The 1153433-nt window shown below is 43.8% G+C and overlaps 1 protein-coding gene and 1 non-coding gene across 2 annotated transcripts; both read right to left on the bottom strand.

The window, feature by feature from the left end:
- Positions 1-281025: 281025 nt before the first annotated feature.
- LOC126198673 (synaptic vesicular amine transporter) lies at positions 281026-1138363 on the bottom strand. The gene is made up of 13 exons (XM_049935169.1): positions 1138208-1138363; positions 685794-685942; positions 433609-433803; positions 408047-408200; positions 402754-402812; positions 361819-361902; positions 352889-353071; positions 340405-340506; positions 330742-330916; positions 328689-328740; positions 323234-323417; positions 316196-316329; positions 281026-281238 (listed from the first exon to the last, which is right to left on the bottom strand). The coding sequence occupies exons 2-13, from the start codon at positions 685927-685929 to the stop codon at positions 281170-281172; spliced, it is 1527 nt and encodes a 508-aa protein (XP_049791126.1). The 5' UTR covers positions 685930-685942; positions 1138208-1138363; the 3' UTR covers positions 281026-281169.
- Trnar-ucu (transfer RNA arginine (anticodon UCU)) lies at positions 464861-464935 on the bottom strand. The gene has a single exon. It is a non-coding gene; the product is annotated as a tRNA-Arg (tRNA).
- Positions 1138364-1153433: the final 15070 nt, after the last annotated feature.

Raw genomic sequence — 1153433 nt, 5'->3', positions numbered from 1 at the left:
CCACTACTCTTCTAATTGGAATAATTGTCGACAAATCACATGAAACAGTAACTGTCGTAAAATACTTAGGGATAACTATGCGAAGCGACCTTGTTTTCGATCACCCATGATAAAGTTCAAATGTTCAAATGTGTGTGAAATCCTATGGGACTTAACTGCTAAGGTTATCAGTCCCTAAGCTTACACAATACTTAACCTAAATTATCCTAACGACAAACACACAAACCCATGCCCGAGGGAGGACTCGAACCTCCCCCGGGACCAGCCGCACAGTCCATGACTGCAGCGCCCTAGACCGCTCGGCTAATCCCGCGCGGCTGAAGTTCATACTTTACTGTAATCCGCAGACAGATCTTACAGACAAAATGGGCCAACCAAATAAACCTTTTCACTCTCTATCATTAAGTACAGCACAATAAAGTTTAGATTTCACCCTGTTCAAAGCACCAACCCTTTGCCTTCAGAACAATTGGACAAGCTCTTGAAATTCTGGAGATAATGTTTTGTTGTGTTTTTGCAGATACTGCAGTCCATCACGTCCGTAAATTATTCCACAGATCTTCAACATTAGATGACCTTCGTTTTATGAATCTCCTCCTCCCTCCCCTCCTCTCCACTCAAGTTCATCCCAGAAGAGTTTAATGGGATTTAAGACACGTGACTGACGTGGTCAAATCATATTCTTTAATCCCCCAATTTTCTCTTTCCTATTGACATACGTTCTACACAATTTACGAGTAGAAGCACTCTTGGGATCATTGTCTTGCTGCAGAACAAACCCACGACCATTAAGTCCCTTGCCTGATTGAACTACATTGTTGATCTGTAGCCGGCCGCTGTGACCGAGTGGTTCTAGGCGCTTCAGTCTGGAACCGCGCGACCGCTACGGTCGCAGGTTCGAATCCTGCCTCGGGCATGTATGTGTGTGATGTCCTTAGGTTAGTTAGGTTTAAGTGGTTCCAAGTCTAGAGGACTGATGACCCCAGATGTTAAGTCCCATTGTGCTTAGAGCCATTTGAACCACTTTTCCTAGGGGACTGATGACCTCAGATGTTAAGTCCCATAGTGCTCAGAGCCATTTGAACCATTTGTTGATCAGTATCAAAAAATGGTTCAAATGGCTCTGAGTACTATGGGACTTAACTACTGAGGTCATCAGTCCCCTAGAACTTAGAACTACTTAAACCTAACCAACCTAAGGACATCACACACATCCATGCCCGAGGCAGGATTCTAACCTGCGACCGTAGCGGTCGCGCGGTTCCAGACTGTAGCGCCTAGAACCGCTCGGCCACTGCGGCCGGCGTGATCAGTATCCTGTGACATCCTTTCTTCTTTAATGTTCCATTAATTCTCACTGGATCGCCGATTTTATCACTAGAGAAACATCCCCGCACTATGGCCGACCCTCGACTATGCTTCACCAGTGGCGTCACACACTAAACCTTCACATGTTGTCCACGAACTCGATGAACAAACATTCGACCATGGCTTCCAGCTATTTCAAACTTAGATTCGTTCGTGAATAACACTTAGACTATTGCTGCAGGCTCCAGTGTCATGTTGCTATGCCCTTTCAAACTTTTCACTTTATTTTGTTTGCATAATGAAGATTTTTTTGACCGCTACGCTCTATTTTAAACCTTAGTCACGCAGACACTATTGCATTGTTGAGACGGACATTGGAGCTGCTCGCATGCTATATACTTCGTTGCGAATTTCAGGTGCAGTACGAGTCCTCTGACGATCAATTACGTTTGTGAACTGATCTTCCAGCGCGAACACCCAGTCTGATAAGCAACAGAGGCGCTTAGTCTTTATGTGTTTATATTTGTTTTATTATCAGAATGGGGATATGATAGTGTGCAGTGCTATAGCATCGACTGCACACCGACCTGCGCAGGGTCACGAAACGGCATCAAAAAGGCATTGACGGTGTGCCGGTGGAAAGGGAGTGCAGCGCCACACCTCTAGGAAGACAAGCGTTCAGCGCCCTGTGTCAATGCTGATTTAACCATCGTTGGTCGGCACAGTTCGGTCGCAGGCTTCGAGAGCATGAGTAGTGAGTAATAGGAAGACGTTAGTTAGCCTGCGTCTGCGAGTAGTAATAGCGAGTAATGTAATTGCATGTAGGAGTTATTGTATTGTACTGCATGGGACTGTTGACTTAGAAACGACTTGGAGGATTCATCCCCGCCGTAGCCCTCAGTGGTTCACAACCCCACAACAGGCCATAGCAGTCGACTCACCCCACCGCCGCCCCACACCGAACCGAGGGTTATATTGTGCGGTTCGGCTCCCAGTGGACCCCCGGAAACGTCTCACACCAGATGAGCGTAACCCCAATGTTTGCGTGGTAGAGTAATCATGGTGTACGCGTACGTGGAGAAAGTGTTTGCGCAGCAATTGCCGACATAGTGTAACTGAGGCGGAATAAGGGGAACCAGCCCGCATACGCAGAGGCAGATGGAAAACCGCCTTAAAAACCATCCACAGACTGGCCGGCACACCGGACCTCTACACTAATCCGCCAGGCGGATTCGTGCCGGGGACTGGCACGCCTTCTCGCCCGGAAAGCAGTGCGTTAGACCGTTCTGCTAACCGGGCGGGCCTCAAGGAGTTAAGCCTCTTGTTTTTTTTTATTTTTTTTAAATAAAGTGTTGTATTAATCAGCATGTGATATTGTACAGATAATTTTGGATTCCTGTCACCGGCCATCGCTACTTCTCTTCTTTCTTGTTTGTGTTCGTGCTGACTACCACAGTAGCCGACACGACATATAGAATAGTCGAAACGAAATCCCTGTCTGTCTATCTATATCCGAATCCCGCTCCAGCTACTGCCGGGTCTGGGTGTTGACGAGTCCTCTCCATTTGTCTCGGTCCTCCCACCACTTTTCTTCCTCCACTTGCTGCCAGGTCACACCTCTCCTTTCTACAGATATTCTCACTCCCATTTTCCACCGTGTTCTTGGGCGCCCTCTAGGTCTTTTCCCATCCATCTTTAGTTCTTCCATAATTTTGGGGGGTCTCTGCCCATGCATCCTCTTAACATGCCCATGCCATCTTAATCTCTTTTTTTCAATTTCTTCTCTCATACTTTGTTGTTTAAGGTCCTTTCTAATCTCTACATTCCTTTCTCCGTCCATTCTTGTTTTTCCCTTAACTGCTCTGAGAAATTTAATTTCCCCTGCTTGCAGTCTGCTCCAGTCCCTTTCTGTCATTGTCCATGTTTCTCCACCATAGGTGACAATAGGGAAGTAATAATTCTTATACATAAGGAGTTTTGCTTTTTCTGAAACTTTCTTATTCCAAACCAGGTGTTTTATTGTTTGGTAGAAATTGCCTCCCTTCTGTAACCTCCTGTTAATTTCGTTAGTTATTCTTCCATCCCTAGATATTTCACTCCCTAAAAAAGTGAAACTTTCTACCACTTTGAGGACTTCTTCATTCAAGGTAATATTTCCGTTGATCCATTTCTCTCTTCCAAATACCATTACTTCACTCTTATCTTTATTTATTTTTAATCCATACCTTTTCATTATTTCCTCCCACGCATCAAGCTGTAACTGTACATCTACCTCTTTATCACCCCATATTATCATATCATCTACAAAAACCATATTTTTGTCTTTTTCTTGTACTATATCTTTAACTGCCCTATTCATTTCCTCCATCACAACATTAAAAAGTGCATTAGATAGAATACTTCCTTGCTTAAGTCTTTGTCTTATTTCGAAGTATTCAGAGTTCCCCAGTGGTGTTCTAATTCTGCAATTGTGTCCTCTGTACATTGTCTTTATAACATTAATGTATCCATCTTCTATATCTATCTTCTTCATTTCTTCCCAGAGTCTTTCCCTGCCAACTGAGTCATATGCCTTTTCTATGTCTATAAAAACCATTATCACCCTTTTGCTTTACTCCCAACTTTTTTCCATCAGTTGACGGATAGAAAATATGTATTAACCACAAATCCATAGTTGTGATAGGCAATCGAAAACTTTTCACCTGTAGCGTAAAACAAACCGTATGAAAAGCAGATAGCAGACAGAGATTCATTGGAAGAGTCTTGCTTAAATGTAATTAATCCACGTAACACTTGTCCGACTGATTCTTGAGCATTGCTCATCATTCTGGGACTCTTATCAGGATTCATTAATAAAAGACACAGAGAATATCCAGCGAAGAGCGGCACGTTTCATCATGGATCGTTCAGTCGGCGCAAGAGGGTTGCGGAGATGCTCAACCAATTGCAAAGGCCGGCGTTACAGGAAAAGCCTTGTGTATCACATAGACGTTACCTGTCGAAATTCCGAGAGCATAAGTTCCGGAATGAGTCGTACAACGTATTACATCCTCCGTGATACGTCACGCGAAATGATCACGACGAGAAAATCAGAGTTCATATGGAGCGTACCAACATTCGCGAACGGAACAGAGAAGGGAGCTAAGGCTCGTGGAACAAGAAGTATCAAATGATTCGAATGGCTCTAAGCACTATGGGACTTAACATTTGAGGTCATCAGGCCCGCCGGCCGGGGTGGCCGAGCGGTTCTAGGCGCGACACTGCTACGGTCGCAGGTTCGAATCCTGCCTCGGGCATGGATGTATGTGATGTCCTTAGGTTAGTTAGGTTTAAGTAGTTCTAAGTCTAGGGGACTGATGACCTCAGATGTTAAGTCCCATAGTGCTCAGACCCATTTGAACCATTTTTTCATCAGTCCCCTAGACTTAGAACTACTTAAACCTAACTAACCTAAGGACATCACACACATCCATGCTCAAGGCAGGATTCTAACCTGCGACCGTAGCAGCAACGTGGTTCCGGATAGAAGCTCCTAGAATCGCTCGGCCACAGTGGCCGGCCAAGAAGTATCCTCCGCCATGAACCCAAGGTGTCTGCGGAGCTTACAAGTAGATGTAGATAACAGAAGAAGATAAAATAAACTTCCTAGACTACTCTAAGCACAAAGCGAATGTCAACAAGTGACTACGCGAATCTTGAGATTTCTTCATTAATGCCGCTCCTTTTTAGCTTAACAGGCGTTCTGTATTTTTTAAGCAGCTGAGAAAATAGTTTGTTCGGTGAAACACACCGTCTGCGCAAACTGAGGTTTCTTGTGATCTTCGCAGGACAGTTTGCATTTCATTTTTTGCACGGCGTGGAAGACGCCACTCCTTTTATTGTATATTTGTTTCTGGCGCAAAGTGATGGGACAAACGCAAAGCGTTTGTGAGGATTCGCGGATGAAGACTCTCCTCTTTTCTCTCGGGCTCTGTATTGCTACAGGAACCCACAAAGCGTCTGTATCTTTTAAGGCCTTCTATCTGCTGTGTGGCTTCGCAATATCCGAACAGCCCGTTGGCAAGCACAGTAGCTTTTCTACGGCTGGCCGACTTCACGGATGTTGACTATAGAATAATGATGCGTTTATTGGAATTAATGACGCCATTTGTACTCTGCCGTAGGTCCAGTTTGGCGTTTGTGGGCTAGTCGCACGATCACGACAATAACCGACATCCGCTTCTTGTCTTTTTGACACTATGATTTGGTCCATATAGTTGGTATTGAGAGATTGTTACTAATGTATGCTGATATTGCCACGTGCTGTGCCGTGTACAGTATGGCGTAGCGGTTAGCGCCGCCTGCTATCAGCGGATCGCCAGTTCAAACTCGACCACCCACAATTACCCGGCATTTAGCATATTCAGTTCTAGCACGTTGTCAAAATTTGTTTGTTAGTACTGGCTGTCCTTTCTCCTGCTTGACAATATCCCATACAGCTTCAATCTTAGAATCCACGTTATTAATTTGGCTCTGAGCACTATGGGACTCAACTGCTGTGGTCATAAGTCCCCTAGAACTTAGAACTACTTAAACCAAACTAACCTAAGGACAGCACACAACACCCAGCCATCACGAGGCAGAGAAAATCCCTGACCCCGCCGGGAATCGAACCCGGGAACCCGGGCGTGGGAAGCGAGAACGCTACCGCACGACCACGAGATGCGGGCGTTATTAATTTCTGTCAGGACATACACACTTATTGACGTTTTAATAACGTTCCTTAAAATATTACAGCATTTTTATAGTATACGAGTAAAGTCGGATCTTGAGTTGTTCTGGCCTTTATACAAATTTATCCCTTTCTCTTACATGACATTTTAATTTTGTTAGTTATCCATAAGTTACGTGCTTTTTTAACGGGTCTTCCAGATAATTTTTTAGGAAAGGAACTTCCAGAAACTGGTACAAATTTAATATGTAATATATTGAATATGACATTAGCATCTATTTCTATATATACCTTATCCTATGCCGGGTCTTTTAACTTATTCTTAAAACCTTTGTATTCTGTTCTCTTTAATCTTACGGGTTTGTATGAACCTGCATAGGGACTTTAAGATGCCCTACTATTTAATTACACTAATTATGCGTCATGATCAGATAGTGTATTAACAACTGGATGCCGGCCGCTGAGGCCGAGCGGTTCTAGGCGCTTCAGTCCGGAACTGCGCTGCTGCTACTGTCACAGGTTCGATCCTGCCTCGGGCATGGATGTGTGTGATGTCCTTAGGTTGGTTTGGTTTAAGTAGTTCTAAGTTCTAGGGGACTAATGACCTCAGATGTTAAGTCCCATAGAGCTTAGAGCCAACAACTGGGTACACATTAACTGTCTCTCATCCTGAGTTTTGACTGTCTGCTTTAGCGTCGTCTTGTACAACTTGTATTTCCAGCTTTCATTTCAGTAGTATCTTTTATATCTCTTCTTCATCACCTTCGTAATTAAAATACCTCAAAGGCTTTAACAAAAAAGAGACTTTAAATCAAATACGCTGAACAGCCAAAGAAACTGGTATATCTGCCTAATATCAAAAAATGGTTCTGAGCACTATGGGACTCAACTGCTGAGGTCATAAGTCCCCTAGAACTTAGAACTACTTAAACCTAACTAACCTAAGGACAACACAAACATCCATGCCCGAGGCAGGATTCGAACCTGCGACCGAAGCGGTCGCGCGGTTCCAGACTGTAGCGCCAGAACCGCTCGGCCACCAGCGGCCGGCTCTGCCTAATATCGTGTAGGGCTCCAGCGAGCACGCAGAAGTGCCGCGACACGACGTGCCATGGACTCGACTAATGTCTGAAGTAGTGCTGGAGGAAACTGACACCATGAATCCTACAAGGATGTCCATAAATCAGTAAGAGGACGAAGGGTTGGAGATCTCGTCTGAACAGCACGTTGCAGGGCATCCCAGAAATGCTCAATAATGTTCATATCTGGGGAGTTCGGTGGGCAGCGGAAGTGTTTAAACTAAGAAGAGTGTTCCTGGAGCCACTTTGTAGCAATTATTGACTTATGGGGTGTCACATTTTCCTGCTGGAATTGTCCAAGTCCGTCGGAATGCACAATCGACATGAATGGACGCAGGTGATCAGACAGGATGCTTACGTACGTGTCACCTGCCAGAGTAGTATCCAGAAGTATCAGGGGTCCCATACCACTCCAACTGCACGCGCCCCACACCATTACAGAGCCTCCACCAGCTTTAACAGTCCCCTGCTCACATGCAGCATACATGGGGTCATGAAGTTGTCTCCATACCCGTACACGTCCATCTGCTCGACACAATTTGAAACAAGACACGTCCGACCAGGCAACATGTTTCCGGTCATCAGCAGTTAAAAGTCAATGTTGACGGGCCCAGGAGAGGTTCAAATGGTTCAAATGGCTCTGAGCACTATGGGACTTAACACCTGAGGTCATCAGTCCCCTAGAACTTAGAACTACTTAAATCTAACTAACCTAAGGACATCACACACATCCATGCCTGAGGCAGGATTCGAACCTGCGACCGTAGCAGTATCGCGGTTCCGGACTGAAGCGCCTAGAACCTCTCGGCCACCGCGGCCGGCCCCAGGAGAGGCGTAAAGCTTTGTGTCGTGCAGTCATCAAGTACACGAGTGGGTCTTCGGCTCCGGAAGCCCATATCGATGATATTTCGTTGAATGGTTCGCACGCTGACACTTGTTGATGGCCCAGCATTGAAATCTGCAGCAATCTGCGGAAGAGTTGAACTTTGTCACGTTGAAAGATACTCTTCAGTCGTCGTTGGTCTTGTTCTTGCAGGACCTTTTTCTGGCCGCAGCGATGTCGGAGATTTGATGCTTTACCGAATTCCTGATATTCACGGTGCAATCGAGGAATGGTCGTATGGGAAAATCCCCACTTCATCGCTACCTCCGAGATGCTGTGGCCCATCGCTCCGCCGATTATAACACTACCTTCAAACTCACTTAAATCTTGATAACGTGTCATTACAGCACCAGTAACCGATCGAACAACTGCACCGGACACTTGTTGTCTTAATAGGCGTTGCCGACCGCAGTACCGTATTCTGCTTTACAGAACTCTGTATTTGAATAAGTATGCCTATACCAGTTTCTTTGGCACTTCAGTGTAAAAACAAACAGAAATTTGACATTCTATTGGTCTTAATATTTTTCTGTGCCTATTTTATCTTATAGCGTTATCCATGTTGGAATCTTGCATTAGGGAAATTTTGTATTGCATTTTTGAATTATACGTACATCCTGTACTAATTGTGGAATTCTATTTGTAGAGATGTTTTGAAGGCGTAGAGTTGTGTATTTCTTCGAGTGTATATTGTCCAAAATAACAATTGAGCCGCATTATTTTAGCATCAGTAAACGGCTACATATCTGGTGTGGTGAGCGATTCAGTTCTTATGTTGTTAATGCCTATACAGTTAATTCCTGCTGTTCGACCTTAAATCCATTTCAATATTGCTATCAGTGTGTTGCAAGTGAATTTACTATTATATCCTCAGTGCCACAATGTAGCAATTTAAGAGTGTTAAAAAGTTTACAGATTTGACCCGCTCGTAAAACTTGACACGTAGAGCACTAATCTGCCAAAGAGGGGTGGTCTACACCCGTTCGAATTCCTCCCGTGGATTAACGATCGTTGGTGTGGTACATCGGTCGGGTCAGCCTGAATCCATGTTTTAGACCCAATTACTAAATACAAAGTTGAAATATGATAACACACAGAATAATCTTCACGTGATTCTCAGACAGACGGTTCACATGAGTTCCCTAACTTATGTTTCCTAACTACTTTGACGACACGAAGGGTATCTGGCCACAAAGTTAAAATAAACACTAAATAAATCTGCCAACCGAGGAAAAGCAGCAGACCTGGTATGATGGAATAAAAACTACGAAACAGCGACATAAATTTATGGCTTTCATTTTGAGTTATTTGGGATTGCATTGTTTATTGCCTTAAATCGCGAGTAGTATAGCAGTGTGTGTGTGTGACCACAGGTAAAGCTGGGACGAAGCATTACTTCCACTGATAGGATAATGCCGCAACTGATAAGCAATAGATTATCAGTACCAGTTCTGAGCAAGATAAGTATCTTGTCATTTCCGGTATCATGTTACACATCCAGTGTCAGGCTGCACACTTGAACGGCTTATATTCTACGTAACCTCCCACTCCTCTCTGCGCCTGGAAAACTATCACGAACTGATCAAGGTCACACAGAGGAATCCGTCACACACCTTAGGCAACTGTACGAGTTATATTCGAGATCATGTCGTAACTCAGTACCTACTGGTCACGTGATATAAAATTGGCGGGAAAACCTTCCCATCTCCCACTCTCTCTCAGCCAATGGAAGCACAATAAAATGGCGGGAACCCAATGGACCGATAAGATTCAATCCCTCCCTCCCCCCCCCCCCTCTTATCATCCTTTGAAACAGCCCAACTACATAGGACTCTTCATTAGAGGTCAGGCTATTATTGGGAGACGTTCAGCTTAGCTCTAAGGAAATGGTTTTTAACAATAATTCCATAGTGGCAGTGTTTGGAGTGATAACAATGATATGACAAATTAACTCAATGGTTTATTATTAACAATTTATTTTTTGCAATACAAATTTCGACATTAATTTTTTGTTGTTTAACAGCAATTACATTTTTAATTCACAAAGTTATTTCTTTGTGATGACAAAAATGGTTCAAATGGCTCTGAGCACTATGCGACTTAACTTCTGAGGTCATCAGTCGCCTAGAACTTAGAACTAATTAAACCTAACCTAAGGACATCACACACATTCATGCCCGAGACAGGATTCGAACCTGCGACCGTAGCGGTCACGCGGTTCCAGACTGAAGCGCCTAGAACCGCACGGCCACACCGGCCGGAGTGATGGCATATCTCACAGCAGTCTTTTTACAAAGTAATTTTTCTTACATACAATTTGCAATTTTATTTAAATTTTATTGTTGTATTTACACCGCCATTCTATCTTACACACACACATTATATATACATATACATATATATGCTTTTATTTGCAAAGATATTTTTTCTGATGACTTACGACTATCAGATACATTTATTTAAACTGAATCTAGTACAGGGAAGAGGAACTTAAATACTGTATTTTCCGTTTTGTTTCTCTACAGGGTGGTCAGAAACAGTGCGAAAAGCTTGTAAGAGTATTGCATAGTAGGCTGTGTGAGAAAAAAATCGATGCGTCGCGCCATTTATGATTTAATTAGCATTGACATTAGCCAAGCAGGTCGTTGCGTGCACAAAATCAATCACTTGCAGGCTCTAAAATAAGGTACTGCACAAGCATCTGTGGGTCCGCGAGTTACCTCTTGCTCAAATGCTCATTACCAGTTAAAATGTGCCTTTTTCGGAAGTGATTAACTTAAGCAAGTTGAGCAAAAGCTAAGCTTTTTCGGTTTGTGGAAATCATACGAAGATCACGTTCGGTAACATTGGCTCTAAAAGGTTGCTTGAGTTGGCACATGCAGCGATCTGATTTGATAACTTCAGTGCTAATTAAATCGGAAACGTTGCAACGCATAACTTTTTTTTACACTTATCTCTCAGCGCAACCTATCGTGCAACATCCTTACAGGCTTTTCAGACTGTTTGTGATCACCCTGTATACACTTCTTACTCTTTTCTACAACATTTGCATTTTCTTTCTGACTGGTTTCGTCATCGTCTAATATACAGGGTGTTACAAAAAGGTACGGCCAAACTTTCAGGAAACATTCCTCACACACAAATAAAGAAAAGATGTTATGTGGACACGTGTCCGGAAACGCTTAATTTCCATGTTAGAGCTCATTTTAGTTTCGTCCACCTACAGTCAATGGAGCACGTTATCATGATTTCATACGGGATACTCTACCTGTGCTGCTAGAACGTGTGCCTTTACAAGTACGACACAACATGTGGTTCATGCACGATGGAGCTCCTGCACATTTCAGTCGAAGTGTTCGTACGCTTCTCAACAACAGATTAGGCGACCGATGGATTGGTAGAGGCGGACCAATTCCATGGCCTCCACGCTCTCCTGACCTCAACTCTCTTGACTTTCATTTATGGGGGCATTTGAAAGCTCTTGTCTACGCAACCCCGGTACGAAGTGTAGAGACTCTTCGTGCTCGTATTGTGGACGGCTGTGATACGCCATTCTCCAGGGCTGCATTCAGCGCATCAGGGATTCCATGCGACGGAGGGTGGATGCATGTATCCTCGCTAACGGAGGACATTTTGAACATTTCCTGTAACAAAGTGTTTGAAGTCACGTTGGTACGTTCTGTTGCTATGTGTTTCCATTCCATGATTAATGTGATTTGAAGAGAAGTAATAAAATGAGCTCTAACATGGAAAGTAAGCGTTTCTGGACACATGTCCACATAACATATTTTCTTTCTTTGTGTGTGAGGAATGTTTCCTGAAAGTTTGGCCGTACCTTTTTGTAACACCCTGTATACAGTATTAACATTTATTTCTGATCAATTTACATACAGTAATCAGCCAGATCTTCATGACCACCGAGCTGCTATCGATATAAACCCGTTCAGGCGATAGCAGCGTCACGTGGCGAGGAATGACTGCGCGTCAGACACACTCATGGTGCATGCAGTATCAGTGAGCATGCTGACCATGTGTATAACGGGAAGGCGCGATATGTATCTGGGTTCGACCGAGGGCATGAGCATTTCAGAAACTGCACATCTTATCGGGTGTTCGAGGATGAGTATCTTCAACATGTGGCGAAACCACGTCCAGACGACCTGAGATTGGGCAGCCACCTCTCATTACAGATGTCGGACGTCGTAGGATGGGCATACTGGTAAAACAGGACAGGCGGCTAACTGTGGCGGGACTAACATCAGATTTTAATGCTGGGTAGAGCACAAGTTAAATGCAGAGGAGAGAGCAGATAGGTGGAAAGAATACATTGAAAGCCTCTATGAGAGTGAAGATTTGTCTGATGTGATAGAAGAAGAAACAGGAGTCGATTTAGAAGAGATAGGGGATCCAGTATTAGAATCGGAATTTAAAAGAGCTTTGGAGGACTTACGGTCAAATAAGGCAGAAGGGATAGATAACATTCCATAAGAATTTCTAAAATCATTGGGGGAAGTGGCAACAAAACGACTATTTACGTTGGTGTGTAGAATATATGAGTCTGGCGACATACCATCTGACTTTCGGAAAAGCATCATCCATACAATTCCGAAGACGGCAAGAGCTGACAAGTGCGAGAATTATCGCACAATCAGCTTAACACCTCATGCATCGAAGCTGCTTACTAGAATAATATACAGAAGAATGGAAAAGAAAATTGAGAATGCGCTAGGTGACGATCAGTTTGGCTTTAGGAAAAGTAAAGGGACGAGAGAGGCAATTCTGACGTTACGGTTAATAATGGAAGCAAGGCTAAAGAAAAATCAAGACACTTTCATAGGATTTGTCGACCTGGAAAAAGCGTTCGACAATATAAAATGGTGCAAGCTGTTCGAGATTCTGAAAAAAGTAGGGGTAAGCTATAGGGAGAGACGGGTCATATACAAAATGTACAACAACCAAGAGGGAATAATAAGAGTGGACGATCAAGAACGAAGTGCTCGTATTAAGAAGGGTGTAAGACAAGGCTGTAGCCTTTCGCCCCTACTCTTCAATCTGTACATCGAGGAAGCAATGATGGAAATAAAAGAAAGGTTCAGAAGTGGAATTAAAATACAAGGTGAAAGGATATCAATGATACGATTCGCTGATGACATTGCTATCCTGACTGAAAGTGAAGAAGAATTAAATGATCTGGTGAACGGAATGAACAGTCTAATGAGTACACAGTATGGTTTGAGAGTAAATCGGAGAAAGACGAAGGTAATAAGAAGTAGTAGAAATGAGAACAGCGAGAAACTTAACATCAGGATTGATGGTCACGAAGTCAATGAAGTTAAGGAATTCTGCTACCTAGGCAGTAAAATAACCAATGACGGACGGAGCAAGGACATCAAAAGCAGACTCGCTATGGCAAAAAGGCATTTCTGGCCAAGAGAAGTCTACTAATATCAAATACCGGCCTTAATTTGAGGAAGAAATTTCTGAGGATGTACGTCTGGAGTACAGCATTGTATGGTAGTGAAACATGGACTGTGGGAAAACCGGAACAGAAGAGAATCGAAGCATTTGAGATGTGGTGCTATAGACGAATGTTGAAAATTAGGTGGACTGATAAGGTAAGGAATGAGGAGGTTCTACGCAGAATCGGAGAGGAGAGGAATATGTGGAAAACACTGATAAGGAGAAGGGACAGGATGATAGGACATCTGCTAAGACATGAGGGAATGACTTCCATGGTACTAGAGGGAGCTGTAGAGGGCAAAAACTGTAGAGGAAGACAGAGATTGGAATACGTCAAGCAAATAATTGAGGACGTAGGTTGCAAGTGCTGCTCTGAGATGAAGAGGTTAGCACAGGAAAGGAATTCGTGGCGGGCCGCATCAAACCAGTCAGTAGACTGATGACAAAAAAAAAAAAAAAAAAAAAAAAAAAAAAAAAAAATAAATAAATAAATAAATAAATAAATAAATAGAGAGAGAGAGAGAGAGAGAGAGAGAGAGAGAGAGAGCAAAAGTGTGTCTGAACTCACAGTGCACGGAACACCCCTAACGATGGGCCTACGCAGCCGACAACCCAAGCATATGTCAATGTTAACACCACGACGTCGGCAGCTACGACTGAAATGGGCAGGTGACCAATGGCACTGGACGTTGGCGCAGTGGCAGAGCTTTGCATGGTCTGATGAATCCCGACACCTTCTTCATCATACCGATGGGAGGGTGCGAATCCGTTGTCTTCCAGGGGAACAGCTCCTTGACAGCTGTACTGCGGGATGGAGACAAGCTGGCCATTATTTTGGCGCGTGGCTGCACAATATAACGCCAACGGCCTTATCGCAGTGGTAACACCGGTTCCCGTCAGATCACCGAAGTAAGCGCTGTCGGGCTGGGCTGGAACTTGGATGGGTGATCATCCGGTGTGCCCAGCACTGTTGGCAAGCGGGGTGAATTCAGCCCTTGTGAGGCGAACTGAGGAGCTACTTGAGAAGTAGCAGCTCCGGTCTCGTAAACTGACATACGGTTGGGAGAACGGTGTGCTGACCACATGCCCCTCCATATCCGCATCCAGTGACGCCTGTAGGCTGAGGATGACACGGCGGCCGGTCGGAACCATTGGGCCTTCATGGCTTGTTCGGGTGGAGTTTTTTTTGCGCAATATAACCCTGTTTGTTCCTAGCTTTATCAGCAACTTTTTGATGGAATAATTTCGCTGGACTAAGCGCTCCAGACATAGCGGGACGTCACTGTACTCATCTTGCAAATGGGTGGGATATGCCAGTTGTACTTCTAGGACATACCCTTCACCAGCGTCCGCAAACACTTCATGGATCTTTTTCTCGAATCAGGCGATTTCTCCTTTAGATATCAATCGGAATCCTCCAAACGATAGACTTTATGGTATGCATACCAGTAGAGGTTGTTTTCATCCAAGCAAAGGATGTAACTTATTTGCATGCAGTGGTGAAACCCGCAGCGATTCCCGCGATCGAAGGAAAGAGACATGTCACAAGTCAACAGTCAGATGCCGGCGTATGTTCCTCTTAACACTGAAAGTCCCAGCGGTGTAATAGAAGACGGGATTCAGATAGTATGCGCCCAGGCAAATACTCTGGAACTTCTCGAAAAAGTCCGCGAGCAGATGTTCCTAAATTAAGGATGCTGATCTCCTATCAAATATTGCCAGTGTGTTCACGCTCTGCATCCGTTATGATAGTACCTGTTAGTTTATTGAAGAATGCTGTTACGTCAGTTCTGTGAAGTTTCTCCATTAAATTCAGGTATTTGCATGGAAAGATCCCTTCTCTGTCACAAGCTGAAACTTTGCATCATCAGGATATGAGGCTCTGGTGATATGCATATCCTCCTGCTGCATCATATCAGCAAGTTTCCGAAGATATGCATGCATGAAGCGAAGCGCACCCAGGAATCGGAACGTTAATCTTGGCGTGATTATCTTGGAAATAGAAATGTACTCCTCAACAGTGTGACGCATGACACTGACCTTATCACCCATCAACCCGAAATCACCCAAGTGCTGAATAGAAAGTGGGCTTCATACCCACTCAAATTGTGGTACACTCACGCTCATAAATTAAGGATAATTGCGGAATGTGATGCCACACAATGTGGCACTACACAAAATCTGCGCTAATAGCATAGGCACATAGGGAACACACACGACACAGATCTTTCAGTCCACGGTATTGGCGATAAGTTGAGAAAACCGTCCCGAAACACATGTGCTACAAAACGTTACTGTTTCCTGTGCATGTGACCCGACATCAATTTGGGATATGATCACCATGCACACGTGCACAGGCCGCACAACGGGTTGGCACACTCTGGATCAGGTGGTCGAGCAGCTGCTCCCATTCTTGCACCAGTGACTGTTGGAGCTCCTGACTTGTCTTAGGGGTTTGAAGACGTGCTGCGATACATCGACTGAGAGCATCCCACACGGGCTCGATGGGGTTTAGGTCTGGAGAACAGGCAGGTCACTCCATTCGCCTGATGTCTTCTGTTTCAGGGTACTCCTCCAAGATGGCAGCTCGGTGGGGCCGTGCATTATCATCCATCAGGAGGAAGGTGGGACCCACTGTACCCCTGAAAAGGTGTACATACTGGTGCAAAATGAAGTCCCGATACACCTGACCTGTTACATTTCCCCTGTCAAAGACATGCAGGGGTATTCGTGCACCAATCGTAATCCCACCACACCATCAAACCACGACCTCCATACAGGTCCCTTTCAAGGACATTAAGGGATTGGTATCTGGTTCCCGATTCACGCCAGATGAAAACCCGGCTAGAATCACTGTTCAGACGATACCTGAACTCGTCCGTGAACATAACCTGGGATCACTGTTCCAATGACCATGTACTGTGTTCTTGACACCAGGCTTTACGGGCTCTCCTGTGGCCAGGGGTCAGTGGAATGCACCTTTCAGGTCTCTGGGCGAATAAATCATGTCTGTTAAGTCGTCTGTAGACTGTGTGTCTGGAGACAACTGTTCCAGTGGCTGCAGTAAGGTCCCGAGCAAGGCTACCTGCAGTACTCCGTGGCCGTCTGCGGGCACTGATGGTGAGATATCGGTCTTCTTGTGGTGTTGTACACTGTGCACGTCCCGTACTGTCGCGCCTGGACACGTTTCTTGTCTGCTGGAATCGTTGCCATAATCTTGACATCACAATTTGTGGCAGACGGAGGGCCCGTGATACGACCTGCTGTGTTTCACCAGCCTCGCTGTCGTAGTAAATCCCATCAACTTCCCATGCAAGTGTTTAAAGCTCAGTGAGCAACCATATCGACACATTATATCTGATGCATGATTCGAATTTGCTGCAGCTGGAGTGGCAGGAGGATACAGGGTGATGCAGTGCCACATGTAGTACACTGCTGGCCACCGTAAATGCAACACCCTGAAGGAAGCATCCGAATCAAGTGAAATTTACACCATGGGTTTGCAGCGATGAGATATGCAACTGATTAGAATTTCAGCGCAGACGCACATCACGCGCGCCTGTGGCGCCACCTCATAGCGCCATTTAAGGCTTGGCGATTTCGACGAGTGTACGTTCGGCACGTGTGTTTACCTTGTGGTTGTTTCAGAAGACGATCAGTTATGCCTCGTAGACAACAGCGAACATCGTTTGATCAAGTATCCGAGTTCGACAGAGGAAGGATAGTGGCTTACCGAGACTGTGGATTATCATACAGAGAAATCGCTAGTCGTGTTGGACGAAACCAAACAACTGTAATGCGGATATGTGACCGTTGGATGCAGGAGGGTACGACGGACCGACGTGGTCGATCGCATTTCACCTCGGTGCACCACTGCACGTGCTGACAGGCAAATTGTGCGCATGGCAGTGACGGATCGCTCAGTGACATCCCGAACCATAGCACAACACATTGCGTCTGTAACGAATCATCCAGTGTCTGCGCGTACCATTCGACGCCGTTTACAGCAGAGTGGTCTGTCCGCAAGACGTCCATTGCTTCATCTGCCATTGACGCAAAACCACAGACGTCTCCGTCGCCAATGGTGTGATGACAGACGGATGTGGACGGCAGAATGGAATGACGTTGTCTTTACTGACGAGGCACGCTTCTGTCTGCAGCACCACGATGGTCGGATTCGAGTGTGGAGACACCGTGGAGAGAGGATGCTGGACAGCTGCATTATGCACCGCCACACTGGTCTTGCACCGAGTATTATGGTATGGGGCGGTATTGGATATTACTCTCGCACGCCTCTAGTACGCATTGCCGGTACTTTAAATAGCCGGTGCTACATATCCGAGGTGCTGGAGCCAGTTGTCCTTCCTTACCTTCAGGGCTCGGCCACAGCCATATTTCAACAGGATAATGCGCGACCACACGTGGCACGCATTGTCCAAAGGTTCTTCATCAATAACCAGATTGAATTGCTTCCCTGGCCGGCTCGCTCTCCGGATCTTTCGCCGATAGAAAACATGTGGTCCATGCTTGCTCAACGAGTGACCCAGATTACATCCCCAGCTGCCACACCAGATGATCTTTGGCAACGTGTGGAAGCTGCTTGAGCTGCTGTACCCCAGGAACACATCCAACGTCTCTTTGACTCAATGCCGAGACGTGTGGCAGCGGTGATCTCCAACAATGGCGGCTACTCTGGCTAATGATTCTGGCAGGAACCACATGTCACAGACGTCTGTAAACGTAATCATTTGATACTTGGTCAACATGTTATCTACAAAATAAATTTTGTTGTGCTACCTCTTGTCTTTCTTGGTGTTGCATTTACGGTGGCCAGCAGTGTACATACCGTTGTGTGAAGGTAGTATGGGACGCACTGGCGTTGTCTTCACAACGTGCCACAGGAGCTAGGAGGTATTCGAAGTCAACGTAGACAAAGAAGGCCACTGCTCGTAGTGGTGTTCTTAAACTTTAAGAATTTTTTATCCTCGGTAGGCTTTCCCACTCGTAATGGTTCATGGTTCGAGAAGTCAATGACGTATCTTTCAAGATAATCACACTTGGTAAACGAGTTGAGGCATCTATGGAAAAAAAATGTAGTACATCGCAACGTTTCAATATTTGGGCCGAAATTAGGCAGGATACGTATTGAACCACACATGGTGCTGCTTCTAGACCTTGGAGAATAACAATGGTTTTACACATTTGAGGCGCTGACTGGCTAATTTTGAAATATAGAGGGGTCCAACTACTTTGTGCTTAACTTCTTTGTTCTACTCAATCTGCTCATGGTCTTCTTGTGGTTTATCAACATCCAGGATGTAAAATTGAATCGAATAACCACGGTTCTGCCCCTCGAAATTCCTGGAATTCCAACATATCAATTGGAACTCGCTATCGTGTTCCTCGAACCACTCCATCTCACTCCTGACTTTGTGACATGACTCATTATCTAGTTGAAAAATGGTAGTTTGGGCCACTCAGTGTACCGCAAACCCACGCACACGGACCGTTATTTGCACCGGGATTCGAACCACTACCCACAACAGAAGCGGGGTGTTATCAAGACGTTAGCGGACAGAGCTAGAAATATTTGTAAACCTGAGTTGCTCGACGCTGAGATGGAACATCTCCACAATGCACTAACGAAGAACGGATATTCGTCCGCCGAAATAAAACGTGCGTTGAGGCAGCCACCCAGAAATCATACTGACGTACAGGCTACTGCAAAATCTAAGGTTTTCCTGCCGTTTGTTAAAAATGTAACGGAAAGAATAGGGAGGATCTTGACGAAGCGGAATATTACCGTAATTTACAAGCCCACCAGGAAGATACAGGAATACCTTAGGCCTGCCAAGGACGCTCGCAAACCATTGGAAAAATCTGGAGTGTATAGGATCCCATGCAGCTGTGGTGATGTTTATGTGGGTACCACCAAAAGAACTGTTTCTAAACGTTTGGAAGAGCACAAGGGAAATTGTAGAAGAGGAGAAACGGAACGATCAGCTGTTGCGGAGCATGCTTTCCAGCCAGGGAACCACAATATTCGTTTCGAGGAGACGCAAGTACTAGCGGCCACGAGCGGATACTACGAAAGGCTCTGCAGGGAGGCAATCGAAATCGCTAAACACCCAAATAATTTCAACCGAAAGGAGGAGGGCGTCAAATTAAACGGTATATGAATGCCGGTGTTAAAGAAGATGTGTACCACTCGTCCACTACTGGGTGATGGCAACGGCGATCGACGGCGACGGACAGCGGCCAATTGCACTGACGTTTTCAAAACACGTGACGTCACGCCGCGGCGCGGGGGCGCGCGGACACGGAATTTAGCGGCAGTCAGTAGCGAGCCAGTGTGTGTGTTGGACCTTCCATCAAGCTACGGACCCCCTTGAAGATGTCTCCCGCAGTCGGAGACGAAACGTTGGGAAACAATACGGAATTCATCAACCGACCACGGCATAACAGCCCGGATAATTATAATGGACATGATATTTCCGGCCGTGAAAGTTTACATTTTAGTATCTCTAGGTACCGCAGTACAGGAGTCAAGGAGCTGTTGCTCTGGAAGGTGATGGATTCGCGCCCTCCCGTCGGCAGATGAAGAAGGTATCGGGACCCATCAGATCAAGCTACAGTCTGCCACTGGGCCAACGTCCAGTGCCGATGGTCACGTGCCCTTTCAGTCTTAGTTCTTGATGTGGTGTTAATATTGTCACATGCGTAGGCCCATTTTTAGGAGCGTTCGGTTCAGTGTGTTATCAGACACACTTGTACTCTGCCCAGCATTAAAGTCTCATGTTAATTCTGCCACAGTTCGCCGCCTGTTCTGTTTTGCCAGTCTGCCCAGCCTACAACGTCCGACATCTGTAATGAGGAGTGGCTGCCCAACCCCACGACGTCTGACGTGGTTTCAAACGGCTCTGAGCACTATGGGACTTAACTTATGAGGTCATCAGTCGCCTAGAACTTAGAACTAATTAAACCTAACTAACCTAAGGACATCACACACATCCATGCCCGAGGCAGGATTCGAACCTGCGACCGGAGCGGTCGCTCGACTCCAGACTGTAGCGCCTAGAACCGCACGGCCACTCCGGCCGGCACGTGGTATCACCTTGGTTTCGCCACGTGTTGAAGATGCTTACTATAGCACCTCTCGAACACCCGACAAGACGTGCAGTGTCCGAAATGCCGATGCCGAGCCTCCGGGCCATCACAATATGCCCTTGGTCAAACTCAGACAGATCGCGTGCCTTCCCCGTTCTACATACGGACAGCGCTCTCACTGATACTACATGAACCGTGCGTGTGTCTGAAGCAGTCATTCCTCACCAGGTGATGCTGATATCACCTGGACAGGTCGGTAGTCATAATGTTCTGACTGATCAGTGTACTCTTCTTCACTGTTTACAACAGTCTGCCAACACTGGGGCAACTTTCCGATTCCGTGACTGTAGAAATACTGTGGTTTTGAGGCGAAGAACTCGTCGGGCCATGTTCGGAGTGCATTTTGGTCTGGACAGTAAGTTCCTTGATGACTTTTCGATAGAAAGCGGAAAAGCTGAAGAATCTGAGGGTGCAAGATCAGGTGAATAAGTTGGATCCAGAATGACTTCCCAATCCAACTCCTATAAATTTATGTGTGTTACTCAGAAAGCCCATAATGACACATCATACTTCTAATCCTTGTGCCTCACCCCCTCCCCCTCACCGATAAAATTCTATATCCGTCCCTGCACGTGACCATGTTAATTCCTGCTATGACCAGATTTTAGCCGGCCGCGGTGGCCGTGCGGTTCTGGCGCTGCAGTCCGGAACCGCGGGACTGCTACGGTCGCAGATTCGAATCCTGCCTCGGGCATGGGTGTGTGTGATGTCCCTAGGTTAGTTAGGTTTAAGTAGTTCTAAGTTCTAGGGGACTTATGACCTAAGATGTTGAGTCCCATAGTGCTCAGAGCCATTTGAACCATTTTTTTATGACCAGATTTTCACTTTGACTTGCCGAGTAATAATCTATTGTCTTGCTCAAGGCGAACTGCTTGAGCTAGTGGCCATCGCCGTACAGCAAGACCGTCCTGAAGGTGTGGTTTTAGCCGGCCGCTGTGGCCGAGCTGTTCTAGGCGCTTCACTCTGGAACCGCGCTGCTGCTACGGTCGCAGGTTCGAATCCTGCCTCGGGCATGGGTGTGTGTGATGTCCTTAGCTTAGTTAGGTTTAAGTAGTTCTAAGTCTAGGGGACTGATGACCTCAGACGTTAAGTCTCATAGTGGTTTTTTGTCGCGGCTGGCGATTGCGGCCGTCGCAGTACGACTGATGTTTACGGCAGACGCATTAACGAAGAAATTTGCATGAAGTGGCTGTGGCTTGCAGCTGACGGCAGTAGGTACGTGAGAAAAATGACTTACAATTTTCTAGTAGTAAATAATTATGTATGTAAATGTAACAAAGCTATATGAACTACTAGAGTTAGTTTTTTGTTAGAGATTCTCGTTCGCCTCTAAAAATTGAAAACAGCTTCTTTTGAATTTGCATGTTTTCTTCACTATACAATACTTATCATTCGATTATGAGGAAACTAACTGGTACACAAAATTGATTTTCATCACTGTTAATGATGACGAGTTCATTTTTTTCGGTATTGCTCATAGTTATTGTGATACTTGGAAATTAAATAAACCAATTGCATAAAATTTGAAGGTCTTACAGTAGAAAATGTGGTCGCTGGCTGCTTTACTTTTGGTCGATTTTAAGTGATACATTGTTGCACACTAAACGAAGGCAAAGTATCGAGACTGCTCTTAAAGCTACAACGCAAGCCATATCTCGCCACAGTATGGAGAAAATAGAATTTGAAGTATTGCATTTAAGTGTTTAGGCACGGAGCATGCTGTCTTCGGGCGCCACGTATAAGGAGCCTGAAGCTCGGTGTTGTACTTACTGTCAGTCATGAACAGTTTGGGACAGTAGAGACACGTTTCTCAAAATGAATTATGGTGATTTGTTGTTCTTGTTGCTGGAAGAGAACGACGAAGAAGGCATTCAACTCCAATTATTACATGACAGAAAAAACTGAAAGAAATACCATGTTTAGCACAAGGCTTGACGATGGTTTGTTTACATCACTTATCAATAGTCATTTATTAAGCGAAGACAAGAAGTTCGGTAAGTTCTTCAGTTTACATATTGCCCAGATTACCTATGTCCTAGATCTGGTCAAAGATCTCATGGAGGGTTCATCATTGGACACTTGTAACCAGTAACACATGACGAAAAATTAACCTAACACTAAGGTAAGGGAAATCAAAATACGTTGAAGACTATAGTGGTGGAACAATGAAAACCATTAACAACTAATTGAAATTTGTTACCCTATCAGGTTGTGAAGTAAGTTCAATTGCATGATTGTTAATAAAATACACATTTTGTGTTGATAAAGATGTGTCAATGGTAATAGATGAGCATGCTGTACGTGCTGAGTGAAAATTCTGAAGAAGTTCTTTATAATTATCTAGATCGAAACCTATCTGAAATGATTTCATTTTAGCTTCTTTGATAGTCTGGTCTCATTTTTCTGACAGGGACTGCTGTCCTGAGAAATGCCATCCTTATCACGCATCAATAAACTGTACACAGTTATCGAATTAATGGGGGGATGGGGAAATTTCCCCCTCCCACTAAATACTTTCCCCGGCTCGTCAGAGGAGAATTCCTTCCCCGCCAGGGAAGTATTTTTTCTTTTTACTGTAAGCAGTGTTACGGATCTTTGAAAATACAAAAACAGACGGAACGTTTTGATGCACACTGTACATGATACGAATGCAAGTTGTGAGTGAACAAAAATATCATGTGGCTAATGCCATGTAAGCTAAGTCTGCTGGGTTGGCATTCAGGGTCACGATTCCAACGGTTCTGCGCCTACAGTGACGATTGTAGCTTGCAGTACGCAGTTCATTTTCTTGCAGCCGTGAGTGTTCTATTGTTGATCAGCATGGACAAATTTATGAAAAGAAAGCGTAAAGTTACAGAAGGTAATGACTTATGTACTCTAGATCGACTCTCAGGCTTCTGTTCAAGTAATACTAATATTACAATTTCTCAGTTAAAAACTGCAGCATTGGATGTGACTTGTGTTAGTGGGAATAGTAAGGGCATTACATTAATGTTACGGGAAGAAATACAAAATCACGGTGCTCTTAAAGACAGCAACATACACGTTGGGCTAGCTTTCATTAAAGTGTCGAATGCAAACAGCAGCAGAAAGTTAACTGATGAAATTACTGACTATAGCGGGAGCACATTTCACATAAAGTGTGAATCTATTTTCAATGAAAATAAAAATGAAATAATCCGAAAATCCCTTTCTGAACGTTTCAGAATGTGGGAACAGAAGAATTTCAAGACACTACAAGTGATTGCGTGCGTTTTTAGAATAGCGTGCTTCATTATTATGAAATAAAATGAGCCATTTTTAGTTTTTAAATTTTTATGTAAATTGCAAGCATTGAGTGGCCTCAGTGTAAGCAGCATGCTTGATTCATGACGTATTTGTGCAAATGTAATACAGTTCAGTAGCAAGCATATGTCATCTTTCCTATCATAACACGTAACTGGTTACCACTGTGTTTCCAGCATTTTAGAAGACCGAAGCACTAACTAAACAAACCATGTTTAATTATTTACATTCCTTGCATCTACAATGGTACATCAGGCAACTACTTTTATGATATGGTATAGTTCAGTACCAGAAGAAGCAATTGCCAACAGTATTTTATCCTATTTCGTTAGTAATGGAATACCTAAATAAATTCTTTCTAATTAGTTAATAGGTTTTGCTTCAGACGGGGCTACAATTCTACAAGGGATTTGTAAAGGAGTAGCTACATTCATTCGTGATAAACGTAACCCTAATACTGCAATTATTTTTTGTTTAAATCATGAACTGGAGCTTGCAGTTAATCATGTAATAGAAACAATGTCTGCTCCACCACATTACAGGTCACGGTTTAGCATGAGGACGCTACCCAGTGAATATCCCAATATCCTTCCTATTAAAAAAAAAATTCAAGTCTCAACGCCATGGTGATTTATGTCAATTCACGCTGGCTTTTTGAGCTGCCAGAAAAGTGTTAGTTTAGGGAGTCCATAAAAGACTCGAAGTCTTTTATGGACTCCCTAAACTAACACTTTTCTGGCAGCTCAAAAAGCCAGCGTGAATTGACATAAATCACCATGGCGTTGAGACTTGAATTTTTTTTTTTAATAGGAAGGATATTGGGATATTCACTGGGTAGCGTCCTCATGCTAAACCGTGACCTGTAATGTCAAGTTCTCTTATCCACTGTTTCAGAAACCGAGAAAATTATCCGTCATTGCCTCCACGAAGCAGAGCAACTTTTCGAGGATGCCTCCACAAAATGAATTCATGGAATGTTGTCACGGAGTTAGTACTGTTTAGGGATATTCTAGAAACAACATAATCACTTTATTCGTATCTACAGTCAAGAAAATTTGATGCATTAATTGCTATTTCGGAAGTAAAATTGTGTACTGATGCATTAGCTGCATTGAAAGACATGTCTGGTGTACATCTTCAAGCTTCTCAAGTCGAATATTCAGCTACCAAAACATTCAAGGGTCATGCTATATTCGAACCTTCAAACAGACAGATTTAATCGTTCACAAACTTCCAGCAGAACTTTCTGAAAGTATTAGTGGACAACATAACTGCAAGATTTTTCCACTGTTGTTACTAATGTATTCTTGAAAGAATGTGCAGTTTTAAATAAAATGTAGTGGTCACAGGAAGCAAACAAGTTAATGTTATTTTATGACGACAAAATCGAGTACTTTTGTAAAACTGTGAAATTAGTGCCTTCGATCAGTGACAGCTCTATTGCAGTGAAAACAATTACGGAATTTCGCCAGTTAAGTCAGGTGAAAACGGAAGATTTTGTTGGTGAAAATTTACAGCAAGTGATGCAAATAATATAAGTATCTTCCAAAGAGTGCGAAAGGTGGTTTAGTGTAATGAACAATACTCTCACTAATCTCCAGAATCAAATGAAAGCAAAAACACTTGCTTCTGTTATGTTTGTGATTATTAATTAACCGTATTTAAACGATTTTCCTGCTGGAGGGTTTGCAGCAGAATGGATAAGAGCTGGACATCGTTCCGCAAAAGACGCCGCGCATTGAGAAATGTCGTCACATCAAAGCAAAATGTTTATGTAAATCTGATGAGTGAATTACTCTTAATACAGGGTGTTTCAAAAATGCCATTCTGTACGTCGTCTTTCTGCTGTAAGCGTGTGCTGTTCACATCGTGCAAGTGTGCTGTGGACAACATGGTTTATTCCTTAGAACAGAGGATTTTTCTGGTGTAGGAATTCCACCGCCTAGAACACAGTGTTGTTGCAACAAGACGAAGTTTTCAACGGAGGTTTAATGTAACCAAAGGACCGAAAAGCGATACAATAAAGGATCTGTTTGAAAAATTTCAACGGACTGGGAACGTGACGGATGAACGTGTTGGAAAGGTAGGGCGACCGCGTACGGCAACCACAGAGGGCAACGCGCAGCTAGTGCAGCAGGTGATCCAACAGCGGCCTCGGGTTTCCGTTCGCCGTGTTGCAGCTGCGGTCCAAATGACGCCAACGTCCACGTATCGTCTCATGCGCCAGAGTTTACACCTCTATCCATACAAAATTCAAACGCGGCAACCCCTCAGCGCCGCTACCATTGCTGCACGAGAGACATTCGCTAACGATATAGTGCACAGGATTGATGACGGCGATATGCATGCGGGCAGCATTTGGTTTACTGACGAAGCCTATTTTTACCTGGACGGCTTCGTCAAAAAACAGAACTGGTGCATATGGGGAACCGAAAAGCCCCATGTTGCAGTCCTATCGTCCCTGCATCCTCAAAAAGTACTGGTCTGGGCCGCCATTTCTTCCAAAGGAATCATTGGCCCATTTTCCAGATCCGAAACGATTACTGCATCACGCTATCTGGACATTCTTCGTGAATTTGTGGCGGTACAAACTGCCTTAGACGACACTGCGAACACCTCGTGGTTTATGCAAGATGGTGCCCGGCCACATCGCACGGCCGACATCTTTAATTTCCTGAATGAATATTTCGATGATCGTGTGATTGCTTTGGGCTATCCGAAACATACAGGAGGCGGCGTGGATTGGCCTCCCTATTCGCCAGACATGAACCCCTGTGACTTCTTTCTGTGGGGACACTTGAAAGACCAGGTGTACCGCCAGAATCCAGAAACAATCGAACAGCTGAAGCAGTACATCTCATCTGCATGTGAAGCCATTCCGCCAGACACGTTGTCAAAGGTTTCGGGTAATTTCATTCAGAGACTACGCCATATTATTGCTACGCATGGTGGATATGTGGAAAATATCGTACTATAGAGTTTCCCAGACCGCAGCGCCATCTGTTGTTGACAATTGTAACTACTGTAATTTCGAAAGTTTGTCTGCCTGAAAATGTACTGTTGTCCCAAGCATATTGCAACAAACGGTGTATTTCTATCGCTACTCGTTTAGTTTTTATTGCCGTTTCAAATATACCGGTCATTTTTGAAACACCCTGTATTTACATGTAGTAGAATAACGACTTCTTCATTGTCCCCTGCAGGGTCAAAGAATGAGGTAGTTAAAATTGGGTCAGTTAATAGTATAGTAATGGCACCTGCTGTCGGTTTCAATTGTACTTCTCCTACTAGTACTGCTGCTGCTGCTCCTGTTGCTACTGCTACTACTACTACTACTAAGCATGATATAAACAACACACCAATACTGCTACTGGTATTACACTATTACTGTTATAAATATAACATAAATGTTGATACGAGAACGAAGTCTTTCGCGACGGCACTTATATGTAAAACATTCTCGGTTTTCTTGCCGCGTCAATTCGGGATAAAGTTTCGATCTTTCGACTATAGCCTCCATCGTCATGGTCAGGAGCAACTGACCACTGCTGTTGTGGTGGCATTTTATAGCCCGTGGCAGCAGTGAAGACAGTCAGTTGCTCCTGACCATGGCGATGGAGGCTATCGTCGAAAGATCGAAATTTTATCCCGAATTGACGCGGCAAGAAAACCGAGAATGTTTTACATACAAATACTGATTCTTAAGCTTTTTCCTACGTTAGAAAGCTTGCGTCGAACACTGCTTGTACACCATTTCCTCTAGGTCTTCGTGTGGCACAACCGCAAATAAGACTTCAGTAGCAGGCACCGTCAGTAACTGGTTCGGTAACGGCGCCGTGCTGCAAGTTGCGGTTGCTCCTGCCTGCACTGCCCTCTGAGCAGTGTAACCGCAAGGCGGATGCAGCCCATTGGACGCCGTAGGCCATATAGTCTAGACGCTCTAACCGATACTCCTCAGTGCGTCAGCTGCCTCAAACTGCCAACCGCATGATGGGAACCACACAAAAATCACAGCTATGGTCAGCAATCATTAGCTACAATTTACTGTCGGTACAGGTCAGACAATAAAGCCAAAATGAATAGTGCAGTTACTTTAAAGATCGTTGCCAATTTCTATTGATAACGTAACAATGACGGAAAATGCCACTAAATTTGAAATCAAAACCACTATGACTGGTAGCTAATCTTTACGTTTGGTTTAAGCACCTACACAACGAAAACAAATTCCTCAAGTGTTGAAACTACAGTAAGTCTGTTAATATAAGACGAGCCCATGTTTGTCGATTGGGTTGTGTAGAAAACGTCGTTTTATACTGGAATAAATACGATACCTTCGAGACGAGCCGTGGCGCAGAAGCACTTGCAGACCTTTAGCACGGATGAAACATTACCGGATTCCATGTGAATCTCGCAGCTCCATTACTTAAACAGCTGCTGATATAACCTTACAAAATTAGAAACGTACTAAATCTTTTGTGGCCACTTGTTGGCAACCCGCCTATTGGCTTTTGTCTCGGATTCTTCGGCCGACGTTCGTTTGATGATTTTACTGACGTTTCGCCAGCACGAGTGACTGGCATAGTCAAAGCTGTACCCTGCAGCCCACCATCAGCAATGGAGGGTGAATCGTTGACAACGCCAGCCATTCGTGCTGGCGAAACGTCAGATAAATCATCAAACGTCGGTCGAAGAACCCGCGACAGAAGCGAGTAGGCAGTTTGTCAATGGGAAAAGTCAACAGAAAAATCTCACTGGATCAGTAACAGCAAAGATGCACTGCACAGATAAGGAAAGTCATCGACTTTGGTCTGTACTGTCTTATACGAATGCGTTTCCTCACACAATATGTTTTCAGATACTCTATGACATGTACCCAAAATTAAATAAAACAAACTGGTCCAGTCACCCGGTTCTGACCAAGGATTTCCGGAGGGTTGCCTTTTTTGTAAGGCAAATGCCGTATCTGGAAATCCCTACCTAAATATTCCCAATTGGGACTCCCTACGCTACAGTTCTAGTTCGCCTACTGTTTGGCTGAGAAGTCATTAGTGCCTACTGAATGAAGAGCATTTTTCAAAAAGTAATAAAAGTTAAATCATGCTTTGATCTTAATCTGAAGGCGGAGAAAATACAAACACAAAAAAGTTTAATTTTTGCCTCGTACAATAGATGACATTGTTCCACACGTAAATAAAATCCACTGCCTGACAAAAGAAGTGAAGCACCCAAAAGACAAGGTCGGAATTCAGTGTAACTTCGTAGATGGGCACACCAATGGCGGATTTGGAGTTCCAATTCTCTGTGACAGAAGGACCACTCGGGTGCATAATCGTTTTTCGTGTTTAGTGTTGTTACCAGACCTCGAGTGTTATATAACGGACATGAACAGCGTCACATGTTGAGTGCTCACTGTGATGGACATCGAGATGCCGTGTACTACTGTGAGACAGTGTTATCAGCAGCCGCGCGGGATTAGCCGAGCGGTCTAGGGCGCTGCAGTCATGGACTGTGCGGCTGGTCCCGGCGGAGGTTCGAGTCCTCCCTCGGGCATGTGTGTGTGTGTTTGTCCTTAGGATAATTTACGTTTAGTAGTGTGTAAGCTTAGGGACTGATGACCTTAGCTGTTAAGTCCCATAAGATTTCACACACATTCGAACATTTTTGAACGTTATCAGCACCTGACCAAGTTTGAAATGTGCCGCATTTTGGGTATCCATTTGGATATCTGGTCGAATAATGGAAAATGCACACCTATGGGGCTTTCGGATATGACAGTGGCGTAGCATTAAATTGGATGTGAATCTAAAGGCAGATATATTCGTCATCAATATTCCGGTCTATCACACTTAACCACCAGAAGGGAGGATCGCCATGTTGTTCACCAAGCACATCGTAACTTCCTCACATCTGCACCGACCATACGAGAACAAGCAGAGGACTCCCTGCGAAAGTCTGCGTTATCCTGCACCAGTGGTTGGAGACTGGCAGCAGCTCCTGTTAACAACACAACACAAACGGCTGCATCTGCAATTATGCCGTGACTGGGAATCACTGACTCTGATGAATCGCGGTTCTAGACTAGCCCGGATGTGCGTCGTCGGCGAATATAGTGGTCACCTGGAGAGACAGTCTTCTAATGTTTTGGAGAAGCACAGCGGTGTCACTCCTGACCTCATGGTGTGGGAAGACTTCGTCATGCATGACCTCGGGTCATGAGTGGTAGTGGCAGGGAGAACTCTTGAAGGCATAACGCTACATCACAGACATCCTGCGTACTCACGTGTTACCTGTCCGGTGACAGTATCGTGGTGCCATTTTTCAAAAGGACAATTTTCGTCCACACTTGTCTCTATGAAATGTCTGCGTGATGTTGAGGTACTGTCATAGCCTGCAAGATCCCTAGATGTCTCCACGACAGAACATGTATAGGACCAGCTCGTACAACTCTTTCCCACTGCTAGTGTCAAGGATATTAAGGGCCAGTTACAACAAATGTGGGGCAGCTTGCCTCAGTTGATGCAATGGTTTTATGACCCCCATCCCCCTACCAAATCAGTATATACAACCAGGTCAGAGGGGGGAGGCGAAGGGGCGGGCGTGAAACGTCATAGTAATATGAGGGCTGATATTGCTCAGTTCTTTCTAAATTTGACTCGATTTTGTAATCTCCGAAGCAACACCACATACCCTGTCAACCCACGAAGTTTCGTTTCGTTTACTCCTCCCACTCTGGGTGCTTCACTTTTTTTTCAGGGGGTTCAGTGGCAAACCCATAGTTCTGACTAATGTTTTTTGGGACATTTTCGTTAGTTATTGGCGAATGCTGGTACTTGAAGAAGTCCCCTCCCGAGTATCCCAATTTAGATCTGATCTACAGTTTGGAGTAGGAATGAAAAATACGAAAAAAAGAAATAAAAAATATCATACAAAAATTATACTTTTGTCAGGGATGATGGACAACACACTCGGATTTCAAATAGCCTGTTCCACCCCTTGGAGCAAAAACTGGAAATTAATTAAGAAACAACATGCAACAGGACCAGCAAAATGCACGGCAGCACAGATTCACAATAAACATACAGTTGGACACAGGATGTTGCAGCCGCAGAAGTGTCATCCATGATTCCAAAAAACTTCAACGCAGTGAAACTGAATGACGACATAGTAAACATTAATAATGCAACGTAGAAGTTTGACTTAAGAACCTGAAGGGAAAACAAATAAAGAGACACCGTTAATCGAACCTGGCACCTCCTCATCAGAAAGCAATGATGCTGCTCTGCAGAGTGTAACCCTACCTACCCACAGCACAACAACATCCTGCCGCTTGTAATAGCTGGCGGCATTGTCTACTACGGGCAGCTCCCAGGGCTCAGTGCGGCTGCGAGCAATCCATCGCTTGCGGAGCTCCAGTTTCGCCGAGGCCTGCGGTCCAAGGGCGATTCGGACGGTGAGCCGTGAGGCTTCCATTAGGCTGTCTGTGTAGGGCGCGTGTTCGGCAGACAATGGCACACAAAAGCCGCCCTTCTAAAAGGGTGCACCAGCCCTTGGACTCTGGGCGCCGCCTCCATTCCCAGCCGTCACAACAGGTACAAAACTATGGCCACCAGTTATGTCATATCGCGTTTCAGCAACCTAGACTTTTCAGGCCATTACTTAGCTAGTCCACATCATAAATCGGTGCACGACCTCGTCGTAAGCCGTATCCAACAAGGTTTAAGATGAGTGCTTTTCAATCCAAGTAGAGTGGAGTGAGTCACCCGTGTGGGCCTGTAGTACGTATGTGATGTTGTGACAGATTATCATCGCGCCGTCATGTGCAGTTTGGTGGATCTGCGTACCGTTTAGTACTTGAAGACCCTACTGTGTGAAAAGCACTTGGCTCAGTGATTAGACGGTGTGGTTACTCAACTGTGTATTAATAAAGCAGTCAAGAGATTTGTTTCATTCTGCCAACCGTCGTCAGAGTTGTCACAGTGAGTTCAGTGTGCATTTGCGTGCCTAATGAATTTGATGTTAATCATTAGTTATTTGGTTTTGGCTCGCTTTGCGACTATTTCTTCAGTGAAATGTGGTTGCTGATTCTGGTTGGTTACATTTCGGTTTTGCCTCGCTCTCAAATCGAGTGGGGTTTTAGTTACTGTTAGTTTGTCTGGTGTTCTGTACTGTGACTTGTTTGTTCAGATTTTCGGGTTTGTGGAATCGTACGGAAATCTGGTAGTGGGTCCTTTCTCGTTCCGGGCGCGCTCTAAACACAGTATTCTGGGGCGTAGTGCAGACCGCTGGTTCCGGCTTTGGCGTATTGTTCCATCGTTGCATTTGGTTTATTGGACGTCAGGTAACTTCAGCAAGATTATCATTAGTCATTCATTAGACTGCCACTAGTCTGAGCTACCATCTTGTGAAGTGAATGCAACTCTTGGCTGCCTGTGTCATCGCTCGCGAAAGTGTTTGTTGCCGGACCTTCTCAGAGGTCGATTCCTGGAGCACCGTCTGGATCAGTTGCTTGTTTTTTTTAATTAATTTTTGCTACTGTATTGGCTGTGTTACAACAGGTTTCAAAATGTTTTTTTTTATATTATTGGCATTCCTGGCGTATAAGGCCTTCAGCCGTGATTGTGGTCATTTGCTTTAAAATCCTGTTTGGTATTTGTATTTTAGTAGTACGCCTTAAAACCTTATTTGCTGCCATTCCTGGCGTCTGAAGCCTCCTGCGGTGTGTGTGGCGATTTGCTTTTAATATTTCAATATCTGTAATTTGTAAGTTGCATCGAGTTTTAAACAATTCTTAATTTATTGGCATTCCTGGCGTGTAAGGCCTTCTGCCCAGATCACAGTGGCTTGCTTTTAAAAAATTATCTGTTGTATCTGAATTGAATGGTGATTTGCTAAATTGTAACTCACTGAAAACACTATTATTTACACTTGTTTATTCCTTCATTAATAAAGTGTGGTATTTTTTAAAATTTATTGTTGAGTCTGGAATTACTGATTTAAAGTAAATTGTGGGTAACTGTAAAAGGCAACTGATTACTGCTCCGTCAACAATCGTAACCGAATATTGCCTTCCCTTGACCACCAGGTCTCAATGTGTGTGTGTGTGTGTGTGTGTGTGTGTGTGTGTGTGTGCGTGTTTTTGAGTGTGTCTGTTTTGTAGGATGAATTTGCACGTGCTTGTTACAGAACACTACTCTCCCTAGCGGCAGCTGCTTCACCTGCACCCTGTACTCCCTATTTAAAATCGGTTATCGTAAGTTAAAATGCGTTCACTATACTTACTGTTTGTAAAACATTTGATTGCAGGACTCCTTACTTCTGCACTGACATAAACTGGAAGACTACTGACTGTTAATGCTTTCTGTCTGAGAACTCCAACAGTAATAATATTAATAATGCTTGACTGTGGAATAGATCTCGGAAAGCCAAACGGTACCGACCGCCCGCAGTGTCATCTTCGGCCGATAGGCGTCACTGGATGTGGATATGGAGGGGCATGTGTTCAGCTCACTACTCTCGTGGACGCCACTTCTTAGTCAGGTAGCTCCGCAATTGGCCTCACAAGGGCTGAGCGCACCCTACTTGCATGCAGCGCTCGGCGGACATGGACGGTCACCCACTCAAATGCTAGCCAAGCCCGACAGCGCCTAACTTCGGTGATCTGAAATAATAATACTGAGTGCAGCACCATAGTATCTGTGGTGTCACTGCCAGACACCACACTTGCTAGGTGGTAGCTTAAATCGGCCGCGGTCCATTAGTACATGTCGGACCCGCGTGTCGCCACTGTGTGATCGCAGACCGAGCGCCACCACACGGCAGGTCTCGAGAGACGTACGAGAACTCGCCCCAGTTGTACGACGACGTTGCTAACGACTATACTGACGAAGCCTTTGCTCTCATTTGCCGAGAGACAGTTAGAATAGCCTTCAGCTAAGTTAATGGCTACGACTTAGCAAGGCGCCAATTGTCACAGTGCATGTATCTTACGAGTCTCATTTGTATAGTCAAGAGAGATGTATCACAAGGATTGATTAAAAGTTTATTCCACAGCTACGTATTTTCTTTATAGTATTCAATACGTATCCTGTTCCAGACTTGACGCCAGTCGGCGTGTGTGTACGCGTGCCTTTCGGCTTCCTTCTCAGTGTGGCGTAGCTCACTTGTTACGCCACAACAGTATCCCTTACGCCAGGGCCGGCCAAACGCTGCACAGTGTGCAGACGTGCGGAAGTGCTGCACATGTGCGCACGTGTGCGACAGCGAGCGACAGCGACATCTGTTATTAGACATGTGTCCTAAATGAACGGCGGCGGCTCCACTTCCCTGTTTATGTGGTACAAGCAAGAGGAAAATTGGTCATTAAACCGATTGTTTCAATGTATACTTACATCTAGGTTTTTTTTTAATGTGTGAAGGGCTACGCACAGCTGAAGTCGATAAAACATAACATTCATCTAACTGTCGGTTATTATACAGATTTCAGACGTAACTGATGAAAGATATAGCAATAATGGTGTTGAAATAACAGGTGATCATCGAGAGGTCTGCGGTTATCATTCTGTTCAAAGGTCAGTGAGAGAGAAATTATGTGGGTGTAACTGAGGGCACCGAGAATTAGTTATAGGAAACCTTGCACTAGTTTAATGTTATTTGAAATCATGAATAAGATTCGTTGGAAGTCGCTAAGTGCTCTCTTTCATAAATACTAGCTCAAAAACGTTACGCGTATTTACCTGCCGTCAGTCAAGCTTCCTTAATAAAAACCCACGGTTGTTAACTGTATTGAATGTCTTACTGGGTTAAACTGTTAACATAGAAGTAGATGTCTCAATGAGTAGACTATGACAGTATTTTAAATGTTTAATACGCGAAATACCTTCCCATGGTTGGCTTGCAAGCTGTGGAAAGAGCACTAGAATGTGCCGGTACGGAGTATCTCAGCAAGAGGATAAAGCGACACCTGTGCGTAGAAACATACACTACATGGACGCTGACGGCTGCGGCGTGCACGCTGTGACCCGGAAGTTGCACATGTGCAGGAGCACCGCACGCGTGCAGAATTTCTGGCCGGCCCTGCCTTACGCAGTTACTGTTGCGTCGTCCTGTCAATTAGTTTATTTATCTGTTTCGAAGTGAGTTATGAAGCAATTATTGGGCTATTGCAGCAACTATTTATAAATAGGAGAAAACATTTTAATCATATACGAGGGTTGGGAGCCGGCCGCGGTGGTCTCGCGGTTCTAGGCGCGCAGTCCGGAACCGTGCGACTGCTACGGTCGCAGGTTCGAATCCTGCCTCGGGCATGGATGTGTGTGATGTCCTTAGGTTAGTTAGGTTTAAGTAGTTCTAAGTTCTAGGGGACTGCTAACCACAGCAGTTGAGTCCCATAGTGCTCAGAGCCATTTTTTGAACGAGGGTTGGAACTTTAATAGTGGCAACTATTTATTCACAGTTCGTACAAAATAGATACGTGTTTCAAAGTTTTACTGACCTACAAAGTAGTCACCAGCATTGTGTATAACCCGTTGCCAGCGTTGCGGAAGTCGTAACATACTCTTAGCAGTGCCAGTTGTGTTGACAGTTCGAATGGCGCCGTCTATTGCCCGACGAATTTGTAGCAGTTCTGAAGCAAATGCCGTGAAATGTTTCCTTCAGTTTAGAAATCGAGTTGAACTTACCAGGGCTTAAGTCAGGGGAGTGCAGTAGGTGGTATAGCACTTAGCAGCCACATCAGTCAAACAAATCAGTAACAGCTTGCACTGTGGGTGCTTGAGCCTGCAAAATGATGGTCAGGTCCTGCAAAAAGTGTCATAACTTCTGTCTCTGTGCTGTTCATGTTTGGAACACAACCTACGACCAGCTTAGAGATAGATGTGATGAGACTTTTTGCAGGACCTGATCATCATTTTGCAGGACAATGCTCAAGCACGTACAGTGCAAGCTGTTACTGATTTGTTTGACTACGGGGCTGCTAAGTGCTATACTACCTACTGCGCTCCCCTAGCCCTCGCAGTTCAACGCGATTTCTAAACTGAAGTAAACACTTCACGCCTTTCCGTTCAGAACTGCTACAAATTCGTCGGGCAATAGACCGCGCCACTCGAACTGTCAACACAACTGGCACTGTTAAGAGTATCCTACAGATTCCACATCGCTGGCAACGGATTATACACAATGCTGGTGACTACTTTGAAGGTTAGTAAAACTTTGAAACACGTATCTGTTTTGTACGAGCTGTTAATAAATAGTTGCCACTCTTAAAGTTGCAACCCTCGTATTTAGCGTCTGTATGTGTATTCCACATAGACGTCATAGATGTAATGTAGAAAGCGCGAAGTATGTATGTAGTGGGTGGACTTTGTGAGGAACGCTTCACATTGTATCATGTATTAATGCTAGTAACTGAGGAATGGAATGAACAATCTGATGAGTATAGAATACGTATTGAGAGTAAATCGAAGAAAGACGAAAGTAATAAGAAGTAGCAGAAATGAGAACGGCGAGAAACTTAATATCAGGATTGATGAAGTTAAGGAATTCTGCTACCTAGGCGGCAAAAAAACCAATGACGGTCGGAGCAAGAAGGACATCAAAAGTAGACTAGTCGTGGCAAAAAGTGCATTCCTGGCGAACAGAAGGCTGCTACTTTCAAACATAGGCCTTAACTTGAGGAAGAAATTTCTGTACATCTGGAGCACAGCATTGTATGTTGTATGATAGTGAAACATGTACTGTGGGAAAACTGGAAAAGAAGAGAATCGAAGCGTTTGAGATGTGGTTCTACAGGCATATGTTAAAAATTGGGTGGACTGATAAGGTAAGAATCGGAGAGGAAAGAAATATGTGGAAAACACTGACAAGCAGAAGGGACAGGATTATAGGACATCTGTTAAGACTTCAGGGACTGAGTTCCATGGTACTAGAGGAAGCTACAGAGACCAATAACTGTAGAGGAAGACAGAGATTGGAATGCATCCAGCAAATAATTGAGGACGTAGGTTGCAATTGCTACTCTGAGATAAAGAGGTAGACTGACACAGGAAAGGAATTCGTGGCGGGCCGCATCATACATGTCAGAAGACTAATGAAAACAAGGTAAGCTGAGGAAAAGTAATTATTGATAAATTATATAATCAGTATCAGTATATGAAAATAATTTACTTTCGTCACATACACAGCCAATCTCTTTTCCTTTTTACCCCTTAGATAATTTCATTTTAGCCCCCCCCCCCACACCTCCCATCCTCCCAGGGGATAATTATCCCCAGGTGGGAACCTCTCGCCTACACTCTGTACAGCGGAACGTCCTTGAGAGCTGGTAGAACTGTTTCCAACTTTCAAGTGCGAATTACAGAAAGCTGAGGTCAATATTACCTGAAAGCTACAATCGCATAGTGTGGCAACGTTGTGACGCTGCCTTGCAAACGTGAACAAAATAAAATGACTTGTTTGGTCATTGTAAGCGCGCTAAACAGCAGCGCGAAGCCCGCTTTAATTGAAGGCGATCGTCTTTCGCCGTACAGAGCATAGCCGCGATTGGTCGCTAGTTCATTTCTTTGCGAGCGTTTAACTTTAGGTTCAGCGTTTATTTGATCAGAGGTAACGATTATAGGCGGCACACAGAAGTAATCAGCCAGTCCCCCTTGCTCTGTCCATTACCTATCTCCACTTAATAACATCAACACAATCCAGGATGTAGGTAATAGCTGGAAATAACGTTCGAGTAACGCAGAATACTGTCCAGCTATATCTGTCAAATGTTTGTATATACACTAAAGATCCAGTATGTATGTAATAGATGGAAATAACGTTCGAGTAACTGACTTTATTCAGTTATAAACAACTAGCCCAATCGCGCTATTTTGTATGTTGGGTTTGTTGCAGAGGCCCCCCGTCGTCCAGAGTAAGTCAGGGACAGTGTTTAGAGGTGGATCCAACAGTGTTCTGGCCGGGGAAGCGTTTAGACGTGGATTCACTTACACTACCTCTGGTGTGGTTTGGATGTGGTTCCACCATAGTAGGATATATCGATTACATACGTTCTCGATCATTAACGCATATACAAAACTTTCACAGCCGTAGCTGAAAAGTATTCTATGTTATCAACGTTGGGAAAAACATAAATGTGTGTCACTATTGTTAGGACGTTATGGAGATAGGTTTTGTGAGAATAGCAAGCATAAAGCTGTAATTAGGAAAGCTAAAATCAACACACCTGCCTACGACGCACTAACGTTTTGACACACTCCGCATCCACCACAGTCTATGTGTTTTAGCGTGTTGGATTCTCTTTCACAACTAGCATTGCCTGGTTATGGGAATTTCACAGGGCACATATTTGGTAGAAGAGGGAAAAGTACATTTTGTATATACTCTGCGCGCGTGACGAATCTGTATCAGAGGTTGATGGTAAAGAAAGCAGCACTCAGCTGGGAGGGGATTCAAGAAGAGCGCAAATGTTCCAACTGCAGTGCTCATGGTGGTGCCTTCAAGCTGTTCCTAGAAACCGCCATTCCGCACTAAATAGCTCGTGGTAAGATATGCGTGAAAGAGTTTGGTGAAGTCCTGCTGTCAAATGGAACCGATATGCTCCAGAGAGTTACTGACTGACACTTTGGTTAACAAGGAAACATCAGAATTGACCAGGATGTCGGTTTGTCCAAGTTTTAGTTTCTTCTCAGTGACATGTCCAGAGTCCTTTATGTATGTAACGATCTTTCCAAAGTGCGGCTGAAGCAGAGCGGCAAAGAGTTTCTCCCTCAGCCGCTGGTACGACAGGTACATACATAATCTTCAGACGAGGGCTCAACTCCTGTGATACCAAAGCAATGGAGAGTGAAGCCTTGGCAACGCCACCACTCGTGCTGGCGAAACGTCAAGGAAATAGTTAAAAAAATCGTCGGTCAAAGATCTTGAGACAAAAGCCAACAGGCAACACGTCATGTTGCAGTAGTTCATTTTGTGTTTCTGTGTCTTCTTAGACTTACAAGGGGAGGCCGCCAATTGTGAAATTCAGATTCGATTCATACTGCGCATAATAAAAGCTCATGGCCAGAGGTGTAATGTGGCAAAGCACCAAGATGCACTTCTCAGCCGTTGTCGAGAAAATCTACAGTTAAAAGAAACCGTTGGGGTGAAATACTTCTACGATTTATAGTTTACTACATCGTCGTGGCGCAGCGGTAAACGCTTGGGTTCGTAATTCGAAGGTCGCCGGATCGAATCTCGCGCCATGCAACCTTTTTTTTAATATTTGTTTTTTGTAAGGGGTCTCTACTCTAATTCGAACGTTTGACTTACACTATACGTATTCGTTTCGGAATATCGTTTCTACGTCTTCCGTTAACTACACGTGTAAACATTATGAAGACAATTAATAACATTTGAGAAATACAACTTTGTTTGCGGAAAACATAATCATGTTCGAAGTCGCCAGTTTTTCCACGACAAACGACTTTCAACAACTTATTATATGCATAATTGTTGCAACTGATTGCCGGGAATATATATATATATATATATATATATATATATATATATATATATATATATATATGAATTACAAAAACAAATATTAAAAAAAAATTTGCATGGCGCGAGATTCGATCCGGCGACCTTCCGATTACGAACCCGAGCGCTTACCACTGCGCCACATGTTCTTCCAGGAAACAAGGCAGATATCTGAAGGTGAAAAATAATAAGTCAGACATCTGAAGGTGAAAAATAATTTAAATTTTGCTATAAGTGGATAAAGCAAAAGGCAACACTGCACATCAGTAAGAACATAAATTGATTAAGCAGTTTTCGTTAAACGACTTCTGTTAATAGTAAAAAGTCACCTGTTTTGAAGAAAAATAACACTTTTGTTTTTGACTTTCTTTGGTACTTAGAAAGTAAAAAAAAAAACAGTGAATACCGTGTAAATGCTTTATATTTTTCCTGCTAAATGTTATTTGATGTGTTTTTGTGAATGTATTTCCTCAATAAAAATGAATCTCGATGTAATGAAATGTTTGTACGTCACTTATCATGTTGTTTCACTTATCATACAAACTTTGTCGAGAGCATCGGCTATGAATTTTGGCTTTGACCATTAGTAAACTTTCATCACTGTGTGAGGTACAGCTGAGCCTATGACATATGCCTGTGGATGTCAGAATTATTAGCACTGGTTGAACTGCCTGATAGTCAGACTGCTCTCCGTGGGATCACATGCATTTAATGAGAAAGGTGTCGTGCAGCAGATAACTAACAGCTCAGAGATGGCGTAGGAAACATGAGACATGGGTACTGTACTTCGCAAAAGATAACAAAACGATGAAAACAAAACTATGAATGAAACAGTGGTTTACATTGATCCCTGTGTAATAAAAAGTTCCCTGATGACTTACATGAATATCCATTTATTACAAGATCAGTTCGATCAAAAGCAATGCAGGGAATAAGAAAACTATCAACTGCTAACATGGATCAGTACAAATCTCACAAGTAAATGCCTCGGCAATAATTGGCTAATCCTGAGGGATGGGACAAGATTTTAATCTTAACATGATTTATGGAGAGTTAAATTGGCACTGATCACACAGTAACTACCTGCATCTGCCAGAAGAATGAGAGAACTACACATGCAAATAACATTTCCAATTGGTTTATAGTGAGCCCGTGGACGCTCATGAAAGTACTGGATTCCGAAATCTGACCAAGCGAGGTGGCGCAGTGGTTAACAAACTGGACTGGCATTCGGGAAGACGACGGTTCAAGCTCGCGTCCGGCCATCCTGATTTAAGTTTCCCGTGATTTCTCTAAATTGCTCCAGGCAAATGACGGGATGGTTCTCTTGAAAAGACCACGGCCGATTTCCTTCCTGACCCTTTCCCAATCCAAGCTTTTCCCAATCCAAGCTTTTAACGTCGACGGACGTTAAACGCTAATATCCTCCTCCTCCTTTCCGAAATGTGGCTAGTCTTATCAGTGTTGGCCGTGCGGGATTAGCCGAGCGGTCTTGGGCGCTGCAGTCATGGACTGTGCGGCTTGTCCCGGCGGAGGTTCGAGTCCTCCCTCGGGCATGAGTGTGTGTGTTTGTCCTTAGGATAATTTAGGTTAAGTAGTGTGTAAGCTTAGGGACTGATGACCTTAGCAGTTAAGTCCCATAAGATTTCACATACATTTGAACATTTTTATCAGTGTGGGCGATAACCGCACTTGAATTCTCGCATACTGCTCGCCAACGCTTCGACCTCTCACCATATTCAATTCTTAGACGCATGAAGCGAACTGGACGCCGTGTTCTGCCACATCCTTCCATAACAGCTGAAGTATCTAATTCAGGTGTTCTCTTCAATCACCCAAATCAAAGTCTGTTGTTCAGTGAATAAAACGTTCTCGGTTTTCAAACCGCGTCAATTCGAATAAAATCGTCGAGCTTTCGACGACCATCTCCCCCATCGTCCTCAGGAGTTCACTGACTGCCAGGGCTGCTACGGTTTCTCACTTATATAGGCACGATGACATCATCATCACCCAATCAGATAGACCCAATATGGCGCGCGGCGTAAGTCGACCCGGGCAGGTAGCGGAGCTACTGCCCGTGGCAGCACCTGTGACGTCAGGTGGCGCCAGGGCAGGCGCCACGTTTGAAACTGCCGCTCCCGAGCCACGCATCTGCCTTTGCTTTCTTTCGATGTCCAACGCCCGCCCCCATGTCCTGCTGAGTGTGTACCCCTGGTCTCTGTTGAAATTGTTGTTGTTTAAACGAATTTCGGCCGCTTCCTTTATAACGGAGTCCCAATATGTAGATGCATGAGCCAACACTTTTGTATTTTCGAACTGTATTTTATGTCCGTTTTCTAGGCAGTGCTCCGCTATGGTCGACTTGTCAAGCTCCCTTTGTTTTATATGGTGCGAATTGTTTGTCTGATATACATGCTGTCGCTTTCACAGGGTACACCATACACGCGGGACACTCGAAGAGTAATGTCGTGTTTTACAGGGCGGGCCGGATCGCTGGTCTTAGCCAATGTTGTTCTGTATCTCACACCATACTCTCCACTCCCATGTTGTGAACAGAAGCTAAGTTCCTTCTCTACTCTGCAGATCAGCACAGTTCTCGTGCGCCAATAGAAACGGATCTGCAAAGTGCCGGCCATGTTGGCAAAGCAACAATCTCCCCTCCATGTAACAGTTTTGCAACATTAACCAATCGTTACGCCATTGGGCTTGCAGTTATTAAACAATTCGGAGTTTCTCTTCCACTTCTCAGTCAGTTTGATGTTCTCGCCAATGTGGTCACCTCCAGCTACGCCCTCCTCGAAAATTGGCGTCTCGAGTTTGTCTATGCTGCTATTTGTTTCGGTCAGCCAATTAGAAGCTCTCTTACAACTTTTTGGGTCAAAGGTCATCCACCTCGCGCAAAGTGGCGACAGAGAGTCGGCCCAGTACGCTACGAAGATGAAAGGATTCCTGTTCGGAGAGTAGTCCTGCCGCTTCTCAGTGAAGCCTAAGATGTTTATTTACCACTGACTGCCCCTCGGATGGCATTCCTGGAAGGCGAATTCTCTGCGTAAAACGAAGTTCCTTCGAAGTATTTGGTCCAGATGCCCCTGCTAGTAAAAACCCGCTGCTCTCTCCCGAGTACAGATGTTCTTCATGCCATGTTAACTATTTCTGTGAATTCAGCTCTGGAACCACAGAGCGCAAGAGCGCAAAATATTATGCGAAAACGGCAGGAAGGCCTCTTGCCTTCACCGGCGCTGACAAAAGGGGGGTCGGCACACAGCACCTGCTTCCAGCAGTTACTGCGGCTTACACTGTCCTCTGAAAAGGAGGGCCCCCAGCCCCCAGGTGGGTCGTTCCTAACACGTTACTAACATTAGGTCACTGGTCTGGCAGCCGCCCGGAGTGGTCGAGCGGTTCTAGGCGCTACAGTCTGGAACCGCGCGACCGCTACGATCGCAGTTTCGAAACCTGCCTCGATGTGTGCGATGTCCTTAGGTTAGTTAGGTTTAAGTAGTTCTAAGTTCTAGGGGACTGATGACTTCAGAAGTTAAGTCCCATAGTGCTCATAGCCATTTTTGAACTGGTCTGGCCCGTCCGTCTTGACTTATTACGCTCCGAACTGAGTTACAGGAAAAATTACGTGCAAGACCTGCACCAGGGAAAGAAGAAATTAATGCAGATGTAGACGGCTTCTTCTGTCAATCACTGACGATATTTATAACAATCGTTAGCTATTTTCTTAAGCGTCAGGAAGTAAGTTCAGATAGTGATGATCTATAAATTAAATTGTGATTAGCACGTGCAACGTGTCAATCCGGCAATAGACTGTCGGATATCAGTTGGCAGTTCCCTCATTCTGATCTGTATTCCGACTTTATGTATCACCGATGGCATCTCGTAGCTTTAATTTCAACTTTTGATATTGGCCTAAGCGAAGTGAAATTCTGTTGACATTCCGTCTAGACTGAAGAGTCCACCATTTGGTGGCGACATCATCTTCTATTCTGTTACACGGATGTCCCTTGTGAACCTGCGTTATGAAGCGCGAACGTTGCAATTTGATGCGATGTATGGCGTAAGTCTGAGCAAACAGTTACAGATGTGTAGTGACCATGGCAGCATATCAAGATTTAACCGACTTGGAACGTGCGGTGATAATCGGTGCAAGACGCGTGGGTTGTAGCATATCGTTTAGTACACAAGAATTAGGGTGTGCGTGGTCAACAGTGTCTCGGGTGTATGTTCAGCGTCGCAGTGACAATGTTTCCACACACGTGATCTGCTGCACAGAACTAACACAAGTGTTTAACTAACGGACGCTACGTCCTCTCTACACAACCATACAGAGCAACCGACAGTCTGCTGTGGTCACCGCCGATTTGAATATGGAGCGTCAGGCGTCCATTTCTACCTGTACTGAAATGACACAAATGCCAGTACAGCTGCAACAGTTGCATAAGAAGCGTAAAGAATACTAACAGTCGGCGAAGTGACACTTCGCAAGAAGTAATACCTGATCCAGCCTTTCTGCTACACATCTCCAAGGCGATGGACATATTTTTACACACACACGGCTTAAAGACTTTTTACAAATCGACTAAAAATATCAAAGAGTGTCCCAGATCGTGAGAAGGCAAGAGGTTCAAATCAAATGGCTCTGAGGACTATGGGACTTAACATCTGAGGTCATCAGTCCCCTAGAACTTAGAACTACTTAAACCTGACTAACCTAAGGAAATCACACACATCCATGCCCGAGGCAGGATTCGAACCTGCGACCGTAGCGGTCGCGCGGTTCCAGACTGATGCGCCTAGAACCGCTCGGCCACATAGAGCATACCATGTACATGTGGAAAAGTCTATTTGGGAATCACTGGAACATCCATCGATGCTAGGATTACCGAGCGTAAGCGGTATTGCATGTTGGGACAGGCGGAGAAATCTAACGAGGCGAGGCACGCACTGTGTGAGACCGACCGTTTAATAAAATTCTCCGACACGGATGTTCTCGCTGTGGAGATGAGGTACCACGCCCTCCTGTTCGGAGAAACCATAGAAGTTCACAAATATGAGAATAGTCTTAACAAGAGAGAAGAGAGCCTCAATGTAAATGGATCGTGGATTTCCGTGCTACAGCGAGTGACTTTTGCGAGTGGCGAAGAGAGACCTCAGCGGTAATGACCAGGGAAAAGCCCTCAGACATTGGCGCGATAGATACTGTACATACACTGCCGGAAAATATGTAACAACGACGAAGTCATTTTATTGACAACTGAAGTGACAGATACTTCATCGTTTTAAGAATATATGATGACATATTCAGACCAAATGGAGCACACATGTCACAGTAAAATCCAAATAGCTGCATCAATACACAACGCACTCCATCTGGCGGCAATTCAAGCGTGTGTTCTCGCTTGCAAACTGGTGCCGGATGGTATCTTACAATAGACTGCCCCAAGCTTCTTGCTCCTTTTGTTGCCATTCGGCAGTGGTTCTTGCAGACTCTGGTGAACGAGTAAGTTCCTACTTCAACATGTCCCATAAGTGTTCAATTGGTGAGAGTTACGGTGGTCTCACTGGCCGGGGCAGTTGTACACCACGAAGAGCAAGCTGAATCGCAGCAGATGTTATGTGGACGTGCATTGTCCTTTAGAACAAGCATAACACCTTACTGTTGAAGAAATGGGCAGTAGCGTGGGGATAACAGCCTTTTGCAATGTGGCGGGCACTTGTTACTTTATTCCGCAGAAATACCAACTGTGACCGCGAGTTATAACTGATGTCCCTCCCCCCACCCCCTCTCCCACACCACGAAGCCTAGGATGCCATATGTGTGTCGTGGGGAAATTCACTCTGGACTCTGCAGCTCACCAGATCTACGCCGTACAAATGTACGTCCAACACTTGCATACAGACAGAACCTACTGTCATCAATGAAGACGCAAGAGACTATTGCCAACTCTTTCATGACACATGCTTAGCGGTGTCATGGTGTGAGTGGTAGCCTAACCACAGGCACACGTGATCTTAATCCTTTTGCAAGCAGGCAGTTCCCAATGGTCCCTGATGACACAGCAGGTGCAAAATGTGCCCATATTTCCTCCCTGGAAGAAGTTCGGTTGGCTACCGCTGCTCGCAGAATGGGTCGATCGTGACGTGCGTCTGTACTACGCAGATCTCAGAAACCGGTCTATGGGTGTGGGAATGTTCCATAGGCCACTATTCAGAGCAGCGACACACCACCGGTACAGTATGCCCAACATGTGCAGCAATCCGTCGATACATACATCAAGCGTCCCTCCACAGTGTTCAAATGGCTGGAGCTATTCAACAGAAATATGTACTCGTCAGTGGATCATGGTTGTACTCTAGAATGATTGCTGAAATCTCGACACAGTTACTGCCTGCAAAGTCAAAACAGAGATGCACAGACAGTGCTTGTGAAAAGCCTCCGATCGCCGATGATCGTGACAAATTAATCAGTAACATTACAACCCCTCAGTATGCGCAGGTATTATACGCCGCTGCCACGGACACAGTGCCTGAGGGTCTTGCATTTTTACTTTCAGGTAGTGTATAATGTCCGGCCGCGAGCTCCACTCCAGTCGGCAACCTACAATGAAAGGTGAAGGGTGAACCCTTGAGAATGTCAGGAAAATGGATAAAGACACGTCGGCGGAAGATCCCGAGAGAGAAGCCAACGGGAAATACGAAAGCCTCAACAATTTTGTGCTATAACATATATAACTTTTCTGTTTTATAATTCCGTGTGTGTGTGTGTGTGTGTGTGTGTGTGTGTGTAGTGGAGAGTATAAGTGCACGAAACTAATTACAGAAAAGTATAATTACTTAAGCCCTGTACTGCACAATTGAGTGACCAATGCCCAATTTTCATACAGACAATTTTCATGCCTCAGTAACACACCAAAACAAAACCAATAAAAATTACACATCAAATGAACTACTAAATTTTGTCTGAATAAATTATCCAAATTACTTTAATTAAATTTTACTGCTGATTTACATCGCTAACTTGCGAAGCAAAACTCAGAATATGAAAAATGTTTCACACACGGATTTATCATACGAAATATCTTGTGAGTGTGGCCAGAAGTACATCGAACAAACAGTGCGCACTGTGGAACAACGCAGGAAAGAACATGAGAGGTACTATCGCCTACGCTATCCAGAGAAATCTGCGTTAGCTGAGCATGCGTTAGAAAACGGTCACCACATAAAATTTGGCGATACCTCTGTCGTGGCTCGCACTAACGGCTTCTGGGACAGTTTAATAAAGGAAGCTATTTTAATAAAAATTACCACAAACACCCTGCATAGAGACGGTGGCTTGCAGCTCAGCGCTTCGTGGGATCCAGCGATCGCGCGGTTGAAGAGGGCACATCGAACGCCGACTCAAAACATGCCCAAATATGGCAATGTCGCGGGCACCAGTGACGTCACAGCTGGCAGCTAGCGAATTAAGGGCGCACCAACAGCCCACTGGTAGTAATACCACCTGACGTGTAGTTTTAAGCAATTGACGCGGTTGGAAACCCGAGAACATTTTATTCAATGTTATCGCCGCGAGACTCTGCATTCATACATATCTCGTTTGATTCACAGTTTTAGAGCCATCAGTGTAAAAGATGGGAGCACCCTGGAACTGTTGAAGATCTGGACGTAACACACACTGGAAGGCCACAGGGGCGACCGGGACTTTAGGACCGTGGAAGAGATCGGTCCTAATCCGTGGCGTGGGCGTCATCCAAAGGGAGTGTGTGAGAAAAGACGGGGAGCACAGTCCAGGGAGGCAACTCAGTCTGCCAGTCTGTATCTCTGTTACGCCACGAGCGGTATCGAAATGGAGTCCTCCAAAAAAATGCGATATTGCTTTTGAAAATATATAGAATATTTCTGTATCGATAACTGGATACCATAAATATTCACAACGTTTCTTGTCAGTGGTTACTGCCCGCCTGTTCGCAAAGGAGCGAAATGCGTGAAATTCAGATGTAATGGTGCGGAAAGAAATGTCCCCGCACTGGTCGGAAACACCGGAAGGTGGATTTGCCTGTGCCCTTTCATTTTTTTGCAAAAAAAAAATTGCACCTCGAGTAATTGCGCGGCGCCCTCCCTCGAGGAAAGGCCAAGAAGCGGAGGAAGGTCGCCAGCGCCGTCTTTCAGCCGGCTAAGAGGACAATTGCCGGCGGGAAATTGTCGCCATCATCTAAATGGTCCTTTGTGCGCGGAGCGGCCAGAGTGGAGGGCAGGGGAGGGCAGTGAGCTGCCAGAACCGGCCGTCACGCGACGCCGCCGACGGCGACTGATGGCCGCTCCGGCAGCTCACCTCGCAGAACTCACCGCTCGACGAGAAGGATCACCTGCGCCACACCGAAGCGTAAGAGAAGCCCGGATGTTCGCAATATACGCAAACAATGTACACTTCTGGCCATTAAAATAGCTACACCACGAAGATGGCGTGCTACAGACGCGAAATTTAACCGACAGGAAGAAGATGCTGTGATATGAAAATGATTAGCTTTTCAGAGCATTCACACAAGGTTGGCGCCGGTGGCGACACCTACAACGTGCTGACATGAGGAAAGTTTCCAACCGATCTATCATACACAAACAGCAGTTGACCGGCGTTGCCTGGTGAAACGTTGTCGTGATCCCTCGTGTGAGGAGGAGAAATGCGTACCATCACGTTTCCGACTTTGATAAAGGTCGGATTGTAGCCTATCGCGATTGCGGTTTATCGCATTGCGCCATGCTGCTCGCGTCGGTCGAAATTCAATGACTGTTAGCAGAATATGGAATCGGTGGGTTCAGGAGGGTGATACGGAACGCCGTGCTGGATCCCAACGGCCTCGTATCACTAGCAGTCGAGATGACAGGCGTCTTATCCGCATGGCTGTAACGGATCGTGCAGCCACGTCTCGATCCATGAGTCAACAGATGACGTTTGCAAGACAACAACCATCTGCACGAACAGTTCGACGACGTTTGCAGCAGCATGGACTATCATGTCGGAGACCATGGCTGCGGTTACCCCTGACGCTGCATCACAGACAGGAGCGCCTGCGATGGAGTACTCGAACGACGAACCTGGGTGCACGAATAGCAAAACGTCATTTTTTCGGATGAATCCAGGTTCTGTTTACAGCATCATGATGGTCGCATCCGTGTTTGGCGACATCGCGGTGAACGCACATTGGAAGCGTGTATTCGTCATCGCCATACTGGCGTATCACCCGGCGTGATGATATGGGGTGCCATTTTCTACACGTCTCGGTCACCTCTTCTTGGCATTGACGGCACTTTGAACAGTGGACGTTACATTTCAGATGTGTTACGACCCGTGGCTCTACCCTTCATTCGATCCCTGCGAAACCCTACATTTCAGCAGGATAATGCTCGACCGCAAGTTGCAGGTCCTGTACTGGCCTTTCTGGATACAGAAAATGTTCGACTGCTGCCGTGGCCAGCACATTCTCCAGATCTCTCACCAACTGAAAACGTCTGGTCAATGGTGGCCGAGCAACTGGCTCGTCACAATACGCCAGTCACTACTCTTGATGAACTGTGGTATCGCGTTGAAGGTGCATGGGCAGCTGTACCTGTACACGCCATCCAAGCTCTGTTTGACTCAATGCCCAGGTGTATCAAGGCCGTTATTACGGCCAGAGGTGGTTGTTCTGGGTACTGGTTTCTCAGGATCTATGCACCCAAATCGCGTGAAAATGCAATCACATGTCAGTTCCAGTATAATATATTTGTCAATGAATACCCGTTTATCATCTGCATTTCTTCTTGGTGTAGCAATTTTAATGGGCAGTAGTGTGCCTGATAGAAGCGGAAGCAGTGTCAGGTTCTTCACTGACGATGCTGTTCTCTACAGGAAAATGACATCGTTGGATTATCGTAAGGATGTGCAGAATGGCTCACTCCATTTGCAGTAATGAAACTCGCTAGCGCAACGCCAATAAGAAAGAGAAGTAACCAGATGATATCCGACTACTATAGTTACGAACATCTGGTAACGCGTCTGCTGTTGTGAAGTTTGATTTCCTAGCTCAAAGAAAATTCATTGTGCCCCGATTTGAAATAAATATTTGAAACTTTTCCCCCTTGTACGTCGTCTCGGAGCTTCTGTAGCGTCTGAAGTCCTATCGGGACGCGGCCAGAATCTACGTACTCTTAGCTCCATGCGAAAAAAATCACGCGGCGTATTGTTCCGTAGACTTCATCTCTCTTACAGCCCCGTGGGTCACCTCCTAAACGTTTGTTGGCGGAGTTGGATGATTTCCAGGTCAGAGTTAAAACAGTTACATCCGCTGCACAGCCATCCAATGCCCTGAAGCCATCTGACTGCCTTCAAAAGCTCCCATCTCCGAATACTGAATTGGACAACAAGCAACGGAATCAGTCATTACACCGCCACCAACCGGTTTCTACCACCTCTTCTGTAGACAACACAGAAACACAGTCTAAAGTCAAAGAGGGTAAGGACATACACGAGTACTCAACACTCCCAAATTCTATTGGAGCTAAACTAACTGTATTCTTTTTCTAATAATCCTCGCCATGACCAGTTAGCTCATTATACAACGCCTCCAACTAGCCAGTTGCTCCTCATTCTGTTGGGTGGTCTCTTAACTGTCAGTGTAGCTCGAAAACCAGCACTAGATTAAGACATTTTCCACGTGAACGAAGGGAAAAACTTACGAACACGTCTGAACTTTCCACATGTAGAGAACAACCTTACCGCTCCCGACCTCTAACTACCGAAACATGCCTGCAGACCACCTCCGCCCCAAAAGGCTCAACTCACCTCCTGCCCCGACCGACTCCCCGTTTACCCGAACTGCCCACAGCTCCGTGGTGTTATTTTCACACGCCAACATTTCGGCCAACCAGCCTCCAGAGCAGAAAGCAGTCACTGCGGCTGACCATTTCCTGCCAACGCTCATAGTACATCTATAAAGTGCTGCTGTCTGTCGAGACTTTCACGTAGCAGGAAACGCCAGCCATTCTGAGGGAAAAGCACTCGCCTTTGAAGACCATCCAGTCGGGCCAGGCCACCACCCTAGTGGAACCCAGCCCGTTACCTTCAGGCTGAGGAATGGCCGCAACGCATGGACAGTGGCTAACCGATGCTGTCAACCACAGTGCGGTCAACACTTGCCGATAGTCACAGACCGCAAACGACCTGTTACATATACCTTATTATAGATAATGTTTTGAGCCTTGTAATAAAGTAAGGGGAGACAACACTCTAAAATTTTAATTTTTTCAAAAAAATTTTAATGGCTATTTCACATCTTTTGAGTATTTACTCTTAGATGCCTAAACAATTTGGCTGTATTCAAATTACAAGTATTAAATGAAGTACCAGGACCTCACAGGGATAATATTCGCCCTCCTCTTAGCACGGATGTAGTGGTCAAGATAGTACATGTCTTGCATGTGATACGCTACCTGCAAGATGCATTGATGGCAACACACAAAAATGTTGCACAGTATCGTTTGTTTCTAAAAAATAAGATACTTTTGGGCCCCGTAGAAGCTGTCTCTCACTTCAGAATGGGATGTTTGAAGACTGAAGATAGCAGGAGACTCAGAACTCCTTTATCATTCCCCCACAAGGAGATCTGCTTATCTAGAGAGCAACGAAGTAATCAACAAGATGCTGCCTGGATAAGGAATTAAAGAAAAAGGCCATCCTATATTGACATTACAAGAAGAAGCAGGAGCAGAAAGGGAAAATGTATGGGTCTGTTGACTTTTAATATCAGACATCGTTGCTTTTGATTTGCTGTTACGGCCTGATTTCAGTCCTGTCGTGGAATAATTATTCTTGGTCGACCTTCTGTTTGGGTACTGAGAACATTTCCCACACACTGGAATCATCAGAAATGCCTTGAAATAATACCGTGGCACGTTCAACAAGGCAGGGATTGTGCACCCCTCTTGAAGACCCATCCACCATGGAGAATAGGATCACAGTAGTCCTATAGGTCAAAACTGACTTGAAACGTCCGAAGTCAAAGAAAATGATTTTTGCGACACCTATAAACAAGACTTTACAGTAGGGAGAAATTTGTACTATAAACTGTTTAGGAGAGAGTCCATGGCCCTCCAGCTTGTTAATCTGGTTTTGCTAAGGAATTTCTTGTGCCGAACAGATCCAACACCTGAAGCCATCGTGGTGAGCTCAGGACACGTTTCCTCGTTAATACTTTGCGTGATACTTATCCTTTTAGCTATTTTCTTGAGTCATCGGTCTTCTGATTGGTCCGATGCAGGCCGCTAGGGATTCCTCTCTTGTCCTAACTTCTTCATCTCAGAGCAGACTTGGAATTTACATCCTCAATTATTTGTTGGTGGTATTCCAATCTCTGTCTTCCCTACAGTTTTCACCCTCAATGGCTTTCTTTACCATGTAGGTTATTCCTCTGATGTCTTAACACATGAACTGCTATCCTGTCCCTTCTTCTTGTCAGTTTCTTCCACACGTCCTTTTCTTCCCCGATTCTGGGGAGAACCTCTTCATTCCTTACATTGTCAGACTACCTAATTTTCAGTACCTCTTCATATCACCACATCTCAAACGCTACTTTTCTATTTTTTCTCACCATCCATGATTACTTTCATATAACACTGTGCTTCAAACGTACATTCTCAGAATTTTTTTCCACGAATTACTGCCTGTGTTTGAAACCAGTAGACTTACTTCGAGTAGGAACGCCCTCTTTGTCGGTTTCACTTTGTTCATCAAATATTATTTTGGTTCAATCGTAGTAAAATTCTTTAGCTTTAATTACTTCCTAGTCACCAATTTTGATGTTAATTAATGGCTAATTTCATTTCTGCTACTCCTCATTACTGTCATCTGTCCTCGCTTAATCTTAATCCATATTCTGTAATCGTTAGACCATGCATTCTATTGAACAAGTCCTGCAGTTCTTTGTCACTTCCAGTGAAGACAGCAATGTCATAATGGAATCTATTCACTGACATCCTTTCAGCCCCGATTTTAATCCCTCTCTTGAGCATATATTTCCGTCATTGCTTCTCCATGTGTCAATGTTGCACTCTTTCGTTATCACGCCACAGGAGGACGCAAAACAGAAAGGGTGGAGAAGCAAAAACACCCTTTGCTGCTCTGGATCACGTTCAAATTCCGTCGAAAGATTTTGAACGGTCGCTAGCGGTTCCAGCCTACACACGAGAGAGAAAACTGCCGTCGCGCTGCGCCGCCCAGCCCCCCCCCCCTCCTCCTCAAAGGAGTGCAATCATGTTAAATGGGGTAGCAGCCCCAAAGTTGTCAGTAGTGTCAAAGCTTGTCAAGAACGTCGTGCTGTTCCCCATCACACTGGTAGCTGTCGCTTTCGACTGCGAAGTCTGTGAGAACAGCACCCCAGGGCAATGAGTTGTTTCATTGGCGCACTTTATGCGAACCCCCGAGGCCTTTTCGTGCGTGATCTGACCGGCGGTGTGTTTTGAATAGTTTCCTCATCCATTCACGAGAGAACCCCGGGATTTCTACGCTGGTCATTCTGGCTATAACCTCCATCGCAGAGATGTCTAAAGAAGGAGTGGAACGTGGGGAAGAGTGGCTGTGATGATCTTTCCGTCGTATGACACGTCCACGTGGCGTTGTGCGGAATAGTAGTGAAATTTGGCTCCATTGTGGCATCGTTAACCCTTCTTAAATGTCATATGAACTTCTGACCTGTGGCCTTTTTCTCGTATGCGTCAACACCATGCTGTCAGAAGCGTCATCGAGCCAGAGGGTGACGTGGCACGGAGGCAGGCTTTTGCATTATTAGAGAGGAACGCTTTACACTGTCGAGGCACATTTCAAACTACTTCATTGCTATGGGAGTCAGTTACGGGTTTTCGGAAAAAGTGATCCTGCAATTCTGTTGAACAGTACACACACACACACACACACACACACACACACACACACACATTATTGGGTTTGTGATTCAGGGGTAGCCGAGAGTGCTAACGCGCTGCTTCCAGGACTCGGGTAGGCGCGCCGGCCCTGGACCGAATCCGCCCGGCGGATTAACGACGTGGATGTGGTTTTTAGGCGGTTTTCCACATCCCGCTAGGTGAATACCGGGCTGGGCCCCACGTTCCGCCTCAGTTACACGACTCGCAGACATCTGAACAGGCTCGCACTATTCCATTCCTTACACTCGACGCAGCACTAGGGGTACACTAATTCCGTCCTGGGGGGTACGGGGTGGTGGCAGGAAGGGCATCCGGCCACCCTTTTCCGCTAACCTTGCCAAATCCGTTCCTAACAATGCCGACCCTGCGTCAGTGCAGAACATGGTACCAGTGAAAGAAAGAAAGAAAGAAAGAAAGAAGTTTGTGATTCAAGGTATGGTTTATGGTTTATACATATAGTAACAAATTTTTTCCATTTGTTCACAATACATATAATGTGGTAAATTTGTTTGGTTTATTGGCATCATTTGTTTTCTTGAAACATTCTGGAAGATAAAAACTAGATGGCTGAAACTCAGGACCTTTCATTGACAAGTGCTCTACCAACTTAGCTACCCAAGCACGACTCACGACTCCTCCTCACAGCTTTATTTCCCCCAGCGACTCATCTGTTACCTTGCAAACTTCACAGAAATTCTACTGTAAACCTTTCTCCACTAGCACTCGTAGAAGAACGGATAATGGGTATGACACAGCTTTGCCATACTTGGGAAGATGTTTTCAGGCTGAATTTTTCACTCTGCATCGCAAGGTGCACTGATGTGAAACTTCCTGGGTGATTAAAACTGTGTGCCGGATCGAGACTCGAGCTCAGGACCTTTGTCTTTTGGGGGCAACTGCTCTACCAACTGAGCTACCGAAGCACGACCGTAAACCTTTCACCGCAGCTTTAGTTCCGCTAGTACCTCGTCTCCTACGTACCAAACATCACAGAAGTTTTCCTGCGGGACTTGCCGGACTAGAACGCCTGGCAGAAAGGATATTGCTTGGGTTGCTCAGTTGCTAGAATACTTGCCCACAAAAGGCAAACGTCCCGAGTTCGTGTCCCAGTCTAGTACACAGTTTTAATCTTTCAGGAAGTTTCATGTCAGCGCACACTCCGCTACAGAGTGAAAAATTAATTGTGGATATATCTCCCAGGCTGTGGCGAAGCCATTCTGCGCAGTATCCTTTGTTCCAGGGGCACTGTTACTGCAAGTTTCACAGGAGAACTTGAAACACGTATGTATTCAGTGTATTCCTTAACAGCGATGGCGAGGCATGACAGAATCTCTGACCAGAGAGTTATTTATCGTTGCTAGTCTGCGCTTGACCGCGCGACAGTTCAGTTGCTAGTTGCACTCTGTCAGTGCTAGTAGCGCGCGCGAGACAGTCGGAGTTGTGTGTGAGGAGTCGGCGGGCGTCGACATGGCCCTCTGGTCAAGATTCAGGACGAGGTATATTTTTAAATAAGGTAATGAAGCAGCATTGCGCTCATCTGATAATGTAATGTATCTTAACTGTAATTAATTTGTCCAAGAATTGCCCTAATAATAATTTTGTTTTCAAAGCAATTTTTTAAGAAAACAATCATTTGAATTGAAAGAAAGTTTCCCATGCATTTCCTTAAAGAAAAGTTTCACTTAAATTCAAAGAATATTTGCGATGCATTTCCTCCAAGCTATGGCGAAGAATAAGAGCAGAATTTAGACATACAGTTTTACTGAGGTAAGAATTCGGGTTTCATTATTGCACAGGGTCTAAGCTCGACATTTCGGTCTATTTGCGTTTTCATTGTCACTGAGATTTCATTATCATTGAATTGACTTACATTTTTGTGGGGAGCTTACACTTGGCTCAGATTGCTATTTCTCATTAATTGTCATTGTCAATAAATTATTATATTTTTTGCTGGGAGGTTACAAACTTTTGTGAAGTTTGGAAGGTAGAAGATGGGATAATGGGAGAAGTAAATCTTTGAGGAAGGGTCATGAGTCGTGCTTGGCTAGCTTAGTTGGTAGAGCACTTGCCTGTGGAAGGCAGAAATCCCGATTTCGAGTCTTGGTCCTGCACACTGTTGTAATCTCCAAGGGAATTTCATATCACCACACAATCCACTGTTTTTTTCCTTGTTTGAGCTTCATTAATAATGCTGACTAGAAACTAATGTTTGTACGCTTACCATGCCAGTTTTTTAAAAATGTTGCAGCATATTTAAAATGAACTTAAAACTATTATTCTGTTTCTCATACAATCATTGTTTTTATGGTACAGCAGTTGCAATGTTGGAATTTTTCACATGAGAAACGATAAATATGCACATTGCATTATAATACTGACTAGGATGATTAGCAGCAGCTGAATAAAATTAAACTGTAGAATAATATATACTTAATTAGTCACGTTGTTGTTGTGGTCTTCAGTTCTGAGACTGGTTTGATGCAGCTCTCCATGCTACTCTATACTGTGCAAGCTTCTTCATGTCCCAGTACTTACTGCAACCTATATCCTTCTGAATCTGCTTAGTGTATTCACCTCTTGGTCTCCTACTATGATTTTTACCCTCCACGCTGCCCTCCAATGCTAAATTTGTGATCCCTTGATGCCTCAGAACATGTCCTACCAACTGGTCCCTACTTCTTGTCAAGTTGCGCCACAAATTTCTCTTCTCCCCAATTCTATTCAACACCTCCTCATTAGTTATGTGATCTACCCATCTAATATTCAGCATTCTTCTGTAGCACCACATTTTTAAAGCTTCTATTCTCTTCTTGTCCAAACTATTTATCATCCGTCCATGTTTCACTTCCGTACATGGCTACACTCCATACAAATACTTTCAGAAACGACTTCCTAACTCTTAAATCTATACTCAATGTTAACAAATTTCTCTTCTTCAGAAACGCTTTCCTTGCCATTGCCAGTCTACATTTTATATCCTCCCTACTTCGACCACCGTGAGTTATTTTGCTCCCCAAATAGCAAAACTTTTTTACTACTTTAAGTGTCTCATTTCCTAGACTAATTCTCTCAGCATCACCTGACTTAATTTGACTACATTCCATTACCCTCATTTTACTTTTGTTGATGATCATCTTATACCCTCCTTTCAAGACAATGTCCATTCCGTTCAACTGCTCTTCCAAGTCCTTTGCTGTCTCTGACAGAATTACAATTTCACTAGCGAACCTCAAAGTTTTTATTTCTTCTCCATGGATTTTAATACCTACCCCGAATTTTTCTTTTGTTCCCTTTACTGCTTGCTCAATATACAGATCGAATAACATCAGAGATAGGACACAACCCTGTCTCACTCCCTTCCCAACCACTGCTTCCCTTTCATGCCCATCGACTCTTATAACTGCCATCTGGTTTCTGTACAAATTGTAAATAGCCTTTCGCTCCCTGTATTTTACCCCTGCCACTTTTAGAATTTGAAAGAGAGTATCCCAGTCAACATTGTCAAAAGCTTTCTCTAAGTCTATAAATGATAGGAACGTAGATTTGCCTTTCCTTAATCTTCTAAGATAAGTCGTAAGGTCAGTATTGCCTCACGTGTTCCAATATTTCTACGGCATCCAAACTGATCTTCCCCGAGGTCGGCTTCTACCAGTTTTTTCATTCGTCTGTAAAGAATTCGCGTTGGTATTTTGCAGCTGTGACTTATTAAACTGATAGTTCGGTAATTTTCACATCTGTCAACACCTGCTTTCTTTGGGATTGATATTATTATATTCTTCTTGAAGTCTGTGGGTATTTCGCCTGTTTCATACATCTTGCTCACCAGATGGTAGAGTTTTGTCAAGACTGGCTCTCCCAAGGCTGTCAGTAGTTCTAATGGAATGTTGTCTACTCCCAGGGCCTTGTTTCGACTCAGGTCTTTCAGTGCTCTGTCAAACTCTTCACGCAGTATCGTATCTCCCATTTTATCTTCGTCTACATCCTCTTCCATTTCCATAATATTGTCCTCAAGTACATCGCCCCTGTATAGACTATCTATATACTCCTTCCACCTTTCCGCTTTCCCTTCTTTGCTTAGAACTGGGTTTCGATCTGAGCTCTTGATATTCATACAAGTAGTTCTCTTTTCTCCAAAGGTCTCTTTAAATTTCCTGTAGGCAATATCTATCTTACCCCTAGTGAGATAAGCCTCTACGTCCTTACATTTGTCCTCTAGCGATCCCTGCTTAGCCATTTTGCACTTCCTGTCGATCTCATTTTTGAGAAGTTTTATTTCTTTTTGCCTGCTTCATTTATTGCATTTTTATATTTTCTCCTTTTGTCCATTAAATTCAATATTTCTTCTGTTATCCAAGGATTTCTTCTAGCCCTCGTCTTTCTACCCACTTGATCCTCTTCTGCCTTCACTAGTTCATCTCTCAGAGCAACCCATTCGTCTTCTACTGTATTTCTTTCCTCCATTCCTGTCAATTGTTCCCTTATGCTCTCCCTGAAACTCTGTACAACCTCTGGTTTAGTCAGTTTATCCAGGTCCCATCTCCTTAAATTCCCACCTTTTTGCAGTTTCTTCAGTTTTAATCTACAGTTCATAACCAATAGATTGTGATCAGAGTCCACATCTGCCCCTGGCTAAGTCTTACAATTTAAAACCTGGTTCCTAAATCTTGCTCTTACCATTATATAAGCTATCTGATACCGTGTAGTATCTCCAGGATTCTTCCATGTATACAACCTTCTTTTATGATACTTGAGCCAAGTGTTAGCTATGATTAAATTATGCTCTGTGCAAAATTCTACCAGACGACTTCCTCTTTCATTTCTTACTCCCAATCCATATTCACCTACTATGCTTCTCTCCCTTTTCCTACTCTCCAATTCCAGTCACCCATCGCTATTAAATTTTCGTCTCCCTTCACTACCTGAATAATTTCTTTTATCTCATCATACATTTCATCAATTTCTTGATCATCTGCAGAGCTAGTTGGCATATATACTTGTACTACTGTAGTAGGCGTGGGCTTCGTGTCTATCTTGGCCACAATAATGCGTTCACTATGCTGTTTGTAGTAGCTTACCCGCATTCCTATTTTTTTATTCATTATTAAACCTACTCCTGCATTACCCCTATTTGATTTTGTAGTTATAACCCTGTATTCACCTGACCCAAAGTCCTGTTCCTCCTGCCACCGAACTCCACTAATTCCCACTATATCTAACTTTAATCGATCCATTTCCCTTTTTAAATTTTCTAACCTACCTGCCCGATTAAGGGATCTGACATTCCACGCTCCGATCCGTAGAACGCCAGTTTCCTTTCTCCTGATAACGACGTCTTCTTGAGTAGTCCCCGCCAGGAGATCCGAATGGGGGACTATTTTACCTCCGTAATATTTTACCTAAGAGGACGCCATCATCGTTTAACAATAAAGCTTCATGCCCTCGGGAAAAATTACGGCTATAGTTTGCCCTTGCTTCCAGCCGTTTGCAGTACCAGGACAGCAAGGCCGTTTTGGTTAATGTTACAAGGTCAGATCAGTCAATCATCCAAACTGTTGCCCCTGCAACTACTGAAAAGGCTGCTGCCCCTCTTCAGGAACCACACGTTTGTCTGGCCTCTCAACAGATACCCCTCCGTTGTGGTTGCACCTACGGTACGGCCATCTGTATCGCTGAGGCACGCAAGCCTCCCCACCAACGGCAAGGTCCATGTTTCATGGGGGGTTATATATAATTAACTATAGTGAACTATAGTTAAACACACCTATTTGAACTATGGTAAATGGATCATACTATTCTATATATACTCTCATACACTATTTACATTCACTACATCACTATCATCAAAGTGAACAGTGTGCAAACACTAGTTTCAGTCCAGTCAGCACAGATGATATGTTTATCATCATGAAGTTTCTGACTGATTTTAACTTGTAATATAATGTGTACCACATGGTCTTGCGATTAGACATTGACTTGCTGCGCCATATGTGGAGGATGGGGTTTAACATCACAAACAACACTGAGCAGACACATCAAGTAATCTTCAACCTTGAGAACCATTGCTTCTGCACAATGCACATAATTCAGCTGCCTTTGAGTGCCTCTTTAACTGTATAGTACATATACATTTCTGATCTAAAACATACGAACTCCTCACACTGTGACCCATTCACCTTGTCTTTTATCAGACCGCTAACCTTCTGGTGTGCAGGTATTATGCAATAAGAATTATCAGCTGTATACCCCGATGTGTTGAATTGTGTCACGGTGGCGTCTTATTACTTAATATGGATTACAACGCTTTACCCAATAGATGAAGTTGTCCATATCTACACTCCTGGAAATGGAAAAAAGAACACATTGACACCGGTGTGTCAGACCCACCATACTTGCTCCGGACACTGCGAGAGGGCTGTACAAGCAATGATCACACGCACGGCACAGCGGACACACCAGGAACCGCGGTGTTGGCCGTCGAATGGCGCTAGCTGCGCAGCATTTGTGCACCGCCGCCGTCAGTGTCAGCCAGTTTGCCGTGGCATACGGAGCTCCATCGCAGTCTTTAACACTGGTAGCATGCCGCGACAGCGTGGACGTGAACCGTATGTGCAGTTGACGGACTTTGAGCGAGGGCGTATAGTGGGCATGCGGGAGGCCGGGTGGACGTACCGCCGAATTGCTCAACACGTGGGGCGTGAGGTTTCCACAGTACATCGATGTTGTCGCCAGTGGTCGGCGGAAGGTGCACGTGCCCGTCGACCTGGGACCGGACCGCAGCGACGCACGGATGCACGCCAAGACCGTAGGATCCTACGCAGTGCCGTAGGGGACCGCACCGCCACTTCCCAGCAAATTAGGGACACTGTTGCTCCTGGGGTATCGGCGAGGTCCATTCGCAACCGTCTCCATGAAGCTGGGCTACGGTCCCGCACACCGTTAGGCCGTCTTCCGCTCACGCCCCAACATCGTGCAGCCCGCCTCCAGTGGTGTCGCGACAGGCGTGAATGGAGGGACGAATGGAGACGTGTCGTCTTCAGCGATGAGAGTCGCTTCTGCCTTGGTGCCAATGATGGTCGTATGCGTGTTTGGCGCCGTGCAGGTGAGCGCCACAATCAGGACTGCATACGACCGAGGCACACAGGGCCAACACCCGGCATCATGGTGTGGGGAGCGATCTCCTACACTGGCCGTACACCACTGGTGATCGTCGAGGGGACACTGAATAGTGCACGGTACATCCAAACCGTCATCGAACCCATCGTTCTACCATTCCTAGACCGGCAAGGGAACCTGCTGTTCCAACAGGACAATGCACGTCCGCATGTATCCCGTGCCACCCAACGTGCTCTAGAAGGTGTAAGTCAACTACCCTGGCCAGCAAGATCTCCGGATCTGTCCCCCATTGAGCATGTTTGGGACTGGATGAAGCGTCGTCTCACGCGGTCTGTACGTCCAGCACGAACGCTGGTCCAACTGAGGCGCCAGGTGGAAATGGCATGGCAAGCCGTTCCACAGGACTACATCCAGCATCTCTACGATCGTCTCCATGGGAGAATAGCAGCCTGCATTGCTGCGAAAGGTGGATATACACTGTACTAGTGCCGACATTGTGCATACTCTGTTGCCTGTGTCTATGTGCCTGTGGTTCTGTCAGTGTGATCATGTGATGTATCTGACCCCAGGAACGTGTCAATAAAGTTTCCCCTTCCTGGGACAATGAATTCACGATGTTCTTATTTCAATTTCCAGGAGTGTATATAAAGCACTTTGGGTCTGCCAAATGAGTTTTTACAATCTCTTAATGGAACTGATACAGTGGAGTTTGGACAAGTCCAGTATGCATGTGCTGACACAAACACATTTCGTGAACTCCTCTGAAGCCTTAGCCATCACCAGAGCGATGAATACTTTGTTGAAGATTGTGGCCCATTTAAAATTTGGCCTGTGCGATATAATTTCTTGTATCATAACATTCCTCCTACTCTGTTGTTAAGTGACTTTTGAGGCACTAACATTCTTCATTGTTTTGCGAAAATTGCATTGTTTATAAGTTTAAACCTAGTGAAAGTCCTCTTTTACGATTAGCATCAATGTATTGTTGCAACCAGGGATGCTTGTCGAATTTAATAGGGGAAGAGACAATCAGTTGCATCCCCAAACTTGGAAACTGGTGATCGTTTTTGTAAATGCATGCTGTATCTCACCAGAGTCGTCGTCAGCTTGGAACCATCTTACGGAACTAGAGGCTCTGGACATAGTGGCAAATAGCTTTGCGCATAAAGCAAACTACTAGGGTATGCCATGTCCACTTCCACTAAGTATCCTACTACAGAGTCCACTGTCACATCATTGAATTATCTACCCTCCAGTTGGCACAGCCTGTTGCGTGGTGGGCCAGTGTAAATTTTAACATCCAGGTAAAAGATGTAACTCAAATTTTTAGATGCAGTGAATTTCTTAACAAATCAGCAGTGTTATTTGTCATGGTATGCCTATTGCAACATTGACAAAATCCCCTGCAAATCCCTCGCTCAAGAAATAACAACAATCGATATGGGTCAAATTTTCAGTGCTGACACGTATATTTTCGAGCATTGCGTCCCGTGAATGGCGTGGTAGTAATAGAAGGCAGTATCCAGATTGTTTGTAGTCAAGCATACACTCAAAATTTCTCAAAACTGTCACATATGTACCCATACAAAGTTTACTATAGCACCCCTAAGTCTTTAATTTCTTCCAGACATTCGCCCCATACCTGCCTCTGCATCTGTTGGAAAATGGCCTGCATGGTTACTGGTGAATGTGATCATGTTGGGCAACATGGTTTCGTTACGTTTCTCCATGCAATCCAAACGTTAATATTGGAAGACCTCATTATTCGTGACTAGGCGAAACTTAGCATCACTGGAATATGCAACTCTCGTGAGATGCATGTTTTCCTGTTATATCGTTTCAGCAGTTCCGAAAATGATACTTGCAAAAAATGTATTGAGTCAAGGAAGCACAGCATAATGTCTTTCGTGATTTGACTGGAAAATGAAAAGTATTTTTCAGCACCCTGGGGCAGGACATTAAAATGACCATTGCCCAAACCAAAAGCAGCATTGTGATCAACAAAAAAATAGCTCTGAGCACTATGGGACTTAACATCTATGGTCATCAGTCCCCTAGAACGTAGAACTACTTAAACCTAACTAACCTAAGGACATCACACAACATCCAGTCATCACGAGGCAGAGAATGTGATGAACTTGAAAATGAGTATCACACCTGCTCAAATTGTAAAAAAATTGGGTATGTGTCATGGTACTTGACAGTTCAGGATGCATGCATTGTGTGCCACAGTATGGAACATCTCTGATAAATGAGAGTGATCTCTACGCACAGTTTCCGCTTTTCTACCTAACGTCAGCCCACAAATATGGAAGTCAGCTGCATTCACGTGTAATTCGTCATGTTCCAGCGATTCTGTCATGGGATTGTTGATATGATCAATGACGTCAGCCTCCCTTGGAAGCTGTTCTAGCTTGGAGTGCAGCCTTCTCACAGGATTTTCCCTGACATTTGATTAAAACGATTACAATTTGAGTCGTATGTGCGTACAACCTAGTATGCCACCACATATTTTAAATGCAATTCCACGAAGGTTTTACTGTGACAGTGGGGTCACCTTCACAGTGTGCCACAGGAGTGAGGAACATTCAGTCAGTGTGTACTACAAAGAGGACACGCTACTGGTAGTAGATATTCTTAAATTTTAAGGATTTTTGTCCCACAAATGGCATTTCCTCACTCACTGGTTCCTGTGTGGAGCTGTCAGATGCTTTGCTAATTGCTCGCTCAAAATAAATGAATTCAGACTTCTATGACGAAAATGCTGTTTGTGATATTTTTTACCCAACTGGGAGAAAAGAAGATTTGATACAGCAATAGTGACGTGTTCTCCTTCAGACAACAGCACAAGGCTACACGTTTCTGACAATGAGTGGTGGAATTACTGAAATGAAAGGGTCCAACGAGAATGTGTTTAACAACAGTTTGTCATCCACATCGGATTTCTTCAGGCCATGTATGTGAATGGATATACCACAATTCTGCCTCCCAAATTTATATACATCCTGAAGACTTAAAGGAAAATCAGTACAACCAAAGTTACAATACTAACGAATCTTATCTCCTACCTTGTGTTAACCTGGACATTAAGCATTTGTCTTATAATTTCGTTTGCAAGCCAGGCTTGACTATGCAAAGCAAATTTCGTCTTACAAAATTTTATTAATAATGGCCTTTTTAGCAGCTACATGCTTTGGAAGAGGGATAGAGGGAGAACCCCATTTATGGATGAAAAATATGGGAATGGATGTCAAGGTGAAATACCTGGCCGAATACTTCATCTTTCCTAAATTTTCGGAAAATTGGCCTCCCAAGACACTCAAAATAGAACTTCAGAACCACTCAGCAGTTGAGGTGCCATGTGGTATGTTAGCATTTTCTCCTCAAAGGTACAAGAGTTTGCAGCATAAAATTGCACCCCACTTAATGACAGTATATATGGGGTCATTAAAGATTTTGAGAAGATCCCTCTCCAAAACCATAGACAGGCATTTAGCAAATGGATTGGATCTCGGTACCTGACTTTACTAATGTCAATTTGAGTGTACGAGATCCTGTCCTCAAATGCACCTAGGATTGTTGAGAAGATAAAAACTGACATATGACTAACCTGATGATTGTCCACGTTAGAAAACTAATGCTAACTGGAGGATGACTACAGCTATGTATAGGAGGTGATGTAATCTGTGTTCCAGGATGGAGTGAACACGATGGCTCTAATCGCTGGTGTCGTCAGTGTGGCATTACAGGTTGCGATGATTATTTTGTCCCAAGTTCCCATTCTGACTGTTCAAACATACCTGTGGAAAAAATAATGAAATGTGTAAGTATTGTGTGTAATGGCTCCAAAAACAAACATAAGGGATATGTGCAAGCATAAATAATAATTTCCTTTACTTGCATAGGAATTAATCAGTATCAGTACTGCTCGCCAGACGGTGTGGCCGAGCGGTTCTAGGCGCTACAGTCTGGAACCGCGCGACCACTACGGTCGCAGGTTCGAATCCTGCCTCGCGCATGGATGTATGTGATGACCTTAGGTTAGTTAGGTTTAAGTAGTTCTAAGTTCTAGGGGACTGATGACCTCAGCAGTTAAGTCCCATAGTGCTCAGAGCCATTTGAACCACGAGTACTGCTCCACCAGGATTTCAGTTCCTCATGAAGGGGCTGGAATTTAGGTAGAGTAAAGCCTCTCTAACCCATGCCGTACAGGACTGGCAGCATGGTCGGAATACAAAAGGGATCGGATTATTAGAGGATCACTTTTATTGACCCATAACGTCCCAGTACGGTATAGTATAACTTTAATTTTCAACTCCAAACACTGTCTAAAATATTGTTCCATGTTAAAATGGTAAAAACCGAAAAGAAAACGTTGACACACTGAAACGTCTACGAAAGTGTAATGTACAGTACTGCCTGTACTGTAAAATATGTCTGTTTTATAGGGTAAGCTATTGTTACTGTGAGTGAAAGTTTAACAACTTTACATACCTTATTACAGTACTGCATTGATACACAATTAATTTGCACTTGACTGTTCAAAACATGAGAAAACACACGGTAAATTGTTCTGTTCTGAGGCAGGACGAAAAAGTCTGTAACGTTCTTTTGCTTCGCAGACGACAACACCGATTTTTCCGCCATGTTCCGCCTTTTCCTAACCCACAAAATATCTGTTGGGGGGGGGGGGGGTAGATGTAGAGCATTGTTTGATTTATTGAGGGACTCTATCAAATGCATTTTTAGCATCTTTATGTGATACTCGAGCCGTTTGTTCATTGTCCTCATTGTCGTCATCATCTTTCTCGTTCTCATCGATTGTCCGAGTTGCAGCGCCAATGATTTGGTCGTCAGCTGATTCTTCTTTGTTGCGCAGCCAACGTTATCTGTAGTGATCCACTCACTGGGCTGTACGTCCGGTTGTAAAGACTACGTCACATGTTTACGTTCAGTTGGTGAAGTAATTTAGTTTTACACACTTTAATATGTAAGAAGAACACTGTCACTAATTTGTAAAACACATGTGTGGACAATAACACATACTGTTGGAGTTAGAAACAACTCATTTCATTACTGATCGAACTATCGCACCTAGCAACGGTCAACTGCCTACTGACCCATACCACTTACGATGAGTCATCAATACGTCCAAACCTAGCTGTGGCGGTGGCCCATGTATGTAAAGAAACACTGGAAATGCGATGGCAGGACTAAGTGTGGAGTAGGACCATCCAAGATCAGATTAGCGAGGTTCTACTGTATGTTGTTGTTGTTGTTGTGGTCTTCAGTCCTGAGACTGGTTTGATGCAGCTCTCCATGCTACTCTATCCTGTGCAAGCTTCTTCATCTCCCAGTACCTACTGCAACCTACATCCTTCTGAATCTGCTTAGTGTATTCATCTCTTGGTCTCCCTCTACGATTTTTACCCTCCACGCTGCCCTCCAATGCTAAATTTGTGATCCCTTGATGCCTCAAAACATGTCCTACCAACCGATCACTTCTTCTAGTCAAGTTGTGCCACAAACTTCTCTTCTCCCCAATCCTATTCAATACCTCCTCATTAGTTACGTGATCTACCCACCTCATCTTCAGCATTCTTCTGTAGCACCACATTTCGAAAGCTTCTATTCTCTTCTTGTCCAAACTAGTTCTACTGTGTATTGTCAACTATTACTTTAAACTCATCATTTGGATCCATGTCATCGGCAATGCTATTTTCCTGACTCCTTAGAAACAAAACGTCTGATGAGAATTGTGTGCAGGCATACATTATTATTACAGAACTTTTATGTGAATTAACCCTTGTGTGTTCATTGTTCGACAAGTGGAGTCTTCTACCATGAACTTTGAGTTGAGAAAGGCGTCATGTTCTTTGCTGGCAAGTCCACATCATCTAAATGAAGGCTACGCAACTCATCATGGATTTGACTGTAGATGAGTTGGTGCAAGTTGATCTAGTTGCATTGGGGTGGGTATGGCAACTATGCATGCCTACCTCCATGTCAAGCGTTTTCTGGAAGTCTAGGAATATTTGTGTGTTGATCTTCATCCATGGCTCGCAGGTTATCATGTGAGAATAGGGAAAACAGGGTTTCGCCGCAGTGACGTTTTCTGAACTCATGCTAATTTGTGGATTTTCTATTTCTAGGAAACTTACAATACTGTATAACTTGTGTTGCCTCATTCACAGTGAAAAAAATCAGTGAGTGAAGTATCTTCACAATACTGGAACTAATACTGAGACGCCCGCAAAGCCGCTGGGCAGCACAGGTAATAGGATTGTGGAAAGGGCCAAGGGTTGAGGTCAGTTTCTGCTTCTAATTGTCATTTATTGTAGCTTACCAACTCTTTCACGGCTGAAGGCGTGCAACAAGAAATCTTAACAAGATAAACATCCAAATAAGATAGCAATAAAATACACTCCTGGAAATGGAAAAAAGAACACATTGACACCGGTGTGTCAGACCCACCATACTTGCTCCGGACACTGCGAGAGGGCTGTACAAGCAATGATCACACGCACGGCACAGCGGACACACCAGGAACCGCGGTGTTGGCCGTCGAATGGCGCTAGCTGCGCAGCATTTGTGCACCGCCGCCGTCAGTGTCAGCCAGTTTGCCGTGGCATACGGAGCTCCATCGCAGTCTTTAACACTGGTAGCATGCCGCGACAGCGTGGACGTGAACCGTATGTGCAGTTGACGGACTTTGAGCGAGGGCGTATAGTGGGCATGCGGGAGGCCGGGTGGACGTACCGCCGAATTGCTCAACACGTGGGGCGTGAGGTCTCCACAGTACATCGATGTTGTCGCCAGTGGTCGGCGGAAGGTGCACGTGCCCGTCGACCTGGGACCGGACCGCAGCGACGCACGGATGCACGCCAAGACCGTAGGATCCTACGCAGTGCCGTAGGGGACCGCACCGCCACTTCCCAGCAAATTAGGGACACTGTTGCTCCTGGGGTATCGGCGAGGACCATTCGCAACCGTCTCCATGAAGCTGGGCTACGGTCCCGCACACCGTTAGGCCGTCTTCCGCTCACGCCCCAACATCGTGCAGCCCGCCTCCAGTGGTGTCGCGACAGGCGTGAATGGAGGGACGAATGGAGACGTGTCGTCTTCAGCGATGAGAGTCGCTTCTGTCTTGGTGCCAATGATGGTCGCATGCGTGTTTGGCGCCGTGCAGGTGAGCGCCACAATCAGGACTGCATACGACCGAGGCACACAGGGCCAACACCCGGCATCATGGTGTGGGGAGCGATCTCCTACACTGGCCGTACACCACTGGTGATCGTCGAGGGGACACTGAATAGTGCACGGTACATCCAAACCGTCATCGAACCCATCGTTCTACCATTCCTAGACCGGCAAGGGAACTTGCTGTTCCAACAGGACAATGCACGTCCGCATGTATCCCGTGCCACCCAAGGTGCTCTAGAAGGTGTAAGTCAACTACCCTGGCCAGCAAGATCTCCGGATCTGTCCCCCATTGAGCATGTTTGGGACTGGATGAAGCGTCGTCTCACGCGGTCTGCACGTCCAGCACGAACGCTGGTCCAACTGAGGCGCCAGGTGGAAATGGCATGGCAAGCCGTTCCACAGGACTACATCCAGCATCTCTACGATCGTCTCCATGGGAGAATAGCAGCCTGCATTGCTGCGAAAGGTGGATATACACTGTACTAGTGCCGACATTGTGCATGCTCTGTTGCCTGTGTCTATGTGCCTGTGGTTCTGTCAGTGTGATCATGTGATGTATCTGACCCCAGGAATGTGTCAATAAAGTTTCCCCTTCCTGGGACAATGAATTCACGGTGTTCTTATTTCAATTTCCAGGAGTGTAATTCAAAGAACAACATACGCAAAGTGCAATACAAATGGCCGAGGGCCACAATTTTCAAAATTTTAGAATATATTTTTGAATATGGAAGGCCAACAAGAAATCTTAAAAAAATAAAAAATTCAGTTAAGATAGCAATATAATAATTTAAAACCCAAAAGCAACATATGGAAGGTGCAACACAAATGGCTGAGAGCCACAATTAAATTTCAACCAAACATCACCATAGACCTTAAAAATCAACAAGATAAAAATCCAATTAAGATAGCAATAAAATAATTCAAAGGAACAATATATGCAAGGTGTAATACCAATGGCTGAGGACCACAATCAGACTTCAAAACTGCAAAATATATTGCCATAATCTTAAAATTTGAAATAGGTGGCACTCTGAAAGCCTCCAGGGAGGTCAGTCTGCCCTCGTTAACTTAGGTCAGACAGGTGGTGAGCCCAACTATACTTGACCCGTCGGAACCTAACCAGGGGCAGCCACGGACCGACCGACACAACAACTTCCTTCCCGTCAATCAGTACATGAGAAACCCAACCGGCAATGTTACTAACTTGATAATCCACAATGGAGTACGTGTACACACCATGTTGGACAGCGACAAGAGGTGAGGAAAGGACGCTGCCTGAAACTACGTTAATGGCCAGGGCAGGTAACCGGAACACTAACAGCCACTGGGCAGAAAATTCTGCTGGTACACTTGAATTTGAAACACAGTAATAGTTAACTCGCTGCCTGAATTTACGTCAGTGTCCAGGGCAGGTAACCAGAACTTGACGGCCAGAAGACAAAAAATTCCACTGGTGCACTTAAATCGTAGTCGACCAAAATAGTTAATTGCACCGCATGGCGGCTAAATCTCAGCATTAGAACCACTCCGTGTTGCTCACCGGAAAACCTCCCCGACACCAAACCACCGAAGCGAACCACCACAACATGAATAGACGTGGCTTGGGTAGTTGAAACCACTATTCAACTTTGACTTCCTTAGTCGGCGAACCACGAAGCTCGCAGCGATCGGACAGCTCCACACACGCTCCGACACTGCGCAGGGACTGCCAGCGGCCCAAGTCGACTGCACCGCGCGCAGAACTCTACTCAGAATGCCGACAACATCTAAAATCGTCGTCAGTAGACATAACGTCAACTTCACACAAAACCTGACAAACACTTGCACGAAGAGCTGAACGATACACAACAGTAACTAAGCATGCACGAAGACAAATCGGGAGTCGATGCGTGCGCACACACACATACAGCCCACTCATGAACGATTGGCGAGCCAAAACGCGTCGTCCGGTTGGACGACCGAACGGCGATCCACCAAGACCGTGGCCCGGCTCAAGTGACGGTCGCATGTACATGACACTTATTAGACCCCTGATGACGTACGCAGCCCCTGTCTGGGGATACGCTGCGCCAACTCGCCTGCGCCGTCTGCAGCTCATACAGAACAAAGTACTCAAAATCATAAGCAACGTTCCGCGCTACACACGCATCGCGGACCTTCACCGGGAATACCGGTTAGATACTATCTTGCAGGTATTCCAAAAACTCTCCACACGACTGTACAATAACACGAGACACTCGCGCAACCCGTTTATCCTTTCTCTGGGCAACTACGACCACAACCATAGATGGAAGCATAACAGACCAAAGACATTACTGGCTAGGAACTGAACATCTATGGTCCATAGAATGCTAACACGACAGTACTGGCGCAACCACACCTTGCATGCACTGTCGCAGATAGCAAGCCGCTACTGCCCTTACTACCCGTCCTACTGTCGCAGAGGTTTTTTTCCCTTGGCGCTGGCCTTGGCACTTTTTTTCCTCTGCTCTTAAAACCGCTACCCTTCGATCGTTTTCGACCACTTCTATCTCCTGATGGACCATGTTAATGAGTAGTCTTACCCAGACGCACGGATAACATCACAGCCCGCATCCTGTGACGCCTGATTCAAAACTAACATGTTTACGGAGGTGACAGTAGAACTTTTGTGTTGGTCACCACGTTGGTGTGGGCGTGGAGGGGCCCCATCCTGCGCTAAAAAAAAAAAAAAGTGACGGTCGCGCGAGTCACGTTGATGCAGACCACACTGCTCCAACCCGACTGCACTAGTGCTGCGTTGCAACTCCCCGACTCGCAGGTCCGGACTGCCCTCCCGACGCGTCCCCAACCGACTGGCAGCCCGAACTCGCAACACGAACTCGCAACGTGATCTCCCTACGACAGACAATGATCGGGAAGTAACAGCAGTCGAGCAAAGATACTACGAAAGGGGATATATCGATACGCGCTGCGAACGCCGCTCACGGTCAGACAAAGCAGCAACTACATGACAGTAGTAATTTAAATTAACGTAGTGAGGTGGAAGTACGTTAAAAACAGGGTGTGAAATACAAAATTGGCGAGAACACGAGCCACGCACGGCTCAAACATGAAAATCAAAGCTAAATGATCCACGCACAGCCGTAAGTAGAGTCTACAGTCAGATGTGGCAAACTGATGCTGTTAGAAGGAGCGTCACGCGGTTCACTGCCCCTCGCCAGTGTGTGACATTGCTTCCATAAACCTTCTTGCGTGCAAAACACAATGGCAGCATGATGCCTTCGGCTGGTACATCTCGTTCTGGGAGAGGGCGCCGTACTAGATACAGCCTCTGACTTGCTGTGCGCCGTAAAGTAGGCGTTGGAAAAGGGTACAGTTAGCTGTTGTGAAGCCCTCAGTCATTCACGTCTTACTAGATTTGCCTTACTATGTACCTAATTAACAATTGAACTGCTATTTTCAGGTTCACGACAAATTTAGCTTTAGTTTGTGGTTGTCTATTGGCTCATAAAGTGTGTGTGGAATATTTGCGTACTTTTCACAATCTTGTCCAGATTTTATTATTTTTCATCTTGCTGCAGATATGCTCCAGGACTCTTCTCTATCTCGCATAACAGATGACGTCCTGAAACGATCCCCTCCCATGCACCTACTCCATTCTACCTCTCCTTTCGTTCCAGCATCCCTCCAGCTTTATTTCACAATTTCACATTCTGGGCCCGTCCACCAACCCTATAAAATCGCATGCAGTAACTTCAGAAAAAACCACAAGAGCAATCCCCCTCCTTGACCTATAACAAACTAGAACCATCCGAACCACGTGACTCCAATTCGAAAATACCTTAGACTAACACCCAATGAAAATGTAAGCTCGGACACCGATCTAGTAACCACCGAAAAGAACGTCCACAGTAAACTAAAACTTCAAACAGCCCGTACCTCGGGACCAAATCTTACAAGCCATCACCCAAATTTATTAGACTGTCATCCACCTTGTCCTTATCCATGCACGTGTTATATGAAACTTCGCTCAAGTTTTCAAAAAAATGACTCTAAGCACTCTGGGACTTAACATTTGAGGTGATCAGCCCCTCGCATTCGGGAGGACGACGGTTCAATACCGCGTCCGGCCATCCTGATTTAGGTTTTCCGTGATTTCCCTAAATCGCTTCAGGCAAATGCCGGGATAGTTACTTTGAAAGGGCATGGCCGACTTCCTTCCCCATCCTTCCCTAATCCGATGAGACGGATGACCTCGCAGTTTGGTCCCCTCCCCAAATCAACCCAACAACCTCATCAGTCCCAGAGACTTAGAACTACTTAAACCTAACCAACCTGAGGACATCACACACATCCATGCCCGAGGCAGGATTCGAGCCTGCGACTGTAGCAGCAGCGCGGTTCCGGACTGAAGCGCCTAGAACCGCTCGGCCACAGCGGCCGGCGAAGAATAAAGACGCAGAATGTTAATAACGTTTGTTTTATATAATAAGCCATAAGAATTTTCACATAAACAATTCGGAGGAATTACTTTTGAGCATGCCCGCGTACGTAAACGATTAATCAGACACAGACAGTAGCACTATCAGACTATTTATTAACTGTGCTGTTCTGCATTCTTCAGTAGATAGTAAGGAAATGTAGAACGACGTAGACAGTATTTCTTGTTGGAGTGCTCAATAGCAACATTTATTAAATGCGTATAAATGCAAGATGATGCCCTTAACAAAAAGTAAAAAATCGATGATGTCTTACAAGATTAGCATGAATTTCCGAAGCCTGCTCACAATTGTCATGCAAAAATGGAATCTACAGAATGGAATCGACAGAGTGGAATCGACAGGTTCCCGATAATACCTTGTCTGCCCCAGTCTCTGACGCCACAAATGATTTCAATGGTCCCAGTCGACTAACGCTTGAACAGTGATTTTGTTCGCTCGACGGTGCAAATATGTACAAGGTTATTGTAGGTGGTCAGAGTATTTCACAAATTTACAGTAGCTATATTATTTGATCCATTGTCACGGGGCTTTGCACACAGAGAAAAACTCAAAAAAAGTTTCTTCCACGTATTAAAAGTGCTCAATATGTACCCCTACTGATTCTGCAGATATCAAGTCGATAATCAAATTTTTCCCACCTTCGGCACAGCATCTCCCTATCGGCACCATCCTATCGGTTTCCAGTTGCTACATGAGCCAATTTTCCATGTCTTTTCGCAGAAGAAAAAGAGGCCGTAAACTGTAAGCCTTGAGACTGCACAGAACACGCTAACTTTTGGCGCTCTCGAATGTGTTAAACGATAGCGTGGGGATTCTTTATCCCCCATATTCGCACATTGTGCCTATTTACTGTGCCACTCACAAAAATCTTGGTTCATCAATGCAAATGAGTTTTTCACAAAACACATCCTCTTCCATAAGCTGCTACAACTGTGCCGAAAATTCAAAGCGTCTGAGTGTGGCCATCGGGAGTCAGGGCTTGTGGCAGTTTCAGGCGGTAAGGTTTCAGCTTCAGTCGTTTCCTTAAGATCTTCCAAACCTTCGGCTGAGATATGTTAAGGTCTCTGCTTCCTCTGTTCGTCGACGCCTGTGGGGTATGTACAAAACTCGCCCGCACGCGGTCAACCGTTTGTTCATTCATTACAGGCCGACCCGTTGTTTTACCTTGAAAGAGCGTCCTGAATCTTTAAACTGCGCGTTCCATCACTGAATGGAGTTGACAGTAGGTGGACTTTGATCAACATCGTCACAATTTGTCGTTGCACTGTTTCAGCAGATTGTATGACTGCATTTTAAGCAAAACACACACTTCACCGCCTATCGCCATCTTCCCTGGCTGCTCACTGCTGCGCTCTCGCGGCAGAAATCTGAAATACGGCCGTAACAGTACAGAACTTTTTGAATTTTTTCCATATGAGTGTTGAGTTTTGTGACAATATGTCAATTAATGTAGCTACAATGAATTTATGAAATCGTTTCAGTCACTTACACAGGTGACAGAATTCATGTAATACCGATATGCACATATACAGATGGCGATAGTATCGCGTACACAAGGTGTAAAACCGCATTGTGTTGACAGAGTTGTCATTTGTACTGAGGTGATTTATGTGAAAGGGGTACGACGTGATTATAGCCGCAAGACGTGAATTAACAGACATTGAACGCAAAATGGTAGCTGGAGCTAGACGTGTGGGACATTCAGTTTTGAAAATCGCTAGGGAATTCACTATTCCTACAAGGGAACCTCCCCATCGCACCCCCCTCAGATTTAGTTATAACTTGGCACAGTGGATAGGCCTTGATAAACTGAACACAGATCAATTGAGAAAACAGGAAGAAGTTGTGTGGAACTGTGAAAAAATAAGCAAAATATACAAACTGAGTAGTCCATGGGACACATAGGCAACATCAAGGAGAACGTGAGCTCAGCGGTGCCGTGGTCCCGTGGTAGCGTGAGCAGCTGCAGAAAGAGAGGTCCTTGGTTCAAGTCTTCCCACGAGTGAAAATTTTACTTTATTTTTGCATAGTTATTATCTGTCCGTTCGTTCATTGACGTCTCTGTTCACTGTAATAAGTTTAGTGTCTGTGTTTTGCGACCGCATCGCAAAACCGTGCGATTAGTAGACGAAAGGACGTGCCTCTCCAATCGGAACCGAAAACATTTGATCGCAAGGTCATAGGTCAATCGATTCTTCCACAGGAAAACACATCTGATATATTCTATACGACACTGGTGACGGCATGTGCGTCACATGACAGGAATATGTTGTCGACCCACCTAACTTGTACACTTGGCGAATGGGTAAAAAGATTCTTCTACCTTGTCCGATTTAGGTTTTCTTGTGGATGTGATAATCACTCCCAAAAAAGTGATGAAAACATAAGAGTTTGTCACATAAACTGAAAATAAAAAATTAAAGATTTCACTCGATGTAAGATTTGAACCAAGGACCTTTCGCTCCGCAACTGCTCACGTTACCACGAGACCATGGCGCTCCTGGGGTCTCTGTGTCCTTGATATTGCCTATCTTGGCATGAACTACTCAGTTTGTATATTTTGCTAATTTTTTTACAGTTCCACACAACTTCTTCCTGTTTTCTCAATTGATCTGTGTTCGGTTTTTCAAGGCCTATCCACTGTGCCAACTTATAACTAAATGTGAGGGGGGTGCGATGGGGAGGTTCCCTTGCTAGATCCGCAGTGTCAAGAGTGTGCCGAGAATAACAAATTACAGGCACAGTGAGATCACTATGGACAACCAAGGCAGTGGGGATGGCCTTCACTTGATGACCGAGAACAGCGGCGTTTGCATAGAGTTTTCAGTGCTAACGTAACAGCCGAAATCAGTGAGGAACGTACAAGGAAGATATCCGCTAGGACAGTGCGCTGAAATTTCGCGTTAATGGGCTATGGCAGCAGACCGACGCGAATGCCTTTGCTAGCAGCACGACATCGCCTGCAGCGCCTCTCCTGGGCTAGTGACCATGTCAGTTGGACGCTAGACGACTGGAAAACCGTGGCCTGATCTGATGAGTCCAGATTTCAGTTGGTCAGGGCTGATCGTAGGGTTCGAGTGTGGCGCAGACCCTTCGAAGCGATGGACCCAAGTTGTCAACAAGACATTGTGGAAGCTGGTCGTGCTGCATATGGTGTGGGCTGTGTTTACATGTTACGGACAGAGTACGCTGGTCCAACTGAACCGATCATTGACTGGAAATTGTTATGTTCCGCCACTTGGAGACATTTGAAGCCATTCGTGGACTTGATGTTCCCAACCAACAAGGGAATTTTTATGGATGCAAGGCGCCACATCACCGGTTTGAAGAACGTTCTGGACAATTCGAACGAATGATTTGACCACTCAGATCGCCTGACATGAGTCCCATCGGACGTATATGGGACATGATCGGGTGGTCAGTGAAACGTCTCTCTGAACTCGTTTCATAAGACGCTTGTCGAATTCGGTACAACCTATTCACTTTACTACCTGATTTTAGCTCAATTCATGAACTGTTCCAGAAAGACTGAGCACTCAAATAAGGCCTATTGATTATTATATGTGTGTTTTAATGTGGTGTTTCGGTTTTGTTTTGTGGGAAACGCTGAGTTGGTCATCTTGTGCTGGGAGCAGACGATGTTGCTTCTCGTTCGAAGGAGAGCACAGGATGACCAACTTAGGTTTCCAATACCTGAACAGAGAGGTTTACCCATCTTAGTCGAAGGCTGTGCCGAAGGTTGTTTTTGTGTGTGATATTGGTGACGGAGGGCTACCCCTCTGGTAGCTACCGCTGCACGGAAAGCTAGGTAAACTCGTGAGAGAAAGGGGCACTCTTCGGTGAACGCTTCGTGAGTACGGCTCGTAGCTCTTAAAGGGGGTTTCAGGTGATAGGAATCAGGTTGAGTTAGGACTTCGTTATGTTTAACTGTTGAAATACTTAAGAACTTCAGCTTAACTGAAGCGTGTGAAGCGAGTTATTTTTTTAATGATTTTTAATCTTATATTTTCTGGAAATTGCTTTTGTCTTTGTGTGTCGATTTTGTGCCACGTGTTTGGTTATCAGTGACCCTTCTGGTCCACCACGGCACCGCAATAGGCTTTATTTTAACAGTTTGCTTGTTTAATGAGCTACAATTTCTGCAAGAATATCTCTTCTTCCGTGCATTTTCTACAAAGCAGCACAACAGTTTGAGTCAGAATGCACCACGTGCTCTAGTTCGGCCGTTTTCAGGCAGCAGGTGCAGTTAGTATGTTAAACAATTATCGCACCGCCTTGTGTATTGGTTAAATCTCTGTCCAGAATAGTGCATGCGTAGAATCGTAATGCAAGTCTCACTGAGATATTTTTATGGTATTAATGCTAAGGAGATGATAGTATAATTGTCTCCCACCCCCGTCTTCTGTGTTTCTTCTTGCTGTAGTTAAATTGAATTGTGCTCTGTTTCATTCTCACGTAATTCTTACTTAAATATTTCGAGTCAGGCACCAGTTATGTGTAGTTGGGATGTGCAACCAAATATTTAGTTACAATAAATAATTTATGTGAAAGATAAATTTTTTGGTGTCGATCTTACCCCCTTACTCTGGTTTCCAATCCTGAATTAATCAAGTTGCTTCATGCACGACATGGAGTACTATTTATCTGGCTGCTTGAATAAATTTGCGTACTTGTAATTAAATTATTAAAGTAATTAAACTCATAATTTTCCAGCTCCGTTTTTTTTTCTAAATGGTTAGGAAGGGCTTGGGCTGGTGGCGACTCTGAACTTCTGAATTTTTATCATTATTTGTGTGAGAGAGGCAGCTAGAAATGCGAGATAACGTATATGGCTCGATGAGCTGCGTCGTAAACATAGTAATACGTTACATCAGTTCATGCACAAAGTCCTGCACCGGCAACACTTTCGCAATTACGGACAGCTATAGAGGCAGCATGGTTCACTCAGTATTTCTGCAGGCGTCCCAACGACTTTTTGAGTCAAAGCGGCGTCGAGTTGCTACACTTGTGAAATTATTATTAAAAATTTCTTATAATTATGTAGAGTGTACTTATCCAACTTCTTTTTATCTGCTGCTGCCACAAGCACAGTGTTCCTTCATGTCCACTGTAACTTGGTTTTTACACCAAGAATGACCAATACTAACATTATGTTTCAGATGACGAAACTCAAAAATACTGACATGCTTACAACACTGACGTACATCTTACTTAAGGAATTACATGCTTCTTGTACAACTTCACATAGGACACTGCCGTTCAATGCCTACATGGCTGGACCTTTATATATAAATCCGAACAATCCTCGGTATCGTTATAAAGATTTTTTTAATAGAATTACAATTAAAACTGTCGCCTCAAAATTAATGACATATTTCAACAGTTGCACTGGCTCTTATAGAGCAAATATATTTATCGATTTTCAGTCATTTAACATTTTGGAGTGTGCAAATATTCAAATATGAAATATTAACAATACTTTTACTATTTTCATAAAATGCGAAAGATACATGGTTCGGAAAATGTTCCTACCAATGTATATGTTTCCAAGACTCCCACTGAATGTGGCTAAATAGGTCTTTTATTTATTATTGACAAAACACCTAAAGAACTGCCTATGTCTACACGCCACTTGTAACATTTTCGCTAATTACATTTAAATTTTCTACTCAGTTTTGATTCTCTCAGTTGGTTTTTCGTTTAAATACCACAGACTTTAATTTAGATGCTGTTTTAACAAACATCCATCTCAGTTTCAAAGAAATGACTGACCATTGTACTCGACCATTTGTTCCAGATTTCACCTAATTACGTTAATCCTAGCTATTCCTACCAATTACAGGACTTTTATACTTCAATACAATTATAATTTAGTAAACAGTTTCATTGTAACAATTTTATAAGTATAGGTTTACCTATACCACTAACCTTTGTTACATCAGTGATTCTTGTTTATTTCAAATTGGTTCGAAAAATACTTGTTTTAAATGGGTTTCAATGGACTGTTACGTCTCACAGTACAATAAGCAGGCAGACGTCCTACGCGATGTTAGGAGATATCCCACGGCTGATCACGTTATAGAGCCATGGCACGTGTGATGAGTCAGGAAATCGGGATGTCAACTTAGCAGCTATTGCTGCGGCCTCCCTTGATGCAGGCTGTTGTGCGCCCAGCACGACATTGGACATAAGAGTGACACCACGTCATTTTAAGGAACCGATGTCCAAAGAAGACTTGCAGCAATCACATACGAGGGGCACTCCTAAAGTTTCCATTATCACCTCAAAAAAATAAAGTTACGTGTTTGTTTCCAGACACATTTCTGGAGTGAAATTCCCGTGCCACAGTGCTATAAAATGACACGATCGGACCCGAAACAAACTAAAGCAGTCCACTGATAAAGTGGAAATTAGTTGCGATACTTTTCTTACTCCTCTAGCACCGTGCATCGGTGCTCTGACACAGAGATTTCAATGTATGTGACAACAACAAATGGCTCTGAGCACTATGGGACTCAACTGCTGAGGTTATTAGTCCCCTAGAACTTAGAACTAGTTAAACCTAACTAACCTAAGGACATCACAAACATCCATGCCCGAGGCAGGATTCGAACCTGCGACCGTAGCGGCCTTGCGGTTCCAGACTGCAGCGCCTTTAACCGCACGGCCACTTCGGCCGGCTGTGACAACAACAGACAAGTTTCTGCAGTCAAACAAATACTTAACTTCATAACCTTAACTACATAACCTTTTATTCATAATTTAAAATCGACCCGTTCCCCTCTGAAAAACTCCAGTGTCTATAAGATTCTTTGCGATACCTGCTCTTCTTACTACGGAGGACAAAGAGGACGTGCCTTTACAGTCAGATATAAAGAACTTCTTTTAAGAAAAAAAAGGTACTAACACCCAAAATTCGTCTTTTGCTAACCATCTTTTAATTACAGGTCACGTGCCTAAAGCTGATCACGATATCAATATTTTGCACACTGAGAAGAAAGGGAGTAGATTAGATGTTCTCGAAGAATTAGAAAGTTTTTAACATCTTTCTCGAAAGGATGGCCTCATTCTTAATGAGCAGCTACAATTACGTAATAAAAGCTTCTTCAACGGTATAAACCCGTTACTTCATATTTGATTTCGTGTTCCCTCATGCAGTTGCCGAAATATTTTTTCTATTTAAGTCGATTCGCAACTGTTTGTTCATTAAATGATTTATATTAACTACATTTCATGTTATACCGTTTTTCTATTCTCTGAGTTTTTCAGCTCCTTTTTTGATATTCTGTAATGGCGTTTTTCAGCCTTTAAACTGTGCTTCTAAGTTCTTATGTAAACAAATTGTTACCGTGTCTGCTGCTGTCAGATAAAATATTGCCTCTTACTTCACGTATTACACATTTCACTTCTCTATGTTTGGAATGTTAAGTAGCCGGTTTGTATTTGCGGCTACTAGATGGCACTTTTGGATTAACGGTCAACTGCCCGCAATTGCTAACGCGGACGCTTCAGTCTGACGCTACCGCAACTCGACATGTGGTGCAGCCCTTAGTGGCCTGCCTCTATGTTTTCTGTTTTAATATTGTGTGACTAAAGCGTTATCGCTTCATATTTATTTTATACGTGACATGCCAGTTTTATTTCTGATGAAGGCGCTCTTAGAAGTGGCCGAAGCCAAGGTCATAAAGGATTTTCGCGACCGAGGGCTGCAATTGTTTTAATTTTATCTTGTAACGGTCGCTGACAACGCAGCCATGTTTAAAGGTTTACATAACATTACATTTTCGAGGTGGTAATCAAAATTTAATGACTACCTTTTGTAAATCGCATAGGAACCACAAGAATAAATTCAGAGACGTTTGGGAGAGTACCGAGGCATGAAGACAGACATTTTTATCTCGCTCTATACGAGAATGGGATAAGACGAGTAGTTGGTAATAGAGCACAATCGGCCAATAGCTGTACTGTGGTCTCGTGGAGTACACATCTAGGTGTAGTTGAGTCTTGGTCCATGAAATGTTACATGCCTAATAATAAATTAGTTGGCAGTAGAGGAGTGCATATCAGGGTTGTTGTATTAAACTACTTTGTAAATAGACCTTTGAAAACTGCAACAGGTCATAGTCTGAAATCACAGTCACCCCATTTTACTTAAAATTTTATATCTCTGCCAAGAACATTAAAAAAGTTTTGTCTTCCCTCCATAATTTAAACTTCAGTTTGGTGGTCGAGAACAGCATATTTCATTATCTTCACAATTTATGGCGGGCGGGTTATAACTTCTCATCCCTAGCAGTTCAGTCTACCTACCTCGGTAAGCTTCTTGATGCCAGTCCCTTTCAGTCGGCGTTGGCATATACTGACTCAGCGTATAAAAGCAGCGTTGAAGAAATTTCCTACCAGGCAAGGGCCGCATAACTCAAGCTTCGAAGCGGCATCTGTAAGTCTGCTAAATTTAGGGAGTTTGGGTTTCTAAAGTACTTGCGTGAAAATGTTCTGAAGTTCAACTAATTACGCTTTATTGCCTCCAAAACTAGTTCTAAATGTCTATCAAGACCGTGTTTACTTGCAACTAATACTGTGCGGGTTAAGGACTGTTTTTACTACAAATTCTCCACACGAAAGCAGCCGGAAGTTCACCAGTCCGACCTTAATGTTTTTAACTGTCACTTACCCACAACTGTTCGTCATAATATCTCGAAATGTTCACGAAACACACCACGTGAAGTTTTAAAATGTTCAAATGAGTGTGAATTCCTATGGGACCAAACTGCCGAGGTCATCGCTCCCTAGACTTACACACTACTTAAACTCACTAATGCTAAGAACAACACACACACACTCATACCCAAGGGAGGACTCGAACCTCCGGCGAGAGGGGCCGCGCAATCATTTACATGCCGCCTCGAACCGCGCGGCCACTCCGCGCGGCTGCAGTTTTAAGTTCGACATGAAATTTCACGCGTAAATAATTTCCAAATAAATATACTCAAAACTTCAAGGGTCATTAAAGTGTTATGGCACCGGAGCCGATAGATCGTAAGATTTCTTTCATCTTAACAAAAATTCGCATACTACGGTTCCATAGTGATCTGTACAATAACACGGTTCACGAGCAACTCACAGAGACACGGAAACTGTGCCACAAAGCACAACAGAAGGCGCGGGAAATGCTTTACTCCTATTGGCTAATGATTTAGGCCGCCAATCGTAGTAATACCAGGCCTTAAATACTCGCGATAATCCATAGGTCATCCAACAGAATCATAGACAGCAATTTATAAAACGAATTCTATATTTACGAAACCAAATTAAATTTAAATGAAACAAAGAATGAAGAAATGAAATACTAATTGATTTAATACTTAACATCTCTTCTGGCTGCTTTAACACAAAAGCATGCACACTGGGATATACGTCACATGATTCATGGTTGCGCAAGAATTTTCCCACGCATACATTTTACATAGTATTCAATAAAATGAAACATCCACACTTTCCGTGTGCCATCCATACACTCTCTCACTCTCTCCACAACATTACACGACAAAACATAATTAAATAATTTTACAAATGTTTACCATTGCATCAGCGGCTACTGTAATGAAAGCAAAGAAAAGTCTAGAAAATTAGTTCCTATGAAGTTAATCTTTTCATTTATAATTTCAACTGATTTTATAAATGAATACTTTGAATCCCTAGCACAGTTTTTGCATACTAGAAACGTTATTGTGTGTTTCAGGTAAATTTCTATATCTCGAAAGATATTGAAGATAATGACCTGAGATTTTTACAATATAGTTGTATTATTAACACAAGTCTGTATACGAAGCAGGAAAAAGATCGTATAAAACTTACTACCACTTTTTTATATTGATAGGGAATGTGCATAACGTTTCGTACGCACGCGATAGGGAAACACCTTGTCCTGACGGCCAGCAAAAGCTGCACTGACGTGAGAACACCAAAAACTGCTCTCATCCCGACTACATGACAAGACACACTTACCGCACTGCGAAGCGAAAAGATTCGGAATAATTTACCGCGATACAAGTTACGCCTCCGTTTCTCATATTCTTTTACAAATGATCCAGTATCTAACTAGCTACGTGATTGGTGACTCAAATTTAATCACGTGTACCAGGCAGCCGTAGTTCTCAACCGAGGGCAGGAACGAATTGCGGTGCTGTGCGACATGGCTGCTTCTCTGCCTGGTAGTTAAATCGACTCGGGAAAGACTCACATTTCCATTTTCGTTTTATTTCCAATTATCTTGTCTGCCCCTGCCTTTGACGCAAAAAATTGGCTATTCCTTTTATGTTACTGTCCTCATTAAACTACCATTAAAACACTCTCGATTTACATGAATTACCATAGAATGAGTCCCCTCAGATGTTTCAATCTCCAAATGTAGGGGCTTTCAGCGTTGCTATCATGTTTTGTGGTTCGTTCACTGTCGGATAATTGATGTATTCCTTTCATTCCTTTTTTGTGTGTCTGCACACACATTTAATAGCTTCAGATCGGTATAGGGCTTGCCAAACTGTGTTACGCGGAACATTTAAAAAAATTTAAATATGATTTCTCTTTTAAGGCTGGAATACACGTGAGAGCTTTTTTGCTCTCCGACGACTTGTTACTCTATGTTAGTACTCGCAGAATTGTTTACACTAGGGACGAATTTTCGATGATAGTTACTTATGTGAGTTACGGGCTGTGGCTGGTAAAGCTCAAAGATGGCAATTCCATCGTCAGTTTTACCTGCAATGGGCCACTACCTCATTAAGTGCACAATGAGTGTATTTGCAGTACTCAATCTAGTGTCGGAATCAGGACAGATTACCAGGATACAACATGGGTAAGAAACAGAAACGAGATAAAACGGTTTAATGGATCTGCGAAGTTGCCACCTGGAACGTTAGGGGAACTGGAAGTTGGATAATTTAAACATTTGGAAAAAAAAGAAAATAGATTTTGCAGCAGTTACAGAAACAAAGAAGAAAGATCTGGAACTAAAGTGGAATACAGCAGGAACAAAGAGGAAGTAAATGTGTTGCTGTCTACATTCATAGAAAATGGGGAGATAAAACACTGGACGATGAATCTGTAAGTGAACGCATTGTACTAGTAGGAATTAAAGGTCCAAGAAGAATCATAAGAATAATAGCGGCTTATGCCTCACGAGTTACACGTGATCATAAACAGATACAACAAAAGTCAGATTTTTCTTATGGGAGATCAGTGTGGAAATATACCATTTCCAAAAATAGTGAGCACAAAAAAACTACGTAATGAAAACGGAAAAATAGTCACGGATTTTGCTACCTTCAATCATTAAAAAATTATCAATAGTTTCTTTAGGAAGAAAGGCATATACAAATGTACCTAGTCAGCAAGTCGATATAGATCCGTTTTAAATTATATAACAATAAATGCCCCCCCCCCCCCATGAACTATGGACCTTGCCGTTAGTGGGGAGGCTTGCGTGCCTCAGCGATACAGATGGCCGTACCGTAGGTGCAACCACAACGGAGGGGTATCTGTTGAGAGGCCAGACAAACATGTGGTTCCTGAAGAGGGGCAGCAGCCTTTTCAGTAGTTGCAGGGGCAACAGTCTGGATGATTGACTGATCTGGCCTTGTAACACTAACCAAAACGGCCTTGCTGTGCTGGTACTGCGTACGGTTCAAAGAAAGGGGAAACTACAGCCGTAATTTTTCCCGAGGGCATGCAGTTTACTGTATGGTTAATGATGATGGCGTCCTCTTGGGTAAAATATTCCGGAGGTAAAATAGTCCCCCATTCGGATCTTCGGGCGGGGACTACTCAAGAGGATGTCGTTATCAGGAGAAAGAAAACTGGCGTTCTACGGATCGGAGCGTGGAATGTCAGATCCCTTAATCGGGCAGGTAGGTTAGAAAATTTAAAAAGGGAAATGGATAGGTTAAAGTTAGATATAGTGGGAATTAGTGAAGTTCGGTGGCAGGAGGAACAAGACTTATGATCAGGCGAATACAGGGTTATAAATTCAAAGTCAAATAGGGGTAATGCAGGAGTAGGTTTAATAATGAATAAAAAAATAGGAATGCGGGTAAGTTACTACAAACAGCATAGTGAACGCATTATTGTGGCCAAGAAAGACACGAAGCCCACGCCTACTACAGTAGTACAAGTTTATATGCCAACTAGCTCTGAAGATGACGAAGAAATTGAAGAAATGTATGATGAAATAAAAGAAATTATTCAGATAGTGAAGGGAGACGAAAATTTAATAGTCATGGGTGACTGGAATTCGGTAGTAGGAAAAGGGAGAGAAGGAAACGTAGTAGGTGAATATGGATTGGGGCTAAGAAATGAAAGAGGAAGCCGCCTGGTAGAATTTTGCACAGAGCACAACTTAATCATAGCTAACACTTGGTTCAAGAATCATAAAAGAAGGTTGTATACATGGAAGAAGCCTGGAGATACTGACAGATTTCAGATAGATTATACAATGGTAAGACAGAGATTTAGGAACCAGGTTTTAAATTGTAAGACATTTCCAGGGGCAGATGTGGACTCTGATCACAATCTATTGGTTGTGAACTGTAGATTGAAGAAACTGCAAAATGGTGGGAATTTAAGGAGATGGGACCTGGATAAAGTGACTAAACCAGAGGTTGTACAGAGTTTCAGGGAGAGCGTAAGGGAACAAATGGCAGGAATGGGGGAAAGAAATACAGTAGAAGAAGAACGGGTAGCTTTGAGGGATGAAGTAGTGAAGGCAGCAGAGGATCAAGTAGGTAAATAGACGAGGGCTAGTATAAATCCTTGGGTAACAGAAGAAATATTGAATTTAATTGATGAAAGGAGAAAATATAAAAATGCAGTCATTGAAGCAGGCTGAAAGGAATACAAACGTCTCAAAAATGAGAGCGACAGGAAGTGCAAAAAGGCTAAGCAGGGATGGCTAGAGAATAAATGTAAGGATGTAGAGGCTTATCTCACTAGGGGTAAGATATATACTGCCTACAGGAAAATTAAAGAGACATTTGGAGAAAAGAGAACCACTTGTATGAATATCAAGAGCTCAGATGTAAACCCAGTTCTAAGCAAAGAAGGGAAAGTAGAATGGTGGAAGGAGTATATAGAGGGTCTATACAAGGGCAATGTACTTGAGGACAATATTATAGAAATGGAAGAGGATGTAGATGAAGATGAAATGGGAAATATGATACTGCGTGAAGAGTTTGACAGAGCACTGAAAGACCTGAGTCGAAACAAGGCCCCGGGAGTAGAGAACATTCCATTAGAACTACTGACGGCCTCGGGAGAGCCAGTCCTGACAAAACTCTACCATCTGGTGAGCAAGATGTATGAGACAGGCGAAATACGCTCAGACTTAAAGAAGAGTATAATAATTCCAATCCCAAAGAAAGCAGGTGTTGACAGATGTGAAAATTACCGAACTATCAGTTTAATAAGTCACAGCAGCAAAATACTAACGCGAATTCTTTACAGACGAATGGAAAAACTGGTAGAAGCCGACCTTGGGAAAGATAAGTTTGGATTCCGTAGAAATACGGGAACACGTGAGGCAATACTGACCCTACGGCTTATCTTAGAAGCTAGATTAAGGAAAGGCAAACCTACGTTCTAGGATTTGTAGGCTTAGAGAAAGCTTTTGACAATGTTGACCGGAATACTCTCTTTCAAATTCTGAAGGTGGCAGGGGTAAAATATAGGGAGCGAAAGGCTATTTACAATTTGTATAGAAACCAAATGGCACAGTTGAGGAGCATGAAAGGGAAGCAGTGGTTGGGAAGGGAGTGAGACAGGGTTGTAGCCTCTCCGAGATGTTATTCGATCTGTATATTGAGGAAGCAGTGAAGGAAACAAACGAAAAATTCGGAGTAGGTATTAAAATCCATGGAGAAGAAATAAAAACTTGGAGCTTCGCCGATGACATTGTAATTCTGTCAGAGACAGCAAAGGACTTGGAAGAGCAGTTGAACGGAATGGACAGTGTCTTGAAAGGAGGGTATAAGATGAACATCAACAAAAGCAAAACGAGGACAATGGAATGTAGTCGAATTAAGTCGGGTGATGCTGAGGGAATTAAATTAGGAAATGAGACACTTAAAGTAGTAAAGGAGTTTTGCTATTTGGGGAGCAAAATAACTGACGATGGTCGAAGTAGAGAGGGTATAAAATGTAGACTGGCAACGGCAAGGAAAGCGTTTCTGAAGAAGAGAAATTTGTTAACATCGAGTATAGATTTAAGTGTGAGGAAGTCGTTTCTGAAAGTATTTGTATGGAGTGTAGCCATGTATGGAAGTGAAACATGGACGATAAATAGTTTAGACAAGAAGAGAATAGAAGCTTTCGAAATGTGGTGCTACAGAAGAATGCTGAAGATTAGTTGGGTAGATCACATAACGAATGAGGAGGTTTTGAATAGGATTGGGGAGAAGAGATGTTTGTGGCACAACTTGACTAGAAGAAGGGATCGGTTGGTAGGACATGTTCTGAGGCATCAAGGGATCACCAATGTAGTATTGGAGGGCAGCGTGGAGGGTAAAAATCGTAGAGGGAGACTAAGAGATGAATACACCGAGCAGATTCAGAAGGATGTAGGTTGCAGTAGGTACTGGGAGATGAAGAAGCTTGCGCAGGATAGAGTAGCATGGAGAGCTGCATCATACCAGTCTCAGGACTGAAGACCACAACAACAACAACATAAATCAGGAATTTTCTGGACAGAGTTTATCGAGGAGTGGATATTGGATCTGATGGCTTCATACTGGTCTCAGTAATTGACATGTATGCAAAATGGAGAAAACCGAATAAAACAAGTTTAGGCTCAACAGGAAGAACAAGTTGTGAAAGTTTACCTTTTAGAAGATAGCAACATACGAGATCTCTCCCAAAAGTGGATGACAAAAATCATTACCATATTTTGAAATGGTAAAAGGCTTGAAAAATAGAGAAAAGTTAAAAACAATCATATCGAACTTAGCTAATGAGGTTCTGGGGAGGAGAAGAAAATATAGGAAACGTAGAGGAGTAATGACTTGGACGCCACGGATGGAAACAGTAATCAAAGAAAAACATGAGGCTTTCAAGACCTATATAAATAATTCCACTAATGAAAAATGTGATATAAAGGGAAGAGAAATAATGCGAAATACGCAACTCAGACAATACCTGAACTGGACACAAAAGGCCTGGACGGTATTTATATGAGAGACCTGACGGAAGATCTGAAAGCTACAAAATACAGGAAAACCACAGGTTTAGAAGGTGCTGATATGGAACTGTGGAAATATGGAGGGTTATTCCAACATCTAGGACGTCCTCACATATTTAATCAAGGTTGGAGAAATAAGAACGTGGCAAAAGACTGGCCGAGGACCAAATGTATATATATCTCTAAAAATTGCGATAAAAATAAATGTAGAACTATTGAGGAATAAGCAGAAACTTAAACGCAAAGCAGAAACTTAAACGAACGTGTTAGTGTTGGATGAGAGAGTGGATTAGACGGCGGGATGATTTCGGAACGAGCACGAATATCATTGTAGAGCTTGTGTTGGAAGATCCACAACAATATAGAAATTTTACGAGAATGACAGAGACGGAGATGGAAGAAATACTCCTTATAACTCGACACAAAATTGTCAAGCGAGGTCAAGAAAGACACTATAATGAGTAAATACATTAGTCTTGAAGACAGACTGCTTGTGACACTAACATTTGTAGCATCATGTACGTTTATTCACTTTAGTATTAGGTAAAATAGTAATTACGATGAAATAACAAAAGCCGAACAGAGCGGATATCGGATGTATGAAAGATTACTGGACATTCATTAATTTGACGTTTTAACTTTTCAAAGGAACCACTGGTAAATTCCCAAAGATCTTTGCTTCAACACCATGTATAATAATACACTATGCGTACAAAAGTATCCGGACACATGGCTGAAAATGACTCACAAGTTCGTGGCGCCGTTCGTCGGTAACGATGGAATCCAATATGGTGTTAGCGCACCCTTAGCTTCCACCTTCGCAGGCATACGTTCAATCAGGTGCTGGAAGGTTTCTTGGAGAATGGCAGCTCATTTTTCACGGAGTGCTGCACTGAGGGGAGGTATCGATGTCGGTCGGTGAGACCTGGCACGAAATGGGCGTTCCAAAACATCCCAAGGGTGTTCTATAGGATTTAGGTCAGGACTCTATGCAGGCCAGTCCATTACAGGGATATTATTGTCGTGTAACCAATCCGCTACAGGCCGTGCGTTATGAACAGGTGCTCGATCATGTTGAAAGATGCAATCGCCATCCCCGATTTGTTCTACAATTGTGGGAAACAAGAAGGTACTTAAAACATCGACGTAGGCCTGTGCTGTGTTAGTGCCATGCAAAACAACTACACACGCTGGCAGATGACTTTCACCGGGCATTCGCCACACCCACACCCTGCCATCGGATAGCCACCCTGTGTACCGTGATTCGTATCTCCACACAACGTTTTTCCACTGATCAATGGTCCAATGTTTACGCTCCTTACACCAAGCGAGGCGTCGTTTGGCATTTACCGGCGTGATGTGTGGCTTATGAGCAGCCGCACGACCGTGAAATCTAAGTTTTCTCACCTCGCGCCTGTCACCGTGGATTCCGATGTAGTTTGGAATTCTTGTGTGATGGTCTGGATAGATGTCTGTCTATTACACATTACGACCCTTTTCAAATGTTGGTGGTCTCTGTCAGTCAACAGACGAGGTCTATCTGTACGCTTTTGTGCTGTACGTGCCCCTTCACTATCGCATCGGAAACAGTGGACCTAGGGATGTTTAGGAATGCGGAAATCTCGCGTACAGACGTATGACACAAGTTACACCCAATCACCTGACCACGTTCGAAGTCGGTGAGTTCCGCGGAGCGGCCCCTTGTGTTCTCTCACGATGTCTGATGACTACTTAGATCGCTGATAAGGAGTACCTGGCAGTATACGGCAGCACAACGCACCTAATATGAAAAACTTGTGTTTTTGGGGGTGTCCGGATACTTTTGATCACATAGTGTGTAATCAATAAATACCACGTCATTAAAAATTGTACATACAGCTGTAGTAATTACAGTTAAATAGCTATCTTCCCAGCTCCAAAACGATCACTTCCGAACTTAAATTCACTTTTTTATGTTGGTTAATGTATGTTATAGTTGTGCATATTCTGGTAAATTTCTTTGTGGAGGTGTTAAAAACTGTAGCCACTTCAGCCAACAAAACGTATGTCTTGTCGACGACTCTATTGCTTTATGTTCTTGAGGGATTTATGTATAGAACTCTAAATTTACGTCTTTTGCAAACAAGTGTTCATTAAATGTGGTTATTCCGTCAATTTCAAACTGTGGAAACGGCTGTTCGTTGGCTAGGTGAACAATGGACAGTCTAGCACATTTTGATAGAATATACCCATTCTTCTTAAGCCGATCCAAATGGGAATGAAGATTTATAAACATTTTTTATGTATCCTTTAATCTAGTATCATTCTTGAGCCCATTAATTTCGTCCAGAGCTCCAACATCTGACCAATCCCCATTGCTGTTTTCTGTAAAATTAAATGTCAGATGTTTCCATACATTTTTTCGAAACCTCTACTGTTACTGCAACCATAAATGAGAGACGTTAAGTTCTTTCCTTTAGGCCGGTATTGCACTATCTAATTTCTTTGTCGAATATCTTTGTCAAAGATATTTGATGGTGTAATAGGGAACTTTGTCAAATGTCGTCCAATATTTGATCAAATCTAGGGCCTCGCTGTAGATTTGATCAAAGAAGTCGCTTGTCTTCTGTCTACCGCAATGTGACATGTTACCACATGGAGCGCTGCATCGCTGCATTCTGTCGTCTGTAGTGTTTTATAAACATTGCGGGTAAATACAATTGGTAAGTGCCGACAACTACAAAATTAATAGAGATGTATGAAGCTGATGGGGCGCTTTACAACGTGAGGCACGCTGAATACAAAAACAGATTACGAAGATTGGAGACCTGACCTGACCTAACCTAACCTAACCTAACCCTCTCCTGTAGCAAGGAATCGGAGTGTTGCAGAGAGCCTGTCTTCTGCAGATGTAGCAGTTCTTAAATGAATATTGCGCTTTGTGATATGAGGATACACTTCATTGAGCACATATAGAAATGTGTGCTCATCCATTTTTAAGTAATTGATGTACCACTTGACGTCCTCCACTATAAGCTCACGTAACAAGTTTTGTTGAATGCTTTTATCGTGTCGTCGTAAAACCCACGGCTTCACGCAGGCATGTTTCCTTTTTTTCCCCGCTTCTCTTCCGCATGTGCACACAGTGCAATTGTGGTACATGCAACTGCTGCGGTTAATAACAAGTTGTTGTTGTCAGCCATCTTGAACTTTGACGAAAAATATGATGACAGTGTACTGCCCCTTCTAGCGCTACATCAAAGATCTTTGTCAAATATATTTGACGGAATATTTGATCACATCTTTGCTGTAGTCCCAGTCTTGAAGAAGGGTCGTCGAGCAGATGCGCAAAACTATAGACCTATATCTCTGACGTCGATCTGTTGTAGAATTTTAGAACATGTTTTTTGCTAGCGTATCATGTCGTTTCTGGAAACCCAGAATCTACTCTGTAGGAATCAACATGGATTCCGGAAACAGCGATCGTGTGAGACCCAACTCGCTTTATTTGTTCATGAGACCCAGAAAATATTAGATACAGGCTCCCAGGTAGATGATATTTTCCTTGACTTCCGGAAGGCGTTCGATACAGTTCCGCACTGTCGCCTGATAAACAAAGTAAGAGCCTACGGAATATCAGACCAGCTGTGTGGCTGGATTGAAGAGTTTTTAGCAAACAGAACACAGCATGTTGTTATCAATGGAGAGACGTCTACAGACGTTAAAGTAACCTCTGGCGTGCCACAGGGGAGTGTTATGGGACCATTGCTTTTCACGATATATATAAATGACCTCCTAGTAGATGGTGTCGGAAGTTCCATGCGGCTTTTCGCGGATAATGCTGTAGTATACAAAGAAGTTGCAGCATTAGAAAATTGCAGCGAAATGCAGGAAGATCTGCAGCGGATAGGCACTCGGTGCAGGGAGTGGCAACTGACCCTTAACATAGACAAATGTAATGTATTGCGAATACGTAGAAAGAAGGATCCTTTATTGTATGATTATATGATAGCGGAACAAACACTGGTAGCAGTTACTTCTGTAAAATATCTGGGAGTAAGCGTGCGGAACGATTTGAAGTGGAATGATCGTATAAAATTAATTGTTAGTAAGGCGAGTGCCAGGATGAGATTCATTGGGAGAGTCCTTAGAAAATGTTGTCCATCAACAAAGGAGGTGGTTTACTAAATACTCGTTCGACCTATACTTGAGTATTGCTCATCAATGTCGGATCCGTACCAGATCGGGTTGACGGAGGAGATAGAGAAGATCCAAAGAAGAGCGGCGCGTTTCGTCACAGGGTTATTTGGTAAGCGTGATAGCGTTACGGAGATGTTTAGCAAACTCAAGTGGCAGACTCTGCAAGAAAGGCGCTCTGCATCGCGGTGTAGCTTGCTGTCCAGGTTTCGAGAGGGTGCGTTTCTGGATGAGGTATCGAATATATTGCTTCCCCATACTTATACCTCCCGAGGAGATCACGAGTGTAAAATTAGACAGATTCGAGCGCGGACGGGGGCTTTCCGGCAGTCGTTCTTCCCGCGAACCATACGCGACTGGAACAGGAAAGGGAGGTAATGACAGTGGCAAGTAAAGTGCTCTCCGCCACACACCGTTGGGTGGCTTGCGGAGTAAAAATGTAGATGTAGAAATATTTGACAAAGAAATTTGATAGTGTTATACCGGCCTTACCGGCGCTGCGTGTGGAACGTGAGTGTGACGCCGGGTGGGTGAAGCGTCAAATGGCGCCCGAGCCACCGAGACAAGGAACTGGGCAGGTCGCAGAGGGCGGCAGCTGCTGCTGGCAGCTCGCCGGGTGTACTCGTCGGCGAGTTGAGCGAGGCCACCCGGCCCTGCTGCCGCCACCTGCCGGCCGAGGGCCCAGGAGGGGACCGGGGACGCGAAGGCAGGCGGGCGGGCGGGCCATGTTTGGATCGATTGCCACCTGATGACGTCAGGGGACGGCCACTCTGGACGCTGGAGGCAGATGGGGGACCGCTCCGCCGCCTCGGGCGCAACAGATGACACGGGCCGGTACAGGTGCGCCTTGCAGCCCCACAACAGCATGCTTCCCATGTCTCCCTACACAGAAAGTTTCGAAAAACAGTGTCTCCTATTCCTGCAAGGGAGGTAGTGTTGGTCAAAACTAGAAGGAAAAATCCTACGCCGTAACAAATATGGACGGAAAGGCCGCGCGCAGAATCGCGCTTTTCGGGGGAGGAGTGCGCTCTTGCTGCTCGGTTCTTTTGTATCCCGCCTGGAAGGCGGCGCGTGGGTCTGCTCCTGAAAACTGAAAGGTTGGCCGAATGTAGGATGTGAGTAGGAGCAGGAAAAGGTGAAAATCTCTCGGTACTGCTGTTAGAAACGGTTTTACTATACCACCATAGTAACTGAATACATAACGTTAATATACACAGAGGCATACATAACTGTACGTAGGTGCGAAGCCTTAGACCCGTCGTAAGTAAAGCGAAGCTGACGCGGTGTCCCGGCCGTCTGCTCTTGATCAAATGGGGACAATCTGGAGCCGGAGCTCGTACAGCTCTCCCGCTCCGGCTAGAGTGCACTGTCGCCGGTGTCTGTCGTAGTGCCAACCTAGCAGAGTGCACCTACGTTGTGGCATCGTACCTATCGATACCACAGGTTCCTACTTGAGTTAGGAACATGGGGTGAAAAATTTTTAGCTTAGCTCGGATCAGCGGTCACTTGTATAGACATTCGAACTAAAGATGGGTCGAACTCGTTCATTCCCGTGAACTACTTCATTCATTTCACTCTTTGCCGTGAAGCATTCAAATGAAGTAGTTCATTCATGAAGTTGCCCAGTTCGCCGCTCAGCCGCGGCTACTCTCGCTTCGCCTCGCTCATACAATAAAGCTTCGTAATACTTCATAATTTTACCAACAGATGGCCGAACTATGCAGTAACGTGCACGCAACGTTTTGCGTCTTACAGCGTCTGACGTGAGTTAACTTAAATACAGCATGGTCGAAGGGGACAAAGGAAAGATAAACAGAGAAGCATGTCACATATAAAGAAGGTATTACGTTTAATCTTGCTCGACATTTTCTCATGAAGCGCCAAAATAAGTCTTCATCTGCCAAGTGAAACCTTATTTGTTTTATTCATGGACTGAAAACTAGGACTACCAACGAAATGCAGTCCAATTTTATGTTCCTTTTAAAATTTAATCCAAAATGGAATGAGTACGTTTACCACTGTCACAAAGTCTATATACCTACGTTACGTAATTATTCATAAGTTTTCCTGTATATTTTATTTTTGTTGAGAATAATAACCCTCTAAATTCAAAACGTAAACTGTCACCTGTAGTCATTGGTACGATTTCAGGTAAAATCCCTCAGTATTTTATTCGGAAAGCAGTTTTTGTTTCTGTTCACGCTTATACAATGGCTAGCAACTCACGATCGCCCAAAAGTAGTGAAATTTGGGGTTTCTTCGCCGGTTTAGGTGATGGGAAAGCAAAGTGCAACTGTTGCTCTAAGTGTATTTCACCGCGCGATTCGTCGACAGGCAGTAGAGGGAGGACTGAAGTGAAGGGAGAATGAGTGACGTAGCGCCGATGTAGTGGAAAAGGGAGAGTGGAAGAGAGTGAGTGAACTTGACAAAAGTGTCGAGTGTGCTATCTGTGTAGAGTTTGAAGTGTCAGTTCATTGAAATTGAGTGGTTAGTTCACACTTCACTGGAGTGAAGCGTTCATTTGAACGACTCATTCACGAGCTCCCCATCACTAATTCGAACACCTGTCTCACTGTAGCCACAGTCTGTCATTACAGTCGCGACACTCCGTCTCATTTTTGTTACCCACAGCGACAGCAGCGCTCATAGCGGCCACCAAGCAGCACTACACGTTGCGAGTAACAACGTTTGTATCATGCTTATCCAGTACGGATATTTTAGAATTGTGACGCTGGGTGCTGACTTGTGACAGTATAGGTGGCTTTTTTTTTTCTTTCTTCGGTTAGTATCCATCTGTCTGCCTCCATTTTGATGTCCAGTTGTTATATCACTACACACATTTCCACACCAGCTATATTAATTTACACTCTGACAGCTAGTCTTTTCAGTTGTAAAGCGCATGCTGAATGCTGGAAAAGTCTCGCTGTCAGTGTGTAAATTAATATAGCTTGTGTGGAAGTGTGTGTAGTGATATAACAACTGGGCATCAAAATGGAGGCAGACAGATGCACTCTAACCGAAGGGAAATAAAAGCCGCTTATACTGTCGCAAGCCAGCACCCAGTATTATGCTAGCAATAATGATGTAACTTCCTGAAACCATCTGAATATGAACCTGAAATCGTTCGAAAACCGGTTCATGGAATAAAACATAATTATTCAAAAACGTGACTGGTTGCAGTTTTGTATAACTTATTTACAATATTTCTATTTATTTGTAACATAGTTTTAACAATAGGGAGTGTATGAACTGCCATAAAAACCGACAATAACTAAAAAAAAGACAACGTTTGTCATTATTTAGTTTCCTTGGGATCCTGAAAGGGGCATTAAAGAGCAGTTTTTTTTTTAAGAATCTCTCGTAACATATAGACTTCTACGGATTAAATTACTAGTAAACATCAGATGACCCAACAAAGTATAGTTTTGTTCGTTACACTTTCAGCCAAATCAGTGAATGTGGAACGTAAGAAACCTACATTATTTGACTTACCAAATAAGCTACCACAACAGCAACTTCGGGGAAAACCACACATACGTAATGATTAATGTTCGAAAGCAATAAAACTGTTTCACAACGCAGAAGAAAACAATTCCACAATTGTTGCTATCTCTCAGCCTTAAACGTCAAAAATCTTCAACACATTCGCTTTTGAAGCAAAAGTAATTGCTTTTACAAAAATATTCGTATATTAGAAAGTCGAAAGTCTAAGAATGAGCGAATCATGTCCGCAGATCGTGGTCGTGCGGTAGCGTTCTCGCTTCCTGCACCCGGTTTCCCGAGTTCGTTTCCCGGCGGGCCCAGGGATTTTCTCTGCCTTGTGATAACTGGGTGTTGTGTGATGTCCTTAGGTTAGTTAGGTTTAAGTAGTTCTAAGTTCTAGGGGACTGATGACCATAGATGTTAAGTCCCATAGTGCTCAGAGCCATTTGAACCAATGAGCGAATCATTAGATTCCGTAACAATTTTTAAGTTTCAAGGTAAGTGCGAATGACAATAATAACAGACAACAGAAATTTATATTTTTCCTCCATGAAGTGTGTGTGTGTATTCTCTTGTTTTAATCGGAACAAGCTAGAAATATACATATATTCGAAAGTATTTTTTCGTGAATAAATTCACACTGATGCATATACATGCATCAGTGTGATTCGCCTGTTTTTGCATGTGTTTCACGATAATTCATGTCTCTTGATAAGTTAGTAACGCATGGGACGCAGAAATGCAACAAGTATTTCGTTAATTAAGTAGGACAGTGCTGCAGCTTTGATACATTATGTTAATCAATGTTAGAACGACGAACCGGAACTGGCGGCCAGGCAAATTATGCAATTCGATTAATTCCTTTTGCAAAAGATTTTAACTGGGCTGACATTAATGCTCAGCGAATGGCGACGTTTGTATGTGCACGTTTCGGATTTTACACGCAAAAATTGTCGTCCTTAAATAACTTCGTACTGGAACGAGACTGATGGTTAAAATTTGGTCTACCCGTGTATTGGACTTTGGTCTAATGGAAGTTTTAATCGTTTGAAAAAATCGTACTTCGTTTGGGTTTTACATGCAAAAATACGTTTTTTCTGGGAGATCTTTGAAGAGCGCCCTTTCGATATTTGTACGAATCCTGTGGGCGCGTGTGACCATGTCGTCGTGGTGAGGCTTGTGTCATCACTACACAGTAGTCCATAGCAGACAGATACAACCAAACCAGACAGGTAACCTTAGAGCAGCCAGAACTCAAGCAACATGGTTCGAAAGACAATAAAAGAACCTATTTGGTGTTCCATTTATCTGATGGCCGCCTGCCCGGGATACTGCAGGGAGGGCACGTAAGCAGCGTCTACCGGTCGAATGGGGCCCCCCACGGGAAAACAGTAAGGCCCCACCCCCTTTTTCTGTGGGGTTTAGCCCGAAGGCCATACAGACATACGAGCCATGTCGGCCAATGTCATTCGAGCAGTGAAACAGGCATCACGAGTGTAACAATGGCAAGAGCGAATTATTCAATTCCACAACAAGTGTTTATTTACGATTCGTACAGGGTGTTTCAAAAATGACCGGCATATTTGAAACGGCAATACAAACTAAACGAGCAGCGATAGAAATACACCGTTTGTTGCAATATGCTTGGGACAACAGTACATTTTCAGGTAGACAAACTTTCGAAATTACAGTAGTTACGATTGTCAACAACAGATGGCGCTGCGGTCTGGGAAACTCTATAGTACGATATTTTCCACATATCCACCATGCGTAGCAATAATATGGCGTAGTCTCTGAATGAAATTACCCGAAACCTTTGACAACGTGTCTGGCGGAATGGCTTCACATGCAGATGAGATGTACTGCTTCAGCTGTTCAATTATTTCTGGATCCTGGCGGTACACCTGGTCTTTCAAGTGTCCCCACAGATAGAAGTCACAGGGGTTCATGTCTGGCGAATAGGGAGGCCAATCCACGCCGCCTCCTGTATGTTTCGGATAGCCCAAAGCAATCACACGATCATCGAAATATTCATTCAGGAAATTAAAGACGTCGGCCGTGCGATGTGGCCGGGCACCATCTTGCATAAACCACGAGCTGTTCGCAGTGTCGTCTAAGGCAGTTTGTACCGCCACAAATTCACGAAGAATGTCCAGATAGCGTGATGCAGTAATCGTTTCGGATCTGAAAAATGGGCCAATGATTCCTTTGGAAGAAATGGCGGCCCAGACCAGTACTTTTTGAGGATGCAGGGACGATGGGACTGCAACATGGGGCTTTTCGGTTCCCCATATGCGCCAGTTCTGTTTATTGACGAAGCCGTCCAGGTAAAAATTAGCTTCGTCAGTAAACCAAATGCTGCCCACATGCATATCGCCGTCATCAATCCTGTGCACTATATCGTTAGCGAATGTCTCTCGTGCAGCAATGGTAGCGGCGCTGAGGGGTTGCCGCATCTGAATTTTGTATGGATAGAGGTGTAAACTCTGGCGCATGAGACGATACGTGGACGTTGGCGTCATTTGGACCGCAGCTGCAACACGGCGAACGGAAACCCGAGGCCGCTGTTGGATCACCTGCTGCACTAGCTGCGCGTTGCCCTCTGTGGTTGCCGTACGCGGTCGCCCTACCTTTCCAGCACGTTCATCCGTCACGTTCCCAGTCCGTTGAAATTTTTCAAACAGATCCTTTATTGTATCGCTTTTCGGTCCTTTGGTTACATTAAACCTCCGTTGAAAACTTCGTCTTGTTGCAACAACACTGTGTTCTAGGCGGTGGAATTCCAACACCAGAAAAATCCTCTGTTCTAAGGAATAAACCATGTTGTCCACAGCACACTTGCACGTTGTGAACAGCACACGCTTACAGCAGAAAGACGACGTACAGAATGGCGCACCCACAGACTGCGTTGTCGTCTATATCTTTCACATCACTTGCAGCGCCATCTGTTGTTGAAAATTGTAACTACTGTAATTTCGAAAGTTTGTCCGCCTGAAAATGTACTGTTGTCCCAAGCATATTGCAACAAACGGTGTATTTCTATCGCTGCTCGTTTAGTTTTTATTGCCGTTTCAAATATACCGGTCATTTTTGAAACACCCTGTATGTGCATACAGAGTCCACTCGTACTGTTCAGAGAATTTGAACAGAAGTTTCCAGGTGTTCGAGATCCAAGTCACGATGCTGTTCACAAATTAGTGAATAATTTTCATGAAACGGAAAGTGCTCAAGTCAAGGATAAACGACGACCTACAGTGCTCACAGAAGCTCGTCTCGATAACACTGCATACCGTCTGGAAAATTCCCCTAAAAAGTCTCTTAGACGTCTTTCACAGCAAACACAAATATTGTGCACCGTTGTACAAAGATGTGCTAAGCTGCTTGAGATAACGCCCTATAAAGTATCAGTAGTGGAAGAATTACGACCTGGTGATCCTGCGCACAGGGTTAGGTTTTGGCGAATGCGTTTTAAAACAAGTGCATGACGGTGAACTGGATCCTTACCTCGTTCTGTTTTCAGACGAGGCTTGGTTCCACTTACACACGTATGTTAATTACCAAAACTGTCGCCACTGGAACGCAGATAGACCTGTTGTACTTCATGAGGAACCACTTCATGATCATAAATTAGGGGTGTGGTGTGCAGTTAATGGTGACAGAATAATAGGCCCAATTTTTTGAAATGGCACAGCTACAAGTGAAAGATATGTGCAAAACATTTTGCGACCTTTTTTAATGAACTGAGTGAATGAGAACGAAGCTTTGCATTTTTTTTAACAGGATTCGGCAAGGGCTCATACGGCCAGTGTTTCTTTGCACTCAATTCACAATGTGTTCAATGAAAGAGTGATTAGTAGGCAGGCATCTCCAGCATCTCCTTGCGTCACATGGGTGAATAAAAAATTTATTTGCTTATATTTTAAATGTAGTCATCTCGTACCACAGCAGTAGACGGGCGACACGACATCCGATCGCCGGGCAATGGAGCGCTCCCTGTCCAGCATCTACTGCGCCGCATAGGCGGTCATCAGGTAAATGGGTTACCTTGTATGTCGGGTTAGTCGTTGTCAGACTCAACAAAAATTTACATCGGTTTCCAAGCTATGGCGGACTAATGTCAAAATTATGGTGGATTGAAAGGTTGGAATCAGAATGCAAAATGCTCCTCTCACACCACAGAAAAGGCAAATATGTCCTGGACAGACTTAGGGAAGTAAAAGAAGGGAACTAAATATTTGACTTATCTGGCAGCTTGAAAGACTTTTAAAACAAAATAACTTGACATATTCGCGCTCATTTACGAGTTAGCCTTCTCCAGTGCAGTGAGCTCTCTCAGCTGCAATGGGTTGGCACACATGCATCTTGCAATGTATAGGCTAAAGTCCCTGATCCTGCCCAAAATCCAGAAGAGTCACCAGTCGTAGTAGACAAAATATCATACCGATGAAGGTAAAACAGTTTTTCTTGGTTAATAAAATTTCAGGGGGGTGGATTTGTTCCTGGGCACACACTAAAATAATTTTTTGACTTCTGGGTGGGAGCTTTGATTTTTTTTCTCCAAGGGAACCATTTTACCGCCAAACACACACCCTGTCACATGTATGGTGAGGAATTTAAGAACAAAAATGGTTCAAATGGCTCTAAGCACTATGGGACAACATCTGAGGTCATCAGTCCCCTAGGCTTAGAACTACTTAAACCTAACTAACCTAAGGACATCACACACATCCATGCCCGAGGCAGGATTCGGACCCGCGACCGTAGCAACAGCGCGGTTTTGGACTGAAGCGCCTAGAATCGCTCGACCACAGCGGCCGGCTAAGAACAAATAGACACAAATTTATGTGCTTCTAGAGATTGGGACCTTGTATAATAGGAACTATCTGAGGGTGGGATGTATCTATAATGATACGATTAGTGATTCCGTGCCAGTGTGGACGAACTATTTTGTAAACAGTGCAGTGGATATCTATCATTCCACGAGGGAAATGGTAGGCATGGTATTTTGTTACAGGTTAGCCGATGGCAATCATTGCTGGACCCTGTGAACTGTACGCTGAATGACACTCACAATGTTCCATTCCATCAGCAATAATGTTGAGCAGACTGTTACAGGCACTTGCAGGCAGCGGATAAATCGTAGCAAGGATAAGGACCGCGGTAGACCTCGCACAGTTCGTATGCCAGAAATGGAGGAGCAGGTATTGCGACATGTAGATGATCCTGAGACAAATGTGCGCATAACTGGAGTTACTGTAGATGTCAACCTCTCCTTACGTGGTCAGTTCTGCATGAACAGTTGCTTCATCCCTGTGATATGCGATGCGTGCAGGCTCATCGGCTAGCAGACCGCCTTGCCCGATTACTGCCCGATTACTGCCCGATTATTATGTTCGAGTATAATGACTTTTCTGGAGACTAGAAATCTACTCTGTAGGAATCAGCATGGGTTTCGAAAAAGACGGTCGTGCGGAACTCAGCTCGCGCTATTCGTCCACGAGATTCAGAGGGCCATTGACACGGGTTCACAGGTAAATGCTGTGTTTCTTGACTTCCGCAAGGCGTTCGATACAGTTCCCCACAGTCGTTTAATGAACAAAGTAAGAGCATATGGACTATCAGACCAATTGTGTGATTGGATTGAAGAGTTCCTAGATAACAGAACGCAGCATGTCATTCTCAATGGAGAGAAGTCTTCCGAAGTAAGAGTGATTTCAGGTGTGCCGCAGGGTAGTGTCATAGGACGGTTGCTATTCACAATATACATAAATGACGTTGTGGATGACATCGGAAGTTCATTGAGGCTTTTTGCAGATGATGCTGTGGTGTATCGAGACGTTGTAACAATGGAAAATTATACTGAAATGCAGGAGGATCTGCAGCGAATTGACGCATGGTGCAGGGAATGGCAATTGAATCTCAATGTAGACAAGTGTAATGTGCTGCTAATACATAGAAAGATAGATCTCTTATCATTTAGCTACAAAATAGCAGGTCAGCAACTGGAAGCAGTTAATTCCATAAATTATCTGGGAGTACACATTAGGAGTGATTTAAAATGGAATCATCATATAAAGTTGATCGTCGGTAAGGCAGATGCCAGACTGAGATTCATTGGAAGAATTCTAAGGAAATGCAATCCGAAAACAAAGGAAGTAGGTTACAGTACGCTTGTTCGCCCACTGCTTGAATACTGCTCAGCAGTGTGGGATCCGTACCAGATAGGGTTGATAGAAGAGATACAGAAGATCCAACGGAGAGCAGCGCGCTTCGTTACAGGATCATTTAGTAATCGCGAAAGCGTTGCGGAGATGATAGATAAACTCCAGTGGAAGACTCTGCGGGAGAGACGCTCAGTAGCTCGGTACGGGCTTTTGTTAAAGTTTCGCGAATATACCTTCACCGAAGAGTCAAGCAGTATATTGCTCCCTCCTACGTATATCTCGCGAAGAGACCATGAGGATAAAATCAGAGAGATTGGAGCCCACACAGAAGCATACCGACAATCCTTCTTTCCACGAACGATACGAGACTGGAATAGAATGGAGAACCGATAGAGGTACTCAGGGTACCCTCCGCCACACACCGTCAGGTGACTTGCGGAGTATGGATGTAGATGTAGATGTAGATGTACTGCCAATAGCTTCTAAAACGGATTCCTGAAGATTTGCAGTTCACAGACAGTATTTTATTTACAGATGACGGAAGATTCACAAGAGATGGCATAGTGAACTGCCACAGTACGCTCGTTTGGACAGACGCAAATCATCGTCCAGTCAGGGATATCAGGCATAAGGATCGCTTCACTATCGATGCATTGGCAGCAACCATTAGTAACAGAGTCATAGAGCTATACACCTTACCAAAAAGATTAACAGGTGCTGTTTATCACTGATTTTACGTGACAAATTGCCAGCGCTACTGGAGAACATTATCTTTGGAATGAAACAACGACTGTAATTTATAAACGACGGGGTACCACCCCATTTTATATGCATCATGTGACAATACCTCATTGCAGACTTTCATGAATGGTTGAGTAGGTCCAGTAACATGACCTCCCCAGTTACTGGACCTGAATATGTTGGATTTACAGCTGTGGGGACATTTAACAGCATTGGTGTAGCCCAACTCATGGAAAATGTGCAGATGTTACAGGAGCGTCTGACCAATTCATCTGATGCAATTCAAATGAATCCCTGTATATTGGGAGTGAGTTATTCACTGAGCAGAAGGCCTGAAGGATCTACCAGGACTAGTCCAGTCGACGAAGGAAATTTAGAGGGAAGAATTGTGTAGTCTATAATTTTTGTACAGTGGTAGGGGGGGAGTGTAATGAACTATATACTAAAATGGATTTCCTGAGATAGTTTGCCTCGATCTTCAAGCATCTGCCAGTTCAGTTTTTGAGCATCTCTGTGAGACTCTCCAAGGGGCAAACAAATCTGTAATCATTAGTGCTGTTGCTCTCTGTATACGTTCAGTCCCCTTGTAGTCCTATATGGTGCGGGTCCCACCAACGTAAGAAATATTTTAGGATGGGTCCCACCAGTGTTATGTAATCAGTCGCCTTTGTAGACTGCATTTCCTTAGTATTCAACCAGTGAATCGAAGTGTGCCGTATGCTTTACCTATGACTGAGTCTATGTGATCGTCCATTTCATATCCCTACAAATTATTCCACCTAGGTATTCGTATGAGTTGATCAATTTCAATAATGACTCGTTGATTAGTCAGAGGATACTGTGTTTTGTCAATCTTTGCAGCACTTTAAGGGGCTCCGGAACGCCCTATACTTGCAATGTTAAAATAACGCTTATAAATTACATCTTTCCTCACAAAGTATTTGAGGTAGGAAGTTGAACTTTTTACAGATTATTAATTGGAATATGGGCTACAACTTAACACAGGGATTTTACAAAATTTTAGTTCAGTTATTAAAGATGATTTTTTTGTCAATTGTAATGAAAATTCACAACATTTTTTTGCAATTTTTTATTTATATATTCAAAAATATACAGTTTTTTTGGAAAAAGGCTGTGTTAAATTATGCAGAAGGTACTGTGTAACATTTACTGAAAGTTTGAAACAAATATGTTTGGAAGATCATTAGAAAACATGTAATTAGTATGAGAAAATAAAAGTTTTGGGAATCGAGCGACAAAGATTGGATTAACTTTTTAGTGCATTGCAGGTCCATAGGATGGATTATCTTCATCCTCTGCAAACTCCTCCTCGAGCTTCCTCTTGTTCCTCCTCCTGTTTACTCTTGCTTGTATTTCTAGACTCTTTACAGCCCTGTCTGCAGCCCGAAGGCGTTCCTTGTCTAAAGCAAGCATCGCTCGTACCATGTTAGAACCTATCTTCATTCCCATATTTCTAAATACCTTGCACCTTACAATGTTGCCATCATTGAAAGTCGCAACAGCATCATACACACCAAAGTGAAGTGTTTCTATTCCAACAAATACAGTCTTGGGGATTCTCGACCATATAACAGTATTTACACTTTCATTGGGGTTTTGAGTTTTACCGTGAATACACTTTTTCAACAGATCAGGTGCTGCTAAGTCTCTGAAAATAGGTTTTATCACCTCCATTATTGCATAATATTGCATAATAACACCATTTGACAGCAGTTTAACAGCGCCACAGTGGGTCACGCCCATGTAGAACACATTTCAAAAAAAATTTAAAAATAGTTGTAGTCTTCGGAATTGAATAAATTATATATCTATTAAAAGGTAATAGTCTGCAGATTCAGAAAACGCAAAAAGTAAAAATTGAACTTTTCATGATTTTGAGCCTTTCCGGAGCCCCTTAAAATATTATCAAGATCCGACTGCTTATTTGTGCAGCTTTTTAAAGATAGTACCATATTGTAGACTAGCTGAAAATTATGGAATTGACCGGATATTTATTTATAACTGTGCCCGAGACTTCGTAGGCATTCCATTTATACAAAGTTTGAAATTGTATGATTGGGAACATGAACGAAGAATTTGTTTGCTTCATTAGGGTGGGAGAGGGGTCACTTAGAGCTGGCTGTGCAAAAAGCAACTGATACTAACGACCTCACCCGCAACATGCAGCATCTGGCCTCATACTAACAGAAGCTCACCATGAACTTTAAACGTATATAGCGAAATAGTAATCTGTTGGGAATAAGCAGCAGTAAGCACCACTTCCCGTCAAAATTTCCGCTTTTATGGTGTTACGTGCGCGAGAAGTAACTTTAAGCCTATGTGAGTGAAGCGTTCTGAGTAGCAAGATGGTGCATGACGCTCTCTGTCCGAGAGTTACATCCTGCCTCGCCTTCAGGAGGTTTACAAAGAGTAAGGTAAAGCCTGATGTTTTCGAGTGGCAGCAAGTCTCACCTCACTATCTTCATTGGATACTTGAGACCGCAAAGGCCGGCTTCTGTGGCCGAGCGGTTCTAGGCGCTTCAGTCTGGAACCGCGCGACCGCTACGGTCGCAGGTTCCAATCCTGCCTCGGGCATGGATGTGTGTGATGTCCTTAGGTTAGTTAGGTTTAAGTAGTTCTAAGTTCTAGGGACTGATGACCTCAGATGTTAAGTCCCATAGTGCTCAGAGCCATTTGAACCATTTGAGACCGCAAAGGCCTCAATCTTTTCGACGTTCTGGTGTACGCAGGAAGACTGGACCGATATCTAGGCATTTTTATTCGTAAGCAAAACAAAATCAGTGTGTCATCAATAGACACATAAATCATAAAGCAAACTTCATAAATTCGTTTTTCCTTGCAAAGAATAGAAAGAAAACCTATTGAAAGAAGCAAATTACTGTCTTTAAGTTTTTAATACACAAAGCGAAATCAATAAATTCGTTTATCGTAGTCGAGTAAATTCGTTGTTATTTTGTGTCCGTAAAGATAAGATTGCGGCGCTTAATCCTGTTGCTGACATTAACTTCCGAAAATAAATCTATCACTGAGTTAAAAAACCAACAGTGCCATCTATTGGTTCTTTGGTTACAACGAAACTATTAGGGCTGTCTAGTGGTTCTTTGGTGTACTGCACCAGATGATTAAACATCCCAACTACGAAGCTGAGCAGACGATTTTAGGTAGAACTTTAAATTACGCTATTGTTTTTCTGTGATCCAATTTTGACAAAGCTTTTACATTGCACTAAGCTGTGCTCAAGGTACGTGTTAAAACCCTATGAAAATTAGTCAAGTAGTTTTGGAGTTCAGCGTGTTCAAACAGATAGACAGAAAGTTTAGAGTTTTATTATGAAAGAAGATAACTATATCGTCTATGAAAATTCTGAGATTATTAAAACATTGTCTGCAGTGTCATTAATATACAGCATTGATAACAAGGGTCCCAACGCAGTTCCCTGGGGAACTCTTGACGTTAAATCCACATGTGTTGATGACTCTCCACACCAGATAACACGCTACGTCTTTCCTACCAAGGAGTCCTCCAAATAGTCACTAATTTCGCTCGATACTCCATACGAGCGTATTTTGGATAATAAGGGTGAGTATAGTAGTGAGTCAAAAGTTTTCCATAAATGAAGAAATACCGCAGCTACCTGACTGCCTCGATCCACTGCTTTCAGGATCTCACGTGACAAAGTTGTGAGTTGGGTTGCGCATGGTCCGTATTTTCAGAATAAAAATGGTTCAAATGGCTATAAGCACTATGGGACATAACATCTGAGGTCATCAGTCCCCTAGACTTAGAACTACTTCAATCTAACTAACCTAAGGACATCACACACATCCATGCCCGAGGCAGGATTCGAACCTGCGACTGTAGCAGCCGCGTGGCTCCGGACTGAAGCGCCTAGAGCCGCTTGGACACAGCGGCCGGCGTTTTTGGAATCCAAGCAGTTTGGCGTGAAGGAGGTCATTCTGTTCTGTTATTACAAATCACTAGGGAGGAGGGCCAACCACAATTGCGATAACACTTCAGCTGATAAAAAGCGCAACAAGTGCATCCTAATAATTAATCACGATTAGTTTGATGACATTATAACCACATATTATGTAAACTGAAGGTGGAGGGGGAGAAAAGAAAAGAACCCAGAACATCAGCTGCTTTGGGACTTTATACTGAATCAGCGCCGATGAGCGAAAATGTGCGATGGACTGGGACTCAAACTTGGGATCTCCTGCTTACCAGACAGTTGAGATAGTCAATGCGCCATCCGGACACAGTGTTTATCTCAGGACGCTCCCTGGTCGCTCTACATTCCCATCCAGCGCCACCTATGCGCGGTCACCGTCCATGTTCTGAAGGCTCGCTAATTTTAGATTCCCACTGGAGGTCGTGTGTAAATATACCTCCACAATGAAGGCTGCGAACTCATTACCCTTCGAGGCGAATCAATTACATAAATGCGTGGAGTCTGTTCTTTTGTACATGTCCAAAAGAACAGACACCACACAGTCATATGGTTGGTTGGGGAAGGAGACCAGACAGCGTGATCATCGGTCTCATCGGATTAGGGAAGGATGGGGAAGGAAGTCGGCCGTGCCCTTTCACAGGAACTATCCCGGCATATACCTGGAGTGATTTAGGGAAATCACACACAGTCATATAATTATAGTCCCATCTTCATGTGACAAACAGTTGAGCTTTCAATATGTAATGTCCTTCAAATCTCTGCAAAGGTAAATAATACAGGGTGCGGCGGCGTTCATAGCGTAATTTGACTTGCGTAGTACCATGACGTACTGCAGGAATGCGCGCCAGCTCGTGCCGCATTCGTGTACTAATGAGCTGCCATTTCGAGTGTGACAATGATATGGTGTGGTGGCGTGCACACCATCCTGCCTTTGCTGTTGAAAGTTATTTCAAGAATAACGACTCTGTTAATGCTACCCGGCGTCTATTTCGGCAACATTCAAACTTGGGACGTCATGGGAAAGTTCCAGATGGACGGACCATTGTGAGATGGGTACATGTATTTCGAACAACAGGTTCTGTTTGCAAATGGCCAACCGGGAAGAAGTGAAGAAAACTGTGCGGACACCAGAAGCCCTGGAAAATGTTCGTGCTGCACTATTGCGTAGCCCAGAAAGATCTGCTCGTCATCATGCGCAAACTGTGCATATGTCCGATCGCTCATTCAGGAGAATATTGCACGAAGATCTACATTTTCACCCATATATTTGCTGATTGTTCAGGAAATTAGGCCTCGCGATTGGGTTTCTCTCGAAACATTCTGCTTAACCATGCGTGATCTCCTTCGCCAAAATCCACAAATGTTGCACACCACCCTGATGTCAGATGAAGCTCATTTCGAGTTATGTGGTTCAGTGAATAAACAGAATATGCGTTATTGGAATGATGTAAAGCCGCATGAACTGCACATCAAGCCCTTGCATAGTTCTCGTGCCACGTGTGGAGCTGCTTCCTTTCAGATTACTGGCACTTCCTTCTTTGAGGATGACAACGGTGTGGCTGTATTTGTCACCAGTCAACGCTACCTAAGGATGCTGCAAGGCTTCGTTCTTCCCCAATTAGGTATGGTCGATGTGGATCTGGAACAATTATGGTTTCAACAAGACGGAGCGACCTCGCATACAGCCAGAATTTGCATGAATTTCTTGCGACAGACATTTCCCGGCAATTTCCCGTTTTGGTGACATTTCCTGGCCGCCTCGCTCACCTGACCTTTCATGTGAAGACTTTTTTCTTTGGGGCTACCTGAAACAAGAAGTGTTCCGAACACGTTGTGCCGCCATTATTGAGTTGAAAGATTACATCAGAACTGCCGTCGGCAATGTCCCAGGGAATACGTTACGCCGAGTTATGGAAAGCTTCCAAAGCCTCCTAGATGATTGTGTTGTGCAGAGGGGGCATCATTTGAAACGAGTCACATTCAAAAAGTAATCCACGCAATGGACAATGACCTACATATTAGTAAATGGCATACCCTTAACTATTAATTGGCGTCAGAGGTAATAAATGAATTACAGTTACTGCCTGATGGTGTGTTTTTAATATCCAACAATGAACGCTGCCGCACCCTGTAGAAGTCCCCTACCCTCCTGCACAAAATTGGCGTCATAAAGTATTCAGTGTCATTAATAAAATAACCAGAGCAACAACAGCAGGACGTGAAATGGGGACGTGCAGTTAGTGTTCTCAGGAACAGTGGCCAGCCTGCTAATGAAAAGAACTCATGGAACTAGTCATGGTCAATAAACCATTTGCGGTTCTCATCAGTTGAAATACCTCACTACGTTTGAGATGAAAATATGTTCTAAGATTCTACAACAAATGGACCTCAGGGACACTGGACGCTAGTTTAGCTGTTCGCTTCTGATGCCCTTGTTGTAGATGGCTATGACCTGTGCTTTCTTCGAACGATTGGGCACGGATTTTTGTTTGAGGGATCTGCGGTATATTACGATAAAAAGATAGGCTTACTCCGCCATAAGCTTTGTACAGAATCCGTTAGCATTTTGATCGGGCCCAGAAGTTTCGCTCAGTTGCAACGATTACAGCTGTTTCTGAACATCATTGACACAACAACTATGTCACACATCTGTGCAGTGGTGCGAGAAGGAACAATACATCTGAATAGTAATTCTGTATATGATTATCGCTATTGCCAAGTGAAGCAACATGAGCAGTATAAAACTTTATATCAAGTAAGATATAGTTTAGCAGGACAGAGTACTCATCGGAAAAGAAGGTACGTAAAAAATAGGCGACAATATGTAACGATTTTTCGTATTAAGACAATGCGTGCATCATGTTGTTGTTGTGGTCTTCAGTCCAGAAACTGGTTTGATGCAGCTCTCCATGCTCCTCTATCCTGTGCAAGCTTCTTCATCTCCCAGTACCTACTGCAACCTACATCCTTCTGAATCTGCTTCTTGTATTCACCTCTTGGTCTCCCTCTACGATTTTTACCCTCCACGCTACCCTCCAACACTACATTGGTGATCCCTTGATGCCTCACAATATGTCCTACCAACCGATCCCTTCTTCTAGTCAAGTTGGGCCACAAATTTCTCTTCTCCCCAATTCTATTCAATACCTCCTAATTAATTATGTGATCTACCCATATAATCTTCAGCAATCTTCAGTAGCATCACATTTCGAAAGCTTCTATTCTATTCTTGTCCAAACTATTTATCGTCCATGTTTCACTTCCATACATGGCTACACTCCATACAAATACTTTTAGAAACGACTTCCTCACACTTAAATCTATACTCGATGTTAACAAATTTCTCTTCTTCAGAAACTCTTTCCTCGCCGTAGCCAGTCTACATTTTATACCCTCTCTCCTTCGACCATTAACAGTTATTTTGCCCCCCAAATAGCAAAACTCATCTACTACTTTAAGTGTCTCATTTCCTAATCTAATTCGCTCAGCATACCCGACTTAATTCGACTACATTCCAATGTCCTCGTTTTGCTTTTGTTAATGTTCATCTTATATCCTCCTTTGAAGACACTGTCCATTCCGTTCAGCTGCTCTTCCAGGTCCTTTGCTGTCTCTGATAGAATTACAATGTCATCGGCGAACCTCAAAGTTTTTATTTCTTCTCCACGGATTTAATTCCTACTCCGAATTTTTGTTTTGTTTCCTTTACTACTTGCTCAATATACAGACAGAATAACATTGGGGATACATTATAAAAGAAGGAAAAGCAAGATTTAACCTGTGACATTATTATCGATATTATCTTAGGAGTCTTTTCTAACTTCTTTGTCTGTTTTTACTTAATGTGACATCTGTACACGAAGCTCTTTGGTTTAAAAGCGACGCGAACGTTTTATTCATTGTTTATGTTAATTTGCGTCAACGTAATTAATCTATGGATGTAAATAATGTTCTGTAAAAGAATGGAAATGTTAAAACTTTGCTTGTAATACTGGTTCATGCGTAGGGAAAGGAGGTCTATAATCGTGTACACTACTGGCCATTAAAATTGCTACACCACGAAGATGACGTGCTACAGACGCGAAATTTAACCAACAGGGCGAAGATGCTGTGATATGCAAATGATTGGCTTTTTAGAGCATTCACAGAAGGTTGGCGCCGGTGGCGACACCTACAACGTGCTGACATGAGGAAAATTTCCAACCGATCTCTCATACACAAACAGCAGTTGACCGGCGTTGCCTGGTGAAACGTTGTTGTGATGCCACGTGTAAGGAGGAGAAATGCGTACCATCACGTTTCCGACTTTGATGAAGGTCGGATTGTAGCCTATCGCGATTGCGGTTTACCGTATTGCGCCATGCTGCTCGCGTCGGTCGAAATTCAATGACTGTTAGCAGAATGTGGAATCGGTGGGTTCAGGAGGGTAATACGGAACGCCGTGCTGGATCCCAACGACCTCGTATCACTAGCAGTCGAGATGACAGGCATCTTATCCGCATGGCTGTAACGGATCGTGCAGCCACGTCTCAATCCCTGAGTCAACAGATGGGGGCGTTTGGAAGACAACAACCATCTGCACGAACGGTTCGACGGCGTTGGCAGCAGCTCGGAGACCATGGCTGCGGCTACCCTTGACGCTGCATCACAGACAGGAGAGCCTGCAATGGTGTACTCAACGACGAACCTGGGTGCACGAATGACAAAACGTCATTTTTTTGGATGAACCCAGGTTCTGTTTACAGCATCATGATGGTCGTATCCGTGTTTGGCGACATCGCGGTGAACGCGCATTGGAAGCGTGTATTCGTCATCGACATACTGGCGTATAACCTTGCGTGATGGTATGCGGTGCAATTGATTACACATCTCGCTCACATCTTGTTCGCATTGACGGCACTTTGAACAATGGACGTTACATTTCAGATGTGTTACGACCCGTGGCTCTACCCTTCATTCGATCCCTGCGAATCCCTCCATGTCAGTGGGATAATGCACGACCACATGTTGCAGGTCCTGTATGAGCCTTTCTGGATACAGGAAATGTTCGACTGCTGCCCTGGCCAGTACATTCTCCAGATCTCTCACCAATTGAAAACGTCTGGTCAATGGTGGCCGAGTAACTGGCTCATCACAATACGCCAGTCACTACTCTTGATGAACTGTGGTATCGTGTTGAAGGTGCATGGGCAGCTGTACCTGTACACGCCATCCAAGCTCTGTTTGACTCAATGCCCAGGTGTATCAAGGCCGTTGTTACGGCCAGAAAAAAATGGTTCAAATGGCTCTGAGCACTATGGGACTTAACATCTATGGTCATCAGTCCCCTAGAACTTAGAACTACTTAAACCTAACTAACCTAAGGACAGCACACAACACCCAGCCATCACGAGGCAGAGAAAATCCCTGACCCCGCCGGGAATCGAACCTGGGAACCCGGGCGTGGGAAGCGAGAACGCTACCGCGTTACGGCCAGAGGTGGTTGTTCTGGGTACTGATTTCTCAGGATCTATGCACCCAAATTGCGTGAAAATGTAATCACATGTCAGTTCTAGTATAATATATTTGTCCAATGAATACCCGTTTATCATCTGCATTTCTTCTTGGTGTAGCAATTTTAATGGCCAGTAGTGTAAAACTTCGAGGGAAATCTCTCCGCAACGAAACTGACGAGTCGAGAATAGAAAAGGTAGATCTGGCGGTCGGAGTGCAGGGTTCCTTCGTCAGTCAGTCGGCTAGCACGCAAAGTGTTCGCATTTTGTGGACTAAACGAGGTAAGAAGAGCACCAAGATTATTTTGTATAGTATCGGATGTTGAAGAAATTCGCTCATTATTCATGGCATACATTGGTTAACTCTGCAGTGCGGATGTACGTCTACAAGGAGAAAATTTTCAGAGCTTGTTACACAGCAAGAGCTGTGGATATTTTTGCCACCTTTGTAGAATAGCCACAGGAGATCGACACTACTGCCAGCTTCATTACAAAGAATCCGTTGAGTCCTCAGTAGCTTCATGGACCAGTTACGTGTTTTTTAATCGGTAATAAGTATATGTTCTTTAAACTTTGTGTTGGGCAACGGTATTTTATCTTTGCTCATTCACCTCGACAGGGTCCTGTTTCAAGTGCTACAATAATCTGACTATCCTATTTTATTTAGCTGAAAAGGTATATAAATGTGTGGTGTCTGTTCTTTCGGACGTGTCTGTAAGGACAGACACCACTCGGAATTCATAGCTGTGATGTATTATGTGTAAACTGAAGGTGGAGGAGAAAGAAAAGGAAAGGATTACTAATGTCAGCTGCATCGGGACAGTACACGAAATCAGCAGCGACGAGTGAAAATGTGTGCCAGTCCGGGATTCGAACCCAGGACCTCCTGACTAATAGGCTATTGCGTTAACCATTGTGCCACCTAGGTGACCGTCGTCGGAACTACGCGGACTGCCTTAGCCCGCCTCACGGCCGGCCCACATTCTCACCGAGACCCACCTATCCGCAGTCCCTGTCAATTTCCTCCATGTTCGCTACTCTGAGATTCCCGCAGAAGGTCGGGCGTACTTGTGCATCCGCACTGAAGAAGGTGGATCCAGTGCCCATCTAGGCGAATCAATTATACGACATGTCCGAAAGAACAGACACCGCGCAGAATCTGTAGCTGTGATACGTTACATGTAAATTGAAGGTAGAGGGCGGGAGAAAGGAAAGGGATGGGATTACTGGTGTCAACTGCATCGGGACGTTTCCCGGAATCAGCGGCGACGAATGGAAATGTGTGGCGGACCGGGATTCGAACCCGGGTTCTCCTACTTACTAGCAATATGCGTTATTTAATGCAGACATAACGTATTCATATAACTGATTCACCTAGACGGGCAGTGGATCCACATTCTTCAGTGCGGATATACAAGTACGTCCGACCTCCTGCGGGAAGCTCAGAGTAGCAAAGGATGAAATGGAGAGGGACTGCAGATAGGTGGCGCTGGATGGGAATGTGGGTCGGTCGTGAGACGGCTAAGGCAGTCCGTGTAGTTCCGACAACGGTCTCCTAGATGGCACAATGGTCAACACAACAGCTTATTAATCAGGAGATCCTTGGTTCGAATCACGGTCTGGCACACATTTTCACTCGTCGCCGATGATCCCACATAATGTCCCGATGCAGCTTACATTAGTAATCCTTTCCTTTTATTTCTTCTCCTTCAATTTACAAATAACTGAAAAGTAATTACCTTCATAAATAAAAGTACTCCAAGTATTTTTCATAAAGGGATAGTTAAGGTTTGACTAAAGAATAGTTGCCAAGGAAAACAGATTTAAAATATTTAGCTTAATCTCAGTACAATATTACAGTTATCTGCAAAAACTGATGATTCGTAATAGTTACTAGTTAGTTGACTTGAAAGGCCAGCTTAAGTATTAACTGTTACGCAGGTTTGGAAGTATCACTGTTTATAATTTCGTGTATATGTAGTTAATAATGTTTTTCATATTGTATTGTGACTAAAATGTTCTGTCTTGGTCTGAATCTACTGATAGATTAGTTTCTGGGTCTCCATGCTAACTGTTAAGCCATATTCAAATTTCATATTACAACTCCAGCATTAGTAAAGTGTACATGCCATTTGTTTAATGTTTACGCGTTTTAAAAAGCAACTGGCTTCAACTACTCTATACTAGATCCTGATACCACACGTCCCATTTGAGTGAAATATTGTAAGGAAGTGAATGCCCGTTGAGAATACAAATAATAATCAGTAAAAATCATGTTATTGCCTGAAAACCATTTCAGTGACAGTACTTTGCAGTTATTCAACTAATTAAAGTATCTCATGTCCAAGTTAGTAGTGCTCCACCATAAGTAAATCTTTTACTTGTAATGATCATTACTTTGCTGCTTCATCATACAGGTAGTAAGTGTTATTGAGAATCAGTTGTTGCAAAAACGGTTAATATTCCTTCTGTGTTGTTCATGCCAAGCTAACCGTTACATTGCATGCTAAAGTATACTAGTGTCTTGTACAAAAATGGCTGATGAAAATAACTTCAACAAATAGTCACGTAGAGCAAGTAAAAAAAAAGTAAAACCCAGAGACAACTCCCTGGCTTAATTGGGGCTTAGTTACATTAACACTAAATGAAGGTTTAGGAGCACTCCCACCACCAACTTTCTCACCAGGATAACGCTACTGTCAAGTCACTGCAGTACTACGTTCACAAATTAGCATCTACCATTTTCAGTACAATGGAATGTACAAAATCATTCACTCTCTCAGGATAACAATAATAATAATAATATTATTTATATTTATATTAGAGATTGAAAACCGATGAAATGGAGATCGCACATGAAATCTCCTTTATTTGGATTGATTATTAGTTTCGGGTAACAGTCTAGCCACCTACAAATCTAAGAATAAAATATTGTTTTATGTTTGCAACATACAACAGCTTACAGAATTGCACATAATATTGTAGCAGCGTTCAAGAGGATATACAAGAATTAATTACGGAATACATACCACAAAAGGGTCCACTCTTATGAGAAAAATCTTCATAATCGCGAATGCCAACCTTGTGACAGAGTATGGTACAAAATATGTTACAAATATATGTATTTCTCTAAGTGGATGTCGAGCAACAGTACATCGAATGTATAAGACTATGATATAGTCCAAGAACCTAAGTATTGCACTTATATGTATACACCTGATAAGCATCTAGCCACAGAGATAAATGCAGTTATTATTATTTTCTTCTTTTATAATATTTTATATTACTTATATTGTCATATACTTTTTACTTTTTCATTTTAATAAACTGAATCCGTTGTTACCTAGTACCGTCGCTAAAACATAAAAATTGCCTAAAATTCTTTCGACCTCCTCTATGATTTATAATGTTGCATATGAATCAAGCTATTTATTCCATGGTTTGTTATTAAGGAATGTTGCACAATATTTTTAAAAAATGCCCTTCTTTCATCACGTGCGTTTTCACATATTTTATATCCTTTTCAGTTTAATATTTGTATAATCTGTTGTTATTTCCATTACCGTCGCAATGACGGAAAACTGTCTGACCTTAGTTCCACCTCACTTGTGGCCCATAGTGTTGGCGATGTTTGTTATAATTTGGCTCTTTGTATAGACATGTATTAAAAATAAAATATATATTTTGAGACAGTGGTTATAAAATATTAATACGATAAAATCTTCCATAAAATTGCACCGCTTGCTTTATATAAAGTCAGAAGATTGCTATCATGGTAGTTATTATCGTTAAAATTCTGTTGGCTTAAATGAAAGGCTAGTTACATTGATGTCAACTATTTAATTTTTATTACATGTACTTCTTCTTACGTAAATTGTTATTAGAACACGTAGATATTATGTAAGTTATATAGCCAGCTGCTAACGCCACCTAGCGGTCTTCGACTCAAGCAATGTGTTAAAGTTTAGTGGCCATCAGTCTTAATTTCTCCACAGTACCGGCCACACATGTATATACTATATATATGCCGAATGTTGGGTTCTTATACATTGTGTTGAGTATCAGCTGCCATACTGTTCACATGTACGATATGACAGCAACATATAAATGATGATCTGTGTTAAGAAATAATGTAAATAATGATTATGTCAGTTACTAAGTTCTAAGTCTTTGGTAAGACGGATCTTTTACATTTAGTCATTTTAGTGGGTAGTTCGTTATGCAAACATTATTTTGTTGTCACTGTCTATTCTCTGTATTAATGTATATTTTCACTCTTATGCCCATCGGTCAGTTAAATTAGTCACGAACGATGAAAAGCTATTTTTAATCGTCTTGTAGGGGTGTTGTCAATTTAAGAAAGATTTTAACGATCTGTGATTCTGTAATGGCACCGACACTAATCAAGACTGTTTTTTGGCGTGCATCGCGTAATTCATTCGTGTATATACTCTTAAACTCCGCTACAATATTATATGCGCTTCTGTAAGCTGCTGTATGTTGCTAAAATGAAACAAAAAAATGTTTTATCTCTTAGGTCTGAAGGTGGTCAGATTACAAACCGAAACCAGTAATCTACCCAAATAGAGAAGATATCACGTGCGATCTTGACATCATCAGTTTTAAATCTCTAACATAAATAAAAAGATTTACAGCAGCTTGAGTATCCGCAGGTTGACAATGTCAACAAACTTGACAATAATAAACTAAATTTCTGTACTGTGACAAGTACGCAATCGTGCTCACACAGGAATAATAACAAAATAGTTTTCTGCATGGCATATAAAAAATCAGGGACACTCACCGTGTAAAGTTAGCAAGATAAATTTGGTTTTCATTTAGGGAAAGCAACTGCACACCCAGCGTGCCCACGAAATAGCCACAACACGCCGCGCTGCACCCACAGACATTCGGTGTGGAGTATTACTGTCAGTTCGTCACACAAAATGCACAGACTGTACTCGTCACAGTTAACTACACTGCATTAATCAACTGGTTACTAAAGCACGCTGGTGATGGTCCTTTTTTAATGTGGAAGCCCCTGTGTGTCTCCTCTGAAATCGCTGTCCTCTCGCCCTGGAAGAGACACCAGCTCCCCACTGGCTTGTCTGTATCCGCGCCGACTGTTAGTGGAGTCCCGAACTCAGCTCCTTGGCATACCAGCTGCAGAGAAAGCTTCCCGTTCTCGGCTGTCCACAGACTAACTTCATCTTCTACTTTCCCTTGCGGCTCAGTCCCAGTGACGCACACGTCGATTATGTGCGCGGGCAACACGCCCATAGCAGTACGCCACCATGACAAGCCACCAAGCTTAGCACAGGCTGTCGACAAAAGAAACATCCCTCACTATAGGGACACTTCTAAACGGCGGTAGCAGTTCATCCATTAGAAGTGACTGATCAGTTTCGTTTTCATATGAAAACACGCCTTTCTTATCAGTAAAATTAAACTGTCACGGAAATAGTTTTATTTCTTGTTTTTCAACTCATCAGGCTTCAAGGACAACAGACATTTTTCTAGAGAGCACCCTAGAAATTTGAAGGAATCTGGGCACCGAAATTTCATATCATAATGATGTCCACTGTGATGGATTATTAAGTGTTTTCCCATGATTTTCACAGTCACAGAAATAAGTCCCGCATTTATTTGCGCCATTTTATTACGGTCAGTATCTTCCGCTTGTTCACATTTATAAACTGAGCGTTGTAATTCACGACTGACGAAACGCAACAGGCACAGTAACATTAAGTCTATAATTTAAATTACAGCTATCATGGGCAACTCCTCGAAATATTTCTGTAAGATGACAACAATCTGTGTGTTTCACATCAGCTTTGTTGAAGCATACTTGCAGATGTGGTAAATTTCTGCTGTTCGAAATAATCATTCCTCTTTGAGGCTAATAATCGTCTGTTTTGCAACAAGTACATTTTTATACACTCAGCAATCATATACAGCCGTTTAATGAACCATTACATACAACCAGTACCCTGGAACAGCTGACAGTCTGAAAACACGGTGATTCAGCTGGCCGCACCGATCCGTTTTAGCCAACCCGCAATACGACTGTTTCAGGAACGGTATCCAGACAGGAGACTGCCACGTAACCTCTTAAAGCTCTGGGCGACTGTTAGCAAACGGAATCATACCGAAAAAAAAAAAAAAAAAAAAACGAGTGAACATTGGCCATGAGTTACACAGTACTTTTGAACCAAGAGAGACCTTACTTCTGCCATTGTTATCCTAGAGTCTCCAATAGTTCTTTGTGAAATTAACGGTGACGTCAATCGTCCAGAAAACTTGGCTTATAAAGGATATTTCACCATCGGAAACAACGAAATTAACAGGAGATATTAATGGAAGTAACATATTTTCGGTAGTTAACCCAATTAAAAGATCAATATGCGAAGTAATTCAGCTGCCCCTATAGATGTCGTTTTAAGCAAACCCAAACGACATAACGACGTTGTAGCCTAGTTCGCTCTGGAGATGTGAAGCACATTGTCAAAACATCGCGGTATAACTGGTAAAGTACACGAAGACATCTTAGACATATTGCACAAATTTTATTTATGAAACTAATTTAGTACATTAACGCGGCGAGTCATATATTAATGTTTTCATTGGATTATATACCGGAACGTTGTTACTTCCACGCTTCCAATTTTAATATCTCCTGTTAATTTCATTATTTCACACACTTTAGAAGCGATGTTTCTGAATCATGTATGAAAGATGAATTACTATAAACGAAATAAACTTTACAGACATTCAAAACCTGTATAACTACGTTGCTAATTACACAAAGAAAGACTGGAGACACTCGGAAAAGTATGACTCGCCCTGTACTCCTCGATGTGAACTGTTTGAACTGCGAACAACTGCAGCCAACGTGTTTTTAGAATGAAAATAGCACAAACAGCACTCACATGCTTCAGGTGAATGATGATAAGCAGTAATTTTGGTATGTGCTAGCCTCTAGAGATTTTTTATGTAACAGAAGTTGTATATTTTCGTATTTTCTCCCGCGACCATTAACAGATTCAAGTGTTTCTCGCACCTATGATGTTTTGCGACATGAATTCACTATAAACGGAAGGAAAAAACTGAGAATAATGACAGGAAGAAAGGACAGGATTACAGGACATAGGTTAAGACGTCAGAGAATAACTTTCATGGTACTAGAAGAAGCTACTGTGTGTAAAAGTTGTAGGGGCAGACAGAAAGTAGAATACCCCGCAAAAATAATTAAGGACGTAGTGTGCAAGTTTTAACCTGAGAGGAAGACATTGGCACAAGAGAACTCAAAACGAAAAGGAAAGAAAAAATATTATTATTCTAATTACTTTTGATCCATGTAGATCACATCAGGTGAGAAAAAATATGTTTTAAGATTGGTTAATGAATTAGAACTCTAATAAACATAATTTTAGTTTGAAGCTATAACAGTGGCCGACTTTGAAGAGTTAATTACAGGAACTCAGGTCCGTCTATTATGCAAACAAGTATTCCCTTTTAATTTGCAGATATGTTTCAAAACAATCAACAGAGTATACATTTTTATTCTTACCTCATAAAAACATCATTCCGATGGAGATAGCGCGCTATATAATGAAGTAAATACGGTACTTCATAACTTAACGTTCTAAAAATAAGGCAGTAATAACAGCAGGCATAGACAGTTTTTAAACTTAATATTCGTATAAAAATTACTTAAAAATGCTTTTATTTTGCAGAAATAAAGAAAACTACCCACTGATGACGGCACAAAGCTGCCGAAACATGTTCGGTCATTAAAAAGAACAAGTTTTTTGCGTAGTAGTCAAACATGAAATCTCATAATTAAAATATTATTAGATTAATCCCAGCTGGAGGGGGAAAGTCTTGTGAATCTCGTGATCTCTAGTTCTATTTATTTATTTACACGTCAAGTTCCGTAGGACCAAATTAAGGAGCAAATCTACAAGGTCATGGAACGTGTCAGTAAATGAATTTACAAAGTTAAAGTAATAACAGATAAAAATAAAATGTTTTTGACCCAAGAAAAGTCAAGCCATAAGTTTAAGGAAACGCAATCAAGAATGCAAGAAGAATCAGCTCAATTTTTCATGAACTCCTCGACAGAATAGAAGGAGACCCATGAGGATACTCTTCAGTTTCGATTTGAAAGCTCATGGGTTACCGCTATGATTTTTGAATTCTTGTAGTAGCTAATTGAAAATGGGTGCAAGGAGTATATTGCACACTTTTCTGCACACGAGTTAAGGAAGTTCTATATCCAAATGCAGGTTTGATTTCTGTCCAGTATTAACTGAGTGAAAGCTGCTTATTCTTGGGAATAAGCTAACATTGTTAACAAGAAATGACAGTGAGAGATATAAATATTGAGAGGCCAATGTCAAAATACCAAGACTCGTGAACAGGGGTCGACAAGAGTTTCGTGAACTTACACCACTTATTGCTCGACCCACCCGTTTCTGAACCAAAAATATCCTTTTAGAATGGGAAGATTTACCCCAAAATATAATACCATACGACATAAGCGAATGAAAATAAGCAAAGTAGACTAATTTTTGTGTCGACCGATCACTTACTTCAGATACCGTTCGAATAGTAAAAATGGCAGTATTAAGTCTTTGAACAAGATCCTGAACGTGGCCTTTCCACGACAGTTTACTATCCATTTGAACACCTAGAAATTTGAGCTGTGCAGTTTCACTAATCATATGCCCATTCTGTGAAATTAAAACGTCAGGTTTTGTTGAATTGTTAGAAACTGTAAAAACAGTCTTACTGTGATTTTGCGTAGACGCCATTAACTTATGTCATGAAATGCACTTTCTGAAACCGAGCCTACGAAGCACACAACATCCTTTATTACCAAGCTAGTGTCATCAGCAAACAGAAATAATTTAGAGTTACCCATAATATTAGAGGGGATATCATTTGTATAAATAAGGAACAGGAGCGCCCCAACACTGATCTCTGGGGCACCCCCTAATTGACACTACCCCACATCACAGCCATTCTCAACTCTGTGAATAATGACCTTTTGCTGTCTGTTGCTAAACTAAGAGGTGAACCAGTTGTGAGCTACTCCCCGTATTCTGTAATGGGGGAACTTCTGGAGCAATATTTTGTGATCAACACAATCAAAGGCCTTAGTTAAATAAAAAATATGCCCAGCGTTCGAAACCTTTTGTTTAAGCCATCCAGTACCTCACAGAGAAAAGAGAATATAGTATTTTCAGTTGTTAAACGACTTCTGAAGCCAAACTGTAATAGCAAATCATGTGATATAAAATGATCAATTATCTTTGCATACAAAGCCTTTTCAATAACTTTAGAAAACAGTGACGGCATAGAAATAGGTCTAAAATTGTCTACATTATCCCATTCTCAATTTTTACAAAGCGGCTTTACTACTGAGTATTTTAATCGTTCCGAAAACTGACCATCCCTAAAGGAAAAATAACAAATATGGCTAAATACAGGGCTAACATGTGCAGCACAGTAATTTAATATTCTGCTAGGCACTCCATCATATCAATGAGAGTCTATAGTCTTCAGTGATTTAATTATTGACTCAATCTCCCCCTTGTCTGTATCACAGAGCAGTATTTCAGACATTAATCTCGGAAAGGCATTTGTCAAGAGAGTTATATGATTCCCTATAGAAAAAAAAAATTATTTAATTCATCAGCAATGCTCAGAAAATTATTGTTAAATACTGTACATATATCCGATTTATCAGTAACAGCAATTCTCTTGTTTTTATTTTTATGTGTTTGTGTGCTGAGTCATGAGGAATGATACCACTGTTTAAAAGAAGGTTGTTTAAAACAGTCTAAAACAACAATTGTACAAGTGAAATCTTGTTAGTTCTTCTTGCCCATTAAATACGGCTCAGGGTGATGCTTTTTGTCGCTACAGCAATACGTGTTGCTGTTTATGTTCGGCTATCCCGTATGTATTGTGTGAAGCTCTGATGGTACCGAAATACCGCTGGAGATGCAAATTGCTGCAGACACGTTCGTCGCTTGAAACAGTCGCAGGATTTCACAGAGTTCACATACGTCTCAAGTTGCCGATTCCATTGTACAGCGTCGGAGGTTCGAGTCCTCCATCGAGCTTGGTTGAGTGTGTCGTCCTTAGTGTAAGTTAGTTTAAGTTAGATTAAGCAGTGTGTAAGCTTAGGAACCGATGACCTCAGCAGTTTGGTCCCGTAAGACCTGACCACAAATTTTTTCTTTGTATAGGAAGCGATAATTTTCTTGAACAGCTTAGTCCTGCGACCTCACATGCACTGAATCTCTTTTGCTTCTGACAGCCTCCCGTAACTTGTATGCGATTTATCTATGCCAAGAAAGCGAAACTGACTGTGTTAATTTAGGAACGATTTTAAAGTGCAGCAGTGCGGAAACATTTTCTTGCCGGCAGTGCATCATGTCTGACACGCAATCAGTGCGCCTCTAATTACTAAACGAATTAAGTCGCTTCCCCCCTTTCTGCACTCGAGGCAAGCAATTAACAACTTCCATTTGGGAATTAAACGCTAAAGTTCGCGTCTGGGCGAGAAATTAAACTTCACGCGAGATCATTTCGGCGAACATGTCCAGTTTCGGCGTATAATTTTATTTCTTCCGGATTTGCGCAGTTCTGTGATTACTGAGCAGTGATATTCATGCCTTCAACTTGTTAATTTATCCGCAATTCTAAATGCATTACTGAGTTGCAACCACCCACGGTCTGTAATTTTCACTCCTGAATTGCTCTCCTGATACGCATAGAGCCGTTAAAGAATTATCTGCCTTAACAGGCCGGATTCACTGGCTTTTCGCTCGTGCCTCATTCCAGTTATTGTGATGTATTCAGTATGTAGTTATATTTTTGTGATTTGGCTCTTAATTATACCACTGAATTTTAGAAATACCGAAACACATTAAAGCATATGGAGTTTATAGTGTTGCTGCGTTGATGTCTCTGCATCCTCCGTACCTAATAAAAAGATTAACACGCAGATAAGAAGTTGTCAGTAAAGAAAAATTTTCGAGCGGACGTAGCACACGGGTAAACAAACATACAGCCAAAAACCTAGCCTAAATAGTACGTGACAATTTCCTATATATATATATACCGAGACTGAAATTTAAGAAACGAAAGTTGAGAAAATTTTTCTTCTAATAGACGTGATGGAGACGCCATAATGGGTCATAATGCGATGAAAAGGACAAAAATCACGTCTTCCTTGGCTGTGAAGAACCTGTCAATGGAAGTCATTAAATTTATAATTTTATTTTATTTATTTATTGTTCAGCTAATTCAATCTACCGGTATACATGGTGTAGCCTCTTTAAGTTATTAAATACATTTATAAGAGTTTTTTCCATGCATCTCTGTCCGCTGCTGCATTCTGCCAGTTGAAACCCGCAACTTTCCTCAGTTCCTCATCCCAGTGATCAGGTGGTCTCCCTGGTGTTCTTCGTTTTTCTCTGGGACTCTACTCTAAAACTGATTTTGTCCTTCTTCCGTCCTTCGATCGTGCAATATGTCCTGCCCAATACCATTTTAGAGTCTTAACCCGTTGTATAATATCTTTTACTCCTGTTATTGCTCGAATGTCTTCAATTCTCTGTCGATCTTTCTTAGTGAGACCTAACATTAACGTTTCCATAGCTCTCTGAGCAGTGCTACGTTTCCTTTTGAAAAATTAATTTTGAAGTCCAGGTTTCACACCCGTACGTTAAAACCGGTAGGACACACTAATCAAAAACTGTCTTCTTTAAGTAGACTGGCATGTTAGATTTGAAAACTGTTGCATTCCTTCCGTAAACCCTCCAACCCAGTTTAATTCGACGAAAAATTTCAGGTTTCAAATCCCCTTTTGTGTCAATTAATTGGTTCAAATGGCTCTGAGCACTATGGGACTTAACATCTGTCGTCATCAGTCCCCTAGAACATAGAACTACTTAAACCTAACCAACCTAAGGACATCACACACATCCATGCCCGAGGCAGGATTCGAACCTGCGACCGTAGTAGTCGCGCGGCTCCGGACTGAGCGCCTAGAACCGGTCAATTAATTGCCCCAGATAAACGTATTCTGTAACATTGTTTAGGATGTTGCCGTTCAGTGTTACTTGTCCTGCAGCTGTCCACTTATTATGCATAACCTTGGTTTCAGTGTGATTTATTTTAAGTCCAGCTTCCTGACAAAGATCTGTTAAGTCTTTTATAGCGGACTGCATTTCCATCTTACTGTTAACTAGGACCACGCGGTCTGCACGTCCAGCACGAACGCTGGTCCAGCTGAGGCGCCAGGTGGAAACGGCATGGCAAGCCGTTCCACAGGACTACATCCAGCATCTCTACGATCGTCGCCATGGGAGAATAGCAGCCTGCATTGCTGCGAAAGGTGGATATACACTGTACTAGAGCCGACATTGTGCATGCTCTGTTGCCTGTGTCTATGTGCCTGTGGTTCTGTCAGTGTGATCATGTGATGTATCTGACCCCAGGAATGAATCAATAAAGTTTCCCCTTCCTGGGACAATGAATTCACGGTGTTCTTATTTCAATTTCCAGGAGTGTATTTTGTTTCGACTCCTTGCTCGGCCAGTGCTTGTATCACTGCCGTGTGGCTGACAGAATCAAAGACTATTTCACAGTCAATGACGGCTATGCATAGTGGCATTTCATACTCATTGGCTCGACTAATTACCTCACGCAGTGTGTTTATATGGTCGATTGAACTGAAACCACTGCGGAATCCAGCTTGTTCTATGAGCTGTGCAGTCTCCACTACCATTTTAATGTGACTTATCAGGACTTTAGTGAACACTTTATACACTTCTGGCCATTAAAATTGCTACACCAAGAAGAAATGCAGATGATAAACGGATATTCATTGGACAAATATATTACAATACAACTGACATGTGTTTACATTTTCACGCAATAGATCCTGAAAAATCAGTACCCAGAACAACCACCTCTGGCCGTAATAACGGCCTTGATATGCCTAGGCATTGAGTCAAACAGAGCTTGGATCGCGCGTACAGGTACAGCTGCCCACGCAGCTTCAACACTATACCATAGTTCATCAAGAGTAGTGACTGGCGTATTGTGACGAGCCAGTTGCTCGGCCACAATTGACCAGACGTTTTCAATTGGTGAGAGATCTGGAGAATGTGCTGGCCAGGGCAGCAGTCGAACATTTTCTGTATCCACAAAGGCCAGATCAGGACCTGCAACATGCGGTCGTGCTTTAGTCTGCTGAAATGTAGGGTTTTGTAGGGATCGAATGAAGGATAGAGCCAAGGGTCGTAACACATCTGAAATGTAACGTCCACTGTTCAAAGTGGACAAGATGTGACCGAGACGTGTAACCAATGGCACCCCATACCATCGCACCGGGTGATACGCCAGTATGGCGATGACGAATACACGCTTCTAATGTACGTTCACCACGATATTGTCAAACACGGATGCGACCATCACGATGCTGTAAACAGAACCTGAATTCATCCGAAAAAATGACGTTTTGCCATTCGTGCACCCAGGTTCGACGTTGAGTACACCATCGCAGGCGCTCCTGTCTGTGATGCAGCGTCAAGGGTAACCGCACCCATGGTCTCCGAGCTGATAGTCTATGCTGCTGCAAACGTCGTCGAACTGTTCGTGCAGATGGTTGTTGTCTTGCAAATGTCCCCGTTTGTTGACTCAGGGATCGAGACGTGGCTGCACGATCCGTTAACGGCCATGTGGATAAGATGCCTGTCATCTCAACTGCTAGTGATACGAGGCCGTTGGGATCCAGCACGGCGTTCCGTATTACCTTCCCGAACCCACCAATTCCATATTCTGCTAACAGTCATTGGATCTCGACCAACGCGAGCAGGAATGTCGCGATACGATAAACCGCAATCGCGATAGGCTACAATCCGACCTTTATCAAAGCCGTAAACGTGATGGTAGGCATTTCTCCTCCTTTACGAGGCATCACAACAAAGTTTTACCAGCCAACGCCGGTCAACTGCTGTTTGTGTATAAGAAATCGGTTGGAAACTTTCCTCATGTCAGCACGTTGTAGGTGTCGTCACCGGCGACAACCTTGCATGAATGCTCTGAAAAGCTATTCATTTGCAAATCACAGCATTTTCTTCCTGTCGGTTAAATTTCGCGTCTGTAGCACCTCATCTTCGTGGTGTAGCTATTTCAATGGCCACTAGTGTATATAACAGAAAGTAAAGTAGTGGAACGGTAGTTCTTCAGATAGTGAATTATAATTATGCCCAATAAACTTTACGTGTGTTAGATATATGTTTTACAGGGTGAGGAAACTGCACTCATGTTCAGAAAAAACGGAACACCTTAAACGACTAGGGCTAGGACGTTGATATTCACAGGACATGTACATTAGTACGTTCTGCAGAAATGATTAACAATTGAACCATGTCGTGCCGCAGGTTCAAGGTCAAATCGATATCGAGGAGCTACTCCACCTAACGGTAAAATGTGCCTGCGGCTCTCGTCTCTTTATACCGAAGGTAGTGGATCAGTATGATTTGAACAGACGTGCAGGATGCCTCGCAGACGTATGAGCGAACGGTACCGCTAAACCAGTGAGGTGAGTTTGAAAGAGGGCGTATTATTGTCATGAGATAATGCGATACATCCATCCGGGATATTGTTGCTTTTGTGGGAGAAAGTGTTTTGGCAGTGCACTGGGTGTATGCAGAATGGTTCACGGAAGACTCTAGAACACGATGACATGGGTTAGGTCGGACCATCCAGACCATCCTCCCAGAAGATCGATACCTCATCCGAATGGCATTGTAGGACAGATCTGCGTCCTCTTCGGATCCGGCGCAACATTGGAACGGTTTAACACTTCGTACACTGTCAGGTGTGACAGTCCTTCGCCGTTTTTTACGGCAGGGTTACGTGCGCGTCGTCTCCTTCTCCTCCTGCCTTTGGCGAATATGCAGAAAAATGCTAGACGGCAATGGTGTATGGAACGACGTCACTGGGTTCAAAATGGTTCAAATGGCTCTGAGCACTATGGGACTTCACTGCTGTGGTCATTAGTCCCCTAGAACGTAGAACTACTTAAACCTAACTAACCTAAGGACATCACACACATCAATGCCCGAGGCAGGATTCGAACCTGCGACCTTAGCGGTCGCGCGGTTCCAGACTGAAGCGCCTAGAACCGCTCGGCCACGTCACTGGGGACAGGCATGGCATCAGATAGTGTTTCAGGAAGAATCCATGTTTTGTTTGTTGGAAAATGATGGCTGCATCTGTCTCGCCACAGACAGGGGGAGCTGCAATACAGTGACGGCATTCGTATAAGTCATACAGCGCCAACTCAAGACCTTACGGTGTGAGGTGCTATTGGGTACAACCACAAACCATAGCTGGTGCATTTCCAGTGCACTGTAACCAGTGTGACCTACTTGAATGACGTCCTGTGATCCGCAGCCATACCGTTTCTGCACAATACAACAGACGCCATTTTCAGCAATGCAATGCGCGACCTCATGTTGCACCAACACGTGCCTTCTTGGTGTCACGGGATGCCTTTTGTCCTGGCCTACCTGATCATCAGACTTGTTGCCAGTCGAAAACGTCTGGGGTATGGTGAAATGATGGGTGCAATGCTGTACCCATTGCCAGCCACCAGCGATGAACTATACCACAGGACGTCAGTCGCACCTTGTGGCTTCTAGGCAACAGGACACATACTGAACCAAGGAGACGAAAATGCTAATCATTTCTGCAGAACATACTGATATACATGTTCCGTGAATATCAGCCTTCTATCTCCAGCCGCTGCTTTACGAAGTGAGGAATGCGAGTGTGAAGTAATATCGGCGTATTGCGCGAATGCAATTAGTGAACTGCTTTTATCATGGAGGTCTGCCTGAGTACATGACAGACAGTAGTATGTCTCCCACTGATTTCTTTTTACTGTAAATAGCTCTCAGTATGCTGATTAGATCATAATGATAGCGCAACAAAGGTAGTATGCATATAGATCAATACAAAGCAGCCACACTGGTCAAGGAATGCCTCTTTTTGTGGCTTCGGCACCGAAAAGCACGATAAATGTAGGACGTATCTTGACGTGATACACGACAAATTTCGCAGGGTTTGCTTGTTGGTTAACAGATGTGTGTGGTGTGTGTAATAGGAGAACTTGGGAGATCCGAATTTTAGCCTGTAAATAATGAGTGGGGAGACTAGCTGGTAGGCTGCCTACCTGAACATCATTATTTGTGAAATGATGTAGCTGCTACCAGGACTAAAAGTGAGTTAAAGTGAAGAGAGGGAAGATGAGTACAGAGTGTCAGTGGTGAGGCAAGTGGTCAAGAAGAGTAGTGTGAATAATGAAAAGGCCTAAGTGTCACCGTGAGTGAAGTTCTAAATGTGACGTGCCAATACTTGTAAATAAATAAATTATATCGGCAATGTGATAACGTCGACTTTCAACAGTAAGGCGAAACATGAACATATGTTGGGCAAATCTGTCATTTGCATGAATGGCTCTATGTTTTATGTTAATGCCCAGCTGTCCGTGGAGAATGAAATCCCATTATTCAAGAAAAGTTTCAACGAAGACTGTTGTCGATGAGAGATTGTACTCTGCTGCAAAATTGGCGTATCAGTACAGCGCGGTAATAACTAAGCTGCTTCAGATCAATGTTCAAGATACATATATTTCCAAAACCGGTGACAACAGGATTTATGCAGCGAATATATATGGACAGCAATATACAGGGTGGTCCATTGATAGTGATCGGGCCAAATATCTCACGAAATAAGCATCAAAAGAAAAAACTACAAAGAACGAAACTCGTCTAGCTTGAAGGGGGAAACCAGATGGCGCTATGGTTGGCCCGCTAGATGGAGCTGCCATAGGTCAAACGGATATCAACTAAGTTTTTTTTAAATAGGAACCCCCCTTTTTTATTACATATTCTTGTAGTACCTAAAGAAATATGAATGTTTTAGCTGGACCACTTTTTTCGTTTTGTGATAGATGGCGCTGTAATAGTCACAAATGTATAAGTACGTGGTATCACGTAATATTCCGCCACTGCGGACGGTATTTGCTTCGTGATACATTACCCGTGTTAAAGTGGACCGTTTACCAATTGCGGAAAAGGTCGATATCGTGTTGATGTATGGCTATTGTGATCAAAATGCCAAATGGGCGTGTGCTACGTATCCTGCTCGGTATCCTGGACGACATCATCCAAGTGTCCGGCCGGTCGCCGGATAGTTACGTTATTTAAGGAAACAGGAAGTGTTCAGCCACATGTGAAACGTCAACCACGACCTGCAACAAATGACGATGCCCAAGTAGGTGTTTCAGCTGCTGTCGCGGCTAATCCGCATAGCAGTAGCAGACAAATTGCGCGAGAATCGGGAATATTAAGAACGTCGATGTTGAGAATGCTACATCAACGTCGATTGCACCCGTACCATATTTCTATGCACCAGGAATTGCATGGCGACGACTGTGAACATCGCGTACAGTTGTGCCACTGGGCACATGAGAAATTACGGGACGATGGCAGATTTTTTGCACACGTTCTATTTAGCGACGAAGCGTCATTCGCCAACAGCGGTAACGTAAACCGGCATAATATGCACTACTGGGCAACGGAAATTCCACGATGGCTTCGACAAGTGGAACATCAGCGACCTTGGCGGGTTAATGTATGGTGCGGCATTATGGGAGGAAGGATAATTGGCCCCCATTTTATCGCTGGCAATATAAATGGTGCAATGTATGCTGATAATGTTCTACCGATGTTACTGCAAGATGTTTCACTGCGTGGCAGAACGGCGATGTACTTCCAACATGATGGATGTCCGGCACATGGCTCGCGCGCGGTTGAAGCGGTATTCAATAGCATATTTCATGACAGGTGGATTGGTCGTCGAAGCATCATACGATGGCCCGCTCGTTCACGGGATCTGACGTCTCCGGATTTCTTTCTGTGGGGAAAGTTGGATATTTGCTATCCTGATCCACCGACAACGCCTGACAACATGCGTCAGCGCATTGTCAATGCATGTGCGAACATTACGGAAGGCGAACTACTCGGTGTTGAGAGGAATGTCGTTATACGTATTGCCAAATGCATTGAGGTTGACGGACATAATTTTAAGCATTTATTGCATTAACGTGCTATTTACAGGTAATCACGCTGTAACAGCATGCGTGCTCACAAATGATAAGTTCACAAATGTACATGTATGACATTGAAACAACCAATATAAAATGTTCAAACGTACCTACGTTCTGTATTTTAATTTTAAAAAACCTACCTGTTACCAACTGTTCGTCTAAAATTGTGAGCCATATGTTTGTGACTATTACAGCGCCATCTATCACAAAGCGAAAAAAGTGGTCCAACTAAAACATTCATATTTCAAAAATTGTTCAAATGGCTCAGAGCACTATGCGACTTACCTTCTGAGGTCATCAGTCGCCTAGAACTTAGAACTAATTAAACCTAACTAACCTAAGGACATCACACACATCCATGCCCGAGGCAGGATTCGAACCTGCGACCGTAGCGGTCACGCGGTTCCAAACTGAAGCGCCTTTAACCGCACGGCCACATCGGCCGGCCATTCATATTTCTTTACGTACTACACGAATATGTAATAAAAAAGGGGGGTTCCTATTTAAAAAAAAAACTTAGTTGATATCCGTTGACCTATGGCAGCGCCATCTATCGGGCGAACCATAGCGCCATCTGGTTTCCCCCTTCAAGCGAGACAAGTTTCGTTCTTTGTAGTTTTTTTGTTTGATGCTTATTTCGTGAGATATTCGGCCCGGTCACGATCAATGGACCACCATATATATATATATATATATATATATATATATATATATATATATATATATATATATATGTGTGTGTGTGTGTGTTTGTGTGTGTGTGTGTGTGTGTGTGTGTGTGTGCGTGCGTGTGTGTGTGAGTGTGTGTGCGTGTCTGAAACTTGTTCTAACATGACTACACATGGTCTTCAAATGACAGCTCTTCGATGGAAAACAAAAATTATCAATTCTGCCGTAACACCACAACGAATAAGAGTGGCAAGATACAGATCTACGCTACGGCACTTTGTTCTTCACTGTGGTCATCAAGCAGGCGGACAGAAACGCTTCAAAGAAATGAAGCTAGTGCTACTTTTCCAGCAAATTTGTTCTTATCGAACTACGTATAAACTTCACTAGATGAATCAGTCTTTTCTTCCGAAATGCATCATATCGTTTCTCAGAATAAAGTGTACTAAATGCAGCGAGAGAATTATTATCAATTAAAATTACATTCTACATGATACAATACATATCCCTTGCATCATTAGGAGACAGGTGTAAATGTGAAAAGGGAAAGGTGAAATGTATCCTCGTACCCAGGAGTCATCGAAGACGCTTTGGAAGAATGTGTTTATTAACAAAAGAAAACTCAATGATAAAAAAATGGTTCAAATGGCTCTGAGCACTATGGGACTTCTTAACATCTGTGGTCATTAGTCCCCTAGAACTTAGAACTACATAAACCTAACTAACCTAAGGACATCACACACATCCATGCGCGAGGCAGGAATCTAACCTGCGACCGTAGCGGTCACGCGGTTCCAGACTGAAGCGCCTAGAACCGCACGGCCACACCGGCCGGCCTCAATGATAATATCCAACAACTACATACAACAGAAATGTCTCTCCTGTGAAGTTGTCTGTGATGTGCCTACACGATGAACCCCATAGTCGGCGTGGAGACATGGGACGTTACTGGACCACTGCTTCCGGCGTATGACGGCTGACGTACTGCTGGTGCCGACTAGGACGGACCGAGTATGCCGCTGTCGTGTGCTGAGACGAAACTGCTGGTACCGCCAACGTGTAGCGCTGGGACTGAAATGTTGATGCCACCGGAGGGAACTTCTGGTACTGCCGACGTGAGGTGTAGGGCGTAACTGACTTATCACGATTCTAAATAGCCGGGCGCAGATGCATAGCCGCGTGGTGCGGCGAGGGCTAGTGATCTGGCGCAGCAAAATAGTGCCTTGCCAACGGTGCTCTCTGCTGCCTGTCGCCGAGGATGGCGCTCCCGGACGCCGTGAAGGCAACGTGTAACTCTGTGGTAAACAGCCCAGGTCATGTACAAGGACAATATCTCGGTGCCGTTTAAGCACGTCCACCCGGCGGGGCGGCAGCCCGCAAGACCCCAGACGGATACGATATAAATAGCAAGCAAACGATCCATATTAGTGTCGAATACATAGATTGGGGGTTTATAGACTTTTTAGCGACAGTTCTGATGACATTTAAGGATGGAGATTCCATTAGGATAGGATGAGTTGTAAAACATTGTTCAGCAGTTTTAAGCAAACTTGGTAAGACTGGCGGTCAGACATGCCGTAAAAGTACAGCATGCTTCAAAAATATGCCGCGCGGGATTAGCCGAGCGGTCTATGGCGGTGCAGTCATGGAGTGTGCGGCTGGTCCCGGCGGAGGTTCGAGTCCTCCCTCGGGCATGGATGTGTGTGTTTGTCCTTAAGGTAATTTAGTTTAAGTAGTGTGTAAGCTTAGGGACTGATGACCTTAGCAGTTAAGTATCATAAGATTTCACACTCATTTGAACATTTTTTTCAAAAATATGAATCCAATTTCACTAAACTGTGTACGAAGCGTGCCGGTTCTACTCGAATCTTTGGCTCGTTTCTTTTTCTGATTCACTGGCATCTCGATAGGTGATGTAATTGTGGTGTAGTATCTCTGGACTTATCGTTGCTGTAGCGACGAGCAAAACAAGCCCTGCGCGCCAAACAGGCGTTAGTAGGAGCTGCGTCCTTGAGTACGACGCTGCCTGGCGGCGGTCAGCTCTTTTAGAAAGAAGCCTCGCGATGAGAGAGTCAGTGTGTGACTTGGAGCAATCGCCGCCGTTATTGGTGTTGGGAGCCGTCTCCCATTGTGTTGGATTGCCATAATTGCGGATCTGACCGTACTGTAAACTTACGGACTGAAGAACTGAAAAAGTCTGATTTTAAAAAAAATATCAATTTTTTTTTAATTTACGGTATGGTGACATTGATTTTAAGTATCGGTTAATTTTAAGTGGTGAATTCAAGAGCATATTTAAATTGGCACGTATTGTTCATGGAATTTGTGAAAGTATTTTGTTTATTAAAAATAAATATGAATTTGTAAATGATAAATGATTACAATCTGTGTTAGCCCTTTATGGACAGGGGACATCGGCTGGTTAAGTAATTGTCAGTGTCAATGAAATTCACCAACAGCCGTGTAACTTAAGATGTTATTTTATTTTATTCTGAACGCTACCAGTTTCAGCATTTCATTATACCATCTTTAAGCCCCATACCCACCTCTCGAAATGAACGGATATGTGATATACAGCCATATGGGGTCTGAAGATGGCATAATGAAATGCTGAAACTCATAACCTTCAAAATAAAATAAAACATGTTAAGTTACACGGCTATTGGTCAATTTCATTGACATTGAGAATGATTACAATTGTGGGCCTGCACTTCCAGGTCTTGTTTTCCCGTCCCGTTCTGAGTTCAGGGATATTAGTACCTTATGTGAATGAAGATTAAAACCATCACACTTTTGAAAAGAGGCATCTAGTTTCACAAAGGCACCTCTTTAACATACATCCACTCATTACCCTGGGATACTATTTTATATTTACGTTTAGGATTCGAGATGTTCGACGTGGTCTCTACTGGACGCACCAGAAATATCCAGACCATACTCAAACTCGTCCACCACTTTTGTGCTCATCTCTGGAGTTACTGCATTCGTTGCTATTTCTGTAAGGGCTGCATTTCAACCAAGGTTTTGGAATGGGACACACGCAGCCGGATAGAAAGGGGAGGGAGGTATGGGGGAATGAGGAGAATAAAAGGACATTGCGCCAGTATTTGCTAACCACGGGGACGGAGTAAGTGTGGGATGTTGAGAGTGGATGGTATCTCGGTGTGCGGATTCCACGTACAGATGTTTCGGAAGAGGTGGCTCGTAAACTTGCTAACTAGGCTGGCCATAAAGTGCGGTCAGGGTGCAGGGGGGGGGGGGAGAATCTGGGGGGGGGGGCACTCCGGCAGAGTGACGCTGCTACTCCTCACCCTCATCGGCAGGCAGCAAGCGACGGGCAATGCGGACTGCTGGAATTCCCAGCCCAGTAAGTGCTGCCGGCTGAGGCTGCACTACAACCACACTCCTTAAGCACGAGCCGACCTGCTTGTGACACATTTGCTGATTACTCTTGTTAAGGCTCCACGTTAGGCGCCATTTTAAGTTGTGCTGGATTTAGTCATAAGGGACGTCGAACAGATGTGCAGACCTATATCTCTAACGTCGATCAGTTGTAGAATTTATGAACACGTATTATGTTCGTGTATAATGACTTTTCTGGAGACTAGAAATCTACTCTGTAGGAATCAGCATGGGTTTCTAAAAAGACGGTCGTGTGAAACCCAGCTCGCGCTATTCGTCCGAGAGACTCAGAGGGCCATAGACACGGGTTCCCAGGTAGATGCCGCGTTTCTTGACTTCCGCAAGGCGTTCGATACAGTTTCCCACAGTCGTTTAATGAACAAAGTAAGAGCATATGGACTATTAGACCAATTGTGTGATTGGATTGAAGAGTTCCTAGAGGACAGAACGCAGCATGTCATTCTCAATGGAGAGAAGTCTTCCGAAGTAAGAGTGATTTCAGGTGTGCCGCAGGGGAGTGTCGTAGGACCGTTGCTATTCACAATATACATAAATGACCTTGTGGATGACATCGGAAGTACACTGAGGCTTTTTGCGGATGATGCTGTGGTATATCGAGAGGTTGTAACAATGGAAAATTGTACTGAAATGTAGGAGGATCTGCAGCGAATTGACGCATGGTGCAGGGAATGGCAATTGAATCTCAATGTAGACAAGTGTAATGTGCTGCGAATACGTAGAAAGAAAGATCCCTTATCATTTAGCTACAATATAGCAGGTCAGCAACTGGAAGCAGTTAATTCCATAAATTATCTGGGAGTAGGCATTAGGAGTGATTTAAAATGGAATGTATAAAGCTGATCGTCGGTAAAGCAGATGCCAGACTGAGATTCATTGGAAGAATCCTAAGGAAATGCAATCCGAAAACAAAGGAAGTAGGTTACACTACGCTTGTTCGCCCACTGCTTGAATACTGCTCACCAGTGTGGGATCCGTACCAGATAGGGTTGATAGAAGAGATAGAGTAGATCCAACTGAGAGCAGCGCGCTTCGTTACAGGATCATTTAGTAATCGCGAAAGCGTTACGGAGATGATAGATAAACTCCAGTGGAAGACTCTGCAGGAGAGACGCTCAGTAGCTCGGTAAGGGCTTTTGTTTCGAGAACATACCTTCACCGAGGAGTCAAGCAGTATATTGCTCCCTCCTACGTATATCTCGCGAAGAGACCATGAGGATAAAATTAGAGAGATTAGAGCCCACACAGAGGCATACCGACAATCCTTCTTTCCACGAACAATACGAGACTGGAATAGAAGGGAGAACCGATAGAGGTACTCAAGGTACCCTCCGCTACACACCGTCAGGTGGCTTGCGGAGTATGTATGTAGATGTAGATGTAGTTAAGTCTCCACATTGGGCGTCTCTTACATAGTGGTTAGAGATGGGGAAAACCATTCTTTGCAGGGACTGTACAGAGCCGCCCATGCTCTCGAATCAACAAGCTCTGTTTTGCAGCTTATGACTCATAATTCACTTACTGAGATATACAGGGTGATTTTTTCTACCGTGTACAAACTCTAGGGATTGATTCATGAGAGGATACGGAGCAAAAGAGGTCTAATGAACTTATGTGCGAAAATGCATGGTTTCCATGCTGAAGACCATTTATTCAATCATACATTTTTACAGAGACTGCGGTCTAATACGCTCTGTACCATGCAGCCACAGTGGCGGTATGTGTTGAAAATGCTTTTCATGTGCCTTAACGCACGCGTGTATGCTCCGTAGCATGTTGTGTCTCACTCGTTCACATCTACCAGGCTGCACCCGAACAGTGTCAAAGACAGCATGAATACGCTGCTCCACTGTCAACACATCTGGAATGAGCTATGCATATTGATACTTTTTAGACGGCCCTATAACCAGAAAACGCAGGGGTTGAAATTCGGTGAACGAGCAGGCCGTGCAAGTGGATCCATCGCTTGGGGAAGGCACGATTAAGATGCGTCCGGACGTTAACAGTGAAATGGCTTGGAGCACCATCTTGTAGCAGCCACATAGTCCTTCGAATCATCAATGGCACTTCTTCCAGCAGGGGAGGCAAAGTCACCGGCAAGAAACGCCGATAGTTCTGGCCTGTGAGGCGACGTGGAAGGAAGACTGGTCCCAAAATACGATCGCCAATCGTCCCGGTCCACACAATCTGGCTGCACCGATGATGATGATTCGCTCTTACCATACCTTAGGATCTCTATATACGAGGGCCGTTCAGAAAGTAACCTCCGGTTGATTTAAAAAAATACACCAAGTTAAATAAAAATATTTTAATATATGCATCTTACAACTACATCTTTGCACTATTTTTCTACATAGTCTCCATAGCGATTGAGGCACTTATCGTATCTCTTCACAAGCTTTGAAATTCCTTCTGCATAAAAATCACCCGCTTGTGCCTGGAGCCAGCCTGTGACCTCATCTTTGAGCTCTTCGTCGTCATCAAACCGCTGTGACCCGAGCCATTTCTTCAAATGCATGAAGAGGTGATAATCACTTGGCGCCAGGTCTGGGCTGTAAGGTGGATGGTTGATAACGTCCCACTTGAAGGACTCAAGAAGGGCCGTTGTTCTGCGAGCAGAGTGAGGACGGGCGTTATCGTGCAAAAAAACGATACCGGAAGTCAGCATACCACGGCGTTTGTTCTGTATAGCCCGTCGTAACTTTTTTATTGTTTCACAGTACACGTCTTGATTAATGGTCGTACCACGTTCCATGAATTCAACCAACAACACCCCTTTGGCATCCCAAAACACCGTTGCCATCACTTTTCTGGCAGAAAAATCTTGCGAGGCTTTTCTTGGTTTGGTAGGCGAATTTGAATGTGCCCACATCTTTGATTGTTCTTTTGTCTCAGGGTTCACGTACTTAATCCAGGTTTCGTCACCGGTCACGATTCTGTTTAACAATGGTTCTCCTTCGTCCTCATAACGTGACAGAAAGTCTAATGCAGAGGCCATTCTTTGAGTTTTGTGGTGGTCGGTAAGAATTTTGGGCACCCATCGTGCACAGAACTTACGGTAACCCAATCTTGCTGTCACTATCTCGTACAAGAGAGTCTTAGAAATCTGTGGAAAACCAGTAGACAACTCCGACATTGAGAAACGTCGATTTTCACGAACTTTTGCATCAACTGTCTGAACGAGTTCGTCAGTCACCAATGACGGTCTACCACTCCTCTCTTCATCATGAACGTTTTCTCGTCCACTTTTAAATAAACGTACCCATTCACGGACAACTCCTTCACTCATAACTCTTGGTCCGTACACGGCACAAAGCTCACGATGAATAGCTGCTGCAGAATATCCTTTGGCTGTAAAAAACATTATGACAGCACGCACTTCACATTTGGCGGGGTTTTCTATTGCAGCACACATTTCAAACTGCCACAAAAACTAAACTAGCGCAGGTACGACGTTCACTCGACCACGGCTTGATGCCGACTGACCTGTTGAGTGCGTGAACGCACAGATGGCGTCGCTACTCCCCCCACAACCCGCACTGTGACCAATCGGAGGTTACTTTCTGAACCGCCCTCGTACTATCGCACAGATGACTGTTACGAAAGTTGAAGATACCATTCCGCGTAAAGGTGGCCGCATATATGATGGATGACACAAATACCGGAAACGTGGTTGCCTAGTAAAGAAACTAGTGACAAAACTGCTCATAGTGTGGAAAGTCTGCAAACGCTGTAAGTGATAAGGGTAGTAACAATTACCATGGAGAATGTTCCACGCGATCGTCTGGCTTACCCTGCGCTACCGGGCCAACTGCCTGATACTGACGTGGCGGTCGCCTTCCGCAGTGTTAATCACACTTTCCTCAAAGTCTGGTGTCTGAACATTTCGGGTACGTCCTTCATGATTTTCTGCTTCCTGAATCGACTCTCTCTCAGACAAATGGCGAGACACTGTTGCAAACATTGAATGTTGTAGTTATTGTCGGCGGGGATAGGTCTCCTGATACAACCTTGCTGTTGCTGCCCGCCGCCCTTAGGCGTTTGCCTTTCCATTAGTAAACATGTTGGAAAGTTCTCGATGCTAATACGGAACCATTGTGTACAATGCTGTATCACATCCACTACAAGATGGGTCAGCAAGAGAAATGAATCGGGCGCAACATTACCAATGGCTAGGGCATGACGTATGAGGAACAATACCACCCTCTAAGAGAAAACCATGCATACTATAACTGTGGCATATGGCACAGCGCGTATTAGACCGCAGTCTCTGTAACAATGTATGATTGAATAAATAGTCTACAGCATGGAAACCATGCATTTCCGACATACGTTCATTAGACCTTTTTTGTTCCGTATCCTTTCATTGATCAATCCCTAGAGTTTGTACACTGTGGACAAAATCACCCTATATAAAAGGAAAACGCCAATGGCCTTGACGCAATGGTAACACCGGTTCCCGTCAGATCACCAAAATTAAGCGCTTTTGGGCGGGGCTAGCACTTGGATGGGTGAGCGCTGTTGGCAATCGGGATGCACGCTGCTCTTGTGAGGCAAACTGAGGAGCTACTTTATTGAGAGGCAGCTGGCCGCTGTGGCTGAGCGGTTCTAGGCGCTTCAGTCCGGAACCACTTGGCTGCTACGTTCGGAGGTTCGAATCCTTCCTCGGGCATGGAAGTGTCTGATGTCCTTTGGTTAGATAGGTTTAAGTAGTTCTAAGTCTAGGGGACTGATGACCTCAGATGTTAAGTCCCATAGTGCTTATAGCCATTTGAACCATTTGATTGAGAAGTAGCGGCACCGGTCTCGTAATCTGACATACGGCAGGGAGAGCGGTGTGCTGTCCACATGCCCCTCCAAATCCGCATCCAGTGACGTCTGTGGGCTGAGGATGACACGGCGGCCGGTCGGTATCGATGGGCATTCATGGCCTGTTCGGGCAGAGTTTAGTCTTTTATAAAAGGAACACCTTTGTCATTCAAGAGCACTGTATCTATATTGTTATAGTATTTAAGACCTGTTTGTATGAACATGAAGATTATTAACTGTCCATAAGTCCCTTACAGCTTTAAGATTTCCGAAAAGTCCCACTCTTCGCCTTAAGTAAAAACATCACGAGAAAATATCGGGTATATTTATTAAGTCGGAAATTACAGAAATAAGATTCATTCTTGTTACGAGGTGCGGCGAGGCGTGTTCGTTTTTAGCATCTCCGACATTCAAAGTCCGCCTACCTCTGTAGGCTTTTTGCATATCCCCTTCACCCTGCCGTGGTAGGTACTTGTTGAGCCGACAAAAACAGTGTTGAAGAAAATTTGACTATATCCCTACCAAGTAAAGGTCGCATAACTCAGGCTTGGGAGCAGTATCTGTAAGTTCTTAAAGATTTAGGGCATTCGGAACTCCAGATAACTTCCGCGAAAAGATTTAAAGTTCAATGAATTAGGCTTTATTACCTCAAAAACAAGTGGACAAGTAGTAAATAGCTGTCAAGACCGTATTTACTGTCAGAACTATCACTGGTGCAAACTGGTTAGTGTTTTACAACAAGTTTTTCACTTGAAAGCAACCAGAAGTTCACCTGTCCAACCAGAATGATTTTCACGTCCTACAGTCACTGACCCACAGCTGTTTGCGAGCTGCTACGTCAAGTAGTCCAGTGGTCTTCTTAAAAACAAGTGCTCGCGCAAGTGTTCTAATATGTTTACGAAACACCCCATGCGGAGTTTTAAGTACGACAAGAAAGTTCACACTCGAAGAACTTCCAAACTGAGTTACTCAAAATTAGCAGATCTTAACTAAAATGTTCAAAACTGTAGTCGGTTCACAGTTACAATATAAGAAACGACATTGTAACAAAAATATGTGTGGCTTGGTCCCACATTGAACTGCAGAGACAGACCGTTCCCGAGCGACTCCTAGACACACAGAACTGTATCACAAAGTACCAGACAAAGCGTAGGAGTTGCTTAATTCCTATTGACTGATGATTTACGCAGCCTATCGGAACAGCACCAGCCCTCAGATACTCGCATTTGTGGGTGGGCGTTATCATGCAACAGGATGTCTGACTGCAGCATTCCGACAGACATCATTATCAGTACCTCAATAAGTTTGAACGAGGTCGTGTAGCGCTGCGAGAAGCTGGATGTTCCTTCCATGGTGTCCGTGACTGAGCATAGGATGCTGTTTTGATCAAGACCGAACCTGACCGCATTTTGGACAAGCCCTCCACCTCCCCAAACTTGTCCTCTAAATGCTCCACAAATAACTGAGGTTTCATTGACAAGAAAGATTCCCCATCAACTCTCGTACATACGACGTACTGGCTACGTTTCCTGGGTTGTTATCTGCCCTGATGCCACCCACTCCGACCAGGGGCCCTCCCCACGGGCGCCACCCAGCTGCAGCAAAGGCCAGCTAGCAGGATGGTCATTGCTGGGGTCCCGATGCCACAGGGCGACAGGCATCTACTCCTTGGCATACATGTGGAGTTAATAGCGCAGGCATCAGCAGAGCAACCCCTGTGTGGTCACGGCGCTACAACCTACAGGGTACAATGTGGCCCTACCACATCGGACGACTATCTACCGTGCTGGATATCAGGTGCAAACGTGCTAAGGAGTCCATTATCGTCGACAGCGCAGAAAGCGATACTGCACAGAGCATGGAGGAAAACACACCCAGGAGGCTTACCTCGCCCAACAGCTGGAGAATGAGCGGAAGCGCACATCCATCTCGACGAAGGATGCGAGAGGTCTCAGTGCGTGATGGACACTACGCACCATTTAAGGCGCCCTGCCCCAGTTGGCTCGCTCTTCGGGAAAATTTTGAAAAATGGAGGTCAAACCCTACATTGGACCATCACAAAAAGGCTGAAACGAGTCACCTCTTACGACAGGCAGGTATACCTTGGGCCTATTCTAACCCCCGGACCCGCAGGGGGGAAGTCGGATGTTCCCAGGACAAATATTGAGTCATATTGCCCCTACAGTCGTTCATAATTGCGAAAGCGTTTGTAGAGCAGGATTTTGCACACGGACTGATCTCTCGATTATGTCCCATAAATGTTCGATGGGATTCATGTCTGCCGATTTGGGTGGCCAAATCATTCTCTCAAATTGTCCCGAATGTTCTTCAAACCAATCGCGAACGATTGTGGCCCAGTGACATAGCGCATTGTGATCCATAAATATTCCATTCTTGTTTGGGAACATGAAGTTCATGAATGGCAGCAAATGATCTCCAAGTTGCCGAACATAATCATTTTCAGTCAATGGTCGGTGCAGTTGGACCAGAGGAAGCAGTTCATTCCATGTAAACACATCCCACACTATTATGGAGCCACCACCAGCTTTCACAGTGCCTTGTTGACAACTTGGGTCCGTGGCTTCGTGGGGTCTGCACCAAACTCCAACCCTACCATCAGCTCATATCAACTGAAATCGGAGCTTGATCAGGTCACGGTTTTTCGCTCGTCTACGGTCCAACCGTTATGGTCACGAGCCGAGGAGAGGCGCTGCAGACGATGTCGTGCTGTTAGCAAAAGCACTTGCGTCGTTGTCTGCTGTCACAGCCCATTAACGCCAAATTACGCCGCACTGTCCTAACGAATATGTTTCTGTGGTTATTTCACGTAATGTTGCTTCTCTATTAGCACGGACAACTCTGCTCGAGCACCTGGTCTCTTGGTCGCTAAGTGAAGCCGTCGGTCACTGCGTTGGCCGTGGTGAGAGGCAATGCCTGAAATTTGCTGTTCTCGACACACTCTTGACGCTGTGGACTTCGGAATATTGAATTTGCTGACGATTTCGGAAACGGAATGTCCCTCGCGACTGGCACTAACTACGATTCTACGTCCAGATTTTGTTTATTCCCGTCGTGCGGTCATAATGAATCACCTGAGCACAAATGACAGCTCCACCTATGCACTGCCCTTTTACGAGGTGTGGCTAGAAAAAAACCGGACTAGTACTGGTGAAACAATAAAACGAATGCAATAAGGCTGAAAGTCGCGTGGCCTGTCACGTGACTCTCGCTCCGCCTACTGCTCGAGTTTCATCTGCCTCCTGCACTCAGTCTGCTCGTGGCGTCTGTTTTAAGTAGTTGACGTTTTGTCTGTGCGTCGGAAAATGTTGAGTGTACAGAAAGAACAGCGTGTTAACATCAAATTTTGTTTCAAACTAGGAAAATCTGCAAGTGAAACGTTTGTAATGTTACAACAAGTGTACGGCGATGATTGTTTATCGCGAACACAAGTGTTTGAGTGGTTTAAACGATTTAAAGATGGCCGCGAAGACACCAGTGATGACACTCGCACTGGCAGACCATTGTCAGCAAAAACTGATGCAAACATTGAAAAAATCGGTAAACTTGTTCGACAAGATCGCCGTTTAACAATCAGAGCAGTGTCTGAGTTAACATGAGTTGACAAGGAAAGTGTTAGGCAGATTCTTCATGAAAGTTTCAACATGAACAAAGTGTGTTCAAAAATGGTTCCAAAGTGTCTCACAATTGAACAGAAGGAACGCCGAAGAATGATTTGTTCTGACATCCTGGAAAACATTGAAAGTGATCCCACCTTCTTACAAAATGTTATTACTTGCGATGAATCGTGGTTTTTTACTTACGATCCCGAAACTAAACGCCAATCGATGCATTGGAAAACTCCTGGTTCTCCACGACAAAAAAAGCACGAATGTCAAAATCGAAATTCAAGGCAATGATGATTGTTTTTTTTTTGACATCAAAGGGATTGTGCGCATTGATTGGGTACCAGAGGGACAAACAGTGAATCAGCATTACTACATTAGCGTCCTGGCTACCCTACGTGAGCGAGTACGGAGAAAACGGAACGATTTGTGGAGAAAAAAGTCATGGATCCTTCACCAAGACAATGCCCCAGCTCACAGTGCGTTGTCAGTGAAGACGTTTTTGGCAAAACACAACATTCCCATCTTAGATCATCCACCCTACTCACCTGATTTGGCCCCCTGTGACTTTTTTCTTTTCCCTAAAGTCAAGTCAGCTTTGAAAGGAACTAGATTTGAGACTGTTGAAGCAGTAAAAGAAAAAGCGACGGAAGTAATGTATGGACTTACCGAAAATGATCTGCAGCATTGCTATGAACAGTGGAAAATTCGTATGGAGCGGTGTAGAGACCGAGGAAGAAAGTACATTGAAGGAGATAACATGAAATTGTAAATAATTGTAAATAAATGTTTTTTCGAGCATCAGTCCGGTTTTTTTCGAGCCGCACCTCGTATGCCTTGTGTACGCCGTAGTACCGCCATGGATATCGCTATCCCATGGCTGATGCCTCAGTGCAGTTACTATTGTTCTAATTAGTTCTTTCACTGTCGCGAAGTGCACAATGAAGCAATTTCTGGTCTATTAGGGAACCACCAACAACTCTGAAAACGCATTTTCATAAGATATTAATGTATATGAGATGTATAGTACAAAGAACACAGTATGTTTTAGTGTGTGAGGAAAATGTTCATTGATTCGTTTGACAAGGTATAACCTCCGGGGCCGGCCGCTGGTGGCCGAGCGGTTCTAGTCGCTTCAGTCTGGAGCCGCGCGAGCGCTACGGTCGCAGGTTCGAATCCTGCCTCGGGTATGGATGTATGTGATGTCCTTAGGTTAGTTAGGTTTAAGTAGTTCTAAGATCTAGGGGACTGATGACCTGAGATGTTAAGTCCCATAGTGCTCAGAGCCAGTTGAACCGTTTTATAACCTCCGGCACGCTAAGTTCCTTGTTAACTCTAGTATTTTAAAACAAATTGTAATTATTGGTAACTTATGTAATCAGTATTACAGTAATACGAAATAGGGATAATAGAAATGATCTTTAAAGATTATTTAGCTTCGCGACCGAAACATCATTGGACCGTTACGTTTTAACCCTTCAGAAAAATTAATTTTACCCCCCAGGGGGTAATTACCTCCAGGTTGGGAATCACTGCTCTGTAGAGTGTCGACATGTGGCCTTGGTGTGGTCGATCACCTCATGTGTCTCCAATCGAACACATAGGAGATATCATCGGACAACCGTCTCTATATAGACCAGTTAAGTGCAACAAGCATGGAACTCCAATCCACAAACTGACATACGACGGATGAACAACACAATGCACGTACGTTTGCATGCGGCTATTAATGTGTTACGTTTATAACTGCTTATCTCGCGCTTACATTAACCTGAGATCAACGTTAATGACTGGCATATGTTACGTAGACAAATGCACTTTCGAAATTTCGTTACTCTACGTTATTTTTTGGTGTTGCGTTTTTTTTTACCGTTACTTGGTGCAGAAATACTCTTATAATAGAGGCAGGCGACCATTCAGATTAGGCACAACCTTGAAATATAGAAAGGTCTTGATGGCACAGTTTTTTATTAAGCGTTACGCGTTTCAAAATTTCATCATCAGATAGAAGAAATTAATGATAGGAAATATACGTAAGCGTGCCTCTAAGCACTGAAACATACAATAATTTCAAACAGTATCGTACTTACATAGAAATCAGACTTCAGTACAAACCTTACGAAAGTGAGCATATAGACTGAATACAATACAAATCTCATATCATGCAGGCATACTTAAACAGTGCCGTGTATTCGTATAGAACCAGTGCCATATGAGTGAGGCGATTGAACTGTCAAAGAGGTAAACATAGGCCAGTAGGTGGCGCTAGCATTCACCATACAAAGTAAGTCAAAGAGTATACTTTACAAACTTCTATACACTGCAGCACTTCGTGAAGACAATTGACAAAAACATTCATGATACTTTTATGGAAGAGAAACTCATACTAACAGCATCAAAAATGCGTCGTTAGGTAACATCGTAAAGAACGTTACAGAGGTAGTCTTTAGTCAATAGTCAAAACAGAATACAATTGAAATCAATAGCTGGTATGGTACAATATGAACATAAAACAGGTATGAGTACAAGTAAAATACAAGTGTGAAGGAATAAGTTCACAGTCGTCACAAATAAAATACATAAGATCACAAAATGTAGTCAAATTACAATAGACGAGCATGTAACAAATGACAAACCGGAACCATTTAGGTGATCCCAGACTGGTGGCAATATCTTGAAACGAAAGAACTATTATACGATAAAAGTGGGCATTTTTTCCCTTTTTATGTACTCTTTAACTTAGTGTTAGATCGTGTAATTTCATTCCAGAGCTTCTCTCTGACGATGAAATTTTGAAACGCCTAATGTTTAGTAAAGAACTGTGAGATGAAAACTTTTCTGTATTTTAAAGGTGTGATTTTTTTCCCGTCAGTGCATGTGACATAAATCGCCGTTCTTTTGACTGCTATGTCATAGAAGCTAACAATTTTTACACCGCCAAGGGACTACAGATCTCAATATGTGTCATAAATTTGAACTTGATACATCTACCGTTCCAGAGATGAAGGGTTCTTAACAGTATGGCAAACAGACGGGCAACAAAGCGATGTTATGATGGGTCGGTTTCTGTACTCTGAGGCACGGAAACCAAATGATCGGAAAGGGAAGGAGTATTCCACGACTACAACATCAACGATTCAGAACTGGAATTGGAATTAATCAATTCATACAAATACGCGACTGTGACAATTTGTAGGGAAATGATATAGAATGGACACGTAGTCGTAACTGTAGGTAAGGGAGATGGCGGTCAACGGTTCATTGGCGGAGTACTGAGACAATACTGTCAGTCTATAACGGAATATTGCTCCAGTGTGTAGGATCCTGTAGTACTTAGGTCTGACAGGCTGCACTGATCGTACGCAAAAGAGGGCGAGAGCGTCATGGGAAAGTTGAGAAAACCGAATCTGCAGGCACTAGAAGCCAGACGTCAAGCATAGTGGTATTAATACGTGAAGACGAAATTGAATTACTGGTTTTCAATATTAGTTATACAAGCAGGCCAATGAAGCTTACATATTTCGCAAAGTGCTTCGCCATAAATGTGCACGAAGAAAAAATCCGGCATCTACGTAGTTGTTAAGAGTGGTAAATAGTAGTAGATGTTCTGTATTCATAATTCTGATGATACCTTCTCCATCACGCATTAAAATTTCCAACACCTGGATATCGACAATTGAAGTGCTACCAACTTCCGCCCTGCGTAGCGATCAAATGCTATGGTAGAAATGACACGAAAGTAACAACGTTTCGCGAAATCGCATTTTAGGGACTTTCTTGTTTAAATGTTGCAGGTGGTTCATTTGCAGCAGCACACGCATATGGTGCAGCTACAATGCCGCAAATGCTAGGTCATTAATGTTGTCGGCAGCGGAAAACGAAACGTAGTAACGAAGTCATTGAGGGCATCAAACGTTGTTTAGTAATGTCCTTTTTTCTCCTTACTTTCGTCTAAGAGTAAACAAAACTAAGTTTGTGTTCACCACAACATCTGAAATGTTCCTAACTTTCGGTTTCGTCATTTTGAATAGCTACGGCTCCGTTATTTGTATGGAAACTGTTTTAGGCTATGCCGCGGAGAACACTCATAGGTCGGAATGAAAGACGAAGAGATAGGGGAAGACAATTTTTACGCAGACAATGTGACAGGAGTAATGTTGACGTTTAGAATGATAATCCTATTGTTGTTTTGAAAGATACATTTGAAAGTGCATTGAATGTAATTCCAAATAATTTTGAGAGTTATAACTGCGGTTTGATGAATTTACAATACAGCTTTTGTAACGCAAATAAATACGCGTCTGAGGTTACTTATGCGATACAACGTAATTCAAATTGTGTTGTCACAAGTTATTCTGCCGCCGTTAACACAAAATTTATTTTTCAACACAGAGTATGAAGGACTGACTTCAAATGATCGAACAGTTAAGGAGAAATCAAAGAATTATTTCAAAAATATTGGTACCTGCAATCCAGCATTTGCTGTGGGTCAGTTCCGAGAGTAAAATTTCAGTTTTACATAGAGTGTAAGACTTTAAGATAGATGACACTTTTTTGTCACAGATTAGGTCTATTGAATCAATTCCTCGAATTTCGACCACAGGCGATACTGGCCAGAATTAAATGAAGATTTTGGAGGTATTCTCCAGAGATCGTCGTATCGCTCCCGTAGCGACATTTAATCACTGGCATCAGAGGCATTTCAACAGTCAGACTTCGGACGCTCCACACGGGATTAAACGGGAAGAAATCGTGACGCGAGGTACAGTGCTAACAAGGGGACCGAACAAACTTACCATCACGGATTTCATTCATATTTACAGTATGTGTAGGGCAAGACTACGATTTCAACATATGTAAACAGGAAGACGCAACTCTCAACCGTTTTAGATAAAATCGAGTTCGAAAATTTTACGCGTATCTATGTATTTTGGATGCTAGCTAGTACTGAAGAAGTCCGCAGCCGAGCGTGTTTAGCGGTTATAGCGAGGTCCGTCGATCGAATGTCCCTGCTTTTATTTCTTTTTTTTTTTGTTGTTGTCACGCAATTATTAAGACTGCGCAAACTGTCATCATCTATTGGTTCATTTCGATTCATTTATTATATTCATAATCTTTATCCTGAAAAAAGGAGAAAATAATTTCGTAATGAGATCGAAAAGAAATGGATAAACAAGAACATTAAACCAGATCAGCATAGTCATTTTATTTATATTGTTATATCCACATGTGTGGCAATTATAATGGGCAACCTGCAGGGCACTGTACGAATCAGAATGTTCTGAACATAGCAACATGGAAAACAAAAATTATTGCGACATACAACACTCGTACTGAACGTTGAATCTTTGTATGTGCACGGTTCTTTCAACGTGTCTATCGAAAAAAAAAAAAAAAAAAAAAAAAGAGTTGCATTAGTAAGTGCTTCTGTCATCAAACAACTTCGCGACATACCACGCATTTCTGTTGTTAGAATTAAGTGGGGATGAAATAAAAAAAGAGTATACGAAATGACACTGGATCCACAGACCTCGTGTTTATGAAACTACGCGTACAACCTTGCTGCGGAACGCTTGGTTATGATCGCCCATACGTAGTATTTAAGCACGCGTAAAATGTTCAAACTAGATTTGCTCGAAAACGGTTAAGAGTTGCGTTTGTTATCTACGTGTGCTTAAAAAAAGAAGTCCTTGTCAACCCCAACACGGCTTGTCAATAGAATCAACTCAGTGAAAAAAATGGTTCAAATGGCTTTGAGCACTATGGGACTTAACATCTGAGGTCATCAGTCCCCTAGAACTTAGAACTACTTAAACCTACCTAACCTAAGGACCTCACACACATCCATGCCCGAGGCAGGATTCGAACCTGCGAACGTAGCAGTCGCGCGGTTCCGGACTACAGCGCCTAGAACCGCATGGCTACCGAGGCCGGCCAACTCAGTGAGATAAAGTTCGTATTGTCACCTTGTAAGCACCTACTACTATGTACTTGACAGCTGCTTGCAGAGTATGTATGTACATGTGGTTTAGGCAAGGTGGGGTAGAGCCCCGCAATTTTCAGTTTTTCTAACAGTGATGGGGGCTAGATTTTACCGCAGTTTTAAATTGAAGTCATAGATTGGATTGTTACCTATAGCCCATCCAAATTCCATCTCTGATCATTAGTTACACAGAAATTTACAATAAAAACATTTTGAAGGTTTTACCTCAGAAAATGGCTTATAGCCACCCAGTATCTGGGTTTGCCCCATTTGAGCTAAAATGGATACAAAAGGATGACTGCGTCGTAAACGCACTTGAAACTGAGTGAGTACCTGCAGTTTTACTTCAGTGGAGTCACTGACTGAGTGAGTGAGAGCGAAATCTGATTCTTCCTTGAAGTCCCAGGCTCTTATTCTTGTTCTTCGGATATTTCTTCACCAAATAGTAAGTCCATGTATATATATAACTGAGCAACTGTCATGATGTGAGAAGTATGAATCGACTCTGAAGAGCTGCTGTTTTTTCCTTTCTGCCAGTGATGTAATGAAATGCAGCATACGTCGTTTTGTTTCTATAGCAAGCTCTTTTCTTTTTGTCACATCTTTTCTTCGCAGTAGCAAGCTTTCCTTGTCTCCGTTCAGTCTTTATTGGGTGTTGACGTGGAAGCACAGATCTTTTTTGGGGGTTATCATTCAAGAATTGTCACATTATTGAGCTACAAAGATTTATCCCTAAACACCTGCGGAGATTTGCCCCATTTTGTGACAAATGCGCCATTTTTGATTTTGGGGACCAACTGGAACAACTATTTCCTCGCGAAAGTGAAGCTTAAATGTAGTAGTTCTTCTTTTAAAAAACTGCAAAATACAATGTTCAATTAAAACATCAGAAAAGTTACCAGTAAAAAAAACGAACTTACCTCATTTTCTCACCTACGGAGCGCCCTGCCGGGTCGAACTTTCATGAAACAATGGGTTACAATAAGACAGACCTACCATCTAGTGGCCAACTCCGAAACCGATGCCAGTCATCTCAAAAACCACAATAAGACACACCTACCATCTAGTGGCCAACTCCGAAACCGATGCCAGTTATCTCAAAAACCAGATGCGGTTCTTGTCACACGCGGGTCTTTACCCCAACCTATCATATTATTGAATTTTGTTACATCTTTATTTCCTTTGTTCATGAATGAAGAATTGCACGACTTTCTTTTCCCTTTAGCACCTTTCACAGAGTCCGTCCGTGCACTGTTTCTAACTCACGCCGGTCTTTACCCCAACCTACCATCTTATTGAATTTTGTTAGATCTTTATTTCCTTTGTTCATGAATGAAGAATTGCACGACTTTCTTTTTCCTTTAGCACCTTTCACAAAGTCCGTCCGTGCATTGTTTCTAAGTATAACTCTTTTTTTGGCACATTGATCGACTTTCTCGTATACAGTACTGTTATTTAGATCTTTATTTCCTTTGTTCATGAATGAGGAATTGCAAGACTTTCGTTTTCCTTTAGCACGTTTCACCCAAGCCCGTCTGGGAACTGTTTATAAGTATAACTGAATTAGTACATTGTTCAACTTTCTCGTATATAGTGCTGATTTGCTTAAATTGTTCTATCCAACATACCCACTTTGTCTTAATGGAGTTAATAAGTACTGCAGGATTTATACTGTAGCTGCGAGAATGATTACATACTGTGCTGTCTTAACTGATTTATTACTGCAGTGGTTGTTCACATCTACATCTGCATCTACACCTACATGGATACTCTGCACATCACATTTAAAATCCTGGCAGAGGGTTCACCGAACCACCTTCACAATTCTCTATTATTCCAATCTCGTATAGCGCGCGGAAAGAACGAACACCCTTACCGTACGAGCTCTGATTTCCCTCATTATATCGTGGTGATCGTTTCTCCCTATGTAGGTCGGTGTAAAAAAAAAATATTTTCGCATTCGGAGGAGAAAGTTGGTGATTGGAATTTAGTGAGAAGATTCCGTCGCAACTAAAAACGCCTTTCTTTTAATGACGTCCAACCCAAATCCTGTATCATTTCAGTGACACTCTCTCTCATATTTCGCAATAACACAAAACGTGCTGCCCTTCTTTGAACTTTTTCGATGTACTCCGTCAGTCCTACCTGGTAAGGATCCCACACCGCGAAGCAGTATTCTAAAAGAGGACGGACAATCGTAGTGTAGGCAGTCGCTTTAGTAGATCTGTTACATCTTCTAAGTATCCTGCCAATAAAACGCAGTCTTTGGTAGCCTTCCCCACAACATTTTCTATGTGTTCCTTCCAATTAAAGTTGTTCGTAACTGTAATTCCTTGGTATTTAGTTGAATTTAAGGCCTTTATATTTGACTCATTTATCGTGTAACCGAAGTTTAACGTATTCTTTTTAGCACTCATGTGGATGACCTCACACTTTTCGTTATTTAGTGTCTACTGCCAATTTTCGCACCATTCAGATATCTTTTCTAAATCGTTTTGCCGTTTGTTATGATCTTCTGATGACTTTATTAGTCGATAAACGACAGCGTAATCTGCAAACAACCGAAGACGGCTGCTCAGATTGTCTCACAAATCGTTTATATATATAAGGAACAGCAAAGGACCTATAACACAACCTTGGGGAACGTCAGAAATCACTTCTGTTTTACTCGATGATTTTCCGTCCATTACGACGAACTGTAACCTCTCTGATGGGAAGTCACAAATCCAGTCACATTACTGAGACGATATTCCATGAGCACGCAATTTCACTATAACCCGCTTGTGTGGTACAGTGTCAAAAGCCTTCCGGAAATCCAGAAATACGGAATCTATCTGAAATCCCTTGTTAGCAGCACTCAACACTTCATGCGAATAAAGAGGTAGTTGTGTTTCACAGGGACAATGTTTTCCAAACCCATGTTGACTGTATGTCAATAGACCGTTTTCTTCGAGGTAATACATAATGTTCAAACACACCAGACGCCACGACCACGCAAGATTCTACTCCACGGGTGTCGCCCCTCTTTTCCTTGGACAGTACGAAAATAGCGTCGCCGGCGATTTTAATTGCGTACTTCACCCCAAGGACCAAATCCCACACTACATGCCCTGTCCGGAACTGGGTGCGACGATCCAAGAACTTCGCTTGTGCGACACGTGAGAAAAAGTCCACGGTAACCGCTCTGGCCACACTCATCATACCAGTCATTCGGCCAGCCGACTTGATCGCATATATGTGTCACAAGACCTCACACAGAGTGGTGGCCGCCGAGCTATGGCCGCAGGCCTATTCCGATCATAGTGCCTATATTTGCACTATACACCTACGCCCCCAACAAGTCTGGCGCAGCAGTGGCTTTTGGAAGCTTAATATAACTCACCTGCAGGGCCTGGATTGCCGTCGGCAAGTTGAAGCAACGGGGACCGACTGTGAACGCCGTCACCCACGATACACCTCGATCCTGGAGTGGTGGCTCCTCTGTGCCAAACCAGCAATCCGCAGGACACTTATGCAGTTTGGCAGGGACGTGACTGCGTGGCATCGACAGACCCTCGATTTTTACTACGCGACACTCAGGGACCTCGAAGCCTTAACCCCTTCCCCGGAGAGACAACATGAACAAAGCAGAATCAAGGCTCACATACTATCATTCACGAAACGCCGACTAGAAGGTGCCATAGTTCGCTCGCGACGGCACGACCGAACGGCTGCAGAAGAATGCACTATGTACCACGTTGTGGCGGATAAGCGCCGACATCGCCAACACTTAATCACACAACTCGTGACACAAGACGGTCGCTTCTGTACGACCGAAGCAACCATAGTAAAGGCGATGGAGGATCCTTTTCGTCATCTTAACCAGGAAAGAACCATAGATGACGAGGCCACTACTGAAGTGTTACAGGAGGTAACACGTACTATCGACGAGGCTACCGTGAATGCACTAACAGAGGAAGTCTCACTCGAAGAAGTCGAAGACACCGTGGACAAAGATGTGGCCAATAAGTCTCCTGGGCCTGATGGATTGCCCATAGAATTCTACTGGACCTTACGTGACATCATGACGACTCGCTGGGTTATAATGCTCCGCAAACTTATGTCTCCAGACTGTGTTGTGCCGCCAGCGTTTGGACTTCTGATACCGGTACACAAGCCAGGTGGAGGGAGATCGATTAACGACTATCGGCCGCTTACAATGCTAAACGCCGATTACAAGATTTTCGCTAGGCTTATGGCGGGCCGTATTAAGACGACTTTGCCGATGATTCTCGCCCCAGAACAGACGTCGCAGGGGGGAGATGCCAATATACACATGGCCACCGGTGACTGTAGGGACTTAATAGCGATCGCCTCTGCGTGCCGTCTGAGAGCGGCGATCGTCTCCATCGATTTCAACCGCGCCTTTGATAGAGTGCACCATAACTTCCTCCTACGAGTGATGGACCGTATGGGATTTCCCCCGGGCCTCATTGACACCCTACGGCGTCTTTGGACCGCAGCCAGCTCACACGTCCAGGTCAATGGAAGGACGGTAGGACCAGTGCCCATTAAGAGGTCTCTGCGACAGGGTTGTCCCCTTTCTACCTACCTTCATGCAATCGCACTCGAGCCACTCCTAGGAGGCCTTAATCACCGGCTATCTGGCATCACGCTGCGGGACGTCACCTTTCGCTATAGGGCATACGCTGACGACCTGCTACTGCTGGTTCGTTCCAATGACGAAGTTCAAAGCGTACTAACCTGGATCGAGCGATACGGACAGGCCGCAGGCAGTCTTCTGAACATCAAGTCGGCGGCGTTGGATATTGGGCGTTGTTTCGGACAGGAAGCCCTCTCTCCTCTCCCACCAGTTTCTGATCTGCGATATTTGGGAATCACGTTCACGAAGGACGTACGTAAAACAGCTGCAGCAAACTACCTACGGTTGCTACAGATCATATGCGCAATGGTGCGCCAGAACCTGCTTCGGGACTTGAATCAGCTACAGCGTGTTGAATACCTGAACCTCTACGTGGCATCAAAACTTAACCACGTGGCACAGGTCCTCCCACTACCGCTGCAGATAGGTCGCCGGCTTCAGGCGGCCTTCAGTTACTACGTTTCAGCAGGTCATATACACTCCTGGCAATTGAAATAAGAACACCGTGAATTCATTGTCCCAGGAAGGGGAAACTTTATTGACACATTCCTGGGGTCAGATACATCACATGATCACACTGACAGAACCACAGGCACATAGACACAGGCAACAGAGCATGCACAATGTCGGCACTAGTACAGTGTATATCCACCTTTCGCAGCAATGCAGGCTGCTATTCTCCAATGGAGACGATCGTAGAGATGGTGGATGTAGTCCTGTGGAACGGCTTGCCATGCCATTTCCACCTGGCGCCTCAGTTGGACCAGCGTTCGTGCTGGACGTGCAGACCGCGTGAGACGACGCTTCATCCAGTCCCAAACATGCTCAATGGGGGACAGATCCGGAGATCTTGCTGGCCAGGGTAGTTGACTTACACCTTCTATAGCACGTTGGGTGGCACGGGATACATGCGGACGTGCATTGTCCTGTTGGAACAGCAAGTTCCCTTGCCGGTCTAGGAATGGTAGAACGATGGGTTCGATGACGGTTTGGACGTACCGTGCACTATTCAGTGTGCCCTCGACGATCACCAGTGGTGTACGGCCAGTGTAGGAGATCGCTCCCCACACCATGATGCCGGGTGTTGGCCCTGTGTGCCTCGGTCGTATGCAGTCCTGATTGTGGCGCTCACCTGCACGGCGCCAAACACGCATACGACCATCATTGGCACCAAGGCAGAAGCGACTCTCATCGCTGAAGACGACACGTCTCCATTCGTCCCTCCATTCACGCCTGTCGCGACACCACTGGAGGCGGGCTGCACGATGTTGGGGCGTGAGCGGAAGACGGCCTAACGGTGTGCGGGACCGTAGCCCAGCTTCATGGAGACGGTTGCGAATGGTCCTCGCCGATACGCCAGGAGCAACAGTGTCACTAATTTGCTGGGAAGTGGCGGTGCGGTCCCCTACGGCACTGCGTAGGATCCTACGGTCTTGGCGTGCATCCGTGCGTCGCTGCGGTCCGGTCCCAGGTCGACGGGCACGTGCACCTTCCGCCGACCACTGGCGACAACATCGATGTACTGTGGAGACCTCACGCCCCACGTGTTGAGCAATTCGGCGGTACGTCCACCCGGCCTCCCGCATGCCCACTATACGCCCTCGCTCGAAGTCCGTCAACTGCACATACGGTTCACGTCCACGCTGTCGCGGCATGCTACCAGTGTTAAAGACTGCGATGGAGCTCCGTATGCCACGGCAAACTGGCGGACACTGACGGCGGCGGTGCACAAATGCTGCGCAGCTAGCGCCATTCGACGGCCAACACCGCGGTTCCTGGTGTGTCCGCTGTGCCGTGCGTGTGATCATTGCTTGTACAGCCCTCTCGCAGTGTCCGGAGCAAGTATGGTGGGTCTGACACACCGGTGTCAATGTGTTCTTTTTTCCATTTCCAGGAGTGTATTTAAAGCACGATACGACACTCTTACCCTCCCAGTGCACAAAGGGGGGCTGGGATTGGTCAACGTCAGGGCGGGAGCAGCTGCCCTTTACACGAGCAACATGAGGAAACGATGGAAAAGTCAACATACCTCTCTCACGGGTCGTTTATTACAGGTTCTGATGCCAGTCTCTCACGTCCCGCCGGTGTTGGTTGCGCACGTCGCACCACAGCTCTCCCATGCGTCGACCTTCATTCTCGATTACAGCTATGTCAGCTCGAACCTCCCCGCCACACGTCCACCAAAGGCGAAAGATTTTTATACCAACCTTCTGCGGGCTGTTCCCCATAACGTGGTGGAAAACAAGTACCCTACGGTTCACTGGCCAAGAGTGTGGAAAACGATACACCACAACTTCCTGTCATCCACGGTGCGTTCGAAGTGGTATCAGATCGCAAAAAAAAAAAAAAAAAAAGAAAGAAAAATGCCACACGACTGTGACTTCACGCCGTTGGACTGGCAGACTCACGTCATTGCCCAGATTGTCACCTCTAGGATAAAGGTATCGGCTTTTTACCCCCGGGTCACGCCTGATATGATTGACCTTCAGACCCTACTCTGTACAGATGAATCTTACTTTCCCGCCACAAAATATCATACGCTTACATGCTTCAAAGGAATTAGCGTCGCCTATATCTTTAGCGACGTAGAGGAAGAGCAGCTTGATTACTGGTGGTTCCTCCAAAAGGCTCACAATGACCTCGAACGCACACCGAGATACCGTACGCTCTTCGCAAATTATTTACGCAGCGTTTTCGTTAACCCCCCAATCACCTGGGAAGTGCCAAGCTGCGGTTAATGTTCTGTGCCGCATCACACTAACGGCTGAACGTTCTGCCTTGTCAGCCATGAGCGAAGGAAGAGACAGGCTATTGCAACGATTTCTGTTTTCCTTGAGGCACTAGCGAAGCAGAATGCCTCCGTTGCAAAATGGTTCAAATGGCTCTGAGCACTATGGGACTCAACTTCTGAGGCCATTAGTCCCCTAGAACTTAGAACTAGTTAAACCTAACTAACCTACGAACATCACAAACATCCATGCCCGAGGCAGGATTCGAACCTGCGACCGTAGCGGTCTTGCGGTTCCAGACTGCAGCGCCTTTAACCGCACGGCCACTTCGGCCGGCGCCTCCGTTGCAGACACCCTTCAAAGGCGCTGTTGGAGATATAACGATGGCGAAGCACCAAGTGGAACCAGTTACGTTTATTGAAGAACTTTTTAGTTGGAACTGCATCAGTGATTTACAGTTTTTTTGTTTACTCTTTGAATGCCACCGTTGTTTTAACACTCAGTTACTAGAATTCTCATTTGAATACGTTTCCTAAAGAAAATAGATAAATACATAAAAAAGATGGATAGAGCGTCTGCCGTGTAAGCAGGAGATCCCAGGTTCGAGTCCCGGTCGGGGCACACATTTTCGCCTGCCCCCGTTGATATATATCAACGACCGTCAGCAGCTGAAGGTATTAATATCATTCTAAAAGAAATAGGCAGGTCATGTTTTGCTTACAAGGCAGATGCTCTATCCATCTTTTTTTATGTATTTTTTTTTACATGATCACATTTAGGAAACGTGTACAAATGAGAATTCTAGTAACTGAGTGTTACAACAACAAAGGTGGCATTCAAAGAGTCCAGCAGCTCCCTTTCGTCCATTTCGCGGCAATAGTATGGTGCCCTTTAATACTTATGGCCAGGAAATGTATTGCCGCAAACATTTCCCACCATCAGTGGCCAGTAATGTCGCCGAGCCTACACTGAAGCACCGAAGAAACAGGTATAGACGTGCGTATTCAAATACAGAGATATGTAAACAGGCACAAAACGGCACTGCGGTCGGCTACGCCTATATAAGACAACAAGTGTCTGGCGCAGTTGTTAGATCGGTTACTGCTGCAAAATCACATCTCTGACATCGCTGCGGCTGGAAAGAGACCCTGCAAAAACGGGACCAACGACGGCTGAAGAGAATCGTTCAACGTGGCAGGAGTGCAACCCTCCCGCAAACTGTTGCAGATTTCAATGCTGGACCATCAACAAGTGTCAGCGTGCGAACCATTGAAAGAAACATCATCGATATGGGCTTTCGGAGTCGAAGGCCCACTCGTGTACCCTTGATGGCTGCACGACACAAAGCTTTACGGCTCGCCTGAGCCCGTCAACACCGACATTGGACTGTCGATGAATGGATACATATTGCCCGATCGGACGAGTCTCGTTTCACATTATATCGAGCGGATGAACGTGTACAGGTATGGAGACAACTTCATGAAATTGTCTGTATTTGGGACTGCGGACAATTGCACATGCTGTTCGTTATGGAAGTGCCAAAAATAAAGAATATTTTTCTCGCCGTCAGTAAACAAGAAGTGAACTGCGTGTCCGCAAATCCACTTCAAGGGGTTCGTCTTCGATTGTGAGAAGTCTTCCGAGTCCGGAAAGAGGAGCAGGTGTGGAGGTAGCTGATGAGGAGTCGCACGGGTAATAAAGGCCGGCATCCGTCGCGCCAAGAACCACACACCTTCCACCAGTCCACCAATCAGGCGCTGCTTGTCCGTGTCCAGCACGTCACAGGCGACGCACGTTGGGGTGTCTACGAGGTGAATCATTTGAAAGCGTCATCAGCTTACTTGATTGCCATTGACTCAGGTACGAAGCAGACTGGCTGTTTGATACAAGGAGCGCACAGTGATCACCAGACGGCACTCCGTTCAACATGGGGATGCTTCCTGTCAACCAGATTCAGTGTCCTGTTCTATTGACGAAAGCCAAAGGTTACTTTCATGGACATCACGCATGTTGGCGTTACGGACAGACCTCTTTCTGAGCAAGAAAACCTGAAGCAAAAGGAGGGCGGATAGTGGATGAGAGAGAGCATGGAACAAGGAGGTTCAAGCACCAGGCTGGTGAGGCTCGTGGTACAAAGGCGGCATAGCACCATCTGAGAGCAGACGAAAAGGGCTATCGCTGTGTCTGGGACACAGGACCCGGTTCTGCGCTGCGGGAGGGTGAGAGTCTCATACTGAATCTTGAGCAGCAAACCGTGGCAAACGCGCGAAACAAAGTCGCTAGCATGCGATGGGACATGGGTGGAGGAATGGGGAGTGTCTGTGCACTTGGGGGATACATGACCCAAATTTGCATTAACATATTGCGTTCGTTGCAGAAGATCGAGGGCTCGTAAACGATTATCTAGGAGACCAGCTCGTATTTGGAAAAGTAGGTGCCGGCAGTTGAGGGCAATCGTTCGCCACAGATTATCCGTGAAATCGACTCCTAAGCATCGGATAGTAGCAGTGCTGTCTAACCTACAGCCACACCTCTCGATTTGTGGACGTTCAGGCAGCTACCAGAAGCTTCGCTGTTGGTGGTAACCAATGACAAGGTCACCCTGACTTCAGCACCCTGACCTACAAAGAACGAGTACGAGATCGTCCGCAGCAAAAGACATGGTCGCCGAGAGACATTCCTGACAGGCGTTGACGGAGGCCACAGAGCAACAATTCCTTGGTGAAACCATATAACAGTGCAGATGGAGGACGATCTTCACGCACCGAACAACAGATCAATGGGAAATGTGAGACGGCCATGCGGAGTACACGGGACACATTATGACGTCGATGTGTCAGGGTATCCCATATTGTTGAGCACTCCTTCCATGTAATTGTGATCGACCCGATTGAAAGCCTGGCTGAAGTCAAGAGAGGCCAAAAGCCGAGGCATACGTCGAGCTTGAGCGAGATCAATTATGTCTACATACCGACAGACGACAGTTCAGACGTTATTGGCATCGCCCAAAGAATTTGATCAGGGAAACCCCTTACCGGGCCGTCCATTTAAGCCACGCAGACAACAGTCGAGTGGAGATACTCGCGTCACTGTTGAACAACGTTAATGGCCGATAACTGCACATCCGTGATGTACCCTGAGGCTTTTGGATGGGAATGAGGAGACCTTCGAGGAAACCAACGTGGATTTGCACGATAGGTGACACAAGCTCTCGACAAATTCCCGTTCATGTTGGCGCCAGTAGAGGACAAAATGTCCGATAAAATTCTAGTGATAGACCATCGGAGCTGTGCAACTTGTTCATAGAACCCTTCTTGATAACATCATGGACTTCGTCCTCTGTGACGTTGGCAAGCAGATCCGTCGTTGCATACCCAAGAACTGAGCCAAAGTCTGAATTGGGAGTCTGCCACAACGTTTGTGGGGTGGTGACGTTGTGCAGAGTACAGTGCAACATAATGTAGATGTAGGGCAGACCCTATAACGCTTTGAGTGTCTAAACAACGTCAGTCGTCAGTAATTGGAACGTTAATCAAAGTCCTCCAATGGTTGCTCCATTACCATGTAGTACATAGACAGATGCTCGTGTGCTAACCTGTCGTATATGTGTGCCCTGGCCATAGCTCCAACAAGGTGATGCCAAGAGAGGGCAGTGAGCTGTGTCTCGGCGTGATCCACCATCCCCTGACACTCTGGCGAATGTGACACCATTGTATATTCCCATAAGAGCGATGAAGTAGAAATCCTGGGTTCGTCACCACCATGCCGTGATCTCCCTTTCATAACCAATCAAGGCCCTGCAGAATGACTGTTTTGCGCAGAGGATCCACCGTGGCGGGGCAGACTGATACTCATCGCAGTGTCTATGACAGGCTGCCCACGTGGTCTCGATGATCAGCCGGCAGTCGGGTGAAGTAAGATGGGTCGTGATCGGTTTCCACGGTTCCTGGCCAGACCACACCTGCTGGCGGCAAAAATTAACGGCACAGATACTGGCATCATGGTCAGAGAACGCAAAAGGCCAGACTTTAGGAGCAGGCATTCCACTGGCAATGTTATGTGAGGTATAAACACGATCGAGGTTACTGCAAAGACGGCTAGTGAAATGGGTAAATACCGGACGCTCGCCATGTACATGCTCCCAAGAGTCTACATGGTCGAGGCGCTGGATAATTGCTGCTAGCGCCGCGCATGAAGAGTGATGCGGCAGTTGGTCTTTGTGCAGGTGAGTGGAGCTGAAGGCGCCTCTTCCAGCACAGGAAGAGAGGCGTGGCCGTTTCGGGGAAGAAAGTGGAAAGTTCGTGGCGGTGACCTCAACCCGATGGCGCATAGACGTTGCTGATCATGACACCACCAAGAGTGAGAGCCATGCCTCAGTCATCTTGGAGGTAGTCAACTGCGTCAGTCACCATCTGTCACGTAAGAGAATTGCCATCCCACTACCAGCAGGATAATCATGGGAGAGTACCGTAAAGACATGAGGAGCGCAAAAAGCTGCAACACGCACCTCCTGAAAGAGGGCAACTTCAACGTCTTTAGCATGTAGCATATCGTGAAGTAATGCCAGATTATAGCACTCTTGAATGGAATTGACCTGACTGTGGCTAAGCAATAAGTTTGGAAAGCTACCATCGCCAGATGGCTGGGCGATGTAAATATGGAGGCAGCACAGAGAGCTTCCCTCTAGGCCCCCGCTGAAGGACAATTCACGGTGACAGGAAGAAGTCGACCTCAACAAGGCAACAAGGAGGTTCCATCGCCCTATACGCCTCCGGAATGTCCATTCTCAGGATGAACATCATCCGCTCCTGAGGAAGACGTCCCACCAGGCCCCAGTCCAGTGGTGGAGCACTTTCTTACGTGCCCCCATAGGTAGTGTCAGACGCAGAAAGGCCGACAAACACGTCAGATGAAGGTGCGAAAGGTAGGTGTCCATAGGTGGATGCTGACTGGAGACAGCAGTGGGGAGAGACCTCGCGTCATCGGCTGCCAGGGAGACGGGAGACCGCATCATCAGTAGGAGGGTCATCATCCTATGCACAGATCCAATGGAGGCAGTCATCAGAAGGGATACGACGCTGTCTCTTCCGTTTCCTCGGCGATATTTGCTTCCTAACATGTTCCGTGTCGGATGGCGGACAGCTGTCGACCGACAAGTGGTCAAACGGCAGAAAAGTGGAGGTCGGTACAGATCCATGATCAAAAACCGTGGGATCGGGACCGACGTCTTGTTGCTGCTGTCAGCCATCGTATGTTGATATTTCCGCAGGAGGCAGTGTAGGAGGGGCAAGCAAAACGTCCATCACGTTGTCGATAGGAGTTGGCGCCGGCGCCGATTGATTGACAGTATGCGCAGCAAACATACCCCCGCGGACGGGAGTGCAGAGGTAACACAGTGGGTGCTCCAGTGAGAGCAACGTCTCTGATAGGCGTCAGAACCAGTCTGCATCGAAGACATTCGAAATGGACATGGCCTTGATGGTCCAACCTGAAAAAGGTCGCGATTGGTCAACAGCCCTGCAGCCAGCAATAACCAAGTAAGAAGGCACGTGTTTCCTTAGTTCAATTTTTATCTGACGGACACCACTGAGGACACAGCAGGTTTGGAACGTCTTCCACGTTTCAACAATTTGACTGACGATCTTTCCGTATGATTTAACGGCAGGTACCACAACGTCTGACGGCACCTCAAACGGGCGTTCAATAACACTCGGAGGATAAAACCAGCATGATCAACAACGACAGCCCATATGTGGTCTTCAAAGTATCGGAACTTGAGGCTGAGAGCAAGTCGCCGCAAAACGTCGAAGCACAGCTCTTCATTTGCCATCTTGATATACACAGTGCCGCTAATGATCGAATAATGAATCCCAGGAACCTCCTACGGTGGGAGACGCAATTCGTCCTGTATAAACCGTTCGACTTCATATGCTTTTTTTTCTTTCACGATCCAGAGGACAAGACAATTTTATCGCAGTCTCGTGGTAGGAAAACACCATGCTGGTCGATGAATACGGATACGGAGACAAGGCGCCACGCGGAAATTGACAGACGCTCGGTCACTCGTAAGCATCACAACATTCGAGAGTTCTTACCACTACCGGAGGCGGAAAGGAACCACTGGGCTATCAGTGCCCTCCTCCTGGACCGATCCAAACTTCCTTATGTCGTCTCCCTTAACTGTAGCTTGCTACATTCATCACCAAATGCTCGCAGCTATGTACTGTATTCTCAGACCAGTGATAATGGGACTCGAGGAAGCGAGACCAACGATGTTATCTTCTACTGCCCGCCTCGGCATTTATTATTGACATTTAGTATTTAATTTATACTAAATGCGGGGAATAGACGACGACATTATAGATCTGGTATCCTCAGAGTCTCGTTACCACTGGTGTGGGAACAGAGCACGTAGCTGCGGGCTTGTAGCGATGAAAATAGGAGACTACAATATAGGGTGATACAAATTGGGAGATATCGAAATTTGGGTCGATCCGGGAGGCGTGCACGGTTAGCCTAGTGGTTACCAGCCGTCGTAGTTCACTGAGTAGACTGCTGGGACATCAAACCCACATCCAACATGGAGGTAAGATTGGAATCATCGTCAGTTCCTACGTCCAGTACGGAAGCTCAACGTGTTGAGAGGGCTGGCTGCTCTCTGTAACAATACAATGCAACGAACGATAACGAACAAAATGAAGAAAAAAAGGAAATGATTAAGGCGTCCGCTCACGATAATCGGGAAATCCGTTTCGAGTCCCTGTCCGACACATGTTTTGATATGTTAACAATAGGTAGTTCATCAATATCTAACACAACCGAAGCCAAGTTATTCTGATGCAGCGAATTTATTTCGAAGTACTTATTATACAGTTGCGTGGGCCGCAGTAAAGTTAGCTTTGAAAATCGCGCCGCAGCGCCTAGCGTGAAGCAGTTGCCCTCCGTTTTCTGGCTGTGCCGCCGTTATCGCAATTGAGGGCTTCGGTGTCTCCCTCTAGCGGGAAAGGGGAAAAGTGGGCTGTTCGCGTGGGTTTAAGAAGTGGCTGTATGGGCTCTCGGGGAGGGTTGGCAGTCAGGGCATCAAGAAGCGACGTCTCTGCTGGTGCTAGAGGGACAGCACCCAGACCGCGGCATCAGCGTAAGCGAAGCGAGCAGCTGCTCCGTGGTATCAGGCGTTAACTGCTCATCGCGAAAGGAATCTTCCTAAGCGTGGGCCGGCAAGGGGCCTAACTTGCAGTTCGGCCGTATGCTGTCGACCGGCGAGGAGGCTCTGAAAATCGGCGCGCCTTCCTGTGTCCGTTGAAACGGCTGGCACCTGGCGGCTCGGCAGAGCATTTGGAGGTGCTGCGTTGGTTCAGTCCTGGGAGTCGTAACGCACCAGAAGTTTTCATTGTTAACAGATTTTATGAAGTTTAATTGAATTCAATTTACTTATTCTTGTTAATTATACCAGCCGTGTATTTTGGGGGCTTCCCCGCCATTTATTCTCGTCTGCCCACCCGCGGGAAGGTGTTAATATTAAAAAGGGTGGTCCGCTTGTCCCCTTTTGAGGACGAAAGGTGGGGGGGAGTCAGAGTAAATCTGTGGTTCGGATTGCTTCATTCCCCTCCCAGCTTACCTACGGGTTATTCGACTGATAGCCTCTGCCGTTTGTGTGAAAGTCTAAGGCACCAATGGCTGTACTGTTTAAGATGCAAGGCAGGAAGACCTGATCTAGAAATTTGTAAAATTTGTTTTTTATGTAATTTTGACATGTTAATGTTATTAATTGTGAGTGTCTGTCCCCCCACCCCCCCACTCCATGTACATGACTCATGCGTTTTGGTTTTTTCTATTTTGAGAACTTTTGTAAGCCGCGCGGGATTAGCCGAGCAGTCTGGGGCGCTGCAGTCACGGACTGTGCGGCTGGTCCCGGCGGAGGTTCGAGTCCTCCCTTGGGCATGGGTGTGTGTGTTTGTCCTTAGGATAATTTAGGTTAAGTAGTGTGTAAGCTTAGGGACTGATGACCTTAGCAGTTAAGTCCCATAAGATTTCACACTCATTTTTTGTAATGAGGATTGTCTTTATATGTTGACAAGTTAGATTCTGTGTCATTTAATGAGCCTGAGTGAGGCTGTTGTGGGCGGCCGTAGCTACGGCTGTTGTAACCAAATGGGAAATTTGTCTGCCCAAAAGTAAAGTCATATATTCAAATTGTATTCATTTATTTATGGAGAGTAGTTCACCTGTAATTTAGCTGAGCCTGAAATATTATACAGCGTCTCGTTGTATACGTTAAATTGCTTGCCTGTACTTGCCTTTTACTGGCGTGAAATTTTTTTATAATAATTTAATAATTTAAAAGTCGTTTCCTATCGTAAATTGTGACTTATTCTTTAATGATTGTTTGTTTTTTTAAATATCGTAAAGTCTTGCACCAGATTTGAATAAAGAGTGTTACTGAAAATTGAGTGTAATTTCACCAGTTATACCTTGGCACCTACTTCCACTTTACATTTTGTATATTAATTGTGATTAATAACCTTTGGTGAACCAGTAGTAATTTTACGGCTCATTGAGGACTTCCGAAACACATAAAAAAATAAAAGCGAATTTCTTTACAAATGATACAGATATGTTTGAAATAACAACCAAATGTTTAAGTTTATATTTTATCCTTGTACATTAGAACTGATCAATGAATCTTGTAAACGCGATACATGTAATGGGACTTAGAAACCAATGTAGGACTACGCGAAGACCATAATCCAAGAACAGACAGCAAGCAAGTTGCTGCTAATGAACAAACTCACATGACACAAAAAGTTGAGATATCTGAAGAACATACGCAGAATCCAATTACAGCTCATTGAAGTAGGTCTTTTTATAGTCTGACTGTAACAGTGAGACTGTCCTCTTTCACATGGGACGTGAAATTCTAATCCTCCTTCTTTTTACCTTTTTCACATTATGATCTTTGTATACATACACCGTCCAGCCACAGTAATGTGACTACATGTCAGAAACCTGAATAAACGCATTTAGCAGCGTGGCCTGCTGCGAGACGTGCAGGAAGAGTCAGTGAGGTACTGGAAGGTACCCACAGGTATAGGGCATACTGATCCATGCCAACTCCCGAGCCGTGACCTGCTGCGCTAGGTCTCCCAGTTGAGAAAGCATGGCACGACCATATCGATCGAGACAGTCCCAGAAATTCTCGACTAGGTTTAAATCCGGGGATTTGGGCGACCAAGGAGCTACGGTAAACTCATTCCGCTAATGTCCGTCCCCATAGCTGAATGGTCAGCCTGACGGACTGCCATCCTAAGAGGCCCCGGTTCGATTCCCGGCTGTGACGGGGATTTTCTCCGCTCAGGGATTGGTGTTGTCTTCATCATCATTTCACCTTCATCCGGCGCGCAGGTCGCCCACTGTGGCGTCGAATGAGTAAGACCTGCACCAAGGCGGCCGGACTTGCCCCGTAAGGGGCCTCCCGGCCAATGACGCCAAACGCTCATTTCCATTTCCATTCCGCTATTCTTCGAACCTCGCACGTACACTACGAGCTGTGTGAGACTTTGCATTGTCCCACTGGTAACTGCCATCGTGGAGAGGAGAAACAGGTTGCCTTAAGGGTGTACGTGGTCACCAGGCGTCTTCCAGAATGATCAGATGACGCAAGGGCATGGCGCGAAAACATTTCCCAGACGATAATGCTCCTTCATGGTTACATGGTGTTTCGCGCCGTACAATCCAACTCCCTTCTGTCCGATGGAGCAGAAAATGTGATTCATCTGAAAAGGCCACCTGTCGCAACTCGACGTTCAGTTGCGGTTAGGCAAGCGTGCATGAACCAGATGCCTGTGTGGAGGTCCATACGTAGCAATGTTCGCTGAACAGTCGTTTTGGGTACACCGTTGGTAGCCCCTTGGTTCATTCGGATGGTCAGTTGCTCACCAGTTAGTTGCACGTCTATTCGTCCGTCGTTCACCCCTGTCGTCTACGGCCCATGGTGGACCACACTTGCTTCGGCGGCTGTGTTGCATAGCGCCATTTTTCCATGCATGATTGAAATGCCTGGACTAGCAGCCCAGAGCGGGTTAGGTTGTGGAAAAGGGCTAAAATGAGGTTGCTGCCAGTTGCACTCAACATACAAACTTTATTTGTCCACACACAATATTACACAAGAATGCAAAACACTTTAGATTGGCTGAAGGCCACACTCAAAATCCAAGACGCAAGGCCTAAATAAGAAATTGACATAGAAGGTTCTCCTGGAGGGGTCACCCAAAAATATTTTCCAAATCTTTAATCTGAACAGGCTGAAGGCCTTAGCACTTTAATTTTAATGAAATTCGGCTGGAGGCCGCATTTTAAGCAATGAGAAGTGTTTCAGTCCAACGGGAGAAGGCCTAATCTTAAAACAATTGAAGCAAATTCGGCTGAAGGCCCCATACAAAACATCACAACCGTATGCCTTAAGGGCAAGAAAAGAACATTAATTTAATAGGTATTAAAACTCGGCTGAAGGCCACACATCAACCAAATAACTAAAACTCAAACAGGGAAGTTACTACGTAACAGACATTGAACGGCGCTCAGAAGTTCCAAAGGTCGACCCGGAATTGTAACACTAACGCCCGTTTATGCGAGACAGGAAGCCTGACCAACAATTTCTAAATCAGAAGGCAACCCAACCGACAGACAGCCGACCGATCAATCAACCAAATCAGTTCCGCTCGACACAACCAGCAAAACGACCACAAAATTTCAATACAGCGACACCCAGAATATTGGCGCCCACAACGACCAACAACCTGCTGGTGCGTCTCCCACTCATTGACTTTCTTCCTTCGGACGGAAGAGACACTGGCTCCAAACCAACCATGCAGAGGTAACACAACCGACGACTCTGCATACTAAGGAAGCGACCCAAATACACGTCGTCGATGAGACGACCGACCAACAAACGGTCGTCCCCTCCCCCCCCCCCCCCTGGTACTGGCTGTGCGTACCTCACTGGGGCTCCGTCGCACCGACTCCATTGCTGGTCCTTCTCCAACTGACTTGTCAGACACACGGCGACACGGAAATACTATCTGTCGCTCCAGAGATGGTACGATAGTGTACTAATCGATACGCGCTGCTGCTGCCGCTCACGGGCAAGTAAGGCAGGGAGTTAGCGCCGCCAGTAAATGGAGTTCAAATGGTTAAAATGGCTCTGAGCACTATGGGACTTAAATCTGAGGTCATCAGCCCCCTAGAACTTAGAACTGCTTAAACCTAACTAACCTAAGGCCATCACAAACATCCGTGCCCGAGGCAGGATTCGAACCTGCGACCGTAGCGCCTAGAACCGCTCAGCCACAACGGCCGGCGCCAGTAAATGGAATATGTAAACGGGGCGGCAGTACCGTAATAGAAGATGACAAACAATAAATGGCATGAACACGAGCCGTGCACGGCTCAATGATATACTTGCACAAGGTGGGACGCGAACAGTTTACGAACTTAGCCGTTTCGGAAAAGTTTCCGCCCCTGACGTGAAAGTCAATGGTCATGCCCTTTTGGGTGTCAGATAAATCGCACCGTTTCCGCACTACGACAACGATGGCACTGTTTCTGCGTGCCCCATACATGCTTGATATGCCTTCCACTGCTAGTGCTGCCACTTGCTATCTATGAGTGGTTCCTGCCCATTGACGTAGAACTTAGGTGGTGGTCACATTAATGTGACTGGAGCGTGTGTTATGTGTTATATTACACAGCTCTGATTGTACCACATTTATGAAATTCTTTGGGGTCTCGTTTGCCAACATGTTTCGAAATGATAAGAAATAATATTGTCTCACCGCTGAGTTTACGTGACTTGGCAGCGCAGTGCCGTCAGCACAAGGAACAGGGAGAAATTCTGGGAGTGAGGAGGAAGCATTTAAAGACAAAGACAATGGTAGCTTTGTCCTGGCCATAAGAAATATTCTCCATTCATGGTGGTCAACAGCTGCAGCGTATCGGCCACACCTAGGCAGCTACCTGCAACAGCCTGCTCCATCAGCAGGTTTGTGGGGCCAAACCGCAATATTGCTGTGATTGTAACCACACGTTGCTGTATTATATGACCACTAAAACTGCACCATCACAGAGCCAAATAGGTCGAGCAGCCCGTCATCACCTTATATATTTTAGCTCTCATTGATAAGTCCGATGAAACTCTCAAGTGTTGTTTGCTTGCGCTTGGTATGATGGTTGTGTGTGAATGAAAATGGTTCTGACATTTCATGATTTTCTTTTTTTTTCGCTATCCTGTTTTAATAATTAATTTCCAGTTTTGCTACTCTGCCGTTAATCTGACACATGTTCCAAATGCAATGTATATTTCTGTATGAAGATTTGACAACTTTGTTAACTGCGTTACATCGATGTGTGTCAGTAACACTGCGCAGAAGTTCAAATATAAATTTTGTTACGGGTGCAGGAGAGCTGATAACAGGTCTATCCAGTTCCGCACTGTAATTAAATTAGCAGTACGGCGCTGTTTCCATTAAATAATTAATATGTCTGTATCTCTCACGCTGCTCATATTGATAACAGCTTACAACAGGGATTGCTGTCGTGTTTTAACTCCAGGAAGGGTCTGTGCTGCTTCCCAGTAAACAATCAGAACCTACGTAACATACAACTGCCTGCTTGCTCTCTCTGTTTACAGCGCAGGAATGAAACCTCGTAGTATTTCATGTTTACTTTTGAAAAGGCACTGAAGGACTTATTAATTAATAATAATTTTTTACCGGAGCTTTTGAAACGAAAACGTTTTAAAATATCTGCAATTTTCAAATTCCTACACTGCATAGGAGTACTAAATATTTTTATCACTAGATGGACTTTTAAGGTTTCAAAAGTAGCGTATTACGTTTCCAATTTTTCTTATTGTTCTGTTTCTTACTCCTACAGCTACATATACTGACGAGCCAAAGCATTATGACCACCTGGTCAACAGCTTTTTGGGCAATCGTAACGCAATATATCACCGATGTTAGATTTGTGAAGCTATGTGACACCAGCTGTCTAGGTACAACTCACGTAATTCCCTTAAATAACGCGGTGATGGCGCTGGATAGCAATCCTGATGGGAACCATCGTACTCACATCAGGCGAATATGGTGGCCCAGACATAAACGTTATTTTATTGTTCAAAATGGTTCAAATGGCTCTGACAAGGGAACCTCCCCATCGTACCCCCCTCAGATTTAGTTATACGTTGGCACAGTGGATAGGCCTTGAAAAACTGAACACAGATCAATCGAGAAAACAGGAAGAAGTTGTGTGGAACTACGAAAAAATAAGCAAAATATACATACTGAGTAGTCCATGTGCAAGATAGGCAACATCAAGGATAATGTGAGCTCAGGAGCGCAGTGGTCCCGTGGTTAGCGTGAGCAGCTGTGGAACGAGAGGTCCTTGGTTCAATTCTTCCCTCAAGTGAAAATTTTAATTTTTTATTTTCAGTTTATGTGACAAAACTCTTATGTTTTCATCACTTTTTTGGGAATGATTATCACATCCCCAAGAAAACCTAAATCGAGCAAGGTAGAAGAATCTTTTTACCCATTCGCCACGCGTACAAGTTAGGTGGGTCGACAACATATTCCTGTCATGTGACGCACATGCCGTCACCAGTGTCGTATAGAAAATATCAGACGTGTTTTCCCGTGGAGGAATCGGTTGACCTATGACCTTGCGATCAAATGTTTTCGGTTCCCATTGGAAAGGCACGTCCTTTCGTCTACTAATCGCACGGTTTTGCGGTGGTGCGGTCGCAAAACACAGACACTAAACTTATTGCAGTGAACAGAGACGTCAATGAACGAACGGACAGATCATAACTTTGCGAAAACAAAGTAAAATTTTCAGTTGAGGGGAGACTTGAACCAAGGACCTCTCGTTCTGTAGCTACTCACGCTAACTACGGGACCACGGCGCTCCCGAGCTCAAAATCGTCCTTGACGTTGCCTATCTTGCGCATGGACTACTCAGTTTGTATATTTTACTAATTTTTTTCACGGTTCCACACAACTTCTTCCTGTTTTCTCGGTTGATCTGTGTTCAGTTTTTCAAGGCCTATCCACTGTGCCAACGTATAACTAAATCTGAGGGGGGTGCGATGAGGAGGTTCCCTTGTGAGCACTATGCGACTTAACTTCTGAGGTCATCAGTCGCCTAGAACTTAGAACTAATTAAACCTAACTAACCTAAGGACATCACACACATCCATGCCCGAGGCAGGATTCGAACCTGCGACCGTAGCGGTCGCTCGGCTCCAGACTGTATCGCCTAGAACCGCACGGCCACTCCGGCCGGCTATTTTATTGTCATGCCTATCGAACCACTGTAGCACGATTCTGGCTTCGAGAGACGGACAGTTATACTGCTGAAGGATGACTTCGTTGTCGGGTAAGACATGAAGCATGAAGGGATGCAGCTGATCCGCAGCTGACATGGTGTCTTCGATTACTACCACAGGTCCCACGCAAGCGCAAGAGAATTCCCGGCTGGATCGGACATTTTCTCTGCTCAGGGACTGGGTGTTGTGTTGTCCTAATAATCATCACTGTATCCCCATCGACGAACAAGTCACCGAAGTGGCGTCAAATCGAAAAACTTGCACCCGGAGAACGATTTACCAGACGGGAGGCCGTTGCCACACGACATTTACATTTTATTTATTGATGTCGATACAATCATCACCGTACACAACTTTCATTCTTCTAAGGATATCAATTGGAAACACGTTTGCTGCAGTTAGAAACTCGATTATAGTACACTGCTTCTCACATAAAGACCTATTTACGCTACACACAGTATGTTAGACGCTACAATTCGGAGCCCTCTAGCAGCAGACGGTTGCAACTTTCGCAGACGGTGGCAAAGTCGATCGAGCAATATGCGTGGCATACAGGGTGAAAAGTATTTAACCCGACAAACTCTGGGAGGTTGTAGTGGACATCAAAACAAATGTCATTTTTTCCTATGAGGAGTATTTAAACCTGTAGAGGAAGATTTCTCTGGTCGCAAATTAATTAAACCGAGAAACACTTTTCCATTTTTTTATGACCAAGAGACAACACATTAACACAACCTAATTTCAGTTACATTAGATTTTCAAAAATGCCTCCATTGACACGTAAACAAAGGTTACACCGTCGGATCATGTTCTGTCTGAAGCGGGCAAAAATCCCAGGAGTATCCTGAATTGTTTTTGCTGCTGCTACTATCCGGGCAACCAGATCCTCTCTGATGCAACAGGAGTTGTGTAAAGAAGGTTGCGCATCTCTTCCCACACAAAAAAGTCCACAGGGGACATATCTGGGGATCGAGTAGGCCATGGTACAGGACCACCTCTGCCAATCCACGTTTCTGGGAACCGTCGGTCCAGGAATCGACGCACACGACGACCGAAATGTACCGGCGCCCCGTCCTGTTGGAACCACATCCATTGTCTTGTAGGGAGCGGGACGTCTTCCACCAATTCTGGCAATGCTCTGGCGAGAAAATTGTAATAGTGCCTTCCATTTAATGGCCTAGGTAGCAGATACGGCCCAATTAAACAGTCCCCAACAACACCGACCCACACATTAACAAAGAACCGCACTGATGAAGGATCCCACTCCACATGCTGCAAGACAGCTTCCTCAAATTGCAGCGTTCTTACCGTACGACGGCGTCCCTGTCCATGTAATCTGCTAAATGACCCGGTCTCACGCAGACGTTGGTACACAGCAGCAAAGTTCGTATGATGCGGGATACGGCGATTAGGATATTGTTGTTGATAAACCCGCTGTGCAGCTCGTCCGTTGTGGTGCGCTACGTAGTACGCACCAACCATATCAGTGTACTCACTCCAGGTGTATCGCTCCATTAATAAACAGAGACAATGCACTACTACACTGGTGGACAGCAGTTGCCTACAACTGAAGAGCGTAATACGCCCTCTAACAACTGAAGATCGTAATACAGCGTCTAAGAACTGACGAGCGTAATACGGCCTCCACCGGTTTAAATAATCTTCATAGGAGAAAATGACATTAGGGAAAAATATTTGTTCTGATGTCCCCTACAACCTCCCAGAGTTTGTCGGTTTAAATACTTTTCACCCTGTATAATACCTCTACCGATATTGATGACAGAATAAAAAATTCGGGGACATTACGAGTACTTTTCAGCACGTCCTCGTAATTAGGTATTTTTATACCATATTCTCAGTTGGTAGAAAGTGTTTGCTGTGTCAAACAGTAGCATCTCTGACTGATGAGCTGTCAGATCTTTGTCGTACTGTTGTGTGTAACACGGAAGAAGGAAGTTCACTTCAAAATCATAAGATTCATTTTGTGAAATTAAGTACTTTGTTCCACGCTAAAGTATTAATGAAACCTGACGAGTCGCATGCCGTGTAAAAAGGGTGAGAATACACGTCATCATTTGACGATTTATTATATAGCAGCAATACTCAGAGTATTATTGTTGTAGGCCTACCGTAGTACATTGGCAAAATATTCACGTACACCAAACGCTTGTAGTAAACCTTCCCTATTTGCATAAAAAACATTCAACAGCCTAGATATATTTCTTTATTTAAGACAAACGGTTTCTACAGACTTTGCTGTCATCTTCAGGTCTTAAAAATCTTTTCATTGGAGAAAGTGTTCATTATTCGTTGAAACCTTACGCCAAGTTGTGAAATGAATACAAATCAGCACATTATAAAAGGCTTGTCATAACTAAAATATTTCAAATCATAAAGTATCTTGTGCAAAAGGCTTTGCCCATATGTATTAGGGAATACTGATATAAGGAAATTAATTGTTCACCTAGAAACAGTCCTTTCTGTCAAGAGAAACATATAATTGGATTTTTTACCTGACGTCTCTAGTTAGTCACAGGCTTAGGGCACAGGGAGCTCTATGCGGCCCACCACGAATTTCTCTACTGTGAAAGTCTCTTCAGAACTTTCACCCAACGGCCCTAGTTATTTGTTGGATATATTCCAACCTTCATCTTCCCCTACAATTTCTACTCTCTATAGCTTTCTATAGTACCACGAATATTATTCCCTTAAGTCTTAATACAGGTTCTACCACCCTGTCCGTTCCTTCACTGCTCTCCACGTGTTGATTTTTCTCACCGATTATGCGAACAGGCCCCTCATTTCTCATCAGTTACTTTAATTTTCAACATCCTTCATAGCAACACATCTCAAACGACTCTACTGTCTTCTTTCCACGTGTTTCTACCCTCCATGATTCACTTGTTAAGAATGTACGTACTCAGATATCCCTTCCTCAAATTAAGACTGATGGTTCATACTACCAGGCTTCTTTTGTGCACTGGACTAGCGTTGTGAAATAAGTAATTCATAAAACGAAATTATAGGAACAAGGCAAGCTACATTTAACATCCCTAATCACATAGAATAGCACATTGCAGTACGTTGTTAAGGCAATACCATTGACCATAGAGTGTACAAGAAGCCACAGAACTCTGTTACGCTCTGTGCGAAGCACTTTACCGCACACACATACACATACGGAAAATGTCGTTCATATATTCCCAACAGGCCAGGAATGCCCTCTTTGCCTGTGATAGTATTCTTCTCATGTCCTCCTTGTTTCACTTGTTATGTGTGGTATTTTTCTTCCAAGGTATCGGAATTCCTTAACGTAGTCTACTTTGTAGTCACCAGTTTTTATGTAATGTTTATCAGTAATCTCATTTCAGGTTCTCCTCACTACTTTCATCTTTCCTCGACTTACCATCAGTCGATACTCTGCATTCATTAGAATTTTCATTCCATTCAACAAGGGCTGTAATTCTTCTTTTGTAGTGGGTGTCACCAAATGTAGTGGGTGGAGGTAGAAGGCATCATATTAAGAATGATCCGAGCTTTCCAAATGATTTATTTGTTTCCACTACAGTGCCCTCATTCCTCTTGGTCTCCGTCACAGGGCCCCGCAATGCTGAGGAAATACGCCAGCGGCCCGTGTAATGCAATGCTGTGTCAAGCCGGCCTTGTACGCCAGCACAGTTGCAGCATTGCCAGGATGCCAGGGCTCAGCGGTCTGCATCGCTGTCGACTGAGCGCTGCTCGGTGTGAGCTGCGGGCAGCCAGCTGCATCCTTCTCTCTGGCATGACTGAGATCACGGCGACAACAAGCTCCGGCGATCTGGCATCCGAATCTGCGGCCCTCGTCTTGGGATGCCTCCGGCGCATGTTGGAAGCCAGGACGAATGCCTGCAGTAGTGAGCTGTGGAGTGACCCGCCACTGGCTCGCTGGCTATGGACTCTGTGTCAGCCTCAGGGTGTCGAACCTACGACCAGCAGTGGACTGGAATGCTGGCGCCCCATCTGCTGCTGTGTATTGGTGGTGGTGTGACACGCCCTGCCATCCAGGAGAGGGCCACACTTGAACGAATCTCGATAGAAAATGGCACCTATTTATACTTGCCCGTGCACCTCTGTTTTGCTAACGCGCCGCTCTGAGTCACGTACTCCCCACATCTAGGTTTCGCCAGTGGGCCCCTTCTGCCTGTAATTTGCGCCATGCAGACGGCTGCATTTACTCTTTTCAGCGGTTCGATGGCCCTTTGGCCGCCATTCTACTTAGCAATTGGTGGCCAGGATAACTTTGTCAACAGGCCCGCACCTAGCTGTAACTTGTATGCTCAGAAATGTTGCATCAAATCTAACTTTCCTATCTTAAACTGTGGTGCCGCTACACTTTGGCTGAGGATAGCAATATCATTAGCGAATCTAATTTAATTAAGTGTTCATAAGTCTTTTCCATATATGGTTATGTTATTTAACTATAGGATGTTTAGACATGTATCTGGCTTCAACGGTAGATACTTAAGGAAGAATATCTCTACACCTGAATCTACATCTATATGACTACTCTCCAATTAACAGTTAAGTGTCTGGCAAAGAGTTCATCGAATGGCTTTTACACTATTTCTTACCTTTCCACTCTCTAACACATCACGGGAAAAACGAATAGTTACATCTTTCCGTGTGAGTTCTGTTTTATTTTATTACGATGATCATTTCTCCCTCTGTATTTGGGCGTCAGAGGGAGGAGAAAGTTGGAGATTGAAATAACGGGAAGAATCTCGCCGCAACGAAAAACGCCTTTGCTTTAGTGATTACCACCTCAGCCGGCCGGTGTGGCCAAGCGGTTCTAGGCGCTTCAGTCTGGAACCGCGCGACAGCTACGGTCGCAGGTTCGAATCCTGTCTTGGGCATGCATCTGTGTGATGTCCTTAGGTTAGGTAGGTTTAAGTAGTTCTAAGTTCTAGGGGACTGATGACCTCAGATGTTAAGTCCCATAGTGCTCAGAGCCATTTGAACCATTTTACCACCTCAAATTGTGTATCACATCCGTGAAATTCTCTTCCTTATTTGGAAATAATACAAAACTATCTGCTATTCTTTGAGCTTTTTCGATGTCCTCAATCAATCCTATCTGGTAAGGATCCCACACGGCACAGCAATGGTAGAATACGGACAACTGTAGTGTAGGCGGTCTCTTTAATGGCTTTGTTGCATCTTCTAAGCGTTCTGCCAACAAAATACAGTCCTTCGTTCCCCATCCAGAGAACGTTAGCTATGTAATCGTTCCAATTTAAGTGTCGGACTTTCGGCTCTAGCCACCTCTGTAATAGAAGTTTGTTGCATTTTCTTATTCCATTTTGAAATAATAGTATTCACATTATGTGAGCTGCAATCTTTTTCTGGTATTGCAAAGACGTATGATGTTTTTCTGTATGTATAAAACTGTTCCAATGTACAACATTATCGTGTACCTACGAACAAATGTTCTATTGCAATGGATAAAATCTTGTCAGTATTGTATATAATAGTCTATGTATTGCATTATTACTCTGTTACACACCAATAAGCAGTAAGTGAAATCAAATTAAGAGCAAGTATTACAAAAACCAGTAACCAGTTAAAAAGTTTTTGATATAGAATTGGCAGCTAACAAAAATTTCCATTTCAAGGCAAATGATGTTCTTAAGACAATAAAGAAACTTAGTTCACTTGCAGCGGTTCCACGGTACAAGACGTTCTTCCGTTCCACGGTTCAAGACGATGCTTGACTAACGAAGTGTAGTTTAAGTGTCCAAACATTATGTAACTAGGTTTTAAATTTGCAGAATTTTGCTCACCATGAAACTTGTAACTAAAGAATTAACAATATCATCCAAGTGACTTTAATGCATTATACAGTACTTGAATGAGTAGATATCTTAATACTTACAAATGCTCCACAAATTGCAACCCCATGTCTCACAACAACAAAAAAGCAGAAAATGACGGAAACTGCTTATTGCGGTTTCTAGTGCGCATTTCTTTCTGATTTTTATCTGAATATCTCGCTATCGGACTTTACTATAGATCTACCAGCTGCAGATTCCTTAACATAAGTGAAATTTTGTAAGTTTGAGAAGGAATAAACCTTAAAGCACGTCATATTGCAGGGTCGATGCAATCAGAGCGCTGAGGCCGCTTTTCATTTAACTTCACACAATTATTTATTAAATTATCACACATACGTTATTCAACGTCGGCATCCTACCATATCCAAGACAAGGATGAGTGAATAATTATGGCGGATAGTGCTTTACATTTTTCGTTACAGCCACAATGAAAACAGACGGTGAACTGCTATTTTACAATTCGCGCGCAGAACTATTTGGAATTTACTCATCTCTGCGGCATAGTACTGTGTTGTCGTTACTCTATTACTATTTGGTAAGAGGCAAGTTTTTGGAGCTCAAATTTTGTAATGGTCCTACTTAAAAATTTTTACTACCTTGTTATCACGTATGTATCACCCTGGAACTGTATTGTGTTGTCCCGCATACATCAGAAAGCCTATTCTTCAGCTTTTGTCGACACATTTCACTTAAACACGTTCTTTCCGTGTGTGTGTGTGTGTATTTGTGTGTGTGTGTGTGTGTGTGTGTGTGTGTGTGTCTGTGTGTGTGTATGCGTGTTTCTAAAGTTTGTGGATTTTGTGTGTTTACAGTTTATAGTGTTTCCAAAAGTCGCTATGTGTTTTCTGATCGTCTTTTGTTTGTGTTGTTGTGTCGCTATGCAGTAGTACGTTCGTCTATTATGTAGGTGCGTGTTTACTGTGCCTGGAGGTGGATTCTCTGGGTAAAGGAGAAATTTGAAGAATCGTAAGTAGAGCCAAAATGTAAATGAAACTTACGAAACTTAGCGGCAAACGAACTATAATATAGTAATATATCTGGAAACAAATGTACTGTATGCATACAACAATCATGTTTTACAGGCCATTGTAGACGATTCGCAAGTAAAACGGAACGAAACGCCTTTTATTTAGTTGCCCATACAGACCACCTATCGAGGAAGATAATAATAACAATAATAATAATAATAATAAAGGTAATGCTATAGAAGTAACTAAGGAACGACGGAAAAAATGATACTTTCGGGTATTTGAGTTGCAAAAGTAAGTCACGTCATTTACACTGCGTTTTCAGTACTGTTTTTGCACTTTTAGCCTCATATCCCTTGCTGTGAGCTGTAAGTGTGTGTCACACACACTCCTACCAACCCAAGCAACGTTTACATCATTTTAGAGACTCTTTCTCATTCGAAATGTTTGATTTTTGTAGCCATAGAGATGAAAATAATTTAATTGTTGGATTGTAGCTGGGCAACAGGTCGTTTGCGAACCCTACCAAACACAGAATAAATGTTGCAGGAAAACAATAAGTTACTTATACAAAACTATAAAACAGGCAACTTCAACTTCAATACGAGCTTATAGTGCTGACTAAAGATCTTTTATATGTGTTCAGAGTTTATTGTCACCTAAAAAATCCTTAGGAACGACTTGGTATCTGCCCCACCACAATTCATTCGCGAGATACTAGCTGCAGTGGATACATCACTCAGTCTTAGATCGTGATTGGTATTCGAAGAAACAACAGAGCCAGTATATTAATATAAGTATACCCTATAACAGTTTTGTAGTAAAAGTATTTAAAACAGTTACTCTGCAGGGCTAGTACGAATAAATAAGTATGCCACATCTGTTTCTTTGACACTTCCAAAGTAGTCTGTAGTTTCCGTTGGCTTATTTCTTTTAGAAACGTGCGCCGCGTTTCTCCGTATATTCCAGAATCCAAAAAATAAAATGTGCCTTTCAGCTTATTTCACATATAAACGTAAAGTAACTTTCGCGAATCTGTAAAAATCGACGTACTCTCTCTATAGGAGAACAAGTTTTAAGCTCTCATAGATAGAATTTTTAATTACTTTAAGGTTTACAGTTCGCAGATCGATATCCAATTTTAGACGCAAACATAACAGTGAGTAAAGTGGAGAAGCTGAAAATGTGATGTGACCGGCAAAGTAAAACTGTGAACTTCCACGGAGACGGCATTTGCAGGCTAACGTTTCGTTTCAGATTGTCTTCTGCTCGTACTATGTAGCCAGCACGCAAGTACCATGAGAGTACCGTGGTTCTAGTGACAAAACCCAATCTTGTATTCTAAGAATTAGAGAGTGGGTTGATAGGTTATAGGATTTGAAAGGAGAAATAGGCAGCTTGACATTAGATACAGTGGCAGTTAGCCAAGTGAACATGACTCCTGGTCTCCAGTAAAGCTGACTGTGGTTGGTCGCGAAGCGTTTAGGACAATGTACTCGCATTAGCCAGTAACGTGTCCAAACTTTCATTCGGTCTTTTTAAATTAGGCTTCCACCTTCTTTTCTAATCCACATCAGAAGAATACTAGCGTATTCAATAAATAGAATTCCTAAACCCGTCCTTAACAATTTGAATGAATATAGTGGTTCTAGTGACAAAACCCAATCTTGTAATCTAAGAATTTGACAGTGGGTTGATAGGTTAGAGGATATAAAAGAAGAAATAGGCAGCTTGACATTAGACACGGTGGAAGTTAACGAAGTGAAACACGACTCCTGGTCGGGTAGCTATAGAGTTATCAGAACAATATCAAAGAGGAGTAATGCAAGAGTAGGTCTAATGATGACCAAGAGAATAGGAATGCAGGTAAACTACTTCTAAGAGCGTAGTGAAAGCATTATTATAATCGAGATGGACAAAAATCCAAGAGACGCTATACTAGTACAAAAATATATGTCTACTAGCTTCACAACAGAAGAGAGAAAAAATGGTAGGATAAATGAACTTATTCAATACGTCTTTGGAAACGAAAATTTAAGTATGAGAAGGTCTACGATTCGTTAGTAGAAAAAGGTATAGAAGGGTAATAGTAGAAGAATATGGATTGGGGAAAAAGCAAAAGAGAAATCTGCCTGGTAGAATTTTGCACACAGCGCAATTTGATCATTACGAATAATGAAAAACCGTCGTAAACGTGCAAGAGACATGGAGACATCCGAAGGTTTCAAACGGATTGTATAAAGCTAAGACAGAGATTTCTAAACTAAATTTTAAACTGTAAACCATTTCGAGGACAACATATGGATTCTCACCATAATGTAAAACGGAAAATAAGTAGATTACAGATTTTACTTGAATCAAGATACGATCATACCTTATTCCATTTCTGATCATTTTGTGTCTGCACATTGGTGTCACTGCTTATGCAGCATGCAGCCAACTGATGCTGATGTATAATGAATAGTGAGAGGTTCAGCTTCACTGATTTGGAAGGCTTTTCACTTTGGTACTGATATTTGACTCTATTGTATTGTATTGTGTTGTATGTTAACCGGGGACCTCGAAACGACGGAGAGGCTCCGTCCTCGCCACAGCCGCAGTGGTCCACAACCCCACGACGACTACCGCAGACCACTTCAACCCTTCGTCGCCCCACACCGAACCCAGGGTTATTGTGCGGTTCGGCACCCGGTGGACCTCCTAGGGAACGTCTCACACCAGACGAATGTAACCCCTATGTTTGCGTGGTAAATGGTGGTGTACGCGTATGTGCAGAACTTGTTTGCGCAGCAATCGCCGACATAGTGTAACTGAGGCGGAATAAGGGGGAACAGCCCGCATTCGCCGAGGAAGATAGAAAACCGCCTAAAAACCATCCACAGAATGGCCGGTTCACCGGACCTCGACGCAAGTCCACCCGGCGGATTCGTGTCGGGGACCAGGCGCTCCTTCCCAATACGGAAAGCCGTGCGTTAGACCGCACGGCCAACCGGGCGTGCCGATATTTGACTGAGTTCTTAACAACTATTCACCGAAAATCAGAATTCATTGAGCGAAGTGTTCCCAGCGACTCACATGCACTGTTCCTTTGTGAGAGCTATAGTATCAAGTTTTCGGATTTTGTTTCTACAATACCAAAAGACCTATATCCAGGCATGTATGAATGACCACATACAGAAATTAGCCACTCGATCTGAAATCCACATTGGCATGAAATCACACAGTACAGAGATAAAATACAATACTTTTAGTTTTGAGATGCAAAACTGTCACAATACAATCGAATTCATTTAATGTTATTTACAGCAAAGTATGGTTTTAAGGTTGACTTGAAAAATGGTGACAGGCATGAACTAATTTCGTTTAGATACGCTGCCACCTTCATTCTCAAGCTCCAAACAGAAATATGTTGTGGTACTCTCCTCATGAATAATTATTCCCAACATGTGATACCATTATTGGTGTGTATAATACGCCCTTTTGATCTGTGTCTTGGGTAAAGACCTATTATGCATCAAATCTAAGTTCATTATTTCACTGCCATTTGGAAATTTAGCAAGATTCTGAAAAAAATTATTTGTTTTAGGTTATGAGCAAGTCTTTCCATAACATGCTCTTTCTTGATCTTCTCATCAGTAGCAGTTTTAAAGCGAACATTGGAAGCTACGAAGTCATTGCATGTGTGCTGTTTTATGGTGCTAAGCCCCAGACCGAATTTGTTGACAAAAAAATCTGAAGTAAATGAAAAAAATGGTAATTAGAAATTGCCTTTTAATATGCAGTGATCTTGTTATAAATTATAGACATGATATGGATCTCACTTTTTACTGACAGCTCATCGTAGTATGTCTACTAAATAATTTGTTTATTGCTCATCTTAAAATACATTGTGTTAGTAGATTTGTTGAAGTTGTACTGCCAGCTCCTCTCCCATCGAAAAATAAGTTCCACATCTTGTGTATTGTTAATTCTGAAGGCAAGTATTTTTTTAGTGGTGTTTTTTATCTCCCAGTGCCAAACTCTGCATTAAAACCTTGCTGTAGGAGCTATAATTTCAGCCTGTAGTTTCCTCATATCATCACCAAACCTTGCACCACCTGCCTCAGTGTTGATTTTCTTATCAGCTGAGTGCTCAGTCTTCCTTCTCCCAACGTTAAAAATACTTGGGAAAGTAGATCTTCAAAAAGGGACTTTCCCCTTATATGTTGTAGCTTATAGTTTTCTTTTTGCTTAACATTCTTTCTTACCTTGATTAGGCCTTCTTCTTTTTAGATAGTTCACATCAAATACCCCATTAAAAAGTTTCTCTGGCTCACAGGATTTATATTGCTCAAATATATGTTATTTTCACGTATCATGTCTTCTGATATGCGTAATGGTTTGCGAAAGTTACCATTATGTTTACATGTCATTTGAGGTTCTGCACTTGCAGCAGCATTACGTTTCTCATGTTTGAAAACACTCTGCTTCCACGTATTTACAAGTCTTTAACTTTTATTTGGCTTTTCTGTAAATTATGGCTCATTGGCATATTCATCAGACATATTAGAATTCATTTTAGTTGTCCACCATAAACAAACACAACAGAAAAAACAAGAATACTGTATGAAATAACACAAAAATAAGCTGAAGGCATCCATTATTAAAACAGAAATCATGTGATAGCACACAAGCTATATAGGCTAGTAGCATTGTGACATCACTGCACTCATCTTGATCAGTGAAAGAGGATTTGGTATTTCTTACTATGGGCTTAAAAGGGATTTGGTATGTTTTTGTATAAAATGCTGGATTTGAAGACATACATGTAACAGATGTGGTGTTTTTGCACGAAAATATTTACCCAATTGCCATCTTTACTCTTGATTAGACCTAATATTTTTCGTGAGATTCTTCTTCCTATGGTTTCCAAATATGCTAATGCCATTTTGTAGCCGGATAATGTGTTTCCGACCTATGGGGGAATACTGATTTTATACCTCAATTAAACATCTTAAGAAAAACATTTTTTATTGTACAGATTTCTCTCTTTCATGTTTATGTTTATGTTTTCACCAAGATATTTAAAGTTGTCTGTTTTCTTGATGTTAACATACATGGTTTTTAAAATTCTTAGTGAGTTACTTTCATTGGTCACGTATTCTGCCTTTTCAAACGATAGTTCTAGATCCACGTTTTCAGCTATTTCCTTCAGAAGTTCTAGTTTTTTCTTTTCATTCTATAAGGTTCCATGCACTAATACGAGATCATTTGCAAAGGCCTAACAGTTTACTGTTTCTTTTTATCTACCCAACTTTATGTAGCTATTAACTTATAACTTTTTCTCGCAAACAGTTGATTAATAGTTGTGACAAACTGTCTCCCTGTGTTACTCCTGATATAATTTGGAAGGGAGTAGAAGTTATACCAAGAAATTTAGATACTGTTTTGTAACAGTTTGTTTAATTACTTCCAGTGTTCTCCTATATACAGCGAATTCCTTTAAGGTTTTTAGGGAGGGTTCTGTCTAGTCAAAAACATTTTCAAAATCAACAAATACGAGCACTACATTTTCATGTGGTATTTTCATGTACATAAATATTTGTCTAAATTTCGGAATTTGCTCTGGAGCAGATCTGTTACTGCAGCTTCATACTCTCCATCTTTTTAATCTAACTGAAGATTTAATATGTTCATGAAAGCTGTTGATAATATTTCGTATTCTAAGGGTAGTTATGAAATTCCCCAGTAATGATTGATACCTGTTTTGTCACTCTTTTCATGACGTGAGTAAATTAATGCTGCCACTCAGTTTTATGGACTTGTTTCAGTATCACAGGCTTTATGTTGTTTTTCTTTTATAATTGTGACATCTCCATTAGCTTTTAGAATATCTGTTCTGAGGCCATCTTCACCTGTGCCTTTGTTATGTTGTAACTTTTAATCGTATTGATGCTTCAAAGTTTTGAATTTTCGTTTGAAATATTATCATGCAGTTGCAACTGTATATCGTTTTTTCACAATTCCATAATATTCCATTTTCTTTCTTGAAGCATAACGATTGTGTAATATACACAGACGTACAGTTCCTGAGTGTTTACTAATAGTCTCCTGTATTATGTTTCTATAGTTTTAAGTTGCTCCTTAGTTTTTTGAAGTGTTCTGTCATGATTTTCAGATAGACTGGCTTGGATATAAATACTAATCTTGAGCCATTTGTCTTAGTTCTCTTGTGAGCTGGATACTTCCAACTAACTTCTTGGAATGACTTCTCCTCACCCAGATGGTTATTGAAGTTCCTAATTGGGATTCATATATTGTTCTTGTGAAGTTTCAACAGTCTGTATTACAGATTCACCAGAAGTTTTCTACTTTGTCTAAATTCTTCTTGTTGTCCCATTTGTTGATGCGTGGAAGTTGAATATTGAATAATATTTACATATGCATTTACTTGTTAAAACAGAGTCTTTCGCTGAAGGATTCAAAATCAACAACATTTCGGATTTTACTTTAATGTATTGCGAAGGCAATTTCTAAAGTTTCGAGATCTGAGTTGGAAAGTCAACTGCCGTTTACCTTTAAAAATTCTATAGTTCTCACTGTAAATTGTTAGTTTATCAGCATACAGCACTTCGTTTCTTGGATGGTTACTAACTGCTTGTTGTTGCTGTTGAAAAAGTTTATCATTTGATTGAGTTTCCCAGCTTTGCACTGGGAGTTAATATTTATGGGTGCAAATTTATATTTCTCCTTAAATTTAAATCTCAGATTGCAAAGGTGCTACTTAGAATTATATTGGACTTTCCATCACACATCATAAGAGGGCATACTGAAAAGTAACGTGTCCGAATTTCTATTTTAAAGCTCTTAACCTTTTTTAAATAAAATAAATTTTATTAACTTTCTACGTCTATAGTCTTCTTGTTTACTTGTTTGTTTCTCGATATAATTAGTCTGGCGACGAAAACTTTTCTTGAAACGAGGGAGCAGTTTTCTAATAACGACACTGTAGAATATTTGACTTTGTTGAAGGAGTCAGAACCTCATCTCTGCTTGTTCAGCTTCATCACTATCAAACTGAAGTGTTCGAGGTTGTTTTTAAGTTTTGGAAACACGAAAATCAGATGGGGCCAAGTTCGGACTGTATAGAGAGTGATGGATGACAGCGAACCCCAGGAGTCGGATTGTTGCAGGTGTCACAGCGTTCATGAGTGGTCTGTCACCGTCATGCTGAAGGAGAGGGTGATCCGTGTGCAGACGAACTCTTCGAATTCGTGCTTTCAGTTTTTCAGGGTCTCTCATGGACTGACATAGTTACGTTACACACCGCCTTGTTACACGCTACAATTCGGAGCCATCTAGCGGCAGAAGGCTGCACCTTGCGTCGGCGACGGGAAAATCAACCGAGTAATATGCGTTACATTTAATATCTCAGTTGATATTAAGAACAGAATAAACAAATTCGGAAGAATTACTTTTCAGCATTCTCTCGCAGTTATTCTATTTGTGCAGTGTGGATAGACATTTGACTGACAGACGTAACGTAAGATCTCTGTGGAGGATTTAATATTCAGTTTGTGGGGACCTGCCCACTCGTCGTGTACAGGTTGCCTAGGGGATGCTGCATCCTCGGAATGCTATACAACAATTCGAGCAAATAACATTAGTAGTTTTATTTCAATAAAGCAGGTTGATAATACTTAACTTTGAATTAACAATGGTGTCGCAAGCGATGGTCGACATGCCAACAAGTCAGAGTATTTTGCTGCTTACAAGGTTTATTTAACCAATTGATATGGATCACTACTAACTGATGTCGTAGCACTCTCTGCTAGGGCGTGCTAATACTGTCCTAAAACTGTCCGAATACCGAGCAGACGAGGCTGGCAGGAGCGGCGGTTATATTCTCTTCTCCTGTCGTGGTGTGGTCCTAATCAGCGCACCACTGGCCGACGTCTTCTCGCCGCCTTCTCTTCTGTTGCGTTCTTCATCTTCGTTCCGGCGCTTATGGTTACGCCAGAACACTGCCTTTGCATTCAAGTTGTATGTTTATGTCATGATTGTGATTCTTCAATTTCTCCAGGCGTATTTTATAACGACATAAATCTCGGGTGAACAGCCTGGTAAGACACAATAGGACATAATATTTCGGCAATCGACCATGTTGCTATCATCACGTGCGCTGATGTACTGACCGGCGGTGGAAGCGCCTGAGGGAGGAGCGGGAGGGGGATTGTCCTATATATACATGGCGCCGGCCCACCGCCGGTCAGTACATCAGCGCACCTGATGATGGCAACGTAGTCGATTGCCGAAATATTGTGCCTATGCACACTCATACCAGGGTGTTCACCCGAGATTTATTTCGTTATGTCATGATTCTTTGTCTCCTAACATCTGTTTAATAAACGTTGCTTTTCAGAACAGCCATTTATGTGAATATCAGCATTACACAACAGTTCCCCTTTTACATGACTGATACATTTTCAAATTCACCAAATAAGTATATCCCCCATGAAATATATTATCCTACTATTGTCTTTAAAAGGCAGGCCGGGGTGGCCGAGCGGTTCTAGGCGCATGGATGTGTGTGATGTCCTTAGGTTAGTTAGGTTTAAGTAGTCCTAAGTTCTAGGGGACTGATGACCTCAGAAGTTAAGTCCCATAGTGCTTAGAGCCATTTGAACCAACTATTGTCTTTTAAAGTTTCATTTTTCATGCGCGATACGTTGTCGAATTCGCCAAAGGTCTTGATCCCCCATGTAATATATTATCCTACTACGGTCTTTAATTGGTGACGATCGTCAGTTCATGTCGGCAAAATATGGGATGATCCATTAAAACGGTTTCAGCTTTCGAAGTATGGTTTTCTTGTGAATACACATTCGGAAGGATTGTATTGTATCAAGGGAATCAGCAATATTGTACTGTTGTCATAAATATGTCGTCTGTATAAAAATGGAATTCGCACGATATCAACTTTTGGCCAGATTCAAAGAGTTTGTGGTTAGGTGTCACCATCGACTTTGCTTCAATAATAGGTTATGTAATTATATCACACTAGGCATATTTGCTAATGAAAAGTGGTCAATAAATTAATGACTAAGAATCTCCACTTTTGCCACTAAAACGGTTCTCTTGGCCAGTTTAAGCTTCGAACAGGTCTCATGTCGCAAAAAACCTACTTGGAACTAAACATGTTACGAATTAAAATAACAGCATCTAGTATATACTCAGGATAGTTTTAAAATCTTGAAACAGTATTACGCCAGAATACTTACATTTTTCTGTGGCAGAGGGTTCTGTAAACTTCCCAGAGCTCTTGTCTGTTGATGAAACACGTTGTATTATTTTCCTTCTAAAGACATCACGTGACTGCGAACAGAGATCACGGAAGTTTTGTGTAGGGCGATACAAATATCCTTTCGTTCTTACCTCGCGTAACGAACATATTCCGTTTAAGATCGTACAAAAAAGATTAACTTGGATGTTGTAAAGCAATGCGAGATCAAGAATGACAACGAATACTGTCGTAGAAATACTCAATAAATACAATTTCACCTAAGCAAAAAGTGAAAATAATTACTGAAATTTCCAAAAAAAGGAAGTAGTCAGGAAACAGTTTTCTTCTAAATGCCTCATTCTCTGCACTGTTCCTCTCTGCCAGTTGCTCATCTTAACCGCCTAAAGACACGATGCTGGCTGTTAATCCCTAGAAAATTAATTTTATAATTTTTTTGCACACAATATGAAGGCAGTTATCAGAATACAGCCGTGATTTCCACCTGTATCATGTCCGCTTTATGCCAGTAATTTATAAGCCAATCTGTTGTATGGGCACTGGAGAAAAAAGGATTGCATTTTGTATAAATATGTACCTCTTCATACCAAACACTTTTCAAATGAACAAATAGAATTACCGATGTGATGTGAAACAGACAAAAAACGATTAAGTGGATCCTTTTTAAAATTAATATTTTATCTGTGTACCTGTTGTTCATTTTGTGACACAAAGAGCCAATCACGAAGAAGTGTAATTAAAAATAATTCTTCCCGGTATGTAACTGGAATTTTCGATGTGTATGCAGCAACTCGCAAACATGGCATTTTTGTTAAAATCACATTACTTTTTTCTCTTCATATTTTTAGCAGGTACGGTAATGGAAATTGTTATTACAGAGGGTCGATTAGTGTAAATATCGCACTTTCGACCAGTATAGCTAATGACAGGATGTGCGTTTGTGTGTGTTTATTTATTCACACAGATGAAGAGCTGCCTCTACGCTATTTGTTGACTAAAGTATGTTGTACAGGCACGATTGATTCAGTGTACATTTTCTCTATAACAGCACAGGCAACAAAAACAAGGCATACGTTTACATACTGGTGCATGTCAATACGGATGATATGCTTGTCATAGACATCAATGATTAGGTTGAAAGTTACTGCATTTATGTTAACCCAAGCATCACCGCTGTGCGACGCGATAAATATACCCACAAATAACTTAGAAATATACGGAACAAGAAAACAGAGATCTAAGCGTAATTATCACCACTCAGAATAGGCAAAATTTATCTATTTTCCATGGAAATACTGTCCCTAATTCAGACTGAACCTCAAATATTAGATTGCTATACCATAGCTATAACAAAGACGATTTGTTGATTATCTTATCAGATGTGGAGTGGCGAATCACGGTACACAATGTGGCGATCCGATGACAGGGTGTGGGTATGGCGAATGTCCTTTGAACGTCATCTGCCAGCGTGTGTAGTGCGAACAGTAAAATTCGGAGGGGGTGCTGTTACGGTGAGGTCGTGTTTTTCGTGGAGGGATCTTGCAACCCTCGTTGTTTTGTGTGGCTCTATCACAGCACAGGTCTACATTGATGTTTAAGCACCTTCTTGCTTCCCACTGTTGAAGAACAATCCGGGGATGGCGACTGCAACTTTCAACACGATAGAGCACCTCTTCATAATGCACGGCCTGTGACGGAGTGGTTAAACGACAATAACATTCCTGTAATGGACTGGCCTGCACAGAGTCCTGACCTGAATCCTACAGAACAGCTTTGGTATATTTTGGAACGCCGACTTCGTGCCAGGCTTCACCGACCGACGTCGATACCTCTCCTCAGTGCAGCGCTCCGTTAAGAATAGGCTACCATTCCCCAAGAAATCTTCCAGCACCCGACTGAATGTATGCCTGCGAAAGTGGAAGCTGTGATCAAGGCTAAGGGTGGGCCAGCACGTTATTGAATTCCAGCATTATCGATGGTGGGCGCCACGAACTTGTAAGTCATTTTCAGCCAGGTGTACGGTTACTTTTGATCACATAGCGTATGTTTGACATATTTCACAAGTATTTGTACACTTATCTCACCTGTGTCTCTATCGAATTCCACCCCACCGTTTCGTTTTCACACAGTTCATTCTTTATGATGTCCTATCGATTGATCTATGTGTCGTAGAAGTATATACTTTTGCAGGTTCATTCAGTGGCGTCTATGAATATCATCTACAAAATGTATCACGAATAGAGTTAACGGTATAGAAGTAATATATTAAAACGTCATGCTTCATGCGGCAGTTTTACTGCATGAACGGCGAAAATGTAGTAAGTGATAAAGTTTTTTCCGTTCATAATTTTGTGGGGTTGTCAGCGATAAAATATTTCGTAAGGGTTTCAAATTGTGAGTAAAGTTTGTTGCAAATCAGTAAGTGCTCTAACTCTCGAATACTGGATGAATGAAGTACGGGTATTCGTGCATCATGGGCTACATTCCTGTTTCACCCCTACCTCAGTCCTTTGATACGTAGGTGGTTATTACCCCCACAAGGATTCTTTCGAGGCAATAAGTCATATGCGTACCAGGTTTGGTAGAAATCGGTGCAGTGGTTTAGGAAAAGATGTTGAATATATATTCATGCATACATATATAGGCGCATTCATATTTATATGTATGAATTACAGTACATCCTACACTTGCACGATATATTTTATTCACTGTGAATCAAACGTAAGGTGGTCTATGGATTTGTAGAAAGAAGACTGTGCATTTAATTTAATTTAAATACAATAAAGGGAAAAGACTTAACATCATGAAAGATGGAACCGTTTCTTTCAAGATACTCTACAATGGAGTAGAAGGAGTTGGCCAACTGGAAATTGTGTAAATCAGTCTTTATTTAACTCCACCACATTAACTACACGACACCTCATATGCCCTGACTGGTTTCTAAGTACGTGGGTTTCTATGCATGTGACTCCATTCTTTACTGATTTTAATTCCTTGATATCTAGGTAGACTCTGTTTTTCATAATAATATTATATTTGTGCTTTTCACCATTAATTGAGAGAAATGAGAGACTAATAATGAGAAAGGACATTGAAGAATTATCTACTGTGAATCAGTTATCCAAATACTCAGTTCCTGAAGAGGTCTCTGCAGGATGAGTTCAAATGGTTCAAATGGCTCTGAGCACTATGGGACTCAACATCTGAGGTCATTAGTCCCCTAGAACTTAGAACTACTTAAACCTAACTAACTTAAGGACATCACACACATCCATGCCCGAGGCAGGATTGGAACCTGCGACCGTAGCGGTAGCGCGGTTCCAGACTGTAGTGCCTAGAACCGCTCGGCCACTCCGGCCGGCATTCTAGAGTTAACATAAGATTTATTTCTTATAACATGCTTCTCTATTGACAAAATACTATCGCTATGAGTTTTCCCAAAAAATGATTGCGTAACTTATTAGTAAATGGAAATATGCACGATAAACAAGTTTACGTCTCATTTTTAAGTCATCTGTACCAATAATAACATGTCTTTTGGACCACCATGAAAGGGATTTTTGTTGTATGTGTCTTTTTTTAGTTGGAAGGCCAGTTTAAGTTTATTTTTTCTGGATTCCATTGATATGCTTTCCCCAGTGTTCCAACTGCTCCATTCTGCGAGATACTTAAATTCTTTTACTATTTCAATATTTTGTTTTTGGGGTTTGAGGTCTTCTTGATGTTTGTCGTGATGTTAGTTTTTTCGAAGGAGATGTGAAGACCCATCTTAGTTGCTTGTTTCTTTAGTTCAATGATTTTCTCTTGCACTTCATCCATTGTTAGGTCAAACAGGGCCATATCACCAGCAAAGACAATGCAATTTACTTTAACGTTCTTCTTTTTGTACCCAGTCTTATACCACTCTTTACATTTGTGTTTCATTCTCTGGCTACTTGTCAAGCGTACAATTGAACACCTATGGTGAGAGCACTTCTCCCTGTCGCACGAAGGTTTGTGATAGTTCACCCATGAATTTAACTTCCGAAAATGTATTTGTAAGCGCCGCTTTTATGAGTGAAGTGTGTGAAACGTGTGATTGGAGCCTCCCGTCGGGTAGACCGTTCGCCGGGTCCAAGTCTTTCGATTTGACGCCACTTCGGCAATATGCGCGTCGATGGGGATGAAATGATGATTATTAGGACAACACAACACCCAGTACATGAGCGGAGAAAATCTCCGACCCAGCCGGGAATCGAACCCGGGCCCTAAGGATTGATATTTGTTGCGCTGACCACTCAGCTGCCGGGGGCGGACGTCTCTCTTATGATATTATTTATTTCTTATTGTAACCCATTTCTTCCAGGTCTCTGTCAATCGAACCATGTGCTTTTTTGAAATCAATGAAGGAGATTACATACGACTTTGCCCTTGATTTTTGGTATGTTATAATGCTTTTGACGTTTAGTATTTATTCCGAGAATGACTTTCCCTTGCTATAACGTCCATGGTATTCCCCGATTTGCTGGTCCATTTGCGGCTTTGTGGATAGGGTGGGTGTGAGCTGTTCTTCATTCTGCGTGGATCTTTTCTTCTTTCCATATTTTCTCGAAAACACATTGAAAGGATGAAATTGCATCTCTGTCAGCTGTTTTTCGTAGTTCGGCTACTATTTGATTACCTCCGGAGTCTTTGTTGTTTTTCAGTTACGGAATTACCGTTTGTAGTTCTTCAGTCGTTGGTGGTTCTGAATCCACCTTCTCACTGTTGTTTGGGATGGATTCTAAATTTTCAAGCATGCATTCACGATTCAGAACCTTCTGAAAGTGTTTCGTTGTTTTGAAACATCCCCTTTTGAAAAATTATACAGGACTGTGCTTAAACTGACACACAATATTTTTAGCGCAACGCAATCCGACTTTCAAAAATCCCTACAAAAGAATGGCCCTGTCTAATATTAACCTATACGTTTCACCAATCACTTACCTCACAAAAATCTTCGCTACTCGAACTACTGCAATACAGCGAGCGCCACTACTGCCAGCTAAATAAAAGATTCAAACTAAGGAAGGCACTAACTACTGATAGGCATAGTTAGCAAATGAAAGATTTTAATAGAGAACAAACACTGTATTTACCTTAATAGTCATAATATATATAGCAGTTCATGACAGTCTTACAAATTTCAAAACACCGCCATCTCTCTCCCCACATCCATCACTGCTGGCGGCTCACCTCCAACTGCGCAACGCTACGCGCTGTTAACATCCAGCTGTCGATGCCCAACACTACAATGGCAGACAACAATGCAAACTAGCCACAGACTGCACACAGCACAGCCAGTGATTTTCGTGATTTTCGTACAGAGCGCTACGTAACGTTGCCAATAAGAAAACAGAAACAGCCTACTTACAGTTTTAGCAATCTATTTTTATAGCTGTTGGAGCTGTATGACAAGAAATGACCAGTATGTACTGAATCTCGTGAAAGTTGAATGATTAACCAATTTTCTTGAATCATCTGTTAACATTTTTCGAATATTTCGTTAACTGTCTTTTCAGCAGGGGCCCGATACTACTGCTAATACAACTCTAGCAGACCATTTCAGTTTTATGGTACTGTCGAATTCCACTTACATAGCAGAGAGTTACACTGAGGTAACAAAAATCATGGGATAGCGATATGCACGTATATAGATGCCTGCAGCGTCTCATACACAGGGTATGAAAGGGCAGTTCATTGAAGGAGATGTCATTGGTACTCAGGTAATTCATATGGAAAGGTGTTTGACTTCATTGCGACCGCCCGACAGAAATTAACAGACATTGAACGCGGAATGGTAGTTGGAGGTGGGCGCATGGGATATTCCATTTCGGAAATCGTTAGGGAATTCAATATACCGAGATCACAATTTGCCGAAAATACCAGATGTCAGGCATCATCTCTTACCAAGTACAACGCAGTGGCCGACGACCGAAAGCAGCGGCGTCTGCGTAGAATTGTAAGTGCTAACAGAAAAGCAATACTGTGTCCCGATTTCACGTGGTAACAGCTGACGGTAAAATTCGAGTATGGTGAAGACCTCACGAAGCCATGGACCTGTCAACAAGGCACTGTGCAAGCTGGTGGTGGCTCCCAAGGTTACTAAATAATAAGGTTGGGCAGTAAGCGCTCTGCTCTGCCATTGGCTGGCCTAGTGACGTCAGCGTGGAAGCAAGCGCTCACAAGCAGACGACACGGCATGCGCGTTTACGTCAAGTTTTTGGCGGAAGATTTTGTTTATACCAGAAATGAGATGTCTAAACTGCTTTTCTGCTGCTAAAATATTACAGTTAAAACTGATGAGTTATATTCTTTCGCAGCTTATGCCTCACACATCGGTAAAATGTCAGATCACAACCACACTGACACACACTTGAAATCCGAAACCTCGGCTCAAATAAATCAGAAACTATTCATTTAATCGCATTGAAATGAATTTATTTAAGAGCTCGAAGTTGCACACACTTGTTTGTAAGAACAGCATTCCTTTTTTCTAAAGCCGCTATAGTATTCATCAAAGTAACTTTATCTGTGTCTGAAAAAAAAAACTGTCATCTGTACATGTGCTCTTATTATGATGTTTCTTATTTGGTGACAGCTTTTCCAGAGTTTCCAGAGATTTCTTATGTAGTTCTCGTTTCTTATACCGTTTGGTTCTGTCTTCTGTTGCGGGTGACACATTGACAGTCGCACTACTGCACGGCAAATTGCGCGAAGGAACTGCATCTGGCTTGAGCATTCTTTTTCGGGACAAATTAAGCAATTCAGACTGTAAATCCCTTAAGTAATCTGTTTCTGCGAAATGGCGAGAACATATTCTTGCATGCGCAACATTTACACTGTCTTTCCTACAACATTTCGACAACCATAGTTTTTGTAATGTTTCATTACGCGGGAAACTGTGATACATTACGTCAGTTCCCTTTGTGCTCCAGTTGTAGGAAAAACAGCCCGTTACAGCACAGCCTCGCATTGTAAAAATTAATTTTCTCACTCACTTGTAGATTCTCCAATAAGAATTTCACAGGACGAACCATGAACTATAGAGCTGGCGAACACAATGTTGATTCCGCTGTCCACTATCGCTAACTACGAGGGCGGTTCAGAAAGTAACCTCCGATTGGTCACAGTGCGGGTTGTGGGGGGAGTAGCGACGCCATCTGTGCGTTCACGCACTCAACAGGTCAGTCGGCATCAAGCCGTGGTCGAGTGAACGTCGTACCTGTGCTAGTTTAGTTTTTGTGGCAGTTTGAAATGTGTGCTGCAATAGAAAACCCCGCCAAATGTGAAGTGCGTGCTGTCATAAGGTTTTTTACAGCCAAAGGATATTCTGCAGCAGCTATTCATCGTGAGCTTTGTGCCGTGTACGGACCAAGAGTTATGAGTGAAGGAGTTGTCCGTGAATGGGTACGTTTATTTAAAAAGGGACGAGAAAACGTTCATGATGAAGAGAGGAGTGGTAGACCATCATTGGTGACTGACGAACTCGTTCAGACAGTTGATGCAAAAGTTCGTGAAAATCGACGTTTCTCAATGTCGGAGTTGTCTACTGGTTTTCCACAGATTTCTAAGACTCTCTTGTACGAGATAGTGACAGCAAGATTGGGTTACCGTAAGTTCTGTGCACGATGGGTGCCCAAAATTCTTACCGACCACCACAAAACTCAAAGAATGGCCTCTGCATTAGACTTTCTGTCACGTTATGAGGACGAAGGAGAACCATTGTTAAACAGAATCGTGACCGGTGACGAAACCTGGATTAAGTACGTGAACCCTGAGACAAAAGAACAATCAAAGATGTGGGCACATTCAAATTCGCCTACCAAACCAAGAAAAGCCTCACAAGATTTTTCTGCCAGAAAACTGATGGCAACGGTGTTTTGGGATGTCAAAGGGGTGTTGTTGGTTGATTTCATGGAACGTGGTACGACCATTCATCAAGACGTGTACTGTGAAACAATAAAAAAGTTACGACGGGCTATACAGAACAAACGCCGTGGTATGCTGACTTCCGGTATCGTTTTTTTGCACGATAACGCCCGTCCTCACTCTGCTCGCAGAACAACGGCCCTTCTTGAGTCCTTCAAGTGGGACGTTATCAACCATCCACCTTACAGCCCAGACCTGGCGCCAAGTGATTATCACCTCTTCATGCATTTGAAGAAATGGCTCGGGTCACAGCAGTTTGATGACGACGAAGAGCTCAAAGATGCGGTCACAGGCTGGCTCCAGGCACAAGCGGGTGATTTTTATGCAGAAGGAATTTCAAAGCTTGTGAAGAGATACGATAAGTGCCTCGATATGGAGACTATGTAGAAAAATAGTGCAAAGATGTAGTTGTAAGATGTATATATTAAAATATTTTTATTTAACTTGGTGAATTTTTTTAAATCAATCGGAGGTTACTTTCTGAACGGCCCTCGTATTTCAGTTCCGAATCAAATATCAATTACAGCAAAAACCGTTAACACTCCCGAATTCCGAATTTTTCCGCTGTTGACTGAGTACCTCAGAAGAAAGAACTCAATCAAAATACTCCTTCAAACACAAAACAACACAAGAAAAACAATCACACACAATTCGAACTGTGTACTGTTTGGCACAGCTGCTTCCACCGTGACGTCATGCGCACAACTGAGAAAACACGTTGCTTTCTGCGCATAGCTTTCTGCGCCCCCCTGGTGGCTCCATAATGGTGTTTGCTGTGTTTACATGGAGTGGACTGGGCCCCCTGGTCTAACTGAATCGATCATTGACTGGCATCGGCTATATTCGCCTACTTGGATACCTTTAGCAGCCATTCATGAATTTTAGGTTCCCAAACATGTTACCGGGCGACAACTGTTCGCGACTGGTTTGAAGAACATTCGGGACAATTCGAGCGAATGGTTTGGACACCCAGATCGCCTGACATTAATCCCATCGAAAATTTATGGAACATAATCGAGATGTCAGTTTGTTCACAGGATCCTGCACTGGAAACAATTTTGCAATAGAGACAGCGTGACACAATATTTCTGCAAAAGACTTCCAATGACTTGCTGAGTCCATGCCTTGTCGATTTGCTGCACTTCTCCGAGTAAAAGGAGTTCCGACACGATATTAGGAGATACTGTAACATCCCTTAGAAAAATTAGTGAATTACTGTGCTGATAAACCTCTTATTTGATTTTCAAACAGCTGAGTAGAACTGAACGTACTCAGACATTTCTCTGTTTACTTATTCTGGTCAATATTAAACTGACACACAATATTTTTAGCGCAACGCAATCTGACTTTCAATAATCCCTACAAAAGAATGGCCCTGACTAACAATAACCTATACCTTTCATGAATCACTTACTTCACTAAAATCTTCCTTACTCGAACTACTGCAGTACAGCTAGCGCCAATACTGCCAGCTAAATAAAAGATTCTAACTGCTGAAGGCACTAACTACTGATAGGCATAGTTAGCAAATGAAAGATTTTAATAGAGAACAAACAATGTATTTACCTTAATAATATTCAAAAGTCATTATATATATATATATATATATATATATATATATATATATATATATATATTCACATCCAACGGCCCATCACTACAACAGCAAATATTCCAACAATACCAACCAGCCACAGACTGCAGACAGCACAGTCAGTGATTTTCATACAGAGCGCTACGTGGCGTTACCAACATGAAAACCTAAACAGCCTACAATACCTTATGACTTTTGTCACATTGGTGCATTTCTGCTTGCGGGAGCCAGTGGAAGAATAATGCACACATGGGCACATATGCTGAAAGAACGGATATGGCTGGATGGAGTGAGTTGTGCCCAACAACTCTGGGTTTTCAGTGGGTCTTTAATTGCTGCTCCCAACTTTTCATTATCTGCCTGCACAAGAAAAAATAGCGCATTATTGCAAAAATTCAACGGATATTGTTCACTTAACGCGAAAAATTGTTCTATGGGTTTAGAAAGCTGAATGTTAACCGAAAGGTAATACTTAGCTTCTATACTCACATCCAGATCGATCATCACTGTTTGAGTTCCAATACAATATTTTCCAACGTTCATTGTACTAAATGATAGGAATAACAGATGTGGTTTCTATTGCAAGTAATAACATTCTTCGAGGGTATTTTCACGTTAATTTCTTTTGTTTATTCCTCTTCGTGTTCACATGTATGATAAACTGGAGTGTATTCTATACATCTCCCACCACCTATGTCTACTCATTATGAGCGCCCACTAAAAACTTCTTCCGCCATGAGCTCTCACTTAGAACAACTAGTTTACAAATATTCGTCTGCTAAAGTCGGCAGCAAAATGAATATGAGTGATTTAGCGTCATAATTCACGGAAGTTTAGGTATCCACGAATATTCTTTGGCAAGTAACGGTTACAAAATTATTTTATAGTGTTCTTAGGTAAATTTTGGGAGATCTTAAATTCGTTTAGCAATATTTTTATCGTATTCGAATATATCAACAACACCAACGAATTTTTGAATAAAAATTATGAAAAATTATAATTTAACAGAATTGTTGTCCATATCTTCAAAAAATAACACACAAGACCCAACATATAACATACAAATCTAAATTACGAGAGAACTGACTTAGATTCACAGAATCACAATCTTATTTCAAATACCTCACTTTGGTGAAATAATAAATGAACTGATCGACATCTCACATCTTGATAAAATGTAAACTATTTCATACCAATAAAACATAAATGAACTATTCTATACCCTGATAACTTTACGTGGAAGTTTTTCTCATGGGGCATAATCTACAACAGCGATACGAAGAAATGTTATAATGCTGAATGGCGCCAGATCGTGCAACTTCTACTATAAACTGCAGTTACATTTAATGTAACTGAAATATATCCTGTAGTGAAGGATGACTAGAAAGACTGAAAAGAACCGCGGGCTAAAGACGGCCTATTATTATTTTGTATTCTTTATCTTTAGACGTCAGTCCTCTCCCATGCCAGCCTCCTCATCTCAAAGTGCCCCTTGAACCCAACATCCTTGATTGTTTGTTGCTCTATTTCAGTTTCTGTCTCCCCTACAGTACGTATTCTCTACAGCTCGTTCTAGTAATGTGGAAGTTATTCCCTGACGTATCTTCTATTCAGTTTTATCATACATTTCTTTCCTCGCCAGTTCTACTGAGAGTTTTCTAATTCCTTATTCCATCAGTCTATCTAATTTCAGCATCCAACATCAAACCTCAGACACTTCGATTCTGTTCTTTCCGTTTCCAAACTCTAGGAAATGGCACTCTGCCTCTTATGTGCACCAGCGCATCATTCGCATTTCGGTTAAGAACATAAGGGCACCATGGTGATGGCATTGGGATGGTTAGCTGTAGGTACAAGTATAAGCCTGTGGTACCAAAAGTGGGCAAGTTAGCTTTTTGTGCTGATATTTTAAAATCAGTTTTTGCTTGAACACAAAATGTAGCTGTTTTCAGTTCGCAGACTTCTCTGATGTGGCTATCCAGACTGGCTTCTTGTTTCGATATTTTAAAATCAATTTTTACTTGAACGCTATGTGTTGTTGATGTCCTCAGCTCGCAGACTATGTGATGTAGCTCTCCACTTTGTGCAGGTCTCTTCGTCTATCCATAACTACACTTCTGGAAATTGAAATAAGAACACCGTGAATTCATTGTCCCAGGAAGGGGAAACTTTATTGACACATTCCTGGGGTCAGATACATCACATGATCACACTGACAGAACCACAGGCACATAGACACAGGCAACAGAGCATGCACAAAGTCGGCACTAGTACAGTGTATATCCACCTTTCGCAGCAATGCAGGCTGCTATTCTCCCATGGAGACGATCGTAGAGATGCTGGATGTAGTCCTGTGGAACGGCTTGCTATGCCATTTCCACCTGGCGCCTCAGTTGGACCAGCGTTCGTGCTGGACGTGCAGACCGCGTGAGACGACGCTTCATCCAGTCCCAAACATGCTCAATGGGGGACAGATCCGGAGATCTTGCTGGCCAGGGTAGTTGACTTACACCTTCTAGAGCACGTTGGGTGGCACGGGATACATGCGGACGTGCATTGTCCTGTTGGAACAGCAAGTTCCCTTGCCGGTCTAGGAATGGTAGAACGATGGGTTCGATGACGGTTTCGATGTACCGTGCACTATTCAGTGTCCCCTCGACGATCACCAGTGGTGTACGGCCAGTGTAGGAGATCGCTCCCCACACCATGATGCCGGGTGTTGGCCCTGTGTGCCTCGGTCGTATGCAGTCCTGATTGTGGCGCTCACCTGCACGGCGCCAAACACGCATACGACCATCATTGGCACCAAGGCAGAAGCGACTGTCATCGCTGAAGACGACACGTCTCCATTCGTCCCTCCATTCACGCCTGTCGCGACACCACTGGAGGCGGGCTGCACGATGTTGGGGCGTGAGCGGAAGACGGCCTAACGGTGTGCGGGACCGTAGCCCAGCTTCATGGAGACGGTTGCGAATGGTCCTCGCCGATACCCCGGGAGCAACAGTGTCCCTAATTTGCTGGGAAGTGGCGGTGCGGTCCCCTACGGCACTGCGTAGGATCCTACGGTCTTGGCGTGCATCCGTGCGTCGCTGCGGTCCGGTCCCAGGTCGACGGGCACGTGCACCTTCCGCCGACCACTGGCGACAACATCGATGTACTGTGGAGACCTCACGCCCCACGTGTTGAGCAATTCGGCGGTACGTCCACCCGGCCTCCCGCATGCCCACTATACGCCCTCGCTCAAAGTCCGTCAACTGCACATACAGTTCACGTCCACGCTGTCGCGGCATGCTACCAGTGTTAAAGACTGCGATGGAGCTCCGTATGCCACGGCAAACTGGCTGACACTGACGGCGGCGGTGCACAAATGCTGCGCAGCTAGCGCCATTCGACGGCCAACACCGCGGTTCCTGGTGTGTCCGCTGTGCCGTGCGTGTGATCATTGCTTGTACAGCCCTCTCGCAGTGTCCGGAGCAAGTATGGTGGGTCTGACACACCGGTGTCAATGTGTTCTTTTTTCCATTTCCAGGAGTGTATTACAACGTATATCCTCTTGGATCTGCATACTGTGGTCAACCATTGTTATCCCCCTACAACGTTTTCCTCTCACACGTTTCTTCATTTTCGAATTGACTGTTCCTTGATACCTAAGTATTTGTCATATTATGTTACCCTTTATCATGGTAAGGTTGTCCAATAAGTCTGTTTTTAAGTGGAACCCTAGACGTTTTCAGAAATCCACTAGTGTTTACTTCCCAAACGAAGGGACCCTTTAAAAATTAACTGTTGACCGCAGGTGCAACAACGACATCAGCCAAAAGGAAACAGCAGATGTGTGGAGCTTGGAGGCGGCTAAGTACTCACCATTGTTGTTGAGCGACAGTTTCCCTCGATATCACATGGCATGCTGTGATGAATAAAGCAGGACAAGAAAGTGGTCTGACAGGTGGAACGTAATTTACGTTCATGTAGTGATAACGTTATTAGGAGAGATCTGGAATTTTGCAGTAATTTTATTGTTTCCCAATACATTTTGAAATGAATAATTAATTACTAGACCAATTTTATGTGAATATACAGAAGATAATTACACCTTAAAATGAGCTGATATGCAAGAGTCTAAGCAGTAACACTTTCGAAATACGACAAACGTTCAAATATTAATTAACTGGATTTAGCTAGTCTTATATGTTTTATGACTGGCGTACACATCGATCTCGTCAGCACATTGAGATTCATATGCGATCACTCAGAAGTCTAGTGTATGCCTTAAATCTTATTATTACTCATGTCCTTTACTTCCTAACAGAAATAACGGTGGCAGTCACGTAATCCAATAAAACATTAGCCTGTTCCAGCCAATTGTCGCCTTGTGCCATTTTTGTTGGCTTCTTTCAATTATATTACACTTGCCTCAAAGGTTTATAAAATTGTGTCTAAACTACAACAAAAATTTACATTATTGTGTAAAATATGTTATTGTGACAAATTACCACGAAGAACTGATAAAAATATTGGCCGTACTAGTGAGAATTTTAGAAGAAATTATTATTGTGTTATTTAACGAAAAATTGCAAATTATTTCCTTCTTACTGTGTTGTCCCATCTAATATCAGATTCCAGATATTTATTTATTTAACTTGGCAAGATTAGGGCCATCAGGCCCTCTCTTACATCTAACCAGGCATTCTACTTATTTTACATTCATATGTTTTACTAGGCATGTTAAACTACATCTAGTACAAAAAGTGAAATAAACAATTAGAAAGGTACACCTGGAAAAATACATACATATAGAGTTTATATCTGTAGATCATAGGTACTGTTATAATTAGACATTATTGAAGAGACAGATTTTAGATAGGAGTGCTGGCAGCAGGGAGTATGAGGGAGACTCATGGTGAAGAGAGGAAGAGAATAGAGAGACATGATGAAACATAATTAAGGAAATATAAAGGAAAAGAAGATTGCGTGGCTAAAAGAGATAGATGAAGAGGAAGGCATCTCAGGAGAAAGATAGGATACGCTAGCTTTGCTATTTGACAGATGAGAGGATTGGCCTTGTACATTAATTTTGTGGAGAACTTTATGAGGATGATAGTAGGAAATGCTTCAAATTCTTCTTAAAAGCAGCAGGAGATTGAATTTTGCGCAAGGTAGGGGGCAGTTTGTTCCAGAGGCGGACAGCGGCAACTGAGAAGGAGTTTGCAAAAGTTTTTGTTTTGTGAGTCGGCACAGTTAGGATACCAAATACGAGTGACCTCGTGTTTCGATTATGATGGCATGACAGGTTTTTAATCTCTGAAGCAAGGTACTGGGGTGCTTGCGCGACGAGGAGTCGGTGAAGTAGACATAGAGTGTGGTAGTCACGCAATTTGTCCGGCCGCAGCCACCCGAGCTCGGAGTATGAAGCACTAACATGATCATATCGGCGAATGTTGCAGGTGTAACGCACACAGGCATTCATGGTTAGCTCTAGCTGTCTTTTGTTCTCACTACTCATGCCTTGTTGAATCACATCACAATAGTGGAGGCTCGGTAGAACGAGTGCTTGCACGAGCTGGCGTTTCAAGTCCTGTGGAAATATGTTCCGAAACTTTTTGAGAGCATAGAGACAAGCAGACGTCTTTCGGCACACTGTGACTGTGTTCTCCGCCCAGTTGAGATGATCATCCAAAGTTACACCCAAGTTCTTCACTGTTTTCTGATATGGTATTGGAGTACCGTCGAGCAGAATGGGAGGTAGCCGTTCGCGGAAATCTGAACTTATTAATTTCTGATGGGCTATTAAGATTACTTGCGTATTTTTTGCATTTAGTTTAAGCCCCAGGTTTTTCGCCCATGTCACTACTGAAGACAGATCATCATTCATCTGAGCGATTGCAGTGTTCACATCTTCAGGTCTGACGCTTAGGTAGAGCTGGAGGTCGTCGGCATAGAAATGATATTTACAGGAGGACAGAACCGACGAAATATCGTTGACATATAAAGAAAACAAAAGTGGTCCTAAGACTGATCCTTGTGGCACTCCCGAGGAAACATGTTTCCAGGAAGATTTTTCATTTACGCAGACAACACATTGCTGTCTGTCTTGTAAGTAGCTTTCAAACTATCTCATTGCACTATCAGAGAAATTAAGCTGTTGCATTTTTCTGAGCAATATGTCAAAGTTAACAGTGTCAAAAGCTTTGCTGAAGTCCAGGAGCGTCAATATTGTTGCCTTTCGATTGTCGATGGCATATTTCAGGTCATCAGTTACTTTAATTAGAGCAGTGTTTGTGCTGTGATGTTTACGGAAACCGGATTGAAATTTGTCATATAGGCTGAATTCATGCAAGTGTTCAGTGATTTGGTCATGAACAATATATTCAAGTGCTTTGGAAACAGCAGGCAGTATGCTAATTGGTCGGTAATCACTAGGCAGTTGCGGGTTTTCGATCTTAGGGATGGGTCGAATTATGCTTCTTTTCCATGCAGTGGGGTATATTCCGTTCACGAGGGAAAAATTAAATATGTCAGTTAAGACAGGTACTAAGATATCGGCAACATTCTTAATCATGGTTATACCGATACTGTCGTTGCCTATTGCATCAGAAGAGATTCTCATTATTGCTTTTCTTGTCGTATTTGTTGTTACATGTTTTAGATGGAAGGTATCATTGTTAGTTATCCTGTTTGGGGATTCTTGTGGACGGTAATTATCAGCCGTGCTGGTATTCAGAGGTGCAGAGAAGAATTCATTTAATTCGTTAGCTGACACATGAAAAGTAGTTTCCGATTTTGCCTTTCCGACCCCCAAGCTACGGAGATTCTTCCATAGAGTCGTGGGCGTCAGATCGCTGCATACAAGGGAGCGAGCGTGCTTGATTTTAGCATTGCGAATGCATTGTTTCACTCTGTTCCGTAGCTTTCTATATTCTTCGAAACGCTCGGGTTTCGGATCTGCCTTGAAACGCCTGTGGGCAGCATCCCTATTAGTCATCATTTGACGTAATTCAGCTGTCAGCCATGGTGCAGGAGATTTTGTTACACGGATTGTGCGCACAGGTGCATGTTTGTCATAGAGGGCAGTGAGTTTATCACCAAGTTCATTAATTTTGCCGTCGATTGAAGGTTCTCTGATTATTTGATACCATGAGATTTCTGAGCAATCGGCTGTTAGAGCGTCAAGGTCAATACGTTTCATGTGCCTACAAGTTATGTAACGCGATTTGATCCTTGGGGGCTGCACAGAGTATGCCAGGAATATTACATCATGTGCTGACAGGCCAGGGGCCGAAGTTTGACCAACATCTCTTACTTTGTCAGTCTGTTTCGTTGCGATTACGTCTATAAGATTATGACTGTGCGCCGTATGGTGTGTAGGTTGTAATGGAAGAATGTTCATGCTATTGCAACTAAACAGTCTTCTTAGGTTTATTGCGGAGGGAGTGTCTCTTAGCAGGTCTATGTTCAAGTCACCCATTACGATGACATGTTCGTATTGACACTGAAGTGAATGTAATTCCGACTGGAAGGAACTCATTGAGCTTATTTTTGGCGGCTTGTACACGACGCCAGTCAAGAATTTCCGACTTTGTATATTTATTTCAATGAACATGAATTCAGCCTCTTTTTCTTCAGCAGGATTTGACGTACATAAGACTTTCGCTTTGAGATCTGTTCGTATATACGCGCCGACCCCGCCACCTCGCTTTTTTGATCTGTCTGCCCTAAGAAATGTGTACCCTGGGAGATGAATAGATGCAGAGGATATGTGTGGTTTCAACCACGTTTCGGATAAGAGGATTACGTGGTAGTTTAGTTGGTTGAAGAGGAGGCTAAGTTCTTCGTAATGTGCAGGTAAAGACTGGATGTTGCAGTGAGCTGCTAAAAGCTCTGACGCGTTCCGCTGAGCAGCCTGGAGTAGGGTGGCAGACTGGTTTGTCCCTTTGCTAGGCACTACCTGCCGCGAGGGGCATTGGCCGCTGCTTCCGCCAAGTGACATAACACAGGGGTGTCCGAGATTTTGCGCGCCCTGTTTGTGACTCCGCGAGTGCCGAAAGAAAGGCGACTGCAAGAGATTTCCTGAGGTTGCGGGAGTATAGAAAATGGATTAGTGGTATTCGGTGCAAGGAGAATATGACCAAAATAGTGACGGCCGTGTGTCACTGTGTACCCTCTGTCTTAAGAGGAGAAATGTAATTAGCGTATTTGAAACAGCTTAGGGTGGAAATAAGGGAAAGGGGATTTAAGAGGCCGATGCTGCCAGCAGAGAGAAGTAAGCTTAATAATTAATAGATTATCGTAGGAAGCTAGAATTAAATCGAAATTTACTAAAGTGATACTGGTAGTGATTATCGTAGGAAGCTACAATTAGATTGAAATTTGCTAAAGTGATACTGATAGTGATTTTTGTTATGAACAATTTAAACCGAAGAGATGGGTGATTAATGAACTAAAGGAGAGACTAATAATTGCAATAGAACTATTACAGAACGGAAGAGAATAAACTGAGAAAATGAAAAAAACTATTAGCAGTAACTAAAATTAAGTAATGGTTAGAGCTACAGACACAAAAAAAGTGAAAAGTTAATACAGTTACAAAAACAATTAGTTGAAGGTACAAATATGGGTATAATTAAAAAGTTAATACAATTACAAGACTATATCTGAGTACAGGGCTGTTACAATTTGCAAATGGTGTTAAGTTTGCACTTTTGGCTCGAGTACCTTCACTTAATACTATTCAGTTCTGTCATGTGTGTGACTGTCTTCTTTCCAGCTGCTGTCTTAATGATTACTCTGCCATCCTGAGTCCACACATTCTGAAGACCGAAATGGGATATGGCACTGTTTAAAATCTTTAGCCGTTCGTGTGTCAGATCTTCCCTTATTGTAAGCCCTGTCCTTGCTAACTTCTTCTTCTGGGTAAAGATCTCTGCCCTTTTTCGGTACGAGACAAATTTAATTATTATTGGACGAGGTTTGGTAGCAGCTAGTAGTTTTCGCCCCACCCGATGGCTCCTGTCAATGTCTGCCTTGGTCACTTCAACGCCTAATTTTTCACGCGCAACCTGTATAAGCAGGTTGTCTGTGTCTTCTTCCTTTTCTGCTACTCCAAGCAGTCGTAGACTATTTCGCCTTTGGTACTGTTCTAGCTCGTCTGTTGCGACAGATAGTTTCACTTCCAACTCTCGTGCCTTTTTCTCGTATTCAGACACAGACTTTTTTAGTGCTGTAATTTCGGCAGTATTGGCCTCAACAGTTTCACGCATTTTGGCCAATACTGTTGCCGTCACAGTATCTGATATAGTGCCTGCTATCAGATCGAGATTGTTTTTATCGCGAAGCGCAGCGTTTACCTCAGAGCGGACCAGCTCCGCTATACCGGGAGCCGCGGCCGCACCTTCCGCCAAGAGCAGACCCGCCGCACCTGCTGCTTCCCCGCTGCTGTTGTCTCTTCTGTTTATCATTTTCTCGAAGATATTGGCGGAGCACAGAAAAAAAATAGCACTACTGCACAGAACACTGTTGTTTACACGATTTCCACTTGTACTAGACAACACCACCTGCGAGAACACCTTCGAATTCAACTAAACTTCGCGAGCCGAACTTAACACGTGTTACACTGCAGCCGCCATGAATGGAGGGGGGATATGGATTTCGCGTGTGTTTCTGTCGCCGGTTATCCTTCCTGTCCACACAGCGCGTACTTATTAAGGGGATGAAGTCGTGTGCAATATGCGACAGCAAATAGTGGGAATACTGTTTTGTTTCTTTACGTGTTGAAACTAGGGAATAATGCTCTCGAAAGAAGCAAGTATGGGAAACGTCGAAAAAGTACGCGCAGACTCAGATTAATGGTACTAATATAAAGTTCCCCGGGTTCCAGTCGGCTGAGCTCGGCGAAATGATGTGACGTTTCGGCAAGTTAAGTTTCACTCCTATTATCTCCTGAAGAAGTGTACAAACGGAGTCTGTGATGATACAGAAACGTCGCTCTATGTCGAAAAAGTTACCAGTCAGATGAGAACGTTAATTTTGTTAAACTCCCCAGAAAAGTCAACGAAATCATATCAGTTAATGGGAGTTTAATTGGATTCCGTGCTCGACCTAAGTCTAATTTTTCTGTCTCATCAAGTACTCCTCTAAGTGTTACACTATACCATATTGGAAAAGGTTAGACTTTAGCTGCTAATAGCTTACGAAATATTGTGTAATTTCCGTATTCGACCATAAATTCTGGCTCTGACTCTTACAATGTGTTGAATCTTAATAAGCTGCATTACTCACGAATTGTATGTAGATTGAGTGTAAATGAATAGTTCTGGGACGCGTCCAAAGTAAAAGTTCTGCTGCAGAGAAGTGCTCTCACACAATGTCCTATCCTTTGTTATTCTTACTTTTATCTTTTGCAAGTTTTCAGATCTTCTTTCTGGTTACTGTCTTTCTTCATCTCCTCCTATGCTGTACTATTTTTCCCTAGTCATCTTATATACCACGCTCATACCTTCGACAGTCTGGATTAAGTATTGTTCTCAGTCTGCCCTTCCAATTTTCCCCCGCCAATTTAACTATACATGTATGCTGTAGTATATGATCTACGAAACTCTCACATCTCCTAGTAAGGGCTTACTGTAATCTTCATTAATCATCTGTTCTCCCTTCTCCTGCGTCATAGACTTAATTTTTACGTTCGTGTAAAATAAATGATATAACTCGCGGACGCAGGACGAGTGCCTGAAGCTGTGTTGTTGTATCTGCAGTGGGTGGGGAATTATCGGCAAGTACCTCATACAGTGGGCTGCGCGTGACGTCACGTAACAGTTGAGGGTTGTGTATACGTCAATACGAGCTCTAGAAGCCACTCCAATGTGAACACGCGTGTTGGGCTGTGTCACTGACCTCAGCATGTACTCCATGGTGTCAAGTATCATCTCTAGGACCCTTTGGTTAGTATCCGCGAGAGAACTGCTATTGATCCCAAAGCACTTGTGCCGCTGACAGAGGTGAGGCTGCTACTACTAAGCAACGCAAGAGCACAGCGGAAAATGAGTTTAAGTCCATATGTGTCAGTTTCAAAAAATTAAATGCACTAGGTCATACGCCGATGTTCTGTTTTCAAAGTCTTCTCTTATTTAACGTAGTACATACTTAAGGGAGTAATTTTGAAGCTTTTAGATGACTTACAGGGGGAAGGCCTCAAACACGTCCAACCGATTCGGCTCAAATTTGGCAGGTCGTTTGTGTACAACCTAAAACGAAGGAATCTAAGATATTTTGGGTCAACACCCCCGCGTTTTTGAGAAAATCACCCCTAAAAGTTATGACGAGCAATCGACTCAAAATTGCAGGGATCGATAGATAATTGTAAATAGAGTATTTTTCGTCATCAGGCATGGGGTCCGAAAACGCATAATTAAAAAAAAAAAATAGCGCAACGGCCTAGGTAGCTGGCTCGGAATCGGAGAACCCGGGTTCGAATCTCGAAGAAACTTAGCGGATGTTCTTCATTTCGTTTGTATTTTTCCATATCTCAACTGATAGGGTTAGGAGGGTTAATAAGGTAAGTAAATCAATAAGGAATGATAATAATAAGGTAGACAAATAAATTTCTCAAACCTCTTGGGATAGTAAACAACTAAAATGTTACTCCAGGTCACTTTACAATGGCTCTTCCAGTCACTGTTACGTGTTCTCACTTTTCTTCGAACAACTAGATGGATAGTACTTGTCATACAAACATTCGAAACAAATATACTCACGGCACCAAGAACATCTAATGAATGCAATCTTTCGACAGCTACGCTGTTCCTTCCGAAGAGTCGGCGGAAAACAAAGTTGGTTTAAACTTAAAAATATGTCTTTTTCGGGAATTAATTTTGACGAGTACCACGCATTCGATATCATTGCCTGAAAAATCGGTGCTGAAAGTTAGTTATGAATTATGCTGTGAATAGTTATTGCATCCGTGCGGTTGTGCAATTCCCGCTGGGTTTCCAGAAGCACACTGCAATTCTGAAGCCTGGAAATAAGTTTTTAACCTGGCGATAGAAATAAACATCACACGGATGGCACATTGGTGTGCAGTTTGGCGGTATTACTTTTACTGTGTACGTCGGCTGACCCTCTCCATCTATATAAATTGTGTCATATATTGTGGTATTAATTTGTCCTCTCCAGGAATCCAATATTAGACAAAACCTGTTATCAGAAACGTATGGTTTTAAAACATTCTCAAGAGATGTTCTGTATATCGCATTCGTCAGTTTCCCGGATTTGGAGCAGGTAATGTAAACATTTTTCAACGAGTCGGTTAAGCAATTGACCTCTTCTACAACCCGAGGACCAAATGTAACATTCGTTTTTGTAAACATAGGAAAACCTTAGGCAAAACTTTTCTAGGGGCTGTGATGGCATATTACGCCGTGTACGAATGTGTTAGTTTGTTTTTACTACCAACTGCGACAAGGGTTCGTTTTTCTCCCTTGTGCGATAACGTGCGTCGAATGTTCACCCGATACACGCATTCTGTTTGATCGGTGTTGATCACGTCATCACGATTAAAACCGGTCATAAGAGACGCCGTTTGCGTGCTGAAAAGAGCCGCCACTTTCTGTATATCTTCTATATTTTGTACCTCCTTATGAGAGACGTATTTAGTGACGTGCCGTTGACGAATTTTATACTCCGATTTGAAATTTCTTGCCCAAGATAATGATGCAGCAAACGTAAAAATCCTGAAGCGCTCCACCTGCAGCCCACTTTTAAAGTATTCTTGTTGTTACATTCTCGTTGCGACAACGAGGTTCGACAAATCGGTCGTATGTCCACTTATTTATCGCCTGGTATTTGTCGTATCTTGTCCCTCCTTTAACGGTATCTCTTTCCCACAATTTCAAGTCCTTCTTCCTTTTCAGGGTTGTTGTTGCTCCATCCTTTTGCAGTGTTTATAAGTTCCAATTTGGATGATTCCTGTCTAGCGCTACCGCCTTTACTTTTACTTCAAGGGGTATAGCGCCGTAGTTCAATCGTTTAGTAACCAGTTCGTAATACTCATCGGGAACAGATGAAGCACATATTCCCAGTGGCGTGGAGATTTACAAAGTGTTATGACCAATTTGCGATTCACTAGTCGGGATATCTTCCACTGAATCACCTTCTGCTTCGTCTTCACGGTATAGTACTTCAGTATCAACAAGAGTCATTTCGTTCGTCAGCTCCAAAAATCGCTCGACGATAGCCGCTCCTATCAACCTGGAATGCCGAGAAACAGAACTAGCCGGCCTCTGGTGGCCGAGCGGTTCTGGCGCTACAGTATGGAACCGCGCGACCGCTACGGTCGCAGGTTCGAATCCTGCCTCGGGCATGGATGTGTGTTGTCCTTAGGTTAGTTAGGTTTAAGTAGTTCTAAGTTCTAGGGGACTTACGACCTCAGCAGTTGAGTCCCATAGTGCTCAGAGCCATTTGAACCATTTGAAACAGAACTGCCTGCTTCCGGTAGTGCATTGATAATGCATCTGTCTTGTAACACTTTTACAAAACCAAAACACAGCGTCGGTAACTTCCCGCTTGCCATCGTCTGTGACAGGCTCCTAACTACACTCCTGGAAATGGAAAAAAGAACACATTGACACCGGTGTGTCAGACCCACCATACTTGCTCCGGACACTGCGAGAGGGCTGTACAAGCAATGATCACACGCACGGCACAGCGGACACACCAGGAACCGCGGTGTTGGCCGTCGAATGGCGCTAGCTGCGCATCTATATATACTCATCGGGAACAGATGAAGCACATATTCCCAGTGGCGCCGTCGTCAGTGTCAGCCAGTTTGCCGTGGCATACGGAGCTCCATCGCAGTCTTTAACACTGGTAGCATGCCGCGACAGCGTGGACGTGAACCGTATGTGCAGTTGACGGACTTTGAGCGAGGGCGTATAGTGGGCATGCGGGAGGCCGGGTGGACGTACCGCCGAATTGCTCAACACGTGGGGCGTGAGGTCTCCACAGTACATCGATGTTGTCGCCAGTGGTCGGCGGAAGGTGCACGTGCCCGTCGACCTGGGACCGGACCGCAGCGACGCACGGATGCACGCCAAGACCGTAGGGTCCTACGCAGTGCCGTAGGGGACCGCACCGCCACTTCCCAGCAAATTAGGGACACTGTTGCTCCTGGGGTATCGGCGAGGACCATTCGCAACCGTCTCCATGAAGCTGGGCTACGGTCCCGCACACCGTTAGGCCGTCTTCCGCTCACGCCCCAACATCGTGCAGCCCGCCTCCAGTGGTGTCGCGACAGGCGTGAATGGAGGGACGAATGGAGACGTGTCGTCTTCAGCGATGAGAGTCGCTTCTGCCTTGGTGCCAATGATGGTCGTATGCGTGTTTGGCGCCTTGCAGGTGAGCGCCACAATCAGGACTGCATATGACCGAGGCACACAGGGCCAACACCCGGCATCATGGTGTGGGGAGCGATCTCCTACACTGGCCGTACACCACTGGTGATCGTCGAGGGGACACTGAATAGTGCACGGTACATCCAAACCGTCATCGAACCCATCGTTCTACCATTCCTAGACCGGCAAGGGAACTTGCTGTTCCAACAGGACAATGCACGTCCGCATGTATCCCGTGCCACCCAACGTGCTCTAGAAGGTGTAAGTCAACTACCCTGGCCAGCAAGTTCTCCGGATCTGTCCCCCATTGAGCATGTTTGGGACTGGATGAAGCGTCGTCTCACGCGGTCTGCACGTCCAGCACGAACGCTGGTCCAACTGAGGCGCCAGGTGGAAATGGCATGGCAAGCCGTTCCACAGGACTACATCCAGCATCTCTACGATCGTCTCCATGGGAGAATAGCAGCCTGCATTGCTGCGAAAGGTGGATATACACTGTACTAGTGCCGACATTGTGTATGCTCTGTTGCCTGTGTCTATGTGCCTGTGGTTCTGTCAGTGTGATCATGTGATGTATCTGACCCCAGGAATGTGTCAATAAAGTTTCCCCTTCCTGGGACAATGAATTCACGGTGTTCTTATTTCAATTTCCAGGAGCGTATATATTACAGCGCTAGTCGAAGAGTCTACATCATCCATTATTCAGATTATGCACCTGAAAGATATGACACAACAAGCAATAACTAGTTACTACGGCATAAACAGACGAGCTAATTACTACAAACTACATACAGTACTCGTCATATGTTACTTACGGAAGAACACTGTATTCATTCATAAAACGTATTTCATTCGGCGCATTAACGATGGAAAAATCACTTTAATTATCAGCGAGGTTCGCGGCAGCCTAATGACGGAAAACACCTCTTTCCGATTGACTTCTATAAGGCTCGTGCTTGACACCTTCACTCTTCCAGGTTCACAACTATGATATGTCGAAGAGGCAACCGGGACAGCATAACTCTCCCCGCGCTCATTCTGCCCCGTGCCTCGCTGTAAACAAATGTCGCGCGGTCGGCTATCTGTGATCCCTCGTGAGGAATTCGCAGCACTCTTACTCGGAGTAGATTTCATGTGACAAGGCTTGAAAGTTTAACACTTTACTAACTCGCGGCGTTTGGGAAATTAGTTTGCCTACCTTATTATTACCATTTCTTATTGATTTACTTACCTTATTAACCCTCCAATCCCTGTCAGTTGAGATATGGAAAAATACAAACGAAAATAATAACATTCGCTAGATTTGGTCGAGATTCGATCACGGGTTTTCGATTCCCAGCCTCTTACCTTGGTCGTTGCGCTATCGGCGCTGTCAGCGAAGAGTGTTTACCATGTGGGTACAGAAGCGGTAGTTGTAAAAGTTTCTTACCTCGTTTTCTGGAAAAGTTTGCGTTTGCGGACCCCATAGCTGATGATGAAAAATGCTCTATTTACAATTATCTATCGATCCCTCAAATTTTGAGTCGATTGCTCCTCACAACATTTAGGGGTGATTTTCACAAAATTTCGGAAGTGTTGACCCAAAATATCTTACGAGTCCTTCGTTTTAAGTTGTACACAAGCGACCTGTCAAATTTAAGACGAATCGTTTGGCCGCGTCTGAGGTCTTCCCCTTGTTAGTACTGTTTTAGAATCAATGTAAAACACAATGGAAAACTGTGTCAGTGAACATGTTTATGGCCAAAAACTATACAGGGTGGTCCATTGATAGTGACAGGGCCAAATATCTCACGAAATAAGCATCAAACGAAAAAACTACAAAGAACGAAACTCCTCTAGCTTGAAGGGGGAAACCAGATGGCGCTATGGTTGGCCCGCTAGATGGCGCTGCCATAGGTCAGACGGATATCAACCGCGTTTTTTAAAATAGGAACCACCATATTTTATTACATATTCATGTAGTACGTAAAGAAATATGAATTTTTTAGTTGGACCACTTTTTTCGCTTTGTGATAGATGGCGCTGTAATAGTCACAAAGTACGTGGTATCACGTAACATTCCGCCAGTGCGGACCGTATTTGCTTCGTGATACATTACCCGTGTTAAAATGGACCGTTCATCAATTGCGGAAAAGGTCGATATCGTGTTGATGTATGGTTATTGTGATCAAAACGCCCAACGGACGTGTGCTATGTATGCTGCTCGGTATCCTGGACGACATCATCCAAGTGTGCGGACCGTTCGCCGGATAGTTACGTTATTTAAGGAAACAGCAAGTGTTCAGCCACACATGAAACGTCAACCACGACCTGCAACAAATGATGACGCCCAAGTAGGTGTTTTAGCTGCTGTCGCGGCTAATCCGCACATCAGTGGCAGACAAATTGCTCGACAATCGGGAATCTCAAAAACGTCGGTGTTGAGAAAGCTATATCAACATCGATTGCACCCGTACCATATTTATATGCACCAGGAATTGCATGGCGACGACTTCGAACGTCGTGTACAGTTCTGCCACTGGGCACAAGACAAATTACGGGACGATGACAGATTTTTTGCACACTTTCTATTTAGCGACGAAGCGTCATTCACCAACACCGGTAACGTAGACATGCATAATATGCACTATTGACCAACGGAAAATCCACGATGGCTGAGACAAGTGCAACATTAGCGACCTTGGCGGGTTAATGTATGGTGCGGCATAATGGGAGGAAGGATAATTGGCCCCCATTTTGTCGATGGCAATCTAAATGGTGCATTGTATACTGATTTCCTACGTAATGTTCTACCGATGTTACTACAAGATGTTTCGCTGCATGACAGAATGGCGATGTACTTCCAAAATGATGGATGTCCGGCACATAGCTCGCGTGCGGTTGATGTGGTATTGAATAGCATATTTCATGACAGGTGGACTGGTCGTCGAAGCACCATAGCAAGGTCCGCACGTTCACCGGATCTGACGTCCCCGTATTTCTTTCTGTGGGGAAAGTTGAAGGATATTTGCTATAGTGATCCACCGACGAAGCCTGACAACATGCGTTAGCGCATTGTCAATACATGTGCGAACATTACGGAAGGCGAACTACTCGCTGTTGAGAAGAATGTCGTTACACGTATTGCCAAATGCATCGAGATTGACGGACATCATTTTGAGCATTTATTGCATTTATGTGGTATTTACTGGTAATCACGCTGTAACAGGATGCGTTCTCAGAAATGGTGAGTTCACAAAGGTACATTTATCTCATTGGAACAACCGAAATCAAATGTCCAAACGTACCTACGTTCTGTACTTTAATTTAAAAAAGCTACCTGTTACCAACTGTTCCTCTAAAATTGTGAGCCATATGTTTGTGACTATTACAGCGCCATCTCTCAAAAAGCGAAAAAAGTGGTCCAACTAAAACATTCATATTTCTTTACGTACTACACGAATATGTAATAAAAATGGTGGTTCCTATTTATAAAAAAAAACGCAGTTGACATACGTTTGACCTATGGCAGCGCCATGTAGCGGGCCAACCATAGCTCCATATGGTTTTCCTCTTCAAGCTAGCAAATTTCGTTTTTTGTAGTTTTTTCGTTTGACGCTTATTTCGTGAGATATTTGGCCTGGTAACGATCAGTGGACCACCCTGTATACACAAAAATACATTTTTTCAGTCGGAACTTTTAAATATTTGCAAATAACAAAAAGACAAGGCTTTATTTTGTTGCTATAAACCGCTTAACATTACTTATTATTTCTAAAGTACGAGTGCGTGCGGGAAAGTATGCCACAGAATTTTTTATGTGACAGTTCTTAATGCTTTTTTTAAAAAAAAAAACAAATTTTATTATTCTTCACGCTTACATAGTTATTTCTCGACATAATCACCCTGCCGACGAACACATTTCTCCCAACAAGAGACTTGTTTGTTGCTACCGTCACTGTAGGACGTTTGACTTGGTTGGCGGAGCCGCAACCTCACCTCTGCTTGCACCGCTCCATCTCTAAAGTGAAGTCGTCGAAGGTGTTCTTTAAGTTTTGGAAAGAGGTGAATATTGGATGGGCATTGTCACGCTGAAGAAGATGGTGCACCATGTGTGGACGAACTATTCGAATTCGTGCTTACAGGTTTTTGAGGATCTCTCACGCACCGACATTCTGACGTTACATACGGCCACGTTGCACACTATAATTCGGATCCCTCTTGTGGCAAAGGGCTGCACCTTGTAGGAAAGTCGACCGAGTAATACGGGTGACACGTAATACCTCTACTGATATTGAGAATAGAATAAAAAATTCTGGGGCATTGTTTTCCGGGACACCCTCGTGAAAACGCATCAATTATGTAGAAGTGATGAGCAGAGTTTTGGACTTCATTGGAAGCAAAGTACTTCAAGTTCCTATAGGTCAACGAATTTCTCAAGAAAGCTGAAATACTAGCCTCTCTGTTGGGCCTAATGAAATGGGAGTGGTAGTCGTTAAACACCTGACTTCCGCTTCATGTGTACGATTCTTCTACATCTACGTCTACATAGGTACTCCGCAAGTTATACTAAGGTGCGTGGCGGAGGGTACCGTCTACCACTACTTGTCATTTCCCCTCCTGTTCCACTCACAAATCGAGCGAGGGAAAAACGACTGTCTGAACGCCTCCGTATGAACCCTAATGTCTCGTCCCATCTTCATGGTCCTTACACGCGATGTATGTTGGCGGGAGAACAATTGTTCGGCAGTCAGCTTCAGATGCCGATTCTGTAAATTTCTCAATAGTGTTTCCCGAAAAGGACGCTGCCTCTGCTACAGGGATTCCCATTTGACGAAGCATCTCCGTAAAACTTAAGTTTTGTTCGAAGCTACCCTTAACAAATCTAGCAGCCCTCCTCCGAAATGCTTCGGTGCCTTCCTTCAATCCGACCTGGTACGGATCCCAAATACTCGAGCAGTACCCGTGAATACGTCTCACCAGCGTCCTGCATGCCGTCTCCTTTACAGGTGAACCACTCTTTTCTAAAATTCTCCCAATAAACCAAAGTTGACCCCTCGCCTTCCCCACCACAATTCTCACATGCTCGTTCCACGACATATCGATTTGCAACGTTACGCCCAGATATTTAAATGACTTGACTGTGTCAAGCCGGACATTATAAATACAGGGTGATTCAAAAAGAATACCACAACTTTAAAAATGTGTATTTAATGAAAGAAACATAATATAACCTTCTGTTATACATCATGACAAAGAGTATTTAAAAAGGTTTTTTTCACTCAAAAACAAGTTCAGAGATGTTCAATATGGCCCCCTCCAGACACACGAGCAATATCAACCCGATACTCCAACTCGTTCCACACTCTCTGTAGCATATCAGGCGTAACAGTTTGGATAGCTGCTGTTATTTCTCGTTTCAAATCATCAATGGAGGCTGGGAGAGGTGGCCGAAACACCATATCCTTAACATACCCCCATAAGAAAAAATCGCAGGGGGTAAGATCAGGGCTTCTTGGAGGCCAGTGATGAAGTGCTCTGTCACGGGCTGCCTGACTTTTCCCTTTGCACAAACATCCATTCTCTGTAAACTGTTTATACCAACGTTTAATACACCACATATCAGGAGGTTTAACACCATACTTCGTTCGAAATGCACGCTGAACAACTGTCGTCGATTCACTTCTGCCGTACTCAATAACACAAAAAGCTTTCTGTTGAGCGGTCGCCATCTTAGCATCAACTGACGCTGACGCCTAGTCAACAGCGCCTCAAGCGAACAAATGTACAACTAAATGAAACTTTATAGCTCCCTTAATTCACCGACAGATAGTGCTTAGCTCTGCCTTTTGTCGTTGCAGAGTTTTAAATTCCTAAAGTTGTGGTATTCTTTTTGAATCACCCTGTACTGTATCTGAACATTACAGGTTTCTTCTTCCACTCATCCACTTTAACTTACATTTTTCCCCATTTAGGGCTAACTGCCATTCGTCACGTCAACTTGAAATTTTATATAAGTCGTCTTGTATCAACCCACAGTCACTCAACTTCGACACCCTGCCGTACACCGTGGCATCATCAGCAAACAAATCATTCATGTGTATAGAGAACAGCAGAGGTCCTATCACACTTCCCTGGGGCACTCTTGACGGTACCCTTGTCTCTGATGAACACTCGCCGTCGAGGACAACATACTAGTTTCTATTATTTAAGAAGTCTTCGAGCCACTCACATATCTGTGAACTTATTCCATATACTCGTACCATCGTTAACAGCCTGCAATGGGGCACCGTGTCAAATGATTTCCGGAAATCTAGAAATATGGAATCTGCCTGTTGCACACATTCATAGTTCTCAGAATATCAGGTTCACACGAGCGATGCTTTTCTAAAACCATGCTGATTCGTGGACAGAAGCTGCTTAGCCTCAAGAAAGTTTATCATGTACGAGCTGTGGATGTGTTCAAGGATTCTGTGTAATCAGAATAGGGATATTGATCTGTAATATTGCGGGTCCGTTCTCTTTTCTTTCTTATGTACTGGATTTACCAGCGCTTTTTCAAGTCTCTTGGGACTTACTGCTAGGCGAGAGATTCACGAAAAATGTAAGCTAGGCAAGGGGCCAATGCCGTAGAGTAATCTTTGTAAAATCGAAATGGGATTCCATCAGGACCTGGTGATTTATATATTTTCAAAAGTTGCTTCTCTCCGTCAGGTGTGCTTATTCCTATGTTGTCCAGACGGGAGTCTGTCCGATGATCAAATGAAGCATGTTTGTACGGTTCTCGTGCCTGAACGACTTCTTGTTCGTGAAATTTAAAACTTCAACTTCAACTGCCACGCTAGACTGGTCGACAAGGGACCGAATGGAAGCCTTAGATTCGCTTAGCAATTTTACATAGGACCAGAATTTTCTCGGGTTCTATGCCAGATCTTTTACTAAGGTGTGACGGTAGAAGTTGTTGCATGCTTCGAGAATGAACCTTGGAAGTCACGTTGAGAGTGCAGAAGTTCGACTGCTTCGTACAGAAAACTTTTTGATTGTTTTATTGTTGTTTTTGCTGTTGTGGTCTTGAGTCCGAGGACTGGTTTGATGCAGCTCTCCACGCTGCTGTAGCCTGTGAAACACTCTTCATCTTCAAATAATTACGGAAAGCGCCATCCATTTGAACCTTCCTTACGTGATCATCTCTTGATCTCCCTCTGCAATTTTTAACTCCCACTCTTTCCTCCAAAACTAGACTGACCATTTTCTGATGCACCAGATGTCTCATATCAGCCGATGCCTTCTTTCAGTCAAGTTAGAACAAACTTTTCTTTTCTTCCCAGTTCTATACAGTACGTCGACATTAGTTAGGTGATCTAACTATCTAATCTTCAGCATTATTCCATAGTACCACATTTCAAAAGCCTCTATCCTCTTCTTATGTAAACTGTTTATCGTCCATGTTTCACTTCCGTAAATGGCTACGCTCGAGACAAATACGGCTGAACTTTAATTCCTACAAAAAAGTTTCTTTGGTTTCCTTTACTGCTTAACATTTTTCACCGATTGCTCCTTACCCTCGATTGATAGAATGCCTTCTAAAATGTTTGTTATTGTACAACACAATGAATCTACGCATACGGGTTAAGGTAAGGAGAGAAGTACAGAATAAAACAACTACCTCTTTACTCTTTAGGTAAGTACAAGTTGGCAACTAAACAACAAGAAATTTGCTGTGTCGTTGTGATGCAATGCGACATTTGTAGACGTACCACATTTTCCCGCACTGGGCGCTGTACCTTCCTCCTGTTGCCACTGTGTGTGTATATTAAAACAGCCGGTATTTCTGTGGCTATCTGTGAACTGTAATGTACAGAAATTAAGCTGCACGAATGGAGCATAAAATGACTTTGACCAAAAGCAGGACTTACCCCTTTCTCTCCTCTATTCTTCAAATAAGAATTCAGATGTGCAGCATATCAACAGGTCGATCCATTTAAGTGACTGTCTAAGTCTAGGTACAACACTCTCCCCTACCTTGACCAGACACCAAGCGAGTACGTATATTGTCCAAGTCATAAGGTACAGAAGTAAACACAAAACCATAAACAACCACGACAGCAGCATATTTCTCACATTCTTATGGTGCCGCCTCGCAATTGTATAACAAATCAGAACGCTATAGTAATCCAAAGCGCGAAACGCGTCTGGAACATAATATTTTTTTTCTTTTTTGTGTGGTCGTAATATGACATTTAAAATTGAATCTTCCAAGTTAGCTGCTGATAGTTTTATTATATTTCGTACAGTAGGTCTGTTTCGACAGTACTGCCGTTGTCGAGTACGTCTTCGAATATTACGGTTGGTAAATTTCATTTTCTTTTGCGCTATTTGTATATGGAATTAAGTGTGCTTGTATACTTACGTCTACCTGGGCGAAGTATACAAACTGCATCATTGATGAATCCTTTTGTCAACTGTTGCTGTTTTTATGGTAGCAAAACAAAGTCATGTAATAGTTTGACAGCTGGTTGACATTTCTCACGAATGCTTGTAAGACCCCAAGGACATGCCTTGCCGTTTATCGTATCGTTTCTTGTTCTTCAGATTTTGCTGTGTAAGCATCTCTCTTGTTAGCTCCTGAATAAGATGGATATATTTACATAAATTTAAATCAATATCTTTCAGATTCATTTATTTATCAACCCAAACATATCTCTTGAAATCATCAACCTTGTTTACAGCTGTTCATAAAGAAATGCATAAGTGCTGACGTGGAACTCGTCCACTATTGGGTGGCTCAGATACCGCTCAGCAACTTGTCAAAGCTTTTATCTTGCACCAATGAACTTGCAGTCTCTCAGAAAAGAAGTCCGACTCTGAGTGAACCATACAGCATAACGCGATTGACCTATTGAATTATGCACTCGACTTTTCAAAATTACGTTTGACTACGCCTATAATTTTACGTTTCTCTACACCAGTCTGGACTAATAGGAAATCACAACAGGGAAAACAAGCTATGCTCTATGAATTGACCTTCTGCTGGGAAGTGGTAGGTGATTAGGAATTTATTTGTCACATTCCCTATCTTCAATCGGCCTTCCCAAACAGGCAAGGTTTTGTTAATTGTTATTTTTGATGATGGTATATTACGGTTATAGGAAGTCAGTGGGATTGTTTCAGTTGCACAAACAACTTAGTTATCTGTAACTCAAATAACACCTCTGACTATCCACAACAGGCAGCGCTCAGAATCGTCAACTAGCTGTCAAATTGCTACGTGACTATTTCACCATGACAAAAACTGCAACAACTGACAAAAGCAGTCATCAATGGCGCAGTATGTACGTCTCGCCAGCTAGGCGCAAGTGTATATGTACAGTTAACTCCACATACAAATATCGCAAAAGCAAATGAAAGTTTCCGACTGCAATGCTCGCACGTGTGCTCGACTGTTGCAGTACTGCCGAAATAGGTCTATTGTACGAAATATAATAGAACCGTTGGCAGATAGCCTGTACGATTCAATTTAAAATAACTACACTGCCAGAAAAAATAGTAAAGACGACGTCGATTTTGATCCGATGACGGCATATGCCGCCTGCGGGGTAGTAGATGTACTGATAACTGTTTTAACGTCGCCTCTCAACAGATATATCTACCAGACCGCCATCTGTATCGAACCTTTCATAGGAAATGCTCTCAGCCAATTTCAGTGTGGCGCAAACACGCGAAGCAAGCAGGCACCCGTGCCATGCAGACACACTCGTACTTCCTACAACCAACTGAGCGAGTTTGAAAGGAGTCAAATTGTGGCCTACTGAATGGCGAGATGGTCCTTCGGGGAATTGTCACGCTAGTCAGACTTGCTGTTTCAGTTGTGCAACGATGTAGTCACGTAAACATTCACACACCCGTAGAGGATGTTCTGTATGCCCCAGAAGCACAGGGCAGATCGTACAGCTATCACAACACAGATAAGATGGATTGTGAGCCCAGACGTGTCAACATGAACTGTAGCGAACCAGTTATTACTAGTGGAATAACGGGCACCTCTAGACCGTCTTCCTCTAACGCCACAGCATCGACTTAACCAAATATTCAGTTTCTTGTTCTCAGTTTCCAATGCCTGCTCCTCGAATTTTTCCGTAAAGAAGTTCGCTATAAGCGGGCTTAAGGAGCTCCCCATAGCGACACCATCCGTCTGTTCATAAAACCCTTCGTTCCAATAGAAATACGTGGTTGTGACGCAATATTTAAACAATTCTGCATAGTGGTACAGCCGGAAGACATAGTAGCTAGTTTTGATGTGGTGTCGCTATTCACTATGGTTCCACCCTATGAAGTGTTGCAACAGCTGTATCGGATTTTTCCTCCCAATGTTGCAGTACTGTTTAAATATAGCCTCACAACGTTACGTGGATCACACGATTGTTTTGTGGGGCACGGCACGGAGGAACTGGATCGTTTCCACAAACATCTGAACGGGGTCAGTCCGAAGATTCAGTTTACCAAGGAGGAGGAGGCAGGCGGAATATTAAATTATCTTGATGTGCTAGTTTTCAAGAAAGAAGGTGGTAGCTTGGACCACACGGTTTACCGAAAACCCGCCCACACTAACCGTTACCTACACCGGGATTCGAACCACCACCCAAAACAAAAGCGAGGCACCATAAAAACGTTGGCGGATAGAGCAAGGAAAATCTGTGAACCAAAGCTGCTTGACATAGAATTAAAACATCTCACCAATGCATTGCTCAAGAATGATTATTCGTTCGATGAGGTGAAAAGAGCGTCAAGACCACCGCATAGAAGTCATAGTGATGCTCAACCGCCAGTGAAATCGAAAGTTTTCCTGCCATTCATTAAAGACGTGACTGACTGCATAGGAAAATTCTTGAAAAACCGGGACATCGCGGTAATTTACACACCCACACGGAAGATACAAATCACCTAAAATCGGCCAAGGATGCTCTCCAGCCGCTGGAAAATGGTGGATTTATAGGATTCCAGCTAGTTGTGTGGAGATGTACATAGGTACTATAAAGAGAAAAATGGTTCAAATGGCTCTCGGGACTTGACATCTGAAGTCATCAGTCCCCTAGAACTTAGAACTACTTAAACCTAACTAACCTAAGGACATCACGCACATCCATGCCCGAGGCAGGATTCGAATCTGCGACCGTAGCGGTCAAGCGGTTCCAGACTCTAGCGCCTAGAACCGCTCGGCCGCAGCGGCTGGCTACTATAATGAGAACTGTCAAAAAACAACTCGAAGAGCACAAGGTGGTGGTGATAAGTTCCCATGGGACCAAACTGCTGACGTCATCGGTTCGTAGGCTTACACGCTACTTACGCTAAGGGCAACACACACAAACATGCCCGAGTGAGGACTCGAACCTCAGACGGATGGAGCCGTGCGAATCGTGGCAAGGCGCCCTAGGCCTCGCGGCTACCCTGCGCGGCGAAGAGCACAAGGGTCACTGCAGAAGAGGGGTGATTGACAGATCAGCTGTTGCAGAACATGTTTTACAGTCACTAGACAACCACATTCATTTTGACCGACTCGAGTACTGGAAGCCACAAGCGGATACCACGAAAGGCTATACAGAGAGGCCGTATAGATTGTGAAACACCACAGGAATCTCAATAGGAATATAGGAAAATATAAATGACCTAGTAGATAGTGTCGGAAGTTCCATGCGGCTTTTCGCGGATGATGCTGTAGTATACAGAGAAGTTGCAGCATTAGAAAATTGCAGCGAAATGCAGGAAGATCTGCAGCGGATAGGCACTTGGTGCAGGGAGTGGCAACTGACCCTTAACGTAGACAAATGTAATGTATTGCGAACACATAGAAAGAAGGATCCTTTATTGTATGATTATATGGTAGCGGAACAAACACAGGTAGCAGTTACTTCTGTAAAATATCTGGGAGTATGCGTACGGAACGATTTGAAGTGGAATGGTCATATAAAATTAATTGTTGGTAAGGCGGGTGCCAGGTTGAGATTCATTGGGAGAGTCCTTAGAAAATGTAGTCCATCAACAAAGGAGGTGGCTTACAAAACACTCGTTCGATCTATACTTGAGTACTGCTCATCTGTGTGGGATCCGTACCAGGTCGGGTTGACAGAGGAGATAGAGAAGATCCAAAGAAGAGCGGCGCGTTTGGTCACAGGGTTATTTGGTAAGCGCGCTAGCGTTACGGAGATGTTTAGCAAACTCAAGTGGCAGACTGAGAACTGTGTCTGCAAGAGATGCGCTCTGCATCGCGGTGTAGCTTGCTGTCCAGGTTTAGAGAGGGTGCGTTTCTGGATGAGGTATCGAATATATTGCTTCCCCGTACCTGTACCTCCCGAGGAGATCACGAATGTAAAATTAGAGAGATTCGATTGCGCACGGAGGCTTTCCGGCAGTCGTTCTTCCCGCGAACCATACGCGACTGGAACAGGAAAGGGAGGTAGTGACAGTGGCACGTAAAGTGCCCTCCGCCACACACCATTGGATGGCTTGCGAGGTTTAAATGTAGATGTAGATGAAATTGAATGAAATTTGGGTTCCGGTGCTGGAGAAGATGTGTACCAGTCTTCCGCCATGGGATGATAGTAACAGCGGACGACGGCAGTCAAAAAAAATGGTTCAAATGGCTCTGAGCACTATGGGACTCAACATCTTAGGTCATCAGTCCCCTAGAACTTAGAACTACTTAAACCTAACTAACCTAAGGACATCACACACACCCATGCCCGAGGCAGGATTCGAACCTGCGACCGTAGCAGTCCCGCGGTTCCGGACTGCAGCGCCAGAACCGCTAGACCACCGCGGCCGGCACGACGGCAGTCGACAACGGCCAATTGCGCTCGCATATTCAAAACATGTGACGTCACGTAACTGCGCGGGAGATCGCGGAAGCGGAATATTGCTCTTAGTCCAGTGAAACTGTCAGAAAAGAAGCCTGTACCTTGCAAAAGGTGGGGTAGAAGATTTTATTTTTTTAACTCGTTCATGTTGTTGGAAAGGTTAGAAAACCAAGTTTTGCCAAAAAAAATTTCTCTTGGGAAAACTTTCTGCAGTCAAAAAACTTCGAAAATTTCGGACATTTTCAGTTTTTTCAAAATATCTCAGTTTCATTTGCTCCTATCGCTTTGACGTCTATTTTCTTTTTTAAATACACAAAATTCTCTACAAATTTGATTCTTACCATTTTTTTCTACTCCCAGTATTTAAGGCGCTACAGCGCCTCAAAAAATACCAGTTTTTCAAATTTCGAGCATAGTGGCAAATTACCTAATTTTTGAACACTGTTATTTCAGTTTCTATTTGTGTAGTATAAACATATTAATTGCTACAGAAGAATGCTCAAGATAAGGTGGGTAGATCACGTAACTAATGAGGAGGTATTGAATAGGATTGGGGAGAAGAGAAGTTTGTGGCACAACTTGACTAGAAGAAGGGATCGGTTGGTAGGACATGTTTTGAGGCATCAAGGGATCACAAATTTAGCATTGGAGGGCAGCGTGGAGGGTAAAAATCGTAGAGGGAGACCAAGAGATGAATACACTAAGCAGATTCAGAAGGATGTAGGTTGCAGTAGGTACTGGGAGATGAAGAAGCTTGCACAGGATAGAGTAGCATGGAGAGCTGCATCAAACCAGTCTCAGGACTGAAGACCACAACAACAACAAACATATTAATCATCATGTTATTTATTGGAATTTACCATCTCACTCTGCTGCAGGGCCAGGACAAACAGCATCATATTCAGTAACTACGAACACATTCACGTCGGATTGTGTGACCGGTTTGGGGCAAGGCATTGAAAACTTATTTTTATTAAAGCCAGGAAGAGGAAATGCAGAAGACAAGTGCTTTTCCACTGCATCTTACAAGTTTGACAGCGAATATATTCTGTTCACTCACGCCTTTAGCGGATGTGATACAACATCCGCTTTTTTGGTCAAGGAAAACTTAAGTGCTGCAATATTGTTGCGAAAAATGAACACCTAACCTCAGCCCTTTGCACGTTCAATAAACCACATGCTACTCGTGAAGAAATAATAACAGCAGGAGAACAGGTTACTATCGCATTGTATAGTGGAGGTGTCAGAAGTTCCCACACACTAGACCATTTGCGGTATCAGCTATTCGCCAAGTCTGCCACAAAAAGCAAACTGAATCTTGCACGGTTGCTACCTACACAAGATGCTGCACAACATCATTCGTTGCGGACTTACCAACAAGTCCAAAGTTGCATGGGAAACTGGAAACCTCCTGAGAAATGGGGCTGGAATCAGAGTGACCACGGTCCAATACCCGTTTTAATGAGCCAAGATCCAGCACCTGAAGCACTACTTCACATTGTTTCATGTTCATGCAAGCTGAACTGTGCTGGAGCGTGCTCCTGCAGAAAAGCGGGTTTGAAATGTTATTCAATCTGCAAGAAATGTATTGGGGTCAACTGTGAAAACGTGCCAAAATTTTTATATGAAGACAGTGAAGAAGATGTTATGGAGGATGTTGAGGAAACCGCTGACGAAATCAACGAACTTCCTGAGGCTGGCACGCTGTTTAAAGAAGAGGTCAATCTGGGATCAACTCTATGTACAGACCCTGAATCCGTAACTCAAGGTATTTCTGAGGAATCTGGCCCATCAAAACGTTGGAAGTGATGCTCGTATCTGTCTCAAGTGCGCTAAAGTGCGATATTACAAGTATTACACACCCAGAACTGTCAACATTTTTTAGTAACTGGCAATGCATTTTAATTGTAATAAAGCTACTTATTTTTAATGTCAACTGTGTGGCTTTTATACACAAGAATAATTACCTACCCAATTAGGTTGCCTATTGCAGCTAATAATAGTTCACTTTCTTGAGACAACTTATTTTGTGTGCGTGTGTATGTGTGTGTGTGTGTGCCTATGTCTCTTTATATTTATAGTTTTACAAATACCAGGGCTGAAGTGGCCCATAGTGAACTTCAGGTAGTGATGTAAGAATCACAATAGTTGGGTGGCCAGCAATCCTCATGTTGCATACAGAGAAATTGAATACCTGTAAGTGAGGTGGTAAATTCCAACTTATAACATGATGTATAATGTATTTATGCTACACAAACAGAAACTAAAAAAATAGTGTTCGAAAATAAGGTATTTTGCCACTATGCTCGAAATTTGAAAAATTGGTATTTTTTGAGGCGCTGTAGCGCCTTAGATATGGGGAGTAGAAAAAAATGGCAAGAATCAAATTTGTAGAGAATTTTGTGCTCTTTAAAAAAGAAAATAGACGTCAAAGCGATAGGAGCAAATGAAACTGAGATATTTTGAAAAACTGAAAAAAGTCCGAAATTTTTGAAGTTTTTTGGCTGCAGAAAGTTTTCCCAAGAGAAATTTTGTTGGCAAAACTCGGTTTTCTAATTTTTCCAACCATATGAACGAGTTGAAAAAATAGACTCTTCTACCCCACCTTTTGCAAGGTATATCTGCTATTTGGCTGGACTGTCTAGGCAGTAGCGAGCCAGGGTTTGAATCGGTCATTCAACAAAGCTACGATCCCGCATGAAAATGTCCTCAGCAGATGGGGACGAGACGCAACGTCGGGTTTTAAAGTGTAGCCCCTTCGACCGCGGGATAATACCTTGGAATATTTTATTAATTGAATCATTTCGTGTATTCAATATTGAAACACTCCCGATTGTATTCCTTTATTGGCTTTTGTGTAATTTATCGAAGCCGCCATACAGTTGATTATTACGGTTATATGACCGTGATGAAAGGCTATCGGTTTTTCTGCTGTAGTTTCGGGGGTATTTCAACCGAGTGCGGCTGTTCTGAGACTGAATAGTGGAATGATTGAAAGTTTATCTATTATTAAGGGCCATAAAGGTTGCGATGTAGAAACTGATATATATTTCCTACTACCACACAAATGCTGAGGCAGTTGCTACCTTCGCCTTACACGTGTAATTACAGTTATATCTTTTTATTGGTTGCTGATTTCCAGTATTTCGTCACACGCAATGCTGATGGTTAACATTCACAACAATCTTCACTGCAATCCATTGCTGTTGCTGGCCGACGCGGTTGACGTGGAACACGTAATTCGGCACTTGTCACTTTCTGTCGGTATTAGTGAGGGTCAACCCCACGACGATCAGGGGGACGTACTCACTCGTCATACTCAGGTGGATTTTACCGTTTACAACTCACTCGATCACCATACTTGCCCGTCTTTCCCGCACTACTTCTCACTCGACACTCTCCAGTACTACTGCTCACTCGACGTCTGCGCACACTTCAAGGAGGAAGATGTCCTCGTCTGGGAACGAAGTACTAGGGCGCGAGGCGCTTCTCCTTCTAACATGGTGGTTTGGGGAGAAAAATTCTTGGCTTTATCGTATTTGCTTGACTTTGTGCTTATTCCTTTTCTTTTTTTTAATAAGAGAAAGATCAAAGAGTAGTAAGAGGGATAGTGAGAGAAGTAGAAAGCGGACGGCCTAAATGGCTGGCCGGTGGTTTCAGCAAGTCTCCGCTACGTCTGGTGATGGCCTTGCATGGTGTTCATTACTGAACTTGGCGCTGTTATTTCCCTAATTTTTGTCTGATTTCTTCCCCGACATATATGTCGTCGGGAAGCTTTTTCTTTCTCCTACCAGACCGGAGCTATTCCCACACCCACATATCTATGATGTCAACTAGGTCGTCCCATTGGGAGGGCGTGAAAATAGGGTATGAGTTAATCGTGGCTAACTCTTTCTTCGTGGCTGCTTCCATTAGCATGGTACGCCATCTGTATGCGCGTAGGTCGAGCGGTTGATGGTGGAGGGGAGGCTTAGGCTGGCCGGGTGGGGTGAAGGGGTACGGGATGTCTGGGTAGGGGTATGACCCGTTTTGCAGTGACGTGGCAATGCTCTTGAGGACGGTCTGCACGTTGTCCACACCAGGGAATGGTAGTCACAGCTTCCGCTCCTTCGTTGGCTGCTCAACTTGCGAGCGGTCAGGAGGCGCGGTAGCACCATTGCTTGCAGCTGCCTCCTTGGGGGGCAGGCCAGGCGTCACATCGTCGGTATCCATTGGCGCTGCCTCTCGCATTGCTGCAGGGGACGGGGCGGCGGTTGTCTGCGTGGCCGCATCGACCCCTCCGGTCGACTCACAGGGGGAGGCGGCGGCGGTAACCGGCGGCTGCTTCTTGATAGCTCGCAGCTCCTCGCTCAGCAGCTGGAGCTGGCGATGTACAGCTGCGAGCTCCTCCTTTAGTGCGGCCCTTTCGGCCGCAAAGGCGGCTTGGAAGCCGGCCATAGCTTGGTGGCGGCTTCTAGGCGGCGCGGCTCGCACCCCACGCCGGAGCGGGGGGGGGGGGGGGGGGGGGCGGAGCGGCCGTCGTGGCGCTTGACGCCACCGCAGGGCGTGGTGTGGCGGGTTGGCGGCGTGACTCCCTGAGGTAGCTGCAGCTACGCGAGTTGGCGGCGTGTGGCCCGCCGCAGTTCGCGCACCTGCTAGCCACCCCACGAGGCCTCGTGCAACTGCGGGTGTCGAGTGCCGCCGCGCACTTCAAGCACGCGACGGCGTTCTTGCACTCGCGGGCAGTATGCCCCAGCTGCTGGCAATTGTAGCACTGCAGGCTCTTGCTGTTCTGCTGCGTGCGTTTGCGCTTTGGCTGCCGTTGGCGGCCGCCGTTGAACCCCATCGCATGGATGAGAGTTTCCAGTGCGGCGGCAATCTGCTTCCCTTTCCGTACAGCCATGGCGTTGGCGTGAGCGGTGACGGTGACGAAGTGAGAGGGACTGCTCACTCGACACTATAGTTCAATTCTTTTATCTTGGCGGTTCGCGCATGCCCGCCCAGACGCGGGACACTGCTGCGTTGCCAGTTGTACGCGCCAAGAGAAGCAGGGCCACAGTATAGTCCGCAAACTTACGTTTAGGGGGGAGCGCGCAGTTTATGAAGTAAAGCCACCACGACGGCATTAACCCTTTCGCTGCTACAGAGACGTGCTCCCCGCATTTCGCGATGTGCGCGATTTTGTCATCATTGTACTGCTCGCCTGTGCAGACACATGGTGTTTCGACTGCTTTGACACACTTTATCATTCGATTTCACAAAAACTATTTGGACCAAAAATGTGATTTTTACACATGTTCTTGACTGATACCTTCCGCCCACAAATGACTTAATTTTGTTTCGATGTTCAACGCAGTTATTGTGCAGCATTAGATGTAGTAAACCATTGCACGAAATTTTGAAGAGTTTGCAGAGGTAAAAGTCCATAGTGTATACTTTCCGTATTGTCGATTTTAGTTGCCGCTAGAAATTTCAAAAAATTACACTCAAACGAATAAAATTCATGAAGTAAGACACTTCGATATAGTTTTTAAATAAAGAAAATTTTAAGCATCGAGCAACGTTTGAACTCACAACATTTTGTTTAGCAGCCATACACTCTAACCATTATGCTAACGCAACTCGTCATTGACTTACAATTCCCAGAAGACTTTAAAATATCACGCAAAATACCGACAAACACTGTTGGTATGATTATGAATTACTCATATGTCGTCGAAGTACAATAAGAAATAAACAATTACCGCTGTTCTTTATTGCGAAAAAGCGGTTAATGAGAATGATACAAAAACCTTTCCTTGCTATCGCCTGAATTAGGAGGCTTATTGCTTGTTTGGTTTAATTAATTAATAGAGTATTAAGCAATTGGTATAAAGAATGCTTTTTCCAAACTTTCTATAAAAGAAAGTCTGCTATCATGACATTGCTTTTGTTCAATTACTTTATTCATGACTGAACGTTTCTAAAACTGAAGACACTCGTCCGTGCTCTGCACTGCAGTCGAGCTCTGGCAACGTCGTTCTCTGTTCATTGGCTGACTGTGTTTTGTGACGTCAGATGCGCAGAACGAACCTAAACTCGGCCGCCGTCATAAATGACGCTCACTTTAGTCTCACTGCCTCCTGTAGCGCTCGACAATCGACTCCTGTCTACTATCGACCTGGGTGTCGGATTCTAGCATCTATGCTTGTGGGATCACAGATCCCTTACAATATGCATTGTTGAAGCAATAAATCTTGATTGAAGCCTAGAAAAGGGTACTGCCTTTTTCCGGCAGTGTGTTACATTGCAGGTTTTGATTTTATGAAACGAAATGTAGATTGCTGGCTTACGTGAAAAGGTAACAAGAAACGCACCACACAAATGCGTCATGCTGAAAGATAAGATAATGTCGTGGAGAGGAAATGAAATGCGGAGCTATTGTGTGAGGTGTGGTGTGTCGTGTGACGCGGCACGTCCCTTAATGAGGCGACAGGGTGCCGGAGTGCGCGGCGCCCCTCATTTTAATGGTGCGCCTGAGAGGTCGCTCAAAGGCACGCCGCCGGCGCCTAATTGAAAGCACTTAGGCTCACTTTCCAGCTGGAGGAGAGGAGGCGGCAGAGGGCCCTCCAGCGCCGGCGCCGCCAGATAACCCACAGCGCAGCGACGCCCTGGCGCCGGGTTCGAGCTGCAGCTGAGGCCGCGGAGCGTCGACAATTCCAGACGCCGAGGTAATTGAAGGCGGCGCTCTAGTTCGGCTGTGGCTGGGCGGGGGTACGAAGCGACCGTGACCTACTTCGCGAGCCAGCCCGGTATTCTACTGAAGAGCTTTAGACAAGCCACGGTAGGGGATTTGAACCCAGGGCCTTCAGGATTCAAATACAGTGTCCTTAGCTTCAGGACTCTCTATAGGGCAGGCCAACGTAAGTGTGTGGCGGAGGGTAGATAGTGCCCTAATCTTTCGCATCTCAACTCTCCCCGTTATCTTTCAGCTCCATTCGCCGGCCGCGGCGGCCAAGCGGTTCTACGCTCTTCAGTCCGTAACCGCGCGACTGCTACGGTCCCAGGTTCGAATCCTGCCTCGGGCATGGATGTGTGTGATGTCCTTAGGTTAGTTAGGTTTAAGTAGTTCTAAGTTCTAGGGGACTGATGACCTCAGATGTTAAGTCCCATAGTGCTCAGAGCCATTTGAACCATTTTTTTCAGCTCCATTCGCTGACGGAGCTCAGGAAGAAAGAAAAGGCCCCTACTCGTGCAGTCATTTCAATAATTGGCTCTTTTAGATAGGGAAATAATTTCACCTCTACACTCACCTGCATGCAACATGTTTTAGAAAAAGTGTCACATATTACTACAGGAGATAATACTGGTGAAAAATGGCTCTGAGCACTATGAGACTTAACATCTGAGGTCATCAGTCCCCTAGAACTTAGAACTACTTAAACCTAACTAACCTAAGGACATCACACACATCCATGCCCGAGGCAGGATTCCAACCTGCGACCAATCCTGAATGAAATTTGTCATTAAAAATATATCACTTCTCCAAACCAACAGCTCAGTTCATGGAATCAATACTAGAAATAAGAATAATGTTCACAAGGATTTAAAGGCACTTAGTCTTGTACAAAAAGGTGTGCATTATTCAGGGACACACATTTTCAATAACTTGCCAGCAGCCATAAAAAGCTTAACAACCAATGAAATTCAGTTTAAGAGAAGCCTAAAGGATTTATTATTTATTGGTGGCCAGTAATGTGTTCATTGTAAATAAGTGTGTGTGTATGTGTGTGTGTGTGTGTGTGTGTGTGTGTAAGTACAATCTAACTTCTGCCCCATGTCAGTGCTGTAATGTGTTCATTGTAAATAAGTATTATACGCGTAGTTGTATTACATGTTTATTACCTTATAAATAAAAACTTTTTTATTTTCAATTCAGTGCATTAGTGTTTGTAAAATGGTTCTTTTATATAGTGTTCATTAAAAAAATGACAATCATTCCACTTGGGACTTGTGGAATGGTACATTAGCTTATTTGTTTGAGTTGTAAATATTGTCACGTATTATTGTGCTTCTGACATGTTCTACATCCTGCCACAGCGGCCGGCGTAATACTGGTGAAAACTAGAGGAAAAGTTCCTATACTTATATTTCCGAAAACCAGTAGCTATTGAGATATGCACCGTTTCACTTGTGAAGAATCGGGCCTGATGATCTAGCAGTAAAAAAGCTTCACTGGAAACCAAGAAGAAGCGGTATGAAATTCCTGTCGGACCTTGGATTATTCAGTCTACGTTTTAAAAATGGTTCAAATGGCTCTGAGCACTATGGGACTCAACTGCTGAGGTCATTAGTCCCCTAGAACTTAGAACTAGTTAAACCTAACTAACCTAAGGACATCACAAACATCCATGCCCGAGGCAGGATTCGAACCTGCGACCGTAGCGGTCTTGCGGTTCCAGACTGCAGTCTACGTTTTAACCTAGCCTTCAACGTCCAACGATGTGAGAAGTCGCCAGAAGAGACATTTAGTTGGGGTTTCACCTTAAACTGTGGGTCCTCTTCCTCCAGTTGCATAACTGGGATAGGTTAGGGACACACAAATCACCAAAGTGGTGTCCAATTGAAAGACTTGCGCCAGTCTAGTGAGTGACGCAAAATCATTAATATCCTAGTGGTGAGCGGAGTATACTAACAACATCACTGCTGAGAAATCAGTATTCTGACTGGTTTGATGCGGCCCGTCACGAATTCATCTACTGTGCCGGCCTCTTCATCTCAGAGTAGCACTTGCAACCTACGTCCACTATTATTGTTGAACGTTTTCCACTCTCTGTCTCTGTAGCTCCCTCTAGTACCATGAAAGTCATTCCTGATATCCTAAAAGATTTCCTATCATCCTGTCCCTTCTATTCGTCAGTGATTTGCAAATGTGTGTGAATTCCTAACGGACTAAACTGCTTAGGTCATCGGTCCCTAGACTTACACACTACTTAAACTAACTTATGCTAAAAGCAACAAACATACCCATGTCCGAGGGAGGACTCGAACCTCCGGTGGAAGGGGCCGCGCAGTTCTTGACATGACGTCTCAAACCGCTCGGCCACTCCACGCTGCGTCAGTGATTTCCTCATATTCCTTTCCTCTGCGGAGCACCTCATCGTTCCTTACGTTATCAGTCCCCCTACTTTCCAACATTCATCTGTAACACCACATCTCAAATGCTTCGATTCTCTTCTGTTCCGGTTTTTCCACAGTTTCCCTGCCCTACAATGCTGTGCTCCAAACGTACATTCTCAGAAATTTCTTCCTCAAATTAAGGCCTATGTTTGATACTAACAGACTTCTCTTGACGAGGGATGCCCTTTTTATCAGTGTTAGCCTGCTTTTGATGTCCTCCTTTCTCCGTCCGTCATTGGTAATTAACTTCATCGACTTCGTGACCATCAATCCTGATGTTAAGTTTTTCGCTGTTCTGATTTCAGCTAATTCTCATTACTTTCGTCCTTCTTCGATTTACTCTCAATCCATATTCTATATTCATTAGACTGTTCATTACATTCAGGAGATCATGTAATTCTTCTTCACTTTCACTCAGGATTGCAGTGTCATCCTTTCACCCTGAATTTTAAATCCACTCCTGAACCTTTCTTTTGTTTTCATCATTGTTTCTTCGATGTACAGATTGAACATCAGTGGCGAAAGATTACATCCCTGTCTTACACCCTTTTTAATCCGAGTACTTTGTTCCTGGTCGTCCACTCTTATTTTACCCTCTTGGCCCTTGTACGCGTTGTATACTACCCGTCTATCTCTATAGCTTACCCCTATATTTCTCAGAATTTCGAACCTTGCACCATTTTAAATTGTCGAACGCTTTTTCGGGTCAACAAATCTTATGAACGTGTCTTGATTTTTTTTTAGTCTTGCTTCCAGTATCAACCGCTTCGTCAGAATTGCCTCTTGGGTGCCTTTACCTTTCCTAAAGCCGAACTGATAGTCATCTAACACATCATCAATTTTCTTTTCCCTTCTTCTGTACATTATTCTTCTCAGCAACTTGGATGCATGAACTGTTAAGTTGACTGTGCATAGTTCTCGCACTTGTCAGCTCTTGCAGTCTTCGGAATTGTGTGGCTGATATATTTCCGAAAGTAAGATGTTATGTCACCAGACTCATGCTTCTACATATCAACGTGAATAGTCGTTTTGTTTCCACTTACCGTAATGATTTTAGAAATTCTGGTTCCTATTCAAATGCCGAGCGATTCGCCGATTGCTCCAACCGGATCACTGTCAAATGCGGACGTTATCGAATATTTTGAACGCGCCTGTGTGCGAGTCGTAGTTATTGGCCAACTAAGTACATCGAACAAGACTCTCAAAGCCTTTAGGCCTTGGTATCGAGATGTGCCCTGTTTACTATCCTTGCCAACTGCGCAATGAAATAGCGCTGCAGTGTCACATTCATCCATCCGATGCGAATTTTGCATTTTCTGTGGATACCTGCTTGAATATCAGTTTGTGAGCAGTCTCCATAACTCCTTCATGGTGTGTCGTTTTTTTGTCTTAGAGTGTATTCCTACAAAACCAAAGTTCCTATAAATATATTTTCGGAAAGCAATAGCTGTTGAGATAGGGGCCGTGTTATTTGTGTAGAGTAATGTGTGCTATCTACATTCACATTAACATACATAATCCACAACCGACTGTATTGTGTTTGGCAGAAGATAGCTTGTACCAGTACTGCTCATTTCCTTTCCTGTTCTACTAGTAAAAAGAGCGAGGGAAAAATATTTATATGCCTCTGTATAAGCCCTGATATCTCGTATCAATCTTCTTGGTCCTTACGCGAAACGTGCATTGGCAGCAGTAGAATCAGATTCAGGTTCTTTAAATTTTCTCAGTACTAGGCATTGAAGAGACTGTCGCCTTTCCTCCAGGGATCCGCATTTCATTTTCTGAAGCATCTCCGTAGTACTTGCTTGTTGTTAGAACCGACAGGTAGCAAATCTAGCAGCCCGCATCTGAAACGCTTCGACGTCTTCCTTTAATGTGACCTGGTGCAGATTCCAAAAACTCGAGCAGCTCTCAATAAAGGGCCACACTAGTATCCCATATGCGATATCCGTTACAGATGAACCACACTTTCCTAAGATTGTACCAATAAGTCGATGTCGACCATTCGCGTTCGCTACAACGATCCTTACATGCTCATCACATTTCACACCGCTTTTCAGTGTTACGCCTACATATTTAAGCGACTAACTGTGTCAGGCAGCACATACTGTTTTCGAACATTATGGCTTTGTTTTTCCTAATCATCCGCATTAACTTACTTTTTTTTTACATTTAGTACTAGCCGCCATTCATCACACTAACTAGAAAATTTCTCTAAGTCATCTTGTATCCTCCTACAGTCACTCAACGGAGACACATTTCCGTACATCATAGCATCGTCAGCTAACAGGAGCAGACTGCTGCTCACCCTGTCTGCCAGATCATTTGTGTACATAGAGAATAAGAGTGGTCCTATCACACTTCCCTGGGGCACTCCTGACGATACCTTTGTTTCTGATGAACACTCGCCATTTGGACAACGTACTAGGTTCTGTCACTCAAGAAGTCTTCGAGCCACTCATGTATCTGGGAACCTACTCCGTCTGCTTATACCTTCATTAACAGTATGCAGTGGTTCACGATGTCGAAAGCTTTTCGGAAGTGTAGGTATATGGAATCTTCTTGTTGCCCTTCATGCAGAATACAAAGGATATCATCTGAGAAAAGAGCAAGCTGAGTTTCGCATTAGTGTTCTAAAATAGTGCATATTTGTGGAAAGAAGCTTTTCTGTCTCAAGGAAATTTATTGTATTCGAACTGAGCATGTATTCAAGAATTCTGCAGCAAACCAATATTAAAGATATTGGTCTGTAATTTTGGGGCTCCGCTTTTTTTACCTTTTTGTATACAGGAATACCTGCGCTTTTTGCAGTCGCTTGAGCGAGAGATTCGCGGCAAATGGAAGCTAAACAAGGGGCCAAAGCCGACGCGTACTCTTTGTGAAATCGAATTGGGATCCTGCTAGAAGACGTCGTCGCCTTCGGGGAAGACAGCAAGTATAAAGGGATGCAGGATGGTCTGCAATAATATTCAAGTAGTCCATAGCTCTCTAGGAGATTTCGATTACTTATACACTTCTGAAATTATATGTAACTATGAATGTTTACACCAGGATCTATCAGTTGTAAGGTGGTGCTGAATGTGAGCATTTGAAATCGACGCAATAAGATGTGTGCATAGCTTCTATTTTAAAACTAACATGCCGACGTCTAGTACACCTCATGATACCAATACGACATACATTGAATAGCACTACTAACTGTACTGAAGGAAAAGATTGTGTAATGACGTTAACAATGGTTTTTTGCTATCCCATCTATTGAAAACGTTTCGATATAATTATGTGTGATGTTATGTTAATTGTTATATCATTGCATTTTCGGTCCCATATTTTGCAGATCCGAAGATGGCAACAGCGGATTGCCGAAACCGGTATCTGTATGAATAAATTATTTCAGCGATCTTGATAGTTGAAAATTTATTCAATGTTCAAACTTCTGTTACTTCCACGCAAGTTCAGATGAATGTCCCTCATACCATTATACTGCACCCTACCGGCCATTGTCCGATGGCGGCCCACATTTCAAGGGGCTGTTCCCCAGGATAACGGATAATTCGGCCACGACCACAGACTTGGTATAACAATAGACGTGATTCATCCTACCCGGCGACAAGTTATCCTTGATCTAGGATCCTATATGGATGATCCCGTGTCCACAACAATCAGAATTGCCATTGGGTCAAAGTCCTATGCTAAAAAATTTACGCTAAATCGTGTGTTACGAAACGCTAGCGCCTGCATTAGCACTGTACCTTGTCGTCAGATCAGACACAGACCGCCGCTTATACTGCATTAGAGAACGGGGAAATCTGCAATCTCAACGTTCTGTGAAGACACGTGGAGGTCCAACGCCTTGTCGCCTACTGGCGGTTTCACCGTCCTTCAACCACTTGTCACGGATGCCCACAACAGTAGCACGTGAACAGCCGACCAGCTCCGCAGTTTCCGAAATGCTAGTTTCCAGGCGCCAGGTTATAACAATTTGTCCTTTATCAAACTCCAGTTGTGTTCCGTATCATTGCTAGAACGATTACCTCTCTTTTTCCTCTATTGTTCTTTCACTCTCATCAGATGATTACTGAAAGGTGGCTACACTGAGCCACAGCGCCAGAGATCGCGCTAGAGAGTATTGTTCCGCCGCCTCCACTGGCAGTGATTATTGAGATGTAGCGGAGAGCAGTTCTTGTCGAGACGAGGGAGTAGGCAGTGATTATTGAGAACTCGTAGTAGTCAGTGCTTGGGGAGAGCTCGTGGTAGTCAGTGCTTGTTAAGAACTCGTAGCAGAGAGTGTTTGTTGAGATGTGCTAGTAGGGAGTGCTTGCTGAGATGTGATACTGAAAAGTTCTTGTTGAGATGTGATAGTAGCGAGTCGGTGTGGAGAGATTGTAATGTCTAGAGTGCTTTTCATCAATATAAATTAAGGTAACAAACTATTTTTCTTTTCTTTCTCATTATTTCAATATCCTGAATAATGCGTCATTACAGGTTCAGTCAACAAAGCATCTGGCGTGTGTTCTTGTATTAGAGTGTAATTCTGGGTTTTTTGCGCAATTATAGTATTTCTAATTTTCTTTTATCACGTCAGTATAATTGGTATTTAAAAATTCTTGTCTTGTTGAAGAAGAACCGTGCCAGATGTGCGTTGAGTCATACTTCCACATACAGAACAGTTACACTTGTGCTTTGGTTTCGTAGGTTTTATAGTTGCTGGGGACTTAATTAATTAATTGTGTTAATGAAAATTTCCATTTCATTCTTTGTTGTTGTTCTATGCAGTCAGATTGCGCAATAATACTAGTCAGGGCCAACCGTTTACGAGACTTCGTAATCGGACAGACAGCTACAAAAAATTAAAATTATTTGCATGTTATTTTAATTAAGCCCCCATGCATTACACAATGAAAAAGTTTAGAGATGTTTTTAAAAAGTATAGAAATATATTCTTTGATGGTACTGATACATCATTAAACAGTTGATTACCTTTCTTTCTAAAAAAAGGTAAAGTTGAAAACAAAAATATTTATTTGAAACACGTTGCAGAACTGAAAAGCAGTACTGCACAGGCCGGAGAGGGAAGAGGGAAGGGGGAATACTGATATTATATAAGATAGGTGCGGAAGAGCTATTGTTGATAAGATCAATAAACATTGGGGCAGATTTCATTGTGTAAGCGGAGGAGTTCGCTGAAGATGCGTATGGATAGGATATGGAGTGTCTGTAGATGTAGGGACGACGAGATGTGTTGGTATAGGTGCGGCAACAAGCCAGAATTGGTCAGAGGAGAAACAGTGGGGTTATTGGAATCTAGTTTGTGCATACTATAGAATATGAGGAGGTGTCCAGTGTGTGAGAGGAGAGGTCGATATTTGAGAACACGGTAGAAAATCCACGCGGGGAAACTAATCAGACGCGGGTAGCAAGACAGAGTGCATGGCGGTCCAGGATTTGGAAGATAGAACCTGGGGTGAGCAACATTAGAGTAAGACACGATAGGGCTGATCAGAGTTTTGTGAGGTGGAGTACAGTGGAACGTTACAATTACCATTTTCCACCAGTTAGTAGTTTTAGCACGTTGTGTTATGTCTGTTGTGTGGTTAATTGGTGAGTATTCCACGTTAGTTGGTGATCGAGCGATATTCTAGTGGGGAGGACTATTGTAAATGTTTAGATAAATTCATAGATATTGAAGGTGGGGTTGTTGGTCCTATATTGTTGCCAGTGTTTTGGAGCGATTTGTCTTCAGGAGGATCGTTGTCACTTCCATAGCATTAGGTAGAGGCTTAGGAAAGTAGTGTCAATATACTGAATGAGGAGAAGTGGGGAAAATGTTTTAGGCATACACGCAGTGCAGAGGATATGAAGGAGAGGAGAGAGCACATAATCTTATGACACATCTGCAGCAGGATAGAAGATATGGGAATAGGTATTGTCAACAATAGCGTAATGGGGGGTGATTTGATGAAAAAATTAAGAGTACATATTTTATTTGAATATGAATTGTTAAGATGGTGGGATAGGAGATGTCTGAGGTACTGATCATCCTAAGGAAAGTTGGGACAGAAGTCACACAAGTTAGCAGAAAGGCGAAGGCGCTGGGTCAGATGTTTATCGGTTTTGGTACAGGATGGTTCTAATGGTTCAAATGGCTCTAGGCACTATGTGACTTAACATCTGAGGTCATCAGTCCCCTTGACTTAGAACTACTTAAACGTAACTAACCTAAGGACATCACACATATCCATGCCCGAGGCAGAAATCGAACCTGCGACCGTAGCCGCAGTGCGGTTCCGGACTGAAGCGCCTAGAACCGCTTGGCCAGAGCGGCCGTCTGTAGAGGATAGATTCTAACACTTTGCTAAGCGTCGAAGTGAGGCTGATGGGTTGGTAGGAGGAAGTACTACTAGGCGGTTTGTTCGTTAGCGGGAAAGTAGGGCTTTAGTGGTTTTCCACAGCTCAAGATAGTAGTCTACGAAGAAGATACTATTGAAAACGATTGCAAGGTTTGCTAGGAAGGAATATGGAGATTCTTTTGGGATCATATTATCGGCGAATGTCATATGGAAGGAACAGGGCTCATGGAGAGAGGGTAGGGACCTAGGAATTCGCTTGGCACAAAGGTACATATGGTGTCTACCAAGGCCTGCTGAAGGAAGGAAGAAGCACGAGGAATATCTGCAGGGTTTTGAAATGTTCGTGGCCCGCTATAATATGGATGTCTATGGATTCATAGTAGGGCGGAAATAAAGATGACATATATGGGCTCAAATGGCTCTGAGCACTATGGGACTCAACTTCTGAGTTCATTAGTCCCCTAGAACTTAGAACTAGTTAAACCTAATTAACCTAAAGACATCACACACATCCATGCCCGAGGCAGGATTCGAACCTGCGAACGTAGCGGTCCCGCGGTTCCAGACTGGAGCGCGTAGAACCGCACGGCCACTTCGGCCGGCAGACATATATGGGGCTGAGGTAATGAGAAGGGGATAGTGAGTGGTATGGGTAGGTGGTCACTTCCAATTGGATCCACGGCTTCTGCTGTGATATGTCCAAAGAGGTGAAGAGATGCTAGGATGACTGAGAATACACAGATCACAAGAGGAGGAGGTATATACTTAGAAGAGAGACACTGGAAGATACCATTACAGCATTACCAGACAGAGATTCCGAAATCAGATAGTGAATTGTAAGGTGTACGCAGGACCAGATATAGACGAAGAACACAATTTAGTAGTGATAAAGAGTGGACTGAAATAAGAGAATGGTACGGAACCATCAGTTTCGAAAGAAGTGGGATAATGAAGTATTTATGAATGGTTAGACGCATTTGAAGTTCGCTAGGAATGTAGATATTGCGAGAAAGAATATGATAGTAATCATTTCAGTTGTAGAGGAGTGGACATCTCTAAAAATGGCAGTCATATATGTTGGATTGATAATCATAGGTACAAGGAAGGTAGGAGTAATTCCGAAGAAACTTGAGGTAACAGAGGAAATGGTACAACTGATCCACGAAAGGAGGAAGTACAAAACGGTAAGACGCAGCAGTTTAGATTGCAGAACTCTCAATGCTACAAACCATAGGAATTTTCGATGTAATCGAACTGCAGATCAACGCGAATAGCAAAATAAAATTGGACGGGATCGATTATCACAAACACGTTCAGGACGAACACACGAAGAAAGAGAAATTGGAAATAGAGATAACACGCATCGAATGAGACATCGTCGGCCGGTAGAAAACAACAATGAATTTGAATAGTTGTGTAAGAAGACAAATGTTACGTTGTTTACTCATCGAGTTGCGTTCCGTTACATCGTGTCGGTTGACTACCGTGCAGAGCAATTCGTTAATATTGGATCGATGATCGTTGTGTATCCACATTGTACGCCATTGAAATACAGAAATGAAACCGCTGGGTTGTGTTGCGCAAGTGACAAAATCAAATTGGCGCCATTGATCACGCAACCAGATACATAGTGCTCATTGGTTTATGGAACAGGAACAGATTTCCCATAGTTCGTAACACAATTCACGAATTACAACAGTTGATTCAAAATGACTTCATTTGGCTCAAAAAAATGTGCGTGAGTTCCTCTCCCATTGGTGTACTCCTGAACGCATTCCTCCTCAAACTGAATATCGATTGCCACTATCGTTAATCGGTACAACTAAGCTAACCGGAACTTGCGGGTGAGCCGACGCAAACACCCTATAAGTTTTTCATCAGGTGAATACTTCTCAGCTGTATAGGTACTCTCTGCACCTGGGGACGAGGAGACTCTACAAACTGATGGTGCCACGTATCGTTCAGGACCGCACCGTACGTACTTTCGCCGGGTCCCTGAAAGAAGTGCGCAAAACTGGCTTTAAAACATCTGGATGGTTGCAAAACTTGAACATTGACTCTAAATTTTTTCCATTTTGTTTACTCAGCTGGTTATATATAATTTGCTTGTTTGCAATTGTTAATGTGATTGTCTCATGCGATCAAACTCCATCTGAGTGTGTCTAAATATTAGCAGTGGAATGTTTTCATCGTACTGAGCTGGTTCATTCTTTACACTATCAGTCGAAGGCAAGGGTTTCTTAGACGGTATAGGAAAGACCGTAAGCGCCTACTGGCGAGAACTCTTCTTATTTTGTTGTTGTCTCCTTTGGTGTATTGCATTTTCGGAGAGTAGTTTCCTGACATCTAATCATTTAATTAGTTAGTTACATACAATGTCTGGAAAAGTACCATCAGCACTGCCTAAGAAGGGTTCTAAGGGTAAAATGGGAAGATCGGCTCAATTAAATCCGTGTTATGGAGGAAACAAACTGTACTGGCGTTGAAGCCATGATTATCAAGTATCAACTGCACTGGACGGACCGCATCGTACTCCTGAATCCCATCTATCAAAACAATTTACGTATAGCCAGCTAAAATATGGTCAGAGAAATCTAGGAAGACCACAAAAACGATACAAAGATGTATTACAACATAACACGAAAAGGTGTCAAACTGAAACTGGAAACTGGGAAACTGCTGCAGTTAATCGTTCAGTATGGCGTCGCAATACCTGGGAATGAATTCTGCACCTCGAGCAACTGAGGCGGAAAACAGTATCTCACAAGCACAATGCTAAGAAACAATGGGAGCCCCTGAAGACAAGCAACAATATGCAGCTAGTAACCACCAAGAACAAATATGTATCAACAACTCCGGGGTTGGCCTGTACACTCACGTAAGATCCCATAGAAACTGAATTTCCAAGAAGATAATCATATTCATCATCGATTGATAGCCCATCAACATTTGCATGTTCGAGATATTATTTGCCGAGGAACGAATCAGTTTACAGGATATGTAGACATTATTAGTGTTACCATTTATGAACTCGTATTTTTAGTCCTAATCATGAAAATATCCTTAAAAACAAGTTTTGTATCCTTTGGCTAGTAGGTTTCATGTAGAAATTCGTCAGTGGAATAGAAGGAGTTGTCCAGGAGAATGATTTTAGGGTAGATTTAAAACTGGCTTTGTTACCTGTCAGACATTTTATGCTTTTAGGCAAATCATCAAAAATTATTGTTGCCGCATGTTGAACTCTTTTCTGAGCCACTTACAGCATTAATAATGGGTTATAAAGGTCATTTTATCCTCTAGTGTTGTAGGTATTGACATCACTGTAATTCTCAAATTGTGACTGATTCTTTATGACGAATTTCATTAGGGAATATTTGTACTGTGATAGCGAAATTGAAATTCCTTGCTCCTTGAAGAAGAACACACATGACATCTGTGTGTCAACACCACATGTTATTATTACTGATACAAATGACAGTACAAATGACAGCTCCGCCAATGCGGTACTACCACCATCTGAGTTTTTCCCACTACTTTCGTCAACTCAGTGTAAATGGAGTATGCTCTCGTTTTGATTGCGTGATTAATGCACGTCAGTATTATTTCCAGACTTGCATCATAGGGTGGTGGCGTTTCGGGTTCCGCTAAATAGGTCAGGTGTCCACTACACACAGGAGGCGGCTACAAGGGTAGCAGGGGCTGCGTGGCGTGGATTGGTCCGTTTTTTAGGTTCGACAGTCTCGGGAAAGATCAACAAGGGCTCCATCCCCAGAGGGTACAGGGCAAAGAAACGGCGAGAATCGACCAAGCAACAGTCGGTATTGCAGTTGTAAATTGTCGTAGCTGTGACGGAAAAGTACCAGAGCTTCAAGCGCTGACAGAAAGCACTGAAGCTGAAATCGTTATAGCAACAGAAAGCTGGCTAAATCCGGAGATAAACTCTGGCGAAATGTTTACAGAGGCGCAAAGCGTGTTCAGAAAGGATAGATTACGTAAAGTAGGTGCTGGTGTGTTTGTGTCTTTTGGTAGTAGTTTATCTTGTAGTGAAGTTGAGATAGGTAGTTAGTGTGAATTACTATGAGTAGAGGTTATACTCAACAGCCGTACCAAAATAATAATTAGCTCCTTCTACCGACCTCCAGACTCAGATGATATAATAGCTGAAAGGTTCAAAGAAAACTTGAATCTCATTACAAATAAGTACCCCACTCATACAGTTATAATTGGTGGAGACTTCTATCTACCCTCGATTTGTTGGCGAAAATACATGTTCAAAGCCGGTGGCAGACAGAAAACATCTTCCGAAATTGTATTAAATGCTTTCTCTGAGAATTACTTTAAACAATTAGTTCATGAGCCCACACGAATTGTAAATGGTTGCGAAAACACACTTGACCTCTTAGCCACAAATAACCCTGATCTAATAGAGAGCGTCATGACGGATACAGGGATTTGTGAACACAAGGTCATTGTATCGAGGCTCAAAACCATATCAACCAAAACCAGTAAAAATAAACGCAAAATATTTCTATTTAAAACAGCAGATAAAAATTCTCTTGCTGCCTTCCTAAGAGAGAGTCTCCATTCCTTCCAAGTTAATTATGTAAGTGTAGACCAGATATGGCTCAAATTCAAAGATACCGTATCGACAGCAATAGATAGATTCATACCGCATAAGTTAATAAGAGACAGGGCTGATCCACCATGGTACACAAAACACGCCAGAACACTGTTGCAGAAGCAACGAAAAAAGCATGCCAAATTCAAAAGAACGCCAAATCCCCAAGACTGGCTAAGTTTCACGGAAGTTCAAAATTAGTGCGGACGTCAATGCGAGATGCTTTTGATAGTTTCCACAATGAAACATTTTCTCAAAATATGGTAGAAAACCCAAAGAGATTCTGGTCGTATGAAAAGTACATCAGTGGCAAAAAGCAGTCAATACCGTCACTGCGCGATAGCGATGGAAATGTTACCGATGATGGTGCCACTAAAGCGGAATTACTAAATACAGTTTTCAGTACTTCCTTCACGAAAGAAGACGAAGTAAATATTCCAGGATTCGAAACCAGAGCAGCTGCTAGCTTGGCTGACCTAAAAGTGGATATCTTAGGTGTTGCGAAACAACGCAAATCACTCGAGAAAGGCAAGTCTTCCGGTCCAGATGGTATACCAATCAGGTTCCTTTCAGAGTATGCAGACACACAGCGCCTTTCTTAGCAATCATATACAACCGCTCACTTGACGAAAGGCCTGTTCCTAAAGACTGGAAAGTAGGACAGGTCACACCACATTCGAGGAAGGAAATTGGAGTAAACCTTTGAATTACAGACCCATATCACTGACCTCAATTTGCACTAGGATTTTGGAATATATAATGTACTCGAACATTATGAATCACCTTGAAGAAAATGATTTATTGACACATAACCAACACGAATTCAGAAAATATCGTTCTTGTGCGACACAGCTAGCTCCTTATTCCCATGGTGTCGACAAGGGATCTCAGATCGAGTCCATATTCCTAGATTTCCAGAAGGCTTTTGATACCGTTCCTCACAAGCGACTATTATTTAAATTGCGTTCATATGGAGTATCGTCTCATTTGGGTGACTGGATTCGTGATTTCCTCTCAGAGAGTTCACAATTCGTAGTGATAGACGGTAAATCATCGAGTAGAACAGAAGTGATATCTGGCGTTCCTCATGGTAATGTCATAGGCCCTCTGCTGTTCCTGATTTACATAAATGATCTAGGTGATAATCTGAGCAGCCCGTTTAGATTGTTTGCAGATGACGCTGTAATTTACCGTCTAGTGAAATTACCAGCCGATCAGTTCCAATTAGAAAATAATCTAGAGAGAATTTCTGTATGGTGTGAAAAGTGGCAATTGACACTACACAAAGAAAAGTGCGAGGTCAACCACATAATTACTAAAAGAAATACGATAAATTTTGGGTATACGATAAATTGCACAAATCTAAGGGCTGTCAATTCGACTAAATACCTAGGAATTACAATTACGAGCAACTTAAATTGGAAAGACCGCATAGATAATATTGCGGGGAAGGCGAAACAAGGACTGTGCTTTGTTGGCAGAACACTTAATAGATGCGACAAATCCACTAAATAGACAGCCTACGCCGGCCGGAGTGGCCGAGCGGCTCTAGGCGCTACAGTCTGGAACCGCGCGATTGCTACGGTCGCAGGTTCGAATCCTGCCTCGGGCATGGCTGTGTGTGGTGTCCTTAGGTTAGTTAGGTTTAAGTAGTTCTCAGTTCTAGGGGACTGATGACCTCAGAAGTTGAGTCCCATAGTGCTCAGAGCCAGTTTTTTAGACAGCCTACATTACACTTGTCCGTCCTCTGCTGGAATATTGCTGCGTGGTGTGGGATCCTTACCAGGTAGGGTTGACGGAGGACATCGAAAAAGTGCAAAGAAGGGCAGCTCGTTTCATGTTATAGCGCAATAAGGGTGAGAGTGTCACTGACATGACTCGCGAGTTGGGGTGGCAGTCACTGAAACAAACGCGGTTTCCTTTGCGGCGAGATCTATTTACGAAATTTCAATCACCAATTTTCTCTTCCGAATGTGAAAATATTTTGTTGTCACCCGCCTACCTAGGGAGAAACGATCATCATAATAAAATAAGAGAACTGATAGCTCGAACGGAAAGATTTAGGTGTTCCTTTTCCCCACGAGCCATTCGAGAGTGGAATGGTAGAGAAGTAGTATGAAAATGGTTTGATGAACCCTCTGACAGGCACTTAAGTGTGAATTGCAGAGTAACCATGTAAATGTAGATGTAGAAGTATGTAAAACAGTACTGTCATTTGGTTATTATGTTTTTCCACTTGAATACTGCTGTACAGTTTTGCAGATTTAGTAATGTTTCTCTCCTGGTATACTGTAGGTCCGAAGATGTCAACTAGATCTCATCGAAAACGGTCACTGAGGAAATAAAAATATTTCAACAGTCAATCTTGGCTGTAAAAATTCTTATTTGTCACCAAATATCAGATCGGGCCCAGCAAAATCTGCAACTTATATAATTTGATCAAACGAAGGCAATGCTGATCGGGAAGAAGTTCCATCAATATCGCATACAGACAACAATGTCTAGGCAAATGAGGAACTGATGCGTCGCGTTCGCGGAATTTTGACGGTGAAGACGTTCACTCGTCGTTTCTCGAATGCCTCCCTGACCAAGGAGCGGAATTCTGCCGTCGACTGTGTTGAAAATAGTATCGTCTATCTGTGTCACTCTGAAGTATAGTGCATCATTCAATAAAATCTTTTTGAGCTCACATAAGAATGTGTAATTTTTTTTGAAGTCTTCTTTTTTGAAAACATTTCTGATTTTGTATTGACATGTAGTAACTAAATACCAGTTTGTGTTATTTACATAAATATATTTATATATTTCAGTTTATAAATGAAATACATCAAAGAAATCCGTGAAAACGTGTCATTATTAGGATAAAAAAAGAGGTATTTGAGTCCTGATGTAGTACATATCACACAAGTTTCAATATTTTGGTGAACCAAAATAAATTTTTTTAAAGAAATTGTATTTTAGTCTTATTTAGTCCCCGAGGAAAGTATTTACTGCCAATATAAACTCTCCAGACACAAAATATAACATCACGTCTGTGGAGGTTGTTCATATGAACGAAATAACTAGAAGTAAACTACCATCTGTCAATCATATGTTAATAGTTTTCTTTCACAAATTGCTGGTCAATTATTTAACCGTATATCAAAGTGACTTATTAACTCCAAGGGAAGTGATGATTCATTGGAGGAAACACGAATTCCGACACGGAAGCGGAGAAGCTGATACCAACATTAGAAGCTCTCCACCAATGGTGGCGCCAACTTCAGTAATATAGTGGCTCATACCACTTTCTAAGGCTTTGATAGGTCAAGGCTCATGCATGATATCGACCACCAGTTTTTCGAATTCCGAGCGAGCGGAGATGCGTGAACATTCGAGGATACAGCGAATAACTGAACTGAACAGTTCATTATGTTATGTATGTAAGTACTATTTCATTTTACACGTAAATGTATTTCAAAAGCAAAGGAAAGAAAAATCCCCTACTCTTTCAATGCTGGTAATTCTGCACATATTACAACTGTTTAACTTGATATGAAAACAAGCAGAAAATTGTTCATGAGATTTCCGCCCAATGAGATTTTAAGTCTCATGTTAAAGCACTACATTTAGACGCAACACTATCAAGACATTTACCAGAAAGTGCTCTTGTATTTCCTTTTCGTGCACCAGATGCATGAAATCATTCTCAAAACCATTTTTGAGAAACAAATGAGCTGTAGAAGTATAGGTTAGATTACTCTAATTTAGAAAAAATTCGTAACGCTTTGTTTGGAGTAAGTTTTAATAAATTCAAAGCGAAAGCTCAAGGTACACTTCGAACATCAACAGTTCTCAAATCCTCAGTTTTGTTTGGGGTACTTTAAGAGAAGAAAGGCGTGTTGTAGTTTTAGAGTATACTGCGATCTCCTTTCTCAAAACACCTCCGTGGAGTACTTATCTGTGCTGTTGGGAAGTCACTAGCTGGGTACCCAGCGTTGCCTGGGTATGCATTTATTCCAATCTCCTCGACCCCCTCTCTCTGTACACCTCCCACCCTTTTTCACCTCCTTTTGGCCCCTCTCTCTGTCAGTTTCCTCCACACCCTCTCACTATCTGCTCTTTCTCCCTCTGTCCATGTTCTCCCCCCCCCCCCCTGTATTTTCTTCTTCCCCTCTATCTTCCACTCCTCTCTGTTTTTATCCAACTCATTGTCCTTCCTCTCTCTGTCAGTCTCCTCCACACCTTCTCGCTGTCCATCTCCTCCTCCCCTACCTATGACCATCTCCTCCTCCCCTCCACCTGTCCATCTCCTTTCCTTTCTATCTCCTCTGCTTTCCTTTCTTTGCCATCCCATTCTCTCTCCTGTCTCGGTGCACCTCCTCCCTTTCTCCTTCCATGTCCATGTGCCCACTGTCTGTTCATCTCTTCCTGCCCTATCTCTATGCCTATTCTTTCTCCTCTTGTAATCCCTGACACAGTACTCGTTAAAGCCTGTGCTATGATAAGTGAGCGGGATTCACCTTATGAGAAAGGATTTTCGCATAGATACCGACCGCGTGTACCTGAATGGTGGTAAATAAGACTTACATCCACTCTGTAATAACAATGATACGTCAAGTAAGTTCGAAATGCAATCACACATCAGGATGGATCAAAAGCAAACCAGGAGATGCTACCAATGTGACAATAATACGGTCGCCAGCCCAATTAGGCATTAACTGAGTTTCTTCCCTGTACAAGTTGGTATATATTCATGCAAAACTCTAAGTTGTAACACTGCATAATATAGCAGAATTTTAGAACCAGAAAATCTATTGAACTGATTGTTTCACGTTCTGTACTAATATGGAAAATCATGAATACATAACGCTACACTATAATGTTTACTACAAAACTTTATGCTGTCTATTAATCTGATTAAAATCGGGCATAGGTTACCCTAGAAATTGTATTTTCATACCACACACAAAATGTCAATTTTTATAAAGATAAAACACTGATAAATTTTGACTTTTATATTGACTTTAGCTTTTGCTGGTCAAACCAATTTAGAACACTTCAGAATTCAAATGAAAAGGGGAGGAGGGGGGACCCTGAAACTTATGATCGCTGTATTTAAAAAATATGATTACTGAATTTATTATTCATTCAAGATTTCCAGTATATAAGTTACTACTCCTTTCATCTTATTTACTGCTCATTTAAATGCCTTTAAATCTGTCTCGAAATAATAAATTTCATTACTATATCAATACTAAAGTTGTCTTACGACTTCTTTAGACCTTCGCTATTCATTTTCTGGTTCATTAACAAAACATTTCTTTAAACACAATTCTAATATAGCTAGTTCTGCAAATAATTATTATTAACACAATTTTTAATTTTCAGTTCGGGACAATCGGATTGCACAACGTTTGGAAAGGACCCTGTCTAGGTTAGTTGTGAGGATAATTAAATGATGGAAAAGTTCTGGTAAAATTTAGGTTATTATTGCACCAAACAAACACAGTTCACTCTCTGATCCATACGAATACAGTACTAAAAGTTTCAACCTGCTAGTATCGATGCGGCGGTTGGCGGGCGCCAAGGTGGCGAGGCGCAGAGCACACGTACAACCACAGCTATGGCTCTTGACGTTTCGGCAATACTTTTCCATTTAGTGCCTATGGAATTTTGCCACGCTGTGTGGGCGTTGGAACGGCATACCCGAGGCTCAGTGAAGCTATGTCTTCCAGGAGAGCCTCCTCGCTCCAGAAGGTGTTGCTCAAACCAGTGCCAAACTCCAACTACTACTGCTGAGCCCGTTGTGCCGTGCAGTGCCCGCGTGCATTTTCCCGCGCTCGCCTGCCATCCACCTTTTACGCTCCCCGACAGACCGGGTATTCACCCGAGGCTTTGCATTCTACATATCCTAACACATTGCCTAGGTATGGACCAGGCGCACAGTTACAATTTCAAACATCTTACAACAGTTTCGACATTTGTTACATTTCAATTCTATTACAATATTACTTGACATTTGACATAAACATTAATATTCACATTGAAACTTATTTACAGTTTTCTTAACATAATGGCATGAAACAAAAAGAAATGAAATCAGAACATCAATTACACAAGTTTATCGTAAAATCAGATGGAAAGAATTACTTATATGTACAATAGTACAGAGTCGTTGTCGTTACACCCTGTCTCCGTCCCTTCAAAATGGTTCAAATGCCTCTGAGCACTATGGGACTTAACATCTGAGGTCATCAGTCCCCCAGAACTTAGAACTACCTAAACCTAACTAGCCTAAGGACATCACACACATCCATGCCCGAGGCAGGATTCGAACCTGCGACCGTAGCGGTCGCGCGGTTCCAGACTGTAGCGCCTAAAACCGCTCGTCCACCCCGGCTGGCTCTCTGTCCGTCTCCTCCTCTTTCGTTCGTGATCCCATCTTCTCCTCTCCCCTCTCGCTATTCCCTGTCCATCTCCTCCTCCATCCTTCTCTCTCTGTGTTATCAGGTTCACTCCAATATAAGGCTGGTGGTTATTAGCCCAACAGTATTTCTTTTCAGACTGTAACTAATAAGTGTAGCAACACCAAGAAAGAGCTATGCGACGTACACGAAAGTTGTTAAGTGTGTTTCTTCATCTGAAAAATGACGTCTGTTCAGATTTCACTCCAGTCGAATAAGAGTGGTGCTAGTACCACTTTGAGGATGCAAACGAGGCTGCTTCAAAAGTATGCAGTGACGGTCGTGAGCGTTAGTTACATTTGAAACTGGACGTGTTGAGTTGATGTTAGACAAGAATGTTTTTAAGACGAAATAGACCCCATTATCACATCTCATTGCGTTTGAAAGAATGTATTATAGGGCTACAAGAAGGAAGATGTTTCTTTTACGATACCGCAGAAAGACATGGCAGGAATGTAGCCACTGCACATGAGTGCTGCTACCGGTGGTCAGTAGCATGAAGACTGGTCTCCGGACGGTCACGTGGCGCTTCCGAGAGGGATGACCATGGTGTTTGGTTTATGGCTCCGGCGCATCGTACTGCATCTGCAGCAACAATCTTAGTAGCTGTGAAACGTCCCTTGGAAAAATTTATGAATGATTGTGCTGATAAACCTCTTACATTATTTGATTTTCAAACAGCTGAGAAGAACTGAACGTACATTTTCGCTCTTTACTTATTCTTATCAAAACTAAACTGACACAATATTTTTAGCGCAACGCAATCTGACTTTCAATAATCTCTACAAAAGAATGGTCCTGACTAACAATAACCTATACCTTTCATGAATCACTTACCTCACAAAAATCTTCGTTACTCGAACTACTGCAATACAGCGAGCGCCAATACTGCCAGCTAAGTAAAATATTCTAACTACTGATAGGCATAGTTAGAAAATGAAAGATTTCGATAGTGTTAAAAAGTCATTATATATATATATACACTCCTGGAAATGGAAAAAAGAACACATTGACACCGGTGTGTCAGACCCACCATACTTGCTCCGGACACTGCGAGAGGGCTGTACAAGCAATGATCACACGCACGGCACAGCGGACACACCAGGAACCGCGGTGTTGGCCGTCGAATGGCGCTAGCTGCGCAGCATTTGTGCACCGCCGCCGTCAGTGTCAGCCAGTTTGCCGTGGCATACGGAGCTCCATCGCAGTCTTTAACACTGGTAGCATGCCGCGACAGCGTGGACGTGAACCGTATGTGCAGTTGACGGACTTTGAGCGAGGGCGTATAGTGGGCATGCGGGAGGCCGGGTGGACGTACCGCCGAATTGCTCAACACGTGGGGCGTGAGGTCTCCACAGTACATCGATGTTGTCGCCAGTGGTCGGCGGAAGGTGCACGTGCCCGTCGACCTGGGACCGGACCGCAGCGACGCACGGATGCACGCCAAGACCGTAGGATCCTACGCAGTGCCGTAGGGGACCGCACCGCCACTTCCCAGCAAATTAGGGACACTGTTGCTCCTGGGGTATCGGCGAGGACCATTCGCAACCGTCTCCATGAAGCTGGGCTATGGTCCCGCACACCGTTAGGCCGTCTTCCGCTCACGCCCCAACATCGTGCAGCCCGCCTCCAGTGGTGTCGCGACAGGTGTGAATGGAGGGACGAATGGAGACGTGTCGTCTTCAGCGATGAGAGTCGCTTCTGCCTTGGTGCCAATGATGGTCGTATGCGTGTTTGGCGCCGTGCAAGTGAGCGCCACAATCAGGACTCCATACGACCGAGGCACACAGGGCCAACACCCGGCATCATGGTGTGGGGAGCGATCTCCTACACTGGCCGTACACCACTGGTGATCGTCGAGGGGACACTGAATAGTGCACGGTACATCCAAACCGTCATCGAACCCATCGTTCTACCATTCCTAGACCGGCAAGGGAACTTGCTGTTCCAACAGGACAATGCACGTCCGCATGTATCCCGTGCCACCCAACGTGCTCTAGAAGGTGTAAGTCAACTACCCTGGCCAGCAAGATCTCCGGATCTGTCCCCCATTGAGCATGTTTGGGACTGGATGAAGCGTCGTCTCACGCGGTCTGCACGTCCAGCACGAACGCTGGTCCAACTGAGGCGCCAGGTGGAAATGGCATGGCAAGCCGTTCCACAGGACTACATCCAGCATCTCTACGATCGTCTCCATGGGAGAATAGCAGCCTGCATTGCTGCGAAAGGTGGATATACACTGTACTAGTGCCGAGATTGTGCATGCTCTGTTGCCTGTGTCTATGTGCCTGTGGTTCTGTCAGTATGATCATGTGATGTATCTGACCCCAGGAATGTGTCAATAAAGTTTCCCCTTCCTGGGACAATGAATTCGCGGTGTTCTTATTTCAATTTCCAGGAGTGTATATATATATATATATATATATATATATATATATATATATATATATATATATATATATATATCAGTTCATGACATTCAGTCTTACAAATTTACTGTCTCTGATGGACACACGTCCAGATCATCCGCTCTCAAAACTCCGCCATCTCTCTCCCCACATCCACCACTGCTGGCAGCTCACCTCCAACTGCCCAACGCTACGCGCTGTTAACAGCCAACTGCCCATCACTACAATAGCGAATAGTACAACAATGCCAATCAGCTACAGACTGCACACAGCACAGTCAGTGATTTTCAGACAGAGCGCTACGTGGCGTTACCAATATAAAAACCTAAACAGCCTACTTACATAGCCCCCATGCTCCCCACAAAAAATTTTACAAATAGTTTTGGGCAGTGGCCAATACAGATTTGAAGAAATTGTCCATAATTACAATAACAAAGAAATCCAATGCACACACTTATTGATACAGTGTTGGTCAAAAGCTAAAATTTTCTCACAGTCCATAAAGAAAGTCCTGATCATTCATCACAGTAAAATTGCAGTGTTTTTTTTCTCAAAGTCTGAGCACTAAATGAAAATACACACGGAAGTAGTGGATTTCCATGCAGTCTTGAAGATGTTGTGTTGTCCTCCCAACGGAAAGACAGTGCTGACTCTTGACATGGAAACAGGTAATGGGCCACAACAGACCAAACCCACAGCAGAGGCAGTCGAAGTTGAAGAATATTGGTAGGTAGGTCATCACAGAGCAGACCCACTGTAGTCCTGGTAGAGATTATGATATTGGTGGGCCACCAGAGGTGCAGACCCACTGCAGTCTTTGTAGAATGGTATTCGTTGGCCATCAAAGATGCAGACCCACTGCAGTACTTGTAGAGGTGGCCAGCAGCCATGTGTTGCGATTGTGTAGGTGCCCAATCACCACTGAAGAGCCTTGCGGACAATATACCAAGTTCATAATCACCAGTTGTGCACTCACAAAGTTTTTGGAATTGTCCTTAGAACCAGCAATGCTGTTAACCAGTCCCTTGCTGAATTATTAACACACGTGCAAGCACTAACAGTCCCAACTTCTCACATACTGTGCATATATTATGACCAACAGAAACGTGTGCCCTGAAATGAAAGTTAATTTGAAGAACTGGTGTCTATACAATTATAAATTTACAACATAAGAATACAATTACAAAGGTACAAAATACATCATTAAAGAACATAACAGTACAGATAACATTTGTAGTAACATGGGCTTTACAAAAGAATAGAAATAAACATATACATTAGTGTTCCAGCAATCATAACATAAGTAAATATATAAAATAATGAGAATAGTTTTCGAAACATTAATTTCACATATGAGCATTGAAACAGGAACAGAATTAATAATGTCTATAAACATCTTTACAAAGAAAATAACATATTATTAATGCAAATTATATTTGAGGATAACAGTATTCCTCATCATAGTGAATGTAGCTTAGTACTAGAAGAGAAAAAAATTCTATGAAACAGTACACAGAGACAGGAAGAACACAAATACACAAGGGTACACAAACACATAGCGGAATAACACAAAAGGGAAGGACAGGGTTTGTTTTACTGCAGTATTTTGCAAACAAAACTTTCTTTACTTCTTGGAGATCTCCCTTTGTTCATCATTTTTCCCAAAAAGTCCTATCTATACCTCTTGTCCCTAAACCCTCCTGTTTTGTTCACATCCTCTTTTAAAAAAAATATTCTTCAGTGTACACTACTCATTTTGGTCCAAATCTTTTTCATATAACTTCTCAATGCATTTCTTCCAATTCATCGCAACTCATTCTCTTCAGCTAACTTAAATCTACTGAGCTCAGATGCATAAACTAAAGGACGAGGCAATGCAGCAACACACAACAAATTAACACAAACAGCAATGACAAAAAAATGCAAATTGGCAAAGCAAGCAGCAGTATATCTAAATTAGCAAATCAATTGCAATATGACAACTAATATAAGGCACTGTGCAGCAAACAAGAAAAATAAATCAGTAGTAAACTGGCTTAACAGAGTAATACAAAGTGGAATTCAGTAGCACTATGCCTGGCAAACAGCAGCAGCAAATGCAATAACTTATACCTAAATATGACATAGCTCAATCAGAAAAAATAGTACACTAAAGACAACAATGCAGATAAGGGAAATGTCTATTCACACCTTAATGTCTATGTCATTAAAGTGGTGCATCACAACTTATTCTACAAAAGAAATGACCAAGTACTTGAAAAGAAAATTATGTATGCAGTTACTGTTATTAGTCCCTTCTTATTGTTCTTTCCTTTCAAGTGCTCCTTTTTCGAAGAATGTGGATCATAAAATTATTATATAACAGATCTGTTGACAGATAGTTTTCACATTAGCAAATGCATTTAATTTTATTTTATAAAACCAATGCTACAACACAGCTGGAAACCAGATATCAAATGAAATAAGCAACTATGTAAAGTAAAGCTTAAAAATATCATTCAATAGTCATGTGGCATTAAGTAAGTTAGTAGAAATTCTCTCAACTCTCGTAGGAAGAGACTTGTCATAATCAGGTGTGCAGATGTAAGAATATTTCAAAAAAATGGCTCTGAGCACTATGGGACTCAACTGCTGAGATCATTAGTCCCCTAGAAGTTAGAACTAGTTAAACCTAACTAACCTAAGGACATCACACACATCCATGCCCGAGGCAGGATTCGAACCTGCGCCGTAGCCGTCTCACGGTTGCAGACTGCAGCGCCTAGAACCGCACAGCCACTGCGGCCGGCAAGAATATTTCCCATCAGTTTATAAGCATTTCAGTAAGTAGCACAAAGTATGCGCTCCACAATATAATCATATGTTTCCAAGTAATGAGCGTGTCGTATTTGCGATTCTTTCTGTAAAGGAATGTCAATAGCGAGGTTAATGGCCTCTTTTTTTCCCACCTAATGGCTTTTTCTCCAGGCGACTGGCACAGCTGCGTGCCACAATGCATTATGTCAAGGTCACTTAGCTTTCTTACCGAAATATTTACGACAGCAGTTTGCGCTACAGTGACAGTCTCACATAAAAATATCACAGGTCGAGAATTTGCGTTACAAATGTGTAGAAACAAAATCCTATAAATATAACAGTGTCCAAAAATTTTTCGGTGGCATTGTGATACATTCACGCATGTACACACATTTCATAATACTTAAAGTACGGTTCTTGGTTTCCAACATCCTTTTCCACAAATCAGAGTCCCTAACCACTACTCATTATTCATATACATATAAACACGTAATCACATTCCTCATATATGGTAGCATCATCTTATTGATCACAAACATACCTCAACAGCATAATACACATCGTCATCGTAATAATAACATCATAACAGATCAATCACATCTCAAAATCGTCACAGCTTTTTTCAATAATTTCAAGACCTTCAATAAAGTCATCTACCTTGAACGTACCTCAAAAATCATGCTCCCTTACCAAATACGACATTCAAAGCTCTCATAGTATCACAATGGTTCCGAAAAAAATATGAACAGTTCACACAGTGCAGACAAAATACAATTTCATAAGTGTGAAGTTATCCAACTGTGTAATTACGTAAACATCTGTCACTGACGTAGTAAAAAAATTTTAGTTTCTCTATTAAATAACCAGATAGCTGTGTAATTCTGTGTTAGAGAAATATGGTACCGAAGTGTAAAGTTGTATAAGCAAATACCATATTACCTAGGGCTCCTTGTGCTTGCCAAACACATGGTACACTAAGTAAGCGTGATTAATGTAATTATACCCTCAGGTGTTACAGATTACAGCAATGGAATGAAATGTATCACGGAAAACCTTTGTATCATTGTAATTCAAAAATCTTTAAACGTAAATGTTTTAAGTAAAAGATCAATCACTCAAATACGTGTACTGTAGCGCTAAACTGTGCGTCTTGTTGTAAGACAATCTCTGTCATTACTTAAGGGTAAAAAATGTGCCATGTGTCGTAATTATCGTCGTCTGTAAGCAAAGTTCTGTACAAGTCAATGTACTTACCTCGTAATAAACAAAAGCGAAATGCTATGCGTATAGATATCGTAGTTATTACGTACAGTACCGTGAACAAGAAAGTACTATACTGTAACGTATTGTTGTGCTATGAAAAAGGCTGTCTCATTGCAGCTATACCACAAAAGTTACTAGTAAAACATGTTTAACTTTCCAGAAGAATTCAGAAAAACTGTGCATATATAAAACAGATACACCGCAAAAGCAACAATGTAAATTGTGTCACACATTAGTAGCGTCGTGATATAGTCGTGTAGCTGTCAAATAAACTAACCACTGTGTCATCTGGTATCTCTCAGAAAGCACGTTAAATCCATAATGTAGTTTCAAGTAAACCAAAATGTTGCAGTAAAATCTCATTAGCAGTACTGGTATATGTTCTAAGTATGTAAGTCTTATAGTCGTTACGTAATCGTGCAACTAGCAAGCAAGAATGTACACACACAATAACACTGTGTCGTCTGTTCACTATAACAATGCATTCGTAATTACTGTCTAAATATGTTCCCTAGGTTCTAGACTGGATTGTTAACTTTAAAACATTGTTGCATGTTAACAGTTTCTAAGTGTGACAAAGCATACTAGTAACGTGAAGTGAAATGTTTTATGGCAAAGACAAAGTTAAAAAGCAGATTATGTTTCAATAAACGGTTTTACATGTGAAATGTGGTGCAAGCCTTTACTCTTCCTACTATGCAGAGCTCCAGCATCAACGGAAATAACATGTGGTGTATGGTACATTGGTAAGGAATGCTGCCCAACACTACAATAGCGAATATTACAACAATGCCAATCAGCCACAGACTGCACACAGAACAGTCAGTGATTTTCATACAGAGCACCTACATGGCGTTACCAATATAGAAACCTAAACAGCCCACTTACAGCTGTTAGCATAGCAGTGACACAACGAATTGTTAAGAATCGATTACTTGAAGGACAGCTACGAGCCAAACCGACTTCAAACCACCGCCATTTGCTACTTCAGTGGTGTCAAGCGAGACCTCATTGGACGACAGGATAGAGGTCTGTTATGCTTTCTAACGAAATCTGGTTCTGCCTCGGTGACACCACTAATGGCCGTTTCTTGATTAGGAGACCAGTCGAGGGCCTGCAGCCAACTTGTTTGCGTGCTAGACATATTGGACCTGTACGTGGAGTTATGGTCTGGAGAGCGATATCGTAGGACAGCAGAACAACTCTCATGGTTATCCCAACAGCACTGACTGCAAAACTGTACGTCAATCTGGTCTTTCGACCTGTCGTGCTGCCATTCTTAAACAGCATTCCAGGGGGTGTTTTCCGATAGAATAACGCTTGCCCACATGCTGCTCTTATAACACAACTTGCTCTACAGAGTGACGACATGTTGCGTTGGCGTGCTTGTTCACCAGATCTGTCTCCAATAGAGCGCGTATGGGACATGATCTGACGACAACTCCTGCGTCATCCACGAACTGCGTTAACTATTCCTGTGTTGGCCGACCGAGTGCAACAGGCATGGAACTCTATCGCACAAACTGACATCCGGCACCTGTAGAACAGAGTGCATACACGTTTGCATGCTTGCATGCAACAGTCTAGCGGTTACACCGGTTATTAAAGTACCAGAATTTCACATTTGCTATGGCTTATCTTTCGCTTACTTTAACCTGTATGATCTTGCAATGTTAATCACTTAAATATGTTACCTATTCCTTACATTAATTATTTTTCGGTTTGCGAAATTTTTTCCGTCAGTATAGTACGAAAATATTAAGTCACAATGACAGTGTCGCTTTGATGCAAAAATCCCAAATGTACCGAAATCGTTGCCATCAAAGGGAGATCAGACCAAATGAACCAATTTAATTAGTTCAGTTTTGATTTTGTATTCAACGTTATGTATGGAACGATCAACGGGCTCCTAAAAACTAAAAGATGAAAGGAAATGTGAACAAAATTTTGTGTCATTGTCCTTCTCCCGAAATATAAGAGGCGATCAAAAAATTTCCATTCCCAAGCATGCAACAGGTTGAAGATAGCCGTTTGGTGAAACGTATCCTGCTACGTGGAGAAGTCTGTAACTGCCTGCTGCATATTCTCGTCTGACAGTAATCGTTGACCCTTCAAGACCTTCTTTGGGACCGAAGGCGTGATAATCGCACGAGATCAGGTGTGTAGAACAGGTGCTCGAGTGTCCCCAGTAGCGTAATTTCTTCGCTACGACATTTGCGGTATCATGGAGCAGCAGCACCCCTTGGGACACTTTATACGGATGTGTCGCCGTAATTGCCTCATGCATATCCTTCATTCTACAATGGATGTCTGCCGGTGTTTGTCCTTAAGCGGCCAAGAAAGGAATAACAGCATGTTGTTCCCGTACGGACGCATTTGGTAATAACGTCGCCATAGTTCAAGTTATTGCATTTACTGCACGCTCCTCGAGGAGACACGAATGCCGCTCTGATCCCTCGCCTATACGTAGGTGCTTATATACCCGCATCCGAGTCGAGCAACACTGCAGATACGCTGCAGCAACGCCCTCAATCAGAAACTTTTTGATAGCTCCTTACAGAATTTGCTTTCGCCAAGAAGAATATAACTTGTTCCTTAATTTTTAAATTAGTTTTATCGGCTTCCTCAGTCTGCAAATATATCATTACAAAGTATTCTGACTGAAAATCCTGTCCTGCATAGATATTCTTTTATTGTTGGGTGTTTAGTGGCACCTAACGCGCATAAAATTTTATAGTGAAGCTTACGGTAGCTTGAGTTGCCCTGATATTGGTAGTACCCATGAAGTAGAGGGTCGAGGTTGGGTATTTGTTGCTAATGCATCTGGCAATGCCGGCCAGGGTGGCCGAGCGGTTCTAGGCGCTACAGTCTGGAACCGCGCAACCGCTATGGTCACAGGTTCGAATCCTGCCTCGGTTATGGATGCGAGTGATGTCCTTAGGTTAGTTAGGTTTAAGTAGTTCTAAGTTCTGGGGGACTGATGACCTTAGAAGTTAAGTCCCATAGTGCTCAGACCCATTTGAACCATTTGAAACATCTGGCAATAATTTGCAACAAGTATGCTGCAGACAATTGATACCCTAATAAGTATTCTAATTAGGTAGATAATGATTTTTCTAGACCTGAAAAAGTGAGTACACTAGCTACATGTGGATATGGATGACAGGATAGTAGGTTAAGATTATCTTAGATGGAAGTGGCGCCTGTATTGTCATTAAGTGCCTGTAAGTAAAGTGAATAAATATAGATTCACTGTCCTCAATGACTTACTTTCCCAGCAGTATGCTTTTATGAACCTTAATCCATAATAGGTTAAACGGTTGCAGTTTGGATTAATTCTTCCCATTACGTCAAGAAGATAATATACCGGGCGATCAGAAGGTCAGTATAAATTTGAAAACTTAATAAACCACGGAATAATGTAGATAGAGAGGTAAAAATTGATACATATGCTTGGAATGACATGGGGTTTTATTAGAACAAAAAAAAAAGACTCCCCATATTGCTAGACGCGTGAAAGATCTCTTGCGCGCGTCCTTTGGTGATGATCGTGTGCTCAGCCGCCACTTTCGTCATGCTTGGCCTCCCAGGTCCCCAGACGTCAGTCCGTGCGATTATTGGCTTTGGGGTCACCTGAAGTCGCAAGTGTATCATGATCGACCGACATCTCTAGGGATGCTGAAAGACAACATCCGACGCCAATGCGTCACCATAACTCCGGACATGCTTTACAGTGCTGTTCACAACATTATTCATCGACTACAGGTATTGATGAGGAATGATGGTGGACATATTGAGCATTTCCTGTAAAGAACATCATCTTTGCTTTGTCTTACTTTGTTATGCTAATTGTTGCTATTCTGATCAGATGAAGCGCCATTTGTCGGACATTTTTTGAACGTTTGTATTTTTTCGGTTCTAATAAAACCCCATGTCATTCCAAGCATGTGTGTCAATTTGTACCTCTCTATCTACATTATTCCGTGCCGGCCGCGGTGGTCTAGCGGTTCTGACGCTGCGGTCCGGAGCCGCGGGACTGCTACGGTCGCAGGTTCGAATCCTGCCTCGGGCATGGGTGTGTGTGATGTCCTTAGGTTAGTTAGGTTTAAGTAGTTCTAAGTTCTAGGGGACTTATGACCTAAGATGTTGAGTCCCATAGTGCTCAGAGCCATTTGAACCATTTGAGCCATTATTCCGTGATTTATTCAGTTTTCAAGTATATACTGACTTTTTGATCACCCAGTATGTAAATGTCTGTTTTTAGATTACAGTTTTAGTGTCGTAGATTTTGGAAAAATACTTTCGAAATATGTCAAAATTATAAATGCGTCATCCTAAGTTTTGATGTAAGCAACGTCTTCTCTTACAGCTAAAATTTCTGCTGCGCAGATTTTGGAATGTATAGGCAGGGATATGTTAATGTAGTAGATGGTTGTGGGATAGAAAATATCGAACCTGCCCTGCTGTGCTTTCAGATATCTCGATCTAGATTTGTAAAGATTTTGGACATTATGCCTCAATGAATTGTTTGACTCCCATCATTTACCATCCTTCACGTGAGTCATCAATCAGGCACTTATAATGTTGGAAACTGGAACGTTGTAACCGCAGACTTCTGTGCGGTGCTACACTAAGAAATGTTATACTGTAAGTAAATGAATACCTTGATTAACAGCAGTTTTGTTTTGAAAGCCACTTATTTGTACCGATTTCCTCGATGCATTGTTGAACACATAACTTTGATTTCATTACTCAGAAGTAATATTTTATCAGCGTATACACGCAAATATCTGTGTTTCTGTTGAACTGTCGTTGGTGTACATGGCGTTGTGAAACTTGCATGTGGACCAAGTACAGTTTGTGTCTTCTGTGATCGTAGTGCTTTGCTATGTTGTGTTTTGAAGGGAAATATGTCGAGCTATTTAAATGATCTGTAAAAATGAGAAATGAAATGTAAATACAGACTTTTACGTTCAAAATTATTCTCCTCTGGTTCAAATGGCTTTGAGCACTATGCGACTTTACTTCTGAGGTCATCAGTCGCCTAGAACTTAGAACTAATTAAACCTAACTAACCTAAGGACATCACACACATCCATGCCCGTGGCAGGATTCGAACCTGCGACCGTAGCGGTCGCTCGGTTCCAGACTGTAGCGCCTAGAACCGCACGGCCACTCCGGCCGGCAATATTCTCATCTCTGAGGAAACAATAGACAAATATAAAGAACAGTGTAATGTGGTTCAAACAGTTGGAAAGTGCTCCTAACTTTATCCTCGGCAGGGGTGTTTGTGTTGTGTTCCTTTTACTACAAGAGGAGATGTCCACAAACGATTTGTTTTGTTTTTCTGTCAACAGTTGAGTAGTTATCTCTTACGTTTTCTCTCTAAAGCAACAGACGACTAACAAGACGGATAAAAAAGGATTACATTTAACAGAACGAATGTAATCTACTTGCGAAGATACTGGTGGACTAAACATTTCGTCTATCTTTGTCGCAGTCCCGTAGGCGATTATTATTCGTCTACCTGTCATCTGTCATATCGTCCACCGTATTCATTGCCTCTGATGTCCGCCCCGATAGCTGAGTGTTCAGTGTGACGGATTGCCGTCCTCCGGGCCCGGGTTCGATTCCCGGCTGGGTTGGGGAATTTTCTTCGCTCGGGGACTGGGTGTTGTGTTGTCTTTATCATCATTTCATCCCCATCCGGCGCGCAGGTCGCCCAATGTGGCGTCGAATGTAATGACACCTGCACCAAGGTGGCTGGACCTGCGCCATCAGGGGCCTCCTGGCCAATGACGCCAAACGCTTTTTTTCCATTTTCATTGCCTATTATCATTCGGTACGTGGTATTACATCCGGTGGACTTCTGACATTGATTGAAATTCCCTGGCAATCGATGTCACAAAAACAGATTCTTGATTTCAAGTCGTGATACTTAGAAAATCATATCGCTGTTAGTAGATATTTCAGAAGAAGTTGATTACCTCACTTTGTGTATTTGTAAAGATAACGTCGTTTATATTTATCATTATTTACAAACTTTGGAATGTAATTATTTTCCAATACTTTCTTGGTAATGTTTCGTGTATTTGTTCGCCACTATAGTTTTAAAAACGATGACGAGAACTGAAATTCCATGTGCATATTACTGAATCTGAAGTGCTGTGAGCTACTGTTTGGCTACTGACTGTGTAATTCAAAAGAAATTTGAGGAAGTATCTTGTCACCACAATTTTACTTCCAATGCAGTAGCGAAATATTGTTGCAGAGTTACGTAAAATATCGGATGTGTATTTCTCGTTAAGGAATGTCTATAAACGTATACTTAACAATCATATTAGTAAGCCCGCATCTCGTGGTCGTGCGGTAGCGTTCTCGCTTCCCACGCCCGGGTTCCCGGGTTCGATTCCCGGCGGGGTCAGGGATTTTCTCTGCCTCGTGATGGCTGGGTGTTGTGTGATGTCCTTAGGTTAGTTAGGTTTAAGTAGTTGTAAGTTCTAGGGGACTGATGACCATAGATGTTAAGTCCCATAGTGCTCAGAGCCATTTGAACCATATTAGTAAGAACAAGTTATTACTGAAACTGTCCACGTAAAAGTAATTTCGATTCAATTAACGATAATATGTGGTGTTTTCAACTTTATTCATTATCATATTACTATCATTTCCTATTCTCAAGCCGAGCGAGGTGGCGGAGTGGTTAGCACACTGGACTCGCCTTCGGGAGGACGACGGTTCAATCCCGCGTCCAGCCATCGTGATTTAGGTTTTCCGTGATTTTCCTAAATCGCTCCAGGCAAATGCCGGGATGGTTCCTTTGAAAGGGCACGGTCGATTTCATTCCCCATCCTTCCCTAATCCGATGAGACCGATGACCTCGCTGTTTGGTCTCTTCCCCAAAACAACCTAACCTAACCTATTCTCATAACCGTAATGCTGCACACGGACTGTATTTAGTATCAACCTCGTTGACAATACTAGCGACTCTGTTATTTAGTTAAAATTTACAAAAGTGGGTAGACATTTGTAACAGCAAGACTGAATTAACGAAATGATATTATATTAATTCAGATTACAATCAGTATGACCAACATGACGAATCCAGAGGGAATGTATACCTTGCGGTAAATGTCATGAATTTTTTTTTCTCAGATAGGTTACCGTATTTGATAAAGTTTAATTTTTCACCCGGCAACAGTACGGCACAGGAAGAGTACCTCGTGCCTGCAGAGGAGAAGAGCACGTCGTGAGTTACATTAGCAATAACAGCAAGCTCACATGAGCTGCTAGATGAAAACCTCAAAACTTCTCCATGACAATAATATTATACGCTGTATTATACATATGTAGTATGCCAAAACCGCTCTCGTTAAAGGAAAATCGTCAGGTAACGCTGCCACATGTCGTCATAAGACATTCTCGCAAAGTTATGCCAGTATCATGACAATCTTGAGTGAAGTTAAAGGCAAATTCTGGGACATGACGATTGTGTAAACACTTCGTCGACCGCCAGGCAGAAGCACTGCCAGCAGAGGCTGTAGGTAAATTAGTCTGCTGTGTACTCTGGACTCCAGTCTATGCTCTAGTTTACACTAGAGGCCAGTGTACACAGCAAGCTAATTTACCTACCGTCACTGCTCACAGTGCTTCTGTCTGGTGGTCGACCGAGTATATATACAATTGTGTACAAAACTTTCGCATAATGTCTCACTGCCAAGTAACATAGCTCGGTGGAACTCCGATCATACACGGAAACAAATGCTACAGTGTAGTACAGAAGGCAACTGAAAGAAATATGCAGCGAGGCGAACAGAAATGACACTTCTATTTAAAGACTATAAATACACTGAAGTCAGCAAGATTTATGATTGTCCCCTGGACATTAGAACAGGCGAGACTTGGTCGTTAATAGGGTGTATGGTCACCAATGATGGGAATGTATGTTCTAAGTCGCGTTCCCATGTTGGCCACATGGTTGCTGAGGAGTTCTTGTGATAGGGCTTTCTATTCCTACACAAATGCTGGATAGTCGTTCGTGTAGTGCTATAATAAGTCTCTCCAACGCATCCAACTCGTGACCGATGGGACTGAAGTCGGATGAACGGGCAAGACAGTCTATTCGCCCGATATCCTCTCGTTCCAAGAGCTCTTCCATCTGCGCTACTCAATGCGGTCGCCTAATGTCCCCCTGAAGAGACGCACATGGGGAGGGAGTACAGTGTCTCAACAACGTTGAGCGGCGTTCAAATATTTCGAAGTCAAAGCGCCGAAGCAACATTATGTCTTCCCACACCATGTTCGACAATATTCCTAGGTGCATTAAGAGTTCCCACCACTCGCCATAGGAGGATACGTCCAGCATCGTAGAGCACGATCGTTTTGGTGGTCCAAGTGTTACGGTGCGGGAAGCCACAATGTTGCATGGCTGTACTAATTTCGGAATCTATGAACACCAGTTAACTTTGTTCTGACACTGTACCCTTCACCCATGTGCATCTTTTCAGGGGTTCACTTGGCCCTGACTTCAGGCGGAGAAGCTCTTAGAACGAGAGAATATTCGTCGAATGGACTGGACGTCCCGTTCCACCATCTTAAATTCTATCAAGCTCCTGTGGAATGAGATGGGGGGGGGGGGGGGGGGACGCTCTATCACCAAGCTTGTGGCCAGCTTTGCAGCTCGTTGCGAAGCTTCCATTGCCGGTCGTCGTGATCACACACCCTATTAAGAACCATGCCCTACCTTTTCTAATGTGCAGGGGACCATCGCAAATCAATTGACTCCACTGTAATTATTGCCTCTGAATAACAGCAATGAGTCACGATCTAAAATTTGCCTTATACGTTACATAAGATAACTACCCTTCCTACGTCATGATACTGGCACAACATTGTTAGGACTTCTTATGAATGCTGTTGACAGTGTAACATGGTGCTGTTCTTCCGCATGAAATAGGTAGTGACATAATAAATGTTAATCAACAGGGCTGCGGAGGTTTTTTAGTCATGTTTACAAGAATCTGCTGTGGAGATCAAGATTACTTCTGTGTAAATTATGGTTTTTGCGCTTCTGTATTGGTGGATGTTAATTTTCCTTTCTCTCCTAGTTACCAACATGCATCTCTCGCTTAGTTGTTGAACAGTCCTACGTTTCTGACTGTTTTTCGCATTACAGGTGCATATCCACAACCTGGTAAAGTAACTGACAGTAAAATTTTTGAAGTTAAAATTTTCTGCGTTATCAGACCGCGTCATATTTCTTCTAAAATGATCGACGTTTCGACCTCTCTACTGGGATCTTCCTCAGGATCTTCTGGTGTCCACTACTGCTAGAGTACTACTGCTAGAGTGTTCTAGCAGTAGTGGACACCAGAAGATCCTGAGGAAGATCCCAGCAGGGGGTCGAAACGTCGATCATTTTAGAAGAAATATGACGCGGCCTAATAAGCCAGAAGGTTTTAACTTCAGTGACAACGGCCACGAAAGCCTGCAGACTTACAGTAAAACGTTTCTTTTCAGTCAGTTCTGAAGCTTAGTTTGGAAAAGTCTATTTACATTGCAGATTTGTTGAGTCTTTCGTGGCCAATTGTTGATATATTGTCTGTCGGCTCTTGTTTCGGGATTTTCGAGGTGGGCAGCGGGTAACGCACTGGACTCGCATTCGAGAGGACTATGGTTCAATTCCCTTTCAGGCTATCCAGAATGAGGTTTTCTGTGATTTCCCGAAACCGCTGAAGGCAAGGCCGATTTTCTTCCGAGAGTGTGCTACGTCTCTGATCACCTCGTTGTCGGCGGGACGTTAAATATTAATCTTCCGGTTTTTCAAGATCTTCGACCAATGTTTGTTCACAATTTTTCCGACGTTTCCCCAGAACCAGCAGCTGTCATTGTTAAAGGCTTTACCCTTCACTGCTTGGTGGTCCGCCCTAAGCAATGGATGGTGAACCTTTGTCATTGAGACCCACTCGTGCTGACGAAACGTCAGGAAAACTGTTTATCAAACGTCGATCGAAGATCACGAGACAACAGCCAACAGGCAATACGTTCATTGACTCTAGCAAAAGCAGTGAAAAGCGCTGGTGAATTTAATAATACGCTAATATCACACTCCAAAACACATGAAATACAGAGTGTTTATAATTGAATATCGGTGTTTTAACTCTTTATAATATTTATTGCATTAAACTTACAGTTATAAATGATATGTCAAATGAAAGAGCAACTGAAACAGTTTTATCAAGAACGTTATATATGTTTAATGTGAGCACCATTTTTCACACGGCACACATCAAGTCTATAGCGGAGTTCTTCCCAAACGTTGAAAGGGCTTGCTTTGCATGGCTACCACGTTCACCCAACCTAACGTCATTCAATTTTTTTCCTTTCGGGCTTCATGAAGGATCGTGAGTACGTGCCTCCGCTACCAGCAGATCTCCCTAAATTAAGAAACCGGATTGAAACAGCTATTGCTACAATTACTGAAGACACACTTATCAACGTTTAGGGAGAACTCGGCTACAGACTTGATGTGTGCCGTGTGACAAATGGTACTCACATTAAACATTTATAAGGTTTTTGGTAAAACTGTTTGAGTTGCTCTTTCATTTAACATATCATTTATAATTATTTATTATAATATAATTATTTATCATAATATAATAAATATTATAAAGTGTTAAAACCCCGATATTCATTTATGAACACCCTGTACTTAACATAGCTTTTGGATTCAACATACGTTGTACCAGTGTCAATTGAAGATTGAAGACATCTCCCCTCCACCGAGCGAGGTGGCGCAGTGGTTAGCTCAATGGATTCGCGTTTGGGAGGACAACGGTTAAAACCAGCGTCAGGCCTTCCTGATTTAGATTTTCCATGATTTTCCTAAATCGCTTCATGTAAATGCCGGGATGGTTCCTGTGAAACGGCAAGGCCGACTTCCTTCATCATCCTTCCCTAACCTGATGGAACTGGTGACCTCGCTGTTTGATCCCCTCCCGCGAATCAATCAACCAACACCTACCCTCCGAACCCAAGTGATTCACACATTGGCAGTGCGAAGGTCCCTAAAGCAAGTCGTGACGAGCAATGGGGAGGTCCATGGACAATCTGAAACAACGGAATTTCAACTACATAGACGCGAATTGTCAATAAGGACAAGAACAAATTGAACAAATTGTAAGTCACATATTTCAATGCCCTATGTGGCTAACATATTTGCCGGAGGATGAGAGGATGAAACCACGGAAGTTACTCAGGCGATGTGTCAGAGTTTTGAGACGACATACGAGGGAGTGCTGAAAAGAAATTCCTCCGAATTTTTATTCTATTCTCAGTATCAGTTGAGGTATTACATATCAAGCATATTACTCGGTCGCAAGTTGCAACCCTCTGTCGCTAGATGGCTTTGAATTGTGGGGTGTAATGTGGCGCTATGTAACGTAACTATGTCGGCTCATGTGGAACAATGTGCTGTAATCGAGTTTCTAGGCGCAGAAATCTATAGAATAATAAAATATGTGTACGGTGGTGATTGTACCGACATCAGTAATGTGCGACGTTGGGTTGACGTGATCTTAATGAAGAACTAACCTCAACGTATGTCACAGAAGTGGATGATCGCGTACGACAGCCGACGAGACTCATTGGAATCCTTTTGATGAGCTCATCAGAGTAAACCTTCAGATAACACTGACACAGGTCTCAAGCACGTGTGGCATATAACGAGAACGTGTACAAGTCATCACAGCAGAATTGCGATACAGAAAACTGTGCGCACGGCGGATGCCCCGAACACTCACTGCTGACATGAAACAGAAGAGATTTGACATTTGCCAACAATTTCTTTTGCGTTGTGAAGGTGATTGGTTCCGTAACAACATTGTGACATAAGATCAAAGCTCCAATATTTTGACCCTGAAAAGAAGGGAATATCAATGGAGATTCGCCACAAAATGCTGACTGACGCGAAAATAATTCAAGATCTTGCCTTCAACAGGCACAGTCATACTCACAGTGCTCGGGAATGTTCAAAGCCTGGTGTATTTGGAAGTAATCCCTAAAGGCACCACCATAAATTTTATAAGGTACTGGCAAACCCTCAGAAAACTGAACACACCAATTCAAGGAGTTCCTCTCCTTCAAAATAGCAATCCATCACACGAGCGCTACGACATCTGAACAATCATATGCCTTAGATTCATTGTCACCTATCATCTTCCATGCAGTCCCGACTTGGACCGATCTGATTTCCATCTGTTTCCAGAACTCAAAGAACACCTCTGAGGACATCACTTTAATAATGATAACCCGGTGTAAGTGGAGGTCAGGTTGTGTCCCTGTCGACAATATCAAACATTTTACAGTGATTTTATCAACAGTAGTGGGACAACTTACGGATCACCCCACTTAGAATTGTTGCCAAATTTATTCAACATGGCGCATCCAAGACTTCAGTACCTGTATGTAGTTTGGAAATGCACCACAATGCAGCAGCAAAATCCTCGTCTTTCTCCCAGTTCCCATATTGTCTTTTATACTACCTCGTGTTGTAGCAGCATGTTTTATTTGGCGCTGACCTTACACATGAACACTATAGGTGGATCTACGACAACATGTTCCCATTTCCACCGAATGGTCAGAACATGGTCCTGTTGCACTAACGTGGGTCCCTCTCTTTCTACAAGGGTTGCAGAAGGTGGTAGATATAGTTCTCTCCAACTTCTGCTCAGTTCTGACTTAAAATGGTGGGATCACATGCGCAAAGCTGCAGAAATGGCAGCAGTTCCAAAAGGCATAGGGACTATTTAAAATTTTACTGTAGCAGATAGGTTTGAAAAAGTGACTCGTTTTGAGATATGAGAGAGCCAGAAATATGATTCACTAGTGACTGTAATCATTAAGAGACTTCTCCATAGGATACAATACAGGTATGTGGTTGAATGGAAAGACTTGGTTCCAAATCACAGACAACATTTCTACCAGAAAGTGTAGCACTAGAGATCTGAAAAGGTATTGTATATTTCTTATGACCTCAACCAGCACTCCATCTACTATTTGTGATCCTTCTCAATCTACCATCACCTATAATCCAGTGGACATATCACCAAACCTCTGACGTGGCATCGAGACAGAATGCGTTACAAATACTGGAGAAATATCTAGTGGCGACATGAGGGAGTTGCAAATACCGGCTTCATACCACGTTCCTTAGCCGAATCACTTTCTAAATTCGGTAATTATAATACGAGGTTGCACCGTCGGCGACGTGTAACCGCACTGTTGGTCTGATAATATATATTCCAGTGAACATCGTCTATATGCAGTGTCGTAGTATTTGTCTGGAAAAACCGCTTCACTCAGAATAATGGAATACCTCGATTTATAAAGCCAGTATAGCTTTCAACATGCATACTTGTGAGCACCTGTAGAGACCGTCTGTGACAGTAACATACAGTAGCTATTGCGATCATGTTTCTTATCATCTGGTGGTTTGTAAGACGATTACGTTTCTCTTTCTAAGACACAGTGGTACCACTCACAAGAAAAAAATTATGAGACATGTCCCTCCATGGCTGATTTTTGGTCAGTATTATTTCATATCGCCAGCAATCAGTTATTGGCGAAGTATTAGTAGTAGGGGATGTTGATAGGTTCGCCTTGAGCATCAGGCTTATAAAGTATGTGCTTGTGTTCCGACATGTGCAAAGGAAATGACTATGTCCACTCATAAGGAAGGTATGGATTTGACATGCAATACTGTGATAGCAAAGGGAAGAGTATGTCAAGCCATAAGAATTGTACAGATATTTCTATTTCCAGAGCCACAGTCGTCAGCAGGATGTATTTCCGATACTTCGCTCATTGCCGAATGTTGTTGAATTGCGACAGCAATCGTAATATTTAATTGTAAGTACAGTGATGGAATATATAGGTAGCTGGTATCCTAGGAAGATCCTGTTGGTGGGTGTGTGGCATGTGGCGGCAATGGCCTGTGGGGGGAATGATTCACGTTTCCGGCTAATGGCAGGAGCTGTGCAAAGGGAAAGGTCTGTTGTAATGCAGGAATGTAGCTGACATAACCGTGTCATTCTCTAGACAGCTCAATATTAAACTAATCCTCACTATGTGTTGGGCAGCCTTCATGATCGTGTGTGTTCTCGGTGAAATTTGAGAAGATTCAATATGGGCATGTGTTTGTACTGAACCATTATTCCCTCCCATGTAAATTGTCTAGTTGACTGCTCATGCACATTTCCCATCTTTATTTAGTTGAGAGAACATCGATTGTGGTGTGTGTTGAGTGCATCTAGCAGATGAAAGACGGCTGGAGGACACATTTGTTGGTTCTCTAGACATGAGAAACACTTTAGTTGACTTTGTAAATTATAAGGATGATTTGGAATCTGTTATATCACCGGCATCGGTATTCGCAAGTGGAAATATCAGTTTCCTATATTTTTTTCGAGGTTTCACGTAAAAGTGTACGCAGACGAGATAAGTTTCTAGTTACTCAGTGTTTTACAGCATGCTGCACCTCGCAAAAGTTTCGGGTTTCTAGGGAAATAATTTCCAGTCTATATCTTTGGAATTATACTGTGCAAGCGACACTGCTTGCTGCTATGCACGCAATATTGCTATGTACTTGATATCGAGAAATGTCGCGAAAATGGTATGATATTCTAGGAAACCATGTGAAATTACATATGTTCTTGTAATTCCAGAGTCTGGAGATGGGTGTAGAAAGCAAGCAAGCAGGTCAGGGCCAGAAACAGTAACACTTTTGTGCCAAGGGGAACCGACCCGACTTTGTACAACAGTTTGAAGAGTGACTTTGGTCCACTGAGGGAGCTCTGGTCACATGTCGGGGGTGGATGACTTGTGACCATCGGCTGCGGTGGATGACCGCCCGACCTTGCGGGAAGTATCTAGTGCTGTGACGAGTATTTTTTTTTTTTTGGTCATCAGTCTACTGACTGCTTTGATGCGGCCCGCCACGAATTCCTTTCCTGTGCTAACCTCTTCATCTCAGAGTAGCACTTGTAACCTACGTCCTCAATTATTTGCTTGACGTATTCCAATCTCTGTCTTCCTCTACAGTTTTTGTCCTCTACAGCTCTCTCTAGTACCGTGGAAGTCATTCCCTCATGTCTTAGCAGATGTCCTATCATCCTGTCCCTTCTCCTTATCAATGTTTTCCACATATTCCTTTCCTCTCCGATTCTGCGTAGAACCTCCTCATTCCTTACCTTATCTGTCCACCTAATTTTCAACATTCGTCTATAGCACCACATCTCAAATGCTTCGATTCTCTTCTCTTCCGGTTTTCCCACAGTCCATGTTTCACTACCATACAATGCTGTACTCCAGACGTACATCCTCAGAAATTTATTCCTCAAATTAAGGCCGGTATTTGATATTAGTAGACTTCTCTTGGCCAGAAATGCCTTTTTTGCCATAGCGAGTCTGCTTTTGATGTGCTCCTTGCTCCGTCCGTCATTGGTTATTTTACTGCCTAGGTAGCAGAATTCCTTAACTTCATTGACTTCGTGACCATCAATCCTGATGTTAAGTTTCTCGCTGTTCTCATTTCTACTACTTCTCATTACCTTCGTCTTTCTCCGATTTACTCTCAAACCCTACTGTGTACTCATTAGACTGTTCATTCCGTTCAGCAGATCATTTAATTCTTCTTCACTTTCACTCAGGAAAGCAATGTCATCAGCGAATGGTATCATTGATATCCTTTCAGCTTGTATTTTAATTCCACTTCTGAACCTTTCTTTAATTCCATCATTCCTTCCTCGATGTACAGATTGAACAGTAGGGGCGAAAGGCTACAGCCTTGTCTTACACCCTTCTTAATACGAGCACTTCGTTCCTGATCGTCCACTCTTATTATTCCCTCTTGGTTGTTGTACATGTTGTATATGACCCTTCTCTCCCTATAGCTTACCCCTACTTTTTTCAGAATCTCGAACAGCTTGCACCATTTTATATTGTCGAACGCTTTTTCCAGGTCGACAAATCCTATGAAAGTGTCTTGATTTTTCTTTAGCCTTGCTTCCATTATTAGCAGTAACGTCAGAATTGCCTCTCTCGTCCCTTTACTTTTCCTAAAGCCAAACTGATCGTCACCTAGCGCATTCTCAATTTTCTTTTCCGTTCTTCTGTATATTATTCTTGTAAGCAGCTTCGATGCATGAGCTGTTAAGCTGATTGTGCGATAATTCTCGCAGTTGTCATCTCTTGCCGTCTTCGGAATTGTGTGGATGATGCTTTTCCGAAAGTCAGATGGTATGTCGCCAGACTCATACATTCTACACACCAACGTGAATAGTCGTTTTGTTGCCACTTCCCCAAATGATTTTAGAAATTCTGATGGAATGTTATCTATCCCTTCTGCCTTATTTGACCGTAAGTCCTCCAAAGCTCTTTTAAATTCCGATTCTAATACTGGGTCCCCTATCTCTTCTAAATGACTCCTGTTTCTTCTTCTATCACATCAGACAAATCTTCACCCTCATAGAGGCTTTCAATGTATTCTTTCCACCTATCTGCTCTCTCCTCTGCATTTAACAGTGGAATTCCAGTTGCACTCTTAATGTTACCACCGTTGCTTTTAATGTCACCAAAGGTTGCTTTGACTTTCCTGTATGCTGAGTCTGTCCTTCCGACAATCATATCTTTTTCGATGTCTTCACATTTTTCCTGCAGCCATTTCTTCTTAGCTTCCCTGCACTTCCTATTTATTTCATTCCTCAGCGACTTGTACTTCTGTATTCCTGATTTTCCCGGAACAGGTTTGTACTTCCTCCTTTCATCAATCAACTGAAGTATTTCTTTCCATGGTTTCTTCGCAGCTACCTTCTTTGTACCTATGTTTTCCTTCCCAACTTCTGTGATGGCCCTTTTTAGAGATGTCCATTCCTCTTCAACTGTACTGCCTACTGCGCTATTCCTTATTGCTGTATCTATAGCGTTAGAGAACTTCAAACGTATCTCGTCATTCCTTAGTGACGAGTATATATGGTTCATATGCTTATTCCGTCTGTCTTCGCGGTATATGCACGAATGTCTGGTGGTCAATAGCTATAAGCATGATGCAAAAGGGGCGATTCTGTATGGTGCAGGATACGAATTGTATGTTTACTACATCGACACGGTACACGGTGACATATTGCCAGCATGGATATTGGTTTCACGCTGTAATATTCAAGCTTCCGTCCTCAGTGGCAGAGCAGTGTCATTGATGAAGTGTCTTTCCATATTTGACGATATGTAGACCACTTTTGCAGGGTTTAAGTGTCAGTGCAATATGGCGATCTGTAGAAAATAGTTTTGCTGCTGGAAGTCTTGTCTGCAGTAAAAAATGTTGGACAGTGCTTCTGCACCAGCAGCAGCAGCAGTTTGACGGCTAAATTCAGTAAGAGCCACTCAGAATGCTCCACTCATACACATCCTTTGTGTTGGGACTTAGGAGCCTCTACGCAGTGGTGAGAACGTTTACTTTTTGTGAGACTATGTTGAAAGCAGGACCATCAGGAACAATGATTTCGGTGTTAGTATGGGCTATTTTTGTGAACGGCTCCTGTTAGGGCAAAAATTTCCAAGCAGACAAGCTGAGTCATCACGAAAGCTCCTACAAAAGCTACAGTTAACTATTTCTGTGGCACTTTACGAGAGGTAGACTTTGCTCTTCTTTACATAGCCATGTGATGTCAGTATAACACTGAGAACCTTTTAGCTGTGCCTACGATGGTAAGTCGCTCGGCAATTAGGTCTTCACCGGACCGCAGGTAGAAGGCATTGCGCCAGCAATAGAAAACATGTGCGCATGGCTCAGAGGCGTGTGTGTGTGTTGTCTGGCATGTGTACCTTGGAACCTCTGCAGGGATAGTTCACTGATATGTTGCGGTTGATAGCAGTTGGAAAGTGTTTTGGCATACAATGTGCGTTTGTACAGTGCTTTATTTTCGGCTGTTTAAGCATTGTGAGCGTGTTGGCAGAGCATTATATATGTATGCATTGTTTTTTGAGAATTTCATGACTAGAGGACGTGTCTGTTGCCTCAATGTATTATTTAAACAGTTTACAATTAGAGAGTGTGTTTGAAAAGCCTTTCACATGCATTATTTTGACAATTTGCGAGTTGCTTGTGTGTCTGTACATCAGTGTACTTCATTATTTCGGTAATTTACGAGTAGTTTGCAGGTCAGTATGCTGTGTAATGCATTATTTCGAAAGTTCACAATTACTGAGCGTATTTTCAGAGCGTTTTACATGCATTGTTTTGACAATTTACGAGTTGTCTTCGTGCCTATACATCAGTGTACTGCATTATTTCGGTGACTTACGAGTAGTTTGGAGGTCTGTAGGCTGTATACTGTGGCTCCAAGCACGTCAGAAGGGGTGTTTTGTATCAGTGTAATGAATTAACTACGCGAAATCCGTCTCGACATAAATTGTTCCAAAATAAGTAAAGTGCACTCCTTCCTATCTCCAGCAGTCCAGAACAGGCTGAGGCCTTTTCCCGCTGTTTTACCCCCAGATCGCCGTGGGATGAGGTCAGTTGGACTCTAGGCCTCATGGTGTACACTCTGGATGGAGCTACTGCCTATGACAGCCCTGCACAGGATGAGTTCTTTTGCCACCTATTCCAAGGAAGAGGTGGCGGTCGGACGACTGAGGTTAGTGGAGGTAGGCCAAGTGACCCTCTTCCCGCCATTTTCTTAGGTTATTGGAGGTAGCCCAAGTGCCCCTTTTCCCCACCAAAATTTGAGCTTCTTGCCATTTTCTTGGGGAGCGGGGGAGTGAGCGTAAGGGGAGGTGAGGGGTTATCTTAGTGGAGGTAGCACCTATTATTCGCCAAAATTTGAACTTCTCGCGACGATGTCATTGCGATATTGTCATATCTATCGTCGCCATCTTGGATCTGCCATCTTGAATAAATTTGGCAGAAATGCAGAGTGGGCTGATACATAGGTTATCCCACTACTTTCCACAAATTAGTCTCGCGTTGGGAGAAATATATTCCTCGCCACAGTTAATACGTTCCGAAATTGATATGTAGACATGAAGGATAAAGGTGTAGAAAGTAAAGGTTGTTTTATTTCAAAAGCTTTAAGTGTTTTCACACAAAAAATCGGAAGCATCAATTTTCGTCTCGAACTCGTTTAGAGACAAAAGATACAATATCAGAAATTGTGTTACCAATTACACATCAGGGGTGTTCGAAAAGAAAGGCCCATTCAGTCATAAAAATATATTTGTTAGGGAAACCTCGTAGTCTTGGCAATGTTGGAAAGGAAATAACTCCATTTATTCGACAAGTATCCAAAATCATCCGTCCACCAGCAGTTATTTATTCTCTGTGTTGGTCGGTGAGTTTTTGTGGTACTTACCTTGTACACAGATTACGATATAGTACCTTGTCCGAGACAGTCGTGTAAATGCTGTGTTCATTAGACATGAGGAAATTCATCAGCCCAAGTGCTATTCCACGTTCGCCGATCAGGTCTCAGTTTCTGGTCCACTCGTTGCTCGATTTCGACGATCTGCACAGTGGGCTGCCACTTCACTCTACGCCATCCTTACTGATACCGCCATTTTGAAGCCTCGACGCCATTGTCAACCGTTTCCCTAACTAAGTACTTTAACCTCATAAACATCATGAATTTCAGCAGTTGTAGATGTTTTTGCGTACAAAACTCGAGCGATAGTGCGCTCTTTGCAACTGGCAGGAGCAACGATTTTCGAAGCCATTGTTCAGTCAAACTATTTCTGGAACATGACAAAGAATCCTATGTCGCTACATTAGTGCAAAGTTATTTTGAGATGCCAACATTTAAATATACGAGGATTGACTGAAAAGTAATGCCTCCACCTTCGTAACTCTTCAACAGTTGGCAGCGTTGGTGTGCGGCAGGTACAGGCTTGTTCCGTAGCCTCTTCTCTACAACTCCAGTTGGCGGGAAGCCTTGGCATTGAACGGTTGTGTTGTTACAGTGTAAAGTATAGAAACCTGCGCAGACGGTCGGTCAATGCGATTTAAGCAATGTGCAGTCATTGAATTCTTGACAGCAGAAGGTGCCACCCCAAAGGAGGTTCATCAGAGAATGAAAGCAGTTTATGGTGATTGTGTTGATGTGAGTACTGTGCGTCGTTGGGCGAGTAAGTTTAAAGATGTTGAGGCGGGAACATCTGAATTGCATGACAAACAAAAAGTCGGACGTTCTGTCACAGCAACCACTGAGTTTCACAAGCAAAATGTTGACAGATTGATTGAGGACGATCGTCGTATCACTCAGAGAGAAATTGCAAGCACAATCAGTATTACACAAGAAAGTGTGGGTCACATTATTGCTTTGCTTGGCTTTCGGAAGATCTGTGCACGATGGGTTCCCTGGATGCTGACTCCTGAAATGAAAGCCCACAGCCTTGAAATTTGCCAGGAACTCCTCTCGCGTTACGAGAATGAAGGTGACGACTTTCTCCATTCAGTAGTGACAGGAGACGAAATGTGGGTACACCATTACGACCCGGAGACGAAATGTCGGTCTATGGAATATCGACACAAAGACTCGCTCCAGAAGAAGAAATTCAAGAGGCAGCCCTCACCTGGAAAAATCATGGCCACAGTGTTCTGGGACGCAGATGGTGTTATCCATGTTGATTTCCTTGATCGTAGAACAACAATAAATTCAGAGCGTTACATCACAACGCCACGAACTCTGAATTGACGGCTAACAAGGATCCGAAAGGAAAAGGGAAATGTTTTCCTGCAGCATGACAATGCCAAACCACACACTTCACGTGCCACCACAGCAGAACTTCAGAGACTGAATCTCACCACCGTACGGTACGCTCTATACAGTCCAGATTTAGCACTGTCTGACTTCCATCTGTTCCCGATAATGAAAGACGATCTGCGGGGACATCATTTTGCTTCTGATGAAGACGCTGAGAGAACTGTGAGACTGTGGTTGCGGAAACAGAGTGTCGACTTCTTCCGTGACGGCTTCATAAAACTTGTTCATCGTTGACAGAAATGTATCAAATTGGCTAATGATTATGTGGAAAAGTGAATATTGATAATTAAAGATCACATTTAAGGATTATTTCTGCGTTCGATTTATTAAAATATTCCCATTCAAACCAAATTAGTGAAGGTGGGGGCATTACTTTTCATTCAACCCTCGTAGGTAAATGGCCCATACTTTTCGAATAAGCCTCATATATAGGATGCAATTCGTATAAGTGCAGATATTTCTATTACTGACTGATGACAAGGTACTGCACAAAATTACAGTATTATTTACGTCATTTGCATACTAACAATTGTAGATACGATAGGTAGTATCTTTTTAGGTTGGCAAGTACCTCCAAGAACGCGTGGCAAGATCAAGTCATTAATTTATATTTTCCCCTGGGCAGCAGGTCAGGTTTTGAAGTGTGAACCAGTGGACGCAAAATGGTTTGTCTATATCGACAGATGTAGTCCTGGTGCACTTACAGCCATGAAGAAAACATTAGGTCGTAAAGTTTGTGACGCGTTTCTGGGAAGACTGGTTGACACAGAGAAGAAACAATCAAGCACCTGATGTTTGTGTATATTAAGATACCATATATAAAATTATAAAATTATCTGCATTTATATCCATTACACACTGTATATATATATATATATATTAACTATCTGCTATACGAATGCATCTGTTATTATATGTATACGAGTATGTATGTTTGAACGTATATATAGGTTTGAATATGACCACCAAAGATCGAAATTCCGCCTGCTAATATTAACCGAGACGGGAGGCGTAGAAAGCAAGGAAGGAGGAGAATAGCCAAGAAAGTTGTGGGCGAATGGAGCGGAAGTGGTACTGCAAGGTAAGGATTGTGGGTGAGAGAGGCACTAACCCAGACTACAGACAGAGATGGAGTCTTTTGACGTCCTCTACACCGTGAAATGGGTGAGGACGGTTTAAGTATATACTGACCTGCGTGTCTGCTTTAGATTTGTCTATGCCTGTCTCGAAAAGACAATAAGTAATAGAAACTTATAAGACTGTTGTTATTTTCTATAAGATTCGACACATTTTTTTTTATGGAGAGGTACGAATAAAATCTGAGACAAGACTTATCATTTTATCAATTTATTTGCACCACATTTCAGCGAACATCATACAGCAATTGAAGCACTCCACTTAAAATGACACGGAATGCAACACTGATGTTGGGGATACCTTAAGAGGACTTGTTTACATATCACACATAGTAAATATAGTTATGCATCGTATTTATACAATAATATCAATAAGATTATGAACATACGAACCGGCCGCAGCATAAGCCACACGCCGGCACAATTGTTACTATCTTATATTTACAGTTTTACTGTTTTCGGACCCATACCAGCTTTTACATTGCGTGCAAACAATGCATCATTGAATAAATTTCGTTATTGTTGCAGCAAGTGTGTTTTATCTTGACATTTTATTGTCTGTTCACAAGTACTACTCAGAGAGCAACTCGTCTGAAGAACGACCGTAATGTTCTTAATAAAAACAACATTCAGCATACACAAAACAGAACATTTTTTTTTGTTGATACACCTTATGTTAGCTATACACGATAATACTGTGTATCTTATCTCCTAGGGGAAATCGTTGTTTCCGTCCATTCCTCAGATTACCTTAACGTCCATAGCCAAATGTTTAAAAGCGCAGACGCGAAATGAGAAGTGCATTCTTCTTTAGTATAGATACAAGAGTGGCAAATTCGTTTATTTTTAACCTGCCTGTCTCAAATTGGGTACAGTTTAACATATGCACAAGAGCCTTATAAAGATTGTGACAATAGAGTGAAATGCGTCTTTTTCGGGCGTGTTTTTATAGGAGCGCCTTATACAACAACATTCAAGCTTCTTCAGAGCGAAAAATTTTTGTATATCCGAAACGAAGTACCGAAATGGACAGTCGACAATAAAACCCTCTGTGCTGATTCTGTGCAGCCATTCACAGAATCAAATAACGGGCCGCTGTCCTTAATGAGCAAAATTTAGAATTTGGGTATCCAGAACCGCGTGGGATAACGGCACTCCTATTACGAATGTCCGTGTTTTAGTTTCCTGGATTTAGATATCCTTGGGTGGCTCCTGTCCTGAGCGGTTATCAACACTGCAACCGCTATTTGACTTGTATAACAAAGGGAGAATATTAAAACTGTACCTGGCCAAAACAAAGGAGTGTTCTCTGGGTATTGTGAACTTTAGGCATGCAACTGATAAATATGCGGAACTCACAGATTCCATACCAACGATGAAAATAAGTATACTTATAAGAGTGTAGAAATGGATATATACAAAAGAAGAAGCGTTTTAAAAGACTGACACCGTCTTACAAAAGCAAGCAGTAGTGTACCCTGTTTTAAGGCTCCAATGTGTACATCTTCGTAACTACTCTAATCTATGCAATTTCAGGTTCTTTTGCACTACTGTTTCAAGCGGAGGTTTGTGTTATAGTACTTTTGAGTGATTGTTCCTCACGCAGCTTATTTCTCCCAGAAATAACTTGGATATGAAGATATGTTTACCGTTTGTTCAGCTACGACTTAAATTAGTAATCTTCTGTATTTTTAAAGTGATAAATGATGGGTATTAATTTTAACGAATAGGTGTTAAATTTGATGTCATATTCAAAGAAGCATATTGTATCTATTTATTGTAGATACAAGAACGTTTAGGAGCAATGAAACGATAAATGTGCAGAAAATTCTCAAAGAAAAAATGGAGAAAAAGGAAGTCCAGAATGTTCCATCTGGTCTGTTATTAAATTTACCAAGTATTGCAACTGGCGCACGCATAGTTATAAATAAGAGTGCAGTATTTACATGCATGAACTCTATAAGAATTACCTTCTGAAGTGTTACGTCCTTTTATATAGATCACTAGGTATTCTTTTTTCGCGCATATGAAATTTGTAAATGTAGGTTACACAAGGACGATGTGATCTTAACAGTACTAAATACGGATTGGCGTAATTCACACAGCGCTATTACTTCAGTATGACACAATGGCCGAAATCGTAACTGTAAATAAATTTAATAACAGTCCACGCGGAACATTGCATCATATGTAAAATACTGTGGGACTGCAGACGGAAGTAAGCAGAAAGAAAATACAAACATAAGCGAAAAATGGTTGGAGAAATACTGAGGTAAACACATAAATAACCGACTTGTCATTTCTGTTGACAGAACATATCAGATTTTTGTAACTGTTTAAAGTAGAGTAGCTTTGGAAGTATTTGCTGCACGAAAATATCGGTATGAAGGGAAAGGAATAGACTACATGTGTGTAACAGTTAAAGTGCTGTATGAACTATCACGAAGTCTGAAGGAAAAAGAAGAATATTTACGTATACAAGGATTGTCTTCAGAAAATGGAATGATGGGTTATCACATTACTGACGTTAATATATAACAAAAGTCACTAAAATATTTCGAGCATTAAGCATATTTAAGTACTACTCTCTTCAAGCATTTTGTTTCAGAAACTATTCGCTCTTTAGTATGAAATTCGAAGAGAAAGGAGCATCAGCATAAGTTATGAGGGGATAATTATGAATACATACAACAGAAGTTTAAATGAGTATCAAAATAATGCGTTTACTCTTATCAATTAACTTTTCATAAGCCCCCCAATGTGTGGGTAATTATCTTATATATTTCAACAGAGCCATAAAAAAATAATTTCAAATTTCACGAACAACAATATCTATCATAAATATTTGGGATCTTTTTTCGTATTTTTGTTAGTCAAAGCTGAAAAAATATGGAATACTCTACAATAACTTTCAAGCATTTGGATGATAGATAGTTTTGAGTTAGAAAAAAACTTTGGTCCTCGCCCGAAGTATTGCAGGTCTTCTAATCGTCCGTCTCGGTAAAGTTGCGTTAATAAGACCGTAGACGTATGTATATGACGTAAGTGGTAAGAAGAAGCCTGCAACAGAATGTCGCGATTGTACATATTATCTCGTAGATGCCTGGGTTTTGTACGTCGAGGCGAGTGTTGCCCTTGTACAAGTTGACGTCGTCGGTAGCGATGTTGTCACGTTCGTGAAATACGTGAGAATCGTGTAGAAGTGTGCTCTGACGAGATGCGAGTGGTGGACTGGGCTGCCCCGTGCCGTCTGCAGCGTGCTCTCGGGTCCCTGGAGCCGTTGTTTGCAGCACTGCAGCCGACTCGGCGGAGTCCGTCCTCTGGCTGGCTGGAGGTAGTGCCGGAGTCGCGTCGTCTTGTAGTCCAGTCAGGGTGTGAGCGGCGATATCTGGCGGCGGGAGCAGCTCTCGGCCCCTTCCTGGCAGCCCCGCGAGCTGGCGGAAGTCTGCCCCTCTTACTCCTCGTCCTCCTCGTTCTGGTACGTCACGTAGCGCACCGACGACTTCTCGCCCAGGATCAGCGACTGTAACAGTGAAGCACCGAAGCTGCACTCTGCTGTATTTGTTATGCAAGGTGTCCCTCTCCTAAGAGATCCTGGGAAAAGTGTTGTAAAAATGTCAATAAAAGAGGAATGAAACCAAATTTGTACATCTCATACACTGCTGGCCACCGTAAATGCAACACCCTGAAGGAAGCATCCGATTCAAGTGAATTTTACACCATGGGTTTGCAGCGATGAGATATGCAACTGATTAGAATTTCAGCGCAGACGCACATCACGCGCGCCTGTGGCGCCACCTCATAGCGCCATTTAAGGCTTGGCAATTTCGACGAGTGTACGTTCGGCACGTGTGTTTACCTTGTGGTTGTTTCACAAGACGATCCGTTATGCCTCGTAGACAACAGCGAACATCTTTTGATCAAGTATCCGAGTTCGACAGAGGAAGGATAGTGGCTTACCGAGATTGTGGATTATCATACAGAGAAATCGCTAGTCGTGTTGGACGAAACCAAACAACTGTAATGCGGATATGTGACCGTTGGATGCAGGAGGGTACGACGGACCGACGTGGTCGATCGCATTCACCTCGATGCACCACTGCACGTGCTGACAGGCAAATTGTGCGCATGGCAGTGACGGATCGCTCAGTGACATCCCGAACCATAGCACAGCACATTGCGTCTGTAACGCATCATCCAGTGTCTGCGCGTACCATTCGACGCCGTTTACAGCAGAGTGGTCTGTCCACAAGATGTCCATTGCTTCGTCTACCATTGACGCAGAACCACAGACGTCTCCGTCGCCAATGGTGTGATGACAGACGGATGTGGACGGCAGAATGGAATGACGTTGTCTTTACTGACGAGGCACGCTTCTGTCTGCAGCACCACGATGGTCGGATTCGAGTGTGGAGACACCGTGGAGAGAGGATGCTGGACAGCTGCATTATGCACCGCCACACTGGTCTTGCACCGGGTATTATGGTATGGGGCGGTATTGGATATTACTCTCGTACGCCTCTAGTATGCTTGCCGGTAATTTAAATAGCCGGCGCTACATATCCGAGGTGCTGGAGCCAGTTGTCTTCCTTACCTTCAGGACTCGGCCACAGCCATATTTCAACAGGATAATGCGCGACCACACGTGGCACGCATTGTCCAAAGGTTCTTCGTCAATAACCAGATTGAATTGCTTCCCTGGCCGGCTCGCTCTCCGGATCTTTCGCCGATAGAAAACATGTGGTCCATGGTTGCTCAACGAGTGACCCAGATTACATCCCCAGCTACCACACCAGATGATCTTTGGCAACGTGTGGAAGCTGCTTGGGCTGCTGTACCCCAGGAAAACATCCAACGTCTCTTTGACTCAATGCCGAGACGTGTGGCAGCTGTGATCTCCAACAATGGCGGCTACTCTGGCTACTGATTCTGGCAGGAACCACATGTCACAGACGTCTGTAAACGTAATCATTTGATACTTGGTCAACATGTTATCTACAAAATAAATCTTGTTGTGCTACCTCTTGTCTTTCCCGGTGTTGCATTTACGGTGGCCAGCAGTGTACTTTCATTACTGAGAAATACAGGTGCGTAAGTAGTGTAGGATACACCCCGTGGTTTCTCTTTATGTTATGTTCAACTGTTTCCTTTCCGGTGGGTCCGCAGCTTGCGTAAGGTCGAAGAATGACATATTTTAAGTACACGTTTTTTTGTGGCGGTGTATACAGAGGGTTCCAAAATAATATATCCACTGTTCAAAAGTCCATAACTGGCAAACTAATTGACGGAGTTGTCTCATCTTTGGTAGTGTAATAGTTTGTAGTTCCGGCAATCACCACACAAGCGTTGTATTGCGTTGTTTTGTTTTGTCAGATGACAGTCGCCAAATAGTCAGTGTTTTGTTCTTAGTTCACCTAGTTACTCGAGTAAACATGGCTGGCGCAAGGCTTACATTCGATGAAAGGAAGTCAGTGTTGAAGTGGTATTTTAAGTACGAAAACTTTAATGAGGTTCAACGCAATGGCGAAATGAGAATCAAACAGAGCCACCGACACGTTTAACGATTCGTCACATTCGAGACAAATTTTAAGCCGAAGGCTGTGTTAAAGATGTACACAGACAACGATCTGGACGACCTGTAACGGTAACAAGTCCAGCTAACTCCCGTCGTGTGTTACAACAATTCACTCGCTCACCACAGAAGTCTGTGAGACAGTGTGCCCGTGAAACTGAAGTGAGTCGCTCAAGTGTTCGGCGAATTTTGAAGACAGCAAAGTGGATGTGCTACATCCGACGATTGCTACACTCAATAACGAGGACGACCCAGATCGTAGAATGGAGTACTGCGAGTGGTTTACTAACATGGTGCGCAACGACGAAGAGTTTGCAGAGATGATTGTGTGGTCTGAAGAGGCACAGTTTAAACTCAATGGTACAGTAAATCGCCACAATTGCATCTACTGTGCCGCCGAAAATCCGAACGTCCATGTAGACAAAGCCGTGAATTTGCCAGGAGTAAATGTGTGGTGTGGGTTGTCTTACCGGGGCTTGATTAGGCCATTCTTCTTTGACGGCGCAGTTGCCGGTGAGGTGTACCTTCAGAAGCTCAAGACATCCATTTTATCTGCCATCGGAGACTCGTATGGAGACAGAAGAGTTTACTTTTAACAAGATGGTGCCCCAGCCCACTACCAAAATCGTGTTAGGGCGTATCTCGACGAAAATCTCCCAGGAAGATGGATAGGCCGTAGAGGTGCTGTGGAGTATCCACCACGTTCCCCAGACCTAACTCCTCTGGACTTTCATCTGTGGGGTACACTAAACGACGTAGTTTATCGACGAAAGCCACGCACATTGGAAGAACTTCGAGAATCCATCGTACATTCATGTGCAAATATCCAACTGAACACATTGCAGTCAGTAATTTCTGCTGCATTTCGGCGGCATCGTTTGTGTGCGGATGTTAATGGTGACCATTTCGTACACCTACAGTAATATCTTTAAGTTGGACCTTAAGTTACACTTTCACCAAAAATGAGACAACTCCGTCAATTATAATGCAAATTATGGACTTTTAAACAGTGGATACATTTGTTTGGACCCCTCTGTATTTTCGCTGAAGCGCCATAGAAACTGGTATAGGCATGCGTATTCAAATACAGCGGTCTGTAAACAGCCAGAATACGGCGCTGCGGTCGGCAAAGCCTATGCAAAAAAACAAGCGTATGGCGCAGTTGTAAGATCGGTGACTGCTGCTACAGTGGCAAGTTATCGACATTTAAGTGAGATTGAACGTGGTACTACAGACGGCGCACGAGCGATGGGACACAGCATCTCCGATGTAGCGATGAAGTGGGCATTTTCCCGACATTTAAGTGAGATTGAACGTGGTACTACAGACGGCGCACGAGCGATGGGACACAGCATCTGCGATGTAGCGATGAAGTGGGGATTTTCCCGACATTTAAGTGAGATTGAACGTGGTACTACAGACGGCGCACGAGCGATGGGACACAGCATCTCCGATGTAGCGATGAAGTGGGGATTTTCCCGACATTTAAGTGAGATTGAACGTGGTACTACAGACGTCGCACGAGCGATGGGACACAGCATCTCCGATGTAGCGATGAAGTGGGGATTTTCCCGACATTTAAGTGAGATTGAACGTGGTACTACAGACGTCGCACGAGCGATGGGACACAGCATCTCCGATGTAGCGATGAAGTGGGGATTTTCCCGAACGACCATTTCAAGAATCTCCGGCACCACTGAGGCCGGAAAAACATCCTGTAAAAACGGCACCAACGACGACTGAAGAGAATCGTTCACCGTGGCAGAAGTGCAACTCTTCCGCAAACTGGTGCAAAAAAAAAGTGGTTCAAATGGCTCTGAGCACTATGGGACTTAACATCTGAGGTCATCAGTCCCCTAGAACTTAGAACTACTTAACCCTAACTAACCTAAGGACATCACACACAGCCATGCCCGAGGCAGGATTCGAATCTGCGACCGTAGCGGCCGCGCTGTTCCAGACTGAAGCGCCTAGAACCGCTTGGCCACCACGGCCGGTACAAACTGGTGCAGATTTCAGCGCTGGGGTAACGCAGGTGTCAACGCTTACGTACGTGTTACCTGTCACAGTGGTATCTAGACGTATCAGGGGTCCCATTTCACTATAACTGCACACGCCCCACACCATTACAGAGCCTCCACCAGCTTGAAAAGTTCCTTGCTGACATGCAGGGTCCATGGATTCATCAGGTTGTCTCCATACCCTTACAAGTCCATCCGTTCGTCACAATTTGAAACGAGACTCGTTGGACCAGGCGACAAGTTTCCAGTGATCAACAGTGCAACGTCAGTGTTGACTGGCCCAGGCGAAGCGTATAGCTTTGTGTCGTGCAGTCGTCAAGGGTACACGAGTAGGCCTTTTGCTCCGAAGGCCCATATCGTTGATGTTTCGTTGAGTGGTTCGCACGCTGACAGTTGTTGATGGCCCAGCATTGAAATCTACAGCAATTTGCGGAAGGGTTGCACTTCTGTCAAGTTGAACGATTCTCTTCAGTCGTTTGTCTCATTCTTGCATGATCTTTTTCCGTCCGCAGCGATGTCGGAGATATGATATTTTACCGGATCCCTGATATTCACGGTACAGTCGTGAAATGGCCGTACATCACTACCTCGGAGATTCTATGTCCCACCGCTCGTGCGCCGACTATAACACCACGTTCAGAGTCACTTAAATGTCGATAACCTGCCGCTGTAGCAGCAGTAACTAATCTAACAACTGCCCCAGACACTGCGCCGTATTCTGCCTGTTTACAGTTCTGTGTATTTGAATACCAATGCCTATACCAATTTCTTTGGCACTGCAGTGTATGTCATGTACAGAGCTAGTGACGCGCACCGACTGGGTGAAGAATAGAGGCACTAGCCTTTGTTCGCCTCTCGCAGGTGGCGCTCCTGCGGGTCCTGTATGTGCGTAGCTGCAAAGAGCAACATGTGCGATTTCACAAGTAAATATCCGTTACCAGAATTAAAGTAGTTAAAAGTTGAAAGGGAGGGAGAAAGGGGGGGGGGAGTAAAAAAGTGTGCCATTAAAGTCGTAAGGTTGACAACGAGCCCGTAGTCTCAGGTAGACATAGCAAACTCTTTATTGTATCACAAAAGCGCACGAAAAGCTCTTGTACGTGAATACGCAACTGTAACGAGCGTGAGTGTCAAAGCAAAAGCGCTTCAAGGAAATATAATTGTATAAGAGGCCCAATTCTTGAGGTATTAAGTTGACCATGAAGACGAAGGGATACGGTAAAAGAGCACCCTATGACGGAGAGGCTGGATGTATTGATAGAAAACTGCAAACTGGGGAAAGGCAAGTGGGGCGAGGGAGATGGGGGGACGGAGTGTGGATAGATCAATAGATCATCACTTGCGAATGCATGAATTTGAGGTAAAGGACCCTGGTCCGGAAACGACCGAGTCGAAAGTTATAAGCGAAAATCGTTCTGATAGCTGTGAAAGTAGAACTCCTCTTCGTTTTCCATGGTTTGGGTGGAGGTAGTATGGACCAGAAACAAGAAAAGATTGTCTAGTAAACAAAGGCTCTAAAATGCATACCTTAAGAACTATGAGCACTAGTTCAGTAGGCCGGCCGAAGTGGCCGCGCGGTTCTGGCGCTGCAGTCTGGAACCGCGAGACCGCTACGGTCGCAGGTTCGAATCCTGCCTCGGGCATGGATGTGTGTGATGTCCTTAGGTTAGTTAGGTTTAACTAGTTCTAAGTTCTAGGGGACTAATGACCTCAGCAGTTGAGTCCCATAGTGCTCAGAGCCATTTGAACCATTTGAACTAGTTCAGTAGAAGAGAAGTGTTTCACAATTACAGAGATGAACAAGCGATGATAGCTCCTAAGGTATACAGTTGAGAGACCGTGTGTGCAACTGGTCTTTTTTTTTTTTTTGGTTTTGATTCATACTGGCTCCTACTAAAATATGGAAACCAAAGAGCTTGCAGGAAAAGAGGTATCGGAACGATTTTCGCTTATGTTTCTGCTCTGTCGTTTCCGGATCAGGGTCTCTTGCCTCAAATTGATTTCATTCACACATCTACACCATTCGTGAAGTACTGTAATACCACCACGAAGTCACCCTGTACTCACAGTTCAACACGATGCTGCATGTTGCTGGCAGAGAATCTGGCGTGACTGGCTGGATTTCACGTCGGATGTTTTCACATCGTCGATGTTGCGTGGTTTGTTCTTGTTCACATTACCGTTAAGGTGACCCCACAAAAAAAAGTCAGCAGGGGTGAAGTTTTAGAAATTAAGTACTGCTGCTGCCAGACAAGTGTGATATCGTCGTCATCCAAGTGGTTCACAGATTTATGAAACAATGCTGGTACAGTTCACTGATGACAGTGGTGTCCAAAAGCACTGGTCCGACAGAGCGTCGCTGTGGCAATGCACTGAACACGCCCACCTCCCGTCAATGGACGGATGCTTCAACAACTGCTTGACAGTTGTCACCTTCTTTTCTTTCTTTTTTTTCTTTTTTCTTTACATACCTTGGGTTGCCACTACTTTATAAACGTGTGTTTCGTGAGTTCACGTATCATGACAAGTGGAACCACGCTTCATTACTGTACCACATGTACTGCAATACTATTGGCATTTCAACTGTAAACAAATGGCAGTATGTTTGCTTCCGGTCATGGTCAGTCTGTATCAGTTCGCGATCAGCAGTAAAGTTGTAGGGATATTGCCCTTCTTTCTTACAAGGGAACCTCCCCATCGCACCCCCCTCAGATTTAGTTATAAGTTGCCGCAGTGGATAGACCTTGAAAAACTTAACACAGATCAATCGAGAAAACAGGAAGGAGTTGTGTGGAACTATGAAAAAATAAGCAAAATATACAAACTGAGTAGTCCATGCGCAAGATAAGCAACATCAAGGACCGACAGAACTCAGGAGCGCTGTGGTCCCGTGGTTAGCGAGAGCAGCTGCGGAACTAGATGTTCTTGGTTCAAGTCTTCCTTCGAGCAAAAAGTTTAATTTTTTATTTTCAGTCAATTAACAAAGTTCAGGCACTAACACATAATCAACTTCGCTCTCCAAAATTCCAGGACATGTTCAGATTTTCTTGGACATATGCAGGATTTGACGGTCTACACACGGAAAAATTTGAAAACGTGAAAAACATATGTTTTGACAGAGCACAGGGAAAAGTGTGCGAGTGTGAGACTTTTGGATTCATTTGTTGCAGTTTATGTGACAAACTCTTATGTTTTCATCACTTTTTTGGGAGTAATTATCACATCCACAAGAAAACCTAAATCGGGCAACGTAGAAGAATCTTTTTACCCATTCGCCAAGTGTACAAATTAGGTGGGTCGACAACATATTCCTGTCATGTGACGCACATGCCGACACCAGTGTAGTATAGAGTATATCAGACGTGTTTTCCTGTGGAGGAATCGGTTGACCTATGACCTCGCGATCAAAAGTTTTCGGTTCCCATTGGAGAGGCACGTCCTTTCGTCTACTAATCGCACGGTTTTGCGGTGCGGCCGCAAAACACAGACACTAAACTTATTATAGTGAACAGAGACGTCAATGAACGAATTGATAGATCATAACTTTGCTAAAATAAAGAAAAGTTTTTCGCTTGAGGGGAGACTCGAACCAAGGACCTCTCGTTCCGCAGCTGCTCACGCTAACTACGGGACCACGGCGCTCCTTATCTAGGAATGTCCATGATGTTGCCAATCTTCGCGTGGACTACTCAGTTTGTATATTTTGGTTATTTTTTTATAGTTCGACACAACTTCTTCCTGTTTTCTCGATTGATCTGTGTTCGGTTTTTCAAGGCCTATCCACTGTGCCAACTTATAACTAAATCTGAGGGGGGTGTGATGGGGAGGTTCCCTTGTTAGCAGCTGTGTGACATGTGCTACGCGATAATCCCGGAACGGCGAAGAGACTTGGTGGGCGACTTTTACCTCAGTTACACTTTCTTGCGACAACTGCGGGTTCCCCCGCCGTGCAGATCTGACGATGTACCCCTTTGTCACTAAGCCTCGAATGCAGTGTTTCGATGTTTCACGTCGACCACCGAAATTTTCTAAAAGCGGTCGCTGACATGTCTTTAAGGAACCGCTTATCCAAAGTAGGCCAGTAAAATTCGCTACATAAAGCCTTCCAAAAGTTAGTGGAATTCTGGAAAGTGTTTTAATCGGTCAAATAGGCCTCCGATATGAATAATCTGCGTTTGTCATGAATGGTGAGTGGAGCCTCAGCCGTGGTGAAAGGAAGACCACCAAAACTTCGAACTTTTTCTGTCTCTCTTTTAAGTTCCTTCGAAATTTAGCGCTTAATCTAAACAGCCATTCTTATCGAAAATATAGGGCATTAAATTATGCATCGATGGAGTACCAAAACGTTGCTATTTGATTAAATTTTCCAGTAGGAAAGCTATGTTAGGAAATGTGCAATTTTTCACACTTTTCGAAAAACACTGGTTTAAAAAAAAATGGTTCAAATGGCTCTGAGCACTATGGGACCTAACTTCTGAGGTCAACAGTCCCCTAGAACTTAGAACTACTTAAACCTAACTATCCTGAGGACATCACACACATCCATGCCCGAGGCAGGATTCGAACCTGCGACCGTAGCGGTCGCGCGGTTCCAGACGGTAGCGCCTAGAACCGGCCGGCACACTGGTTTCGTCGCTATGAAAGTGCGGCAGCCGAGCATTGCACAACACGACGCAACATTTTGGACGAGAAAAGTTGTAGGCCGTCAAATCATATTTTCAAAACATCAAAGAAACCGACAAAACATTTAGCCAGTAAGTAACAGCTACCATTATTCAGTAAGACGTCAGTCACGTGATTAACGACATCAGGTTTCTTCTTTAGTTGAATGGTTACTTCCGATTTTCACTCTTGTTCGTTTGCTTTTCATTACACTCATTCTCTGCTTACGTAGGTATGTGGAGGACACAAAAAACTATGTTGTACAAGTTGTTTGGTGCCTTCAAAGACCCAAATGACATCTGAAAGGCAGAATTCGTTGCAGATGGAGGATTTCTGTTGCGTAGGAGGCGAAGTAACTACTTTCTTTCATAATGACGGAGTATGCAGACCGCATCAAGCGGTGGTATGGCAGTAAGGCCGCGATTGTGTCTTATACATACAGGTGCACGAAATCATCTGAACGGCCACGTAGAACCATCAAACTAACTACATCATTGTCCCGTTTAATGAAACAATGCCAGTAAACATGGCGAAAGAATTGTTCTATTGCAGTAACAGCGCCTCATTTCATTACTGATTACATAACTTGAGGGTGAGCACATCAATATTAAGCAAGCTGCTGACGACGCCTATACTCTAATTGAAACTACTGTTGTTGACGTTGCCCAGCAATCTGTATTTTCGTCTTCGGGGAGGACACTGACCTCCTTGTGAATGTGACAGCTTCAGCCCCGTCGACCCCCTGCCCCCCTTCCCCAAAAGTTTTCTAGTGAAGTCAGGCAAAGCTAGACCAGGCGACGTAGTCTACAGACCACTGAATTTCAAGTTACAAGTATCGAGAGACGCCATTCTGTTCCTATTGTGCCTTCACTGGCTGTAACACTACTTCCTCGTGTTTCGGCAAAGGCGAACTGAAATTCCTCTAAGCATTGGACACAGAAAACAACGTACCGAAAACTTCAGAGATATTCAGCAATTACAGTGCTACGCTGATGAGACTGATGAGGCTGGAGAGGAATTCATAGCAGCCCTGTACTGCGAAGATGAAACAGTCACTGAATGTGAGATCTTGGGTTGTCGGATGTTCTGCCGGATATCAACGTCGTACTTGCACGATATTTCGGTAACGTAGCTGGTAACCTTCATGAGGTGCGACCTGAGACTGTTCCTCGAGTGGCCCTGGTCCACTATTTATGACATAAATACTGGACCAGGTGCACTCGAGGAGCAGTCTCATGTCGCACTTGATGTAGGTTACGTGTTACGTTACCGAAAAATCGTGCAGGTACGACGCTGATATCCGGCAGAACACCTGACAGCTCAAGATGTCATTAGACGGCTGGGAGAGTCTGGAGAGTTACACTATTAAATGTGGTTCGCTATCAAATCTTTGAAAAATACACTCATGCTCATAAATTAAGGATAACTGGAGAATGTGGTGCCACACAACGTGGCACTAATCAAAACTGGCGCTAATAGCATAGGCACGTAGGGAACACGCACGACACAAATCTGTAAGTCCACGGTATTGGTGATAAGTTGAGAAAACCGTACCGAAACACATGTGCTACAAAACGCCACTGTTTCCAGCGCATGTACCCCAACATCAATATGGGATATTATCACCATGCTGCCGGCCGGTGTGGCCGTGCGGTTCTAAGCGCGTCAGTTTGGAACCGAGTGACCGCTACGGTCGCAGGTTCGAATCTTGCCTCGGGCATGGATGTGTGTGATGTCCTTAGGTTAGTTAGGTTTAAGTAGTTCTAAGTTCTAGGGGACTGATGACCTCAGTAGTTAAGTCCCATAGTGCTCAGAGCCATTTGAACCATTTGATCACCATGCACACTTACACTGGCCGCACAACGGGTTGGCATACTCTGGATCAGATGGTCGAGCAGCTGCTGGGGTATAGCCTCCCATTCTTGCACCAGTGCCTGTCGGAGCGCCTGAAGTGGCCTAGGGGTTCGAAGACATTAAGGGGTTGGTATCTGTTTCCTGGTTCACGCCAGATGAAAATCCGGCGAGAATCACTGTTCAGACTATACCTAGACTCGTCCGTGAACAAAACCTGGGACCACTGTTCCAATGATCGCGTTCTGTGTTCTTGACACAAGGCTTTACGGGCTTTCCTGTGACCAGGCGTCAGTGTAATGCACCTTGAAGGTCTCTGGGCGAATAAACCATATCTGTTCAGTCCGTAGACTGTGTGTCTGGAGACAACTCTTCCAGTGGCTGCGGTAAGGTCCTAAGGAAGGCTACCTACAGTACTCCGTGGCCGTCTGCGGGCACTGATGATGAGATATCGGTCTTCTTGTGGTGTTGTACGCTGTGGACGTGCCGTTCTGTAGCGCCTGGACACGTTTCCTGTCTGCTGGAATCGTTGCCATAATCTTGAGATCACACTTTGTGACACACGGAGGGCCCATGCTACGATCTGTTGTGTTTGACCAGCCTCCAGTCACCCTATTATAATATGTGTTCTTTGAGCCATTTTCAACACACAGTCACCATTAGCACGTCTGAAAACGTCTGCACACTTACTAGCTGCACCGTACTCTGATATGCACCAACACACGTCTGCGTATGTGGACTGCTGCCAGCGCCACCGTGCGACGACCGCAGGTCAAATGCACAGCATGCTCATACACCAAGGTGATTTAAACCCGAAAACCACCCACCATGTACGCCTATCAGCGTTATCTTTAATTTATGAGCATGCGTGTTTACATGATGGTCAGAAACAGTCTGAAAAACTTGTTAGGGCATTTTAGGGTAGGTGTAGGTTGTGCTGGGAAATAATTGTTGAGAAAAAACTTCGATAAGTGCACTGATTCCCAGTTAATTAGCACTGAAGTTAGCCAGTCATGCCGTCGCGTGCGCAGTATCAAGTGGTCTGCCAGATACAGATAGGGTCAATTGTGCTGCTAGCATAGACGGCAGCGCACGAGACTGATCTGCCTTTGGCTCGCGTTAGATATTTACTACCGTTCCATGTTCAATTTTTGTGTCTTGGGAGACGAAACGAAGGATATCTATGGCAACACTGTTTCTGGCGGGCCGCCTGAATTTGCGCGCGCCACAGCATGATTGGCTAACTTCACTGCTAATTCACTCGGCGCAGCGTGAAGAATTTTTTTTCTTTACAGTTACTTCTCACGACGGCCTACCCTCAAACACCCTTACGAGATTTCCCGACTATTTATGACTACCCTGTATTAATATTTTTCTGCTAATTCCACGGTTTTCAAAACTAGTACTTCCATATTGTGTAGGTTAAGGCCATATAAACATGGTCTTTTCCGAATTTACTTCTGATCAAAAAGCGATTCTGGTAGCTGGAGTCCAAAGTTTCTGTTAGTCATGCCTTTTGTGTTCTTGTGGAGATATTTTCATAGCAGCTTTCATCCCCTCATAATATTTCTTTATATCTATTCGAGAAATGAAATACCAATTTTCAAAAATTTAGCTTTAACATTTTTTAATGTAACGAAATATTTTCTGAAAAATTGTCTCCCGCTATTGTACTCTCTTAGGGGCTGAATTTAAATGAACATTGAAACACATTTTTTTTTGTTTTTCACCCAGAAAGCAAGTACCAGTTGTCATAGATGTAGCCTTAAAACGGTTTAGCACTTCTTTAGCAATTATTTATTTAAAAAAAAACTTTTACCCACTATTTCACTCCCTTATGGTTGAATTTCGAAAAATGCTATAACACGTATTTTTTTATGTTTTGCCTGAGAAACCAGACACTGGTTTTCGTAGTTCTAGCTTCAAAATTCCCTTAATAGTGACAAGCTTCCAAATAGCCTTTCATCCCCTATTTCACCCACTTAGGAGTCGAATTTAGGACAATCCGTTCTTATACGATGCCTGCAGTATAAGACCCACACCCACTTGAAGCTTCAAGTTCATATCCTTAGCGGTTTGGGTTTGGCGATCCTGAGTCATTTAATCAGTCTGACCCTATATCGCCTCCTTAGGGGTTGAATTTCCAAAAAAACAGTGACATATGTATTTTTTTCTAACTGAGAAGTTAAATTTAAATTTTCATAGATTTAGGTTCAAAAATTCTTTCATAATAAAATATTTAAAAAAATCTCATCCTCTTTATCACCTCATAAGGTACTTAGTTTCCAAAAACACCAAAGCACTTTTTTTTTTCATTTGTAATCGAGAAGTCAAATCCTAACGTTCATAGATGTAGCTTAAAAATTCTTTTAGTTCTTTGATGATAATATAATTTTTTTTTAAAAAAAACCTTCTCACACTATTTCATCTCCATAGGGTTAAATTTCCGAAAATGCTGGAACATTTTTTTCTTTATTTCTGACCGAGAAACTAAATACCAAGTTTCGAAGGTCTAGCTACAAAATACCCTGTATAGCGACGCTTTTTTAAAAAAACTTCATCCCCATTTCACCCCTTAGGGTTTGAATTTCCAAGATCGGATCCAATAGTCGATCGTCCACCATATTTCGGCGAACAAGCATTCCGCTGTCATCAGGCGGCTGTAGACTGAAGTGTCTACTACGCGCAATTGGTAATTATACTTGCCGGCCCAGAGTTCAGGTATCGCCGGGCTCCTACAGAGCTCGCGGTTGAGGGGCTTGTGACTGAGTCAGGTGGTGGCAGGTGGGGGTTGGAGGAGAGTCTCACAATCAGTTGCCTTCCACCCTGTGGCATCTAGCGTCCGGATGTGACGTTGTGCTTTGATGAAGGTTAGTACTGACTCACATGCCTTGCCTAGTTGGAAGCCCGTGTCCCTGGTAATTAAATTATATCAAACGGATTTCATTCGCTTCTTTAAAAATGTAGTCCCAAAATTTATTGGTGGTAGACGGGACTTTCGTTTTATGGTAATTCATCTTACGTCCATTTTCGACGCAGTGTTCTTGCTATTGCAGACTTGTTGGGCTGCGGTAAGCGGATGTGGTGCTCATTTTCTGCACATTGATGTTCAGTTGTTTTTTCCTCATTCGCACGGAACTTAGCACACCCCTGTTCCTCTGTTCGGGACGGTGGCAGCTGGAGCAGTGGAGACAGAAATCCGTATGCGATGGCTTTCTGTGTGCACTGTGGGCAAACGATCCGTCGCTCCTACACTGAACTAGGATGGCGAGAAAAGGAAGTTTGCCCCTTTTCTACTTCCGTGGTAAACTGAATGTTGTCATCGATGGAATTCAGGTGTTTTAAGAGAACGAGAGTGGATACAACAACGAAGAGCCCCATGAACGATACGGAGGACGGAAACACAGAAGAAGACAATAAGAAGACCGCTTTCATATCGTTTGCTGGAAAAGTATCGTCGAGAAAGGAAGACTACTGCAAAAACACCACATAATGCCAGTTTTCCGCCCACCAGCCAATAAATACGAGCTTCGTTACCGACAGTGGCGAACTGGGTCTCAAAAATGTGGAGGTGTAACAATTTCCGCCGGCCAAAGTGGCCGAGCGGTTTTAGGCGCTTCAGTCTGGAACCGCGCCACCGCTACGGTCGCAGGTTCGAATCCTGCCTCGGGCATGGATGTGTGTGATGTCCGTAGGTTAGTTAGGTTTAAGTAGTTCTAAGTTCCAGAGGACTGATGACCTCAGAAATTAAGTCCAATAGTGCTCAGAGCCATGTACCAAGTTCCGTGTGAATGTGAAGAAATTATACTCGACAAAGAATCCGTGCTGTTGAAGATCTATGTACAGAACATTAGCGTCCCACCCACTTACTGCAACCGAACAAGTCTGCATTGAAAATAGATATCAAATCAATTTTCGAAGAAGCGAATGAAATCATTAATCAACAGGAACACTGGTCTTCCAACTGAGTAATGAGTAAAGCGTGAGATCCATTAGTAATCTCCATCGAAACAAAACATGGCACCCGGACGCGAAATGCGACAGACACGGCCGAAGGTAGGCAACAGAGACTATACCCCTCCTCCCCTCACCCCCCTCCCCATGGAGCACGGCGCGCGGTCGGCGAGGATCGAACTCTGGTCCGGCAGGTATAAATAACGCCAGCACGCGACAGACACTTTATTGTATCAGCAACACCTAATGATGACGGAGTGTTAGCCTGGAACTTCGACGATTGGATCTATCAGTACACCGGAGAACCTTGGAAGTAGCTTATACGCTAGGAAAGCCTCAGATCACATACTATAGTTGCTATACTTTTGTTGATGTTCATTATATATAATCTTGTTTCGAATCAAAACACCATCATTTCCGCCGGCCGGAGTGGCCGAGCGGTTCTAGGCGCTTCAGTCTGGAGTCGCGCGGCCGCTATGGTCGCAGGTTCGAATCCTGTCTCGGGCATGTACACTCCTGGAAATGGAAAAAAGAACACATTGACACCGGTGTGTCAGACCCACCATACTTGCTCCGGACACTGCGAGAGGGCTGTACAAGCAATGATCACACGCACGGCACAGCGGACACACCAGGAACCGCGGTGTTGGCCGTCGAATGGCGCTAGCTGCGCAGCATTTGTGCACCGCCGCCGTCAGTGTCAGCCAGTTTGCCGTGGCATACGGAGCTCCATCGCAGTCTTTAACACTGGTAGCATGCCGCGACAGCGTGGACGTGAACCGTATGTGCAGTTGACGGACTTTGGGCGAGGGCGTACAGTGGGCATGCGGGAGGCCGGGTGGACGTACCGCCGAATTGCTCAACACGTGGGGCGTGAGGTCTCCACAGTACATCGATGTTGTCGCCAGTGGTCGGCGGAAGGTGCACGTGCCCGTCGACCTGGGACCGGACCGCAGCGACGCACGGATGCACGCCAAGACCGTAGGATCCTACGCAGTGCCGTAGGGGACCGCACCGCCACTTCCCAGCAAATTAGGGACACTGTTGCTCCTGGGGTATCGGCGAGGACCATTCGCAACCGTCTCCATGAAGCTGGGCTACGGTCCCGCACACCGTTAGGCCGTCTTCCGCTCACGCCCCAACATCGTGCAGCCCGCCTCCAGTGGTGTCGCGACAGGCGTGAATGGAGGGACGAATGGAGACGTGTCGTCTTCAGCGATGAGAATCGCTTCTGCCTTGGTGCCAATGATGGTCGTATGCGTGTTTGGCGCCGTGCAGGTGAGCGCCACAATCAGGACTGCATATGACCGAGGCACACAGGGCCAACACCCGGCATCATGGTGTGGGGAGCGATCTCCTACACTGGCCGTACACCACTGGTGATCGTCGAGGGGACACTGAATAGTGCACGGTACATCCAAACCGTCATCGAACCCATCGTTCTACCATTCCTAGACCGGCAAGGGAACTTGCTGTTCCAACAGGACACTGCACGTCCGCATGTATCCCATGCCACCCAACGTGCTCTAGAAGGTGTAAGTCAACTACCCAGGCCAGCAAGATCTCCGGATCTGTCCCCCATTGAGCATGTTTGGGACTGGATGAAGCGTCGTCTCACGCGGTCTGCACGTCCAGCACGAACGCTGGTCCAACTGAGGCGCCAGGTGGAAATGGCATGGCAAGCCGTTCCACAGGACTACATCCAGCATCTCTACGATCGTCTCCATGGGAGAACAGCAGCCTGCATTGCTGCGAAAGGTGGATATACACTGTACTAGTGCCGACATTGTGCATGCTCTGTTGCCTGTGTCTATGTGCCTGTGGTTCTGTCAGTGTGATCATGTGATGTATCTGACCCCAGGAATGTGTCAATAAAGTTTCCCCTTCCTGGGACAATGAATTCACGGTGTTCTTATTTCAATTTCCAGGAGTGTATGTGTGTGATGTCCTTAGGTTAGTTAGGTTTAAGTAGTTCTAAGCTCTAGGGGACTGATGACCACAGATGTTAAGTCCCATAGTGCTCAGAGTCATTTGAACCATCCATTCCCTTCACCTGATCATTTACAGTCTCTGACAGAATTACAATGTCAGCTGCATACCGTATAGTTTTTGTTTTTCTTCCTGGACTTTAACTTGCTTTTCAAATTTTTGCTTTATTTTTTTCAGTGTTTACTGTACAGCATAGATTACAATCCTCCATCACTCACCTCTCAATTGGTGTCTCCCTCGTCTTTACTGTTTCTGAAAACCATGTGTTCGGTGGACGTTCTGCATTAATCCACTATGAGACTTGGTACCGGAGACTGTGGCTGTGCGGCGGAACAGTTCTCGTTTGATGCACGAACTGGGCACTCGATCCACGCAGAAATTACGGCCTCTCCTATTTCACGCTATTGACGAACGTGATTCCAGTTGCTGAATGCTTTTAAGAGCCTCATCGCTTTTATAAACATTAGCGTCGCGATCGGAAATGTGCCTATGGGGACAGTATCGGACCCTAATGGCTACCGGCATTACTCTCGTTTACTGAGTAAACCAATGAAGCCGCCTCGGATGGTGGAACATTAAAAGGATATGCAACGATCAGTGTTCTCAAGAAGCTCTTCAAGATCAGATATAGAAACCTGTTCTGAAATCAATTACCGTAATCTACATCCAAATACTTCTGCATCGATCACCTGTATAACTTATAAAGTACATAGCAGCATTGTACTGCGCATCAGGGCTGTCCAGTAATCTATGACATTGGCTACGCTGTTTCTTGTAATAAACAAGGAAGGTAGGAGAGACGAAGATACGTTTACGCCTTATAAAACATAAATAATAATTTAATGAATTATATTGGTATAGAAAGATGAGGACACAACTAAAGTAGATATATTTCACACAAAAGATAAAAATACGTACAGTATTATTCATAGTAAGTAAGACCTATCAGTCTTCTCTCCGTAGTGCACGCGCTATTCACTTAAATTATCACGAACCGGATAGAAAACAACTGATTTTCAGTCAGTTCTAGAAGTTGATATGAATAAAGATATATAACGGAATAATTAGTATAAATTATCACGTTGTCAAGAGTTCACGAGCTCTGAGAAATGTCTAGACTTGACTTGAGCGAAATCTGTCCTAGAGACAGAAGGCATCGATTCAACATACTCTATATGAGTATAGTAAAGAACACGTACGTCAAGCTACAGTTTCCATTTGTAGGGGCGAAAGGAGGGAAGATCAGTGTGATAGGCAAAGGGGTCATTACAGATGCAGCACGAGCTCGGATGGGGAAATAATCGGTCAGAAAATCGGTCGTATCATTTCAAGGAAACCATCCTGGCAATTACCTTAAACTAAATAGGGAAACTGGGGAAAATCTAAATGTGGGTGGCTTGACGGGGTACAGATCGTAGAACTCCCAAATGTGTCTCACTTGTATTAGAATTCATCAGGGTAGTTATAAGTTGAAAACCAAATAAGACTGGCAAGGAGGTTACATTAAGCAAACCTACTCTCAACTGTGCTAGAGGAACTTTTCAGATAAGTAAACCGGGAAAAATTGAATTAATACATGTTAATGGATCACATCTGAACCATATTCGTTTCGCCGATGATATTATGCTGTTTGCCTCTAGGGTGGCTAAACTTGAGAAAGGAGTCGACATTTTGTCGTGCTCACCAGTCAGCTACCGGGGGCGGACAGTAATTACTGATAAGCTCTATAAAGGAAGGTGAGATCTTCTTTTATAGATCTTACTGGAAGTCAGTATATTCCAATTAAATATTACATTTTCTGAAGTGTACAGCGGCTGGAAAAAAATGGGAACACCAAAAACATTACACGTTATCGTGCCTAATAGGGTGCAGGAAAATCGTTGGCATTCGAAAAAGCTTCCAGTCATCTCAGAATGGATAAATGAAGGTCCTGTATGTTTCTCAGCGGAAATATAGTGACAATTTCAGATAACTTTTATGGAGGTGGATGGTGATCATGCACCGTTGTCTCGAAAGCAGACCACAGAGGTTCAGTAATATCGAGATTTGGTGACTGTGGTGTCCAGGGAGACGCGACAATTCATCTTGGCGCTTACAACACCAGTCCTGGACCACGCGAGTTGTGTAAACAGGGGCTCTGCCGTCTTGGAACACAGAATCACCATTGGGGAACAAACATAGCACCGTGGGATGGACCTGATCAGCCAAAATGTTCAGATCGTCCTTGGTAGTAGCACTACTTTGCAGAGGACCTTTGGGACCCATGGAGTTTCACTGCACAAATCAGCATCGAACACCCCGCCAGGCTTCACTCTTGGCACGTAAAGTCGGTCAGAAGTTGGAAACAATGTGAAACAAGACTCATTCGACCAAATGTTCTTTCATTGTCCAGGTTTTATGGCTTCGGAACCAAGTATAGATGTTACGAGCATTTGTGTCAGTGGTGCTCCTTTCGTGTTGTTTTGGTTCAGATGGCTCTAACAAGGGAACCTCCCCATCGCACCACCCTCAGATTTAGTTATAAGTTGGCGCAGTGGATATGCCTTGAACACAGATCAATCGAGAAAACAGGAAGAAGTTGTGTGAAACTATGAAAAAATAAGCACAATATACAAACTGAGTAGTCCGTGTCCAAGATAAGCCACATCAAGGTACGCGTACACTTATGAGCACCGTGGTCCCGTGGTTACCGCGAGCAACTACAGAACGGAAGGTCCCTGGTTCAATCCTCCCTCGAGTGAAAAGTTTTAATTTTTTATTTTCAGACAATTATCAAAGTTCATGCACTCAGACATGATCAACTTCGCTCTCCAAAATTCCACGACATGTTCAGATTTGCTTGGACACATGCAGGATTTGACGGTCTACACACGGAAAAACTTGAAAACGTTAAAAACGTATGTTTTGACAGAGCACAGGGAAAACTGTGCGACTGTGAAACTTGCATTCATTTGTTGCCGTTTATGTGACAAACTCCTATGTTTTCATCACTTTTTTGGGAGTGATTATCACATCCACAAGAAAACCTAAATCGGGCAAGGTAGAAGAAACTTTTTACCCATTCGCCAAGTGTGCAAGTTAGGTGGGTCGACAACATATTCCTGTAATGTGAAGCACATGCCGTCACCAGTGTCGTATAGAATATTTCAGACGTGTTTTCCTGTGGAGGAATCGGTTGACCTATGAATTTGCGATCAAATGTTTTCGGTTCCTATTGGAGAGGCACGTCCTTTCGTCTACTAATCGCACGGTTTTGCGGTGCGGTCGCAAAACACAGACACTAAACTTATTACAGTGAACAGAGACGTCAATGAATGAACGGTCAGATCGTAACTTTGCGAAAATAAAGTAAGTAAAATTTTTACTCGAGGGAGGACTCGAACCAAGGGCCTCTCGTTCCGCAGTTACTCACTCTAACCACGGGACCACGGCGCTCCTCAGCTTACACGGTCCTTGATGTTGCATATCTTACACTTGGACTACTCAGTTTGTATAATTTGCTTATTTTTTCAAAGTTCCACACAACTTCTTCCTGTTTTCTCGATCGATCTGTGTTCAGTTTTTCAAGGCCTATCCACTGTGCCAACTTATAACTAAATCTAAGGGGGGTGCGATGGGGAGGTTCCCTTGTTAGAACTACTTAAACCTAACGACATCACACACATCCATGCCCGAGGCAGGAATTGAACCTGCGACCGTAGCAGCAGCGCGGTTCGACACTGAGGCTCCTAGAACCACTCGGCCACAACGGCCGGCCTGTTGTTTTGATAATGACAAGTTTCGCGACTACGACATTCAGTTCTGCAGTGACCTCTGTAGCTGTCGTCCTCTAGTTTTTCGTCACAATCCTCTTTAATGAGCCTGTGTAATGTTCACTCAACAGACTCCTTCGTCGGCGTTGTGACTTAGCGGATGATGGTTTTCAGCTTTCCCTGTGTGCAGGATAAGTCTTCGATACCAAACACTTGGTTACGGTGGCAGCCAATATTCGAGCACCAACGATTTGCCCACTCTCGAATTCACTGGGGTCCGACATAATGCACTCACAACTACACGGAACAGTATTGTGACCAGGACTAATACTTGTATTGAGGACCTTTGCATAAATGCCGTTCGTTGTCGAATACAGCAGCGCAACCTGCAAGTTTGGTTAGCATCTGTACTTATGTTCAAGCATACATTTATCGTGATGTTTCCATATATTTGTCGAAGCCATGGCTCTGATTGGAAATAAAATAACATTGAAAGAAGCATGAGCCAAAAGGGAATTTTCTACGTAGTAAGAATGCAATGAATATTTGTTCCCATGCATTGATTCTTTCCCGGATATGACAATTTCATGTCACTTCATTATGATGGATACTTTAAACCTGTTGAAAGAAGATCAAATGAAAAGAGTGAAAATATAGTGAGTCATTCACTAGAAATGGCAGGTAACAGAGTACTTTTAATGATGCTCCAGTCTTATTTCAAGGACGATTTCACGGTTGCATGAAGGATGTTGTTTTCTCTGGCACTTACACCCCGCCTTTCGTATATACTGTAAATGCTCTGAACGTGTTTCGTACTAGCTATCAAGGTTCTCATTAGCAGCGCACTGCTAATGATGCCAATTAGTAAAGCACAGAACTAGATCGTTAGAAACGGGCCGCTTCTCTTCTGACAGCCCTCAGAATGGAGGGGTGAGGTACGATGAAGCTGCTAGTGCTGCTATAAGCTGACGTCGCACAGACGTCAGAATTGTGGAAAACATATTTGGTAGACCTCAGTGACGGGCCAGCTCGATGAACTAAGGTTCGTAACGGTTCGTTATTCACTATTTCAATCAAATCTTAGAACAACAGGAAGGAATGATCGGTAGCGGAAAAGACTGTTTTAATAAATAAAAGCAAATGGTTGCAGTTTTAACTATTACGAGCCAAACTGCAGTACTGGCAGTATTTTATGGAGCTACCGTAAGAGCAAATAAGAAGTTCGGTAGGAACAACATTGGAACAAAGTTGTGTTCTGCTGTGTGCTGCTGCTGCCGTAGAAGTCCAGCATTCACTGTTAAGAGCCCCATACACATGACCGAGGAATTGCAGTGACCTGTCGCATGCGATGTCGTCTGCAATCGGTCGCTCGCCTCGACACCCCAAACACGAACGATTTTCCACGCAACTTCGATCAGCATAATGGACGCCACTGTGCCGAGACGTTCTGCTATGAAAAGTAAATTACTATGTTCAACAACAGTTGCAGGCGTCTTCGTATCCCCACGAATACGTATAAAAATTAAATTTAAAATAAACGAGAATTACAATTTATTAAACGTGTTTTGAAACACTTTTCTTCGGAGCTGTAGGTTTCTCTGAAAAATACATTGCGTTTTTCACTGACGCCAAGTTAAGTGAGTACATCTTTCCAATGTGTTAAGACAGTTCGTTTTTCGTTTACTAGTCTTCAATTCTTTTTTCATTCATTAGTCTCAAAGTTTAGCATGAAGCATTTACGCAAATTATTTTCCAGTCTCGATGTGTCTCTAGAAATGTTGTCAATAGAAGCACTGGTGAGTACCACTCCTTTTGTTATAATTTTGTGAGGGAGATTCAGATTACATGAAATGACAAAGGACTTGAGTGTGTACAGCTGTGTAATAGATGCGACGCAAACACTTAAATTAAAATCTCCAATTAATATTGCTGTACGTCATTCTGTTTAGATGTAAAAAAAAAAAAACTTTAATAATGCCTATAGCTCAGAATCATCAGATGGAGCACAGTGTATAGTGACTACTACTATGAACTTCCTGTCAGTTCTATTTCTAAAGTACAAGCTTCCAAATGATAATCATTCATAATCGGAAGGTGTATTTTGTGTTAATTCTTAATACAAATGGCAACTCCGACCTCAAATTCACTTCGCAGAATAGTTCGTGGTCACTGAACAACTCGACGTAGGCAAAGCTAAACGAAACAAAACTGCACAACTACGCTTACAAGGGGAGGCCGCCAATTGTGAAATTCAGATTCGATTCATACTGCGCATAATAAAAGCTCATGGCCAGAGGTGTAATGTGGCAAAGCACCAAGATGCCCTTCTCAGCCGTTGTCGAGAAAATCGACAGTTAAAAGAAACCGTTGCGGTGAAATACTCTCTACGATTAATAATTTTCTACAGCGTCGTGACGCAGCGGTAAGCGCTCGGGTTCGTAATCCGAAGGTCGCCGGATTGAATCTCGCGCCATGCAATTTTTTTTATTAGTTATATATATTTGAATTACAAAAAAAACTAATAAAAAAAATTGCATGGCGCGAAATTCGATCCAGCGGCCTTCGGATTACAAACATTAATGAATTGCTTATGCATGTTGGTGTAGGCGGATCGCTCTCCAATTGTACCGCCTCCGTTTTTCCCTTTTTTTAACAGGGTGTACCAAAGCTCTCCCGTCCGCACTGATTTTCGACGGTATTGTAAGTTGCGCTAGGGACCGCATCTACCTTCTTTCGATGTTAGCACGCAACTACGCTGTTACGCGGCGGCTCATTTCGGCCCATTCAACATCTATCCTTCAAGTGTAGTGAGCGAGTAACGGAGTTTATATTTCTTACCTGCAACAGCAAATTTGTGTTCGTGGGGTCTCTATTCTAATTCGAACGTTTGACTTACGCTGTACGTATTCGTTTCGGAATATCGTTCCTACGTCTTCCGTTAACTATACGTGGTTAACATTATGAAGACAATTAATAACATTTGTGAGATACAACTTTGTTTGCGGAAAACATAATGATGTTCGAAGTGGCCAGTTTTTCCACGAGAAACGACTTTCAACAACTTATTATATCCATAATTGTTGCAACTGATTGCCGGGAATTATATATATATATATATATATATATATATATATATATATATATATATATATGTGTGTGTGTGTGTGTGTGTGTGTATATACACATTTGAATTACAAAAAACAAATACTAAAAAAAAAAAGGTTGCATGGCGCGAGATTCGATCCGGCAACCTTCGGATTACGAACCCGAGCGCTGACCGCTGCACCACGACGCTGTAGAAAATTATTAATCGTAGAGAGTATTTCACCGCAAAGGTTTCTTTTAACTGTCGATTTTCTCGACAACGGCTGAGAAGTGCATCTTGGTGTTTTGCCACATTACACCTCTGGCCATGAGCTTTTATTATGCGCAGTATGAATCGAATCTGAATTTCACAATTGGCGGCCTCCCCTTGTTAGTGACGAGTAGCAGTAGAGCTCACAACTAAAACCATGTAACATCGTTTTACGGCCGAAACGGCATAGAATCGCTAGAGTAGGCAACCCTCGACCCGAAGAGGTCTGCCAGTGGTGTGTACGTGTACGAAGTTACTCTGACTTCCGACCATGTCATTTTGGTGTTTCACTATTTTTGTCATGCAGCGTATATTCGGAGCTGGACTGGACATTTCTTGTTGCCGTAATTTTCACATTCTCGTAGAATTATTGTATCCTACTGTGTTTAGTGTAACAGTCAGCTTACAAATTACAATCTCTGCTCTCGATGTGCTGGATTTTGGATCTGTAGTTGTGGAGTCCAAGGATTATGCTCTGGTTTCTGGGGTAGTCAGATGTAACCGCAGCCCGATGTTGGATTTCATGCGAACGTTATGGCAGGTCTATTCGTCAGCAAGGGTCCGGTGTACGACGTCTCACCACCGCAAGGAAGGATCGCCGTACCGTGCACCAAGTACATCGTCAACCCTCCACATGTGTGCCTGCCGTCCCACAACAAGTACCGCACTCACAGGAACATACTCTGTCCTCCTACACCATTGTTAGTAGACTAGCAGCAGGCAGGCTATGTTCTTTTCTTCTGGTAATTAAATAGCTATGAGCAAACGTATTTTTGGTCTGCATTATATATTTCATGAGTCAATAATTACATAATTTTCAAATATTCACAAATTTTTCGCTTTCCGGGCTAAAGAAACCCATCTGTTTTAAGGTATGACACTGACATCAAGTTCTTTGTAAAATCCAATGTCATTAAACAGGTCAGTCAGAAATTATCTGATGAGTGAACTTTGCTTTATGTTTTCTTTCACCGTTTTCTTCGATAAGCTGTGGATCTTTTGAGTGTCCTCCATAAGTAATACTGGGCGACAGTCACGGTATTTCCATTTCTTTATCCTTCGACCTGTGTCTAGTGTGAGTAATTCTATCGTCTGCAGCGTGGTAGTTGACAACGGAACAGTAAATCTTTGGAAAAAATAAATTAATGGTCAGGTCTTACAGCATTCAGATGAAGCGGGGACAGAAGTAAATATAAATGAATCGGAGGAATTTAATTACCTTAAAGAGACGGAACAGAATGGTTCAACTGCCACAACCTATGGGCTCTAGGCAATCTGCAGTGCTTTCGAAAACCAGGTGTGAGCTGTTCATATTCTCTCACTCGCTACATTCAAACTATTAGTTCTACAGAAAACATGAAACCCAGCTTTTTGTAGCAAATTTAATGCAGTTAAATTTTGTGCTGGAATATGATTTCACTAGTGGCTGTAGGTTTCAAATTATAAAAGAGAAGCGTCCAAAAGTAACCTTCAAATGCGATTTTTTTAATAACTCGAAAAACATGGCCTCCAAAGGAAACGTATCCCGATACGGAATTTAACTGCATTAAATTTCATACAAAAAGGTCTTGTCAATTTTTTCTGTAGGACTGATAGTTTGTACGTAGCAGGTGAGAGAATATGAAAGTCTCACACGTGAGTTTTGAAGGTATTATGGGTTGCATAAAACCCACAGGTAGAGGCAGCTGAATCACCTTGTATATAAGGCGTTCCTAGTTTTATTTATTTAGCATTTAATGCCCTTGAACAGTCAACAAGCTCGTTAACAATTTCAGACAAAGGAATTATAAACGATCAGTTAAACAAACAAAAGAAATCAAACATTAATGGCCAAGATTTCCAGCCACATAACTGCCGTAGTGCGAGCTTGATCTATTTTTTCCAGGCATCCGGCAAAGCACGTAAGGGACAATCCTTTCGTGATGTGGCACCGTCTGCTACAGTCACAGCTCGGAGCGTTCCACCATCCTCAACTACAGAGAGTAGCAGTTGTTCTGTCTGATTCGCTCGTGGAAGTGCGAGGAAGACTGAGGCCCGATATTTTTATAGTTGGATTCTCGACTCACAACAATTCTTCATTGGATCAGACAGCCACAAGATAGAACGCAATGGCTAATAAGCTCATGGTCATTTCCCAGCATAGTTGACGTAATTTCACCTGTTTACAGAGCCTTTTTGGACAATATAGTGAATGACAAGAGACTAAGTCTTCTGTATTCTTGTGCCCAATCGAGCGAGAACTTACTGCCTTCTTACGTGAGGTGGAGCGATGTTATTTAGCACTGGGACACCCTATGCAGGCGTAGGCAGAAGGGTATCAGATACAGTGCGCGCAGACTGTCTACACTGAATACACATATGCTCGTTTGGGTACTACGACTATTACCGCTATTCAGATGAACTATGTTCAGATGATGAACAGATTAAAGACCAGTGCTCTTGTTCTCTGAGTATTTACGTCGTCTTCCAACTAAGTCTCAATTAGTCTTTGAATAAATTATTGTGGCTCTTCACTTTTGGAAATATTGGTACCGGTACGTTAGTGACCCGTCCAAAGTACAGCCCAGGTACTTTGGTTTGCTGCTGCATTGTAATATAGTATCTACCAATACGACCAGCGGAGAGTACCATGTGAATTCTCTGTTCAGGTGGACCGCTGTAACTTCTGTCTCCAGTGAGTTTGGTTTTAATTTCTACCTTCTGAAATTCTCGTGACACACACGCAGATCCTCTGTTTATTCTACCTCTGATAGACTGTTCTGTTGGACCACTAGGCATTTACACAAAAAAAAAAAAAAAAAACAAAAAACGATGCACAACGGAGGAGTAATCCGAATGGGACGAAAATCGGTAGATGTGATGTAGACGTACAGATAAAGAAATATTCAAAATTTCAGAAAAATGGGACGATTTATTCAAGAGGAACAGCTTCACAAAATGAGAAAGTCGACTATGCGTTGGTCCACCCCTGCCCCTCATCCAAGCACTAAATTCGGCTTATCATTGATTGACAGAGTTGTTGAATGTCCTTCTAAGGGATATCGTGCCAAAGTCTGTCCAATTGGTGTGTTTGATGGTCAAATTCCCGTGCTATTTGGAGGTCCCTGCCCATAATGCTCCTAACGTTCTCACTTGAGGAGAGCTCCGGTGACCTTGCTGGCCAAGGTAGGGTTTGGAAAGCACGAAGATACGCAGTAGAAACTCTCGCCGTGTCCGTGGGGGCATTATCTTGCTGAAATGTAGACCCAGGAAGGCTTGCCATGAATGGCAGCAAAACGGAGCGTAGAATGTCGTCGACGTACAGCTGTGCTGTAAGGGTGCTGTGGATGACAGCGGAAAGGGGTCCTACTATGAAAAGAAACGGCGCCACAGACGCTCACTCATGGCTGCGGGGCCGTATGTCGGACGACAGTCAGGTTCGTGTCCCACCGCTGTCCAGGGCACTTACAGGCACGTCTCCGGCCTGGTTATTGACTGAAGTAGCAGTGTCTTCAGTGACAGGTCCCGCTTTGAAATGAACCCATATCATTACCGCAGACATATCTGGACATGCCCTGGACAGCGGTGAGATACCAGCCTGAGGGTCGCGCACCATACGGCTAAGAACCCGGAGTGATTTCATCATTTTATGAAGCTCGTCGTTTGAATAAATCATTTAGTTTTTCTGAAACTGTAATCATTAGTTCGTCTGTATATGTACATAGAATCTACAGATAGCCGTCCCCTTTTTATTTCTTGTCTTAGAGTGAATCATCTGTATAAAGAAATTTGCGAGACAGTTTCTGGCGGGTTGTGGATATACAGGGTGATACAAAAAGGTACGCCCAAACTTTCAGGAAACATTCCTCACACACAAAGAAAGAAAATATGTTACGTGGACATGTGTCCGGAAACGCTTACTTTCCATGTTAGAGCTCATTTTATTACTTTTCTTCAAATCACATTAATCATGGAATGGAAACACACAGCAACAGAACGTACCAGCGTGACTTCAAACACTTTGTTACAGGAAATGTTCAAAATGTCCTCCGTTAGCGAGGATACACGCATCCACCCTCCGTCGCATGGAATCCCTGATGCGATGATGCAGCCCTGGAGAATGGCGTATTGTATCACAGCCGTCCACAATACGGGCACGAAGAGTCTCTACATTTGGTACCGGAGTTGCGTAGACAAGAGCTTTCAAATGCCCCCATAAATGAAAGTCAAGAGGGTTGAGGTCAGGAGAGCGTGGAGGCCATGGAATTGGTCCGCCTCACCAAATCTGTAGTTGAGAAGCGTACGAACACTTCGACTGGAATGTGCAGGAGCTCCATCGTGCATGAACCACATGTTGTGTCGTACTTGTAAAGGCACATGTTCTAGCAGCACAGGTAGAGTATCCCGTATGAAATCATGATAACGTGCTCCATTGAGCGTAGGTGGAAGAACATGGGGCCCAATCAAGACATCACCAACAATGCCTGCCCAAACGTTCACAGAAAATCTGTGTTGATGACGTGATTGCACAATTGCGTGCGGATTCTCGTCAACCCACACATGTTGATTGTGAAAATTTACAATGTGATCACGTTGGAATGATGTCTCATCCGTAAAGAGAACATTTGCACTGAAATGAGGATTGACACATTGTTGGATGAACCATTCGCAGAAGTGTACCCGTGGAGGCCAATCAGCTGCTGATAGTGCCTGCACTCGCTGTACATGGTACGGAAACAACTGGTTGTCCCGTAGCACTCTCCATACAGTGACGTGGTCAACGTTACCTTGTACAGCAGCAACTTCTCTGACGCTGACATTAGGGTTGCCTCGTCCATTGCAGGTGTCCTCGTCGTTCTAGGTCTTCCCCAGTCGCGAGTCATAGGCTGGAATGTTCCGTGCTCCCTAAGACGCCGATCAATTGCTTCGAACGTCTTCCTGTCGGGACACCTTCGTTCTGGAAATCTGTCTCGATACAAACGTACCGCACCACGGCTATTGCCCCGTGCTAATCCATCAAACATCAAATGGGCATCTGCCAACTCCGCATTTGTAAACATTGCACTGACTGCAAAACCACGTTCGTGATGTACACTAACCTGTTGATGCTGCGTACTGATGTGCTTCATGCTAGTACTGTAGAGCAATGAGTCACGTGTCAACACAAGCACCGAAGTCAACATTACCTTCCTTCAATTGGGCCAACTGGCGGTGAATCGAGGAAGTACAGTATATACTGACGAAACTAAAATGAGCTCTAACATGGAAATTAAGCGTTTCCGGACACATGTCCACATAACATCTTTTCTTTATTTGTGTGGGAGGAATGTTTCCTGAAAGTTTGGCCGTACCTTTTTGTAACACCCTGTATACGGGTTCACAATTGTAGGGGAGAAAACTGAATCGAGTCAAGCCATTTATCACCTTAAGAAATTTACTATTCCACTGTTCGGAACCGGTAGTATTGGTTTTGATAGAGTAAATAATTTTTTCAGTTCCTGTGGCACAAAGTTCCGTCACCTCCCAGAAAGATGGATATATATACGATATAGCAAACTTGCAATGTGGTGACCTCACACTGTTATCAACTGTCTGCTGCAGATTACGTAAACAATGGCGGACACCAGTGACTACAGCTTTTTAGAGGACATAACTGCGAATACCTCCATGGAAGGCCATGATGTGGACAGTCTTTGGAACAAGAGCGAACGAACTTCCAGATTCGATCGGTCGTGAACCATCTCCAAAGAGAACACTTCTTCGGTGTAAACAAAAACTTTTTTCTGCCGATAGTGTACAGGATAAAGTGAGACGTGATCGGGAATCAACAAGAGAGGAATAATGCAGATATATCGCAGCCTTTGTGAAAAATTCATCAGTGAACCCGACTCGGAAAAGATCAGCGGAACTTGGTCTTGCTTAACTTTGCGCAAAAATGGGACGACTTCAAGGTACCGCTTATCGATCATCATATGTTCGGCAGTTGTCGGACAGGAATTTGAGACGAAGGTAAGACACGTGTGTTGCACGAGTAAAGGTCTTTGAACAACATTCCTAAGTGTGGAGAAGTGATTTTTAGCGATGAATGTGCCATTCACCGGAGCTCCCGATTGTCCTTTGGTCAAAGGAGAACCAATATTTTAATGATGAGGTAGAGAATAACCTTCCCCATGTTATGTTATGGGCGGCTTCGATAACAGACAACTTTACAGTCCATATTTTTTTGATGGTACCGCCAGCCAACTTCAGTGTCTTCAGATGTTAAGGACCTGGTTCATACACCTATTACAAGGCCAAGGAATTACTGAGGGCCGCTGGTTTCAGAAAGATGGTTCGCCTCTCATTTTGCTATTTCGATGTGGAATATCTGAATGAGGTTCTCACAGACGGCTGGATAGGCAGTGGATAAGACATGACATTTCGCTCTGAGATTTTATCATCAGCATTGTTGCAGAGAAACAGTATGCAACAGTTAATGACTTAGACGATACTGTGAGGCTGTTATTCCAACGGATTCCTCCAGTGATGCTGCGAAAAATATCGCACTGAACCTGGCTCTGAATTATTTTGTGTTCGTAGAACGACGGGACAGTTAAATACTCCGGTGGTATGTAGTAATGTGTATTTGTTCTGGAAGAGGTTGAATATTTAACAAGTATTTATTAAAAATAATATAATGTTTCATGTTTAAAGGAGGTAACGGGGTTTTTGTAGTCACCCTGCACACTCTAATCCATCCATGCATTTATAATAATCTTTTCTGTGACATTTGTAAGTGAAATATTCTCGAGAAGCAATGATTCGTGTTCACCAGTGCTTAAAGTTGATTTACTATATTTAATTTGTGTAAACCTCACGGATAGGTTTTAAGTGCATGTTTCTTATAGAGTTCGCTGTTTCTTGAAGCACGAGCGAGACTGAAAATAAATAGAAGTACTATGTCTTAATGTGTCAGTGTGAATACACTGCGCAAAAATTGCAGCTATCCATCTGCTAAGGTAGGCGAGACGTTCTCTGAAAAGCCTTTTGTTTATGTCTGTTCTTCTCCTTAGCTATTGTGCTGATGGCGGTTTTTAAGAAAATTACGTCCTAGATTACGTGGAAGTAGTTGTTGAACAGCGAAGGCTAGTGCAGTTTGATGCTTCCTGGTGAGACATAAAAGAGTGAGAGATATGATAAACAGTTAAAAATAAAATGAAACTTTATTAACAAAACAAACAAATATGTACAAAATACAAATAAAAAAGGAGTAATTAAAACAAAAACTGTACATAGGAACAAAGAAATTTCTATTAAAATAAAAATAACACAAAGTACTGTACAAAAAAGTGATAAACAAGCAAGAGATGCCTGTAAATAAACCAAATACGCCAATGTCTCCCCTAATACGGCAGCAGTGTCTGTGACGAAGTAGTCCAAGCATTAATCTTCGATTACCGTCCAACAGCGATTTCAAATGCTTATTTACGACAGCATATATAAGAGAAACTCTCGTATTTTCTGTTTCCGTTTCATTTCAGATTTTATCACTATCGTGAGAGTGTAGGCTTCCTTCTCAAAAGCTGCTGAAACAGCACGTGTCCAACAGCTCTAAGTAATATATCCTCTAAATGATGGCGCCATTTATTCGTGCTGTTAGGGAACAGGTACTCATATTTTTTATATAAACATCTTGAGCAGTACTTTTCGGACGGTCCTTCGAACTTCATTGGCCAAAATCATACCCCTGGCTGGCAAGAGTATATCTTACAGAACATACTCCTCGCCATCAGGTTCAACGTATTTTTCAGAATTTTACAGTCATGCTTTCATATTGGGAAAATATGTGGTGTAAAATAACTTTGTGCTGTATGACGGTGAGTCTAAATTCCTGTAACAGACTTTTAATGCTTGTGGAAACCGTGAGCTCATAATGTTACGAATATGAACTCATGTTGATAAGTGTTCCGATTCCCAGTTTTGATAAGAATAAAATGACCTCTGCAGGAGGTGACACCGTGGAACACTACTACGCCATTACTGGCTGAGGTCAACTCGTCCAGACTTTTACAGAAATATTTTGGGTGCTAAAGAAGTACAGCCTTAAATAACCCACCACGAATACTTCATGAGGAATAAAAATTAATCCTTTCATTTGCGTTTATTGGGAACTGCATGACACATTCCATTTCAGATGTTATTGTTAGCTCCGACCACATTGACAACGGTGCAGTCTGATGGCATCACCACATAACATGAGCAGAATAATGGTAGAATGCTTCATGATGGGACCTGAATCATTTAATAATTAATTGATAATTTGCAGTGCACCGTATCTAACTTCGAGGGGAGATCGTAAGACAGACTTGTTGGTGAACGTACGGAAAAAACTTTGGTCGGTACCAGCTGATGGTGCGGTCTGGGCGAAATGCAGATTCATCAAGCCATGATCTGCATATTATATCAAGGTATTTGAAACACTGTTACACCTTAGGAATTACATGGTACTTTTTTGTGTCTTCTGGTGAGAAAAAATCTATTAGAAAGAGAAAACGCTTTTCTCAACTTTAAGCGACCACATATAACCCCGGAAGCTTTCCCATATACTTTAGAGATGATAGCATTTGTCCCTAAACAATGCACTATGTCAGTCAATGAAATTCTTCAGGGTATGTGACAGTACTTTTTGGCCACTGTTGAAAATGGCCTCCTCAGGGCGTTTTTCCTAACTGTTAGGAAAGACACCCTCGGGTGTTTCTCCTAACTGATAGGAAAGACACCCTAAGGCAGTCCATCTGCAACAGAGAGCAAAACGTCGGGGAATTTTGCACATTCACAATGCGGTAACGTACGCAGAAGAATTTTACTGACTGTGGCACACGTGGAAACCTACGCTCACAAATTCGCAATGTCACTATCCAAAGATAATTTTCAATTTATACGCAGAGAAGTCTAAAGTAAATTTTGTGAAATCTATGAAGCATGTATCGGAAAAGTTCCTGCACAGAAGTTTTCGGTGCCTGTCATCTGTGTCCTACAGAAAAGACAGCTCTCGGGTATTGAGAGGATCCTGTAGCCACCTTTCATTGGTCCAGTAGCCCATTTTCGCTAGCATCTCTCTTTCTTTTCCTTGTTTCTCTTTCCTCATAACTCTCATAGTGGTGTGATTGAATGAATGTGGTTGTGTGTCACGCTGCTAGACGGTGGCGTAGTCTGCTGCAGAATGTCTGCGATAGTCATACAGATCCAGCAGCAGTTGTACAGAATAGCCAACTCTCGTAGTGGTCAAGTAGGCAAAGAGGTTTGCGCCACTTGTGAGAAATCCACCTGCGTTAGGTTGGTGGCGGAAATGGCATCTTTGGGTTTTCCGGGCCACGCGGAGCGTGGAAGAGGCTGGAGAAGAAAAAGGGAAGCGTCCACAGCTCTGCTCTAGTCGGGGCTGAGTTAGACTGAACGCGTGGCGCGTTGTTGCTTGGCGAGAGGAGAGCTGTTAGCTTTTGGCCTCGCTTTTCAACTCTGAAAGATTGCTTTGCCCTGTCGCAGCAAGGAATTCAAAACTTTGGGAGATTTTTCTTTTAGTAAATTTCTATAGCAGACTTGGATCCGCCGGAAGAGCGCCACACAAAGGTGTCGATAAGAAGTGAGCACTCGCTTCTCTATGAATGTCTGTTTGCCTTCAGCTGTGCCTGTATAAGCTTTCATTTTTCTAAATATTAATAGCTTTGCCTTCTCGTAAATTTTCCTTGCTTTATGTTTCTTTCGTCCGTGGGGAGCCAACCACGTGGTTGAACATTAGAGTTTGTTGGGCTACCGTCATCACTAACTGTCCGATCTCATGTTTGTTTTAAAGAATGTTAACTGTTCATGATTGCGTGATGTGACATTGTTGAAATTTGGCCACGATACCTAGAAATTGCGTCTCCACAAACCACGTGGGCACTCGGGTGTACTGTGAAACGTGTACCGTTTCACGAGTTTTTGCGATCACTTATCAGGCAACAGCAGTTGTATGAATGATTCACACCAATGATTTTAGGTGTAGATTATAATGGTGAATGTATCGATGCTTTTCTTTAATGTTTTAGGAACTAATGTTATCAGGAATTGTGTACATGCCTCACATCCATATCTTACGAATAAATGATTTTATCCACAATTTTCTCTTGTATTCCGAGGTTACGTTTTTGCACCTAAGCCGCTCACCTCATACCTTTCCCGTTAGCACATCCAACGCGTTTCCTTACGCATAGGTCCAGTAATTAGTTTCCCCTTTTATTTTAAAACAAATACCTTAGATTAAGTCTTATTTTCAGGTGTGTTGCTGGGAGCTGATCCTCTGCACAGTGTTCATGCATGTTCTATTTTATTTTCAATGTTTGATTCTCGTGAACAGTGCACGGGCAATACTATTAATTACTTCGCATCCCCAATGAGTGATATCACAACGTATGCATTTTTATGAGTTTTGGTCTGTGATCAAATTAATTTATTTTCCGCTTCGGCCAAACCTTTAATTAGTTGTATGGTTAGAATCGGTGGCAACCCTAATCTTCTCACGTTAATTTCACAATCAATAAGCATTTCCATTCCCAATAATAACGTTATAACCCGTAGAAACAGGTTATATATATATATATATATATATATATATATATATATATATATATATATATATATATATATATATATATAAATGTAAGAGCGACGGCTCCTTGACATTAGTTTCAATGCGGATGTACTAACATCATCCGAACTCCTATAGGTATCAATAAGTTGCGAATACGGAGTTGATGGACGACGGACCCTGCATTGCAGCGTGCGATAAGTTCAGAATTTCAGTCGGACGGAAAGTGTGTCTTGATGGCCGAGACGGTTCAGGGAAACGTTCTAGAGAAGCGGAGCGTACGGGTTCGAGTCTCGGTCCGTCACAAATTTTCAACCCTCGCCGTTGCATTACCGTAATGCCCGTGCTGTAAGATGTTATAAGTTTCCCGCCCATCCTTTCCCTTTCCTTCCTCGTCCTCGTTTTCATATAAAAGTACTGCTGAGACTTCCTCGGACTACAAGAGTTTTGTTGTACTGAGTTGCTGTACCTCTTGAGGCACAGAACATAGGACAGGATATTAGATGCTGTCCTACGATTTCTGACACCAGCATATTACACAGATTCGTCTACTAGCGGTATCACGTATTGACAATGCATTCGCTGTCCGCTGGTACTTCTTCGTCCACCTGTAACAGCACGAACGCGAACCGCCCGCTCCCTAGTCAGAATGAAGATCTGAAGAGTGTAAACACCGCACGACGCGCCTTCTTCCTGTTCAACAGCTGGAGCGGTGGCGACGGTAGGGGACGGGACCATACGTTACCCGCTTCTCCTCCTTGGTGGGTGGGCTCTTCAGCAGGTACATGAGCGGCGCGTACATGAAGTTCAAGATGGCGATGCCGAACAGCATCCACTCGAAGCCGATGCTCTTCACCAGCGATCCACTGAGTGCAGGGCCTGCAACACACCGCGCGCTACATTAGCTTCATTCCTGTCGAGACTGGCAGGCTTTTGTGTGCTGTCCCTCGATCCCTTGACCACTACGTAAACTGGTCTTTCAATAAATTCATAATTTAAAATACACTAGGTGTCAAATGTAATGCAATAGCGATATGCACATATGCAGATAGCGGTAGCATCGCGTACACAATATATAAAGAGGCAGTGCATTGTGGAGCTACTAAAATGTAGATTTTCACGGCCGGAAATGTCATGTCCATTATAATTATCCGGGCTGTTATGCCGTGGTCGGTTGATGAATTCTGTGTCAATTCCCAACGTTTCGTCCCCTTCTGCGGGGGACATCTTCAAGGGGGTCTGTAGCTCGATGGAAGGTCCAACGCACCCACTGGCTCGCTACTGACTGCCGCTAAATTCCGTGTCCGCGCGCTCCTGCGCCGCGGCGTGACGTCACGTGGCAGGTGGCAGTTGGCACTAAATAACGAAAAGTGTGAGGTGATCCACATGAGTTCCAAAAGAAATCCGTTGGAATTCGATTACTCGATAAATAGTACAATTCTCAAGGATGTCAATTCAACTAAGTACCTGGGTGTTAAAATTACGACCAACTTCAGTTGGAAAGACCACATAGATAATATTGTGGGGAAGGTGAGCGAAAGGTTGCGTTTCATTGGCAGGACACTTAGAAGATGCAACAAGTCCACTAAAGAGACAGCTTACACTGCACTCGTTCGTCCTCTGTTAGAATATTGCTGCGCGGTGTGGGATCCTTACCAGGTGGGATTGACGGCGGACATCGAAAGGGTGCAAAAAAGGGCAGCTCGTTTTGTATTATCACGTAATAGGGGAGAGAGTGTGGCAGATATGATACGCGAGTTGGGATGGAAGTCATTAAAGCAAAGACGTTTTTCGTCGCGGCGAGATCTATTTACGAAATTTCTGTCACCAACTTTCTCTTCCGAATGCGAAAATATTTTGTTGAGCCCAACCTACACAGGTAGGAATGATCATCAAAATAAAATAAGTGAAATCAGAGCTCGAACAGAAAGGATTAGGTGTTCGTTTCTCCCGCGCTCTGTTGGGGAGTGGAATGGTAGAGAGATAGTATGATTGTGGTTCGATGAACCCTCTGCCAAGCACTTAAATGTGAATTGCAGAGTAATCATGTAGATGTAGATGTAGATGAAAACGTCAGTGCAATTGGCCGCTGTCCGCTGCCGTCGATCGCCGTTGCCATCACCCAGTGGTGGACAGGTGGTACACATCTTCTTCAACACCGGCATCCATATACCGTTTAATTTCACGCCCTCCTCCTTTCGAATGAAATTATTAAGATGTTTGGCGATTTCTATTGCCTCCCTGTAGAGCCTTTCGTAGTATCCGCTTGCGGCCGCTAGTACTCGCGTCTCCTCGAAACGAATATGGTGGTTACCTGGCTGGAAAGCATGCTCCGCAACAGCTGATCGTTCCGTTTCTCCTCTTCTACAATTGCCCTTGTGCTCTTCCAGACGTTTTGAAACAGTTCTTTTAGTGGTACCCACATAAACATCTCCACATGTGATCCTATACACTCCAGCTTTTTCCAATGGTTTGCGAGCGTCCTTGGCAGGCTTAAGGTATTCCTGTATGTCCCTGGTGGGCTTGTAAATTACGGACAGCGGCCAATCGCACTGGCGTTTTCAAAACACGTGACGTCACGCCTCGGCGCGGGAGCGCGCGCGGACACGGAATTTACCGGCAGTCAGTAGCGAGCCAGTGGGTGTGTTGGACCTTCCATCGAGCTACAGACTCCCTTGAACATGACCCGCAGACGGGGTCGAAACATTGGGAATTGACACAGAATTCATCAACCGACCGCGGCATAACAGCCCGGATAATTATAATGGACATTGGTGGAGCTGTCATTTGTACTCAGATGACTCATGTGAAAAGGTATCCGACATAATTATGGCAGCACGACGGGGATCAACAGATTCTGCATGCGCAATGGTAGTTGGAGACAGACGCATAGAACATTCAGTTCCGGAAAATTGTTAGGGAACTCAGAATTCCGAGATACACGGCGTCAAGTGTGTTCCGAGAATACCACATTTCACGCATTGCCTCTCACAATGGAGTACGCAGTGCCCTACGGCCTTCACTTAACGACCGAGAGCAGAGTCGTTTGCGCAGAGTTGTCAGACAAGCAACACTGCGTGAAATAATCACAGAAATCGATGTGGGACGTACGATGAACGTACGAGGTGTGGCTAGAAAAAAACCGGACTAGTACTGGTGAAACAATAAAACGAATGCAATAGGCTGAAAGTCGCGTGGCCTGTTACGTGACTCTCGCTCCGCCTACTGCTCGAGTTTCATCTGCCTCCTGCACTCAGTCTGCCCGTGGCGTCTGTTTTAAGTAGTTGACGTTTTGTCTGTGCGTCGGAAAATGTTGAGTGTACAGAAAGAACAGCGTGTTAACATCAAATTTTGTTTCAAACTAGGAAAATCTGCAAGTGAAACGTTTGTAATGTTACAACAAGTGTACGGCGATGATTGTTTATCGCGAACACAAGTGTTTGAGTGGTTTAAACGATTTAAAGATGGTCGCGAAGACACCAGTGATGACACTCGCACTGGCAGACCATTGTCAGCAAACATTGTCAGCAAACATTGTCAGCAAACATTGAAAAAATCGGTAAACTTGTTCGACAAGATCGCCGTTTAACAATCTGAGCAGTGTCTGAGTTAACAGGAGTTGACAAGGAAAGTGTTAGGCAGATTCTTCATGAAAGTTTCAACATGAACAAAGTGTGTTCAAAAATGGTTCCAAAGTGTCTCACAATTGAACAGAAGGAACGCCGAAGAATGATTTGTTCTGACATCCTGGAAAACATTGAAAGTGATCCCACCTTCTTACAAAATATTATTACTTGCGATGAATCGTGGTTTTTTGCTTACGATCCCGAAACTAAACGCCAATCGATGCATTGGAAAACTCCTGGTTCTCCACGACAAAAAAAAGCACGAATGTCAAAATCGAAATTCAAGGCAATGATGATTGTTTTTTTTGACATCAAAGGGATTGTGCACATTGATTGGGTACCAGAGGGTCAAACAGTGAATCAGCATTACTACATTAACGTCCTGGCTACCCTACGTGAGCGAGTACGGAGAAAACGGAACGATTTGTGGAGAAAAAAGTCATGGATCCTTCACCAAGACAATGCCCCAGCTCACAGTGCGTTGTCAGTGAAGACGTTTTTGGCAAAACACAACATTCCCATCTTAGATCATCCACCCTACTCACCTGATTTGGCCCCCTGTGACTTTTTTCTTTTCCCTAAAGTCAAGTCAGCTTTGAAAGGAACTAGATTTGAGACTGTTGAAGCAGTAAAAGAAAAAGCGACGGAAGTAATGTATGGACTTACCGAAAATGATCTGCAGCATTGCTATGAACAGTGGAAAATTCATATGGAGTGGTGTAGAGACCGAGGAGGAGAGTACATTGAAGGAGATAACATGAAATTGTAAATAATTGTAAATAAATGTTTTTTCCAGCATCAGTCCGGTTTTTTTCTAGCCGCACCTCGTATGCGTTAGGACAGTGCACCGAAATTTGACGTTAATGGGGTATGGCAGGGGACTACCGACGAGAGTACTTTGCAGGCAGCACGACATCGCTTTCAGCGCCTCTCCTGTCCTCGTGACCATATCGGTTGATCCTTAGACGATTGGAAAACCGTGACCTGTTCAGATGAGTACCGATTTCGGTTGGTAAGAGCTGATGGTAGGATTCGTGTATGGCGCAGACCCTACAAAACCATGGACCCAAGATGTCAATAAAGCACTGTGCAAGATGGTGGTGGCTCCTTAATGATATGGGCTGTGTGTACATGGAACAGGATGGGTTATTGACTATAAATGGTTATATTCGGCTACTTGACCATTCCCAGCTATTCATAGACTTCATATTCCCAAGCAGGATGGAATTTTCATGGATGACAATGCGCCGTGTCAAAGAGCCACAAGTATGGCCGATAGGTATGAAGAATACTCTGGACAATTCGAGCGATTGGTCTGGCCACACGCAGCGCCCGAGATGGATTCCGCCGAACACTTACGAGACATAACACAGAGGTCAGTTCGTGCAAAAAATCCGGCACCAGCAATACTTTCGCCATTATGGGCGGCCATAGAGTCAGCATGGCTCAATATTTCTGCAGCGGAATTCCATCGACTTATTTAGTCCATGTCCCGTCGAGTTGCTTCGCTACGCCGAGCAAAAGGATGTTCGACACGATATTTGGAGTTATCCCAAGACTTTTATCACCTCAGTATACATGGACATTATACATGATTCAAGTAATTTCACAATACCATATATTTGAGAGTACGTCATACTAACGTAATTTGCATATCGGTACTCCCTGGTACTAATAAGAAGTGTAAATTGCGTTTTAACATCTCATCAACAGCGATCATTACAGGCAAAGCACAAGTTCGGAAAGGACAAGGATGAACGCTGAACCGCCTGTGACATTTCAAAGTAATCACTGCATTAATCGATTTAGGGGAGTCACAGAAAACCCACGATGGTGTGAAAAGTAATTGCTAAGAATTTTTTATGTGAAAACTCTCAAAGATTTTTAAATAAAACAAAAGTTAACTCGGGACCTTTGGCTTTCGCGGGCACGTGCTCTACCATCTGAGCTACCCAAGAACGACTCACGCCACGTCCTCACAGCTTTATTTCTGCCAGTACCTCGTCTCCTACGCTCCCTACTTCACGGGAGCTCTCCTGCGAAACTTGCAGAATCAGCACTATTGGAAGAAAGGATATTGCGGAGACACGGCTTAGCCACAACCTGGGAGATGTTTCCAGAATGATATTTTCACTCTGTAGTGGAGTGTGGGCTGATATGAAACTTCCTGACAGATGAAAACTGTGTTCCGGACCGAGACTCGAACTCGGGACCTTTGGCTTTCGCGGGCAAGTGCTTTACCATCTGAGCCACCGAAGCACGACTCACGCCCTGTCCTCATAGCTGTACGTCTGCCAGTACCTCGTCTCCTACCTTCCAAACTTCACAGGAGCTCTCCTGCGAAACTTGCAGAACTAACACTCTTGGAAGAAAGGATATTACCGAGTTCGAGTCTCGGTCCGGCACAGAGTTTTAATCTGTCAGGAAGTTTCATATCAGCGCACACTCCGCTGCAGAGTGAAAATCTCATTCTGAAAACAAAGGTTATTAACATTCTACATCTTTCTTCTTCATGGTTGCATATTTACAGCTCCCTGCCACTAGAGGACTCCGAATTGTAGGGCGTAACATGACACTGTATAACGTAACTACGTCGCCGCGTATAAAACAGCGTACTGTAATCGAGTTTCGAATACGAAGAGTTCGTCCACACATGTAGCACTCTCTCCTACAGCATGACAATGCCCGACACGAGAGCTGCGACATCTGCAACAAATCCGGTGCCTGGTGTTCACCGTCATCCATCATTCTTCATACAGTCCCGGCTTTGCCCCATCTGATTTTCATCTGATTCCAAAACTTAAAGAACACTTTTGAAGACTTCACTTTGATAGTGACGAAGAGGTGCAAATTCCACCAGCCTTGGTCGCCCATGAACGGCTATCAGCATCGGTGCGTGAACCAGGATGCTGCTGTGGATGGCTATCACTGCAACGTTCGCAGAACAGTCGTTGAGGAGACACTGTTCGCAGCCCCTTGATTAATCTGGGCTGCCTATTGCTCAGTAACTGCACGTCTACTCGCCCGTACACTCCTCCGCAGGCGTAGTTCACCCCTGTCACCTACGGGTCACGGTGCACCAATGTTTTCGATAGCAAGAACCATTTTCAAACACAGCCGTTTCGGAAATGTTTCCACCCTTGCCCCGAAAGCCAATGATCAGGCTCTTTTGGACGCCATGTAAATTAACAACGACTACATTGATTTGCCCATCCCCCGGACACGTTTTATATTGCTCTCACTGCTAGTGCTGCCACCTGCCGTCTGTGAGTGGTTATTATACGTTGACGTCGGACATACGGGGTGGTCACATTTATATGACTAAACAACGTAAATAGGAGACAGAAATTACATCACTCATGTATGAATGCATGGTTTCGCGGCGATATGAACTGATAAAATTTTCTCGGGCTTCCAGCCACTTCGGATAGTTAAAATCCCACGAGTTTTCGACGGAGCTCCCCTCAGTCATTCTCAAGTGGCAAGAATGACTGCTGTGTCACCGGGGCCGCGTCGTTATATAGCCGCACTGCTGGCTGTGACGTCACTAGAGGTGCTTACGCCTACGCTGTCCAGAAAAATCAGCCGTGCCAGAACACGCCTTAGAAAATGGGCACCGAATTCTATTCGACGAAACATCTGTCGTTAAGAGGACGAAGGGATTTTGGGACAGCGTCATAAAAGAAACTATTGAAATAAAAACCTCTGCAAAACCCAACAACAAGGACGGTGGTTTGCAGCTCAGCACAGCCTGGGACCCAGCCATCGTGAGGTTAAAACGGGCGCGACGGACACGGGATGAAAACATTACCATATATGGCGAGGAAGAGAGCACTAGTGACGTCATAGCCAGCAGTGCGGCTATATAACGACGCGGCCACGGCTACACAGCAGTCATTCTTACCATTTGACAACGACTGAGGAGAACTCAGTCGAAAGCTCTTTGGATTTTAACTACCTGAAGTGGCTGGAAGCCCGAGAAAATTTTATTACGTCACTTACGTTTCGACTGCTAAGTAACAGTGTACGAAGAGGCAAATACAGGAACCCCTTACTTTAGTATTGGCTAAGAAATGCCTCGTATTTACGCGTTATTAACTTTCGAACCCTATAGGTTAGGAAGTCAACGGTGCCACTCTGCGTCGTGCGCTACTCACCAATAGCGAATCCAAGACAGAAGGCAACGTCCCCGATGGCGTAGACGCTGCCGTAGACGGCGGTGTGGCGGATGTCCACGAGGTAGCCCAGCTCTGGCATCATGGAGCTGTCCACCATGCCGATGGCGAATCCCAGCCCCGCGTTCGGCACGATCAGGTGGTTGATGTTGCGCGCCAGAGGGATCTGAAACCCGACAGCACAAGCAGTTGTCTTGAACTGAAGTCATGTCTAACGACTGATTATACGTTTTGACGATGCCAATATGGCCTTAGCACTTTAGAACAGGGTGTAAAAAAGATCTGAGGATGGTCATTACGGACAGAAACCGGTCATCGTCTAAAGAAGTGAAATTGTGATCAAGGACTGGAATAAAAAACATCTAACGACAGACTTGCAACGAGCCTAAATTTATGTAAGAGGATATTAGAAGAGATGCATGACACAGCCAAGCAATCTAGGAAATTTTATCTCAAAAACCCAAAATTGTCCCTATCCATGTATTATTCTGTCCATAGGACCAATTTCAAATATAGGGGCTTTTGGAGCCACTATATCTACTAGCGCAATGAGAAAACAGCTTAACACAATAATAAAAGAAAAATTTAAATTTACGGAAAAAGAGAGTGTAATGTACCCCTTCATAGATATCCAGTAGTATATCTGGGAACCTATCTCCATAGTAGTAACCTCCTGTTAAGAACAAACCGTCAGGCGCGTTCCTATGAGGCGCTACATCAGATAGTCTCTTACCACATACTGCACGCTGTCTGCTTCGTAGCTCTCCAGCCTGGCTATACAGAGTGTTTCAAAGTAAACTCTAAGAAATAAAAATAAAAAAGGCTCCAGGAAGGAATTATCCGAATGCGACGGAAATAGGTAGATGTGATGTATATGTAGAGACGAACAATGATTACAGTTTCAGAATAATCAGTTTATTCGTCGAAGAGAAAGAGCTTCACAAATTGAGCAAGTCAATAATTCGTTGGTCCACCTCTCGCTCTTAAGTTATTCGGCTTGGCATTGATTGACAGTTACGGGACGTCCTTCTGAGGGATGTCATGCCAAATTATGTCCAGATGGCAGATTATGATGTCAAAATGCCGAGATGGTTGGGGGGGGGCTGCCCAAAATCCTCCAAATGTTCTCAATTGGAGGGAGATCCAGCGCCATTTCCGACCAAGTCCTGTCATTTGTTTCGTGTGAAAGGAGGTAGGCCCAGCAAAATTAAGTTTCTTATTTCGCTTCTAAAATACCTTTCTCCACTTATTTCCTCTCATTCTTTTCTTGTTGAAAACCACTCTGTCAGTTAATTGTGGTACGTAGTATGCTGCACACCCTGCTATTTCTGTGACGTTTCGGCGTCACATGGCCGGGGAATAATAAAGGACCCCTAGCGTTGTCGGGAAGCGTCAGCGAACATGTTGTCTGTAACAACTGTTGTACTCGATGATGTGATCTATCGCCCATAAAGTTCGATGCAATAACTTCGAAACATCCTTTACAAGCAAATACAACAGAAAGTGGCATTAATTAGAATGCTGGTGAACTATCATAAAAGGGAAGGTACACCGTTTTTAAACCACGATATTTATTCGCAATCAGCGGGAATGTCCATGAAAGATTCAAAGTCTCTTGATTACAGTTCACAAAATCAGATAAAATGAAGTTCTCCTGTCACCCAATAAAATTTGCAATACCTTGCGAGCCGACACTAACTGTGATTTATTTACAGGCCTATCCGCTTTTCTTTGCTCATTGTATTACAATCGGCGGACGTTGAACTCCGAACTAGACTGTCTGAGCCAATCATTCATAGTTAGTGTCCAAAACCACGCAGTTCTTGCGCCTTTAATTGATGTTTGTACAACCTCGTATACGTTCCTGAGCGACTGGTTAAAAAAAAATGTGTGAATTACTAAGGGACCAAACCGCTGAGGTCATCGGTCCCTAGACTTACACAGTACTTAAACTAACTTACGCTAAGAACGACACACACACCCATGCTCGAGGGAGGGCTCGAACCTCCGGCGGGAGGGGCAGCGCAATCCGTGACATGGGGCCTCAAACCGCGCGGCTAGTCCGCGCGGCTGCTGCTTATCAGTGCGATCCGTACTTATTCCTATCAACCCGGATATTTTGGACCTTTCAATTAATAAATGAAGTTTCCCTGAGATGGTCATTAATTTCTAAGCTGTTCTTTCTACTTTTTTCTCCTGACTAGTTTGATGCTGCCAGCCACGCATTCCTTTCCTGCGCCAACCTCTTCATCTCAGAGTAGCACTTGCAACCTACGACCTCGGTTATTAATTGGCTGTATTCCAATGTCTCTCTTCCACTACAGTTTTTAAACTTTACAGCTCTCTCTAGTACCGTGAATGTTAGTCCCTAATGTCCTAACACATGACTTATCATCGTGTCTCTTTTCCTTGTCAACGTATTCCCTTCTTAGATTTTGCCAAGAACTTTCTTATTCCATTACACCGTCTATGTCTCAGCATCCTCCAATAGCACCGCATCTCAAACGTTCGATTCTCTTCTTTTTCAGTTTTCCCACAGTCTGTGATTCACTATCATACAATGCTGTGTTCCAAACGTCTATTCTCAGAAATTTCTTCCTCAAATTAAGGCCGTTATTCGGTACTAGTAGACGGATTACAAAGGGTGTAAGACAGGGATGTTGTCTTTCGCTCCTACTGTTCAATCTATACATCGAGGAAACAACGACGGGAATAAAAGGAACGTTCAAGAGTGGGATTAAAATTCATGGTGAAAGGACACCAATAATATGATTCACTGTTGACATTGCTATCCTCAGTAAATTCTAAGAAGAATTACAGAATCGTTTGGATGGAATGAACAGTCTAATGAGTACAGAATATGGATTGAAAGTAAATCGAAGAAAGACGAAAGTGTTGAGGAGTAGCAGAAATGAGAACAGCGAGAAACATAACGTCAGAACTAGTGCTCACGAAATAGATGAATTTAAGGAATTGTGCTACGTAGGTAGCAAACTCACCCATGACGGAGGAGGAAGCAAGGAAGGAGGGCACAAAAAGCAGATTAGCACTGGCAAAAAGGGCATTCTGGCCAAGAGAACTACAGAAGTATCAAACATAGGTTTTAATCTGAGGAAGAAGTTTCTGTGGATGTACGTTTGGAACACAGCATCGTATACTAGTCAGATGTGGACTGTGGCGGAAAAGAAGAGAATCGAAGCATTTGAGATGTGGTGCTATAGGAGAATGTTGGAAATTAGGGAGACTGATAAATTAAGAAATGAGGATGTTCTCCGCAGGGTCGGCGAGGAAAGTAATATATGGAAAAGCACTGACAAGAAATACTAGAGGGAGCTATAGAGAGTAAAAAATGTGGAGGAAGACAGGGTGTGGAATACCCGCAGGAAATAATTGAGGACATAGATGGCAAGTGCTACTCTGAGACGAAGAGCTTGGCACAGGAGAGGAATTCGTTGCGGGCCGCATCAAACTAGTCAGAAAACTGGTGAAAAAAAAACTAATGAAAATTTTGATAAGTTTATAAATAATCTGATTACTGCTTTCTCGTCATTACATTCGTCTTTCTTCGGTTTACAAATAGTGTATAATTTCTTCCATTAGACTTTTCTTTCCCTTCGATAATTCCTTTAATTCCTTACTTTCACTGAGGACAGCAGTGTGAACAGAAAATCGTGTTATTGATATCCTTTCACTCTGCATATTTATCCCAGTTCCGAAACTTTCAGCCGGCCGAAGTGGCCGTGCGGTTAAAGGCGCTGCAGTCTGGAACCGCAAGACCGCTACGGTCGCAGGTTCGAATCCTGCCTCGGGCATGGATGTTTGTGATGTCCTTAGGTTAGTTAGGTTTAACTAGTTCTAAGTTCTAGGGGACTAATGACCTCAGCAGTTGAGTCCCATAGTGCTCAGAGCCATTTGAGCCATTTGAACCAAAACTTTCAGTTATTTGCATAATTGCTTCTTCGATGTATAATTTGGACAGTTATATTGTGGTTTTCAATGAGCTCTGTCGTCGTATGGAAAGTAAATGTAATTCGTACCGCCTACAGAAGCACTTTAGGTGACCACGTCCATTATTTATTTTATTTCTCGTTCAGCTACAGGCAAAGCGTGATACACTTACAAACATCAACATAAAAATTTAAATTAACATTAACAATGATTTACAATAAAATTTTCAGGGTTTCCAGCCACAAAAGTGCTTGGTCACTTATCACATGTATGTCCATCAGATTTCCTCCCTTAAGTCCGTGTACGTCGCACTCAACTATATGCTGCATGGTTTGACTCTCTCCGCACTCACAATTGGGGTCCTGGGAGAAACCCCACTTTTTCAACAAATATCCGCACCGACCAACACCTGTCCGCAGACGATTTAGAGTTACCCACACTCTACGTTGGAGTTGGAAGCCTGGAACTCGTTGAGATGGGTCCTCAATAAGGAAACTGTTATTCACTTTGCTTTCCTGCCATTGCTGTTTCCACAGGTTATCGATATCAATCTGTTGTTTGAGTTCTTTCCAGAAGGGATTTCTTGACATCAATCTGTCAGGGGGAGGAGGTAGGTCCCTGAACTTTTCTTTGTACCTCTGGATTGCTCTTTCACGTCTAATCGAGGGTGGTTCGATATTGGCAAGGACGGGCAGCCAAGGTTTCGGGATGGGTCTTACTGTTCCTGTTATGAGCCTCATTGTCTCGTTAAGTTGCACATCAATATATCTGACATGCCTACTGCGGGCCCACGTCCATTCAATTACAATTACAGTGTTTCCAGACGGAGATAGAATCTTTCAAGATAATACAGTTGTAAATTGCCAAGATTGTTTTGATCAGGATGTCGATGACCTAATACATTTTCTTTGTCTCCCTCATGGATTTATGTGTATCGATTCGCAGGAGGCTGTAATGTTGCCCCATTGCTATATCAAGTAACTGTTCTGACTGTTTTGTACCTAAACGTCTTGGCTTATAAATACTGGCGAAGATGTCGGAAACGTAATTAAACAGCTGGCTGTTTTTGTTTAGCGTAATAATGACTGTGATTCAATTTGGACACAGACGTCTGAAGCATGGATGCTTTCATTTGCGAGAATACCCACTAGCGAGTCGTGCGTATGGCACACCGCTCACCGTGTACGTTACACTGTTGCCAGGTTTTAACTAGATGACTTTCTTTTATTACATCCAATTGATATCGTGTTGTTGGAATAATTACAATTTACTGTGTAATTTATTTTCTTAGCTCTTACAACTATTACAGACGTGCTACAAGTTTGATCGTAGCTACTACGATGTTACATTGAAAGTCGTATGATACTTATCGATGTTCAACGAATATGCTTCTAATAACATGGTGAGCTCAGTTACTACTGCTCAATTAAGAAAGTTAATTACTATAATTACGTATGTTTCTAAAATCACACTGTAGTGGGGTACTTACACACATTAAGCAGATTCCAATTATAATCAGTCCAAGCATCGAGGCTAGCCATCTGAAAACACAACGAATATTCACTTCAGAAGGAGAACAGAAGATATCACATAAATAGATTCGTTATAAGTACTAACTCACCAAAAGGCTACACTTATGAGTCAAGACGCGATTTGGTGACTTGGCTCCATCTTCACAGTTGGACATAGTAGACCTAAGTTCGTTAGCATAGTTCTCATGAACACAGTAGCGTAATACTTTTTTCTGCAGTTCTCTCCCCCTGTGTAGTTTTATGCTCACGGACACCCGATCAGAAGTTCGTCATTATTCAACCGAGTACCAGTCACGAATTGTAACATAAATGCTCCTCATAATTATCTCCGTGCACTGGATCATGTCTCATTATAGTTCCATGTGTCAACATACCGAAATAAATAAGTAATTTTATATTTCTTTCATCTGACTGTACAAAGCCGCAACTGCAGTTTCTGCTAGCAACTTATACTGTATACATGTAATAAAAATTTAATAATTTTCTTTCGGAAATATTAGTTTTACTCTGTCGTTCCGTATTTTAATTTTCACTAACAGTGACTTAAATACGAGGGTAATCCCAAAAGTAAGGTCTCCTATTTTTTAAAAGTACGTAGACCTGTTTATTTCTATAATGGTTTACATCAGTTTACAGCTTGAACATTTAGCTATTTTTGGACATAATCACCATTTCTGTCGATGCATTTTTGTAGACGCTGTGGCAGTTTTTGTATGCCTATGTCATACCAGCTCGCCGCCATGCTGTTCAGAATGTTATGAACCTCAAGCCGGCCGAAGTGGCCGTGCGGTTAAAGGCGCTGCAGTCTGGAACCGCAAGACCGCTACGGTCGCAGGTTCGAATCCTGCCTCGGGCATGGATGTTTGTGATGTCCTTAGGTTAGTTAGGTTTAACTAGTTCTAAGTTCTAGGGGACTAATGACCTCAGCAGTTGAGTCCCATAGTGCTCAGAGCCATTTGAACCATTGTTATGAACCTCTTCTTTCACCTCGTCGTCGGAGCTGAATCGTTGGGACCACAATTAACGCTGACAGGTGCTATGAGACTCTGAAAAAACTCAAACAGGCAATTCAGAACCGGAGAAAGGAATGTTGAGCAAGGGCGTACACGTTCTCCATGACAACGCTCGCCCACTCATCCCTCGGCAGACCGTTGCTCTCTTGCAACAGTTTCAGTGGAACATAATCACCCACCCACCCTATAGTCCTGACTTGGCGCCCAGTGACTATCACCTGTTCCTTAAATTAGAAGAGCATTTGGACGAAAAGCGATTCAGCTCCGACATCGAGGTGAAAGAAGAGGTTCATAACTTCCTGAACAGCATGGCGGCGAGATGGTATGACGTGGGCATACAAAAACTTCCACGGCATCTACGAAAACGCGTCGACAGAAATGGTGATTATGTCGAAAAATAGCTGAATGTTCAAGCTGTAAACTAATGTAAACCATTGTAGAAATAAACAGGTCTACGTACTTATAAAAAAAATAGGATATCTTACTTTTGCGATTATCCTCGTATTATGCAGTTAAGATACTAATTTTGGAAGTTGCGCTATGGAAAAGATACTAAACTGATGTCTCATGTAACGAATAGACAGCATGTTAAAAAGAATGGGTGAAGAAGTTTTTCGAATTCGGTGCTCTAGAAAAAAGGTTAAATGTATTTTTTTTACAAAGTATGAAATGGAAAGTTTGTGTAAACAATAGCGAGGAAAGAAGTGTGAGGGAAACTTTTATAAGGAGACGGAACAGATTAGTGGGACATCTAATAGGAATCCAGGAACATCGCTGGAAAGAGTGGTAGAGGGGACAAATTGTAGGGTCACACAAATACTACATACACGAAAATAGAATTAATTACATGTTGTGTGTAACAGTTACATAGAGATGAGAATATTGTCTAAAGGCAAAAGTAGATGGATGATGAAATCAAACTAGTGGAAAGACTGATTAGCTCTAAGAAACAGAGCAGTGGTAGGTAGTTGAGCGGCCGATGTGGCTGGACACTGACCGTCCCATGCGGTGTCCGAGCGGTCCAAAGAGGTTGGTGCCCACCAAGTAGGAGATAGACGCTGGCAGGAAGGTGACACCCTGCTTCCAGCGGCCGGCCCCCATCGTGTCCATCATCCAGATCGGCAGCGACGGCTCCAGCATTGCGATACCCATGTTGGCGAACGTGATGGCTCCTGTCACAACCAAGTACAGCCTCATCAGGTGCCTGTCACTACAATCTCTGCATTACTACTTGCCAAGAGACGCTCTTTGCAACTAAAGGCATATTTCAAACTTACACTACTGGCCATTAAAATTGCTGCACCACGAAGATGTGCTACAGACGCGAAATTTAACCGACAGGAAGAAGATGCTGTGATATGCAAATGATTAGCTTTTGAGAGCATTCACATAAGGTTGGCGCCGGTGGCGACACCTACAACGTTCTGACATGAGGAAAGTTTCCAACCGATTTCTCATACACAAACAGCAGTTGACCAGCGTTGCCTGGTGAAACGTTGTTATGATACGTCGTGTAAGGAGGACAAATGCGTACCATCACGCTTCCGACTTTATTAAATGTCGGATTGTAGCCTACCGCGATTGCGGTTTATCGTATCGCAACATTGCTGCTCGCGTTGGTCGACATCCAATGACTGTTAGCAGAATATGGAATCGGTGGGTTCAGGAGGGTAATACGGAACGCCGTGCTGGATCCCGACGGCCTCATATCACTAGCAGTCGAGATGACAGGCATCTTATCCGCATGGCTGTAACGGAACGTGCAGCCACGTCTCGATCCCTGAGTCAACAGATGGGGATGTTTGCAAGACAACAACCATCTGCACGAACAGTTCGACGACGTTTGCAGCAGCACGGACTGTCAGCTCGGAGACCATGGCTGCGGTTACCCTTGACGATGTATCACAGACAGGAGCGCCTGCGATGGTCTACTCGACGACGAACCCTGGTTCACGAATGGCAAAACGTTATTTTTTCGGATGAATCCGGGTTCTGTTTAAAGCATCATGATGGTCGCATCCGTGTTTGGCGACATCGCGGTGAACGCAGATTGGAAGCGTGTATTCGTCATCGCCATACTGGCGTATCACCCGGCGTGATGGTATGGGCTGCCATAGGTTACACGTCTCGGTCACCTCTTGTTCGCGTTGACGGCACTTTGAACAGTGGACGTTACATTTCAGATGTGTTACGACCCGTGGCTCTACTCTACATTCGATCCCTGCGAAACCATACATTTCAGCAGGATAATGCACGACCGCATGTTGCAGGTCATGTACGGGCCTTTCTGGATACAGAAAATGTTCGACTGCTGCCCTGGCGAGTACATTGAGTACATTCTCCAGATCTCTCACCAACTGAAAACGTCTGGTCAATGGTGACCGAGGAACTGGCTCGTCCCAATACGCCAGTCACTACTCTTGATGAATTCTGTTATCGTGTTGACGCTGCATGGGCAGCTGTAGCTGTACACGCCATCCAAGCTCTGTTTGACTCAATGCCCAGGCGTATCAAGGGCGTTATTACGGCCAGAAGTGGTTGTTCTGGGTACTGATTTCTCAGGATCTATGCACTCAAATTGCGTGTAAATGTAATCATGTCAGTTCTAGTATAATATATTTGTACAATGAATACCCGTTTATCATCTGCATTTCTTCTTGGTGTAGCAATTTTAATGGCCAGTAGTGTATTTTTACTGCTCACAGTGACATCAGTGATTCGTCTTTACTTTCTGATTTAGAACAGTTATCGTATTCCTCGGTCTTGATGATATTTCTTCATAGTGCACTACTAGGCGAAGCTACACCTTCAGTCCCCTGCATAATCTCGCTGTGAAATTAGTCGTGAATGGACAGCGATGTATGGACAACATGTTAGGACACTGAGAAAAAAATTATGACTTTGGCAGAACGCACTCGCAGCCTGCACGTTCTGAGGTATCAATTCAACTCCGGAACATATAATGGATATTGACTAGTCATAGTCACACTCACACCCACTAGTCACCAATTCTCAAAATTACATTTCCGTTCCCTTCTATTCTCCTAGCAACTGGAAACGCCACATCTTATTAGGGCACAAAAGCTTCCAATAGCGTTCCTTTCAGTTTAAGAATTCTGCACTTCAACTGGGAAAAATGCAACCCTCATAGAAATATTAAGTTGCCCGCCTGCCTGTCTGCCTGTCCGGTTGTTAAGAGCCGTTTTTCTCAGGAACGGGTAGAGGTATCAACTTTAAATTTACATCAAATTCTAAGGTCGACGGTCTCTTGGCGGTGTACGTAACGTAAGCGTATAAGGCAATGCAGTGGAAAGGTATGGTCATTTGTGTCACATATTTTAATACTCTCTACCTCACTCACCAAAACAAATACGTTACTTATCGTTGAATAGGAGGAGATTAGTGCTCAACGTCCTGTCGACAATGAGCTCGGATTATGGAAGGGTGGGGAAGGAAATCCCCCGTGTCCTTTCAAGGGAACCATCCCGGCATTTGAAACTTCCTGACAGATTAAAACTGTGTGCCGGACCGAGACTCGAACTCGGGACCTTTGCCTTTAGCGGGCAAGTGCTCTACCATCTGAGCTACCCAAGCATAACTCACGCCCCGTCCTCACAGCTTTAATTCTGCCAGTACCTCGCCTCCTACCTTCCAAACTTTACATAAGCTCTCCTGCGAACCTTGCACTCCTGAAAGAAAGGATATTGCGGAGACATGGCTTAGCCACAGCCTGAACGATGTTTCCAGAATGAGATTTTCACTCTGCAGCGGAGTGTGCGCTGATATGAAACTTCCTGACTGATTAAAACTGTATGCGGGACCGAGACTCGAACTCGGGACCTTTGCCTTTCGCGGGGCGTGAGTCGTGCTTGGGTAGCTCAGATGGTAGAGCACTTGCCCGCGAAAGGCAAAGGTCCCGATTTCGAGTCTCGTTCCGGCACACAGTTTTAATGTGTCAGGAAGTTTCATATCAGCGCACACTCAGCTGCAAAGTGAAAATCTCACTCTGGATCCCTGCATTTGACTGAAGCGATTTAGGGAAACCAAAGGAAAGCCATATCAGATTGGCCGGACGCCGGTTTGAACCATGGCGCTCCTCCTGAATGCTAGTCCATTGTACTAACCACCGCGCCACCTCGACCTACCGTTGACTTAGAATAATAAAGTTTGGCAAGAAGGAAGGTTTCACAATGCAAGTAAAGAAAATAATCTGAAAATTGTTAATTTATAATCATATCACAAAAAATATTTTTGCCATTTGTTGTCCGTTTGTTTGTATCGCTGCCTGTCAGTTAAGACTACATTTTTTTTTCAGGAACATTTAGAGGTATCAAGTTAAAATGTATGTCACCTACTAAGGTCTACGCTCTCTTGGTGGTGTAAAAATTTGAGCTCTTAAGCCAATGCAATCATAAGGTATGGCCATATATGTCATATATTTGGATATCCCCAAACTTTACTCAGAAAAAAGTATCGGCGAACTATCTGCAGATCGGGCCCGTCACGTAGGCACACGCACATGAGACGCCTGTCTATCGGTAAAGCGCTTGTCTGGAAATCGAGAGGTCACGTGATCGAATCACAGTCGTAGCACAGGTATTTTCAGCCTGTGTTCAATCCAGCCTTCACTTCTCAACGATTTGCGGTATCGACAGGAACAACACGCAGTTCGGTTCAAATGGTTCAAGTGGCTCTGAGCACTATGGGACTTAACTTCTGAGGTCATCAGTCTCCTAGAACTTAGAACTACTTAAACCTAACTAACCTAAGGACATCACACACATCCATGCCCGAGGCAGGATTCGAACCTGCGACCGTAGCGGTCGCGCGGCTCCAGACTGTAGCGCCTAGAACCGCTCGGCCACTCCGGCCGGCAAGACGCAGTTCGGATACAATGTTAAACCATAGGTCCCCTTTCCCCGATTGGAAAACTGGGGTAGGTTAGGGTCACGGAAGTCAATTATTATTATTGTTGTTATCTATATACACTCCTGGAAATTGAAATAAGAACACCGTGAATTCATTGTCCCAGGAAGGGGAAACTTTATTGACGCATTCCTGGGATCAGATACATCACATGATCACACTGACAGAACCACAGGCACATAGACACAGGCAACAGAGCATGCACAATGGCGGCACTAGTACAGTGTATATCCACCTTTCGCAGCAATGCAGGCTGCTATTCTCCCATGGAGACGATCGTAGAGATGCTGGATGTAGTCCTGTGGAACGGCTTGCCATGCCATTTCCACCTGGCGCCTCAGTTGGACCAGCGTTCGTGCTGGACGTGCAGACCGCGTGAGACGACGCTTCATCCAGTCCCAAACATGCTCAATGGGGGACAGATCCGGAGATCTTGCTGGCCAGGGTAGTTGACTTACACCTTCTAGAGCACGTTGGGTGGCACGGGATACATGCGGACGTGCATTGTCCTGTTGGAACAGCAAGTTCCCTTGCCGGTCTAGGAATGGTAGAACGATGGGTTCGATGACGGTTTGGATGTACCGTGCACTATTCAGTGTCCCCTCGACGATCACCAGTGGTGTACGGCCAGTGTAGGAGATCGCTCCCCACACCATGGTGCCGGGTGTTGGCCCTGTGTGCCTCGGTCGTATGCAGTCCTGATTGTGGCGCTCACCTGCACGGCGCCAAACACGCATACGACCATCATTGGCACCAAGGCAGAAGCGACTCTCATCGCTGAAGACGACACGTCTCCATTCGTCCCTCCATTCACGCCTGTCGCGACACCACTGGAGGCGGGCTGCACGATGTTGGGGCGTGAGCGGAAGACGGCCTAACGGTGTGCGGGACCGTAGCCCAGCTTCATGGAGACGGTTGCGAATGGTCCTCGCCGATACCCCAGGAGCAACAGTGTCCCTAATTTGCTGGGAAGTGGCGGTGCGGTCCCCTACGGCACTGCGTAGGATCCTACGGTCTTGGCGTGCATCCGTGCGTCGCTGCGGTCTGGTCCCAGGTCGACGGGCACGTGCACCTTCCACCGACCACTGGCGACAACATCGATGTACTGTGGAGTCCTCACGCCCCACGTGTTGAGCAATTCGGCGGTACGTCCACCCGGCCTCCCGCATGCCCACTATACGCCCTCGCTCAAAGTCCGTCAACTGCGCATACGGTTCACGTCCACGCTGTCGCGGCATGCTACCAGTGTTAAAGACTGCGATGGAGCTCCGTATGCCACGGGAAACTGGCTGACACTGACGGCGGTGGTGCACAAATGCTGCGCAGCTAGCGCCATTCGACGGCCAACACCGCGGTTCCTGGTGTGTCCGCTGTGCCGTGCGTGTGATCATTGCTTGTACAGCCCTCTCGCAGTGTCCGGAGCAAGTATGGTGGGTCTGACACACCGGTGTCAATGTGTTCTGTTTTCCATTTTCAGGAGTGTACATTATTAAGTTTGCAAGAAATCTTCAGATCGCGACTCGCATTCACATTTGTGCAGTTTTTTTTTAATATTTTTTTTCGCGCCACGAAACAATATCACAAACAACCAGAAATGCAACACGAATATGCCTGCTTGCTAGGAAAATAGAATGCATCAGTTTGATACGAGCTACACTCCATCAATTAAGTTATTATAGTAAGATAGTCGACATATGGTTAAGTGCAATGTTATTAATAATGAAATGTAACGACCACAAGTTTTTTGCTAATCTAGAGAGAGCGTGTAAAAAAAGATCGATGCCAGAAGCATGCAACTACCGCCTCCGCCATACCTGAACGGAATATCTTGCAGAGGACCCGAGAAAATTCTAGCTCTCCGTAAAGTCACTAGGCGGATCAATGGCTTCTATTCAGTCAGTCGTCTACCAGTCAACATAAAACAGCAATGGGAAAGGTGAAGTTTTCAATCTTGCGTTTAAAGAAGCCAATCATGCAAGACGATCCTATAGACATACCATTGTTTGTCATACGCAAAGCCTCTTGTTTAGAGGATGTAGACATACGCATCACTGTCATTGAGAAGCAGCTGGAAGAGGTGAAATAAGTAAGTCGCCAGAACGGATGGAACTCCAATTCGCTTTTACTCTTCGGCATGGTAGCCTTAATTAGCTTGTACTTATCGCAAATCTCTCGCTTAGCTCAAAGTCCGAAGCAGCTGGTAAGCGATGCAGGTGACCCCTGTACATAAGAAATGTAAAATAACGGACCCGCAAAATTACAGACCATTATCCTTAACATAGGTTTGCTGCAGAATTCTTGAGAGTGTTCTAAGACTGTATGTGGTAAATTTTTGAAAGCATCTTCGCACGATGTCTTGCGAATCATGTATGAAGGGGAACAGGTAGATTTCATATTCCTAGAATTCCGGAATCTGATTGAGATAGTGATACACTACAGACTGTTAAAAAAGGTCTGAGCGTACGCAATAGGTTCTCAGATATGTGAGGGCTCGAAGAGATCTTAAATAACGATTCCCAGTCGGCCGGTGTAGCCGTACGGTTCTAGGCGCTTCAGTCTGGAACGGCGTGACCGCTACGGTCGCAGGTTCGAATCCTGCCTCGGGCATGGATGTATGTGATGTCCTTAGGTTAGTTAGGTTTAATTAGTTCTAAGTTCTAGGCGACTGATGACCTCAGAAGTTAAGTCGCATAGTGCTCAGAGCCATTTGAACCATTTGAACAATTCCCAGTACGTTTTTCTCGACGGCGAGTGTTCACCAGAGGCAAGCGCAGCGTCTGGAACGCCCCAGGGAAATGTGATAACTCCGTTCTTTATATATATAAATGATCTGACGCATAGAGTGGGCAGCAATCTGCGACGAATTGCTAATTCCGCTGTAGTAGTGTCTTCGAGTGAACTGTGCGAGAGTGACTTGGGCAAAATTTATATATGGCGTAATGAGTGGCAGTTTGATTTAAATGTACAAAAATATATGTTAATGCAGATGGATAGGAAAAATCAACCTGTAATGTTCGAATACAGAATATTAGGGTGCTGCTCGACACAGTCATATCGCTTAAGCATCTAGGCGTAGCGTTGCAAAGCGATATGAAATGGAACGAGTGCGTCAGGTCGGTTGTTTGGAAACGAATGGTAAACTTCGGTTTACTTGAAGAATTTGAGAAAAATGTGGCGGATCTAAAGAGGAGACCTTGTGTAGAACGTAGTACAATCCATTTTTTTGCAGGAGTGTTTGCGGTCCCTACCAGGTCGGATTGAAGGTATACATTGAAGCAGTTCAGAGGCGTGTTGCCAGATTTGTTACTGGTATGTTCGATTAAAAGGCGAGTATTACGGAAATGCTCGGAGAACTAAAAAATTAATACCTGGGAGAAGACGACACACTTATCCGCGAAACACTATTGAGAAAATTTAGAGAATCGGTCGTTGCGGTTGCCTGCAGCACGATTCTGTTTATGTCTACATAAATTTCCCTTAAGCACCTCAAAGACAAGGATAAGAGAAATTTGGTTTCGTATGGAGGCATGCGCCAACAGCCTTGTCGCAGTGGCGACACCGGTTCCCGTCAGTCGGGCTGGGCTAGCACTTGGGTGGGTGATATTCCGGTCTGCCGAGCGCTGTTGGCAAGCGGGGTGCACTCAGTCCTTGTGAGGCAAACTGAGGAGCTACTTGATTGAAAAGTAGCGGCTCCGGTCTCGGAAACTGACACAATGCCGGGAGAGCGGTGTGCTGACCACTAGAGATGGGGGATCCGCTCTTGAACTAATTCATAGAGTTCAATCTTTCAAAGGAGTGAACAATCAGTGATTCAGAAAAAAAGAACGGTAGCTCCAAACGTTTCCCAGGCAGAGAGAGAGAGAGAGAGAGAGAGAGAGAGAGAGACGGAGCATATCAGCAGCGCCTCTGCTGGTCAGAGCACAGTGCACGCCACACAACACAGCCAGCGCCGGCCTCTGCCCTGCTTCTACCTTGGCTGCCTGCATTGTGCAGTGCCCCATTGGATTTTGTGTTTCACATATGCCGGGCCGTCTCTGTGCGTCGTCTGCCGTGTGCACTGTGCAGTGTCTGGCGCAGCTTAACTTCGCATCGCACTCTGTCGGCGATCGTTTCAGTCGCACGTCCTGCCCTCTGGGCAGTTGATGCCAGCAACAGGACAGAGAGCCACCTAGCGGATAACATAGGAACTACTTGCAAAAACCTGCTCGCAAGGGAGCGGACGATTTGTCTCGGAGCGGGTGAGCTCCCCCCACCCTCGGAACTCGCCCGCTCAACGCTCACCCCACCGTCTCGGCTCTAGCCAGAGCTTCGAGCAAAGCGACTCTGGTGTCACTCTGGTCTCTGCGGTCTCAGCTCACGCAGTAATACAGCTCGCGGCTCGACCTGCTCGACTCAGCGCCTCTGCATCGGAGTTCGTCCCCACTGGATATTGTTCTTCGTAGTAATACCGCTATGTATATTACATTATTATGTTATGTATACATCAATTGTTTTTATTTTATTTTTATTTGTTTAAACTGATTAGATTAGGTTCCTGATGACTACTCTTACTATAGGATTTTTATTATGGACACTCGAATTTACGCTTTAATTACGAGCGAACCGATAAACGTATCGCAAAATGTGATACACCAATATTTTCCTTGTTTTATTCTGCGTAAGGCTATATGCAGCACTTTCGTTTTACAGTCAAATTTATATTTTTTTTTCTTATTCTGGTACGGATTTTGCGATTTTAGGCGTCTTCGAAAGGAAAAATATATGGCTTGCGATGTATTTGTATGAGGTTAATGAAATTTTAATACATTATAGCCAAATATATTGTTAATGTAAATCTCAAGCTACAACATTTTCCGATCACCCAAAAAACCACGCTAGTGCAAAATAAATCAATAATCAAAAACTTTGTCATATCGTGGAAATTTCAATAAACAATACAAAATTCTTACTCATTATCTATGTTACTTCAAAATAGGATCAAATAAGATCAAAATACAGGTATAGTACTGGAATAAACCAAGTTTAAAGGGCAATGTGCCTTTCATTTATTTTCTTTTGTAAATGAGTGGTGAGTCATGAAAAACAGCTAATTCATTTCAGGGAGTGAACAGTTCTGATCCAATCTCTGAAAAGAACAGTTTTGCCCATCTCTACTGACCACACGCCCCTCCGTATCCGCATCCAGTGACGCCTATGAGCTGAGGATGACACGGCGGCCGGTCAGTACCGTTGGGCCTCCATGGCCTGTTCTGGAGGAGTTTTTTATGGAGGCATGTAGATAGCCGTTTTCCCTCGCTATTTTTGCGAGTGGAACAGGGAAGGGAATTACTATTACAGGCCCAACGTATCCTCTACCATAACCCCTTACGGTGGCTCGCCAAGTATCTATGTGGATGCAGATGTACAAACGATGTTTTATTTTAACTAGAGCAGCAGAGCAGTAAGTGTCAACAAAACCGGCATTACTAGATTCACCAAATCGCATTCGCTTACCGGACAAACATCCGCGCGCTAGCTGCTGATTGGCTGTCATTTTGAGGCCGTAAAACCACAACGGGAAATTTTGGTTATTTTGAAATTTTTGTTCGATTCGAGATCCTCTACTCTGTTCTGACCTTATTATCAGACTCTTTCCTCCATCCTTTTCAGTCCATAAGAAAAAGAAAAAAAAACTATATGGAAGGAAACAGAGAAATATATAATGTGGATGAGCAGCGCAGCATGTTGTGCTCACCTGCAGCAATGATGATGTACGGGTCCATGACGAGTGCCTTGAGGGATGGAGGGTCGGAGTCCTGGCGCACCACACCCGGTTGAAGCATCAGCAACTGCAGCACTGCCGGCATAGACGTCGTTCATATCTCTCAGTCTTGGTGTAATAGCTTCATAAGTACAACAAATTGCAGGCCCACATTCCACATGTGTACTGGTACGTCAGAGTACCAGGAAAGATATACACTATTGGCCATTAAAATTGCTACACCACGAAGATGATGTGCTACGGACGCGAAATTTAACCGACAGGAAGAAGATGCTGTGATATGCAAATGATTAGCTTTTCAGAGCACTCACACAAGGTTGGCGCCGGTGGCTACACCTACAACGTGCTGACATGAAGAAAGTTTCTAAGCGATTTCTCACACACAAACAGCAGTTGACCGGCGTTGCCTGGTGAAACGTTGTTGTGATGCCTCGTGTAAGGAGGAGAAATGCGTACCATCACGTTTCCGACTTTGATAAATGTCGGATTGTAGCCCATCGCGATTGCGGTTTATCGTATCCCGACATTGCTGCTCGCCTTGGTCGAGATTCAATGACTGTTAGCAGAATATGGCATCGGTGGATTCAGGAGGGTAATACGGAACGCCGTGTTGGATGAATCCAATTGCAGCATCATGATGGTCGCATCCGTGTTTGCGAAATCGCGGTGAACGCACATTGAAAGCGTGTATACGTCACCGCCATACTGGCGTATCACCCGGCATGATGGTATGGGGTGCCATTGGTTACACGTCTCGGTCACCTCTTGTTAGCATTGACGGCACTTTGTACAGTGGACGTTACGTTTGAGATGTGTTACGACACGTGGCTCTACCATTCATTCGATCCCTGCGAAACTCTACATTTCAGCAGGATAATGCACGACCGCATGTTGCAGGTCCTGTACGGGCCTTTCTGGATACAGAAAATGTTCGACTGCTGCCCTGGCGAGTACATTGAGTACATTCTCCAGATCTCTCACCAACTGAAAACGTCTGGTCAATGGTGACCGAGGAACTGGCTCGTCCCAATACGCCAGTCACTACTCTTGATGAATTCTGTTATCGTGTTGACGCTGCATGGGCAGCTGTAGCTGTACACGCCATTCAAACTCTGTTTGACTCAAAGCCGAGGCGTATCAAGGCCGTTATTACGGCCAGAGGTGGTTGTTCTGGGTACTGATTTCTCAGGATCTATGCACCCAAATTGCGTGAAAATGTAATAAAAAAAATGGTTCAAATGGCTCTGAGCACTATGGGACTCAACTGCTGTGGTCATTAGTCCCCTAGAACTTAGAACTACTTAAACCTAACTAACCTAAGGACATTACAGACATCCATGCCCGAGGCAGGATTCGAACCTGCGACCGTAGCAGTCGCACGGTTCCGGACTGCGCGCCTAGAACCGCGAGACCACCGCGGCCGGCAAAATGTAATCACATGTCAGTCCTAGTATAATATACACTCCTGGAAATTGAAATAAGAACACCGTGAATTCATTGTCCCAGGAAGGGGAAACTTTATTGACACATTCCTGGGGTCAGATACATCACATGATCACACCGACAGAACCACAGGCACATAGACACAGGCAACAGAGCATGCACAATGTCGGCACTAGTACAGTGTATATCCACCTTTCGCAGCAATGCAGGCTACTATTCTCCCATGGAGACGATCGTAGAGATGCTGGATGTAGTCCTGTGGAACGGCTTGCCATGCCATTTCCACCTGGCGCCTCAGTTGGACCAGCGTTCGTGCTGGACGTGCAGACCGCGTGAGACGACGCTTCATCCAGTCCCAAACATGCTCAATGGGGGACAGATCCGGAGATCTTGCTGGCCAGGGTAGTTGACTTACACCTTCTAGAGCACGTTGGGTGGCACGGGATACATGCGGACGTGCATTGTCCTGTTGGAACAGCAAGTTCCCTTGCCGGTCTAGGAATGGTAGAACGATGGGTTCGATGACGGTTTGGATGTACCGTGCACTATTCAGTGTCCCCTCGACGATCACCAGTGGTGTACGGCCAGTGTAGGAGATCGCTCCCCACACCATGATGCCGGGTGTTGGCCCTGTGTGCCTCGGTCGTATGCAGTCCTGATTGTGGCGCTCACCTGCACGGCGCCAAACACGCATACGACCATCATTGGCACCAAGGCAGAAGCGACTCTCATCGCTGAAGACGACACGTCTCCATTCGTCCCTCCATTCACGCCTGTCGCGACACCACTGGAGGCGGGCTGCACGATGTTGGGGCGTGAGCGGAAGACGGCCTAATGGTGTGCGGGACCGTAGCCCAGCTTCATGGAGACGGTTGCGAATGGTCCTCGCCGATACCCCAGGAGCAACAGTGTCCCTAATTTGCTGGGAAGTGGCGGTGCAGTCCCCTACGGCACTGCGTAGGATCCTACGGTCTTGGCGTGCATCCGTGCGTCGCTGCGGTCCGGTCCCAGGTCGACGGGCACGTGCACCTTCCGCCGACCACTGGCGACAACATCGATGTACTGTGGAGACCTCACGCCCCACGTGTTGAGCAATTCGGCGGTACGTCCACCCGGCCTCCCGCATGCCCACTATACGCCCTCGCTCAAAGTCCGTCAACTGCACATACGGTTCACGTCCACGCTGTCGCGGCATGCTGCCAGTGTTAAAGACTGCGATCGAGCTCCGTATGCCACGGCAAACTGGCTGACACTGACGGCGGCGGTGCACAAATGCTGCGCAGCTAGCGCCATTCGACGGCCAACACCGCGGTTCCTGGTGTGTCCGCTGTGCCGTGCGTGTGATCATTGCTTGTACAGCCCTCTCGCAGTGTCCGGAGTAAGTATGGTGGGTCTGACACACCGGTGTCAATGTGTTCTTTTTTCCATTTCCAGGAGTGTATTTGTCCAATGAATACCCGTTTATCGTCTGCATTTCTTCTTGGTGTAGCAATTTTAATGGCCAGTAATGTATGAATACGCACTCTGCTTCTTTCGCATGTAACTTTGCACCTGCTTTAAGGGACTGACGTCATATCCTGAACGTAGAACAACTCCACAGGTTTTTATGGGTTGCTGAATTTTCCCTCTTCAGTGGATTGTAAGGCACATAACTTCGTATAAAACAATGCTATCCGAAAACCTTCGTTGCCGTCTGGTTTACAACCCAAACACACCGAAGAGGGGAAAATTCAGAACTATTGGTTCTTTACAAGGGGCGATCACAATGATGTAGCGAACACCTCAAAAAACAAAAAAAAGATCAAGCATGGGCCATGAAACATGAACTCCGCATATTCAGTCTTTAATGTGATGTTATGGGCCATGAAACATGAACTCCGCATATTCAGTCTTTAATGTGATGTTATTCCCAACGATGAGTGACTAATCAGAGATCTTGTTTACGGAAGTCTGCACTTTGGGTGTTCAAGGAAGTTTCACCTCGAAAATCACCTTGTAGTGTCTGCCATTGGAGATTATGGGCATCTGCTACAGGTTTACAACTTATTAAATGAAACCGTGAAGAAAAGTTGCGCTCGTCCTTGGATCTCCTCTATTAACCTTAACTGGTAGGCTACGTTTTTAGTTATAGCATTGTTTGCTCGCAAGTGAGTCTACGCCCTCTATATCATCAGCAGCACTTTGTCATCCTAGATAAAACCCTCCTCCAGAATTTTACACGCATTATGGTCTTCAGCCATCCACGTTTTCCTGTTTCAACCGCCCACTTTCGGTTATGTGTTACGCTCGATCTGACGTGACGTGCATTTCAGTTGTGTGGCATGCATTTCAGTGCTGCAGAATCCATAATGCAGTCCATTAGTATTTGGTAAGTGGCGCCTGATAATTGTTGGCCAATAGAATTATTTCAATAAAGTGGCAGCTGTAATCAGAGAATGGGTACATTTATTGTTTCATTCTTGACTACAGCCATTGAACTTTTTTGGCTCTGTTCTTATAAAACATATTAGTTTTATTTTCTCAAAGGTACTGTAAGTCATATTCGTCTCACGCGTCAATACGCTGTGAATATTTTGTTGGGGATCGGCTTGATTGTAAGCGTATAAAACTGTATCATCTACATATGAAAGTTAGACAAGTATATTGCCATTGTGCAGTCGGAGTTCTTAATTAAATTAAATTTTTAATTCTCGTAACATTACGTCTTTGTGCACATCAAAAAGGCTGAGTGCAAGCAATACTCTTGTCTTGCTCTTCTATTTGTCACTGTGTTCCCAATCGAGTACTCCCAAATCTAATAGTACATTACTATCTACAGAAACACTCTGCTGGATGAAAACGGACAGTCTCCGCCTTCCACGGCACTCAGCAGTTTTTTCGTGTTTATCTTACTAAAAACAGTTCTGGTGTCTGCAAATGAAACATTAGTTTTTCACTGTCAGATGTATTCTCTACTTTCCGCGGTGATTTGATGGGCAGTAATCAAGAACGCCACTTTGTGAAACATATTTATTATTTGCGAATTAGCGGACCTGTTGTGGTTTTCAGATTTATATTTATTTTACAGGCTCTATCTACAATGCTAATATATCTATAATGATCATACGGATTTTATTACTTTTCTTAAATATTATTTACTTGTCTCACATATTCAGAGGGGTTGTTAACGACAGTATGAGTCATTGCTGAAATGTTTATACACAAATACACTGTAACTAGTCACAGTTAAAGCAATTTCATTTTTTACGTTCTATTGTAAGAGAAACCATCATGCCCAGAGGGTAGATTTAAGGTTGTTTCATTTAGCCCTCTCGCACGAGAGTTCAATGTAAATTCAGGAGAAATGAAAAAGTATGTTATGTTTATAGAAGTAAATTTATAAGTTACTAAACAAACGAATTTTTATAAATACCTGTCTTCTTGTGTCATGTATGCTTCTGCAGGAACTGGAGAATAATGCATACAGAAACGAAACACTATTTCCTTTTTCTCACACAGTCCAAAACGTTTCTTGTACTGACGTGACAATTTATGATGTGATAACTTGCATCATTATCTGTTACACGCTAAATTTAGTAACGTTGGGGATGTAGGTATCTGCTCATCTTTCTTGGAAATTAAAATTAGTTATTGTGTATTCAGTTTGCTATAAGAGTGTATATAAATAACGAAAAAGTTTGGAGGCCCGGGTCTCGGGCTTAACTCCTTGTCGATGGCGAGGCCATTTGAGAGTGAGCAAAATGTCGGTTTGAGGAATAATGCCGAAAGAAATTAGAAGCGTCCTTCTCAGATAAAGCATTCCAGCATTTGCATCAGGAAATTTAGTGAAACACTGACTCCAGTACCTTAACCACTGTGCCGCTCCGGCCAGGAATGAGTGTAAGTAATATCAAAGTATACTGAAGTAGGCAGATCAATTCCCTTCACTACGATAGTTTTTCTTATGAACTTACAGGTGAACTCCCCAATCCGAAATATCGAAACCTGTCCTTACACAATGTCAAGATTTTAGCAGTTAAGACTCACTGTAAATATTTTTAAAAAATATGTTGAGAACTGTCAAATTCGTAGCTCGCCAGTTGGCTCATGGAATGTACACCCTGCCATAGCTGTGACAGACAGCACAAGTGCAACACAGCGGTTCATAGCCTTGTTTGAAGGCATATATATGTAAACAGATAACACGGTACAACGCGATCGTATTTTGTACACTGAATTTCTTTTTCCTTTGATAGTTTCTCTGACACAATTGTTAGCAGATACTATTCGACCGAATTCGTATCTCATTTATTATCCATAATAATCAGCAATTGCTTTGCAGTGTCGCTAAGTGTTAACAATGGAGACAAAACTGAATTAATTTTTTCTGTGTTGCCTTCGTATATGCTTGTTAATAGCACCTGTCTTTGTGCAGCTTCCAGAGTTTCACAGTAATATGGGATCCAGTCAACGTTTTCAACCTTGCAGTGGTGAAATATGAGAAAAGTGGTTCGCAGCCGAAAACATCTATGTCTCCTGAAGGTTTACATATGTGTTACAAACGAATTAATTTCTTGGACATTCATTCGAATGATGTTCACATTTCGTTACAAATTGTGGAAACATTAGAAGAAAGGAGAAATAATCGACAGTTCCATGAATTGAGATTCGAATGATAATTGTCGTGATAATTAAAGCCCAGAACAGAAACACAGTACTTTCCAAGCTCGAAGAAAACATGTACAGTAATAATTTTTAGTGTCAAACAAAAGGTTGTAAATTATTTGGTTAAATGAAAGAGAGAGAGAAAAAGAACTCAAAGTTAAGCGGTATGCAAAGTCTGTTCCACTTTGTAAAATCTGAAATTGAATTGTGTTAATTTAACAAAGATTTATACGAAGTACGCAATACACATCAAAATTATAGTCGAAACATTTTGAAAGAAAAACTATTGGAAAGATTTAGAACTGCTCGTAAGAGCCAATGCAGTGTTAGCGAGGAAGACCTACGTGATTGGCCCTTTGAATAGCAAGTGAGATTAACAATGCTGATTCCCATGTTTCTTCGACCTACTTAAACAGGTACAGAGAATTATACGGGAAAGGGATTCAGAAAATTATGACGTTTATTTCATGTAAGCTTGTAGAGGAGATGTTGTTAATAGATAATACCATAGAGAAATTCGTGCTGACATATAGACGAAGCTTCTTCTTATGCCCTAAAATGCTGTTTATAAAGCCGATCAATCAGGTTTCGTGCAAGAACTGCATGCAGATTGCACCATGTCATTACGAGCGAGAGATAGACAATGCCGCTTGAACAGTTGATGAATGCTATGACACATTCGTATACAAAATACCAGTGATAAATATCAGTGGATTGCTGTTTCTGCAGTTTTATATCTGTCTTCAGAAACCTCAACGCAAATTAGGACCAACAATTAAGAAAAGAATGTCTATGTAGTTGTAAAGTCTTGTAATCGATGTACCAAAATCTGGAGCAATGGAAGAAAATAATTTCCGATGATACATCTGAAACGCCATCTTACTAGTTGCAGAAAATAATTAATTGCTTTCGTTGAACTTTTGGTCTGGACACAACATCACATCTGTCTTTAGGAGGACGAAGATTCAGCTTCTCGATACAGAAATTTTTCGACATTATAAAGCACTTTTCATCGTACAGTAAAATTTCTTGTAGCTCTTTGCCATTTCAGGTTTATCAAAGGAATGGTATCGCTAAACTTCAGTCGTCTGTGCAATGTCAGTTTGCATCAGCAGGTTTTACGAATTTGATCAAGTATGCCTGGTACGCAGCACAATATGCAGAACAACACCTACAACCATTTCTTACTCCATCCCAGTTTTGTCTAAAGAGAACTAGTAATTACCGTGATTTACCTAAATGTATTAATTTTTCTTTTATCAGGTGTGTCTGTTGTAAAGAAAATATATATTATTGTCATCCAGTAGACACTTCACATTTTGGGACGAGTATTAGAAATAATCAAGGAAATGTTTCATTTTAATAAAATATACATTCGCACAAAATTATGATAAGAACTGTGCTACAGAAATTGTTCTAAAATATTTCGTGTGAACATTATTAACGGCAAGTTATTCGAAGAAAATAATGATCTGAGACATTTTTTATGTGGTTTAAGTGCTTAAATTTCGTGTGTGTGCACTTCGGTCTTCGCGCTAGGCGGCGCTACGACTGTTATGACGGCTCCGTTCGCTTATTTGGCGATTCGTGCGCTAGGCAGAAAGGGCTATAGAAACCGCTGTTGTAAGCCATTCTACGTGTGGCAAAAATGAATACTTTAACTTTTTTTTTAACAATACCTGCAGTCCGCCTTACCAGTTAAAATTTTGACTGTGCATTGCTTTTGGTGTATTCTTCCTATGAGAAAAATTTCAGATTAGGTTTTAACGTGACAGATTGGGCCATCACCTTGTTAGATACACAGCCTAAAGACAAAGTATATTTGTTGGAATTAAAATCTTCGTATATCTGTACCACGTGCTACAAATACAAAAGGTTTCAAAAACATTCATTAGACTTACGAAAACTTTACATGATAGTAGAAACTTTGGGTATATTTTAACATACACGACGAAATTAAAAGCCAGATGAAAACTGTTGTTTCATAGAGTTGCTGGCAGGGTCCTCTCCGTGCTGCAAGCGCGCTTGCTCACTCGGTTACAGGAATCACATACCTAGATGTACTAAAGAGCCGGGGTTTTGCTCAATAGTGAGGACATGTCGAAAATTTCATTTTTCATCAGGACCGAGAGCCACCACACTTACAGCTGCATGTAGGAGCATTTCTTAAGCATGGCGAGTCTCAAAGATGGATCGGCCACAGGGGACGTACGGATCTCACATTCCACCGATGGTGTTTGAGGTCACCTGATCTCACGGTACGCCTATTTTTTTCTTTTATGTGAACGCTATCTGCCTCCCCTACCAACAGCTCTCGGTGAAGTCAGTAACTTCAGAAAAGCTTGGAAAAGTGTGGAGGGGTTTGATAATCTCCTGGATCGTTGTAATGAGTTTGGTGACAATGAGCATTTATGAAAGGTAAATGCAAAACTTGATCCGAAACGTAATTACAGACAGCAACCTAAGGTTATATGTGACTGCTTATAAACGATGTGGGTTTGTAAAATGGGATGGCTCTTTTGAAAACCAAAACTTTATAGTCCCATGTACCCAAAATACGTATTTTCATTCATTTAGAAGATGTAGACTTATGAAAGCGGACGAATCTTTCTAAAGTATCATTTAGCACTAACTTTAGCACATAAGAAATAACCATATAGATTATCAATATGTATATAAATATAAAAGCATCTTTGCACTCATCTTTACAATTAAAGAATAAGTGCTGAATATGTTGTTCTAAAGCTACTGCATGAGTGAACACTGTACTTGAAATTGGGAACTTAGAACAGCTGATTTTTGGTCAAATGTTTGTGCGTAGAGAAAACAAGACTTACAAGAACTTAACAATGGATTTTGTCTAAATTTTCATATCCAAGCGAAAAGTGGTAAATGGGCAAATCGAGTACCAAACCGATCAGCGTGAGGTCCAGTTTCGAAAAAAAAAAAAAAAAAAAACTTAGTGTTCGAAGTGTTTAGTGTGATTAAGAAAATATTATAAGTGATTGTAAGGAATTGTAAGGAAATTTAATTTGCCAGCCAAAGGTCTAGTTTTGTAAAAAATAAAAAAAATTGCTTCAGGTGTGGTCTGCTAGAGCAGAAGAATTCATTCTTTCTTCCTGAAAAAGAAGTTATGTTACCGTCCAGAGATCGCGGCGCCACATCAAAATCGGTAAAGCGAATCGAACCACAGACATTAGCGAGGGCTCTTGCAATCCGCAACAACCAATGGAGAACAGTCCAGAAACCACGCCCTCTCTCTCAGTACAGCAGTACCCTCGCGCTGAGGTCGATATAGTGTCGAGCATGTGACAATTCTGCCCTAGTTTCAGACTTCAGCTACAACACTCAACATCATAGTGTAGGACCAACGTGTTCGTAAAGTTATACTGTTGTAAATATCGAAAATCATACATCAAGAGAACAATTTGTTAATCAGTACATTAAGTGATGATTTCATAGTGAATAACAGTTGTAAATTACCCAGTACTCCTGTGGCAAAGAAATGTGACAAAGAAAAGTAAATTTTTTATTACTTAATGTAATAAAGTGAACTAATACTTCATGTGTTCTAGTCTGATGAGCCTCCTCCCAGAGCAATCAGAGAAGCCACAGTTGTGGCCAGACGAAAGGATTTTCACACCATAAATTGAAACTTCTCTGTCTTCTGCTGATCTATATATTCTTATTATACATATACTCTTAATATCAAAAACAGAATACCGACCGATATTTAAATATATTTTATGATTTCTTAACGAAACTTCAAATTGAAAAAGACGGGGAAAAACAGTCAAATTTATTACGAAATGATTTATCGAAAAGTAGTATTGAAATTAGGTTAAAGTAACGTTTGACGCCCCATGACTTCAGGCAGCAATAGTATCTTTAGAGTACACAATAGCTGACTGTACCGTCTACCTAGTTCACCAGACAAATACAAGTCAGTACTCTTTATAATTCTAAGTTAAACATTGAACTTTAAATTCTCATTTACTGTACACTATTTCGAGCATCATTCAAATGTGCGTCAAAAGTTTGTCTGCTGCCTTACTTCTCACTTTTAGATAAATCATTTCACAAAACATTTGACCGCCTTCTTTTATTTTTTTTAATTTAGAAATTTACAGAACTTCCATGAATTTTACTCATTTCTTCGGAATATGTGTTACGCTGAGGGATCAGAACTTGCAAAAGATGTACTGTTCTAAGGTGGAGCTATCTCTCCGAAACCCACCGTGAAATATAGAAGAGGAACCTAATAGTGGCTGATACGTTTGTTGGTATGGTCAACTTACGCCGCAAGTGTATAAACACATGTTTATAAATGTAAAAGTCTTTTTCTACCGGCAGTATAATAATTACTTCCTAGATAATTTCGCCTTTTTATATTACATCTACACTCCTGGAAATTGAAATAAGAACACCGTGAATTCATTGTCCCAGGAAGGGGAAACTTTATTGACAGATTCCTGGGGTCAGATACATCACATGATCACACCGACAGAACCACAGGCACATAGACACAGGCAACAGAGCATGCACAATGGCGGCACTAGTACAGTGTATATCCACCTTTCGCAGCAATGCAGGCTGCTATTCTCCCATGGAGACGATCGTAGAGATGCTGGATGTAGTCCTGTGGAACGGCTTGCCATGCCATTTCCACCTGGCGCCTCAGTTGGACCAGCGTTCGTGCTGGACGTGCAGACCGCGTGAGACGACGCTTCATCCAGTCCCAAACATGCTCAATGGGGGACAGATCCGGAGATCTTGCTGGCCAGGGTAGTTGACTTACACCTTCTAGAGCACGTTGGGTGGCACGGGATACATGCGGACGTGCATTGTCCTGTTGGAACAGCAAGTTCCCTTGCCGGTCTAGGAATGGTAGAACGATGGGTCCGATGACGGTTTGGATGTACCGTGCACTATTCAGTGTCCCCTCGACGATCACCAGTGGTGTACGGCCAGTGTAGGAGATCGCTCCCCACACCATGATGCCGGGTGTTGGCCCTGTGTGCCTCGGTCGTATGCAGTCCTGATTGTGGCGCTCACCTGCACGGCGCCAAACACGCATACGACCATCATTGGCACCAAGGCAGAAGCGACTCTCATCGCTGAAGACGACACGTCTCCATTCGTCCCTCCATTCACGCCTGTCGCGACACCACTGGAGGAGGGCTGCACGATGTTGGGGCGTGAGCGGAAGACGGCCTAACGGTGTGCGGGACCGTAGCCCAGCTTCATGGAGACGGTTGCGAATGGTCCTCGCCGATACCCCAGGAGCAACAGCGTCCCTAATTTGCTGGGAAGTGGCGGTGCGGTCCCCTACGGCACTGCGTGGGATCCTACGGTCTTGGCGTGCATCCGTGCGTCGCTGCGGTCCGGTCCCAGGTCGACGGGCACGTGCACCTTCCGCCGACCACTGGCGACAACATCGATGTACTGTGGAGACCTCACGCCCCACGTGTTGAGCAATTCGGCGGTACGTCCACCCGGCCTCCCGCATGCCCACTATACGCCCTCGCTCAAAGTCCGTCAACTGCGCGTACGGTTCACGTCCACGCTGTCGCGGCATGCTACCAGTGTTAAAGACTGCGATGGAGCTCCGTATGCCACGGCAAACTGGCTGACACTGACGGCGGCGGTGCACAAATGCTGCGCAGCTAGCGCCATTCGACGGCCAACACCGCGGTTCCTGGTGTGTCCGCTGTGCCGTGCGTGTGATCATTGCTTGTACAGCCCTCTCGCAGTGTCCGGAGCAAGTATGGTGGGTCTGACACACCGGTGTCAATGTGTTCTTTTTTCCATTTCCAGGAGTGTACATGTGCACGACTACTATGCAATGCACAGTAAAGTGCCTGGCAGAGGGTTCATCGAATCATCTTCCCTAGATTCCTCTACCGTTCCACACTCGAAAACTTCAAACTTTCCGTGCGAGCTCTGATTCTCTTGCTTTATTACGATGATCAATTCCCTCTAAGTCGGCGGGCCCCAATAAAATATTTTTCGCATTTGTTTGAAAGAATCCTGCCGCAACAAAAGACGCCACTGTTTTAATGATTACCACCCCAACTCGCGTACTGTATTAAAGGAATCTTTAGTGGATTTTTTTTAGTTAGTTAATTTTTGTGATATAAGCATTTGCAGTGGATTATCGCAGTTCGTTATTTAACGACCTGAAAACGTCTACTGAAGATTCCTTTAATATAACAATGCAAAAGCGGTCTGGGAAGTAAATATTGCATTGCTCTAGGGGGAGGGCGTTTGGATTCATAGAAGTAACAGCGACTGACTACAATGTTTTAGTCAACAGTAACAGGGGAGGCCAGGTTTAGGAATAGAGCGGGCGCGCGGGCGCGGTACCTACGGCCGTCTCCGAGGGCGAGCGCCGACAGCACGAGGAAGGGCGCCGACTTGCCGACGAACTCGTACATGACGCCGCCGAAGGGCGGACCAATGAGCACGCCGAGCGCCAGCCCGCCCAGCGCGATGCCCATCGCGTTGCCGCGCTCCTTGTCGTCCGGGTAGCGCTCCGCCAGCATCCCCATCCCTGCCGACACGCACCACAGCATGGACACTGCTACAGCGTTCACACATTTACACGCTACGCCAACTAAGGCCAACTAAACGACTGTCAACCCCTTCGTCGGCCGAGGTTTGCGTAGTGAGTAGTGGCGGAAAACCGGAGCGAACGAAGCAGTTCGTCTTGGTTACGGTTAGGTCTGTTGGCGGTAACATCAAAGTGTTGGCCGTTGGCTGGCGTTGGAAACCTTCTCATAGTGTAGCGTTCTGCTTGAAAGCTATATATACACAGGGTAAATTAACTGAGGTTTTGTAAGAAAATTTTTTACAGACGAATGGAAAAACTGGTAGAAGTCGACCTCGGGGAAGATCAATTTGGATTCCGTAGAAATGTTGGAACACGTGAGGCAATACTGACCTTACGTCTTATCTTAGAAGAAAGATTAAGGAAAGGCAAACCTACGTTTCTAGCATTAGTAGACTTAGAGAAAGCTTTTGACAATGTTGACTGGAATACTCTCTTTCAAATTCTAAAGGTGGCAGGGGTAAAATACAGGGAGCGAAAATCTATTTACAATTTGTACAGAAACCAGATGGCAGTTATAAGAGTTGAGGGGCATGAAAGGGAAGCAGTGGTTGGGAAGGGAGTGAGACAGGGTTGTAGCCTATCCCCGATGCTATTCAATCTGTATATTGAGCAAGCAGTAAAGGAAACAAAAGAAAAATTCGGAGTAGGTATTAAAATCCATGGAGAATAAATAAAAACCTTGAGGTTCGCCGATGACATTGTAATTCTGTCAGAGACAGCAAAGGACTTGGAAGAGCAGTTGAACGAAATGGATAGTGTCTTGAAAGGAGGATTAAGATGAACATCAACAAAAGCAAAACGAGGATAATGGGATGTAGTAGAATAAAGTCGGGTGATGCTGAGGGAATTAGATTAGGAAATAAGACACTGAAAGTAGTAAAGGAGTTTTGCTATTTGGGGAGCAAAATAACTGATGATGGTCGAAGTAGAGAGGATATAAAATGTAGACTGGCAATGGCATGGAAAGCATTTCTGAAGAAGAGAAATTTGTTAACATGGAGTATAGATTTAAGTGGCAAGAAGTCGTTTCTGAAAGTATTTCTGTGAAGTGTAGTAGCCATTTATGGAAGTGAAACATGGACGATAAATAGTTTAGACAAGAAGAGAATAGAATCTTTCAAAATGTGGTGCTACAGAAGAATGCTGAAGATTAGGTGGTTAGATCACGTAACTAATGAGGAGGTATTGAATAGGATTGGGGAGAAGAGAAGTTTGTGGCACAACTTGACAAGAAGAAGGGATCGGTTGTTAGGACATGTTCTGAGGCATCAAGGGATCACCAATTTAGTATTGGAGGGCAGCGTGGAGGGTAAAAATCGTAGAGGGAGACCAAGAGATGAATACACTAAGCAGATTCAGAAGGATGTAGGTTGCAGTAGGTACTGGGAGATGAAGAAGCTTGCACAGGAGGACCCTCAAGTGTAAAGACATTTTATATCTGGCGTGTGCTGAATATACAGGGTGAGTACAAAGTCTTGCCCTGATAAAAATTTATAACAGAATAACCGTTTGACATAATAAGTTACATTTGATGCCGTTACATAGGTTAGTGTTACTAGTTTTTTTTAAGACCACTTACTTCAGTAAACCACAACGCGTGCTCCTTTGGTAGCTCGGAGAATGTCGAGGCGGTATTCCAGTTCCCGCCAGGTGTTTCGTAACATGTGTTCTGTCACAGTACCCACTGCAGCTTGTATCCTAGCCTTCAGTTCGTCGACGTCAGCAACTGGTGTGACGAAGACTCTGTCCTTGATATAGCCCCAGAAAAAAAAGTCAAGCGGCGTAATGTCTGGAGAGCGGGGTGGCCACGGTGTTGGACTGTCCCTTCCAATCCACCGATCCGAACATCACTCCTCTCTCTAGACATTACGACCCATGACTTTTTTTTCTGGGACTATATCAAGGACAGAGTAGCATGGACAGCTGCATCAAACCAGTCTCTAGACTGAAGACCACAGCAACAACAATCGTCACACTAGTTGCTGACGTCGACGAACTGAAGGCTAGGATACAAGCTCTGTGGGTACTGTGACAGAACACACGTTATGAAGCACCTGGCGGGAACTGGAATACCGCCTCGACATTCTCCGAGCTACCCAGGGAGCAAATAAAAACTAGTAACACTAACATATGTAGCGGCATCAGATGTAAATTATTGTGTCAAACGGGTATTTTGTAATAAATTGTTATAATAAGGGCAGGACTTTGTGAACACCCTGTATACTTACTCGCTACGGGCAGTAATGTTTTTTTTTTAATTTCCAAGATACTATGATGTTTGCTAACTGTGAAAGGAATCGCAAAAGAAGCTGGCAATAACTTAAGAACAAAAAGTTGTTTTGTTACTAATGCAATGCGCGTATTCATTAGTGATGATTGAGACAATGTATAGCATTCACATCCAATGATTTTGTAAAGCTAATTGCTAATGTATAACCAGTTTACTGACTGTGTCCATTGTGACATTATTAATTTTCAGAGTCAAAATACAAGTTTTAAAGTTAGTACCACATTGTTACTTACCACAAGTCAATACTAGTTCCCAGATCCATGTCATTATTGATCAACTATTGTTCTCAATAAGTTATTGCTTCAGTCATATTCGATATAATTAAAATGTATGCTAAGCAACAGGTTTGCACATTAGCTCTTTGCTAAGTATACAGTTTAAAGTACTGACGGGGAGAAATTCGAGGAGCGTTATCATTGCACAGATAACGGTAAGAAATTTCATTATTTCAGAGACAGCATTCATTACGTACAGCGACCATTATTTAAAATTGAACAAGTTTTGTTTTATTACCAGGGCCAATTGCAAATCAGGAGTGTTGCATAAGATTCAGTTTTTGTGTTACGTAAATTCATGCACTTTTTGTTTGGTTTGGAGTTATTGACATTTTACCTACTCGCAGCTAAACTAAACTTACATTCTCGCAGTCAGTAAAATTCAGAACAGAGCAAGGTGCATAGGCGATGAGATAAAATACACGTTCACATGTCATTACCATTCTGACACTTATGTTTCAGACTACTGTCAATTAAATAATTTCAGTCACATTTCAATTGTACATGTTTCATTCTATGTCTCTAGAAAAGGTGTTTTATTTAAGGTTTTCAGGACGACCAAGAAGCAATTAACGTCTGTTTTGATGCTTTCGCTTTTTAAATTAACAAGACCACCATCAGAAAACAACGTACAGTTTTATTATTATTATTTACACTCTACGGCTCCCTCCAGTATCATGGAAGTTATTACCTAATGTCTTAACAGATGTCCTATTATCCTGTCCCTTCTTCTTATCAATGTTTTCCATACTTTGTTTCCCGCTCCGATTCTGCGCAGAACTTCCTCGTTCGTTGCCTTATCGGTTCCCTTAATTTACAACATTTGTCTGCAGCAACACACCTCAAATGATTCGATTCTTCTCTGTTCCGGCTCTCCCACATTCCATGTTTCACTAGCATACAATGCTCTACTCCAAATGTACATTCTCATAAATTTCCACCTCAAATGTATAATAGCTGTCTGTTAAATTAAAGAGTCAAAATAATGAATAAAACATACTGACTGTGAGTGTGACATGTGCCTGTAGTGAAAAACCTGAATTCAACAGTCGCTGTTTCACGTGCAGGCAATGCCTGCTCTCGCTAAGGATGTGTACTTATGATGTTTAAAAATACTCGATTATAAAACGGACGTTATGAGCCCCTGCGAACTGCGATTATGAAAACAAACTGAAAAAACTAGACTCTAGGAGGGAAATAGTTATTAGAAAGTGATACGCACGATGTGAAAAAGGGAATGGTGTCTTTAATGACGTCTTTTCGCCGCGAGCGACAAAGAGAAACAAACAGAACTGGTAGTGATTATTAACTTTCTGCTGCAGGTACAGTTCTCCTAAATCAGATGTCATTTTTGTAAATTTTAGGCCTACACAATTCAGTAACAATTCGAAATCTGTACCTTTCATCAGAGAAAAAATATGAAATAGCCCATATTCCAATTCAACTTTAAGACGGACTTTAATTTTGATCCACCACATTGCTCCCTGCTTTTCAAAGAGAAGTTGTCCACAAGCGTCGTTTCTTATTTCTATGACAATCAGCTGCTTCCAGTAAAATAAATGCCGCAAATGCAACGACTGCTAAAGCCTCTTCTTTCCTCATAATATCGAACGGTTGAATTTCAATTATGAAAATAAAAAAACGAGAGCAACGTCGCAAGTTATCAGAGGTAACTGCGATTCCACTTGGCCGAGTGCCTTGGTCCCAAGCCTTCGTTTGGTGTGGATGAGAAGTCGAACGCCAATGACTTGGCGACCAACGTTTTCCCCGGGCTTACCAACCAGCCGTCGTATTGGAGCAGCAGAACGTGTTGGACGTCTATAGCCGCTGCCCGTGAAAAGCTGTAAGCGCTGGCACTTGTTGCGCGCGTTGCCTACACTGAGGCCAGCAGGGGTGTCTGGGAGCAGTTAAGAGGTGCGTACGGCGTAGGCCGTACCGAGCATCCATGGGAAACAATGGGGCTCAGAAAGTAGATGATATTAATAGTAATCTTCCGAGATAGCCGGTGAGTAACAGTAAAGTAGAGTACAATAGTCATGTTTTCATTAGCCCCATATTGGGATGCTGTTAATCCTATCAGGGATACTACGCTTTGAAAATGTCAAAAAATCGATTTTATTTTGATTAAAATGTTCCCTGCTATGCCTGTTTTATTATAGATTTCATCTCACGTTCACCAGAAACTCGGTTATTGAATTACATGGCGATTTGTGAAAGAGTGACTCCGAAAAACATTCACACTGTGATTACTGTTTATGGATCACTTGATTGCTTGACTCCTTAACTCTTAAATGGCAGAAACTGAAAGACTTCACACTGCCAATGCATTGCCTGACTACTGCCACTAATAATAACAACAACAATAATAATAATAATAATAATAATAATAATAATAATTAAAAGGAAGGTCAGCGTTTGCCGTAATATTGATTTTTATTGATAGCAGAATCGATTTTCGATCATATACTGATCATCTTCAGTGCTGTACAAATTAAACTCAGACTCTGGTATCAAGTTTCTTCTCAGTTTTGGTTATTGATAACTTGATACCAGTGTCTGAGTTTAATTTGTACTGCACTGAAGATGAACAGTATGTGATCGAAAATCGATTCTGCTATCAATAAAACATCAATATTACGGCCAACGCTGACCTTCCTTTTAATTTAACATATACGGTCGTTGTGCACATAGCACTCCATGGCGTCGCCAATCAATAATAATAATAATAGTGGGAGCAATGCCAAAAGATCTTAATGGACACTTGAAAACCATGGCATTGACAAAATATCCGTTTTCCAACTACAAAAATCCCTATTACTGGGATCTGCACTAATTGTCCGCCAGTACATCATACAGTGCTAGACGCTTAGGAAGTATCAGAATGGTAAGGAAATACAAAATCCAACATAATGAATTTGCTGTGTTCACGGTTATAAACAGTTTGTGTATATCAACGAAAATAATCAATGTTTGAAAATATAATGTGGATAGGTGAAAAATCTACTCACCAAGTGGCGAAAGGAATAAACACATATAAAATGTGGAAGGCTTTTGGAGCTATTGGCTTCTTTTTCTGGCAGAAGGATTGAAGGGAAAAAGTATAATAATAATAATAATAATAATAATAATAATAACGTGTAAGAGGGATTACATAGATGTTGTTGTGTTGTGCTGTCAATTAGTTCATTTACTGTTGCAAAGTGAGTAATGCAGACATTTCTGATCGATTACAGGAACTACCTACAACTCGGAGAAGGTATTTTTCATAGATACGAGGGCTATCCACAAAGTACATTACGTTTTGGAATTAAAAATAAATAAAGTATTGGAAATGTTTTTTATTATATACAGATGAAAGCCACACTTAAATACTACTTTTCTACATAGTTGCCATTTAAATTAAGGCACTTATCGTAGCGATGGACGAGCTTGGAAATTCCTTCGTCGTAAAATTCGGCCGCCTGCGCCTTCAACCACGAGGTTACCTCTTCTTGAAGCTGTGCGTCGTCATAAAAACGCTGCATAGCCAACCACTTCTTCATTGCTGGGAATAAGTGGAAGTCACTCGGTGCCAGGTCAGGACTGTACGGCGGATGAGGAAACAACTCCCACTTAAAAGATTCGAGAACTTCACGAGTGGCATTTTCCGTGTGGGCCCGGGCGTTGTCGTGAATCAGCAAGATCTTTGAGCCCAACTTTCCCCTGCGCTTGTTTTGTATTGCTCTTCTGGGGTTGTGCAGAGTTTGGCAATACCTTTGAGAGTTTATTGTTGTGCCGCTTTCCAGGAAATCCACAAAAATCACACATTTTCTGTCCCAAAAGACAGTCGCCACGTGGTTGAAGGCGCAGGCGGCCGAATTTTACGACGAAGGAATTTCCAAGCTCGTCCATCGCTACGATAAGTGCCTTAATTTAAATGGCAACTATGTAGAAAAGTAGTATTTAGGTGTGGCTTTCATCTGTATATAATAAAAAACATTTCCAATACTTTATTTATTTTTAATTCCAAAACGTAATGTACTTTGTGGATAGCTCTCGTATTTAAACACATGTGTCACATACGTCTCAATTTTACAGTCATTGATGCATGCTACAAAGTACAAAATATGTATAAAGTGGGTAGACGATGTGATGTTCATACATTCGTTCCACAAGGTGTCGGTTCTAGGCGCGCAGTCCGGAACCGCGCCACTGCTACGATCGCAGGTTCGAATCCTGCCTCGGGCATGAATGTGTGTGATGTCCTTAGGTTAGTTAGGTTTAAGTAGTTCTAAGTTCTAGGGGACTGATGACCACAGATGTTAAGTCCCATAGTGCTCAGAGCCATTTGAACCACAAGGTGTAGCCTCCATCTAGAGTTGTTCTCCACCAAAACTACGGTTCGGTCGTTTTGGTGAAATACATAAATGACGTAATAATGGCAGGATTGCCATTAGTGTTGGTAACCTTGGTAGGGAAAGAAACATAAATGAATATGTGAAAGAGAAACTGGGAGACGATGACTTCTCTTTGGTTTTTGTGTGTTTTGCACATAATTAGCACCGTTCATCGCTCAGTGCTAGTGCACCGTGTATTCTATATCTTTGCTAAATATAAATTGCATTTTATAAGTGTTAAACATTAGTTGACCACATAACGTCTGTGCATTTAGTAATCAAAACAAATTCTTTTAGTACTTCATCCCACTGCTTCAAGTTACAGGTCAGCGGTTTTCGAAAAAAACCTGAATTAAACATCGACAATTTGAGTTTTGCAATAAATGCCGTCTATTTTTAAGAAACAGGAAGATAACTATTCAGAACAAAAATGTTCCGTGTGTTATGCGACCCTTTATATATCCTTTCTCAGTTTCTAGATCGTTCACCGCTTCCGGTTTCTAAGGGAATCTAGTACGACACTGATCTAATATGTAAACAAAGCGATAGAAATGAAGTAACTCTCGTTAGTATGCAACACGCCTAACGTACATGTGACCAAAGCTGCTAGGAAAGCTACTGTAGTCTTCGCCTACGGTAGTTTTACAACTATACCATTGTGCCATGTGTTTATGTAAAATTTGAAAAAAAAGTCGTTATTGGCAACTTACGCAATAAATATTACAAACATATTGAATAGTGATAACGGCAATTATCTTTTAAAAACAGTTTAGTTTCATGAACGGTACACTGTCGAACCCTTATGTCCTTACACCTCAGAAGATTTATTTTAACCCCTCCCCCCACCCAGGGGGTAATTACGCCAGATTGGTAACCACTGTTGCAGACACTCTTCAGCGTGCGTAAGCCTCGTGTGTTGCTATAATACTTCCATTTGCTCTGTGTGGAAGTGGGGTAGGCAAATCAGAATTAAATTGAAACTTCCTGGCAGATTAAAACTGTGTGCCGCACCGAGACTCGAACTCGGGACCTTTGCCTTCCGCGGGCAAGTGCTCTACCAGCTGAGCTACCCAAGCACGACTCACGCCCCGTCCTCACAGCTCTACTTGTGCCAGTATCTCGTCTCCTACCTTCCAAACTCTACAGAAGCTCTCCTGCGAACCCAGCAGAACTAGGACTCCTGAAAGAAAGGATAGCTTCTGTAAAGTTTGGAAGGTAGGAGACGAGATACTGGCACAAGTAGAGCTGTGAGGACGGGGCGTGAGTCGTGCTTGGGTAGCTCAGTTGGTAGAGCACTTGCCTGCGGAAGGCAAAGGTCCCGAGTTCGAGTCTCGGTGCGGCACACAGTTTTAATCTGCCAGGAAGTTTCATATCAGCGCACCCTCCACTGCAGAGTGAAAATCTCATTCCGGAATTAAATTTCCTGAGTCGCATCTAAAAAATTTTCCCCCCTATAGAGCCGTTCATAGGCGTTCATTCTTGAAGTTTTAATGTTGACACCCACTCAGTTAATTTATTGGGGTAGGTAGTGTGTAGCACACCTGGTTAGTAGGTCCCACTAGTTCGGTGCAATCTCTCTGTCCCAGAGCCGGCGAAAACTAAAGGACACGGAGAGTCAGCGAACGTTTTGTCTCTCACGAAAGTTGTTGCCCATGGCGTAATCTGTCACCCCTAGACTATGAAACCTCTTGTATTCTCCACATTAGTGTATTGCTAGGTTAATGAAGGCTGCAAGGCGGAACTTACCAGAAACACTGGAGCAGGAAGAGCCGATGCCTTGCAGAGCGCGAGCCAGGAAGAGGACTCCGTAGCTCCGGCCGAAAGCGAAGACTGCGAACAGACAAACAGCGTCACTAGCTAGATTGGTGATGAGTTGGGGCTTTACAGCTGTCAAGCAACTGTAGAACTTCAGTGCAGATGAACGTCAGCTGTTTATTTTTATGCTCAGTGCTACCGGTTTTCGATCAGTAGACCATTATCAAGCCGAAGCAAAGAATAACCAGCTGATCGCTGCACCATTTGAAGTGAACAACTTCGATGTATGGACAAAAATATAGCTTCAGGTTGATAACACTGATCAACACTCATTTTCTTGCCAAGGCTATTTGAGTGGCTTTAGGATGGGTTAGTGGTGCTGAGGACGAATATAGCAACCATTTATGCAGTTTGGCTCTAGTTTTTGAGATAATGCATGATTTATTCAAAAAATTAGAAAAAATTGCTAATACTGAACTCGAGCGCTACAAACTACAATGAAAAAAGAAAATAATCTTTATAAATAGCTTCTATGAAAACCTGATAGGCATTTGTCCACGTATAAAACATAATTGAAAAGTTTCTCTATAAGTATATCATTTTCCGTCCATGACGAACCGCTTCCTGCATGCTTTCCTTTTATAGGTCTCTTCAGAACAGTCACGTTGCAGATTCCAGCAATAATCTGCCATCATATGCCTGTCCCATCTTCCTTTATATCTTTCCTCTATTCCTTTCATATCTTGATGGAACCGCTCTCCTTGTTCCTCACTGAAATCACCTAGATTACGAGGAAATCGATCCAAGTGGCTGTGAAGGAAGTGCAATTTTATGCTCATGTTAGCTCCTAAGTTTTGAAAGTTAGTGAGCATGTTTTTGACCAGTTCCTCGTAATTGGGAGCTTTATGATTGCCCAAAAAACATTTTACAACAGCGACAAAACTGTTCCAGGCCGATGCTTCAGTGACAGTCATGACACTTGTAAAATTGGTATCGTTGATGAGCCTGCGAATTTGAGGACCATCAAATATTCCTGCCTTAAGTTTTTCACTACTGAGTCCAGGGAACGTATTGCAGATGTATGTGAAGCAATTACCATTTCTGTCTAAAGCTTTGGTGAATTGCTTCATTAGTCCTAACTTAATATGTAATGGTGGAAGAACAATCTTGTCCCTACTAACCAGAGGTTCATTAATGGTGTTTGCTTCACCAACAGCCATATGTTCCCTTGGAGGCCATGTTTTCTGCTTCCAATGTTCGTGCTTTGCCCTACTATCCCACATGCAGATAAAACATGGGTGCTTTGTGTATCCACTTTGTTGTCCAAGCAAGAAGTTCACCATTTTCAAATCAACACAAATCAACCACTGGTGCTGCATATACTGAATTTTCTGCAGAACCATCTTGATGTTAGCATATGCTTCACAAAGTTTTGTTGAGTGGGCAACTGGAATAGATGCGTAACGATTGCCATTGTGTAGGAGAACACATTTTAAACTTCTAGTGGAACTGTCTATGAAGAGACGCCAGTCCTCTGGTCTATATTCCGGCAGCCCCAATTCAAGTAAAAGTCCAGGTATATTGCTGCAATACACTATAACCTCTTCTTGGTTGAAGTATGGAAGAAGGTTTTCTTCTCTCGTCTGGTAAGCTGTTATTTTAACACTTGGATGAAGACAGTTCTTTTCCTTAAGCCTGGATGCTAAGAGTTCTGATGCTTGCTTTGAAAGATTGAGTTCTCGTATCAAGTCACTGAGCTCCTTCTGGTCGAACTGCTGGGGTTGTGTCTCACGTCCTTCGTATTCCGAACCACTACTTGTACATTCCTCGCCGTGCACATCGTCATCTGATGATGTTAGCGTGGGTAATGTTGTGAAGGTTGATACAGGAACATCGTTGCTGTGCACCACCGGTCTTCTTGCTGACTCCAAATCGGGATATTCCCACTTTCGTTTTTTGAACCTATTAAAACCTTTCATATTAACAATGCAAAAATAGCAATCATCTGTATGGTTCTTCTGCTCTCGCCATACCATAGGCACTCCGAAGTTTAAGCTTTTCCTTTTTCGTTTTGTCCACTGCCGTAAGCACTCCACACAGCATTTACAAACTTTATGGGGTGCCCACGCCTTGTCTTGATCTCCAAGTTTAATTCCGAAATATGCCAGATACGCTTCCTTCACAAAAGGAGTGATATTCTTCCTGTTCTTTTGAAGAACGTATTCACCACAAATGTAGCAGAACTCATCTGGATGGTTCACGCAAAGACGGCGTGAAGAACTCATGTTTTCCTAAAACAAAATTGCACAAATACTACATATTATGCAGAACTTTCTTGTATTTGCATGTCAATCACATCCAACAAACATCATTAATTGTTTTGTGTGAAATGAATACTCACCTCTTATTTGCTACGTCACGATGAAAAGGTTCTATCTCCTTGAAGCTGCACTGCACATGTGTGTGACTTTCGACCATCGCCATTTTTCTTGTTTACACTGAACGCTACCTATCGGCTGTTGCGGGGATTACCTCGGCCAACAAATGAATGTCGAGTACCGCCGAATTCAAATCTGCACAACCCTCAATATCTTCAACACACGCACCGCACAACAGGACTGAACACATGCTGACAGTGTGATGTTTGCATGATGTAATCCTCAACCACACAGATGCACTCCCTGAGCACAATTGTTTAATAAAGATTGTACAATATCACTAATTAAAAAACAGGTAGCAAATACATTACGCCATATATGGACCCTGCAGTCGATATTATCCACATGAAACTCTCATTTCCACAAATAACCTATATCTCAAAAACCAGAGCCAATTTGGAAAAAGTACAAATATACTCTGAATGAGTATCATAACAATATCCCATTTTCGTTCAAACTTCCCTGGCAACGAAAAAAAAATTTTATTTTGTAGAGCTGTGTAATCATTTACTGATCGAAACCTGTAGCACTGAGCATAAAAATAAACAGCTGATGGTCATCTACAATGAAGTTTCACAAGCGTCGCTAGAGCCAGCGTCTCTACAGGGTGACTGCCCTGCGCGTAAAATATGAAACCCGGCTCCCGGGGCTGTAACTCTGGTAGTCTCGTGGGGCAGCGACGAGTGAGCGGCGGGTGTCTTGGGCTCTGCCCCAGTTCCAAAGCTGCCAAGAACTTGAGGGCCCGTCTGCAGCACTTTGCTTTCTCGCTGATTACCCCACTCACCTCGGAGCAGCTATGGGAGAGCGTGCACTGTGGGGACTAATCTGCGAAAATGTGCGTCCTTCGGAGTAAAATGGAAGAGTACATTGCACTGTGGCGGAAAAATGGACGCAACTTCTCCCAGACATCTGCACGCTCAGTTTTCTGTTTACCTCACGAAGAAGGCTTTTTTCCGGTGTAGTAGCTTTGTAACGAAAAGACAGGCAAAAAATACACACAGTAAATGTTAAATAAAATGAGGACATAAGGTCTATGCAACAAGGAAAGTTCCTCTACTCGAACGGTAAAAATCGAAGAAAAATAAATTAAAATACAGAAATACTCGTAAGATTATTCTTGGAAGTTTGGGTCTGACCGTGAGGCGTGCTTGGATAGCCTAATGGTAAGGCAATCGCTCGCAATAAGCGGGATATCCGGATTTGAGTCCTAATCCGGCACAAAGTTTCATTCTCGTCATTCCAGTTACAGCTGATTGTTGTCCGACACATTTCGTGCAAATCAAATAAGTTTCCACCAGGACATGTACCACAGAAACTTGCTCGAAACACCCGGCTGACAGTTGCCTGTGTTGTCTGTATTAACAACAAGAAACATTAACCACGCTAGCTTTCACTACTCTTCTAGTACTTTGTTAACGTTCAGCAGTTGAAATACTTGCTGAAGCAAAAATACCGCGTCAGTATCTGTCTACAGGAAACTGGATACCAGGAGCGCGCACGTCTTTGTCTGATTGGTCAGAGAGTAAGTAACGAGGTCTTCCGGAGGCAGGGTAACGCAGGTACAGCTTTCCTCTGAATAGAGACCTGTGTCGCTGTGTGACTAGGGCCTCCCGTAGGGTAGACCGTTCGCCGGGTGCAAGTCTTTCGATTTGACGCCACTTAGCCGACTTGCTCATCGATGGGGATGAAATGATGATGATTAGGACAACACAACACCCAGTCCGTGAGCGGAGAAACTCTCCGAACCAACCGGGAATCGAACGCGGGCCCTTAGGATTGTGTGACGCTGTGATAAGGGGGGATCCACTCCTCATGAGCTAAACTGCAACCTGGAGGTAACGAAATCTCCATTGTTCTTACAAATTTTGAACTTCCAGTTACTTTGTTTATTCGTTAATACTGAAAACACATTCTGTATGCATTATAGCCACAGAATTTTTGTTAATTGATTTTCGCGAATCTTACCGTGCTTAACGGCCGATCGATACTTCGACACGTGTTCTGTCTGCGCAGAAGCTTTCATTAGCGCAAGCGTTGTGCATGTGGCGCTGGTGCACTAGCTGTACACTGGTGAGGACCATATGACAACAGCCGTGTTGTGTGTTTTAATTTAATATGGAGGTGAAATTTTATATTTGACTGACTCCTTTCGGCTGTATCTTAACTTGCCGCTGCCACAACAGTCCGTCCGAAAAAAATTACCTGTGCCAATGGTGCACTACATACATCACTAATGACATTACTTGTTACGACAGAAAAACGTTTTAGAACTCTGCTTGAAATTCCATCAACACCATATTAAAATTTCCTTAGAATTTTTATTGTTCTATTTATTTCAGTGAAGGGTTTTGTTGCTACTTCCTGCTGCTCAAAGCTTTTGGAATGACATTTTAAAAATAGTCTCATGTTTCTTGAACTGAACCTTTTAACCCTATTTTTGCTGCTACATTTGGAAACTAATTGTGAAAAGTTCTTGCAGCTTGTGAGTTATCAATCACAACATTGTAAATTAGTTTAATTCTTACGGTTTCTTGTAACCTGACTGGCTCTCCTTATCTTCCGTTTCCTAATATATCATATAGCTGTCATCTTATTACCTAAATTATTAATTTTTCTCAGCACAAGCACACTTTTGGACATTTTAATGACTTTTTTTACATTATTACATTATTTTTTTATTTTTTGTAATCAGCAAGTAACATCAGATTTTGACTTATTCTAGCCTCTGTATAAATTTCGCTTCCTCTTATATTAGATCTTGATTCGCTTAGTCATCAACGGCATTGTTTCTTTTTTGATATTCAGGACTAGCTATTTTCAAATATTGACTCAAATTAACTGTGGAATAAAAAGAATTGGACGTTATAATTTCTTCCCACGTATACCTCAACATATACCACATCTCTTAACTAACTCTTAAAACACTGTATCCTGTTTTCATTAATAAGCGTCACTGCTTTGTATCAACAAGGTGCTGTATTGTTTATTTCCTTTATCTGTGTATGATGATCAGATAGTCCGCTAACAACTGGATATGCATTAATTGTTTCAGTCTGAGCACTGTCTACAAAAATGTTATCAATCAGGGCCCTGACATCTGGTTATGCACGAGTCGGAAAATAAACTCTAGACGGTACACTGAAAAACCAGAATAATCACTCCAACCCATTTTTACGGTCCGTATCTTTTATGAAATCTACTGTGAAATCTCTATAAACTACTGTTTTTATTGTCTGACAGGTTGCTCAATAAATCATCTAGACTGCCTATAAATAGCTAAAAATTTACTAGAGGGCTTCTGTAGACTGTTGTAATTATCAGAGAAGTTTTCTGCAGTAACATCTCACAGATACATGGTTCTAAGTTTTGATCTGCATAAAAACGATTTGTTTCAGAATTTTTGACTTTGTTCCCAACTTTTATATATGTTTCAACTCCTTCTTTTTTCTGTTACCTCTACTCGAAAATGATGCCAATCTATAATCATCGACACTTTTCTATCCCTGTGATTTACGTGGTGTTGAGACACCCATAGAACATTTGTCACTTCCGCACTCTTCACATCTTCTAGACGCACAAGAAGCTCATCAATCTTGTTTTTCAGCCCTCATTGTTCTGACGAAACAAGTTAATTTTACTTCTCTGGAAACTGTTACACATATTCTGGTCCTGTTTTGTTGTAAATTCTTTCAAGACCATCTATTTGTAACCTGGTTGTGACCTAAAAAGTGTGCCCTCCTGACTCCAGATGGCAGGTATTTTGCCTTGGGTGCTCGAGGCAGTAACATCAGAATGTATTGGTCAGGAGACGTGGGTCACTTCGAACATGGACTAGTTGTTGGATAACACCTGAGTAACAAATCGATCACGGACATTTGAACTCTGCTAAAGCTGCCCAAGACGACTATTGGCGATGTGACTATGGAGTCGAAACGTGTGGAAATAGCTACAGCTAAAGGGAGACAAGGCAGGCCTTATGTACTGACTCACAGGGACAGTCGAACACTGAAGGCGGAGGCTGTAAACAATCTCATGAAGCCAGCGAAAAGGATCGTTCGTGAGTTCAGAAGTGCTACCAGCGTTCCAGCTGGCACAGTGACTGTGCGTAGAGAGTTGATAAGAGTGGGGTACAATGCTGGCAGAGCTCCTCGTAAGCCACACATTTCCGTTGGATGACCGTTGTAATCACCCAAAACATAACAGGAAGCACAATACAGATTACAGTCACCATACTTTTAATTTCTTTGGGATATCGTTGTGATTCACGTCAGTTATTCTTCAACCGTCCATCTCAGTATATTCGAGTTTCCTCAAATCATTTCTAATTTATTTGTGAATAATGGGGATTACGAGACATGTAACCACAAATCGCTGGTCTGATTTTAATCGATTGTATTAACTTTTCTGCGAATCTATATTGATTATTTCATTAGTTAAGAGTAATTTAACGGAAAATGTGCGTGTATGATTTTACAACTCATTAGGCAGGGCTTAACGGAGTTTGCGACATAACTGTCATAATCTTCAGTTAATTCTTGACTTACATGCTGTGACCAAATATATACTATTAATGTACTGGTGCAAATGCAAAAACGTTACTGCGAGATAGGAGCTTGTAGTGTTGATAGATCAGACAGTGAACTGAATACAGAACAAAACCTTAAAAATATTAATTTCCATAAATCAAATCCGATTCATTTTGGTGATTTGTTACCAGATAATTTAACATAATAATTTTAATTATATATCAATTCAACTGAAATTGAAAATTTTAGTTTTGTCAATCAAGAGCTGCAATTTCTAAAAATTTACATGCATATTACATGAGTTAGAGTTAGTTACAGATATTTGCAAACTAAAAATGTGTATCTTTTTACTAAAAGTGATATTGTTTTTGACCAGGAGGTAAGAGGTTCTCGAGCACATTAGCAAATACTGTGCCAGCCTTTGAAAAAAAAAAAAAAGAATGTTAAACATATGTTGTTTGAATATGGATGCAGTGGTCGTAACTGTAACTTAGTTATACCCACAAGCGGTATTCATTAGCATTGTATCTGTATCGATCCAACCCACAAAATGATTATCTCGCGCCGAAATGGACGAGTGCATTACGTGTTTAGCTGCGGTAATGGCACAATGCCGCTCGTTAAAATAAAGTGCATCGTTTTACGAAACTGTTGTGGACGAATTTTTGTCGTTTCTGTCAACTGCCACCGGCTTGATCGCATGTGGCACGTTTCTTTTGAGTCCTGCGAATTTTACAGTGATATTATAGTAGATACGAATCAGTGATCAAAGGTAGAATATTTAGTAATGGAAAAATAGACTGAACATTTTATACCATATTTATGAATGGACATCAATATATTTTGCACAGCAAGTGAAAAATTAAGCAATATTTTGATTTGCATAGTATTTATTACACATAGTTTGAAGGAGTTAGTGTAGAGCGGTCTATCATAGTTGTTACTTCATACGTGAAAACTAGCGTGGTAGCTCCATTCCACGGCATTACCCACACTTAAACAGTTGCTTATAAAACATGAATCGATATTTATTTATTCCAGACTCCTATTAGCTCATCTCCTCCATTCTCCTTCTGTCTATCTTCTTCACCCCCTCTCTCTGTCCTTATCCTCCACCCTCTCACTGTCCATCTCCTCAAACCCCATTCGCTGTCAGTCTCCTCATTTCCCCTCTCTCAGTCTGTCTCCTCCTCCTATATCTCTCTGTCCACCTTCTCATGCCTCCTATGTTTGTCCAACTCCTACTCCCCCACTCCCTGTTCATCTCCCCCTATCCTCTCTCACAGTTCTTCTATTCTTTCTCTATCTCCTTCTGTTTCCTTTCTCTGTCCATCTCCTTCTCGCTCCCCCCTGCCAATCTCGTCCTCCTTTCTTCCTCAGTCCATTTTCTCCCTCCCCTCTTTTTGTCCATCTCCTCTCTATTTCTTCATTCCCTCCTCCCCTATATATATATATATATATATATATATATATATATATATATATATATATATATATATATCCTTCTGCCTTCTTCTCTCTGCACGTTATCACTCCAATCTGAATGGAACGCTATATATTAGGTAACTTATGTGTAATTATAGGTATAAGCTATCTCTGTTCAAAATTTCATCAAAATCCCCACCTCTTTGATAGGTAGGTATGTATAACGCAGCCTATGCATTAATGCAGGATATAAACTATTTCCATTTAACTTCCATCCAGATACGACCAGGCGTATCAGCATGAAGTAGTAACAAACATACTAACCCAGACACACACACACACACAAACACACATGAACTTTTGCATTAATAATATGTAAGATTACCTTTCTGTTACACTACCACCGAGAGGCTTGTTTCACAAACGATCAGCAGAAATGTAGCAAAAACATTGTGTAACATTCACAAGGACAAAATGCCGTCGAAAGAGACATATTTCTCAAAGAAACTTCAAACAGTGCTAGCAATGGATTCATGAATAATCTTTATCGCCATTAAATTCTCAAAGCACTCGGCAAACTGAGCGAGCTGAATACGAAGCGATTTCCACTTCTAATACCATCAGTTGTCTCTTCAGAGCATGGATGGAAAGATCTTTAACGCAGCACGAATGAAATTTCTGTAGGTTGATTAAAATACTTTCATGGAAGAAATAAATAACCTGTTGTATGATTATGCGTTGCACATGCGTCTCAGTTAATTTGAGAAGCATTTGTACACTGTCCCTAATGACGCAGTAGATTTAGTGCTATAAAAAGAAGTACACTGAATGGGAACAATTAATTATTCAATTTTTTTGTTGGAGAGACCAAGCACAAGGCTTGATAACTGTACCATGCTACGGCATGGAAAGTTTCAAGAATATACGTAAATGTTCTAGTAGATAGGGCTGAAAGTACGTTAGGCTGTTTGCAGATGATGATGCTATGTTTAGGGAAGTCACAACACAAAAAAAGAAGACATGACCAGATATTTTCAGAGAGTGAGAGATCTGGAGAAAGTGCTGACCTGGGCAGTAGTCGAAGGCTTTCTGCGTCGAGCTAGGTCGAGGCAGCATGGGCATTGTGTGATAATGCGTTATCTTGTTGAAAGGTAAAGTCACATTCCTCGAAGATGGAGCACAACTGCTGTCATCAACACGTCAGAAATCTAACTGCCGCTGCCCAAATTACAGGCCTTGCGATTCAGAGGTAATTATGTTGTGTGTCCAATGACACCCCGTACTATTACGCCAGGTACTCGGCTGGTATGACGGTAAAGACTGTAGTCTGGCGAAGTTCGTGCTCCTAAAAGCGTTCGCACTTGGATATGCAGATAGTGTTGCTGTATGCAGAAATGAAAATCTCTAGATACGACGTGGTACCACTCCTGTGTCCAGTGTTGCCAATGGGAACGCCTCTCTCTGCTACTACTACTCCAAGGGAAGTCGCCGCAACGATTGCTGTGCTGACAGCCCGTCGTGCTCTACACGTCATTGCACTGTCTGGGTGGATACTTGTCTTTCTGCGTGCAAAAGCGTTTCTGAACTCACTGTACGAGACCTGTCCATACCATCCTGCATCGAACAATGTGTCTGTTTTGAAAGAAATAATCCGCATTGGCAGTTGAATACGTTTTATGAAAAGCCACAACTGGTTTCGGACTACTAGAAGACGCATTTTCAGGTAGTAAAGATTCTTCTTAATAGTGATATTTAATAAAGAATATTCTACAGCTAACGCAAATTATTTCTCTCAAAATGTAGAAATTGGCTGCGGTTGCCCACAGTTTAAAATGACATGCTCAATGTGTCTCTCCTCTCGGGTGCTAGTCGCGCCGAGTGTTGGAATTCTGTACGGCGCTGAGTATAGCTCTCCTTAACCGATATATTACATATCTGCATAGCAGTCGTGGATTTAGGACCTAGGTGAGCAGAAATATCACCTTACGATAAACGAAAACTCCAGTCTTCATAGCCCACGATCCTACCAGTGATGAATTCCGCTATGTGGTAATAGACGGGACCCCATCTTGCAAAAGGTGTAACAGCACCTTTTTATGAACAGATACTTGTACATACAAATACAATGGGAAACACCCAGAGTAATGTTTTATTACACTCGGTGTTAAAAAGAAGTGTCACGTATTCCTATAGGAGGTAACATTTGCCCAAACTTGAAGAAAAGTTCTTGTAATTATGTGTCGGAAACAAATACACTATCTAGTCACATTAATGTGACCATCTGCCAAAATAGCCGGCCGGTGTGGCCGTGCGGTTCTAGGCGCTACAGTCTGGAACCGCGTGACCGCTACGGTCGCAGGTTCGAATCCTGCCTCGGGCATGGATGTGTGTGATGTCCTTAGGTTGGTTAGGTTTAAGTAGTTCTAAGTTCTAGGGGACTGATGACCGCAGATGTTAAGTCCCATAGTGCTCAGAGCCATTTGAACCATTTTCTGCCAAAATACGAAACAGTACTGCCTGTGTTACTAAGAGGTACGATACAATGTTCCTTCGGACAACCATGTATGAAGGATATTGCACTGCTATTTCGTATATGTTCCCCAATACCATGCCCTCAACTCTCAATAAATACGTCTTTCCTGGACAGGAATATGCGTAAAGTACGAGTGCAGGTCGTGACCCATGAACGACGACGTATGGAAGTTTGGGTCTGACCATGATTCGTGCACGGATAGCCGAAGCAGTCTGCCTTCGTCGGCGGAGCGGTGTGGACGGAGCTGTGTACGCCGGGCGGTATTATTCCGAGCGGTCTTGGGCGCTGCAGTCATGGACTGTGCGGCTGATCCCGGCGGAGGTTCGACCCTACCTCGTGCATGGGTGTGTGTGTTTGTCCTTAGGCTAATTTAGGTTAAGTAGTGTGTAGACTTAGGGACTTATGACCTTAGCAGTTAAGTCCCATAAGATTTCACACACATTTGAACATTTTTGGAGCTGTGTACGCTTCAGTCTGGAACCGTGCGACCGCTACGGTCGCAGGTTCGAATCCTGCCTCGGGCATGGATGTGTGCGATGTCCTTAGGTTAGTTAGGTTTAAGTAGTTCTAAGTTCTAGGGGACTGATGACCTCAGAAGTTAAGTCCCATAGTACTTAGAGCCATTTGAACCAATTTTCCGTCGTTCCCCAAGGAAGTGTTAGAGCCTCTTTGCTGTTCCTTATCTATATAAGCAATTTCGGAGACATTCTGAGCAGCCGTGTTCGGTTGTTTGCAGATGACGCCGTCGTTTATCGACTAATAAAGTCATCAGAAGATCCTAAACAAATTGCAAAACGATATCTCAGTGGTGCGAAAATTGGTAGTTGACCCTAAATAACGAAAAGTGCTAAAAGGAATTCGTTAAACTTCGGTTACACGATAAATTAGTCTAATCTAAAAGCCATAAATTCAACTAAATACCTAGGTATTACAATTACGAAAAACTTAAATTGGAAGGAACACATAGAAAATGTTGTGGGGAAGGCTAACCAAAGACTGCGTTTAATTTGCAGGACACTTAGAAAATGTAACAGACCTACTAAGGAGACTGCCTACACTAAGCTTGTCCGTCCGCTTTTAGAACACTGCTGCGCGGTGTGGGATCCTTACCACATAGGACTAACGGAGTACATCGAAAAAGTTCAAAGAAGGACAGCACGTTTTGTATTATCGCGAAATAGGGGAGAGAGTGTCTCTGAAATGATACAGGATTTGGGCTGGACATCATTAAGAGAAAGACGTTTTTCACTGCGACGGAATCTTCTCACGAAATTCCAATCACCAACTTTCTTCTCCGAATGCGAAAATATTTTGTTGCCACCGACCTACATCGGGAGAAACGATCACCACGATAAATAAGGGAAATCAGAGCTCGTACGGAAAGATATAGGTGTTCGTTCTTTCCGCGCGCTATACGAGATTGGAATAATAGAGAACTGTGAAGGCGGTTCGATGAACCCTGTGCAAGGCACTTAAATGTGATTTGCGGAGTATCCTTGTTGATGTATGCATTTTAGAGCCAATATTTAGGCATACTAGACTTTTTTGCTTCCAGTGATCGTTCCTGTTACATCCCTGCATAGTGATCATTCTTTCTGGGATGCTCTGTACAGATGAATATAATTAACATTAATAAGCTGTCAGCGTGGTACCGCTCAGAGGTCGCAGTGCCACACCATAGTCGGCAACGCGCATCGATACCGCAGACATTAGCCAGGACACCTGCAATCCGCAAAGGCATACGGAAGGCGCTTCTGAAAACCACGCCTCCTTGTCAGCATAGCAGCGCCCTTGCGCAGACGTCAAGCATGCAAGGGCTCAGCAGTTCGTGACGTCAGCTTCAGCGGTCAATATCATAGTGTAGGACCAAAGAGTAGCTGGTGTTTCTGATCAAATGTACTGTGGTAAATGTCGGACATTGTATCTCAAAAGAACAGTTTGTGATTTTATGCATCAAGTGATGCTTTCGAAGTCAATGACAGTCGTAAAGAGTCTACGCTCTCCTGTGGCAAACAACTGTCTCACGTTGAGTAAACTTTTAATTCATTTATGTAATAATGTGAACTAAAACTCCGACAGAAAAAAGAATTTGTGCGATATAAAAGAAAGCAGGTGGGCGAGTTTCCACATCTGAAAGATTAAGTCTATTTAGATTTCACGCCAGTAGCTTAAGACTGACTCTAGTAGCGCCACTATGTGGGAGCAAATCAGGTTCGGTATACATCACGCTTTAACTGTCGCGAGCTTTAGTTACCTTTGAGGCTGGACGTGGTAGGTTGATGTTCGTCAGAGATGCCTTTAGGCCGACAAAGACGCCATTATCGACACTTCATGTAGTTTGAATGAGATCGTGTAATAGGGCTATGAGGCGTTGGATATTGCAGAAAGAATTGGCAGGAATGCAAATGGTTCAAATGGCTCTAAGCACTATGGGACTTAACATCTGAGATCATCAGTCCCCTAGACTTAGAACTACTTAAACCTAACTAACCTAAGGACATCACACACAACCATGCCCGAGGCAGGATTCGAACCTGCAACCGTATCAGCAGCGCGGTTCCAGACTGAAGCGCCTAGAACCGCTCGGCCACAGCGGCCGGCGGCAGGAATGCAGTTGGCACCACAGTGATACAACGAACTATTGCAAATCGGTTACTTGAAGGACAGTTCCTAGCCAGACTCTCTGTCGCATGTGTTCCACTGCCCTCAAAACCACGGCCAATTGCAACTTGAGTGCTGTCAAGCGAGGTCTCATTAGAGGGCAAAATGGAGGTCTGCTGTGATTTCCGATGAAAGCTGGTTTTTCCTCAGTGCCAATGATGGCCGTGTTTTGATTACAGGAAGACCAGTTGATGAGCTGCAACCAACCTGTGAGTGTGCTAGACAAACCTTATGGTCTGGAGTGCGATGCTGTATGACACGCACGCTGACTGCAAAATTTTACGTCACTCTGGCGATTTGACATGCTATGTTGTCATTCATGAACAGGATTTCAGACCGTGTTTTCCAACAGGATAACGCTCGCACACATACGTTTGTTGTAACCCAACATGCTCTATGGAGTATCGACGTGTTGCCCTGGCCTACTCGATCACCATATCTGTCTCCAATCGACCACATATGTTACATCATTGGACGACAGCTCCTGCGTCGTACACAAACAGCTTGAGCCGTCCCTGTACCGATCGACCAAGTGCAACAGGCATCAAAATCCATCTCACAAACTGAAAACAACTACTGTACAAAAGAATGCATGCACGTTTGCTTGCTTGCATTCAACAGTCTAGCTATTAAACTTGTTATTAATGTACCAGCATTTCACATTTTCGATGACTTATACCGCACTCACATTAACCGGTGATCATGCGGTGTTTATCACTAACATACTTACATATGAGAGGGTCTATACCAGGGCGATGTACTTCAGGACAATATTATGGAAATGGAAGAGGATGTAGATGAAGATGATATGGGAGATACGATACTGCGTGAAGAGTTTGACAGAGCACTGAAAGACCTGAGTCGAAACAAGGCCCCGGGAGTAGACAACATCCCATTAGAACTATTGATGGCCTTGGGAGAGCCAGTCCTGACAAAACTCTACCATCTGGTGAGCAAGATGTATGAGACAGGCGAAATACCCTCAGACTTCAAGAAGAATATAATAATTCCAATCCCAAAGAAAGCAGGTGTTGACAGATGTGAAAATTACCGAACTATCAGTTTAATATGTCACGGCTGCAAAATACTAACACGAATTCTTTACAGACGAATGGAAACACTGGTAGAAGCAGACCTCGGGGAAGATCAGTTCGGATTCCGTCGAAATATTGGTACACGTGAGTAGGTATTAAAATACAAGGAGAAGAAATAAAAACTTTGAGGGTTGCCGATGACATTGTAATTCTGTCAGAGACAGCAAAGGACTTGGAAGAGCAATTGAACGGAATGGGCAGTGTCTTGAAAGGACTCAAAAGCAAAACGAGGATAATGGGTTCAAAATGGCTCTGAGCACTATGGGACTCAACTGCTGTGGTCATAAGTCCCCTAGAACTTAGAACTACTTAAACCTAACTAACCTAACGACAGCACACAACACCCAGCCATCACGAGGCAGAGAAAATCCCTGACCCCGCCGGGAATCGAACCCGGGAACCCGGGCGTGGGAAGCGAGAACGCTACCGCACGACCACGAGATGCGGGCAGGATAATGGGATGTAGTAGAATAAAGTCGGGTGATGCTGAGGGAATTAGTTTAGGAAATAAGACACTGAAAGTAGTAAAGGAGTTTTGCTATTTGGGGAGCAAAATAACTGATGATGGTCGAAGTAGAGAGGATATAAAATGTAGACTGGCAATGGCATGGAAAGCGTTTCTGAAGAAGAGAAATTTGTTAACATCGAGTATAGATTTAAGTGGCAAGAAGTCGTTTCTGAAAGTATTTCTGTGAAGTGTAGTAGCCATTTATGGAAGTGAAACATGGACGATAAATAGTTTAGACAAGAAGAGAATAGAATCTTTCAAAATGGGGTGCTACAGAAGAATGCTGAAGATTAGGTGGTTAGATCACGTAACTAATGAGGAGGTATTGAATAGGATTGGGGAGAAGAGAAGTTTGTGGCACAACTTGACAAGAAGAAGGGATCGGTTGTTAGGACATGTTCTGAGGCATCAAGGGATCACCAATTTAGTATTGGAGGGCAGCGTGGAGGGTAAAAATCGTAGAGGGAGACCAAGAGATGAATACACTAAGCAGATTCAGAAGGATGTAGGTTGCAGTAGGAAATGGGAGATGAAGAAGCTTGGACAGGATAGAGTAGCATGGAGAGCTGCATCAAACCAGTCTCAGGACTGAAGACCAAATGGTTGAAATGGCTCTGAGCACTATGGGACTCAACATCTGAGGTCATTAGTCCCCTAGAACTTAGAACTACACTCCTGGAAATGGAAAAAAGAACACATTGACACCGGTGTGTCAGACCCACCATACTTGCTCCGGACACTGCGAGAGGGCTGTACAAGCAATGATCACACGCACGGCACAGCGGACACACCAGGAACCGCGGTGTTGGCCGTCGAATGGCGCTAGCTGCGCAGCATTTGTGCACCGCCGCCGTCAGTGTCAGCCAGTTTGCCGTGGCATACGGAGCTCCATCGCAGTCTTTAACACTGGTAGCATGCCGCGACAGCGTGGACGTGAACCGTATGTGCAGTTGACGGACTTTGAGCGAGGGCGTATAGTGGGCATGCGGGATGCCGGGTGGACGTACCGCCGAATTGCTCAACACGTGGGGCGTGAGGTCTCGACAGTACATCGATGTTGTCGCCAGTGGTCGGCGGAAGGTGCACGTGCCCGTCGACCTGGGACCGGACCGCAGCGACGCACGGATGCACGCCAAGACCGTAGGATCCTACGCAGTGCCGTAGGGGACCGCACCGCCACTTCCCAGCAAATTAGGGACACTGTTGCTCCTGGGGTATCGGCGAGGACCATTCGCAACCGTCTCCATGAAGCTGGGCTACGGTCCCGCACACCGTTAGGCCGTCTTCCGCTCACGCCCCAACATCGTGCAGCCCGCCTCCAGTGGTGTCGCGACAGGCGTGAATGGAGGGACGAATGGAGACGTGTCGTCTTCAGCGATGAGAGTCGCTTCTGCCTTGGTGCCAATGATGGTCGTATGCGTGTTTGGCGCCGTGCAGGTGAGCGCCACTATCAGGACTGCATACGACCGAGGCACACAGGGCCAACACCCGGCATCATGGTGTGGGGAGCGATCTCCTACACTGGCCGTACACCACTGGTGATCGTCGAGGGGACACTGAATAGTGCACGGTACATCCAAACCGTCATCGAACCCATCGTTCTACCATTCCTAGACCGGCAAGGGAACTTGCTGTTCCAACAGGACAATGCACGTCCGCATGTATCCCGTGCCACCCAACGTGCTCTAGAAGGTGTAAGTCAACTACCCTGGCCAGCAAGATCTCCGGATCTGTCCCCCATTGAGCATGTTTGGGACTGGATGAAGCGTCGTCTCACGCGGTCTGCACGTCCAGCACGAACGCTGGTCCAACTGAGGCGCCAGGTGGAAATGGCATGGCAAGCCGTTCCACAGGACTACATCCAGCATCTCTACGATCGTCTCCATGGGAGAATAGCAGCCTGCATTGCTGCGAAAGGTGGATATACACTGTACTAGTGCCGACATTGTGCATGCTGTGTTGCCTGTGTCTATGTGCCTGTGGTTCTGTCAGTGTGATCATGTGATGTATCTGACCCCAGGAATGTGTCAATAAAGTTTCCCCTTCCTGGGACAATGAATTCACGGTGTTCTTATTTCAATTTCCAGGAGTGTAGTTAAACCTAGCTAACGTAAGGACATCACACACATCCATGCCCGAGGCAGGATTCGAACCTGCGACCGTAGCGGTCCAGCGGTTACTGAAGACCACAACAACAACAACAACTTACATATGTTACCTACACAAATGTATTTCCGAAATTTCATTATTCTACATTAATTATTTTTTGAGGTTGCCATTTTTTTCCATCGGTGTATTTCATCTGTTGTAGTTAAAAATGAACCATCTCTCAGAGGACTCAAAGAACCCGCACTTGCTGGCGGACGATTGTAGTTTTGTCTGGCCACAACAACAGGGCTCCACAAGACCATCACTATCAAAACAGGGATCGATGTGTGACATTAGTACATTGTTTTGTAGGTTGTGGTATCTTGGTGATAGGCTGTCAGACTACTGAAGATGACAGGAAGTGACTACATCCGTTGGCCCCACTCTGCGGTGTGTGTGAGGTATTTTCGCCTTGTATGACGTGCCACTCTCTCCATACGCCCACACCGGGGCACCTGCCGACGAGAATACAGCGAGGCACGTGTCGGGAATAGCGGTCAGCCAAGCCGGGGCGATCCAAAAGGAGAGCGAGCGCCGTGCTCCCTGCCCACCTGGGTGTCACGGGCTTTGCCGATCACCGCTGGCGGCGCGCCGGCCGTGAAGTTATTTCACACCCAGCGCTCAATTCTATTAGCTAAAAATCTGCCGGCGCCGCCGCAGCCGTGATTGCACCGCCCTCGATACGGCGGCTTCATCACCACACTGTGAGATAGTCCAGCATGGCTCCTACCATCGCGCGAGGAAAGATTTTATCGCCACTCCAGAAATACCTTCTGACACTGGAGTACACTGGCGTACTCCCATCACATACACCGAGTGACACGGCTCCGTTGCCATGAATCATTCGGCTCATGTAGGGTACGTCTATCACGAGTGAAGTTCATTGCAGTCTCATTAGACTACTGCAGGCAAGTGTGCGCGTGCATGTTTTAATGAGATTACGGCTCTATTCTAGTGTCATAGTTCTAGAAGTAAGTTACTTTGGGTTATAATCCGGCCGACAGTGATTGCTGTTAAATTACTGTAACAGTTTCGCATAGTGAACCAAGGGAATCTGGAGAAACTTCACGCATTTCAACACCATTTCCTCGTTCTATTGTTAGATTAGTATCCTCTGTGTTATTGTGTGTCGCTTTGTGTGAATGCCGCTCTAGGCAAATTTTTTTATTTATTTATACGAGGGCCACTCCATAAGAAATGCACACTATTTTTTTAAAATCCATCTTTTATTCTATACGTTTGAAAGTTTTACAGTGTGTAGATACATCCTTTAGGAACAATATTTTCATTTTTCCACATAATTTCCATCCCTCTCAACTGCCTTACGCCATCTTGGAACCAGCACCTATATACCCGCACGGTAAAATTCTGGACCAAGCTGTTGGAGCCACTGTTTGGCAACGTGCACAAGGGAGTGATCATCTTCAAACCTTGTTCCACGAAGAGAGTCTTTCAGTTTTCCAAAGAGGGGATAGTCACATGGAGCCAGGTCACGACTGTAAGGCGGGTGTTTCAGTGTTGTCCATCCGAATTTTGTGATCGCTTCCATGGTTTTTTGACTGACATGTGGCCGTGCATTGTCGTGCAACGTCAAAACATCCTGCTTTTGCAGATGTGGTCGAACACGACTCAGTCGAGCTTGAAGCTCCTTCAGTGTCGTCACGTATGCATCAGAATCTATGGTGGTTCCACTTGGCATGATGTCCACAAGCAAGAGTCGTTCGAAATCGAAAAACACTGTAGCCATAACTTTTCCAGCGGAAGATATGGTTTTGAATTTTTTTTTCTTGGGTGATTTTGCATGATGCCACTCCATTGATTGCCTCTTCGTCTCTGGTGAAAAATGATGTCACAATTCTTCCAAGAAGTTCATCTCCACCATTCTCGTACTGTTCCAAAAGTTCGCTGCATACCGTTTCTCTTGTTTCTTTGTGAGCCACTGTCAACATCCTGGGAACCCACCTGGCACAAACCTTTTTTAACGCCAACACTTTAAGTATTCTGCAAACACTCCCTTCCCCTATCCCAACGTAGCGTGACAATTCGTTCGCTGTGATGCGTCTGTCAGCAGTCACCAATTCGTTAACTCTCTGCACATTGTCTGGAGTATGTGCAGTACGAGGCCTGCCACTGCGAGGACAATCGTCAATATTGCCGTGCCCGCTTTCATCACCTAACCTGCTTGCCCAACGACTAACATGTGTGCGATCGACAGCAGCATCTCCATACACCTTTTTGAACCTCTTGTGGATGTTTCCCACTGTCTCGTTTTCACAGCACAGGAATTGTATGACAGCACGTTGCTTCTGACGGACGTCAAGTGTAGCAACCATCTTGAAGACATGCTGTGACGGCGCCACTCACGGGAACAGGTTGAACTAATTTTGAAAACAAGCGGGAAGGATGTATCTACACACTGTAAAACTTTCACACATGCAGAATGAAAACCGTATTTTTACAAAAATAGTGTGCATTTATTTTGGAGTGACCCTCGTAGTTAACTGACTTGCTGTCATTGGTCTCTTCAGCAGAATGAGCGCAAAGCTGTATTTACGTTTAACGTTCAGCCTATTTTATTACTACTTGATAATTCTCTTATGATTATTGTAATAATCTGGATATTAAGTAAAAAATACACTGCCTGAGGAAAAAAACACTGAATCATCTGGAAGACTTTGTCAGATTTCAGCGTAACTTCCTACTCGTGCTCACCATCAGCGAGTTGCAATTCCCTCAGACAGTTGGAATGGCCACCAGAGTTCACTAGTGTTTTTCTTGTTTATTGAAATTACCAGGTCTTGCAGGATATACAAGTTACCCTAATATCGTCAAATATTGAGCTATCACTGTGAATGATACACAGATACCATTTACTCGTCTGAGGCAGTGTTGGCAGCATCTAACAGAGTCTGAAAGAGGCCTCATCGAACGTCTCCATTGGGCCACGTGGTCGAATCGTGCAATATCAAGATTTGTCCGGCTTCCGGATGTGACTGTGGCTTAATATCGGACAGCGTGGGAACTTCTCTCTGCGTCGAAGTTGAGTGTGGCAGTGAAGTTATCTGGTCGCATATGACAGGTCTAGGTTGGACCATGTTAACTGCTGGATGCTTTCACCCGATTCGTCTGGGACAGATCTGGGAACATCCAAAGAAAAACTACGGTCAGTAGTATCTAAATACCCGGATCATGTTCTATTGGTTGGAGGCGACTATAACGTATCCCGAGTATAGACTGGGACGTCTACGATTCATTGCAGGGGTTACAGAAAGTCTTGTGAAGTACTTTTAACTTTTTCTGAAAATTCTGCAGTAGCTAGTTCGGCATCCCACACGCAATGGAAATATCTTAGATACTGTAGTACAAACAGGCCGGATCTTATTGACAATGTCAGCATAAAAGCGGGAAATATTGATCATGATATCAATATAGCAACTATGGTTACGAAATGAATAAATCAGTCAAGAAGGTTAGGACAGTGTTTATGGTAGAAAGAACAGATAAGCAGCTGTTTGTATGTCACTTCGACAGTGAACTGACATCACTTAGTTCCAGTAATATGGATGTACAGGAATGATGGGTAAAGTTTAAAACGACGGTAAATCGTGGTCTGGAGAAGTGTATGCCTAGCCAGTGAATTAAGGACGAAAAATAGCCAGCATGGTTTACAATGAAATTCGGTTCAAATGGCTCCAGGCACTATGGTACTTAACATCTGAGGTCATCAGTCCCCTATACCTAGAACTACTTAAACCTAACTAACCTAAGGACATCACACACATCCATGCCCGCGGCAGGATTCGAACCTGCGACCGTAACAGCAGCGCGGTTCCGGACTGAGGCGCCTAGAACCGCTCGACCACAGCGGCCGGCATGAAATTCGGAAAATGCTGAGGAAGCAAAGGCTATTGCCCTCTCGGTCCAAAAGAGACACCTTAGCGGAAGATCTGGCCGAAAATCCGAGAAAATACCAGTCCTTTTTAAAATCGCTAAGCGGGTCTAAGGCTTCCCTCCAGCCCTCCAGTAGCCACTCGTTGACCAGACAGGTGGAACAGTTGAAGATAGCAAAACAAAACACGAAGTTTTAAATTTTGTGTTTAAGAAATCTTTCACACACGAGAATGGTACAAACTTATCGTGTTTGGTCATGGAACAGGATGCCGTATGGACGATATAGTAATAAGCAACCCTGGCGAAGAGAAACAATTGAAAGAGTTGAAAACAAATAAGTCGCCAGGAATCCCAATTCCGTGTTACAAATGGTACTCTGCGACATTGGCCCCCTTACTTAGATTGCATTAACCGAGAACCTTTCACCCAGCTCAAAACCCTAAGAAACTGGAAAAAGCGCAGGTGACTGCTGTACATAAAAAAGGGTAAAAGAAAGGACCAGCAAAATTACGAATAATTTCACTAACATCGTGCTCCAGAATCCTTAAACATACTCCCAGTTCGAATATAATAAATTTTATTGAGACCGAGAAGCTCATGTCCACGGATCAGCACGGTTTTAGAAAGCGTCGTTCGTGCGAAACTCAGCTTGCCCTTTCCTCACATGATATACTGCGGACTGTGGATAAAGTGAAACCGGCAGATTCCATATTTATACAAGGTGTACAACTTTGCTTCCACCGTTTTTTCCCCAACATTTGAGGCTTTATGAAGCAAATTGGTTACACATGTATCATTCAAAGTATTTTCCATTGCTGGCCTCTACTTTCTCCCATATTTCGGGCAGTGTACGAATACTGCGTCGAAAAAATTGTACATCTTTTGAAACGATCCACGAATCGATCCAATTTGTGACTTCTTCACGAGATCGGAAGTGTTGGTCAGCCAGGCCATTCACCATTGATCTAAACAGGTGCTAGTCAGAGGGAGAAATGTCTAGAGAATACGGCGGTTGGGGTAGGACTTCCCATTTTAACGTTTCCAAATATGTTTCAACCTCTTTTGCAACGTGGGGTCGAGCGTTGTCGTGCTGCAAAATCACTTTATCGTGACTCTCGCTGTATTGCGACCCTTAACGCATTAATTGGGTTCGGTAACGAGCACCTGTGATTCTTTCACTAGGTTTTAACACCTCATAGTACACGACGTCGAGCTGGTCCCACCAAATGCAGAGCATGATCTTGGAGCGGTGAATATTCGGTTTGGCCGTCGACGTGGAAGCATGGCCGGGATATCCCCATGATTGTTTACTTTTAGGATTATCGTAATGAATCCATTTTTCTTCCCCGGTCGCAATGCGATGCAGAAATCCCTTCCGTTTTTGTCTCTGAAGCAACTGTTTACAAACACAGAAACGCCGTTCAACGTCTCTTGGTTTCAGCTCACACGAGATCCAAGTTCCTGCTTTCTGAATCATGCCAATAGCCTTGACACGTTTTGAAATGGCTTACTGTGTCACTCCCACAAATCGTGCCAATTCTTCTTGAGTTTGACGCGAGTCTTCACTCAGCAATGTCCCCAATTCTCCATCTTCGAAAACATTCTCTCTTCCACCACTATGCGGGTCTACGACGTTAATATCACCGTTCTTGAAGCGTTGAGACCACTCACGACTCATTCTTTCACTAATAGCGTCCTTACCATACATAAGTGAGAGCATTTGATGTGACTCAGCCGCTGTTTTCTTCATATTGGAACAAAACAGTAACACCTCCCGCAAATAACGAGAATTAGGCTCGTAAACTGACATTTTCAATGAAGAACAACTTTATGATGCAGACACAAATCGACATTATTTGAATGGGGTTATGTTGACCGAGGTCCAAGCTAACTGCCTGACGTCTGCGATCTGTTTCTTTCGACCCTTACTTACCGTAGTCGCCACCTTTCGGCTAACGGCGGAAGCAAAGTTTTACACCTTGTAGATTTCCGGAAAGCGTTTCACATAGTGTCCCACAGCAGACTGTTAATGAAGGTACGAGCAAATGGAATAGGTTCCCAAATGTGTGAGTGGCTCGAAACTTCTTAAGTAATAAAACCTAGTGTTTTTTACATGACGGCGAGTGCTCATCACAGATAAGTGTATCTTGAGGAATGCCCCAGGGAAATGTGACAGGACTGCTATTATTTTCTGTACACGCAAATCGTTTGGCGGACAGGGTTGATAGCAATCTGTGGTTGTTTACTGGTAGAGCTGTGGTGTACGGTGAGGTGTCGAAGTTGAGTGACTGCAGAAGTGTACAAGGTCACTCAGACAAACTTTCTAGCTGGTGTGATGAATGAGGGCTAGCTCTAAATACAGAAAAATGTATGTTAATGCGGAGGAGTATGAAAACAAGCCCGTGATGTTCGGATACATCATTAGTAGTGTCGTGCTTGGCACAGTCATGGAGTTTCAATATCTGAGCGTAGCAATGCAAAGCAATATGGAATGGAAAGAGCATCAGAGAACTGTGCTAGGGGAGGCGAATGGTCGGCTTCGGTTTATTGGCAAATTTTGGGAAAGTGTGGTTCATTTGTAAAGGAGGCCGCATATAGGATACTAGTGCGACCTGATATTGAGTACTGCTGGACTGTTCAGAATTCATACCACGTCGGATTAAAAGATGACATCTAAGCAACTCAACGATGGGCTGCTTCGAACAACGCCCAAGTGTTTTGAAGATGCTTCGGGAACTCAGTTGGGAATCCCAGGAGGGAACGCAACGTTCTTTTCGGGGAACAAAATCGAGAAAATATAGATAACCGGTATTTGAAGCTGGCTGAAGAACGATTCTACCGTCGCCAAGATAAATTTTGCATAAGGACCATAAAGATAAGATACGAGAAATTAGGGCTCACGGAGGCATGTAGACTACTGTTTTTCCCTCGCTCTATTTGCGAGTGGAACAGGAAAGGAAATCGCTAGCTGTGGTACAGGGAACCCTCCTTCACGCTCCGTATGGTGGATTGTGGAGTATCTATGTACACTCATGCTCAAAAATTAAGCATAATTGCAGAATTTGGAGCCACACAGCGTGGCACAACACAAAACTGTCGCTAATAGCATAGGCACTTAGGGAACACACACGGTACAGATCTGTAAGTCCACGGTATTGGTGATAAGTTGAGGAAACCGCCCCAAAACACATGTGCTACAAAACGCCACTGTTTCCCTCGCATTTACTCCGACATCAATATGGGATATGATCACCGTGCACACGTTTACAGGCAGCACAACGGGTTGGCGTACTCTGGATCAGGTGGTCGAGCAGCTGCTGGGGTATAGCCTCCCATTCTTGGACCAGTGCCTCTCGGAGCTCCTGAAGTGTCATAGGGGTTTGAAGACGTGCAGTGATACGTCGACCGAGAGCATCCCAGACGTGCTCGATGGGGTTTAGGTCTGGAGAAAAGGCAGGCCACTACATTCGCCTGATATCTTCTGTTTCGAGGTACTCCTAGACGATGGAAGCTCGGTGGGGCCGTGCGTTATCATCCGTCAGGAGGAAGGTGGGACCCATTGCACCCCTGAAGTGGCGGACATACTGGTACAAAATGACGTCCCGGTACACTTGACCTGTTACAGTTCCTCTGTCAAAGACGTGCAGGGGTGTACGTGCACCAATCATAGTCCCACCCCACACCATCAAACTACGAACTCCATACAGGTCCCTTTCAAGGACGTTAAGGGGTTGGTATCTGGTTCCTGGTTCACGCCAGATGAAAACCCGGTGAGAATCACTGTTCAGACTATACCTGGACTCGTCCGCGAACATAACCTGGGACCACTGTTCCAATGACCATGTACTGTGTTCTTGACACCAGGCTTTACGAGCTCTCCTGTGACCAGATGTCAGTGGAATGCACCTTGCTCATCTCCGGGCGAATAAACCATGTTTGTTCAGTCGTGTGTAGACTGTGTGTCTGGGGACAACTGTTCCAGTGGCTGCGGTAAGGTTCCGAGCAAGGCTACCTGCAGTACTCCGTGGTCGTCTGCGGGCACTGATGGTGAGATATCTGTATTCTTGTAGTGTTGTACACTGTGGACGTCCCGTACTGTGACACCTGGAGACGATTCCTGTCTGCTGAAATCGTTGCCATAATCTTGAGATCACACTTTGTGGCACACGGAGGGCTCGTGCTACGACCTGCTGTGTTTGACCAGCCTCCAGTCGCCCTAGTATTTTGCCCCTCATAACGTCATCAATATGTGTTCATTGAGTCCTTTTCAACACACAGTCATCATTAGCACGTCTGAAAACGTCTGCATACTTACTCGCTGCACCCTACTCTGACATGCACCAACACACCTCTGCGTATGTGGACTGCTGCCAGCGCCACCGTGCGACGACCACAGGTCAGCTGCACCGCATGGTCATACCCTAAGGTGATTTAAACCCGCAAACCGCCCACCAGAGCGTTGATTCCCCATGTATCAGCATTATTCTTAGTTTATGAGCATGAGTGTAGATGTAGATAGTCGTCGATAAGCATGGCCACCACAAGCATATCGTTACCTCTTCATATCTGCAGCTGCTTTCCGAGAAAAAACAGTGACCTCATTGCAACATTTTGCATCATCCTGCACCATTGGTCGGCAAGTAGCAGCTGCCAGACTAGGGAATTACCGTCCCGTGCGTAGGCTCTCATTAACAGCACATCACACACAGTTGCATTTAGAGTGCTTCCGTGGCCAGAAATTATAGAATGCTAATGAATGGCTTATCATTGTGTTCAGCGGTGAATCGCGGTTATGCAGTAGCCTGGATGACTATTGTCGAGGGCCGACCGCGGTGGTCTAGCGGTTCTCGGCGCGCAGTCCGGAATCGCGCGACTGCTACGGTCGCAGGTTCGAATCCTGCCTCGGGCATGGATGTGTGTGATGTCCTTAGGTTAGTTTGGTTTAAGTAGTTCTAAGTTCTAGGGGACTGATGACCACAGATGTTAAGTCCCATAGTGCTCAGAACCATTTGAACCATTTTTGAACTATCGTCGAGGAGTATGGCAGAGACCTGGCGAGTGGTCACATTCTTCCAATTTTTAGGAGAGCAGTGGTGCTACAGCTGACGTCACGGTGTGGGGAGCCTTGTGCTACGAACTCCGATTATGGCTGGACGTGTTTGACGAAACTCTGATGGCACAATAGTACATCATCACGCGACGGTGTCGTGGTGCCGTTTTTAAAGACTATAATGTTTGTCCACGCATAGCTCGTGTGTCTATGAACTGTCTGTGTGATGTTGAGACACTCCCGCAGCCAGCAAGATCCTCAGATCTGTCTCCAATAGAAGGTTTGTGGAAACACCTCAGACGTCGACTCCGCGCCAATACCAGTATCCAGGATATCAAGAGTCAGTTACCAGAGTTGTTGGCCAGCTTGCCTCACGACACGATGCAATGACTTCATGACGCCCCTCCTAATCGAATAAGAGCATGCATTCATGCCAGAAGAGTGCAACGTAATACCCTGTCAACTGTGTTGTTTCATTCAGATTGCTCTTCTCCGTCTGGGTGCTCTACTTTTTTGTCAGGAAGTGTAATTATGACAACAATGGAAGAGGAGAGCCACCAATTTATTCGCCAGCCGCTGTGGTCGACCGGTTCTAGGCGCTTCAGTCTGGAACCATCTGGAACCACGGGGCTGCTACGGTCGCAGGTTCGAATCCTGCCTTGAACGTGTGTGATGTCCTTAGGTTATTTAGGTTTAAGTAGTTCTAAGTCTAGGGGACTGATGACTTCAGACGTCAAGTCCCATAGTGCTTGGAGACATTTGAATAATTTTGAATCAGTTTATTCCCCCTGTTATTAATTTCTGGTGTTCTGGTTGGCTTGTATTCATTGGCTTATACTTTTCGTATCCCAGTCCTCTTTCAATTTGGAGACTGTTTGCATTGCGTCTTTAAAGTGCTAGCTTTGGTCCCGTATTGCTAGCCTGCTAAAGAAACAGACTGGCTGTAGAAACACAGTACTATTTCTGCTAAATGACTAAGACCTGGCAACATGACAGAATGTGTCTGACAACTCTGTGGTTTCCAGAATGAGATTTTCACTCTGTAGCGGAGTGTGCGCTGATATGAAACTTCCTGGCAGGTTGAAACTGTGTGCCACACCGAGACTCGAACTCCGGACCTTTGCCTTTCACGGGCAAATGCTCCACCGACTGAGCTACGCAAGCGCGACTCACGACCCGTCCTTACAGCTTCAATTCTGCCAGTACCTCTTTTCCTACCTTCCAAACTTCACAGAAGCTCTTCTGGAAGGCAAAGGTTCGAGTCTCGGTCCGGCACACAGTTATAATCTGCCATGAAGTTTCATATCAGCGATGACTCCGCTGATAAGTGAAAAATCTCATTCTGGAAACATCCCACCAGCTGTGGCTAAGCCATGTCTCCGCAATATCCTTTCTTCCAGGAGTGCTCGGCACGGAGCCGCCCTCTGTAATAAAAAAAGTGAGTTAATGGAACGACTATGAACTTGAAAAAGCGCCATGGGACGCCAGCCCCAAACAAACAGAAAAAAAACAATCACGAAAAAAATGAGATTAAAAAAAAGAAAAAGTCGATAGAGCACTTGCCCGCGAAAGGCAAAGGTCCTGAGTTCGAGTCTCTGTCTCGCACACAGTTTTAATCTGCCAAGAAGTTTCAACTCTGTGATTGTTGTCTTACTTTCAGAGTGGCACAGAACTGTCTGCTAAATTCATTTGATTTTATCTTGGGGTTTCAATTAAGTGTTCTCACGGAACACTTAAGTTGGTCATCGAGTTACCGGATAGATAATTTTGAGTACAGGAAAGTTCTTCCACGCAGTCTTCTTCTGCTCCTCCTCCTCCTTTTTCGTTGCTTTTTCCTATTCTCTGCGGATTTAAGCAATATTAGTGAAAGTTGTGGCCGGAAGCTCTTTCTGACGCCACCACACCTCCAGGATAGGATTTGTTTGCCTCATCTGCATGACTCCGCAGGAAATTCAAGTTTAATCTTGAGAACGTTTTCTGAATATTTGCATAGTGTGTATCTGAAGTGCTATGTGGGTATCTGCTGGGCACTTACCTACCCTACTGGCCAATAAAATTGCTACACCAAGAAGAAATGCAGATGAGAAACGGGTATTCGTTGGACAAATATATTATACTAGAACTGACATGTGAATACATTTTCACGTAATTTGGGTGCATAGATCCTCAGAAATCAGTACCCAGAACAACCACCTCTGGCCGTAATAACGGCCTTGATACGCCTGGGCATTGAGTCAAACAGAGCTTGGATGGCGTGTTCAGGTACAGCTGCCCATGCAGCTTCAACACGATGCCACAGTTCATCAAGAGTAGTGACTGGAGTATTGTGACGAGCCAGTTCCTCGGTCACCATTGACCAGACGTTTTCAGTTCGTGAGAGATCCGGAGAATGTGCTGGCCGGGGCAGCAGTCGAACATTTTCTGTATCCAGAAAGGCCCGTACAGCACCTGCAACATGCGGTCGTTCATTATCCTGCTGAAATGTAGGGTTTCGCAGGGATCGAACGAAGGGTAGAGCCACGGGTCGTAACACATCTGAAATGTAACGTCCACTGTTCAAAGTGCCGTCCATTCGAACAAGAGGTGACCGAGACGAGTAGCCAATGGCACCCCATACCATCGCGCCGCGTGATACGCCAGTATTGGGAATGACGAATACACGCTTCCAATGTGCGTTCACAGCGATGTCGCCAAACACGGATGCGACCATCATGATGCTGTAAACAGAACCTGGATTCATAAAAAAAATGACATTTTGCCATTCGTGCACCCAGGTTCGTCGTTGAGTACACCATCGCAGGCGATCCTGTCTATGATACAGCGTCAAGGGTAACCGCAGCCATGATCTCCGAGCTGATAGTCCATGCTGCTGCAAACGTCGTCGAACTGTTCGTGCAGATGATTGTTGTCTTGCAAATGTCGCCATCTCTTGACTCAGGGATTGAGACGTGGCTGCACGATCCGTTACAGCCATGCTGATAAGATGCCTGTTATCTCGACTGCTAGTGATACGAGGCCGTTGGGATCCAGCACGGCGTTCTGTGTTAGCCTCCTGAACCCACCGATTCAATATTCTGCTAACAGTCATTGGATCTCGACCAACGCGAGCAGCAATGTCGCGATACGATAAACCGCAATCGCGATAGGCTACAATCCGACGTTTATCAAAGCCGGTAACGTGATGGTAGGCATTTCTCCTCTTTACACGAGGCATCACAACAACGTTTCACCAGGCAACGCCGGTCATCTGCTGTTTGTGTATGAGAAATCGGTTGGAAACTTTCCTCACGTCAGAACGTTGTAGGTGTCGCCACCGGCGCGAACCTTGTGTGAATGCTCTGAAAAGCTAATCATTTCCATATCACAGCATCTTCTCCTGTCGGTTAAATTTCGCGTCTGTAGCACGTCATCTTCGTGGTGTAGCAATTTTTGATGGCCAGTAGAGTAGATGGGTATGGAAAACCACTTTAAAGCACAATGAGTTTGGGGCTCTTCGCGTCCCTCAATCCCAGAAGTGGTGCGTTAACGTATCAAGCTATCCGGTTAGGTCAAGGTTGTTCTACGCAGTGTTGTTGTTGTGGTCTTCAGTCCTGAGACTGGTTTGATGCAGCTCTCCATGCTACTCTATCCTGTGCAAGCTTCTTCATCTCCCAGTACCTACTGCAACCTACATCCTTCTGAATCTGCTTAGTGTATTGATCTCTTGGTCTCCCTCTACGATTTTTACCCTCCACGCTGCCCTCCAATGCTAAATTTGTGATCCCTTGATGCCTCAAAACATGTCCTACCAACCGATCCCTTCTTCTAGTCAAGTTGTGCCACAAACTTCTCTTCTCCCCAATCCTATTCAATACCTCCTCATTAGTTATGTGATCTACCCACCTTATCTTCAGCATTCTTCTGTAGCACCACATTTCGAAAGCTTCTATTCTCTTCTTGTCCAAACTGGTTATCGTCCATGTTTCACTTCCATACATGGCTACACTCCATACAAATACTTTCAGAAACGACTTCCTGACACTTAAATCTATACTCGATGTTAACAAATTTCTCTTCTTCAGAAACGATTTCCTTGCCATTGCCAGTCTACATTTTATATCCTCTCTACTTCGACCATCATCAGTTATTTTACTCCCTAAATAGCAAAACTCCTTTACTACTTTAAGTGTCTCATTTCCTAATCTAATCCCCTCAGCATCACCCGATTTAATTCGACTACATTCCATTATCCTCGTTTTGCTTTTGTTGATGTTCATCTTATATCCTCCTTTCAAGACACTGTCCATTCCGTTCAACTGCTCTTCCAAGTCCTTTGCTGTCTCTGACAGAATTACAATGTCATCGGTGAACCTCAAAGTTTTTACTTCTTCTCCATGAATTTTAATACCTACTCCGAATTTTTCTTTTGTTTCCTTTACTGATTGCTCAATATACAGATTGAATAACATCGGGGAGAGGCTACAACCCTGTCTTACTCCCTTCCCAACCGCTGCTTCCCTTTCATGTCCCTCGACTCTTATAACTGCCATCTGGTTTCTGTACAAATTGTAAATAGCGTTTCGCTCCCTGTATTTTACCCCTGCCACCTTTAGAATTTGAAAGAGAGTATTCCAGTTAACGTTGTCAAAAGCTTTCTCTAAGTCTACAAATGCTAGAAACGTAGGTTTGCCTTTTCTTAATCTTTCTTCTAAGATAAGTCGTAAGGTTAGTATTGCCTCACGTGTTCCAACATTTCTACGGAATCCAAACTGATCTTCCCCGAGGTCCGCTTCTACCAGTTTTTCCATTCGTCTGTAAAGAATTCGCGTTAGTATTTTGCAGCTGTGACTTATTAAACTGATAGTTCGGTAATTTTCACATCTGTCAACACCTGCTTTCTTTGGGATTGGAATTATTATATTCTTCTTGAAGTCTGTGGGTATTTCGCCTGTCTCATACATCTTGCTCACCAGATGGTAGAGTTTTGTCATGACTGGCTCTCCCAAGGCCATCAGTAGTTCTAATGGAATGTTGTCTACTCCCGGGGCCTTGTTTCGACTCAGGTCTTTCAGTGCTCTGTCAAACTCTTCACGCAGTATCTTATCTCCCATTTCATCTTCATCTACATCCTCTTCCATTTCCATAATATTGTCCTCAAGTACATCGCCCTTGTATAAACCCTCTATATACTCCTTCCACCTTTCTGCCTTGCCTTCTTTGCTTAGAACTGGGTTGCCATCTGAGCTCTTGATATTCATACAAGTGGTTCTCTTCTCTCCAAAGGTCTCTTTAATTTTCCTGTAGGCAGTATCTATCTTACCCCTAGTGAGACAAGCCTCTACATCCTTACATTTGTCCTCTAGCCATCCCTGCTTAGCCATTTTGCACTTTCTGTCGATCTCATTTTTGAGACGTTTGTATTCCCTTTTCCCTGCTTCATTTACTGCATTTTTATATTTCCTCCTTTCATCAATTAAATTCAATATTTCTTCTGTTACCCATGGATTTCTATTAGCCCTCGTCTTTTTACCTACTTGATCCTCTGCTGCCTTCACTACTTCATCCCTCAGAGCTACCCATTCTTCTTCTACTGTATTTCTTTCCCCCATCCCTGTCAATTGTTCCCTTATGCCCTCCCTGAAACTCTCTACAACCTCTGGTTCTTTCAGTTTATCCAGATCCCATCTCCTTAAATTCCCACCTTTTTGCAGTTTCTTCAGTTTCAATCTGCAGTTCATAACCAATAGATTGTGGTCAGAATCCACATCTGCCCCTGGAAATGTCTTACAATTTAAAACCTGGTTCCTAAATCTCTGTCTTACCATTATATAATCTATCTGATACCTATTAGTATCTCCAGGATTCTTCCATGTATACAACCTTCTTTTATGATTCTTGAACCAAGTGTTAGCTATGATTAAGTTATGCTCTGTGCAAAATTCTACAAGGCGGCTTCCTCTTTCATTTCTTCCCCCCAATCCATATTCACCTACTATGTTTCCTTCTCTCCCTTTTCCTACTGACGAATTCCAGTCACCCATGACTATTAAATTTTCGTCTCCCTTCACTACCTGAATAATTTCTTTTATCTCGTCATACATTTCATCAATTTCTTCATCATCTGCAGAGCTAGTTGGCATATAAACTTGTACTACTGTAGTAGGCATGGGCTTTGTGTCTATCTTGGCCACAATAATGCGTTCACTATGCTGTTTGTAGTAGCTAACCCGCACTCCTACTTTTTTATTCATTATTAAACCTACTCCTGCGTTACCCCTATTTGATTTTGTATTTATAACCCTGTAATCACCTGACCAAAAGTCTTGTTCCTCCTGCCACCGAACTTCACTAATTCCCACTATATCTAACTTTAACCTATCCATTTCCCTTTTTAAATTTTCTAACCTACCTGCCCGATTAAGGGATCTGACATTCCACGCTCCGATCCGTAGAACGCCAGTTTTCTTTCTCTTCTACGCAGTAAGAACAATAAATTTCATATTTTACATTGTAAACCGTCTGCCTTAACCACTACTAGTACAATTAGTGAGTGACGAAAGCTGCAGTTGTTCGCTAGCTCTGTGTTTATGTAGTCACGCTGTTGAGGAAAGACTGATTAGCTGTCCGTTCCAATCTCACGGACGACTAACTTTTTACTTTTTTCTGTTGCAGTGCTAGAAGCGACCAGATCTAAAATCACTAAGGAAATCCTATCAAGAGGCTTCTTGTTCCATTCAGTATGGTAATACTTGTGAAGGGATGGAAGGTTGGGAATTAACGTCCTTTCGACACAGTGGTCATTAGAGATGAAGCACAAGCTCGGATTGGTTCAGAGATGGAGAAGGAAATCAGCAGCGCCCTTTCAAAAGAACCATCCAGATGTTTGCTTGGGTCGATTTAGACAAATCACGGGAAACCTGATCTGGACGGCGGAAGTGGAATTCAACCATCAGCCTCTCGAATGCAGAGTCCATGTTGTTAAGACTGCACCATCTCACTCGGTAATAAACAAATGATATTGCAGAATTGCTAACTTGGTAATGCCACACGTTTCTGCTTCTGTTGACATAATTTTGTTGTAACTTTGTAATTTGATTGATGAAATTGTGACACTGAAGAATTTGCTGTCTGTTTTTTTCTTTTTTATGCATATACTCCTACTGCCAGACTACGATATTCATGTAGGCCTGTAATGCTACTTGAGTATGACACAGGTCTGCACAGAGTGTTTAGAGATCAAAAGTGCGTAATAGCTTACTATATCGTGACGATTTCGACACGATCATGTTACAGATACTTGATATGAACCGAAGATAGGCTTTCGTTATAAGGCTATCGTGATAAGTTGTAATTAATTTGTGTCAATGTTATGCACACCGTACAGCGTTAATTATTACTTTATTGGACAAAATGTATAAAAGTAAGAGAGACCTTACAGTCAACAGTATATCCTCTCACATTATCTAAAACAGTTTGATAATGCTCGGGCACTTTTTCAATTCAACGTATGTAAAAAACTACTTCTTCATAGTTTAAAGATGTCGTCAAGCAAAGTTTAACGCATTTGCTTCAGCAAAGAACTATTCTTTATTCGATAAGGAGCAAGAAAGGGAAACATTTGAGGGTGCAAGATTAGAAGAATAAGTGGTATGGAGGATGGCTTCCCAACGAAGCTATTAGACAGCTTCTTTTATGAAATCAGCAGAGTGCAGGCAGCTTCTCGTGCAGCAGTAACACTTGATGTAGACTTCTTGGTCGTTTTCCTTGTACTGCGACTGCAAGACGCCTCGGTTATTGCAACAGGTGTTAACTGGGATGGACACACCCCTGGGATGGCCTTCTTTGTGCCACCAGATCCATTGTGGACTCACACTGCCCTTTGCTTGAGAAGTCTCTTGTTAGTATTCAATAATTATTTTCTTTTCATGAAGTTAACGTACGTTGGTTCAGATCCTCTTCCGGCCATCTGGAGTTAGGCTTTGTGTGTTTTCCTTAATGTTATTAAGGCATATAATGGGATAATTCCTTTGAATGGGTACAGGTGATTCACATTCCAGTGTTTCCGAATCAAAGTTTCGGCTTCGTCAGTAGCGATTTCGTGGTCGGTTGGAAGTTTAAACCTAATCTTACTGCCTTTCCTTTTTCTCCAACATTGCCCATTGAATGCAAGTATCGCACAAAGTCTAAATGGTCACAGTTCATGCCTATTACAGGACACAGTGACGTCACCCATAGAGATAAACTGTAAAGACGTCTTTCCTGACTGCGGTGATTAACTCAACCCAAATAGATCCTGCTTGAATCGAGAAAACTACTTTCTACGGTGATTTCTTCGATGGCCTTGACATGACTTACGTTTCCTGTTGCCTACATTGCTTTCACATCTCTATTAAATCCAAAGAGAACAAAATATCACATATGTTAAACACTTTTTTGTTTTACGCTTCGTTTTCTAACTCTTAATTACACTCCTCATAACATTCAAATATGCAACATTTAATAAGTCACCACACTTCAACTACTAATGAAGATTGATGAATTCACTTATTAATAACGTAGTAGCCAAAACAGAATCATCACGAACTTATGCACCAAAATATCAGTTTGGGTAAGAATAAGCTAAACAAAATTGCCACGAACTTGTGCCCCAAGATACTTAATTCAGGTCACTTTTACCCACGGTGATAGTTTACATATTTTAATATTCCCACGTCATATGTTGCCTGAGCAATTGTTACTAAAATGTAAGCCCCCTAAGTCCCGTAATTGCAAACTTCTTTATGGAGAAATTCGAAGAACAGGCCTTAGGTACTGCCAGCAAGAAACCAAATGTATGGTTCCGATACGTGGATGACACGTTTGTGTTGTGGAGACATGGTAGGGAGGAACTAAGCCGGTTCCACGAACATCTGAACAGTATAAACTCAAGAATTCAGTTTACAATGGAGGAGGAGGTAGACGGCAAACTACATTTCCTCGATGTGCTTGTGTTTAGAAACGGAAATGGTAGTTTGGGCCACTCAGTGTACCGCAAACCCACGCACACGGACCGTTATTTGCACCGGGATTCGAACCACCACCCACAACAGAAGCGGGGTGTTATCAAGACGTTAGCGGACAGAGCTAGAAATATTTGTGAACCTGAGTTGCTCGACGCTGAGATGGAACATCTCCACAATGCACTAACGAAGAACGGATATTCGTCCGCCGAAATAAAACGTGCGTTGAGGCAGCCACGCAGAAATCATACTGACGTACAGGCTACTGCAAAATCTAAGGTTTTCCTGACGTTTGTTAAAAATGTAACGGAAAGAATAGGGAGGATCTTGACGAAGCGGAATATTACCGTAATTTACAAGCCCACCAGGAAGATACAGGAATACCTTAGGCCTGCCAAGGACGCTCGCAAACCATTGGAAAAAGCTGGAGTGTACAGGATCCCATGCAGCTGTGGTGATGTTTATGTGGGTACCACTAAAAGAACTGTTTCTAAACGTTTGGAAGAGCACAAGGGAAATTGTAGAAGAGGAGAAACGGAACGATCAGCTGTTGCGGAGCATGCTTTCCAGCCAGGGAACCACAATATTCGTTTCGAGGAGACGCAAGTACTAGCGGCCACGAGCGGATACTACGAAAGGCTCTACAGGGAGGCAATCGAAATCGCTAAACACCCAAATAATTTCAACCGAAAGGAGGAGGGCGTCAAATTAAACGGTATATGGATGCCGGTGTTAAAGAAGATGTGTACCACTCATCCACTACTGGGTAATGGCAACGGCGATCGACGGCGACGGGCAGCGGCCAATTGCACTGACGTTTTCAAAACACGTGACGTCACGCCGCGGCGCGGGGGCGCGCGGACACGGAATTTAGCGGCAGTCAGTAGCGAGCCAGTGTGTGTGTTGGACCTTCCATCAAGCTACGGACCCCCTTGAAGATGTCTCCCGCAGTCGGAGACGAAACGTTGGGAAACAATACGGAATTCATCAACCGACCACGGCATAACAGCCCGGATGATTATAATGGACAACTCTATTGTTACTGCAAAATGTTCACTCGGTTTATCGAATATATTTCGCTCTGATAACCAAACTACAGTATTAAATAATATGCAATACTAAACAATTTTGTGCATGCTAATGCGAGTGCAGACACGTGCACTGTAAGCCTTACGTTAGCTGCCCGGGGGTAGCTTATCGGCGCTTGCTGCAGCGGGCGGAATCTCTCGAGCACAAGTTGTTCTGATTTTGACCGACACCCCAAGCTATCTCACGGAGATGTTTTCGCAAAGTTTTGCTAATAGTGTCAGGTTAGAATACGAAGCAAACTATCTTTTAACTTTCGTCAGACGATACTTTTAGCAGAGAGGTGAAATGCAGGTTAAAAAACAAAGGAAGGAGTGGTTTCGATATCTCGGCTTTGAGGTTATAATGCTCGCCATTTACCGCTAAATCACAAACACGTGCAGCATCAGAACACTTCAAGTGAAAGACAACGCTTGCTGTAAAGACTTCAGAATTCCTCAGTTCTCAGTTGGTGGAAACGACTCTTATATGATTTCAGTATTTCAAAATCAAGTCGATAGTCCGCATTGAGTAACCGCGTAAGTTGGTGAATGGCGGTGCGCTTGAACAAGGAAATGAATGTATTAAACTGGCTGTAATCCACCACTGACGACTCAGAATTCTTACCCAGCGTGGCACATCTTTCATCGTGACAGAATTATGTGACAGCCACATGCGAATCTGGGTACTGGATTGATGCTGAGATTGGTAGGCCCAAGGCCTTGTTTCGATTGTCATTTTTAACAGGGATGAACAGACACTTTTCATCTCTGACAACGCCAAGTGAAAAACATAGCGATGCTCTGTGGCTCAAAAAATGGTTCAAATGGCTCTAAGCACTATGGGAGTTAACATCTGAGGTCATCAGTCCCCTAGACTTAGAACTACGTAAACCTAAATAACCTAAGGACATGACACACATCCATGCCTGAGGCAGGATTCGAACCTGCGACCGTAGTAGCAGTGTGGTATAGGACTGAAGCGCCTAGAACCGCTCGGCAACAGCGGCTGGCCAACTGTGGCTCCAAGTCCACTTTATACATGATGTTCCTTCGCTACTGACTAGAGTAGAGTCGGTTTAGGTTGGGCCATTACAGATTTGGAAGTTATGGCAAGTGGAAACAGTGACCAATAAGCTTTCTTACATTAGAAATGTAAATTTATTAAATGAACTAATCATCAGGTAAGGTGATAGGGCATAAAAATATGTTATTTAGTTTGAACCTGAGATGTGCAAAATAATAGTTAAGGAATGGGATTCGAAGTAGACTCTCCCCTTTTGTGAGATTTAACACTTTTGGGACGACTTAGTTCCATCATTTCTTTGCTTCTCAAAGATCTCAGACTTATCACACCATGCTACTTCTAGCTGCTGATGAAAAAGAATTCGTGTTAGACAACAACGATGGTACGTGCGGGTTCAGTTCCCGGTAAGCAAATAATTTTTTGTCACATTATTTCTAGTTCAAACATGCATACTTCTCCCTACCAGTGAAAGAAACCAAAATACAACATATCGCTACTGGTGAAAAATTTCGTTATCTAACATTTGATTTTGCCTACTTAACAGTCCGATTAAATGCTAGGTTGCAATCCCCTTGTAACACAGAACATTATGTTCCGTCATTTCAAGTTTAAATATACGCACATTCTGTTAGTTGTGAATGAGACTATAATTAACATCTTTCATGGCTAGTTATAAACGACTGTAGCTGGTGAATAGAAGTCTTGACTCATTATAAAAATTTCTGTCATGTAACTTCAACTTCGGACTGATACTGGCCAAATATTTGATATTTCTCGTCCTTTTATGACTAGTCAGCAATGACGCTCTCTGTTGCGTTCGAGTGTCAGTCAGGCTTTGCTTATTTAGTATTTGCTGTAGGAGCTGGATTTGAATCCCTATCCGGAACACAAGAGTCATGCCAATTAAAGGTCAAACATGTACACAGCTAGCTGTTTACGAATACCGTAGATATTTAGTATCACTTTGCAATGATAACCAGAGCGAAGCGGACTTTCCAACTGCACATAGATCCACGTGCCATATTGAGTACAGTGAAATTACTAGTGATACACTGTTGATGCTGAGCTCTCCAGAGAACGTTTGACGCTGTTGATCACGGTTTTTCTACGTGATCACTTCATTAACCAGTTAATGCAAAACCACTCGAGTAGCTAATGATGGTTAACTGGTAGCTGGTAAACCTTTTAGATTGCAATAACGTTTCCAATTATCACAGAGGTTTGGGTGTACAGATTTCGCAAAATCACTTAAAAAATAGTGTTGACTAAGGATTACTTAATGATTTATATGATAGCGTACGTCCGCCTGCTTAGCTGGGTGGTAACATGCTCGCCTCCTATGCAAGGGGGCCCGGGTTCGATTCTCGGCCGGATTGGATATTTTCTCCGCTCGGGGACTGGGTGTTGTGTTATCACCATTTCATCCTCATCACCGGCACGCAAGTCGCCCAATATGGCGTCGACTGAAATATGACTTGCACTTGGCGGCCGAACTTCCCCGATAGGGCCTCCCCGCCAACGATGCCATACGCTCATTTCATTTCATTATCTAATAGGGGTATCGATTTTACTTGTCTCAAATAATAATTAGAGTCACGTATTTGAGTTTGCAAGCATGAAGGACTCTCTCATCTCTTGAAAAGTGTTTCCTGGTATTTGCAGTATCGTGGTATTGATTTACACTCCTGGAAATGGAAAAAAGAACACATTGACACCGGTGTGTCAGACCCACCATACTTGCTCCGGACACTGCGAGAGGGCTGTACAAGCAATGATCACACGCACGGCACAGCGGACACACCAGGAACCGCGGTGTTGGCCGTCGAATGGCGCTAGCTGCGCAGCATTTGTGCACCGCCGCCGTCAGTGTCAGCCAGTTTGCCGTGGCATACGGAGCTCCATCGCAGTCTTTAACACTGGTAGCATGCCGCGACAGCGTGGACGTGAACCGTATGTGCAGTTGACGGACTTTGAGCGAGGGCGTATAGTGGGCATGCGGGAGGCCGGGTGGACGTACCGCCGAATTGCTCAACACGTGGGGCGTGAGGTCTCCACAGTACATCGATGTGGTCGCCAGTGGTCGGCGGAAGGTGCACGTGCCCGTCGACCTGGGACCGGACCGCAGCGACGCACGGATGCACGCCAAGACCGTAGGATCCTACGCAGTGCCGTAGGGGACCGCACCGCCACTTCCCAGCAAATTAGGGACACTGTTGCTCCTGGGGTATCGGCGAGGACCATTCGCAACCGTCTCCATGAAGCTGGGCTACGGTCCCGCACACCGTTAGGCCGTCTTCCGCTCACGCCCCAACATCGTGCAGCCCGCCTCCAGTGGTGTCGCGACAGGCGTGAATGGAGGGACGAATGGAGACGTGTCGTCTTCAGCGATGAGAGTCGCTTCTGCCTTGGTGCCAATGATGGTCGTATGCGTGTTTGGCGCCGTGCAGGTGAGCGCCACTATCAGGACTGCATACGACCGAGGCACACAGGGCCAACACCCGGCATCATGGTGTGGGGAGCGATCTCCTACACTGGCCGTACACCACTGGTGATCGTCGAGGGGACACTGAATAGTGCACGGTACATCCAAACCGTCATCGAACCCATCGTTCTACCATTCCTAGACCGGCAAGGGAACTTGCTGTTCCAACAGGACAATGCACGTCCGCATGTATCCCGTGCCACCCAACGTGCTCTAGAAGGTGTAAGTCAACTACCCTGGCCAGCAAGATCTCCGGATCTGTCCCCCATTGAGCATGTTTGGGACTGGATGAAGCGTCGTCTCACGCGGTCTGCACGTCCAGCACGAACGCTGGTCCAACTGAGGCGCCAGGTGGAAATGGCATGGCAAGCCGTTCCACAGGACTACACCCAGCATCTCTACGATCGTCTCCATGGGAGAATAGCAGCCTGCATTGCTGCGAAAGGTGGATATACACTGTACTAGTGCCGACATTGTGCATGCTCTGTTGCCTGTGTCTATGTGCCTGTGGTTCTGTCAGTGTGATCATGTGATGTATCTGACCCCAGGAATGTGTCAATAAAGTTTCCCCTTCCTGGGACAATGAATTCACGGTGTTCTTATTTCAATTTCCAGGAGTGTATATCTGGATTCGCTGCCATACAATGCAGTGTTCCCTGGCGGTCACTTACTGTAATCGTTATGTGTAGTCTAAGGACTGTGCCAAAAAGAGATTGGAGGATCTGCTAGAAAGTTACATTATGTGGGCTGCATGCGAATCAGTTGGGGCGGAATTCAGGTCGTTTAGATACCTTTCCGGATGATCGTATATTATGGCAAATTGCACCAAGAGCTGCTTCTTACACAAACAGTAAACGTAGTATTATGAGCTGATTCTGAGTATTTGAAGCGTTGTAAGTCGCTACAGGACAAATATCAACTGTTTATTCTGACGCTTGGAGTAGTAGAAGAAAAGGCGATACTTTTATGCACAATTTGATCGCAATGCAACGCATACGTTAATTAGGCAAAAATAATGGTGCAGACACGCTGCCATAATCCCTCAGATGTAGTTGTAAACTTTTATAATTAATTTAGGTTATCCATTAGGCATGTACTTACTCAAGGTCGAAATAAACATTATGATGAAACCAGTGAACATGGGAATGCTGTATCCAATCCTGAAACAGAAAAAAATTAATAGAACGTAACAAAGCTGTAGCCATCCATGTGAAAGGAGATTAGTAATGCTAATAGAAGGGCAACAAATATTAATTTTAGGTCTCTTAAAGATGGAAATAAGTAGCTTAAGAGTTACTTAAAAAGACATTGAGAGCCTCTGTTTGTTTGGACAAAAAACTGTACTGTGTTTAGATGTTGGTAACTGAATGCAGAGTTTTAAAGAATTCAGAAGCTTTAGTATAAGAAATTGTTAGTGTTTTGTAAAATTTAAATAAAACTATTTTCTCTGGTCACGTGTCTTACTTATTTTCTCCGTATTTACGAGATAAATCTGGAAGTACCACTTCTTATAAAAATGCAAAATACATTTCATTCTTGAGATAGACCAGGCATGTTTCGGTACCTACATACCACCGCTTGTCGGTCTCTGTTTATTTATTTAGAAAAAAATTATAGTACAATCGATATTGATATAGGACCCCTGTAGTTGACTGTCACCATGGACACATTTTGTAATTTCAAAACATAAATAAGTAAGTAGGTAATCAGGAAAGACAATGTATAGCGGTAGATAGAAGGAACAATTTTGTTTTGGAAAAGGCAGATTTCGAGAGCAAAAATTGCTTTTGTGTTATTTCTAACACCATCTAACAAGACAGGAAAGGAGACGTTAATGTTATTACTAATAACAATTTCGTTACCTTTATGGTTCACAGATATCTATGGCGAATTACATCGTGGCCTACTGTACAGGTGCTCTACGGAGGTTATAGTAATAAACAAACGGAAAAGATAGACGAATTTCAGAGTGAAACAAATTGCAGCAAAACTGTCTGCAGCACGGTTAAATAAGTTAATTGCATGTACTCGTAGATAAACGCGTATTCGTCGCCAAACAGAGATGCAGACTGAATAAAATACAAATATTTAATAAAATCGTAGTTTTTTAAATAAAAGTTCTCTTGGGATTCCTAGTTCTTTTCTACGACGACGTCCTTTCATTGCGAGTGCTACAAGAATGATAGGATCATTCAAAAGCAGTGACACCGTTTGTACGATCACAAACCTGGCATATGACTCACCTAACGGGAGAAAAATCTTTGCCTAACTAACATTAGTGTTAGGGTTTGTGCAAAGCCATTTGTCAGCTGTTGTTTCCAATAACCTGTAAGTCGCTTAAAAAATGCGTCTCTATTGGATGCAGCCTGTAGGTCACCTGTGTGAGGGCAGAAGAAACATGATTACACCATTATTTGTAGCTGAAGTTATAGCTTGCACAGTTTTGGTACGTATTGCTTGTCCGTCTAATATTAATAACACCTTTCCGTTACAGGTTTTACAATTTTGGTGAAGCTCTCCATCCACTGAACAGACAATTCACTAGTCATCCAACTGCTGTCTGAAACACGATAATTTGAAGACGGGTGGAGCTAAATGTTTTAAATCATCATGAAATCGTTTTCTCTTAAATTAAGGCACATACTCTCACAGCAGAAGCAACAAACAGATATGGTATTTGTTCCTCTTTCTGCTCCAGTTATAGCGCCTGCTTTTTGCTTCCCCCTTCGTGTTTTTGAGGTTTCTGTACCGTGGATAGGCTAATGTCGTCAATATTGAATAACCGCGTAGATTAAATACCATGTTTCTTCACTAAATATGAAAGAACTTGAAAAAAATTTTCAAGACAGTTTCTTCGTTGAAGCCAAATGTTGTAGCTGTCGAAGTAGCTGCTGGTTGGCACAATCATAATTCAGGGTGCCCAAACGTGAAGCTGTAATACTATTGTTTACCCGCCATCCTGTTTTTAAATCTGTGTACTCCCATTTGCTTATGCCAAATCAAAGGCTAGTCTTTACATCTTAGTTCGAGTACCTCCAGACATGAGGGACTCAAGTAACAGAATGTAACCCACCATTTCGTCCTCAAGCTTCACAGGTAGGTCTGTACGACGTCCAAATTACTTCAACACATATGGCGGTACAGTTATTAGAATAATATTGTTAAAACATATGTAGTGGCCATCGTTTTAAAATGTACCGGTGAATGTTCTACAGAGTGCCAAAATGACATTCTTTCAAGTCATTTTGTAATTTTCAGGAAATGAAATAGGTCACAAAGACTCAGATCAGCTGAGTAGGGGGCCTGTGGGACAACGGAACGCCGTTTGACGTCAAAAATTCCGTGATGAAAGTGGCCAGGTGAGATGGGGCGTTCTCATGATGCAACACCCACTTGTCTACAATGTCAGTTCTCAATCGATTCGCCCTTTTCCTGAACATTTCAAGGACATCTGTGTAAAAAACTTGGTTGACAGTTTGTCCTGGAGGGACAGTCCTTTGTGCACCGTACCCCCACTGTAAAAAAATCCAGCATTCATCACCTGTGATCGCATGACTGAACCATTCGTGGTCATTGGCGGATCCTCTCAATAAGATCAACGCACGCTTTTCTTTGATTGTCCTTCCCAGTTGTAAGGTTTTTCGACACCATTTCGGCACAAACGTTTCGCATGTGCAAATCTTTGGTCAAAACTTGACGAACGGTGGAAATTTTTAAGGTTAACAGGTCACCCATCATCCTTGTTGTTAAACGTCGGTCTGCTCTCACAAGAGTGCGGAAACGTTTGATGTTTTCGTCACTTTTTGAAGTTGAAGATCTCTCTGAGCGAGGTTCATCTTGAATGTATTCTTGGCCTTCCAAAAAAGATTTGTTCCAGCCAAAAACTGGTGCTCTTGATAAAGAATGTTCCCCATAGGCCTGTTTCAACTTTTCAAAAATCACATTCGCGGATTCCCCAAGTTTAACACAAAACGTGATGGCATAAGGTTGATATAAATCCCAGAGTTTCATTTTCGTAAAACACAACAAAAACAGATCTTCACTGATGGTGCTCTCAAAAGTCACGTGATGACCGTACGGAATACGCGTCTGGAAGGGATGAACCCACCGGTCTACACAAACAGAACACCACAGCGGTTCCAGATCGCTCGCAGTGCTGTCAGCCTCATTACTTTTCTCACACACCTCATATAGGCCTCCAGTTATCTACACTCCTGGAAATGGAAAAAAGAACACATTGACACCGGTGTGTCAGACCCACCATACTTGCTCCGGACACTGCGAGAGGGCTGTACAAGCAATGATCACACGCACGGTACAGCGGACACACCAGGAACCGCGGTGTTGGCCGTCGAATGGCGCTAGCTGCGCAGCATTTGTGCACCGCCGCCGTCAGTGTCAGCCAGTTTGCCGTGGCATACGGAGCTCCATCGCAGTCTTTAACACTGGTAGCATGCCGCGACAGCGTGGACGTGAACCGTATGTGCAGTTGACGGACTTCGAGCGAGGGCGTATAGTGGGCATGCTGGAGGCCGGGTGGACGTACCGCCGAATTGCTCAACACGTGGGGCGTGAGGTCTCCACAGTACATCGACATTGTCGCCAGTGGTCGGCGGAAGGTGCACGTGCCTGTCGACCTGGGACCGGACCGCAGCGACGCACGGATGCACGCCGAGACCGTAGGATCCTACGCAGTGCCGTAGGGGACCGCACCGCCACTTCCCAGCAAATTAGGGACACTGTTGCTCCTGGGGTATCGGCGAGGACCATTCGCAACCGTCTCCATGAAGCTGGGTTACGGTCCCGCACACCGTTACGCCGTCTTCCGCTCACGCCCCAGCATCGTGCAGCCCGCCTCCAGTGGTGTCGTGACAGGCGTGAATGGAGGGACGAATGGAGACGTGTCGTCTTCAGCGATGAGAGTCGCTTCTGCCTTGGTGCCAATGATGGTCGTATGCGTGTTTGGCGCCGTGCAGGTGAGCGCCACAATCAGGACTGCATACGACCGAGGCACACAGGGCCAACACCCGGCATCATGGTGTGGGGAGCGATCTCCTACACTGGCCGTACACCACTGGTGATCGTCGAGGGGACACTGAATAGTGCACGGTACATCCAAACCGTCATCGAACCCATCGTTCTACCATTCCTAGACCGGCAAGGGAACTTGCTGTTCCAACAGGACAATGCACGTCCGCATGTATCCCGTGCCACCCAACGTGCTCTAGAAGGTGTAAGTCAACTACCTTGGCCAGCAGGATCTCCGGATCTGTCCCCCATTGAGCATGTTTGGGACTGGATGAAGCGTCGTCTCACGCGGTCTGCACGTCCAGCACGAACGCTGGTCCAACTGAGGCGCCAGGTGGAAATGGCATGGCAAGCCGTTCCACAGGACTACATCCAGCATCTCTACGATCGTCTCCATGGGAGAATAGCAGCCTGCATTGCTGCGAAAGGTGGGTATACACCGTACTAGTGCCGACATTGTGCATGCTCTGTTGCCTGTGTCTATGTGCCTGTGGTTCTGTCAGTGTGATCATGTGATGTATCTGACCCCAGGAATGTGTCAATAAAGTTTCTCCTTCCTGGGACAATGAATTCACGGTGTTCTTATTTCAATTTCCAGGAGTGTACTTTGTTTTGTTTGACTCATTGAATACTTGCAACTCCGTATATCGCTGTTCACAGTGGCCTTTTACGAGGTACTCTGCTACCAATATCCATTGAATGCAGATCCCTTCAACACGTTCGGCCGCGCGGGGTAGCCGCGAGGTCTCAGGCGCTTTATCACGGTCCGTGCGGCTCCCCCTAAGTAGTTTGGTCCCATAAGACCTTACCACAAATTTCCAAATTTTTCCAAAGTGTATCTGGTTGATATGGACCTACATTCACTGACAATAGCAATCCCTGACGGGTCTGAAATCTATTCTGATTGGCAAGACGTGCCAGTCTTCTCCGGTCCCTGTCTGTTAGGATCTTTTTACAAATGTTCTTAGACCATGTTACATGGCCGCGAATGGTGACCATTCCTTGGTAACACGTTGGGCAGTCCTCTTTAACGCACCAACAAATCGTGCAATTTCTTTGACGGTGTGTTTCTTTCTGTCATTCTGTCACGTCCAGCGTCGACCTATCTTACCACGCTGGTGTCATACACCCGACAGGCTCATAAACTTCCGTGTCATGACTTACGTCAGTGGTAATGTGACCGATTGGCACCAGGTCTACACCATCTACAGCGTTCAAATGAGACCAGAGGGCTCTTTTAAGTGGGCAATGTAATTTCGCTAAAGGAAATTTTTTGTGGTATATAATCGATTAAAAATATGTCTGACAGCAATGTTTTTTTTTTTGCAGGGGAGACAGGTAGTGAGAGGAGAGGAGAGGCGCTTACTTGTGAGTGAGCGGTCCGACGATGGGGTTGGCGAGCAGTTGGACGAAGGCCTTGGATGCGAACATCATGCCGACTGCCACCGTCTCCTCGATGAGGTCCTTGTGCCGCTGCCTGCGACGCTGCTCTTCGGGTGAGAGGGTCGTCGTCACGTTGTCTGCAGAAACAACAAAGTAGTTCCTCAGGGCAGCGTGTTAGGACCATCATTCTTCCTAAAATACAACAACAACTTCCAAATGGTGTTAGTCAACGGAAAAGAATTTACTTTGCTGAAGGCAGGAGCAGTGCAGACCCCGAAAAATCAAGAAAATTCTCTTTAAATAAATCAAATAAAGTCCTCAAGGAAGTTTAAATATTGTCAGTCTGTCTAGAAATAATCATGACGAAAGTTTGCACATTTCACCTTCAAGACAAGAGGAAGATCATTGTCTACATAATATTTTTCCATCTGATATGAAACATTCATGTATGTCATATATAAAGGGGAAAGGTTGTAACGAAAAGTCTCTATAGATTCTTGGCCGAATTACATCAGATTTCTACATCCAGATGAAACAATGAATAAAATCAATGAAAAATTGAATGCCTAACAAACGAAATATATTGTGATGAACTGACTGTAATTCCTATCGTGAGAAAAAAATTATATCGGCAGTACCCGTGTTGGAGATAGAACATCAAACGTCACTACGTCGCGGGACGAGCGAAAGCTCGACAATTTGACAGAAACGTGACTGCAAACTCTTATTTATTGATTAGCTGTTGTTGTTATATATGCAACGGAGAAAGGCTGGCCGTGAATAACCTATTGCCGAACGTAATAGAGGCCACCTTCATCACGCGGTATGCTGTAGGTGATGACGCATTCATTCCCCGCATCCCGTTGATATCCAGAGATTTCAATATGCCCTTCGATTTAAAACGATTGCGGTTTCCCACGCGTCTTGCATTCGCTATGAGTATCAACAACACACAGAGCCAATCACTTCGTGTGGCAGATATTAAACATCACGGCCGACGCCGGACACTGCAGCTAGTATGCAATAAAGTTAACACCGAGAATAAATAAAATAAATACCATGAATTTCTGTTTAAAGGGGTAAACTGACATTATTTAATTAAATTTAGATGTTACTTCTCTAGATTCCTAGGAATCAATACAGATTGTAAGTTGTTGCACCGGGTTATAGTTGAAAGCTGTACTTTAATAGGAACTACTGCGTCCCAACCCAGGGTTGAACCTTCGACCACCTGCACGCAAACTCAAAACTCTATCCACTGCACCAACTGCACAGCACAAATAAAGTGTTTAGATATAAATTAAGGGAAAAAAAACTTAAACATTAGTGTCATGCAATATTTTGTGTAATGTAATATCTTGTACAGACATCTTTTATTAACCGACACGTTCCACATCATTACGAAGTATCGTATTCATGATCTATGGAACAAGCATTAATCTAATCTAATCTAATCTGTGCTCTCAGAGGTAGTTGCACTTCATGTGGTTACAGTGTTGTCAGATTGCAACTCTTTAACGTCCTTTTTCTGCCGGATGAATTCGCCAGAGGAAATTTTGTGAGAGACATTTTTGTATCGCTGCGCTGCGAAGCCCGAGTGCGCGAATTTCGCTTCCCCCTGTATAAACGAAAGCTAGTAGGCGTGTTTCTACATCTGAAAGACGATGTCCATTCGTATTTCGCACCATACGCGTTTCATTACTGCTAGATGCCTCAACCACTGCACGAAAGTGAGCCCAATCCAACTTCAACTTATCTGGCTGACGTACACACATCACCAAGTAGGACTTGTGCTACGTAATGAATATGTTTATTGGGTAGTAGTTGCAAATCAGGTTTGCTTTAAATAAGTGCTGGCAACGGCCTTGCCGCAGTGGATATACCGGTTCCCGAGAGATCACCAAAGTTAAGTGCTGTCGGGCGTGGTCGACAATTGGATGGGTGACCATCCAGGCCGCCATCCGCTGTTGCCATTTTTAGGGGTGCACTCAGCCTCATGATACCAATTGAGGAGCTACTCGACCGAATAGTAGCGGCTTCGGTCAAGAATACCATCTTACGACCGGGAGAGCGGTGTGCTGACCTCATGCCCCTCCTATCCGCGTCCTCCACCGAGGATGACACGGAGGTCGGATGATCCCAGTAGGCCACTCGTGGCCTGAAGACGGAGTGCTTTTAAATACATGCTGTAACGGTCGTGAGTGGTGGTTACCTTTGAGACGGGACATGGTGAGTTCTCTTTAGTCAAGAATGCCTTTAAGGTGACAAAGACGCCACTATCAACACCTCGCTGAGTCTAAACGAGATCGCGTTATAGCGTGTAGCCGATGTTCCTTTCAGCGATACTGCAGAACGATTTAGCAGGAACGTAGTCACTGGACATGGCTGCTGGCAGCGGTGGTCACGAACATGTAGATCGCAAGGCTTCGGATTCAAATGGTTCAAATGGTTCAAATGGTTCTGAGCACTATGGGACTTAACATCTGTGGTCATCAGTCCCCTAGAACTTAGAACTACTTAAACCTAACTAACATAAGGACATCACACACATCCATGCCCGAGGCAGGATTCGAACCTGCGACCGTAGCAGTCGCGCGGTTCCGGACTGAAGTGTCTAGAAACGCTAGACCACCGCGGAAGGCTCCGGATTCCACGTGGCACTACCGAGAGGAAACGCCATCGTGTTCGGTATATGGCTCTGGAGCACGGCACTGCATCTGCAGCAGCAATCTGAGCAGCAGCTGGCGCTACAGTGACACAACGAACTGTTACAAATCGGTTATTTCAAGTACAGCTCCGAGCTAGACGCCCTCTAGCCTGCATTCCACTGAACCCAAACCACCGTCATTTACGACTTCAGTCGTGTCAAGCGAGAGCTCACTGGAGGGCATGGCGGAGGTCTGTTGTGTTTTCTGACGAAAACTGGTCGTGCCTCGGTGCCAATGATGACCGTGTTGGTTAGGAGCAGGATATTTGAGGGCAAGCAACCAACGTGTCCGCGAGCCAAACGCGCTGGACCTACTCCTGAGCTATGGTCTGGGATGCGATTTCGTATGACTGCAGGAACACTCTCCTTGTTATCCAACTCACGCTGGCTGTGTGCGCCATTCATGAACAACATTCCAGGAGGTGTTTCCCAACAGAATAACGGTCGGCTACATACCGCTGTTGCAACCGAACATGCTCTACAGAGTGTTGACATGTCGCTTGGCCTGCTCGATCACTAGATTTGTCTTCAGTTGATCTCATATGGAACATCATCGGACGACAACTCTACCGTCATCCACAACCAGCATTAACCGTTCCTGTATTGTCCGAACAAGTGTATTTCTGGATTTCCGGAAGGCTTTTGGCACGGTACCACACTTGCGGCTCGTAGTGAAATTGCGTGGTTATGGAATATCGTCTCAGTTATGTGACTGGATTTGTGATTTCCTGTCAGAGAGGTCAGAGTTCGTAGTAACTGACGGAAAGTCATCGAGTAAAACAAAAGTGATTTCTGGCGTTCCCCAAGGTAGTGTTATAGGCCCTTTGCTGTTCCTTATCTATATATACGATTTGGAAGGAAACCTGAGCAGCCGTCTTCGGTTGTTTGCAGATGACGCTGTCGTTTATCGACTAATAAAGTCATCAGAAGATAAAAAAACTGCAAAACGATGTAGAAAAGATATCTGAACGGTGCGAAAATTTGTCAGTTGACCCTAAATAACGAAAAGTGTGACGTCATCCACACGAGTACTAAAAGGAACTCGTTAAACTTCGGCTACACGATAAATTAGTCTAATCTAAAAGCAGTAAATTAAGTATTACAATTACGAACAACTTAAATCGGAAGGAACACATAAAAAATGTTGTGGGGAAGGCTAACCAAAGACTGCATTTTATTGGCAGGACACTTAGAAAATGTAACAGACCTACTAGGCAGACTTCCTACACTTCGCTTGCCGTCCTCTTTTAGAATACTGCTGCGCGGTGTGGGATCCTTACCAGATAGGACTGACGGAGTACAGTGAAAAAGCTCAAAGAAAGGCTGCACGTTTTGTGTCGTCGCGAAATATGGGAGAAAATGTCACAGAAATGATACAGAATTTGGGCTGGAAATCATTAAAAGAAAGGCGTTTTTCATTGCGACAGAATCTTCTCACGAAATTCCATTCACCAACTTTCTCCTCCGAATGCGAAAATATTTTGTTGTCACCGACCTACATAGGGAGGAACGATCACCACGATAAAATAAGGGAAATCAGAGCTCGTACGGAAAGGTATAGGTGTTCATTCTTTCCGCGCGCTATACGAGATTGGAATAATAGAGAATTGCGAAGGTGGTTCGATGAACCCTCTGCCAGGTACTTAAATGTGACGTGCAGAGTATCCATGTAGATGTAGATGAACAGGCATAGCACTACATCGCACAAACCGACAAATGGCACCTGTACAACTCAATGGCCGGCCGGTGTGGCCGAGCAGTTCTAGGCGCTACAGTCTGGAACGGCGCGATCGCTACGGTCGCAGGTTCGAATCCTGCCTCCGGCATGGATGCGTGTGATGTCCTTAGGTTAGTTAGGTTTAAGTAGTTCTAAGTTCTAGGGGACTGATGACCTCAGAAGTTCCATAGTGTTCAGAGCCATTTGAACCATTTTGAACAGCACAATGCATTCGCGTTTGCATGCTTGCATTCAACATTCTGGCGGCTATACCGGATATTAACGTACCACCATTTCGCATTTGCAATGGATTATCTTGCGCTTACATTCTGTGTTCTTGCAAAGCTAATAACTTACATATGTTACTTAGACAAATGAATTCCCGTAATTTCATCACTCTACGTCAATTAATTTTTTCCGCCAGTGTATAAATACACGATAAGAAATAGTGCGTGGTCTCCAGAAACATCACCTATCCTAGAAACAGAAACTGCACCTCACAAAGTAGCACGGGCTTAGGTTACGGTAAACTGATTCGGCCAACGCTGCTGTCACGGCAGGTTAGAGCAGCAACTGGGCTCGTGATTCTGTGTTCAGCTGTGGGCAGGAGCGGAAAGCCAAAAGGGGATTACGCAAATGGCCGGCCTCGGCCCTCCTCACCCCCTTCCGCCCCTCCCTCAACCGACAAAGGCAGCCATCGATTGACGCGGAACACGCCGTGTTTGGCACACGTCACGCGGACTGAGCCGTGTGTACCACGTATCAACAAGGACAGAGCTAGCGGGGCTCGCGGCCGGAAATGAGCGAATGTGCAAATGGTAGGCGCCGGGCCCGCTACGACTTAACGAGCAAAGGCTGCGCCGCAGTCGACAACGTCCCCAGCCAAGCTGTAGCTATTTACCAGGGTTCGTTCGGAACCCACCTCTGCCCGTAGAAATCTATTTATCATCGAAGTCGTTGTAATTCTAATGTCAAATTAGTACCATCTGAAAGTTAGAGTATTTACAAATGTTATAGCAAAGTTAACCCGCTAATGGGTCAGCTTACCCATACGACACCTCGAACAACGGATATCAAATCTGCCTATTTCGTTCCTAATCGACGAAATCTATACATCTAAATCTTGTAATATAACAAACTTGAATATCATATTGGAATACACGACATACAGCTTTTCCTAGATGCACAGTATCGAGAATTCCACTATCGTATGGCCACATTCGAAATTTATTATTCATTATTATATGTTGTATAGAAGAGCTGTAACACGCTGTGTCATCAACAAAATAACAAACTTCAATAATTTGTAATAATATGTCTATGAATTTATAATCAGCAGAAACAAAGTAGACAAATTTAAAGGAATATTAACGAGATTTGGTAGCGCAGTTATTTTCACATAAAATTATCGTTCTGAAAGTTTCAGAATATCGGAATTGAAATATCAAAAGCGATTAGTAATGTGTAAAAAAGTACAAGATAACTTTCTAAACTAAAAAATATAATTCTTGAATGATAACGCGTGTAAATGTTGGTAACCAAAATATTTATACTATTTAGCAGAAATATGAATTTTTTAGAACTAATTGTTTACCGTTCATATTTTACGAAATCTGACTTGTAAAAAACTGTGTTTTGTCAAACTATGTTATGTTTTCCTCTGAGCGTGCCGTTGTGCATAAGTAATTTCGAAAATTACGTGAAAAATTATTTGTAATAATACCTAAAACTGATTCCATTGCCAAGGCTTCACATACATAATCGTGACTGCGAACGCATAAGAGGTTACATTCGGCAACTAGTAGTTGTTAATATCACTCAAAGAAAGGAGTTCAGTATAGTCACTGGTTGAAAAAGTTTGTTGTATGGTAGTAAGCTGGACGGAATAAATGAAGAAGTTATGAGTTACATAATGTCCGACTTTTTAAATTTCAAAACGTTACAATCTGTTAATTACAAAAGGTTCCAGCATTTTCCAAAAACGGTCACAACAAGATTTCTGCAGTGAATATATATGGACAGCAATATACAGGGTGGTCCATTGATCGTGACCGGGCCAAATATCTCACGAAATAAGCGTCAAACGAGAAAACTACAAAGAACGAAACTAGTCCAGCTAGCAGCGGAAAACCAGATGGCGCTATGGTTGGCCCATTTTTTATTACATATTAGTGTAGTACGTAAATAAATATGAATGTTTTAGTTGGACCACTTTTTTCGCTTTGTGATGGCGCTGTTAGTCACAAACATATGGCTCACAATTTTAAACGAACAGTTGGTAACAAGTACGTTTTTTAAATTGAAATACAGAACGTAGGTACGTTTGAACATTTTATTTCGGTTGTTCCAATGTACCTTTGTGAACTTATCATGTCTGAGAACGCTTGCTGTTACAGCGTGATTACCTGTAAATACCACATTAATGCAATAAATGCTCAAAACAATGCCCGTCAACCTCAATTCATTTAGCAACACGTGTAACGACATTCTCCTCAACAGCGAGTAGTTCGCCTTCCGGAATGTTCGCACATACATTGACAATGGGCTGAAACATGTTGTCAGGCGTTGTTGGTGGATCACGATAGTAAATATCCTTCAACTTTCCCCGCAGAAAGAAATCCGGGGACGTCACATCCGGTGAACGTGCGGGCCATGGTGCTTCGACGAACAATCCACCTGTCTTGAAATATGCTATTCAATATCGCTTCAACCGCACGCGAGCTATGTGTCGGACATCCATCATATTGGTAGTACATCGCCATTCTGTCATGCAGTGAAACATCTTGTAGTAACATAGGTAGAACCCTACGAAGGAAATCAGCATACATTGCAACATTTAGATTGCCATCGATAAAATGGGGGCCAATTATCCTTCCTCCCATAATGCCGCACCATACATTAACCCGCCAAGGTCGCAGATGTTCCACTTGTCGCAGCCATCGTGGATTTTCCGTTGCCCAATAGTACATATTATGCCGGTTTACGTTAGAACACATGCAAAAAATGTGTCAACGTCCCGTAATTTCTCTTGTGCCCAGTGGCAGAACTGTACACGACGTTCAAAGTCGTCGCCATGCAATTCCTGGTACATAGAAATATGGTACGGGTGCAATCGATGTTGATGTAGCATTCTCTCCCGATTCTCGCGCAATTTGTCTGCTACTGATGTGCGGATTAGCCGCGACAGCAGCTAAAACACCTACTTTGTTCATCATCATTTGTTGCAGGTCGTGGTTGACGTTTCACATGTGGCTGAACACTTCCTGTTTCTTAAATAACGTAACTATCCGCGCGAACGGTCCGGACACTTCGATTATGTCGTCCAGGATACCGAGCAGCATACATAGCACACGTCCGTTGGGCGTTTTGATCACAATAACCATACATCAACACGATATCGACCTTTTCGGCAATTGGTAAACGGTCCATTTTAACACGGGTCATGTATCATGAAGCAAATACCGGCCACACTGGCGGAATGTTACTGATACCACGTACTTATACGTTTGTCACTATTACAGCGCCATCTATCAGAAAACGAAAAAAGTGGTCCAACTAAATCATTCATATTTCCTTACGTACTACACGAATATATAATAAAAATGGGGGTTCGTTTTTAAGAAAACGCAGTTGATATCCGTTTGACCCATGGCAGCACCATCTAGCGGGCCGACCAGAGCGCCATCTGGTTTCCCCCTTCAAGCTATACGCGTTTCATTCTTCGTAGTTTTTTTCGTTTGATTCTTATGTCGTGGGATATTTGCCCCAGACACTATCAATGGACCACCATGTCTGTGCCAACTAGCTCCTCAGATGACGAAGAGATTGAAGACATGTATGATCTACATCTACATCTACATTTATACTCCGCAAGCCACCCAACGGTGTGTGGCGGAGGGCACTTTACGTGCCACTGTCATTACCTCCCTTTCTTGTTCCAGTCGCGTATGGTTCGCGGGAAGAACGACTGTCTGAAAGCCTCCATGCGCGCTCTAATCTCCCTAATTTCACATTCGTGATCTCCTCGGGAGGTATAAGTAGGGGGAAGCCATATGTTCGATACCTCATCCAGAAACGCACCCTCTCGAAACCGTCGAGCAAGCTACACCGCGATGCAGAGCGCCTCTCTTGCAGAGTCTGCCAATTGAGTTTATTAAACATCTCCGTAACGCTATCACGGTTACCAAATAACCCTGTGACGAAACGCGCCGCTCTTCTTTGGATCTTCTCTATCTCCTCCGTCAACCCGATCTGGTACGGATCCCACACTGATGAGCAATACTCAAGTACAGGTGGAACGAGTGTTTTGTAAGCCACCTCCTTTCTTGATGGACTACATTTTCTAAGCACTCTCCCAATGAATCTCAACCTGGTACCCGCCTTACCAACAATTAATTTTATATGATCATTCCACTTCAAATCGTTCCGCACGCATACTCCCAGATATTTTACAGAAGTAACTGCTACCAGTGTTTGTTCCGCTATCATATAATCATACAATAAAGGATCCTTCTTTCTATGCATTCGCAATACATTGCATTTGTCTATGTTAAGGGACAGTTGCCACTCCCTGCACCAAGTGCCTATCCACTGCAGATCTTCCTGCATTTCGCTACAATTTTCTAATGCTGCAACTTCTCTGTATACTACAGCATCATCCGCGAAAAGCCGCATGGAACTTCCGACACTATCTACTAGGTCATTTATATATATTGTGAAAAGCAATGGTCCCATAACACTCCCCTGTGGCACGCCAGAGGTTACTTTAACGTCTGTAGACGTCTCTCCATTGAGAACAACATGCTGTGTTCTGTTTGCTAAAAACTCTTCAATCCAGCCACACAGCTGGTCTGATATTCCGTAGGCTCTTACTTTGTTTATCAGGCGACAGTGCGGAACTGTATCGAACGCCTTCCGGAAGTCAAGAAAAATAACATCTACCTGGGAGCCTGGGTCTCATGAACAAATAAAGCGAGTTGCGTCTCACACGATCGCTGTTTCGGGAATCGATGTTGATTCCTACACAGTAGATTCTGGGTTTCCAAAAACGACATGATACTCGAGCAAAAAACATGTTCTAAAATTCTACAACAGATCGACGTCAGAGATATAGGTCTATAGTTTTGCGCATCTGCTCGACGACCCCTCTTGAAGACTGGGACTACCTGTGCTCTTTTCCAATCATTTGGAACCCTCCGTTCCTCTAGAGACTTGCGGTACATGGCTGTTAGAAGGGGGGCAAGTTCTTTCGCGTACTCTGTGTAGAATCGAATTGGTATCCCGTCAGGTCCAGTGGACTTTCCTCAGTTGAGTGATTCCAGTTGCTTTTCTATTCCTTGGACACTTATTTCGATGTCAGCCATTTTTTCGTTTGTGCGAGGATTTAGAGAAGGAACTGCAGTGCGGTCTTCCTCTGTGAAACAGCTTTGGAAAAAGATGTTTAGTATTTCACTTTTACGCGTGTCATCCTCTATTTCAATACCATCATCATCCCGGAGTGTCTGGATATGCTGTTTCGAACCAGTTACTGATTTAACGTAAGACCAGAACTTCCTAGGATTTTCTGTCAAGTCGGTACATAGAATTTTACTTTCGAATTCACTGAACGCTTCACGCATAGCCCTCCTTACGCTAACTTTGACATCGTTATCTTCTGTTTGTCTGAGAGGTTTTGGCTGCGTTTAAACTTGGAGTGAAGCTCTCTTTGCTTTCGCAGTAGTTTCCTAACTTTGTTGTTGAACCACGGTGGGTTTTTCCCGTCCCTCACAGTTTTACTCGGCACGTACCTGTCTAAAACGCATTTTACGATTTCCTTGTACTTTTTCCATAAACACTCAACATTGTCAGTGTCGGAACAGAAATTTTCGTTTTGATCTGTTAGGTAGTCTGAAATCTGCCTTCTATTACTCTTGCTAAACAGATAAACCTTCCTCCCTTTTTTTATATTCCTATGAACTTCCATATTCAGGGATGCTGCAACGGCCTTATGATCACTAATTCCCTGTTCTGCACATACAGAGTCGAAAAGTTCGGGTCTGTTTGTTATCAGTAGGTCCAAGATGTTATCTCCACGAGTCGGTTCTCTGTTTAATTGCTCGAGGTAATTTTCGGATAGTGCACTCAGTATAATGTCACTCGATGCTCTGTCCCTACCACCCGTCCTAAACATCTGAGTGTCCCAGTCTATATCTGGTAAATTGAAACCTCCACCTAAGACTATAACATGCTGAGAAAATGTATGTGTAATGTATTCTAAATTTTCTCTCAGTTGTTCTGCCACTAATGCTGTTGAGTCGGGAGGTCGGTAAAAGGAGCCAATTATTAACCTAGCTCGGTTGTTGAGTGTAACCTCCACCCATAATAATTCACAGGAACTATCCACTTCTACTTCACTACAGGATAAACTACTACTAACAGCGACGAACACTCCACCACCGGTTGCATGCAATCTATCCTTTCTAAACACCGTCTGTACCTTTGTAAAAATTTCGGCAGAATTTATCTCTGGCTTCAGCCAGCTTTCTGCACCTATAACGATTTCAGCTTCGGTGCTTTCTATCAGCGCTTGAAGTTCCGGTACTTTACCAACGCAGCTTCGACAGTTGACAATTACAATACCGATTGCTGCTTGGTCCCCGCATGTCCTGACTTTGTCCCACACCCGTTGAGGCTGTTGCCCTTTCTGTACTTGCCCAAGGCCATCTAACCCAAAAAACCGCCCAGCTCACGCCACACAACCCCTGCTACCCGTGTAGCCGCTTGTTGCGTGTAGTGGACTCCTGACCTATCCAGCGGAACCCGAAACCCCACCACTCTATGGCGCAAGTCGAGGAATCTGCAGCCCACATGGTCGCAGAACCGTCTCAGCCTCTGATTCAGACCCTCCACTCGGCTCTGTACCAAAGGTCCGCAGTCAGTCCTGTCGACGATGCTGCAGATGGTGAGCTCTGCTTTCATCCCGTTAGCGAGACTGGCATTCACCAAATCAGATAGCCGCCCGAAGCTAGAGAGGATTTCCTCCGATCCATAGCGACACACATCACTGGTGCCGACATGAGCGACCACCTGCAGATGGGTGCACCCTGTACCCTTCATGGTATCCGGAAGGACCCTTTCCACATCTGGAATGACTCCCCCCGGTATGCACACGGAGTGCATATTGGTTTTCTTCCCCTCTCTTGCTGCCATTTCCCTAAGGGGCCCCATTACGCGCCTGACGTTGGACCTCCCAACTACCAGTAAGCCCACCCTCTGCAACCGTCCGGATCTTGCAAACTGAGGGGCATCCTCTGGAACAGGACAAGCAGCCATGTCAGGCCGAAGATCAGTATCAGCCTGAGACAGAGCCTGAAACCGGTTCGTCAGACAAACTGGAGAGGCCTTCCGTTCAGCCCTCCGGAATGTCTTTCGCCCCATTCCACACCTTGAGACGACCTCCCACTCTACCACAGGTGAGGGATCAGCCTCAATGCGGGCAGTATCCCGGGCAACCACAGTCGTAGTCCGATCGGGGGATGCGTGGGACGAGCTGGCCGTCCCCGACAAACCCCCATCCGGACCCCCACAGTGATGCCCATTGGCAACAGCCTCAAGCTGTGTGACCGAAGCCAACACTGCCTGAAGCTGGGAGCGAAGGGATGCCAACTCAGCCTGCATCCGAACACAGCAGTTGCAGTCCTTATCCATGCTAAAAACTGGTGTGCAAAGAACGTCTGAACTAATCTACAGAGAGCGCAAACAAATCTACAAAATTTAAACAGTTATTAAAATACAAGATTGCCTAGTAAATGCAGTAATGCTGCTACTTGCGCACTGCTGACACACTGCTCGGCGGCGGAAGGAGACTACGCGATTTTACACTATTCAGGTACTAAAACGCGATGCTACAACTCTCAAATACTATAATACGCCCGAAATTTATGAATTAAACAATGCAAGTACCAAAAACACGCAAAGAAATTAAGAATTAAACTATGTAACAAATGAGTGAGCTAGGAGTATACGACTTGCTGCTGCAGCTGCTTATCCAACGGCGGCAGGGAGCACACTCCCTGATGAGATAAAAGAAGTTATTCAGGTAGTGAAGGGAGGCGAAAATTTAATGGTCATGGGGGACTGGAATTCGACAGTAGGAAAAGGAAGAGAAGGAAAAGTAGTAGTTGAATATGGAATGGGAGTAAGGAATGAAAGAGGAAGCCGCCTGCAGCATAACTTAATCATAACTGACACTTGGTTTAAGAATCATGAAAGAAGGTTGTATACATGGAAGAGGCCTGGAGACACTGGAAGATTTCAGATAGATTATATAATTGGGAGACAGAGATTTAGGAACCAGGTTTTAAATTGTAAGGCGTTTCCAGGGGCAGATGTGAACTCTGACCACAATCTATTGGTTATGAACTGTAGATTAAAACTGAAGAAACTGCAAAAAGGATAAAATTTAAGACGATTGGACGTGGATAAACTGAAAGGACTAAAGGTTGTAGAGAGCTTCAGAGAGAGTAGAAGAAGAATGGGTAGCTTTGAGAGATGAAATAGTGAAGGCAACAGAGGATTAAGTAGGTAGAAAGATGAGGGTTAGTAGAAATACTTGGGTAACATAAGAGATATCGAATTTAATTGATGAAAGTATTAAATATAAAATTGCAGTAAATAAATCACGCAAAAAGGAATACAAATGTCTCAAAAACGAGATCAACAGGAAGCGCAAAATCGCTAAGCAGGAATGGCTAGAGGATAAATGTAAGAATGTAGAGGCATATATCACTAGGGATAAGATAGATACTGCTTATAGGAAAATTAAAGAGACCTTTGGAGAAAAGAGAATCACTTGCATGAATACCAAGAGCTCAGATGGAAAACCACTATAAGCAAAGAAGGGAAAGCAGAAAAGTGGAAGGAGTATATAAAGGGACTATACAAGGACGATGTAGTTGAGAGCAATGTTATGGAGGTTATGGAGACGGAAGAGGACGTAGATGAAATGGGAGATATAATACTGCGCGAACAGTTTCACAGAGCACTGAAAGACCTTAGTCGAAACAAGGCCCCGGGAGTAGACATAATACCATTAGAACTACTGATGATTTTGGGAGAGCCAGCCATGACAAAACTCTACCATCTCGATAGCAAGATGTTTCAGGCAGGCGAAATACCCTTAGACTTCAAGAAGAATATAATAATTCCAATCCCAAAGAAAGCAGGTATTGGCAGGTGTGAAAATTACAGACTTGTCAGTTTACTTAGTCGCAGCTGGAAAATACTAACACGAAGTCCTTACAAACGAATGGAAAAACTGGTAGAAGACGTCCTCGTGGAAGAGTAGTTTAGATATTGTAGAAATGATGGAACACATGAGGCAATACTGACCCTACGATTTATCTTAGAAGATAGATTAAGGAAAGGGAAACCTACTTTTTTGGCATTTGTAGACTTCGAGAAGGCTTTTGACAATGTTGACTGGAATACTCCTTTTCAAATTCCGAAGGTCGCAGGGGTAAAATACAGGGAGCGAAAGGCTATTTACAATTTGTACAGAAACCAGATGGCAGTTATAAGAGGCGATGTTATTCAATCAATATACTGAGCAAGCAGTAAAGGAAGCAAAAGTAAAATTTGGAGTAGGAATTAAAATCCATGGAGAAGAAATAAAAACTTTGAGGTTTTCCGATGACATTGTAATTCTGTCAGAGACAGAAAGGGACCTGGAAGAGCAGTTGAACGGAATGGACAGTATCTTGAAAGGAGGATATAAGACGAACATCAACAAAAGCAAAAGGAGGATAATGGAATGTAGTCGAATTAAATCAGGTGATGCTGAAGGAATTAAGTTGGGATGACACACTTATACATGGAAGAATCCTGGAGATACTAGTAGGTATCAGATTATATAATGGTAAGACAGAGATTTAGGAACCAGGTTTTAAATTGTAAGACATTTCCAGGGGCAGATGTGGACTCTGACCACAGCCTATTGGTTATGAACTGTAGATTAAAACTGAAGAAACTGCAAAAAGGTGGGAATTTAAGGAGATGAGATCTGGATAAACTGACTAAACCAGAGGTTGTACAGAGTTTCAGGGAGAGCATAAGGGAGCAATTGACAGGAATGGGGGAAAGAAATACAGTAGAAGAAGAATGGGTAGCTCTGAGGGATGAAGTAGTGAAGGCAGCAGAGGATCAAGCAGGAGAAAGACGAGGGCTAGTAGAAATCCTTGGGTAACAGAAGAAATATTGAATTTAATTGATGAAAGGAGAAAACATAAAAATGCAGTAAATGAAACAGGCAAAAAGGAATACAAACGTCTCAAAAACGAGATCAACAGGAAGTGCAAAATGTCCAAGCAGGGATGGCTAGAGGACAAATGTAAGGATGTAGAGACTTATCTCACTAGGGGCAAAATAGATACTGCCTACAGGAAAAATAAAGAGACCTTTGGAGAAAAGAGAGCCACTTGTATGAATATCAAGAGCTCAGATGGAAACACAGTTCTAAGCAAAGAAGGGAAAGCAGAAAGGTGGAAGAAGTATGTAGAGGGTCTATATAAGGGCGATGTACTTGAGGACAATGTTATAGAAATGGAAGAGGATGTAGATGAAGATGAAATGGGAGAGACTATACTGCGTGATGAGTTTGACAGAGCTCTGAAAGACCTAAGTCGTAACAAGGCCCCCGGAGTAGACATCATTCCATTAGAACTACTGACGGCCTTGGGAGAGCCAATCCTGACAAAACTCTACCATCTGGTGTGCAAGATGTATAAGACAGGCGATATACCCCCAGACTTCAAGAAGAATATAATAATTCCAATCCCAAAGAGAGCAGGCGTTGACAGATGTGAAAATTACCGAACTATCAGTTTAATAAGTCACAGCTGCAAAATACTAACACGGATTCTTTACAGACGAATGGAAACACTGGTAGAAGCAGACCTTGCGGAAGATCAGTTTGGATTGCGTAGAAATGTTGGAACACGTGTGGCAATACTGACCTTACGACTTATCTTAGAAGAAAGATTAAGGAAAGCAAACCTACGTTTCTAGCATTTGTGGAATTAGAGAAAGCTTTTGACAATGTTGACTGGAATACTCTCTTTCACATTCTAAAGGTGGCAGGGGTAAAATACAGAGAGCGAAAGGCTATTTACAATTTGTGCAGAAACCGGGTGGCAGTAATAAGAGTCGAGGGACATGAAAGGAAAGCAGTGGTTGGGAAGGGAGTGAGACAGAGTTGTAGCCTCTCCCAAATGTTATTCGATCTGTATATTGAGCAATCAGTAAAGGAAACAAAAGAAAAATTTGGTGTAAGTATTAAAACCCATGGAGAAGAAATAAAAACTTTGAGGTTCGCCGTTGACATTGTAATTCTGTCAGAGACAGCAAAGGACTTGGAAGAGCAGTTGAACGGAATGGACAGTGTCTTGAAAGGAGGATATAAGATGAACATCAACAAAAGCAAAACGAGGATAATGGAATGTAGTCGAATTAAGTCGGGAGATGCTGAGGGAATTAGATTAGGAAGTGACACACTTAAAGTAGTAAAGGAGTTTTGCTATTTGGGGAGCAAAATAACTGATGATGGTCGAAGTATAGAGGATATAAAATTTAGACTGGCAATGGGAAGGAAAGCGTTTCTGAAGAAGAGAAATTTGTTAACATCGAGTATAGATGTAAGTGTCAGGAAGTCGTTTCTGAAAGTATTTGTTTGGAGTGTAGCCATGTATGGAAGTGAAACATGGACGATAAATAGTTTGGACAAGAAAAGAATAGAAGCTTTCGAAATGTGGTGCTACAGAAGAATGCTGAAGATTAAGGTGGGTAGATCACATAACTAATGAGGAGGTATTGCAGAATTGGGGAGAAGAGGAGTTTGTGGCACAACTTGACTAGAAGAAGGGATCGGTTGGTAGGACATGTTCTGAGGCATCAAGGGATCACCCATTTAGTATTGGAGGGCAGCGTGGAGGGTAAAAATCGTAGAGGGAGACCAAGAGATGAATACACTATGTAGATTCAGAAGGATGTAGGTTACAGTAAGTACTGGGAGATGAAGAAGCTTGCACACCATAGAGTAGCATGGAGAGCTGCATCAAACCAGTCTCAGGACTGAAGACCACAAGAACAACACGACACACTTAAAGTAGTAGATGCGTTTTGCTATTTGGGGAGCAAAATAACTGATGATGGTCGAAGTAGAGAGGATATAAATTGTAGACTGGCAATGCCAAGGAAATCGTTTCTGAAGAAGATAAGTTTGTTAACATCGAGTATAGATTTAAGTGTCAAGAAGTCTTTTCTGAAAGCATTTGTATGGAGTGTAGCCATGTATGGAAGTGAAACATGGAGGATTAATAGTTTAGACAAGAAGAGAATAGAAGCTTTCGAAATGTGGTGCTACGGAAGAATGCTGCAGATTAGATGGTTAGATCTCATAACTAATGAGGAAGTATTGAATAGAATTGGAGAGAAGAGGAGTTTGTGGCACAACTTGTCTAGAAAAAAGGATTGGTTGGTAGGACATGTTCTTAGGCATCAAGGGATTACCAGTTTAGTATTGGAGGGCAGGGTGGAGGGAAAAAATTGTAGAGGGAAACCAAGAGATGATTAAACTAAGCACGTTCAGAAGGATGTAGGTTGCAGTAGTTACTGGGAGATGAAGGAGCCTGCACAGGATAGAATAGCATGGAGAGCTGCATCAAACCAGTCTCTGGACTGAAACCACAACAACAACAGACCTCAAGCTGGACAACTTCATACTCCGCTTTCCCATTTCCTACTTTTCGTTTGTTTATGAAAATTCGGATATATATTTTCCCTCAAATCACTAATTAAATTTTTCTTAATGACCCTAATTGTTTACAAGAAAATAAATCTTGTTTTGCGTAATTATTGCTCACTCTGGCCAGTTTTGTATCCCATTTGCCTATTTAAACACTCTTCGTTTGGCTATGAAAATTCGGACAAACCCATTGTGTAATTTATAGGTACCTTTGTTTTCTCTCCGCTCAAGAATTTCACGAAACTCACGTATATTGAAATAGAATTTTAAGTCCTTAGGATTCTCCTGCACTCGTGAATTAGACTGCAGTTGGCAACAGATTGGAAGCCTTTGCCAGTACTGGAAACAAGAAACCACGTCTGATTACAGTTGTTGGCTGTTAAGGTGTACATCAGGTGTTGGCTATCCGTTGAAACTGCGTATAACTTGGAACGGTATGAGCGTGAAAAAATGGCGTTCCCTGGAGAAGGCAAGCAGCGAGTCCCTAGATGTATGCCCACTTTGCAAGTAGTGGCGCAATGCTTTATGGGGCGGCGAGACGTCCTGCAGTCGCGCGGGGCAGGTGGCTAACGACTGCTGAGTCTGCGCAGCGCGGCTGGTGTTTAATGGTCTGCAGCGGCGGCTGACGGGGTGTGGGTGGGGGGGATTGCGGCGATACCATCGGGCCGACAGCTCAGCAGTGGATTGCGCTGGGCCATCATACCAGACACCAAGCCACATCATCTGCCTTTCCGCACAAACTTTCGGCCTCTGTATCTACACCCATACTCCGCAAGCCACCGTGTGGTGTGCGGCGATGGGTACTTTGCGTACAACTGTTATTTTCCGCTTTTCTGTTAAAATAGTGAATGTTCTGTTAAAGTAGTGATTCTTTGCCATTACGTAAATTGAAGGAGGAGGGTAGAGAAAAGAAAGAAAAGAAAAGGAAATGAAATGAAAGAGATTATTGATATCAGCTGCATCACGACTTTGTGCAGCATCAGCGGCGATGCATGAAAATGTGCGACAGACCGGGGTTCGAACCAGGGATCTCCTGTTTATTAGGCAATTGCGCGAAGCACTACGCCACCCTGACACTGCGCGTACTATCCCGCCACGCTTCTCAGCCGACACGCTTTTCCACCTACCGCCACCCGTCTGCAGTCCATGGTGGCTACTCAGAGATTCCTGCAGGAGTTTGGGCGTAATTGTGCATCCACACTGAATGTGGTGACTTCGTCACCCATTAAGGCGAGTCAGTTACATGAATGTCTTTTCTTTCGGACATGTCCAATCGTGTCGGACCTGGATAGTCGCCGGCCAGTGTGGCCGAGCGGTTCTAGGCGTTTCAGTCTGGAACCGCGTGACCGCTACGGTCGCAGGTTCGAATCTTGCCTCAAGCATGGACGTGCGCGATGTCCTTAGGTTAGTTAGGTTTAAGTAGTTCTAAGTTGTAGGGGACTGATGACCTCAGATGTTGAGTCCCATAGTGCTCAGAGCCATTTGAACCTGGATAGTCACAGGATGGAATATTGTCATGCGAGTTCATTGGAACGGGGCAGGATGGTTGGTCTACTGCAGGAGGGCCTATCGCTCTGCGGCTCATAAAGGCATGCTGCTTCAAAACTGAGGCGTACATGGAACCAGTGGAGAGATGTCCGTACACAGCGCCGGCAGGGTACTGGAAGACACAATGTGACCACACCGCGAGATGACCAACTTGTCCACTTGGGTGTAACGGGCAGAACAGCTTCTTCCACAGTGTTGGCGTGACGTTGGAGCACTGCAACAGGTGTGGACATGCCTTTGTCGACGGTTCGTCACCTTCCTCTGTAGGATGAACTGGTGGTACGCCTTCCATTGCGTCGGCTTCCACTGATCAGAACCAACCAATGTTGGAGACTGCAATGGGCATGGGAACACCGAAGCTAGAGTGCTGAGTGGCAAAACGCAGTGGTTTCGGGTGAGTCCTGCTTCAACTCGTCCTACAGTCACGGCCGCAAACATGTTCGACGCCTCCACGGTGAACGCAGTTGGACAGATTGTATTATTGAGCGGCATAGTGGACGAATGCCAAGTGTGTTGGTTTGGGGCGTCATTGCCTATAACACGCGATCTCGCGTCTTGTGTCTTGAGGTCAACGAGAACAGCTAGTGCAGTGTCAGGGAGGCTTTACAGGCCGGGATGCTGATGTTTTTTTTGCTGAGATGAAGTTCTGAACGCACTACAAACGGAACCTCCATTAAAATCTCGAAAAGACACGTTTGGACGTTCCGCCAATCGGAAGGCGCTAGCGACTCCTGGAATTCTGGTACATAGACTAATTTAATTTTAAAAAATTAAAAAAAACATCCTAAATAAATAAATGAAGGAAAATAAAAATATACATACAAAAAAACGCAAAAAACAGAAAATGCAATAAAATAAACTAAAAAAACAAAAACCCATACACAACTACTTTCGTTTTCATCGCTACTCTATATGTTCTTCCCCCCTACTTTCTTCCTATCCTACATCCTTGTAGTAATAGGCTAGTTGTTTTCGGATAGGCGTAGGTCTGAACAAGTGCATTTTATTTTATTTTATTCTTTTTGTTAAGACACAAGTGGCGGTGGCAAGTAGATTTTTCTGTAGTTTCCCTTTCCTGTCCAGGGACGGAAAAAAAGTAAAAAGAAAAGAAAAAAGCGGAATATCCATGTTCAAACCTCCCTCATACAAAAAAAAAAACCTGGAAGACAAGAGATTCTGGGTTCGAGTCTTGGTCTGTCACATATTTTCTCTCGACTCTGACTTCGCGTAAAGCCTCGATTCAACCGACATCGTCAATTCATTTCCTTTCCTTTTCTTTCCTTTCTCCCTCCTCCTTTTAGTTCACGCGTGTCTGAAAGAACAGACAGCACGTATTCATATAGCTTTGTGAGTAGGCTTTCACGGAGTAATTGGCGTCAATCTCCAGTTATCTGTAAATTCGATTTGTCCCCATTTTTGTGACGCCCTGCTGTAAGTCAAACAACCCTACCACCATTCGTGCAGCCCTTCTTAGTATGCATTCAGTATCCCCTGTTAGTAGTATCTGATATATGTCCCACATGCTGGAGCATTATACTAAGACGGAAAGATGAGACACACAGGTGACTAGTAAGCAACTCTTTTGCCGACTAAATATCAGTATCCTAGGAATGAACTAAAGTCACTCACTTGCTTTACGTATGACTAAGCCCACGTGCCAACTGTTTTCAGATCAATTTAAATTGTTATACCTAGGCATTTATATGAGAACAGTGATTCAAAATACGGGTCAGTGATGCTCAGTTAATAGGGCGCTACTCTTTTGCGTTTTGTAATGTGCACGATCTTACACTTCTGTGTATCTGAAGCAAGTTGTCAATCTTTGTACGATGTTGAAATGTTGGAAAGGCCTGCCTGGATATTTATGCAGTTTTTTAGACGGTGCTTACAGATAACTGCGTCATCCCAAAAAACATAAAATAAAAATAAATGTGAGGTTGCTATAACACAAAACATGCACACCAACGGTTCCAACACACCTCCCTGAGGTACACCTTTTTTCGACGTCGCTTTCCACTTTTTTCGATGACGCTTCATCGAAAATAATATATTTGTCTACATCTACATCTACATTTATACTCCGCAAGACACAAAATGGTGTGTGGCGGAGGGCACTTTACGTGCAACTGTCATTACCTCCCTTTTCTGTTCCAGTCGCGTATGGTTCGCGGGAAGAACGACTGTCTGAAAGCCTCCGTGCGCGCTCGAATCTCTCTAATTTTACATTCGTGATCTCCTAGGGAGGTATAAGTAGGGAGAAGCCATATGTTCGATACCTCATCCAGAACGCACCCTCTCGAAACCTGGCGAGCAAGCTACACCGCGATGCAGAGCGCCTCTCTTGCAGAGTCTGCCACTTGAGTTTGCTAAACATCTCCGTAACGCTATCACGGTTACCAAATAACCCTGTGACGAAACGCGCCGCTCTTCTTTGGATCTTCTCTATCTCCTCCGTCAACCCGATCTGGTACGGATCCCACACTGATGAGCAATACTCAAGTATAGGTGGAACGAGTGTTTTGTAAGCCACCTCCTTTGTTGATGGACTACATTTTCTAAGCACTCTCCCAATGAATCTCATCCTGGTACCCGCCTTACCAACAATTAATTTTATATGATCATTCCACTTCAAATCGTTCCGCACACTTACTCCCAGATATTTTACAGAAGTAACTGCTACCAGTGTTTGTTCCGCTATCATATAATCATACAATAAAGGATCCTTCTTTCTATGCATTCGCAATACATTACATTTGTCTATGTTAAGGGTCAGTACGCCACTCCCTGCACCAAATGTCTATCCGCTGCAGATCTTCCTGCATTTCGCCACAATCTTCTAATGCTGCAACCTCTCTGTATACCACAGCATCATCCGCGAAAAGCCGCATGGAACTTCCGACACTATCTACTAGGTCATTTATATATATTGTGAAAAGCAATGGTCCCATAATACTCCTCTGTGGCACGCCAGAGGTTACTTTAACGTCTGTAGACGTCTCTCCATTGATAACAACATGCTGTGTTCTGTTTGCTAAAAACTCTTCAATCCAGCCACACAGCTGGTCTGATATTCCGTAGGCTCTTACTTTGTTTATCAGGCGACAGTGCGGAACTGTATCGAACGCCTTCCGGAAGTCAAGGAAAATATCATCTACCTGGGAGCCTGTATCTAATATTTTCTGGGTCTCATGAACAAATAAAGCGAGTTGGGTCTCACACGATCGCTGTTTCCGGAATCCATGTTGATTCCTACAGAGTAGATTCTGGGTTTCCAAAAACGACATGATACGCGAGCAAAAAATATGTTCTAAAATTCTACAACAGATCGACGTCAGAGATATAGGTCTATAGTTTTGCGCATCTGCTCGACGACCCTTCTTGAAGACTGGGACTACCTGTGCTCTTTTCCAATCATTTGGAACCCTCCGTTCCTCTAGAGACTTGCGGTACACGGCTGTTAGAAGGGGGGCAAGTTCTTTCGCGTACTCTGTGTAGAATCGAATTGGTATCCCGTCAGGTCCAGTGGACTTTCCTCTGTTGAGTGATTCCAGTTGCTTTTCTATTCCCTGGACAGTTATTTCGATGTCAGCCATCGTTTGTGCGAGGATTTAGAGAAGGAACTGCAGTGCGGTCTTCCTCTGTGAAACAGCTTTGGAAAAAGATGTTTAGTATTTCAGCTTTACGCGTGTCATCCTCTGTTTCAATGCCGTCATCATCCCGGAGTGTCTGGATATGCTGTTTCGAGCCACTTACTGATTTAACGTAAGACCAGAACTTCCTAGGATTTTCTGTCAATTTTCCTAGAATTTTACTTTCGAATTCACTGAACGCTTCACGCATAGCCCTCCTTACGCTAACTTTGACATCGTTTAGCTTCTGTTTGCCTGAGAGGTTTTGGCTGCGTTTACACTTGGAGTGAAGCTCTCTTTGCTTTCGCAGTAGTTTCCTAACTTAGTTGTTGAACCACCGTGGGTTTTTCCCGTCCCTCACAGTTTTACTCGGCACGTACATGTCTAAAACGCATTTTACGATTGCCTTGTACTTTTTCCATAAACACTCAACACTGTCAGTGACTGAACAGAAATTTTCGTTTTGATCTGTTAGGTAGTCTGAAATCTGCCTTCTATTACTCTTGCCAAACAGATAAACCTTCCTCCCTTTTTTTATATTCCTATTAACTTCCATATTCAGGGATGCTGCAACGGCCTTATGATCACTGATTCCCTGTTCTGCACTTACAGAGCCGAAAAGTTCGGGTCTGTTTGTTATCAGTAGGTCCAAGATGTTATCTCCACGAGTCTGTTCTCTGTTTAATTGTCCTCCCTACCAAGAAAGCAAAAATAATAAATTTTCTTTCGTAACGCATGTGATGGTACTTTTGTTAAATAAACTTTCGTGTGGTACCTAGCAAAATTACTTTTCGGGTGAGAAATACATTATTTTGAAATGGAAAGGTATAGGCTAGCTCCAATTCCGATAAGTGTAACATTCTTTATTACGACACGTGCTTCGGCTTTTTTCCATTCTCAAGTAACCTGCGAATAACGTTGATGAAATTATCTGCACATATGGTTGTTGTTCATAAGAATAACTACACATCAGAAGAGTACATTGGTACTTATATCTAGTTTGATTTGACATCCATATTGCGTCTATAGTAAACGGTCATTGTCTAATTCGTAGAGATTACGTGACATGCAGTAATTATAAACGTGTGGAAAATGTTTTGTCACTTATTTGATGGTTCATTTACTATAAAGTACGATTTGAAATTTATTTGACACTTCGTTTTCTCTTATGATACATGTTTCCAAAGTGTAGTTAGCTAGGCAACAATAATGCTATGTTTCACAGCAAAATCCAATCGGTGAAATATAACAGCCAAAACAGATGTCGTAATAGAGAATATTAAACTTGTTGCACCTAGTCTTGACCTTTCCTTTTTCAAAATGTATTACGACGTGTACTGCGCTGTGGGCTCAGTGCCACTAAAACCAGAGTATACATTATTTTAACTTACGACATAAATTTGTGCATAAGGTCAGCAGCCATTATGTGAGTGAATGTGCACGTGATCAGCATTGCTATTAACAAGAATCCAAGTGTTAACATTTTTTGTTAGGGGTTTCGGGCGTAATCTACCATAATAATACGAGGCGTTTTTTTAAGTAAGTACCGTTTTGAAATTTAAAAAGAGTCGTGCTAAGATATCTCAATAATTTTATTTTTACATGAAAGCCTGTACCTTAATCTACTTTTCTACATAATTTCCGTCAATATTGAGGCACTTGTCATAACGTTGTACCAGTTTTTGAATACCCTCCTCATAGAAGTCTGCCGCCTGACTTGGTAAGCACTGCATCACCACTGTTTTGACTTCGTCATCGTCTTGAAGACGCTGCCAACCCAGGTGTTTCTTCAAGTGCAGGAATAGATAGTAGTCACTGGGCGCAAAAAAAAATGGTTCAAATGGCTCTGAGCACTATGGGACTCAACTGCTGAGGTTATTAGTCCCCTAGAACTTAGAACTAGTTAAACCTAACTAACCTAAGGACATAACAAACATCCATGCCCGAGGCAGGATTCGAACCTGCAACCGTAGCGGTCTCGCGGTTCCAGACTGCAGCGCCTTTAACCGCACGGCCACTTCGGCCGGCCACTGGGCGCAAGATCGGGACTGTACGGAGGATGATCGGGAGTTTCCCATCAAAAAGATGTGATGAAATCTTTGGTCTGATTCGCCACATGAGGACGGGCATTGTCTTGCAGCAAAACGATGCCCTTGTTCAACTTCCATGGACTGTTGCTTTGATTCTAGTGTGACGTAGGCCACCCACGTTTCATCGCCCATAATAATTCGGCTTAAGAAATCATCACCGTCGTTGTGGTACCGCCCAAGGAAAGTCAATGCACTGTCTAAATGTTTCGTTTTGTGCACATCCGTCAACATTTTCGGTACCCAACGTGCGCTCAATTTTCGGTAACTCAAGTGCTCGGTCACAATGCCATACAAAACACTACGAGAAACATTAGGAAAGTCATCCCGCAAGGAAGAAATCGTAAAGCGTCTGTTTTCTCTAATTTTATTGTCCACTTCATTAACGACCGAAGGACGCCCACTCCGTTGTTCATCATGCACATTTGTGCGGGCATCTTTAAGTGCTCTCACCCACTTTCTTACCATTCCATCACTCATAATGTTTTCTCCGTAAACTGCACAGATATCACGATGAATGTCGATCGCTTTTAGGCCTTTAGCACTAAGAAATCTTATAACAGCCCGTACTTCACAGTCGGCGGGACTCACGATTATCGGAGGCATCTTAAACACTCAGTACACAACGTAAACAAGGAAGAATCAGACTGTAATGGCATCAGTGCGTAGATTAAGGTACAGGCTTTCATGTAAAAATAAAATTATTGAGATATCTTAGCACGTCTTTATTAATTTCAAAACTTAAAAAACACGCCTCGTATCAGAGAAATACTTACTACAGAACATCCTACCAAGTTGTGTGTTTAGTTGCGTAATAAAATTCACGTAGCTATCTTTTAATTTTGGTGTAACAAATTCTGGAATGCATAAAAAGACAGCATTGACACATTGTATTTTTTACACTAGTGAAAGTGATATGTAAAATTATTATCTATAACGATTGGACGAATTTCCTGCATCCACCAGCGTGGAAGGAAGAAGAAATAGCTTGCTGTAAATGTGAAGTGTACACAGGACTGAGGCTTTAGTTGTGTGCGCCTTGCACGAACTAGTTTCTACTTGTCGAGGCAGTGGCCTACCTGCTTCCGGGGAGACGGTCGTGTGGTCGGTGAGGAACTCGAGCCGGGCCTGGTCTTCAGTGGAGTCGGTGGGGGCGGCGGTGGTGGGGGCGGCGGTGGTTGGTGGGGGCGGCGGGGGCGGCTCCGGACTGTCCACGGCGCCGTGGCTCTCGTTGGGGTGGCGGATGTCGTACAGGAACTCCGGGATGATGGGCACTGCAACACAGACAGCCGCACCTCGTACAGCGCCATTCCTTCGCTCCACTTTGCGAATCAACCTGCCGCTGACGCAGCGGGTGAAATGACCTGGAGGCGGCGGAGCGGCTGCAGCGGTCGCTGGAAGCTGAAAACCTCTTCTGCTGTACATCTACCATGGATCACTGACACACACAGTGTTTTATAGACCCCATTTGAAAGCTGCCGCTACCTTATAGTTTTACCTGTGAGTGCGTATCAGTTCGGCGTTAATGCTATGAATATATTCTCTTTTCTATAAAATTTAAGCCATCAAAGACAAACAATGAGGTAGTAAACAAACCTCCATGGTACAACGAAGAGCAAAGGGGCCTTAAACATATACACTAATGGCCATTAAAATTGCTACACCAAGAAGAAATGCAGATGATAAACAGGTATTCATTGGACAAATATATTATACTAGAACTGACATGTGATTACATTTTCACGCAATTTCGGTGCATAGATCCTGAGAAATCAGTACCCAGAACAACCACCCCAAGCCGTAATAACGGCCTTGATACGCCTGGGCATAGAGTCAAACAGAGCTTGGATGGCGTGTACAGGTACAGCTGCCCATGCAGCTTCAACACGATACCACAGTTCATCAAGAGTAGTGACTGGCGTATTGTGACGAGCCAGTTGCTCGGCCACCATTGACCAGACGTTTTCAGTTGGTGAGAGATCTGGAGAATGTGATGGCCAGGGCAGCAGTCGAACATTTTCTGTATCCAGGAAGGCCCGTACAGGACCTGCAACTTGCGGTCGTGCATTATCCTGCTGAAATGTAGGGTTTCGCGGGATCGAATGAAAGGTAGAGCCACGGGTCATAACACATCTGAAATGTAACGTCCACTGTTCAAAGTGCCGTCAACGCGAACAAGAGGTGACCGAGACGTGTAACCAATGGCACCCCATACCATTACGCCGGGTGATACGCCAGTATAGCGATGACGAATACACGCTTCCAATGTGCGTTCACCCCGATGTCGAAACACGGATGCGACCATCATGATGCTGCAAACAGAACCTGAATTCATTCTAAAAAATGACCTTTTCCCAATCGTGCACCCAGGTCCGTCGTTGAGTACATCATCTCAGGCTCTCCTGTCTGTGATGCAGCGTGAAGGGTAACCGCAGCCATGGTCTCCGAGCTGACAGTCCATGCTGCTGCAAATTTCGTCGAACTGCTCGTGCAGATGGTTGTTGTCTTGCAAACGTCCCCATCTGTTGACTCAGGGATCGAGACGTGGCTGCACGATCCGTTACAGCCATGCGGATAAGATGCATGTCATCTCGACTGCTAGTGATACGAGGCCGTTGGGATCCAGCACGGCGTTCCGTATTACTCTCCTGAATCCACCGATTCCATATTCTGCTAACAGTCATTCGATCTCGACCAACGCGAGCTACAATGTCGCGATACGATAAACCGCAATCGCGATAGGTTACAATCGGAAACGTGATGGTACGCATTTCTCCTTCTTACTCGAGGCATCACAACAACATTTCACCAGGCAACGACGGTCAACTGCTGTTTGTGTATGAGAAATCGTTTGAGAACTTTCCTCATGTCACCACGCCAACCATGTGTGAATGCTCTGAAAAGCTAATCATTTACATATCAGAGCATCTTCTTCCTGTCTGTTAAATTTGGCGTCTGTAGCACGTCATATTCGTGGTGTAGCAATTTTAATGGCCAGTAGTGTTGCAAATGATGATAAATTGCGACCAAGATCTTCAACTATCATAACACATAGGACAGAGTAGTGTCTGTGTTGTCCGAAGGAACATTGCATAGTTTTTCTTAATAAAATGTGCACAATTTCGTAATTTATTCGCCCACGCCAGGGCCTCGACTCTCAATGAATATGTCATTCCTGGACGGAAATATACGGAATGCACGAGTGAACTTTATGACACAAGGACGATGACATCTGGAAGTTTGGGTCTGGCCGCGATTTGTGCACGGATAGCCGAAGCGGTTAAGGTGACCGCTCGCGAATAGCGGGAAATCCGGTTTCGAGTTCCGGTCAGGCACAAACTTTCATTGTCGTCATTCTAATACACAGCCGAAGGTGGTCCGTATTTGCAACTGCAAATACGAGTACAATTCCTATACATCCTAATACAACCTATCAGTATAATACGATATTGTAGTGCTTCTGCCTGTAAAAAGTAAGATGCAATATTCCTTCGGACATGCGTGAAACATGGATGACGACATATAGAAGTGGGCCTGGCCACGAAGCGTGCGTGAATGGCTGAAATATTTAATGCGACCGCTCACGTGTAGCAGGAAATTCAGATTCGAGTACCTGTTCGGTACAAATTTTCGGTGTCGTCATTCCATTCCACAGTTGAAGATTGCCAATATTCTCAACTGCGAATACATTTCCAGTCTATCAGGATAAGTGCATCCCTCCTCGTAGGAGAGACACCTGCAATACAGGTGCAACTGCACATGATACATTCTGACGCGTATCAAAAAAAGGATGATGCAGTTGAAAGCAACCTCTCGCGTATTCATTGCTGGAACACGTGTTCTGTAGTTCACTGCGACTTGCAGTTGCCTTATTCAGCTGAAAATTGCACATAAAATCGGAGACAGTTACTAGAAAGATTAATTACGCTGAAGGCAGTACGTTTGAATTAACAGGGACTCGTATATGGTGCTTGGATGATGATGATGATGATGATGTTTGGTGTGTGAGGCGCGCAACTTCGCGGTTATCAGCGCCCGTACAAATTCCCAACTTTTGCTCAGTCCAATCTCGCCACTTTCATGACTGATGATGGAATGATGAGGACAACACAAACATCGAGTCATTTCGAGGCAGGTGAAAATCCCTGATCCCGCCGGGAATCGAATCCGGGACCCCGTGCTCGGGAAGCGATGGTGCTTGGAGGAACATTGCAATGAGTACATACTCAAATGAGCACTGTAAAACGACTTCGTTAGAAAAATAATTCGTGATAGATTTGATCCTATATTCCGTTATTACAAATAAGAAGGCTCATGAATAATATATACAAATATCCTCAAGCAAACCGCTTGGCTGTACAGTATCACCCATTTAAAAATATTGTTTGACGAATGGAATGTTAAAGGCGACCGATAAGATCCGATGACTGAATGGAAAGTAGACACTGATACTCGCGTATTGAAAGAAAGATGCGAAGCGAATGGGGAGCTAACCTTGCCTTATATGAGCAAATGCAAAGCACGCCTCGGAAATGGACCTGAAAATCACGCGTTACAGAAATACGTCAATACAACACAAGCAAGTAACAGTCTCGTCGAAACTTCCTGACAGATTAAAGCTGTGTGCCGGACTGAGACTCGAAGTCGGGACCTTTGCCAAGACGTTTCATATCAGTGAACATCCACTTCAAAGTGAAAATTTGATTCTGGAGACATCCTCCAGGCTGTACCATGTCTTTTTTCCAGGAGTGATAGTATTACAAGGTTCGCAGGATACCTTCGTGAAATTTGGAAGATAGGACACGAGGTAATGGCGGAGGTGAAGCTGTGAGAACGGGTCGTGAGTCGTGATTGACTAGCTGAGTCGGTAGCGCACTTGACCGCGAAAGGCAAATGTCCCGAGCTCGCATCTCGCTCCGGCAAACACTTTTAATCTGTTTCACATCAGCGCACACCCCGCTGCAGAGTGAAAATTTCATTCTGAAACAGTTTCATCAATTATCACGGACGATATAGCTTCGAAATGACAATCTCAGTAATAAACAAGACCACGTCTATACTTTATAAACCGTAAGCAGGTAGTACGATGTTCATGTCTTCAAGCTGAGAAAAAAGAGTAGATCTAGAATGACTGGCTGCGAAGCAATCTGACTGCGTGACTAAACTCCATGCTCAAAGTACTGCTTAAACACATGCTTTTCTCCACTTAACCAAAGATAAGGCTAGTCTAGAAGACGGAAAATGAACTATAAAGGCCGCGCGGGATTAGCCGAGCGGTCTGAGGCGCTGCAGTCGTTGACTGTGCAGCTGGTCACGACGGAGGTTCGAGTCCTCCCTCGGGCATGGGTGTGTGTGTTTGTCAAAAAATGGTTCAAATGGCACTGAGCACTATGGGACTTAACATCTATGGTCATCAGTCCCCTAGAACTTAGAACTACTTAAACCTAACTAACCTAAGGACATCACACAAGACCCAGTCATCACGAAGCAGAGAAAATCCCTGACCCCGCCGGGAATCGAACCCGGGAACCCGGGCGCGGGAAGCGAGAACGCTACCGCACGACCACGAGCTGCGGGCTGCGTGTTTGTCCTTAGGATAATTTAGGTTAATTAGTGTGTGATGACCTTAGCAGTTAAGTCCCATAAGATTTCACACACATTTGAACATTTTTTGGACTATACAGTGAGTTATACGAGTGCTCCGTAACTCGCTTGCTAATGCATAACATGAAAGTCCTTTACAACAGACAGCTTTCACGTTACTGACAGGTTCTTACCGTCGTATACATGGTGAACCAGAACTCCATAACAAAATTAAATAAATTACCGCAAATCTAAATCTATACGGCAGATTGATATTTGAGCCACTGTCATCTCGACTGTGGGTCCAGTGTCTTACCACTACATCACATTGCTCTGCAGCAGCGCTTGCCTTGTTTAGATGGTTCAAATGGCTCTGAGCACTATGGGACTCAACTGCTGAGGTCATTAGTCCCCTAGAACTTAGAACTAGTTAAACCTAACTAACCTAAGGACATCACAAACATCCATGCCCTAGGCAGGATTCGAACCTGCGACCGTAGCGGTCTTGCCTTGTTTAGATTCCTGGCAACGTCGCACTTACGAGACGTTAAGGAATGGACACGGTTAGTAGATGTGGACCGTTTCATCAAAGGTATTTAGTACTGGACGATTCACCAATAGATGCCATTCCACCCTTGGTTTCTAAACTCAGCGCTCAAGGGAAACGAAATTGCTACTATTAACAGACTAAGATCAGGCCAATGGAATACTAATAAAATTACACATTTGCTAAGACTGATATTCTCTACAAGCTGTAGCGCCTGCCTCAATGAGAGGAAATTATACATATTCTGATAGAATGTGATAAATAAAATCATTCAAGAACAACTATACTGCGCAATATTTTAAGAATTAAGGATTATTTATCGTTAGAGAGCTCTTAGTTCCTTAGACACGTTCGTTAAATATTTGTCATTTCACCCATATTTGTAAAAGTGAACTTCAAAATTTGAGGGGCTTTTCTTATGTTTTATTATGAGTATATACATGGATGAGCCAAAGAAATTGGTACACCTGCCTAACATCGTGTAGGGCCCCCGCAAACACGCAGAACTGCCTCAACACGACGTGGCATGGACTAGACTAATGTCTGAAGTAGTGCTGGAAGAAACTGACACCATGAATCCTGAGCGATGACCTCAGCAGCTTGGTCCCATAGGAATTTACCACTACCACGAGTCCTGCAGGACTGTTCATAAATCCGTAAGATTACGAGACGGTGAGATCTCTTCCGAACAGTACGTAGCAAGGCATCTCAGATACGCTCAATAATTTTCATGTCAGTGGAATTTTGGGGCCAGCGAAAATGTTTAAACTCAGAAGAGTGGTCATGGAGCCATTCTGTAGCAATTCTTGACGCGTGGAGTGTCGGGTTGTCCTGCTGGAATTGCCCAAATCCATCAGAGTGCACAATGGACGTGAATAGATGCAGGTGATCAGACAGGATACTTCCGTTCGTCTCCTGTCAGCGACGTACCTACACGTATAAGGGGTCCCATATCACTCCAAATGCACACGCACACACCAGTACAGAGCGTCTACTGCCATGAACAGTCCACTGCTGACATGCAGGGCCTATTAATTCATGAGGTTTTCTCCATGCCCGTATATGTCCATCCGCTCGATACAATTTGAAACGAGACACGTCCGACCAGGCAACATGTTTTCAGTCATCAACAGTCCAATGTCTGTGTTGGTGGAACCAGGCGAGGCATAAAGCTTTGTGTCGTGCAGTCATCAAGAGTACACGAAAGGGCCTTCGGCTACGAAAGCCCACCTCGATGATGTTTCATTGAATGGTTCACTCTCTGAACAATTTGCGGAAGGGTTGCACTTCTGTCAGATTTCACGATTCTCTTCAGTCGTCGATGGTCCCTTTCTTGCAGGATCTTTTTCCGGCCGCAGCGATGACGGAGATTTGACGTTTTGCCGGATTCTCGATATTCACGGTACGCTCGTGAAATGCTCGTACGGAAAATCCCCACTTCATCGCTACCACGGAGATGCTGTGTCCCATCGCTGTATGCCGTATGTAGATATGTCGTTGTAGCAGTTTATAACAGACACTGGGAAAGGCCGCTGGACGATTGGTTGAGGGATCGTCTTTCGGTTTCTCTTGTTTGAGGATTGTAACGGTTTTTGCAGTCTAAAATCTGCTGGTATCTGACCCTTGCTCAACCAGTCTGAATAAAATCCCTTTAGCCATTTCCTAACATGTTTTGCCAAGGTGAAATGGTAAATTCTGGGAACAGTCAAATGGTTCAAATGGCTCTGAGCACTATGGGACTCAACATCTTAGGTCATAAGTCCCCTAGAACTTAGAACTACTTAAACCTAACTAACCTAAGGACATCACACACACCCATGCCCGAAGCAGGATTCGAACCTGCGACCGCAGCAGTCCTGCGGTTCTGGGAACAGTCCACCTAACCTTACTGCTATGCGTATCATTGGTCTCATACTACTCCAACTGCCCACGCCCAACAACATTAGAGAGCCTCCACCAGCTTGAACAGTTCCCTGTTGACATGCAGGGTCCATGGATTCAGGAGGTCGTCTCCATACCCGTGCACGTCCATCCGCTCGATACAATTTGAAACGAAACACGTCCGACCAGGCAATATGTTTCCAGTCATCAACAGTCCAATGTCTGTGTTGGCGGACCCAGGGGAGGCGTAAAGCTTTGTGTCGTGCAGTCACCAAGGGTACACGAGAGGGCCTTCGACTCCGAAAGCCCATATCGATGATGTTGCGTTTAATGGTTCGCTCGCTGACACTTGTTGATGGTCCAGCATTGAAATCTGCAGCAATTTGCGGAAAGGTTACACTTCCATCATGTTGATCGATTGTCTTCAGTCGTCGTCGGTCCCGTTCTTGCAGCATCTTTTTCCGACCGCAGCGATGTCGGAGATTTGATATTTTACAAGATTCCTGGTATTCATGATACACTCGCGAAATGGTCGTACGAAAAAATCCCCACTTCATCGCTACCTCGGAGATGATGTGTCCCATCACTCGTGCGCCGATTATAACACCACTTTGAAATTCACTTAAATCTTGATAACCTGCCATTGTAGCAGTAGTAACTGATCTAACAACTGCGCCAGACACTTGTTGTCTTGTATAGGCATTGCCGACCGCAGCTCCGTATTCTGCCCGTTTATATATCTCTGTATTTGAATACGCATGCCTATACCAGTTTCTTTGGCACCTCAGTGTATCTATAGTTGGATTTCATATTAAAACTATGTATCTTTTATTGTAATTGTGTAGTGAGACAAATGTACTATGTAATACACTCAGTTATGTTCTACATTTGGTTACGAAGACAGAGAAGTGTATTGCTCCTACTATTATGTGACATAATCGTATCTGGTGGCACGGGCTTTGCCTGAAACCAATAACAATAAATAAAAAGACCTTTCTCCAGCATTTTATTTTTAAGTTTCCTGGCTATTAGGAACAACAAGTGATATACTGGATGTATCTGAACTGCACAGATAGCATTTCAGAGATTTTTCTAGAATATTTCATCTAGAATATTTTATGAGTGGATTTACATAAAGAACTCGTAATCTCTAGTACTTCGATTAATATCTGCAGATAACTTCGCCGCGTTTCGACAGCATGCCTCCACCATCAACTGCCCTTCTGTGAATACGTCACATAATCACTCTGTATAAAATTTGAGAAGGCTGGTGGGAAGACAATTGCGAAAGCATCCAGTGGAGTACGTTTCCTGTTGCCACGCTATTTCACTTGTACACTATGATACACCTGTAATCCGTACCAAAGAAGAAATGTGTCTGCAAGAAACCTTGAACGTGTACTGTTCTTACTCCTCAGTGGTCTTAGCGAGGAACGACATGTGTAACTTCATTTTTGAAATGCCCACGTAATTCCTCATTAAATTCGACTGCATTCCATTATTCTTGATTCATTATTTTTGATATTCATGCTACAACCTGTTTTCAAGACACTGTTCTTGTTGGTCAACCGATCTTCCAAATCTTTTACCGTCTTTAGCAAAATTACCCGCAGGTTATCACTGAAGTGCAGCTGCTGACGGAGGTCCAACGCGGGCTGTAATTATCGTGTAGTACAGAAACCTGGTGGATATGCCAATGCGATAAATCGGAACCGGAAAGCTAGAAAAATAATTAGTTCTAATTTTGACCACCAGGTGCATATCTGGCGCTGTACACGGTTTGCTTGATGTTATGACATCCACGCTGTCGTTTTTCAAGCTATAACGTGAGTGAACAGTACGGCTACCAGGCGGAGAGTTTGTGCACTGTTAGTGAAACTGCTTTACGTGAACGGCAACAGTTACAGCACTGCATTAAGAGAATATCGCCGACTGATGTCATGAAACGACATAAAGAAGATAGTAATGAAGTCCGAAAACATGGGTGAATTTGTGTGGCACCTGGAAGAGGAAGCCGTCCTATTCTGATAGAAGTTATCGGTGAGCTTGCTTTTGGTGCAACTGACCATGCAGCTTGTGCCTAGGTAGTGTTGGTGCTGGTGCAGCGTTACGAAAATTGTACACCCCATGATCAACAGTGCGGAAAATTGCGGTCTGTTTTATATAGGTACCTGTACAAGAGTCAGGCACGGCAGCAAGTGAAACTTCATGACCCGCAGCAACGTTCTGAATTTGCTCTTTGGTTTCTGGCACGAATCGCCTCGCGGGGTAGCCGCGCGGCTGACCCCGTCGGAGGTTCGAGTCCTTCCTCGGGCATGGGTGTGTATGTTAAACACAGAATAAATTAGTTTAACTTAGATTAGGTAGTGTGTAAGCCTAGGGACCGATGACCCCTGCAGTTTGGTCCCATAGGAACTTACCAAAAATTTCCAATTTTTCTGGCACGAATCAAAGCTGATGACATGTGGCCAGGCAATACGCTGTGTAGTGCCGAGGCACATATCTACACTACAAGGTGCTGTAAATATACAGAACTGCCGAATTCGGGATACTGTTAAACTGCGTGTTGTGTACGACGAAGAGTCATTGCACTCGCCATATGCGCTGTATGGTGTGGATTCACTAGTACCTTTATTCTCGGTCCGCTCTCTTTTGATTAGAATCAACCAAAGGGCCTCTCACGTGGGTAGTGACGTTTGCACGTTATGGTTCAAATGGCTCTAAGCACTATGGGACTTAACATCTGAGGTCATCAATCCCACAGACTTAGAACTACTTAATCCTAACTGACCTAAGGACATCACACACATCCATGACCGAGGCAGGATTCGAACCTGCGACCGTAGCAGCAGCGCGGTTCCGGACTGAAGCGGCTAGAGCCGCTCGGCCACAGTGGCCGGCTCTGCACATTATCGAAACCTGTTTGTACAGCATGTGATTCCCGGTTTGGAAGAGCGCAACAGCGTGGAAACCAAAGTTTTCATGCAGCTCGCCCAATGAAAGCTCTGCTGAATGCAGTCTATCACGAACGTTTTGTCTCCAGAGGTTTCTGCATGCCCTGCAAAATCACCTCATCTGAATTCATGTGACTTTTGACTCTGGAGATATCAAAAATTACGCGCTCGGTCTCTACCTGATCTGAATGCCAACAGGAACGCGTTGCTCACATTCCAATGGAACTGTTGCGAGCAACTGCTCCCATGCTCATACTGAACAAATTATGTGACAACTAATATTAAAATCAATATTAAGCTTTCCTCACTTGTCTAACCTTTTCTGCCCCTGTCCCACTCCTAATCCATTACATATGGAAACATTTCTATACATCATTCTTGCGTTCAGAGCGCTAGATTTGCACCTGGTGGTCTAAATTAGAATTAATTTTTTTCTACTGTATATCGGTTCCTTTAGCATATCTACAAAGTTTCGCTGCCACACAATAATTATAGCCCACACTGAACCTCTGTGAGTAGCTGCACTTTGAGTATAGTCTTCCAGTAAAATATTAAAACTCCTTGTATTTCTTCTTCCTGTACTGTAATTCATTTTTCAGATTCCTCCTTGGTTTCCTTTACTACTTGGCTGGGTGAGTAGCTAACGAGATTACCTGATTATCGAGACATGGCTGTTACGGTTGAGCTTCGGAAATAATAGCCAGCTGATGTTCAGTGTAGGTTATTTCAGCTGAGTCTGGAGGGAATCGATTCGGCTACGGATGCTGGCATTCATACGTGAACGAGGAATGTGGACACGGTATACACGATCACAAACATTCACTCGCGTGGTATTCGCCGTCGCTCTGACGTGTTCTTGCCACGACATGTGGCGCGCCGAACAGCTGGTGGCTTGCTGTCTCGGCTGCACTGCAGCACCCTTTGCGAAGAACCGGCAACAGTCTGTGTGCAGAACGGCGTTCCTGGCGCGCCAGTGAGGCGCCGCCGCATTCCACGCCGTTCCGCTCGCGGCGACTGGCGCCAGCCGCACCTGCCAGGCACGGCTCCTGAAGACATGCCACTGACACCGAAACGCCGCTGCAGCGCGTAGCTCATTATTTGCTCGAAAGTGGAATGCCAACTTCGGAGAAAGCTGCATTATGTGTGCAACAACCCTCTTCTCGTGCCTGTTAGCTGTGTGAACTTACAAATTCATGTCAGACCCGTCGTTCACACGCTGAGAGGCCTTTGAGACTCTTGCTTTATTGTGACGCCCAAAGAAATAGAGGTTTTAATATTGTCGCAGAAGAAGCTAAGTAGCACTGTCACTGTGGTGAGCGGTTATGATAGTAGACTGTTGCATAGAGGGTCGTGAGTTCAAAAATCACCTGAACTGTGAAATTGTAATTTCTATATTCGGTTAGGGGACATCCTAGAAGTATCCACAAATATCAAGAATCATTGTCTGGAGTGTTCTGCAACTGTATATATACTGTACGTGTTCTGGCCGGAGGCAGTTCGCTACGCGCTCTTGTATGTGCAAGTGGTGAATAAACCTTCGTTAAGTGAAGTTAGTGTTCTTCATCATCTAAGTACACCTCCTTCTACGTGACAATATAATTAATAAAACTGAGTGTGATTTTTTTTTTTTTGGTTGGGTGTTAACTTATTAATCAAGGTATTCGAAAATGTGCACAACTATTTACTGTGTGTCCTTGAAACGAGAGATAAAGTCAGAAATTGTATCTACTTCTACGTTCATATGCCGCAAGAAAACTTATGGTGTGTGGCGGAGGATAAAGCTAATGTATGAAAGGTTTTCGATCATCTGGCTGTGGAAATCATGAACGTAGCAACAATGCTTTTATAGTTAAGCGATGTTTTTCACATAACGCCATCTAATAGTCCTTAAGTAGAGGACTTCGGTGATTCAACGACTGTTGAGCCGTCGGCACATAGGACGAGGCAGCAACAGTTCACGTGTACCCGCAGGTGATATTCCACGTCACACGACACGAGCTGGTTGACGTGATTTTGCGCTCTAAGCGCTCTCCATCGACGGTTGTCGGATTCATTTGGCACGCAAACCATACAGTTTGTTCAGATAAATGGATGTGCGTAGAATTCGTATCTTAGCTTTACTAAACGAACATTTCCTCTCCTAATCGTATGTTACTCATATTGATCTCTCTATATTATACATAAATAAAAATTCAAAAGTCCGGAACTTATAATAAGACAAAAACGGAAGATACATTTCAACTCGGGAAAGACATCAGCTTATAGAAGTTCAGCAAATCAAAGACACCAACTTCTGGAAGAGAGCGCATTCATATTTACGTATCATCAAATCTGACAAATTATTTCTGTTAATTTCATAGGAAACTCCAACCACCTTTTGGAAAATGTGAAGCTGAAAGAAGAATTTGAATATAGCGGGACGCGAACCCAGACGGGTTATCTGACGCATTGCCTGAACCAACAATGCTGAGCTGAAATGCGTCTTCCGTATCTTCTGTAATTATTTTATTGTCCGAAATGTTACTGGGTCTTAATTGCACAATAAATCATAATAAGGACGACATAGTTTTATGAATCTTAAATGGGTTGTTGCTTTAAAACGGCTTACTCTCGTTAGGCACGAGCTACAACGTGAATGTAACTAACTACGAAAATTGTTTAACCACCAATATGACTTTCCTAGTCAGTTTATTTACATCTACATCTACAATTATAGTCTGCAAACCACCGTGAGGTGCATGGCAGAGGGTATTCTCATTGTACCAGTTATTAGGGTTTCTTCCTGTTCCATTCACGTATGGTTCACGAGTGAAGTAATTATTCTAATCTTATCCTCACGATCCCTATGCTAGCAATACATAGAGGTTGTAGTATAATGTTGATCATTTAAAGCCTGTTCTTGAAACTTTGTTAACAGACTTTCTCTGGATTTATTACAACTGGTACCAACAACGATTCATCTCAAGACATTTGAAGTGCTGGTCCTTGGAAACAGCGCATATTCATAGGGTGTAACGCATAATATAAAACGCATCGAATATCGGCTTCTGCTGAATACAACAAGACTCCTCGCTTTCTGCTTGTGACGTAGGGGGCGTTCTTGCTTCGTATTGGCTCTACTTTGCCGAAATATCGCAGAAATTATATTATGTTTCATGTGGCGAAATGGTTTCTCAACAAGAGATCGCAAAAAGTGACGTCCCAAAACTCGTAGAGAGCCACGTCAACGTTCGCTAACTCGTTCGGTGTGCTAACGGCTTTAATGTTTGTAAAACAGCGCGTTAGGTAATAATTCCAGTAACTTAGGTGATATGTTATGTTGCATGTCTGGAGTCTTAGCATCCTTTTCACCGATAGCTTTGATACAGTCACAAGCAGGTACTTGTTAATTATCTATGTTACTAGCCACCTAAAACCATCACCCGGTCATCAGATGCCATTCGTAGGTTGCCTATCTAACGACTTCCAGGGGTTGGAACTTCTTTATTAAAATTCTTTTCTGCTTCTATCACTGAATGAAATGGAAAGTTAAAACTTCTACGTTATTTGATTCTGAAGCTGCTGAGTGAAACTAAACGTACTGAGCGTACTTTCTCTTTACTTATTCTTATCATGTCAACACTGACCAACAATATCCTAGCGTAACGCAATCTGACTGCTCAAAAAAAGATAACCTGACTTCAAATAATTAATTCAAAAGAATGGCCCTAACTAAAAAGAAATCCTAACAATAACCTACACATTTCATTAAGCACTTACCTCACAAAAATCTTCATTACACGAACTGCTTCAATACAGCGAGTGCCAATACTGCCAGCTAAATATAAGATTCTAACTACTGAAGGCACTTACTTCTAATAGGTATACGGTAAACAAAGGAAAGATTTTGTTGCGGAGCAAACAATGTATTTGCCTTAATAATGTGGCAACCAGTTCAAAAAACATTTAATATATAAACGTCTCTGACATCCAGTTCCTAAAGATTATATAATCATCGACAAATTACATTTCTATGACGGACACAAGTCCAGATCGCCCGCCCGAGCTAACACTTCAAACCTCTGACCTCCATCACCTCTGGCTATTCTCTCCCTACATCCATCACTGCTGGCTGTTCACCTCCAAGTGCCCAACAGTACTTCCATCACTGCTGGCGACTAACTTCCAACTGCCCAACACCACTGGCGATTAACTTCCAACAAATAGTCCAACCAGCCACAGAGTCTCTTACAAAGAAAGCGCAGTCAGAGATCCAATGCAAAGCGCTACACAACGCTGCCAACACAGAAGCAGCCCACTTACAGGGCAACAAAAATTTGATTTTCTATATTTCATTTCTTATGAGCAAAATATCTAAATTGCACACAGATTTAACATGAAATTCTATCAGTATATGGACCAAATGCAATGTCCCTTGCAGTCGTAGTGAAGTGTGCCAACAGTTTGATCAAGCCTGCACAGACGTGCGAGATGCTGATGGGGAAGGAAGTCCATCGACATCAGCCAGACTGCAATGTCCAGGCAGTCGAGGAACTGATAAGCAGCAGCAGCAGATTTATCAGCGACGAGGACGTTCACACAGCACTTCTCGAATGGCTCCGTCATTGGAACTTTTTGACTGTTGTTTGCAGCGATTTGGTGAGCATTGTAAAACAGTGTCATGTATCTATGTCTCGCTGAAGTGTAGTGCAGCATTCAATAAGTTTCTAGGCCTGTAGTGATAACGTGTAAGTAACTTACTTTTTGAAGTATGAAGGAAATAAGACACTGAAATTAGCAGATGGTCGATGCAAAGACAATATCAAATGCAGACTGCCAATAACTACTGTACAAAATCATTTATGAAAGAAAGAGATTTGTTAATATGTACTGGTAACATAATAAAATTGTTTGTGTCATTTATGACAAAGGGAATCGGTCTCGCCCTTTGAAAGGAAGCCTCCCAGCATTTAGCTAGAGGTATTTAGGGGAATCACGGAAAATCTAAACCAGGATATTCGGACGCAGATTTGAAAACCATGTTCCTCCCGAATGGGAGTCTGAGGCGCTAACCCCTGAGCCATATCGCTCGATTTCCGAAACGAACTGTGGATGGTTTATATATCGTGAGAAACGGCAGATTATTCGGAATATACTCCATTATGAGCGTCTTTGGAGACCTGAACACATGAATGAAATGTTACTCTTTGTTTGTCAGAGGTTGTAATACAAGCAGAAGACAACGAAATAGTGAGTCTGCTGGCATGTAAGTAAAAAATGAAGAGAGGTGGCACTACAGAGTTACGTTGTACATTGTACTAAAGAGCCATAGTGGGCGCCATTTTAAGTAGCCTTAAATTGGCAGAGTACTGTTTACGAGTGAAACTTCCTGGCAGATTAAAACCGTGGGCCGGACCGAGACTCGATATCGGGATCTTTGCCTTTCGCGGGCAAGTGCTCTACCAGCTGAGCTACCCAAGCACGACTCACAGCTTCACTTCTGCCAGTACCTTGTCTCCTACCTTCCAAACTTTACAGAAGCTCTCCTGCGAACTTTGCATAACTAGCACTCCTGAAAGAAAGGATACTGCGGAGACATGGCTTAGCCACAGCCTGGGGGATGTTTCCAGAATGAGATTTTCATTTCACTCTGCAGCGGAAGTTTCATATCAGCGCACAGTCCGCTGCAGAGTGAAAATCTCATTCTGTAAACATCCTCCAGGCTGTGGCTAAGCCATGTCTCCATAGTATCCTTTCTTTCAGGAGTGCTAGTTCTGCAGGTTTGCAGGACAGCTTCTGTAAAGTAGGAGACGTGGTACTGGCAGAAGTAAAGCTGTGAGAAGCGGGGGTGAGTCGTGCTTGGGTATCTCAGTTGGTAGAGCATTTGCCCGCAAAAGGCAAAGGTCCCGATTTCGAGTCTCGGCCCGGCACACAGTTTTAATCTGCCAGGAAGTTTCATATCAGCGCACACCCCGCTGCAGAGGGAATGGTTCTGAGCACTATGGGACTTAACTTCTGAGGTCATCAGTCCCCTAGAACTTAGAACTACTTAAACTTAACTAACCCAAGGACATCACACACATCCATGACCGAGGCAGCATTCGAACCTGCGACCGTAGCGGTCGCGCGGTTCCAGACTGTAGCGCCTAGAACCACTCGGCCACTGCGGCCGGCTGCAGAGTGAAAATCTCATTCTGTTGACGAGTGATTTTTCTTCATTACTCCTGTCGTATGCGCGCAATAACTGTTCTAAATACTAAATATTATAGAGCTTACATGAATATCATAGTGTCAGGAAAGCAATTTCGAAAATTTTACTGTTCTTGAATGCGTATTTGCCTTAGTAATACGACATAGTCAGAGTAACTTCACGGGGAAGTATCACCGCGGTGAACTATGGGGGTACGTGTTCTCTGGCGTAACCACAAGCGCCGGAACGAAGATGAAGACCAGAGAAGGCAGCGAAACGCCGTCGCCAATGGTACGCTGATTAGGACCGCACCACGGCAGGAGCGCCCCATGCAAGAAGTGAATGTTCCTGACAACCTCCGCCGGACATTAGTGGAACGTATTCGCGCACCATAGTACGGCCTACCAGAGAGTGCTACAAGAACAGACAGTTGTGATCCTTATCAGCTGCTTGTCTGGATTTTGCCTACAGCGACGATCATAACTGTTTGCATATCGCAAATCGTTTGCGTCTACTACTTGTAAATCTCCAAGTTAAGTATTGTCAATCTGCTTTGTAGAAATAAAACCACTAATCTTATTTGCTTGAATTGTTGTATAGCATTCCGAGAACGCAGCATCCCTTAGGCACTCTCTATACGAGTGGGCAAGACGCAACAGTGTGAATGCGGCGAACCTAATGCTTTGGGCTAGTTAAGAGGGCGGACGTCACCTTCAAGATTGTGACATAATGCCACTCCCCCCCTCTTTCTCTATGTCCACGGTCTGCTTGGGTAATGCTCGTTTCACAACAGTTCCCGCAAACGTGACATGATTTTGAAGTCACGCGCAACATCGACGACCTCATGATCGGTTATCGACTTCGTGACAAGGATGAATATGAATATTATTGCTTCTCGATTCACTCGCAGGAGTTTAAGCTGTCGTCTTAGGTTCCTGCCTAATCACACACTCGAAGTCGCTACATATTCGGAAAGAAAGAGTCATATATTTGTGAGAAGAAAAAAATGTAAATTTTATTGCAGCTCGTTTTAGTCACAGCATTTACAGCTGTACTCTTGGGTTGCAGTCTAAACACACGCAGCAGTAGACGGGCGACACGCCATCTTGGTCGCTGGGCAACGGAGCGCTCGCTGCCCGGCATCTAAGCTGCGTCGCACAGGCGGTCATCAGATAAATGGAACACCCAGTATACCGCTCGGGAACGGATTTTTCCAGAGTTTTTTCATTGCGTAGCATTTGCTACTTATAAGCTTCGGAAAACGAAGTTTTTACGCTATTTTGTCAAGATACAGGGTGAACCAAAACTTCACAGACATTCAAGCTTGTTGTACCGTCTATTTTTGTGTAAGGCATTCAAGGTCTCTGGTGACTCGTTTAGTTTCTTGCTCCCATTAGCTTTTTAACCGTATTACACCGAAAATAGTGCAGAACACTGCAGATGTTGGCGGTATGCGCTATGTGTTTCGTTTCCGTTCGCTCACGGTATGTGGTTTCAACATGACACGGCGCCAGTACATTTCGCACTCGGTGTTAGGAAACATGGCTTGGACGACACTTGATTGGTGGCGATGGTCCTGCTCAATCAGCAAACAAGACACCAATGGACTTCTTCTGATGGGGCCAATGAAGAGCATAGTTTAACAGACTCCGTTCGCTACACTCACGGACCTGGTTGCTCGGACTGTCGCAGCCGCGAAGGTAGAATTCCGAATTTCTGGAGTTCTTGAGCGTGTAAGACAGTCCATGGTGCGTTGTTGCGCACTCTACCGTGACCATGGTGGTCGAAAGTTTGAAGAACAGCTGTAAGGGTACAGTTCTGCTTTTGTTTCATGCTGTACTGTACACTGACAGAAGAGAGTCAACACACTGTATAAAAGTGTACGTATTTCGTCTGAGGCATGTGACATTACTCTGAGTTGCATATTACAGGCCTCTTCCATGAAGGGAAGCTATCTTGACAGAATAAAGGGCGACTGCAGTAAAAACAAAATAAATCATAACTACAGTATTAATTTGTAACGAGCTTCCGGAGTCCCTTATACCGAAATACTCAGAAAACATTCACGAACAAACTCTGATAGCTTTTCGGTGGAGTTCTGGTTCATACTGTCAAAATGTCAGCACAACGTGTGCCTCTCATCAACGTTTTCGAGAGAACGCTGAACACAGTGATGCGACAAAGAAACTGGTATAGGTATGCGTATTCAAATACAGAGAAATGTAAACATGCAGAATACGGCGCTGCGGTCTGCAACGCCTCTTAGTACAACAGATGTATGGCGTAGTTTCCAGAATGATATTTTACTCTGCAGCAGAGTGTGCGCTGATATGAAACTTCCTGGCAGATTAAAATTGTGTACCGGACCGAGACTCGATCTCGGGACCTTTGCCTTTCGCGGGCAAGTGCTCTACCATCTGAGATACTCAAGCACGACTCATGCCCACTTCTCACAACTTCACTTCTGCCATTATCTCGTCTCCGACCTTCCAAACTTTACTTTACTCATTCTGAAAACATCTCCCAGGCTGTCGCTAAGCCGTGTCTCCGCAGTATCCTTTCTTTCAGGAGTGCTAGTTCTGCAGGTTTGCAGGAGAGCTTCTGTAAAGTTTGGAAAGTAGGAGACGTGGTACTGGCAGAAGTAAAGCTGTGAGAAGCGGGGGTGAGTCGCGCTTGGGTAGCTCAGTTGGTAGAGCATTTGCCCGCAAAAGGCAAAGGTCCCGAGTTCGAGTCTCGGTCCGGCACACAGTTTTAATCTGCCAGGAAGTTTCGTATTGCGTAGTTATTAGATCGGTTATTGCTGTGACAATGGCAGGTTATAAAGATTTAAGTGAGTTTCAAAGTGGTGTTATAGTCGACGCAGGATCGATGGGACACAGCATTTCCGACGTAGCGACGAAGAGCAGATTTTCCCGTACGACCATTTCATGAGTGTACCGTGAATACCAGGAATCCTGTAAAATACCAAATCCCCGACATCGTTGCGGTCGGAAAAAGATCCTGCAAGAGCGGGACCAGCGACGACTGAAAAGAATCGGTCAACGTGATAGAAGTACAGCCCTTCCGCAAATTGCAGCACATTTCAATGCTAGGCGGTGAACAAGTGTCAGTGTGTGAATCATTCAACGAAACATCATCGATATGGGCTTTCGGAGCCGAAGGCGCACTCCTGTACCCTTGATGACTGCACGACACAAAGCTTTATCCCTCATTTGGATCCGTCGATACCGACGTTGTACTGTTGATTACTGGAAACGTGTTGCCTTGTCCGACAACAACTGCTCTCACGCTTTCGTATGAATCAGCTGTACAACGATTGGAATTCACGGCATCCAGTTTTATGGCGCTATACGATAAGTTCTTTGATTTGAAAACAGCGCATGGGGTCTGAAGATGGCAACATGAATTACCAAAATTGTTTGCTTTCAGAATAAAATAAAAGATCTTAAAGTGTATGGCTGTTATTAAAATTTACTGAATTGAATAGTACGTACCAGCCCATGTCCCCTGGCCGTAGCGGACCAACAGAGATTTCAGACAATAGTGGAGTCTATGCCACGTCGTGTTGTGGCACTTCCGCGAGCTCGTGGGGGCCCTCCTGTTATTAGACAGGTATACCAGTTTCTTTCGCTCTTCAGTGTATACACAAATACACACACTGAGCCGTGCGTGGCTCGTGTTCCCGTCATCAGGTATTTTACACCCTGTTTTTAACGTACTTCCTCCTCACTAACTTAATTTAAATTACTACTGTCACTGAGTTGCTGCTTTGCCTGACCGTGAGCAGCGTTAACAGCGCGTATTGATATATCCCCTCTCGTAGTACCTTTGCTCGACTGCCATTACTTCCCGGTCATTGTCTGTCGTAAGCGATTTCGGGCTGCCAGTCAGTTGGAACGTGTCTGGAGCGCAGTCCGGATCTGCCAGTCGCGGAGTAGCAATGCAGCACTGGTGCAGTCGCTTTGGAGCAGTGAGGTCTTCGTCGACATGGCTCGCCCGACCATTGCCGCCACGCGTCACTTGAGCCAGGCCACGGTCTTGGTGGCTCATCGGTCGGTCGTCCTACCAGAAGACGCGTGTTGGCTCGCCGATCGTTCATGAGTCGGCTGTGTGTGTGTGTGTGTGTGTGTGTGTGTGTGCGCGCGCGCGCGTGTGCGTGCGTTTCGACTCCCGATTTGTCATTGTGCGTGCTTAGTTACTGTTGGGTATCGTTCAGGTCTTCGTGCAAGTGTTTGTCAGGTTGTGTGTGTAGTTGACGTTATTTCCACTGATGACGATTTTAGATATTGTCGCCATTCTGCGGCTAGTCGGTCGGTTGCTGCGGACCAGGGAAGTTATCTCCGTGCAGTGCAGTCGGCTGGGTCCGCTGGCGGTCCCTGTGCAGTGTCGGAACGTGTGTGGAGCTGTTCGATCGCTACGAGCATCGTCGTTCACCGACCCAGGACGTCAAAGTTGAGTGGTGGTTTCAACTACCCAAGCCACGTCCATTCACGTTGTGTGGTTCGTTTCGGTGGTTCGCTGTTGAGCAACACCGAGTGCTTGTATTACTGAAATTTAGCCGCCATGCGGTGGAATTAACTATATTGGTTGACTACAATTCAAGGGCAACAGCGGAATTTTCTGCCTTGTGGCCGTTAGTGTTCCGGTTACCTGCCCTGGCCACTAACGTAGTTTCAGGAAGTGTCTTTTCCTCACCTGTTGTCGCTGTCCAACACGGTGTGTAGTTTTGGCAGCTTAATACATATACATATTTTATTGTGGATAATCACGCCTGTAACATTTTGTGTTTGAATCCTCATGTACCGATTGGTGGTAAGCAAGTCGTTTGTCGGTCGGTCTGTGGCTGTCCGTTGGTTGCGTTCCGACGGATCAAGTGTAGTTGGGCTCACCACCTGTCTCGCCTAAGTGAACGAGAGCAGACCAACCTCCCGGAGGCTTCTGAGTGCTGTTGTCTTTACTGTATTTCTCATCGGTGTTTAATTGTCTATTTATAATCTATCATAGCCAATGATAAAAGAATTCTTGGTTCTACTGTGTTTTATGTAAGTAAGCTTGAATTCCGGCAAGTGGATATTTGCTGAAAGGTTATTACCGTTGTGTTGAATTATTTATGACGAATTTCACTAGCGCATTCTCCTTGAAAAGGTACCTGCATGACATCCCTGGCTGAACTCCACACGTTATCCTTATTGCTCGCTTTTGTGCAATCAATACGAGGGTCGTCCAGAAAATAATGCAACGCATTTTTCTTTTCTCAGCCGAGAACAATGCTAAAAAAGCGAAACGTTACGCTTGCATTATTTGAAGTATCCTGTGTGAGTGCGCCAAGTTTCCGTTACTTCCGAGAGATAGCGTAGCTGTAGGACAGTTTCAAAATGGCGTCTGTGGATGATGTCCGTTACAAGCAACGTGCCGTCATTGAATTTCTCACTGCAGAGGGAGCAACTGTGGGGAATACTCAAAGCAAAGTCTGTGGAGCACCTGCTATCGACAGAAGTACAGTTAGTCGCTGTGCACTGAAGGTGTGGTCATCAGAAGGCGGTTCGGCGGAGCTCCACGATTTGCAGCGGTCGGGGAGACTATCCACGGCTGTCACACCTGACGTGTTGCTGCGAGCTGATGTTGGCATTCGCGAGGACAGACGCACTAAAGGATGCCATTCGTGGAAGAAATGGTTCAAATGGCTGTAAGCACTATGGGACTTAACATCTGAGGTCATCAGCCCCCTAGACTTAGAACTACTTAAACCTAACTAACCTAAGGACACACACACACATCCATGCCTGAGGCAGGATTCGAACCGGCCACAGTAGCAGCCGCGTGGTTCCGGACTGAAGCGCCTCTAACCGCTCGGTCACAGCGACCGGCTCGCGGAAGACATTTTGAGGACGATGAGGTGATTCACACAGTGAAGCACTATCTCCGCCAACAGGACAAGGATTGGTCGACAGGGCACACACGCCCTTCTTTCGCGCTGGAGGAAGGCCCTAGAACGGGATGGAAACTACATGAAGAAACAGGGTGTGTAGATAAAACACCATTTTTTCGTATGTGTAATTCTCATTATATTCAATAAAGAATAGTCGAAGAAAAAGATTCGGTGCATTACTTTCTGTTCAACCCTCGTACTTTCTTTCTAAGGGATGAGTTATCCCAGAAAATTTTTCCGTAAGACATTACTGGATGGAAATATGCAAAATATGTCAGGAAGTTGATACGTTTGTTTCCAAGATTAGCTAGTATACTAAGAGCAGAAGTAGCTGAACTTGTTTCAGAAGCTCAGTAATATGGTTCTTCCAGTTTAAGCCTTCGACAGTATGTAAACCCAAAAATTTGGACCATTCTACCCTATTTACTGACTCCTATTTATGTGATACATGAATTGTTGATATGACTATTTATTGTACAGAAATGAATGTAGTGTTTTTATTCAAATTACAGGAAGATTCCATTTTCGGAGAACTACTTAATAATTCTGTGGAAAATACCATTCGCCAACTCTTCTGTTGCTTTCTCTCTAATGTGATTTATTATAACACTAGTACCGTCTGCAAAAAGTACCAAATTTGCTTGTTGAATGTTAAGTGGAAGGTCATTCACAAATACAGAGAATAGCAGGGGACCTAAAACTAAACCCTTTGAGAATCTCTCTGTGATTTTTCCCGTCATTAAAATTGTCTACCTTTCCGCCAATGTCTGTATTACTGAGCACAAAATTTTGCATTCTGGTTGTAAAGTATGAATCAGACCATCTGTGTGCAAAGCCACCAATTCCATAAAACTGCAGTCTTTTTAAGAGCGTAACATAATCTGCACAATGAAACCCCTGGAAAAGATCACAGAATATACCAACCGCGATATAACTATTTATGGCTTGTATTATTTAAATAACAGTATACAGGGTGTCCCATTTATCTTGACTATGCTAAATATCTGTTTGTCCAGATACAAACTACTAAGTGTTTCAAGAAAATTTTCTTTATCCGCCAGGGGGACATCAATCAGCGTGATTGCCTTCGTTGTAGCTTTGTTTTTTACAAAGATATGAACAGCGGTATGGCTTTTTAAAATGGCACCTTGTATTTTTTATTCAGTAATTCATTTCCTCTCCTAAAGACATATTCAAAAATGTATCACGGTGTACCATTCATTGAAACACAACGTTGACGTTGACGCTCCCAGCGCTTAGTGTAGGTACTCGGGGTAATGGAAGACATCCACGTGCTGACGTTGACAGAGGACAAATGTAAACACAAGTAGAATGCATACCCGTCATTCCGTCAACCATCGTCAGTTGAAGAGTTGCGTGAGTAGAATGTACACCAACGAAGAGGAGGTAGAAGTGCTACTCATCTATGTGGAATGTAAGTTAGCAGAACAGTAATTGCAATACTGTTTTCTCATGTACGGGTACCTTTAATACAGTAGTTTAGTCCTTTTAAATACTATTATGTAGAGTAGGCATACAGTAAAGGCTGTCCTTCCTACAAACTGCATCGACATAACGTTTTTTTATTGCTGTTGTTGAAGGTAGGCGAATTGCTACGCAGGCAGCGGAACTGTACAGAGAGCGATATCATGACAAGAACCAACCTTCCCGACTGATGTTTTCTCGACTTGTTGCGACGCTTCAGGAAACGCAATCGGCGGAGCACTGGCACAGACGAAGCTGCCGAAGTTACTGTTCTCGCTTCCGATGCTATGAATCCACATGTGAGCACACGACAGTTTGAACTTGAGATTGGCATTCCTGAAACCATTGTACGTCGTATTCTTACACGTCCCCGGTTCCATCCTTACCTTGTACACCTACATCAAGAAGTGATACTCATCTATGTGGAATGTAAGTTAGCAGAACAGTAATGGTGTGCAGTTCTGTCAATGGGCACAGCATCAAATCCTCGCCAACCCGAACTTCTTCTCCAGTGTCCTGTTTACCGATGGATGTTCCTTCTCAAACAAAGGACAGTTAAATAAAAGGAACTTGCATTATTGGTCCAGCGACAACCCACGATGGCTTGGACAGGTGGAACATCAGCGTCAATGGAGAATTAACATCTGGTGTGGAATGCTTGATACTACAATTATTGGCTCTTAATTCATCAATGGTAGTCTAAACGGCACAACGTATGCCAACTTTCTCAGACGACTTCTTCGCCGGCTGCTGTGGCCTAGCGGTTCTAGGCTCTTCAGTCTGGAACCGCGTGACCGGTACGGTCGCAGGTTCGAATCCTGCCTCGGGCATGGATGTGTGTGATGTCCTTATGTTAGTTAGGTTTAATTATCTCTAAGTTCTAGGCGACTGATGACCTTAAAAGTTAAGTCGCATAGTGCTCAGAACCATTTGAACAATTTTTTTTGACGGCTTCTTCCTCCTCTTGTGGATGAAGTACCGCTAAGAACCAGAATGCTAATGTGGTATCAACACGATGGATGTACAGCACATAATGCCTTGTGTGCACGTCGTGTTCTGAACCGAAGGTATCCTGCCTGTTGTGACTTGGCAAGACAGCCAAGTCACTGGGAGTTAGCCGAAAGGCTGGCGTGAGGTCTGGAACAGGTAAAGTAATTATACTATCAAGAAAAGTACGTAGCTGCTGGAATACTTAACTTTAATCCATAATTGATGAACATCGGTCTGACGGTACATGCATCACAATATAAATAGCAATTGATAATGCCGCCTTGCTAGGTCGTAGCAAATGACGTAGCTGAAGGCTATGCTAACTATCGTCTCGGCAAATGAGAGCGTAATTTGTCAGTGAACCATCTCTAGCAAAGTCGGCTGTACAACTGGGGCGAGTGCTAGGACGTCTCTCTAGACCTGCCGTGTGGCGGCGCTCGGTCTGCAATCACTGATAGTGGCGACACGCGGGTCCGACGTATACTAGCGGACCGCGGCCGATTTAAAGGCTACCACCTAGCAAGTGTGGTGTCTGGCGGTGACACCACACTGCCAGATGGATTGGTCGAGGAGGAACAGTTACTTGGCCTGCTAGGTCTCTTGATTTAAATCCTCTGGACTTTTTTCTTTCAAATGGTTCAAATCGCTCTGAGCACTATGGGATTTAACATCTGAGTTCATTAGTCCCCTAGAACTTAGAACTACTTAAACCTAACTAACCTAAGGACATCACACACATCCATGCCCGAGGCAGGATTCGAACCTGTGACCGTAGCGGTAGCGCGGTTCAAGACTGAAGCGCCTAGAACTGCTCGGCCACTGCGGTCGGCCACTTGTTTCTTCGGGGATGCGTTAAAGACATTGTCTATTGCGATATTTCAACAATTCCAGAGGACAAGCAGGAACATATCGTGCTTGCTTGTAATTCTCTTGAGCAGGCAACACTGGAAGAAGTTAATAATTCTTTCATTCAACGAGTGCACCAGTGTATCGGTGTTACTTTGAGCACCTTTGAATGTTCTATTCCTGGGCAATGGTACAGGAGAATCAAAGTGAATTTTGTGTAATGTTTTTACTTGGTTTTCATTTGTTTTCTGACAACTCTAGCAAGTGGACGAGTTTGTGATACCGGGCTCAAAGTCAACTTTGTGTTATGTTATTAAAAACGTTGTGTTTCAGTGAATGGTACACTGTGATACATTACTGAATAAGTCTGTAGGAGACGAAATGAATTACGGAATAAAAAATACAGGGTACCATTTAAAAAAGTCATACCGCTGTTCATACCTTTGTAAAACACAAAGCTACAACGAAGACAATCACGCTGATTGATGTATCCCTGACAGCTAAAGGAGATTTGCTTGAAACATTTTGTGATTTGCATCTGGACAAACAGTTATTTAGGGTGGTCAAGATAAATGGGACACCCTGTATATTGGAATCGACTGAAAAATTTGACAGTCACAAGACCAAAAAGCAGGAAATAATTATTTAAATAAAAAATTTCTTAGTACAACACTTGTTTAAAACTGACTAAAGAGTATAAAGTAATTCCCCCTAGCCCCACACAGACTCCTAACACCGTACAGATAGTCCTGAAAATCTGTGCTAGCGAATTTTTGACAGCTATGAAAATACTTTTAAAATTTGAAATGAAAAACGTGGGGTGTACGCAACACATAGCTGATGCACGACTAGGTCACTTCCTTACTATTATCTATTGCATGATCCCCATGCGCTACATAGTTGATGCATGAATAGTTCACCACTATATTATTATCTATTGCATGCACCCCATGTTTTTCGTTTTCTATTCTACAAGTACTTTCGTGCCTATTAAAAACTCACAAGCACAAATTTTCATGAGTATCTGTGTGAGGTTAGGAATCTGTATGGGGCTAGGAGAAATTATTTTATATTTTTTAGTCCGTTTTAAAAACGTGTTATATTAGAAAGTTTTTATTTAAATAATTATTTAATACTATTCACAATGAGTAGCTTCGGGAAGAAATCACAGATGCGTATATTGTGGTCTTCGTCGTTACGTAGCGTGTAGATGAGAAGTGTAGACACTGTAATGAACAAGACAGGCACACTCTGTTAGAGGCTTAAAGCTTGCAGAATGGCGAAGTATTGTCCAGCGGAAAGCTGTGTTTTCCACATGTTGTGATGTTTTATGCAGCGGCAGAACTCGTTAATTTTATAAAACGGTATTAGACTGCTTTTTCGTCACTGTCTGGGTTATCCTTGCAGTAACAGGCTTTTAAGCTGTCTGCCACGCTACAGATAAATGTTTCACGAGTGGTGTTCATTGATAACGTCAGTATAGCATGATTTTGTTTTCGGTAACAGCACTGTTGCGCTTTTAAGCGGAAATTAAATTAGCATTTGGCGATATAAATGAATGAAGCGGAATGCATGAAAGCACGCGGCTTTAGTGAGAGGCTTTATTTAATTTGTTCGTCCTATAACCTCGTTAGCGATTTTTTATGTAAAGTATCAAAATAACCATCTCTGCTCTTGTTTCTTGGCAGCCGAATGAATCTCTGTCCCTACCTAACTGTCTATTTGAGTAGTGGGAGTGGGGGGGGGGGGAGGGGATATACTTAGTGTTTCTCTTTCACTCTTCGCCCTTTTTCCTGTTCCAGTCGTGAATGGTCTGCGAGAAAAAGCGGCACTCCTTCATCCATGGATTGTACTTTCTAAAGATTCCTCCAGTCAATCTCAGTCGCGTATCTACCTGTCCTGCAATTTTTTTTATACTGACGTTTCACTTTAAATCGCATCCTCTGAATGAAAATTAAATTACGGCTTGCCTCTGGAGCTCTGATGTGTAATAAATACTCGTGCTATGTTTTAAAGATCAGGCATACACGAAGATCCACCTAATTCTGGAATCTGTAAATGCTATGTTATTTTTGAAGTCATGAGGAAATGTTGCATAGAAAGGTTGTTTGCCTCTTTTCAAGAACGTTAAACTGTGGTAAAAAACGTGTATTGTACAAATTAAAAACACTATATATGCTTCAACGGCAACGGCCTTGCCGCAGTGGATACACCGGTTCCCGTGAGATCACCGAAGTTAAGCGTTGTCGGGTGCGGCCGGCACTTGGATGGGTCACCACCCAGGCCGCAATGTGCTGTTGCCATTTTTCGGGGTGCACTCAGCCTCGTGATGCCACTTGAGGAGCTACTCGACCGAACACTAGCGGCTTCGGTCAAGAATACCATCATAACAACCGGGAGTGCGGTGTGCTGACCCCACGCCCCTCCTATCTGCATCCCTAGCTCAGGATGACACGGCGGTCGGATGGTCTCGATGGGCCACTTGGCCTGAAGACAGAGTGCTTACGAATGCATACTCCTGAAACTTTAACAGTAAACCACACCGTGAGGCAGAACACCCCCTTTGCAGTGTCTGCCACTGGGTCCTCTATCTATCCTATCTGGTATGAATCCCAGACAGACGAGCAGTATTCAAGTATTGGTCGGTTTTTCAAAACTCAAATGGTTTAAATGGCTCTGAGCACTATGGGACTTAACTTCAAAGGTCATCAGTCCCCTAGAACTTAGAATTACTTAAACCTAACTAACCTAAGGACATCACACACATCCATGCCCGAGGCAGGATTCGAACCTGCGACCGTAGCGGTCGAGCGGTTCCAGACCGTAGCGCCTAGAAGCGCTCGGCCACCCTGGGCGGCTTTTCAAACCTCCTCCTTTGTTACGTCGGTTGCACTTCCTGAGGATTCTTCCAATGAATCTCTGGCACCTGCCTTACCTGCCATTAGTTCCATGTGGTTGTCCCACTTTAAATCGCTCTTTAAGCATACTCAGATATTTTACGGACGTGACTTCTTCCAGTGATTGTTCTGCAACCCTCTAATCACATAACAGTGGGTCTTTCTGCATATGTATGCGCAGAACGATGTATTTGCTTGAGTGTCAGCAGTCAGAGTTTGCTCAGTAGCTGCTATTCGCCCATACACATCTCCATAGCCGTTGTTCATCCCGGTCATCTATGGTCCGTGGTGCACCACAGTTGCCTCGGCCCCGGTTTTATATAGCGCCATTTTGCCATGCACAGTATTGTTTAATCACTGTGGCACGCGGACAAGTTGCAGACTTACCCGTTTTGGAAATACTTTCACCCTTAGGCCGAAAACCAATGATCATGCCCTTCTTAGAAGTAGATACCTTAGGGGTTGCGAAGCAACTCAAATCTCTTGATACGGGCAAGTCTTCAGGTCCAGATTGTATACCGATTAGGTTCCTTTCAGATTACGCTGATACAATAGCTCCCTACTTAGCAATCATATACCACCGCTCGCTCACCGATAGATCTGTACCTACAGATTGGAAAATTGCGCAGGTCGCACCAGTGTTTAAGAAGGGTAGTAGGAGTAATCCATCTAACTACAGACCTATATCATTGACGTCGGTTTGCAGTAGGGGTTTGGAGCATATACTGTATTCAAACATTATGAATCACCTCGAAGGGAACGATCTATTGATACGTAATCAGCATGGTTTCAGAAAACATCGTTCTTGTGCAACGCAGCTAGCTCTTTATTCGCACGAAGTAATGGCCGATATCGACAGGGGATCTCAGGTTGATTCCGTATTTCTGGATTTCCGGAAAGCTTTTGACACCGTTCCTCACAAGCGACTTCTAATCAAGCTGCCGGCCTATGGGGTATCGTATCAGTTGTGCGACTGGATTCGTGATTTCCTGTCAGGATGGTCGTAGTTCGCAGTAATAGATGGCAAATCATCGATAAAAGTGAAGTGATATCAGGTGTTCCCCAGGGAAGCGTCCTGGGACCTCTGCTGTTCCTGATCTATATAAATGACCTGGGTGACAATCTGAGCAGTTCTCTTAGGTTGTTCGCAGATGATGCTGTAATTTACCGTCTAGTTAGGTCATCCTAAGACCAGTATCAGTTGCAAAGCAATTTAGAAAAGATTGCTGTATGGTGTGGCAGGTGGCAGTTGACGCTAAATAACGAAAAGTGTGAGGTGATCCACATGAGTTCCAAAAGAAATCCGTTGGAATTCGATTACTCGATAAATAGTACAATTCTCAAGGCTGTCAATTCAACTAAGTACCTGGGTGTCAAAATCACGAACAACTTCAGTTGGAAAGACCACATAGATAATATTGTGGGGAAGGCGTGCCAAAGGTTGCGTTTCATTGGCAGGACACTTAGAAGATGCAACAAGTCCACTAAAGAGACAGCTTACACTACACTCGTTCGTCCTCTGTTAGAATATTGCTGCGCGGTGTGGGATCCGTACCAGGTGGGATTGACGGAGGACATCGAAAGGGTGCAGAAAAGGGCAGCTCGTTTTGTATTATCACGTAATAGGGGAGAGAGTGTGGCAGATATGATACGCGAGTTGGGATGGAAGTCATTAAAGCAAAGACGTTTTTCGTCGCGGCGAGATCTATTTACGAAATTTCAGTCACCAACTTTCTCTTCCGAATGCTAAAATATTTTGTTGAGCCCAACCTACATAGGTAGGAATGATCATCAAAATAAAATAAGAGAAATCAGAGCTCGAACAGAAAGGTTTAGGTGTTCGTTTTTCCCGCGCGCTGTTCGGGAGTGGAATGGTAGAGAGATAGTATGATTGTGGTTCGATGAACCCTCTGCCAAGCACTTAAATGTGAATTGCAGAGTAGTCATGTAGATGTAGATGTAGATGTAGACGTCACATAAATCGCTCCGTTACCGCATCATGACAACGACTGCACTCCAGAATGAAATTTTCACTCTGCAGCGGAATGAGCGCTGATATGAAAATTCCTGACAGGTAAAAACTGCGCTGGACCGAGACTCGAATTCATAAATTTTGTCTTTCGCGGGTTCGATGAACCCTCTGCCAAGCACTTAAATGTGAATTGCAGAGTAGTCATTTAGATGTAGATGTAGATGTAGACGTCACATAAATCGCTCCGTTACCGCATCATGACAACGACTGCACTCCAGAATGAAATTTTCGCTCTGCAGCGGAATGAGCGCTGATATGAAAATTCCTGGCAGGTAAAAACTGCGCTGGACCGAGACTCGAATTCATAAATTTTGTCTTTCGCGGGTAAATTCTCGCTTTGGTTCTCAGTCGGTGGAGCACTTACCCGCGAAAGGCAGATATCCCGAGTTCGAGTTTCGGTTCCACACACAGTTTTAATCTGCCAGCAAGTTTCAACGACTGCGCTTCTTTACTCGTCTCTCTGACGCGCTTTATATACGCTTCACTGCGTGTGATGACACCTACCGTCTGTGAGTGATTATTGCTCTTTGACGTTGAACATAGGTGGTAGTCACATTAAAGTGACTAGATCGTGTATCACACTAACCCTAGCACCAGCTTCTGCTGCTACGCTACTTCTGCTTTTACTACTCTTCGAAGTCAATTCACACAATGCAGATGCAGTAAAATTTACGCAAAAACTTAGAAAATGGTTCAAATGGCTCTGAGCACTATGCGACTTAACTTCTGAGGTCATCAGTCGCCTAGAACTTAGAACTAATTAAACCTAACTAACCTAAGGACATCACATCACAGCGCCTAGAACCGCACGGCCACACCGGCCAGCTAAAAACTTAGAATAAGACAGTATAGACTAGTCAATACAGTAAAATGCACAAACACAATTTACTGCTTCGCAGAAGCTCGTGAGAGCAAAAACTAAACCATGCAGCTCTCTCAGAAAGAAATGATAATTAAATCAAGATCCTAAGTTGTCGACAGGCGTTGATATACATCAACGGGGTTAGTTGAAAATGTGTGCCCCGACCGGGACTCGAACCCGGGATCTCCTGCTTAGATGGCAGACTCTCTCTCCATCTGAGCCACCGAGGGCACAGAGGGTAGTGCGACTGCAGGGATTTATCCCTTGCACGCTCCCCTTTCGGACATGTCCGAAAGAACAGATACCATCTCCATGTAGTTAATGCTAACCGGCCATTCACCTTCTTCTGTGTGGATGCACACGCATTGCCCAAACTCTTACGGGACTCGGTAATACTGTCTGCCGCGAGTAATGAGTGTAATGGGCAGGGGCACTACGAATGTAGTGCGTGGACATTAAGTTGGGAATGTGGGACTCATGGGGAGCGTGAAAGGGATAAGTCCCTGCAGTCGCAGTATCCTCTGTGCCCTCGGTGGCTCAGATGGATGGAGCGTCTGCCATGTAAGCAGGAGATTCCGGGTTCGAGTCCCGGTCGGGCCACACATTTTCAACTGTCCCCATTAATGTATATCAACGCCTGTCGACAGCTGAGGGTCTTGATTTAATTATCATTTCATTCTGAGAGAGCTGCATGGTCACTGATGGTATCTGTTCTTTTGGACATGTCCGAAAGAACGGATACCATTTTCATATAGTTATGGCTAACAGGCCAATGACCTTCTTCTTCTGTGCTGGAAGCACATGCATTGCCCGAACTCTTACGGGACTCAGTAAGACTGTCTGTCGTGAGTAATGAGTGTAGGGCAGGGGCACTACGAATGTAGTGTGTGGTGTCACCGCCAGACACCACACTTGCTAGGTGGTAGCTTTAAATCGGCCGCGGTCCATTAGTACATGTAGGACCCGCGTGTCGCCACTGCCAGTGATAGCAGACCGAGCGCCACCACACGGCAGGTCTCGAGAGACGGACTAGCACTCGCCCCAATTGTACGGACGACTTAGCTAGCGATGCACACTGACGAAGCCTCGCTCCTGTGCCGAGCAGATAGTTAGAATAGCCTTCAGCTAAGTCAATGGCTACGACCTAGCAAGGCGCCATTAGCATTACAGTGCCTGTATCTATCAGAGAGTCACTTGTATCATCAAGAGCGATGTACAACAATGATGGATTAAAGTTAAGTATTCCAGCAGCTACGTACTTTTCTTTCTAGCATTCATTACGTATCCTGTTTCAGACCTCTCTAGCCTGCGTGAGCTTATAGCGTGCATTTCGGTCTCCTAAAACCACACTGTGTCGGAACTTCTGTCGACACATCACATAGTGTGTGGACATTAATTTGGGAATGTGGGTCTCACGGGGAGCGTGCAATGGATAAGTCCCTGCAATCGCTCTTTCCTCTGTGCCCTCGGTGGCTCAGATGGATGCCGGCATGGTAGCTTAGCATGTTCGGTCAGAGGGCTGTTTGCTCTCTGTAATAAAAGATCTGAGTAAAGGCATCAACGATCAACTTGCATGGATGTCTTGTGACGTCCACCCAGACCAAACGCAACGAACAATACCGACCAAAACGAAAAAAAAAAAGATGGATAGAGCGTCTTCCATGTAAGCAGGAGATCCCGGGCTGGGGCATACATTTTCAACTGTCCCCGTTAATGTATATCAACGCCTGTCGACAGCTTAGGGTCTTGATTCAGTTATCATTTTAAACTAATTACTGTGCAGTAATAGAAACTTCTACAGCTGCTGGCACGTCTGCCACGCTCCGCAGCTGTGTCCTCAAGGCTGATGGCTCTCAGTGACTTTTTTTCCAATCTACAGTCATTTCGAAACAATGACGGACGAATCCAAAACGATAATTCTTTTTATGTAAGAATCCCTCTCAGGAGCAAAACTTAGGATCTTCGTCACTAATGGCAGAAAATCCATAAGGGCTGTTCATGTATCATATGTGAAAAATACCTCTTTTTTTACGAATAGGAATTTCTGGGATAGTACACGCAGTTCTAGATATTGCCACAGATGTAAAATATCCGTACATAATGAGGATACAAATCAGAGTCAGCTTACAAATTGACCTCCATTTATTCGTCACTACATGACAAATCCAGCATTGATGGGTACTCATTTTGTCAATGTGACATGTGACCTTTGGTTTATTAATACCTTTTATGAACTCCCAAAGTAGATTCGGTATGAGGAAATTCCACACAGTTTCTGTACGCTGGGCGCGATTTTGTGAACGGATCTGTGCCTTCTTCATAGCTCTACAGACGGCCATTGTTTTCTCCCACAGCCGTTTGCGTTGAGCAGTTGAATCTATTGTAGCAGTGTCTTAGCAGTAAAAAACAAATGTACCTAAGCTTCAAGCATCGTGGGGCGTTTTTTCACGCGTCTCAGTCATATCTCTTGAACTATGTCATACGATGATACGTTTCTATAGGTACATTAATCGGGATATGTGGCTACTATCTACGAAATAATACGAATAGAGCTAGTAGCAAAGACGTTCAAAATGTTCTAATGTGTGTGAAATCTTATGGGACTTAACTGCTAAGGTCATCAGTCCCTAAACTTACACACTACGTAATCTAAATTATACTAAGGACAAACATACACACCCATGCCCGAGGGAGGACTCGAATCTCCGCCGGGAGCAAAGAAGTAATAAATTGAAAATAAATGAATGATACCATGTTTGGTAGAAATCGATTCAGTGGTTTAGGAGGAGATGTGGGACATATACACATACATTTTTGTAATATGTATTTGTATCCTCAATTTTGATCGCGAGGACCTACGTTTAACACCTGAAATATTGCTTCACAAAGATGATGATGATGATGACGGCGATGAATGATTGTGCCCATTAGGCAGGTCCATCACTACAATTTCAGCATTCTCCAACCCTCCAGGTTCTTCACTTTCCATTCCGCACCATTTCAATGCATTTACTACGATATCACCACTTAGCTGGTATCTGCTTCTCTCCCTGTTCCGTTTCCCGCCAACATTCCTTCTAGTCCATCGTCCATTATGCAGTCTCTTCTCATTCGTTGTCCTACTGAATTTATTTTCCTTCTCTTAATTGTATCCAGAATTTGTTTTTTCTCCTTCATCCTGAGAAAAACAGCCTAATTCCTTATTTTATCTCTGCATTTTACACCTTCGTTGTTTCCCAGATCCACACTTGAAAACAATATACGCATTTTACATCTATCCATCGCCAAGTTTTGACACCGTGCAGGCCAATACTCCATGGAGAACTACTCTCTTAATTAATTATGTAGTGGACCAGAGAAAATACTGCGCCTTCTGCAGAACATTTCTTTTGCTATAGTCATGTATAGTTCGTGATCAAATGTCGTGTTACTGGTTATTTTGCATCGGAGGTACTTGAAGTTATCAAATTGTTCCACTAACTCATAAAAAGTTTTCACTTTCATCATCCTCGATTTCCTGTAGAAACCACTGCCTTAGTATTTCCGTAATTACGATAAAATTAACTTACCTTTAATTTGATCAAACTTTATCTCAGTTCATTAATTACACGTGTTAAGCACCATGTAGCTCTTTATTTTTAATTAGTATGTGAACGACTCTTAGAATTAAATAACAAACGACTACAAAAATGAAACTTGCTGGTAGATGAAAACTGTGTGCTGTACTGTCCGCTGGGCCACGAACCAAGGCCCTTTTAAAATAGTAAAAATGATAACTAGGTTGTGCCCAGGTGTTCCAGAGTACTAGTGGCCTCTCCGCTCTTTCTCAGTGGGTACACCAGTACACGTACAAGAGCGCAGCGACACCGTGGAGGTAAGGAACACCTCTGGGCTGGAAAACTTAATCTCTGGAGACAACTTAATCCCCGCGCAGGAGATCGCGTTTCCCCCAACCGTAAACAAAGTTACAAGTTTTCCTGTAGTAGCTAACTCGATTTCGTTGCAAGGTTATTGATTCAGACAGCAAGCTGAGACTCGCTAGAATCTGACTGAAGAAATATTGTCCTTCATGTTTATTCAACACGGAGCGCAACTCGCCTCTAACTCCGGCATGTTTATTCGTTGTTTTTTATTTATTTGACAGTCGGACTCTTATTACTGTCAAGGGAAACTAAACCAAATTCTCGAGTAACTAAAAATGAATGTCACGACACTGTGTACATACAATAACACTAAATTCATATACATGTAAAACTATGACTACCACTGACAGAGCTCCACAAAAAATCGCCGATTCATAATCTTCGAACTGCACTTTGAAATTGGTCAAACTTTTCTTTGCAGTAGTTGCATATTATGATTTTCATTTTCTTCCTGATATTTCTTTCGTACACAACACCTTTCACAGTCGTTCATACGAAGAAGTCAGAGAGAATAGCGAATTTTTCACCTCTTTGTCTGGAAGAATGGTTCAAATGACTCTGAGCACTATAGGAATTAACATCTGAGGACATAAGTCCCCTAGAACTTAGAACTACTTAAACCTAACTAACCTAAGGACATCACACACATCCATGCCCGAGGCAGGATTCGAACCTGCGACCGTAGCGGTCGCGCGGTTCCAGACTGAAGCGCCTAGAACCGCTCGGCCAAACCAGCCGGCTCTGGAAGAACATCATCGCGGTTAGTTCTTGTGTTTTGGTGGCAACATGGAAGTAACGGCAGCTGAAAAGCACCTGCTCAGCAAAACGTTGTATAGAGTGAAAGATTGTTGGACAAAACAGACTAGAAGTTTGATCATCAATGTAACACATGTGAATGATAATAAAACATCTCTGTCGCTTCACAACACACTTTGACTGCAAATTTTTTTCCTGGTAATCCTTACAGCAAAGGTCTGCGATGGATAATGCTAACATATTATCCTCTTTATTAGTTGAATATGACATTATGTTGGGATTATGACTCAATTTTTCATACAAGCAAATGGGAATTCGCGGTGCACAAAATTGAAATCAAACTTCGTTGTCATGGTCCTGATGTCAGTTAACAGTGTGTGTGTGGCGTGGCTAGTGATTGGTATTTAGAATGGAATGAAAAGTGTAGAAAAGCATTTTAAAATATGGAATAATTTCTTTGGAACAACTTATGAAGTCGGCCGGTGTGGCCGAGCGCTCCGAGGCGCTTCAGTCTGGAACCGCGCGAGCGCTACGTTCGCAGGTTCGAATGCTGCCTCGGGCATGGATGTGTGTGATGTCCTTAGGTTAGTTAGGTTTAAGTAGTTCTAAGTTCTAGGGGACTGATGACCTCAGAAGTTAAGTCCCATAGTGCTTAGAGCCATTTGAACTATAGTAATTCCTTCTAGAGGTTTCCAATGTAGATTTATTGTTGGGATAGTGAATATGAAGTACATAAAATGACTACATTTACAGAGCAATAGTACAACCATTTCTGAGGTACCAGGTATTGACGCATGCTGAAACACACATATCAGTATGCAGTGTAGCCTCCATGAGCGGCAATGCAGTAGCTGACTCTGGCATCCAAACGATTGTACAGATGGCGAATATTGTCCTGTCCTGGGGTATGTTATGCCACGCCTGCTGAACATATTCACGTGCTTCTGTAAGAGTTGTTGGTTGACGAGTCGCACGAGTGACTTCTCGTCACATCTTGTCTCACATGTGCTCCATTGGAGATAAGTCTGTAGATCGTTCAGGCCAGTGAAGTTTCTGCACGTCTCGCAGAGCATGTCACGGACATTGTGTGGGCGAGCATTGTCCTGTTGGAAAAACACATTACTTTTTGTTGCGTCCTCGACAGTGGACGCAACCGCAGCAGTCGCGCTGAGGCAATTTTGCACAGGCGCTAAGGGCAACTCTTTGAAGTTCGTGCGCCGGCCGAAGTGGCCGTGCGGTTAAAGGCGCTGCAGTCTGGAGCCGCAAGACCGCTACGGTCGCAGGTTCGAATCCTGCCTCGGGCATGGATGTTTGTGATGTCCTTAGGTTAGTTAGGTTTAACTAGTTCTAAGTTCTAGGGGACTAATGACCTCAGCAGTTGAGTCCCATAGTGCTCAGAGCCATTTCTTTGAAGTTCGTTGCCAACCACAAGGGCGGCCCCGTTAGCAACCGCCGCGAGAGGTAGCCGCGCGGTCTGAAACGTCTTGTCACGGTCCGCGTGGCTCCCTCCGTCGGAGGTTCGAGTCCTCCCTCGGGCACGGGTGTGTGTGTTGTCTTTACGTAAGTTATCTTAGGTTAGATTAAACAGTGCGTAAGCTTAGGGACCGATGACTTCAGCAGTATGGTCCCGTAAGATCTTACCACAAATTTCCAAAAAAATGGTTCGAATGGTTCTGAGCACTATGGGACTTAACATCTGTGGTCATCAGTGCCCTAGAACTCAGAACTACTTAAACCTAACTAACCTAAGGACATCACACACATCCATTCCCGAGGCAGGATTCGGACCTGCGACCGTAGCGGTCACGTGGTTCCAGACTGGAGCGCCTAGGACCGTACGGCCACCCGACCGGCACAAATTTCCAAATTTTCCATTAGCAACCTCCGTGCCACCGCAAGTCAGATGAACTTCCTCGTTGTGATAAGCAACGGCCACAGACAGCAGCGGGTGGTTCATATTGGGCGTTGGGGTACGACATTTCTAGCACAGAATTCCAGGGACACAGTTCGTCAGGTCGTAGCTACAGTTCGTGGAGGAGATCAGCCTGTGACACTTAGTCTACAAGTGGAGGCGCCTGTAGCCTCACGCGGGGACGAGTGTTTACTATAGTGATTGGCAGAGTTGTATCTATTCGCAAGCACATCCAGCGACCTGCTGTAGAACTTAAGTCTCGCAGTGCAGTAAAGTGTATATTTGTGTATCACTAATTGGACTGCTCTGCCACAGTTCGTCCATCCACCTCGGAGAACCTAAACCTAACAAGACGAGTGAGAGCCATTCTATAGCTATCACACCCAACAGACAAGAATTAATTGGTGAAACTGTAAACGATGTTTTTCAGAAAATCATTAAGTGGTTCTCTGCAAACGGGCTCTCATTAAACTTTGACAAAACATAGTATATACAGTTCCACACAGTAAATGGAATGACACCATTAATAAATATAGACTTCGATCAGAAATCGGTAGCTAAGGTAGAATATTCAAAATTTCTAGTTGTACGCATTGATGAGGGGTTGAACTGGAAAAAAACACACTGAAGATCTGCTGAAACGTTTGAGTTCAGCTACTTATGTTGTTAGGGTCATTGCAAATTATGGCGATATACATCTCAGTAAATTAGCTTACCACGCTTATTTTCATTCTCTGCTTTCGTATGGAATCATATTCTGGGGTAACTCATAATCGAGGAGAAGAGTGTTCATTGCACAAAAGCGTGTTATCATATTAATTGCTGGAGCTCATCCAAGATCATCCTGCAGACACTTATTTAGGGAGCTGGGGATTTTGACACACACACACACACACACACACACACACACACACACACACACACACACATATATATATATATATATATATATATATATATATATTCACTTACGAAATTTGTTATTAACAATCCGAACGAATTCAAAAGTAATAGCAGTGTACATGGCTGCAACACTAAGAGAAAGGATGATCTTCAATACTCAAGGTTAAATCTAACTTTGGCTCAGAAGGGTGTAAATTATGCTACCACAAATGTCTTTCGTCACTTACCTAATAGCTTCAAAAGTCTGACAGATAGCCATATACCATTTGAAAGGAAATTAAAAGAATTTCTGAATGGCAACTCCTCCTACTCATTAGATGAATTTTTGGATATAGTAAGTTATAGTAAGTGAGTAATTTGGCCACCCCCAACAAAAAAAAAAATTAAAAATATTAAGTGTCATGTAATATTTTGTGTAATGTAATATCTTGGATAGACACCTTTTATTAACCCGACATGTTCCACATCATTACGAAGTTTCGTATTCATGATCTATGGAACAAGTACTAATCTAATCTAATCTACCTAGACGACGCATACGCACAATCTTCCTATTGCAAGAAGGAGAAGGGAACGGGTCTGATAACATTCTGCACGTACCGACCGCTGGTTAGCGCCTCCTCTAGATATATCGAAGGTGGACGAGAGTTGTAGCTTATCACACTGCAGGCTTGCGGTGGGGCCGTTGTGTCTTGGACGAATGCACTCTACGAGACAGCGCTCAGGTCTACATCGTCCGCGCAAACAACCACACTTGCGTGCAGGGAGAATCTGCTTTCATTGCCGAACACCACGGCGCGACATTCCACTTTCCAAGTAATCCTCTGACGACAGCAGTCCAGCCGTGTATGTCGATCCTGAGGCATGAGTGTAAGATGGGCTAGAGTTGTGCTGCCGGTAGTCCAAATGCTAATAACTGGTTCACAACAGTTCGTGTTGACACGTCTGGGCTCACGAGCCCTCTTATCTGTGCTGTGATAGCTGTACGGTGTGTCACTGCTGCCCTTGCAATACGACGGGCCTGGCGGGCGTCGTGCTGCGTATGCATCCAGAACCTCGTCTGCGGGTGTGAGAATGTTCACGCGACCGTTAATACCACCGTCCAAATGCTGTGCAAGTTCTCCGAAAGGACCATTCCGCCACTCGGAGAGCAACCGCTTTCAAACTCGCTCAGTTGTCCGTAGGAAGCACGAGTGCTTCTCCGTGGCGTGGTTGCCTGCTTGCTTCACACGTCTAGACCACACTGAGCCTTCTGGCTGTGAGCATTCCCTGTTGCAGGGTAGACACAGATGGCGCTCTGATACATTTTCCACTACGCTATGCGTTGGTTGAAATCATTATCAGTACATTTACTATCCCCCAGGTGGCATGTGCTATCATCCGATCAACATTGACTACATCTTTCCAGATGTATCAATTTTTTCCGGCAGAGTGCGTGAATTACTGTTTCTGCTCTTATGACGTCTAGAATTCTTTTAAAAGTGATCCTTTAGAGAATAAAACTGCTGCTATTAAAGTAAAAATTACGGTACTAGCAGCCGGTTATGACCAGTGATGTAGTAAGAAGGCATGAGAGACCTCAACAACATGGCGACTATAGTGTCATATACTTGGCCATATTTTGAAACGCAAGTAAAACAGTGAGCACAGGAGTAACGGATACCAAGAAAAAAAATTGTAGCAAAGAAATATAAGTTAGTATCAAAAAATACACTTTAGCTACTAGCTCAAGTGGAGACTGCGGTATGCAGTTACCTATATAATTTTGCGTATATTGCGAGTAAATCGAAATGGTTATCACAAGAAAAACTTTTAACTATTTATTGGAAAGAAAACGAATCGAATATGGCAAAATTTGATAAAAATAATTCTACAGCTATATTGCTGTGCAGTCCAATTGAAACGAGACGGACGGAAAAAAAGTAAGTAAACTGTTTATTATTTCAAAAGTAACTGCCACAACTGTTAATACATATATCTGATTGTGAGGCAAAGCGATCAATACCTTAATGGAAAAAATGCCTGCGGTTGATTACGGAACCATGATTGTACTCAGGCAAGCACCTCTTCGTCCGATGTAAATCGGCCACCACGAATATCTTTCTTCAGGGCTCCAAAAACGTGGAAACCGTTTGGGGAGAGATTGGGTCTCTATGGAATACGTGTAACGCCTACACAGTGAAACTTCTGCAGCTTTCTCGAAACAACCTTGGGAACATGTGGGCATGCCATTAAACCGTTTGGTATATGTTCCACGTTTGCCGAATTTCTTACTGTATCTCAAAATAAAAACAAATCTAAAATTTTAGTACAGATAAAGGAATAAGTATAAATAATCATGTTGATAACAGATCTTCTCTCACTTTCTCAGTCAGTAGATTTAGAACAGCATGGAGCCATTTTGTTGTGTACTGAGAAACGGCTGAAGACGCTGACCTCCAGAATTTCTGAGGAAATGGGAGCACTGTTTATACATGCACGTATTTCGCGGAGTATAAAGGCTTTTGTTGACACTAAAGGTGCCCTACAGTGATTCAGAAGGTTGTTGACACTATTTGATCCAACCAGTTAACCATGCTCGCACGTCATTACTGAACTATGTTGCGGCTCATGTTATATAAACAAAGGTTTTTGCAAATAGCTGAGGCAAGTAACTCCGTGAAGGGTGCAGTACCTGATGGTAAGCTGTTCCATCAGACATGGCTTCAGAAGTACAGGACATAGAGATATATACGAACTATTCTAGTCCAAATTTTCATGGAAATTCTTTGTTGTGACATTTTACAAGAATCGCTTATGCATCAAAGTCCGAGATGTGGATATTCTGACTCTTACAGTAATCGACATTTGTGAAGTAGGCCTTAGCTGTAAATAGCACGTTTATGTGAAGACAGCAGCATAAGCACTTTGATGAAGAATCCACACTACAGATTTCAAACGAGATACATTTACGATGGCGCAGAGTAAGTGGCATCTGCTTTGTTACTGGATAGCCATCATTGAAACAATGAGAGAAAGCGCTAGGTTGCGACTACTGTCCGGTACACCATTGTCATATAGCTCAGTTATTTTAGATTACATGAAGAAGAGTGATATACAATATGTAACAGAACCAAGAGGGTGTTATGAGAAAGGGATGCAATGTTTCTGCCCTACTATTCAAACTGCACACCGAAGAAGCAATGACGTTTGAAACACAAGCTTTATTAGAGGTATTAAAATTCAGGATGAACTGATGTCAATTAGATCTTTGAAAGTGAGGAAGGATTACCGAATCTGTTGAATGGAATGAACAGCCTGATCACCACAGAATATAAATTTAGTGTACACCAAAGGACGACGGCAGTAATGAGAAGTAGCAGAAATGGCTAGCCATAACATTGACATCGAAATTGCGGATGACATATAGACGAAAGAATACTGTTACCTTGGAACCAAAATAAATCATAACGGACAAAGCAAGAAGAATATACACAATAAGCAGATTAGTACAGGCAAAGGAGGCGTTCATCGGTAAAACAAGTCTGTTAGTGTCAGACATAGACCTTAACTTGAGGAAGAAATTTCTGACAATGCACTCGTACGTCTAGAGCACAGCATTGCATGGAGGTGAATCATAGACAGTGAGAAAACTCGGAAAGTAGGCGATTAAAGGGTCTGAAATGTGGGATTCCAGAACGGTGCATAAAATTTGGTGGACTGTTATGATATGAAATGAGGTGGTACACTGCGTAACTAGCGAAGGGAGGAAAATGCGAAATACACTGAGAAGAAGAACAGGGCATGTGTTAAAACATCGGGAATAATTTCCGTGGTACTAGAGGGACACGTAAGAACTGTGGAGGAAGATAGAGACTGGAACGTATTCAGCAAATAATTGAGTTCGTTGAGTGCATATAATCATATCCGCTATAACGATACTGCTCTGTGTAGCCAATGTATGTCATTTGTTATCAGCATGAAGATACAAGCGGAGTTGTCACGACGTCACAAGCTTGAAGCTGAAGTCATGTCGGTTGCCGCTAACATTAAGCTCTGGTGGAAGAATTTTCTCAAAAATGCCAGCTTGTGTCATTTCGTTCTGATCATGGTCTAAAGCGCAAAGGAATCATATTTCATTCGTATTTGGACTATTTAAAGAGATATTTTATTTTGCATGCGTGAATTGTGGTTGCGTTGTTTACTTTCACTTTCATGATCATATCAGTCCAACTCGAAGAGCTCTGTGGGTCAACGCTGTGAGGAGGAAAGACTGTAAATCGACCAAACATAGAAAAATATGTTCTCAACCTTTTCGGGAACATGAAACAAATACGCATGCTAGGCTGGAAAAACGTCTGAAAATTTCCTCCTCACTCTGTGTTATTCACGAAAGCAGTGTAATATTTACCATTTAAAATGGCAGTTGCTTGCATACGACAGAAATTTAGAACGATCTTAAACAGTAGTCTGCTGGTGTTTCGAAGTATCTAACATGGCAGCACCGGCTTCAGAGCAACGTACATCGTAAATCTGTAGCGCTATCTCCCGTTATTATACCTTCATGGTTATGATAGCTTGTAAAGAAGTCGAGAATGAACTATTGATAGACTGTGACGGAATGTACTCGCCGCTTTGTGTGCCGGTGCGCAGCTATTCGTAAATTGCTGAAAATAACGTGCGGAACAAGATCGGTGGGAGGATAGGATCTGACGGTGAACAAAATATGAACGGTGACGTGCAGCTGAGTATACAAGGACAGTGAACGAGGATCGTGTACTTGCAGTTGAAACAATGCATGAACGTCATTAATATGAACAGTACGAGGAATATCAGCGACTGAATAAATTCCATGCTGGATATTACATCTGAACAGACAAATGGATTTCGCGAGTGCCTCAGAATGGGATAATGTGTGCAGTTTTGATCTGCGTGTCGTGTACGTGAAAACTGTAGAAGGGTCATTTTACTTGACACAACATAAAAACTTTTACCAAAATATTTACCAGTGAAAGAACAGGTAGGATTTAGAAAGAGACGATCAACGACTTATGCAGATTTTATTTTACATGTTATTGAGGAGCAGAGGGGGTTTACTAAAGAAATACTTATTGCTTTTATGCATGTTGAAGAGGGTTCTGATAATGTGGTTAGAGAAAAGTTACGGAGAATAATGGAGCACAAAGCTTATATCTCTTTCAAAAGTCTGTATAAAGTAATCTCAGTTACAGAAGGCATGTATACGGAACAGGCGCAAATGAATAAAAGGATGAGACAAGATTGTAATTTATCCCCTCCCCTCTTCAGTACTTACATTTACTGTGCAGTTCACAGATGGAATTCTAGGATAAACACTAGGGTACAACTATCCGATTCGGTAAAGTTAAAATCACTTCTATGTGCTGATCGTCTTGCAGTGATTTAATCAGGAGGAAATGCTATACAAAAAAAACTCCATGAAGTAAATAAAATCTACAGAATGTAACATGGAAATATCTTCCACAGTCTGATGGAATTATTTCTTTGGTTGAAACTTCACGCGCTCGAGCTCTTTCCCTCTTGACAAAGCACTCAACGTCATGCCCGAACTATTCGCCGTTGCCAAATTGACACAACAAACGGTCAGTTCACTTCCATTATTTGACTGATGCTACGTATGAAACGTATGTATTTCGTTACCAGCGTTGCGTGTGTGTGTGTGTGTTTGGTGTATCTATCACGTCTGATGAAATGCGAAATAAAAGGGGCACACCCCGGATCCATCGAGAAAGAAAGTCGGACAGGGAATTGTGTATAAAGGACAATAGTGACAAGTCTCATGCAATGTCCGGGGATATTTTGAGAGGAAGGAGGAAAATGAGATGTGTCGGTTTCCATAGAACTCGGGCGAACCGCTGCCGCTGTTGAGTTTAGTGAAACGACCGTACTTCGTATTGGTAAAGAAACCTACGTGAAGGGACGAACTGAAGGAGGATCCTCTTGCCTTCAAATGCAAGACAACAAGAGAGGCATTCGGAAAGGCGTAATAAATCCGGATCTTTTTATCCAAGACGCTACTCTGCGTCACATATACAATTATTGTCATCTCTGAGATCAGCTTACGTCAGATAAAATTCGTACAACATTGCATGCATGAATTCTAACTTATTGAAGGCAACAATTTATCGTTGTGACTGGTTCTACAGAGTCTCGGTTTTAAATACAAAAATATTTCAGGCCGTAAAACGTCGGTGGAACGAGCAGACATAGCTGCACGCTGATGCAGATTTCTGTGTGAAGCGTAAGATATTAATTTAGAGGACATAGTTTGGATCGACGTAACATGGGGGCTGCTAGTCATACTGTTACGAAAGACTGGAGTGATGACAAAGTTACTACTAGCTGCAGAGGTGGGAGAATTTTTCTTTTGCATACTGGCACTTACTACGCCCTTATCGCATTGATAACCGCTTTTCAATTCAAATGAAAAGTCAGAGTACCATCAAGATATTATTCATAAAACATTTTTAAATTGGTTCGAAAATACTTTGTTACCAAGCTTAGAAACTCCATCAGTAGCTATTCTTGACAATGTTTCATACCATTCAGCTTTAAAGGACATGACTCCAGCTCCATCCTCTCGAGAGGAAGGTATTATTCAGAAGTTACGACAACGCGAAGTTACTGTGGATGGTACACTGCACTGAAAAAAGTAGAGTTATTAGAACTTGTGTCACTGCACAAGCCACAATTCCCGACATACGTTATCGAGGGAGTAGCCTATGAATACGCACATAGTCATAAGACCACACCATATCAACGCTACTTTAACACAGCTGAACTTACTCGGGCCGAAGTGAAAAGTTTTGTTGCTAGCGAAAGTAAAACGTTAACTGTGAGTAATGTCCGGAAACTATTTGCGGCATGGAAAAGGTCACAGAAATGAACTGGAGGGCTCTTGTAATGCATACAAAACGAGTAACTGGTGATGTGTGGAACAATGACTTCTCGAAAGGTTCAAATGGTTCAAATGGCTCTGAGCACTGTGGGACTTAACTTCTGAGGTCATCAATCCTCTAGAACTTAGAACTACTTAAACCTAGCGAACCTAAGGACATCACACACATCCATGCCCGAGGTAGGACTCGAACCTGCGACCGTAGCGGTCGCGCGGTTCCAGACTGTAGCGCCTAGAACCGCTCGGCCACTCCGGCCGGCCTTCTCGAAAGTTCCCATACTCTGAACTGAGTGGTATGTACCCTCTTTCGGGTAATGCAGCTGCCTGCAGCTAAACGTTGAAGGTATGTGCACAAAAACCGATTACTTGCTTTTGAACAGTGTGCTTCGTTTCTACGTGCTGTACTTGTGTCGCCTGTAACCTGTAACTGGGTGCCAACCAGGACTGCCCATCGCTTGATAACGCATCAGCTCTTGTAGCCAGTGTGATGATAGTTTCAGGTAATCAAAGAAAGGGAGAAATAACTGCTTACTTTTTGAGCTGAAAGTGGCATATTTCTGTGTTGAGTTTGCTGCTAGAGGTTTGCTTTAATCGCTCTGAACAAAGCGAGCGTAATTAGTAGTTCTGCAGCAAGTTGTTGAGCGCCGTCTTCTCGCATACATTGCACATCACGAGGTTGTGGTCAGGTTGTAACATGGGTTTAAATTCAAGGCTGCAAAACTTATCGTCTGCCGCAGTCATTTGTCATTGGTCATCTAAAATGTGCTGTTGACAGAGCATCTTGTGTTCCCCTCATACCTCAATGACAGTCCAACAGAGTTCCGCTTTACACGTAACAGCACTTTGGAAGCGACCCTCTATGTCTGTGAGTCGCCTATAACTGAGCGACAGGCTGCAGACAATGCAGCAGTGCTGTACTGCCGAGTGATAACTGTCAACTAACAAGTAATTTTAATCCGATTACAGTAAATCTAAGTCAGAGGCATTTTGTGGAAAATATTCAGTAAGAAATTAGATAGCACTTAATGAAAAGCAACTGAACATGTGAAATATTTTAATTATCGTATGTATAAAATATCGAATAAATACCAAGATGATATGCATATTAAGATGAATAGATCTGGTAGTATCTGTGGAATAATTAATAAAAGTTAACAGCATTATATACGAAAAGCAAATAAATCGCATTGCTAGCTCTACTGTATGTTAGTGAATCGTGAGTGCTGAATAAAAGACGAGAGAAACAAGTAGAAGGAATAGAAATGGGCTTTCTTAAAGTGGTGAAAGAATGTAAAAAAACAGATAAAATAAAAAATGAAGATATTCGAAAGGAGTTGAAAATCCAGAGTGTGAGAAAAAGTTGGGTAAAAGAAAGGAATGAAATCTACAGAGAATGAATCCAGAGAGAATACCACGTCAGATAAACAGCTTTAAGTCGAAAGGGAAAAGAGATCCTGGCAGACCGAGAAACAGATGGGGACAGATCACAGTTGACCTAATATGGAAAGAGTGGAAAAAGACGAAGAAAATAGGCCGTCTGTCCACGCTGCTCAGGTCGTGAAATTGAGGGGCCACAGTATCAAAGTTTCGACAACAAAACCAAGAGGACAGGAGTTTGAGCATTACCTGAAATAGATGCGTAAAGAGTCTCGAAACATAATATTTCAGTTCAACAGCACATCGCCGTTGTCGTCGCGGAACATAGGAATAAACCCACGAGATAAAGTGCACCCAACGCAAAGAATTTTTTGACAGACTTGTGCACAATGTTTGTACTTGTGGCTCTCTGTTTTCAAATAAAAAAAAAATTCAAATGGCTCCAAGCACTATGGGACTTAACATCATAGGTCATCAGTCCCCTACACTTACAACTACTTAAACCTAACTAACCTAAGGACATCACACACATCCATGCCCGAGGCAGGATTCGAACCTGCGACCATAGCAGCCGCGTGGTTCGGGACTGAAGCGCCTAGAACCGCTCGGCCACAGCGGCCGGCTTTCAAATAAAAAGGCGTTCCATTTCCAATAACAAAGAAGAAAGTGCGAACATTGTTCATTTTGAAATTAATAAAATTTCCATTTATCTACCCAACTGTATTAATTAATTGTTGCTACTGAAACCTACCAGTATATTATTGATCCCGACAGGACAATGATTTACTCTGTCAGATTGGCTATGACTTTTATTTAGAGCATAAAAGTGAGTTTGATAATGTTTAAAAGCAATTTCACCAATAGCACAGATTGACAGAAGCTTATCAGTAAAGTCAGATTGTATGAAAGCTGTATTTAAAATAGACCTGGTGTTTCAAACATGTGCCAAAATGCTTCTGAGAAATTACAGTAATTGTATTTAATCGTCACTATTATTACGAACTACACCAACAAAGCTCACTACAGTTTTTCTGGTAGTTTTTATAATCGTACCCACATACATACTATGATTCAGTGCAAATTATAAATATGTCCTGCAGCGATTTTGCGAGTGATAAATATTTCCAGATTTCAAATTAAACTTTAATTCCAACATTATACGGAGCGCGCGCTAGCCCATCACAATCAGTGACATGTCCTTATCGTCTGAGAATTCCACAGGCTCTCTATTCAAAACTGGCACCTGACTGAAGTGTGTATGCATGTTACTGTTTATTTCTTATCCAAATTATTTATTTCTGCTAAGTCAGTGCTTTCTTTTAAGTTAATAAAAGGAGCTCGGGCCACCTTTCGTATACACGGTCAATCGTACTATTAAAATTAGGTCTAACACCCCTGATTTGATACATCATGGTCTCGAATAATTCATAGTCCACGTTGCCTTTAGTTCTCACAGGTAAGCAATGCGTTATAAGGCTTAATAAAGGCTTGAATGCAGAACAACTAACGGTGCATTTGCAGCCTTCACCAGTGCATCTCATTCAAGCGCATAACTCATACAACGAATTAAAAAATTCATACACTTTATAGACGCACTGGCTTAGGGAAATACATGTTACGGCATGATCTATCCTGTTTCTAGTGTGCGTCTAGCTTATCTACAATACCATTTACGCTTTTTCTGGTTTTCAATCTGAGAATTCTTCACCTATCAATCAGTTTATATCGTGAATATTTTTGGTCTTTAATTTGCGATTTAAGAGTTACCAACATTATCTCACAGTGAGGTGACAAAAGTCATGGGATATCTCCTAAAATTGTGTCGGACCTTCTTTTGTCCGATGTAGTGCAGCAATGGGCCCAACAAGTCGTTGAAAGTTCCTTATGAAATATTGAGCCATGCTGCTTCTATAGCCGTCCATAACTGTAAAGTGTTGCCAGTGCAGGATTCAGTCCACGAATTGACCTCTGACCTCTCAATTATGTCCCACAAAAGTTCGATGTGATTCCTATCGGGAATTTGGTGGCAAAAACATTCTCTCGAACTATCTAGAATGCTCTTCAAACCAATTGCGAAGAATTGTGGAAAATTGGAAATTTGTGTAAGGTCTTATGGGACCAAACTGCTGAGGTCATCGGTCCCTAAGCTTGCACACTAATTAATCTAGCTTAAACTAAATTACACACACCCATGCCCGAGGGAGAATTCGAAACTCCGATCTGGGGAGACGCACGAACCGTGGCAAGTCGCCCAAAGACCGCACGGCTACCCCGCGTGACCGAAGAATTGTGACCTGGAGACGTGGCGCATCTTTGTTTGGGAACATGAAGTCCTTGAATGGCTGCAAATAGTCTCCAGATAGCCCAACATAAACATTTCCCGTCAATAATCGATTCAGTTGCACCAGAAGACCCTGCCCATTCCACGTAAACACAGCCAACACAATTATGGAACCAACACCAACCTGACAACTTGGGTACGTGGCTTCCTGGGGTCTGGATCCATGACTTCGTGGGATCTGCATCACACTCGAACCCTATCATCAGTTCTTACCGGCTGAAATTGGTACTTATCTGACCAGGCCACAGTTTTCCGTTCATCTAGGGTCCAACCGACATGGTCACGAGCTCAGGAGAGGCCCTGCAAGCGATGTCGTGCTGCTAGCAAAGGCACTTGCGTTAGTCACCTGATGCCATGGCCCAATAACGCCAAATTTCACTGCACCATCCTAAAGGACAGCAACGGTCTTGCCGCAGTGGATACACCGGTACGGCACTGGGATGGGTGACCGTCCGGGTCGCCATACGCTGTTGCCATTTTTCTGGGTGCACTCAGCCTCGTAATTGAGGAGCTACTCGACCGAAAAGTAGCGGCTCCGGTCACAGAAAACTATCATAATGACCAGTGCCCCTCCTATCCGCATCCTCAGCTGAGGATGATACGCCGGTCGGATGGTCCCGATGGGCCACTTGTGGCCTGACGATGTAGTGCTGCTATCCTAAAGGACACGTTCGTCATACGCCCCACACTGGTTTCTGCAGTTACTTCAGGTAGCATTGCTTGTCTGTTAGCACTGACAACTCTACCCAAACGCCGCTGCTCCCGGTTGTTAAGTGCAGGTTTTCCACCACCTGCGTTGTCTGTAGTGAGAGGTAATGCCTGAAATTTGACATTCTCGGCACAATCTTGACACTAACGATTCCCGAAAGGGGCTGTCCGAGGCGTATAGTTCCAGCTACCATTCCGCGTTCAGAGTCTGTTAATTCCCGTCGTACGGCTACAATCACGTCGGACTCCTTTTCACATGAATCACCTGAGTAAATACACCTCCGCCAGTGCACTTTCCCTTTATACATTCACGCGATATTATCGCTATTTGTATAAGTGCATATCGCTATCTCGTGACTTCTGTCACCTCGCTGTATTACGTAGTGAACCGTAGCCTACAACTACGACAATCAGAACACCGACATGTTCACATTTTCTAGTTTTTTCTAGTACCCCCTTTTTCTTCCTTTTGAAACAGATTATCTCGTGGATAACATCGGAAGTTCACTGAGGCTTTTTGCGGATGATGCTGTAGTATATCGAGAGGTAACAATGGAAAATTGTACAGAAATGTAGGAGGATCTGCAACGAATTGACGCATGGTGCAGGGAATGGCAATTGAATCTCAATGCAGACAAGTGTGATGTTCTGCGAATACATAGAGAGATAGATCCCTTATCATTTAGCTACAATATAGCAGATCAACAACTGGAAGCAGTTAATTCCGTAAATTATCTGGGAGTAGGCGTTAGGAGTGATTTAAAATGGAATGACCATATAAAATTAATCGTCGGTAAAGCAGATGCCAGATTGAGATGCATTGGAAGAATCCTAAGGAAATGCAGTCCGAAAGCAAAGGAAGTAGGTTACAGTACACTTTTTCGCCCACTGCTTGAATACTGCTCACCGGTGTGGGATCTGTACCAGATAGGGTTGATAGATGAGATAGAGAAGATCCAACGGAGAGCAGCGCGCTTCGTTACAGGATCATTTAGTAATCGCGAAAGCGTTACGAAAAAAATGGTTCAAATGGCTCTGAGCACTATGGGACTTAACATCTCAGGTCATCAGTCCCCTAGAACTTAGAACTACTTAAACCTAACTAACCTAAGGACATCACACACTTCCATGCCCGAGGCAGGATTCGAACCTGCGACCGTAGCGGTCGCGCGGTTCCAGACTGAAGCGCCTAGAACCGCTCGGCCACACTGGCCGGCGAAAGCGTTACGGAGATGATATATAAACTCCAGTGGAAGAAACTTCCTGGCAGATTAAAACTGTGTGCCGGACCGAGATTCGAACTCGGGACCTTTGCCTTTCGCGGGCAAGTGCTCTACCGACTGAGCTACCCAAGTATGACACACGCCCCGTCCCCACAGCTTTAATTCCGCCAGTACCTCGTCTCCTACCTTCCAGTGGAAGACTCTGTAAGAGAGACGCTCAGTAGCTTGGTACGGGCTTTTGTTGAAGCTTCGAGAACATACCTTCACCGAGGAGTGAAGCAGTATATTGCTCCCTCCTACGTATGTCTCGCGAAGAGACCATGAGGATAAAATCAGAGAGACTAAAGCCCACTCAGTGGCATACCGGCAATCTTTCTTTCCGCGAACAATACGAGACTGGAATAGAAGGGAGAACCGATAGAGGTACTCAAAGTACCCTCCGCCACACACCGTCAGGTGGCTTGCGGAGTATGGATGTAGATGTAGATCTGATGATGACTTGACAATAATACGAAACTGATAATATCACCATTTATGTGAGCATTTGCTGAAATACATAACTTTTTATCTCAAACGTCATGTCTCTTGAGAAAATACGATCCTCTGTACGGCATTTACGTTCTTGTCTGTGATGTCTTCATACACCCTGTAAACTTAACGTAGAACATATGGGTTTGTACTCGCCCACCCGCGCCACAAACTGTAGGAAACCGCTCATTCACTGCTCCTGCGTCCACACAGCGAGTGGGGACGGAGCTGCTCGTACTGTGCGGGTGGCGACGGAGCCAGGGGCGTGCTAGCACGTCATTACGGCCGGGCCCTGCAATATCGCGGCAATTACGGCGTCCAGCGCTGGAGCGGCAATCCCGGGTCTCGCCGGCGTTAATCGACTGCCTGCCTGCTACTTTTGTCGGCTCGCGATAAACCAATTTTGGGGGACAGTGTCGCTGCTTTCAAAAGCAGCCGCCTGTGCACACAACGGGAACACAGCCGTGAAACGGCTCAATATTGGCCGTCTGTTCGCAGCACAGCGGACGTTCCAACACGTTTCAGCATTTTCACCACAGCCCTATACGCTCTCGCGTGAGTCGCAGTCGTAAGTTGAAACTTCAAAGGCTGTCGTATGACGTCAACTCTTCATCCAAACTGCGCCAGACTTACGTAATGTACGACGGCGTGCTGAAAAGTGACGCCAAGGAATTTTTCATATGAAAACTCTTAAAGCTTTTTACATAAAACAAAAGTTATTAATGTTCTGCATCTTTATTCTTTAGTTCTACGTATTATCATCCCTCTGCCGCTTGAGGGATCCGAATTTTAACATGTAACATGGCGACGTGTAATGTTACTACGTCGGTGCGTGAACAACAGCGTACTTTCATCGAGTTTGGAATTCGATGAGTTTGTCCACACACGGAGAACTCTTTCCTTTCGCTTGACCATACATAAGGCTGCGACATCTGTAACAATCTTGGCAACACTACCATCTATTATGCACCATTGAGTCCTGAATTGGACCCATCTGATTTTCATCTGTTTCCAAAACTTAACGAACAGCTCCGTGAACAATGTTAAACATTCTACAGTGACAGTATTTACAAAATGATCTCTCGGCGGCAGAAATGTGTTCGTCAGCAGGTAACAATGTTGAGAAATAAATATGTAGAAATGTATAATAAAGATGTAGAAAGTTAATAATGTTCGTTTCATTTAAAAAGCATGAAAAGTTTTTCACGCCGAGAATTCGGAGGCATTACTTTTCAGCATGCCCTTGTAGTTCGACCATAAGATTTGCGGTTTTCATTTTTTTTTCAACCTGCGACAGGGGCAGAAAATATAACAAACAAAAGCTTGGAGGTGAGAAAGGGTTTCTGCGCAGATACAAGTACTGACTATTTCTCAACATAAGAACCATCACGATAGGAGCATTCCTATTTCTACTGAAATAAGTCTATCGCCTGTATGACAATCCATGCGGTTATGACTCCCAGTCAATCTTTATACTAGATTGAAAGTCTTTCGACTAGTCGCTTTATTATTCTCTATACTATCTAAGAGAAATTTGTTTACATGCAACATGATGACTACGAAGCGTCACTAGAACACAAAAGAAAATGCTTTCCTATTGTGTACACATGCATTTTTACATACCATGTGTCAGATATATGGAGAACAGACAGCGTAAATTGTTTCATAACTAGTTTAGTAAACGTTAACATCTCTAAAGTTTCATTTCAAAATTCTTTTGTGATTCGATCAAGAACCTCGCGCACTGTTTCATAATGTTCAGACGATTATGTTATCTGACCACGCTGACCATATCTATACACAGCTAGTTACAAAATAAAAGTGCGTGGTGCGTTATTATATTCAATAAGATCCAACAGAAGTACGACACCGTTCACATTAGTCACTCACTTTTCAGCGGTTCATGGGTCTTCATTCCACTGTCCACACTGCAGGAAATCGTATCTGAACGTATTAACTATGTAGGTAGCAAGCAGAGTCCCGAAAAACGTACCACGAACTCGAAAACGCGCTGGCGCATATTCTGAAAATCCTGAAATAAAGATAACCAATTGCACTTTACATTTACCAAAAGCACTTTTAATAATAACTGATTGTTTGTTGCTTTACGAGTAAGTTAAGAATTCTTTTGGTACCTAGTGTAGCCTCCCTACTATATTTTGTTTCTGTCTGAAATTTAGACCAAATTTACCTCCCACTGTATAAATGTCTACATGTTACCAAAACTACGTTACCACAAACTGTTATCCAATTTAGACTTGTATGCTAACCTATGAGTAAACAGAACGTAATATGAATTGAACTGTAACTGGTCTGAACACAACTTCTCTTTATATTAAATGCGCAACTGAAGTAAAATAATTATCTGGCCCTAATCAAAATTTTCCCTTACCTCGCTTCTTAACAAGATTGTTGCAGATTTCTCGAAAACACATCAGCAAACGGCAAGCAGGTAGCTGCTAACCTAGATTTCTGTTTGTAAATAAACATTCATGGTGCAATGTGGTAATGCATAATAATAAATATTGGGGTGGGAAGAGTAACTATTCATATGAAAGGATATTCCAAGACAATTTTAGAACGAAGTACGTACTCAAAAACATAGAGGAAAATTTCGCGTCATCTTCACACATAACATTGGTCTGAACAATACTATGGGTAACAAAGTGAACAGCGATTTAAAAAGGGTACAGAGTTAAACGAGAATTTCTATAAAAATGAAACTGAGCAACTGAACGAAGTTAACTAGCTGTTAATAATCATGTATTACGTCATGGGAAAATGCAAAATGTTTGTAAAACCGTAGCAATGAGCGTCTCCAAGCGCCAAAATATATTTTACAAGCGAATCAGAAACTTGAATTTTGTTTGGTCTATTCATTTCACTTGTAGCAGACGATCAATTACAAGCAACACGTACTGCATTGGCACGCCGCAGATTGCCTATGCAATGTTACCTCTCAAGGGGGTAACCAAAACAAAAAAGACTCCTATTGCAGCCATTAAATGTCAGTGAACATGTGGCTCTGATAAAAGTTTTTCTCCATGATACGATGTATATTCCCCTTAGACGTTTGGATAAAGACTTGAATCACCCTGTGTTTTACCTTGTAACACTTCTCAGGCTTCTAGCGTAAGTCACGGAGGTGACAAAAGTCATAGCATAGCGATATCCACGAATGTAGGTGGCGGTAGTGTCGCGTACACAAGGTATTGAATGGCAGCTCATCGGCGGAGCTGTCATTTGTACTCACAAGGGGACTCCGCCAATTGTGAAATTCAGATTCGATTCATACTGCGCATAATAAAAGCTCATGGCCAGAGGTGTAATATGGCTGAGCACCAAGATGCACTTCTCAGCCTTTGTCGAGAAAATCGACAGTCAAAAGAAACCGTTGCGGTGAAATACTCTCTACGATTAATAATTTTCTACAGCGTCGTGGCGCAGCCGTAAGCGCACGGATTCGTAATCCGTAGGTCGCCGGATCGAAACTCGCGCCATGCAACCTTATTTTTTTAGTATTTGTTTTTTTGTAATTCAAATGTATATATACATATATAATTCCCGGCAATCAGTTGCAACAATTATGCATACAGTAAGTTGTTGAAAGTCGTTTGTCGTGGAAAAACTGGCGACTTCGAACATTATTATGTTTTCCGCAAACGAAGTTGTATTTCACAAATGTTATTAATTGTCTTCATAATGTTAATCACGTATAGTTAACGGAAGACGTAGAAACGATATTCCGGTAACGAATACGTATAGCGTAAGTCAAACGTTCGAATTAGAATAGAGACCCCACGAACACAAATTTGCTGTGGCAGGTATGAAATATAAACTCCGTTACTCACTCGTTACACTTGAAGGACAGACGTTGAATGGGTCGAAACGAGCCGCCGCATAACAGCGTAGTTGCCTGCTAATTTCGAAAGAAGGTAGATGTGGTCCCTAGCGCAACTTATAACATCGTCGAAAATCAGTGCGGACGGGGGAGCTTTGGTGCACCCTGTTAAAAAAACGGAAAAATGGAGGCGGTACAATTGGAGAGCGATCCGCCTTCACCAACATGCATAAGCAATTCATTAATAGTTTATATATATATATATATATATATATATATATATATATATATATATATATATATATATATATATATATATATATACTGCTGGCCACCGTAAATGCAACACCAAGAAAGACAAGACGTAGCACAACAAAATTTATTTTGTAGATAACATGTTGACCAAGTATCAAATGATTACGTTTACAGACGTCTGTGACATGTGGTTCCTGCCAGAATCAGTAGCCAGAGTAGCCGCCATTGTTGGAGATCACCGCTGCCACACGTCTCGGCATTGAGTCAAAGAGACGTTGGATGCGTTCCTGGGGTACAGCAGCCCAAGCAGCTTCCACACGTTGCCAAAGATCATCTGGTGTGGCAGCTGGGGATGTAATCTGGGTCACTCGTTGAGCAACCATGGACCACTAGTTTCCTATCGGCGAAAGATCCGGAGAGCGAGCCGGCCAGGGAAGCACTTCAATCTGGTTATTGACGAAGAACCTTTGGACAATGCGTGCCACGTGTGGTCGCGCATTATCCTGTTGAAATATGGCTGTGGCCGAGCCCTAAGGTAAGGAAGGACAACTAGCTTCAGCACCTCGGATATGTAGCGCCGGCTATTTAAAGTACCGGCAATGCGTACTAGAGGCGTGCGAGAGTAATATCCAATACCGCCCCATACCATAATACCCGGTGCAAGACCAGTGTGGCGGTGCATAATGCAGCTGTCCAGCATCCTCTCTCCACGGTGTCTCCACACTCGAATCCGACCATCGTAGTGCTGCAGACAGAAGCGTGCCTCGTCAGTAAAGACAACGTCATTCCATTCTGCCGTCCATATCCGTCTGTCATCACACCATTGGCGACGGAGACGTCTGTGGTTCTGCGTCAATGGTAGACGAAGCAATGGGCGTCTTGCGGACAGACCACTCTGCTGTAAACGGCGTCGAATGGTACGCGCAGACACTGGATGATGCGTTACAGACGCAATGTGCTGTGCTATGGTTCGGGATGTCACTGAGCGATCCGTCACTGCCATGCGCACAATTTGCCTATCAGCACGTGCAGTGGTGCACCGAGGTGAATGCGATCGACCACGTCGGTCCGTCGTACCCTCCTGCATCCAACGGTCACATATCCGCATTACAGTTGTTTGAATTACAAAAAACTAATAATAAAAAAAATGTTTCATGGCGCGAGATTCGATCCGGCGACCTTCGGAGTACGAACCCGAGAGGTTAACGTTGCGCCACGACGCTGTTGAAAATTATTAATTGTAGAGAGGATTTCACCGCAACGGTTTCTTTTAACTGTCGATTTTCTAGACAACGGCTGAGAAGTGCATCTTGGTGCTTTGCCACATTACACCTCTGGCCATCAGCTTTTATTATGCGCAGTATGAGTCGAATCTGAATTTCACAACTGGCGGCCTCCCCTTGTCAGTTGATTGACGTGAAAAGGTTTCCGATGTGATAATGGCCGTACGACTGGAATTAACACACTTTGAACGCCGAATGGTAGTTGGAGCTAGACGCGTGGGACATTCCATTTCGGAGATTCACATTGTCGAGACTGTGTCGAGAATACCAAATTTCAGGCATAGCCTCTCACCACAGACAACGTAGTGACCGAGAGCCTTCACTTATCGACTGAGAGCAGGGGCGTATGCGCATAGCCGTCAGTGCTAACAGACAAGCAACACTGTGTGAAATAGCCGCAGAAATCAATGTGGGATGTACGACGAACGTATCCCTTAGGACAGTGCGGCGTAATCTGGCGAGTGCCATTGTTAACAGTACCACATCGCCTGCAGCGCCTCTCCTGGGCTCGTGACATTATTGGTTGAACCCTAGACGACTGGAAAACCATGGCTTGGTCAGATGATTTCTGATTTCGATTCGTAGGAGTTAATGGTCGGATTCGAGTGTGGCGCAGACTCCATGGAGCTATGAAACCAAGTCGTCAACGGGGCACTGTGTAATTGATGGCTCCCTGAGAGTCTGGGATGTGTCTACAAAGATCACTGACTCGTCATGGCTATTTTCGGCTATTTGGAGACCATTTGCAACCATTCCTTGTCTGCATGTTCCCGAACAACGATGTAATTTACATGGACGAGAATGTGCTGTGTTACCAACCCATAATGGTTCGCGATTGGTTTGAAGAACATTATGGCCAATCCGAGCGAATGATTTGACATAGCCTGAATGCAAATGAACATTTGTATTACACAATCGAGAGGTCAGTTTGCGCACAAAATCTTATACCGGAAAACCCTTTCGCAATTATGGATGGCTATAGACGTAGCACGGCGCAATATTTCTTCAGGGGACTTCCAACGACACGTTTTGAGCCCACGTCACGTCAAGCTACTGCGTTATGCTGGGTAAAAGGAGGTCCGGCACGGTATTAGGAGGTAAGCGACGACTTTTGCACCTCAGTGTAGAAGTTTAATCAGTTTTCTTACTCTATATTTAAATGATGGCATTCGCTTTTTGTGTACTACAGTCTTTTTATGAAATTTATGGAACTTCTTCAGAAAAGTAAGGTATCTCCAAATGCGAAAAATTTTCCAAGGCACAGCATGTTCTACTACCTAGGAATAAAAATTGAATTCTAATTAAAAACCTTACCGTCGAGAAAATCTGGACAGTACTCTATTTAATAGTCTTGTGTTACATTACTGTTATACTACACATCAATAATAATCGGGTGACATCAAATAAAGATGAAGTACACGGCTTTTATAAATGCATAACGGAGTTTTAACACCCTGTATTATGAAAAACCAGTTACAACTTAAATACAATTTGAAATGGAAGCTACCGGAAACTATCACAAATTTTTATTTGCAAGACAGATAACATGTCAGGATACCGAAGAGATTCAGTTCATTTTCGAATATCACATGCTCAATGGTAGAAAATATTCTTCGGTTTCAAGGTACTAGATGGTCCACGTCCAACAAAGTATGGCTTAACCATCCACATCAAACAGCTTCAATTTATTGTAGAGCAGTTAAATGTGTAGAATTCAGGATAATTACAAATGTTGCACAAAACACAATCTCACGTCTCACAAGAACAAAAACCGTAGAAAGTGCCAGAAATGCTTTTAGAGTTGGCTAGTGTTTTATTATAGCCACTGTATTGAAACGACAACCAGGGAACATCGCGAGTTCCTAGGTACATTATACTGAAGGAACAGTGCTCTCCGTTACCTAGGTTTTTTATTCCATCTAAGTTAACATTTGATCAAATTATTATTTATTTAACGTGTAGCAGAATCCATTGTATTATTATTCAGATATAAAATAATGATATTAACGATAAGCAGTTAAAATGTAGGGTGTAAATATACAATACTAGTGTAAATCCCACCCTAATCTGTCCACATACCCGGTTCTGTAAAGAATCGAATTCCCATGTATGAAACAGATTCAAACGTGTGAACGTTTTACAAATGTGTTAATGTGTTAAATATTTGACACTATGCATGGAAATGCTTCATGGTTAAGATACAAAATCCTAATTAGGTTCGTTATATTAGTTTTGGATTATTCACCAACAGGCTACTGAAAAAGTCAAAACCAAACAGAAAATATTTAGAAAAGATTCGAAATTACGTTTCAACTTCGTTGGAAGCCGCCAAGTGCCCTCATTATCAAACACTGGATGAGTATAATTTGACTAATTTTTCGGTCAATTTTGAGAAACGATGGTTTTCACACACCTCAGTATTTGTGGTGTCATATCTCTTGAACTAAATGTCGTGCAATGATATAATTTTGTGGGTACTTTTAGTGGTATATACAGAGACCGAAAAACGTGTTGCAAATAGTGTTAGCAGTAAAGAAGTAATAAATTAAAACGTCCTCATGCCGAAGTTTTATTGCATGAACAATGAAAATGTAGCAAGGGACAAACGTTTTTCCTTTCATTATTTTGTGTGTGTCTGGGGGGGGGGGGGGGGGGTTCCAGCTACGAAAAGTTTCAAAAAAATTTGAAATTGTGTGTGAAGTTTGTAGGAAGTCGCTAAGTATCCTCATTTTTGAATACTGGACGAATATAATCTGGATGATTTGCCAGCAACGAGCTACAATGACTCTAGACATGTACACAGTTTCTAAGTTTAATATTTATTGTGTTCAACCTTTGACACAAAAATATACCTCTTAATGAGTACATTATAACAGCTTTTTAAATTTTTATATGAAACAGTGAAACTGAAATTTTTGGGGAGCCTTGAAGTCGTTAGAGACGCATCCTACAACTGGTATCGGGTAACAAGGTGATCGTTTTAGCTACTATCAGACTAATGCACTTAGATCAGATTAATTTCTGAGTCTAGCCAACAACATACGGAGACAGTTTCAGAAAGTACTTTCCATTACCTCGATATCATGTTATGGTACACTCCTACACGGTATATTGTACGGTTTGGATTCTCTCGCCGTAAGTGCAACACGTGTCGTACATTTTCTCCATTTGAAAAGTAATCCTTGCGTACTCCGTGGTTTTTGCGGATACTGTTTGCTGTATTCCACGTATATAAAAATATTTAATGAAACGAAAAACAAAATTCCAGTCTGATGCGTCAGTTAGGTGAACCATCACAAGTGTAAAAAAAAAAAAATATTATTACGCTGCATTAGGTGAGAAACCTTAAATTACGCAAAATTCATATATTTTGTTAAGAAAAGTAAAATAAACTGTTTTGCCTGTCGAATACGGAAGTGAATGGCTCTCATAAAAAGTGGATGTCGATATCCTAGTAATTACTCCGTGCAATAAATAAGTTCTGTTGTTCACCCGTTAATCGTCACTTAAATCATTATATGCGGAATTCGCTACAGCTGTCGGGAGAATGGGAGACAGAAGGAAAGAATTGGTCTTAACTATGGCCCATTCGTTTACTGCTATTACTAGTATTAAAAGAGCAATACGACTCTGCGATAACGACGACTTGTAATGGCCCCCAGTAGCTCTATTGCCGCGGTCGAGACAGCTGCGGCTATCCCACGGGCGCGCTAGTCGGTGAGTAACAGGTGTGTGCCCCTGTTGCGCATCAGTCGATGGCTCTCATTTTACACACAATAGTCCACCTGAATCTGACAGCAGTGGCTTCCTGGAATCCTGAGTCGTAAATTGCTGCGTTTTATCTGAAGAACCCTTTTGTTGTCGACTCCAGTTATGATGATCGCGATAACCATCTCACAGCGTAACGAACGACCTCGAATAAAAATAAAGCAATAAATATAAGTAAAAAATAAAATAAAATGAAATTATAAAAAAATCATTCGTTGTTCGATCTAACACGTTCTTCAGCTCGAATATTTTAGATTAGATCCATTTTTGGATGCATAAAGATCATCCCACCTGTTCCTTCGCTTGGCTGCTGTGGCAGTAACTTGAAGTTTAGTCCGTTGTCGATGTTCCTTCATCAGTCATCGTGACACCTCATTGTATAGTCCCACATCAGAATGTTCAGAGTTACTGACTAACTAAAGAAACCCTTCAGGAAGCGAGCATCTTTTCTTCGAATCTCTGTTCTGTTGATCCAACTTGGTACTGCGGTGTCATAAACTTATTAGAGACACTTATTTTTCACAACAGACGACCCAATGTACGTTCCGCCTATTTTATTTAAGTTTATATTACGTTCTGAATTATATGTATGTATATTGTGTGATACAATTGATACAGCTGATACACTTACTACCCCATCAGTAAATGAAATGCAGCAAGCAATAAAGAAATTAAAGAATAACAAGGCTTGTGGCGAGGACAAGATATACGCTAAAAGAATGGAGGCCGACAACTGGAATTAGAAATACAGGCGTTAATAGAAACAATTTGGGAGACAGAAACCATTCCTCCAGATTGGAAAACTGCAATTGTGTGCCCCATACTTAAGAAAAATGATCCACTTGTTTGTGATAACTACAGAGGAATTGCCTTACTGGATGTCACCTACAAAATCTTATCGAGCTGCCTGATCCCAATAACAGAAGAACTGATTTGAGACTAACAATGCGGTTTCCGTGGAAACAGATCCACATTAGATCACTTATTCACCCTAAGACAAGTAACTGAGAAGGCTTAGGAGTTCAATGTAGATGTCCACATATTATTCGTAGATTTTGAAAAGGCCTATGTTAGCATACACCGAGAGACACTCCTAAATATAATGAAGGAATTTAAAATACCTTCAGAATTAATCAGATTAGTTAAAATGTGTATAGATGAAACTTTATGTCGCATAAAGACACCGGTAGAGGAAACTGAAGATTTTAAAGTGTACAATGTGTAACTCCCCTTTTGAACAATTATACAGGACTGTGCTTAAACTGACGCACAATATTTTTTTAGCGCAACGCAATCTGACTTTAAATAATCTCTACAAGAGAATGGCCCTGAGTAACATTAAACTATACCTTTCACAAATCACTAAACCACTTACCTCACAAAAATCTTCGTTACTCCCACTACTGCAATACAGCTAGCGCCACTACTGCCAGCTAAATAAAAGATTCAAACTATGGAAGGCACTAACTACTGATAGGGATAGTTAGCAAATGAAAGATATTAATAGAGAACAAACAATGTATTTACCTTGATATCATCATATATAAATATAGCAGTTCATGACCAATTTCAAAACTCCGCCATCTCTCTCCCCACATCCACCACTGCTGGCGGCTCACCTCCAACTGCCCAGCGCTACGCGCTGTTCACAGCCAGCTGCCTAACACTACAATGGCGAGTATTACAACAATGCAAAGCAGCCACAGGCTGCACACAGCACAGTCAGTGATTTTCATACAGAGGTGGCGTTACCAATAAAAAAACCTAAACAGCCTACTTACAAATGGACTGAGACAACGGGATGCCATTTCACCTATTTTATTTAACCTTGTCCTACAGAAGATCGATAGAGAGTTTTCTAAAACCAGTCCACGAGGGATCCAGCTACAGGATGTTAACATTCAAAGACTAGCCTATGCGGATGATGTAGCACTAATAAGTAGTTCCAAAACAGAATTAATCAGAATGATGCAAAATTACTACAAAATTGCTGAGAAAACAGGATTACATGTAAATGAAGAAAAGACAGAATACCTGCCCATAAATAAGAAAACCAGAAAAGATGCACCTCTGACTGTAGATGGATTCAATTTCAAGACTGTTGACCACTTCAAGTACCTAGGAAGTCTTTTTAGTAATAACAACAGAACAGATATAGAAATAGATGCCCGTTTACCAAAAGCAAACAAGACACTTTTTAGTTTCATCAAAATTCTAAGAAAAAGATCACTTAGCAGTAACTTCAAAATCCGTTTATATCAATCGACCATTATACCTGTGATCTTATATGGATGTGAAACATTAATATTTAGAAAGAAAGATGAAGAAAAACTGTTAATATTCGAAAGAAAAGCACTAAGGAAAATTTTTGGACCTGTATACGACGAAAATAACATGGAATGGAGAATAAGAAGAAATGAAGAATTAAGAGGGCTGTACAAACACCGTAACATCGTCGAAGTGCTCAGTAGGAGAAGGTTGAATTGGGCAGACCATATAGCAAGAATGACAGAGAACAGACTACCTAGAATGGCATTCAGCAGAACAATAGATGGAACGAGAGGAAGAGGGAGACCCAGAATCAGATGGCAGGATAACATCCGGGAGGACTCAACTAGGATGAACAGCAACAGCAACTGGACAAACAGCGCATTGGACAGGCAGAAGTGGAAGAGAGTCATAGAGCAGCCGTATGGTCGATAAGGCCTTTGCCACATGTAAAGTAAATATTGTGTGACGTAAGGAACTGTATCTTTCTCTTTTCATATAACGGTTGATACGTGGAGAACGTGTGACGTCTTTGAATACGCGCCGCTCTGTCGAATATCTTGTCACAAGCCGTAGCGCGACGCAGGGCATCGTCCCTCAGAAAAACGATCCCATGTAACTTTTATCGAATATCGTATGTTTATGTTAAAAGCAATGGGATTTAATGGAGTTAGGTTTATCAGCTTGTTCTGTTCATTCTAATGTACGAAGCTTATAACACCAATAAATGTTTATTAAAGCTTGAAAGCTAATGAAGTAGTCCTTCGGGATTTGTAACTGTTGAATTTTATAGAGAAGGCGCAAACCAGCTTCATTACAAGAACATATTATAATTTTTATTGTACACTGGAGCTTGGTAATGTGTTTTTGGTCGGCATGACAAAAGATAAGTGAATTATTTAGGCATTGAAGCAAGTTTGAGAAAAAAGAATTTGATTTAGTATTTTTCAATCGTTTAGTGAAATTCTGCCCCACCGAGAGATTATTCAGTGAATGATGTTGACAGATGACAGATATATCAGAAGTTTATTACAGTCAACACACCTACTCGACATACACTGATAAGACAGAACATTAAGACTCCTGCCCTCCGCGAAGTTGGATGCCGCCTGGTGGCTTTGCTGACACGTGACGCAGTAAAAAAGCATGTAAGCAAAGCATACACGGATGGGGGATCACCCTAGCGTAGATATGGGCTGCAAATGGGTAAATCCACTGAGATAAACCACTCTGACAAAAAGCAGATTATTATTACGCACTGTGAACTAGTATCTCGAAAACGGCGAAGTTGGTCGAATGTCCATGTGGTACTGTCGTGAGGATCTACGGAAACAGGTAGAAGGAAAGTGAAACTACGACAGGGCGCTAAATGGTTGAACGTCCAAGGCTCTTTACAGAACGTGGCGTTTGGAAGCTTGTCTGCTCTGTAGGATAGATGGTCATTTGTGGCATCCGTGCTGAAACAGCACAATGCTGGTGCACACACAAGTGTTTCGGAGCACACCTTACATCGTGCATTGTTGAACATGGAGTTCCGCAGCACAGCACGCCTACACGTTCACATGTTGACCCAACGACAACGTCAGTTATGATTACAGTGGACACATGACAATCGGGACTCAACCGTCGATCAATGGAAACGTTTCGGTCGTCGGGTGAATTACATTTTCGCTACACTAAGTCCCTAGTCGTCTCCACAAACGGCGTCATCGAGGTGAAGGCGGCTCGCTAAGAGGCTCAGGAACGCCCTATACTTGCAATGTTAAAATAACGCTTATAAATTACATCTTTCCTCACAAAGTATTTGAGGTAGGAAGTTGAACTTTTTACAGATTATTTATTGGAATATGGGCTACAACTTAACACAGGGATTTTACAAAATTTTAGTTCAGTTATTAAAGATGATTTTTTTTTCAATTGTAATGAAAATTCACAACATTTTTTTGCAATTTTTTATTCATATATTCAAAAATATACAGTTTTTTGGAAAAAGGCTGTGTTAAATTATGCAGAAGGTACTGTGTAACATTTACTGAAAGTTTGAAACAAATATGTTTGGAAGATCCTTAGAAAACATGTAATTAGTATGAGAAAATAAAAGTTTTGGGAATCGAGCGACAAAGATTGGATTAACTTTTTAGTGCATATCAGGTCCATAGGATGGATTATCTTCATCCTCTGCAAACTCCTCCTCCAGCTTCCTCTTGTTCCTCCTCCTGTTTACTCTTGCTTGTATTTCTAGACTCTTTACAGCCCTGTCTGCAGCCCGAAGGCGTTCCTTGTCTAAAGCAAGCATCGCTCGTTGTTGTGTTCGTAGATTTTGCTACCATTTTCTTCAGTTGCAGTTACTGCAACACTGTTCCAAAAGGTGGTCATGTATGAACACTTATCACATTTCAGTTGTATTTCATTAGCAAGTCCTACGTGCTTTATTATGGAGAGTTCCAGACCAACTTCACTACAATGAATACATCTTACACAGTTTGAAAAAATTCCTTTGAGAACCGACATATCAAATATTTAATTCACATCCGATTCGCCCATAAAACATTCATAGTTTTCACTCTTTGAACCAAGCTTCTTCTGTGAAGTATTTTCTTTCCCACTTTGACTGCTATGGGCAGGTGTACTTGAGAGGTTAGGTTCACTCACTTGGTTATCGTCTTTATTGTTTACAGTAATAACACATACCTTTGGCTTTCCAACATTTCTCCTTTTCTTAAAAGCCTTCAGAGGATTTCTAATAACTTTACTTTTACCCATTATTATACTTCAACAAAACAGAGACTCAAGAAACAGAATTAATTACGAATATTTTCGAGATAACGACAGAGTAAATAAACATGAGACAATCGACAATCACACCAGCGATATATATTGAACCATCACAGGTTAGCCACAACACATACTTTATCTCACATCACTAAAATGTACCTGATGAACACGGACGTTAATAATAACACCATTTGACAGCAGTTTAACAGCGCCACAGTGGGTCACGCCCATGTAGAACACATTTCAAAAAAAATTAAAAATAATTGTAGTCTTCGGAATTGAATAAATTATATATCTATTAAAAGGTAATAGTCTGCAGATTCAGAAAACGCAAAAAAGTAAAAATTGAACTTTTCATGATTTTGAGCCTTTCCGGAGCCCCTTAAGCGCGCTACGGACTCAGGCTGGTGGGAGCAGTATTATGCTACGAGAGACATTCTCGTGCGCTTGCAAGGGATATGTAGTAGTAATCGAAGACACGGTCACAGCTGTAAACCACGACATCCCTTCATGTTTGAAGGTCTCCCTTAAGGCGATGTCATCTTCTACGTCTAGGAGCGAGAACCGTGCTATTGTGGTTTGACGAGCATTATACTGAAATCACGTTGATGTCTCACCTGATGTAAATCCTTTGAAACCCATATGTGTCGCTATCGGGCGACATCACCGCGTACGCAAATCAGCGGTCCGTTGTTTACGCGAATTACATGAGCTGCGCAAGATCTCTAACGCCACATACCTCCACAAACCTACCAACTAAGTGTCGGATCCCTGATATGCAGAATCAATTATTTATTTTATTCTAAAACCGACAAACATGCTATTAGGCAGGTGGTCATAATGTTTTGGCACATCAATGTGCATCATTATTTCTTCCTTCTCAGGTTGTACAAAACCGAAAATACAAATCTAAAAATGGAAATTAATATTATCAGTCAATGAAAGATCTGGTGTACGGAAGAGTTTATAGACCTTTTCTTGAGATCTGACTTGATATGGGATGTTCAACAAACTTTGAAGAAATGATACATACTACGTAGAAACTACGACAAGACGAAGCTTCCGTAATATAGGTGCTATAACGAAGTGCTGCTATGAAGATCTGGCATACACTGAAGCGTCAAAGAAACTGGTATCGGCACGCGTATTCAAATACAGAGATATGTAAACAGGCAGAATACGGCGCTGTGGTCGGCAACGCCTATACGAGGTGTGGCTAGAAAAAAACCGGACTAGTACTGGTGAAACAATAAAACGAATGCAATAAGGCTGAAAGTCGCGTGGCCTGTCACGTGACTCTCGCTCCGCCTACTGCTCGAGTTTCATCTGCCTCCTGCACTCAGTCTGCCCGTGGCGTCTGTTTTAAGTAGTTGACATTTTGTCTGTGCGTCGGAAAATGTTGAGTGTACAGAAAGAACAGCGTGTTAACATCAAATTTTGTTTCAAACTAGGAAAATCTGCAAGTGAAACGTTTGTAATGTTACAACAAGTGTACGGCGATGATTGTTTATCGCGAACACAAGTGTTTGAATGGTTTAAACGGTTTAAAGATGGCCGCGAAGACACCAGTGATGACACTCGCACTGGCAGACCATTGTCAGCAAAAACTGATGCAAACATTGAAAAAATCGGTAAACTTGTTCGACACTTTCCTTGTCAACTCCTGTTAACTCAGACACTGCTCTGATTGTTAAACGGCGATCTTGTCGAACAAGTTTACCGATTTTTTCAATGTTTGCATCAGTTTTTGCTGACAATGGTCTGCCAGTGCGAGTGTCATCACTGGTGTCTTCGCGGCCATCTTTAAATCGTTTAAACCACTCAAACACTTGTGTTCGCGATAAACAATCATCGCCGTACACTTGTTGTATGTAACATTACAAACGTTTCACTTGCAGATTTTCCTAGTTTGAAACAAAATTTGATGTTAACACGCTGTTCTTTCTGTACACTCAACATTTTCCGACGCACAGACAAAATGTCAACTACTTAAAACAGACGCCACGGGCAGACTGAGTGCAGGAGGCAGATGAAACTCGAGCAGTAGGCGGAGCGAGAGTCACGTGACAGGCCACGCGACTTTCAGCCTTATTGCATTCGTTTTATTGTTTCACCAGTACTAGTCCGGTTTTTTTCTAGCCGCACCTCGTATAAGACAACAAGTGTCTGGAACTGTTGTTAGATCGGTTACTGCCGCTACAATCGCGCGTTATCAAGATTTAAGTGAGTTTGAACATGGTGTTATAGTCGGCGCACGAGCGATGGGACACAGTTTCTCTGAGGTAGCGATGAAGTGGGTATTTTCCCGTATGACCATTTCACGAGTGTACCGTGAATATCAGCAATCCGGCAAAACATCTAATCTCCGACATCACTGAGGCCGGAAAACGATCCTGCAAGAACGGGACCAAACGACGACTGAAGAGAATCGCTTCACGTGACGGAAGAGCAACCCTTTTGCTAATTGCTGCAGATTTCAATGATTGGCTACCAACATGTGTCAGCGTGTGAAGCATTCAACGAAACGTCATCGATATGGGCTTTCGGAGCCGAAGGCCCACACGTGTACCCTTAATGACTGCACGACACAAAGCTTTACGCCTCGCGCCAAACGCGGTGGTCTAGCGGTTCTAGGCGCTCAGTCCGGAACCGCGCGACTGCTACGGTCGCAGGTTCGAATCCTGCCTCGGGCATGGATGTGTGTGGGGTACCCCATACCATCACGCCGGGTGATACGCCACTACGGCGATGACGAATACACGCTTCCAATGTGCGTTCACCGCGATGTCGCCAAACACGGATGCGACCATCATGATGCTGTAAACAGAACCTGGATTCATTCGAAAAAATGACGTTTTGCCATTCGCGCACCCAGGTTCGTCGTTGAGTACACCATCGCAGGCGCTCCTGTCTGTGATGCAGCGCCTAGGGTAACCGCGGCCATGGTCTCCGAGCTGATAGTCCATGCTGCTGCAAACATCGTCGAACTGTTCGTGCAGATGGTTGTTGTCTTGCAAACGCCCCCGCCTGTTGACTCAGGGATCGAGACGTGGCTGCACGATCCGTTACTGCCATGCGGACAACATGCCTGTCATCTCGACTGCTAGTGATACGAGGCCGTTGGGATCCAGCACGGCGTTCCGTATTACCCTCCCGAACCCACCGATTCCATATTCTCCTGTGATTGGATCTCGACCAACACGAGCAGCAATGTCGCGATGCGATTATCCGCAGTCGTGATAGGCTACAATCCGACCTTTATCAAAGTCGGAAACATGATTGTACGCATTTCTCCTCCTTACACGAGGAATCACAACAACGTTTCACCAGGCAAGGCCGGTCAACTGCTGTTTGTGTATCAGAAACCGGTTGGAAAGTTTCCTCATGTTGTAGGTGTCGCCACCGGCGCCAACCTTGTGTGAATGCTCTGAAAAGCTAATCATTTTCATATCACAGCATCTTCTTCCTGTCGGTTAAATTTCACGTCTCTAACACGTCATCTTCGTGGTGTAGCAATTTTAATGGCCAGTGGTGTACTAGCAGCTTATAGCTGCAGTAGAGTGTATACAATTAACTACGTAACGAATTTGTTACAAAATGTTGGTCAGTGTAGGATACATCGAAGAAATGAAGTCTGTGGTTGATCAGCTACACTGTGCATTAAATGGTTAATCCAAGCGATAATGAAACGTCGACACGAGCACGTCGCCTCGTCCCTACGGAGTGGGACCCTGAGCTCAGCGGTTCCAGCGGTCCGCATTGCACGTCCCCTGCCCACTGTCACTCTGTCAGAGTGCCTCCCCCACCCTCCCCCCTCTCTCCTTTTCCACCCTGACCGCACTTTACAGCCAGCCTAGTTATCAAGTTTAGTTAGGGGCCGTCTCTCGCGAAACATCTGGACGCAGTGTCTGTGCACCGAACCACCGTCCACTCCCAACATCACATACACACTCTGTCCCCGTGGTAACAGACATTGGACATAGTCCTTTTTCCCCCTTCATTCCTCATTCCCCTATCCCTATCTGCCTTTTAACCCCGTATAACTTCTGCGATCTCTTTCTTGTCTCGTATTGTATCGTGGAAAACGTGTTTCGTTTAGGAAGAAATTAGACGTCTTTCTCCTCGAGTCATCTGTCTTCTGACAGGTTTAAGGGGCTCCGGAACGCCCTATACTTGCAATGTTAAAATAACGCTTATAAATTACATCTTTCCTCACAAAGTATTGGAGGTAGCAAGTTGAACTTTTTACAGATTATTTATTGGAATATGGCCTACAACTTAACACAGGGATTTTACAAAATTTTAGTTCAGTTATTAAAGATGATTTTTTTTCAATTGTAATGAAAATTCACAACATTTTTTTGCATCTTTTTATTTATATATTCTAAAATATACAGTTTTTTGGAAAAAAGGCTGTGTTAAATTATGCAGAAGGTACTGTGTAACATTTACTGAAAGTTTGAAACAAATATGTTTGGAAGATCCTTACAAAACATGTAATTAGTATGAGAAAATAAAAGTTTTGGGAATCGAGCGACAAAGATTGGATTAACTTTTTAGTGCATTCCAGGTCCATAGGATGGATTATCTTCATCCTCTGCAAACTCCTCCTCCAGCTTCCTCTTGTTCCTCCTCCTGTTTACTCTTGCTTGTATTTCTAGACTCTTTACAGCCCTGTCTGCAGCCCGAAGGCGTTCCTTGTCTAAAGCAAGCATCGCTCGTACCATGTTAGAACCTATCTTCATTCCCATATTTCTAAATACCTTGCACCTTACAATGTTGCCATCATTGAAAGTCGCAACAGCATCATACACACCAAAGTGAAGTGTTTCTATTCCAACAAATACAGTCTTGGGGATTCTCGACCATATAACACTATTTACACTTTCATTGGGGTTTTGAGTTTTTCCGTGAATACACTTTTTCAACAGTTCAGGTGCTGCTAAGTCTCTGAAAATAGGTTTTATCACCTCCATTATTGCATGAGGCAGACTATGCTTATGAGTGTACACTTCACCAGTTAGCAATCCTTTGTTATATTTACACCAACTGTCTTCTTCTTTGGGACACAAGCTATGTTGGGGATTTTCATCGTCTTTATTGTTTACAGTAATAACACATACCTTTGGCTTTCCAACATTTTTCCTTTTCTTAAAAGCCTTCAGAGGATTTCTAATTGGCTCTGAGCACTATGGGACTTAACAGCTATGGTCATTAGTCCCCTAGAACTTAGAACTACTTAAACCTAACTAACCTAAGGACAGCACACAACACCCAGCCATCACGAGGCAGAGAAAATCCCTGACCCCGCCGGGAATCGAACCCGGGAACCCGGGCGTGGGAAGCGAGAACGCTACCGCACGACCACGAGATGCGGGCAGGATTTCTAATAACTTTACTTTTACTCATTATTATACTTCAACAAAACAGAGACTCAAGAAACAGAATTAATTACGAATATTTTCGAGATAACGACAGAGTAAATAAACATGAAACAATCGACAATCACACCAGCGATATATATTGAACCATCACAGGTTAGCCACAACACATACTTTATCTCACATCACTAAAATGTACCTGATGAACACGGACGTTAATAATAACACCATTTGACAGCAGTTTAACAGCGCCACAGTGGGTCACGCCCATGTAGAACACATTTCAAAAAAAATTTAAAAATTGTTGTAGTCTTCGGAATTGAATAAATTATATATCTATTAAAAGGTAATAGTCTGCAGATTCAGAAAACGCAAAAAAGTAAAAATTGAACTTTTCATGATTTTGAGCCTTTCCGGAGCCCCTTAATATGGTCCGCAACGTATTCTTTTCCCTATAGCCAGCATATTAGTCTCGAGAGAAGGGCAACTAACTGATATTTAAAACAATTCTCATTTATTCTTCAGTCTCAGACATTTTTTAATACATTCATTCACGCGATCAGGCCTAGTGGTCCTCTCGCCACCACAGTCAGAGCTCTCCATATGTCTCTGTCTTCTGCTATCCGTCTCCAGTTTTCAACGACTCCCAGCTGCAAAAAGTCTTCTCTCACTCCATCGATCCACCTCTTTATAGGTCTTCCCACTGGTCTGCTGCCTGACGGCATCCAGTCCATTGCAATTTTGGGCCACCCTGTTGCCCCCATTCTAACTACATGTCCAGCCCATTGCAGTCTTTTGGTCCTCATCACTCCCGAGATGTTAGGCTCCTTGTGCAGCTCTTCTAATTCTGTGTTGTGGCGTCTTCTCCATTCTCCAGTAGCCTGATCTCGGACTGGTCCAAATATTTTCCTGAGGACCTTCCTTTCACATGCAAGCAGTCGGTTAAGGTCTTGTTTTCGAATAATCCAGGTATGAGAACCATAAAGTACTACTGGCATTATTAATGTCTTATACAAACGTAGCTTTAATTGTTGAGAGACACTTCTACATTTTAATATTGGGTGTAGAGAATGATAGCATCTGTCTGTTTCCCGCCTGCAGTCATGCTTTTATCTTTGATTCAGTTGATGTTACTTCTGTAAAAATTGATCCAAGATATTTGAACTCTCGCCAGCCGCTGTGGCCGAGCGGTTGTAGGCGCTTCAGTCAGGAACCGCGCACTTGCTACGGTCGCAGGTTCGAATCCTGCCTCGGGCATGGATGTGGGTGATGTCCTTAGGTTAGTTAGGTTCAAGAAGTTTCTAAGTCTAGGGAACTGATGTCCTCAGATGTTAAGTCCCATAGTGCTTAGAGCCATTTATTTGAACTCTTTCACATGGGGAGGAGCCACACAAAGTGTGTCCAACAACGGCCTATCGCTCCCCTTTCCTATCCCTAACCTGTCCTCACCATTTCCTTTTCCTGTCATTCCCTGGTATGTGTACAAAAGGGCAGAAAGACCTCTATAGGCGTGGAGAAGCCAATCTTTCTACGGGAGAAAACCCAAATGAAAAATCTTGGTCCTCCAGGTTGGCGGTTGGCCACGGGCTACCAACCTGTCCTGGAAAAAATATTCACCGGTACGAGCATCACAGAAGAGCCTCGGATTGGACTGATCTCTCTAAAACGACCTAAGCAAGACTTTTTAATACACGACGTATTTCAGTCTCTCTGGTTCATCTATGTAGTTGCGCCAGCAACCCATAGTGTCTGTGTCAAAACTTCATATCAGAAGTAATTGCATAGATATGAAGGTAATCCAGAGATATCGGAACATGGCATGAATTAAAATACTTCAAAAAGAGGCTGAAGAATAAATGAGAATTGTCTGAAACGGATTCCTCTCTTTGCCATCCTCTTCAACGAAGAGTAACACTTGCACGTTATGTCCTCAATTATTTGCTGGATGTATTCCAATCTCTGTCTTCCCGGACAGTTTTCATCCTCTATACTTTCCTCTACTACCATGGAAGTTATTCGCTGATGTCTTAACGGATGTCCTATCACTCTGTTGCCTCGTCTCGTCAGTGTTTCCCATACTTTCATATCTTTGCGTATTCTGTGGAGAACTTCATCGTTCCTTATCTTATCATTCCACCTTATTTTCAACAGCCTTCTGTGCCACCACATACAAGACGCTTCGATGACGTTCTTTCCCGGTTTACCCACGGCGTAAACCATGCATTCCAGGCGTACATTCTCAGAAATTTCTTCATCTTTGTTTGATAGAAGTACACGCTGTTGGTCACGAGTGACGTCTTGCCTGTACCAATGTGCTTACTATGTACATCCTACTTGCTTTGTCCGTCTTGTGTTATTATACTGGGCTGGTCCATAAGTTTATAGCGTTTTTACATGAATTTAATTAAAACAACAGACAGAAACAAAGACTTTAGTCATCAATAATACATTCTGCTTCACTATTAACAACGGTCTGCCAACGCTGGGATAACTTTTCGATTCCGCGTCTGTAGAAATCACATGATTTTTGAGGCTAAGAAATTGACATTTTGTGGTAAGTTCCTATGGGACCAAACTGCTAAGTTCATCGGTCCCTAGGCTTACACACTACTTAATCTAACTGCAACTAATTCAGGCTAAGGACAACACACACACACACACACACCCGAGAGAGGAGTTGAACATCATACGGGGTAGCCGCACGAACGGTGCCAAGGCGCCTCAGACCACACGGCTACTCCACGCGGCTGAGGCGAAGAACTCGTCTATCCACGTCCGGAGCGCATTTTCATTCGGAAAGGAAGTTCCTTGAAGGTTGTTCGACAGAGATCGGTGCAAGCTCACGTGAATAAGGTCTGTGCGAAACGACTTCCCAAACCGACTCCTGTACAGTGTTTTTTGTCAATCCGGCAGAATGCAGGCGGGTGTTATCTTGGAGCAGCATCACTTCACGCAGTCTTTCTGTTCGTCGTTCTTGGACCGCGTCTGCAGGACGTCTCAGTTGTTGACAGTAAATGCCGTCAGTGTGGTTACACGGCGGAAAAGTAATTTTTAGTACACCACACAGCTGCTGTTCCACCAGATCCATAACATTACATTTTGTGATGCATGCTGGCCTATGTACTGGGAGTTGCTGCTCCACTCACTATCTCCAAATACAAAATGACAATAAGTAAACTCAAATAGCAACAGTGAACTACCAATAAAAACTGATAATCGATTAATAAGCCATTAAAAAGCGGAATAACAACACGCAAAACAAAATCGCTACAAAATTATGCACCAACCTAATACTTCCATTGTAGCAGAATCCTTTAATTTTGTCTTCACTGTAGTAACCAATTTTAATGTTAATTTTATCATTAATTTGATTTCTGGCACTGCTTATTACTTTCATCTTTCTGCCGTTTACTCTAAATTCATATTCTGTACTCGCTAGACTCTTCATGCCATGCAACAAGTACTGTATTTCTTCTTTACTTTTACTCAGGATAGTAATGTCATCAGCAAATCTTATCATTGATATTCTTTCACCCTCTTCAAATTTTCATCAATTCCGTCACTGATTCTTCGCCGGTTAGATTGAACAGTTAGGGCGGAAGATTTCATTCTTGTCAAGCATCCTTTTTAATACGACCACTTCGCTCTAGGTCTCCCATCGTTATTGTTCCTACTTGTCCTTCTTGGTTTTTGCACATGTAACGTACTACCAATATTTCCCAGTAATCACTCCCATTTTTCTCGGAATTACGAACATATTGCACCATTTTGCATTGTAGAACACTTTTCCTAAGTCGATAAACCCAGTGAATGTGTCTTGACTTTTATCAAGTCTTTATTCCATTATCAAGAACAACACCAGGACTGCCTTGCAGGTGTCCTTACCTTTTCGAAAACCAAACTGATCGTCTTCTAACAGCTCCTCGATTTTAGTTTCCTCTCTTTCGTATATTATTCTTGTTAGCAGCTTCGATGCCCGATATTTTATCTGATTATGCGATAATATTCGCTTATTTTTGCCCCTGAAGTCTGGGCATTATGCTGGTTTATTTTTAGTAGATGTATTCACCATACATGTTCTTTTGATGCCCTTGTCTCTTAAACCCGCACCAGCGATCGTCGATGTTTGACCTGGAGGCCAAAAAGGGTCAGATATCACTGAGTCACTGAGTAGCTATAAACTGAAAATTTCACCTACCCAGCTAATAGCTGAGTACGAAACTCATCAAAGGACGAGTGTGAGGAGTTACCACCAAGGACAGGAAAATACGGATCGAGGGGTGGACAGAAGGGAGGGAAGGAGGAGTGTGAAGGAGGGAGAGAAGCAGTGAAAGAAAAAAGGAGCGTAGAAAAGGCTGTAACGTTTCCACGCAAACCATTAGAGAAGGGGCATAAACACGGGTTTAGCGGGGATGGCACAGAAAATTGTGTTTTGTCTTAACAGCTCCGCCGACTTACCTGTAATTCCAGAAACTTTGGGTGGAAGCGACGCCTTGTAGGAACAGTACTGAAAGCAACAACTCCAGAGGTGCTCACAAATGTGCGGGACGAGTTTACGTACCGTCTGGACATTATTTTTGTGTGCGACCCGCACAGGGCGCACTGTACATCTGTGAAAGGTAAATGATTCCTTTGATACTAAACGCACCTGTAAAAAGCACCTCAAAGTTATATTTGGATGTACGTGAAAGCTCTATCTTGGTGAAATCGGTTGGTTCTTTTGAAAACAAAGTTTCATAGTCCTACGTGTAAGTTAAAATTTGTCCCAGATTTTTATCTTCTTTCATGTACGAGGGTGTGCTGATAAGTAATACTTGCGAATTTTTTATGTGAAGAGGTCTTAAAACTTTTTAAATAAAATAAATATTATCAACGTTCTGCATCCTTATTATTTATGTCTGCATGTTTATCTGTTAACACAGCCGCTCTGAGGACGAAGACATTTTTCGCAAAGAGAGATCAATTTATTTATACCGTCACTGTACAATGTTTAACTTTGTTGACGGAATAACAACCTCACGTCTGCTTGTACCGCTTCATCACTATTAAAGTGAAGTCCTCGAAGGTTCATCAAGTTTTGGAAACAGGTGAAAATCGGATGGAGCCAATTCGAGACTTTGTGGACGATGATCGATGCCAGTGAACCGAAGGTGTCGGACTGTTGCAGATGTCGCAGCGCTCGTGTGTGGTCTGGCGTTGAACGAACTCTTCGAATTCGAAACTCGATAACAGCGCGCTGTTTCTCACGCACCGCCATAGCTACGCTACACACCGCCACACGCTACAGTTCAGACCGCTCTAGCGGCAGGGGGCTGAAAATCTGTAAACGTGAAGAATAAGGATGTGGAACGTTAACAACGTTTGTTTTATTTAAAATCTTTACGAGTTTTCATATAAAATGCTCGGAGTCATTACTTTTCAAAATGCCCTCGTAGAAGATACAGTCTTACGAAATCGGATGAATACTATTGATGCTCCATGTACTTTAACGTGTATGGAAGGGTTTGCCTGGTTTCCAACGTCATTTGATATCAATAATAATGAAAACTTCATGGTGGACTGCGACAAATGTGCGGGCCTTGGACTCAAGTCGACCAGTTTTCATAAAGTTGTGGAAAACGAACGACCGAACGTATATCATATCGAAAAAATGTTCAAATGGCTCTAAGCACTATGGGACTTAACATCTGAGGTCATCAGTCCCCTAGACTTAGAACTACTTAAACCTAACTAACCTAAGGACATCACACACATCCATGCCCGAGGCAGGATTCGAACCTGCGACCGTAGCGGCGGCACTGTTCCGGACTGAATCGCCTAGAACCGTTCGGTCACAGCGGCCGGCGATCATAATGAAGTTCACGCTGCTAGTCACACTGTAGGATCAAAAGTATCTGACACCTCTACCTAATGTAGAACAGACCACTAGATGTCACGACAGGCGCATATATCAGCGTCAAAGGAGGCGGGGGCATTGTGTAGTCAGTACAGAAGCAGCAACGGCAGAATGAGTTGGTCAGGAGAAGTCAGTGCATCGATCGTGGACTAGTCAGTGGATCTCACTGGAGTAACAAATCCATCAGGGACATTTCAAGCCTTCCATAGCTGCCTAAGTCGACTGTTCTATATGTGACTGTGAACTGAAAACGCGAAGGAACAACCCAAGATACACCAATACTTGACAGACCTCATGTACTGACAGACAGACACAGTTCGAATGTTACGGAGGATGTATGTAAAGAATCGTAATAAACCGGCGAAGGAGTTATTAGTGAGCTTCAAAGTGCTACCAAATGTCCAGCTAGCACAATGAATGTGGTTAGGGAGTTAAAAAGAACTGGACACAGTGGTGGAGCATTTTCTCGTTAGCCACACATTTCTGTTGTCAGGCTGACAGACGCTTCGGGTAGTGCAATGAGCGTCGAACCTAGCCAGGAAACTGGAAACGAGTATTTTTCAGTGATGAATCACGCTATAGCCTGTGGCAATCCGATGGAAGCGTCTGGGAGCGGCGAATGCCTACCGTTATGTTTATTGCGAACAATGGAGTACAAAGGAAGTGGTTTTACGGTATAGCTCGGATGTGGTTCCCTCACTGTGCTTAAGAACACGCTAAATGAGGAAGAATATGAGCACAGTTCATAAAAAATGTTCAAATGTGTGTAAAATCTTATGGGACTTAACTGCTAAGGTCATCAGTCCCTAAGCTTACACACTACTTAACCTAAATTATCCTAAGGACAAAGACACACACCCATGCCCGAGGGAGGACTGGAACCTCCGCCGGAACCAGCCGCACAGCCCATAACTGCACATTTTATACACTAAGCTGACAAAACTCATGGGATAGCGATATGCACCTGCCCAGATAGCAGTAGTGTCGCGTACGCAGGGTATAAAAGGACAGTATTTTGGCGAAAACTGTAATTTGCGCTCAGGTGGTTCACGTGAAAATGTTTCCGACGTGGTTATGGCTGCACGACGGGAATTAACAGACTGAACCATGATGGTAGTTGGAGCTAGACTCACGGCACATTCCATTTCCGAAATCGTTTGGGAATTCAATATTCCGAGATCCACAGCGTGAATAGTGTGCCGAGAATACCAAATTTCAGGAATTAACTCTCACCACGAACAACGCTATGAGCGACGGCTTTCCGTTAACGACCGAGAGCAGCACCGTTTGCTTAGACTTGTCAGGGCTAACAGACAAGCAACGCTGCGTGAAATATGCACGGAAATCAATGATGGACGTACGACGAACGCATCCGTTAGGACAGCGCAGCGATATTTAGAGTTAATGGGCTATGGTAGCAGACGGCCGATGCGAATGCTCTTCCGAACAGTACGACATCCCCTGCAGCGCCTCTCCTGGGCCCGCGACCATATCGGTGGGATCCTAGACTGGAAAACCCCGTGGTATGATTAGACGAGTCCCTATTTTACTTGCTAAGAGCTGATGGTAGCGTTCGAGTGTGGCGCAGATCCCACAAAGCCATGGATCCCGGTGGTCAACTAGGCACAGTGAAAGCTCGCTGTGGCTGCGCAATGGTGTGGGCTATATTGGCAGTGGAGTGGGTCCTCTAACTCAACTGAACCGATCATTGACTGGTAATGGCTATGCTCGGCTACTTGGAGACCATTTGCAGCTATTCATGGGTTTCATGTTCCCAAACAACTATGGAATTTTTTATGAATAAGAATGCGCCTTATCACCGAACCACAGTTTTTCGTACTTGGTTTGAAGAAAATTTTGTCATTTCGAGCGAATATTTTAGCTACCCAGATCACCAGATATGAATCTCATCGAAAATTTATGTGACGTAATCGAGAGATCAGATGGTGCACAACATCATGCGCCGGCAAAATTATTACAATTATTGACGGCTATGGAGGTATTATGACTCAGTATCTCCGCAGGGGACTTCCAACGACTCCTTCAATCCGTGGTACGTCGAGCTGCTGCACAATGCCGGGAAAAAGGAGTTCCAACACGATAGTAGAATGACTTTTGTCATCTCAGTGTATATTAGCATCTTTGAAGCAATGTTTTGTGGACAATTACATTCCTGAAATGGACTGGTCAGCCCAGGTTCCCGGACTGAATCCAATGGAACGCCTGTGGTACGAGTTAAAATGTCGACTTCGCACCAGACTACGGCTCTGTCTCTGAGCACTATGGGACTTAACATCTGAGGCATCAGTCCCCTAGAACTTACAAGGGAACCTCCCCATCGCACCCCCCTCAGATTTAGTTATAATTTGGCACAGTGGATAGGCCTTGAAAAACTGAATACAGATCAATCGAGAAAACAGGAAGAAGTTGTGTGGAACTATGAAAAAATAAGCAAAATGTACAAACTGAGTAGTCCGTGGGCAACATAAGCAACATCAAGGATGATGTGTGCATAGGAGCGCCGTGGTCCCGTGGTTAGCGTGAGCAACTGCGGAACAAGAGGTCCTTGGTTCTCGTCTTCCCTCCAGTAAAAATTTTACATTTTCATTTTCAGACAATTATCAGAGTTCAGGCACTCACACATAATCAATTTCGCTCTCCAAAATTCCAGGACATGTTCAGATTTGCTTGGACATATGCAGGATTTGACGGTCTACACACGGAAAAATTTGAAATCGTTAAAAACATATGTTTTGACAGAGCACAGAGAAAACTGTGCGAATGTGAAACTGTTGCATTCATTTGTTGCGGTTCATGTGACACACTCTTATGTTTTCATCACTTTTTTGGGAGTGATTATCACATCCACAAGAAAACCTAAATCGGGAAAGGTAGAAGAATCTTTTTACCCATTCGCAAAGTGTGTAAGTTAGGTGGGGCGACAACATATTCCTGTCATGTGACGCACATGCCGTCACCAGTGTCATATAGACGTGTTTTCCTGAATCAAATGTTTTCGGTTCCCATTGGAGAGGCACGTCCTTTCGTCTACTAATCGCACGGTTTTGCGGTGCGGTCGCAAAACACAGACACTGAACTTATTACAGTGAACAGAGACGTCAATGAACGAACGGACAGATCGTAACTTTGCAAAAATAAAGTATGTAAACTTTTCGGACGAGGTTAGACTTGAACCAAGGACCTCTCACTCCGCAGCTGCTCACGCTAACCAGAGGACCACAGCGTTCCTGTGCTCACATCATCCTTGATGTTGCCTATGTTGCCCATGGACTACTCAGTTTGTATATTTTGCTTATTTTTTCATAGTTCCACACAACTTCTTCCTGTTTTCGCGATTGATCTGTATTCAGTTTTTCAAGACCTATCCACTGTGCCAAATTATAACTAAATCTGAGGGGGGTGCGATGGGGAGGTTCCCTTGTTAGAACTACTTAAACCTAACTAACCTAAGGACATCACACACATCCATGCCCGAGGCAGTATTCGAACCTGCGACCTTAGCGGTCGCGCTATTCCGGACTGAATGAAGCACCTAGAACCGCTCGGCCACAGTGGCCGGCCAGAATCCAGCGCCCAGCATCAGTACCTTTAATATCCACTAATTGGTGTCCGGATACATTCGATCATATAGTCTATGTGTCACTGATTCAATTAGTAATGACTGTATTATATGACATATTTTCTAAATATAAATAATCCCAAATGGACCATGAAAGTTCTACATTGAAATCTTAGAGTTAAGAAAGAACCGAGGCGACAGTCTAATGGGAAATGGAAGATTGACATTAAGAGCAGCACTGTGGATGGATATTCTGAAGACTGGAATGCATGGAAATTTCTATTGGAGGCATTTGTCTATAAGTGGATTCAAATGGCTAATGTTGTTAGTAAATTTAATAAATTTATAGATTATGAACAAACAGTAACAGTAAAAAATTATCCTTTGATTCCAGAAGATTTCCCTCGTTAGAGCATTTATAATGTGAACTGCCGTTACATAATCGCAACATCACTTTTGTCGCTAACCGCAAATAACTGTTCGCCACTCGGCCACAAAGACTACGTGATTTAATTGTCTGTCAAATTTGTGAAAGAATTGCGTGGATTTATTCATTATAATGCTAATATTATTTAGGAACACTTGCTGGCATGAAATGAAATTAATCACTGCAATTCTCTAATTATCGCTGCCAAATAACATGGTTTAATTTTTCAGCAACTTGCACTTTCGTACAGGAACGTCATCACCACAACAACTGAAATTATTTTGAAGTCAATATTGTGAAACGTGTTATTATAACTCTTAACATATTTGTAAGCCACATCCAAGTTACTGCCGTTTCGGATGGCAATGGTCTCGTACTTCTCATAATCTCATACATACTTTATCAAACGACAGTACGACACTGCAACTGAAACCTTAACAGTATGCTGCGTTTTGCTTTAATAGATACTGGCTGATTCTCCATTGTCCATTTTTTTTCATTTGTCTGTCGCAACCTTGTATTGTTCGTAGATAATAAAAAGAAATAAATATGTCTGTAGTGTAATAACAGAGTTTATTCTCATATTTTTGAAACTGATAATATTGTCTACATATTGTGAAAGACAACTTTTATAAATTCACTATTAATACACCACAAAACTTAATTAGGTAAAATATTTTTTGTTTTATTTCCAAGTGCAAGAGAAAAAAATTCTTGACTGAAGGACTCTTGAGTAAACAACATATACTAGCCCATAAAAAAACAATAAAAACAAAAAAAAACATAGCGTTCTCAAAACCACTCCACACTACTTGATAGATCGCAAACATGGGGTATTGTTCGTAATGAAGAAGGTAAGGCTCACTATATGTTGACAGTGAGTCTTACCTTCCTTTAAAAATTAAAAGAGATATCTGTCGAAATGAGCTGTAGTCTGACGTACATAACTTTTCATTGTCAGACTTTTCTGTAAAGATTTCTGTTGCTTCAATTATTCAATTAAATTTTTGGTTGTCACGCCCTACCCACTTTTACTATGACACTAGGGCTGCAGTGTGATCAGGGCTGCCTCAAGTCATCTAATGATCCCGAAACCTACTCATATTCCACTCCAATTAGTCATTTTCGAGATATTTTTTCCTGTCACCGCCCTTCCAGCCCGGCCCCAAGCCTAGTACCACCAGTCACGTCTTTTCTTCCCTCAAGTTCCTCTCCTGTGCAAACTATTTTATCTCAGTGTAGTCCGCAGCTCGTGGTCGTGCGGTAGCGTCCTCGCTTCCCGCGCCCGGGCTCCCGGGTTCGATTCCCGGCGGGGTCAGGGATTTTCTCTGCCTCGTGATGACTGGGTGTTGTATGCTGTCCTTACGTTAGTTAGGTTTAATTAGTTCTAAGTTCTTGGGGAATGATGACCATAGATGTTAAGTCCCATAGTGCTCAGAGGCATTTGAACCATTTCAATCTCAGAGTAGCACTTGCAACCTACATCCTCAATTATTTGCTGGATGCATCTCAACCTCTGTCTCCTCCTAAATTTTTTACCTTCTGCTCACTCTAATACCATGGAAGTCATTCCCCGATATCTTAACATATGCCCTATCATCATGTACTTTCTTCTTTTCAGTGTTTCCAGATATTCCTTTCCTTGCCAATTCTGCGGAGAACCTCCTCATTTCTTACGTTATTGGCCGGCCGCGGTGGTCTAGCGGTTCTAGGCGCTCAGTCCGGAACCGCGCGACTGCTACGGTCGCAGGTTCGAATCCTGCCTCGGGCATGGATGTGTGTGGTGTCCTTAGGTTAGTTAGGTTTAAGTAGTTCTAGGGGACTGATGACCACAGATGTTAAGTCCCATAGTGCTCAGAGCCATTTGAACCATTTTCTTACGTTATTACTGCACGTAATTTTCATTTCAGATGGTTCCATTCTCTTCTGCTCCGGTTCTGTCACAGACGGTGTCTCACTGCCACACAACGTTGTGTTCCAAGCGTACATTCTCAGAAATTTCTTCCTCAAATTAAAACCTATGTTTCATACGTGTAGACTCCTCTTGACGATGAATGTCATTTTTACCAAAGCTAGTCTGCTTTTTATGCCCGCCTTGCTCCGTCCTGTCATGGATTATTTTGCTGCCTCGGTAGCAGAATTTCTTAACTTCATCTACTTCGCGATCACATATTATGATGTTAAGTTTCTCGTTGTTCTCATTTCTGCTACTTCTCATTTATTTCGTATTTCTTCGATTTACTCTCAATCCACATTCTCTACTCATTAGATTATTCATTGTACTCAAAAGGGCCTGGAATTCAGGGCCTGTAATTCTTCTTGGGTTACACTCACGATAACAGTGTCATCAGCGAATCTTAACACTAATATCCTTTCACCTTGAATTTTAATCCCACTCTTGAAACTTTCTTTTATTTCCGTCATCACTCCTTCGACGTATAGACTAAACAGCAGGGAGGAATGACTACATCCCTGTCTTACACCCTTTTTAATCAGTGCACATCGTTATTTGTCTTAGTTTTATTTTTCCCCTCTTGGTTCTTGCACATATGGTTTATTACTCGGAACGATTTTTCCAAGCCAACAGCTTGCATGAACATGTCTTGAGCCGGTCGCTGTGGCCGAGCGGTTCTAGCCGCTTCAGTCTATAACCGCGCTGCTGCTACCTTCGCAGGTTCGAATCCTGCCTCGGGCATGGATGTGTGTGATGTCCTTCAGTTACTTAGGTATAAATAGTTCTAAGTCTAGGGGACTGATGACCCCAGAAGTTAAGTCCCATACTGCTTAGAGCCATTTGAGCCATTTGAATATGTCTTGATTTTTCTTCAGTCTTGCTTCCATTATCAAATGCAACGTCAGAACTGCCTCTCTGCTGGATTTACTTTCCCCAAAGCTAAACTGATCTTCATCTAACACATCCTCAATTTTCTTTTCCATTCTTCTGTTTATTATTTTTGTCAGCAACTTAAATGCATGAGTTGTTAAGCTGATCGTAGTATGAGTCTCGCGCTTTTCAGCTCTCGCAGTTTTCGGAATTGTGTGGATGATGTTTTTCCGAAGTCAGATGGTATACCGCAGATTCGTACATTCTACACACCAACGTGAATAGTCATTTTATAGCCACTTAGCCCAATGATTTTAGAAATTCTGATAGTATTATATCTATCCCTTCCGCGTTGTTTGACCGTAAGTCTTCCAAAGCACTTTTAAATTCTGATACTGGATCTCCTGTCTCTACTATCTGGTCTCCTGTTTTTTCTTCTGTAACGGTCTCAGACAATCTTCCCCCTCACAGAGGCCTTCAATGGACTCTTCCGATCCGTCCGCTCTCTCCTCTGCACTTAACAGTGAAATTCCCATTGCACTCTTAATGTTACCATCCTTGTTTTAGTTTCATCGAAAGTTGTTTCGACTTTACTATATGCTGTTACAGAACTTACAACAATAATTTATTTTTGGATTTCGTCACCTTTTTCATGCAGTCATTTCGCTTAGCTCCCCTACACTTCAGAGATTTGTATTCCTGTATTCCTGAATTCCCATGAAAATTTTTCTTCTTCCATCTTTCATCGATCAACCGAAGTATTTCTTCTGTTACCCACGATTTCTTCACAGTTACATCTCTTGTACATACGTTTTTCTTTCCAGCTTCTTTAATTGCCAATTTTAGAGATAGTCATTCCTCTTCAGCTGAACTGCCTACCGAGCTATTCCTTATCGCAGTATCTATACACCCAGACAACTTCAAACGTATCTCTTCGTTCTTTTATACTTCGGTATTCCATTTCTTTGCGCGTTGAGTCTTCCTGATTAGACTCTTAACTTTAGCCTAGTCTTGATCTTTACCGAACTGTGATCTGAGTTACGTAAATAAATGATGTGCGCACCAAGTTAGCTTCAAATTTTTGGAAGCTTTTCAGAGTTATGTTTCATAAATCAGCTTTTCCTAATGCCACCTCCACGGCTAAGTGTTAAAGTCTAGATAAATACACTGTCCAGTCACATTAATGTGACTACCTGTCAAAAGGCTGAATGAACATCTTCTGCAGCGCGAGATGTGCACGAACTGAGCCAGTGCGGTTATAGACCACATATAGACCTATGAGAACTCCAGTGCTACACTGGGTTTCTCGGTTTTAGATGTATGGCCCGAATAGCCCGATCAAGGTGGTCGCACATATTATCTGTTGGGTTTGGTGGCTAGGAGAGTGTGGTAAACCCATCCTGGTGTTCTCTCTACCACGCGCGTACACTGTGATCTGTGTGACATGTTGCATTTTCCTGGTAATAGCTGCCGTAGTACTGAGGAAAACCAAACTGCATTTAGGGGTGTACTTGATCCGTAAAGATATATAGATACTTTTGCCGCTCCACTGTGCCTTCTAGAATTGTGCCTTCTAGTATGACGAGATCACCCTGGGAATACCAAGAAAACAGTATTGGTTAAAACAGTCTTGGTTGCAATTTTATTTTTTTATTTTTCTACTACTCGTTTCGCCTTATTTAGGCATCTTCAGGTTATCTTTTCTAGATGGACGCGAGAGGCACCAAGATCTGCATAGCGCGTTCCCGTTCACAGAAGCGCTCCTGATGGAGAAGATCGTAGGAAGAGCGGCGCGTTTCGTCACAGGGTTATTTGCTAAGCCTGATAGCGTTACGGAGACTCAAGTGGCAGACTCTGCAAGAGAGGCGCTCTGCATCGCGGTGTTGCTTGCTGTCCAGGTTTCGAGAGCGTGCGTTTCTGGATGAGGTATCGAATATATTACTTCCCCCAACTTATACCTCCCGAGGAGATGACGAGTGTAAAATTAGAGAGATTCGAGCGCGCACGGAGGCTTTCCGGCAGTCGTTCTTCCCGCGAACCATAGGCGACTGGAACAGGAAAGGGAGGTAATGACAGTGGCACGTAAAGTGCCCTCTGCCACACACCGTTGTGCGGCTTGCGGAGTATAAATGTAGATGTAGATGTAGAAGGTTGCGGAAAGAGTGGGAAATTCGAAGATGTCTAGTTTGTAAGAGAAGAAGGAGACTTTGACATAGGATTGGAGTGACAAAGTAGACAGATACGGAAGACGGAACCGAGTGATTGGCGTTTGCAGATTGGGAGGGAAATTCTGGGGGCCGAGAAGTCCTGCCACATTGTCCAAACCCGCGTGTTGTTAATCGGCAGCGCACCTCGTTTCCGTTGTTGGGATACGGGGAATCAGACAGGCAGGCAGGCCGCCGGCGGCCGCCGGTTCACGGGGCAGTTCTGAGCGCCGGCTGCTATCAGGGGCCGGACGCCGCGCCGCGCCGCGCCTTGCAAATAAGCGCCGCCGTCAGCGATTGGCTCATTTCCAGCTCTGCGTATCGTTGGCCCTCTCGCCGCGCTGCCCTTCACGCTCAGCAAAAACTCACCCTCACCTCAGACCGTAAAGTCACCGCATGCCAAGCGCCACGACTTTCGTCCTTGTGCCGTTCTCAGAAGCACCGGCTCATCTACACTACTAGCCGTTAAAATTGCTACACCATGAAGAAATGCAGATGATAAACGGGTATTCATTGGACAAATATATTATACTAGAACTGACATGTGATTACATTTTCACGCAATTTGGGTGCATAGCTCCTGAGAAATCAGTACCCACAACAACCACCTCTGGCCGTAATAACGGCCTTGATATGCCTGGGCATTGAGTCAAACAGAGCTTGGATGGCGTGTACGGGTACAGTTGCCCATGCAGCTTCAACACAATACCACAGTTCATCAAGAGTAGTGACTGGCGTATTGTGACGAGTCAGTTGCTCGGCCATCATTGACCAGACGTTTTCAGTTGGTGTGGAATCTGGAGAATGTGCTGGACAGGGCAGCAGTCGAACATTTTCTGTATCCAGAAAGGCCCGTACAGGATCTGCAACACGCGCTCGTGCATTATCCTGCTGAAATGTAGGGTTTCGCAGGGATCGAATGAAGGGTAGAGCGACGGGTCGTAACACATCTGAAATTTAACGTCCACTGTTCAAACTGCCGTCAATGTGAACAGGAGGTGACCGAAACGTGTAACCAATGGCACCCCATACCATCACGCCGGGTGATACGCCAGTATGGCGATGACGAATACAGGCTTCCAATGTGCGTTCACCGCGATGTCGCCAAACACGGGTGAGACCATGATGATACTGTAAACAGAAACTGGATTCATTCGAAAAAATGACGTTTTGCCATTCGTGCACCCAGGTTCTTCGTTGAGTACACCATCGCAGGCGCACCTGTCGGTGATGCAGCGTCAAGGGTAACCACAGCCATGGTCTCCGAGCTGATAGTCCATGCTGCTGCAAACGTCGTCGAACTGTTCGTGCAGATGGTTGTTGTCTTGCAAACGTCCCCATCTGTTGACTCAGGGATCGAGACGTGGCTGCACGATCCGTTACAGCCGTGCGGATAAGATGCCTGTCATCTCGACTGCTAGTGATACGAGGCCGTTGGGATCCAGCACGGCGTTCCTTATTACCCTCCTGAACCCACCGATTCCATATTCTTCTAACAGTCATTGGATCTCGACCAACGCGAGCAGCAATATCGCGATACGATAAACCGCAATCTCGATAGGCTACAATCAGACCTTTATCCAAGTGGGAAACGTGATGGTACGCATTTCTCTTCCTTACACGGGGCATCACAATAACGTTTCACCAGGCAACGCCGGTCAGCTGCTGTTTGTGTATGAGAAATCGGTTGGAAACTTTCGTCATGTCAGCACGTTGTAGGTGACTCTACCGGCGTCAACCTTGTGTGAATGCTCTGAAAAGCTAATCATTTTCATACCACAGCATCTTCTTCCTGGCGGTACATTTTCGCGTCTCTAGCACGTCATCTTCGTGGTGTAGCAATTTTAACGGTCAGTAGTGTACATCTACATCTACATACTTACCCCCCAAGCCATCGTATGGAGTGCGACAGGGTCTATCCGCTACTCCTACTAATCATCTCCTTCCCCGTTCACTCGCAAGTAGAGCCAGAGCCTGCCAACCAGCCCTAATTTCCCTTATCTCCGTGATCCTTCGCGAAATGCAGGTTGGCGACAGTAGAATCGTTCTGCAGTCAGCTTCAAATGCCAGTTCTCCATATTTGCTCAATAATATTCGGCGAGAAAAAGTCGCCTTCCTTCCAGTCCCATTTGAGTTCGCGAAGCATCTCCGCAACACTTGCATGTTATTCGAGACTGCCGCTAACAAATCTAACAGCACGCCTCTGTATTGCTTCAATTTCTCCTATCCCGATTCCCAAACACTCGAGCAGTATTTAAGAATGTGTCGCACTAGCGTCCTATAGTCGGTCTCTTTTAAAGGTGAACCACACATCCCTATATTTCTGTCAATAAAGCGAAGGTGACAATTTTCCCTCCTTACTGCAAAACGTCCCCTTTGGAAAATTATGAATTACTGTGCTGGTAAACCTCTTACGTTATTTGTTTTTCCAACAGCTGAGCAAAACTGAACGTAGTCAGACATTTCTCTCTTTGAAACTTCCTGGCAGATTAAAACTGTGTGCCCGACCGAGACTCGAACTCGGGACCTTTGCCTTTCGCGGGCAAGTGCTCTACCATCTGAGCTACCGAAGCACGACTCACGCCCGGTACTCACAGCTATACTTCTGCCAGTATCTCGTCTCCTACCTTCCAAACTCGGGGAGTCGTGCTTCGGTAGCTCAGATGGTAGAGCACTTGCCCCCGAAAGGCAAAGGTCCCGAGTTCGAGTCTCGGTCGGGCACACAGTTTTAATCTGCCAGGAAGTTTCATATCAGCGCACACTCCGCTGCAGAGTGAAAATCTCATTCTGGAAACATCCCCCAGCCTGTGGCTAAGCCATGTCTCCGCTATATCCTTTCTTTCAGGAGTGCTAGTTCTGCTAGGTTCGCAGGAGAGCTTCTGTAAAATTTGGAAGGTAGGAGACGAGATACTGGCAGAAGTAAAGCTGTGAGTACCGGGCGTGAGTCGTGCTTCGGTAGCTCAGATGGTAGAGCACTTGTCCGCGAAAGGCAAAGGTCCCGAGTTCGAGTCTCGGTCGGGCACACAGTTTTAATCTGCCAGGAAGTTTCATATCAGCGCACACTCCGCTGCAGAGTGAAAATCTCATTCTGGATTTTTCTCTTTACTTATTCTGATCATCACTAAACTGACACACAATATTTTTAGCGCAACGCAATCTGACTTTCAATAATCCCCACAAAAGAATGGCCCTGACTAAGAATAACCTATGAATTACCTCACAAAAATCTTCGTTACTCGAACTATTGCAATACAGCGAGCGCCAATACTGTCAGCTAAATAAAAGATTCTGACTACTGAAGGCACTAACTACTGATAGGCATAGTTAGCAAATGAAAGATTTTGATAGAGAACAAGCAATGTGTTTACCTTAATAGTGTTCATGACATCCAGTCTTACAAATTTCCTTTTTCTGGCGGACATACGTCCAGATCGTCCGTTCTCAAAACTCTGCTATCTCTCTCTCCACATCCACCACTGCTGGCCGTTCACCTCCAACTGCCCAACGCTACGCGCTGTTCACATCCAACTGCCCAACACTACACAAGCGAGTATTCCAACAAAGCAAACAACCGCAGATTGCTGCTCACTCTGCCCGCCAGATCGCTTATGTATACAGAAAAAAAATAACATCGGTCCTATCATGCTCCCCTGGAGCACCCTTGACGATGCCCATATGCCTAACGGACACTCGTCCCTCGTGGACAACGTACTAGGTTCTGATACTTATGACGTCTTCGAGCCACTCACATACCTGGGAACCTATTCCGTATGATCATGATCTCATTATCAATCAGCAGTGGGGCATAGTGTCAAATGCTTTTCAGCAATCTCGTAATATGGAATATGATTGTTGCCCCTTGTCCATACTTCGCTGTGTATCATGTGAGTAAAGGGCAAACTGAGTTTCCCACTGCCGGCCGCTGTGGCCGAGCGGTTCTAGGAGCTTCAGTTCGGAACCGCGCTGCTGCTACGGTCGCAGGTTCGAATCCTGCATCGGGCATGGATGTGTGTGATGTCCTTAGGTTAGTTAGGTCTAAGTAGTTCTAAGTTCTAGGAGACTGATGACCTCAGATGTTAAGTCCCATAGTGCTTAGAGCCATTTGAACCATTTGAGTTTCCCACTTTCTAAAACCGTGATGATTGATAAACAGAAGCTTTTCCGTCTCGGATAAATTGATTACATTCGAATTGAGCTATTGTAAACCGATGTAATCCCCTTAAATCACCCTAGTTGTCGCAGAAATAAATAAATAAAACTAAAGAAACATAAATTTTCTTATGTGATAGTACTACTTCATTACTCGGCGCTGTCCGATCAGAATTATATCTATACATGTCTCTTATAATCCTCAACCAGACGAGGTACATCTACAATACAAGATTCGGTACTAATAATTTATCGTCTGCTATTACAATCACATGTAATCCCATAGGTGACACACACATTATCACCCACGCCTATACAGGTTTTAAAGGTTATCTTACCCTTATTGTACTTTTTAAATTTCTATTTTGTAAGTCATATGTGTACACAAATTGTTTGAAAGTGTTAAATGCGTTCCAAAGTTGTGTTTTATCTGTCACATTCTCTTACTGTCGGCCTCACCTGTACATATTTAATATCACCGAAATTACCAACAGTCAGCCTAAAGGCTTTGAATACTGTTGTTTCGAGGATAATATAGTTAGTTTTAGATTATGTCTGCATGTAACATCGTTCTCACTCGCACCATATACCTAAAGGTGGTAAAGGTGTCTTACCTTGTAGTAGCGATCCCGCCCGCAAATGTCTAGTGGCTTGTGTTGCTGCCTCTGGGCCACGGGATCCCGGGTTCAATTCCCGGCCGGGTTGGAGATTTTCTCTGCTCGGGGACTGGGTGTTTGTGTTTTCCTCATCATTTCATCATTATCATCATCATTCGTGACGGTGGGTATATTTGATTGCGTAAAAAATTGGACTGTGTAAAAATTGGGACTTCGTATCGGTGCTGATGACCGTGTAGTTGAGAGCGCCCGAAGCCAAAAATAATCAAAACCACCTACAAATGTTGTAGCTATGAGAACGCAGCAAATGCACGTAAGAGTAATTATTGTGCTACCAACTGATTTTTAACATTTAAAAGAACCCTGAGATACTGACAGATACATACCATCTATTACTGCCCCGCCCAAAGGTCATACCGAATGTCAGTGGTTGCACTGTAGGGACTACTCCAAACCTATGTCAAGTACCATTGTACCATTTGCCAGCCAACAAGTGATGCATGTACAAATTTAGCTTCCCCTCGTGAAGCTTACAGTTACACTTTCAGCCTCCGTCAAAACAACGTGTACAACAGTTGTTAAACTTTCATCTTCTTTGCTAGACCGTCAAAACAACGTGTACAACAGTTGTTAAACTTTCATCTTCTTTGATTTTCCCATTTTACTGCGGGGTCCGCTGTAACAGTTTTATTGATTGCACTGGTGTTACAATTTTAATTAAGCTTAATCGTTGTTATGTTCAAGATCTGGTTTCAGTGATTTTCCAAATCAAAGCAGATTTATCTTATTTAACTAGTTGTTGGTCAGCTGATGGCTCTAAAGGTTAAATATGTTTTGCTTACGTAAAGGCCGTGCGGTTCTAGGCGCTTCAGTCTGGAACCGCGTGACCGCTACGGTCGCAGGTTCGAATCCTGCCTCGGGCATGGATGTGTGTGATGTCCTTAGGTTAGTTAGGTTTAAGTAGTTCTAAGTTCTAGGGGACTGATGACCATAGATGTTAAGTCCCATAGTGCTCAGAGCGATTTGAAGCTTACGTAAAGTGTGTTCAAATACAATATTCACTCACGGCTCAATCCAGCCCTGCCACTCCTTGGACGACTACAGTTATATGGGTTGTGTCAGTTTTAGTGGCTGTTGATGGCAGCAAGCCTTCCATGACGCCACTTGCATGAATATCTAGAGGAACAACACAGACCCTGCAACATCGTTTTTATCCGCCGATACCAGGCAGTGTCTTTCAATTAAAATGTCCTTCCCTATACGGGAATTACATAATGTGTGTATGAGTACATGTAGTGACGCAGGAACGACAACATGTGGAAGTTTTGGTAGGGCCGTAACTCGTGCACGGATACAAAAGCGGTTCATCATCCTCGAGACGGTGGTCTCGGTCTTGTCAACGTCCACGCAAGATGAGCTGCCCTTTATGTAAGTACGATGGTTAAATCGTGGACTCACCACTGGCGCGGATTAACGAGAATCCTGGTTGACGAATTGGCCCCTCCCTCCCCAGTGGAGCCCGGTCAGCAGCACATATTTCTGCCTCTCTCTCACATGTCAGGACCTTTATCATCGAATACAGTTAAGTCTGTACCGACTTGAGTTGCACCAGGAATCCAACGGGACGTGATATTTACCGCCTAATGACGCGAGATCATGCCCGGAATGTGGTGGAAAGCCGGTATCCTACGGGTCGTATGGCCTTGGTCAGGCGTTCTGTGGACCGTGGCCCCCTCGGCACGAACTCTCCTTCGACCTGGTATATGGTTGTTAATGGGAAACACATGACACAACTTCGCCTACATGTCTTTAAGATGGCAGACTCGTCGCTTTGCTCCCAGTGTCACACGCCTGACACAGATGAGCATCGACTGATGTGTGGACCTTCTGCAAAGGTGTGGCAGCTGATTTGGAAAATGCTTCCTTTTCTTCTACGTACGGCTCTCCACGCCATTGCACCGAAGTCGGACATGTTTCTGGATAGACCTACTTCACACGTACGAAGACCAATGCAGTGAACTGGATAAAACACTAATCGGTCTCTTACTTGTTTCATGAAAGAGAGGAAGGTTCTTGATTTTTGGACATTCCTGCGACATCGCTTTACCTTTATCAAGCATAATACGAGATACCGTCAGTATTATGCTAAATATCTGGGTAGTGCATTATCTGGTAAGAGATGTCGAAAGAAACAACACCAATTTTATAACAACCAGTATCAGAGAACTTACCCAGGAGTTAAGAGCCTGTTAAGCAAATCAAACAGAATAACAGGGACAAATACAATCATTATGAACCAAGCATCATCTGTTCTCACTGGACTAAACACTTTGAGACTAGGTTGGCTGGATACTCTTCTAATGGTGCACTGTTGAGGTACGGACTACATATGGAAAGTTCTTTAATTGTCCGTGACTGCAGGAAACTCTTCGAAGCAAAGGAATCAGTGTTGGAAACAACCAAAGAAGAAAGAATAAAGAGAAGAATTCTGTAAAAGGAAAGAGGGAGGACCAGCATCAGAAATAAGCTGAGTATTGATCTGCGACGTATTCGTGTTGTGCAGGTTGGACACAGGAAATGTTTTAGCTCCTAACATTAGCTCCCTTTAAACATTCGAGCTCTCCAGCTCTCAAGGAGTTAATCACTGGTATCGTTGACGTTCACTGTAATAGCACTGCATTCCATGATGACGATACTGTAGCGAATGTGTGTCCTAGATACTCCAGAACAGTCTACGAACCAGCCAAAGATGCACCTGATGTGACTGTCTTCGCCTGATGAAGTTCATACTGTTCTCCGCCTACCATTGCTGACGGAGAAGCTGATTGTCTTTCGACAACACCACATCCCAAAGTGTTGACAGCACCGAACTTTAGAACGGAAAGTAACAAGAGGGCCTCTTGGGGTTCACGTTCCTGTTCAAGACTTAGGCACCTCCGGGTGCTGAAATGTCCCAGCCCAGTAGGAAGGAGATCGACCGACTACACGACTTTCGACAACACAACATGGTGGATGGGTCATGAAGGCTCGACGCAGAATGCGGAGTGCGCTCGAGCACACTCCAGCACCTAGCACGAGACCATAGCCGCGTTGGCAGCGCGCCGTGGCCCGAGGTCACTCACTCTGCCTGGGCCTGCAGAAGGCAGACAGGCAGCCGTTGTGGAACAAGACGACTGTAAACATGGCTCATAAACAATTGAACTTTGACAATGTTTGACTAAGATCAGAGATGCTTCACAGAGTCCCAACTGCTATTCTGACTGCATGCGGAGGAGTCTCTGCTCGGCCCCTCTGTAGTATGTTTTCAGAAGTTGTTATTTTATTTTTACTAAATAAAATAACAACTTATGAAAACATACGGCTGTTTGATGACTTTCTTTTGGTAAAAAAACTGTAAATAAGGGTCGCCGCCTCGATTTAAATCGCGAAGCTGGGTTAAACCTCCAACCACTCGTAGGTCAACAGTCAGTTCAAAATGATCAAATGTGTGTGAAATCTTATGGGACTTAACTGCTAAGGTCATCAGTCCCTAAGCTTACACGCTACTTAACCTAAATTATCCTATGGACAGACACACACACACACACACCCATGCCCGAGGGAGGACTCGAACCTCCGCCGGGACCAGCCGCAGAGTCCATGACTGCAGCGCCCTAGACCGCTCAGCTAATCCCGCGCGACCAACAGTCAGTGCATTGCAGCTATCTAACTACTTTCGGAAAGGTTGTTACACCAGACTATTGGCCTAAATACTTATACCATTAACAACCGGTCATAAGCTACTGTCACCGATAATCTCCACAACAACGAAACAAGAATACAGTTTAATATCAACGGTGAAACAGTCACTCAAAAACATGCTCTTTAGAGAACTGCAACGTAAACACGAGATGAAATCTTAAAAAAATTGTCAGTTTTCTAAATACTGCTGCTCAAAGAATAAGAGTTGTAACTCCGTGTAATGCTTACCAGCTTTTAACAGATCTTTTAGGAAAATTCTGATGTGTGAGCAATAGCTTTTGGTCACACGTTTTTTTCTGAATTGTATTTCGTGTTGCAAGTGAAGTAAGTCATTGTAACACATATCTCGAAATAAAAAAGTAGAAGCTTCATTTCTGTTTTGGAAGTTCTTAAAACTGTCACTTTGAAAACAGACTTTTACATAGATGTTGCTGTCATTATTTATGTTTCAAAAAAAATTTGTTTTGCTTATCAAAGCTAACAATTATCTCACAGTTTTTCTTCAAAAAATCCTCGCTTTTTAAATTCAAGTCATGAGCATGGTCTGCTTTTTATTTAAGTATATTTTAAGACAGTATACAAAATTTCAGCTCTTTGTCTGCAATAGTTTTTAGCCAGTGTGTACCAGAAAACGTAAAAAGTGAACTTTTGGGAAATCCAAGTTTTAGCTAAAACTGTTTTCTCTGTCTAGCATGCACTTCACGAAGACATCACAAGTCGCTATTCATCTTATTCCCGATGTTGTTCCTCCTTTTCCTTTTATAGAATTTTCTTTTTATTCTTGCTTCTTTGGCGGTTTCCAATACTGATACCTCCGCTTCGAAGAGTTTCCTGCAGTCGACTGCAATTAAAAAACTTTGCATATTTAGTCCACCAGGCACTCTCATCAAGTCCATAACACTGTATCTCGAACTACACCATCAATGAACAAAGAAGAGCATCCAGCACACCTATTTTCCAAGTATTTAGTCCTACCAGAACAGCTTTTGGCATCCATTCCCATACACAGTTATTAAAACTCTCATTTAGGTTTTGACTATTACCCTGTAAACACTTTTGCAATAAAATAATAACCATCTGGTAGCTACACCTTGACTTATTGCCAGGTGGGCAGAGTGCATTATATAGGTTGTCATCTATCGATGTTTTACGAAAGAAAGTAGCCAATTCTGCCTTTCTCAGAAGATATACATCGATGAATTTTAAAAGATTCCCACTACTACTAAAATACACATAAAATTTCCCAAATAGAGCCAACACAACTAATTCCATTACTTCACTGTAAACACAAATGTTAACAGCAAATTCCTATATAAACGAAAGCGATTCAGCTCTGATGCTTTCACAGATCAGTCAACATGGGAGGCTGATAACTCTTATAAAACAAACAAATGAGACCCAATTTCGGTTTCTAACAGGGCTCTCTGTGTGACATGGGGGCATCGTCATGTGTGCAGCCACTTTTAAATTCCTTTAATTTTGGGGTTTCCTTCGGTCAAATTTACTGGAAGTAAACTTTTCCTTCTGCAGAAAACTACAGGTTATCTTTCTAGAAAAAAATTTGAAAATCGATTTTTGTCACTTAGATTAGCACAGACACAAGCGAAGTTTATTGGAGTAAATTAACTCTTGCCAAGTCCTTCACTTTTATCTGATACCATCTAAGGCTGCGTAAATAATAGCTCCATGCTCTGCTCTTTGGTCTCTCTAGACACCGAGTCAGTTCATGTTCAGTAATCCGTGAGAAAGTGTCTAAGTAGAATTCACGTCCGTGCCCGTGAATGCACTTCTGAATTTCTCAGTCTAACTTGGTTTATCACGAGGGATCACATTCTCCCGACTTTTGAGATAGGCAACGAAAATACCCCTCTGCCCCAGGGTAGACGTGACTTTTACATTCCACATGGGCTGCTAGCCAACTCCTCAACTGCTCCGTGAAACAGTTATAAAATCTAGCCCTTTCAATCAGTCATGGACAGAAGCAGAATGTAAACATTTTCGTTGGCCATTTCCTGCTACCACGTATGGTACTTCCCTAATGTACTGTTCTCTTGCAAGATTTTACAAGTTTCTCTGTAATGGATATCGGAAAATACCAGCCGTTGTGGGAAAACACAAACTTTTAAGTCATCCACGTAAGGTCCGCCTACAACTAATTTAGGACTATTAGGTAAAGACTGTCCCATCACTTACAGGCTGAAAAAGAGCATCCTTCTGCCAGAACCCGAACCTGTTGCAGCCAATAGCTGAAGGCAAATCACATAAGCATGGCTAGGAAATGACGCCCACACTTTGAATATCCTAACCAGGCTCATTCTGGACCTAATATGAAGAATACTACAATTCAGACGATGACCGAGGACCCAAGGAAAAAAAAAAGGCGTCATTTCGTTCAAAGAATTTGAAAAGAATCTAAAAAAAATAAACACTCATAAAATCATTTGATGATTGTGTATTTATTTGCTCAACTCAATGAACTTCAACGAATGTCCAATCCAGTTGCACTACATCGACAAAGGCGATCAATAAGGCTATTTATTCCGCTGAAGTTTGTCTTTGTCTCACTGATTCTTTTCCTTTGCACATTCCAGTCTGCACTTTAAACCGATATGGAGGAATATCATGAAAATCACAGTGTTTCGACAGAACTGGTGATCGACTTGCTCCCGCTGTTTCGTAAGTTTGCTTTGTGTGCTGGTAGTCCTCCGAGTCTGTACAACTCGGAGGATTAATTAGCGAGATTTGTTTTGATTGCGGCGAAACTTGGCAGATAGCTGTTTCAGGAATTGCTTTGTGTCTGTTTGTACTTGTTTCTCCGTTTGTGTGTACGCCAAGAAATCTGGGTAGGCATGTTATACCAGGGAGCACATTTCGGCAAAAACTCTTGCTATTGGCTGCATCCGCCTGACGTCACAGTGAGACTGCATAGAGCAGTGCAGCAGTGTGATTATACAGCAAAATCGCCGCACCACAGACACTGCGCCATGTTACTCGATCACTTTCGTTTTGGTTCAGTACACAGTTAGCCAAATAAAATGAAGTGCCATGACAGATGTATTACACATTAGGACTAAATAAATGATAATTAAGATGAAAAATGGCTCACTCATTTGATGAAGAAGCAGATGTTAATGAAACTTGTTCCAGATTTCTGTTGCCGTTTACCAGATAAAGATGCAATCCATAGCTGCTTTCCCCTTGTGCTACATTTCTACATGCCTTCCAACTTTGCTTCGAGATTCAAATACCTAATCCTTAGAAATGTCCTTGTCTTTCCTGTATTTACAAGGTGGGGAATAAAAGTGGTCCGGACGAGTAAAGACGATTGGACGTGAAATTGTAGCAGCATTAACGGAGGAGGAAAAGACAGACAGTTACTTCCAACAGGATGGAGCAACTGCCCACACAGCCGGCCGAACCTTCGAACACATATACACAGTTTTCACGCCTGACAGAGTTGTTAGCAGAGGTCAATCTGGTGAGGTCCTAGCTGGCCAGCCAGGTATCTCATCTGTCAGTGTGCGATTGCTCTATATAGGGAGCCCTAAGGTCTAAGACATATCGCAACAATCCTCCTTGTATTCAAGAACTAAAGCAGAACATTTCGTATGAGATTACAGCAATTCTAGAATCCAGTTTTCCTTCACCTTCAGCAACTTGCTGGCCGGGGCCCAAGAGTCCAAAGAGACGACTGGTGGTCACTTTCAACACCTGCTATAGTCATGTTAGTACTGTATTTCCTTTCCTTTACCGAGCGAGGTGGCGCAGTGGTTAGCACACTGGACTCACATTCGGGAGGAGGACGGTTCAATCCCGCGTCCGGCCATCCTGATTTAGGTTTTCCACGATTTCCCTAAATCGCTCCAGGCAAATGCCGGGATGGTTCCTTTGACAGGGCACGGCTGAATTCCTTCCTCATACTCCCCTAATCCAATGAGACCGATGACCTCGCTGTTTGGTTGTTTGGTCTCTTCCCCCAAATCAGTCCAGTCCAGTCCTTTCCTCTGCCGTTTTTCTTTGTATCCTGGAAGTATGTTCCCCGGGACACTTTTATTTGCCCCATCAAATATCTAAGTTGAAAACGCCTCCGAGCATGCGTCTGTATGAATAGGCTGAGCTCTACGATTGCTGTAGGGATATTGATCCGGATTTCACTAATAGATACATTAGTGCAAGAGGAAGATTTCTGCATATAATTTATAAACGTTTCTACGAATTAATTACGATGAATTAATGTTAAATGTTAAGTTGTGAAAATGATGCCATTGTCACCCACCGAATACCGGGTACAGCTCGAGAGAGCTGCAACGCCTCCAGTTAGCAGAAAGAGTTACAAAATTCGGAACTGGTTTCATAGTATAGTGGTAGCGCGTTTGGATGAACTTAACGGTTACAGGATCGAATCTTCGACGGTTCAATTTTTCTCACTCTGCCTTTTAACCTAGCATTCAACTCTCGATGCTGTGGCGAAACGAAATGTGGTTCGGATTCCACGTTACACTGCACCTCCCCTTTCCCCGATCTGATGACTGGTTAGGGACACGCAAGTCTAACTGATTGCAGTACCTTCAGAACAACTGAGTGCAGCGCCCGGGTTCCCGGGTTCGATTCCCGGCGGAGTCAGGGATTTTCTCTGCCTCGTGATGACTGGGTGTTGTGTGATGTCCTTAGGTTAGTTAGGTTTAAGTAGTTCTAAGTTCTAGGGGACTGATGACCATAGATGTTAAGTCTCATAGTGCTCAGAGCCATTTGAACCAATTTGAACTGAGTGCAAAACTTGTGCTTTACAATTATTTATGAATAGCAGCAGGGGGTTGCAGATTTACTTTGTAAATATAAAGACAGTTTTGCAGCAGCAGCGCAGCAAGTGGCTCAACTTTAGGCTTACTACTTTCCTTGAGTCAAACATATATATGAACACGGTGAAAGATATTATTTATTTGGACACTTTCAAATTAACAGGAGACTGGTCAACGAATCTCCACTGGCGAGCGATAGATTTAAGCCTTAAATTATCATAAAGACATGGACATGATGTTTTTGATTGGAATTCAGCAGTTTCCTGCGGATGAATTCACAAGGTTTCAAAATACTTCTACAATTGGTTAAAGGACGCATTTTGAAACACGACTGCAATTTCAGACTGTCAATTTCTGCTTCCCTCAGATTAAATTCGCACACCTTATCCACTGCAAGTTCTTCGAAGAACTGGCAGTGAGTTACTCAACTTTGAAATTTCGTTAAAAATATGACCAATAACGAAAATACGACCATCTCGTCATCAGGCTGTGATGTGAGACAGTTTCAAATAATCAAATATTTGTTATTGTTTGAAGATAACATCATATAGAAAAACATGCGACGCCAGAAATGTGGTGTTTTAGTTTTTACGCTTCAAGTAAAACGTTTTCCGAAAAACCATTTCAGCAGCTTTGCTTAGTTTACGTAGTGTTCATTCTGTCAAGAGAGCAGCAGATGACTCCTCTTTCAGCTTTCTACATTCTTTCAATCAAATCTATATGTGGACACCATGCGAAGAAGTCTTCCATAAAGAGTCCACGACAAAAAATTACAGCAATGAGTCTCAACAATGTATCACATTGCATACTAGACTTCCCAAGAGCAGTGCTGTAACACGAGCTAAACATATAGATCGTGCCTGTTTTTTCTTATTTTTCCTTTTATTTGTGCCACGTCTGTCATACTTCGATACATAATGAATCATTCGCGCATACATATACCCATGATTCCCATACAATATACACTTACATCACGATCTATTGTCATAATCGGCAGACCGATGTGGACGAGCGGTTGTAGGCGCTACAGTCTGCAACTGCGCGACCGCTACGGTCGCAGGTTCGAATCCTGCCTCGGGCGTGGATGTGTGTGATGTCCTTAGGCTAGTTAGGTATAAGTAGATCTAAGTTCTAGGGGACTGATGACCTCAGAAGTTAAGTCCCGTAGTGCTCAGAGCCATTTGAACCATTTATTGTCATAATTGCCATAAGATGTCACTCCAAGCGCCAATTCAATAGGGAATGCGTAACATTCATACTTAGAGAAAACTTTCCTGCCGTGCGTAAGTTATCTGAATGTGTTGTTCTCTGACTTTTATTCGTGACCTTAAACAAACTACAAATATTTCCTTCTTGGCTTCCGATTAAAAGAGTTGCTCAGTGGCACTCATACACTCCTGGAAATTGAAATAAGAACACCGTGAATTCATTGTCCCAGGAAGGGGAAACTTTATTGACACATTCCTGGGGTCAGATACATCACATGATCACACTGACAGAACCACAGGCACATAGACACAGGCAACAGAGCATGCACAATGTCGGCACTAGTACAGTGTATATCCACCTTTCGCAGCAATGCAGGCTGCTATTCTCCCATGGAGACGATCGTAGAGATGCTGGATGTAGTCCTGTGGAACGGCTTGCCATGCCATTTCCACCTGGCGCCTCAGTTGGACCAGCGTTCGTGCTGGACGTGCAGACCGCGTGAGACGACGCTTCATCCAGTCCCAAACATGCTCAATGGGGGACAGATCCGGAGATCTTGCTGGCCAGGGTAGTTGACCTACACCTTCTAGAGCACGTTGGGTGGCACGGGATACATGCGGACGTGCATTGTCCTGTTGGAACAGCAAGTTCCCTTGCCGGTCTAGGAATGGTAGAACGATGGGTTCGATGACGGTTTGGATGTACCGTGCACTATTCAGTGTCCCCTCGACGATCACCAGTGGTGTACGGCCAGTGGAGGAGATCGCTCCCCACACCATGATGCCGGGCGTTGGCCCTGTGTGCCTCGGTCGTATGCAGTCCTGATTGTGGCGCTCACCTGCACGGCGCCAAACACGCATACGACCATCATTGGCACCAAGGCAGAAGCGACTCTCATCGCTGAAGACGACACGTCTCCATTCGTCCCTCCATTCACGCCTGTCGCGACACCACTGGAGGCGGGCTGCACGATGTTGGGGCGTGAGCGGAAGACGGCCTAACGGTGTGCGGGACCGTAGCCCAGCTTCATGGAGACGGTTGCGAATGGTCCTCGCCGATACCCCAGGAGCAACAGTGTCCCTAATTTGCTGGGAAGTGGCGGTGCGGTCCCCTACGGCACTCCGTAGGATCCTACGGTCTTGGCGTGCATCCGTGCGTCGCTGCGGTCCGGTCCCAGGTCGACGGGCACGTGCACCTTCCGCCGACCACTGGCGACAACATCGATGTACTGTGGAGACCTCACGCCCCACGTGTTGAGCAATTCGGCGGTACGTCCACCCGGCCTCCCGCATGCCCACTATACGCCCTCGCTCAAAGTCCGTCAACTGCACATACGGTTCACGTCCACGCTGTCGCGGCATGCTACCAGTGTTAAAGACTGCGATGGAGCTCCGTATGCCACGACAAACTGGCTGACACTGACGGCGGCGGTGCACAAATGCTGCGCAGCTAGCGCCATTCGACGGCCAACACCGCGGTTCCTGGTGTGTCCGCTGTGCCGTGCGTGTGATCATTGCTTGTACAGCCCTCTCGCAGTGTCCGGAGCAAGTATGGTGGGTCTGACACACCGGTGTCAATGTGTTCTTTTTTCCATTTCCAGGAGTGTATTAAAACGGAGCGTTAAACTTCTCAAGTTTAAGACGATTCAAAAAACCTTAACACTCTTTGATTGGTCCAGTCGTCGGGGTCAACCGATATGGCGAAGAGTCCAGGAAAGGCGCTGCCGGTGATGTACTGTTAGCAAATGCACTCGTGTCGGTGTTCTGCTGCCATAACCCATTAACGCCAAATGTCGCCGCACTGTGCTAACAGGTACGTCCATCGTACGTCCCACATTGATTTCTACGGTTACTTCACGCAGTGTTGGTTGTCTGACGTCACTGCCAACTCTATGCAAACTCAGCTGCCCTTGACCGTGAAGTGAAGGCTGTCGCCCAATACGTTGTCCATGGGGAGATGTAATGCCTGAAATTTGGTGTCCTCAGTACTCTCTTTACGCTGTTGATCTCGGAATATGGAATTCTCCAACGATTGCCGAAATGAAGTGGTCGAGGCGTCTAGCTGCAGCAACCATTGCACGATCAAAGTCTGCTAATTCCGGCCGTGTGGCCACAATCGCGTCGCTAACCTTCTGACAGGAATCACCTGAGTACAAATGACAGCCCTACCAATGCACTGCCCTTTTATACCTCGTGTAAGCGACACTGCCACTATCTGTACATGTGCATATCGCTGTCGCATGACTCTGGTCACCTCAGTGTAACATTTTGTACCTCAGAGCACTTGCGTGCTACCGAGAAACTCACATGTTACAAATTTAATCTGGCATAGCAACCCATGCTCGTTGCAGGGCGAGCTAGAAGCTGAGAGGACATTTAATTCGACAAACCGACTCGTCCCCTTCCGGTAGGTTATGTCAGAAGCGTAGCTCTTTCCAAGCATTAGTCCCGACATGCGGGGTCTCCTGTTATAGTTAAACGGACGTGGCATGTTAATTTTTAAGCGGTGGCCGGATGCCTTTGTTGTTGTCCCCCCCCCTCCCCCCTCAGGACGGAATCAGTGTGCCCCAGCTGTCTGCGTCCAATATAAGCCACGGAAGAGTGCGAAAGTTTTCAAATGTCTGCGAGTCGTGTAACTGAGGCAGAACGTGGGGACCAGCCCGGTATTCAGCTAGTGGGACGTGGAAAACCGCCTAAAAGCCACATCCTGGCTGGCCTGCACACGGGCATTCGTCGTTCGCCCGCCCGTAGATTCGATCCGGGACCGGCGCGCCTACCCGAGTCCAGGAGCGGCGCGTTAGCGCTCTCGGCTATCCTGGTGGGTATGTAGGAAGCGTAGCTATAGGGGTATAAATAGTCTAGTTTAAGGTTCAAGGAGTCAGTCGTGTCGCTATTATGCCTGCGTCTCTGAGAATGACGGGCTTTTGAACTTCAAGAGAAACCACGGCAAATCTCTGACGGCGAAGGTCTGCTGGCGGCCTGCTCATTGATGAACAAGTCAAATTTGAACACGAGGCTGTGGCAGGATAGCTGAAGGCCTTGGAAAATGTCACCAATGCACAGTACTTAGGTGCTGTCAGTCGGAACCCCATGACGGTCATCAGCCGACGGACTGTAAGCTATCTACGATCCGGCTGGGGAAGAATGCCTTCTTTGCCTCCGAGCTGCCTAGACGACTACAGTCACCATTCTGGTCGACCGGGCATTGTTGCTCGGCATTAAACAAGTAGTGTCTGCTATCAAATTCAAGCCCACGACGTGGGGACTCTGAGTACACTAGGAGGTTCCTAGCTGGCAAAACTCCAGAGGACCTGGGCCGGCTATGCTTGTTCCTTGCCACTAGCGACAAACACGGCATCGCAGTAACTGCCGTCTATGACTTAGGACGTCACAGGGACCATCGGGGTGTCAACGCAATAGCCATTCAACTGCGTATACACGCAACTACTGCAGCATTGAAGCCAGCCGGCGTGCTGTATAAGACCGCTTGAATAAACCCCTGTCAGTATTACCACTACGGCGTGAATCTGTCCACTCCCTCAACATTTTCCTTCCCCACCTTAACCTGGAATTAGCTGGGTCATTACAGTGTTATGCCACATCTAAGAAGGACAAACTTCTACCAGCACAAGTCAAAAAATGGTTCAAATGGCTCTGAGCACTATGGGACTTAACATCTATGGTCATCAGTCCCCTAGAACTTAGAACTACTTAAACCTAACTAACCTAAGGACATCACACAACACCCAGTCATCACGAGGCAGAGAAAATCCCTGACCCCGCCGGGAATCGAACCCGGGAACCCGGGCGCGGGAAGCAAGAACGCTACCGCACGACCACGAGCTGCGGACAGCAGCACAAGTCAGATATCTTCAGTGGCAGGATCACGAGCCATTGAGACAGCGGTTTATCGTTCTGCGAAATTTCTGTTGGTGTTGGTCGGAATCCAAAGGCTATCTTGGGAATAGTGAATCGGTTGGTTCTGGATGGCCATACTAAATGCCATGCTGGAACTCAATGAACCCACACACCTAGATCCGTAGTGGACAGACTTGTTTTCAGCTCGGCAGCGCATTGCTCAACAGCTACGTCCTCTCCTTGAGTCAGCAAATGAGTTTGTTGACAGCGAGTCACGTATCCACACCGACAGTCCAATGACGTCTGTGGTACCTTGAACTGGCAGTTCGGCGGGCAATCGCTGCGGGTTTCCTTAGCGTGGCAACAGTCAAAGGGTGTTAACAAACAGTGGAGCACACAGTGAAGACACCGGACACTGGATTGGTGTCACGTCATTTTGTCCAGACTCTGCATACAGCCTAATGATGTTTTCATGTGGAGAGGCTCTGAGGACATTGAATTTGGTCACATTGCATCCGCCATAGTCATACGAGCCCAGTACCACACGTGATGATAAGTGAAGCCATTGGGTGCACAACGTGGTCACTTCCGATTCGCACAGCAAGAAATTTGGACACCAGCAGTTACATTTCTAACGTGACATGATCGGTGTCTGTGCCCTGTCTTCTAGATCAACGTGACGTTGTCTTTCAGCAAGAAATCGCAAACTCATTTTGCTCGTACTTTCATGACCTACTTCGAAATATTTTCGGCTGTTGCTCTGGACAGCACGTTCTCCAGATCTCTCACCCAGTTGAGGCATTTGGCCGTGGGTTGCTGAGAGACCACAACTCACCATCCAATATGATAGATGATCTCCGATGTAGAGCTGAAACAGCGTGGAATGACGTACCCGTGTATATCATCCAAGCTCACTTCTACTCGATGCTCATCTGGCATAGAGATGTTGCCGCTGTAAGAGGTGGCAGCTCTTCATAGTAAATGTAGACCCCTAAATCACCCACGAATTAAATCATGCATTTTCCTACTATGTTGTATACGCACTATGAATAAAAAACGTTACTCAATCTCACTTACGGTGTTGCAATTACGCTATCGAGTCACGTTAATGCGACCACCTGTGAAAAGCCTTAATACCCACCTTTTGCAGTGCACGCTGCTGCTAGATGTGAAGGAAGATAGTCTATGAGGTTCTGGAAGGTCCCGACAGGGATGTGGAACCATGCTGACTCCAGAGCAGTTTCCAGCTGCGCTAGATTTCTCAGTTGAGGACCCATAATACGAACCGCCCGATCGAAGTGGTCCCACAGATTCTCGATTGGCCTTAAATCTGTGGAGTATGGTTGCTAGAGGAGTGCACCTCTTACTACAGCAACAGGGAGCAAAAGGTCATTATTCACAATGTTGATAAAATATGTGATGTGGAGTTCGAGTGGGGTGCCCCAGGGATCAGTGTTGGTGCCACTCCTGTTCCTTATTTATATAAATGATGTGCCCTGTAGTATTACAGGTAACTCTAAAATATTTCTATTTGCTGATGACACTAACTTGGTAGTAAAGGATGTCGTGTGCAACATTGGCTCGGTTTCAAATAGTGCAGCACATGATTTAAGTTCATGTGTTGTAGAAAATAAACTAACGCTAAATCACAGTAAGACTGAGTTTTTACAGTTTCTAACACACAATTCAACAAAACCTGACGTTTTAATTTCACAGAACGGGCATATGATTAGTGAAACTGAAGAGTTCAAATTTCTAGGTGTTAAGATAGATAGTAAGCTGTCATGGAAAGCCCACGTTTAGGATCTTGCTGAAAGACTTAATACTGCCTTTTTTACTATTCGAACGGTATCTCAAGTGAGCGATCGTTTGACACGAAAATTAGTCTACTTTGCTTATTTTCATTCGCTTATGTCGTATGGTATTATATTTCGGGGTAACTCTTCCCATTCAGGGCAACGGCCTTCCCGCAGTAGATTCAACGGTTCCCGTGAGATCACCGAAGTTAAGCGCTGTTGGGTGTGGCCGGCACTTGAATGGGTGACCATCCCGTCGCCATGCGCTGTTGCCATTTTTCGGGGTGCACTCAGCCTCGTGATGCCAATTGAGGAGCTACTCAACCGAATAGCAGCGGCTTCGGTCAAGAATACTATCATAACGACCAGGAGAGCGGTGTGCTGACCCCAATCACCTCCTATCCGCATCCTCCACTGAGGATGACACGGCGGTCGGATGGTCCCGGTAGGCCACTCGTGGCCTGAAGTGAGTGCTTCCCATTCTGAAAGGATACTTGTGGCTCACAAACGGGCGGTTCGGGCAATAAGTGGTGTAAGTTCACGAACCTCTTGTCGACTCCTGTTCATGAGTCTGGATACTTTGACATTGTCATCTCAATATATATATTCCTTACTACCATTTCTTGTTAACAATATTAACTTATTCCCAAGAATAAGCAGCTTTCACTCATTTAATACTTGGCAGAACTCAAACCTGCATTTGGATCGGACTTTCTTAACTCTTGTGCAGAAAGGTGTGCAGTACACTGCTGCATCCATTTTCAATAATGTACCACTCGAATTCAAAAATCTTAGCAGTAATCCACGCGCTTTCAAATCTAAACTGAAGAGTTTCCTCATGGGTCACTCCTTCTATTCTGTCGGGGAGTTCCTTGAAAAAGTGAGCTGAATCTTATTGTATTGTTGATTGCGTTTACTTAATCTTATGGACTGACTTTTTTCGGGTTAATAAATATTAATTTTTATCTGTTATTACTTTTATGCTCTAATTTCATGTTCTGACACGTTCCATGACCTTGGTGATTTGCTCCTCAATTTGGTCCTACAGAACTTGCCGTTAAGTAAATAAATAAATAAATAATAAATCCTGGTTCTCTTCTGTGTGACACGTTGCAATGTTCTGTTGGTAGGTGCCATCGTGCAGAGGAAATACAGACCGCATTTAGGAGTGGACACGATCCCCCAGAATATGTGAATATGCTCCACTGTGCCTTCCTGGATGATGAGATCGTCCAGGGAACGCCACGAAAACATCCGCCAGACTGTAACGCCCCCTCCTTGTTCGACTTCAGACGTTTGACGCCAGTAGAGATCTGTCCGATGGAGCATAAAAAGTGATGCATCTGCATTGGCTCCTTACTTAGCTTGCATTTATCGCGAATCGCTTGCCCAACGTAAAGCCCCGAGCGACTGGAAAAAAGCGCAAGTGACGCCTGTGTATAAGAAGGGTAGAAGGACGGATCCTCAAAATTACAGACCAATATCCCTAACATCGGTTTGTTGCAGGATTCTCGAACTAATTCTCAGTTCGAATATAATGAGTTTCCTTGAGACAGAGAAGTTGTTCACCACGCATCAGCACGGCTTTAGAAAGCATCGCTCCTACGAAACGCAGCTCTCCCTTTTCTCACATGATATCTTGCGAACCATGGATGAAGGGTATCAGACGGATGCCATATTCCTTGATTTCCGGAAAGCGTTTGACTCGGTGCCCCACTGCAGACTCCTACCTAAGGTACGAGCATATGGGATTGGTTCCCAAATATGTGAGTGGCTCGAAGACTTCTTAAGGAATAGAACCCAGTTCTCGATGGTGAGTGTTCATCGGAAGTGAGGGTATCATCTGGAGTGCCCCAGGGAAGTGTGGTAGGTTCGCTGTTGTTTTCTATCTACATAAATGATCTTTTGGATATGGTGGATAGCAATGTGCGGCTGTTTGCTGATGATGCTGTGGTGTACGGGAAGGTGTCGTCGTTGAGTGAGTGTAGGAGGATACATGATGACTTGGACAGGATTTGTGATTGGTGTGAAGAATGGCAGCTAACTCTAAATATAGATAAATGTAAATTAATGCAGATGACTAGGAAAAAGAATCCCGTAATGTTTGAACACTCCATTAGTAGTGTAGCGCTTGACACAGTCACATCGATTAAATATTTGGGCGTAACATTGCAGAGCGATATGAAGTGGGACAAGCATGTAATGGCAGTTGTTGGGAAGGCGGATAGTCGTCTTCGGTTCATTGGTATAATTTTGGGAAGATGTGGTTCATCTGTAATGGAGACCGCTTATAAAACACTAATACGACCTATTCTTGAATACTGGTCGAGCGTTTGGGATCCCTATAAGGTCGGATTGAGGGAGGACACAGAAACAATTCAGAGGCGGGCTGCTAGATTTGTTACTGGTAGGTTTGATCATCACGCGAGTGTTACGGAAATGCTTCAGGAACTCGGGTGGGAGTCTCTGGAGGAAAGAAGGCGTTCTTTTCGTGAATCGCTACTGAGGAAATTTAGAGAACCAGCATTTGAGGCTGACTGCAGTACAATTTTACTGCCGCCAACTTATATTTCGCGGAAATACCACAAAGATAAGCTAAGAGAGATTAGGGCTCGTACAGAGGCATACAGGCAGTCATTTTTCCCTCGTTCTGTTTGGGAATGGAACAGGGAGAGAAGATGCTAGTTGAGGCACAAGGTCCCTCCGCCACGCACCGTATGGTGGATTGCGGAGTATGTACGTAGATGTAGATGTAGAAAAGGCCAGCTGTCGCCGCTCTGTGGATGCCTAGTTGCAGTACTGACGTGCAAATTCCTGGCTTCGTCGCCGGTGAACAGCAGTCAGCATTGGTGCGTGAACCACTAGTCTGCCATGGAGGCCCATACGCCGTGACGTTCTCTGAAGGGTCGTTGAGGAGCCCCTTGGTCCATCTGGGCGGTCACTTTCTCAACAGATGTACGTCCATTCGCCCGTGCACATCTTACAAGGGGAAGGCCTCAGACACGGCCAACCGATTCGACTCAAATTTGGCAGGTCGCTTGTGTTCAACCTAAAACGAAGGAATCTAAGATATTTTGGGTCAACATCCTCGCGTTTGTGAGAAAATCACCACTAAAGGTTATGACGAGCATTCAGCTCAAAATTGGGGGGATCGATAGATAATTGTAAATAGAGCATTTTTCTTCATCAGGTATGGGGTCTGCAAACGCAAACTTTTCCAGAAATCGAGGAAAGAAACTTTTACAACTGCCGCTTCTGTACCCACATGATAAACGCTTTTAGCCGACAGCGACGATAGCGCAACGGCCGAGGTAACTGGCGGGGAATCGGAAAAACCGGGTACGAATGTCGAAGTAACCTAGCCGATGTTATTCTTTTCTTTTGTATTTTTCCATATCTCAATTGATAGGGATAGGAGGGTTATTAAGGTAAGTAAATCAATAAGGAATGATAGTAATAAGGTGGGCAAATAAATTTCTCAAATCTCTTGGGATAGTAAACAACTAAAGTGTTATTCCAGGTCACTTTACAATGGCTCTTCCAGTCACTGTTTCGTGTCCTCAAATTTCTTCGGACAAATAGGTGGATAGTACTTGTCATATAAACATTCGAAACAAATGTACTCACGGCACCAAGAACATCTAATGAATGGAATCTTCCGACAGCTACACTGCTCCTTCCGAAAGGTAGGCGGAAAACAAACTTGGTTTACATTTAAAAATATGTCTTTTTCGGGAATTAATTTTGATGCGTACCACGCATACGATATCATTGCCTGAAAAATCCGTGCTGAAAGTTGGTTATGAATTATACTGTGAATAGTTATTGCACCCATGCGATTGTGAAATTCTCGCTAGGTTTCCAGAAGCACACTGCAATTCTGAAGCCTGGAAATAAAGTTTTTAACCTGGCGATAGAAATAAACATCACACGGCTGGCACACACGTGTGCAGTTTGGCGCTATTACTTTTACTGTGCACGTCGTTTGACCCTCGCCATCTATAAACATTGTGTCATATATTGTAGTATTAATTTGTTCACTCCAAGAATCCAATATTAGACAAAACTCGTTATCAGAAACGTATGGTTTTAAAGCATTCTCAAGAAATGTTCTGTAAATCGCATTCGTCAGTTTCCCGGATTTGGAGCAGGTAATGTAAACATTTTTCAACGAGTCGGTTAAGCAATTGACCTCTTCTATAACCCGAGGACCAAATGTAACATTCGTTTCTTGTAAAAACAGGAGAACCGTAGGCAACACTTTTCCATCGTTTTAGGTCCTACACAAGCGACCTGAAAAATTTGAGCCGAATCTATTGGCCGTGTCTGAGGCCTTCCCCTTGTCAGTAGCCGTCGTTCAACCCTGTTATCTACGGCCTACGGTGTACCACAGTTGCCACTGGTTTTCGGCAAAGCTGCTTTCCTCTGCACGGTATTCTTTAACTGCAGCGGCACCCGAATATTTAACAAACTTAGCTGTTTCTGAAATTGTTACACCCTTGGCCCGAAACCCCATGATCATGTTCTTTTGGATGTCATATAAATCGCTCCGTCTCCGCATTACGGCAACGGCTGAACCGTTCTGTGCGTGGTTATTGCACGTTGTCGTCGAACACAGGAGGTGGCCACAGTAATGTGAAAGGATCGTGTATAACGGCCAGAAGTGCGCTTAGACCTGAACATGCTCTTGCTTTACATCACAGGGTGGAAACTGACATGCAGTGCTTTTTTTCTAAAAAAAAATGTTTGAGGGTACTCCGACATGGGATATAATGCAGCGAAAATTAGTTATAACTGAAGCATGGGATGCCACCCGTCTGCTTTTAGCCATGACGTCATCAACATGTCAAACTAAAAAAAAAGTATCAGACTCTTCAGTTGACTTTACTATAGCTCAAATGACGCAGGCGGTACCGAGAAACACACAAACATACAAGAGAATGTGGTATCGAACACTTCAGTTTACGTCACCTCAAATGAAGCATGCGATTTGAGCGTACGCATATCCGTTTAGCACTACCATCGCCCACTCTTAGCGGGCGAGGGCAGTACATGCTTGTCGAACTGGCTGCCAGCGATTCAGTTGTCGAGAACGGTTGCCGCAGCTTCGAAATGCTTGAAACAGTCAATGACATCGATTTTCACACCAAAAAGTGCACTGGTATCGTTCTTATTGCAATTACCAACAAAAAAAGAAATAAAAAAATTTACGTCCGTGAAATAAATCTTTGGCACTCTTCCAAGTTATCAACATCGTAAAAAAATTACTTTGTCGACGAAAAAGTTTAGGGATACGCATCCCCAAGCGTTCCCCCAGAAAAACAGCACTGCTGACATGAATCATGAAACATTATGTGTTTTAAACACTGCCACCAAGAGTTGCAAACGTAGGAACCAGAGGGCAAAAACATGGTACAGTTCTGCGATAGCCATCTTTTTCACTTATCCATAGTGAAGTTTTTGGCACCATATTTCTCTCTCTCCCTGTCTCTCTGTCTGCCTCTCTCTTTCTCCCTCCCTCCCTCCCTCCCTCTCTCTCTCTTCTCTCTCTCTCTCTCTGTGTGTGTGTGTGTGTCTGAATCTCTCTCTCGACCCCCCACTCTGTCTGTCTGTCCGTCTCTATCTCTCTCTCTCTCTCTCTCTCTCTCACACACACACACACACACACACACACACACGGGAGTCGAGATATTCGTGCTTTTTAGCACCCTCACCCCTCATATATTCTCTTTTACCTGAGATCGCAGCCTGGGGCAAAAAGCGAGAGTCAGCGTTGCGAGTCACGGATTACTGCACGGCAGTCGTAAATGAAGTTCATTTCTGGCGAAAAGTAGAATTCGCGCGATAGAGTTCGTTCTCACCGGTCATGTGCTGATACGAAAAACACGTCTAGTTCAATTAAAACGTAAAGCAATTCTACAGTAACAGAAAGCCTGGATTTTTCTGAAGCCCCGAAATAAAAGCGACAAATTGGGCGTTATTAGTTTGGCTCCGTGAAACAGAACAGTAGAGAGTTGCCATGGAGCTAAACGAATTGTAGAGACGTCACATTTTGTCACAAGCAATGAAAATAGACGTTGCCCTATTGTTCGCGAAATATGCTCTGCGCTCAGAGGCATTAGCCAGAAATAAACAAAAAAAGCTCTAATTAAAGAGAAACGCAATGGACTCAAGTGTGTTCGTATTAAACCATACAATCTCACTTACTTAATCTCACTCCTCTCTGTCGCTGCCGCCTCCGAGTCCTGATTACGAATAAACAAAACTCAAATATTGTAGCTAAGTTAGTTATAATCTATCTTGCTAGAGAATCTGCAAATTCTTCTTTGACAGTTGCTCTGTTCCAGATGTATATTAGAAAACACCTTATTTTTCTTCTACAGAATGTTAATTTGATCACAAACCGGCTTTCAGTTTACCTCACGTCGTTAGGCGACTGCTAAATGAAGCCAAAACAAATAAAAAGACGCGCGACTTACAGGAATATTACTCTTATATAGATTACATAAAATATTAAGATATGGACTATTTACAAAGGACAGAACTACTGTTTACGTTGTGCATAGATTTTGTATTTAACCGAGATGAAAAATACATTTTATGTTACATGTAAGATTTTTACATTTATCAGAAAACGAACACTAAAGTAAAATTTGTTATCGTGACCTAATACTTGCATAACTGAAACCTAAGTTACCAGAAGAGACGAAAGGCACTGTGTCCGGTCTTTTAAAACTAAGCTAGCATGCTGCATTGTATGTTTACTAGCTTGAAGTACGAATATTTCCATTACTGTTATCATCTTGCTTTTCTTAACAATATGTAAAATGTTACAATGTGTATTGAATGATTGGTTTCCTGTTTGAAAATTCTCCGAAAGGCTGATTCTCTTTTTCCCTACTACAAAGCTTTTTCGTTGTTCCCATAACGTAATTGCCACTGCCTTGCCTGACTAACCTCTCTACAGTTCTTGCCGTTAGTTGTATACACAGCACTTTGCGCCAAAGAGTTTGTCTTTGCTAGCTATGCTAACGCAGGTCCGTAATTGGGAGATTTCAACTTTTTGGCAAGACTACCTGAAATTTTGACTATCTGAAATTTTGCCTACATGTGGGATAGTGTACCACTTCTATAACTACTGACTGGCTCCTATTTGCCAGCGTACAGATACGGTGTCGTTATGAATTTGACTATTACGTAAAATATTTTTTGTTTTTAATCCTTAAATGAAAAATGGTTACGGTTTGAAATGTTGTTTTCACACAGAACTAATGTAGCACGGACTATTACAAAATGCAAAAGCACAGAACATCTACAAAAAGCGTCCATACATGATTTTCTCGAAGCGAGTCTGATTCTAGTTCAGTATTTCCAACTTCCCACTCGTACTCCAAATTCTTGGATAATCTGATGTCGGGTTCCTGTCAACCGCTTTGTCATCCTGTATGCGGGCATTCCATACGTTATATTTACTCCGCAGGTTTTTCGCGTGAATCAGTTTTTTGTCTGATGAAATGAAGCCTTCCAGAATGAGATTTTCACTCTGTAGCGGAGTTTGCGATTATATGAAATATGAGTTTCGATCCGGCGCACAGTTTTAATCTGCCAGGAAGTTTGAAATCAAGCCTTATATGAATGTGTTTACTAACCACCTGTCGCTGATAGTCCAGTTGAGCTTTCCTTGCTGAATGACAATTTAATGGGTGTCTCTTTCGATATAGGAGATATTTTCTTGCAGCTCTTGCAGTCGAAGTGCTTCCTGACAGGCAGAAGCTAATGCCATGTACTCTGCTTCTGTCGGCGAGATAGCTGCTGTTGGTTGTTTTCTGATGTTCCAGGAAACTGCTGCACCTTGAGACATAAACAGGAAGCCAGCGGTCGATTTTCTATCTCCGGTTTCACCAATCCAGTCGGCAGCAGTGTTTCTTGTGATGTCATGGTCATCATCTTTAGAAAATTGTGGTTGGAAATGGTTAGGTCTCTTTAGATACAGTACGATTCTTTTTACAGTTAACAACTGGAGTATTCGTGGTTATTACTAAACCTACTCAGCGCTCCGATTGTACATGAAAGGTCCTGTCTAGTAGCTAATTCGGCTTACATTAGACTACCTTGGTTTCGCCTATATGGGACGTCCCTCGTGGCAGCCCTTTCTCTGTCTTTGGCTTCATTTCACGAGTTAATACCTCGTTATATAGCAATGTAGATAATACCTAGCGTCCTTGCATGTTACATTTTTTAAAAATCAGATTTATGCATGGTTGTAGAAGGGACATAGTAGACGAACTTTTACATAGGAACCAATGTCGGTAAACGTCATCCAACAACGCAACAAAGCGTTAAAATTATAGCCGTTGACGCCTGTAAATGTAAGTATATACAGGGTGATTCCGTGATGATAGTACAAACTTTCTAGGATGATGGATAATGGCAAATGTATCAATCTGAGGTGAGAGTCTGTGTGCCGGAAACGAACGAGTCGAAATTTATAAGCGAACACCGGTCTTATACCTCTGACAGTGGAACACATGTAGTCGCACTGTTGTTGCTAAAATTGCAGGGTAGGCAACTTTTTGAGGTGGTAGTATGGATCAGAACAAGAAAAAAAAGTCTAGTAACAATGGGCTCGGAAATGCATACCTTAAAACCTATGAGCACTTGTTCAACAGATAAATGTTTCACAGCAGCAAAGATAAAGAAGTGCTCATAGCTCCTCGGATAGACATTTTATATGTTCAGATTTGTGTTGATTCCTAAGGGACCAAACTGCTGAGGTCATCGGTCCCTCGACTTACACACTACTTAAACTAACATATTAAGAACAGCACACACACCCATGCTCGAGGGAGGACTCGAACCTCCGTCGGGAGGGGCCGCGCAATCCGTGACATGGCGCCTCTAACCGCACGGCCACTCCGGGCGGGTAAACATTTTACAGCCAATGCTTACTGGAATTTTTTTTTCCTTGTTTTGGTCCATACTATCACCTCTGAAAGTTGCCTACCGTACAGTCTTAGCAACAACAATATCAGTAGACGTATTCCAGAGTCAGAGGTATCAGAACTGTTTTGCTTATAACTTTCGGCTCGTTCGTCGCCGGTGGATGGACGCTCACCTCAAATTGATACATTTATCCTTATCCATCATCCTAGAAACTTTGTGACATAATTATGGAATCATTCTGTATATTCAGTTAAGGGCGCCGGCGCCTATAACTCCGACGCTCTGTAGCGTCGTTGGACCCCTGGGCATGGGTGTGTGTTTTGTCCTTATCGTAAGTTAGTTTAAGTTAGATTAAATAGTGTGTAAGCCTAGGAACCGATGACCTCATCACTTTGGCCCCATAGAACTTACCAAAACTTTACAAGTTTCCATAAAAATGTACGCTTGCGACCCCTCGTTGCTCGGATCCCAAGACAACTGGACATATCTCTATGTTCCTTTAATTTAAACTGTTGCTTCAGTTCCTCTTTTAAAAGCAATATTTTGCTCCAGATTTTCATATAAAATCTGCTTGTTTTCTGCGTACACTGCTACGATGAATATACACTCCTGGAAATTGAAATAAGAACACCGTAAATTCATTTTCCCAGGAAGGGGAAACTTTATTGACACATTCCTGGGGTCAGATACATCACATGATCACACTGACAGAACCACAGGCACATAGACACAGGCAACAGAGCATGCACAATGTCGGCACTAGTACAGTGTATATCCACCTTTCGCAGCAATGCAGGCTGCTATTCTCCCATGGAGACGATCGTAGAGATGCTGGATGTAGTCCTGTGGAACGGCTTGCCATGCCATTTCCACCTGGCGCCTCAGTTGGACCAGCGTTCGTGCTGCACGTGCAGACCGCGTGAGACGACGCTTCATCCAGTCCCAAAAATGCTCAATGGGGGACAGATCCGGAGATCTTGCTGGCCAGGGTAGTTGACTTACACCTTCGAGAGCACGTTGGATGGCACGGGATACATGCGGACGTGCATTGTCCTGTTGGAACAGCAAGTTCCCGTGCCGGTCTAGGAATGGTAGAACGATGGGTTCGATGACGGTTTGGATGTACCGTGCACTATTCAGTGTCCCCTCGACGATCACCAGTGGTGTACGGCCAGTGTAGGAGATCGCTCCCCACACCATGATGCCGGGTGTTGGCCCTGTGTGCCTCGGTCGTATGCAGTCCTGATTGTGGCGCTCACCTGCACGGCGCCAAACACGCATACGACCATCATTGGCACCAAGGCAGAAGCGACTCTCATCGCTGAAGACGACACGTCTCCATTCGTCCCTCCATTCACGCCTGTCGCGACACCACTGGAGGCGGGCTGCACGATGTTGGGGCGTGAGCGGAAGACGGCCTAACAGTGTGCGGGACCGTAGCCCAGCTTCATGGAGACGGTTGCGAATGGTCCTCGCCGATACCCCAGGAGCAACAGTGTCCCTAATTTGCTGGGAAGTGGCGGTGCGGTCCCCTGCGGCACTGCGTAGGATCCTACGGTCTTGGCGTGCATCCGTGCGTCGCTGCGGTCCGGTCCCAGGTCGACGGGCACGTGCACCTTCCGCCGACCACTGGCGACAACATCGATGTACTGTGGAGACCTCACGCCCCACGTGTTGAGCAATTCGGCGGTACGTCCACCCGGCCTCCAGCATGCCCACTATACGCCCTCGCTCGAAGTCCGTCAACTGCACATACGGTTCACGTCCACGCTGTCGCGCCATGCTACCAGTGATAAAGACTGCGATGGAGCTCCGTATGCCACGGCAAAGTGGCTGACAGTGACGGCGGCGGTGCACAAATGCTGCGCAGCTAGCGCCATTCGACGGCCAACACCGCGGTTCCTGGTGTGTCGGCTGTGCCGTGCGTGTGATCATTGCTTGTACAGCCCTCTCGCAGTGTCCGGAGCAAGTATGGTGGGTCTGACACACCGGTGTCAATGTGTTCTTTTTTCCATTTCCAGGAGTGTATTGTTCCCTTAATATTTGTGGTAAACACAAGAGTTGGCTGCAGATCTTCCGATGGGTTCAAATGGCTCTGAGCACTATGGGACTTAACATCTGAGGTCATCAGTCCCACAGAACTTAGAACTACTTAAACCTAACTAACCTAAGGACATCACACACATCCATGCCCGAGGCAGGATTCGAACCTGCGACCGTAGCGGTCGCGCGGTTCCAGACTGAAGCGCCTAGAACCGCTCGGCCACTGCGGCCGGCGGATCTTCTGAAATTTAAACTTTGTAAAGCTTTATATGTTCAAATATTGACTTCCCAATTCAAGTTACTGACTGGTTTCTTTTATCTTTTAATGCTTTTGACTTTTGCTGTTTGTACGATACGATACATCGTACTTCTGAACAACACAAGCACTGCAATATCGTGTTTAGCCACCGACACCGGACAAACGACTTGTTTCCCCTGCACGCGAAGACACCTTATGGATGTTCTAGTGCAGGGTGTACATACGTGGTTCACAACACATAGGAGTTTGGGTCTGGTCGTGAAGCGTGATCGGATAGCCTATGTAGTAACTCGATCTCTCGCGATAAACGGGAAACCTGGGTTCGGGAGTCGATCCGAAACAATTTTCATTGTCATCATTCCATTGTATTATAAGTGATGGTTGCCCATATTCGCAAATGCGAATTCATTTCATGTATTCAGTGTTTTAACGTAAATTTCTTTTCGTAGGTCGCTTTGTTCAAAACTGTAACTACATAACAATAATGAATGTCCAAGTCGTATTTCACAGCTACACTAGATGAACTGAGGGAATTGTATCCTATGATCGGTGAATGTGTTTCTTCGTCCTCTAAACGTCTGGCTTCTGCGCATTCCTTAACTACCAGATGAACTAACCTAAGGACATCACACACATCCATGCCAGAGACAGGATTAGAACCTGCGACAGTAGCGATCGCGCGGTTCCAGACTGAAGCACCTAGAACCGGTCGGCCACGACGGCCGGCGTTCCTTTGGTCATGTATACATGTCCAAAGGAACTTTGCATCGCAATTCAGAATAACACAGGCACTCCAATATCGTATTTATCCGCCGACACCGGGCAAGCGAGCTTCAAGTAAAATGTCTCATCTGTACGGGAATGTACAGGTTGTATACCCATGGTTGACGACATATAGAAGTTTGGATGTAGCCGTGAGTCGAACACGGATAGCCAAATGGCAAGGCTACCGCTCGCTGTAAGCAGGAAATCAGGGTAGAAGTCACGGTCTGACACAAATTTTCAATGTCGTCAGTCCTTTCTACAGCTGGCGGTTGTCCATATTCGCAGTTGAGAATGTATTTAATGTGGTCTATATAGAGCTGTTTTTTGGTCCTTACATAAAAAGCCGTTAATGTTTGAAACTAAATAAAGGAGCTTATTTTCAAACACTACGATTGTAACGTGAACTAAAACAAAATATAAAAGCGCAGAACATCTACCAAAGGCATTTACACCAACAGCCCTAACAATGCCCCGAAAGATGGTTTTCTTGAAGAGGCATGGACTACAATCCATAATTTCAAAGAATACCGTTTATGAAATATAGCGATCTACATCTACCTCTACAATCCACAAGCCATCTTACGTGTGATGGAGAGCACTTGACGTCCCCTGTTCCTTCCCCCTTTTTCCTGTTCCAGTCGCGAGAGTTGCGTGAGCAGGACGTTTGTTGGTAAGCCTCCACCTGAGTTCGAATGTCCCTCATTTTATCCTCATAGTCTTTTCAATCCTTTCTGATGCGAGTCAGACTGAAGACCAATAGCCAAGTATAGTTCGAACAAGAGTTTTTTAAGCGAGCTGCTTTGTTTGTGCACTACATTTTCTGAGTGTTCTCGTAATGAATTTGTCTGGAATCTGCCTTTCCTGTGATTTGTTTTATGTGGTCATTCCACTTTATTTCGCTCCGTAAGCATCCTCCCAGATGTTTAACGGATGTGACTGCTTACATACATCTGCAGTCGCGTAATCATACACTCTTGCTCAGGAAAAACAAAGCACCTTGAACGACTTGAGACAGGACGTTCATATTCACAGGACATGTACATTAGTATGCTCTTCAGAAACGATTAGCGTTTGAACCGTGTTGGCTCGCGGGTTCAAGGTCAGTAACGATATCTTGGCGCAACATTAACGACAAAATGTGGCTGCGGCTGTCGTTGTCCTATAAACCGAAGGTAGGCCAGTGTGACTTGAACAGATGTGTAGGATGCCTCGCAGACGTATCCGCGAACCGTACTGTCAAGTCAGTGAGCTTGAAAGAGGGTGCATTATTGGTATGAGAGAATGTGGTGCATCTACCTGGGAAATTGTAGCTCGTGTGAGACGAAATCTTTAAGCAATACAAAGGACCTGTGCAGAATAGTTCATGGAAGGCCGTAGAACACAATGACATGTATTAGGTCGCACCATCCAGACCACCCCCCGAGGACAGATCTACGTCCTCCTCGGCTCTGGCGCAAAAGTGGGATAGTTTAACACTTCGTAACTATCAGGAATGACAGTCCATCACCGTTTATTACGGTATGGGTTAGGTGCGCCTCGCCCACTTCTCCGCCTATCTTCGACGAATGTGCAGAAACACGCTAGACGGGAATGCTGTAACGAAGTCACTGGGGACAGGAATGGCTTCAAGCAGTGTTTTCGGCGGATCCAGGTTCTGTTTGTTTGAAAATAACGGCCGCATTTTGGTTCGCCGCAGACAGCAGAGCGGGATCACAGTCACTGCATTCGCACAAGATGCAAGCAAGACAATGCACGACTACATATTGCTGCACGAAGACGTGCCTTATTGGTGTCACAGGACGTCAGCCTTTTGCCCTCGCCCGCCAGTTCACCAGACTTGTCTCCAACCGAAAATGTGTGGTATATGGTGAAACGATGGGTGCAGCGCTGTGACTCAATGCCAACCACCACAGATGAACTTTGGAACCAGGTGAATGCAGCATGGATGGCTATACCGCAGAACGCCATTCGCACTTTATACGCGTCGATGCAGTCACGCATGGAACAAGTTATCAGGCCCTTGGCGGACAGTGGGCCTACCAGATAACAGGATACATGTTGAACCGAGATGACTGAAACGCTAATAATTTCTGCAGAGTATACTGATGTACATGTCTCATGAATATGAATGTCCTTCCACTGTTCGTTCAAGGCGTTCTGTTTTTTCTGAACGTGTGTAATTGCGCCTATTTATCATAAAAAGTTATTTTTTCATGGGTAACCATTCTATATGTCCTCATTTCATGTAACATCTGCTTCAGTAATTCGCACGTCATTTCCGCTGTGGTTGTAACATTTAGTTATCGCATGAGGATGAACCCAAAAGCCGGATCGCCGTCAAATAAATATCGTTTTCCACAACATGAGAAATGTGTTTCCTTTTTTGTATAACTGTTATGTTCTGTCAAGCACCAACAGATAATTCGGTTTTGCTGTTTCCGCACGTGGTCAACAGCAGGGATCCGAACATTGTTCAAAAATGGCTCTGAGCACTATGGGACTCAACTGCTGAGGTCATTAGTCCCCTAGAACTTAGAACTAGTTAAACCTAACTAACCTAAGGACATCACAAACATCCATGCCCGAGGCAGGATTCGAACCTGCGACCGTAGCGGTCTTGCGGTTCCAGACTGCAGCGCCTTTAACCGCACGGCCACTTCGGCCGGCCCGAACATTGTTGTCAACTGTCGTGAGTATTTGTGCCGCGCGGGATTAGCCGAGCGGTGTGGGGCGCTGCAGTCATGGACTGTGCGGCTGGTCCTGGCGGAGTTTCGAGTCTTCCCTCGAGCATGGATGTGTGTGTTTGTCCTTAGGATAATTTAGGTTAAGTAGTGTGTAAGCTTAGGGACTGGTGACCTCAGCAGTTAAGTCCCATAAGATTTCACACACATTTAAACATTTTTTGAGTAATCGTGCGACATAACGTGTTTACATGGAAGGTCCCTCTCTTTCCCTCGTTGCAGTATATTAAGTTTGTCTCTCTATCATATGGAGGATTGTGATAACTGGTGCCTACATTGTAAATATGTGATATTATTTATCTGTACATGCATTTATTCCACCTGACAAGAATGGAAATGAAAGTGACGGAGCATAGCGTACAACAGTCAATAAAAAAAAGTGTCGTCAAGCGTAATGCCCTTACCTGATGGACAAGTTATTAATAGTGTCGTATACTCTGGCGCAATGCTCACTGCAGAGGTCTGAGCTTTAATACAGGGTGTAACAGATACAACAAGATGCTAGAGTCACACACAATTCACATGAAAATTTTGTGACAAAATAGTTTTACGCGGCGACATTCTTGAATAAATACAGTTATTCATATGAAAAATTTGCTTTGTGTGTGAAAAGGGCTCTGTTATAATTAGAACTGTAAATTTAATATTTACATTTATGTATATACACATTGTTATTTCAAGAATAATGAATACGACTCTATGATCATTAGTTCATATTCAGGTTTTTTAATACAACATCAAAAAAATTTTGCTTCACCTCGGTTCCGAGAGTTCTGGAACGTGTACAGAAAACTCTGGAATAGAGATCAACATAAAAATCAATTCCGCCCTTTTTATTGCTCATGAAAACACATTGCATGTTGTACCGCCATACAGCGAGACCTTCAGAGGTGATGGTCCAGATTGCTGTACACACCGGTGCCCCTAATACCCACTAGCACGTCTTCTTGCATTGATGCATGCCAGTATTCGTCGTGGCATACTATCCGCAAGTTCATCAAGGCACTGTTGGTCCTGATTGTCTCACTCCTCAACCGCGATTCAACGTAGATCCTTCAGAGTGGTTGGTGGGTCACATCGTCCATAAACAGCCCTTTTCAATCTATCCTAGATATGTTTGATAGGGTTCATGTCTGGAGAACATGTTAGCAACTCTGGTCGAGCGATGTCGTTATCCTGAAGGAAGTAATTCACAAGATGTGCACGATGGGTGCGCGAATTGTCATCCGTGATGACGAATGCCTCGCCAATATGTGCCGATATGGTTGCACTATCGGTCGGAGGATGGCTTTCGCGTTTCGTACAGCCGTTATGGCGCCTTCCATGACCACCAGCAGCGTACGTCGGCCCCACATAATGCCACCCCAAAACATCAAGGAAACTTCACCTTGCTGCACTCGTTGGACAGTACGTCTAAGGCGTACAGCCTGACCAGGTTGCCTCCAAACACGTCTCCGACGATTGTGTGGTTGAAGGCATATGCGACACTCATCGGTGGAGAGAACGTGATGCCAATCCTGAGCGGTCCATTCGGATTGTTGTTTGGCCCTTCTGTACCGAGCTGCAAGGTGTCGTGGTTTCAAAGTTGGACCTTGCCACGGACGTCGGGAGTGAAGTTGCGCACCATGCAGCCTATTGCGCACAGTTTGAGTCGTAACACGACGTCCTGTGGCTGCACCAAAAGCATTATTCAATATTGTGGCGTTGCTGTCAGGGTTCCTCCGACCCGTAATCCGTAGGTAGCGGTCGTCCACTGCAGTAGTAGCCCTTGGGCGGCCTGAGCGAGGCATGTCATCGACAGTTCTTGTCTCTCTGTATCTCCTCCATGTCCGAACAACATCGCTTTGGTTTGCTCCGGGACGGTGGGACACTTCCCTTGATGAGAGACCTTCCTGGAACGAAGTAACGATGCAGCCGTGATCGACCCGCGGTATTGACCGTCTAGGCATGGTTGAACTACAGACAACACGAACCGTGTACCTCCTTCCTGGTAGATTGACTGGAACTGATTGGCTGTCGGACCCTCTCCGTCTAACAGGCGCTGCTCATGCATGGGCGGGTTTAGTGACATCTCTGAACAGTCAAAGTGACTGTGTCTGTGATACAATATCCACAGTCAACGTCTATCTTCAGGAGTTCTGGGAACCGAGGTGATGATGTGTGTATATAATTAAACCTCCAAGCCAGTCCTTCCTGTGGAAGTATCTTCATCTCCGAATAAGTACTGCAACTTAGATGTATTTGAACCTGCTTAGTGTATGCCATCTACTATTTTTAGCCTCCACTGTTCCCTTAAATACTAAAATGATGATCCCATGATATCTCAGTACGTGTCCTGTCAACAGCTCCCTTCCTTTAGTCAAGGTGTCCCAAATTTCTTTTCTCCTCAGTTGTATTTAGTATCTGATCAATAGTTATGCTATCAATCCGTGTGATCTTTTGGAATCTTCTACAGCACAGCGTTTCAAAATCTTCCATCATCTTTTTGCCTGAACTGTTGATTGTGCACTTTTTATTTTCGTACGAAGTTGTACTCCAGGTAAATAATGTTAGGAAAGGATCCCCAACACTTAAATATGTTAAAAATTCTTATGTTTCATAAAATCTTTCCTCATCGTTGCCTGCCTGCATTTTATACCCTGTCTGTATAGGTCATCATCAGTTATTTTGTTGAGCAAATAATAATGATGATCTGCTACTTTCAGCATCTTATTTCATAATCGAATTCCCTCAGTATCACCTTATTTAATTCGACTTGTCTCCAATATCCTTGTTATACGCGTACTTTTTTTATGTTCGTCTTACAACCAGTTTTCAGGTTACTAGCCACTCTGTTCAACTGATTTTTGAAGTCCATTGCCTTCTCTGGCAGGATTACAATACTATCGACAAATTTCATAGGTTTTATTTTTTCTGCCTGAACTTAAAATCCTTTCCAAATTTCTCCTTGGTTTCCTTTACCGTTTGCTCAGTGTACAGATTGAATATCATCAGAGGTAGACTACAACACTATCTCAATCGCTTCTCAACTACTGATTCCCTTTCATGCCCTTCGACTTGTTTCAGTGCAGTCTCGTTTCCGTTCAAGTTGTAAATATCCTTCCGTTCCTTATATTTAATCCTGCTACCTTCAGAATTTCAAGAAGTATATTCCAGTCAACACTGCCAAAAACTTTGTCTAAGTCTTTAAATGCTTTAAACGTAGGTTTGCCTTTCTTTAAGCTATCTTCTATGACACATGGTAGTGTCAGTCTTACGTCTAGTGTCCCTACATTTCTCAGGAACCCAAACTGATCTTAAGAAAGGTCGTCTCCTACCAATTTTTCCAGTCTTCTGTAAATAATTCGTGTCAGTATTTTGCGATCATGAGTTATTAAGCTGATAGTTCGGTAATATTCACAGCTGTTCTGCACCTTCTTTCTTTGAATTTGGAATTATATTGTTCTTCAAGCCTGAGGGTATTTCGCCTGTCTAAAACATCCCGCACATCAGGTGGAATAATTTTTTGCATGGCTGTCTATCTCAAAATCTCCATACACCAACCAAATATCGTCAGTGTTGAAACTTCCTGTTAGATCAGACCCGTGTGCCGGACCAGGGGTCAAACCTGGGGCCTTTGCCTCAGTTGGTAGAGCACTTGCACGCGAAAGGCAAGTTTCCGGTGTTCGCGTCCTGGTCCGGCACACATTTTTAATCTATTAGTAAGATTCGTGCCAGCGGTCACTCCGCCGCAGAGTGAAAATTTTCTGTCATCTGCATTAGTTTCTCGCACAAGCAGACTTTGATCTGGCCGTCTCCACAATAAGTACGAAGAAGATAAAACGTATTTTACGAGAATACGCTCTGTACGATTTTTCAGTGTGTGGGCGGCTGAAAGCTTTGTTCAAAAGCTCGGTTGCTTTTCCCGTGCGAAGGTTTCAAAAAACGGAAAAAAGTTAAGGACACAGTTTTCTAATTTCTTTGTTACACTGGCATTTCGATCGAGAGAGTGGATTTCTGGTCTCTGTGCACACGCTATTGTAGATAGGGAACCGTCCTACCTAGCAAAAGGCGCTGTTGATAGCCTAGTAAAACACGGGGGTAGGGCGAAAGCCAGTGAAAGGAAAGGCATTTCTAGCGGAACAGGTGCACGCCCGCCTGCCTGTCGAGATTTAGAGTGGAACAGCCGCGTTTCACTCGATAAATTCCTCGTGCCTCGTCGACTTTGTTGAAATGTGCCGACACCAGCCGGCGGTCTTTAGGCTTAAAGGTGGCTGTCTACTCCATAGCTCTCGCCACCACGTTTGTCATGCGCCACAGGATTGTTCTCTGGACTGCTGCATAATCTGTACAAATACACCCTGCGAGTCACGTAAGACGTAGCACCCTACTGACACGTGAACGGTTCCAGATATTGAAACAAGGTTTTCGCGAAATAATAACACGCCAGAGCACGTACTTTGGTATGTAATAAAGAATCTTAATTCTTGTAGCAAGAATGATTTTGTCAAATAGAATTCCTATACTTTTTAACGGCGTCCGAAAACGCTTGAAAACACAAGTACATTGATATAATGCTTGTTATTTTTGAGGTTGATACTCTTCGCAGAAAAATCAGAGTAAAATTCTGAAACTGAAAAGCAAGTCGGCCAAAATCGATTATTGCGTTGTAAAAACACTCGTGCCATGCGACGTTGTTGTATGAGGACTTTCGACTGTTAACTTATGTGCATTGCAGAACTAGCAGGAACTGTGTTGCCTATGGGCAGCTCATTTCTGCTTCAATGTTTCTTGGATGCAGACGTATACACCAGCGAGGAGCAGTTAGATAAACTACTTTTCTATGGCGAATGTCAAACAAATGCCGTCCAAATGATAATGGAAAACCACCTGACGAAACTGTAGTTGTTTCCACAGAAACCTGGAAAAGTACACACATTTGAAATAGTTTTCCTAAGCTCCCTCTCTGATGCGCCAGAAGCTAGTTAGCATACGCCATAGTTCCGTACACAAAAACCATAGCTGACCTTGTATACGTCGTATAGGAAATGAGTTTTATCTTATTAGAGTAGGCACATCTTGCTCGATATAACTACAGAGCCAGGCACGAGAGCTCTGCTTTGCACAATAGCTGATTCTTGTTGCATTTTCCGTCATTTGTCGGATTCTTTTGCGAAAAGATTTAAGGTAAATACTAACAAGCGCTATATCACTGTAATTGTCTTTCCAAGAGTTATTGTACGCAGTTATGGAAAGTGTACAGTTCCATTAAAGAAAGACCATACTTGTTTCAAAATCTTACTTGATACCAGAGTCCAGAGCAGTACCCATACAAAAATATTACGTGCCCCTCAGCATATCAATTGCCGCAAACCTCGTTTAGATATCTCGAATCTTTCGGAAAATAAAATGGGTCTTACGTGAATAACCTTGCATATGTTTGTCATTACTCTCTCTGCTGTAGCACTTGTTCGTGAGTTGTATGGACCAGAATACGGTTAGTTTCAAGTGGTGCTTTTTACAGGTAAGCTACATACATATAGTTAAACCAACATGCTGTCGGAAAATGAAACTTCACACATTTGTACTCGAGCACATTTTACACTGATTACATTTCAGTTTATTATAATTTACTTTTTAATTAACTCCAGTTCATGTTACGTGAGTTCCCTTTATGAACGTGTGAATAACACCTGATTATGCCCGCATCTCGTGGTCGTGCGGTAGCGTTCTCGCTTCCCACGCCCGGGTTCGATTCCCGGCGGGGTCAGGGATTTTCTCTGCCTCGTGATGGCTGGATGTTGTGTGATGTCCTTAGGTTAGTTAGATTTAAGTAGTTCTAAGTTCTAGGGGACTTATGACCATAGCTGTTAAGTCCCATAGTGCTCAGAGCCATTTGAACCATTTTGAACACCTGATTTGCCTGCAGATACAAGTTGCTATGAGCTTGCTTAGTCTAATAAGTATGGCAGCAATTTTTTTTCTATGTAGAATTATTTATATCAGTCAGAAATTAGTTGTTTGGGCTGTCTTTTCGTATGGCCAATGTCATAGACTGATTTCTGTGCCTCAACAACTACTGAGAGTATTATGCGTAGTTGCAACCTTCATGACGCCTACGTACTGTAATATACGCTGATAAAATATAGATCCCACATGACTAATAGCGTGTTAGTACATCTTGAGAACGCCAAATTGCTACTATTCTGCGTGGCATTGATTCTGAAGTTGTTGGCAGGTTTCCAGAGGTGTGTGGCACCACACGTCTCAAGCACAGGGCACGCAATCCCCGTAAATTATGGACCGGTGGTTTGCGGGTGCTAAGCCGTCGCCCAATTGCCTACCAGATGTATTCAGTCGGACTGAGAAAAGACAAATTTGGTGGCCAAGACATCAAATGAGTACACTGTCAAGCTTCTCAAACCACTGTAACGTGATTTCGGCTTTGTGGCATGGGCAGTTGTCTATATTGAAGATGCAGTCGCCGTCGGAGGAGACATCGAGCGAGAAAGGATGCAGATGGACCGCAATAATGCTCACGTTATCCACAGCTGTAATGCTGCTTTCGATTCCTACCACACGTCGCATGGAATCCCAGATGAATGTCCCTCAAACCGGGTGGTTATAATTAAGGTTGAGCTACTTACAGAGGTCCAGTGTGTGCTGTAATTAGCGTATGGCTTCGAAACTGCGTAACCGACTGTGGGGCGGCGGATAGAATTAATTGTTATTAAATGTTCCTAGAATGTTATTTATGCTGTCTTTCGCCGTTCTCAACACTGGCTCTCTAACTACAATATTGGCAACCAGAAAGTGATTAGCAAAACGTGAATCCTGTAATTAGAATTCCTAGTGCCCACTTCGTCTGAGAATACACTTATAGCTACAGCTTATAGCTCTGGGGAATTTAGGAGATTGTCCGGGATTTATAATCAAAAACGATTTTCTAAAATAGTTGAGTATATTCTGAAAGTCACAGATGAAAAACAAAGGAATCCACACAACCTAACTAACAGAGCAGTTCAGAGTCTAATGCGCTGATGCAACTACAACTGTCCAACTTAAAAGTTCAAATGAATGCTCGCCATAATTTGATGATTAGATTCATCAAACGCCACGCTAAATAATGGTAGAATGTTTGTCCCGCGGCGGCACGTGAAAATATGACAATACGCAAACTGAAGCTAGATAATGAAAATCATCCCAGAATTAACACTTAACTTGGAAATGATTTCATGGTTACGCGTATCTCGAGTAATTTAATACGGCATCCGAGGCTGTTTGTAGCAATGATACCGACGCGACGCGACGCGACTCCCGACACAGATGGCGTGTTATTCAGCGTCTGGAGAGAACTGGGGCCTTGCTTCCTCGCGCAGCGTTCTTATATATAAAGCCGCGGTGCGGACGGCAAAGGGAACGCATGATCAAATCGGCTCTCCCGACTAGCCGCTGGGCTAGTAATGCACCACTTTAAGTTACCTAATAAATCATAGCTTCTCTTGCTGATGGCCGATGAAGCTCTTAATTTAAATGTGCATTCAGCACGCAGGTACGTATTGATAATAAAATTTTGACGTGGCTAAGTTAAATATTTTGGGCGAGAGAATTAATTTAATTACACTGCACGCAGTAGACGAGCTCTGAACTTGCCCTTTGGAGATACGCTATCGCTATAGTTTTATAGGTATTCAAATGAAACTTTTCACATCTTCATAGTTATAGCGGATCTCCATTCTACTTAAATATAAACATCCTAGCCTTATTTATTAGCCTACTTAATCTATCTTGCTTCCTTAAGTTTTAAGACGAAAACCAGAAAATCATGAATTTCCACTAAAATTTTAATTTGTGAAATCCAAAGTACTGTTTTTATTAAATTATTATGAAAGAGGAATCTAAATATAAACTTTTACGTTTCTAGCTCTTTTCTGTTGCGCCAATGATTTTTACAGAAAAACGTCCAAATTTCGAAAATGGCTGAAGTTATCGAACTGATATTCAACACACATTAATTTAGTATTACTCCTGACATGCTAGAAATGTTTTAGGTTATTTGCTTGATTTCTAAAGCATTGCGCAACATTTATGACGTCAGAGCTAGTTACAGCAGACTGGCTGGCACACAATGGAAAGACATGTGAATTTACTACAGCGTAAGTAGGCTGCTTCCCTACACGGCACACGCGGGAAAAAAATTAATTCCAATTTTGGCCACCAGATGCAAATCTAGCGCTGTACTACTTCTCGTAAACACCCCCGGTAATCATATTGAACAAACTTAGGAAGCAGCAGTTAATAACAAAATCGAAATTATGCGTTAGTCACTTGTTTGATCTTTTCTGCCCACCTCTCGTCCCTAATCTATTACATATGGAAACATTTCTATTCGTCTTTCTTGCATTCACAGCGCCAATATTGCACCTGGTGGCCACAAGAGAAATAATTTGTTTCTAGTGTAAATCGGTTCCATACTAACGCATTAGGATATGTACCAAGTTATAGCCCGCACTGGACCTCTGTGAGTAGCTGAACTGTGATTATAACCATCTGGTAATTCGCCCATCGGCCAGCATTCGTGGTGCAGTGTGGAAGACGGCGTATCGGGAAACAATTGTTGGCATTGTGTAACAAGGAATATAATTCATCCGACCAGGCAACACGTTTCTGGTCAATAAGATGATACCCTTACCACTGCAATAATAATTGACATGCGAACATGTAGGGTTCTTCTAATCTGGTACCCTATGACCAACATGCGCTGAACCGTATGCCTCGAAACACTTACGCCTGCACCGAAATTGTACTTAGCCGTCAGATCTGCCACAGGTCGGCCACCTACCCCGTTTACAAATCGGGGAGTCTCCGATCTCCACAAATCGGGGAAGACTCCGGTATTCACGTCCTGTGAAGTGGTGTGGACTTCCAACATCTTGTCGACAACTATTGGCTTCCGCATCTTTCATTATATGCTCGCGACAGTAGCACACGACCAGCCGACCATCTTCGCTGTTTCCGAGGTACTCGTTCCCAAGCGTTCGGCCATAACAACAATCCTTTGTCAAAGTCATTTAAATCTGTAACTTTTCCCATCTGCGGCCCGTGTCGTCGCTAGAGTGATACCTTATCTGTTTCTGGTCTATTTATAAATTTTCGATGCCGTGTCACGTAACCAAACGCATCGGTCAGCATTCAGTCTTACGGTGGGCAGTGATCGCCATTATGTTTTCGCTCAGCACTCTTAATGAAGTATAAAAAACAAGACCTTGGCCGCTGAACACCACCTGTCCAAACTTCCAATGTTTTATGCCCTTTATCTTGTAATCTTTCTTGTTATAGTTTTATGAATCCGATTTTCTTATACACTGAGGTGACAAAAGTCGTGGAACACCTCCGAATTTCTTGTCGGACCTCCTTTTGCCCGGCATAGTGCAGCTACTCGATGTGGCATGGACTCAACAAGTCGTTTAAAGTCCCCTACAAAAATATTGAGCAGTGCTGTATCTACAGCCGCCCACAATTGAGGGATTTTGTGCACAAATCGACCTCTCGATTATGTCCCATAAATTTTCAATGGGAGCTACAGGGTGTTCCAAAAATGACCGGTATATTTGAAACGGCAATAAAAACTTAACGAGAAGCGATAGAAATACACCGTTTTTTGCAATATGCTTGGGACAACAGTACATTTTCAGGCAGACAAACTTTCGAAATTACAGTAGTTACAATTTTCAACAACAGATGGCGCTGCGGTCTGGGAACCTCTATAGTACGATATTTTCCACATATCCACCATGCGTAGCAATTCTATGGCGTAGTCTCTGAATGAAATTACCCGAAACCTTTGACAACGTGTCTGGCGGAATGGCTTCACATGCAGATGAGATGTACTGCAACAGCTGTTCAATTGTTTCTGGATTCTGGCGGTACACCTGGTCTTTCAAGTGTCCCCACAGAAAGAAGTCACAGGGGTTCATGTCTGGCGAATAGGGAGGCCAATCCACGCCGCCTCCTGTATGTTTCTGATAGCCCAAAGCAATCACACGATCATCGAAATATTCATTCAGGAAATTAAAGACGTCGGCCGTGCGATGTGGTCGGGCACCATCTTGCATAAACCACGAGGTGTTCGCAGTGTCGTCTAAGGCAGTTTGTACCGCCACAAATTCACGAATGTCCAGATAGCGTGATGCAGTAATCGTTTCGGATCTGAAAAATGGGCCAATGATTCCTTTGGAAGACATGGCGGCCCAGACCAGTACTTTTTGAGAATGCAGGGACGATGGGACTGCAACATGGGGCTTTTCGGTTCCCCATATGCGCCAGTTCTGTTTATTGACGAAGCTGTCCAGGTAAAAATAAGCTTCGTCAGTAAACCAAATGCTGCCCACATGCATATCGCCGTCATCAATCCTGTGCACTATATCGTTAGCGAATGTCTCTCGTGCAGCAATGGTAGCGGCGCTGAGGGGTTGCCGCGTTTGAATTTTGTATGGATAGAGGTGTAAACTCTGGCGCATGAGACGATACGTGGACGTTGGCGTCATTTGGACCGCAGCTGCAACACGGCGAACGGAAACCCGAGGCCGCTGTTGGATCACCTGCTGCACTAGCTGCGCGTTGCCCTCTGTGGTTGCCGTACGCGGTCGCCCTACCTTTCCAGCACGTTCATCCGTCACGTTCCCAGTCCGTTGAAATTTTTCAAACAGATCCTTTATTGTATCGCTTTTCGGTCCTTTGGTTACATTAAACCTCCATTGAAAACTTCGTCTTGTTGCAACAACACTGCCCGCATCTCGTGGTCGTGCGGTAGCGTTCTCGCTTCCCACGCCCGAGTTCCCGGGTTCGATTCCTGGTGGGGTCAGGGATTTTCTCTGCCTCGTGATGGCTGGGTGTTGTGTGCTGTCCTTAGGTTAGTTAGGTTTAAGTAGTTCTAAGTTCTAGGGGACTTATGACCACAGCAGTTGAGTCCCATAGTGCTCAGAGCCATTTGAACCATTTTGATTTTTTTTTTTTTTTTTGCAACAACGCTGTGTTCTAGGCGGTGGAATTCCAACACCAGAAAAATCCTCTGTTCTAAAGAATAAACCATGTTGTCTACAGCACACTTGCACGTTGTGAACAGCACACGCTTACAGCAGAAAGACGACGTACAGAATGGCGCACCCACAGACTGCGTTGTCTTCTATATCTTTCACATCACTTGCAGCGCCATCTGTTGTTGAAAATTGTAACTACTGTAATTTCGAAAGTTTGTCCGCCTGAAAATGTACTGTTGTCCCAAGCATATTGCAACAAACGGTGTATTTCTATCGCTGCTCGTTTAGTTTTTATTGCCGTTTCAAATATACCGGTCATTTTTGAAACACCCTGTATATCGAGCGATGTGGGTAGGCAGATCATTCGCTCGAGTTGTCCAGAATGTTCTTTAAACCAATCACGAACAGTTGTGGCACGTATGCGAACTTGAAGTTCATGAATGGCTGTAAATGGTCTCCAAGTAGCCGAATGTAATCATTTCCAGCCAATGATCGGTTCAGTTATACCGGAGAACGCAGTCCATTCCATCTAAAGATAGTCCACACCATTATGGAGCCACCACCAGCTTGCACAGTGCCTTGTTGACAACTCGGGTCCATGGCTTGATGGGGTCTGCGCCACATTCGAACCCTACCATCAGCTATTACCAACTGAAATCGGAACTCATCTATACAGGCCACGGTTTTTCAGTTGTCTAGGGTCCAACCGTTGTGGTCACGAGACCAGGAGAGGCGATGCTGGCGATGTCGTTCTGTTAATAAAGGCACGCCGGCCGGTGTGGTCGAACGGTTGTAGGCGCAGGTTCGAATCCTGCCTCGGGCATGGATGTGTGTGATGCCCTTAGGTTAGTTAGGTATACGTAGTTCTAAGTTCTAGGGGACTGATGACCTCAGAAGTTAAGTCCCATAGTGCTCAGTGCCATTTGAACCAATGCAACAAAGGAAATTGCGCCGGCCGTCTTCTGCCACAGCCCATTAACACGAAATTTCGCCACACTGTTCTTATGGATACGTTCGTCCTACGTTCGACATTGATTTCAGCGCTTATTTCACGCAGAGTGGCTTGTCCGTTAGCGGTGACAACACTACAGAAACGCCGCTCCGCTAGGTCGTTAAGTGAAGGCCGCCGTCCACTGCGTTTTCCGTGGTGGGAGGGTAATGCCTGAAATTTGGTATTCTCAGCATACTGTTGACGCTGTAGATCTCAGAGTAGTGAATTTCCTAAGCACTTGCGAAATAGAATGTCCAATGCGTGTAGCTCCAACAACCATTCGGCGTTCAAAGTCTCTTATTTCCCGTCGTGCGGCCATAATCATGTTGGAAACCTTTCCACATGAATCACCTGAGTACAAGTGACAGCACCGAGCGAGGTGGCGCAGTGGTTAGCACACTGGACTCGCATTCGGGAGGACGACGGTTCAATCCCGCGGCCGGCCATCCTGATTTAGGTTTTCCGTGATTTCCCTAAATCGCTCCAGGCAAATGCCGGGATGGTTCCTTTCAAAGGGCACGGCCGACTTCCTTCCTTAATCCTAATCCGATGAGACCGATGACCTCGCTGTCTGGTCTCCTTCCCCAAACCAACCAACCAACCTACAAGTGACAGCCCAGGCAACGAATTGTCGTTTCATACCTCGTGTACGCGATGCTACCGCCATCTGTATGTGTGCATAGCGCTACTGCATCACTTTTCACAAAAGTGTATGTATTTCACCAAATGGGTAAGTAGATTTCAGAAGAGGCTGGCTGTCGTTACAGAGATGAGAAGTAGTTGGAATCTTTGCGGAAAACACTGGAGTCCAAGTTAATAAGCTACCGACATTTTCGTCTCAATTCACGTTAATATGGGCCTGACCCGCAGTCATGATAGTGTACGTATGTTGTTGATGTTGTTGTGGTCTTCAGTCCAGAGACTGGTCTGATGCAGCTCTCCATGCTACTCTATCCTGTGCAAGCGTCTTCATCATCCAGTACCTCCTGAACCTACATCCTTCTGAATCTGTTTAGTGTATTCATCTCTTGGTGTCCCTCTACGATTTTTACCCTCCGCGCTGCCCTCCAATACTAAACTGGTGATCCCTTGATGGCTTAGAATATGTCCTACCAACCGATCCCAGCCACAAATTTCTCTTCTCCCCAATTCTATTCAATACCTCCTCATTAGTTATGTGATCTACCCATCTAACCTTTAGCATTCTTCTGTAGCACCACATTTCGAAAGCTTCTATTCTCTTTTTGTCTAAACTATTTATCGTCCACGTTTCACTTCCATACGTTGCTACACTCCACACTTTTAGAAACGACTTCCTGACACTTAAATCTATACTCGATGTTAACAAATTTCTCTTTTTCAGAAACGCTTTCCTTGCCATTGCCAGTCTACATTTTATATCCTCTCTACTTCGACCATCATCAGTTATTTTGCTCCCCAAATAGCAAAACTCCTTTACTACTTTAAGCGTCTCATTTCCTAATCTAATTCCCTCAGCATCACCCGACTTAATTCGACTACATTCCATTATCCTCGTTTTATTTTTGTTGACGTGTATGTAGTTGACGGATTTTCTGTAAAATATTTGGCCTCTGAGGAAGCAGTATTTAATTTTGTAGCACATGTCACATGCAGAACGTAACTTTGTTTCGGCAAATCTACCAGTCTACTTTTATTTGTCGATTTCTACCAGTGTTTCGCGTAAAAAAATTCACTTAAACAGGTTTCAAGGCGACTACCATATTCAGTCAGCAGCTGCCTTCTTTTCACGAAGCGTCTTTTTTAGCATTATTCTTTGACACCTATCAGAAGTATAACGACTTGTTTTACGAATTAAATGTTTAATCACTCGTTGTAGGGTCTATACAGCACATATTAATTTGTTCTTCCACAGATATATCATATATATAAATGAAAAGCTCAAAAATCTGGATGTACTACAATCTCAGTTTATTTTGTTAACTGGTTTTCGGCTTCTAAGGTCATCTTGAAACTACAGCTAACTATCGCCAATAAAAAGGAAACAGTACTGGAGAATAACTTTAAAAAAGGTATTACATGGTGCATGAAAGCTGTAATCTTTGTTGTTCACTTTGCTCATGATATAAAATGCGAGAATTCTGTACATCCGGTTATTAGCTAAGTATCTTCACAAAACAGATGTATCAGTAGCAATGAGACATGTGACTAAGCGACGTGGAGGTTTGTTGGCTATAACCGGTATTACTGACACAAATTTTCAGTTTCTAAAGCTTGTTTTCAACGTTCCTGTACAATACTTACTCTGTTAGTCCAAATTATTGCATTTCGCTTAATTTAGATGATGTGATGAAATAGCCGCTACGTTTCGTCGAATTCCGAGACGCTACCAATATCTGTGCATTCTGAACCAACTGACACCATATTGCTCTATTTTTATTCTCTGTCAACTTATGTCATTTTATCCCAAGACAACTACGACCTCTTGCTCTCCCATAAATTATTTTCGTTATTTTGCAATTACGATCCGCATTTTATGTTTGAAAACCACAGAAGTTTCACACAAAAACATTTTAGAAGTAATGTATCTCCTAAAAACGCATTATTGATCTGATAATGGCACAGTGTAATAGATTATCCCACAAACACTTTAGCGATCATAATACGAACATTCTTTGAGGCAAGAAAGAATGAATCTTATAAAAAAATATACGGCAGCCTGTTGCTGCAAAGGCAGTGAAAAATGTATGGAATACGAGAGCAGTAATTGGGAAGAGGGACCACGTTGAGATCGCTTACCGAATTCAAATGATATTCCTCGGAGCTATGGCGCCTTCTCTGCTCCAGTCACATCAATTTTTCATACGCCCCTGCTTCTAATGCGAGCAATCTCGAGACTGGAACAAGCTGATCGCCTCTTCTTTTATAACTGAGCGACACAGTTGCAACGCTGGCTCAGATAGTATGGATACAAATAAGAACCGAGTTCCATCAAAAATATGCTGCTTTTGGATCAGAACTTTTCCTAATTAAATTAATACTTATTCTTCTGCTGCAGATTGGATGGAAAAAGAGTGAATTCATCTGTTGTGTCTCATAACGATACTGACAATTTAACGGTAATTAATTTTCGCCAACTGATTTAATTTGTGCAGAGATAAATAAATGAAGCATTTTTCAGCATGTGGTAACCATTCGCGTATAAAATTTATCCCAGAAACCAAAATCACTCAGAGCATTAAATTATTTGAAACTCTGCAGAGGTAAAAGATGTACTGAACACGATTGCCAGAAATTTGACAGCTTACGTAATATAAAACCCTCCGTGGAATGTTATTCATTAATGTACGGGTAAAACAGATTAGTAGTAATTTTAACTTGTTTAACCTTGTGGACTAGTTAAATTTTCATTTAGCTACGACTTTGATAAACCTTCAAATTTTAATTTTGAATTGGTCTGTTCCTCTCTTTGAAGAGGGACAGCTGGGAAGAACAGGTCTAGTTGAGGATAGTTTTTCCCTTGGTGTGTTGTCCGTAGATACTGAGAAGCAAATTTATTAAAAGCAGCGTAGAGCGTTACAAAGAACGATCGTATGGACAGAAATTACACTCCTGGAAATTGAAATAAGAACACCGTGAATTCATTGTCCCAGGAAGGGGAAACTTTATTGACACATTCCTGGGGTCAGATACATCACATGATCACACTGACAGAACCACAGGCACATAGACACAGGCAACAGAGCATGCACAATGTCGGCACTAGTACAGTGTATATCCACCTTTCGCAGCAATGCAGGCTGCTATTCTCCCATGGAGACGATTGTAGAGATGCTGGATGTAGTCCTGTGGAACGGCTTGCCATGCCATTTCCACCTGGCGCCTCAGTTGGACCAGCGTTCGTGCTGGACGTGCAGACCGCGTGAGACGACGCTTCATCCAGTCCCAAACATGCTCAATGGGGGACAGATCCGGAGATCTTGCTGGCCAGGGTAGTTGACTTACACCTTCTAGAGCACGTTGGGTGGCACGGGATACATGCGGACGTGCATTGTCCTGTTGGAACAGCAAGTTCCCTTGCCGGTCTAGGAATGGTAGAACGATGGGTCCGACGACGGTTTGGATGTACCGTGCACTATTCAGTGTCCCCTCGACGATCACCAGTGGTGTACGGCCAGTGTAGGAGATCGCTCCCCACACCATGATGCCGGGTGTTGGCCCTGTGTGCCTCGGTCGTATGCAGTCCTGATTGTGGCGCTCACCTGCACGGCGCCAAACACGCATACGACCATCATTGGCACCAAGGCAGAAGCGACTCTCATCGCTGAAGACGACACGTCTCCATTCGTCCCTCCATTCACGCCTGTCGCGACACCACTGGAGGCGGGCTGCACGATGTTGGGGCGTGAGCGGAAGACGGCCTAACGGTGTGCGGGACCGTAGCCCAGCTTCATGGAGACGGTTGCGAATGGTCCTCGCCGATACCCCAGGAGCAACAGTGTCCCTAATTTGCTGGGAAGTGGCGGTGCGGTCCCCTACGGCACTGCGTAGGATCCTACGGTCTTGGCGTGCATCCGTGCGTCGCTGCGGTCCGGTCCCAGGTCGACGGGCACGTGCACCTTCCGCCGACCACTGGCGACAACATCGATGTACTGTGGAGACCTCACGCCCCACGTGTTGAGCAATTCGGCGGTACGTCCACCCGGCCTCCCGCATGCCCACTATACGCCCTCGCTCAAAGTCCGTCAACTGCACATACGGTTCACGTCCACGCTGTCGCGGCATGCTACCAGTGTTAAAGACTGCGATGGAGCTCCGTATGCCACGGCAAACTGGCTGACACTGACGGCGGCGGTGCACAAATGCTGCGCAGCTAGCGCCATTCGACGGCCAACACCGCGGTTCCTGGTGTGTCCGCTGTGCCGTGCGTGTGATCATTGCTTGTACAGCCCTCTCGCAGTGTCCGGAGCAAGTATGGTGGGTCTGACACACCGGTGTCAATGTGTTCTTTTTTCCATTTCCAGGAGTGTATTTACGGAGGTACTGAAATACCGAAAGAAGCCGACCATGGGAAGATTATTTGGGTCCCAACAAAAATTTACTATCACACGATATGATACTGGCCGTACGACCTATCTTAATAAATGATATGGTGAGAGTCAACCCTTGGCTTATAGCATTTATAAGCGTCTGTGACAATGCTGGAATACACTCTTTGAAATTCGGAAGGTAGAAGATTAAAATACAGAAAGCGAAAGACTATTACAGGAGAGCTTCTGCGAAGTTTGGAAGGTAGGGGACGAGATACTAGCGGAATTAAGGCTGTGAGGACGGGGCGTAAGTCGTGCTTGGGTAGCTCAGTTGCCTGCTAAAGGCAAAGGTCCCGAGTTCGAGTCTCGGTCCGACACACAGTTTTAATCGGCCAGGAAGTTTCAACTTCTACAAAAACCAGAAGAGTTTAAAGATATAAAAGGCAGACATAAATTGAGAATGGATATTATTTGATACTTACATTGAGTAAGCAATAAAGAAAAGTTAGGAGACATTTGGAAAGGAATCCAAGTTCTGGAGAAAGAAATATGCTGATGACACTGTAATTCTATTAGAAGACAGTGGACGTAGAAAATCAGCTGAACGGGATGGACAGTGCCCTGAAAGATGCGCGTCTGCAAAGCATAACAGATGAAGTTGAATTACATGAAGCGACGCTGAGGAATTAGATAATAGATGAGTTATGTTATTTGGGCAGCAAAATAACTTATGATCGCCGAGGTAGAAAGGATAAAAATGCAAAAAATAAAAATAGAATTGAAAAAGAGGAATATGCGGACATCGAATGTAAATTCAAATATTAGGAAGTCTTTTCCGGTGGTATTTGCCTGGAATACAGCTTTCTATGTAAGTGAGACGTAGGCTATAAAACAGTAGGCAAGTGAGAATAGAAGTTTTTGAAGTGCGGCGTCACAGAAGAAATCTGTAAACTAGAAGATCGGATTAATAGTGCAGAAGTTCTTAATCAAATTGAGGGAAAAGAAATTTATGGAGCAACCTTACTAAAGGAAGGGATCGGTTGATAGAATACATCCTAAGGCATCAGAAATCGTCAGTTTGATAATGCAGGGAAGGAAGGAGAGAATCCATAGCATGACTTAATTGGCTAAAATGGGTGTTGATTGCAGTAACTATGCAGAGATGAAAAAGCTTGCACAGAGTAGACTAGCATCGAGAGCTGCACTGAACCATTCTTTGGTCTGAAAATGTCAACAACTCATGAAACGAAGAGACCTTTTTGAAGGGTTAGCACCCTGGCAAGACTTATTCCTATAGGCTCCCATGCCAGTCATTAAGGCTGCGTTTTTCCTTTCCTATGAGAAGCAGAAGTCGATGGTGGAATGGGAGATTTCATAACGCATGGTAAAGTTTGTCTCTCCCTCATTTGTTTGGTCCGACTGGAAGAGGAAATACGTTCAGCCAACTAAGTATCACCTAACGCTCAGATTGATCGCAAAGCACTTTTACTGTTGTAAGAATCAACACCGAATGATGCTGCCCACTACCAAACGACACGAATCTAAAGAAGTGTTAGACAGTTACGTCGCCGAACTTCAATTGTTGCAACTCCAACGAAAGTATCTATGCTCGATTGACAGCGACGTACGCGATGGCTACGTCCATGATCTAAAGCGCGCTTGTCTTATCTGTACTGGGCAAGGTAACTACTGCGTTGAACTATACTCAAGTTCCTCACATTTCCCAGAATTATTCTGCCCCGGCTGTTTGAATTTTATTCTCAGTGTATTTGCCATGGTACGAATTGTATTACTGCTCTGAAAATGTTATTTAATTTGCTGGTGGTGTAGCTGAAATTTTGGAAATTTGTGGTAAGGTTTTATGGGACCAAACTACTGAGGTCATCAGTCCCTAAGCCTACACAATACTTAATCTAATTTAAACTAACTTACGCTATGGACAACACACACACTCATGCCCGAGGGAGGACTTGAACCTTCGACGGGGGGAGGCGCACTGGTGTAGCTCATCTACAAACGCTTGTGCAGCCCATTCTTGAGTACAATCCGAGTGTCTGGGATCATCACCGGCTCAGATTAAAGGAACACATAGAAGAATTTCAGAAGCGTGAGTCTAGCTTTGTTACCTGTAGGTTTTGGTAAACACGTCAGTATTAGAAAATGCTCCGTGAACCCAAGTGGGAATCGTTGGAGGGCAGAAGGCGTTCTTTTCGCGAAACATTATTCAGAAAGTTTAAAGATACGGCATTTGCGTCTGATTGCAAATGATTTTACTGGCACCAATGTACATTTCGCGGGAGAACCGCGACAACAAGATAAGAGAAATTAGGGCTCGTACGCATGAGATAGATCGGGACCATGTGGAGGATGTGTGAGGACTTCCCAGCGAAACTTCCGCATCGTAGTCAAACAACCTTGGCAACATGACGGCGGGCTCTTCCCATCCTCCATGCAGTCCACATCACTTCCCATGTGATTTCCGTGGTTTTGGAGTTCTGAATAAAGACATTCATGGGCGCTGATTTGCGTCGGATGGAGAAGTGTACACCATGGTTCCGTAGGCAACCGCAAATATTTTTCCATTAATGTGTTGACCACGTTGTCTCACAGTGGGATAAATGTACTCGTATTATCAGTTATTACGATTACTTTTGAAACAATAAAAAGAGTACTTACTGTTTTCCATCTGTCACGTATTCATTTGATAGCCCCGTATAGGTATTTCGAAGAACTTCGTTTTGCGGATGGCATCGTTTTGTTTGTCTCTGGTCCGTACAAAGCTCAACAATAAGTGGACAATGTTAACAGAGGAAGTTTGAAAGTAGGACAGTAACTAAATTACAATAACACAAAAAGTATAGCCAGAAGGTCGAAAAGAAGATAATGTTAATTAACCAAAAGACATAGAACCAGTGGACAAGGTTTTGTATTTATGGCTGTTCAAGATATCAGCTGAATGCGCAAGAAATAAACAAAAGAGAAAAAGTGGGATGGATTGCCTTTTGTAAATTTAGTATGGTTTTCAAACAAAATTTCCGAAGTGTATGCTACCAGTTTCAACTTTCGACAGTGAGACATCTGGTCAGCGAGCAATGTAGAGATGCTTGTTGGAAATTACTACATCTGGATCTATGCGCTGCATACGACTGGCAACTGAAAGGCACAGGATACATACCATTCCACCATTAATCAGGGCTCTTCCCTTTCTACTCACGTATGGAGCTTGGAATGAATGATTGCTTAAACACCTCTGCGTGTTCTATAGTTTGTTTAATTTTGTCTTCACGATCCTTACTGGAGAGTTACATAGGAGACTGAAATATATCTCAAGATTCGTCACTTAAAGTTGATTCTCGAAACCTTGTAAGCAGGTACTCCCGAGATAGTTTGAGTCTAACTTTAAGCGTCTGACAGTTCTGTTTCCACAGCATCTTCGTGACGCTCTCGCATGGGTCAAACCAACCAGTTACCATTAGTGCTGCCCTTCTTTGTATATCCCCTGTTCTTACTTTGTACGTGTCCAACACATTTGAGGAATATTCTACGATGGATGGTGCATGAATATTGTAACCAATTTCTTTGTTTACACTTACTGCATTTTCATATGACCCTACCAATGAACTAAAATCTGTCACCTGTTTTACTACGATTGAAACTAAGAGGTCGTTCCGTTTCATATCCCTACACATTATTATAGGCAGGTATTTGTATAAATAGACTGATTACAACTGTGGGTCGTCGATACAGTAGTCATATGAGACTGTAATTTCATTGTTTGGCGTCCATAATTTTACATTTATGAACTTTAAAAGCAAGCAGTCAGTCCTTGCATCACTTAGAAAGCTCATCATGAGCTGCCTGAAAATTTGTGCAGGATTTTTCTGACAGTATTTCATCACAAATAACAGCGCCATCTGTAAATATTAAGAGTTTGCTATTAATACTGTTTCCAGGTCATTAATATAAAACACAAGTAGCAAGGGTGCCAACACAAATCGCTGGGGCGCACGTGAAGTTAGCTCTACATTTGCCTAAGATTCGGATCCAAGATAACATTGTACGTCTTCCCTTCCAACATTCCTCAGTTCAGTCTCAAATTTCGCGTGAAAGTCAATATGATGGTACGTACATTATTAATGGTTGGTCTGGTACTTTGTCACATGTTTTAAGAAACAAAGAAATACTGCATCTACCTGACTGCCTTGATTCATAACTTTCAGGATACCACGTCAGAAATCATCGAATTAGATTATATAGGAGCAATTTTTTCGGAATCCATGCTAGTTGGCATCGAGGAGGCCATTCTCTTCGACATACGTGACTGTTCAGCTCAGAATAAGTTCTAAGATTCTACAACAAGTAGAAGTCAAGGATACTGGACGGTAGGTTTGTGGATAAGCTCTGCTACGTTCTTGTAGAAGGGAGTGACCTGTACTTTCTTCCATTACTGCACACATTTTTTTTTGAGGGATGTACGGTACATTATTCTTAAAATCCGACCCAACATAGCTGCAAATTCTGTATAGACTCTGTCAGGTTTTCATCAGACCCTGAGGCTTTCTTCAGTTTTATCCATTTTATCTGTTTCTCAACACCATAGATCCTTATATCAGTATCACTAATTTTTAACTAACACACGTACATCGACTGTCTTTTACGCACTAAACATTGAAAAGCCAGAGAAACTTGTACACCTACCTCATATTGTGTAGGGCCCCGCGAGCACGCAGAATTTCCGCAACACGACGTGGCATGTGCTCGAATAGTGCTGGAGGGAATTGACACCATGAATCCTGCAGGGCTCCCCGTAAATCCGTGAGATAATAGCTCCCTGTACACGGTAAGAGTTTTTACTGTGCGTCTTCATGCTTGCCAAATCCTACCTTGGCCAGTAAGGTCGCCGGATCTCTCGCCAATTGAGAACGTTTAGAGCATTATGGGGAAGATTCTCCATCCAACTTGGGATTTTGACCATTTAAAGCGCCAATTGTACAAAATTTGGCACGCCATCCTTCAGGAGGATATCCTACGACTTTGTCAATAAATGCCAAGCCTAATAATTCCTTGCATAAGGGTCAGAGTTGGACCAATGTGTCACTGACTTGATCAATTTCTGAAGCTCGTTCATTAGAAGGAATCACACAATTTTCTGAAAGTGTAATCATTTGTTTGTCTGTACATGTATATCACATCTGTTGTGTCCCACTGACGAGTCCTGAGAGGGAGTAGGACTGCAAGAATACGTGTCAGAGAACTTACTGGACAGGAGGTCTCGTGGTCGCGGGCTGCCTTCTGTGCACATGCTCCACTGAAAAGAGGGCTGTAGGGTGAGTTAGAATACGGAACTCGACTGGGATCTCAGGGTACGATCATAAATCCGTGCATGAGGATATATACACTGGAAACACCCCTGGCACATCTGTTTTATATACAAGTTGATATACAAAGTCTACTTACTGCCTTCTTCGTAGTGTAACTTCTCGTAGTTCCCTGAGTTTAAGTCCCAATATAGCAGAGGCTGGCGCGCCGGACCAAGTGTTGACTACATGGAAAGAAGTCTAAGTTTCCTCGTAGTTACGCAGCACTGCTCTGCGATCTCACAGCATCAGAACTCCAGCTAAACCATATCTGGCCGACCGACCTGCTGCTCCATCACTCCCATCACTGACTCATCACTGCCCCCAATAATATGGCGGCTAACCCTTTTATAGCGGTAATGCACCCGGCAGCACTTGTTCTAGAAGTTTCCAGTACTCTTGAGCATTGCGTGTGCGTCACGCGGTAGCACGTGAGGCCTACGTGACGAACAGGCCGTACTCCGCTGTCCCAGGGTTGCGTCTTTCGACGGCTCTCGAGCCTCGTGATGCGGCATAGTCTGCTCTTGTTAGCAAAGCCAACATTACACATAAGCTGCGACCGGTCACGTCCGCCTCGCTGGTAACAAGAATTTCCAAGCCTACATCTCACTTGAGTTTTCTACATCTACATTTATACTCCTCAAGCCACCCAACGGTGTGTGGCGGAGGGCACTTTACGTGCCACAGTCATTACCTCCCTTTCCTGTTCCAGTCGCGGGAAGAACGACTGCCGGAAAGAATCCGTGCGCGCTCGAATCTCTCTAATTTTACATTCGTGATCTCCTCTTGAGGTATAAGTAGGGGGAAGCAATATATGCGATACCTCATCCAGAAACGCACCCTCTCGAAACCTGGACAGCAAGCTACACCGCGTTGCAGAGCGCCTCTCTTGCAGAGTCTGCCACTTGAGTTTGCTAAACATCTCCGTAACTCTATCACGCTTACCAAATAACCCTGTGACGAAGCGCGCCGCTCTTCTTTGGATCTTCTCTATCTCCACTGTCAACCCGACCTGGTACGGAACCCACACTGATAAGCAATACTCAAGTATAGGTCGAAAGAGTGTTTTGTAAGCCACCTCCTTTGTTGATGGACTACATTTTCTAAGGGCTCTCCCAATGAATCTCAACCTGGCGCCGGCCGGGGTGGCCAAGCGGTTAAAGGCGCTACAGTCTGGAAGCGCGAGACCGCTACGGTCGCAGGTTCGAATCCTGCCTCGGGCATGGATGTGTGTGATGTCCTGACGTTAGTTAGGTTTAAGTAGTTCTAAGTTCTAGGGGACTGATGACCTTAGAAGTTAAGTCCCATAGTGCTCAGAGCCATTTTTTCTCAACCTGGCACCCGCCTTACCAACAATTAATTTTATATTCAAATCGTTCCGCACGCATACTCCCAGATATTTTACAGAAGTAACTGCTACCAGTGTTTGTTCCGCTCTCATATAATCATACAATAAAGGATCCTTCTTTCTATGCATTCGCAATATATTACATTTGTCTGTCAGTTGCCACTCCCTGCACCAAGTGCCTCTCCGCTGCAGATCTCCCTGCATTTCGCTGCAATTTTCTAATGCTGCAACTTCTCTGTATACTACAGCGTCATCCGCGAAAAGGCGCATGGAACTTCCAACACTATCTACTAGGTCATTTATATATATTGTGAAAAGCAATAGTCCCATAACACTCCCCTGTGGCACGCCAGAGGTTACTTTAACATCTGTAGATGTCTCTCCATTTAGAACAACACGCTGTGTTCTGTTTGCTAAACACTCTTCAATCCAGCCACACAGCTGGTCTGATATTCCGTAGGCTTTTACTTTGTTTATCAGGCAACAGTGCGGTTCAAATGGCTCTGAGCACTATGGGACTTAACTTCTGAGGTCATCAGTCCCCTAGAACTTAGAACTACTTAAACCTAACCAACCTAAGGACATCACACACATCCATGCCCGAGGCAGGATTCGAACCTGCGACCGTAGCGGTCACGCGGTTCCAGACTGTAGTGCCTAGAACCGCTCGGCCAAGACGACAGTGCGGAAATGTCTCGAACGCCTTCCGGAAGTCAAGGAAAATGGCATCTACCTGGGAGCCTGTATCTAATATTTTCTGGGTCTCATGAACAAATAAAGCGAGTTGGGTCTCACACGATCGCTGTTTCCGGAATCCATGTTGATTCCTACAGAGTAGATTCTGGGTTTCCAAAAACGACATGATACGCGAGCAGAAAACATGTTCTAAAATTCTACAACAGATCGATGTCAGAGATATAGGTCTATAGTTTTGCGAATCTGCTCGACGGCCCTTCTTGAAGACTGGGACTATCTGTGCTCTTTTCCAATCATTTGGAACCTTCTGTTCCTCTAGAGACTTGCGGTACACGGCTGTTAGAAGGGGGGCAAGTTCTTTCGCGTGTTCTGTGTAGAATCGAATTGGTATCCCGTCAGGTCCAGTGGACTTTCCTCGAGTGATTTCAGTTGCTTTTCTACTCCTTGGACACTTATTTCGATGCCAGCCAGTTTTTCGTTTGTGCTTAACTCTATTTTCTATCATTCGCGACTCATCTACCGATTTCCGTCCTATTCGCATAATTCCTTGGTGGTTCGTCTTTTCTCTCTTTTTTTTTTTTACATAGTTTAGATAATTTGAACACAATACCCTTTCATACAAGAGCACTACTCCACTAAAATATGACGGCGAGCCATCTGTGCAATTTGGAAGGTAGGAGAAAGATAATGTTACTTGGTTGCTCACTTGGGAAGAGCATTGCTCAGAGAAGGAAAAAGTCCTGTTTTGAGTTCCGCAATCCACCATCAAGGTTCGTAGTAGCGCGCAATCAGCTACAGAGTGATAAAATTCTTCTTCCTTACTCCTGAATGAGACTCTCCGACGTCTGGCAGAAGCGGAGTGCTTCAGGAAAGGCAGCTGGCAGTAGCGTCAGGCGTTCTGTGCTTCCAGCTCGCCGGCCAGTGCAGTCCCCCGCAGCTGGGCTGGAGCGTCCGTTATCTGGCCTGCTCCCAGGTGACCCTCGGCTCGGCCCAACACTCACCCGCGAACCCGCGGGGATCGAGGGCCACGGCGCGCCATCGATCACGCAGCTGGCGGCGCTCTGTTATCGCTTCACAGCCGCTGACCGCACAAACGCCCACGCTCCGACACCGCTACATTCCGCCCACCGACGGCACCGGCCGAGTGGCCACTCTTTCTGTCCCGCCGAGTCCCATTCTTTTACAGGTGTGCAAAGGTGTCCCGCAACACGTTCTTCTCAACAGTTTGAGTAAGTTCACTAATAGACTCAACGGGATGTCAAGTCAAACACCTTTCAAACGTCTAATTTCCAAACATATTTTATATGGCTACTAGTTTCGGCAATTTACTACATCTTCAGGCCCCTGACCGACGTGTAGGAAGATTCCGCGTCAAAATAGGGGCCAGCATTCAAATAATTCTATCTCTGGATTTCTGTTTGCTATGGCGATAACTTCAAACACCATCTACCGACCCATGGTTGAGTGGAATCTTCCTACACGTCGGTCAGGGGCCTGAAGATGGCGTAGTAAATCGCCGAAACTGGTAGCTAAATAAAATAAGTTTGGAAATTAGAGGGATGAAAGGTATTTGATTTGACATCCTGTACCGAACAGCCGAGTCCCGCAACCATCTCTGAAAAGATGGACATACAGAGAATACACTCATCATACATCCAAAAACTCTTGGGCTCCTACTTCCATCACTACAGCTTGCAAAGACGAGTGTTATAGATATCAGTGTCAGTAGTGTCGAAAATTAACTGAAATCATTGAAACTGCACAAAAATCAATGTCCAGAGGAATTCTGGTCAGTTTGTGCACTAATTTGAGCTTGAACTGACCCCTCTCTTAAACCGTAATCTACCGTATATCTGCTGAACAAAAAATTGTATCCAATAGTAGGAAGAGCGTACAGGTCCTACCCGTCTGTAAGAACGGTAGCAGAAGTGATTAACAAAATTATCATCCAATATTATTGGCATCTATTTGTTGTAGAATCTTAGAACATAAGATGGTTCAAATGGCTCTGAGCACTATGGGACTTAACATCTGAGGTCATCAGTCCCCTACAACTTAGAACTACTTAAATCTATCAAACCTAAGGACATCACACACATCCATGCCCGAGGCAGGATTCGAACCTGCGACCGTTGCAGCAGCGCGGATCCATACTGAAGAGCCTAGAACCGCTCGGCCACAGCTCTTAGAACATGTTCTGAGCTCAAATGTAACGACGTATTCGAACAGAATCACCTCTTTCATGCCAACTCCAACAAGGATTCCGAAAATATGCATCATATGAAACCCAAACTTTTGTCAAATGACATACTGAAAGCTTTGGATAGAGGCAGCCAGATGTATTTCCACGTTTCCAAAAAGCATTTGACTCAGTACTGCATCTACGTTTACTATCAAATGTACGATTGTATGCGGTACTGGCTGAAGATTTTTTGGTAGAGAAGACACAGAATGTTTTCTTGGGTGGAAAGTAGTCGACAGATGTAAATGTAGCTTCCTGTGTGCCCCAGGTAAGTGTGTTGGGACCATTCTAGTTGTATTGTATATTAATGACCTTGTGTACAATATTAGTAATGTAATATTAAAACCACTAATAGTAATTTTTGCAGTTGATGAAGTGATCTTTAAAGAAGTGCTTGCTGAGAAAGTTACACAAACAGTCAATTGGACTTTGATAACATTTCAAAGAGGTGCAAAGTTTTCCCAGTTGCTTTAAATGTTCATAAACATAAAATTATGAACGCGATTGACTAAAAGTGTGCTTCCCGGCGTTCTTGTTTCCATTCATAGCATCCAGTGTATTTACGCTTCCCTCACCTAAAATAATGATACTAAAAACGATATAGGTCACAGGAAGCAGAGTGTTATCGCATTCCTCGCGAATGTGGCATGTATTACGTCGGGCAGTGTCAGAACAGTCACTCTGAGATGTAGGTAACATCAGCGTCACACCCGACTAAAACAACCCAGTAAATCAACTATCACTGCCTTGAATACAGTCACGAAATGAAATACGATGAGGCCAGCATCGTGGTGCAAACGTCGAGTTTCTGGAGTAGCATAATTAAGGACTCTGTCGAAATGAAGATTTCACAAAACCTAATAAACAGGGACGTCGGATTCAGTTTAAATAACGCTTGGGGTCTGGCACTCAATTTATCAAAATCTCGCCGGCAATCACATCCACTAAAGTTGTAAGACATTGAGAGAATTTGCATTTCACAGTTCTCCAGCGCGAGCTCTGAAAAAAAGGGCATTAAAGGGCGCATTGGGAGTCTGGAAACGAATTAGGCAGTAAAAGGTGGCGTGAGACCAACAATACCGTATTTTACGGACTATAAGACGCACCTTAATTTTTAAGCATTTTTTTAAATAACATTCTTACCATTTTTATTATTAGATTGCAAAGCCAGACTAAAAATATTCTTTGTATATAAAACCGAAATGACCTTTAAAATTCCTGAAAATCGTCATTTGAACTATCTTCTTCTCCTTCATCCTCTTCCTCTTCGTGGTCATCGTTGTTCTCTTCTTATATAAGATGGTCTTCACTACTATCGAAGCGTTACTAATGCCGCACTTCTTGAAAGATTTAACAATAATATCTTCTCTCTCTCTAAACTGTTTTATCCAGTGACACACTTGTTTGACTGTAGGTCGTATTAAAGCTCCCTTCGGCGCGAATTCATGTTCCGTTTCATCCATCGTCCATTTTTTCTATTCCTCTGCCATACACCCTTTAAATTTTTTATTTATCGAATCATCAAGAGGTCGCATTTATGAAGTAAATCCTCCCAGAATAACAGCAAGCTTCGTATTTTCCTGTCTCAAATTTTCCCTCACATAATTTTTCAGATGACCACTAAACTGATCTTCTTCCATAAAGCACCTTTCCTTTCCCCCCACACTCTGTTAATCTATAATTTCAAATAGCTTCGTCTATCTAACCCTTATCATGTACGTGAACAACACCTGGCGGTATTTCAGAAGGTTTTGGCTTTCTTTTGCGCTTGAATATGATCACTGGATTAAGTTTAGTGCTGTCAGCTCAACATGAAAGGACAACAGTACTGCATTTTTTCATGTCTGCTTGCTTTTATAGTTACATTTCTGTCACTCGCCACATCAAATATCGGAGGAGTTTCGTCCACATTAGATATTTGGCTTAGTTACAAAATGGTCTTCTGTCGATGTTGAATAATAAAGCGATGGAAAAATAATATTTTCTCTTCATATTCCTGTGGCATTTTCTGAGGTACTTTGGTTTTGGTTTTCATGACGCTCCCGCTTCATATACCTGTAGCACCAACCAACTCCACCCTTCATCATCATCATCATCATCATCATCATCATCATCATCATCATCATCAGTGTTCTGCCAAAAGGCAGGTTTTCACATGGTAGTTCTCCAGGCTGTCCGGTCTTCTGCCATCCTCTTCAGGTCTGCATAATTTCCTCTTCCCTTTATGTCGTCTATCATCTTGTATCTCCTTCTTCCTGTCAGTCTTCTCTCACAAACCATTCCTTCCGAAGCATCTACTAGCAAGCACTCCCTTCTCAATGAATGTCCCAACCAGTTCTTTTTCCTTTCTCTTACAACCTTCAGCAGACATCTTCTCTCACCAACCCTTTCCAATACTCTTTCATTACTCACTCTTTCCATCCAGCTTATCCTCTCCATTCTCCTCCACATCCACATCTCAAATGCTTCTAACCTTTTTTCATCCTCTCGTCTCAGTGTCCATGTTTCTGCCCCATATAGTGCCACACTCCCGACAAAGCATTTGCCAAGCCTTTTCCTTAGTGCTTTATCTAATTTGCCACATAAGAGTCTCCTCTTTCTGTTGAATGCCTTCTTCGCTACGGCAATTCGAGGTCTAACCTCCTGGTGACATATCAAGTATTCAGTTATTGTGCTTTCGAGATATTTAAATTCATTCCACCCCTAAAATCTATTAAATTCCACTGTAGTGCTAGCTTAGGAGCGTGTATTTGAACTATTTTTGTATTAATTCCAGTGCCATTTTGACGGTGTCCTTCAAATCATTTCAATAGGCCGTCTTTTAGTTTTGACCATTTTGAATTCATTCCTGTATTTGCAAATTTTCTCTTCCTCATTTTCTTTCAGTTCTTCTTTACTTGCCCGCCAAGCGCGAATGTTTTTCTCCGTTGGTGGAGGGTTGAAATGCCGCTCAGCTGCTCTGTTTCCATGTTCTTCTGCATATGGTGTTACTTTCAATTTATAGCCCGCATGATATGAATACCTTTTATTTTTTCCACAACGAAACTAGCTACTAACAGAAATATTGTACTGTTACCGGTGACACAAATCATTTTCAATTCAAGTTCACTGGCACCGTATACTGCAATGACGCATCATAGGCTAGACAGTTTTCTAGGACTGTGATGGCGGGTATTGAGGGAGATAGTGTTACAAAGCCTGTCAATCCTCGGAACTCACGTTCGTCACGTCTTTGTACTGCTGCTGCCAGTTGATCAAACGTTGCTAGATAGCTATAGGTTTCGCGCCGCATCGAATATATGACCATTTTTAAGAATGGAGGGAATTTGGAATCAAACACTGGACATTTCTATCACAGTTTCAAGCATAAGGCACACTTGAATTGTGGAGGAACATTTTCAAAGAAAAATGTGCGTCTTATAGTCCGTAGAATACGGTAGCTAACAGTATGGTTGGAGCCCAGGCAGCAAATACGCATAATACCACCGTCGAAATATTGTACACAAAATGGAAATAACGACTCGACAGAACACTCGGAAACACGGTGTTAATAATTAGATCAATTACAAAGCTAACAGAGGCATTTGAGCAGTCACTCTTCCTGCACTCTATACGTGAATGATCGGGAAGAAGCCCTAATAACTGGTATAACGGGATGCGCCCTCTGCCATGCACTTAACAGTGCTTTGCAGAATATGGTTGTAGATTTAGTCGAAGAATAAAATAATTTTGTGATTGACAGATCGCAGTGGCGGTGGCAGCACTGCAGGAGTGAAGCCAACCACGCTGAACATGGCTGTTTGTTTTGTTTTGTGTTGCTTTAGGGCGCAAAAAACAGCTGGGGTCATACGCTTCCAAGTCAAAACTACAGAACACGAACACAGAGAGAAGTTAAACGACTATACGTCAGACCCAATGGACAGAATAGGAGACAGATAGTGCTTGTGCCTTCAGTAAAGGGAACCTGGCATCGCTGGCTGGGAACCTCCGAAGCGCCTAGCCCGAGAGAAACAGGCAACCCGGTGAGCATGTGGCAATCGAGAAGGCATTAGCGGGCGAAAAAGTCCTACCATTCGACTCGCTGGACCGTCAGTCACGAAGTTATTTTAAACGGAGTATATACAGTTTGAAGATATAATCGTTCACTCAGACTACGCAATCTGATGCCTTACCTACCAGCGATACAAAAACGTCATTAATATAGATTTATTTCGCACATGTTTTCGGCGGAAAATAAACGCCAGAAATGGCAAACTGTATTCAAGTTTACAACTAGAACCTCTACACACAGCTTTTCTGCTGCCCAGATAATGCAATAGGTAGAGTTTTGCGTTAAAAATCTCAGTGTGGAGAGAGCAATTTACTAAATTTAAGCCGGCCGGAGTGGCCGTGCCGTTCTAGGCGCTACAGTCTGGAACCGCGTGACCTCTACGGTCGCAGGTTCGAATCCTGCCTCGGGCATGGATGTGTGTGATGTCCTTAGGTTAGTTAGGTTTAAGTGGTTCTAAGTTCTGGGGGACTGATGACCACAGCAGTTAAGTCCCATAGTGCTCAGAGCCATTTTGAACTAATTTTAAACCACGTGTTATGGTACCTGGGTTCTCGATCATTATTCCGTAATTACAACAGCCAGCTCTTACGCAAACCAGGTGCTGTAACTTAATAATAAAACAGAATACCATTGCGTTTATTCCCCACGACAAGTGGTTCATTAGTTATGTAAGCAGTCTTATTTTGTTTTCTGTCAATACATCTATGTGGAAAAATAGTGATAGCCAACACTTTGGAGCCCATCTTCTGAGCGTTTTATTTTTCCTTACTTTCTTATTTTCCCCAATCGCACTCCCCAAGTTCATTCTCTACACTGTTGATAGTATGCCTTCACAAGTTTGGTTGGTTGATTCGGGGAAGGGGACAAAACATCGAGGTCATTGGTCCCATCGGATTAGGGAAGGATGGGGAAGGAAGTCGGCCGTGCCCTTTAAAAGAAACCAACCCGGCACTTACCTGAAGCGATTTAAGTAAATCACGGAAAACACAAGTCGGCATGGCCGGATTCGGGTTTCAACCGTCGTCCTCCCGAATGTGAGTCCAATATGCTAACCACTGCGCCATCAGGCTCAGTTGCCTTCAGAACATTCAAATTATGTACCATATAAGTAACTGTGTGGTCGCCATGATTATTGCCTTTTTTTGTATCCGCTCTAATCAGTTTAATGGTACTGTTCGTAAATAACCTGGAAATGCAGTACCAAAGACAATAATAATATTACAGAGATACAGTATGTAACGCTTAAAGGACCCCATACCGTAGCGATAACATATTGCCTACAATTGGTCGCTGGGTTCGACTTTTCTGCACACGAGCTACGTACCAAGCAATTTTTGAAGCCACTATATTTTGCAAGCCACTATGACTTGAAGTTGAGACAAGAAAAGTGAAGTGTCACGTTTAACAGGAAATACGTTTGATTTCACTATCTCGTATAATATCAAAAACATTTCATGAATAAACGGGAATTTGTTAAACCTGTTACAGAAGGCATTCCTTAAGATGTGAAGGCGATGTTACAGATTACATTATAATTCTGACACCAACTGTTTTTGCATAACTTCCCAGTCCTCCACTGTTATTCATTAGTCCTGTAGTATACCTTCTTATATTTACGCAATGTCGTAGTAATCTCGATGTGTCTATAGAAATATTATCAATAGAAGCGCTGCTAGTGTATAACTCATACAAACTGTATGAAGAAAACTTGATTATGTAAAAAACGAGATATTTAAGTAAGAGTGTAAAATAGGTGTACCTCGAACTAATAAATAAAAATGTCGAAGTAAATTATTTTTTAAAGTTAAAAACATTAGTAATGCATCTCGTTGTTCCATAAATAACTAAAAATCGCTACCTTGAGCCCATTATGACCTTCCTGTGAATTTCTAAATCCATAGCACACCGTTCAAAATGTTCCTCGGTGTAAAATATAAAGGGATAAACCTTTTCATTTTACTTTTTTTGTTTGAGTCATCGGTCTTCTGATTGGTTTGATGTGGCCCGTCACCAATTTCTCTCCTGTGTCAACCTCTTCATTGCAGAGTAGTACTTGCAGCAAACGTCCTCAATTATGTGTTGGACGTATTCCAATCTCTGTCTCCCTCTACAGTTTTCTCCTTCTACAGCTCCCTCTAGTGCCATGGAAGCTGTTCCAAGATGTCTTAACTGGCTTCCTATCACCATGTCCCTCCTCATTGTCAGTGTTTTCCACATATTCCTTTACTCTCCAATTCTGCACAGAACCTCCTCATTCCTTATCATTCCACCTAATTTTCAACATTTGTCTTGAGCACCACATCCCAAATATCCGATTCTCTCATTTTCCAGTTTTCCCACAGTCCATGTTTGACTACCGTACAATGCTGTGCTCCTAATAAACATTCTCAGAAATTTCTTCCTCCAATTAATGTCAATGTTTGATACTAGTAGCCTTCTCTTGGCCAGAAATGCACGCTTTGCCAATGCTAGTCTTCTGCTTATGTCCTCCTTGCTTCTCCCGTTATTGGCTACTTTACTGCCTGGGTAGTAGAATTCTTAACTTCATCTACTACGTGACCATCAATCCTAATGTTAAGTTTCTCGCTGTTCTCATTACTGCTACTTATCGTCACCTTAGATTTACTCTGAATCGATACTCTGTACTCATTAGACTGTTCATTCCATTCATGACATTATTTGAAGTCTTCTTCACTTTCACTCAGGATAGCAATGTCATCAGTGAATCGTATCATTGATATCCTTTCACCTTCAACTTTAATTCCACTTCTGAATCTCTCTTTTACTTCTAGCATTGCTTCTTCAATATACAGATTGAACATTAGGGGCGAAAGACTACGTCCCTATCTTACATGCTTTTTAATCCGAGCACTTCGTTCTTGGTCGTCCACTCTTATTATTCCTTCTTGTTTCTTGTATATATTGTATATTATGGCTTATCCCTATTTTTTTCAGAATTTCGAACATCTTGCTCCATTTTACATTCTCGAGCACTTTTTCCATGTCAACAACTCCTACGAACGTGTCTTTCATATTTAAAAACTTGAATACACGTTATTAATGTTCCACAATAATATTTATTTAATAGTTACATTTAAGTGGACAGTCTCCTTTGAACTTCACTTTTCAGAGTAGGCTGTATTCCCTGAATAACTGTAGTTAAAAATAAATGTCATGTGACTAGGTCCTCCCGTCGGGTAGACCGTTCGCCAGGTGCAAGTCTTTCGATTTGACGCCACTTCGGCGACTTGCACGTCGATGGGGATGAAATGATGATGATTAGGAAAACACAATACCCAGTCCCTGAGCGGAGAAAATCTCCGAACCAGCCGGGAATCGAAACCGGTCTCTTAGGATTGACATTCTGTCGCTCTGACAACTTCTTTTTTTCTTTTTTTGTTGATCTCATTCTGTTCTACATTGTTCGATGAATTTGTTCATGGCGGACATCCGATGACACTCGTTCAGGTTGTTCGTTGATGCGTTCACTCAGCTTTTTTATTGCAGAGTGTAGCTAAAACCTCTAATCGAACACACTGAGCAACTGTGCCGGCCGCAATCAGCTACCGGGGCGGACAACTGTAGTTTATAATATAAAGTCCTCATTGCAAGTGGGCAAAGCGAACAGAAAAGTACACAGCCACGCTTAATAACCAGGCAAAAGAGTTGGAGTCAGGCGGGGATACTGCCACACGTGGTCGAGTTGTCGCATTTGATTCATCAGATTGCTTCAGAATTACGAGCGATCTTCGACTTGCCCACACACATGCGATCTACGGATAGATGGCATGATCTAGCGACGGATTACTGCGATCCGTCGCTCGTGTGAGGATCATTTCAAGAAAATAGAAATACAAATTGTTTATGTTGGAAATGGATTGATATTGTTGATATATCGACGGTTTTGAATCAATGCATGCATATCGATATTCCTTACAGGTAAAGTCGATATGTTCAATACATACACTACTGGCCATTAAAATTGCTACACCACGAAGCTGACGTGCTACAGACGCGAAATTTAACCGATAGGAAGAAGATGCTGTGATATGCAAATGATTAGCTTTTCAGAGCATTCACACAAGGTTGGCCCCGGTGGTGACACCTACAAAGGGCTGACACGAGGAAAGTTTCAAACCGAATTCTCATACACAAACTGCAGTTGACCGTCGTTGCCTGGTGAAACGTTGTTGTGATGTCTCGTCTAAGGAATAGAAATGCGCACCATCACGTTTCCGATTGTAGCATATCGCGATTGCGGTTTATCGTATCGCGACATTGCTGCTCGCGTTGGTCGTGATCCAATGACTGTTAGCAGAATATGGAGTCGGTGGGTTCAGGAGGGTAATACGGAACCCCGTGGTAGATCCCAATGGCCACGTATCACTAGCAGTCGAGATTACAGGTATCTTATCCGCATGGCTCTAACGGATTGTGCAACCACGTCTCGATCCCTGAGTCAACAGATGGGAACGTTTGCAAGACAACAACCATCTGCACGAACAGTTCGACGACGTTTGCAGCAGCATGGAATATCATCTTGGAGACCATGGCTGCGGTTACCCTTGACGCTGCATCACAGACAGGAGCGCCTGCAATGGTGTACTCAACGACGAACCTGGGTGCACGAATGGCAAAACGTCATTTTTTGGGATGAATCCAGGTTCTGTTTACAGCATCATGATGGTCGCATCCGTGTTTGGCCACATCGCGGTGAACGCACATTGGATGCGTGTATTCGTCATCGCCATACTGGCGTATCATCTGGCGTGATGGTATGGTTACACGTCTCGGTCACCTCTTGTTCGCACAGACGGCACTTTGAACAGTGGACGTCACATTTCAGATGTGTTACGACCCGTGGCTCTACCCTTCATTCGATCCCTGCGAAACTTTACATTTCAGCAGGATAATGCACGGCCGCATGTTGCAGGTCCTGTACGGACCTTTCTGGATACAGCAAATGTTCGACAGCTGCCCTGGCCAGCGAATTCTCCAGATCTCTCACCAACTGAAAACGTCTGCTCAATGGCTCAATGGTGACCGAGCAAGTGGCTCGTCGCAATTCGCCAGTCACTACTCTTGATGAACTGTGGTATCGTGTTGAAGCTGCATGGGCAGCTGTACCTGTACAAGCCACCCAAGCTCTGTTTGACTCAATGCCCAGGCGTATCAAGGCCGTTATTACGTCCAGAGGTGATTGTTCTGGGTACTGATTTCTCAGGATCTATGCACTCAAATTGCGTGAAAATGTAATCACATGTCAGTTCTAGCATAATATATTTGTCCAATGAATATCCGTTTATCATCTGCATTTCGTCTTGGTGTAGCAATGTTAATGGCCAGTAGTGTAGTTACCACCTCTAACAGCGTGACTGCATTATTTGCTCCGAGTGTATAGCTCGGTTCACAGTTGACAGTGCCGGGAGACCATAGCGAAGAGCGTCGTAGCGGCGGCGCTGAGGCTGTATCTGCTACAGAGTTGCAGTCAGTCCCGCAGTGTCTGGCCGGCCGCCAGCTGGCAAATTGCTGCGGCGTATCGCCTCGACCGCAGCAGCAGCCATTGTGGGGCTGTTGCTCGTGATTACGACATCGCCACGTCCGACATTCTGCGTCGCGCGCAGACGCTGGCGGCCTGATCCACAGGTTGCTGCCGGAAGGCGCGCAGTTCAGCAACTACGCAGCGATCTTGCCGCAAGAGCAGGCTGCTGCCTTTCGGTAGATTTGTTGTCGTCATTTCCGCCCTGTATCGGTATGCATACGCTACCTAATAAATTCCAAAACGCCGTGCATAAAACTGGGGTTCTTCCGGGTCTCATTACTCGGGTTTTATTGGTGATACGAGGGTGGTTTGAAAAGTTCTTGGAACCACTACGAGAGGTCAGCGCTAGCGCAACGAGCTGTTCACATGATATTCATTGGACTGTTGCCCGTAAGCACGTGCCATGTCAGTACTCTTGGAAGAGAGCTGTGGCGGTGACGTGGCTCTGTTGTTGTTCCAGCGTAGTGATTCGCAAAGATGGAAAAAGTCGAGGTTCGAGCAGTGATTAAGTACTTCGTAAAGAAATGTATGAAAGCACAGGACATGCTGATTTTCAGAATACATTGGGGACTCTGCACCTTCATACTCAAAAAAATGGTTCAAATGGCTCTGAGCTCTGTGGGACTTAACTTCTGAGGTCATCAGTCCCCTAGAACTTAGAACTACTTAAACCTAACTAACCTAATGACATCACACACATCCATGCCCGATGCAGGATTCGAACCTGCGAATGTAGCGGTCGCGCGGTTCCAGACTGTAGCGCCTACAACCGCTCGGCCACCTCGACCGGCTTTCATATTCAACTAATGCCAAGTGGACAAATGGATTTAAATTTGGTCGGGAGAGCTTAGATGAAGATCTGCGCATTGGTGGGCCAAAATATGTCATTACTCTAGAAATAATTGCAAAAGCGCACAAGATGGTCAGGGAGGATCGCCGATTGAAAGTGCGTGAAATTGCTCACGCTTGCCAGACGTCTTCGGAAAGAGTATAAAAGATTTTGAATGAAGAATTAAGAAATGAAACAATGGGTGCCGCGACTCTTGACGCTTTATCAAAAACGAATGAGAATGGACATATTGTAGGGGAGCAGCCTACTCACACTGTAGTAAATTCACATCATTGTATGCCAGCCAGTCTGCTGTAACTAGCTCTGACGTCATAAATGTTGCGCAATACCTTGAAAATCAATAAATGACCTAAAACTTTTCTAGTAGGTCAGGAATAAGACTAAATTAATATGTGTTAAATATCAGTTCGAAAACTTAAGCCATTTTCGTAATTTGGACGTTTTTCTGTAAAAATAAGTGGCGCAACAGAAAAGAGCTAGAGACTTCAAAATTTATATTTAGATTCATCTTTCATAATGATTTAATAAAAACAGTACTTTGGATTTCACAGATTAAGATTTTAGTGGAAATTAATGATTTTCTGGTTTTCGTCTCAAAACTGAAGGAAGCAAGATAGATTAAGTAGGCTAAGAAATAAGGCTAGGATGTTTAGATTTAAATAGGTTGGAGGTCTGCTATGACTATGAAGATGTGAGAAGTTTCTTTTGAATACCTATAAAATTATAGCGATAGCGGATCTCAAAAGGTACAGTTCAGAGCTCATCTGCTGCGTGCAGTGCAATTAAATTAATTCTCTCGCCCAAAATATTTAACTTAGCCACGTCAAAATTTTATTATCAATACTTACCTGCGTGCTGAATGCACAGTTAAATTAAGAGCTTCATCGGCCGTCAGCAAGAGAAGCTATAATTTATTATGTAACTTGAAGTGGTGCGTTACTAGCCCAGCGGCTAGTCGGGACAGTCGGTTTGATCAGGCGTTCCCTCAGCCGTCCGCACCGCGGATTTATATATAAGAGCGCTGCGCGAGGAAGAAAGGCCCCAGTTCTCTCCAGACGCTGAATGTCACGCCATCTGTGTCGGCAGTCGCGTCGCGTCGGTATCACTGCTACTAACAGCCTCGGATGCCGTATTCAGTTACTCGAGATGCGCGTAACCATGAAATCATTTCAAGTGATTTTCATTATCTAGCCTCAGTTTGCGTTTTGTCGTATTTTCACGTGCCGTCGCGGGACAGACATTCTACCAACAATTTAGCGTGGCGTTTGATGAAATATTTTCATCAAATTATGGCGAGCATTCTTTTTAACATTTAATTCGGACATTTATAGTTGCATCAGCGCATTAGACTCTGAAATGCTCTGTTAGTTAGGTTGTAGGGATATTGGTGTTTTTCATGTGTGAATTTGAGAATATACTCAACTATTTTGGAAAAATCGTTTTTGATTGGAAATCCCGGACAATCCCCTAATTCCTCAGAGTTATAAGCTGCAGCTATAATATTCTTCTCAGGTGAAGTGGGCACTAGGAACTCTTTTTACAAGCTTCACGTTTTGTTAAATCGATTTCTGGGGGCTAACACGTAAATAGAGAGCCAGTGTTGAGAACGGCGAAAGACAGCTTTAACAATATTCTAATAGCCAGAAGCTGATTCAACAAACAAACATTTTGTACTGCAATTATATTTCCCTTCTTCTTACTCGCCGCCCCACATATGGTGCATCGGCCGGGAAATATCAACGAAGTGAAAGTGATTTTAACTATTCGGATTCGCGAGTGAAATGCGACACGCAACTGAGTAATAGAACAGTGGAAGTGTTACGTGTGCAGGTGGACGACGCAATTGGATTAACAACGCATCTGGATTGACGGAGCTGGCACTGAGTCTAGCGGTGCTGCCGGCATCGCGAGTAGCCAGTTTCGCCGCACCGCAGTCGGAGTCGCAGCAGCCGGAACCGAGCCTGCAGCTACGAGCCACGCAAACACACAACAGCCGTCGGAGTGCCGTCTGCAGTTCAACGTGCCACGTCGCCTCAGTAATCCTGGTACGCCGCGCCGACAACGTCGTGCAGAAGGAACTAAGTTAAGTGGAAAGCTGTAAAAAATTTTACTAACCTGCACTAAAAGACTGTCGGCGATGGAACCGCCAAAAGAAACTGAGTTTAAACTTAAATTAGAACCTATGTCTGTTGAGGGAACTGTAAATCCCGACAACGTTTCAAGTGTAAATATGCATGAAAGTAGTAATGTTAAAGTGAAATATGAAGTATTGTCTCCTGACAGTAGTGTGCGAAGGGGCAATGATTCAATAATAGAGACCCCTGTAGTAAAACAGAAAGTAGAAATTGTAAATTTATTGGATGATAGTTTCTCTGATGAATTAAAAATGAAACAGTCATCAGAGATGGTAGAGTTTAAGAAGGAGCAGTTAGATATGACTAATCAATCAGCAGTTTCATGTAGTTTTGATGATTCTGGTATTGGAGCTAGTTTTTCGTCACCTGAGTGTGATAAAAAGTCAGCTAGTGAGCAACCCAAAGATGCTGGGGCTGATGATTTAAATATTATATTACAAGCAATAGCTGCCAGTCAAACAATTTTTAATATGAGGTTTGAGGCAATGGGCAATAAATTAGAATCCAATAAAGCTGAACTAGAAAATTCTTTCAAGGCTAGTTGCAATAAGTTGAAAGAGGATTTGGACAGTTTGAATTACAAAATTGATTACAACCATGAGGATATTAAGAAAAAGGTTGCTCAACAGTTTTCAGAAATGTATAAAACAGTTAAATCCGAAGTTGCTGAGGTTCGCAAAGACTTCCAAATGGAAGATGCGAAGCTGGAGCACAAGTTAACAGAAAAGATCGAGGCGGAAGCTGAACTGTGCTCAGATAGATTTAAAGATGTTAATATAAAAGTAAACATATGTCAAGCTGACATAGAGGCAATTAAAACTGATACTACTCATATTGTACAAAGAGTAGATAATGTTGAAATGAAAGTAGAAAATATCAGTACTAACATTGCTAACCTTGAGAGTAAAGTAGCTTCAGTAACTTCTGGTAATTGTAGTATACAACAAGTTGTAGCTGCAAACGCCGCTTTTATCGGGTGTCGGCAGTTCTTGCGGTTCGATCCAGATAAAAATATCCACCCGCTAGATTTCTGGAACGATTTTGAAGATGTGATTCCATCAACTTGGTCTGAACGAGAGAAAATCTCATTTATTAAAAGCCATTTAGCAGGTGACGCCATGCGCTGGTCAGCTGATGTTATGTTAAAGTGTAAAACATTAGCAGAGCTTAAAACAGCTTTTATTAATGAGTATTGGTCTAGCAATAAGCAAAATGAAGTATTGAGAGACTTTTGGAGTGGAAAACGCTTCAATGCAGGCAAGGAATCCATTAAAGAGTTTGCTAGGTCATGGATTTCACATTTGTCACATTTGGACGAAAAGCTAAAACCGGAAATGATTATACTAGGTCTTGAAGCCAAACTGCCATGGTATTGGCAAACTAGAATTATATCTGCCCCTAGAGATAATCTGGATCGTTTCATTGAATATCTGGAACGTGTAGAACGTGTTGCTGCCAATGAGGAGCAAGCACGTAATAACAGAAATGCCAATAACAATAATAGTAATTTTAGGAACGAGCAAAATGGCAATGCAAACATCAGAACAGTAGGTGTTCGCCATACTAAGGGAGGTAGGAATTGGGGAAATAATTATCAGAACCAACAATGGCGTCCAAGGGATAATAATTTTGTTCCAAACAGAAATATGCATGTAAACAACAGTACGGAAAGTAATGCTGTGCCAGTTAACTATAATGAAAATAAAGGAAACAACAGTAGGCCGAGGCAGGAAAACTAGTTCCCGTCTATGAGGACACTGGCGCTCACCAGGCGGCTACTTTTCCTAAGCCAGTAGTTAAGGGAATTGGTAAGACAGATCAGAATACTCAAACTGAACATGTGGATGAAGAGTCGGTAGCACCTAAGGATACAACAGAAATATTAGATCACTCACAGTATTTGATAGATACCGTGTTAGAGACGCTTTCTAAGTGGGAAGAGAAAGAGAAGGCGCAGCAGTGTAACGATAGCGAAGAGCTACAAAATACAGATTTGTCAGGAATGTACCGAGCATTGGTTCAGTGTTCCGGCCCAGAAATAATAAATTGAGAGTAAATATGATTTATGATTATATGCCTTGAGCATAAATTTTCTCTAGTACATGACTAAAGGCGTTTTGAGCCATTTATTTAACGATCTTATGACAATTAAGTAACCGCGAGAGTAATACTGAAAAAGTTCTGTTAACTTTGTTCCAGCAAAATATTGAAAGTTAGTATGTACATATCCCCATTTCATTGTGACCCACCCTTAGATATTAAGTGAACAGAGTCTGAGGCACTCTTTTTGTTTGTTCTACAGGACAAACCAGATAACGGCAGCCTGGTAGCTGCGTGAAAGCGTGGAGTGACTTGGACACAACTCACAGTGACCCCTCCCCTTTCCCCATGTAATTTAGAGTGATCGAGAAGAACGCACACCATAGCAACTTCCCCTCCTCTACCCTTGTGAATGGAAGTGTAGGACGCCAACCAAAGCGGCTACAACCACGTGTGTAAAAATTATGGGTGAACTTTTCTTTCAGGTTTAGAAAAGACTGATAAGAAATAATCATCTGTTTATGTATCATGTTATTTTCTTTGAATTTGTGTATGTAAAAATGTATTTAATGGATCTAGGATTTTCATAATTTTCCAATTTGTATGTGTTTGTTTGTCTAAGGCAATATGTATGCCAAAATATTTCGTTGACTTTGCTTAAAATTTTGAGTAATGACATTGTTTAAAAGGCAGTGAACATGCCCACGTTTAAATAATTAATGTAGGTAATCAGTTTTCTTTTAATGGTTCTACATGTTTACTTTTCAATTTTGATTTTTCATAGGGAGTTAAACTGTACTCTTGCTTCCCTTTTTGTAATTAAATTTTTTTTTCATTCATTAACATTCATAAACAAAAAAATTTAAGTAGAGGGTGATGTAGGGAAGCAGCCTACTCACACTGTAGTAAATTCACATCATTGTATGCCAGCCAGTCTGCTGTAACTAGCTCTGACGTCATAAATGTTGCGCAATACCTTGAAAATCAAGCAAATGACCTAAAACTTTTCTAGTAGGTCAGGAATAAGACTAAATTAATATGTGTTAAATATCAGTTCGAAAACTTAAGCCATTTTCGTAATTTGGACGTTTTTCTGTAAAAATAAGTGGCGCAACAGAAAAGAGCTAGAGACTTCAAAATTTATATTTAGATTCATCTTTCATAATGATTTAATAAAAACAGTACTTTGGATTTCACAGATTAAGATTTTAGTGGAAATTAATGATTTTCTGGTTTTCGTCTCAAAACTGAAGGAAGCAAGATAGATTAAGTAGGCTAAGAAATAAGGCTAGGATGTTTAGATTTAAATAGGTTGGAGGTCTGCTATGACTATGAAGATGTGAGAAGTTTCTTTTGAATACCTATAAAATTATAGCGATAGCGGATCTCAAAAGGTACAGTTCAGAGCTCATCTGCTGCGTGCAGTGCAATTAAATTAATTCTCTCGCCCAAAATATTTAACTTAGCCACGTCAAAATTTTATTATCAATACTTACCTGCGTGCTGAATGCTCAGTTAAATTAAGAGCTTCATCGGCCATCAGCAAGAGAAGCTATAATTTATTATGTAACTTGAAGTGGTGCGTTACTAGCCCAGCGGCTAGTCGGGACAGTCGGTTTGATCAGGCGTTCCCTCAGCCGTCCGCACCGCGGATTTATACATATATAAGAGCGCTGCGCCAGGAAGAAAGGCCCCAGTTCTCTCCAGACGCTGAATGACACGCCATCTGTGTCGGCAGTCGCGTCGCGTCGGTATCACTGCTACTAACAGCCTCGGATGCCGTATTCAGTTACTCGAGATGCGCGTAACCATGAAATCATTTCAAGTGATTTTCATTATCTAGCCTCAGTTTGCGTTTTGTCGTATTTTCACGTGCCGTCGCGGGACAGACATTCTACCAACAATTTAGCGTGGCGTTTGATGAAATATTTTCATCAAATTATGGCGAGCATTCTTTTTAACATTTAATTCGGACATTTATAGTTGCATCAGCGCATTAGACTCTGAAATGCTCTGTTAGTTAGGTTGTAGGGATATTGGTGTTTTTCATGTGTGAATTTGAGAATATACTCAACTATTTTGGAAAAATCGTTTTTGATTGGAAATCCCGGACAATCCCCTAATTCCTCAGAGTTATAAGCTGCAGCTATAATATTCTTCTCAGGTGAAGTGGGCACTAGGAACTCTTTTTACAAGCTTCACGTTTTGTTAAATCGATTTCTGGGGGCTAACACGTAAATAGAGAGCCAGTGTTGAGAACGGCGAAAGACAGCTTTAACAATATTCTAATAGCCAGAAGCTGATTCAACAAACAAACATTTTGTACTGCAATTATATTTCCCTTCTTCTTACTCGCCGCCCCACAATATCATAACATTTTAGGAGAAACGAACAAGATTTTTTGCGCCAGTTTGTGACCACACATGAAACTTGGATGCACTAATATGCCCCAGAGACAAAACAACAGTCACAGCAGTGGAAACATGCTGATTCTCCGCAACCAAAGACAGCAAAGACAGCTCCTTCGGCGTGAAAGGTCATGGCATTAGTGTTCTGCGATGAGAAGGGGATTCTGTTTGTAGATTGTCTCCCCACTGGGCAAAAAATTACTGAGGAATACTATGCTAACCTCCTGGACAAATTGCAACAAAAGATAGGCGACAAAAGGCCACGTTTAGCAAAGAAGAATGTCATCTTCCATCAAAACAATGCGCGCCCGTACACATGTGCCGTCACCATGGCAAAACTACACGAACTAAGGTATGAATTGTTGCCACACCCACCTTATTCGCCTGATATGGGTCCGTCAGACTTCCATCTCTTCTCAAAACTAAAAATTTTTCTTATTGGACGAAGCTTCCCTTCAAACGAAGAATTGATAACCAGAGTTGACAACTATTTAGCTGGTCTGGAGGAAACTCGTTTTCGAGATGGGATCAAGGCACTGGAACATCGTTGGACCAAGTGCATTAATCTACAAGGCGACTACATTGAAAAATAAAACAAGTTTCAGTGATGTAAGTACATTTTTTCTATACCGTTCCGAGAACCTTTCAAACCACCCTCGTATAAAGGTTGGGTCCAGCGTTTATGTTGCGTTGCACTAGGGACCACTTGTGTACCTAACAGAAGGATCGTCTTAATGTCACTATTCTACAGTACAGGGTCAAAGTATGAATATTACACATTTCCTCCAGCTTAGGCAAATGACGCAAGATTGTTTTTTTTTTTTTTTTTTAATTAGATGTGGTCTACCCCGTGTGTCTTAAGAGGCTTATGCGGACACCATTTAGGTCACGAATGGTTACTCAGATGTCCCAGAAAACGTGGTTTTTCGGTACCAAAGTCGAGCTGTGGATTCCAAGACAGCAATGCACAGGAAATAACTGTAATTTCTACGATATATTGCTAAGATCCCAATCTGGAACCATCTTGAGAATTTTCTTTATCTCTTTGTCCGTTCCCGAGATACAGGGGTTCAATGTTACCCTACTCGTACACGTAAATACGCATCTAAAATCTGGTGTGAAGTAAGCACGTACTTTATAAAGTAATGTAGATAGGAGAAATATCGTGTAAAGTGTCGCATTATTAAGAGAGTGCATCCCATGTTGCTGTAGTACCGAGGCACATGCAGAATTTGTGGGCATATAAAATCTGGTCTTAGGTGTTAAACTATATACGAGGGTCACTCAATAATTATAGAGACAAACTGGTCTGGGGAAAAAACTGTTAGTAGGACAAGTTTGGTACTTTTATAGCTTTACGTTGCCATCAATGGGATGAGCCTTGATCAGCTGATGTATCATTATTGTTCTGTTTATAACCTCAAAAATACATTTCAAGATGGCGAGTCCGCTTGAAACGTCCACATTACTTGGAAATTCGTTTTTTACATGCTGAGTGCGAAAAACCAGTAAATATGTGCTGTAAAATGTCTAAAGTTTATGGTGAAATTTGTATCAATCGTGCAAAGTTTTACAAGTGGGTAGAACAGTTTAAAAATGGTCGCGACTCAGTGACTGACAAACACCGATCTGGCAGACCAGTTGCAGTTTCAAGTCCCCACCCCCCCTCCTTGAAAGTCGAATTGATGACATTATTCGTACCGATGATTCTCCAGCAAGACAACGCGCGTCCTCACATTCCTCAACTAACGCGTGAAACCATCGACAAAATGGGGTAGGAAGTACTGCCTCATTCCCCTTACAGTTCTGGTTTAGCACCTAGTGATTTCCATTTGTTTGGTACACTGAAGGAGACATTGCGTGGGAAGAGGTTCCAGGACAATGAGGACGTGAAAAAGTTTATGGGAAATTGGTTCAAACATCAAGATAAAGAGTTCTTTCCAGCCGGAATTAAAAATCTTATGGCCCGTTGGAACAAGTGCATAAATGTTCAAGGGGATTTTGTTCAAAAGTAGAAAAAGTTTTGTTTTGTAAACATAAACGCTTTTTTCTCCAGACTAATTTTTGTCTTTAATTATTGTATGACTCTCGTAGTTTCACTTAATTTGAATTTCACACAAGTAAACTATCAAAATTCTATTGACCCATAAAGTTCTTTTCATATGAGTGGCGTGTCTTACCGTGGCAGGGAAAAGAAAGGAACCAGTGGAATAATGCTTCTGTTGAAGCATAAAAAAGGTGAATATGCTCCTGTTTATTAAAAGATTCTGACTGAAAAGTGGAGTACCAGCTGCCTCATTCTACCTTCTTCAGCACCTTTAAAATTTTCCCAAAAATTTTGACATGCAAAAATATTCCCGTTTGTTTATGCTGAGAGAGAAGGAGACAGTGGCAGTGAGAAAAATAGAGAAAAGTAATATTACTGGAAGAAAGAGGGCAGTGGTTGTGGTATAGAAAGGGCCAAGGAGAAAATGGCAGTGTGAGGGGAAGACACAGTGCCAGTGGAACATAGTTGACAGTGAGAGAACAGTGCTAGGGAAAGAACGAAGGAGACAGTGCCAGGGCAGGAGGAACAAACAGAAAGAGGAAATGAATGAAAGCCCTGATAATCAGGGACAAGGACTATGAAAAAGACAACGAAGGAGAAAGAGATGAGTGAAAAGAGACTGCAGTAGTATGAAAGAATGAGTGAAATAGAAGCAGTAAGACAGAGCCAGAGGGACACAGTGAATCTGGGAGGATACAGTATTAGTACGACAGAGCGAAGAAGATGAGGTTATGTGACAGTAGACAGTGAAAATTACAGAGACACAAAGCGATAATGACAATGAATTGGGTTGAATGAGTGACAGAGAATAGGCAAGCGGGAGTGGACAAGGGTGAAGATAAACGATGTGTTAGTCAGTTCTTTAGTATCTTCCTACTGTCTGTTTATTATTTCACTGTTAACACTGATGGTGGTAAGTTCCTATGGGACGAAATTGCTGAGGTCCTCGGTCGCTAGACTTACACACTACTTAATCTAACTTAAACTAACTTACGCTAAGGATAAGACACACATCCACGCCTGAGGGAGGACTCGAACATCCGACGGGGAGAGCCGCACGAACCATGACAAGGCGCTTCAGACCGTACAATGTTATTCCAAATAACAACTATAAATATTAAAAGCGAAATAACATTTTGACAGGCATCCTATGGCTACTTCCTTTACCAGTGGTACATACTAAAATGTAGAATGCTTGGAAAATGTGTGAAAATACATTGCCACTGACGATACGTATGTATAGGAAATTCATTGCGCAGTTGAGTAATGTACGTTTTCTTACAGTTGTCAGTGCCAAGATATTTTCGTGAAAACTGTCAGGATATCATAATTTAGAAAAGTATCTGGTGTACTCTGTCACGTCATTTTCGCTTTTAGTTCACAGTTTTCATGATGTGCTGAAAACAAAGTTTCAAACTGCACTGAAATATCAGCTGTCCTGCACTCAGCGACGTGGACAACAAAATGTGCTGTTAATTTGCGTAAAGGGAAACACAATTGCGATAGTTCAACGTGAATGAAGCATTTTCGGAAGAACAGAAAACAAATTTGTTTTTTGCTGAAGGCAGAAACCTCAATATTTATTTACTGTAGTAGCACACAAATAAGCAAACAGTGAATTTTCCTAAACAAAAAACTCATCTCAGGGTGATTTAGCAGTGTAGTAATATCTGTGTAGTGAGTTTATTTCGAATGTCACCAACAAAAAAAGGAAAAGTCACGTGATTTCATCATAACGCTATATGTTCACATTTTTCACTGACATGAGATTGAAAATTTAATATTACAGGTATTCGCTCACATTTTCATTTACCAGTAATAGAATTTGTTATTAATTGTTATTGCTACAGATCGAAATCGAAATGAAAGTAGAAACAGTTACCTTTCATAGATACGTAGCACAGTGTCACATGAAACTAGAGGCGAAGTTTGAAGGTGACAAAAACTGTAGAAATGCTGAAAGTACGAAACGTGAAACTGTAAGAAAGCAGGGAAAAAGCATGACAGATTCACATTATTACTCATTCGGAGGAATGCGACTTACGATACCGACACTTAATTTCTAACCTCTAACAGAAAATTTGCTGCAAAAGTGTAATAAATTTAGTCTTTAAAAAATTTAAAATTTAGGTACAGATGGAAGTGCCACCCTTCATTTCACGGAATCTTTCAATGTTCACAGAATCATGTCACTTAACTCTGAGCAGCAACAGAGAATATAGTCTTGACATCCCTGACACAATAAGTAAAATTGCCTGTGTTTCACTTATAGTGTTGACATCCCTGACACAATAGGAAGTAAAATTGCCTGTGTTTCACTTGAAGAAAATCGTCCATGGCTAATAGGCCGTTCCTTTTTTCAGCACTTAGTTTGTTGGTCAATGGAAGGAGAGGAATATTTACACTGAAGCGCCAAAGACATTGGTATAGGCAGGCGTATTCAAACGCAGAGATATGTAAACAGGCAGAATACGGCGTTGCGGTCGGCAACGCCTATATAAAACAACATGTGCCTGGCGCAGTTGTTAGATCGGTTACTGCTGCTACAATGGCAGGTTATCAAGATTTAAGTGACTTTCAACGTGGTGTTATAGTCGGAGCGATGGAACACAGCATCTCTCAAGTAGCGATGAAGTGGGTATTTCCCCGTACGATCATTTCACGAGCGTACTGTCAATACCAGGAACCGGGTAAAACATCAAATCTTCGACATCTGATCACCTGTATCCATCATGACTTTTGTGCATTCCGACGGACTTGGGAAATTCCAGCAGGACAATTTGACACCCCACACGTCCAGAATTGCTAAGAGTGGCTCCAGGAACACTCTTCTGAGTTTATACACTTCCGCTGGCCACCAAACTCCCCAGACATGAACATTATTGAGGATATCTGAGATGCCTTGCAACGTGCTCTTCAGAAGAGATCTCCACCCCACGTACTCTTACGGATTTATGGACAGCCCTGTTGGATTCATGGTGTCAGTTCCTACTAGCACTACTTCAGACATTAGTCCAGTCCATGTCAGGACGTGTTGCGGCACTTCTGCGTGTTCGTGGGGGTCCTTCTTGATATTAGGCAGGTGTACCAGTTACTTTGGCTCTTCAGTGTATTAGGACGAGCAGATGATGCACTCGAAAGTACAAAATCATATGATATTTCGTTTTATTTCATTATGCTGCACAATACCCAGTTAAATTCCAGTAAGGCTCTGAGCACTATGGGACTTAACATCTGTGGTCATCAGTCCCCTAGAACTTAGAACTACTTAAACCTAACTAACCTAAGGACAGCACACACATCCATGCGCGAGGCAGGATTCGAACCTGCGACCGTAGCGGTCACGCGCTTCCAGACTGAAGCGCCTAGAACCGCACGGCCACACCGGCCGGTAAATTCCAGTAAGATCTCCTTATATCACTGTGTAGTGGTTCTTTCTTAGCAGCAGCTGTCTTTTGTTACGTACGGCTTTCCTTGAATTCTTAGCTCACTAATCTTCTTTGTTTCTAATTTCGTCTTTCCTTACCGTCATAAACCACTGGACGCAAAATATTCACGTCGAAAATAGCTGAAATAAAGTAATATGTTGGTTATAGGAAAGCGAACGAGGAACAGGTTACAATATTTTTCGCACAGCAGTCAGACATGATCAGCGATCTTACAGGTCATGAACGACTTACCTGGCTATTCCAAATTCTTAACCTTGCTACGTACAGCGGTATACGAGGGAAAAAACGACAATATTCAGTTTCAGTATTTCCTATTTCAAGTTTTTAATTCTTTCGTATACGTGTAAATATTCAAGCCAGTCGTATCCCTGCGGCATGAGAAGGAAAAAAAAAAAAATTAAGTTATCGTATGTCATTATCGGTCGCCTAGTGTAAGTCTTTTTATTTGATGCCTCTTCGGCGACTTGCATGTCGTCGATCTATCTACATCTACATCTACATGGATACTCTGCAAATCACATTAAAGTACCTGGCAGAGGGTTCATCGAACCACCTTCACAATTCTCTATTATTACAATCTCGTATAGCGCGCGGAAAGAATGAACACCTATATCTTTCCATACGAGCTCTGATTTCCCTTATTTTCTCGTGGTGACCGTTCCTCCCTATGTAGGTCGGTGTCAACAAAATATTTTCGCATTCAGAGGAGAAAGTTGGTGATTGGAATTTCGTGAGAAGATTCCTTCGCAACGAAACACGCCTTTCTTTTAATGATTTCCAGCCCAAGTCCTGTATCATTTCTGTGACACTCTCTCCCATATTTCGCGATAATACAAAACGTGCTAACTTTCTTTGAACTTTTTCGATGTACTCCGTCAGTCCTATCTGCTAAGGATCCCACACCGCGCAGCAGTATTCTAAAATAGGACGGACAAGCATAGTGTAGGCAGTCTGCTAAGTAGGTCTGCTACACTTTCTAAGTGTCCTGCCAATAAAACGCAGCCTTTGGTGGTGAAATGATGATGAGGACTACGCAAAACCCAGTCCCTGAGCGTGTAAAATCTCCTACCTGGCCTGGAAACTCTTTGAACCCATCCACAGATATTGCACTTTCTTCTGACCACACCGAATTAAACTCACCGAATTAAATCCCTACATCTACATCTACATCCGTACTCCGCAAGCCACCTGACGGTGTGTGGCGGAGGGTACCTTGAGTACCTCTATCGGTTCTCCCTTCTATTCCTGTATCGTATTGTTCGTGGAAAGAAGGATTGTCGGTATGCCTCTGTGTGGGCTCTAATCTCTCTGATTTTATCCTCATGGTCTCTTCACGAGATATACGTAGGAGGGAGCAATATACTGCTTGACTCCTCGGTGAAGGTATGTTCTCGAAACTTCAACAAAAGCCCGTACCGAGCTACTGAGCGTCTCTCTTGCAGAGTCTTCCACTGGAGTTTATCTACCATCTCCGTAACGCTTTCGCGATTACTGAATGATCATGTAACGAAGCGCGCTGCTCTCCGTTGGATCTTCTCTCTCTCTTCTATCAACCCTATCTGGTACGGATCCCACACTGCTGAGCAGTATTCAAGCAGTGGGCGAACAGGCGTACTGTAACCTACTTCCTTTGTTTTCGGATTGCCTTTCCTTAGGATTCTTCCAATGAATCTCAGTCTGCCATCTGCTTTACCGACGATCAAGTTTATATGATGATTCCATTTTAAATCACTTCTAATGCGTACTCCCAGATAATTTATGGAATTAACTGCTTCCAGTTGCTGACCTGCTATATTGTAGCTAAATGATAAGGGATCTTTCTTTCTATGTATTCGCAGCACATTACACTTGTCTACGTTGAGATTCAATTGCCATTCCCTGCACCATGCGTCAATTCTCTGCCGATCCTCCTGCATTTCAGTAAAATTTTCCATTGTTACAACCTCTCGATATACCACAGCATCATCCGCAAAAAGCCTCAGTGAACTTCCGATGTCACCCACAAGGTCATTTATGTATATTGTGAATAGCAACAGTCCTATGACACTCCCCTGCGGCACACCTGAAATCACTCTTACTTCGGAAGACTTCTCTCTATTGAGAATGACATGCTGCGTTCTGTTATCTAGGAACTCTTCAATCCAATCACACAATTGGTCTGATAGTCCATATGCTCTTACTTTGTTCATTAAACGACTGCGGGGAACTGTATCGAACGCCTTGCGGAAGTCAAGAAACACGGCATCTACCTGGGAACCCGTGTCTACGGACCTCTGAGTCTCGTGGACGAATAGCACGAGCTGGGTTTCACACGATCGTCTTTTTTGAAACCGATGCTGATTCCTACAGAGTATATTTCTAGTCTCCAGAAAAGTCATTGTACTCGAACGTTATTCGTGTTCCAAAATTCTACAACTGATCGACGTTAGAGATATAGGTCTATAGTTCTGCAAATCTGTTCGACGTCCGTTCTTGGAAACGGGGATGACCTGTGTCCTTTTCCACTCCTTTGGAACGCTACGCTCTTCTAGAGACCTACGGTACACCGTTGCAAGAAGGGGGGAAAGTTCCTTCGCGTTCTCTGTATAAAATCGAACTGGTATCCCATCAGGTCCAGCGGCCTTTCCTCTTTTGAGCGATTTTAATTATTTCTCTATCCCTTTGTCGTCTATTTCGATATCTACCATTTTGTCATCTGTGCGACAATCTAGAGAAGGAACTACAGTGCAGTCTTCCTCTGTGAAACAGCTTTGGAAAAAAGACATTTGGTATTACGGCCTTTAATCTGTCATCCTCTGTTTCAGTACCATTTTGGTCACTACTACGTTTATTTTTAACATTAAAGCAAAGGATGCTAAAGATAAAAACTGACATCTTGCATTTGTAGCTGTCGTCACATTTGTGTACTCTTTATTTTCCTGAGGTACCGCTAGAGAGATAAAATTAGTTGCAAAACAGACAAGAAACGAGAGAAACCTTCCAGCGATGCCTTTATTTTAAGCTGTGCTCCACACACGTGTACATCGTTAACATCGCTGGTTTTTGCGCTGTGTACTGAATCAGATTTATGTTCCGCGAAATTTGCTACAATTACGCTCACATTTAACACGCAGAAGAATTTACGGCGCGTCAGGAGCTTATTGTTAAATTTATGGTAACCTGTGTACCGCGGGCTACGGCGAGGAGCGAGCGTTTCACACGTGCGATGGCACGTCAGCCGCGTGAGGGGAGGTGGACGGCGTTAGTGCGGCGGAGGGGAGGGGGCTTAACGCCCCGTGCGCAGTGTGGCGGGGAGGAGGAGGGGGTATGGGTGGAGCTGAGAGGCGCCGAGGGGCTGATGTGCTAATTGCGGCTCCGGCCGCACTGGATGCCCCACCCCACCCCAGCGGGCGTTAGGGCTGGCGGCTCACGGGTCAAGGACGGGAGCCAGCGCCCCCGCGGATTAACCGACGAACAATCTCGGCCACCAGACACCTGCTCACGCCATCGTTACGCAAATCTCTGCCGCCAAATGGGACCCCGCCGGATTAACTCCAGCTCTCCAAGCCCAGGCACAGGGCAGATTTATTCTCACCATCGCATTTCTTTTTTTTTTTTTTCCCGAACGTTGCGCATCACCTGATCTCATTTAGGGAAATACGAGGAAGAGTCTAGAACATTCGGTTTTAACATTCACACTGCCGGTCGTCTTCTTGGAAGCAACGGAATCTTTATCCTTTCGCATATTCCTCGACTGAAGAGTTCCTAGATAACAGAACGCAGCATGTCATTCTCAATGGAGAGAAGTCTTCCGAAGTAAGAGTGATTTCAGGTGTGCCGCAGGGGAGTGTCGTAGGACCGTTGCTATTCACAATATACATAAATAACCTTGTGGGTTACATCGGAAGTTCACTGAGGCTTTTTGCGGATGATGCTGTGGTATATCGAGAGGTTGTAACAATGGAAAATTGTACTGAAATGCAGGAGGATCTGCAGCGAATTGACGCATGGTGCAGGGAATGGCAATTGAATCTCAATGTAGACAAGTCTAATGTGCTGCGAATACACAGAAAGAAAGATCCCTTATCATTTAGCTACAATATAGCAGGTCAGCAACTGGAAGCAGTTAATTCCGTAAATTATCTGGGAGTACGCATTAGGAGTGATTTAAAATGGAATCATCATATAAAGTTGATCGTCGGTAAAGCAGATGCCAGACTGAGATTCATTGGAAGAATCCTAAGGAAAGGCAATCCGAAAACAAAGGAAGTAGGTTACAGTACGCCTGTTCGCCCGCTGCTTGAATACTGCTCAGCAGTGTGGGATCCGTACCAGATAGGGTTGATAGAAGAGAGAGAGAAGATCCAACGGAGAGCAGCGCGCTTCGTTACATGATCATTCAGTAATCGCGAAAGCGTTACGGAGATGGTAGATAAACTCCAGTGGAAGACTCTGCAAGAGAGACGCTCAGTAGCTCGGTACGGGCTTTTGTTGAAGTTTCGAGAACATACCTTCACCGAGGAGTCAAGCAGTATATTGCTCCCTCCTACGTATATCACACTGGACTCGCATTCGGAAGGACGACGGTTCAATCCCGCGTCCGGCCAACCTGATTTAGGTTTTCCGTGATTTCCCTAAATCGCTCCAGGCAAATGCCGGGATGGTTCCTTTGAAAGGGCACGGCCGACTTCCTTCCCCATCCTTCCCTAATCCTATGAGACCGATAACCTCGCTGTTAGGTCTCTTCCCCCAAACAACCAGCCAACCAGCCAGCCTACGTATATCTCGCGAAGAGACCGTGAGGATAAAATCAGAGAGATTAGAGCCCACAAAGAATCATACCGACAATCCTTCTTTCCACGAACAATACGAGACTGGAATAGACGGGAGAACCGATAGAGGTACTCAAGGTACCCTCCGCCACACACCGTCAGGTGGCTTGGGGAGTATGGATGTAGATGTAGATGTAGCACGGTGTGGCTAGCAGATGGCGTTGAAATCAATTAAATTAAGAAGACGTATATTGCACACTAATGAAACTCAACTGTCAACTTCATCTACAGAGTACCTTCTTTCGCACCACTAATTAAAACAGTATTGGACTATGCGTTTGTGCAAATGGATGAACACTGATACCGTGCAATCGAACAAATCTTGGTTTTGGACGGTTTAGCACCAACGTAAATTCAGCCATGATGTTGAAGGTTGCTTCCTGCAAAGATATCCCACATCCTTTTCCATATCCTCTCCAATACTTCCCACGTCCCAGGCACACCCACGCTTACCAGAATGTCCCAGCTTACCGTCATCATAATAAAGAAAATGTACATCACAACTCCATCATCTTGTCATAAACATCGTCAACTTCTCGAATTATTTTACATTAACCTAGACATTGTACATAATCCTACGGCGTCAGAGTGGTGCAGATGACACAGAGTTCCTGTGTGGTTTGGCCTTGTCATAGTGAACGAGAGGGTGATCTATGTGTGGACGAACTCTTCGAACTCGAAACTCAATTACAGCACACTGTTCCTCACAGCCCTACATAGTTAGCTACAGACCGCCATGCTACAAGCAACAGTTCGGAGATCTCTACGGGCAAAGGGCTGCAAATATGCAAACTTAAACAAACACGTAGAATGTTAGTAACGTTTCTAGAATGAGATTTTCACTCTGCAGCGGAGTGTGCGCTGATATGAAACTTCTTGCAGATTAAAACTATGTGCCGGACCGAGACTCGAACTCTGGACCTTTGCCTTTCGCAGGCAAGTGCTCTACCATCTGAGCTACCCAAGCACGACTCACGCGCCGTCCTCACGGCTTTACTTCTGCCAGTACCTCCCTCGTCTCTTACCTTCCAAACCCTACAGAAGCTGTCCGTCCACAGCTCGTTCCCGGGTTCGATTCCCGGCGGGGTCAGGGATTTTCTCTGCCTCGTGATGACTGGGTGTTGTGTGATGTCCTTAGGGTAGTTAGGTTTAAGTAGTTCTAAGTTCTAGTGGACTGATGACCATACCATAGATGTTAAGTCCCTTGGTGTAAAAAAAAAAAAAAAAGATAATAATAATAATAATAATAATGGCGCACACTCTGCTGCAGAGTGAAAAGCTCATTCCGGAAACGTCCTCCAGGCTGTGGCTAAGCCATGTCTCCGCAATATCCTTTCTTTCAGGAGTGCTAGTTCTGCAAGGTCGGCTGGAGAGCTTGTGTAAGGTTAGAAAGATAGGAGACGAAGTACTGGAAGAAATAAAGCTGTAAGGACGGGGCGTGAGTCGTGCTTGGGTATCTCAGATGGTAGAGCACTTGTCCGCGAAAGGCAAAGGCCCGAGTTCGAGTCTCGGTCCGGCACACAGTTTTAATCTGTCAGCAATTTCGTTAGTAACGTTCGTTTCTTTTATAAAAAGCTTTAAGACTTTTCGCATAAAAAAATTCGAATTCATTACTTTTCAATGCACCCTCGTGCTTTCAAACTTGCAGTACTGATTTTAATTATAGTTAATTTCGTGAGCGTTATGCCGCGGCCCAGGCCATGTTTCCGAGCCTTAAGTGTCGTCTCCTACATCAAATCTGTATTCCACAAGCCAGCTTTCGATATGTGGCGGAGAGTACTTCTGTTACGGCTAAATGTTCCACTCATCCTTGATCCATTCGCGAATGGCGCGTGCGAAGAATGATTACTGGTAAATCTATGTACTAACTCCAAATCCTCGGATTTTCTGTTTGTGATCGTTTCGCAAGACGTATGTAGAAGTAAGGAATACGTGGCTTGACTCGTCCTCGAACATACTCTCGCGGAATTTCCACACCGAATCACCTCTTTGATACACAACACCACTCTTGTAGCGTCTGTCATTTCAGTGTGTTAAGTATCTCCATAATGCCTCCTACTAAACTATAGCTTGACGAAATGTGCCGTTCTTCGTAGCATCTTGCGTACATCTTTTGTCAACCTAACCTGGTACCTGCCTCAGACTGGTGATCAGTACTCAAGAAGAAGCAGAGGAAATTTTTTTTAAACCACTTCTTTCGAGATTGAATTACAGTTCCTTAAGATTTTTTCTATGAATCTCAGCTTAGTGTCTGCTGTTCCACCAGTTTATTTTATGTGGCCATTCCGTTTTATGTCGCGCCAGATATTTTTAAGGTAGTTACTGTTTCTAGTAATTTGAGACGAACAGAGTACTAGTACAGTTGTGGATTTACAGCTGTCGGAAAACATAGGCAAACACCGTGAGGAATGCACGCTTGAACATAAATGCAAGTGCTAGTCAAAGCTTGCAGGTTGTGCTATTGTATCTGACCACGAAATGCATCAAGACATCTGTGCAATGTCCTCAACACTTTTTCTAGTTCCACTCGTCGTCAGAACAGTGCCCCGTGTACTTGTGAGTGCATTACGTCGGAGCTAGGGCATTCGGGAGGACGACGGTTCAATCCCGCGTCCGGCCATCCTGATTTAGGTTTCCCGTGATTTCCCTAAATCGCTCCAGGCAAATGCTAGGATGGTTCCTTTGAAAGGGCACGGCCGACATCCTTCCCAATCCTTCCCTAATCTGATGAGATCGATGACCTCGATGTCTGGTCTCCTCCCCCAAACAACCCAACTCCAACCCTCGGAGCTAGGTGAATGCGAACATGGGCAAATTGTATGTGCTCGTATAGTGACTGCTTCTGCAACCAATGGAGCCGAAGTGATTGGTGTATCTAGGGGCATCGTATCGAAGATTTGTACCGTATACAGAAAAAGTGGGAAAATATCATCCGCTAACACACAATGTAAACGAAATTGTATGCTGAGTGATCGTGAACAGACGACCATTGAAGATGATCGTGACAAAAAATAAAACAACATGAATGGAGCTGCATAAGCAGGGAATTGCAGGCCGAACAGAAAATCCAAAACCACTCACTAGTGATGCAAATGCCCCTAACAAGAAAACGAGGTACCGAAGCTACAAAAGCTCGACTATAGAGCAAGGGAAGAAAGTCATTTGGTCGGATGGATCTTGTTTCACACAGTTTCCAACTTCTGGCCCAATTTGAGTCCCAAAGAGTGAAACAAGGTGGTAGTTCGGGCATTAATTTTGGACATCCATGAACCTCCCAGTTACTGTGTGTGGTCGCATTACTGCCAACGATCATGTGACCATTTTGGCTGATCTGGCCCATCCCATGGTACAATGTTACTTTCCCAATCGTGATGCTATGTTCCAAGAAAACAGGGCTCTGTTCTCACAGCTCGCTTCGTACATGACTGGTTTTATGAGCACTAGAATGAATTTCAGCACCTGACCTGGCCATCACAGTCAACAGATCTCATTACTATTGAGGCTTTGTGAACTACTTTGGAGAGATGAGTGCGTGATCCCTGTGCACCACCATCAACGTTTTTTGAACTTGCCTCTATTTTGCAGAAAGAATGGTATAAGATTTCCGGAAAACAATACAGGACCTGTATTTATAAATTTCTAGGCGCCTGAAATACGTTTTGAATGCCAACCGATTTCCTAACCGTATCAGGCATGACGATTTGTTTTATCCAATATGCTATATTTTTGTCCAATCTCTATACGCATAATACTTCTCTTCTTTCGTTCAGAGTCAACTGGCAGTCCCTGCCTCGCCCAGTAATTCTCTACACGTCTTCCTATGGTTCGATAATCTTCTGGTGTTGCTTTCTTTTTGTGGACATCGCGTCATCCAAGAACAGTCTGATGGAGTGTCTGACATTTTCCACTAGATCATTTATATACAGGGTGTAATGGGTATAAGTGTCTGCCTCCAGTAGCTGAGTGATCAGCGCGACAGAATATCAACCCTAAGGGCCCGGGTTCGATTTCCGGCTCTGTCGGAGATTTTCTCCGCTCAGGGACTGGGTGTTGTGTTGCCCTAACCATCATCATTTCGTCCTCATCGACACGCAAGTCGCCGAAGTTGCGTCAAATCGAAAGACTTGCACCTGGCGAATGATCTACTCGAAGGGACGCCCTAGTCACACGACATCTACAAAGGGGAGTAAGTGCTGATATTTCTATTGGTAACTGAAGATGGTGTACTGAACAATATCAGATCAGTATTTACGTCATTTGCAGACTAATGATTATATCTATTACAAGTTGTATGTTTTCAGGTCGACTAGTACCTTCAAGCACAAGAGCCAATAGCAAGCCATTAGCGCTTATTTTCCCCTGAACAACAGGTCAGGCGCTGAAGTGTGGACGTGTGGACGCAAAGCGGTTAGCCTATACTGACAGACATAGTCCACTTAGTGGTGCATTACGGTCATGCAGAAAACATCAGGTCGTAAAGTTTGTGACGTGTTTTTGGGAAGACTGTTCGACATGGAGAAAAAGCAACCAACACATTTTGAAAAATAACCTAAAAGCTGCGGATATGATTGTATGTGAAAATCTATTAGCTACGTCTAAATCCTCTTAGGATGTCTTCAACAGATGAAACGTTATACACGGCAACATGCCTTAGATCATTTACTACTGTTCATTAAACCAATGACATCAAGTATATGCATACTGGCCGTGGGAGCCTGAATTATGTTGCTCTGTTAAGTTGTATTAGTTGCCTAACTGACTTTGATGCCAACTTAACAATACCATCAGGATAATTGAGACAATTCAGGCATGTTGCATTAACAAGCATTTCACAGTTTAAGTATCTAAACAATTCGTGTTAGGCTGCTGCGAATAGCTTTATTAACACTGTATTACTTGCCCAACTGTTTTTTCACTTTTACATTACCAACCATCTCGACGAAGTATAATGCAAGCAGTAGCGTGGATATATAATTTCTCACCATTCTAACGTAAACAGAATCAATGCCTCGTTTGTCATGGGCATTTAGTAGAGGTTTTGTTGAAACAGATCCTAACACGTTTTAGATTTTCATGAATTCTAGGCAAAGTTACAGTTCACGATCATTGACCAAAGCCCATTATCTTTCTGAGAAACGCCAACCACTCCAGGGAGAAAATCATCTACAGTCATAGATTCGCTCTAACTTCTGTCAGAATAATTTATACATGGAAGAATGGATTAGGGAATGCCGCGGAAAAGCTCCTGTGACCGTTATAATGCCAACATTTGCGTTTATTGGCCTAGCAAATGTGGAATAGTATTTGTTCAGCTTTAGTTATCACTAGACAAGAGTACGAATATTATCCGTTAGGAGCAGGAAATGGCAGTCATTGCAGAAGACTACGCATTGCTAGCCACAACTGTAGGGTTCCTGTATCATCAAACAAGTGCAAATCTTTCTTGTCTGTTCGACATAATTAGATGGTTGAGCACACCGGTCTTCTCAAACGTAGCCGTGTTAGCTGAAGCAAAGTCGTAAACGGTGAACTGTCTCACCGTAGAACGTTGTCTGACTTCCGTACGGCGAGTAGGATCAGTTTGGTCTGATGGCTGTCCTCTCTAATCCCAGCTCACCTCTTCTTTTACTGACATACCTTTGTAGTGGACGAAACAATCATCTAGTGACATTTAACATTATAAACCTGATATTAAATCCCAATAATCTGAATGATATTATTTTCATCTGCTGCACAAATATTCGCTGTAGCATTTCCGGATATGAGGCAGCAGAAAGTACACGAAGCAACCATCAAACCGTGTAACCAGTGGAAAAATGGTCAGAGAATGGCAAGAGCATAACATGGCTCACATTCAATCACGGCTCGCTGCAGGAAAAATCTATATTGCATTGACTACGTCATCCTCATTATGCTACAGCCTCAAAGGAGTGTATCCCAACCTGAAAGTCACAACATCTGGTCGACATGAGATGCCCTCTGTCGACTTCCAAAACAGCGCTTCTATGTCCGTTCAAACCACATCTAACTGAAGTGTAGATCATCTTTTAATATGATTGTGCATATATTGGGAAAAGCATATGTACTTGATGGCTGTATAATCAAATGCAAAAATGCAAAACTAAAGAAGAAACGAAAAAGTTGTCGTAGTCGACGTACACCTCTGTTATCACAGTGGTACCATAGTACACTTGCATCATGCTTCAGCGAACATCTCTACCTGTACGTAGACTGTATTTATTCCAGTGGAGGTTAACTCCAACGAATGTGTGCCACAGGAACTGCACTGGGAAGTGTTCGTCCAATACACCAATTATGAGTTAGTGCTGAGCCACCATTATATTCCCCCTCTACAAGGTAAATATACATTTCCCGGCCTTTAAAACGTTAGCTCCCATTATCTCATTGTTTTCACCGTTCAGCTCTTTCAAATGTCTCGGACGTTTTATGATGATAGTGGCTTGTAGAGCGCAGCTGAGAACGGATAAGTTCGTTAAATATGTATTTATATTAGCCGTGTAGCAGTGCATTAAAATACACACCTGTGCAGCGCTTTGTTGCAGGCAATGGCGATCAGCGTCACGTACATCTGCACTTCAAAATCCTTACAAAGCACCGCGTACTTACTACAAGGAACGCTTTCACTTTCGGACTGCGGGGAAACATGATCTACAATCGTGTGCAACACTTAAGAACGAAAGTAACTTTAGCATGATGTGTCAGTGTCAATTAACATAGCTCGATAAAACTTCGACCATACATAGAAATAACTACTACAGTATAGTATACAAGGTATCTGAAAGAAATACGCAATGAGATGACCAGAAATGACTCTTTGATCCAAAGACAATAATTATACTGAAGTCACCACAATTTAGGATGGCCTGCTGGACATTACAAAAGGGGGGGGGGGGACATGTTTCTTAACAGAGTGCGTGATCACCACGGACATACGTGTATGCCCTGCAACGCTCTCTAATGCTGTCCACAATGTTGGTAAGGACTTATTGTTGTAGGGCGTTCCATTCATCCACTAGCGCGGTTGACAAATGCTGAATGGACGTCCCCCCAACTCATCCCACTCGTGCTAGATGGAATTTAAGCCGGAGGAAAGAGCACGATAGTCCGTTCGTCGCATATCCTCTCGTTCCAACACCTGCTCTACCTACGCAGGTCGGTGCGGTCACGGCACCTATATTTCTGACAGCTTTCCCTATTCCGAAAACGTATGCGTATTCTCGACATAGACCTACTGTTGCTGCAGGTACCTTTATCTGTATTACCAAATGCCTCAAACGGTGCACTATCCCAGTTACAGGTCGCCTATCAAAAGGTTTCCAAGGGCAACAAAAAGTCTATTTACAGCATTTCGCATAATTAATGACAGAATTTATAAAATTTAAAATGCTGTCGTTATGTTAAGTGGTTTAATCCTAGGGACCGATGACCTCAGCAGACTGGTCACATAGAGCTTACTAAAAATTTCCAAATTTTCCAAACTGTCGGATCCCTGATTCGCAGAGGCAGTGATGTACTTCGTTCGAAAGACGGATAAACAAGTCATTAAGCAGGCGGTCATAATGTTTTGGCACATCAGTGTATATATGCACATCCATTTTTTAAATATACACACATCAAAAAAGTTTTACATCACCCCGGTTCCCAGGACTCCTGAAGATAGACGATGGCTGTGGATATTGTAACAGACACAGTCCCTTTGACTGTTCAGTGATGTCACTGAACCCGCCCAAAGATGTAAACAACCATGAATGAACAGCGCCTATTAGACGGAGGGAGTCCGACAGCCGATCAGTTCCAGTCATTCCACCAGGAAGGAAGTACACGGCTCGTGTTGTTTGTAGACGGTTAATACCGCGGTTCGATCGCGTCCGAATTGTTACTTTGTAGCAGGAAGGGCTCTCAAGAAGGGAAGTGTCCCGGTGTCTCGGAGTGAACCAAAGCATTGTTGTTCGGAATGGAGGATATAAAAGCAACAACATGCCTCGCTCAGTCCACCCCTTGGCTACTATTGCAGTGGATGACCACTACCTACGTATTATGGCTCGGAGGAACCCTGACAGCAACGCCACCATGTTGAATAATGCTTTTCGTGCTTCCACAGGAAGTCGTGTTATTGCTCAACCTGTGCGCAATAGTCTACGTGAAGCTCAACTTCCCTCCCGACGTCCATGACAAGGTCCGTCTTTGCAACAACGACACCATGCAGCGCGTTACAGATGGGACCAACAACATGCCGAATGGACCACTCAGGATTGGCATCACGTTCTTTTCACCGATGAGTATCGCATATGCCTGCAACCAGACAATCCTCTGAGACGTATTTGGAGGCAACCGGGTCAGGCTGAACGCCTTATACACACTGTCCAGTGACTGCAACAAGGTGGAGTTTCCCTAATGTTTTGAGTGGCATTATGTTGGGCCGACGTACGCCGCTGGTGGTCATGGAAGGCGCCGTAACGGCTGTACGATACGTGAATGCCATCCTCCGACCGATAGTGCAACGATTTCGGCATCATATTGGGGAGGCAATCGTCTTCATGGAGCCGGCCGCGGTGGTCTCGCGGTTCTAGGCGCGCAGTCCGGAACCGTGCGACTGCTACGGTCGCAGGTTCGAATCCTGCCTCGGGCATGGCTGTGTGTGATGTCCTTAGGTTAGTTGGGTTTAAGTAGTTCTAAGTTCTAGGGGACTGATGACCACAGCAGTTGAGTCCCATAGTGCTCAGAGCCATTTGAACCATTTGAATCTTCATGGATGACAATTCGCGCCCCCATCGTGCACACCTTAACCCTATCGAACATGCCTAGGCTACATTGGAAATGGCTGTTTATGGACGAAGTGACCCATCAACCACTCTGAGGAATCTACGCCGAATCGCCGTTGAGCAGTGTGACAATCTGGACCAACAGTGTTTTGATGAATTTGTGGATAGTATGCCTCCAACAATACAAGCATGCATCAATGCAAGAGGACGTGCTACTGGGTATTAGAGGTACCGGTTTGTACAGCAATCTGGACCGCCACCTCTGAAAGTCTCGCTGTATCGTGGTACAACATGCAATGTGTGGTTTTTATGAGCAATAAAAAGGGCGGAAATGATGTTTATGTTGATCTCTATTCCAATTTTCTATACAGGTTCCGGAACTCTCGGAACCGAGGTGATGAAAAACTTTTTTTTTATGTGTGTATATGGATTCTAGGCTGCATTTCATAGTTATGGTTGGCGTACTCAGTTCATCGCTTCACCTTCAGTCACTAGTTCACCACATATACGAGGTTGATCGTTTTCTACAGGGAAAGTTCGTGTCCCTGACACCGTCGTATGTGCTGAATTTGTCAGTTCATAGCGCGGACTCAGTCGATCTCTCAGTATTTGAAGTCCGTACGCCAGATATTGACTCTCATTTCCGTTCGCTCGCTAAAACTCTCCCTCTGTAGCAGCTATTGACTCCTACTATTGACAACAGCAAGTCTGTATATTAGCTCCCCCCAACCCCTCCTCCTCCCTGCGCTGCGCTGTCGCCCCGCCTCTCTGCTGCGTTTCCGCCGTCGGACCAGTGCGTACGCGCACGGGTAAACTTGTTGTTAGGTCAGCACACACACTGACCACCAACACTCCCGCTCCAATGTAAATCACCGAGTCTAAACAAGAGCGACAGTAAACGCCCGAGAGCGCTCCGCGTCAGTCAATGAGCACCATTTCCGGCTCGCGTTGTACGTCGAGGACTCGTCAACAGTGTGTTCACTCGTTCAGACTTTGATGACTAATCTGTATACCCGTAGGACTGGTGGCTAATCGATACGGAACCTAGAGTACCGGTTGCACAGGTGTAGCGAAGGATACCTCAGGAGCAGCTGCTTTAAATGATTATGAAGACGAGAACGAATAATTTACTTTAAATGTTGACATTTGTATAAAATGTTCAAACTGGTAAGGTCACCAGTCCCTAAGCTTACACACTACTGAACCTAAATTATCCTAAGGGCAAACACACACACTCATGCCCGAGGGAGGACTCGAACCTCCGCCGGGACAATCGCATAGTCCATGAATGCAGCGCCTTAAACCGCTCGGCTAATACCGCGAGGTCCAATTTTTAGTGCAAATGGAGTCGCAGCATGAAAACTTCCTATAGATGATTATTTGTCGAAAGTCAGCATGTTTTGTTCCAAAACAAGATATTAACGACCTGATGTGTGTGAAATCTTATGGGACTTAACTGCTAAGGTCATCAGTCCAGAGGGCTTACACACTACTTGACCTAAATTATCCTAAGGACAAACACACACACCCATGCCCGAGGGAGGACTCGAACCTCGGCCGGACCAGCCGCACAGTCCATGAAAGCAGCGCGGCTGTCATTTGTATAGGTCCAATTTTTAGTAGAAAAGGTGGTGCTTGCGGGGAATGTATACCGCACAAAATAGTCCTGGAATCCACCCGTTTCTGCGTTATTAGCAGGTAACCAGTAAAATTCTTTAAAGAATGGAACTCCCATGTGTAAAACAAGTTTCCTACGTCCGATTACTTTAAAAATGAGTTAATGTGTTAAATATTTGACGTTAAGCACGTAATGCCTTTACGGTTGAAAACACAAAAACCTAATTGCGCTGGTTCTGTTAGTTTCGGACTATTCACCCATAGATGGATGAAAAAGTCTAAACTAAAACTGTTAAACCAAAAACAATACAGTCCCTTTATGTTTACATGTAAGAGCTTCTTGTCAAATAATACACTACTGGCCATTAAAATTGCTACACCAAGAAGAAAAGCAGACGATAAACGGGTATTCATTGGACCAATATATTATACTAGAACTGACATGTGATTACATTTTCACGCAATTTGTGTGCATAGATCCTGAGAAATCAGTACCCACAACAACCACCTCTGGCCGTAATATCTGCCTTGATACGCCTGGCCATTGAGTCAAATAGAGCTTGGATGGCGTGTACAGGTACAGATGCCCATCCAGCTTCAACACGATACCACAGTTCATCATGAGTAGTGACTGGCGTATTGTGACGAGCCAGTTGCTCGGCCACCATTGACCAGACGTTTTCAATTGGTGAGAGATATGGAGAATGTGCTGGCCAGGGCAGCAGTCGAACATTTTCTGTATCCAGAAAGGCCCGTACAGGACCTACAACATGCGGTCGAGCATTATCCTGCTGAAATGTAGGGCTTCGCAGGGATGTAACGTCCACTGTTCAAAATGCCGTCAATGCGAACAAGTGGTGACCGAGACGTGTAACCAATGGCACCCTATACCATCACGCCTAGTGATACGCCAGTGTGGCGTTCACCGCGATGTCGCCAAACACGGATGCGACCATCATGATACTGTAAACGGAACCTGGATTCATCCGAAAAAATGACGTTTTGCCATTCGTGCAGCCAGGTTCGTAGTTGAGTACACCATCGGAGGCGCTCCTGTCTGTGATGCAGCGTCAAGGGTAACCGCAGCCATGGTCTCCGAGCTGATAGTCCATGCTGCTGCAAACGTCGTCGAACTGCTCGTGCAGATGGTTGTTGTGTTGCAAACGTCCCCATCTGTTGACTCAGGGATCGAGACGTGGCTGCACGATCCGTTACAGCCATGCGGATAAGATGCCTGTCATCTCGACTGCTAGTGATACGAGGCCGTTGGGATCCAGCACGGCGTTCCGTGTTACCCTCCTGAACGCACCGATTACATATTCTGCTAACAGTCATTGGATCTCGACCAACGCGAGCAGCAATGTCGCGATACGATAAAGCGCAATCGCGTTAGGCTACAATCCGACCTTTATCAAAGTTGGAAACGTGATGGTACGCATTTCTCCTCCTTACACGAGGCATCACAACAACGTTTCACCAGGCAACGCCGGTCAACTGTGTATGAGAAATCGGTTGGAAACGTTCCTCATGTCAGCACGTTGTAGGTGTCGCCACCGGCGCCAACCTTGTGTGAATGCCCTGAGAAGCTAATCATTTGCATATCACAGCATCTTCGTCCTGTCGGTTAAATTTCGCGTCTGTAGCACGTCATCTTCGTGGTGTAGCACTTTTAATGGCCAGTAGTGTAAATTTCGCAGCATTTTGTTGGATGGTGTTTATAAATTAGAATTTGCCCGAATGGTCTGTTTGACTCGCGGGAAAACGTCACGCAAATGCTGAAGAATCTGAACTGGGAGACAGTTGCGGATAAACGTTAACTATCGAGCTGCGTGTGTGTATTTTTGTGTTTGTCTGGATAAATGGGTGAAAAGTGCCCGAGATCAGTGCAGAGTGCAGCGGCGGTTGCATTTTGCCGTGCGTGTGTAGGCTGGGTGATAGCGGCCGGCCGTCCATTTGGTGGAGATGGCGGCGCGACAACCTGCGGTCCGCCAGACGTCCATTAGCGGACAGCCCGCTCTGACCGCCACGCCAGCCGATACCCGCCACCGCGACAGCAATCGATGGCCACGGCGACACTCTGGTGACAGGGCCGCGCCTCAGGTGTCCACTCAACCGGGGCTCTGCCGGCGATAACATCGCCGCACGAGGGCGCCTATGTTGCCGAACCGAAGCACGGAGGGCTGTGTTATTCCTCAACACAAGTAATCCCAAAAATTCTGTCCTCAGATTTTTGACGTAACTACGTTGAAAGGTCTCTGTTGGATACCTTTCATGTTAATTTCTTAAATCTGTTGTCATTTACGGCATAAATTCCTCTTCTACATTTACTGTCGCGTTTCTGACTATCTGGGAGGAGACTGACAAGGGAACCTCCCCATCGCACCCCTCTCACATTTAGTTATAAGTTGGTACAGTGGATAGGCCTTGAAAAACTGAACACAGATCAATCGAGAAAACAGGAAGAAGTTGTATGTAACTGTGAAAAAAATAAGCAAAATATATACTGAGTAGTCCACGTTTAAGATATGCAACATTAAGGAGAGTATTAGCTCAGCGACGCCGTGGTCATGTGGTTAGCGTGAGCTACTATGATACGAGAGGTGCTTCCCTCGAGTGAAAATTTTAATTTTTTATTTTCAGACAATTATCAAAGTTCAGGCACACACGCACACACAATCAACTTCGCTCTCCAAAATCCAGGACATGTTCAGATTTGCTTGGACATATGCAGGATTTGACGGTCTACACACTGAAAAATTTGAAAGCGTTAAAAACATATGTTTTGACACAGCACTGGGAAAATTGTGCGACTGTGAAACTGTTGCATTCACTTGTTGCAGTTTATGTGACAAACTCTTATGTTTTCATCACTTTTTTGGGAGTGATTATCACATCCACAAGAAAACCTAAATCGGGCAAGGTAGAAGAATCTTTTTACCCATTCGCCAAGTGCACAAGTTAGGTGGGTCGACAACATATTCCTGTCATGTGACGCACATGCCGTCACCAGTGTCGTATAGAATATACACTCCTGGACATTGAAATAAGAACACCATGAATTCATTGTCCCAGGAAGGGGAAACGTTATTGACACATTCCTGGGGTCAGATACATCACATGATCACACTGACAGAACCACAGGCACATAGACACAGGCAACAGAGCATGCACAATGTCGGCACTAGTACAGTGTATATCATCCTTTCGCAGCAATGCAGGCTGCTATTCTCCCATGGAGACGATCGTAGAGATGCTGGATGTAGTCCTGTGGAACGGCTTGCCATGCCATTTCCACCTGGCGCCTCAGTTGGACCAGCGTTCGTGCTGGACGTGCAGACCGCGTGAGACGACGCTTCATCCAGTCCCAAACATGCTCAATGGGGGACAGATCCGGAGATCTTGCTGGCCAGGGTAGTTGACTTACACCTTCTAGAGCACGTTGGGTGGCACGGGATACATGCGGACGTGCATTGTCCTGTTGGAACAGCAAGTTCCCTTGCCGGTCTAGGAATGGTAGAACGATGGGTTCGATGACGGTTTGGATGTACCGTGCACTATTCAGTGTCCCCTCGACGATCACCAGTGGTGTACGGCCAGTGTAGGAGATCGCTCCCCACACCATGATGCCGGGTGTTGGCCCTGTGTGCCTCGGTCGTATGCAGTCCTGATTGTGGCGCTCACCTGCACGGCGCCAAACACGCATACGACCATCATTGGCACCAAGGCAGAAGCGACTCTCATCGCTGAAGACGACACGTTTCCATTCGTCCCTCCATTCACGCCTGTCGCGACACCACTGGAGGCGGGCTGCACGATGTTGGGGCGTGAGCGGAAGACGGCCTAACGGTGTGCGGGACCGTAGCCCAGCTTCATGGAGACGGTTGCGAATGGTCCTCGCCGATACCCCAGGAGCAACAGTGTCCCTAATTTGCTGGGAAGTGGCGGTGCGGTCCCCTACGGCACTGCGTAGGATCCTACGGTCTTGGCGTGCATCCGTGCGTCGCTGCGGTCCGGTCCCAGGTCGACGGGCACGTGCACCTTCCGCCGACCACTGGCGACAACATCGATGTACTGTGGAGACCTCACGCCCCACGTGTTGAGCAATTCGGCGGTACGTCCACCCGGCCTCCCGCATGCCCACTATACGCCCTCGCTCAAAGTCCGTCAACTGCACATACGGTTCACGTCCACGCTGTCGCGGAATGCTACCAGTGTTAAAGACTGCGATGGAGCTCCGTATGCCACGGCAAACTGGCTGACACTGACGGCGGCGGTGCACAAATGCTGCGCACCTAGCGCCATTCGACGGCCAACACCGCGGTTCCTGGTGTGTCCGCTGTGCCGTGCGTGTGATCATTGCTTGTACAGCCCTCTCGCAGTGTCCGGAGCAAGTATGGTGGGTCTGACACACCGGTGTCAATGTGTTCTTTTTTCCATTTCCAGAAGTGTATCAGACCTGTTTTCCTGGGGAGGAATCGGTTGACATATGACCTTGCGATCTAATTTTTTCGGTTCCCATTGGAGAGGCACGTCCTTTCGTCTACTAATCGCACGGTTTTGCGGTGCGGTCGCAAAACACAGACACTAAACTTATTATAGTGAACAGAGACGTCAATGAACGAACGGACAGATCATAACTGCGAAAATAAAGAAATTAAAATTTTCGCTGGAGGAAGGACGTGAACCAAGGACCTCTCACTCCACAGCTGCTTACGCTAACCACGTGCCCACGGCGCTCCTGCCCTAACGTTCCCCTTGATGTTGCCTATCTTGCACACAGACTACTCAGTTTGTATATTTTGTTTATTTTTTCATGGTTCCACACAACTTCTTCCTGTTTTCTTGATTGATCTGTGTTCAGTTTTTCAAGGCCTATCCACTGTTCCAACTTATAAGGAAATCTGAGGTGGGTGCGAGGGGGAGGTTCCCTTGTGAGTAGTGGAACGTGTTACTTTTACACATAAACAAGAACGATCTGTCACACTACTACACTTTAAAACACAGTTTATATGTAATTCATGTCACACAGTCTCATACGGAACCTACATCCGCTTTCTTTTATATACTGTATGTGATAAGATACTGTCATCCCCCTTCCCTTCTGTGTGAGAGGATGAATGAGCAAATGTATTTGTAGTTGCATGCTGGATGGCAGCAGACAAGTCTGTCTGCTAGAGAACAGTAGGACCAACGTCGGAACAGGTAGCTACGCTTTCTAAAAGCAGAGAGGTTTCTATTCTTAGTATGGTCCTGTCCGTCCCTTGTCATGTTGGTATAGGAAGCTGCCTCTCTGGTCACTTCCGTTGGTATTTGGGAGCCACCCTCAGGAAGGGACCACGGCAGTCTGTCCGCGGCGAGCGTCTGAAGTGGTAAGATCTCCAGCTAAGCGCGTGTCTGCTAAGTCCGTAGGACAATGGATTTCTTAAGTTCAGCCTAACTGAAAATTTAATCACCTTTATTTCAGTTTTAGATCTAAAATAACTTATGTTATCTTAAATTCCAACGCAGTGAAATTCGAGTGTGAAGTTTAGAATATCTTCCAGTAGCTGCTTTGTCACTACTTCGTGAGTAAAGTGGAACCACGTGTTGATCAGTAACTCTAACTAGAGCATCAATCATAAATGCGAATTTGCGTGAGATTATAACGTCTCGTCTTGACAATATTTTTCAATATAGCAACTTTTCTTTATGTTCAACCCACGTGGGGTGTACTTTGTGAGACCAGTACCACGTGCTTATACAATTGTTTGACCCATCAGGTTAATAGTAAGACGATAGTAACCAGTTCGAGGTTTTTCTTTTGTAAATTGCTTTTCGATCTAATTTAATCAAAATTATTGTGCAGTTACACTCTTTGTGTATACCAAGTTGACCACGTGAAGCATGTGGTGTAATCATCAAAGTAGTCCTCAGCTATTCTTTTCGGAAAGATTTCACAGAGAGTTAGTATGAATTTAGTATACCAGTGTGTGGTAATTACATGACGGACAGGATTGCGCTACGAACGTAACTTCTTTGGGTGAAAATTGAATCGGTTGGTTGTGGTTAATTTCCTCTTGCATACGTTTCAACGTTCTTCGTGTGTTATTTCATTAATGCAGTGTTGTATGCAGTCTCCCAATCTTGGCTCCATATTTGATGTGTTCCGTAAGATTACAAACTCACATTTTCACAGTCCTAAATAAGGCACCAGCTTAGTTATGACTCAAAGATTAATATGCTGAAATTTCAATGATCAATGTTAAAATAAATTTCCAAATATAAACTGATTTATTTCTTTTTATTTAAATTCTCTTTCATATATATATATATATATATATATATATATATATATATATATATATATATATATATCACCGGTTGTCGTATGACGATTAAAAGATTATAATTAATGTTAGTCTAGTTGGGAATTTGGTAAGCTAGACTGGATACCTCGTGAAACAGTTGCTCAGTAATGCAAGGTTAACTTCCCCACATAGCTCACAGTTTTAACCCGCTTTTATTGTCTATCAGCACCGTAATCAGAACAAATTAAAGCAACAAAGCCACCTGCACCCACTACGTTGCACTCTGTCAAACTTAAACTTGTTGTAGTACTTTTACATCCAATACTCCGCATTTTTTTCCGATTAGCTTATAGCTTCGTCCAAAACTAAGCCAAACACCAGATGGGCTGTACGTACTTTATCAGGTGACGATATCTATGGCAATCTCCAATGTCACATTCCATTCGATCTGTAACCAACAATTAGACCCAGCAGATGTAAGATAAGAGACATTAAATGCACAATCATCGCAAAATCAATGGTATATACTTAGCCTTCGATGATGTATAGAAATTACCACTAATAAGGGAAGCGTACACTGAGTGGGTCATCTTTTCCATGTGGGTGGTGGTAGTGGTTAGTGTTTAACGTCCCATCGACAACGAGGTCATTAGAGACGGAGCGCAAGCTCGGGTTAGGGAAGGAGTGGGAAGGAAATCGGCCGTGCCCTTTCAAAGGAACCATCCCGGAATTTGCTTGAAACGATTTAGGGAAATCACGGAAAACCTAAATCAGGATGGCCGGAGACGGGATTGAACCGTCGTTCTCCCGAATGCGAGTCCAGTGTGCTAACCACTGCGCCACCTCGCTCGGTATCTTTTCCATGATTGTAGTACATACGTAGAAGTCTTATACTTACAGCCCAGCATTGCCCAAAGACATGGGAGTCCAAACACGGGCCAGCAACTAGCTACAACCTTTTTGACACGGTTAGTTGGTCACCAAGGGTGTGACATCAACACTTCTGTGTTGTCCACGTGTCTACCAACACCAATCCAGTTGAGGGCACCATTTGTTCTGAAACTTCAGCATTCAGCACGACATCATGGCATCTGATGTCACGGCCCAGCTGACGGGACAACACAGGAAGTGACGTGAAAGGGATAGAGTACTCTCAGGACGGCGTGTGACCCAAATGCACACACATGCCGTGGTCACTTCCTCAGTTTTGCAGATCAGCCGATGGGAAGCGCCACACTCCTAATCACCGGCCGGCACGCGGGGCTGGTGCAGTGTTCTTCAGCAGCTCGGACTCTTGCCTCTAAATTCTATAGATTCGACTCTGGCTTATGAAGCCACCAGCCGCCGCGGAAGACACGGCGACAAAATGTACTCTGATGTATAAAAGAAGTAATACACAATGCTGTTTTATTTCAGCTGATGACCCCACACAAATCCCTCGGCTCCCATCCTGACGAAACACTAGAGGTTTCCAGTCTGGGAGTGGGCGACCCCTACCGATGTAACAATCACAGCTCTAGTATGTTTTCGTGAAATGGAGACCATAATGTTACCTTTGTGGCGAAGTATCACAGGGAACTATGACAACACGAACATTCATCTATCGACACTTTCATGTGCATGCTAAAAAGTTATCCCAGGGTAATCATAACACTAATAATTAAACTTCATTCGTAAGACAACAACGTTTTGGGTGGGGTCTATATTGAAAGCATAAAACAGCCAGTACATATTCATTCAAAGGGCATTTTATGAATGCCACTTTCACATACATGCATATGATTTTTATAATGATAGCGGGAAACACACCTCATTGACATATAAAAAGAATGGTTCTTCAGCTATATTTTTGTCTCAAACCTTTCGTATTTCAACACAGGTGCGAATGCCAAAGCTGTAACTGATACAGTACCAGCGAATGAATGGTAATTGGATCCTCACCAGAGGATATTTGTCTCTAGCCCAGCAACAATGCAGAAGCAGCTGCTAGCGCTTCAGGGAATTTTCTACTTGACTCTAAAAGTATACATCGCAAGGTGGATACAGTTGCCCTGATTTCTTACTACGCTTCGATTAAACCTCGCCGTGAATGTACCACAATGATTATCATTTAAATTATTACTGTTGTGGTCCGAGGAAACATGCACTTTGTAGGGTTAAAAGCGTTTGACTGAAGATAAAAGAAAAATATTAAACTATAACTAGATAGTTCGTGTAGATTTATAGTCCGCAGCCTTAGCCAGTTGCCCTAACGCCGTTGTTAGACAGCTAACATATCTTATAGTATTTAACAGGCTCGTAACACTTGGAACGCTGATTTCTCGAAACCCCTTGAGAGTCGCATTGTACTTGGGCAGTAGTATTCGTTACATCTAGTAGTAGTAGTAGTAGTAATAGTAGTGGTGGTGTTTGTGGTTGTTGTTGTTGTTGTTGTTGTTGTGGTGGTGGTGGTGATGGAGAGGGGAAGTTTTATTCATTTATGGATCACATTTACAAGGTCATTGCACATTTCATGCTGCTACAATTTGAGAACAACATTATTAACATACATCATTCATATATACATGCACTTACATACCTCAGGTCGAATTGGGCAAGGATGGGACAATTTATTTTCTGTACCTCACTGCTGGAAACATCCCAGCATTTGCCTGAATTCACTTTGGGAATCAACTGAGGGTCTAAATCAACAGGGCCAGATGAAGATTGGAACCTCCATCTTCACAAATACAAACTCATTGTTTTTCATATTGTTATTTACTTTTTACATTTATTTGCCAAACTCGTACTCTGCGGTAACTAATTAATCCTTCACTGTACTGCCTAGCTGCTTATGTTTAAGGTAATCTCTTTAGTATCCTCGGGCGTTTATTGTACAGTTTTATTCTCTGGTAGAAAATGTTTGAGTTTTATGTTCATTATTTCTTGGTAAACGTAAGTTCAGTCTAGCTCAATGTAGTACAATCGTGCGAAAGATGTGCATTGTCGGTACTCCCCCTGTAAGACTTAAGAATAAATTTAATATGGCATAGAAATACTACCCAAAATAGGGGCAAAGGCATATCTTCAGATATCTTACTAGAAGACCCGTACATGAAAAATTTGGATCAAAACAACACCAAAGTTCCATTAAATACGGAATATGGGACGGTTTTGCCTTTGTCCTCCATGAGATATCTAGGAGAGATAATACTTCCATAAAGATGGACAGTAATGCAGACTTAATAAAAGCTATCAAACTTCGAAAAGCGATCTAAATCAGTTGGGATCAGTACAACAAGAAATGTAATATTAGACACTGCGAAACAGCGACGTTGCGGACAGTTTTTCTTTTACTGGAAGCACAATATCCTTTAGAGAGCATAGCTGTTGGAGAACACTCTTAAAGTTGTAGAAATCGAAAAACAGCAGCGGAAAATTCATAAGAAAAGAAATGGAATTTGAGTAAAGAGGAGAAGATGTGACCTCCACACGCTAAAAGGATGTTCACAAACACCGTGCGCTAGATGCTTGAACTTCTGTTACCACATTTATAGAATGGGCAAAAACAGGTTCAACGATAGAATGTTCAGTTCAAAGCAGATAAACTTCAGCTGGTTAGAAGACTTATAAGACATTCACATCACAGAAGCTACCATAAACAGTCGTCTGGCGTTTTATACGCTAGTAACGAATCATAACTCACGTTGAATCTTAAAAAGAGGACTGACGCAGAGACACGCAAGAAGAAACATGGTGAATTCATGAAGAGATTTTAAGAGGATAACGAGGCAAAGATTATCAACCACTACCAAGTTCATACGCCCTCCTTAAGAGGCTATAACGACGGAAGAGGAAAAAGACGATGAAGAAGAAGAAGAGTTCAATCATTTCTAGAAGAAAAATGAGCACCTCTAAAACTATAAGGTTAAAAATTTGTATGAAGTACCGGAAGACGGCAACAAACGCAAATTCAGAGGCCATACACGGCATAGCAATCATGTATAGAGGCATTTTATTTGAAAATGTAATATAGACGTATTGACGTAGCTGTGAAGACCATAAGAGCAAACTTTTCATAGAGAACGTGCAACGCGGTTAGTTCTCAATCCAGCAAATAAATATTTTTCTTTTTTGTGGAGACCTTACACTAGAGGAGTAAACAAGTAACAGCAATCTGGTGCAATTAAGATTAGTTGATTTTTCTAGTAACTATTAAGTACATGATTCGTTAGTTTTTAATAACTCTTGGTTATCACAAGCAAAATTTAGTACTGTTTACGTACTTCTACGTTCACTCTCCATTTGCACTGAATTGGAAAGTGGGTCCTATGCGTCGGCAAGATATAATGTTATTATCTCTTCTTTCGGAAAGCAAGTCGACCTTTTTGGGAATTATTGTAGTCTCGGGCGATTACCACAGTGCTTTACAGCAGATGCCAATCTGCCTTTTAATAGCGATTGTCCGTTCTAAAAATGAGAGCTAAGAATTTAGCCAACTTAACATCACGGAACTTCATAATAAAAGCTATGGTGAAACTATAACTACAAACTTTTGGGAAACAAGACTGATGAAAATTCTATACAACAGAGAACGCCGGAATTAAGAAGTCTCAACATCTCAATAGAAATTCCTCCCTCGTGTTTAACTTTAGACTGCAAAGTAACTTTGGAAAATTTGCATAATCGCTCCAATTCATTGTCTTCGCAACTTCTGTCTATAGGCGACGCTTTCGCTGCTTAGATTATAGGGGACAGGTAATTTACACACTGCATACTTGATTCCGTCACAAGGAAACCTGCAATCCGCTTGAAATTAAATACGGTTATTTCTCTCCACACACAAGCGAGTCTTACAGATCTGCAGCGGTGTGGAGCACACTAAGGTGACCAAAGTCATGGGATAGCGATGGGCACATATATAGATGACGGTGGTATGGCGTACGCAAGATACGAGGGTTATCCAGAAAGTAAGTTCCGATCCGTCGCGAAATGGACACCACAGTGAAAATCCGATGAAGCTTTGCACAGATGTATTACCGTCGATCGCATCAAGACGCTCTTTTCAGGTGGGAGCGCACTGTGAGCGAGTGAAGGTCCCTAGAACAACGATGTCTACCGCCAAGTAGGAGGGCCCGCTGAGAGGCTTCGCCTTAATGAATGCAGCCCACCTAACACAACTGCCACACACTTCCTTCTACATGGCAATTGTCAGCTGCATTCTGCAGGGGCAGCGAAGACGCTCTTGCAGCCTTTTCGGTGAGAAGTGTTCGATCACCCACAACACAGCCCTAATTGGATCGTCCTGAGTATCATCTTTGTTCACATGAAACCCTGGATACGAAGACAACACTTGGGTGAAGGCTACGCGCTATAGACCAGTGTAAAGAATTATCAGAAAGCCAGGTGGCTGCCTTCTATGACGGTGGTTGTGGTGTCACCGCCAGACACCACACTTGCTAGGTGGTAGCCTTTAAATCGGCCGCGGTCCGGTAGTATACGTCGGACCCGCGTGTCGCCACTGTCAGTAATTGCAGACAGAGCGCCACCGCACGGCAGGTCTAGAGAGACGTCCTGGCACTCGCCACAGTTGTACAGCAGACGTTGCTAGCAGTGGTTCACTGACAAATACGCTCTCAGTTGCCGAGACGATAGTTAGCATAGCCTTCAGCTACATTTGCTACGACCTAGCAAGGCGCCGTATTCAATTGATATTGAGATTCTATTAATGTATCATCAAGAGCGATGTTCTACAAATGTGGATTAAAGTTAAGTATTCCAGAAGCTACGTACTTTTCTTTATAGCATTCATTACGTATCCTGTTTCAGACCTCACGCCAGCCTGCGTGAGTTTAAGCGCGTGCCTTTCGGCTTCCTCTCATTGTGTCTAGGCTGTCTTGTCTAGACACAACAGTGGTGTTGGAAATTTGGTATAACGCTCTGATAAATGTCTAAGTCGGAGCGGCGGCTAGGTAGAGAAGTATCTGGAAAGTGTTGCTAACTCTTACAATTAAAATGTTTCTGATTTTCACCGTGGTTTCCATTTAGGGACGGATCATAACTTACTGTCTGGACAACCCTGATATAAAGGGGCAGTGAGTTGGTGGAAGTGTCATTTGTATGCAGGTGATTCACGTGAGAGTGTTTCCGAAGTGGTTATGTCCGCACGAAAGAAATTAACAGACTTTGAACTCAGGATAGTAGTTGGGATATCCATGTCGGAAATCATTAGGGAATTCAATAGTCCGTGATCCACAGTGTCAAAGAGTGTGGCGAGAGTACCATTTTTCAGACGTTACCTCTCACCACGGAAAATACAATGTCCGATTGCCTTCACTTAACGGCCGAGAAGAGCAGCGTTTGCATAGAGTTGTCAGTGCTAACAAACACGCAACACTTCGTAAAATAACCGCGCAAATCAATGTGGGACGTACGATGAACGCATTCCTTTGGCGTTAGTGGGCTATGGCAGTAGACGACCGACGAGACTGCCTTTGCTAACAGCACGGCGTCGTCTGCAGCGCCTCTTCTGGACTCGCGAGCGTGTCGGTTCGACCCTAGACCACTGGAAAACCGTGGTCTGGTCAGATGAGTCACGAATTGAGGTGGTAAGAGGTGACGGTAAGGTTAGAGTGTGGGACAGACCCCGCGAAGTCTTGGACCCAGCTTGGCAACAAGGCAATGTGCTATCTGGTGATGGCTCCATAATGGTGTTGCCTGTGTGTACATGGAATGGGCTGTGTCCTCTGGCCCAAATGAACTGATCATGACTGTAAACGGTTACGTTCGGCTACTTGAAGACCATTTTCAGCCATTCATGGAATTTATGTTCCCAAACAAGAATGGTTCAAATGGTTCTGAGCACTATGGGACTTAACATCTGAGGCCATCAGTCACCTAGAACTTAGAACTACTTAAACCTAACTAACCTAAGGACATCACACACACCCATACCCAAGGCAGGATTCGAACCTGCGACCGTTGCAGTCGCGCGGTTCCGGACTGAAGCGCCCAGAACAGCTCGGCCACCGCGGCCGGATGTTCCCAAACAATGACGGAATTTTTAAGGATGACAATGAGCCATGTACCGATCCACAATTATTCACTATTGGATTGATGAACATTCTGGACAAATCACGCGAATGATTTGGCCATTCACCGACATCGCCTGACGTGTTTCCAACCCAATACTTATGGAATGTAATCTAGAGGTCAGTTCGGGTACAAAATCCTGCACCAGCAACACTTTCGTAGTTGTGGATGGCTATAGAGGCGGTGTAGGTCAATATTTCTGCAGGGGACTCCCAACGACTTGTTGATTCCACACTACGTCGACTTGCTACGCTACGCTGGGCAAAGGATGTCCGACGTGATATTAGGAGGTGTCTCACGCCTTTTGTCACCTCACGGCATCTTTTGTGTGCTTAGAACGTCGCGTGAAAAAGTGGGAATTGCGCATTGGTGATGAAAGACTGTGTACGGGAAGTCAAGGGAATGTTGTATCAAGTGGTAAGGAACTTTTAACAAAAACAGGTGCTTATATTTCAGAGGGCTGTAAAAGAAACGAAAAGACATAAGGATAGTGTAACAGCGAGAGACGTAACTTAACTCTAACCCGGAATTTCGCTTTTTCGGATTGATTATCCAGGCACCGTTCATGATTTTTCCTCACTGTATGTAGGACTTCTACTATTCGCTGCAGAGCGCAGTGTGGAAGTTTGATTTTGGTACATAGACTTGTTTTCTCACTTTCTGCTGTATTTGGAACCCAAACAATGCTTAATGTATAAATCAGACAAACGTCTTATTATTGTAAGGATTACATTAATATACAGCTGGTCATTAAAACTACAAGACCGTGAAGGCGGCATGCAACGAACTCAAATTAGCGTGGACTACATGCTTCGAGATGTAAATGATTAACATTCAAAACAGCTGCACAAAGCAGACATCAGTAATGCGGTCGTAATACCACACATAAGATAAGATTATGCAGCCTCATTTCTTATTCAGGAATCCAGTTGTTTCTGACAAGATCGTGCTTTTCTGCATGTTAGGAGAAACACCAGCAAATGTAGGAAATCGGCAGCGTTAGTATCGTGGCCTGTTGAGAGTGGTTTCTCATTCCGCTGTATTGCCACTAGTGTTGATGAGGATCCCGCGAGTGTAATGTGAATACAAAATTGTTGAGGCTTTCGTGGCCACTTGTTGACAAACTGCCTATTGGCTTCTGTCTCGGGTTCTTCGGCCGACGTTCATCTAATGATTTTTCTGACGTTTCGCCAGTACGAGTGGCTGGCATTGTCAAAGCTTCACCCTCCATTGCCGGTGGTGAACTGGAGCCGAGCTCGCGGGCGCAGGCTATATGTACCTGGCGCGCCAACGTCCGAGGGCTTCTCCGCGGTCATTTCCGGTGCGGTTCTCCTCTTGCTACCTGCGACGGTCGTTCGCTGCAGTACGGGAAGCCATGATCCGTTGACCTTAAGGCTTTCCTCTTTCTTGTTCAAACTGTTCGCGTGTTTTTGTATTTCTACAGCTTCTCTGAACAAGCGCGTGTGATAGTACTTCTCTACAGCCAGAACTTCCGTGTCGGCGAATTTTATTACATGGTCGGTCTCATTCAGTGCGTGCTCTGCCACGGCCGATTTCTCCACCTGCCCCAACCTGCAATGTCGCTTATGCTCTATGATCATGGTGTTAATGGATCGTCCAGTCATTCCGACATAAACTTTTCCGCATGTGGATGGTATGCGGTATATTCCCGACATTGCAAGTGGGTCTCTTTTCTCCTTCGCCGATCTAAGACACTCTTTGATCAAAGATCCCACGACTGTCATGTGAATATCGAATAGATGGTTTCAGGAGGGCCATACTGAACGCCATGCAGCATATCGAGGGCCCCACATGGTTAGCGCCCGAGAGGACGGATGTATTGCTGTTGGTGTTGATCGGGATCCCACAACTGTCATCCCAGAACAGAGTAGAAGGTTTCAGCAATGCCATTGAAATCCATGCAACATATCGAGGGTTCAGTGTGATTAGCGCCTGAGAGGACAGACATATTGCTGCTGTCGTTGATAGGGGTCCGACGACTGTCATACAAATGTCGAATAGATGGTTTCAGGAGGGCCATACTGAATACTATGCTGCATGTCGAGTCCCACATGACTGGCGCCCGAGAGGACAGACATTTTGCTGCTCGCACTGATTGGAATCCCACGACTTCATGCGAATATCCAATAGATGGTTTTAGGAGCGTCTTACTGAACACCATACCATACCGAGGGTGACGCGTTATTAGTGCTCGAGAGGACAGACGTATTGCTGCTGGTATTGATTGGGATCACGCGACTGTCATTTGAGTAGGTAGTAGATGGCTTGAGGAGGAGAGCATTACCGAAAGTCATGCAGCATGTAGATGGTCCTGCATGGTTAGCGCCCGAGACGACAGACATATTGTTCGCTCGGTCGTGCAGGATCGTACAGATATGTTACTGTATGTACAATAAGCCAGAAAATACGCTTGTTTGCAGGAAGACAACTATCCGGACTGACGTGTGAGGAAGTTCTGGAGTGCAATGGACTGTCAGCGTGGCTTCCCTTTACTCGTTGGAACAGAACTGGGCCGACACTGATGCGTTAGCCGGCCGAAGTGGCCGTGCGGTTAAAGGCGCTGCAGTCTGGAACCGCAAGACCGCTACGGTCGCAGGTTCGAACCCTGCCTCGGGCATGGATGTTTGTGATGTCCTTAGGTTAGTTAGGTTTAACTAGTTCTAAGTTCTAGGGGACTAATGACCTCAGCAGTTGAGTCCCATAGTGCTCAGAGCCATTTGAACCATTTGAACTGATGCGTTCAACGACGACACTGGTAGCACTTCATCTTTTCAAACCCGTCCCAGTTCTGCAAACTGTGGAGGTTGAAATATGACGTCTCATTTTTCTGTTTATCTGAAGGTGGCAGGGGTAAAATTCAGGGAGTGAAAGGCTATTTACAACTTGTACAGGAACCAGACGGCAGTTATAAGAGTCGAGGGGCATGAAAGGGAGGCAGTGGTCGGGAAGGGAGTGAAACAGGGTTGCATCCTATCCCCGATGTTATTCAATCTGTATATTGAGCAAGCAGTAAGGGAAACAAAAGAAAAATTAGGATTAGGAATTAAAATCCATGGAGAAGAAATAAAAACTTTGAGGTTCGCCGATGACATTGTAATTCAGTCAGAGACAGCAAAGGACATGGAACGAGGATAATGGAATGTAGTCGAATTAAATCAGGTGATGCTGAGGGAATTAGATTGGGAAATGAGACGTTTAAAGTAGTAAATGAGTTTTGCTATTTGGGGAGCAAAGTAACTGATGATGGTCGAAGTAGAGAGGATACAAAATGTAGACTGGCAATGGCAAGGAAAGCGTTTCTGAAGGAGAGAAATTTTTTAACATCGAGTATAGATTTAAGTGTCAGGAAGTCATTTCTGAAAGTATTTGTATGGAGTGTAGCCATGTATGGAAGTGAAACGTGGACGATAAATAGTTTAGACAAGAAGAGAATAGAAGCTTTCGAAATGTGGTGCTACAGAAGAATGCTGAAGATTAGATGGCTAGATCACATAACTAATGAGGAGGTCATGAAAAGAATTGGGGAGAAGAGAAATTTGTGGCACAACTTGACAAGAAGAAGGGATCGGTTGGTAGGACATATTCTGAGGCATCAAGGGATCACCAATTTAGTATTGGAGGGTAGCGTGGAGGGTAAAAATCGTAGAGGGAGACCAAGAGATGAATACACTAAACAGATTCAGAAGGATGTAGGTTGCAGTAGGTACTTGGAGAGGAGGGAGCTTGCACAGGATAGAGTAGCATGGAGAGCTGCATCAAGCCAGTCTCTGGACTGAAGACCACAACAACAACATCTGATAGACTGTTGTGATGGCTGTCTAAGAAACGCTTTAAGGTGTTTAATTTAAAAAATAAAACTACACATAGGAATCAAGACGGTCCATTAATAATGAATAGTACTGATTGTGGTCTCATACAGTGATTGTTTGTCACTTGGAGAAAAAATAGTGATAACAACTATTTTCTGACAGTTCGTCACATATGACACCTGGGGAATGATGGACTCGGAAGTGATGAAACAGACAGCCGTACAAAGTAGTCTCTGATCAAAAGTTTCCGTGCTCTTCCATACAATGCAGAAGTGACGGGTAGGGGAGCTGTAATGTCAGTACAGAAAGAGTAACGGCATGAACGGATTAGGCAGGAGAGTCCAGTGGCTAACAATACTGACTAGTCAATGGATGTCCCCTGAGTAAGAAATCCATCAAAGACATTTCAGTCCTTCATAAGCTGTCCAGATCGCTGTTGGTGATGTGATGTGAAGTAGAAACACGAGGTAACCACCACAGCCAAACCAAGACCAGGTAGACCCCGTGTACAGATGGACGTGGACCGTCGAGCACGGCGGACGGTAGCAGCACAAAAATCACATGACATCAGCGGAAGGAATCACTCGTGAATTTCAGAGTCATGTCAGCAGTCCAGTAGAGCGATGAATGTGAGTAGGGAATTGAAAGTAATGGAGTACAATCGTCGATCAGCTCCTCAGAAACCACACATTTCTGTAGTCGAAGCTATGCAGTGCTTGATGCGGTTAAAAGACCGACACCACTGTATAGTGGATAACTAGAAACGAGTGATTTTGATTAATGACTCATTGGCAATCTGATAGAGCGTTTGGCTTTGCCGAATTCCCGAAGTAAGTTACCTGCCATTGCGTTTAGTGCCAACAGTAAAGACGGAGGAGGTGGTGTTACGGTGTGGAGGCGTTAATTCGTGATTAGGGCGTGCTCTCCTTATTGTGCTTAAGAAAATGCTAAATTCGGAAGGATATGAACACATTTTACGGCATTGCGTAATACATACAGCAGAGTAACGGTTCAGATACAATGATTGTATCAGCAAGACAATCTACCCTGTCACAAAGCAGCATCTGTGAGGCAATGCTTTGTGGACAGTAGCATACCTGAGATGAGTTACTACGTCTAACTCGCTTCAGATCCCAAAGCCCAATACCTTCTCTAGACTCAGCTCCTGAAGAAGAACGGGCAGACACTTAGTCGGACACTTTACTGAAAGTGTTCCCATCACAGCAAGATTCAAGCAGTAGTGAAGACAAAGGATGGACACGTCCCATATTAACGCACAGTAGTAGGTGGCTGGGTACTCTTGATCAGATACTGTGCCTTCAGGTACATATTTATTACCGCACAGTACTCTAAGGCCGGCCGCTGTGGCCGAGCGGTTCTAGGAGCTTCAGTCCGGAACCGCGCTGCTGCTACGGTCGCAGCTTAGAATCCTGCCTCAGCAATGGCTGTGTGTGATGTCCTTAGGTTAGTAAGGTTTAAGTAGTTCTAAGTCTAGGGGACTGGTGACCTCAAATGTTAAGTCCCATATTGCTTACAGCCATTTGAACCATTTTCGTACTCTGAGATATCAATAGGCTGTGGGATTTTATTTGGTTCCTCTAGCTGCGTGCTACGGTAATCCGACGAAAGGATTTCAATGTGGGCCAGAACTGCTGACACAAACAAAAAATTAATTATGTAACATAAATTTTTCGAGATGACGATTACGACTTTAAGATTAACCATCGTATATGACGCCCCTGAAGCGACAGCCTGGGAACCGATGGAGACAGCATAAGCTTTCGTCCAGGTGAAATACACAGACGGAAAATAAAACGTAACACCAAGACTGAGTTGTGGGACATAAACGAAAGTTTGTAGGCGTGTTTCTACACCTAAAAGATGATGTCTGTTCAAATTTCGCACCAGTCGTATAAGAGTGGTGTTAACCCGCCAGGGTAGCCGAGAGCGCTAACGCGCTGCTTCCTGGACTCGGGTAGGCGCGCCGGCCCCAGATCGAATCCGCCCGGCGGGTTAACGACGAGGGCCGATCTGCCGGCCAGCCGGGATGTGGTTTTTAGGCGGTTTACCACATCCAGCTAGGTGAATACCGGGCTGGTCCCCACGGTCCTCCTCAGTTACACGCGTCGCAGACATTTGAAACACGTCCGCACTATTTCACGATTTACACTAGACGCAGACAGTTGGGGTACTTTGATTCCGTCCTGGGGGGTACGGGGTGGTGGCAGGAAGGGCATCCGGCCATCCCTAAAGCTAACATTGCTAAATCCGTTGTAACCACGCAGACCCTGCGATCGCTGCGGGACAATGGCGTAAGCGAAAGAAAGAAAGGGAAAGAAAGTATAAGAGTGGTGTTAGTAGCGCCGCTATAAATATGCCAATCCAGTTTGCTTTAAATACTCGCTGTAACGGTCGTAAGCGTTAGTTACCTTTGAGACTGGACGTGGTGAGTTGATGTTGGTCAAGAATGCAATAAGGCGACAAAGACGCCGTTATGAACACCTCACTGATTTTGAACGAGGTCGTGTAACAAGGCTACAAGAAGCTGGATGTTACTTCTCGATATTACTGGAAGACGAAGCAGGAATGTAGCCACTGTACATAATAGCTGACAGTGGTGCTCACGACAATGTACGGTCGCAAGAAGATCGGACTCTGAATGGCCACGCGGAACTACCAAGAGGGAAGGCCATCGTGTTTGGTGTATGGCTCTGGCGCATCGTACTGCATCTGCAGCAGCAATTCGAGCAGCAGTTGACACACACAACGAACTCTTACAAATCATTTACTTCAAAGACAGCTCCGAGACAGCTGTCCTGTAGCGTGAATTTACTGCGCCCAAACCACCGCCATTTGCGACTTCAATAGTGTCACGAGTGCTCATTGGAGGGCGCGATGGAGGCCTATTGCTCCACGGGTGTTTCCCAACAGGCTAACGCTCTCCCACATACTTCTGTTGTAACTCAGCATGCTCTACAGACTTTGAACATGTTGCCTTGGCCTGCTCGACCACCGGATCTGTTTCCATTGCTGACATCATCGGACAACTCCAGCGCCATCCCCAACCAGCATTAAACGTCCCTGTACTGACCGACCAAGTGCAACAGGCAGGAGACTCCATCCCACAAAATGACATACGTCAACTGCACGTTTGCATGCTTGCAGCCAACATTCTGTCGGCTACAATGGTTATTAATGTACCAGAATTTCCCATTTGCAATGACTCATTTCGCGATCACATTAATCTGCGAACTTGCAATGTTAATCACTTAAATTTGTTACCTAGACAAACGTATTCCCGGAATTTCTTTACATTAATTATCGTTTGGTGTTGTAATTTTTATCCGTCAGTATACAGGGTGTCCCAGCTATCTTGTCCACCCAAAATATCTCTGGAACAATAACAGCTATTGGAAAACGACTTTCACCGGTATCAATGTAGGGCTGGTTCCCATGAATGTACATATTTGGAAACATTCTAAAACGAAAGCTTATGTGTTTTTTAAAACAAACTTATGTTTTTTTTAAATGGACCTCCGGTATTTTTTCTTCAGCAATCCATAGCATGACAAAGCACACACACAATGGCGTTGATTGCATCGCAATATTCCCATTACATCACGAGATATTAAGACGCGAAGTTGACGCTTGAAACACCCGACATGCGCTGCTAGCGCACGTCCCCTAAGGCTCAGGCGTGAACCCCATGCTGCCCGTACTCGCGATGTGATTGACATGCGTAATCACACTTCCATACTTATTAAGAGGTCCGAAACGAATAATACGGTCTGCTGCCATCCTGCATTAAAGTCGTACATTCCAGGAGGTATTTATCCCATAGGCTAGGGGTGATGCGGTTCTGTAACATATCTGTGTACCGCAACGTTAGTCACAAAGTTAACTTCGCTTATCGTTAATCCGTTACTAAAAAGGTAATGCCGTTCAACGTTAAAACTTTACTGTACTGTACATCTAGCGCAAGTGACAGTTAATCATTCACTCGTAATAGTAAAATTTATGTTGATGGTTTTAGTGAAACAAGCAAGTGGACTAAAACTTTTACCGTTGTTTCGGACCTCTTGATAAGTATGGAGGTGTGATTACACATGTCAATCACATCGCGATTACGGGCAGCATGGGGTTCACGCCTGAGCCTCAGAACGTGCGCTAGCAGCGCATGTAGGGTGTTTCAAGCGTCAACTTCGCGTCTCAATATCTCGGGATGTAATGGGAATATTGCGATGCAACCAACGCCATTGTGTATGTGCTTTGTCATGCTATGGATTGCTGAAGAAAAAATACAGGAGGTCCATTTAAAAAAAAACATAAGTTTGTGTTAAGAAACACATAAGCTTTCGTTTTAGAATGTTTCCAAATATGTCCATTCATGGGCCCCAGCCCTACATTGATACCGGTGAAAGTCGTTTTCCAATAGCTGTTATTGTTCCAGAGATATTTTGGGTGGACAAGATAGCTGGGACACCCTGTATAATGAACTACCACGAAGACAAAAGACACGGATATCCACAAATCCTAGCCTTGGAGAATTTCAACTTGATCATGTGGCAATCAAGAGGATTTATCGCAAATAAATCATGAATTTTGGGGTATTCAGGGATGCAAACTTGGATTCAGACCACTACCTTTCTGAAATTAAGTTCAAAGTCATCCCAAACAGGAAACGCAGCATGAAACAAATTAAGGGTCGGAAGTACAGCACGGAAAATATATTAAAATCATATGAATTCACAAAAGCAACAGAAACCATTCAGACACAAAGCTGGGAGGATATCAAAGAAAACCTTATTACTACAGCGGAACGGATAGCACCTAACATAAAAAGTAAAAAAACTTGCCTGGTGTCGCTAGAATGTGATGCCCTCATTGAAACAAGAAAACATGCGTGGCAAAACTGGCAAACACAGAAAACAGAAGAAAGCAGATTGAATTTCATTACAGTTATAAAACTGGTAGATAAAAATATAAAAAGGATTAAGAAGACACATGAAAACAAAACTCTCCTCCAAATTGATGAAGAATTTACTTAAAACAACACAAGATCTTTTACAGAACTTTCAAACAAAGGTTATCAAGATACAAAGCACCCACCCTCCAATTTCGGGATGTAAGTGGGACCATCGTTCACAATAACACGGAAAATTGCAAAATACTAGCAGGCTAGCTTGAGAAACTCCTGAATTGTGAACCATTCTTGAAAAATTTGAATCCATCCCAAATAACAGTGAGAAGCCGGATTCAGAACCACCGACGACTGAAGAACCACAGAAGGTCATTTCAGAACCTAAAAACAACAAAGCGTCCGGAGAAAAACAAATAGTGGCCGAACTATGGAAAAAGGCTGACAAAAATGCAATTACATCCCTTCAGTGTGTTTTCTATAAAATCTGGAAAGAAGAAGAAATCCCCACAGAATGGAGAACAGCTCTCATCCACCCTACCCACAAGAAAGGTTCGAAGACAGACCCCAACAATTACAGAGGAATATCACTGCTGGATATAACATACAAGATTCTTTCTAAAGTCCTTTTGAACAGTGCAGAGCCGCAATTGGACCCACAAATCGGGGAATACCAGGGAGGTTTTAGAAAGGGTAGATCATGTTCGGAACAAATACTAAACCTCAAAGACATCTTGGCATACCAAAAATCAAGGGCAAAGACATATGTAATCTCCTTCATTGATTTAAAAAAAGCATATGATTCGATTGACAGAGAATCTCTATTATCAGTCCTGGAAGAAATGGGTTTGGATAAGAAAACAAGTAATATTATAAAAGCAACCCTTACAAATACATTTTCGAAAGTTAAATTTATGGGCGAATTATCAGAACACTTTGAAATAAAAACGGGAGTGCGACAGGGCGATGGGCTCTCACCGTTGCTGTTCAATTGTGCGCTTGAGAAAGTAGTCAGAGAATGGAACACAAATATTAAGATTGGTATAAGACTGGGTTTCAAAAAGAAGATCCTTAAAGTAAACTGAATTGCTTTTGGCGCTACAGTCTGGAACCGCACGACCGCTACGGTCGCAGGTTCGAATCCTGCCTCGGGCATGGATGTGTGTGATGTCCTAAGGTTAGTTAGGTTTAAGTAGTTCTAAGTTCTAGGGGACTTATGACCACAGCAATTGAGTCCCATAGTGCTCAGAGCCATTTGAACCATTTTTGCAGATTATAAGGCCCTGTTTGCTGAAACAATGGAAGAAGCACGGAAGCAAATCCTTGAACTAAAGAAACAAGCAGCTAAAATAGGTCTTCACATTTCCTTTGAAAAAACTAAGATATTGACAAACATCAAGCATTCATGTAAATACCTCAAAGATCAAAAACAAAAGATTGAAATAGTAAAAGAATTCAAATATCTCGGAGAATGGATTAGTTGGAATGCTCGGGAAAGCAAAGCAATGGAATCCAGAAAAAATAAACTTGAATTGGCCTTCCAACTAACAAAAAATACATACAACAAAAAATCCCTTTCATGGGGTCCAAAATTACACATTACAAGACAGTGATTAAGCCAGAAGCACTGTATGCAGCAGAAACACTAAACATGAATTTCAAAGGCCAAATGAAGAAAATTGAGCTAAAGGAAAGAAAAAGTTTAAGAAAAATAATAGGACCAAGATTTCAAGACAATAAGATTATATGCATCATAAATGAAACTCTCTACAAGAAAATTGAAAAACTTTCAGGTGGTTATTGTTACCACGTTTGTATTATTTGTTGGACATTTCAGGATGGCGTACAATCTCCGTTCCGCTGTGGGATTCAGAAGAGCAGACTTTGATAGCCTTACCAATAGTCGTCAACAGGCCCAAGGTCATGAACATAACACAATTAATTCTTCGTCGGAGTACAGGACAGGTGAAGACTCTTCACATTCTCAATTTGACGACGGATGGGAGTGCCGATGTCGTGTATGCCAGAGTACCTATTCGGAGACCCAACTCGCTCTATTTGTTCATGAGCCCCAGAAAATATTACATACAGGCTCCCAGGTAGACGCCATTTTCCTTGACTTCGGAAGGCGTTCGATACAGTTCCGCACTGTCGCCTGATAAACAAAGTAAGAGCCTACGGAATATCAGACCAGCTGTGTGGTTGGATTGAAGAGTTTTTAGCAAACAGAACACAGGATGTTGTTCTCAATGGAGAGACGCCTACAGACGTTAAAGTAACCTCTGGCGTGCCACAGGGGAGTGTTATGGGACCATTGCTTTTCACAATATATATAAATGACCTAGTAGATAGTGTCGGAAGTTCCATGCGCCTTTTCGCGGATGATGCTGTAGTATACAGAGAAGTTGTAGCATTAGAAAATTGTAGCGAAATGGTTCAAAAAATGTTGAAATGGCTCAGAGCACTATGGGACTTAACATCTATGGTCATCAGTCCCCTAGAACTACTTAAACCTAACTAACCTAAGGACATCACACAACACCCAGTCATCACGAGGCAGAGAAAATCCCTGACCCCGCCGGGAATCGAACCCGGGAACCCGGGCGTGGGAAGCGAGAACGCTACCGCACGACCACGAGCTGCGGACTTGTAGCGAAATGCAGAAAGACCTGCAGTGGATAGGAACTTGGTGCAGGGAGTGGCAACAGTCACAAATAACATAGACAAATGTAATGTAGTGCGAATACATAGAAAGAAATCCTTTATTGTATGATTATATGATAGCGGAACAAACACTGGTAGCAGTAACTTATGTAAAATATCTGGGAGTATGCATGCGGTACGATCTGAAGTGAAACGATCATATAAAATTAATTGTTAGTAAGGCGGGTAGCAGGTTGAGATTCATTGGGAGAGTCCTTAGAAAATGCAGTCCATCAACCACGGAGGTGGTTTACAAAACACTCGTTCGACCTATACTTGAGTATTGATCATCAGTGTGGGATCCGTACCAGATCGGGTTGACGGAGGAGATAGAGAAGATCCAAAGAAGAGCGATGCGTTTCGTCACAGGGTTATTTGGTAATCGTGATAGCGTTACGGAGATGTTTAGCAAACTCAAGTGGCAGACTCTGCAAGAGAGGCGCTCTGCATTTGCGGTGTAGCTTGCTCGCCAGGTTTCGAGAGGTTGCGTTTCTGGATGAGGTATCGAATATATTGCTTCTCCCTACTTATACCTCCCGAGGGGATCACGAATGTAAAATTAGAGAGATTCGAGCGCGCACGGAGGCTTTCCGGCAGTCGTTCTTCCCGCGAACCATACGCGACTGGAACAGGAAAGGGAGGTAATGACAGTGGCACGGGAAGTACCCTCCGCCACACACCGTTGGGTGGCTTGCGGAGTATAAATGTAGATGTAGATATGCGAAAAGGAGGATAAATTTTTATGGTCATCTTCTCAGATAGGACTGCAATAGATTAGCTAAACAAATCTTTGACTTTTTCGGTAACCGAAAAACTAAACCCAACTGGTTTAAAGAAACTGAGAAAGACCTAGTAGAATTAAAGATATCAGAAATTTCACTTTTTGATCGAACAGATAATCAGTTACTAAAGATGAAAACATAAGGTTCCAAGACAAATCCACACAAAAGTCGAAACCCTGCATCTCGGAAGAAGAGCGGAAACGATCAGAAAGAATGAAAAAATACACGGCCCTAAGAAAAGAACAACGCCCAAAGAAATGATTGATCCAGCGTACCCCAAAGAGGGTGAAACAAAAGAAGAAGAAGAAGAAAGAATTGAAGGGGGGAAAAGTTGGCAATACATTACAGTGACTAAGAAGAAGTCTTCAGTATTTGCAGGCGTCCTTTGTGCTTCAATCACTGAAAATAATAGTTTAGTGACTTAGTGTGACAATGAAGAAAATTACGTCGTAGGTTTGCTAACTGCATTAAACACGTCCGTATCTTCTGGCTGCTGTGCCATCAAGGGAGCAACAGAGTGGAAGGGGACTGGTGGAAGGAGCAGAGGAGGAGAAAGGCGCCGAGGGACGCTGTTCTTCCGCATTTTCCGCGGAGCGCTGCGCGGGACAAAGACAAAGAGCAGGCGGCGCGGCATTAGCGAGCACTTTGGGTAACCGCGCTTGCCCGCGTCTCCCGGGACACGAGGCTCGGTGCCGTGGCTGCGCGCCCGTCATCCTGCCGGCGCGTCGCTCTTCTTGTGCGCCTACTCCCACAACGATCGATTGTCACTCTCACTGACGTCACGCCACGCCGCGACGCTGTCTCGCGCCGCGCGCAGGTAGTCCTTCTCCTTCCGTGGTCCCTCAGCTGCCAGAAACAGCTCGTCTCCCTGCAGTGTACTCCGTCTCTCGTAAGCTTAACACGAAAGTAAACATTGAGCTGTGTGTTCCTCCGAGTTCCTCATAGGAGTTTCCTTCCGGGAGAACGTAAATCATACCCTGTTGAGACTCAAAAAAATGGTTCAAATGGCTCTGAGCACTATGGGACTTCACATCTATGGTCATCAGTCCCCTAGAACTTAGAACTACTTAAACCTAACTAACCTAAGGACAGCACACAACACCCAGTCATCACGAGGCAGAGAAAATCCCTGACACCGCCGGGAATCGAACCAGGGAACCCGGGCGTGGGAAGCGAGAACGCTACCGCACGACTACGAGCTGCAACTGTTGAGACTCAGGCGCGGATCATAGGGGGTGTGGGTGTAGGGGTGGCGAGGGTGTGGGGGTGGAGAAAGGAGAAGGGGTCATGATACTCAAGACATCCTCCCACCACCCCACCCGACAATAGAACATGCTACTCAAATATTTCGCATACAAGGTGTCCCGGAACTATTCACTAGAATTAATAAAGGAGGTAGAGAGCATCAAAACAAATATACACTACTGGCCATTAAAATTGCTTCACCACGAAGATGACGTGCTACAGACGCGAAATTTAACCGACAGGAACAAGATGCTGTGATATGCAAATGATTAGCTTTTCAGAGCATTCACACACGGTTGGCGCCGCTGGCGACACCTACAACGTGCTGACATGAGGAACGTTTCCAACTGGTGAAACGTTGTTGTGATGCCTCGTGTAAGGTGGAGAAATGCGTTCCATCACGTTTCCAACTTTGATAAAGGTCGGATTGTAGCCCATCGCAATTGCGGTTTATCGTATCGCGAGATTGCTGCTCGCGTTGGTCGAGGTCCAGTGACTGTAGGCAGAATATGGAATCGGTGGTTTCAGGAGGGTAATACGGAACGCCGTGCTGGATCCCAACGGCCTCGTATCACTAGCAGTCGAGATGAGAGGCATCTTAACCGCATGGCTGTAACGGATCGTGCAGCCACGTCTCGATCCCTGAGTCAACAGATGGAGACGTTTGCAAGACAACAACCATCTGCACGAACAGTTCGACGACGTTTGCACAGCGTGGACTATCAAATCGGAGATCACGGCTGCGGTTACCCCGACGCTGCATTACAGACAGGAGGGCCTGCGACGGTGTACTCAACGACGAACTTGGGTGCACGAATGGCAAAACGTCATTTTTCGGATGAATCCAGGTTCTGTTTACAGCATCATGATGGTCGCATCCGTGTTTGGCGACATTGCGGTGAACGCACATTGGAAGAGTGTATTCGTCACCGCCATGCTGGCGTATCACCCAGCATGATGGTATGGGGTGCCACTGGTTACACGTCTCGGTCATCTCTTGTTCACATTGACGGCACTTTGAACAGTGGAAGTTACATTTCAGATGTGTTACGATCCGTGACTCTACCCTTCATTCGATCCCTGCGAAACCCTACATTTCAGCAGGATAATGCTCGACCGGATGTTGCAGGTCCTGTACGGGCCTTTCTGGATACAGAAAAAGTTCGACTGCTGCCCTGGCCAGCACAATCTCCAGATCTCTCACCAACTGAAAACGTCTGGTCAATGGTGGCCGAGCAACTGGCTCGTCGCAATACGCCAGTCACTACTCTTTATGAACTGTGGTATCGTGTTGAAGCTGCATGGGCAGCTGTACCTGTACACGCCATCCAAGCTCTGTTTGACTCAATGCCCAGGCGTATCAAGGCCGTTATTATTGCCAGAGGTGGTTGATCTGGGTACCGATTCCTCAGGATCTATGCACTCAATTTGCGTGAAAATGTAATCACATGTCAGTTCCAGTATAATATATTTGTCCAATGAATACCCGTTTATCATCTGCATTTCTTCTTGGTGTAGCAATGTTAATGGCCAGTAGTGTAATTCGATAAATCGAAATAATGTTAGGGAACATTTTGTTAGTGGTGCTGTGGTAAGTTGTTACACAAACGAATTACAGACATTGCCTGCGAGTAGGCATTGATGTAAATCAACGAGGAAAGATGAAAATTTGTGCCCGACTGGGATTCGAACCCGGGTCTCCTGCTTACTAGGTAGATGGTCTGACCATTTTTTTTTCATTTGGTTGCCTTATCTCATAGTAGGCAGGGATTGGATCTCGAGGCGTGGACACAGCGTCCCCTGCACCCCCAGCTATCGGCACTGACTTTGGAGACGAATAAAGGGTAAATACAGTGAAATGAGATTTTTATTTCGATTTTTTATTTATGCATATATATTTTCAATTATTTTTTTAATTTTTATTTTAGTTTCACGGCGACAAGCAAAGCAAGTCGACTAACAGAAGAAAATAATAAGAAATAAACAAAGAAAGCCTCTTCATTGGAATAAGACGCTGCGGTGCTTAAAGATCCCTGTCACATCGCGCATCCGGCGCTCCATCTGTTGGATACGTCTTCACGGAAAGATTTATTAGTTCCGTAGAGTGTAGTTCCATATGCTCGAAGTCTTTAGTTCGTGGACGGGTGTCGTCTAGTACTTGGGAAGTTCCGGCAACACGGAAGGTCGCGGAAAGCTCTACCACGGTAATTTGAAGAGAACTCTTGATACTTCGGGTTGTGAGTAATTTTGGAATGCCTTCCTTGCTAGGAATATCAGATCTCCAAGACACCTTTGGCCTCATTCGAAAATATGTAATGAACCGCATGCCCTTTGATCCACGCGACTGCGTTGATTTTCGTGCGAGAGTACTAGATATGCCGCGCGGGATTAGCCGAGCGGTCTCAGGCGCTGCAGTCATGGACTGTGCGACTGGTCCCGACGGAGGTTCGAGCCCTCCCTCGGGCATGGGTGTCTGTGTTTGTCCTTAGGATAGTTTAGGTCAAGTAGTGCGTAAGCTTAGGGACTGATGACCTTAGCAGTTAAGTCCCATAAGATTTCACACACAAAGAGGTAGTAGGTATCATCCGAGAAAAGTAGAGCCTGTGGATGAATATGCGCCGCCGTCACTCGAAGAAAGTAGGCCAGCATTTGCCGAACCACGTGCCAGATGCTACCCGCCTCTCCACAGCATAGACGAAGTGCATCGGTGTCAGGCGTTCTGTAGATGGTGCCATTGGGTGAGTCTGCCATGTTGATCCAGTGAAGTCTTGTATATGTCACCTGTTTGCAATTGACATGCACATACCATATGGTCTAATATCAGTGTCCATCAGGCCCGTCGTTATCGTTTTCCACACCATCTTCCATGGGACGTGTGGGTGTTTCGGCTCTATGACTTTCGTAGGTCGACCCCTCTGGAGAACACGATAAACGTCCTGCTTCTTCATATAACACATTTCCTGTACAGCCAGGTGAACATAGCTAAATAATACGTAAGAATGGGTTATATGTTATAAGGGGGGGAGGGGGGATGGGGCACGTTTCGTGGCATCACCCGGTGTGTGAGAGAAGATGGCTTGAACGATTTCAGGAGGAGGCCCGTCAGGCTTTGTGGGCCAGTCCTTCACAGTTTAAGACATGTGTTCAGAAAGAGGGCCGCCGCCCTGTCATGAACATGACGATGTCTGAGTTCCCTTAGATTAGGGGGGAGGATGAGGAATCCGTAATTGACCTTGAATAGCGTCCCAATGGAGACGAAAAATCTGAAGGCTTCTAACAGACTTGGTGGAGTCGTGGCTGGCATAGGTAAGACGTGTGCCAGGTGATGAGAAGCCAGGTAGGTGTTGACAAAGTGTGTTCTTTGAATGATGACCGTGGCCCACAGCCGTTAGGCGACGATGAGTGCCCTGACATGTTTCAGAAGGCGCCGATAGTTAAGGGCGGCTGTGCCGCATTTGTCGCTACTGAATTGGATGCCTAGGCACTTCATTGTTTCTCAAAGTCGGAGTGGGGCCACACATCCCGGGTGGAGTCCTGCCCCTACATTTTTAGCCACCGATTTTTTAGCATCAAGGACGCTATGTGAAGTCATGCTATACGTATGTATACAGTCCAGTGCGTTACGGACATCATCGCCATTTCGGAGCACAACCACGAGGTCGTCGGCGCGGGCTATACATCGAACCGTAACTCCATGAAACATCATGCGCGTCTGACGAAGGTTGCATAACAGAGGTTCAAGTACCAGTGCATACAGGACTGTCCATAACTGGCATCCCTGCCGCACCGAACGTGCAATAGGAATAAGGCGTGTGAGGCGTCCGTTGATCAGGACTTTGGAGGTCGCCCTTAAAAGGAGGTGTATGACGTCGGTGATGAAGGGCTGCGGACACCCGACATTCAGAAGAGTGTGTAAGGATAGTCGACTCGGTCAAAGGCCTGAGTAAAGTCCAGTGTTGCCAGAGCGCCTGGTAATTTGTCCTTCTTCGCCAGGGCTATCACATCACTATATCTACAAAAAGCAGCTTGGATATTATTTGGTCTTCTTAACGACTCTTGGTCGTATGAGATGACGGTAGACGCCGTCTGATGGATTAGTGCCGTCAAGAGGCGGGTGAAAACAATTAAAAAAAGGTACGGGGCGATAATCGTGAATCTGTGTTCCAGATTTCGATATCGAGATGGGAATAATCATTTCTTCAACGAAGATAGCGGGAACCGTCGTCTCTGGCGATAGCAGGTCTTGACAGATGGATTGCCAATGCAGTGCGAGTAGATATTGGAACGTTCGATAGAGATCCAAAGGGAATCCGTCCAAGTTCAAAGACCTATGGGTCTCGCCTTTACTGATGGCATCAAGCACTTCCTCCTGAAGCCATGGCGAGGGTTAACATACCATAGATCTGCTGTGTGACTTCCATCACCTTCAGTCGGTCGAGGTCTTGAGCCAGTTGTGTAGCGTAGGCTGCAATGATGTCGCGCCGTGTAGAAAAGCGCTGCCCGTCGTCCGTGTCAGTAACACGGATCATCGGTGGTTAGCTTTGCCGGCGTTCTCTGCTAACATAATGGCTAATAATGGCCTGTCCACTATAAGCCCATCAGGCGTCAGTGCGCGAACAACTGCTCCCTCTAACTGTCGGCACACATGTGCCACGATCTGTCCTTTGGACCTGTGGCATCTGTCTCTCTGTGAGGGCAGCATCGAAGACACGTAAGATGTTGTAGTGCAAGTCGAGTGACCACCGGTTCCAAGCGGTGGCGTCGTGACTGTACAGAATCAGGGGACGACATATGATTGGTTTGGCGTAATCATTTCACCACTGTGGCATTGTGGAATATACCCCTATGCGGCGGCGGATGCGTGAGTGACAGGCATCCTCGACGGCGAGTTTGCAATCGGGGGAACTCGGCTCAGCAGTGTTAACCTTCCAGGGGCTTCGGCTTCACCACACCTGCTGGCGGCAGAGGGCGACAGCGCTTATGTAAGCAATATGGCACATAAGGGCAGTTGGCCATATCTCTGTATCTCCCATCCTGAGTGGAAGTGGACGAGATACATATATCCTGTCTATGCGGATGGATGAATGGTTCACGTAATGGGTGAACCCAGGACGATCTCCTTTTAGATGGTCCCAAGTATCGAGCATCTAAGGTCCCGAAAAAGAGCCCCTATTTCGGCAAACGGAGAATGTCGCAGGTACGAGTCCTTTCGCACTAGGACGCTATTAAAGTCGCCACCAATAACAATCTCGTCACGTCTGCCTTGAAAAAGAGAAGCAATTTCTTCCGTAAAAAATCGCGCACAGTCTCGGCGGCGTGCTGAACCAGACAGAGAGTAGATGTCAATAAGTCGTACCCTAGCACAGTGAGCGCCATCCCTCAGGCGTAGAAAAGGTAGAATTGTTACGCTGCCTTTGGGTGAAGCGTGTGACGTAAGTGCATTATAACGTACGTGTCGGGGAAAACGGCTGTGCTGACCTGTTGAAGGAAGGCTACATCGAAGTCAGCTGTGTTTAAGACGTCCTGTAACAACCGTAACTGAGGACCGGCACATATTTTGTTGACATTGATGGTCGCAATTCTATATACCCGAGTTTCATCTCTCCTGTGAAAGTCGCCATCACCTACTAAAAGGCAGAGGTGACCCATGAGCTGCGCCGCAACCGCCGCTTCCCACTACTGCAGTCCTTGACCCTTTGTGAAGGCTCCCTCACGCTTTTCATCTTCAGCCATCGACGTCTCGCCCTCTTCGGTATCGTCGGCCCGTGAGGCATGAGCAGGCAATGGTGGTAAGGAAGTATCACCAGTGAGGGCATGTTGCAGAGTCGGAGGTGACTCCGGTAGGGGGTGAGCTACAGAGGTCAGCTCGTGGGGAGGAGGCCTGTAGCCGCATGGAAGTGTTATGTAGTCTCAGCTTACGCATTGCCCTCGGCCATCGCAGCTGGTACCACTATGGGCACGCCAGGAACTTTGGAACAGACCTGATAGGCAAGGTCCAATGATGAACTGCGTGCGTACAGGCCGGTCGTCGCACATTCGAGAAGTTCCTGTGCAAGCCTCTGCTGTAATTAGCACGCTAAACTACTTTCTGTGCAAGCCATCTGTAGCATCAAGAACTGCGGTCAGGTCTCACATGGATCATAATTAAATACAATTTTTTTAATGTTCTCCACCTCCTGTAGTAAACTGGACGAATATCAGTGGTGAGTGTTGCGCCGGTTGAGGCAGAATGAGGACACAGCTCAGGTAAACAATGTACGGCAATTATATTAAAAAGCATCCAAACCAAAGTAATCCTACTTTGGAGAAAGTTAATCGCTGCAGTGGTTTGTGATACCTCCTGATAAGCTCTAGGTTTGCATGTGAACTAAGGCTAAAGACCTTCATAAAGAGACGATCGGTGTGATATTCACTTGGAAAATAGATCAAAATGACGTGAATTTCAACAGCTGATATCAGGTTCCTGGTAATCTCCGATGCAGAGGCCAAGTCCTGTCAGTGGTGTAAGTACTCGCTGGCGACTCCCTTGATCGGTGGTCGCTGGTACGGCATGGCGTCCTACGTAGCGAAGGTTCCGATCGACAGTCAACAGAGCAGCGCTTGGCCTAGACCTCAACGACCGATCCCTCGCAGTGGCTTTGCCCCGCCTAGAGATACTAGTGGAACTCTTCCACGGAGGTAAACAGGTCCATGGAGACAGCGAACTCCGGTGACGCTCGCGCTACCGCCTGCTGGCCTAGGCAGCGTGCATGCTCGAAGCTCTATCATCTGCTTGGGTTACCCAAAAATGGCTCTGAGCACTATGGGACTTAACATCTGAGGTCAACAGTCCCCTAGACTTAGAACTACATAAACCTAACTAACCTAAGGACAGCGCACACAGCCATGCTCAAGGCAGGATTCAAACCTGCGACCTTAGCAGCAGCGCGGTTACGGCCTGAATCGCCTACAACCGCCTACAACCGGCTTGGGTTACCCCTTCAAGGTTAGATCACTGGTCAACCATTGCTATTAGAAGGGATACCATGCAGTAGGGTGTACAGCTCACACACAACAATCAGTTTCCAAGTTTCTTTCGAAAACAAGGTAGTTAGAAAACAGCCTAAAATGGCTAGCAATCCTAGAAATATATGTTTAATTAAGAAAGGAAACTTTTACTTTGCCGCTTGTGGACTAGTTCACATGGATACGCTTGCGGACTGGCAAGCTGCAGACAACAATCGAGTCAGGAGAAGGCACCGATTCACCGGCTGAAAGAGCCTGCGGCCAATAACAAACCCAACACGGTTCTTGACTCTTCCGGAAGTTGAGCAAAGCAAAACAGAAAAAAATGTTTCGCCAGAGCTGCTGAAAGAAGACCTGTCAACTACAGACCCTCTGCTCGAGGAGCTCTGTGGCAGGGAATAAATGCCAAGAGAATGTAAGACAAGCATCTTAGTAAAACTTTCGAAGGAGGGAGAGCTGCCAAATTGCAATAATTGAAACGGGTCAGGTTATATATCCGTTTCCAGAAAAGTGCTGTCACAAAACATCCTAAATAGAATGAAGGACTACCTTGAAATCTCCCTGCGAAGAAAACAAGCTGGCTTTTATAGAAACCAAGCCTGTGTAGATCAGATCAATACGCTGCGAATCATTCTTGATCGGTGTGTGGAATGTATTTCTAGTCTACATCCAGTGTTCATAGGCTATGAAAAGTCGTCTTATTCAGTGTCAGGAAGAATCATATGGAAAACCATGTCAAACTATGGTGTATCGGGTAAGATGATCAAAATAATGCAGGAAATGTGTAATGGAAGTTTTGCACAGTAATGCACCAAGGGGAACTGACATCATGGTATTAGCGTGAAGTCAGGGGTAACATAGAGAAGTGTTCCCTCTCCATCTATCTGTTTAATTGTGATGGACAAAGTGGTGAGAAAGATAAATCAAAGCAAAACTAGAGGAATAACCTGGAGCATCACATAGCAACTAGAAGACACTGATTTTGCCCATGGCTTGTATCTCCTTTCTCAGAACTTCAAGAACATGAACAACAAACTGACATATCTGCAGGAAAAGGCACGAAGGGCTGGGCTAGCTATAAATGTACGAAAGACCAAATCTCTAACTCTAAATATGACCAGCGATAGGAAGTTCCAAATGAACAGAAGGAATGTAGAGGATTTTGAAGACTTCACTTATTTCGGAAGCATTGTGACTAAAACTGAAGGCGCAGAGGAGGATTCTGTAGCAGGATTAAGAAAACAAGCGCTGCCTTCATCTGTCTGCAACCTTTCTGGTAAAGCAATGAAATTTTCCTGCAATGAACATCGTACATTCAGTCACCAAAAGAATATAGACTTTTACAATTCGATGCTTCCGAAGGACTCTGGGAGTATTTTGGCCGAATGTAATACCCAACGAACAGCTGTGGAATCGTACGAAAGAGAAGTCTGTAGACATGCAGACAAAGGCAAGCAAATGGAAATTGGTTGGACACAGTCTGCGTAACCATCAGATGGTAACAGACAGATAAGCCCTGAATTGGAATCCTCAGAGCAATCGCAGAAAAGGAAGACCGAGGGTAACGTGGAGGAAGACAGATGAGGGAGAAGCGACAGGAGGAGGAAGAACGTGGAGAGAGCTGAGGGCACTGGCACAAAACAGAGTCCGCTGCCGATGCTACGTCGAAGTCCTATGTTCCAACGACTGGACCGAAATGGCACAAGTCAACTAAGTCCGTCTGAATTCTTCTCTGTTGAGTAGAGTCTCGTGCTCAGTCTGCATCTCTTCTAAGTACTTTTTTGTGTTTCCTCGCTGCCCATTTTCTTTATCTATTTTCAAGTTTTCGAAGAATGTGTGGATGTGCCATGTTAATACATCTTCCTTTAATCTGTCTAGATGTCCATAGACGTCTTTTCCTCATTCATCTGTTATTTTATGACATTATTTAGTCTCAAGACACAGTTGTCATTTTGATCTTAATTCTACCGAATGTATTTCGCAAGATTTTCCTTTCCTTCTTCTCCAAATCATCTAATGTCATTTTGCATCCAGGTGAAAGTAATATTTCCGATCCATAGAGGACTTTCAGTTTTAGAATCATGTACAGACTTGAAACTTCCTGACAGCTTCAGTTCTGCCAGTACCTCGTCTCCTACCTTCCAAACTTCACAGAAGCTCTCCTGCGAACCTTGCAGAACTAGCACTCCTGAAAGAAAGGATATTGCGGAGACGTGGCTTAGCCACAGCCTGGGGGATGTTTCGCAGCAGAGTTTCTGTAAAGTTTGGAAGGTAGGAGACGTGGTACTGGCAGAAGTGAAGCTGTGAGGACGGGGCGTGAGTCGTGCTTGGGTAGCTCAGATGGTAGAGCACTTGCCCGCGAAAGGCAAAGGTCCCGAGTTCGAGTTTCGGTCCGGTACACGGTTTTAAACTGCCAGGAATTTTCATATCAGCGCACACTCCACTGCAGAGTGAAAATCTCATTATGTACAGACTTCTCACATTAATGTATGCTCTTTTCATTGTTTTCAGTTCTGATTTTGTATCTTTTCCAGTTTTTATTTTTATATTTTCATTCAGATATTTAAAGTTTCCTGTTTCCTTAGTGATGTTATAATTATAATTATTATATTAAACATGTTATATCTATTATTGTTATTATTATTAAATTCTGGGCAACTGTAGCACGTTAAAAGTGGGAGTGACCCAAATTCTATTTGGAGGAGGGGTGGGGGAGAAAGTATGAAACTAGGAGCCTCCTCGCAACCCAATGCTGTATCCACACCTGTGTCGAGTAAGAAAAACAAACCCGTAATGTTCGAATGTAGCATTAATAATGTACTCCCTGATAATTCACGTTTGTTAAATATCTAGGCGTGGCGTCTCAAACCGATATGAAACAGAATAAGCATGGAAGGATTTTAGTAGGGAAGGTGACTGGTCGAAGCTGGTTCATTGGGAGAATTTAAAAAAAAAGTGTGGTTTACCTGTAAAGGAGGCCGCATATAGGACGCTTATGCAACCTGTTCTTGAGTACTGTTCGACTGATTGAGATTCGCACCAGGCTGGAATAAAGGAAGCCACCGAAGAAATTCAGAGAGGACCTGATAGATTTGTGAGCATTAGGACTGAACAACACGTAAGTATTGTGAAGGTACTTCGCAATCTCAAATGGTAATCAATGGAGGAAAGGCGATGTTGCTTCTGGGGAACTCTATTGAGAAAATTTAGAGAACCGGCATTCGAATCTGATTGCAGAACGATTCTACTACCGCCAGCGCACATTTCGCGTAGTAACCACGATTGCAAGAGAAATTAGGGCTCGTACGGAGGTAAATATATAGTCGTTTTCCGTCGCTCTGTTTGAGAATGGAACAGGGAAGAAATTGTAATTGTTCAGGCTTTCCCGGCGGGGCGTTGTCATGTTGGTTAATAGTGTTTCTACCGGTTATTCGCGTCTTTCCTGCACTGTATCGGGCAGCACCTCAAGAAGACTGTGACCCACGCAGTTGAATTATCGTGCTGGAAAGACGAGAATAACCGGCAGAAACCCGATTAATCAACAGGAAAGGAATTGACTAGTAATTGTACGAGCTACCCTCAACCCGCCCGGGTAGCCGAGAGCGCTAACACGCTGCTTCCTGGACTCGGGTAGGCGCCCGGCCCCGGATCGAATCAGCCCGGCGGATTGACGACGAGAGCCGGTGTGCCAGCCAGCCTGGATGTGGTTTTTAGGCGGTTTTCCTCATCCCGCTAGGTGAATACCGGGCTGGTCCCCACGTTCCGCCTCAGTTCCACAGCTCGCAGGCACCTAACCACATTCACACTCTTTCATGGATTCCACTAGACACAGACAGTTGGGGTACACTAATACCGTCCTGGGGGGGGGGGGGGTTACAGGTAGGCGGCAGGAAGGGCATCCGGCCGCCCCTTAAAATTAACATACCAAATCCGTTTAACCATGGCCGACCCTGCGTACCGCGGGACAAGGCGCAAGCGATAGAATAGGTACGAGCTACAGGAACGTACCATACGGTGGCTAGCGGTGTATGTACGTATATATATGAAGCTATAGGTGTATATGTACAACTTCTATGGTACGTTTGTGCTGCATCCTAGCGGCTCGCACATCGCCTTACCGGCTGATGCGTTTCACCCGCAGCGCTGCCCTACCAGCAGCTGTGATCCGTGACACGAAGTGATGGTGCTACAGCTGTAGCAGTACGGTTTGGTAAAAGGCTTCACACACGAGCTGCGTACAGGTCGGAGCAGTTAGTCGCCAGGTTGTGCGATCTGTCCGTAGGTCGCACGTGCATGGGCATATTGCAGTTCACAGCGATCGATCGCTTACCGCTCGTAATTTCCAAGCCAGCTGATGAATTGCATGCAACGGAACGGCCATGTGTGGCTGCATGGCTTCCTTGCTGAGACTTATTTGTCTAGTTCTTCAGCGTGCTTGTTAAGTTCTTATTAATTCTGATATGCCCACGTCGAGTAAGCAATTACCGATAGAATTTATAGTTATTTAGAAAGCAGAAACGACTCAGAAAAGTGTAGTTGAAGGCGGAATTGTGACCTACACTGAATCTCCAAAGAAACTAGTATAGGCATGCGTATTCAAATAAAGAGATGTGTAAACAGGCAGAATATGGCGCTGCGGTCGGCAATGCCTATATAAGACAATAAGTGTCTGGCGCAGTTGATAGATCGGTTACTGCTGCTACAATGGCAGGTTATCAACATTTAAGTGAGTTTGAACGTGATATCACAGTGGGCGCACGAGCGATGGGACACAGCATCTCCGAGGTAGCGACGAAGTGGGGATTTTGCCGTACGACCATTTCACGAATGTACCAAGAATACCAGGAATCCGGTGAAACATCAAATCTCCGATATCACTGCGGCCGGAAAAGGATCCTGCAAGAACGGGACCAACGACGATTAAAGAAAATCGTTCACCGCCACAGAAATGCAACCTTTTCGCAAATTGCTGCAGATTTCAATCCTGGAACATCGACAATTGTCAGCATGCGAACCATTCAAAGAAACATCATCAATATGGGCTTTCGGAGCCGAAAGCCAACTTGTGTATCCTTGCTGACTGCACGCCAAAGTGCTTTATTCCTCGTCTGGGCTCAAATTGTATGAAGCGGATGGACGTGTACGGGTATGGAATGTTCAAATTTGTGTGAATTCCTAAGAGACCAAACTGGTGAGGTCATCGGTCCCTAGACTTACACACAACTTAAACTAACTTACGCTAAGGGCAGCACACACACCCATGCCCGCAGGAAGACTCGAACCTCCGGCGGGAGGGGCCGTGCGATTCGTGACATTGCGCCTCTAACCGCGCGCCCACTGCGCGAGGCGACGGGTATGGAGATATTTGATGAATCCATGGACCCTGTTCAAGCTGGTGGGGGCTCTGTAATGGTGTGCGGCGTTTGCAGTTGGAGTGATATCGGACCCCTGATATGACTCTGACAGGTGACACGTTCGTAAGCATCCTGTCTGATCACCTACATCTTAAGGATTTATGGACAGCCCTGCAGGATTCATGGTGTCAATTCCCTCCAGCACTACTTGACCTTGCCACAACGTGTTGCAGCACTTCTGCGTGCTCGCGGGGGCTCTACACTACATTAGGCGGGTACACCAGTTTTTTTTTTTTGTTCTTCAGAGTATATTGAGAAGGAAAATGAATATAAAAACATTGACAGATTCAGATTTTGCATTGGGTAGCACTTTAAAGACTGTACTTCAGAAGTAGAAATTCATCGGAAATTGATGACGATAGTCACAATACACTGAGTACCAGATGGCAATTTTAATTTATTTATGAAACAATTAGACACATAATTAAATTTTTAACTTTTAAACGTAGTATTAAGTGGACCTTCTAATTTAAATTTTTTGGGCATATCTATTCTACTGCTAGACTTAAATCCCTTGTCATTTCATTCTGTTATATTGCCCCTCGTAAAATTTACAATATACGTTACTAAAACCAGGGTCCGCAGCTCGTGGTCGTGCGGTAGCGTTCTCGCTTCCCGCGCCCGGCTTCTGTTCCCGGCGGGGTCAGGGACTTTCTCTGCCTCGTGATGACTGGGTGTTGTGTGATGTCCTTAGGTTAGTTAGGTTTAAGTAGTTCTAAGTTCTAGGGGACTGATGACCATAGATGTTAAGTCCCATAGTGCTCAGAGCCATTTGAACCACTAAAACCAGGAGTGCTGCCCTTGTCAACATTTGCATAGACACACAGACATCGCAAAGCTATTGTTTAATTACTTGTATTACACTACAAGACTAATTAATTAAGAAGGAATTGAGGACTTTAAAATGCATTTTCGAAATACAGGCTGGAAAGGTGTACAAGGCACATGCCCTTTCCATAGCAGAACTCCAACATACAGCAGGGTTCGAAATACTGGCTGAAATTGCTTGATAAACCGCTCGCGTGCGTCAGGATCGAAGCATGCTGCCGATTATAGCCGATATCGCTGCCGATGTCGAAACGATTTATAATTTGGGTGTAGGGTCGATAATGGGCAGCAGAAACAAAGTTTCACTTCTAGTTCCATTTAGAATAACTTGCAAGAATAATGAAATGTAAGATGTGTGAGAACAGGAACGTCACTATTTTTTTTCAGACAACAATATTGCCTCCATCAAAGTAGCAGCATTCGGCAGCTATACGCCGACGGAGTCCTTGTTCCCTGCACTGGTAGCAGCGCTGAATGGCTTCAAATGGTAGGGCCTTTAACATGTCCGTCGCATTCTTTCTCCAGAGTCCCAAAATGACGTCCTTTTAAGACATTTTTCAATTTCAGTAAAGGAAAACATTCACAAGGACTCAGATCATGTGAATAGGAGGGCTCTGCAACAACAAGAATGCCTTTTGAGTCAAAAATTCCGTGACGGAAGTGGTATTGTGACAAGAGGCGTAGCCATGATGCATCATCCGGTCTCACTCATTTCATCCTTTTCCGTAGACTTTCAAGGACGTCTTTGTAAACACTCAGTTGACAATTTGTCCTGGATGAACAATCGCACACAAACACGCATATGTTCTACTTTTTCACCGGTTTTCATAGCTGAAGGTCTCCCTTAGCGATGTTCCCTTCAACGTGTTCTTGGCCCTCCACTAATGACTTGTGCCAGAGAAAAACTTGTGCTGTTCATAAAGAATTTTCCCTATAGGCTTGTTTCAAATTTTCAATGGTCACACTCGTACACTCCCCAAGATTAGCACAAAACCTGATGGAATAACTTTTGTCAAAATTACACTGTTTCATTTTCGTAACTTACAACAAAAAGCACAATTTCACTGATGGCGTTCAAAAATAAGGTGATGGCTCTAGGGAGCTGTGATTCGGACCGAGCATCTAGCAGGGATGAACACGCAGCTCTACACAAGTAGGACAACACAGGGTAACCAGAGCGCTCGGATTGTTATCAGACGCTCTCACACACCTCATAATATACGCTGACACTCCGTTATACGCTGCCCTGAGGATCAAGAAGGAAGGAAGACTACGGTTTAACTTTTCGCCGACAACGAGGTCATTATAGACAGAGTAAAAACCCGTTTTGTGTCAAGGATGGGGAAGAAAATGGGCCGTGTTCTTACAAACGAGTTATCCCGGCATTTTCCTGAAGCGATTTAGGGAAATCACGGGAAACTTAAATCTGGATCTTCGGACGCGGATTTCCCCGTCGTCCTCCCGAAAACGAGCCCAGTGTGCTAGGCACTGCCCCACCTCCTCGGTACTGGAATAAAAGGTCGAGCGTAAGTTACAAGAAAAAACGAGCAGCTGAAAACCTGTCCCAATAACTGGACATTCTATCTGACTGAGATACACTCAGGTGACAAAAGCCATGTGGTAACGATGTGCACATATACATATGGCGATAATACCGCGTGCAGAAGGTGAAAAGGGACAATTCTTGGCGGAGCTGTCATTTATACATAGATGATTCATGCGAAAAGGTTTCCGACGTGATTATGCCTGCAACGCGAAATAGCAAAAAAAATGGCTCTGAGCACTATGGGACTCAACTGCTGAGGTCATTAGTCCCCTAGAACTTAGAACTAGTTAAACCTAACCAACCTAAGGACATCACAAACATCCATGCCCGAGGCAGGATTCGAACCTGCGACCGTAGCGGTCTTGCGGTTCCAGACTGCAGCGCCTTTAACCGCACGGCCACTTCGGCCGGCCGCGAAATAGCAGTTGGAGCTAGACGCATAGGACATTCCATTTCGGAAATCGTTAGGAATTCAATGTTCCGAGATCCACAGTGTTAAGAGTGCGCCAGGAATACAAAATTTCTGGCATTACCTCCCACCACGGACAACGCAGTGGCCGACGGCCTTCACTTAACAACCGAGAACAGCGGCGTCTGCGAAGAGTTGTTCTAAGACGCAAACAATATTGCGTGAAATAACCAAAGAAATAAATGCAGGACGTACGACGTATCCGTCATAACAGTGGACCGAAATCTGCCGTTAACAGGCTATGGCAGCAGACGACTGACGCGAATGCCTTTCCTAACAGCACGACGTCGCCTGCAGGGCTCGTGACCATGTAGGTTGGACCACAGACGAATGGAAAACCGTGACCTGTTCAGATGAATCCCGATTTCAGTTGGAAAGAGATGATGGTAGGTTTCGAGTATGACGTGGACCCCACGAAGCCATGAAAGCAAGTTGTGAGCAAGGCATCGTATAGGCTGGTGGTGGCTCCATAGTGATGGGGGCAGTGTATACATCGGCTGGATTTGATCCTCTGATCCAACAGAACCGAATATTGACCACAAATAGTTACGTCCGGCTACTTGGAGTCCACTTGCAGCCATCAATGCATTTCATATTCCCATACAACGATGTCATGTCAAAAGGCAACAATTGTTCGCGACTGGTTTCATGAACACTGTGGACAGTCCGAGCGAATTGTTTGGCCACCCAGATCGCCAGACATGAATCCCATCGACATTTATGGGAGATAATAGAGAGGTCACTTCGTGCACAACGTCCCGTATTGGCAACAGTCTTGCAATTATAAACGACTATAAAGACAGGATGGCGCAATATTCCTGCAAGGGCTTCCAAAAAGTGTTCAATCCACACCAAGTCGAGTTGCCTGACTTCGCCGGGCAAAAGGAGGTACGACACGATGTTAGGAGGTAGTCCACGACTTTTGTCACCTCAATGTATGTACGAGGGTGAGTCAAATGAAAACCTTAAATATTAATATTTTTAAAATATTATTTATTGTGCAGAAGTGGTACAAAGCTGTATAACTTTTCAACATAATCTCCCCCACGCTCAATGCAAGTCCTCCAGCTCTTACAAAGTGCATAAATTCCTTTAGAAGAAAATTCTTTTGGTAGTCCGTGCAACCGCTCACGCACCGCGTGGCGTACCTCTCCATCCGAACGGAACTTCTTTTCTCCCATTGCGTCTTTGAGTGGTCCAAACATATGGAAATCACTTGGGGCAAGGTCTGGCGAGTATGGTGGATGAGGAAGACACTCAAAATGCAGGTCTGTGATTGTTGCAACTGTTGTACGTGCAGTGTGGGGCCTTGCATTGTCATGTTGCAAAAGGACACCTGTTGACAGCAATCCACGTCGCTTTGATTTGATTGCAGGCCGCAGGTGATTTTTAGGAGATCTGTGTATGATGCACTGATTCCTGACAGTGGTCCCTCTAGGCATGTAATGCTCCAAAATGACGCCTTTTTCGTCCCAAAAGAGAGTAATCATAACCTTCCCTGCTGATGGTTCTGTTCGAAACTTCTTTGGTTTTGGTGATGAGCAATGGCGCCATTCCTTGCTCGCTCTCTTCGTTTCCGGTTGGTGGAAGTGAACCCAGGTTTCGTCATCAGTAACTATTCTCGCAAGGAAACCACCACCTCCTCGTTCAAAGCGCCTAAGAAGTTCTTCACAAGCATCAACACGTCGTTCTCTCATTTCAGGAGTCAGCTGCCGTGGTACCCATCTTGCAGACACTTTGTGAAACTGGAGCACATCATGCACAATGTGGTGTGCTGACGCATGACTAATCTGTAAACATGCTGCAATGTCATTCAGTGTCACTCGGCGGTTTTCCTTCACTATGGCTTCAACTGCTGCAATGTTCTGTGGAGTCACAACTCGTTGTGCCTGACCTGGACGAGGAGCATCCTCCATTGAAGTCACACCATTTGCGAACTTCCAACCCTATTCGTAGACTTGCTGCTGTGACAAACATGTATCACTGTACTGAACCTTCATTCGTCGATGAATTTCAATAGGTTCCACACCTTCAGTACGCAAAAACCGAATAACCTGGTGCAAGTCGCAAGTGGGGTGGCCATATTTATACTGATACTGCGACGGTATGTGTGCATCTGCACTATGCTGCCAGCTACAGGCCATTCTGCACGCTGTTTGTAGCATGCTTACCAACTTACAGGATAACGGCGCGAAATTTCGATTTGTTATTACAAATTTAAGGTTTTCATTTGATTCACCCGTGTACAACGTAAAAGCCTACTGCAGTGATTTCAATGTACAACCGAATACTGAACCGACAGGAGGCATTACTTGCAGTCAGTCGTCTGGTAATCTCTCAACTCTTTCCTCGTCAGAATTCGAGGAACCCAGTTCGCTATTCGAGCTGTCATCTGCCATATTGATGGGAAACAACGGTATCCTTGCAGGCATCCAGTTCCCACCCACATACTTTCTACAACACAACAAATTTCGCAAAATCGTCACATTTTCCCCACACACGCTATTATCGTCTTGTCGTCTTGCCAGAAGTAGATGATTTTCCTCTGGACCATTTTTGTTTCCGTGCACCTAATATACTCAACACAGAGACACAGAAACTCCGATAAACTCAGATTTTTGCCTGTTTCTGAAATTTTCCGTATAGGTAGCGACGGATTTTTGGTTATAAAGACTTTTCGAAGGCATCAAGCAGAATCTGTTTCATACTGTTTTGTCGCTTTTCTGTGCCTTTCCTGCACTTCAGAACACTAAGGATCTTCATACATTTTCACAGCGCCAATGTGCATTACTAACGTAACAGAGAGAGCAGCTGTCCAGAGCACTTTGGAAAAACAATTACACGAGTTAAATATTTAACGCGGTGATTCAAGAAAACGGTGAAGGCTTTCAACGCTTCAGAGTACCTCATTCACGCTGGAGTAACAACGAAGTAACTCCTACATAATAGGGACTTGTTTCCAGTTCCGTTACATTTCGTGCAGGTGCAATTCGCTCGACTAGCAATCCCTGAGTGTGCTGAGCGAGTCTTTGATTACGTTACGGTTGAACTTACGACGAATAAAGTATAGAGCGCCATTACACCCACCGCAAATGCTGCCAGCTCAGTATCCATCAGCTTTACGACAGTCTCGTAACTGGTCGTCTTTTATGTTATGCTCGTCTCGTGGCTTTAACGCATTACGAAGCTGTGTAACCAAACGGCAGCGTAGTTGTTCATTTCTCCAGTGGAGCAGAAGTAAGTGCAGCATATGATGGCTAAGAACAGCTCGTCAGCTCGCGCAAGTGAAAAAGATTTCTTTTGGAGGCTTATGGAAGAAGGAAAGGGTATGTACTACTGGGTGCTTCGAAAATATGTATCCACTTCCAAAAGACTATATCTTCTACATCAACGAAAATGAAAACTTAAGATGAATTTTAAATTTAAGCGGGAGCCTAATTTTTTTATTGACTTAAGATGTGCCTTAGAGCGCCTTTTTTTTAGATTCACTTACATAAAGTACGTAATAAGTGTTAAAATATCTTATAATCGCGATTTACTGCATGGGTCTCTGAAGTTTCCGAACACTCGAGTGCAACTGATGCAATATTAAAGTAGTTACCGATGAAATGGGGGTCCTGTTACTTGCCGATAGTATCACAGCGGCCGTGAGTATCAATTAAAATACTATTCTCAGTCTCACTCCTGTTCGTAACATGATTCGCATACGGTAAAGAGTCTAAAAAAATGGTTCAAATGGCTCTGAGCACTATGGGACTTAACTTCTGTGGTCATCAGTCCCCTAGAACTTAGAATCTTAAGGACATCACACACATCCATGCCCGAGGCAGGATTCGAACCTGCAACCGTAGCAGCCCCGTGGTTCCAGACTCGCTACGGTCGCAGGTTCGAATCCTGCCTCGGGCTTGGATGTGTGTAATGTCCTTAGGTTAGTTAGGTTTAATAGTTCTAGCGGACTGATGACCTTAGAAGTTAAGTCCCACAGTGCTCAGAGCCATTTGGTTCCAGACTGAAGCGCCTAGAACCGCTCGGCCACTCCGGCCGGCAACAGTCTGAAAGCACGTGCTTCTCTCCTATCTGCTTAACTTGTCATTAGCTTGTTTTTTTACACAAAGTTAAACGTGAGTGCTTGAAAATGACACATGGGTAGAAAAGGTTCGAAATGTGACATGGTATGAGCCGTCTCTTAACCGCTGGTCTGATTTCAGCACATGATGCAAACTTTGCACATTGTGCGCCTGGTGCTCGTGCCTGATGCTTTTTTTAACTACAAAAACAAACAGAGCGAGTGATGATTTCCGTGTCAGCGACATTCTGCGTTATGGAGGAGGCGCTATATCTTATAACCTCAATGTAAGAAAGGCAAAAAATCACACATGTAAACGTCACCATTCATGTAAAGAAATGCACTTGAAAATGTTAATAAACTCTCGAAAAGCGTTGTGCTAAGCATGAAAAAATAAGTAATTTGTGAGTTTACACTATTTTAAACGCTTTTTACTTAAAAAGATGTAATAGTTTTCACATAAAAAATTCGGAGGCATTAGTTTTTATCACGCCGCTTTAATGCTACTCTAATATAATCTGGCTCGGAGACTCAAAGGCAACACAAAAAATAAGAGGCATTAGTTTTGCACCGACTCTCATAGTTGCATATAGGTGCGAAAATGACAAATTCAAGATAATTCTAAAGTCCATGAACTTTTTTAAAAAACCGGAAGAATTATATGGTCAAAAACAATGTAACAGATGATACAGTCATCATCATCATCTTGGACAGTTTCCAGCCACTGGCTGGGTCTGTCGGGAACACAAGCCTCTCCATCGTGTTCTGTCTTTTCACCATTCCCCCTCTTTCACCTTCGTCCAGTTCTCTCCTCTTCTCGTCACACATTCCTTCACTCCCTTCACCCATCTATCTCTTGGTCTTCCTCTGGGCCTCTTCCCCTCCAGTTGCAGATCAAACATCCTCTTTGGAATTCTTCCCTCATCCATTCTCTTCATTTGTCCATACCACTGCAGTCTTGATTTTTCTATCCTGTCCTGTACTGGTTCCTCCTTTAGTCTTTCCCTCACATACACATTTCGCAATCTGTCTCGTCTTGTTACACTCAACCTGCTCCTCTGGAACTTCATTTCACTAGCCTGTATTCTACTTTTGTCGCTTTTGTGCATTACCCATGTCTCACTTCCGTATGCCAATATGGGGACAAAGTAGGTTCGGTATATAATTCCCTTGGATTTCTGTGGCACCTCCTTGCAGCGGGGACTTCGTGTGCCCCAGGACCGCTACGGTAGCTGGGAAGGCCCTATGGGAACCCTGAAACGTGACGGCTAACGGGGCTCTGGTGAAGCTGCGATAGGCCTAGCAAGCCAGTAGTGGATAAATCAACTGCTTTTAAAAAGGGAAAAGATGATACAGTATGAGAAAGAAATATTCTCAAAGCTTTTTTTTAACAGTTTTTAGAAATGTTCTTTGTGTTACGACCAGACGAAATTGTAGTCCTCCGGCCATAACTATGGTTGCACTGATTGCTCTGGCAGAGTGCCCATCTAAATGCCCATATGAAATTGTAGTTCGCTTTAGTACCTGAATGATAAGGAGACTTACATAATTCGGTACATTTCTTTGTCACAGGAGTTACTAAGTATCAGTTGATGCACTAATTAACAAATTCTTCTCTTGAAGTACGAGGGGCGTTCGGTAAGTAATGCAACAGTTTTTTTCTGGGCCAAAATCACCTGAAGAAATGCGGAATTTGTTGTGGGTCATCTTGGAATGTTGTCGCTTCAGCCGCGTTTCAGGAAGTTCTGATCGGTAGCGTCGCTATATATAGCCTTCAAAATGGCGTCTGTAACGGCGATGCGCTCCAAGAAGAGAGTTGTAATTGAGTTTCCTTTGCCGGAAGACGAGAATATCGCAGATATTCATAGGGGCTTGCAACATGTCTACTGAGACGTGGCGGTGGACAAAAGCACGGTGCGGTGAGTCGTTGAGCAAGGGGTCTGTCATCGTAACAACGTCGCGCAGACCTGTCTGATCTATCACATGCCTTCCAACTGCACACAGCTGCAATGTTGGAACATGCACATACTCTCACTCGAGATGATCGACAGATGACAACCAAAAATACTTCGCTGCTCACTAGATATCTCTTTTGATAGTCATCCCAAAGGTGTTCTGTAGGTTTCAGGTCAGGACTCTGTGCAGGCCAGTCCATTACAGCAAAGTTATTGTCGTGTAACCACTCTGCCACAGGCCGTGTGTTATGAACAGATGCTCGATCGTGTTGAAAGATGCAATCGCCATCCCCGAATTGATCTTCAACAATGGGAAGCAAGAAGGTGCTTAAAACATCAATGTAGGCCTGTGCTGTGATGGTGCCACGCAAAACAACAAGAAGTGCAAGCCCCCACCATGAAAAATACGACCACACGATAACGCCACCGCTTCCTAATTTTATTGTTCGCACTACACACGCTGGCAAATGACGTTCACCGGCCATTCACCATACCCACTTCCTGCCGTCGGATCGCCACATTCTTTACCATGATTCGTCAGTTCACACAACGTTTTTCCACTGTTCAATCGTCCAGTGTTTACGCTCCTTACACCAAGCGAGGCGTCGTTTGGCATTTACCTGCGTGATGTGTGGCTTATGAGCAGCCGCTCGACTATGAAATTCAAGATTTCTTACCTCCCGCGTAACTGTTATAGTACTTGCAGTGGATCCTGATGCACCTTTTGGAATTCCTGTGTGATTGTCTGCATAGATATATGCGTAATACACATTACGTCCGGCTTCAACTGTCGGCGGTCTCTGTCAGTCAACAGACGAGGTCGGCCTGTACGCTTTTGTGCTGTACGTGTCCCTTCACGTTTCCACTTAACTATCACATCGGAAACAGTGGTCCTAGGAATGCTTAGGAGTGTGGAAATCTCGCATACAGAGGTATGACACAAATGACACCCAATCACCAGACCAAGTTCGAAGTCGGTAAGTTCCGCAGAGCGCCCATACTGCTCTCTCACGATGTCTAATGATTACTGAGGTCGCTGACATGGAGTATATGGCAGTAGGTGGCAGCACAATGCACCTAATAGGAAAAAGTTTGTTTTTATGGGTGTCCAGATACTTTTGATCACATAGTGTACCATTGTTTCAGTGAATGGTGGTCCATAGATTGTCTTGTTGAACACGGTACAAAACATGTTAACTTCCTGGAAAGCCAGTCGTATTCGACAGTTGATGTGGATTTTACGTTCCCCATATGATTGTTGTGTTGGTTGAACTTCCCCGAAAGTAACAAGTGGTTGCGTCACTGAAGATTAATTTGCTTGCGCAGTCGTCATTTTCAAGATGGTTCTGCATGATAATGCAAAACTGCAGACAGCACAATCTGACATCGTGGCTTATGGGTTGCAGGAGCTACAGTTTGTATGACTTAGCTTTCAATGGCTTACGTAAGATTCTCCACAGTACAGGCTGAGGGATTACCAGTTCTGCACTGTCTCGATAGACAGACCTTGTGAAGCTTCGCGACACCACGTCCCTCAGTTGGTTCACAGCCTGTTCTAAGAAGCCCGGGCGTTTTGCGTCGCACAGTTGACCATCCTCCTCGAATTTTTTTTACTACTTCATTTCGCTGTTGTAAATAAACTTATCGGCGGCGTTCTGTTAAACTTGCCTCGTAAAAGCTCTTTGCCCATTCATTATAGATTGGCAACAGGCAAATTCTAACACACAAGATGCTTTCTCTGCCTGGTTGTCAGCCATTTTCAGGAACTACGGTTGGTGGCGCGCCTGTCGTAGGTTTCCCAAACTAACCTGCGGGCTCCACGTTCAAAATAGATTTGAGAGTATGTCTTTTATGTACTGAGTTTCCTTTAATTTACGTCTATGGTCACAACTGTTTGATAACAGATTACCGGTTTCAGTCTTTAATGACCATCATCAGATCTGCAGCAAATGGGAAAAACATAAATACACTCGCAAACTGTATACAGCTCAAGAACAATACATAGACCATAATGAAAAGGAGTACTAAACAAAACGCAACACCGCTCCTGGTCACGATCGTGTCACCTACCGTCACCTTCGTGAAGCTCCTGTCTCTTTTCTCTCCACCCTGGCCAGGCTCTACAATGTAGTCCTGTCCACCGGTTACTACCCCGACCTGTGGAAAACCTCCCGTATCCTCATGTTCCTTAAACCTGGCAAACCGCCGTCCGCCGTCTCCTCTTACCGTCCCATCAGCCTTACCTCGGTCTTCAGCAAGGTCCTGGAATCTATCCTCACCCGACGCATCCACCAGCATCTCCGCCAGCACCGCCTCCTTCCCGTTACCCAGTGTGGCTTTCGGCCGTCCTTCTCTTCCGACGATCTTCTCCTTCACCTCACTCATCTCCTTTCCGAACAGCTCAATTCCCGTCGCTCCGCAATCTTCCTCTCTCTTGACCTCGAACGCGCTTATGACCGCGTCTGGCATTCCGGTCTCCTCTTCAAGCTCCAAACCTTCGCCCTTCCCATTAACTACGTCCGTCTGATCGGTTCCTTTCTCTCCCGCCGTCCTTCCTATGTCACCATCCATAACACAGATTTCTACACCTTTTTCCCCTCCACCGGTGTGCCCCAAGGCTCCGTCATCTCCCCCCTTCTGTACCTTTTGTACACGGCGGACATGCCGCCGCCGTCACCTCCCGTCCACCTTCTCCAGTTTGCCGATGACACCGCCTTCCTTGCCCTTGCCCCCACCCTGCAACGCTCCCAACGCCTTCTCCACTCCCATCTTGACCGGTTCACCGCTTGGTGCAACCAGAGGTTGCTCAAGGTCAATCCTTCCAAAACCCAGGCGATCATTGTAGGCAAAACCACCCCTTCCTTCCGCCTCCTTGATTTCTATCTCACCATCTATGGCCGTCCCATCGCCCTTACTCCCACCCTTAAGTACCTTGGCGTCACCCTCGACCGTCGCCTCTCCTGGACTCCCCATCTCCAGACAATCCAAGCCAAGGCACGCTCCCGACTCCGTCTCCTCAATCTCCTTTCCGGCCATACGTGGGGTCTGGACCCCTCCACAATCCTCCACACCTATACATCCCTCATCCGCCCTATCCTTTGTTACGCCCATCCAGCCTGGATCTCCGCCCCCCCTACCTTTTATAAATCCCTCCAAATCCTTGAACGCCATGCTCTCCGCCTTGCCTATCGCATCCGTCTCCCCTCCCCCACGCGGATCCTGTATGATCTCATCCCCTTCCCCCACCTCCTCCTTTTCCTTGAAAGGATACGGATCCTGTACACGTCCCGTAAACTTGATCCTCCTCACCCACTCGTCTCCCCGATCCTCTCCCACCCCCACCCGCTGCCGCGCCTGTATTCCCACGTCCCGCCCGGTCTCCATCTCTCCACCCTCCTTACCCTCTCCCAAGGTGGCTTCCGCCAGCTCCCTCTCCCTGATGATGTCCTCGTCCCCTCCATCTACCCCTCCTATCAACTTTGACCCTGCCCCGCCCCCGACTTCCGGTGTCCTTTCCTTTCGGCACCCTCCCTCCCATCTCTTCTCTTCCCTTCTTTTTTCTTTTCCCCGTCCCCTCCCTCCCCCCTCTTCCCCCGGGCTTCCTCTCCCCCTTCCTCCCTCCCCCCTCTCTCCCCTGCCCGTGGCATCTCTGCTCTCCCCTCCCACTCCCCTTCCTCCTCCTCCTCTCTTGGCAGGTCCCCGGACTCGCAGACGCATAGTAAACATTCGCGCGCCGGAGATCATCGCCTTCTGTGTCTCGTGTGTGTGACGTCGTTTAGTGTTTTTGGTGTCCGCCGTCCCACTACTACGTTCACTTGTGCCGTCGGATTCATCAGTGTTCTGTGCGCCGTGCCAACATGTTTTCAGTGTTGTTATCGTCACGTATGAACGACTCCGTGTTTTTTGTGTCTCTGTGACCTCTCTCTTTTGCCCGTCACTATGTTAATTATCATTCTCCATTCTTATACTATTGTAAACACTATGGCTGAAGAGCGGCGTAGTGTGCCGCTGCCAGCCTACCTGATTTGTACAGGTATTAAAATAACAATAAAGTAAAAAAAAAAAGGAGTACTAATCCCTTCCCACCAACAAGAACCTCTTCCTGCACACCCTTACCACCCACCGCGTGGATGCCTTCCTCCTCAATGAAACCTTCCTCCAACCCCACCACACCGTCCACCCTTCGCCCTATCTCCTCCACCGGTCCAGTAATCCCCTCCTGGTTGCGCGTGGCGGAGTTGCCATTGGTCACCACCGCCAGATCCCCGTTCAGCTCCAACCTCTCCTTCCCGACCCCACTGAACACCTGACCCTTAGTCTCTTCTTCCCCGGCCTTACCGTTACCTGCGCCACCATCTATGTCCGCCCTAACGCCCCTATTCCCTTCGACTTCCTCTCCCACATTGACCGTACCTTCTCCTCCTACGTGATCGCCGCCGACCTCAACATCCATAGTCGTTCCGCCGCCCAGTTACGGCGGTGGCATCGGTTCCTCTCCTCCCTTCAAGGCGACCTCGTCCCCATCCCCCAGCACACCCGTCCTGAATCCAACTCCACTCCCGATGTTATCCTTTCCTCCCCCAACCTTCTTGGCCGCATAACGGTGGATGTCCTGGAGCCTATTGGTAGCGACCATCTTCCTGTCCTCCTTACCATTTCAGACGGTCGTCGCCCCCGCCCTGACCCTCGTAATGACCCTCCCCCTAAGTACATCCATGACTATTCCCGTGCCAACTGGAATGCCTACCGGGATACCCTTTCCACCCAGGTCGATCGCCACCCCTTCACCTACCACCACCCTGACGATGTAACCCATGCCGCCTCCTTTCTCCAGCAGACCTTGTCTGAGGCTGTGGAGGCCCACATCCCTACTGTCGCCATCGACCCCCACCGTCCTACCTTACCCCCACAGGCCGTCCTCCTCCTCCGTGAATCCCGCCGTCTCTACCGTGCCTTCCTCCGCACGCATGACCCGGACACACTACGACGCCACCGGCAACTCCAGCAACACATTCGTAATTTGCTCGCGGCTAAGAAATGCAGGGACTGGCGGCAGACATGCACCCGTTTAAATGCTACCCTACCTATCAACTCATCCAAGTTCTGGTCAGCCTTCCGTCGCCTTACCAGAACTAACCCTCCCCCTACTATCCTCTTCTCCATGATGATCACCCCTTCCCTGACTCCCTTAGTAAGGCCAATCACTTTGCCTCTTACCTCTCCGATGTCTTTTCCATCCCCGATGATCCCCAGTTCGATTACTCCCTCTTCCCGGATGTCAGCGATCAAACTGACACCTCTGTCCCTCCCCTCGCTCCCGCTTTCCAGTACTTGGACGACATTGCACACACGGAACTCAATGCCCCTATCACTACACAGGATCTCATTGCTACACTCCGCATGAAACACAACACCACTCCTGGTCACGATCGTGTCACCTACCGTCACCTACGTGAAGCTCCTGTCTCTTTCCTCTCCGTCCTGGCCAGGCTCTACAATGTAGTCCTGTCCACCGGTTACTACCACAACCTGTGGAAAACCTCCCATATTCTGATGTTCCTTAAACCTGGTAAACCGTCGTCCGCCGTCTCCTCCTACCGTCCCATCAGCCTTACCTTGGTCTTCAGCAAGGTCCTGGAATCTATCCTCACCCGCCGCATCCACAAGCATCTCCGCCAGCACCGCCTCCTTCCCATTACCCAGTGTGGCTTTCGGCCATCCTTCTCTTCCGACGATCTTCTCCTTCACCTCACTCATCTCCTTTCCGACCAGCTTAATTCCCATCACTCCGCAATCTTCCTCTCCCTGGACCTCGAACGAGCTTATGACCGCGTATGGCATTCCGGTCTCCTCTTCAAGCTCCAAACCTTCGCCCTTCCCATTAACTACGTCCGTCTGATCGGCTCCTTTCTCTCCCACCGTCCTTCCTACGTCACCATCCATAACACCTACAGCTTTTTCCCCTCCGCCGGTGTGCCCCAAGACTCCGTCCTCTCCCCCCTTCTGTACCTTTTGTATACGGCGGACATGTCGCCGCCGTCACCCACCGTCCACCTCCTCCAGTTTGCCGATGACACTGCCTTCCTTGCCCTTGCCCCCACCATGCAGCGTTCCCAACACCTTCTCCAATCCCATCTTGACCGGTTCACTGCTTGGTGCAACCAGTGGTTGTTCAAGGTCAATCCCTCCAAAACCCAGACGATCATTGTAGGCAAAACCACCGTTTCCTTCCGCCTCCTTGATTTCTATCTCACCATCTATGGCCGTCCTGTCGCCCTCACTCCCACCCTTAAGTACCTTGGCGTCACCCTCGACCGTCGCCTCTCCTGGACTCCCCATCTTCGGACAATCCAAGCCAAGGCACGCTCCCATCTCCGTCTCCTTAAGCTCCTTTCCGGCCGTACGTGGGGTCTAGACCCCTCCACCATCCTCCACACCTATAACTCCCTCATCCGCCCTGTCCTTTGTTACGCCCATCCGGCCTGGATCTCCGCCCCCCCTACCTTTTATAAATCCCTCCAAATCCTTGAACGCCATGCTCTCCGCCTCGCCTATCGCATCCTTCTCCCCTCCCCCATGCGGATCCTGTATGATCTCATCCCCTTCCCCCACCTCCTCCTCTTCCTTGAAAGGATGTGGATCCTGCACATCTCCCGCAAACTCGATCCTCCTCATCTGCTTGTCTCACCCATCCTCTCCCACCCCCACCCGCTGCCGCGCCTGTATTCCCACGTCCCACCCGGTCTCCATCTCTCCACCCACCTCACCCTCTCCCAAGGTGGCTTCCGCCAGCTCCCCCTCCTTGATGATGTCCTCCTCCCCTCCATCTACCCCTCCTATCAACTTTGATCCACCCCCCCCCCCACTTCTTGTGTCCTTCCTTTAGGCACCCTCCCTCCCTTCTCTTTCCTTTTCCTCCATCCCCTCCCTCCATCCCTCTTCCCCCGGGCTTCCCCTCCACCTTCCTCCCTTCCCCCTATCTCCCCTACCCATGGCATCTGCTCTCCCCTCTCCCTCTCCCACCCCCCTCCTCCTCTCTTGGCAGGTCCCCGGACTCGCACACGCTACGTGGACTTTCGCGCGCCGGAGATCATCACCATCAGTGTCTCGTGTGTGTGACGTCGTTTTGTGTTTTTAGTGTCTGCCGTCACGCTTCTACGTTCACTTGTGCCGTCGGATTCATCAGTGTTGTGTGCGCCGTGTCAACGTGTTTTCAGTGTCGTTATCGTCGAGTGTGTATCTGTGACCACTCTTTTTTGCCCGTCACTATGTTCATTTTAATTCTCCAGTATTGTAGTGCTATTGTCAACACTATGGCTGAAGAGCGGCGTAGCATGCCGCTGCCAGCCTACCTGATTGTTCAGGTGTTAAAATAACAATAAAGAAAAGAAAAAAAGGAGTACTAACAAAATTTACATTTGTGCGCTTTAAATATGAAGAGGCATACCTGTTTCATAAGAACATAGTCCTAATGTACTGCAGCCATAGTGGCATCGTCAAATGTTAAATGCGGAGTCAGCACCAGAACCGTATAATACATATAGATAACATCACATGCACGAGTCATGTTGTCAGTAGTGCTACTGTTTAAAACAAGCTGCCGTACAGTAGCCACAAGATGTTTGTGTTGCAAGTTCACCAGATGTCGCTGATGTCGGCATACACTAATTTTCAATAATTACTTGAAACAGCAAAAATAAAGGGGATACAATAGTTGAAGTCTATAATTACCTTATAACGTATAAAAGGCATTACAGTAATAAAAAGCAATAAAGAGAAGAACACGACAAAAGTAATATTGTTAAAAAGAGGAAGAGTTAAAAAAACAGTGGTTGACATGTGCTCTAGTGCCAATATTCTAGATAATGACATAAATATTAAACACCGCCGATAGTGTACCAGAATATTAAACAACCATAAAACAAATCGCTAACGGAGCCACAAATGAAAGAAAACATAGTGCTGCACATAATCCGCCCTCTGTTTACGCTTTTATGTACTGTATCATTTGTTACGTTATGTTTAGCCACTTACCGACTTTTTAAAATGTTTCATGCACTTTGTAATTACCAGTATTAGAATTGCTACTTCCAGTTCTACTAGTGTGTCAGAACGAAGCAAAGAAGTAGCTCAAATTATTTCATCACTGTAGAAAGAATCCTAGTGATTCTTGTGGCTGAAATCGTCTGCGTAACTATTCTCTTGTGAACACCTCTGCTGTGCTCATTAGAACACGCTGGTCGCTAGGGCGTCTTTGTCAGGCGTCTATGACAGTTGGCGCCAAAGTAATCTGCGAGCTTATTCAACAGGCTGCGAGTTTTGCTTTTAAGGCGACGCGGACATAAGAAAGCGGGCGCCGGGAACAAAGGCCGTCGTTTACTCCGCCAGCCGGCAGAAGAAGTGCTCGCCGCGGTTCGTCCGTCTGCCGATAGAGATCGGTTTCAAACTCCTGCGCCTGACACAGCCAGAACTAGTCTAGCTCTGCATAAACTACGAGCGGATTGATTAAAGAAACGAAAACTTACGTATCAGATCCAGGAGTTGTTACCGGAACTACAGCTTTCTCTCTTAGTTCCTTCGAACTGTGTAGAAAGCTTAGGAACTTAGCTCAGTCTTTTAAAAGCAAGGGAGTGCTTGGTCAAATCGGTGATGTCGGCATCGATCTCACAAGACTGTGACTAATTAATAAAAATATTTATGGAGGCACATCGCGATATTTTTCAATACAACGTAAAGCAGAGAATTAAGGAAGAAAGCACAGTGTTTTACTGTCCCATCCACATCAGTGTCATTAGAGACCGAGCGCAGGCTGGAATTAAGGAAGGATGGCGATGTTAATATGCCTTGCTGTTTATCTCCAGCGATTTAGGGAAAACACGGATAACCTAAATTTGGATGGCCAGATGGGGATTTGAAATGTTGTCCTCCCGAATACGAGTCCAGTGTGCTAACAACTGTGCTGTTTGCTGAGTCGTAGGGGATTATCATTTCACATTTTTCCCGGAGTTAAATAGTTGTTAAGAGGAAGTTTGAATGGAACAGCACAAACTATATGACGCTTAGTCAGGTAGTAGATTTTATCTGTACCATTCACATTCCGAATTATACAATATGATTCAGCAGCCCCTACCAGTATCGTTTTATGCAAACCGCAATTCTACATATGACCTTCAAAAATCACGTACGGATATTTCATACTCTCGCTCGTAATGCACAAACTATTAGTCCTACAGTAAAAATATAGGAATTCTTGTGGTAGTGCGTTCCACACTGCCACCAGCACTGCTGGATGGTCCGTAGTTCATATGGAGGTGCTGCAATACGTCTCCCCAAAGTATCTGAAAGGTGCTGGATTGGATTTAAGAACGGGTTACTGGCAGGCCAGTCCATTCTCCGAATATTCTCTCATTCGAAGACTTTCTCCACATGCTCTGTTCTTTGCGGTCGCGCATTGTCATCTGTATCAGGGTTGAAAGGAAAACCTGAAATGACACACATGGGGAAGTAATACAGTGTCGCAATAATGATGATCTTTGAGTATACTGTGTTCAAATACCTGTAGGACAGTAGGCGCACGCGAGATTATGCCTCCACATACCACAACACATGGACCACCAAGACAATTATGTTCGACACTGTTCCTGGGTGTTACGTGTTCCCATATCTCATCACATGAGCGTGCTTCGAGAATCACTACACAGACTAGATCTGCCCTCAACCAACAAGAGCACACGATCCCACTCAGCCGGCCGTGGTGGCCAAGCGGTTAAAGGCGCTACAGTCTGGTACCGCGAGGCCGCTACGGTCGCAGATTCGAATCCTGCCTTGGTCATGGATGTGTGTGATGTCCTTAGGTTAGTTAGGTTTAAGTAGTTCTAAGTTCTAGGGGACTGATGACCTTAGAAGTTAAGTCCCATAGTGCTCAGAGCCATTTGAACCATTTGATCCCACTCATCGCTAGTACAGTCTTGGCACTATCGGTAATGGTGTCATCGATGCGCGGATGTCAACGAAGCACAATTTACTGGTAGTCGGGCAAAGAGAAGCCTCAGCTGGTCGCCATGGCAGTGCGGGGCGTGAGGATGTGTGCTTTGCAGTACCGTTATAAGTGGATGCAACTGCACATGCTGTCTGACTTGGATCCCTTCTTCCATGTTGCACAGTATAGCGGTTATCTGCTGCTGTGTGTGACCATGCTCCTTGGGGCAGCAGTGCCTGTGGTTCGGAACGCTCCCCATCCACTTAAAACAATGCTATGAGCACTACTGAACTCCTGGGCTACACTCGTCACGCTTCATCCTTCTTCCAGTTTCAAGGTGATTCCTGCCGTAACCAGTGCCAGGACGAAAACAGGTGCATTTGGTATTAAGTAGACACACAGAGCAAACTGATAAGGCATTAAAATCTCTCTCTATCTCTTTGGAGCTTAACTGAAGCAGTCGCTCACTTTCTTTCCTGCCACGTCAGTCTTGTAATGCTTGTAATGATTAAATATTCTAACTTAGTCGGAAGTAAATAAAATGTGAAGAACATGGCACGAATGGAAACATCAAGACGTCACAAACAACGCGCGGGTTGAAAAGCAGGGCAGAATAACCACCCGTAGTGGAGGGAGGAAAATGGCTCTGAGCACTATGGGACTTAACATCTGAGGTCATCAGTCCCCTACAACTTACAAGGGAACCTCCCCATTGCACCCCCCTCAGATTTAGTTATAAGTTGGCACAGTGGATAGGCCTTGAAAACCTGAACACAGATCAATCGAGAAAACAGGAAGAAGTTGTGTGGTACTATGAAAAAAATATGCAAAATATACAAACTGAGTAGTCCATGGGCATGATAGGTAACATTGAGGACCGTCTGAGCATAGGAGCGCCGTGGTCCCGTGGTTAGAGTGAGCAGCTGCGGAACGAGGGGTGCTTGGTTCAAGTCTTCCCCCGAGTGAAAATTTTAATTTTTTTATTTTCGCGAAGTTGTGATCTGTCCGTTCGTTCATTGACTTCTCTGCTCACTGTAATAAGTTTAGTGTCTGTAGTAGACGAAAGGACGTGCCTCTCCAATGGGAACCGAAAACATTTGATCGCGAGGTCATAGGTCAACCGATTCCCCCACAGGAAAACACGTCTGATATATTCTATACGACACTGGTGACAGCATGTGCGTCACGTGACAGGAATATGTTGTCGACCCACCTAACTTGTACACTTGGCGAATGGGTAAAAATATTCTTCTACCTTGCCTGATTTAGGTTTTCTTGTGTATGTGATAATCACTCCCAAAAAGTGATGAAAACATAAGAGTTTGTCAGATAATAATTGTCTGAAAATAAAAAATTAAACTTTTCTCTCGAGGGAAGACTTGAACCAAGGACCTCTCGCTCCGCAGCTGCTCACGCTAACCACGGGACCACGGCGCTCCTGAGCTCAGACTGTCGTTGAAGTTGCCTATCTTGCCATGGACTACTCAGTATGTATATTTTGCTTATTTTTTTCATAGTTCCACACAACTTCTTCCTGTTTTCTCGATTGATTTGTTCAGTTTTTCAAGGCCTATCCACGTGCCAAGTTATAACCAAATCTGAGGGGGGTGCGATGGGGAGGTTCCCTTGTTAGAACTACTTAAACCTAACTAACCTAAGGACATCACACACATCCATGCCCGAGGCAGGATTCGAACCTGCGACCGTAGCGGTCACGCGGTTCCAGACTGAAGCGCCTAGAACCGCAAGGCCACACCGGCCGGCGCGGAGGGAGGACGTTGCGTCTGTAAGTGGATGAGACGTTCGTCAGCTGATGTCGCGGCCACGTCAGCACTGACGTTTCAGTTGTTCAGCATCTCCTCCACTTCTATTGTTCTCTGATGTACTTCGTTTTCTCGTCTAGGCTACGGCATTGTGCAAGAGAATTAAACGTGTTGGCAACGTCAAAAGCATTGGCAAGATATCTAAATATCATGGCATCTCTTCCACTCGACTGCTTTTGTGAGTTTTGGGGATTCGTCTTGTTCTCTCGATGCGTTTATGAACCGTAAAACCCTAACCGAGAATGAGTCCCCGACTCTGCTGCAGTCAGTCGAGTTTCCATTTGCTGATATTCGGCTTTTCCTGCTGTCTTTTATTTCTGCTCGCGCTGGTGATTTCTTTGTTTCATACAATTTCTTTATCAGAAGCACATCCTGCTACCACGTTTCTGTTAAGCTGTATTATCGACCTATTATTTTATGTCTTCTCACAAATTTCATGTAACTAAGGCTTCATTCACACGTAATGTTTCTAGTTACGTATTGATTCTAGGTGACTACATGTCTACGATTTTGCGTTGTCTGCTTTATAACTGCTTAAAATTTCAACATTCTCCTTTAACTAATTTATCAAAAGATGCGAACAATGTCAATAAGCACGTTCTGAGCAGTGATTTATCAAGCTTTTGCGACATTCCAAGAAAACATAAGGATACAAATAAACATACATTTGATAGAAACATGTAATTTTCTGTAGAAAACAATCAATGGATCGTTAATTCACTCCAGTTTTATAAAAGTTCACAATAATCACAAAAAAGGAAACTGAAGTCATGGGGATTTACAGTTAAATTTTTTGTCATTATTTTGTCATTTCCTTACGTTTTCTACTACAACGAATGTTTTGTACCACTAGTGAAAGTTTTGAACCTCTTATTGTGGATTTAGACATAAGCATTCCAAAACTAAATGAAATGTCTAAATCTGAGCGCAAACCCTATTCACAATACAACAAAATTACTCCTACATTTTGCCCCAGTTTTTAAATTTTAAGTGCATCTTTCAGAAGTCTCTTTTCCATAAATATTTCATTTATGGTATCAGGGTTTTTAATTAGGTATTTAGTAAAATTTATTACTGTTGATTTTTTGTAGATCAGTTCATTCTGTTTCGCTCAGTGGTACTACAGTGTAATTTCACATAATACTAGATTTAGCGTGAGTCACAAACTCTCTTTTTAAATCAGTTTTACCTCTTTTGTACGTACACTTCCCTACTACAATGGCATTATTGCAAGAAAATGTTAAGAAAAGGACCGCAGATCACCGTTTTTGGCCTTTGATAAACTTTATAACTGAGTCAAATATTATGCGTTCATTTTAAAACATGTTACAGCACTTCATTTATTAATACTCTGCAGCAGTATTTGATAACTTCCGCCAATACAATCGTATACAGAAACATGTAATAACAAGATTTATGAAATGTGGAGCAACTTATTCTCCCCTATTACTTTAGGGTAGCAATTACTTTTAGAACGGGAACTAAAAATTGCAAATTAATGTTTGCCTGTATTACCGTAACAGGAAAAGCAATTTTTACTTGACGAAATATAAACAATTTTTATGTAGTTTTCCGCTGGTAAACTATTAATTTACACACGAAAGGAAGCTTTCCAAGTAGATACTTTTCGTATCTGTTCGTGCAAGCTTCAAATCTGGTAGCAATCCGTCAGATTCTTCATCAACTTTAATACAAGTAAACAATCCGATACACAGGTTAAGTCAAGCTCATTGAAACATGGGCCTACAGAAAAATGTTCTCTTATTTACCTTCAGAGGTACGTAGACCTCAACAGTAAGCAGACGTTTACATGCTTTATACTCTGACGTACATAGTAAGATAGGTGCAGGATCCAAGTCATGTTTTATGAGAAAATCGAAAATTTATTATAATGGGCTGGCATTAGACAGCTGTTAAATGTTAATAAATCTGAATGGTAACCACATATACAGATAATGATCTAGTGTCTATCTCTTTACACAAGATATCCTTATTAAAGGTATATTGACGGTTAAGCGACCATGAATGTTTCGAAAATATGAACATGTTTTTCACACGCCGCTACCTGTCACAAAATTTTGTTCATATATTCTTCACAGACTGATATGTACTGTGGTAATCCCGTGCAGAAAGGTACGGATAATCTAATAAGATGTAATATTCGCTTCGTTTGTTCGTATGGTGTTTACATAATTCTTTAAAAGAATAATCTCTCACTTGATGAATATGAAATGGATGTCTTCCTGTGCTGAGTTCAGTTACCTCCATTAATATGATCATTTCGATCTTGTTAACCACTGTTTATAAACATGCAAATGACACTTAAAACCGATCATCAATAGCGCTTCTGCTGCGCTACAGAAAGAAGATGACGATCAAAATGAAGCTTGTTCGATTTAAATATCGATGTGTCGATCATGGTGTTATGTGCCACTTGCAATGTCTTCCAGTATTGGTCGTCGAAATGTATTATAGTAAGTTTGAAAGTGACAATTGGATTTTGAAAACGGCAATACAAAAATTATTTCATTATTGTCTTCGTAATGATAATAATATGAATTATATTATTATTATTTGTTACCTTTGCAAATCTATAAAATAATTTTTATAATCCCACATTACCATTTGTTGTTCGCTGTGTAGTATCCGTTTGACATATCTAAAGTGAAATGTCTAATGCTTTAGTACAGCTCACTAAACAGTTCACTGAAGTTTAGTGGCACATATAGAATGGATTTTCCTTGCGTTTATTGTAGACTAGAAATAACCGAGAATAAATGTCATTTGCTGATTTATGTCTGGGGTTTGTAATTTCAGAGAGTGGCAACGTGGAACCTGTAGGAATAGTTCAGTGGTCCCTCTAATGTGATGAATGTTATAACCGTAAATAACAATGTAACGTCACAGTACACATTACGAAATGGCGAGAACAGATACCTATACACTGTTGTGCAGCTACCTCTACCGATGTCGTTTTAAGCGCCATGCAATATTATACCTGTATTTGGCCGTCGTGAACCACGCACGAGTTATTCATATTCTCTGGTTCGCTATACAGAAACTACTGTATTAGTCCTACAGAACAAATGAACAGGACCTTTTTGTACTGAAGTATGTTTTCGCTGGAGGCAATGATTTTCGAGTTATTCGAGGAAAACGTACAAAACTAACCTTCAAACGCACCTTCAGCTTCACGCGCATCACTCAGTAGTTAAGTTTTCTGGTATGTTGTTCATGGCATTCCCTTCTAACATTGTGCAAAAAATTCCGACTACACGAATTATTCCCGATATTCGACCTTTTCTGATCTCTATTGATTGGGCTGTTACGCCACCCATATAGTTGGCCACTTCGTGAATGTTATTAATTTAAACGTGATCGTAAAGTTAATGAAAGGAAAACCACATTTATAACCGTTACATTGAAACCAATAACGTTGAAAATTCGGTCCAGACTTAACGGTTACTAGTACAGTAGTTTGATAGTCTGAAGGACTGGCGCATACAACGATGTAATTCTTAATTTTATGCTGTTAAAATACAACAAAATTGTTAGGTAAAATTTGCACTTATTTCGACTTTATAGTTTTAGTGCTCAACTAAGCCGATGCGTAACAAGAGCAGTCAATGAAGGTCGACTGTGGGAAATAACTGGAGCAGTCGCAAATTCTTTTACAGTTGTAGAAGGGAGTGTCATGAACTACATACTAAAAGCTGTGAGGATGGGGCGTGAGTCGTGGTTGGGTAGCTCAGATGGTAGAGCACTTGCCCCCGAAAGGCAAAGGTCCCGAGTTCGAGTCTCGGTCCGGCACACAGTTTTAATCTGCCAGGAAGTTTCATATCAGCGCACACTTCGCTGTAGCGTGAAAATCTCATTCTCGCTTTCGTACGTTTTTCGTGAAAAACTCGAAAAATATGGTTTCTAGCTAAAACGTTTCACGGTAAAAAATTTATTTACATTAAATTTGCTACAAAAAGGTCCTGTTCATTTTTCTGCAAGGCTACCAGTTTGGGCTTAACGAGTGAGAGAATTCTAAAAATCTCGCATGCAGCCACTGCGGGTTGGATGAAGCGAAAGCGGTAGGGGCAGCTGACTCGCCCCGTATATGAGAATGCAGACTCCCAGGGCGAATTACACAGATGAAATGTTCGCGGGTTATCCAGACGAGTAGGAAGCTCGTCGAAACGATGCGACAACATGACGCCCCGGCTTGGCTAATAACCCAAGAAGTTTTCATCAATACATGTATATGGGGTGTACGAGAAATTTTTTTGACAAACTTAGAGAGGTTGGAGATGTTGGCTTGAGGAACAAATCGAGGATAGCAACCAGTGTCTGGAAACGTCATTCAACGACACTACAGAGAGTCTACCACTGCGCCTACCCCTAGACTACCCCATCGCCAGCAAACGTGACTATCTACGCTGATGGACTGTGGGCGGAACCTCTCGCAATATTGTTTGTTATCCAGTGACCGCTAGTGGGACTAGGCATTGTCTCCTATGGATGTGATACTTTGTTCCCTTGGTGGATGACAGTTTTTAACATGAGTTTCCACTTGCTGTTTATTTTTCTCACATATACGGAAAAACATTGGAGGTTTTAGAGGGCTTCAGGCGACAAGCTGTGGATGAAAATCCGTCTCTGAAACGGTCATCCACTGCGGCAACAGAGCATCACATTCATAGGAAACAGGGCCATTCTACACAACACCTAGTTCCCTCTTCTCCACTGCCGATTGTGGCATTCAGTCGCAATCACTGAAAAACAACATTGCGAGATGTCCCGCCTATGGTGCTTCAGCGTACAGAGTCACGTTTAGTACACTACTGGCCATTAAAATTGCTACACCACGAAGATGACGTTCTACAGATGCGAAATTTAACCGACAGGAAGAAGATGCTGTGATATGCAAATGACTAGCTTTTCAGAGCATTCACACATGTTTGGCGTCGGTGGCGACACCTACAACGTGCTGACATGAGGAAAGTTTCCAACCGATTTCTCATAGGCAAACAGTAATTGACAAGCGTTGCCTGGTGAAACGTTGTTGTGATGCCTCGTGTAAGGAGGAGAAATGCGTACCATCACGTTTCCGACTTTGATGAAGGTCGGATTGTAGCCTACCGCGATTGCGGTTTATCGTATCGCGACATTGCTGCTCGCGTTGGTCGAGATACAATGACTGTTAGCAGAATATAGGTTCAGGAGGGTAATATGGAACGCCGTGCTGGATCCCAACGGCCTCGTACCACTAGGCGTCTTATCCGCATGGCTGTATCGGATCGTGCAGCCACGTCTCGATCCCTGAGTCAACAGATGGGGACGTTTGCAAGACAACAACCATCTGCACGAACAGTTCTACGACGTTTGCAGCAGCAGGGACTATCAGCTCGGAGACCATGGCTGCGGTTACCCTTGACGCTGCATTACAGACAGGAGCGCCTGCGACGGTGTACTCAACGACGAACCTGGGTGCACGAATGGCAAAACGTCATTTTTTCGGATGAATCCAGGTTCTGTTTACAGCATCATGATGGTCGCATCCGTGTTTGGCGACATTGCGGTGAACGCACATTGGAAGAGTGTATTCGTCATCGCCATGCTGGCGTATCACCCAGCATGATGGTATGGGGTGCCACTGGTTACACGTCTCGGTCATCTCTTGTTCGCATTGACGGCACTTTGAACAGTGGAAGTTACATTTCAGATGTGTTACGATCCGTGACTCTACCCTTCATTCGATCCCTGCGAAACCCTACATTTCAGCAGGATAATGCTCGACCGCATGTTGCAGGTCCTGTTTCTGGATACAGAAAATGTTCGACTGCTGCCCTGGACAGCACATTCTCCAGATCTCTCACCAACTGAAAACGTCTGGTCAATGGTGGCCGAGCAACTGGCCCGTCACAATATGCCAGTCACTACTCTTGATGCACTGTGGTATCGTGTTGAAGCTACATGGGCAGCTGTACCTGTACACGCCATACAAGCTCTGTTTGACTCAATGCCCAGGCGTATCAAGGCCGTTATTATTGCCAGAGGTGGTTGTTCTGGGTACTGATTTCTATGCACCGAATTGCGTGAAAATGTAATCACGTGTCTGTTCTAGTATAATATATTTGTCCAATGGATACCCGTTTATCATCTGCAGTTTTTCTTGGTGTGGCAATTGTAATGGCCAGTAGTGTATAAGTTACTAAACAGTACACTGATGTTTAGTGGGACGTATAAAATGGATTATCCTTGCCTTTATTGCACACTAGAAATAATCGAGAATAAATGTCAGTTGCTGATTTATGTCTGGGGTTTGTAATTTCAGAGAGTGGTACCGTGGACCCTATAGGAATAGTTCAGTGGTCCCTCTTATGTGATTAATGTAATAAGCGTAAATAACAATTTAACGTCACAGTCCGCATTACGAAATGGCGAGGACAGATGCCTATACACTGTTGTTCAGCTGCCTCTACCGATGTCGTCTTAAGCGTCATGCAAAGGGGTAGCCTAGTGGCAGGCGCCGGTGTCTGTGACTTCGACGCCCCGCAGGGTCGTTGGATAACGATTGTGGACACGGTTCCTATCCTACATTCTTTACTCAATACCGCCTCTACAACACCTCGAAGTAAGTCGCAACATGTCTAGGACACTCTGTATGATTCACGGTGATTTTCCCTTCACACTTCCCTGCACCCCATGTGGCAAAGATACTGGATGACTACGGGGTCCAGGCGGTGGTAGAACCACAAGAGAGTGTGGGTGTACTGACCGACGGTGGTGAGCAGCATGTTGTCGAGCAGGAGAGCTATGGCGACGATGACGAGCACCAGCTTGCGCGACTCCCGGCAGCGCTGCAGCAGCCCGTTGAGGCGCGTGCCACCCACGCAGTCCTGGACCACCGTCATCCTGGCCCCGGCCCTGCAACACATACACGTACTGCGCTGTACTCTACTGTACTGTCTGTGAGCATCTAGAATGGAAGAAACTGATTAGGTACACTGAGGCGACAAAATCTATGGGACAGCGATATGCATATGTACAGACAGTGGTACTACAACGTATAGAAAGGCAGTCCATTGGCGGAGCAGTCATTTGTTCTCAGGTCATCTATGTGGAAAGGTTAACGACGTGATCACGGGCTCACGAAGGAAATTAACAGATTTTGAACGCGGAATGGTAGTTGAAGACGCATGGGACATTCCATTTCGGAAATGGTTAGCCAATTCAATATTCTGAGATCCAGAGTGTCAAGAATGTGATGAGAATGCCAGATTTCGGGCATTACCTCTCACCAAGGACAACGCAGTGGCCGCAGGTCTTCACTTAATGACCGAGAGCAGCCGCGTTTGCGTAGTGTTGTCAGTGCTGACAGACAAGCAACAGTGTTTCAAATAACGGCACAAATTAATGTTGGACGTACGATGAATGTATGCGTTAGGATAACGCGGTGAAATCTCGCATTAATAGGCTATGACAGAGGGCGACCGACATGAGTGCCTTTCCTGACAGCATGACTTCGCCTGCAAAGCCTCTCCTGGGGTCGTTTTCATGTTGGTTGGACGGAGTCCCGATAGCAGTCGGTAAGAGCTAATGGTAGGTTTCGAGAGTGGTACAGAGCCCACGAAGCCATGAACCCATGTTCTCAACAAGACACTGTGTGAGCTGGTGCTGACTCCACAATGGTGTCGTCTGACTTCACATGGAACGGACTGGTTCTTCTGGTCCAACTGAACCGATCGTTGACTGGAAATCGTTATATTCGGCTGCATGGAGACCATTTGCAGCCATTCATGGACTTCATGTGGCCAAACAACGATGGGTTTTTTATGGATGACGGGGCGCCAAGTCACCAGGCCATACAATCCTTCGCAGGTAGTTTGAAGAACATAATTTGGTCACACAGATCGCCCGACATGAATCCCATTGAACATTTATGGGACATAATCGAGAGGTTTATACAAGGGCGATGTACTTGAGGACAATATTATGGAAATGGAAGAGGATGTAGATGAAGATGACATGGGAGATAAGATACTGCGTGAAGAGTTTGACAGAGCACTGAAAGACCTGAGTCGAAACAAGGCCCCGGGAGTAGACAACATTCCATTAGAACTACTGATGGCCTTGGGAGAGCCAGTCATGACAAAACTCTACCATCTGGTGAGCAAGATGTATGAGACAGGCGAAATACCCACAGACTTCAAGAAGAATATAATAATTCCAATACCAAAGAAAGCAGGTGTTGACAGATGTGAAAATTACCGAACTATCAGTTTAATAAGTCACAGCTGCAAAATACTAACGCGAATTCTTTACAGACGAATGGAAAAACAGGTAGAAGCCGACCTCGGGCAAGATCAGTTTGGATCCCGTAGAAATGTTGGAACACGTGAGGCAATACTAACCTTACTACTTATCTTAGAAGAAAGATTAAGAAAAGGCAAACCTACGTTTCTAGCATTTGTAGACTTAGAGAAAGCTTTTGACAACGTTAACTGGAATACTCTCTTTCAAATTCGGAAGATGGGAGGGGTAAAATACAGGGAGCGAAAGGCTATTTACAATTTGTACAGAAACCAGATGGCAGTTATAAGAGTCGAGGGGCATGAAAGGGAAGCAGTGGCTGGGAAAGGAGTGAGACAGGGTTCTAGCCTCTCCCTGATGTTATTCAATCTGTATATTGAGCAAGCAGTAAAGGAAACAAAAGAAAAATTCGGAGTAGGTATTAAAATTCATGGAGAAGAAGTAAAAACTTTGAGGTTCGGCGATGACATTGTAATTCTGTCAGAGACAACAAAGGACTTGGAAGAGCAGTTGAACGGAATGGACAGTGTCTTGAAAGGAGGATATAAGATGAACATCAACAAAAGCAAAACGAGGATAATGGAATGTAGTCAAATTAAATCGGGTGATGCTGAGGGGATTAGATTAGGAAATGAGACACTTAAAGTAGTAAAGGAGTTTTGCTATTTAGGGAGTAAAATAACTGATGATGGTCGAAGTAGAGAGGATATAAAATGTAGACTGGCAATGGCAAGGAAATCGTTTCTGAAGAAGAGAAATTTGTTAACATCGAGTATAGATTTAAGTGTCAGGAAGTCGTTTCTGAAAGTATTTGTATGGAGTGTAGCCATGTATGGAAGTGAAACATGGACGATAACCAGTTTGGACAAGAAGAGAATAGAAGCTTTCGAAATGTGGTGCTACAGAAGAATGCTGAAGATAAGGTGGGTAGATCACGTAACTAATGAGGAGGTATTGAATAGGATTGGGGAGAAGAGAAGTTTGTGGCACAACTTGACTAGAAGAAGGGATCGGTTGGTAGGACATGTTTTGAGGCATCAAGGGATCACAAATTTAGCATTGGAGGGCAGCGTGGAGGGTAAAAATCGTAGAGGGAGACCAAGAGATCAATACACTAAGCAGATTCAGAAGGATGTAGGTTGCAGTAGGTACTGGGAGATGAAGAAGCTTGCACAGGATAGAGTAGCATGGAGAGCTGCATCAAACCAGTCTCAGGACTGAAGACCACAACAACAACAACAACAATCGAGAGGTCAGCTAGTGCACAAAATACTGCGCCGACAACACTTTCCCAATTATGGGCGGCGATAGGCGGAGCATGGCTCAATATTTCTGCAAGAGACTTCCAGTGACTCGTTGAGTTCATGCCACGTCTACATGATGCACTACGACGGGCAAATGAAGGTCCGACACGGGATCAGGAGGTAACCCAGCTCAGTGTATGCTTCTTCCTCACAGTAGTTTATACAGTTTTTTTATACTGATATGAATTACTACCTATTACACAGTTTGTATTTGCAGTTATTGAACATAAAAAAATCTAATCCTGTTAGTGCTTAAAATTTTCATCAACGGAATGTAAGCGCAATGGGAGAGATAGCGGAATTTGTGTACTTCAAATCTTTATGTACTGTGTCACGAGATGTGGGCATAGGACACTCTCTGTGGTGATTCGTATGTTAGACAGGGGCGCAAAACGTGGCAGGCGCCCCGATGTCTCCCGACAACATTGGGCTACTTGTCGAAACTAACTCTGAGCCTGTCATTCCTAGGCATCAGATTTAAGACAACAACGCGGTATTTCCATTTGCCTCAGAGAGTGCCATCCGCTTTGCTTTGAACGCTTCGTAGATAAGTATGTAACTGAATCTCAGTTTGAAAGAAAAGTATCAACAATGATAAATATGACAGAATGTAAGATTACGTAGAACTTACAGTTTATTGGAGCAAAAAACAGGTTGTGGTTATCTAATTCTTCCGTCACTTCCTTTCTCCCACTGGTGAAACATCATCAGGCATGCGAGATAAGCATACAGTTTATAGAAGTAATGAAAAATTTAAGTTATTCCGCGAGTTTGTTGGAACGAGCCAGCTGATGTAGTATCGAGTTGATACGAAACTCTCCTAAATGTTCAAGAACGAGCACTGAGGGTATAGCAAACAAGGCACGAAAAGCAGTGCATCCTTCAACAAAAATCAGTCAGCCAGTGTCAATTATCAGTTTAAATTAGAACGGAAAGATTATGAAACCGTACGTTAGAAGCCCAGTACAGCGCGTTAGTGCAAGATATGATGTTGATACCTGCTACAGATGCTGGCTCATCTCTAAACTGCTGGTGCAGGATGATCTTAAAAATGTGTGTACAATGAAGACATATTTCAGCGGACGAAGAAGACATTTATGGCAGCTGCTCACAACGGACAATACCAGTTAATAGAACATGTGACAAGAACGCAGGAACAGTTAATACAGAAGGGAAAAAATACAACTGATATGCTTCACAGGGGGCATAATATATGCCAACGGACGTTTGGATTACCTACAAGAATTGCTGAAAGAGATCGAATACTACTTACAGAACGCTTTATTTTCATGAATGATAATCAATGACGAGCTGAAAATGATGCATAACAGTAGAAACCAAATTTTGACGCTGTAAGCTGCAAAACTGAAGAAGGCAATAAAGAAATTGAAGAATTTTGCTTTATCAGAACTATCAGATTAATGGAGGCTAAGAATGTTCGCTGCAGCTGAAAGGGTGCTACTGTTGTCAAATACTGACAGATGAGTAGATAGAGGAATGTCTGGAACAGTACGTTTGGAACAGACCATTGTGATACTGAAACGGCGTTATTGAGAACACGAGAAGAAATAACCGGAATTACAGAAAATATAGTGCTACAGGAGGATGTCAAAATTATATGAGCGAGTGAGTACAACTGAAAAGTATTAGGAAGAACAGCATTGGAAGAAAAGTCAATGGAAAACCCTTTATAAGGAGAACTTTGACCTGACACATCACTTATAATTCAGAGTGGGAATGAGCAGTATGTGAGGAAAAATATTTTGATAGACAATGACTGTAATATCTGAATAAGATAATCTAATATGTTCTCATGCGAAGATGAAAAAAGAGGTACAAAGTGGAAAGAAAGAATTCCATCGCGTTAATGAAAGCTACATAGTTCTTTTGCGAAAAGGGTAAACAAAAATAAATGAACTTTAGCACGTGATGAGTCAATAGGTGCAGAAAATAGTTGGACAGGAGTGAAAAAAAATATATTAATTGAACACAAGGTTTGTTATGGGAACTTCCAGAGACATGAGATAATAGACAACTTAAAACGCATTTCTGTGCTTCACTACCGCCGTCTGCATTTCTTTACCGAAACAGTTTTCTTTTGTCCTTGAGCCAATCTCTTTTTTTCTTTCTTACATCAGTCTGTCACAGTCAGAGTTTCGGGGAATGCAACGTAGTTGGAAACTAAAGACCATTTACGTTGCAACGTTCTGATTTATAAGGCGCAAAACAGAGATGGGTTTACCGAAAATAAAAGCTTTCGAAACATTTTTTCCAAACATCTAATTATTTTTCGTTGCCTGTTTCAATTTTCTCTTTCATAATTCGTTTGGCAGGGTCACAGATTATTGCAGCAAGTGCTTTGGTTTCCCCGATACATGGAAATTCTTTGAAGCTAGTGGACAAACTGTTATGAATTTTTCATAAGACTTCAGGAGAGCCAAAGTTAAAAGTGTTTCTCGAGCAGCGTAATAGCGGCGAATAAGAAGTTGTGCAGAATACAAGAACAGTAATCAGGAATACGGGCCACGTCTTGATCGCTTACCACGCTACGAAAGCGGGGGCCGTGAAGGAATTCAAATGGCATTTCTCGGAGCTAGGGCTTGCGTTTCGCAAGCTACATCAATATTTCATACATTCTCGTTTTTCCTTCTTCTAATACTACCAATCTCAGGGCTGAAAGAAACTGATTGTGTCTCCGTTTCTGATTGATCGGCACTGCCTCTGCAGTGCCTTGATCGTTAGGGTAGCCGTTCTCCCAACTACAATATGTACTGCCTTCTAAACTGAAAGAGAGTTTTCCTGATCAATCCTGCTTTCACCCGAGGCGACCCTGGGACAACATTTATTAGTCCTTAGCAAAAGGGGTAATTTATTTGTTATAATCGCAATTAATAGATTATTCACTGTAACACGTTGGTTGGTGTCTCAGAAACTCCATTGAAATTCTAGACCACAATATCCAACCTTTCACTGCGTTTACAAAAATCACACAGTCCATTTCTTAAATTAATTTCAGAAGTAAAATATACCTCCTACAAGGGAAGTGCTTTGTTAAACGTTTTTGCGTTCAGCCCTTCTTGCCTCCCAGACGAATGATGGAATAATTTTTAGGTTTAACATTATGTTTACAACTGCTGTTAATATGGTAAATCGTTTTTTACTTTCTCCCGTTTCCTCCTCAGACACAAAGAATAGAAGTTGCAGAGGCGTTGTTAAAACCACAACTTGTCATTTCATATTTCTACTTGTTTAACTAATCGAAAGCAGCAAATTCACTCATTTTTGCTTTAATTTTAGATAATAATGGGTGTTAAAAATGCCACAAACGAGAAGATCTCAATCGTGGTCTGTTCTGATTTAGTTTCACCATATGAAGCTGTCGGCCTTCAGATCTGACGCCCTGTTATATGGGGAAATCACTAGTTTTAAGATGCAAAACCCGATTCTGAGCCTAGTGTGTGATTAAGTAGCGGTTCCAGGGGTAATGGGTAGTTTCTGGAAATGGTAGGCGAAAAATGATAAATGTTAGACGTAACGCTGGCGACTAGGACACATCAGCGCCTATCTAGATAAGCTAGGGCCATAGCACACAATTATCATTCGTTCTACCTTACCACGTATAGATTAATGTGACGAATTTTCTGCACATGATAATTTTTTATCTTTGGAATCGTCCTGTTTTTCCATCCATATATTACTGCATTGGCAAAAACTGCAAAATCTTCGTATTAATACAACCCTAAATATTTTATCAATTAAAAAGAAACTGTTTCATTACTGGGACAAGTGGGGCAATATGATGAAAACGAACACATTTTCTATTCTCAAAAATTATAAGACAGTATGTTAATTGATCATTGTTATGCACTTCTTATTCAGTAGTATGTGCTGAAATGATTGTTGTGTAACTCAATATCACTGTTTTTCATTAACAACAACGCCACTTAAATTTTCGTCCCTTGGTCTTTGAGCAGTTCTAGATGCCACCTTCTATGGGATTTCCAACAGTCTGTAGTATACCGTGTTCTGGAGGAGAGCTCATCATAAGCAAGTCGCTTTGAATATTTTTCTCGTTTTCTTCATTATCAATTAACACTAGTTTTCTTTTTTTATTTCCTTGCCTATCAGTTTAAAATCAAAAATATCTTGGCTCTGTTCTGACTTAATGGGAGAAGCGTTTGTCAAAGGTCCTGATTCTTCATTTTGCCCTATCTGATTTTCGACAGTTTCTGGGAATTGATCTTTAGATGTTGTAGTCTGAGCAGGAGAATTTTCAATTTCGTCATGGTCCGTAACAAGAAGACGGTCTGCAGTTCCCGCCATAGAAAAATCATCTTCTCTAAACACAAGGGTGCTATGAGATTGAATCTCATATTTTTTAAACCATTAACCACAATGCCGATTATAGAAGTGCTCACGGATGATGCCGTCAACTTGCCAAATTTGTTTTTGGTGAGGGATTAACAAAAGTAAAACGCCAATAAATAAGGACTGTATATTGTCTAAGGTACTCATGTACAGCAAACAATAACTAAATATCTTAACTGTTACCCCCTAAAAGTTTACGTAGAGTCCGTAGAAATTTATAACCCGTCTGTCAATGTAGAAGCGGCTTCACTTAACAAGTTATCAGTGTCTCACAGCGTTCCAGTTGGTTCCAGTTAAAAATATTATCTGTTCAGTCCCCTCTACAACTCCTAGGAGATTTTAAGGGAAATTTTAGAGCACCCTGTAGCTTGTTTTCAAGACTGTCCATTCCGTTCAATTGAACGTCCAAGTCTTTCTGTCTCTGATAGAATTACGTCATCACTAAATCTCGAAGACTTCATTTCTTCTCCCTTAACATTCATTCACTTTCCATATTTCTTCTTAGTTCCTCCACAGATTGCTCAGTACACAGATTGAATTATATTGAGGATAGTCTGCAACATTGTCACACTTCATTCTTAACCACTGATTCACTCTATATCCTAAGAGAAATCATATGGTCAGTGTTTCCTCGCGTGTTATAGATTTCTCAAGAACCCAAACTGACCTTCGCTGAAGTTGACTTCTATCAGCTCTCCCATTATTTTGTAACTGTGTCAGTGATATTCACATCTCTCAGCATATACCTTTCTTTGTATTTGGATTGAATCTAAGGGTATTTTGTCTGTCTCGTGTTTCTTTCAAATCAAGTGGAATATTTCAATAATTCTGAGTGAAAGTAGTCTAATACAGAGTTCTTTATTCGACTTACATTTTTGAATGCTCTATCAGTTTCTTCTCTTTCATCTACAACCTCTTCGTTTTTATTACAATGTCTTGAAGTCAGTTATCCTTGTATATCTCTTCAATATATTCCATCCACGTTCCAGTTTCCCCCTCGTCGCTTGGTTCTGGCTTGCATGTGATTACTTATTATGGACAGGCTTGCTTCTCTTTTCTCCAAATGTCTCTTTAATTTTGCCATAAGCGCCACCTTTCTTCTCAGTAGGTATGTATGTTTCTAAATCTTTGATTTGTCCCCCAGTCACTCCTGCACAACCATTCTGCATTCTCTACCAATCTTATTTTTTAGTCGTCTGTATTCCCTTTTGTCTGTTTCATATACTGAGTTTTTTATTTTCTCCCTTGGTCAGCTGCATTCGGTATCTCACGTGTTGCACAAGGATTTCCACTGAGTCTTGCATTTTTGCCTATTTGATCCTCTGCTGCCGTCACTATCTGGACTCTCTCAAAAGTAACCATTCGTCTTACATTGTATTTATAGCTAGTGATTAATGTTCTCTTTGAAATCCTTACCAATATCCGGTACTGTCAATATATCCAGGTCCCATGCCCTTAATTTGCTGTCATTTTGCAGTTTCATATCAGCACTACATAATCAGTAAATTATGCTCAGAGTCGACATCTGCCTCTGCAAATATTTTGAAGCCTAACATCTGGCTTAGAAATCTCTTACTTACCATTGTGTAATATCTCTTAATCTTTCCGGAGCCCTGCGGGGTTGCCGTCGGAGGTTCGAGTCCACCCTCGGACAAGGGTGTGTCGTCCTTAGCGTAAGTTAGTTTAAAGTTAGATTAAGTAGTGTGTAAGCTTAGGTACAGATGACCTCAGCAGTTTGGTCCCACAAGACCTTACCACAAATTTCCACTTTAATCTTTTCGGTGTCTCCAGGATTATTTCATACATACAATCTGCCTTCGTTATTTTTAAACCAAGAGTTAGCAATGATTAAATTGAGCCATGTGCAAATTTTGGTAAGGCGGTTTTGCTTTGCATTCCTATCCCCCAATCGATGTTCTCGTGCTATTTTCCCTCCTCCTTCTTTTCCTAGTGTCGAATTCCGGTCTCTCACTGCAATTAAATTTTCGTTTCCCTTAACTATCTGAATAATGTCTTTTATCCAATCGTACATTCTTCTGAGTCACATTTTCATTTACTCATTGTGATGCACGAACGAAATGCATATTTGGAAGTCTTCGATATTGGTGGGTATCGATTACGTCATTTGTAAAAAAATAATAACTTTGTGTAAATTCATTTCCATGTAACCGGCATACTGCTTTTATTTGACGCGATTGGTCCATTTTGGAGTCAGTTAATTAACAATAAAAATACATTCTCTAATTTTACATAGTTACGTGGTCCGATCTGTCGCGAAATTAAAATCACAGTCCAAATCAGATGACGTTTTGCGCAGATGTGTTGTTCAGTGTCTCCGGCATGTCCGTCGATCGGATTATGTCGCACTTTTCAGGTATGGGCGCACAAGTGAGCGCGTAAAGATGCCAAGACATTCCTAGAACAATTGTGTCTTCCCCCTAATATGAAGCGCGCGCTGTCATTTGATTTCTTCTTGCTGAGTGATTCCGCGTGAATTCATGCAGCCCGTGTACTGTAATGTAACTGTCATGCGTGACAGAAAAGTGCGATAATGGTACAGGAACTCTGAAGCAGAACATATCGACGGTCATGACGCAGAGGCCAGGGAAGGAAGGGTGTGTCAACTGATGATCTTCTTCAGCCAGTGATTCACGCAATTCGAGAAAATTTATTTATTTATTTATTTATTTATTTAACCTGGCAAGATTAGGGTCATCAGGCCCTCTCTTACATCTAACCAGGCATTCTACTTATTTTACATTCATATGTTTTAGTAGGCATGTTAAACTACATCTAGTACAAAAAGTGAAATAAACAATTAGAAACGTACACCTGGAAAAATACATACGTATAGAGTTTATATTCTTAGATCATAAGTACTGTTATAATTAGACATTATTGAAGAGACAGATTTTAGATAGGAGTGCTGGCAGCAGGGAGTATGGGGGAGACTCATGGTGACGGGAGGAGAAGAATAGAGAGACATGATGAAACATAATTAAGGAAATATAAAGGAAAAGAAGATTGCGTGGCTAATAGAGATAGATGAAGAGGAAGGCATCTAAGGAGCAAGATACGAGACGCTAGCGTTGCTATTTTACAGATGAGAGGATTGCCCTTGTACATTAATTTTGTGGAGAACTTTATGAGGATGATAGTAGGAAATGCTTCAACTTCTTCTTAAAAGCAGCAGGAGATTGAATTTTGCGCAAGGTAAGGGGCAGTTTGTTCCAGAGGCGGACAGCGGCAACTGAGAAGGAGTTTGCAAAAGTTTTTGTTTTGTGAGTGATCACAGTTAGGATACCAAATACGAGTGACCTCGTGTTTCGATTATGATGGCATTACAGGTTTTTAATCTCTGAAGCAAGGTACTGGGGCGATTTCGCGACGAGGAGTCGGTGAAGTAGACATAGAGTGTGGTAGTCACGCAATTTGTCCGGCCGCAGCCACCCTAGCTCGGAGTATGAAGCACTAACATGATCATATCGGCGAATGTTGCAGGTGTAACGTACACAGGCATTCATGGTTAACTCTAGCCGTCTTTTGTTTTCACTACTCATGCCTTGTTGAATCACATCACAATAGTGGAGGTTCGGTAGAACGAGTGCTTGCACGAGCTGGCGTTTCAAGTCCTGTGGAAATACACTCCTGGAAATGGAAAAAAGAACACATTGACACCGGTGTGTCAGACCCACCATACTTGCTCCGGACACTGCGAGAGGGCTGTACAAGCAATGATCACACGCACGGCACAGCGGACACACCAGGAACCGCGGTGTTGGCCGTCGAATGGCGCTAGCTGCGCAGCATTTGTGCACCGCCGCCGTCAGTGTCAGCCAGTTTGCCGTGGCATACGGAGCTCCATCGCAGTCTTTAACACTGGTAGCATGCCGCGACAGCGTGGACGTGAACCGTATGTGCAGTTGACGGACTTTGAGCGAGGGCGTATAGTGGGCATGCGGGAGGCCGGGTGGACGTACCGCCGAATTGCTCAACACGTGGGGCGTGAGGTCTCCACAGTACATCGATGTTGTCGCCAGTGGTCGGCGGAAGGTGCACGTGCCCGTCGACCTGGGACCGGACCGCAGCGACGCACGGATGCACGCCAAGACCGTAGGATCCTACGCAGTGCCGTAGGGGACCGCACTGCCACTTCCCAGCAAATTAGGGACACTGTTGCTCCTGGGGTATCGGCGAGGACCATTCGCAACTGTCTCCATGAAGCTGGGCTACGGTCCCGCACACCGTTAGGCCGTCTTCCGCTCACGCCCCAACATCGTGCAGCCCGCCTCCAGTGGTGTCGCGACAGGCGTGAATGGAGGGACGAATGGAGACGTGTCGTCTTCAGCGATGAGAGTCACTTCTGCCTTGGTGCCAATGATGGTCGTATGCGTGTTTGGCGCCGTGCAGGTGAGCGCCACAATCAGGACTGCATACGACCGAGGCACACAGGGCCAACACCCGGCATCATGGTGTGGGGAGCGATCTCCTACACTAGCCGTACACCACTGGTGATCGTCGAGGGGACACTGAATAGTGCACGGCACATCCAAACCGTCATCGAACCCATCGTTCTACCATTCCTAGACCGGCAAGGGAACTTGCTGTTCCAACAGGACAATGCACGTCCGCATGTATCCCGTGCCACCCAACGTGCTCTAGAAGGTGTAAGTCAACTACCCTGGCCAGCAAGATCTCCGGATCTGTCCCCCATTGAGATTGAGCATGTTTGGGACTGGATGAAGCGTCGTCTCACGCGGTCTGCACGTCCAGCACGAACGCTGGTCCAACTGAGGCGCCAGGTGGAAATGGCATGGCAAGCCGTTCCACAGGACTACATCCAGCATCTCTACGATCGTCTCCATGGGAGAATAGCAGCCTGCATTGCTGCGAAAGGTGGATATACACTGTACTAGTGCCGACATTGTGCATGCTCTGTTGCCTGTGTATATGTGCCTGTGGTTCTGTCAGTGTGATCATGTGATGTATCTGACCCCAGGAATGTGTCAATAAAGATTCCCCTTCCTGGGACAATGAATTCACGGTGTTCTTATTTCAATTTCCAGGAGTGTATGTTCCGAAACTTTTTGAGAGCATAGAGACAAGCAGACGTCTTTCGGCGCACTGCGACTGTATTCTCCGCCCAGTTGAGATGCTCATCCAGAGTTACACCCAAGCTCTTCACTGTTTTCTGATATGGTATTGGAGCACCGTCGAGCAGAATAGGAGGTAGCCGTTCGCGGAAATCTGAACTTATTAATTTCTGATGGGCTATTAAGATTACTTGCGTCTTTTTTGCATTTAGTTTAAGCCCCAGGTTTTTCGCCCATGTCACTACTGAAGACAGATCATCATTCATCTGAGAGATTGCAGTGTTTACATCTTCAGGTCTGACGCTTAGGTAGAGCTGGAGGTCGTCGGCATAGAAATGATATTTACAGGAGGACAGAACCGACGAAATATCGTTGACATATAAAGAAAACAAAAGTGGTCCTAAGAGTGATCCTTGTGGCACTCCCGAGGAAACATGTTTCCAGGAAGATTTTTCATTTACGCAGACAACACATTGCTGTCTATCTTTTAAGTAGCTTTCAAACCATCTCATTGCACTATCAGAGAAATTAAGCTGTTGCATTTTTCTGAGCAATATGTCAAAGTTAACAGTGTCAAAAGCTTTGCTGAAGTCCAGTAGCGTCAATATTGTTGCCTTTCGATTGTCGATGGCATATTTCAGGTCATCAGTTACTTTAATTAGAGCAGTGTTTGTGTTGTGATGTTTACGGAAACCGGATTGAAATTTGTCATATAGGCTGAATTCATGCAAGTGTTCAGTGATTTGGTCATGAACAATGTATTCAAGTGCTTTGGAAACAGCAGGCAGTATGCTAATTGGTCGGTAATCACTAGGCAGTTGCGAGTTTTCGATCTTAGGGATGGGTCGAATTATGCTTCTTTTCCATGCAGTGGGGTATATTCCGTTCACGAGGGAGAAATTAAATATGTCAGTTAAGACAGGTACTAAGATATCGGCAACATTCTTAATCATGGTTATACCGATACTGTCGTTGCCTATTGCATCAGAAGAGATTCTTATTATTGCTTTTCTTGCCGTATTTTTCTTACATGTTTTAGATGGAAGGTATCGTTGTTAGTTATCCTGTTTGGGGATTCTTGTGGACGGTAATTATCAGCCGTGCTGGTATTCAGAGGTGCAAAGAAAAATTCATTTAATTCGTTAGCTGACACATGAAAAGTAGTTTCCGATTTTGCCTTCCGACCCCCAAGCTACGGAGATTCTTCCATAGAGTCGTGGGCGTCAGATCGCTGCATACAAGGGAGCGAGCGTGCCTGATTTTAGCACTGCGAATGCATTGTTTCACTCTGTTCCGTAGCTTTCTATATTCTTCGAAACGCTCGGGTTTCGGATCTGCCTTGAAACGCCTGTGGGCAGCATCCCTATTAGTCATCATTTGACGTAATTCAGCTGTCAGCCATGGAGCAGGAGATTTTGTTACACGGATTGTGCGCACAGGTGCATGTTTGTCATAGAGGGCAGTGAGTTTATCACCAAGTTCATTAATTTTGCCGTCGATTGTAGGTTTTCTGATTATTTGATGCCATTAGATTTCTGAGCAATCGGCTGTTAGAGCGTCAAGGTCAATACGTTTCATGTTCCTACAAGTTATGTAACGCGATTTGATCCTTGGGGGCTGCACAGAGAAGGCCAGGAATATTACATCATGTGCTGAGAGGCCAGGGGCCGATGTTTGACCAACATCTCTTACTTTGTCAGTCTCTTTCGTTGCGATTACGTTTATAAGAGTATGACTGTGCGCCGTATGGTGTGTAGGTTGTAATGGAAGAATGTTCATGCTATTGCAACTAAACAGTCTTCTTAGGTTTATTGTGGAGGGAGTGTCTCTTAGCAGGTCTATGTTCAAGTCACCCATTACGATGACATGTTCGTATTGACACTGAAGTGAACGTAATTCTGACTGGAAGGAACTCATTGAGCTTATTTTTGGCGGCTTGTACACGACGCCAGTCAAGAATTTCCGACTTTGTATATTTATTTCAATGAACATGAATTCAGCCTCTTTTTCTTCAGCAGGATTTGACGTACATAAGACTTTCGCATTGAGATCTGTTCGTATATACGCGCCGACCCCGCCACCTCGCTTTTTTGATCTGTCTGCCCTAAGAAATGTGTACCCTGGGAGATGAAAAGATGCAGAGAATATGTGTGGCTTCAACCATGTTTCGGATAAGATGATTACGTGGTAGTTTAGTTGGTGGAAGAGGAGGCTAAGTTCTTCGTAATGTGCAGGTAAAGACTGGATGTTGCAGTGAGCTGCTAAAAGCTCTGACGCGTTCCGCTGAGCAGCCTGGAGTAGGGTGGCAGACTGGTTTGTCCCTTTGTTAAGCACTACCTGACGCGAGGGGCACTGGCCGCTGCTTCCGCCAAGTGACATAACACAGGGGTGTCCGAGATTTTGCGCGCCCCGTTTGTGACACCGCGAGTGCCGAAAGAAAGGCGACTGCAAGAGATTTCCTGAGGTTGCGGGAGTACAGAAAACGGATTAGTGGTATTCGGTGCAAGGAGAATATGACCAAAATAGTGACGGCTGTGTGTCACTGTCTATCCTCTGTCGTAAGAGGAGAAATGTAATTAGCGTATCTAGTCTACGAATGGCAAATCAGAACAAGAAAAGAGGAATGCTATCATCAGGCATTATCGTTCTTCATGACAATGTTCAATTGCACACTGCAGCTGCAACAATGACTCTCTTGTACCGTTTTAGGTCGGAAGTGTTTGAGCAACCCACCACACAGCCCGTTTCACCTCTTTGCTCACTTGAACCGGACAGCGTTTTGGCGCAGAGAACGAGCTGCAGACCTGCGTAGAGAATTGGCGGAAATCACAGGCAGCTGCCTTCTATGACGAGGGTATTGGAAAGTTGGAATCACGTTACGAGACATGTTTGAGTCGGAGCAGTGACTATGTAACGAAGTAGCTGGAAGGTGTAGCTAAATGTTGTAAATAAAACATTTTCGGTTTTTAATGTGGTCTCCATTTTGTAACCTATCGGGCATCGTAAAAAAATAGTCCCCGTAATTACAATAAGGTTCTCACTAAATTTTGTAGTATTTACGACATATCTTGTGTATAGTAAATTTATTATAAATATTCTTAGACTCCTTGCTTACTATTTAAACATGGCTGTTCTTCACCCTTGCGCTTGGCGGAAAGAGATGTGGTAGTGATGTGACTTATGAAGTCGGATGTAAGAGAGAGACAAGTTTGCGCTGTTTTACTTCCATTGTGAAACAGTATGCTTCTTCGCTATGAAAAATTAAGAAGACAAAACTCATTGGAATTCTTATGGCTCAAATGGCTCTGAGCACTATGGGACTCAATGGCTGAGGTCATAAGTCCCCTAGAACTTAGAACTACTTAAACCTAACTAACCTAAGGACAACACACACATCCATGCCCAAGGCAGGATTCGAACCTGCGACCGTAGCGGTCGCGCGGTTCCAGACTGTAGCGCCAGAACCGCTCGGCCACCATGGAATTCTTATTTTTTACAAGTAGCAACTACCTTCAAAACGCAAATTAAATTTTTAAAGTAATACTTCGTATAGGAAAACTTCGGACAACAATATTTTACCTCCAAGAAGATAACGAAGCCAGCATAAAATCAGCTAAGAACCAGCTCTATAATTTATAGTTGTGGACAGGACTACTTTCAGTTTTATGGAAGAAGACTAATAACTGTAAAATTTCATACTTCATCCTTATACGTAAAAATTCAGCCCGCGTATGTCTATGATCGCAAAATTCGAAAATAGGCGGTTGTTTGACTTGAAATTTAGGCACACCGTTGCATTGAAATAAGTAAGTGTTTTTGTATATCAATTTTTCAAATACATATAATATGTAAATAAATATGTAATATATAAAGGGGAAACGTTGTTACCAAAAATCCTGAAAATTTCTGGAGCTACTTACTTTCGGCAGACACAGGCTACATATTTTAATGCTTATAATATACAAATATACGAGGGCTATTGGGAAAGTAAGGAACGAGCGGTCCCGAAATGGAAATCACGGTGAAAACCAAAACTGTTTTATTTGAAATAGTTATCGACACCTTCCAGCTAGTCCTCTACATAGTCGCCGCTCCGACCTAGATATCTACCGTACCGTTGTACCGGCTTTCCAGTAACCTCGTCATAGAAGGCAACCTCCTGTTTTTTCCGACAATTTTCTGTGACGAACTGCAGCTCATTGCCTGCGTCAAAATGCTGCCGCGATAGACAGCAGTTCATTTGAACACAGTTGAAAAATCAGATGGTGTCTTCATTTCCCCTGCAGTGTGCGGTCCAGAATTGTTATAAAGAAGGAAATGCATAATAGTCACGTTCCGCGCTGTTGCATGAAATCAGGCGAAATCTCCCTGCTGATACCCATACTTAGTGGGAGACACTGCTTTCTATGCATCTTTATGCACTCACTGTGCGCTCAGAACCGAGAAGACCGACATGACGCTATCTATTGAGAGGCACCCACATGCCTTGCTCATACTGTGGCATCATGCAGTCAGGCCTGCAAGATGAGTGGTCTGCCAAGCGAGTGGATTCATTCTTATTTATCGAGTAACATGAAATCTCGGACTCACAATTAAGTTACAAATTATCCTCCTGTGTGAATAATACGCAACGGAAACGCACATCTGACTATCAGTATTTTACAGAACTCTGACTGTTCACTAAGCACTGGCAATACCACATTTTCTTTTTTTTTTTTTTATTTAACGGCTTTTATCAACATACAAATTCTATAACCTACAACAATAACACATGAGAAATTCCGCCCAGTGGGCATGGCTTTACATTGGTGAATCTCTATCTTATGGTCTCGTAATTATTTAACGCTACAGTGCACTTTCTGGATAGGCTGGTGGATCTTTTATTATTTCTAACACTTCAACTCTCACAATCATCACCACGAAACTTTCCTCCAGACCCAGCAGTACAAAAGGAACACGCATAACCCACTACCTCTGAAACTACCTTGCTACTCTCCGATGCAAACCACACATACTTAAATTACATGACATACACCACACTACAACATGAAATACAACACAGGGAATAGTCACAACATTATCACTTTCAGCTTTCCCACTTCAATTAATATTTATCCCAGTTTCACACGACACTGCCCCACTTCGTAATTCTACTTTCCTACTATGAACTCTGGAGATATATGCACGTCTTCCTGTGCAATGCAAGCCAAGTGGCGTTGCTGGATAGACGGCTGACCCACCTTGTATCTCTCTCAGAGTATTATAGTTTGAACAAGCGTCACACGGAAACATATGTCGCAAAGTAATATTAAGAACATATTCATCACACGAGTCCTCAACTGATACCACGGATGAGTACTTCTCTTTATCCTTTGTCTCATACACAGATTGAGACTCACACAGTACTCACCTCATGGAAGTACTCGCCTCTAATTTCAAGTCCTGCACACGCTATTTCTTAAATATTTCAACTTATAGTACACACGCTAGTAATTCAGCTTAACGTAAGCACACGGAAGTATTTCAACTTATTGCTACACGTGGTTTCATTCTGACTGTTGGTCACTTCCGAAGATTACTACGATCCCATTAATATTACCTGCCTGACATTTAAGTTCCTGAAATAGAGAAATTATTATTTCAAACTACTCTTAAATATTCCACATGCATACCATGTCTCCACTCTTTTGTCTTTACGGAGCACAACTAAGACAGGTCTTAACAGCACAAGATCCAGCGGCAGAGTGCTGAAACATGGCCGTTCTTCAGGTCATCTCGCACCTCTGTCGAGGTGGGGGAAGACCATGCTACCGCATTGGTCAGCCACATTTCAGGCGCTCAAAGCTCCGGTAAGTTTCATCTCTTCGGTTCCACCAAAGGTGGCCAAAGGATCGTCTCAAAGATGATCATATATTCACATTCACTATCTGCGGTTAGGAGACGACCATACATTCATTCATTTCACAGATCTCACCAAACTGGATGTAGGGATTTATTTTGTGGGAGTGCACATGTGATCAATTAAATAAATAAATTGTCATTCTTTCCCACACTGGTATCTGGCTTCACTGTATTAATTGAAATTGAGTTATTATTAGAAAAAAAATGTGTTATTCTGACAAAAATAATGAAGTATGTTGTACCTATTTTCAATGTCGGGCGGTACTGTACCCTTTCACTATGGGCACACTACAGACACTGCCAAACATATCTGTGCAAAGCTCCATCTGACTTTCACTCATTGTACCATTTCATGACGTATCGTTTCTTACTTTCTGAATTGGGGATATATCGTTACCAAAAATCTCGGAACGTGCTTGACAGATTTACTTAAAATTATACACGATACTCTAAGGAAAATTCACCCAGATAGTAGGCTCTATATTTTTATTTGCAATTTCTCACCGTAGGGCTTAGTAACACTGCTTGTATCCAGGGCTGAAGTACTGTCATTTTCAACAGTTCTATACAACGCGTCATTCATAGTCCCTCGTTAGTCGTTGTATTATAGCAGACCGTGAAATAAGGCAGTACCATTGTCGATCTTCATCAAGTTTGGAAATGAGGGCAGTGATTCGCTTTTTGTTTGCAGGGAGTGTTAAGCCTATGAAAATTATTCGTCGAATGCAAGTGCAGTATGCTGATAGCTGGTTATCACCAAACAGCATCTACGAATGGACTGAGCGCTTCATACAGGGAAGAATTTCTCTGTGTGACGAGGAAAAATCGGACAGGCCATGGATGTCAACAACTGAGGACAATTGGGAAGTTTCTGATGTTATGGTGATGGAAAACAGACGAATCACAGAGGACGAAATCGCCAGTACTTTACATATCATTCATGGTTCATCGTATTCCATGTTACACAATAGGCTAAATTATCGGAAAGTGTGTGGAAGGTTGACACCGAAGGAACTGTCAGCGTAGCATAAGGCTCAAAGGATGGACATCCCTCGTAAACATGTGGTCCGTTATTATCGCGAGGGAGATGGATGTTTAGAGCAAATCGTTACTATAGACAAAGCGTGGGTGCATCATCACGAACCAGAAAGTAAGGCTGCGGGCATGGTTTTGGAACACCCTTCATCTCAAGGAGTTAAGAAATTTAAACGTCAACCACCTACTGGTAAGGTTATGTTGACTCTGTTCTGGGACATGGAAGGTGTGGTAACCGTTCATTTCACTCCGACAGGCGAAACTGCGAACAGTGAAAACTATTGTGACGTGTTGGGAACTAAACTCAAACCTGCAATCAGATCCAAACGTCGCAGAAAACTGCGAAAAGGTGTCATCCTGGAGCATGACAACGCTCGGCCACATTCTGCCAAACGGACGGCCGAAACAATAAAGGAGCTGGGATTCGAACTGCTGGAACACCCATACAGTCCAGACTGGCTCCAAGCGATTTCCATATGTTTGAACCACTGAAGGAAGCGCTCAGGGGAAGAAGATTTTCAAACGATGTAGAAGTCATCCATGTTGTGCAAAATTGGTTACAGATCCAACCAAAAAGCTTTTTTCAACAGAATGAAAACAATTGTGAAACGTTGGGCAAAGCGCGTTGCAGTACAGTGCAAAAATAGTGCACGTTTCGGTTTTCTATCATTAGAATAAATATTCCTTTTCTCAAAATTCCCTTTACTTTTTTACACCCCCACATACATGTAATAATGTAATATATAAAGGGGAATAATTCTAATAAAAACGCTCAAAATGTGCTTGACCGATAACTTCAAATTTTTACACGTTACTCTAATAAATGTTTGAAAGAACACAGACTATATATTTGTATGTATTACATAGATGTGTTTAAAATATATAATAGTGAAATGTTGTTAGCAAAAATCTCGGAAACCTCTTTACCGCTTTACTAAATATTTTAAACGATACTCTACTAAATATTCAAACTACAGAATCTGAATTAGCATAAACAAGGCTCAGAGACAGAGAGAGGGCGGAAGAAGAGACGAATAGAGGGGTGGGAGGAAGTTGACATAGAGAGGGGAAAGGAGGAGATGGAAAGAGGAGGACATGAGGAAATGGAGACAGAGGAGAAGGTGAAGATGGACGGAGACGGTGAGGAAGGTGATGGATGGGAGGGAGACAAAGACACACAGATGAACAAAGAGAGGTGGAAGAGGATTTGGATAGAGACAGGGTGGAGAAGGAGATTAGGACATGTTTTGTCTTTTCTTTCATTTCCATTGAACCTTCTGATTATCAATGGAACATGTGTTTTCCAAAATAGGTTACATAGAACCAACTGGAATTTGTTGCACGTGATTGCTATGTATCAGTGCCCCATTGGTGAAGGGAAGCCTACTAACGTTTAGCAGAATATTCATAATTACAGATTGGCCTGTAGGTCGTGCTGTCCTCAGGTTTCATTGTTTCGAAAAAATGGGCTGCCTTCGTACGTTCCTGGACACATCGCGTCAACGACTTGCACACATTAACTGACGCTTACCACATCACAAACAAGGCCCTTATTGAGCACCAGCCGTGTGAGTTACATACTTGGAGAGATGCCCTGTCCACTGACGTGTGTGAATTTCCAGCCTGTCTTGTAGATTTTGCACTGTCGTCTTCTGAAACTCTGGAGGTACTTATGAAGAATCGTGTATCTGGCAGCCATCATCCCCAATACCACTGGATTTCAAAACGGTGGTAAACATTTTTTTCACACTGTTACTTCTGACTAAAACATTAATTAAAATAACCACACATGAATGGTTTTAAAAATAAAATTGGTAGTCAAAGGGTTAAGCAGTATCTCTTGTAAACAGCGTATCAAATCTTATTTGGAAGCGGAATCAATAATTGCGTAACGAGATTTCTCTCAGAATTAGGGCACAAGAAAGAGTCCTACGCAGCCAAGACTGTGTTTGATATTTCCCCACCCCCTTTACAAATACCGCAGCGGCTCCTTTGAGAGGGCGACTTAAAAATAATTGAAGAGGGCCGGGTGCAGGTGGCGTGCCGTGGCTCGCGCCGCCTTTGAGCAGGCAACCCCGCGGCCAGTAATTTCTGGCCTGATTAACCCCGCGCGCTCTTGCTCGACACCGGCGCCCACGAATTTCGACGCGTTCCTCTCCCTTTCTTTTCCCTTTTTTGCACAAAAAGAGAGAGAGAACCGAGGAGGTGGGCGCCCTTCCTTTGAAAGAACCAGCAGTGCACTCCACTTGTAAAAGACCGCTGGCCTGCAACCTGGTTGATGTAAATATTTGATTGGTGTCAAGGGGGGCAAAATCCTCTTAGCGCGTAATGGGGCGTGGCTCCAGCTAGATAAGCCCCGGTTCATGTACTTCTTTTCCTTTTTTTCCTTTTATTCCTCCGCGGCGATGGAAGCCGTTTGAGAGAGCACTTCTGTGGGCCAACTTTCTGACCGCCGGAATTTCATTCAGTGGGAATAAACGCTGGCCCGAGAAAAAGACTGGACGGAGCAGATTAAGTAAGTCAGCACACAGGAGCCTCTGTCGGCTGCTGGACGCAAATAACTGGGTCGCATTGTGTTCAACGAACAACGACTTTAAGGCGACAGGAGCCGAGAAATCTTGTTTCCGGAACTATGTGGCTCACATTCTCTCGTGTGGCACCAATTAAGCGACCTCAGGCAGGAATAAAGTTCGTTAAGTCTGGACCAAAGGAGAACCCCCAAGCACCTCATAGATGTGCTGAAGCCGGCCGGAGTGGCCGAGCGGTTCTAGGCGCTACAGTCTGGAAACGCGTGACCGCTACGGTCGTAGGTTCGAATCCTGCCTCGGGCGTGGATGTGTGTGATGTCCTTAGGTTAGTTAGGTTTAAGTAGTTCTAAGTTCTAGGGGACTGATGACCACAGCAGTTAAGTCCCATAGTGCTCAGAGCCATCTTTTGATATGCTGAAAAAGATCTAATGTTCCGTTTTCAAAACGTTTTTATAAAAACAAAATTATTGCTTTTAAAGAAACGTGATTGAACTCAGAAGTGATTCAATGCGTGACCGTTACTGTTAAGAGGATAGGGTCCTCATGTCAAACATGTTTCCATATTCAACACATATAATCAGCAGTTTATGTTGTTACGGTTGCCACTTGAGAATGGCATAGCAGGTAAATCGCGATCCTGAATAGCCTACGTACATTTACGGGGTGATTTCAAAAATTCAATTTCATATTATTATGGTAGGCCAAGTAAGTTTTATTGAATGCTCCACGACGTTTCAAAGTGACAAAGATACATGACACTATTTTTCAACGAAGTTACCAGTGAGAGTAGTCTAATAATCATTCATTTCCTCGACGACAGAAACCTTTTCCTTGGTCGCGGAGCGGCTCAAGAACCGCTGTGTAGGTGTCTTCATTGTTGGAATATCTCTTTCCCCTCGAATGTTCTTTCAGCTTGCCGAAGAGATGCAAACCTCATGAAGCGAGGTCCGGACTTCCCGGTTAGCATCACCCACGTTTTGTGTGGCCTTGGTCAAATTGTTGGCACCATTTTACTATGGCTCGACGTGACACTGCGTTTGGTCCATACACCGCCTGAATTCACGATGAATCTATGTGTCATTTACAAGTTTTGCCGACAAGAATCGTACTGTCGGCTCCGGACCTCAACTTTGGAGGACGTTTCCACGTGCTGCGTTATTTCAATCGCACATTTGATGCACCCGTTATCCGTACCATACTAGAACTGTGTATGCAGGAAACATGGAAACTTACTCTCATCCGAGAATGCGCCACTCTTGATACACTTTTCAAGTCCCTACCTACTAACAGTCCTGGCGCAAAATATTGTCAGTTCCAAAATATTTTAGGGCTGTGGACGTAAGTAAACAGAAAAAAGATAAAACTTTTAATATTTTTGTTTTGTTCCTCATTGGGAATAGAACCCGGACTTCCCGCTTATCGGGGCCGATTACCTCACAACTTTGGTTATCTGAGCACACTCCCCTGGCTGACCCAAACTTCTATGTCACACACCAATATATTTCATCTCTTCGATTATTAACAAATATATTCATGAGATGTGCCAGTGTAGGTAAATAAATTAATAATCTTTGAGAATAAATAGATAGGTCTGTGACATATCGGTCTGGGGAGCGTGGTCGGAGAGCCTAATTAATAAGGCGACCGCTCGCGATGAGCGGGAAATCCCGATTTGAGAACCGGTCTGGAGCAAATTTTCATGTGTCACTTTAGGTAGTACATCCATACGGAATTTCAGGAATAAATTTGGAACTTTAAGGCTTGCAATTACGTCAGAGACGACAACAGACTGGAATGGAATGGAATGTATCTATAAAATTGGTTATAACATGAACATTAAGAAAAGTAAAACGATAATCATGGAATGTAGTCGAATTAAGTCAGATGTTGCGCAGGGAACTAGTTAGGAAATGAGATGCTGAAATTTGTAGGCGAATTTTGCTAATTGGGTAATAAAGTAACTGTCGACGATAGAATTAAAATGGACAAAAATGTAGTTGAATGAAAAGCCTTCCCGAAAACAAGAAATATTATTTCATAATTTCAGTTATTTTTCTAGAAAATAGTATTAAAGGCATTAAAAATAGTTAAGGTTGTCGGCTGTTTAAGCGAAGTTTCTGCGCACGATTCCCGGTAACTACTCTTAATCCTTCTGAGATGGAAAGGCACTGAACGGTATCCACTTAGTGCTCTGACGGCAAATGAGAACTTGCTTAGTAAAATAAGTAGCAAACTGATACACAAACTGCCGAAGTCACATGGAAGTGGCTTGTAGTGAAGTTGCTTGCTTATGGAATATCTTGTCAGTTACGTGACTGGATTCGTGATTTCCTGTCAGTGAGGTCACAGTCCGTAGTAACTGAAGGAAAGTCATCGAGTAAAACAGAAGTGATTTCTGGTGTTCTCCGAGGCTCTCTGTTGTTCCTCATCTTTACAAACGATTTAGGAGACAATTTGAGCAGACATCGTCGGTTTTATTGATGCTGGTCTCGTTTATCGACTAGTAAAGTCATCAGAAGATCAAAACAAATTGCAAAAGATTTAGAAAAGATATCTGTATGGTGCAAAAATTGGCAATTGACCCTAAATAATGAAATGTGTGAGATCATCCACATGACTGCTAAAAGGAACTCATCACACGATAAAGCAGTCAAATCTAAAGGCCGTAAATTCAACTAAATACCTAGGAATTACAATTACGAACAACTTAATTTGGAAAGAATACGTACAAAATTTTGTGGGGAAGCCGAGCCAAAGACTGCGATTTATTGGCAGGACACTTATAAACTGTAATCTATCTACAAAAGAGACTTCCTACTCTGTGCTTGTCCGTCCTCTTTTGGAGTACTGCTACGCAGTCTGGGATCTTTACCAGGTGGGATTAAATGAGGACATCGAGAATGTACAAAGAAGAGCAGCACGTTTTGTATTATCGCGAAGTAGGGAGAGAGTCTCAGTGATGTGACAAAGGATTTGGGGTGGACATCATTAAAACCCTCCCCCCATGAACCATGGACCTTGCCGTTGGTGGGGAGGCTTGCGTGCCTCAGCGATACAGATGGCCGTACCGTAGGTGCAACCACAACGGAGGGGTATCTGTTGAGAGGCCAGACAAACATGTGGTTCCTGAAGAGGGGCAGCAGCCTTTTCAGTAGTTGCAGGGGCAACAGTCTGGATGATTGACTGATCTGGCCTTGTAACATTAACCAAAACGGCCTTGCTGTGCTGGTACTGCGAACGGCTGAAAGCAAGGGGAAACTACAGCCGTAATTTTTCCCCAGGACATGCAGCTCTACTGTATGATTAAATGATGATGGCGTCCTCTTGGGTAAAATATTCCGGAGGTAAAATAGTCCCCCATTCGGATCTCCGGGCGGGGACTACTCAAGAGGACGTCGTTATCAGGAGAAAGAAAACTGGCGTTCTACGGATCGGAGCGTGGAATGTCAGATCACTTAATCGGGCAGGTAGGTTAGAAAATTTGAAAAGGGAAATGGATAGGTTAAAGTTAGATATAGTGGGAATTAGTGAAGTTCGGTGGCAGGAGGAACACGACTTTTGGTCAGGTGAATACAGGGTTATAAATACAAAATCAAATCGGGGTAATGCAGGAGTAGGTTTAATAATGAATAAAAAAATAGGAGTGCGGGTTAGCTACTACAAACAGCATAGTGAACGCATAATTGTGGCCAAGATAGACACAAGGCCCATGCCTACTACAGTAGTACAAGTTTATATGCCAACTAGCTCTGCAGATGATGAAGAAATAGATGAAATGTATGACGAGATAAAAGAAATTATTCAGGTAGTCAAGGGAGACGAAAATTTAATAGTCATGGGTGACTGGAATTCGTCAGTAGGAAAAGGGAGAGAAGGAAACATAGTAGGTGAATATGGATTGGGGGGAAGAAATGAAAGAGGAAGCCGCCTTGTAGAATTTTGCACAGAGCATAACTTAATCGTGGCTAACACTTGGTTCAAGAATCATGAAAGGAGGCTGTATACATGGAAGAAGCCAGGAGATACTGACAGGTTTCAGATAGATTATATAATGGTAAGACAGAGATTTAGGAACCAGGTTTTAAATTGTAAGACATTTCCTGGGGCAGATGTGGATTCTGACCACAATCTATTGGTTATGAACTGCAGATTGAAACTGAAGAAACTGCAAAAAGGTGGGAATTTAAGGAGATGGGACCTGGATAAACTGAAAGAACCAGAGGTTGTAGAGAGTTTCAGGGAGAGCATAAGGGGACAATTGACAGGAATGGGGGAAAGAAATACAGTAGAAGAAGAATGGGTAGCTCTGAGGGATGAAGTGGTGAAGGCAGCAGACGATCAAGTAGGTAAAAAGACGAGGGCTAATAGAAATCCTTGGGTAACAGAAGAAATATTGAATTTAATTGATGAAAGGAGAAAATATAAAAATGCAGTAAATGAAGCAGGCAAAAAGGAATACAAACGTCTCAAAAATGAAATCGACAGGAAGTGCAAAATGGCTAAGCAGGGATGGCTAGAGGACAAATGTAAGGATGTAGAGGCTTGTCTCACTAGGGGTAAGATAGATACTGCCTACAGGAAAATTAAAGAGACCTTTGGAGAGAAGAGAACCACTTGTATGAATATCAAGAGCTCAGATGGAAACCCAGTTCTAAGCAAAGAAGGGAAGGCAGAAAGGTGGAAGGAGTATATAGAGGGTCTATACAAGGGAGATGTACTCGAGGACAATATTATGGAAATGGAAGAGGATGTAGATGAAGACGAAATGGGAGATAAGATACTGCGTGAAGAGTTTGACAGAGCACTGAAAGACCTGAGTCGAAACAAGGCCCCCGGAGTAGACAACATTCCATTGGAACTGCTGACGGCCTTGGGAGAGCCAGTCCTGACAAAACTCTACCTTCTAGTGAGCACGATGTATGAGACAGGTGAAATACCCTCAGACTTCAAGAAGAATATAATAATTCCAATCCCAAAGAAAGCAGGTGTTGACAGATGTGAAAATTACCGAACTATCAGTTTAATAAGTCACAGCTGCAAAACACTTACGCGAATTCTTTACAGACGAATGGAAAAACTGGTAGAAGCGGACCTCGGGGAAGATCAGTTTGGATTCCGTAGAAATGTTGGAACACGTGAGGCAATACTGACCTTACGACTTATCTTGGAAGAAAGATTAAGAAAAGGCAAACCTACGTTTCTAGCAATTGTAGACTTAGAGAAAGCTTTTGACAATGTTGACTGGAATACTCTCTTTCAAATTCTGAAGGTGGCAGGGGTAAAATACAGGGAGCGAAAGGCTATTTGCAATTTGTACAGAAACCAGATGGCAGTTATAAGAGTCGAGGGGCATGAAAGGGAAGCAGTGGTTGGGAAAGGAGTGAGACAGGGTTGTAGCCTCTCCCCGATGTTATTCAATCTGTATATTGAGCAAGCAGTAAAGGAAACAAAAGAAAAGTTCGGAGTAGGTATTAAAATTCATGGAGAAGAAGTAAAAACTTTGAGGTTCGCCGATGACATTGTAATTCTGTCAGAGACAGCAAAGGACTTGGAAGAGCAGTTGAACGGAATGGACAATGTCTTGAAAGGAGGATATAAGATGAACATCAACAAAAGCAAAACGAGGATAATGGAATGTAGCCAAATTAAGTCGGGTGATGCTGAGGGAATTAGATTAGGAAATGAGACACTTAAAGTAGTAAAGGAGTTTTGCTATTTAGGGAGTAAAATAACCGATGATGGTCGAAGTAGAGAGGATATAAAATGTAGACTGGCAATGGCAAGGAAAGCGTTTCTCAAGAAGAGAAATTTGTTAACATCGAGTATAGATTTAGGTGTCAGGAAGTCGTTTCTGAAAGTATTTGTATGGAGTGTAGCCATGTATGGAAGTGAGACATGGACGATAACTAGTTTGGACAAGAAGAGAATAGAAGCTTTCGAAATGTGGTGCTACAGAAGAATGCTGAAGATAAGGTGGGTAGATCACGTAACTAATGAGGAGGTATTGAATAGGATTGGGGAGAAGAGAAGTTTTTGGCACAACTTGACTAAAAGAAGGGATCGGTTGGTAGGACATGTTTTGAGGCATCAAGGGATCACAAATTTAGCATTGGAGGGCAGCGTGGAGGGTAAAAATCGTAGAGGGAGACCAAGAGATCAATACACTAAGCAGATTCAGAAGGATGTAGGTTGCAGTAGGTACTGGGAGATGAAGAAGCTTGCACAGGATAGAGTAGCATGGAGAGCTGCATCAAACCAGTCTCAGGACTGAAGACAAAAAAATAAAAATATCATTAAAACAAAGGCATTTTTCGTTGCGAACGTATCTTCTCACTAAATTTCAATTATCAACTTTCTCCTCCGAGTGCGAAAATATTTTTGTGACGCCAACCTACATAGGGAAAACGATCATCATAATCAAATAAGGGAAATCAGAGCTCACACGGAAAGATATAGGTGTTCGTTTTTTTTGCAAGCTGTTCGAGATTGGAATAGTAGCGAATTATTGTAACAGTGGCTCTGCCAGGCTCTTAAGTGTGATTTACAGAGCATCTATGTAGATGTAGGTGTAGCTGTAGAATCAAAAATTTTTACACTAGTCTTGGAGAGTCCTGACTTTTCTTCGTTTTTGCTTTGTCCCTCGTGTTCTGTATTTCCTGCAATGAAAGAGATATGCTAAATACAGGCTGGCACCCTGCCCACAGATTTTGCGTAGCAGTAGCTGCCCTTCCTAAGGCAGACGCAGAGTTCCTGGAACATCTGCACCGTATTTTCCGGGACTGTGGCTCGGAGATTCTAACATTTTCCAGAAACAATGCTGCACCTGCCCGTGACGAGACATCCATCAGATAACGAAGCGAGAGGCGCCCTTTTGTGCCAACTGAATAACAGCTCTTCTGGAAGCTGCTCAGAACTCTACAACAAGGCCGGGCCCAATAAATTCGTCTTCAAGGGAGTACGACGCAACAGGGAAGCAAGATAATTGATAGCTTCTTCTTCTGAAACGAGTCAGAGACGTTGCACTGGTTTTTACCGTTGCATTGCTAATTAGTTTCTGTAATGAACTGCAAGAAAGAACCCAGGGAGAAATAAAAAGTCTTTTATTACACTTGCCAGCTTCTACTCCGGAAACGAGTGGGAAATGTTTCATTGGCATCTATAGGTTTACTGCTAACTTTCTACTTTAACCTAAAGTGAGAAAGATCCTAGAAGTCGATAAAAAAATTCCTTATTCCCTCTTATAGCTGTAGCAAATATTTGAGTAAGTACCTAGAAGTCGTTAAAAAAAAATTCCTTATTCCCTCTTATAGCTGTAGCAAATATTTGAGTAAGTTATTTGAAAGGCAGAGTTAATTATTTGAGTAAGTTATTGTGAAAGGCAGAGTTAATTATTTGAGTAAGTTATTTGAAAGGCAAAACTGTTTCACTGACATATAATAAGAATCTCTAAGTATCAATGAAGGGAACTAATGAGAATTTTTATAATGGAAAAAAAGCAAGGGAAAAAGACAACAATGGTAAGGTCCTCAACTGTACTTCGTTTAAGTACTTTTGCGTAAAGAAGACTTAGAAGAAATATACAATAGCTTGAACAGCTTACTTAGGTATAATTTGAGACAAGCGTAAATAAAAAAAAAGATGATCATGCTGAACTGTCATAGAAACAGTATACTTACTTTCTTAACGTGAAAACTAGAGAAGATATGATAAGAGAGCAAGATATATGAAAAGTTGGAGAATCAGAAAGCAAAAATCAAAAAATCATTTAAAAAGAAACTTTAATTAACGTATTATAAAGTGACTATTTCCCTTAGTTGCTACATAGATGATACGTTCATATTACAAAACGAAACCTGCATCTTTGCTGTTTGCATAAGTTAAAGCTCTAAGAGACCAACCTACGGATTTTCATTTATAGCGGTAATTTCTGAATGAAATGATATCAGAAACACGTGGGTGCTTAGTTCTCCGTTTCATCAGATGAGGCATGATTGAGCTTGCAAAGGTAAGTGAACTCACAGAATACACGGTATTATGCATCAGAAAGTCTTCATGAGTGCGATGAAGAAGTGTTGTATAATTCTACAGTTGGTGTTTGACGAGCAACTTTCACGTCACCCTAAAGTGTATTCCAAAATTCATATTACAGACCCCTACAGGCTGTATAGGGTATCCAGCAGGTAAACGTTACGTAGATACGCTTTCCGTTTCAGAGTTACGACTAAAACAAACTTGACTCATGTTTGCAGCACTCATGTTGATATTGTTGACTCTTACGTATTTCTCTCGTAGCACATCGACTGCACACGTGTGTAACACCAGAGCTTCATGTTAATCCTAATTTTCAGTGTTCATGAATAAAACTGTGGAATACTGGCGAGGATCCGAGACTCAAATATCTACAGTTCTAAGGAATTAGAGCCTGCGACGCTGGTTACACGTATACAGATGTGGAATTTTTGTGTAGTGCTCCGTGGCATTTAGTAATTAAAAGAAGAGCCATGGGTGAACTACGTCAATGTTCAGGCAATGCTTCTGCAATGCCACTGGCCAACATTGAAAAACGTGACTATAAAGAAGTAAATGTTTGTTAACTATATCGACCACGCTGATAACGAAAATGACAATGAAGAACTCGACTTATAAATTGTTTCCAAGTTAAAGGTAGTGTGTTTAATTATAATTATTTTTTACTAGCATTCACTATCAATCCATTCCCATACAGGCGTCAAAATCCGGCTGATGGTAGACAGAGCGATGAAGTTCCAGACAAGAACAGCTGTGTGTATTTAATCGAAATTTTCAGCCCGGTCTCGTAGCAGCAAGGGGAAGTAGTTTCAGTGTGTTACAAGCTGTTTTCTGTTCGTGTGCTGGAACAACAAGTTATTGGAGTGTGGTCATTGTAATTCTTGTGATTCAATATGCCTCGTAGATGCGTAAACAGTGCTGACAATTTTTGCTATATTTAAGGACAGGTTGCACTGAAATCACAAAGGAGGCCAGTAACTCCGTGTATTAGGAAGGCGCACAGACTGTACTTTGGCTGTGAAATTATGGACCACGACAAACCTTGGGCTCCTCATGTATGTTGCATGTCTTGTGTCTCCAGTCTTCAATCGTTGTCGAATCGTAAAAGATCTTCCATGGGCTTTGCTATATCCACGATATGCCGAGAACGTCAAACCGGTGAATGATTGCTACTTTTGTATGACAACTCCATTAGCATATGGTATTTCCAAAAAGACAAAGTCTTCCTTGACATATCCTAACACACCGTCGGCCATGGCGACCAATGCCACTCGGCGACGGACTGCCTGTTCCTGTCCGAACTGACTGTGGTAGTGACGAGGGCGGTAGTCAAGCTAATGCTGCAACATCACCTTCAAAACCTGGTTCTTCGAAAGATCCCGATTTTTGTGTGTAAATGACGAGTACACAGAGATTCGCGAAACAACACTCCGTGACTTTAATAATCCAGTCAGAAATCTAGAACTGCCGCAAGGCGAAGCTGAAATGATGGCGTCAAAATTACAACAATGGGATTGTCTCGGTAAGACGGTGCATGTGACTGCGTTCCGTAACCGCCATATGCGGTTCCTTCCATTTGTCGAAACTGAACTGAACTTGGTATTTTGTAGTGATGTACAGGGACTAATGGAAGCTATGGGCATTGGCTACAAAAATGATCGGTGGAGTTTGTTCATCGACTCCTTCGAGGTAAGTCTAAAGTGTATGTTATTGCTTAATGGCAACATGTTACCAACGATTCCGACTGGGTGTGCATCTTACATGAAAGCAACATATGATAACATGAAAAATTGTATTTGCGATTGAAGTACGACAAGTTACACTACCGGCCATTAAAATTGCTACACCAAGAAGAAATGCAGATGATAAACGGGTATTCATTGGACAAATATATTATACTAGAACTGACATGTGATTACATTTTCACGCAATTTGGGTGCATATATCCTAAGAACTCAGTACCCGTAACAACCACCTCCGGCCGTAATAACGGCCTTGATACGCCTGGTCATTGAGCCAAACAGAGCTTGGATGGCGTGTACAGGTACAGCTGCCCATGCAGCTTCAACACGATACCACAGTTCGTCGACAGTAGTGACTGGCGTATTGTGACGAGCCACTTGCTCGGCCACCATTGACCAGACGTTTCCAATTGGTGAGAGATCTGGAGAATGTGCTGGCCAGTATCCAGAAAGGCCCGTACAGGACCTGCAACATGCTGTCGTGCATTATCCTGCTCAAATGTAGGGTTTCGCAGGGATCGAATGAAGGGTAGCGCCACGGGGCGTAACACATCTGAAATGTAGCGTCCACTGTTCAAAGTGCCGTCAATGCGAACAAGAGGTGACCGAGACGTGTAACCAATGGTACGCCACACAATCACGCGTGGTGATACGCCAGTATGGCGATGAAGAATACACGCTTCCAATGTGCGTTCACCGCGATGCCGCCAAACACGGATGCAACCATCATGATGCTGTAAACAGAACCTGGATTCATCCGAAAAAATGACGTTTTGCCATTCGTGCACCAGGTTCGTCGTTGAGTACACCATCGCAGGCGCTCCTGTCTGTGATGCAGCGTCAAGGATAACCGCAGCCATGGTCTCCGAGCTGATAGTCCATGCTGCTGCAAACGTCGTCGAACTGTTCGTGCAGATGGTTGCTGTCTTGCAAAGGTCCCCATCTGTTGACTCAGGGATCGAGACGTGACTGCACGATCCGTTCCAGCCATGCGGATAAGATGCCTGTCATCTCGACTGCTAGTGGTACGAGGCCGTTGGGATCCAGCACGGCGTTCCGTATTACCCTTCTGAACCCACCGATTCCGTATTCTCCTAACAGTCATTGGATCTCGACCAACGCGAGCAGCAATGTCGCGATACGATAAACCGCAATCGCGGTAGGCTACAATCCGACCTTTATCAAAGGCGGAAACGTGATGGTACGCATTTCTCCTCCTTACACGAGGCATTACAACAACGTTTCACCAGGCAACGCCGGTCAACTGCTGTTTGTGTATGAGAAATCGGTTGGAAACTTTCCTCATGTCAGCACGTTGTAGGTGTCGCCACCGGCGCCAACCTTGTGTGAATGCTGTGAAAAGATAATCATTTCCACATCACAGCATCTTCTTCCTGTCGGTTAAATTTCGCGTCTGTAGCACGTTATCTTCGTGGTGTAGCGATTTTAATGGCCAGTACTGTAAAATGGAAGATCTCCGGAGATCTTAAATTAATAGGCATATTACTTGGGCTACAACACGGTTAGAACAAATACTGTTGCTTCCTGTGCATCTGGGATAGCCGCTCCGAAGTACTTCGCTTTAAAAAACATATTGGCTTAATCGTTAATGACTTGAACTACGATCCCACAATGTAATGCACGGAGCACTTGTCGAATCCAAGAACATATTTCTCTCTGCTCTTCATATAAAATAGGGCCTAATGAGGAATTTCGTTAAAGCCATGGACAAGACTTGGGAAGCATTTCTCTATTGTGGGAGAAATTTCCATGTCTTAGTGAGGCTAAAATAAAAGAGTGGATTTTCTTGGGTTCCAGATACGTAAACAGTACAGAGGTGAACATTTCAAACCCCACCATGGCAGCCGTTCAAGTGTCAACAAACTATTTAGGGAATAAGAGCGCAGAAAACGGTAAGGATCTAGTAACAAATCTTCTGTACTGCTGCAACAGACCGAGTTGCAACATGTCCTTAAAGTTGCATTTCCGACATTCCCACTTCTTTCCTGACAACTGTGGTGTTGTAGAAGAGGAACACGGAGAACGCTTCCAGCAGCAAAATTCGAACATGGAAATGAGATACCAGGGAAGGTGGAGTGCATCAGTGTTATCCGATTGCTGATGGTAACTAATCAGGGAATCGCCAGCAGAAAACTACAAATGCCATGCAGAGCGGTTGCGGCTATAGTGACCTTCTTCCGAGGGTAACACAAGGGCATGAGATTATATGGGCAATAACGAAAAGCTAATTTTGCATTTTCATTAACATTTTCGCTATCAGAACATCCGTCAATTTAAGAATTAGCTGTTTTCATGACAGTTACAGGGAAAAGTAAAATTTTGTTGGCTAATATACTCGCCAAGTACGACGCAGTGCTTTGCATCGACGCCTCCAGACAATGAATCGTACTCTTTTATTATCGTAAAAGCGTACGAGCCAGAGTCTGTTGCCTGTTGTTTTGTGAATATAGCAGAAAAGTATAATTGACGTATATATCCAGAATGTTACTGGGCCAAGTTATGTTACCTGTGATACCTTATTGCCATTAATATGATGAAAAAGTGCCATATTGTCTCAACAGACATTGTCAGAGATTATTATTTACTTGAAAAATATTTTATCAAGTGAACAGAGGTAATTTTCGAATTAAGCCACGATCAAATACTGGAATACAATTTGAATTTCATAAAAATTTAGTTCGAAAATAGCTAAAGTCTGGCAGTGCTATTCAACAAAGATTTGCCATAATGTTCTAATTTTGTTTAACATTTCACTGCTCTTTGTGACAAGTGTCTGTGCATTTATATGAACTTGTGCTACTGGAACTCCTGTGTAATGGAAGTAGGTCTGTAGGTTAACTTCCATGTTATTTTATTAGATCCATCCAGACCATAGTCGTAATCGTTACTTGGAGGGAGTGATTTGTTGTTAAATTGCATCCACACAGTAAAATGAAAAATCAGTACTGTAGTTTAAAATTAAATCCTTAAAATAGTTTTCTTATGATGCAGATGTAGACTGGCGAATTAGATGGTAAAAAGAGTACATGTGTTTTGTTTGATTTTTGGAAAGGAAACAACTGATGACGGTAGAAGTAATGATCAGACTGGTAGATCGTACTGAATCGAATTAGAGAAAAAAGGAATTTCTGGCAGAACTTCACTGAAAGAAGGGAAGGCCAGGTAGAACACATGCTGAGCTATCAAGGAAGTGTTAGTTTGGAAATGGTAGGAAGTGTGCGAGCTAAAACTCGTATGCGGATGCCAACGCCTGCAGGTTCAGTAGGCGTCGGCTGCAGGAATTATGTAGATATGAAAAGTATTGAACGGGATAGAGTGATGTGGTGAGCCACATCAGACCTGTCCTCCAACTGAAGACAACAACAGATTTTGACATGCTTGGATAATGAAGAGCTTCGTTTCTGAGATCCTGTTTAGAGTCGCATGAAGGTCTGCTTGGGTGTATCACGGGTGCGGAACAAATGATTCATCATACTCCGGGTAATTTTATATTGTGTGCGTCGGAAGTTATTGCGCTGCTATAATATTGGCAACGAACGTTAAGGTCGTCATATTGAGTAACTTGGGGAGATAAGCATTTAAGGACATCAAGTAAGTGCGAAAATGAAAAACATGATACGATTCTGGTTTGCGCGTGACAAGGAAATAAGCCGTTTCTAACAAATAAATAGTAGGAACAGAGGACCCCGCCATGCAGTGAAGCAAATTGAACAGTTCTTCGCCATTTTCCATGAGTAAAAAAGAATTCGTTTGGCCCACAATAGTAGTAGCTAATGCATAAAGTGACGGAAAAGTAACACTGAATTAATAGTTTTTGTTGAGCGACAAGCGACACATTTAATATTAATTATTAATAACACAGCGAGAAGCGAAATTATCGCTCGCATAGACTGTGTGGCCTGCAGAGATTTCTTTTTCTTTATTCTTTTAGCGAATTTTTATGTTGTTTACAAATTGCAACACCTTCTAAGCTGAATGAGATTTTCACTCTGCCGCGGACTGTTCCATGATATGAAACTTCCTGGCAGATTAAAACTGTGTGCCCGACCGAGACTCGAACTCGGGACCTTTGCGTTTCGCGGGCAAGTGCTCTACCATCTGAGCCACCAAAGCACGACTCACGCCCGCTCCTCACATCTTTACTTCTACCAGATGGTAGAGCACTTGCCCGCGAAAGGCAAAGGTCCCGAGTTCGAGTCTCGGTCGGGCACACAGTTTTAATCTGCCAGGAAGTTTCCTATCAGCGCACACTCCGCTGCAGAGTGAAAATCTCATTCTGGAAACATCCCCCAGGCTGTGCCTAAGCCATGTCTCCGCAGTATCCTTTCTTTCGGGAGTGCTAGTTCTTCAAGGTTCGCAGGAGAGCTTCTGTAATGTTTGGAATGTAGGAGACGAGATACTGGCAGAAGTAAAGCTGTGAGGACCGAGCGTGAGTCGTGCTTCGGAAGCTCAGATGGTAGAGCACTTGCCCGCGAAAGGCAAAGGTCCCGAGTTCGAGTCTCGGTCGGGCACATAGTTTTAATCTGCCAGGAAGTTCCACCTTCTAAGCTTTTCACACTAATTAAGGCCATATAAGCATAGTCTTTTCGGAATGTACTTCTGACCAAAAAACGATTCTGATAGATGGAGTCCAAAGTATTTGATAATCATGCGTTTTGCGTTCTTGTGGAGATATTTCCATAGCAACTTTCATCCCCTAACAATTATTTCTATATATTTAATCTAGGAGTGAAAAACTAATTTTTATAAATTTAGCTTTAAAATTTTTTAACGTAATGAAATATTTTCTTAAAAAAATTTTATTCTCTTTTGCAGTCCCTTAGGGATTGAATTTCCAGAAACACTGAAATAATAATTTTTTATTTCTAACCGAGAAAAATCTTTAGTAGTTCTTTGGCAATTATCTATTTTCAAAAAGCTTCCACGCACTATTTTACCCCTACAGTGGTTGAATTTCCAAAAAATGCTGATACACCTTTTTTGTGGGGTCAGCACCGATCTTACGACACGCTGAATAGGTAGTAAACACAACATCTTTTGGACGTAATACTGCTTGCCCAACACCACTGCAGCGTTGCCCTTGTCCGCGGCTGAAATAACAATATCCTGATCCACTCTGAGTGAACACAAAGCAGCCCTCTCAGCTGGTGTCATATTACTCTTAGATAAACGTGCCCCATTCAGTACACGGCATGAGCGAATCTCCTCTGCAACATCAGGAGGTAGTATAAAAACAGCCTGTTCAATACAACTTATAAAATCAAAGAGTGGTAAATGCTTGTGCGTCAGTGAAATTTTTAAAACTTTCCCTAGCTGCGTCGTCAAAAGCTTCCTCCATGAGACTGATCACAGAACGTCGAGATATAGTATTAGACTCTGACCAACGGAAATGTTTAAATTACGCCGAACGCCAGTAAAATACAGAATGAAATTCTCACGATCATAGTACATACTTAGTAAATACTTGTGTAGTACTATGGCACGTCTTAAGTGATACTGAGAAATAGAGGTTCAAAGTTTTAGAAGTCTCTTGAATAACCTACGAGCGCGCCATCTGTCGGGGAACGGCGTTTGAGCCACCGGCTAAGGCGGCAGGTTAGAAGCCTGCCTTTGAGTCTGGTCGTTTGCTACTTTCTAGCGCTCCACAAAACACTTGAACTGCAACAACGAATAATTGTTTCCTCGGAGAGGAATAATAATAATAATAATAATGATAATCATTTTGATACATTCCTGGAGAGGTATAATCGAGAGCCGGCCGGTGTAGCCCAGCGATTCTAGGCGCTTCAGTCTGGAACCGCTGACCGCTACGGTCGCAGGTTCGAATACTGCCTCGGGCATGGATGTGTGTGATGTCCTTAGGTAGTTAGGTTTAAGTAGTTCTAAGTCTAGGGGACTAAGGACCTCAGATGTTGTCCCATAGTGGTCAGAGCCATTTGAACCATTTTTATAATCGAGATGTACACTGATCAGACACAACATCACGATCACTGACCTGCTATCGATATAAACCCGTCCAGGCGATAGCAGCATCACATGGGGAGGAATGACTGCTAGGCAGATAGACGCACGGTGCATGTAGTATCAACGAGCGCGCTGTTCGTATTGTAACAGTTGTGTTACTAAATGTGACACTTCTGTCATTAAATGTAACTGGGTTTTCTCTTTTGATGCAAGTCAATTGTCAGGATAAGCATTCTAAAGCATTCTGTCAGGGTGAAAATATTAAATAAATTAACTTTTGTCTCTTAACAACATGTGGGCAGGGTGGGTTCTTTCTTGGCTCGGGTATGAGGTCGAATGAAACATCATTTTTACATAAGATAACTTTTATTGAAGATTTGTACAACTGTATCTTACGGAATGTTCTGGTTCGGAGAGCGGCAGCCGTGACGTTTGCGTAGCCTTCTGCTGCGGCAGCGGCGGCGGCGGCGGCGGCGTCTGATTACGCGTAGCAGTGTTTATCTCGTGTCGCCGTCTCGCCCAGCTGACTGGAGACGCGCAGCGCGAGGTGGCCCGTTTAATTATTGCGAGCGAAGTCGTGCATCGGATGGTGATACCCTGGATGTGGAGTCCCAGTTTTTCTCTTCTCTAAGCGGCCGCGTGTGTTGTGCGTCGGCCAGCGGAGCTGTGCGGCGGGGGAAGGCCAGTGTCCCGGACTCGAACCACGGACTCCCGCTTGCCAGTCTTCGGCTGTCAGGTCTTCATCCCAGCTCACAGGTGACTGCTGATGTGAGGCCGTCTCCTTCCCGTCCTCACGAGTCACCCGGGTACGTAAAGATCAGACTTCAAATACCTTTTAACTTCTGTCTTCTGGCGCCGCGGCTGCTGCTTGCTGTTCCATTACAGCGGCGGACTTGGTGCGTCTGTGCATGATGTAGACTCTTCTTGCATGACGGTCTTCAGCACCGAAACTGACTGAAAACTACTGCTACTTCTTCGTCTTCTTCGTCTCCGTCTCCGTCTCCGTCTCCGTCTCCGTCTCCCTCCGTCTTCATCTGTCTGGCCCACTGCGTCTCGCGTATTTATTCACTTCAATTTACTGGAGGTGAACGACTTTACGGTCATTGCCTCTTCTGTCACATTGAGAAGCTTCTCGAAGAATCTTCTTAACGTCGGTCATTGGCTCTTGGGATGTAGGCGAGGGCCTTTGCTCACATACGACAACTGAGAAACCCGTGAGCCGGTCGGGCGATGCCCTGACGGCTGAATCGACAGCGCCCGCTTATGTGGAACTTGCTGACTTCACCGTCATTGTGTCTTCTGTTCTGCTGTTTTGCCCGCTGTTTGCGAGTATGTAACTCTCTAAACTAAACCAAGTTTTTCATTTATATTCTAATTTCTAGTTCACTTTGATTTCACAAATTTATTTACTTAAGTACCACTCAAACAGTATGTAGAATGGGGAAGGCACACGATCTATCTGAGTTTGACCGAGAGCAGATTGTGATGGCCAGGAGGGTTGGCACGAGCGTTTCGGAAACTGCACGACTTGACGGGTGTTCGAGGAGTGTTGTCATGAGTATCTTCAACATGTGGATTAACCAAGGTGAACCCACGACCAGACGCCATGGGGATGGGCGGCAACCCATCATTACAGATGTCGGACATCGTAGGCTGAGCAGACTGGTAAAACAGGACAGGCGGCGAACTGTGGCGGGACTAACATTAGCCTTTGGTGCTGGGTACAGTACACGTGTTTCTGCACGCACAGTGCACCAAACACTCCTAACGATGGGCTTCTGCAGCCGACGACACATGCATGTGCCAATGTCAACACCACAACATCGGCAACTGCGACGGAAGTGGGTACGTCACCATCAGCACTGGACATTGGCGCAGTGGCAGAGCGTTCCACGGTCAGATGAATCCCGACACCTTCTTCATCGTGCCGATGGGAAGGCGCGGGCGCGAATCCGTCGTCTTTCAGGGGAACAGATCCTTGACACCTGAACTGGAGGACGGAGACAAGTTGGCGGTGGCTCAATTACGCTCTGGGGGACATTCACGTGGGTCTGCATGCGTGCAGTGGAGCTCGTGCAAGGCACCGTAACTGCCAAGGAGTATCGTACGCTGCTTGCAGACCACGAACACCCCTTCGTGACGATCCTGTTTCTCGACGGCAGTGTCTTTTTTCAAGAAAATAATGCGCCGTGTCACAAGACCAGGAGTGTGATGGAGTGGTTCGATGAACACTGACGAGTTGATGTGCTAGCCCCCTAAACCGATCGCACACATCTGGGATGTTATTTAACGTGGCTCGGATCTAATCGCCCACTCCCGCAGGTAGTAGGTGGCTTGTGTGCAGATGTGGTGCCAAGTCCCTCCAGTGGCCTACCAAGTCATTGCTTCCATGCCACGACGCGTCCCTGCCAAAGGTGGCTGTACCAGCTATTAGGCAGGTGGTCATAATTATGGTTCAAATGGCTCTGAGCGCTATGGGACTTACCATCTGAGGTCATCAGTCCCCTAGAACTTAGAACTACTTAAACCTAACTAACCCAAGGACATCACACACGTCCATGCCCGAGGCAGGATTCGAACCTGCGACCGTAGCGGTTGTGCGGTTCCAGACTGAAGCGCCTAGAACCGCTCGGCCACCAGCGGCCGGCAGGTCATAATGTTCTGCTTCATCAGTGAAATAACTAATCGTGACGGTAAAATATTTATTGCCGCTGTGGCCTAGCGGTTCTAGGCGCTTCAGTCCGGAACCGCGCTGCTGCTACGGTCGCAGGTTCGAATCCTGCCTCGGGCGTGGATGTGTGTGGTGACCTTAGGTTAGTTAGGTTTAAGTAGTTCTAAGTCTAGTTGACTGAATACCTCAGATTTTAAGTCCCATAGTGCTTAGACCCATTTGAACCATTTTGAAAACATTTATTTATTCGTAAATACGTGCTTGTACCATAACAACATCGTACATTATTCAAAGCAACTGTATCCCGTTATGACTTCATTCCAATACGCGCATTGGTGTATTGGTAAATAAATGTTTACTTCATCACGATTTCTTCTCATACCTTGATCATACCTCGCCGTGAATGTTCGACAACGATTATCGTTACTATTATTATTACTATTATTTCGTATTGACGAGCTAGCATCGCATAAGAATATAATCTTCTTTCATATTTGTTGACTCCTATTTCTCCAGTACTCCTTCATATCCTCCTTATGTCGTCCTTTCCTTTCTTTCGGCCATCTTCTTCCCGGCTTTTTATTTCTTCGGCGTCGAAATTCTTCTAAATTTAGAATTTTATGCTTAAAATATTTATTTTATTGTTTACAATTCTTTAGTAATGTTCCTTTCTAGTTCTATTTTATTTCTGTAATACATGTAGTTGATGATTATTTTTTTCAGATACGCATGAATACTTGTTTCGTCACCTTGTTCTCATTCACTCAGTTGTGGTGTCCAAACATCATTAACCTTCGCTTTCGCATTATTTCTCATATTTTACATGTATTTTATTAGTTCTACTTAATTCTCATTTTAGAAACGTCTGTAATTTGTACTACATCCATTATTTTTCTAATAACCAGTGTTTTAAGTACGTCTGTTCTGTCCAGTTTATGTTACTATAATCATTTAAATATTATTTGTAACTCTAAACACGGAAAATGAGTTCGCTATGCTGGATTTCGTATTTTATCACTAGTTGGACACTTTCCAGGCGTCCAGGGCTACGTATTGTATCGGCGGATAATTCGTGGGGGTACCAGTAAAAGGGCTATTCGTAATTGAAAGACAGATATGTTGTCGATGTCTGTGGTTTTCAAATGTCCGCTAAGATCTTTTGACATTGCTCCCAGTTTGACGAGAAGTAACGGGACCAGTTCCACTGGTTTACGTCACAGTCACCATAGTTCAATTTCTCGTATCTGGCAAGTCTTCCACACACTTTTTTTCGCCGATTCTGCTATGACATGGAATGTCAATGTCAATGATCGACACCATCTTTTCCTCTGCAGTAGTAATCTCTGGTGTAATGTGTTTCAGCATTCGATCTGTCGGAAGTTGGAAGTCTCACAGTTATTTGGTATGTTCGTTGTCGACAAAGTCTTATGGCTTGTGGTTCCACCAGTTCCTTGCCGCCAGCAGATGGTAATTTCGGAATAAGTTCCAATGGATCATGCGAGCAACATCGCTGTGCCTCTGCTTGTAATCAGCCAGAGCGATCCTTTTGCAACAGCTCAAGATATACTCAATGATAACGATGGAAGCTGAAGAAATGAACTAAAATTTGTGCCACAGCCAGGACCTGCAGCCGACTCTCTTTGCTTACAGGGCTGGAATGCTAGCCTTTACACCACCGCAGTACTACAGCTAAAAAGTGCTGCACCGACTACACAAATTGAATGCCCTCGCCAACACAAACTTCAGTTCACATCTTCAGCTTGTTTTCCGCTTCTTACGTAGATCGTTGATAAAGATGAGTCTCAAATGTCTCGAGAAAAATTTAGTTTTAAGTTCTTCAGATCACCTACACCTAATGTACAGGATTTCACCATTACGTCCAACGCTGGGGTGCTATTCCAGTGTTGGAGAACCTTGGCAGTAGTGACGACCTAAGAAGAGGAAAATAAGCTGAAGACGTAATTGACGTTTGTGCTGGGGAGGGCATTGGACTTAGGTGGTCGGTACGGGAATGTTAGCTGTAGTGCTGCGGTGGTATAATGGCTGGCACTCCCCCTCAGCCAGCAAGAAGGTCGTGGTTCAAGTCCCGGCTGTGGCACAAACTTTAATTCATTTCTTCAACTTCCATCATTATCGTAGATAAAGATGTGGCTCAAATGTCTCAAGGAAAATTTAATTATAAGATTTGTTTGTTCAACTATGAGCTTCGTTGCAGGGTCTACACTTTCCGTCCTTTGCTGCTTTCTTGATTCTTGGTTTGGTAACGCTAGCTCCGACGGTTTTTCCTGTGCTTCAAACACCAGTGCTTCAGTTTCCTTCTTTAGGGCTTTGTTGGTCAGCCAAAACCGAGGTCTTTGGTTGATTAGTTCTGCCTTAAATCTTCTCCAAAAATTTCCCATACAATGCTTTATTGCGTGGTCTGTCAGTTCGGCATGGGAGTACAGCTTTCCGGTATTGATTCTCGCTTTGCTGAACTTTGAGAAGATTTCTGTTGTTGACTTCAGTCAGAACTGATTCTTCGTTATCTTTCACATAATCTACCAATGCATGCTTCTTCCTTTGTCTACGTCAAGTAGAAAAAAGAAATCTGAAGGGATTTGAAGTCCGTACGGGCAGGTTTCTAGTCTGTGTCCTTAGCAGGCCGCGCTTAACGCCTCTATCGGAGGTTTTCTGGTTTCGCATTCAGTAATCTCATATCACTTTAGACTTCGCGAATACGCTTGCATCATTTGTCGCATCTAATTACGAAGGGGTAAGGGTGGTGCCGTGGGCCTCTGCTAATATTTTGGACCACCTCGATATCTAATAAACAAATCCGTGTACTCTGGTGGCAAATGTATCATTTATAAGTACTTGTCCGTAGTTACGCCTGTAGCACGCACTGGCGCAGTGTTACCAGCGAGTAGTGAGGTTATCTTATTAAACTCCCTGGTAGATGAAAACTGTGTGCCCGACCGAGACGCGAACTCGGTACCTTTGCCTTTCACGGGTAAGTACTCTGCCATCTGAGCTACCGAAGCACGACTGACGCCCCCTCCTCACCGCTTCACTTCTGCCACTATCTCGTCTCCTACCTTCAGGTTATCTTATGTTTTGCCGCTAACAAAATCTTTTGAAGATAATGATTAGTGCCAATTTTATTAGATCTATGTCCATATGAATACTCATTATGATTTTTTCCGTGTATTACACACATATCAACGATTGTGTTCCATTATTAATATTGTGTTTTATACTTAACGTTAAATGATGGTATTTTTCACTTACAAAAATGACGGTGCCGGTATTGTGAGCCCCTTTCGTGCTTGCAATATGATATCCTAATATAAAAGGACACAAATTATAGCCACTGCAAAACCTCTGCTCAGTTTTGTGTTGAAGACGTATCTTAGAAGTTTAACGGCTAGGAGAAAACGAAAAAGAAGGTCTTCAAGAACGTTTCTACCTTCTATATTTATATAACAATATTTGATTATACTGTATAAAAATTTCTTTCCCGTAATTTTTTGTTTAATTTTTTGAATTTATCCCGTAGGGCTTGATACTTCGCGCCGGATGAGGCACAACGAGAATATCGCCGAAACAAATTATGTAGAATATATTTATTAAATATACATAAACACAAGTCTCCTTCACGGAGTTACATACAAATGACAAAAAATGGTTCAAATGGCTCTAAGCACTATGGGACTTAACATCTGAGGTCATCAGTCCTATAGACCTAGAACTACTTAAACCTAACTAACCTATGGACATCACACATATCCATGCCCGAGGCAAGATTCGAACCTACGACCGTAGCAGCAGCGCGGTTCCGGACTGAAACGCCTAGAACCGCTCGACTACAAATGACAGTTCCGTTGGTACGTTGAGACTCAACAAGGAAAGCAAATGATAATTAAATGGCCAAAGGCAAATGTAACTAATAGAAAGGTTCGTTCAAGTCCAGATTTAGCTGGAAAGTTTCTGGAGTTAATAACACAATTAGCCTTGGTCTCGCCAAAGGGGGACAGTATCCACTTAGTTGTCTACGGCCGAGGTCTGAAGAAGAAGAGCCACTGCCCTCGGCTCGGAAGGCGTTAGAAGTTAAATACAGAATGATGACTGTCCGTCGATGGTTTCTTAGCAAGAACTCCGATTGGCGGATCACTGCTGTAGTCGGCACCTGGCCAGAGACTTCGAAGGAATGACTAGTTCGATTGCTAACACCGAACTGCCAATCCGTTTCTTTTTTACTTTATACTTTATTGCTATTTCATCCCCCTCGTTCCAATTTGGCTGTGGTAAAGGGAGTGAGAGGGGTTGGCAACGGTACAATCAAGACGCTCTGCAGCCAGGAGACAATATTCTCTAATTTAGAAGTTAACTGCAAAACAAGGAAACATATTTATCATGAATTTAAAATTATTTTAAAAGGTACTGTTAATAGGATAATGTAAGAAATAACGCTGTCTTCATGAATGGTTTAAAAACAGCGATGAAAATATGGACAGAGAGCACACTTGAGAACACTTGAAGAATACTAAACACTTGAAAAAATACGTGAAAAACACTCAGCACGACAGAAGATACACTGACCATTAGAAACAGAACACTGTACGGTTTCACAAAAACTGGAAAAGTACTTGCCCTAGGATGGTACATGACGGATGAAAGGAAAGGTTGGTGTGGGGAGGGGGGGAAGAGATAGAAGAGTGGTGGTGATGAAGACTGAGGACTGATAAGAGATGGTGATAAGACAGTGGTGGCTGTGGGGGCACAAGGAGAAAGTGGTAGATGGAATAGGGATCTATAAATTTGAAAGGAGAACGGAGTGGAGAGCGACAGGGTAGAGGAAAAGGAGGAGAGGACGAGAAGGGAGCCCTTTGGAGAGTGGATAGGGTGCGGTGGAGTCTGGGTTGGTAGGGTGGATATATGTCATGGAGGAGCTTGTGGTCTGGGAGAGGGAGACAGTTGTACTAGGACTGAGAGGAGAGGGGACACAATACGATTATTGGAGTCGAGTTTGCGGACGGATAGGGTACTCACAAGGGAACCTCCCCATCGCACCCCACTGAGATTTAGTTATAAGTTGGCACAGTGTATAGGCCTTGAAAAACTGAACACAGATCAATCGAGAAAACAGGAAGAAATTGTGTGGAACTATGAAAAAATAAGCAAAATATACCAACTGAGTAGTCCATGCGTATGATAGGCAACATCAAGGCTAACGTGAGGTCGGGAGCGCCGTGGTCCCGTGGTTAGCGTGAGCAGCTGCGGAACGAGAGGTCCTTGGTTCAGGCCTACCCTAGTGAAAAGCTTAACTTTTTATTTTCAGTTTATGTAACAAGCGCTTATACTTTCATCAATTTTTGGGAGTGATTATCACATCCACAAGAAAACGTAAATCGGGCAAGGTAGAAGAATCTTTTTACCCATTCGCCAAGTGTACAAGTTAGGTGGGTAGACAACATATTCCTGTCATGTGACGCACATGCCGTCACCAGTGTCGTATAGAATATATCAGACGTGTTTTCCTGTGGAGGAATTGGTTGACCTATGAACTTGCGATGAAATGTTTTCGGTTCCCATTGGAGAGGCACGTCCTTTCGTCTACTAATCGCACGGTTTTGCGGTACGGTCGCAAAACACAGACACTAAACTTACTACAGTGAACAGAGACGTCAATGAACGAACGGACAGATCATAACTTTGCGAAAGTAAAGAAAGTAAACTTTTCACCCAAGGGAAGACTTGAACCAAGGACCTCTCATTCCGCAGCTGCTCACGCTAACCACGAGACCACGGCGCTCCTGGGCTCACACTATCCTTTATGTTGCCTATCTTGCACATGGACTACTCAGTTTGTATATTTTGCTTATTTTTTCATAGTTCCACAGAACTTCTTCCTGTTTTCTCGATCGATCTGTGTTTAGTTTTTCAAGGCCTATCCACTGTGCCAACTTATAACTAAATCTGAGGGGGGTGCGATGGGGAGGTTCCCTTGTCAGAGGTGTTTAGTGTGAGTGAGGAGAGATGGGAATCTGATGAATTGATCAGTCCATGGTTGTGCGGCAGCCTAAATACTGTCGCTGTGCACAGATACGACGTGGCCAGTTATCGGGTATGTGACAACGTGTAGGGAAATATTGCCCGCGATCAGAGCATCGTGGTCGAGGAAGCACACCCTACTGGCAGCGGACGTGGCGCCTCTCGTGGTGGCTGCCAGAGACTCCGTGGGCATCAGGCATTGTTGTCTGGATTGTTTAACAACATATGAGATGAGCGCTCACCGGCGTTGGCAACCGGTGCTCGTGCCTGTTCCGGCGGATGTTGCCTGAAGCATGGCCACCAGAGGGACGCGTGTGAGTATTGACCGCGGGTTGCCTGCCTTGCAGGGGGGACATAGATGGCGTCACATTACAAGCACCAGTGATTTTTCTCAGACTGTGGAAGTTCCAACAAAATTCTTTTTCGTGTCACACGTAATACCACAAAATCTATATGTTATTAAGTTAAAGAAGTCACAGTATGTGCTCAAAACTTTGAAGTCACTAAAAAATTGCGGCATTAAGGACAAACAAAATGGAGGGTCCACTAAACTACCTCTTCCCATATTATGACCGCCCTAAGGTATGCAAACTCTGCGATCCGTAAGGTGTATTCTCGGCTTGCAGATTACGAAACACACGGAGTGCTGGTGTCGCCCCTGCTTTCGCGGGCGCAGCAGCTGAGCTGGCGGTCGGCCGAACTTCGCCATCTGCGCACAAAGATCGGCGGCCCACTTTAATGGCAAAGCCCGTCTGGTCCCGGCATTAGTGCATTAAACTTCAGTTATGGAACAGCCAGCCACTGCTGATAGAGCCCGCCGGGACGTCGCTAGCCGCTGGCCGCTGGGGACATTAAAAGTTGCGCGGAGCGGCGGCCGCGCTCAAAGAATAATTAAATTCCGGTCGCGGGCCGCCGGCGCTGAGCCGCCCAAAGGAGGCGCGCTTTGGCAATTATCCGCCCGGCGTGGCCGGCGGGTGTGCAGTGCTGCAGACTGCGTCAGGTACACTGCTCTCGCTATCCACTGAGTGCTACACGCCAACACACAATTTCGACTTGCTTTCCAGATCAAAGCAATTAATTATGCTACCGAACCGCTGAAAATTGACTTTACTCTGAACTCTCCCAACATTAGTTGATACTCGAAAAGAAAATTTACTTCGTCGATGCAGTGTTACGCTGCGATAGTGTTAGGAGTATTTGGGTTCCTCCAAAATTGTAAAATTTTAAACTTTTAGATTTTTGAAGAGGAAAAGAAAAAAAAACACGCAAATTTCAATTTAAAATAAACACATCAAAACAAGTTTTGCATCACCCCGATTTCAAGAACTCTGGTAGATAGACGCTGACTGTGTATATTGTATCACAGACACTGTGACTATTCAGAAATGTCACAGACACTGTGACTGTTCAGAAACGTCACTAAACCCGCCCAGAGAGGCAAACAACCATGCATGAGCAGCGCCTATTAGACGGAGGGGTCCGACAGCCGATCAGCTCCAGTCATTCCATCAGGAAGGAGGTACACGACTCCAACCGTGCCTAGGTGGTCAATTCTATGGCGTTCGCATTGTTACTTTGTGGCAGGAAGGGCTCTCAACAAGGGAAGTTTCCAGGCGTCTCGGGGTGACACAAAGCGATGTTGCTTGGACATGGGGGAGATACAGAGAGACAGGAACTGTCGATGACATGCCCCGATCAGGCCGCCCAAGGGCTACTACTGAGAGGATGGCCGCTACCTACGGATTATGGCTCGGAGGAACCCTGACAGCAACGCCACCATGTTGAAAAATGCTTTTCGTGCAGCCACAGGACGTCGTTTTACGACTCAAACTGTGCGCAATAGGCTGCATGATGCGTAACTTCACTCCTGACGTCCATGGCGAGGTCTACCTTTGAAACTACGACACCATGCAGCTTGGTACAGAAGCGCCCAACAACATGCCGAATGGATTGTTCAGAATTGGCATCACGTTCTCTTTAGCGATGAGTGTCGCATATGCCTTCAACCAGACAATCGTCAGAGACGTGTTTGGGGGCAACCTGGTAAGGCTGAACGCCTCAGACACACTGTAAAGCAAGTGCAGTAAGGTGGAGGTCCCCTGCTGGCCGAGCGGTTGTAGGCGCTGCAGTCTGGAACCGCGCGACCGCTACGGTTGCAGGTTCGAATCCTGCCTCGGGCATGGATGTGTGTGCTGTCCTTAGGTTAGTTAGGTTTAAGCAGTTATAAGTTCTAGGGGACTGAAGACCTCCGAAGGTAAGTCCCATAGTGCTCAGAGCCACTTGAACCATTTGGAGGTCCCCTGCTGTTTTGGGGTGCCATTATGTGGGGCCGACGTACGCCGCTGGTGGTCACGGAAGGAGCCGTAACGGCTGTACGATACGTGAATGCCATCCTCCAACGGATAGTGCAACCATATCAGCAGTATATTGGCGAGGCTTTCATCTTCATGGACGACAATTCGCGCCCCCATTGTGCACATCTTGTGAATGACTTCCTTCAGGATAACGACGTCGCTCGACTAGAGTGTCCAGCATGTTCTCCAGACATGAACCCTATCGAACATGTCTGGGGTAGATTGAAAAAGGCTGTTTATGGACAATGTGGCCTACAAATCATTCTGAGGGATCTACGCCGAATCGCAATTGAGGAGTGGTTCAATCTGAACCAATTCTGCCTTGACGAACTTGTGGATAGTATGCCACGACGAATACAGGCATGCATCAATGCAAGTTGGCGTGCTACTGGTAATTAGAGGTACCGGTGTGTACAGCAGTCTGGACCACCACCTCTGAAGGTATCGCTGCATAATGGTACAACATGCACTGTGTGGTTTTCATGAGCAATAAAAAGGGTGGAAATGATGTTTATGTTGATCTGTATTCCAATTTTCTGTACGGTTTTCGGAACTCTCGGAACTGAGGTGATGAAAAACTTTTTTTGATGTGTGTACTGTACGGTTCTTTTGTACAGGTGATGTCTCACGTCTTGTAAGCACACTGGCACAAAAAAAATTAGTGCCCCCCTTTTATAGGTTTCCAATTCATTCAAGATTTATTGTAGCAACAGTGAGTTTGGAGTACATGAAATGATTATATTTACAGATCACTAGCACAAGCGGTTCTGTGGGACTAGAACCGACCCATGCTGAAACACCCATATTTATACTGTGGTGTGGCTACCACGGCCGGCAATGCAGGCGCTGATTCTGGCATCCAGTCAATAGTAAAGATGGCGAATATTGTCCTGCGATACGTTATTCCACGCCTGCTCGAACTGTTCGCGTAGCTGTGTAAGAGTTGTTGGTTGGCGAGTCGCACGAGTCACTTATCGCCCCATCATATTCCATACGTGCTCGATAGGAGACAAATTTGGACATCATGCTGGGTAGGGAACTTGCCGCACGTCTTGCAAAGCACGTTGAGTTTCAGGGGCAGTGTGTGGGCGAGTCTCGTCCTGTTGAAACGACACGTCACCTTCTTGTTGCAAGATCGGTATAAGAACAGGTCTAATAACATTCTGCACTTACCGAGCGCTGGTTAGCGTCTCCTCCAGGAGCCCAAAAGAAAACGACAGTTGTTGATGAAGGTTTCTCGGGTCTCCAGCCGGGTGGTAGCGTTGATATCTCGTGACGTTCCGGGAAGTGTCATACTACCCATCTTCTGGCGAAGTGTCGAGGTTCGCGGAGAGCGGGCTATTTATATGCGCGGTCACCCCCTCCACTAGACCTCGGGTGGCTGCGGTGGACCAGCGGCGTGCGCGCGGTGGTGGGGATGGCGGGCGCCCCCGGCGGCCGCGTTCGGTTCTCGGTGTAAGCATTATGTCTGCGTCCGCGGCGGAGGACGTTAACGGGCACGCTCCCGACGGATTGCCGCTATCGCAGGGTTCCGTGCTGCGCTGAGTTGGTATCCCTCGTCTCTGTTGACCAGATTCTTATTAATCCTTATTTCTATGGATTCTTTGATAACGCTTTCCCAAAAGCCAGATGCTCGGCACAGTACCGTCGTGTTTTCGAAGTTGAAGGTGTGTTCTTCATTGATGCTGTGTTCTGCTATGGCTGATTTTTCTGTGTGGCCTAGTCGCACACATCTGATATGTTCTTTGCAGCGTTTAGATATGCAGCGCTGTGTTTGCCCCATGTATTGCTTTCCGCATTCGCATGGTATACTGTATACTCCTGGTGTGTTAAGGTTCAGCGCGTCTTTGGCAGAACCTAGGAGCTCCCTCGTCTTCGGTGGTGGTCGGAGAATGGTTTTCATCTTGTATTTTCCCAGAAGTCGTGCAATTTTGGTGAGAGCGGACCCACGTACGGACGGAAAGCGAGTCGTTTATCTTCTTCTTCTCCTTCATTGTTTTCTTCTGGGGTTCTCACTGCTTCCTTCTTCCTTTTAAGCGCCCTGTTAATCTGCGTTTTACTGCAGCCATTTTGTTGGAAGACTTCCCTCAGGTGTTGCAGCTCGGATGGTAGGCTGTCTTTGTCACAGACGGCGCACGCCCTATGTACCAGGGTGGTCAGTACGGTTTCTCTTTGTGCTGGATGGTGGCAGCTTGTTGCATGAAGGTGTGTGTCTTCTTCCTATGTACTGCATGGCCTAGTGATCCATCTGCCTTCCTCTTAATTAAAATATCAAGGAAAGGGAGGCATCCATTTTCCTCCATTTCCATTGTAAATTTGATGTTCGGATGGATGCTGTTGAGGTGTTCAAGAAACTCATCTAGCGCCTGTTTGCCATGTCCCAACACGACAAAAGTGTCGTCAACATAGCGGAAGAAGTGCTTCGGTTTCTGTCTGGCAGTTTGAAGGGCCACTTCCTCGAAATGTTCCACATAGAGGTTTGCAATCGCAGGAGCCAATAGGGAGCCCATCGCCACACCGTCGATCTGCTCGAAGAATTCCCCGTTGCACTGAAAGTACGTGGTTGTTAGTGCGTGTTCGAATAGGCTGACTGTTTGTGGTTCGGCCGGCCGCGGTGGTCTCGCGGTTCTAGGCGCGCAGTCCGGAACCCTGCGACTGCTCCGGTCGCAGGTTCGAATCCTGCCTCGGGCATGGATGTGTGTGATGTCCTTAGGTTAGTTAGGTTTAAGTAGTTCTAAGTTCTAGGGGACTTATGACCACAGCAGTTGAGTCCCATAGTGCTCAGAGCCATTTGAACCATTTTTTTGTTTGTGGTACAAAATGCTGGGTTAAAAGTGCCAAGGAGTCTTGAAGAGGCACTTTCATGAAAAGCGACGTCACGTCGAAGCTCACGAGTAGGTCCTCCCTTTGTAGTCGCATGTCCCTGAGTATTTTTACGAATTCGGCTGAGTTTCTCACATGGTGGCTGCAGTGTCCCACAAGTCACTTCGCCAGAAGATGGGTAGTATGACACTCCCCGAAACGTCGCGAGATATCAACGCTACCACCCTTCTGGAGACCCGAGAAACCTTCATCAATAGTTTACGCCGGGAAAGCCTACAGTCACATATACGACAGTTGTTGCCTACCGTACCCCAAACCATAAGGCCTGGGGTGGGGCCAACGTCTATTGGACGCATGCACTCTAGAAGACAGCCCTCACCAGGTCTCCGTCGTACGTGCAGACGACTATCACTTGCCTGCAAGCAGAGTCTGTTTTCACCGCTGAACACGACGGCACGGCTTTCCGTCTCCCAAGTGATCCTCTGCCGATATCAGTCGAGTCGAGCCCGACGATGCAGTGTCGTGAGCAGAATACAGACTAGAGGTGTGCGTGCCCGTAGTCCCTTTGCTAATAACCGGTTCGCAACAGTTCGTGTTGACACGTCTGGGCTCAGAAGCCCTCTTATCTGTGCTGCGGTAGCTGTACGATCTGTTGGGAGTGCCTATATTGTTGGCGACACCCCAAATCGATTTCGGCTTCCCGACCAGTGTTCGGTTTATACTGCGGAGCTTAACGCTGTTCTCCAGGCGGTCCAATACGTCCGTCGCCATCAGCGGATACAGTATGTTATTTGCTCAGACTCTCTCAGCTCTCTCCTCAGTCTCCAAGCTCTCTACCCTGTCCACCCTCTGGTCCACCGGATTCAGGACTGCCTCCACTTTCTCCACTAGGGGGGCGTCTCTGTGGCGTTCCTCTGGATCCCAGGACATGTTGGTATCTGTGGAAATGAGGCGGCCGATGTAGCGGCCAAGGCTGCAGTCTCTCTTCTTCGGCCAGCTATTCGCATGATTCCCTTCGCCGATCTACGGAGTGTTTTATGTCGTCGTGTTGCTCTTTTATGGCACGAACATTGGTCGACACTTCCCAATAATAAATTGAGGGACGTGAAAGCTCTTCCCTGTGCTTGGACCTCTTCCTCCCGAACTCGTCGTCTGGAGGAGGTAATTTTAACTAGACTCCGGATAGGGCAATGTCTTTTTAGCCATCGACATCTTTTAAGCGGCGATCCTCCCCCACTCTGTCCCCACTGCTCTCAACTGTGGGCGGTGAGACACCTTTTACTTGAGTGCCCCTATTTTACTCCGTTACGCGCCCGTCTACAGCTGTCGCCTGATATATCTTCCATTTTAGCAGATGACACGCGATCAGCCGATCGCGTTCTCGAGTTCATTAGTGCCAGCGAGATGACGTCAGTAATTTGAAGCTCTTTTTGGGGACAGACAACACCCCTTCTATAGAGGTTTCTTAAGATTTCCTTCTGTTTTTGGTTTCCCCACTTTTTTGAGTTTTGCTCCCATTGCTGCTGGTTTACAGTTTCGTTTTTTTAGCTTTCCCTAGGTCACAGACCGGGCGCTGATGACCGTAGCAGTTTTGCGCCCTAAAAACCACAACAACAAAAAAATACAGCCCTTACACTACAACTATCCTGACGGCCATCTGTGCTGTGTGGACGTCCAGAACCTCGTGTGAGAATGTTCAGGTGACCATTGATTCAAACATCACTGCACAAATGACGAACCACGTCCAACTTGGGTAGCAATTCTCCCAAAGGACCACCCCGACACTCGGAAGGCCACAGTTTGACCGCTTTCAAACTCGCTCATTGACAGTAGGAAGAACGGTTGCATCTCCATGGCACAGTGCATGCTTGCTTACACGTTTGCATGACACTGCCATCTGCCTTTCGGGATTTCCTATTAAAAGGTCGACACATATGGTGCGCTGCATCCCAGCACAGTTTTGTAGTGCGATCGGAATGTTGACGACAACCTGAGGGTTGAAACTGCCTGGTAGATTAAAACTGTGTGCCGGACCGAGACTCGAACTCGGGACCTTTGCCTCTCGCGGGCAAGTGCTCTACCAACTGAGCTACACAAACATGATTCACGCCCCGTCCTCACAGCTTTACTTCTGTCAGTACCTCGTCTCCTACCTTCCAAACTTTACAGAAGGTCTCCTGCGAACCTTGCAGAACTAGCACTCCTGAAAGAAAGGATATTGCGGAGACATGGCTTAGCCACAGCCTGGGGGATGTTTCCAGAATGAGATTTCCACTCTGCAGCGGAGTGTGCGCTAATATGAAACTTCCTGGCAGATTAAAACTGTGTGCCGGACCGAGACACGAACTCGGAACCTTTGCTTTTCGCGGGCAAGTGCTCTACCAACCTCACAGATACCCAAGAACGACTCACGCCGCGTACTCACAGCTTTACTTCTTCCAGTACCTCGTCTCCTACCTTCCAAACTTTACAGAAGCTCTCCTGCGAAACATCCCCCAGGCTGTGGCTAAGCCATGTCTCCGTAATATCCTTTCTTTCAGGAGTGCTAGTTCTGTAAGGTTCGCAGGAGAGCTTCTGTAAAATTTGGAAGGTAGGAGACAAGGTACTGGCAGAAGTAAAACCTGTGAGGACGGGGCATGAGTCGTGCTTGGGTAGCTCAGTTGGTAGAGCACTTGCCCGCGAAAGGCAAAGGTCGCGAGTTCGAGTCTCGGTCCGGCACACAGTTTTAATCTGCCAGGAAGTTTCACATCAGCGCACACTCCGCTGGAGAGTGAAAATCTCATTCTAGACTCTGAGGGTTGTTTGAGTGTCCACCTTTATTGTCGGAGATGAGAGGGAATAGCTCTCCGAGGTAGAACTGGGTGGTTATTGGTTGCAGAGGTAATCTTCTAGGATTAATGGCAGTATGGTTATGCTGAAGGGTTCAGTATTTATTTAAGTAATATCTTTATTCTCTTTGATAACTTATAAACGAGGTGCCAGTTCCTAACCCCTTTCTGTATTACTTGTCAGACTCAATTTATTGTTACTCAATTTATTGTTATCAATAGGACACACACCTAAGATTACAAGAGACAATTACTATTCTGTAAATTGTTCTTGTTAATTATGTGCTACAAATGGAGGAGACAGAGACAGATCGTCTATGTTCAGAACTACTCCCCAGAATAGATAATGATCACTTATCTTGCAGTTGATGTGTGTGTCTCCAGATGTGATCACTGACTTCTCGCTGCGAATATTACTTCTGCATACTCAGGTTGTGGCTGAATGGCGTACTAATGCTCTCGGAGTCCTCCGTCACACTACTCCATCAGAATTCTCCATCAGACTGACTTTTCTCATTGTATCTCTTTCTTATATACCGTCTAAGTTGCGGCTGACCCTCAATAATAGCCTTTCGGAATATTTCCATTAGCTGGCGCCCTTGACACGTAAATACTTTAATGTTGGATTTCTCCTAGAGATTTCCGCTCGATGTTACCACTTATGTATACTGGAAAGCTTCCGTTGACGTCAGGGCGTGTTTCCCTTGGCGCAGTCTCAAATAGTTCCATCACGTTTTTAGTCCATGACCTGAAGGGCTACTGGAGATCCCTACTTTACATAAAACATGGAAAACTTCTGTTTTCGTCCAACTGTGGTTCAAATAATGTCTTAAGGGGGGTAACACGTCAAACGGGCCGACTTGGAGCAGGAGAGGCACCACAGGACATTTTAATTTGCACTGTCTATACTTTTACAAGTAAATTCATAAAACTTTAACAGCATGACTAGGAAGGATTCAGGATTCATACTCATAGCAGTGGAAGCTCAAAAACGTAACAAAACACATTTTTTTACATGTGAAATTTCATCATTCTTTCACTTACTACTGTCTGCATTTGTTGCTATAGGTACACTTTTCTTCCTAAGTAAGAGAGATTCTTCGATGACTTTTGCACAGCATACAAACCATAGTTACAGGAGTATGAAACTCTAGAAGTTATTTAATTTATGTAAAAATGAATGAACTGTTACGTTTTAAACCTCATGTTTAGAAAAAATTCAAGTTTTATAGTTAATTATCTCAATTTTTTCCACAGTTTTTAATAGATTTGGAAAATTCTAGAGCTGCATACACCTGTAACTACTGTTTGTATGCTATGAAAAATTCATCGAAGAATCTCTCTTACTTAGGAAGGAAAGTGTACCTATAGCAACAAATGCAGCCAGTAATAAGTGAAAAAATGATGAAATTTCACAAGTAAAAAAAAAAAGGTATTTTGCTACGTTTTTGAACTCCCACTGCGATAAGTGTGAGTCCTCAATCCTTTCTGGTCACGCCAACAAAGTTTTATGAATTTATTTGTAAAAGTATAGACAGTAGAAATTAAAATGTCCTGTGGTGACTCTCCTGCTCCAAGTCGGCCCGTTTCACGTCCTACCCCCCTTAATGTGCGTGTTTCGATCGTATGCGTCTTATCTTTCTCCCCTTCACAAATATCCTAAACTAGGGTTTCTCACTTCATGAAGTGACAATTCTTCTCCGCTCATTTCATCTGACAAAAACTGCTTGATAAAATCATTATTAATTTTTTTTTTCTTGGGACTGGACAGTACATGTACTCTCTTCCAGGTGGCAGCATATGCCGTCATCGGATCAAACTCTACATCGCCTTTCCTGATGTACTAATTTTTTCCGGCAGTGTATCGGGAAAAAAGAACTCAACTTGAAGAGCCAGCAGGAGCTGTTGATGAAGTGTACCTTTATTCAGCGCCAGGCTCGATCAACCGATTGTCACCAGGTATGATATACTTATTTACGAGGGTTAGGTGAAAAGTAATGCCTTCGATTTTTTTAAGTGAAGACTCTTAAAGGTATTTTAAATAAAACAAAAGTTAGTAAAGTCCTCATCTTTATTCTTCATGTTTACATATTTTCAGCCCTCTGTTGTTACAGAGCTCCGAATTGTAGCGTGTAACACGGGGCTGTATAACGTAACCATGTCGCTGCTTGAGAAACAGTATGCTGTAATCGAGTTTCGAATTTGAAGAAGCCTTACACACATGCAGCAGGTTTTGCTTCAGCATGACAATGCCAGACCGCACATGAGAGCTGCAACATCTACAACAATCCGACGCCTTCGATCATCCTCCATACAGTTCCGACTTTGTCCCATCCAATTTTCATCTGTTTCCAAAAGTTAAAGAACACTTTCGAGGACTTCCTTTGTTAGTGATGAAATGGTGCGAGCAGAGGTAAGGTTGTGGCTCCGTCAGCGAAGTCAAAGGTTCTACACTTACCATATCAAGAAACTGATCTCTCGCCATGGTGACTATGTTAAGAAGTAAATACAGGGTGTTTCAAAAATGACCGGTATATTTGAAACGGCAATAAAACCTAAACGAGCAGCGATAGAAATACACCGTTTGTTGCAACATGCTTGGGACAACAGTACATTTTCAGGCGGACAAACTTTCGAAATTACAGTAGTTACAATTTTCAACAACAGATGGCGCTGCAAGTGATGTGAAAGATATAGAAGACAACGCAGTCTGTGGGTGCGCCATTCTGTACGTCGTCTTTCTCCTGTAAGCGTGTGCTGTTCACAACGTGCACGTGTGCTGTAGACAACATGGTTTATTCCTTAGAACAGAGGATTTTTCTGGTGTTGGAATTCCACCGCCTAGAACACAGTGTTGTTGCAACAAGACGAAGTTTTCAACGGAGGTTTAATGTAACCAAAGGACCGAAAAGCGATACAATAAAGGATCTGTTTGAAAAATTTCAACGGACTGGGAACGTGACGGATGAACGTGCTGGAAAGGTAGGGCGACCGCGTACGGAAACGCGCAGCTAGTGCAGCAGGTGATCCAACAGCGGCCTCGGGTTTCCGTTCGCCGTGTTGCAGCTGCGGTCCAAATGACGCCAACGTCCACGTATCGTCTCCTGCGCCAGAGTTTACACCTCTATCCATACAAAATTCAAACGCGGCAACCCCTCAGCGCCGCTACCATTGCTGCACGAGAGATATTCGCTAACGATATAGTGCACAGGATTGATGACGGCGATATGCATGTGGGCAGCATTTGGTTTACTGACGAAGCTTATTTTTACCTGGACGGCTTCATCAATAAGCAGAACTGGCGCAGATGGGGAACCGAAAAGCCCCATGTTGCAGTCCCATCGTCCCTGCATCCTCAAAAAGTACTGGTCTGGGCCGCCATTTCTTCCAAAGGAATCATTGGCCCATTTTTCAGATCCGAAACGATTACTGCATCACGCTATCTGGACATAATTTGTGGCGGTACAAACTGCCTTAGACGACACTGCGAACACCTCGTGGTTTATGCAAGATGGTGCCCGGCCACATCGCACGGCCGACGTCTTTAATTTCCTGAATGAATATTTCGATGATCGTGTGATTGCTTTGGGCTATCCTAAACATACAGGAGGCGGCGTGGATTGGCCTCCATATTCGCCGGACATGAACCCCTGTGACTTCTTTCTGTGGGGACACTTGAAAGACCAGGTGTACCGCCAGAATCCAGAAACAATTGAACAGCTGAAGCAGTACATCTCATCTGCATGTGAAGCCATTCCGCCAGACACGTTGTCAAAGGTTTCGGGTAATTTCATTCAGAGACTACGCCATATTATTGCTACGCATGGTGGATATGTGGAAAATATCGTACTATAGAGTTTCCCAGACCGCAGCGCCATCTGTTGTTGAAAATTGTAACTACTGTAATTTCGAAAGTTTGTCTGCCTGAAAATGTACTGTTGTCCCAAGCATATTGCAACAAACGGTGTATTTCTATCGCTGCTCGTTTAGTTATTATTGCCGTTTCAAATATACCGGTCATTTTTGAAACACCCTGTATGTAGACATGAAGAATAAAGCTGTAAAATTTTAATAACGTTTGCTTTATTTAAAAATATTTAAGAGTTTCCACACACAACATTCTGAGTCATTACTTTTCAGCAGGCCGTCGATATAAGGCTGTATTATATTATTTCTACTGTCGTGTCAAAAAGTAAAATAAAATAACTCGTCCGCTTCCTAGCTGCCTGATTATGCATTTACTACCGACGACAGTACCAGCGAAGCAAGCCGGTTATTTTATTTTCTTGTAATTTCTGCCGCTACAATAAAAACTATACCATTTAGGCTGATGTAAATAAATTTACGATACCTTCGGATGATCGGTTGATCGAAAATGATAGTGAATTTACTTTATCAGCAGCTAAACGGCTGTTCCTTCAATAAAGCTTTATTCAGAGAAATTGATATTTTCTTCATATGGTTCATGAAAACAGTTATATCAGAAACATTCGTATCGGAAATTTAAATATGCCAGTATCGAAAACGTTGTTGCTTTGTTGTGTACTTCTATAACTAAATTGTTACCTTCGTGTACTGTAATTTCAGCGTGCACGGAACTATTATTTCATATGATGTGAGTCATATGATTTCGTACTTCTTCCAAGGATGTTTGCTAGATCCTATATAATGTAATATTGGCTACATGTAAAACACATCAGCGTCTTTCCTCCAGTTCCCGTATCAAATTTACAGAGTGGAAAAACTGGTAGAAAACGATGTCGGAGAAGATCAGTTTATGTTCCAGAGAAATGTAGGAACCAACGAGATCATAATGACCATACGACTTAACGTACAAGATAAGTTAGAGGAAGGATGATCTTTGTTTACAGAATTTGTGGATTTTGACAGAGTTTTTGACAATCTTGATTAGAATACGTGCATTCAAATTCTGAAGATATGGCAAGCCGGTTCATTCAGAATTAGTTTCTTTTCAGAGAGATGTCTGAAACAATAGGAGTGAGAGTGAAATCGAGGGGATTGGGCTTATGATTCGAAATATCTGGCAGGGGTTTTCACTTACATCATTTACGTTACATACTTGTACAAGGAAAACCACTGATAAACATGTCTGGAAGCGAAAGTATGGACGGAACACATTTTAATGTGGAGCAGTGACAATACTGGCGCAGTAAATATTATACAGGTCCAGCATGTGAGCATGTATTACTCCGCATGGTAGTCAAGCAATAAGGACTTGGTTGGAGGTCTGCCAGGATATATCAGCTCTCTGAGGCCCTTCCGTAGTCTCATACGATAGACATCCTGATGTAGCTAAATACTTGCTATTCTTAAAGGTAATGTTAGTTCATTCGATCGCAGATCAACAGTACCCGCTACACTACTATTTAGATCTCTGTCTGCCTCTACATGATTACTCTGCATTTCATACTTAAGAGCCTGGCGGAGCGTTCTTCTAAGCACCTTCAGACTATTTATCTACCATTCCACTCTGTAACAGTGCGGAGGAAAATGAACACTTAAATCTTTCTGTTCACGCTCTGATTTCTCTTATTGTATTTCGGCGATGATTTCTTCCTTTTTCGGTTCGTGACAACAAAACATTTCCGCATTCAGAGGACAAAAATTGATGACTGAAATTTCGTGAAAAGTTCGCAGCGCAATGAAAATCTCCTTTGTTTTAATAATTGCCATCCCAATTCGCTTTGATATCCGTGACATAATCTCCCCTACTTCGCGATAGTAAAAAACGAGCTACACTTCGTAACAAACAACTTATTTCGCCAATATGTCAATATGTTTTGCATAGAGATTTCACTTTATTGTTGCATTCACTGGTTACCTCCCGTCCAGTTGCAATTTCTATTGAAGCCACCAGAAGAACGAAAATTTTTTCCTTGAAATTTACTTATCAGATCACTTTACTCGTTAACTGGTGGTATTTCTGCATTGTATTGTAACACATTGGTAAAGTGATAAAAAATTTATAAACACTTAGTTTGAAGAAAATGAGGCAGGAGAGTTGGTAATTAACGAGTGAGTAAATCTTCAGATCAGTTTTATGTGGTTCAAATGGTTCAAATGGCTCTGAGGACTATGGGACTTAACATCAGTCCCCTATAACTTAGAACTACTTAAACCTAACTAAGCTAAGGACATCACACACATCCATGCTCGAGGCAGGATTCGTACCTGCGACCGTAGCGGTCGCGCGGTTCCAGACTGAAGCGCCTAGAACCGCTCGGCAACACCGGCCGACAGTTTTATGTGCTGTATGAGTGCAGGTGAGGGATGATAAATGCAAAATTATGATACGTAGTTATTGTACATTGATTTTTTATAGGCGACACCTCCTTGCAAGTGCTATTGAGAAATGAAGTGGTTGGCGCAGGAGAGGAATTCGTGGTGGGCTGCGTCAGACCAGTTGGAAGACTGATGAATCAAAGAGAAAACAAGTGCCTGCATTAAAGAGTTAATTATTGTCGCAGATTGGTCACCTTCGTCAGAACCAGTTCATTGCATCAACTTGGGCGCTTTCAATTGCATGACTGCAGCTGCAAGGTGAAGTTGCCAGGCAGAAGACGCCAGAGCTTGGAAACTTAAGGTCACACAGCACTCATTCGAGTACTGCTGTAAAAGACTTGGGCTGGCCATAAAATGTAGCGCCAATTTGGTCTGCTGCCTGTTTTCCCCGTGAGCAGAAGGTTTCAATACCATCCAAGCCGAGCAGCGGCTCACACATTTTAGACCAGCTTGTGGAGCTCAACGAGCACTTCCGGAATACGTACGGTCAGCGCCCTGGCCACGAGGACCAGCAGTTAAGGCTCCATTTTGTAGAAGTGTACCTGAGTGCTTAAGCCTCAGAAGTTGAAAGAAGTTCTAGAATTTAATGAGCAAATCAAAAAGCATGTTGTTGCAGGCTAGTCGTGACAATTCTTTTAAAACACGTTATGATGACAGCTCGAAAGTACAATCACAACTGAACCATGAAGTTTACACGTTGTCGCTAAAGCATCACTGCCATCTTATAATCATTTGACAGAACCTCTCCCTCATACCCTCCTCCTCCCTCCTCTATAAAAACTCATGCTCATAAATTAAGAATAATGGTGATACATGGTGAAACAACGCTCTGGTGAGCGGTTTGCGGGTTTAAATCACCTCGGGGTATGACCATGCGGTGCATTTGATCTGTGGTCGTCGCACAGTGGCACTGGCAGCAGTCCACATACGCAGAGGTGTGTTGGTGCATGTCAGACTACGGCGCAGCGAGTAAGTGTGTCGACGTTTTCAGACGTGCTAATGGTGACTGTGTGTTGAAAGTGGCTCAAAGAGCACATATTGATGACGTTATGAAGGGTAGAATACTAGGGCGACTGCAGGCTGGTCAAACACAGCAAGTCGTAGCACGGGCCCTCCGTGTGCCATAAAGTGTGATCTCAAGGTTATGGCAACGATTCCAGCAGACCGGAAATGTGTCCAGGCGCTACAGCACGGGACGTCCACAGTGTACAACACCACAAGAAGACCGATATCTCGCCATCAGTGCCCACAGACGGCCGCGGAGTACTTCAGGTAGCCTTGCTCCGGACCTTACCGCAGCCACTGGAACAGTTGTCTCCAGACACACAGTCTACAGACGACTGAACACACATGGTTTATTCGCCCGGAGACCAGCAAGGTGCATTCCACTGACTCCTGGTCACAGGAGAGCCCATAAAGCGTGGTGTCAAGAACACAGTATATGGTCATTGGAACAGTGGCCCCAGGTTATGTTCACGGACGAGACCAAGTATAGTCCGAACAGTGATTCTCCCCGGGTTTTCATCTGACTTGAACCAAGAACCGGATACCAACCCCTTAATGTCCTTGAAAGGGACCTGTATGGAGGTCGTGGTTTGATGGTGTGGAGTGGGATTATGATTGGTGCACGTACACCCATGATGTCTTTGACAGAGGAACTGTAACAGGTCAGGTGTATCGGGACGTCATTGTGAACCAGTATGTCCGCCTTTTCAGGGGTGCAATTGGTCCCACCTTCCTCCTGATGGATGATAACGCTCGGCCCCACCGTGTTGCCATCGTAGAAGAGTACCTTGTAACAGAAGATATCAGGCGTTGGAGTGGCCTACCTGTTCTCCAGACCTAAACCCCATCGAGCACGTCTGGGATGCTCTCGGTCGACGTATCGCTGCACGTCTTCAAACTCCTAGGACAGTTCAGGAGCTCCGACAGACACTGGTGCGAGAATGGGAGGCTATACCCCAGGAGCTGCTCGACAACCTGATCCAGAGTATGCCAACCCGTTGTGCTTCCTGTGTACGTGTGCATAGTGATCATAACCCATACTGATATCGGCATACATGCGCAGGAAACAGTGGCGTTTTGTAGCACATGTTCAAATGCTTCAAATGGCTCTGAGCACTATGGGACTTGACATCTATGGTCATCAGTCCCCTAGAACTTAGAACTACTTAAACCTAACTAACCTAAGGACATCACACAACACCCAGTCATCACGAGGCAGAGAAAATCCCTGACCCCGCCCGGAATCGAACCCGGGAACCCGGGCGCGGGAAGCGAGAACGCTACCGCACAACCACGAGCTGCGGACGTAGCACATGTGTTTCGGGACGGTTTCCTCAACTTATTGCCAATACCGTGGACTTACAGATCTGTGTCGTGTGTGTTTCCTATGTGCTTATGCTATTACCGCCAGTTTTGTGTAGTGCCACGTTGTGTGGCACCACATTCTGCAATTATCCTTAATTTATGAGCATGAGTGTATCTATCTGTCTATCTATGTGTCTACTATCTATCAGTAATACTTTCCAATATAATCTTCGACTATTCTCACAGTTTTTGTCCATCATTTCACAGAGGTGTGTATTCCAGTGTGGTAAAATGCACGATCCTGTTTTCGAAGCCATTTCACGACCTCCTCATCTTCAAAGTGAATTACACGATGAGCTTCTTTTATCGGCCTGAACAGGTGGAACTCTGGTGCCAGTCTAGGGCTGTATGGGGGATTAGGAAGACTTCCGATAGAATTTTGACAGTCGCTTCAGTGGTGTGTGGTCTTGCATTCTCGCACAAAAGAACATCCACCATAGCTTTTGTTGGGCTACATCGCTACCTGCATTAATCTGTTTCAGAATTTATCGTGTATTCTTGATCCAAAAAATCAACCATAATAACACCGTTTGCACCGGTCTGTCGCTCCACGTGAGCCAACGGTGTTCGTCTTTGAGCTTCGTTACAGGGACAAGCCCATAGTCTAATAGTGCTGATATTATCTGTTGCATAACCGGATATATTTTTCAGCCGTTCATGAATGCAAATAGGCGATTCGCCTTTTACATTCAAGAATTATATCACAGAACTCTCTCTGATACGAACATCTATGGTGGCCATTTTACAAGCGACTGCAGTACTGGCATTTGCCGGCCGGGGTGGCCGAGCGGTTCTAGGCGCTACAGTCTGGAACCGCGTGACTGCTACGGTCGCTGGTTTGAATCCTGCCTCGGACATGGATGTTTGTGATGTTCTTAGGTTGGTTAGGTTTACGTAGTTCTAAGTTCTAGGGGACTGATGACCTCAGAAGTTAAGTCCCATAGTGCTCAGAGCCATTTGAACCAAGTACTGGCATTTGTTAGCACAGACAGCTGCACTGTACTGGAGAAGAAGCTGTGTGGAATAGCACCCCCGTATAAAACAGCTCCGTTCAATGACAAGCAAATTTTTCGCACATCTCAATGTTTAAGATGTATTTTCTGAACTACGAGTCGTACAATGATATATTAATTTTGTAGGTCCATTCAGTATTATAGTAGTATACTGTGTGCAATATTTGTCGCAAATAGAGTAATTAATAAAGAAGAACCCATTAAAACGTCATGCCAGAGGCTGAAGTTTTACTGTATGAATGGCGAAAATTTTTCCGGGGGTGGGAAACTCTAACGACGAAAAGTTTCCTTAAGGTTTGAAATTATGTATGAAGTTTGTTGGAACTCGCTAAGTACTTTCATTCTCAAATGTTGGACGAATTTGGTCTGGTCAGTTTCCACGACGTGAGTTACACTGCCTCAATGCATATACACAAATGAAACTCCCTGAAAGATTTAATCTGTGTGCCGGACCGGGACTCGAAGGCAAAAGCCCCGAGTTCGAGTCTCGGTCCGGCACACAGTTTTAATATTCAGGAAGTTTCGTATCAGTGCACACTCCACTGCAGAGTGAAAATCTCATTCTGGATATACACAAATGTTAAACATTTACCGTAAAATTACATTACTTCATGAGTAGATTAGGACTGCGTTTAAAAGTTCAAAATTCGGTAAATAATTAGATTAGAAACTGAAAATCAAATTTTTGTTGCCCCTGAAAGCCTTTAAATAGCCATACTCCAACTGGGTTTTGAGACCGTTTTAGTAATAGATACTTTTCTTGCACATATTTTATTGTGATTTTCTCTTGATGGTCGACTAGTGATTGCCGTTCCAGTAAGTAGGACGCTTCACCACTAATTTCAGTGCTATCACAATGTAAGCTTCTTGTGCCCGTAAATCAGGGCTTTATTAAATGCATCTGTCTGTCCGAGTCTGTCTAGGTAGCTTCGTAATCTCCCTAAATGTCCTTAATTTCTGTAAGGCGATTAAGCGAAATACCAAGATTAACTACTTATGCAAGTAGATACTGATTGCTCGGTCAGTCAGCGCTGGCAGCTACAAAACAGGGTCCATGTTGTTAATATAAACAGACAGCACCAGGTTAGAATCTATTACAACATGCACTGCATAAAGCATAATTCGTTACTATTGCCAGTAACCTTCGAATTAACTTTGTTTTATGTTTTCACGTCTGGTATTTCTGGCATGTAACTCTGTCTATTTTGTCAAACAATGGAAAGTCCAGGTTGGAATATCAACATCATAATAACGACACGTTGAGTCTCAGACAGGCAAAAGGAAAGACTGTTGCACATCGAACTTCTGACCAAAGCCTTTTTCTGAAAAGAAGACACACGCACATACACACGTTCGCAAGCCAAGGAAGAACGTCTGATGCACACATGACCGCTATCTCTGACTGCCAAGGCCAACGTTCTGGCCTGTCTGCAAGTCAACGTGACCTCTTTCCTGTGAATTCTGTGTTATTTTCACTCTTTGCCGTAGTTTTGCCGCGGATGTGTTGGTAGAGTTAACAATAATGTGTGGTCACTAATTCATAAAGAATTTTGACTATCAGGTCAAAACCAGACTATCAATATGCACTACAATGGCTGTAGGCTTCTTAAAGGACCTTATGTCCACAGAGATTGGATGGTGTGGCCAATATGGAAATCAGTTTAGACATTCTTATAAGAAATTATTACGGAAGTAACTCTGCATTTACTGTGTTACAAAAGCATCCAAATCATGCCCTGCTTCAACTACTGTCAGTCTGGAGAGTTTTGATGGTGGCTTTGGCTCACAGAATTTGCAAGAAAACGATGAAAATAGTCTGAGGAATGTCATTTAATTTTCTTGCAATTACGGTGCAATCGTAATTCATATGACAAGTTTCCTACAAAATTTCAGTGGGTGCTGTTATAGAATTGAATATCAGCTTCATATTTAATGTTCAACAAGATATTTGCTACTTTTACTTGGCTTTAATACGGTTAACACGTGAAAATACACTGAAGTGCCAAGTGCCTGGCGCGGTTGTTAGATTGGTTACTGCTGATGCAATGGCAGGTAATCAAGATTTAAGTGAGTTTCAACGTGGTGTTATACTCGGCGTACAAGCGATGGGACACAGCATCTCCGAGGTAGCGATGAAGTGGGGATCTTCCCGTACGACCATATCAAGAGAGCACCGTGAATATCAGGAATCCGGTAACCATCAAATCTCCGACATCGCTGCGTCCGCAAAAAGATCCTGCAAGAACGGGACCAACGACAACTGAAGAGAATCGTTCAGCGTGACAGAAGTGCAACCCTTTCGCAAATTGCTGCAGATTTCAGTGCTAGACCATCAACAAGTGTCAGCGTGCGAACCATTCAACAGAACATCATCGGTATGGGCTTTCGGAGCCGAAGAGCCACTCGTGTACCCTTGATGATTGCACGACATGTAGCTTTATGCCTCGCCTGGGCGCGTCAACAACGACATTGGTCTGTTGATTGGAAACATGTTGCCTGACCGGATGAATCTCGTTGCATATTGTATCGAGCGGATGGACTGGTACGGGTATGGAGACAACCTCATGAATCCATGGACCCTGCATGTCATCAGTTGATTGTTCAATTTGGTGGAGGCTCTGTAATGATATGGGGCGTGTAAAGCTGGAGTGATATGAAACCCCTGATGCGTCTGCATACGACTCTGACAGGTGACACGTACGTATGCATCCTGTCTGATCACCCGCATCCATTGATATCGAATGTGCATTCCGACAGACTTGGGCATTCCAGCAGGACAATGCGACGTCCCACACGTTCAGAATTGCTACAGAGTGGCTCTTATCAGTGCAAACAATTCCGCTGGCCACCAAACTCCCCAGACATAAACATTATTGAGCTTATCTGGGATGCCTTGCAAATCTTACGGATTTATCGACAGCCCTGCAGGATTCATAGAGTCAGTTCCCGCTAGTTCAGACATTAGGCGAGTCCACGCAGAGTCGTGTTGCTGCACTTCTGCATGCTCAACGGGGCCCTACACGATATTAGGCAGGTGTACCAGTTTCTTTGGTTCTTCAGCGTATGTATTAATTACATAAACTAATGTTTGTGTTCTTTTCTACTTTAGTCTGTTTGGTAATAGAGCCTCTGTCTTTAGAATGCTGTATTGGCCGACAACACTAAGTGGTAAACGTTGTCAACCCAGCGATTTTGCCAGTATACGGTTTCATAGTGCATTTGACTTTGTAAAGTACTGTGTAGCACTAATTCAGGAAAACAATTTATGTTTTTGATGCGGTACCATTTAAACTATACTGAGTGACAGAAAGAAGTCAAACTCTACCATGAGAGTCAACGAATGCTGCTTAACTCTTGTAAGTGTGTGTAAAATTTTGACTCCTTAAGGTGTTACTATATAAATTATAAACTGTGTCCCGTGGAACAGAATCTGTGATCTACAGTTCCCAGCTATTGATGTACCGGTAAGCGGAGTTCAAACTAATATGCTGGCCTTGCCTGTGTAGTGTACACACAGCTTATTTTCTATCGATCGCACATTTATCAGTGGCTTGTTTGCCTTCATAATTGATCGTGTTTCCATATTCTGAGCTCCAGTGTAGAATTAAGAATAATACGATGTAACGAGATTATCTCTCATTACAGAATTAATGCGCTTTACAGCGGTAGTCACAACTTTGCAACATCACGCTGCGCGACCTTAAATACAAATGTACACACGGCGAGGCTTCTTAATTGTAATAAAGCACTCCGATAAACTCTTTGCTGTTATACGTACCAGAAAGCTGTAGTAATGCCTCGACAGTGTTTACTTTCTCCTGATATCTAGGACGTATGAAAATAAATGTACCTGAGAAACACAGACATAATATATGCGAGTCTTGTAAATTTCCTCGTGGTCGTGCGGTAGCGTTCTCGCTTCCCACGCCCGGGTTCCCGGGTTCGATTCCCGGCGGGGTCAGGGATTTTCTCTGCCTCGTGATGGCTGGGTGTTGTGTGATGTCCTTAGGTTAGTTAGGTTTAAGTAGTTCTAAGTTCTAGGGGACTGATGACCATATATGTTAAGTCCCATAGTGCTCAGAGCCATTTGAACCATTTTTTGTAAATTTCCTTGCAGCTCATGCGCAATTTCCGCTGTTTTTATAGGTGTTTCTTCGATGAGGACTGTTACTGAGTCTGTGATAAAAAAGAAAAAAGTCATGATTTACATATTCTTTAAATTCTTTAAACTCAGCCCAAAAGCGTAATTGTGACAACAATTATATCCTTATTCAGTTATTTTGGCCTATCAGAGTACGTACGGTTGATACAGAAGAATTCGGAGAGGATCGACTGGGGTGTAGGACTGGCTGTTGACTATCGGCATAAACAAATATGATGTAAAGGGTGTTTCAAAAAGAATATACGTATTACGGAGTATTATTTTTTCCAAATTATCGATCGTTACGCCTCGGCTCGGCTGTTGGAGAAACGAATACGTAGTCTAGTTTATATTAATAGCCGCTAGATGCCACTTGACTTCTGTTTTGCTTGGTAACCGTCATTTGATTAAAATGGCTACTCCGCAGCAGTAATCATTCTGTGTTCTCGAGTTTGCGATGTGCAATTCCATGATTATAGTGCAAAGACGTTTCAGGTTGAGGTACCAAATTGATCCCCCGAATGGGTGGAACATTCGCAGATGGTATCGACAGTTTCTAGATACAGGATGTGTATGTAAATGAAAGAAATCTAGTCGCCCTCGTGTTCCTGAAGAAAATGTTGCACGAATTCAAACTGTTTTCCAATGTAGTCCTTCAAAATCAAGTCGTCGTGCCAGTCGGGAGTTACAACTGCCTACAACAACAATTTGACGTGTTTTGAGACGTCGGTTGGTTATGATGCCGTACAAGTTACAGCTGTTACACGCTCTGCGTCCTGATGACAAACGCAAACGTGTGGCATTTTGTAACGAGGTTCTTGATGCTATTGACAATGATAACACTTTCACTCAACGCATGGTGTTCAGTGATGAAGCGACTTTTCATGTTAGTGGTCAGGTAAACAAACACAGTGTTCGAATTTGAGGCTACAGAACGCACACGCAGCTGTTGAAGATGTACGAGATTCGCCCAACGTCAATGTTTTTTGTGCGATATCCCGATCATCTGTTTACGGCCCATTCTTCTTTGATGGAAACACGGTTAACGGTCAGCAGTATCTCGCTATGTTACAAAACTGGTTGTTTCCGAGGCTGCACGAAGACAACTTCATTTATCAACAATCGGGGCACCCCGTCACTGGAGTCGCCAAGTGCGTGAATATCTGAATGAAACTACCGAACTGTTGGTGAAGGAGCTGCCGACTTAGCTCCACGGTCACCGGATTTGACACTCTCTGAGTTCTTCCAATGGAGTTTCGTCAAAGATAACGTGTATATACCACCACTCCCACAGAACCTGGAAGAGTTGAAGAACCGGATGCGTACTGCCATAACTTCAGTGACAAAGGACATGCTTGTCCGAGTATGGGAGGAATTTGAGTATCGATGTGATATTGTTCGTGTCGCTGATGGAGGACATATTGAACATCTGTAATCTGAACTTGAGAGGTTCGTAAATATGTGCGCAAAGATTCATATTCGTATGTCTTAAAGTTTAATAAACACATGCATTCGAAATACGTATATTCTTTTTGAATCACCCTGTAATTCTTTTAAACGGGAGAAAACCTCTGTTACAATTGCAGAACAGTTTCTAGAAGCAGTCACATCCATTAAATATCGGAGAATATGCGTACGAAGGGATTTAAAATTGGATGACCAATTGAAACAAACAGTAGGAAGGCAGATGCTAGACTGAACTTCGTTGGCTGAACGCTCCGGAAGAGTTATTCACCTGTGAGTGAGGTATCTCACAGAACCTTCGCTTAACCGGTTACTGAGTGCTGCTCGTCAATCTGGGACGCTTAGCAAACAACTCTAGTACAAGAAAAAGAAGACCCAAAGGAGTGCAGTGCATTACGTTACAGATTCACTTAGCAATGCATGTGAAGCATAATTGTAGATTTCGAATTTTATACTTGTCGGCCACATCGTGTTAGGTTGTCCATGCGCTAGCAGCACATGTTGGAATACTACCTTGGGCAGACGTCTCTAAGGGTGTTGAGCTAGACGAGAGTTTAATATCTCATCTTTCGTCTTATTCGCATATCTATATCGCTTACCTAGTGACTAAAGCAGTTACCCAGTAACCCTGTAAGCCGTTAGATAGGCTTACAGGGGCATCAAAAACTTTGTTCTCAGTACTCCATAAAGTTATTGATCGAATTTAAAAAATCAAAATGCTGTCAGATCTACGTCTTAAGATGTAAACTTTAACGTTAGATGTTTAACACAATAAGTCAATAACTACAATTAGAAAGCGTATTTGTGTCTTGGAGCACCATAACTCACGGCGCGAAAATTACCCAGATTATACGCGTCCATAATTTGAGGATGAGAGTACTTAGCAATTTCCAGCAAATTGTACACATACCGTCACACTTTTTCTAGATCTTTTATGTCCGAGACCCCACAAAATAATGAAAGGATTCGGTTTCTACATTTTCGCTGTTCGAGCCTCAAAACTTCAGCATCAGACGTAACGTTCTAATTTATTACTTCTTAACCACAGACTCTATTCACAACACATTTTGCTGACAGCATACTCATAAACCACTGAAACTACATGAAATACTATAACGTTGTGTGGCACGTAGTTCAGGAGATACATCTTAAACTATATACACAGAAAGACCTTTTATTGAATGATGACACAAGTGCAGAAAAATGACTGCAAACAGTTACTTTCATATTTAGGAGTACGCCTACAGAGCAGTTGGAAATGGAACTACCGCAAATACGAGGTGCGACAATAAAGTAATGAGACTGATTTTCTTTGCAATATTTGGCAACCCTGCAGGCTTGCGTAGGCACAATATCTTTGTCCTTGGTCTATAAGCTGCTTCTAGTCCAAGCGGCACATCGATGCAACTGCTCAGTAGTGAGCTGTGCTGTAATAAGTTAACACGTGTTTTGTGTCTCTCGTCACGGAAATGGAACAGCATAATACTGCGCAATGGTGTGGCATTTCTTTTTGCATTAAACTGGGTGAAAACGCGACGACAAGTTACGGTAAGCTTCAGAAGGCTTTTGGAGAGGAGGTTATGTCAAGAGCTCAAGTTTTTCGTTGGCATAAAATGTTTAGTGAAAGCAGAACGAATATTGAAGATGAAGACCGCAGTGGACGACCATCAGCCTCACAGACAGGTGTCAACTTGGCCAGGGTGCATGGACTCGTACGATCTGATCGAAGATTATCTGTGAAAGTTATTGCAGGAGAACTGAACATCAATCGAGATACGGTTCGTCTAATAATAACTGAAGATCTTGGTATGAGAAAGATTTGTGCAAAAATGGTGCCCAAAAGTCTCACACCACAACAGCAAGAAACACGGAAAAATGAGGTAGCCGATCTGTTAGAGCAAACGGAAATCAATCCAGAATTGTCGAGCCGTGTTATCACTGGTTATGAAATTTGGTTTTTTCAGATGATCCAGAGACAAAACGCCAAAGTTCGCAATGATGCTCAAAGGGATCACCCAGACCAAAAAAAGCTCTCATGTCAAAGTCAAAAGTGAAATGCATGCTTGTGTGTTTTTTTGATTCCAAGGGAATTGTTCATAAAGAGTGGGTGCCTCCTGGACGAACAGTTAACCAATATTACTACAAAGAAATTTTAGAAAGACTTCGTAAAAGAGTTCTTCGTGTCCGTGCCAACATTGCTGATAATTGGATTCTGCATTACGACAATGCGCCATCCCATACTGCTCTGTCAGTACAGCAATTTTTAACCTCAAAACAAATTTCAGTACTACCACAGCCACCTTATTCACCAGATATCGCTCCGCGCGACTTTTTTCTGTTTCCAAGAATCGAAACGGCGGTCAAGGGACACCATTTTCAAATAACACAAGATGTCCAAAAAGCTGTGACGAAGGTCTTGGAGGATATTGCAGGAGATGACTTCCAGAAATGTTACCATCAAGGCAGAAGCGCTGGAAAGAGTGTGTGCAATCAGAAGGGACCTACTTTGAAGGAGACAACACTAAACTTGACTAAAACGGTAAGCGACATTGTTTTTCACATCAGTCTCATTACTTTATTGTCGCACCTCGTACAATTAATCACGAGAGTAAGGCAGATGCCAGACTGAGATTCATTGGAAGAATGTCCATCAACAAAGGAGGTAACTTATAAAACACTCGTTCGGACAATACTTGAATACGGCTCCTCAGTGTGGGATCCGTACAGATACTATTGAAAGGGTACATAGAGAAGATCTAAAGAAGAGCATCGTGTTTCGCTACGGATTCATTTAGTAAGCACGAAAGCGACAGAGAGGGGATCAACCAACTCCAGTGGCAGGTGATGCAACAGAGGCGTTTTGAATCACAGTGTGGTTTATTGCTGAAGTTCCGAGAGTGTACGTTCCTAGAAGAGTTTACCAATGAATCGCTTACTGCCACTTGCGTCTCGTGAAAAGACCATGAATATAAAATCAGAGACATTCGGGCCCACACGGAGGCTTACCGGCAATCGTTCTTCCCGCGAACTGTTCGCGACTGGAAAAGAAATGGGAGGGCAGTGACATTGGTACGCAAAGTACCCTCCACCATGCACCTCAGCGTGGTTAGAGGAGTGTAGACGTAGACGTAGGTGTAGAGATGAGTAAAAAATTAGCTTCTCTTATGACGGACTGCAAAGCACCCATGCTATACTCGTCTGATATCCGATGACGAGGGCACTTTTAGGATGTTTGTGAATAGTAATAAAACCAACATAATAAGGGTCTAGCGTCTTCGAACACAAATATTTGAAGTCAGCTACAGTATTAACACATTAACTCGCTCGTAAAGTAATCAGACGTTTGAAGCTGTTTTACATAATGGAGATCGACTCTATAAGTGTGTGTATGTGTTTGGGGATGGAGGTTTATGGTTGTACATTGTTTACAGTTTTGAATTTCTTGCAAAGTAGTTTTACCTGTGAGGTCACAAACAGCCTTATAAATCTCCGTACATAATCATCACAATTGCAAAGGACTAATTCCGAAGCTAGCTGGTAAGCATCTTTACTACAAAACCGTAGAGCAGTAAGCGAGAGACGTGTCACGCAGCATGTTAAACAGGTCACCTCGCCTACCCTTTACGTTCTAACTGGGACTATAATGACTCCCTAACAACCGTTGCTCCTTTGACGGCCTAATCTGAAGACGAGCGCTTCCGGGCCTTTATGGCTTGACGACGAAATTGCATGCGGCAAACAGAGACTGGATACTAACAAAACCACGCCATTGGCACATTTAGTAGAAGTCTCTCCGTTCCTTCTCAGCAGGGAAAAACGGCACTTCTTTTCTCTTACTACAGTCTATTGAGGGAACATCGCAGACTGACCTGCCCAATTCTATTTTCTTAGCACTTGCAGAATTGAAGGTCAATGCCAGAACACGGGTACTCCAAAGAAATCGAAAAATTGCCTTTCAAAATTGGAAGAGATCGGTGCTCTGGTGAGTACAAAAGATTTGCATAATAGAGTAATCGTTTGTATTTAAACCTGTGACGTCCAAGTCTTGTATTCACAAGGTCCTTGATTCGATTCTCGCTAGTTGCGATAGATTCTCAACTTTTTATCAAATGAAAATATTTACTAACAAATACTGAATCATAAATTTTTAAATAAAAATAAGATCTTTCGATTTTTAATTAGTAACTTCATGAACACGCAATCATTCAAAATAAACTAAAATTTGAAACATCAACAGTAAATTAAATACTTCTTTATATCTAGCGACTGAACATTATTACTGATGTATACAATTTTTTCATTTAACTATAGGGTACTAAGCATGTCCATAACAAATTTAATTCGTTTTCTTGCGATTGGTGGTTAAAAATAAAAAGCTAATATTTTTATTAAAAATTACGGTTAAGTACTTGTTAACTAATATTTCCATTTGATAACAGACATGGAACTTACATGAAAGCGTAAGAAAGGTACTCGTAGTGTCAGTTGAACCAAGGACCTCGCATTAGGAATAATTACATGCTACGCATTCATCTACCACTGATTCTTTAAAGATGTTGCATATGTTTGTATACAACAGCACTAGGAAATCTCTTCAAAGGCGATTTTTTCTATTTTTTTAAGACTGTGTCGTATTGATTTAGGAAACTGATGCTTGAAGAAAATCGAATGCTGTCATCTGTAAGGTCCCTTTATAAGATCTCAATAAGAATGAAGCCGTCAACACAGTCATTTCACCCTACAACTTACAGAACTGGCACTCAACTACATGCCGACTGTATAACTAATATTTATGGCTGTAAGCGTCAGTTCCCTAGTTTTCATAGTTGTTTAGGAGTGAAACAGCATTTATTTCCATGAAAACAACATAAGGCAGCATTCTGACCATGTCATTTATTGCGCAATCTTATTTCCAGCATACTAGCACATGTGCTGCTCTTTCAAACAGTATATTGTTGTCATACTTCTTTCCCCTCTGCCCTGCCGCTCGTCACTGTCATGCGTCCGTACACACACACACACACAGACACACACACACACACACACATATATATATATATATATATATATATATATATATATATATATATATATATATATACGCACACACATACGCATACGCGCGCAAGTGCAATGGCCTTTAGGTGTAATAGAATTATTACTGTACAAAAATGTGGAAACCCACCCACAAGCATACATAGCGCACAGGCGCACGCTACAGATCATAATGCCAGAGTACAAGGCACACCTATATCCCACCTAAAAGTTCCCGCCCAAATAAATATCCCATATCATTTTTCATATAATATTAATTCCTATAATTCCCACATCCCAATCCCTCACAAGCGTTCTCGTGAGTCACCGCCGTCTAATCCTCGTAATGAAGAGGGTTCTACGAGGGCTATTCCGAAAGTAAGGTCCGATAGGTCGCGAAATGGAAACCACGGTAAAAATCAAAAATGTTTTATTTGCAACAGTTAGATACACCTTGCAGCTACTTATCTCCATAGTCGCCGACCCGACTTAGACGTGTATCGTAGCGTTGTACCAACTTTCCCATACCCTCGCTATAGAAGGCAGCCGCCAGTGCTCTCCGCCAATTCTCTACGCTGGCCTACGGCTCGTTGTCTTGTGCCGAAATGTTGTCTTCATAACCAGCGGTTCATGTGACCTGAGCTGAAACTCAGAGGGAGACAATTACGGGCTGTATTGTGGGTAATCTCACATTTCCATTTGAAAACGATGCAGGAGCATCTTCATTGCCCCTGCAGAATGCGGCTGAGAATTGTCTTGAAGACGAAACAGCACGACAGTTATGTAATGTTAGCTGCATAGCTTCAGGGGAAATTTCTCACCAGGCCCCCGTACTTGGCGGCAGACACTATTTTCTAGACATCTTTACGCACTCACTGCGAGCTCAGAAATGAGAAGAGCGACGTGATGCTAACTGGGGTTATACTAGAGACACTACCCAACACATCTGTGCAAAGCTTTATCGGATTTTCATAGTCGTTTCCATTTCTTGACCGATCGGACCTTACTTTCGGAATAGCCCTCGTACATCACATAAACATCAGCACATCATAAATATCAATATTTTTTTACAATTAAAATGTAAATTATATAACACAGTTGTTGAAGAGCGACAATTTGCGTGCTGCCAGGCCGCTGCCAGTAAGGAAAATTTAAATAACTGTTAAATAAAAAAATGCGTAGAACATCGTCTGGTACCAGAGTCTCAAAATCCTTTCATACAGGGTACCCAAAATGAAAATGATCTGGAAATATTCCATGCAGGTTAAGACAGGCAACCCAGTTTACAAGATGTTGACATGGCTGCGCTTCAGCAACCGTGTATGGAAGAGCTTCGGTGGATCAGAAATAAAAACCCACAAGTTGCAAAATAAAGGTTTATTATACCTTGACCACTGTTTCGACGGTTTTAAACCCGTCTTCTTCAGAAGATGTTCTGCGTGAATCACATTATCTATACTCAATGTGGAAGTTATTGACGCTGTATAGAACATGTCATCCACTTATCACCATTTAAAATACATTATATAAATGTAGTAGCCTCTACTGTAGGGCCTGGTCTTAAAACTTTTTAAAATAACACATATTTGACGCCGGATACAACAACATATACTGTACCACGTGCAAGATTTGTATAAAACTGACATTTAAGTACAAAGCATGGCATCAATCCTATAGAGCGTAAACTGCTATAATGTATTTTAAATAGTGTCTAAGTCAATGAGATATACCAGACATAGTCAATGACTCCTACGTAGATAATGTGGATTTACGCACAACATCTTCTGAAGAAGAAGGCTTTCAAATCGTCAGAACCGTGGTCAAGGTTTTATAAACCCATATTTTGCAACTGGTTGGCTGTTATTACTAACCCATTGGAGCAACCCAACATGGCCCTGGAGCAGATTCTGTAGGATGGATTGCCTAACTTAAGATGCTTACAATATATTCTGAGAAAGTTCGACATTTAGATGACAAAAGTAGTGAGATACCTCCTAATATCGTTTCGCAACTACTTTTGCCGGGCCTAGTGCAGCAACTCGACGAGACGTGGACTCAACAAGTCGTTGCAAGTACCCTGCATGTATATTGACCCTGGCCGCCTCTACAGCCGTCCGTAGATGCGAAATTATTGCCGGTGCAGAATGATGTGGACGAACTGAACTCTCGATTATGTCCCATAAATGTTCGATGGGACGCATGTTGAGCGATCTAGGTGGCCAAATCATTCTCTCGAATGGTCCAGAATGTTCTTCAAACCAATTGTGAACACCTGCGGCCCGGTAACATATCTGGGAACATGAAGTCCATGAATGGCTGCAGGTGGTCTGCAAGTAGCCGAACCTAACCATTTTCAGTCAATGATCGGTTCAGGTGGATCAGAGGACCCAGTTCATTCCATGTAAAGACAGCTCATACCATTATGGAGCCACAATTAGCTTGCAGAGTTTTATTGACAACATGGGTCCATGGATTCGTGGGGTCTGCGCCACGTAAGAACCGTACCATCAGATCTTACCAACTAAAATCGGGGCTCATCTGACCAGGCCACAGTTGTCCAGTCGTCTAGGGTCCAACTGATATGGTCACGAGCGCAAGAGAGACGCTGCAGGCGATGTCGTGCTGTTAGTAAAGGTACTCGCGTCGGTCGTTTGCTACCATAGACCATTAACGCCATATTTCACCACGCTCATCGTACGTCCCATATTGATTTCTGTGATTATTTCAAGCAGCATTGCTTGTCTGTTAGCACTGACAACTTTACGCAAAGGCTGCTGCTCTCGATCGGTAAGTGAAGGCCGTCGGCCTATGTTGTCCGTGGTGAGAGTTAATGCCTCAGATTTGGAACTCTCGGCAAACTCTTCACACTGTAGATCTCGGAATACTGAAGTTCCTGACGATTTGCGAAATTGAATGTCCCATGCGTCTAGCTCTTACTATCATTCCACATTCAAAGACTGCCAATTCCCGTCGTGCGGCCATAATCACGTCGGAACCATTTTCACATGAATCACCTGAGAACATATGACAACTCCACCAATTCACTGCTCTTTTATTCCTTGTGCACGCGACACTATCGTCATCTGTATACATGACTATCGCTGTTCCATTAATTTTGTCACTTTATTGTATTTTACTTACCCTGCACAACATGTAGTCATCTCTTTTTCTCAGAGCCAATGAGGAGCTTCTAATACACTCCTGGAAATTGAAATAAGAACACCGTGAATTCATTGTCCCAGGAAGGGGAAACTTTATTGACACATTCCTGGGGTCAGATACATCACATGATCACACTGACAGAACCACAGGCACATAGACACAGGCAACAGAGCATGCACAATGCCGGCACTAGTACAGTGTATATCCACCTTTCGCAGCAATGCAGGCTGCTATTCTCCCATGGAGACGATCGTAGAGATGCTGGATGTAGTCCTGTGGAACGGCTTGCCATGCCATTTCCACCTGGCGCCTCAGTTGGACCAGCGTTCGTGCTGGACGTGCAGACCGCGTGAGACGACGCTTCATCCAGTCCCAAACATGCTCAATGGGGGACAGATCCGGAGATCTTGCTGGCCAGGGTAGTTGACTTACACCTTCTAGAGCACGTTGGGTGGCACGGGATACATGCGGACGTGCATTGTCCTGTTGGAACAGCAAGTTCCCTTGCCGGTCTAGGAATGGTAGAACGATGGGTTCGATTACGGTTTGGATGTACCGTGCACTATTCAGTGTCCCCTCGACGATCACCAGTGGTGTACGGCCAGTGTAGGAGATCGCTCCCCACACCATGATGCCGGGTGTTGGCCCTGTGTGCCTCGGTCGTATGCAGTCCTGATTGTGGCGCTCACCTGCACGGCGTCAAACACGCATACGACCATCATTGGCACCAAGGCAGAAGCGACTCTCATCGCTGAAGACGACACGTCTCCATTCGTCCCTCCATTCACGCCTGTCGCGACACCACTGGAGGCGGGCTGCACGATGTTGGGGCGTGAGCGGAAGACGGCCTAACGGTGTGCGGGACCGTAGCCCAGCTTCATGGAGACGGTTGCGAATGGTCCTCGCCGATACCCCAGGAGCAACAGTGTCCCTAATTTGCTGGGAAGTGGCGGTGCGGTCCCCTACGGCACTGCGTAGGATGCATCCGTGCGTCGCTGCGGTCCGGTCCCAGGTCGACGGGCACGTGCACCTTCCGCCGACCACTGGCGACAACATCGATGTACTGTGGAGACCTCACGCCCCACGTGTTGAGCAATTCGGCAGTACGTCCACCCGGCCTCCCGCATGCCCACTATACGCCCTCGCTCAAAGTCCGTCAACTGCACATACGGTTCACGTCCACGCTGTCGCGGCATGCTACCAGTGTTAAAGACTGCGATGGAGCTCCGTATGCCACGGCAAACTGCCTGACACTGACGGCGGCGGTGCACAAATGCTGCTCAGCTAGCGCCATTCGACGGCCAACACCGCGGTTCCTGGTGTGTCCGCTGTGCCGTGCGTGTGATCATTGCTTGTACAGCCCTCTCGCAGTGTCCGGAGCAAGTATGGTGGGTCTGACACACCGGTGTCAATGTGTTCTTTTTTCCATTTCCAGGAGTGTACATACCAGACTACGTTAACCTATCGTCCACCTATTTCTTAGTGGTTGTTGGAATATTTTTTTGTACACTTAAGATACAAAGAGCTGTTAGCCACTAAGAGCTGTGAGGTCATATTTTATTTCCATTATTTGCTTCAATACTCAAATGGCTCTGAGCACTTTGGGACTTAACAGCTGAGGTCATCAGTTCCCTATAACTTAGAACTACTTAAACCTAACTAACCTAAGGACATCACACACATCCATGCCCGAGGCAGGATTCGAACCTGCGACCGTAGCGGTCGGGTGGTTCCAGACTAAAGCGCCTAGAACCGCTCGGTCACCACGGCCGACGCTTCAGTACTGAATGGTTATCGAAAGTGACGTAGAGTGAGCCGGTAGAAGAAAAACCACATGGATGCTCATTTACTAATTATTAAGATCGAAATAACATTCAATAACATTAACAAGAAAATATTGTGGGCTGTTGTAGAGAAGGATGAGATCTGAGGTCTAACGCCCCGTCGACGATGACTTTAATAAAAGGGGCACAAGTTCTGATTGAAGCTGAGATGAGGCAGCAACTGGACCGCTTCTTTCTTATGCGAGTTAGAGGAATCACGGATAACCTACACCTGGATGGCCGGACGAGGATTTGAACCATAATCTTTCCGGATACGAGTCCAGTATCCTTCTGGAACGTTTCTTTCTGGAATTTATAATACAAGAGAGAAGTCTGGGATATTAGTATTACGAAAAATTTTCCCAGTACATCACCGAAAATAAAAATACTGATTATTATGCAATTCCGTGACGCGCGAGGGAAAAGTTCAACGATGGAAAATCTGATCCTTAAATATAGATAAATGAAATTAATAATTACTATCAACAAACGTCAATCGCGTATTTACGTAATTATGGGTTCACCGTCTATTAACATCGTGAGGCACGATACATCAAGCCAGTGAAGCGACTGCCGACATAGTTGTTCCAAGGTAATTGACCGATCAACCTAACATGACTCTTACACAGAAAATATACTTAAGGAATGAAAAGAAATGATCAGCAACTCCATCTCAGGTTGGTTCTGCTTTGCGACATTGAATATGTAACGAAAGATCACGTGACGGGTTAGGTCGTTCTACCCTCAAACATTTCGTCACCACTCCTTTCTTTATGGCCTTTGAAAAGAAAGATACAAATATCCATACGAAGTTATGGTTATTACTATGGGATATAATCAGGTTTAATTATAAAGTCCATTTACATATTTAAAAAAAATCCTATATTTCATCTAAAAGCAAGGTACAAGGCAAGATACGCAGAAACGTGTGCTTACTCTGCAACAGTCAGACAAATAAAGATGCCACACAATGGCGAGAAGAAATAAAATGCCCTACCACTTGTTTTACATTGAAAGATATACAGAGATCGTTTCCGTTTGGCCTCTTTATCAAAATTCTCTGACCAGATGGTTTTATTAATATTTTAATTAAAAAACGTATTTTACATACAAAAAAACAGGAAATATTAATTCACCACATATCACAGTATTAATAAGTTGCCATTGGTACATTTTCATCTCAGTATTCAGATGGTTATGAAGTTACATGGGTGCGTTGTATATACGTATTTCAGGGGTAGAATACATAATGTTGTAATTTGCAATACTGCTGTACCTAATAAATGCTGTAAAGTGCTGCCAAAATCATTGCAGTCTCTCCAGATTTGAGCGACAGCTTGATATTCTTTCACAACAAGGTAAGCTATTATAGAAGTCTATGCTTTAGCGCAACTATCATGTTAAGTCTTTTGTTTTGACCAGGAAAATACGCTGTCAGCAATTAGCTGTGAACTTTGTAGTTGGTGCTGACAGGTAGCCAAAACTCTGACAAGGGTAGAAACGGCTGGCAAATGTGAAACTCGGATTTTGTTTCGTTTTTCCAAAGCAAGAAGTACGGACAGCGGCAGACACTTGGAGAAAAATTTGTAACGTTCACGCATGCGAGATAGTATACGCATCACTGATTCTCAGGCGGCTGCGACTATTCAGTTCACTGCGTGAGAATTTTCACAATTAAGAGCGAAGGGAAATCGGAATGAGCTGGTGGAAGAGATTTTTGCGTCGTTTGGAGGGAGGAGACGTTTCAGGCTGGTGAAACCTGAATTTCTGCGACGATGAACAAATGAAAGTAACTGTAGTAAATTGCTTATCGACGCCTTGTCTCTCTCTCTGTGTGTGTGTGTGTGTGTGTGTGTGTAAGGATGGGCATTTGTGCGTGTGCATGCTTATAGTGTTCGTAAGGCAGTTTACTTCCGGATGACCCTATTTAGGTTGAGAGCTTCTCTTCCACAAGAAAAAGATAAGTTGGTGGCTGTCTTCTAAATCACCAAAGCACTTCACTCAAAAAGCGACGTGAATTTCACAGTTTATGTTTTGAGTGTAGGTGTGTCATTTCGTCCTGGAGGCTGTCATTGGTAGGCGTAACATGAATCCTCTGAAACAAAGTTCCGACGCCGTTTAGTCTGAGGAGGCGGTATGAGTTGGATGCCTGCAATTATAAAAATTTATAGTTCGGCTTGTGGTTAACAATATGTTCCACAGAGCCCTACTCCTTTCGTTGAATTAGTATACAGCACTACTTTAAAATTATGAAAGAAGAATTATTTCGATTTTACTTTCCTGAATATTATGGGTAAACACAGGGAGTAGTAACCAGTCTATGGCTTGCACAGAAACTAAGAGAGCAGTTACATGAGTTGAAGGACATGGAAGGGGACAGTAGTTCGGAAGGGATTGATACAGCACTGCAGCCTAACATCATGTTATTCATTTTGCGCATAGATCATGCAATAAAGGAATCGAAAGATAAATTTGGAAAATGAACTAAAGTTCAGGGAGAAGAATTTAAAACTTAAACGTTTGCCAATGACATTGTAATTCTGTCAGAGTCGCAAAGGACTTGGAAGACCAGTTGAACAGAATGGATAGGGACTTGAAAAGTGGTTATACGGTGCACAGTGACAAAAGTAAAACGTGGATAATGAAATGTAAACGAATCAACTTCGACGTTGCTGACAGAGAGGCTAAAAGTGCTACATATGTTTTACTCTGTAGCGTTTAAAATTTACAACTAACACACAGTCATGTTTAGCCACTTGAGCGACATACGCTGGGTTATTTACTTTTTTAAGTATTATGTGGTATTGTGAAGGTTGTATTGAAGCTCTGTGTGTCTTTGTGTTTGGTACATGTACAACACACGAGTTCCTGACAAGAAGCTCCACTGAAGACCTACCAACGAGACAAGAAGCAGTGCAAGACGTTCATGGAGTTACAGCATCCGCTCCGTTCACCGCCACTGTCTACCATCATGGTATGAGGGTCTGAGGATGGTAAAATACTCATCGAAACCGGTTATAATCTAAATAAATGTTTTTGCGGTCGAGGCTGTTTGTATTCCATTTTTGAAGGAATATTGATTTTGTAACACTTCTGCATCGTATGTTACTGAGTTCACATTAAAGGTGTGAGAAGCATATTTTGTGATGTATGCCTAATTTTTATCTGTGTACCAGAACAATATATGCTAACAAGAAAAGTCTTACTGACAGCATTAATATTCAGAAAAAATACTATTATTCACGCCCTCTTGCCACATGAGAATAAGGTAAGTGACAGAAGTAACGATTCTATTTGGAACTAAAGCAAGTAATGGAAGTAATGGCTTATAGCTGTGGCATTCAGAAACGGATTACAGGCGTATTGTGAAGAGTAGTGTGTGTGTGTGTGTGTGTGTGTGTGTGTTTGTATGTGGGATAGAAGTTTATGGGTGCTTAACGGCGAAGTTACCAGCGCCCGTACACATACTGAAAGAAACTAATGTGGGTAAAATGGCTAAAATTGCTGTCACACAGTGAGGAAGGAACCATAAAATAACATTCATTCGCACACTCTCACCTCACTCGCGTTGACCCATACCATCACCCTATCTCACACGCCATAAGACAAAGAAGAAAGGGTTAAAGGTGATATTTCTGAAATTAAAACATAAGTAAAACGACAGGGGTAATAACACAGGGAAAGGGACTTCCTTTTAGTTTCTCTGTCGTTTTACTTATGTTTTTTTTTTCCCAGGAAGTGAACAGTACTATCTTTGCAAAGTTACACAAAGTATACATCTACATCTACATCTACATGACTACTCTGCAATTCACATTTAAGTGCTTGGCAGAGGGTTCGTCGAACCACAATCATACTCTCTCTCTACCATTCCACTCCCGAACAGCGCGCGGGAAAAACGAACACCTAAACATTTCTGTCCGAGCTCTGATTTCTCTTATTTTATTTTGATGATCATTCCTACCTATGTAGGTTGGGCTCAACAAAATATTTTCGCATTCGGAAGAGAAAGTTGGTGACTGATATTTCGTAAATAGATCTCGCCGCGACGAAAAACGTCTTTGCTGTAATGACTTCCATCCCAATTCGCGCATCATATCTGCCACACTCTCTCCCCTACTACTTGATAATACAAAACGAGCTGCCCTTTTTTGCACCCTTTCGATGTCCTCCGTCAATCCCACCTGGTAAGAATCCCACACCGCGCAGCAATATTCTAACAGAGAACGAACGAGTGTAGTGTAAGCTGTCTCTTTAGTGGACTTGTTGCATCTTCTAAGTGTCCTGCCAATGAAACGCAACCTTTGGCTCGCCTTCCCCACAATATTGTCTATGTGGTCTTTCCAACTGAAGTTGTTCGAAATTTTAACACCCAGGTACTTAGTTGAATTGACAGCCTTGAGAATTGCACTATTTATCGAATAATCGAATTCCAACGGATTTCTTTTGGAACTCATGTGGATCACCTCACACTTTTAGTTATTTAGCGTCAACTGCCACCTGCAACACCATACAGCAATCTTTTCTAAATCGCTTTGCAACTGATACTGGTCTTCGGATGACCTTACCAAACGGTAAATTACAGCATCATCTGCGAACATCATTAGAGAACTGTTCAGATTGTCACCCAGGTCATTAATATAGATCAGGAACAGCAGAGGTCCCAGGACGCTTCCATGGGGAACACCTGATATCACTTCAGTTTTACTCGATGATTTGCCGTTTATTACTACAAACTGCGACCTTCCTGACAGGAAATCACGAATCCAGTCGCACAACTGAGACGATACCCCATAGGCCCGCAGCTTGATTAGAAGTCGCTTGTGAGGAACGGTGTCAAAAGCTTTCCGGAAATCTAGAAATACGGAATCAACTTGAGATCCCCTGTCGATAGCGGCCGTTACTTTGTGCGAATAAAGGGCTAGCTGCGTTGCACAAGATCGATGTTTTCTGAAACCATGCTGATTACGTATCAATAGATCGTTCCCTTCGAGGTGATTCATAATGTTTGAATACAGTATATGCTCCAAAACCCTACTGCAAACCGACGTCAATGATACAGGTCTGTAGTTAGATGGATTACTCCTACTACCCTTCTTAAACACTGGTGCGACCTGCGCAATTTTCCAATCTGTAGGTACAGATCTATCGGTGAGCGAGCGGTTGTATATGAGTGCTAAGTAATCTGAAAGGAACCTAACCGGTATACAATCTGGACCTGAAGACTGGCCGGCCAGAATGGCCGAGCGGTTCTAGGCGCTTCAGTCTGGAACCGCGCGACCGCTACGGTCGCAGGTTCGAATCCTGCCTCGGGCATGGATGTGTGTGATGTTCTTAGGTTAGTTAGGTTTAAGTAGTTCTAAGTTCTAGGGGACTGATTACCTCAGATGGTAAGTCCCTTAGTGCTCAGAGGCAACCTGAAGACTTGCCCGTATCAAGCGATTTGAGTTGCTTCGCAACCCCTAAGGTATCTACTTCTAAGAAACTCATGCTAGCAGCTGTTCGTGTTTCAAATTCTGTAATATTCCATTCATCTTCCCTGGTGAAGGAATTTCGGAAAACTGCGTTCAATAACTCCGCTTTAGCGGCACAGTCGTCGGTAACAGTACCATCGGCACTGCGCACCAGGAATTATTACTTGTGGAATCAGTCCTCTTGTTTTGTGAAGTTAAATGTTTTCCTCAAACTGTTACCAGGAAATACCAACTATTAATTAAATCAATAGTGAGTCACGAGCTACTGACCAAACCTAATAATAAATATGAACTTTGAAAGTTATCGACATTAATAATACCAATGTCGTGTGACTAGGGCATCCCGTCGGTTAGACCGTTCGCCGGGTGCAAGTCTTTCGATTTGACGCCACTTCGGCGACTTGCGCGTCGATGGGTATGACATGATGACGATTAGGACAACACAACACCCAGTCCCTGAGCGGAGAAAATCTCCGACCCAGCCGGGAATCGAACCCGGGCCCTTAGGATTGACATTCTGTTGCGCTGACCACTCAGCTACCGGGGGCGGACATCGACATTGATAACGATATATGACTGTTTTACAATTCAGAAATTGTCTCTTCTCAATTGTAAAAACGGATTTGCTGCTGTCTCAGAATTAATTGGAAGGTTGATAATCAAATACTGATAAATATCAAGAGGTGTACGTAACTAAGAAAACTTTAATCATCCAATTAACGCAAACTACTTGAATACAGCTTTAACCAACATATTTGAGAATCAGAACTTCGTCGTGAATGGCAATACTCTTTACATACCAAAACAACTGACGATGACACGTGTAAAGAGGATACAAAATGGAGACTGGCAATAATAAGAAAAGTTTTATAAAAAAGAAAAGTCACTTAACAGAGAGAAATATTTTAACATAGAATGTAAATTTATGTCCAAGAAAGTTTATTCTGAAAGTACTGATAAGGAGTATAGCCTCATTTGGAGGTAAAACATCGATAATGAATATTGTAGACAAGCTTTTGGAATAAGATGTCGCAACAGGATACTGAACAATAAATGGGTAGATAGAGTAAGGAGTACAGATCGTATTGGGAAGAACATAGCTTTAAGAAACATCTTGACTAAAAGGTGACTTAGGCTAACAGAACACGTTCTAAACCCTCAAGGAACAGTCTATTTTGTAGCGGAGTGAAATATGGGGGGCGGGGGGGGGGCGGGGGGGGGGTTTAAAAATTACAAGGAGAGACCAAGACATTTTGCAAAAGATGGCAATAGCGTCAAGTGGTGGTGGAGGATGTAGGCCGTAAGTGTCATACAGTAAGCTTAGGCATTTGCAAGCATAACGCCATCAAAATATTAGTCGATTTGAATTGCGTCATATAGTTGTTCTCGGCTGAATATGTCAACTTACGAGCCCAGTAGTCGTCACTTGTGAGAAATTTTAATTTTCTGTTTTAAAAGAAAAAAAATCTGCGACTGAGGATCATAAAGTGCTGGATGAGATCTACAGTGACGCGCTTATTAGTGAAAGAAACGTCCAGAGAATGGTTTCAGCGCCTCAAGAACTGTGATTTTGACGTCAAAGGCCGGCATGGTGTTGGAAGACAGAAGACTTTCGGAGCTACTAAAACCGGAGGAAAAAATCACAGGAGATCTTCATGGAATCCAGCTGTTGCATCTGAGTCGAGTATTGAAAGACGATCGGTCGGGACAGGCGACTGACATGAAAAGGCGATTTTACAGTAGCACAATGCTCGACTTCTTGTTGCAAAACGCGTCAAAACATACTTGGAGCCGTTGAAATGGGAAGTGCTACCCTACCCGCCGTATTCTCGAGACTTTGTTCTCTCTGATTACCACCTATTTCGATCAATGGCACCCGGCCTGGCCGACCAGCACTGTCGGTCATATGAACGAGTGCAAAATATATTGGATCGATTGATGGACCTCCTCAAGAGAGAAATTCATATTCTGTCCGAAAGATGGCCAATACGCCGAATCGTAATTTTTTTGTAGGCTTTTCACAATTAAGCCTCGAACTTCGAGAAAAAATGACGGAAGCGAAGTTGTAGAGCTAATACATAAAGTGTTTGAAAAGATGTAAAATAATTCTCGACAGACGATAAGTACTTCTTCTACATACATCATTACTGTATTATTTTCTTATAATATAGATCCACAACTTCTACAATGAAGCGCCAAATAAACTATTATAGGCATGCGTATTCAAATACGGAGATACGTAAACAGGCAGAATATGGCGCTGCGGTCGGCAACGCGTATGTGTGACGAAAAGTGTCTGGCGCAGTTGTTAGATCGGTTGCTGCTGCTGCAATGGCAGGTTATCAAGATTTAAGTGAAATTGAAAGTTGTGTTATAGTCGGCGCACAAGGAAGCGATCAAGTGTGGTTATTGCCGTACGACCAATTCACTTGTGTACCGTGAATATCAGCAATCCGGCACAACATCAAATCTCTGACATCGCTGCGTTCGGGAAAGATCCTGCAACAACGGTACAACCGACGACCGAAGAGAATCGTTCAACGTGACAGAAGTGCACCCCTTCAGCAAATCTGTGGAGGTTTCAACGCTGGGCCACCAACATGTGTCAGCGTGCGAACCATTCAACGAAACAATGTCTTCCTTCAGGTCGCCAAAGATGTGAAAATCACACGAGAAAGATCCGGGCGATGTTGCAGTGTTTCCCAACCGAATCGCCTTCATTCAATGGTCAGTGTGAAGCCGGGCTTTATCGTGCAACAGCATGCATCCGTCCGACAGCATTCCTGGGCGTTTTGACGTTTATGGTGCGTCGCAGTTTCTGCAAAGTGTCTTCACAGCGCTTCGCACTGATTGCAGTTCCACGCTCGAGGAACTCTACGAGACGAGGGCCACTGCAGTCGAAGGAGGAGGTCATCATTATCTTACCGGAGTTTGTGGTAACATCTTTGGAATTCTTTGGCGGGCGAGTTGGGCGATGTTACGACTGTTTGTTTTGCCAGTTCCCCTTGGGCTGTGGAAACACTGTCGGACGGAGTCATCCAGCTGGATGATAGCGCCCGTCCCAACACTGTTAATCGGAATAAGGCCATGCTTCAGCGATTTGGTCCGGAGACACTGCTGCAGCATCGTCTGTACAGCCTGGATCTTTCAGCGTGTGATTTCCACATCTTTGGCGACCTGAAGAAAGATATGCGTGGACGACGGTCTCAGTCGGGCAAGGAAGCGCAAGAATGGGTGCCTGCCAGTGCGATAAATGTCTTAACGCGTGTGATGATGACTTTCGAATGGAGCAATTCCATGCTCCCGTTGTGGATGGTGTCAAGTTTCTTTTTGACTGCCCCTCATAATTGCATCCCTCACCATGCGATGTTAAGCTCGCGACGCGTCTGATTGTGCTTAAGGTGAAATGCAGAAAGTTGGATTTTATCTGGGTTTGGACGAGGTTGAGTGTTAGAGTAATAGATGGTTCAAATGGTTCAAATGGCTCTCAGCACTATGGGACTTATCTTCTAAAGTCATCAGTCCCCTAGAACTTAGAACTACTTAAACCTAACTAACCTAAGGACATCACACACACCCATGCCCGAGGCAGGATTCGAACCTGCGACCGTAGCGGTCGCGCGATTCCAGACTGTAGCGCCTTTAACCGCTTGGCCACCACGACCGGCTATAATAATAGATGCTTAATGCTGTCTTTGAATCTGTCGGTTGGGCTTCAACGACTTCAACAGAGTTCGACTGACTCGCTAATGCCAGGCTTTTGGCATAAAGGGACCTCTTTGAGTTCTTCGGAAGTGGTTGGTTATTGATAAAGCCGTTAAACGGCATTGATAAAAGAAGACGTCGTTGCGGTAAGTCACTACTTTGACATTTCCATCAAGTACGCTGACACTGGAGGCCTTATAAAATTTATTGTTTTGGAGCAAATTATGAATATGTTTACGTAAACGGTTAGCAGTCATAGACTGCCTCTTAATACGACAAACTACAAACGCAGAGGTCGAAAAAAGCCTGGGAGAACATAACAGTAATGTTTCGCGCAATGAAGCTCTGTTACACTTAAATAAAAAAGAAGAAGATGATGATGACGACGACAGCAACAACTACAACAACAACAACGACATGAAATAATAGAATACATCAATAGGATCTACAGACGTTTGTCGACTAAGGCAAACAAACTCACAGTAGTCTTTTCCGGCAGTGCATTATTTGCGTAGCGGGAGTGCATGTCGGCGACATTTAGCGGAGTATGATAAACATTACGTTTGGCCGCGGCGTCCGCGCCCGGCCGAGCGCCGTTTTCTCGGCGAACAAAGGATTTAGTGGTACGGCGATAATACAGCAGAAAGCCCGAGCGCGGCAGGGATTCTTAATGGCGAAACTCCATCATCATCCATTACGCCATTCCGTGGCGACGAGGAACAAGCGTAGACAATGGCGCAGTTTCCAGGCAATTAGAGCGATCGCGACAAGCTGAGTTCGCCCACGCGACGCAGGCGGCAGTGCGAGTGCGAAGGTGCTATCTGATTTTTTGCCGCGTGGGGATCGCCTCCCTCGTAAACTACAACTGCGCGGCACTGCCTGCAGCATCAAGACTCGGTTGCACTCTGCACGCAAATATCTTCTCTGCTATGGGTTTATTTACCGATTTCTGTTTTTATTTTCAGTTCACTGTTGCTGTTTAAGTTTCCATACTGTCACTTTTCCATTTGGAGATAGTGAATGGAGCTGTGGACGCTAGAAAATGAAGAGCCAACTGGAGAAATCGGAACAAGTAGAATACAGGGTGTCCCAAAAAGAATGACCCGATTTTAACTTGTAATAATATTGAGAAAAATATCACTAGGTAACTGAAACAGCGCTGGATGTAATCGGCACGATCTAGAGTTCAAGAAAAAAATACGCTAGATGTTGCTACGGGAGCTGACCTGGAGCGTGTAGCCAGTCTCGTGCCTCAACGTTGGATAGGGCGTACAGGACCGCAAGACCAGGCTTTACACTGTTGGCGTCCTAGGTCCCCTGACTTAACACCGTGTGATTTCTTCCTGTGGGGATATGTTAAACAATGTGTTTACGTTCCTCCCTTACCTCGTTACATTGATGAACTAAAAACCAGAATATCAGCTGCTGTAGCATCAGTGACAGAAGACACCTTACGCTCAGTTTGGGATGAATTCGGCCAATGGAGGACATATTGAACATTTATGATGGATTTTTATAAACTTCTGTCTTTTCTGAGTAATTTAGCATGCAATGGGATGGTGTTAAGCCCTTCTTCCTAATAAATAATTCTATTTTAAATCGGGTCATTCTTTTTGGGACACCCTGTATAATCCTGTTTGAGCTCAGTAGAGCAGTGACAGCATCGGAAGCAGCCAGAAACATTTGCACCGTGTATGGGGATTATGCCATTGGAGAAACAACGGCGAGAAAATGGTTTTCTCGATTTAAGGAGGATCATTTTGACGTTAGTGACTCTCCAAGTTCAGGGAGACCTTTAGGGTTTGATAAGATCGTTTACACGCATTAATCCACAGTGATTCACGTCATTGTATTCGGGAACTGGCTATGTGTTCAAATGGTTCAAATGGCTCTGAGCACTATGGGACTCAACTGCTGTGGTCATAAGTCCCCTAGAACTTAGAACTACTTAAACCTAACTAACCTAAGGACAGCACACAACACCCAGCCATCACGAGGCAGAGAAAATCCCTGACCCCGCCGGGAATCGAACCCGGGAACCCGGGCGTGGGAAGCGAGAACGCTACCGCACGACCACGTGGCTATGTGTGTTAACTGTGATCATTCCACCATTGTGCGACATTTGCAAGCAATGGTGATGATTCAAAAATCGGGTGTGTGAGTATCGCGTGCTCTCAGCCAAAATCACAAGAATCAGCGGTGGCCATTGTGCATCTCTGCTTGCTTGTCATAAACTGGCTCGTGAACAACACCGAGCATCCCTATTCTAATGGTTCAAATGGCTCTGAGCGCTATGGTACTTAACTTCTGAGGTCATCAGTCCCCTAGAACTTAGAACTACTTAAACCTAACTAACCTAAGGACATCACACACATCCATGCCCGAGGCAGGATTCGAACCTGCGACCGTAGCAGTGGCGCGGTTCCGGACTGCGCGCCTAGAACCGCTAGACCACCGCGGCCTGCCATCCCTATTCTGTAACGTTACTAGTGATGAGAAATGTGTCTTCATGCTGACATTAGGAAAAGAAAGAAACGGTTTTGTCCAATCAAAGCAGCAACTCCCCTTACAGAGAACTGCGGACATCTGCAAAAGATAATGTTACGCATCTGATGAAATAGCGACTGTGTGGTGTACTACAAAATGCTTCCCCGAAGTGTAACCACCACTGCCGACATTTATTGTCAACAACTAAGAGACCTTACAGACGCAATCCAAGGTCGACGACTAGGAAGACTACGTGAAGCGATGTTAGTCCACGATAACGCCCACCCGCATTTTGCTAGCCTGACAAAAAACACTGTACAGGAGTTGGGATCTTGCGCCCTCAGATTTTCACCTTCTCCACCCTCTAACTAACCACCTACGAGGAACTTCCTTTCCGGGTGAAAATGCTCTCCGAACATGCCTGGACGAGCTGTTCGTCCCAAAACCACGTGATTTGTACAGTCGCGGAAACAAAAAGTTACCCCGGCGCTGATGGATTGTTGTAAATACTAAAGGAGAATATATTGTTGATGAATAAGGTATCTGTTACTTGCAGTGCTGTTTTTCAACGGGAACTCAGGGGGATGCGTACACCTAAACTTTTTCGTCGACGAAATAATTTTTTTACGATGTTGAGAAATTGGAAGAGTACCAAAGATTTATTCCACGGACGTAATTTTTTTATTTCATTTTTTCGTGTTGGTAATTGCAATACAAACGATGCCAGTGTAGTTTTTGGTAGGAAAAGCGATGTCATTGACTGTTTCACGCATTTAGAAGCTGCGGCAACGGTTCTCGACAACTGAATCGCTGGCAGCCAGGTCGACAAGCATGTAGCGCCCTCGCCCGTTAATGGTGGGCGATGGTAGTACTAAATGGAACGTGTACGTTCAAACGCCGAGCAACCGATACGTATCTCTATGGTCCCGCTACCATGATGATGATGATGACGTCATGGCTAAAAGCAGACGGGTGATATCCCAAGCTTCAGTTATAAGTAATTTCCACAGCATTATATCCAACGTCGCAGTACCCTCAAACTTTTTTTTAGAAAAGAGCATTGGTTACTTGTATCCGTTGTTTTCATTAAACTTACGGAAAAATGCTACGAACTTAAGCGCTACCTAATGTTTCAGATGGGACAAGGTCTTGAACGACAAATGCTTGCTCTGCTATATTTTTTACGTTAACAAATTTGTATCTTCACAAACGCTTTTCTTGCTATTCGCAGTCTGAATTTTATACCCTCTCTCCTTCGACATTCGCAATTTATTTTCCTGCCCAAGTAGGAAAGCTCCTCTACTACTTTCAGCGTTCCCTAATCTATCAGCACAGATTATTTACATGGACTACATTCCATTACCACAGTTACACTTTTGTTTATGTTCATGTTATAATCTGTTTCTGTAACACTATCTATCGAATCCAGTTCATCTTCTAATTCTTTATGTCTCTGACAGAATTACAGTGTCATCAGCACATCTCAAAGTTTTTTATTTCTTCGGCCTGAACTTTAATTCTCTTTCCTTCACAGTTTCCTCAATTCAGAGATTGAATACAATCAGGAGGATGCTATATCCGTTCGTCACTAACTTCTGAACTACTGCCCTTCGTCTCTGTAGTCTCGATACTATGCAGTTGTAGATACCTTTTCGCTCTCTCTCTCTCAATCTCTCTCTATTTTATCCCATCTCCTCTCAGAATTCTGGAGAGAGTATTCCAGTCAACACTGTCAGAAACTTTTTCCACTTCTATAAATGCCGTACCGAGCGGTTCTAGACGCTTCAGTCTGGAACTGCGCGTGAATATCTGAATGAAACTCTCTCTACCTAACCATTGGTCAAGGAGCTGGCGACTTAGCATGTCTCAACTGGGCTCGACGATCACCGGATTTGACATTCTCTGACTTCTTCCTGTGTGGTTTCGTTAAAGACAACGTTTATGTACCACCACTGCCACAGAATCTGGAAGAGTTGAAGAACCGGATGCATAATGCCATAACATCAGTGACAAAGGACATGCTTGCCGAGTATGGGAGGAATTTGAGTATCGATGTGATATTGTTCGTGTTGCTGATGGAGGATATATTGAACATCTGTAATCTGAACTTGAGATTTTCGTAAATATGTGGGTAGAGTGTCATATTCGTAGGTCTTAAAGTTTAATAAATATATGCATTCGAAATACGTATATTCTTTTTGAAACACTCTGTATTTCTTTTAAAGAGAAGACAAGCTCCGTTACAATTGCAGAACAGTTTCTAGAAGTAGTCACATCCACTAAAACTCGAAGATTATGTGTATGAATAGATTTAAAATGGAATGAACAGTTAAAACAATCTGTAAGAAAGCAGATGCTAGGCTGAAATTCGTTGGCTAAACGCTTCGGAAGAGTTATACACCTATGAGTGAGGCATCTTACAGAACCTTCGCTTAGCCGGTTACTGAGTGCTGCTCGTCAATCTGGGACACTTAGCAAATAACTCTAGTACTAGAAAAAGAAGATCTAAAGGAGTGCAGTGCATTACGTTACAGATACATTTAGTAATGCAAGTGAAGCATAGATGTAGATCTCAGACGTTATACTTGTCAGCCACATCGTGTTAGGTTGTCCATGCGCTTACATCGCATGTTGAAATGCTACCTTCGGCAGACTTCTGTAAGGGTTTTGAGCTAGACGAGAGGTTAATATCTCTTCTTTCGTCTTGTTCGCGTATCTATATCAATTACCTAGTGACTAAAGCAGCTACCCAGTAACCCTGTGTCATTTGCATGTTGCCTATCTAACGGCTTACAGGGACATCAAAAACTTTGTTTTCAGAATTTCATATAGTTATTGATCGACTTTAAAAAATCGAAATGCTGTCATAATCTACGCATTAAGAGGTATACTTTAACGTTATATGTTTAACAGCCGGCCGCGGTGGCCCAGCAGTTCTAGGCGCTTTAGTCCAGAACAGCGCGACTGCTACGGTCGCAGGTTCGAATCCTGCCTCGGGCATGGATGTGTGTGATGTCCTTAGGTTGGTTAGGTTTAAGTAGTTTTAAGTTCTAGGGGACTGATGACCTCAGATGTTAAGTCCCATAGTGCTCAGAGCCATTTGAAGCATAAATGCCGTAAACATCGGCTTGCCTTTCTTCAACCTGTCTTCTAGGATAAGTCGTAACGGCAGTACCGCTTCGCCTGCTGCTGCATTTCTTCGGAACCCAAACTGGGTACAATCAGTACCTGCTGGCTGATTCGATCTCGATAGTACTACACTGTCTAACACATACAGCTGCAATACTCAGTGCCGTGAAGTATATTACCGTCTCGCAGCTGAAGGGACACCAGCGCAGCAAGAGGCGAACAAGTCACCATATGCCCTGTGAGCACAATGATTGTTTCAAACCCTTTTTCTACGTAACTTACGAAACATTTGCTGTATTACTGAGTCCGAGGTATGCACATTCTTAATAAAAGACGTTCTTGATGTAATGCTAAGCCTGGTCAGAACGCCACTTTGTCATGCAGTGTATGATGGATAGAGTGCCACAGCGTGATTCAGCTGCCCCTATCGATACCGTTTTACGCAACTCCACCTGACAGAACAATGTTGTTAGAAAGTCTGCTTTGAAGATGTGAAGTATATTGTCAAAATTTCGCGGAATAACTGGTAAAGTACACGAAAATACCTTAGACAAGTTGAACAAATTTTGTTAAACTACTTTAGCACATTAACATGGCGAGTCATATATTAAAGTTTTTATTATGTTATATACAGGAATTTTGTCACTTCCACACTTCCCATTTCGATATCTCCTGGTAATTTCATTGCTTCCTATGGTGAAAAATACTATGTAAGCAACACTTATGAACCATTTACAAAAGATTAAGTACTATAAATGGAATAAATTTACAGGGGAAACAAAACCTGTATGACTTCACCGCTAATTACGCAAAGAAGGATTGAAGACACTTGGGTAAGTGTGGCAGAAGTAAACTGTATCTTGGTGCAAAAATACCGTGTAACACATGTCCAATACTCACTTGGATTTTTACGGTATGATTCTGTCTGCAAACAGTCGCCCAAAGCTCGGAGAGGAAACTTACATCGATTACTTGGCGGTCGCCTGTCTGTATACCGTCCCTGTACATATGAAGTGCGGGTTGCCTAAAACGACATCGATAGGGACTGCTGAATCTCCTTATACAGGGTGGTCCATTGATAGTGACCGGGCCAAATATCCCACGAAATAAGCATTCAAACGAAAATACTACAAAGAACGAATCTCGTCTAGCTTGAAGGGGGAAACCAGATGGCGGTATGGTTGGCCCGCTAGATGGCGCTGCCATAGGTCAAACGGATATCAACTGCGTTTTTTTTAAAGAGCAACACCCATTTTTTATTACATATTCGTGTAGTACGTAAAGAAATATGAATGTTTTAGTTGGACCACTTTTTTCGCTTTGTGATACATGGCACTGTAATAGTGACAAATATATAATCACGTGGTATCACGTAACATTCCGCCGGAGCGGACGGTATTTTCTTCGTGATACATCGCCCGTGTTAAAACGGACCGTTTACCAATTGCGGAATAGGTCGATATCGTGTTGATGTATGGCTATTGTGATCAAAATGCCCAACAGGCGTGTGCTATGTATGCTGCTCGGTATCCTGGACTACATCATCCAAGTGTCCGGACCGTTCGCCGGATAGTTATGTTATTTAAAGAAACAGGAAGTGTTCAGCCACAGGTGCAACGTCAACCACGACCTGCAACAAATGATGATGCCCAATTAGGTGTTTTAGCTGCTGTCGCGGCTAATCCGCACATCAGTAGCAGACAAACTGCGCGAGAATCGGGAATCTCAAAAACGTCGGTATTGAGAATGCTTCATCAACATCGATTGCACCCGTATCATATTTCTATGCACCAGGAATTGCATGGTGCAATGTATGTTGATTTCCTACGTAATGTTCTATCGATGTTACTGCAAGATGTTTCACTGCATGACAGAATGGCGATGTACTTCCAACATGATGGATGTCCAGCACATAGCTCGCGTGCGGTTGAAGCGGTATTGAACAGCATATTTCGTGACAGGTGGATTGGTCGTCGATGCACCATACTATGGCCCGCACGTTCACCGGATCTGACGACCCAGGATCTGTTTCTGCGGGGAAAGTTGAAGGATATTTGATGCACCGACAACGCCTGACAACATGCGTCAGCACATTGTCAATGCTTGTGCGAACATTACGCAAGGCGAACTGCTCGCTGTTGAGAGGAATGTCGTTAAACGTATTGCCAAAAGCATTGAGGTTGACGGACATCATTTTGAGCATTTATTGCATAATCACGCTGTAACAGCATGCGTTCTCAGAAATGATAAGTTCACAAAGGTACATGTATCACGTTGGAACAACCGAAATAAAATGTTCAAACGTACCTAAGTTCTGTATTTTAATTTAAAAACCTACCTGTTACCAACTGTTCTTCTAAAATTGTGAGCGATATGTTTGTGACTATTACAGCGCCACATATCACAAAGCGAAAAAAGTGGTCCCACTAAAACATTCGTATTTCTTTTCGTACTACACGAATAGGTAATAAAAAATGGGGGTTCCTACTCGTATTTTTAAAAACGCAGTTGATATCCGTTTGATCTATGGCAGAGCCATCTAGCGGGTCAACCATAGCGCCGTCTGTTTCCCCCTTCAAGCTAGACAAGTTTCGTTCATTGTAGTTTTTTCGTTTGATGCTTATTTCGTGAGATATTTGGCCCGGTCACGATCAATGGACCACCCTGTATACCTTCTTCAACTCGTCACATACCTGCAACCAGCGGTACTCTTTGTCGCTGTGGGGAAGACTCATTATGCTTTGGCTATATAGTGTATGTGAAGACGGTCCACAGATGACTCTCTATGTGTAGCATGTACGCTAATATGTAAAGATCGGTACAGGACGTAAGCTAATGGCGAATGACAATAGAAGGACTCACGTCCGGTTTAGTGGCTGGTTGTAATGGAATCGCTGCTTGTGGCGTGCATCCAATCATGTAATGTAGCTACAAAATGGATTTTTCCCTATTAGCTCTGCATAAAGACTAGAGTGGTTTGTGAGGCTACAGAACAAATAAAGAGATTCAATTAGGGGGTGGTGTGCGCTACAAAACGGCCGCATGCTGTCAATTCGGAAAGATTAGGCGCGCCGGCGAACCGAGCGCTCGTCCTGAGGAGCCTTTGTGGTATGTAATCCGCTTGTGTGACAAGGCCCGGCGTCCAACAATCAGGCAGCAGGCTAATCCTGATTAAAACGCGCCTTCCCCGAATGGTGGCGGCCGGCACGTGTGGACAGGGGGACAGCCGCTGGAATGGGTCACTTGTCAAAGCCACGTGTCAGCGCGGCTGACACACCGAGCGCGTAATACGTCACCAGAATTGCTGATCTGCCGCTCGCCGCTCTGGATGGCCCCCGCTGTAGGCCGACAGATATTGCCACCAGCGTCCAGGCCGTGTCTATTTAAAGAAACGTCTAACTGGATCTAATAACGGGAAATTACTGCGCTGTGCCGAGCTGCGCTCATGCTTCGGAGCAGACGTGTGACGCGGAACAGTGGTTCAGCGTCAGGCGACGAGACTGCCTCATTGGAAAAAAAAAAGTTAGGTCGTTTCATCTGAAGGGCAATTACATCAGTTTTAAACAGAATAGTCGTACTGCCTCTCGGAATCATATGTCTAGTTTCTACATTTTTCTTATTATCTTTTTTTTCCATTATTGTTATTTTTATTACTGTGCAACAACAGGTAGGCTGGCAGCAGAATTTTACGCCACTCTTCAGCCTCAGAGTTAACAATTATAAAACATATAGAAGACACATAAGAGATTGAACAAAGGCAGGTAAAAAACAGTAGATATAGAACATAAAAAAACACGAAGCCGTTCACACTAGACGAAAAACCACTAAAACTGTCGACACGACGCACAAACACTGATGAGTTCGACGGCAAATGTGAACGTTGGAGCGTGACGGCGGACACTGACACAAACACGACGGCACACACACGAGAAACTGATGGCGATGATCTCCGGCGCGCGAATGTCCACGTACCGTGTACGAGTCCGGGGACCTGCCAAGAGGGGAAGAAGGGGGAGGGGGAGGGAGAGGGGCGAGCAAAGATGCCAATCGCAGAGGAGACGGGAGTAGGAGCGGAGGAATGGGGGTAGGGGAAGCCCGGGGGAGGACTGGTGAGAGAGGGAGGAGGGAGAGAGGGTGCTCATAGGAACAAAACACAGGAGGAGGGAGGGAGGATCAAAGTTGGTAGGAGGGGTAGATGGAGGGGAGGAGGGCATCATCAGGGACGGGGAGCTGGAGGAAGCCACCTTGGGAGAGGGTGTGGATTCTTATTGTCTATTTCAGACTTAAGTCATTCAAATGATACCTCCGAGACAAAACGAGAAAAAAAGTCATTTCTACGGTCAGGCTGATTTTTACATTTGGAAAAGTACAAGGGTCACTCCAAAAGAAATGCACACTATTTTTGTAAAAATACAGTTTTCATTCTGCACGTGTGAAAGTTTTACAGTGTGTAGATACATCCTTCCCGCTTGCTTTCAAACTTAGTTCAACCTGTTCCCGTGAGTGTTGCCGTCACAGCATGTCTTCAAGATGGCTGCAACACTTGACGTTCGTCAGAAGCAACGTGCTGTCATAGAATTCCTGTGCTGTTAAAACGGGACAGTGGGAAACATCCACAAGATGTTGAAAAAGGTGTATGGAGATGCTGCTGTCGATCGCTGTACAGGCAGTCTGTGGGCAAGCAGGTAACGTGATGAAAGCGGGCACGGCAATTATGAGGATTGTCCTCGCAGCGGCAGGCCTCGTACAGCACACTCTCCAGACAATGTGCAAAGAGTTAACGAATTGGTGACTGCTGACAGACGCATCACAGTGAGCTAATTGTCACGCTACGTTGAGATAAGGGCAGGAAGTGTTTAAAGAATACTGAAAGTGTTGGCGTTAAAAAAGGTTTGTGCCAGGTGGCTTCCCAGGATGTTGACAGTGGCTCACAAAACTCGGATGGACAACACTGAAACACCCGCCTTACAGTCTTGACCTGGCTCCATGTGACTATCCCCTCTTTGGGAAACTGAAAAACTCTCTTCGTGGAACAAGGTTTCAAGTTGATGACTCCCTTGTGCACGCTGCTAAACAGTGGCTCCAACAGGTTGGTCCAGAATTTTACCGTGCGAGTATACAGGCACTGGTTCCAAGATGGCGTATGGCAGTTGAGAGAGATTGAAATTATGTGGAAAAATCTAAATATTGTTCCTAAAAGATGTATTTACACACTGAAAAACTTTCAAACATGTAGAATAAAAGATATATTTTAAAAAAATAGTGTGCATTTCTTTTGGAGTGACCCTCGTATTAGACTGAAATATTAGACAAGCATGAGGTTTACTTTTACATATTATATTTCACGAAAGTCCAGTATCATAAACAAAATTAGAGTAAACATTTGGTTAACGAAATAATAACGTAATGCAAGCGAGTGGACATGCTCATCGTACAGGGCGACAGTTACTGAACTATATGAAATAAAATCGTCATTACCTCTGAACACTTTGCGTTAGGACGTTCAAACTGCCTGGTTGGCCGCGAGAAATGATGAGAATTGGTATGCGCATTCATGGTTTTGTTTAGCGACGAAACCCACTTTCATTTGGATGGGTTCTTCAATAGGCGAAATTGGCGCATTTAGGGGACTGAGAATCCGCATTTCGCGATCGAGAAGTCTCTTCACACTCAGCCGGTAATAGTGTGGTGTGCAATGTCCAGTCAAGGAGGAATTGGAGCGATATTCCTTGATGGTACGGCGACTATCGAACGGTACTTGATGGTTTATGCAAGACGGAGATCGACCCCATCGAAGCAGGAGAGTGTTTGATGTCCTGGAGCAGCACTTTCGAGACTGCATTCTGGCTCTGGGGTACCCAGAGGCCACTGGCATGGGCCACGATTGGTCGTCATGTTCTCCGAATCTGAACACATGCGGGTCCTTTTTGTGGGGCTATATTAAAGACAAGGTGTATAGCAATAACCTCAAAACCATCGCTGAGCTGAAAACAGCCATTCAGGTGGTTATCGACAGCACCAAAGCTCCAACATTTCTGCGTCTTATGCAAAATTTCGCTATTCATCTGCGCCACATTATCGCTAATTATGGCAGGGGTATCGAACATGTTTCTGTACCTGTGGTCTTCACTCCGGAGACTGGTTTCGTGCAGCTCATCATGCTACTCTATCCTGTGCAAGCTTCTTCATCTCCGAACACTACTGCAACCTGCATCCTTCTGAATCTGCTTAATGTATTCATCTCTTGGTCTCCCTCTACGATTTTTACCCTCCCAATACTAAATTGGTGATCCCTTGATGCCTCAGAACGTGTCCTATCAACCGATCCCTCCCGATAGTCAAGTTGTGCCACAAATTCCTCTTCTCCCCAATTCTATTCAGTACCTCCTCATTAGTTACGTGATCTACCCATCTAATCTTCAGCATTCTTCTGTAGCACTACATTTCGGAAGCTTCTATTCTCTTCTTGTCTAAACTAGTTATTGTCCTTGTTTCACTTCCATACATGGCTACACTCCATACAAATACTTTCAGAAAAGACTTCCTGACACTTAAATCTATACCCAATGTTAAAAAATTTCTTCCCTTCAGAAACACTTTTCTTGACATTGCCAGTCTACATTTTATATCCTCTCTACTTCGACCATCATCAATTATTTTTCTTCCTAGATAGCAAAACTCATCTATTACTTTAAGTGTCTCATTTCCTAATCTAATACCCTCAACATCATCTGATTTAATTCGACTACATTCCATTATCCTCGTTTTACTTTTTTGGTGTTCATCTTATACCCTCCTTTCAAGACACTGTTCATTCCGTTCAGCCGCTTTTCCAGGTCCTTTACTGTCTCTGACAGAATTACAATGTCATCGGCGAACCTCAGAGTTTTTATGTATTCTCCATGGATTTTAATGCCCACTCCAAATTTTTATTTTGTTTCATTTACTGCTTGCCCAGTATACAGATTGAATAACATCGGGGATAGGCTACAACCCTGTCTCACTCTCTTGTCAACCACCGCTTCCCTTTCGTGCCTGTCGACCCTTATAACTGCCATCTGGTTCCTGGACAAATTGTAAATAGCCTTTCGCTCATTGTATTTTACCTCTGCCACTTTCAGAATTTGATTGAGAGCATTCCAGTCAACGTTCTCAAAAGCTTTCTCTAAGTCTTCAAATGCTATAAATGTAGGTTTGTCTTTCCTTAACCTATCTTGTAAGAGGAGTCGTAGGGTCAGTATTGCCTCGCGTGTTCCAACATTTCTACTGTGCAATACCGTGACATATTAAAGCTTGATTGTCTATTTATACCAGTGGTTACCAACCTGGGGGTAATTACTTCCTGAGGGGTAAAATGAAATTTTCTGAGGGGTAAAAACTAAGAGGTTCGATTCTCTTTCAGTAACAAAACTATTTTTTTTTTCAAAAAAATCATTATTGTTATCACAATTTTGTAAGAGTCTAATATTGGTTACATAAGTTATCAATAATTACTTATTGTGTATTAGTAGCATTAGTACGGTGGAGGCTACACACATTTTGTGCCTCGACCCATACGTTGCTCATGATAAAAGTGAGACATATAGGTAACAAATACTGTAAATATTTCAAGAAAATGTCTTCTCGGAGTTGTAGATAGTATCTGCAGTAGTCCAGAAACTGCTTCATTACTCGCTTCGAAGTAGATAAATGAATTAATTGACAGCACAACACAGCAGTAACTACATATGGGTTACTAAGGTGCTGTACATAGTTTTTACTATTACTATTATAATTGCTATTATTAATACTTCTGCTGTTACTATTAGTGGCTGTGGTCGGACACAATACATTAACAGCCTGAAGTCTTCCAATTTCTGCCAGTTCAGAAGCAAGGGGCGCAGCAATCGAGTGATTTATGAACAGTAAGAATAGTGCACACATTTTAACTTGCTTGATTTTAAATAGCATTGCAGCGGGCAGGTCAAGTAGTTATCGCAATGGAAAGTAGTAATGCAAGGGAAGTTTGTTTTGTTAAAAGTGTGTATCCTCGCTGTGGACAGTTAGCTTTCTTATTATCTGAGAAGGAGTTGTGGGTAGCACTTGCGATGCACCTCGAATTCCCTTGTCATTCATTCTAGCACACACACACACATACACACACACACACACAAATTGAATATCATCCACCTTTCATCAAAAATAAGAACTCCAAGGAAAGTCTTGTATTCTACAGTTCATTTACCTGCTAAATTTGGCGATAATGTGGGAGGGGGGGGGGGGTGGCAACAGGCAATAGCGGGGTGTTAGGGTAATAGCACTCAGAGATAATGGTCACTGATGTAGACAGATGAATTATCAGTTCATTTAAAATGTCACTGCGCCTCTGACTCTTCATCGTGTAATAAAGTAAGAAAGTACGAAGTTTAGCCATAAAGTATTAATTCTCACCTGGAAAAAATAAAGTTACGTAATCGTTTTTTTTTCTTTCTTTCTTTGCAGATACACGTCTGCAGTCCTAGTGGGCTACTCACTGAAGTATCCGTACCACAGAAGGGTGACAGGTCGCTCGAGGAGCCGAAAGAAAGCGGCGCATGCCACTAAAAACTGGGAGAAATGTGCAGTAATTTGTCTTTTGTATTTGAAGGGAAACAACGTTGTGACAGTCCAAGCAGAGTTGGTGGTAGTGTACGTCAACAATTCATCATCATATGACGCAATACTTAGATGTCACTGCCGCTTCCATTTTGGTAAAACAAATCGAAATGACGAAAAGAGGTGTGCCAGGTCATCTCTCTGTGAAGAACCGGGAACAGCAAAAGAAGCAGAACACCGTGATGCTCGAAGACTGATGTACTACAATCGATGTGATAGTAGAAAAAGTGAAAATCAGTCGTGGAGCAGTTTCAGTATCTGACGTCATATTTCGAACAGGGCATAGAACGAAACAGCGGAAACGTTGCAGATGTTTAACTGCCTAATCACCACGGAAGTGTGTTGGGACCAAAGCAATTAGTGGTGTAACGTAGCAAATCATTACGAGTTGTCATCGTGCATTGAAAGCATAGTGGAGCGGGAAAGAGAGCTAATTTGGTTCTCACGCTGGCATAGCTCACGCTGGATACTGGGCCGAGCGAACCGTGTATTTGCTTCACGCTGCGTACAGTACGTTACACATGCTCTCTATGAATCTGAAGAATTACTATTAAATATTAATCGATCTTTCTCATTCTCAGTATACCAAATTCTATGGATAACACACCATACTGTTAAAATTTCATATTAATAACTTCTGTACTTTCGGAGGTATAAAGTTTTACCTAAAACACATAATAACCGCGCTGGCATTGTCAAACTGAGGTAGAGTCTTAACGTATTCATCAGTAGTATCAACTGAAAGTACAACCAAGAAGATGGGTTTATATAAACTAATTTTTTTGAATTTTCTTTAGTTTCATTACCATAGATTTCTGACGTAATTAAAAGTGCCTTGGAAATTATTATTTCATCGTGTTTTGGTTGTGTGTGTGTGTTTTGGAGAGACAGAGAGTGCGTGGGGGACAAACGTAAATTGAGGATATAAGCTACATACAGGGTGTTTCAAAAATGACCGGTATATTTGAAACGGCAATAAAAACTAAACGAGCAGCGATAGAAATACACCGTTTGTTGCAATATGCTTGGGACAACAGTACATTTTCAGGCGGACAAACTTTCGAAATTACAGTAGTTACAATTTTCAACAACAGATGGCGCTGCAAGTGATGTGAACGATATAGAAGACAACGCAGTCTGTGGGTGCGCCATTCTGTACGTCGTCTTTCTGCTGTAAGCGTGTGCTGTTCACAACGTGCAAGTGTGCTGTAGACAACATGGTTTATTCCTTAGAACAGAGGATTTTTCTGGTGTTGGAATTCCACCGCCTAGAACACAGTGTTGTTGCAACAAGACGAAGTTTTCAACGGAGGTTTAATGTAACCAAAGGACCGAAAAGCGATACAATAAAGGATCTGTTTGAAAAATTTCAACGGACTGGGAACGTGACGGATGAACGTGCTGGAAAGGTAGGGCGACCACGTACGACAACCACAGAGGGAAACGCGCAGCTAGTGCAGCAGGTGATCCAACAGCGGCCTCGGGTTTCCGTTCGCCGTGTTGCAGCTGCGGTCCAAATGACGCCAACGTCCACGTATCGTCTCATGCGCCAGAGTTTACACCTCTATCCATACAAAATTCAAACGCGGCAACCCCTCAGCGCCGCTACCATTGCTGCACGAGAGACATTCGCTAACGATATAGTGCACAGGATTGATGATGGCGATATGCATGTGGGCAGCATTTGGTTTACTGACGAAGCTTATTTTTACCTGGACGGCTTCGTCAATAAACAGAACTGGCGCATATGGGGAACCGAAAAGCCCCATGTTGCAGTCCCATCGTCCCTGCTTCCTCAAAAAGTACTGGTCTGAGCGGCCATTTCTTCCAAAGGAATCATTGGCCCATTTTTCAGATCCGAAACGATTACTGCATCACGCTATCTGGACATTCTTCGTGAATTTGTGGCGGTACAAACTGCCTTAGACGACACTGCGAACACCTCGTGGTTTATGCAAGATGGTGCCCGGCCACATCGCACGGCCGACGTCTTTAATTTCCTGAATGAATATTTCGATGATCGTGTGATTGCTTTGGGCTATCCGAAACATACAGGAGGCGGCGTGGATTGGCCTCCCTATTCGCCAGACATGAACCCCTGTGACTTCTTTCTGTGGGGACACTTGAAAGACCAGGTGTACCGCCAGAATCCAGAAACAATTGAACAGCTGAAGCAGTACATCTCATCTGCATGTGAAGCCATCCCGCCAGACACGTTGTCAAAGGTTTCGGGTAATTTCATTCAGAGACTACGCCATATTATTGCTACGCATGGTGGATATGTGGAAAATGTCGTACTTTAGAGTTTCCCAGACCGTAGCGCCATCTGTTGTTGAAAATTGTAACTACTGTAATTTCGAAAGTTTGTCTGCCTGAAAATGTACTGTTGTCCCAAGCATATTGCAACAAACGTTGTATTTCTATCGCTGCTCGTTTAGTTTTTATAGCCGTTTCAAATATACCGGTCATTTTTGAAACACCCTGTATAAATTACAAGTCCCAATCGACGTAAGAGAAGACAGCTAAAAACAGGAACGTGGAGAAACGTCGTCTGTACAATTTACTGGTAATGGAAACATATTTGAAAATTCATGCACGCACGCATGTCCGAGGAAATAGTGCATCGAACTATTCACACCCTGTCAACTACAGGCGCTGCACTAATGGATTCCAAGCCAAAGGGAAGGCAGCCTGACGAGAAAAATATAAATAAGTCTCACCCTGTGTGCAAATCACATAACTGTACAAGAACCATTGCAGTCATATGGAGATTGGAGTGGATCGTTGAAGCGTGCTCGGATAGCCGAAGTGTTTGAGGTGATCACTCATTACAAGCAGGAAATCTGGGTTCGAATCCCAGTCCGACACAAATTTTCATGTGTTTCCAGTAAATGGTATAGCTGCTGTGGTGCCACGCTTGCAATTTGCGAATACATTTTATAACCACGGATAATGGCGGAGTTGTTTGTGCGTTACTGGGTCCAAGCACAGGTTCAGCGGATTGTTTTCGCTTCTCGGCGAAGCAATTAGTTTTTCTGCAGACGCCACATTTATACTTACAACTTAACGTTAGTTGCAGAACCACACACTACCAAAAATTTTGTTTTTAACGCGTTGTGGAAGCCTGCTCCAAGACACGCAGATACCAGCCATTCTCAGGAAAACTAATCAGCTGGTGATAGATATTATGCAAGCTACCGAGACAAACGAAAATCTTGGGAAGAAGACAAAATTTATGTGGAGTCACGGAAACGCTAGCATTAAATATTACGAAATAGTCGATGGCTTAATGAACACCACCGCTCAAAACAGCACATTTAAATAATCTTATTACCGCCTTAAGACCTGAAGTCTAGATTATGTGGAACATAAAAGCGCCAATATGAATATGCATATCGAGGTCAGGATGTAGTAAAGTAAAATATTATAGATAAATACAATCAGACATTTCCTTGAATCCCTGGTTTCACAAAATGAAGGTTAATAAAAATTTTCGAACTTCAGTATTTGCATGAGATTTCATTATCTATCATTTCCCAGCCATCGTCACCGAATACACGTGCAAGGCAATACTTTCTGTGAATGTAATGGAGTAAAAGTAGGGTATATCAATTACATTTTTTTCCGAATGTAAACTTTGTGCAGACTAGCAAAATGATATGATACCACAATTAACCAGATGTCATCAAACATTACTAATTAATGTAGCATCTCTCCTTCGTAAAAATAATATATTAATTTTAAAAGGAATTATGAAAATTTTAAATATCAATTTACCCTTTAAAGTCCCAGAAAATTCTTAAACACCAGAGATGGCTGTGTGGCCACCAAGGAAAGAAAAAAAGACTCCAGGCTTGCTCGCAAAAGTGTGGGACAAGTTTGACTACCGTCCGAATTTTTGTCCTGTGTCCGATGGAAGGCACATTGTATGTTTTTGAAAGGTTAATGGAAACTTTGATCCTAAATACATTTTTAAAAAGTACGCGAAGTTTGTATGTGCATGCATGTATGGAATATACCATTTGTATGATAAGACAGTTCTTTTGAAAATTAAAACTTTGTGGTCTATGCGTAAATTAAAATTCACGGAAAAACACAACAGGACCCAGAACGAGTTGTGCCACATAAATGAAAGTTGATAGGCGTGTTTTTACATCTGAAAGATGATGTCTATTCAAATTTCGCGCCAGTCACATAAGAGTGGCGCCAGTAGGCTGCAAATCAGGTTTTCTTTAGAAACACGCTGTAACGGTCGTGAGCGTTAGTTGCCTTTGTGATTGGACATCGCGAGTTGGTGTTAATCAAGTATATCTCTAAAGCGACAAAGACGCTTTTATCGACACCTCATGGACTTGAAGAAGACGTGTAATATGCTTGCGAGAAGAAGGACATTCTTTCTGTGATACTGCAGAAAGTCTTCGGAAGAATGTAGCCACTGTACATGACTGCTGGCAGCGGGGGTCAAGAGGACGTGCGGTCACAAGAACAACGGGCTCCGGACGGCCACGAAGTACTACCGACAGGAAAGACCATTGTATTCGACGTACGGCTCTGGCGTATCGTGCTGTATCTGTAACACCAATTTGAGCAGCAGTTGGCGTCACAGTGACGCAACGATATGTTACAAATCGTTTACCTCTGAGCCAGACGTGCTGTAACGTGCATTCCACTGACCCCAAATCACCGCCAATTGCGAGTTCAGTGATGTCGAGCGAGAGCTCATTGGAGGTCACGGTGGAGGTCTGTTGTGTTTTATAATGAAAGCTGACTCTGGCTCGGTACCAGAGGTGGCTGTGTGTTGTCACGAGAAGGCGAGTTAAGGGGCTCCGGAACGCCCTATACTTGCAATGTTAAAATAACGCTTATAAATTACATCTTTCCTCACAAAGTATTTGAGGTAGGAAGTTGAACGTTTTACAGATTATTTATTGGAATATGGGCTACAACTTAACACAGGGATTTTACAAAATTTTTGTTCAGTTATTAAAGATGATTTTTTTTCAATTGTAATGAAAATTCACAACATTTTTTTGCAATTTTTTATTTATATATTCAAAAATATACAGTTTTTTGGAAAAAGGCTGTGTTAAATTATGCAGAAGGTACTGTGTAACATTTACTGAATGTTTGAAACAAATATGTTTGGAAGATCCTTAGAAAACATGTAATTAGTATGAGAAAATAAAAGTTTTGGGAATCGAGCGACAAAGATTGGATTAACTTTTTAGTGCATTCCAGGTCCATAGGATGGATTATCTTCATCCTCTGCAAACTCCTCCTCCAGCTTCCTCTTGTTCCTCCTCCTGTTTACTCTTGCTTGTATTTCTAGACTCTTTACAGCCCTGTCTGCAGCCCGAAGGCGTTCCTTGTCTAAAGCAAGCATCGCTCGTACCATGTTAGAACCTATCTTCATTCCCATATTTCTAAATACCTTGCACCTTACAATGTTGCCATCACTGAAAGTCGCAACAGCATCATACACACCAAAGTGAAGTGTTTCTATTCCAACAAATACAGTCTTGGGGATTCTCGACCATATAACACTATTTACACTTTCATTGGGGTTTTGAGTTTTTCCGTGAATACACTTTTTCAACAGTTCAGGTACTGCTAAGTCTCTGAAAATAGGTTTTATCACCTCCATTATTGCATGAGGCAGACTATGCTTATGAGTGTACACTTCACCAGTTAGCAATCCTTTGTTATATTTACACCAACTGTCTTCTTCTTTGGGACACAAGCTATGTTGGGGATTTTCATCGTCTTTATTGTTTACAGTAATAACACATACCTTTGGCTTTCCAACATTTTTCCTTTTCTTAAAAGCCTTCAGAGGATTTCTAATAACTTTACTTTTACTCATTATTATACTTCAACAAAACAGAGACTCAAGAACAGAATTAATTACGAATATTTTCGAGATAACGACAGAGTAAATAAACATGAAACAATCGACACCAGCGATATATATATAGTGAACCATCACAGGTTAGCCACAACACATACTTTATCTCACATCACTAAAATGTACCTGATGAACACGGACGTTAATAATAACACCATTTGACAGCACTTTAACAGCGCCACAGTGGGTCACGCCCATGTAGAACACATTTTAAAAAAATTTAAAAATAGTTGTAGTCTTCGGAATTGAATAAATTATATATCTATTAAAAGGTAATAGTCTGCAGATTCAGAAAACGCAAAAAAGTAAAAATTGAACTTTTCATGATTTTGAGCCTTTCCGGAGCCCCTTAAGGATCTGCAGCCAGCCTGTCTGCATGCAAGGCACACCGGATCTACACCTGCAGTTATGGTCTGGGGTACGATTTCGTATGACAGTGAGAGTACTCCGCGCATCCTGACTTGAAATTTGTACGTCAGTCTGGTGTTACGACCTGCTATGCTGCCGTCCACGAACAGCATTCGAAGTGGTGTTTTCCAACAGGACAACGCTCGCCCACATATCGTAATCCAACATGCAATACAGAGTGTCGACATACTGCCTTGGCCTGCTCGATAACCGGATCTGTCTGCAGTCGATCACATATGGAACATAATCGGGCGACAGTTCCAGAGTCATCTACAAAAGGCATTAACCACTCTTGTATTGACCCACCAGTTTCAACAGGCATAGAACTCCGTCCTGGGAACTGAAGTCCGGCACCTGTGCAACACAATGCATGAACGTTTGCATGCTTCCAGTCAACACTTTGGCGGTTACACCGGTCATTAATGTACCTGCATTTCACATTTGCAATGGCTTATCTCGTGCTTGCATTAACCTGTAATCTTGCAATTTTAATCAATTAAGTATGTTACCTAGACAAATGTATTCCCGAAATTTCATTACTGTACAAACCCATGAAGGCCCAAAATTGCGCTAACGCATCATTTCATTCGTAATTTTTTTTAGTATAAAGTGAGTTGCACAAATTTCGAATTTCTTTATTACAGCATTAAGAGGACATCTGAAAAAAACTAGGTAGGCATTTTACTCAGATCACTGACCGTAATATTGATCGTCGTGAATATTCAGACTTCCAGATAAATTTGCGTATTTCATTGCGAAAGTTTTCGTTTTCTTTCTTAATTAGCACGTGATGATTTTTAAACGAATTTTATACAGTGAACTTCTTTCACACTTCTGTTATCATACTACGTTACCGTTTAGAGACGTCAGAATTCGAACTGTTTTTTGTTATTTACAATAATGTTGCATTTACGCAACTTTGGGACCGCCGAGTATATTTGTGAAACACGGCTGCTTCATTCTACCGTAATAACATATCGGTATTCGATTGTTGACCGAACAGTTTATTACTGTTATGCTTTGTCTGATATTCATTCAGTTTGGTTGCAGTTTCAGTGTGTTTACAGATGGAACAATAACTCCGATCAAATAATCGCTACCAGTAAGTCAGTTTTATTGAAATTTTGCATTTTATTTACTTTTGAGTATTACGAATTGAATAGTAATTTACCACAGCTCTGCTGTAAATGAATGCAGACAGTACATACAGGGGTTTATGCTTGTTTAGGAATGTCTGATTATTACACGAAATACCTATCGACTGCGGAACCTACAGCCATATTGAATGAAGATGAAGAACAGGAGGTTGCAGACAGCATCGATTCCACCAGATGTTGATCAGATCACAGATGAAGAAGACATTGATGAAGATATTCTTATTGAGGAAGAGGAAGCAATTAATAACACTGGTACATTTGAAATACGTGCGCATTGTGAGCAAGTGAACTCAGCTGTAGGGTCCGAACCCAGTGCAGTTGCTAAGATAAGAAAACGAATTGCTGTGAATGTAACGAAAAGAAATGAAGATGTTCTGAACTGGAAGAAGGTTCAACTAACTTACGCTTCTTCACCAGTAACCGAGGAGCTAAACAAGACAGAAGACATAGAGAATTGAATAGAAGGTCTATCGCCTTATGAAATTTTTTCACTTTACTCTGACTGAGACATATTTCCAAAAATTACCGAATACACAAATAAATATGCGCAAGATAATAATCACCATTCATTTCAAATAACTGTTCCATTGCTGAAGCATTTTATAGGAATAATGATTCTTTCAGGATGTCACACATTACCTGCAACGAAACTGTACTGGTCGAAAGACGAAGACAAAGGATTACCAGTTGTAGGAAGTTGCGTGAGTCGTAATAAATTCTTGTCAGTGAAACAAAACATCCGTTTGCCTGGTGGTGACAGACTGAATAAAAATCACAACTTTTCTAAAGTGAGACCAATATTTGTGATAATCAATGAAAAATATCTTCAGTCTGGGATATTTTCATAAAATTTGTCTATTGACGAGGAAATGGTCCGTTATTTTGGGAGACATTGCTGCAAGATGTTCATCAAAGAAAAACCTGTCATATTCGGCTCCAAATCGCGGTGTTTATACAGTTCAAATGGCTACTTGTACAAATTCATTCCTTATGGTGGGAAGATGGCAGGATGTGAAACATCTGAACTTTCTTTAGGTGAACAACTAGTTATGAATTTGCTTTCAGTTGTTGAAGACCCGTATCATCATTGCATATATTTTGATAATTTCTTTCCTCTTATTCTTTATTTTGTGTTTTAAAACAAAGGGGATTTTTCGCCACTGGCGTTATTCTGGAGAACCGCACTGCAAAGTGCCCTTTGAAATCCACCTCAAGCATGAAGTAAAAAGGCAATGGTGTGTTTGACTTTCTCTTTGATGATAAAGCTGAAGTCATGATGGTAAAGTGGACTGACAGTTCCACTGTGACAGTAGTTACGCCGGCCGAGGTCACCGAGTGGTTCTAGGCGCTACAGTCTGGAACCGCGCTGCTACTACGGTCGCAGGTTCGAATCCTGCTTCGGGCATGGATGTGTGTGATGTCCTTAGGTTAGTTAGGTTTAAGTTCTAGGGGACTGATGACCTTAGAAGTTAAGTCCCATAGTGCTCAGAGCCATTTGAACAGTAGTTACCAACAACGCCTTCAGCGAAAGCAAAAAGGTGAAGTCGTAAAGAAAACATTTCTCTGCTCCAACCCAGGGTAACGGCTCAGTGCAATAAACATATGGGTAGCGTTGATTTACACGATAATGCTATTGCCAAATACAGAATTCGAATAAGCGGCAAGAAATGGTGGTGGCATCTCTTCACCAACTTGATAGACAGTGTAACTGAGAATTCATGGAAAATATACAATCTTGCAAACGAAGAAAATATGCCACAACTTGAATTTCGATCATACTTATGCCTGACTCTAATGGAATCAGAGTATACTGCAGCCGAGAATGAAGGAAATAGAGAAACTGCAACCCCTCAGAACACAGGAAAATGCACTTCTAAACGACCCTCCAAATGCTCTCTGGCGAAAGAAATACGGTATGATGATGTAAGCCACATAACAATAGAGGAGGTAAACAAAGCAAGAAGAAGTTGTAGATTATGTAAAAGTACAATTTACAAATGCAAAAAATGTAATGTGCATCTCCATTCAAACTGTTTTCAAACATATTATAAGAGAACGAAATAAGAGTCCTTATACTCCCAAAGTTGCGTAAACGCAACATTTTGCTGTACATAAATTAGGACCTGTATATTTCTTTGTCACGCGGGGTGGCTACGCGGTCTACGGCACCTTCCACGGTCAGTGCGGCTGCCCCGTCGGAGGTTCGAGTCCTCCCTCTGGCATGGGTGTGTGTGTTGTTCATAGTGTAAGTTAGTTGAAGTTAGATTAAATAGTGTGTAGGCATAGGGACCGATGATCTCAGCAGTTTGGTCCCATAAGACCTAACGACAAAAATATATTTCTTTTTCGTATATTTATGTCTAATTTAGTGTACAATTACATCAAAAAAACATTATTTTTTTAACACTTGGTCCTTAATGGGTCAATTATTTTATGGATTGCGATTCTTTTCTGTCAGCGTGAGTTGATTCCTGTAGAAAACGTAGCCTTATGAATTCTGATGAATCTTTGTGATACAACCCGTAGTGTATTCAGAGCGGCCGGCCGGTGTGCCCGAGCGGTTCTAAGCGCTTCAGTCTGGAGCCGAGCGACCGCTACGGTCGCAGGTTCGAATCCTGTCCCGGGCATGGATGTGTGTGATGTCCTTAGGTTAATTAGGTTTAAGTCGTTCTAACTTCTAGGGGACGGATGACCTGAGATGTTAAATCCCATAGTGCACAGAGCCATTTGGACCATTTGTATTCAGAGGCGCACATTACGACTAACAAATATACGCATATTTTGCATTTCGTAACAGCGTGGTCTTCGTGTGATTAGCGGGAATATGTACACTAGGCAGAGGCGGCAGGCAGTGGCTGGGTAGGCGGGATGAAGAGGTAGGATAGCGGCGCCTGCCTGCTCGCGATGAGTCCCCAGGGGGCGCTCAATTAGCTGCCCGCACCTGCGCGGTCTCCACTGCCGGTAAGTTAGCCGGCGCGCTAAGCGGCCCCAGGCCTGTGGTCTGTGTAATGAGAGGGTTTAGCTGTCGTGCCCACATGTGTGTGTGTGTGTGTAGAAAAAAGTGTGGAGAACAGTGGCACACAAAGAGCACAAAATTATTATTTTGTTTATAACATTCACCACCTCACCAATCGAATCGGTAGCAATCACACAACATTCAAGGCTGTGTGTATTGTAATATACACAAAAATAAGAACTCCACTGACAGACAGTCGCATGCTATGCAGGGATGTATGCTACATGGCTTGGAATAAGGATGCGATGTTTTTCCGTGTCACAGCAGCTATATCTACATCTGCATGATTGCTCCGTAATTCACAATTAAGTGCCCGGCTGAGGGTTCAGAAAACTGCCTTCGACCACCTTCTCTACCTCTCCATCATCAACAGCTCGATAAAAAATCCTACACTTAAATCTTTCCTTCCGAGCTCGGATTTATGTTATTTTATTTTGATGATCATTTCTCCCTATGTAGGTAGGCGCCAACAAAATATTTTCACACTCTGAGGAAAAAGTTGCTGATCGAAATGTCATGAGAAAGTTTTGTCGCAGCGAAAACGCCTTTGTTTTAATGACTGACACTCCAATTCGTGTATCATATCCGCGGCACCATCTCTCTTATCTCGCGATAATACAAAACGAGATGCCCTTCTTTGAACTTCAGTCAGTCCCTTATGATGTAGATCCCACACCGCACAGCAATACTCCAAAAGATGGCGGACGAGCGTGTGTAAGCAGTCTCTTTAGTCGAGCTGTTACATTTTCTAAGTGTTCTACCAATAAAAAGCAGTGTTTGATTTGCTTTCCCCACATTACCTATGTGAGCGCTCCGGTTTAAGTTATTCATAACTGTAACATCTAAGATTTAGCTAAGTTCGCAACCTTTAGATTTGTATGATTTATTGTGTAACCGAAATTTCGCGGATTGCTTTCAGTACTCATATGGATGCCTTCACACTTTTCATTATTTAGAGTCAATTGCCACTTTTTGCACCATACAGATATCTTATCTAAATCATTTTACAATTCTTTTTCATCATCTGATGACTTTACAAGACGGTAAATGATAGCATCATCTGCAAATAATCGAAGAGTGCTGCTCAGATTGTCTCCTAAATCGTCTATGTGGATCAGGAACAGCAGAAGGCCTATAACACTTCTTCCGGGAACGCCAGATATTACTGCTGTTTTACTCGATGACTTTCCGTCAGTTATTACAAACTGAGATCGTCCAGAAAGCAATTCACGAATCCAGTCACAGAACTGGGACGATACTCTTCGTAGCCACGCAATTTCATTAGAAGTCCCTTGTGAGTAATGGTGTCAAAAGCCCTTTGAAAATCTGAAAATATGGAATCAATATAATGGGTCTTTCGACAGTACTCGTTTCTTTGCAAGAATAAAGAGCTAGTTATGTTTCAAAAGCGCGATATTTTTTGAATCTTGTTGGCTATTTGTCAGTAAATTGTATTATTCGAGGTAATTCATAACGTTCGGGCACAGTATACATCCCAAAATCCTACTGCAAATCGACGTTAGTAATATGGGTCTGTAAATCAGCGGAATACTTTTTTTTGTGTGACCTGTGCAACTTACCAGTCTTTCGGTATGGATCTTTCTACGATCGAGCGGTTGTATATGATTTCACAGTATGGAGCTATTGTGTCAACATACTCTGAAAGGAATATAACGGTATACAACGTGACAACGTGGACCAGAGGTCCTCCCTTTATTAAGTGTTTTAAGCTGCTTTGCTACACTGAGGAAATCTATTTCTAAGTTGCTCATGTTGGCAGTTTTTCTTGATCCGAATTCTGGAATTTTTACTTTGTCTTCTTTTGTGGACGAATTTCGTTGCGGAAAATCATTAATAGCATCTCGCATCTCGCATTGAATTTCGAACTCCTATATAACTTCGCCAAACTTGGAGATTTTGCGTTCTTTTAAGTTTAGTTTGCTTTATTGCTTGCTTCTGCAACAACGTTCTGACCTGTTTTGCGTGCCATTAGGGATCAGTACCACCTCTTATTAATTTTGGTATATATCTCCCTACTGCCGTCGATATTACTTGTTTAGATCTTATTCCAAGTAATGTGTGATAATGTGTTAACGCATGCCATATTTTATGATAACTTGTTAGTCCAGCAGTGTGTCCGTTATAGCAATATTGGCCAAATACTCACAAATATACAATCAATACTTCTGAGTGAACAAGTGGTTACAGGTAGTTGCCTGGCGGTTGCCTGTGTTGTCCACATGTGCTAGGGAATTTTCATGTGCTCGAGTCATTTCTGCCTCCGTTTTTGTCTACAAAGACTTCCGTGATGTAACTTTGCCAAAATGAATAAGAATCCCTGGAACTAATCAACGAAAATTGCAAAGATTGATTCACGGAACTTTTTAGGTACGTTCTGACGAAAACTTATTTCCTGCTTGAAGGAAAATAACATGAACAAATCGATTGCGCTGCGAGGGATGGTTCGTTATCGACTGGTGTGGCAAACTTCTACATCATGGAAAAGTTTGCAGCAAAGGCTCTAGAAGTTCAAACCAGCGTGTCTGTCGATACAAGTAGAACACGCTTATGATGTGGTCACATGGAACGAAAAAGCTGAAGAGTTCCTGAAATACTTAAACTCTATCCATCCTAATATAAAATTCGCAATGTAACTTCAAGAAGACGGCCAGGAACCTTTTCTCGCTGTTTTAGTTTAGAGAAAACAGAACAGATCCATGAATCACAGTGTATTTGGGAAAACCGCACAAGTTTACCTCTATCTCCTCGCATCGAGTCATCACCATCCATCGCAAACAAATTCGCTCCTAAAGACTAGTTCATATAGCTGGAAAGTTCGGTTAAGAAGGGCTTTGCTCAAGAATTACACGTTTAACTTCAGGAGGAATTGATACTCAGATCGTTACACTGAGCGGGAGCTATAGTCAAAATCAAGAATACCAGAGAAAGAGGTAAAGAGGTTGGGACTGAGACGGATAGAGAGAGAGAGAGAGAGAGAGAGAGAGAGAGAAGATAAGAATCGCTTATCTACGTCATGCTCGCGCAGTACATGGAAAGATCGGTAGACCCTTACGGAAATATGGCATCCAGAGGATTTCGCTTCCATCAACAAAGATGAAACTCCTTCCTTGCAATATTAAAGACGATCTATGTCTCAGAAAGCCAAGTGTATTCTTCATTCTAAGTGACTGTCATACGTTTTAATACGTTTTACGTGGGATACATTAACGCAGCAGTCGTGGAGGGATGGAAGGAACTTCACGCTGAAGCAACCAAGCAAATCAACTGTTGTCGGACACTGTCTTCAATTTAATCATGAATGAAATATGATAGCAGTAAATGCCAAGTTTTTGGGATGACGTGATTAAGTAGTCTGTCGAAAAAATATGTTGGAGAAAGTGATAAACAGGACGGAGTTTTCAATTTAAGCAAGGCTTTGAGTCGGGCACTCAATTTATTAAGATCTCGCGGGCCACCACATCCAGTAGAGCTGGACACACTCAGACAACGTGCGTTTCAGAGAACATCAACGCGGACTCTAACTGGAGTGGGAGTCGATAGTCGAACTTACAGTCTCTGTATACAGGGTGTGCCATTTATCTTGACCACCCTAAATAACTGTTTGTCCAGATGCAAAATTACAAAATTTCTCAAGCAAATGTTCTTTATCAGTCAGGGGGACATCAATCAGCATGATTGCCTTCGTTGTAACTTTTTTTTTTTTTCAAAGATATGAACTGCGGTATGACTTTTTTAAATGTCACCCTGTATTTTTCCCTGTATTTTTATTCGGTAATTTATTTCCTCTCCTAAAGACCTATTCAAAACATGTATCACAGTGTACCATCCACTGAAACACAGTGTTATTAATTACGTAACACAACACTGACGTTGACGTTCCCAGCGCTTACTGTAGGTACTCGGGGTAATGGAACACATCCACGTGCTAACGTTGACAGAGGACAAATATAATCATAAGTAGAATGCGTACCCGTCATTTCGTCAACCATCGTCAGTTGAAGAGTTGGGTGAGTAGAATGTACACCAAGAAAGGAAAGGTAGAAATGCTACTCATCTATGGGTAATGTAACTTAGCATAACAGTAATTGCAATACTGTTTTCTTATTTACGGGTACATTTAGTACAGTAGTTTAGTCCTTTTACTGTTGTGTAGAGTAGGCACACAGTACAGGCTGTCCTTCCTACAAATTGCATCGACCTAACGTTTCTTTTATTGACGTTGTTGAAGGTAGGCGAAATGCTACGCAGGCAGCGGAACTGTACAGAGAGCGATATCCTGACAAGAACCCACCTTCCCGACGGATGTTTTCTCGTCTTGTTGCGAAGCTTCAGGAAACGGGAACTTTCAACCCACGACAACGCAATAGTCGTAGCACTCGCACAGACGAAGCTGCCGAAGATACTGTATTCGCATCCGTTGTTATGAATCCACATGTGAGCACACGACAGCTTGAACACGATACTGGCATTCCTAAAACCAGTGTTCATCGTATTCTTACACGTCACCGGTTCCATCCTCACCATGTACGCCTACATCAAGAATTGCATGGGAATGATTTCCAGAATCGTGTGCCGTTCTGTCAGTGGGCACAGCAGCAAACCCTGTCAAACCGTACTTCTCCAATGTTCTATTTACCAAGTTCTCAGGGGCCCGACGTTCGTTTGGCTCTATAGTGCTGACACTGGGCGTTTTATAATATGCGTCCACCTGCGTTTCGAAGTAATCAAATCGACCACATTGTCTAGTGGAAGTAGACATAATTTTAAAGAACGTAATTACAATCAATAATATTCGAAATAAAATTCAAATTAACGTACTCTAGCACGTAAGCAGTGCAGAAGTGATGAAAGGAAGAATGTTAATTGATAATACAGAGGAAAAGATGGCACCACAGAGTTTAAAATGGATGCAGCAGTATAGCTAACAATCACGTGTGAATGATAAGAAACATAAACCTGGCAGAAAATCCAAAGAGATTCTGGTCGTATGTGAAGTATGTTAGCGGCAAGAAACAATCAATGCCTTCTCTGCGCGATAGCAATGGAGATACTATCGAAGACAGTGCTGCCAAAGCAGAGTTACTAAACACAGCCTTCCGAAATGCCTTCACAAAAGAAGACGAAGTAAATATTCCGGAATTCGAATCGAGAGCAGCTGCCAACATGAGTAACGTAGAAGTAAATATCCTCCGAGTAGTGAATCAACTTTAATCACTTAATAAAAGCAAGTCTTATGGTCCAGACTGTATACCAATTAGGTTCCTTTCGGGGTATGCTGATGCAATAGCTCCATACTTAAGAATCATATACAACCGTTCGCTCGACGAAAGATCCGTACCCAAAGACTGGAAAGTTGAACAGGTCACACCAATATTCAAGAAAGGTAGTAGGGGTAATCCACTAAATTAGAGGCCCATATCGTTAACGTCAATATGCAGCAGGATTTTAGAACATATATTGAGTTCGAACGTAATGAATTACCTCGGAGAAAACGGTCTATTGACACACAGTCAACATAGGTTTAGAAAACATCGTTCTTGTGAAACACAACTAGCTCTTTATTGACATGAAGTTCAAAAATGGTTCAAATGGCACTGAGCACTATGGGACTTAACATCTGAGGTCATCAGTCCCCTAGAACTTAGAACTACTTAAACCTAACTAACCTAAGGATATCACACACATCCATGCCCAAGGCAGGATTCCAACCTGCGACCGTAGCAGTCGCGCGGTTCCGGACTGAAGTGCCTAGAACCTCTCGGCCACCGCGGCCGGCTCACATGAAGTGCTGAGTGCTATTGGCAAGGGATTTCAGATCGATTCCGTATTTCTGGATTTCCGGAATGTTTTTGACACTGTACCACACAAGCGGCTCGTAGTGAAATTGCGTGCTTATGGAATATCGTCTCAGTTATGTGACTGGATCTGTGATTTCCTGTCAGAGAGGTCACAGTTCGTTGTGATTGACGAAACGTCATCGAGTAATACAGAAGTGGTTTCTGGCGTTCCCCAAGGTAGTGTTATATGCCCTTTGCTGTTCCTAATCTATATAAACGATATGGGAGACAATCTGAACAGCCGTCTGCGGTTGTTTGCAGATGACACTGTCGTTTATCGGCTAATAAAGTCACCAGAAGATCAAAACAAACTACAAAACGATTTAGAAGAAATATCGAAATGGTGCGAAAAGTGGCAGTTGGCCTTAAATAACGAAAAGTGTGAGGTCATCCACAAGAGTGCTAAAAAGAACGCGTTAAACTTCGGTTACACGATAAATCAGTCTAATCTAAAAGCCGTAAATTCAACTAAACACCTAGGAATTACAATTACGAACAATGTAAATTGGAAGGAACACATAGAAAATGTTGTGGGGAAGGCTAACCAAAGACTGAGTTTCATTTGCAGGACACTTAGAAAATGTAACAGGTCTACTAAGGAGACTGCCTACACTATGCTTGTCCGTCCTCTTTTAGAACACTGTTGGACGGTGTGGGATCCTTACCAGATAGGACTGACTGAGTACATCGAAAAAGTTCAAAGCAAGGCAGCACGTTTTGTATTATCGCGAAATATGGGAGAGAGTGTCACAGGAATGATACGGGATTTGGGATGGACATCATTAAAAGAAAGGCGTTTTTCGTTGCGACGGAATCTTCTCACGAAATTGCAATCACCAACTTTCTCCCCCGAATGCGAAAATATTTTGTTGACACTGCCTTACATAGGGAGGAACGATCACAAAGATAAAATAAGGGAAATCAGAGCTCGTACGGAAAGATATAGGTGTTCATTCTGCTCGCGCGCTATACGAGATTGGAATAATAGAGAATTGTGAAGGTGGTTCGATGAACCCTCTGCCAGGCACTTAAATGTGATTTGCAGAGTATCCTTGTAGATGTAGATGTAGATAACCTATTTGATGTGTCGTCTAAACTTAAGTGATTTTCAAGGGGAAATTCTCGAAATGGGAATAACCACAATGAAAATAGTATCATAAAACAGTGATGAGTGAGTGCTAAAGTCAAAAAAACAGTGACAATATTTACGTACTTTGCTCCTTCTTACACTGTCCACTCACAGTGATGTGACCACTTATTAAAAGCCTGATTAACCACCATTTGGAGCGCAGGCTGCAGCAAGAGGAGCAAAGTGAGATTCATTGAGGTTCTGGAAGATGCTGACAAGGGTGTGGAGGCGTGCGGACTTCAGTGCCGTGGAAACCTGCGCTAGGTATCTCGATTGAGGATCCATGGCACGAAGAGGCCGATGGAGGTTGAAGTGGCTCTGAGCACTATGGGACTCAACTTCTGAAGTCATAAGTCCCCTAAAACTTAGAACTACTTAAACCTAACCTAACCTAAGGACATCACACACATCCATGCCCGAGGCAGGATTCGAAGCTGCGACCGTAACGGTGGCGCGGTTCTAGACTGTAGCGCCTAGAACCGCTCGGCCACTCCGGCCGGCTAATGGAGGTGGTAGGACAGATGCTCGATTGGGTTTTAATCCGGGAAGTTTGGCGACCGTTCGTCCTGGTGCTCTTCGAACCACGCACGTACACTGAGAACTGCGTGAAACGTCGTATTGCCCAGCTAGTAGATGCTATCCTGCCAAAGAAAAACAAACTGCATGTAGCGGTGGAAATGACCCCTTAGGATAGGGGAATACTTGTATTGATAATTTGCACTCCAGAATGACAACGTCACCCAGGGAATGCCACGGAAACATCCTTCCAACGATTGTTGGAGTTGTTCGTTCTCAGACTTTTGACGCCGTACAGTCCAACGGCCACTTGACCAATGAAATATAAAATTTGATTCAGCTGAAAAGGCCACTTGTCTGCACGCAGTGGACGTCCAGTTGCGGTGTTGGTGTGCAAATTTCAGCCGTCGTCGCCAATGAACAGCTGACAGGATGGGTCCATGAACCAGTCGCCTGCGGGTCGTTGAGGGGACATTGTTGGTAGCCCCTTGGTTCATTTGGGCGGTTAGTTGCTCAACAGTTGCACGTCTATCCGCTGCTTACACATCTCCGTAGCCGTCCTTCACTTTTGTCATATACGACCGTGGTGCACAACAGTTGAGAGAAATTTTGTCATGCATGGTGAACTATATGATCAATAGTTTCATATTAGGTGCATTGTGCTGCCACCTACTGCCAGGTACTCCATACCAGCGACCTGAGTAGTCATTACACATCGTGAGAGAGCAGAATAGGACGCTCCGCGGAACTCACGGACTTCCACCGTGGTCAGGTGATTGGATGTCACTTGTGTCATATGTCTGTACGCGAGTTTTCCACTCTCGTAAACATCCCTAGGTCCACTGTTTCCGATGTGATAGTGAAGTGAAAACGTGAAGGGACACGTACAGCACAAAAGCGTACAGCCTGACCTCGTCTGTTGACTGACAGAGATCGGCGACAGTTGAAGAGGGTCGTAATGTGTAATAGGCAGATATCTATCCAGACCATCACACAGGAATTTCAAACTGCATCAGAATCCACTGCAAGTATTATAACAGCTAGGCGGGAGGTGAGAAAACTTGGATTTCATGCTCGAGCGGCTGATCATAAAACACACATCACGCCGGTAGATGCCTAACGACGCCTCGCTTTGTGTAAGGAGCGTAAACATTGGACGACTAAACAGTGGAAAAATGTTGTGTGGAGTGACGAATCACGGTACACAATGTGGCAATACGATGGCATGGTGTGGGTATGTCAAATGCCCGGTGATCGTCATCTGCCAGCGTGTGTAGTGCCAACAGTAAAATTCGGAGGCGGTGGTGTCATGGTGAGGTCGTGTTTTTCGTGGAGGAGCCCTGTACCCCTTGTTGTTTTGCGTGGCACTATCACAGCACAGGTCTACACTGATGTTTTAAGCACCTGCTTGCTTTCTACTGTTGAAGATAAATTCGGAGGTGGCGATTGCATCTTTCAACACGATCGAGCACCGTTCATAATGCACGGCCTGTGGCGGAGTGGTTATACGACAGTAACATCCCTGTAACGGACTGGCCTGCAAAGGGTCCTGACCTGAATCCTATAAAACACCTCTGAGATGTTATGGAACGCCGACTTCGTATCAGGTTCCAACGACAGACATCGATACCTCTCCTCAGTGCAGCACTCCGTGAAGAATGGGCTACCACTCCCCAAAAAACCTTCCAGCACCTGACTGAGCGTATGGCTGCGAGAGTGGAACCTGTAATCAAGGCTAAGGGTGAGCCAACACCATATTGAATTCCAGCAGTAACAGTGGAGGGCGCCACGAACTTGTAAGTCATTTTCAGCCAGGTTTCCGGATACTTTTGATCACATAGTGTATGCTTTAACCACGGCGCCAAGTGGACAGCTCACAAACTTTGTTTCGGAAATGATCGTGCCCTTTTGGACGTCAGGTAAATAGCTCCGCGTTCGCAGTACGACAACGGCTGCACTATTTTCTGCGTCATCCCAACACGCTTTATGTACCCTCCACTGCTATTGCTGCCGCCCGCCGTCCGTGATTTGTTATTGCACGTTGACGTCTAACACAGGTGGTGGTCACCTTATTGTGACTGGACCTTGTAATTACTGAATACAGATCATGTCGATACTACCAACTACAGTATTAAGTGGCAATGAAAAACTGTATTAAATTTTAAAGAGGTAATGGGACTGGTCCTAGGCATGTGGTCACGGCTTTTAACCAGCACTAGTTGATCGATATCTGTGTTTTTCAACGCTCTCCCCCGCCTCACCAATCGCCCCTCCCTCCACCTACACCAACATTTAATGTAAGACTACTTTCAATTAAATCTGCGATCGCTAATGTCCAATGAAAATTAAAACTTAAAGGAGGTGGAAGATTACGAACCACCTATAGGGCGTCCGCAGACTCGCGCATGAAATGGGCGTAAACACCGAAACGGCATGGCGAAGTTAGGGCTTTCCCGGCCAGGCTACCGAGCTGCCTCTCTGACGTCATTAGCCAGTCCTGCCTGATGGCTGCCCAGGCCGTAGCAGAGCGAGAGCAGGCCGGTATCGGCGCGGCTCCATTACGCAACTGTGCGCTCATTAGCCGCTACTGCCGGCTGTTAATGCCGCTCAAACGCCGGCTAATGGCTATCAGCTCAATACCACCACCATATGATCCATCACGACCACTTCTCCCTGGCGCGCCGATCATCTCATCAAACTTTGCACCGTACCTCATCAATAGAGTTTGTAATAGAGTAAGCGCTTACTGACTCCGACGTTAAGCGTTGTGCGTACCATCGCAAGAGTTTCGTATAGCTTACGCAGCATATGTTTCGTATGAAACAGAGGATGATATAAGTAGGTGAAAGTTCACAAATTTAGGTTTTCTACCTACAGTCAATTATGGTGAACATTTCAACGCCAAGAATGACACAGATGACTGAAATAATCTCCACACTACAGGTAAATTACTAATTTGTCAACAACTTTAGACTTTTAGAATCTAGAGTAGTGTGAAACGCTCATGTGCTGCTATCAGATATAGTAACTAGTGTGACGTAGAGTTCAAAGGGGCAAGAATGTATTCCCGAAGAAGGTCTTTTCAAGCAGTTTTCTTGTGTGTTTATAACGCTTCGAGCGTTGTCAATAGCGCGTGTCAGTCCTTGATAAATGCTTTCACGGTCCTCGTCACATGTGGCCAGACATTTCCTGCCAAAATATGGCAAGTAGAATCGTCTAAAAAAGAGGCAGAACTCGTGCTTTATACAGGGTGATTTTTTCCACCGTCTACAAACTCTAGTGATTGATCGACGAGAGGATACATAAAAAAACAGGTCTAAAGAACTTATGTCCGGAATTGCATAATTTCCATGCTAGAGACCATTTATTCAACTATACATTGTTACAGAAGCTGTAGTCTAACATGCGCTGTACCATGCAGCCACAGTTAAAGTACGTGCTGAAAATGGCCTCCATGTGCCGTAGCATGTTCTGTCTCACTCGTTCACATCGTCCAGTGTGAGAGGGAGCATGAGTACGCTGCTCCAGTATCTCCATGTCTGGAATGGGCTCTGCATACACGAGACTTTTGAGATGGCCCTATAACCAGAAATCGCACAGGTTGAGATCCGGTGAACGAGCAGGCTATCAAACCGGACCACCCTCGTCCGATCTATCGACCAGGAAAGACACAATTGTGATGCATCCGGACGTTAACGGAGAAGTGGGCTGGAGCACCATCATGTAGTAGCCACATAATCCTTCGAATCATCAGTGGAACTTCTTCCAGCAGGGGTGTCAAAGTCACCCACAAGAAATGCGGATCGTTCCGGCCTGTTAGGCGACGTGGAAGGAAGACCAGTCCCAAAATACGGTCGACAATTATCCCGGCCCAAACATTCCGGCTGCACCGATGCTGACGATTCGGTGTTACCATACTGTGGGGTTCTGCGTACTATTCCATAGATGACTATTAAGAAAGATGAAGATACTACTCCGCTTCAAGGTGGCCCCGTCTGTGGATAGGATGGATGACACAAATGCCGGAATCGTGGTTGCCTGCTATCGATTTCGAAAGCCTGTCTGTAGTAAGCCCTGCACAAGCTGTAAGCGATAAGGCTACCAGCAAGTGACGTGGAGAATGTACCACACGGTCGTCCGGCATACCCTGTACTAGCGGTCCAACTGCCTGATACTCAAATTCAAATGGCTCCAAGCACTATGGGACATAACATCTGAAGTCCTACTTAAACCTAACTAACCTAAGGGCATCACACACATCCATGCCCAAGGCAGGATTCGAACCTGCGACCGTAGCAGCAGCACGGTTCCGGACTGAAGCGCCTAGAACCGCTCGACCCCAGTGGCCGGCCTGCCTCATACTCACATGGCGGTTGCCTTCCACAGTGTTAATCACATTTTCCTCAAAGTCTGCAGTCCGAAAATTTCGGATACATCCTTTATGATTTTCTGCTTCCTGGAACGGCCCTGTCTCAGACAAACGGTTAAACACTGTTACAAACATCGATAGCTGTGACTGTCGTCGCCGGGTATAAGTCTCCTGATATAACCTTGTTGCCCGCCAACCGATTCCATTTGCCTTTTCGTAAGTAAACACCATGTCGGTAAGCTGTCGATACGAATACGGAACCATTGTGTACTAAGATATATCACATCCATCATAAGAAGAGTCAGCAAAAGAAGTGAATCAGACAGAACACTACCAATTACTATGGCAGGAGAGAGAGCTATGGCATGACGTATGAGGAACAGTACCACCCTCTAGAAGGAAACCATGCATACTGTAACAGAGGCTGCGTGGTACAGCGCGTATTAGACCGCAGTCTCTGCAACAAAGTATGATGGAATAAATGGTCCCTAGCGTGGAAACCATGCATTTCCAGACATAAGCTACACCTTTTCCGTTCCGTATTGCCGGCCGCGGTGGTGTAGCGGTTCTAGGCGCTCAGTCCGGAACCGCGCGACTGCTACGGTCGGAGGTTCGAATCCTGCCTCGGGCATGGATGTGTGTGATGTCCTTAGGTTAATCATTCCATGTAGGCTTTCACGGCCGGCGTCTTCATCAATAAACACTTCCGGGCTAAGTTGCCGTGGTCGATCTGTAAAACTTCTTCTCCCTACGAAGACATCCTTCGTAGGGAGAAGAAGTTTTACAGATCGACCACGGCAACTTAGCCCGGAAGTGTTTATTGATGTCCTTAGGTTAGTTAGGTTTAAGTAGTTCTAAGTTCTAGGGGACTGATGACCACAGATGTTAAGTCCCATAGTGCTCAGAGCCATTTGAACCATTTTTCTGAATCGTTTCGTATCTTCTCATCGATCAGTCCCTAGAGTTTGTACACTGTAGATAAAAATCGCCCTATACGTAACACTAGTGACCCACCCCGGATTCGCACGGATAGCACTAAGTACGTATGGCTACAGGACTTGTTTATAGTAAGTAATGACATACACAAACCTTCTTCCTCATTCAGTCTATCTATTCGTGAAAACTTTGTCAAAAACCCTATTGTACTGGGATTAGTCTTCGATACAGAGAAAGAACACAGAGGATGACTTTAGATTATGTATAGATTCTGGTCAATCTTCACTGCTCTGTGTGTTACTTCACTTCATTTGCTGCCAGATACCGACTCCTCTCCTGAGACCAGCTCTTAACTCCTGAAATCGTATATTACACCTTCATCATTACCTAGTGGTAATAAATCAGATACGAGGGGCATTCAGTGAGTAATGAAACACATACAAGGTGCAACAATAAAGTAATGAGACTGACTTTCTTCGCAAGATATGGCAACCCTGCAGGCTTGTGTAGGCACAATATCTTTGACCTTGGATTATAAGCTGCTTCTAGTCCAAGTGGCACATCGATGCAACTGCTCAGTCGTGAGTTGTGCTGTAATAAGTTAACACGTGTTTGTGTCTCTCGTCACGGAAATGGAACCGCATAATATTGCGCAACCGTATGCCATTTCTTTTTGCATTAAATTGGGTGAAAACGTGACGACAACTTACAGTAAGCTTTAGAAGGCTTTTGGAGAGGAGATTATGTCAAGATCTCAAGTTTTCCGCTCGCATTAAATGTTTAGTGAAGGCAGAACGAATGTTGAAGATGAAGACTGTAGTGGACGACCATCAACCTCACGGACGGATGTCAACTTGGCCAGGGTGCGTGTACTCGTACGATCTGATCGAAGATTATCCGTGAAAATGATTGCACAAGAACTGAACATCAATCGAGAAACGGTTCGTCTAATAAAAACTGAAGATCTTGGTGTGAGAAATATTTGTGCAAAAATGGTCCCCAAAAATCTCACACCACAACAGCGAGAAACACGGAAAAATGTGGCAGCAGATCTGTTAGAGCAAACGGAAATCAATGCCGAATTTTTGTTATCACTGGTGATGAAAGTTGGTTTTTCAGTACGATCCAGAGACAAAAGGCCAAAGTTCGCAACGGGGCACAAAGGAGTCTACCAGACCAAAAAAAGCTCGCATGTCAAAGCCAAAAGTGAAATGCATGCTTGTGTACTTCTTTCATTGCAAGGGAATTGTTCATAAAGAGTGGGTGCCTCCTGGACAACCAGTTAACCAATGTTACTACAAAGAAATTTTAGAAAGACTTCGTAAAACATTTCTTCGTGTCCGTGCCAACATTGCTGATAATTGGATTCTGCATCACGATAATGCGCCATCCCATACTGCTCTGTCAGTACAGCAATTTTTAACCTCAATACAAGTTTCAGTACTACCACAAACACCTTACTCACCAGATATTGCTCCGTGAGACTTTTTTCTATTTCCAAGAATCAAAACGTCGGTCAAGGGACACCATTTTCAAACAACACAAGATGTCCAAAAAGCTTTGACGAGGGTCTTGGAGGATATTACAGAAGATGATTTCCAGAAATGTTACCATCACAGACAGAAGCGCTGGAAAAAGTGTGTGCAATCAGAAGGGAACTACTTTGAGGGAGACAACACTAAACTTGACTAAAACGGTAAGCAACTTTTTTTTCACATCAGTCTCATTACTTTATTGTCGCACCTCGTATTATTCTCAGCAAATTTCGTTTGGAAAAATGAGGAATTTGTTGTGGGGATTCGCTGAATATGCCCGTTCCAGGCTCTATAGTTTTATGAAGTTCCAATAGGTGGCACCACTATATGTAGGCTTGAAAATGGGGTTCTTAACGGAGGCACATTTCAAGCAGAGGGCTGTAACAGAGTTTCTTTTAGCGGAAAACCTGAGCAAGTAGATATTCATAGGAATTTGCAAGATGTCTACGGAGACCTGCCACTGGAAAAAGCAGGGCGAGGGGTCTGATGTCATGGCAACAAGGTCGCGCAAAACCTGTCGTATCTCCCGTGTGCCGCCCGCCCGCACACAACCTCATTCGAGGAGATCGACAGATCACAGTCAGACACCTCACAGCTCAACTGGACGTCTCTGTTGGTAGCGCTGACCCAATCACAAAACTTAACTCGACTGTTCTCTCTCATCCAGCCTACAGCCCGGATTCCACTCCTTGCCACTTCCATTTGTTTGGCCCAATGAGAGGTGCACTATGTGGAAAGCAGTACGTGGAAGATGGGGAGGTTATTGGTACAGCAAGACGGTGACTCCGACGTCGACCAGCACAGTGGTACCATGCTAACATACACGTCCTCCCAGTACGGTGACGTAACGCTGTCGCATTGAACGGAGATTATGTTGAAAAACACAGTTTTGTAGCCAAAAGAGTGGGGAATAATGTGGTGTACTGGAGTGCTGAATAAAACCGACATGCTTGTACAAAAAAATTTTCCATGCTTGTTAAACGCCCCTTGGACACCAACCTTGCTCGTGAACCACTCAGTCTATTAGTGAAAACTGTATGAAAATCCCTACAGTAGTTCTTGAGATTAGCATAAAAATGTAGATATAAACATCAGTGGGGGGTTTTAATTTATAATTTGTACATAAATAGGTAGAATTGCTATTCAGATGGCTTCAGTTCATAGGATTTAACACTACCTGTTGTCGCCTGTTGTTGGAGGGACTTTACTTCTTGAGACAAAACCAATAATTATATTAAAACTGAAACACAATTATGCTCTGTAAATACAAATAATACTAATTTCCAAGAAATGTTGACGTCTTAATTCGTGGATCAACTACGACAATAAAAAGAGAAACGCATTCTAAAAACAATATTCCCATATAGCCCGATATACACTGAAGCGCCAAAGAAACTGGTATAGGCAGGCATATTCAAATACAGAGGTATGTAAACCGGAAGAATACGGCCCTGCGGTCGGCAACGCCTATATAAGACAACAAGTGTCTGGCGCAGTTGTTGATCGGTTACTGCTGCTACATTGGCAGGTTCTCAAGATTTAAGTGAGTTTGAACGTGGTGTTATAATCGCGGCGCGAGCGAAGGGACACAGCATCTCCGACGTGGCATTGAAGTGAGGATTTTCCCGTACGACCATTTCACGAGTGTACCGTGAATATCAGGAATCCAGTAAAACATCAAATCTCTGGCATCACTGCGGTCTGAAAAAAATTCTGCATGAACGGGACCACCGACACCTGAAGAGAATCGTTCAACGTGACAGAAGTGCAACCCTTCCGCAAATTGCTACAGATTTCAATGCTGGGCCATCAACAAGTGTCAGCGTGCGAACCATTCAACGAAACATCATCAATATGGGCTGTCTCGCCTGGGCTTCTTGGACGGTTGGTGACGGGAAACATGTTGCCTGAGTTTTGTATGGTTTCATATGCAAACATCAACGCAACACACGCCAGACGAACATCGGGGGCATGTTGAGCTGTCGAGCTGCACGGCGAACGGATTTCTGCGAACTCCTTGTGAAACTATGGAGGATGCATTCGACGTCTGTGTCAGACACTCAATGATGGCCCGACGAGTTGCATTTACACAATCAAATTGTTTCTCGAAATTGTTCGTGCCATCGTTTAACGCGCTCTGCTGTAGGAGTATTTAAACAAAGAATTGGTGAGCTTCTTCCCGTTAAAACGGGTTACCGAACAGAAGAAAGCTGAGCGAACAGCTGTCAGTGACTGAATATAAGTTTCCCAGAGAGGCAGAACAAAACAGCAACTCTTTTCTCCAGACGGCCAGGCGCACGCGAGCAGTATAAATCACGAGCCATCGGGGAGAAAACTTCTCCGTCGTATAGCAGTCTCGATATTGACCACCGTTCTGGCTCGGCAGTGACTGAACAGGAGGTTTCGTGTTGAAAATTTTACCATTTTGATTTTAAAATGGTCTGTCGCTCCTCCTCTGTAGCTTTAGTCTTTCACTGTCCAATACGGTAAATTCTTTTCAATGAATACACTCAACAGTTCACTTGTCAGCATCAAAAGCTTTAATCGACAATGTTCCTGCGTGAATCACGAGTTCTCCCTCTCGTCTTATGAGGGTACGTCCAGCATTATCTAACATTATCGTCTTTGTGGTCGAGTATTATGATGTGGTGAGACTTAATGTCGCATGGATGTACTGACCTCCAGATCTTCGAATACATTACACTCTACTATCAACTTCACAGGGACAACGTCTTGCTTTCTAGGGGAGAGTTCCGGTGTTGCTTCATTTTCATGGACGACAGTGTTAGACCACTTCGGACAGCGCAGGTGGAGAAGCTCTTAGACAAAAGGATATTCCACGAAAGGACTGACCTGCCCGTTCCCCAGAGTTAAATTTCATTGAACACGCGTAATTCGACTTCGCCTCGGCCAATTGACGGCCGAGTACAATCCTCCAATGACCGGACGACAACGAACAGAAGCCTGTCCGGAAGATGGAAGACCAGCTCTCGCCCCCTTGCTTATCGATCATCGTACCCAGGGCTGACTTAGAGGGGAACGTCGTTTAGTGTACTCTTAGAAGCTAACAGACAGTAGTTGTAAATTGCATTTTCCACGTACTTTGAAGTCTACCTACGATTTTTTGCCCTTATTCATTGAGGGTCTTTTTTTGTGTTATATTACAAGCAGTGTTGTAGACTTAATTATTCAACTAGTCACAAAGATATATATGACCTAGTAGATGATGTCGGGAGTTCCATGCGGCTTTTCGCGGATGATGCTGGAGTATACAAAGAAGTTGCAGCATTAGAAAATTGCAGCGAAATGCAGGAAGACCTGCAGCGGATAGCCACTTGGTGCAGGGAGTGGCAACTGACCTTTAACCTAGACAAATGTCATGTATTGCGAATACATAGAAAGAAGGATCCTTTATTGTATGATTATATGATACCGGAACAAACACTGGTAGCAGTTACTTCTTTAAAATACCTGGGAGTATGCGTACGGAACGATCTGAAGTAGAATGATCATATAAAATTAATTGTTAGTAAGGCGGATGCCAGGTTGAGATTCATTGGGAGAGTCCGTAGAAAATGTAGTCCATCAACAAAGGAGGTGGCTTACAAAACGCTCGTTCGACCTATATTTGAGTACTGCTCATCAGTGTGGGATCCGTACCAGGTCGGGTTGACGGAGGAGATAGAGAAGGTCCAAAGAAGAGCGGCGCGTTTCGTCACAGGGTTATTTGCCAAGCGTGATAGCCTTACGGAGATGTTTAGCGAACTCAAGTGGCAGACTCTGCAAGAGAGGCGCTCTGCATTGCGGTGTACCTTGCTGTCCAGGTTTGGGGAGGGTGCGTTTCTGGATGAGGTATCGAATATATTGCTTCCCCCTACTTATACCTCCCGAGGAGATCACGAATGTAAAATTAGAGAGATTCGAGCGCGCACGGAGGCTTTCCGGCAGTCGTTCTTCCCGCGACTGGAACAGGAAAGGGAGGTAATGACTGTGGCACGTAAAGTGCCCTCCACCACACACCGTTGGGTGGCTTGCGGAGTATAAATGTAGGAACCTTCGTTCTCCTATCCTGTTGCTTGACCCTGGGGCATAGCTGTGTAATAGTGGAAGGGAGAAATTGTCTTAGCTGTGTACTGCTCCGAAGCCATTTCCCGGACTCACTAACTCGGCCTACACAGCTGAAGACAAGGCTTTACAAAACTGGCGACGAAGGTTTGCAAAACATGTTCCCGTCGATCAAGTCCGACCACCACAAAGGAGGAACCACATCGTAGCCCCTTTAAGAGAAGAGCTTCACAAACTGAGCAAGTAAATAACGCGTTGGTCCACCTCTATCCCTTGTGCAAGCAGTTATACGGCTTGGCATTGATTGAAAGTGTTGTAGGATATCTGCCTTGGGGTTACTGAGCCAAATTCTGTCCAACTGGCGAGTTAGTTTGTCACAATCCTGAGTTCGTTGGAGGGTCCTGTCCACAAAGCTCCAAAATTTCTCAGTTGGGGAGAGATCTGGCGATCTTACTGACCAAGGTACTATTCTGCAAGCACGAAAACAAGCAATAGAAACTGTCGTAGTGTGCGGGTAGGCATTGTCTTGTTGAAATGTAAGCCTAGGATAGGTTGCCATGAAGGGGAACAAAACGAGGTGTTGAATATTGTCGACGTACCGCTGTGCTGTGAGGATGCCGCGGATGACAAATAAAAGGGCCCTTCTATGAAAAGAAATAGCACCCCAGACCTCCATTCCTGGCTGTCGAGCGATCAGGTTGGTATCCACCGCTGTCTGGGGTACCTCCAGACACGCCTTCACTGCTCAACGGGGCTCAGTTCTAAGCTGGACTTACCACTGAAGACAATTCCGCTCCAGTCAATGAGATTCCAGGCCGAAGACTTGTCTGGAGACGCGCAAGACAACGATTGGATACTAACCTGACTTTCGCTCCCATATACCCCGATAACCAGAAGCAATAGCCTGTGGTACTATTTCTTTTGCTAGCTGGACTTCTTTCGTTGTCATTCGGGGCACCCTTACTTACGGATATACGGCGCACAGTTTTGCTGCCATTCATGATAAGCCGTCCTGGGCTCACATTTCAGTAAGATAATGCTGTCCTACACATGGCAAGTGTGCTTGTTTTTGTGCTTCGCAAATCCTCCCCAGTCCTGAATGGTTGATAATGTCTGCAACCTTATGAGCAGGACCCTCCAATCAGCATGGGATTTTGACGATTTATTGCGCCAGAGGTTGGCACAATGTCTCTCAATCAATGGAGGCCCAATAAGTGTTTGCAAGAGGAGCGGAGGTGGACCAACGCATTATTGGCTTACTCTATTTGTGAAACTCTTCCCACGAATAAATCATCCGATTTTTCTGAAATTTGCGATCATTTGTTTGTCTGTATATGTTCTTCACATCTACCGATTTCAGTTGCATTCGGATAATACCTTTGTGCTCCGTCACTTTTGTTACCTTACCTTTAGAGTGTCATTCCATATGAGCGGTTGTACCATATAAGATTTGTTTTATTTTCATGTTGAAACATACCCTTAGAAAAATTAGTGAATGACTGTGCTGATATACCTCTTAGTTATTTGATTTTCAAACAGCTGAGCAAAACTGAACGTACTCAGACATTCACTAAACTGACACACAATATTTCTAGCGCAACACAATCTGACTATATATATATATATATATATATATATATATATATATATATATATATATATATATATATATGATGACTTTTGAACATTATTAAGGTAAATACATTGTTTGTTCTCTATCAAAATCTTTCATTTGCTGACTATCCCTATCAGTAGTTAGTGCCTTCAGTAGTTTGAATCTTTTATTTAGTTGGCAGTAGTGGTGCTCGCTGTATTGCAGTAGTTCGAGTAACGAAGATTTTTGTGAGGTAAGTGATTTGTGAAAGGTATAGGTTGTTGTTAGTCAGGGCCATTCTTTTGTACGGATTTTTGAAACTCAGATTGCGTTGCGCTAAAAATATTCTGTGTCAGTTTAGTGTTGATCAGAATAGGTAAAGAGCGAAATGTCTGAGTATGTTGAGTTTTGCTCAGCTGTTTGAAAATCAAATAATGTGATAGGTTTTCCAGTACAGTAATTCATTAATATTTCTAAGGTGACGTTTCATATATATTTCTGTCGACAATTAATGGTTGTTTTATATTCTTATTTAACGATGTTACATCTGGTATGTATTTCAGACACTAGAAAACGACCACAGAAGCGAATATGTGCAGTAATGAGAATGCCGAAGTAAAAGGATCTACATCTACAATCATTCTCCTCAAGCAACCTGAGAGAGAACAAGTTACTCTCTCACCTATTTTTCACATATGGATAATTATTAAAGATTTCATTACAAACTGATGCACCTTGAGCGAGACTCCAGAAATTTAACAGCCTGAGCAGACGTTGATGGAGCCTGGTATAGCGCTAAAAGCATGAGGTATTTTTATGATTCTTAGATCGTAGAAGCAGCATGTTGGGAGTTGAAAGTAATTGGGGGCGAGCTCATCCCTTAGTAAATCTTGCCAGACAGGCCCTTAGCCGTACAGGGCAGACAGGGCAGCCTGTCATCGAGACAGGTCTCCAGCAGAACAATGCCGTGCTACATGCCGTAGCGCCAGCAGAAGCCTGGGCTGGGGCGATGGTCTAAAGCAACACGTCTACACAGTGTAGTTGTAAACTGGGCATCGTGTGCATTGCCACGTGTAATAAAAATTTACAAGTTTCCATATTCACCGATAGTGCAAATAGGCCAGTGAACCACTTCCCCCAGCCACCTCGGTTGTGTAAGAAAAATCCGGCATCTGAGAAACGTTTGGAGATAGAATCTTTATTACACCTCATAGCTAAGAAAAATGGTTCAAATGGCTCTGAGCACTATGGGACTCAACTGCTGAGGTCATTAGTCCCCTAGAACTTAGAACTAGTTAAACCTAACTAACCTAAGGACATCACAAACATCCATGCCCAAGGCAGGATTCGAACCTGCGACCGTAGCGGTCTTGCGGTTCCAGACTGCAGCGCCTTTAACCGCACGGCCACTTCGGCCGGCTCATAGCTAAGACTAACAAGCTCCAAGGTACAGGCGAATTAGATAAAGATCTTTGAGATTGTATCTGTTCACTTGTTGCCATGGGAAGAGACAAGATTTAGAAAAAAATCATCTTCCCCTCTGTGAAAACAAAAAAAAAAACAGTAATTGGCGGTTTATTTTTTTCCAGAGATGCATGTTTCTTAACTCTTGCCTGGTTCGACATGAGTTTGTGCTGTCGTATGTGAGGGGAGATACAGCGCCTCTAGAGGCCTGCGATTGGCTCAAGACAGTGAGAAGGTGTTGTCGTTCGTGCAATTTGTGGGAAAACGGATTTTTTTTTTCTTGAGAGGTGCGAAGCACTCAAGTGTGTCACTTTGGTCTGGTAAGCACTTCTGGTCGAGGCTCTGGCATATGTGGTTGGTACTTGGTACCTGTCCTGAGACTGACTTCACTTGCGAGTAGTTTAGCCTGGAGACCCTGTGGTGAAGTTCTTACTGTACCGACAGTGTGACTTCAAACGTCTCGGACTAATCGTCTGCCAAGGGCACACTTATTTATTTTTGGTTTACCAGTCTTGACGTTTGGTATCCTTGTGCGCTCTGTCGTATAAGTGAGCCAAATTGGTCCTTGGTACGACCAGCGAACGGGTGTGTCACACACTGAAATCTACCATACTTTCAGGGCTCTGGGAGAGAGTAAATTGCGATCCGTCTGCCTGATCGCTAGACCGTGAGATTTTTGCATTTCTTTCGCCACCTCCAGGTCTTACCTCCGCCGCACACATCTCGCCAGTTGCAAGTTACATCACAGCACGAAGCAAGCAGAGTATCGTACTGCCGCTCCGGCATTGTCAGAGCGTACAGATCTCAATTTCCACTTCCTCTCGGCTGCACCTACGTAGAGAAACTTCAGTAGATTTGGTCAGTTAAAGTCTGCTCAGCGTCAAATCATTTCAGATTGCGTTATCCATATTTTAGGGACAGATTACTTGATTCACTCCACTAGTTAACCTGTCTCTGCCACCCAGAATCCTTGTCCACCTGTTAGTTATTTACGGTATTCGATCAATAACTTGTTTAGCATAATTTATGTCGGTTTGGGAAAATAAATGTAATTAGTACACTAAATTTTGCCTACATTCTCAATCATTTAAATAGTCTCAGCAGGGTTACTTTTCAAACTTTACGGTGATGGCAGAAGGTACTTTGCATACGGCTGTAATTCCCCCTTCTGTATTCTCGCACCTTTTTCTCATCGCGAGCTGTGAACACATAAGTGGCATTCTCTTGTCACTGGGCTGAAATAGGTTATATCGTAATTTCAACGCAGATTTTATTTATTTCAAAAAAGTTTACCTTCCGCGTTTCCTGTGTAATGAATACAATTTTATATGTTTTTCTTTATTTGCCGTGGCCGCGTCAAAAACTTTACCTTCCTCGTTTCCTGTGTAATGAATACAATTTTATTTGTGTTTCTTTATTTTTCAGTGGCTGCATCAAAAAGACTGATGGATTGTTCGCTGTTATAACGACCTGACATTTTTATGTGCTCTTTCGTTTCTTTATTCTTTATTACAAAGAGGAAAAAGCCTGAGATTTATTTGCCAATCATGTCCTCACCTTCGCGTACATTTTTGCAGAACAACTTTGTCAAACTAATCGGTCACCTGTCACCGAGTAATGACTTCGTCAATCGCCTCAATGATCTGGTGTCCACAGTCCACAGTTTCATTTTGATGATGAGTTACATCATAAATGCATGAGACTTATAATCATTCAGCATTTTACAGCATTTTATCTAAAAAGAAACTAACTTTCATTCTTCGTCATTGGAGCTTTCTCTTTCTCGTCGCTGTATTCGAGCTATGCAAAATGTCTTGGTATTCATAGTCACTTCTTATTGTAATTTATCAATAAAAGGTTTTCTTGAAATATGACAGTCTTTAGAGACAGGGGGAGGAACGATTCACCGTTGAGGGTGATGTCAAGCGTTCTGTTTGCTATAAGCTCTTGAGTCCAGTCACAAATCTGGTCTGATTATCCGTACGCTCGTATTACGTTCATTAGATTGTAGTTAAGAACTGAGCGAATGCTTTCCGGAGGTAAAGCAACACGGCATCAACCTGGATGCCGACATGTGCTGCTTTCACGATGTCGTGGGCAAACAGAACGAGCTGGCTTTTACACGGTATTTTAAATCAAATTAGCTGCTTTGGAAATTATTATCGCACAAAAGAATTGTTTTGGCTGTGGACTTTGCTGTGTCTGTAGTGTTACAGGGTTTGTACATAAAGTCTAGAGTCCGTCACACCGTTTAAATATTCAGGCTTGCAGTAAAAGGTGATATGAAAAGGGACAACCATGCAAAATCATTGTTAGGGAAAACAATAGGAAGATTTAGATTTGTTGAAAGGTTTCTTGGAAAATACACTACTTAAACCAACTTAGGCTAAGAACTTATAGGGAAACTGCTAATGCGACCAATTCTAGAGCACTGCTCCAGCGGTTGAAGAACATCATCGAGTAGGTATGACAGTATAAAATGAACAATTTGGAAGCGTCCTGCTAGGTACCTAATAGATATAGCCCATAGGAAGGAGGAACAGAAACTTACAAGAAACTTACATGCCAAAATACGTATGTCGTTATTCTCGCCGGGTAAATTTAGGGAATTAGTATTCGTGGAAGACAGTGCTGGCGTTACGCCTCTTGCAAACCACAAATCGGTATGTTTGTTAAGACCTGATGAGACAACCTAGTCTGCTTATCACATGCATCTGAGATTAATCCTAGCAATACCAACGCAATTTGCATAACGTAAATAACGAGGGGGAGTGGGGTTCTATATGCCACCATAAAAAGAGGAAACATTTCGATTGTTGTTGCCTTATAAACGGTACAGTCACTTCATGTGACCACCACCTACACTACTGGCCATTAAAATTGCTACACCAAGAAGAAATGCATATGATAAACGGGTATTCATTGGATGAATATAATATACTAGAACTGACATGTGATTACATTTTCACGCAATTTAAGTGCATAGATCCAGAGAAATCAGTACCCAGAACAACCACCTCTGGCCGTAATAACGGCCTTGATACACCTGGACATTGAGTCAAACAGGGCTTGGATGGCGTGGACAGGTACAGCTGCCCATGCAGCTTCAACACGATACCACAGTTCATCAAGAGTAGTGACTGGCGTATTGTGACGAGCCAGTTGCTCGGCCACCATTGACCAGACGTTTTCAATTGGTGAGAGATCTGGAGAATGTGCTGGCCAGGGCAGCAGTCGAACATTTTCTGTATCCAGAAAGGCCCGTACAGGACCTGCAACATGGGGTCGAGCATTAACCTGCTGAAATGTAGGGTTTCGCAGGGATCGAATGAAGGATAGAGCCACGGGTCGTAACACATCTGAAATGTAACGTCCACTCTTCAAAGTGCCGTCAATGGAAACAAGAGGTGACCGAGACGTGAAACCAATGGCACCCCATACCATCACGCCGGGTGATACGCCAGTATGGCGATGACGAATACGCGCTTCCAATGTGCGTTCACTGCGATATCGCCAAACACGGACGCGACCATCATGATGCTGTAAACAGAACCTGGATTCATCCGGAAAAATGACGTTTTGCCATTCGTGCACCCAGGTTCGCCGTTGAGTACACCATCGCAGGCGCTCCTGTCTGTGATGCAGTGTCAAGGGTAACCACAGCCATGATCTCCGAGCTGATAGTCCATGCTGCTGCAAACGTCGCCGAACTGTTCGTGCAGATGGTTTTTGTCTTGCAAACGTCCCCATCTGTTGACTCAGGGATCGAGACGTGGGTGCAGAATCCGTTACAGCCATGCGAATAAGATGCCTGTCATGTCGACTGCTAGTGATACGAGGCCGTTGGGATCCAGCACGGCGTTCCGTATTACCCTCCTGAACCCACCGATTTCATATTCTGCTAACAGTCATTGGATCTCGACCTACGCGAGCAGCAACGTCGCGATACGATAAACCGCAATCGCGATAAGCTACATTACGACCTTTATCAAAGTCGGAAACGTGATGGTACCCATTTCTCCTTCTTACACGAGGCATCACAACAACGTTTCACCAGGCAACGCCGGTCAACTGCTGTTTGTGAATGAGAAGTCGGTTGGAAACTTTCCACATGTCAGCTCGTTGTAGGTTTCGCCACCGGCGCCAATCTTGTGTGAATGTTCTGAAAAGCTAATCATTTGCATATCACAGCATCTTCTTCCTGTCGGTTAAATTTCACGTCTGTAGCACGTCATCTTTGTGGTGTAGCAATTTTAATGGCGAGTAGTGTACGTTCTGTGTCAACGTATAATAACGCGGCCCCTTCCGCCGGAGGTTCGAGTACTTCTTCGGGCATGGGTGTGTGTGTGTTATTATTAGCATAAGTTAATTTAAGTAGTGTGTAAGTCTAGGGACCGATGACCTAAGCAGTTTGGTCCCTTAGAAATTTACATACACACACACACACGTGCAATAAACACACACATACGGCAGATGGCACCACTAGCAGTGGAGGGTGTATAAAGCATATGAGAGGGACGCGTCGTTGTCGTAATGAGGAAACGGAACGATTTATCTGACATCCAAAAAGGCTTGATCATTGGCTTTTGGGCTAGGGGTGGAAGCATATCCGAAGCGGCTAAGCTTTCAAATGGTTTTCGTGCAGGAGTGGTTAAGGTATACTGTGCATGACAAAATTGCGCTGTCCAAACCGGCGCCGAAACGACTGTGAAGCACAATGGGCCAAAGACGGCAGGGGTGAACGACGCCTCAAATGGTTCAAATGGCTCTGTGCACTATGGGACTTAACATCTGAGGTCATCAGTCCCATAAACTACTTAAACCTGACTAACCTAAGGATATCACACACATCCATGCCAGAGGCAGGATTCGAACCTGCGACCGTACCAGCCCCGTGGTTCCGGACTGAAGCGCCTAGAACCGCTCTGCCACCGAGGCCGGCGAACGAAGCCTCCGCAGATGTGTACGAACGAATAGACGTGGAACTGTTGAGCAACTGACGACCCAAATGAACCAAGGCGCTACGAACTGTCTTTCCTCATGATCGTTCAGCGAACGTTGCTGCCCCCGGTCCTCCACATCAGATGCCTGGTTCAGGCGTCCATGCTGACTCTCGTTCATTACGACGAAGCCTGGACTTTGCATACCAGTACCGGAACTGGACGTCCACTGAGTGCCGACAGATGTCATTTTCAGATGAACCACGTTCTGTGTTCCATCCGACAGGTGGCCGCTGGAGTGTATTGAGCGAAAAGTCTGAATGTAAACATCCTGTAATCAGAAGGGAGCGTTAAGGTTTGGGAAATATTTTTGTGGCATTTCCTGGATGATCTCGTCATTCTGGAAAGTGCAATGGATCAACGTAAGTACGCATCTATCCTTGGAGTCCGTGTCCACCCTTCCGTGTAGTTTGTTTTTCCTCGGCGCGATGGCATCTAGCAGCAGGACAGTGCAAAGCGTCACACAGCTCGCAGTGACGTGCTTGGTTCGAAGATCAACAGGACCAGATTAGCATACTCCTCTGACCACCGAGCTCCCTGGATTTAATCACAACGAGACTCCGTGGGACCACCTCGATCGGGCTGCACGTGCCATGGATCCTCAACTGAAGAACGCAGCGCCACGGCACTCGAGTCGGCATGGCTCCACATCTCTTTCAGAACCACATTGCCTCTCCTTCTGCTCGTCTCGCGCTGCAAAATATGGCTATTCAGGTTTCGACAAGTGGCACTTTAATGTGATTGGACGTTTATTAACAACATACATTTTGGAGAGATACTCTATTTGTAAGTAGATTCCATAACGTGAAAATATTTTCCAGCACACTCTCAGCAACATCAACGCATTTTCAATAACGTGTACTACCAATCTGGGGATACTTTATGACCACCACAAAAAATTAAAAAATGCAAATTTCGTTAATTTTTGTCGACTTTTACACACCAACAAACTTTTTAAACAGATACTGTGTAAGTAGGCTGTTTAGGTTTTTATGTTGGTAACGCCATGTAGCGCTCTGTATGAAAATCACTGGCTGTGCTGTGTGCAGTCTGTGGCTGGGTGGCATTGTTGGAATAGTCGCTATTGTAGTGTTGGGCAGTTGGCTGTTAACAGCGCGTAGCGTTGCGCAGTTGGAGGTGAGCCGCCAGCAGTGGTGGATGTGGGGAGAGAGATCGCAGCGTTTTGAGAGCGGATGATGTGGACGTGTGTTCATCAGAGACAGTAAATTTGTAAGACTGGATGTCATGAACTGATATATATATATATTATGACTTTTGAACACTATTAAGGTAAATACATTGTTTGTTCTCTATCAAAATCTTTCATTTGATAACTATGCCTATGAGTAGTTAGTGCCTTCAGTAGTTAGAACCTTTTATTTAGCTGGCAGTATTGGCGCTCGCTGTACTGCAGTAGTTCGAGTAACGAAGATTTTTGTGAGGTACGTGATTTGTGAAAGGTATAGGTTAATGTTAGTCAGGGCCATTCTTTTGCAGGGATTATTGAAAGTCAGATTGCGTTGTGCTAAAAATATTGTGTGTCAGTTTTGTTCAAATGTTCAAATGTGTGTGAAATCTTATGAGACTTAACTGCTAAGATCATCGGCCCCTAAGCTTACACATTACTTTACCTAAATTATTCTAAGGACAAACATACACACCCATGCCCGTGGGTGGACTCAAACCTCCATCGGGACCAGCCGCACAGTCCATGACTGCAGGGCTTAGACCGCTCGGCTAATCCCGCGCGGCGTCAGTTTTGTGTTGACCAGAATAAGTAAAGAGAGTAATGTCTGAGTACGTTCAGTTTTGCTCAGCTGTTTGAAAAGCAAATAATGTAAGAGATTTAGCAGCACAGTAATTCATTAATTTTTCTAAGGGGACGTTTCAGCTGATGTTTTGGTAACGTGCTGAACCTGTCAATATAGAACAAGACGTTGACTGTGAAAAGTGACATCTACTTGTAAGACTTACATTTTTGCATTAAATTTAACTGAAAAATTTAAAACATGTATTCATGCTGGTAGAAGAACTTCTTAAAAACAATAAACAATTTTTTTAATTTTAAAATATATAGTAACTGACTAAATTACAATATTTTCAAAAGGAGCCGGCCGCGGTGGCCTAGCGGTTCTAGGCGCTTCAATCCGGAACCGCGCGACTGCTACGGTCGCAGGTTCGAATCCTGCCTCGGGCATGGATGTGTGTGATGCCCTTAGGTTAGTTAGGTTTAAGTAGTTCTAATTTCTAGGGGACTGCGACCTCATATGTTAAGTCCCACAGTGCTCAGAGCCATTTGAACCATTTTTAAAAGGTGGGCACAAAGCAAGAGTTGAGCATTCCGAGTACAGATCATTTACCATGACAGATTGACGACTAGTACTTTGGCACACCAAACAGTTTTACTGTAGTGTTATATAGGCTTTCTATGCTCATTATAGTCTCAGAGATATCAGAATTAAGAAGAGATCAGTTTGATGTAACGTTAAAATATTCGAAAGTGGATAAAAAAATTGAGATGAATGAAAAAGCAAAAGTCGGAAAATAGTTACAGGAATTAGTGATAAAACGGGCTGCATTAGTAAGTGGCACACAGTTTATCAAAAACTAATACTAACTTACTCTATACGAACAAATTCCTGTCTCGTACTTGTCAAATTTTGGGATGTGTTTACACTCATTTACTTAGTATCTTGTACCCTGCGACAATGTCGAATTACTCATCTTTAACCTCATAATTTGGAACAAACAGTATTGAATTTTTATGCTCTGAAGTATTCTTGAGGAATTTCTTCCATCAAAATCACACTCTACACGCACAAGGATCAGGATAAATGTCAAGAATCAGTTTAGATTTAGCAGAAGCCGATTTCCACGCTAGTTTTCATTCATTTAGAGAAAAGGTTACAGATATTCTGATTGCGTCTTACGTGCAGTGTGTCCCGACATTCTCAGCAACTGAATGAAAGAATAAGGAAAAGAAAACAGACGTCGCACACACCAGAGTAAACTCTGAAAGGTGGGACAGGAAGAGGAAAAGATCAGAAACAGAAAGAACATGCAGATACGATCTAGGTCTGTCAGCTTCATTCGATTCTTACTGCCGTGTTCTTTGAGCACAATGCGGTGTGCAGTACTACATTTTTCCCATTCCTTGTATTTACCACGTGTGATTCTTTGGTTCAAAGGCAGAAAATTAAATAAAACTCGACTGCGGTATGGCATCGACGAAATTCAATGCCGTCTTATCCCTCCTGTGACAGAAAGAGAGATTGACGTCGCGTATTAAATTTTGGTCTGGGAACCAATTTCGCAGCGACTCGGCGAATATCCGTCTTACAATAGTCTCGCGGGGAGCTCTTCCTTATACCGTCTGAGGGTGGACGTAAAGATGAAATATTCTGATAATGTGGGACAGAGCTCCGACGCTAATACAGGCAGCGCGTAACAGCTCTCTCACCCCTCACGTTGTGATGTGCGCTATTTGCTTGAAAAGGTTGCACTTGCTGGAATCCTTATCAGGCTACCTTCTGAACAATTGCTTTGTTTACTTCATGCCACCGGATGTTTTAGTATTATATGATAAGGGATCTCTTGCATAAAAAACTTTTCGATTAGCGTGTAGAGTATCACACTAAAGCTGTGCCCACGTTATCGCCATAGTTCTTGCCTTCTAAAAAACTTCTGATACAATGCGGAACCATAATCCCACTACTGACCATCTTGCGTATTATCAGACTAGGTATGTGACTGAACTGAAGACTACCTACTAATCAGAACGCGAAAAATCTTCAGAAGAGAAGACCGTGTCCAGAGTATAACAAAGAAGTGTGATAAGAAGGTTGTTCATTTCGTTGGCTTGAACACCGTACCAGATGGCATGTATGTTTTAGCTCGTAACTAACTAGACGGACTACGGGGCACAGACTGCGCAGATAGCTTCAGGAGATATTTTTAGGGTTCCATGCCTCAATCTGCAAAAACCGACCGCTTATACAATCGCTTTGCTGTCCTCCTGTCTGTATCTATGTCTGTCTATCCAACTGTTAAGAACACTTTCTCAGGAACGAATTGTCCTATCGAGCTCAAATCTATGTCAGATATTAAGCTCTGTGGTTCCTTGGCGGTGCAAAATATTAAGCTTCTTAGTCAATTCAATCAAAAGATACGGCCATTTACGTATATCACATATGCTGGTACTCGAAAACTCACTCATCAAAACCTATAGGGTGCTTCCCGTTGACGTAGAATCATGAAATTTAGCAAGAAGCGAAGTGTCACACTATAAGTAAAGGAAAACATCCGAGATTGTTAATGTGTAAATACATCACACTAAAAAATATTTCTTTTGTCATTTATTATCAGACTTCAAATTTGAAATTAAAACATTCTCGGAAATCTGAAAATTCCTGACACCAATATCTTGCCTATATATGTGTCGATAACAGGTAAAACGTTTAGAAACTCATATGACATTCCGGGCATACAATAAGATTAGTAATCACGTAGGAACCGAGGGTTGCAAACGCCACGTGAGGTCGCTACGGTCACCCGTGGGCTGGCTGTTTAACTGGGCAGTACATTCTCCCGGACCGACGTGATGGTCGCACGTATCTCGTTCCTGCGATAGATTCTGCCGGACATGCTAAATGATGTTCGCATGCCTGTTCATAGCCACATTCGATTTCAGCACGACGGAGACCCCGCACATTTCAGCAGACATGTGAGGTCACATCTGCAGGCAACCGCTCACAGCCGTTGGATTGGTTGTGGTGGGGGAGTCGCGTGGCCAGCACGATCACCCCATTTGTTCCCAATCGACGTTTTGCTGTGGGAGTGTCTGAAGGGCCTTGTGTACGAAACAGCTGTTACACCGCCGGGGGACCTAGCAGGCGGAAATGTTGCGGCAGCGGGATGTCTTCCAAATAGACCAGGGATCTTTGAGAGAGAGCACCGTTCAATGCAGCGTCGGTGTCAGATGTTTCTCAGTGCATCTGGACAAAACTTTGAGTTCTATGCCCGATGTGCTATGTCAGTTTGAAAACGTTTTCTAATATCATCCAGTATACATAATCAAATTTGTACGCAACTCACAGTGCGCGGGTCTTGGCCAATTTTTTAATGATAGGAACTATTCTATCATGTATGTTAACCTGCATTGTTCTGCACAAAACAACCGTGATTCTTTCGTTAGGTTGTTGATTCTCTGAACAATAGTAGCAGTAGACTGCCCACAAATCTATCAGCAGTTGTAGTTTGATATAAAAGATTGCCCTAATAATCCTGTTGCACTAATTGCTATTTTCACACAATGCAGAGTCCACATCCGTAGCTCAGTGGTCTGGCTGCTGCGCAGAGGACCTGAGTTCGATACCTGATTCACCAAGTATTTTTCCTTGGCAGGAGGATTGCAACAAGGTGCCAGTTCAGCTACTACCTGAATGACAAGTAGCGGCTCCAAGGGTAATAAGGCAGACAACGGCCGGGAGAGCGGTGTGCTGCCCCCGCGCCCTTCCATACTGCATCCAATGACGCCATTGTAAGAGGATGACATGGCGGTCGGTCGATCTCCATTAGTCCATCAGGAGCAGAACACAGAGCTTTGCTTTTATTTACACCATGCAAAGATTGGTGCTGTAGCTGATGAGGATCTTCAGAACTCCAACGTCGTTTCTTCTGCTCGAGTTTTCGTACTCCGATAAATACCATCACGCTTCGATAGAAAAACGAGCGCTTCAGGTTGAACGCTTCCACATGTCGATACTGTAACAATCTGTTGGCGCACAGCTCTGTGAGCAACTGCGACTGTCGAACCAGTCAGAATCACAATGATTCTCTGACATTTTCAAGACCACTCCTAGATGATTTAATTGGTTTTCTCCACTACAGCGGATACGACATCTGCCACATTACAAGTTACGTGCCAGAGCACCATGCGAAGTTTCAGTGCGGTGGTTTTCCAGCACAAGCCAGGAACAGCCCTTGCGTCCTTTGGCAAACACTATAGCTGACAGCTTCTCTGAATCTGTCTTTTCTGCTTTCGGGTGCCCAGTAGAGACCATAAATGAGCTCCATATACAGGGTGTTTCAAAAATGACTGGTATATTTGAAACGGCAATAAAAACTAAACGAGCAGCGATAGAAATACACCGTTTGTTGCAATATGCTTGGGACAACAGTACATTTTCAGGCAGACAAACTTTCGAAATTACAGTAGTTACAATTTTCAACAACAGATGGCGCTGCGGTCTGGGAAACTCTATAGTACGATATTTTCCACATATCCACCATGCGTAGCAATAATATGGCGTAGTCTCTGAATGAAATTACCCGAAACCTTTGACAACGTGTCTGGCGGAATGGCTTCACATGCAGATGAGATGTACTGCTTCAGCTGTTCAATTGTTTCTGGATTCTGGCGGTACACCTGGTCTTTCAAGTGTCCCCATAGAAAGAAGTCACAGGGGTTCATGTCTGGCGAATAGGGAGGCCAATCCACGCCGCCTCCTGTATGTTTCGGATAGCCCAAAGCAATCACACGATCATCGAAATATTCATTCAGGAAATTAAAGACGTCGGCCGTGCGATGTGGCCGGGCACCATCTTGCATAAACCACGAGGTGTTCGCAGTGTCGTCTAAGGCAGTTTGTACCGCCACAAATTCACGAAGAATGTCCAGATAGCGTGATGCAGTAATCGTTTCGGATCTGAAAAATGGGCCAATGATTCCTTTGGAAGAAATGGCGGCCCAGACCAGTACTTTTTGAGGATGCAGGGACGATGGGACTGCAACATGGGGCTTTTCGGTTCCCCATATGCGCCAGTTCTGTTTACTGACGAAGCCGTCCAGGTAAAAATAAGCTTCGTCAGTAAACCAAATGCTGCCCACATGCATATCGCCGTCATCAATCCTGTGCACTATATCGTTAGCGAATGTCTCTCGTGCAGCAATGTAAGCGGCGCTGAGGAGTTGCCGCGTTTGAATTTTGTATGGATAGAGGTGTAAACTCTGGCGCATGAGACGATACGTGGACGTTGGCGCCATTTGGACCGCAGATGCAACACGGCGAACGGAAACCCGAGGACGCTGTTGGATCACCTGCTGCACTAGCTGCGCGTTGCCCTCTGTGGTTGCCGTACGTGGTCGCCCTACCTTTCCAGCACGTTCATCCGTCACGTTCCCAGTCCGTTGAAATTTTTCAAACAGATCCTTTATTGTATCGCTTTTCGGTCCTTTGGTTACATTAAACCTCCGTTGAAAACTTCGTCTTGTTGCAACAACACTGTGTTCTAGGCGGTGGAATTCCAACACCAGAAAAATCCTCTGTTCTAAGGAATAAACCATGTTGTCTACAGCACACTTGCGCGTTGTGAACAGCACACGCTTACAGCAGAAAGACGACGTACAGAATGGCGCACCCACAGACTGCGTTGTCTTCTATATCTTTCACATCACTTGCAGCGCCATCTGTTGTTGAAAATTGTAACTACTGTAATTTCGAAAGTTTGTCCGCCTGAAAATGTACTGTTGTCCCAAGCATATAGCAACAAACGGTGTATTTCTATCGCTGCTCGTTTAGTTTTTATTGCCGTTTCAAATATACCGGTCATTTTTGAAACACCCCTTACTTGCCCCAAACTCGGCGGCGAATCTGAATTCGCCGTCTCCGTGTCACCGTAGATCCTACTCGCGAGTGTCGGCCGCAGTCGACTCAATCTGTTGTGGGTACAAATGGACTCAACCTGCTCAGAAAGGAGCGCGAGTATACGAGCTCGCAGAGTCTTGACATTCATGCCATCTCCGTTACGAAAGAAAACTGCAATTTCCTATTCATTTATTTCATATAATTATGATTTCGGCTTTGTAGCAATTCTCAAATACAAGTTGAAATGTCACAAAATATCTGACCTGACTAAGTGACAGAAGCAAGTTGTATACCAATACAGTGACTAATTGGTTAGCAGTGAATATTGTTCTCTTTATACATACATTTAAATAGATAAAAATTTTCGAAGATGGCCGTATAGTTATGTTAATATTTAATATCTATTCAGAGAATGTCTAGCATTTATATTGACATATTCAAACTTCAAAGGCGTTAGCATGTCTGTAACGACATTACCAGAAAACATGATATGAAGAGGAAGTGTAGTCTCTAAATGGTGATTAATTATTAAAATAAACTACACAAATAAAGTATAAACTACATAACTCGCGCTATTTGTCGCAGGAATATACGAGGGCTATTTGGAATGTAAGGAACGATAGGTCGCGAAATGGAAACCACAGTGAAAATCGAAACCGTTTTATTTGTAACGGTTAGCTACACCTTTCAACTAATTCTCTATACAGTCGTCGGTCAGAGTTAGGCATCTGTCGTAGCGTTGTACCAACTTTTCAGTTTCATCGTTATAGAAGGCAGCTGCCAGTATTTTTCGACGATTTTCTGCTCCTGACTGCAGCTCGTTGTCTGTGTCAAAATATTGTCTTCATAGCCAGCGGTTCATTTGAGCAGAGATGAATCTTATCGGTAGCCAACTACGGGCTGTATTGTGGGTGACCAAGCACTTCCCATCGAAAACGCTCCAGGAGCATCTTCATTGCCCCTGCAGAGTGCGGCCGAGAATTTACGTGTAGAACGAACCGCATGACAGGTATGTTATGTGGATTGCATAGCTTCAGGCGAAATCTTCCGCCAGGCCCTCATACTTGGCGGTAGACGCTAATTTCTAGCCATCTTTACGTTCTAACTGTGAGCTCAGAACTGGAAAGAGCGACATGATGCGATCGACGGGCATACTAGACACAGTCCCCAACGCATCTGTGCAAAGCTTCATCAGATTTCCATTTCGCGACCGATCGTTCCTTACTTTCCAAATAACCCTCATAACAGTAACGTTACTCTCTGCACAGTTTTCGTTTGACGTAGCACATATGTTTTCTCATGGCGGAGGTGGAATAAACAAGAATACTTTTTTTTTTTTGCATTGGACGAAAAATTTGCAATTTTGTGCTTTTCAGCAGTCAGTCATTTCACCTTGTCAGCGCTACTTTACTGCAGCAAGGTCGTGCACTTATCTACCATACAAACCTTATCTACCATACACTCCTGCATGCTCCGGTAAGAGAGAACGAGTATGAAGCGACCATAGCGCCACAGTTCTCAGACTCGCCATACTCGCGGAATTATAGCGGGAACAAAGGACGCCCGTTAGCACTGACGTAATGGGGCGCCTTGATTTGTGAAGTATGCAACCCGCAGCATTAGACTCGTGCTCGCTCTGGTTCTGATTACTAGTGTCCAGCCAGGTGCAATCTTTTCCAAAACTCGGTGTTTTCGACAGCGTGCCTTGCTGTCACAGCTGTAAAATGCAAGTCTTGGCTATACTGCGACTCCTTTACACTCTTCTTGTTGTGCACATTTTCTCTCATCATCCAGTTGCAGGCGCATTGGATTGAGAGGTGGGGAACGCGATCCCTAATTGCTTGATGCGAACTCCCATCTTTCAGTGGTTCTGCCACAATAGTCTGCCGCATAAATCTCTGTCGTCTGACCTTGTGAGTTCAATTGGCCGAGTGCTGCGTTCCACACTTTACTAAGAGCGAAGCCACTCTCTCTATCCGCCACACGTATTTCAACGGTCCCCTTTAGAACACAATCCCAGAACGAAGAAGTCCTGGCACTGGAGACACAACGATCTCAAGCAACCAACAAAATCTGTGCTTCGAGAGCATTACGTCACCCTTAGTCTAGTGACCCTTCAAAGAGCAAAGCATCGACACATGCAAAAAGAAGCGAGAGCTCAGAAGTTTATGTGAGGAATAAGATGGGATAATGATGTCGCACGGACGTCACTGTGGACGTCGCACACGATGGAAAGGTCGTCACACTCCTTCTTACGCACATACCACCAATTCGCCCGACGCCTCTGCAATGGAGGCTAGAGCCGCGACGCCCAGCGTTGAAATTACGCGGTTTGCTCATGGGTGTTCCCGCGCCTGATTGCGGGCATGTGGAGTCTGAATAGTGCCAAGGGGTGCCTGCTGCTGGGTGTTAGACACTATGCCGTTTTATTCACAAATGTGTCAATGTCCACACCACCACCTCCCTCCCCGTCCTCTCCCTCCGTGACCAAGCCGCAGGAGGGCATGAACCAGGATGGCGGAAAAATCATAAACACCTTTCTCTGCTTCGCACCATGCTCTTATTTTGTCGAATGGTTTCGAACGGTCCCTAGTGGTTATACCCTGTACACCAGGACAAAAACTGCTGCCACACTACAGTCCAAAGGAGTACGATCACGTCTGGGGATGCAGGACCACGATGTCCTTAGGCAAGGCTTGAATCGTCCGTGAGATATCAGCAGTGTCGTACGTTGTTAAGAAAGTCTCCTATTTGCACATCGCACTGCAAACTGTCGTTTTCGACAGCGAAATGTTTGGGAATCAACGCTCCAAGGAAGATGATTGTTGACGCCAACCACTCAGACCTTTTCGTGTCGTTTCTGAGTGGTTATTGGTCTGAAAAGTTTATCTCGGCCAGTGATGGGTGTCGTGGTTATAACCGCAACCGCAGAGGCATCAAGAGAATGGGTGATATGTACGAAACATTGTGTGTGACAATACCAGGGTATGTTGTTGTTGTTGTTGTGGTCTTCAGTCCTGAGACTGGTTTGATGCAGCTCTCCATGCTACTCTATCCTGTGCAAGCTTCTTCATCTCCCAGTACCTACTGCAACCTACATCCTTCTGAATCTGCTTAGTGTATTCGTCTCTTGGTCTCCCTCTACGATTTTTACCCTCCACTCTGCCCTCCAATACTAAATTGGTGATCCCTTGATGCCTCAAAACATGTCCTACCAACCGATCCCTTCTTCTACTCAAGTTGTGCCACAAACTTCTCTTCTCCCCAATCCTATTCAATATCTCCTCATTAGTTACGTGATCTACCCACCTTATCTTCAGCATTCTTCTGTAGCACCACATTTCGAAAGCTTCTATTCTCTTCTTGTCCAAACTGGTTATCGTCCATGTTTCACTTCCATACATGGCTACACTCCATACAAATACTTTCAGAAACGACTTCCTGACTCTTAAATCTATACTCGATGTTAACAAATTTCTCTTCTTCAGAAACGATTTCCTTGCCATTGCCAGTCTACATTTTATATCCTCTCTACTTCGACCATCATCAGTTATTTTGCTCCCTAAATAGCAAAACTCCTTTACTACTTTAAGTGTCTCATTTCCTAATCTAATCCCCTCAGCATCATCCGATTTAATTTGACTACGTTCCTTATCCTCGTTTTGCTTTTGTTGATGTTCATCTTATGTCCTCCTTCCAAGACACTGTCCATTCCGTTCAACTGCTCTTCCAAGTCCTTTGCTGTCTCTGACAGAATTACAATGTCATCGGCGAACCTCAAAGTTTTTACTTCTTCTCCATGAATTTTAATACCTACTCCCAATTTTTCTTTTGTTTCCTTTACTGCTTGCTCAATATACAGATTGAATAACATCGGGGAGAGACTACAACCCTGTCTCACTCCTTTCCCAACCACTGCTTCCCTTTCATGCCCCTCGACTCTTATAACTGCCATCTGGTTTCTGTACAAATTGTAAATAGCCTTTCGCTCCCTGTATTTTACCCCTGCCACCTTCAGAATTTGAAAGAGAGTATTCCAGTCAACATTGTCAAAAGCTTTCTCTAAGTCTACAAATGCTAGAAACGTAGGTTTGCCTTTTCTTAATCTTTCTTCTAAGATAAGTCGTAAGGTTAGTATTGCCTCACGTGTTCCAACATTTCTACGGAATCCAAACTGATCTTCCCCGACGTCCGCTTCTACCAGTTTTTCCATTCGTCTGTAAAGGGGTTGGCAGAATTGTGTGCCAATGTGACATTACTAACCCCTCGTATTCCTCACATAATCTTCTGAGCTCTGGTCTCATTTTCGCATGTGTCGGTACCTCCGTGTTTAAAGGGCTGACGAGACCACGGCTGACGTTGCAGGTCAGCACGCTTTTGCAGCACTGCAGAAGGAAGTCGTAGGAACTTCTGAGTCAAATTTCCAACTTTTGCGTCGTAATGTGAGACAATTACGTGGTTTCGAAAAAGTTATCCTTTAATTCTAACGCTCAATGTGGATTAGACTGGAAGCCGGAAGTTTATTTGTGACTTAGGAAATGCGAGAAAAAGTTAGGATGAACTTACTGACCTGAGAGATATCTCGCCAGGTTACGGAGTAGTCACTTCGGCTGTATGTCATGTTCCACAAATTACCTTTATTGTTCGAACAGCTGGGATGATGACTCTTTCTCAGAAACCACTGCGCATGCAGTAATTATATTCAAGTTAGTATTTAATATAATTGGACTACTTCATCTCTTCGCTATGCTGTAGGCTGCTTACTGCTCTCTCAATGGTTGCTTACAGCCAGCTGTTGACACAACCTCTGGCTTCCCCGACACAAATTACCTTGAGTGCTGCCAGCATCGCTCCGCAACCGTAGGGAATAACTCATCGCCCTACTCTATATTCTTACTGTGTTCTTATATTGAAACAGTGGACGCCTTCGGCCCGATGTATTACTAAGTGGCTAAAACGGTACCGGAACATCCAATCCCATTAACAGAGTGCATGTCTAACGGTTTTAAGAGCAACAAAAATTTGATTTTTAATAATTCGTATAACTATTGATCGAAACTAACAATTTAAAATGCTTTCATAATCTATTGATTGAGTGTTATAATCTAACACTGAATGTTTAATACAGTACTTAAAGTATTAAGGGGAGCCGGAGGTGCCTATGCTGCCCATGTTAAAATCACTAAGTTTGAGGAACATTTATGAATAAACTACCAAATAGAAAAATTTGAATTTTTTTTACATATAGAGTGGTTTAGTATTGCAGTTATGACAGAGGGATTTTGGGGTATCTTCTCTAGTTTCTTTCCAATTATTTTTTTTATTAATGACCCAAATTTTCTTACAAATAATTGCTTTATAATTAAACTGAAATGAAACTAATGAACATATCGCCAAATGGCTGTGTTACAATGTAAGTTTGACCACTAGGAGTGCTGAATAAAAATTTGACCTCTCTAGCTTGAGTGGATTTTGAGAAAATGTTTCTTATATTCGAAAAATTCTAATTTACGGGAAATGGCTATTAAAGTTTCTCAATACATTCCTGCACCATAGGATGGATTATCGGGGGCTTCTTCTTCATCCTCCAAAAGCTTCCTCTTCTGTCTTCTTTTCTGGCCTGTTGTTCCATCATACTTCATATGCCTTTCTCTTCTTTCTGCTCCTCTTATCCTTTCTCTGTCAATATTTCTTAGTGCTCGTACAGTGTTCACCCGAGCTGTAAATCGTAATGCCTTCAGAACTTCACACTTCACACTGTTCCCTTGGTTGTAGGTTGCTATTGCATCATAAATGCCAAAGTGCAGTGTTTTTATGCTTTCAAATACCCATTTTAGGAATCACTTTCCATATCAAATTGTTTACGCTCTCATTAGGATTCTGCGTCTTTCCGTGTAGACATTTGTGTAACAATTCTGGCTGTGCTAAGTCATGAAAAATTGGTTTTATTGTTCCCTCCTGATTCTTGTACATACTGCATATTACCCGCTTTACACAAGAAGTATAATACTACCAACAACTGGCGCAACACTGAACTAATTCGAAACGGTAAACAGCAAGAGACGATGTTCCGCGCTCTTATTCATTGTAGTATCGCAACTTGGTATTAGTGTTAATTTTCTTTTCCCTACGTTATTCCTCTTCTTATATACACGTTTACTAAAACGTGGCATCGTAACCAGAACAAAAGTGTACGACAATATTAAATGGAGCAAGATGTTCGAAATTCTGAGGAAAATAGGAGTAAGCTGTAAGGAAATACGGGTAATATTTGTCACAGAAAACAATGTAGTCAACCCTTGCACACTCGCTGTATGCGTAACATAAGGCGCTGTATGCGTAACAGGCCGAGAAAATCCCAAGCAGTTCGCCAGGAAGTCACGAGAGGGTGTTAGATGCATTCAGCGGCCGCCAATTTCCTCTGCAGGCGTGGGGGAAAATGGTAGTAACTCCACTTCTAGGGCGAGTAGAACAATAATTCGAAGTTTACATTAAAGAGGAATGTTCCAATTAATTTTCGGTAGCAAAAAAAAAATCGTAATTTTTTGGATTTGACCACCTCCGGCTCTCCTTAAAGTTAGAAACTGTGTAGATCTATTAAGGAGCCTAACTCACTCCATCTATAATCGTCCTGTATTTGAGAATAAGAGCATTTAGCGACTTCCAACACAATTTAATATGCATTTTCAAATCATTTTCTCACTTGCTCACAGCCACCGACAAAATAATTAAAAGTAAAATGTTTATCACTTATTTCGTTTCACTTACATGACGTTTTAATACGAGGGGCGTTCAGAAAGTAAGCTCCGATCGGTCGCGAAATGGAAACGACTATGAAAATCCGATAAAGCTTTGCACAGATGTGTTGGGTAGTGTCTCTAGTATAACCCCAGTTAGCATCACGTCGCTCTTCTCATTTTTGAGCTCGCAGTGAGTGCGTAAAGATGTCTAGAAAATAGTGTCTGCCGCCAAGTACGAGGGCCTGGTGAGAAATTTCGCCTGAAGCTATGCAGCTAACATTACATAACTGTCGTGCTGTTTCTTCTTCAAGACAATTCTCAGCCGCATTCTGCAGGGGCAATGAAAATGCTCCTGCATCGTTTTCAAATGGAAATGTGAGATTACCCACAATACAGTCCGCAATTGTCTCCCCCTGAGTTTCATCTCTGGTCACATGAACCGCTGTCTTTGAAGACAACATTTTGACACAGACAACGAGGTGTAGGCCAGCGTAGAGAATTGGCGGAAAGCACTGGCGGCTGCCTTCTATGATGAGGCTATTAAAAAGTTGGTACAACGCTATGACAAAAGTCTAAGTCAGAACGGCGACTACGTAGAGAAGTAGCTGAAAGGTGTAGCTAATTGTTACAAGTAAAACATTTCTGATGTTCACTGTGGTTTCAATTTGGCAATCAATCGGAGCTTACTTTCTGAACAGGCCTCGTATATAACTTCTTTATTACTATCTCTACTCGCAACATATTTTGCAGGCCGTATCCGCTTACACTGAAGTGACGAAAGTCATGGATAACGATGTGCACATATACAGACAGTGCTAGTATCGCGCACGGTAGGTATAAAAGGGCAGTGGATTTGTGAAGCTGTCATTTGTACCCTGCTGATTCATATGAAAAGATTTCAGACACTGTTACGGCCGCGCGACGGCAATTTACAGAGTTTCAACGCAGAATAGTAGGTCGAGCTACACACATAGGACATTCTGTTTCGGAAATTGTTAGTGAATTTAATATCCCGAGATTTAAGACGTCAAGACTGTACCGAAATACCTCATTTCAGGCATTACCTCTTACCGTGGACAACGCACTGGCCCACAGCCTTCGCTTAACTGCGTGAAATAACAGCAGAACTCAATGTGTTATGTACGAAGGACGTATCTGTTAGAACGTTGCGGTGAAATTTGGCTTCAATGGCTACGGCAGCAGACGACCTACGCGAGGGCCTTTGCTAACAGCACGACATCGCTTGTAGCAACTCTCCTGGACTCGTGAACGTCTCGGTTGGACCCTAGACGACTGGGTAATCACGATCTTCTCAGATGAGTCCAGCTTTGAGTTGGTAAGACCTGATGGTAGGGTTCGAGTGTGCCGCAGACACCGTGAAGCCAAGTTATCAACAAGGCAGTGTGCTAGCTCGTGGTTTATGGTGTAGGCTGTGTTTACGTGGAACGGACAGAGTCCTCTGTTCCAATTGAACCGATTATTGACTGTAAATCATTATGTTCGACTACTTGGAGACCATTACAGCCATCCATGGGCTTCATGTTTTCAAACAACGATGGAATTTTTATGAATGACAGTGCGCCACATCACTGCGCCACAATTGTTCGCGTTGGTTTTGAAGAACATTCTGGACACTTCCAACAAATGATTTGGCCTCCAATCGAAAATTCCTGGACGTAATCGAGAGGTCAGTTCACGCACACAATTCTGCGCCGGCATCATTTCCGAATTATGCACGGCTACAGAGGCAACATGGCTCATTATTTCAGCAGAGGCTTCCAGAAACTTGTTGAGTCCACGCCACGTCGAGTTGCTGCACTTCGTCGGGCAAACGAAGGTACGACACGCCACTAAGAGTGATCCCATATCTTTTGTCACCTCAGTATATACCACTGAATGTATCTCGACAATTATAAGTTTGTACGACTCATAGTTCAGGACACACACAATGTGATCAAAAGTATCCGGAAACCTGGCTGAAAATGTCTTACAAGTTCGTGGCGCCCTCCATCGCTAATGCTGGAATTCAATATGGTGTTGGCCCACCCTTAGCCTTGATGACAGCTTCCATTGTCGCAGGCATACGTTCAGTCAGATGCCGGAAAGTTTCTTGGGGAATGACAGCCCATTCTTCACGGAGTGCTCCATTATCGGTCGGTCGGTGAAATTTGGCACGAAGTCGGCGTTCCAAAACATCCCAGAGGTGTTCTATAGGATTCAGGTCAGGACTCTTTGCAGGCCAGTCCGTTACAGGGATGTTACTGTCGTATAACCGCTCCGCCACAGGACGTGCATTATGAACAGGTGCCCGATCGTGTTGAAAGTAGCAATCGCCTTTCCCGAATTGATCTTCAACAATGGGAAGTAAGAAGGTGCTTGAAACATCAATGTAGGCCTGTGCTATGATAGCGCCACGCAAAACAACAAGGGGTTCTAGCCCCCTCCATGAAAAACACGAGCACACCATAACACCACCGCTTACGAATTTAACTCTTGGCACTACACACGCTAGCAGTTGACGTTCACCGGGCATTCGCCATACCCATACCCTGCCATCGGATCGCCACATTGTGTACCATGATTCGTCACTACACACAACGTTTTTCCATTCTTCAGCCGGCCAATGTTTAAGCTCCTTACACCAAGCGAGGCGTCGTTTGGCATTTACCGGCGTCATGTGTGGCTTATGAGCAGCCGCTGGACCATGACATCCACGTTTTCTCACCTCCCGCCTAACTGTCATAGTACTTACAGTGAATCCTGATGCACTTTTCGGAATTCCTGTGTGATGGTCTGGATATATGTCTGCCTATTACACATTACGACCCTCTTCGACTGGCGGCGGTCTCTGTCAGTCAGCAGACGAGGTCGACTGTACGCTTTTGTGCTGCACGTGTCCCTTCACGTTTCCACTTCACTATCACATCGGAAACGGACATAGGAATGTTTAGGAGTGTGGAAATCTCGCGTACAGACGTATGATGCAAGTGACACCCAATCATCTGACCGTGTTTGAAGTTCGTGACTTCCGCGGAGTGCCCCATTCTGCTCTCTCACGATGTCTAATGACTACTGAGGTCGCTGGTAAGGAGGTCCTGGCAGTAGGTGGCCGCACAATGGACCTAATATGAAAAACGTATGCTTTGGAGGTGTCGGAATACTTTTGATCACATAGTGTTTGTAGTCATAAACACTGATAACAAGCTTTTTTTTAAAACCGAGATATATGATAATGAGACTACTTAGCGACTGCCATTAAACTCTACATTCAATTTCATGTCTTTTCGAAACTTTGTCTCGCTGATACCTCACACAAAGTGTGAAGTTTCCGCTCCTGCCTTCCATAGCCGCTTCAAGAATAAAAAATGGATTCTGAGAAGGTAATGCAATGTCTCGAGGGACGTATGCCAACCTGGGATGTATTGCGGTCGTATCGAAACCCCGCGCCATCAAAATACCTACTCTGGATACGAGCATTAGCCGCCGGTTTATTCCCGCGGAACACTGCACCGTGCTGTAGTTTGATAAATAACAGACGGGAAAATACCCGGAACGGCGACCATTAATTTTCGCAACGGCAAATCCACGCAGGAGGCAGTAAACAATGGCCGGCACGATCGGCACGCGGGTTGCAGCGGCGAGGGAGTTTGACGGTGAGGGGGTGGGGGGTGGGGGGGGGGGGGAAGGGAAGCGTCATATTGATGTGAGCCGCGCTAACCGCTAGCTGCCGCAGCTCTACGACCACCAGCTACGGGTTTGCTGAGGTGCGCGCCCGTCATTAATTCCTCCTTCACCTGCCGCGCTAATAACGGATATACCACAACACTGAGCAATAAAAGTCGGTTGTCGGAAAGACACTAATTTATAGTTTCCTAACATTGACAGTTGGTGTCATGGTATCGGAAACTGGCCGTCAAGCAGTTTTAGAGGCTGGCACTGGGATACTTACGACAGTACTTTGGAACGTTCTCGGAATGGAATACAAAGAAAGGACATACCTCAGTGACATTTTTATTTTGTAGTATACACTCAGGTAACAAAAGTTATGGGATACTCCCAAATATCTTCTCGGACCTCCTTTTCCCCGGCGTTGTGCAGGTCAGCAACTGGAAGCAGTTAATTCCATAAATTATCTGGGAGTAGGCATTAGGAGTGATTTAAAATTGAATGATCATATAAAGTTGATCGTCGGTAAAGCAGATGCCACACTGAGATTCATTGGAAGAATCCTAAGGAAATGCAATCCGAAAACAAAGGAAGTAGGTTACAGTACGCTTGTTCGCCCACTGCTTGAATACTGCTCAGCAGTGTGGGATCCGTACCAGATAGGGTTGATAGAAGAGATAGAGAGGATCCAACGGAGAGCAGCGCGCTTCGTTACAGGATCATTTAGTAATCGCGAAAGCGTTACGGAGATGATAGATAAACTCCAGTGGAAGACGCTGCAGGAGAGACGCTCAGTAGCTCGGTACGCGCTTTTGTTGAAGTTTCGAGAACATACCTTCACCGAGGAGTCAAGCAGTATATTGCTCCCTCCTACGTATATCTCGCGAAGAGACCATGAGGATAAAATCAGAGAGATTAGAGCCCACACAGAAGCATACCGACAATCCTTCTTTCCACGAACAATACGAGACTGGAATAGAAGAGAGAACCGATAGAGGTACTCAAGGTACCCTCCGGCACACACCGTCAGGTGGCTTGCGAAGTATGGATGTAGATGTAGATGTAGAGATCGACGAGGCACGGACTCAACAAGTCGTTGGAAGTTCTCTGCAGAAATATTAAGCCACGCCACCTCTGTAGCCATCCATAACTACGAAAGTGTTGCCTGTGCAGGATTTTCTACACGAACTGACCTCTCGATTATGTCCCATAAATGTTCGATGGGATCCATGTCGGGCGATCTGTGTGGCCAAATCATTCGCTCGAACTGTCCAGAATGTTCTTCAAACCAGTCGGAACAATTGTCGCCCGGTAACACGTCGCATTGTCATCCATAGAAATTCCATCGTCATCTGTATACGTGCATATCGGTGTCCCATAACATTTGTCGTCTCAGTTTGGTCTCCTTGTACATTAATTCACTTGGCCCAGCGGTGTTCCAATGCCTAGAACCCATCCCTAAAAGCCGGCCGTTGTGGCCGAGTGGTTCTAGGCGCTTCAGTCCGGAACCGCGCTGCTGCTACGGTCGCAGGCTCGAATCCTGCCTCTGGCATGGATTTGTGGGATGTCCTTAGGTTAGTTATGTTTAAGTAGTTCTAAGTCCAGGGGACTGATGACCTCAGATGTTAGGTCCCATGGTGCTCAGAGCCATTTGAACCATTTTTTAACCATCCCGAAAATTTTAATGCTAAGTCTAGGGGACTTATTATTTATTTAGCGTATGGCTAATACAGACATATCATGAAATTAAATTACATATACATATGTACATATTAACACACAAGAAACTTGAAGTTTGTCTTTACAACTGAATATCCAGTCCTTCAGTCCAGCGCACTGCATCTGGAGTTGCTAGCAGGAAGTCCTTTTTGGCGCCGTGATAGGCTCGAATCCTGCATTCACTGACAATGTGGTGAACAGTCTGGTATGGAGCCCCGCAGTCACAGGCTGGATCAGGCAGCTTCTTCCACTTAAAGAGAGCATCCCTGCATTGGCCATGGCCGGTACGGATTCTGTTGAGAGTAGTCCAGGTCTTGCGTGGTAGGTCGAATCCACTTGGAAGTTTAGCACCTGAGAAGATGTTATGCAGGTGCGCGTCTGTCACTGCTTCCCACCGACCTTTCCATTCTTCAAGAGGTTTGAAATCCTTAGCAACCATGTCAGCAGCATCGCACATAGTTGGATGGCGTGATTTCAGTCTCTTACGATTTAAAAGCGGCAGGTCGCTATGATCGAGTAGGTTAGAATTCCTGGAGATCTTTTGGAATTCTCTCATAAGGGCAATACATCTGCGTAGGTCAGGAGGCATTATACCGGTTAACAGTGGAAGCCAATGAACTGGATTAGATCTGATTGCACCAGATATTAGTTGCATTGTCGTATTCAGCTGGGTATCAACAAGCCTTGTCTGATGACTGTTCGTCTAAACAGGTGCACAATACTCAGCACTTGAGTACACCAAGCCCAGAGCTGAAGATCGCAGGGTGGTTGCTGAAGATCCCCAGGTAGTTCCGCATAGCTTATCGAGGATGTTGTTTCGAGTCCTCAACTTTTGAGCTAAGTTAAGAAGGTGTTGTTTGAAGCATAATGTACGATCCAGGATGACACCAAGATATTTTGGGTTACAATTATGACGAAGAATTCTGCCTCTGAAACTTACTTCCAGTTTTACGTTCGCCAACCGGTTATTTAGATGGAAGCGACACACTTCTAGGGGACTAATGACCTCAGATGTTAAGTCCCATAGTACTCAGAGCCATTTGAAACATTTTTGCACCATCCCGAAAATTTTAATCCTCCAGGTCTACAAAATATTTGTCAACTTCAGCTGTCAAATCTTCGTTTGAAAAGAATCTCCGCCCATCGAGGAAAGTTTTGAGCTTGGTGAAGAGATGGAAGTCTGATGGAGCCAAATCAGGTGAACAAGGAGGGTGTGGAGACAAGTCCTATCTTAGTTTATGTGTTTTTGCTATGCCAGCGAAACTTGTATGTGGGCACGAATAGCCTTGGTGAAAGACGACTTTCTTCCTTGAAAAACCTGACGTTTTTCCTCTTGTCTTATGCTGTACTTGGTCCAAGAAATTAATGTTGTAATTTATCGGCAGAATCCCTTTTGCAACCCAAAAAACTCTCGCCGTGACCTTCCCTGCCGATCGTATTGATTTTTCTTCCTTCGATGCTGATGGGAGTGAATTAACATGAACCCACTGCTTTGATTGTTATTTTGCCTCTGCGGTATACAGTGTACCTTAGTAGCAAAACGTCGTGTTGGTTGTTCTGGAAATGAGTCAAACATTGTTCGAAACTCTCCATTCTGATCCTGCATTAAGAATCGCGGCACCCATCTTGCATATAATTTCCTCATATCCAATTCCACTGCGAAAGCGTAGTATGCCCGTTCATATGAGATGGTATCCCTGTAGCTTCGGCAATATCTAACGCTTTCACTCGGCGATCCCACAGACCATTTTATCCACATTTGCAATAAATTCTAGGGCACTGGCAGATTTTGGTTGAGTACTACATGGATCATTATCCAAGCTGTCCCGACAAAATTGAATATAGAATATGAAGGAGCAGAGTTTCCCAGAGCATTCTAAAAATTGGCATGAATTTCCTTTCCTTTACGAAGCACTTAATCACTACTCGATTATCAATTTTTTTTTCTTCAAGACAAAACCATAATCGGGAATAACAACAGAGAGAAATCCGCACCACAAATCTAGAACAAGAGCACCCACACCTAACGTGTTTACTCAGGATGAACTACCATTACACTGGCGCTGGTGCTGATATCTGGTGGTGATTATCCGAACTCACGTGTTTACTCACACAGGATAAACTATCATTAAGCTGACGCTAGCGCTGCTATCTGGTGGTGATTATCCAAACTTTTCAAAACATCCGACGCTAACAAGTGCAGAATACAACACAATGGACTCTTATTTACGAGATGCCGTGTTCAAAACTCTTTCCTCAAAGGAGTTTGCTCTGACGTCCAAACGTGCACGATCATCGGCTTTCAGGCCAAGGGTGGAAGCATTTCCGAAAAGGATTTGTAAACTCTTCACGTGTTGCCGTGGTTAAAGTATATCGTCCATGACAAAATGGTGCTATCCAAAACCATTGTCGAGGCGACTTTGGGGCATCACGAACTATAGATGACAGGTTTGAATGACGGCTGCGGAGATGTGTATGTGTGAATAAACGTGCAGCTATTGAACAACTGGCCGCCAAGATGAACCGAGGCACTACCACCAATGTCTCCTAAACGACCGTCCAGCGAATGTCGCTGCGTAGAGGCCTCCACAGCAGGTGCCTGGTTCGTGCACCCATACTGACTGCTGTTCATCGGCGATGGTGGCAGGAATTTGCACACCAGTACCGTAACTTCCCACTGGGTGGCGCCAGGTGGACTTCTCAGATGAATTGCGTTTTATGTTCCATCGGACAGACGGCTGTTGGTTTGTAAGGCGTGAAACATCTGAAAACAGGCTGCAATAGCCATCGGAAGCGTCCAGGCCGGAGTAGGGAGCGTTATGGTCTGGGGAATGTCTCCGTGACTTTTACTGGGTGATCTCGTCATTCTGGGAGGCATAATGGAGCAACTTAAGTATTCATCTATCTTATCATTTCCATGCCTACATCCAATTTGAGTTTCCTCGGCACGGTGTCATCTACCAGCCGGACAATGCATTGTGTCACACAGCTCGCAGCATATGTGAATGGTTTGAAGAGCATTAGGATGAGTGTACAGCATGTCACTCGCCACCAGACTCGCTGGACTTAAACCCAACCGAGAATGGGTCGGACCTCCTCGATCTGGCTGTTATCGGCATGGATCCTCAACCGATAAACGTAGCGCAGTTAGCCGCAGCACTGGAGTCGCCATGGCTCCGAATGCCTATCGATACCTTCCAGAAACGCAGCAACTTATTACGAGATAACATTCATTGCAGTAAGGCACGCTGCCGTCTAGTACTGTGGCTGTAGGACGGCTTTTTTTTTCGCTTTTTCACAGCACAGTTGACGCCGCCTGCCGTAAGAACTGCATATCGTAACATTCAGTCGATACGAAGATTCATACCCTCTACGAATCTAAATAATCTATATCAGTTATTATCCGATTTTGTTCAAATTTGGTACACAGCCTTTTGTTATTAATGGAGTGATGCTGTCAAAATCTCAGATTTTTATTGATTATATTTCTGGAGATAAAGAGAATTACCTAAGACTCCTAAAACCTACGCTCGTTTCTAAAACCAAGTTAGGAACAATAACAGATTGACTTTCATTATCATTGGAGCCATTCCAAAGCTATCAGTGCCTAAAAATCAATTAATTAGAATTTTCTTTTTAAAACTTTAGTCACTGTGCATTACGTAATACAAAAATCGGTCAAAATTATTATTTGATTATATTTTGCCATGTGAGTGCGTGAGAGTGATTGAAATAGTGTATGTGGGACATAGTTTGAAATTGAATATTTCATTTTACGTAAAACCTTGTACAAACGAACTGTGGAAAGTTATGATGCAATCACGATTCAGGTGACGTATGTTGGTGTGTGCTGGCTTTTGTATAAAAGTAGCCAGAATGGAAGTTAGAGGCGGAATTACTTTATCTATCAATTTGAAGAATATTTCGCACTTCGTTTATTTTAATTCAACAAAATACAAGAATTTGACGTTTTGCTGACATTATTTACTATCAAATTAGTGACTGGATGAGACAAGTTTTGCCGCGAGAATGATCTTGAAGGAACGTTCTGATTGGTCGTTTATATCAACAGCCAATCAGAATTAAGCTGTTACCGCACGAAAAGAGCAGTAGGCGTATAGGAGAGTATCCCGAGAAGAGTCGCTTCCTTGCCGGTCTACGGTCAGATCGCTCCTTAAAAATACTCTGTAAGATGAGGAAATAGTGAGCTAATTTCGGTTCGAACATATCGGAACTGAAGCTACTGGAATTACGAACATTGTAATGAAAGTTTGGTGTTTCTAGATTAAATAGTTTGAGAGATATGAGCGTGTGAACTTTCTGGTTGTAGTAACAACTCCGCGTGGCGTGTTTCGTGCTCTGTACGGAATATTTTGGCGATCACCTCTTACGAAGAAGACCACTGAAACGACCGAATGTTTAACTCGCGAATCGTTGTGGGTCTGTGACTGGTAGAACGTGAAAATTAATCGGGTCGGACTTACTAAAATTCTGGATGCTTTCCGAGTCAATATTTGTTATACAGACCGTGAACTTTGAATGGTCCGCAGCTCGTGGTCGTGCGGTAGCGTTCTCGCTTCCCGCGCCCGGGTTCCCCCGTTCGATTCCCGGCGGGGTCAGGGATTTTCTCTGCCTCGTGATCACTGGTTGTTGTGTGCTGTCCTTAGGTTAGTTAGGTTTAAGTAGTTCTAAGTTCTAAGGGGACTGATGATCATAGCTGTTAAGTCCCATAGTGCTCAGAGCCATTTGAACCATTTTTTGAACTTTGAATGATAACTTCTATCGCTTGAGCCTTGTCCCGCAGTTACGCAGGGTCAGCTATCGTTACTCGGATTTGGCATGTTAATGTTTATGGGGTGGCCGAATGCCGTTCCTACCGCCACCCCGTACCCCCCGGGACGGAATTTGAGTACCCCAACTGTCGGCGTCGAGTGGAATCCATGGAATAGTGCGAATGTGATCAAATGTCTGCGAGCCGTGTAACTGAGGCGGAACATGGGGACCAGCCCGATATTAACCTATCGGGATGTGGAAAACCGCCTAAAAACCATTTCCTGGCTGGCCTGCACATCGGCCCTTGTCGTAAATCCGCCGGGCGGATTCGATCTGGGGCTGGGGCGCCTACCCGAGTCCAGGAAGCAGCGCGTTAGCGCTCTCGGCTACCCTGGCGGGTGAACTTCGAATGATAACGTTTTACCTTATTAAATACGGACTTGATAGCCATTTAATGTGTTTCAATATGCAGGCCAGAGTGGTCGAGCGGTTCTAGGCGCTACAGTCTCGAACCGTGCGACCACTACGGTCGCAGGTTCGAATTCTGCCTCGGTCATGGATGTTTGTGATGTCCTTAGGTTAGTTGATGGTCGCATCCGTGTTTGGCGACAACGCGGTGAACGCACATTGGAAGCGTGTATTCGTCATCGCCATACTGGCGTATCACCCGGCGTGATGGTATGGGGTGCCATTGGTTACACGTCTCGGTCACCTCTTGTTCGCATTGACGCCACTTTGAACACTGGACGTTACATTTGAGATGTTACGACCCGTGGCTCTACCCTTCATTCTATCCCTGCGAAATCCCACTTTTCAGCAGGATAATGCACGACCGCATGTTGCAGGTCCTGTACGGGCCTTTCTGGATACAGAAAATGTTCGACTGCTGCCCTGGCCAGCACATTCTCCAGATCTCTCACCAATTAAAAACGGTCAATGGTGGCCGAGCAACTGGCTCGTCACAATACGCCAGTCACTACTCTCGATGAACTGTCGTATCGTGTTGAAGCTGCATGGGCAGCTGTACCTGTACACGCCATCCAAGCTGTGTTTGACTCAATGCCCAGGCTTAACAACTGCAAGTCAGATTCACAATATAGTAAGATTTTCAAGCAAGATATTACTGTCAGTCTCATCAGTCATGTTCCGCCTTTCAATTCCAAGTCGTTTTTATCTAAACAAATTCTAAATATGTCTCAGTCAAATATCTTGTGTTTTGTTTTTGTAACTGCAGTTAGTTCAGTAGAGCTGAGCGCAGAGAAACGCGTTGTCCAAGGCAACCCCAATACGTGGTAAGAAATTTATTTCACACAGTTCGTGGAATTTCGCACTTTTGTACTTATTCACATTTACAGGGCCGTAGTAAGAGCGAGTAATCTGAATGTATTGACCTCCGCCGGCCGGTGTGGCCTATCGGTTATAGGTGCTTCAGTCTGGAACCGCGCGACCGCTACAGTCACAGGTTCGAATCCTGCCTCGGGCATGAATGTGTGTGATGTCCTTAGGTTAGTTAGGTTTAAGTAGTTCTGAGTTCTAGGGGACTGATGACCTCAGATGTTAAGTCCTATAGTGCTCGGACCCATATCATCTCAAATTTGTCATTATCGCGTACAGGTTTTAATTAGTATTGGTTTACTGGTATTCCTTTCTTGCTAGTAGACAGATTATTTAAAACAGGGTCAGGTAAATATACAGATACACGTAATCAAATACGCAGTCAGCACACCACTTGATATAACTGTGCTTTGTTAGAAATAAACATCAACCTTACGTCAGCCATAAACTTTTCAATGTGTGGTGTCACCGCCAGACACCACACTTGCTAGGTGGTAGCCTTTAAATCGGCCGCGGTCCGTTAGTATACGTCGGACCCGCGTGCCGCCACACGGCAGGTCTAGAGAGACTTCCTAGCACTCGCCCCAGTTGTACAACCGACTTTGCTAGCGATGGTTCACTGACAAAATACGCTCTCATTTGCCGAGACGATAGTTTAGCATAGCCTTCAGCTACGTCATTTGCTACGACCTGAATCATGTACCGTCAAGAGCGACGTTCACCATTAATGGATTAAAGTTAAGTATTCCACCAGCTACGTCCGTTTTTTCTAAATTCTAATTTCCTTGTCCTGTTCCAGACCTCACGCCAGCCTGCGTGAGCTAAAACGTGTGCCTTTCGGTTGCCTCTAGTAACACGGTGTTGGCTCTCCTGCCAACCACAACACAACGTCTTGACGGTAATCTAATAAATAGTTAGAGGCACTAGCCATCTACAGTTGTAGTATAGGCAAGCACTCCCTGCACAGGAGGCGTTCCACATTGCACCAACTGAAGAAAATGTAATCGAGACCGATATCCAGATTGAATTTACAAGAAGGAGCGAGTTTAAAATGTGTGCAGAGGAAAGTGCGACAGACACTTGCGAATCGTTTTCTACCAGAGCAGAGCGACGGGGAGCGGGAATCTCACAACTCCGCGGCGCGGTGTGGGTTTTCAATTCCAGATCGGAGCCGCGACCGCGGAGGGCAATCGGGCCCGAGGGCGCCGGCCGGCCCGCGAGTGTTTGTGCTGACGCGCGAGTGGCGAACTTCGGCGCCGGCAACTTGCCGTCACGGGGCGCTGCGGCGTCCCCACAGACGCGCCGCTTGCCGGCTCATGAAAATCAATGATGGCGGCCGGGGGCGCCGCGTCTCGAGGTGGCAGCGGCCCACCAGGTATTTACGACCGCCCGCCCTCGGCGGATTCGACGCTCCGAGCCTCCCCTGACGGGGGGCGCCGAAATGCCACACACAGCGCCGTCGCCGCTGCAGCCTGCTACGGCAGGTGGCACGTTGACACTCAGTGGCAGGACTCATGAAGTGTAACTTGCCTACAGAACTGCCAAGTTCAATATCTATACTGACATTCTATCGCTTCCGCCTTTGTCCCGCATTTTGCGCGCGGTTGGAGTGGTTAAATCGGATTTGGCATCTTAATGTGAAGGGATGGCCGGATGCCCTTCCTGCCGCCATACCGTACCCTCTGGGACGGAATCAGAGTACTCCATCTGATTGTGTCCAGAGTAAATCATGGAAAAGTGCGGATGTGTTTCAAATGTCTGTGAGTCGTTTAACTGAGGCGGGACGTGGGTACCAGCCCGGTATTCACCTAGAGGGCTCTGGAAAACCGCCTAAAAACCACATCCAGGCTGGCTAGCACACCGGCCCTAGTCGTTAATCCGGTGGGCGGATTCGATCCGGGGCCGGCGAGCCTACCCGAGTCCAGGAAGCAGCGCATTAGCGCTCTCGGCCAACCTGGCGGGTCCGATATCTACACTCCTGGAAATTGAAATAAGAACACCGTGAATTCATTGTCCCAGGAAGGGGAAACTTTATTGACACATTCCTGGGGTCAGATACATCACATGATCACACTGACAGAACCACAGGCACATAGACACAGGCAACAGAGCATGCACAATGTTGGCACTAGTACAGTGTATATCCACCTTTCGCAGCAATGCAGGCTGCTGTTCTCCCATGGAGACGATCGTAGAGATGCTGGATGTAGTCCTGTGGAACGGCTTGCCATGCCATTTCCACCTGGCGCCTCAGTTGGACCAGCGTTCGTGCTGGACGTGCAGACCGCGTGAGACGACGCTTCATCCAGTCCCAAACATGCTCAATGGGGGACAGATCCGGAGATCTTGCTGGCCAGGGTAGTTGACTTACACCTTCTAGAGCACGTTGGGTGGCACGGGATACATGCGGACGTGCATTGTCCTGTTGGAACAGCAAGTTCCCTTGCCGGTCTAGGAATGGTAGAACGATGGGTTCGATGACGGTTTGGATGTACCGTGCACTATTCAGTGTCCCCTCGACGATCACCAGTGGTGTACGGCCAGTGTAGGAGATCGCTCCCCACACCATGATGCCGGGTGTTGGCCCTGTGTGCCTCGGTCGTATGCAGTCCTGATTGTGGCGCTCACCTGCACGGCGCCAAACACGCATACGACCATCATTGGCACCAAGGCAGAAGCGACTCTCATCGCTGAAGACGACACGTCTCCATTCGTCCCTCCATTCACGCCTGTCGCGACACCACTGGAGGCGGGCTGCACGATGTTGGGGCGTGAGCGGAAGACGGCCTAACGGTGTGCGGGACCGTAGCCCAGCTTCATGGAGACGGTTGCGAATGGTCCTCGCCGATACCCCAGGAGCAACAGTGTCCCTAATTTGCTGGGAAGTGGCGGTGCGGTCCCCTACGGCACTGCGTAGGATCCTACGGTCTTGGCGTGCATCCGTGCGTCGCTGCGGTCCGGTCCCAGGTCGACGGGCACGTGCACCTTCCGCCGACCACTGGCGACAACATCGATGTACTGTGGAGACCTCACGCCCCACGTGTTGAGCAATTCGGCGGTACGTCCACCCGGCCTCCCGCATGCCCACTATACGCCCTCGCTCAAAGTCCGTCAACTGCACATACGGTTCACGTCCACGCTGTCGCGGCATGCTACCAGTGTTAAAGACTGCGATGGAGCTCCGTATGCCACGGCAAACTGGCTGACGCTGACGGCGGCGGTGCACAAATGCTGCGCAGCTAGCGCCATTCGACGGCCAACACCGCGGTTCCTGGTGTGTCCGCTGTGCCGTGCGTGTGATCATTGCTTGTACAGCCCTCTCGCAGTGTCCGGAGAAAGTATGGTGGGTCTGACACACCGGTGTCAATGTGTTCTTTTTTTCATTTCCAGGAGTGTATATTCACATGGCGTACCACAATTATAAACGCAAACAGACAGAGGTGAAAATGTACCCTAATATTGGGTTTTCGGATAAGTTCGTTCGCTTTTCGTTAAGTGCAGTTACAAATAACTCTTGGGAACGACAGAGTGTTTGTCGACCTGTCTGCTTACACATTCACACTCAAGATCGTGTGCAGTATAACTACGCTGCCCCCGCATGTACGACGCAGTGCCGCCACACGACGTGGTGTGGACTAGACTAATGTCTGAAGTAGTGTTGCAGGGAACTGACACCATGAATCCTGCAGGACTATCCGTAAATCCGTAGGAGTGGTAGGGGAGATCCCTTGCGAAAGGCCTCCAAGATTTATGGACAACGCTGCAGGACCATTGGTATCAATGAAGAAAAAAACCCTAGTAATTGCGAACGTGTCGCTACTACGCACCATGGATTTCAGTATGAACTATTGATCACATTAAACCAACGGCCCTGCCACAGTGGTAACAACGGTTCCCGCCAGACCACCGAAGTTCAGCGCTGTTGTGCTGGGCTAGCACTTGGACAGGGCACCATATGGGTCTGCCGAGTGTTGTTAGCAAGCGGGATGCACTCAGCCCTTGTAAGGCCAATGAATAAGCTACTTGACTGAGAAGTAGCTACACCGGTCACGAAAACTGACAATAGCCGGGAGAGCTATGTGCCGACCACATGCCCATACGCATCCCGTGACGCCTGATCGCAGAGGATGACACGGCGGTCGGTCGGTGCCGTTGGGTCGTCAAGATCTGTCTGGACGGTGTTTGTTTCTATTGACCAAGTCTGTGTTTGAAATGTAAAATTTTTCGTTATATTCCCATATAAATGAGCCCAAATTTCAGGGTAGGCAATGGAAACTAGTCGGGGAAATATTTCATGCACTTTAAGATAGACAAAGCTGAAATTACTGCAGTCAGGGCATGTGTGGAGAAAAATATGCGTAGGTGCTACAATGACTATAGCATCTACATCTATTCAGAAAGCCAGGCAGCCCTCAAATCACTGGCAGGTCCTGCAACAAGATCTAAGATTGTTGCAGAATGCCACAGGTCTCTGGTGGTGCTAGGGGGAAGCAAATGGGATAAACCTAGTGTGGCTCCCTGGCCACTCAGGGATCTGTTGCAATGAAGAAGCCGACAGATTGGCCAAGATGGGGGCAACGAATCCCTTTATTGGACTGGAACCTGTCCAATCACCGAGGCTATGATCAAACTAAGAACTACTGATCTGGCTCAAGAAACAGCACGTAGAACATTGGATCAAGGTCCATAAACAAAAACATGGTAAGATAATGATGCCCAAGCCATGTTTTGAAAGAAGCTCTCTAATCCTGGAACTGAACAGGAAAGAGATGAAACTCATGACTGGACTGATGTCCGGCAATGGGAATTTCATTGGAGAGCAAAAGATACAGAATCTTCGGAACAACTAGACCTGAAGAAATTGTGTCTAACAAAAAACTGGTAAAGGGACTCCTTGCACTATTTAAGGGCATTGATTGGCTTTACTAGGTATACAGGGAGAGATACCGCACAATAATCTCGGTTTCGGTGCGTGCAGTGGCGGGTTAGACCTAAGCTGTTTTAGCTTCCCTGTCAAAATCAGATCAAGACAGGCAACCCAACTTCCATTAACAAGGCCCAGGCCGGATGATATAATGAAATATCTCCCAAGACCAGTTTTATTTTGCCTATTCCAGAAAATACTGCTTCGGCAATTTACGTTAAAATTTATTTTATAATTGTTACTATTTGGGACTGTCTTCCACACACTCGCATGCAGTACTGCACTCGTTCCTACAATGGGTTTAACCGTTTGACGATCAATTTTATTTCAAAAACATTAATGTATGGTTATTTTAATTAATTTCTTGGGCCGGAGAGGTAGTACACACAAGATTATTCATCAGTACCGCCAGGTTTTCAGAAGAGGACTGAGGAAAAACTCGAAGAGAAACTGAAAACAGACACACATCAGCGGAACAGAGAGTCTCCCCAAATATTAATTAACACTATAGGTCCTCAATATGGGTTTCATTTTTGATGTAGCAAGCTTCAATTCGTGGGTACAAGTCGTTGAAGTGATGTGCCTGGGAAAGGGCGAAGGCATCGCACTTGGCGAATACGGTAAATGGGTTGCCTATCTGCATGTGCGAACTAATTCGATGTTTCGATGTGACAAATGGAGATGAGGCTTAACAAGGAAACTTGAGAACAGCACAACCTACAGACTTAATGTGTAATTATAAGATTTCTGCTAGCCATTCCCCTTTACCAGTGGGACATTGATAGACAGCAATAACATGCAGCAGTTCCCTGATAACCTATCGTGGGCACACGTCCCGATGGTAGTCAAAGGGTTAAGTACTCCTGTTAATCACCTTAAGCACGAGAAAATTGTACAATTCGCTGTTCGAGTTCTTCAGCTGTATCACCGGGAGTGCTACAAACTCCCTTTTGGCATGACCTACCAGACAGAAAGATCCAAAGATTGAAGTTAGTTGATCTTGCAGGTCGAGGAATAGGCCTTGTTCATCTTGTTCAATATGAGCTGGATCGATGCTTCATATGTCGTCTTACATCAGCAGCAAAATTTACCGGTGCCGGTCATGTATCTACAATATTCCCTAAAGATAGGCCATGGCTGAAACTGAAGCCGACTTAAAAGAGGGTTTAACAGAAAAGCTGCCATTTCAAATGCATTTAAACTAACTAGAACAATATTTGCGCTGCAAGCGATGTGCTGTAAGCAAAGGCATTCACGTCGGTCGTCTGCTGGTATAGCCCATTAACTTCACATTTCGCAGCACTGTCCTAGCGGACACGTTCATCGTACGTCCGACATTTATTTCCGCGGTTATTTCGCGCAGTGTTGCTTGTCTGTTAGCACTGACAACTCAACGCAAACGCCGCTGCTCTCGGTCGATAAGTGAAGCTCCTTGGCCACTGTGTTGCCTATGGTGAGAGGTAAGGCTTGAAATGTGGAAGTCTCAGCATTCTCGTGACAATACCAGCCACAGGATATTGAGTTCCCTAAAAATATCCGAAGTGGAATGTCCCATGCGTCTCGCTCCAGCTACCAGTCCGTGTTCAAAGTGTGTTAAATCCCGTGGTGTGGTTATAATCGCGTCAGAAAACTTTTCACAGGAATTACCTAAATGTAAATGACTCCTCCGTCACTGCACTGCCCTTTTATTCCTCGTGTACGCGATACAATCACCATCTGTATCCGTACATATCGTTATCCCATGACTTTTATCGCGTCAGTGTATAGTAAGTGAATATAATTCCATTCATATGAAACTTGAAGAAAGCTACATTTTATTTTTTAGGGATGGTACGTTCGATCCAAAAATACAATCGCATTGAAAGTCTCATTAACAGTTAGCGGATAATACTCTTACATTTACGAATCCTGTGGCGTGCTGGAGTTGTTAGGGGAAAAGAATAAACCTTCATTAAACAACTTTAACAACGCTGCTTGATTCTTCAGCATCTAGCGTGGACAGACTGTACCCACAGTAGACTTGCCACGCAAGGCCGTGGCAGCCACTTAAACTGCGTGTCTGCTTCGACGAGGGCAATGCGTGGAAGGCGGCCAGGGCACTTGTCTCAGAGGAGGAACGACGCTGGCGGAAGAATTTAACGACGCTCCTTGCCGAAAAAGCTTATCCCATACTCTTGATACGACCACTCTGCCAGTCTGATAGGCGGATGTGAAACGAGAACTAGGAAAGGTAACGAGAGGCAGTGCTTACTCATAGTGACTTACAGCAGCCTTACGAACGTGGAGTAAACAACAGGCAGCAATCCGGGACACACTCAAATAATAAATCTCATCTTGAGATGTTTAATACCCACTCATAGATAAAGGACTTCTCTATAACAGTGGTTCCCAACATGGGGGTAATTACGCCTGAGGAATTTTTTTTGGGATAAAACAAAAAGAATTCTGTTGTGACTCAGTCACGAAAATATTTTTAAAATATCGTTATTACTATGCTAAAAATTGTAAGAGGTTAAAATTTGACTGTGTAAAACCAACAATTACCTTTTTCTCATAAGTGTGGCACGATCTGGTGTAGGCTAGAGCTAGCGAAACGACTGAATGAACAGCATCCTCTTCAGATAACCATCCTCCGGCATGCACACTTTGTGCCTTGTACCGCGCATCTATGATGCAAAACGAAGACACGTACCAAATGCTAAATATATCAGGAAAATTTCTCCTGCAAGTAAGTTCCCGCAATGGACCAGCAGCTGCTTCATTACGCACTTTGAAATTGATAAACGAACTATCTGATAGCACAGTATAACAACAAAACTCCCCCTAATGCCTACCATACTGCTGTTCACGGTATTATTATTATTATTATTATTATTATTATTATTACTACTACTGGCAGTGCTCACACAGAGAGCATTAGAAGACTGAAGTCTTTCAGTTTCTGCTACTTCAGATGTAAAGAGTTTATAATGCAATACACTCTTCATTACACTGAAAATATCGCTACACTATCAAGACTCGATAGCTAACAATTCCAGTCCACACCAGGCCGCCGTAAACTGTAGAGCACACCAAGAGAATAATCGAGATTGTATTATATTGTATGGAACTGGGGACCTAGAAACGACGGAGAGGCTTCGTCCCCACCGTAGCCCGCAGTGGTACACAACCCGACAACAGGCTACAGCAGTCCACTCATCCCACCGCCGCCCCATACCGAATCCATAGTTATTGTGCGGCTCAGTTCAGTGGACCACCCCGCCCTCTCCACCCTCCCTCCCGGAAACGTCTCATTCCGGACGAGTGTATCCCCAAATGTTTTCGAGATAGAGTAATTATGGTGTACGAATACGTAGAGACAGTGTTTGCGCAGAAATCGCCGACATAGTGTAACTGAGGCGGAATAAGGGGTACGAGCCCGCATTCGCCGAGGCAGATGGAAACCACCTTAAAAACCACCCACAGTCTGGCCGGAACATCCGACCTAGACACTAATTCGCCGGGCGGATTCGTGCCGGGGAGCGGCACGCTTTCCGGCCCGGAAAGCAGTGCGTTAGACCGCACGGCGAACCGGGCGGGCTTATAATCCAAATAGTTCGAAGCCAACAAATTCGACAATAATCGATAGAACAGAAATCCAAAACTTAGTACAATTGAAATGGAGTAAGCAAGCAAATCATAAAAGTACAGTGTAAGCAAAATTCATAGCGCATCGTAGCGGTCTGGCAGGTGTGTTTCACCTCCCGCTTGATGTCAGCGGCTAGGCTAATGTGGCGGCCCGTTAACGCCTCTTATCAGTTGCCAAAGGAGTCGTTGATAATGGACATCGTAATGTATCGACGTCACGGTCGGATGACAGAGACATGGGAAATTGTGGTTCATCTGTAAGCGAGACAGCATGTTCGGTTTTTGTGCAATAAATAATTGAAAGTGTTTCCGGACTTCATGTACACCCTGTATATTTCATCCCTATTTACTCAGGTCAAGAATCTGAAAACTACCTCTAGGAGTGATAAGAATAGTTTTTTGTATGTAATTTCCATATCAAACTCTTTTGTTTTAGTTTTACACGATTCTGATAAATTCTAATGAAAGATGTAGCATTAGCTTATACTAGTATATATCCTTTGCTATACTAACATATGTTGAATCGATACTCTGTTTCTCGAAGCCTGTTAGCATAGATTTACGCTAGACCCTTCACCAGATTCTTGACGTCTTCAGTCGGAATACTGCTTTGATGCAGCTTTCCATGTTAATCTACCCTGCGCAAGCTTCTTCATCTCCAAATAACTACTGCAAACTACATTCATTTCAATATGCTCAACGTGTTCGTCTCTTGGTCTTCCTCTACAATTTTTCCCTCCCACAATTGCCACAGATACTAAATTTATGATTCCTTGATGCAATACTAATTATCATATCATTCAGTACGTCAGTCCCACCCTGTCATCATTATTCATTAGTTACAGATAGAGGGCCGGCCGTGGTGGCCGTGCGGTTCTAGCGCTGCAGTCCGGAACCGCGGGGCTGCTACGGTCGCAGGTTCGAATCCTGCCTCGGGCATGGATGTGTGTGATGTCCTTAGGTTAGTTAGGTTTAAGTAGTTCTAAGTTCTATGGGACTGATGACCTAAGATGTTAAGTCCCATAGTGCTCAGAGCCATTTGAACCATTACAGATAGAGAGGACTCGGTTCCAGTCCCATTATCACACGGATCACGTCGGTATTTGAATTACTATGTGGCAGTGCCATTTTTTCACGATTATCTGGGAAGAGTACGTAAGTACGACGAGGAATATCATTGTTCCTGTCAGTCTGTCATGCAGCATTCCTCCACAAATTTAACTAAACTTTATTCGTGATTTGGCCCACAGGGACTAAATTGCCTTCTCATTGCCACTTTTCCGCAACCACAAATATGCAGTCAGTTTAGTTGCACTGATCAGCCAGAACATTATGATCACCGACCTACTATCGATATAACCCCTGCCCAGGCGATAGCACCTTCACCTGGTGAGGAATGATTGCTAGTCAGACACACGCACGATGCATGTAGGATCAGTGAGCGTGTTGTCCGTGTGTAGAATAGGGAAGTCGCGCGATCTGAGGTGTGCTGTGGTGTCTTCAACACGTGGTGAAACCAAGGATAAAACACGTCCAGAAGTCGTGGGGTTGGGCGGCTACCCCACATTACAATGCTGGGTTGCGTGCAAGTGTGTCTGAACACAGAGAGGATCGAACACTCCTAATATTGGGTCTCCGCAGCCGACGATCCAAGCATGTGCGAATGTTAACACAAAGACATTGGCAATTATGACTGAAATTGGCACGTGACCATCGGCACTAGACGTTGGCGCGGGGGAAGAACGTCACATTGTCTAATGCATCCCGATACCTTCTTCGTCATGCCTATAGGACGGGGCGAATCCGTCGTCTTCCAGGGGAACAACTCCTTGACACCTGCACTGCGTGACGGACAAGAGCTGGCGGCGGCTCCATTATGCTCTGGAGAACATGCACGTGGACATTTATGGGTCTAGTGGAGCTCGTTCAAGGCACCATGACGGCCAAGGAGTATTGCACACTGATTGCAAACTACATACACCCCTTCATGAGATCATGCTTCCCAACGGCAGTAGCATTTTTCTACAAGATAATACACCATGTCATAAGGCCAGGAGTGTGCTGGAGTGGTTCGAGAAACACAATGGCTAGTTCCAATGGCAGTGCTGACCCCCACCTTGCCAGGTCTGAACCCAATCGAAACACATCTGGGATGTGATTGAACATGGCGTTAGAATCCATCGCCCCACTCACCGAAATATATGGGAATTTTGTGTGCAGATGTGGTGCCAACTCCCAACAGCGACCTACAACGACCTTATTGGATCCATGCCACGACCGTCGTTGTGTTATCTGTACCAAAGGTGGACTTACTGGCTAACAGGTAGGTGGTCATAATGTTATGGCTGATTAGTGTACACCGGCAGCACACATTCTGAGAACTGCTAACAAGATATCTATTGTTATGGTTCAAAACCACTTTTAGAAGCGAGCTTCTTTGCATTGTTCTGGGAACGCAGGCCTTAGAGAATCTGGAAAATGGAGGTTAAAATTCCTATTTGGCCATCAAAATTCCCATCTGGTCACCAAATTCCCATTTGGCCATTTATTTATTTATTTATTTTTATAGTCACCCTAAACTGCTTAAGGAAAATTCTGTGATGGTTACTTTAAACGACGTGGACGATCACCAAACACAGACTATTCTAGGACTGTAATAAGAATGTCGTATATGGCGTGTTAAAGCTTAATCTTACATCCGTTTTTCTTTGGAGAAGCTAGGTTTTCGTTTTCGCTTATGCAGTTACCTCGCTACTCTATTCCATCTGTTCAGTTGGATGATGTCCACGTTGTTCTGGATTAAGAGACACAGAGAGTTTGTAAGTAGGCTGTTTATGTTTTCTTATTGGCAATGTTACGTAGCGCTCTGTATGAAAATCACTGACTGTGCTGTGTGCAGTCTGTGGCTAGTTTGCATTGTTGTCTGCTATTGTAGTGTTGGGCAGCGGCAGCTGGATGTGAACAGCGCGTAGCGTTGCGCAGTTGGAGGTGAGCCGCCAGCAGTGGTGGATGTGGGGAGAGAGATGGAGGAGTTTGGAAATTTGTAAGACTGGATGTCATGATCTGTTATGTATATTATGATTTTTCAACACTATTAAGGTAAATACACTCCTGGAAATTGAAATAAGAACACCGTGAATTAATTGTCCCAGGAAGGGGAAACTTTATTGACACATTCCTGTGGTCAGATACATCACATGATCACACTGACAGAACCACAGGCACATAGACACAGGCAACAGAGCATGCACAATGTCGGCACTAGTACAGTGTACTTCCACCTTTCGCAGCAATGCAGGCCGCTATTCTCCCATGGAGACGATCGTAGAGATGCTGGATGTAGTCCTGTGGAACGGCTTGCCATGCCATTTCCACCTGGCGCCTCAGTTGGACCAGCGTTCGTGCTGGACGTGCAGACCGCGTGAGACGACGCTTCATCCAGTCCCAAACATGCTCAATGGGGGACAGATCCGGAGATCTTGCTGGCCAGGGTAGTTGACTTACACCTTCTAGAGCACGCTGGGTGGCACGGGATACATGCGGACGTGCATTGTCCTGTTGGAACAGCAAGTTCCCTTGCCGGTCTAGGAATGGTAGAACGATGGGTTCGATGACGGTTTGGATGTACCGTGCACTATTCAGTGTCCCCTCGACGATCACCAGTGGTGTACGGCCAGTGTAGGAGATCGCTCCCCACACCATGATGCCGGGTGTTGGCCCTGTGTGCCTCGGTCGTATGCAGTCCTGATTGTGGCGCTCACCTGCACGGCGCCAAACACGCATACGACCATCATTGGCACCAAGGCAGAAGCGACTCTCATCGCTGAAGACGACACGTCTCCATTCGTCCCTCCATTCACGCCTGTCGCGACACCACTGGAGGCGGGCTGCACGATGTTGGGGCGTGAGCGGAAGACGGCCTAACGGTGTGCGGGACCGTAGCCCAGCTTCATGGAGACGGTTGCGAATGGTCCTCGCCGATACCCCAGGAGCAACAGTGTCCCTAATTTGCTGGGAAGTGGCGGTGCGGTCCCCTACGGCACTGCGTAGGATCCTACGGTCTTGGCGTGCATCCGTGCGTCGCTGCGGTCCGGTCCCAGGTCGACGGGCACGTGCACCTTCCGCCGACCACTGGCGACAACATCGATGTACTGTGGAGACCTCACGCCCCACGTGTTGAGCAATTCGGCGGTACGTCCACCCGGCCTCCCGCATGCCCACTATACGCCCTCGCTCAAAGTCCGTCAACTGCACATACGGTCCACGTCCACGCTGTCGCGGCATGCTACCAGTGTTAAAGACTGCGATGGAGCTCCGTATGCCACGGCAAACTGGCTGACACTGACGGCGGCGGTGCACAAATGCTGCGCAGCTAGCGCCATTCGACGGCCAACACCGCGGTTCCTGGTGTGTCCGCTGTGCCGTGCGTGTGATCATTGCTTGTACAGCCCTCTCGCAGTGTCCGGAGCAAGTATGGTGGGTCTGACACACCGGTGTCAATGTGTTCTTTTTTCCATTTCCAGGAGTGTACATTGTTTGTTCTCTACAAAAATCTTTCATTTGCTAACTATGCCTATCAGTAGTTAGTGCCTTCCGTAGTTTGAATCTTTTATTTAGCTGGCAGTAGTGGCGCTCGCTGTTTTGCAGTAGTTGTTCACGGGCACTGTGGTGCGTCGGGTCCGCATTTGGCACGCAGTGGATTCCTGGGAGTGAGCGCGCGCCGAGGACACCTGTGCCAGGTAGAGGGGCTGACGTCACAGGCGGCAATCTGGCCGTAATCCAACGACAAGTGTCCCCTTATCTGGCGCTGCCAGCGCGCTGATTGGTTTACTCGCCGTCTGCTGCGGGGGAATGCGCACGCGAGGGAGCCAGCACGCAGCTCCGCCCACCCTGCTCCAACACTGACTCGTACAAGCTGGTGCAGGCTTACTCTGCAGCGCTGTTCGTTTCTAATCCATCTCCGTAGCCGCCTCGTCTTGGTACGACGGCGAAGAAAGCCAAAATCGTGACTATCTACGAATAACGCAAGAACGTTGGTAATCATGTTTCGAAAAATGTGTAGGAGGTTTACTAGATGGCACAGACACACTGAACGTTATCTGATCAAAAGTATCAAGAGAATCCTATTGAATTCGAAACAGTCACGAATCATTCGTGAGTTCTGAAGTGCAGGCCAGGTAGCACAATGACTGTACGTATGGAGGTAAAAAGAATAGGGTGCAGTGGCCGAGCTGCTCCTCGTAAGTCGCTCATTTCTGTAGTCGACGCTAGAGCGCTGCTTGCGGTGGCCTAAGGGGCGACGCCACTGGACAGTGGATGACTGGAAGCGAGTGATTTGGAGTGCTTTTATTAACAAACATATAAAATAGTTCACACTTATTTAGTGTGATACATTTAACATCAAAGAGGAGGAAAATCGAGGGCATGTTCGACACAGAGATCGGGTCTACAGTGCATTCTAACGCCGACTGGAATGCTGGGCGCGAGACTTCGTCGCTATAGCAATGTACACTATTGCTTAATATTTTTTTTATGTATTGCATTTTGTTTCGCCCCCCCCCCCCCCACCAAGGGGGGAGAGGGGAGGGGGCGGGCTGGCAGCAGTGTAATAGGTCGCTCTACAGCCTACAGAAAAGTTGAAAAACATAATGAGAATATAAACAAACAATAAAAACAGGAAATAAACGGTGACATTGTAAAAAACTGTAAAATGACGGAAAGTTGTGGAATTTAAAATATAAAAACACGGTGTTGACGATGCGGATGATGACACACAGTGGCACACAATTAAAAAAACACAGCGACAGTCTGGTTTCTGTTCGCATGAGATAAAAAACACAACTAGCGACAGTATCGTGGCTGTTTACTACACTGACAGGGGATGCACAACACTGAACATTCACTTTAAACAGCACTATAGAGGCGACAAGGCGGCAGATGGAGTTGGGGGGAAGACCCGGACCGATGAGGGGGGAAAAGGGGGGGAGGCGAGGAAAAGAGGGGGAGCCAATGGAGGGAGAGTTCATAGAAAAAAGGGGGCAGGGTGAACACAGAAAGCATTGGGAGAAGGCAGTGGAACGGAAAGCAAAAGGACTCAGGGGAGAGAAGGGAGTCAGAGAGAGGGTAGGTGGGGAAAAAACAGGATGGAACGGGGGGAGGGATCCCAGGAAAAGGACAGAGGGAGGGAGGGGGAGGTGAGGGTCAGAGTTGATAAGAGGGATAAATGGAAGGAGAGAGGTCATCATCTGGGAGGGGGAGTTGATGGAAGCCATCTTGGCAAACGAGATGATGGGTGTAGAGGTGGAGGGTAGGGGGGACACAACAGTGAAGGCGCGGAGAGGGTGAGGGTTGGAGAGGAGAGGAGCAACCAGGGGATGAGGGGGATCAAGTCAGCGTGAGGTGTAGAGGACGCCGATATGTTTGAGGAAAAGGAGTAGATGGAGGAAAGGAATCAGGTCGTAAAGGATCTGCGTAGGGGACGGGAGGCATATACAGAAGGTGAGACCGGGTGTATGGCGCTCGTGGATCTGGAGGGACTTATAGAATTTGGGTAGGGAGAGGGGGGGGGGGATATCCAGGCAGGACTGGCATAACAGAGGATGGGACGAATTAAGGATTTGTAGGTGTGGAGGATGGTAGAGGGGTTCCTGCTTAACAGAACGAGTTGCTCATATTAACTGCTGTAATCCAATGCAGTGTTAAAAACGACAGCAAAAAATGGTGTTCGAAGAACAGGAACACCGCAAGCATCACAGGAGCATTTCTATATGCCTGTGTTTTCGCGTTGCACTTCTTAAGTATGCAACATCGCAGCAGTTATCTGGCGTGTATTGTGTTTGTGCATGAGTGTCAACCAGAGTGCAAATGTAAATTTTCGCATGTGCGGTTTCTTCTCGTGACATGCAGAGCTTTTATTCCTTGTTTTGTTACTTTTCTGTATGTTGGTTAGTCTATGTGTTTTTACCTTTAGTCGTGTATGCATTCCTATGTACAATTTACCTACTAACGCAAGCAAACGACGAGCTCACTTAGCGCAACTGATCTATTCTCGCGTTCCTAGTCTCGCAAGCCCGGTATTTAGCGTTCGTCCTCGTGAAGCCAGCGTTTATCAATTTACAATTAGATAACGGTGTGTCGTTATATTGAAGATATTTTGGTGTGCTTGTCATGTCCGTAGCAGAGTCTCAAGGCCTGATTTTCATACACAGCGGCTAAAAGTACATTAGGGAATAGCAGCACGGCGATGTATCTGCAACTACAAATGCAGGAAATCTTCATCAAAAGTACTTGCCGTTTTTATAAACCTCAAAACAATTAAAATCGCAACTGAGACTGCTTAATATTTTGCAAGTTTTCAATTTACAGCAGGAAATACGCAGTTTTTTGGTAATTGCGTGTGTTCCACTTGTAAAATAAAAGAGGGGTTGGTTGGGTTATTTGGGGCAGGAGACCAGACAGCGAGGTCATCGGTCTCATCGGATTAGGGAAGGACGGGGAAGGAAGTCGGCCGTGCCCTTTCAAAGCAACCATCCCGGCATTTGCTTGGAACGATTTAGGGAAATCACTGAAAATCTAAATCAGGATGGCCGGACGCGGGATTGAGCCGTCGTCCTCCCGAATGCGAGTCCAGTGTTCGCAAAATAAAAGATTGTAAATGTCAGATACTCAACATATTTTTATAAATAACAAAATACATAAAAGTAATAAAAGAATCGAGGCGACTGCACTCAATATTAAAAGAGTAACATATTCACTGAATTTGAATTTTAGCAACAGACGAGAAAAAAATGTATTTATCGGAAAAGACTTACTTTATTGTACGCACGTAAAGTCTATACTATGAAAGGGGAAGTTACTAGTTAACAATGATACAAATATATAAAAATAAAGGAATACCTGTTTTCCGCATAAAGTAACTCTCCGCAACACGCAATAAATGAGCTGTAATGGTAATTGCATTGTATGAAATGCATTCCTCTTCCACGAAGAACGTCTCTAGCTTCGCCTCCTTGTCCTTCATCTTCCTTTGTCTGTCCGCAGTGTCAAGAAACTTCGATGGCGACACCGTCTGTTAGTAACGCGACGAGCCCGGGTGTAGGTCAGTTGCTTAGCAACTGACTAACAGTCTCCAGAGTACATCGCTGATTTATTACACAGAGTACAAATATCTATGGACTGAGCATTCAGACGAGCAGTAGAACAAATTTTGCCTCCGAAGTCATGTGTCTGTAGTACGACGAAAGGTTTGCCATAACCACCTTGCAGATTTTGAATGTCATTACATCGCTAGCATAGATATATCGCGTTGAAAAATGTTTTGGATCCTGTACATGTGTTTCATGAGCATTTTTTATTTGATTCCTCGAATTTATTTGACTTAAATCGAGGTAAACATAATGGCACTTGGTTTGTTTGCATACAGTTTTAAGGCGTAGATTTCGCTATTTATTAGTTATAGTAAAAGAAGGAATAGACACCTTTATCTTTCACCTTCGGTACTGCAGTTTCTCGTATTTCCGTGCCTATGTTTTAATAAATTCTGCAGTTACTTTATTGAGAAATTATTTCCTAGTATGTCAATGTGGAATTGTCCCAAGAAATTCGAATTCGGAGCATTTAACTGCAGAAAATTAGCGATTTGAAATATTTTTAATTGTCAAATTTTGCAGTTTATAATGTCTGATACAGTCTTCTTAATCTTTGTATATCCTTCGGGAAACTAAAATATTAATCGCACATACTGTTTCTGCACGACGTAGGTGGTAATAGTGGTGCCTTTCGTGCCTATTTTAAGATAGTGGAAATGTCTTTAAGATCGGTATAACACTTATAAAATAACGGACTGTCTCACCTACAACTGAACATCGCTCAAAATGCGTATACATTCAGTGGACTGACTGAGAGTGCACTCCCACACTGCTGAAATTTTATAGCACTTTCTCGCAAGTATTTGCCCATGCTGTAACGTAAATTAGCCCTACAGTATCAACTGTTTGTTAAATTGTGTTCTGATTTTTAACACTGCTTAGAGCGTCGCTATCTAATAGGATAGGCAGAAAGTTTATTCTTTGCATTTACCTAATGAAACAGCTCTTGATATTTTAGTCCAAGTGTGAAATATCATTACTTCATTTTACCATATCTGTAAATTACCAATTTCAGCCAATTTTTGGGTTCTCGTAGATCCACGTTCGCATTATTAAGGATTGGAATGGACGTGCTCTGGTCCGTCTGCTAGTAGGAGTCTCGCACATGAATTGATATTTGATACATCATGACACAGACATTGGTCAATAGTCATCAATCGATTTCATAATTTAACTATGTGTTGCTCATTTATGTATGTTATGTAGGTTATCAGCGTATGTATTTTATTGACGCATTCTGGGTGGGCGACGCAGCCTCGATATATTTACAAAAGGACATCGTTTGTGGCAAGATTTTGTTCTAAATGAGTACTTTACTAAGCACTACTGGCTAGTTTCGAACCAATGCGCCTTCTCAAGTGCACTTACAAACAGAATAAAGTCCCTGAATTAAATGGAAGTCAGAATGTGGTATTTTATGTAACTACACTGGATGTGAACCCATCATATGCTTAAGAAGCATAGCACAACTATGCGTGTGGCTTGTGACGTCTGTTTGATAACAGAACATAATTTTGTTGCAGGAGTATTATGTTACAGGAATTGTCAGAAACTAGTAAAATGTTTCAACGAAATGGACCTTCGAGTTTGTTCTTTAAGGCCAAAGCCTAAGGCGAGACAATAAGTAACTGCGATAGAGAGGAAGTAGATAGATAATTGACGGAAACAAAGAAAATTACGACTTTCACACAATAATTTTTCAAGTTTATCTTTAGCAGGCCAAGGTAGTGGTAGCGATGCCATATTTAGCTTCACACTGTCGGTTAAAACACGTTACCTAATATCTTTAATTAAATCGGTGAGTTGGAAAACGGATCATCTCCCAGACAGTAACTTTTTAGGGGGCACAAAAACTTTAAACATACTTTAGCCTTCGAGCGTGGTCAGTAATCCAATCTGAACGCACTGGAGGGTTTCTTTCTCGAACATCATGCTGTTTTTGAGGCAACTAACGTTCTCTTTGCAGATGAAGGAGTATGTTACGCAAGTATATATTCTTCATACTCATTGCATCAATACAAAGAGAGTGTTATGAGCATACAGCTTTATTCATAAAGTACCCAAAATACAACCACAAGCAAAATACAGCAAAGCAGACAGTGGTGGGCATGACTCATCTTATCCATCCATCGCTGGCCACTGGTATATATTGTTATAATATAGTTTCTGTTCGTCAAGAATGTATTGTAGAATTTTTGTACGTTGTCCAGTTTCTTCTTTTTTATTAGACCAGGTCCACTATATGCTTGTTGCCCGCCCGGTTAGAGGTCTAGCGTACTGCTTTCCAGGTGGGAAGGCGTACCGGTCCCCGGCACGAATACGCCCTGCGGATTTGTGTCGAGGTCCGGTGAGCCGGCCAGTCTGTGGACGGTTTTTAAGGCGGTTTTCCATCTGCATCGGCGAATGCGGACTCGTCCCCCTTATTCCGCCTCAGCTACACTAAGTCGGTGATTGCTAGCGCAAACACTGTCTCCACGCACGCGTACACCATAATTAATCCACCACGCAAACATTTGGGGTTACACTCGTCTGGCATTCCCGGAGGGGGAAGGTGGGGGGGGGGGTCCTCCGGGGCCGAACCGCACAATAACCCTGGGTTCGGTGTGGGGCGGCGGTGGGGTGAGTGGACTGCTGTAGCTTGTTGTGGGGTTGAGAACCACTGAGGGCTACGGCGGGGATGAAGTCTCTCCGTCGTTTCTACGTCCCCAGTTCAACACAATACAAACAATTGCTTGTTTATATGGACATGCCCCTTCTCTAATTAAGTATCCTTCTAACGAACACGGACAGGATCCCTTGTTATACAAAACGATGCGTACATATAACATCTGTTACGTCCGGCAAATGTAATTTGAAACCAAAAGTTGACATGACTGTTTTCCAACTCATCGATTAAATTTTATCACTGAAGGGGGTGTGCCATATGTATAGGCGACAAAGCAATGTGTAACTTACTTAGAATTATCGTGGTGTATATCTTAGAATTATCGTGGTGTATATCTTATTGCAATTTTAAGATAAGGCTTTCCAGTTTTAGTTCTTATGGTATACACGATACTGCAGTGCCTGTGATATTCCAAATTACGATCCAATGTTCCTTCCGACTGTGCGTATTTCATAAGAGTTATAGTAATATGTCTCCCCTTAGGGAATATACATAATGAATGTACAAGTTGTAGACACATGAGAGACATATGGAAATCTGGGTCTGGCACTGAGTCGTGCTCGGATAGCCTAATGGTAAGGCGACCGCTTGCGATAAGCGGGAAATCCGAATTCGAGTTCCGGTACGGCAAAAATTTTCATTGTCGTCATTCCATTATACCACCGATGGTTGTCCATATTCGTAACTGCGAATAAATTCATCTTATGGCATATAAAATTAAATTTCATGAGCATCTATATAATGTTCTCTTGCCCATCAAACGGTCCCGTTAGCAAACGAACAAGTTTTATTTTAGCTCCTCCAATTTATTCATACGGACGTATCTCTTGAGGATCGAAGATAGATAACCATTACTCGATTATGGGCTATATTAACGTCTTCTCGGTTTTTGTCTTGTATCGAGGCGTCTTTTTCTTCACTTAGTAGCAGAGTTAAGGTATGTTTCTGCGGTGGCAGTCAACTCAGAGGTAACTAACCATCGCAAATAAGTTTCAGTAACAAATGATGTACCATCATGATCACCAGATTGTGTGCCATAGCCGTACGTTTAAGAGTCAATTCTCATCCAAGAATCTCAAGAACCACGACCATGTAATTCTATCTACGGCGATACGCCCTTCGGATAAAGATGCTGACGTCAGCAGGTTCCTTCGTTCTGGCTTACAGACTACGAAGGGCAGGTTCAGCTTCCTAATAGGAAAGGGTTTCTTCTTCGGCACACAGTACCACAGTTACTCGCGCCGTATGAGAGTTGTGCCTTAAGTGTGTCACTTGAGGGTATGTTGTAATGGGTGGTTTGTGCAGTGTGTTTATGTTGTATGACTATGATAGAAAGGAGACGGAGAAACCTAGCGCGGGCCAGTCATTGGTGCATTATCTGGTGATCCGGAATAGAGCGCCAACGTATCTCTTACTCTTTCCGACCAGGTACTAGTACAGGATAGTTCTTCCACCAGCAGGATTCGAACACACTAACTCGGAACCGGGCGCCAGCGCACATGCATGCGTTAGCGATTCCTGCTACGGAGGAGCGTGACAGACGTAACGTAAGCGACTACAGAGTTCCAAACCAGTGTTTAAACTGGAATCCTGCCTGGGTCGTGTCACGTAAATGAAGCTACGCGAGGTGCATCACAGCTGTAAGCGGACACAGTCCTCTCGCGTACCCGAGTCACGTACGCTCACTGTTTGAATCCGATCTGCGGACGCTCCGGCGCCCCAAGCGATCTTTTTGTTTACACCTCAGACGAGAGAAGAAAATGTAATGACCTCTTTATCCAGTATTACCCGACAAAGCGAACAGAAGATTTGCTCACGGTGGTTCCGCTGTCATGTTTACACCCGAGTAAAAAGACAACTGAGGCAGTAATAGCATATACTTCTTACAAGTGAAGTCCTCAGATGTTCACGATAGCATAACAGTGAAACACTGTGCGGAACTTTTGTTTTACAATACTTCTCACAAACTATAATTATTACAACATTTACTTACAATTTTAGTTCACTGACATTGTCTGTGTAGAGAAGAGATTTATTATTTCAATTAATGTCATTTTTTTGGTAAAATATTTATTAGCCGAAATCGCATATAAGACATCTGATAACTAGTTACCGGTTGACTTCAGATCAATGTGTATACACATCTGTGTCTAAGATAAGATAACACTTTGTCAACTGGATGTTACCAACTCAAGGGAATGTCAGCTTCGAAATCGTATTTGTGTTGTTGTTGTTGTGGTCTTCAGTCCTGAGACTGGTTTGATGCAGCTCTCCATGCTACTCTATCCTGTGCAAGCTTCTTCATCTCCCAGTACCTACTGCAACCTACATCCTTCTGAATCTGCTTAGTGTATTCATCTCTTGGTCTCCCTCTACGATTTTTACCCTCCACGGTGCCCTCCAATGCTAAATTTGTCATCCCTCGATGCCTCAAAACATGTCCTACCAACCGATCCCTTCTTCTAGTCAAGTTGTGCCACAAACTTCTCTTCTCCCCAATCCTATTCAACACCACCTCATTAGTTACGTGATCTACCCACCTTATCTCCAGCATTCTTCTGTAGCACCACATTTCGAAAGCTTCTATTCTCGTCTTGTCCAAACTAGTTATCGTCCATACAAATACTTTCAGAAACGACTTCCTGACACTTAAATCTATACTCGATGTTAACAAATTTCTCTTCTTCATAAACGCTTTCCTTGCCATTGCCAGTCTACATTTTATATCCTCTCTACTTCGACCATCATCGGTTATTTTACTCCCTAAATAGCAAAACTCCTTTACTACTTTAAGTGTCTCATTTCCTAATCTAATTCCCTCAGCATCACCCGATTTAATTTGACTACATTCCATTATCCTCGTTTTGCTTTTGTTGATGTTCATCTTATATCCTCCTTTCAAGACACTGTCCATTCCGTTCAACTGCTCTTCCAAGTCCTTTGCTGTCTCTGACAGAATTACAATGTCATCGGCAAACCTCAAAGTTTTTACTTCTTCTCCATGAATTTTAATACCTACTCCGAATTTTTCTTTTGTTTCCTTTACTGCTTGCTCAATATACAGATTGAATAACATCGGGGAGAGGCTACAACCCTGTCTCACTCCTTTCCCAACCACTGCTTCCCTTTCATGCCCCTCGACTCTTATAACTGCCATCTGGTTTCTGTACAAATTGTATTTGTAACATGAGTAAATCGTAAGTACAGACAAGTGTCCATGACTCGGTCGTGCGGTTTGTGTACGACCGCCTCATCCTAACTTTGACTGTCACTGTCACCAGACAGCATAGCTGTTGCATGTCACTTTGTAGGCACGACAACAGTGCTTTTCTATACTTACGATTTACAAGTATGAGTTGGAAGCTCACATTCCATTGTGTTCGTAACAGCCAGTTGACGAAGTATCCTCCTATCTTCGATACAGCTGTGTGTACTTCGATCTGAAGCTAACCGAAAATGCTCGAAACTAGTTATCACATTGCAACCTTGGCTAGCCGGCCGCGGTGGTCTCGCGGTTCTAGGCGCGCAGTCCGGAACCGTGCGACTGCTACGGTCGCAGGTTCGAATCCTGCCTCGGGCATGGATGTGTGTGATGTCCTTAGGTTAGTTAGGTTTAAGTAGTTCTAAGTTCTAGGGGACTAATGACCACAGCAGTTGAGTCCCATAGTGCTCAGAGCCATTTGAAGCATTTGCAGCCTTGGCTAGTAAAGATTTTACAAAATAATGACATTCATTGATTTATGTACAGGATAATTTGTGTTTATCTAATAAATTTCCTTTACTTCACATCTATGGTCACAAATTTGTGTCATCAGACTACCGGTTTGGGTTTCTAATGACCATCTTCAGATCTGTTTTATAAAACCATGTACTAATATACTGGAGCCATAGTGGCATCGTCAAATTTTAAACACAAAATCAGCATCAGCATGGTCAAATACATATAAATAGAATCATATGCAAGATTCATCAACAGCTCTACTGTTCAAAACATTTATTGCCTCCAAACTACAGAAGATATAAACACAATTCCAACGTTCCTGGAAAGAGAAAAATTCAAATTTTTATGCATTCACTGTAAGCACCACGTGTTACACGACAAATATCAACAAGGTGACTCATTTCCTGCCACACACGAAGTAGCTGGTCTCTCATTATCGAATTCACAGTTTCAACAATGTGATGTCGCACACTTTCAAGAGCCTGAGGTATAGTGGGGATAAAGACGCGGTCTTTTGCGTAACCCAATACATAAAAGTCACAAGGTGTGAGGCCTGGAGACCTGGGAGGCCACCGGCTATGAAGTTCATCTTCTGTTCCTCTTCTTCCAATTCGACGTCCTGGAATGGTATCATTGAGAAAACGTCGGTCGCGCTTGGAGAATTTCTCTAAGCACGTCCGACGTTTCAGAGGCTGTTCCCACGTGCCGATTATAGCGACGTGCATCACGAGGACTCACAAACCTAGCCGTATAGGCTCCGACCATAACGCATTTAGGACGACTAGGGAAAGATCAACGCATCATCTTCGCGATAGAGAACATCCGCTTCCTCCGGATACTGACTCAGCGGGCATAACAACCACTTAAAAGGATATTATGTGTACATTAAGTCAAAACGCTGCTTTATGTAGCAGTTGTTATTATTGTGAGTTTATTTTCATTGGCTACAGGCCTATTTCGGCTCAAAGACCATTTTCCAGCACTGCAACATATTGTACGGTATTTAGATCATATATCTGTGAGTTTTCGTAATAAATAATTATTTTGTACATTTCGCGTAAGACTTACTACCATATTACGTCGTTGACGCTCTTGTTGTCAGATATCTTACTTGGTGCGTTTTTAAGTAAAGCACAGGTGAAATTATAAATTACTCGCTAAGTAATATCTCGGCAGTGGAAATTTTTCTCTGTTGGCCAGTATCGTTAAGATCTTGTTAACATTTTGTACGTTTGACAGCTACAAGTGTTGTGTTGGCAGAAGAGCCAACACCGTGTTACTAGTGGAGGCCGAAATGCACGGGTTTTAGCTCACACAGGCTGGCGTGAGGAGGGAAGGACTATACTGACGTGAGGTCTGGAACATGACAAGGAATTAGAATTCAGAAAGCGGACGTAATTAGTTTGATACTTTACTTTAATCCATTAATGATGAACGTCGCTCTTGACGGTACATGAGTCATAATATTATCTGTTCAGAAGACATAGTAACTGAATATGGCGCCTTGCTAGGTCGTAATGACGTAGCTGAAGGCTATGCTAAACTGTCGTCTCTGCAAATGAGAGCGTCTGTAGTCAGTGAACTATCGCTAGCAGAGTCGGCTGTACAACTGGGGCGAGTGCTAGGGAGTCTCCCTAGACCTGCCGTGTGGCGGCGCTCGGTCTGCAATCACTGACAGTGGCGACACGCGGGTCCGACGTATACTAACGGACCGCGGCCGATTTAGAGGCTACCACCTAGCAAGTGTGGTGTCTGGCGGTGACACCACATCAAGTTATGTCAGCGATGTTACATGGTTACAGATTTGTTTTTATAAATCTATGGAGTTGTGTGATTGTAAAATCTTTGCAGCTGTATACTGGTGTTCGTTTTATGAAATTATCCGTGATCAATAATTTCAATAAAATTATCAAGATAGTTTTTATGTTTTAAATCGGTTTGTTCGTTTAAAATTTGTTCTGGATATTTGCGGTTGTGTATATAGATTTCTATCTGTTCCAGAAAGTTCAATATTGGGCCTTTTGGTGTCATGTGGAGAACTGTCCGGAACGATATGTTACAAGTTGACTGTGAAAAGTCTTACGCTGCTGCGTTATTTTCTTGTAGCCGTCGCTGTGATTCGCGGCGTCTGCCGGGCGGGCAGCCCTCCGCAGTACAGTACTTCATCAAACGGCGCCGCCGGCCGCTGGGACGTGTAGCGGCCGCGTAATCCGCCTAGCGGCTGCGCTGATTGCGCCAGGCCTCCGGCCGAGGCGCGGGCCTAATTGCCGGCTCAGCCCCCGGTGACGTCATCTGCGTGATCCCCTGCCCTGTTGTCGGCAGACACGGGCACAGACACTGCGAGCTTCTTAATTTCATTTCTCGAGGCTCGCTCGGTACGAGGCCCAAAGCTTGTTATCCGTTACTAAAGTAACGCTGGAAGCCCAGCGACCTTTAGTTTTTGACATCGTATTTCTGCAAGTACACTCTTAAGACAAAAAAAAAAGACGCACTACGAGGGAATTATCCAAATGGGACGGAAATCATTAGATGATATGTACATGTACAGACAAACAGGTGATTACAACTACAGAAAATTTGGATGATCTGTTCAAGAGATAGAGCTTCACGAATTGTGCAGATCAATAAGGCTCTGGCCTTTATTCAAGCAGTTACTCGCCTTGGCGCTGGCTGACAGAGTTGTTGGATGCCTTACCGAGAGATATGGTACCAAATTCTGTCCAACTGGCGCGTTACATCGTCAAAACCCCAACTGGTTCGAGCGCCGTACCCATAATACTTCAAACATTCTCAATTGCGAGAGATCCGGCGATCAGGTAGCCAATGTAGCGTTTGGAAAGCACAAGACAAACAATAGAAGCTTTCGCGGTGTACGGGAGGACATTATCTTGCTCAAGTGTAAGCGCAGGATGACTCGCTATGAATGGCAACAAAACGGGATGTAGAATATCGAGGACGTACCGCTTTGCTGTGAGGGTGCCTCGGATGACAACCAAAGTTGTCCTGCCATGAAAAGTAACGGCACCTCAGACCGTGACTCCTGGCTGTCGGGCCGTATGACGGCTAACAGTCAGGTTGGTATACAGAATGAGATTTTCACTCTGCAGCGGAGTGTGCGCTGATATGAAACGTCCTGGCAGATTAAAACTGTGTGCCGGACCGAGACTCGAACTCGGGACCTTTGCCTTTCGCGGGCAAGTGCTCTACCAACTGAGCTACCCAAGCACGACTCACCCCCCGTCCTCACAGCTTTAGTTCTGCCGGTACCTCGTCTCCTACCTTCCAAACTTTACAGAAGTAAAGCTGTGAGGACGGGGGGGGGGGGGGGGGGGGGGGAGGAGGGCAAGTCGTGCTTGAGTAGCTCAGTTGGTAGAGCACTTGCCCGCGAAAGGCAAAGGTCCCGAGTTCGAATCTCGGTCCGGCACACAGTTTTAATCTGCCAGGAAGTTTCAGTCAGGTTGGTATCCCATCACTGTCTGTGGTGTCCTCAGACACGCCTTCGCTGGTCATTCGAGCTCAGTTCGAAGCAGGCCTCATCACTGAAGACAACTATATTCTCTAGTCAAATTCAAATGTTCAAATGTGTGTGAAATCTTATGGGACTTAACTGTTAAGGTCATCAGTCCCTACGCTTACACACTACTTAACCTAAAGTATCCTAAGGACAAACACACACACCCATGCCCGAGGGAGGACTCGAACCTCTGCCGGGATATATTCTAGTCAATGAGATTCCAGATCGAATGATCCCAACACCACTGCAAACGGACTTGTTGGAGTATACAGATGAATGATTGTTGGCGCAAGGGGTGCCACGCTTTAAACTCCCTATCTGTGAGCCACATACTAATGGTCCTCGTGGTGACTGAAGCACCACTTGCACGTCAGCTCGACGGTAATGATGAATTCGCGGTACTGAGTGCCTCTCTTACGATTGCTCAGTCCTCACGTTCTATCGTCTCTCTAGGTCGACCGACACCTTCTTGACGTCGTGTTCGCCCATGGTACAGCGATTCCTAACAACATCGCAGAATAGTGGCGCCACTACTATTCAAATGTCGAGCGATTCGCCGATTGCTCCAACCGGCTTCTTTGAGCCCAGCTACATGTCCTCTCTGAAGTACTGACATCTGTGTATATTGTCCTCAGTCCTGTTTGCGAGGCACAATTACTGTCCAACTGAGTACACGGAATGAAACTCGTAAAGCCTTCATGACGCGGTATCGACATGTCCCCTGTTTACTATGCTTGCCAGCTGCTCCGCAAAATTGCGCTGCGGCGTAGTACATTCATCCATCGATCACCAAAGTTAATAATTATGCAGTTTCCGTCGATATGTGTATGAATATCAGTTTGCTACCAACCCGCCAGGGTAGCCGGGAGCATTAATGTGCTGCTTTCAGGACTCGGGTAGGCGCGCTGGCCCCGGATCGAATCCGTCCGGCGGATTACTGACGAGGGCCGGTCTGCCGACCAGCATGAATGTGGTTTTTAGGCTGTTTTCCACATCCTGCTAGTTGAATACCGGGCTGGTCTCCACGTTCCGCCTCAGTTACACGACTCGCAGACATTCGGAAACGTTCGCACTATTCCACGGCTTACACTAGACGCAGACAGCTAGCGTACACCAGTTAAGTCCCAGGGGGTTCGGGGTGGCGGCAGGAAGAGCATCTGGCTACCCTCTGCAACTAACACTGCCATATCAATAGTAACACGGCCGACCACGCGTGAATCGGGGCCCAAGAAAGAAAGAATCAGTTTGCTACTAATTTGCATAGCTACTTCGGGGTGCGTTTCTTTTCCTTTCGAGGTAAGATAGGGCAGCGAGTATTCTTCAAATCAGGAACTTCTGTGCGCAGCACCGTGGACAAGGATGTAGTCACCTTGGATTACGGGAGCACTCGCCATGAAGACGTAGAAGAGAAGGCGGCACTTAGTCCCCGAAAATGTTAAGATATGCATCTTTGTTCACGTTTACGGTTACTTGAAACAGCACGCGCAAGTCGCTGGGCGCGCTGAGTGCCGCCCGGTCTTGGGCGCCACGTCACGGATTGCGTGGTCCCTCCAGCCGGAGCTTCGAGTCCTCCCTCGGGCATGGGTGTGTGGGTTGTTCTTAGCATAAGTTAGTTTAAGTAGTGTGTAAGTCTAGGGACCGATGACCTCAGCAGTTTGGTCCCTTAGGAATTCACACACATTTGAACATTGAACAAGTCGTTGGAAATATCGCGTAATCAAATCCGATCTGAACTACACCCTCCGCTGCATGTTAAACGCCTCATTCGTGTTCTCGACGTCTTGCATCATGTGAAAAAAGGAAAACTGAGATACATCGGACCACACTAAGCGCTCCCAGTCAGATGCTGCCCAGTGTAGTCGTTGCGTGACCCTTTAAAGATACGCAGATCTATTTGTCACTGAAAGCAATGACCTTTGGCTGTAATACGAATTGGTCATAAATAAAGTGCAACTACCCACGGAGGTCCAGTGTGAGCTGTAACTATCGTATGGTAGTGAAACTAACGCGTTAATGCGGAACCGATTTACGCTGGGGAAGGCAAGATAGTTCCAATTTTGGCCAACATGCGGAAATCTGGCGTTGTACAGCATCTTGTCGACGTCTCCGGTGCTCCTATCGAACAAACTGTGTAAACGGCTGTTAATAATAAAATCAGCATTATGCCTTTTTCGTTCGTTTAACCTTTTGTGCCCACATCCCGTGCCTAATCCATTACATTTGGAAATCCTTCTATATGTCTTTCTTGCATTCATAGCACTATATTAGCGCCCGGTGGCCAAAATTGGAACTATTTTTTTCTAGGATAAATCGGTTTCACATTAACGCAGTAGAATATCTAGCTTCATTGTCACACGATAATTAGAGCCAGCGCTGGACCTCTGTGAGTTGTTGTTCTTTAATTATACCCACCTGTTAGTTTTGGTTGGTCCTATGCTTAGACCTACCAAATGTGAAACAGGATTTTGGTTTGTTGGGAGATGATCATTCCACCCAAATAGTGCAGTATACAGTACGCAAACTGTAATGTGCAATATGTGATAAACTGAACTGGGTGACACATACTGCATTGGATGTGGGGCTATACACGTGAAACGACTGAGACATAGGTTTCCTTGCCTTCCATTTGCTGTGCAGAGCACTTCCATACAACGAGTCATTGCCTTTTCTGTCCTCTGACGGTTACCATTCGAGAACATAGATCGCAGATCGGCCTGTCACAATGCGGTGGTGACGTCTGGGAGTGAACGTGATGCCGAACGTCACACGCAGTGAAAATATGTGTTGAAAATAGTACGGATTTTAATAAGTTTTACATCATTTCTGTGTGATTGTTATCATTCGAAGTGGTGTGAATACGACTGGTACACATTCCATGAAGATAGTGCTCGCGATAAATGAAAAGTATTTCTGTATGTCTAAAAAATTTTTCATTGCTCTTGGAAAATAACGAAGCATCCTATTAATCATGTATAACGATACTCATTGCAGTCAAGGTGACTAATGTGAACGGATATACGACCGTGTAATATCTTCTGCGTAACAGACACAGCTATAGAAGACGCAGGGTTTCTAGAAACAAGCAGGTCACATCATGTTTTCGGCAGAACTGTCGAGAAGATGTATTGCAGTACACGATTCCAAATGTCCACTGCATGTACACTACTGGCCATTAAAATTGCTACACCAAGAAGAAATTCAGATGATAAACGCGTATTCATTGGACAAATATAGCATACTAGAACTGACATGTGATTACATTTTCACGCAATTTGGGTGCATACATCCTGAGAAATCAGTAGCCAGAACAACCACCTCTGGCCATAATAACGGCCTTGATACTCCTGGACATTGAGTCAAACAGAGCTTAGATGGCGTGGACAGGTACAGCTGCCCATGCTGCTTCAACACGATACCACAGTTCATCAAGGGTAGTGACTGGCGTATTGTGACGAGCCAGTTGCTCGGCCACCATTGACCACACGTTTTCAGTTGGTGAGAGACCTGGAGAATGTGCTGGCAGCGCAGCAGTCGACCATTTTCTGTATCCAGAAAGGCCCGTACACGACTTGCAACATGCGGTCGTGCATTATCCTGCTGAAATGTAGGGTTTCGCAGGGATCGAATGAAGGGGAGAGACACGGCTCGTAACACATCTGAAATGTAACGTCCACTGTTCAAAGTGCCGTCAATGCGAACAAGAGATAACCGAGACGTGTAACAAATGTCACCCCATACCATCACGTCGGATGATACGCCAGTATGGCAGTGACGAATACACCCTTCCAATGTGCGTTCATCGCGATGTCGCCAAACACGGATGCGACCATCATAATGCTGTAAACAGAACCTGGATTCATCCGAAAAAATGACGTTTTGCCATTCGTGCATCCAGGTTCGCCGTTGAGTACACCATCGCAGGCGCTCCTGTCTGTGATGCAGCGTCAAGGATAACCGCAGCCATGGTCTCCGAGCTGATAGTCCATGCTGCTGCAAACGTCGTCGAACTGTTCATGCAGATGGTTGCTGTCTTGCAAAGGTCCCCATCTGTTGACTCAGGGATCGAGACGTGGTTGCACGACCCGTTACAGCCATGCGGATAAGATGCCTGTCATCTCGACTGCTAGTGATACGAGGCCGTTGGGATCCAGCACGGCGTTCCGTATTACCCTCCTGAACCCACCGATTCCATATTATGCTAACAGTCATTGGATCTCGACCAACGCGAGCAGCGATGTCGCGATACGATAAACCGCAATCGCGATAGGCTACAATCCGACCTTTATCAAAGTCGGAAACGTGATGGTACGCATTTCTCCTCCTTACACGAGGCATCACAACAACGTTTCACCAGGCAACGGCGGTTAACTGCTGTTTTTGTATGATAAATCGGCTGGAAACTTTCCTCATGTCAGCACGTTGTAGGTGTCGCCACCGGCGCCAACTTTGTGTGAATGCTCTGAATAGCTAATCATTTGCATATCACAGCATCTTCTTCCTGTCGGTTAAATTTCGAGTCTGTAGCACGTCATCTTCGTGGTGTAGCAATTTTGATGGCCAGTAGTGTAGTTCCCTTAACAACGTTCTCGTAGAAACTGGTTGTGCTTATTTATGTCACAGTTTCAATGAGGCCGACAGGCACATGGACGATAATTCACTGAAATGAATTATAGGGCGATGACAGAAGTATGGAATCACATATAACATAATACATTACGATATCTGAAACGGTGTAGGAAATCCGTTGGTATTGAAAACAGCTCCCATTTCTCTCGGAATGGATAAATACGGGTCTTGCATGGTTTTCAAAGGAGTCTTATACCCTTCTTCCTGCAAAACAGTAGCATGTGCAAGTTACGACGATGGACGTGGATAGCAATCATGCTACCTTCTCTCCAAAGTAGACCATAAAGGCCACACAATATTGAAATCTGGCACCTGTTGTGGCCAGGCGAGATGTCACCATTCTTGTGCTCACAAAAGCAGTACTGGACGATGCGAGCTGTGTGAGCACAATCGCGTCTTGAAACACAACGTCAGCACTGGGGAACAAACATTGTATCATAGGTTGGGTATGAGTAGCCAAAAGGGTGACATAATCCTTGTAATGCTCCCTTCGTGTTGTTTTAGTGCTGACACAGTTCGCAAACGAGACGTTCAGTTCTGCAGAGACCACTACAACTGTCGTCATCTTATTTCTGTCACAATCCTCTTCAATGACTGCCCGTCGCGATCACTCAACATACACTTTCGTCCGCGTTGTGATTTAGTGGATGATTTTTATTCCGCTTTCTCTGTATGCGGTATAAATCTTCGATACGGTGCCTATTGGAACACCAAACACTTCGTCTACCTTAGCTCGGAAGCTCTCACCACACAAGCACCACAGTTTTGCCTCTTTTCGATCACTTAGCTGTGGCATAGTACTCTAACATCAACACACAAAACTGTTCTGACCATGACTGACTCTTGCAACGTACTGAGGACATCGTACAGGTGCCGTTCGTCGTCAAATACAGCATCGCAAACTGCAGTCTTGACTAGCAACTGGATTTCAAGCATGCATTTTTTGCAGGGTTTTCATATTTTTGTCCAACCACTGCGCGTTAGAAGTCCACAGACATGTGACCACCTTATACAGCTCTACAACACAACCAGGGACATTTTTCTAAAAAAAAGAAAATGGTTCAAATGGCTCTGAGCACTATGGGACTTAATATCTGAGGTGATCAGTCCCCTAGAACTTAGAACGACTTAAACCTAACTAACCTAAGGACATCACATACATCCATGCCCGAGGCAGGATTCGAACCTGCGACCTCAGCAGCAGCGCGGTTCCGGACTGAGGCGCCTAGAACCGCTCGGCCACAGCGGCCGGTTAGTTCTCTTACACTGAGGTGACAAAAGTCGTGGGAGATCTTCAAGTATCGTGCCCGGCGCAGTGTGGCAACCCGACGTGGCATGGACTCAACCAGTCGTTGGAAGTCCCTTGCAGAAATATTGACCCATGATGCCTGTCTATCCGTCCATAACTGCAAGAGTGTTGCCAGTGCAGAATTTTGTGCATGAAATGACCTCTCGATTATGTCCCATAAATGTTCGATGGGGTTCATATCGGGTGATCTTGGTGGCCAAATTATTCGCTCGAATTGGTCAGAATGTTCTTCAAAACAGCCATGAACAGTTGTTATCCGATGACATGACAACTTTTTTTGGGTACATGAAGTCCATAAATAGCTGCAAATGGTCTCCAGGTGGCCGAACATAACCGTTTTCAGATAGTGATCGGTTCAGTTTGACTAAAGGACCAAGTCAATTCCACGTAAACACAGCCCGCACCATTATGGAGCCACCACCGGCTTATGCAGGGCGTTGTTGACTGCTTGGGTCCATGTCTTAGGTGGGGTCTGCGGCAACCACGAACCCTACCAGCAGCTCTTATAACTGAAATCGGGTCTCTTCTGACCAGGCTACAGTTTTCGACTAGTCTAGGTTCCAACCGATACGGTCATGAGCGCATCGTGGTCTAGTGGCTGGGATTGCTGCCTCTGGATCACGGGGTCTCAGGTTCGAATCTCGGACGGGTTGGGACTTTCTCTGCCCGGGGACTGGGTGTTTGTCTTTTTCTCATCATTTCATCATCATCATCATCATCATTCATGACAGTGGTTTGGTTGGACCGTGTAAAAATTGAGACTTTGGCCTGGCGCTCACGACCGCACGGTAGAGCGCCTCACAAACCGAACATCAACGAGCGCAGCAGAGGCGCTGCAGGCGGGTAGGTACTGTTAGAAAGACATTCGCGTCGATCATCTGCTTCCATTGCCAATTAACGCCGCACTGTCCTAACGTGCGGCGTTAGGACAGTCTTACGTCTTACGTTCGTCTTACGTCTCACTTTGATTTCTGCGGTTATTTCACGCAGTATTGCTTGTCTGTTAGCACTGACAACTCTATGAAAAAGTGAAGGCTGTCGATCACGGCGTCGTCCGTGGTGAGAGGTAATGCCTGAAATTCTATATTCTCAACACACTTTTGACATTGAGGATCTCGTAATACTCAGTTCCCTAACAGTTTCCGAAATGAAACGTCCCATGCGTCTAGCTTCAACTACCTTTCCGAGTTCAAAGTCTGTTATTTCCCTTCGCTGGCCATAATCGTGTCGGAAAATTTTTCACATGAATCATCTGAGTTGAAACGATTGCTCCGCCAGTGCACTGCCCTTTTATACGGATACTACCGCCATCTCTAGATGTGCATATTGCCATCCCATGACCTTAATATAAAGTGGCGACTATTCTGGTGAGTTTGACTTAAGTGTTTGAATCACGTAGCTGTGCCATTGGTTTTGTGCTACAGGGACAAACACACACACACACACACACACACACACACACACACACACACACACACACACACACAGACTTACGCACACACAGTCTAGCGGAGTTATTGCCAGACTATCAGCACAGTTCGAAGAACTCTGTGGACAGCAATCCTTAGCCGCGGACGCTCCGCTGAGTCAAAGCAAAGCTCACCAGCCCCGTTCGTCGTTTAATACGGCCTCGTGATGCTCATTTTAATGAAGTGAGTGATCCGTCCCGCCGCCATTATTAAAACGCGTCTGCTTCTGCGTGGTGTGCGAATATCCGGCAGAGGTTAATAAACGCCCGGGGGCGGGTCGTAACTGGCTGTTTGTGTGGTGTCGCGCGTTTTCCTCTGCGAGGGCGGCGCCACCTCCGGCAGGAAATTGACGCCCGCAGCGCAGCTGAGAGCTCTGGCGGGTACGCCCCGCCAGCGTCTGCGCAGCCTAACCTACACTACACCACTGCTGCTGCGCGGCTAGCGGGGAGCGCCGACCAGGCCAATGCCCCGGAGCCCGTACCATGTCGGTGGTCAGCTGCAGGGCCAACGCTATCTGTTTTGCCCCCCTAGGCGGCAAATGAAAAATGATTCCCCCTCTTTTTACTAGCATCGGCCTTTCCGATCACCACTCTCCCGCCATCACCACCACCACCAACATCCAACGACACAATGCAAATCTCCTATTATACCTTTAATCACAGACCATATTTAATATTTTTTGTTGGATCTCAAATTTAAAAACCTCTCTCACACCAGCCTGATTTAATTTCACTGAACAGGAAAGTAAAAAACATGCGTATATTAAGGGAACTTTCGTTCACAAAGCAAGCTTATCACATTCACACAGTTCAATACTGCTCTATCCTGATTAAATTGAGCTTAACTTAAATTCCATAAGGCAGTGAAGCAATGTCGAAGTCTCGGTGCGACGAAAATTGTCAGTCGTTCTCCTGAAAACATTTGTAATAATTTTTAACTTTCGGTGATCACATGGCGAAGACCGGAGATCTGCCGATAAGACCGTGTTAGCCCATTTATTGAAAGTAATAAACTGGATATCTTGAGCGTACAAAACGGCAGGTTCGTCCAGTGTAAATCAGACGTTCCCCACTGATCCCGTGCAACACAGCGTAGTAAACAGACACTGTCAATAATAATCAGTTAATTAATACGCGAACACACTTACTTTAGTTTAGTTCATGTATTAAATTCCTTCTCATACAGAATCACATCAAGATGGCTACTAGCTCAACAATAAATACATATACATCTTCGTTCTTTCACGGCTAATCGGCAAGATCTGAATCATTCCTTTCATAAGAGAAAAACATAGCAGAGAAGCTACTCCCTGGAGTAAATGCACGCTCCAAGGAATAATAGTGCTTGAAACTACTTTGCATTGATAATCATCGTATATTAAAGTTTAGGAAACGGTAAGATAAGAAGAGATATTTCGAGATATGTACTGAGTTATATGTTGTTGTTGTTGTTGTGTTCTTCAGTCCTGAGACTGGTTTGATGCAGCTCTCCATGCTACTCTATCCTGTGCAAGCTTCTTCATCTCCCAGTACCTACTGCAACCTACATCCCTCTGAATCTGCTTAGTGTATTGATCTCTTGGTCTCCCTCTACGATTTTTACCCTCCACGCTGCCCTCCAATGCTAAATTTGTGATCCCTTGATGCCTCAAAACATGTCCTACCAACCGATCCCTTCTTCTAGTCAAGTTGTGCCACAAACTTCTCTTCTCCCCAATCCTATTCAATACCTCCTCATTAGTTACGTGATCTACCCACCTTATCTTCAGCATTCTTCTGTAGCACCACATTTCGAAAGCTTCTATTCTCTTCTTGTCCAAACTATTTATCGTCCATGTTTCACTTCCACACATGGCTACACTCCATACAAATACTTTCAGAAACGACATCCTGACACTTAAATCTATACTCGATGTTAACAAATTTCTCTTCTTCAGAAACGATTTTCTTGCCATTGCCAGTCTACATTTTATATCCTCTCTACTTCGACCATCATCAGCTATTTTACTCCCTAAATAGCAAAACTCCTTTACTACTTTAAGTGTCTCATTTCCTAATCTAATCACCTCAGCATCACCCGATTTAATTTGACTACATTCCATTATCCTCGTTTTGCTTTTGTTGATGTTCATCTTATATCCTCCTTTCAAGACACTGTCCATTCCGTTCAACTGCTCTTCCAGGTCCTTTGCTGTCTCTGACAGAATTACAATGTCATCGGCGAACCTCAAAGTTTTTACTTCTTCTCCATGAATTTTAATACCTACTCCGAATTTTTCTTTTGTTTCCTTTACTGCTTGCTCAATATACAGATTGAATAACATCGGGGAGAGGCTACAACCCTGTCTCACTCCTTTACCAACCACTGCTTCCCTTTCATGCCCCTCGACTCTTATAACTGCCATCTGGTTTCTGTACAAATTGTAAATAGCCTTTCGCTCCTTGTATTTTACCCCTGCCACCTTCAGAATTTGAAAGAGAGTATTCCAGTTAACGTTGTCAAAAGCTTTTTCTAAGTCTACAAATGCTAGAAACGTAGGTTTGCCTTTTCTTAATCTTTCTTCTAAGATAAGTCGTAAGGTTAGTATTGCCTCACGTGTTCCAACATTTCTACGGAATCCAAACTGATCTTCCCCGAGGTCCGCTTCTACCAGTTTTTCCATTCGTCCGTAAAGAATTCGCGTTAGTATTTTGCAGCTGTGACTTATTAAACTGATAGTTCGGTAATTTTCACATCTGTCAACACCTGCTTTCTTTGGGATTGGAATTATTATATTCTTCTTGAAGTCTGTGGGTATTTCGCCTGTCTCATACATCTTGCTCACCAGATGGTAGAGTTTTGTCATGACTGGTTCTCCCAAGGCCTTCAGTAGTTCTAATGGAATGTTGTCTACTCCCGGTGCCTTGTTTCGATTCAGGTCTTTCAGTGCTCTGTCAAACTCTTTACGCAGTATCTTATCTCCCATTTCATCTTCATCTACATCCTCTTCCATTTCCATAATATTGTCCTCAAGTACATCGCCCTTGTATAAACCCTCTATATACTCCTTCCACCTTTCTGCCTTCCCTTCTTTGCTTAGAACTGGGTTGCCATCTGAGCTCTTGATATTCATACAAGTGGTTCTCTTCTCTCCAAAGGTCTCTTTAATTTTCCTGTAGGCAGTATCTATCTTACCCCTAGTGAGACAAGCCTCTACATCCTTACATTTGTCCTCTAGCCATCCCTGCTTATCCATTTTGCACTTCCTGTCGATCTCATTTTTGAGACGTTTGTATTCCTTTTTGCCTGCTTCATTTACTGCATTTTTATATTTTCTCCTTTCATCAATTAAATTCAATATTTCTTCTGTTACCCAAGGATTTCTACTAGCCCTCGTCTTTTTACCTACTTGATCCTCTGCTGCCTTCACTACTTCATCCCCCAGAGCTACCCATTCTTCTTCTACTGTATTTCTTTTCCCCATTCCTGTCAATTGTTCCCTTACGCTCTCCCTGAAACTCTCTACAACATCTGGTTCTTTCAGTTTATCCAGGTCCCATCTCCTTAAATTCCCACCTTTTTGCAGTTTCTTCAGTTTCAATCTGCAGTTCATAACCAATAGATTGTGGTCAGAATCCACATCTGCCCCTGGAAATGTCTTACAATTTAAAACCTGGTTCCTAAATCTCTGTCTTACCATTATATAATCTATCTGATACCTTTTAGTATCTCCAGGATTCTTCCATGTATACAACCTTCTTTTATGATTCTTGAACCAAGTGTTAGCTATGATTAGGTTATGCTCTGTGCAAAATTCTACAAGGCGGCTTCCTCTTTCATTTCTTCCCCCCAATCCATATTCACCTACTATGTTTCCTTCTCTCCCTTTTCCTACTGACGAATTCCAGTCACCCATGTCTATTAAATTTTCGTCTCCCTTCACTATCTGAATAATTTCTTCTATTTCATTATACATTTCTTCAATTTCTTCGTCATCTGCAGAGCTAGTTGGCATATAAACTTGTACTACTGTAGTAGGCGTGGGCTACGTGTCTATCTTGGCCACAATAATGCGTTCACTATGCTGTTTGTAGTAGCTAACCCGCACTCCTATTTTTTATTCATTATTAAACCTACTCCTGCATTACCCCTATTTGATTTTGTATTTATAAATCTGTAATCACCTGACCAAAAGTCTTGTTCCTCCTGCCACCGAACTTCACTAATTCCCACTATATCTAACTTTAACCTATCCATTTCCCTTTTTAGCCGACCGAAGTGGCCGTGCGGTTAAAGGCGCTGCAGTCTGGAACCGCAAGACCGCTACGGTCGCAGGTTCGAATCCTGCCTCGGGCATGGATGTTTGTGATGTCCTTAGGTTAGTTAGGTTTAACTAGTTCTAAGTTCTAGGGGACTAATGACATCAGCAGTTGAGTCCCATAGTGCTCAGTGCCATTTGAACCATTTTGAACCATTTCCCTTTTTAAATTTTCTAACCTACCTGCCCGATTAAGGGATCTGACATTCCACGCTCCGATCCGTAGAATGCCAGTTTTCTTTCTCCTGATAACGACATCCTCTTGAGTAGTTCCCGCCCGGAGATCCGAATGGGGGACTATTTTACCTCCGAAATATTTTACCCAAGAGGACGCCATCATCATTTAATCATATAGTAAAGCTGCATGTCCTCGGGAAAAATTACGGCTGTAGTTTCCCCTTGCTTTCAGCCGTTCGCAGTACCAGCACAGCAAGGCCGTTTTGGTTAATGTTACAAGGCCAGATCAGTCAATCATCCAGACTGTTGCCCCTGCAACTACTGAAAAGGCTGCTGCCCCTCTTCAGGAACCACATGTTTGTCTGGCCTCTCAACAGATACCCCTCCGTTGTGGTTGCACCTATGGAACGGCCATCTGTATCGCTGAGGCACGCAAGCCTCCCCACCAACGGCAAGGTCCATGGTTCATGGGGGAAGGGAGTTATATAATTTATAAAATGTCTGAAAATATCGCGGAGAGACCGCTTCAAGAGACATTACACATAGATAGCATAAATCGCGTCCACACCAATCCCTGCCGTGTTGACGTTTGAAACCATCTAAGTCACGTGACTCGGGCCAACAAGCTAAGCTCGCTGCAGCAAGAGGACTCTCTGTCACTATGCGCTATGCGAAATCGAGCTGACTGTTTTTCTCACTTATACCTGAAATCAAGCACGGGTTTTAACAATAAAATGGATTGTCGTATTGCTATTATACGTCATGCACTAATACAGTTAACCAAATTTTTCCGAAATTCCTGATATTCGTTCAATGGTTATCGTTATAACATGAGGCCATTTCAAAAGACAGAAACGACAGAATTACAGTTATTTGGTGAATGCCTGCTTTTGTTGCACGTCAGTCTTAATCCACCGCTTCCAAAGAAGTATCGGTTTGGCAGGCAGTATTAGTTAACAGACGATACCTCAACAATATGTATCAAATATTTTATTACGCTTTTATAAGAAACGAAATCCTTTTATATCCATAATTTCCGTTTTTCCATAAAAAACGTTTATATTTTATGAATTTATCTTTATCCAGTACATATACCAAAACAATGGACATAATATATTAGAAAATATTGTAGACAATTCGTGCAGTGAATTAGATGTTAACGATTTGTCATTTTAGAACGTTATTCATTGAGTTATTCATCTCTAACGATCAACATACATTCTAATTTTCAACTCATGGAAAGATCTTTGCAAGTATTATAAAGGAGTTGACGTTCACAACTGAAACTTTCGTCACTGTACCTAATGTGCAGAATACAAAACAAGGCTTCTCTGAGATCTGAGTATATGTGAAGGTCATTACCTCCCCTTCCGGTAAAAAGCACAAAAAGTCAAATTGTGCACTACAAATACGTAATGACATACTCGGCTGTGTACCACGAGTCACGTGACGTAAACTTTAGTTTCAGTAAAATGACGTCATCTGCAGTCTATGTTATCTATGGTCTGCCCTTTTAATCATTAAACTAAATTGGCCAGACATCCTCATTTTCTGGTTCAAATGGTTCAAATGGCGCTGAGCACTATGGGACTTAACATCTGAGGTCATCAGTCTCCTAGAGCTTAGAACTACTTAAACCTAACTAACCTAAGGATATCACACACATCCATGCCCGAGGCAGGATTCGAACCTGCGACCGTAGCAATCACGCGGTTCCGGACGGAAGCGCCTAGAACCGCTCGGCCACCGCGGCCGGCTCATTTTCTGGGAACAGTCCTCAATTTTTATGCTTTTTGCTCAATTTCTTCAAAACTGGTTGAGGATAACAAGTGTCCTGAACTTACTTTTTGTCCTCAGTTTTTGAAAGAGAAGTTGAAAACCTACCTTGTGAATTCCCTGATCGATTATCCACAGGAATCGATAGTAGAACTAGAAACATCAGTAGAACCACTCATACAACTCAAGCTTGAGAAACGATCTGCAAAGACCACCTAGTTTCGCTAACGACAGAAATGGGACTAGTCAACAGTACTGAGCTTCAGACCTAATCCTTTTGAATTCCAGTTAGAGCGATTATGCCGGCCACTGTGGGGGAGTGGTTCTAGGCGTTTCAGTCGGGAACCGCGCTGCTGCTACGGTCGCAGGTTCGAATCCTGCCTCGGGCATGGATGTGTGTGATATCCTTAGGTTAGTTAGGTTTAAGTAGTTCTAAGTCTAGGTGACTGATGACCTCAGATGTTAAGCCCCATAGTGTACAGAGCCATTTGAACCATTTTAGAGGGATTATGATCCATCGTGACAGCTACGATACCGTAAATCACAGCTGACAGATATGAGAAGGACGCTGACATCCTAGCACAAAACAGGCACTCTCGTTCAAGGAAAGGGTGTTGGAAAGCGGCAGGGAGAGCGCCAGGGTTCCGCCGCCGGGCCGCGCACTAATGCAAGGCGCGGAGACATTGAAAAGGGGACACATCGAGACTCCAGTAAAAAAAAATTTAAAGTGTGAATGTAAAAAAGGTGAGTATAATTTACACACCCCAAAAAGTTTCCAGTCTGGATTAGTAAAAAATACAGGAAAGTACAGATTGGGTCGCCGGCCGAAGTGGCCGTGCGGTTAAAGGCGCTGCAGTCTGGAACCGCAAGACCGCTACGGTCGCAGGTTCGAATCCTGCCTCGGGCATGGATGTTTGTGATGTCCTTAGGTTAGTTAGGTTTAACTAGTTCTAAGTTCTAGGGGACTAATGACCTCAGCAGTTGAGTCCCATAGTGCTCAGAGCCATTTGAACCATTTGAACCAGATTGGGTCGTTTCATTGCAGAAGTGTTCTACATAGAGTCTGTCTGTCTCCCCCCCCCTCCCCTACCACCACTTGAGTTCAATGCACAGGAAGTTCTTACAATCGCGTGAAACTTTCCTCCTTTGGGATGCTGTTCAACTCGCGCCTCACATTGGCTGAAATGTTGGCTTCACGTTGTCGCTAGTGCTGATAACAGCAAGTCTCGTAACCCGTGATGAGGGTCTCAAGAATGAAGTCGCGCCAGGCGTCGGCGTGTCGCCGTTTTTCTCGGGAGTCAAGGTGTGTGGGACAAACTCTGCACACACTTTTCTATTCCTCCAACCGTTCTGGATAATGCCTTGAACCCAAGATTCAGAGATGTTGCTTATCGTGATTGAGACAACAACGTTGGCACACAACGGCAGCGCATTCAGTATGAAGTGTTGGCAGAAGAGCCAACACCGTGTTGCTAGAGGAGGCCGAAATGCACGCGTTTAATTACACGCAGACTGGCGTGAGGTCTGGAACAGGACAATGTCTTGAGAATTGCAAATAAAGTACGTAGATGATGTAATACTTAATTTTAATCCATAATTGGAGTACATCGCTCTTGATGATACAAAAGTATAATAAGTTCATTATAACTGGTAATGGCGCCTTGCTAGGTCGTAGCAAATGACGTAGCTGAAGGCTATGTTAACTATCGTCTCGGGAAATGAGAGCGTATTTGTCAGTGAACCATTACTATGAACGTCGGCTCTACAACTGGGACGAGTGCTAGTAAGTCTCTCTAGACCTGCCGTGTGGCGGCGCTCGGTCTGCGATCATTGACAGTGGCGACACGCGGGTCCGACGTATACTAATGGACCGCGGCCGATTTAAAGGCTACCACCTAGCAAGTGTGGTGTCTGGCGGTGACACCACACACTACCTAACACTGCCTGCTCAGAACTGGCTCTGAGCACTATGGGACTTAACATCTATGGTCATCACTCCCCTAGAACTTAGTACTACTTAAACCTAACTAACCTAAGGACGTCACACAACACCCAGTCATCACGAGGCAGAGAAAATCCCTGACCCCGCCGGGAATCGAACCCGGGAACCCGGGCGTGGGAAGCGAGATGCTCAGAACTGAATGGTCGAATTCACACCTGTTGTTATACGACAGGATAACACTGATCAGTCAGATTATGACCAACGACCTACTGTCAATACACCTGTCCCGGCGATAGCAGCGTCACCTGGCGAGGAATAAGTGCAAGTCAGACACACGCAAACTGCTTTAGTATCAGTGAGCATGACGTCCGTGTGTAAAATGGGGAAGGCGCGCGATCTACCTGAGTTTGACCGAGGGCAGATTGTGATGGCACGGAGGCTCGGCACGAGCATTTCGGAAACTGCACGACTTGTCCGGTGTTCGAGGAGTGCTGTGCTGAGTGTCTTCAACAAGCGGCGAAACCAAAGTGAAAATAGGTCCAGAAGTCGTGAGGTTGGCCGGCCACCTCTCATTACAGATGTCGGTTCAAAATGGTTCAAATGGCTTTAAGCAGTATGGGACTTAACATCTGAGGTCATCAGTCCTCTAGACTTAGAAATAATTAAACACAACCATCCCCGAGACTCTTACTAGTTTGTGTGTGCTAACACGAACCTTTGTGGAAAATTAGAAGTGAAATTTTGTTTTCCTCAATTAGGACACTTTTACTGGCATCGTTATTGTTACCTTTTCGTTTGTTGTTCAGCCATCAACCTTGTGAACTTACCTCAATAAAAGTTGTGTTTGTGAAAAATTGCGAATTGTCAGTCACAAAAACAGCAAAATAAAATAAAAAAATGAGAAGCCATGAAAAATCGCTCAAAAGCGGAAGTATTCTTCGTCTTTACTGACGAGGTTAAATCAACAAACAGGTAAGGAATGATAAGAGAACACCATTGTTACGTCCACGTGCTAGGATTATTTTTAACGTTATTCTGCTATAATTGGACACCGCAATATCACTGCAAATTAGAAAAAGAACAGTAATCGACTCGTACTTCTGTATTACATAGTGGTTGTCAATCAACCTGATAGCCAATTAACCATTCAGTTCTGAGAGAGTGATTGCGGAAACCAGGTGCCTATGTAAAGCATCACCGAGAGTGATAGATAATGTTTGCTTTATTTTGAAAATATGGTTAGCATTTTCTTTAGCTGATTATTGTATTTTAAGACAGTATGCAATAAAATTATCAATGTTTAAGGACCTCAGTGACAAACATCAACGAGACGATGTCGACACATAAGGGAGAACTTATACTAAGGAACGTACTCCTTAAATCATTTTTATGGTTGTCCATGAAATGTCTTCAGGGTTCTCAGAATTGCACAAAATATTCTTCTCACTGAAAGGATGTTAGAATAAAAATAGAACAGCTGTTCAGTTTGTCAGTCTCTGCGTGCCACACCCACTGTGATGCTGTACACGGTACCGCCTGCTACATGTAGCAATCTCTTGTTCCAGTGTTGGTCAAAGTGCACACCCAAGTACACACATCAACAAAAGTTTTTCATCACCTCGGTTCTGAGAGTTCCGGAACCTGTACAGAAAATTGGAATAGAGATCAACATAAACATCATTTCCGCCCTTTTCATTGCTCATGAAAACCACACATTGCATGTTGTACCACTATACAGCGCGACCTTCAGAGGTGATGGTCCAGATTGCTGTACACACCGGTGCCCCTAATGCCCAGTAGCACGTCCTCTTGCATTGATGCATGCCTGTATTCGTCGTGGCATACTATCCACAAGTTCATCAAGCCACTGTTGGTCCAGATTGTCCCACTCCTCAACGGCGATTCGGCACAGATCCCTCAGAGTGGTTGGTGGGTCACGTCGTCCATAAACTGCCCTTTTCAATCTATCCCAGGCGTGTTCGATAGGGTTCATGTCTGGAGAACGTGCTGGCCGCTCTAGTTGAGCGATGTCGTTATCCTGAAGGAAGTTGTTCACAAGATGTGCACGATGGGGGTGCGAATTGTCGTCCATGAAGACGAGTGCCTCACCAATATGCTGCCGATATGATTGCACTGTCGGTCAGAGGATGGCATTCACGTATCGTACTGCCGTTATGGCGCCTTCCATGAGCACCAGCGGCGTACGTCGGCCACACATAATGCCACCCCGAAACAGCAGGGAACCTCCACCTTGATGCACTCGCTGGACAGTGTATCTAGGGCGTTCAGCCTGACCGGGTTGCCTCCAAACACGTCTCCTCCAACCATTGTCTGGTTGAAGGCAAATGCGACACTCATCGGTAAAGAGAACGTCATACCAATCATGAGCGGTCCATTCGGCATGTTGTTGGGTCCATCTGTACTGCGCTGCATGGTGGTGTGGTTGCAAACATGGACATCGCCATGAACGTCGGGAGTGAAGTTGAGCATCATGCAGCCTATTGCGCACAGTTTGAGTCGTAATACGACGCCCTGTGGCTGCAAGAAAAGCATTATTGGACATGGTGGCATTACTGTCAGGGTTCCTCCGAGCCATCATCCATAGGTAGTGGTCATCCACTACAGTAGTAGCCCTTGGTCGGCCTGAGCGAGACATGTCATCGACAGTGCCTGTCTCTCTGTATCTCCTCCATGTCCGAACAACATCGCTTTGGTTCACTTCGATACGCCTGGACACTTCCCTTGTTGAGAGCCCTTCCTGGCACAAAGTAACAATGCAGACGCAATAGAATCGCGGCATTGACCGTCTAGGCATGGTTGAACTACAGACAACACGAGCCGTGTACCTCCTCCCTGGTGGAATGACTGGAAGTGATCGGCTGTCGGACCCCCTCCGTCTAATAGGCGCTAATCATGCATGGTTGTTTACATCTTTGGACGGGTTAAGTGACAACTCTGAACAGTCAAAGGGACTGTCTCTGTGATACAATATCTGCAGTAACATTTACCTTCAGGAGTTCTAGGAACCGGGATGATGCAAAACTTTTTTTGATGTGCATATATAGCTTGGTCAGAAACAATCTGAAATTATTGTAATGGTGTTGTAGGGTAGGTTGTGCTGAGAAGTAGTTGTTAACAAAAAACATTCGATACGTTGCGTCGTTTCCGAGATAATTATTATTGAAATTAGCCAGTAATGCCGTTGTGGGCGCAGATTCAAGCTGCCCACCACAGGCGGTATCGCCAAACTTGTTCGTTTGGGTCCCTAAAAGCGAACAAGGGAGTGATACAAAAATTGTATTTGGGACGGTAGAAGGATCGAACCCGAGCCAAAGGTTGAGCAGTCTCGTGCGCTATCGTCTACGCTATGAGAAAAACTGACACAAATTGTATCTGGTGCGCTGCTTAAACCTGTTCGCGCAACGGCCTGATTGGCTAACATCAATACTAATTAACTCGGAAACAGCGTAACGTATCGAATTGTTTCCTTAAAAGGTATTTCCCAGCACAATGAACCCTGCAACACTGTATAGAAGCTCTTCATACTGTTTCTGACCGTCCTGTATATTCAGTAGACGTAAGGGAGTTTTCTGGCCTACTGGATCGAAGAAGCAGCGGGAACTGAAACACCAGTTGAAAGGAGTCTATTTGTCCGTTTCATATAGATTAACGTAATGTCACCTGTGCATCATACCGGTGGCACTGTACAGCATCTACCATGCTACTTTATCTTGGTGAGAGTGCATTAAAGCCTGCTGGCAGGGAGATGGAGCAAGTTAATTGTTTTTATTTTATTTTAACTCATTTATTCCTTATTCCAGGTGCGACTGCAGTTTAGTGATAGTGTGGGTAGTTGAGTCTTAACGTATCATACTGGCAGAAGAAGGAAAGATCCAGTGCGAGTTGGAACGTCGGTTTGGTTTTCCGAATGGCAACTAAAAGTTTTCCCGCTCCGCAATAGTAGGTACCTTGTGGGATGACAATGACCACCTCTCTCACAGAAGGTACATTTTCGTACTTTCTGTGAGGGAGATGGTCAAATACTGAACGAAAAACGAGAGAACTATTGGCATATTTAAATCATGATGAAAACTTCTCTCCACTACTCGGTAGAGAGAGCCTGTTTTGGACATGAGAGAAAAGTGCAGAACCGAAAAGAGACAGAAAAACACTTAGTGTCGAATGATCTGTGATTGGAATATTTCAAATCCACCGGACACCTCCCCTCTCTACCCGCGACCGAGCGCCGTTTAAGAGGTGACGAAACTGACCAGGGGTGAAAGAAGCAGAAGGATGCAGAGCATGGGATTGGACACTTTAAAACCTAAGGAGCCTTTTTAACCCCCACCTTTGGATGTGAGAGAAGTACTCGCAAAAAAGAGGGGGCGCGAAACGACGTTGTAAGCGATAGATTAAGACGAGAATGAACAAGTTATGATAGGAGAGAGTATGATTGGTCACTTCCAGATCTAACGCCATTGGCTTTGCCCCAGTCATAAGGACCATGGAATGATCTCAATTGCGGGAGCGCTTCCATGACGGTGATGAGCGAGTATGGGGCGCTGACTGACGGTGAGACGCGAGCGGTGGTGTGGCTTCTGATTGCAGTCGGTAAGTGTGCCGAAGCAAGTCTGCAACATCACCTGCTGGTCTTGGGAGGACCTTTTTTAAGTCACGATTGGTCGCATTCCTGTCGTTTTCGATTTCGCTTACTTGACCCAATCAAGTCCAGTCATGGAAACGTAGAGAGTCATTCTTAAGTCTGACAATGAGTTTGGATCCAACCAAAGGATCGCTGGTGGTCCGTTCGTCGCTAGGCCGCAATTTCCCTCATTCTGCCATCAGTGTTTGAAATAGTGATCGGGAGTTAACAGAAAAAGTGTTTTACAGGTGTGCCTGCAAACTACACTATGGCCATTAAAACTGCTACACCAAGAAGAAATGCAGATGATAAACGGGTATTCATTGGACAAATATATTATACTAGAACTGACATGTTTTTCCATTTTCACACAATTTGGGTGCATACATCCTGAGAAATCAGTACCCAGAATAACCACCTCTGGCCGTAATAACGGCCTTGATACGCCTGGGCATTGAGTCAAACAGAGCTTGGATGGCGTGTACAGGTTCAGCTGCCCATGCAGCTTCAACACGATACCACAGTTCATCAAGAGTAGTGACTGGCGTATTGTGACGAGCCATTTGCTCGGCCAACATTGACCAGACGTTTTCAATTGGTGAGAGATCTGGAGAATGTGCTGGCCAGGGCAGCAGTCGAACATTTTCTGTATCCAGAAAGGCCCGTACAGGACCTGCAGCATGCGGTCGTGCATTATCCTGCTGAAATGTAGGGTTTCGCAGGGATCGAATGAAGGGGACCTTTATCAAAGTGGGAAACGTGATGGTACACATTTCTCCTCCTTACACGAGGCATCACAACAACGTTTCACCAGGCAAAGCCGGTCAACTGCTGTTTGTGTATGAGAAATTGGAGGAAACTTTCCTCATGTCAGCACGTTGTAGGTGTCGCCACCGGCGCCAGTCTTGTGTGAATGCTCTGAAAAGCTAATCATTTGCATATCACAGCATCTTCTTCCTGTCGGTTAAATTTCGCGTCTGTCGCACGTCATCTTCGTGGTGTAGCAATTTTAATGGCCAGTAGTGTATTAGAGAGAATAATAATTTTCCCTTCTTATATCTAATGATTTCCTTATTTTTCCTCGGCACAGTAGTGAATTCTCGATGCCTTGACGGAGATAATGTATTACGGGGACCGTGCCTTCCCATCTAACGTTTAAGGTATCACCGATTATTTCTTTTCTTGGCTTGGCGTTATTGATATCTTACGAAATAAAGATTTGCGACTCAAGCAAACCTCGGGTCACTGATGTAAAGCAAACGGACACTCTCCTCAAGGTCACCTCCCGCTACCTGCTCGCTAGAATTCGTTTCCGTTCCACGATGTTTAACGATTACTAACTGGAGGGCAATTTAATAGCTCATTCTGGTGGTAAAGCTGCAAGAAAGGAAGCTGAGCTGGAGGTGAATGCCGAAGTTTGACATTCCATGTAACCTGATACACTAGAAGCTCTTTTAAACACGTTAAGTATTCGAAAGACCTACTTGCAGCTAAGTTTTCCTTCTAGGATGTGGATGTAGCAAAAAGGTTTCATAATAACGAAATTGAGCAGTGAGCCGTTATATTGTAGGAATAGTAACAGTCTTCATACACTTGTTTTCCTGTTTTAGTTGCAAACAGCATCCCGTGTTTCGTCGTAACCTCTCGAAACTACCGGATGGCCTGCTTTTTTTGTATGTTCGATACCGTGTGGCTATAATTAAACGGAAGGTTTTCGGAATGCAGCGGGTAGTATACATCGTAGGATGCTGAAACATGGTAAGCGTGTTCATTAGTCAGTGCGCTCGTGGAGTATGCTGAAAAAATAATAGTTACACTTTCTGCGACCAGGTGAAAATATGGCGCTGTAGCAGTCAGAATGTGGTGCGGGTGCAGGAAAAGGGGAGGAACGATCAAACACACGATAACGGTAGATGTGGCACGTTTATTACGATATGATGACAAGCTACGACATGTGCTCATTATGGTCTCCCGACTCAGAAACATGCTGCACCCACAATGCGGCATGGTCGACATTTGCTCGTAGCATATACGATGTAATTCAGAGCGACATGTCATAGTACGCTACCCTTCAGATCAAGAAGAATCGAGATATAGTCCTGATAGACATCATCTTCCAGATATGCCCACTACCGGAAGTCTCATAGATTTATGTTGGGGCATCTGGAAGGCCGCACATCTTGAAACTGCCTAGAGGTGGAAATAATGGTGCATGGAAATAATGGCGAGGACACAGTTGTATTCTTATAAAGCTGGGTCCACGTGTTGCTCAAAGACGTCCTTACAATGTGCAGATACCACTGTACTTCTAATAGGCCAGCAAAATGTCATCTCCTCGAAGTCAAAAGTACCGAGAAAGAAGGAGCTGGTGAAACCACACGACAAAGTCACATAAGGTGCGTGCAATGGATATTCCTGCACAGCAAGTGGCGGAGTAGAATTCTGCATGGGACAGTTCTGCGCTTTCGCGGCACTGTGCAGGGTAAAATGTGCCTCGTCCGTCATAAGAATATACTCCTCATACATGTCGCCCATTTTTATGAGTGCCAAAAAACGAAGGGCAAAGGCACAGCGTTGCAGTTTATCTTGGGACTTCATTTGGTGCACATTCTGAATCTTGTGGGGATACCAATGTAAAATGGGCAGCAAAATATTTTGAAATGTCGACCAGGGAGAGGCAATTCCCATGACACAGCTCGAGCACTTCGACTATAGCTACAGCAACTCCATTATCAGCTGGCATGGAATGGGCCGCCTCCCTCTCCCTTCTACACAACCTAATTCACCTATTTCTTCAAGTTTCTTGATCATATTCTTCAAGCCGTTTATCGACATGGGGCCTGTTTGCGTCTGTCTCTGTCGGCGTTATTCACGCAATGCAGCGCTGCTATTGCTGCCACTCTGCTAAAACAACGTTACCAGATTTGTACGGTCTGTTAACCCAATAGCAATTGAATTTCACACAGAAAACTTCAAAGTTCTTAACCATTTGCACCAAAAGTCACTTCACAAAAGAAATCAACACACGCCGCAAAGCGACCAACAGCACACTGACGTCAAAACAGAAAGCATTTCACATTGTGAATGCTTGCAGCGCCATATTTTCACCTGGCGGCAGACAGTGCAACTATTAATATTTTCAGCATACTCTACGAGAGCACCGACTAATCAATATACCTACGATGTTTCAGCGCCCAGCGATGTACACTTATGCTCATAAATTAAGGATAATGTTGATACATGGTGAAACAACGCTCTGGTGGGCGGTTTGCGGGTTTAAACCACCTCGGGGTATGACCACGCGGTGCATTTGACCTGCGGTCGTCGCACGGTGGCGCTGGCAGCAGTCCACATACGCAGAAGTGTGTTGGTGCGTGTCAGAGTAAGTCTGCAGACGTTTTCAGACGTGTTAATGGTGACTGTGTATTGAAAATGGCTCAAAGAACACATATTGATGACGTTATGAGGGGTAGAATACTAGGGCGACTGGAGGCTGGTCTAACACAGCAGGTCGTAGCACGGGCCCTCCGTGTGCCACAAAGTGTCATCTCAAGAATATGGCAACGATACCAGCAGACAGGAAACGTGTCCAGACGTTACAGTATAGGACGTGCACAATGTGCAACACCACAAGAAGACCTATATCTCACCATCAGTTCAAGCAGAGGGCCACGGAGTACTGCAGGTAGCCTTGCTCGGGACCTTACCGCAACCACTGGAGCAGTTGTCTCCAGACACACAGTCTACAGACGACTGAACAGACATGATTTATTCGGCCGGAGACCTGCAAGGTGCATTCTACTGACCCCTGGTCACAGGATAGCCCGTAAAGCCTGGTGTCAAGAACACAGTACATGGTCATTGGAACAGTGGTCCCAGGTTATGTTCACGGACGCGTCCAGGTATAGTCTGAACAGTGATTCTCGACGGTTTTTCATCTGGCGTGAACCAGGAACCAGATACCAACCCCTTAATGTCCTTGAAAGGGACCTGTATGGAGGTCGTGGTTTGATGGAGTGAGGTGGCATTGTGATTGGTGCATGTCCACCCCTGCATGTCTTTGACAGAGGAACTGTAACAGGTCAGGCGTATCGGGACGTCATTTTGCACCAGTATGTCCGCCTTTTCAGGGGTGCAGTGGGTCCCACCTTCCTCCTGACGGATGATAACGCACGGCTCCACCAAGCTGCCATCGTGGGGGACTACCTTGAAACAGAAGATACCAGGCGAATGGAGTGGCCTGCCTGTTCTCCAGACCTAAACTCCATCGAGCACGTCTGGGATGCCCTCGGTCGACGCATCGCTGCACGTCTTCAAATCCCTACGACACTTCAGGAGCTCCGACAGGCACTGGTGCAAGAATGGGAGGCTATACCCCAGCAGCTGCTCGACCAGCTGATCCAGAGTATGCCTACCCGTTGTGCGGCCTGTGTACGTGTGCATGGTGATAATATCCCATATTGATGTCGGGTAACATGTGCAGGTAACAGTGGCGTTTTGTAGCACATGTGTTTCGGGACAGTTTTCTCAACTTATCACCAATACCGTGGACTTACAGAACTGTGTCGTGTGTGTTCCCTATGCGCCTATGCTATTAGCGCCAGTTTTGTGTAGTGCCACGTTGTGTGGCACCACATTCTGCAATTATCCTTAATTTATGAGTGTGAGTGTATAGAGCGTGCACTGCACCAATGTGAACACCGTCAGTTTAATTACAACCACCTGGGGTAGATACATGTATTCGCGGAGCGACCACTTTCAACCCGCAAATATTCAGGATTTTCTTAAACGCATTTCCAAGTACAGTCTCTGAGTAAAGACTCGAGTAGGGAGGGTCACGTGGAACCACGAAGGCCGGAGGAGGAGAGACCCACCCTCATCCGCGAAATTCGAGGAAGGCGACGGCGCCATTCAAAGGAACGCGACAGGGCGCGGCCCTTCGCCCCTCGGCTGAGGGCTTCATCACGGGAGCGCTCCGCCGTTGACAGCGGAAAATTGCGTTGCAGCCGCCAAGCCGGTCTCGGCGTTTGGCGTCCAGACTGAGGTTTTATTCTCGCCAGCGCGGCGAATACGTAGCTCGCTTATAGACCGAGAGAAATGGTGGAACAGCAGGGCAATTAGAAAATCTCTATTACTCTTCTTCAAATTTCCTTTACACAGTAAGCCACAGGGCAACATTATTCAATCTAGAATTGTTTAAATATGCAAGAAAGTCATTTACAGACAGATTCCTAAGCTTCTTGAAAATTAATAATGAATTTAGGTTGTAACAATGGAAAATTGTACTGAAATACAGGAGGATCTGCAACGAATTCATGCATGGTGCAGGGAATGGCAATTGAATCTCAGTGTGCTGCGAATACAAAGAAAGAAAAATCCTTTATCATTTATCCACAATATAGCAGGTCAGCAACTGGAAGCAGTTAATTCCATAAATTATCTGGGAGTGGGCATTAGGAGTGATTTAAAATGGAATGACCATATAAAATTAATCGTCGGTAAAGCAGATGCCAGACTGAGATGCATTGGAAGAATCCTAAGGAAATGCAGTCCGAAAACAAAGGAAGTAGGTTACAGTACACTTGTTCGCCCACTGCTTGAATACTGCTCACCGGTGTGGGATCAGTACCAGATAGGGTTGATAGAAGAGATAGGGAAGATCAAACGGAGAGCAGTGCGCTTCGTTACAGGATCATTTAGTAATCGCGAAAGCGTTACGGAGATGATAGATAAACTCCAGTGGAAGACTCTGCGGGAGAGACGCTCAGTAGCTCGGTACGAGCTTTTGTTGAAGTTTCGAGAACATACCTTCACCGAGGAGTCAAGCAGTATATTGCTCCCTCCTACGTATATCTCGTGAAGAGACCATGAGGATAAAATCAGAGAGATTAGAGCCCACACAATCTTTCTTTCCACGAACAATACGAGACTGGAATAGAAGGGAGAACCAATAGAGGTACTCAAGGTACCCTCCGCCACACACCGTCAGGTGGCTTGCGGAGTATGGATGTAGATGTAGATGTAGATATCTGGTCGGAAGACGATAGATGTAAGCGCTGGACGAAATCAATCTTCAAAATCGGAGACTGAACTCCACATTGTATATATTGCCTGCATCATCAAGAATAAATTGTGCAGAACTATGAAGCCATCAAGAATGAGGAGCAAATTGGCTTCCGAAAAGGAAGACCGAGCTGCGGTGGCTGTTTTTCATTGAAACTGCTAATAAAAAAAAATTGGGCAGGCGAAAGTACGACTCGTCTAGTGAGGGTTCTGTACAAACTTTACGTATGACAGTTCATCCATTTCGGGAATCGATTATATCGAAGATTTTTGTCTGTTATCGACACTGATACTGGGAAGATATCTGTCCCAGGGATTCCAAGACTTTCGGGAATGTTTTAATATCACTTTTGAAGTCGGACGACAAATTACAAAGAAATATTTATTTCGTGCGCTTTAATTACAAAGTAACGATTTTCTGGTATGTTACTTTACTTATGCGGTAAAATATTGCATTTTGCCAAATTTCATGAGTCTAAGTCAACGGGAAGCATCCAGTAGGTTTTGATGAGTGAATTTGAGAGTATCAAAATGTATGACATTTATGGCTGTTTCTTTTGATTGCATTGACTTAGAAACTACAATTTTTTACACCTCAAGCGGACGGTAGACCACAGTATGGACACAATTTTCAACTTGATACGTCTAATGGTTACTGAGAAAAGGGCTTTTAACAGTAGCACAGACAGAAAGACGGGCGGTTGGACGGACAACCAGCAGAGTTATCATATAAGGGTTCCGTTTTTACCAACTGCGGTACAAAATCCTAAAAACATAGAGAATTCAATCCAGAGACACATACTGCCTCCGTCGACTTGAAAAAGCTTTCGATAAAGTCAACAGAAACAAATTATTACAGATTCTGTTCCCTAACAACTTATTGATAATATATACGAAGTTGAGTAGAATAAATCTACTCTGTGCCAAGAAAGAGGAAAATGATGATGATGATTTTCACAAGGAAAGGGGTTGAGTAAGTTCCCTCAGAAGCGTCATTTAGGGCCTTTCACACGATCTACTGACTTCCATTTAACTATCTGCTACAGGCAAATAAGTTTACTGTAGCGGCCGCGGGGTGTTACTCATGTACGTATTCTCGCCTGTCTCGTCTTTTTTATGTCAGCGCCAAAACTGCCTGTGTTGTGAGACCTGTGCACTGTGCAGTTTTACATTTGAACCGTGAACGTGTGGTTATGAGGGACTATCCTTTTTATGAAAAGATCGAAAATTTGATGAGGGGTGACATGATTAAATTTAGTAACGGAATGGAAGAACACGCAATGTTAATAGAGATTTATTAATGACCAAAGCAACATTCAGAGTGGATGTTCTCGTCAGAGGCTGAGTGATAAATTCAACACACTCTGGAAAAGTGAAAGAATAGAAAATATGACCTCCAAACATTTAAAAATATCCATTTATCCGCTCGAAACAATAAATTATTATAAACAAGTAAAACAATGCGGGTTGCTCTAAAATGATCTTTAGAACTTCGAACACGTGTATTTCAGAAATGGGGATAGGTAGAAAGATTTCCGGCAAAATTTTCGCACACACACCTAAAGTTTAGTTTAGTTTTTGTTTTTTACAGGTCAGTTGTTGAAGAAAACGGCCATCCCTCTCCCTACCCCCCACGCTCGCGCAGATGGCACAGTGTGTAGAACGGCTGACAGAGACCAAATCTGACACCCCCATCCATTGAAATTTTCGGGCACATCACAGACGCATCATCCTATCAGATAGTGGTACACGACGTTCAGGGAATCTGGAAGCGTTACGTGGACATGCGACGTCGAACATGGAATACATCCCTCTTTCTGAAACATCCCTGATCAAATTTGAAAAGTTCATGTCGGAATATCCTGTGTTTAGAAAACAGTAGATACTGCCTTTATGCTTTATCCTTTGTATCTCGTTTTCTTCCTAACTCAAATAACGTCGAAAATTATTTTCCTCGTTAAATAGATCTGATCTATTCACTGTTGAAAGTATTTTATTAAAATACATTTTTATTTATGGATTCTTCCGTCGCTTCTTGATAGAACAATTCCATATTGAGGGCTGAATAACCCCAACATAATGTAATATCCCTTATGTGTTTGCATTTCTAACTGTAACAATGTAATATTTGGTATATATTAATGCACAATTTTCTAATAATAAAATGTAATCCCCAAAGAAAACATCGCTGTTGTACAATTAATGTCCAGTACAACTGTTCACAATAAATACCAAAAAATTGTAATTTTGTAATAATGTGTATTCTAAATAATTCTAATTGTTGCCATACATGGTACTAACAAACCATAAAATGTGATTTATTACGTTAAAGAACAGTTTTACAGAACAGTAAGTCAAAAGACCCGTTTGACAATTCCAAAGACAATACCACAACAAAAGATCGTATGCAAGTGCGTTGTATCTTAGTCCAGCATGTTTGGTTCGTAAGAACACGAGCTCCTTGTAAGCAATAGCCAGTAGTTATCTGAAGATGGCCTAATAAGCCGAAAACTAGTTCATACAAATAAAAATCAGTAGGACAAAAAACTGCCCAAGTGTTATTCAACCCTCAATAAAATACATTTATACATTTACATTCTTATTTATGGATAGTACAGGCGTTTTCCTTTCCTAGGGATTGTAGAACATGCTTGTTTTTGTGACATCTTTTCCGTCTTTTGGTAAAACTCTAGTAGGAAAATACCAGACCTTTGTGTAGTCTTTGCTACTGAAAAGAACAAAACAAAGTTAACAGGACACTAAAGCACAAAATCCATTACAAAAGTAAGAGCGAGAGCGGCGAAAAAATGTTTAATTCCTATGTTACCAGATGATGCCACAGTGCCCTTATTGCACGCATGCACAATCTGCAGCATACTCCATATTTTAGAGCTTCGCACACGACAGTCAGTTGATCATTGAAACCACATACACACTGGCGTCGTGGTTGGTGGCTGATGTACATGGAAGAACATAATGCACACCCCCGCGTGGAGTAGTGTACGTTGATCAGAAAGTCGCTCGTGTGAAGGAGACTTGTAGAATACCGGTGACCATCCAAAATACGGAGCCTCTAGCAGTACTACAGGCGTCGTATTTACCTCTGCCGCTTACCCCTGCGAGCCGGCCGGAGTGGCCGTGCGGTTCTAGGCGCTACAGTCTGGAACCGAGCGACCGCTATGGTCGCAGGTTCGAATCCTGCCTCGGGCTTGGATGTGTGTGATGTCTTTAGGTTGGTTAGGTTTAATTAGTTCTAAGTTCTAGGCGACTGATGACCTCAGAAGTTAAGTTGCATAGTGCTCAGAGCCATTTGAACCATTTGAACCTTACCCCTGCGACACCAACTGCTCAATAGGAGTCTGGCTGTGAGCATGTTAGAAGGGCATATAAAGTAAAAGGGGGATCATGCAGAGTAATGTCACTCAGTTGGCGACATTTCTTATGGTGTCTGATGTGATGTATTAGTGTGTCTACAACAGCTGTTCCACAGATCAAATTGGCATCTACTTCCTCAACTTCATTTAGAATTCACGAGATGAAATATGTTTTCTTAACTTATATGTATGTATGTTTTCATGCTTAAAACTTGATTGAAATTACAATTAAATCAATACAATGAAATGAATACCCTTAGTTGCATACAGGCGTTGATATACGTCAACGGGGCAGTTGAAAATGTGTGTCCCTATCGGGACTCGAACCCCGTATCTCCTGCTTACATGACAGACGCTCTATCCATCTGAGCCACCGAGGACACAGAGGATAGTGCGACTGCAGGGACTTATCTCTGACACGCCTCCTGTGAGACCCACATTCCCAACGTATTGTCCCGCACTATATTCGTAGTGCCCCTGCCCATTACACTCATTTCTCGCGGCTTTACCGATTCCCGTAAGAGTTCGGGCACTGTTTGTCCATTCGCACAGAATATGGTCAAATGGCCGTTGAGCCTTAACTATATATATATATATATATATATATATATATATATATATATATATATATATATATATATATATATATAAAGATGGTATCTGTTCTTTCGGACATGAGATGGAAAATAAAATGCGTCGTTGTTCTTTCTCTGAACGGTGCTTTCGCCGATCGCATATACTCTAAAATGCTGCCTGAGAGGTCATGAGTATATAACACCAGAGAAAGCTCTCCAAATAACGGGAATTGAACCATTAGATCCTGATGTAATAGCCAATGGACTTCCTGTACCTTCGTTAGTGACTGATAAACTACTAATTGAGTTTCCGTAACTGAACAATCTGAAGAAGTTACACCTGAGACTACAGGCCATGCTAATGAAGGCCCAGCTGAATCTAATCAAGAACTGAGTGAAGATGTGTCTGAATCAGACGACCCAAGAACTGGATCTGACTAATCCCTAGACCTATTACGAGTATAATTATGTCCGTCGGAAAATAAGTGCTCGAATGACGCTAGGCTATGATAGGTATTCGCACAATTTTTCCACTTTCTCAAATCGAAATAAAAGAAGGTAAGCTACAATGAAAAACTGCGTATGTGAAAAAAGGTTAATGTCTTTGTAAAGAATAACAACTTTTATTTTTTGTACCCCACAGAAGCAGCCAAATTATATTAGGTGACGTATGTGGATAGAACTAAAGTCTTACGTACAAGCTAATCATCAAAAAACTATTTGTTGTGGCGTACTAGCGTACTACTCTTCCCTTAATGATATAAAAGGTTTCATCATAATCGATCTACTCAGCGGCACGTGTACGTGGTTTAGCACCATCGACTCATAAGCACATAACATATACAGTCAGATGTCTGCCGTACGGACCAATTGTTTTATGTTCCAGGTGGACAGTTAATCTTGAAGGTGTAATTATTAAGGCAACAAGCTGTCTCGTAGACGTAACTAAATTCCACCAACTCAATATAAGCAGGTGTAATGTAATTTTCCTTATATTTTGGCCACACGTCTTTCCCATACGTGCAGCACAATTACCGTCCTTGAAAAATTTTGACGATGATTCATAGTCACTGATCACATTTTCTCTTTCGAGTTTTCTCTTTACTTTCTCTTAACTTTTGGACATTAATGTCTAAAAAATGGTTCAAATGGCTCTGAGCACTATGGGACTCAACTGCTGAGGTCATTAGTCCCCTAGAACTTAGAACTAATTAAACCTAACTAACCTAAGGACATCACACACATCCATGCCCGAGGCAGGATTCGAACCTGCGACCGTAGCGGTCTCGCGGTTCCAGGCTGCAGCGCCTTTAACCGCACGGCCACTTCGGCCGGCATTAATGTCTACTGGTTACATTCTGATGACGCTGTAATTGCGCTTAGAACTTAGGAAGTGGTGCGAAACGAAATTGCTTCTTACAATAAGCAGGAAAGGCTGGAAAAATCTCAGAAGAGCAGATTTATTATTTTTCAAAATTTGTTGAGTGCAGAGCCGGCTCGTTGCTTTTGCCGGCTTTCTGCGGCTCAGACGTGATAATCCTCACGGATTATGGCGTACACCTGCCAGACGCAGAGTGCAGTTTAAAAGCAAACATCGCGACGGGGCAGAAACTCACTACCAAGTACGTGAAATATGCCCCTGCAGTTCTTATGCTTCTGGCTCTCATACGAGAGATAAACAGTTTGTGTCTCATACTGCTTTTTGACGTGGAAACGTGTTTATCTTTAGTGGAAAGACACAGAGTCTACGCAAATGCCAAGATGCTAAGATAATAAACTAAAATATAAAGTAAGACAAGCGGTGCTCTTCATTATGCTTCTTTGTTACCCCGTTTCCACCCTCACCCGTTCCCCTGTTGCAGATAGGTGGTTCTTATCCCCAATTTATTGGATTACAATCCAGCTCTACTCTTTTACTTGCATTTCTTTCGTACTTTCACATAAAATGCGTTGACGGTGTATATCCCTAGAACTTCGCTAATCAAATGAAATGAATATAATCTACTAAACGTAAACTACTTCGCATTTTTAAAACTATTTTTCCGGTCTTCTCGTTGGCTTCATGCGATCTCAACGAACTTTTCTGCCACTCTTCATCTTACGAAGGACACCTTTGACCTCGAACGCTCGGAACCGTACTAAACCATGCATATAATGGCACTCTATCATTAAAACAACAGTCGTCTTTGTCATTTCCATGCAAATCTCCGCTCTTTTCTGCTAGCGCTATCAGGTGGTGCTATGTTCCAGCTGCACTAACAAGTGCTCGAATTGAGTCAATATATAGCTCCAATACGAATGTGTCTCTTGGAGTCACTGTGGGTTATTGTGTAAGCTGTGCGCAGTGATATCCTGAAGATAATTAATTCAACGAATGTAGTTCAAATATTAGGGACAAAGCTGCGATGTTCTGAATATGGAAATGAAATCGAATTCGAGGATAGAGAGTTCGGGGAAATATTGTATAAAAAAAGAATTCAGTAATGTAATGGGGAGACACATAAATAAATGACGTTACAATGGATAGATATACTGATTTGGAAGGACATGAAGGACGTGAACGTGGGTTTCAAGCACTGCACGACGTACGTCTTCAGAGCAACAGGAACAGTCCAGTCAAACTGAATACGAACTGGCTCCGTCCAAACAGATGAGATTCAGTGTATTGGAATATATTGATGACAGGACACTAGAGAACATTTATGAAGGCACAATCGTGGCTTCAATTTTTACAGAAAACTTTGTGCTCCACTGCCATTTCCAGCTTTTCCTGTTCCAGTCAAGAATGGTTCACAGGAAGAACTATCGCTGGCCAAGTCTTTGTGTAAGGTGGAATCTCTCTAATTTCTACATTCGCGGTCGTTTCGCGATATAGACGTAGGAGGGAGCAATATACTGATTGACTCAGGTGAAAAGAAACTGAAATAAACCTGAAATTTACCATATATCTCTGTTGTAATGTCTTCGCGATATCTGAAATCGATTCAAACATTTCACACACACAAGGCTGAATAGCAGAAAATAATTATTTAAACGAAACTTCATTTTTAATATCCCACGTTTTTATATCGGACTGAAAGGTACAAAATAATTTCTTCAGCCCTATACAGACTTATAACCCCAATAAGAAGGTGCTATAAAAATTTGTCATTGTGAATTTTTAATAGCTATGAAAATAACAGCAAGATTTATACGTCCTAGAGGTGAACCGATGAGTTATGGCTTGCTTGCTCAATTTGCGAATCTTTTTCTTGAATAAATCATTCAATTTTTTTCGGAAACTGTAATCACTTGTTTGTCTGTACATATACAGCACATCTACCGATATCCGTCCAATAAATTGAGGCGCCAAAATATGAATGGCGTTTTGGTGACGTGATGATGTCTATTCCATACTATTTGTGATTGTTCATCAATACTGATCAATAATGAACAGCGTTCAACACTAGACGCAAGGCTGAATGAAAGTGTGGTAGATAAAAAAGTGTTTTGTATGAAGTAAGGTAAAGTACCGGCTTACGCAACCAAAGTCAATCTCGTGCATTGTCTGAACGGTGCAACGGATCGCGGAACCAAGAGACGGACGCGTCGAAATAGGTGACAAGAAACAGCGCAATGCTGCAGCATCAGCAAGAAGTGCCGACGTAAGTGAAATAACACATGATGCCCCGTTGTTGCCTATCTCGGCCGTTGTGGAATGAGTAAATCAGTGTCATCGAAGTACAGTGTATTAAGGAATGGTACCAGCAGTGAGTGTTCTTGGCAGGTACTAGAAACTTTAGATATGGGATCCACTAAGCAGGAACAGAATACAACCTGTGGTGTTAGAACTGCAGTATTTATTTTATTAATCTTTTGATTTCGAACGAACATCTGTTACACAGGCGAAGGAGCAGTTCCTGATTATTTTTGTGGTTCTTCTTACTGTACAAGTGGCAAACTGGTGATGGAGATGGCTGATAATCATGATGTCTACTTGATTTACCTATGTGTGTGTGTCTAAGGCGTCAACTAACATTACTACTACTATAATCGCATCCCGCCACCATTCATTTTGGTACACAGTACGCGGAGCTGAGGCTGCCTGCTGAGATCAGGAAATGCACAGTGGCTTGGAGACCCCTAGCCGCATCGTCGGAGTCAACACGAGAACGTGACTGTAGCCGCGTCCGGCGTCCCTACCACGCAGGCCTTCGGATGTGGCCACCTCCCGCTACTGTCAAACATCCCAGCGACTACGTTACTTGCCACAGCGGAGGTAGTTGTGAAGTAAAAAATTATTTCTCGTCTTCAGGAGTGCAGTATCCATTTAGGTTGCTCACTGTTCTATTAGCCACACAATCGCAGAATACCTTTTCATAACAGATACAAGTTTCTGCAATTGTCATTTGTGATATAACAGCTTCTGACAGGTTGAAGACCTGTCGTGACCAAAAAATTAAACTTTTCAGAAGACACACAATACTCATGGCATCTCAACGCAATCACAGCTGTACGCGTAATATTTTTTATGGTAGATAACTTTGATACGCAAAAGTTAAGCATATTTGGTTTGGGTGCCAGTATGCAAAATGCCTATTTCATATTGCTAATACTATTATGAATGGCTCATTTTATTTACTGATCCTTAGGTGATTACATACAACATACGCAACGAGTTAGAAAATAAACCTAGAAAATGTTCACAAAATATATTGGCATTCATATAAATGTAAAGTCAGACTTTTACTGAAATAAAAAACAGTCTAAATGAACGAAAAAATCCTATTGCATATAACTAAAAGTCGCATATAATACCACTGAGTAATACTCAACGTGCCGGCCGGAGTGGCCGAGCGGTTCTAGGTGCTACAGTCCGGAACCGTGCGACCGCTACGGTCGCAGGTTCGAATCCTGCCTCTGGCATGGATGTGTGTGACGTCAGGTTAGTTAGGTTTTAGCAGTTCTAAGTTCTAGGGGACTGATAACCTCAGAAGTTAAGTCCCATAGTGCTCAGAGCCATTTGAACCATTTAATACTCAACGTGAAGAAAAGTAAATGAACTTTAAAAGTCGTTTATTCAATTTTGATGGTATATATAACATTTCAGTTACATACAGAACTTCATATCTGTTCATCTTATTGAATTTAAAGAATTGTTCTCAGTATTTCTGTCTTCCTAAAATTGATTGGCGTAATTGAAATTTAAGCAAATATGTTTTATAAGATCCATTATTTAGGATGATGATACCAGGCACAACATGCGACTAGATAGTTAAAGTGAGATACCCAAAACGACCCTCAAACTGGCCTGTAGAACTCTTAACAGCCGATGGTTGAAGAAATATTATATGTCTCCTCAGTTTCACGTTGTCTTATGAAGACAAGCCAACTGGGGTTCGGAACTTACACTACGATTCCGTGTTGCACTGTTAAATCCCCCACAGATATCGAGTAATTATCAACTTGTTGAGGGAACATCTTTTCTAACTCGAAATTTTACGATTTTTCTGTCTCTCTTCTAGTGTTGAATATGATATTTTCGCATTCTGACTTGTTTTTTGGCACAGAGATGAAGCATGGATAAGAACACATACAGTATAACTTTTTCTATCTTCTCGGAAAACAATTAAAATAATTCTATGCAACTTAACACAGTTTTAGCAATGCGCTATGGGTTTTTATGTGCTACGGGCAAAGGATAAGCTACTGTTGTGGTTGAATTCTGTAGCAGGGGGAAGGGCCGTCCATGAGGGAATCGGAGATAGCTATCGGCCAGGTATAACACAATCATATTCATGTGCCGAACGAAAGGTGTTCCATGGCAACTCCACACGAGACATCAGACCTAGGGTTGTCAGACGTCCAGGTTTTTCTGGACAGTCCCAGTTTCGGATTTAAAAAAAAATGTGCGTCCCCAAAATTGCTTTCGGGACGCCAGCTTAGCTCCGGTTTTTTGATGCCAAAGAAATACTCTCATACCGTCTATTTCTTCCCAAATGCTGGAGTGGATTTGTATTTTAACTGTCACTGTTAAGCAAAATATTGATTATAGTTTGATTGTTGCATCTTCCAGATTCTATCAAGTGCCTTTATTGCGCGAAACGCTTCTTCCTATTATTAACTCTTATCTTGGAATTCAGATCAGTTAAGAGGTTCTCTGTCCGCGGCTTATTGTGCTTAGTTCGTATTTGCGTGTGTGTGAAGTGAACTCCAAATGCCAAAGCGAAAGTGTTCCTTTCAAGACAAATATACAGAAGAATGGTCAAACGAGGAAGACATGACTATGAAGTGGAATGTGGAATATGTCATTCATTTGTTTCCATTTAAAATGGAGGAAAGGCAGAAATTACAGATCATTTAGGCAGCCAAAATCATAAATCAAACATGTGTTTTGCCAGCACTTCAAAAAAAAATAGACAGCTTTTTTATTTCAAAGTCATCAAAACAGAGCCAAACAGTAGCAGCAGCGGAATTAACGTGTTACCATACTGTTTACCATCATATGTATTTGAAATCTGTAGACTGTACTTCTAGGCAAAGCTCCAACCTTTTTAATGATTATGTCACAGCGAATAGTGTGACGTTGGGCAGAACCAAAACAACAGCACTTTTGAAAGCAGTTTTGACACTCTCAAAGAAGTATGCGACAACCTTTCGCTGGTCCGCTATTATTCAATAGCTACAGATGCGACTAATCAAAAGGCTGAAAAAATATTTCCATTAATTGTTCAATATTTTTCACCTCAGAGTGGCATTCAAGTGAAATTACTTAAATTAGTTTCGCTGTCAAATGAAACCGCTTCTACAATAAGTAAGTACTGTTTTACTGCATTAGAAGATAATGAAATTCATAAGAGTAAGTGTATTGCATTTTGGAGGAGTGCGAGGAGCAGCTACAAACAATGTATTGCTAGATTGAAAAGTGAAGTAAACGAAATTCTTTCAGGGGCTGGCTGCCGTGCTCACATACTACACAATGATGCCAAGGCAGCAGTTGACGTGATGGATGTTGACGCAGAAACTTTATAATTAAACTTTTTCAGTTACTGGTACATATACTATGAACGGAGCTCTAAAGGAGTTTTGCGACTTTTTGGACATAGAGTATCATGCATTGTTGTCACATACAAAACAAGGTCGTTATCTTTGTATGTTGCTGGAGAGATAGTACTAAAGTTGTATGATGCTCTTAAACCATTCTTCCTCTTAGAAGAAAAGGCACATAAATTTCTGACATCCCTCTTCCAGAATCACTTAACGGAAGCATATCTGCGGTTTCTGCATAGGCAGTTGAGGGTGTTTCAGAGACAAATACTTAAAAAAGCAGGCAGCAGTGTTATAAGAGTAGCTGAGATTTTGGAAAATACCATCCGAATCACAGAACGTCGTACAGGAGAAAGTTTCATTCTACTCAAAGTGACACTCTCTTGCAGAACAGCGAGGTTGAATTAGCTAGTAAAATTCAAAAATATCATGTTGATGTATAACAGTTTTATGAAACTTGTCCAGCTTATTTAGGAAATTTGTCAAAAAAATGTCAATGAGTTTTCCATTTTTAACTGGATGTTGCTGGACGCAGAACCTGAGTGGAGCAATGTGACAAGGACAATAACATATGTATAAGGTAAAGGATTGTTAGTAGCTGATAGTTTATTGTTTGACCAGTTTTCTTTACTCAAGTTGTTCACTGAATCAGAACTCAACTGGGGTGGTAAATCATATCAGGAGAAATGGACCTATTTATTTCGACAGACTGGATGCGAAGAACAGTATTCTCAGTTGCTGAATATGTGTGAATTTGTCTTCAGTATTCCAGGGCATAATGCAAACGTGGAACGAGTATTTTCTCTCATGAATGAGCAGTGGACTGAGGAACGAAACAGATTGCAAGTACCAATGTCGAAGCAATAATTAAATGTGTTTTTAATTATCAAATGATTTGCTCTTAAGTTTTATGAATACAATATACAGCGGAAAGGTCTTCTCTCGAAAGCTCAGAATTCAGATAAATATCAGACGTTGGATAACAAAGAATGTGAACTTTGCATTTCAACATACAGTGTTTCAGTAGAAAATTTTGTATCTCGTATTAATGTTTCAAAATAAAAAATTCTTGTGTTACCAGTACTAATATTGTAAAATGTTATTACCATTTAAATGCTCTCCCTTGGATTTTATCAAATTATATGCAGCATAAAGTGTTCATTTATTTAATTATTTTACTAAATCAACTGACTGCAACAGTAATTTGCACAAATATTTCACTATTTTAACGTAAAGAGAAGTGTGCCGAAATGTTCGGGTTTATGATTCACAAGTTATGGCCGTTTTTAGCTAATTTTAGAGAAACGTCTTGGTTTGCTAGCAACAAATTGTGGCGACCCTTCAGGCCGATCCTTTCCTAAAGCTCAGTAAGGGTTTTACGAGAGCGCGGCAGAGGACGGTTTCATGAATTTATTTCGGCAATGTTCTGTAAAGTTTCTTATTCTCCTTGACTCCAGGTCAGCGCGAAGTCACCGACTCGCCTGGGAAACTGCAGAATTTCATTTGAATTGCGTGACAGCCAACGAAACCAATATATTTAGGGATTGCTAATGCCATGTGTTCACACTGAGCTCTTCTGTGATAAATCTGCAGTTACGTACCTGCAGACAAACATTTCTAGAAATGCGTCAGAATTTTGAAATGGAAAGGAGGTCAGTCTGTATTACAAAAGATCTAAAACGGTCACACAGTTACCGGATTGCAGCCGCAGGTTGCCTATCTAACGGTTCTCAAAAGCAACAAATATTTGATTTTCAGTTTTTAACACAATTATTGATTGAATTAAAAATTTGTATTGCTGCCATAATCAACATTAAGAAGTATGATCTTGTTAAAAGTTTATCACAGTGACACATGTATTATAGTTAGAAACTGTGTGTATGTCTTAAAGCAGTTCAGACAATACATAAACAACTAAAGAAAATGTTCCGCAAGAACAACTAAAAATAATTTATGATCCTCCGCATAGAGTACGTTCATTGCTATAATCCGCATTTTCATCATCATATTAAAGTATTATTAATTCTTTGTTTAGTTTTAGTAATTTAAAGAGTCTAATGAAGATCGTTATGATACTCATTCACATTTTTAAAACCTCGAAATTGCTGTATTTCAGTTCAACATAAGATTTAGTTTAATAAAAAAGCTATGTAACCCAGGGCGCGCAAATCACTCAAACGCTGTTCATCCAAAATTTGAGAATGAGAACATTTATACATAATTTAGAACATTTTCGGAACTTTTTATCGCTGATTCCCCTCCCAAAAAAAAAAATAAATAAATAAAACGGTGAATTTTCGTGATTACTACATTTTCGCTGTAAGTGCAATAAAACTTAACCATCAAGCAGGACGTTTTAATTTATTACCTCTTTACTACTAACTCTATTCGCAACACGTTTTGCAGACGATACCCACATATATTAATCAATTTACCTGTAAAATTGTGTCACAGAACGATACATAGTTCTAAAAGCCGGCCGCGGTGGCCGAACGGTTCTAGGCGCTTCAGTCCGGAACTGCGCGACTGCTACGGTCGCAGGTTCGAATCCTGCCTCAGGCATGGATGTGTTTGCTGTCCTTAGGTTAGATAGGTTTAAGTAGTTCTAAGTTCTAGGGGACTGATGACCTCAGATGTTAAGTCCAATAGTGCTCAGAGCCATTTGAACCACAGTTCTGAAGATTTGACGTTATGAACACTGAGATACGTGAAAAACTAGCTTTTCTTAATACGGAGCTCTTTTATGCTTAGGACTTCAATTCTGTAAAGAATCGAGGGTGACATGATTATTCGTTACTGATACAGGGACGACTGACACCTCTAGCACCACCCCCTCATCTCCCTGTTTGTGGAACCCAGGAACAGTTCATCATCAGTCACTCGAAAAATTTAGGAAACTACGTTTCTTTAGTGAAGAAACAAACCACGAAACTTTTTCGAACTCAATAAATGTTTCAAATAATTATCCTATTTGCGAACGGCAATTTTTTGCGTCAAAGAACTTTTTGACTAGATGGAGGATTTCTTGGTAGGGAGGGTGCGACATGTTATCTTTTATCGAGAGGCCATAACAGGGGACGTGGCCCAAGGAAGTGTGCTGGGATCATTACTGTTTATGTTGTACATTAAAGATCTAGTAACATTTTTGTGGACATGTGATTATCTATGAAAAAAAAAGTGCTACCTGAAAGATGCTGCACAAATACAAAGTGTTTCAAAAATATCATTCCGATTTGACAAGACTGTATCTTCTACACGAATGGGTGAAGAGGCATGGCGAAAGTTTCAACTTAAGCATAGAAACTAAAAGGTTAGCTAGGTAGTTCATACGATTGGCGGTAGGGATCTCCCTGGTACAGCTAGATAGCTCGATCGCTCATTCGTTACCCAGCGTGCATCTAGTCGAGGTATCAATATCGCAATAACAAATGTCGTTTTGCGTTGTCCGTTTCAACAAATACAATGCAGTTACAACGGTGTGCAGTGATTTTTGCTGAAAGTATGGCACTACACATGCTATTGTGTAAGGGACGTATGGATTTCACATAGCTCTACCTGTCTCCAATGTCACATGATCTCTCTGAATGTGATTTCCTTTTATGGGGGTTTGTGGATGACTCCGTCTGTGTCTCCCTTCTAACAATTCTGGATGGCCTACAACACGGCACAATAACAGTACTATCGAATGCAATAATTTCGGACATACTTGCAAACGTATGGGACGAGTGAAAAATTGTCTGGTCGTTTGTCATGCATCCGATGAAGAGCACATTCCCCATTTGTGAAACTTAACGGAAAACTTTAATTCCAAATGCAACCGTAAAAAGTACATGGTTTTATATGGCTGCATGTGAAATATATTCCCATGTAAAGTCGGACGGAACTTTCGAAAAAAAACTTTTTAGTCACATATGTAATTTAAAATTTACACCAAGTTGCTATTTTCATTCACGTGGTAGAACCGAGCGAGGTGGTGCAGTGGTTAGCAGATTGGACTTGCAGTCGGGAGGATGATGATTCAAACCCGCGTCCGGCCATCCTGATTTAGATTTTTCGTGATTTCTCTAAATCGCTCCAGGCAAATGCCCAGATGGCTCCGTTGAAAAGGCACTGGAGATTTCTTCCCATCCTTGCCTAATCCGATGCGACCGATGACCTCGCTGTTTGGTCCCCTCCGCCAAATCAATCAACCAGCCATGTACCAGATACACCAGATACATAGTGATTTCAAACTTTCAGGGATAATGGACAAGGAAAAATATATCTGTTTAAAGTAAGGAGCGGTAATAACCGAGTCGAAAGTTAAAAGCGAACTTCTTTCTGACGTCTCAGATAGTAGAACAGTTGTACCAAGACTGTATTTGCTAAGATGAAAGTTCCTGGAACATATCTCACTTGTTACACGCCAACGGATGCCGTTCCAATATGATGGACCCCCAACTAATTTTGGACTGAGGTTCGTGAACACCTGGATCAGCACGATCACCTGATCTCACCCCACTTGATTTCTTCTTGTGAAGAGAATGTCGTGGTAAAAATTCTCGCTACCAGCGACACTATTAAAACGAAACCGGGGGTATTAGAACAGGTACGATTGAACTTCGTGCGACGATTTCATGCTTGCACTCACGCCGGAGACGCCATTTTTAACAACTGCTCTAAATGTAGCAGCTTGTGAAACTTGTCCAATCAAATGGAATTCATAATTATTGTACCGTAGACTTAGGATGTTCGGTCTCTCTGACATAAAGTTAGTGAGCCGTTATTGCCGGCCGCGGTGGCCGTGCGGTTCTAGGCGCTGCAGTCCGGAACCGCGGGACTGCTACGGTCGCAGGTTCGAATCCCGCCTCGGGCATGGATGTGTGTGATGTCCTTAGGTTAGTTAGGTTTAATTAGTTCTAAGTTCTAGGGGACTGATGACCTAAGATGTTAAGTCCCATAGTGCTCAGAGCCATTTGAACCATTTTTTGAGCCGTTATTAGTCCATCAACATGGAAAATTATCTGAGGGTACGAGGGGAGAATTCGGAAGTTGGGGCACTTAGTTTGAGCAACGCGTGAAGCTAAGGCGGAACTTCGGTAGGTCTTCGCCTATACCTCTTGAGTCTGTCGGTTTCAGTATACCGGTTAATACGATTCTGGGGCTTTGCTGTCGATTTGTGTCAAGGCTCTTTTGCCTCAGGAACAGAGCCTCTAGGCGGATCGGCGGGTCATTTGGGAAAGGAGCCGCCGAGTGGCAACAGCAGAAAGCGTGTTCGATGCGCTGTGGCGAGTAACGATGGGCTGGGGGGAAGGTGTTCAGTTCGTTAACTGTAATCGTGATGTTATGCTACCGTAAGCCGTTGAGCGTCACCCTATGTTCTGATGTTACAGAACCAAAATTGTACGAAATCATATGGTACGTGGATCTGAGAAAAGTTATACGAAGAGCACTGCCCCTTAGGGTAGTGACGGGTAGTTTCACGGTTTCTGAAGCTCTGCTAACGACATTGCTAGTCAAGTGCTATAGCTGACTGCTGTACTGTGTACTGTTATATGAATCTTCAATCTGCCCTGTTAGGCAGGGAGTTGGGAGGATGAAGGTCTTAGAATTACGAGTGAAGAACTATTTGTTCTTGATCAACTGGATGCATGGTATGTTTGGAAATGTTCTCACTCAGAGACACGATCTCATCAATTAAAGTTACGTTGAGTACCGTCTGATATATTGGTGTCTTATGTGTGTAGTTGTAATCATTCTTTAATAGATGTTTTAGTAATGTGAAAAGAGGTTATTGTTGGTTAGTTTAAGATAGAGTCACCTCCGGCAGTTTCTCAATTTTAAGTCTGGACGAGCCCCCCTTCGGAATTTGTTATATGGAGAACTTTATAAATTTTTGGTTTTAGTGTATTGGATCAGTCGGTCTAAGAAATTCTTCTCCAAAATTCGCTTATCCCTTTATGGGCTCCTGGTTACTATGGAGGAAGAGATTATCCTAATAATCAGCTGTAGATAATATTTTCATGTTACGATTCCAGTCTGTGGTTTCAGTGAATTAAATGAATGTCACTACGAACTTTCTTGCCAGTTCAAGAGTACCTTAAATTTCCACGGCACACCGAACTGGAACCCCTTACCTCCAATTGGTACATTTATCCTTCTCCATTACCCCTAAACTTTAGTAACATCATCACTCATTCGCTCTGGCTACTGTTGTCAGATCGGATGAATATTTTTGAAACGCTACGTATTCAGTCAGATTTTGATCAGAACTCGTAGAGGTGCAAAGCTTGGTATTTGCTTTAAACGTTCAAAAACGTAACACTGTGTGTGTGTGTGTGTGTGTGTGTGTGTGTGTGTGTGTGTGTGTGTGTGTGTCTCAAGTGTGAAAAATTCTTAAGTAGGCTCGTAGGTATAACAGGTGAGAGATTTCCATTCACTGGTACGGTACTAGGATAATGCACCTGGCTACAAAAGAGATTGCTAGCAAAACTCTCGAGAGACGCTTCGGAGAATTTTGGCCAAATATGTCACGGAAATGCGGAGCAACCTGAACTGACAGACGCTTGACGCTTGAAAATAAGTCGCCGACTACACAGCGGAAGCCTATATTCACAATTCAAAAAACCAGTACCTTTTGTAAGTGATGAATCCACGAATATAATCCAAGCGCCTCTGCGTCGCTCCCGCAGGGACTGCCAATACAATGTTATACTAACAAGGAACCCATTGAGTGCGAGGTCGCAAAAGGCCAATGATGTTCACACATATTGTCAACTACGCAACCACAATATCACAATATTGGCTGCTAATAGCAACAGAGGGAGGGATCGGAGGTATCCAATCGTGCGCACAGTATGAGGCTACCGGGCGTTGTTGAACTGCTTAGTGGACGAATAACTCACAACAGTGCTACTGTGATAGTGATGCTGATACAAAGCAGAGCAATGGCAGCGATAAACAAAGAAAATATTTTGTTGTATCTAAAACAATAGTTGCCGAAGTTGACATTTCGTCGGAGAGGAAACCAAGGAATTCACAGAGTGAGAAAGAAGTACCAGATGAAATATAAGCGTTTCTGCAAGATGAGTCATTGTAGTGTGTGGTGTCGTATACGCTCGGTTGTGAGAACAGTGTACATGAAGACTACAATGATGACGATACGTGCTTCACAAGTGAACGTGATATTGCAACAGTTGTCGAGCCATGAAGCCTAGTTCATCATCCTTGTCGGACAGGGAGCCACAAATCCCGTCTCCAGTGAAACGTAGTAAAGGAAAAGGGTTGTCCCAGGAGCGGGTACTAAATATAATCACGTACTTGGAAGATCATCCGTACCACAGTACAAAAAAAAAAATTACGAACGTCTTTCGGATAAATCCGCAGCAGTATGACCGTGTAGTGCATAAGAAAAACTACGGATATTCACGCGAGGACAAGGCGCACTTGTCACAAAAACTGGTGTTTGAGCGCTTCAAGGGTACTCGATACAATTTACAAGATGTGCATGACAGTGACCTACTACGTTATGCACATCATATTGCGCGCCACATGGATTACATTGATATCAAGGAAAACACTGCATGCTTCCACAAGTTCAAACGAATTTTCATACAAAGCGTCAGCTTAAAGATGCACAGGAAACTGCGGAATCGGCCCGAAAATTTGGAGACGAGACAAACGAACTTATCCCATACTTCTATAAGGAATTTGTTTTCATATCCGACCAATCGGAATTTGAAGGGGAAATGCTTATGAAAGGAATCCTGGAAATTAGCGGTACCAAAAGAGTTGTATCGAGGTCAACTAACATCGAGGCGTGATGTTGCAAGGGCAGTAGGAAATATTTACATCACAGCAAGAAAGAGTTGGAAAATGGGGTAGGATACGAGGTACTGGTACAATTGAACTTGTGAGGACGGGTCGTGAGTCGTGCTTGGGTAGCTCATTGGTGGAGCACTCGCCCGCGAAAGGCAAAGGTCCCATGTTCGAGACTCGGTCCGGTACACAGTTTTAATCTGCCAGGAAGTTTCGTACGAGAACTACAAGTATAATATGAGCACTGTTTTTGGTCAATAACTGGTCAAAATAACGTGCTTTTACTTTATTCGTGGTGTGCTTATAAAATTATACTCTTTTCGAACAAACTATCCCTCCTGAAAAGTGTGTGACTTTGCAGTTCATACCACCTGGACCCACTGGACAAATTCAGCCTCTGAATGCTTTTTTTTTCCTTTTTTGCCTACAAAACATTATCGCAGTGTTTGCAGCTACGCCTTAAAGGATACCCAGTTTCACGATAAGCTCCACGACAGACTATTTCGCATTCGGTTGCATGCCTATATATTCCATCAGTTATCATTACCTCGTTACACCCATATGATTCTACATGCATTCTTTAAGAGTAGATACCTAGCCGAATTTCCTGCACGGTTTGTAACTTCCAAGGATTTTGCCTCATATCTTAACTGTGCAAACCTTTGTGATCACTGTGGCGCGCCATTTTTCATTCGGTGTTAATGGTGCAAGTTAATATCTTGTTTTGAACTTCTCTTGAAAGTCGACGAAGTCCATTTTGAGAAGTGTAATGCATACGTCCCATAGAAGATTGATCTCTGCACCTCTCGGACACTCAATTTCTATCAGCCTCCTGATATACATGCTGAGTCATTAGCTGGTAATATTTTTAACGTCATAACTGTTGATACAGCATTTTCAAATGAGCCTTAATGAAGACTGAACTTGCGATCTCGCACTGAACGTTCATTGTAAGATTCAAAGAAATTAAACTGAAACATGGTACAAAAGTTAGTACCCTCCGCTTCGTACTTCACCGTGATTTCCTGAATAGGATGTAGATGTAGATATAAAGAAATTACATTTTCTCCAGTGAGTCTTAACACAGTATAATATGGGATGTTATGTCCGTCAACGTTGATTTTGTCTTTTAAAAATGTAAAAAAAATCTGTCACTTTGGATCAGTGATATCGTTTTCTTTAGAAAACTGATAACCCATTTTAGAAGAGAAAATTTGGGATGATTTTAATGTCTTTTATTCCAGAGATTATCAGAGCCTAAATCCGTGACTTTTTCTATACACAGGCTACCATGTTATTTTCTTTTCATCTCGTTATATCTCCTCTTCGTGTACGGTAATAAGTATTCAATTTAAGACAAATGGTTTCTGCCACGTGGCTTTATATTTTTATGGCTCCAAGATCCCTGGTAGAATAATGCTCAGTTCCCAATTACGTATAAAAGAATGAATCTAATTACTGGCAACTCTTCGTTAATTGGAAAGAAGAGCTTGAAGTTAAACCCGGCGTAGCAATTAATTCAGTACTAACGAATTTTGCTCTGTAAGCTCGGCTTACGTTTCGCTCGGCTTTCACAATTTAAGTTGCTGTCGTTGTCAAACAAGAAACATCGCGCCAGACTCAGCTCTGGCTCCGTCCGTCGGAAGTGGCTCGCTGTGAAGGAATGAAGAGATAACAGGCAACTACTGCTCGTAAAGACAATAAGAAACAACTACAGCTTTACTGATACACATTTATATGTCACACGCGGTTCCGCAGAATGCAGCATCACCAGACTGCACTGCCAACAGTCTTCATAACAAATCCCCACACAGTTGTACCAATATCATTATTTAAGAAGTCGAGTTATATTCATGTCCTTTTGAACGAACCCGCTCATGACGTAACAAATGTGTATCAATCCAGTATGGACCAGAATTTCTCCAGTTCTAGCGTCGTAGTCATAACTCGAGATATATGGTGGACTAAGTAGTGTGTTTCTTTACTCACTTGGAAAAGTGAGCTCTCGGAATTTATGAGTAAGGCTCTCCCCATATATCATTAGTTCAGAGGATATGGCGTCATAAATATTAAAATGTGAGAAAAAGTAGATGTTTTATGTGTGGTAGTTCGATTCTTTAAACAATCGGTCGCGGGTGAGGTGTACTGGTGCTCAACAACTGATCGAAACAGGATTTTCTGTAAGCGACCTCTTTCGAGTTTGAGTTACACTCCACTCAGAATCTCCCAGTCTGGTACCCGCCTTCCTCTTAGCTGGGCTTAAATGGTCGATCGTTCTTAAATTACTACTAGGCATTTGAAGACTAGTGTCTGATCGTCGATTTACTAGTCAGATCATATCGGATCTTTTCGGCTGTTTATGTGCACCACATTACATATACACGCATTTAGTAGTTTGGATCATGTGTCAAGCTTTACACCATACATCGACCATCTGCATGTATCTCAGCATTCCATAGCATTTTTCTATGTTTGCCACCTCGAGACACAAAACTGCGTCATCTGTAAACACCCTCATATAAGCTGCTCTCTCCCTCTCTCTTTTTTTTCCCTTACTTTTTTGATGCGACTGATCACGAATACCTCTCCTGTGCCAACCTTTTCATCCCAGAGTAGCAATTGCAATCTACGTCCTACGTACTCAACAATTATTTGTTAGATGTACTCCAATCTCTGTTTTCCCCCACAGTTTTTACCCATGGAAGTTATTCCCTGATGTCTTAACATGTCCTACCATCCCATCCCATCTTATTGTCAGTGTTTTCGATATTTTCCTTTCTTTGTCAATTCTGCGGAGAACCTTCTGACTCATTACCTACTTTTCAACATTCTTCTGCTGCATCACATCTCAAAGACTTAGATTCTCTTCTTTTCCGGTTCTCGCACTGTCCTTGTTCCTCTACTATACAATGCTCTGCTCCTAACGTACATTCTCAGAAATTTCTTCCTCAAATTAAGGTCTATGTTTGATACCAGTAGACTTCCCTTGGCCAGGAATGTCCTTTTTGCCAGTACTAGTCTGCTTTTTATGTCCTCCTTGCTCTATTAATCATCGGTTATTTTGCCGCCTTGGTAGCAGAATTCCTTAACTTCATCTACTTCGTGATCCTCAATTCTGATGTTAAGTTCCTCAATGTTCTCATGTATTCTGCTTTTCATAACTTTTGGCTTTTTCCGGTTTTCTTTCAAGCCATATTCTGCACCGGTTAGACTGTTCGTTCCATTCAACAGATCCTGTAATTCTTCTTCGCTTTCCTTGAATACAGCAATGTTAATCAGCGAATCTTATCGTTGATGCCCGGCCGGCCGGAGTGGCCGTGCGGTTCTGGGCGCTGCAGTCTGGAGCCGAGCGACCGCTACGGTCGCAGGTTCGAATCCTGCCTCGGGCATGGATGTTTGTGATGTCCTTAGGTTAGTTAGGTTTAAGTAGTTCTAAGTTCTAGGGGACTGATGACCTCAGATGTTAAGTCCCATAGTGCTCAGAGCCATTGTTTCGTTGATGTCCGTTCACCTTGAATTCTAATCCAACTCTTGAACCTTTCTTTTATTTCCGTCATTGATTCTTCGATGTATACACCGAACATCCTCTTTAATCCGAGCACTTTGTTCCACTGTTGATGTTCTCTCTTGGTTCTTCCACAAATTGTATATTACCCGCCTTTCGCTATAGCTTACCCGTATTTTTCTTAGAACTTGGAACATCTTGCACCATTTTCCAGGTCGAGAAATCCTAAGAATGAGTCTTGATTGTTCTTTAGTCTTGCTTCCATTATCAATCAATCGCAACGTCCGAACTACTTTGCCCGCATCTCGTGGTCGTGCGGTAGCGTTCTCGCTTCCCACGCCCGGGTTCCCGGGTTCGATTCCCGGCGGGGTCAGGGATTTTCTCTGCCTCGTGATGGCTGGGTGTTGTGTGATGTCCTTAGGTTAGTTAGGTTTAAGTAGTTCTAAGTTCTAGGGGACTGATGACCATAGGTGTTAAGTCCCATAGTGCTCAGAGCCATTTTTGAACTACTTTCTCGTGCCTTCACCCTTCCTAAAGCCAAATTAATCGTCATCTAACACATCCTCAATTTTATTTTACATTTTTCTGCTCATTATTGTTGTCAGCAGTTCGGATATATGCGCTGTTAAGCTGATTGTACGCTAACTCTCGCACTTGTCGACTCTTGCTATCTTCATAATGGTGTGGACGATGTTTTTCTGAAAGTCTGTTGCTACATCGCCAGTCTCATACATTCTTCACACCAAAGTTTCGTTGCCACTTCCCTCAATGATTTCAGAAATTCCGATGAAGTTCTATCTATCCCTTCTGCCTTATTTGATTTTAAATCGTCCCAAGCGCTTTTAAATTTTGATTTGAATGCTGGATCCCCTATCTGTTCCCTACCGACTTCTGCTTCTTCTTCTACTGCGTCATCAAGCAAGCCCTCCCCCTCACAAAGGCCTTCAACGTACCCTTCCCAGCTACCCGCTCTCTCCTCTGCATTTAACAGTGCAATTCTCATTGCACTCTTTATGTTACCGGCCTTGCTTTTAATTTTACCTCACGTCATTTTGACTTATCTATACACTGAGTTAGTCCTTCCGACAATCATTTCTTTTTCGATTTCTTCACATTTTTTCATGCAGCCATTTCGCCTTAGCTTTTCTGCTCTTCCTATTTATTTCAATCCTAAGTGACTTGTATTTCTGTATTCCTAAAATTCCCTGAACAATTTTCTGCTTCCTCTTTCCATCCATCAAATAAAGTATTTCTTCTGTTACCCACGGTTCCTTCGCACTTACCTTCCTTGTACCTGTGTTCTTCTTTCCAACTTCTCCGACCGCTCTTTTCAGAGATGTCCATTGCTCTACAACTGTACCGCCTACTGAGCTATTCCTTAACGTGGTTTCTACAGGCTCAGAGAACTTCAAGCGTATCTCTCTATTTCTTAGTGCTTCCATACTCCACTACACTGGCACTGATTCCTCCTTACTAGTCTCTTAAACTTCAGCCTGTTCTTCATCACAACTATGTTGCGATCCCAGTCTGTATCTGCTCTTGGGTACGTCTTACAATCCAGTATCTGATTTCGGAATCTCTACCTGTCCATGGTGTAATCTAACTAAAATATTCCCGTAATTCCCGGCCTTTTCAAGTACACCTCCTCCTCTTCTGTTTCTCAATAGAGTATTCGCTATTACTGGCTGCTATTTATTGCCGAACTAAATCTTTCTCTTTTCTCATTCCTGGTACCAAGCCCATTTGATCCCGTAGCCCTTTCTGCCAGTCCTTCTGCTACCGCATTCCAATCCCTCATGACTATTAGATTTTCATCTCCCTTTTCGTGCTGAATTACGCGTTCCATATCTTCATAAACATTCTCTGTCTCCTGATCTTCATCTTGAAATGTCAGCATATGTACCTGAACTGCGTCGTCGGTGATGGTTTGGCGACGATTCTGATGAGAACAACCCTATCACTGAAGTGTTCGGAGTAACTTACGCTCTGCCTCACCTTCCTACGCATAACGAATCCCATTTACTTTATACAATTTCCTGCTGCTGATGATGATGTCACCCTATTCTCGTCTGACCAAAAATCTTTGTTTTCTTTCCATTTCACTTCACTGATCCGCACTATATGTAGACTGAGCCTTAGCAATTCACTTTTCAGATTTCCAGCTGTGGTCGAGCGATTCTAGGCGCTTCAGTCCTGAACCTCGCTGCTGGTACAGTCGCAGGTTCGAATCCTGCCTCGGGAATGGATGTGTGTGCTATAGTTAGGTTAGTTAGGTTTAAGCAGTTCTAAGTCTAGGGGACTGATGGCCTCAGATGTTAAGTCCCAGAGCCATTTGAACTCCCCCCACCCCCAATTCGTAGATCGTCATATTTTCGTTGGTTATTCATGCTTTTTCTCACGGTTATCTTCCACTTGGTACTCTGCTTCCGGAGATCCGAATGAGTGAATAGTCTGGAATCTTTTGCCAATGGAGAGATCATCATGCTACTTTTTCAGTTACAGGCCACATGTCCTGTGGATACCTATTACGCGTCTTTCATTCAGTGGTTTCCATAGCCTTCTGCAACTCATGTCGTTTATCACTGCTTCTGTTTTCGGCCTTTTAGGGCAGTATCCGACCCCAAAGGGAACAGAATGCCCTGAACTTTTGTCCGCTCCTCCGCCCTCTTTGACAAGGCGGTTGGCCGTTAGCCATGATTTCTTACGTCGGAAGTCTTCGGTCGCTATTGCTGATGAATATTCAAAAGTTAGCTCCTCGGCCGTGCTCGACGAATTGAGTTCGACCTCCCTGGCAGCGCTGCGCTGCGTAGTCTACGAACGGTGCTCGGATCCGCAGTTGGCAACATTGGGAATGCTCTGCAAAGCGTGTTTAGAGTTTTACACCTGTCGCAAGGGTCCACTTGGTATCTTCAAATTCGTTTTCGAAGCTACGTTGTTAAAAATAATAATTAATGAAGTGAACAAATACGCTGAACAGTTTGTACGTTCACATGTGGGTACAACAATCGCATTTGCACAGATGCGTACCAACCAACAACAGACATTTCTGTTCTTTGTTTGCAATGATATTCCTACAAAGCACAGTTCAGAAATACGATTTTCAAATGTACTGTATTACCCAAGGGAAGAAATTCTTGAGACACTTATTTTCCGGAAAGTATTGTGTATGCGTTCACTCCTACTGTAAAACCCTTTATCAGAATGTCAAAATAAATCAAATCCAACCTGATTATTTTCAAAGCGCACGTTCCTCCTGTCAAAAGCTTGGAATTGTTCACAACTTATAAAAGCCACAATCACTTTATTTGAGACAGGTGCACCGAAACGAATCAGATTACGCCGCGATACAAAGAAGCGACGCGAGAGGCGAGCGGGAACTGATAGTAGGGCAAGGAGCGGCGCGGTCAAGAATTAAGCACTGGCGAGGTTCGAACTCGGGACCTCGAATGTGTCGATTACTAGTCCAATACGCTACACCTAGCCCACGGGTGCGTAACAGAGATACATCTATTAAGTCTTATATACAGAGTCTTTAAGTTAAGGTGTTTTTCACTGTAACTTAAAAAATAATAAGAGAAAGGTAAAGTTATATAGATAGATAACCGGAAGAACCGTTACTTTTTCTACGGACTTAGAAACGCAGTTTATTCAGTTTCTTTCCAGCAGAGAATTACAACATCAACTTGTAATTTTATATAATATAATTTGTTTCTATTACGTAGCTGATATATTTAAAGCAACTGTGTGATAAGTCATTTTAAATCAAATTTCTATTAATTTTAATTAGGGAGCTTGAAGTGTTCAAAGTTTTAGACGTGGATGAAACATGCTCTACGTCAGCGGTTCCCAACCTTTGTGTAATTACCCCTAGAGGGGTAGAAACTACACAAATCGACTCCGTTTCAGTCACGAAACTAAATTATTATCAAAAGATTAGTACTATTATCGCAATTTTGTAAGTCTCAAATACTGATTATATAAGTTATCAACAAATACTTTTTCTCAGTTAGTGGCATCAATCCGGTGGAGGTTACAGTTTCAAATGGTTCAAATGGCTCTGAGCACTATGGGACTCAACTGCTGTGGTCATAAGTCCCCTAGAACTTAGAACTACTTAAACCTAACTAACCTAAGGACAGCACACAACACCCAGCCATCACGAGGCAGAGAAAATCCCTGACCCCGCCGGGAATCGAACCCGGGAACCCGGGCGTGGGAAGCGAGAACGCTACCGCTGGTTACAGGTTCCTCACATAATCCATCGACTACACACATATGACGTGCTTTGTCCCGTACATTGCTGATGATAAAAGTGAGACACATAAATAACGAATACTAAATACCTCAAGAAAATGTCTTCTGCAAGTTTTATGCAGTACCTACAGTCGTCCAGAAATTGCTTCACTACTCGCTTGGAAACAGATAAATGAATTAACTGACATCCCGACACAGCACTAACTAAATGAGGCTGTAATCAGAATTATCACTATCATTACTATTATTATTATTATTATTATTATTAGACTGGTTAGACACAAAGCATTAACATCCTGAATTCGTCAGATTTGTGGCAGTTCCACAGTAAGGAGTCCAGCAATCAAATGATTCACAAACAGTAAGTACAGAGCACACATCTGAACTTCCTTCATTTTAAATGGGGTTGCAGTGTGTAGGTCAAGCAAGTGCTGCAATGGAGAGGAGTAATGCAGGGAAAGCATGTTTTGTAGCAAATGTTTGGCCTCACTATGGATAATTAGCTTTCTTATCTGAGAAGAAGTTGTGGGTAGCACATGCGATGCACCACGAATTCCTTTCTCATTATTTCTAACCCCTCCCCTCCACACACACACACACACATACACACACACGCACACACACACACACACACACACACACGCACACATACAAACACACACACAAGCTAAATATAATTCATCATTTTAAAAATAAAAGTGTTCCAAAAAAGTCTTCCATTCCATAGTTTAGTTAGGTGCTGATGTTGGTTGTGGATGTGGAGGAGAAGGGACAGAATAAGCTGGATAGAGAGAGTGGGTAATGAAAGAGTATTGGAAAGGGTTGGTGAGAGAGGATGTCTGCTGAAGCTTGTAAGAGAAAGGAAAAAGAACTGGTTGGGACATTCATTGAGAAGGGAGTGCTTGCTAACAGATGCTTTGGAAGAACTGGTTTGTGGGAGAAGACTGAGAGGAAGAAGGAGATACAAGATGATAGACGACATAAAGGGAAGAGGAAATTATGCAGACGTGAAGAGGATGGCAGAAACTGGACAGCCTGGAGAACTACCATGTGAAAACCTGCCCTTTTAGCAGAACACTGATGATGATGAAGTTGATTATAGTGTGAGAAGGGGGTGCAATAGATGGCAGGTGGAAAGGGGGTGGAGGGCGGGGTACTAGCTAATATCTGATTGCACTGAGGGGTAATGGTCTAAGAAAGGTTGGGATCGACTGCTCCATGTAGTTGCCTGTATTAGGATGGATTTATGGTAAAGACACTCGTGTCTCAACAGCACTTGTCCGAAGGTCATCTAGACGGCGGACTCAGTTTTGCATTCTGGAAAATGGGCATTCGTTTTAACTTTGACGTCGAATATGCATGCCTTCTTGTTTTCAAGTAGTCTAACATTCGGCCACTGTCATATCCGAATGCCACACAAATCTGGATATTGCACAATTCAACCACCAATGAGGCCCCTTTTAAAATCTACTAGGTGCTGATAATGCTGTTTCACACGAGTTCGCGGAAACGTCGTGTGCCCCACAGCGATCATTCAACATCTGGCGCTGTTCATGGCCCTTATATACCTACCATCCACATGGTAACAACACTAAACCTTGACTGAGTTAATGGACTCTGGTGGGCGTTCCGTCTGTCGCAGAGAATTGCAAATCTACTCACACAAGTGTCCTCAACTATTAGATCTCATATGGCAGTACCGCGGTGTCATTTTCCAGCAGGGAAATTCTCGTCCACACATGGCACGTGTCTCTATGAACTATTTGTGCGATGCTGAAGTACTCCATTGGCCATCAAGATCGTCGATAGAATATATTTGTGGCCACCTCGAACGTCAACCCCGCCCCAGTATCAGTGTGACGGGCATAAAGGACCAGTTACAATAGCTGTGGGCTACCTTGCCTCAGGATCAGTGCGTGTTTCCATACCAGACGGGGTGCAGCGTCATACTGATAAGTGGGGTATCACGTTATTTATTAATTATGACTCGATTTTGTAACCACTGCAATAAATACCGTACTGTCTCGTCCCGCGACGCTTCATTTCATTTCCTGCCACCCTTCTCAGTGCTCCACATTTTTTTCAAGTAGGGTATCGTATTACGAGGTGCATTGAAGTTCTAAGGCCTCCGATTTTTTTTCTCCGGACTGGAAAGAGAGGGAAACATGCGCATTGTTTTAAAATGAGACCGCGTTCATTGTCAATACGTCCCAGAGATGGCAGCACCGTACGGCAGATGGAATTTTACCGCCAGCGGCGAGAATGAGAACTGTTTTAAATACTTAAAATGGCGACGTTTTCCTTACTTCAACAGCGTGCAATCATTCGTTTTCTGAATTTGCGTGGTGTGAAACCAATTGAAATTCATCGACAGTTGAAGGAGACATGTGGTGATGGAGTTATGGATGTGTCGAAAGTGCTTTCGTGGGTGCGACAGTTTAATGAAGGCAGAACATCGTGTGACAACAAACCGAAACAACCTCGGGCTCGCACAAGCCGGTCTGACGACATAATCGAGAAAGTGGAGAGAATTGTTTTGGGGGATCGCCGAATGACTGTTGAACAGATCGCCTCCAGAGTTGGCATTTCTATGTGTTCTGTGCACACAATCCTGCATGACGACCTGAAAATGCGAAAAGTGTCATCCAGGTGGGTGCCACAAATGCTGACGGACGACCGCATGGCTGCCCGTGTGGCTTGTTGCCAAGCAATGTTGACGTGCAACGACAGCACGAATGGGACTTCCTTTTCGTCGGTTGTGACAATGGATGAGACGTGGATGCCATTTTTCAATACAGAAACAAAGCGCCAGTCGGCTCAATGGAAGCACACAGATTCACTGCCACCAAAAAAATTTCGGGTAACCGCCAGTGCTGAAAAAATGATGGTGTCCAAGTTCTGGGACAGCGAGGGCGTAATCCTTACCCATTGCGCTCCAAAGGGCACTACGGTAACAGGTGCATCCTACGAAAATGTTTTGAAGAACAAATTCCTTCCTGCACTGCAACAAAAACGTCCGGGAAGGGCTGCGCGTGTGCTGTTTCACCAAGACAACGCACCCGCACATCGAGCTAACGTTACGCAACAGTTTCTTCGTGATAACATCTTTGAAGTGATTCCTCATGCTCCCTACTCACCTGACCTGGCTCCTAGTGACTTTTGGCTTTTTCCAACAATGAAAGACACTCTCCGTGGCCGCACATTCACCAGCCGTGCTGCTATTGCCTCAGCGATTTTCCAGTGGTGAAAACAGACTCCTAAAGAAGCCTTCGCCGCTGCCATGGAATCACGGCGTCAGCGTTGTGAAAAATGTGTACGTCTGCAGAGCGATTACGTCGAGAAGTAACGCCAGTTTCATCGATTTCGAGTGAGTAGTTAATTAGAAAAAAAAAATCGAAGGCCTCGGAACTTGAATGCACCTCGTATTAAAACGCGAACACTAACACAGAAGTACTGATTTTTAATATTAGTTGTACAAGGAGGCCAATGAAACTTATATAAGTCAAAACGTATTTTAACATAGATCTGCACAAAGAAAAACTTACATGTGAACGTAGCCGTTGAAAGTGGTAACAGCAATTATATATTCGCAACTCTGATGGTACGTTCTCTATTATGCATTAAAAGCTACAATATGTACACATCGAAAATTGAAGTTCTACAAACTTCTGTGACACGTACCGATCAGGTGCTATGATAGAAACGACATACGAATGTAACATTTGCATTCTAGAGACATTTGCGTTTACATGGTTCATTAGCAGTAACACACACACACCTGGCAGCTACAATGCGACAACTGTTAGGTCGATCATGATGTCAGCAGTGGAAATAAAACATAGTAACAAAGCTATCAGGGCCAACACAGACTGTACATAATGTTGTTTTTTGATGTTGTTTTTTTTCCTGTGTTTTGTCTAGGAGTAAACGGAACTAACTCTCTGCACGTTTGTCGCCGATACCATAAAAATTGAAGTTAGCGACTAACTTTCAGTTTCTTCATTTTGAATGGTTACGACTTTCTTTATTATATTTTAGGCTATGGCTCGAAGAAGAATACTAACGGGTCGGACTGAATGACGAAGAGCTAGAGAGATACAACGTTTGTGTTGACAAAGTAACAGTAATAGTGTGGACAATGATGATGATAACTTTATCGTTGTTTTGTAAGGCAGTGATCAGCTAAGAAAAAAATGGTTCAAATGCCACTAAGAACTATGGGACTGAACATCTGAGGTCATCAGTCCCCTAGAACTTAGAACTACTTAAACCTAACTAACCTAAGGACATCACACATCGAAGCCCGAGGCAGGATTCAAACCTGCGACCGTCGCAGCAGCGCGGTTCCGAACTGAAGCGCCTAGAACCGCTCGGCCACAGCGGCCGGCTTCAGCTAAGAGTTAAGAATCTGCATGAGAATAAATTCCAGTTAATTATATAAGACAACGGACTTTCGTTACTTTACAAACGCAGTTAGTCGAATTTCTGCTATAGACGATACCGGTATTATACATCCTGCAATAAAATTACGGCAATGAGATAGGGCTATAGTTTTGAGCGTCGATGTTACGACCATCTTATAGACTGGAGCGACCTGCGATTTCTTTGCAGTGACGTGGTAGTCAACATTTCTCTGTCAACCTACGATAAACTGATGCTGGCATTTCCCCGCACACTCAATGAAAAAGCTAAGGGGTACCCTTCCCCCGTCTATCGAACTGAGCTTTTTTCCCATTCATGCACGCTCACTTTTTTCTATACGCGCATTTGCATATCCTTGCAACTATAGAATATAGGTTATGCATTGTAAAACAATATCGGAATGTAGACTTCAGTATTTCGGGCTTAATTTTCTCATCTCCAGTTTCGAAGCTATGACTTTGTTGCGTTAGCTGGCTGTAAGTGGGTGGGACTAGACAAAGTTAATTCTTTATGTTATTGCGCCAAATGTACGGACACAAAATACAGGGCTATTACAAATGATTGAAGCGATTTCATAAATTCACTGTAGCTCCATTCATTGACATATGGTCACACACTACAGACACGTAGAAAAACTCATAAAGTTTTGTTCGGCTGAAGCCGCACTTCAGGTTTCTGCCGCCAGAGCGCTCGAGAGCGCAGTGAGACAAAATGGCGACAGGAGCCGAGAAAGCGTATGTCGTGCTTGAAATGCACTCACATCAGTCAGTCATAACAGTGCAACGACACTTCAGGACGAAGTTCAACAAAGATCCACCAACTGCTAACTCCATTCGGCGATGGTATGCGCAGTTTAAAGCTTCTGGATGCCTCTGTAAGGGGAAATCAACGGGTCAGCCTGCAGTGAGCGAAGAAACGGTTGAACGCGTGCGGGCAAGTTTCACGCGTAGCCCGCAGAAGTCGACGAATAAAGCAAGCAGGGAGCTAAACGTACCACAGGATGGTGCTCTACCGCACTTCGATCATGATGTTCGGCATTTCTTAAACAGAAGATTGGAAAAACGATGGATCGGTCGTGGTGGAGATCATGATCAGCAATTCATGTCATGGCCTCCACGCTCTCCCGACTTAACCCCATGCAATTTATTTCTGTGGGGTTATGTGAAAGATTGTGTTTAAGCCTCCTCTACCAAGAAACGTGCCAGAACTGCGAGCTCGCATCAACGATGCTTTCGAACTCATTGATGGGGACATGCTGCGCCGAGTGTGGGAGGAATTAGATTATCGGCTTGATGTCTGTCGAATCACTAAAGGGGCACATATCGAACATTTGTGAATGCCTAAAAAAACTTGTTGAGTTTTTGTATGTGTGTGCAAAGCATTGTGAAAATATCTCAGATAATAAAGTTATTGTAGAGCTGTGAAATCGCTTCAATCATTTGTAATAACCCTGTAGAATGTCGCTAATATCAACGTTATCTCCACCCCGCGCCAAAGAAATTTCTTGTGATTTTGCCATCATGGTAACGTGACTTGCCAGGATAAATGGAGCTGAGCCAGGTGTATAAGTAAGAGACTGCCCTCCGTAGTTCCCAGTTGGGTAATGCCTGAGGTACAGAAGTACTGTGCGAGGTAAACTCCAGAACTATCCCGTATTAGGAGCCTCACACACGAGCGACGGATCGCAGCAGTCCTCGCCGCATCGCGGGATCTTCCCCTAGATCGCAAGCATGTAGCACACGACAGTGATAGCCCCGAATTCCCTTCTATCGGACAAATCGCCAGCAATTGTGTGGTGACTTCGAGGCTTTTGTGCAGTGTGGTTAGTAATTTTGCTTCGTTTTGCTATGGCCAAGTGCTCTGTGATTTTACATTGATCGACGTTTTATAGCTTATGCCGTAGAAGCAAATATTTACGCACAGTTAATGGTAATAATAACAATACACAAGAGATTCAGCTGGTTTTTTAGGTACTCACTACACGACTTGAAGCTGCATTACTTTCAACTTCTAAGCGAACTGAGTGAATATTAAGTGACGATTTTAGTTTTTTTTTAGGACATACGATACCTGTAGTCCTCCTACACTTGCGTCCCTTGCCATTTAATATTATCTCAGTCTCTCTCATACGATTTACAAGAATTCTGAGAATTAGTGGCAGTGTTATTGATAAGAATTTTATAGAAACATCGAGTTCGCAAACGTCATAGTCTAAATACTTGTAGCTAAATGTCTGAGGATCCTGAGCTGTACTCACGAAATGCAGATCGAAAAAATGTACTAAGCACGCTTGGCGTCAATGAGTAATATAAAGTATTCTTGTGCAATCTACAGTTCGCAATAAAAGCGTTGCAGAAGAAGTTTACTACATTTCAACCACCTTTTTCTAATTTTTTTTACATGCTTTAGTCGACATATGATCAACTGCCACTACCATAGCAGTTCCACAGAAGAGCTTCGTGTCACAGTGGCGTTCGAAATACTGGCTGTAATTGCTTGGTAAATCACTCGTGCGTAGCGGGGACGAAGTGAGCTGCCGATTTCTAGCGATACCACTGTCAAGATGAACGGCGATATATCGCTCGTGTGTGGAGTCCGCTGCACAATTTCAAATAGAAACTGTACAAATGCTGCAAAAATGACGCACCTCTGCATATATCGTGGAGGCCCGGTGTTCGCCTCGGTGGGTTTCCCCCGTTACTACTTGCGTCCCTGTACTTATGTTTCGATGGCAATTCATTGGCGAAGATTTTTGCAAACAATTCCGCACTCAGTAATGCGGTTGGACGTTCAAGATCGAAACAGGTTAAGAAATAAAAAAAAAACTACACTCCTGGAAATTGAAATAAGAACACCGTGAATTCATTGTCCCAGGAAGGGGAAACTTTATTGACACATTCCTGGGGTCAGATACATCACATGATCACACTGACAGAACCACAGGCACATAGACACAGGCAACAGAGCATGCACAATGTCGGCACTAGTACAGTGTATATCCACCTTTCGCAGCTATGCAGGCTGCTATTCTCCCATGGAGACGATCGTAGAGATGCTGGATGTAGTCCTGTGGAACGGCTTGCCATGCCATTTCCACCTGGCGCCTCAGTTGGACCAGCGTTCGTGCTGGACGTGCAGACCGCGTGAGACGACGCTTCATCCAGTCCCAAACATGCTCAATGGGGGACAGATCCGGAGATCTTGCTGGCCAGGGTAGTTGACTTACACCTTCCAGAGCACGTTGGGTGGCACGGGATACATGCGGACGTGCATTGTCCTGTTGGAACAGCAAGTTCCCTTGCCGGTCTAGGAATGGTAGAACGATGGGTTCGATGACGGTTTGGATGTACCGTGCACTATTCAGTGTCCCCTCGACGATCACCAGTGGTGTACGGCCAGTGTAGGAGATCGCTCCCCACACCATGATGCCGGGTGTTGGCCCTGTGTGCCTCGGTCGTATGCAGTCCTGATTGTGGCGCTCACCTGCACGGCGCCAAACACGCATACGACCATCATTGGCACCAAGGCAGAAGCGACTCTCATCGCTGAAGACGACACGTCTCCATTCGTCCCTCCATTCACGCCTGTCGCGACACCACTGGAGGCGGGCTGCACGATGTTGGGGCGTGAGCGGAAGACGGCCTAACGGTGTGCGGGACCGTAGCCCAGCTTCATGGAGACGGTTGCGAATGGTCCTCGCCGATACCCCAGGAGCAACAGTGTCCCTAATTTGCTGGGAAGTGGCGGTGCGGTCCCCTACGGCACTGCGTAGGATCCTACGGTCTTGGCGTGCATCCGTGCGTCGCTGCGGTCCGGTCCCAGGTCGACGGGCACGTGCACCTTCCGCCGACCACTGGCGACAACATCGATGTACTGTGGAGACCTCACGCCCCACGTGTTGAGCAATTCGGCGGTACGTCCACCCGGCCTCCCGCATGCCCACTATACGCCCTCGCTCAAAGTCCGTCAACTGCACATACGGTTCACGTCCACGCTGTCGCGGCATGCTACCAGTGTTAAAGACTGCGATGGAGCTCCGTATGCCACGGTAAACTGGCTGACACTGACGGCGGCGGTGCACAAATGCTGCGCAGCTAGCGCCATTCGACGGCCAACACCGCGGTTCCTGGTGTGTCCGCTGTGCCGTGCGTGTGATCATTGCTTGCACTGGCCGTATACCACTGGTGATCGTCGAGGGGACACTGAATAGTGCACGGTACATCCAAACCGTCATCGAACCCATCGTTCTACCATTCCTAGACCGGCAAGGGAACTTGCTGTTCCAACAGGACAATGCACGTCCGCATGTATCCCGTGCCACCCAACGTGCTCTGGAAGGTGTAAGTCAACTACCCTGGCCAGCAAGATCTCCGGATCTGTCCCCCATTGAGCATGTTTGGGACTGGATGAAGCGTCGTCTCACGCGGTCTGCACGTCCAGCACGAACGCTGGTCCAACTGAGGCGCCAGGTGGAAATGGCATGGCAAGCCGTTCCACAGGACTACATCCAGCATCTCTACGATCGTCTCCATGGGAGAATAGCAGCCTGCATTGCTGCGAAAGGTGGATATACACTGTACTAGTGCCGACATTGTGCATGCTCTGTTGCCTGTGTCTATGTGCCTGTGGTTCTGTCAGTGTGATCATGTGATGTATCTGACCCCAGGAATGTGTCAATAAAGTTTCCCCTTCCTGGGACAATGAATTCACGGTGTTCTTATTTCAATTTCCAGGAGTGTATTTAAGACATGTCAGCAAGTCGTAATAGGGAATAGGTGTCTCCGTTCGGTAGTTGATTTCTCAATTCGTTCGCTACGTCGTCATATCTTTGACATTCATAGACGACGTGTTCGGGTGTGCCGTCTTGAGCGCCACAGTCACACGCTGGTGCAGCCCGTTTCCCAAATCGACATAGGTATGCCACATATGGTCCATAACCTGTAAGGAAGTGCAGCAGACCTCTACTTGGCTCGAAGTAACCCATCTCTATTCTTTCCTTAATATTAGGCGGCAGTTGAAATACCTTTCTCCCCGTTTCTTCATTTTCCCATGATTCCTGCCAAAGCTCCAGCCCCCTTCTTCTAACAGCAAACTTGTCACCTACCTGTACCCCCAGATTTCCCTAGTCTTTTCAATTTTCCCTTTTGTTATGCAGTACCATGCTGCCTGTTCCCGAATCTTCATGTCTAATGAACACAGCCCCATAACACCAATAACGACCCCCAGAAGTAGTTCGATATGCCCCAACATTTTTGGACGAGATCAGCACCTCAGCTAGTCTGAGTAGCGGTGTAAGTAGGCTGTTCAGGTTTTTATGTTGGTAACACCGCTTGCTGTGTGCAGTCTGTGGCTGGTTTGCATTGTTGGAATTTTTGCTATTGAAGTGTGGGGCAGTTGGATGTGAACAGCGCGTGGCGTTGCGCAGTTGGAGGTGAGCCGCCAGCAATGGTGGATGTGGGGAGAGAGATGGCAGAATTTTGAGAGCGGACGATCTGGACGTGTGTCCATCAGAAAGAGTAAATTTGTAATACTGTATATCATGAACTGATATATATATATATATATATATATATATATATATATATATATATATATATATATGATGACTTTTGAATATTATTAAGGTAAATACATTGTTTGTTCTCTATCAAAATCTCTCATTTGCTAAGTATGCCTATCAGTAGTTAGTGCCTTCAGTAGTTACAATATTTTATTTAGCTGGCAGTATTGGCGCTCGCTGTATTGCAGTAGTTCGAGTAACGAAGATTTTTGTGAGGTAAGTGATTCATGAGAGGTATAGGTTATTGTTAGTCAGGGCCATTCTTTTGTAGGGATTATTGAAAGTCTGATTGCGTTGCGCTAAAAATATTGTGTGTCTGTTTAGTGTTGATCAGAATAAGTAAAGAGAGAAATGTCTGAGTACGTTTAGTTCTGCTCAGCTGTTTGAAAATCAAGTAACGTAAGAGGTTTATCAGCACAGTAATCCATAAATTTTTCTAAGGGGATGATTCAGCGGCAGCTATTCTTATAGCAAAACCGTTCGCTCCGCCATCCCTGAACAGGTTGCGTTAGCCCACCTGCCGAGTGGCAGCACTTGCGCGCATCTGCCGCACGTCCTGGCGAGGAACTGCGCAGCCACTACACGATGCGTACCCCATTTGACACTGACTCTTTGGTACTCGTGTAGCTGCAGCTCTGTGTTGCCCTGAAGCAGAAACGGTGCCCCAGGCACGGCGAACACGCCATAGGCTGGCACTGCGCTGTGATGTCTATCTGCACTGAAGATAGGGAGCAGACGGCATGCAGATGAGGAGTTAGCTAGCGGGCGCCGCCCCGCCTTCGCTCGCCAGGTGGTGGGTGCGGCGGTCCCGTCCACCTGTTGCTGCCTGCCGCTAACGACGTCCTTCCTGCGGCTGCTTCCGCGGCGGACGCTACTCGGCTCCAGCCTCCTCCAGCTCCCAAGTCCAGTTCCAGCCGCGGCCCATCATTAGCCCCAGCTCACTCCGCGATCAGCGGAACTGCCGCCGATCAATTACCCGCCGTCTGCCAACTTTGCAAATTACGTTGTTCTGCGGTAAGCGCTCGCAACGTCGCTCTTCCGTAGCGCTAGCAACTCTGCTCCACCGCAGCTCCTGTGAGCCCCTTAGCGGCCTCCCAGCGTCTCTGTTCGTTACACGATAACTCGGCAAGATACTGCAACCGGTCGCGTTGCTCACGATTCGAATTTAGTTATAGTACCAGTAACCGGGTTTCAGACTGCAGCAAGTTCGTGGCCGGATTTCATAAGGTAGCATATCTCTTCATCGTCTGAAGACGGTCGTGGCAGCTTAGGGACATTCCATCATTAGTAAGCATCGTCTTTAAGTTTTTCTATGTTGATTGCATCTGGCGGGAAAGTGGTATTGGCTAGAAAGTGTTTTTACTACGACAGAAACCGACATACGTACCACGTAATTTAAGCAGGTTTATCACATGGCGCTAGAAAACGCAATTTCCTCAACAAAAAGGTAAAATTTAAAAAACGCAGAAGAAAATTATACCAGACATCGTTTCTAATACTTCGTGGAACTTACGTAAAACATATTGCTGTTATACATAAACAACTTTCGCATTAATCAATAATAACAGGAAGCTCTGCCTTTTGTGATGAAAAACGTTCTATTGAGTACAAAATAACAATAATAATTATATACTTCAGGTCTGTTTCCATCAGTTTCATTGTTATCTGCGATGCCAGCGTGGTGCAATGCGCGTTTTTATTTGTGATAAGTCATCATGAGTCGAATATAGTAGCTGAAATCGATCTGCATTAAACCGATTAAAAATTTACTACCGACGCTGCCCTTCATCTTGCCTTGGACCTAAATAACTATGCATGTTTTTTTCTGTTTGTGAACGTAAACCGTTATTGCACCAAAATTAATTCCATTGGTTACACAAAAGGGCAGAAGTTGTGGCTCAAATGGCTCTGAGCACTATGGGACTTAACTTCTGAGGTCATCAGTCCCCTAGAACTTAGAACTACTTAAACCTAATTAACCTAAGGACATCACACACATCCATGCCTGAGGCAGTATTCGAACCTGCGACCGTAGCGGTCGTGCGTTTCCAGACTGTAGCGACTAGAACCGCTCGGCCGTCCGGTCCGGCAGAAGTTATGCTATTAGCTAATTTTTATTACTTATAAAATGCAAAATATGTTCTGTAAGGATATTACATAAACAATGGTCTAACACTGAATGATGTGCGGATCTAATTATGTGCAACACAACAGTCATACAAACAAAAATAAAAAAATATAAATGTCGTCGGGTCCCATTTTGTCTCTAACACATTCTTTTACGTTTCTTTCCCTACCAATTCTACCAATATAATCGGTGGTCGTACCATTTACTGCATCATTTATATAATGTACCAAAACTACCGACCCGTAGTTTTGGTAGAGAGCAATTCTAGTCTCAACTAAATCTTTAAACTGCAATTCTCGGTTTGCATTTTTTTGCATTATTGGAAGCCTTTTATTAAAAAGTTTATGTGCTAATGCTATGAAATTTTCAGGAGTGTTCTGATCACGTAGTTGTATAGTTGAAACAAAAAAATATAATATCCTTTAATTACATTCTGATTTATAGGATTGCATGTTAGCAAAAAAACTTAATTTTGCTTGTTTAGTTTCAAAATTTGGTAAACAATAGAATTTTAAGCACAAATTAATTATTTTGGCTGGTGATCCTATAACCATCTCAGTTTTCATCAATAAAATTATCTATTTTATTGCAGAATTAGAGTTTTAGTTATGTCTTTTTATAAAATTGCGAATGTTCAGATCTCTACTAACTGCGGCTGTAAACAAGTGTTTCTTTTTTCAGTAGATCTCCCCATTGAATCTACACGACAGCGATCCCTCGGTCACGCAGTAGCAGTTGCCTGTCTGCGATGCAGTGAAATCTAAGATACACTTGTTGTCTAATGAGATTTCGGGCAAGGGTATTCACCGCTGCAGCGGTTACTCAAGAGTGTCCAGAATGAGATTTTCACTCTGCAGCGGAGTGTGCGCTGATTTGAAACTTCCTAGCAGATTAAAACTGTGTGCCGGACCGAGACTCGAACTCGGGACCTTTGCCTTTCGCGATCAAGTGTGGTTGGGTAGCTCAGTTGGCAGAGCACTTGCCCGCGTAAGGCAAAGGTCCCGAGTTCGAGTCTCGGTCCGGCGCAAAGTTTTAATCTGCCAGGAAGTTTCATATTAGGGCACGTTCCGCTGCAGAGTGAAAATCTCATTCTGGAAACATCCCCCAGGCTGTGGCTAAGCCATGTGTCCGCAATATCCTGTCTTCCAAGAGTTCTAGTTCTGCAAGGTTCGCAGGAGGGCTTCTGTGAAGTTTAGAAGGTAGGAGACGAGATACTGGCAGAAGTAAAGCTGTGAGGACCGGGCGTGAGTCGTGCTGGGATAGCTCAGTTGGTAGAGCACTTGCCCGCGAAAGGCAAAGGTCCAGAGTTCGAGTCTCGGTACGGCATACAGTTTTAATCTGCCAGGAAGTTTCATACTCAAGCGTAGTTTCTGCTGCTCAGAAACCGTTGAGAAAGCAGCAAAAGGATGTAAAGGTCCAGTTACAGACTTTTCTTATTCCCTGTTAAAATGTTAACTTCAAATCTAAAGTTAGGATAATGAATACAAAATTGTTTTTGAATGATGAAAATGTCCTAGTAACTAACATTCTAAAAATAGTTATGTTCATTGCTAAGAGCTTCTGACCCGCCACACAACTTCGCGTTTCGGGGGAGTACAGCACTCGGGAAACATGTGGATGCGGTGGAGAGCCGGCCGCGGTGGTCTCGCGGTTCTAGGCGCGCAGTCCGGAACCGTGCGACTGCTACGGTCGCAGGTTCGAACCCTGCCTCGGGCATGGATGTGTGTGATGTCCTTTGGTTAGTTAGGTTTAAGTAGTTCTAAGTTCTAGGGGACTGATGACCACAGCAGTTGAGTCCCATAGTGCTCAGAGCCATTTGAACCATTTTTGATGCGGTGGAGACGTGGAATACAGGTGTAACAGACATAGCGACGACTGGCGGATGTCTGCAGAAAGCAAAACATAATGGGACATTGTCATAGTCCATCGTTGCGTTGTATTCATTGTGGAATGCCCGATTTATAAATGCGCCAGGCCTACTGCAGTTATCACAGAAATTTTTCAAAGACTCTTACGAAGTTAGGACGCGGCCTTGTCGCAGTAGATACCCCGGTTCCCGTGAGATGACCGAAGTTAAGCGCTGTTGGGCGTGCCCGGCACTTGGATGGGTGACCATCCAGCCGCCATGCGCTGTTCTCATTTTTCGGGGTACACTCAGCCTCGTGATGCCAATTGAGGAGCTACTCGACCGAATAGTAGCGGCTTCGGTCAAGAATACTATCATAACGACCGGGAGAGCGGTGTGCTGGCCTCACGCCCCTCCTATCCACATCCTCTCTGAGGATGACACGGCGGTCGATTGGTCCCGGTAGGACACTCGTGGCCTGAAGACGGAGTGCTTACGAAGGCATTTCTGTTTTATATAGTTGTGGCAGTGATGCATTTTGTACTTGTGCATCGTAAGATTATCGATACGTCCATGTGACCTGACTGAAATTCATTTTCTGTCATCTTTGACGTATCTCGTAGGTTAAGTGCTTCTCATTATCTTTCCTTTACCCGTGGAGGTATAATAACGAGAGCTGCCATTACGACACAAACTTGAAGTTGACGTCCGCCTCTTCAGTCGCAACAAATATTATTAGGTTGGTGCATAAGTTCGTAACTTCTTTTTTATTTTTGCGTGTTGGTATTCCAGTTGCTGTACTTTTATTTATCGAGTGTCATTTTTTTGTTTGCAGTTCACCGTTGTTATTTGAGTTTACTGTAATTTCGTCATTTGAAGATAGTGAGTGGAGCTGTGGACGGTATAACATGGAGGGCCAAGGTGAGAAATCGCAACCTTTCCGGAGTATTCTTCTGTATGAGTTCAATGCAGGGGTGACGGCAGCGGATGCGGCCAGAAACATTTGCGCCGTATATGAGGATAATGTCATTTGAAACAGAACGGCAAGAAAATGGTTTTCCCGTTTTAAGGAGGATCGTTTTGAAGTTAGTGGCTCTCCACGTGCAGAAAGATCTTCGGGGTTTGATGTCGTGTCACTAGGGCCTCCCGTCGGGTAGACCGTTCGCCGGGTGCAAGTCTTTCGATTTGACGCCACTTCCGCAACTTGGGCGTCGATTGGATGAAATGATGATGATTAGAACAACACAATACCCAGCCCCTGTGCGGATAAAATCTCTGGGAATCGAACCCGGGCCCTTAGGATTGACATTCTATAGCGCTGACCACTCAGCTACCGGGGGCGAACCGGGGTCTGATGAGGATCATTTAAACGCATTGAATCACGATGACCTATGTCAGTGTACTCGACAACTGTCAGATGCGATGAACTGCTATTATTCTACTACCGTGCGACATTTGCATGCATTGGAGGAGGTCAAGAATTGGATGTATGTGTACCGCATGCTCTAAGCCAAAATCACAAAAATCACTGGGTGACTATATTTGTATCTTTGCCAGCTCGTCATCAATTGCCTAGTGAAGTGGTGACGAGAAATGGCGCCTTTACGCTATCATAAGGAAAAGAAAGGAGTGGTTGAGCTTAAACAAAGCAACAACTCCCTGGACAAATACCTGCGCACATCCACAAAAGATAAAGTTATGCATCTGATGGAACAGCGACGGTTTGGTATAGTACTAAAAATTGCTTCCTCGAGGTGTTACCTTCACTGCTGACAATTATCGTCAATAATGGAGACATCTTGCAGAGGCAATTCAAGAACAATGGGCAGGAATACTGCGTGAAGTGATGCTCCTGCACGATAACGCCTGCCCTCATTCTGCTAGACTGACAATTTCCACTCTACAGTAGTTCGGTTGGAAATTTATTTCGCACCCAACTTATTCAACTAATCAGGTGCCCTCAGATTTTCACCTCGTCCGCTCTCTAACGAATAACTTTCGAGGAACTGCCTTTCCCGGTGAAAATGCGCTCCGAACATGATTCGACGTGGTCTTCACCTCAAAACTGCGTGATTTCTACAGCCGTGATATCGAAAAGTTACCCCAGCTTTGGCAGACTGTTTCAAATAGTGAAGGACACCATATTATTGATCACTGAAGTCTCTGTTACGTGTGTGTTTCGTTTATTAAATTTATGGAAAAATGCAATCAACTTATGCACCAACCCAATACTTTCTGGTGGAGGTCTTTTGATAAAAATGTCAGCTTGCGTCAATTTCATGTGTACTTATCGTTCTCATTGTAGCCTAAACTGTAAGGGAATAACATTTCATTGGCCAAAGGGTTTGTTCAAGCGATAGTTTGTTTCATATATATGAATTTTGGTTACGATGTTTATTTTCACTGTATTGGTTGTATTTCTGTCATTTGACATTAGATTTACTTTTAGTCCAACTCAAAAAGGTCTCTGGGTAAATGCTGTAAGAAGGAAAGACTCGAAGCCGCCCAGACATAGCAAAATATTTTCTCAGGATATTTTTCTTCTCTGTTATTCAAAACATTTGACAAAAAGAAAATTACATTATCGAGGCCAAATGCGTCGCATTACTTGATCAGATATGCATTTAAGGTCTGGAAAACGCCTGAAAATGTCTTTCTGACACCGTGTTATTCACGAAATCACTGTATATTTACTATTTAAGGCAGCTGTGGCGTGCACGTTACAGAAATTAAGAACACCAAGCAATCGTAAACAGTAGTCTGTTATTGTTTCGGAACGTCTAACATGGCGGCGCCGGTTTGAAAGCACGGTGCAGCGTAAATGTGTAGCACCGTGTCCCCTAATTACACACGGAAGTGCCAAAGAAACTGGTATAGGCACGCGTATTTAAATACAGAGATATGTAAACAGGCAGAATATGGCGGTCGGCAACGCGTACATAAGACAAGTGTCTGGAGCAGTTGTGAGATTAGTTACTGCTGCTACATGGAAGGTTATCAAGATTTAAGTGAATTTGAACGTGGTGTTATAGCCGGTGCACGAGCGATGGGACACAGCATCTCCAAGGTAGCGGTGAAGTGCGGATTTTCCATTACGACCACACGAGTGTGTCGTGAATATCAGGGATCCGTAAAACATCAAATCTCCGACATCGCTGCGGCCGGAAAAAGACCCTGCATGAACGGGACCAATGACGACTGAAGAGACACGTTCAGCATGACAGAAATGCAAATTGCCGCAGATTTCAATGCTACGTCATTAGCAAGTGTCAGCGTGCGAACCATTCAACGAAACATCATCGATATTGGCTTTCGGAGCCGAAGGCCCACTCGTGTACCCTTGATGACTGCACGACACAAAGCTTTACGCCTCGCAAGGGCCCATCAACACCGACATTGGACTGTTGATGACTGGAAACATGATGCCTGGTTGGACGAGTCTCGTTTCAAATTGTATCGAACAGGTGGACATGTACGGGTATGGAGACAACCTCATGAACCCATGGACCCTGCTTGTCAAATGGCTCAAATGGCTCTGAGCACTATGGGACTTAACATCTTAGGTCATCAGTCCCCTAGAACTTAGAACTACTTAAACCTAACTAACCTAAGGACATCACACACATCCATGCCAGAGGCAGGATTCGAACCTGCGACCGTAGCAGTCCCGCGGTTCCGGACTGCAGCGCCTAGAACCGCACGGCCACCGCGGCCGGCCCCTGCTTGTCAGCAGGGGACTGTTCAAGCTGGTGGAGGTTCTGTAATGGTGTTGGGTATGTGCACTTGGAGCGATATGTGACTCCTGATACGTCTAGATACGACTCTGACAGGCGACACGTACGTACGCATCCTGTCTGATCACCTGCCTGTTCATTGTGCATTCCGACGGACTTGGGCAATGCGACACCCCACACGTCCAGAATTGGTACAGAGTGGCTCCAGGAACTCTCGTCTGAGTTTAAACACTCCCGCTGGCCATCAAACTCCCCATACATGAGCATTATTGAGCATATCTGGGATGCCTTGCAACGTGCTGTTCAGAAGAGATCTCCGACTCCTCGTACTCTTACCGATTTATGGACAGCCCTGCTGGATTCATGGAGTCAGTTTCCTCCAGCACTACTTCAGACATTAGTCGCCCCATTCAATATTAGGCAGGTGTACCAATTTCTTTGGCTCCAGTGTATATACTTCTGGGCATTTGTCAAACGTTCTTGTATGATTTCGCTGGAGAACAAAAAGACAATTCTGTACGATTAAAAGTTACGTAGGATTATTTAAGTGAATCACCAGTCTGGCTGTAAAGTGAACTGATACGAAAACAGTCTCAGTAGCGTGAAGCTGAGGCAGTCTTTTTTGTTTGACTTATCCTTTTGCGTTCTATTGTTTTGTGAGAGCCGTCCATAGCAGCGGAACAATCTAGTTGTAGCCAGGTGCTAAATCTACGAACCTAGTTGTAATTTTCATAGTCATAACTTAAACGTCCACGGGATGCATATTTTAGGCCCTTTATAGCGGTGGTTCATCTTAGCAAAATTATAAAACGAGTATACCCTAAGGCCGAACTGTAGTTCTCAGGATTTGAGGCGAAGCCTGAATAATGTTTAATTAAACTCAAGCCTCATTCGTTTAGCAAAAGGAGCCGCCACAAGTATCTGAAGTATACAGAGTGGCCGAAAAAAGTATACACTGTGTAATTATGCGTAACTTTCAAATTAATTGACGGAAACGTCTCATTTTTGGTAGGTTAGTAGTTTATTGCTCTGGCAGTTGCCACGTAAATGTTGTTTCGTATTGTTTCGTGACAGTCGCCACGTAACAGTTGCTTTGTTGTTACGTGATAGTCACCACGTAAGCTTTGTTTTGCTTTGTTGCTAGATGTGTTTTGTTTTCAGCTACATGTGTATATATGGCTGGTGCATCGCTGAAATTCCATGAAAGGAAGGTAGTTTTGAGGTGATACGTTAAGCATGAAAACATTAATGAGTTTCAACGCCAATGACAGTGCCACATTATCGCGCATTCGAGACAAATTTGAAGCCGAGTGCTGAAGTCGAAGGTGTACACAAACAACGATATGGATGACCTGAAGTCCAGTGAACTCCCGAGCTACGTTACAGCAGTTCGCTCGCCCACGGCTGAAGTATGTGACACAGTGTGTCCCTGAATCTAGGGCGAGTCGCTTAATTTCGGGTGCATTTTGAAGACAGCGACGTTTAAGTGCTACATTCAAAGATCGCTGCACATCATCAACAAGGGCGACCCAGATCGCAGGATGGAGTACTGTGAGTGGCTTAATGGTATGGTGCGCAACAATGAAGTGTGTGCAGAGATTACTGTGTGGTATGATGAGGCACAATTTAAAGTGAGTGGAACCGTAAACGGCCACTAGTGCGTCGATGGGGCAGTCGAAAATCGGAATGTCAATGTGGAAAAAAGCGGTAAATTTACCGGAAATGAATGTGTGCATTGTATTGTATTATATGGAACTGGGGACCCAGAAACGACGGATAGGCTTCGTCCCGGCCGTAGCCCGCAGTGGTACACAACCTCACAACAGGCTACAGCAGTCCACTCACAGCACCGCCGCCCCACACCGAACCCAGGGTTATTGTGAGGTTCGGCTCACGGTGGACCCCCCTTGGGAACGTCTCAGATCAGACGAGCATAACCCCAATGTTTGCGTGATAGAATAAATTATGGTGTACGTCTACGTGGAGAAAGGAGTATCAGGTGTAGTTAGAGAAGCTTGAGACATCCATTCTACCTGCCATCCATGAGTTCTTTGGGACAGAAGTTTTTACTTTTAACAAGGTGGTTCCCCACCCCACGATCGTAATCGTGCCAATCAGTACCTCAATGGAAATCTATCCGCACTATGGATAGGCCGAAGAGGCGCTGTCGAGTATGCACCACGTTCTCCATACTTACCGCGTTTGGACTTTTACCTCTGGGGAATACTAACTGACGTCATTTATTGCCAAAAACCGCGCACATGTCCGCCCCCAGTAGCTGAGTGGTCAGCGCGACAAAATGTCAATCCTAACGGCCTGGGTACGATTCCCCGCTGGGTCGGAGATTTTCTCCGCTCAGGGACTGGGTGTTATGTTGTCCTAATCATCATCATTTCATCCCCATCGACGCGCAAGTCGTCGATGTGGCTTCAAATCGAAAGACTTGCACCCGGAGAACGGTCTACCCGATGGGTGACCCTAGTCACACGACATTCACATTTATTTACCACGCACATTGGATGAACTTCGAGAATGCATCGAGCATTGCTACGTAGATACCCAATTGGACGCGTTGCAGCCGGTAGTTCGTGCAGCAGTTCAGTGGCATCGCCTGTGTATGGATGTTAATGGTGCCAATTTCGAACGCCTACACTGATTCCAATTAGTTGATCTTTAAGCTACACTGTCGCCGAAAATGAGTCGTTTTTGTCACTTAATTTCGAAGAACATTTGTTTGGTCCTCTCTGCACATCCCTGTAGACTCCTAATGTTTATTCAGAGGAGAATTTTGCTCCTTCTCTTGTACCCACAAGAGACAAAACTCCAGTCCCGATCTTCATGGCCAGTGACACGAATGAAGACAGTGTTCCAGCGAAAGATACCTTGGCAATCACACAAGAAAACACGGTCTACGTGCAAACTACAGTCACTTGACACAAGAAAGCGGAGGGCCTAAAAATCAGAAATCTGTCCTCATCACAAGTGAAGAATAGTCCCGAACAGAAACCCCAGAGTAAGGATAAAGGAAACAAAAAAGAAGAGACAGAAAAAGAGAATAGGATTCGTTTTCACACCTCAGCCTTTGCCCATGCTGCGGCTGAGTCTACTCCGATCCGTTGTCACCGACGCCAGGTGGCGCGCGGTAACAGGGGAACTAAGAAATAATCCTAGGCACTTATGGTCGATTCTTTAGTCAAATGGAGTCGGCTTGTTAGATCAGCCTGTCCGGTCAGGGAACTGACAACCCTATTTTAAAAAAAAAACTGAGTGAAGTTCTCGTCCATTGTAAAAAGTATCCTGGGCTTTGAACGCTCCCGCAAGAAACACAGGAGCGTATAGTTCATCCTCTATATTTAAGAACATAGCGAGCTCAACACAAATGGTCTTAGCTGAATGTCACAGACGACTAACAACTTTATAAATCGTTCCTAACACGAAAATAACTTCACAATTAAACACAATACAAGTCTTGGTTGAGGAAACAACACAATGAAAGCTGCTACAATCAGTTCGTCCTCCACTGGTTTGACTAACAATTGTTTTGAGTTCTCGCTCTCCTTGAGGTGACAGCATTGTAACAGACTACCACGTAAGTTACGATCTGTACGATTTTACTGTTTCTACAGTCTTGCGAAATGAGTCTGACAGAATACCAGCAGGCCAGCGAACACATTGCCGATGTCCCTTGGCTGGTTGTGTCTTGACTGCCGTACTCGGCACGGATTTCTTTTTCTTTGTTGGGGGGGGGGGGGGAGTGGGGGCGGCCGTGCAGCAGCGTCATATGCTGCTCTACAGCCTACAGAAAAGTTAAAAAATATGAAAAACAGGCGATAAAACGGTGACATTGTAAAAACTGTAAAATGACGGTAAGTTGTGGAATTTAAAATACAAATACACTGCAGTGATGATGCGGATGAACACACACAAGAAGTGGACAGGCACAGTTAAAAAACACGGCGACAGTCTGGTTTCTGTTCGCAAGAAATAAAAAACACAACTAGCGACAGTATGGTGGCTGTTCGTAACACTGACAGGGGACGCACAACATTGAACACTCACTTATAACAGTACTACACAGGTGACACAGCGGCAGCTGGGGAGGGGGGGGGGAGGACCATGACCTATGAGGGGGGAAAAGGGGGGAGGAGAGGAAAAGAAAAAAAGGGGGAGCCGACGGGTGGAGAGGACATAGAAAAACGGGGGGGGGGGGGGGACCGGGGAGACACGAGAAGTAGTGGGAAAGTCTGTGCAGGGGAGAGCAGAAAGGACTCAGGGGAGAGAAGGGAGGCAGAGAGAGGGTAGGCAGGGAAAAAACAGGATAGAGGGGGAGGAGGGAGCCCAGGTAAAGGACAGAGGAAAGTAGGGGGGGAGGATCAGAGTTGATAGGAGGGATAAATGGAGGGAGAGAGGGCACCATCCGGGAGGAAGAGTTGATGGAAGCCACCTTGGGAAAGGAGATGAGGGGTGTAGAGGTGGAGGGTAGGGGGGACACGTCAGTGAAGGTGCGGCAGAGGGTGGGGGTTGGAGAGGGGAGGGGCAACCAGGGGATGAGGGGGATCAAAGTGGCGGGAGGTGTAGAGTATGTGGATATGCTCGAGGAATAGGAGCAGATGGGGAAAGGAATCAGGTCATAGAGGAGCCGTGTGGGGGACAGGAGGTGTATACGAAAGGCGAGGCAGAGTGCATGGCGCTCGAGGATCTGGAGGGAACTATAGAATTTGGGAGGGGGGGGGGGTGGATATGTAGGAGGGACAGACATAACACATAACAAAGGATGTGGCGGATTAAGGATTTGTAGGTGTGGAGGATGGTAGAGGGGTTCAACCCCCATGTCCGACCAGAGAGGAGTTTAAGGAGTCAGAGGCAGTTGTGGGCCTTGGATTGGATAGAGCGGAGATGAGGGATCCAGGTGAGGTGACGGTCAATGGTGAGGCCAAGGTAGGTGTGGTGGAGCTCGGCACGGACGTGGACACGGTACTAAATACCCGTACAGTGGAGGTGTACTTTCCCCTGACTGGCTGCACGGTGACATTGGCAAATGTAGTAGAAGGTTCGTGGCAGGAGCGACCTCTCTTGCTTATTTACACGCCTTCTGTGCTTTGCTCCGAGTACGCGAATGCCCTCTTCAGGTCGCGCTGCAATTGGTGGAGCCGGAACGCCGTGTTGCCTCAGGGGCTGTGCTGGCAACCAGCGCGACGGCACTGTGTTGAGTGTGGCATCAGCCCCTGTCGGCTTTTGCGACACACCATACTGAATTTGAAAGATTGCGTGAGATATCCGCACAATACCACTGACGAGTAAACACGTCGAAATAAAGAAGACAAAAAATTTAGAAACTGGTCAGCATCGCTGCTTTCAGAGCGAAAGGGAAAGTGTTTGATTCTTGGTTACCCCTTAGATTTCTTCTGACGTGGCGAGTTATGTAATGAGGTCCACGCAGTCTCGTGAACTCACATGCGGAGCAGCTTGAATAAAGAAGCAGTGGCATCATTAGAATTCATCAACTGTCAATAAAGCCTGGAGAGACTGACGACATTTTTCAATTCAATAAGCTTTGCCAACCGCCGTGTCCGCCCCCGGTAGCTGAGTGGTCAGCGGGACAGAATGTCAATCCTAAGGGCCCGCGTTCGATTCCTCGGAAATTTTCTCCACTCAGGGACTGTGTGTTGTGTTGTCCTAATCATCATCATTTCATCCCCATCGACGAGCAGGTCGCCGAGGTGGCGTCATATCGAAAGACTTCCACCCGGCGAGCGGTCTACCCGACGGGAGGCCCTAGTCACACGACATCTCTCTCTCTCTCTCTCTCTCTCTCTCTCTCTCACCAACAGCCGTATACATGAGAAGATTTTATTTTATTTCGAACGCAGCCAGTTTCGGCAATTCATTTTGCCATCTTCAGTGCCCTGCATAATAAAGGAGTATACATGTAGTAATATAAGAGTGTACAAATCAAGTTTACAAGTGGCAGGCAATGACAATACCGCTGAAACTTAAAAATGATGGAAGTATTAACGTTATATCAAATCTATGTGTACATCCAGCACAACAGACAAAACATGTCTATATATTTGTTAGTAGCATTACACCAAACACCTCTATGTATATCCAGCACAATAGACTGAAACATGTTTACATAACTGTTAGTCGAAAAACTATTTAACATCACAGATTTACTAAGGAACATATAAGTTCATTAAAAAGAGCAGCACTAGACAGCGTACACTCAAGAGCTCCGTAGAAACAAAGCTGGTCATTTGTTCTTTTTTCAAAAAAAAAAAAGTCCCATAAAATTCTTTTAGACGTGCAGCCGCTTAGTGTATATGAGTACCACTCTTCATTTAAAGCAAAATGTCACACAGTAAGCTATGAATTACAATAGTATGCATATTTACAGCCTAGGCAGTATCACCACCGATGGTAAGACAAGTAGTTGTGACAGTATCAAAAATAACTTGACGCAAACCCAGCGTCAATCGACATATTAAGAGAAAATAGCATGCAAAGCGAACACTAAGAATATTCACAACTATCTTGTGGCCTAGGTTGTACACTAAATTCGAATAAAAGATATAGTTGGTTTCCTTTATATCATTTAACATGGCATTACCACAGTGAAACAAATAAACAAATGCTATTGGAGTATTAGTGTGCAACAGTTTTTCGAATCTGAACCGTGTTCTTAACCTGCGACATTCTCTATAAAAATCGATCAACCCAGTGCAACTGGACGAGCTCCACAGCACAATGAAGAACGGACTCGAGGTCTGTTGTGTTTTCTGATGGAAGTCAGTTCTGCCTCCTCTCCATCTACATCTACATGGATACTCTGCAAATCATATTTAAGTGCCTGGCAGAGGGTTCATCGAACCACCTTCACAACTCTCTGTTAATCCAGTCTCGTACAGCGCGCGGAAAGAATCAACACCTATATCTTTCCGTACGAGCTCCGATTTCCCTTATTTTATCGTGGTGATCGTTCCTCCCTATGTAGTTCGGTGTCAACAAAGTATTTTCGGAATCGGAGCAGAAAGTTGGAGATTGGAATTTCGTCAGAAGATTCCGTTGCAATGAAAAACGCCTTTCTTTTAATGATGTCCAGCCCAAATCCTGTATCATTTCTTTGACACTCACTCCCATATTTCGCAATAATACAAAACGTTCTGCCTTTCTTTGAACATTTTCGATGTACTCCGTCAGTCCTATCTGGTAAGGCTCCCACACCGCGCAGCAGTATCCTAAAAGAGGATGGACAATCGTAGTGTAGGCAGTCTCCTTAGTAGGTCTGTTACTTTTTATAAGTGTCCTGCCAAAACGCAGTCTTTGGTTAGCCTTTCCCACAACATTTTTTATGTGTTCCCTCAAATTTAAGTAATACCTAGGCATTTAGTTGAATTTACGTCTTTTATATTAGACTGATTTATCATGTAACCGAAGTTTACTGATTTCCTTTTAGTACTCATGTGGATGTCCTTAGACTTTTCGTTATTTAGGATCAAGTGCCACTTTTCGCACCATTTCGATATTTCTTCTACATCGTTTTGCAGTTTGTTTTCATCTTCTGATGACTTTATTAGTCGTTAAACGGCAGCTTAATCTGCAAAAAACCGAAGACGACTGCTCAGATTGTCTCCCAAATCGTTTATATAGATAAGGAACAGCAAAGGGCCTATAACACTACCTTGGGGAGCACCAGAAATCACTTCTGTTTTACTTGATGACTTTCCGTCAATTACTACGAACTGTGACCTCTCTAACAGGCTAGTGATGGCCGTTTGATGGTTAGAAAGAGGCCAAGTGAGCAGCTGCAACCTAGCGGTCTGTGTTCTAGACACACTGGACGTACACTTGGAGTTATGTTCTGGGGTGCGATTTGTATAACAGCAGGAGCACTCTTGAGGTTACCCCACGCACCCTGACTGCAAATATGCATTTCAGTCTGGTAATTTGACCTGTTGTGGTGGTGCAGTACATATACTTATTTGCTGCAAGAATCTTCTCGTAGCCGGTGTAGTAATGATTTTCACGACAGAATGCATTTCCCACCATTCCGTCCGTACAAAGCTGTTGTGAATATGGATGCCGTGCTATGCGCGAGTGTTTCTGTTGCCAGAACGTGGCAACGGCTTCGACCTGGCGGCCGAGCCTCATCTAAAAAGCCCTTGTTCTGCGGTGAGTTACGGTACTGCCAATTCAAACTCTGACACTGCAACGGCCAACTGCAGCGCTGCAGCACACAACTCTGTTTATTCCTGCCCATTACCACGCTCGTGCCGTTTCCGTAAATCCCCGAGAGTGCATGTCTGTGCGCGGCTCAATCGACGCAGTTACTCACGTGGCTGCTGTTCGCGTGTACTTGTCACACAGATTCACTTCAGGTACACATGGCGTTACTCTTACTTACAACTAAAAGTCTGAATAAATTCCAGAAATAATAATGTGTCAGACCGCCCAATTTGTTTACACATTCCACTCTCAGTTGTTGTATACATTCCAGCATTAACGGACATTCTGAATTTTATTGTCAATTACAAGACCTCCTACTACTAATTCATTACGAAATATGTGAGTCACATTCAGACAATTCATGTTTTATTCATTGCGGACCCCTTACACAGTGCGATCGCACTCTTGCGTTAGACAGGGAAAGAAATGAAACCTATCTATACTGTAAAAACAAACGTTTCGAGTCACTAAGGAAACGCAGTCCGAAAACAAAGGAAGTAGGTTACAGTACACTTGTTCGCCCACTGCTTGAATACTGCTCACCGGTGTGGGATCCGTAACAGATAGGGTTGATAGAAGAGATAGAGGAGATCCAACGGAGAGCAGAGCGATTCGTTACAGGATCATTTAGTAATCGCGAAAGCGTTACGGGGATGATAGATAAACTGCAGTGAAAGACCCTGCAAGAGAGACGCTCAGTAGCTCGGTACGGGCTTTCGTTGAAGTTTCGAAAACATACCTTCACATGAGGATAAAATCAGAGAGATTAGAGCCCACACAGAGGCATACCGACAATCTTTCTTTCCACAAACAATACGAGACTGGAATAGAAGGGAGAACCGACAGAGGTACTCAAAGTACCCTCCGCCACACACCGTCAGGTGGCTTGCGGAGTATGGATGTACATCTCCAACAGAAAGAGGTTCCTACTCAGTGGTAATTCAACGTTTTATAGCTTTATAACTTTATGTATTTTCTTTAATGTATGTAGCCCTCTAATTAGAGATTTGTATACAACTTGTAGGTCTGAAGATGACCACAGTAGTGGTCGAAACCGGTCACCTTGATAAATAAATCGTGATCAAGATTGTTTTTTAATAGTAAATATTTATAAGACATTGATCACTGCTGTTCCCGTAATGCATTCAAAAGTAATTATTATAATATGTTGATTAGATGACAATCCGAGTCCCCGACTACCAATGCAGTCTGTGAAAACTGCACATCAACAGCACTTTTCATTTCTGCAATGTTTGTAGAGGAAATCTTAGGTGACGCACCCTATGTATATTAAATACACCCAAACGTTTATTAGAGTAATGTGTAAAGGAATTGAAGTAAATCGCTCGAGCACTTTTTGAGAATTTTGGTTACAATGTTCCCGCTTTATATATTACTTCATGAAATTGCAATGAAATGAACACCCTGAGCTGCTTACAGGCGTTGACATACGTCAGCGGGGACTGATGAAAATGTGTGCACCGACCGGGACTTGAACCCGGGATCTCCTGCTTACATGGCAGACGCTCTATCCATCTGAGCCACCGAGGACACAGAGGATAGCGCGACTGCAGGGATTTATCTCTGGCACGCCTCCTGCGAAAGCCACATTCTCAACGTATTGTCCCGCACTACATTCGTAGTGCCCCCGCTCATTATACTCATTACTCGCGGCGCGTTGCCGATTCCCGTAAGAGTTCGGGCACTGTTTGTGCATTCGCACAGAAGAAGAAGATGGTCAAATGGTGGGTGAGCCTTAACTATATACATATATATTACTTCATGGCCGGATTTAGGCAAGAGCAACCGGGCCTGGAGCCCCGCGTCTCTGCGTGTAAGGGGCTCTCACAATCAACAAATTATCAAACGATACCAAATAATATCCAAAATTATATTTCCAAAAAGTCTTAGTTCATTTTGTGGTGTCACCGCTAGACACCACACTTGCTAGGTGGTAACTTAAATCGGCCGCGGTCCTGTAGTACATGTCGGACCCGCGTGTCGCCACTGTGTAATCGCAAACGTAGCGCCACCACAGGGCAGGTCACAAGACACGGACTTGACCTCGCCCCAGTTGTACGGACGAAATAGCTTGCGACAAGACGTATCAAGTCTTCCTCTCATTTGCCGAGAGACAGATTAAATAGCCTTCAGCTAGTCCATCGCTACTACCTAGCAAGGCGCCAATTGTATTAGTGCTAATTGCTTACTACTACTCAAGAGATGTATTACAACAAGACTACATTAAAGTTAAGTATATGACAATCTCTCTTCTTTTCTTTATAGTTTTTCATCCAGTCTCCTGTTTCAGAATTTACGCCCGTCTGCGTTAGTTTCGCGTGCTTCTAGCCACTCATTGTGTCGAGACTTTAGGGAATCGACACAACATATTTGTGCGTCGGTCCCTACTGCTGCGAACTATCTGGACGATATTGTGATCTCAGGAAAGACAGAAGCCGAACATTTGCAGAATCTCCGAACATTATTTCAGGTCTTGCGTCAGAATGGTCTTCGCTTGAGGATGGACAAATGTGTGTTTTTTGCTCGTGACTTACCGTACCTGGGCCATGTCCTTAACGCCCAAGGTATACATCCGAGTCCAGAGCACCTTCGTGCCATTCAGGACTTGCCGTCACCGCAGAACTTAAAACAGCTACAGAGTGTGCTGGGTAAGGTAAATTATTATCATAGGTTTGTGCGCAATGCTTCTTCCATTTCAGCTCCGCTTCATCGCTTACGCCGTAAAGGTGTTCCGTTCGTCTGGACGACGGAATGCGAACGCGCCTTTCGCCAGTTGAAATCGGCGTTACTTTCAAATACTTGCCTTACGCCATTCGATCCCCGAAAACCCCTTTTGTTGATGGTAGATGCATCGGATTTCGGGATCGGTGCTGTGCTTGCGCACAAGGATGGCTCGCATGATCGCCCTATTGCCTTTGCGTCCAAATTGCTCTCATCTGCGCAAAGAAATTATTCACAAATAGAGAAGGAAGCTTTGGCTCTGGTGTTTGGTGTAACGAAGTTCCATGACTTCTTGTATGGTCGTCACTTTACCATCATCACGGACCACAAGCCGTTGACATCGCTTTTTCATCCGAACAAGCCTGTACCTCCACGTACAGCGCAGAAATTCATTCGCTGGTCACTTTTTCTCTCGCAGTACCGCTACGATATCTTGTATCGGTCCACTGCTAAGCACGGCAACGCTGATGCGTTGTCCCGTTTGCCTGTTGCTGAGGATAAAGCATTCGATTCTTCCGAACTTGCTTGCATGTTCATTGATTCGGAAGCCGATGACGTGGTCGCATCGTTTCCGATTGATTTTCGTCGTGTAGCTACAGCCACAGCTGCTGACCCTGTCCTTGCTTCCGTTTTGCGTTTTGTTGCTACGCAATGGCCCTTGTCAAAGTCACGGATCGAGGATCCTTTGGTTCGCCGTTTTTTTGCTCACAGGGAGAGACTTTTTGTACGACGTGGTGTTTTGTTGTTGCGTTCCGATAATGATCAATCCAGAGTCGTGGTCCCACGTTCGTTACAGTCCTCTGTCTTACGGCTTCTTCACCAAGGACATTGGGGTATAGTGCGAACGAAACAACTTGCTCGACAGCACTGTACTTGGTTCGGAATCGATGCTGCGATTACGAATATGTGCTCCTCTTGCGTGGCGTGTGCCGAACAACAATCCGCACCGCCGCGGAAATTCTTTGCATGGCCGAAAGCCACTTCCCCTTGGCAACGCTTGCACATCGATTTTGCTGGGCCATTCTGGAATGCTCGATGGTTGGTTGTGGTCGATGCTTTCAGTAATTTTCCTTTTGTTGTCCGGATGTCTTCCACGACGTCTTCTGCCACAATCCAAGCCTTGTCTGCTATCTTTTGCATTGAAGGTCTTCCGCAGACTATTGTTTCCGACAATGGCCCACAATTCATGTCCGCAGAATTTCAGTCATTCTGCCAGGCCAATGGTATTCAACATCTGACATCCGCGCCGTTTTCGCCTCAGTCAAACGGTGCCGCGGAACGATTGGTCCGGACTTTCAAGTCACAGATGTTGAAGTTGAAAGAGTCGCATTCTCGGGAGGACGCTTTGTTGCTCTTTTTGTCTTCATATCGCTCTCAGCCTCGCGATGGTCGCTCGCCGGCTGAATTGCTCCATGGTCGTCCTCATCGAACTTTGATGTCTTTGCTGCATCCGCCACATCAGGTTCCTGTGCAGCGGCAGTCTCCTGCTTTTGCTCCTGGCGACGTTGTCTATTATCGCAACTATCGCGGTTCACAGCGTTGGCTCGCAGGGCGCATTCTTCGCTGCCTCGGCCGCGCGATGTATTTGGTTTTGGGGGCCTCTGGTGAGGTGCGTCGGCATCTCAATCAGCTGCGCCTCTGTCGTCGCCTGGGTTCTGCCGCTCCCCGTCTGCTTTCAGCGACGGAGCCGTCCGGTCAGCGCCCTGGGGACCCATCTACTGGCTCGCCTCATCCCCAGGTGTTACCGACGATGCCTTCCATTTTGCCTCATGGCGTCGCGCCGCCGCAGCCGCCGCCGGCGCCGCCCGCAGCGGACGCTTCGCTGCAGCCGCCACGCGCCTCCCTGGGTCACGCGCCGCCGCTTGCTTCCCGTGACCAGCCGTCCTCCGCCATGGACCTCTTGCCCGCTCCGGACCGGATGTCGTCTTCGCCCGTCGGGTGCTCCGACCACATGGAGGTCGACTCTGCGGACCCTCTATCATTACGTGCGCATACACCTCATGTTGACGTGCACCCTGGACTAGGTTTGCAGGCGTTTCCTAGCTCCCCTCGGACCGAATGGCCGGGTGTGGGTGGCACAGCCTCGCCTGTTGTTAGGCTCCCCACCTCATCGCATACGTCAACATGGGGTCCTCCCCACGGCGGGCGGAAGCCTTATCTCATGACCGTTCGCCGATTTGCGGGGGAGGAATGTGGTGTCACCGCTAGACACCACACTTGCTAGGTGGTAACTTAAATCGGCCGCGGTCCTGTAGTACATGTCGGACCCGCGTGTCGCCACTGTGTAATCGCAAACGTAGCGCCACCACAGGGCAGGTCACAAGACACGGACTTGACCTCGCCCCAGTTGTACGGACGAAATAGCTTGCGACAAGACGTATCAAGTCTTCCTCTCATTTGCCGAGAGACAGATTAAATAGCCTTCAGCTAGTCCATCGCTACTACCTAGCAAGGCGCCAATTGTATTAGTGCTAATTGCTTACTACTACTCAAGAGATGTATTACAACAAGACTACATTAAAGTTAAGTATATGACAATCTCTCTTCTTTTCTTTATAGTTTTTCATCCAGTCTCCTGTTTCAGAATTTACGCCCGTCTGCGTTAGTTTCGCGTGCTTCTAGCCACTCATTGTGTCGAGACTTTAGGGAATCGACACAACACATTTGGCCCACACCATTGCATTTATAGTACAGCTACTTACTTGATTATTATATTAGTATGAAATTCGATTTTATAACTTTTTCATTTTACAGTTTATTATAAGCGTGAATAATATGAGGTGGGACCACATCAGGTGAGAACACAATTTAACCCCAGTTGTCTAACTACTATACTCCGTAAACTTTTAGTATGCCAAGGAGACATGATATACAGGTACCATTTTCCACTGACATTTTCACGACTACGCCAGTGGCAAATTGACCCAGTACTCTACTTCCTTCTCGAAGGTATAGTTGACAGTAATATGAATGAATTTTGTATATGTAGTTATTTATTGAAATATTTTTTTAACAACTCAATTGAATCAATTATTCACATATCTTATTGTATAAAAGAAGAACGAAATAAATTAATAATTAAACTCTTTAACACTCGAACAATATCAGTTGACTGCATATTGTTATTTATTTGTGTTCACGATTATATAATGAGGAAAATATCCAATTGAGGAATCGAAAAATGTCGTCCGTCTTTTCCTGTCTTTACCCGTCTTGTCCTGTTTCTACCTGTACTGTCGGTCTCGGCGGTACATGCCCGAGGCAGGATTCGAACCTGCGACCGTAGCAGCCGCGTGGTTCCGGACTGAAGCGCCTAGAACCACTCGACCACAGCGACCGGCGCAGCACAATGCACCTAATATGAAAAACGTATGTTTTTGGGTGTGTCTGGATACTTTTGTTCACATAGGGTAATACAGAGATATGAAGGTGCTGTTGTTGTTGTTGATGTTGTTGTAGCTGTCTTCATTCCGAATACTAGTTCGATGCTGCTCCTCACGCTAATCTATCCTGTGCAAATCCTCTTCATCTCCGTATAGCTACCGAACCTACAGCCATTTCAACCTGCTTTGTAGAGCTCCGCACTAGCGTGGCTAACCCGCGTGAGCAACACAGTACCCATCACTCGCTAGGCACGCGCACGTGGTCGGCACGCGTACGCGGTAGCCTCACGCGCCAACACGCGCCACTGACTCAACGAGTACAGGGTAAGCGGCGCATGGCCCTGCCACGTGCTAAAGGCGGATACTACGAAGGTCAACGAACGGTGGCCGAAATTTGCGCAGTGCTTATGAGCGGAATATCGGAGTGCACCAATGGCAGGCCTTGCCTGCGGTTCGGTGTGCAGGCAGTAACATCAAAGCGTTTGCAGTGAGTTGGGCTTGAGTGCAACCGGAGAACACAGTGGCCGATAGTCATCACTTAACAACCGAGAGCAGCGGTGTTTGGCTACGTCGTCAGTGCTAACATACAAGCAACACTGAGTGAAATAACTGCAGAAATCAATGTGGCATGGGCCTCTCTTGAGCTCATGACTATATTTGTTGGACCCTGGACGACTTGAAAACAGCGGTGTGGTCAGGTGGTAGGAGCTGATGGTAGGCTTCAAGTGTGGCGCAGAACTCACGAAGCCATGGACCCAAGTTATCAACAAGGCACTGTGCAAGCTGGTGGTGGCTCCGTAATACTATGGGCTGTGTTTACATGTAATGGAATGGATTCTCTGGTCCAGTTGAACCGATTAATAATTGGAAATAGGTATTTGCGGCTGCTTGGTGACCACTTGCAGCCGTTCATGAACTTTATGTTCTCAAACGATGGAATTTTTATAGATGTCAATACCGCATGTCACCAGGCCACAATTGTTTCGCAATTGGTTTGAAGGACATTCTCGATAATTCGAGCGAACGATTCGCCTAGCCACACCGCCTGATCTGAATCTCATCGAATATTTATGGAACGTAACCGAGAGGTCAATTCGTGCACAAAATCCTGCACTGACAACATTTTCGCAATTATGTACAGCTACAGAGCCAGATGACTTGTAATGACTTGTTGAGTGCATGCCATGTCGAGCTGCTACGCCGAGCGAAAGGAGTTCCGACACAATATTAGGAGTTACCCCATGGCTTTCGTCACCACAGTGTGTAATCCACACACGAAGGAGGTAGCTTCAAAACCCTCCTTCGAGTGATAGTCTTGCCATCAGTCTGGGACTGCTAACAGATAGAGGTGATAGAACTAATGGAGAAACTGGAAAGAAGAACAGCGCGTTTCGTCACCGGTTCGTTTAGGGCGAGAGGAAGCATCACGGAGATTATAGTGTCCCTTTTCATATATTTGACATGAACAATATAAATAACGACAAAAGAACTATAAATGCGTAATTTTGTGTGAACTTTAATGCCTAATTGTGATAAGGACAAAGTGACGAAATAACTTTAAAGACAATTTATCGATTCTAATAACAGAAAAAAGACGTTATTCTCCGTGACATAAGATCATATGTGTAAATAAAAAATTGAACACTATATTATAAAAGGACTGGAAGACAGTGAACTTAGTAGTCTTTTGATGTTTTCTTGTGTCTTAGCTATTGTTTGAGTGCAGAAGATACTATTGTATTACGATAGCTTTTGTCTAATTTTGTTTAATTACTAGAACATAATTGGTGTGTAAAAGAGTTACGAAAATATAATAAGCTAATCTGGAGTGCAGAGTAATCATTTAAGGAGCCCACGCCACATTTGTTATAACGCAAGAGTTTGTGTAGCATTTTTTGCAGCTGCTGCGGAGCTAGCTGCGATCATCCTTGACTGAGAAAGTTGGCTGCCATTACGCGGCGCATTTAAACTTTTAATTTCCACAGGAAATACGACGAAGCCGGAGCAGAAGAACTTATTTAAAAATACTATCAAAATTAATTAGCATCAAGTCACAAAATTTATTTTATCATAAAGTGACTATTTTCAGTGATACAATTTACATCTGATATTATTTGTAGGGAGCCTGGCGCTCGTTTTCAATCAGAATTTAAAGTTTAATTTGGCAACCTGCAAATATAATATTGCTTATTTTTAATTGTTTCTTACGAGGATTTCTGAAAGATAGCTTTACGAAATTTAACTTCACGAACTTAATAGAATCTTCATATAACTTATAGCAGAAAGACACATTACAAGATGTCCACACGACTCCAATGGTAGACTCTACAGAAGAAGTGTCGTGCATTCAGGTGTGTCAAGCAATATATTGCTTCCTCCTATGTGTATCTTGGGAACAGACCATGAAGGTAAAATTAGCGAGATTCGAGCTCACACGGAATGTTACTGAAAAGTTGTTTCGTCGTGAACTATTCGCGAATGGAACAGGAAAAGGTGGAGTGAGGAGTGCCAGAGGTAAGCAAAGTACCCTCTGTCACATACATCAGGTCAGTTTACGTTTATATTATCTCTTAATTACATTAATTAGCCGGCCGGAGTGGCCGAGCGGCTCTAGGCGCTCCAGTCTGGAACAGCTCGACCGTTACGGTCGCAGGTTCGAATCCTTCCTCGGGCATGGATGTGTGTGATGTCCTTAGGTTAGTTAGGTTTATGTAGTTCTAAGTGCTTGGGGACTGATGACCTCAGAAGTCCCATAGTGCTCAGAGCCATTTGAACCATTTTGAACCAATTACATAATTTATATTTCTCTTTTATTACAGTTATTGTAAAGGTGTGTATACTAGGTAAGGAACAATCCTAAAATACAGGAGTGAATGATTATTGGCTCACAACGATGATGATATTCCTACATTATCACAATCATGAGATACAAATTGCTGATATGTTGCAAGTGCAGTGAGATTCGAAGCAGTCCTCCGTAGACATGTCTGTCGTAAGTATTTCAGTTTTCACGATATTTAATCTTAAATTAAAAGACTCACGTGCAGCAGTCCATCGCACTCACTCTCTTGTTTAATGTGCAATCAGTCGAGAACAAAGCGATGTTATCGCCTACTCTCTCGTACAGGTAACGAACGATTCTCGTAGATAAATTCAGAGCGCCGTGAGCGTGCGCCAGAACATTCTCTGCCGAAAATCAGGCTGCATTCGCTCCGGCGTTAAGAGAATGGAAATATTCGACATCTGCCCGTCGCGTGCGTGTCTGTGTGAGAGAGGGGTATTGCGCCGTGGGACGAAACAGAATATTGAGAGCTGCGACGCACAATTGACTCATTTCTGTCAGCGCGGCTGCAAACAATGGCGACGCCAACAAGCCCAATTGAGCGAGTAACAAGTGCGCCCGACAGCCGACAGCAGCGGGCCGTGACGTCGGAGGGGCGCGCGCCGCCATTGGCTGGCCGCCAGCTGCCCCCCCCCCTCTCCCCCCTCCCACCCCCTCACCAGCCAGCATCTCTCCTCTCTTCCCGTTCTTCTCCCTGCGATACCACGCCGACGTCGCGTTTGTGCACACTGATCCCATATCCCATCCTTTCAACACCACTAGAAATACGCCAAGAGCAGCTGGGAAAGAAATCCTCGTGTACTCCACAGTGAAGATGGAAACTGTCGAGGTCTGTCACTGTATCTTCAACTGTAGAACCCATTGCTGTTCCGTATCATAACACATGGCCCAATGCCCACTAGGCATGCGCTAATTTTAAATGTACAATTTGAGAGTGGTAGGTTACAACATATCAGTAAAAATGTAATAGGTGGGAGGGGATAGGTATAATTCCAATACTGTTGTAAACGATACTAATGTTGATAAGAGTTCTCTGTGCTAACTTATATCAAAATTATGCTATATATGTAATAGCATTATTTCATTCAGTATGTGTTGTAACTAACAGAAGCATTCCTTTTGAACTATAGCCAAGTACAACACGCATGTTTAATGCACAGTAATAAAGATTTGTCACCACATCAGTTATTTTAAAATAAAGGAAATAATCAATAACAAAAGACTAATCAACGATACAAATAACACTATAAATTTCTTTGATACTGTCTATCAAATACGCAATGTACACTCCTGGAAATGGAAAAAAGAACACATTGACACCGGTGTGTCAGACCCACCATACTTGCTCCGGACACTGCGAGAGGGCTGTACAAGCAATGATCACACGCACGGCACAGCGGACACACCAGGAACCGCGGTGTTGGCCGTCGAATGGCGCTAGCTGCGCAGCATTTGTGCACCGCCGCCGTCAGTGTCAGCCAGTTTGCCGTGGCATACGGAGCTCCATCGCAGTCTTTAACACTGGTAGCATGCCGCGACAGCGTGGACGTGAACCGTATGTGCAGTTGACGGACTTTGAGCGAGGGCGTATAGTGGGCATGCGGGAGGCCGGGTGGACGTACCGCCGAATTGCTCAACACGTGGGGCGTGAGGTCTCCACAGTACATCGATGTTGTCGCCAGTGGTCGGCGGAAGGTGCACGTGCCCGTCGACCTGGGACCGGACCGCAGCGACGCAGGGATGCACGCCAAGACCGTAGGATCCTACGCAGTGCCGTAGGGGACCGCACCGCCACTTCCCAGCAAATTAGGGACACTGTTGCTCCTGGGGTATCGGCGAGGACCATTCGCAACCGTCTCCATGAAGCTGGGCTACGGTCCCGCACACCGTTAGGCCGTCTTCCGCTCACGCCCCAACATCGTGCAGCCCGCCTCCAGTGGTGTCGCGACAGGCGTGAATGGAGGGACGAATGGAGACGTGTCGTCTTCAGCGATGAGAGTCGCTTCTGCCTTGGTGCCAATGATGGTCGTATGCGTGTTTGGCGCCGTGCAGGTGAGCGCCACAATCAGGACTGCATACGACCGAGGCACACAGGGCCAACACCCGGAATCATGGTGTGGGGAGCGATCTCCTACACTGGCCGTACACCACTGGTGATCGTCGAGGGGACACTGAATAGTGCACGGTACATCCAAACCGTCATCGAACCCATCGTTCTACCATTCCTAGACCGGCAAGGGAACTTGCTGTTCCAACAGGACAATGCACGTCCGCATGTATCCCGTGCCACCCAACGTGCTCTAGAAGGTGTAAGTCAACTACCCTGGCCAGCAAGATCTCCGGATCTGTCCCCCATTGAGCATGTTTGGGACTGGATGAAGCGTCGTCTCACGCGGTCTGCACGTCCAGCACGAACGCTGGTCCAACTGAGGCGCCAGGTGGAAATGGCATGGCAAGCCGTTCCACAGGACTACATCCAGCATCTCTACGATCGTCTCCATGGGAGAATAGCAGCCTGCATTGCTGCGAAAGGTGGATATACACTGTACTAGTGCCGACATTGTGCATGCTCTGTTGCCTGTGTCTATGTGCCTGTGGTTCTGTCAGTGTGATCATGTGATGTATCTGACCCCAGGAATGTGTCAATAAAGTTTCCCCTTCCTGGGACAATGAATTCACGGTGTTCTTATTTCAATTTCCAGGAGTGTATAATCAATATGTTCCAAAAATTGTCAAAATTTTATTAATGATATTTTATATTAAACTTTACTATTCGGTACTGATTTATTAGCCTCCTGATTGTAATAATGTAGTTAGATTCATTAAAAATATTTTATTTAAAAAATGATAAGATTACGAAACCTACAAAGTTCGTATTACCTATGTTTTCTAGAGAGGTGAAGGTTTTTGGTCTCAGCGTTGTCATACCACAATCGAAACAACATTTTCTCCACTTTTGAAAGAATAGTTTCGTTTTTCCAAAAACAATTTATTTGAAAAGTTATTGACGGTAAATTCATACGCGTTCTAGAATATTCTTTTGTAACTTTGAATAAGATCTGAATAACTAGCACTGCATTTTTGTAATTCCAATTTTCAAGTTTTTAAAAATGTATACTTTTGTTAAAATGAATGTGCTAATTGTAAATTTGTAGAAACTAAAAAGTTTCTGTTCAGAGAAAATACTATAGCAGCAAGTGCGAAATTATGAATATGGGTGTTGCGCACAATTCTGAGAGTCTGTTTTTGATGTTGGCCTGTAAAGATACGATCGTAAGTAGTCTGTGATTAATTTACTACTTGAAAGACGCTGTGCTATTCGTCTGTAGGTTTTTGTCATTTGTCTCACTTGTCTGTAAGGTCGCGTCTTGAACCGCTGATCTGATGTTAATAAATGACGGAAAAGTCGAAGAAATGCGTTTCAGTCATCACAGAAGAAAACTAACCGTAGACAACGCAAAAAACAAAGATAAGCAAAACATGATTTGTTTGTAATTATTTCCTCTCAGTGATAATTAAGTAAAGCAATAATTGTGAAGTCTTTTATATCTACACTGCACTTAATTTGTTTGACGTTTAACTTTATTGCATATTGTTGGGATGGAATAGTACACAGTTCCAAACAGGTAATGGGTTCCATATAACTGTTGTTATTTACTACGTTGTATCCTAGTATGTTGTGAGGTACACTGAACATGGGTTATAATTAAGATACTCAGTCACAGTTGGATTGAAGACCACGATATAGAATCCGAACTAAATAAGAAACATATTTTCGTAAAATAATTGTAGCTGTTATTGCAAAATAAATTTTAGCTATACATCTCAAATCTACACGGTTATTGCAAGAAGCTGACAGGGGTAATCGGATTTCTAATCTTCTCAACCAACAGAGGAATGGTGAATCGCTCTTCTGAAACCTTTCGATCATTACTTCCGCTATCGTCTGCACTATCAGCAAAATTGCATGTAGTACTCAACCGCCTTTGTCCTTCGAAATATAAAGGAGTGATAACTCTGCAAAATATTAAAATCGAAACCATGTTACATACATTTTTCTGATAATCACCATAGCAACACAATTTATTTCTTTCAAAACGACTGAAAATCTAAAAACGAACAACTTTATAGATAAGTACAATTAAAAATACGTACCACGAAATGACATCACATCAGCCATTGGCACTGCGCCACTGGCCAGAGCCTAAGGCAAAAATTGCAAGTTCTTCTCTTTCCCCAATTTAAACTAAAGACTCTGTAGAGGCGATCTTGTACCAAGCGAACAAGGATCAGATCGGGTGTAATGAAAGTATTGATCCTGAAATTATGATATTCCTTTACATACGTAAATCTGAAGATTCTGCCCTACTCCACATTATGAATGACGTCAAAACTGACATAGCTGTCTTGTATTTGGACTCCTCTGTAGCATCATTATGAATAACTTCATTGTAGCGTGAAATTGAATTAACATATCAGATTACGCTGTACCACACTTGTCCGACATCATATATGTTGGTCAGGTTTTTGGAAGTTTCTTCTGATGGTATCAATATAACTACAAAATATCGTGCACCTACCTGTTCATCACTTTCAGGATTGATGCTGACCATTGGTGGAAGACCGCACTGGGTTGCTAATGTCGTGGCGGAACACGAGCGAGCAGTTGCCAGGCAACGTTCAACGTCCACAGCACGTACAGGATCTACCTTCACCTGGGTAACTGCGCATTCTGTTGGAATTACGTGAAATTAGACTGCCTGGTGTAGCGCCGCGGTCAACGGGAATTTGCAGTACTAGCCGGCCGCTTTGACCAGTGGCGTGATGGTAATGGTTCCAGTGATATAACTTCTTGGTGCGAATTTTGAATTTCATTTCCTTATAGTGTTGTTGATGATCTTGTTTCCGTTGTTTTGACGTATTTCTTTTTGATTTATGCCGCGTATGAGAAACAAATTCCTGTCTCTTCTGTTTTGAAGGTAATTATGATGTTCCGATTTTTCAGTCTTTTACTTTACGGTGAATTCCCTTTTTTCCATAATGTAGGCCTGTACCGTGGTCTCCACTATAGCTGCGCAGCACTTTTTTTCACGACGCACCTTCTTTTTCTTTCCAACAAATACGAGGGCAGTTCAATAAGTAATGCAACACATTTTTTTTCTGAAACAGGGGTTGTTTTATTCAGCATTGAAATACACCAGGTTATTCCCCAATCTTTTAGCTACACAACACTATTTTTCAACGTAATCTCCATTCAATGCAACGGCCTTACGCCACCTTGAAATGAGGGCCTGTATGCCTGCACGGTACCATTCCACTGGTCGATGTCGGAGCCAACGTCGTACTGCATCAATAACGTCTTCATCATCCGCGTAGTGCGTCCCACGGATTGCGTCCTTCATTGGGCCAAACATATGGAAATCCGACGGTGCGAGATCGGGGCTGTAGGGTGCATGAGGAAGAACAGTCCACTGAAGTTTTGTGAGCTCCTCTCGGGTGCGAAGACTTGTGTGAGGTCTTGCGTTGTCATGAAGAAGGAGAAGTTCGTTCTGATTTTTGTGCCTACGAACACGCTGAAGTCGTTTCTTCAGTTTCTGAAGAGTAGCACAATACACTTCAGAGTTGATCGTTTGACCATGGGGAAGGACATCGAACAGAATAACCCCTTCAGCGTCCCAGAAGACTGTAACCATGACTTTACCGGCTGAGGGTATGGCTTTAAACTTTTTCTTGGTAGGGGAGTGGGTGTGGCGCCACTCCATTGATTGCCGTTTTGTTTCAGGTTCGAAATGATGAACCCATGTTTCATCGCCTGCAACAATCTTTGACAAGAAATTGTCACCCTCAGCCACATGACGAGCAAGCAATTCCTCACAGATGGTTCTCCTTTGCTCTTTATGGTGTTCGGTTAGACAACGAGGGACCCAGCGGGAACAAACCTTTGAATATCCCAACTGGTGAACAATTGTGACAGCACTACCAACAGAGATGTCAAGTTGAGCACTGAGTTGTTTGATGGTGATCCGTCGATCATCTAGAACGAGTGTGTTCGCACGCTCCGCCATTGCAGGAGTCACAGCTGTGCACGGCCGGCCCGCACGCGGGAGATCAGACAGTCTTGCTTGACCTTGCGGCGATGATGACACACGCTTTGCCCAACGACTCACCGTGCTTTTGTCCACTGCCAGATCACCGTAGACATTCTGCAAGCGCCTATGAATATCTGAGATGCCCTGGTTTTCCGCCAAAAGAAACTCGATCACTGCCCGTTGTTTGCAACGCACATCCGTTACAGACGCCATTTTAACATCTCCGTACAGCGCTGCCACCTGTCGGAAGTCAATGAAACTATACGAGACAAAGCGGGAATGTTTGAAAATATTCCACAAGAAATTTCCGGTTTTTTCAACCAAAATTGGCCGAGAAAAAAAATGTGTTGCATTACTTATTGAACTGCCCTCGTACTTAATGTTTTTCTTGTGATAACGGTCTCGATTTACTACGTAATCAGACACTATTTCATCAAAAGTATCCAAACACCTACTACTGGACATTAATGTGGGATGAATGCACCGTTCGCTTTTATTACTGACTGAACTCAGCAGGGGACTCACATTGAGATGTCTGTGGAGTGGTTGCCTCTCTTCCTCAAGAGCCTAAATCAGAGACGCCTGGAGCGAAATCTACTTTCTGCCTCATTCCAAAGGTTTTCATTTACATTCAGGTCGAGACTCTGTGCAGGCCAATCTATTTCAGAGATGTTATTACTCACAAACCATTGCCTCACGGGTGCTGCATTATGACTGGGTGAAATGTCGTGCTGATACAAACAATTATCTCCTCCGAACTATTACTCTACTGTACCAGTACTCCATGATGTAAAATGTGATCATACGAGGTCTGTTCAAAAAATTCCGGAACATTCGTAATTTCGAGCCAATGGTGTGTTGGAGCGAAATGCGGTTGGCATCCCTGCACACACCTGTGTTTAATGTGTAACTGCCAGAAGTTTCATGGTTGTCTGATTGTCAGTTATTATTCAGTGCTGTATTGAGTAGAACGCTGTATCGCATAGTTTGCGAATTTCGAAATGACAGAGTTAGAGGAGCGACGCGTCTACATTAAATTTTGCGTGAAACTCAAGAAACCTTTACAGAGACACACCAAATGATGCAGGAAGCCCACGGCGATAAGTGCTTAAGCCGTACTCGGTGTTACGAGTGATTCACACGGTTTAGAAATGTCCGAATAGAAGTTAAAGGCAACCTACATCTATCTACATTTACATCTACGTGGTTACTCTGCAATTCACACTTAAATGCTTGTCAGAGGGTTCATCGAACCATTTTCATACTAATTCTCTACCATTCCACTCTCGAATGGCGCGTGGGAAAAAGGAATACATGAATCTTTCCGTTCGAGCTCTGATTTCTCTTATTTTATTATGATGATCATTTCTCCCTAGGTAGGTGGGTGTCAACAAAATATTTTGGCATTCGGAAGAGAAAGTTGGTGATTGAAATTTCTTAAATAGATCTCGCCAAAGATACCTTAGGGGTTGCGAAGCAACTCAAATCGCTTGATACGGGCAAGTCTTCAGGTCCAGATTGTATACCGATTAGGTTCCTTTCAGATTACGCTGATACAATAGCTCCCTACTTAGCACTCATATACAACCGCTCGCTCACCGATAGATCTGTACCTACAGATTGGAAAATTGCGCAGGTCGCACCAGTGTTTAAGAAGGGTAGTTGGAGTAATCCATCTACTGTAACTACAGACCTATATCATTGACGTCGGTTTGCAGTAGGGTTTTGGAGCATATACTGTATTCAAACATTATGAATCACTTCGAAGGGAACGATCTATTGATACATAATCAGCATGGTTTCAGAAAACATCGTTCTTGTGCAACGCAGCTAGCTCTTTATTAGCACGAAGTAATGGCCGCTATCGACAGGGGATCTCAAGTTGATTCCGTATTTCTAGATTTCCGGAAAGCTTTTGACACCGTTCCTCACAAGCGACTTCTAATCAAGCTGCGGCCCTATGGGGTATCGTCTCAGTTGTGCGACTGGATTCGTGATTTCCTGTCAGGAAGGTCGCAGTTCGCAGTAATAGACGGCAAATCATTGAGTAAAACTGAAGTGATATCAGGTGTTCCCCAGGGAAGCGTCCTGGGACCTCTGCTGCTCCTGATCTATATAAATGACCTGGGTGACAATCTGAGCAGTTCTCTTATGATGTTCGCAGATGATGCTGTAATTTACCGTTTGGTAAGGTCATCCGAAGACCAGTATCAGTTGCAAAGCGATTTAGAAAAGATTGCTGTATGGTGTGGCAGGTGGCAGTTGACGCTAAATAACGAAAAGTGTGAGGTGATCCACATGAGTTCCAAAAGAAATTCGTTGGAATTCGATTACTCGATAAATAGTACAATTCTCAAGGCTGTCAATTCAGTACCTGGGTGTTAAAATTACGAACAACTTCAGTTGGAAAGACCACATAGATAATATTGTGGGGAAGGCGAGCCAAAGGTTGCGTTTCATTGGCAGGACACTTAGAAGATGCAACAAGTCCACTAAAGACACAGCTTACACTACACTCGTTCGTCCTCTGTTAGAATATTGCTGCGCGCTGTGGGATCCTTACCAGGTGGGATTGACGGAGGACATCGAAAGGGTGCAAAAAAGGGCAGCTCGTTTTGTATTATCATGTAGTAGGGGAGAGAGTGTGGCAGATATGATACGCGAATTGGGATGGAAGTCATTACAGCAAAGACGTTTTTCGTCGCGGCGAGATCTATTTACGAAATTTCAGTCACCAACTTTCTCTTCCGAATGCGAAAATATTTTGTTGAGCCCAACCTACATAGGTAGGAATGATCATCAAAATAAAATAAGAGAAATCAGAGCTCGAACAGAAAGGTTTAGGTGTTCGTTTTTCCCACGCGCTGTTCGGGAGTGGAATGGTAGAGAGATAGTATGATTGTGGTTCGACGAACCCTCTGCCAAGCACTTAAATGTGAATTGCAGAGTAATCATGTAGATGTAGATGTTTCAGTGACTGCGACCCCAACTCTCGTATCATATCAGTGACACTCTCACCCCTATCGCGCGATAACACGAAACGAACTGCCGTTCTTTGCACTTTTTCGATGTCCTCCGTCAATCCTACCTGGTAAGGATCCCACACCGCGCAGCAATATTCTAGCAGAGGACGGACAAGTGTAAGGCAGGCTGTCTCTTTAGTGGGTTTGTCGCATCTTCTAAGTGTTCTGCCAACAAAGCGCAGTCTTTGTTTCGCCTTCCCCACAATATTATCTATGTGGTCTTTCCAATTTAAGTTGCTCGTAATTGTAATTCCTAGGTATTTGGTCGAATTGACAGCCCTTCGATTTGTGCGATTTATCGTACACACAAAATTTATCGTATTTCTTTTAGTACCCATGTGGATGACCTCACACGGCCGGCCGAAGTGGCCGTGCGGTTAAAGGCGCTGCAGTCTGGAACCGCAAGACCGCTACGGTCGCAGGTTCGAATCCTGCCTCGGGCATGGATGTTTGTGATGTCCGTAGGTTAGTTAGGTTTAACTAGTTCTAAGTTCTAGGGGACTAATGACCTCAGAAGTTGAGTCCCATAGTGCTCAGAGCCATTTGAACCATTTGACCTCACACTTTTCTTTGTTTAGTGGCAATTACCACTTTTCGCACCATATATAAATTCTCTCAGGACGCGGTTCGATGTCTACTGACAACGCTCATGTCAATAGAAGACTGACTGTCCGAGAGATTGCAGAAGAATGTAACATTTCAGTTGGATAATGTCGTCAGGTCAGGTTGAACGTCAAAGCCAAGCTTATAGTTTGCTTTGACTTTGAAGGATTAGTTCGTCATAAATTCGTGACACAGAGACAAACTGTTAATCGATGGTACTATCGGGACGTGTTGCAATGCCTGCGATAAATGTGAGAAGGAAACGGCCTGAAATGTGGTGAAACAATTCAAGTGTCTTGCATAACGATAACGCGCTCGCACATTCATCCCTGTTGGTGCGTGACTATTGCACAAAAAACGAAATCACTGTGCTGCCTAATCCTCCATACTCTCCAGACGTGTCCCATGTGGACGTTTTTTTATTTCCAAACTCGAAAACCCCGTTGGAAGGACGAAGATTTGCACGGCTAGATTATACAAAAGAAAATTCGCAGCAGGTGCTTCGCGCGATCCAGCAAAAGGCGTACCGAGACAGCTTCCGGAAGTGGAAACGGCGTTAGGAGCGGTGTATCGACTGTAGAGGAGAGTATTTCGAAGGAGAACATGCAGTTGGTAGTGGGTAAGCGATGAAAAGTTTTGTGGATAAAGTTCCGGAATTTTTTGAACAGACGCCATATACTTCCCCCTTTAGCGCAGTAAGGAGACCCACGCTGACTAGGAATAACACCCCTACACGAAACATCACCTCTTTCGTACTTCACTGTCGGTACTGTACATGGCAGCAGGCAATCTAAACCGCTGCGTGGGACTGCCACAGCGCATATCGCAGTGTATCACTCCAAACGACTCGTTTCCAGTCTTGCATTGTCCGCTGCCGTCGCTCCTTACATCAAATCGTCCGCAGGTCGTGGTCTCGCGGTCGCGTTCTCGCTTCCCGAGCACGGGGTCCCGAGTTCGATTCCCGGCGCGTCAGGGATTCTCAACTGCCTCGAGATGGCTGGGTGTTTGTGTTGTTCTCATCATTTCATCATCATTCCTGCAAGTAGCGAGATGGGACCGAGCAAAGGTTGGGAAGCTGTACGGGCGCTGATAACCGCGGAGTTGAGCAGCCCACAATCCAAACATCATCATCATCTTACGTCAAATCAAACGTGGTTTAGCACTGTGTGGCTTATGAGAAGCTGCTTGACCGTCTTACCCGCCTTCTTTTGAGCTCCCTAGACAGTCACTGTACTAGCTGGAACGCTGGCAACAGTTTGGAACTCACGAGTGATTCTTTCCGCTGATTTTAGATGGTTTTTACAACCGCCCTTCGAAATGCACGACCGTGGCTGTCTGTCAGTACATCAGGTCTGCGTGGTCTTGGTTTACCTTTGGATGTTCCTTCGCGTTTCCAATTGATAGTCTCGTCACCGGCACTCCACACGGGCAGCTTTAGAATAGTTGAAATATCCCTGATGACCAGTCCACATTCGCAGTCACTGAGCTCACCAGACGAACCCATTCTGAGCTTACTACGTCTGTACTAACACAATATTCTGCGCCACCTTTTGTTCTCTCGTGACATCTGGTGGTCGATTCCGCATTACATGGGGCTGCCCGCACTTCTGATCAGATGGTGTACGTATCTTTGTAACTTGAACTATATAGCTTGTAAGGTGCCGGGATTTGGGCACTTACACGTTAACTTACCAACATTAGTATTAATAATAAAGGGATTGGCAAGGACATCAGATCATGATTTTATTGAATTATGATCAATATGAGGCACTCTCGAGCAGTATTCCCTGTGTGTCTGCATGATTAAGTCACTAACTTAAAGCGTTGGTGAAAAGTGTCGGAAGTTGAAAATTGTGGAATGTAAAGTCTGCAGCTGGCCGTAGCTCGCCGGGCCGCCGTGAGCGGCAGGTAGCGCTCACCGGAAACTCGGGAAAATACAGTGCTTTTGGGGATAGCCCGGCATCCGGAGCCACTTGTGCTGGGCAACACGTGGCGAAGACGGGAATTTCGTTTGCCTAGACGTGATATGACCTTCTCGATCATTGGGCAGAATCTCAGAAATGCCGTTGGAGGGATTTCGGCGATGTTAGAGCATTCGACATTGGCCGAAACTGACTATTCTTCCGCCGCGTTTTCGTACGCGTGGAAGACGGGAGAATTGTGAAGAAAGAGGACTTCGCCTTCAGCCCTCGAGCGGTACGGACGTGGAGACGGCGTCTTGGCCATCGTCTTCGAAGGGAGATATACGGTCTGTATCGCAGCACTGCACCAACGCGTGTTCCGTGCAGAGTTCTGCGGTTAGAGTTCTTTGTGTGCTCAGAAGCGAGATTTTCAGCAACGCTTAACCACCTCCAACAACTTATATAGTATTTTTGATCTTGTAGTTATCCTTGCGAGGTGCCGAGTGTTCATCAACGTAGCTTCCGGTAATTGGGGCGCGTAAATGCAAATTAGTTGATGTGCCATTCTCAGGAGTGTGTGGGTGGTCAAAGAAAATTCACATTTTTGTAATTTCTGGCAATTATAGGAATATCAAAATTAAATGCCAGTATTGCAATCGAATTGTCGACTTCATTATAGCTAGCATTTAACTTGTCCCAGCAAGCTTTACATGTACCCTGCTCACTGCACAGCTTGACCAGACGGGAAGGAAAGAAGGTTAGCGGTCTTCTATGTCAGCGACGGACAAATAAGTTTACAAGCTAAAGTATGCTTTGTGATACTTCGATTTGTTTGCGATGAATAGATTTTCTTTTTTTTTATTTAGCGCTGTTTGACGTGGTATCCATTACAGCTGTGGGGTTTTTCTAACAATCCCATATCCGTTTCCATTCCGGTTAATATATCTCTTATGAACCCGTAATCGTAGCTGTGACTCGAAATATTTCTTCCCCCGACAAAGTAAATTATCGTAATCAAAAATGAATTTCTTATTTACGTTTCAAAATATGGCCAAACACGTGGCCTTACAATCATATTTCGTTCACTACACGACACTGCAAACGTGTCAAGAAATGAAGAAATGCAGCATCAAGTTGGGCGTTGACTGCGGCACTGTTGGTCACGTGGATAAGTTCAGCGAACTGACATTCGAACGATTTCTGTCTCCGGAATCAATGTTGATTTGTATAAAGCGTTTTTTGGTCTCCAAAATAGTCATAATCAGTCAGCATAAATTTGTATATTCCGCAATCGTAAATGATTATAACTCAACATTTTGTCCACGTTACACAACTACAAGGGACCATGAAAAAGCTCTCATTCGAAGGCTGTGTAGTACAGAATGGCTATGCCAGCCAGGCAAAATCGGCGTGAGGATTGAGGCATCATCCCTCCGATGCACCTAGTTGAAGATACCCGTTGGGTAAAACACAGTGTCATGCTACGTGAAGAAGACCGTAAATGCCCTCCGCACATCCTCGTCCTACAGATATCGTCGGCCCTTAAGGCCTTTTTTAAGGGTCCGAAGTCGTGATGATCGCATGGTTGTAGGGGGGAGGGGGGGCGAATCTACCATAGGGCGGGTGCTCGAGTGTTCCTACTAGAGTTAGCTTAACTTCGGCGTTACGACATCGACACATTCTTCATTCTCTCATGGATGTCTACTGGTGTCTGTCCTTAGAAGGCCAAGAAAATAATAATAGCACGTTGGTCCTGTTTGAACATATCTGGTAGGAATGTCGCCATACTTTACGTTCCCACATTTAGAACGCGCACGTCCGAAGGACACGAATGCCACATTAATCACTTGCATACACCTCGATACTTGCGTTGCGTGTACGCTGCAGCAACACCCTCAAACGGAAACTTGTTGATAGTCCCTTATAATCAGAAGGCTACAACTGTAAGTGACATAAACACAATAAAATACCCATCTTCGTCAAATAAAAGATTTTTAATAATCTCCAAGAGGCGTTTCCGCTGGTAATGGGATTAAAGTCTCACATTTAGGTTTTTCGTAATTTCCCTAAATTGATTAAGGTGAATGTTGCGACGATTCCTTTGAAAATGACATATCTTAGTTCATTCCCCGACCTTGTCCTACCCGACCTATGGTTGATTTTTAAGTGCTCGTTGGAGTATAGATGCGCTTATACTACAGTTATAGCCAGTCTTTTGAAGGTATTCCTGACAGACGCAAATAAATATTCTGTTTCACTTTCTTTCTTGCAAAAAAGACTTATAATAAAACTTCGTCAAACTGTATTTATATCGAACATGTGCATAGTTGTCCATTTCACTTGGTGGGTCACATTATCTAAACTCAGTAAAAGTTTGCAAATTCGGTGCAGTGTATTTCCATTTATGGATAAAGAAAAAGCTTTTGACTGTGTTGACTGGGGTATAATCAAACACAGGGAGCAACATAAGACTGAAACTTCCTGGCAGATTAACACTGTGTGCCAGACCGAGACTCCAGATCGGGACCTTTGCCTTTTCGGTGCAAATGCACTACTGGCGAAAAAAACAAAGCTGTGAGGACGGTTCGTGAGTCGTGCTATGGTAGCTCAGTTGGTAGAGCACTTGCCCGCGAATGACAAAGGTTCCGACTTCATGTCTCTGGCCAGCAAACAGTTTTAATCTGCCAGGAAGGTTCATATCAGCGCACACTCCACAGCAGAGTGAAAATCTCATTCTGTACATAACACTGCTTAACAGTTGCTAAGTAACATAGACGTTATTGGATAGGAATAATCACAGGCGATGACGGGCATCATGAAACACAGTACATACGTGATAGACGAGGAGACAGATTTCACCGCATGGGAAAGCACTATAACAGACATAAATAACGTTCATGTTAGACACAGGTCAGACACCCAACGTAAAGATCGATATCGGACTCTCAGTAAGGAGTATGCCCTCTTCGGGCACTAATGCACATTTTGCACCTGTTATTCGTGCTGGCTACCAAACTGTCGAGGAGTTCCTGGGGATATTGTCCACTCCTATCTCAAGGCAGTTTTCAGTTCTCGCACGGTTAGGCGAGAGGGTGTTAGCTGAGAAATACGTCTGCCAAGAGCATCCCATGCTTCCTCTGGGATGTACTCAGACCGTACCGTACCTTCAATAACCTCACTCTCTAGTGTATCCTACACCTCAGTGTTCCTGTATGGACGGGTATGGTCGTCCATAAACAGAAAGTTAGGATCTACTGCACCCTTAAAACAGACGGACATGACCCAGAACAGTCCCCCTGCACTACCACTGCTCTGTAACGGTACCTTACGCGAAGATATGAAGCGGTGTTCGGCCATTGTGCATAGTGCCTGCCCACACCTAAACGTTAGGCCGTACCAATGACGTTCATGAATACTCTGTGGTGCGCAACGTGTTACGCCGTCTCTCCACACTAACTGGGGGCCAAAATCATTTGCTACAGTCAAATTGGATTCCCGAGAGAACATCACTCTGGATTACTGTTGTTACTCCCCAACCAACATGCTCCCTACACCGAGAAACTCTTTCTCGCAGATAGTGTAGTTGAAGTGGAGTGCATTTAAAAGGCTTCCGAATATACGAAACAGTCCGATTTAATCGTCGCCTAATGGTTATAGCAGAGACACGTGTACCGACAGCGGTTGGAAGATCTGCAGCTATCTGCCTAGGGGTGCGATGTCTATTCCTTTTCGCCACAAAGGCCCCATATCGATACTCTAGCAGTGTGGGTGTCCGTTCACGACCACCGGCATGGTTTCGCATAGCATTTCCACCTTCAGCAGTCTTTTTTTTAGTCGCGAGATGACACTTTCGGACACACCCATTACTGTGGCCACAGTAGTGATATTTTAACAGGTTTAGAGCCGACCAACTGCTTGTCCACGATCGTAGGTACCCAAACGATGTCTTTCAGCATTTTGCTACACCACACGGAATGTCACACTAATCGGTTCCACAACAACTTCCGTCAAACACCGTACTGCATGAGTTGATGAATGTATACAGAGCGTTTGTGCGCGCGCTTCGCTGCAGTTAACACGTCCGCCCTCTACATCTCCTTGTACTATCATTGGTCGGATGTTCCGTAGCAGTTGTCTGTTGTTCCGTAGAAACCGGAGTTGTTACTTCGCAAGTGTCAGTTGTTCCCTAGCAATTGTCGAGCCGTGTATTATCTACAGCTTGTACAGGAACCAGACTTCAGTTATTACGGTTGAAGGACAAGAAAGAGGTCAACTGAACGGAATGAATAGTCTTTTGAAAAGAGGTTGTGCGTTAGGAAGTCTTTCTAAAATATTCGTCTGGGGTATAGCCTTGAACGGAAGTCAAACATGAATGATAAACTCTTCATGCAAGAAGAGAATAGAAGCCTCTGCAATGTGGTGCTATAGAGTAACGCTGAAGGTTAGATGGGCAGATTAAATAACTAGTGAAGTGGTACTGAATCGAAATAGGGGAAAAGAAAGTTATGGCAAAAGTAGACTAAAAGAAGGGATCAGTTGATAGGACACATCTTGAGACATCAAGGAATTACGTTTTATAATGGGAAGAGTGGTGAGCGGGTTGAGGGGGGGGGGGGAGGGGGCGCAAAAAACCGTAGGTGGAGACCAAGGCTTCACTATAGTAAAAAAGTTTAATTGAAAGTGGGATACAGTAGTTAAGCAGAGATGGCAAAGCTTGCAGAGGATAGAATAACGAGGAGAGACACACGAAATCTCCCTTCGGACTGACGTCCACGACAAAAACATAAATGGAGCTACTACATATGAGAAGGACAAAGTTGATCTCAGCATAAGAAAGGAATCTGTTATCGTTGTGTGGCCGAGCCGTTTTTTGTTATCGTTGTATACCTGCACGTATGTCTTACTCTCCCTCCCTCTAAAAACAAAAGTAGTTGGTCGAAACAGCGCACTATGCTTCCATGTTCAGAGCACTGAGGGATGATGTTGAAAACAAACCATGTCAGAGATATCAGGATGGCTGACTAGCCATAAAACTAGTGCGTTGCGCCCAATCCATTGTCTGCGTTTACCCTTTGAGTACCAGTGGTTTCTGCTTGAAACCACTATCTTATCAATTTTTTGAAGTACCAGTGTCTTTCTCATGATACCACCGATGCTACTGCAAGACAGAGATTACTAGTAGTACCGGACGTACTCCTACGAATGTAGTGCACTATAGTGCAAGGCAACAGTCGACGTAGAGGCTGTGCTATGTGATTTGTAGGAGACTGTGGAGATAGTGACATATGGTCTTTTTTATATTGATGGTACTGAGGATATAAGTGATAGTGAAAGTAACTATACCTAAAGTTGAATTTGAGTTTTTTACTGTTACTTTTATGAGTGGTTCATGGAAGCTTCGAGATGTGGAATCGCGTCCAGGAAAAAATGCGAAATTGCTTTCAAACATTTCTCGTGAAATGATGGGTGGTTGAAAACTGAATTTCCCAGTGGCTTCAAAGTGAAATCACCGCCTTAAAATAAATGATTGTTTACATTTCCCAATTACTTCTTGTATTGCATAGAAAGTTCGCGGTTTACTTGCCGCGTCAAATTTGGATAAAATCCCAAGCTTTCGATGACTACGACCGTCATCTTCGTCAGGGGTGAAACTGACTGTCGTGGACCGGTGAGGCTTCCGCTTTTATAAGCAGTAGACGGCTTCTCATTGGCTGGATGACGTCACCGTGAAACCGGCGCGTACTGAGGTGGCGGCCTCTATATTCCTTGCGAGTGTGGGAAAAATTATGTGGGCCAGTCTATAAGAACTGTTGCCGATCGCTGTGTGGAACATCAGCGTCACCTGAAATACAGGCACCTAGAAAAATCAGCGGTGGCTGAGCACAGTTTGTTAAATAAACATAAGATTTTATTCGACGAAACAAGACTACTTGCTCACGCTTCAAACTATTAGGACTCTGTCATCAGGGAAGCAGTTGAAATTAGACTCTGTGAAAATAATTTCAACAGACTCCGGTTATGCACTCAGCAATGCATGGAAGCGCGCAATTGATAAAGAAAGAGCGCAGACGGAGACTTCTTACATTCCTCGCAGTTCTCCGTCTGTTGCGATTGATGGTGCAAGCAACGCTGGATAGAGCGCGCAAACAAAATCTATGGATATAGAGGCCGCCACCTCGGTACGCGCCGGTTTCACCGTGACGTCATCCAGCCAATGAGAAGCAGTCTACTGCTTATAAAAGCGGAAGCCTCACCGATCCACGACAGTCAGTTTTACCCCTGACGAAGATGGCGGAGGTAGTAATCGAAAGCTTGGGATTTTGTCCAAATTTGACGCGGCAAGTAAACCGAGAACTTTTTATGCAAGGACTCCGTCGCGTAAGACTTCGTAGTCATATTCTTCTTGTATTCTTTGTTCAGCTTGATAAAGAAGGTCAATTTTGTGAAAAATTTCAAAATTTAATTTTTTTATATTGTTGGGACTCAAAGGGTTAATGTTCAGTCAGATAGATATACACAAGACTGTGTTAACGCGCAGAAGCACCCCATGAAGCAACCACTCGTTCTGCGTCGGTGCCGCCATAACGATCTGCAGTAACATAGAAAGGCAATCTCAAAGAAGCCCATTCAGTTACTATGTAGTAGCTGCGTCATCACTTCAAATGCCCCGAGAAGCAGTCACCATCGATATCTACCTAAACTTTGATGCAGAGCAGATACTCTGAAAGGACCTCGAAGATGACCCGTGGATTTTCGGCTGCTCAAATATGGTACTTGGGGAGAATGAGAATGCCGTTTCTTATAAATGTTCCCTTGATGATTACTGAGGAACTGTAGATCTGTGACTTGCTGGCTTAGTAAAGCACTGCAGAATGTTCTATGACGATGAAAATCAAGATATGAATTTAACTCCTGCCCTGATGGCCCTTGGACAGGAAACAATGAGAGGCCACACAGATCACTGCGGCAGTTAACGGCGTGCAGCTAATCTTCGAGCACTTGCATCCAGTCAACTTTCCATCGAATTTTGAATAGCAATAGCCTCCTCCACCACAACTGCTGCGTGTCGCCGCAGCAATCCAGTATTAATCACAAGAAATTCGTAGGACCAGTTTCCCTCAAAAGATGATTTTTGTAGCTCGGGATGTCGGCCAGTAAAACGTGCAGAATGCGTACGGGAAGCAGCAGCCTAATTCGTTTGTACCACACCGTAAATCAAACCCATTATTAATCAGTTCATTATTAGCGTACTCCAACATTATCGTGGATTATCAGCAGGTAATTGAGTGAATGTTTACAGTCAGCGCTTGTAATGTGCCAAGTAATACGTGTGCACAGCTGTTCACAATGTTGTCTTATCTAACAAACAAAGCAGCCACGATAATATGGTGCGCAGTACTGTCGCAGGTAGACGGAAATACGAGCTTACGGAAAACCAGTCCAGCTGTGTGAACGAACTGAAGAGTTCCTACCAAACAGAGCACAGCATGTCTTAGTGGAGAGAGAGATTTTCAGACGTAAACGTAATTTCGGAGGTACGACAAGACAGTGTTATACAACTACTCTTGTTCACAATATACTGTGTGAATGTTGGTCAGAAACACTCTGAAAAGCTTTGGATGTTGTAGGGCAGATTGCGCTGAGAAATAATTGTTAAGAAAAAAATTCGACATGTTGTGTCGTTTCCTAAATAATTACGAGGTTCATTCCAAAAGAAATGGTCACTATTTTTTTAAATCCATCTTTTATTCTACATGTTTGAAAGTCTTACAGTGTCTAGATACATTCTTTATGAACAATATTTTAATTTCTCCACATAATTTCCATCCCTCTCAACTGCCTTACGCCATCTTGGAACCAGCACCTGTATACCCGCACGGTAAAATTCTGGACGAACCTGTTGGAGCCACTGTTTGGCAGCGTGCACAACGGAGTCATCATCTTCAAACCTTGTTCCACGAAGAGTCTTTCAGTTTCCCAAAGAGATGATAGTCTCATGGAGCCAGGTCAGTACTGTAAGGCGGGTGTTTAAGTGTTGTCCATCCGAGTTTTGTGATCGCTTCCACGGTTTTTTGACTGACATGTGGCCGTGCATAGTCGTGCAACAACAAAACATCCTGCTTTTGCCGATGTGGTCGAACACGACTCAGTCGAGCTTGAAGTTTCTTCAGTGTCGTCACATATGCATCAGAATTTACGGTGGTTTCACTTGGCACGATGTCCACAAGTAAGAGTCCTTCGGAATCGAAAAACACCGTAGTCATAACTTTTCCAGCAGAAGGTGTGGTTTTGAATCTTTTTTCCTTGGGTGAATTTGCATGATGCCGCTCCATTGATTGCCTCTTCGTCTCTGGTGAAAAATGATGGAGCCATGTTTCATCACCTGTCACAAGTCTTCCAAGTAATTCATCTCTACCGTTCTTGTACTGTTCCAAAAGTTCGCTGCATACCGTTTCTCTTGTTTCTTTGTGAGCCACTGTCAACATCCTGGGAACCCACCTGGCACAAACCTTTTTTAATGCCAACACTTTCAGTATTCTGCAAACACTTCCTTCCCCTATCCCAACGTAATGTGACAATTCGTTCACTGTGATGCGTCTGTCAGCAGTCACCAATTCGTTAACTCTCTGCACATTATCTGGAGTGTGTGCAGTACGAGGCGAGGACAATCCTCAATATTGCCGTGCCCGCTTTCATCATGTGACCTATTTGCTCACCGACTAACTATACTGCGATCGACAGCATCATCTCCGTACACGTCTTGTGGATGTTTCCCACTGTCTCGTTATCACAGCACAGGAATTCTATGACAGCACGTTGCTTCTGACGAACGTCAAGTGTAGCAGCCATCTTGAAGACATGCTGTGTCGGCGCCACTCACGGGAACAGGTTGAACTAAGTTTAAAAACAAGCGGGAAGGATGTATCTACACACTGTAAAACTTTCGCACTTGCAGAATTATAACTGTATTTTTACAAAAATAGTGTGCATTTCTTTTGGAGTTACCCTCGTAGAACTGAAGTTAGCCAATCAGACCGTTGCGTGCGTAAATTCAAGCGGCTCAGCATATGAACTGACTCATTTGTTCTCATAAAGTAGATGATAGCGCTCGCGCTCGATCCCTACTGCCGCCCCATGCCCAGACTTTGTGTGGTTCTCTTGTTGGGTTTTAGGAAGCCAAACGAAGAACACGTTTGGCGAAATCGTCTCTGGAGGGCTCCTCGACTCTGCGTGCGCAACAGTGCTAATTAGCTCGGAAACGGCACAACGTATCGAGTCTTTTTTTATTGACAATTATTTCTCAGCACAATCTACCCTACAACACCCCAACGCCCTTACAAGCTTTTCACACTGTTTCTGTCCAGCCTGTATAACAATGGAGACGGAGACGTTCAAGCTAACTCATACGATACCATTAGCAGTGCCCGCAAGAGAGGATTTGTGCATTAAGTGAAATGTTGCTTTATAAATGCATAAAAGAGAAGCCCCAATTTTAATTAACGTCTGAAAGTATTATAAATAATTTTACATATATAAAGTCCGCCTGCTTAGGTGGGTGGTAACGTACTCGCCTCCCATGCAAGTGGGCCCGGGTTGGATTCCCGGCCGGGTTGGAGATTTTCTCCGCTCGGGGACTGGGTGTTGTCTTGTCCTCATCATCACTTCATCCCCATCAAAGTGGAGTCGACTGAAATAAGACGCGCTTGGCGGCCGAACTTCCCCGAATGGGGCCTCCCGGCCAACGATGCCATACACTCATTTCATTTCATACATACATAAATTAAATTTGTATATTAATTGAAAGAAAATTTCTATTAATTAGATGATATATTTTTAATTATTCGTGAATTATTTTATAAAGAGGCATCTATGAGTTAAAATGTGTAAAGAAAACTCCGTGAAACAGAGCGTAATAGGTAAATTCGTTTGTCGAAAGATATAAAAAAGCGGAACACGACTTGTTCGCTCTCTCTCTTTTTTTCTCCGCTACCGAGATAAGCTGTGTGGGTATCTCTTGTGTAACTTCTACTCGTTTGTTGAATAATTATGTTAATTTCATGTTAAGTAGCCGTGTTTTATTTGAAGATCTGTTACCTTGCTATTCGCGTTATATGTGATTTTATTATGCATTTTTTAGTTCAGTTTCAGTCTGCATCGAAGAGAAGTTGCTCTCGCATTGTTTGGTGGTCACGGCCGAACACTGTCAATGCTCACTCGCCGCTTAAACAGTCAGATTATACTTCATATTTTGATATCATTCTTACCGATCTTTTCTTCTCAAAATCCGGGCAATGTTATGACGCGAACCTCAAATTCAAATGGCTCTGAGCAATATGGGACTTAAATTCTGAGGCCATCAGTGCCCTAGAACTTAGAACTAACTAACACACCCATGCCCGGGGCAGGATTCGAACCTGCAACCGAAGCGGTCGCGCGGTGATGCGAACCGTGTAATATTCAGATCGGTCATTGGCCTCTAAACAATTTCGTCTAGCAACGCACTCGGCGGTCTCATGTAACGACGACGATGGAAGGCAGAGTTCAACTTAATGCGAAAAGGGAGTAAAATTTTTCTGTGCCATGTTTTATCGTTTCAGTAGCATTACCTCCAGCATTGACATAGTGCTCTCCACCCGTACTTACGAATTATTCAATGCTTTCTTAAAATTCTCGTTTACTAGCAGAGATAAAATCTGTTAACATTCCATTTTAATTAATTAATTCATATTTATATAACAAAATAATAATACGAAGGTAATCCCAAAAGTAAGGTCTCCTATTTTTTTTATAAGTACTTAGACCTGTTTATTTCTACAATGGTTTACATCATTTTACAGCTATTTTTCGACGTAATCACCATCTCTGTCGATGCATTTTTGTAGACGCTGTGGCAGTTTATGTATGCCCATGTCATACCAGCTCGCCGCCATGCTGTTCAGAAAGTTATGAACCTCTTCTTTCACCTCGTCGTCGGAGCTAAATCGCTTTCCGGCCAAATGTTCTTTTAACCTAGGGAACAGGTGATAGTCGCTGGGCGCCAAGTCAGGACTATAGGATAGGTGGGTAATAATGTTCCACTGAAACTGTTGCAGGAGAGCAACGGTTTACCGAGCGATGTATGGGCGAGCGTTGTCATGGAGAATGTGTACGCCCTTGCTCAACATTCCTCTTCTCCGGTTCTGAATTGCCCGTTTGAGTTTTTTCAGAGTCTCACAGTACCTGTCAGCGTTAATTGTGGTCCCAGCGATTCAGCTCCGACGACGAGGTGAAAGAAGAGGCATGGCGGCGAGCTGGTATGACATGGGCATACAAAAACTGCCACAGCGTCTACAAAAATGCATCGACAGAAATGGTGATTACGTCGAAAGATAGCTAAATGTTCAAGCTTTAAACTGATGTAAACCATTGTAGAAATAAACAGGTCTATGTACTTATAAAAAAATAGGAGACCTTACTTTTGGGATTACCCTAGTAATAATACAAAATATCTTATTTTTTATTTTGAGAAACGCTACAAAAGGCGTAGTTTACTATTAGAATTCCGGGAGTGTACGTTCCTAAACGAGCCGACCAATTTATTGCATCCTCCTACATACCGGGTGATCAAAAAGTCAGTATAAATTTGAAAACTTAATAAACCACGGAATAATGTAGATAGAGAGGTAAAAATTGACACACATGCTTGGAATGACATGGAGTTTTATTAGAACCGAAAAACAAACAAAGTATTGCTAGACGGTTGAACGATCTCTCTTGCGCGCGTCGTTTGGTGATGATCGTGTGCTCAGCTGCCACTTTCGTCATGCTTGGCCTCCTAGGTCCCCAGACCTCAGTCCGTGCGATTATTGGCTTTGGGGTTACCTGAAGTCGCAAGTGTATCGTGATCGACCGACATCTCTAGGGAGGCTGAAAGACAACATCCGACGCCAATGCCTCAACATAACTCCGGACATGCTTCACAGTGCTGCTCACAACATTATTCCACGGCTACAGCTGTTGTTGGGGAATGATGGTGGACATATTGAGCATTTCCTCTAAACAACATCATCTTTGCTTTCTCTTACCTTGTTATGCTAATTATTGCTATTCTGATAAGATGAAACGCCATCTGTCGGACTTTTTTGAACGTTTGTATTTTTTTGGTTCTACCAAAACCCCATGTCATTCGAAGCATGTGTGTCAATTGTATCTCCCTATCTACATTATTCCGTGATTTATTCAGTTTTCAAATTTATACTGACTTTTTGATCACCCTGTATATCTCGTAAAAATACGATGAAAGTAAAGTTAGAGAAATTTGATCTTATCCAGTTGTAGCGACACCTACATTTCTAGCACAATAACAATGCATTGTATCCAGTAACTCACTTTTCTCGGATGGAGTGCCAGCAGTTAGCTCTTCCCATGTACTGTTCAGAGCTGGAAAGGGAAAGGGGGAAAATAACAGTGATAACAGTAGTACCCTCCATCAAACTATGTAATACAGTAGTTAAGCAGAGATGGTAAAGCTTGCACAAAAGAGAATAACGTGGAGAGACGCACGAAAGCACTGACGTCCGTCACAAGAAGATACTTGGAGCTACGTTTGCTCGCTCTCAGAGGAGAGAAAAAATGGTTCAAATGGCTCTGAGCACTATGGGACTTAACATCTGAGGTCATCAGTACCCTAGAACTTAGAACTACTTAAACCTAAATAACCTAAAGACATCACACACATCCATGCCAGGCAGGATTCGAAACTGCGACCGTAGCGGTAGCGCTGTTCCAGACTGAAGCCCCTAGAACCGCTCGGCCACCCCGGTCGGCACAGAGGAGAGATGTAGATGTAGATATGTTGTGATGAAACTTCTTCTTCCGTATTGATTTAGGTTCTGCTCCTACACTTTGCAGTCAACAATTACGTACACGAAGACCTGCGCAGTCCAGTCTACTCGTTTCGCAACAGTCCATTTGAGACGGCGCTACACTTTGACATGGCATCGCCTGAAGAGTGATTTCTGCCGACACGGAGAGCAGGGGCTGGTATCTTCCCGGTGCGTCCCACGCGTTCTCGCTGACGGCGCTAACTCGGCAGGCGAGGGACGTGTGAGATTGACGACAGGCAAGGTAGAGGCACAGGGAACGGCTAATGCGGTTTCCAGCCACCCCGCGTGGGGTGTAGGAGGAACCGCCGTGAGGTCCGACGCAGACATCTCACCTGCTAGCGCTCCGCTCACATCACTGCGCGTGCGCCTGCTAAAACTCCAACTACTCCATGTAGTGTCGAGTAATCTACTTGTCATATAACCTCTAGCACTTTTGGCTTATTTATAAATAGATTAACGTGTAAGTTGTTCTACATTGCAGTAGTTTAACGTCTTTCGCATGCTGCACATTAAGTTTTGTATTTAACTTGTGCGGCCGGCCGGTGTGGCCGACGTGTTCTAGGCGCTTCAATCTGGAACCGCGCGACCGCAACGGTCGCAGGTTCGAATCCTGCCTCGGCCATGGATGTATGTGATGTCCTTAGGTTAGTTAGGTTTAAGTAGTTCTAGGGCAGGGCTTCCCAACCTTTTCAGCTGGCGGACCCCTTCTTCAGTCGAAAATCCATGGCGGACCCCTAGTCAGTCAAGAGCACAGTAACTTTAAATTTCAGAGCGAAACCCATCCGAATTGAAAGCTTCTTAATGCAAGTGCTATGTTCCCAATTACCCTCCCCCCCCCCCCCCCCACCCTCACCCACCCACCCACCCGAAGTATCAATAGTCTTTGGTTTAGAGATGAACGAAAACAACTCGAAATTAACGATCCAATTTCAATTCCCACTGTATCCAGACACTTACTAGTGTATTTACTCCCTTTGTTCAACCCACTATAGCCTGATTAAAATTACTTGATAATTGACATTTCACACGTTGGAGCTGCCTTCCTCCAACAGCAATCAACGTCACGTCCAAACTGTTCGCTGTTGACAAGCTGACGCTTGTGGTCTGTTCACTTCCACTGTTTGGCTACTGTTGCGTAAGGAGCATGCATATTTTGTAACACTCGTGTGTGTGGTTTTTCGTGAAATCCGAAGAAAAATGTCCAAATGTATGTAAAGTCTATGGGAGTCAAATTTCGACTTATTAGATAGTGCATTGACAAAGCAAGTTTAAGATTTGATTATGCCTGGGGCCGCATACGTGCCAGCGAGCGCTGTGATTGGTCGACAAAACTCGCTCCGCGCATGCGTAAAAGGTTTCAGCGCATCTAGCGTCGTGAGCCGGCGCGCAAACGACCCCCGTATTGTTGCGAAACAGTCGATCAGAGAAGCCGCATTCTCCGGCACTAAACTGTGTATGCGTTCTCAATTAGGAACCGCAAAGACTGCTTGGGAATACGACCTGATGTAAAAGTACACATGTTTTTCATACGAAAAAAAAGTTATAAATTTGATTTTAACATTTTATTCAATAATTTTACTCATTATTTTAGACGATTTGGTGAAAGGTGGCCGTTGACCACCTAGAAAGAGCCGGCGGACCCCTAAGGAGTCCGCGGACCACACGTTGGGAAGCCCTGTTCTAGGTTCTAGGGGAATGATGAACTCAGACGTTAAGTCCCATAGTGTTCAGAGCCATCTGAACCATTTAACTTGTGGCCCAGAAGCGTTTCGCCTTATTTATGAAGCATCTTCAGTGCGTATCGTCAAATACTACACGATATTTTCGTCTGTACATGGACGATACCATTTGCACATATAGGTTATAGATGCAAAACAGTTCCTTTAAGTTTTTGAGTAAAATGGAAAGGTACTGACAGATCAGCGTCTAATTCATTATTTGTAAGCCAAACAGCTTTCTCTCTCACAGCTTTCTCTCATGTGGCAAATTGGTTGATAGCTTGCACTCTCCCTTAGGTCACTCTCTTTTCGAAATATACTCTACTGGCCATTAAAATTGCTACACCACGAAGATGACGTGCTACAGACGCTAAATTTAACCGACAGGAAGATGCTGTGATATGCAAATGATTAGCTTTTCAGAGCATTCACATAAGGTTGGCGCCGGTGGTGACACCTACAACGTGCTGACATGAGCAAAGTTTCCAACCGATTTCTCATACACAAACATTGTTGTGATGCCTCGTGTAAGGAGGAGAAATGCGTACCATCACGTTTCCGACTTTGATAAAGGTCGGATTGGGGCCTATCACGATTGCGGTTTATCTTATCGCGACATTGCTGCTCTCTTTGGTCGAGATCCAATGACTGTTAGCAGAATATGGAATCAGTGGGTTCAGGAGTGTAATAAGGAACGCCGGCCTCGTATCACTAACAGTCGACATGATAGGCATCTTATCCAAATGGCCGTAACGGATCGTGCAGCCACGTCTCGATCCCTGAGTCATCAGATGTGGACGTCTGCAAGACAACAACCATCTGCACGAACAGTTCGACGACGTTTGCAGCAGCATGGACTGTCAGCTTGGAGACCATGGCTGCAATTAGCCTTGACGCTGCATCACAGACAGGAGTGCCTGCGATGGTGACTCAACGACGAACCTGGGTGCACGAATGTCAAAACGTCATTGTTCGCATGATTCCAGGTTCTGTTTACAGCATCATGATTGTCGCATCCGTGTTTGGCGACATCGCGGTGAACGCACATTGGAAGCTTGTATTCGTCATCGCCATACTGGCGTATCACCCGGAGTGATGGTATGGGGTGCCATTGGTTACACGTCTCGGTCACCTCTTGTTCGCATTGACGGCACTTCGAACAGTGGACGTTACATTTCAGATGTGTTACGACCCGTGGCTCTACCCTTCATTCGATCCCTGCGAAACCCTACATTTCAGCAGGATAATGCACCACCGCATGTTTCAGGTACTGTACGGGCCTTTCTGGATACAGAAAATGTTCGACTGCTGCCCTGGCCAGCACATTTTCCAGATCTCTCACCAATTGAAAACGTTTGGTCAATGGTGGCCGAGTAACTGGTTCGTTACAATACGCCAGTCACTACTCTTGAACTGTGGTATCGTGTTGAAGGTGCATGGGCAGCTGTACCTGTACACGCCATCCAATCTCTGTTTGACTCAATGCCCAGGCGTATCAAGGCCGTTATTACGGCCAGAGGTGGTTGTTCTGGGTACTGATTTCGCAAGATCTATGCACCCAAATTGCATGAAAATGTAATCACATGTCAGTGCAAGTATGATATATTTGTCCAATGAATACCCGTTTATCATCTGCATTTCTTCTTGGTGTAGCAATTTTAATGGCCAGTAGTGTAGCACTGTAACTGCCACTTTTTATGTCTAGAGTGTCATTCGTATTGCCAGCTGTCTGCTTTTTCTCTCAATTGTTTTTTCTTTCACTGTAGGTGTGTTGTGTACGTTATGTTTGTGGGGGTGGGGGAGGGGAGAGGTGTCTGTACTGTTTTCATTTTATTATTTATTTTTTGTGGTTCTTTTTTATTTTTTATTTCTTAACTATTGCCTTTTCTTTTTCATTTGTATACTTAAGAAAGAAAAGAGATTTTTGATCATCTGATGGCATTTGTCTCTATTAGATGATCAGTCAGTGTAAAAAGTAGTGATTGGTTAATCAAATTCACTTGGTCATTTGGTAGTGGCTTCTTTTCATTATTTATTATAACTTTTTCATGTATTTCTCTCTACTACTAGGTTTGTGACTATTTTCTCTTAAATGACCTGCAAATGCAGCATGCAAAAGGTGCTTTTCTTTTTAATCTACTGCAATTTATAAACAGCTTCTGTGAAAATGACCACCACAAGAAACTCCTCTTTGGCGCCGAAGATGGGGTTGAGTCGCGTATTGTCTCAAACGGAAAAAATTCTACCAGGTGGGTAAATACAAGTGGCCTGTGTTTTTTTTTTTTTTTTTCAAGTCGCTGGCTACACTTATTTGCTCCAGCGAACTACGATAAACTGCTGCTAAATGGGAGCAAGCTCTGTCACATAATCTCTGTAGAACCTCACAAGTAAGTCATCTGATCCTGATACCTTTCCACTACAGAGCACTTATTGTTAATTTTCTAGTCCGCTATCGTCTATCTCAGTATCTGCATTCTGACGCTCGCACGATGGTTGAAAGGAGGGATCGTATTGTGATCTTCCACAATGAAACAATTCAGAAGACCGAATTCCGTATTTCAGCCTTGTCTCTTTTATCTTCCGTTACGGTGCCAGTGTGGTCACTGAATGATGATTTTGAAACGCTTACTAATTTTCCCTATAAGCAAAACCTCTTAAGGTTTTTAGTGAGACTAGGTGACAAAATTTTCCTTTCAAAGTCATTGAACGCCTTTGTGTGTCGGCTAGGTTTTGACTTCTCTTGACTCTACAATGAAGCTCTCTTTGTTTGCACAGCAGTTTTCTGATACGCCTACTAAACCGCGGTGGGCCTTTTCCATACCTTAGGACCTCGCTCGGAACATACTTTTCGAAGTCATATTGAACGGTGCTTTTGAGTTTTTTCCATTTGTATTCCACATTTTCGTCCTCGGCAGTAAATATTTGATGCTGACTACTCAGATATTCTGCAGTTCTTATCCTGTCACTCTTGCTAAGCAAAAATATTTTCCTACCTTTCTTAACTTTCCTTGTAATTCACGTAGTCACAATTGCTACCACAGCCTTATGATCACTGATACCTTCCTCTAAGTTAACTGATTCGATAAGTTCAGGGCTCTGCTCCAAGTAATTTTCGGAGAGACATTCACGTTATTGTCAAATTAATCCCACCCCTGGCAGCCGTTTTGATGGAATGACTCTGACAATATATACCAGGAAAGTTGAAGTCATTTCCTGTTAGCACGAGATGATCACGATACATATCACCGATATTCTGCAAGTTCTTTCTGAAGCGCTGTAGCACAACAGGTGGTCTATAAAACCACATTATTACAATAATTGATCTACCTTTGATGCTTAACTTCACCCAGATTAATCCACATTCGGAATCCCTGATAACTTCGTTAGACATTATCGAATTCTTTACTACAATATATACGCCGTCACTACTGACGACTAACCCATCCTTACGATAAATATTCCAATTTGAACTTAGGAAATATGGAAATTTGTGGAAAGGTATTATGGGACCAAACTGCTGAGGTCGTCGGTCCCTAAGCTGACACACTACTTAATCTAACTTAAACTCACGCTAAGGACAACACACATACACACCCATGTCCGAGGGAGGACTCGAACCTCCGACGGGGAGAGGGGCGCGGACCGTGACAAGACACCTGAGACCGCACGGCTACCCCGCGTGGCTTTGAACTTAGGATTTCGTTTCTGTTCACTTGCGGTTTCAACCAACTTTCTGTTTATAATACAATCTTGGCATTACAACTTTCAATAAGCCATACTAATTCTGGTACAATAATTTATTACAAAAATTTGAAGCAGTTTTATACATGGGTGTCAGATTCTTTATGGAATCGGAGATGGAAGGGGGATATCGGTACGTCCTAAACCCTGCATGCAGTCTAATTAAGTTGTTTTCCGCTCCGCGCATTTATAAACTCATTTCATATTCCCAGCTTAACAAGTGCACGTCCACCCGATCTGGCGACCCATTTGAATCTCTCCAAACAATCGTGGCACCTGTGCGTCCTCGATAAGGCAGTAATACGGGGTACTTCAAAAAGACTGATACGGTTTCCCAAGACTATACCTCATACACGAATGAGGACAAAAAATTGGAGTACGTTTTATCTTATGTACCTTATTTAGGAGGAACTGTAGACAGTCATTTTGTTCCACTCCGTTTTTGTAATCCACCGAATCAACCGAACAAAAACAAGGAAATGCACGATAATTTTCTTTCAATTCGTTGTGTGTCTCGTTAGACCATCCAGCCAAAGTGCTAATGGAAAGGCAAATCTGAATGGGTACAGTAAACTCCTTTAACAGTGAAACGTAATAAATGCACCAAACAGATAGAACGGAAGACAGACCCACGACTGTTGCACGTGTCTTCCCAATAGCGAGTAACTCTAGCGCCTGTGCACGATAGCACGTGCGCACAAATCAGAGGCATGTGTCACTTTGTACTGTTGCATGCTCCTCTTCGTCCAACGGCCGCATGCATTTAGCGCACACTGAAAGTTGATCAAATGTAAACAACCTTGTTCCATCTCAACAGCCAACTAAACCACCCGATCATCATCTTTTATTTGGGGGGCCGGGGGCGATATTTGTCTTCTGGCCGGTTTGATGCGATCTGCTAAATTTCCTATCTTGTGCCAAATTCTTTATTTCAGAGTTCACCACTTGCATCATCCAATGTACTCAATTCTTTGTTCCATATACTACAATCCTTACAGTTCTCGCCCTCTACAGCTCCCTCTAGAGCCATGGAAGTTATTCCCCTGATGCATTAACACACTATCATTCCGCCCTGTCTACATGTCAGTGTTCTCCATATGTGTCTTATCCGCCTGTTAGTCGTTTTCTCCGCACATCAGGTAGGCCGTGCGAGCAACTCCCCGTTCAGGAGTAGGTGCGTAAACGGCTCTCATCAAAACAGAAATACTTCCTTGTATGATCTGGGCTTTTTAGCACGAAGTTACACATCCCTTCCACAGCGCATGGAAACGCCAAACTCGCCGGCAGGCAGCATACTTGTTTCAGCAGAGAGCGCTGTGAGCAGGGCGCCATTCCGTTGCGGCAGCTCACATCGGCTCGCAGTGCCACGCTTATATCCATATTTAAGCCACTGCGTTACGCCCTACGCTCAAGTCGTTTGTACAAGCAGTTCCGTCCAACCGCATCAGCAGTTCAGTCCCAGCGCTGCCAGCCGACAGTACCAGCTGTTTGTCTCAGCGTCCCACGCCGACAGAACCGGCTCAAGTCCTACTGGATTGCACCAGCAGAAAAGCAGCCGTCGCACGCCGGCTGTACCGACCCAGTAATAATAATGTCGTGGGACTAGGGCCTCCCGTCGGGTAGACCGTTTCGATTTAACGCCACTTCGGCGACTTGCGCATCGAAGGGGATGAAATGATGATGATTAGTACAACACAACACCCAGTCCCTGAGCGGAGAAAAAATCTCCGACCCAGCCGGGAATCGAACCCGGGCCGTTAGGAATGACATTCAGTCGCACTGACTACTCAGCTACCGGGGGCGGACACCGACCCAGTAACGTACCAGGCCTTCACGCCTTCACCTACCACGACTATGGAGTTCGACGAGTAGCCACATCGCAAACGACTTCACGGGAGAGATATTTCTGTTGTATATAGTTGTGTGGATATTCACCCAATGACATTATAATTCAGTTTCATTTTGTTAATAAAGTTATTCTTTTAAAAATTCTTCGATCACTCCACAGTACGAGGAATCGTTGTATGATCCTTTCCTTAGTGATTCTGCGCAGAATTTCCAAATTCTTTACCTTATCTGACCATCAAATTATCAACATCCTTCTATAGCACCGCATCTCAGATGCTTCGAATCTCTTCTTTTACCCAAGCCGTTGTGGGCGAGCGGTTCTAGGAGCTTCGGTCTGGAACCCCGCTGCTGCTACGGTCGCAGGTTCGAATCCTGCCTCGGGTATGGATGTGTGTGCTGTCCTTAGGTTAATTAGGTTTAAGTAGTTCTAAGTCTAAGCGACTGATGACCTCAGATGTTAAGTCCCATAGTGAGAGCCTTTTGAACCATCTTCTTTTTCCAGTTTTCCCACAGTCAATGATTGACTTCGATTCATGGCTTTACCAGAAAAGTACACTCAGAACTTTAAGGCCAATATTTCATAATATCAGACCGATTTTGGCTACGGATACCCTCTTTGCCTATGCTATTCTGCATTTTATGTTCTCCTTGTTCGTCTCGAATGTTTTATTTTACTTCCAAGGTAGAAGAATTCCTTCACCTCGTCTACGTCTTGGTCATCCATCTTCATGTTAAGTTTTTCATTACTTTCAGCTTTCTTCGGTTAACTCTCAATTTATATTCTGTACTCATTAGACTGTGCGTGCGATTCACCTTGTCCTATAAGTCGTCTCCACTTTCACTGACGATAGCATTGTCCTCACCGAATCTTATCGTTGATATTCTTTCACCCTTAATTCTAATCCCACTACTGCATCTATCTTTTCTTTTCTCCATTGCTTCTTCTATGTACGGACTGAACGGAAGTGCGGAAGGGTGCATCCCAATCGTATTCACTTTTTAATTCGAGCAGTTCATTCTTGGTCTTCCATTCTTATCGTTCCCGGTCGTTTTTGTTACATAGTGAATATCATAGCTTGCACATATTTTGTTGAGAATTTCGAACACTTTACACGGTCAAACGCTTTTTCTAAGTTCACGAATCCAATGAATGTAACTTGATTTTAGTTAAATGTTGCTTCGCTTGTCAAGTAAAACGCCGGAACTACCTTTTTGGTGCCTTTACCTTTCCTAAATCCAAACTGATCGTCACCCAAGAGATTGACATTTTTTTTTCCATTCTCTCCATCTTTATCCCATACGTTAGGGGCAATCAAAGAGTTTCCGTTCGAAGATTGTACAATCCAGTATCGGTATGTCAATTAGATAAAGTCGCCGAGAGTACTGAAGCTATCATCCCACCAACGAACCAGGTTGAAGATACCTGTTTGGTAAAATACAGTGTCCGTCTGCGAGAGGAAGTCCATTACTGTCTGCTACACACGATAGTCCCACAGGAATCTGCGACCCTCGAAGGCATTTTTTGACGGAGCCGATGGCGTGGTGATCGAATGGGGAGATCAGGACTATAGGGCGGGTGTTCGTGTGTCTCCATTGAGTTGGATGAGGCTGCCCCCCAGATCGACCGGCATCTTGTGTCGAATCGCGCTCAGCACGGGACTCGGCGCACCATTTCACAACAGTGGTATAGACAAGCTGCCTCATACACATTCTTCATTCTCCGGTAGATGTCTACTGGTGTTTTTCCTTCGGCAAGGGAGAAAAGAATAACAACACGTTGGTTCTGTTTGGTTGCATTTGGTAGTAACGTCGCCACAGTTGATGTTTCCTCATTTACTGCAGACAAGTTGGAAAGATTCGAATGTTACATTGATCCCCTGTCTACATATCGCTGCTTGCACGCGTATACCCGCACCGGAGTTGCACTACTTTACATATAAGCTGCAGCGATGCCCTGAGACTTTTTGACTGCCTCTTATAAAACGTCTGCGGCTATTTGGAACAGGCGATAAACGTAGCAATCAATATCCGCGCAGTTTGGTAGTTCTTCGGAATTTCATCATGAATGATGGCTTAAGATCGACGTGGGATACGGTACACGAAGATGCTGGGAGACTCTGTTCCTCGCCAAATTGAAATGATTTTAGAGGCTGGCGGTGGTGTTACACAGTAGTAGCGAGACGTCTACTGGAGGTGAATCTGTGCACCCGAGAAGAGCTCACAGAATTTCATTGGCTGCTCTTCCTGATCCAGATTACAGCCAGGATCTCATACCTTCCGACTTGCATCCGTTTGGCCCAATGAAGGAGGCACTCAGCGAGTAGCAGCACGTGGATGATGGGGAGGTTACTAATCCAGCAAGACGTCGACCAGTAGATGGAACTACGCGGGCAAACAACCGCTCCCAGTGAGGTCGCGACAGGCCGTCGCACTGAACGGAGACTGTGCTGAAAAATAGGGTCTCGTAGCCAAGAGAGTGGAAAAATGGTATGGTGTATTGTAAACCTGAATAATAGTGGGTTACGGATCGGGAGTCTGGGCACACAGGCTCACGAGGGTGGTGCCTGCCATGACAGTGAGAAGAGTATAGAGAAACATGTTGCTAAGATCTGTGGGGGCTTATAGGATATCTCCAGGGGGGGGGGGGCGATTAGTGATAATGGGGCTCTGTCATCTGGACGTCAAAATTAGGGAGCAAGCAGCACGGTATTGGGCTACGAAAGGTAATGATATGAAAATAGAAAACATTTTGGGAATTCGGGCTAGGGATAAGGGTGAGATAAGGAAAAGGGGCGAAGATCTATGGCAGGACTTACGGGAAATGGACGAATCTGGTAGAAGAACTTTCCGACTTTTACCAAATGTAAAAGAAAGGTTAGGCATGAGGTATTTTGGGCCATCCCGGGGTTTAATTCATTTTCTCACTGGTCATGGGCCCTATCCGACATATCTATGCCGGTTTGGAAAGAGTGCCACGCCCGAGTGTGACTGTGTCGCATCAGAGGGTACTCCCGACCGTGTTGTTTATGAGTGCCCCCTTATCGATGATGTAGCAGCTGCATTACGACAACAGCTACCAAACAAAGACACATACGACTTGCTGAGACACGATGAGACTTCCGAAGCCTTAAGTAATCTCGTTAACGAGGTACCACGTAAAATTCTGACAGCATACCTGAGGGACATTCGTGATCAATAACAAAGTACTGAACGTGTCCTAGTACCCTAATCCTATACCGCCTGTGCGTGGTTAGGTCGTCTCGTAAGTTGGTATCCGCCACGTGCCGGGCTAGGGGGAGTGGCGTACATTAACTTCACAATAATGACATGCACCGGACGTGACGTAAAAAAATGGCTCTGAGCGCTATGGGACTTAACAGCTATGGTCATCAGTCCCCTAGAACTTAGAACTAATTAAACCTAACTAACGTAAGGACAGCACACAACACCCAGTCATCACGAGGCAGAGAAAATCCCTGACCCCGCCGGGAATCGAACCCGGACGTGACGTAGGTTAGTGAGTAGTTAGTAGGATTTAGAAATAGATACCGAAATACGAACCTGCATCGATTAGGAATTTTGACCTGCCTAGTGTCAGCGGCAGGCTCATCGGGATTCGCTCGATGAGCAAGGCATTGCAGTAGGTTTATATCCATACTGACACACCTGTAACGTTGCAGACAGTTACAAGTAGGTAGTAGTGTGTATAGCTTAACATAGATCTTAAGCTTGCCCATTAATCTGTACTGTCTGTACTGTCTGTAGTTTACAAGTTAAAATGTAATTAGATACAATAACAACATTTTATCACTTAGGACCCACTAATCACTAAGGTGGTGGGTTATATTTGTTTAATTATAATGTACTGTAAATAATGATTTTTTTAAAAAAAAAAAGAGAACATGAGTATATCCAATTTGCTTTCAGAAAAAACGGCGGATTCCAACTTACGAGTCGACCTATCCACGCACAGGCGGTATAGGATTAGGGTACTAGGACACGTCCAGTATTTTGTTACTGACCACGAATGTGTGTACTTGTTAGGTTTGCCTCGGTAGTGCAGTCGTGCGAAAGATGGTCTCCATAGCACCAGCCGGCAGAGAAGAGTGGGCGCGCCCACTTTGGGCCCAGCCAGCAGCTGCAGATCGCCGCTTCGCGCCAGACACAACTGATACGGCGGCCACAAAAGCTGCGGGCCCAAGTACAGAAGGCGGCGGAAGCGGGCCGGCTGCGGCGCTGCTGGGCGGGAAGAAGGGCTCGCCGGCGCCGCCTGGCCCTGACAGTCTCCATTAGGAGCGCGTCTTTGATCACGCCGGCCCAGAAAGCCGCCTCCAGCCGCCGGAGCAGAGCCGCCCCCAACTTGCCGGGACGCGCCTGACCGCGCGTGGGCGGCGCGCGCCGCTGCTCCACTTCTGCATAAATATCGCCAACTTCGCCGGCCCTCATTTCCAGGAGCCGTTTCGCCTATTCGGCATCAGAAAACTGGAGCGGGCGCGTCAGCGGCAGCTGGGGTTCGAGTACTACGAAGAGATGGGTGTCCGGCGTTAGATATATACCAGTAACTAGGATTATCGGGTCCGAAAATTGAAAAGCCAGACTCGTCGTTACAGTTAAGCTGACATTTTCGTCTAAAAGTGGGTCTACATAACTGAAATAGATTCGGAGTCAAAGAGATATTTTCAATCGTTTAATAACAATGAGTTATAATCAGTTTTTGCGGGATCAATCTTAACCGCGCTTAAACTAAAATGAATATTTAAATAAAAAGCTCTTCAACACAACACGTTCTTAAAACGGAGTAAAAAGTGCAAAATAATTTCTCCCAGCCCCATACAGATTCCTAACCCTATACAGATAGTCTCTGAAAATTTGTGCTTTCGAATTTTTAATATTTATGACAATGCTTGCAAAATTTAAAACGGAAAACGTAGGGCGCATCCAGTAAAATCTTACTTACATTGTGAGCAGTTTCGGATCTTAGTCCATTATCAACTTATCTTCATATGTCCTACCATAAGACCATAATATGAGTACGCTGGCCACATTGCTTGTATGAGAGGCTAAGTGCAAGGCGCTATTTGCGTATTACAGCCCAGTGCTGCGTAAAGCAAAACAGTCACGCATTTCCGTCATTATCTTGGAAATTGCATCAGTTGTTCGTTTTAAAACTCCCTTGTACAGAACAACTTTAAACTTCCGATTACAAATGATTTACTGTGTTAAATATTTCATATTAAGCGTGTGAAACTTTTATGAAGGAAGGAAGATTAGGGTTTAACGTGCCGTCGACAACGAGATCATTAGAGACGTGGAACACAAGCTCGGATTTATTTAAGGAGAAGAAAGGAGTATTTAAGGGCAAGAAAGGAAATCGGGCGTGCGCTTTCAAACGAGACATCCCGTCATTTGACAGGGGCTATTTAGAAAAGTCACGGAAAAATAATCTGAATGGTCGGACGAAGATTTGAACTGCCGTCCTCCAAAATGCGAGTCTTATGTACTAGCCACTTAAAATCTTTATGACTGAAGAAGCAAAGTCCTAAGGACATAGCGTAAAATAAGTCTATGTGTGTCGTAATCACACTAGCTAATATAATGCACAATACTGGCCATTAAAATTGCTACACCACGAAGATGACGAGCTACAGACGCGAAATTTAACCGACAGGAAGAAGATGCTGTGATATCCAAATGATTTGTTTTTCAGACCATTCACACAAGGTTGGCGCCGGTAGCGACACCTACAACGTGCTGACATGAGGAAAGTTTCCAACCGATTTCTCATACACAAACGTTGTTGTGATGCCTCGTGTAAGGAGGAGAAATGCGTACCATCACGTTTCCGACTTTGATAAAGGTCGGATTGGGGCCTATCACGATTGCGGTTTATCGTATCGCGACATTGCTGCTCGCGTTGTTCGAGATCCAATGACTGTTAGCAGAATATGGAATCGGTAGGTTCAGGAGGGTAATACGGAACGCCGTGCTCGATCCCAACGGCCTCGTATCACTAGCAGTCGACATGACAGGCATCTTATCTGCATGGCTGTAACGCATCGTGCAGCCACGTCTCGGTCCCTGAGTCAACAGATGGGGACGTTTGCAAGACAACAACCATCTGCACGAACAGTTCGACGACGTTTGCTGCAGCATGGACTATCAGTTCGGAGACCATGGCTGCGGTTACCCATGACGGTGCATCACAGACAGCAGCGCCTGTGATGGTGTACTCAACGGCGAACCTGGGTGCACGAACGGCAAAACATTTATTCGAGTGTTACGACCCTTGGCTCTACCCGTCATTCGATCCCTGCGAAACCCTACATTTCAGCAGGATAATGCAGGAGCGCATGTTGTAAGTGCTGTACGGGCCTTTCTGGATACAGAAAATGGTCGACTGCTGTCCTGGCCAGAACATTCTCCAGTTCTCTCACCAATTGAAAAAGTCTGGTCAATGGTGGCCGAGCAACTGGCTCGTCACAATACGCCAGTCACTACTCTTGATGAACTGTGGTATCGTGTTGAAGCTGCACGGGCAGCTGTACCTGTACACGCCATTCAAGCTCTGTTTGACTCAATGCTCAGGCGTATGAAGGCCGTTATTACGGCCAGAGGAGTTTGTTCTGGGTACTGATTTCTCAGGATCTATGCACACAAATTGCGTGAAAATGTAATCATATTTCAGTTATAGTATAATATATTTGTCCAATGAATACCCGTTTATCATCTGCATTTCTTCTTGGTGTAGCAACTTTAGTGGCCAGTAGTGTAATATTGTAATACGTTTCTGTAGACTGGTTACAATACATTCACAGTTAAATGCATTGATCTTTAGGATAATGTTAATGAAACCCAGTGCATTCCACAATACATTTGCACCAAGTGCACGACCTTCTGCTGTAACGACGTGCCACAAGATATAATCCACATCCAAACATAACATATACTTGCAGTAGTATCAGTTTTAATATTATTTTTAGGATCTGGCGTAATATCACATTCATATGTTTGATACCCTTTATCATTGGCGTAAGAAATTTTTCCTTCTTTATACAGTAGTGGTAATCGAATTATAAATTTCCGAAACCGGCCTGCGAATAAAGTTTAAAGAAAAAGAACTGTACCATTTCGGTGGATCTTCTTCCCCCAAACCATCGACAGCTGCAGACTCAATGCAAGAATTCATCACGTGGGAATGCATCTAGAGACCTGTGATTCCTCATTTTAATTAAGCGCTGGGGGGGGAATTCAGTTTCGAAGCTCAAATCACTTTCCAGCGCCGCACACCGACTTGCGCTCACTCGGGAGAAAACGCAACTGTTAAGCAAACAAATTCGCTTGCGATTGTTTCTGGAAGGCGAGACAACTCGGCGCCGGTGCTGAGAGCAGATAATTAAAACTGTATCTCAGCGGGCAAATGAGCGCGGCCAAGCTGCGCCCCTCACATGCGAGGAATATTGCTTAATTAAGGTTATCAAGTAGCGAGACGAGCAATTAGCAGCGCGTTTATTCTGGCGGGGTGGGGCCGCGACTAATTAGTTTTAAGTCGGCCGCCCCCGCCCCCTCCAGGTGGTCCAGCTGCAGACGCGCCCGCCCCGGGGTAACTCGGTTAGGCAGCTGCCGCCGGCCGCCGGCTGGTAGCCCCTTCACCTGCTCCGACTGCGAGTTGAGCCGGCCGTCCGCCCTGTCACAGTTTACCCAAGTTGGCCCGAGACGCTGCCTGCCTGGTCGCTCCAACTGCCGCGCGCTGATTAACTATTCAGAGCGCGATGCGCCGGGGTCCAGGGAAAGTCCTCTCTCATCATTGTAGCAGTGTACGAGGGCTATCCACAAAGTACATTACGTTTTGGTAATTAAAAATAAATGAAGTATTGGAAATTTTTAAATTATATACAGATGAAAGCCACACTTAAATACTACTTTTCTACATAGTTGCCATTTAAATTAAGGCACTTATCGTAGCGATGGACGAGCTTGGAAATTCCTTCGTCGTAAAATTCGGTCGCCTGCGCCTTCAACCACGTGGTTACATCTTCTTGAAGCTGTGCGTCGTCATCAAAACGCTGCATAGCCAACCACTTCTTCATTGCTGGGACTAAGTGGAAGTCGCTCGGTGCCAGGTCGGGACTGTACGGCGGATGAGGAAACAACTCCCACTTAAAAGATTCGAGAACTTCACGAGTGGCATTTGCCGTGTGGGCCCGGGAGTTGCCGTGAATCAGCAAGATCTTTGAGCCCAACTTTCCCCTGCGCTTGTTTTGTATTGCTCTTCTGAGGTTTGCAGAGTTTGGCAATACCTTTGAGAGTTTATTATTGTAGTGCCTCTTTCCAGGAAATCCACAAAAATCACACCTTTTCTGTCCCAAAAGACAGTCGCCATCATCTTCCTTGTCGACATTGTCTGAATGCATTTCTTGGATATTTGGGGGGTATTTGTGTGCCCCCACTGCATTGACTGCAATTTTGTCTCGCAGTTCACATGCTTAACCCATGTTTCGTCACCAGTATCGATTCGATCGAGTAATGAGTCGCCATCTTTCTCGTAACCGTCCAAAAACGTTAACGCTGCAGCCATTCGCTGATTTTTGTGGCCGGCCGCGGTGGTCTAGCGGTTCTAGGCGCTCAGTCCGGAACCGCGCGACTGCTACGGTCGCAGGTTCGAAGCCTGCCTCGGGCATTGATGTGTGTGATGTCCTTAGGTTAGTTAGGTTTAAGTAGTTCTAAGTTCTAGGGGACTGATGACCACAGATGTTAAGTCCCATAGTGCTCAGAGCCATTTTAACCATTTTTTATTTTTGTGAATCTCTGTCAAGATTTTTGGTATCCATCTTCCACAAAACTTGTGGTAACCAAGCTTTTCGGTAATGATTTCGTGCAACAAACTTCGTGAAATTTGTGGAAAACTCATAGAGAGTTTCGTTATTGTGAAATTACGGTTTTCACGGACCGCGGCATCGACTTTTTCGACACGTTCGGCAGTCACTATGATGGGTCTTCCACTTCGCTCTTCGTCGTGAACGTTAGTTCGTCCATTTGTAAATTTTATGACCCATTGACGCACTCCACCTTCAGTGATTATGTTGTCCCCATACAGTTCACAAAGCTGCCGATAGATTTCTGTCGGTGTACAGTTTTTTGCAGTCAGAAACCTTATTACAGCACGCACTTCACACTTCACGGCATTTTCAACTAACGCTGACATTTCAAACAGTCACAGTAAGTCAACGGAGTACAGCACGAACTTCTCACTAGCACGGCAGGATGCCGACTGAGCGGCGGAATGCCATGATACCAAGATGGCCGCGCTAGCCCCGCCCCTAACGGACACAAACGAAAACGTAATGTACTTTGTGGATAGCCCTCTTACAAATACGGTAGCAGCACAGACTTTGATTGAAAGTGCGTAGGAGAAAACTGTTCCACGTGGAAGCATGTTGTGTACTACACAGACACTCTGGAGGATCATATACCGAGTGATCAAAAAATCAGTATAAATTTGAAAACTTAATAAACCACGGAATAATGTAGACAGAGAGGTAACAATTGACACACATGCTCGGAATGACATGGGGTCTTATTAGAACCAAAAAATATCCGACAGATGGCGCGCTGGACAGCCAAACGTCATTGACTTCAAAATGGTTCAAATGGCTCTGAGCACTATGGGACTCAACTGCTGTGGTCATAAGTCCCCTAGAACTTAGAACTACTTAAACCTAACTAACCTAAGGACAGCACACAACACCCAGCCATCACGAGGCAGAGAAAATCCCTGACCCCGCCGGGAATCGAACCCGGGAACCCGGTGTCATTGACTGCGCATGAGCATCGTGTATAAAAGGAGCTGTAATGAGAGAGAGAATCAGATGCGCCAGCAGTCGCAGCATGTTGACGTTACCTGAAAAGGCGCTTTTAGTGAAGCTGTATTATCAGAATGGGGAATATGATAGTGCAGCGTTACGATCCTATCACCATAGGAAGGGGATTCGAACGGGTAAAGGTCCGTTGACAAAAGCAGCTGTGGCTAGAATGATTTCGAAGTTCGAAGCCATGGGTTGTTTAGACGATAGACCCCGAAGTGGCCGACAGAGCACAAGGCGTAATGCTGCTGAGACATTTCAGGAAGAAATAGAGACTGTAGCGGGTTCGTCCATGCACGGGGAAGTCAGCTCTCGCGCAGTCGCACGTCGCACCGGCAATCCATACACTACTGTTTGGTTGGCATTGAGGCGTACCCTGCGATGCTGTCCGTACAAAATCCATCGGCGTCATGAACTGTTACCTGGCGATTTAGTGAAGTGGAGGGCATTTGCGGTGTGGGCGTTTCAAAAGATGGCGGAAGATGACGATTGGTTGAGTAACGTGTTGTGAACCGACGAAGCTCCTGTCAACACCCACAACTGCAGAATTTGGGCTACCGAAAATCTTAGAACTGTCGTGTAAACTCCATTGCACGACGAGAAAGTCACGGTATGGGTTGGATTTACCACATCTACCGTTATCGGGCCTTTTTTCTTCGAGGAAATGCGTGATTCTGGTTTTGTAACTGCTACCGCGACGCGTGAGAGGTACGCCGATATGTTAGAGAATCGCATCATCCCCAGCCTGGCTGATAAACACCTGCTGGAACGTGCGATGTTTATGCAGGATGGCGCTCCACCCCATACTGCTAAACGCGTGAAAGATCTCTTGCGCGCGTCGTTTGGTGATGATCGTGTTCTCAGCCGCCACTTTCTTCATGCTTGGCCTCCCGGGTCCACAGACCTCAGTCCGTGCGGTTATTGGCTTTGGGTTTACCTAAAGTCGCAAGTGTATCGTGATCGACCGACATCTCTAGGGATGCTGAAAGACAACATCCGACGCCAATGCCTCACCATAACTCCGGACATGCTTTACAGTGCTGTTTACAACATTATTCCTCGACTACAGCTATTGTTGAGGAAAGATGGTGGACATATTGAGCATTTCCTATAAAGAACATCATCTTTGCTTTGTCTTACTTTGTTATGCTAATCAGATGAAGCGCCATCTGTCGGACATTTTTTGAACTTTTGTATTTTTTTGGCTCTAGTAAAGCCCCACGACATTCCAAGCATGTGTGTCAATTTGTACCTCTCTATCTACATTATTACATTATTTATTCAGTTTTCAAATTTATACTGACTTTATGATCACCCGGTAACTCGTTATTAGAAGTATGGACTGTTTTTGCTGTTGTGGTCTTTAGTCTGAAGACAGTCTATCATGATTTCAGCCATCTACAAATATGAACTCAGAAACAGACTTTGATTAAAATTGCGTAGAAGAAAAGTGTTCCACACAGAAGCATGTTGGGTCCTATACCAGACACTCTTAAGAATCATGTAACTCGTTATTGGAATACTGGCCTGTTTTTGTTGTTGCTGTTGTCGTGATCTGTAGTCAGAAGACAGTTTCTCGTGATCGCAACCATCTACAAATAAGGTGTCAGCACAGTCTTTGATTTCAAGTGCGTAGGGAAAATATGTTCCACGCAGAAGCATGTTGAGTCCAATACAGAGACTCTGGAGAATCATGTAACTCATTAGTAGAGGAATGGCCTGTTTTTGTTGTTGTGAACTTTTGTCCGCCGGACGCTGTGGCCGAGCGGTTCTAGGCTCTTCAGTCATGAACCACGCTGCTGCTACGGTCGCAGGTTCGAATCCTGCCTCGGGCATGGATGTGTGTAATGTCCTTAGGTTAGTTAGGTTTAAGTAGTTATCAGTCTAGAGGAGTGATGACCTCAGCTATTAAGTCCCATAGTGCTTACAGCCATTTGAACCATTTTTGACCTTTTGTCCGAAGACAGTCTTTTAAGACTGTAGCCATCTACAAGTATGACATCAGAACAAAGTTGATTAAAAGTACATTAGAGAATGGTGTTTTTCGTGGAAGCATCTTTCCTGTAGACACACTCTGAGAATCATATAACTCGTTATTGGAGCAATGACCTATTTTTATTGTTGCTGTTGTTGTGCACTTTAGTCAAAAAAATGGCTCTGAGCACTATGGGACTCAACTTCTGAGGTCATCAGTCCCCTAGAACTTAGAACTACTTAAACCTAACTAACCTAAGGGCAGCACACACATCCATGCCCGATGCAGGATTGGAACCTGCGACCGTAGCGGTCACTCGGTTCCAGACTGTAGAGCACTTTAGTCAGAAGACAGTCTCTCATGGATTGTTGCCATCTAAAAATACGGTGTCTGAACAGACGTCCATTAAAAGTATTAGGAGAGACATGTTTCACGTGGGAGCACGTTGTATCCTATACAGACGCTCTGGAGAAGCATATAACTCGTTATTGGAGCACTGGCCTGTTTTTATTGTTGCTGTTGTTGTGCACTTTAGTCAGAAGACAGTCTCTCATGATTGCGACCATCTACGGTGTCAGCGCAGATTTTGTTTAAATGTGTGTAAGGGAAAGGTGTCTCACGCGGACGCATCTTGGATCCTATACAGACTACCTGTAGTATAACATAACATATTATTAGAAGTCTGGCTTTTATCTTTGTTGCTATTGTCGTCTTTAGTCCGAAGACAGTCCCTCTTGCTTGCAGCCGTCTTCAAACACGGTGTCAGCACAGTCTTTGATTAAAGGTGTATAGGAAAAAGATGTTCCACGCAGAAGAGTGCTGGGTTTCATACAGACACTCTGGAGAACAATATAACTCATTATTAGAGGATTGACCCGTTTTTGTTGTTGCTGTTGTCGTGCTCTTTAGTCAGAAGATTGTCTCTCATGATTGCAGTCATCTACAAGTGTGGTCTCCGCGTAGACTTTGATTAAAATGCGTAAGAGAATGGTATTCCGCGCGGAAGCATGTTCGGTCCTATTCAGAACATGTGACGTCATGCCACCGTGCGGAAGCACGCATAAACGGAAATTTGTAGCAGCCAGCCATGAGCCAGGGTGTGAATCGGACACTCAAACAAGCTACGATCTCCCTTGAAAATTTCCATCACGGCTGAGGACGATACGTTTAGTTGAAAAATGAAATCCATTCGACCACGCCATAATAGCTCGGAACAATTTACTAACTGTCAGTGTCATCTCTGCAGTATAGCTCGTTATCTCAACAAATTAGTGGAAGTATAGTACCTTTATCGTAGATGATTTATTAATTAAGCTATAACCAGTAAACATCACACAAAAGTGACATCGCACATGAACACCATGAATGGGAATGTTTCGTATGCCTGGCCTTGACTCTCAGTTGAAACCATTATCTTCAGCTAATTTAATTAGTAACTTCGCTCTTTGGCTAGGGAAATTAATTCAAATGCACACGCCTGCACACGCTTGTCGTTATTTGGCTGTTGTTTATGGCCGCAACGGTGCATTTCCGACTGTCATTTGGGAGACCAAGAGACACAGTACGGAAGTAACCGATACCACATTCAAAAACCACCTGAGTCTTCTGGTTTGTTCGCAAAATATTCAAACTCTGCATCATGTGCATTCATTTATGATAAATTATAGTAAATATGTCACCACTTACTGAAATCTAAGTTAATTCTTTTATCAGATATGTAAAAGTTCAATTAGCCGCATATTTAAACGTTACCGTACATATATTTCGCAGGTAATTTGTCTAGAAAACAAAAATACACTATATTAATTAGTTTATTAATTGAGACTTGATGGATATATATTGCTAAAACTGCTAATATTACAAATTTCAAATGTAATTATCGTATGCTTGTTTTTTGCGTAATCAGTGCTTGTATTTCATCATGTACGCCACAGTGCTGTTTAATTGAACTAAAATTAATTACTGTTTTTTTAAATCTGTTACAATTACTTTTCAACAACGAATATATTAATTTAGACCGTCAAAACTGTATAAATAGTCTGGCGTCTGATTCCGCCAATTTAGTTCGTTTCAGGCATAATTTTCATTACCTTCTGTATGTTTTACATTGAGAAAAATTACTTAGAATTAAAATGCAGATAGAATTTAAAGCAGTATGCTCGTCTTTCATGATAATGTCGTATAAATGTTTCACACAATCAAAATATGGGAAATATTAGTCTATAGTGAAGGGTTACTCAACCACACTGGCAGGTGAATAAAAATGAAAGATGAGTATTATTACTCACTATTGCTACTGCTAACTGACTCAATTTACATAATTTACATGATTACTCTGCAATTCACATTTAAGTGCCTGGTAGAGGAGTCATCAAACAACCTTCAAGCTATTTCCCTACCTTTTCAGTCTCCGACAGCGGGCAGGAGAAACAAACACACAAATCTTTTCATGCAAGCTCTATTTATCTTATTTTATGATTATGTTTTCTCTCTGTGTAGGTGGGCGCCAACAAAATATTTTCTCACTCTGAGGAGAAAGTTGCTGATTGAAATTTCATGAGAAGATCCTGTTGCAATGAAAAGCACCTTTGTTTTAACGACTGCCACCTCAATCCGCGCATCACATCAGTGGCACTCTCTCCCCTGTTTCGCGATAATACAAAACGAGCTGTCCTTCTTTGGGCTTCCTCGATGTCCCCCGTCAATCCCATCGGATGCAGCCTTTGGTTTGCTTTCCCCACAACATGATCTATGAAATCGTTCCAATTTAATTTATTCGTAATTGTAATCCCTAAGTATTTAGTTGAACTTACAGACTTTAGATTTGTGTGATTTATCTTTTAAACCGAAGCTGAGCAGATTCGTTTTACTACTCATGTGTATGATTTCACACTTTTCATTATTGAATGTGGACTCCCACTTTCCGCACAATACAGATATCTTGTCTTTTTTGTAATTGATTTTGATCGTGGTGGTAAGTCCCTATCGCACCAAACTGCTGAGGTCATCGGTCCCTAGGCTTACACACTACTTGTAACTTCAACTAACTTACGCTAAGAACAACACACACACCCGTGCCCGTGGGAGGACTCGAACCAACGACGGGGGAAGCCGCACGAACCGTGGCAAGGCGCCCTAGACCGCGCGGCTATTTTGAGAGTCTGATGACTTTTGCAAGACGGTAAATGACAGTATCATCTGCAAACAATCTAAGAGATCTGCTCAGGTTGCCTCCTAAATCGTTTATGTAGATCTGGAACAGCAGAGGGCCTATAACACTTCCTTCGTGAACGCCAGATACGTATTTCCGATTTACTCGATGACTTTCCGTCAGCCCGCATCTCGTGGTCGTGTGGTAGCGTTCTCGCTTCCCACGCCCGGGTTCCCGGGTTCGATTCCCGGCGGGGTCAGGGATTTTCTCTGCCTCGTGATGGCTGGGTGTTGTGTGCTGTCCTTAGGTTAGTTAGATTTAAGTAGTTCTAAGTTCTAGGGGACTGATGACCATAGATGTTAAGACCCATAGTGCTCAGAGCCATTTGAACCATTTGAACTTTCCGTCAGTTACTACGAACTGTGACCATTCTGACAGGAAACCGCGAACCCAGTCGCACAACTCATACGATACTCCATAGACACGCAATTTGATTAGAAGTCCCTTGCGGGAAACCGTATAACAAGACTTCTGCAAATCTAAAAATATTAAATCAGTTTGACATCCCCCGTCGACGGTACTTATTACTTCTTGAGAATAAACAGCTAGTTGCGTTTCACAAGAACGGTATTTTCTGAAACCGTGTTGGCTGTTTGTCAATAAATCGTTTTCTTCGAAGTAATTCATCAACTTCGAATACAGTATATGTTCCAAAACCCTACTGCAAATCGACATTACCAGATTACTCGTATTCCCTTTCTTATAACATTCGTATTGATTATTCAAAAGAAATCACTTACACTACTGGCAATTAAAATTGCTACACCAAGAAAAAATGCAGATGATAAACGGGTATTTATTGGAAAAAATATATCACACTAGAACTGACATGTGATTACATTTTCACGCAATTTGGGTGCATAGATCCTGAGAAATCAGTACCCAGAACAACCACTTCTTATCATAATAACGGCCTTGATATGCCTGGGCATTGAGTCAATCAGAGCTTGAATGGAGTGTACAGGTACACTGTCCATGCAGCTTCAACACGATACCACAGTTCATCAAGAGTAGTGACTGGCGTATTGTGACGAGCTAGTTGCTCGACCAGCATTAACCAGACGTTTTCAATTGTTGAGAGGTCTGGAGAATGTGCTGGCCAGGGCAGCAGTCGAACATTTTCTGTATCCAGAAACGCCCGTACAAGACCTGCAACATGCGGTAATGCATTATCCTGCTGAAATGTAGGATTTCGCAGCGATCGAATGAGGGGTAGAGCCACGGGTCGTAACACATCTGAAATGTAACGTCCACTGTTCACAGTGCCGTCAATGCGAACAAGAGCTGACCGAGACGTGTAACCAATGGCGCCCCATACCATCACTCCGAGTGATACGCCAGTATGGCGATGACGAAAACACCCTTCCAATGTGCATTCACCGCGATGTCGCCAAACACGGATGCCACCATCATGATGCTGTAACCAGAACCTGGATTCATCCGAAAAAATGACGTTTTGCCATTTGTGCACCCAGGTTCGTCGTTGAGTACACCGTCGCAGGCGCTCCTGTCTGTGATGCAGCGTCAGGGGTAACCGCAGCCATGGTTTCCGAGCTGATAGTCCATGCCGCTGCAAACGTCGTCGAACTGCTCGTGCAGACGGTTGTTGTCTTGCAAACGTCCCCATCTGTTGACTCAGGGATCGAGACGTGGCTGCGCGATCCGTTGCAGCCATGCGGATAAGTTGCCTGTCATCTCGACTGCTAGTGATACGAGGCCGTTGGGATCCAGCACGGCGTTCCGTATTACTCTTCTGAACCCACCGATTCCATATTCTGCTAACAGTCATTGGATCTCGGCCAACACGAGCAGCAATGTCGCGATACGATAAACCGCAATCGCGATAGGCTACAATCCGACCTTTATCAAAGACGGAAACGTGATGGTACGCATTTCTCCTCCTTACACGAGGCATCAAAACAACGTTTCGCCAGCCAACGCCGGTCAACTGGTGTTTGTGTATAATAAGTCAGTTGGAAGGTTTCCTCTTGTCAGCACGTTGTAGGTGTCGCCACCGGCGCCAACTTTGTGTGAATGCTCTGAAAAGCTAATCGTTTACATATCACAGCATCTTCTTCCTGTCGGTTAAATTTCGCGTCTGTAGCACATCATCTTCGTTGTGTAGCAAGTTTAATGGCCAGCAGTGTACTTATAGTCTTGGACTTAAGAAATGAACTGGTAGCAAGTAAAACTTTACACGGCCTATGGTTATTCAGAAAATTTTGTTCTGTTTGATGTTTACTACCCTGCTTCAGGTCGTTTCCTTCCTACCCGTTTACAGACGTACAACACTGTCTCCTTTGCATTAATACTTCCGTCCACAAGTGTGTATGCTTAGGTCCTTTGCGGTGTACCGTGCAAATGTAACAGTCTGCAGAAGGTAAACAGGAAAGAGAATAACTAGCGCGGACGGCGGTGTTTCGGCTGCATATTTAATAGAGCTGCAGCGGCAGCGCGCGCAGTTGCGAAGTTACACGGCGCCTGAGAACAGTAAGCGCCCGACGTGGGCGGGCGCTCGTGTTGACGACGCGGTTTAATAGCGGGCGCCAGTTTTCCGCCACGTGTCACAGCAGAGGGAAGTCAGCGCGACACGTGGGTTATTGCGGCTTTGCGCGCTCACCTGTCCCTGAATACTGTATCGCGTCATACGCTAAACTTACTGCGGTGAACGAGAATACAGCAACACAGAAACACTACACATTACCTTGCCTAATGTGGTGTACCAAATCCCGTTCCCATTCGAAACAGCGTTAGTCGTCTCTAATCGACAAACACAGAGTCTTTAAGATTTTCAAGGAAATCTTACACCATTCTTCCTGGAAAATACACTACTGGCCATTAAAATTGCTACACCACGAAGATGACCTACTACAGACGCGAAATTTAACCGACAGGAAGAAGATGCTGTGATATGCAAACGATTAGCTTTTCAGAGCAATCACACAAAGTTGTCACCGGTGGCGACACCTACAACGTGCTCACATGAGGAGAGTTTCCAACCGATTTCTCATACACAAACAGCAGTTGACCGGCGTTGCCTGGTGAAACGTTGTTGTGATGCCTCCTGTAAGAAGGAGAAATGCGTACCACCACGTTTCCGACTTTGATAAAGGTCGGATTGTAGCCTATTGCGAGTCCGGTTTATGTATCGCGACATTGCTGCTCTCGTTGGTCGAGATCCAATGACTGTTAGCAGAATATGGAATCGGTGGGTTCAGGAGGGTAATACGGAACGCCGTGCTGGATCCCAACTGTCTCGTATCACTAGCAGTCGAGATGACAGACATCTTATCCGCATGGCTGCAACGGATCGTGCAGCCACGTTTGCAAGACAACGACCATCTGCACGAACAGTTCGACGACGTTTGCAGCAGCATGGACTATCAGCTCGGAGACCATGGCTGCGGTTACCCTTGACGCTACATCACAGACAGGAGCGCCTGCGATGGTGTACTGAACGACGAACCTGGTTGGACGAATGGCAAAACGTCATTTTTTCTGATGAATCCAGGTTCTGTTTACAGCATCATGATGGTCGCATCCGTGTTTGGCGACATCGCGGTGAACGCACATTGGAAGCGTGTATTCGTCATCGCCATACTGGCGTATCACTCGGCGTGATGGTATGGGGTGCCATTGGTTACATGTCTCGGTCACTTCTTATTCGCACTGAGGGCACTTTGAACAGTGGACGTTACATTTCAGATGTGTTACGACCCGTGGCTCTACCCTTCATTCGATCCCTGCGAAACCCTACATTTCAACAGGATAATTCATTACCGCATGTTGCAGGTCTTGTACGGGCGTTTCTGGATACAGAAAATGTTCGACTGCTGCCCTGGCCAGCACATGCTCCAGACCTCTCACCAATTGAAAACGTCTGGTCAATGGTGGCCGAGCAACTGTCTCGTCACAATACGCCAGACGCTACTTCAAATGGTTCAAATGGCTCTGAGCACTATGGGACTCAACTGCTGAGGTCATTAGTCCCCTAGAACTTAGAACTAGTTAAACCTAACTAACCTAAGGACATCACAAACATCCATGCCCGAGGCAGGATTCGAACCTGCGACCGTAGCAGTCTTGCGGTTCCAGACTGCAGCGCCTTTAACCGCACGGCCACTTCGGCCGGCCCAGACGCTACTCTTGATGAACTGTGGTATCGTGTTGAAGCTGCATGGGCAGCTGTACCTGTACACGCCATCTAAGCTCTGACTCAACGCCCAGGCGTATCAAGGCCGTTATTACGGCCAGAGGTGGTTGTTCTGGGTACTGATTTCTCAGGATCTATGCACCCAAACTGCATGAAAATATAATCGTATGTCAGTTCTAGTATAATATATTTGTCCAATGGATACCCGTTTATCATCCGCATTTTTTCTTGGTGTAGGAATTTTAATGGCCAGTAGTGTAGTAGCTCGTTCAGATAACATAGATATAAGTGGATAGCCATCACGCACCTTTCTCTTCAAAGTAGACCAAAGATGCTTAATAATAATGAGATCTCGACTGTGGTGGCCACGGGAGAAGCGACAGTTCATCCTCTTGCTCATAAAAATAATCCTGGTTGATGCAAGGTGTGGGAGCAGGGGGCCTGGCATCTTGGAACACAGCGTCACCATTGGGGGACAGATACTGCACAGTGGGAAGGACCTGCTCAGCAAAAACAGTCACATAATCCTTGGCAGTAATGCGATCTTGCCGAATAACCACAGGTGGGATGTAAACTCAGACACAAGTTAGAGTGAAACAAGACTCCTGGGGCCAAATTAGTTTCTACCATTGTTCCACAGCCCAGGTTTTATGTTCGGCACTACGGTTTGCTGTTACGAGCACTTGCATCACTGATGCAATTCCAGCTCGCACGGCAAAGCTCATCTTATGGAGTCCCTTCGTCTTGTTTTGATGCTGCCAGGGTTCTAGAGCGCGACTTTCGGTTCTGCAGTGAATTTTGCAGCTGTCATCCTCTTATTTTTCGTCACAATCTTCTTCAGTGATTGTATGTTACCATCACTCAATACACACTTTCGCCAGCATTGTGACTTAGCGGATGTTTCCAGAAAGTACAACGCTTGCCCGTGAGAGGCAAAAGTCTCGAGTTCGAGTCTCGGTCCAGCACACAGTTTTAATCTGCCAAGAAGTTTCATATCAGCACACAGTCCGCTGTAGAGTGAATATATCATTCTGGAAACATACCCCAGGCTGTGGCTAAGCCATGTCTCCGCAATATCCTTTCTTCCACGTGTGCTAGGTCTCCAAGGTTCGCAGGAGAGCTTCTGTAACGTTTGGAAGGTAGGAGACGAGCTTGTGGCAGAAGTAAAGCTGTGAGGGCGGGGCGTGTGACGTGCTTGGGTAGCTCCGTTGGTAGAGGAGCACTTACCTGCGGAAGGCAAAGGTCCCGAGTTCGAGTGTCGGTCCGGCAAAGAGTTTTAATCTGCCAAGAAGTTTCATATCAGCACACACTCAGCTGTAGAGTGAAAATCTCATTCTGGAAACATAGCCCTGGCTGTGGCTAAGCCATGTCTCCACAATATCCTTTCTTCCAGGTGTGCTATTTCTGCAAGGTTCGCAGAAGAGCTTCTGTGAAGTTTGGAATGTTGGAGACGAGGTACTGGCAGAATTGAAGCTGTGAGGACGGGTCGTGAGTCGTGCTTGGATAGCTCAGTCGGTAGAGCACTTGCCCGCGAAAGGCAAAGGTCTCGAGTTCGAGTCTCGGTCCGGCACACTGTTTTAATCTGCCAAGAAGTTTCTTAGCGGATGATGTACTTCCCCTGTCCCTGTAGGGCGTATAAATCTTCGATACCGTGCCTCTCACCAAACATGCCTGCTGCCTTGCCTGTGGAAACACCTACCATACGAACACGAACAATCTGCCCACTGTCGAATTCATGTAGCTCCTGCATAATGCTCTCACGACTACACAGAACACTGCCCTGACCGTGACTGATTCTTCAAACGTATTGAGGACATTCCACAGTTGCTGTTCGTGGTCAAATACAACAGCACAATATGCAGGCTTGGCTAGCATCTGTGTTTATGTACAAGTACGCATTTCTCGCTGAGTTCCCGTATTTTTATCCTAAGGCCGGTATTACACTATCAAATTTCTTTGTCCAATATCTTTGTCAAAGATATTTGACGGTATAATAGGGACTTTGTCAAATGTTGTCCAATATTTGATCAAATCTAGGGCCTCGCTGTAGATTTGATCAAAGAAATCGCTTGTCTTCTGTTCACTGCAATGTGACATGTTACCACATGGAGCGCTAGCATCGCTGCAGCGTTCTGTCGTCTGTAGTGTTTTTATAAACATTGGCGGTAAATACAATCGGTGTGTAGTGACAACTACAAAATTAATAGAGATGTATGAAGCTGATGAGGCGCTTTACAACGTGAGGTACCCTGAATACAAAAATAGATTAAGAAGATTGGAGACCTGACCTGACCTGACCTGACCTAACCTAACCTAACAAAACCCTCTCCTGTAGCAAGGAATCGGAGTGTTACAGTGAGCCTGTCTTCTGAAGATGTAGTAGTTCTTAAGTGAATATTGTGCTTTGTGATATGAGGATACACTTCACTGAGCACATACAGAAATGTATGCTCATCCATTCTTAAGTAATTGGTGTACGACTTGATGTCTTCGACTGTAAGCTCGCGTAACAAGTTTTGTTGAATGCTTTTATCGTGTCGTCGTAAAACCCACTGCTTCACCCAGATTAGATTAGTTTTTCCTTCCATTGACTTGAAGATTTACCGCAAAAATTATCCCATATGACATTATGGAATGAAAGTAGGCAAAGTATGCAAGCTTTTTCATTTTTATGTTGCCTATGTCTGCTAACACTCGAATTGCAAATACAGATTTGTTAAGGCGTTTCTGCACTTCTGTGGTGTGCTCCTCCCAACTGAATTTATTATCAAGTTGTAATCCCAGGAATTTAAGACTGTCAACCTCCTTTTTTTCCCCCACTTCTTTTCCGCATGTGCATACAATGCAATTGCGGTTAATAACAAGTTGTTGTCAGCCATCTTGAACTTTGACGAAAAATTTGATGACAGTGTAATACCCCTTCATCTTTGATCAAATCTACAAAGAAATTGGATAGTGTAATACCGGCCTAACCCCTATACGCCTACACCATTGTCCAATACTGCTGCTGTGAGGGTACAGAATTTTTGCTAAATTAAATTCGGGAATTTTCCATAAGCGAAGTACTCTGTATCCTCGTCGTCTATAAATGAAAACGCGTGTCTCAAATTAATGTTATTACAATGGTTATGAGATTTAAGTACTAAGCCAATGCGTTAGTTTTATGTTTATGATATTCAGTTTCAGACTTCGACCGGTTTCAAACACGCTCAGTTGACTGAGGGTTTCTGTGGCATGGTGGCCAGCTTGCTTCACACGTCTGCACCACACTGAGCCGTCCGACTGTGAGCATTCTCTATTAAACGGCAATCATAGATGGCGCTCTGGTAGCTATGCCACTACGCTATCTTTTGGGGGACGACATTGAGGCCGGCTGGGGTGGCCGAGCGGTTCTAGGCGCTACAGTCCGGAACCGTGAGACCGCTACGGTCGCAGGTTCGAATCCTGCCTCGGGCATGGATGCGTGTGATGTCCTTAGGTTTAAGTAGTTCTAAGTTCAAGGGGACTGATGACCTCAGATGCTAAGTCCCATAGTGCTCAGAGCCATTTGAACCATTTGAACGACATTGATACCATTATCAGTACATCTACTAAACCCCAGGTGACATATGCCGTCATCGGATCAAAATCGACGTCGTCTTTCCAAGTCTACTAATTTTTTTTTCCCAGCAGCGTATTTTATTCGATGAGCTTATTTGATCAAGAATGAATTAGAAAACCGCGATTATGGTTCCGCATCAGCTGTAGAATATTTCAGAGCAAATGAAAAGGTGTGTAAACACCAGGACAAATGGAGGTTTGGGACACTCCCGGAAGCATGCTCGGGTAGCCAAAGTGGTTTAAGGCGACCGCTCGTTGCAAGCGGGAAATCTGGGTTCGAGTCTCAGTCTGGCAAAAAATTTTCATTTGTTCTGAAATATTCTACAGTTGATGCGGAATCATACGTCTGCATACATATTCTACAAACCAGCGAACAGTACTTAGCGGAGGGTACATTGTACCACTACTGATCACTCCCATTCCTGTTTCACTCGCAAATACAGCGAGGGAAAGGCAACTGTCTATATGCCTCCGTATGAGCCCTAATGTCTCGTATCTTATCTTCTTGGTCATTACGTGAAATGTCTGTTGGTAGCAATAGAATTGTCCGCAGTCAGGTTCAGAGCCGGTCCCCTAAAGTTTTCTCAATAGTTTTCCTCAAAAGGAACTTCACCTTCTCTCCAGTGATTCCCATTTGAGTTCCTGAAGCATCTTCGTAATAATTGTACATTGTTCGAACTTACCGGTAACAACTCTAGCAATCCGCCTCTGAATTGCTTGGATGTCTTCCTTCAGTTCGGCCTGGCATGGATCCCAAACACTGGAGCAGTACCCAACAACAGGTCGCACTAACGGCTTATATGCGCTGTCGTTTACAGATCACACTTTCGCGTAATTCTCCCAATAAAACAAAGCCGACCATTCGCTTCTACCACACTACGCACAAGCCCGTTCCATTTTATATCGCTTTGCAACTTTACGCCCAGATATTTAAGCGACATGACTATGTCAAGCAGGATACTACTAATGCTGTACCCTGACATTACGGGTTTGTTTTACATTAGAAATTTTGTCTAAGTCGTCTTGTATCTTCCTGTAGTCACTCACCTTCGACACCACAGCGTCATCAGCAAACAAAAACTATCCGCCAGATCATTTACGTATACAGAAAATAATAGCGATCTTACTACACTTTACTGGGACACTCCTGCCATACCCTTGCCTTTGATGAACACTCGTCGTCAAGGACAGCTCACTGTGTTATTACTTGAGAAGTCTTCAAGCCACTCACATAACTGGGAACAGTTTCATATGGACGTATTTCACTTAACAGTCTGCAATGGGGCAACGTGTCAAACGCGTTTCGTAAACCTAGAAATATGGAATCATCCAAAGTTCTCCGTATATCTTGTGAGAAAAAGGCAACCTGGGTTTCGCAAGGGCGCTGCTTTCCAAAAGCATGCTCATTCGTGGACATGAGCTTCTTGGTCTCAATAAAATTTATTATATTTGAACTAAGAATACGTTCAAGGATTCTGCAACAGTCTGATGTTAGAGATAATGGTCTGTAATTTGCGGGTCCGTTCTTTTGCCCTTCTTATGTACAGAAGTCACCTGACCCGTCAGGTTAGCCGAGAGCGCTAATGCGCTGCTTCCTGGGCTAGGGTAGGTTCGCCGGCCCCGGATCGAAAACGCCCTCCGGATTAACGGCGAGGGCCTGTGTGCCGGCCAGCCTGGTTGTGGTTTTTAGGCGGTTTTCCACATCCCTCTAGGTGAATACCAGGCTGGTCCCCACGTCCCGCCTCAGTTACACGGCTCAGAGACATTTGAAACGCATCCGCACTTTTCCATGATTTACACTGGATGCAGACAGATGGGGTACCCTGATTCCGTCCCGGGGGGTAGGGGGTGACGGAAGGAAGGGCATCCGGCCACCCCTTCAAACTAACATGCCAGATCCGATATAACCACGCCAACCCCGCGCGAAATACGGAACGACGGCGCAAGCGATAGAATAGAATTAAAAAAAGTACGGAAGTCACCTGCACTTTTCTTTGCAGTGGATTGGGATTTTGCGTTAGGCTACATTATTCCCAATAAATGCAAGCTAAGTAAGGGTCCAATGTCGTAGAGAAATCTTTATAAAACCGGACTGGGATTCCATCCGGACCTCGCGACTTATTTATTTCCATCATTTCAATTGTTTGTCGGGCCAGGGATGCATGTCACTATGTCGACCATACAGGAGTCTGTCCGATGGTCAAGCGATGGTATACGCATGATTCTACGATTTCTTAAACGCGGAATTCAGGACTTCGGCTTTCGTTTTGAAGTCTTTAACTGCCATATCAGACGGGTCAACGAGTAACTGGATGGAAGCCTTAGACCCGCTTAGCGATTTTATGTAGGACCATTCTTATTGAATGCGTCTGTTGATCGTCCGCGGAGTGTTCAAATGGTTCAAATGGCTCTGAGCACCAGGGGACTTAACATCTGAGGTCATCAGCCCCTAGACTTAGAACTACTTAAACCTAACTAACCTAAGGACATCACACACATCCATGCCCGAGGCAGGATTCGCAAATGCGATCGTAGCAGCCGGTGGCTCCGGACTGAAGCGCCTAGAACCGCTCGACCACAGTGGCCGGCTCAATGCAGTGTCTCAACTATTCCAACAGTACAGCCGGCCGGGGTGGCCGAGCGGTTGTAGGCGCTACAGTCTGGAACCGCGCGACCGCTACGGTCGCACGTTGGAATCCTGCCTCTGGCATGGATGTGTGTGATGTCGTTAGGTTTGTTAGGTTTAAGTAGTTCTAAGTTCTAGGGGACTGATGACCTCATAAGTGAAATCCCATAGTGCTCAGAGCCATTTTTTAGCCAACAGTACACTCAAACCGAATACCAGTTCTCAAGTATACTTTTATATGTCCAAAGGAGTTTATTTGCTTACGGCTCCCAGTAGTCGCACCCTTTCTTCCGTAGTTCCGGGACCCTCGTGCATTTTGAGGGGAGCGAGCCAGAGTAATTTTAGCTGCGAGTAATTTGAGCGGTCTTTAATCAAGCAGGTGAAACGCTGCTTTCAGAGCGAGGAGTGCAAAGGCACACCGCCCTGGTGCGAGTGTCCGCCGCGTCACTGCGCGTCCCATTTAGCTAAGTGAGTTACCCGACTCGTCCCCTCGGCAGGCAGCGCGCGCTATCCGCCGCCATATTGGGCGATATATTGGATAACGGACTCAATCACGCGTCGCCCGGGGCATTCATGGCTCTCCCCTCCCCCCCTCCCCCCTCCCCCCCCCAGGGGGGAACCGCGTCGGCACGCTCCCCAACTGCCATTCCTCCCTACTTCACTGTTCACCAAAACGAATACACCCAGCCGTCTCGCATCAGATAGAGGCACTGGCTAGCCACACCGAAGATTCGTGTGCGCTCTTTCCTCCTAGGGTGCGAGCGAGTTTTACGCAATTTTGGAATACGGCGCTATGTTAATGTAAAACTTTGAACATAGCTGCTAAGGTTCAGTGACCGTATCAGAATTATATTAGAACAAATAATCCCTCGGTCACAAATATTAAGTCAAAATTGACCAGGTTTCGACGCTACTATGAGCGTCGTCTTCAGAATTAGACTAACTGTTCTAAAACATATTAAGTATATAATACATTAATAAAATCAAAGTTTGTACTGACTGGAAAAAGATGCAGTACTTATAAGTCAAATATTAAAAAAGGTCTAACAAGGGGAGGCCGTCAATTATGAAATTCAGATGCGATTCATACTACGCATAATAAAAGCTCATGGCCAGATGTGTGATGTGGCAAAGCACTAAGATGCACTTCTCAGCCGTTGTCGAGAAAATCGACAGTTAAAAGAAACCGTTGCGGTGAAATACTCTCTACGATTACTCATTCTACGCAGCGTCGTGGCGCAGCGGTAAGCGCTCGGGTTCGTAATCCGAAGGTCGCCGGATCGAATCTCGCGCCATGCAATTTTTTTATTAGTTTTTTGTAATTCAAATATATATATATATATATATATATATATATATATATATATATATATATATATATATATATATATATATATATATACTATTAATGAAATGCTTATGCATGTTGGTGAAGGCGGATCGCTCTCCAATTGTACCGCCTCCATTTTTCCGTTTTTTTAACAGGGTGTACCAAAGCTCTCCCGTCCGCACTGATTTTCGACGATGTTATAAGTTGCGCTAGGGACCGCATCTACCTTCGTTCGAAGTTAGCAGGCAACTACGCTGTTATGCGGCTGCTCGTTTCGGCCCATTCAACATCTGTCCTTCAAGTGTAACGAGCGAGTAACGTTTGAATTACGCTATACGTATTCGTTTCGGAATACCGTTTCTACGTCTTCCGTTAACTATACGTCGTTAACATTATGAAGACAATTAATAACATTTGTGAAATACAACTTTGTTTGCGGAAAACATAATGATGTTCGAAGTCGCCAGTTTTTCCACGAGAAACGACTTTCATTAACTTATTATATGCATAATTGTTGCAACTGATTGCCGGGAATTATATATATGTGTGTGTATATACACATTTGAATTACAAGAAACAAATACTAAAAAAAAAAGGTTGCATCGTGCGAGATTCGATCCGGCGACCTTCGGATTACGAACCCGAGCGCTTACCGCTGCACCACGACACTGTAGAAAATTATTGAACGTAGACAGTATTTCATGGCAACGGTTTCTTTTAACTGTCGATTTTCTCGACAACGGCTGAGAAGTGCATCTTGGTGCTTTGCCACATTACACCTCCGGCCGTGAGCTTTTATTATGCGCAGTATGAATCGAATCTGAATTTCACAATTGGCGGCCTCCCCTTGTAAGCCGGAAAGGCGACGTCATGAATAGTTGTAAGTAAGATGGCGAGCCGCTAAGGGCAACCCTTGTTCACTAAAGTACGAGCAGCCCTTAGCGGCTCGCCATCTTACTGACAAATATTCATGACGTCGCCTTTCCGGCTTAGATCTTTTTTAATATGTGACTTATAAGTACTGCATCTTTTTCCACTAAGTACAAACTTTGATTTTATTAACGTATTATATACTTAATATGTTTTAGAACAGTTAGTCTAATTCTGAAGACGACTCTCATAGTAGCGTCGAAACCTGGTCAATTTTGACTTGATATTTGTGACCGAGGGCTTATTTATTCTAATATAGCTATGTTAATGGTTTTCAGATAATGTCCGTGTGCGCCGGCCGCTGGTGGCCGAGCGGTTCTAGGCGCTTCAGTCCGGAACCGCGCGACTGCTACGGTCGCAGGTTCGAATCCTGCCTCGGGCATGGATGTGTGTGATGTCTTTAGGTTAGTTAGGTTTAAGTAGTTCTAAGTTCTATGGGACTAATGACCTCAGATGTTAAGTCCCATAGTGCTCAGAGCCATTTGAACCAATATCCGTGTGCAGCTAATATCAAGATGAATGTGTATGCCTGAGGATTGAGTTTTAGAAGCTCGTTAGTTTCCTCTCTGTGTTTTAATACCACTGACTCAAATGCTTAAGTAAGTAAGTTAAGATGGGTAAGTTATTGTTTCATATATTTTGCTCTTGGCTGTTATTGAAAGAAGCTTGCAGCTGAAAGACTTACCAAGAGCAAACACGTGTCACCGGCCTCTGTGGCCGAGCGGTTGAAGCCGCTTCAGTCCGGATCCGCGCGACTGCTACGGTCGCAGGTTCGAATCCTGCCTCGGGCATGGATGTGTGTGATGTCTTTAGGTTAGTTAGGTTTAAGCAGTTCTAAGTTCTAGGAGACTGATGACCTCACATGTTAAGTCCTATAGTGCTTAGAGCCATTTAAACCATTTTGAAACACGTGCCCGTTGTCTGCTTCGATCGTGGTCACCATTTCATGATACATTAGCTTTTTATGGCGTCACAAACTTCTGTAGTATATGAAAATTTCTTAACGCTACTTTATCGCTGTTATTTTACTATTACAGTTACTTCTACCTCCCACCTCCTCCCCAATTCCTTAAAGAACGAAGAGGTTTGTAGTTATGTTTAAAATCTGATGGAAGTCGCTAAGTGTTCTCATTCTTATATACTGCGGACTGTATTCTGGATTCGTGTGCCGTGAGTTGCGCTGTCTAAAGGTATGTACATAGTTTCTGACTTAAATATTTGTCTTACTGTCGTAAACCTTTAACGGAAGATTATACCTCTTGATGACTGGATTGTGAAAGCATTTTCAATTCCTAAATTCGGTCAATAATTATACTAAATACTGAAAATCAATTTTTTGTTGTCTGTGGAAATCATTAATAGGCAACTTCCAATTGGGACTGGGTGTATGTTGTATTCGTTTACTACCGTAGATTATGGCTGTAACTGATTTTATCAGCTGATTAGCCCTTTATCTTATGAGACAATGAAACATATCAGGTTCGTTATTCAGATTCAGTTTAGCGTCTGATCTTCTACACAGGTTCTTAGGTACAAGATTTGAATTTATTTTTCATGACGTTTGGTTAAAAATCATCTTTAGCGACTGATTAGGCAGTCACTATTCTCTGTTACATTATTTTAGAACTAACCTTTCCACCACAGCTCCATTCGAATCTGCGTTCAAAGCACATACCACCTCTGTCTGTCCATCTCCTCTATTCTGCCAATCTCTCCCTCCCAAATCTCTCAGGCCAACTCCATCTCCCTCTCTCGCATTGCGTCTCCACTTCCCCCCTCTCTCTGTCCATGTCTTCCAGCCTTCTACCTGACCGTTCCCTCCTCACCCCTCTCCCTGTCCATTTCCTCTTCCCCACTCCAACTGCCAGTCGCTTCCTACCCTGTCTCTCACCCTTCCCCTCTCCCTCTGTCCTCTTGCCTGTCTCTACCTATCTCTTCCTACCCACTGTCCTTTCTCTGCCCATTTCTGCCTGTCCAACTCCTTGTCCCCCTGTTTCTCCATCCGTCTTATCCTCCTATCTCATCCTCCCACATCCTCCCACATCTGTCATCCTTGTTACGGCGTAAAGTCAAGTGCCGGCATGCCAGTCAGGAACGACAGGGAAGAGAAGGCTGTGAGAAGAAGTCAGCCAATCACATGCTGAGCGGACCTTCCACCAGGATGACAACATGACGGCAGCAGGCCCTGTGTGAAGAGGACATAAGTGCCGTGACCGACTGGTGATGGTCCAGTTCAATAGCAGCTGCGAGATTAGTGAATTTGGTAGCAGTGTCAACACTAGTCACTTCACTTGAACTCTCTGTATAGCACAGACTTGGGATTGTGTATAAAAAATATGTTGCTCTTTGCTTGTGACACATCTGTGTAATTGCCAAAGTTAAGTATTGTATCTTCTCTTATTGTAATAAAACTCATTAATACGACTTCTTTGTTTGTTTGTCTAGATAACCGAGTGTGCAGGCTTCCTAGACACTACAAGAATCCTCCCCACACTCTCTCTCCATTTCTTCCTCCCACTTCTCTATCCCCGACATATATGTCATGCAAAGCAGGTTGATAAAACAGGCCGATACTACTCCAACACAACATATCTGTTGTGCAGTGTAGCCTATACGTCAGGACCTGAAAACACACATTTCTGCCCCTATCTCCGCTTCTATTGGAGCTAGTAGGTTGGAAACCCACAGAGCATATATTTATAAAGTTTGCTATTTGTCTGCCAGATTTGGTTAAAATCGACCCAGGATTTGAGAGGAGATGCTGAACATACGAGTACATACATTCTCCTTTATACATATATAGATTGGTGTAGGTGTAGTATGCTATCTATTTTATCAATGGGTTATGCATCATTGATGTAGACTGACTATTACATTTTTCTGTAAGACTGTCTGAAAGTGTGAGTGCAAGTGGGCAAGAAGAAAGTGGCTCAGAATTATATATCATATTTTACATCTCAAGCGTAATGTTCAACACCATAGTCACATTCATCTGAAACCAGTTTAGTATGGATGCTGATGAGCCTGATACTGAGTGCTGTATACATTCATCCAACCATCAACCAATAAATGCAATTTATAATTTGCCATACTAGTTTACCCTCAATTTATTGAATCATTTTCATTGACCTGAAATTGTTAAGCTTTTTAATGTATGTAGCATTTTTAACTCACATGTTCTGATATTATATTTATAAGTTACACACAGTCCTGCCTGTCACACCGAGAGAAGTGGCGCAGTGACTGGCACTCTGGACTCACATTCGGGAGGACGACGGTTCAAACCCGCGTCGGGCCATTCTGATTAAGGTTTTCTGTGATTTCCCTAAATCACGTCAGGTAAACGCCGGGATGGTTCCTTTGGAAGGGCACGGCCGACTTCCTTCCCCATCCTTCCACAATCTGATGGGACCGATGACCTCGCTGTTTGGTCCCTTCCCCCAAAGTTAACCAACTAACCAAGCCTGTCTTTTTCTTGGTCAGTAAGCTCACTACTCAAAATATTTGTCACCTCCTTAAATGAGTCTACTGTTCATAGTTGTTAACATGTGGCACTTTGCCGCTGAACAGGTCCTATTAATGAAGTGGTATGTATTGTGTCAGTCGGTTGTAGGGAACCACTAATGGACGTGAGATTGTGACAAGTTAGCAGAAAGGTGTTACTTGTTTGGACGTGCTCAAGATCACACCGTGAATGACGTTGCCCGGTTCTGAACATCAATGTGGACTGTTTAGTGTGTCTACAAGAAATGCTGTAAAACTTGCAGTCATGTAACACGGCGTAAGAGCAATGACCGTAAATAGACTGTAAATGATAGCGAATGGAGACGAGCGTCATGGTTTGTCAGTGACAATCGGGTTCAAAGCCTACAGAGATTTATGCTGTGGATGAATGTAGTTTCCCAGTGAACATCGCGAAAATAATTGCATGCAGTGGATATCTGGGGTAAGATTCCTCCCTAAAGGCCATTAAATGCAGCTGCACATAATGGGACCAAGCAAAACAGAAAAAGGGCAGCAGTTGACTGTTGGCATGAAGTGTGGTCTGACGACATGGGACATTGTCCCTTTCGAAAGGACGCAAGACGTCTACCGCATTTACTCCCCAATGACACGCATAATCCACTGCGTATGGACGGTGTAGTTCAGTCCTGTGATGTTTTACCCGTGTTTTTCCTAACATGATTTGGATTCACTGCTTCATTTTACCGTGAATATGAATCTGAATGTTTATTTCAATATTTTGGTGATCGAATGTTGCCATTTCGTTTACGTCTTCGTCATGACTATGCTGTGGAGACTCCCGTTTCTAAATCTACATCAATACTCCGCGAGCCACGTGACGGTGTGTAGCGGAGGGTACTTCTGACACCACTAACTGATCCCCCGTCCCCTGTTCCATTCGCGAATAGCGCGTGGGTGTCGTGATTTTCGGTAACTCTCCGTATTATCTCTAATGTCTCGAATTTTCTCGTTGTGATCATTTCGCGAGACGTATGTGGGGTAAGTAATACGTTCTCCGACAGTTCCCGGAAAGTACACAGAAGCTGAAATAGTAAGCGTCTTCGTGATGCACAACAACTCTCTTGTAGCGTTCGCCACGGGAGTTTGTTGGGCATCAGTGTAAGTAGCGCTATCGCGCCGTCCGAACAATCCAGTGACGAAACGTGTCACTCTTCGTTGGATCTTCTGTATGTCTTCTATGAGTCGTACCTGGTATTGATTCCACATTCATGAACAATACTCAAGAATCGCCCTAACAAGGGCTTATAGAACTCTTCTTTAATGGATCAGCTACATTTCCTTTAGACCCTTGTAATGAATCTCAGTCTGGCATCTGATTTCCTGCTATTTGTTTTGGGTGGCTATTCCACTTAAGCTCCGTCTGGGTAGTTTCTCCGACATTTTATGGTAGATACTGTTTCCAGAAATCTGTCATCAATTGTGTAGTTTTATAGTAGTAGATTTCTTGTCCTACGTATGAGCAATATGTTATATTTATTTAAGTTCAGGGTCAACTGGCAGTTCCTACACCACTTATTAATCGTCTGTAGGTCCTTCTGCAAATCGTTGCTGTCTTCTGGCATTGGTACGTTCTTATAGATAACCGCATCATCTACGAACAGCATTAAAGAGCTGCCGAAGCATTCTACAAGCTGGTTTACATACATTGGAAACAGTAGCGATCCTGTCACATTTACTAGGGTACCCCAAAAATTACATTTACTTGTGTCGATTTTGTTCCGTTTAGAGCGACGTGTTGAGTTCACTCTCCAAGCAAGTCTTAAATCCAGTAGCAAGTCTGGTCCAATAGTTGGTATGTCTGATACTGCAAGATGAAAACAGTCGTGTTCGAGTTCCTGGTTTTATAACCCGAGCCTCCCGAAGATCGCCATGTGCAATGGCGAGCACGTGGGTGGCCGCGCAAGGTCGGAAACGAAGGATGGGTCGAGAAGTCATGCCGGCCGCTGTGGCCCAGAGGTTCTAGGCGCTTCAGTCCGGAACCACGCTGCTGCTGCAGTCGCAGGTTCGAATCCGGCCTCGGGCATCGATGTGTGTGATGTCCTTAGGTTAGTTAGGTTTCAGTAGTTCTAAGTCTAGGGGACTGATGACCTCAGATGTTAAGTCCCATGATGCTTAGAGCCATTTGAACCATTCGAGAAGTCACTAACGAATATCAAATGAGGTGACAGATTCGGGAGCCTGTGACGAGGAACAAACAACAGCTCTACCTATAATTTGCATATCAGTTTTATTTCCAAGTATTCATAGATTCAATCGCGAATTAAAGCACCTAAGGAATTACAGGAACAAAATAAATCTTGTAATAACAATTCCCTACAAACAGATTTCGGCTGCCGTCATTTTCAGTGTGGTGCCTAGGAAGTCTGCATACTTGGGTCGCTAGATAAACAAACAAATCGTATTAGTGAGTTTTATTGCAAAAAGGAAATCACAATACTTTACTTTTTCAATGTCCGCCCCTGATAGCTGTGTGGTCAGCGGTACAGAATGTCAATCCTAACGGCCCGGGTTCGATTCCCGGCTGGATCAGAGATTTTCTCCGCTCAGGGACTGGGTGTTGTCTCAATCATCATCATTTCATCCCCATCGACGCTCAAGTCGCCGAAGTGGCGTCAAATCGAAAGACTTGCACCAGGCGAACGGTCTACCCGCGGGGAGGCCCTAGTCACATGACATTTTTTACTTTTGCAATTACAAAATGGTTCAAATGGCTCTGAGCACTATGCGACTTAACTGCTGAGGTCATCAGTCCCCTAGAACTTAGAACTACGTAAACCTAACTAACCTAAGGACGTCACACACATCCATGCCCGAGGCAGGATTCGAACCTACGACCGTAGCGCCTAGAACCGCTCGGCCACTCCGGCCGGCTGCAATTACACAGATGTGTCGCAAATAAAGGGCGACATACGAAATAATCACTTTCTTCAACATAAACAATCCCAAGTTTGTGCTATATAGAGAATACAAGCTAAGTAACTAGAGTTGATGCTGCTATTCAAGTCGGCAATATTGAAGCTGCTGTGGAACTGCGGCGTCACCAGTCGGTTGCGCCGCTTACTTCCTCTTCACACAGGGGCCGCTGCTGTCGCGTTGTCGTCCTGGAGGGAGGACCGGTCAGCGTGCGATTGTTTGACGTCTTCTCACAGACTTCTCTTCTCTGTCATTCCCAACTGGAGTTCCGGCGCTTGACTTTACGTCGTAACATTGAGAGGAGTTAATAAATTGTTCAGTATGACGACGACCGTTAAAAAGATTCAGGTTCAAACAGAACGTCTTCTTGGTCTTGATGCGCGCATCAACATAGAAATGGTGGCCGTCCCAACGGCCGGAGCTGCGCCAGGTTAGGACACCTCTAGTGTGAAGAGAAGTGGCGAGTTCTGTGCGCAAGCAGGCAATAGCTGGCCGCTTGACCACCCAGCAAGTTGACATCGGAACTACTTTTGCCAGCAGTTAGCATAGTAGTGTGAGGTGCCGACCAGCTAACAAAATCCCTGAGCATCGCCGCTCCGGCGCCTTGTTAACTTCGAGCGCAGTCTAGTGATGATGCTCGGTTTCGATCGCCTTTTCGTTCGTTTGGATATCCCGAGTATTACGCGATACTGCGGGAGAACAGCAGCGTCGGTCATGTGGTAACGTCCACCGAAGTCTGCTAGCGAACGCCCCCGCCCCCCCCCCCCCCCCAATTTCGTCGCCGAAATCTAGTTCTCATGGTTCAGTATTCTCTCTGCGAATTGTTCTACCTTAAAACTGTGTTGTTATAGGTGAATGCTATTTCTGTATGTCGTTCTGTGAATGTGTCTATGTTAGTGGAGGCTGCCCTGGGTAATCCGATACATAGTTATTTAAAAAGATATATGATCAAAAGGTCAGTATAAATTTGATAACTGAATAAATCACCGAATAATGTAGATAGAGACGAACAAATTGACACACATGCTTGGAATGACATGGGGTTTTATTAGAACCAAAAAAATACAAACGTTAAAAATGTCCGACAGATGGCGCTTCATCTGATCAGAATAGCAATAATTAGCACAACAAAGAAAGGTAAAGCAAAGATGATGTTCTTTACAGGAAATGCTCAATATGTCCACCATCATTCCTCAACAATAGCTGTAGTCGAGGAATAATTTTGTGAACAGCACTGTAAAGCATGTCCGGAGTTATGGTGAGGCATTGGCGTCGGATTTTGTCTTTCAGCATCCCTAGAGATGTCGGTCGATCACGATAAACTTGCGACTTCAGGTAACCCCAAAGCCAATAATCGCACGGACTGAGGTCTGGGGACTTGAGAGGCCAAGCATGACGAAAGTGGCGGCTGAGCACACGATCATCACCAAACAACGCGCGCAAAAGATCTTTCACGCGTCTAGCAATATGGGGTGTTTTTTTGAGTTCTAATAAAACCCCATGTTATTCCAAGCATGTGTGTCAATTTTTACCTGTCTATCTACATTATTCCGTGGTTTATTAAGTTTTCAAATTTATACTGACTTTTTGATCACCCGGTATATCGACAAAAAATATATAGAAGCCAAAACTGCTGACATATCGGCCTATAAAAGTGTCTGCTGCACATTATAAACATGCTGCTGGTTTCAGAGATGTATGGTTAAGTACTAATTTATCATTAAATATTTTTTACATCGACAACCTAGTAGCCTGCCTATTCTCCTTAGAGCAAGAATTGAAAGAGGAACATTTAATTTCAAAATCTGTAAGTTACTAATGGAACTTTGTGAAGACTAAAAGAGTGTATTACAATACTTTTTTGGTCGACTGTTGTGTTTTTAATTCGCAACTGTGTACACGGTGCGTTTTCATGTAATATTTCATTTCAGTTAACCTAGCATACATTATTTTCTTAATTTCCCATTGGCTACATGACGAAATAAACCTTATTTCAGTCCGATTTAGGAAAGTCGCGTGGTGAAACTAAACGTTGCAGTTTCTGTTGGTAGGCAGAGTGCCGATTACGACAGCATTTCCCCTAACACTATTCCACCCGCCGCAAAGACCAATCTTCTCATTTAGATTTTTGTCCATCATCTTCAGCAAAAATTTTTGAAGAATGCCGATGTGAAGAAATAGCACACTAGCTGCGTTAAGAATAGTTTTCAACGCAACTGGTGTATTATTTATTGACATCGGAAATTTTGTTATTCCATTCGCACCGCCACCCCTAGTGCAATGTGACTTTTTCTTTTCTGCCACCTATACTTTCTTCACACAGTCAATGAGAAAGGCTGGGCACACAGTGAAAGTAAAATAATGTTCTACTACAATTTCAAAAGAACAGTTTCAAATATCTACCGAAAATTGCAATTGCAATAAATAAATAAAATAAAATAATAAAAATTAAAATATCGGCACTCGATATTGACACTTTGGTATCGACATATCGAAGAAAGTATCACAGGTAAATATTAAATATCTTGTGGGAAATGTCGATATATCGATATTTATCAGCAGCCTTAATACTCAGTAGAATGAGATCCCGACGGGCTGTCGGTATTTACCTCGCCCGCTATTTTCATTCAGGCCTTCTGGAATACGAAAACTGTCACACTCAGTTTCGATGAGACAGAGCAGTTTGACACTCAAACCACCTCGACTGGCTCACTAAAACACCTTCCCTTATTCTGCAGAAAATATCTGGCAATATTTGGAATGACAGCTAATACACAGCTATCAGCATCATCGGAATTCGGTAGCTCCACGCGATATAATCATCAATGAGTTGCTTTAGTTTGTTGTTGAACGCGTGAAGAAACTTGTAGACTGTCTCTCTTCCTCCCAGGACTGAGGCCGTTAGAAACGCTGGAGGTGGTGTCACACATTACTGTCAAGATGTCATCTGGCTGCATGAGTAGCTTTTTGTCGCGCGTGCTTAGTTAAGATAGCTGTTACTATCCCCCGCCTAGTAAGGTGAAAATTCGTGGTGGAATGAACGTGAGCAAATAGGTTCGAGAGTGATGGGAAACAAATGTTCCTCAGCCAGGGCACCAACTCAGAGAAACGAAACACGGCCGCCGAACGAGACTTTACGGCCTGTTAAGCCGCGGAGGATTCCGGCGGTCCGAAGATAAATTCGCACCAGTGCTGCCAACCATTCCGGCCCCTTCTGCTGGCACTGCGGCATTCCCTGTGCGAAATGGGTGGAGGCAGAAGTTAACTAATGTTGTTTCCGTAGCTTCATTCAGGGAAGGGGCATTCGCCAACGAATTCCCTCTGCCTGAAATTTGGAGCCCGACTTTAACACAATTGAAGCATATACGGCTGCAAGCGGCTTATGGAAACTGTCTAACATCCTTGTGAAAAGTTGGACGTCAAATACTGTGCGCATTTGTAGGCTTCGCAGGCCGCAGAACATAAAGAGAAAGTGTGATTCGAAGCGTCTGGAGTTAACGTTGGTAATATTTGAAAACACATCTCCAGACAGAGATGTCCCACACCACTAGCTGGAATAATATTACGGGGCAAAGGTAGAGTTTATCATTTAGCTAGGGTAATGCATTACCGTAAGAACATCTTTGAACTACAGGTTTTAAAAACACCTACGACGGCTTACAGACTGCAAAACTGCCTTTGCTCAGTCTCACAGCATCTCATACATGAAATTGTGTAACTCAACCATTTAATTGTACATAAAAGTCGTAATGTACAGTATATATAAATCAATTGCTTGTTAATCCATTTTTATTATAAAAATTAAAATGACTTTTACTTGTAAGTAGTAAAACCCAAAGGAAACATCTTATGTACCGACATCTTGTGCACGATACATGCAAAGCAAAAAAGATTTATATGGGCAAATAAATAAGTGAGTAATTACGTAAAACTAAGAACTAGAGTCTGAAACTTTTCCTTTCTGACTTATTTCTAGTCTAGTGCAAAGGACACTACAATACGTATAGAATATTACTGTTTAGCATAAGGGTTATCATGTAATGACTTCTAAAGCAAGCGTCCGTCATGAAACGGTAGACAGTTATAGCTCCACGAGAGAAGAACATCCGTCGTAGCTCAGATGTCCCACACCACTAGCTGGAATAATATTACGGGGCAAAGGTAGAGTTTAGATTTCTGTCGATAATTAGCAAAGCACCGCAAGTTAAGTTTTTTGGGGAAGCAAAACGGTCGTACCTCGTTGGAAGGAATTTCTTCGGTATTTTCTTGGAAAGATTTAAGGAAACCATGATAAATCTAAATCCGGATGCAATGGTCTCATGAATGCAAATATAGTATATTAACGAATGCGTCCCTTCATTTCTGTGGTTGCACTCTTTCCTAAAATATTTCTTAATGTTTCACTCCTGTGTAAGTACAATGGGTATTGTAAATACTTCTACAAACTTTTCGACGATCGGGAGAGAAATTCCTCGTATCAAACTAATTGAAAAAGGCCTTCTCTTCGTTTTTCAGCTGTTGATTACACTTCATTTTACAGGAGTCTCAATCAGAACCTCGTGACAAATGTTCAGAACGTCAAAGCTCGGTTTTACACACGCATGGCCTCAGCAGCTCAGACACCATCGGACTGCGTCGAATGGTTTCGCGGGCTTCCGTACCCATCTGTCTGCCACATAAATCAATTATCCAGATGCTTCAAACACAATAATCCAATGGATTTGGGTCGGGCCATGCAATTAGTCCGGACCTATCTATTCATTTGTCCTGGCGGATATCACCTAGTGCATCTTGTTCTAGCTGGCCGGTGTGGCCGAGCGGTTCTAGCCGCTTCAGTCTTGAACCGCGCAACCGCTACGGTCGCAGGTTCGAATCCTGCCTCAGGCATGGATGTGTGTCATGTCCATAGGTTAGTCAGGTTTAAGTAGTGCTAAGTTCTAGGCGACTGATGACCTCAGATGTTAAGTCCCATAGTGCTCAGAGCCATTTGAACAATCTAGTTCTATGTGACGGAACACGCATATGGTACTGGGCAATGAAAAAAATTCTTTCATTTCTTTGACAGTATGTGCATGCTGTGGAACTGGTTCGTATACGTAATGTTGCGGAAGATGTTAAGACCCTGAAACCCAGGCAGTGCCCTGCCTAACTACATTTATAATAAGGCGTGTAAGCCAGTCGCTTCTAATTTACATTGTATTACGACTGAGATATGTGTTTACCAAACGACCAAAATGGTCACACAGTACCAGCTGTACACGGCCAGTGTAACAGCTTCCAGAGACGACAAATACTGTTCCATAGTACTTAAAGATGAGGTAGATAAAGCAACACGTCACAGTAACTACTCCATGGAACTGAATGAAAGTGCACGAACATGATGCCAGAGGTCTCCCAATTGTGCACAAAATGAGCAAAAAGTTGGATGTCATTTGCCGCGAGGTCAGTGTGACTATAGCGCCATATGGAGCTGGTACCGGAACACTAGGCAACTGAAGGAATGGGAAAACACTGTGTGTGAGTCAGCGAGCAGCTACGGTGCACTGTGGAGGTGTTCTTCATTACAGCATGATCCGGAGAAAACATTTGTATAACACGCGAAAGAATCATCTGGAACTGGAAGTAGGACGAGGTGTGACAAGTATAGACCACGAGTTTGGTATTACCCACCGCATTATTTCACGTGCATGAAGATCGTTCCGAAAGACATGTACTGCTGTCCGACGGTCGGGAGGTGGTCGACCACCGACAATTACACTAGCAGGTGACCGCTAAATTGCGTAGCAAACAAGAAGGGACCCACAACAGACAGCTGTGCAACTACAACCAGACTGAATAGAGCTGTAAAGCACGCAATCCCACGCTCCATAGCGTCACGGTGACTGCATGAGGTTGGTCTCTTTGCTCAACGACCAGGATGATATGTCTCGTTGACATCCTGAAATTGGCTGATTCAGTCTGCGTCTTTTCAGAAGTGCATGGATGAAAACGTGCAACCTAATTGAACAGTGCAGAGCATGGATTGCTCTCCATGGTAATCACACAGCCTATAAAGAATCATGTCCCGCCTTTTTCAGTGTCTTGGGGAATTGCGATGACATCAGTGTAATTATGCTTTTTGAAGAAAAGTGCCATTTATGATCGTCTGATTACGCAATTATTTCAGTACCATACGAGAGTAATGATGGTGTACGCGTGCGTGGAGAAAGGTTTTTCGCAGCAATCACCGACATAGTGTAACTGAGGCGGAATAAGGGGAACCAGCCTGCATTCGCCAAGGCAGATGGAAAACCGCCTTAAAAACCATCCACAGACTGGCCGGCACACCGGACCTCGGCCTTCTGTACTATAGTACAGCAATTCTTTCCATGTATAGTTCAAGTTTCATCGAGCTATGTTACTTGGCAGTAACACACAATGCGCCGGGCGGTCTAACGCACTGCTTTCCAGGCGGGAAGGCGTGCCGGTCCCATGTACGAATCCGCCCGGTGGATTAGTGTCGAGGTCCGGTGTGCCGGCCAGTCTGTGGATGGTTTTTAAGGCGGTTTTCCATCTGCCTCGGCGAATGCGGGCTGGTTCCCCTTATTCCGCCTCAGTTACACTATGTTGGCGATTGCCGCGCAAAAACTTTCTCCACGTACGCGTACACCACCATACTCTACCACGCAAACATTGGGGTTACACTCGTCTGGTATGAGACGTTCCCGGAGGGGTCCACTGGCGGCCGAATCGCACAATAACCTTGAGTTCGGTGTGGGGCGGTAGTGGGGTGAGTGGACTCACACAATAACCTTGAGTTCGGTGTGGGGCGGTAGTGGGGTGAGTGGACTGCTGCACCCTGTTGTGGGGTTGTGAACCACTGAGGGCTACGGGGGGGGGGACGAATCCTTTCCGTCGTTTCTAGGTCCCCAGTTCAGTACAATACAACACACCATGCGAAAGTTACTTTCGTCCTTAAGTTTTGCACACCACTATCTTTGTTTTTCAGTGTATCATATAATTATTGGCCGAATTTAAAAAATTCAAATGCTGTCATATTCTACTCATTAAGATGTACAATCTTATTTTAAAGTTTTAACGCAATGAGTCAAGTATTAAAGTCAGAAACGTTGTATATCGCATGAGACAGTATAACTCATGACACGTAAATTACCCAGACTGTATTCATCAATTATTTGAGAATGAGAACACTTAACGACTTCCAACAAGCTTTACACACAATTTCAAACTCTTACGAAGCTGTTTTCTGCTGCCATACCATTCATATACATGACGGTATTTTTCATCCTATTCACCATGTCTCTGTCATTCTACCAATCGTTCAATTCTTCTACGATAGAAATTCGTTCCGTCTTCATGGGCCCGTTCGATGACGTTTCGTTTATGGGGCGCTCAACTGCGCGGACATCAGCGCTTGTACAAAGTCCGAATTTTTTTCACAGTCCAATTTTTACTCACTCCAATCTAGCCACTGTCACTAATGATGATGATGAAATGATGAGGACAACACAAACACCCAGTCCCCACGCAGTGAAAATCTCCAACCTGGCCGGGAATTGAGCCCGGGACCCCGTGATCCAGAGGCAGCAACGCTAACCACTAGACCATGAGCTGCGGACCGGTGGCCATTCGAGGATCACTGTCCGAACGTCTTCATAGTTGGAAACTCTCTGCCCACTGAGATGCTCTTTCAGCTTGCCAAGAAGATGGAATTCGCATTGTGCAAAGTCTGGACTTCCCAAACAGCATGGTCAAATTGTTGCCACCATTTCAACACGGCTGGACGCAACGTAGCATTTGGTCCAAGACTCGCCAGAATTTTAAGGTGCGTCTATGTCCAATTTACACGTTTTTCTCACAAGAATCGCGCTGTACCGCATACTTAAATTTTAGAGTATGTTTCCAGTTGCCTCGTCATTTCAGTAGCACATTGTGATGCTCCTGTTATCCCCGTACCGCAGCATAACTTTGCCTGCAGAAAAAAGGGAACAAATACTCTCTGTGACAATGCGCCTCTCTTGTTGTACAATGGTCTTAGCTTGGGATGACATGTGTAACTTCCATTAAGTCCCCTCCCACATTCAAAACTTGCACAGTGGATGCCGGCAAACGTTATGCCGCACAAAGGCTACGTGACGTTTCGAGGTGAAGTAGGCTGGAAACAAAAATTCTGTTCTGCGTGCCTGAATGATCACTCCGCAGATATTGTTGCCACATAATCTCGCCACAAACAGAACCATGGTACATAGACATATGGGTCTCAGCTTTATCTACGATAATGAGAGAAGCTGAAAAGTTAACTGAGATTTGTGCCACTGCCAGGACTTGACCCCCGGTCTGCTGTTTACATGGAAGGTGTGTTAGCCATTACGCCACCGTAGCAGTGTTGGTAACACAGCTGTACGAACTACTCGAGTCCAGTGCCCTAAATAATAAAAAAAAAGAAAAATAAATCGTCAAATATTTTGTGAAATTATTTGTCTAAAAATAAGAAATAAAATAGATAAAAAAATATTTTACGCATCCGGGAATCATACTCGAAATTATGTACAGTAAATCAGGTGCCGACTGAGAATTTAGAGTTAAATATTTAACTTAGAATCTAAGTATTCTAAAGAGTACTAGAGCGTATCTATATGGCCGATAATTTATACCATGCAGTCTGCTCTCGTGTGGCATTGAGGTATTTCTATCGTTTGTGCCCGAACGTGGAAAAGTGTTCCAAGATTTTTCAGTCTCAAAAATGTTGTAATATTGAGCCTTTCAAATATCAGAAAATTAATGTGCATGCTTAACTGGCACTTCATTTCCTCTGCATGTTTTCGAGCGTCATTGAAAAGTGCGTCAAATGTTTCTCTAATCTATCTTATTTTCTTAATTTCTTACTTTCATACACATCAGTTAACGAATAATTTGACCTCTTTTCCAAAACATTTTTCCTAGTGTGTAGGCTACGTTAGCCGAGCGGTCTAATTCGCTGCAGTCATGGACTGTGCGGCTGGTCGAGTCTTCCCTCAGGCATGGGTGTGTGTGTTTGTCCTTAGGGTAATTTAGGTTAAGTAGTGTGTAAGCTTAGAGACTGATGACCTTAGCAGTTAAGTACCATAAGATTTCACACACACTTTTAAGGCGACGTCAGTGCAGTGGCTACGGTGGCGGCTTGAACTAACAGCTGCAAACAGCAGGTGTACATTCGACCATACAGTTGTGAGGAGGCTGTGTTAAGTGGTGGACGTGCGGGCGTAGTGAGTCTACGTTGTTGTGCCATAAATCGAAATAGAGCGACGAACTAAATATTTCGAAATCAAGTGTTCAAGACATTTTCCAGAAAGTTTTGAAGAACAATATTTGCTAACTTTGTCCTGCACATCTTAATTTCCTAACAAAAGCAACGGCGGACAGAGGCCTGCCGCGACCTGATTGAACAGAAAAATGCGAACAATTCTGTTCTGGACGAACCTGCCACAAAATAACAAAGTGAAGAACAGGTCCCTGATGGTTGCCAAGACCGAGGAAGACGCATGTATTGAAAAACGTAAGACAAAAGACCTTTATTGACAGTTTTACATGGTTGTGTGAACTCTCTCTGCGTTGTACGCAAGTGGACAGGAACTATGTAGAGCACCTGAAGTATTGGAACTGGCATCATAATTTTTCTCTATTTTTTTTTTTCTTTTTAATCCGGCTTTGAAACATTCGCGGAGTGACTGGGTATAAACAGTGAAAGGTTTGTCTGGCAGCACATTCCCACACTACACAATTTATTTGGTTTTTGTATCATGTATCCTTTATCCGTCAGTAAGGATCAAATATACATGGTAGAGATAATCAAAGCTACTCAACAATATGCTGTGCATACGTTAAAAAAATGGTTCAAATGGCTCTGAGCACTATGGGACTCAACTGCTGAGGTCATTAGTCCCCTAGAACTTAGAACTAGTTAAACCGAACTAACCTAAGGACATCACACACATCCATGCCCGAGGCAGGATTCGAACCTGCGACCGTAGCGGTCTCGCGGTTCCAGACTGCAGCGCCAGAACCGCGCGGCCACTTCGGCCGGCTGCATACGTTAAAGGTTTCCCTTCGAAAGAACACGTCACAAAAGCGATACCGTGACGTACTGAATTTCAATCCAAACATCTGAAAATATTAACTATCCTGAGGAGTACTAATTTAACTTCCCGGAAAGAAAATGAAATGCCTAATTCTTAGTTACCGATGAATGTATCGGGCCGAGGGTGCCGACTAACATGCCACTGTTCGATAAGCAAACTGATGGTGAAAAGCATTAATGTTGTTTCTACCTTAAAAACTGGTAGTAAAACTTATTCGGACTTAAAAAAGATTCAGGTTCTGTTTGAAATGAAAATGCTTAGACAGCAAGAAACGGTATGTGATCAGTCTTTTGTCTTTCGAACGAAAGTACGTTATGCTTACTGAACATCTTCTCTAGAACCGAAAATACATGCCATGAAAAAACACGTGAGAAACCTACAGGGTGTTACAATAATTGCAGACACATTTCTAAAGATATAATTAGTTCTTATTCAGCTTCTGCTTTGCATTTCCACAGATACGTCACAGTATGACGGCAAGAACAAAAATAACAAAGAAAAATATTATTTACTTTTATTTCTTATGCTACATTTATCTTAAAAATATAAATCATACTGTTACATAATATGATACAATGCGACGTTATGCGTCGTTACACTCTACTCCGATATCTTTCAAAACAAAAAGTGGCTCTTCTCAGCATGCTATAAGTAATTAAATCCTTGTGGTACTTATCTATGTAAAGCAAGTATCCCTCCTTTGAGGAATTCCGTATTGGATCCATAGGAGCAACTATACAGGACCGTTATCCTTATTGACAAATAAATGTGTGGAAACAGAGCAAGTATATGTAATATTGAAACTTATGTCTTAGCGCAAAATCTATATTTCTAAACGGCTAAAACGGTCACTGGGTCTAATTTGGATGTTACCTACCTAATGGTTTACAGGGACAAGAAAAATTTGATTTTCGTTGTTCAATAAAGTTACTGACCCAATTTAAAAATTATAAATGCTGTTATTATCTATACATTGACTGCTATAATCTTACGTTAATGGTTTAACAAAATAAGTAATAAAGTTAGAAATTGTGTATATATCTTGAAGCAAATTATTCTGAGTGTAGGTATCCAGTGTTTGATAATGAGAGCATTTAGCGACTTCTAATAAACATTAAACATAATTTCAAACGTTTTATAAGCTTTTCTGATCGACAACAGTTTAACAGTTTATCATTCACGAAAAATTATGTTCGCTGTAGTTTATAAAGCTGGACCATTTACGTAAACATCCCGATTACTTATAAACACTACTGCCAAACAAGGTATCAGATAGTAAAAATATCGTGGTCTTCACTTTTTCATTAGTGTACTGGTGAATAATCCGAAAGTAGTGAAACCAACATAATTATGGTTTTGGGTTTTTAACCATAAAATTTGTACATGCTTAACGCCAAATGAACATTTAACACATTATCTCATTTGTGAAGTAATCAGGCGTTTGAAGCTATTTTTGACATGTGTGTTCGAAATCGTGTTTCTTGTGTGTGTATGTGTAGCGGGAGGGGGAGGATCCTAATGTGGAGAGAAGCATTATGCCGCGTCACATGCCTGTTTCGGGCTAATGTAGACGACACGCGTGGTACAGTGTGCTCATTGAGCAGACATTCCCACTCTATGGTGTGGACGAGATCGAACCCACCTAGCAACGTTAATGCTGTCTGGCTCATTGCGAGTAGTTCCGCTTGCGATCCGTTAGTGTAAGGACTCACCTTCGCTACCGGTGGAGAGGCTTTCTCAACTGCCGGCCGCGGTGGTCTCGCGGTTCTAGGCGCGCAGTCCGGAACCGCGAGACTGCTACGGTCGCAGGTTCGAATCCTGCCTCGGGCATGGATGTGTGTGATGTCCTTAGGTTAGTTAGGTTTAACTAGTTCTAAGTTCTATGGGACTGATGACCTAAGATGTTAAGTCCCATAGTGCTCAGAACCATTTGAACCATTTGAACCTTTCTCAACTTGAGTCCTATCGTCCTATCAGCCGATGCCTTATTTTAATCAAGCAGTGCCAATAGCTTATTTTCTCCGGAATTCGATTCAGTACCGTCCCACCTTAAAATCTTCTATTCGCTTCTTATAGGAACTTGTCTATCGCCCACAAACCACTTCCATCAAAGGCTACATTAAAAAAAAAAAACCTTCAGGAAAGACTTCCTAATATTTAAATTTACATAACTTTTTGAAGATTACTCGTTTTCAAAAACGCTTTTCCTGCCGTTGCCATTTCGCGTTTTAAATCCTTTCTAGCTGCGACTCTCTTTTCATCACATCTAGTACGAGGTCCTCTGTACTCAAGATTTTGCAAATTTATTTTATTTAAATTTAGGTCAGATGCCCTTCCTATCACCAGTCATCATTTACGTGGAGTGTTCAGTAAGTAATGCGACACATTTTTTCCCGGCCCATTTCGCTTGAAAAAAAGCGAAATTTGTTTTGAGACATCGTGGAATATTCCCGCTTCAGCCCCTAAAGTTTCTGAAATTCTGGTTGGTGGGGGCGCTATATGCAGATTTCAAATTGGCGTCTTTAAAGAAGGTGCGTTCCAGCAGAGAGCTGTCATTTATTTTGTTTTGGCCGAAAACCAGAGCATCGCAGATATTCACAGACGATTGCAGAATCGCTACGGAAACCGGCAGTGAACAAAAGCACGACGAGACGTTGGACTAGGCGTCTATCGTCGCGTATACCTGTCTGAACACCCGCGTGCCCGCCGGCCGCACACTGCAGTGACTCCTGTAATGTTAGAACGTGCGGACACTCTCATTCGAGATGATCGAAGGATCACGATCAAACACCTCGCTGCACTACTGGGCGTCTCTGTTGGTAGTGCTGACACGCTCGTCCACCAGTTAAGCACTCAAAGGTGCGTTCCCGCTAGGTTGCTCGCCGTCAAACAGAAGACCACAAAGGATGCAAACGAACTTCTCCTTCTCCACAACAACGCAAAGCCTCACACAAGTCCGCGCTCCCGAAAGGAGTTCACAAAACTCCATTGGACTGTTCTTTCACACCCACTTTACAGCTCGGATCTCTTATCTTCCGACTTCCATCTGTGTGGTCCAATGAATGATGCACTTTGCGGGAAGCAGTACGTGGATGGTGGGGAGGTTACTGATGTCGTCGGCCATTGGAGTGGTACAATGAAGGCATATATACCGTCAGAGTAAAGTTTCGTAAGGCCACCGCAATGAACGAAGATCACGTTTAAAATAGGGTTTTATAGCCAAAGGAGTGAGGAATAACATGGTGTATTGGAATTCTGAATAAAACCGACCTGCTTTCAGAAATAAAAGTGTTGTATTGCTTACTGAACGAACCTCGTTAATATGGAAAATTGTGGTCGCCATCTGCCGCTGAACCGCGTAAATTTTGTTCTGCATGTTACCGTATTTTAACCGTTTGCCTATTGTATTATCTGAGGAGGAAACTGGAGACCAGCCCGGCATTTGCGTAAATTCGTGTGGCAAATAGTCTAGAAGCCTAGCTGAAGCCAACCATGGTCGTTAATCCGCCGTGCGGATTCTATCCGGATCTGGTGTAACTTCCTGATACGGATGGTAGGGCACTGCGCGTACGCGCATGTCAGTCAACACCTTTATGTTAGATAGAATTATTATTGTGAGACACTGTCTGTCAGTTTTTTGCTTAAATTACAAAACTTATCTATCACATCTCCAAGTCTAATTCTCTCCGCATCGCCTCATTTAATTCGACTAGACTCTACTGCACTCGCTGCACTTTGGCTGCTATTTATCTCGTGACCTCTTGTGATGACAAGATTCATTCCTTTCAGCCAACTTCCAAGCACTTTGTCGTGGTAACGTGACTATAATTTCGCACCTTACAAGCACTAATCCAGATGCTTTGCCGTGAACCACAACCACAATTAGATATCATTTGATAGGTCGTACATCATACGAGGTGCATTCAAGTTGTAAGTCCTCCGATTTTTTTTCTCCGGACTGGAAAGAGATAGAAACATGCGCATTGTGTTAAAATGAGGTCGCGTTCATTGTCAATACGACACAGAGATGGCAGCATCGTACAGCAGATGGAATTTTACCGCCAGCGGCGAGAATGAGAAATGTTTTAAATACTTAAAATGGCGACGTTTTCCTTACTTGAACAGCGTGGAATCAATCGTTTTCTGAATTTGCGTGGTGTGAAACCAATTGAAATTCATCGACAGTTGAAGAACTCATGTGGTGACAGAGTTATGGATGTGTCGAAAGTGCGTTCGTGGGTGCGACAGTTTAATGAAGGCAGAACATCATGTGACAACAAACCGAAACAACCCGGGGCTCGCACAAGCCGGTGTGACGACATGATCGAGAAAGTGGAGAGAATTGTTTTGGGGGATCGCCGAATGACTGTTGAACAGATCGCCTCCAGAGCTGGCATTTCTGTGGGTTCTGTGCACACAATCCTGCATGACGACCTGAAAATGCGAAAAGTGTCATCCAGGTGGGTGCCACGAATGCTGACGGACGACCACACGGCTGCCCGTGTGGCATGTTGCCAAGCAATATTGACGCGCAACGACAGCACGAATGGGACTTTCTTTTTGTCGGTTGTGACAATGGATGAGACGTGGATGCCATTTTTCAAAACAGAAACAAAGCGCCAGTCAGCTCAATGGAAGCACACAGATTCACCGCCACCAAAAAAATTTCGGGTAACCGCCAGTGCTGAAAAAATGATGGTGTCCATGTTCTGGGACAGCGAGGGCGTAATCCTTACCCATTGCGTTCCAAAGGGCACTACAGTAACAGGTGCATCCTACGAAAATGTTTTGAAGAACAAATTCCTTCCTGCACTGCAACAAAAACGTCCGGGAAGGGCTGCGCGTGTGCTGTTTCACCAAGACAACGCACCCGCACATCGAGCTAACGTTACGCAACAGTTTCTTCGTGATAACAACTTTTAAGTGATTCCTCATGCTCCCTACTCACCTGACCTGGCTCCTAGTGACTTTTGGCTTTTTCCAACAATGAAAGACACTCTCCGTGGCCGCACATTCACCAGCCGTGCTGCTATTGCCTCAGCGATTTTCCAGTGGTCAAATCAGACTCCTAAAGAAGCCTTCGCCGCTGCCATGGAATCACGGCGTCAGCGTTGTGAAAAATGTGTACGTCTGCAGGGCGATTACGTCGAGAAGTAATGCCAGTTTCATCGATTTCGGGTGAGTAGTTAATTAGAAAAAAAGTCGGAGGCCTTAGAACTTGAATGCACCTGGTATATATGAATATTTAAAGGAGACTGACATTGTCAAATACACCTTGTAAATAATTGTTAACGCTTGTTGCATGAAAGGTGACGGCCTAATGAATGATTGCCTAGACTGGTAGAGGTTGGAACGCCAGTGGAAATGAAACGGCAGGCAGAAGTCAAGCTCTGGGTGGAAGGACCGCACATGTATTGGTCCTGCTTAAACACAGGAAGTAGCCAGAAGGGCGTCGTGGCACCTGAGCTCTGGAACACAATAGGGTGACGGGCAGCCGCTATTATAGTAGGGCCGGAAGGATAACCGGATCATACTCCCGACCTCTGCAAATCTTGGACGCAGCTGAGAGGAACGAGGAAGCGTCGCCTCGGAAATCACGCAGGCTGGGTTATTTCCAAGGATTTTTGCTGAGAAGCGTACCATTGTACGAATATACGTTTTTCCTTTCAAACGTTCCGCGCTGGACGATAAAAGACTAAAATACGGTTGGTCGGCGTTCGGAAGAATCTGCAGAGACGGAGAATATTCTGTGGATCCGGGAATATGATTCGTTTTCGGAATTACGATGGTGGGGAGCTGAGCCTTGCTGGGAGGCCAGCGATGGAGAGACGTGGTCTTCCATTGTGAGCGCCCTTGTGTGACGGTCGCTCGATATCAGCTTTGTTGGTACGGACGAACTTGCTGTCTTTACTCTCAGGAGAGTTTATACTTAGAACAGTTAGGCACTGTACTGTTGCGAACCTATACGATCCTGGACTTCACCCCCGGGTTCGAAGTCGTCGTTGAGTACGCAGCGTTCAGTAATTGAGAGCACTTCCTCTGCCTACACTTACGTTGAGACGTTACCTGAACTCTGTCCTTGTGGCTGGGAATTCGCGTTTCTCGTCTGTAGAACACAGAGAGGAGAAGACAGTGTTAGAGTATATTAGTCAGAGGACCGCCTTCTGACGTCCTAGTGTTTGAAAGAGTTTATTTGTGGCTGGAGTTCTTGCATCGTCGCAGACAAGTACGAGAACCATCACTTCGACGCACCAGACGCAGCACGTACAGCGATATCGCAAACTGCTTCGGTTTATTAGGGCTATAAAAGCTAAACAGCTGTGATCACGTTAGTTTATTTCCTATGAGGTTCCTCACCACCGTAGATCATCTTTGAAAGTAGTGTCTTCTAGTGTTTGGTACGTGGATGATGTCAGTCATTTCGCGTTATTGATATTAGACCGCGCAATCATAATAAGGGGCAGAGTTGGGCAATTGATTAGTAATTTCACTTAGGAAATATAAAATTTATAATATGAAGTTCTTTTGTAATCTACAATAAAAATATAAGCAGCAACAACGTTTATCATTTAGTAGTATTAGTTGCCTTCATCATACATTTATGTCTAGATTGTAATTTATATATAATAAGAGAATGAAGAGATTCTAAGATCTGCTTCAGGGGGTAGTCAGACAGGGGCAAGTCATCATTTTAGCGTTTATTATTTTCCGTTGCGCACATTCATTTTACAGCCGCCTGGAGTAGCATCGTAGATCTTCTCTGACAGAATTGCAATGTCAGCAGCGAACGTCAGAGTTTTTTAAAATATTTTTTCCCCTGAAATTAAAGACAAAGGATTATGTGAACGTGTTCCCTATAATTTTACTAACCATAGTATACAGTAGTGCACAGCAGTCCTGCAGCGGAGCGATGACGGCTGTGAATGAGATCAGGTCGTCCATATAGACCAGAAGCCGCGGACGACTCGCTGCGCGCCCTTCCTGATACTCGGGTTTCCTATTGTATGCCTGCGCCTAGCGATGGGGTCTATCTGCCGCGCTAAGCTCATTGAGCGGAATGAAGCATTCAACACGGTTTCAGAAACTGTAAAGACGCGAGCTTGATACTCATTTTCTCAAAAGGTCTGGCTCTACAAAAGCTCGCTATTGTCATCGAATGCTGTAGTGCTTTTATAGCAACGCCGTCTTTAAACTTGACAAGGCTGAAAAGCCTGAGAGCTACTCATCAAGCACACGTATTAAGAGGGTAAATCATGAAGTATCTGCACCATCTTTTCTTTAATTTCATACCAGAACAGCTCTAAATTTATAGTGATTTTTTTTTTTTCAAATCATCCTGATTTTCAGTGAACTTCGTCCATCGTTGCAGAACTTTTCCAGTATCGTCAGAACAAAGTTTTTTGTATATTTGCTTGACGTCACTCAAGTATGGTAGCGATCTACAGTAATATGAAATAGAAAAAACTTCAACAGCCAATATCGCTAATTTATGACCAGCTTCGCCAAATCTAAGTTGCCATCGTCGGATCGTATGTAAATACACCTCAATAAATCTCCATCTTATGTGTGGTGTACAATGTCAAGTCGTAACGCGATCATTCCAGTAACATGGAGTAAGTAATACATCGGCATGTCAATAATAATACAGGATTTACCTAAAATATCATGAGTCCTCTATAAGGATTCCTCACTAGCTAGTCATCACGACATAAAATTGTTGGCGGAATAAAGAATTTGTGTATGTGTGTGTGTGTGTGTGTGTGCCCGTGTGAGTGTTTTTTAAATTTTCTTATCAGTGCTACAAAACATCGTTTTTGTGAAAATTTTTCTGTCTACATCTCTCCGTACGATGCTGTTCTTGTGATCTTCAGACCGAACACTGGTTTGATACATCTCTGAAAGCTAGTCTATTCTATACAAGCCTTTTCATCTTTGCATAACAACTGTAACCAACATTTATTTCAAAAAATGGTTCAAATGGCTCTGAGCACTATGGAACTTAACATTTGAGGTCATCATTCCCCTCGTAGAACTACTTAAATCTACCTAGCCTAAGGACGTCACACACATCCACGACCAAGGCAGGATTCGAACCTGCGACCGTAGCGGTCGCGCGGTTCCAGGCTGAAGCGCCTAGAACCGCTCGGCCACACGGCCGGCTACATTTATTTCAACCTGCTCACAATAGTGAAGCCTTAATCTCATTGAACAGTTTTGTTTCCCTCATTCTTTCATCCATAATAAAATACATTATTTTCCATACCTCAGGACGTGTGTTGTTAATCCCTTCTATCAGTCCAGCGGTCTTACAAATTTATTTTTCTCCATTTCGGTTCAGTATCGCTTCATTATTTATTCGATGTACCCATCTAATCTTCTTCAGTATGCTTCCGTAGCACTGCCTCCCAAACGCTTCAATTCTTTTCTTTCGTGTGCTGTTTATCGTCCATAATTCACTTCTGTACTAGCTACACCCTAGACAAATACTTTCAGTAAAGACGACCGACAACTGCGCCAAACACTTGTTGTCCTACAGTCTGGGGTCGCAGGTTCGAATCCTACCTCGGGTATGGATGTGTGTGATGTCCTTAGGTTAGTTAGGTTTAAGTAGTTCTAAGTTCTAGGGGACTGATGACCTCAGAAGCTAAATCCCATAGTGCTCAGAGCCATTTTGAACTCGTTGTCTTATATAGGTGTTGTTGACCGCACCGCCGTGTTTCGCCTGTTTACATATGCATGCCTATACCAGTTTCTCTGGCGCTTCAGTGTATATAAATAAAAACATACATCAAATACATTGCCATGTGAGAGCACTGCAGCCTCAGAATTCGAAAAACTTTTTCTCTCATTTTTTTTATCTCTTGAAAGTGCCGCTGAACCCTATAAATTACTTCAGCGTAAATACGTATTCTTATCTCAGGCAACTAAATAAACATGAAAACTCCCGTATCTACTGCGTACGGTGCAGAGCTAAGAGCTGCACGAGGCAATGAGATACAGCACTTCCCCAGCCGGACAGGAGAAGAACACGACGGCAAAGAGATGAAAACGCGACGCGCGACCAAAGCTGTCGTTTCTCGTTGGCACGCCACTGGAAGGAACAACACAGAGACAATGGCAGCGCCGCCGCATCCTGCGCGTGTAAATTCATTACCCGCCGCTCGGCGCGCTGGCGTCGTGGCACGGCGCAGCGTTCGTGTTTTATTTGAGAGCGCGCGCGCGCGCTATCTGGCGGCGCACCTGCTGAAAGTCAGATGAGCCGGCCGAGTAATGGCGGCGTCCGTATTATACGGCTGATCAGGGCTGCCCGCTGTTTGTCTTGGCGCTCGCGCTCGATACTGCGATTTACCGAGGACTCCTCCACAGCTACCTACACCACTCTTATCGCCGCTAACAAGTGGCCTGGCCCCTTGCTCCTCTTCTGTCATCCGTTTCTTACGGGCGATAATTTTTTCGGGAAAATGAATCTGAGAGAGTGCTGGGAAACGGTTACCAACGCCTACGCTCGCAGACCGGCTCGGACTTTTCAAGAAAGACATAAAGGTGTGACAAGTGTTTAAAAACATAATAAAAACGCTGACTGCCAAGACAGTTTACTCTATACAGCGTGTGGTGCCTGCTCGCCATACTTCGCCAGATGGTCGGCTTAATATTTTTAATCAATATTTTTAGAAGTGGTTTTTAGCATTACATGTATTTTAATTTTTTGTTTATTTAATCTGATCTGGTAAGGGCCATCAGGACCTCTCTTACATTGGACCGTGGTTTCACAAATACAGTACCTTTTTACATTATAGTTACCTAAGAAATAACAATTTTAAGATGACAAATAGTATTAAAATTATTTGAGTGTCTGCAGTGACAATTTGAGTAAATAATAGGCCTACTGATTATGGACAAATAAAATTAGTACTGGCAGTACTTCTACTACTGCTGCTGCTGCTGCTACTGCTAACAGTGATAATAATAATAATAAAATAACGACTATAATAACTATAACGATAGAATTTATAGATATACAGAATTGATATTTTTTTATAAAAACTGTGCGGCTGATCCCAGCGGAGGTTCGAGTCCTCCCTCGGGCATGGATGTGTGTGTTTATCCTTAGGATAATTTAGGTTAAGTAGAATGTAAGCTTAGGGACTGATGACCTTAGCAGTTAAGTCCCATAAGATTTCACACACATTTGAACTTTTTTTTTTGTTGATAAAAGGAGTTCCGGGGAAAGGAAATTTAAGGAGACTGCACAGGCTAAGAATACTGGGAAATCTGGTCAGAAGGAAGGAGGTCATGACATTAATATAACTACCCCTGAAGATGTTCAACGAACGAAACCAGTCGTAACACAATAAACGTGTAAGAATACAGGTGAAGTGGTTTTCATTAATCATTAATATGACGTTTGTTATATGCCGTCATCATGGTGTTGCAATTGCAATAGCCACCCGTGTACGTCCAGCCGTTATGATATTGTTATTCTTTTACAGAATATCTCAAATCTGACAGCCCGCAATGTAGTGTTATGATAACTAATGCATTTCGTTAGCTTGAGAAGTATTACATGAAATTAAACATATGTCGCCCGCGTTTGAATGGGTCTATTGAAGTAATCTTTACTTTTCTGGTAGATGCATTTGCAAGCTGACAAACGGGACAGAACGCTCTTGCTGTAAAAGCCCCACGACGACTACCGCAGTCCACTTCACCCCTCCGCCGCCCCACACCGTACCCAGGGTTATTGTGCGATTCGGACCCCGGTGGACCCCCCAGTGAACGTCTCACACCAGACAAGTATAACCCCTATGTTTGCGAGGTAGAGTAACGGTGGTGTACGCGTACGTGGAGAACTTGTTTGCGCAGCAATCGCCGACATCGTCTAACTGAGGCGGAATAAGGGGAACCAGCCCGCATTCGCCGAGGCAGATGGAAAACCGCCCAAAAACCATCCACAGACTGGCCGGTTCACCGGACCTCGACACAAATCCGCCGAGCGGATTCGTGCCGGGGACCAGGCGTTCATTCCCGCCCGGAAAGCCGTGCGTTAGACAGCACGGCCAAACGGGTTGACTACGAGGTTTTACATAGTTAATTCATTTCTTGGTCTTCAGCAATGGCGTCCCGACCCTCAGTGCATTGTCCCCCAGCTGTGACGGCAAACGCTGACCTAGCCTTGCACATTTTTCCCAGGTACTTCCGACAACTGCGTGGCATCGTAACAATTCTTTCTAGAACATTTTTGGAACAAATTAATATATTGTTTATTGCACATTTGTGATTTAACCTTGTCACTAAGTAATTTTTCTCTTAACATTCTCGTAGCTTTTTCACTTATCAGAGGGAGTAAAAACAGGTACATGAACAGTCGACATAAGCTGACCTACACCCCTCACATCACCTGTAAGATATGATCTGTGACGTGAGCACGCATGCACTTAGGGAGACCGATATTAACAATGGACCAAGACACGCAGTCGTGGTGACATTGCAGTAAGCCCGCGGAGCAAGCTGGTCAGCGGAGCACGGGAATGTTGATTTGAACGTCCTGACAGAAATACATCGGTAAAGTACACTGATCAGCCATAGCATTATGCCCATCTACCTCATAGCCAGTATCTCCGCCTTTGGCACGAATAAGAAAGTAAAAAGTGTATGTTGTATCCAGCAGCGGAGTTTTCCAAGCCACTACTGGCCAGCAATACCGCTTCCGCAACTCGCCAGTCCAGGACCGCTATAAGACAGCGGCCCTACTCACCCCGGCTCGCTACAGAACGTTTAAAAGGATATATAGGGAAATACGTACCACTTACGTGTATTACGAAAAGTTCCAGAATACATTTAATATACACTCCTGGAAATTGAAATAAGAACACCGTGAATTCATTGTCCCAGGAAGGGGAAACTTTATTGACACATTCCTGGGGTCAGATACATCACATGATCACACTGACAGAACCACAGGCACATAGACACAGGCAACAGAGCATGCACAATGTCGGCACTAGTACAGTGTATATCCACCTTCCGCAGCAATGCAGGCTGCTATTCTCCCATGGAGACGATCGTAGAGATGCTGGATGTAGTCCTGTGGAACGGCTTGCCATGCCATTTCCACCTGGCGCCTCAGTTGGACCAGCGTTCGTGCTGGACGTGCAGACCGCGTGAGACGACACTTCATCCAGTCCCAAACATGCTCAATGGGGGACAGATCCGGAGATCTTGCTGGCCAGGGTAGTTGACTTACACCTTCTAGAGCACGTTGGGTGGCACGGGATACATGCGGACGTGCATTGTCCTGTTGGAACAGCAAGTTCCCTTGCCGGTCTAGGAATGGTAGAACGATGGGTTCGATGACGGTTTGGATGTACCGTGCACTATTCAGTGTCCCCTCGACGATCACCAGTGGTGTACAGCCAGTGTAGGAGATCGCTCCCCACACCATGATGCCGGGTGTTGGCCCTGTGTGCCTCGGTCGTATGCAGTCCTGATTGTGGCGCTCACCTGCACGGCGCCAAACACGCATACGACCATCATTGGCACCAAGGCAGAAGCGACTCTCATCGCTGAAGACGACACGTCTCCATTCGTCCCTCCATTCACGCCTGTCGCGACACCACTGGAGGCGGGCTGCACGATGTTGGGGCGTGAGCGGAAGACGGCCTAACGGTGTGCGGGACCGTAGCCCAGCTTCATGGAGACGGTTGCGAATGGTCCTCGCCGATACCCCAGGAGCAACAGTGTCCCTAATTTGCTGGGAAGTGGCGGTGCGGTCCCCTACGGCACTGCGTAGGATCCTACGGTCTTGGCGTGCATCCGTGCGTCGCTGCGGTCCGGTCCCAGGTCGACGGGCACGTGCACCTTCCGCCGACCACTGGCGACAACATCGATGTACTGTGGAGACCTCACGCCCCACGTGTTGAGCAATTCGGCGGTACGTCCACCCGGCCTCCCGCATGCCCACTATACGCCCTCGCTCAAAGTCCGCCAACTGCACATACGGTTCACGTCCACGCTGTCGCGGCATGCTACCAGTGTTAAAGACTGCGATGGAGCTCCGTATGCCACGGCAAACTGGCTGACACTGACGGCGGCGGTGCACAAATGCTGCGCAGCTAGCGCCATTCGACGGCCAACACCGCGGTTCCTGGTGTGTCCGCTGTGCCGTGCGTGTGATCATTGCTTGTACAGCCCTCTCGCAGTGTCCGGAGCAAGTATGGTGGGTCTGACACACCGGTGTCAATGTGTTCTTTTTTCCATTTCCAGGAGTGTATAAGGAAATACATACCACTTACGTGTATTACGAAAAGTTCCAGAATACATTTAATATACAGGGTGATTCAAAAAGAATACCACAACTTTAGGAATTGAAAACTCTGCAACAACAAAAGGCAGAGCTAAGCACTATCTGTCGGCGAATTAAGGGAGCTATAAAGTTTCATTTTGTTGTACATTTGTTCGCTTGAGGCGCTGTTGACTAGGCGTCAGCGTCAGTTGATGCTAAGATGGCGACCGCTCAACAGAAAGCTTTTTGTGTTATTGAGTACGGCAGAAGTGAATCGACGACAATTGTTCAGCGTGCATTTCGAACGAAGTATGGTGTTAAACCTCCTGATAGGTGGTGTATTAAACGTTGGTATAAACAGTTTACAGAGAATGGGTGTTTGTGCAAAGGGAAAAGTTCTGGACGGCCGAGAACGAATGATGAAAATGTAGCACGCATCCAGCAAGCATTTGTTCGCAGCCCAGGAAAATCAACCCGCAGAGCTAGCAGAGAGCTGCAAATTCCACAATCAACTGTATGGAGAGTCCTACGAAAAAGGTTAGTTATGAAACCTTATCGTCTGAAATTGGTTCAAGCCGCCAGGCAGCCCGTGACAGAGCACTTCATCACTGGCCTCCAAGAAGCCCTGATCTTACCCCCTGCGATTTTTTCTTATGGGGGTATGTTAAGGATATGGTGTTTCGGCCACCTCTCCCAGCCACCATTGATGATTTGAAACGAGAAATAACAGCAGCTATCCAAACTGTTACGCCTGATATGCTACAGAGAGTGTGGAACGAGTTGGAGTATCGGGTTGATATTGCTCGTGTGTCTGGAGGGGGGCCATATTGAACATCTCTGAACTTGTTTTTGAGTGAAAAAAAACCTTTTTAAATACTCTTTGTAATGATGTATAACAGAAGGTTATATTACGTTTCTTTCATTAAATACACATTTTTAAAGTTGTGGTATTCTTTTTGAATCACCCTGTATATTCCATCAGCACTCTGTTTTAATTGATAAATTCATTTTAGTTGTGTGATAGTAATGTGGTTATCGGTCTGAAGGGTGGTTTGTAGTGCATATTCTTATCTCATTTGAAAATAGTTCCTAGAACTGGCAAAGTTCCTTGAAACTGAAAGACTCTCTGAAAACCTAACCTTAAGTTTTAGTGCAGGGAATAAGTTATCTAACCACGCAGTCAGACGCAGATCCAGGGACGAAGCAATGACAATCATTGGCAATTTCCCGTTGCACGTATTCGGAGATTTTAATATTAGACTCCTGTAGTGGGTAGTTTTGCCTGTATCGGTGCTGACCTATCATTCGTCCGCTCAGGATTGGGAATGTGGGAACAGACAGACAGATAATTTCAATATATTCCTGCACCCCCAAATAGCAGAAAAGCCACTGGATTCAGAGTCCTCGAGATGAGGCAGAGAATTCCTGTCGTCCCGTTTTACGGCCGAGTCTGGACCATTTCAATAGTCATTCGCACTCCACGGAACGTATAGATTATTATACCAAGGATATAACGTCTTTATATTCAGTTCGTTCATGGGAGAAAATTTATCTACTTAGGTATTACTCCCGTGAAATAAATGGAAGCAGCCTAACATCTGTAAAACAAACATTAATTTTTTTTTTTTTTTTTTTACAATCTGCAGGTATATAAATTAACTGTGCGCCAACGTAGCGTACTTCCTAAGCATAAAGTGATGGTTTACAGGCAAACAGAGCTAGTTCCTCCACCAGAGCTGAGAAACTGTTTGCCAAAATTAGAAGCTTTGTATCGACAATGAAGGCAACTACAAAAAAACTCTGTATGATCGCTGGAAGATGATAATAAGAAAGAAAGAGATTTTATTTAAAAACTCGTCGTCATTTTTCGCATAGCACATTCTAATACTTTAAATAGCAATACTACTGGAGAAGAGAAACCGAATTTAACCACACGGCGTTTGAAAGGACGGCCAGGGCTCATACATGGAATCGATCACCTGCTGTTAGGGGAAGAGACAAGAGCAACCGGGCGAGCTGAGGCAGCTGAAAAGAGGTGTGAGCGAAGCAAATATGAAACTCAACAGCTCAGCGAATCATTTATTTACCGGTACGAATTTATCACATTAGTTTTATACATACGTATCGGTACATTTTAAAACAAAATAAAAGGACAATCCATTACTCATTCAGTGCTCACAAGGGAACCTCCCCATCGCTCCCCCCTCAGATTTAATTATAAGTTGGCACAGTGGACAGGCCTTGAAAAACTGAACACAGATCAATCGAGAAAACAGGAAGAAGTTGTGTGGAACTATGAAAAAATAAGCAAAATATACAAACTGAGTAGTCCATGAGGAACATAAGCAACATCAAGGATAGTATGAGCTAAGGAGCGCCGTGGTCCCGTGGTTAGCGTGAGCAGCTGCGGAACGAGAGGTCATTGGTTCAAGTCTTCCCTGGAGTGAAAAGTTTAATTTTTTATTTTCAGACGATTATTATCTGTCGGTCCGCCCATCCGATGCGAGGTAACTGCGCCGTAGTATGGGGACGCTACACCTAAACAAAGATCGAAACACACGACGTCAGTCGACTACAGCTCACGGAAGAGAGTATTCATGCTAACGGGGCTCCCTGGCTGGCAATTGACTGTTCGCTACTTTCGACGAGAGTGCATTAAATACGTGAGATGTATTCCGTGGGCAATATGAATCCAACAAATATAGCTCGCGACTTCAATAACAATCGCACGGTTGTGCGGTGCGGTCGCCAAACACAGACACTAATCTTATTACAGTGAACAGAGACGTCAGTGAACGGACAGATCATAACATTGCGAAAATAAAGAAAGTAAACTTTTCACTTGAGGGAAGACTTGAACCCAGGACCTCTCCTTCCGCAGCTGCTCACGCTAACCACGGGACCTCGGCGCTTCTTCGCTCACACTTTCCTTGATGTTGCCTATGTTCCTCATGGACTACTCAGTTTGTATATTTTGCTTATTTTTTCATAGTTCCACACAACTTCTTCCTGTTTTCTCGATTGATCTGTGTTCAGTTTTTCAAGGCCTATCACTGTGCCACCTTATAACTTAATCTGAGGGGGGTGCGATGGGGAGGTTCCCTTGTGAGAATTTTACTTTTATTCCGGTTGTTTAACTTGCTACCGTTCAGATCTTTCTTGTCTTTCTTTTTTTTTCTCAGACAAATTTGCCGAACTGGTGAAGTCAAGTTCACGTAATTAATTGATTGCAAGGAAACACCAGAGACAACGACTGATAACATTGTCTCGAACACTCCATCGCCCCAAGTAAAAACAGAAGAAGATGTTAAGCAGCAATGACTCCAAGGCTCGTTGCTGCTTTTGATAGATTTGGGACCAGTGGCAAGGAACGAGTTCACATCCTAATAAGTACATCCGAAGGACAAGGTCTGCATATGAAAGATTTTTTAGTCAACTGTTCTATTCGGAATGCCCCAAGACAACAAACTTTTACTACGTAAGTTCTTCAGTCCTATGTTAAAGCATTAGTTTTTGACATAGCAGCATCATGTATGTGAATGTGCAATGATTGCGTGTTACATGACTATGAAATGCTTACGAATAGTGGTTTTAAGGTAAATATATACTGCGGTAACACAGGTCCGACTACAACAGTCTTTAAAAATTTTGAAAATTCATGGTCTGTGGTCGGTGTCAATTAATTCTATATTTGAATTCAGTACTGAAAAGTCAAGGAAGTCCTGAATAAAATCGATGTGCCCTGAGCGCATGATTTGTCCTAGATAGTCTGAAGAACAGCAACCTAGAGCGAATTATAAGGAATCCATGTATCGATTTTAGCATTGCCTCACAGGTTGTCTATTGTAATACATTTCGTATGGCTTGAAAAAACATTTTAAAACCATTATTTTACCAGTGTACTGAATACGTCTCCCTTGCATCCTTTGCTCCAAATTTGTCTTCTGCTTCTAAAATTAAAAACACCAGTGCCCTGAATCAATGATGGTTCATCAAAAGAAAATGCCAAAAAGAGTTCATGCTGGAACAGATCGAATCAAAGAAATTATCAATAATGGGATTGTACAATTTGTTTCTAATAAAGAAAGACTATTTTATACCAGATTTGATCCTTAACGGAGTTGTAAATGAAAATTTCGTCGACATTGTACACCAAGCCAGTGAACGTAAAGTTGTAAATGATTCGAGAGGAAGAGGCTTCCATCTCATGGAGAACTACAAGTTACTTACAGATTGTATCGAAATATCGCCCTAAGCCTCCATGGCACAAAAAAATTGCTTCATCAAAGAACCATAATTTGTAAAAGAAAAATTTAAAATCTTGTTATCCACAGCTCCACAAAGCCTAAGGGCGAGATAGAAAGGTAACGTAACATATTAACAACTGGGTGGGAATGAATGAAAGTGCGAAAGTATGTTGCCGGAGGTTTCCCTATCGTGCACAGAAAGCTGGACGTCATATCACGTGAGCTCAGCGTGGCTACAGCGCCAAATGGAACTAGCACTGCAACAAGAGGTAGTTGAATGCACGGGAAAAGACAGTGTGGGTCAGTCAGCAAGTAGTTGCGGTGCATTATGGTAGCGTTCTTCACTACATCATGGCCCAGAGACGCATTAGAATGACTTCACATGGGGAACAATCATGGGGAAACTGCAAGAAGGAAGAAGTGTGACGAGTGTAGCCCAGGAGTTTGATATTACTCATGGCGTTGTTTCGCGTGAACGGGGAGCGTTCCGAACAACGGTCACTGCTACCCGAAGGTCAGGAAGTGTTCAACCGCAGGGGCAACTACAGCAGCAGATTGTGCAAGAAGGGACCCTCTTCAAACGGAGGGTGCAGTTGCAAACACATTTAATAGCAATGCAAGGGACGTAGTCTCACGCTCCATAGTAGCAGCTCCATAGCAGCAGATTGTGCAAGAAGGGACCCTCGTCAAACGGAGGGTGCAGTTGCAAACACATTTAACAGCAATGCAAGGGACGTAGTCTCACGCTCCATAGTAGCAGGGCGATTGCATAGGGGTGGTCTCCTTGCCCTACGACCAGCACGTTGGGTTTCGTTGACATCCGCACATCGGCGGCATCGTCTGCCGTGGGGTCAAGAGCTTAGGAATGAACCATCGAGGAATGGTGTCACGTGCTAGTCTCAGTTGAGAGCAGGTTCAGTTTAAGTAGCGATTCTCGTGACACCCTCATATGACGAGAGGTAGGAACACGTAATGTACCCAGGAGCACGCCCTCCCGGTTGGCCGTGGGGTCTAACGCACGGCTTTCCGGACGGGAAGGAGTGCCTGGTCCTCGGCACGAATCCGCCCGACGGATTTGTGTCGAAGTCCGGTGAACCGGCCAGTCTGTGGATGGTTTTTAGGCGGTTTTCCATCTGCCTCGGCAAATGCGGGCTGGTTCCCCTTATTCCACCTCAGTTACACTATGTCGGCGATTGCTGCGCAAACAAGTTCTCCACGTTCGCGTACACCACCATTACTCTACCTCGCAAACATAGGGTTACACTTGTCTGGTGTGAGACGTTCCCTGGGGGGTCCACCGGGGGCCGAACCGCACAATAACCCTGGGTTCCGTGTGGGGCGGCGGAGGGGTGAAGTGGACCGTGGTAGTCGTCGTGGGGTTGTGGACCACTGCGGCTACGGCGGGGACGGAGCATCTCCGTCGTTTCTAGGTCCCCGGTTCACATACAATACCCAGGAACACTGTTGAATATGATAGTTTGTTGGTGGGCCAGTTGTTTTGGCGAGGGGATGTATGATGTTACATAGGTGTCCTGACTACAAATCTTTGGACACGAATACTTATCGGTGAACGTTAGCGTGACGTGTACTCCTTCCCTATGTGCGTCTCTTCGGGAGTGCATTCTGTTGCTGACTTCACTTTTATGGATAGCGATTCGCGGCTGCTTCAACCTGCGCAGGTGGAGAAACTCTTGGAATGAGAGAATATGGTGCGAATGGACTATCCTGGCCTTTCCTCCCACCATCGTCCACGTGTGTAATGAGGTGGGGAACTTATTGCAGCACAACCAACTGCAGCGTTTTTCTTTCAGTTACCTCCATAGCTGGTGCAGGAATGGAAATCCCGCCGGCTTCTGTGGCCGATCGGTTCTAGGCGCTTCAATTCGGAACCGCGCTGCTGCTACGATCGCAAGTTCGAATCCTGTCTCAGGCATGGATGTGTTGTAACGCCGGAAATGCATGTCCAACTATTTCCATCTATTGTACTATAAATTTTTTCCTTATTTTGTCACCTGAAGATATGATATTTCTGTCTCTTTATATATTGTAATTGTTTTACTATTTGTACATATATTTATGCATTTTTGTCGATGTATAATTGGTTTGTTTTGTAAATATTATTTGTATTTATACGCTGGGTCTGGCCTAGGGAAAACTATACTATCTAACGAATACATCGATAGGTCGTGTGGAGAACGAAAGTGTTTAGGATCTTTGGTAGTGTTAACTCTGCCGCGCGGAGCGCGGGCTGAGCAGAGTAGAGTCTGGCTGGAGTAGTGCAGTGGAGCAGGTGTGTTGTGTGACGCTCCCGCGAGTTGCCGCGCTTTCAGGGTTGGGCAGCATGTAACTGCGCTCGACTTGCTATGATAGTTTCTGACACGGTGTCGCGGACGGGAAGCATTAGCTGGCGCACATCAAGAGCCCGTTTCGCCTGGTGACCGTGTCGAGAAGAAGGCGCGCCAACCTCCAGCTTCTGCAACAGCGACGGCCGACAATGAGTGACTGTCGCTACCTCATCGATCGGCGGCTTCAAACCTTCAATCAAGCAACAAGGAAGACTGGAAGCACGTCAAGTTTTAGAACTGTATGGCAGACCTCAGCTTTTCAAACTGTTCCATTTTCTTAACTAAATTACAGCAACGTAGCATGAACCTTTGTTGCTCATTGTCCCAATTGAATTACCAAGCAGGGTCCCTTCCTTTTTCGGAATGAACCAGAGTGTCGTTGAAATTCAACGCCAGCATCATTCGATTTCACTGCTTTAATTTCAAAGTTCAGTTAAGGTATTCATAGCTGGCTACAATATTTAGATTACACAAGCACAAATTAAGAGTGCGAGTTTTGTTACCGTATTTTAGCTTACCTGTGACTGCAGCTCAGCTTGGTACATACTAAATTTTACTATTGTTAATTGTTCAGAATCATTTAATTCAAGTTCAAAGTTAAATCTCTTATTTCTAAATTGCGTAGATTCAAGTAGCTTTTGAAATGATTGTTGAGGTAGTCCAAGACTAGCCGTATTTTACTGAATTTCGTTGTGCTTCAGAAACAAAGCTCACTATTACTTTCAGTCACTAAATTAACTTTCAATTTTCCGGTTTTATTAATACTTTTGCTAAATTAAGTCAGAGTGTAGCGAAATTTATTACTTCTGACAAACTTTCAGTTTTCACACTACACGTGTCAACCTTCAGTTGCCACGCTTCTAGTGCTAATTATATGTGTAATAACCTTTCTTTTTCAGTTAATATAGTAATTGTCCTTAGGACTGGCGACCGTAATTTCCCCCAAATCTCAAATATATAATTACCGCTAGTTAATTGTTAACGTAACGGCCGTACATTTACTTTCTTTATTAACTTTACCCCTTTTCAAAATTAATTTCCACCAGTTTCATTTGCATTTTTTCTTTTCATTTAGATGTAACCCTTTCCTCCCTCTTTACCGACAAATTAACTTCGGTGACGATTGCTTTTCCCAAATTTCCATTAGGTACACGCGGTTTAATTTTTCACTGTCATTAAGGTCGATATGGGAGGGGGAGGTTACAGTGTGTGATGTCTTTAGGTTAGTTAGGTTTAAGTAGTTTTAAGCCTAGGAGACTGATGACCTCAGATGTTAAGTCCCATAGTGCTCAGAGCCATTTGAACCATTTGCCAATGGAATGCCGTACCAAGAGAACTCCTTACCAACCTCTTGGCCGGCACGGGAGCACGTATGTATTGCTGTCATTGTTGATCACACAGCCTATTAAGAACCATGTACCGCTTTTTCCAATGACCAGAGAACCATCATAAATCACCATGACTTCAGTGGTATTACTGTCTTTGAATATAAGCGTCATTTATGTTCTTATCATTGCGTTTTTCTTTCATTTACCTTCTGTACTATGCTGTAACGTATCGTTGTATATATGAACCAAATTTCATCGGGCTACGTTACCTGGCAGTGAAACATTATCAGAAAGTTATTTTCGTCCTTAAGTTTTGCACACCAGGGTAATTGCCTGGCAAACATTGTGTATAGTAGTGTAACGTATTGAATTGTTAACGTTAACAGAACAAAATTCATATTGTAACACGCCCGGGAGTACAAATGGGGGGTGGGGGACCCTTAAACTGGTTCTCGCTTCTGCTTTTGTAGACCGTGCGCCCTGTCCACACCACGTACCAGATAATCCCGCGGCGGTCGTACTGTTCTGCTCCACACTGCTGCTGGCTTCCCTGAAATTATCTATCGGAATATGCAAGCGAGTCAGGGGAGCCACGCATCGTCAGAACACAACACTGTTCTACGTCTGGTATGAACAACTATATTCTGAGACGATTAAAGGAAACCGCAGGTTGCACAGTTTAAATTCTAATTCATAACTGGTTATCCCAATTACTGGATAATTACCAGTCCACAATATCACTCAGACGAGCGTACGCTTAACCGAGGCGACGCGGGTGATTGTTGATGATGCGGAATCCAAATGATCGCACGAAAGTTCTTACGCTTGTCACGCATACAGAGATATTTGGTGCCGGTCCTCCTTGACACTAGTAATGATATTTTAATACTGTTCACAAAGTTAAATTTACAGTTCACAGTTCTCAGATGTACGAGCGTGCGCGTAACCGTCGCGGCGCGGTTAATTGTTGATGATACGGAACGCTCGCTACAAGACACTGGCACTTGACTGCACTCTTTTGTGGTAAATAGTATTACTGATTCACATTTGTTCATTCCTGGAGACCGAACACGGCGCGGACGATTGGTACTGTACGGTACGACACGCAACGAGGGGATACACAAATACGTTTATCAGCAGCACTGCTCATTTTAAATTACTTATTGACGCACTTTCCTCTAAATCATTTGCTTATTTTATCACTTTACTGTAATAGCAATTGTAGCATCACTTCACCTTCCATACCAACAATGCCTCTCACATGCAGAGCTACACACAACACAACGTAACGGTTCCGTGTCCCGCGCTGGACTCGGCGGACGCTGCTGCCCGCAAAGATACTCCGCAACCAATACGATGACAATACGATAACAATATTCATGTTTAAAGTAACTGGTTAATCAGTTACATCATAGTTCATAGTTTCTGAAATGGAAATTATGTGGGACGTTTATGCGATTTTTCGCATTCTTCCAAATATATGGGCTTAGAGTCACGGCTTCCCACGTTACTATGGAATTCAAATTACTCACAACTTATTTTTTCGTGCAATGGAACCGAAGTATAGGGTAGCACAAAGAAAAAATTAAACTTGAAAAGTAAGAACCACAACAGTGGTGCCGCCCCTAACTTCAGTGCGGCAGTAAACGTGGCACGAGCGTAAACCCTTGCACAAGACCACCGCCACCACCACCGCGCCCTAACTCCCTGGTACACAGTACCGGCACTCGTTTCGCAAAGCGGCCTCTCTCTGGACTGGTGTCATAAAACTCTCTGCCCGCACCTGCTACCTCAGGCACGCGAGGTTCTGCTTCCGAACGCTTGTACTACGAAGGTAACGGAACATATTTTCTCTGGCCAATCTCGGTTGAGAAACTGTGGTATTTGTTGCGCGACGTCCTAGAATATTTCCTCTTCAGCCCCTATATTTCCACGAAGTTCCGATAGCTGGTGGGGTTATACGTAGCCTTCAAAACGGAGTCCGTAACGGAAGTGCATTCCAAACAGAGATCTGTCTTTGATTTTCTTTTGGTGGAGCATTGCAGATATTCATAGACGCTTACAGAAAATGTTAAGTAAACCAATGGCAATAAACGGTCAATACCGTCACTGCGCGATAGCGATGCAAATGTTACTGATGATGGTGCCACTAAAGCGGAGTTACTAAATATAGTTTTCCGTAATTTCTTCACGAAAGATGACGAAGTAAGTATTCCAGAACTCAAAACCGGAACAGCTGTTAGCGTGAGTGACAAAAAAGTGGATATCTTAGGTGTTGCGAAACAACTCAAATCACTTACGAAAGGTAAGTCTTCCGGCGCAGATGGTATACCAGTCTGGTTCCTTTCAGAGTATGCAGGCACAATAGCGCCTTTCGTAGCTATCATATACAACCGCTCACTTGACGAAAGGTCTGTTCCTGAAGACTGGAAAGTAGCACAGGTCAAAACAATATTCAAGAAAGGAATTACAGACCCACATCACTGACCTCAATTTGCAGTGGGATTTTGGAGCAAATACTGTACTCGAACATAATGAATTACCTTGAAGAAAATGACTTATTCATACATAACCAACAAGGATTCAGAAAATATCGTTCTTGTGCAACGCAGCTAGCTCTTTATTCCCATGAAGTAATGAGTGCTGCCGGCCGAAGTGGCAGTGCGGTTAAAGGCGCTGCAGTCTGGAACCGCAAGACCGCTACGGTCGCAGGTTCGAATCCTGCCTCGGGCATGGATGTTTGTGATGTCCTTAGGTTAGTTAGGTTTAACTAGTTCTAAGTTCTAGGGGACTAATGACCTCAGCAGTTGAGTCCCATAGTGCTCAGAGCCATTTGAACCATAATGAGTGCTGTCGACAAGGGATCTCAGATCGATTCCATATTCCTAGACTTCCAGAAGGCTTTTGATACCGTTCCTCACAAGCGACTATTAATCAAATTGTGTGCATTTGGAATATCGTCTCAGTTGTGTGACTGGATTCGTGATTTCCTCTCAGAGGACAGCTCGTAGTGATAGACGGTAAATCATCGCGTAGAACAGAAGTGATATCTGGCGTGCCGCAAGGTAATGTCATAGGCCCTCTGCTGTTCCTGATTTACATAAATGACATAGGTGATAATCTGAGAAACCTCCTTAGATCGCCGGCCGGAGTGACCGAGCGGTTCTAGGCGCTACAGTCTGGAACCGCGCGACCGCTACGGTCGCAGGTTCGAATCCTGCCTCGGGCATTGATGTGTGTGATGTCCTTAGGTTAGTTAGGTTTAAGTAGTTTTAAGTTCTAGGAGACTGATGACCTCAGAAGTTAAGTCCCATAGTGCTCAGAGCCATTTGAACCATTTTTGAACCTCCTTAGACTGTTTGCAAATGAAGCTGTAATTTACCGTCCGGTAGAATGATCAGACAATCAATTCTAATTACAAAATGATCTAGAGAGAATTCATGTATGGTGAAAAAACTGGCAGTTGGCACTAAACAAAGAAAAGTCCGTGGTCATCCACATGCGTACTAAAAGAAATCCGATAAATTTTGGGTATACGATAAATCGCACAAAACTAAGGGCTGTTAATTGAACTAAATACCTAGGAATTACAATTACGAGTAACTTAAATTGGAAAGACCACATAGATAATATTGTGGGGAAGGCGAAACAGACTGCACTTTGTTGGCAGAACGCTTAGAAGATGCGACAAACCCACTAAAGAGACAGCCTACATTACACTTGTCCGTCCTCTGCTGGAATATTGCTCGCGGTATGAGATCCTTACCAGGTAGGATTGACGGAGGACATCGAAAAGTGCAAAGAAGGGCAGCTCGTTTCATGTTATCGCGCAATAGGGGTGAGTGTGTCACTGATATGATACGCGAGTTGGGGTGGTAGTCACTGAAACAAAGGCGGTTTTCTTTCCGGAGAGATCTATTTACGAAATTTCGATCACCAACTTTCTCTTCCGAATGCGAAAATATTTTGTTGACACCCACCTACGTAGGGAGAAATGATCGTCATAATACAATAAGAGAAATCAGAGCTCGAACGGAAAGATTTAGGTGTTCCTTTTTCCCAGGCACCATTCGAGAGTGGAATGGTAGAGAAGTAGTATGAAAATGGTTCGATGAACCCTCTGTCAGGCCCTTAAGTGTGAATTACAGTGTAGATGTAGATGTAGATATCTATGGGTACCTGGCAGTAAACAAAAGCACGGTGAGTCGTTGGGTGAGGCATCTGTCATCATCGTAACAAGGTCGCGCAAACGTTTCCGATCTCCCGCGTGACGGTCAGCCGCTCACAGCTATGACTCATGCAGTGTTGGAACGTGCGGACACTCTCATTCGAGGTGATCGACAGATCAAAATCAAACACCTCGCTGCTCAACTGGACGTTTCTGTTGGCAATGCTGACACGCTCGTACACCAGTTGGTGGTATTCAAACGTGTGCCCTCTGGGTTGCTCGCCGCCTAACAGAAGACCATTAAGACCAATGAGGGATCATCTGTGCGGAAATACTTGCGCGTTATGAGGTTGATCGCCACAAAGTTTTGTCGAACACTGTCACAGGCGATGGGTTCATCTCTCCGAACCGGAGACTAAACGGCAATCCATGGAGTTGCGTCACACCTCTTCCGAAGAAAAAGTTCAAAGCCGTACCCTCATCAGGTAACGTCATGGCGACGATCTTCTGGGACTCCTCACTCATGATTCAACGACCAACTCTGAAGTGAGACTCAGTTGAATTACAGCCATTGGTTGCGAGTGGACATTCATGTAAATCAATGTGGAATATTGAAAATTTATGGTAGACCGTGATTCGAATCCGTGTCTCCTGCTTACTAGGCAGTTGCTCTGACCATTAAGCCATCCGGACACAGTGGGCGTCGCAACTGCACGGACTACCCTGGCACTCCTTCCATCCGACCCAAATACTCAACTCGTCCACTTGCTACGAATTCAGTGTTTCTTGCCCATTATCCGCATTACTCGCGGCATTTCGCCGATTCCCGTAAGTATTCGAGCCTCGTGTGCAACTACACTGAAGATATCATTAGCCGTCTTCGCCTGAATTATATACACGGTGTTTCAGAAGTAATGGTCAATAATCACACATGGAAATCACAGACCAAAAGTAGCTAAAAAGCTCCAATCTACATGGGTCAAGAAATTAACCGTTGCCGAGATACAATACATTTTCTGTTGCGGTTCATCAGTGTCCAGGAACACATGGCATCTCTAAACGTTAAAGTAAGTGTTCGAAATGTTGAAAAAGCGTCTGACCGCCACTTTGAACCCGTGTCTGAAATGAGTTGCGAATCCTCTCAGGTAGTGTATAGGTACATAAGGAAAAGCCCCAACAAGCTACGACAAAAATATGAAACTTATAATAATAATCATTAGCGCGACCGCTGTAAGGGTCGGAAAATACGTATTTCGCTACGCCGGAAGGCGAATGACAAATGATGGAAACTCTATTAAATTTTTTGTCAACTATTTAGAAGTCTTTGTCTTTAGTTCTCGTGGGGAGAAGACGTATTCTTGTGAGAAGTGTGTAGTAGACATTGTGTTACCTGAATAATAATTTTTATGAAAGTATGAAGTGTGAGTGTTAGTGTAAAACCACGAAAGTTTTCTTTTCTTCAGCACATTATGTTAATGTCATGTCACTGTAGCTGCCTGCATCTGAAGAGGAAGTTCGATAAAAATCAATATTGTATTCACGGTCAAAAATGAGAAGTAGTTACGGCGGAAGAAGAAGTATATACCAAATTCCGTAAATCTCAACGGCGTTAAGCAAGCAAAATCCACTGACTTACAATTCACAAGATTTGTAAATTAAGACTTCGTAATCAATTCGAATAGTATTAATAATATATATATATATATATATATATATATATATATATATATATATATATATATATATACGAGGGGCGTTCAGAAAGTAAGCTCCGATCGGTCGCGAAATGGAAACGACTATGAAAATCCGATAAAGCTTTGCACAGATGTGTTGGGTAGTGTCTCTAGTATAACCCCAGTTAGCACCACGTCGCTCTTCTCATTTCTGAGCTCGCAGTGAGTGCGTAAAGATGTCTAGAAAATAGTGTCTGCCGCCAAGTACGAGGGCCTGGTGAGAAATTTCGCCTGAAGCTATGCAGCTAACATTACATAACTGTCGTGCTGTTTCTTCTTCAAGACAATTCTCAGCCGCATTCTGCAGGGGCAATGAAGATGCTCCTGCATCGTTTTCAAATGGAAATGTGAGATTACCCACAATACAGTCCGCAATTATCTCCCCCTGAGTTTCATCTCTGGTCACATGAACCGCTGTCTTTGAAGACAACATTTTGACACAGACAACGAGGTGTAGGCCAGCGTGGAGAATTGGCGGAAAGCACTGGCGGCTGCCTTCTATGATGAGGCTATTGAAAAGTTGGTACAACGCTATGACAAAAGTCTAAGTCAGAACGGCGACTACGTAGAGAAGTAGCTGAAAGGTGTAGCTAATTGTTACAAGTAAAACATTTCTGATGTTCACTGTGGTTTCAATTTGGCAATCAATCGGAGCTTACTTTCTGAACAGGCCTCGTATATATATATATATATTTGCACAGTAGTCCTGGAGAATTCTGCAAATGCTAGAACCCTGCTTTCATCTGCAAGCGTAATTCCTCAAGCGAGATGTCCGCGGTGGTTTTTGACATGACCCAACGAACAGAAATTCGTGCGATTTAAATCCGAGAACCTTGGAGACCATGGCACAAGCCCTCTTTTACCGATCCATTGTTAACCATACGCCCGAGTTAAAAACCGGCGCACTCGTAAATGAAAATGTGCTGGAGCACCGTCATGCATGAACCACATGTTCAGGCGTTGGTTCAGTAGCACATCATCATGTACATCTGGAAGTACATTCCGCAGAAACCGCATGTACTGCTGTCCGGCTAGTCTCTGTGGTAGGGAGCGTGGTCCAACTATGCGGTCTCCGAGCAGTCCTGCCCAGACGTCCAACGAATAACGCTGTTGATGTCGTGATACGTGTGGAGTATTAGGATTGACACCGGCCAAAATGTGACAGTTATGGTAGTTAACAATAACGTCATGGGTAAATCCAGCCTCATCCGTGAACAGAATGCTGCTTACAAACAGGGGATACAGGGTACACTGTTTTTGCACCCATTGGCAGAAATTCTCTCTAGGAGGGAAGTCTGCATTGTTGAGGGCTTGCGCTCCCTGAAGATGATATGGACAGAGTACTCGCCGATGTAAAATCCGCCACACACTGATGTGAATCTGGACACGCTCTTGGGTAGCAATCCTTCTTCTTGAAGTACACGGATGTTCGAGTACAATGCGTAACACCCTTAGCCCGCAGCTCGTGGTCGTGCGGTAGCGTTCTCGCTTCCCACGCCCGGGTTCCCGGGTTCGATTCCCGGCGGGGTCAGGGATTTTCTCTGCCTCGTGATGGCTGGGTGTTGTGTGCTGTCCTTAGGTTAGTTAGGTTTAGTTAGTTCTAAGTTCTAGGGGACTGATGACCATAGATGTTAAGTCCCATAGTGCTTAGAGCCATTTGAATCGTAACACCCTTTCGTCAACACCGGGTGTTATGGATCTGGATCGATCTTCTCGTACATGGTGTGAGAAACTCCCAGTTACTCTAAGGCACTGATGCGTCCGGCTAAATGTATGCCTGTCTGGCTGCCTGCGGAGAGGAAAATCTTCTTAATACAATCGTGCAGCCTTACGGGCACTGCCATTCGCTTTGACATACATGAAGTACACGTCAGAGTACTCTTCATTCGTGTCTTCACGTTCGTGACTGATTGTGAGGCCTGTATGGCACAGTGCACGGAGGGAGAAAGGGAAGTAGTTACGCAAGCTTAAACAAATAGACAGTCGATCCAAAATCTTGAGATACCAACGTGAATACCGTGATATCTAGCGGCGTTTACAGTTGGTTCCCAATCCGAATTAATACGATACCTCTGAAACGGTTGATTTAAGGACTCATGGTTATTGGAGCTTTTTAATTACTTTTGGTCTGTGGTTTTCATGTGTAAATTATTGACCATCACTTCTTAAACACCCTGTATATGTGGTGTCTGCTCTTTCGGACATACGTTTTGCTAAATAATTCCTCATTTGATGCTTGTAAATCCGCTGGTCATAATTATCTGTTACATGGTATCGTTTTTCAGAGTCTTGTGCTTCTCTAGTCTTTAATCTCTAAACCTACAAACCTTCATTGTGCATAAATGCCGAGTTTTACAGATGAATGCTCTTGTTAGGTAATAGAAAAGATGCGTCTTCGTGTTTTAAAATAATTTTTATTCAATTTTATCCGTTTGAGTTCAGGCACATCCCCAGTTAGACGATACTGAGATCATCATCAGTACAATCATTATCATCATCATCCTCACCATCACCTTGTGCTGGTATTAGGGCTTTGCCTGTTAGGCCTACTTAGGGAGATTAAGTCCTTCCATCTGATTTTGGACCTCCCTAAGTTTGTTCGTCCCATTAATTTGTATTTGCACAGTATTTTTCCTATCTGACAGTCTCCATACTGCTGGTATATTCTTCTTATTTCCTTCTGCATTCTCTGCTTTGTTTGTTGTTTTTTTTTATCTCGATTAGACAGATTAATCCATAATTTTCTCTCATTCCTGTATTTTGCTTTCACTCTTGTATTGCATATCCTCCTATATGTTTGAGAAATCTCAACCTCTGATTCTTACTGTATCCTTCTTCGTTATTATCCAGATTTCGCTTCCATGGCAACTGGGAGTAATGGTATTCTGTAAAAATTCAATTGTGTCTTTTTCCTTACATTATTCTTTAAGGTTCATCTTAGAATCGCATTTATTACGTTAAATTTTCCGTTTTATCTTGGAAATCAATTACGTCTTAATATGATAAATTGTATACTAAGTATTTAAAATTTGTTGCTTGCTCTATTGTTTTATGGATTATTAAAATTTTGGGTCTAGTTATGTATTTCGCTTAAAATTTAATCATCTTCACTACGTAATCAGTTACCAGCAAATAGTATGAAGTACAGATTCTTTGTTGCTTATACACTGTTCTCAGTAAATTGTTCGCACTGTTCACAACAATTAGATGGTCGTCTGCAAATAGCATTGTCAGTAAATAGCTTAGATTTTTAAGATTAAAGGAGTAAAATGGTAGGTCATTTATGATAGTATGACATTATATTTCATCTGAACACCGCTGTGATTGCTGAGATAGTTACAATGGCTTTTTTATTTTCCGACACAGACTCAATTATCTTAACAGATGATCGGTTTTGGTCATCTCAAACGTCCATCTACCGATCTAGCTGCTGCACAGGAGTGCCAGCGCATAGTTATCGTGTGCAGAAACTGAATCTGAAGATAGCCGTTTGGGACGGTCATAACTAGTCGTCTGTAAAGGTGATAGTGATTAGGTCAGAAAACAAACGGCATTGGCCCGTTGGTAACACCGATCCCGCCCGATACCAAAGTTAAATGGTTCAAATGGCTCTGACCACTATGGGGCTTAACATCTGAGGTCCCCTAGAACTTAGAACTACTTAAACCTAACTAACCTATGGACATCACACACATCCATGCCCGAGGTAGGATTCGAACCTGCGACCGTAGCGGTCGTGCGTTTCCAGACTGAAGAAACCAAAGTTAAGCGACGTTGGGCTCGGTTAGTACTTGGGTGTGTGACCGTTCAGGGAAAACCAGGTACTCTTGGCTGACGGGCACCTAAGTTGCCGAAGTGGCGTCGAATTGAAAGACTTGCACCAGGCCAGCATATCACACGGTATTATTATTATTATTCACTATTGCAAAAGGATTTCAGTTATACACATTCAAAAGCACAGATGATAAATTACACTCTTGCATTCAACCTTGACACACTGACGGAAAAATATCACAAAACCTGAAAATAATTGATGTAGAGTAATGAAATTTCGGGAATACATTTGCCGAGGTAACATATTGAAGTGGATAACATTGTAAGATCACAGGTTAATGTAAGCAGAAAAAATCCATAGCAAATCAGAAATGCTGGTACACTAAAAACTGGTGTAATTGCCAGAATGTTGGACGCAAGCATACATGCACTGTGTTACACATGTGTTGGATGCCGGTTTGTGAGATGAAGTTCCATGCCTGTTAAACTTGGTCGGTGTACGGGTACGGTAAATGCTGTTGGAGAATGAAGCTGGAGATGTCGTCCAATTATGTCCAGCATATGTTCGATTGGAGACAGATCTGGTGATTGAGCAGGCCAAGGCAGCATGTCGACACTCTGTAGAGCATCTTGGGCTACAACAGCGGTATGCTGGTGAGCGTTATCCTGTTGGAAAACACACCCTGCAGTGCTGTTCGTGAATGGCAGTACAACAGGTCGAATCACCGGAATGACGTACAAATTTGCAGTCACGGTGTGTAGGATAACCACGAGAGTGCTCCTGCTTTCATACGAAATCATGCCCCAGACCGTGGTCGCTTGCACCACTGAAGTCGGAAAAGAAAAGGGAATGCAGTTGGCTCTGAGCACTATGGGACTGAGGTCATCAGTCCCCTAGACTGAGAACTACTTAAACCTAACTAACCTAAGGACATCACACACATCCGTGCCCGAGGCAGGATTCGAACCTACGACCATAGCAGCAGCGCGGTTCAGGACTAAAGCGCCTAGAAACGCTCGGCCACAACGTCCGGCACTGAAGTCGCAAATGGCTGTGGTTTGGTCAGCGGAATTCACACTACAGGGCGCCTGGCTCGGGGCTATCTTTGAAGTAACCGATCTGTAACAGTTCGCTGTGTCACTGTGACGCCGGCTGTTGTTCAAATTGTTGTTTCTTATGCAATTATATTGAACCAGAGCCATACGCTAAACACGATGATCTCGGTAGTGCCACGTGGCTGTCTAGAGCCTGGTCTTCTTGCGACTGTGCATTCCTGCGTCCACCGCTGTCAGCAATCGTGTACACTGGCTACATTCCTGCCAAGTCTTTCTGCCATATCGCAGAGGGAGCATCCAGCTTCTCGTAGCCCGGTTAGATGACCTCATTCAAACTCTGTCAGCTCTCGATAATGGCGTCTTTGTAGCCTTAAAGGCATTTATTAAAGGTATTTATGACAAACACCAACCCTCCAATATCTCAAAGGTAACTAACACTGACGACCGTTACAGCGTATACAGGGTGTTACAAAAAAGTACGGCCAAACGTTCAGGAAACATTCCTCACACACAAATAAAGAAAAGATGTTATGTGGACATGTGTCCGGAAACGCTTAATTTCCATGTTAGAGCTCATTTTAGTTTCGTCAGTATGTACTGTACTTCCTCGATTCGCCGCCAGTTAGCCCAATTGAAGGAAGGTAATGTTACTTCGGTGCTTGTGTTGACATGCGACTCATTGCTCTACAGTACTAGCATCAAGCACATCAGTACGTAGCATCAACAGGTTAGTGTTCATCACGAACGTGGTTTTGCAGTCAGTGCAATGTTTACAAATGCGGAGTTGGCAGATGCCCATTTGATGTATGGATTAGCACGGGGCAATAGCCTTGGCGCGGTACGTTTGTATCGAGACAGATTTCCAGAACGAAGGTGTCCCGACAGGAAGACGTTCGAAGCAATTGATCGGCGTCTTAGGGAGCACGGAACATTCCAGCCTATGACTCGCGACTGGGGAAGACCTAGAACGACGAGGACAACTGCAATGGACGAGAAAATTCTTCGTGCAGTTGACGATAACCCTAATGTCAGCGTCAGATAAGTTGCTGCTGTACAAGGTAACGTTGATCACGTCACTGTATGGAGAGTGCTACGGGAGAACCAGTTGTTTCCGTACCATGTACGGCGTGTGCAGGCACTATCAGCAGCTGATTGGCCTCCACGGGTACACTTCTGCGAATGGTTCATCCAACAATGTGTCAATCCTCATTTCAGTGCAAATGTTCTCTTTACGGATGAGGCTTCATTCCAACGTGATCAAATTGTAAATTTTCACAATCAACATGTGTGGGCTGACGAGAATCCGCACGCAATTGTGCAATCACGTCATCAACACAGATTTTCTGTGAACGTTTGGGCAGGCATTGTTGGTGATGTCTTGATTGGGCCCCATGTTCTTCCACCTACGCTCAGTGGAGCACGTTATCATGATTTCGTGCGGGATACTCTACCTGTGCTGCTAGAACATGTGCCTTTTCAAGTGACACACAACACGTGGTTCATGCACGATGGAGTTCCTGCACATTTCAGTCGAAGTGTTCGTAAGCTTCTCAACAACAGATTCGGTGACCGATGGATTGGTAGAGGCGGACCAATTCCATGGCCTCCACGCTCTCCTGGCATCAACCCTCATGACTTTCATTTATGTGGGCATTTGAAAGCTCTTGTATACGCAACCCCGGTACCAAATGCAGAGACTCTTCGTGCTCGTATTGTGGACGGCTATGATACAATACGCCATTCTCCAGGGCTGCATCAGCGCATCAGGGATTCCATGCGACGGAGGGTGGATGCATGTATCCTCGCTAACGGAGGACATTTTGAACATTTCCTGTAACAAAGTGTTTGAAGTCACGCTGGTACGTTCTGTGGCTGTGTGTTTCCATTCCATTATTAGTGTGATTTGAAGAGAAGTAATAAAATGAGCTCTAACATAGAAAGTAAGCGTTTCTGGACACATGTTCACATAACATATTTTCTTTCTTTGTGTGTGAGGAATGTTTCCTGAAAGTTTGACCGTACCTTTTTGTAACACCCTGTATTAAAGCAAACCTGATTTACATCCTCATAGTGGGCTACTATCGCCTCTCTTATGAAACTGGCTTGAAATTTGAATAACCATCAACTTCCAGGTGTAGAAACACGCCTCCCAACTTTCATGGCACTGCGATTTTTTTTTTTTCTGTTAGTTTATTTTCGATACGATCACAACGTCTATTGCAGAGAAAATGCTGTACCACTGCTCAACACATGGGAACTTAAACTGGAAGCTGAGAGATGACAGCACCATCACCAGTTCCAGTTTGGTCTCCCATATAGAGACTTATTGAGGCGAGTAATAATACAAGTACATAGAAGCGAACTGGTCCTAAGACTGATATGAAACACCAAATGAACACAATTTACAGCCAGTGAGGCACGATTTGAAGTGAGAATCTGTGTGTTAGAGAGACGGTGGCTCATAGATAGTCCGTCTGCTGCCCGGCAGTTGGTAGCCCTTAAAGCTCCGCCGGCAGCGAGATAAGAGGCGCCTAATTGGCGCAGAGCCTCGCAACCGCAGCTGTCGTCGGCCATTGTTCTCAGGCACTGCTGCTTCCAGAACACGGCGCCGCCTAGTACCCGCGACAGGGCAGCCAACTGCTGATACCGAAATGTTCCGGGACGAATCTCACTAACAGCCTCTAGGGCCGGCTGATGTTGCTAAATCGCTGTGACATCGTGGCGCTCTATACCGTTTTAGCTGGTACGAATCCCTGTCAGCGAGAGAAATGTTCTTTATTTACCTCTATTTTTATTTTTATTTTCGCAGGGTGCCGCTAAACAGCTGTAATATATCTAACCAGTAACTGCACGTAGCATCGTTTCTCTGAAGAGTCAAACTCCCATGTAAGAAATAGCTTCAAATGACTGTTTACTTTACAAATTGAATAGGGTGACCAGATGCAATTGTTTAAAAAGGAGGAAAAACAGCTTCAAAAAGGAGGACAAAGGAAGAAAAAAGAGGACGCATCAAACGGGTCAACTGTAGATGAGGATACCACCCGTCAGCTTTGGGCAAGTCACGTGACTGCCGGGAATTACCGGTGTAACCAGTAGTTAATTGTTACTGATGGTCAGGTGGTGGTTAACTGAGCAATATAAAAAAGTTAAAAACATTGATTGTGGTGACAGTGTGGCGTCAATTGTTTTGTTATGTCAACAACACGGAATTGTTTACAAAGCGAAAAACGTAAGACCATTCACCTCCCTTCATTCGACGCACCGCTTCCAACATCTACAATTCAAGCAGCAGCTGACGACATGTAAATTGCACTATAACCTTACGAATACAAATAAATCGAATGACTATGAAACAATGAAATAAAACCATGACAGTTAATCTGTCGAGTTATTTCTTACATTTATTGGGCACTGAGACGTACGATATTTGCATTCGCTTATAGGTAGATCAACGATAACATCAACGATCCTGGTGCCACCTACTAACACCGCCTTCGTGCGTGTTTATCACGAAGGCTGAGCCAATAGTTAAAGTATTTAAGAAAAGAGCAATAGAACGGGCCGAATTATAAATTTAACTGTATAACGCTCAACTTTGCGAAAAAGCCGGACACTGTAAAAATCCGCCCGGACCCCAGAGGACATGTCCGGATTAATCCGGACGTCTGGTCACCCTAAAATGGGATAATGTGTTACATATTTGACATTATGCCTGTAAATCCTTTATGGTTGAAGATTGAAACCCCTAATTGTGTCGGTTTTATTAGTTTCGTGTTACCCATAGACTAACGCAAAAGTCAAAACCAAACACAACCAGTTCTCACTAATCTCATTCTTTATGCCATCATATCTCTTGAAGTATGTGTCATGCTGTGATATAATTTTGCACGTACAAGCTGTGAAATAGGTGGATACTCTCTACAAAATTTGTTATCAATAAAGTTTTTAGTACGGAATTGATAAGAAAAGGTTGTTGGAAGGCGCTAAGTACTCTCTTTTCTATCCCGCCTGGAAAGCGGCGCGTGGGTCTGCTCCTGAAAACTGAAAGGTTGGCCGAATGAAAGAAGTGTGTAGGAGCAGGAAAAGGTAAGACACGTCGGTACTGTGTTTCAAAAATGGCTCTGAGCACTATGGGACTTAACATCTGAGGTCATCAGTCCCCTAGAACTTAGAACTACTTAAACCTAACTAACCTAGTGACGTCACACACATCCATGCCCGAGGCAGGATTCGAACCTGCGACCGTAGCGGTCGCGCGGTTCCAGACTGAAGCGCCTAGAACCGCTCGGCCACACCGGCCGGCTACTGTGTTTCAACTTACAGATGTTAACTATAGGCAAAAAACAATACATGGTTACATAACTTTGCAATGAGGTGCGAAGTCTTAGACCCGTCGTATGTAGAGCAAAACTGAAGCGAAGTGTTCCACCCGTCTGCTCTTGATAAAATGGGCAGAATCTGTAGCGGAGCTCGTAGAGCTGGACAGCGCCTGCTAGAGGGCACTGCCGTCGGTGTCGGTGTCGTAGTGCCAATCTACGCCGTGGCAACGTACCTATCGATACCACACTCTCATTGTCAAATACTGGATGATTATAATCCGGGTAACTTGCGCGCCACGAGTTACGCTGCCTCGGGACATACATAGTTTCTAACTTTAATACATGACTTACTGTGTTACATCTCTAACATAAGACTGTACCTCTTAACACGTACATTTTCACAACATGTAAAACTTTTTAATTTCTTAAGTAATTTATTTGACATAATGTAAACCAAATTTTTGTTGCATCTGGATGCCATTCGATACTTAACTCGCAGCTGATATGTGAGACTGGGTGACTGTTTTAACCGTCGTAATATAGAGCAAGGACGCGTTTCTATACAGCATCAGCTTCTGTATTAACTTGACTGAAATTTGCTGGTAGTTTCTGACTGTATGGATCACCTTCTGGCTTTGGACAAGAAGTCGTTTTGATATCTAGCTCTCTAATGATTAAACATATTTGCCTTAACATTTTCTTAAATGGATAAACGTCTGTGTTTTTATTATTTCTCTAGTACACTTTTGATAATTGGGCACATGTCTGGAGTTTTAAAAATACAGGTGTTTGCCTGTTTAAGAAAATATTAAGATAACTATGATTAATACACTTCACAGCAAGGTGCTGGTGCCGTAAGAACCACATGAACCGAACTTAGTATCACATTTCAGTCAACTTAATACACTAGTTAGTGATGTACATAATATACATTATTTATTTATGTAAATTTGGCTTTGGACAGCAAATGTTGTATATAAACACGTCGTTAATTAACTTTACATCTACATCTGTACTCTGCAGACCGTTATGAAGCGCGTGGCAGAGTACACTTAGCAAAGTCACACGTGTTTGGATTTCTCTACGTTCCATTCGCGTATGGGGAACGGAAACAATAACTGCGTACCTCTGCGTGCTGTAATTCGTCTGTTCTTGTCTTCACAGTCTGTATGTAGAAACACATAGTGAGTTGTAGTACATTCTTAATTCTGGTTATTGAAAGTGTCACTGAGATGCTGAAAAAGCTGAACTGGCAGAAGCTTGAAGGTAGATGCCAACCGTACTGAGGAAATGTACTTAGAAATTTTCCGCAATAAGTAATAAACTGTAACCAACATATTCATCACGAGAGAACAGCAACTGTATTAATATTTAAAACATTAATAGTTTATTCTTCAATGTCGGTTATACATTTGTTAACATGAAGATCTGAAAAAGATACAGAAAGATCGAAATACACAGTGTATTAAAATATGTGCAGCTGAGATAGAAGAGAAAATGAGAATTGTTTAAATAACTAACAAGCTACATATTTGGAAACTCGGCGGATGGCAGTGGGATTGGGACAGTGGAAACACAGTGCGCCGGGCATTGCGGCCATAAACTTGTTACTGATTTTAGTCTTTCTCTGCACATTCACCCTTCAATACAGCACGTTTTTTCTCTAACTTGGATCGACACCTTGATTCTGGAAGTACGCATTGAGAAAGACGCTGTTCAGGAAGAGTTCTACGTAGTTACTTCATCCAAGGAAAAAAGAAGAAATCACTAGGTGCCGTATCATAAGAAAATTAGGCTTAACGCAAAGTTTGATACAGCAAAGAAACAGCCATTGTAACTGTGTCCTGACTAGAATGAACTTGGGTGTTGTCGTAGAGCAAAAACAGCGTCTTCGACGCTTTCCGCGACATTTTCTCTCGACATGAGACTTTTGTAGTATCCCCCTGCGACTGTTTGTTCTTTATGAGCATAATTTCTTACCACTATACTTGGCAGTATCAAAAAAACACTAGGTGTCACCGAATCCGATAATGATTGGCTTGTCGTCTTTTTCTGCAGTGGTAAATCCACTTGTTTAAATTGTTCGGCTTGCTGCTTTGTCTCCAGTTCATAGAAATACACCCACCATTTGTCCGTGGTAATTGGGCGACCATAGAAACCGTCTAGTTCACCTGACGCCAACATTCCCATTGCTGTCTCCTGTTCGGTGAGATTTTTGAATGGGTCTGAGCAGTCGTTGAGCCCCGAGAGTGGCGTCCTTTGACACGTTAGAAATGTTGAAAACTAATCCATGGTCGACTATCACTTTCTCGACTACTTCTCCGTTCTCGAGCACAAGTGCCTCCACTGCTATTTCCAGTTCTTAACAAAGAGATGACCTGCAGCTTCGTTCCTCGTCATTCAGACTGGTTTGGCCAGACTGGAAACCGCTATGCCACCTAACCACTGCGTCATATGACGGTGTATTGTTGCGCGCACGTCCACCAAATTGAAAGGTCACTGTACATATGAGAATATCACACTGCTCTTACGGTTTCAGCAGATGAAATGTCTGTTAAAATACGAGATGCTCGGAAAATTGCTGTGTGATTACGTCATATGTTGGACATGATGTCCAAGGAGACTGCACAACACTGAACCACCTTAATGATACAGTGCACTTGCAAAAAATTTCGATTATTCCACTATTTATGACTTTATTAAATTCTATAGTATTTCCTGATTACATTGATATATACATTATAGGGTTTCAAATGAAAATGACTTACATACACCAAATTTTAAAGTTACTGTATGTATGCCGTCACTCCTCCTTTATTTCTGTACAGAAACCAGCATTATTTCGTAAAGAACTGTGAACTTCCTGTTTCCAGCGGTTACACGTATAATACATTGTATATGTTGGTAAAGGTGCAGGTTTATAGTGTCTGCAAATGATTATCTTTGCAAGTATTTACATTTGTCTTGCTGAAACAGTTTGTTCACGTGTTACAGAATCACTGTTGCCCAAGAACTACATATATTTGTGGCAGTACATACCCTTTAGTGTGCAATAATATGAACTATGCCACGCATCAAGAAATTCAATAAAAGGAAATTCCGTGGTAACCAGTTGACAAGCAAAGCAAGCGACACTGTAGAAAGAAACTTGTGTTCTTCAGGAGAGAAACTCCCACATAGTACGTCTCCTGGCGATTCAAATTTTTGCGTTAACAATGACGCTGTCTGTAGCGGATTTGTTGTTGTTGATGTGGGCATCTTATCTTCTTTGATAAAGGAAGTGGCGAAATGTAAATAATGTGATGCTGTAGGCTGTCTGGAAATAAATGAACAACAAAGTAGCAGGAAGGGTTTAGCGTCAAAATTAGTTGTCCTGTGTAGATCCTGCAATAAATATACCTCGAAAATGACTTCTTACGTTGTGCATAATTCATATAATGTGAATTTGAAGTTAGTGTATGCAATACGTGCAATTTGAAAAGGGAAAAATGCTGCTCAAACGTTTTTTGGGGGTTGATGGACCTTCCTCCTCCCCCCAGTAGGTTCAGCAAGTATATAAAAATACTTTTAGGTGCCTTGACTGTTGTGTCAAAAGCATCTATGAAACGTGCAGTAGAAGAAACTGTAAATATTACTGGAACCAGGGACATTGCTCTTGTACTTGATGGGACATGGCAACGTCGAGGACATCGTTCCTTGAATGGTGTAAGTGCTGCTTCTCTGGAGAATGGGAAAGTTATTGATGTTGCGTGCTTATCTAAGTACTGGCACACCTGCCATGGTAACACTGAAGGGTATAGTGAACATCAGTGTTCTAAGAATTATGATGGTTACAGTGGAGATATGAAGTTTGATGGAGCTCTAAAAATATTTCAGAAGTCGGTACCCGTTTATAACGTTAGACTTACGAAGTACCTAGGCGATGGGGACTCTAAAGCTTTCGATAAAACTAATGAGTTCAATGTTTATGGTGATACCTTGGTAACAAAACTGGAGCGTTATGGACATGTGCGAAAGAGGAGGGGTGCTAGATTGAGGAAGCTACGAAGAGAAATAAAAGGAAAGTTGCTATCTGATGGAAAATCTCTGCCTGGCCGAGGCAGATTGACAGAAACTGAAATAGGCCTTCTTCAGAGTTATTATGGACTGGCCATTAGACGAACTGCACCTCTGAATGATTTTACTGCAATGAAAAAAGCTGTATGGGCCACCTACTTTCATAAGTTGTCCACAGATGACCACCGTGTTCCCGGACTTTGCCTTAAAGGAGCAGATTCTTGGTGTGGTTACCAACAAGCAAAAGAAAGTGGTCAAATATATCATGATAAGCATTCTCTTCCTGAGCCTGTTATGAATGAAACAAAACCAATTTTTAGACACCTGAGTGACCCTGTTTCGCTTAGTAAATGTCTTCATGGGGGCACTCAGAATACAAATGAAAGTTTCAACCATTGCATATGGGAAATATTACCCAAGAATTTTTAGTAGGACTAAATACGTTAAAAGTTGGTGTACTAGATGCAGTGATATGTTTCAATAGGAAGGTTGGAAGTCCTGAGAGATTTAGGCATAAAATGCGGTTCTAATGTGGAAGATCAATTGCTTGCGAGTGACAGACAACGGGTGCATGAAGCTGAGAGATTCTCTGTTCAAGTTACCAAAGAAGCAAGAAGTGCTAAAAGGAATGCCGAAAGGAAGCTAGAAGATGAAGAAATGCTGCAGGACGAAGATTATGCTTCAGAAATGTTCTGAGGCACAGTTAAATTGGACTCATATCTTCATTCGCAATTTCCCGCAAGTTGTATTTTTCAGAATTCAGGTAAAAATATTTCCTAAAGTTTATAAAGCATTGTTCTAATTTTTTTCTGTAACTTGCAACAGTCCATATTTATGTAGTAGACCTAAGCTCTATTGCAGAATCAACTAAATTATTAAAAAAATAACATTTTCATTAGGAAAAAGTTATAAAAATTAAAATGTAAGATGTGATATTTTTATCCTTATAACATACATAATAGGTGGAATTAAATAGTTCTAATACCTCAGCCATCATCTCATGCATATCTGGTAAATTTTTGGTCTCCTTCAAATCTATAACATTGGATTAAATTTTATATCAATTTGAGGAAGCATTTGGGAAAAAAATTGTATCAATTTCTTTGTAATCTTTTTAATAACCCTAATCAGGTTAAAAAAAATTCAAAACACTTCTAATTTGTTTAGAAAGTGTGCTGCATTACCTGATATCAACAAAAAATCTGTGAAACATATACATTATAAACAGTACCTGAAAGAAATAGGTGTTGATTTTTTCATAATATTGAGCCGGAAAAGTACCCAGTATCGTTAATTTTATTGGAGAGGAACATTATACTTATCTGATTGTGATATGCTTCTCACGTACGCACGTATTTCATCTTTAAGTCACAAAACGAGCGTGGGCGATTACGATACACTACAGATTTTGTTGTTCCGCAAAGAAGAAAGTGTGTTGCAGTAAACTCCGGCGAGCGAGGGCTCCATAGGCTTTTTGAGGTAACACGTTCCCCAAAAATTTCTTGCAGAAGATCCATGGTTTGTTAGATGTGTCCTAAGTAGCGCCATCTTGTTTAAACCAAGAGTTGCTGATTTCGTCTTATTTTAGCTGGCCAGTGAAATCATGGATCATTAAATAATAACTTCCACTGTTCACGCCTTCTTCCAGCAGTAAATGGCCAGTAATGCATCGTCTGTCTACTGTTAGCCACGCTTCAACTTTCTGATTATGCAACGACGTTGCAAGCACAGCGTGAGGGTTCGTCGTTGGCCGTCGGGTGTTTTGTATGTTAACATGACCAGAGAGGTGGAATCAGGGCTCATATTTATAGGAGGTGACATCAAGATGTAACGGATTCGCTTTCCATGACCCGCAGTTTTCAATTCATGCACTGTTGTTGCTTTATACTGGATTAATTCCAGCGTTTCCCTAACCGCTGTGCCAGCTTGCTGAGGGATTTTTCTGGGCTCTGCTGCATAGAATCAGAAATATCCGACAATTTCTGTATATATTCAGTTTATATGGTCTTCCATTTCGTTCGGCATTTAACGCTGTACCTGCCTTTCTACGTCAGCGAATGCCGTTACACTGAGATTCACCTGTTCCCGGGAGTTTTTCTGCTAACGGCCCTTGCAATAAGTCTGTGTATTTATTGCCTTGTCAAAATAGATGTGCAACAAAAAAAATACATTCCACAGTTGAAATCGCAGTAATTTAAAAAAATTGAACCTCCACACACTACACATCGTATTCAATAGCTTTAAAGAAACAGTTAAATGTTACGCAACGGTAGAGCGAATTCAAAAGTAATCACGTATCTATGAACAAACGGTTCTGCCAACTTTGTTTCGGGCTTTCGACGTAACCTACATCTGTTGGCCGTAGCCCAGGGCATGGCGATTTTCCAAATGCACTGTAGATACATTCTTACACTATTTGCTACACCTGAAGCAGGAAAGCTTTTGGGGCCGGCCTCTGCTTTCCATACTTAGTTTCTTTGTGAGATTGACTCAGGAATGAGACGTCAACTTCCCTTGGCGGAAACGCCGGTAAAAGTCATTGTGTGAGCAGACACCACTTGTGACTGCCGTAGTGAGAAGACATGCTCCGGACGCGTTCGGTGCACCATGCTGCGTGCTGTGGAGTTGGTAGAAAAATCTTCACCATATGAGTAAATGATGTATACAGCCAGTCGGCTGCTCACGCCTTAAGACTTACTACAATAAACTTTATGCAACCGATTAGCTGCATACATCGTTTAATGAAAGTTTGCTTATGGTTGCTGCTCACAGTCATGTTTAAAATTACGATATTGCATTGCCTGTGTTACTTCGTAATCGCCATTACTGTCAATATATTTATTCCACTATGAGATAAGACGGTCATTGCCTTGATGGAAAAATATTAGCGGTTGCCTAAGGAACCATGGTCGTACACAGGCGTGCACGTCTTGATCCGAAGCAAATCGACATCCACGAATGTCTTTCTTCAGGGCTCCAAAAATATGGACGTCAAAAGAGGAGAGATTGGGAACGTATGAAGGATGTGTGAGGGCTTCCCAGCGAAACTTATGCCTGCAGCCTAGTCGAAACAACAGGCATGCCAGCTCCGAGGAAGTCATGATGATCTCTTTCCTTGATTTCAAAGGCCCGCTGCTCATTGGCTCCCTGGCACTTCAATTGACGCACAGAGTTACGTAAGCACTTCGCACAAATTTGAAGCGAACCACCAAGACCAAACGCCCAGGAACGTTGACAGACGGCACCATTCTGTTGCAGGATAATGCCTGCCCACATGTTGCCAAGGTTGTTTTGACTGCACTGCAGACGTTTTGCTAAGAAGACCTTACACATCGCCGGCCGGGGTGGCCGAGCGGTTCTAGGCGCTACAGTCTGGAACCGCGGGACCGCTACGGTCGCAGGTTCTAATCTTGCCTCGGGCATGGATGTGTGTGACGTCCTTAGGTTAGTTAGGTTTAAGTAGTTCTAAGTTCTAGGGGACTGATGACCTCAGCAGTTAAGTCCCATGGTGCTCAGAGCTATTTTGAACCTCACACATCGTCCATAGTCACTATCTCTTCCCATGCGATTTCCATACTTTCGGAGCCCTGAAGAAAGGCATCCGCCGCCGTCGAATTATTTCAGACTGACAAGTGAACGTCTGGGTACAAGCATTGTTCCGAAGACAGCAGCAACCATTTTTCGATGAAGGCACTGACTGTTCTGTAACACAGTGGCATGAATTTATTAACAAAATGGCTCTGAGCACTATGGGACTCAACATCTTAGGTCATAAGTCCCCTAGAACTCAGAACTACTTAAACCTAACTAACCTAAGGACATCACACACACCCATGCCCGAGGCAGGATTCGAACCTGCGACCGTAGCAGTCGAATTTATTAACAGTTGCGGCGATTACTTTTGAAATAATAAACAGTTTACTTACTCTTTCTCCATACGTCCCGTTTTCATTTGACTGCTCATTATACACAGGCTGCAGGAAGCATTATGAATTAATTATCTTTCAGCGTTAAGTTCGCTACAGTACGAGATAACGAGTTGCGGGACAGGTGTAAAGACTGTCCGTTGTCCAAATAAAAGGTTCCCGTTTCAGGCCATAATTCTCAGCTTAAAGCAAGAGATTGTTTTCACCAAACAATAAGCTCAGAGCATTTGTACCATGTGTACTTCTAATCAGATTAAAGTCCTAGTCGTCACCATTTTCTTTAAAAAGTTCTCGCAAGTTGCTCCCATTTGTTACAATTCACGACAGAAGCACAGAAAGAACTATCTTTCAAAATATATAAAATGAATCATCTCATGAATCTCCGCTTTTTCTGCTGGTTTTTTAACTATTTTTCACCTCTATCGGTGTGCTACGGTACGATGGGAACTACCGACTGTAATCTCTGCAAAATGTGTAAACTTGTAGGATGTGAAGTGTTACATGATGTTAGGCACCAAACAACCTTTCACACTCCTTGTGTAGTAGAAGGAAAGATGATTGTGACAGAATAATATTAAGTAGGGACTAAGTCGCGGAACACGTACTGTGCGTGGGTGTTGGTTTACGTATATGCAGACATTAAACGGTAGGGGTGGAATACGAGAAAACGGCAAGCTGTGATGACAAGTAAACGGCTTCACCTGCCTCTTACGTTTTGGCGTCGCGGCTTGGCGGTGGCTTGACCATGAAGGAGCAACCACACTCTCCAAGAATAAAAACAAAAGACAACATTGTTTTGCGGCAAATGAAATACATTGTAACCCTGAATACGATGTTGAGCCTTCGAGACATGTGTAGTATGTAAAGTTGTATTCTACTCTAACTCACGAGTCACTCTAGTGATCTGTACACGTATTCAAGGAAATATATGTTCCTAAAAGGAAAGTTATAGACGTGCTTTTTCGTGATACGAGTAGAATTTATCTCCTTCTGCTCCAATAGTAGTTGCAGAACATGAAGAAGTCAAGCCTTTCCTCGGCTACACACGGGATTTCAGGGCACTGATTGGCAGACTCCGCTTCGAGAGAATCAGATTATAAGAAAAAGGTAAATACGTCAGATATTATGTCGAGTGACAGATCTCATGAATTTTTCTGAGTCAGATTCAAGTACAAGAAGCGAACCAGCAGCTAAATAAAATACCAAACCAACCAAAAAAAAAGACACTGCAGGTGCTTCAGTATGAACTAATTTATTGTTGGCGCGTCGATTTCAATGCGTTTCATGGCTTCAAACATGTACCTCCAAGCAACCAGAAAACTGATTGCGTAACTGCATTTTATGGAAGTGATATTAAAAATTCATGAGTACCTGTTGTACGTCATGCAGGAACACCTCATTTGTACCAAACCTCTAAAAATGTCTTAGTTTAACCAGTGAGTCCTTATAGAATGGTATAAGAGATACAGTATGCCTGGCGTTGCTTTTACATCCGAGTTTTGCATTGATTAAGACAATCCTTCTTTGAACTACCTTAGAGAGCCAACGTATAGGATTCTTTCTACCTGTTTTTTTCCGTAAAGCTGTGGAAGTTTATGTCTCTTGTGGAAGCAGTATCAGTACGGTCGGGTTCTCTGTAAAGAGCAATTCTACTGCCTATGATTCTAAATGAAGAAGCAGGAAGCTATATTATCTGGAATAACGTTCAAAAGGGATGTATTTATTTACTAGGCACCATAAAAGATAGCATCGACACAATTAATAACGATTAAATGAAAACTAACACTTTCCTGATAGCGAGGTGTTACGAGAGAACTAGACCAGAAGCCATTCCATCGGCGATTGACGATTATGGCGCGCAGTACCACGTACTTCCAGTCGTAATATTTCGTAGCCGCTCGTACATTTTCGTTAGGTTAAACGTCATTCATTTATTTATTAATGATGATCGATTTCTGCCGTTGTAATATTATTGTAAGAAAGTAATTTCACCTGCGGGCATCTCTTAATATCTGTATTGAAAAAATCGACTTCCATAATATTTTTTTTGGTTTCTTCGCATTTTTCACCCAGCCATTTCACTGCAGCTTCCTTGAACTTCCTGTTTCTTTCATTCCTCAGCGACTTGTGTTTCTGTATTCCTGAATTTCCCTGAACATTTTTCAAGTTCCTTCTTTCATGGAACAAGTGAAGTATTTCTTCTGTTATCTGTGGCGTCTTTGCAGATCCTTTCTCTGTACCTATGTTTTTCTTTCCAACTTCGGTGATTGCCCTTTGTATAGATGTGCAGGACTCTCCAACTGAACTGCTTACTGAGCTTATTGCAGTATCTATAGCCTCAGAGAACTTCAAGCGTATCTCATCATTCTTTAGTATTTCCGTATCCCACTTACTTGTGTATTGATTCTTCCTGAGTAGTCTTAAATATCAGCCTACTCTCGTCACTACTAAATAGTGATGTGAGTCTATATCTGTTCCTGGTTACGCCTTACAATCTAGTATCTCCCTGACAATGATGTAATCTAACTGAAATCTTCCCATATCTCCCGGCCTTTTCAAGTTTACCTCCTACTCTTGCAATTCTTGAACAGATTATTCGCTATTACTAGCTGAAATTTATTGCAAAACTCAATCTTTCTCCTCTCTCACTTCTAGTACCAAGCGCATATTGTCCTGTTATCCTCTTTCCTGCTCCTTCTCCTATACCTGCATTCCAGTTCCCCATGACTATTAGATTTTCGTCTCCCTTTACGTACTGAATTAACCGTCCAATATCCTCTTATATTTTCTCAATCTCTTTATCATCAGCTTGTGACATCGGCATGTATACCTGAAATATCGCCGTCGGTGTTGGTTTGGTGTCGATTCTGACAAGAACAACCATATCACTGAACTATTAACGGTGACACACTCTCTCCCCTACCTTCCTATTCACAACAAATCCTACTCCCTTTGCACCATTTTCTGCTGCTGTTAATATTACTGCATACCCATCTGACCAGAAATCCTTGTCTTCTTTCCATTTCAGTTCAATAACACCTGCTGTATCTAGATTGAGCCTCAGCATTCCCATTTTCAGATTTTGTAGCTTCCTTACCACGTTCAAGCTTCTGACATTCCACGCCCCGACTCGAAGAACGTTATCCTTTCCTTGGTTATTCAATCTTTTTTCTTGGTCACCTCCCCCTTGGCAGTCGCCTCCCGGAGATCCGAATGGGGGACTATTCCTGAATCTCTTCCAGTGGAGAGGTCATCATGACACAATTACAAGCCACATGTCCTGTGATACACATTATGGTTCAAAATGGCTCTGAGCACTATGGGACTCAACTTCTGAGGTCATTAGTCCCCTAGAACTTAGAACTAGTTAAACCTTACTAACCTAAGGACATCACACACATCCATGCCCGAGGCAGGATTCGAACCTGCTACCGTAGCGGTCTCGCGGTTCCTGACTGCAGTGCCTAGAACCGCACGGCCACTTCGGCCGGCTACACATTATGTGTCTTTAATACAGTGGTTTCCATTGCCCTCTCCATCTTCATTCCGTTGACCATTGCTGATTCTTCCGCCTTTGGGGCAGTTTCCCACCCCAAGCGCAAAAGAGTGCCCTGAACCTCTGTCCGCTCCTCCGTCCTCTTTGACATGGCCATCGGCAGAATGAGGGTGACTTCTTACGCCTGGTGCCTTCGGCTGCCAATGCTGATGAATTTTATTCAAAATTTAAGCGGCAGCGGATGGGTTAGAACCCAGGACCGAGGAGGTTTTGATTACGAATAAAATGCGCTGCACTTTTTTTAATCTGTTTTGTTCGTTATTGTTCGTCGCATTTATTCGGGGCGGACGTCCCATGACACCCATTCAAGGTCATCGTTGATGAGTTCACTCAGTTTTCTTTTATTATTATTATTCTTACCGAGCGAGGTGGCGCAGTCGTTAGCACACTGGACTCGCATTCGGAAGGACGACGGTTCAATCCCGTCTCCAGCCATCCCGATTTAGGTTTTCCGTGATTTCCCTAAATCGTTTCAGGCAAATGCCGGGATGGTTCCTTTGAAAGGCCACGGCCGATTTCCTTCTCCATCCTTCCCTAACCCGAGCTTGCGCTCCGTCTCTAATGACCTCGTTGTCGACGGGACGTTTAACACTAACCTCCTTCCTTCCTCCCCCATTATTATTATTATTATTATTATTACAGAGGGTAGCTGACCCTCTGACGGAACATGCTGAGCTATCATGCCGGCAACCTCTAGACCCCATGATGCGGTACAAAATTGCGAAACTGGAAAATAGGGGCCTGTCGGTGTGGCCGAGCGGTTCTAGGCGCTACAGTCTGGAACCGAGCGACCGCTACGGTCGCAGGTTTGAATCCTGCCTCGGGGATGGATATGTGTGATGTCCTTCCGTTAGTTAGGTTTAAGAAGTTCTAGGGCACTGATGACCTTAGAAGTTAAGTCCCATAGTGACCACAACAATTTTTTTTGGAAAATAGGGAAACAAAATGTGACTTGAAGAAAGGGATAGCTTACAGTCTTCAGTCCGCGAGGAGGCATCAACAGAAAAGGAATCTCTGGGGCAGCTGTGTCAAGAAATTGCCAGCCGCTACTGGTAGCCGAGAGGCGCTGCAGTCCGGAGTGGCAGAGAGATTTGACTGATGAACAGGCGTTAGGCTGGCGTTTGAACTGCGGTGTCCATCTCAGGCGGCAATTAGCAGGCCTTGCCTCTGGATTACGCAGTTAACGCATCAGGGGGAGTGGCCGGGGGGCGGGGGGTAGTGGGGGGAGCGGGGGCGAATGGACACACGCGTCCCTCGCCTTCTAATTAGCGCGGCCAACTGCTCCTAATGGCAGAGCCCACTTAAATGGTGCAATTGGCTGCCAACTCGTGTGGCTCTGACTGAACACGGCTGGCCAAAGTACGGACCACCGCTTCGCGTCCGTCGAGCGTAATAACAGCTCACGCTTCTTTGTCTTCCGTCTTCTCGTATACAATCGACTCCCACTAGTTTGCATATTGCAGAGTTTCTCGATATCTCGAACTGGCTGACCGGCTCCTTGAGACCACTCCCATGACTGGGTGGATACTCCGAATCCAATGCCCGCCATGATTGTGTCGACTTTGAATGTTCGCGCCAGCTGATGTCGGTGTAGTACAAATTTGCAGATCTTACCGCTAATGTCCTGTTAAGGTCGTTATCCAGCAGCAGTATCGAAGCGTTCCAAAATGCCGGCTGACGTCGAGGTGCCTATGAAATAGAGGTGCGTCACTGAATTCCCCAATGTTTAACAAACTGCGCCAATTAAAATCCGTCGAAGCTTGCTAAAGTTGTGTGGAGGCGTTTACATCTAGATGATTACACTAAACTTCAGTAATGTGCTGGATACTGAAAACCCCCTCGCCCCCTGTCGACTGTGCTAGGATAACATTCCTCAAACTGAAAAACGCATCGATCAACTCATCCCTGACGATCGGTGGATTACGACGAAGGAATTCTGACCACAGCTGAATGTCGGCTGCGGTGCCTTAAACAAGTTGTTACACTACACTTGTTATCGCAATGTATATGTGAGATGTGTCATGAGGATGCCTAGACGAGACCAAAACGGCCATAGAAAGGAAGTTTGTGGGCACCTCTAGACCAATACCAGCCCGAAGCTGACAATTTTCGTAAAATCACCATCACTGCAGATGCGGTGTCACCACAACGAGCCGAATCCACATGAGTGGCAACATATTAATTACCCAACAACGAAGAAGTTCAAGACGTAGCCACCAGCAGGCAAGGAGACGAGCACAGTCTTCTGGGATCGGCAGGCTGTGTTTCTTTCTGCATCTACAGTTACGTACTCTGCAAGCATCATACCGTGCACGGTGGAGGGTACCTTGTACCACTACAAGTGATTCCCCTTCATTTTTCACTAGTAAATGCAGCAAGCGACTCATCTACTGCTACATCTACATCTACATGCATAGTCTGAAAATCACGCTTAACTGCCTGGCAGCGAACCACCTTCACAATAATTCTCTATTATACCATTCTCGAACAGCGTGGGGAAAAAAGAACGACTGTCTCTTTCCGTGCGAGTTCTGATTTCCCTTATTTTATTATGATGATCGTTTCTCCCTATGTAGATCGGTATCGACAAAACATTTTCACAATCAGAGGAGAAAGATGGCTATTGAAATTTCGTGAGAAGATCCCACGGCAACAAGAAATTCCTTTGTTTTAATAATGTCCAACCCAAATCCTGTATCATGTCCGTGACACTCTCTCCCCTATTTTTCTATAATACAAAACGTGCTGTCCTTTGAACTTTCTCGATGTACTCTGTTAATCTTATCTGGTATGGATCCCACTCCACGCAACAGTATTCCAAAACATTTTTTATGTGTCCCTTGCAATTTAATTGTAATTCCTAGATATTTACGGCCATTATATTTGATTAAACGGATTATTTTTAGCACACATGTGGATGACACATGTGGATGACTTCACACTTTTCATTAATTAGGGTCTACTGCCGATTTTCGCACCATACAGATATCTTTTCTAAATCGTTTTGCAATTTTGTTTGATCTTCTGATGACTTTACTAGACGATAAACGTCAGCATAATCTGCTAAAAACCTAATACGGCTGCTCATATTATCTCCTAAATCGTTTATATAGATAAGGTACAGCAGAGGGCCTATAACACTACCTTGGGCAACGCCAGAAATCATTTCTATTTTACTCGTTGACTTTTTGTCAATAACAACGAACTGCAACCTTTCTGACAGGAAATCACGAATCCGGCTGCATAACTGAGACGATATTCCATAAGCATGCAATTTGATTATAAGCGGATTGTGAGTACTTGAAATCCCTTGTCAATAGCACTCAACACTTCGTGTGAGTAAAGAGCTAGTTGTGTTTCTGAAGAACGATGTTTTGTTTTTTTTTTTTTTTTTTTTTTTTTTTAATCCGCGTTGACTGCTTGTCAGTAGAGCGTTCTCTTCCAGGTAATTCGCAATGTTCCAGCACAATATATGTTCCAAAAGTCTGCTGCACATCGACGTTAATGATATGGACCGGCAATTTAGTGCATTACTCCTATTGACTTTCTTGAATACTGGTATGACGTGTGCAACTTTGGGTACAGATCTTTCGTCAAGCGAGCGGTTTTATATGATTGTTAAGTGTGAATATACAGCATCAGCATACTCTGAGAGGAACCTAACTGGTATACAGTCCGGACCGGAAGACTTGCTTTTATTAAGTGATTTATGTTACTTCACTACACCAAGGATATGTACTTCTAAGTTGCTCATGTTGGCAGCTGCTCTTGATTCGCATTCTGGAATATTTACTTCGTCTTCTTTAATGAAGGAATTTCGGAAAGCTGTGATTAGTAATTCTTAGCAGCACTGTCATTGATGGTGTTTCCATTACTGTTGTGCAGAGAAGACATTGATTGTGTCTTTACAAACAACCACAATATTTTTGGTTTTCTGCCAGGTTTTGAGACAAGTCGTTGTGGAAACGAGTATAAGCATCTCGCATTGAAGTCCGGGCTGAATTTCGAGTTTCTGTAAAAGATCAACAGTCATGGAGATTTTGCGTTCGTTTAAATTTCGCATAGTTTTTTCGTTTTTTCTGCAGCAGTGTCATAATCCATTTTACGTACCAAGGAGGATCATCTCAGTCGTTCGTTAATTTGTTTGGTATAAATCTCTCAATTGCTGTCTATACTATTTCTCTGAATTCAAGCTACATCCGATCTACACTTACATCGTCAATTTGGAAGGAACGGCGATTGTATCTCAGGAAAACGTCAAGCGAATGTTTATCTGCTTTTTTGAATAGGTATATTTTTCGTTTACTTTTGAAGGATTTGGGAGTTACGGTATTCAGTCTCGCTACGACAACCTTGTGTTCATTAATCCCTGCATCCGTTTTGATGTTCGTTATTATCTCAAGATAATTTGTTGCTACTATCCTGTGCAAACTTTTTCATCTCTGAGTAACTACTGAAACCTACATCCTTCTGAATCTGCTTAGCGTATTCATCTCTTGGTCTCCCTCTACGATTTTTACCCTCCACGCTGCCCTCCAATACTAAATTGGTGATCCCTTGATGCCTCAGAACATGTTCTACCAAGCGATCGCTTCTTCTAGTCAAGTTAGTCAAGTTGTGCCACAAACTCATCTTCTCCCCAATTGTATTCAACACCTCCTCATTAGTTATGTGATCTACCCATCTAATCTTCAGCATTCTTCTGTAGCACCACATTTCGAAAGCTTCTATTCTCTCCTGATCCAAACTATTTATCGTCCACGTTTCACTTCCATACATGGCTACACTCCATACAAATACTTTCAGAAACGACTTCCTGACACTTTACTCGATGTTAACAAATTTCTCTTCTTCAGAAACGCTTTCCTTGCCATTGCCAGTCTACATTTTATATCCCCTCTACTTCAACCGTCATCAGTTATTTTGCTCCTCAAATAGCAAAACTCCTTTACTACTTTAAGTGTCTCATTTCCTAATCTAATTCCCTCAGCATCAACCGAGTTAACTCGACTACATTCCATTATCTGTATGAGCTCTAATTTCTTTTATCTTGTCTTTGTGGTCCTTTCGTGAAATGTACACTGCCAGCAGTAGATTCGTTCTACAGTCATCCGCAAAGGCCAGCGCTCTAAGTTTTCTCATAACGTTTCTCAAAAGAACGGCATCTTACCTTCCATTTGAGCTGACGCACCGCCGTAATTCTCCGACCTGGCAGCAATCCCAAACATTCGAACAGTACTCGAGGACGAGTAGAACCTGCGTTCTACACACCTTCTCCTCTGTAGATGAGCTACATTTTCCTATAATTGTACTAATAAGTCGACCATTCACCTTCCTTACTACTCACCTTACGTTCTCGTTCCATTTCATGTCGCTTTGCTAATCAAGGTAACTACTTCAAGCAGCATACCACTAACGCTGTAGTCAAACATTGCAGGATTTGGTTTCCTACTCGTCCACGTAACTTAGATTTTTCTACGTTTACATCGAGCTGCCACTCATCGCACCTTACAAGATATTCGGTCTAAGTAATCCCCTACCCACCTACAGTCACTCAACACTTTCCCGTACTCTACAGCGACGTCAGCAAACTGTCGACATTGCTGCTCACCCTATGCGTCACACGTTTGTTAGCCAGTCAACGAAGACCAAAAAAGGGCGAATAGGAGAAAAAATTCGTGTAGTTGCAAATTTTGTTGCAGTGGTATGGGGGAGTGTCATTAACAACATGCTAAAAATCCTTATCTGTGTACGTTGAGGTGTGGCACGTTTAAAGGTCATTTTCTTATGTTTTTCTTGAATAACTCGAAAACTGTGGCTCCTAGCGGAGATGCTACACACAAGGGCAACTCCCCATCGCACCCCCTCTCAGGTTTAGTGGTAAGACAGCCCAGTAGAGAGCCTGTGAAAAACTGATCAACCATGAAAACAGGAAGAAGGTATACTGAGCTGTGAAAAGAAGAAGCAAAATAGAAACAGTGAACGGTCCAAACTTAAGACCTACAACATCGAACAATTAGGAAGAGCCACGTCGTCGTGGTCATGTGATCATGGTGTTGGACTACAAAGCGGCAAACCGGTATTCAAATCTCCCTCCTGCGCTCATTTTTTTTTTTTTTTTTTCCAAAACTGTCCGTCTGGTCTGTCGCGCTGTAACGTACGTTTGTAACAGCTAGGTTTAAGGAACGGACCTATATTGAAAGTTGATTCCGCAAAACATACTACTGCGAGGTTATCTCGCATCGGACCTACTGATGACAGTGGTTCCGCACCACTGGCAGGTTCGTATCAGCCGGTAATCGACAATGGAGTTACGTGATTACAAGGCGATGAGCCTCCAGGCGCACATACCTTGTTATGGCTCTTGCGTTTCGTTTTGGAAGTTTTAATTCTTAAATTTCTTTGTTGTAACACAGTTCACACCCGTTTGTTTGTTGTTTTGATGTCCGTCACAGGACTATGTGGCATCTCGCCTGCTCTCACTATTCACCACATTTACCTGCTACGGTATCATTTTCTTACCACGTGACTAATATTCTACAACTAATGTATAGTATGTCAATTTCCAAGACTACAGAAAGACAACAGACACGTCAATCCTAGGACGGACAGTTCACAATTTTGTGCAGAAAAAATGGCACGAGAGAGATATGAACACAGATCTCCCGCTTTACAGTCCTACAGCGTGACCACATAACCGCCAGGCCGTATCTTTTCGCATTAGCTCGATGTTGGACATCTTGAGTATGAAGCGTTCACTGATTCTATTGTGCTTCTTTTTTCACAGTTCAGCACACCTTCTTCCTGTTTTCATGCGTGACGGGCTATCTAAATCTGAGGGGGTGCCTTGGGGAGTTTCCCTTGCCAGTACAAAATTAAATACATTAAATTTCCTTCGAAAAAGATCCTACTCATCTCTTCTCTAGAACTAATAGTTTCTGCGTGGCAGGAGATGAAAAAATCGCAAATTACTAAAAACAGTGTTTTAATGTTATAAATTTAATGTTTGTTGTTAAATGAAGTGAGTCAAGATCAAATATTAAATGACTGTACGATATCTAAGTACAGTAGAACCATACTGGGGAATTAATTGTGTTGTGGGTATTTGGCTGGTGGCACTGGGAGGTAGTGGGGGTGGAGGGTAGAAACGTGAGGGAAGACAGGTCGCCAGAATGAGATCCCTTACTTCCCCCATTTGTGCGTCTGCAAAACGAAGAGGAAGCAAGTGAGTGTCCTCTCTCTCTTCGCCACTACGTCGCAAGAAACAACTACACGCTGTTTCAAAATCATACTTTCCCTACCGCAGCACGCCTTGTAAATCACTGTTGACACAGTGCGAGGACAAACCTGGAGAGTGTTTGTTTTCCACAAAATGCGTTAACACTAACTGGAATACAGAGACTAGTTACTAATAAAACTACACATACGACGAGAATCTACGTAAATCTCCGAACATCGTCTTGCACTGCTAGTAGAGAAATTGATTGTTGCTCATACCGCACGGCTGTTGTGGCTTTCTTCAGGGGGAGGTCAGACCCCCCACCACAAAAACTACTCACTCTTCAGTTTACTCGTCGAACAATCGACTATGCCATCCCTAGCATTTCCTGACCAGATCTATAATCTGAGTATACAGAGTAACTTCACTGTTCTCATGTTTAAATAGTGGAGTGACTTTCAGTTGCTGTAATTAAGAGTGTTTGTGTGTAAAATATGGCTCAAAATGGCTCAAATGGCTCTAAGCACTATGGGACTTATCATATGAGGTCATCAGTGCCCTAGACTTAGAACTACATAAACCTAACTAACCTAAGGACATCACACACATCCATGCCAGTAGCAGGATTCGAACCTGCGAACGTAGCAGCAGCGCAGTTCCGGAATGAAGCGCCTAGAACCGTTCGGCCACATGGCCGGCTTGTAAAATATGTTCCTGTAAACAATGACTGAGAAGTGTTTAATCTGTGAGAGTGATGTTATCTGTGACCTACGCAATAATAGTGAGAAAGTAATATGTGGATTGAGAAAAGATGGGGAAGTTCATAGTTTCAGGAACATAAAGCACGGTGTTGGTCATGCATCTTGCAGAAAAGAGTACAGCAGAGCTAAGTCAATTAAAAGATTTCTGAGGGAGGCTTTTTCAGAGGAACAGCCTTCAATAGAAGCTGGAGTCAAATATTTGCGTTAGGCTGAATCAAAATTTGATTTTATAACTAGCTGTCTGTTTTGTGTGGAAGCTATGGGTGACGAATTTTTTGATAAACCAGAAAAAGAAACAAAAACGGTGGCGAAAGGTTAACAGTGTTCGATCCCGCAGTCGCGATAATACAGTTGGAGTTCGTGCGCTACCATGTATTTCACGAAGCCTGATGAGAGGAATTTGAATCCAAATTGTTTTGAGCAATTAAACTCCAACAGCTGCCTTTTGTTGAAACCATTCTTATCTTCCATGCGCTCTTTTAGCTGGTATGATACGACCTCCGCCATTTACAACAAAAGCAGAGGAGGAGAGGTTAAGGCAAATGACAGTATCTGACACCTTCACTTACCCCTCGAAAAAAGTAGAGAAGGTCGCACAGGCTGGTGAGAAAATGTTTCTGAATATCAGCAAAATCTGAATAAACTCCGGTATGCTGCATTCTTGAAAGCATCAACAAAGCAAAATCCAGAACCACTGTCGTCCAAATTGTAGCACAGTGCCTAGCCACGGCTGAATTAGGTTCTAACGAGCACGAATTTTCTCGTTAATAAAAGTTCATAACCAATGCCAGTGACTATATGTAAAAATGTCAGTATATAACTGAAATCTTGTTCAATTTAACTATGCTATTGTGCCTTCTGTTTTTGTTGTAGTTACCATGCGAACAAGTGAGAGACGTTGGTTTCGAAATTACCCTCGGGTACGTTTACGTACAAGAGATAAATCGAAGCCACAATCATAACAGACCGCCAGCAAACGCTCTGTAATTCAATGTCAAAGTCTATCTATGACTCGGTAATTCGAATCTTAGACTGCAGATGAGATGGTAGATGACGTTATTATATTGTATCGCCGCGGGAGTGGCCGAGCGGTTCTAGGCGCTACAGTCTGGAGCCGCGCGACCGCTACGGTCGCAGGTTCGAATCCTGCCTCAGGCATGGACGTGTGTGTTATCCTTAGGTTAGTTAGGTTTAAGTAGTTCTAAGTTCTAGGGGACTGATGACCTCAGAAGTTAAGTCCCATAGTGCTCAGAGCCATTTGAACCATATATTGTATCCTATGTCTCGAACAACTGACGGGTGGATACTAGTGGTAGGCAGCTTAATCAGTAAATGTTATTTCTTTATTTACTGTACTTCATTAAGTCGTCTGTCTGTATAACAGAGTGAACAGAGCGGTTGACTGCCAACTGAGAACCTGCGGTCAATTCCCGGTACTGCCAGGGATTTTTCCTTGGTAGGGGAACAGGAACAGATTGCACTCAGCCTCGTGATGCCAACTGAAGAGTTACTTGAGCGACTAGCAGTGCATATAGGGCACGAAAACTGACAACTACCTGGAGAGCGGTATGCTGACACCACGCCCCTCCATTTCGCATCCAATTACGCTATTGGCAGAGGGCGATACGGTCGTGGGTCGGTACCGATGGGCCCTCCGGGACCAGTGCACGGAGTTTACGTTTGTTCTTTAAGTCACGAACTTTTTACATTCTTGCGATAAAGTGTTGTATGGTATTTGGCTTCATGTGAAAATTACGTAGTTCGTGCACGCCTCACCATACGACAACAAATTTTAATCTGCCGCTGCCTCCTTGCTTTTCCTCTCAAGCTCTGCAGAGGCTTTCCCACAAGACGTTCTGGCCCACAGTTCAGAGAAGCATAACCTCCGAACAGAGGAAGAGAATTCTTTCTCGATTGTATATTTCTTTAATGTCTCATTTCAAAAATTTGGTAATGGCACGTTGCGTAAATGTTTTGCATTTCTAGGTTCCGCACCAAGAGGTCTCCACCGGGTGCAACGTTCAGTCAAGGTAGCAAAGGGTCCATCCGATTTTGTAACGTAAGTGCACCCAAGCGCTCAAACATAATGCTTTTTCTTGTTAGGAGTTTCTTATATCGCCCGAGGGAAAATTACACACGGCTACGATACAGTAAGAAAAAAAAAAAAAGTAGAAACAATATACGTGAGATGAGATCATTTCATATCTCTTGAAGTATGCTAACGCGAAAATAATTATCGAACTAACACATATTATATGAAAAATTCGAGAAAAACAGCAGCTTCCAGAAGGGTTGACCCTAAAATCTCCTGAACACAAAAAAATCTCAGAACCTGCGAAATACAGAGGGGCATCATTAACACCTGTCACCTATAACTATTCTCAAAAGTATTGCTCATTAGAATGCAAAAGCAACTACACCGCCAAATTGTTTAGAGAAAAAATGGTTCAAATGGCTCTGAGCACTGTGGGACTCATCTGCTGTGGTCATCAGTCCCCTAGAACTTAGAACTAGTTAAACCTAACTAACCTAAGGACATTACACACACCCATGCCCGAATCAGGATTCGAACCTGCGACCGTAGCAGCAGCGCGGCTCCGGACTGGAGCGCCAGAACCGCACGACCACCGCGGCCGGCGTTTAGAGAAACAAGGAGGGTTAAGGAAAGGTAGATCGTCCGCGGAAGAAATGTTGTGTATCAAAAACAGAGAAGTAAGAATTTCGTAATGTCGTGCACTTCAATAAAACCTGCGATTGAGTAGATACACCAACTCTCTTCCAAATTTTGAAGAAATGTTTGGATGGAAAATCCAATAAACTGATAAAAATAACTTAACCAATACTTCATACAATGTCAAGTTTACAGGGCAGTTTTCAGAGGCCTTCCAAGGTCAAGACTCGAGTCACACAGAGAGAGGGATTCCCCTCACTGCTCTCTGTGACTTGTAAGGCGATCAAGGAATGGCGACGATAACTGAAAGGAAAGGGTCGAATTCCACTGAGTGGAAGAAAAATAAAATACAACTTTATTGTCTGGCATTTGCAGACTATATTGTGATATTTCCAGAATTATTATTAGAAGAGGTGACGAACTAAGCCACCCAGAACCAGAGACAAGCTGCTACTGTAGATTTACAGACCTGTATCGAGAATACACCTATTTGACGAACATTAAGGCATCAGAAGAAGAGAAACTGTAAAAGATACAGAGATTTAAATAACTAGGAGACTGGACAGAAACTGGGCTAACAAAAACGAAGCTAAAGAAGCACGAGTAAACAAGATGAAATTAGCTAAATAACTAATTATGGACATCTACAACAAGAATCTTTGGATTAATGTCAAAGCCTTATAAGAGCCGAAAGTCGGTACCTTCCAAGGACAGGGTTAATTACGAGGTTAGAACATGTGGAACGAAGAACTTTCGGAGGTAATGTTGCGACCTCAAAGAACATTAGACATTCGTTACAGGGACTGTATAGCCAGACAGAGAGGATCTCTGATACCACCACAAACACGTCCTTATAATGAACCAGGCGAGGATGGCACATTAGATAACGCAGTTCAAAAACGTTCAAATGTGTGTGAAATCTTATGGGACTTAACTGCTAAGGTCATCAGTCCCTAAGCTTACACACTACTTAACCTAAATTATCCTAAGGACAAACACACACACCCATGCCCGAGGGAGGACTCGAACCTCCGCCGGGACCAGCAGCACAGTCCATGACTGCAGCGCTTAAGACCGCTCGACTAATCCCGCGCGGCGATAATGCAGTTTCTTCTGAACACGATAGTCAAAGTGTGTTGGATACAAGGATTACAAAGGGATCTGGAAGAAATTGTAACATAGGTAACATCTACAACAGGATGGCTCATAAAAAATTCACACTGCCTTGGGTTTTAAGGGAGAAATTAGACCAAGGAAAAAAACAACAAGGACACAAGAGCGAAGAAGCTTGCAAAGAGTATGAATGAAAGAATTCCAACGGCCTTGCCACAATGGTAACACCTGTTCCCGTCAGATCACTGAAGGTAAGCGCTGTCGGGCTTGGCTAGCATTTGGATGCGTTACCGCACGGGTCTGCCAAGTGCTGTTGGCAACTGGAGTGCACTCAGCACTTTTGAGGCTAATTGAGTAGCTACTTGACTGATAAGTAGTGGCACCGGTCACGAAAACTGACAACAGCCGGGAGAGCGGTGTACTGACCACAGGTCCCTCCGTATCCGCATCCGGTGACGCTTAAGGGTTGAGGATGACACGGTGGGCCGTCGATACCGATAGACGTTCAAAGCCTGTACGGGTGATGTTTGTTCGTATGAATGAAAGAATACCGGGTGAGGACAGAGACCAGGAGAAAAGTGTTGTCCTCAGACAGCCAAAACAAGCGGGAGAAGAAGATACAAATGTTAATTTAATTTAAGAGTACCTGATTCTGCAGGAGTGGTATCGAAATGCTTGGTAGTATCCAAAAAAAAAAAAAAGCAAGATTTGTACGGGATGCAGAGAAAGCATTCATCACAAACGAAGATGTATCGTCAAAGAACTCGACAGACATTATGTGTTTGGCGGAAAACGTATAGCTGTGTAATAGTCTCTGACATCTAAAACAGAAAGGACGCCTACAACAGGGTAGTGGCCTCGTCGCAGCATAAGAGTTACAAAGCTCCGTGTCAGGGCGGAAGCTTGCAGATAACAGGCGTGTAATGGGCGATGCACACCGCACAAGTCCGTAACTCGCGGCTCTTCCCCGTTTTCGTTTCCGTCCCATAATTGAACTTCCTGCGCAAGACGAGTTTCATCCTTAGCTTCCACGCTGTCAACATACTTTCCGCGCCTCACAGCTCCTCTCTGAAACTGACCAGCCGAGGAATAACTTGGAGAAGAGCACTTGTGTTGCGGCGAGATTCGTTCTTCTTTTCCTTCACTTCCTCTCATCCGAGGAAATACTGTACTACAACACTTCATAATTCGTTTCCACATCCTCTGGACTAAAGCATGCACGCTTTGCCACTGGTTTAAATACTATTGGAAAAATAATCGTTTCAGTCATTTTGACAGAATTTTTGGAATTGGTGATGGTATCGCTAAATAACAGAAATATCAAAAGTGGGATTAAAATTCGAAGTAGAAGAATATCAGTGCTAAGATTCTCTGAAAATGTCTTTATCGTCTGAGAAATTGAAGGAAGCTTAAAAAGCTTATGCATAAATGTCTGTTGAAGTTACATGCATCACTGTACATTTTGAGCTGGAGTGGATTATTTGCAACAAGCTTCATGAGGGATGAAATATACTGCGAAGCAGCAGTTAAAATGCCTAAACTCCTTAAACAGCCGTCTACAAGACGATCGTGGGTGAGCATCACAGATTATTCTTATAGCATGTTTTTCAGCAATGAAGACTTTCTTTTCTAAAGATGAGTTACCCCAGAACATCATCCTATATGCTAACACTGAATGAAAATATGCAAAATGTGTCAACTTACTGACTTCTCTCTCCCCAAGATTTGCAACGATTCTAAGTGCAAATGTGGCTGAACTACTTCGTTTTAGTAATTCCAAAACATTTTTTTTTTTCAGTTTAAATACTCATCAATAAGGAAACCTAAAAATTTGAAGTTTCCGTCGTATTCATTATATCTTTGCTATGTGTTACACTTATCACTGATGTAGTACCAGTAGATGAACAGAACCGAATATGTTGTGCCTTTTCGAAATTGAGAGTGAGACCATTCGCGGAAATCTTGTCCATGATACTTTCAAGGACATTGTTTCCCATTTCATATGTTGCTGTATGAAGGCTTATGTATTTATTACGAAACTAGTATTATCCGCAAAAAGGAGTAATTCCGCTTCTTGCTTAATAAACAAAATATCATTTACATATATGTAGTGTAGTTGGATGTTAAAATGTAAGCGGGCAGATAAGAAAATAAATAAGGGGGTTCTCAGCAGAATCGACGAGGATACTAATATGTTGGAGAATGCTAATATTTACCTACCCTACAATTTCTACCACATGTTTTTCCCCAATCTACGTATATGTTTTAATAGAAATAGTTTCCAATTCCTCATGTTTCCACCCATTTCTGGAAGCGATCTGTCGTCATGACTATAAACGATATTTTGTCGCAAAATACGGAGAAATGGAACTTATGCGGTTACAATAGCCACGTATTGTAATTAACAAAAACCATCCCGAGGTGGATGTAATCTGACAGCTTACATGAGTCAATCTCTCTTCGCTAGACCAGAGCTATTGACACCTTAGTATAGCTTGGAGCCGTAAACCATACATCAGGTATTCTGAGCCAGTGATTGAATACCCATTATGCACTGCCGCTCTGGTGTCACATATCTTGTAGTGCTCTGTAGTACGATCTAACTTGATGATCTGAAAACAATGCCTCTGAGCAGACGTGTTTCTGGAACATCCCCGGTTGGACTCAGTACTTTCATTACTGGTTATTAGTCACGAAGAAGAAAAATTTGCTTGACATGGCACTAATACTGCGGGGTATGGTTTTCGAACAGTTACATGCATAGTTTCACTATATTTTCGCATTAAAGAAACAAAGACTGCTAAGCCAGTTTTCATCTTTTTACAACGCGAGTCAGTGTTTTACAGTGCGTGAGCTCCAAAAACATTTATGTATTTCGAAGTGGGAAGAATATATTATATTTCATAACATAGGTTACAAATGGTTCATATGGCTCTGAGCACTATGGGACTTAACGTCTATGATCATCAGTCCCCTAGAACTTAGAACTACTTAAACCTAACTAACCTAAAGACATCACACACAGCCATGCCCGAGGCAGGATTCGAACCTGCGACCGTAGCAGTCGCACGGTTCCGGACTGCGCGCCTAGAACCGCGAGACCACCGCGGCCGGCCACAGAGGTTACATGTATATATTTTAACTACATATAAATTTTATGTTACTTGTCTTCTCCACTTGTGGAGAAGTTCATGTCACATTGTATTAACTGTAATCTGACTGAAATAGAACGTAAGTCGTTCTGCCAATTTTGCGGTACTTTTCTTTGAACTTATAATTCATAAGTTTGTATCTTCCTCAATGAATAACTATAATATGAGAGAAACAATGTATGGGTAGTCCACTCACTGACGTAGTTTTCTGTAGATTCTTCAAGTGCAGTTAGGCAGAGGTCTGGATAGTTCTTTCGACAGGGCTTTGGTCTGTTCATATTGTGTCATGTCAGCACGCTGTCCTATCTTCCTTCCTCTGAGAAATAAAAAGGTAATTCTTCATTCGAGGATAACCTTAACCAGCTGAAGCTTGCTGTGGCTGTTGGAAAGGTCTACAACGGGCGTTTAGATCGCACCCACAGAAACTAATCAATGCTGCTCTTTTGTAGAACTGAACCACCAAAAAAACAGTTTACTGTGTTACGATACTTGACGTAGAAGTGAAATAGCGTCAAGTTACTGTGCACTACGCATGTGCACGCAGCCGCGGCACGCATCAGTTTCGACGAAAGTGTTCTTCGTGTGTGACCTGAACTTCCGGCCGAAACGTCGGAACACTTTATAACTTGGAGTTGTCACTCACACCCAAAAAGTACTTTTTCCTTCTTCTGATCCGCAATCCATTCAGGCATACAAAAACAAATAGTTCTTATTATGAAATTACAATATATTCGACATAATAATTAATGTAACTAGAAGTTGTAGCCAACTGCAGCCCTGATGATATTCTATCTGGACATTGAAGCAAGCAGCACAGGAAACCAAGCAAAATTTGGAAAGGAAATTGAAATTCATGGAGAAGAAATATAAACGTCAAGGCCTGCCGATGCATTGTACACTTAGGTGACAAAAAGTCAAGGGCTAGCGATATGCACATATACATTTTGCAAATTGGTTCAAATGGCTCTAAGCGCTATGGGACTTAACATCTGAGGTCATCAGTTCCCTAGACCTTAGTGCTACTTAAAACCTAACTAACATAAGGACATCACACACATCCATGTCCGAGGCAGGATTCGAACCTGCGACCGTAGCATTCTCACGGTTCCAGACTGAAGCGCCTAGAACCGCTCGGCCTATACATATGGCAGTAGTATCGCGTACACAAGATATAAAGGGCTATTACAAATGATTGAAGCGATTTCATAAATTCACTGTAGCTCCATTCATTAACATATGGTCACGACACAGTACAGATACGTAGAAAAACTCATAAAGTTTTGTTCGGCTGAAGCCGCACTTCAGGTTTCTGCCGCCAGAGCGCTCGAGAGCGCAGTGAGACAAAACGGCGACAGGAGCCGAGAAAGCGTATGTCGTGCTTGAAACGCACTCACATCAGTCAGTCATAACAGTGCAACGACACTTCAGGACGAAGTTCAACAAAGATCCACCAACTGCTAACTCCATTCGGCGATGGTGTGCGCAGTTTAAAGATTCTGGATGCCTCTGTAAGGGGAAATCAACGGGTCGGCCTGCAGTGAGCGAAGAAACGGTTGAACGCGTGCGGGCAAGATTCACGCGTAGCCCGCGGAAGTCGACGAATAAAGCAAGCAGGGAGCTAAACGTACCGGAGCCGACGGTTTGGAAAATCTTACGGAAAAGGCTAAAGCAGAAGCCTTACCGTTTACAATTGCTAAAAGCCCTGACACGCGATGACAAAGTCAAACGCTTTGAATTTTCGGCGCGGTTGCAACAGCTCATGGAACAGGATGCGTTCAGTGCGAAACTTGTTTTCAGTGATGAAGCAACATTTTTTCTTAATGGTGAAGTGAACAGACACAATGTGCGAATCTGGGCGGTAGAGAATCCTCACGCATTCGTGCAGCAAATTCGCAATTCACCAAAAGTTAACGTGTTCTTTGCAATCTCACGGTTTAAAGTTTACGGCCCCTTTTTCTTCTGCGAAACAAATGTTACAGGACACGTGTATCTGGACATGCTGGAAAATTGGCTCATGCCACAACTGGAGACCGACAGCGCCGACTTCATCTTTCAACAGGATGGTGCTCCACCGCACTTCCATCACGATGTTCAGCATTTCTTAAACACGAGATTGGAAAACCGATGGATCGGTCGTGGTGAAGATCATGATCAGCAATTCATGTCATGGCCTCCACGCTCTCCCGACTTAACCCCATGCGATTTCTTTCTGTGGGGTTATGTGAAAGATTCAGTGTTTAAATCTCCTCTACCAAGAAACGTGTCAGAACTGCGAACTCGCATCAACGATGCTTTGGAACTCATTGATGGGGACATGCTGCGCCGAGTGTGGGAGGAGCTTGATTATCGGTTTGATGTCTGCCGAATCACTAAAGGGGCACATATCGAACATTTGTGAATGCCTAAAAAAACTTTTTGAGTTGTTGTATGTGTGTGCAAAGCATTGTGAAAATATCTCAAATAATAAAGTTATTGTAGAGCTGTGAAATCGCTTCAATCATTTGTAATAACCCTGTAAAAGGGCAGTGCATCGACGGAGCTGACATTTGTACTGAGGTGCTCATGTGAAAGGTGTCCGACATTACTCAGGCCGCACGACGGGAATTATCACACTTTGAAAGCCGAATGGTAGTTGAAGCTAGACGCATGGGACATTGCTTTCATATATCTTTAGTGAATTCAATATTCCGAGATGAACAGTGTTAAGAATGCACCGAGAATGCAAAATTTTAGGCAATACCTCTCACCACGGACTACGCAATGGCCGACGAACCCCACTTGACCGAGAACAGCGGCGTTTGCGTGGAGTTGTCAGTGGTAACAGATGAGCAACACTGCGTGAAACGAAAGCATAAATCAGTTTGAGACGTACGAGTAACGTATTCCTTAGGACAGTGCTGCGATATTTGGTGTTAATGTGCTGTAGCAGCAGACGACCGACGCGAGTGCCTTTGCTAACAGTACACCATCGCCTGTATCTTCGCTTCTTGGCTCTTGGTTCGACCCTAGAGGACTGGAAAACCGTGGCCTGGTTGGATGGGTCCAGATTTCAGTTGGTAAGAGCTGATGGTAGGGTTCGAGTGTGGCGCAGATCCCACGAAGCCATGGACCCAAGTTATCAACAAGGCACTGTGCAAGCTCTTGATTGCTCCGTAACGGTGTGGTCTGTGTTTACAAGGAATTGACTGGATCCTCAGGTCGAGTTGAACCGATCATCGACTAGAAATGGTTATGTTCGGCTACTTTTGAGCAATTCAAGGGCTTCATGTTCCCAAATATGTCAACTGTTCGCAATTGGTTCGAAGAACGTTCTGGAGAATTCGAGTGAATTATTTGGCCACCCACTTCGCCCGACATGAGTAACATAGAACGTTTATCGGTCTACATCTACATCTACATCTACATCTACATGGATACCCTGCAAATGACATTCAAGTGTCTGGTAGAGGATTCATCCAACCACCTTCACATTTCTCTATTATTCCAATCTCATACAGCGCGCGGAAAAAATGAACACCTATATCTTTCCGAACGAACTCTCATTTCCCTTATTTTATCGTGGTGATCGTTCATCCCTATGTAGGCCGGTGTCAACAAAATATTTTTGCATTCAGAGGAGAAAGTTGGTGATTGGAATTTCGTGAGAAGATTCCGTCGTAACGAAAAACGCCTTTCTTTTAATGATTTCCAGCCCAAATCCTGTATCATTTCTGTGACTCTCTCTCCCATATTTCGCGATAATACAAAACATGCTGCCTTTCTTTGAACTTTTTCATGTACTCCGTCAGTTCTATCTGGTAAGGATCCCACACCGCGCAGCAGTATTCTAAAAGAGGACGGAGAAGCGTAGTGTAGGCAGTCTCCTTAGTAGGTCTGTTACATTTCCTAAGTGTCCTGCCAATAAAACGTAGTCTTTGGTTAGCCTTCCCCACAACATTTTCTATGTGTTCCTTCCAATTAAGTTGTACGTAATTGTAATACCTAGGTTTTAGATTAGACTGATTTATCGTCTAACCGAAGTGTAAAGAGTTCCTTTTAGCACTCATGTGGATGACCTCACACTTTTCGTTATTTAGGGTTAACTGCCAATTTTCGCATCATTCAGACATCTTTTCTAAATAGTTTTGCAGCTTGTTTCGATCTTGTGATAACTTTATGAGTCGATAAACGACAGCGTCATCTGCAAACAACCTAAGACGGCTGCTGAGATTGTCTCCCAAATCATATATATATATATATATATATATATATATATATATATATATATATATATATATATATATATATATATATAAGGAACAGCAAATGGCCTATAACACTACCTTGGGGAACGTCAGATATCACTTCTGTTTTACTCGATGACTTTCGGCCAATTACTACGAACTGTGGCCTCTCTCCTCTCTGACAGGAAGTCACAAATACAGTCACATAACTGAGACGATATTCCATAAGTACGCAATTTCATTGTAAGCTGCTTGTGTGCTACAGTGTCAAAAGCTTTCCGGAAATCCAGAAATACGGAACTGATCTGAAATCCCTTGTCAATATACTCGACACTTCATGTGAATAAAGAGCTAGTTGTGTTTCACAGAAACGATATTTTCTAAACCCATGTTGACTGTGTCTCAATAGACCGTTTTCTTCGAGGTAATTCATAATATTCGAACACAATATATGTTCTAAAATCCAGATGCATATAGACGTTAACGATACGGCCCTGGAGAAGTCAGTTTGTCCACAGAATCCTGCGCCTGTAACACTTGGGTAGTTGCGAACTGCTATAGAGGCAGCATGGGGACATCCAGCGACTTTTTGAATTCATGCCACGTCGAATTGACGCACGACGCCGGGTAAAAGGAGATCCGACACGATATTAGGAGTTATTCCCTGATTTTTGTCACCTCAGTGTAATTCTGTCAGAGATGCCAAAGGACTTGGAAGAACACTTGAAGAGAAGGGACAGTGCCTCGAAACGATGTTACAAGATAAACTTAAACAAAACTAAAACAAGAGTAATGGAGTTCAGTCACATTAGTTCAGGAGATGCTGAGGGAAGTGGATTGTGCAACAGTCGGCATCTTTTCCTTTAAGCACCTTAGATGAAAGTCAAAAATGTTTCCCCACGAATAGTCACAGCTCGTTTCCTCCGTACATTTAGTGCAGACCGGTATAATAACCAATGCTTAATGTTCCTGTGCAGCTTGCTACAATAATAATACAGCTCTCTTTTGTTCATAAATTACACCTATTTGGTCAACGAAGCAGAAAATACAATCGATAGCAACGCTTCTTTTCTAAGTAAGCCTTCGGACATTCAGTGCCACAGAATAATACCACAAATAACGATCAAGCAACGAGTGTTAACGTACAGAATGAGGCTATAGGGTAGTACTAAACTATAATTCATATATGCTGCATATAGAATGTGATGTGTGTATGGTATTAATTTTAGGATAAAATGTGAGAACAAAAATTCAGTAAGGCAAGCAATTTACAGTAAAAATATAAAGCTGCTACGTGGTATCTCTTACGGCTACAGATTGGTCAGGATATCTCTTTTTTCCTAGTGTAACTTGTAATTTACCGAATCAGCGTATTTTCGCTTATACAGGTCTCGAAAATAGATATACGACAGTTAATGATAATATAACCTCACAACGTTCTTCATGAGTCGTCAATGTCTCCCTTGTCACTGTCTTTATGTGCCATTACGAAGAAGATTCTATTGTATAGCCGGCCGGTGTGGCCGAGCGGTTCTAGTCGCTACAGTCTGGAACCGCGCGACCACTACGGTCGCAGGTTCGAATCCTGCCTCGGGTATGGATGTGTGTGATGTCCTTAGGTTAGTTAGGTTTAAGTAGTTCTAGTTGTAGAGGACTGATGACCTGAGAAGTTGTCCCATAGCGCTCAGAGCCATTTTTTCTATTCTATATGTCCAAGTTTTTCAGCGTTCTTCACATTCCAAAAATGAATACAGTTTGCTGAATTCTATACTAAATGATTTCCTCTGATTGAATGCCAAGTAGCTTTCAAACTACAACTTATGTTTACTTTGTTCCCTTGAAACAATAAGTTTTCCATCTGTAATTCTATCCTTTCTCGGCGTTAACGATGTGTTATATTCTATAGAAGATTTTTGGAAACACGTCAGTTGCCACCCCAGTCGAACTCTTGACACGACTATGTACAGAAGTGACAAAATACTGTCACCATTCACAGGAATGACGTTTCTAATCAGACATTCACAAGTTTTCATTACCAGTGAAACAAGTAACTTGTCCAGCATGTTGCAGCGCTACAACTTGACGAAATGAGTGTATTTATGCAGCATTTCCTATGAATACTTCAGAATTGCATTCTTACTTGTAATACAAATCGGATAACCGAGAAGTATGAATCTGATAGTGGAAACACTACTGAGTGAAAAGTGTGACTTCAGACAAATAATCACTTGTAATGAAGCGGAATAGCTGCCGGTAACATTGAAGCTGAGGGCATGGGGGGCAGCACAAAGGACTCCAGAAGTTTACGAATTACCTAGGAAGTTTAATAAGGCGGCTGACGTTGATAGATGCGGGCGTCAACTAGTTCTGACGCTGCCGCTGTACGGAGCATGTTTTATGTGGAAATTGACAAGTAGAAGATGGAGCAGTACTAGAGACCTGTCAACATCTCGCGTAACAGCCGATTTACAACATTCTGCGGAATAATAAATTGACGATGAGAACGACACGAAATCAGCTCGGATAGATAGTTATTTGAGTCCTCTTAGCTACATTCTCGTGACGTCAGATTAGCAGAAAAATGACTTTCTGTATCATATAATTTGTACTGATTTTGCTTGTCATATCAATGCGCTTGAGATCAATCTTACAACGATTTCGTCTGGTATAGACGTGGTTAAAGCTCTATAATGGCTGCTGGTTAGAAGCTCTCTTCGAAGAAACTTCAGTTCACTGCAGCCCCACAAAAATTCTAGGCTGTCTCACAATAGGTGGTCAGCCATTACCCTTTCACGTACAGGGGCTATCCGGAAAGTAAGATCCGATCGCTCGAGAAGTGGAAACGATAGTGAAAATGCGATGAAGCTTCCACAGATGTGTTGGCAGTGTCTCCCGTATGCCTGCCGATCACGTCACGTCGCTCTTTTCAGTTCTGAGCACACAGTGAGCGCGTATATGTGCCTGGAACAGTAGCGTCTCCCACCAAGTGTAGGTACCTATTGAGAGGTTTCGCCTGGCTTCATGCAGCCCCACATAACGTACCTGTCATGCGTTTGCGTTTTCTTTTTCATGGTAATTCTCTACCCAGCCGGCCGCTGTGGCCGAGCGGTTCTAGGCACTTCAGTCCGGAACCGGGCTGCTGTTACGGTCGCAGGTTCGAATGCTGCCTCGGGCATGGATGTGTGTGATGTCCTTAGGTCAGTTAGGTTTAAGCAGTTCTAAGTCTAGGGTACTGATGACCTCAGATGTTAAGTCCCTTAGTGCTTAGAGCCATTTGAACCATTTTGAAACTTACTTCCCGAATAGCCGTCGTACATCTTTCCAAATGTGTGGAAATCTTCACTGGAGTCTCCCGATGTTATTTCTTAGCCGAGATTGAGTTGAAAATAGTTAAGTGCTCTCTGGCAGTATGTAAATCAGAAAAAACAGCATATAGAATAAATTTAGGCGAATGAAAGGGTAAATATGCTTTCTTTTGTGCATTAGGATTCACTGATGACTGTGGGAGTAGGAGATTACCATAGCTTTATGGCACCTGTGAGGTGTTAGAGAAAATATGCTAAAGGGGCATTCATACGTATGAGATCGTGCGGAGTGCAACTGAGTAAGCAAACAGCATTCGAGAATATTTCTAATAAGGTACGAGAGCTTGAAAGAACCAGCAGTTTCCTACATATGACGCACTGGTAATTAATTTTCATACTGTGGCTTTCGACTCATTTTATATCGACTTTCAGTACTTCCTGTCTTGTGTTAATCTTTCTACGTTAGGACGCATACTAAGTCCATTGCCCTGCACTACTTCTTTTAAACATTCTAATATTTTTACATCTACGTATAATGTGAGCAATTTAAAACTGGCCCCGAAAACATTTCATGCGCCTTAAGATAAACAACCCATATTACATCTATCGCACCTGTTGTGGATGATGTAAGTTGGCTTGCATATATTAAGGTGCATGAAATCTTTTCTGTGCCGCTTTTATTTTGTTCATAGTGTATACACTCAACAACTCACTGGGTAGTGTTTGGCAGACGGCACTTCCTAACAATATAATCAATTTTCTGCCCTATTTTTTTCACATACTGAGCGAGGGGAAGCTAGCTGTTTATATGCCTCTGTGACCCAACCTCCCTTATCTCATTTTTCTAATCTCTGTGCAATGTGTAGGATGACATGAATAGGAAATAGTAGTAATATGTTGCTATGCTTAGTAAATAGGAATAATCTATTGACTTACAGACCCCTATCTCTAACGTCGATTTACAGTAGGTTTTTAGAACGTATACTGTGCTTAAACATTATATTTTACCTCTAATGAAACGATCTGTTGGTAGATAGTTAGCAAGGATTCAGAAAACATTGTTCTTGTGCAACACAACTAGCTCTTTATCCTCGCGAAGCAATGAGTGCTATCGACAGAGGATTTCTAATTGATTCTATATTTATAGATTGAGAAGGCTTTTAAGGCCGTTCCTCACAAGCGGCTGTAACCAAATTGATTAGGCTATGGAGTATAATCTTAGTTGCGCGACTGGATTCGTGACTTCCCGTGAGAAAAGTAAACAGTTCGTAGTAATGCATGGAATTTCATCGAGTAAAACTGAAGTGATACCTGGTGCCCCAAGGATTTTTTATAGGCCCTCTGTTCTTCCTAATCTATATAAACGATTTAGAAGATAATCTGAGCAGCCATCTTGTATTGTTTGCAGATGATGCCGTCATTTACCGTCTATTAAAATTATCAGATGATCAAAACCTGTTGTAAAATTACTAAGACAATATATCTCTATAGTGCGAAAAGTGAAAATGGACCTTAAATAACGAAGTGTGAAGTCATGCACTTGAGTACTAAGAGAACTCTGCCAAGTTTCGGTGACATGATAAATCGAACAAATGTAAAGGCTATTGATTCAACTAAACACCTAAGGATGCCAATTACGAATAACTTAAATTGGAATGATAATATAGATAATGTTTTGGGAGAAAGCGAACCAAAGGCTGCGTTTTATTGGCAGAACGCTTAGAAGATGTAACAGACCTAGTGTCGAAATCGTATACACTACGATTGTTCGTCCTCTTCTGGCACACTGCTGCGCCATATAGGATCCGTACCAGACAGGACATCGAAAAAGTTTGAGGGGCTGCGCGTTTTTTACTATCGCGAAATAGGGGAGATGGGGTCATGGATATGATACGCGAGTTGGGGTGTCAGTCACTAACGCAAAGGCGTCTTTCATAGCGGTAAGAGCCTTTCACGAAATTTCAGTCTCTTTCTTCTCTGAATACGAAAATATTCTGTTGAAGCCCACGTAAATGGGAATAAATGAACGTCGTAAATAAGAGAAATCAGAGCTCACAGGTACACATCTAAGTGGGCATGTTTCCCGTGCACTGTTTGAGAGTGAAACGCTAGAGAAATTGTGTCAAAGTGGTTCGATGAATCCTCTGCTGGGCACTTCAGTGTGAATTGTAAAGTAGTGGTGTAGTTGTGGATGAAGATGTAGATGATGCCAGCGTGATGGTCACACAGCCTTGTTGGAGTACAGGCTACAATTTCTCTTAATTTATCAAAATTTATCACGAGAACAATGTCGTCTTCCTTCCGAGGAATCTCATTTGATTCCTCCAAGCCTTTCCGTTACACTTTCACGTGAGCTATACGGCCATGTTAGGAGCTTAGAAGTACATTCTCAATTCGTTTCACGTCTATCGTCATGCCTACTTGATTGAGACATCAAATATTTAAGCAATACCCTAAAAATGGATGAAATAGCGTCTTGTGTGCGATTTCTGTTACGGCTGCCCTTCACGTCACTAGAACTCTTCCAACAAATCCAAGCCATCCGTCACGTTGCCTCATCCTGTTTTTTACGTAATCATTCAATTTGATATCGCTTCGTAGTGCACATAATTATACAATGTAACGTTTGACATAGTTAATATGTTGACCATTCATCTTGTACCCCGATAATATCGGGTTCTTTAAATGTAGTTTGGGTAGTTCGTGCCCCGTAAGTTAGGATGCACAACATATATGTAGTTTCTAGTTAAACATTTAACGTGAGATTATACGTACAATGAAGCACCAAAGAAACTGATATAGGCATGCTTATTCAAATACAGAGTTATGAAAACAGGCAGATATAAGACAGCAAGTGTCTGCAGCAATTGTCAGGTCGATTACTACTACTGCAATGGCAGCTTATCAAGGTTTAAGTGAGTTTGAACGTGATGTTACAGTCGGCGCACGAACGATGTTGTTGTTGTTGTTGTGGTCCTCAGTCCTGAGACTGGTTTGATGCAGCTCTCCATGCTGCTCTATCCTCTGCAAGCTTCTTCATCTCCCAGTACCTACTCCAACCTACATCCATCTGAATCTGCTTAGTGTATTGATCTCTTGGTCTCCCTCAACGATTTTTACCCTCCACGCTGCCCTCCAATGCTAAATTTGTGATCCCATGATGCCTCAAAACATGTCCTACCACCCGATCCCTTCTTCTAGTCAAGTTGTGCCACAGACTTCTCTTCTCCCCAATCCTATTCAATACCTCCTCATTAGTTACGTGATCTACCCACCTTATCTTCAGCATTCTTCTGTAGCACCACATTTCGAAAGCTTCGATTCTCAACTTGTCCAAACTGGTTATCGTCCATGTTTCACTTCCATACGTGGCTACACTCCATACAAATACTTTCAGAAACGACTTCCTGACACTTAAATCTATACTAGATGTTAACAAATTTCTCTTCTTCAGAAACGATTTCCTTGCCATTGCCAGTCTACATTTTATATCCTCTCTACTTCGACCATCATCAGTTATTTTACTCCCTAAATAGCAAAACTCCTTTACTACTTTAAGTGTCTCATGTCCTAATCTAATCCCCTCAGCATCACCCGATTTAATTTGACTACATTCCATTATCCTCGTTATGCTTTTGTTGATATTCATCTTATATCCTCCTTTCAAGACACTGTCCATTCCGTTCAACTGCTCTTCCAAGTCCTTTGCTGTCTCTGACAGAATTACAATGTCATCGGCGAACCTCAAAGTTTTTACTTATTCTCCATGAATTTTAATACCTACTCCGAATTTTTCTTTTGTTTCCTTTACTGCTTGCTCAATATACAGATTGAATAACATCGGGGAGAGGCTACATCCCTGTCTCACTCCTTTCCCAACCACTGCTTCCCTTTCATGCCCCTCGACTCTTATAACTGCCATCTGGTCTCTGTACAAATTGTAAATAGCCTTTCGCTCCTTGTATTTTACGCCTGCCACCTTCAGAATTTGAAAGAGAGTATTCCAGTTAACGTTGTCAAAAGCTTTCTCTAAGTCTACAAATGCTAGAAACGTAGGTTTGCCTTTTCTTAATTTTTCTTCTAAGATAAGTCGTATGGTTACTATTGCCTCACGTGTTCCAACATTTCTACGGAATCCAAACTGATCTTCCCCGAGGTCCGCTTCTACCAGTTTTTCCATTCGTCTGTAAAGAATTCGCGTTAGTATTTTGCAGCTGTGACTTATTAAACTGATAGTTCGGTAATTTTCACATCTGTCAACACCTGCTTTCTTTGGGATTGGAATTATTATATTCTTCTTGAAGTCTGTGGGTATTTCGCCAGTCTCATACATCTTGCTCACCAGATGGTAGAGTTTTGTCATGACTGGCTCTCCCAAGGCCATCACTAGTTCTAATGGAATGTTGTCTACTCCCGGGGCCTTGTTTCGACTCAGGTCTTTCAGTGCTCTGTCAAACTCTTCACGCAGTATCTTATCTCCCATTTCATCTTCATCTACATCCTCTTCCATTTCCATAATATTGCCCTCAAGTACATCGCCCTTGTATAAACCCTCTATATACTCCTTCCACCTTTCTGCCTTCCCTTCTTTGCTTAGAACTGGGTTGCCATGTGAGCTCTTGATATTCATACAAGTGGTTCTCTTCTCTCCAAAGGTCTCTTTAATTTTCCTGTAGGCTGTATCTATCTTACCCCAAGTGAGACAAGCCTCTACATCCTTACATTTGTCCTCTAGCCATGCCTTCTTAGCCATTTTGCACTTCCTGTCGATCTCATTTTTGAGACGTTTGTATTCCTTTTTGCCTGCTTCATTTACTGCATTTTTATATTTTCTCCTTTCATCAATTAAATTCAATATTTCTTCTGTTACCCAAGGATTTCTATTAGCCCTCGTCTTTTTACCTACTTGATCCTCTGCTGCCTTCACTACTTCATCCCTCAGAGCTACCCATTCTTCTTCTACTGTATTTCTTTCCCCCATTCCTGTCAATTGTTCCCTTATGCTGTCCCTGAAACTCTCTACAACCTCTGGTTCTTTCAGTTTATCCAGGTCCCATCTCCTTAAATTCCCACCTTTTTGCAGTTTCTTTTGCACGAACGATGGGACACAGCATCTCCGAGGTAGCGACGAAGTGGGGATTTTCCCGTACGACCATTTCACGAGTGCACGGTGAATGTCAGGAATCCGGTAAAATCAAATGTCCGATATCACTATGGCGGAAAAACATCCTGCGGGAACGGGGCCAACGACTACTGAAGAGAATCGTTCGACGTGACAGAAGTGCAACCCTTCAACAAATTTCTGCAGGCTTCAATGCTCAGCCATCAACAAGTGTCATTCAACGAAACATCATCGGTATGGGCTCTCGGAGCCAAAGGCCCACTCGTGTACCCTTAATGACTGCACGACACAAAGCTTTACGCTTTGCCAGGGCCTGTCAACAACGACACTGGACTGTTGATGAATAGAAACATGGAACTCTGTGCTGCATGTGAAGGTAAAACTTTGAGTCTGACAATTAAACCTCATTGCGTATCTTAACTAGCAAGAACCTTACTCCCGAAATACACGGATATTGATTGAAATTTATGTTCACTGCACTATCTGAAAGTTTCAGAAGGCACAATGACTCTCTAGTAGTCTGAAATGAGCGCTATCAAAATTCACTATCCCTTCCTTGACAAACAGTGTATTGCTGTTACTCAGCTGGCGCTCACCAAGACGTATCAAAATTAACTTACCAAGAATCCAATGATTCGAATTTCAAAACCAGGAAATTGCAGCACTCCGTGTCGGTACGGTATGTCATATTTTGGCCACACAACTGAACAGTTGAAAGGCGTCAGCTACTCACACCGACGTCTGCCATAAGCGCACAACGATCACCAGTCTTCTGTTTCCTTCTACAGTACAAAAGTTTTGACAGACCTAACTGTCCACTGGACTCGCATTCGGAAGGACGACGGTTCAATCCCGCGTCCCGCCATCCCGATTTAGGTTTTCCGTGATTTACCTAAATCGCTCGAGGCAAATGCCGGAATGGTTCCTTTGAAAGGGCACGGCCGACTTCCTTCCCCATCCTTCCCTAATCCTATGAGACCGATAACCTCGCTGTTTGGTCTCTTCTCCCAAACAACCAACCAACCAACCTAACTGTCTGGTTGTGTGCGGCATTTATCTCTGTGTAGACGCATATGGGATATCTCGCGGAGTTCAAGGCTTTGGACTGCGGGAGACAATCAGGTACACGCCGCGAAAATTTCAAATTGAGTCCATCGTGGTCACAACACAAAGCCACTCTGGACTCGGTTTTTGTGTGGCGCTGGTTTTCGGACGGATGACACAGATCTACTGTATCAACATGCTGTTTTATGCATCTCGGTGAGGTCACAGTGTGCTTTTGGCTTTATCTGTGCATTCCGCACGTATCACTTTCGTTTCTTACAAATCGTATTGTTTTCGAGTCATGTTTATAAAGAGTAAATTCTCTAGTTGCATATTTGTTCAAATCTGGATGAACATCAGTATTCTTTGTGATCAGTTCAGAACCATGTGCCCAAATGCATGGCGTTATCCAGTTGCGGTTAACATATCCACGAACAGTGGCAGCTTCATACTCTCTCTTTCCTTGCTCTCAACTAAAATCAGCAAGAAGGATTATATTGGCTAATTTTTGGTCTTATTAAATCAGTAAACATCATATGGTTACTGCGGGGTATCTTAGACGTATTGTAACCACCAACAAGAGGTTGTCTATCCGGTAAAGAATCTTTTGGAACATTAGGATGTTTTTCTACCACAATTTGCGTTCGTCTTTTCACTTTTGTCTGAAGTTACAGCCCCGAGGCTTTATATGTCAACACCAGCATTGGGTTTGGTCGTAGTTGCTCTCCCTTCTACTGCTTTGCTTCAATACGAAATAGACTTGCTTTGTTTCCTAAGCATTCTCCATTTGCCTTTTAACATTAACAGGTATCATGTAAGCCGACATGATGTAGTTGTGCACCCACTTCGGAGCAGCGAAGTCGTCAGATCAGTCATTGTTTATTAACGTTCTTGCCCTGAGTGTTTATATTGAGAACGTGCAGATGGCAAGTACGTTTTCTTGCACTGATTTCGTCTACAAGATGAGGCTCATTACTCAGGTGTGCATTAATGCAACACTATCCCTTGTTTAAACTCATTAATTTGTTTCTTTCACCAACACTTCATCGAATCTCCCTTTGCGCTCGCGAAAGCGCTACCGTCGTCATTAAAATATATTATTCAGATTGTGTTATCATGGAATCAAGCTTGAAAATTGGCTGAAAATCAGGTTAACACTTGTTTCAAAATTTTTATTGAACATATAGCTTAATTTTTGAAGACGACCGTAGGTTGGATGTGTGGAGCACAAACGGCATACACGTCTGGCATAACCAACCAAGTCGGCTGTCGCTGAACATTGCCTTGTGACGTAATTACATTTATATGCGCTTAACAAAGAATATTTACCACAAGTAGTATGTTGCAACTTTATATTTCTCGGTGACACATAAAGAGACCATGAACTGCTATACGAACGCAAGACGTCATGTTATCTCTCTCTTGTAGTTTGTCATTTTGATCTTGTTACTTATGTCTTGTCTTTCGCTCGTAGCCTGTATGCATTCGTAAAATAATAATTATCAGTGACGAATTTTAAAAATTTGTTATTGCTTTGAAAAGGAAACCTTTACGTAAACGTGGCCAATGCTTTGTAGGGTGGAAGCGTGTGTGATACTTTCATTTAATTCCAAAAGTAGCTTAAAATTAGTTTTCTTTCATTTCTCACGCTCTTCATTCTGAACAATATGCATTTTATAGTTATGTAAGAAGTCAGATTTTCAGTTAACGCAACACGGTTATCTCTGACTGTTGAAAATTTATCTTCACGTAAGACCAACTAGCAGAAACTTGCATTAACTTTGGCTTAAGCCTGTCGAAGTAATATTTCAGAATTAAAAGAATTTTCAATTTATTTTGAGTCAGAAAGAAAAATATTTAATATCCATACCAGAGATAATTTTTCGTACCAGTAAATTATATCTATGATCTCAGAATAATAATTCCTGACATCATGACATTTTCACTTTACGTAAAGGATATATTTGAAGTGCAATTTCCATTATTAAATGTTGGAAGAGAATTTCATAACAATAAAAGGTATTTATTCTTGCTTTCCCAAAAATTGTTTAGAGAGATATTTTCTCAAATTCCCGTAAAAAAACCACTCAAGTCATAAGAAAGCACAAGAAGGGACTAGTTTAACCTAGAATCACTCCATGGACTATGATGCCAAGTAAATTCTGGCAATGATACAAAGGTAAGGAACAGCGTTATTACAGAGACGACTGAGATTACCTTACAAGAAAATACCATCAACAGGGACGCCAGATGCACGAGGAACGCTCGGGTGTGGTCGGAATAGGGCGATCTGAAGTAAGAAATCACAGAAAGGCAAATTAAGAGGGCAATTAGCAATTATAAAAAGAACAGCAATGCGCCCCTCTCTATCATTATCCTCACCTGAAAATCCCTCGTCTGCTCCATCCTAAATTACGCCAATATTGTCTGGATGTAAAAGAAATTATTCAGATTGTGAAGGGAGACGAAAATTTAATAGTCATGGGTGACTGGAATTCGGCAGTAGGAAAAGGGAGAGAAGGAAACGTAGTAGGTGAATATGAATTGGGGGTAAGAAATGAAAGAGGAAGCCGCCTGGTAGAATTCTGCACAGAGCACAACTTAATCATAGCTAACACTTGGTTCAAGAATCATGAGAGAAGGTTGTATACATGGAAGAAGCCGGGAGATACTGACAGGTTTCAGATAGATTATATAATGGTAAGACAGAGATTTAGGAACCAGGTTTTAAATTGTAAGATATTTCCAGGGGCAGATGTGGATTCTGACCACAAATTGAAGAAACTGCAAAAAGGTGGGAATTTAAGGAGATGGGACCTGGATAAACTGACTAAACCAGAGGTTGTACAGAGTTTCAGGGAGAGCATAAGGGAACAATTGACAGGAATGGGGGAAAGAAATACAGTAGAAGAAGAATGGGTAGCTTTGAGGGATGAAGTAGTAAAGGCAGCAGAGGATCAAGTAGATAAAAAGACGAGGGCTAGTAGAAATCCTTGGGTGACAGAAGAAATACTGAATTTAATTGATGAAAGGAGAAAATATAAAAATGCAGTAAATGAAGCAGGCAAAAAGGAATACAAACGTCGCAAAAACGAGATCGACAGGAAGTGCAAAACGGCTAAGCAGGCATGGCTAGAGGACAAATGTAAGGATGTAGAGGCTTATCTCACTAGGGGTAAGATAGATACAGCCTACAGGAAAATTAAAGATACCTTTGGAGAAAAGAGAACCACTTGTATGAATATCAAAAGCTCAGATGGAAACCCGGTTCTAAGCAAAGAAGGGAAAGCAGAAAGGTGGAAGGAGTATATAGAGGGTCTATACAAGGGCAATGTACTTGAAGACAATATTATGGAAATTGAAGAAAATGTAGATGACGATCAAATGGGAGATACGATACTGCGTGAAGAGTTTGACAGAGCACTGAAAGACCTAAGTCGAAACAAGGCCCCAGGAGTAGACAACATTCCATTAGAGCTACTGACAGCCTTGGGAGAGCCAGTCATGACAAAAATCTAGCATCTAGTGAGCAAAATGTATGAGACAGGCGAAATACCCTCAGAATTCAAGAAGAATATAATAATTCCAATCCCAAAGAAAGCAGGTGTTGACAGATGAGAAAACTATTGAACTATCAGTTTAATAAGTCACGGCTGCAAAATACTAACGCAAATTCTTTACAGACTAATGGAAAAACTGGTTTAAGCCAACCTCGGGGAAGGTCAGTTTGAATTCCGTAGAAATATTGGAACACGTGAGGTAATACTGACTCTACGACTTATCTTAGAAGCTAGGTTAAGAAAGAGCAAACCTACGTTTATAGCATTTGTTGACTTAGAGAAAGCTTTTGACAATGTTGACTGGAATACTCTCTTTCAAATTCTGAAGGTGGCAAGGGTAAAATACAGGGAACGAAAGGCTATTTACAATTTGTACAGAAACCAGATGGCAGTTATAAGAGTCGAGGGGCACGAAACGGAAGCAGTGGTTGGGAAGGGAGTGAGACAGGGTTGTAGCCTCTCCCCGATGTTATTCAATCTGTATATTGAGCAAGCAGTGAAGGAAATAAAAGAAAAATTCAGAGTAGGTATTAAAATCGATGCAGAAGAAATAAAAACTTTGAGGTTCGCCGATGACATTGTAATTCTGTCAGACAGCAAAGGACTTGGAAGAGCAGTTGAACAGAATGGACAGTGTCATGAAAGGAAGGTATATGATGAACATCAACAAAAGCAAAACGAGGACAATGGAATGTAGTCGAATAAAATCGGGTGATGCTGAGGGAATTAGATTAGGAAATGAGTAGTAAATGAGTTTTGCTATTTGGGGAGCAAAATAACTGATGATAGTCGAAGTAGAGAGGATATAAAATGTAGACTGGCAATGGCAAGGAAAGCGTTTCTGAAGAAAAGAAATTTGTTAACATCGAGTGTAGATTTAAGTGTCCGGAAGTCGTTTCTGAAAGTATTTGTATGGAGTGTAGCCATGTATGGAAGTGAAACATGGACGATAAATAGTTTGGGCAAGAGAGAATAGAAGCTTTCGAAATGTGGTGCTACAGAAGAATGCTGAAGATTAGATGGGTAGATCACATAACTAATGAGGAAGTATTGAATAGGATTGGGGAGAAGAGGTGTTTGTGGCACAACTTGACTAGAAGATCGGTTGGTAGGACATGTTCTGAGGCATCAACGGATCACCAATTTAGTACTGGAGGGCTGCGTGGAGGGTAAAAATCGTAGAGGGAGACCAAGAGATGAATACACTAAGCAGATTCAGATGGATGTAGGTTGGAGTAGGTACTGGGAGATGAAGAAGCTTGCACAGAATAGAGTAGCATGGAGAGCTGCATCAAACCAGTCTCAGCACTGAAGACCACAACATTGTCTGGATCTCTGCTCCTCTAAATACTACAGAGCCCCTGAAATCCTAGAAAGACATGCTCGCCGCACCGCTCTTCGCACTCGCCTACCTTCGATGACTTGTGTACTACACCAAGTCATACATTTTCAAAACTTTCTTTTCTTCTTGGAGTACTTTCGAAGCCAATACATCACTCCGAAAACACAGTTCCGGCACCTAACATCCTACACACTAATCACTATTCCCGGTATCCTGCTGTGCCATTACACCCATATCCGAATTCCAATGCACGTTCTACATCAGCATCTACATCTATACTCTGCAAGCCATCGTGTGGTGCATGGCAGAGAGTACGTCCCACTGTATCAGTTGTTAGGGTTTCTTCCTGTTCCATGAAGCGCGGTAAGAGGTTTGTATGTCTTTGTGGGTGTAGTAATTATTTTTATCTTATCTTCACGATCCCTCTATAATCGATTTGTTGCAGTATATTCCTAGAGTCACCATTTAAAGACGGTTCTTGAAACTTTGTACATAGATTTTCTGAGGATAGTTCATGTCTATCTTCAACAGTCTTCCGGTTCAGTTCCTTCAGTATCTCTGTGACATTCTTCCACGAATTAAACGAACCTTTGACTATACGTGCTGCCTTCTTCGTATGCGTTCAGTATCCCCTGGTAGTCCTATCTGGTAAGGCGCGGGGTAGCCGAGCGGTCTTAGGAGCCTTATCACGGTTCGCGCGGCTCCCCCCGTCCGATGTGACTGAAATATTACAGGGTGAGTCAGCTTAAATTTGCAGTCCTTTTATTTCGTGAACAGTTCAAGAATCGAAACGTCGTTCTCGGCATATGAGCATAGGTAGACAGACAACTAATACTGTGGTATGGATAATACTCTCAACTCTTGTATTAATAGAGATGCAGAAGCATATGTGTGTTTCTTTTTCTTTTTTTTTTCACTGGAATAGTATACTTCCTTCAACGGCACTGGAATACTCTTGAAATCTCAGCTACAGTTTTAATGTTGGCGTTGAACGTTTTCGCCCGTCGGCCACTGCATGGTGCATGGTGAGAGGTAATGCCAGAAATTTGGTATTCTCGGCACACACTAGGCACTGTGGATCTCGGAATATTGAATTCCCTGGTGATTCCCGAAATGGAATGTCACATGCGTCCGGCTCCACGTTCAAATTCTGTTAATTCTCGTCGTGCGGCCATAATGTCGGAAACTTACTCACCATAATCACCTGACTGCAAATGGCAGCTCCACCAGTGCACTATCCTCTTATACCTTATGAACGCGATATTAGCGCCACCTGTATATGTGCATATTGCCGTCTCATGCATTTTGTCACCTCAGTGTGCATCAGAGAACTGATGGTTATCCCTCTGTATATAAAAGAAGATTTCAATGCTTCATTGACTCATCATCGCTGAGGTCAAACTGCAAAGGATAGAAAACTGAAATTTGGAGGCGTATTGATCTTACACCGTATCGTTTAGGAAAGGGTTTTTCGGAATTCTGCCCCTAAGGGCAAATAAATATTTATAAAATATTTCATTATAGAAGCGTTTTTAAATATATATTATGAAAATTGGTTTTGACTTCTGTTATAGAAATAAAAAATGCTTGTTTCGGAAACTCAGTCATTAATGGGGGTGAATCAGGAAATGAAAGTTTTATGAAAATATTTCATTATGAAAACATTTTTAAAGCTAAACATATAAAAATTGGTATTTGGCTTCTCCGTTAGAAATAAAAAATACTGTTGTCACTGTTTTGGGAGTTCAGCCTTTAATGGGGGCGAAACAGAAAATGAACAGTTTTATGAAAATATTTCATTATGAAAGCATTTTTAAAACTGAATGTACGAAAATTTTTAGTTGCCTTCTGGGTTCGAAATTTAAAAAATACATTTTTCAGCATTACTCTAAATTCAACCTCAAGGGGCTGAAGTAGGGGACGAAATTTTTATCAAAATATTTCGTTACTTTAAAACATTTTTGAAGGTAAATCTATGACAATTGTTATTTGACGTCGTAAGAAAATAAGCGCTAAGGGACAAAATTTTCTGTGGAAATATCATCACAAGAACTCAAAAGGCAGGATTAACAAAAAACTCCGGCTCCAGCTACCAAAATCGCTTTTTGGCCAGAAGTAAATTCGTAAAATACCAGCTTCTATGGCCTTAATTAGAGTGAAAAGTTTAGAAGGTGTTCCAATTCGTGAACTAAATCAAAGAAAGCTATTTAACAGTCCCCCAGACAAATCGGCTTTGTCAGCACTACACACAAAAAGAAACGGCTCTTTAATATATTAATTTTTCAGTAGGCCTAATACATCCATATAATTTTGTTTGTTGTAATGACGACATAAATGCGAGTGAATCGGCTGGCGCTGAGCTAGTCCTCACGATATTTGTCATTGGTAGATTTTATAATGAATAAAAACTCCATATACCAGATTTCAGAGCGCCTCCCCCCCCCCCCCGTCCCCCTCCCTACCACCCCTTGCGAACGCCAATGTATTTCGTATGAAGTAAAGCCAAGAGGAAATACGTTTTGTCTTAGTAGCGCATGTCTATTTCCTTGCTGCATATAAAGATGGAGCCTGATGTGAAATCTCCTCTTTCCAGTGTTTACACTGCACTAGCATTGACATTCAACTTTAGCACATTTCTCGAATACTTTTGCGAAGAAATTCAATGCGTACATTATCGAGCGTCATACTCCGATACTGGTCTTCGAGACTGATTTCGAATGCCGTTAAAAAAGTACATCATTCCATTTGTTTCAATATCTCGATTATACAAAAGTTATAACATACAACTAAATTATGTGCCATTCTGCCTACTATCACTTGCCGAAAACCGTGTTTCGATATCTTGAACTGTTCACAAAAAAATATGTTCATGTTGTAGTACACTGACATCAGCGATGAGATTTGATGTTGACCACAGTAGGTCGAAATAGATGTTGATTACAGTATTCAGTCAAAACTACTGTTGCAAAAGATGGAAGATCTAAGTCTGCGATCATAAGAGGGATAGGTGTTTCGCACTGTGCACCACCAGCGAAAAGATCTGAGAATGGTGACATTAGGTCGAAACGGATATTAACTACTGTATGCAGTGAGGCCTATTGTTGCGAGAGATGCAAGATCTCAGGCTGCTATCATAAGAGGTGTAGGTGTTTCGCACTGAACAGCGACATCAGTGAGGAGATCTGATTGTCGTATCACGTATCGACACTAGAGATGGACAAACTCGTTCATCCTTGGGAACTAGTTCACTGGTAATCGTTCTTTCGCCGTTCAAAAATGATTGAAATGGCTCTAAGCACTATGGGACTACATCGGAGGTCATCACTCCCCTAGACTTAGAACTACTTAAACCTAACCAACCTAAGGACATCACACACATCCATACTCGAGGTAGGATCGAACCCGCAACCGTAGCAGCAGCGGCGGTTCCGGACTGAAACGCCTAGAACCGCTCGACCACAGCGGCCTGCCACCGTTCATTTGTGGTTGGTATACGATTCTTACGAAAAATTGAAAATTAGTAGCATATGTTACTGAAGATGGAAGGCGCCAAGAGGGGGCACTTGCCTCCGCCCTGGAGTACAGAGTTTTTATTCGTAACAGAATTCTCACACACCTGTAAGTTTCGTGATTCTGCAAAATCTCTCGTTTAGCCAACTGTAGCGTTATGTAGCTGATCGCAGTGAAATGAGGTGGCACACGGAAAACCGGCCCGAATACAGACTGCTCGCCATTTACGCAGGATTTGTTGACCGCTATGAGCAGAATAGATAAACGTGTAATAATTAGGCAGAAATAACAAATAAGCTAATACAAACAACTTCGAAACAATAGATGACGATTGGTAGGCGACGATGAGCAGTCTAGTACTCGGGGCCGATTTTTCGTGCACCGCCCTGTACCACTGAAAAAATATTGTAGAAATTATCGTATTCTCTTTAAAAAAAAATGTGACACCAGACACTCGACAATGGAACGCGGATTTCATTGGGTTTTAAGTCGGTCTGCCTTCCGTAACAATTAACATGCTCTTTTACCTTGGAAAATGGCCACTCGTGTGTGCCGTGCCGACTTCCTTTGCATGTGTAATAACAAAAATAGATTGCCTTTTTACAAGTATTTCTTCTGCTTTTTATCGAAACAGTGAAGTAAGCCGTTTTGTTACCTGCCACATATCGCGTAATTTTATGTAATTTACGTAATTATAAAATATATTTTAATTGCCAGTCATGGATGGTGAATAGAATACGAAAATAACCAGAAGTCCAGAGTTCAAAAAATGTTTGAAACAGATCTAGAATGGGCGCGCGCAGCGGATGAAACGAACAACTCTATACCGAACTAACTATGAGCTGTCGGCAGTGGAACTGCGACGAGTGACCACGCCAAGCGAGATCTAGACAAACGGGAACGGGACCGAGGCTGGAATGAGAACGGCCAACGTGCCGTTGCGGGAACGAGACCTACTGTTTCCCGTTCCCTGGAACTGTAAGTAGACAGCCGCGACCGAAGTGACCTTTCCTTAGAATTCGTTCATCGTCCGTTCCGCTCATCTTTATGAATCGTTCCTTTGGACCCGTTAGTTCGCTAACGACCCATCTCTAATCCACACCACCCCAGGAGCATCTTTAGGTTGGCAAGGGAGTTGCAAGTTTCCATCTTACGCCGACAGCAGTCACGCAGGATGTGACGGACCCAATGGTTCGCGCCCTCTGTGCCACACCCATAGCGGCACCGTACCACGAACGCCCTCCGCCGCCGCGACACAGGGCGGTCGGCGGTAGCCACTCAACCCACTCGCGAATATCGGTCGTTCTTAGTACAGCGAGCCTCTCATCTTTGTGGACATTGATAGCTGCCTCTGTTTCTTGCTGCATTATACAGGGTGAAAAGTATTTAAATCGACAAAACTCTGGGAGATTGTAGGGGACATAAAAACAAATATTTTTCCCAAATGTCATTTTTTTTCCTATCAGGAGTATTTAAACCGGTAGAGGAATATTTCTCTGGTGGCAAATTAATTAAACCAACAAACATTTTTCCATTTTTTTATTACCAAGAGACAACACATTAACACAACCCAATTTCAATTACAGTAGATTTTCAAAAATGCCTCCATTGGCACATAAACAAAGGTTACACCGTCGGATCATGTTCTGTCAGACACGGGCAAAAACCCCAGGAGTATCCTGAATTGTTCCTGCTGCTGCTGCTATCCGGGCAACCAGATCCTCTTCTGATGCAACAGGAGTTGTGTAAACGAGGCTGTGTATCTCTTCCCACACAAAAAAGTCCAGAGGGGGACATATCTGGGGATCGAGCAGGCCATGGTACAGCACCACCTCTGCCAATCCACGTTTCTGGGAACCGTCGGTCCAGGAATCGACGCACACGACGACTGAAATGTGCCGGCGCCCCGTCATGTTGGAACCAGATGCGTTGTCTTGTAGGGAGCGGGACGTCTTCCAGCAATTCTGGCAATGCTCTGGCGAGAAAATTGTAATAGTGCCTGCCATTTAATGGCCTAGGTAGCAGATACGGCCCAATTAAACAGTCCCCAACAACACCGACCCACACATTAACGAAGAACCGCAATTATTCAGCGCTAGTAACTGTGGCCTGTGGGTTATCCTCACTCCATACATACGAATTGTGCATGTTGAAGACTCCATCACTCTCGGACGTTGCTTCATCGGTAAACAACACAGAGGATGGAAATGTAGGATGCATTTCACACTGTTCCAGGTACCACTGCGAAAACTGTGCTCTTGGTGGATAATCAACTGGTTCCAGGTTGTGGACACGCTCTAAGTGAAATGGACGTAACAACTGCTCTCGAAGGACTGTTCTTACATTCGTCTGATTCGTCCCCATGTTACGTGGAATTGCACGACTGCTGATTGAAGGATCCCGCTCCACATGCTGCAAGACAGCTTCCTCAAATTGCAGCGTTCTTACCGTGCGACGGCGTCCCTGTCCAGTTAATCTGCTAAATGACCCGGTCTCACGCAGAGGTATGTTCACAGCAGCAAAGGTCGTATCATGCGGGATACGGCGATTAGGATATTGTTGCTGATAAACCCGCTGCGCAGCTCCTCCGTTGTGGTGCGCTACGTAGTACGCACCAACTACATCAGTGTACTCACTCCAGGTGTATCGCTCCGTTAGTAAACAAATGGTTCAAATGGCTCTGAGCACTTGAAGCGCCTAGAACCGCACGGCCACACCGGCCGGCCATTAGTGAACAGAGACAATGCACTACTACACTGGTGAACAACAGTTGCCTACAACTGAAGAGTGTAATACGGCCTCTAACATCTGAAGATCGTAATACGGCCTCTAACAACTGAAGGCGTACTTCGATCTCCATCGGTTTCAATAATCCTCATAGGAAAAAATGACATTAGGGAAAAGTATTTGTTTTGATGACCCCTACAACCTCCCACAGTTTGTCGGTTTAAATACTTTTCGCCTGTATGTAACGAGTATTCTTATGCTCGGAGAATACAAGTTAAGTAAATTTTCTGTTTGTCGTGTTACCTTGTTCGTTAATCATTTGTGCTCCTGTCCATCTTTCCTACGACGACAGTTGCTGGATCCACTCTGTAGCCCACCTCTCCTTACCACTGTGTACACAACAGATCTTGGCAACTGATACTGTATGCAGTCAGGGCTACTATTGGGAGTCACGGAACTTCTGAGCCCGGTATCGTAAGAGGTCGCACTACATTGTCCGTGAAGTATATCTGAGACGTGTGGGGACTGTCGCGCACTCGGCGCGCTATCTGGCCTCGGCGTCAGACCTGCCTTTTATAGCGGAGAGCGGGGCACAGCCTTTCTGCAGTCCGCCAGGCCATCGGCAGCGGCAGCGGACGAGCCGTTTGCGGCGCAGTGTCAACACGCCCCGAGGCTCCGGTGCAATAAAACGCCACGGCATCGCGCCGTTCTTTGATGTCGCGCTGCGCCACGACACGGGCAAACAACCGACCTCGTGTCCCGCGCTCGTACTTACCTCCTCGCCGATCTGGCACGGAATGCTCCGCTGTTTAGCGGGTAGTCTCCCCGCACTCGCCAAACTGTCGGTACGACTACCCAAGTTCGTACTGTAAGGTGCTTGTAAAGCATATGTGCATTCCCTTCACGTGTTTGAGCCAAGTAATGCATATTTATGCGATCGGGAATGCTCAGTAGCAGCAAGGCTACACGTTCATTTGACAATTACGCGTCAGGAAGCAGTATTAGTGACGAAATCATAGGAGGTAATGTTGTGCAACCTTAGCAGGGACAAGATCCAACTATTCGGGAGTAGGATCTTACAATCTGAGACAGTGTTCCGAGACAAACTTCCGTCACAATGTCCGCAAACGTGACGTCAGATCCGCCTAGCAACAGCGATCTGAACGCCCACTGGCTGAATATATATATATATATATATATATATATATATATATATATATATATGTGTGTGTGTGTGTGTGTGTGTGTGTGTGTGTAGGAAACGGGAGAAGTATCCTTATTGGCTGATGGAGAAAGAGGGGGGTCTCTCTTGTCCTTCGGGAAGACAGGGCGAGTTAGTTGCGCGAGGAACCACTCAAAACGCACGGTCGAGTAACCAGGGCGGCTCTAAAAGAACGGTCGCGAGTACATATTTCAGCTGCTAAACAAGCTAGAAAGTGAAGTTATTAGCTATCAGAACGCCACGTGTCATGGGCAGTGTCTGTCATTACGTAAAGTCAGAAAACTGTGTTAATGTGTGTAAAGGGTCCAATATAACGACGTAGTCCAGAGCCGCCATATTGCAAATGCTGATTCTGTGACATGGGTGACAAAGCAATTTCTGTATTAAAACAAGTATAGTACAAACCTTGTTGGCAATTAACAACTGGCATCCCTAAACACTCCGCCGGCCGGAGTGGCCGTGCGGTTCTAGGCGCTACAGTCTGGAGCCGAGCGACCGCTACGGTCGCAGGTTCGAATCCTGCCTCGGGCATGGATGTGTGTAATGTCCTTAGGTTAGTTAGCTTTAATTAGTTCTACGTTCTAGGCGACTGATGACCTCAGAATTTGAGTCGCATAGTGCTCAGAGCCATTTGAACCAGCCTAAACACTCCAATTCAGCAGGATCACCACCTACATGGAACCCGGCGACTGAGCACTACGACTGTGCGACAAGGGACTTACCGAAGCAGCAAGACACCAGGTTAGTGATACCGCCCAGAAAAGGACTTCCTTCTCGCTACAATGCCACTGAGGGTGTTGTATGCTCATGCTCTCAGAGGCGTCAGTTGTCATCATACAGTTTTATCAATGGAAAGATGATCAGTACGGATGACTACTATTTTTTACACTCAGGTGACGAAAGTCATGGGATAGCTCCTAATATCGTTTCGGAGCTCCTTTCGCGCGGCGTTGTGCAGCAACTCGACTTGGCATAGACTCAAGAAGTCATCGGAAGTCCTCCGCAGAGAAATTGAGCCATGCTACCTCTATCGCCCTCCATAATTGCGAAAGCGCTGCCGGTGCAGGATTTTGTGCACGTATTGATCCCTCTGTGATGTCCCGTAAATTTTCGATAGGATTCATGTCGGGCGGTCTGGGTGGCCGAATCATTCAGTCGAATTTTCGAGAAAATTCTTCGAACCAATCGCGAATAAGTGTGGCAATGCAAAATCATTGAACGCCTGAAAATGGTCTCCAACTAGCCGAACATAATCATTTCGAATTAATAATCCGGTCAGTTGGACCAGAGGACCCAGTCTATTCCATGTAAACACAGCCCAACCATTATGGAGTACGCCCCCGGTAGCTGAGTGGTCAGCGTGACAGAAAGTCAATCCTCAGGGCGCGGTTTCGATTCCCGGCTGGGTCGGAGATTTTCTCCGCTGAGGGACTGGGTGTTGTGTTGTCCTAATCATCATCATTTCATCCCCATCGACTCGCAAGTCGCCGAAGTAGCGTCAACTTGTACCTGGCGAATGGTCTACCCGACGGGAGGCCCTAGTCGTACGACATTTACATTTTACCATTATATAGCCAACACCAGCTTGCCTTGTTGACAACCTGGGCCCATGGGTTCGCGGGGTCTGCACAGCATTCAAACTCTACCATCATCTGTTATCATCTGCCCGGTCCACGGTTTTCCAATCGCATAGGATCCAAATAACATGGTCTCAAGCCGAGGAGAGGGGCTGCAGGCGATGTATTGTTGTTAGCAAAGGCACTGGCGTCGTCCGTCTACTGACACAGCCCATTGACGCCAAATTTCGCCACACTGCCCTAACGGATCCGTTCGACGCCTATCATTGCTTTCTGCGGTTATTTCGCGTAGTGTTGCTTGTCTATTAGCACTGACAACTCGACAAAAACGCCGCTGCTTTCGGTCGTTATGTGAAGGCCGTCGGCCACAGCGTTGTCCGTGGTAAGAGGTAATGCCTGAAATTTAGTATTCTCAGTACACTCTAGTCACTGTGGTTCGCGGAACACTGAATTCCCTAACGAGTCCCGAAATGGAATGTCCCATTCGTCTAGCTCCAATTAAGATTCCGCGTTCAGAGTCTGTTAATTCCCGTCGTACGGCCTTAATCACGTCAGAAGTCTTTTCACATGAACCACCTGAGTAAAAATGACAGTTCCGCCATTGCAATGCCGTTTTATTCGTTGAGTACGCGACACTACTGTCATCTGCGTATGTGTACATCGCTATCCGGCGACTTTTGTCACTTCAGTGCATATGTAAATGAAGTCAGTGCCCCTTTGAGACTACTCTTTGATTAGAAATGTACTGCCGGCCGTTGTGGCCGAGAGGTTCTAGGCGCTTCAGTCCGGAACCGCGCTGCTGCTACGGTCACAGGTTCGAATCCTGTCTCGGCCATGGATGTGTGTCATGTCCTTAGGTTAGTTAGGTTTATGTAGTTCTAAGTCTAGGCGACTGATGATATCCGATGTTAAATCCCATAGTACTTAGAGCCATTTGAACCATTTTTGAAAACATCTACTGTAACGAAAAGGAATTATCAAGAAGAGTATTGCACTTCTCTGATGATCACGTGAATGGTACATGTTTTCTTGCTGTCAACCCCTTCACGCTGTTCACGTCATCACAGAGTGCGAGAGAGCAGACACACCCTGCAGAAGAGACGCCAGCGAGGAGAACATAAGTGCTTCAGCCCCATTTCCCAGAAACTTCGCTTAGTGGAACAGCGGTCAAAATAAGCGTACACGAGCCTCGACTTACCGGCATATAATGGACTGTTTCTGAGAAAATGGCCGTCAACTTTTCCGTGGTACTCTATGAATTATAAAGCGAATCCATAGTTCAGGCGAAGCGGTGGCACAGCGGCTAACGTCGTGGCTTCACAATTTTACTCCCCGTTTTCGAATCCCGATTATTATTTTAGTTTTATATTTATCTACCCTTATTTGTATGAGATTACTACACGAATGTTTTAAAATGTATGCTCAAATAATATTATCTTCATCTACATCTACATCTACATGGTCACTCTGCAATTCACACTTAAGTGCCTGGCAGAGGTTTCATGGAACCATTTTCGTACTACTTCTCCATCATTCCACTCTCGAATCGCGCGTGGGAAAAAGGAACACCTAAATCTTTTCGTTCGAGCTCTGATCTCTCTTATTTTATTACGATGATCATTTCTCCCTACGTAGGTGGGTGTCAACAAAATATTTTCACTTTCGGAAGAGGAAGTTGGTGATTGAAATTTCGTGAATAGATCTCGCCGCAAAGAAAACCTCCTTTGTTTCAGTGACTGCCACCCCAACTCGCGTATCATATCAGTGACACTCTCACACCTATTGCGCGATAACACGAAACGAGCTGCCCTTTTTTGCACTTTTCGATGTCCTCCGTCAATCCTACCTGGTAAGGATCCCATACCGCGAGCAATATTCCAGCAGAGGACGGACAAGTGTAATGTAGGCTGTCTCTTTAGTGGGTTTGTCGCATCTTCTAAGTGTTCTGCCAGCAAAGTGCAGTCTTTGTTTCGCCTTCCCCACAATATTATCTATGTGGTCTTTCCAATTTAAGTTCCTCGTAACTGTAATTCCTAGGTATTTAGTCGAACTGACAGTCCTTAGATTTGTGCGATTTATCGTATACCCTAAATTTATCGGATTTCTTTTAGTACCAATGTGGATGACCTCGCACTTTTCTTTGTTTAATGCCAATTGCCACTTTTCGCACCATACAGAAATTCTCTCTAGATCATTTTGTAATTGTAATTGATCGTCTGATGATTTTACTAGACGGTAAATTACAGCGTCCTCTGCAAACAATCTAAGGGGGCTGCTCAGATTATCACCTAGATCATTTATGTAAATCAGGAACAGCAGAGGGCCTATGACACTACCTTGCGGAACGCCAGATATCACTTCTGTTCTACTCGATGATTTACCGTCCATCACTACGAACTGTGACCTCTCTGAGAGGAAATCACGAATCCAGCCACACAACTGAGACGGCACTCCATATGCACGCAATTTGATTAATAGTCGCTTGTGAGGAACGGTATCAAAAGCCTTCTGAAAATCTAGGAATGTGGAATCGACCTGAGATCCTTTGTCTAGATACGTGTAATAATAGTGTGTCTGGTCAATAAATTTAAAAACAAAAAAGGAAGAAGAAGAAACAAATGAATGAGAAAATTATTTGAAATTGTTTTCGGTGAAATTCTGGTAGTGTATCTTATCAGCTACAAGCGCAAGTTTTCGGTAAAGTGGTTTGCTGCGTAATTATTGCGAACGTGTGGAATCTTCAGCAATGTCACCGACCATACGTTGCCTACGTTGGACTGTTGTAAGGAATTCCGACTGCGACATTTCTTTCCCAAGTGAGATTCATACTAAGAAATGTGATTGTGGCAAATCTGCGCCTGCGTGATGTTCGTGGTGTTCGAGTTTCTACGATCGGTATAAACCAAAGGAATGCACCAAGTCCTCCTGAAGAATAAACATAAGAATCAGATATAAGAATTAATGTAAGAATTGATATAAGAATGAAATACAAGAACATGAGAATTTAAAAATAGCGTACTCACATATAACATTTACTAAATGTATGACCTCATTATGAATAAAAGTTGTAATTTTATAACTTACGTAATGCCTTTGTACCCCGTATCTTCACAAGAATTATTCATGTAGCCATATTCTACGGACATGGGTACATAAATGAAAAAAAGAAATTAAAATAAAACATATATAGAAAATAATCGGGTTTGGAACATGGGGCGCAAAAGTGACACACCGCACTGCGCCACCATTTCGGTTGACGTTATGGTCAAGTAAAAGGCATCTAAATTACGTCGAAAACTTTTACCGCTGCTTTCTCAGAAACGGTCGAGTATCTACGGATAAGCCGAGACACGTCCTCGCTTATTTTGACTTCTCTTCCACAGAGCGAAGTTTCTGAGAAATCGGATTATGGCACTTGCCATGTTCTCCTCATTAGTCAGTGTGAGTCGGACAATGGCTGTCACGGGAACGGCGACGGATGGCGTGAGAGTGCGTGCAAAGTATTAATAAATATAAAATTTGGGACAGATCGTCGAAAGTGCAAAAAGACGCGAGTATTACGAGGAAAATAATGAAACAAGTGCAAAAGTGACGTCAAGGTTTGACAAGATGTCCCACATGATTAACCAAGTTTTTTATAAATGGCACTGCTTTTGCATATCAACAGTTGGTACCGAAAAAGGAAAGTCAACAATAATAATTCACAACCCGAAATGGCTAAAGTTTACTTCTTTCATTTTATTATCTTCGAACAAAGCGTCGCCATGAAAGGAGGAGATACTCATCCAGGGCTCGTCGCCATCTTGCAGTTGAAACAGAGCACATTATGGGCATGCTCTGGGAACCATCTCATCAAGTGCAGAAAATGGATCACGCCACGCTTTTTTAACACAAAGACTATGGGATTCAGTGTTCAAGAATAAATACTGCATGTCGCAGATTCTCCCATTAATATTTTCTTTTGTAGTCAGATTAGATTCTACAAAAATTATAACCGTTGTGCGCGAAAATCAATAGCTGAAAATAGACATAATGACATTTACAAGACATAAACGTTAATAGACACTTCTTACATCACAGAGTAAACACTGAAAAGCGTTGCAGTTAATTGACTGTGCACAAATTACAGTAAAATTTCATATTACGTAACTGCAGTCATAATATATTAGGTTAAATTACATGAGTAACAGCAGTCGCAACAGAGTTTAAAACCACAAATATTACACGCTTGACTTTATCCATATTTCTAATTTAACAGTTTAACAGAATATTTCGGCTTAACCACACCAATTACGTTAACCACCATAAACTTTTGGTCATATTAAAACCGTTGCGTTTCGGGAGAACAAGATTTTATCTTCAGTCACACCACCACGAAAATCCGAATACCTCATAGAATAAGACCTACAAATCTGTTCACAAATAAAAGAAATTTAATGAAATCCTTATTCCAAGAGATATTCTGATTCTTACGGTGAAGTGACTGAAGATGGGAGTTTGCTCTTCCGAAAGGCTTCACTTTTAATGCAACCAGAATTTTGTAGTGATTGAGGTGATAGATGTGATCAAGCGGAAATAATCTGTTATACTGTTAAGCTGCAACTGTGGACAAAATTAAAACGTGTATTTGTAAAATGAGGAAACAGCACAACAGTTGCTTAACGAACACGACCGGTTTTGGGAAAGTTTAAGTTCTATCATCTAGTATGAACTGTAATAATGGAAATATTGTGTTAAATCATTATTATAGTTTACAGCGGATGATGGAACTTTAAGTATTCCGAAACCAGTCGTGTACACAATAAAAGATTCTGGATTAAGCAATTGTTGTGCGGCTTCTTCATCTTACAGCTGCGTATGCGCTATAAGAAGCACTCTCTATTAAAAAGTGTATTATTTGTGCTTTGCAACGTAAAATCGTTCGATTAATACAAGTTCACAAAACTCCGAAGTAAAACTTGTTTTAGACTATATTACGTATCTTTTTCTCAGAAAATAAAATAGGTTTATTTCCACAATCGGTTCAATACACATATTTGTCAGTTTAAGCTACTGCTACTAAAGCCATACTACTTCAACTATAACTGCTTTGCATATTCGCCAACACCATAACGAACAATATGTATGCTTTTGCTATTTGATACATGTCAGAACATTGGCATGCCTCTTATCAAGCCATTGATTTATTGCCTAAAACTGGCTTGTCAGACCTAAACAGTGAGTGTCATGCAGAAGTCGTACGTACATTCTTTTATGGTTTCATAGCTACTATTCTTTCCAGTATATATGATTTCTCTCTTATTACTTAGATCCATTTCGGTATTTCGATGTAAATCAGTAGAGATGGTAGCATCCGTATGAGAGACTCGTAAGCGCTCCAGTAAGTTCGAAGAAGGCCCAGAAATCTAGTATTTCTAAGCAGTAGAATGTGTAGCAATCAGTTACGCTACATGTCTCGTTGCCTGAAGGTTTTAAAGTGGTCAATGGTAAAGAATTACCCGCAATGATCGCTTGTCATTGGAATGTTTCTAAGTTACAAAATACCGTAAAATGATTTTAACGTCATTTAGGAATCATCGTATTTTTCTTTGGTGTATCGTAGTTAAAAATTGGTTTGTCTTGTTTTATTATACAAGATTCTTACATGAGCAATAGTGCAATCTTTTAAAAGTCTCATTTTACTGTGAATTTGTTGTTGTTGGGGTATTTTTATTTCCTTCTACAGTATTTCTTGCCCCTCGGTTGATGTTCAGCTTTTTTCCGATCATTCTTGCTTGTTATGAAACAAATGTCTTGGGAGCAGTCGCAAAATAGCGCGTCCATTAGGCTCCCGACAGCTGAGAGCGCCTTGCGGGCCGGCATACAAAGTAGGGGACTGACGCTACGAGACTGGCGTCAGATGTACTGTAGGGGTGCCTGTACGGGGTTAGCGACTTACCGACAGCGGCAAGGCCGGACAGGCGACGCAGAGGAGGAGGAGCGGGCTGCGGCCGCCTACCAGGTGTACCGGCGGAGGCAGTGGCTGATTGTGCGCTGGCCGTCCATGGCGGTGCGTAGCGCCTGGCGCGGCCGCTGCGGCTCCCTGCGAGCCCCGCGCCGCTTGCCTCGGAACTGGCGGCGCGCTCGCCGTCGCGTCGCTCTATATGGCCGAGGCGCGCGACCGTGGCGCCGCCGCCGCCGCCGCGGCCGCCGCGCGCACTAGTCGCCCACACGGAGACGCCGAGGACGCCGGCGTCGTGCGCGCTCAGACAAAGACGTGTGCCTCTCGTTTCTCATAATCGATGAAACATGGAAACGCAACTAGACAGGTATTTAGTTACACGTTCCACAGATCATACTCACAACGGACGCCATAACAGGACACTGTACGTTTCGTCTGTACGACAGCTGTACACATCCATTCTCTACAAACCTTCTTAATGAGAAATGTTCAGTACCGTGTGACGTTCTTTGTCGTAATCGTGCCATTTATGTATTTTCTGTAATTAGATGTTTTAAGTATCACACAGCCTTAGGCTTCACAACATTTACTCAACTCTCTACGAGCTACAGAACCATAGTTGGATACAGTCTATAACGGTACTTTGCGGGCAGGCGTGTCAATTAGCATCATATTAATTAAAATGGCAGATAAATAGACTTTATTTTGGAAGAATTAAAAAGGGGAAAGTAGTACGAAACTTTAATAACTGCACAGTATTACTAAGAATCAATATAATGAAAAGTAATAAAAAGCAAAGTAGCAAAGACCAAGCGGGACATATAAATGAACATGTAACACATTATTGAGCTCTCTACCTTCGGTTACCGCGATCGGGCTAGTCGATGAAAAAGTGGTACGCGACTGCGAAATTCGTTAAGGAGATTATTTAAAGACTCTTCAAGCACGTTTAAAATACATTACGTGTGACGAAGTGATCAGAGACGTTTATTGTCGGGTGGAGTGAAAATGAATTCGACAACATAATTCGAACTTTGTGTTAGCTGGGAAAAATACTCTTGGGAAACTATTATGGTTGTGAAACCCACGAAAGTTGTGCGCAACGGAAAGCTATAGTTTACTTAATTCTGCATTTTATAAAATGGTGAAACGCGTGTGCGCGGAGCATTAATAGAATCTTATCCTTGGACGGTTGCGGGGGTAACTGATACAAACAGCATAAAAAATAGTTCGCTTATTAACTAACAGATATTAATTAACGGGGATTGGCGACTCCATGTTGTCTTGTGCACTACGACCAGATAACAGGTATACTTGAAAAAAGAGACAGCATTGGTCGTATATTTTTTACTATTGCAAAATCGATTTTCTGTCACTGAGTGACTATCTTCAGTGCTATATTGTATAACTTAAATTGGGATGCACTGTTGTCACTAAGCTTACGGCATGTGATTGCCGTAGTGACAACAGTGCATCCCAATTTAAGTTATACAATACAGCACTGAAGATGGTCACTCAGTGACAGAAAATCGATTTTGCAATGGTAAAAAATATACGACCAATGCTGTCTTTTTTTTTTCAAGTATACCAATTAACGGGGACCTAAAATACTAAAAAAGAAGGATAGGATCATCACCTCCAATCCCGATTTATATTTCATATTTAATTAGTGAAAAGAGAAATGTTAATAAACAAACAATATTTCAATTTTATCTACGATTTTGGCTTCATTACGTAGTCTTGACTACATGATAAACAATATCTGTGGAAGTTGTATGCAACGTATCGTCATAATATTTAGCCAACCAATATTGTGGGACACCAAAAAATGTAAATGCATGAAATTGTTCTTACAGCGGATGTATAATGTGTGAGTGCGACGAACTATACTCCTGGAAATGGAAAAAAGAACACATTGACACCGGTGTGTCAGACCCACCATACTTGCTCCGGACACTGCGAGAGGGCTGTACAAGCAATGATCACACGCACGGCACAGCGGACACACCAGGAACCGCGGTGTTGGCCGTCGAATGGCGCTAGCTGCGCAGCATTTGTGCACCGCCGCCGTCAGTGTCAGCCAGTTTGCCGTGGCATACGGAGCTCCATCGCAGTCTTTAACACTGGTAGCATGCCGCGACAGCGTGGACGTGAACCGTATGTGCAGTTGACGGACTTTGAGCGAGGGCGTATAGTGGGCATGCGGGAGGCCGGGTGGACGTACCGCCGAATTGCTCAACACGTGGGGCGTGAGGTCTCCACAATACATCGATGTTGTCGCCAGTGGTCGGCGGAAGGTGCACGTGCCCGTCGACCTGGGACCGGACCGCAGCGACGCACGGATGCACGCCAAGACCGTAGGATCCTACGCAGTGCCGTAGGGGACCGCACCGCCACTTCCCAGCAAATTAGGGACACTGTTGCTCCTGGGGTATCGGCGAGGACCATTCGCAACCGTCTCCATGAAGCTGGGCTACGGTCCCGCACACCGTTAGGCCGTCTTCCGCTCACGCCCCAACATCGTGCAGCCCGCCTCCAGTGGTGTCGCGACAGGCGTGAATGGAGGGACGAATGGAGACGTGTCGTCTTCAGCGATGAGAGTCGCTTCTGCCTTGGTGCCAATGATGGTCGTATGCGTGTTTGGCGCCGTGCAGGTGAGCGCCACAATCAGGACTGCATACGACCGAGGCACACAGGGCCAACACCCGGCATCATGGTGTGGGGAGCGATCTCCTACACTGGCCGTACACCACTGGTGATCGTCGAGGGGACACTGAATAGTGCACGGTACATCCAAACCGTCATCGAACCCATCGTTCTACCATTCCTAGACCGGCAAGGGAACTTGCTGTTCCAACAGGACAATGCACGTCCGCATGTATCCCGTGCCACCCAACGTGCTCTAGAAGGTGTAAGTCAACTACCCTGGCCAGCAAGATCTCCGGATCTGTCCCCCATTGAGCATGTTTGGGACTGGATGAAGCGTCGTCTCACGCGGTCTGCACGTCCAGCACGAACGCTGGTCCAACTGAGGCGCCAGGTGGAAATGGCATGGCAAGCCGTTCCACAGGACTACATCCAGCATCTCTACGATCGTCTCCATGGGAGAATAGCAGCCTGCATTGCTGCGAAAGGATATACACTGTACTAGTGCCGACATTGTGCATGCTCTGTTGCTGTGTCTATGTGCCTGTGGTTCTGTCAGTGTGATCATGTGATGTATCTGACCCCAGGAATGTGTCAATAAAGTTTCCCCTTCCTGGGACAATGAATTCACGGTGTTCTTATTTCAATTTCCAGGAGTGTATATTGAGAAACTGAACATCCATTACGTACTTGCTTGTTTATCTGCGAAAATGGTCCTTGTCGGTACATCAGCATAGAGTTCGAATAGAATCGCTGGAACATTGCAAACTATTCAGATTAATCGAACATCTAAATACGCATAATGCTGGTACCATCAGGATGTGTTCTTTCTCCTCACCCCCGTGGCAGTAATTGAATTAAGAGTCAGCTGGGAAATACATTTAAATTAGTTGACGACCATTGAGTTAGCGTCAGGAATTTTGAAACGTCGACTGCCATGTATGAAGGCGAGTGACACCACGAGTGTTAACGTCGATCGAGGGGTGTCATCGTGATCGTATTGAATGACATTGAGCGGTTACAAGTCGGATACAGTTTGAGCAGCATATACGAAGACTATTCGGAAAGTAAGGTGCTACAGACTGCGAAATGGGAACGGCAGTGAAAATCCGATGAAACTTTGCACAGATGTGTTGAGCAATGTCTCTATTATGTCACTTCTAAGCACGTATCGAGCGTATAAAGATGGCTAGAACGGTAGTGACTCCCGGCATGTATGGGTGTCCTCTGCGAGGTTTCGCCTGATTTCTTGCAACGTCACTTAACGTACCTGTCATGCGTTTCCTTCTTCTAAAATCTCGGCCCCACACTGCAGGGACAATGAAGACGCATATTTTCGATTGAAAGCGTCTGATCACACACTATACTGCTCAGTCTTCGCTCCCTCCGATGTTCATCTCTGCTCATACGAACTGCTGGCTATGAAGAAAACATTTTGGCACAGACAAAGAATTGCAGACCAGCGTAGAGAAATGGCGAAAAGCACAGGCCTTCTATGACGAGGATACTGGAAAGGTGGTAAAATGCTGCGAAAAATATGTAAGTCGCAGTGGTGAATATGTAAAGAAGGTATAACAAACAGTTTCAAATAAAACATTATTGGTTTTTATTGCGGTTTGCATTCGCGAGCGATCGGACCCTACTTTTCGAATAACCTTCATATGTTGCGATATACACACGTCAAAAACTTGCAGCCGGCCGCTGTGGCCTAGCGGTTCTAGACGCTTCAGTCTGGAATTGCGCTGCTGCTGCGGACGCAGGTTCGAATGCTGCCTCGGACATGGATGTGTGTGATGTCCTTAGGTTAGTTAGGTTTAAGTAGTTCGAAGTCTAGGGGACTTATGACCTCAGATGTTAAGTCCCATAGTACTTAGAGCCATTTGAACCATTTTCAAAAACTTGCGAAACTGATTTTACTCCTCCCGACGTCAGCGAAGTAACTACAGCGGCAGCCTGAACTCACGACTGCAGATGTGCATTAGACCATCAGTCGTGAATAAGCAGTGTTAAGTAATGGATATTCAACACCAGTTTGTCAACGATATGGTGCCAAAAATCGCAGTGGTGCAACATCCCTAGGTCAAGTGCTCAATTTTATAGAACAGAAAAGTGTATGCAAAGTTTGTCCCTCAAATTTTCATTCCCATACGAAAAGATCGGCACATGAACGCCTGTCGTCACTTGACTGAGATGCTAGATGCAGACAGTTTTGGCGAGATAAAAACATAACAGGTGATAAAACTTGGTCTTGTCAATATAAATGACAGAGTGAAGATATTCACATTAAGGATGAACGCTTTGACGACCTAAACGACGTTCAGTTCAACGTGACGTGCAGGTTAAACAGCAGCCCAAGGAAGGACTTTTCTGATAGTTTCACATGGTTATGTGAATGCTCTCTGTGTTGTACTCATGGGGGGGGGGGGGGGGGGGAGGGTGGGAGACTATGTAGAACACATTAAATATTGAAAAACCAACTAACGTATCTCCATTTTTTACTAAACCAGTCTCGAAACATTTTTGGCTGACAGGATATGGTGCTTATAACAGGGTGGTTGTCTATGGTGCTGCCGGTTATGAGAGAAGACATCTGGCAAAATGATTGGTAGATCCCAAGAAGTGATGGCTGACAGTCATAACTTTAAATATAGAGATTATAAACAATAACTTGATATACAAAATTGGCAAAATAACACTGGCCCAGAAAATATTTCATGTTCCTTAAGGTAGGAAATCCAACTTACATCATCCGCCACAGGTGTGCATGATGTAGCTTGGGTTGGCTATCTTAAAGTGCATAAAACATTTTCCAGAACAGTATTGTTTTGCCCACCCTGTACAAGATGTCAGGGAAATTCCGTCAGTCATTTGTCATAATTTTTAAACAGTTAAGCAAATAATAGGCAGAGTCGCCTGAGAATATACACTTACGAGCCAAAGCATTATGACCCCCCGCTTAATAGCTCGTTTGTTCGTCTTTGGAACGAAATACATCACCGATTCTGTGTATGAGGGACCCGACAGTTTTTTGGTAGGTTTGTGGAAATATGTGCCGTTAGATGTCTATGCGGAGGTCATGTGATTCGCGTAAATAATGGGCCGCTTATTTGTGTAGCTGGAGATGGCGCCCAATAGCGATCCAGATGGATTCAATTGTATTTGCATCAGCGAATTTGGTCGCCGAGACATCAGTGTTAGTCCACTATGATGCTCTTCAAATCACTGTAGCACAGATCTGCCTCCCAAATACGGACAATTAAGAAAGATGACGTCACCGTCGGGGAAGACATCAAGCATGCACGGACGCACGTGGTTCGCAGCTGTCAGCGTGTGTTCGATTATACCACGCAAGTGCAGGAGAATGTCTCTCATAGCATAATACTGCATCCACCAGCCTACGTCCTTGGTACAGTGCATGTTTCGAGCCGTCGTTTACCTCGACAACGGCGTTTGTGGAGACTACCAGAAACCTAGTGTAGCAAAAATGCGATTCGCCCGAAGAGTCGACACATTTCCATCGATCTACCGTCGAATCCTAGTGGTTCCATGCTCACTGCAATCGTAAATTGACGTTGTCGTTGGAATAACATGTGAACAAGAAGGGATGGTCTGCTGGGGAGCCTCACGTTCAACAATGTACCATGAGCGGTGTGCTCCGAAACACTTGTGCGTGCACCAGGATTGTGCTCTTTCGGCAAGGCTGTCGCAGATCACCATCTATCCAACACTACTAGCCTTTAAAATTGCTACACCAAGAAGAAATGCAGATGATAAATGGGTATTCATTGGAAAAATATATTATACTAGAACTGACATGTGATTACATTTTCACGCAATTTGAGTACATAGATCCTGAGAAATCAGTACCCAGAACAACCACCTCTGGCCGTAATAACGGCCTTGATACGCCTGGGCATTGAGTCAAACAGAGCTTGGACGGCGTGTACAGGTACATCTGCCCATGCAGATTCAACACGATACCACAGTTCATCAAGAGTAGTGACTGGCGTATTGTGACGAGCCAGTTGCTCGGCCACCATTGACCATTTTCAGTTGGTGAGAGATCTGGAGAATGTGCTGCCGGGGGCAGCAGTCGAACATTTCCTGTATCCAGAAAGGCCCGTACAGGACCTGCAACATGCGGTCGTGCATTATCCTGCTGAAATGTAGGGTTTCGCATGGATCGGATGAAGGGTAGAGACAGGGGTCGTAACACATCTGAAATGTAACGTCCACTGTTCAAAGTGCCGTCAGTGCGAACAAGAGGTGACCGAGACGTGTAACCAGTGGCATCCTATACCATCACGCCGGGTGATACACCAGTATGGCGATGACGAATACACGCTTCCAATGTGCGTTCACCGCGATGTCGCCAAACACGGATGCGACCATCATGATGCTGTAAACAGAACCTGGATTCATCCGAAAAAATGACGTTTTGCCAATCGTACACCCAGGCTCGTCGTTGAATACACCATCGCAGGCGCTCCTGTCTGTGATGCTGCGTCAAGGGTAACCGCAGCCACGGTCTCCGAGCTGATAGTCCATGCTGCTGCAAACGTCGTCGAACTATTCGTGCAGATGGTTGTTGTCTTGCAAACGTCCCCATGTGTTGACTCAGGGAACAAGACGTGGCTGCACGATCCGTTACAGCCATGCGGGTAAGATGCCTGTCATCCCGACTGCTAGTGATACGAGGCCGTCGGGATCCAGCACGGCGTTCTGTATTACCCTCCTGAACCCAACGATTCCATATTCTGCTAACAGTCATTGGATCTCGACCAACGGGAGCAGCAATGTCACTATACGATAAACCGCAATCGCGATAGGCTACAATCCGACCTTTATCAGAGTCGGGAACGTGATGGTACGCATTTCTCCTCCTTACACGAGGCTTCACAACAACGTTTCACCAGGCAACGCCGGTCAATTGCTGTTTGTGTATGAGAAATCGGTTGGAAACTTTCCTCATGTCAGCACGTTGTAGGTGTTGCTACCGGTGCCAACCTTGTGTGAATGCTCTGAAAAGCTAATCATTTGCATATCACAGCATCTTCTTCCTGTCAGTTAAATTTCGCGTCTGTAGCACGTCATCTTCGTGGTGTAGCAATTTTAATGGCCAATAGTGTACTTTACAGGACAGACAAGTTCCGACCTCCACGTTCTGTGAAGAGTCGTACACATCCAACTATTTAGCGCCTAGTGGTAGTTTCTCTGCCCTTCTACCTCTTTTCGTCGATGCTCAAGACTAGCGCGTTAACATTCGACCAGCTCCGCCGTTTTCGAGATAGTCGTTCACAGGCTCTGCATAATAATAATCTGCCCTTTTTCAAAGTCCGTTATCGCAATGTACTTCCTCGTCTCCATCCCATACCTTCGCTGGAGTGATCCCCCGTCCGTGTCTGCCACATTTACATACTTTTGTACCGTGTCACTTGCGCGCAACGCCACCAGGCAGCATCCAACGTTGCGATGGTCAGTGGTCATAATGTTTCCGCTTATCAGTGTACAATAAGACACAATATACTACGATAGGACATGGTGCATTTTGTACTGTCCCGGATAGTCAGTTGGCGCCTAGTTACGATCCATCTGACATGGTAGTGTTGGTTGTGTGATGATAATAATGAAATCCCATACTCCTTCACAGAGCGTAGGGGACGATGCGGGAGACCCGCACCGCTGTACTAGGCAAGGTCCTAGCGGAGGTGGTTTGCCATTGCCTTCCTCCGACCGTAATGGGGAAGACGATGAAGACGACACAACCATACCCAGTCATCTTGAGGCAGGTGAAAATCCCTGACCCCGCCGGGAATCGAACCCGGGACCCCGTGATCGGGAAGCGAGAACGCTACCACGAGACCACGAGCTGGTTAGGTATATAATATTTTTCCATTTTATAGTTGGTTATGACTGTTAATACCAGAAGTGTATTACTGGAAAGTTCTTAGTGTTTACTTACAGGAAACACAACGTGTTAATACACCGATTTATCGTTTGTTAATGGTAGCTGACTACGTTTATCAATTTATAGCACAGTAGCTCTGCCAGCTGCGAAGGACAGCATCGGGACGAGCAGGTACGAGACTGTCTAAATGCTCGCTCTAGATGTTGCCTCCAGTTAAAACTGTTTTAAATCTTAATCACTGTCTGCAGTAGAGCCACTGTTTATATTAATTTTCTTGAGTGAGACACGTAGGTCGCTTGTAAGCACCATCCTTTTTGTGAGTGGGCACGCTCAGCAGACAGTTCAGAAGTGACATTCTTCAGGGAACCATACCTGACTCAAACACAATGAGACACGCAGAAGTACAGGCAATACAATGTGTACTAATGCTCTCACTGGCATCAGACCTAGACACTACCTGCCTACATTCTCTGTAAGGCACACATCAATTAGAAGGACAGGGAAGTTCAGTATTTAACAGCTGCATTAGGAACACGTAGCTGCTTGTGTATTGCGACTACGTACGCTGTGATGTCGGTGGCGACAAGTTGTATTCAGTTGCCACGAAACACGGAAAGCGTTGGGAGACCAACCTAATCAATGACCACTGAGCCACCACCTATTCGTCGGAGCTGGCTCAAGGGACGTTGCGGGGGAATGTTCTATACTGGTGCGTCTCGTTGTCATGGTGTATGGCTTCTTCTAGATTGTCTGTCTGTCTCTCTATCTCTCTTCTCTCTCTCTCCCTCTCTCTCTCTCTCTCTCTCTCTGCAACAGCCTGGTGCCGGCGCCACAAAGGTGACTTACTCCACTACACTTTACATAGAAAAATACAGGGTGTTACAAAAAGGTTCGGCCAAACTTTCAGGAAACAATCTTCACACACAAATAAAGAAAAGATGTTATGTGGACATGTGTCCGGAAACGCTTAATTTCCACGTTAGAGCTCATTTTAGTTTCGTCAGTATGTACTGTACTTCCTCGATTCACCGCCAGTTGGCCCAATTGAAGGAAGGTAATGTCGACTTCGGTGCTTGTGTTGACATGCGACTCATTGCTCTACAGTACTAGCATCAAGCACATCAGTACGTAGCATCAACAGGTTAGTGTTCTTCACGAACGTGGATTTCCAGTCAGTGCAATGTTTACAAATGCGGAGTTGGCAGATGCCCATTTGATGTATGGATTAGCACGGGGCAATAGATTTCAAGAACGAAGGTGTCCCGACAGGAAGACGTTCGAAGCAATTGATCGCCGTCTTAGGGAGCACGGAACATTCCAGCCTATGACTCGCGACTGTAGAAGACCTAGAACGACGAGGACACCTGCAATGGACGAGGCAAGTCTTCGTGCAGTTGACGATAACCCTAATGTCAGCGTCAGAGAAGTTACTGTATGGAGAGTGCTACGGGAGAACCAATTGCTTCCGTACCATGTACAGCGTGTGCAGGCACTGTTAGCAGCTGATTGGCCTCCACGGGCACACTTCTGCGAATGGTTCATCCAACAATGTGTCAATCCTCATTTAAGTGCAAATATTCTCTTTACGGATGAGGCTTCATTCCAACGTGATCAAATTGTAAATTTTCGCAATCAACATGTGTGGGCTGACGAGAACCCGCACGCAATTGTGCAATCACGTCATCAACACAGATTTTCTGTGAACGTTTGGGCAGGCATTGTTGGTGATGTCTTTATTGGGCCCCATGTTCTTCCACCTACGCTCAGTGGAGCACGTTATCATGATTTCATACGGGATACTCTACCTGTGGTGCTAGAACATGTGCCTTTACAAGTACGACACAACATGTGGTTCATGCACGTTGGAGCTCCTGCACATTTCAGTCGAAGTGTTCGTACGCTTCTCAACAACAGATTCGGTGACCGATGGATTGGTAGAGGCGGACCAATTCCATGGCCTCCACGCTCTCCTGACCTCAACCCTCTTGACTTTCATTTATGTGGGCATTTGAAAGCTCTTTTCTACGCAACCCCGGTACCGAATGTAGAGACTCTTCGTGCTCGTCTTGTGGACGGCTGTGATACAATACGCCATTCTCCAGGGCTGCATCAGCGCATCAGGGATTCCATGCGACGGAGGGTGGATGCATGTATCCTCGCTAACGGAGGACATTTTGAACATTTCCTGTAACAAAGTGTTTGAAGTCACGCTGGTACGTTCTGTTGCTGTGTGTTTCCATTCCATGATTAATGTGATTTGAAGAGAAGTAATAAAATGAGCTCTAACATGGAAAGTAAGCGTTTCCGGACACATGTCCACATAACATATTTTCTTTCTTTGTGTGTGAGGAATGTTTCCTGAAAGTTTGGCCGTACCTTTTTGTAACACCCTGTATATTGGAAGCTTGTAAAACCAGTCTGTCATTAAGAGCAAGAAAACGCACGATCATAATAAATGACAAACCAGTTGTGAGAAAAGTATTATATATAAATACTATGGTATAACTGTCGGCGAAAATCAAAACTTTCAAGCACACGTCGAAGTCATTTGCCAGAGAATCATTAAAGTCCTGAACAAAATTGCATGAATTGCCCAAGGCAGCTTGCAGCTGCCTCCAAGACCAATAAGAACGTACCATAACACCATCTTAATAGCTGTTGTGAGCTATGGGGGTGAGTCTATGGACTAATAGAGCCAGAAAGTTACAGACAGTGCAGACTCTCCAGCTAGCCCAGGTAAGTCCGCTTCTTCACCTGACAGGCCCGTTAACAACCACACCGACTGCGGCGCCCGTGATGACACTGCCACTGGACCTGGCCGTAAGAAAGGCAATTGCGCGATATTGGCTTAAAAAGAGGATATGATAAGGTAAAGTAGTTACTGGCCACAAGAGCCACGTCAAATAAGACAATAAAGGCATGCATTGGTAGAGAATTGATAAGAAGCCTGGATATGGCTGAAACAGTGAGGAGAAACTAATATATCCCGCCTAACATAAAAGAAAGATCGAGAATTTCATACTTCTCGCCACGGACGTCACCTCTAGGAGTGTTCCAACAGACAAGGTGTTACAGACCAGGGCAGGAACGTCTCTGATAACGCACAAGTCTATAGCGTAATAAGGAATGAGGAACTGTGATACAAGCTGATACTATTGACAGAGGAAGTATCGGCTAAGGAACTGCAATCCTACGTGGCCGACAGAAGAGAGATAGAGAAGAGAGATAGAGAGACATACAGACAAATTAGAAGAAGCCATACGCCATGACAACGGGACGCACCAATACAGAACACTCAGCTACAAAGTCCCTTCGGAAGCAAAGAGGAACTGAGACTAAGCGAGGGCCTGGAAGGATTTCCTGTGACACTGACAGGCACCTCTCTCCATATTTCTACACGTCGGATGGCATAGCAGCTCAGCTCCTGTGAATCCTGAGCCATGACCCACGTCACCAGGGGCTAACAATCCGGACAAAATCAGAAAAACATGTGTTGCTTCCCGTACCAAGTACAGTAACGTAATGTAATGTAGTGTAGTGTAGCGCTGTACAGTTCCCTTAATGTGGAATTCCTGTGTTCTTACTCTGTCTCTCTGTATATGTGTAGGTGTTTCCGTTGTCCATATCATTTCATGTCATCTACATCACAAAGACAGGAAATTTGTGAAACTGGTGCGAAACAGAAAGACTTGCGAAACCTCGTACAGGGTGTCCCGCCCAATTATTTCGTTATTTCTCTTTCTCTGTATTTATCCTTTACATTTCTTAAACAGCATAATGTTCAGACACACTAATACGATTAATATTTTAACATATTATGCGTTGTGTTATTATGTACATCTTTATGTACAACATTTGACCTCTTTTAGTGTCTAGGTGGCAGACTAAAAGAAACCAGAGAATAAATACATAGATAGTCAGTGTCTTGACGTCGTGAACGTGATAGGTAGCCAGACTATACGTTAATCAAAAAAGTACGTAATTGGGCCAAAGTCCAATCACCGGACAAGTAAATCTTTCTCAAGAATAAACAACATGGTCTTGCGGCAGTGTCCCCTGGGTTCGAGCCCAGCCACTGCCAAAACTTCGAACTCAAGTCATCAGAAGTCTGTAATATGAATCCACCCTTGTTCTGCCGTTGGCAGATGAGGGTGAAGGAAAATACAAAAGTTAAGGACACCTTCTTGCCCTTGCGGCGGAAAACTGCCTCTAAAACGCGGATGAATCAGCAGTGATCAACGGCAAGAGGACGCAGAAGACAATACAAAACCACTGCATTAAAAACGGGCAGTGGGTATCCACAGGATATGTGGCTTGTAACTGAGAAACTTCCATGATGATTTCTCCGCTGGAGATTCCGGATTAGTCCTCCATTCGAGTCTCCAGAGGGGGACTGCCAAGCAGAAGTAGCTACGAGAGAAAGATTAAATGAGCAATGAAAGGGTAACATTCTAGGAATCAGAGTGTGGAATTTCAGAAGTTTGAACGTTGTATGGAAGCTAGAATATCTGATAAAGGAAATTCAAAGGCCCATTCCAGATCTAGATGATGATGATGATGATGTTTGGTTTTGTGGGCCGCTCAACTGCGCGGTTATCAGCGCCAATACAAATTCCCAACCTTTCCAAACTCGCCACTTTCAGGAATGATGATGAAATGATGAGGACAACACAAACACCCAGTCATCTCGAGGCAGGTGAAAATCCCTGATCCCGCCGGAAATCGAACCTGGGACCCCGTGCTCGCCAGATATAGAGAGGGACAATGAGGTGAAATGGAAGATGAGGATTTCTGGTCAGATGACTATAGGCTTTCCTACGTGAGTCAGGGTTTGTGAAACCTGCGGCCCTATAAAGATTTTCTATGGGGGTAGGTTTCATGCAGCCTGTCACTATCCTGCATGTTTCATTCAAGCTAATATCTACCTTTTTTGCGTGGGTGGATCTGCACCATACCGGGCAGGCATATTCGACAGTTGAGAAGCACAAAGCTTGAGCTGAATTTCTGACCACGGCACCCCATTTGCTGTTGGACAGCTTTCTTATTAGGGAATTTCGTGCTTCTACTTTTTTTCGTGTTTTTTCGCAATGATATTTGTATGTCAATGTTCTGTCCAGCACGACGCCAAGGTAGGTGGGAGTATCTGTGTGTTCTAGTAATGTCGCATCCCAGGTAACATTGAGCCTGTATTTTGCCTGCCTCGAGTTCAGATAGAATGCACTCACTTGAGTTTTGGAGGGATTGGGTTTTAGAGAATTCTTTTTGTAGTAGGTTGACATTATAGAAAGGGCGGTTTCTAGTTTCTCCTCAATGGCTTCAAACCTGTTGCCTTGAACTGTTATTGCCAGGTCGTCTGCATATACAAAAGTTTTGGTTTTGTCTGGAGTTGGTTGGTCATTTGTATATATGTTGAATAGGATTGGCGCCAACACGCTCCCTTGGGCGAGCCCATTTTTCTGATTCCGCCATCGACTCTTTTTCCCCTCAAGCATTACGAAGAACTGTCTATTTTGGAACAGGGATTCGATTATCCTGACTAGGTGGTAGTCTTTCAGGGTCTCGTAGATTTTATGCAGTAGTGTCCAGTGATCTACCGTATCATAGGCGGAACTTAGGTCGACTAGTGCCAGCCCGGTGATTAGTTTATTCTCAAACCCATCCTCGATATGTTCCGTCAATGCTAGAATTTGACTGGTACAGGACTTTCCAAGTCTAAAACCTGCTTGGTGTGGAATTAGCTTCGAGTCAACGATCTTCTCTATTCTGTTGAGGATCAATCTTTCATAGAGCTTAAACAGATGGCAGAGAAGGGTTATGGGTCGATAGCTCTTCGGAGACTCTGGGTCCTTCCCGGGTTTAAGGAGAGCAACCACTTTTGACTTCCTCCACAGTTTCGGGATTTGAAAGGTTTCACGGCACACGTTAAAAAGTCCAAGTAAACAGTCCCTGGCGCCAAGGCCGAAGTTTTTAATCTGTTCCACGCAAATATCATCAAACCCAGCGGCTTTCCCATTCTTCATGGTATTTATGCCATTGTTCAACTCTCTCATGCTAAATGGTTTCTGGAAGTTGGTGTTTTCCGTTGGCAGTAGGCGTGTGATTTTAGTTTTCTGACGTTTGGAGTTGAACTTGCCGTTTAGAAGGAGTTGGTTCGCCACCTGGTTTGGAGTTACGTTGGCCGGGGCCTTGCTTAGCCTTGGGTCACCATCCAGTTTCTAAATCAGGTTCCAGGCTATTTTGCTACTGTGGGACATATCCATTCTTTCTAGGGTTGCTATCCACTTCTTCTCGCGTGCCTCGCTGAGGGCTGACATTAAAGCTGTGCCACAGGTGATGGTTTCGTCGCTGAATGGGTCTTCCGCGAACAATACTTGATACTTCTCCAAGATGTCCTTTGAGGCATTTGAGAGCCCTGGGATATAGTGTTGTCTGCAACCCCTAGGAATATATTGTCTAGATACCTTTCGCAAAGTCTCAACAAAGGTAAGGTGTTGGGGTCAGACTGGCTAATTCCTCATCCAACGCTTGGGAATATTCTGACCACCTAGCCTTTTTAAAGTTGAATCTCCTACGGAAAGGTATTTTGGTTGTTTTGATTGTTGAGTAGACTTGGATTCCAATAGGTCGATGTTGTGTCTTTGGGATTGCATCATATACTCTTTTGCAGCA

Source organism: Schistocerca nitens, chromosome 1 (genome assembly GCF_023898315.1).
Source record: "Schistocerca nitens isolate TAMUIC-IGC-003100 chromosome 1, iqSchNite1.1, whole genome shotgun sequence".
NCBI lineage: Eukaryota > Metazoa > Arthropoda > Insecta > Orthoptera > Acrididae > Schistocerca > Schistocerca nitens.
Note: the sequence above shows the minus strand (reverse complement) of the source record. Positions and strands in the feature narration are given on the sequence as shown.

Coding starts and splice junctions, on each gene's coding strand:
- LOC126198673 (XM_049935169.1), bottom strand. CDS start 685,929: ATGACGGTGGTCCAGGACTGCGTGGGTGGCACGCGCCTCAACGGGCTG. Junction 402,813..408,046: donor GTCGGACCGCTCACTCACAA/GTAAGCGCCTCT, acceptor TTTCTGTTTCAG/GATTGGATACAGCATTCCCA. Junction 328,741..330,741: donor CTCGGACACCGCATGGGACG/GTCAGTGTCCAG, acceptor TTGTGTTTTCAG/ATGGCTAGCCTCGATGCTTG.